This window comes from Saimiri boliviensis, chromosome 6 (assembly GCF_048565385.1).
Source record: "Saimiri boliviensis isolate mSaiBol1 chromosome 6, mSaiBol1.pri, whole genome shotgun sequence".
In the NCBI taxonomy this organism is placed as follows: domain Eukaryota; kingdom Metazoa; phylum Chordata; class Mammalia; order Primates; family Cebidae; genus Saimiri; species Saimiri boliviensis.
In genome coordinates, this window is record NC_133454.1 from 79,065,481 (window position 1) to 80,115,548 (window position 1,050,068).

Below are 1,050,068 nucleotides of genomic sequence, written 5' to 3' on the forward strand. Positions count from 1 at the left end.
GCCAGACATTACCAAGAAATTACAAAAATTGGAAAATTAAAAATATCCATCCAGGCTGGGCGGGCGGTGGCTCACGCCTACAATCTCAGCACTTTGGGAGGCAGAGGCGGGTGGATCACGAGGTCAAGAGATCGAGACCATCCTGGTCAACGAGGTGAAACTCTTTCTCTACTAAAAAATACAAAGATTAGATGGGCATGGTGGTGCGTGCCTGTAGTTCCAGCTACTCGATATGCTGAGGCAGGAGAATTGCTTGAACACAGGAGGTGGAGGTTGCAGTGAGCCGAGATTCCGCCATTGCACTCCAACCTGGGTATCAAGAGTGAAACTCTGTCTCAAAAAAAAAAAAAGAAATCCACCCATAGAAGAGCTTCTAAGAGAAGCTCAACAAGTCTACATAAGAAGAGATGAAGAGAAACAGAAACAAAAAGCAAAAATTATGCTGCCCACCTTTGGACACAATGCCCAAGGGGTCAAATTTAAGCCTCCACTGGCCAAACCTTATAAGGAATATGGAAAAGGAAAGTCAAGAAACCCAGAAAGAGGGAAAGAGAGAAAACAAAACAAATCCTTAGGAAACCCAAAGCAGGGGAAGGGAGGAGGACAAGATAAGTGCTACAAAAATGGAAAAACAGGTTGTTTGAAAAGAGAATGCCCAGAATGGGAAAAAGAAAGAGAAATAATTCCACTTATGGCCTTTAAAAAAGAACAGAGAAATCCAAGGCTCTACTCTTTTTATTTTATTTTATTTTATTTTGAGATGGACCGTCAATCTTGTTGCCCAGGCTGGAGTGCAATGGCTCTATCTTGGCTCACCGCAACCTCTGCCTCCAAGGTTCAAGCCATTCTCCTGCCTCATTCTCCTGAGTAGCGGGGATTACAGGTATGTGTCACCATGCCCAGCTAATTTTTGTATTTTTAGTAGAGATGGGGTTTCACTGTGTTGGTCAGGCTGGTCTTGAACTCCCAGCCTCAGATAATCTGCCTGCTTCAGCCTCCCAACGTGCTGGGATTACAGGTGTGAGCCACTGTGCCTGGCCCAGTATTACTTTTCAATTTCCTAGACATACACAATGAATGAGGAAAATAAGATCCATAGTCAAGGAGGGGAGAAAAGCAGTCTACACAAATTAAACTCATTAAACCCAAGATGGGCCAGATGTTAAACTTATCAGAAAAAATAGCTGAAAAGAGCCATCATAAGTAAATTCAAAATTATAGGAAAATATATTCAGGGAAAGAAAGAAAAGTTTAATCTTTTTTTTTTTTTTTTTTTTTTTTTTTTTTTAAGACGGGTTTCACCATGTTGGTCAGGCTAGTCTTGAACTACCCCCCTCATCCGCCTGCCTTGGCCTCCAAAGTGCTTGGATTACAGGCATGAGCCACCATGCCTGGCCAAAAAGTTTAATCTTAATGAGCTAACAGAAATAGAAACCATAAAAAAGAACCAAATGGAAGTTCTAGAACTGAAAAGTACAATAGCTGAAATAAAAAATTCACTAGATGGGATTTACAGCAGATTAAATATGGCCAGTAGGCTGATAGAAAGTTTTCACTCTGGGTCAGGCGTGGTGGCTCATGCCTGTAATCCTAGTACTTTGGGAAGCCAAGGCAGATGGATCACAAGGTCAAGAGATAGAGACCATCCTGACTACCATGGTGAAACATCATTTCTACAAAAATACAAAAAAAATTAGCCAAATGTGGTGGCACGCACCTGTAGTCCCAGCTACTGAGGAGGCTAAGGCAGGAGAATCGCTTCAACCCGGGAGGTGGAGGTTGCAGTGAGGCAAGATCGTGCCACTGTACTCCAGCCTGGGTGACAGAGCAAGACTCTGTCTTCAGAAAAAAGAAAATGGCCAAAATTTCTCCATATTTGAAAAAAATAGATGAAGTTACAAGGACACAGGAACCAGCTTGCAGAGCCTCTCACAGGCCAAATCTCAGGACATCAAGGCAACAAAATGGATTCTGATAAGAGAACTTATATAAGAATTTCAAGAAATTTCATAAATGGCAAAAAATATAAAAAGTCAAAAATAAAGAGAGCCATGCCTAGTCATATAATAGTGACTGTGTCCTTTTAAACTGCTGAAAACCAAAGATAAAGAAAATAAACCTTGAAATTTGTCCGGGTGTGGTGGCTCACATCTTGGGAGGCCAAGTCCAGCAGACCACCTGAGGTTGGGAGTTTGAGACCAGCTTGGCCAACATGGTAAAACTCTATCTGTACTAAAAACACAAAATATTAGTGAGGCATGGTGGCGGGCACCTATAGTTCCAGCTTCTTGGGAGGCTGAGGCAGGAGAATTGCTTGAACCTGGAGTCACAAGTTGCAGTGAGCCAAGATTATGCCACTGCACTCCAGCCTGGGTGACAGAGTGAAACTCTCTCTTCCCCAATAAATAAATACATAAAATAAACACTTTTTGCTTCGAATCTTTGTCTTTTTTTTTGTTTTTTGAAACAGAGTCTCACTTTATAGAAACAAGATCTCACTTTGTTGCCCAGGCTGGTCTTGAACTCCTGGTCTGAGGTGGGATCCTCCCACCTCAGACTCCCAAAGTGCTGAGATTAAAGGCATGAGCCACTGGCCTCCATGGTGTGAATATATATATTCCTTTTGTCTTTTCCATTGACCTAGAGATAGATACCTGGGTCGCTACCTACTGCCCTATGCAACACCACCACCAAAAAGTGATGAATAATATACTCCGAAATATAAACCTAGAACTGGGAACACAGCTGATATAGTTTGGATATCTGTCCCCTCCATATCTCATGTTGAAATGTAATCCCCAATGTTGGAGGTGGGACTTCTGTGGGAGGTGTTTTGCTTCATGTCTTTGTGCCATCCTCACTCTAATGAGTGAAGTCTTGCTGTGTTAGTTCACATGAGATCTGCTTGTTTAAAAAAGCCTAGAACTTCCTCTCCTCTCTCCTGTTCCGTATCTCACCATGTGATATGCCAGCTCCCCCTTCGCCTTCCACCATGATTGTGAGCTTCCTGAGACCTCACCAGGAGCAGATGCTGGCACTGTGCTTCTGGTTCAGCCTGTGGATCTATGAGCCAAGTTCTTGCTAAATTGCCCAGGCTGAGTTTGAATTCTTGGCCTCAAACAATCCTCCTTTCTTGACCTACCAAAACACTGAGATTACAGTTGTAAGCCACTGTGCCTGGCCACTTTAAATATTTCTTTACATCCTATTCAGGAATTCAAGCTTCCCCTTCTGTGAATTTACTATTAATAACATTTTCCCACTTGTTTCAGTCTTATTTGTATTGGCTTATAGGAATTCCATGTGTGTATCTAATAATGATGCTCTGTGGGTTTTAGATGTGGTAAATATCTTTACAGGTCGCCATTTGTCTATTAATCTACAGGCCGGGCGCGGTGGCTCAAGCCTGTAATCCCAGCACTTTGGGAGGCCGAGGCGGGTGGATCACAAGGTCAAGAGATCGAAACCATCTTGGTCAACATGGTGAAACCCTGTCTCTACTAAAAATACAAAAAAAATAGCTGGGCATGGTGGTGCGTGCCTGTAATCCCAGCTACTCAGGAGGCTGAGGCAGGAGAATTGCCTGAACCCAGGAGGCGGAGGTTGCGGTGAGCCGAGATCGCGCCATTGCACTCCAGCCTGGGTAACAAGAGCGAAACTCCGTCTCAAAAAAAAAAAAAAAAAAAAAAAACTTAATCTACAGTATCTTTTGTTAGACAATTATGTTAAATATAGCAAACTGTAGAGTCCAGATTCAACCCAAGTCTGTCTGTCTTTGAGACTAATGCTCCTTTTACTATAGGAAGATGGTAGTGAAGCTCTATGACTGACTAAAGTAATTTTTGCCATCTAAAAGCTGGTGTTTCTGGGTCATCTCTCAGATTGTTTTCCTAGAAAATGAAGACTACCAAATACCCAACCATAGACTTCTTTCCTGGGAGACAGGGTACTCTGACCTAAGGTCAGAGTTTTCTAGGTATTGGAGCCAAAGCTGCTTCACAAACATTCTGACTTTATTTATCCTTGAGTGGGCCTGTTGCGCTGACTCTGCATATTAAAGGACTATGCAAAGTAAGTGGCATATCTCTCCCACATTAGGAGTGAGCAGATGAAAGAAAACTTTTCAGGTGGGGCACACTGGCTCATGCCTATAATTCCAGCACTTTGGGAGGCCTAGACAGGCAGATCATGAGGTCAGGACAGATCATGAGTTCAGGAGTTCAAGACCAGTCTGACCAACATGGTGATACCCTGTCTCTACTAAAAATACAAAAATTAGCTGGGCATTGTGGCACACATTTGTAATCCCAGCTACTCAGGAGGCTGAGGCAGGAGAATTTCTTGATTCTGGGAGGCAGAGGTTGCAGTGAGCCAAGATTGCAGACTTGATCTTAAAAGCCTTTAAACAGGCCGGGCGCGGTGGCTCAAGCCTGTAATCCCAGCATTTTGGGAGGCCGAGGCGGGGGGATCATGAGATCAAGAGATCGAGACCAACCTGGTCAACATGGTGAAACCCCGTCTCTACTAAAAATACAAAAAATTAGCTGGACATGGTGGCATGTGCCTGTAATCCCAGCTACTCAGGAGGCTGAGGCAGGAGAATTGCCTGAACCCAGGAGGTGGAGGTTGCGGCGAGCCGAGATCACGCCATTGCACTCCAGCCTGGGTAACAAAAGCAAAATTCCGTCTCAAAAAAAAAAACCTTTAAACAAGATTTGGAAGTATCAAACTGAACTCTATAATTTAATTGCTTACTAGATCAAAGCCCAACATTTGTTACAGGAAAACAAGAAAACTCATTCACTCAGCCACTTAAAAATCGTATCAGTATACAGTAAAAAAGACACAAAAGTTATTAATATCAGGAACACTAACATCACTGCAGATAGTGTAGACATCAAAAGAAATCTAAAAATTTAGATGAAATGGACATATTCCTTGATAGACTGCCAAATTCGACTTTAAAAAAAGTAGAAAAACTGAATAGTCCTATATGTATTAAAAACTAAATTTGGGCCGGGTGCAGTGGCTCAGATCTATACTCTCAGCACTTGGGGAGGCCAAGATGGGTGGATCACCTGAGGTTAGGAGTTTGAGACCAGCCTGGCTAGTATGGTGAAACCCCATCTCTACTAAAAATTCAAAAATTAGCCAGGCATTGTGGTGCCTGCCTGTAATCCCAGCTATTTGGGAGGCTGAAGAAGGAGAATTGCTTGAAGCCAAGAGGTGGAGGATGCAGTGAGCCAAGATCACGCCACTGCACTCCAGCCTAGGCAACAAACAGAGCATGACTCTCTCAAAAATAAATTTTTTTTTTTTTTTTTTTTTTAAGACAGAGTTTCACTCTTGTTACCCAGGCTGGAGTGCAATGGCGCGATCTCGGCTCACTGCAACCTCTGCCTCCTGAGTTCAGGCAATTCTCCTGCCTCAGCCTCCTGAGTAGCTGGGATTACAGGCACGCGCCACCATGCCCAGCTAATTTTTTTGTATTTTCAGTAGAGACGGGGTTTCACCATATTGACCAGGATGGTCTCGATCTCTTGACCTCGTGATCCACCCGCCTTGGCCTCCCAAAGTGCTGGGATTACAGGCTTGAGCCACCGCGCCTGGCAAATTTTTTTTTTTTTTTTAATGAAAATGGGGGTGTGCTGGGGGCAGAGTGGGGAAAAAAAAAATGAAAATGCACATGGTGGTACGTCCTGTAATCCCAGCAACTCAGGAAGCATGAGGATCACTCAAGGCTAGGAATTTGAATCTAACCTAGGCGACATAATGAGACCTTGTGTCTTAAAAAATATTAAATTCATAATTCAAAAAAAAATTTTTTTTGAGTTGGAGTTTCACTCTTGTTGCCCAGGCTAGAGTGCAATGGTGCCATCTTGACTTACTGCAACCTCCACCTCCCGGATTCAAGTGATTCTCCTGCCTCAGCCTCTTGAGTAGCTGGGATTACAGGCATGTGCCATCATGCCTGGCTAATTTTGTATTTTTAGTAGAGATAGGGTTTCACCATGTTGGTCAGGCTGGTCTCAAACTCCTGACCTTAGGTGATCTGCCCACCTCTGTCTCACAAAGTGCTTACAGGGATTACAGGCATGCCCCACCACTCCCAGCCTCAAAATCTTTTTTTTTTTTTTTTTTTTTTGAGACGGAGTTTTGCTCTTTTTACCCAGGCTGGCGTGCAATGGCGCGATCTTGGCTCACCACAACCTCTGCCTCCTGGGTTCAGGCAATTCTCCTGCCTCAGCCTCCCGAGTAGCTGGGATTACAGGTACGTGCCACCATGCCCAGCTAATTTTTTGTATTTTTAATAGAGACAGGGTTTCACCATGTTGACCAGGTTGGTCTCGATTTCTTGATCTCATGATCCCCCCGCCTCGGCCTCCCAAAGTGCTGGGATTACAGGCTTGAGCCACCGTGCCGGGCCTCAAAATCTTTCCAACAGAAAAAGTCCTTTGGCTGGTGTGGTGGCTCACACCTGTAATTTCAGCATTTTGTGAGGTTGAGGCAGGTGGATCACCTGAGGTCAGGAGTTTTGAGATAACCGGACCAAAATGGGGAAATCCTGTTTCTACTAAAAATACAAAAGTTAGCCAGACGTAGTGGTGTGCACCTGTAGTCCCAGCTACTCAGGAGGCTGAGGCAGGAGAATCACTTGAATTCGGAAGGTGTTTGCAGTGAGCTGAAATTGTGCTACTGGACTCCATCCTGGGCAACAGAGTGAGAGTCTATCTCAAAACAAACAAACAAACAAACAAAACCCTCCAAGGCTGAGATGATTTCCCTGTTGAGTTATGTCAAATATTTAAGGAGGAAAAGTCAGTCCTACACAAATTCTTTCAAAAAACAAAGGCGTAAGGAACAAATTTTATGAGGCTAACATTACCCTGATAATAAAACCAGGTAAAGTCATTTAAGAAAAGTAAATACGAGAAATAGCATGGGGAGAAATGCCAGATATAGGTGATGGGGAGGAAGGCAGCAAGTCACACTGCCATGTGTGTACCTATGCAACAATCTTGCATGTTCTTCACATGTACCCTAAAACCTAAAATGCAATTAAAAAAAAGTAAATACTGATCAATATTCCCCATGGTGACAGATGAAAATATCTTTTTAAAAATTAGCAAATTTGCAGGCTGGCATGGTGGCTCACATCTGTAATCCCAGCACTTTGGGAGGTCAAGGCAGGTGGATCACCTGAGGGGGATAGTTCAATACCAGCCTGACCAACTTGGAAACACCTTGTCTCTACTAAAAATAGAAAAATTAGCTGGGTGTGGTGGAACATGCTTGTAATCCCAGGAGGGATTACTCGAGAGGCTGAAGCAGGAGAATCATTTGAACCCCAGAGGCAGAGGTATAACTTTTTTTTTTTTTTTGAGACGGAGTCTCACTGTGTCGCCCAGCCTGGAGTCCAGTGGCACAGTCTCGGCTCACTGCAGTCAATCTCTGCTTATCGGGTTCAAGAGATTCTCCCACCTCAGCCTCCAGAGTAGCTGGGGTTACAGGTGCACACTACTACCCCTGGCTAATTTTTGTATTTTTACTAGAAACGGGGTTTTACCATGTTGGCCAGGCTGGTTTTGAACTCTTGACCTCAAGTGATCCACCTGCCTTGGCCTCCCAAAGTTCTGGGATTACAGGCATAAGCCACTGCGCCCAACCAGTTTATAACTATTATGATCACTTCTCAAACTCCCCTTTTCACTTTCTTACCTGCAGCCAGATAAGTTTTTTTCTGTTTGAACAACAGCGCCGCTGTTTATAAGATCAGTCAACCAAGTGACAACCAAATGACTCCTGCAGTTTTTCGTCTTTTTTTTTTTTTTTTTTTTGAGGCAGAGTCTTGCTCTGTCGCCCAGGCTAGAGTGATCTCAGCTCAATCTCGGCTCACTGTAACCTCCGCCTCCCAGGTTCAAGTGATTCTCCTGCCTCAGCATCCCAAGTAACTGGGATTGTAGGCGCCCGCCACTGCATCCAGCTAATTTTTGTGTCTTTAGTAGAGACAGGGTTTCACCATCTAGGCCAGGCTGGTCTCAAACTCCTGACCTCCTGATCTACCCACCTCGGCCTCCCAAAGTGCTGGGATTAGAGGCGTGAACCACCTCTCCCGACCTCATCTCTCTCTCTCTCCCTTTTTTTTTTTTTTGAGACGGAGTCTCATTGTACCGCCCAAGATGGAGTGCAGTAGCGTGATCTCGGCTCACTACATCTTCCATCTCATGGGTTCAGGTGATTCTTCTGCCTCAGTTTACTGAGTATCTGGGATTACAGGCATGTGCCACCACACCCAGCTCACTTTGTATTTTTTGTACTTTTAGCAGAGATGGGGTTTCTCCATGCTAGTTTCGGATTTCTGACCTCAGGTGATCCTCCCGAAGTACTGTGATTACAGGTTTGAGCTACAAAACCCGGTCTGTTATCCTTTTTTTTTTTTTTTTTTTTTTTTTTTGAGATGGAGTTTCGCTCTTGTTACCCAGGCTGGAGTGCAATGGCGCGATCTCGGCTCACCGCAACCTCCGCCTCCTGGGTTCAGGCAATTCTCCTGCCTCACCCTCCTGAGTAGCTGGGATTACAGGCACGCGCCACCATGCCCAGCTAATTTTTTTTGTATTTTTAGTAGAGACAGGGTTTCACCATGTTGACCAGGATGGTCTCGATCTTTTGACCTCGTGATCCACCCGCCTCAGCCTCCCAAAGTGCTGGGATTACAGGCTTGAGCCACCGCGCCCGGCTTTATTATCCTTTTTAATGGCTGTGAAATATTTAATATACTGGATTCTTGCTATTTGTTTAACCAGACCTATATTGTTCAACATTTCTCTTCAGAGGCAGAATGATTTAGTGGAAACAATGAAAAGTTTGAAAACAAAGAACTTAGATTTGAAATCCTAGGTGAACCTCTTACTACGCAATCTTGAGTAAGTTATTTAACCTTTCTGAAACAGCTTTTTTTGGCTGTTATGAAAGAGAACATCTTTCTTTTCTTTTCTCTTCCTTCCTTCCCACTTCTCTCTCTCTCTTTTTTTTTTTTTTTTTTTTTTTTTTTTTTTTTTTTTGAAGAGGTGGGGTCTCGCCGTGTAGCCCAGGCTATAGTGTAGTGTCTATTCACAAGCATGATCTTCACAGGCTGCAACCTTGATCCCCTGGTCTCAAGCAATCTTCCTGCTTCTGCGGGTGGATTACACCCTGGTAGGAAGGTGAGTTTTGAAAGGGATTATGCTTTTACTCTGCATTAAGAGGTGATTATATAAAGTCCCAGCTTAAATTTGGATACTCAATCAAAAGCCATAATTTCAGTATTTGATAATTACCAATATGTAATGTGATTTAAAAAACCTCTCACACATAAAGCTCATTTAATATTCTGTATTATTGCCTTAGGATAAAGTCTTATAAATGGAATGACTGGGTCAGAGTTTAAACATTTTAATGGCAGAAACACATCTTGGGCTGGGTGCGGTGGTTCACGCCTGTAATCCCAGCACTAGGTGGGCAGATCACGAGGTCAGGAGTTCAAGACCAGCCTGGCCAACATAATGAAATCCCGTCTCTACTTAAAAAAAAAAAAAAAAAAAAAAAAAAAAAAAAAAAAATAGCCGAGAGTGGTGGCGGACGCCTGTAGTCCCAGACACTTGGGATGCTGAGGCAGGAGAATTGCTTCAACCCGGAAGGCAGAGGTTGCAGTGAGCCGAGATTGCGCCACTGCACTCCAGCCTGGGCAACACAGCGAGACTCTGTTTCAAAGAAAGAAAAAAAGAAAAAAGAGAAGAAAAAAAGAGAAAGAAACACATCTAAAATTACTTTTCAATTTCGTTCAATTACGCACCATTAGCAATGGATTGCAAGAACACTGTATCTGATTCCCTTTATGATAATTATTCATATTTCATATAATATGAATATATTATGTAAAACCTTTTGTATTTGATTGTTTTACTTTTCTTTCTGTGGAATTTGAACATTTTTCGTTTTTGAGTAGAAAGACCTGTCTGGCCGGGCGCGGTGGCTCAAGCCTGTAATCCTGGCACTTTGGGAGGCCGAGGCGGGTGGATCACGAGGTCGAGAGATCGAGACCATCCTGGTCAACATGGTGAAACCCCGTCTCTACTAAAAACACAAAAAACTAGCTGGGCGTGGTGGCGCGTGCCTGTAATCCCAGCTACTCAGGAGGCCGAGGCAGGAGAATTGCCTGAACCCAGGAGGCGGATGTTGCGGTGAGCCGAGATCGCGCCATTGCATTCCAGCCAGGGTAACAAGAGCGAAACTCCGTCTCAAAAAAAAAAAAAGAAAGAAAGAAAGAAAGAAAGAAAGAAAGAAAGACCTGTCTCTGTAGGAACGATAGCTCAGACAGCCACGTGGGCTGCTACTGTGTTTGTGGACTACATCTCCCAAAGTGCTCCGCGGGCGCGTCCACAGGAAGTCGCTGGAGCATCTCCCGCCTCCACGCCGAGGCGAAGAGGTTCTATCCGGGGCCTTGGCGCTTCTCTTTCCTTTCGCGCCGGTTGCCGCTGCGGAGCGCGGCTTGTCCATGTGCGCAGTGAGTGGCGCTATTACTGGCCCAGTAGCACCCGAGCCCCGGGTTTGACCGAGTCTGCGCTGCGATGGACCCCAACACCATTATCGAGGCCCTGCGGGGCACTATGGATCCAGCCCTGCGTGAGGCCGCGGAGCGCCAGCTCAATGAAGTAAGGACGCCCGGCTAGCGGTGGCGGCGGGCAGGCGGGCAGGCGGGCAGACAGAGGTGGCAGGCCGAGCCCTCGGGGCCTGGCCAGAGGCGCAGATGGAGTCGTTGATGGCCCCAACAGGAGGGTGGGGCGGACATCTGACGGCGAGTTCCACGCTGGGGCGCCTCGGTGTGGTGTGGTGGTGGCGGCTGTCGCCGAGGCTGCCTTTCCTTCGGATCCTGAGCTGGGCCTCTGACTGCGGTCTAGGCATGAGGAGCCGGCTGAGGCGAGGCGGGCGTGACGGGTTGGACACATGGCCGGCTCGGGTGGCCGGCCGTCCTCTGGCACATTCCCAGCTCGTTCCTTGGATTCAGGAGGGGGCGAAACTTACTGGGAGGTTTTTCAGACGTTTCCGAGACCAGTCTTCGCTGTCGCCGGGTTTGGAGGGGCTCCTGGGAATGCCGACTGGCTCATTGGGGGCTGCGCCTGTCATCCTTGTCACTTCGCTGGGCTGATCCGTGGCCTGCCCCTCGGGCACAACTTCCTTCTCTCTGGCCGAGTTGCTAGGGAAGGCTTTCAAAGGCAAACCCGCGCCTCCTTGGCAGGACGGGGTAGTGCGGGAGACTCACAGAATCTGATCCCTGCTCTTCTACTGTCATAATGCTTCAGTCGGGGAGCTGGCTTAATGTAGTTGAAAGGATCAGGTGAAGTGCGCCCTTCTAGGTATAGCTGCACCACTGATTTCTTGAGTGACCTTGGGCCAGTCACTTAACCTCTTGATCCTGAGTTTTTTCCCATTCATAAAATTACGCCGTAGAGTTGTTGTGACAGTCAGGTGAGATAATGTTAAGTGAGAGTGCCTTATCTGTTCAGATATTGCATTCTCTGAAGGTTTTTTTTTAACCCACATATTTTGGGGAGACCGCTGCTTGGAAAACAGCTTCATTGCATGGATATTTATTGTACTATCTCCAGCGTCATTCTTTGTTTCTAAGAAAACCTTTGCAGTTTTATGTATTAATGATCAGTATTTTAAAGCCTTCTTAAAAGGGCTGCTGTAACTTCTCTGCCAGTTAGTAACTGTCTTTTTGGCATACTGCTGAATTTGTCAGCTTTTCTGAACTTTAGTGTACTTTTTTTTTCTTTTAAGACAGAGTTCCGGCCGGGCGCGGTGGCTCAAACCTGTAATCCCAGCACTTTGGGAGGCCGAGGCGGGTGGATCACGAGGTCAAGAGATCGAGACCATCCTAGTCAATATGGTGAAACCCTGTCTCTACTAAAAATACAAAAAATTAGCTGGGCATGGTGGTGCATGCCTGTAATCCCAGCTACTCGGGAGGCTGAGGCAGGAGAATTGCCTGAACCCAGGAGGCGGAGGTTGCGGTGAGCCGAGATCGCGCCATTGCACTCCAGCCTGGGTAACAAGAGCGAAACTCCGTCTCAAAAAAAAAAAAAAAAAAGACAAGAGTTCCGCCCTTGTTGCCCAGGCTGGAGTGCAATGGTGCGATCTCGGCTCACTGCAGCCTCTGCCTCTCGGGTTCAAGCGATTCTCCTGCCTCAATCTCCCGAGTAGCTGGGATTACAAGCATGCGCCACCACACCCGGCTGATTTCTGTATTTTTAGTAGGGACGGGATTTTTACCATGTTGATCAGGCTGGATGGTCTTGAACTCCTGACCTCAGGTGATCCACCCACCTCGGCCTTCCAAAGTGCTGGGATTACAGGCATGAGTCACTGCTCCATTAACTGAAAAAGAAATCACACCTTAAATTTGAAATTCAACTATTTTAGGGTTCTCTTAGCTGGTAAGTAAATAATTTAAAAACATTGTTTATATTGACTGACCAGAAACAGGAATATTACTAATTGGACTTTTTCAATGTAAAGGGCTACAGTAGAGGTTCCTGCCCTCATGGAACTTACAGTTCAAGATTATCTACAGTTTAGACAAATTAAATGTAAATTATTTGAGAATGCTAAATCTATTGGCCGGGTGCAGTGACTCATGCCTGTAATCCCAGGACTTTGGGAGGCTGAGGTGGGGGGATCAAGAGGTCAGGAGTTCAAGATCAGCCTGGCCAACATAATGAAACCCCGTCTCTACTAAAAATACAGGCACCTGTAATCTCAGCTACTGGGGAGGCTGAGGCAGGAGAATGGCTTGAACCTGGAAGTCAGAGGTTGCAGTGAGCTGAGATCACGCCACTGCACACCAGCCTGGGTGACAGAGTATTATTTACATATACATATAAATATTTTATATGTAAATGAGATCACTATTATACCATACTAAGTGATGATTACATGTTCTGATTTTTAGACTCAGTCACCTTGGAAGGAGCTTAGATTTTTTTGGATATAAAACAGTGAGTTGAAACAAATTCCCATTTTGAACCATGACAAAACTGTGGAAGGAGTAATGGATCACTTTTTGTTTTGATTTGCTTTGTGGCCGGGCGCGGTGGCTCAAGCCTGTAATCCCAGCACTTTGGGAGGCGAGGCGGGTGGATCACGAGGTCAAGAGATCGAGACCATCCTGGTCAACATGGTGAAACCCCGTCTCTACTAAAAATACAAAAAATTAGCTGGGCATGGTGGCACGTGCCTGTAATCCCAGCTCCTCGGGAGGCTGAGGCAGGAGAATTGCCTGAACCCAGGAGGCGGAGGTTGTGGTGAGCCGAGATCGCACCATTGCACTCCAGCCTGGGTAACAAGAGCGAAACTCCATCTCAAAAAAAAAAAAAAGATTTGCTTTGTGGTAGACATAGGTTAAGGTGAACATTATTTTGCTTATGAAATAGTAATGCATTTACAAGCCTAGAAAAGCTAAAGGTTTAGTCATGGTCATTTCTATCATAACTTTGCTCTAATTAGGTATTATTTTGGCTAAATATACTTGTGTGTAATTATTAATTTTAAAAATTAGTACTTGAAAGAGTTGGTTCGCCTCTACAAAAATTGGAGAAATACTTCCTGAAAATCTAAAATTCAGTTATTCCTCAAATAGACATTGCATGTCTAGTTATATACACTGACATCTTGTAATAGAGACCTGGGGCGTTTCACAAGTTAGTTTTTGGAAGATAAGCAAATGATCCAAATAGTCTTCAAAGCCCCACCTTTTTTTTTTTTTGAGACAAGAGTCTAGCTCTGTTGCCCAGGCTGGAGTGCAGTGGCGTGATCTCGGCACACTGCAACCTCAGCCTCCCAGATACAAGTGATTCTTCTGCCTCAGCCTTCTGAGTAGGTGAGGACTACAGGTGTATACCACCACACCTGGCTATAAAACCTTTTTTTTGCCTAACCATTAAACTGCTGTTTTGGAGTACTGTCAAACAGTACTGCTAATCTGTCAAAGAAAATTTATTACATGGCCTTTATTTCTGTAATCCTTAGCTGTTTATATTTCATACATTTCTTTTAATTATAACACCTAGATTTTTCAATATTCTTCCTAAGGTAAATTTTCTATTAGTATATTTACTTTCATTCCATTTTAATACATTGCTTCTTCCTCTCTCTTCCGTTTAAATATTTTTTGCTTTGACTTTCTTGTGGCAGAATATTGATTTCGGAGACAGATCTCAGATAAGTCTTGAATATAGTAAGAATGAGGAGGTAACATTTCTGAAAGGCTCTTACTTTGGAGAAGATAGAAGAAGGAATTATTCTCTGATGTCTCTCATTCCACTGAACCTGTGTTTTGGTTCATTTAGAACCAAAGAAAAAGTTTATTGACATTTGGGTGAATCTTTTCACTAAGTGAAATAATCACTGACTCAATGTAAAATTTGTAAGTGTTATTAAAAGTATTTATAGTGTAGATGGTTTCAAAACAAAATAGCACTTCCGTCTCAGAGTCTTTGCACTTAACTGTTACACTGCTTGGAACTCCTTTCAATAGTTATCCCTCCCCACAACTTGTTCTCTCATTTCCTTCCGTCTCTGTTCAAATGTCTCCTTATCACTGAGGAGTTTCTTGAGCACCATACTCTCTATATCCCTTGACTTGCTTTTCTCTATAGCACTGATTTGTCATACATATTTTGCTCTTTTTTAAAATTAATTTTATTTGGCTGGGTCACACCTATAATCCCAACACTTTGGGAGGCTGAGGCAGGCAGATCACCTGAGGTTTGGAGTTCGAGATCAGCCTGATCAACATGGAGAAACCTCATCTCTACTAAAAATACAAAATCATGGTGCCGCATATCTGTAATCCCAGCTACTCAGGAGGCTGAGGCAGGAGGATTGCTTGAACTCAGGAGGTAGAGTATGCAGTGAGCCGAGATCGTGGCACTGCAGTCCAGCCTGGGCAACACAGCGAGATTCTGTCTTAAATAAATAAATAAATAATTTATTTATTTAATTATTCAAGCAGGTTCAAGTGATTCTTCTGCCTCAGCCTCCCAAGTAGCTGGGATTACAGGCGCCTGCCACCATGCCCGTCTAATTTTTTGTATTTTTAGTAGAGATGGAGTTTCACCATGTTGGCCAGGCTGGTCTCAAACTCTTGACCTTGTGATCTTCCCTCCTCAGGCATGAGTCATTGCTCCTGGCCTATTTATTTTTTGAGACAGGGTCTTGCTCTGTTACCCAGGCTGGAATGCAGTGGCGCCATCATGGCTCACTGCAGCCTCTCCCTCCTGGGCTCAAACAGTACTCTCACCTCAGCCTCCCAAGTACCTGGGACTATAGGGTTGTACGACCAGGCCCAGCTAATATTTGTATTTTTTGTAGAGACAAGATTTTATCTTATTGTCCAGGCTTATTTTTAATTTTTTTAGAGCCAAGGCCTTGCTATATTGCCCAGGCTGGAGTGAGTACAGTGGCAGGTCTTGAACTCCTGGGCTCAGGCAGCCCTCCTGCCTGACCTCCCACAGTGCTGGGGTTACTGGTGTTAACCAGTACACCCAACCTAGAAGTGGAATTTTTTTTTTTTGAGATGGAGTCTCACTCTGTTGCCCAGGCTAGAGTGCGACCATGCGATCTTGGCCCACTGCAACCTCCGTCTCAGGATTCAAGCAATTCTCCTGCCTCAGTCTCCTGAATAGTTGGGATTACAGGTGCCCACCATCATGCCTGACTAATTTTTGTATTTTTACTAGAGACAGGATTTCACCATGTTGGCCCCAGCTGGTCTGGAACACCTGACCGCAGGTGATCCACCTTCCTCTGCCTCCCAAAGTGCTGGGATTATAGACATGAGCCACTATGCTTGGCCAGAGTGGAATTTTAATTTTTTTTTTGAGACGGAGTTTCGCTCTTGTTACCCAGGCTGGAGTGCAATGGCGCGATCTCGGCTCACCGCAACCTCCGCCTCCTGGGTTCAAGCAATTCTCCTGCCTCAGCCTCCTGAGTAGCTGGGATTACAGGCACACGCCACCATGCCCAGCTAATTTTTTGTATTTTTAGTAGAGACGGGGTTTCACCATGTAGACCAGGATGGTCTCGATCTCTCGACCTCGTGATCCACCCGCCTCGGCCTCCCAAAGTGCTGGGATTACAGGCTTGAGCCACTGCGCCCGGCCTGGAATTTTAATTTTAATTTTTATTTGGCGGAGTCTCTCTTTGTCACCCAGCCTGGAGTGCAGTGACGCAATCTTACCTCACTGCAACATCCCCCTCCCAGGTTCAAGAGATTTTCCTGCCTCAGCCTCCTGTGTATCTGGGACAACAGGTGCGTGTCACCACACCCAGCTAATTGTTTGTATTTTTAGTTGAGATGGGGTTTCAGCATGTCAGGATGGTCTCCATCTCTTGACCTGGTGATCCACCAGCCTCAGCCTCCCAAAGTGCTGGGATTACAGGTGCAAGCCACCACACCCAGCTAAGAAGTGGAATTTTTAAAGCATTTTTGTTTAAAACAGGCATCCCCAAGCTTTTTACACAGGGGGCCAGTTCACTGTCCCTCAGACTGTTGGAGGGCTGCCACATACTGTGCTCCTCTCACTGACCACCAATGAAAGAGGTGCCCCTTCCTGAAGTGCGGCAGGGGGCCGGATAAATGGCCTCAGGGGACCGCATGCGGCCCATGGGCCATAGTTTGGGGACACCTGGTTTAAAATACGTAACATTTGGTATTCATTCACACAATAAACAAATGAGTGTTTATTATGTTCCAGAGACTATTTGGTTTTGGGGATACAAAGACTGCCCTTTCCTACACATGTGTAAACAAACACACACACACACACACACACACACACACACACACACACTTCTTTTCTAAAATAAAAATAAAACATTAAAATTTGGAATAGATTATCATAATTGACAACAATCTCTTGGATTTCTTCCTGCTTTAGCTGCCAATGTTCTGCTATGGAAACCTTTCTATATGCAAACCTTTACTCATGCTGCTTAAACTCTGTTAAGCTCCTATTACCTGTAACTAAAATTTTCCTATACTTAACTTTCATGAAGCTCATCTTAAATGCCATTTTAAATCAGGAAACGTTTCTTAATATTCCTGCTTTACATTGACCTTCCCCTACACTAACCTTCTGTGGTACTACTATGTTTTTTTGTTTTTTTGTTTTTTTTTTGAGACGTAGTTTCGCTCTTGTTACCCAGGCTGGAGTGCAATGGCGCGATCTCGGCTCACCGCAACCTCCGCCTCCTGGGCTCAGGCAATTCTCCTGCCTCAGCCTCCTGAGTAGCTGGGATTACAGGCACGTGCCACCATGCCCAGCTAATTTTTTTATCTTTAGTAGAGACGGGGTTTCACCATGTTGACCAGGATGGTCTCGATCTCTTGACCTCGTGATCCACCCGCCTCAGCCTCCCAAAGTGCTGGGATTACAGGCTTGAGCCACCGCGCTCGGTGGTACTACTATGTTAACTTAAAACTGATCTTCTTAGCACCTAATCTTATATTTTTCCTTATATTTTAATTGTTAAATTTCATTTGAACTAAGTGATTGCTAACTCTCCTTCCTACTCTAAAAGTTGACTAATCTTGAACTTGTTTAGCTTTAGTGGGACAGTGGAAATAAAATCTTTAAATCAGGAGATATATATATATATATATATATATATATATATATATTACCTTTTTTAGTCTGGCTCTGTCACCCAGAGTGCAGTGGTACAATCTCGGCTCACTGCAACCTCTGTCTGCCAGGCTCAAGTTATCCTCCCACCTCAGCGTCCCGAGTAGCTGGGACTACCAGGTACATGCCACCATACCTGGCTAAATTTTTTTTTTTTTTCTTTTTCTTTTTTTTTTTTTTTTTTTTTTGAGAAGGAGTTTCTCTTTTGTTACCCAGGCTGGAGTGCAATGGCACAATCTTATTGCAACCTCTGTCTCCTGGGTCCAAGTGATTCTTCTGCCTCAGCCTCTCAAGTAGCTGAGTTTACAGGTGCGCACCACCATGCTTGGCTAATTTTTGTTAGTCGGGCTGCTCTTGAACTTCTGACCTCAAGTGATCCACCTGCCTCGGCCTCCCAAAGTGCTGGGATTACAGGTGTGAGCCACCGCATCTGGTCAATTTTTGTATTTTTTGTGGAGATGGGGTCTTGCCATGTTTTCCAGGCTGTAATCGGAATTGAACTCCTGAGCTCAAGCAATATTCCTGCTTTGGCCTCTCAAACTGCTGAGCTTACAGGCATGAGCCACTGTGCCCGGCCAAGATCCATCTTTTTAAAAAACCCTTGGAGTACTAGCCGTAAGTAGCAACTCAACAAACAATCGTTTCTGTTACAAAAAATATTTGAAAATAATACTGTTTCTGTCAGGAGGCAGATACCATCCTTGATGCTAGAGATCCAGCACTGTACACGAGAGAAAGTCCTGGTTCTAGTGAAGGTTGCAATTGAATTGAAGTTTTTCTTTATTATTTTAAAAATTTACTTACTTTTTTTTTTTCTTGAGATGGAGTTTCACTCTTGTTGCCTGGGCTGGAGTTCAATGCATGATCTCGGCTCACCACAACCTCCACCTCCTAGGTTTAAGCGACTCTCCTGCCTCACCCTCTCAAGTAGCTGGGATTACAGGCATGTGCCACCAGACCTGCCTAATTTTGTGTATTTTTTTGAGATGGAGTCTTGCTCTGTCGCCCAGGCTGTATGTAGTGCAGTGGCATGATCCTGGCTCACTGCAACCTCCACCTCCCGGGTTCAAGCAGTTCTCCTACCTCAGCCTCCTGAGTAGCTGGGGTTTCACCATGCTGGTCAGGCTGGTCTCAAACTCCTGACATTGCGATCCTCTCGCTTTGGCCTCCCAAAGTGCTGGGATTACAAGTATGAGCCACTGTGCCCGGCCATTTACTTTTACTTTTTTTTAGACAGAGCCTCACTTTGTTGCCCAGGCTGGAGTGCAGTGGCATGATCTTGGCTCGCTGCAACCTCTGCCTCCCGGGTTCAAGCAAATCTCCTGCCTCAGCCTTCTAGGGAGCTGGGACTCTAGGCTTCCGCCACCATGCCTGGCTAATTTTTTGTATTTTTAGTAGAGTTGGGGTTTCACTGCGTTAGCCAGGCTGATCTCAAACTCCTGACCTCAAGTGATTTGCCTGCCTCAGCCTCCCAAAGTACTGGGATTACAAGACGTGAGCCACTGTGCCCAGCCTATTTATTTATTTCTGAGATAGGGTCTCTCTTCAGTTGCCCAGGCTGGAGTGCAGTGGTGCGATCACAGCTCAGTGCAGTATTGACTTCCCAGGCTCAGCTGATTCTCCCACATTAGCCTCCCAAGTAGCTGGCACTATCAGCACGCGCTACCAAATCTGGTGAGATTTTTGTATTTTTAGTAGAGATGGGGTTTCACCATGTTGCCCAGGCTGTTCTCGAACTCGTGGACGCAAGCAATCCCAAAGTACTGGGATTACAGGTGTGAGCTACCACACTGGCCGGGATTTTTAAATGTATTGCCAGGAAGATTTTTATGAAATACTCATTCTGAAGGATAATTCCCAGTCTGGTTCATTTAACAGCAAATGTCTGTGTGCTAGGCACTGAGCCTAAGTAGTTAGATGCAGAGAAATTCATGATCACGACTGTTCCTTACAATACATGTGATCAGTATTATAATAAAGCTACATGTAAGCTTTGGATGAGGAAACCATTAAGTCTGGCTAAGGTGGATATGATCTGGGCATCGATAGTCTCCTCCCTGTTATATTTGCAGTCAAGAAAAATGCGGTAAGTAGAATTAGGGGGTTTACTCAGGAGTCATTTAAACTCTTAGTTCCTAAGCTCAAAATGGTATATAATGGTCATATATATATATTTTTTTGAGTGGAGTTTCGCTCTTTTTGCCCAGGCTAGAGTGCAACGGTGTGATCTCGGCTCACTGCAACCTCTGCCTCCCAGCTTCAAGTATTCTCTTGCCTCAGCCTCCCGAGTAGCTGGAATTACAGGTGTGCACCACCATGCCTGGGTAATTTTGTATTTTTATAGATGGCGTTTCACCATGTTGGCCAGGCTGGTCTCAAACTCCTGACCTCAGGAATTTGGCCCACTTCGGCTTCCCAAAGTGCTGAGATTACAGGCCTAAGCCACTGTGCCTGGTCTAATGGTTTTATATATATATAGGCAGCAGTGCTACTTTCTCATTGCATTTGATAAGTTTCTTGATATTTTGTGGGGTTTTTATTTTTTTATTTTTTATTTTTGTGACAGAGTTTCACTCTTGTTACCCAGGCTGGAGTGCAATGGCTTGATCTCGGCTTACCGCAACCTCTGCCTCCTGGGTTCAGGCAATTCTTCTGCCTCAGCCTCCTGAGTAGCTGGGATTACAGGCGTGCGCCACCATGCCCAGCTAATTTTTTGTATTTTTAGTAGAGACAGGGTTTCACCATGCACCATGTTGACCAGGATGGTCTTGATCTCTTGACCTCATGAGCCACTGTGCCTGGCCTTTTTTTTTTTTTTTTTTTTTTTTTTTTAAAGCTCACTATCCTGGATCACTTTTGGGATTGTTACACATGGTTAACTATTACTGCTATATGTGCTATACCTTACTGATAAATGGTTCATTTGATTTCATTTTATTAAAAGTATTTCATTAATGAAAATATTAGGTCTGGAAAAGTGTAAAAGAATGGCATATTTGTAGGATAATTTGGAATGCCTACAAATTAAGCAAAATATTTTAGGAAGACCAGAGTATCCTGTAGTTTAGATAAAATTTCTTCACCAGGAGTATTTCGAAGTACTGTTCTGAATTTTGGAGGAAAGTCCCTTGGTACTTTAGTTCTCAGACAGGAAGTTATGCAATGACATAGCTTGTTAAAGATCTGAAAGAGGCTGGGTGCGGTGGCTCACACTTGAATTCCCAGCACTTTGGGAAGTCAAAGCAGGAGGAGGATCACTTGAACCCAGGAGTTCAAGAACAGCCTGGGCAACATAGGGAGACCCTGTCATTACAAAAAAAAAGTTCTTTTTTTTTTTTTTTTTTTTAAGCTGAAGTCTCACTCTGTTTCCAGGCTGGAGTGCAGTGGTGATCTTGGGTCACTGCAGCCTCCACTTCCCGGGTTCAAGCAGTTCTCCTGCCTCAGCCTCCTGGGTAGCTGGGATTACAGGCATGTGCCACTATGCCCAGCTAATTTTTGTATTTTTTAGTTTCACCATATTGGACAAGCTGGTCTTGATCTCCTGACCTTGTGATCCACCCGCCTCGGCCTCCCAGAGTGCTGGATTACAGGCGTGAGCCACCGTACCTGGCCTAGTGTACATTTTTCTTTTTCTTTTTTTTAAAGTTGAGCTTATTTAGGGGGACAAGAAAGCATCGGGGAAGCTGCCTGTGGTTTTTGAGGTCTATTGCTACAACCTATTGTACTAAAGTTTTTCATTTATGTTTTATAGTTAGTCATCAGTTCTTGAATTACATTTTTCATAGTGCTTCAAGTCCTCATCTTCTTTTTTTTTTAGACGGAGTTTCGCTCTTGTTACCCAGGCTGGAGTGCAATGGCGCGATCTCGGCTCACCGCAACCTCCGCCTCCTGGGCTCAGGCAATTCTCTGCCTCAGCCTCCTGAGTAGCTGGGATTACAGGCACGCGCCACCACGCCCAGCCAGTTTTTTGCACCTTCAGTAGAGACGGGGTTTCACCATGTTGACCAGGATGGTCTCGATCTCTCGACCTCGTGATCCACCCGCCTCGGCCTCCCAAAGTACTGGGATTACAGGCTTGAGCCACCGCGCCCGGCCTTAAGTCCTCATCTTCTTATAGCATAGATCTGATCATGTAAAAACCTTCACAGAAAGTTCACACTCGTTAAATGTGTTGGACACAACCTACCAGTTCATTTTTGTCTTTCACTGTTTTTCATTCTGTTAATAATCTTAGCATACCCCATACTACTTCTCCTATTTAAAGTCTTTTCTTCCATTTCCGGGTTTATGTCCCTTAGGTTCTAACTTGAAATTGTGTTAATTAGTCCAACTGGAATTAAACTCTCAAAATAATTTCATACTGATCTTTTTACTCTATAGTGTCTGGCACATTGTCAGTACTAGTACGAAGAATGGAGTTGGGTTTGATGAGATGAATTAAGGGTGACTATTGAAATTATCTGGGTTGATGACAGATAAAGAGAAGGACGAAAGATGTCTAGCAAGGTTGGTTTTTTTGTATTACGGTTATGAGCTTTTAAAACTAGAGTATTAGGAGTTTTAGCCTTAATTAATGATGTGTAATGACTCATTTGTTGATTCAGTTCTTTGCTAGAATCCAGGAGCTTGAGGAGGGAACTGGGCATATAATTAGGGCCAGCATCCAGAAGTTACATTTATATTTTGACTCATATGAAAGATCTATTGTAGCATATTCTGGGGCCTGTATTGATGTTTGCCAAACTGTTGACGGTAATACCATAATTGCCCAAATTATAAAGGGTTTTTGTGATAAAGTTTGATGCTAGTTATATTTTTACTTGTTTATTTTATTTATTTATTGTTTTTTGAGATGGAGTTTTGCTCTTTCTCCCAGGCTGCAGTGCAGTGGCACGATCTTGGCTCACTGCAACCTCTGCCTCCCGGGTTTTGGTGGTGATTCTCCTGCCTCAGCCTCCCAAATAGCTGGGATTATAGATGCCTGCCACCACGTCTGGCTGATTTTTGTATATATATGTATATTTTTTAGTAGAGGTGGGGTTTCAAAGTTGGTCAGGCCGGTGACAAAACTCCTGACCTCAGATGATCTGTCCACCTCAGCCTCCCAAAGTGCTGGGATTACAGGTCTGAGCCACCACTCCTGGCTGAAAGTTTTGCTTTTTTTTCATCAATCACACTTTTAAAATCTATACTTACATGTTTTTGAAGGTAATTAATAAGGTTAATGAAGTGGTAAGCGATGGCCGGGCATGGTGGCTGACCCCTGTAATCCCAGCACTTTAGGAGGTTGAGGTGGGCAGATCACTTGAGATCAAGAGTTCAAGACCAGCCTGGCCAACATGGTGAAATCCCATCTCTACTAAAAATACAAAAATTAGCTGGGTGTAGCAGCGCACGCCCTTGTAATTCCAGCTACTCAGGAAGCTGAGGTAGGATAATCACTTCAACCCGGGAGGCTGAGGTTACAGTGAGTCAGATTACGCCACTGCACTCCAGCTTAGGCGATAAAACGAGACTCCATCTCAAAAAAAAAAAAAAAAAAAAATGCCGGGCGTGGTGGCTCACGCCTATAATCCCAGCACTTTGGGAGGCCGAGGCGGGTGGATCACGAGGTCAAAAGATCGAGACCATCCTGGTCAACATGGGGAAACCCCATCTCTACTAAAAATACAAAAATTAGCTGGGCATGGTGGCACACACCGGTAGTCCCAGCTACTCGGGAGGCTGAGGCAGGAGAATTGCTTGAACCCAGGAGACAGAGGTTGCGGTGAGCCAAGATCGCGCCATTGCACTACAGCCTGGGTAACAAGAGGGAAACTCCGTCTCAAAAAACAAAACAAAACAAAACAAAACAAAAAGAGTGCGTATTTTCATAGTTCAGTGTTGTCGATTTAACTATTTACACATTTCAAGTATTGCAATACAGTGACTTTTAGTATGTTCACAGTTGAGCAACCATCACCCAGTCTTTAAAATATTTCCGCTGGGTGCGGTGGCTCAAGCCTGTAATCCCAGCACTTTGGGAGGCCGAGGTGGGTGGATCACGAGGTCGAGAGATCGAGACCATCCTGGTCAACATGGTGAAACCCCGTCTCTACTAAAAATACAAAAAAATTAGCTGGGCATGGTGGCACGTGCCTGTAATCCCAGCTACTCAGGAGGCTGAGGCAGGAGAATTGCCTGAACCCAGGAGGCGGAGGTTGCCGTGAGCTGAGATCGCGCCATTGCACTCCAGCCTGGGTAATGAGCGAAACTCCGTCTAAGAAAAAAAAAAAAAGAGCCGGGCATGGTGGCTCACGCCTTTAATCCCAGCACTTTGGGAGGCTGAGGCGGGTGGATCATGAGGTCAAGAGATCGAGACCATCCTTGTCAACATGGTGAAACCCCGTCTCTACTAAAAATACAAAAAAATTAGCTGGGCATGGTGGCGTGTGCCTGTAATCCCAGCTACTCAGAAGGCTGAGGCAGGAGAATTGCCTGAACCCAGGAGGCAGAGGTTGCGGTGAGCCGAGATCGCGCCATTGCACTCCGGCCTGGGTAACAAAAGCAAGACTCTGTCTCAAAAAAAAAAAAAAATTTCCATCACCCCAAGAAGAAAATTCGTATCTTAGCCATCACTCCCCATTCCACCTCAACCCCCATCCCAGACCTAGGCAGCCGTCCTGTCTTCATGTCTATATAGATGTGTCTATTCCAGATAATTCATGTAATTGGAATCATACAGTATGTATTCTTTTGTGACTGGCTTCTTTCATACAGCATAATGTTTTCATAGTTAGTATATGTTGTAACATGTATCAGTACTTTTTTTTTTTTGAGGCGGAGTTTCATTCTTGTTGCCCAGACTGGAGTGCAATGGCATGATCTTGACTCACTGCAATCTCCACCTCCCAGGTTCAAGCGATTCTCTTGCCTCAGCCTCCCAAGTAGCTGGAATTACAGGCATGTGCCACCATGCCCATGTAATTTTGTATTTTTAGTAGAGATGGGGTTTCTCCGTGTTGATCAGGCTGGTTTGGAACTCTCGACCTCAGGTGGTCCACCAGCTTCGGCCTCCCAAGGTGTTGGGATTACAGGTGTGAGCCACCACAACTGGCCTAGTACTTCAGTTTTTTGATTGCTGAATAGCGTTCTATTTTGTGTATTGATAAGACAAATTTTACTTTTCTTTTTTTTATTTTTAAAAATATTAATTTTTAAAAATTAAAGATGGGGTTTCACCATGATGGCCAGGCTGGTCTTGAACTCCTGACCTCAGGTGATCCACCCACCTCGGCCTCCCAAAGTGCTAGGATTACAGGCGTGAGCCACTGTGCCCGGCCAAATTTTACTTTCATTAGTTGATGGGCATACAGTTGTTTCCACTTTTAGACTATTATGAGTAATGCTGCTGTGAAAGTTGGGGTAAAAATGTCTTGATTTTGTTTTTTTTTTTTTGTTAAATCTGGGTAACCAACACCCAGACCAAGACACATATAAAGTTTACATTGGCCTAGAAAGTTTCCTTGATACTCTTACTATTCAGTACTATTCCTCCTCCAAGTTACTGTTTTGCTGACTTCTATTACTACAGATTAGATTTCCTGGCCCTAATTGGTATAATGTGGCTATACATCTGTGCAGGCAACAAAAACAGTGGTGGTTTTTGTTGTTTAAAGTTGAGATTTTGCTTTGTTGCCCAGGCAGGAGTAGAGTGGTGTGATCATAGCTCACTGCAGCCTCAAACTCCTGGGTCCAAGCAGTCCTCTTGCCTCAGCCTCCTGGGAAACTAAAACTACAAATGCATGCTTCCACTCCCAGCTATTATAATTTTTAAATTTTCCATAGAGGTGGTGTCTTGCTTGTTGTCCAGGCTGGTCTTGAACTTGTGACCTCAGGTGATCCTCCTGCATCAGCCTTCCAAAGCACTGGAATCACAGGTGTGAGCCACTTTGCTGCACAGTTTTTGTTGTTCTAACATAATCCCAAACCTAAACCAACAGCTTAATCTAGGGCTCTAATCACTTAAAGTACTCTGTTTCAAATTAAGGAAAAGCTTCAGTGTTGGGACCTCAAGAGAGGTTGTATACACAAAACCATACATACGTGCTTTATGGGCAATTTAAGAAACTCTAGGGTAACTTTGCTGTACATCTGTTTATACATTATTTATGTTAGAGCATACTCTGAGAAAGGGAGATTCTATTGAATATGGATATATAAAGGATGTAATATTTGTTATGTCTTGATATTTGCCAAGGTATTTTCTGTGTTGTTTTATATACTCCTTATAGCCATCCTTTGAAGTAGATTTTATTATTCTTTTGTAATTGAGACTTAGATTTACTGAATCAACTTGTTGAAGGCTTAGCATTCTAGGAAGTGGCATCACCTAGATTTACAACCAAGACTATCCGATTGGAGCAGTTCATTCCAGGAATTTGTGATTTGTTACAGGAGATCAGATATATACTGTAATGTAAATGGTCTGAAAAGTGCCCTAGTAGTATGGATAATAGTGTCTTTTGTGGGCTCCTCTTCTCACTCTACTCTACCCCAGGCAATCACATCGGCATTTATTTGTTGGCTCTTCCAATTCATTCAATGGATTTTTTGAATAGCTTAAATGCCAAGTGTCATATGAGGAACTGGGGATATAAACAGTATAGTCCTTACTCAGTAGGGGCTTAGAGTCTAATTAGTAGGAGAAACAGGCATAAGACCCGTCTGCAAATATAGTAAACAAATATATAATAAGTGTTATGAAGAAAAATAATGGTTATGAGAACAGTAGGGAGCCCTACTTTAGCTTGAGTGATCAGGCAGAAAAGGTTTCTCTAGGCTGGGCGTGGTGGCTCACGCCTGTAATCTTAGCACTTTGGGAGTCCGAGACAGGCGGATCACCTGAGGTCACGAGTTCAAGACCAGCCTGGCCAACATGGTGAAACCCTGTCTTAAAAAAAAAAAAAAATGCTTCTCTAAGGAAATAATGTTTAAGCTGAGACCCAAAGAACGTGAAGTTGTGAACAGTTAACTGGTGGAGCATGCAAGAGAAGGATGATTGTCCGTAGAAAGACACAGCATGTACAAAGATTCTGAAATGAAGTAATGTGTTTCTTTCTTTTTGCTTTTATTATTATTTTTGATTGACACATGATAATTGTATAATATATATCTGTGGGGTACAGTGGTATTTCAGTACATGTATACAACAATGTAATGATCAAATCAGGGTAATTAGCATATTCATCATTTCAAATGTGTATCATTTCTTTGGGCTAGGAACTTCAAAATCTGCTCTTCTAACTATTTGAAAATATACAATACATTGTTGTTCATTATAGTTACTCTACAGTGCTATAGAACACTAGAACTTACTCCTACTATCTAGCTGTAATTTTGTATCTGTTAAATATATTTCTTTCTTGTCAAAAGAACCTAAAGGCTTGTAGCCAGGGAAGTGGGATTGTGTTGAGAGAGGTTTTAAAAATGAGGCAAGGACAGCCAGGTGTGGTGCCCTTTGCCTGTAATCCCAGTACTTTGGGAGGCCAAGGCAGGCCGATCACCTGAAGTCAGGAGTTTGAGACCAGCCTGGCTGGTGAAAGCCTGACTCTACTAAAAATACCAAAAAAGTTAGCCGAGTGTGACGGTGGGTGCCTGTAATCCCAGCTACTTGGAAGGCTGAAGCAGGAGAATCTCTTGAACCCAGGAGGCGAAGTTTGCAATGAGCCTAGATTGCGCCATTGTACTTCAGCCTGGGGGACAAAAGTGAGACTCCTCCTCAAGAAAAAAAAAAAAAATGGCAGGTACAAGATATTTTCACCGTAGGGCCTTAGGAGGTGCAGTAGAAAGCTTGTTAAAAGGTTTGCTTAAACAAGATTGATTTATAATTTTAAAAGATCTTTGGCTGCTAAATGGAGAATGATTGGGGGCACAAATAGTTAAATTAAGAGGGATGATAGTCGATTGAACTAGGTTGGTGTTCATGGGAATGGAGAAAGTAGATGCATTTTAAAAAGGATTCTGGATTTAGAATTGACAGGACTTGATATATAAAATTGGGTTGATAAAGAAGAAAGTGGTGAGAATTACTGTGAAGATAGTGATGAGAGGTTGGGAGAAGTATACAGGGAAATAGTAGTAACTTTGAGGGAAAAATGATGCTTTGTAAAGGTAATGATTGGATGAGATCAGCTGGGGAGAAGAAAGATGGCCTGTGACCAAGTCCTGGTGAATTCTAGCATTTATAGATTAAACAGGATGAAAAATCAGTAATGGAGCCTGAGGAGACAGACTAGAAAGAAATGGTACACAGAATGGCATCGGTGGAAGGGTTTTTAAATAGTGATAGTGGTTTGCAGTGTTTACATCTAGAGTTGCGGAAAGAGTCTATACCTCCCTTTCATCCACCTAAATCCTTCTGATCAGGTCTTCTGTGTTAGGAGATCCTCCTTTTGATTTTTCCATACTGCTCTTTACTTCTTCCATTACGCACTTGTCCCTTGGAATCTTTGAGGGGTTGTTGGTTCCAGGACCCCCATGGATAGCAAAATTCATGGATGCTGAAGTTCCTTATATAATATGGTGTAGTATTTGCTTATAACCTGTGCACGTCTACCTGAACACTTTAAATCATTTCTAGATCTTTAATACTCAGTACAGTAAATGCTATGTAAATAGTTGCTGTACTTGTATTGTTTAAGTATTTATCTTGTATTTCTTGACAACACTGTAAGTTGCTGTGAGGTCATAGAGCCTGGTTGTCATATTCAACAGTGTAGTCTCAGTTCCTGCCATGATGTGTTGTACCACAAACACCTAAATAAGTAATTTCTGGAGCGATTGAAAGAATAAAGCTTCACTCTAGATTCTAATGTGAATTTTTTTTCTTTCTTTCTTTCTTTTTTTTTTTTTGAGGCAGAGTCTTGCTCTGTTGCCAGTCTGCAGTGTAGTGACGGGATCTCAGCTCACTACAACCTCCACCTCCTGGGTTCAAGTGATCCTGCCTCAGCCTCCCAAGTAGCTGGGACTACAGGCGCACACCTCCACGCCCAGCTAATTTTTGTATTTTTAGTAGACAGAGTTCCACCATGTTGGGCAGGATGATCTTGATCTCTTGATCTCTTGATCCACTCGCCTCAGCTTCCCAAAGTGCTGGGATTACAGGCGCAAGCCTCTGTGCCCAGACTAATTTTTGCATTTTTAGTAGAGATGAGGTTTCACCATGTTTACCAGGCTGGTCTCGAACTCCTGACCTCAAGTGATCCAGCCACCTCAGCCTCTCAAAGTGCTGTAATTGCAGACGTGAGCCACTGCACCCAGCCTTTGTGTTTTCTTTCTTTTCTTTTTTTTTTTTTTTTCTTGAAACATAGTATTATTGTAGCACACAGGCTAGATGGAGTACAGTGGCCTGGTCTCGGCTCAGTGCAACCTCTGGCTCCAGGGTTCAAGCCATTCTCATACCCCAGCCTCCCGTGTAGTTGGGATTACAGGCATGCACTGCCACACCTGGCTACTTTTTGTATTTTTAGTAGAGATGGGGTTTTACCATGTTGGCCAGGCTGGTCTCAAACTTCTAGACTCAAGTGATCTGCCTGCCTCAGGCTCCCAAAGTGCTGGAATTACAGGGGGTGAGCCACTGCACCTTGCCGGAAAATTCTCTTTAAGAATGTGTTTGCAGATTGGGGAAAAGTCTGTAAGAAGATACTAAAATAGCCAGGCAGGTGGTTTGCAAAAATTAGCTGGGAGTGGTGGTGCTGCGCGCCTGTAATCACAGCTACTCGGGAGTCTGAGACAGGAGAATCTTTTAAACCCTGGAGGTGAAGGTTGCTGAGCTGAGATTGCACCACTACACTCCAACTTGGGCGACAGAGCTAGACTCCATCTCAAAACAGAAGAAAAAATGCTGATTGGGCCGGGTGCGGTGGCTCAAGCCTGTAATCCCAGCACTTTGGGAGGCCGAGGCGGGCGGATCACAAAGTCAAGAGATCGAGACCATCCTGGTCAACATGGTGAAACCCCGTCTCTACTAAAAATACAAAAAATTAGCTGGGCATGGTGGCGCATGCCTGTAATCCCAGCTACTCAGGAGGCTGAGGCAGGAGAATTGCCTGAACCCAGGGGGCGGAGGTTGCGGTGAGCCGAGATCGCGCCATTGCACTCCAGCCTGGGTAACAAGATCGAAACTCCGTCTCACAAAAAAAAAAAAAAAAAAAAAAAATGCTGGTTGGGATAAATGGGTAGTGCAGTGGTATACAGGCAAATGCAAACATCCAAAAGTTTTAGAATTTAAGTCATCATATTTCTTAAACTTCAGCATAAGGGAGCAGTGAGAAAAACGGCTGGAACCAGTTATGAAGAGCCTTTTGTGTGAGCCAAGCAGTGGAAATGTATTGAAGCCACTTTGATCTGTTATCTTAAATTATATTTATTTGCAGAAATTTAAAATATACTTTTTTTGTTTGTAGGCACACAAGTCTCTGAATTTTGTCTCAACACTGCTCCAGATTACTATGTCAGAACAGCTGGATTTACCTGTGAGACAGGCAGGCAAGTTTCCTAAATTATTTTGAGTGTATGTAATCTATTGTTTAAAAGGTTCATGATGAAATAGCATAATTGTCTTAGGATGGCCCTTTGGCGATTCCCCACCCCTACCCCAGGTAATTTGTTTACCTTCAGTGTTTATAGCTTACATCAGGTACCTTGATATCTGGTGGCAGAATTTAAAAGAATAATTTGTTATTTAGTTGAATTAAAAGAGAAGCTCGTTCTATGTGTTTTTAGAGTCCTTCCCTGATGGGTGATTCTGAGACTCAAACATGTTTGTTTATATAGTCATCTCTTACACCTTTTTGCTTTTGTCATTGTGTTTTAACGGTTTAAAAAGTATTATACTGTTTTTAGTTCCTGTTCAGCATATTGAGCCACTTCCCTCAGTATCAAGTAGTCTGAAAATGTGGCATGCTACTTTTCTGAATATTATGTTAGTCTGCAAAAAATAATGGCGTTTACATTTTAAAATTTCTTTTTTACTTTTTTTTTTTCTTTTTCCTGAGACAGAGTCTCGCTTTGTTGTCCAGGCTGGAGTGCAGTGTTGTGATCTCAGCTCACTGCAACTTCTGCCTCCTGGGTTCAAGCGATTCTTCTGCTGTTGCCTCCCAAGTAGCTGGGATTACAGGTGTGAGCCACCTCACCCAGCCTCTTAATTTCTTCTTAATTTATTTGCAGATGTAATAATTTTGTTATGGGAAATATAAAGTACCAGTAATTCCATCATTCTAGAATAACAGATTACATTTTTGTGTTATTTCTTGCTTTTCTTTTCCCCGTACCTATTTTGTTAAAAATTTTGTTTTCCTCACTTCACTTAATGTTATATAGTAAGCATTTCACTTTTCTTTACATAGTTTTGGTCTTCAGATTCATGTTTTAATGGCTAAATAATTTGTCATAATATGCCATATGCAGTAAACTGTTTCAATTTTTAGAAACAGAATTTAGTTTCAGGTCTGTTTAGTTAACAGTGTATTTATTTTCAGTGCCTAAAATGTTGCCTAGTACACTGTAGGTACTCAGGAATAAATGAATTTAAATTGTTTATCACTTTAAATTAATTAAATAACCTGGACTCTACTAAGCAGATAGGGTTTTTTTTTGTTGTTGTGTTGTTTTATTTTGTTTTGTTTTTGAGACAAATTGGCTCTATTGCCCAGGCAATAATGCAGTAGCACCTTCTCATCTCACTGCAACCTCTGCCTCCCTGGCTCAAGCCATTCTCCCACTTCAGCCTCCTATGTAGCTGGGACTATGACACACACCACCATAACCCACTAATGATTGTATTTTTTGTTTTTTGTTTTTTGTTTTTTCAGATGGAGTCTCGTTCCATTGCCCAGGCTTGAGTGCAGTGGTGCGATCTCGGCTCACTGCAACTTCCACCTCCTGGGTTCAAGCGATTCTCCTGTCTCAGCCTCCCAAGTAGCTGGGATTACAGATGTCCACCACCACGCCCAGCTAATTTTTTATATTTTTAGTAGAGCTGAGGTTTCACCATGTTGGTCAGACTGGTTTTGAATTCCTGACCTCAAGTAATCCACCTGCCTCTGCCTCCCAAAGTGCTGGGATTACAGGAGTTAGCTACCACGCCTAGCCTAATTGCTGTATTTTTTGTAGAGATGGGGTCTCGCCATATTGTCCAGGTTGGTGTCAAACTTGTGAGCTCAAGCATTCTACCTCCCTGGGCCTTCCAGAGTGCTGGGATTACAGGTGTGAATCACCATGCTTGGCCATTAATTTTTTTTGAGAGCAAACAATTTTATATAAATGACTGAATTCCCTGGTCAGCAGTAAATCTTTTTTGAAAAAATTTCTAATTTAATGGAAAAGCGTAATTTTTATTGTCTCCTTTCCCTCCCTTTTCTGCCTTTCTTCCCTCCCTCTGTGCCTCCCTCCCTTCCCCTGTGTCTTCCTTCCCTTCTTTTTTTCCACAGGATCTTGATCCTTTCCCAGGCTGGGGTGCAGTGACACAGTTATAGCTTACTGAATCTTTGACTCTTGGGATCAAGTAATCTTTCCACTTTAGCCTCCCAAGTATCTGGGGCTGCAGGAATGTGTCACCACACCCACCTAATTATTTTATTTAGTAGAGATAGAGTCTCACTGTGTTGCTGAGACTGGTCTTTTTTTTTTTTTTTTTTCTGGTAGGGATGGGGTCTCACTGTGTTGCTCAGGCTGGTTTTGGCTTCCAAAGTATTGAGATTACAGGCTTAGCCACCACTCCTAGCCTCCAGGCTGGTCTTGAATTCCTGGCCTCAAGTGATCCTCTCACCTCAGCCTCTCAAAGTGCAGGGATCAAAGACATCAGCCACTGTGCCTGGTCTTGTTTCTTTTTTATATATATATTCAAGTCTCAGTTGTCTTTTACTAGTGAAGTCTACATTTTCCCATTTTTAGATAAGAATCTGCCTTTAAATCCAAGTTTTTACCTAAGAAATTAAGTGTTTGGCATTTAGGAGTGATATTAACAAATTCTAGAGACTTGGTTATGTGTATTAGAAAAATTAATTACACTAGGAAATTGTTTTAGTATGCATAGAATTGGAAGCAGTTAAACTATGGAATTGGTCAAAAAATTTTAAATATCATTAATTTGAAAATTATATCCTTGGGGCTGGGCGCAGTTAACTCACACCTGTAATCCCAGCACTTTGGGAGGCTGAGGCTTGTGGATCATTTGAAGTCAGGAGTTCAAGACCAGCCTGGCCAACATGGTGAAACCTTGTCTCTACTAAAAATAGAAAAAAGTTAGTCGGGTATGGTGGCAGACATGGTAATCCCAGCTACTCAGGAGGCTGAGGCAGGAGAATCCCTTGAGCCTGGGAGGTGGAAGTTGTTGTGAGCCAAGATTGTGCCATTGCACTGCAGTATGGGCAATAGAGTGAGACCTGGTCTCCAAACAAAAAAAAAGAAAAAGAAAAATTATGTCCATGAAATAATTGAATGAGATTCTGTAGTGCATGGCATATAGTGGTTTCATCTGCTAGATTTTGAATGATGAGTTCATTCTATCTTTGTAGTAGAGCTCAAGCCTTCTGGCTAGACTGAATCATGAGATCCTTACAGTGCAGTTCCAAGGACTGTTTTGTTGGGGCAAAAAAATGTTTAAAATTACAAATCACATAAGCATATATCTTATTCCTTTACTTAGAATGGAAATATTCAGAGCCTGCATCCAGAGACATTGGGACTGTTATGTGGTCTTAATATTGGTCTCTGTTCTGTTTTGGAGATAAAGAACCAAAATTCTGCAGAAGTATTAACCTGGATTTTGTTGGTCCTATATGCTGAGTCAACATTCTTTATTGTAGGTGTAGTTTGTCTTAAAACCTTGTTGAGGGGTATTTTAATAAAGCAACCTTAATCCATTTGAAATACTATAAGGTGGAATATTTAATTCCTAAATTAAAGCAAACTAGAGTTAGTTATTCTTGTTCAAGTAAGTGCAGGACTCGAGATAAGAATTGCTAATTAGAGAAGATCCAGTGTTTTATAGAATTTAGGAATTAATTTTGGATGGTTTCCCTTTATAGTACATCTTACATATTTGTGATTCTCTTCTCTCCCTCTCTGAAAATGCTGCCTAAAAAGCATTGCTAGCAACCTAGATTTTGCCACTTCATCAGTTTGTTAACTTTTGTCAAATAGCAATGTGCAAAGGTAGCAGTATGATAGCGGGCAGAAAAATAGTAATCTGTAATTTGTGAACATAGTAAATTCTTCCATAACATAATTTGAATTTGAAGTGATATGGTATTGAAATACTTAAATTTATAGATTTAAGAACCTTTATATGCTATGATTTTCCTGTGATAAGAATTGGTTTTTTATGACTTCTGTGTAATTAGTTGTAGAAGCTGTGTTGGGATATTTATGGTGGTTTTGTCTTTAGAGCCTTCATTTAGAAAACTGATTTGATTTAACTCTCCTGTGGAGAAAACAGGGTAAAAAGTATTGTGAGTAAACAGTTGAAAAAAAGAAACAGTTTTCTCTGGGGTTGTTTGCAGAGTTTTCTCAGGATATGGGATTAGTAATAACTTTATGTGTCGTTACTGTAACTGGGTGTTCAATCTGTGTGTTATCAACTTTAAAAATAATTAAATGTAACATTTTGTTTATAAAAGCATAGCTTTACAAACTGGTCTGAAAGAAGTGCTTGGGGTATGGACACTTATGGAATTTTCACAGTACTTTCACAGTAAACATTCTTCTGTCAAACTGATCTGTATTTTAGGTGTTATCTATTTGAAAAATATGATAACACAGTATTGGCCTGATCGAGAAGCAGCACCAGGGGATATATCCCCTTATACTATTCCAGAAGAAGATCGCCACTGTATTCGAGAAAATATTGTAGAAGCCATTATCCACTCTCCTGAGCTCATCAGGTATGTATTTTAAAAATTACCCATTCTGCAGTTATGTATCTGTCCTGTGTTTTGTTTTCTTGGGGAGGAGGGGTTTGGGGGTCTTTTTCCGAATATGTAGGCCTATAATTTTTGTAGCAGAAAACTTATAATCCAACAAATCCTATTATAGGAGAATGCCTTTGCAATCTTTTTTTTTTTTTTTTGAGATTCAGTCTTGCTCTGTCAGCCAGGCTGGAGTGCAGTGGCACTGTCTTGGTTCACTGCAACCTCCACCTCCCAAGTTCAAAAGATTCTCCTTGCCTCAGCCTCCTGAGTAGCTGGAATTACAGGCGTGCACTACCACGCCTAGCTAATTTTTGTATTTTTAGTGTTTTTTTTTCTGAGACAGAGTCTCACTCTGTTTCTCAGCCTCGAGTGTAATGGCAAGATCTCAGCTCACTGCAACCTCTGCCTCCCAGGATCAAGCAGTTCTCCTGCCTCAGCCTCCCGAGTAGCTGGGATTACAGGCATGTACTACCATACCCGCCTATTTATCTTCAGTAGAGACGAGGTATTACCATTGTTAGCCACACTGCTCTGGAACTCCTAACCTCAAGCGATCCACCTGACTTGGCCTCCCAAATTATATGGGATTACAGGCTTGAGCCCCAACACCTGGCCATTTTTTGTTTTTAGTAAAGACAGGGTTTTGCCATGTTGGCTAGGCTGGTTTTGAACTTTGGACCTCAAGTGATCTGCCCACCTGGCCTGGCCTGTTATTTATTTTCTTACTACAGTTGGATTTTACATTGATAAAACAAAATATATAAAACTTGTGGGCCGGGTGTGGTGGCTCACGAATGTAATCCCAGCACTTTGTGAGGCCCAGATGGGCGGATTACCTGAGGGCAGGAGTTCAAGACCAGCCTGGCCAACAGGGTGAAATGCTGTTTCTGTTACAAATGTAAAAATTTGCTGAGTGTGGTGATGATTACTTGTAATTCCAGCTAATAGGGAGGCTGAGGCATGAGAATCATTTGAATTCGTGAGACAGAGGATGCAGTGAGCTGAGATTGTGCCACTGCACTCCAGCCCAGGCAATAGAACAAGACTCCATCTCAAAAACAACAGACGAAACTTGTGAAAATAGGCCCAGTATGGTGGCCCATGCCTGTAATCCCAGCACCTTGGGAGGCAGAGGTGGGCAGATCACCGGAAGTCAGGAGTTCGAGACCAGCCTGGCCAACATGGTGAAACTTGGTCTCTATTAAAAAAACAAAAATTAACCAGGTGTGTTGGCGCACACCTGTAGTCCCAGCTACTTGGGAGGCTGAGGCATAAGAATTGCTTGAACCTGGGAGGCAGAGATTACAGTGAGCTGAGATTGCACCACTGCACTCCAGACTGTGCAACAGAGTAAAACTCTGTCTCAAACAAAACAAAACAAAACAAAACTTGTGAAAACAGTCCAGGCTCAGTGGCTCATGCCTATAATCCCAGCACTTTTAGAAAGTGGGAAGATTGCTTGAGCTCAGGAGTTCAAGACTAGCTTGGGCTACACAGCAAGATCTCAAACCCCTCTCCCCTGCCAAAAAAATTAGCAAAGTGTAGTGGCACATGCATGTATTCCCAGTGCTTGGGGGAGCTAAGGCAGGAGGATTGCTAGAGCCCAGGAGTTGGGAGCTGCAGTGAGCTATGATGGTGCCACTGCACTTCAGCTTGGGCAAAAGAGTGAGACCTGTCTTTAACAATAACAACAAAAAAAATTTGTGAAACATACTGTGATAAGATGAAAGGGTATGAAGACTATAGAATGCCGTCATATACTTTATAGTGTTGATATTTGAAAACTTATTTTTATAGGATTTTGCAGAATTTTTCTTTAATTTTGAGATGGAGGCTCACTCTGTCATCCAGGCTGGAGTGCAGTGGCACAATCTCAGCTCACTGCACCCTCCACCTCCCGGGTTCAGATGATTCTCCAGCCTCAGCTTCCTGAGTTGCTGGGATACAAGCATGTACCACCACACCCAGCTAATTTTTGTAGTTTTAGTAGAGATGGTGTTTCACCATATTGGCCAGGATGGTCTCGATCTCTTGACCTCGTGATCTGCCCACCTTGGCGTCCCAAAGTGCTGGGATTATAGGCATTAGCCACCGTGCCTGGCCTAATTGATATTCTTAAATGAAACTTGTTTATTGATGATAGTAATAAAAAATAAAAACACTTAACATTTGTAACATTTGTTGGATTTCTTTCAAATCAGTAGGAACACATTGTTTTTGCTCAGTGACTTATTCTGAATTACATCATGTTTTCCATGTACATCTAAATCACATGGATTATTTTCTTTTTTTTTTTTTTTTTTTTTTTTTTTTTTTTGAGACAGAGTTTCGCTCTTGTTACCCAGGCTGGAGTGCAATGGCGCGATCTCGGCTCACCGCAACCTCCGCCTCCTGGGTTCAGACAGTTCTCCTGCCTCAACTTCCTGAGTAGCTGGGATTACAGGCACGTGCCACCATGCCAAGCTAATTTTTTTGTATTTTTAGTAGAGACGGGGTTTCACCATGTTGACCAGGATGGTCTCGATCTCTCGACCTCGTGATCCACCCGCCTCGGCCTCCCAAAGTGCTGGGATTACAGGCTTGAGCCACCGCGCCCGGCCTACATGGATTATTTTAAATTAGATTTTGTCTAAACAGCTATTTCCTTTCTATGAGTCAGCAAAATCTTATCTAGGTAGGATTTTATCCTCAGTGTTTATTTTTGGCTTTCAGGGTACAGCTTACTACATGCATTCATCACATCATCAAACATGATTATCCAAGCCGCTGGACTGCCATTGTGGACAAAATTGGCTTTTATCTTCAGTCCGATAACAGTGCTTGTTGGCTAGGAATTCTTCTTTGCCTTTATCAGCTTGTGAAAAATTATGAGTAAGTGTTTCTTTCAATTCCTATAGATCTTTGGAATTAGGAAAAGTTGGGAAATTTTAAGCTAATTTGAACATGTAAAAGTATATTGGGCATAGATACCAAAATTAGTGAATTATATGGCAGTTTCAATTTATTCTTTTATTTTTGAAGTAGCATTCTAACTGCAGTTTCTTCATTCTACTAAAAAACTCCTTGTGTTCTGTTTTCTTAATCACTGCCTTTTTACCTATTTAAAAACTAAGTTATATCTGAAGCTGGCTCCTCAGTATGTGCTGACAAAAGTCCTTCAGATAAGTTTTTCTAAAATGTGAAAGTGGTCAGAATACATTGAGCATTAGAGCTCCTTATTACTTGTGGCTTTTCTTCTGTGAATTTTTATCTTAACTTGGGTTCTTGATTAACTTCCAGAACCTCACTCTGATTCTTCATGTGATCTTTTTTAATGAGTGTGTTTTTTGGAGATTTACACTCACTTATTTCATTGTTGGCATATTTAAGCAAATCATAGCTCATATAGGTGTTTAGTATTAGGAAAAAAGATTTTAGGCCAAGTGATTATTTTAGATCGCGCTTTAGGGATCAGGAAAAAAAGATCTAACCTGGAAAGCTGAGGTACAGCACTGAGAGTAGGAAGCTACATGTTGAAGGAGTTTTTTAAGTCTGTGGTAAAAGTAATAAAATTGATAGGCACATGAAAAGTTTGATATGGGGATATTATGAGGAAGGCATAAGGAAGACTTTTATACCTTGATGGTGACTTTATAGCCAGTCCTAACAGCTACACAGATGCCATTGTGAGCCCTCTAATTCTGGGACTTGTAGTTAGCCTCCGATACCGTCTTTGTGTCCCATCTCAAAGTGGCTGATGAACTGCTGCTTTTGTTCTCTAAGCCAGATAGAAACATACCATTTACCGCATTGGTACTGGTGTTTTCTTGTGTTCCCACCAGCTACCCATCTTCCTCCTAAGGAATGTTCCAGCTGTTGCTCCAACCTCTGTCAGAGTGCCAGTTTTTGTAGTTCTGGTAAGTGAGTGACTGAAATTAGAGAGAATATAAACAATAAGCTGTCAGTATCATTGAGGAGGTTCAAGTCCCTCCAGTCCCATAATCTTAGTAGGAGGGAATATGACAGGGATTTTTTTTTTTTTTTTTTTTTTTTTTTTTTTTTTTGAGACGGAGTTTCGCTCTTGTTAACCCAGGCTGGAGTGCAATGGCACGATCTCGGCTCACCGCAACCTCCGCCTCCTGGGTTCAGGCAATTCTCCTGCCTCAGCCTCCTGAGTAGCTGGGATTACAGGCACACGCCACCATGCCCAGCTGATTTTTTGTATTTTTAGTAGAGACGGGGTTTCACCATGTTGACCAGGCTGGTCTCGATCTCTTGACCTCGTGATCCACCCGCCTCGGCCTCCCAAAGTACTGGGATTACAGGCTTGAGCCACCGCGCCCGGCCATGACAGGGATTTTTAAATGGGAGATACAGGAGGCTGCTACATCATTGGAATTCAGTTCATTTTCAGCCAGTGTTTCGTTGTAAAGCACAAGGTGTTCACAAGGGATCTGTGTGGACTGAAGCAGTTCTAAGAAAATTCATGGATAAATTGGAATTTGTGGTGGTCTTCAGGAACATAAATCCTCAGGAAATGCTTATTAGTTGAAGGAACACAAAGAACATTTTAAGAGGAAGGCGTGTCACACCATATGGAGTGGTATGAACAAAGAAAGAGATGGAAATGTGAGACCCTTTTATTGGGTAATGAGATTGCTTTATATATTGATAATTTCCAGTGAGAGGTTGAGAATAATTTTGGACTGGTAAGTTGGGACAACGTTAGAGTTTTGAGTGCAGAATGGGAAATTTGGATGTGATCCTTTAGAAACTAAGAACCACTGAATTTTTTTTTAGCAGAATAGTGATAAGACTAGTATTTAAGGATTTTCTGTGAATATGGTTCTCCAGTTTGACACATCACAGCCTTGTGGTAGTAGAATTTTATTAGTGTCATATTTTTATACTTTCAGGAACTTTCAGGTTTTACAGGGATTAAGTTTGGTACCATAGTTACTTTTACCCTCATTATCTTAGCTTAACAACTATTACCAGTCAACTCCCAGTCCACTGTTCAGTGTACTGAGGGAGGTAGGAGAGAATACTTGACATAGAACAAGTATTTAAACTCTCTAGGGAGGGTGATGGACCTATAATGCATATAGAAAGCTGCATAATATTAGTTCTCACTTTCAGTGTTTAAAGGGAATTTTGTGTATAAATGTATAATCAGATTGGAGAGTACAAATGGCTTTCTTTTGTGAATTCTTATTTTATCAACTCAAAGTTATAGATAACTTTTTAAAATGTATGCTAAGTATGCTAAGTATAATTTCTTAGCACATTGAAGTAATATTTGAAATAATTTGTCAGTAGATTGTGTTAATAGCTTTAGCAGTCATTGTTAATATGAAATTCCTTTTTGTATTTTTCATTCTTGGTGATTTACTTTGTTACTCATTTCACCTGATAGGAAACAAACAAAAAAAATCTAACTTTTAAAAAGTCTCCCATTATCATTTTTAAATGTACTCAGATATTCAATTCTTGAATATTCTCTCTCTTAAGGAAGAGGGATACTAATAAATAAAACTGGGATGTGCTATGGAAAACCAATTTAAAGCTGTTTTTTTAATCATCTATTTCAAAAAGATAAGCTGTGGCTCTTAGAATAATGATTTCTATAGTCAGTAATCTGTGTTTTGCAAATTTAGTCTGCCTGTTGACTGTTTAATAATGGAAGTTGGGGCTCAGCCTGTGATCCCAACACTTAGGGAAGCCAAGACAGGCAAATCACTTGAGCCCAGGAGTTTGAGACCATCCTGGGCAACATAGTGGAACCTCGTCTCTTTCCCTCTCCCAGCAAAAAAAAAAAAAAGAAAAAAAAAGAAAAAAAAGAAAATAATTAGCTGGGCATTATGGCACATGCCTATAGTCACAGCTACTACTCAGGAGGCTGAGGTGGGAGGATAGTTTGAGCCCGGGAGGTTGAGGCTGAGGTGAGCCATGATCACCACTGCACTCCAGCCTCGGTGACAGAGTAAGGCACTTTCTCAAAAAAAAAAAAAGAAAAGAAAAGAAACTGAATTTGTTTTTGTGTAGTTATAACTTATAAATTTGATTGTTTGATTTTTTTTTTTTTTTTTTTTGTGATGGAGTCTCTGTCACCCAGGCTGGAGTGTAGTGGCATGATCTTGGCTCATAATTGATAGCTTGTTGGTCACATTTTGTTGCCCTATGGGTTAATAGAAGAACTTCTGGTTTATGATGCTTTTTTAAATAAAATATTTTCTGCTTTATACATGCCACTTCTGCCTTAATGCTCTTGGTATGTAAATTACTTAAGGATGGTAATATATAATTTATTTCTTTATCATCTGCTACTATTTATACAAATATAATCAAATACTTCCTAACCAGTTTAGAAAAAAAAAGTATTAGAACAAAACCTTAAAAAGAAAGCATCTTGGATAAAACCTTGAATAAAGATTATGCAGTTTTTTCTGAACATTTATTATGAGATCAGTAACCTTGGATTTCAGTTGCCCAGGTTCATGACTGACTATAATACTGAGAAAGATAGTTAATTTCTATGCCTCAGTTTCCTCAACTATAAAAGTGAGGATACTTTTATATGTTCAGAAAATACTGGATAATCTTACTCAAGGTTTTATTCAAGATGCTTGCTTTTTTTTTTTTTTTTTTTTTTTTTGAGATGGAGTTTTAGGCTGGAGTGCAATGGTGTGGTCTTGGCTCACTGCAACCTCCACCTCCTGGGTTCAAACAATTCTCCTGCCTCAGCCTCCCAAGTAGCTGGGATTACAGGCATGCACCACCATGCCTGGCTAATTTTTATATTTTTAGTAGAGACAGGGTTTCTCTTTGTTGGTCAGGCTGGTCTCGAACTCCTGACTTCAAGTGAACCACCAGCCTCAGCTTCCAAAGTGCTGGGATTACAGGCATGAGCCACTGCACCCGGCCAAGATGCTTTCTTTTTATGGTTTTGTTCTAGATATTTTTCTTTTTCTAAATTGGGTAGAAAGTATTTGATTATATTTGTATAAATAAATGCATAGTTTAATATATATATAAAGTCATGGAAATAAATTCTTACAGAATTAGTTTGTATTCCTACTCAAAGGTATAAAAAGCCAGAGGAGCGGAGTCCATTGGTAGCAGCAATGCAGCATTTTCTGCCAGTTCTAAAGGATCGTTTTATCCAGCTTCTTTCTGACCAGTCTGATCAATCTGTCCTCATCCAGAAACAAATATTCAAGATCTTCTATGCTCTTGTTCAGGTAATTTCTACAGAGCAGTTTTTATATATAAAAGTTAGTCTGCCGTTTACCATATTAAACATTAACAAGAATTTCAACATTTGAATAATAATTACATTTGAAAATCTACATTAAATGGATAATTTTCTAGCAAAATATAAATTGCCAAAATATTAAGTCTAAAAAAGCATACGTCCCCAAACATGTAGATAACCGTAATAAATCTTAAACTGCAAACGAGCAACGTCAAATTCTCTTAAGCTATTTACTACAACCAAATTAGTCATTTTAGGAAGCATCTTTCACCTTACAAGAATTAATGAATCTAGGCCAGGCACAGTGGCTCATGCCTGTAATCCCAGTACTTTGGGAGGCTGAGGCAGGCAGATCACCTGAAGTCAGGAGTTCAGGACCAGCCTGACCAACATGTAGAAAACCCCATCTCTACTAAAAATTCAGAAAAATTAGCCAGGCATGGTGGCACATGCCTATAACCCCGACTACTTGGGAGACAGAGGCAGGAGAATAGCTTGAACCCAGGACACGGAGGAGAAAAGAAAAAGAAAAAAGAATTTTTGAATTTGAAAACCCATTACTTGATTACAGTTGAAATCTAACACATACTCTGATATGCAAGATATACATAAATTGTCTCAATAAATAGAAAACCTATTCCTAAACTTGTCACAAAAACACTGTATCCATGGGCTTTACTGGCACACAGTAATGGGTTTTATTATTTCTGTATGTTGCTCTGAATTTTTCTAGGATAAAAGATAGCCACTACAGAAATGGTTGGGTCAGTATTCGCAGTGAAACGTAATTATAAAGCAGATTTTAAAAAATCAGATAAATTCTGGTTCTTTTTGCACCATGTACCATAGAAGTGTTTATCTCATCTACCAAGACCTTTGGTCCAAGTCATACCATTACATTAAAAAATCTCATTTAAATGGATCAGAGCCAGGCACAGTGGCTCACACCTGTAAGCCTGTAATCCCAGTTACTCTGGAGGCTGAGGTGGGAGGATTGCTTGAAGCCAGGAGTTCAAGGCTATAGTCCATCCTGACAGAGCGAGACCTGGTCCCTAAAAAAAAAAGAGAAAGGAAGAAAGATCTAGGATTTAACTTCCACTGAGATTATACTTGCCTAACTCTGTTGCTTGGTTGGATTTTTCATGTCTTTGCTAGATCTTTAAAGACATTCAAGTATCTCCCACTCTGAATCTAAGGGTACCTTAATGCCATTCTGTTGGACTCTTAAGTGATTCTTTCAAGTAATTTGAATCAACACTAGTCTTTTCTTTTTTTTTCTTTTTTTTTTTTTGAGACGGAGTTTCGCTCTTGTTACCCCAGGCTGGAGTGCAATGGCGCGATCTCGGCTCACCGCAACCTCCGCCTCCTGGGTTCAGGCAATTCTCCTGCCTCAGCCTCCTGAGTAGCTGGGATTACAGGCACACGCCACCATGCCCAGCTAATTTTTTGTATTTTTAGTAGAGACGGGGTTTCACCATGTTGACCGGGATGGTCTCGATCTCTTGACCTCGTGATCCACCCGCCTCGGCCTCCCAAAGTGCTGGGATTACAGGCTGAGCCACCGCGCTCGGCCTAGTCTTTTCAATATTTTTTCTAACTGGTAGGATCATAACTTTTGGATTAAATAATAGATCTTTTTGAAAACTATCGTAGGGCATACGGAATAAGACAAAATAGTTTATCAGCTCATTATTTGAGACTAGCATACCCTATTATAAAAATATAGCCCCGTCTCACTTGTGAAAATAGATGTCCTAAAATCCCAAATTGGATATCTATTTTATTGGCCTACTGAGAGGATTTATTCCAGGAATACAAGAATGGGTCAATAGTAAGAATTTAATTTTTGTAATTAACCCTTACATCACATTAAAATAGAGACCTGTAACCATCTTTATGGATGTCAGATAACGCATTTTATAAAAGTAAATAACCATGTCTGCTTTGAAGAAAATAAACAACTGTTAGAATCCTAAAATAGAATCTTTCTTAACTTGCTGAAATGTGTGCGTTAGAAGTCTGCAATAGATATCATACCTTACAGTGAAAATAAGATACCCCAGTAAAATGAGTATATGACAGGGATGCCCACTCACCGTTTACCATTATAGGTAACAAGCAAAGAAATGTATCTGTGTACTAAAAGCAGGAAATGTGGATTGAATGACATACTTTTGGTAGGTATTGTGAAGAGTAAAAAGAGGTGGGATTTTCTTTAGCAAAGATTTTGAAGTTTTAATTCTTGACTTTTATTTAGTATACACTACCACTGGAACTGATAAATCAACAGAACCTGACAGAATGGATAGAAATTTTAAAGACTGTTGTGAACAGGGATGTACCTAATGTAAGTTTCTGTATGTTCTCTTATTAAATTACTAAATATATTTAATGGTCTTTTGAAGACTTTAACTGGTGTTTCCTGTAACATTCTCTATGAACTTTTATAATTTGTGATGTATTTTTTTCAAGATTAAAGATAGCTTTTCATTTGTTTACATATGCATTACATATATACATTTACTTAGTGTAAAAAGTTGTAAATGGTGATTTTTAAAATATATTACAGTTTAAGCACTTCTGTTGTCTTTATTTCATCCTAAATCTTCTGTTTCTTCTCAGTTCTTTTTTTTTTTTTTTTTTTTTTTTTTGAGACGGAGTTTCGCTCTCGTTACCCAGGCTGGAGTGCAATGGCGCGATCTCGGCTCATCGCAACCTCCGCCTTCTGGGCTCAGGCAATTCTCCTGCCTCAGCCTCCTGAGTAGCTGGGATTACAGGCACGCGCCACCACGCCCAGCTAGTTTTTTTGTATTTTTAGTAGAGACGGGGTTTCACATGTTGACCAGGATGGTCTCGATCTCTTGACCTCATGATCCACCCGCCTCGGCCTCCCAAAGTGCTGGGATTACAGGCTTGAGCCACCGCGCCCGGCCTCTTCTCAGTTCTTAAATTAAGAGCTCATAGCTAGCTTTCAGCCTAGTTAATTTGTCAGATGCCCACATACAGAGGAAGAACTTGATTTACAAGTTGGCCAAACTTTATAGTTATGTTATCTTTTCTAAATAACTTTATTGAGAAATAACTCACATACCATAAAATTTACTCTTTTGAAATATAACTTGGTAGTTTTTAGTACATTTAGAGTTGTCCAGTTGTGTTATTTTCATAATCAAATTTTAAAAAATTATTATTCTTTATAATCTAGTTTTCTAGAGCTCGTTTTCTAGAGAGAGGGGGGAATTTGCAGATTACTGAATACCCAGTTTTTTGTTTTTTGTTTTTTTTTTTAAGACATAGTCTCTCCCTCTGTCACCCAGGCTATAATGCAGTGTTGCAATCTTGGCTCACTGCAACCTCTGCCTCCTGGGTTCAAGCAGTTCTCTGCCTCAGCCTCTGAGTAGCTGGGATTACAGGCGCCTGCCACAGTGCCCGGCTAATTTTTGTATTTTTAGTAGAGACAGAGTTTCACCGTCTTGGCCAGGCAAGTCTTGAACTCCTGACCTCATCAGCCACTGCATCTGGCTGACCCAGTATATTTCAAGCACTGTTATTAATATGTACTTATTTAACCCTCAAAATTCTTTCTGGGAGGGTTATATAATTTGTCCAATATAATATTGCTAATCACATAAGTGAGACCAAAGTCCTATTTTGTAGTTTAATTTTTCTTTTAAAGATTTGTTTCAAAAAGATTTACAAACAATGCAAAAGAAACAACATTTCTACACACTCCACAGGAAACTAGTTTGGTGTATATTTTTCTGTGTACATTTAATAAATATACAACTTTTTTGTTTTGTTTTTGTTTTTCCTTTGCCCATAGCATGAAATAAAATACAACTTTTAAAGGTCTCACATACAAATTCTGCACCTTTTTGTGTATAATTTATAATCTCTGCACCAATTATAAATAAGCAGTTCAGTGAGTTATCACAATTATATGTACCCATGTAACCATCACCTCAGAATGTTTGCCTCATGACTGGTTCTAGTCATCTCTGCCATCATCTCATTTCCCGCACAATAGATTTCGTCTATTTTAGAACTTAATAAGTAATCTTTTGTTTCTGGCTTCTTTTGCTTAGTATATTTATAAGATTCTTTCATGTTGTATAGTGATAGTTTATTCTTTCTTATTGCTAAGCCCATTGTATAGGTATATCACAATATCTGGATGCTGATGGACATCCAGATAGTTTTACTTTTTCAGTATTATAGATAAAGCTATGAACATTCTTACATGTCTTTTTATGGTTACATGTTTTTTACATTCTTGTATAACTATCAAAGAAAGGAATTGGGTCATAGGGAAGGTGTATGTTTAACTTTGCAAGTAACTTCCAAAGTGGCTGTAGCATTGCTCTCCCTAGCGATGTATGAGAGTATTCAATTGCTCTGTGTATTCACTCCCTTATCCTACTTAAAAAATATGTCATGGATATCTTAGGTCAATGTATAATTATCCAGTTCCTTCTTTCAGTGGTTGTCTAGTAGTCTTTTATGGATGTTACATAATTAAACATTCCCTTATTAATGAATGTTCAGGTTCTTGCCAGTTTTTTACCATTACAAATAGTATTGTAATTAATATTCTCATACACAAATTCTTGTGCGTTTATACTTACATATCTGAAACTAGATTTCTGAAATGATGTTTCTCATAGGGCCTTGACTATACTATTTAGATCTTGACTAAAATGTTTTGTTTTAAGCTTGTAGAAGAATTTTAAGAAGCATGTCTTTTATAACCAACTAGTGAAGCAGTGAGGATGTCTCTTGGATTTAACTAGGGTTAATACTTTTCCAAGTCTAACCTTCTGTTATGAAAGGCCAACATTAGAGAGGCATTCATATTTTTGTCAATCTGTTCTCATCTCATGTTGTTCCTCCTATGTTATATTATCTCTATCATTAAATAAGTATCTTTTTTTTTCTTTATTTGATATCCCTGAGACTGTGTGATTTACAATAAATATCTTTTCAAAGGAAACACTTCAAGTTGAAGAAGATGATCGGCCTGAGTTACCATGGTGGAAATGCAAGAAGTGGGCCTTACATATTTTAGCAAGGCTTTTTGAAAGGTAATCTTATCCATATATGGTGATTTAAATTAGTTTTTAAAGGTTTTGCTTTTATAAGTGCTGGCATAAAACATAAAGAAACAATGGGCATTTTGATGTTCTTTTAGATATGGAAGCCCTGGCAATGTTTCCAAGGAGTATAATGAATTTGCTGAAGTATTTCTGAAGGCATTTGCTGTTGGTGTACAGCAAGTAAGTCTGTTACTGGTTTTTCTAAGTGGAAATATGGCATCTTTAAGTTAATTTGTCTTATTTCTGGTTTCTTTGATATCTAAAGAGTTCACGTTTGGACCCTATAGCAGGTCTCAAACATTTTTGGTCTCAGGATCTCTTAATGTTTAAATTACTAAAGAGACCATTGGGTTCTTATGTGAGTTATACCCAGTGATATTTATCACATTAGAAATTAAAACAAAATTAAGCAGTTCATTAAAAAATAATAACAGTACATATTAACAGAAACTTTTATTTTTATTTTATTTTTTTTTGAGACAGAGTTTTGCTCTTGTTGCCCAGGCTGGAGTGCAGTGGTGCAATCTTGGCTGACTACAACCGCTGCTCCTGGGTTTAAGTGATTCTCCCGCCTCAGCCTCCTGAGCAGCTGGGATTACAGGCATGCACCACCATCCTTGGCTAATTTTGTATTACATTTTCAGTAGAGATGGGTTTTCTCTATGTTGGTCAGGCTGGTATAGCCCGCCTTGGCCTCCCAAAGTGCTGGGATTACAGACGTGATTCATTGTCTTAGTTACAGAATTCTAATTTTTTTTTTTTTGAGATGGAGTCTTGCTCTGTTCTCTGGGCTGGAGTGCAGTGGTGCTACCTTGGCTTACTGCAACCTCTGCCCACTGGGTTCAAGTGATTTTCATGTCTAAGCCGCCTGAGTAGCTGGGATTACAGGTGGCCGCCACCATACCCAGCTCATTTTTGTATTTTCAGTAGAGATGGGATTTTATCATGTTGGCCAGGCTGGTTTTAAACTCCTGACCTCAAGTGATCTGCACACTGGACTCCTAAAGTGCTGGAATTATAGCCATGAGCTGCCACGTCCAGCCCACAATTCAAATATTGGCTTGAAACCTCAAATTTAGGGACTGGGCGCAGTGGCTCAAGCCTGTAATCCCAGCACTTTGGGAGGCCGAGGCAGGTGGATCACGAGGTCAAGAGATCGAAACCATCCTGGTCAATATGGTGAAACCCCGTCTCTACTAAAAATACAAAACACTAGCTGGGCGTGGTGGCGCGTGCCTGTAATCCCAGCTACTCAGGAGGCTGAGGCAGGAGAATTGTCTGAGCCCAGGAGGTGGAGGTTGCGGTGAGCCGAGATCACGCCGTTGCACTCCAGCCTGGGTAACAAGAGCGAAACTCTGTCTCGAATAAAAAAAAAAGAAACCTCAAATTTAATGCTGGCAACATATTGTCAGCAATTTTCCTTAAAATGATGGATTCATTTTATTCAATTTTGAGAAAAAATCTGCCATATTCTTTTTATTCTTTTTTTTTTTTTTTTTTTGAGACGGAGTTTCACTCTTGTTACCCAGGCTGGAGTGCAATGGCGCGATCACGGCTCACCACAACCTCCGCCTCCTGGGTTCAGGCAATTCTCCTGCCTCAGCCTCCTGAGTAGCTGGGATTACAGGCACGCGCCACCATGCCCTGCTAATTTTTTTTTGCATTTTTACTAGAGATGGGGTTTCACCATGTTGACCAGGATGGTCTCGATCTCTTGACCTTGTGATCCACCCGCCTCAGCCTCCCAAAGTGCTGGGATTACAGGCTTGAGCCACCGCTCCTGGCCTAAAATCTGCCATATTCTAAATAACAATAGTTATTTAGGAAAACTATTGTCTATCAGTTATTCTAAATAACTATTGTCTATCAGTTGTTCTTTCAAGGATAAAATAGTGTTTCATGGAATATGTGACTATTTCAGCATGCAATTCAATCTCTTACCAAGTGTTGTAACCATTGTACTTTGATATGTAGAATGGCTATCTGTGTACTTCTTACTGAATAATCATACTTTTTCTTCTCATCAAAGTTATTAAGGAAAACTTGTTCTGTAAGAATGTGGGTGTAAAGAGGCAGGTAGATCACCTACAATCAGGAGTTCGAGACCAACCTGGCCAACATGGCAAAACCCTGTTTCTACTAAAAATACAAAAATTAACTGGGCGTGGTGGTGCTCACCTGTAGTCCCAGCTACTAGGGAGGCTGAGGCAGGAGAATCCCTTGAACCTAGGAGGCAGAGGTTGCAATGAGCTGAGATTGCGCCGCTGCACTCCAGCCTGGGCAGCAAGGCGAGGCACTGTCTCAAAAAAAAAAAAAAAAAAAACAGGGACTTTAATATCATACTGTCTTTATTCAAATAAGGCACCACAGCATTTAACACTGTGGTTTTGTACCATTGATACAAATACTTATTTACTCAAAACCCAGCATTTTAAAAGAAAGCAGACAACATCATTATGAAAGTAGCTTTAACCTAGTAGATCCTTTGAAATAGTCTTGGGGACCACTAGAGGTTTGTGGACTTCAAGTACCAGTGTTCTGAAACATGAATTAGAATTAGAACTATTGACAGATTCTAAATAGGCAGTTAACTGCTTTGGGTGAGGTTTTTCTAGAAGATGGCTTTAACAAGATAGGGCTTTCAATACTGTAGTTTTTCAGTAGGTAGCATATGGTCCAGGTGTGGTGGCTTACACCTGTAATCCCAGCACTTAGGGAGGCTGAGACAGGAGGATTGCTTGAGGCTAGGTGTTCAAGACCAGCCTGACAACATAGTGAGCCACTGTCTTTAGCAAAGAAAAAAAAATAAAAACAAAGATAGCATATACTTTTCTTTTTATTCTTAATCAGAAATGAGTTGAATTATTTTTAACAGAATGCGATCGTTTTTCTTGATGACCAGGGCATTAAGATACATGTTAACTGTTTTGACTGGCTTGTAAGTGGTTGAAATTTCTATTTGGACATTGATTTTTGATTGAAAAATTTTTTTCCAAGGTTTTATTGAAGGTGTTATATCAGTACAAGGAGAAGCAATATATGGCTCCTCGAGTTTTACAACAGACATTAAATTATATTAATCAAGGAGTTTCTCATGCTCTCACCTGGAAGAATCTGAAGCCCCATATACAAGTAATCATTTATCTGAAATGTTTTTATAGCAAATATAATAGAAATAACATCAATTGCCATAAAGGTTGAAAACTTGCATGTTTGTTGAGTTGTGTTACTTAGTTTACTTCTGGTGGTGGTTTTGAGAGTGTAGCAGGAAAAGGAGACAGAACACTCTGACATAAAGTTATGAGAGGTATTTTGTGACTATCCAACTTACTTTTTAATCCAAAACTTTTATCTTCAACCTTGATTTAAGTTCATACTCTTGGTCTATGATTACATTTTATCATGTAATTTGGAGTAACCAAGGGACTTTATTTCACCAGATTAGTTTCTAGCCTAAGTGGCTTATCTCCTATTTCTATGAATAATTTATTTGCTTTATTTAGAGCTGTAGAATTTTATAGACTTACATATGTGCATATTTTTAGGATACTTATTTGCAGCGTACGTACACTTATATCTTATAATTACTTGTTACAGAGAGGGGAAGTACATGCATGTAGTTAGATAGTTGATCTTAGAACACATTAAATGCATTACTAAAGTTTGATATTAAGCTTTAAAATTCACATCATAGTGTTTCTTTGGTTTTAATACTTAGAGGAAATTTGAAGGTTTAAATTTGAAAACTGATGGCTACTGTTTTCTTAACTTTTAAATTGCAGGGCATTATCCAAGACGTTATTTTTCCATTGATGTGCTATACAGATGCTGATGAAGAACTTTGGCAAGAAGACCCTTACGAATACATACGCATGAAGTTTGGTAAGAAATAGTCACCTTTTTAGAAACAAAAAAAAGTCAGTAATTAAGATTAGAGTGATTGTGTGTAGCCAACCTATGGGGTATTAGGTATCTTCTTTATTTTTTATTTTTCGAGACGAGTTTCACTCTTGTCACCCAGGCTTGAGTGCAGTGGCCCGATCTTAGCTCACTGCCTCCTCTGCCTCCCAGGTTCAAGCGATTCTCCTGCCTCAGTCTCCTAAGTAGCTGGGATTACAGGCACCTGCCATCATGCCCAGCTGATTTTTTGTGTTTTTGGTAGAGATGGGGTTTCATCATGTTGGCCAGGCTGGTCTCAAATTCCTATGCTCAGGTGATCCACCTGACTCGGCCTTCCAAAGTGCTGGGATTACAGGTGTGAGCCACCACACTGGGCCCGGCCCTTCTTTGTTGTTTTAATGTATCCCTTGTATAGTTTTTTGGGGGGGCTATTCATTTTGGGGACCATTCATTATTGATAATCATCTTACTTTTAGCAGACACAAATTCAATACTGTTAAGCTTTTATTACTGAATGCCAAAACTGTTAGATATTCAAGATTACACCTCAACACTAAATGTATCAAGTATGCTTTTGGATCTTATGTTGGTCATCATATGTGTGGGAAATGAGAAAACACATTGGAAGCTGGAGTCACATGAAGTCCCTGCACAGAACTAAAGAATTGTAATTTGGCTAATAATGTGGAATATTGGTCCTTCCTCTTAGCAGATCATCTGTGCTTTTTGCAGCTTGTACTTTTGTGATGCTATTGTGAAAATTCTCACATCAGTAGTGTTTCATACATATAATTTAAACTGCTAAGTTATGGGTTAAAAAAGAAAAATGAAAAACTATTAGGAAGAATTCATGGATTAGCATTTAATTTGTACAAGTCAGGTGTGGTGGCTAATGTCTGTAATCCCAACACATTGGGAGGCCGAAGTGGGCAGATCGTTTGAGTTCAGGAGTTCGAGTCCAGCCTGGCCAACATGGTGAAACCCCATCTCTACTAAAAGTACCAAAATTAGCTGGATGTGGTGGCAGGCATCTGTAATCCAGCTACACGAGAGGCTGAGGCAAGAGAATCACTTGAACCTAGTAGTTGGAGGTTACAGTGAGCCGAGATTGCCCCACTGCACTCCAGCCTAGGTGACACAGTGAGATTCCATCTCCAAACAAACAAAAACACTTAACTTGTATGGAAAAGACATGGAATTCTGCTTTTGCAAAATTACACGGGAATCTAGGATCATTTTCATACCTTAGGAAAAGATTAAGCATGTTTTTAAATGCTTTTGTGAAGAAAGTAATGTTTATTGTCTTAATTTTAAACTTGTTCTCTAGATGTGTTTGAAGATTTTATTTCTCCTACCACTGCTGCCCAGACACTTTTGTTTACAGCCTGTAGTAAGAGGAAAGAGGTAGGCTTATTTAATGTTTAGGTAACTTTTCCTATATTATTTAAAATTTATTGGCCGGGCGTGGTGGTTCACGTCTGTAATCCAGGCACTTTGGAGGCCAAGTGGGGCGGATCACCTGAGGTCGGGAGTTCAAGACCAGCCTGACCAACATGGTGAAATCCCATCTTAAAAAAAAAAGAAAAAGAAAAAGAAAAAACAGATTTATTCAACTATGCACTCAGTTTTAAATGTCATATGAGTCACTTTGTTAGTGTTTTTTAAGTACTGTTGGCCTATTCAATAATAGCGCTTTTCTCTTTTAATCTAGGTACTGCAAAAGACTATGGGATTTTGTTACCAGATTCTTACAGAACCAAATGCTGACCCTCGAAAAAAAGATGGAGCCCTGCATATGATTGGCTCTTTAGCTGAAATACTTCTGAAGGTATTCTTTAGTGTATTTGTATGTGCATGAGTCTGCAAGTAGTTTTTTGTTTTGTTTTTATTTATTTTTTTTTGTTTTTTAGTTTTTTTGTGTGTGCAAGTAGTTTTTAAAAATAAACAGCCAGGCGAGGCGCGGTGGCTCAAGCCTGTAATCCCAGCACTTTGGGAGGCCGAGGCGGGTGGATCACGAGGTCGAGAGATCGAGACCATCCTGGTCAACATGGTGAAACCCCGTCTCTACTAAAAATACAAAAAATTAGCTGGGCATGGTGGCGCATGCCTGTAATCCCAGTTACTCAGGAGGCTGAGGCAGGAGAATTGCCTGAACCCAGGAGGTGGTGGTTGCGGTGAGCCGAGATCGCGCCATTGCACTCCAGCCTGGGTAACGAGAGCGAAACTCCATCTCAAAATAAAATAAAATAAAATAAAATAAAATAAATAAACAGGCAGCCAGGCACAGTGGCTGACTTCTGTAATCCGAGCACTTTGGGATGCTAAGGTGGGCAGATTGCTTGGGCCTTTGAGACCAGCCTGAGCAACATACTGAGGCCTCCATCTTTTTTTTTTTTTTTTTTTTTTTTTTTAGACGGAGTTATTTTGTTTTGCTCTTGTCACCCAGGCTGGAGTGCAGTGGCGCGATTTCGGCTCACCGCAACGTCCGCCTCCTGGGTTCAGGCAATTCTCCTGCCTCAGCCTCCTGAGTAGCTGGGATTACAGGCACGCACCACTATGCCCAGCTAATTTTTTGTATTTTTAGTAGAGACGGGGTTTCACCATGTTGACCAGGTTGGTCTCGATCTCTTGACCTTGTGATCCACCCGCCTCGGCCTCCCAAAGTGCTGGGATTACAGGCTTGAGCCACCGCGCCCAGCCGAGACCCCCATCTTTATAAAAACAAAAAATGCATTGGGTGTGTTGGCTCATGCCTGTAATCACAGTACTTTAGGAGGCCGAAGAGGGCAGATTGCTTGAGGTCAGGAGTTTGAGACCAGCCCGGCCAACATGGCAAAACCCCATCTCTACTGAAAATACAAAAATTAGCTGGCCGTGTTGGCGCATGTCTGTAATCCCAGCTACTCGGGAGACTGAGGCAGGAGAAGGATTTGAAGCCGGGAGGTGGAGGCTGCAGTGAGCCAAGGTCATGCCACTGCACTCCACACTCCAGCCCAAGCTACAGAGACTTGGTCTCAATAAAAAAAATTAACATCCTTATGTGATGTACAACTCAGTAGTTTTTATTATTCACAGTTGTATAACTATCACCCTCAGAAGAAATTCTGTATACGCCGGGCGCGGTGGCTCAAGCCTGTAATCCCAGCACTTTGGGAGGCCGAGGCGGGTGGATCACGAGGTCGAGAGATCGAGACCATCCTGGTCAACATGGTGAAACCCCGTCTCTACTAAAAGTGCAAAAAATTAGCTGGGCATGGTGGCACGTGCCTGTAATCCCAGCTACTCAGGAGGCTGAGGCAGGAGAATTGCCTGAGCCCAGGAGGCGGAGGTTGCGGTGAGCCGAGGTCGCGCCATTGCACTCCAGCCTGGGTAACAAGGGCGAAACTCCGTCTCAAAAAAAAAAAAAAAGAAAAAGAAAGAAATTCTGTATACATTGGCAGTCACTCTACATTTCACCCCAAATCTCCCAGCCCTAGGCTACCTGTAGTCCACATTTGTTCTATGGATTTGTTTATTCTGGACATTTTATGTAAATGAAGTCATAATATGTAGTCCTTTGTGGATGACTTCTTTCATTTAGTGTAATGTTTCCAAGGATTACCCATGTTGTAGCATGTTTCAGTACCTTTTCTGTTTCGTTGCCAAATTATATTTCATTATATTAATATACCAGATTTTATTCATTCATTAGTCGCTTCTATTTTCTGGCTACTACAAATGTTGCTGTGAATATTCATGTTTAAGTTTTTTTGTTTGGTTTTCAGACAGTCTTGCTCTGTTGCCCAGGCTGGAGTGCAGTGGCACAATGTCGGCTCATGCAACTACGCCTCCTGGGTTCCCCGCCTTAGCCTCCGGAGTAGCTGGAATTAACAGGCACCTGCTACCATGCCTGGCTAATTTTTGTATTTTTGGTAGAAATGGGGTTTCACCACATTGGCCAGGCTGGTCTTGAACTCCTGACCTTGTGATCCACCTGCCTTGGTCTCCCAAAGTGCTGGGATTACAGGTGTGAGCCACTAGGCCTGGCTCATGTTGAAGTTTTTATGTGGACGTATGTTTTTATTTTTCATGGGTATATACCTGTGAGTATGAATTGCTGGTCATAATTCGAGAAACCACAGGACCATTTTCCAGAGTCACTGTACCATTTATATTTCTACCAGCAGTATATTTTGATTATAGCCATCCTGGTGAACGTGAATTAGTATCTCTTTGTGGCTTTGAAACTTTTCTTGTGTTTATTGTCCATTTGTATATTTTTAGAGAATATCGATTCAAACTGCTTACTCCCATCCCACCCCACCACTTTTTTTGTTTTGAAATGGAGTCTTGCTCTATTGCCCAGGCTGGAATGCAGTGGCAAGATCTCGGCTCACTGTGGCTTCTGGTCTCCTGGGTTCAAGTGATTCTCCTGCTTTGGCCTCCCAAGTAGCAGCATTTTTTTTTTTCACCCAGGCTGGAATGCAGTGGCATGATCTTGGCTCACTGCAACCTCTGCCTCCCAGGTTCAAGTGATTCTTGTGCTTTAGATGCCTGCCACCATGCCCAGCTAATTTTTTTTTTTTTTTCGAGATGGAGTCTCACTCTAGCCCAGGCTGGAGTTCCAGTGGCACAATCTCAGCTCACTGCAACCTCTGCCTTGAGGGTTCAAGTGATTCCCCTGCCTCAGCCTCCCAAGTAGCTGAGACTACAGGCATGCGCCACTACACCCAGCTAATTTTTTTGTATTTTTAGTAGAGATTGGGTTTTATCATGTTAGCCAGGATGATCTGGATCTCCTGGCCTCAGGTAATCCGCTTGCCTTGGCCTCCCAGAGTGCCAGGATTGCAGGCGTGAGCCACTGCACTCAGCCATCTTTCATCTTTTCTGTACCTGTTCACCCATCCATCTCTTAGTTTATAAAGTATATATTAAAGACATTCCTATCATTTGTTGTGTAGGAGGCTGGGAATTAAGTGAGTTCTCTTGGCACATTTGAGTATCTTGTTTGTCTGTTCTTACCTTTCACTCAGCTTCTCTTAGTGGTAATATCTTAAATAGGTAGGCACAGTTATCATGAACATGAAGTTCATTTTGGTATGTTACTATCAACTAGTCTGTGGATCTTTTTTAAATTTCACAAGATTTACCACTGTGTCCTTTTTTCTGTTCCATAACCCTGTCTAGGGTCTCACATTGCACTTAGTTGTCATATCTGATTATATAAGTGGTGATATATAAGTGGCTTAGGTTTTTAATGTTTATTTAATGTGCAGTTTAAGGAACTCTTCCAAAAAGCTTCTTAGCACTTAGAAAATACTCAGCTTGAATATTGAGAGTGCCTTTTTAAAGAAACACTTGAACCCAGGAGGCAGAGGTTGCAGTGAGCTGAGATTGTGCCACTTCATTCCAGCCTGGGTGAGAATGAGAGACTCCATCTCAAAAAAAAAAAAAGTAGCACCTTCTTAGAGAGCCAGTTTTAGTTTCAAAGCAGGATTTTTTTTCACATCATGTTAGCTAGAAACTTTACCAGAGAGGTTGTTTTCTTCTAAAAGTTTCATAAGAAATAAAATTCGTAAGGTGACAAAATTAAGCAAACTTAGTCAGACACTATTGCTTTTAAGATTTGGCATTATGGCTTTCTAATCAAGGAATGTGAAAACATGTCAAAATGTGTTCAGTGGTTTTTGGTGGTGAAGTTCTGGAATAAGAAAATTGGTTGTGGATCCTGGGATTCAAAAGATGAGAATATGTTTTGGCGTTAATAGTCATTTTTAACAGTATTAATCTATTTGGAAATTGAGATGATTGTATTTGGAACTGTATCAAAATAATTGTTGTTTGTATTTACAGAAAAAGATCTATAAAGATCAGATGGAATACATGTTGCAGAATCATGTATTCCCTCTCTTCAGCAGTGAACTAGGCTACATGAGAGCAAGGGTATGTTTTAAAGCTGCATTATTTATATACTTCTGTCTTGTAATGAATGACTCTGGACTATTATATTGAAACTTTTAAATGTTCACTTTGAAGACTATATTTTGTTTTATGTTTCTGTTTAATGTACATGATTACATGGCTGCTGTAATGTGTGCATAGCTTTCATCTGTGTCTGGTAGCAGTGTCTGTCTGTGTTTTGCATTCAGATCTTGCTATCCACACAAATGTCATGCAGCCAAAGAGTAACTTGGGATCATAGTACTGGTCTAGTGTTGTCTCTGGACACATCTACCACTGGCCAGCCTCCAAAGTCCCATACACAGAACTCAAAGATTAGAGATTAGCTTGGGGGAATTTAAGGCAAGGTATCTACACTAACTCACTGTATTTTTACAAAAGGCTTGCTGGGTGCTTCACTATTTTTGTGAAGTGAAGTTCAAAAGTGATCAGAACCTTCAAACAGCCTTAGAGCTAACAAGAAGATGTCTGATTGATGATAGAGAAATGCCTGTGAAAGTGGAAGCTGCCATTGCCCTTCAAGTATTGATCAGCAATCAAGAAAAAGGTAAAGGATTATTATGTTAAGAAAAGTGAATGTTGGCCAGGTGTGGTGGGTCACGCCTGTAATCTTAGCACTTTGGTAGGCTGAGGCAGGAAGAATGCTTGAAGCCAGGTAAGACCAGCCTGGGCAACATCGCTGCAAAAAATTTTTTCAAAATTAACTGGACATTGTGGCAGGTACCTGTAGTCCCGGCTACTTGGGAGTCTGAGGCAGCAGGATCACTTGAGCCCAGCAGTTCAAGGCTGCAGTGTTCTGTGATTGCGACTGCCTCCCAGCCTGGGCAACAGAGCAAACCCCTCCCTGCCTCTTATTAAAAAAAAAAAAAAAATATATATATATATATATATATATATATATAGTAATGAGTGTCTTTATGCCTGATTGTAAAAAGGCATAATCCTAGAAACTTGGCATACCTCTTTTTTTATGTGAAAGTACTTTTTAGAAAAGCTCATTGATACACTCTTTCTCTTACAGCTAAAGAATATATCACACCATTCATCAGACCTGTAATGCAGGCTCTTCTTCATATTATAAGAGAAACAGAAAATGATGACCTTACCAATGTAATTCAGAAAATGATCTGTGAATATAGTGAAGAAGTTACTCCTATTGCCGTGGAAATGACACAACATTTGGTATGTTGTTTGAACCTATCGTTTTTGCAAGCATTTTAATTTAGCTCTTAGTATGTTTCAGATTGTGTCACAAGTGGCTTGCCTTACCTTATAGCAGCAGTCCCCAACCTTTTTGGCACCTGGGACCGGTTTTGTGGAAGATAATTTTTCCACAGTTGGTCCAAGGGAGATGACTTTGGAATGAAACTGTGGTCCAAGGGAGATGGCTTTGGAATGAAACTGTTCCCCCTCTTACCAGGCAGTGGTTTCTCATGAGGAGTTTGCACATTTCACAGTAGAGTTCATGCTCCTATGAGAATCTCTGGCAGTAATACTCACCTGCCGTTTACCTACTGGTCCTAACAGGCCCAGATACCAGTTCACCGGTATCTGCCTTATAGCAGATACTTGATAGACATTACTGTGTAGCACATAAAGCCCTTGACAGATACTTAACTTAATTAATTGTGTGTGAGAATTATTCCTGTTCTACAGAGAAAATGTGAGATATAGAATGGTTAATTACCTAAGCTAGACAGGGTGGGGGTGGGATTCATACATGGGTCTTCATTGTAGTTTTTTGTTTTTGTTTGTTTGTTTGTTTTAAATAAATAGAGATGGGGTGTCATCATGTTGGCCAGGCTGGTCTCCAACTCCAGCCCTCAGGTGATCCACCCAAGGTCCTGGGATTACAGGCGTGAACCACTGCGCCCAGCCCATAGTAGTTGTTCTTAACCTCAGGCATGACTATCTGTGGAGAGGCCTGGAAAGCGCAAAATAATCGACTGAATATTACAAAAGATAAATCAGTAACTCCCTTGATGATTAAATATGCTTTTATTTGGGTGTTGTCAAGTGCTAATGAGAAATACTAATGAAAACTATTCACAATATTAAGTACTTTTTATACCTTGCCTCACTTAGTCCTCACACATTGTCTATGAAATCCCCAAAGTAGCATGCAGAAATAAGGTCACCCAATGAGTAGACCATTTGATTTTAAAGCTTAAGCTCTTTATTATCATTAATCAGTTTGGAGACATTGTTGTGGTATCCCAATGAGAACACTCTAAAAATTAAGAGTCTTAGACCAAAACATATTTATAATGCCTCAATGACAAACTTGAGTTACATTCTCTGTAATCTAGGCAATGACATTTAACCAAGTAATCCAGACGGGGCCAGATGAAGAAGGTAGTGATGACAAAGCAGTTACTGCTATGGGAATTCTGAATACAATTGACACACTTCTTAGTGTAGTTGAAGATCATAAAGAGGTAAGACGATGATCCAGTGTTGCAGTTTTTCAAGCCATTTTATGCTTTTTGGAGGGCCGTAATATCTCTCTGGCTGTCTCATGTACCTTGTTACCATTTTCCCTTTTATAAAGGTAAGATTGGTGCCTTATATTTTAAGTTCTAAAGCATTAGTAGAAGGAATAGGAAGCAAGTATTTGTTTTATTGTCTTAGGGCCCAGGATTTTGGCTCCCTATTATGTTTTCTCATATCCAGAAGGATAGTGGTTCCCAGGAAAAACATGTTTTTCTTTTTACTTGTTTGAAAAATTGTGGTGAAATACACGTAGCATAAAATTGACAATCCTAATCATTTCTAAGTATATAGTTCACTGATATTAAGTATATTCACATTATTACGCAGCCATCACTACCATCTTCATAGTTTTCTTCTCTTCCAGTTGTCTTTTGGAAAAGTAAGTTGTAATAATGAATTTTGTGTGTGTGTGAGTCTCGCTCTGTTGCCTAGGCTGGAGCACAGTGGTGCGATCTCAGCTCACCAACTTCCGCCTCCTGGGTTCAAGCAATTCTCCTGCCTCAGCCTCCTGAGCAGCTGGGATTACAGGCACCTGTCACCCCGCCTGGCTGATTTTTGTATTTTTAGTAGAGACGGGGTTTCATCATGTTGGCCAGGCTGGTCTTGAACTCCTGATCTCAGGTGATCCACCTGCCTTGGCCTCCCAAAGTGCTGGGATTACAGCTGTGAGCCACAATGCCCAGCCGCCCAATAATGGATTTTTAAAAATGAAATTATTTAAAACATACAGAAAAGAGTAAAGAACAAGAAAACTGTAACCAATACTTTACCTTTATTACATTTTTAACACTTAAAATGTTTCTTTTATGTTAAGAAAAACTATTTTGGGTCGGGCACAGTGGCTCATGGCTGTAATCCCAGCACTTTGGGAGGCCATGTTGGGTGGATCACTCCAAGCCAGGAGTTTGAGACCAACCTGGCCAACATGGTGAAACCTCATTTCCACTGAAAATACAAAAATTAGCCAGGTGTGCTGACAGGCGCCTGTAGTCCCAGCTACTGAGGAGGCTGAGGCAGAAGAATCACCTTTATCCAGGAGGTAGAGGTTGCAGTGAGCCGAGATTGCACCACTGCACTCCAGCCTGGGTGAAAGAGCGAGAGAAAGAGAGACCAAAACAATCTCAGATACATTCTTCCCATAGAAGTAACACTGTCATGAATTTGGTGTTTATAATTCCAATGCAGATGCTTGTAATGTAATGTATGTGTTATGTATAAATTATGTTTTCAGCAAGTTGCCTTTTTTTGCAGCATGAAGTTTTTTTACTTAACTTACTGGTTTGTTTTGTTTTGTTTTGTTTTTTTAAAGACAGGGTTTCACCATACTGGTCAGGCTGGTCTCAAACTCCTGAGCTCAGGTGATCCGCCTGCCTCAGCCTCCCAAAGTGCTGGGATTACAAGGCATGAGCCACCGCGCCCGGCTTAACTTAATGTTTTTTGAGACAGACTCTTCCTTTGTCGCCCAGACAGGAGGGCAGTGGCATCATTTCGGCTCACTGCAAATTTTGCCTCCCAGTCTCAAGCCTCAGGCTCCCAAATAGCTGGGAGTCCAGACACCCACCACCATCCCCAGCTATTTTTTTGTATTTTTAGTAGAGATGGGGTTTCACTATGTTGGCCAAGCTGGCTGCAAACTCCTGACCTCAGGTGATCCACCCGCCCTGGCGTCTCAAAACTGCTGGGATTACAGGCATGAGCCAGTGCGCGTGACTGACTCCTGCATTTTCATAGTTTTTGTTTTTTGAGAATGATGTTATTTCCTTTTTAGGTAAATTAAGCTGGCCATTCCTTGTGTTTTCTTGTGTTTTTCTCATTGTTATGGTATTTCATTACTTTTTTTTTTTCTTTTTTTGAGGTGGAATCTAGCCCAGGCCAGAGTACAATGACAAGATCTCAGCTTACTGCAACCTCCACCTCCCGGGTTCAAGCCATTCTCCTGCCTCAGCCTCCTAAGTAGCTGAGATTACAGGCACCCACCACTGTGCCTGGCTAATTTTTGTATTTTTAGTAGAGATGGGGTTTCATCATGTTGGTCAGGTTGGTGTCAAACTCCTGACCTCAGGTGATCTGCCCACCTCAGCCTCCCAAAGTGCTGGGATTACAGGAGTCAGCCACCACACCCAGCCTTCATTATATTTTTATCTGAGATCACAGTTTTATAATGTCTATGTCATTTTAAAACAAAGACTTAAGATCATTTCTTCACAATATGGACTTTATATTTAAGTATACTGAATTATAGTATGCATTATCTTACTAAGTCATTCAGTGGGCTGTAGTTGCATATGATTTTTTTTTCTTCTCTTTTTAGATAACCCAACAGCTTGAGGGAATCTGCTTACAAGTCATTGGTACTGTTTTACAACAACATGTCTTAGGTATTATACTTCTGATTGTGCTAAGAATCTAGTGCTATTTCACATAAGCATTTTACTAATGACTCAGTTTTCTGTTTTAGAATTCTATGAGGAGATCTTCTCTTTAGCACATAGTTTGACATGTCAACAAGTGTCTCCACAGATGTGGCAGCTACTACCCCTTGTATTTGAAGTCTTTCAGCAAGATGGCTTTGATTACTTTACAGGTGAGTCAAATCAGCATGGAAATACTGAGGGTTTTCCCTGCTTTATTTGTAGCTTATCATTTGAACGTAGGCTTTTGAATGTTCGGGACTGCTTCATTGTTCAGAAAAGTTATCAGTAGAAGTTAATGCTCACTGGTGATGCATGGAATTGATTTCTCTTATAAAATTTAGTTCCAATTTTAGGTTTATTCTTTGTAAACACACGTAGATACCCACACACCCCCTCGTAATCGTCATATAAATTGAAATAAATGTGTATAATTTTTATGTTTAACTAAATACAAAGAAAATCACTTTAATAATAGGTTCATTTCTGCATTTAATTATAAATGAATATATTTTAATTAAAAGTGAATGTTAAGGTCAGGCATAGTGTGTCATGCCTGTAATGCCAGCACTTCGGGAAGGCGAGAAGGCGAGAGAGCACTTCAGTCCAGTAATTCTCGACCAGCCTGGGCTATTGGTCAGACCCTGTCTCTCTTATTAAAATTAATTGGGTGTGGTGGGGTGTGCCCATAGTCCCAGCTACCTGGGAGGCTGAGGTTGGAGGATCATCTGAGTCCAGGATTTTGGGGTTATAGTGAGCTTTAATCTCACCACTGCACCCCATCCTGGGCAACAGAGTGAGAGTATCCTCCCCCCCCAAAAAAATAAAAATAAAAAGTGAATGTTAGAGACAAAAGCAAAGATAAAGCATTTGTATTAGTAAAGATGTGTAACTGATGTTTTTTATTAATATAGATATGATGCCCCTCCTTCATAATTATGTAACAGTTGATACAGACACACTTCTGTCTGATACCAAGTATCTTGAAATGATATACAGTATGTGCAAAAAGGTAGGTCATTTTTATATATCAGATTTCACGAGGCTTCTGCTATAAAATGTATGAAATTGTGAAGACTCACGTGGTACCACATTGTAGTAGACATGAATCTGACAGAATTAAGGGCTTTAAAAATTAAAAGTCATTGGTCCCTAGATGCCATAGTTTTGATAATTTTGTGTGCCCTCTGACACGGAATTTGTTTTTGAATTTTAGAGTGCCCGAAGTTTAACTAACATAGTCTTTTGGAATCAAAAGCAGGAAAGAATCAAGAGCTCGAGAGATTTTTGAGTGGTTTACGAATGGATAGAGATGTTTTATAAAGGAAAAGCTTAGCAACTGTGGGTTTATAAGAAATAGGGGATGAAAGTTCCCCTTCAGTTTTGGTTGGGGAAACAAATAGTTAAACTGGATTCCATCAATATCAAAGTCGGTGTCATTGGTCGCATTTGAATTTCTAGCAATATCTGTTTCAGGTCATTAGAAAATGATTTGCTCCATGAAGTTTTTAGATTTCTTTCACTCATCTCTTTCCCCTCTAAACAGGAAGTCACACATAATTATCTAGTTCTGTTAGTCATTGTTTACTGCCAATTATATTGTTTATATTAATATTCTGGGAATAGAGATACACCATTTACATTTCTATTCCTCAACACTTAATCATTTACACTCATCTAGTGTTCACTAGCCTTCACATTCATGTTTGTTTCTGTCAGGAGTTTGTAGGGCAACATTTGCCCTCAACAGGCTGCCTCTTCCTCCCTCCATTTCTCCCTCCCCCACTGTTTTTTTACATCTTAGGTTTTGTAGTTCTTTACATGGGAAAGGTTAGGTGTTTTAGCTACCACCTGTGTATGAGAAGTTAGTAGTTGTCAACTTGCTGTAATTCAGAATAGCACTACAGGATAGGTACTTTGATGACATAGACCAAGATGCCAGAGGGCTAGACTATAAAAGAGAGGAGGTAGACAACTCCAGATCCTCAGAGGTACTTGAGTCTATCATCTGTGCAGTGAACATTGCAGTTATTCATATTAGTTAGGATACTTGTGATATTTGGTGGGAAATTGTTTCTTTGATTCAGATATCTGATTTAAAGGTTTCATGAAGCCTCACCGCAATTTATATTCTATGTTGATCAGGTTCTTACAGGAGTTGCAGGAGAAGACGCAGAATGTCATGCAGCAAAATTGTTAGAGGTCATCATTCTGCAGTGCAAAGGGCGTGGCATTGACCAGGTCAGTGAGGCTAATAATTATTCATAGTTGAGGCTTCATAGGGGTAATCTTTTCCTTCCACTCTATTTCCTCCTTTTTTGGCATTTGTTGAGTATGCTGTATGTTTTTGTTTATTTTGCCATCTAGACAACTAATATTTTTAATTAATAATATTTTATGGCTTCTCGCCGGGCGTGGTGGCTCACGCCTATAATCCCAGCACTTTGGGAGGCCGAGGCGGGTGGATCACGAGGTCAAGAGATCGAGACCATCCTGGTCAACATCGTGAAACCCCGTCTCTACTAAAAATACAAAAAATTAGCTGGGCATGGTGGCGCATGCCTATAATCGCAGCTGCTCAGGAGGCTGAGACAGGAGAATTGCCTGAACCCAGGAGGCGGAGGTTGCGGTGAGCCGAGATCGCGCCATTGCACTCCAGCCTGGGTAGCAAGAGCGAAACTCCTCCATCTCAATAAAAAAAAAAAAAAAAAAAAATTGTGGCTTGTTTGTTATCATGAAAGGTAAACTTTGGCTTAAGATTTTTTAAATAGCTTTAGTAATTTCCATGGTCAATTTTTGTTTGTTTGTTTTTTGAGTCAGGGTCTTGCTCTGTTGCCCAGGCTGGAGTACAGTGGCACAGTCTTTGCTCACTGCAGCCAGGTTCCTGCCTCAGCCTCCCAAGTAGCTGGGATTACAGGCATGCACTACCACACCGGGCAAATTTTTTATATTTTTAGTAGAGATGGGGCTTCGCCATTTTGGCCAGTCTGGTCTCAAACTCCTGACTTCAAGTGATCCGCCCGCTTTAGACTCCCAAAATGTTGGGAGTACAGGTGTGAGCCATGACACCCGGCCCATGGTCAATTTTAATAGGAACATTGTGAAGCCATGATTGATACCATTGTGAACTTTTAGTAGCTGTGTGGAGACTACTAGACTTTCTCTAAAATTAGACTTCCCCGTGCAGTGCCTCAGTAGTAAATATTGGTCACCTGATGCTACAATAGGGTTAATTGAGGCAACAAAGAAGTTAATATTTTTCGAATAGTTTGTATACTATTAACTACAGTCTTAGAATATCTTGCTGTCTTTTTTTGTAGTGCATTCCCTTATTTGTGGAAGCAGCCTTAGAAAGACTGACAAGAGAGGTTAAGACAAGTGAACTTCGAACTATGTGTCTGCAAGTTGCAATTGCAGCTTTGTATTATAATCCACACCTACTACTCAATACCTTAGAAAATCTTCGCTTCCCTAATAATGTTGAACCAGTTACAAATCATTTTATTACACAGTGGCTTAATGATGTTGACTGTTTCTTAGGGTAAGTGACACACATTGCAATTTTATTAAATTTGCTTTGGGCCAAACTCTGCTTATTTAGGAAAAGAAAACAGAAAATCTCTTTTTTTTTTCCCTTTAGGCTTCATGACAGAAAGATGTGTGTTCTTGGACTTTGTGCTCTTATTGATATGGAACAGATACCCCAAGTTTTAAATCAGGTTTCTGGACAGATTTTGCCAGCTTTTATCCTTTTATTTAATGGATTAAAAAGAGCATATGCCTGCCATGCAGAACACGAGAATGACAGTGATGATGATGATGAAGCTGAAGATGATGATGAAACTGGTAAGTGATTTTCAGTGGAAGAAGACAAAACTTGTTCCCTAGCCCTTCTCCCAAATAAATGTGGGATCATACCCAAATGCTTTCACTCACAGAAAGATGTCCTGTCTTCTCACTACAGTGATGAAGGCAGGAACTTGAGCTGTATCACCAACATGTAGAGCAGTTCAAATCATTATCGTATGCAATCAACAATGGTTTGTTCATTGTAAGCATTGTTAGCACTGTAGATACAAAGATGAATGAGACGTGATGCATTTCTTCAAAAGTTTTTTATCTACTGTGGGAAAGGATTACAAAGCCAAACAATTCTGTATATAATAATATATTTGATACAGAGGCTGAGTCCATTTAAGATCGAGAGATTATAGGTCCTTTTAAGAGTTGAGGAAGTTTGTAAGGTGGCATGCATGTGCCTGTAGATCCCGCTACTTGGGAGTTGCTTGAGCCCAGGAGTTCAAGTCCAGCTTAGGCAACGTAGTGAACCCCCTCTCCTTTTTTTTTTTTTTCTTTTTTTAAACAGAGTTTTGCTCCCATTGCCAAGGCTAGAGTGCAACGGCACAATCTGAGCTCACTGCAACCTCTGCCTCCCCGGTTCAAGCAGTTTTCCTGCCTCAGCTTCCCGAGTAGTTGGGGCAGCAAGAACATGCCACAACACCTAGCTAATTTTTTTTTTTTTTTTTTTTTTTTTTTTTTTTGAGACGGAGTTTCGCTGTTGTTACCCAGGCTGGAGTGCAATGGCATGATCTCAGCTCACCACAACCTCCACCTCCTGGGTTCAGGCAATTCTCCTGCCTCAGCCTCCTGAGTAGCTGGGACTACAGGCACGCACCACCATGCCCAGTTAATTTTTTGTATTTTTAGTAGAGACAGGGTTTCACCATGTTGACCAGGATGGTCTCAATCTTTTGACCTCGTGATCCACCCGCCTCGGCCTCCCAAAGTGCTGGGATTACAGGCGTGAGCCACTGCGCCCAGCCAACACCTAGCTAATTTTTGCATTGTTAGTAGAGATGGGTTCACCATGTTGGCCAGGCTGGTGTTGAACTCCTGACCTTGTAATCTGCTCACCTCAGCTTCCCAAAGTGCTGGGATTACAGGCATGAGCCACAGCACTCAGCCTAAACCCCATTTCTTAAAAAAAAAAAAAAAAGAAAGAAAAAGTTGTGGGAATTACATGAGGGAATATTTAACACTTAACATAGTGCTTGGCAGATGGTACTCAGTAATACATAATGGAATTAACAGTGTTAACAAAGGTACACATATCATTATACTTACTGTTAAAAGATTTATGGGGTTTTTGTCTTTAAACTGCTAATGGCCGGGCGCGGTGGCTCAAGCCTGTAATCCCAGCACTTTGGGAGGCCGAGGCGGGTGGATCACGAGGTCAACAGATCGAGACCATCCTGGTCAACATGGTGAAACCCCGTCTCTATTAAAAATACAAAAAATTAGCTGGGCATGGTGGTGCATGCCTGTAATCCCAGCTACTCAGGAGGCTGAGGCAGGAGAATTGCCTGAACCCAGGAGACGGAGGTTTCGGTGAGCCGAGATCGTGCCATTGTGCACTCCAGCCTGGGTAACAAGAGTGAAACTCTGTCTCAAAAAAAAAAAAAAACTGCTAATGATTTATGGTATTAATGTTGACAATTTATTGCAGACATCCATCCCATCTATTAATTCTAAAACCTAAGCATACCTGCACTATAAAATTAAGTTAATTAGATGTGGAGAAGTACATTTTATCTATAAGACACTGTATACTATCAGTGTATAAATTAATAAAATATTAAGAGAGTACTATAAGAGTTTCAACATAGATAGATAGCTATTGCCATTTTTGTCTTTTATCATCCAGCCTTTAATAAAAATCTTACAAAAAGTTTGGCGGGTTTAACAGTAGTATGTTCATAATATGCAGTCCTTTTTCAGATGTCTAGTATTAAGAATACATTAAATCATGGTTGGTTTTCTTGGACTCCTACAGGAATTTTCATTTCTATTTATTGTTGAACATGTATTTAAACACTAATTCTTGGAGCTGTCTCTAGTCAGTTGTGAGTTGTAATTTACTGACAGTGATTGAGATGACTGTCACTTTGTTGAGTAAAATATCTCATTGTTATAAAAGTACTTATATTCGGCCGGGCGCAGTGGCTCACGCCTATAATCCCAGCACTTTGGGAGGCCGAGGCGGGCGGATCACGAAGTCAACAGATTGAGACCATCCTGGTCAACACGGTGAAACCCTGTCTCTACTAAAAATCCAAAAAAATTAGCTGGGCATGGTGGCGCGTGCCTGTAATCCCAGCTACTCAGGAGACTGAGGCAGAATTGCCTGAACCCAGGAGGCGGAGGTTGCGGTGAGCCAAGATCGCGCCATTGCACTCCAGCCTGGGTAACAAGAGCAAAACTCCGTCTCTAAAAAAAATTAAAAATAAGCCGGGCGCGGTGGCTCAAGCCTGTAATCCCAGCACTTTGGGAGGCCGAGGCGGGTGGATCACCAGGTCGAGAGATCGAGACCATCCTGGTCAACATGGTGAAACCCCGTCTCTACTAAAAATACAAAACATTAGCTGGGCATGGTGGCATGTGCCTGTAATCCCAGCTACTGAGGAGGCTGAGGCAGGAGAATTGCTTGAACCCAGGAGGCGGAGGTTGCGGTGAGCCGAGATCGTGCCATTGCACTCCAGCCTGGGTAACAAGAGCGAAACTCCGTCTCAAAAAAAAAAAAAAAAAAAAAATTAAAAATAAAAAAAATAAAAGTACTTATATTATGACTTGGCAGAGGAACTGGGAAGTGATGAAGATGATATTGATGAAGATGGGCAAGAATATTTGGAGATTCTGGCTAAGCAGGCAGGTGAAGATGGAGATGATGAAGATTGGGAAGAAGACGATGCTGAAGAGACTGCTCTGGAAGGCTATTCCACAATCATTGATGACGAAGATAACCCTGTTGATGAGTATCAGATATTTAAAGCTATCTTTCAAAGTAAGTCAACTTGTTACATGTGGATCCATTTCATTGAACAAATCTGTTCTAGTCTCTGTCTGCCCTTTAAAGGAGGAGTTTGGAGGATATCAAACCCAGACTAGAAAAGGCTTGTTAGGCAAAGTAACCAAAATTATTTCTAAGGTTGCCATAGTTTCTGAGTATTCTTTCTTCATCCTGTTATTTTACATTTAGATTGTAATTTTGAAAGATTATAGGAAAATAATGTAGTTCCAAAAGGTATACAGTGACAGTGCCTCTTTGCTACTTCTCGGTCTCCCAGCTTTCCTTAGAAGCAACCACTCTTACATAATCTTACAATTATTGTTTTCCTATGTTCTATGGTATGTTAACTAGTTTAATCTGTTGTTACTAAATTAGCACCTTTGGCATAATCGAATTTTCAGCTTTTTTTTTTTAAAAAAAGATGGGGTTTCACCATGATGGCCAGGCTGGTCTTGAACTCCTGACCTCAGGTGATCCACCCGCCTCGGCCTCCCAAAGTACTAGGATTAAAGGCGTGAGCCACCGTGCCTGGCCAATTTTTAGCTTTAAACAACTAATAATCCTGAGATTTTTTGATTATATATGCCTAGTATTCTGGAGCCACATAACAATCATTTACTTGATTTTTTCTTTCTTTCTTTCTTTTTTTTTTTTTTTGAGCAGAGTTTCACTCTTGTTACCCAGGCTGGAGTGCAATGGCACGATCTCGGCTCACCGCAACCTCCGCCTCCCGGGTTCAGGCAATTCTCCTGCCTCAACCTCCTGAGTAGCTGGGATTACAGGCACGCGCCACCATGCCCAGCTAATTTTTTTTTTGTATTTTTAGTAGAGACGGGGTTTCACCATGTTGACCAGGATGGTCTCGATCTCTTGACCTCGTGATCCACCCGCCTCGGCCTCCCAAAGTGCTGGGATTACAGGTTGAGCCACCGCGCCCGGCTTTTTTTTTTCTTTTTTTTTTAAAGACAGGGTTTCACCATGTTGGTCAGGCTGGTCTTGAACTCCCGACCTCAGGTGATCCTCCTGCCTTGGCCTCCAAAGTGCTTGGATTACAGGCGTGAGCCCCCACGCCCAGCCTTCATTTACTTGGATTTCAACAAGGTATAGCATCTGTCTGTGTTTTACCATCCACATTAAGAAATTAAATTGCTGGCCGGGCGCGGTGGCTCAAGCCTGTAATCCCAGCACTTTGGGAGGCCGAGGCGGGTGGATCACAAGGTCGAGAGATCGAGACCATCCTGGTCAACATGGTGAAACCCCGTCTCTACTAAAAATACAAAAAAATTAGCTGGGCATGGTGGCACGTGCCTGTAATCCCAGCTACTCAGGAGGCTGAGGCAGGAGAATTGCCTGAGCCCAGGAGGCGGAGGTTGCGGTGAGCCGAGATCGCGCCATTGCACTCCAGCCTGGGCAACAAGAGCGAAACTCCGTCTCAAAAAAAAAAAAAAAAAAAGAAATTAAATTGCCACTATATTTAAAAGATCCTTTCCTCTCAGGGTTAGTTATTGTTATATACATATAATTTCCTATGCATTGGGAACTGAAAAATATATTCTTTGTTAGAATACATTCTCTGATAACCAAGGGTTTGAATCTTTTTTTTTTTTTTTTTTGAGACAGTCTCACTCTGTTGACAGGCTAGAGTGCAGAGATGTGATCTCGGCTCACTGCAACCTCTGCGTCCTGGGTTCAAGTGATTCTTTCTGCCTCAGCCTCCCGAGTAGCTGGGACTATAGGCGTGTACCACCACACCCACCTAATTTTTGTATTTTTAGTAGAGATGGGGTTTCACCATGTTGGCCAGGATGGTCTTGATCTCTTGACCTCATGATCCACTTGCCTTAGTCTCCCAAAGTGCTGGGATTATAGGCATGAGCCACCGCACCCGACTGGGTTTGTCTTCTAAGCCCACGATGAGGCAGTTTTGATGCAAGGTTGCAGAAGCACAAAGTGATGGTTTCTGAGCTACATGGCAGCAAGAACTGACTGAGGTGCCTAACGTGCTTTGTCTGTCCCTTGTACTTTGTAGACAAACACCGCATGTCAGTTCCTAAAGGATGGTTTCTAACACAGGGCTCACGTATAGTTGTAATAAAGGAGAAATAGAAAATCATGTGACTGAAGGTCAGGTTTTCTCCCACCAAAATACACCTGGCACTACTACATGAGGAAATCAGTTTACCTTCTTGGCATACTCTGGAGAAATTTCTCATGGGGAAACCCTTTATTACAGAGAATAATCTGCCACTTGCACGCATACATATGTGTATAGGTACTTATGTATGTATGGTCATGGTCAGACTTAAGACCCTTTTACTTATATGTCACGTCAACTTACCTAGTGCATGTTTTTGTTAGATTGCGAGATTTTAACAAACTGATTTTGTGCCATTTGGGGAAAATTTGTTCCCTGTTGCCCACAGATTGGGTTTGACCTTTATTTAGGCTACAATATAAAAATGTGTGACCATTTTAATTTTACCCTGAGTATTGCAAAGCTGCCTTTCTATGGAAAGACAATAGATATGTTGAAGAAAAGTATTTGAATAAGCAAGACTAGAAAAACTCGGCATTTATTTTGTACCATTTTCCCTTTTCCTGCATCTACCTAATGCTTATTTATTTATTTAAGGCCGAGTCTTGCCAGGCACGGTGGCTTGTGCCTGTAATCCCAGCACTTTAGGAGGCCAAGGCAGGCAGATCACGTGAGGTTGGGAGTTTCAGCCCAGCCTGACCAATATGAAGAAACTCCTTCTCTACTAAAAAAAAAAAAAAATACGGGGCCGGGCGCGGTGGCTCAAGCCTGTAATCCCAGCGCTTTGGGAGGCCGATACGGGTGGATCACGAGGTCGAGAGATCGAGACCAGCCTGGTCAACATGGTGAAACCCCGTCTCTACTAAAAATACAAAAAACTAGCTGGGCGTGGTGGCGCGTGCCTGTAATCCCAGCTACTTAGGAGGCTGAGGCAGGAGAATTGCCTGAGCCCAGGAGGCGGAGGTTGCGGTAAGCCGAGATCGTGCCATTGCACTCCAGCCTGGGTAACAAGAGCGAAACTCCGTCTCAAAAAAAAAAAAAAAAAAAATACAAAATTAGGCAGGCATGGTGGCACATGCCTGTAATCCCAGCCACTCAGGAGGCTGAAGCAGGAGAATCGCTTGAACCTAGGAAGCGGAGGTTGCAGTGAGCCAAGATCATGCCATTGCACTCCAGCCTGGGCAACAAGAGGGAAACTGTGTCTTAAAAAAAAAAAATACTGAGTCTCACTCCATAGCCCAGACTGGAGTACAGTGGCACTATCTCGGCTCATTTCAACCTTTGTCTCCCAGGTTCAAGGGATTCTTGTACCTCAGCGTTCTGAGTAGCTGGGATTATGGGTGTTTGCCACCATGCCCGGCTAATTTTGGCATTTTTAGTAGAGATGAGGTTGCGCCATGTTGGCCAGGCTGGTCTCGAAGTCCTGGCCTCAAGTGATCTGCCTGCCTCAGCCTCTCAAAGTGCTGGGATTACAGGTATGAGCCACCTTGTCTGGCCTGCTTAATGCTTCCCATTTTTCTTTTTAAATTTAGTGATTTGAGAATTCTAACCAAAGTAGCCTTGATCATTTTCAAGTTGCTTTAGCTCTGAGTCTTTTTAAGATTGCTGGGTTAGCTTTATTCCTGAAGTCTCTCTAGTTTGTTACTTACTATGTAAGAACCAGTTAGGCTCTGAATCCTTATTTGCTAGAGAGATGGATCGTAAGAATGATTAGCATGTTTGGAGGTATAAAGATAAGCTGTAATTAATTTTTATTCCTGAATATGTTGTTTCATAAATAAACTAATTTTAACAGTTATTGGGAAACTATAAAATAGATGGGAATTTCAGTGTTGGGTTGGGATGGAGTAGTAGGAATGGAATAGAAAGGAGCTACCAAGCTTCTCTTATTCATATTGTTTTCCCCTTGTTTTTGTTTTTTGATAGCTATTCAAAATCGTAATCCTGTGTGGTATCAGGCTCTGACTCACGGTCTTAATGAAGAACAAAGAAAACAGTTACAAGACATAGCAACTCTGGCTGATCAAAGAAGAGCAGCCCATGGTATGTTAATTAAACATAACTTCTATTTAATTAATGACTTTTATACCTTTTAAAATTTTACAGGTTTTAAATTTTATATCATTTAAGATGATATAAAAGGTATAGTTGTTGCAGGTGATAGGAATTAACTAATCTGAGAGATTTAATAAAAGAGAACTTAATTTTGGCTTTGGCTACAGTTTGCTTATTTTTAGGTATAGTTGGGCCAGGCATGGTAGCTCATGCCTATAATCCCAGTACTTTGGGAGGCCAAGGTGGGCAGATTGCCTGAGCTCGGGAATTCAACACCAGCTTCGGCAACGTGGTGAAACCCCATCTCTACTAAAATGCAAAAAATTAGCTGGGCATGGTGCACATGCCTTTAGTCCCAGCTACTCAGGAGGCTGAGGCTGCAGTGAGTTGAGATCGCACCACTGTACTCCAGCCTCGGCGACAGAACAAGACTCCATCTCCAAGAAAACTAAAACGAAAAAACTAAATTAACCAGCCAGTCGTGGTAGTGGTGCTTATAATCCCAGCTACTTGAGAGGCCAGAACAAGCAAATCCTTGAACCTGGGAGGCAGAGATTGCAGTAAGCCGAGGTCGAGCCATTGTACTCCAGCCTGGGTGACAAGAGTAAAACTCTGTCTCAAAAAAGAAAAAGTATAGTTAAAGACTACTTTCAGCATGTAATAACTTTAGCTCATGGGGATGGTTAGATAGTAGAAATAGCTATTAAAAATGTGAAATCTTGTTTAAAGTACATTTTAGGTTATACACCACTGTTAATGCACAACAGTTATCTATAGACCTTATTTTTTAACAAATTTTTAAAGATCATTTTATTTATTTATTTTTTGAGACAAACTCTTGCTTTGTCACCCAGGCTGGAATGCAGTGGCATAGTCTCAGCTTACTGCCACTTCCATCTCCTGGTTTCAAGTGATTCTCCTGCCTCAGCTTCCTAAGTAGCTATGATTACACATGCGCACCACCACACCCAACTAGTTTTTATATTTTTAGTACAGACAGGGTTTCAATATGTTGGCCAGGCTGGTCTCGAACTCCTGAGCTCAGGAGATCTGCCCGCTTCAGCCTCCGAAAGTGCTGGGATTATAGGTATGAGCCACTGTGTGCCCGGCCAATTGTCTATACCATTAGCCAAACTAGCTTTATAGTCATAGTCAAAGAAGGGTCACCTTTATAAACAAGGCATAGCATTCTGAAGTATTTTATATTTTGGATTTGCCTGCATTTGATTTATTTGATTTTCTTCCTTATAGAGATAGCCCTTACTGGTGTTTTTGACTCAAAATGGGGTTTTAAAATATTTTCTTCTTAACATGGGGAAGGGAAAATTGGCTAAGAAGTCTACAGCATACAGTAAAAGAGATTATATTCTCTACATAATGAATGCTCCCTTGCCCCTATACATTGGAGAAAACATGGACTTTGGAACTTCCTGGCCACTAATGATGGTTAAGCTATTGGCTTATCAGTATCTCCCCAAGTCAGTAGATGATTGAATGTTTTATCAGTATCTCCCCAAGTCAGTAGATGATTGAATGCCCTACTAAAATTCGATTTGTTTTCTAGAATCCAAAATGATTGAGAAGCATGGAGGATACAAATTCAGTGCTCCAGTTGTGCCAAGTTCATTCAATTTTGGAGGCCCAGCACCAGGGATGAATTGAGTTATCTCTTTCTTTCTGGCTGTGTGATTGTAGTGAAGAGCTTGTGTTCCTCCTAGTAGTGGTTCCAGAACTGGTTCATGTTATCTATTCTAAACTAATGATCAATAGATGGACAGAAAAAGCCAACAACCCCAGGAGATGGGACCTGATCATGCAACCTGGCACTGGAAAAGAAACCAGCGGGATTTTGTGGGTGGGAGGGGATGGGAAGTACCTTAGGGGGCGTATTTTCTTTATTTTTTGAAGAAAGTAAGATCCTGACTCTGAAGCTTCAAAGTGACACTGTGGAAATCTGAAACAAGAGGGGAGGTCATGAAGGCAGCTTTTCTTTTTCTGAGGAAAAAATAGGCATGGGCTACAGGACTATTTAAAATGTCTCATTTACAGTATAAAGCTCAAAGGTTGATGTAATTTTTACACCTATGAGTATTTGTCCAATTTCTGTCTCTTCCTCACCATTGGGTATCTATTCTTTATATGTAAATAAGATAAGGTAATCTGATAGCCTTATTCAATTCTTCATTTTTCATTCATCATTGTTCCTATGTAGATTATTGGACATTTATTGTAGCACTACATAACTGATTATAAAAATCTGTAAATGAATTAGCACTTTCATATTGAAACAAGCCTGCTAGCCTATGTATAAAATAGCAAAATGTTTGCTGTTTATAAAAAGATGTAATAGGGTGGGGGGCAAGGGTAATTTCAAGTTATTAATTTAAAAATGAACTAGCAATTTTGTACCTGGTGACTTTGTGGTGCACTCACCTCTGATAGTGACTTGAATTCGGTATGTAAAAAGGGGTTAGTGGTATTTCATTGCTGCTAAAAATGACAACTCCCTCTGTGTCCTGTTTTTCTTAAAGCTGTCAGTGTACCAGTGGGTATTTGAATACCAGACCTTACTGTAAAAAATAAGAAAGGTGGTATCTAGAGCATGTAAATTGGATATAAAGTTCTACTCTTAAAGAGTTGATCTAAGAGTATGGCTAAACATCTATATATGCAATCTATTAAAAGAGCTTAATTCGGCTATTATGTCTTGATTTGATTGCAGTTTTTTCCTAATTATAACAATTTTTTCCTCACTGGCCTATTTTTAATACTGTACCTAGAAAGAGTACAAAATGCACACTTCAAAAAAATTGATATTTAACACTTACCCACTCCCGCTTCCCCATCTCTTCTACCCCTCTTGTTGATTGTGGTATCTGATCTTAACTAGGTAGGCAGAAGACACATGGTTCCCTCCAAAAACCACTATTGATACCACTGGAAAAACAAGCCAGTAAAAAGACAGTGTAGAGAGGTTGGCTTGCTTCCCTCTCTTCCTAACTGCATGTTGAAAAATAAGCCTTTATTGATCTTAAACATTTGTCAGATGAGTCATGCATTGGGTTATTTTTTTATATTCATGTATACACAAAATGTTTCAAATTGAAAAGCAACATCTAATGGATCCAAAACTATTACAAGCTGTTGTCTAAAACAGATGAGAAAATTTATAACTGTAAAAACAAATGCCATACTGATATTTAAAATGCATAATTAAGAAAACCCATTGGTGTTAAGTTTTTCTTGTATACCAATAATTAAGCCACTATTGTGGGCACTGTTTGGTTTTCTATTTTAACACTGAAGGAGTGAAAGTACTTCCTATATTTATGAATTTACTACTAAAATCTTGGCAAAAAAAGAAAAAAATTATCTAAAATGTGTGGGTGAAAACTGTTAATCAAGTGTGTTTCTACTCTCCCCCATCCCACCCCCTGAAAGTTGGATACCGGCTGTATACCCTAGGTTGCTTAAGGGGATCTCACTATTATATAAAGTCAATAAAAATGAAGTAGTTGTATATATGCAACATTGTGTACAGAGGGGAGATAATGAATATTAAAGAAACATTCTCGTCTTCCTTTACCTTTTGTCCCCTTATACCTAGTCTACTTTTTAAATTTTCAGACTTCACTGCTTTTTGAATTCATAATTCTAATTTTCACATTATTGTTAATGAAAAATCATATCTAATAAAGGTTTTAGTTATTCCCATGTACAGTATGAAAATTTTTGTTTGCTAAGGTTTTGTTTCAAGAAAATACATTGTCTTTGAGAACATTTTTATTGTCTCCTGTGTCATATAATCCAAACTAATCTCGATTTACATACCTTACTTAACTTTGAGTTAGACCTTAAACTATTTAAATAGTGTTCAAATGATAGTTTCTAATGCATCAAATATGTACCTTAGCTTGCATGATTTTTTTAACATTATATAACATTGCTATAGATCATGAATCTTAACATGTATCAGTTTCTAGATGAAACTGCAGGATTTTTGGAAAACGGGTTTTTTTTTTTTTTTTTTTTTTTTCTCGAGACGGAGTTTCGCTCTTGTTACCCAGGCTGGAGTGCAATGGCGCGATCTCGCCTCACCGCAACCTCCGCCTCCTGGGTTCAGGCAATTCTCCTGCCTCAGCCTCCTGAGTAGCTGGGATTACAGGCACGCGCCACCATGCCCAGCTAATTTTTTGTATTTTTAGTAGAGACGGGGTTTCACCATGTTGACCAGGATGGTCTCGATCTCTCGACCTCGTGATCCACCCGCCTCGGCCTCCCAAAGTGCTGGGATTACAGGCTTGAGCCACCGCGCCCGGCCTGGAAAACGTTTTGAATGTATTTACAGTATTCTCTTGTAATTAGCTGCATAGCGACTTTTTTTTTTTTTAAAGATGGAGTTTCACCGTTTTTGCCCAGGCTCACCGAAACCTCCAGTTCCCAGATTCAAGCAATTCTCCTGCCTCAGCCTCCTGAGTAGCTGGGATTACTAGTAGCAGGCATGTGCCACTACACCCGGTTAATTTTTTAGACTAGGTGGGGTTTCTCCATGTACATTAGGCTGGTCTCAAACCCGGACCTCAGGTTATCCGCCTGCCTTGACCTCCCAAAGTGCTGAGATTACAGGCATGAGCCACTGTATCCGGCCTATTTTCCCACAGCTTTTCCTGTAGTTTTATTACCCTATAATTTTTTAAAAATTTATGGTACATCTGATTTTGTGTAGATTTCAGTATTTTCTTTGTTAATGGCAGATATTAGCATAATCACTTTTTCATAAACATATCTTTTTTTTTTTTTGCTTTTTCAAAAAGCCTTTCTATTTATCAGTATTAAATAAAGGAAGTTAATCTGTTTCTCTGCAGGAAATAAAATGGTGACACACTGTATTAAGATAGTGACTGCTATACTCAACTCTGGAAGAGCCTAGAATATAGAGCATGAGTAGCAAAATCACAGCCTTTGGGCCATATGCTGCTGTTCAGTCCCAGATTTAGCCCCTGAAGCAAGCATAAAGAAAAGTGAATTAAGAATTACATTAATATGACCAAACCATGTCTTTGGCAAAGATCTAACACGATGTCTTAAGTGTAATAGGTAGTCTCTGTAAAATAAATGACAAATTCAAAACATCAGTTATAAAACTGTCAGTTTTGTTCTTTGTAATTTAAATTTTGGTATTTATCAGTGCCTACTGAATTCCAGCTTTTATCCTTGGTGAGTTGGCCATTCTTATAATAGCCACTTCATACTTTGGCTCATGGTAAACAAAAGTTACATGGAAAGTGCTCTTGGAGATAGTATGATCATGTCTCAAGTGGGGAAGTTACCTAAATCAGACCTCCAAGTTAGAGCAGGCTAGGAGAACAGATTCCTTAACATAAACAGTTACATTTTAAGTTGACCTGGCAATCCAAAAACTAGCATTAGCAGAAGCAATATGCTTCTCCAAAGTTATTCTAGACCCAGGCTCTAACTGAGCTAACTAAAGTGATCCAGTACTGCTGTAGCACCTCATCCTTTGTATGTAGTACTACCACTTAATGAATTTTTATGTAGTATTACCACTGAATAAAACAGAAGAGAGCCGGGTGCAGTGGCTCAAGCCTGTAATCCCAGCACTTTGGGAGGCCGAGGCGGGTGGATCACAAGGTCAAGGGATCGAGACCATCCCGGTCAACATAGTGAAACCCCGTCTCTACTAAAAATACAAAAAATTAGCAGGGCATGGTGGCGTGTGCCTGTAATCCCAGCTACTCAGGAGGCCGAGGCAGGAGAATTGCCTGAACCCAGGAGGTGGAGGTTGCGGTGAGCCGAGATCGCGCCATTGCACTCCAGCCTGGGTTACTAGAGCAAAACTCCGTCTCAAAAAAAAAAAAAAAAAAAAAAACAGAAGAAATAAATTTGTAGTATTACGACTGAATAAAACAAGCAATGAGGACAGATGCAAACCTTTCATTTAGAGACCAATACAGCAAGCTGTACTCATTGTTGCCTCTTAAATAAAGGGTCAAAATATATTTTTATGACCATGCCTATCAAAAGAAGCTGGACAATGTGGTTCTGAAAAGGGGGAGCTAGGCAAAATCTTTGATTTTAGCACCTAGGAGGAATAAACATCTTAAGTATTTGCATGTGTGTGTGAAAGAGAGGTAGCCATCCTCGCTCCAGGTTTTATTTTTTATCTCATAAGACTTACTATCATGAGATCGCTCCAGGTTTTTTTAAAGCACAGGTAAGAATTCACCTGTGTCCGTAATCCCAGCACTTTAGGAGGCTGAGGCGGGTGGATCACCTGAGGTCAGGAGTTTGAGACTAGCCTGATCAATATGGTGAAACCCCGTCTTTAAAAAAAAAAAAAAAAAAAGAATTCACCTTTATGTATTTAGAAATTCTGGGCCAGGCACCATGGCTCATGCCTGTAATCACAGCACTTTGGGAGGGGAGGCCAAGATGGGTGGATTGCCTGAGGCTAGCAGTTAAGAGAACAGTCTGGCCAACATGGTCAAACCCCACCTCTACTAAAAATACAAAAATTACCTGGCCTGGTGGCATGTGCCTGTAATTCTAGCTACTTGGAAGGCTGAGGCAGAAGTGTTTGAAACCTGGGAGACAGAGGTTGCAGTGAGCCCAGATCGTGCCACTGCACTCCAGCCTGGGTGACAGAGTGAGACTCCGTCTCAGGGGAAAAAAAAAAAAAAAATCTGCTTTCATATATTAATTGGGATTTGTCAATTACATACAATATTTCAGCTCTATAATTAAAAGCTAACTACCAGAGCCCAGAGCCTTTAAAGGTTTCTTTTTGAATCTTTTTTTTTTTTTTTTTTTTTTTTGGACGGAGTCTTGCTCTGTCTCCCAGGCTGGAGTACAGTGGCACAATCTCAGCTCAATGCAACCTTCCCCTCCTAGGTTCAAGCGATTCTCCTGCCTCAGCCTCCCTAGTAGCTGGGATTACAGGTGCCTGCCACTGTGCCCAGGTAATTTTTGTTTTTTTTTTTTTTTTTTGGTAGAAACAGCGTTTCGCCATGTTGGCCAGGCTGGTCTTGACCTCCTGACCTCAGGCAATCCACCAGCCTTGGCTTCCCAAAATGCTGGGACTATAGGCATGAGCCACCATGCCCAGCCTGAATCTTTTTTTTTTTTTTTTAACAAACCCAAGAAAGTAGAAAAAGGAACTTCCTCGACCTGTTAAAACGCTATAAACAAAACCATAAAGCTAATAGATTTGGTAGTAAAAGACAAAATGTTCCCCCAAAGATCAAACTAGGATGCTCCCTTCTTCCACTTCTAATCAACATTGTACAGGAAGTTCTAGCTAGGGAAATTAGGAAAGAAGAAATAAAAGGCATGCAGATTGGAAAGGAAAATAAAACTACATTCACCAATAACATGACCTTACATCTAGAAAGCCAAAAGGGATATACACACACAGGCCAGGTGAGGTGGCTCACACCCGTAATCCTAGCACTTTGGGAGGTTGAAGTTGGGGGATAACGAGGTCAGGAGATCAAGATCATCCTGGCTAACACGGTGAAACCTGTCTCTATTCAAAATACAAAAAATTAGTCGGGTGTGGTAGCACACACCTGTAGTCCTAGCGACTTGGGAGGCTGAGGCAGGAGAATTGATTGAACCTGGGAGGTGGAGGTTGCAGTGGGCTGAGATCACGCCATTGCATTCCAACTTGGGCAACAGAATGAGACTCTGTCAAAAAAAAAAAAAAAAAAAAAAAAAAAATTTAGCTGGGTGTGATGGTGGGCGCCTGTAACCCCAGGAACTGAGGCAGAGGCAGAGGTTGCAGTGACCTGAGATCACACCACTGCACTACAGCCTGAGCAGCAGAGCCAGACTCCGTCCCCCAAAAAAATACACATACCAGTAACTTGAAGGTTGCAGGACACAAGATCAATATATAAAAATTAGTGGTACTGGTCGGGCACGATGGCTCATGCATGTAATTCCAACACTTTTGGAGGCCAAGGCGGGTGGATTACCTGAGGTCAGGAGCTTGAGACAAGCCTGGGCAACATGGTAAAATTCCATCTCTACTAAAAATACAAAAATTAGCCAGGTGTGGTGGTGGGCACCTATAATCCCAGTTACTTGGGAGGTTGAGGCAAGAGAATCACTTGAACCTGGGGCCAGGAGTTGCAGTTAGCCAAGATTACACTTCACTCCAGCCTAGGTGAAAGAGCAAAACTCCATTTCAAAAAAAAAAAAAAAAAAAAAAAAAAAAAAATGGTGGTACTTCTATATAGTAGAAACAAATGAATTGAAAATGAAATTGCCAGGCGAAGTGGCTGACACCTATAAACCCAGCACTTTGGGAGGCCAAGGCGGGTGGATCATGAGGTCAGGAGTTTGAGACCAGCCTGACCAACATGGTGAAACCCCATCTCTACTAAAAATACAAAAATTAGCTGGGTTTAGTGGCACGCACCTGTAATCCCAGCTACTCAGGAAGCTGAGGCAGGAGAATCACTTGAAACTGGAAGGTGGAGGTTGCAGTGAGCCCAGACTGTGCCACTGCATTACAGCCTGGGTGACAGAGCAAGACTCTGTCTCAATAAATTAAAAAAAAAAAAAAAAAGCCGGGCGTGGTGGCTCAAGCCTGTAATCCCAGCACTTTGGGAGGCCGAGGCGGGTGGATCACGAGGTCAACAGATCGAGACCATCCTGGTCAACATGGTGAAACCCCGTTTCTACTAAAAATGCAAAAAAATTAGCTGGGCATGGTGGCGCGTGCCTGTAATCCCAGCTACTCAGGAGGCTGAGGCAGGAGAATTGCCTGAACCCAGGAGGCGGAGGTTGTGGTGAGCCGAGATCGCGCCATTGCACTCCAGCCTGGGTGACAAGAGTGAAACTCTGTCTCAAAAAAAAAAAAAAAGGCCGGGCGCGGTGGCTCAAGCCTGTAATCCCAGCACTTTGGGAGGCCGAGGCGGGTGGATCACGAGGTCGAAAGATCGAGACCATCCTGGTCAACATGGTGAAACCCCGTCTCTACTAAAAAAAAAAATACAAAAAAACTAGCTGGGCGTGGTGGTGCATGCCTGTAATCCCAGCTACTCAGGAGGCTGAGGCAGGAGAATTGCCTGAGCCCAGGAGGCGGAGGTTGCGGTGAGCCGAGATTGCGCCATTGCACTCCAGCCTGGGTAACAAGAGCGAAACTCCGTCTCAAAAAAAAAAAAAGAATAATCTCCAACGAATGGCTCCGAGACAGCTGGATATCTACATCCAAAAGCATGAAGGTGGTCTCTTACCTCACATCATACATAAAATCAACTAAAATAGATTAAAGGTCTAAATGTAAAACCTCAAACTATCAGATTAGGAAAAAACAGGAATAGGGCTGAGCATGGTGGCTCATGCCTATAATCCCAGCACTTAATTAAGTGGGCAGATCCCTTCAGCATGGAGTTTGTGGCCAGCCTGGGCACATGGAGAAACCCTGTCTCTACAAAAAAATACAAAAATTAGCCAGGCATGGTGGCCCACAACTGTAATCCCAGCTACTCAGGAGGCTGAGGTGGGAGGATTACCTGAGCCAAAGGAGGTTGAGGCTGCAGTGAACTGTAATCATACCACTGCACTCCAGCCTGGGTGAGAGTGAGATGCTTGTCTCAAAACAAACAGGCATATATCTTCATGACTTTGAATGAGAGACTGGGTTCTTTTTTTTTTTTTTTTTTTTTTTTTTGAGACGGATTTTCGCTCTTGTTACCCAGGCTGGAGTGCAATGGCGCGATCTCGGCTCACCGCAACCTCCGCCTCCTGGGCTCAGGCAATTCTCCTGCCTCAGCTTCCTAAGTAGCTGGGATTACGGGCACGTGCCACCACGCCCAGCTAGTTTTTTGTATTTTTAGTAGAGACGGGGTTTCACCATGTTGACCAGGATGGTCTCGATCTCTCGACCTTGTGATCCACCCGCCTCGGCCTCCCAAAGTGCTGGGATTACAGGCTTGAGCCACCGTGCCCGGCCGAGACTGGGTTCTTAATACAACATCAAAATACAAGCAATGAAAGAAAAAATCAAATTGGACTTCATGAAAGTTAAAAATTTTGTGCTTCAAAGGACACTTTTTTTTTGAGATGGACTTTCACTCTGCCTCTCAGGCTAAAATACAAAATATAGTGGCGCAATCTCAGTTCACTAGCTGCAGCCTCTGCTTCCTGGGTTCAAGCGATTCTCCTGCCTCAGCCTCCTGAGTAGCTGGAACTATAGGTGCCCACTGCCATGTCCGGCTAATTTTTCTTTTTTTGAGACAGAGTTTCACTCTGTCACCTAGGCTAGAGTGCAATGACGTGATCTCAGCTCACTGCAACCTCCGCCTCCCAAGTTCAAGTGATTCTCCTGCCTCAGCCTCATGAACAGCTGGGATTACAGGTGCCCACTACCATGCTTGGCTAATTTTTATATTTTAAGTAGAGATGGGGTTTTGCCATGTTGACCAGACTGGTCTCAAACTCCTGACTTAGGTGAATCCACCCATTTCAGCCTCCTGAAGTGTTGAGATTACAGGAGTGAACCACACCTGGCCAATTTTTTTTGTATTTTTCATAGACAGGGTTAAAACATGTTGACCTGGACAGTCAACTCTTGACTTCAGGTGATACATCCACCTTGACCTCCCAAAGTGCTGGGATTACAGTGTGAGCTACTGCACCCAAGACACTTTGAATAAAGTGAAGACTGGCCAGGTGTGGTGAATCACGCCTGTAATCCCAGCACTTTGGGAGGCCAAGGCGGGTAGATCACAAGGTCAGGAGATTGAGACCATCCTGGCCAACATGGTGAAAACCCATCTCTACTGAAAATAAAAAATCAGCAGGGCATGGTGGTGAATGCTTGTAGTTCCAGCTACTTGGGAGGCGGAGGCAGGAGAATCCCTTGAACCTGGGAGGCGGAGGTTGCAGTTAGCCAAAATCACGCCATTGCACTCCAGCCTGGCAACAGAGTGAAACTCTGTCTTAAAAAAAAAAAAAAAAAGAAAAAAGAAAAGATGGACAACTGGAAGTACTGGTAAGAATATAGAGAAATTGGCCCGGCGCGGTGGCTCAAGCCTGTAATCCCAGCACTTTGGGAGGCCGAGGCGGGTGGATCACGAGGTCAAGAGATCGAGACCATCCTGGTCAACATAGTGAAACCCCGTCTCTACTAAAAATACAAAAAATTAGCTGGGCATGGTGGCGCGTGCCTGTAATCCCAGCTACTCAGGAGGCCGAGACAGGAGAATTGCCTGAGCCCAGAAGGCGGAGGTTGCGGTGAGCCGAGATCGCGCCACTGCACTCCAGCCTGGGTAACAAGAGCGAAACTCCGTCTCAAAAAAAAAAAAAAAAAAGAATATAGAGAAATTGAAACCTTCATACATTGCTGATGGAATATAAGATGCTTATTGGTTGTGGAAGTTTGGCAGTTTCTCAAAAGGTTGAAAATACTGTTGTATGTAGACATAACCCAGCAATTCCACTCCTAGGTATATATACCAAAAGAAATGAAACACATGTCCACAGAAAAACTTGCACACAAATGTTCATAGTAGTATTATTGATAATAGCCAAAAGGTTGAAACAACCCAAATGTCTATCAATTGATAAGCAAATCGGGTATCTACACAATAAATATTTGACAATAAAAAGGAATGAAGTACTGTTCACAGTCTACAACCTGGATGAGGTTTGAAAACATTGTGCTAAATGAAGTCAGACAAAAAACGTTCCATTAAACCAGGTGCTGTGGCTCACAACTGTAATCCCAGCACTTTGGGAGGCCGAGGCGGGTGGATCATGAGGTCAAGGGATCGAGACCATTCTGGTCAACAAGGTGAAACCCTGTCTCCACTAAAAATACAAAAATTAGCTGGGCATGGTGGTGCGTGCCTGTAATCCCAGCTACTCAGGAGGCGAGGCAGGAGAATTGCCTGAACCCAGGAGGCGGAGGTTGTGGTGAGCCAAGATCGCACCACTGCACTCCAGCCTGGGTAACAAGAGTGAAACTCTGTCTCAAAAAGAAAAAGAAAAAAAAAAAAAGGTTCCATTAATATGTAATGCTCAGAATAGGCAAGGGCAGAAAGTTAGATTCATGGTTGCCAGGAGCTGGTGGGGGGTGGGGGGTGGGGTGGGAAGAAGGAAGTTTCTTACAGGGTTGATAAAATATTTTGGATTAGATAGTGGTAGTATATGCACAACTTTGTGGACATACTAGAAACTACTCAAGTGTATAAAATGGTGAATTTTATGATAAGTATCTCAAAAAAATTTTTTTCACAGGTTTCTTAAAAATCTCAAATTTGGCCGGGCGCGGTGGCTCAAGCCTGTAATCCCAGCACTTTGGGAGGCCGAGGCGGGTGGATCACGAGGTCGAGAGATCGAGACCATCCTGGTCAACATGGTGAAACCCCGTCTCTACTAAAAGTGCAAAAAATTAGCTGGGCATGGTGGCACGTGCCTGTAATCCCAGCTACTCAGGAGGCTGAGGCAGGAGAATTGCCTGAACCCAGGAGGCGGAGGTTGCGGTGAGCCGAGATCGCGCCATGGCACTCCAGCCTGGGTAAGAAGGGCGAAACTCCGTCTCAAAAAAAAAAAAAAAAAAAAAATCTCAAATTTGTTGGGTTCAAGTTCTCTAACAATTTAAATGGAATGTTATCCATTTAACACAACTTAAAGAACAGTTTTACTGGCCGGGTGCGGTGGCTCACGCCTGTAATCCAAGCACTTTGGAGGCCAAGGTGGGCGGATCAGCTGAGGTCGGGAGTTAAAGACCAGCCTGACCAACGAGGTGAAACCCCGTCTTTATAAAACAAACAATCAAACAAAAAAAGGGATTAGACGCGGGCACCCACCGTAGTAATCCCAGTACTTTGGGAAACCGAGGAGGGTGTATCACCTGAGGTTAGGAGACCACTCTGACCCACATGGAGAAACCTCATCTCTTCTAAAAACATAAAATTAACCAGGCCTGGTGACACATGCCTATAATTCCAGCTACCGGGGAGGCTGAAGCAAGAGAATCGCCTGAGCCCGGGAGGCGGAAGTTGCGATGAGCCAAAATTGCGCCATTGCAATCACCAGCCTGGGCAACAGAGTGAAACTTAGTCTCAAAAAAAAAAGCCCTTCTGATTACAAAATATAGATACATGTGGAAGGAACAGAAAGTATAAATTAAAACCGTTTTGTTTTTTCAGTTGAGCTCTCTACTTCTCTGTAACAGAAAACGTAACCGTTGGGTAGGAGGCTGATTTAACTGGGCAAAATCCTACAGTTAAAAGTAACCTCTGTTGGGCGTGGTGGCTGACGCCTGTAATCCCATCACTTTGGGAGGCTGAGGCGGGTGGACCAGCTTGACCAATATGATGAAACCCTCTCTCTACTAAAAATATAAAAATTAGCCGGGCGTGGTGGTGCATGGCTGTAATCCCAGCTACTTGGGAGGGTGAGACAGGAGAATCGCTTGAACCCGGGCGGCGGAAGTGGCAGTGGACTTAGATCAGGCTAGTGCACTCCAGTGTGGGCAACAAAGAGCAAAATCCCATCTCAAGAAAAAAAAAAAAAAAAAGGCCAGTCAGCGGTGGCTCACGCCGGTAATCCCAGCACTTTGGGAGGCCGAGGCGGGAGGATCACCTGAGATCAGGAGTTCGAGACCAGCCTGATCAACATGGAGAAACCCCGTCTCTACTAAAAATACAAAATTAGCCAGGTGTGATGGCGCATGCCTGTAATCCCAGCTACTCTGGAGACTGAGGCAGTAGAATCGCTTGAACCCGGGAGGCGGAGGTTGTGATGAGCCCAGATCAGCCACTGCATTCCAGACTGGGCAACAAAAGGGAAACTCCGTCTCAAAAAAACAAACAAACAACAATAATAATAAAAGTAATTAATCCATTTTTTTATGTGTGACATTTTTAAGAGCTTAAAAAGTAATCTGGACTGATTGAAACTTCATTTCTTCATTAACACGTGTTCAAAGCTTAAAGTCCTATTTTCTTTCGAATGGCGTCTAGGCACCTGTTATTCAACTATCCGTTGGTTAAGGTCCGTACCTCAAGGTAGATTTAATTGTGTATCAAAACATTTAGTATCCACGCTTAGAGGGCTACTATCTTTAACATCTTTTTTATTTATCCCCGTCCATTTGATAACTGTATGAAATGCAAGCCATTAAGTTGAACATCATTCAGCTCTCTCCTTGTTTTTCTAAGCAGGATCCAAATCTGTCATAATGGGGTAGCCCCTCATTCTCTTGGTAACTCATTTCTACCCCTGGCCTGGCCGACTTAAGATGTGAGTCTAATACACCCTACGTCATCTTTACTCGGCCTAGTGGCCAAAGCAAATTCATACTGAGTACCTTCGGAACTGAGTAGTGTATCCAAAGGGCTGGGTTGAGGGCTACAAGGATTACCACAACGGCCACAACTAATTTGTATCCATTCTTACTAACTTTAGGGAACCAGACCGAATGCTTTTCCCACCCTTTTGACCTTCCTTTAGTTCGCGACACAAGAACACACAAAACACCATAGCGACACCATTTCTGACGGCTTCGAATTGTGAACCGAAACTACGTCAAAGCAAAGCATCCGTGGTGTCTCCCAGCGGAATCCAAGACCCCCGGCCGGATGCCAAGCCGCTGGAGTTTCAGCAGGAGAGGAAGGCTCACCCTCCCACCGCATGGCGACGCCCCGGCGACTGGAGAAGCTCAGGCAGGCTTGGAAGCCAATCACCAACATACAGCAGCTCTCGGGAATGCAGAGCCCTAGCCCAAGACCAAGGGCCTCGGCCGGCACTCAGAGCCTCCAGGGAGAGGTCAAGTCTCTCATCCTGTCCTATTCCTCCCTTCGACTTCCCTCCCAAAGGGCTGCTATTCAGCATTCAACAATCGCTACGCAAAGGCCTTCTGGTCTGCAGAACGAACTCCAGCAAGCCCATCAGGAGAATCAAGGCCACCTCCTCGCCCCTGTGGGGAAGATGGCGCCCGTCACCCCTTCTCCCTCCCGGGTAATCTCAAGGACCAGCCTCCCTCCCTAGCTACAAAATGGCGCCTCCCGCTGGGGCCCCAGAATCGGTATAACTCATTTGTCAGTGAGGCGGTGTCTGTCTGGGATGAGCAGTTTTGTCAACCAGTCAAACACAGGAGCTTTGATTCTGCCCTTCGCGCGAGCCACTCAGGGGCGGGCTGTAAAGCCAGGCTTGGCTTACGTCAGATGAGGGGACGCCGCTAGGGCGGTTTTCTTTCACGTTGACGAAATTTGGGCCAATGGAAAGCCGGAAGCCTTCCTTGAGTGATGTAATTACAGCCCAATGGAAGCTGGGGGCGGGCCTCAGACAGACTATGCGGGTTGCGGGGCCTGGGGGCCGGACGGCTGTTTCCTGTCCTGGTGCATGGTGGTCGGACGAAGGAATTGTTGGAAAATTTTCTCGGAGGTTCGTATATAAATGTGTTTTTACCCAGTGTGCATTATTCTCCGCCAGGCCGCCGCCCTCAGCGCGGCGGCGCGGGCCCGCTTGGGCCCGGGCTCTGGCTCCCATTGCTTAGCGTTCGCTGCAGGCCTTGCCGATTTTACGGGCCGGCCGCGGTAGCGGCGCCTGGGCAGAAGCGGAGTTTATTAATAACCCACGGCCGCCACTCTGGGCGGCGGAGCGTTTCTCGCTGAGGACTCAACCCCCCCCACCAACCAACTTGTCTCTGGACGATGCGCCCCGCCTGTTTCCCTCTGGGGACCGCCAAGGGGAGGGAGTGAAGGAGGGGAGGGTGGAGCCCTCGGGAACCTGGCCGCGTTTTTCGGCCTGATCTCCGTGCGAAGCGAGTCCCCAGGCGCCGCCGAGGCAGAGTTCCGCCGCCTGGGACGCCGGGCCCACGGGCAGCACCAGGCCGCAGCGGGGGCGCCGGCGGCTGGGCTGGCCCAGGCCCTCGTAAGACCCCGTCTGCCGATCCCACCTAGGGCTACCCGCCCACCCGTATCGTGGGCAGATTTGTTCTTTCTTTAATTAAGAAAAGTTACTGAGGCCTAAATCGAATATTAGAAATTTACAATTTATCATCCTCCCTTTTCTCCAGTTTTGGCCAAAAGAGTAAACAAATCCTTTTAAGTCACTTTGAAACACTGTGGAACGTGAACCAGTTTTTATTCCTTCCCCTTTTGCTTTTTGACATTTTTTCCCCCCACATAATAACGAAGTTAAAAAGACGAAAGAATACCATTGCCCATTATTTGTTTAAAATCAGCTCCAGCCTTTGCTTTGAAAGTGTCTAAATCAGCTGGTGTAATCAAGTGGGAATGTGGGGAGAAATTGTAGGTTCGACGTTGTGGTCGGTCAGTTTTGTCCTGAATCTTACTAGAAAATACTTGTGTTTTGCTGTAGTTGACTAAAACAGTATTTAGTGTTTTTTCTTGCTGAGTTTGTAGAGCCAAGTTTACGTTTAATAAGAAAATGCCTGATAAGGAGATCATCCAAAAGCACCCGTAAGATGCATAGCTAATTTTGACTGTTTGGAAATCTTTTTTTTTTTTTTTTTTTCCTTAATTACTAGTGTCCACTATTTGGGAATTCTGTTATCAGTCAGCTGTCTACAGATATTTTGAGTGCCTTTTTTTTTCCTTTGCGGATACCCCCGTTTATTTTTTTAAAATGTAATTCACATATCTTACAGTTCACCCATTTAAAATGTCTAATTTGGTTTGAGCAACCTAGGGAGACGGCCCTCCCCAGTTTCTACAAAAAAAAAATTTTTTTAAAAGTGAAATCAGCATGTGCCTGTAGTTCCAGGTTCTTGGATGCAGAGGTGAGAGGATCACTTGAGCCCAGGAGTTCCAGGCTACAGTGAGCCATGATTGTGCTACAGCACTCCGGTCTGGGTGACAGAAAGAGACCTGTCTAAAAAAAAGTGTATAATTAGTTGAATTTTAGGCCAGACGAGGTGGCTCACTCCTGTAACCCCGGCACTTTGGGAGGCTGAAGTGGGTGGATCACACGAAGTCAGGAGTTTGAGACCAGCCTGGCCAACATGGTGAAGCCTGGTCTCTACTAAAAATACGAAAATTAGCCAGGTGTGGTGGTGTGGATCTGTAACTTCAGCTACTCAGGAAGCTGAGGCAGGAGAATCACTTGAACCAGGGAGGTGGAGGTTGCAGAGAGCCGAGATTGTGCCATTGCACTCCAGTCTGGGTAGCAAAAGTGAAACTTGGTCTCAAAAAAAAAAAAAAAAGAAAAGAAAAATTGAATTTTAATATCTTCAGAGTTGTGCAAACATCACTACAATTATTATTATTATTTTTTTTTGAGACGGAGTTTCGCTCTTGTTACCCAGACTGGAGTGCAATGGCGCGATCTCGGCTCACCACAACCTCCGCCTCCTGGGCTCAGGCAATTCTCCTGCCTCAGCCTCCTGAGTAGCTGGGATTACAGGCATGCACCACCATGCCCAGCTAGTTTTTTGTGTTTTTTTTTTTTTTTTTTTTTTGAGACGGAGTTTCGATCTTGTTACCCAGGCTGGAGTGCAATGGCGCGACCTCGGCTCACCGCAACCTCCGCCTCCTGGGCTCAGGCAATTCTCCTGCCTCAGCCTCCTGAGTAGCTGGGATTACAGGCACGCACCACCATGCCCAGCTAACTTTTTGTATTTTTAGTAGAGACGGGGTTTCACCTTGTTGACCAGGATGGTCTCGATCTCTCGACCTCGTGATCCACCCGCCTCGGCTTCCCAAAGTGCTGGGATTACAGGCTTGAGCCACCGCGCCCGGCGTTTTTTGTGTTTTTAGTAGAGACGGGGTTTCACCATGTTGAGCAGGATCGTTTCGATCTCTTGACCTCGTGATCCACCCGCCTCGGCCTCCGAAAGTGCTGGGATTACAGGCTTGAGCCACCGCGCCCGGCTAAAATGATACATCTCTTTACAAAGTAAACATTACAATATTACTAACTATAGAGACGCCATCGGGATGAGCTCCAGATCCGTCCGCTGACTTCCATGAAGCACCCGTGGACCATGGCTTAAGTCATCCATCTTAATCCTGTGGCTTTAAGAATCTTTGCTTTAATCAGTTGTACATCCCATTTTCATCTTCGTTATTGGCATTGTCTCTCTTTCTGGCAAACTTTTTCCCAGTTGTCCCCACCAAGGTCTCATATCCTCTAGCCTTCGCTTCATCTGACACATCGAGCTCCACTGTTTCATCTTCAACTTCTACTGCTTTGTGCTTAGCATTCATCTGACGCATTAATTTTCTTTCTCTGCTCTGGCAAATCCAAGTACCAGTGCTCTTCACTAATAATTTTCTTTTCTTCCTCTTCTTCTAGTTGTTTCTTGGTTTCTGAGTTGGTCCCTTTTGCATACACTTCATCCGAAGCGATTCTTGGACAACTTTGTCTTGTGCTCAGCCACCATGGTGGCCCCTGTCCCTGCTGTGAACATTTGTACAAAAGTTTTTGTGTGGACACAGGTTTTCATTTCTCTTGGGAGTAGAATACCTAGGAATAGAACTGCTGGGTCATGTGGTAACTATGTTCAACCTTTTGACGTACTCTAAAACTTCTTCAATGTGGCTGCACCATCTTTACGTTCCTACCAGCAGTGTGTAAAGGGTTCCAGTTTCTCTACATTCTTGCCAACACTTGTTATCATCAGACTTTTTGATTATAGTTTTCCTAGTGTTGATAAAATGGTGTCTCTTGTAGGTTTGATTTTCATTTCCGTGATGGTTAATAATGTTGAGTATTTTTTCTGTGCCTAATGATCATTTATAATCTTTGGAGAAATGTCTATTTGGATCCTTTACCCATTTTAAAGTTGGATTATTTGTCTTATTATGGTTGGGTTGTGAGAGTACTTTATATGCTCTAGATAGAAGTCCATTACCAGATACATGGTTTGCAAAATGTCCATAGTCCTTTGCTGTGCGTTGTGTTGTTGCTGTGAAGTAAGGGTTCATTGTATTCTTTTTTTTTTTTTTTTTTTTTTTGAGATGGAGTTTTGCTCTTGTTACCCAGGCTGGAGTGCAATGGCGCGATCTCGGCTCACCGCAACCTCTGCCTCCTGGGTTCAGGCAATTCTCCTGCCTCAGCCTCCTGAGTAGCTGGGATTACAGGCATGCGCCACCATGCCCAGCTAATTTTTTGTATTTTTAGTAGAGACGGGGTTTCACCATGTTGACCAGGTTGGTCTCGATCTCTCGACCTCGTGATCCACCCACCTCGGCCTCCCAAAGTGCTGGGATTACAGGCTTGAGCCACCGCGCCCGGCCATTGTATTCTTAATAGAAAGATGGCATGGCTGGATTGAACTGTCCCTCTACTACCTGGTTTCATTTTTAAAATAAATAAAGAACCACTCCACCCTCATAACATAGTTGCATTTCTGGAAGGTAAGCATTGAATTTTTAAATGTTCATACAAGCATATACAGATACCTATATAAATTTTTTAAAACATGAATGCAATCATATGGTATCTTCTGCAACTTGCTTTTTCCCACTTATATCTTGGATGTGTTTCCCACTGTTTCAAATAGATTGATCTCATTCTTTTAAATACCTACATGTTTCATTTAGGGATGTCCTATATGGATGTGTGTGTATTTGTATGTATAGACACATTTTTTAAATCCTTTGGCTTTTTAAAGAGACTGGGTTTCAATCTTGTCACCCAGGCTGGAGTGCAGTGGCACAATCTCAGCTCACTACAACCTCAACTTCCCACCTCAACTTCCCAGGTGCAAGCGATCTTCCCACTTCAGCCTCTTGAGTAGGTAGGGCTACAGGTGCACATCACCATGCCTAGCTAATTTTTAAAAAACAATCTTTGTAGGCCAGGCACAGTGGCTCGAGCCTGTAATCCCAGCACTTTGCGAGGCCAGGCCAGTGGATCACCTCAGGTCAGGAGTTTGAGAGCAGCTTGACCAACATGGCGAAACCCTGTCTCTACTGAAAGTGCAAAAATTAGCCGGGAGTGGTGGTGCATGCCTGTAATCCCAGCTACTCTGGTGGCTGAGGCAGGAGAATTCCTTGAACCTGGGAGGTGGAGGTTACAGTGAGCTGAGATTGTGCCATTGCACTACAGCCTGGGCAACAAGAGAGAAACTCTGTCTCAAAAAAAAAAAAAAGGCCAGGTGTGGTGGCTCATGCCTGTAATCCTAGCACTTTGGGAGGCCAAGGTGGGTAGATCACCTGAGGTCAGGAGTTCAAAACCAGCCTGGCCATGATGGTGAAAACCCATCTTTTAAAAAAAAATTTTTTTTTTTAAGTTTGTAGAGGTAGTAGTATCACTATGTTGCCCAGGATGTGGATGTCCAGTACTTAACTTGTCCTTATTGATGGACAACTAGGTTAATGATTATTTTGCCTGTTATAAATAATACCTTAGTGAACCTTGCACACTTTCATGAGTGATTGTTTAATAAATTCCAAGAATTACCTGATTGAAGATTTGCATTTAAAGTTTTCATTGGTAGTGCCAAATTGTCCTGTTCAGAGTGTGAATTTTTATTTTCACAACACTGTGTTTTTTTGTTTTTTTTTTTTTTGAGACGGAGTTTCGCTCTTGTTACCCAGGCTGGAGTGCAATGGCGCGATCTTGGCTCACTGCAACCTCCGCCTCCTGGGTTCAGGCAATTCTCCTGCCTCAGCCTCCTGAGTAGCTGGGATTATAGGCACGCACCACCATGCCCAGCTAATTTTTTGTATTTTTAGTAGAGACGGGGTTTCACCATGTTGACCAGGTTGGTCTCGATCTCTCGACCTCGTGATCCACCCGCCTCGGCCTCCCAAAGTGCTGGGATTACAGGCTTGAGCCACCGCGCCCGGCCACAACACTGTGTTTTAATGACCTGTTTTCAGTTTCTAATCATGGAATAAGTTTCTTAAAAGCAAAGACAACTTCTTTTTTTACCACTCAATATCCCTGATAAGGAAAAAAAAAAAAATGGAAATATCCCTGACAGCATGCACATTGATGTGTGTGTGTGGTCTGTGTGTGTGTATGTGTGTGTATTCAGGAGTTTGACCATGGTGAAGGTAAGGACCTAAGGAAAATAGAAGATGAAATTAGAGCCGGGCGCGGTGGCTCACGAGGCCGGTGGCGGGTGGATCACGAGGTCAAGAGATCGAGACCATCCTGGTCAACATGGTGAAACCCCGTCTCTACTAAAAATACAAAAATTAGCTGGGCGTGGTGGCGCCTGCCTGTAATCCCAGCTCAGGAGGCTGAGGCAGGAGAATTGCTTGAACCCAGGAGGCGGAGGTTGTGGTGAGCCGAGATCGCGCCATTGCACTCCAGCCTGGGTAACAAGAGCGAAACTCCGTCTCAAAAAAAAAAAAAGATGAAATTAGAAAGGTAGGTAGGAGCCAGATTGGTGAGTAGCCTTAATGTCAGATTAAAGAGTTGAACTTGGCCAGCACGGTGGCTCACGCCTGTAATCCCAGCAATTTGGGAGGCCGGAGCAGGTGCATAACTTGAGGTCACAAGTTCAAGACCAGCCTGACCAATGTGATGAAATCCTGTCTCTACTAAAAATACAAAAATTAGTCTGGCATGGTGGCGGGTGTCTGTAGTCCATGTTACTCAGGAGGCTGAGGCAGGTGAATTACTTAAGCCTGGGAGGCAGAAGTTGCAGTGAGCCGAGATCACAGCATTGCACTCTAGCCTGGGCAGTAGAGCAAGACTCTGTCTCAAAAACAAAAACAACCTCTCTGCCCCCTGAAAAAAATGAAGTTAGTGCTACAAGCAGTATGACTATAAAAGATTAAAGGGAAGGCCAGGCATGGTGTCTGATGACTGTAATCCCAGCACTTTGGGAGGCCAGGGTGGGCAGATCACTTGAGGTCAAGAGTTCAAGACTAGCCTGAGGAACATGGTGAAACCTTATATCTACTAAAAATATAAAAATTAACCAGGTGTAGTGGTGGGCACCTGTAATCCCAGCTACTCAGAAGGCTAAGGCAAGAGAATTGCTTAAACCCAGGAGGCAGAGGTTGCAGTGAGCCGAGATTGTGCCATTGCACTCCAGCCTGGGGGACAGAGCAAGACCCTGTCTCAAAAAAAAAAAAAAAAAAAAAAATAGCCGGGCACGGTGGCTCACGCCTGTAATCCCAGCACTTTGGGAGGCTGAGGTGGGTGGATCACAAGGTCAAGAGATCGAGACCATCCTGGTCAACAAGGTGAAACCCCGTCTCCACTAAAAATACAAAAATTAGCTGGGCATGGTGGCGCGTGCCTGTAGTCCTAGCTACTCGGGAGGCTGAGGTAGGAGAATTGCTTGAACTCAGGAGATGGAGGTTGCAGTGAGCCGAGATCGCGCCATTGCACTCCAGCCTGGGAAACAAGAGAAACTCCGTCTCAAAAAAAAAAAAAAAAAAAAAACGTGTTTATTACATAATAAGAATAATGCTAAATGGCCTGTAAGGAAAATTTGTTAAATGTGAATTAAAAGTGATCATTGTGAAGACTTTTTGACAACTTAGGAAAATTTATAAAAATGAAAAAAGCTGAATACAAAATGTTGTCTATGCAATCATTACAATGCTATAAAAATTATGTGTGTATATGAATAGCAAGGGCTAGAGAATAAAACCAAGAAAAATGAAAATATTTTATTTGTTAAGCTATTGAGACTTATTTTCTTTATTTATTTTTGAGACGGAGTCTTGCTCTGTTGCCCAGGCTAGGGTGCAGTGGCACAATCTTGGCTCACTGCAACCTCTGCCTTCCAGGTCCCAGTTTAATCAAGTCTCCTACCTCAGCCTCCCCAAGTAGCTGGGATTACAGGCACGAGCCACCATGCCCAGCTAATTTTTGTTTTTTTTGGTAGAGATGGGGTTTCGCCATGTTGGCCATTCTGGTCTTGAACGCCTGACTTCATGATCCACCTGCCTCTGCCTCCCAAAGTGCTGGGATTAGAGGTGTGAGCCACTGCATGCAGCCTTTTTTTTTTTTTTTTTTTTAAGATGCCTCGCTATGTCGCCAGGCTGGAGTGCAGTGGCGTGATCTCGCCTCACTGCGACCTCTGTCTCCCAGGTTCAAGCAATTCTCCTGCCTCAGCCTCCCGAGCAGCAGGAATTACGGACATGCGCCACCATACCCAGCTAATTTTTTTATATTTTTAGTAGAGACAGGATTTCACCATGTTGGCCAGGGATGGTTTTGATCTCCTGATGCTGTGATCCGCTCGCCTTGGCCTCCGGAAGTGCTGAAGACGTGAGCCACCACGTCCAGGCTTGGTATGATATTTTTGAGAATCATAGTTATTGTGTATATAGTAGTCCATTTCTCTTTTTTGCTGCGTAATATTCTGTTGAATGGATTTATTACAACTTGTTTATTGTTTCTTTATTTTTTTTTGAGATGGAATTTTGCTCTGTTGCCCGGGCTGGAGTGCAATGGAACGATCTCGGCTCACTGCAACCTTCACCTCCTGGGTTCAAGTGATTCTCCTGCCTCAGTCTCCTGAGTAGCTGGGATTATAGACACATGCCACTACACCCGGCTAACTTTTATGTTTTTTAGTAGAGATGGGGATTTCACCATGTTGGCCGGGCTGGTCTCAAACTCCTGTCCTCAGGTGATCCACCTCCCTTGACCTCCCAAAATGCTGGGATTACAGGCATGAGCCACCTCACCCTGACAACTTGTTTATTCTTTTACTGATGGATTCTTTCCAGTTGGACCTATTAACATCTGTGAACATTGTTGTACAAATCTTTTTATGGAAGTATATTTTTATTTCTTTTGGGTGGCTAGCAAGAGGAGTAACCATTAAATTTTATATAAAAGTGGCAGTTTCAATAGTTAAGGACAGAAACCAGATGGTAGTGGGAAATCATGAAGTATTCTTAGCAACAACTTTTAAAGAAATCTAGCTGTGATAAGGAGGAAAGAGAGACTAGTAGCTGAGTGAGAGGTGAGATTTTGCTTTTTTTTTTTTTTTTTTTTTTTTGGTTCCTTGTGTTGCTAGGCTTAGTGCAATAGCATTTCAGCTGACTGCAACCTCCGCCTCCCAGGTTCAAGCAATTCTCCTGCCTCAGCCTGCTGAGTAGCTGGGATTACAGGTGCCTACCACCATGCCTGGCTCATTTTTGTATTTTTAGTAGAGAAGGGTTTTCATCATGTTGGCCAGGCTTGTCTTGAACTGCTGACCTCAGATAATTCCCCCACATTGGCCTTCCAAAGTGCTAGGATTACAGGTGTGAGCCACTGTGCCCTGCTGAAATTTTGCTTTTTTTTTTTTTTTTAAAAGACAGGGTTTCACCATGTTGGTCAGGCTGGTCTTGAACTCCCGACCTCAGATGATCCGCCGGCCTTTGGCCACCAAAGTGCTTGGATTACAGGCGTGAGCCACTACGCCCAGCCTGAAATTTTGCTTTTTTAACTTTACTTTCGTGTTTTTGGTTTTTTTTTTTTTTTTTTTTTTTTTTGAGACGGAGTTTCACTCTTGTTACCCAGGCTGGAGTGCAATGGCGCAATCTTGGCTCACCACAATCTCCGCCTCCTGGGTTCAGGCAATTCTCCTGCCTCAGCCTCCTGAGTTGCTGGGATTATAGGCACGCGCCACCATGCCCAGCTAATTTTTTTGTAGTTTTAGTAGAGACGGGGTTTCACCATGTGGACCAGGATGGTCTCAATCTCTTGACCTCGTGATCCACCTGCTTCGGGCTCCCAAAGTGCTGGGATTACAGGCGTGAGCCACCACGCCCAGCCTTTGTGTTTTGTTTTTTATTTTTAGTTTGGCTCTTATTGCCCAGGCTGGAGTACGATGGCGTAATCTCAGCTCACTGCAACCTCTGCATCCCAGGTTCAAGTGATTCTCCTGCCTCAGCCTCCCAAGTAGCTGGGATTACAGGCATGTACCACCACACCCTGCTAATTTTGTTAGAGAAGGGATTTCTCCATGTTGGTCAGGCTGGTCTCGAACTCCCAACCTCAGGTGATCTGCCCATCTCGGCCTCCTAAAGTGCTGAGATTACAGATGTGAGCCACCACACCCGGCCACTTTGTGCGTGTGTGTTTTTGATTCGGTTCCAGTGCAACACTTTTTTTTTTTTTTTTTTTTTTTGAGACGGAGTTTCGCTCTTGTTAACCAGGCTGGAGTGCAATGGTGTGATCTCAGCTCACCGCAACCTCCGCCTCCTGGGTTCAGGCAATTCTCCTGTCTCAGCCTCCTGAATAGCTGGGATTACAGGCACGTGCCACCATGCCCAGCTAAATTTTTGTATTTTTAGTAGAGACAGGGTTTCACCATGTTGACCAGGATGGTCTCAATCGCTTGACCTCGTGATCCACCCGCCTCGGCCTCCCAAAGTGCTGGGATTACAGGCTTGAGCCACCGCGCCCGGCCTAACACTTTTGTTTTTTAAGTTATTGTTGAGAAGGAACTGGGAGAAACAGTGGAGAATTGTTTGTAGAAGATGTCTCTGGGAACCCTAAGGAGAAAAGACAAATGAAATGCAGAGAGCAGTTTGGTGGCATTAATCTTACCTTGTAGGAAGGTAATATGGTAGGAAAAAAGGAAGAAATAATGCAAACAGGTAATAGATTGTTTTCAGGGAATTCCTCTGATTTCTTCTATTTTTGCTGTGAAGTTGAGATACTAATTGGCTGAAAGTGAGTTGAGGGTTGAGGCTTAAGGAGGAGTAGGATATGTGACACAAGTATTTTTTTTTTTTTTTTTTTGAGACGGAGTTTCGCTCTTGTTACCCAGGCTGGAGTGCAATGGCGCGATCTCGGCTCACCGCAACCTCCGCCTCCTGGGTTCAGGCAATTCTCCTGCCTCAGCCTCCTGAGTAGCTGGGATTACAGGCACGCGCCACCATGCCCAGCTAATTTTTTGTATTTTTAGTAGAGACGGGGTTTCACCATGTTGACCAGGATGGTCTCGATCTCTTGACCTCGTGATCCACCCGCCTCGGCCTCCCAAAGTGCTGGGATTACAGGCTTGAGCCGCCGCGCCCGGCCCGAGACAAGTATTTTTAACACTATCAAATAAGTTGTTAAATCTAAAAAGTACTTCATACATATGAGACCTACACAAACAATTACTTCTGAGTAGTGGCATATGTTTTAACTATCCATGTTTAGTGCCCTATTTCAAGGTACTTTTAGGACAAGATCTGCTTTATTAGAGGTGTTAAAAGTTGTGTGTTGCGGCCGAGTGCAGAGGGGAGGCCGAGGCGGGCAGATCGCAAGGTCAGGAGTTCGAGACTATCCTGACCAGTGTGGTGAAACTCCCTCTCTACTAAAAATACAAAAAATAAGATGAGCATGGTGGTATATGCCTGTAATCCCAGCTGCTTGGGAGGCTGAGGCAGGAGATTTTCTTGAAACTTGGAGGTGGAAGTTGCACTGAGCTGAGATCACGCCAGTGCACTCTGGCCTGGGCGACAAGAGTAAACTCCATCTCAAAAAAAAAAAAAAAAAGACTTGTGGCCAGGCATGGTGGCTCACACCTGTAATTTCAGCACTTTGGGAGGCCAAAGTGGGCGGATTGCCTAAGGTTGGGAGTTTGAGACCAGCCTGACGGACATGGAAGAACCCCTTCTCTAATAAAAATACAAAATTAGCTGGGCATGGTGGTGCATGCCTGTACTCCCAGCTACTTGGGAGGCTGAAGCAGGAGAATAGCTTGAACCTGGGAGGCAGAGGTTGCGGTGAGCTGAGATTATGTCATTGCACTCCAACCTAGACAACAGGAGCAAAACTCCAACTCAGAAAGAAAAAAAGAGTTGTGTGTCAGGAATTCCTTCTATAATTTTCATAATTGTCTATGCTTTACTTTCCTTACCTATGACAAGATGAGCAATTTGTGTGATAAAAGAGTAGCATATACAGTGTTCATCTTAGGGGTAGTAAAGTGCAATCTAGCATCATAATTTTGAAACAACATGCTTTTTAACAGAGCAGCATCAGAAACGATGTTTGTAATATGTCAGAACTTCTTTCTTTTCAGTGCTACATCTAGTCCTCATATTCCCTAGTCTTGCTGAAAGCAAACCAGGACATGCTTACCAAACTGCTCTGTCCATGGGGTTCCCTTATTAAGCCATGTTCATTAGTGCTGCTTTATTGAAGTTTAAGAGGGATGTTTTTAGTTCTTATTCACATGAATAGTTCAGTTGAGATCAAACTGTCACCAAAATATACCTGATGGACCTAGATTTTCATTTCCAAAATCTTGTCTCTGCTCTCAGCTCTTTTTTGACAAGTATTTTTAGCCTTAAGCCTGGTAGGTCCTATCTCACTTGTCACTTCAAAGGCATCAGGCTGTACCTGCCTGCCAGTCAGTTTCATGTATTCAGTTTCTGAATAGTCCTGGAACTGCACAAAGCCTTCAAGTTTCAACATTTCACTCTTCCAATAGGATATTCTACTGGGTCAATTAAAATTTGCAGTATAAATTCTTTCCTCATAGTTTAACCCTTAGCATCTTATGGAGTCTGTGAGAACTCTACCTCATTTGCCAGCAAATTCTAATTGCTCTTTACTTCACTGTTTTTTTTAAGAGAGGGGGTTTCACCATGTTGGTCAGGCTGGTCTCGAACTCCTGATCTCATGATCTGGTCACCTTGGCCTCCCAAAGTGCTGGGATTACAGGCGTGAGCCACCGTGCCTGGCCACTGAATGATTTTTAATTAATGGAGCATGCTTAGATTCTGGTTATGTTTAAATATAACTCAAGGCTGGCGATGGCTTGTGCCTGTAATCCCACCTACTCAGGAGGTGGAGGCAGGAGGATCACATGAGCCAAAGAGTTTGAGGTTGCAGGGTCTGGCCACTGTAGTCCAGCCTGGGAGACAGAGTCAGACTTGACTCTCAAATATATATTTGCTGGGCATAGTGGCTCACTCTTGTAATCCCAGCAGTTTGGGAGGCCGAGGTGGGTGGATTACCTGAGGTCAGGAGTTCAAGACCATCCTGGTCCACATGGTGAAACCCTGTCTCTACTAAAAATACAAAAATTAGCCAGGTATGGTGGCAGGGCACCTGTAATCCCAGTTACTGGGGGAACTGAGGCAGGAGAATCGCTTGAATGCAGGAGGCAAGGGTTGTAGTGAGCCTAGATCGCGCCATTACACTCCAGCCTGGGCCACAAGAGCGAGACTCTTTCTCAAAAAAAAAAAAAGCGGCCGGGCGCGGTGGCTCAAGCCTGTAATCCCAGCACTTTGGGAGGCCGAGGCGGGTGGATCACGAGGTCAAGAGATCGAGACCATCCTGGTCAACATGGTGAAACCCCGTCTCTACCAAAAATACAAAAAATTAGCTGGGCATGGTAGCGCGTGCCTGTAATCCCAGCTACTCAGGAGGCTGAGGCAGGAGAATTGCCTGAACCCAGGAGGCAGAGGTTGCGGTGAGCCGAGATCGCGCCATTGCACTCCAGCCTGGGTAACAAGAGCGAAACTCCCTCTCATAAAAAAAAAAAAAAAAAAAAAAAAAAAAGCACATATACACACACACCCATATATATATATATATATATATATATATATATATATGCACACACACACACACACAAATATACACACACATATATACATATATACACATACGTTTATAATATAAAACGTTATAAATATAAAATGTATTTGTAAATATATTTTGTTGTGTATTTATAAATACATTTTTGCATCAATTGTTCAGTTAATAGTTTTATAATATATAATAAAATATGCCGGGCTTGGTGGCTCAAGCCTGTAATCCCAGCACTTTGGGAGGCTGAGGCAGGTGGATCACGAGGTCCAGAGATCGAGACCATCCTGGTCAACGTGGTGAAACCCCGTCTCTACTAAAAATACAAAAAATTAGCTGGGCATGGTGGCGCGTGCCTGTAATCCCAGCTACTTAGGAGGCTGAGACAGGAGAATTGCCTGAACCCAGGAGGCGGAGGTTGCGGTGAGCCGAGATTGTGCCATTGCACTCCAGCCTGGGTAACAAGAATGAAACTCCGTCTCAAAAAAAAAAATACAAAAAATACAAAAAAGTAGCTGGGCATGGTGGCGCGCGCCTGTAATCCCAGCTACTTAGGAGGCTGAGGCAGGAGAATTGCCTGAACCCAGGAGGCGGAGGTTGTGGTGAGCTGAGATCGTGCCATTGCACTCCAGCCTGGGTAATAAGAGCGAAACTCTGTCTCAAAAAAAAAAAAAAAAGTATAAATATATATAGATAACATATATTTTATAGTCAAGTCTCACTCTGTTTTATATACATATAAAACAGAAGTTTTGAAAGACGGTTTTGTGCCAAAACTAGTCAAAGCAATGTGAGTGACCCAGCTAAAATGAAGAACTATTTATAGTACGTAGTAAACGTGTAAGGAAAATTTAGAATAGAGAGAAGGTAATAGAAAGATACTGCTTCTCTGTTAAATATTTAGGTGAAACCAACCTGAGGTTAGAATCTGACCCTGGCAGTTTCTGAAGACCTGATTCACGTGTCTCCGTGCAAAAAGGCATGTAAATTTTTTTGTTTTTTTTTTGTTTTTTCTCTTTTAAGACGAAGTCTTGCTCTTGTTGCCCAGGCTGGAGTACAGTGGCGCAATCTCAGCTCACTGCAACCTTCACCTCCCGGATAGAAGCGATTCTCCTGCCTAGCTGGGACTACAGGTGCTGCCACCACACTCAGCTAATTTTTTGTATTTTTAGTAGAGTCAGTGTTTCTACCCACCTGAGCCTCCCAAAGTGCTGGGATTACAGGTGTGAGCCACTGCTCCTGGCCAGATTTTTTTTTTTTTTTTTTTAAGAGGTAGGATCTTGCTCTTATCATCCATGCTAGAATGCAGTGGCATGACACTGCAGCCTCCAATTTCTGGGCTCAAGTGATCCTCCTGCCTCAGTCTCCAAAGTAGCTGGGAGCACAGGTATATGCCACCATACACTGCTATATTAATTTCTTTCCTTCCTTCCTTCCTTCCTTCCTTCCTTCCTTCCTTCCTTCCCTCCTTCCCTCCCTTCCTTCCTTTTTTTCTTTTGGTAATCTGGGTCTTGTTATGTTGCCCAAGCTTGTCTTGAACTCCTGGCCTGAAGCAGTACTTCTGCCTTGGCCTCCCAGAGTGCTGGGATTACAGGTGTTGAGCCACCATGCCTGGCTGATAGCTAAGATTTTTTAATCTAGATTTCTTTTTTTTGTATCATTACTTATCACGTAAAGATTATTTGTAGTTGGATTTCTTGTTTTTTTTTTTTGTTTTTTTTTTTTGAGACAGAGTTTCGCTCTTGTTACCCAGGCTGGAGTGCAATGGCGCGATCTCGGCTCACCGCAACCTCCGCCTCCCAGGTTCAGGCAATTCTCCTGCCTCAGCCTCCTGAGTAGCTGGGATTACAGGCACGTGCCACCATGCCCAGCTAATTTTTTGTATTTTTAGTAGAGACGGGGTTTCACCATGTTGACCAGGGTGGTCTCGATCTATCGACCTCGTGATCCACCTGCCTCGGCCTCCCAAAGTGCTGGGATTACAGGCTTGAGCCACCGCGCCCGGCCGATTTCTTGCTTTTATACCTGGACCATGGGATTTATGTTGTCATAATACTTTTTTGTGGTAATTTATGCTAACAGATTGGACCAAACTTGAAATGTCTAAGGGCTTCACATTAAAAAAATCTGAATTTTACTTAGAAGCTATGGAGTATACCAGAAATGATTTCTTTAAACCATGAAGAAACATTTTGTTACTACTTTTAGCTGTCAATTTTGAGATGTTCTTTTTTTTTTTTTTTTTTGAGACGGAGTTTCGCTCTTGTTACCCAGGCTGGAGTGCAATGGCACGATCTTGGCTCACCGCAACCTCCACTTCCTGGGTTCAGGCAATTCTCCTGCCTCAGCCTCCTGAGTAGCTGGGATTACAGGCACATGCCACCATGCCCAGCTAATGTTTTGTATTTTTAGTAGAGACGGAGTTTCACCATGTTGACCAGGATGGTCTCGATCTCTTGACCTCGTGATCCACCCGCCTCGGCCTCCCAAAGTGCTGGGATTACAGGCTTGAGCCACCGCGCCTGGCTGAGATGTTCTTTTTTGCTTATTTTTCACTTTTTAAATTATGAAATCTGGGCCAGGCGCAGCGGCTCATGCCTATAGTCCCAGCACTTTGGGAGGCTGAGGCAGGCCAGTCACTTGAGGTCAGAAGTTTGAGACCAGTCTGGCCAACATGGTGAAACCGTCTCTACTAAAAAAAAAAAGAAAGAAAGAAAAAAAAATTAATCGGATGTGTTGGTGGATGCCTGTAATCCAAGCTACTCAGGAGGCTGAGGCAGAATAGTCGTTTGAACCTGGGAGGCAGAGGTTGCAGTGAGGCAAGATCACAACACTACACTCCAGCCTGGGTGACAGAGTAAGACTCTGTCTCAAATAGATAAATAATGAAATCTATCACACATACAGGGAAATATAAGTAATTGAATGAACACTCATGTAGCAACTCAGCTTTAACAAATCTGTTCAAGCAGTTCTTCTGCCTCAGCCTCCTGAGTAGCTGGGATTACAGGCACGTGTCACCACGCCCAGCTAATTTTTTGTATTTGTAGTAGAGACTGGGTTTCATCATGTGGTCAGGCTGGTCTCTAACTTCAGAACTTGTGATCCGCCCACCTTGGCCTCCCAAAGTTCTGGGATTACAGGCATGAGCTACTGCACCCCATTTGTTTTTTTAATTGTGACAAAAACATAAGATTTAACTGTCTTCACCATTTTAAAGTATACAGTAATGTTAACTGTATATACATTGTTGTGTAACAGGTCTCTTGAACTTTTTTGTTTTGCATGACTGAAACTCTGTACCTATTTAACAATTACCCATTTTCCCCTAACCTCTGGCAACCACCACTCTCCTTTGTTTCTAAGAGTTTGACTACTTCAGATACCTCATAAAAGTTGAATCATGACTAGGATAGTGGATCACGCCTGTAATCCCAACACTTTGGGAGGCTAAGATAGGTGGATCACTTGAGGTCAGGAGTTTGAGACCAGCCTGGCCAACATGGTGAAACCCTGCCTCTACTAAAAATAAAAATGAGGGCTGGGTGTGGTGGCTCATGCCTGTAATCCCAGCACTTTGGGAGGCTGAGGCGGGTGGATCACGAGGTCAAGAGATCAAGACCATCCTGGTCAACATGGTGAAACCCCGTCTCTACTAAAAATACAGAAAATTAGCTGGGCATGGTGGCGCGTGCCTGTAATCCCAGCTACTCAGGAGGCTGAGGCAGGAGAATTGCCTGAACCCAGGAGGCGGAGGTTGCGGTGAGCTGAGACCGCATCATTGTACTCCAGCCTGGGTAACAAGAGTGAAACTCCATCTCAAAAAAAAAAAAAAAAAAATACAAAATGAGCCAGGTGTGGTTGCACATACCTGTAATCCCAGTTACTGGGGAGGCTGAGGCATGAGAATCCCTTGAACCTGGGAGGTGGAGGTTGCAGTGAGCTGAGATCATGCCATTGCACTCTAGCCTGAGTGACAGTGAGACTCTGTCTCAGAAAAAAAAAAAAAAAAAAAAAAAAAAAGTGGAATCATGCAGTATTTGTCTTTTGGTGACTGAAAATTAGCCTGTGCTAATTTTTTACTCTCCAGGGCTCTTAACAGTAGCTACTAGTGTTACTCTGAGGTTTCTTTGTTAGCCCTTGAAGTTGATAAGGAAATGTTGAAGTTTCAGCTTGTTCTGTGACCAGTTATAGACAAAAGGTCATCCTCGACCTTTTTCTTTTTTTTAAAGGTGTGTGTCACCACATCTAGCTAATTTTTTTTTGTATTTTTAGTAGAGACAGGGTTTCACCGTGTTGGCCAGGCTGGTCTAGAACTCCTGACCTTAGGTAATCCACCTTCCTTGGCCTCTCAAAGTGCTAGAAATCCAGGTGTGAGTTACTGCGCCCAGCCTTGACTTCCTTTTATCATAGCACTGATACCTTTTTGTGAATCTGAATGATAGTTCCTACCTTTGGTCTAATGAGGGTATAGTTTGTAATATTTCAAAGACAAAATTCTTCAAGCAGTCCTAAAGATAAAAAGAATTTAAAATTATTACTACAATCTGCATATTGTTATTTTAAATATTGATGCTAAAGTCAGATCTTTGGACCTGGAAAGGTTCTCAAGACATCTTCTGGTTCAGTTCCCTGGTCCAAGGCAGCTAAATTATCCCAACTACTGTTTGAGATAAGCCAAGGTCCACAGAGGTAAGGACTGATGGAGGTAGAAGGGAAGAAGGAGGTTGTGTTGGTGATTGGTAAAAGAATTGACTGTTTATTCATTTATTCAATACCTGTTGTACTTCTACTATGGGTCAAGCACTTTTTAGGCACTAGAGTCAGTAGTGAGCAAACAGATAAAAATCTCTGTCCATTCTCATGGAAGGAGAAATAGATAAACTAAATAAGTAAATACATATTTGTCAAATAATAAGTACTCTGCAGAAATATAGATGGGAAAAGAAAGATAGAGTTTACCATGATTGAACAGTTGGGAAATGCAGTTTGAAATGGGGTAGACAGGGAAGCTCTCATTCCATTTGAGCAGACTTGAAGAGGTGAGGGAATGAACAATGAAGATTCTGGGGAAAATGTTTCAGACAGAAGGAACTTCAAATGAACAAGTCCTACGGCAGCAGAACACCCAGTATGTTTGAGGAAAAGCAGGGATGCCAGTGTGGCTGAAGTGGAGTGAATGAGATGGTGAGTAGTAGGAAATGAGGGGCAAAATCATTGGCCTCATTGGTCAGTGTAAGGACTTGGGGATTTTACTCTGTTGAGAAATCATCAGAAGGTTTGAGCAGAAGAGGTACATGAGCTAACTTTTCCCTTCAAAGGACACTGACTGTTGTGTCAAAAGGAGAGTATAGGGAGGCTAATGGAGAAGCTGGGAAGTAAGTTAGGATGCCGTTATATTAATGCAGATGAGATACTGGTTGTGGCTTGGAACAGAGAAGTGATGGTAAAGGTTGTGAGAGAGCCAGATTCAGGATAGATTTCTGAAGATTAAGTCAACAAAATATGCTGACACATTGTAAGTGGAAATCCTCAAGAATGCCAAACTCAAAGGACTCTAATTATGAGAATTTTAGAGATCATATGAAACTTCTAAGTTGCCAAGCACACTGATGAATTGTGCCCATCTGTTTGAATTGTTGAATTATGAGAAGCATGCCTTGGACTTTGGGCTAATATTCTTTTTTTTTTTTTTTTTTTTTTTTTTTTTTTTTTTTGAGATAGAGTTTTGCTCTTGTTGCCCAGGCTGGAGTGCAGTGGCACGATCTTGGCTCACTACAACCTCTGCCTCCCAGGTTCAAGCGATTCTCCTGCCTCAGTCTCCCAAGTAGCTGGGATTACAGTCATGTACCACACCATGCCTGGCTAATTTTGTATTTTAAGTAAACACAGGGTTTCGTCATGTTGGACAGGCTGGTTTCAAACTCCTGACCTCAAGTGATCCACCCACCTTGGCTTCCCGAAGTGCTGGGATTATAGGTGTGAGCCATCGTGCCCAGCCATGGGCAAATATTCTTTTTTTTTTTTTTTTTTTGAGACGGAGTTTCGCTCTTGTTACCCAGGCTGGAGTGCAATGGCGCGATCTCGGCTCACCGCAACCTCCGCCTCCTGGGTTCAGGCAATTCTCCTGCCTCAGCCTCCTGAGTAGCTGGGATTACAGGCATGCGCCACCATGCCCAGCTAATTTTTTGTATTTTTAGTAGAGATGGGGTTTCACCATGTTGATCAAGATGGTCTCGATCTCTTGACCTCGTGATCCAACCTCCTTAGCCTCCCAAAGTGCTGGGATTACAGGCTTGAGCCACCGCGCCTGGCGGGCAAATATTCTTAACCTACATATTGAGGGAAATTTCATCTTATTTCCAATACAATTATATCCTAAGCAGTTTTTTGTGGTTCATAAATACTCTTTGTAACTTTTATTTCATATGTATCATTCTCTATTCTCAAGTGTCTTTATTTTTCTTCAAGGTAGAAGATGTTGTTAGCCCAAATAAATCGAGATTCTCAGGGAATGACAGAGTTTCCTGGAGGAGGGATGGAGGCTCAACATGTTACCCTGTGCTTGACAGAGGCAGTTACTGTGGCAGGTAAGCAATTGTGTTTGAAGGGATGGGTTTTGAAATAATCATTTATCTTAAGGGAAAATGAAAATTTATAACTTCCTAGTTCCTGATACAGCAGAAAACAATATAAATTTGGGCCTTTTTGTGAGTATTGTTACCTTGGTGTGGGTACAGTAGGGCAGGGAATTTTTGTTTTTCTTTCTTTTTTTTTTTTTTTTTTTTTGAGGCAAGGTCTCTGTCACCCAGGCTGGAATGCAGTACTGTGATCACAGCTGTCATGGCTTACTGCAGCCTCACCCTCCTGGGCTTAAGAGATCCTCTCACTTCAGCCTTCTGAGTAGCTGAGACTGCAGGCATGCACCACTGTGCTCAGCTAATCATTTTATTTTTAGTAGAGATGGGGTTTCACCGTGTTGCCCAGGCTGGTCTTGAACTCCTGGGCTCAAGCCATACACCTACCTCAGCCTCCCAAAGTGCTGGGATTACAGGCATGACCCATTGTTCCCAGCCTCTTTTTTTGGTAAATGCTAAATCTCATAATGAGTCTAAGTTAAGCAGTCTACCTTTTGCCTGATCCTTATTTTTTAAAAAATTAATCATCATGTCCATATGCTAGCTGTCTAAAGAAAATAATGATTTTTTTGTAATAGATGGTGACAACTTAGAAAATATGGAAGGTGTAAGCTTGCAAGCAGTAACACTTGCAGATGGTTCTACTGCTTACATACAACACAATTCTAAAGGTATGTGCCCCCCATATGGCTGATTGGTTAATACCAGTGATTTATAACCTCTGAGTTGGAGCACCTAGAAGCTATACCACCTTTCCTATCTCTCCTAAAGATGCTGTATTGCATATGATAATTTTAAGTCATTTCAGTGTAACTCACTTTTTTTTTTTTTTTTTTTTAACAATTTGGGGTCGTCCTTTGAGATATTTGGGAGATACCCTCGGGTATAAAATTAGTGGGAGAGAGGAGAGCAGGGAGTGTCTCTGACCTATTTTCTAGTAAGATATTTCTTGCTTTTTTACTTCAGGTCATTATTTTATATTTTTACCAAATATGTATAAGAATAAAGACATTTGGGGCTAGGTGCGGTGGCTCACGCCTGTAATCCCAGAACTTTGGGAGGATAAGGTGGGCGGATCACCTGAGGTTGGCAGTTCGAGACCAGCTTGACTAGCATGGAGAAACCCCATCTCTACTGAAAATACAAAGTAGCCGGGCATGGTGGTGCATGCCTGTAATCCCAGCTACTTGGGAGGCTGAGGCAGGGGAGTTGCTTGAACCTGGGAGGCAGAGGTTGCGGTGAGCCCACATCGTGCAGTTGCACTCCAGCCTGGGCAACAAGAGTGAAACTCCATCTGGAAAAAAAACAAAAAGGACATTTGGTTTTGCTTATATCCCGTTGTCTCTGGTTAGTGTTTGCTTTGTTCCAGGGAACAGCCCAGTCCTCAGACTCTTTGTTTTTATGGAAACCTACTGAGTACATGTATACATAAACAAGGGTCTTATGGCCCTCAGGGATGAGAATGACAACTGACCTCACGTACACTGAGGTATCTGTCTGTCTTCCCAGCTTCAGCTCCCACCTTGTCAGGGTCACTGATCCTAAGTAACTCTGAAAGGTATATAGCAGTCCAACCCATGTAGCCTGCTGTGATGAGCCACTCTTCCTCTTGACCTCATCTAATTGAAAATTGCAGGGGAGGAAGGATGGCTGAGGGAGGATTTTCTGCTTTCTGTAGGATCACTGGATGTGTTATTGAATTGCCTCAGAACATTTGAGGGAAGAATCAAGATGAACACGAGCTTAAGTTGTGTATGTTTTTATAGTTGATACCATTTTGAAATTGTATAATGTTTAAAATTTTTGTTTGTGCTAATTTATTGTCTTGAATCTTTTTTTCTAGACGGAAAACTCATAGATGGTCAGGTCATTCAGTTGGAAGATGGTTCCGCTGCCTATGTTCAACATGTACCCATACCTAAAAGTAGTAAGTATTTAAGACAACAGCACAGGAAACCCTTCTGATTCTCAGTGTTTAGTATTTGCTGCCTGCAGCTCACTCTTACTACCTAAACTTGGTCTTGATCTCAAGTCCTCCTTCTGTAAAGGGAGATTATAGATGCCACAAAGTGGATCTTAACCAAGACTTTCTCTTAAAGTTAATGGAAAAGGGCCGAGGCGGGCGGATCACGAGGTCAAGAGATCGAGACCATCCTGGTCAACATGGCAAAACCCTGTCTCTACTAAAAATACAAAAAATTAGCTGGGCATAGTGGCGCGTGCCTGTAATCCCAGCTACTCAGGAGGCTGAGGCAGGAGAATTGCCTGAACCCAGGAGGCGGAGGTTGCGGTGAGCCGAGACCGCACCATTGCACTCCAGCCTGGGTAACAAGAGCGAAACTCTGTCAAAAAAAAAAAAAAAAAAAAAAAAAGCGCCGGGCGCGGTGGCTCAAGCCTGTAATCCCAGCACTTTGGGAGGCCGAGGCGGGTGGATCACGAGGTCGAGAGATCGAGACCATCCTGGTCAACATGGTGAAACCCCGTCTCTACTAAAAGTGCAAAAAATTAGCTGGGCATGGTGGCGCGTGCCTGTAATCCCAGCTACTCAGGAGGCTGAGGCAGGAGAATTGCCTGAGCCCAGGAGGCGGAGGTTGCGGTGAGCCGAGATCGCGCCATTGCACTCCAGCCTGGGTAACAAGGGCGAAACTCCGTCTCAAAAAAAAAAAAAAAAAAAAGTTAATGGAAAAGAAGTTATTGGATGGACTACATTGTGTAGATAAATGAGTAAGTCCTAAGTGAACGCTTCTATTATTTGAGCTGAATCTTAACATGTCTCTCATTTTCTTCATTTTTCCCCTTCTTTAAACTCTCTTTAACACTGGTATATATTCCTAAAACCGATATTTTAGTGTCTTTTTACCTTTCAACACTGACTCAAAGAAGCTTTGCTGAATTTACTTAAATGTTCAAAGACTCATGAAGCAAGTATAGATTGTTACAATGTGTTAATAGTTTATTGACTCTTGTTGCTAAGTGAGTTAATTGGAATGTGCTAGAAAACATGAGATCTAAATGTAAGCCTTGTTCTTGAGCAGGGGACAGTTTGCGTCTAGAGGATGGTCAAGCAGTGCAGTTAGAAGATGGTACCACAGCGTTTATTCACCATACCTCCAAAGGTAAAATAACTTTGAAAGTATGAATAAAATAAGGGAGAAGTGGAACTCCGGGGTTGGTGGGGGAAGGAAGACCTGAGTTTAGCTACTGAAGTGTTGTCATAGGAAAGAATTGTATTTGTTCATTGAAGTATATATTTAAGCATGGCAGATTTAAGCATTTAAAAAATTTTTTTTGAGACAGTCTTGCTCTGTTGCCCAGGCTGGAATTCAATGGTGCATCTTGGTTCTCTGCAACCTCTGCCTCCCAGATTTAAACAGTTCTTTGCCTCAGCCTCCCGAGTAGCTGGGATTACAGGCGTGTGCCACCACACCCGCCTAATTTTTTGTATTTTTAGAAGACATAACAGTTTCACCATCTTGGCCAGGCTGGTCTTGAACTCCTGACCTCATGATCCTTCTGCCTCGGCCTCCCAAAGTGCTGGGATTACAGCGTGAGCCATCATGCTTGGCCCTCAAGCACGATTTAAGGAAAAACTGTCCTACAGTTTGAGCTGTCCGGTGACAAGTTGTAACAGCAAACCAAATGACTGCTCCCTGGAAGACTTAAAGTAGAGGCCACTTTTTGTTTTTTTGGTTGGCTTTTGTTTTAAGAGACAGGATCTCACTCTGTTGCCAGGCTGGAGTGCTGTGGCACAATCACAGCTTAATACAGCCTCAAACTTTTGGGCTTAGGGATCTTTTTCACCTCAGCCTCCTAAATAGCTGGGACTACAGGTGCACACTGCCATTCCCAGCTAATTTTTTTATTTTTTGTAGAGACAGGGTCTCACTATGTTGCCAGTGTAATCTGTAACTCCTGGCCTCAAGCCAGCCTCCCAAAGTACTGGGATTATAGGCATTAGCTACCACACCCAGCCTTAATTTCATGTTTTAAAAACAGCCTTGCTACTTTTTAAAAAGACTTAAGAAATAAAATCACAATATAACATTGAAATAGTTAACTTCAGGGCCGGGCGCGGTGGCTCACGCCTATAATCCCAGCACTTTGGGAGGCCGAGACAGGCAGATCACAAGGTCAAGAGATCGAGACCATCCTGGTCAACATGGTGAAACCCCGTCTCTACTAAAAATACAAAAAATTAGCTTGGCATGGTGGCGCGTGCCTGTAATCCCAGCTACTCAGGAGGCTGAGGCAGGAGAATTGCCTGAACCCAGTAGGCGGAGATTGCAGTGAGCCAGGATCACGCCATTGCACTCCAGTCTGGGTAACAAGAGCAAAACGCCTCAAAAAAAAAAAAAAAGAAAAAAAGAAATAGTTAACTTCAGGGCCGGGCGCGGTGGCTCACGCCTGTAATCCCAGCACTTTGGGAGGCTGAGGCGGGCGGATCATGAAGGTTATTGTCTACTAAAAATACAAAAATTAGCTGGGCGTGGTGTTGCGCGCCTGTAATCCCAGCTACTTGGGAGCCTGAGGCAGGAGAATTGCTTGAACCCGGGAGACGGAGGTTGCAGTGAGCCGAGATTGTGCCACTGCACTCCAGCCTGGCACCTGGTGACAAAATGAAACTCTGTCTCAAAAAAAAAAAGAAATAGTTAACTTCATATTTTACTTATTACTTTATTTTAGAGATAGGATCTCAGTCAGGTTACAGTGCAGTGGCACAATCATAGCTCACTGCAGCCTTGAATTCCCAGGCTCAAGAGACCCTCCTGCCTCAGCCTCCTGAGCAGCTAGGACTACATGTGTGTGTCACCACAGCCAGCTTATTTTTTAATTTTTAAGTTTCTGATTAATTTTTTTTGTTAAATATAGGCTCTTGTTGTCCAGGCTTGTCTTGAACTCCTGTCTTCAAGCAGTCTCCTGCTCCGGCCTCCCAAAGCACTGGGGTCACAGGCATGAGCTACTGTTCCTAACCTGTTTCTTTCTCTTAAATACAATTTTAAGGCCAGGCACCGTGGCTCATGCAATGCAATTCTAGCACTTTGGGAGGCTGACGCAGGCAGATCACCTGAGGGTCAGGGGTTTGAGACCAGCCTGGCCATCATGGTGAAACCCCCTCTCTACATAAAAATACAAAAATTAGCTGGGTATGGTGGTGCATGCCTGTGATCCTGGCTAATCGGGAGGCTGAGGCAGGAGGATTGCTTGAACCCAGGAGGTGGAGGTTGCAGTGTAACTGAAATCATGGCACTGCACTCCAAGCCTGGGCAACAGAGTGAGACTCTGTCTTAAAAATAAAAAAGGCCAAACACCAACAACAACAACAACAACAACAAAATAAAATAAAAAAGGCCAGGCATGGTATAATCCCAGCAGTATGGGAGGCTGAGGCGGGCAGATCACCTGAGGTCAAGAGTTCAAGACCAGCCTGACCAAAATGGAGAAAACCTGTCTCTACTAAAAATACAAAATTAGCCGGGTGTGGTGGCACATGCCTGTAATCCCAGCTACTTGTAAGGCTGAGGCAGGAGAATCACTTGAACCTGGGAGGCAGAGGTTGCAGTGAGCTGAGATTACAACATTGCACTCTAGCCTGGGCAACAGGATTGAAGCGCTGTCTCAAAAAAAAAAAAAAAAAATATATATATATATATATATATATATATATATACACACACACACACACACATATATAAATTATATATACATATGTTATATAATTTATATATATAATTTTATTTTACATATACACGTTTTATAGTATAATTTATATATAATATATATTTATATATATAATTATAAATTTGTGAATAAATTGGTTTAATTACAGTTGAAAAAAATAAAGTCTGTACTTTTTTCTTTATCAGTAAGAGTTAGTCAAAGGTTCATTGTAACTGGCTAGATTTATTATTTCACTATATATATGGGATATAAAATCACAATTTATATTGATACCAATATAGACACAGATATATCTTGGTGTGGTTATTTAGAAGGAAAAAAAACACCGTAGAGGAACTGTGGGTAAACTGACATGAGTTCAAATAGTGATTTCCCTACATACTGATTTTGACTGTTAATTGTTAGTGTTTTTGTTTTGTTTTACATTATATTTCTTAAGTTTTTAAAGTAGGGATAGGGTCTTACCATGTTGTCCAGGCTGGTTTCAAACTCTTGTGCTCGAGTGATCTACCTGCCTCAGCCTCCCAAAGTGCTGGGATTATAGGTTTGAGTCACTGCACCAGCCTTTTAGTGTTTTTTAAATTTTCTGATGCCTAAGGAAAGTGATGTTTTAAAATTTCTGATGCCTAAGGAAACTTCTCCAGACCTGAGTTCCCAGCTTATACAATGAGGGTGGTAAATATACCTGCCTTGCAGAATTGTTGAGAAGATTTAGTAAAATAACACATATAAAGTACATGGTCCAGTGGTTACTCAAAGTAACCACTCAGTGAAAGCTCGTTTCTCTCTTCCTTTAATATGTAAATGTCAGATTTTACCTTTAATTTAATGCCATTCTCTTCCACTCTCTCAGATAGTTATGACCAGAGTGCATTACAGGCGGTTCAGCTGGAAGATGGCACCACAGCTTATATCCACCACGCAGTGCAAGTCCCACAGTCTGACACCATCTTGGCAATTCAGGCAGATGGGACAGTAGCAGGTCTGCACACTGGGGATGCTACAATTGACCCTGACACCATCAGTGCTTTGGAACAGTATGCAGCAAAGGTATAGCATTTCACAGTGTCAAGAATGTCCCAGATATAGCTTCTTTATTTTTGATGAAAAGAAAAGAAAACAAAAAAGTACACCTCATCAAAAAAAAACTGGTCAGTTTTAGCCAGGCATGGCACAGTGGCTCATGCCTATAATCCCAGCACTTTGGGAGGATTGTTTGAGCACAGATCCCTGTCTCAATTTCAAAAATTAAAGAAAGAAAAACTAGCAATTCAAAGTCAAAATCAGTATCCAAAGAGATAATAATTTATCTTAAAGCAAATGAAGTATAGAAAGAAATATTGGGAAAAAAAGTAAGCGAATGGGTTGAAGTAAAGGCTTATGGAAGAGAAATGAGTGGCAGGTAATTCACCAAAAGATACACAAGGATGAAGGGCTATAAAAGAAGTAATCAAGTATAAATGGAACTGCTTATGAGTTAAAAGTGAGAACTATAGGCCAGGCGTGGTGGCTCATGCCTGTAATCCTAGCACTTTGGGAGGCCGAGGTGGGTGGATCACCTGAATTCAGGAGTTCAAGACCAGCCTGGCCATCATGGTGAAACTCCATCTTTATATTAAAAAAAAATATTTAAAAAAGAGGAAAAGTGGGAACTATAGGGAAAGTAAAGTCTTAATTAAGTTTTATATCAAAAGGGTTAATTTTTTTCCCCTGCATTGAACATGTATCTCTCATATAACTTAAAAGGTTTTTTATTTCACTTTTATTATTTTCTTTTTTTCTTTTTCTTTTTCTTTTTGAGACGGAGTTTCGCTCTTGTTACCCAGGCTGGAGTGCAATGGCGCGGTCTCGGCTCACCGCAACCTCCGCCTCCTGGGTTCAGGCAATTTTCCTGCCTCAGCCTCCTGAGTAGCTGGGATTACAGGCACGCACCACCATGCCCAGCTAATGTTTTGTATTTTTAGTAGAGACGGGGTTTCACCATGTTGACCAGGATGGTCTCGATCTCTTGACCTCGTGATCCACCCGCCTCAGCCTCCCAAAGTGCTGGGATTACAGGCGTGAGCCACCGTGCCCGGCCCTCTTTTTTTCTTTACAAGCAAAATAAATAGAGACAGGTCTCGCTCTTTTGCCCAGGCTAGTCTTGAACTCCTGCGCTCAAATTATCCTCCTACCTGAGCCTCCCAAAGCTAGGATTACTTGTATGAGTCACCATGCCAAGCCTATTATGGAAATTTTCAAATACACACAAAAATCAATGATAATGAAACCGCACGTACTTTTTTCCTTTTATTCTTTTTGTAAGCTTCTCCCTGAACCATGTACTTTCCCAGCCTAAGCCATTATCAAAACTTAAAATTTTTTTTTTTTTTTTTTTGAGATGGAGCCTTGCTCTGTTGCCAGGCTGGAGTGCAGTGGCACAGTCTTGACTCACTGCAGCCTGTACCTCCTAGGTTCAAGCAGTTCTCCTCCCTCAGCCTCCTGAGTAGCTGGTACTACAGGCACACACCACCATGTCCAGCTAATTGTAGAGATGGGGTTTCACTCTGTTGGCCAGGATGGTCTCAATTTCCTGATCTCATGATCCTCCTGCCTCAGCCTCCCAAAGTGCTGGGATTACAGGCATGAGCCACCACGCCTGGCCAAAATATAAAACTTTTTAAAGCTTTATTTTATTCTTATAGGTGTCCATTGATGGAAGTGAAAGTGTAACAGGTACTGGAATGATTGGAGAAAATGAGCAAGAAAAAAAAATGCAGGTATGTAAAGCTACTTTTTAATATAAAAATCTGTCTTAGCATTTCTGTGCTCTTCTGTGGATGAAAGCAAGAATAGGTAACTCATTACCTCTCTAGGAAAATCTCACCAATTCAGAAAAGCAATGTATGTATTAGATAGCAGCTTTCCCAAACTGCCTGAGGTCCCATTGTTCATCGGTGGATGCAAAATGACACTAAAGAAATGGAAATAATCACAGAAATCCAGGTGGAGCTTGTGTCCTGGATTCAAAGGCAGTTTTCTGGACAAGGCAGTTGTGGAGACCAGGTGATTCCCTGACTGCCCCCATCCATGGCAGTTTGTGAATACTTTCTCTGGGACTTCATGACTGTTTCTAAATAACCTTCACTGCTTTGCTTTTTATATTTTTAGATTTCTTCTCCTTCCACTTGATTCCCTCCATATTTTCCTTTTCAACTTCTGAAGGGGAAGTCCAGACTAGCTAATTATCATTATTCTTCCTGGACAGATTTGTTTATACTTTTTCTACCAGATGGTTTCCTGGTCTGCAGGTGGCCTATGGGCTGGCTTCTCATGGTTCAGATGTTTACCCTGGGTCCAGTCATTGGCTGCCCCTTAACTAAGTAACAGCCTAGACCACCAGTGCTTCTAAAAGTTTTGTAGTAAGTACGTAGTAGTCACAGGTGCATTCTTGAGTATCTTCAAAACTTACATTATTCAAGAATTGTTGTTTTGTGTTTGGGGGGATGTTTATGTGGAGGGTATTCTTGGAGCTTATACAGTCATAGTAGTACATTCCTGCTCTACTGCTGCTTTTTATTTTCTCAGCAGTTAGCTCTATTTTTTTTTTTTTGAGACAGAGTTTCACTCTTATTGCCCAGGCTGGAATGCAGTGGCACCTGACCTTATCTAATATTTTGTTGTCTTCCTTTATGCTAATTTTTTCTTTCATTCTTCAGAATTTTTTTGTTTTGTTTTGTTTTTTTTTAAGAGATGGGATTCCAAGCCGGGCGCGGTGGCTCAAGCCTGTAATCCCAGCACTTTGGGAGGCCGAGGTGGGTGGATCACGAGGTCAAGAGATCGAGACCATCCTGGTCAACATGGTGAAACCCCGTCTCTACTAAAAATACAAAACATTAGCTGGGCATGGTGGTGTGTGCCTGTAATCCCAGCTACTGAGGAGGCTGAGGCAGGAGAATTGCCTGAACCCAGGAGGCGGAGGTTGCGGTGAGCCGAGATCGCGCCATTGCACTCCAGCCTGGGTAACAAGAGCGAAACTCCACCTCAAAAAAAAAAAAAAAAAAAAAAAGAGATGGGATTCCACCATGTTGGTCAGGCGAGTCTTGAACTCCAGACCTTGTGATCCGCCCATCTCAGCCTCCCAAAGTGCTGGGATTACAGGCGCATTCTTAAGAGTTTTATTGTATTTAACTCCTAAAGTCACTACTTGAGGGTCACATTTATTACCTCAAGCATTAACATGACCACTTAATGACATTGAATGATACTGTTAGGGGTTATCAAGAAGATTTTACATTTATCCTGATAGTAAGTGATAAAATAACAGGAATCACTGAAATCACTTGTAGAAATATGATCCTCCTGGGTGAGCACAGTGCCTCACACCTGTAATCCCAGCACTTTGGGAGGTCAAGGCAGATGGATCACCTGAGATCAGGAGTTCAATACCAGCCTGGCCAACATGGTAAAACCCTGCCACTACTAAAATACAAAAAAATTAGCCAGGCTTGGTGGCAAGTGCCTGTAATCCCAGCTACTCAGGAGGCTGAGGCAGGAGGATCACTTGAACCCAGGAGGTGGAGGTTGCAGGGAGCTGAGATTGTACCCTTGCACTACAGCCTGAGCAACAACAAAGAGACTTCCTCAAAAAATAAAAGAAAGAAAAAAGAAAAAGAAATAGAAATAATGCTTCTAAACATTGCTGAATAGCTAATATTTTTGTTTACCAGCTTAAGTGATGCCACAAAGTGGCAATAATATAAACACAGTTTGCAGTTTACTAAGCCCATCAGCTTTGATGGTATGTGATTCTTAGCCAGATTTTCAGGTCTCAATTTATATTCATATTTTATGAATGAAATCAGACTTTAAGGCAGGTGTGGTGGCTCTGCCTGTAATCTGAGTACTGGGCTGAGGTGGGAGTATTGCTTGAACCAGAAGTTTGAGACCAGCCAGAAGAACAAAGTGAGATCCTGTCTCTACAAAAAATTAAAAAATTAGCAAGGCTTGGTAGCACACATTTGTTGTCCCAGCTATTTGGAAGGCTGGGCCAGGAGGATCCCTTGAGCCCGGAAAGATTGAAGTTACAGTGAGCCGATTGCCTCACTTCACTCTAGCCTGGGCAATAGAGCAAGACTCTATTCCCCTTGACTTTAGTATTTTTTATACAGTTCTATGTCAAATCTAGCTAAGTCAAATTCTACTAAGATGCAAACACAGGGTAAATATATGCAGGAGATATAGATCAGTGACTTGGAGTATTGAAGTGGTCCAGTAAGTTCTCTGTCTTATTGGTAACTGTCAAACAACTACATTTTAAAATAATAGAATATTTTAAAGAAAAGCAGTTGTAGGCTGGGTGCAGTGGCTCACATCTGTAATCCTAGCACTTTGGGAGGCTGAGGCAGGCAGATTATCTGAGGTGGGGAGTTCAAGACCAGCCTGGCCAACATGGCAAAACCCTGTCTCTACTAAAAATACAAAAATTAGCTGGGCATGGTGGCAGACACCTGTAATCCCAGCTACTTGGGAGGCTGAGGCAGGAGGTTTGCTTGAACCTGGGAGGTGGGGGTTGCAGTGAGCCAAGATCATGCCACTGCACCCCCGCCTTGGCAAGAGAGCAAGACTCCATCTCAGAAAAATATATATCATAACTAGGAATTCAGAACTGCTGAGGCAAATGTCATAAAAAGCCCCATTACTCTTTTATCTGTAGACATATTACCATTTGGTATTGGTACCAATAGACAAATAGAGACAGTTGAATAGGACTTTTTTTTTTTTTTTTTTTGGACTATAGCTTTTTCTTCTTTGCCTTTTGTACCTGTTCTTTACAGACTAGATCTGCAATGTCCAATACAGTTGCCACTAGCCACATGTGGCTGTTGAGCACTCGAAATGTGGCTAGTCCAAATTGAGATGTGCTGTAAGTGGATTTTGAAGACATAATATGAAAAAAAGAATGTAAAATATCAATTTTTTATATTGATAATGTATTGAAATGATAATATTTTGGACATATGGTGTTAAATAAAATAATTACTAAAATTAATTTCACCTGTTTCTTTTTACATTGTCAATTGGTTACTAGAAAATATTTGTGTTTTATTTTATTTATTTACGTATTTTGAGATGGAATCTTGCACTGTTGCCCAGGCTGGAGTGCAGTGGCATGATACCAGCTCACTGCAACCTCCACCTCCTGGGATCAAATGATTCTCCTGCCTCAGCCTCCCAAGTAGCTGGGATTGCAGGCATGCACCACCACACCCAGCTACTTTTTTTTTTTTTTTTTTGGCGTGTATTTTCTCATACCCTCCTACTTTTTGTATTTTTAGTAGAGACAGGGTTTCGCCATGTAGGCCAGGCTGGTCTCAAACTCCTGACCTCCAGCAGTTCACCCGACTCAGCCTTCCAGAATGCTGGGATTACAGGTGTGAGCCACCACACCTGGCCTATTTTATTTATTTATTTATTTTTTGAGACAGGGTCTTGCTCTGTTGCTTAGGCTGGAGTGCAGTGATGTGGTGTTGGCTCATTGCATCCATGATCTCCTACATTTTTTTTTTTTTAAAGAGATCGAGTCTTGCTTTGTTGCCCAGGCTAGTCTCAAACTCATGGGCTCAAGAGATCCTTCCAGCTTGATCTCCCAAAGTCCTGGGGTTACAGATGTGAGCTACCTTGCCTGGCCAGAAAATTTTTTTTTTTTTTTTAGATGGAGTTTCACTCTTGTTGCCCAGGCTGGAGTGCAATGGCATGATCTCTGCTCACCACAACCTCCGCCTCCTGGGTTCGAGCCTCTCTCCTGTCTCAGTCTCCTGAGTAGCTGGGATTACAGGCATGCGCCACAACACCTGGCTAATTTTGTATTTTTAGTAGAGATGAGGTTTCTCCATGTTGGTCAGGCTGGTCTCAAACTCCTGACCTCAAGTGATCTGCCTGCCTCAGCCTCCCAAAGCACTGGAATTACAGGCATGAGCCTCTGTGCCCAGCCAGAAAATTTGTAATTACATATGTGGCTTGCATTTGTGACTCATTATATTTCTCTTTATTAGTGCTTGATCAGTTATGACTTCACCATTTTTTAAAACAATTAAGTACCATATTTTAGGTTGAGAACCCAATACTTGGTTTTTTGTTGTTTTTGTTTTAGGTGACAGGGTCTTGCTTTGTTGTCCAGGCTGGAGTGCGATAGTGTGATCTTGGCTCACTGAAACCTCTGCCTCCTGGGTTCAAGCGATTCTCCTGCCTCAGCCTCCTGAGTAGCTGGTAGTGCCACTAATTGTTTATATTTTTGGTAGAGACAGGCCTTCACCATGTTGGCCAGGCTGATCTTGAACTTCTGACCTCAAGGGATCTGCCTGCCTTAGCCTCCCAAAGTGCTGGGATTACAGGTGTGAGCCACTGTTCCCTTGCTTTTCTTAGTCTCTTTTTTCACCTCTAAAAGAAAGGTATTAATTAGATTCATGATTATTATCTCAGGGGCACAAGTTGTTTTTTTTTTCTTTTTTTTTGAGATGGAGTCTTACTTTGTCTCCCAGGCTGGAGTGCAGTAAACTGACCTCAGCTCACTGTAACCTCCACCTCCCGGGTTGAACTCCTGAATTCCAGTGATCCACCCAACTTGCCCCCGACGTGCTAGGATTACAGGTGTGAGCCACTGCACCCAGCCAAAAGATTTTTTTAAGTAAGATTTTTAGTAGGTTTTTTTATTTTGAGACGGGGTCTTGCTTTCTTGCCCAGGCTGGAGTGCAGTGGCACAATCTCGGCTCACCACAACCTCTGCCTCCTGGGTTCAAGCAATTCTCCTGCCTTAGCCTCCTGAGTAGCTGGGACTACAGACACAGCACATGCCACCATACCTGGCTGATTTTTGTATTTTTAGTTAGAGACCTTGTTTCACTATGTTAGCTAGGCTTGTCTTGAACTCTTGACCTCGTGATTCATCCACCTTGACCTGCCGAAGTGCTGGGATTACAGGCTTGAGCCATCGTGCCCGGCCTAGTAGTTTTTTTTAATTCAGAGAAAGTACAAAGACGAAAACCCAAAATGACCCATAATCTACATATGTCTATTTTAATATATTTTTAAAGATAAAAGTAATCATGTTTATGTTTAGAAAATTCAAATAATATAGATTAGTAAAAATTAAAAATGAGGGATCTACTGCTTGATAATAATTATTGTTAGAAATCTGCTTTGTTTTTGTTTCCCTCTCTCTGTCTTTTTTTTTTTTTTTTTTTTTGAGACGGAGTCTGGCTCTTTCGTCAGGCTGGAGTGCAGTGGCGCAATCTCGGCTCACTGCAACCTCTGCCTCCTGGGTTCAAGTGATTCTCATGCCTCAGCCTCCTGAGTAGCTGGGATTACAGGCACACCCTACCATGCCTAGTTAATTTTTGTATTTTTAGTAGAGATGGTGTTTCGCCATGTTGGCCAGGCTGGTCTGAATTCCTGATCTTAAGTGATCCGCCTGGCTCGGCCTCCTAAAGATCATAGGCAGGAGCCACTGTGCCTGGCCTTGTTATTGTTTTTTAATCTTCCTGGCAGTGTTGATGTGTCTTATGGTTCCTTAAAAGTTCCTCTGGTGCCACACTTCAAGGATTGTTTCCTTTCTTCAGAGAGAACACAGTTTTAAAAATTCAAGTTGTGGCCGGGCGCGGTGGCTCAAGCCTGTAATCCCAGCACTTTGGGAGGCCGAGGCGGGTGGATCACGAGGTCGAGAGATCAAGACCATCCTGGTCAACATGGTGAAACCCCATCTCTACTAAAAATACAAAAAATTAGCTGGGCATGGTGGCACGTGCCTGTAATCCCAGCTACTCAGGATGCTGAGGCAGGAGAATTGCCTGAACCCAGGAGGCGGAGGTTGCGGTGAGCCGAGATCGCGCCATTGCACTCCAGCCTGGGTAACGAGCGAAACTCCGTCTCAAAAAAAAAAAAAATTCAAGTTGTGGGCCGGGCGCGGTGGCTCAAGCCTGTAATCCCAGCACTTTGGGAGGCCAAGGCGGGTGGATCACGAGGTCAAGAGATCGAGACCATCCTGGTCAACATGGTGAAACCCCGTCTCTACTAAAAATACAAAAAATTAGCTGGGCATGGTGGTGTGTGCCTGTAATCCCAGCTACTCAGGAGGCTGAGGCAGGAGAATTGCCTGAACCCAGGAGGCAGAGGTTGCGGTGAGCCAAGATCGTGCCATTGCACTCCAGCCTGGGTAACAAGAGTGAAACTCCGTCTCAAAAAAAAAAAAAAAAAAAAATTCAAGTTGTTTTTATTTCATCCTCCCACAAGCGTATAGATTATGATTTTGTTTTTTTTTTTTTCCTAAGAGTATAGATTATTTACATCATGGGTGTTGACAGGCATCAAATTGTAAAAGTTATGTCTGCCATGTGCATTAGGCCATTATAGTAAGTGGGATTATAAGTACTAAACCAGACAATACAAAGCAATGTTTATCCTTAACCCTACTGAGTCTCTTGCTTTATAACTACAGAAGCTCTGCCAGTTAAGTCTCACTGAACTACAGCGTCCTGAAACCCAGTGGGCTAATAGCTTGAGCTCTAGACCCAGTCTCCTTCAAATCTCACTTCCCAGCTTTGACCATGGGCAAGTTATGTTACGTAATGCATTCTGAGTCTAATTTTTTAAATTTGTAAATCATAGATAATATTGAATTCATTGGGGGTAGCCATGGGAGCCAACTAGATAGCATAAGTAAAGCAGCCACCACAATACATCACATAAATGCAACTACTCTATTATTGAGGTACTTGGAATTTAATCTTAGATCCAGTCCTGTATCTACCTCTGGGATTTGTACCTTCTTTGAATATAATGGTCCTGTATTTACCAGTGGGGTTAGCCCCTCCTACAGTGTTTAAGTCTGAAAGGACTTAGGTTTTCTGTCTAGTATGGAATTTTCAAGCTGTTTTTTGAGGTATTAGGACTTTTGAGTTATCAGGAGTCCTGTCCGGAACTAGCAGGGCTCTGGTCCACCCGCATCTGCCAAGACCTGCAGCATTAGTTCCTTTGTCTGTTTTACACAGTAGAATGCTGTGTAAGATTTTATCTGCCAACTCAGAACATACATTAAGCTTAAATAGCTGTGAAGTCATTTTCTGTACATGGTTTTGGAAGCTGATTAGTATTTCTCGTGTTAGCTTCAAAATTGCCCTTGAGAGTTTTCCCTCGTGATGATACCAGGTTGCTGTTTCTTTGACAGAGATTGCACGTATCTGACGCTGCATAACCCTGAAGTACCTATTATAGTTTTGGCCTTTTTAATTTAGCGTTTGAGTTTTGGATTCTGTCCATTTTTGCCCCTAAAACATCTGTAGAATCACATTCCACATTCCCCTAAAACATCTGTAGAATCACTATTCCACAGTGATTACCCTATGCTTGTTTTCATCACTTCTTCCTGAATATTTATCATTATACATACTTGGGAATTCTACATTGTTTCATTGGCTTAACTAAATTAGATGCTAAATTCCTGGTATATGTTTCATACCAGAATCAAAACTCCTAATAAATTGGCCTAGGAGGAAGCAACAAGAACAGAAAAGATTCAGGTATGGGTCTCTTTGGAATTATTTGCTGCCACTGCCTAGTCTGAAGATGTTAGCAGCTGGGCTTAGTTTGGCAGATGTGGAAAGGTGGTAAGCACTTTGATTTCATAGTGCTTTTAGAGAGGAGGGGGAGAGGATAGCAAGAAGAGTTCTTTTCTCTTAATTTGGACTCTCTAGTCAACTGAAATCTACCTTTACAAATCATATAAAACCTGATGCCAATTCTACTAAAATAAAGCTCTACACTTTCATGTATATTTAAAAAACACTGGGCTGGCCCGGTGGCTCACACCTGTAATCCCAGCACTTTGGGAGGCCAAAGTAGGAGGACTGCTTGAGGCCAGAAGTTCAAGAACAACCTAGACAACGTGACAAGACTCCATCTCTACAAATTTTTTGTTAAAAACTAACTGCGTGTGGTGGTACACACCTGTTGTCCTAACTACTTGGGAGGCTGAGGCAAGGGGACCACTTGAGCCCCAGAGTTAGAGGGTGCAGTGAGCTATGATTATGCTACTGTACTCTAGCCTCAGTGACAAAGTAAGACCTTGTCTCTAAAATAAATAAAAATAAAAAATACTGAATGGAAGTACACCAAGAACTTAACAGTAATTTTTCCTGGATGGTGGAATTATAGCACACTTGAACTTTTTTTTTCTTTTTGAGACAGGTCTCATTTGTTACCCAGGCTGGAGCGCAGTGGCACAGTCTTGGCTCACTGCAGTCTCAACCTCCTGAGTTCAAGCAGTCCTCCCACCTCAGCCCCTCAAGTAGATGGGATGACAGGCACGTACCACCATGCCTAACGAATTTTTTTTTTTTTTTTTTTTTTTTTGAGACGGAGTTTCACTCTTGTTACCCAGGCTAGAGTGCAGTGGCGCCATCTCGGCTCACCGCAACCTCCGCCTCCTGGGTTCAAGCAATTCTCCTACCTCAGCCTCCTGAGTAGCTGGGATTACAGGCACACGCCACCATGCCCAGCTAGTTTTTTGTATTTTTTTTTTTTTTTTTTTTTTTGGAGACGGAGTTTCGCTCTTGTTGCCCAGGCTGGAGTGCAATGGCGCGATCCCGGCTCACCGCAACCTCCGCCTCCTGGGCTCAGGCAATTCTCCTGCCTCAGCCTCCTAAGTAGCTGGGATTACAGGCACGCACCACCATGCCCAGCTAGTTTTTTGTATTTTTAGTAGAGACGGGGTTTCACCATGTTGACCAGAATGGTCTCGATCTCTCGACCTCGTGATCCACCCGCCTCGGCCTCCCAAAGTGCTGGGATTACAGGCTTGAGCCACCGCGCCCGGCCGTTTTTTGTATTTTTAGTAGAGACGGGGTTTCACCATGTTGACCGGAATGGTCTCGATCTCTTGACCTCGTGATCCATCCGCCTTGGCCTCCCAGAGTGCTGGGATTACAGGCTTGAGCCACTGCACCCGGCCGCCTAACGAATTTTTGTAATTTTTTGTAGAGATGGGGTTTTGCCATGTTGTCCAGGCTGGTCTCCAACTCCTGGGCTCAAGTGATCCACCTGCCTCAGACTCTCAAAGTATTGGGATTACAGGTGTGAGCCACTGTGCCTGGCTGAACTTTTTATTCTTCACTATGGTATCCAGATCCCTCCAGTATACATTTGTTGCTGTTATAATACATGAAAAAAAAAAGTTATTAAAATAATAGATGAAGGCCGGGCGCGGTGGCTCAAGCCTGTAATCCCAGCACTTTGGGAGGCCGAGGCGGGTGGATCACGAGGTCAAGAGATCGAGACCATCCTGGTCAACATGGTGAAACCCCGTCTCTACTAAAAATACAAAAAAACATTAGCTGGGCATGGTGGCACGTGCCTGTAATCCCAGCTACTCAGGAGGCTGAGGCAGGAGAATTGCCTGAACCCAGGAGGCGGAGGTTGTGGTGAGCCGAGATCGTGCCATTGCACTCCAGCCTGGGTAACAAGAGTGAAACTCCGTCTCAAAAAAAAAAAAAAAAAAAATTAGCTGATTTTTAAAGGGTTCATAGAGGCTTTTCTGTTTTCATGAGAAATTATCAGAAACTGATTTTTTTGAGACAGGATCTCATTCTGACTCTCAAGCTGGAGTGCAGTGGGGTGATCATAGCTTACTGCAGCCTTGATCTCCCAGGCTCAGGTGATCCTTCCAACCTCAGCCTCCCAAGTAGCTGGGACCACAGGTACACACCACCACACCTAGCTAGGTTTTAAAAAATTTTTTATAGAAATAGGGGTCCCCCCGTATTTCCCATGCTGGTCTCAAACTCCTGAGGCTCAAGTGATCTTCCCATCTTGCCCTCCCAAAGTGTTGGAATTACAGGTATGAACCACTGCATTTGGCCTAAAGAAACTTTTTATTCCACTTACATTTTATTTCCATTTCTTAGAGTTTTATTAAGATATATTTCACATACTAGCTGGGCACAGTGGTGCATGCCTGTAGTCCCAGCTCTTCAAGAGGCTGAGGCAGGAGTATTCCTTGAGCCCAAGAACTGAAGTCTAGTGTGGACAACATAGCAAGATGCCAGTCTCTTAAAAAAAAGGCCGGCGCTGTGGCTCATGCCTGTAATCCCAGCACTTGGGAGGCGGAGGCAGGTGGATCATGAGGTCAGGAGATGGAGACCATCCTGGCCAACATGGTGAAATCCCGTCTCTACTAAAAATACAAAAATTAGCTGGGCATGGTGGCACCTGCCTGTAATCCCAGATGCTCAGGAGGCTGAGGCAGGAGAATCGTTTGAACCTGGGAGGCAGAGGTTGCAGTGAGCCGAGATCATGCCACTGCACTCCAGCCTGGGGGACAGAGCAAGACTCTCTCTCAAAAAAAAAAAAAAAGATGGTGGCACCTGCCTGTAATCCCAGATGCTCAGGAGGCTGAGGCAGGAGAATCGTTTGAACCTGGAAGGCAGAGGTTGCAGTGAGCCAGGATCATGCCACTGCACTCCAGCCTGGGGAACAGAGCAAGACTCTCTCTCAAAAAAAAAAAAAAGATGTATTTTACATACTTTTTTTTGAGATAGGGTCTCACTTTGTCACCACAATTTTGTCTATTTTATTTCTATAATATTTATTTATTTATTGAGACAGATATTTCAGTCTCACCCAGGCTGGAGTGCAGTGGCACAAACACAGCTTGCTGCAGCCTAACCTTCTAAACTCAAGCAGTCCTCTCACCTCAGTCCCCTGAATAGAGATAACTATAGGCAGGTGCCACCATACACAGCTAATTTTTTTGCTTTTTTTTTTTTTTTTTGTAGAGATGGGGTTTCACCATTTGCCCAGGTTAGTCTTGAACTCCTGAGCTCAAATGATCTGCCTTCCTTGGCCTCCAAAAGTGCTGGGATTATAAGCTTGAGCCACTGTGTCCAGCCTACATGCTATTTATTTATTTATTCATTTCGAGATGGAGTTTCAGTCTTGTTGCCCAGGCTGGAGTGCAATGGCGCGATCTTGGCTCACTGCAACCTCCACCTTCTGGGTTCAAGCCATTCTCCTGCCTCAGCCTCCCAAGTAGCTGGGATTACAGGCGTGAGCCACCATGACTGGCCAATTGTGTGTGGTTTTTTATTTGTTTTGAGACAGAGTCTTGCCATGTTGCCCAGGTTAGAGGTGCAGTGGCGTGATCTCAGCTCACTGCAACCTCCATCTCCCGGGTTCAAGTGATTCTCCTGCCTCAGCGCCCTTAGTAGCTGGGATTACAAGCACATGCCACAATGACTGGCTAATTTTTGTATTTTTAGTAGAGATGGAGTTTTTCTGTGTTGGCCAGGCTGGTCTCAAACTCCTGACCTCAGATGATCCACCCACCTTGGCCTCCCAAAGTGCTGGTTTTACAGGCATGAACTACTGCTCCCAGCCCTAATTTTGTATTTTTAGTAGAGACGGGGTTTCACAATGTTTGTCAGGCTGGTGTCAAACTCTTGACCTCAGGTGATCCACCTGTGTCAGCCTCCCAAAGTACTGGGATTACAGGCCTGAGTCACCATGCCTGGCACAACCTACATAGTTTAAATATACCCATTTAGAGTGTACAGCTAAGTGGTTTTTAGTAAATTCAAAAAGTTGAACAATGATCACCATCTTAATTTTAGAACTTTAAAATTACTCCTAAAAAGAAAAATTCCTTGTGATTCTGTTCATATATTTTAGTGGTATGAATTTTATAGATCTTGTGACATTTTCAGAGTGAACCTAGCACTGTGAGTTATGAAGGCATATAAGACACAGTCCTTGATTTCAAGTAGCTGATAGACTAATAGGGAAGAGAAGGAAATATAAATATTTTTATGACAGTTGTTTCAAGTTTCACACCAGTGATACAAGCTAAATATTACAGTTATGCTGAGGAATTGAAGAATCATCTGTGCTTTGAATGGTGAGAACAGGCCTTATGGAAGTAGGGAGATGGAATCTCCTAAGCAGAGAAGATGTGGAATTATATCATTCTTTGTATAGGCACTTTTCAGTTTATAATAAACAGTTTCCTTTTGCCCACTGAGAATTATGCATACTTTTATACACATATTTTATCAACAGAGATCTACCTTGATTAAGAAAATTATGGTCTGCAACATTTAATGGGCATACCACAGTATAAGCATGACAAAATAAATAGCTTGTAATTTAATGATTATATGGAGATCTCTACTGCTTGTTATTTAGTTGATTTATATTACAAGGGAAAGTCAAAGTTTTCTGTACTCTTGTCATCTAATGTAGGGTACTTTTTAATTCCCACACCGTTATTCTAGCCTCTGTAACTCCTCCTTTCTCTTTCCTTAGCATTCTGGCATGCGTGTAATTGTAGTAGGCCATTACCCAGAATTATGTGCCGTGTGTGACAATCTGCAGAGATAGGATATTACAACACTATCATTTCATGGCCCACAGAAAAGAAAGTCATTCTTCAATTTTTATGATATCTTGATTTCTATTTTAAAAAGCCTTTAAAAATCAGTGTTTGGATTTTTATGGTATTATATCCCAGAGAAATGATCTTCTATTGAATATAAGTACAGACTAGTATCATATGGATTCTAATGTTTCCTGTAGGTGACTGAAATGACCTAATCCCCTCTTTCTCATTGCTTTTGAAATTGAAAACGATTTTGACGATGTTTTTAGGACAGGGGTTCTAAAAAAAAGCAGGCAAATAGATTACTTGAGTATATCAAGGAAAACGTGCATACAATGGAGATGCTACTTGGGTTGATTTTCTAGAGTAGGAACAGATCTGTGAGCTCTAGCTGTGCATTTTTGTGACTCTCCTTTTGACTACTGTCAGAACCACTAACTTCAACCATGCAATGGAATCAACCTGACTGACTCAGGGTGAGAGAGTCCTAGTAAAGTAATGACCTAAGATTGGAAACCCACATAACAGTTTCAGTCTTTTTTATTCTGAAAATCATAATTTATCTATTTTATGTCTGTATTATTATTATTATTATTATTATTATTTATTTTTTTTTTTTTTGAGGTGGAGTTTTGCTCTTGTTACCCAGGCTGGAGTGCAATGGCGCGACCTCGGCTCACTGCAGCCTCCGCCTCCTGGGTTCAGGCAATTCTCCTGCCTCAGCCTTCTGAGTAGCTGGGATTACAGGCACGCGCCGCCATGCCCAGCTAATTTTTAGTATTTTTAGTAGAGACAGGGTTTCACCATGTTGACCAGGATGGTCTCGATCTCTTGACCTCGTGATCCACCCGCCTCAGCCTCCCAAAGTGCTGGGATTACAGGCTTGAGCCACCGCGCCCGGCCTTATGTCTGTATTATTATTATTTTTTTTCTTTTTTTGAGATGGAGTTTCGCTCTTGTTACCCAGGCTGGAGTGCAATGGCGTGATCTTGGCTCACTGCAACCTCCGCCTCCTGGGTTCAGGCAATTCTCCTGCCTCAGCCTCCTGAGTAGCTGGGATTATAGGCACGTGCCACCATGCCCAGCTAATTTTTTTTTTGTATTTTTAGTAGAGATGGGGTTTCACCGCGTTGACCAGGATTGTCTCAATCTCTTGACCTCATGATCCATCCGCCTCGGCCTCCCAAAGTGCTGGGATTACAGGCTTGAGCCACCGCACCTGGCCTGTATTATTATTTTTTATTCTGTTTTTTTTTTTGGAGACTGAGTCTTGCTTTGTTGTCCAGGCTGGAGTGCAGTGGCATGATCTTGGCTCACTGCAACCTCTGCCTCCCAGGTTCAAGCAATTCTCTTGTCTCTGCCTCCCGAGTAGCTGGAATTATAGGCACACGCCACCATGCGCAGCTAGTTTTTATATTTTTAGTAGAGTTGGGGTTTCACAATGTTGGCCAGGCTGGTCTCGAACTCTTAAACCTCAGGTGATCCACACTCTTCGGCCTCACAAAGTGCTGGGATTACTGGTGTGAGTAACAGTGCCTAGCTTGTTATTTTTTGGTTATCTATTGAGACAGGTCTTACTCTATCACCCAGGCTGGAATGCAGTGGTGCAATCACAGCTCACTGCAGCCTTGACCTCGACCTCCCTGGGGTCAGGTGATCCTCCTACCTCAGCTTCCCAAGTACCTGGGACCACAGATGCATCACCACACCCGGCTAAGTTTTTAATATTTTTTTGAATAGAGAAAGGGTTTTGCCATGTTGCCCAGGCTAGTCTTGAACTCCTGGGCTCAAACGATCTGCCTACCTCTGCCTCCCAAAGTGCTAGGATTACTGGCATGAGCCACTGTGCCTGGCTTAAGTAATTTAAATAATACTATTTATTTTATTTAGATTGTTTTACAAGGACATGCAACAAGAGTAACTGCTAAATCTCAACAGAGTGGAGAGAAGGCATTTCGATGTGAATATGATGGATGTGGAAAATTATATACAACAGCTCATCATCTTAAGGTATATATAAAAGAAATGTTCCACCTAGTTATGAGAATACCTAGGATATTAAATACTAAGATCATATTTTTGTGTAATTCAAATGCCACTGATTTCTCCCACTTATCAAGATACTGACACTTGGTCACACTCATACACAGATACGTAAAAACCTGTGTAGACTTTAGAGACTGCCAGTTTTTGGAGGGCCTGGACTATGTTTTTTTCATCTCTGTATCCCTGATGTCCAGCATACTACCTGGCACATAGTAGGTACTCTACGTATTTGAATATATGTTGTCAAGTGTGAAATTTATATAATTATATTTGAGATATGTGTGTAATCACACATTTCTGTTAATTCTCTGAAATCTAGCAAAAGTTGGTATTAATTTGTCTTTTATATAGTTGGGCTAAGGCTGGGCCTGGTGGCTCGGGCCTGTAATCCCAGCACTTTGGGAGGCCAAGGCGGGTGGATCACCTGAGGTCAAGAGTTCAAGACCAGCCTGGCCAACATGGTGAAACCCCATCTCTACTAAAAATACAAAAATTAGCTGGGCATAGTGGCAGGTGCCTGTAATCCCAGCTACTCTAGAGGCTGAGACAGGAGAGGCGGAAGTTGCAGTGAATTGAGATTGTGCCACTGTACTCTAGCCTGGGCAACAAAGAGGAAAACTCTATCTCAAAACAAAATAAATTTTAAAAATTAATATTTAGGCTAAGTATTTTTATTTTACTTGCTGTTATACATAACAGAACATATCATGACTCAATAATAGCTAAGATTTGTTTTTTTGGGGTTTTTTTTGAGAAGGAGTCCTGCTCTGTCACTCAGGCTGGAGATCAGTGCCACCATCTTGGCTCACTGCAACCTTTGCCCTCCAGGTTCAAGCGATTCTCCTGCCTCAGCCTCCTGAGTTAGCTGGGATTATAGACACGCACCATCAGGCCCAGCTCATTTTTGTATTTTTAGTAGAGACAAGGTTTCGCCATGTTGGCCAGGCTGGTCTTGAACTCCTGACCTTTGTGATCCACCCACTTCAGCCTCCCAAAGTGCTGGGATTACAGGCGTGAGCCACCGTGCTTGGCAAAGAGTTGTTAAATAACTTTCAATGTGTCAGGAAGTGTGTGCTTAGCATATTTGGATTAGTGGCCCTAGGGCCCATCTTCACTATTTATCAATAACCTTGGCATGTTAGTTGACCTTAGTACCTGATTTTCCTCATGTATGAAATTAGATTCTAAGAGTTAATCTCCCTCTCAGAAGTTTATATGGTATACATAAAGTACTAAAGAGAGTGGCCTGATATAGTAAATGTTTAGTAAATGTTAGCCATTGTCATTGTTACTCATTTGTCACGGCAACCCTCTATGGTTGATACTATTGTGTCCCCACTTTTTAGAGAGACCTTCAGGCTTAGAGAAGGCAAGCTCCATGACCACACCACTAGGCAGCTGGTGGATCCTTGCCTCAGATCCAGGCCCCTCTAGCAGCAGCCTCCACACTTTTTTTTTTTTTTTTTTTGAGACGGAGTTTTGCTCTTGTTACCCAGGCTGGAGTGCAATGGCGCCATCTCGGCTCACCACAACCTCCGCCCCGGGTTCAAGCAATCCTCCTGCCTCAGCCTCCCGAGTAGCTGGAACTACAGGCACGCACCACCATGCCCAGCTAATTTTTGTATTTTTAGTAGAGATGGGTTTCGCCTCGTTGACCAGGATGGTCTCGATCTCTTGACCTCATGATCCACCCGCCTTGGCCTCCCAAAGTGCTGGGATTATAGGCGTGAGCCACCGCGCCCGGCCCCAGCCTCCACACTTTTTTTTTTTTGAGACGGAGTTTTTGCTCTTGTTACCCAGGCTGGAGTGCAATGGTGCGATCTCGGCTCACCACAACCTCTGCCTCCTGGGTTCAAGCAGTTCTCCTGCCTCAGCCTCCTGAGTAGCTGGGATTACAGGCATGCGCTACCATGCCCAGCTAATGTTTTGTATGTTTAGTAGAGATGGGGTTTCACCATGTTGACCAGTATGGTCTCGATCTCTTGACCTTGTGATCCACCCGCCTCGGCCTCCCAAAGTGCTGGGATTGCAGGCTTGAGCCACCACGCCTGGCAAGCCTCCACACTTTTAACCTTACATTGTGTAGCCTCTCCCAGCCCCCTGCTTCTGGTTTCTCATCATGTGCATGTTTTATGCAAATACCTTTGATCACTTTAGAAAGCTCAGACCTCGAACATTGCTGTTCCCTACTTAAAATATTAGCAAGTAACTCTTAATATTTATATTTGGGTCTGTATTGAGAACCATTGGACTACCGTTTTTGTGAAGGTTTTTTTTTTTTTTTTGTAGGTTGTTTTTCTTTTTTTTTTTTTTGAGACGAAGTCTCAAACTTTCACCCAGGCTGGAGTACAATGGCATGATCTCAGCTCACTGCAACCTCCACCTCCCAGGTTCAAGCAATTCTCCTGCCTCAGCCTCCTGAGAAGCTGGGATTACAGGTGCCTGCCACCACACCTGGCTGATTTTTTGTATTTTTAGTAGAGACAGGGTTTCACTATGTTGGCCAGGCTGCTCTTGAACTCCTGACCCCATGATCCGCATGCCTCAGCTTCCCAAAGTGCTGGGATTACAGGCGTGAGCCACTGCATCATGCCTTTTTTTTTTTTTTTTTTTTTTTAAATAACGCATACAACAAAATCATTTAGCAGTGTGGGAAAAAATAGGTCTCTGTTGCAACCATCTTCCTGTGGAATACTTAAAGGAAATAGAATTATGCCTGCATTTTAATCACAGGTCCATGAGAGGTCACACACAGGAGATCGGCCTTATCAGTGTGAGCATGCAGGCTGTGGGAAGGCATTTGCAACAGGTAAAAATATGAATTTTGTTCTTTTCATGGTTCCAATTAGGGGTCAAGTAGAAACTGCCGAGTGGAAGGAACTAATCTTTTGGCTGTGTCTGAATCTGTAGAAGCACATGATCAGTTTTTCAGTCTCTCTCATAACTGCCTTTTGTCCTGTTTACTCTACATCCCTCTTTGTTCTTTTCTCCACTGACCTGTCTCTGCCTGCTGTGTTTTTTTCTCTCTCTCTCTTTTTTTTTTTTTTGGGAGACATTTTCACTCTTTCACTCACATTGGAGTGCAGTGGCAGGATCTTGGCTCACTGTACACACCACCTCCCAGGTTCAAGCAATTCTAGTGCCACAGTCTCCTGAGTAGCTGGGTTAATATTTTTTTATTTTTAGTAGAGGTGGTATTTTGCTATGTTAGCCAGGCTGGTCTCAAACTCCTGGTCTCAAGTGATCCATCCGCCTCAGCCTACCAAAGTGCTGGAATTACAGGTGTGAGCTACCACACACCCAACCAGCCTGCTATGTTTGTTACTTTTCACTTCACATTCTGTTTATATTTGGCGGGAAAATAAAAGCCAAACTTTTTTGTTCATTTGTTTTTTTGTATTTTAGATGGTATTTCACTCTTGTCGCCCAGTCTAGGGTGCAGTGATGCAATCTTGACTCACCACAATCTCTGCTTCCCAGACTCAGGCGATTCTCCTGCTTCAGCCTCCAGAGTAGCCGGGATTACAGGCATGCGCCACCATACCCAACTAATTTTTTTATTTTTGGTAGAGTTGGTTTTACTCCTTGGTCAGGCTGGTCTCAAACTCCCGACCTCAGGTGATCCATCTGCCACAGCCTCCCAAAGTGCTCGGATTACAGGCATGAGCCACTGCACCCAGCCAAAAGCTAAGCTTTAAAGGCTGCTGTAGACTCTAACATTAGGACAGACCTAAGTAGTGGGATGGGGCCTCTCCAGAGATGCATCCAGTGGGGCCAGGACTGGGGCCGGGACTGGCACCAGGCCTCCCGATTTCCATTCTTCATTCCATGTCTTGATTCCACTTTGAGCCTTTGGAGTATGAGAACATCTAATAAAATTGAGGCACTTTAAAAAAAGAAACACACAACCTCTTCTAGACAGAGATGAAACTGTTCAATTTTCAGCATGGCAGTCCTGAGCTATGATACATTTTTACTTTTTTTTTTTTTTGAGATGAAGTCTTACTTTGTTGCCCAGGCTGGAGTGCAATTGCGTCATCTCGGCTCACTCAAACCTCCACCTCCTGGGTTCAAGCGATTCTCCTCTCTCAGTCTCCCGAGTAGCCAGGACAACAGGCGCACGCCACCGTACCTGGATAATTTTTTGTATTTTTAGTAGAGATGGGTTTCACCATGTTGGCCAGGCTGGTCTCAAACACCTGACTTCAGGTGATCTGCCCGCCTCTGCCTCCCAAAGTGCCAGGGTTACAGGTGTGAGCCACCACACCCAGCCCTTTAGAACATTTTAAGTATTCTGTGTATATGCCTAATATTTTATACTTGGTATTGACTGTATTTTTCAGTAGCTTAATCTCAATGTGTATGTTTAGAGGAGTATTGTGTAATTAAATGTCTTTTAATTTTTTTTTAAAGGTTATGGATTAAAAAGTCATGTCAGAACTCATACAGGAGAAAAGCCATATCGGTGTTCAGAAGATAATTGTACTAAATCTTTCAAAACTTCAGGAGATCTACAGAAACATATCAGAACTCATACAGGTACTAGTAGAAACAGAGTGTCATATTTAGGCCAGAAATTCTTAATCTGCAGGGAGGGGACTTGAGGAAGGAGTCTCTGGAAGAGTTTCAGGGAATCACTATCAATGGCTTTTCTTAAACCTCTGAAATTCCATATGACTTGCTGTTTGTGCGTGTCTGCTGTTTTTCAGGATGAGGGCCCAATAGCTCTGTTAGATTCTCAAAGGGTCCATGTCCCAGAAAAGATTAACAATGTCTCTAGACCACCAGCTCTCTCAGATTTTAGGAGCTGTCTAGGCAACAAGCTTATTTACTTAGGATTACACATCTAATTAGTAGCCAAGCTGAGATAGAACCTAAGGCATTCAATTGTTTCTCCTTTATTAAGCAGCTACTAAAGAAAGTGTGTGAACCCCAATAGCGCCACAGATGAAAAGGCTCATTTCTTTTTGTGATCATTTCTTCTTCTCTTTAAATTTTATCTTCTTTTCCTAAATAATACTTAATTATTTTCTCCCTATCTCCTCTCCTCCTTATACTTGATTACTTGTGGAATTGGTATTAGTAAGGTAAATATTTGCTTTGGATTGGAGCTAGAAAAAGTTCAGAAGCTGTTGATAAGAGATGCTCTTATAAGCTGTTGACTAAATATTACAGTATAAGATAATTTAATTTGGGATTTTAGTATAGATGTTTTAAACATGGTATAATAACTGTATCCCCATGTGCAGAAATAGCTGAAAAAGTTTAGCTAATTTCCATGTAGGATTCTTGAAGCTGTTAATGTTTAAGCTGCAACTCAAGTATGACCCCAAATTGACTTTACAACATTCAGGAACAGAGCTGTAGGTCTCTGCTTCCATCTCATTCATGCACTTTTTATTTATTGTTTCATAGGCAAGTATTTCCAAGCCCCTGTAAATTCTGTTTGGATTTGCAAATAAAACCAACTTGTTATATAAAAGTTACATAAAACCAAATAGTCTAATATTATAAATACTGATTTTAAAATGTCAGGATTGTGATTTCTTTCTTAGTATTCATTTGTCAAACCACATGTTCATATAACAGCTTTAAAATCATGATATTTTCATTGGTATAGTGTTGGATTGAGTAAGGAGCATAGGGACTTCTGTAACAACACAGAAGATTTCAGTGCAAAAACAAAACATGATGTTACAGAATCAGAATAGTAACACAATGAAAATTATCCTAGAATAGTTGATTCCCTATCATAGCATGTCAGAGCTGGGAATACTTTAGAGGTCATCCAGATACAAAAGAAGAGACTTGCCCAAAATAAACTTTTTGTTCTTCTTAGGCTGACATAGTGAATAAAACTTACTAAAGATGGGATCAAAGATTCCTGCTCATTTTAAAATGATTTCGTACTTAATAGGAAGAAATCTTTTGGAATGGTTCCACCAATAGGGAAATCATAATTTCATTTGACAAAAAGAAAAATAAACTAGTCAGGTGTGGTGGCATATGCCTGTGGTCTGAGCTACCCACGAGGCTAGGATGGGAGGATTGCTTGAGGGCAGGAGTTCGAGGCTGCAGTGTGTAACCATCGTGCCTGTGAAGAGCCACTGCATTCCAGCCTGAGCAACATAGTGAGGCTCCGTGTCAAAAAATTTAACAAACTTACTATATATGGATAAATATCTGTATCTGTCTACATAGAGAGAGGTTTTTTTTCCTTCCTCAGAGCTTGTTTGCGTAATTTGAGCTCATCCTAGAAAAGGGTACATGGGAATTAAAAGCAAAGGCTACTTCTTGCTTGACAGTTTAAAGACCTTTCGTGTTCCAAGATTGTATAAAGCAAATATGAAGGAAAGGAACATAGTAGGTAAAGCAGGTTTTTTGTTTGTTTGTTTGTTTTGAGACAGTGTCTTACTTCGATGCCTAGACTGGTGTACAGTGGCGCAATCACAGCTCACTATTGCCTCAACTTCTTGGGCTCAGGTGATCCCTGCCCCCCATCTCACCCTGTGGAGTAGCTGGGACTACCAGTGTGCACCACACTCCTGGCTAATTTTTTGTAGAGCTGGGGTTTTGCCATGTTGCCCTGGCTGGTGTTGAACTCCTGGGCTCAGTGAGCCACATGCCTTACCTCTCAAAGTGCTGGGAATACAGGCATGCACTACTGTACCTGGCCAGACATTTTCATAAACTTAGATTATGAGAGGAGGAGGAGTATGTCCAGCAGGTATTTTTGACACATATTATATGCTAGGCCCTAGATTTTCTTTTTTTTTTTTTCTTTTGGTTCAATAAGAAGTATTTGTTGAATGTATTATTTCCTAATACAGTTAATGTTAGGCATTATCTTGCTGAATATTAGTTAAAACACCATTTTTTTTCCTTAAGATAAGAGTCTCATTCTGTCACGCAGGTTGGAGTGCAGTGGCACGATCTTGGCTCGCTGCAACCTCCGCCTCCCGGGTTCAAGCAGTTCTCCTGCCTCAGCCTCCCAAGTAATTGGGATTATAGGTGTGTGCTACCATGCCTGGCTAATTTTTTGTATTTTTAGTAGAGACAGGTTTTCACCATGTTGGCCAGGCTGGTCAAAACACCGTTTGTTGTTGTTGTTGTTGTTTTGGAGATGGAGTCTCACTCTGTTGCCCACGCTGGAGTGCTGTGGTGCAATGTCAGCTCACTGCAACCTCCTTCTCCGGGGTTCAAGCGATTCTTCTGCCTCAGCCTCCTGAGTAGCTGGGATTACAGATATGCACCACCATGCCCGGCTAATTTTTATATTATTAGTAGAGATAGTGTTTCACCATGTTGGTCAGGATGGTTTCGAACTCCTGACCTTGTGATTTGCCCGTCTTGGCCTCTCAAAGTGCTGGGATTATAGGCATGAGCCACTATGCCTGGCTGCAAAACACCATATTTTTTTTTTTTTTTTTTGAGACGGAGTTTCGCTCTTGTTACCCAGGCTGGAGTGCAATGGCGCGATTTCGGCTCACCGCAACCTCCGCCTCCTGGGTTCAGGCAATTCTCCTGCCTCAGCCTCCTGAGTAGCTGGGATTACAGGCACGCACCACCATGCCCAGCTAATTTTTTGTATTTTTAGTAGAGACGGGGTTTCACCATGTTGACCAGGTTGGTCTCGATCTCTCGACCTTGTGATCCACCCGCCTCAGCCTCCCAAAGTGCTAGGATTACAGGCTTGAGCCACCGTGCCCGGCCAAAACACCATATTTTTAAAGAGCAAAAATTATTTTCCTTCAAGATATTGTAGAATAAATCAAGTAGGAGATAAGCTTTTAGGGAACCATGTTCTTGACTGTATTTTTCTTGTGTATTTCCTATGTTTTCTTCTTGCTGTTTATAGCTCATTTTTTGCCTACCTGGTTGATTCTGTCTTGGAGAGTCATGTAATCAGTGATTAGTTTTGAATACCATTCCTGGTTTCTTATGTTAATTTAAGTTTGGAGTGAAAGATGCAGTTCCCCCCAAAAAAGAAATGCTCGAAAGGGAAGCTCAGCACAAGATGGCTAGAGTCTTGAGCATGATCTTAGGGGGGATTGGTGGATAAGAGGTTTCAGTCTTCTATATATTTTTGCACAATTTAATGTATTACCCTTTATGTTTTCAGGAGAAAGGCCCTTTAAGTGTCCCTTTGAAGGCTGCGGTCGGTCGTTTACAACATCAAATATCAGAAAAGTGCACGTTAGGACACACACAGGAGAAAGACCTTACTACTGCACAGAGCCAGGATGTGGGAGGGCATTTGCCAGTGCAACCAATTATAAAAACCATGTGAGGATACACACAGGTAACACTCTCTGATCTTTTTTTTTTTTTTTTTTTTTTTAATCTTCCAAGGCTCATTTTAACTCCTGCCTTTTCCAGAAACCATTTCCAACTAATCTCTTCCCTCCTTTCTATCACTTGGCATGGTGGAAAGATATTAAGCAACTTTTAAAAGTTTCACCTTAACATTCATGCATTCATTTGTTCAAGAGACAGTTGAGTATCTCCTGCCAGGCATCAAATAGAGAGAGATAAGACATTATCAAGGGCAGGCTACTTGGGAAGAGAGAATAGACATACAGTTGCTGCAGTGTCTCCCATTATATGGACAAGATTCTATGGGAGCAGAGCAGGGAGCAGTCACTTCTGTGGGAATGGGAGAAGCATTCTGGGAATGCTTTCGAGGGAAATTTGACATACAGACTCAATCCTGAAGTTTGCCATGTATGAGAGAAGTGTATTCCTGGCAGAGAAAATGTCATGGGAAAAGGCACAAAGGTATGAAAAAGCATGATATTCAGTGGTTCCATATGACAGGAGCATCAAGTACATTTAGAAGATTTCTACAAAGTGAGTCCTGAGAGGTAGCCAGAGGCCTTATGTGTTGTGCTGTCCTAGTTAAGGTGTTTCTTAGACTGGACTTTGAGAAGCTTGAGAGGTGGAAGGGTGGTCCATGGATATATTCTTTTTTTTTGGAAACTGCTTTATTGAAATACAGTTCATATACTATACAATTCATCCATTTAAAGTATATGATTCAGTGTTTTTTAGTAGATTCACAAGGTTGTGCAACCATTATCACAATTCAATTTTGGAATATTTTCATTTCCCCTAAAAGAAACTCCATATTTAGGAGGAATCCTTTCCCCACTCCATCTGCCAGCTGTAAGCAATCACGAATCTACTTTTCCTCCTATGGGTTTTCCCATTCTGGACATGGTCATATAAATGGAATCATGCAATATGTGGGGTTTTGTCTGACTTCGTTCTCTTAGCATGTTTTTGAAGTTTAGCCATATCATAGCATCTTTTAAATTATTTCGTTTTTCAGTAACTTAATAGTATTTCATTATATGGATATACCACATTTTGTTTATTCATTCATCAGCTGTTTTCACTTTCTGGCTATTATGAATAATAATAGATTACATTTATCTTATGTATTCTTTATAGGCTATGAGCATTCATGTACAAGTTTTTATGTGGACATGTTTTCATTTCTCTTGGGTGTGCTTAGGAATGGACTTGCTGGATCATATGCTAACTCAGTGCTTGACATTTTAGGAACTTCTAAACTGTTCTCTGAAGTGGCTGCACCATTTTACAATCTTACCTGCAATGTATATGGGTTCCAGTTTCCCCACATCCCAGCTAACAATTATTACTGTCTTTTTTGATTATAGCCATCTTAGTAGGTATGAATTGGCATCTCATTCTGACTTTTTTTTTTTTTTTTTTTGGCATTCCTGGGTGGGCACGAATCATTCTGACTTTTGATTTGCATTTTCCTGATGGCTAATGATGTAAAGCATCTTTTTTTTTTCCCCCCAAGACGGAGTCTTGCTCTGTCACCCAGGCTGGAGTGCAGTGGTGCCGATCTTGGCTTACTGCAACCTCTGCCTCCCGGGTTGAAGCAGTTCTCCTGCCTCAGCCTCCTAAGTAGCTGGGATTACAGGTGCCTGCCACTGCCTGGATGAATTTTGCATTTTTAATAGAGACGGGGTTTCACCATGTTGGCCAGGTTGGTCTCAAATTCATGACTTTGTGATCCTCCCACTTTGGCCTCCCAAAGTGCTGGGATTACAGGAGTGAGCCACCGCTCCTGGCTGAAACATTTTTTAAATGTATTTATTAGCCATGTGTGTATCTTCTTTGGATAAATGTCTGTTTAGATCCTTTGCCCTTTTTAAAAACTGGGTTGTCTCTATTACTGAGTTGTATGATTTTCTAATTCTAGATCCACGTCTCTTATCAGATGTATAATTTACAAATATTTCCTTCCATTCTGTGGCTAGTTTTTTAATTCTCTTGATGGTACTGTTTGCAGTATAGAGGCTTTTAATTTTGATGCTCCATTTTGTGGATGTATTTTTGGTGGATGAGAATGGAAAAGCAAATGTGAGAGTAGTACAGGATGTGCATTCGTTTTATTTTTAAAATTTTTTTTTTTTTTGAGACAGAGTCTCACTCTGCCACCCCGGCTGTAGGGCAGTGGCACAATCTCGGCTCATTGCAACCTCCACCTCCTGGGTGCAAGCAACTCTCCTGCCTCAGCCTCCTGAGTAGCTGGGACTACAGGCACCCACTACCATGCTTGGCTAATTTTTGCATTTTTAGTAGAGAAAGGGTTTCACCATATTGGCCAGGCTCATCTCAAACTCTTGACCTTGTGATCCACCCACCTCAACCTCCCAAAGTGCTGGGATTATAGGCGTGAGCCACCGCGCCTGGCCAGCAAATTTTTAATACAGTTTTATTACTGGTATTAAAGGTAATCTTATCTTGTATGAATTCAAAATTAAAAGACCTTTTTTTTTTTTTTTTTGAGGCAGAGTCTCCATCTTTTGTTCAGATTGGAGTGCAGTGTTGTTATCTTGGCTCACTGCAACCTCCGCCTCCCAGGTTCAACTGATTCTCCTGCCTCAGCCTCCTGAGTAGCTGGAATTACAGGTGTGTGCCATCACACCTGGCTGATTTTTGTATTTTTGATAGAGACAGGGTTTCACCATATTTGCCAGACTAATCTTGAACTCCTGACCTCAGGTGATCCACCCGCCTCTGCCTCCCAAAGTGCTGGGATTACAGACAGCCATCACATCCAGCCCTGATACTCAGTTGTTATGTACTACACATAAACATGTACCTACAAATGAGTTCATTTATTGTTAAATAATTATGACCAGGCATGCTGGCTCACACCTGTAATTCCAGCACTTTGGGAGGCCAAGTTGGGCAGATCACCTGAGGTCAGGGATTTATGACCAGCCTGGCCAATATGGTGAAACCTCATCTCTACTAAAAAATATAAAAATTAGGCATGGTGGTGGGCACCTGTAATCCCAGCTACTTGGAAGGCTGAGGCAGGAGAATTGCTTGAACCTGGGAGGTAGAGGTTGCAATGACCTGAGATCACAACACTGCACTCCAGCCTGGGAAACAAGAGCAAAACTCCATCTCAAAAAAATAAATAAGCCGGGCGTGGTGGCTCGCCTGTAATCCCAGCACTCTTGGGGAGGCTGAGGTGGGTGGATCACAAGCAAGAGATCGAGACCATCCTGGCCAACATGGTGAAACCCCGTCTTTACTAAAAAGACAAAAAAATTAGCTGGGTGTGGTGGCACGCACCCATAGTCCCAGCTACTCAGGAGGCTGAGGCAGGAGAATTGCTTTAACCCAGTAGGTGGAGGTTACAGTGAGCCAAGATTGCACCACTGCAGCCCAGCCTGGCAACAGTGAGACTCTGTCCTAAATAAATAAATAATTGATGTTTTCAGTGCTTCTTATTGTAAGTGCCTAAGAGCCTTATTGTGATAATTGGAGAAAATGGCAGGGGCTTTTTGGATGGGCTGGGAAAACATTTTTCCCATTTAAAGTTATGGAATATAGAGCTGGGCTCAGTAGCTCATGCCTGCAATCCCAGCACTTTGGGAGGGAGGCCGAGGAGGGTGAATTGCCTGAGCTCAGGAGTTCAAGACCAGCCTGGGCAACATGGTGAAACCCCGTCTCTAAAATACAAAAAAATTAGCTGGACGTGGTAGTGTGTGCCTGGTAATCCCAGCTCCTCAGAGGGCTGAGGCAGAAGAATTGTTTGAACCTGGGAAGCAGAGGTTGCAGTGAGCTGACATCCTGCCATTGCACTCCAGTCTTGGTGACAGAGCAAGATTCCCTCTCAAAAAAAAAAAAAAAGTAATGGAATACAGACTAATTATCTGAAAGCTAGCCATTCAGCACATTTTATAGGCAAAATAAGAGAGATGCCTACATTAAGTTTGGCCATATGATGTCTTTGGAACATTTAGATAGAGCAGTGCTCTCAAATGAGGCTGCATATTAGATATAGCTCTTTAAAATAGACTGATTCCCCAGATCCTGTCTGCAAAGATTCTGACGTAATTGTACTGGGGCGAGTCCCAGGCATCGGGATATATTAAAAGCTCCCCAGGTCTTTGGAAGAAATGATTGGCTTATGATCAAGTAACTGCTACAATAAATGCCCACACTATCCAGCAGAGTGTAAAGATTCAGCTCTGTGAAACGCACTCCTTCCTCCCCCCCTACCCCGCTGGAGGCTAGTCAGATGACTCACATGAGGCTCTGCAACTAGCCAGTAAGGGAGAGCACAAAAGCACAATCCAAATCAGTTTGCCTCTTGGCTGTGATTTGGTGCCACCTAATGGCAATTTCTTCTCTAGCCTACATAATCAACTGGGCTGATTTTTCCTCAGTTGATCTGCCTGCCTAGGCCTCCCCAAGGCATTAACCTGCCTGCTTTGAGAATGGGAACTGGGCAGAGGACAAGGAGCAGTCACCAATTACTGTATGTGTAAGACTTGTGTTATGGTACATTAGTGTGATATCTTGTTACTTTTAGATGGGTTTACTACGGCCTGCGGGCCGCATGCGGCCCCCTGAGGCCATTTATCCGGCCCCCTGCCGCACTTCAGGAAGGGGCACCTCTTTCATTGGTGGTCAGTGAGAGGAGCACAGTATGTGGCGGCCCTCCAATGGTCTGAGGGACAGTGAACTGGCCCCCTGTGTAAAAAGTTTGGAGACGCCTGGTTTACTGTGTTTAGAACCATTGGAAACAGTGCAGTTACTCAAGGAATGTGTTGAATGATAATAAACCAGGACATGTATACGTACACATACTTTGATAAGTTTGAGTTCATACCAATGCCTCCTATTCCATTTCACCACAGGGTTCTTTTTTTTACCTTCCCTTATTCCATATTTGTATTCCCCTTTTTCCACAGCAGTAACCCTGACTTCCAGCAGCATTTGAAATATTTACTCATCTGCTCAGTCTTTTATTCCATCTAAAATAGTTTCAGAATCACTTCACCCTTACACTATAGTGAACAAACCTACTAAAAAAGAGCTGAATATTTGTTTGCAATTCTTCCCCTTACCTTTGCCACTGAGCCCAAGACTGAGGGCATAAGTCAAATACTGTATAAATAAGTTACTTTAATTAATTTATTTGTTCCCCCACCTTCAGAGTAGTATTCACTTAAACAATTAGGTTAATTTGTTCCAGTTTACTTTCCCTTCTAGGTCCCCACACCACCATATGTTAGCACTGTGTGGAGAGTTTGTGATATTAAGTGATTATTATTAGTTTTGTTTACATATTTTTTTTTAAACTAGGACCCGTCTTTTAGATATACAGTCTGAAAAAAAAGGAATATTATCTGGAACTATTTCAGGATAGTCCTGGTGAGGAAGAAGGGGGGAAATGGGTAGTAAATATAAGAAACAATATTAGTCATGAATTGATAGTTTAAGCTGGATGATTGGTACATGGGGGGTTATTACACTATTTCTCTATACTTTTGTGTATATTTCAAATTTTCTATAATAAAAAGTTCTAAAAATATATCTACTGCCTATAATGTTCTCAAGCTTTTTCATAGAACAAAAATTACTTACTTCCCTGTGTATTGCCTACTTTCTGTTAGTGAATACTCAGTAGCTTTTGATTGGATGCAAGAAGTCAGGTTCAGTTAAATGAAACATGTTTGTCCTTTTAGGTGTATTGATATATCTAATGTTGTTTAATAGGCTTTTTTTTTTTGAGTTGGAGTTTTGCTCTTGTTGCCCAGGCTGGTGCAGTGGCTCAATCTCGGCCCACTGCAACCTCCTCCACCTCCTATGCCTGGCTAATTTTGTATTTTTGGTAGAGGCAGGGTTTCTCCATGTTAGTCAGGCTGGTCTAGAACTCACGACCTCAGGTTACCTGCCTATCTCAGCTTCCCAAAGTGCTGGGATTACAGGCCTGAGCCACCGCACCCGGCCTAAGAAAATCCTTTTTTATTATCCTTTTTTTTTTTTTTTTTTTTTTTTGAGATAGAGTTTTGCTCTTGTTACCCAGGCTGGAGTGCAATGGTGCGATCTCAGGTCACAGCAACCTCCGCCTCCTGGGTTCAGGCAATTCTCCTGCCTCAGCCTCCTGAGTAGCTGGGATTACAGGCACGCGCCACCATGCCCAGCTGATTTTTTTTAGTAGAAACGGGGTTTCACCATGTTGACCAGGATGGTCTCTATCTCTTGACCTCGTGATCCACCCGCCTCGGCCTCCCAAAGTGCTGGGATTACAGGCGTGAGCCACCGCGCCCAGCCGGTTTTTTATTATCTTTATAAAATTCTTAGGATAAGCTGCATAAGTTACAATAATGTTTGCATTTGTTATTGTCATTACTAGTAGAGTATCACTAACAGTATCTAGATTATCTAGTTACAGGAAACAAGAAATTACAATTTCATCAAGGTTAGAGTTAAACTGGGTAACATCTCCATCATTTTTCCATTCCTTGAGATAAAGGGGAACAGGATGTTGATGCATGGGGACAACACTAAGGATGCATGCTACCTTTTGAGTCAAGTCAAAACCATAGTTAGGGAATCTTTTCTTGTGTGCTGCCTCATGGTGGGATGAGGAGGGGTTTGGCAACTATTTATTTTTAGAGATATTTTACCCCCTGCGGGGAAAGTGTGGAATAATCATGCCTACATATGTAAAAGTTGACCTTTTTATTTATTTATTTATTTTTACTGAGACAGCGTCTCACTTTGTCACCCAGGCTGGAGTGCAATGGCTCGATCTCAGCTCACTGCAACCTCTGCCTCCTGAGTTCAAGTGATTCTCCTGCCTCAGCCTCCTGAGTAGCTGGGACTATAGGCACGTGCCACCACACCTGGCTAATTTTTGTTTTTTTTAAATAGAGATGGGGTTTCACTGTGTTAGCCAGGATGGTATCTATCTACTGACCTTGTGATCTGCCTGCCTTGGTCTCCCAAAGTGCTAGGATTATAGGCGTGAGCCACCACGCCTGGCAAGTTGACCTTTTTTTGGTTCTGTTCTTTAGGGGAAAAGCCATATGTTTGTACAGTTCCTGGTTGTGACAAAAGGTTTACAGAATATTCCAGTCTGTACAAACATCATGTTGTCCACACTCATTCTAAACCTTACAACTGTAACCACTGTGGGAAGACATACAAGCAGATCTCCACACTGGCCATGCACAAACGGACAGCCCACAACGACACTGAGCCCATCGAGGAAGAGCAGGAAGCCTTCTTTGAGCCGCCCCCAGGTGAGAGTTTTGTCTACTATATTTTGTTTCTGAGTTTGAGAATCAACAGTTATGAACATAAGTTATGATACATAGCATTTTCTCAAATCATAAATGTTTCATTCGTATAATCACACAAACATAATTTACAACTGCAGTAAGTGTTATTGAGAAAAATATGTGGTGTTCTGGGATGTATAGAAGGGAATGTTAGTCTGGGAGGTCAAGGAAGGGATTTTTGGAGCCATCTGCTGGTTGAATAGAGGTTAACTGGGTGAAGAAGCAAGAAGCTGGGGTTGCGGGAAAGAGGAGCAGGGAGCAAAGGCAGGTGAATGTTCCAAATAAAGAGAATGGCACATGCAGAAAGCCGGAAGTTTGGAGAGATCAAAGTAAATTGTAGATGCTGAATGAACCCTGGCCAGTAGGGCAGTTCTGCCTGGGAAGGTGGTGTGAAGCAAGGCAGGGGTAGCCAGATGTTTGGGTCCATTAAGAATGTTGATCTTAAGGCCGGGCGCGGTGGCTCAAGCCTGTAATCCCAGCACTTTGGGAGGCCGAGGCGGGTGGATCACGAGGTCAAGAGATCGAGACCATCCTGGTCAACATGGTGAAACCCCGTCTCTACTAAAAATACAAAAAATTAGCTGGGCATGGTGGCACATGCCTGTAATCCCAGCTACTCAGGAGGCTGAGGCAGGAGAATTGCCTGAACCCAGGAGGCAGAGGTTGCGGTGAGCCGAGATCGCGCCATTGCACTCCAGCCTGGGTAACAAGAGCGAAACTCCGTCTCAAAAAAAAAATAAAAATAAAAATAAAAGAATGTTGATCTTAATAGTAGAGAAGTACTCCCAAATACCTTCATTGATTCAGGTGCCAGTAAGTATGTTATTGTAAGACACAAAATTATTCATTTCAATAAACCCTTGGAAAAATATTTTGGAGAATTACATTGAATTATTTCAGACAAATTATTAAGCATAGGTAAGTAGGTAAAAGAGGTAAAAGGAAGAAGGTTTTCTGTCTTCCTTTCTTTCTTTCTTTTTTTTTTCCAGATGAAGTTTCGTTCTTGTTGCCCAGGCTGGAGTACAGTGGTACAGTCTCGGCTCACCGCAAGAGTCAAGATTCTCCGCAACCTCCGCCTCCCAGTTTTAAGTGATTCTCCTGCCTTAGCTTCCCAAGTAGCTGGGATTACAGGCATGCGTCACCATGCCTGGCTAATTTTGTATTTTTAATAGAGACAGAGTTTCTCCATGTTGGCCAGGCTGGTCTCAAACTCCTGACCTCAAATGATCTGCCTGCCTCAGCCTGCCAAAGTGCTGAGATTACAGGTGTGAGCCACCACGCCCAGCTGGAGGTAGATTTTTCTAAAACACAAAACATGAGTGGGTTCGGTGGCTAACTCCTGTAATCCCAGCACTTTGGGAGGCTGAGGCGGATGGATCACTTGAGGTCAGGAGTTCGAGACCAGCTTGGCCAACATGGCAAAACCCCATCTCTACTAAAAATAAAAAAATTAGCTGGGCATGGTGGCACACACCTGTAGTCTCAACTACGTGGGAGGCTGAGGCAGGAGAAGTGTTTGAACCTGGGACATAGGGGTTGCGGTGAGCATGAGCCAAGATTGCACCACTGCACTCCAGGCTGTATGACAGGAGTGAGACTCCATCTCAAAAAAAAAATAATAATAACAGAACAAAGCAGGTTTTCTTTTTTTCTTTTTTTTTTTTTTTTTTTTTTTGAGACCGAGTTTCGCTCTTGTTACCCAGGCTGGAGTGCAATGGCGCGATCTCGGCTCACCGCAACCTCCGCCTCCCGGGCTCAGGCAATTCTCCTGCCTCAGCCTCCTGAGTAGCTGGGATTACAGGCACGCGCCACCACGCCCAGCTAATTTTTTGTATTTTTAGTAGAGACGGGGTTTCACCATGTTGACCAGGATGGTCTCGATCTCTTGACCTCGTGATCCACCCGCCTCGGCCTCCCAAAGTGCTGGGATTACAGGCTTGAGCCACCGCGCCCGGCCCTTTTTTTCTTTTTCTTTTTCTTTTTTTTTTTGAGACGGAGTTTCGCTCTTGTTACCCAGGCTGGAGTGCAATGGCGCAATCTCGGCTCACCGCAACCTCCGCCTCCTGGGTTCAGGCAATTCTCCTGCCTCAGCCTCCTGAGTATCCGGGATTACAGGCACGTGCCACCATGCCCAGCTAATTTTTTTGTATTTTTAGTAGAGACGGGGTTTCACCATGTTGACCAGGATGGTCTCGATCTCTCGACCTCGTGATCCACCCGCCTCGGCCTCCCAAAGTGCTGGGATTACAGGCTTGAGCCACCGCGCCCGGCCCACAAAGCAGGTTTTCTTACTGTTTCATTGAGTACCTCCTAAATGAAGTAAATTTGAAAATTAAGACATCTTTTCTTCTTTTTAACAACTGATAATGAAGCATTGAAAAGCATTCAGGTGGAAACAGTTTGCTGGAGAATAAGGGAAAGAACAGGTCATCTGTTCAGATGATTCCTTGTAGTCCTGATTTGTCTTTTCAGGTATTTGTTAGGTGATGGTAGGAGAATAGCAGTTCCATCAGTCTTGATGATTCTTTTCTAGCCAAAACACTATTAAGTGTGCATGGTTAGATGTTACATCAGCTGAGGAGATACTGGTCAAAGAGTAGAGTTTCAGTTAGGAGGAATAAGTTCTGAAGATTTGTACAGTTTGTGACTACAGTTATAATTTACCATATATTTGACAATTGCTGAGAAAAAGGAAGTAAATAGGATACTACAACAACTGCTGAATCTTTTCAGTTAGAAAGCACATTTTAATGACATCAAACTTAAGTTTGCAAGACTCTTCTTTTTTTAAGCTTCCTCAAATCTCTTTCTTAAATGTTGATATTTCAGATTGTCAGAAGTTCTTATATTCTAGAAAATAGTCAATAATATAATAATACATATTTTATTAAAAAAAAAAAAAACCTAAGACTGTTTTTCCAAGAATAGGGATAGATTTTTGTTTTCTTTCATGATCCCCTGGGTTTTGTAACCTATTGAAATCATGGTATATAAGTAGCTGCGGAACAGAACAAAAAGAAATGAAGTAATGTCTGTCATGGAAATTACATCTTGATGACTGTAGCCATATGAGTGCATGCATTAACCACTAACTTGAGAAGTACTCTTAGATTAATATGTCAAGTCCTTTGAGGGGGAAACTTTTTTTTTCCCCCTCAAAAAGTCATGGGAAATGGAAAGTGATGAAAGAAAGGAGGACGAGGAATCTTCCTGGTTGACAATTATAGCAGTAATGGACTATTGAAATTGCTGTTTATTTGCTGGTTCTTTATGAAATAAAGATGGAGGTTCCTTTTATGTCACTAAATTATTAACCATAACTCAGATAACACACCATACATTGTCTTTACACAGTGAGGTCATTGTGTACTTATGCCTTTCAATCAATCACTTGTGCTAAAGACCAAGTTTAGTATCTGTAGGTGTGTTTACAAACCATTCTGGTTTTGTGGGGTTTTTTTTGTTTGGTTGGTTTTTTTTTTTGAGATGGAGTTTCGCTCTTGTTACCCAGGCTGGAGTGCAATGGCACGATCTCGGCTCACCGCAACCTCCGCCTCCTGGGTTCAGGCAATTCTCCTGCCTCAGCCTCCTGAGTAGCTTGGATTACAGGCACGCGCCACCATGCCCAGCTAGTTTTTTGTATTTTTAGTAGAGATGGGGTTTCACCATGTTGACCAGGATGGTCTCGATCTCTCGACCTCGTGATCCACCCGCCTCAGCCTCCCAAAGTGCTGGGATTACAAGCTTGAGCCACCGCGCCCGGCTGTGGTTTTGTGGTTAATGTTTATGAAAATAATCTTACCACTTTTTTTTTTTTTTTTTTTTTTTGAGACGGAGTTTCACTCTTGTTACCCAGGCTGGAGTGCAATGGCGCAATCTCGGCTCACCGCAACCTCCGCCTCCTGGGTTCAGGCAATTCTCCTGCCTCAGCCTCCTGAGTAGTGGGATTACAGGCACATGCCACCATGCCCAGCTGATTTTTTGTATTTTCTGTAGAGACAGGGTTTCACCATGTTGACCAGGATGGTCTCAATCTCTTGACCTCATGATCCACCCACCTCGGCCTCCCAAAGTGCTGGGATTACAGGCTTGAGCCACCGCGCCCGGCCTGTCTTACCACTTTTAACAGCTTCTTTTTTTTTTTTTTTTGTGATGGAGTTTTGCTCTTGTTGCCCGGGCTGGAGTGCAATGGTGCAATCTCAGCTCACCACAACCTCTGCATCCCAGGTTCAAGTGATTCTCGTGTCTCAGCCTCCCGGGTAGCTGGGATTACAGGCATACATCAGCACGCCTGATTAATTTTATATTTTTAATAGAGACAGGGTTTCTCCATGTTGGTCAGGCTGGTCTCCAACTCCCGACCTCAGGTGATCCGCCTGCCTCCACCTCCCAAAGTGCTGGAATTACAGAGGTGAGCCACCGCACCCTGCCTTTAACAGCTACTTAAGTGAATTCAAGAACTTAGTGCATACTTGCTGTATTTGAAGGGTTATTTGCTAGTTTTTCTGTGCAGTTCCTCACCTCCCTGCCACCAGTATCAAGTAATTACTCCCATCTAAGAGGATAAAATAGGTCCCTTAAAATCAGAACACTTAATTTCGATGCAGAAATTATTTGTCTGCTTTGATGTGTTTTTTTTTTTTGTTTGTTTGTTTGTTTGTTTGTTTGAGAGGGAGTTTCACTCTTGTTACCCAGGCTGGAGTGCAATGGTGCAACCTTGGCTCACTGCAACCTCTGTCTCCTGGGTTCAGGCAATTCTCCTGCCTCAGCCTCCTTAGTAGCTGGGATTACAGGCACGCGCCACCATGCCCTGCTAATTTTTTTTTTATTTTTAGTAGAGATGGGGTTTCACCATACTGACCAGGATGGTCTCTCGATTTCTTGACCTTGTGATCCACCCGCCTCGGCCTCCCAAAGTGTTGGGATTACAGGCGTGAGCCACCGCGCCCGGCCGTTTTTTTGTTTTTTGTTTTTTGTTTTTTTTTTTTTTTGGTCTGCTTTGATGTGGTTTGCCTTTGCAAAAGTGGAGATGGAGGAATTGGAAGGAGGTCCTAGGAGGAAGCCATGTTTGTGACTTAAAAATATAATGCGTGTACATTTTAATCTATATAATTTTCTTTTTAATGTTTAAAATGTCCTGTTTCCTAATAAATTAGTTAGTTGGCCAAATAAATGAATCATTTGTTTTAAACAGGTCAAGGTGAAGATGTTCTTAAAGGGTCCCAGATTACATATGTTACGGGTGTAGAAGGGGACGACGTTGTTTCTACACAAGTAGCCACAGTAACTCAATCTGGGCTAAGTCAACAAGTTACACTCATATCTCAAGATGGGACTCAGCATGTAAGTATCCACCAAAAGCCAAACAAATGAAATCTTTCCATGAACCTGGGCTTGAAAAGCAGGCTGGGTTGCCATTGAGGAAAGCTTTGAAATACCAGAGCGCAAAGTTTGAAAACCCTGAAGGTCTTTCAGTAGTCTGCTTAAAGAGACTCCATGTAGAGAGATTAGGAGAGAGAGAATGTTTGTGACTGTAGAATCCAAATGGTGTTACTGGTGTAGCTCAAAACTGAGATGATAAAAGTCAGCCACACAGAGGTTGAGTGCTTGAAAGGTACTGGATCCATGTGAAACACAGCTCAGAAAAGGGATAGGATTTGGTGGCTGATTAGATCCAGGAGGTGAGACTGAGAAAACATAGGTTTGGCTGAGGTGATCAGCATGTTATGGTACCATTAAGAGATGAGGAATCATGAGAGTTCACTCAGCTAGCTTCACAGAGTCCATAGAATAGGTATCTCCCAGGCAAAGCACAGTGTAATGGTTGTTCTCTGATAGCCAAACTTTTTATTATTTTCTAGATGCCATTAGCCTAAAATAATTACACCTTGATTCCATTTTTAAGCTCTAGCTAAGGCTGTTTTAATACCTGGTAGAAATACACACAATGTGTTTCTTTACCCTTCTGTGTCTGCCTCTTTCATAGAGAATGCTCTCCTTACCCATCTCTCTTAGAGCTTAATGATTCATCTGCCCTGTTTTGATACCCAGGATTAGAAAGTACAAAGCTCTTCTGCCATCTCATTTTTCTCCCTCCTTACTTTGATGTTACTAATTTCACACTATACTGTTTGTCCTCTGACTGGCATGCAAGATTATTAGCCAAGTTTTAATTCTGCATCACCATTAACACTTTTTCTTGAATTGGATCGTCATATACAGAGGTCCTCTGGAGGTTTTATATAACCTCCCGCTTCCCTATACAGGAAAAATTCCCACTACAGTTCAAAAATAGCTACTACTGGCCGGGCGCGGTGGCTCAAGCCTGTAATCCCAGCACTTTGGGAGGCCGAGGAGGGTGGATCACGAGGTCAGGAGATCGAGACCAACGTGGTCAACATGGTGAAACCCCGTCTCTACTAAAAATACAAAAAATTAGCTGGGCATGGTGGCACGCGTGCCTGTAATCCCAGCTACTCAGGAGGCTGAGGCAGGAGAATTGCCTGAACCCAGGAGGCGGAGGTTGCGGTGAGCCGGGATCGCGCCATTGCACTCCAGCCTGGGTAACAAGAGCGAAACTCCGTCTCAAAAAAAAAAAAAAAAAAATAGCTACTACTGAGAAACCCCCACTGATTAGGCAGTTTCTGTCTTAGGCATTCTGGGTCTGGGCACGGTGTCTCACACCTGTAATCCCAGCACTTTGGGAGGCCGAGGCAGACAGGTAACCTAAGGTTGGGAGTTCCAGACCAGCCTGACCAACATAGAGAAACCCTGTCTCTACGAAAAATATAAAATTACCTGGGTGTGGTAGCACATGCCTTTAATCCCAGCTACTTGGGAGCCTGAGGCAGGAAAATCACTTGAACCCAGGAGGTAGAGGTTGTGGTGAGCCAAGATTGCGCCATTGCATTACGGCCTGGGCAACAAGAGTGAAACTCCATCTCAAAAAAAAAAAAAAAAAAAAGGTTGTCTGAACTGTAGGTGATGGGGAGTCACAGGGGATTTCAGCAGAGAGCATAAGATTTTTTTTTGTTTTGTTTTAGAAAGATGTCAGTGTAGGCTGGGCGCGGTGGCTCAAGCCTGTAATCCCAGCACTTTGGGAGGCCGAGGCGGGTGGATCACGAGGTTGAGAGATCAAGACCATCCTGGTCAACATGGTGAAACCCCGTCTCTACTAAAACTACAAAAAATTAGCTGGGCATGGTGGCGCGTGCCTGTAATCCCAGCTACTCAGGAGGCTGAGGCAGGAGAATTGCCTGAACCCGGGAGGCGGAGGTTGCGGTGAGCCGAGATCGCGCCATTGCACTCCAGCCTGGGTAACAAGAGCGAAACTCCATCTCAAAGAAAAAAAAAAAAAAAGAAAGATGTCAGTGTAGAGAATGGTTAGGGAAGGGTTAGACTGGGTACCTGGAGAGAGTTGGATTATTGTAGAAATTCAGGTGGGAGAAAAATAAGCATCTCAGTTAGCAATAGGAGTGGAGAGGAGGAACTGCAATTAAGAAATACTAGGGCCGGGCACGGTGGCTCAAGCCTGTAATCCCAGCACTTTGGGAGGCCGAGGCGGGTGAATCACGAGGTCAAGGGATCGAGACCATTCTGGTCAACATGGTGAAACCCCGTCTCTACTAAAATACAAAAAAAATTAGCTGGGCATGGTGGCGCGTGCCTGTAATCCCAGCTACTCAGGAGGCTGAGGCAGGAGAATTGCCTGAACCCAGGAGGCAGAGGTTGCGGTGAGCCGAGATCGCGCCATTGCACTCCAGCCTGGGTAACAAGAGCAAAACTCCGTCTCAAAAAAAAAAAAAAAAAAAAAAAAAGAAAAAAAAAAAAAAAAAAGAAATACTGTGTTAGGCCGGGCGCGGTGGCTCGCGCCTGTAATCCCAGCACTTTGGGAGGCCGAGGCGGGTGGATCATGAGGTCAAGAGATCGAGACCATTCTGGTCAACATGGTAAAACCCCGTCTCTACTAAAAATACAAAAATTAGCTGGGCATGGTGGCGCGTGCCTGTAGTCCCAGCTACTCGGGAGGCTGAGGCAGGAGAATTGCTTGAACCCAGGAGGTGGAGGTTGTGGTGAGCTGAGATTGCGCCATTGCACTCCAGCCTGGGTAACAAGTGAAACTCCATCTCAAAAAAAAGAAATACTGTGTTGCTGGGGAAAGTGGCTCACACCTATAATTCCAGCACTTTGGGAGGCTGAGATGGGAGGATTACTTGAGGCCAGGAGTCTGACACCAGCCTGGGCAACATGGTGAGACCCTATCTCTACAAAAATAAAAATAAAAAATTCAGGCCGGGCACGGTGGCTCACGCCTGTAATCCCAGCACTTTGGGAGGCCGAGGCGGGTGGATCACGAGGTCAAGAGATCGAGACCGTCCTGGTCAACATAGTGAAACCCCATCTCTACTAAAAATACAAAAATTAGCTGGGCATGGTGGCAAGTGCCTGTAATCCCAGCTACTCAGGAGGCTGAGGCAGGAGAATTGCTTGTACCCAGGAGGTGGAGGTTGCGGTGAGCCGAGATCGCGCCATTGCACTCCAGCCTAGGAAACGAGTGAAACTGCATCTCAAAAATAAATAAATAAATAAATAAATAAAAATAAAAAATTTGCCTGGAGCAATGGCTTACGCCTATAGTCCCAGCTACTCAGGAGGATGAGGCTGGAGGATCACTTGAACCCAGGAGTTTTAGGCTCTGCACTCCATCCTGGGCAACAGAGCGAGTCCTAATGATGTTATTATTTTTATTATTATTTTTAGAAGAATAACATTATTTGTATATCCAAAAATAATGATAAAATAAGAATTCTTAAAAGAAACATTGTATTGCTTATTCTGATGACTGAATGTATTTATTTCATTCGAAAAGGCTTATTTACATTCACAGGGCAAACTTATACAAAGATTAGGTCCAGTCCTTATGTAAGATTGTCAGCTGTAAGAAGAAACATTGACAGCTTTGTAAAATTCACTGTATTGCAGGTCAACATATCTCAAGCTGACATGCAGGCCATTGGCAACACCATCACAATGGTAACGCAGGATGGCACGCCCATCACAGTCCCTGCCCATGATGCAGTCATTTCCTCAGCAGGAACACACTCTGTTGCTATGGTTACTGCTGAGGGTACAGAAGGGCAACAGGTAATTACTTTTTTCTGTTATATCAATCAGTACATATATCAGTACCAAAATTGTCACACAGATATACAGTGTGGTACAACAGTTAAACACAGACTTTGGAGTGAATAATATTTTGCAACTTCTTAGCTACTTAACCCTCAGAGCCTGTTTTTCCTCATTTGTAATATAGGGTGTTAGTTGCATCTACCCCATAAGGTTGATAGAAGGATTGAATGAGATAATGCATATAAGTTACTCAGCTTACATATATATTAAGTATTCATTAGTGGTAGCTATTCCTGTTACCATCATTATCAGATAGTTAGGAAATAATTGCAAAATTTACTATTTAATTTTTTAAATATGTCGTATATTCACATGGTTCAGAACTCAAAGAAATATATACTGTTATGTAATGAAACATATTCATCCCACCCCTGCCTTCGTCAGCTCAGTTCTTGCCTCCACAGATAATCAACTTTTATCAGTTTTTTGTGTATTCTGCCAGTCATTAAGCATATACAAACAAATAAAAATAAATAGTCATCTCCCCCTACCTCTTTTTAAACTAGCACACAGCTAACATAATGGCTCTCTTTTCGTTTTTGAGACAGGCTGGAGTGCAGTGGCACGATCACAGCTCACTGCAGCCTCAACCTCCCAGGCTCAAATATCCTCCCACCTCAGCCTCCCAAGTAGCTGGGACTACAGGTGTGCACCACCAAGCCTGGCTAATTATTTATTTTTTTAGAGATGAGGTCTCACTATGTTGCCCAGGCCTTGGCCTCCCAACATGCCCAGCCTCCTTTTTTTTAATAGTAGTAAACTAGTCTGTTCTATATCTTGTTGTTGTCTTTTAAACTTAACAATACATTTTCAAAATCTCTATGTCATTACATAGAGAGCTTTCTCCTTCCTCTTTTTTTAAGCTGCATTGTACTCCACTGTATGGCTATGCCGTAATTTATTTAAAGTCTTTTGCTATTTCAAACAGCACATTACCTGGTGCACATGTGGTTTTGCACATGTGTGAGTAGATATGCTAGATAAATTCTTAGAGCAGGATTGCTGGTGCAAAGATACATGCATTTGTTAATTATTATCAATGTTGCCAAACTTCCCTTCTAGGGTTGTGCCAGTCTCCATTCCCACCTGCAGGGTTTGAGAGTGCCTGTTCTCCTTCAGCATGGTCACCATGGTAGTATCAAACTTTTGGATTTTTTCCAATCTAATGTATTTTTTGTAGTTTTAATTTTCATTTCCACCAATCTGATTTTTTTTTTTTTTGGTGTCGTTTTAATTTTCATTTCAAATAAATAACGTAATATATTTAAAAACTTCTTGGCCGGGCACAGTAGCTCACGTCTATAATCCCAGAACTTTGGGAGGCCAAGGTGGGTGGATCTCCTGAGGTCAGGAGTTCGAGACCAGCCTGATCAACATGGAGAAACTCCGTCTCTACTAAAAATACAAAATTAGCCGGGCGTGGTGACACATGCCTGTAATCCCAGCTACTCGGGAGGATGAGGCAGGAGAATCGCTTGAACCCAGGAGGCGGAGGTTGGGGTGAGCCGAGATTGTGCCATTGCACTCCAGCCTGGGTAACAAGAGCGAATCTCTGTCTCAAAAAAAAAAAAAAGGGGCCGGGCGCGGTGGCTCAAGCCTGTAATCCCAGCACTTTGGGAGGCCGAGGCGGGTGGATCACGAGGTCGAGAGATCCAGACCAACCTGGTCAACATGGTGAAACCCCGTCTCTACTAAAAATACAAAAAATTAGCTGGGCATGGTGGTGCGTGCCTGTAATCCCAGCTACTCAGGAGGCTGAGGCAGGAGAATTGCCTGAACCCAGGAGGCGGAGGTTGCAGTGAGCTGAGATCGCGCCATTGCACTCCAGCCTGGGTAACAAGAGCGAAACTCCATCTCAAAAAAAAAAAAAAAAAAAAAAAAAAAAACTGTTCTTGTACTGTGCTAAAGGCAATGTTGAGTCTCACTCTTGAAAAATAAATGAAGTTGGTAGTCTTATAAACCCTGAAATGTAAAACTCAGAATCATAAAGCTTCTAGAAGAAAAGAGAGGCAAATAGTTTTGCAGCCTTAGGGTAAAGATTTCTTGGACTGTATTCAAAATGTACTAACAATGAAAGAAAAAAACTGATAAATTGGACGTCATCGAAATTAATTCTGCTGACTGAAAGGTACTGTTACGAAAAACATCAGACAACCCCCAGACTGAGGAAAAGATATTCATGCTATATACACACACTATATTTACACAATACAAGTCTAAAAATAGACTTGTATTATGAATATGTAACAGGCTGGGCACGGTGGCTCACACCTGTAGTCCCAGCACTTTGGGAGACCGAGATGGGTAGATCACAAGGTCAGGAGTTCAAGACCAGCCTGGCCAAGATGGTGAAACCCCATCTCTACTAAACATACAAAAGCTAGCTGGCATGGTGGTGTATGCCTGTAATCCCAGCTACTCAGGAGGTTGAGGCAGAAGAATCTCTTGAACCCAGGAGGCAGAAGTTTCAGTGAGCCGAGATCTTGCCACCGCACTCCTGCCTGGGTGACAGAGGGAGACTCCGTCTCAAAAAAAAAAAAAAAAAGAGAAAAGAATATGTAACAGATTTCTACAAATCAACAATAAAAAGATGAACAACTATTAAAAATGAGCCAAAAAGGTGTTTTAAAATGTACAAATTGTTTAGTTTCTCATTGAACAGACCTCCCGCAAAAGATACGTAACACAAAAAGTGCACGTCTTTTATCATCAAAGAGATGCAAATTAATATCACAACGAGAGAGCATTTCAGACCCAAGAAAATGGCTAAAATCAAAGACTAACAAAACCAAATGTTGATTTCTCCTGAGAAACTAGTGAGTAAGCAACCCCCACCACCACCTCCAAATGCTGGCAAAGATGTGGAGCAAATGCAACATTCATACACTGCTAGTGGGAGTGTAAAATGATGTAAATGGCCAATAGGCACATGAAAAGATGTTCAACATCATTAGTCATTAAGAAAATGCAAACCAAAACTGTAATGAGATACCACTTTACACCCATGAGGATGGCTATTATTAAAAATCAAGTGTTGGCCGGGCGCGGTGGCTCAAGCCTGTAATCCCAGCACTTTGGGAGGCCGAGGCGGGTGAATCACAAGGTCAAGAGATCGAGACCATCCTGGTCAACATGGTGAAACCCCGTCTCTACTAAAAATACAAAAAAATAGCTGGGCATGGTGGTGCGTGCCTGTAATCCCAGCTACTCAGGAGGCTGAGGCAGGAGAATTGCCTGAACCCAGGAGGCGGAGGTTGCGGTGAGCCGAGATCGCGCCATTGCACTCCAGCCTGGGTAACAAGAGCGAAACTCCGTCTCAAAAAAAAAAAAAAAAAAAAAAAAAAAAAAAAAAAAATCAAGTGTTGGCTGGGCGTGGTGGCTCAAGCCTGTAATCCCAGCACTTTGGGAGGCCGAGAGATCGAGACCATCCTGGTCAACATGGTGAAACCCTGTCTCTACTAAAAATACAAAACAAAACATTAGCTGGGCATGGTGGCGTGTGCCTGTAATCCCAGCTACTTGGGAGGCTGAGGCAGGAGAATTGCCTGAACCCAGGAGGCAAAGGTTGCGGTAAGCCGAGATGGTGCCATTGCACTCCAGCCTGGGTAACAAGAGCGAAACTCTGTCTCAAAAAAAAAAAAAAAAAAAAAGAATGTAAAATGGTACAGCCAGTGTGGAAAACAGTATGTTCCTCCAAAAATAAAACACAGAATTACATGTGATCCAGCAATTCTACTCCTAGGTATACACCCAAAAGAATTGATAATAGAGACTCAAACAAGTACTTGTACACCAATGTTTGTGGCAGCATTACTTAAAATAGCTTAAATGTGAAAATAACCCAGGTGTCCATTAACAGATGAGTGGCTAAACACAATGTGGTATATCTATACAATGGAATATTGTTCAGCCATAAAAAAAGAGTAAAGTATTGATAATATGCTACAACATGGATGAACCTTGAAAACATGCTAATTCAAAGCAGCCTGACACAAAAGGACTGTCCTACGTTGTAAAATTCTGCTTATATGAGGTATCTTGAGTAGGCAAATTCATAGAAACAGAAAATAGAATAGAGGTTACTAAAGGCAGTCGTGGCCGGGCATGGTGGCTCGCATCTGTAATCCCAGCACTTTGGGAGGCTGAGGTGGGCAGATCATGAGGTCAAGCAATTAAGACTATCTGGCCAACATGGTGAAACCTCATCTCTATGAAAAATACAAAAATGTAGCTTGTAGGGAGCTGCAAAAAGAAAAAATACAAAAATGAGCTGGGCGTGGTGGTGCACGCCTGTGGTCCCAGCTACTCGGGAGGCTGAGGCAGGAGCACTGCTTGAACCTTGGAGGCAGAGGTTGCCGAGATCCGAGATCTCGCCACTGCACTTCAGCCTGGCAACAGAGCAAAACTCTGTCTCAAAAAACAAAAAGGCTGTGGTAAAGGAATGATAGGGAGTTACTGTTTAATAGATAGTTTCTTAATGAGATGATACGAAAGTTCTAGAAAATAGCTAGTGATGATGGTTACACAGCATTGTGAAGGTACTTAATACTACTGAATTGTACACTTAAAAATGATTAAATGAGGCCAGGCATGGTGGCCCACGCCTGTAATCCCAGCACTTTGAGAGGCCAAGGTGAGCGGATCACTTGGGGCCAGGAGTTCCAGACTAGCCTGGCCAACATGGTGAAACCCCATCTCTACTAAAAACACAAAAAGTAGCTAGGTGTGGTGGCACAACTACCCAGCTACTTAGGCTGAAGTGGTACGATTACTTGAACCCGGGAGGTGGTGGTTGAAGTGAGCTGAGATGGTGCCACTGTACTTGAGCCTGGGCAACAGAGTGAGAATCTGTCTCAAAAAAAAAAAAAAAGCTTAAATGGTGTATGTTATATATATTTTACCACAATAAAAAAATAAATGGCTGGGCGCAGTAGCTCACGCCTGTAATCCTAGCACTTTGGGAGGCAGTGGTTGGTGGATCATGAGGTCAAGAGAGCGAGACCATCTTGGCCAACATGGTAAAATCCTGTCCCTACTAAAAAAAAAATACAAAAAAAAATTAGCCAGGTGTGGTGGTGCATGCCTGTAATTCCAGCTACTCCAGAGGCTGAGGCAGGAGGATCACTTGAACCTGGGAGGCGGAGGTTTCAGTGAGCTGAGATCGTGTCACTGCACTCCAGCCTGGTGACAGAGCAAGACTCTGTCTCAAAAATAAATAAATAACTAGCCAGGCATGGTGGCTTATGCCTGTGAGACCAGCCTGGCCAACGTGGTGAAACTCCATCTCTACTAAAAATACAAAAATTAGCTGGGCCTGGTGGCAGGCGCTTGTAATCCCAGCTACTAGAGAGGCTCAGGCAGGAGAATTGCATGAACCTAGCGGGCAGAGGTTACAGTCAATCGACCTTGTGCCTCTGCACTCCAACCTGGTTAACAGAGTGAGACTCTGTCTCAAATAAATAACTTTTTAAAATTTAGCTTTATATGTTTTTTTTCCATCCAGCCCAAAATATATATATGCTTCTTAATGGAAAATTTGGAAAATTTAAAAATTATAAATGAATGTATTAACATGCTATGACATAGATGACCCTTTTTTGTCACCCAGGCTGGAGTGCAGTGGTGAGATCTTGGCTCACTGCATCCTCTGCCTCCCAGGTTCAAGCGAATTTCCTGCTTCAGCCTCCTAAGTAGCTGGGATTACAGGTGCCTGCCATCACACCTGGCTAATATATATATATATATATATATTTTTTTTTTTTTTTTTTTTTTTTTTTTAATTGAGACGGAGTTTCGCTCTTGTTACCCAGGCTGGAGTGCAATGGCACGATCTCGGCTCACCGCAACCTCCATCTCCTGGGTTCAGGCAATTCTCCTGCCTCAGCCTCCTGAGTAGCTGGGATTACAGGCACGCGCCACCATGCCCAGCTAATTTTTTGTATTTTTAGTAGAGACGGGGTTTCACCACGTTGACCAGGATGGTCTCGATCTCTCGGCCTCGTGATCCACCCGCCTCGGCCTCCCAAAGTGCTGGGATTACAGGCTTGAGCCACCGAGCCCGGCCTAATTTTTATATTTTTAATAGAGATGGGGTTTCACCATGTTGGCCAGGCTGGTCTTGAACTCCGGACCTCAGGTGATCTGCACGTCTCAGCCTCCCAGAGTGCTTGGATTACTGGCATGAGCCACCATGCCCAGCCAAACTTATAAAACTTTATGCTAATTTATATGAAACGTCCAGGAAAGGCAATTTTATGGAGACAGAAAAACAAATTAGTGGTTTCCTGGGATCATGGGACCTGGGATTAATTTCAGATGGACACAACAGATCTTTTTGGGGTGATAAAAATGTTCTAAATCTGGATTGTGGTAATTATTGAACAACTGTAAGTTTATTAAAAACTGTATGCATAAAATAGGTTAATTTTATGGTACATAAATTATATACCTCAATCTTTTTTTGAAGTATTTTTTAAAAGTAAAAACTATAATCCCTTGAAATTAAAATAACTAGTATCAAAACTTAGCACTACCTAATTTCATCTTTTTTGTGTGTGAATGTATACAAAATTAGGATTATAATACAGTTTTTTAATGCTCATCTTCCACCCAACACATTTTCTCATATTTCTATAATATTTCTCAAAATATTCTTTTGAAACAATTTTTTTTCCCTTTCACTGCAAGGGTTTCGGGGAGGGAAGGGAAAAAGATCTAAAATGATTTTTAATATTTATAAAATGGTCCACCAAGTAGATATACCAAAACTTACTAATTCGTTCCACCTATACAAATTATTGGAAAAATTTCTGGTTATTTTCATAGGAAACAAATTCTTATATTAATGGTTTAAGCTTTTTTTAAGCTGCTTGTTTACATACTGCCACATTATTTTTCAGAAAGGTTTAATAATCATGTTATGGATCTAAGAGCTTTCTTTTTCACTGTACTCTTACTATCACTGAGGATTTTTATTTTGTATTTACAGAATTAACAGACAAAAGTTAAATTCTATTTATTTGCATTTGACCAGTAGTGAAGTTAAACCTGTTTTTCATATTTGCATGCAATCTTTTTTTTCTTAATTGAAGTCAAATTTACATGACAATGAAATGCACAGGCCTTAAATTTACAATTCAATGAGTTATGTTAAATATCTACCCATATCACTAACATCCTAAACAAATGTAGAACATTTTTATCACCCCAGAAAGTTCCCTTGTGATTCAGTCATTCCTCACCCCCCTTAGGCAAAAACTGTTCTGATTGAATTAGTTTTGGGTATTCCTTTTTTTTTAAGGCAGAGTCTCATCTCACTCTGTCACCCAGGCTGGCGTGCAGTGGCACGTTCTCAGCTCACTGCAACCTCCCGCGCCTGGCTAATTTTTTTGTATTTTTAGTAGAGACAGGGTTCCACTATGTTGGCCAGGCTGGTCTTGAACTCCTGACCTAAAGTGATCTGCCCAACTCTGGCCTCCCAAATTGCTGGGATTACAGGTGTGAGCCACTGCTCCCAGCTGAATTTTGCTCTTTTTTTTTGAGACAGGGTTTCCCTCTGTCGCCCAGGATGGAGGGCAATGGCGAAATCTTGGCTCACTGCAACCTCCCCCTCCTGGGTTCAAGCGATTCTCCTGCCTCAGCCTCCTGAGTAGCTGGGATTACAGGCACCCACTGCCACACCCAGCTAATTTTTGTATATTTAGTAGAAACAGGGTTTCACCATGTTGACCAAGCTGTTCTTGAACTCCTGACCTCAGGTGGTCCACCTGTCTCAGCCTGCCAAAGTGCTGGGATTACAGGTGTGAGCCACCGCACCCAGCGCTTATTCTTGAACGTTACATAAATGGAACCACAGTATAAACTTTTTGTGTCTGGGTTTTTCTTTTTTTGAGACGGAGTTTTGCTATTGTTGCCCAGGCTAGAGTGCAATGTCGATATCTCAGCTCACCACAACCTTTGCCTCCTGGGTTCAAGCAATTCTTCTGCCTCACCCTCCTGAGTAGCTGGAATTACAGGCATGTGCCAACCACCCGGCTAATTTTGTGTTTTTAGTAGAGACAGGTTTTCTCCATGTTGGTCAGGCTGGTCGAACTCCCCACCTCAGGTGATCCGCCTACCTCGGCTTCCCAAAGTGCTGGGATTACAGGTGTGAGTTACCTTGCCCAGCCTGTGTCTGGGTTTTTCTGCTTAACATTTTGGATATTTATTCATATTGTTGGCGTTTAATGACAGTTTATTCTTTTTTTATTGCTAAGCAGTATTCTATTGTAAGAATATACCACAGTTTGTTAATCTAGTCTCTCCTTGGTGAGCATTTGAAATGCTTCCAAATTTTGATTATTATTAATAAGATGGCAATAAAAATTATATTAAAAATATGCTTGTAGATATATACTGTCATTTGTCTTGGATAATTACCTATTTGTGGAATTGCTGGGTCATAGAATAGAGGCATATTTACCTTTCTGTGATAGTACCAAACATTTTTCAAAAGTGGTTAGGCTGTCATACACTCAACTAGCAATGTATAAGAGTTCCATTTGTTCAGTGCTGCTTCTTGTGGTGAAAAAAAATTTTTTAAATAGGCTGGACACAGTGGCTCACAATCATAATCTCAGCACTTTCGGAGGCCAAGGTATTGTTGAAGCTGAGGTGGGAGGATCACTTGAGCCCAGGAGGTTGAGGCTTCAGTGAGCCATGTTCATTATACTACAGCCTGGGTGACAGCAAAACCCTGTCTTCTAAAAAAATAAAGAAGTGTTCTATTTGTTTCATATTATCACCAACATTTGGAGTTCTTAGTTTTAAAGTTTTAGTCATTCTACTGGATGTGAAATGGTCTATCATTGTGGTTTTAATTTACATATTAAAAGCTAATGTATCACTTGGTTATGATGTATTTACCTTTTTGTATTTTGCTGGATTCAGTTGCTAATACTTTTTTTTTTTTTTTTTGAGACGGAGTGTCACTCTTGTTACCCAGGCTAGAGTGCAATGGCGTGATCTCGGCTCACTGCAACCTCCGCCTCCTGAGTTCAGGCAATTCTCCTGCCTCAGCCTCCTGAGTAGCTGGAATTACAGGCAAGCACCACCATGCCCAGCTGATTTTTTGTATTTTTAGTAGAGACGGGGTTTCACCATGTTGACCAGAATGGTCTCGATCTCTTGACCTCGTGATCCACCCACCTCGGCCTCCCAAAGTGCTGGGATTACAGGCGTGAGCCACCGTGCCCGGCACTAATACATTTTTTAAAAACAGTTTTTTTTAGAGCAGTTACAGATTCACCACAAAATTGAGAGGTAGGTATAGACTTCCCTTACACTCCCTGCCCCAACACATGCATAGCCTCCTGGATAATCAGCACCCCCACCAGAGGAGCACATTTGTTACAGATGATGAGCCTGCACTGACACATCACAGTGTCATCAGGATTCACTGTTACTATTGTACATTCTATAGGTTTGGACAAAAGTATAATGACATACGTTTATCAATAGAGGATCATACTCTATCAGTATTTTTACTGCCCTTAAAATACTCTGTGATGGTTTGCTAATAGCTTGTTAAAGATTTTGGTGTCAGTGTTTATGAACCATATTGATCTATAATTTATTTCTCATGAAATTATAAGAAAGGCCGGGCGCGGTGGCTCAAGCCTGTAATCCCAGCACTTTCGGAGGCCGAGACGGGTGGATCACGAGGTCAAGAGATCGAGACCATCCTGGTCAACATGGTGAAACCCCGTCTCTACTAAAAATACAAAAAATTAGCTGGGCATGGTGGCGTGTGCCTGTAATCCCAGCTACTCAGAAGGCTGAGGCAGGAGAATTGCCTGAACCCAGGAGGCGGAGGTTGCGGTGAGCCGAGATTGCGCCATTGCACTCCAGCCTGGGCAACAAGAGCGAAACTCCATCTCAAAAAACAAAAAAAACAAAAAAAAACAAAAAAAAAAAAGAAGAAATTATAAGAAAAAGTTTCATCTCCTGTTTCAATATCAGGGTTGGGCTTGCCTCATAAAACAAGTTGGGAAGTGTTCGTTCTTTCTTTTTTTTGGATTTGAACACAAGATGGGAAGTGTTCTCTTCTGTACTATTTTCTGATAGTTGTGTAAGATTGGTATTGTTTCTCCATAAAAGTTTGATAGAATTAATCAGGTTACCACCATCTAGACCCAGAGTTTTCTTTTTGGGGAGGTTTTTTTTTTTTTTTTTAAACTGTGGATTCAAGTTTTTAAGTAGATTATACTATTCAAGTTATCTATATTTTCTTGTATCCATTTTGCTAAGTTTTGTTTTTGGAAGTTTGTTTCATCTAAGTTTTCATATTTATTGATATAAAGTTGTTAATACAATTTTCCTGTTATCCCTTTAATAAACGTAGGACCACCTGAGGTCAGGAGTTCAAGACCAGGCTGGCCAACATGGTGAAATCCCATCTCTACTAAAAATACAAAGTTAGCCAGGTGTGGTGGTGCACGTCTGTAATCCCAGCTACTTGGGAGGCTGAGTCAGGAGAATCACTTGAACCCAGGAGGAAGAGGTTGCAATAAGCCAAGATCGCACCATTGCATTCCAGCATGGGCAACAAGAGCAAGACTCTGTCTTTAAAAAAAAAAAAAAAAAAAAAAATCCATAGGATCTGAAGTAATGTCCCTTTTCCATTCTCGATAATTTGCATTTTCTTTCTTTTGTTCTTGATCTCTTTCTAGGGCTTTATGAATTATGTTAATCTTTTACAGGACAAACTTTTACCCTTTTTTTTGGCTAGTTTTCCTGTTTTTTGGTAGAGATGGAGTTTTACTGGCCAGGCTGGTCTCCAGCTCCTGGCTTCAAGTAATCTGCTTGCCTTGGTCTCCCAAAGTATTCAGATTATAGGCGTGAGCCACTGTGCCTGGCCCTTATTTCCTTCCATTTACTTTTTGTTTAATTTTTCTTCTTAAGGTAGAAGCTAAGATCATTGAATTTAAACCTTTTTTTCCAAGATAAGCTTTTTTTTTTTTTTGAGACGGAGTTTCACTCTTGTTACCCAGGCTAGAGTGCAATGGCATGATCTCGGCTCACCGCAACCTCCGCCTCTTGGGTTCAGGCAATTCTCCTGCCTCAGCCTCCTGAGTAGCTGGGATTACAGGCAGCGCCGCCATGCCCAGCTAATTTTTTTTTTGTATTTTTAGTAGAGACGGGGTTTCACCATGTTAACCAGGATGGTCTCGATCTCTTGACCTTGTGATCCACCCGCCTCGGCCTCCAAAGTGCTGGGATTACAGGCTTGAGCCACCGCTCCCAGCCTGCTTTTTATTTTTTTTTTAAACGGAGTCTTGCTGTGTCACCAGGCTGGAGTGCAGCGGCATGATCTTGGCTCACTGCAACCTCCGCCTCCCAGGTGCAATGATTCTCCTGCCTCAGCCTCCTGAGCATACATATATATGAATAGGAACATCTCATCAGAAACAATGAGGGATGTAGACAATTTAAAGTGCTGAAAGGAAAAATAATTGCCAACCAAAAATTCTATATCTAGGCCAGGCATAGTGGCTTACGCCTGTAATCCCAGCACTTTGGGAGGCTAAGGCAGGTGGATCACCTGAGGTCAGGAGTTTGAGACCAGCCTGGGCAACATGGTGAAACCCTGTATCTACTGAAAATACAAAAAAAAAAAAAATATATATATATATATATATATAATATATATATATATATATATATATATATATATATATATAAATATATAAACACACACAAGATATATATATAAATATATATACACAGAAAAAATACAGGGATACGTTGTAAAACAATGTATATATATTTTGTTTGTTTTTTATTTTTCTTGTGTCCCTGTATACAGTGCATCAATTTTTTTTCTTCTTAAACAGGTTGAGCATTCCTAATCCAAAGTCTAAAATGGTCAAAATTGGAAACTTTTTTTTTTTTTGAGATGGAGTGTCACTCTTGTTGCTCAAGCTGGAGTGCAATGGTGCGATCTTGGCTCACTACAACCTCTGGCTTCTGGGTTCAAGTGATTCTCCTGCCTAAGCCTCTGGAGTAGCTGGGATTACAAGCATCCGCCACCATGCCCAGCTAATTTTTGAATTTTTAGTAGCGACGGTGTTTCAACATGTTGGTCAGGCTGGTCTCCAACTCCTGACTTCAGGTGATCCACCCACCCCAGCCTCCCAAAGTGTTAGGATTACAGGCGTGAGCCACTACTCCCAGCCTATTTGTGGTTTTTAACAATCTTTTTCTCAAGGTTTTTCAGATGGAGAATGTATATTAATTTGTCTTTGAGTTAATTTACTCATTCTCTTTTGTTTGTTTGTTTTTGTTTTTGAGACAGAGTCTTGCTCTGTTGCCAGGTGCCAGGCTGGAGTGTAGTGGCTTGATCTCGGCTCACTGCATCCTCTGCTTCCCGGGTTCAAGCAGTTCTCCTGCCTCAGCCTCCCGAGTAGCTGGGATTACAGGTGTGCACCACCACACCCAGCTAATTTTTGTATTTTTATTAGAGATAGGGTTTCACCATGTTGGCCAGGATGGTCTCGATCTCTTGACCTTGTGATCCGCCCACCTTGGCCTCCCAAAGTGCTGGGATTACAGGTGTGAGCCACCGGGCCTGGCCAATTTTCTCATTCTTTTGCCATCATTGCCTTCTGTTACGCCCATTCAGATAGTTGTTTGTTTTTTTAAGAGACGGGTCTCACTGTGTTGCCCAAGCCAATCTCAAGTTCCTGGGATCAAGCAATCCTCCCACTTCAACCCCCTAAGTAGCTGAAACTACAGGTGCAAGCCATTATGGCTGGGTCAGATAATTTTTATTTTTGATATTGTAATTTTCTATTGTAGAATATCTTTTTCTTATAGTTTTCATTTGTCTGCAGACATCTCCCTTGTATTCATTCATTATGACCATCTCTTCCTTTTAGCCCTTCAACATATTTATAATAGCTTCTGTAAAGTCATTGTCTGCTAATTCCAGCATATTGGTAATCTCAAGGTCTGTTTCAGCTGACTTCATTTTCTCTTATCTGTGAGTCACATTTTTCTCTTCTCACATTTTGTAATTTTTAATTAAAAAATTTTTTTCTGGCTGGGCACGGTGGCTCAAGCCTGTAATCCCAGCACTTTGGGAGGCCGAGGTGGGTGGATCACGAGGTCAAGAGATCGAGACCATCCTGGTCAACATGGTGAAACCCCATCTCTACTAAAAATACAAAAAATTAGCTGGGCATGGTGGCGTGTGCCTGTAATCCCAGCTACTCAGGAGGCTGAGGCAGGAGAATTGCCTGAACCCAGGAAGCAGAGGTTGCGGTGAGCCGAGATCGGGCCATTGCACTCCAGCCTGGGTAACAAGAGCGAAACTCCGTCTCAAAAAAAAAAAAAAAAAAAAAATTTTTTTTCTGCCGGGCGCGGTGGCTCAAGCCTGTAATCCCAGCACTTTGGGAGGCCGAGGTGGGTGGATCACGAGGTCGAGAGATTGAGACCATCCTGGTCAATGTGGTGAAACCCCGTCTCTACTAAAAATACAAAAAATTAGCTGGGCATGGTGGCGCGTGCCTGTAGTCCCAGCTACTCAGGAGGCTGAGGCAGGAGAATTGCTTGAACCCAGGAGGCGGAGGTTGCGGTGAGCCCAGATCGCGCCATTGCACTCCAGCCTGGGTAACAAGAGCAACACTCTGTCTCAAAAAACAAAAAAAAAAATTTTTTTTCTTCAAATCCCCTCCGTGAGAAGCAATTGTAATTTTTTTTTTCAGACAGAATCTTGTTCTATCGCCCAGATTGGAGTGCCATGATGCAATCTCAGCTCACTGCAACCTCTGCTTCCCAGGTTCAAGCAGTTTTCCTGTTTCAGCCTCCGGAGTAGCTGGGACTGCAGATGCCAGCCACTATGCCCAGATAATTTTCGTATTTGTTTTTAGTAAAGGCAGGTTTTCACCATGTTGGTCAGGCTGGTCTTGAACTCCTGACCTCAGGTGATCCGCCCAGCCCGCCTTGACCTCCCAAAGTGCTAGGATTACAGGCATGAGCCACCGTGCCTGGCTAAGCAATTGTAATTTTAAAATTATATTCTGGAGCTGTGGATAACACATTATAGAGATTCCAAATTATGTTACCTTTCTCTGGAGAATATTGATTTTTTTTTTTTTCTATTAGCTAGTTAAGTTACATGTTGAAGCTGGGTTTTGAACTTTGTTAAGGCAGGTCTTTTTCAGTGTTGCCATTAGGTCTTAGGGTAAATCTTTAGCCCTGGGAAATAATCTTACCTCCTAACTTGGTAAGATTGAAATTTCAAATTCCGTCTCTTTTTGGTGAGTTGCACTGAAGGTTCTTCTTAGCTTCTCAGCCTTCTAGATGGTGCTTGCTGCTAGTCTTATTGGAACATTATTGGAAACTGCAAATATTGTGTTTAGGGGGTCTTTAGGACTTGAGGACAGTTTATACCATTGGGGGGCTCCCCACTCATATTCTTTGCTTTCTGGGCTGTCCTTCTCAGTGTACTGCTATTCTGTCAACCCTGGACTCCATAACCGTAAGTTGCCCCATGCTGCTCAAACTGGTTAGTACCCTCAATGGGAAATCTATTTAAACACAGATGTAACACAGTGTGACTCTCTTCTTTTGAGAATCCCCTCTAGTTTCTTCCTGCTTTTCATTGCTCCTCAAAACCTTCACATAGTTGCTTTTTCATATTTTTGTCAAGGGTTTATAATTGTTTCCTGCAGGAAGGTTAGCACAATATGAGCTATTTAGACATTGCTGGACTGAAATCTATTTTTCTTATAGAATTAGGGAACATTACTGGGAATGATTCAAGCTAAATATCCATTAGCTTAAAATGTAGCTTTTTTTTGCCCAGGTGTGGTGGCTCACGCCTGTGATCCCAGCACTTTGGGAGGCCGAGGCGGGTGGATCACGAGGTCAAGAGATCTAGCCGGGTGTGGTGGCTCAAGCCTGTAATCCCAGCACTTTGGGAGGCCGAGGCGGGTGGATCACAAGGTCAAGAGATCGAGACCATCCTGGTCAACATGGTGAAACCCCATCTCTACTAAAAATACAAAACATTAGCTGAGCATGGTGGTGCATTTCTGTAATCCCAGCTACTCAGGAGGCTGAGGCAGGAGAATTGCCTGAACCCAGGAGGCGGAGGTTGCGGTGAGCCAAGATCGCGCCATTGCACTCCAGCCTGGGTAACAAGAGCGAAACTCCGTCTCAAAAAAAAAAAAAAAAAGAGATCGAAACCATCCTGGTCAACGTAGTGAAACCCTGTCTCTGCTAAAAATACAAAAGTGAGCTAGGCATGGTGGCGCATGCCTGTAGTCCCAGCTACTCAGGAGGCTGAGGCAGGAGAATTGCCTGAACCCAGGAGGCGAAGGTTGCAGTGAGCCAAGATCGCACCATTGCACTCCAGCCTAGGTAACAAGAGCGAAACTCTGCCTCAAAAGAAAAAAAAAATGTAGCATTTTTAGTGGATTAATAGTCAAGTAAAACAGCAGTTTTCATTTTTTTTTTCTCTGAATTTGGCTGAGTAAAATTTTAGAGTATCATCTAACAGAAGTAGTTAATTGCCATTTTTGATGTTATCTGCATTTTTTAAAAGTTGTATTTGTAATGTAAGAACCACAAAAGCACTTTTAATCCTCCTGGCTGGATGGTGTGGGAAGAATATGGGAGGATTCCATGGAGTCAAAATGGGAAATGAGAATGAGATGAGATGTTGCTGTTTGTCAGTAATACCACTGGTCCTTTCAAGTTTTCCTAGTTAAATGGAAATCTAATTTTAAATATGACAAGTAAACAGGAAAAAATTATTTTCTCCTATGAGCCAATCTCAGGAAAAAAATGGACATTTGAGGTGCAAATTAGTCCACATGCATAGCTTCCCAGGCAGCCACTTAAGGGTAACAGAACCTAGATACAGCCATATCTCCCTGGCTCATGGAGCCTGGCATAGCAGATCCATTTCTCCAGTGTCCTCTACCCTATTTTGCCATTGGCTCAGTTCATAACCTTAAATAATGAGCCTCAGCTTCCTCAAGTAAACTTCCTTTCTGTCTTAGGCTTTGAAAGTCTATGGTCAGAAGAGTTTTTCGTTTTCAATTTGAAGACAATCCATTGTATTAAGCAAACTTTAACATATTTAAAACGCAGATTTAATTCTTCATGTGCATGGTTTGTTTTGTTTTGCTTAAGGTTGCAATTGTAGCTCAAGATTTGGCAGCATTCCATACTGCCTCATCAGAAATGGGGCACCAGCAGCATAGCCATCACTTAGTAACCACAGAAACCAGACCTCTGACCTTAGTAGCAACATCCAATGGCACCCAGATTGCAGTTCAGGTGAGTACAAGGGCAGGCTGTCCTCAGTTGACAGCAATGCTGCTCACAGCTTTTAACTTTGTACCCTGTGCTTTGTGTATAACCTTCACAGGAGGCGAGGTGCAGAATAATCTCTATCACCTAGCCTACTTTAAGAAAATTGCTGTATTTAGTCTGGGCGCGGTGGCTCATGCCTGTAATCCCAGCACTTTGGGAGGCCGAGACGGGTGGATCACGAGGTCAAGAGATTGAGACCATCCTGGTCAACATGGTGAAACCCCGTCTCTACTAAAAATACAAAAATTAGCTGGGCATGGTGGCACGTGCCTGTAATCCCAGCTACTCAGGAGGCTGAGGCAGGAGAATTGCCTGAACCCAGGAGGCGGAGGTTGCGGTGAGCCGAGATCGCGCCATTGCACTCCAGCCTGGGTAACAAGAGCGAAACTCCGTCTCAAAAAAAAAAATAAATAAATAAATAAAGAGAAAGAAAATTGCTGTATTTGAGGTGGACTCAAAGAGACCAGCACTGGCCGGGCGCGGTGGCTCAAGCCTGTAATCCCAGCACTTTGGGAGGCCGAGGCGGGTGGATCACGAGGTCAAGAGATCGAGACCATCCTGGTCAACATGGTGAAACCCCGTCTCTACTAAAAATACAAAAAGTTAGCTGGGCATGGTGGCACGTGCCTGTAATCCCAGCTACTCAGGAGGCTGAGGCAGGAGAATTGCCTGAACCCAGGAGGCGGAGGTTGCGGTGAGCCGAGATCACGCCATTGTACTCCAGCCTGGGTAACAAGAGCGAAACTCCGTCTCAAAAAAAAAAAAAAAAAAGAGACCAGCACTTTGTTCTCTACCTGTCTTTGCATATTCTAGGGGAATTTATAGCAAGAAAAAAAACCTTCCAGGTATATATCCATGTGTGCCCTCAGCCAGGCATCTTTACTTTCAAAATAAAAGTTTAATGAGGCAGGAGACTATAAAGCACTTAAGAGATAGTCCTTAAAGAGAAACCCGGGGGCCGGGTGCAGTGGCTCAAGCCTGTAATCCCAGCACTTTGGGAGGCCGAGGCGGGTGGATCACAAGGTCAAGAGATCGAGACCATCCTGGTCAACATGGTGAAACCCCGTCTCTACTAAAAATACAAAACATTAGCTGGGCATGGTGGCGCGTGCCTGTAATCCCAGCTACTCAGGAGGCTGAGGTAGGAGAATTGCCTGAACCCTGGAGGCGGAGGTTGTGGTGAGCCGAGATCACGCCATTGCACTCCAGCCTGGGTAACAAGAGTGAAACTCCACCTCAAAAAAAAAAAAAACACAAAGAGAAACCTGGTGGAAACACAAACCCTAAATAAGTCCTCTGAGAATCCCTGCACAGCCCCCATTTTAAAGTGGGGAATGTCAGAAGACTTAGAAGGAATCATTCTCTGGGAAGCACAGAATTTAGAATCTTAGGTGCAGCCAGGCACAGTGGCTCATTCCTATAATCCTAGTATTTTGGGTGGTGGAGGCAGGGAGGTGGCTTAAGCTCAGGAGTTTGAGATTAGCCTGGGCAACGTGATGAAAACCCATCTCGGGCCGGGCGCGGTGGCTCACGCCTGTAATCTTAGCACTTTGGGAGGCCAAGGTGTGTGGATCACCTGAGGTCAGGAGTTCAGGACCAGCCTGGCCATCATGGTGAAACCCCATCTTAAAAAAAAAAAGGCCGGGCACGATGGCTCAAGCCTGTAATCCCAGCACTTTGGGAGGCCAAGGAAGGTGGATCATGAGGTCAAGAGATTGAGATCATCCTGGTCAACATGGTGAAACCCCATCTCTACTAGAAATACAAAAAATTAGCTGGGCATGGTGGCGCATGCCTGTAATCCCAGCTACTCAGGAGGCTGAGGCAGGAGAATTGCCTGAACCTAGGAGGCAGAGGTTGTGGTGAGCCAAGATCACGCCATTGCACTCCAGCCTGGGTAACAAGAGCGAAATTTCGTCTCAAAAAAAAAAAAAAGAAAAAGAAAACCCATCTCTACAAAAAGCACAAAAATTAGCCAGTTGTGGTGGTGGATGTCTGTAGTGCCCAGCTACTTGGGGAGGCTGAGGCAGGAGGATTGCTTGTACTCAGGAGGTTGAGGCTGCAGTGAGCCAAGATCATGCCACTGCACTCCAGCCTGGGTAATAAATGAGACCCCATCTCAAAAAAATAAGCGACCAGCCTGGGTAGCATGATGAAATGCCATCTCTGCATAAATACAAAAAATTAGCCAGCTGTGGTAGTGTGCACCTGTAGTCCCAGCTACCCAGGTGGCTGAGGTAGGAGGATTGCTTGAGCAAGGGAAGTTGAGACTGCAGTGAGCCTAGGATCACACCACTGTACCCCAGCCTCGGCAACAGAGTGAGACCCTGTCTCAAAAGTGTAAGAATTTAAAATAAAATAGAATCCTAGGGCCTAGGTGCAGATTACCTGTCTTTAGGGAGAGTTTTTTTTTCCCCCATGTGTTTACTTGATGAGTTAGAACACACTCCAGAAAATTTTGGCTGTTGGTTTTATATAATTTATGGATATAGAAGGAGCTAAAGGCTTAGGAAGCCCTCTATCCTTCTTGACTGAGGTAAGTGTCTTTTGTCTCTTGCATGTATGAAGATTTTTTTTTTTTTTGAGTTTTTATTTATTTAAAAAGAAATAGAGATAGGGTCTCACTGTGTTACTCAGACTGGTCTTGAACTCCTGGGCTCTAGTGATCCTCCTGCCTCCGCCACCCAAAGTGCTAAGATTACAGTCATGACCCACCGTGGCTGGACTGCATGAAGATTTTATCAAAATCCAAAATAAATTTTAGGCTGGGCATGGCAGCTGAGGGGCTGAGGTCATTCTCCCACCTGAGCCTCCCCAGCAGCTGGGACTACAGGTGCATGTAGCCATGCTAATTTTTGTATTTTTTTTAGTAGAGGTGGGGTCTCACCATGTTGCTCAGGCTAGTCTCAAACTTCTGGGCTGAAGCAATCTGCCTGCCTCCACCTCCCAAAATGTTGAGTTACAGGCATGGGCCACCATGCCCTGACGAGACCTCTTCATATCACCAGGCTCAGCTGCACCTAGGATTCTAAATTCAAAAAAGAAAAAAAATTGTATTATCATCCCCTTCAGGAAATTGTTTTGTGCTTTTAATGATTGGGTTAGCAGTAGTATCTTAACCCCAAGTGTCAGAATTACAAAGAGAAGTTTTACTGCTCTCATAACATTTCTTTGGCATCTTCTTGAATGTGGCTTTTGAATTGTTAGTGTTTGATGTTTGTGTTCCTGTTTCAGCTTGGAGAACAGCCATCTCTGGAAGAAGCCATCAGAATAGCGTCTAGAATCCAACAAGGAGAAACACCAGGGTTGGATGATTAATCCCCAGAACAATGGAGCAATAAAGCCAGGAGTCTTTTATTTTCTGGCAACAGAAATCCATGAAGCCCGGGCCCAGGAAAATTAGAAGTTTTCCATTCCTGATACACTGTACACATTTTTATGCAAGAGTGGAGAAGATTTTATTCTTGACACTTTTGTGTATATAACCCTTGGAATAGATTCTCAAAGTGATTCATGTGTACAAGGAAGTATGAAATTAGGGCAATACAGTAAATTTTCATGTTACTCTTTTATCAGATCACAAACTCTTAGAGTCCACATTCAAGAGTAGTAAAGTCTTATGGGAGTCTTATGATGGATTTTTAACTTCCCATGAAAAAAATAAAGGCTGTATCTAAAATATCAAAGGGTCTATATGTCACACAATCATAATTCCAAAAGCCATTATGGATAATAAAGGATGTAAAGCCTTCAGATATTTCCCCAGTTAGTAGAGTGTCTGCGGATTTTGTTCTATATATTTGTCCATTTTTATTTGTATCTTCTGGTTTGCAGACTTTGAATAATTTACAGTTTCCCCTCCTTGTTAAAAACCAGCTCTTCAAGCTGAAATGCTAATTATATTGGCATTACATTGGATTATGTATAAGATCATAAAATTTGGTTATTTAAAATTAAGAAGTTAAATCCAGTGGTTTTGTTCAAAGATTTTGCTTAGTATTCAGTTTTTATAACTGTTAAAAAAAAAAAAATTATCAAAGTTTAACCACATGCTGGTGCCCGGGATAACAGTGTTGTAATTGGAAATGGCTTTACTCTGAAAATTAGGTTCGTGGGTTGGTGTAAATTATTTATTTTTGCTTATGTACTTTTGTTTTAAATCTTACCCCAAAGTTTATTATTAATTTTCAATACAGCGATTTTTAAAACGTTACTTTTATATTTATTTATTTGTTAAATTGGTGGGGGTTGTGGGGGGAATGGTGCAGAAAATACCACAAATGTAATGGAGTGTAACCTAATACACATATTGAGAGTATGTTGTATGTCAAGTACAGATAAGTGCTTTTCCATAGACTTTTATATATTCACAATGATTTTGTAAGACACGGATTTACTACTCTGTTTTATACATGAGGGAACACAGTCCAGGGAGGCTGACTGTCATACTAGCCCTTGAGAGGTAGGACCTAAGCGAGAACCTAGACTTTCTGGCTCCAAATCCAATGTGTTTTTACTGCACCACAGTTACCTCCTCAGATGCTCATTTGTAGCAGAGATTATCAAGATCTTTGGTGAACTTTGGTGATTTCTGATTGCCTAATGAACTGAGCAGTAGAAAAAAACATTTTCTTTTTCTTTTTTTTTTTTTTGGAGACGGAGTTTCACTCTTGTTACCCAGGCTGGAGTGCAATGTCGCAGTCTCTGCTCACCGCAACCTCCGCCTCCTGGGTTCAGGCAATTCTCCTGCCTCAGCCTCCTGAGTAGCTGGGATTATAGGCACGTGCCACCATGCCCAGCTAATTTTTTTTTGTATTTTTAGTAGAGACGGGGTTTCACCACGTTGACCAGGATACTCTCGATCTCTTGACCTTGTGATCCACCCGCCTTGGCCTCCCAAAGTGCTGGGATTACAGGCCCAGCTGGAAAAAACTGTTTTCTAATGTTGGAAATTCACCATTCACCAAGGTAAAAAAAAAAAAAAAAAAAAAGGTCTGTTCTGCAGCAGCCCCTCCTGTACTGTTGTTCACCTCACTTTGTTTGCAGAGAGCTGAAATGTGGTGTTCTCAAGCTTTACAGTAGAAAGGGGGAAATATTGTGCTGTTTTATTTAACATAAATGTTGTCCTTGGTCAGGTTCTTTGAACTCTTGCTAAAAAGGATCATGATTTAGTCATCTGAAATAGGAAACCCTTCAGGGCTGTACAGAGCTTTTCCTTCAAAACACTTTTTTCTTTTTTTTTTTTTTTTTTTTTTTTTTGAGATGGAGTTTCGCTCTTGTTACCCAGGCTGGAGTGCAATGGCGCGATCTCGGCTCACCGCAACCTCCGCCTCCTGGGTTCAGGCAATTCTCCTGCCTCAGCCTCCTGAGTAGCTGGGATTACAGGCACACGCTACCATGCCCAGCTAATTTTTTGTATTTTTAGTAGAGACGGGGTTTCACCATGTTGACCAGGATGGTCTCGATCTCTCGACCTCGTGATCCACCCGCCTCGGCCTCCCAAAGTGCTGGGATTACAGGCTTGAGCCACCGTGCCTGGCCTCAAAACACTTTATAGAGCCGGGTGAGGTGGCTCAAGCCTGTAATCCCAGCACTTTGGGAGGCCAAGGCGGGTGGATCACGAGATCGAGACCATCCTGGTCAACATGGTGAAACCCCGTCTCTAATAAAAGCGCAAAAAATTAGCTGGGCATGGTGGCACGTGCCTGTAATCCCAGCTACTCAGGAGGCTGAGGCAGGAGAATTGCCTGAGCCCAGGAGGCGGAGGTTGCGGTGAGCCGAGATTGCGCCATTGCACTCCAGCCTGGGTAACAAGGGCGAAACTCCGTCTCAAAAAAAAAAAAAAAAAAAAAAAACTTTATAGATACATAACATTAGCAAAAGCCCTAGTCACCCACAGATCCAGTCTTCATTCTTGACAGAGACACTTAGACACACACAGAACTCCCCTGTGAGGCCCACTGAGACTCAGAAAGGGGCTGGCGGGCTGGGATAGAAGACCAGAATCTTCTAAATCGCAGGGTGGCGCCCAGCCTCCCAGTATTGGTCCTGGCTGCTGGCTAGGAGCTCCTACCCGCTGGGCACACCCAGGCTACTATGCTTCTCAGGACCAAAAAACATGCTGCCTGCGTCCCATGGGCCCTTAGATCTGACTTTGCTTAGATTCCAGGGTGTTTCTCTTTACTTCCAGCACTTTTGCCAGTTGGATTGGGCAGGGCTCAACCTGGACTGTGGTGAGCCTGATTATCCCTCAGAGAAACTGACTTCCTACTGGTACCCAGAGAAAAGGGCCCAGGGGCACTGGTGGTTTTCCCTGACCTGTCTTCTTGGGAATGGGACCTAAGGAGCCTAGCGAGGTGGCCTGCCTCCTCTGGAGGAAGGCTGCAGCTGGTGTGCTGACGGTTGCTAGGAAAGCTGCTGTGGGGTCTCTTCATAGTACAGGTCGCAGAAACATCCAAGGCTGAAAAATCCTGAAAAGGCACTTGAAATAAGAGTAAACACTGGCAAACAAAGCCAGGTGGGGCATAACTCTACAATTTGATCCAGACAGTGCTCAAGGAAAACCTCTCCAACCAAAAAAACCACTCTGGTTTGCCCCAGACACAGCTACTACAAAGGCCACTAAAAAGAAAATGTTCGTTGCCTGCAGTCTGAACTCCTTGTAAGAACTTAAGAATTAGGGTGGGCTGGGCGCGGTGGCTCAAGCCTGTAATCCTAGCACTTTGGGAGGCCGAGGTGGGTGGATCACGAGGTCAAGAGATCAAGACCATCCTGGTCAACAAGGTGAAACCCCGTCTCTACTAAAAATACAAAAAGTTAGCTGGGCATGGTGGCGTGTGCCTGTAATCCCAGCTACTCAGGAGGCTGAGACTGGAGAATTGCCTGAACCCAGGAGGCGGAGGTTGCGGTGAGCCAAGACCACGCCATTGCACTCCAGCCTGGGTAACGAGTGAAACTCCGTCTCAAAAAAAAAAAAAAAAAAAAAAAAAAAAAGAATTAGGGTAAGGGAGGAACGTGGCTTTCTTTTTTTTTTTTTTTTTTTTTTTTTTTTTGAGACGGAGTTTCACTCTTGTTACCCAGGCTGGAGTGCAATGGCGCGATCTTGGCTCACCGTAACCTCCGCCTCCTGGGTTCAGGCAATTCTCCTGCCTCAGCCTCCCGAGTAGCTGGGATTACAGGCACGTGCCACCATGCCCAGCTAATTTTTTGTATTTTTAGTAGAGACGGGGTTTCACTATGTTGACCGGGATAGTCTCGATCTCTCGACCTCGTGATCCACCCGCCTCGGCTTTCTTAATTCTCTGCAGGTGGCAGCTGCCCAGAGAGCCAGCTCTCTCCTTCCTCTCCTACCCACCCCCAGGCCTTCAAGGGCAAACTAACTTTGTACGGTGTCCCGTGCTTGCTGCCTGCCTTCCCACGTGACAGCCCTGAGACTAGTGAAGCAACTTGGGAAATGGTGGACTCTGCTCAAACTGTCGACTCCATTAATCAACCTGCAGAATTTACTATCCAGTATTTCCTGGCTCAGGTAAGATTATAGACAAGTCAATTATTGGGAGACCTCAGCAGTGATCGGAGAGTGGGATGTGAAAAGCAAGGGGGCAGAGCTGAAGTATTGGAAGAGGAAAAGGGAGCATGTGGGAAGTGGAGAAAAGCTGCCTCACCTCCTCCATGATAAGCACTTTCCATATCTAGGTTTCCTTTGGATGAGGACATGTTTAAGGAACACTCCAGCCATATACTCTCTCTTCTTTTGCCTGAGGAACGGGACTGGCTTCATGGGTGTGGGACTAGTACAGCTTGAATAAAACCTCCTTATAAGGGCTCTGCATTTGGGGTTTAATGCAACATGATTGCAGTCTTGAAATTCTTTTTATTACTTATTTTCGAGATAGGTCTTGCTCTGTCACCTAGGCTGGAGTGCCGTGGCGCAATCAGGGATCACTGCAACCTCCTGGGCTCCAGCAATCCTCCTACCTTAGCCTCCCAAGTAGCTGGGACCACAGGCACTCTCCACCACACCCAGCTAATTTTTGTATTTTTGGTAGAGCTGATGTTTCACCATGTTGACCAGGCTGGTCTCAAATTCCTGACCTCAGGAGATCTTACCGCCCTGGCTTCCCAAAGGGCTGGAATAACAGGCATGAGCCACTGTGCCCGGCTGCAGTCTTGATGTCTATCTTTGTGTGTGTTTTGTAAGTGAAGTCCCTTGTATCAACATGTGCTGGTGGCTTAGCACCTGAGCTTACACACAGCTCTACCCGCTCCTGCCTCCCTGCAAGGGCTCTCACCACCACTTCCCCACCTGGCCTCTCCCTCCTTGCCCTCACCCTGCAACTGCTGCCACCCTCTACCCTTTGAGGGAGTCTGATCCCAATGCAGGGAGGGTTGGGGCATGGTGGTGGCCATCCCCACTCCAGGCTGGCAGCACCACAGTGCTCTTGGTGGATAGCTAGCCTTAGTTGAGCCTTGAAAGGGGCAAGCCTCTCGCCGAGCCCTTTACAACAATGTCCCAGCTCTGAGTTTTAAAGACACTGGTAGCCCATTTGCTTTATGCTGCGGTGGCAGGCCTATGGGAAGGGGAGACACCTGGAGGAAAGGGAATGTGGAAGCTGTCAGACCCAAGAGAGCACCTGCCCACAGACATCTGTGAGGTCCCATGCCCTGGAGGGCTCTCTCTACCCACTCTGTGACTGGAGGAATCTTCTCTTCCTCCTTTCAACTATCCTGAGCCTGGCTTGTGTTTGTTGTGCCTTGGAGCCAGCAGGAGATAACCCTCCTGGGATGAGCCACAAAATTCGAATTGTGTTATTTTAGTGATTCCAAATATGAGATAAATATTCTGATGTTTGCATTTAAAATTGGGATTGTATAATATAAAAGTGGACGGTAAAATTCATGCCAAAAATTTTAGTGGTTTTTCTTTTTTTGAGACAGAGTCTCACTCTGTTGCCCAGGCTTGAGTGCAATGGCACGATGGTGCAATCTCGGCTCACTGCAACCTTTGCCTCCCAGGTTCAAGCGATTCTCCTACCTTAGCCTCCTGCCATCATGCTCAGTTAATTTTTTGAATTTTTGTAGAGACAGGGTTTCACCATGTTGGCCAGGCTGGTCTCGAACTCCTGACCTCAGGTGATCCACCCGCCTCAGCCTCCCAAAGTGCTGGGATTACAGGCATGAACCACTGTGCCTGGCCACCATTCTATTTTCTTTTTCTTTCTTTCTTTCTTTCTTTTTTTTTTTTTTTTTTTTTTTTTTTTTTTTTTTGAGACGGAGTTTTGTTCTTGTTACCCAGGCTGGAGTGCAATGGCGCGATCTTGGCTCACCGCAACCTCCGCCCCCTGGGTTCAGGCAATTCTCCTGCCTCAGCCTCCTGAGTAGCTGGGATTACAGGCACTTGCCACCATGCCCAGCTAATTTTTTGTATTTTTAGTAGAGACAGAGTTTCACCATGTTGACCAGGATGGTCTCGATCTCTTGACCTTGTGATCCACCCGCCTCGGCCTCCCAAAGTGCTGGGATTATAGGCTTGAGCCACCGTGCCCGGCCTCTATTTTCTGTCTCTACAAATTTGACTATTGTAGGCACCTCATATTATATTCGTCCTTTTGTGTCTGGCTTTATATGTACCCTTAAAACATGTTTTTCCTGTCTTTTGACCAAGAGGTCACACATTTTCATTTTGCACAGAGCCCCACAGATTACGTAGCCTGTCCTGCTGAGGAATGCACTTCTATTAGTCACATATCTGCAGATGTGTGACCTCTGTTTTGGGAATATATTATCTCTTGTTAGATGATGGGCTCCTTTAAGACATCTTGTTAGATGATGGGCTCCTTGAAGTGGTAACTCCTGGAGGTCTTGCAGAGTAGCAGGGCACCTCTAGCTGTTCCCTCCAGCTCCAAACTCATGTGGCTTGAGATATACAGAGAGATTCCTCAGTTCTCCATCCAGGCGTTTCATTTTGCTCCTAGAGCATGGCTAAAATGGAAGGACAGAAAGTCTTGCTGAGAATGAAGAATGCTCAAAATTCAGGATAAATTGCATGAATAGTTAAAATTGCCTGGCAAAAGCTTTTTCTGCTCAATTTTCTGCATTCAGATTGTGAAAGAGAAACTGAATCTTGGGACTTAAATTTACTATGCCAAAGGGAAAATTAAGCTTGGGAACTGAGTCCTGCAGGCAAACAAACACAAAACAAAACAAAAATAGTCTTTCTTTTCTTACCAAACAGCTGTAATTTCGCATGCTTACCATATCGTACAAAAAATGTAGACTGACCGAGCATGAGACTAATGCATAATTGACTTTTCCTCTACCCGCTTATTTTCATACGTGAAAGGTAGACTCACTGAACTCTAGGCAGAGCCTCAAAAGAATGTAACCTTTTGCCTCACTGTCTACCCACCCTCCTTTTTTTTCCTCCCCTCATACTTGCCCTTTCCTCTGTAAAAGGAAAATTAAAACTTGGGACCCTAATTTCACTTTGCCAAAAGAAAAATATTAAGCTGAAAGCTGAATTATCCAAGAAGGTGCTTTTCCTTTTGTTCCTAAGCAGGTGGCTACAGATAAAAAGTTAAGTATCTCCGCAGGTAGCTACTCTGTTCACCTTAGCTTCTGTAAAGATGAATATATGATTGACTCTTCCCCTACCTGCTCCTTTTCTCTTGCTGCATGTGGATTTGGTCATGTTACCATACCCTGTGTCTTTCCCCTCCAGCCTCCTTTCCCCTTTTAAATACTGAAGCTCTCAAAACCATCTTTGGAGAAAGGCACAGACCTGTCTTCCAAGTGCCCATCCTTAGTATTGGCAACGTAAGTTTCTAAATTAATTGTGACCTATCTCAGATACTTTTTGGTTTACAACTCTTGAAATATTGAAGTTCCCCAAATCCTCTTTGGAAAAAGCACAGGTCACAGATCCTATTGTGACTTGGGTTTCTTTTTCCTCAGCCTTGGCAAAATAAATCTCTAATCAATTGATCTGCCATGGTCACGTTTTGGTTTCCAAGATGAAAGAAAATGGGATTTCAGCTCTAATGTCAATTCCAAATTTCCTCCTACTTCGCCTCACTGCTGCAGGGGTTCCTTGGCACTGACAGGTCACAGCACACAAAAGCACCTTCGCTAATCTGCCCCAAAGCCGCCCAGCCTAGGATAGGGACGTGGGAAACAGCTGTAATCTGGACTGCAGACTTAATGCCAATGTCCTCCATACAAATTCTGCAAATTCTAAAGAAAACGCAAAGAGGTAAAATCTCTGCTGCCCCAAGGGGCTTGGCTTATCTTTTTAAATAGGAAACCTTTACTCCAAGTTAGTGACAGGGCTTTCGTGCTGATCAGGGCCATGGGAGGGCAGTAGGTCCCGCTTGAGGGCAGCTCCCACACTCTGATGTTTTATCAGATAAAACTGATTAGGCAAGTTTCCCTACTGCCTTAGGGCTTTTCTAATATCCTGAAATCGCTTCATGTTCTTTTAACCGAAAAAGCTGGAGCAACAGAAAAATGGGAGCACTTTTTTTTTTTTTTTTCTACAAAGGTGGGCTTCACTATTGAGAAGCTGGTGGAAACTTTTGGGTATTTCAAAGCCAAAAAGCAAAGCTGGTTAAGGCTGGGCGCAGTGGCTCAAGCCTGTAATCCCAGCACTTTGGGAGACCGAGGTGGGTGGATCACGAGGTCAATAGATCGAGACCATCCTGGTCAACAGATCGAGACCATCCTGGTCAACATGGTGAAACCCCGTCTCTACTAAAAATACAAATAATTAACTGGGCATGGTGGCGCGTGCCTGTAATCCCAGCTACTCAGGAGGCTGAGGCAGGAGAATTGCCTGAACCCAGGAGGCGGAGGTTGCGGTGAGCCAAGATCGTGCCATTGCACTTCAGCCTGGGTAACAAGAGCGAAACTCCATCTCAAAAAAAAAAAAAAAAAAAAAAAAAAAAAAAAAAAGTAAGAAGCTGGTTAATGAATGAAAGGCAGGATGATGGGCCCTGGAGTCGACCACCAGCAGGAGGCACTGTGGAGGTTCAGGGAGCAATCCATCTGCTTGCTTCACCATTTCCTTCTGGGACATACGAGCCAACCTTGAGAGGGGCTGTCAAAACAAGGCATGTGATGAGAAGAACCCTGACTGCCTCAGGTTACTGGAACGTCACTAAAGAGGAAATGCCCTCACTAGACCTGGAAGACTAGTTTTGTCTCCTTGCACAATCTGACAGCCACTTTTGGCTTTATAGCCAGTGCTGACCAAGATAATAATTCAGGAGTAGCTCAGAGTTGGCCTTCTGAGATGCCAGTTGCAATCCTGTGAAAAGAAGGTGCTGAGAACTAAATATCATTCTCACACAGGCACTTCCAGGGCAAATCTCTGCCACGCCCAAGGAGTCTCTGGCCCCAGCCACTCATTCCTAGCAACATTCCACACTCTTTTGTTTTTGAGACAGGGTCTCACTGTGTTGCCCAGGATAGAGTGCAGTGGCACGATCTTGGCTCACTGTAACCTCCACCTCCCAGGTTCCAGCAATCTTCCTGCTTCAGCATCCTGAGTAGCTGTGATTACAGGCACATGCCACTACGCCTGGCTAATTTTGTATTATTCGTAGAGATGGAGGTTCACTATGTTGGCCAGACTCGTCTTGAGCTCTCCTGACCTCAGGTAATCCATCCGCCTCAGCCAATAAAAATGCTGGGATTACAGGCATGAGCCACTGTGCCTGGGTTTTTGGGATTTTTAAGACGGAGTTTTGCTCTTGTTGCCCAGGCTGGAGTGCAGTGGCACAATCTCAATTCACTGCAACCTCCGCCTCCCAGGTTCAAGCCATCCTCCTGCCTCAGCCTTCTGAGTAGATGGGACTACAGGCGCACGCCATCACGCCCAGATTATTTTTATTTTTATTTTTATTTATTTATTTTTTTAAGTAGAGAGTTGGCCAGGCTGGTCCCAAACTCCTGACCCCAGGTGATTCACCCACCTCGGCCTCCCAAAATGCCTGGGATTACAGGCATGAGCCACTGTGCCTGGCCCATTCCACACTGTTAAACCCAGTGCTAAGGTGAGGCCAGGCCATGCTGGCTTTGCCATTCTGCATGGCTTTCTACCAGTCTCAAGAGAAGGTCTATTTGAATGCCCTTTCTGTGGAGAAAAAGAGAGAGAGAGAGAGAGAGAGAGAGAGAGAGAGAGAGAGAGAGAGAGAGAAGGTTTACAGGGTCCTAAGTTCTTGGACAAGAAGTTTTGGGATAAATGCCAAACTTTTGGGATAAATGCCAAATTCCTGTCCAAGAACTTGGGATGGAAGTCCCATTGCTGCCCTGCCTGTGGACCCAAGTCTAATAAGTGGGCTTTGACCCTGTTCTTTTTTTTTTTTTTTTTTTTCTATTTTCGTTTTTTGAGATGGAGTTTCACTCTCGTTACCCAGGCTGAAGTGCAATGGCGCGATCTCAGCTCACCGCAACCTCTGCCTCTTGGGTTCAAGCAATTCTCCTGCCTAGTCTCCTGAGTAGCTGGGACTACAGGCATGCGCCACCATGCCCAGCTAATTTTTGTATTTTTAGTAGAGACGAGGTTTCACCATGTTAACTCCGTCTCAAAAAAAAAAAAAAAAAAAAAAAAAATCAGATGACACTACTTTTCTGCTTAATTGCAACTGTTTATTTTTATTTGAAACAGGCTGGGGTGCAGTGGTACAATCTCTGCTCACTGCAACCTCTGCCTTCCAGGTTCAAGTGATTCTCATGCCTCAACCTCCCGAGTAGCTGGAACCATAGGCGTGTGCCACCATGCTCAGTTAGTTTTTGTATATTTAGCAGAGATGGGGTTTTGCCATGTTGGCCAGGCTGGTCTCAAATTCCTGGCCTCAAGTGATCTGCCTGCTTTGGCCTCTCAAAGTGTTGGGATTGCAAGCATGAGCCACCATGCCTGGTCTGCCACTGTTGACTATACTTTCAGATACACGGTTTTGCATGAGGGACTAATAAATAACAGGTAAGAAATAGAAATAGCAGTTTTTAAACATATGAAAAAATGCATAACCTCACTTATACTAAGAGAAATTAACATTAGAAATATACCAAAATTATTTCAATAAGTTTTTTAAAGTTTAAAAACCCTATACCGAAATCCCACTTTTCACTCATAAAATTGGTAAATATCAAAAAAGTTGATAATGTTCTTGGCAAAGATGCAGGAAAATAGGTTTTTGTTTTGTTTTGTTTGACACAGTCTACTGCTCAGGTTGGAGTGCAGTGGTGCAATCACGGCTCCCTGCAGCCTCAACCTCCCAAGTTTGAATGATTTTCCCACCTCATCCTCCGGAGTGGCTGGGACTATAGGCGCACTCAACCACGTCCAGCTAATTTTTAAATTTTCTTTTCTTGTCTTTTCTTTTTTTGAGACAGAATCTCACTCTGTTGCCCAGGCTGGAGTACAGTGGCATGATCCCTACTCACTGCAACCTCTACCTCCCAGGTTCAAGCAATTCTCGTGTCTCAGCCTCCCAGGTAGCTGGAATTACAGGCATTTGCCATCACGCCCAGGTAATTTTTGTATTTGTTTTTAGTAGAGACGGGGTTTCACCATGTTGACCCAGTTGGTCTTGAACTCTTGGGCTCAAGCCTTCCTCCTGCCTCAGCTTCCCAAAGTGCTGGGATCACAGGCTTGAGCCACCATGGCTGACCAGGAAAATGATTGTTTTGTTTTTTGTTTTTTTGAGGCAGAGTCAGGCTCTGTCGCCCAGGCTGCAGTGTAATGATGTGATCTGGGCTCACTGCAACCTCTGCCTCCTGGGCTCAAACCATCCAACCATCTCAGCCTCCTGAGTAGCTGGGACTATTGGCATATGCCACCATGCTCTGCTAATTGTTGTTGTTGTTGTTGTTGTTGTTGTTGTATATTTGGCAGACATGGGGATTCACCGTGTTGGTCAAGCAGGTCTCAAAAACTTCTGGGCTCAATCAATCCTCCCACCTTGTCCTCCCAAAGTGCTGGAATCATAGGTGTGAGCCATTGTGCCCAGCCAAAAATAGATTTAAAGTCCATATATCCTTTAATTTAGTAATTCTTCTTCTAATAATATATCCTAAGGATATATGAACATCATTGCTCATAATAGCAAAAGTTTGAAAACAGCCTAATGGAGAGCTGTTTAGATAAATCATGGGAAAGTCATGCTTCCCCAGGCTCTTCCAGGCCTCAGCACTGTGTGGGAAGCTGCTAGGTAGGTTGCTCTTGGGTGCAAGGTATAGTAGGCTAAATAATGCCTCCACCAAATATGTTCATATTCTAATCCCCAGAAGTTATGAATCTTATTTTATTTTTATTTTTTATTAGAGACAGTATCTTCTTGCTCTATAACCCGGGCTGGTATACAGTGGTGTGATCATAGCTCACTGCAGCCTTGACCTCCTGGGCTCAAGTAATCCTCCTGCCTCCGTCACCTAAGTAGCTGGAACTATAGGTGCACACCGACATGCCCAGCTAATTTTTTGTTTGTTTGTTTGTTTTTGAGACAGAGTCTCGCTCTGTTGCCCAGGCTGGAGTGAAGTGGCATGATCTTGGCTCACTGCACCTCTGCCTCCTGTGTTCAAGTGATTCTCCTGCCTCAGCCCCCTGAGTAGCTGGGACTACAGGCACATGCCACCATGCCTGGCTAGTTTTTGTATTTTTAATAGAGATGGGGTTTTGTCAGTTTGCCAGGCTGATCTCAAACTCCTGGCCTCAAGTGATCCACCTGCCTTGGCCTCCCAAAGTGCTGGGATTACAGGTGTGAGCTACCGTGTCCAGCCTCCAGCTAATTTTTTTAAAAAGCTTTTGTAAAGACAGAGTCTCACTATGTTGCCCAGGCTGGTCTCCAACTCCTGGTCTTCAAGGGATTCTCCTGTTTTGGCCTCCCAAAGGGCTGGGATTACAGGCATGAGTCACTGCAGCCAGCGGAATCTTATTTTATATGGCAAAAAGGACTTTGCAGATGTTGATTAAGGCTCTTGAGATGGGGAGACTATCCTGGATAATCAATGTAATCATGATGGGCTGTATAAGAAGGAGGCAGTAGGAGACAAGGAGACAACTGTTCAGCGACACAGCAGAGGCTGGAGTAATGTACCTTGAAGATTGAGGAAGGAGCCACAAGCTAAGGAATATAGGAGGCCACTAGGAGCTGAATAAGGCAAGGAAACAGATCCTCCTCTCAGAGCCTCCAGAAGGAACAAACACCTTGACTTTCTCCGTTTTTTTTTTTTTTTTTTTTTTTTTTTGAGATGGAGTTTCACTCTTGTTACCCAGGCTGGAGTGCAATGGTGCGATCTCGGCTCACCGCAACCTCTGCCTCCTGGGTTCAGGCAATTCTCCTGCCTCAGCTTCCTGAGTAGCTGGGATTACAGGCACATGCCACTATGCCCAGCTAATTTTTTGTATTTTTAATAGAGACGAGGTTTCACCTTGTTGACCAGGATGGTCTCGATCTCTTGACCTTGTGATCCACCCGCCTCGGCCTCCCAAAGTGCTGGGATTACAGGCGTGAGCCACCGTGCCCGGCTTTTTTTTTTTTTTTAAGAGAGGGGGTATGTCAGTATGTTGCCCAGGCTGGACTCCAACTCTTGGGCTCCAATGATCCTCCTGCCTCAGCCTCCCAAGTACCTAGGACTACAGGGGTATGTTCCTATGCCCAGCTAACACCTGACTTCAATCCAGAGCAACTAATTTCTGATTTCAGAGCTCCAGAACTGTAATAATTTTTTGTTTTAAACTACAGATTTGTGATAATTTTTTGTAACAGCAATAGGAAACTAAGGCACTGGCATCCTAGCCTTGAGAGCTCAGAGTCCCTGGCCCAGCCCAGGCTGGCACAGGGACAAGGAAGGCCTCTGAAGGGGAAATCCAGTATCTTCTCTGGCTCTCCATGCCCCCATACATTCACTGGTGTTAGAGTTTGATCTCCTTCAAGGCAAAGGGAATCTTCAGAAAAGTCACACCATAGACATGCAGGTCCCTGGGAAACAGTGGTGAGGCTCTTCTAGAGATAAGTTCATGGAAAGACACGCAGAGGCCTCCCTTCACGTGGCACCTCTAGCAAGGGCATCTGTATCTAATGGCCCATTGCCATTTCAGCCTTCTACAGAGATTTCCCCTGACTCCTCTTCTTTCTGTCCAAGTTTAAATTTCTGAGCAGGTAGATGTGCTGGCTAGAGAGTCATCTCCTGTCTGCAAGTTGAGTCACAGGAGTCCTTCCCGGCCAGAGGGGAGCACCCCCTCAGCGAGAATTTGGGATTACCAGGCAGTGACTTCCTTGTGCAGATACATTTTTCCCCTGAACAGCCTGGGTGTGTCTGATACAACTGCTAGGAGCCAGGACCAGGGAAAGCAAGTGAGCCCTTCCTCCATCCTGCCTGAGAGCGCTGTTTTGATCATGCAGTCTGCTCTCTCTTTCCTGTTGAGATAGAAGAGAACAGGATTCATCTACTTAATCTTTTTTTTTTTTTTTTGAGACGGAGTTTCACTCTTGTTACCCAGGCTGGAGTGCAATGGCGCGATCTCGGCTCACCGCAACCTCCACCTCCTGGGTTCAGGCAATTCTCCTGCCTCAGCCTCCTGAGTAGCTGGAATTACAGGCACGCGCCACCATGCCCAGCTAATTTTTTGTATTTTTAGTAGAGACGGGGTTTCACCATGTTGACCAGGATGGTCTCAATCTCTTGACCTCGTGATCCACCCGCCTCGGCCTCCCAAAGTGCTGGGATTACAGGCTTGAGCCACCGCGCCCGGCCTGTTTGTTTGTGTTTTGAAACATAGTCTCACTCTGTCACCCAGGCTGGAGTGCAGTGGTACAATCTCATCTCACTGCAACTTCCGCCTCCAGGGTTCAAGTGACTCTCTCACCTCAGCCTCCCAAGTAGCTGGGATTACAGGCACACACCACCACACCTGGCTAATTTTTGTATGTTTAGTACAGTCTGGGTTTCACCATGTTGATCGGGCTGGTCTTGAACTCCTGACCTAAAGTGATCCACCTGCCTTGGTCTCCCAAAGTGCTGGGATGACAGGCATGAGCCACTGCACCTGGCCCTTTTCTCCATTATCTTATAGACATCTTCTGATTTTGTACATATAGTTATAGCTCATTATTTTGTAAACTATAGTTACTTAGTATTTAATGGAAATTTGGGTGGCTTCCAATATGGGGTATTATAAACAATGCCAATTTTGGTATTGTAAACTTTCCCCCAGATCTCCATGTGGCTGATTTTCTCACTCCATTCAGGTTCCTGCTCAAATTCCACCTCCTCAGAAAAGCATTCCTCGATTTCACTATTTAAACTAGCACTTCCCTCCAACCCTCTACACTTTTTCATCCCTAACTCTACTTTTTTATATCAATCTTTTAATCATTCCTCTTGATTTTAGAGTTTAAAATACATTTGGGTTTTATGATGAAACAAAGAAAAGTAAAGGTACAAGTCTGACTCCCTCTGGATCCCAACGTCCACATTCATACCATCAAGTTAAGTGCTGGGCTACCTGGAAGGATGACTCTAGACATCACACTGCCCAACTAGCCTGGCCTACCAGCTGGGTCCAGTGTGACCCTGCCTTCATCAAAGCTCCCTGTTTCACCCTTCACCTTACCCGCTTCTTACTCAGATAGGAAGAACCAGGCTTTAAGTCAGTAGTAATAAAGTCTCAGAAGGCTGGGCATGGTGGCTCACACCTGTAATTCCCACACTTTGAGAGGCTGAGGTGGGAGGATCCCTTGGAGTTTGAGTCTGGTCTGGGCAACATAGTGAGACCACATTTCTACACATTTTTTTTTTTTTAATTAGCCAGGTATGGTGGCATGCACCTCTAGTCCCAGCTACTCAGAAGGCCAAGGTAGGAGGATTGCTTGGTCCCAGGAGTTTCAGGCTGCAGGGAGCCATGATTGTGCCACTGCATTCCAGCCTGGGTGATGGAGACCCTGTCTCAAAATAAATAAATAAATAAATAAAAGATAGATCATTGGATGGGTAAATTTAAAAAGTTTTTTAATTTTAAAATTAAAAACAAAGTCTCGGCCGGGCGCGGTGGCTCAAGCCTGTAATCCCAGCACTTTGGGAGGCCGAGGCGGGTGGATCACAAAGTCAAGAGATCAAGACCATCCTGGTCAACAGGGTGAAACCCCGTCTCTACTAAAAATACAAAAAGTTAGCTGGGCATGGTGGTGCGTGCCTGTAATCCCAGCTACTCAGGAGGCTGAGACAGGAGAATTGCCTGAACCCGGAGGTTGCAGTGAGCCGAGATTGTGCCATTGCACTCCAGCCTGGGTAACAAGAGCAAAACTCCGTCTCAAAAAAAAATAAAAAAAATAATAAAAATAATAAAAAAAATAATAAAGTCTCAGAAATATAGTCTCGGCCGGGTGCAGTAGCTCATGCCTGTAATCCCAGCACTTTGTGAAGCCAAAGCGGGTGGATCGCAATATTAGGAGTTTGATACCAGCCTGGCCGATATTGTGAAACCTCATTTCTACTAAAAATACAAAAAAATTAGGCCGGGTGCGGTGGCTCAAGTCTGTAATCCCAGCACTTTGGGAGGCCGAGGCGGGTGGATCATGAGGTCAAGAGATCGAGACCATCCCGGTCAACATGGTGAAACCCCGTCTCTACTAAAAATACAAAAAATTAGCTGGGCATGGTGGTGCGTGCCTGTAATCCCAGCTACTCAGGAGGCTGAGGCAGGAGAATTGCCTGAACCCAGGAGGCGGAGGCTGCGGTGAGCCATTGCACTCCAGCCTGGGTAACAAGAGCGAAACTCTGTCTCAAAAAAAAAAAAAAAAAATTACCTGGGCGTGGTGGTGAACAACTGTAATCCGAGCTACTTGAGAGGCTGAGGCAGGAGAATCGCCTGAACTTGGGAGGTGGAGGTTGCAGTGAGCCGAGCCGAGATCGCACCACTGCACTCCAGCCTGGGTGACAGAGTAAGACTCTGTCTCAAAAAAAAAAAAAGAAAAAAGAAAAAAAAATTTTTTTAAAGAAAAAATATAGTCTCAGTAATACTAGTTCTACGATTGCATGAGGAAGGCTTTTTTTTTTTTTTGAGATGGAGTCTCACTCTGTCGTCCAAGTTGGAGTGCAGTGGTATAATTTCATCTCACTGCAGCCTCCGCCTCCTGGGTTCAAGTAATTCTCCTGCCTCAGCCTCCTGAGTAGCTGGGATTACAGGCACCCACCATCATACCCGGCTAATTTTTATATTATTAGTAGAGATAGGGTTTCACCATGTTGGTCAGGCTGGTCTTGAACTCGTGACCTTGTGATCGTCCTGCCTTGGACTCCCAAAGTGCTGGGATTACAGGCGTGAGCCACCATGCCTGGACTGTTGAAGGCACTTTTTTTTTTTTTTTTTTTTTTTTTTTTTGAGACGGAGTTTCGCTCTTGTTACCCAGGCTGGAGTGCAATGGCGCAACCTCGGCTCACCGCAACCTCCGCCTCCTGGGTTCAGGCAATTCTCCTGCCTCAGCCTCCTGAGTAGCTGGGATTACAGGCACGCGCCACCATGCCCAGCTGATTTTTTGCATTTTTAGTAGAGACGGGGTTTCACCATGTTGACTGGGATGGTCTCGATCTCTCGACCTCGTGATCCACCCGCCTCGGCCTCCCAAAGTGCTGGGATTACAGGCTTGAGCCACCGCGCCCGGCCCCTGAAGGCACTTTTTAACCTGTATTTCATTTTCATCTGTAAAATGTGAATTTAAAAACTCTCTTATAGAGTTCCTGTAAAGATTAAATAAGTAAATACGTATGTAAAGCATCTGATTCAGTGCCAATCATATAGTTGGCACCAAAATGTTTTTCCCTCTCCCAGCTCCTGCAAAGGCACCCTAGCTTTTTGTAGCACTAGGACATTTCTCATATTGTGACCTGTATTAAGCAAATGTGCAGTTGGAAGGATAAGGTTGTTGAACATAGTAGACACGCTAATAGAGGACTGCCAAGCAGAGTTGATTTCTACAGTTAGAAACTAGTTCATCCTCACCAGTATTTTTTTTTTTCTTGTACATACTCCCAATCGGCTTATCATGTCACACACAACTGGTTACTCTCTACCGAACTAGATGCTGGATGAGGTCATCTCTCAATCCTGTCTGGGCTGAACAAGGCCTTTTATAGAACTTTAAAGTTGACTCACCACTGAGTCATCAAAACATAGCAATACCTAAACACACTTCTGTTGCTAACAAAAGACCAGCATGGGGTGTCTGTCTTACCTCCTTTCCCTCCCCTAATGAGACAGGGCCCCTTGACTCACTGGAGAAGAGTCATCACATCTTTTGTGCTGCAGTAATCTGAACAAAGCCAGTTTAAATAATCACAATGTGGCCAGCAAACAACTGACAGTCCTTGTGGTCATTCAGGTCATTTCCTGTGTATGTCACTAACCCAAAAGGATAGGCAATTAATCAATTACCTGAATATTTAATGAGTGCCTGCATTCTGTTGGGCACTCAAGATTCCCTCTGTTTATGACACTTCTGTGAAGTGACCTTTTCAGTTATTGAAACTCATTAAAAATATAGAGAACAGCAACCCTTTGTGCCTCTGTAAAGGAAATAAAAAAAGGAATATTCGAGAAAATGGGGCTATTCAGTTGCATTATAATAGAAAGGAATTATAAAATAGCAATAGGAAGGGGTTATTTGCTAATGTTTTGGCTAAATGCTTCAGAGAGCTCTGATTTTAAAATATCTTGGTTGAGAACTGTTCTGTTATCTAGAAATGAAGTGGTCAGTGGTATTTTCCCTTGGGAAAAGTCTTGCATTAGTACCACTGTCTGACCTATTGCAATGGACTATGAAGTGTTTCAAGATTAGGGGGCCTGTGTAAGGCTGAGAACTGTTGAGATAAGTCGGAGTAGGCCTAAGGGCTCTTTTCACTAATAAGGCTGGTTACAGCTGTTTCATACATGCATGGACACAACCTTTAAGTAGGTCTCTCCTAGCTGAAGATCCCAAGCAAAACTTGAATGAGAATCTTACATCTTCAGACATTTTGCATAGCATCTATACAACTGTTACACCCATATCCAAAGGATATAATGATCTGCCCTTGCTCTATCTTAAATAAATATCAGAATGACGCATGGAAATTGGATGTTAGTAGTCCTTAAAAATTAATTTGGCACGACAAGAAATGTTAGTTTATTCAAATACAAGCTCTTAACTGGTTGTTTTTCCTGGGTTATGCTTCTCAAGTTCTTATTACATAGGTACTCTGTTCTGATTTGATCTTCGTACCTATTGTACATAAACTCAAGCCCATCCATATTAAGTAAACTTATTTTGGGGACATCACGAGTCACATATTGCAATTACTGATTATAAAGCCATTAATAACTATGATTTTTTTTCTCAAACAACATTACTATAATTGAAAGCATACTTACAACCTCTTTCCCCCCCACCCTGCTCCCATAGGGTGTTGCTCTGATCGAATCACTGCACTGATCGAGTCACTGCTCACTGCAGCCTCTACCTCCTGGGCCCAAGCAATCCTCCCACCTCAGCCTCCAGAGTAGTTGAGACCACAAGCGCACACCACCATGCCTGGCTAAGTTTTAAAATTTTTTGTAGGTGGGGGCGTCTCCCAATGTTGCCCAGGCTGGTCTTGAACGCCTGTGCTCAAGGAGCCCTCCTATCTCGGCCTGCCAAAGTGTTGAGATTACAGGCGTGAGCCATTATACTGAGCCAGAAAGCATGCTTATGTTTATTGAACACTGCTTGCAAGAGACAATGCTAGTCTCATATCTAATAAACTGAACAACTAGGGAAGAATTTACTTTGTACTGTACTCTCAGGGTATGCTGATGAAATGGTCAAATAATCATATCCATCAGAGGCTATGAAGGCAGGTTACAAAGTAGAGAAATCTAATCTGTACCTGGGAAGTCAAACAGGAGCAGTCTAGGAGTTACCACATTCTAGCCTGAGATCTGTATTCTGAGGCCAATAGGCAGTTGGTAACAGAGCTGGGTTGGAACTTGCTCTGAGAACAAGCAGAAGGGGAAAGGTAAAGATAACAAGGAAGAAAGTTGAACTCTGTTAGCATATTATTTGTCTCTTAAGTGAAAAACTGACATTTGACTAATGTGTCTTTTTTTAAAGTTAGAAATCTATCAGAATAGGATCTTTAGAGAAACTGATTATTTCTCCAGAATAAAGAGCATATTAATAGAAAGGATTCAGCTTTCAGTAACGGCTGACTAGTCTTCCGAGACATTCCTAAAGGCTTTACATCACTGAGAAAAGTTAGTTCCTAGTTCTGAAGGATTTCATTCAAAGTGCTAGGCTCATGTTAATAGGAATATGCATGTATATTCATGTGCTATATGTATTAAAAATACTTGAGAAGGTGATTTAGAAATCTCAGTTTTAGGGCTGGGCGCGGTGGCTCAAGCCTGTAATCCCAGCACTTTGGGAGGCCGAGGCGGGTGGATCACAAGGTCGAGAGATCGAGACCAACCCGGTCAACATGGTGAAACCCCGTCTCTACTAAAAATACAAAAAATTAGCTGGGCATGGTGGCATGTACCTATAATCCCAGCTACTCAGGAGGCTGAGGCAGGAGAATTGCCTGAACCCAGGAGGCGGAGGTTGCGGTGAGCCGAGATCGCGCCATTGCACTCCAGCCTGGGTAACAAGAGCGAAACTCCGTCTCAAAAAAAAAAAAAGAAAGAAAAAAAAAAAGAAATCTCAGTTTTAAATCTTCAGGGCAAGAATCTTGCTTATTTTGTTGCTAAGGAAGATGAATGGGTTGAAAATAGTTTTAAAGTCCTTTACGGGGCTAAGTCATGAGTCTAAAGAGGGTAAACAGGTTAGGTTTGTTATCCCAGAAGCTAGAGGCAAGATTTTTACTCCATTCTTACAACATTGCCACAAACATGTGGATTCTGCAAAAGTTGCCTAGCAATATTAGAAACAAGGTTGGGTGGAGGAAGGAACTGGAAATTTGAATTAGATATGGCCTGGGGCCAGAGGGTGTAACCCATCTCTCCAGTACAGTATGTGCTGTACTCAGAGGAGTGTGAAATTTTAAAAATCAGAACAGTCACTAAAAATTTCAGTTAGGATGTTGCTGCAGTTAAACCATAATTTTTTTTTTTTTTTTTTTTTTTGAGACGGAGTTTCGTTCTTCTTACCCAGGCTGGAGTGCAATGGCGCAATCTCGGCTCACCGCAACCTCTGCCTCCTGGGTTCAAGCAATTCTCTTGCCTCAGCCTCCCGAGTAGCTGGGACTACAGGCACGCACCACCATGTCCAGCTAATTTTTGTATTTTTAGTAGAAATGGGGTTTCACCTTGTTGACCAGGATGGTCTCCATCTCTTGACCTCGTGATCCACCCACCTCGGCCTCCCAAAGTGCTGGGATTACAGGCGTGAGCCACCACCCCTGGCTAAACCATAATATTGTGCCATGTTCTCAGCTTGAAGAGGCAGGACCTGAGTTTCTCACACATTTTGGCACTTTCGTTGTAAAGATCACTGGGCTTTCATTTAATTATTACAGAAACATTTATTAGGCACTTTCTCAGGGGCCAAGGCACAGTGCTGGTTGCTGGAGCTCTGAAGACAAATACAATTTGGACCCAGTCCTGGCAGTAGGAAAACCAGACAAGTAAACAAAGTAAGAGTGTTACATAGTCCATGCTGGGTGCAGTGGAAAGTCTGGAGTAGGGAATAGAGAGTCAGGAAAGACTTCATAGAGGAAACAGCTGTAGCACTGAGTCTTGTTTTCAACTTAAAAAAAAAAATTCCTGGCCGGGCGCGGTGGCTCAAGCCTGTAATCCCAGCACTTTGGGAGGCCGAGGCGGGTGGATCACGAGGTCAAGAGATCGAGACCATCCTGGTCAACATGGTGAAACCTCGTCTCTACTAAAAATACAAAAAATTAGCTGGGCATGTTGGCGCGTGCCTGTAATCCCAGCTACTCAGGAGGCTGAGGCAGGAGAATTGCTTGAACCCGGGAGGCGGAGGTTGCGGTGAGCCGAGATCGCGCCATTGCACTCCAGCCTGGGTAACAAGAGTGAAACTCCGTCTCAAAAAAAAAAAAAAAAAAAAAAAAAAAAAAGAAAAAAAAAAAATTCCTAGCCGGGCGCGGTGGCTCAAGCCTGTAATCCCAGCACTTTGGGAGGCTGAGGCGGGTGGATCACAAGGTCGAGAGATCGAGACCATCCTGGTCAACATGGTGAAACCCCGTCTCTACTAAAAATACAAAAAATTAGCTGGGCATGGTGGCACATGCCTGTAATCCCAGCTACTCAGGAGGCTGAGGCAGGAGAATTGCCTGAACCCAGGAGGCGGAGGTTGCGGTGAGCCGAGATCGCGCCATTGCACTCCAGCCTGGGTAACAAGAGTGAAACTCCGTCTCAAAAAAAAAAAAAAAAAAAAAAACAAAAAAAAAAACTCCTTCAACCAGGTGCAGTGGCTCATGCCTATCATCCCAACATTTTGGGAGGCTGAGGTACGTGGATCGCTTGAGTCCAGGAGTTCAAGACCAGCCTGAGCAACATGGTGAGATGTGGTCTCTACAAAAAATACAAAAATTTGCCAGGCGTAATGGTACTCTCCTGTAGTCCTGGCTACTCAAGAGGCTGAGGTGGGAGAATCGCTTGAGCCCAGGAGGGGAGGTTGCAGTGAGTCATGATCACACCACTGCACTCCAGCCTACAATAGAGCAAGAGTAAGACCCTTGTCTTTTTTTTTTTGAGACGGAGTTTCACTCTTGTTACCCAGGCTGGAGCGCAATGGCGTGATCTCGGCTCACCGCAACCTCTGCCTCCTGGGTTCAGGCAATTCTCCTGCCTCAGCCTCCTGAGTAGCTGGGATTATAGGCACGCACCACCATGCCCAGCTAATTTTTTGTATTTTTACTAGAGACGGGGTTTCACCTTGTTGACCAGGATGGTCTCGATTTCTTGACCTTGTGATCCACCTGCCTCGGCCTCCCAAAGTGCTGGGATTACAGGCGTGAGCCACCGCGCCCGGCAAGACCCTTGTCTAAAAAAAAAATCTTTCTTTCCCCCAGTCATTCTACACATTTGCTGTGAACTTACCTCTTCGATTTTGTGTGAGGACTTCAAAGTCCTGGGTCTGTGGACTAAGAACTATTCCCTTTCCATTGAAAACCCAAGGCCGGCCGGGCGCGGTGGCTCATGCCTGTAATCCCAGCACTTTGGGAGGCTGAGGCGGGTGGATCACGAGGTCAAGAGATCGAGACCATCCTGGTCAACAAGGTGAAACCCTGTCTCTACGAAAAATACAAAAAATTAGCTGGGCATGGTGGCACGTGCCTGTAATCCCAGCTACTCAGGAGGCTGAGGCAGGAGAATTGCCTGAGCCCAGGAGGCGGAGGTTGCGGTGAGCCGAGATTGCGCCGTTGCACTCCAGCCTGGGTAACAAGAGCAAAACTCCGTCTCAAAAAAAAGAAAAAAAGAAAAGAAAACCCAAGCCCTTCTGCCTCAGCTTACTACTTCAAAGACCTCCCAGTTTAGGGAAGCAGACAGCTGGCAAAGTAGGAGTTGACAAAACAAAACATTGTTAAGAGTGTTTACCTTCAGGAAGGAGAATTGGGCTGGGAATTGAAAGCATAGGTGGGAGAATTTTGTACCATTTAAATTTTTGTTATTAAGCCGGGCGCGGTGGCTCGAGCCTGTAATCCCAGCACTTTGGGAGGCTGAGGCGGGTGGATCATGAGGTCGAGAGATCGAGACCATCCTGGTCAGCATGGTGAAACCCCGTCTCTACTAAAAATACAAAAAAAATTAGCTGGGCATGGTGGCACATGCCTGTAATCCCAGCTACTCAGGAGGCTGAGGCAGGAGAATTGCTTGAACCCAGGAGGCGGAGGTTGCGGTGAGCCAAGATCGCGCCATTGCACTCCAGCCTGGGTAACAAGAGCGAAACTCCGTCTCAAAAAAAAAAAAAAAATTTTGTTATTACCTCTACAATCTTGCATTGAATAGAGTAATAGAGTGGTAATCTCTGTTCAATTTTTTTTTTTTTTCTGAGATACTTCTTGCTTTGCTGCTCAGGCTGGAGTGCAGTGGCACAATCATGGCTCACTGCAGCCTCCATCTTCCAGGCCCAAATGATCCTTTCACTTCAGCTTCCTGAGTAGCTGGGACTACAAGCATGTGCCACCACAACCAGCTAATTTTTAAATTTTTAGTAGAGATGATGTCTCACTATGTTACTCAGGCTGGTCTTGAACTCCTGGCCTCAAGTGATCCTCCTGTCTTGACCTGTTGGGATTATACATGTGAACTACCATGTCCAGCTCAAAATCTTAAATAGGCAAACTTATCTGCAAATGTGCCAATTTAGGAAGCAAATAAACCAACGATTATTTAAATTAGGGCTCTTTTATTACTCACAAGGGAGTGAGCACCTAATCCAAATCAGAATACTGCAATGGACAAAGAACAGAAGGTCCCTACCCTCAGGTTCCTTCTTTTTCTAGAAGGAGATAGTAATAAATTAACAACATACTTTGAGATAGAAATAAGCCTGCTAAAGAAATAAAGCCAGGTGTCGTGAAAGAGCAAAGGGTGAGAGAGGGGACGTGAAACAGAGATATAGAATTCTTACATAGGAGGAGTTTAGGAGCATCAATCTAGTTGTGGAGAGGTGTCTAAGGGGCTTTAAAGTCCCATTTACTTGGAAAGCACACTATTTTCACATGCAGTTTATGTTACAGATAGATAAAAGTAGTGGTTTTCTAGTTTTTTAAATTTATGCATCATATTGAGAAAATGTCAATTATATCAAATAATTATATTTGTCATTAGGAGTGGCAGGAGGGGGCCCACAGCCTGGGCAGCATGGTGGCTCATGCCTGTAATCCCAGCATTTTGGGAGACTGAGGCAGGCGGATTGCTTGAGTTCTAGACCAGCCTGGGCTACACGGTGAAACACAATCTCTATTAAAAATACAAAAATTAGCTGGGCACTGTGGCACACCTGTAATTCTAGCTCTTAGGGAGGCAGAGGTGGGAGGCTAGCTTAAGCCCAGGAGTTCGAGATCTGCCTGGACAATATAGCGAGACCCTGTTCTCCACACAAAAAAAGGAAAAAATAAAAAATTAGCTGGGCATGGTAGCACATGTCATTAGTCCCAGCTATTCAGGAGGAATAGGAATAGCTATCCCTACTCCTGAGGTGGAAAGATCTCTTGAGCCTGGGGAGATCGAGGCTGCAGTGAGCCATGACTGCACCACTGTACTCCACTTTGAGACAGGGTGGACAGAGAGAGGCCCTGTCTCAAAACATAATTTTTTTTTCCTCTATGTTTACAGAAAGAATTTTTTTTTTGAGCAGTCTTGCCCTGTCGCCAGGCTGGAGTGCAGGAGTGCAGTGGTGCCATCTCGGCTCACTGCAACCTCCACCTCCCGGATTCAAGCGATTCCTCTGCCTCAGCAAGTAGTTGGGACTACAGGTCCGAGCCACCATACCCAGCTAATTTTTGTATTTTCAGTAGAGATGGGGTTTCACCATGTTGGCCAGGATGGTCTCGATCTCTTGACCTCATGATCTGCTCACCTTGACCTCCCAAAGTGCTGGGATTACAGGTGTGAGCCATTGTGCCTGGCCAAAAAATAATTTTTTAAAAAAGGAGTGGCAGGAGGGGAGGTGTTGGAGGGAGGGTTCTGAAAACCACTGGTTGTCTTTGGCTACTGTGGATCAGAGAATAACTTTCCTTATACAAGTCTAGAGTTCTTGTTCTCCAAGAGCTTAAAATTAAGTTTGCATAAACATATAAAAATATATTTATATGTGCTTATAGCCCAGAAAAAAAAATACATTTATATACCAGTTAGCAAATGTTAGGTGAAAAGACAGCTGTTGATCCTCCTTCACTGTGTCTTCAGTTGTGTGATCTCAGAAAATTCCTGATTTGACGTGTTAAATGCTACCGTGTTTTCATGAAAAAAATCAGCTTGAGTTTATTTAGCCTTTGAAAAGCATTAGAACAACAGGCATGACAAAGTGTTAACATCCATAAAGTGCTAACAATAAGAAAAATGGGCAGTAGAAATAAATGTAAATGTAGAAATAAATGTTAAACCCATGACAACTGTCCAACAATATGAATCAAAACAACAAAAACACATCAACAAACATTAAATAACAATTGATGTTCAGAATTCACAGCGTGTGCTCTAATCTACTGCTAGTGAGAATGTAAATTGTGTTTCTGGAGGGCAGTTTGCCAGTTTATATCCTTTGACTCAGCAATTCTTACTCCAGGGATGTAGCCAAAAGAACATTTTTAAAAGGCCAGGCACAGTGGCTCATGCCTAGCAGTTTGGGAGGCCGAGGCAGGCAGATCATCTGAGGTCGCGCCACTGCACTCCAGCCTGGGTGACAGAGAGAGGCTCCATCTCAAAAACGAACAAACAAACAAAAAACCCAATAACCCACGGAGAAGGAAGAATATATATCCCATGGGGTTACTTACAACAGAAAAACTGGAAGAGGCCAGGTGCGGTGGCTGTCTGTAATTCCAGCACGTTGGGAGGCCGAGGCAGGCGGATCGCTTGAGGTCAGGAGTTCAAGACCAGCCTGGCCAACATGGCAACCCCCCGACTCTACTAAAAATAAAAAAAATTAGGCAGGTGTGGTGGCAGATGCCTGCAATCGCTACACCCAGCTGAACCCCGAAGGCGGGGAGGTTGCAGGTTGCAGTGAGCCGAGATCGTGCCACTGCACTGCAGCCTCATTGACATAACGAGACCCCGTCTCAGAAAAAAGAAAAGAAAACTGCAAGAAACTTGTATGTGCATTAAGGAACGGATTAAATCGGTTTAACGGAGCACTAGGGAAATTTTTTTTTAATTGCATTTAAGTTTGCAGCAAGCCGGGCCAATCGGTTTTGCCAACGCATGCTCACGTGCTGGCAAACAAATGTAAACACTGAGGTCCTGTGCCGGTGTCGTGGTGGGCAAATGCGCTGCTGTTTATTTTGGCCGCGGACAAGGTCGGCTGCAAAGGTGGCCCCCGGCTAGGGAGCGCTCTTCTCGCTGTGGAGACACCCGCCCCTAACAGCCACCCACCCAGGGGCCACACTGGGGCTCAGAGGCCGCCTCCCAGCTCGCGTCCGGCCTAAGTACGTCGGCTCCCACAGTTCAGAAAGGTCCTGAGGCCTGAGTCACCGTTTCCGGCTCGGACCTCGACCCGGGAACGTGGGCTGCCCACTGCCACGCCCACTACGCCCCACTGGTCCGGCCCGAGGGACAAGGGGCAAGAAGTGGTTTCCCGAGAAAGCGGCCGAAGGCCATTCGGTTCCTGGGTCTTCCCAGCTCGCAGAGACCCGGAGACGCCGCCCGGCCACCTGGCCCTCTTCAGATCCCCCGGCACGGAGGAGCAGCGAGAGGGCCGCGTCCAGGCCGGCGTTCACGTTAGCTTCGGCGAGTTGAGCGCTTTTGCTCCTCCCAGAAGGCGGCCTCGGGTCCCGGGCCCAGCCTTGCCCTGGAGGCGTTCAGGCGGCGCCCGGCCGGGTTCCCAGCCGCCTGGGCTCGCCCATAGGCCCAGAGCGCCACGGCCCGCCTAGGCCAGACCGGCGCGGAACCGGGGGCGGAGCCAGCGGGTTCGCGCCAAAATAGCGTAGCTGGTCCTTCCCCCGCGGGCTACGTCGCGCCCTCTTTTTTTTTTCAAACCCGGAGCTGGACGGGGATTGGTGGACTGGGAAATCACGTGGTTAACGGTCGCGGGAAGCCGCGGAGCCCGAACCTGAGACTGGACCTGAGGAGACCTCAGCTTCGGTGCTCGGGCCGCCCCTCCTCAGCCGGACTGTCCGCGCCGCCGTCGCCGCCACCGCCACCGCCCGCAGCCCGAGTGCCCGGGAGCCGCGGCTACTCGCCGCGAAGAGACGCCGCGGCCGGGCGCGCCCAGCTGCACGTGGCGGACCCGCCCCCTGTCCCGCCGTGTCCCGGACCCCGCGGGCCTCCGCTCTCCAGTCCTCGGCCCCGGCCCCAGGGCCGCGATGAGCTTCCTGAGCCGCCAGCAGCCGCCGCCGCCCCGCCGCGCCGGGGCCGCCTGCGCCTTGCGGCAGAAGCTGATCTTCTCGCCCTGCAGCGACTTTGAGGAAGAAGAGGAAGAGGAGGAGGAGGAGGGCAGCGGCCACAGCACCGGGGAGGACTCGGCCTTCCAGGAGCCCGACTCGCCGCTGCCGCCTGCGCGGAGCCCCATGGAGCCTGGGCCCGAGCGCCGCCGCTCGCCCGGCCCGGCCCCAGGGAGCCCCGGCGAGCTGGAGGAGGACCTGCTGCTGCCCGGCGCCTGCCGGGGCGCGGACGAGGCGGGCGGCGGGGCGGAGGGCGACTCGTGGGAGGAGGAGGGCTTCGGCTCCTCGTCGCCGGTCAAGTCGCCGGCGGCCCCCTACTTCCTGGGCAGCTCGTTCTCGCCCGTGCTCTGCGGCGGCCCGGGGGATGCGTCGCCGCGGAGCTGCGGGGCGCGCCAGGGCCCCTGCTCGCCGCGGCCCGACCACCCGGGCACCCCGCCGCACAAGACCTTCCGCAAGCTGCGGCTCTTCGACACCCCGCACACGCCCAAGGTGAGCGCGGCGGGCGCAGGCTCCCAGCGGCCGGGGCCCCTCCTGGGCCCGCGCCGGTCCGGCCTTTTAAAAAGGCCGCGGTGCCGGAGCCCAGCGCGCCGCTGCCCGGGTTCGGTTACATAAGCGGCCGCCGCACCCCCGGTCGCTTTCCTGCGCCGCCCCCCAGAGTTGGCAGCCCTTGTTTTTGGCCCTGCCCCGCGGTTGTCGGTTGAGATTATGTAACTGAACAATGGGCCTCGTCTGGAACTTCTTCATCTTACAGAGGGGCCGATTGGCCCGTCCAGGTGGCCGAGGATTTGCCGCCTCTTGAGTCCCGGCCGCCCGGAGCATGTCAGCCCCGAAAGCGGCACCAAAAACGCGGTTTGCGAAGATGATGGAGGGTGCTGGCCCGGCCACCTGACACTCCCGAACCATATGGTGCCTTTTAAACGCGGTGATCGGGCCTGTAATTTAGGCGGCCCTTGCAGAAGGAGTTCGGTTAAAAAAAAAAAGTCCTGCACTGATATGTATGGCGTTGATGGGGCGGGGGAAGCCTGGGGTGTGCGGGCAGAACCTGCGCGTGTACTTGGGAGTAAAGGCTGGCTGGCCTTCCAAGCATTTACAGTCCCACAGACGCATCCATAAGTCAAGGTAGCACTAAAGCCTCTTTCTGGACACGGCCTTGGATTAGCGTTTGTTTATATCCGTTGAGTTTGCCATGCTCAAAGTTCGGTCGGCCTCAGTGTGATTAGGCACATCCTACTGTTGATAAGGTATCTTAAAGAAAGAGGTGTTTACCGTTTACCGCCTGTGTTTTGAATGGCCTTCCGGTACTGTGCAGATTACCACTCCTTTTTTTTTATTCTTTTTTTTTTAAAATACGGTTTCATCATGTTGGTCAGGTTGGTCTTGAACTCCTGACCTCATGTGATCCGCCCGCCTTGGCCTCCAAAGTGCTTGAATTATAGACGTGAGCCAGATACCACTTTTAAAACAGCAGATTTTAAAGCTGGTATTTCCAGAGTAAGACAAGCCTCACATTTGTAAGATTAATATGAAAAATGTACCTTTTAAGTGAGTTTGTTTTGTTTTCAATGTACTGTTTGTCAGCAGCCTCAAGAATATGTGTGCTTTTGAGCTTTACTGTTTCTTGGCCAACTTGTTCAAGGCAAACTCTCTGGAAGTGAGGGAAGGAGTCCAGCCAAGTTGGCTATCAAAACCCTATTTAGATGGGGGAGGGGAGCTTTTATGGGGCTCTCAGATGGGTTGAAAGAATTTGTTAACTTTTTTTTTTTTTTTTTTTTTTTTTTTTTTTTTTTTGAGACAGAGTTTCGCTCTTGTTACCCAGGCTGGAGTGCAATGGCGCGATCTCCGCTCACCGCAACCTCCGCCTCCTGGGTTCAGGCAATTCTTCTGCCTCAGCGTCCTGAGTAGCTGGGATTACAGGCACGCGCCACCATGCCCAGCTAATTTTTTTTTTGTATTTTTAGTAGAGACGGGGTTTCACCATGTTGACCAGGATGGTCTCGATTTCTTGACCTCGTGATCTACCCACCTCGGCCTCCCAAAGTGCTGGGATTACAGGCGTGAGCCACCGCACCCGGCCAGAATTTGTTAACTTTTAGCCACTAGAATGAAATTAGTTTCAGGTAGCATTCATGTTCTTTTTAGGGTTAGAGACAGATTTTACTTGCCTTTTCTTTTTTTTTTCCAGAAAAGGTAATTCATATCCAGCTTCAGGCTTCCTAAATTAGCCACAATTTATTTTGCTTGAATTCTAACAATAGCTTGTGTGTTGCTTTGACCTAGGCATTCAACCTTGTGAAAGGCTCATTGAAGGTTAGGTTGAGAAGGCTGACTATAGGACTTGGATCCTAAAAATTGTCTTTTTTCTTCCCTAGAGTTTGCTCTCCAAAGCTCGAGGAATTGATTCCAGCTCTGTTAAACTCCGGGGTAGTTCTCTCTTCATGGATACAGAAAAATCAGGAAAAAGGGAATTTGATGTGCGACAGACTCCTCAAGTGAATATTAATCCTTTTACTCCGGATTCTGTGTTGCTTCATTCCTCAGGACAGTGTCGTCGTAGAAAGAGAACATACTGGAATGAGTAAGTCATTTATTTTAACAGTGTGGTTCTCTAAATAACCTAAGATTGGCTTGGTATACTTACCAAAATTTAGTTTCTATTTAATGGCATGGATGTATCTGTCAGATATATTAATAGAAAAATACATATTTTTTTTAGTTCCTGTGGTGAAGATATGGAAGCCAGTGATTATGAGCTTGAAGATGAAACAAGACCTGCTAAGGTAAATAGTTAGTTTATTTCTTTCTTTTTTGTTTTTTAATTGAGTCGGAGTTTTTTGCTCTTGTTACCCAGGCTGGAGTGCAATGGCACGATCTCAGCTCACCGCAACCTCCGCCTCCTGGGTTCAGGCAATTCTCCTGCCTCAGCCTGCTGAGTAGCTGGGATTACAGGCGTGAGCCACCACGCCTGGCCTTTTTTTTATTTTTAGTAGAGACGGGGTGTCACCATGTTGACCAGGATGGTCTCGATCTCTTGACCTTGTGATCCACCCGCCTCGGCCTCCCAAAGTGCTGGGATTACAGGCATGAGCCACTGCGCCCAGCCTTTTTTTTTTTTTTTTTTTTTGAAATTTACTTTTCTACCACTTAAAGTATGCTACGAACATGTTAAACATTAAAACATAAGGTAGAATGGTTTCTAAATTTCACACATAGTCCTATCACCATAGCTAAAAATAATCGTTTTTGTATTTTATATATATATCTGTATATATGTATATATGTATATATACATATATATATGGAAATGCTTTTTATTACAGAGAATTACAATTACTGAAAGCAATATGAAGTCCCGGTATACAACAGAATTTCATGAGCTAGAGAAAATTGGCTCTGGAGAATTTGGTTCTGTATTTAAGTGTGTGAAGAGGCTGGATGGATGCATTTATGCCATTAAGCGATCAAAAAAGCCACTGGCTGGCTCTGTTGATGAGTATGTATTAAACATTTGTCTTTTGCTCTTTTGTCCGCTATGGTTTTACTAACATAAGGTTTTAGGTAATCAAACACTGAATTCTATCTCTCACTTTTGAGAAGTTGTAATGATTTAATCAGGTCCTTTTCACTTTGTACTATCAGTTCTTAATGGACTTGTTGAATAATACCAGTAGTCTGATTTTGGAACCTAACTTAAATTTCTTATTTCTAGTCAGCATCCATGAATTTGCAGTAAAATGGAGTTTATTCTTACCTGAGTCCTAGGGCAAATAACATTTCTTCTTGCTGATAAATCTTTAATGGAATCCTCCTTTGGAAAAATCTCATACCAGTCCAAACCCCTTCTCTCTTAAGCAAGTTGCTTTTTAGCATAACAGTAGATACAAAAGTCAAGTTTATTGTTTGAAGTTTCAGATAAATTAATTCAATTTAAGCTTGAATTAAAACTATTTACCATTCTATTTACCAAATCTCAATTTTCTCCTAGGCAGAACGCTTTGAGAGAAGTATATGCTCATGCAGTTCTTGGACAGCATTCTCATGTAGTTCGATATTTCTCTGCATGGGCAGAAGATGATCATATGCTTATACAGAATGAATACTGTAATGGTGAGTGATACAGTGGTTCTCTTGTGAGCTTGAGAACGTCGAGGAAGTATCATCTAAAATCTTGCTCCATTTCTGTCACTTTAATCTTTTATAAGTTTAAATATTAGAGGCCTAACATAAATTTCAGGTACAAGTTTAAGAACCTTGTCCCTTCTGAAGCACCTTGTACATACCTCAGTAGTAGAACTTTGCATACTATTATGTGCTTGTCACTCCAACTGAACTTTTTAAGAGACAATGCCTTGCCACATATATTTTGGTGACTTTAGTACCTAGTATCATAGTGTGTGGGGCTTATAGTAGTTATGAAATGTTAGGTTTAGCTGGGCGCGGTGGCTCAAGCCTGTAATCCCAGCACTTTGGGAGGCCGAGGCGGGTGGATCACGAGGTCAAGAGATCGAGACCATCCTGGTCAACATGGTGAAACCCTGTCTCTACTGAAAATACAAAAAAAACTAGCTGGGCATGGTGGCACGTGCCTGGGCTCACCAGGAGGCGGAGGTTGCGGTGAGCTGAGATCGCACCATTGCACTCCAGCCTGGGTAACAAGAGCGAAACTCCGTCTTAAAAAAAAAAAAAAAAGAAATGTTAGGTTTAACTTAACATTTCTCAAAAAAAAAAAAAAAAAAAAAAAGAAAGAAATGTTACGTTGAATGGATTCTTCCTGTGTCTACTCTTTTATTTCCATTTTATTTGGTGTGCTGCTAAAACTGATGTTTGTCAGTCAGTCTTCATTGATCTAATGTTGACTGACCTAATGTTGACTTCATTGATCTTCATTGATCAGCTCTTTGTTTAAGCATTCTATAGTCCTGCCCTGTTCCCATCTATCCAACCTAGTCTACCACTGGGATCCACTAACAGTTTATTATGTTACATTCTTTTAGTTCTCTAGTTTGTCTTCTCTTCCTCCTGTCCCTCAAGAACGAAACAAAACAGGCATGTATAGATTCAACTTTGGATGTCTCTGTATAGCTTTCAGTTTCTCTTAAGTCCTTCAAGGGCTGATTTACGTCTCTCTTTTTTCCTTAAAAACCTTTACCAAAGTCCTGGTCAGAATTCTGATTCTTATGGACGTCTTTCATTATTATACACCAAATCTTTATATATAATAGATTATTTCTCAACATTTTTGTAGTTTATAAGCATGATGATTGGGTTTTCATACTCAAGTGTGAAGTGTGCCTCCCTCAAACCTTGTTACGACATTAGCACATTACCAGTCTGAAATGAAAAATATCTATAGATTGTTTCTATTTTCGTACGTCTTCTGTGAGTAAAGAGAATTTAGAGTTTAGTAAACACTTGAAAGGATATAACAAAGGTTTATTTTTGTTGATTCTCATTATTCCTTAAATAAGACCAGTTATCTCATAATTTGTAAATAAATAAGTGGTGTGGGTATAGATTCAGATTCCCCAAATTTAAAAACTGAACAAAGCAGAAGTAAAAGATCCATTGTTCAAGCCTGATTATTTTATTAGTTCTCCACACTTCAAAGAACTTGAGTGTCTAGTATACAGCATTGCTGCTAGTTTTTTTCACACAGCTCTTGAAATGTTTCTATTCATACCATCAAAATATTTATGTATCTCCCATGACCTTATTTTTAGCCTTCATTTTTCAGATGTTGCATTTAACCTGAAATAACTTGACCGTAATGTCATCTCCATTCTTTATTTGCTAGACACCGTCTCTTTTCAGTTTCCTTCTTTCTCTCTCACTTTATTGATGTGAATAGTTCTCTTAACAGAATAGTTTAGTAGTAGTCCAGGAATGACAAATAATGTAGCAACCTACCAACATATGGTTGTGTAAATCAGATGATTTTGAGAAAACTCAGCTGGGTCTGAGAGGGAAGAGTGAGTAGTCTTGCTACTCTCTCAGATTAGAAAAACATTGTTCTGTAATAATGTTGGATAGTAAAATAATCTATTGAAAATAAGTTATTTTAAAACAATATAAAACACTTGAAGAAAATAGTCCTGCATGAAACAGGACTGCCTCTTTTTGTGGCTGTTTGTCCTAGTTAGATATAAGAAAATAAGACTGTCTGGATGCATTTGTGATCTCTTCCTTTTAATTCCTGTGTCCACCATTCCTCTTTCCGCATAAAACTTTGAGTATACTAATAAGGCTCATCTTCACATCTTTTCCAGTTTCACAGGAAAAGGATTGTGTTAAAATTTATTTGTACCTGAGTAACCTGTTGCCTTTATTGTGATTTAATTTCCTTATTATCTTACTCATTTGCATGATAAGCCTTTTATCTTGGTTTGGTTGGAATTAACCTGTATAAACAAGTGTAGAAAAATGCTGATGGATAGGGAAAGAGAACCGGAAATGTCAGAACTTGTTTTGTTCTTCTCACCTTTCTTGCCCTTCTAGCAATAAGAAATTGGCACATCTGTGGTTGCTGGACCTGCTAAAAAGAGAATTAGCCATATTTTTTGTTAGCAAATTTGATCTAGGACTTAGCCTGTCTTGTCTGACAGCGTTATTGGTCTGCTCCCTTCTAGAGCCCTCATTTCCCCGCCCAGTTCAAGATTTGTGCAAGTAAGGAGAATGTATATTCAAGAATAAGATACTGAGATATGTAATTTATTTTTATTTTAAAAACCCGTTTGACCTTGTGTTAGTCAGTCTTATTTAAATTGTAGGACCTCCTTTTCTGACTAATACACCATTGACCTGCCTAATTATATTACCCAGCTCTGATTTTTTTATTCCTAAGCTTTAAACAGAAGTTTTTTTCTTTTTTTTAGAGAGATGGAATCTTGCTCTGTCACCCAGGCTGGAGTGCAGTGGCGAGATCTTGGCTCACTGCGACCTCTGCCTTCAGAGACAGTTCAAGCAATTCTGCCTCCTGAGTAGATGGGACTATAGGTGCATGCTGCCATGCCTGGCTAATTTTTTTTGTATTTTAGTAGAGATGAGGTTTCACTGTGTTGCTGGTCTTAAACTCCTGAGCTCAGGCAATTTGCCTGCCGCAGCCTCCCAAAGTGGTAGGATTACAGGCATGAGCTACCACGCCCAGCCAACGGATTTTTAAAACAGTTCTTCATTGCCTTTGAGATAAAATATAAACTTTTAAAGGTTTTTTTTTTTTTTTGAGATGGGTTTCACTCTTGTTGCCCAGGCTGGAGTGTAATGGCATGATCTCGGCTCACCACAACCTCTGCCTCCCTGGTTCAAGCGATTCTCCTGTCTCAGCCTCCCGAGTAGCTGGGACCACAGGCATGTGCCACCATGCCCGACTAATTTTGTATTTTTAGTAGAGACAGAGTTTCTCCATGTTGCTCAGGCTGATCTCAAACTCCTGACCTCAGGTGATCCGCCCACCTTGGCCTCCCAAAGTGCTGGGATTACAGGTGTGAACCACCCTGCCCAAACTTTAAAAATTAAAAAAGAAGCCGGGCGCGGTGGCTCAAGCCTGTAATCCCAGCACTTTGGGAGGCCGAGGCAGGTGGATCACAAGGTCAAGAGATCGAGACCATCCTGGTCAACATGGTGAAACCCCGTCTCTACTAAAAATATAAAACATTAGCTGGGCATGGTGGCGCATGCCTGTAATCCCAGCTACTCAGGAGGTGAGGCAGGAGAATTGCCTGAACCCAGGAGACGGAGGTTGCGGTGAGCCGAGATCGAGCCATTGCACTCCAGCCTGGGTAACAAGAGTGAAACTCCATCTCAAAAAAGAAAAAAATTAAAAAAGATAGCCGGGCGTGGTAGTTCACGCCTGTAATCCCAGCACTTTGGGAGGCTGAGGTGGGCAGATGACTTGAGGTCAGGAGTTCAAGACCAAACTTTAATTTAAAAAAAAAAAAAAAAAGAAAATTTAAAAAGATATAAACAAATTAACTGGTTTAATTAATTCTATAAAAGCAGGTTATAATATCATTCATAGTAAGAGTAGTATAAAATAAAACTATAAGCCGGGCGTGGTGGCTCAAGCCTGTAATCCCAGCACTTTGGGATGCTGAGGCGGGTGGATCACGAGGTCAAGAGATCGAGACCATCCTGGTCAACATGGTGAAACCCTGTCTCTACTAAAAATACGAAAAAAACTAGCTGGGCATGGTGGCACGTGCCTGTAATCCCAGCTACTCAGGAGGCTGAGGCAGGAGAATTGCCTGAACCCAGGAGGGCGGAGGTTGCGGTGAGCCGAGATTGCGCCATTGCACTCCAGCCTGGGTAACAAGAGCGAAACTCCGTCTCAAAAAAAACAAACAAAAACAAACAAACAAAAAAAAAACTCTACTAAAATACTGACATTTACTTATTTTATTTTTTACTTTTTTAAGAGACAGGGTTTCAACATGTTGGCCAGGCTGGTCTTGAACTTCTGACCTTGTGATCCACCCGCCTCGCCCTCCCAAAGTGCTGGGATTACAGGTGTGCGCCACTGCACCCGGCAATACTGACTTTTTAGTATTGTCAAGGGTATGGAGAAACAGGTATTCTCATACGTTGATAATGGGCATGTAAATTGATACAGCCTTCTCTGTGGAGAAGAGTGTGTGTGTAAAACACAATCTCCATATATTACAAATTTGCATATCCTTTAACCCAGCAATTTGACTTCTAGGTGGTATACTAAATGTGTGTGAAATAACCAATGTACAAGGTTATTTATTAGGCCATGGTATATAATAGCAGAGGCTTGGAAATAATTTTAAAATGTCCAGCAATTGAGGGACTGATAAATGCATTACCATTCAATTATACAATGGAATTCTATAGAGAAAGAAGAAATGGGTTGTCTTTGTATATTGGTATAGAATGATCGTTAAGATAATAAACATGACCGGGCCCGGTAGCTCACGTGTATAATTCTAGCACTTTGGGAGGCCGGGTGAGGTCAGGAGTTCAAGACCAGCCTGGCCCACATGGTGAAACCCTGTCTCTATTAAAAAAAAAAAAAAAAAAAAGATAATGAACCATATGCTGTTACTTATGCAAAAGGTTGAAAAGAATACGTAGAACTGATCTGGGCATGGTGTCAATGCCTATAGTCCCAACTGCTTGGGAGACTGAAGCAGGAAGATCACTTAGGTTTGGGAATTCTAGGCTGTAGTGCACTATGCCGATCTAAGTTCAGCATCAGTATGGTGACCTCTCTGGAGTGGAGCACCACCTAAAAAGATGTAAAATGGCCTAGGTCAGAAACAGAACAGGTCAAAACTGTTCTGATAAGTAGTGGGATCTGATAAGTAGTGTGCTGATAAGTAGTGGGATCAAGCCTGTGAATGGCCATTGTATTCCAGCTGGGCAATGTAAAGAGACCCGGTCTCTTATAAATTGAAAAAGAAGAAAAAAAACTGATAATGTTTGTTTACTCTGGGAATGAAAGAGGTGGGTTGCTGACGTGTATGAATGAGAGAGACTACATTTTATTTTGTACCCATGCAAATGTATTACCTATTGAAAAAACAATATAATTCTGATTTCATAAGCAGGTTGAAGGGAGAATATCCTATAAAAAAACACTTTCTTGGCTGAGGTTGGTTGGTTGAGACTCATTCAGTAAAGATGGCAGAAAGAAGAAAGAAAGAAGAAAATGATAATATTTTCTATCTTTGTTAGGTGGAAGTTTAGCTGATGCTATAAGTGAAAACTACAGAATCATGAGTTACTTTAAAGAAGCAGAGTTGAAGGATCTCCTTTTGCAAGTTGGCCGGGGTTTAAGATATATTCATTCAATGTCTTTGGTTCACATGGATATAAAACCTAGTAAGTATTGCAGATCTTTTGACCTGTGTTCTTTGGGGTTGTAGAAAATAAATTACTTTATTATGACAGTATTGAAAACATATGTCTTATGTTTTCTCATTGTTAGTTTTAAAAGGCCTTGGATCCACTTACCAATATTGTTTTATGATTTCTGTTTACCTCTTCCCTTGTTAACCCCCAAAATTTGAGATGATAAACTTTTTTTTTTTGAGACTGCGTGTTGCCCAGGCTGGAATGCAGTGGCGCCATCTCTGCTCACTGCAGCCTACTCATTCCATACTCAGTCATCCAACCTCATTCTTCCCAGTAGCTGGGACTACAGGCATGTGCCACCATGCCTAGATAAATTCATTTTTATTAAAAGCCAAAAATTTTTACTGCATCTTATAGGAACTGCTGTGGCATACTAATGAGGGCACTAAAAATCTGTGTTTAAAGCCCCATTCTCCACTAGCCAGACCATATTAACATTTTCCCCAGTTGACTCAAGTCCTTAATAGTTGATTGGTTCAAATTAGTATGTACTTAAGGGTCATGCATTGCATATGGTTATATCAATTTTTCTTTTTCAGATCCCATCCCCTACTTTGTGTAAATTATACTTATCTTTCAAGCTATCCCTTTTTCTGTATTTCCTATAAATTGGAAGTTATAGCTAAGGGATATGGATTCAAGTTAAGCATTTTAGGCTCGATGAATTTAATGAGGTTTTTATTAATCTTCGGAAATGTGTTGATTTGTGAGAAGTCATTTTGTACAACTTTGTGAATTATATGCTAGAATTTCTTTTTTTTTTTTTTTTGAGACGGAGTTTCGCTCTTGTTACCCAGGCTGGAGTGCAATGGCACGATCTCGGCTCACCGCAACCTCCGCCTCCTGGGTTCAGGCAATTCTCCTGCCTCAGCCTCCTGAGGACTTAAGGCAGTAAATGTGAATTTGTAAGGAATGCCTGTACTCACTTATCTCTTATATAAAGTGTTAGACAAATATAATAGACCCTTATAAGGTATAAAATTTGAAAGTATTAAGGGATGTGAAGTTTAAAAATCTTCAAATTTACAAGTACCACCACAAAATAAGTTGTCCTATAAATAAAGTAAAACTGTATAGATTACTCCAGTAAATGCAACATATATTCTATGTTATATATTTTTGTGTGTGTGTGTGTGTGTGTGTGTGTGTGTGTGTGTGTGTGTGTGTATTTGAGACAGAGTCTTGCTCTGTTGCCTAGGCTGAAGTGCAGTGGTGCGATCTCAGCTCCCTACAACCTCTGCCCGCCTGGATTCAAGCCATTCTCCTGCCTCAGCCTCCTGAGTAGCTGGGATTACAGGTGCATGTAACCACACAGGCTAATTTTTGTATTTTTAGTAGAGATGGGGTTTCACCATGTTGGTCAGGCTGGTCTCAAACTCCTAACCTTGTGATCCTTCTGCCTCGGCCTCCCAAAGTGCTGGAATTAACAGGTGTGAGAGCCACTGCGCCTGGCCCAGGCCTTATTTTTTAAAGAGATAGTCTCTCAGTTGCCCAGGCTGGAATGCAGTGGTGCAATCATAGCTCACTGCAGCTTTGAATTCCTGGGCTCAAATAAACCTCCTGCCTCAGCCTCCCAAGTAGTTGGGACTTCAGGCATGCACCACCATTCCCAGCTATTTTTCTTTTTCTTTTTTCTTTTTTTTTTTGAGAGAGAGTCGCTCTGTCGCCAGGTGCCAGGCTGGAGTGCAGTGGCGTGATCTCAGCTCACTGCAACCTCCCCTTCCCAGATTCAAGCAATTCTCCTGCCTCAGCCTCCCGAGTAGCTGGGACTACAGGCACGTGCCACCACACCCAGCTAATTTTTGTATTTTTTAGTAGAGACGGGGTTTCACCATGTTGGCCAGGATGGTCTCGATCTCGTCACCTTGTGATCTACCCGCCTCAGCCTCCCAAAGTGCTGGGATTACAGGCGTGAGCCACCACGCCCAGCCCTATTTTTATTTTTTCTTTTTGTAGAGACAGGGTCTCACTGTCTTGCCCAGGCTTGCCTCGAATTCCAAATCTTAGGCAATCTTCCTACCTCAGCCTCTCAAAGCACTGGGATTACAGGCATGAGCCACCATACCTGGGCAATACTATACTGATAAAACAAAACTATTAAAATCTGCCACTCCGGGAATAGTGGCTCACACCTGTAATCCAAGCACTGTGGAGGTCAAGCCGGGCGGATCACCTGAGGTCGGGAGTTCAAGACCAGCCTCACCAACATGGTGAAACCCCGTCTTTTTTAAAAAAATAAAAATAAATAAATAAAATCTGCCACTAACAGCTCATGTTAATCATGATCTTACCTGAATGTGAAGAAAAAGATAATGTGTATACAGTAGGAAATAGTGAATCACAAAGGCATATTGCAAGCTAGATGCTGTATTGTCACCCAGATTCACTGGCTGAATGACTCATTCTGCTCACACCAGCCTTATAGCACCACGTTAAAATTTGTGCTTTCACAGAATTTCACAAATTACAGTTACTACCTTTTTTGCTGAAGAGTAATGTGCAGATGACAAGGGTGTCATGCAGTTTGAAGTGTTTAGGGATCAGTGCTAGGCTGGAAAATATATACTCAGAGGCCCAGGGTAGTGGCGCATCCCTGTAATCTCAGCACTTTGGGGGGCTGAGGCAGGAGATCACTTGAGGCCAGGTGCTTGATCAGCCTGGCCAATGTAGCGAGACCCCATCTCTACCAAATATAAAAGTTAGCTAGACATGGTGGCATGTGCCTCTTGTCCCAGCTACTCAGGAGGCTGAGTAAGAATTGCTTAAACCTGCCGGGCGCGGTGGCTCACGCCTGTAATCCCAGCACTTTGGGAGGCCGAGGTGGGTGGATTACAAGGTCAGGAGTTCGAGACCAGCCTGGCCAAAATGTTGAAACCCGGTCTCTACTAAAAATACAAAAATTGGCCGGGCGTGGTGGCTCAAGCCTGTAATCCCAGCACTTTGGGAGGCCGAGGCGGGTGGATCACGAGGTCGAGAGATCGAGACCATCCTGGTCAACATGGTGAAACCCCGTCTCTACTAAAGGTGCAAAAAATTAGCTGGGCATGGTGGCGTGTGCCTGTAATCCCAGCTACTGAGGAGGCTGAGGCAGGAGAATTGCCTGAGCCCAGGAGGCGGAGGTTGCGGTGAGCCGAGATCGCGCCATTGCACTCCAGCCTGGGTAACAAGAGCGAAACTCCGTCTCAAAAAAAAAAAAAATACAAAAATACAAAAATTAGCTGGGCGTGGTGGCACGTGCCTGTAATCCTAGCTACTCAGGAGGCTGAGGCAGGAGAATCGCTTGAACCTGGGAGGCGGAGGTTGCAGTGAGCTGAGATCTTGCCATTGCACTCCAGCCTGGGTGACAGAGTGAGACTCTGTCTCAAAAAAAAGAAAAGAATTGCTTAAACCTTGTTGCAGAGAGCCAAGATGATGCCACTGCACTCTAACTTAGGAGACAGAGCAAGACTGTCTCAAACAAAAAGCAAACGAACAAACAAAAATCCCAGAAAATATAACCCTAGTCCATATCTCCTGGGATTCTTATTCTTCATGGGTTTGGGATAGAACTTGAGAATTGGCATTTTAAAAAGCATGCTGGATGATTTTGGTATATGATTTTGTTTATAAAGTCTGGTTTTATTATTAGTTTGGCTTACATACTTAACTGTTTGACAGGTAATATTTTCATATCTCGAACCTCAATCCCAAATGCTGCCTCTGAAGAAGGAGATGAAGATGACTGGGCATCCAACAAAGTTATATTTAAAATAGGTAAAAAAGATAACAAGATTATTACCTTAAAATAAAGAGAAGGCTGTTTTGTTTTTGCTCTTGACTATTTTTTTTGAATACTTCTAGGTGATCTTGGGCATGTAACAAGGATCTCCAGTCCACAAGTTGAAGAGGGTGATAGTCGTTTTCTTGCAAATGAAGTTTTACAGGAGGTAATTTTTCTTCACCCTTAATTATAGTTTGCTTTGTAACACTTAGGAGTTGATAGAAGAATATAAATTCAGATATATTAAACTTTTAAGTTAACTAATAGAACAGAAATAAAATCTAAACCATGAGCTAAGGGTATTTAATTTGCAAAAAGTCATGAAGACAAAGATTTATAATGGAATTGTGGTAAAAAAAAGATGTCCTCGTACACCAGCGGTGGAACTTTAAAATGGCATGTCCTTTTTGGAGATCACAGTATTAGTATTGCATTAATATTTAAAAATCATGTACCCACTGACTCATAATTTTCACTTCTAGGAGTTTTTCCTATAGAAATACTAACATATAAACACAAGTTGAAAACAATGTAAATAGTGTTTACGAATAAGAGAATTATTAAGTAAATAATGGCACATAGTTATTAGTGTGGCATGTAGTTTCAAAAATGACAAAGTATTTCTTTTTTTTTTTTTTTTTTTTTTTGAGACGGAGTTTCGCTCTTGTTCCAGGCTGGAGTGCAATGGCGCGATCTCGGCTCACCGCAACCTCCACCTCCTGGGTTCAGGCAATTCTCCTGCCTCAGCCTCCTGAGTAGCTGGGATTACAGGCATGTGCCACCATGCCCAGCTAATTTTTTGTATTTTTAGTAAAGACGGGGTTTCACCATGTTGACCTGGATGGTCTCGATCTCTTGACCTCGTGATCCACCCGCCTCGGCCTCCCAAAGTGCTGGGATTACAGGGTTGAGCTAGCGTGCCCGGCGACAAAGTATTTCTTGAGAAAAATTTTGAATGAAAATAGAATAAGAAAAACACAAATTGTAATTATATGATCCCATTGCTTTTTGTAAATATGGGTATAGATATGTTTGCTTTATCACGTATGTGTGTATTTGTAACTTATCAAGTATGTTTCTTTTTTTCTCTTCTGATTAGAGAAGATGGAACTGAATTAGTGTGTTTCTATGTGTTTTGTGTTTGCATATGAATTCCTAATGTTTGGGGTTTGAGAGTTAAATTTGGCTGTTGATAAAGAAGAGGCATTTACTTTTATATATGTGTTTGCGTTTTTCCCCTTAGAGTGTGTATTACTTTGTAATTTAAAAAATAAACCTCCCCAAATTTAGCAGTTTATTCTCTAAATAAGTCCTAAACTTGAATGTGACATCAGACATTTTGATTTAGTCCTGTTTTTCACCTAAATCATATTTGAAGTGTAATCTTGTTTTATTTTGACCTGCTTTACATTACTTAAAAAAATATTTTTTAAATTTTGCAGAATTATACCCATCTACCAAAAGCAGATATTTTTGCGCTTGCCCTCACAGTGGTATGTGCTGCTGGTGCTGAACCTCTTCCCAGAAATGGAGATCAATGGCATGAAATCAGACAGGGTAGATTACCTCGGATACCACAAGTGCTTTCCCAAGAATTTACAGAGTTGCTGAAAGTGAGCATTTTATATATGAAGCTCTTTATTGACATGGTTCTATATTTTATTAAAAGCATGTCTTTACCTTAATTTTACTTTTCTTTTTAAGGTTATGATTCATCCAGATCCAGAGAGAAGACCTTCAGCAACGGCACTGGTAAAACATTCAGTGTTGCTATCCGCTTCTAGAAAGAGTGCAGAGCAGTTACGCATAGAACTGAATGCCGAAAAGTTCAAAAATTCACTTTTACAGAAGTAAGTTAGAGTTTTTTGTTTACTTTTTACTTTCTCATTCTCTTTAGTTCTCAAATTTTAATGAGAAATGATTTAAGCTTTGTGTCAACAAAGGATTTTAGGGGTGTGTGTGTGTGTGTGTTTGATCATTATGCAAAACAAGTTTTTTGTATTTTGAGACATGGTCTCATTGTGGCCAGGCTGAAGTGCACTGGTGCTATCATGGCTCATTGCAACCTCCATCTCCCAGGCTCAAGCTATCCTCCTACCTCAACCTTCTGAGTAGCTTAGCCACAAAGCTCAGCTAATTTTTATATTTTTTGTAGAGATGGGGTTTTGCCATTTTGCCCAGGCTGGTCTTGAACTCCTGGGCTCAAGCCATCTACCTACCTTGGCCTCCCAAAGTGCTGGGATTATAGACGTGAGCTACCTCACCCAGCTCCAGTAGTTTGATATGTTATTCAGTGAAAGCTTGGGGACTTCTGCCATAAATTAGTATTTGACATATTAAATTTGTGTTGTTTCTAAACTTCGATATTATGAACTTTAAAAATGTTGAGACTATGCTCTGTGTGGTGTCCAAAAAGTAAAAAAGAAAAAATCGTTTTAAAAAAAATGTCGAGACTAACATATATTTGCAAGTGGTGGTAGTCTCCAATCCATACATGATAGTAAACGCTAAGTGAGCCTATACCGATTTTTTTCTTCCCAGACTCACCAAAAATTAATATTTCCTTAAAACATTCTGTTCTTATTTTAGGAAATTAATGTCAATTTGGTTAGTAGATGATTCCCATATATATGTTTTTAATTTCTGTCTAAATCTTTATGTGCTGATTGAAAATTCTCATATTTGACTTAATGACTTGGTATTTTTGAAAAGCTGGTTGCAGTGGTAAAGGTTATTAAGAGAATATTTAGCCAGGTGTGGTGGCTCACACCTGTAATCCCAGCACTTTGGGAGGTCGAGGCAGGCAGATCACCTGAGGTCAGGAGTTCAAGACCAGCCTGACCAACATGGAGAAACCTTGTCTCTACTAAAAATACAAAATTAGCAGGTTGTGGTGGCACGCTCCTGTAATGCCAGCTACTTGGGAGGCTGAGGCACGAGAGTCGCTTGAATCTGAGAGGCGGAGGTTGCAATGAGCCTAGATCATGCCATTGTACTCTAGCCTGGGCAACAAGAGCAAAACTCTGTTTCAAAAATTTTAAAAAGAGGCCGGGCATGGTGGCTCAGGCTTGTAATCCCAGCACTTTGGGAGGAGGCCAAGGCAGGCGGATCATGAGGTCAAGAGATTGAGACCATCCTGGCCAACATAGTGAAACCCCATCTCTACTAAAAAAATACAAAAATTAGCTGGGCGTGGTGACGTGCACCTGTAGTCCCAGCTACTCGGGAGGCTGAGGCAGGAGAATTGCTTGAACCTGGGCGGGGCGGAGGTTGCCGTGAGTGGAGATCACACCACTGCACTCCAGCTTGGCAACAGAGCTCTGTCTCAAAAAAAAAAAAAATTAAAATAAAGACAATATTGGAGCATATTAAGTGACCACAGATCACATTTCTAATTCTTCTGATATATTGCAACCATTTTGATTTTCACCTAATAAAACTGACTTGAAAGGTTACATTAAGTATTAAGATTTGGCTGGACGCGGTGGCTCAAGCCTGTAATCCCAGCACTTTGGGAGGCCAAGGCGGGTGGATCACGAGGTCAAGAGATTGAGACCATCCTGGTCAACATGGTGAAACTCCGTCTCTACTAAAAATACAAAAAATTAGCTGGGCGTGGTGGCATGTGCCTGTAATCCCAGCTACTCAGGAGGCTGAGGCAGGAGAATTGCCTGAACCCAGGAGGTGGAGGTTGCGGTGAGCCGAGATTGCGCCATTGCACTCCAGCCTGGGTAACAAGAGCGAAACTCTGTCTCAAAAAAAAAAAAAAAAAAAAAAAGTATTAAGATTTAATAGTTAAATAATAAAAGTTGTATACTAAAGGCTGGGCGCGGTGGCTCACGCCTGTGATATGAGCACTTTGGAGGCCAAAGGACGGATCACCTGAGGTCGGGAGTTCAAGACCAGCCTGACCAACATGGTGAAACCCCATCTTTATTTTTTTTTTAATTGTATTTTTTTTTTTTTTTTTTTTTTTTGAGACGGAGTTTTGCTCTTGTTACCCAGGCTGGAGTGCAATGGTGCGATCTCGGCTCACCGCAACCTCCGCCTCCTGGGGTCAGGCAATTCTCCTGCCTCAGCCTCCTGAGTAGCTGGGATTACAGGCACGTGCCACCATGCCCAGCTAATTTTTTGCGCTTTTAGTAGAGACGGGGTTTCACCATGTTGACCAGGATGGTCTCGATCTCTTGACCTCGTGATCCACCCGCCTCGGCCTCCCAAAGTGCTGGGATTACAGGCTTGAGCCACCGCACCTGGCAATTGTATATTTTTAATTGTAAAAACTAGTTTGATATCCATCATAGTTCATACAACTAGGAAATAAACTTCTCTTTTTGTCTCTGTTATGTAAGGATAGATTCACAATATAAATTGGAATTTTATTTCAAATTATTTCTAATTTTTTTTTACTGGGGATAGGTTTGTCTGGAAATTATTTTTTATTATTTATTTAAAAAGATGGAGTCTTGCTCTGTCACCCAGGCTGGAGTACAGTGGCACTATCATAGCTCACTGTAGCATTGAACTCTGAGACTCAAGTGATCCCCCAACCTCAGCTTCCAGAGTAGCTGAGACTACAGTTGTGAGTCATCACATGCAGCTCACATTATTTCATAAGACCCAAAGTCATTACTAGTATCTTTATTACTTGTTTCCAAGTGTATGTGATATTTTAATTTATTTTTTATTTTATTTTATTTTTTATTGAGATGGAGTTTCACTCTTGTTACCCAGGCTGGAGTGCAGTGGCGTGATCTCGGCTCACCACAACCTCCGCCTCCTGGTTTCAGGCAATTCTCCTGCCTCAGCCTCCTGAGTAGCTGAGATTACAGGCACTCGCCACCATGCCCAGCTAATTTTTTGTATTTTTTTTTTTTTCTTTTTTTCTTTTTTTGTTTTTTGAGATGGAGTTTTCGCTCTTGTTACCCAGGCTGGAGTGCAATGGCGCGATCTTGGCTCACCGCAACCTCCGCCTCCTGGGTTCAGGCAATTCTGCCTCAGCCTCCTTAGTAGCTGGGATTACAGGCACGTGCCACCATGCCCAGCTAATTTTTTGTATTTTTAGTAGAGATGGGGTTTCACCAGGTTGACCAGGATGGTCTCGATCTCTCGACCTCGTGATCCACCCCCCTCGGCCTCCCAAAGTGCTGGGATTACAGGCTTGAGCCACCGAATTTTTTGTATTTTTAATAGAGACGGGGTTTCACCATGTTGACCAGGATGGTCTCGATCTCTTGACCTTGTGATCCACCCGCCTCGGCCTCCCAAAGTGCTGGGATTACAGGCGTGAGCCACCGCGCCCGGCGATATTTTAATTTAAAACGCACAAAATAAAATCATTTCATAAATTTGTTTTAATAGAAGCTTCAGTTACATGTTATATTCTTTTCTTCAGTTATATCTTGGAATAATGATGGCATGCAAATATACCCCAGTTGATAATACAGTTTGTGTTTAGCTTCTTAGGATCTCTTCGTAGGATTATTATCTTGTTTTCTATTTTTATGCCAGAGAACTCAAGAAAGCACAGATGGCAAAAGCTGCAGCTGAGGAAAGAGCGCTCTTCACTGACCGGATGGCCACTAGGTCCACCACCCAGAGTAATAGAACATCTCGGCTTATTGGAAAGAAAATGAACCGCTCTGTCAGCCTAACTATATACTGAGCTACTCATTTCCCACCTCCCCCTATAAATTGTGATGAGAGGAAGCTAGGTTGGAATCACTGATAGAATTCAGTTTGCAATTACTTTTCTCAATTGGTGTCAGTAGTTTTACTGATTAGGACTTTTATTGTGAATTACAGTTGAAAGCTGTATTTTGACCATTGCTGTGTTAGGCTTTCATCTAATCTTACCAGTCTGTCTTCTGTAGGATGTGTCACTGTTGGATGTTACACCAGCCTTTCCAGGGTTAACCACTGTGGTGGTGTGCTGCTTATAGTTTGCTGTTGCATTGTAATAAAAGGTGTCTTTCCCTGTAGTGACCTGTAAAAAGTACTCAAGGGCTTTATTACAGACATACTCTCCCTTTGAAAAGGGACTTGCTAAAAGACTCATTACTACTCAGCCTTCAATGTACCTGTGTGTCCCTCTTATATTTCTTTTTTTTTTTTAATTGTGAATTATACTTGTATATCCCACTGGGAGCACTTTGTAGGCATTGCATGAACCATGGGATGATAATTCTGTGGAAGTATTGCCTTGTGAATTTGCTGCTATTTTAGTTTTGTCTTTGCTGTAAACTTGTAGCATTAAACAATCATTGTTGTGAATAGGTTTTCTTTTCGAAACAATTATGTGAAATGTATAGCTGGTTTTGATGAAAAGCAGCTATTTGCCTTTTTTTTTTTCCATTGAACTTTGAAGCTAGTGCATTGGAAAAATGCACCCTTACCCCTCTTTGGAATGCTGTATTAATGTAGTATGATAATTACTGGTTTTGTAACTTTTTCTGGTAATGTCCTTCCCTGACTCTTTTAAAATGTCTTCCCCCAAGTTTTGTACTTGATTGTATTGTTAGTCTGTTTTTAAATGTTTCGCCTGGTTTCTCTTCAATTATTTGTGTATATAAACTGATCTTGATGATACTGTACATAGCTGTTTGAAATGCCAGAATGACTTCTGACATTCCAAGTTTTTCACAAAATATATTTTATCTGTGATTAGCCATTTGACTAATAATACTGGCTAACAGATGTTGAAAAAAATTGTCTATTGTTTGTCTCATTAATTTTGGTCTAAAACATGTTTGCACTTGTCTTTGACTTGTGTTTTATTAACATGGATTGGCATATTAAAAGTCACTCTGAGCTTACCTTAATTGTCTAAATCCTTGTGATGCCTATTTTCTAATATTTTATCTACATTATCACTATGTTATTAAATATATAGTGTGTATAATAATATGCTATTATAAAAGCAGAGGGCACTTTTGATTGAATGTGAAATTTACTGACTTTCATGATGGGCTTTAGAACAAAGCTACATTTTGCTATTTAAGAAAAATTTACGGCTGGGTGCGATGGCTCATGCCTGTAATTCTAGCACTTTGGGAGGCCAAGGTGGTGGGTGGATCACCTGGGATCAGGAGTTCAAGACCAGCCTGGCCATCATGGTGAGACCCCCATCTTAAAAAAAAAGAAAAATTTACCCATCAACTTTGAATTTTTTTTGTTTTGTTTTGTTTTTGTTTTTTGAGGTGGAGTTTTGCTCTTGTTACCCAGGCTGGAGTGCAATGGCGGGATCTCAGCTCACCGCAACCTCTGCCTCCTGGGTTCAGGCAATTCTCCTGCCTCAGCCTCCTGAGTAGCTGGGATTACAGGCACGTGCCACCATGCGCAGCTAATTTTTTGTATTTTTAGTAGAGACAGGGTTTCACCATGTTGACCAGGTTGGTCTCGATCTCTCGACCTTGTGATCCACCCACCTCGGCCTCCCAAAGTGCTGGGATTACAGGCTTGAGCCACCACGCCTGGCTGAATATGTTTTTCATAATGTTTAATATTTTAATATCTTTGCATGTTATGCATGTGACTTGCTAAAAATGTAGCATGATGTAATTTAAAATACCTTAAGATTATTAAGTAAATGTATAATATGATTCATAACTGATTTGGACTGAATCACAGAAGAAAACTTTAAAATGGGGAGGTTTTTTTGTTTGTTTTTAAAAAAGACGGGGTTTTGCCATGTTGGTCAGGCTGGTCTTGAACTCCCGACCTCAGGTGATCCGCCCACCTTGGCCTCCAAAGTGCTTGGATTACAAGCGTGAGCCACCACGCCTGGCCTTTTTGTTTGTTTTTTAAGATGGAGTCTCACTCGTTACTCAGGCTGGAGTGCAGTGGCACAGTCTCCGCTCATTGCAACCTCTGCCTTTTGGTGTCAAGCAATTCTCCTACCTCAGCCTCCCAAATAGCTGAGACTACAGGCATGCACCACCACACCCAGCTAATTTTTTGTATTTTTAGTAGAGATGGGATTTTATCATGTTGGCCAGGCTGGTCTCAAGCTCCTGACCTCAGGTGATCTGCCCTCAGCCTCTCAAAGTCCTGGGATTACAGGTGCCCAGCCCTTAAAAGTGGAGAGGGTTTTAATTACTAAACTAGGCTGGGTTTTAAGATTTGAGGCCAGGCGTCTGGGCTTATGCCTATAATCCCCACCACTTTGGGAGATCAAGGCAGGAGGATTGCTTGAGGCCAGGAATTCAAAACCAACCTTGGCAGCACAGTGAGACCCTATCCCTACAAAAAAGAGTTGAGTGCAAATCGAAGTGATAGTGTTATTTCTATGGCATCTTTTTCTGATGTTGATTAGAACTAGAGCTGGTCTCACTGTTGCTTAGGCTGATCTTAAATCCCTGAGCCCAAAGGATCCTCTTGCGTCTGGAGTAACTGGGACTTCGAGTGTGTGTAATCATGATCAACCTTTGATATAAATATATATATATTTTTTTTTTTGAGAAGTTTTGCTCTTACCCAGGCTGGAGTGCAAGTGCAATGGCGCAGTCTCGGCTCACCGCAACCTCCACCTCCTGGGTTCAGGCAATTCTCCTGCCTCAGCCTCCTGAGTAGCTGGGATTACAGACATGCGCCACCATGCCCAGCTAATTTTTTGTATTTTTATTAGAGACAAGGTTTCACCATGTTGACCAGGATGGTCTCAATCTCTTGACCTCATGATCCACCCACCTCGGCCTCCCAAAGTGCTGGGATAACAGGCACGCGCCACCATGCCCAGCTAAGTTTTTTTGTATTTTGAGTAGAGACGAGGTTTCACCGTGTTCACCAGGATGGTCTCGATCTCTTGACCTCGTGATCCACCGGCCTCAGCCTCCCAAAGTGCTGGGATTACAGGCTTGAGCCACTGTGCCCGGCCTGGTATAAATATTTCTAACAAGCTTGATTATATTAGCTTTCTAGTCTATGGTATCTTAAAATTTTGGAGTGTGAGATGAATTGGTGCAGGCAGAATTAGATGTAAAAGCTGGTGGGTATGGGTGATAAAACCTAAAAAGCTACAGGAACTGGAGCAGGCAGCTCACATCTTTTAGTAGTTACTAATGACAAAGCTATAAAAAGACTATGATAATTGGGCTGGGTGCTGTGGCTTGCACCTATAATCTCAGTGAGCTACAATATCACCATTGCATTCTAGCCTGGGTGCAGAGTGAGAGCCTGTCTCTTAACATACATGATCACTTTCAGTCACTGAAGTGCATTTTTCCAGTGCACTAGCTTCAAAGAAAAATTCAGGTGTTTTTCATCAATATTTGCAGTAAAATTTTCACATAAAAATAATGGATTAAGAAGGAAATCTGGTCTCTGGTGTTCAAAGAGGGAATTCTTAGGCCATCTAAAAGCTAATATGAGAGTTGGATTCATAATTAACTAAAGTGGTTTTGTAGAGTGCTATGTGCTGACTATGCAGTAGACCAAAGACCAGTAATAATTAGTTTTTGCCCACTAGGAAATCAAGATGAAATAGAGAGGAGATTTTTGTAAATATATAATGACAACAAAATGATAAATGCTAATGCTGGAGGGATTGTGCAAGGTTGAATGAAGTTTCAAAAGACCATACGTATCTTTTTTTTTCTTTTCGTTTTTCTTTTTTTTTTTAGAGACGGGGTTTCACCGTATTGGTTAGACCGATCTCGAAGTCCTAACCTCAGGTGATCCACCTGCCTCGGCCTCCCAAAGTGCTGGGATTATAAGTGTGAGCCACCGCGCCCGGCCAACCATACATAACTTAAAAAGATACTAGTGGTACATTGGAGAAAACATCCAGAGAATTATGTTAGACTGGTTTCAAGGTTATTATATAATAATGAGTGTAAAAGAAAGGAGGACCTGAACTAGGACCCTGCTGTGGATAGAAAATAAGAGGATAGGCATTTTCTTTGAACAGTTTGAAACTATGAACAGTTTATGTTTGTTGCTAATATTGAAGCATTGAAGATTTTTGCAGAAAACTTAACTAAAATGCAGGGTTCTGCTACTGTTTGAAACAGGTAGTTGCCATTGATAAAACTTTTTTTTTTTTAGAAAGCTGACTTTGGTAAGGAAGAAAAATTTTAAATATTGACTCTGTGATTGGGTAGGAGGTATTGCATATTGCAATTGACTCCAAATTGAAATCGTTGCCTTAACTTCATCCTGCCAGGCATACATGAGCAGTAGGCTTTAATTAATGAACTAAAGTATTTTGAAGGGTCCATTCTCAAGCTTTGATTTTCACTCCACTTTGTTCCAGAAGTCAAGAAACTATGGCATTTTTTTAAAAAGTTCATAGCAACTAGGTTTAATGCTAGCTGTCCTGGGTTGCTCCAGGCTGTCTCCCAATTCATAAGCAGCAGCATTCTGACACTAGAGTAGTTTTCCTTCCTCCCCAGTTGATCTTCACAAAGCATCTCACTGACTTTAACCAATAGAGCAAATAAGTTGTTGCATTTGTTTTTTCCTGAGTTGGCTTGCTACAGAATTTGCTGCATTCTTTTTTTTTTTCTTTTGAGACAGTCTTACTCTTTCGCCAGGTCGGAGTGCAGTGGCACGATCTCGGCTCACTGCAACCTCCGTCTCCCAGATTCAAGCAATTCCCCTGCCTCAGCCTCCTGAGTAGCTGGGACTACAGGTGCGCACCACCACACCCAGCTAATTTTTTGTATTTTAGTAGAGACGGGGTTTCACCATGTCCAGGATGGTCTCAATATCCTGACCTCATGATCCACCCGCCTCGGCCTCCCAAAGTGCTGGGATTACAGGCTTGAGCCACCGTGCCCGGCCCACTTTTTTTTTTCTTTTCTCTTTTTTCTTTTTACTCTGCTTTTGGCTTTGTTTTTACTGAAAGACCTTTTTTTTTTTTTTTTTTAATTTAATTTGAAAGACCAGTGTTAAGGTATCTTTATATGTGACATTTGCAAAGGCCAATTAAAGCAATCAACAAGGAGGATAGATCAAAAAAAATTTTGGAAGTGTTTTGGACGTTACATAAATCTTTTTTTTTTTTTTTTTTTTGAGACGGAGTTTCGCTCTTGTTACCCAGGCTGGAGTGCAATGGCGCAATCTCGGCTCACCGCAACCTCCGCCTCCTGGGTTCAGGCAATTCTCCTGCCTCAGCCTCCTGAGTAGCTGGGATTACAGGCACACGCCACCATGCCCAGCTAATTTTTTGTATTTTTAGTAGAGACGGGGTTTCACCATGTTAACCAGGATGGTCTCGATCTCTTGACCTCGTGATCCACCCGCCTTGGCCTCCCAAAGTGCTGGGATTACAGGCTTGAGCCACCGCGCCAGGCCCTACATAAATCTTAAGTGAAGCTTGGAACTCGGAATTTGGAGGAAACTGCCTCATTGAGTTTTTTTTTTTTTTTTTTTTTTTTTTTTGAGACGGAGTTTCGCTCTTGTTACCCAGGCTGGAGTGCAATGGCGCGATCTCGGCTCACCGCAACCTCCGCCTCCTGGGTTCAGGCAATTCTCCTGCCTCAGCCTCCTGAGTAGCTGGGATTACAGGCACGTGCCACCATGCCCAGCTAATTTTTTGTATTTTTAGTAGAGACGGGGTTTCACCATGTTGACCAGGATGGTCTCGATCTCTCGACCTCGTGATCCACCCGCCTCAGCCTCCCAAAGTGCTGGGATTACAGGCTTGAGCCACCGCGCCCGGCTCTCATTGAATACTTTTTAAGGTATTTGTATAACTGTAAAAAAAAAAACACTGAAACTGACAGACACTGCAGAATGAATCTAAAAATTTCTCCTGTGAACCGACAGTATTGCTAGATATTTCTCAGAAGCTCAGCAAAGTAGATTTTTATAAAAATGAAAGAATAAGACATCATTGAAACTGTCCCTCTCCCAACATTTAGCATTCAAAAACTTTTGGGAGGCATTCATCTGAACATCATTGAATTCTTTTTTTTCTTTGTGGCAGATGACCCTAATTTTCAATGCAATTCAATGGTCTCTGGAGTAAGGAAAAATATCTATGTATGCTCCAGGAAGATTCACCAGGAAAAGATGGTATGTTGTGTCCAAACTTCCTTAAACTAAGAGTCAAAAAAGCTTCAGCCAGTTGAGCCCATGAAGAAAAATACCTCAAAGGAACATTTACATCACAGTTCATATTGTTCAGTTTTATACAGCTAATAAACATTTTGAAGAGCTTATATTTGTTCTGATTTTTGACATTGTTATGGTATGAAATAAGTTTCCAGGCCTGGAATTCCAATTTATGCTTACTAATTCATTATGCCAATGGGAAATACAGGTGGTTTTTTTTTTGTTTTGTTTTGTTTTGTTTTTTGAGATGGAGTCTCTCTCTGTTGCCCAGGCTGGAGTGCAGTGGTGCGATCATGGCTCACCACAACCTCCGCCTCCCGGGTTCAAGCGGTTCTCCTGCCTCAGTCTCCCAAGAAGCTGAGGCTACAGGCATGCGCCACCATGCCCAGCTAACTTTTGTATTTTTAGTAGAGTTGGGGCTTTCACTATGTTGGCCAGGCTGGTCTTGAACTCCTGACCTTGTGATCCACCAGCCTTGGCCTCCCAAAGTGCTGGGATTACAGGCGTGAGCCACTGCGCCTGGCCTGGAAATACAGGTTTGGTATACAATTCAATTTAGGATGACTATCCAGGAGAGGAGGAACTTTTTTGCGAGTGAGAGTATGAAGTCTCAAGGGAGTAAAATAATTTAGGAAATCAATTTAGTAGGTAGCAGAGTCAGAATTCCAACTCAGATCTCATAGCAAAGAATCATGCTTTTTCTAGATATATGAAAGTTGAAAACAAATACTAATTAAAATAGTGATTTCCAAACTTTTGGGCACCAGGGACTGGTTTTGTGGAAGACAATTTTTCCAGAACCAGGTGGGGATGGGGAAGGTGGTTTTGGTATGATTCAAGCACATTACATTTATTATGCACTTTATTTCTATTATTATTACATTGTAATATATAATGAAATAATTATACAACCCACCACAATGTAAAGCAGTGGGATCCCTGATCTTGCTTTCCTGCAAATAGATGGTCCCATCTTGGGGTGATGGGATACAGTGACAGATCACCAGGGATTAGGTTCTTGTAAGAAGCATACAACCTAGATCCCTCACACATGCCATTCACAGTAGAGTTTGTGCTCCTATGAGAATTTAATGCCTCGGCTAATCTGATGGGAGGTGGAGCTCAGGTGGTAATGCAAGCAACCAGGAACGGCCGTAAATACAGACGAAGCTTCTCTGGCTTGCCCGCTGCTTACCTCCTGTTGCGCAGCCCTGTTCCTAACAAGCCACAAACTGGTACCACGGGGTTTCACTATTAATTCAGGGGTTGAGGACCCCTGACTTAAAATACAGAGTTCAGGCTGGGCCTGGTGGCTCATGCCTGTAATCCCAGCACTTTGGGAGGCCGAGGCAGGTAGATCACGAGGTCAAGAATTTGAGACCAGCCTGGCCAACATGGTGAAACCCCGTCTCTACTAAAAATACAAAAATTAGCTGGGCTTGGTGGTGCACGCCTGTAATCCCAGCTACTCGGGAGGCTGAGGCAGGAGAATTGCTTGAACCTGGGAGATGAAAGTTGCACTGAGCCGAGATGGTGCCACTGTACTCCGGCCTGGCAACAGAGCGAGACTCTGCCTCAAAAAAAAAAAAAAAAAAAAAAAAAAAAAAAAAAAATAGTTCAGGCAGCAAAGGAGAATAAGAAGGTGCAGGCTAAGAATTAGGAACGCTGGATGGAATCTGACAGAGAACAAGAGAACTTTGAAGGAGAAATTGATTAACTGTGACTAATACAGAAAAGATTGAGCAGTGACTCAAAGCTCTGTGAAGAGGCATCTAGAGTTCATTAAGAGATATTTGGTGAGTAGTGTCAGTACAGGGGAAACAGCCAGATTGTGGGGAGCGGCACAGGCCAAATCCTGGGGCCAAGAGAGCCCAGGTGCCACTTGTGGAAGGCTCAAGTCCTGATGATTCAGGTCCAGCCCGTGGACGGCACGAGGCGGCACGAGGCTGGTAGCGGCATGAGGCACACCAGGTCAGAATTTTCCAATTGCAAGCTTCCTTTGCCCCGCCTCCCTGCCTGGTCTATTTAAGCTGTGAGCTCAGCAACCATAAACGAGACTTGATCAGACTCCTGTCTTGTCTCCATTTCTCGCGTCTCCTGCCCATCCATCCCCACTCCCTCCCTTCGGGCCCTTGTTGTCCTGCAGGTCGGGACACCAGATTACAATGAGTTCAGATATAAATGGTAGATGAGGAAATAGAGACAGCAAACACAGATCATTTGCAAGAAGCATGACTGAAAGAAAGGGAGGAGAGGGCTATAATTAGAGGGGAATCTTGTTTGAGTTTTGCTGGGGTGTTTTGTTTTGTTGAGATAGGTTCTCACTTTGTAGTCCAGGCTGGAGTGCAGTGTCCCGATGTCAGCTCACCACAGGCTCGACCTCCCGGGCTCTAATGATCCTCCTACCTCAGTCTTTCAAGTAGCTGGGGACACAAGTGTAGACCATCACGCCTGGCTAATGTGTGTATTTTTAGTAGAGACGGTTTTGCCATGTTGCCCAGGCTGGTCTCAAACTCCTGGGCTCAAGTGATCCGCATGGCTAGGCCTTCCAAAGTTCTGGGATTACAGGTGTGAGCTACCACACCGGGCCTGGGTTTTGCTGGTTTTGCTGTTATTTTTCATCTACGTGCTAAGTGTTTTACATACATAATGACTTTTAATCCTCATGAGAACTCTGTGACAAAATCCCCATTTTACAAATGGTTTTTGGAGAGGTGAAATGTTTCCCCAATTACAAAGCTATAGCATCAGGATGCAAACCTAAAGAGTGTTTGTCTGAACCACTACCCAAATTTGTAGCAAGTTCTCTAAGCCTGTAGTAGGGGAAGAATGAGTGTAAATGAGACAAGTTTCGGGAATGCAGAAAATGGGGAGGCGGAATTCCAGTGTAATGCCCTCTCCTCTGAAGTTGGAACTGTGTCCCAGGAACTGAAAGTGCCTCAGGGGACTGAGGAGAGAGGCACATATACAGAAGGAATGCCTCCTCACTCTGCTGCCACCTTCTGCTTTCCTTCTGAATGAAGTGGTTAAAAGTCTTCAGTGCGCCAGTCATGATGGCTCACGCCTGTAATACCAGCACTTTGGGAGGCCGAGGTGGGGGGATCATTTCAAGCCAGGAGTTCAAGACCAGCCTGGTCAACATGGTGAAACCTTCCTCTACTAACAATACAAAAATTAGGTAGATGTGGTTACGGGAGCTGTAATCCCAGCTACTTGGGAGGGTGAGGCAGGAGAATCACCTGAATCTGGGAGCTGGAGGTTCCGGTGAGCTGAGAACGTGCCACTGCACTCCAGCCTGGGTGAGTCTTCAGAGTATATTATATAGCTATTTAAAGCAGCATTTCAAGAAGTTTTTATGATTAGAGAAATGTATGTGTTATAATAAAGTAAAAAAAAAATCAGCAAACCAAATTGTTTACATAGGATTATTGCCAAAGCATTAAAAAAATAAAGGCCAACAATGGCTGTCATTTATGTGAGTGGTGGGATTACCAAAGATTTCCCACTCCGTTTTCCTTTTTTTTTTATTTATTTTTTATTTTTTATTTATTTATTTATTTATTTTGAGACGGAGTGTTTCACTCTTGTTGCCCAGGCTGGAGTGCAATGGCGCGATCTCGGCTCACCGCAACCTCCGCCTCCTGGGTTCAAGCAATTCTCCTGCCTCAGCCTCCTGAGTAGCTGGAATTACAGGCACGCGCCACCATGCCCAGCTAATTTTTTGTATTTTTAGTAGAGACAGGGTTTCACCATGTTGACCAGGATGGTCTCGATCTCTTGACCTCGTGATCCACCCGCCTCGGCCTCCCAGAGTGCTGGGATTACAGGCTTGAGCCACCGCGCCCGGCTTTTTTTTTTTTTTTTTTTTTAAGACGGAGTTTCGCTCTTGTTACCCAGGCTGGAGTGCAATGGCGCGATCTCAGCTCACCGCAACCTCCGCCTCCTGGGTTCAGGCAATTCTCCAGTCTCAGCCTCCTGAGTAGCTTGGATTACAGGCATATGCCACCATGCCCAGCTACTTTTTTGTATTTTTAGTAGAGACGGGGTTTCACCATGTTGACCAGGATGGTCTCGATCTCTTGACCTTGTGATCCACCCGCCTCGGCCTCCCAAAGTGCTGGGATTACAGGCTTGAGCCACCGCGCCCGGCTCCGTTTTCCTTTTAAAACATATTTGAGGCCAGGCATGGTGGCTCACACCTGAAATCCTAGCATTTGGGGAAGCTGAGGCAGGCAGATTGCTTGAGCCCAAGAGTTCAGGACCAACTTAGGCAACATAGTGAAACCCTATCTCTACTAAAAACACAAAAATTAGCCAGGCGTGATCAAGTGCACCTGTAGTCCCAGCTACTTGGGAGGCTAACGTGGGAGGATCACCTGAGCCCAGGAGGCAGAGATTGCAGTGAGCCGACATCTGCATTCCAGCCTGGATGTCAGAGGGAGACTCTGTCTCAGAAAAAAAAAAAAAAAAAAAGCTATTAACATATGCAGTCAATAGAAATTGAGCAAGTCACCTGGTTTGTAAAGATTTGTCGAATAATCATTCTCTACTCCCCCCACAAATTTCTGATTTGCAGCACCACTCTCTTGAATACAGAGGCACCTATATGTGGGCTGGGCCAAATGGAATTTTTCCTGGAACCTTGCAGATGCTTGAGTTGCTGGCAAAGACAGGGAAGCCAAGCTGCTTAGCAAAAGCTGATTTGCAGGAGAAGTGAATGAACAAACACAGAAGCAGAATTGAGAAATGAGGAGGGCAAGATCTGAGAGCGTCTGAGTCCCTGATGCCAATCTTGGTTTGGTTCCATGAGACTATGCATATTCCTCTTTTGGCCTAAGCTATTTTAAGACGAGTCAGTTGCTTGAAATGAAAAGAGCTTGCCTAATGCAACATATTTCTCTAAACTTGTAGCCATGAGTTAAATCATTTAGATATTGTATTGTTGCCAGAAAAATAGGTCTTGATCCAGACCCCAAGAGGGTTCTTGGGTCTTGTGCAGGAAGGAATTCAAAGTGAGTCTCAGAGTACAGTGAGAAGAGATAGTTTATTGAAAGCTACTGTTTCAGAGTATAGTATAACATCCTCAGAAGGCAAGAGGAGGAACACCTCATCTTTGTTTTAAGTTTTTCTTATGTAGGGGTCTTGTCTACATAAAAGCTAAGCTAAGACGTGTCTACATGAGAGTAGGTTGACAGCATCACAAAATTTATTATTCTGTTAATTTAAAGAAAGCTAGCCAGGCGTGGTGGCTCATGCCTGTAATCCCAGCACTTTGGGAGGCTGATGCAGGTGGATCATGAGGTTAAGAGATCGAGACCATCCTGGCCAACATGGTGAAACCCTGTCTCTAAAAAAAATAATAAAATAAAATAAATAAATTTAAAGAAAGCTATCCTTTTTTAAAAGATAAAAAATCAGATGTCAAGTGGATATATTTTTAAAAATGAAATAAAAGAAAACTATCCTTGACATTATAGTGTGTAAGTACCTCAAAGTATAACTGTAATTATATATTTTTTGTTTCGTTTTGTTTTTGAGACAGGGTCTCACTCTCTTACTCAGGCTGGAATGCAGTGGTACAATCTCAGCTCACTGCAACCTTCACCTCCTGGGCACAAGTGATCCACACATTTCAGCCTCCTGGGTAGCTGGGACCACAGGTGCACACCACCATGCCTGGCTAATTTGTTTTTACTTTTGTAGAGATGGTGCCTCACTATGTTGCCCAGATTGGTCTCAAACTCCTGCATTCAAGGAATCCTCCTGGCTTGGCCTCCCAAAATGCTGGGATTATAGGCATGAGCCACTGCATCTGGCCATTGTAATTATCTTGAAAGCATATATTATTACAGGTGTTGGGACATCTGGACTATCAGTTGTTGTAGGACTATGTCCTTGCAGGTATCTTTAAGCTGTTTCCTCAACTTAACATCATATGACCATGGGTCATGAGTGGCAAGGAATGTGCCTTGGGTAGTTTTAAGATGGAGTTGAGGTCAGGCGCTGTGACTCATGCCTGTAATCCCAGCACTTTGAAAGGCCAAGGTAGGTGGATCACCTGAGGTCAGGAGTTCAAGACCAGCCTGGCCAACATGGCGAAACCCCATCACTACTAAAAATACAAAAATTAGCTGGGCGTGGTGGCACACACCTGTAATCTCAGTTACTTGGGAGGCTGAGACCGAAGAATTGCTTGAACCCGGGAGGTGGAGGTTGCAGTGAGCCGAGATTGTGCCACTGCACTCCAGCCTGGGTGACAGAGCGAGACTCTGTCTCAAAAAAATGGAGTTGATTTTAAAATGATGTCATTCTGACTCTCCCAGGCTGTGACTTCCTAACAGCCTGACTGAGAATTGCACGCCAAAGATCTGAGGGTCCTTGTTCATCCCTTGGTTGAGGTTCCTGCTGCGTCAAGAATGGCGTGTGATAGCAGACCCCGCAGCATCTCCTCCTGGCCTGCCTCACTTTCATGGTTACATGTAGTTATAGCATTAATTTTCTAGTGGCTACTTTGTGCAAAGCACCAGGCACAGCAGTTCCAGAAAGAATTTTACTGCTAGACCTTGACTTGAACAGGACTAGACATCCTATAGTTCCATTAACAGCTAAAGAGAACTATGCAGCCAGCTGATTTGGACAATAAAGTGTGCAGTTTGTTTTTCTGTCTGTCACACACTATTGCTACAAGTATCGAAGAAGCTATTCTTGGAGAATGAAAATGGAGATAAAAGCCCATGAGGAGTCTTAAATTTGTATTTGAAATTGGGAAAAGGTTGTACTTCACGCCTCCTCATTCTTTATTATTATTAATTTTTGGAGATAGGGTCTCACTCTGTCATTCAGGCTGGTGTGCAGTGGCACAATCATGGCTCACTGCAGCCTCAAACGCCTAGGCTCAAGTTATCCTCCTGCCTCAGCCTCCAGAGTAGCTAGGACTACAGGCATGCACCACCATGCCTAGCTAATTTTTAAATTTTTTGTAGAGATGGGGTCTTGCTGTGTTGCCCAGGCAGGTCTCAAACTCCTAGCCTCAAACAATCCTCCTGCCTCGGCCTCCCAAAGTGCTGGGATTACAGGCATGATCCCCCATGTCCTGCCTTAAGCCTCCTTGTTAAGAGATGGAGCAAAATACTGAAGCTGGGGAAGACAGAGGACCTGGCTCCACGACATGCTTCTCAATTAGATTCCTGGCTCTGACATTGAATGGACCAAAGCATACAGTGACATGGCACTTATGTTTATTTTCTTGATTGAATTTTTTGGTTCATTTATTTCTTTTTTTTTTTTTTTTTTTTTTTTTGAGACAGAGTTTCGCTCTTGTTACCCAGGCTGGAGTGCAATGGCGCGATCTCGGCTCACCGCAACCTCCGCCTCCTGGGCTCAGGCAATTCTCCTGCCTCAGCCTCCTGAGTAGCTGGGATTACAGGCACGTGCCACCATGCCCAGCTAATTTTTTGTATCTTTAGTAGAGACGGGGTTTCACCCTGTTGACCGGGATGGTCTCGATCTCTCGACCTCGTGATCCACCCGCCTCAGCCTCCCAAAGTGCTGGGATTACAGGCTTGAGCCACAGCGCCCGGCTCATTTATTTCAATCAACATTTTAAAAAAATTTTATTGGGCCGGGCGTGGTGGCTCAAGCCTGTAATCCCAGCACTTTGGGAGGCCAAGGCGGGTGGATCACAAGGTCAAGAGATCGAGACCATCCTGGTCAACATGGTGAAACCCCGTCTCTACTAAAGATACAAAAAATTAGCTGGGCATGGTGGCGCGTGCCTGTAATCCCAGCTACTCAGGAGGCTGAGGCAGGAGAATTGCCTGAACCCGGGAGGCGGAGGTTGCGGTGAGCCGAGATCGCGCCATTGCACTCCAGCCTGGGTAACAAGAGCGAAACTCCGTCTCAAAAAAAAAAAAATTTTATTTATATATTTTGAGACAGCCTTACTCTGTTGCCCCGGCTGGAATGCAGTGCCATGATCCTGGCTTACTGCTGTCTCAATCACTCAGGCTCAAGCCATCCTTGCACCTCAACCTCTTGAGTAGTTGGAACTACAGGCTCCTGCCAACATGCTTGGCTAATTTTTATTTGTTTGTAGAAATGAGATTTTGACATGTTACCCAGGTTGGTCTCAAACCCCTGGGCTCAAGCCATCTGCCCACCTTGGTCTCCCAAAGTGCTGGGATTGCAGGTGTGAGTGAGCCATCATGTGCAGCAGTATTTACTTTAAGGATTCGTACTGTGCTAGTCCTTGCACTTTCACGTCTCCTGCGCCATCCTCCTGCTCCCAGAGTTCCTGGTGCTGTCTCTTCTGTGCTCAGGCCTCTGTGCCTGAGACTTGAGCAATGTAAACCCCAGGTCTCTTTCTAACTCCTGGTACCTAAATGCGGAGCAGTTACTAGCAAGTGCTAGCTAGACACAGATACAAAAACAAACAAGATAATCTTTCCTCCTTCTCCATGTACACAGTTTAGTGGAGGTATTAAGCAGAAATAACTAACCATGTACAGTAAAATAATCTTTTGTGGCAAACACAGGTCACTATGAGGGCCAAATGGTAAGCAATTAATCCATGGGATAGAGAGGTGGGTGTTGCTGTTCCCAGGAGCAGCGATACCTGACTTAGGGCTTGAAAGATGGGTAAGAGTTTGCCAAGTGGATGAGGCAGAAGGGTTTCCTAGGCAGTGGGATCCATCATCATGAACAAGACCCAGAGGAACCCAACTGTGTCAGGTATTAGGGTAGCAAGAGCATAGCGTGTTTCATTGCCAGTGAAGCCAGTTTCACTGCCAGGTTCATGTTTTCCATTTCTAGGTTTCAATTCTGCAATAAGCAAACTGCTGAGAAATATGAATTTCTGTTTATTCTTGTTCAGACAAAAGCTGAAAATATTGATGAGTGAGCAAATGAAAGGAATGTATATAAGAGATCCTAGGCTTTGTCAATGAAGCAGTGAGTCACAACAACGCTGGGAAGAAAAGAAGGCAAGGACTTGTGACACCATTGCAATGTTGGCCTCTTTGGAGCTCTATCTTCTCCTGGCAAGGGCCCGGAGCAGCTGCTCTTGCTACAACATTAGCTCTGCTGTCTGCTCCTTTAGCAGGCCAGATCTAGGCACTGTCCCTCATGTCCCCTGCACCATCCTCCTGTCCCCAGTGTTCCTGATGCTGCCTCCTCTGTGTCCAGGCCATTGTGCCTGAGACTTGAGCATTACCACCTGCAGGTGCCCTTAGGTTCCTTCCTATCTCCTAATCCCTGAATGCTGAGTTGCTCCAGCAGAGACAGAGCTGGAGGCTGGTGGTGGAGGGCAGAGCTACTTGGGAGCTGAGCATCTCTTCCCCTTTGGCAGGGAAGCTGCTTCTTTATCTTTCTTACTCCTTGGTGCCCAGACAGGACCAGGAAGAATCTAGCTCCCTTCCCAACAGAAGTAGTATGCATATTTGCAGCTGAGCCCCAAGAGTGTTGCTGGTGTGAGGTTGATTGGACTTGCCAAGAAGGCTGGGTTTGGGGTTTAATGTAAAAGCTGAAACTAGAGGAGGAGATGCTAACCAAAGTGGCCAGAGGGTAAACAAAAGCTCAAACCTTAGGGATTAGCAAGGGCCAGTGCAGACATCAAATTCAATTGCAAGCCAGAGGCAGAAGGCTTGGATCCTGGCTTGGACCTGGAGTGAGTGGGAAGGGCCTGGGGTAATCACTGCCCACTCTCAGCTGCTCACTTGTCAGTCGTATGCAACTGGTCTGTCACACAGTGTTAGAAACAAATGCTCGTTCCTTGGTGCTGCAAAGAAGAACTAGCAGTTAGACAAAGAGTTTTGTTAGGAAGGCAATTTTACTTTCTGCAGAAAGGGTGCTTCTCACAAGTCACAAGAGCACTTAGAACAAAGGAGAGTAGAAGTTTTTATTTCTAATGTGACTCCTTCCCCTGTGTCCTTTCTTCATTGGCTGGAGTCAGACTGCACCAGACCCGATTGGTTTAACCTAGACCTGATTGGCTAAACATTTAAACTAGACCTGACTGGCTAAACATTGAAACTTTCTTAGATAAGGTAAACACCTAACAAAAGAGAGGGGAGAGGAGGAACGGGTCGTCTGCAGTGAACTAGAGAACCAGTCTTTTCTTTTCTTTCTTTCTTTTTTTTTTTTTTTTTTGAGACGGAGTTTCGCTCTTGTTACCCAGACTGGAGTGCAACGGCGCGATCTCGGCTCACCGCAACCTCCGCCTCCTGGGTTCAGGCAATTCTCCTGCCTCAGCCTCCTGAGTAGCTGGGATTACAGGCACGTGCCACCATGCCCAGCTAATTTTTTTTTGTATTTTTAGTAGAGACGGGGTTTCACCATGTTGACCAGGATGGTCTCGATCTCTCGACCTCGTGATCCACCCGCCTCGGCCTCCCAAAGTGCTGGGATTACAGGCTTGAGCCACCGTGCCCGGCCCCAGTCTTTTCTTAAATTAGGAAAGGAATGTGAGCTGGTGCTGATAACACCACTGGTGCTGTGGCATGCCCGGGCATGTAGTAAAGTCAGAAAGAAGAAAAAGAGAAGAAAGGGTGGGGGTGCTGAGAATTAAAGAATAAAAGGTTGAGCAGGCTCTTTGAGGAGAAACTGCCATATCTCACAACTTCTTCCTTCTACTTTTTAAAAAATTAACTCTTTCTTTCCAAACTTTTTTTTAGCATATTCTGACTGTGCTGTTTTTTTATTGTTTTTTGCTGGCTTGATTTTCTAGAAGAAAAAGTCTATTTGAGGCCGGGCGCGGTGGCTCAAGCCTGTAATCCCAGCACTTTGGGAGGCCGAGGCGGGTGGATCACGAGGTCAAGAGATTGAGACCATCCTGGTCAACATGGTGAAACCCCGTCTCTACTAAAAATACTAAAAATTAGCTGGGCATGGTGGCGTGTGCCTGTAATCCCAGCTACTCAGGAGGCTGAGGCAGGAGAATTGCCTGAACCCAGGAGGCGGAGGTTGCGGTGAGCCAAGATCGCGCCATTGCACTCCGGCCTGGGCAACAAGAGTGAAACTCCGTCTCAAAAAACAAACAAACAAACAAACAAACAAACAAAAAAAAAGAAAAAAAAAGAAAAAGTCTATTTGAATAGGGTGGGGGAGAGTTGAGGAAAGCTTTGGTGAGAGTTTTTTTTTTTTTTGAGACTGAGTTTTACTCTTGTTGCCCAGGCTGGAGTGCAACGGCGCAATCTCAGCTCACCGCAACCTCCACCTCCTGGGTTCAAGCGATTCACCTGCCTCAGCCTCCTGAGTAACTGGGATTACAGGCATACACCACCACGGCTGGCTAATTTTTTTTATTTTTAGTAGAGACGGGGTTTCTCCATGTTGGTCAGGCTGGTCTTGAACTCCTGATCTCAGGTGATCTGCCCGCCTTGGCCTCCTAAACTGTTGCAATTACAGGCGCGAGCCACCATGCCCGGCCAAGAGTTGTTTTAATAAGTTTTTACAATAACCCGCAAGCACGGGGTATGAGGCAGCATTTAACAAGGATTAGTGCAGTACACCTGTCAATTGTGAGGGGGTGAGTATTGAAGTTACTAACTTTTTCCATCCACTGAACTACTTGTCTGTGAGGCCTGTTAAGGGATCAGATATCTCTGAGTTGTCAGCTAATTCAGCTGATAGAGAGTTAAGGCCTTGTAAGGCCTTTGTAATCGTTCTGTAGGGGGCTGTGTTATTAGGAATAAAGATGCAACGTTGGGTTCTAATCATGACACAAACTCCACCTTTTTTTGCTGGCATCGTGTTTAATGCTATTCTGTTTTCCTAGGCCATTTGACTGGTGGGCCTTCATTGTTCAGCTATTCCTCTCATGGCATCTCTGGTATAGTTAACAAAACGTTCCTGGTTATAGAAAATGTAGTTTATCTAATCTACATTTTATTTTATTTTATTTTTTTTGAGATGGAGTTTCACTCTTGTACCCAGGCTGGAGTGCAATGGCACGACCTCGGCTCACCACAACCTCCGCCTCCTGGGTTCAGGCAATTCTCCTGCCTCAGCCTCCTGAGCAGCTGGGATTACAGGCATGCGCCACCATGCCCAGCTAATTTTTTGTATTTTTAGTAGAGACGGGGTTTCACCGTGTTGACCAGGATGGTCTCAATCTCCTGACCTCGTGATCCACCTGCCTCGGCCTCCCAAAGTGCTGGGATTACAGGCTTGAGCCACCGCGCCTGGCTAATCTACATTTTAATTGATAGTTACTTACTAGAACAATTCGGATTCAAACCTTGCCACTATTTGGTTTCCGGCTTTGAATTCATTTGGCAATCCTCGTGGAAATTTGATGGCATCTATATAAGCTTGAGGATCAAAGGACTCATAAAGAGCTTCTCTTGGTTTGTGGCTTTTTGCTTTTACTTTCTCAGGTTGGTGAAATGCCAAGGTGAAAGGGATGGCCAGTTGGGCTGGAGCACAAGTTCCGCTCCAGTTACTTGGCAGAGTGTCTAGTAAAAGTCTGCCACAATACTACTATACATCTGCTTGGGGATGGCTGAGGGCAGACTGATGGGTAATCTCTTGAAAGGGCTTAAGCTCTTTGCATTCTTTTAAGTTTCTGAGGAATGCTAAATTTTCCTCTTGTCATGAGAGACACTAGGTAAACTTGATATTGGGAGGCGGAGACTGTGGCCTTTGGGGGCTGACCTGCTGGGTGCTGACTTCTGGGAACAGCAGAAAGAGAGCTTGGTACTATTTATCATTTTAGGCTGTGGGATTTTTGAAAAGAGCCACCATACAGCTCAGGTCTGGTTGACAGCGAGACCGTCTAAAGTGGAAAGGGGACAGTCTGGGCCTCTGGCCTACTGTGCGTACAAGCGTAACGGTTACTTTTGTCTAGGGTGCAAACCTATTATTTAGTCTATTTCAACCAGGCATTGCCTCTTGATGTTCTGTCTTAATTGCTAAGGTTTGTTTTAGATCATTTACTTTTACAAAAGACACCTTGGGCCGGGTGCGGTGGCTCAAGCCTGTAATCCCAGCACTTTGGGAGCCTGCGGCGGGTGGATCACGAGGTCGAGAGATCGAGACCATCCTGGTCAACATGGTGAAACCCCGTCTCTACTAAAGATACAAAAAATTAGCTGGGCATGGTGGCACGTGCCTGTAATCCCAGCTACTCAGGAGGCTGAGGCAGGAGAATTGCCTGAGCCCAGGAGGCGGAGGTTGCGGTGAGCCGAGATCGCGCCGTTGCACTCCAGCCTGGGTAACAAGAGCGAAACTCCGTCTCAAAAAAATAAAATAAAATTTAAAAAAAAAAAAAAAAAAGACACCTTGGGCCTATCATTAGGTACAGGAATAACAGGTGTCTGATCTAAAACTTTTGGGGGTAGGGAAGGAGGAGGAGGAGGAGGAACAATGTGTATTTTAAAAATACTTATAGAATCTTTCTTATTGACTTTGGTCCCTACACTATAGAATTGACTGAGGGCAGGCTTAGGGTCAATGGAGGTAGAGGTTGTAATAGAAATAAGGCTGGGTGCGGTGGAATGCCTGGAATCCCAGCACGTAGGGAGGCCAAGGTGGGTGGATCACGAGGTCAGGAGTTTGAGACCACCCTGGCTAACATGGTGAAACCCTGTCTCTACTAAAATACATAAAAATCACCAGGAATGGTGGTTCATGCCTGTAGTCCCAACTACTCTGGAGGCTGAGGTAGGGGAATCCCTTGAACTTGAGAGAGGTGGAGGTTGCAGTGAGCCAAGATGGAGCCACTGCACTCCAGTCTGGCAACAAAGCAAGATTCTGTCTAAAAAAAAAAAAAAGAAAAAAAGAAAAAAAAAAAAAAAGGATAGGGTTGCATTGGTGAGATTGGCAATCAGGGACAGTAGTTCCTTTGGTAAAATGGAGGAGGGGCTTTAGATTGACGCAAACCCCCCTAGTAGAAGTCTGACCTTGGTATTGGGTGGTCTGAAGGATGTAGTTCTAATTAGTATAAGGTTGCTAGGCTGTGGGAGTAAAGGAATGGCATCTTGGTTGTAGATAATCACAACAATGAGAACTTGGGGTAACTGTAGAGATTAGAGGGCCAGGGCAGAGATACTTATCTGAAGAAGCTAGTTGTCTCAGTCCTTTAAATCCTTAGAAGGTATAACAAGACAAGCATTAAAAACAGTAGTTTGGCAGGAGTCAGACTTAGTTACATTAATAAGGAATTAGCTAGCAACAGAGTGAGGAAAGAGGGAGAGACAATATACAAGGTATAGAAGATTTCAACTTTTCTTAGCTTTAATTTGGTAGGGCTTGACCTTGGAACAATGGCCTGTGATTCTGATGGTGGGGGAGGTGCTCTTTTGACTGGGGTGCGGTAAGTCCACTTTCTTTCCACTCTTCGGACTGCAGTCTCAGTGGTTAGGAGCACCACATAAGGTCCTTCTTAAGCTGGCTTCAGTTTTCTTTTTTTCTACCCTTTGATGAGGATGCGATCTCTAGGTTGATGTTGATGTGCTGGAAACTTTAGGGGAGGTGCCTGTGCCAGGAGACCTTTTGTTTTAAGAGAAGAGAAAGTAGAAGATAGACCAAGTATATAGTTTCTGCGGAACTGATTTTTGGTTTCAGATGTAGGGACATCAGTAGTCGAATGTAAATAAGGCAGCTTATGTAGCATCTCATAAGGGGATAAACATCCTTTCAAGGGGCAGTTCTGATTCTTAACAAGACAATGGGGAGGCATTTAGTCCAGGGCAACTGGGTTTCTAGGACTAATTTGGTTAGGTGACTCCTTAGAGTTTGATTCATCCCCTCCCAAAGAGAATAGATGCTGAGGGATATGGTATTCTTTATGTCTAGCACCTGGGCTAATTCTGTAATAATATTTGCCTTGAAATGGGTTCTATTTTCTGAATTAATGTTTCCTACTAGTCTAAATCTGGGTATGATATTTTCAATGAATGCTTTAACTATATTACTAGCAATTGTTCTTGAGAAGGGGATAGCCTCTACTCAGTAAAGTGATCTACTGTTACTAACAAATACTTCAGGTGACCGATCGGAGGCATTTTAGCGTAATTAATTTGAACACTTTGGGGTGGTCTTAGCCTTGGATCACTTCCTTTGAGGATTGATTTTCTTTCTTTCTTTCTTTCTTTTTTTTTGAGACAGAGTATCTGTCCCCAGGCTGGAGTGCAGTGGTACAATCTCAGCTCACTGCAGCCTCCGCTGCCCGGGTTCAAGCAATTCTCCTGCCTCAGCTTCCCGAGTACCTGGGACTACAGACACCCACTGCTACGCCCCGCTAATTTTTGGTATTTTTAGTAGAGAGGGGGTTTCACCATGTTGGCCAGGTTGGTCTTGATCTTCTGACCTCGTGATCTGCCGGCCTTGGCCTCCCAAAGTGCTGGGATTACAGGGATAAGCCACTGCACCTGGCAGGGAGGTGATTTTCTTAGGGCTTAATTAGTTTTCCTGCATATTAGGCAACTATCCGTGACATGTTTGGCTAGGGTATAAATTCTAATACACTTTTTATAAATTTTTTTTTTTTTTTTTACAAGACGGGGTTTTAAGATGGGGTTTTACCATTATGGCCAGGCTGGACTTGAACTCTTGACCTCAGGTAATCCACCCACCTTGGCCTCCCAAAGTGCTAGGATTACAGGCGTGAGCCACCACGCCCAGCTCTAATACACTTATAAACTCTCAGAACTGCATTACACATAACTTGGGGTCATCAATGGGTTTTTTGGTGTAGTTGAGTCAAGACCTCCCTCATGAGAGGTTTGGGTAACATCTTTTCATCTGGTAATAATTCATTTTCCTTCTGTGTTCTCTTCAGCACCTATTTTTATTAACTTTTCCTTTGCAGTGGAAGAGAAGATGGGGACTGCAGTAGGGGAAGGAAGGCAAGGAGTTAAGTGAAAGACAGGCATTTCAGAAGGAACAGCAGCTTGTTTGGCTATCTGATCTGCAAGGTTATTTCCCTGACTTGTGAAAGAAAAGTCTTTTTGATGCTGTGGGACATGTGCAATAGCTATCTCTCTGGCACCTGGAGATTGTCTAGGACACGAACAATCAGTTGTTTGTGGACTAGACTTTGGCCTTTACTGTTAATAAGACCCCTCTCAGTCCAAATTTTTCCAAATGTATGAGCCCCTCCAAAGGCACACTTAGAATCAGTATAGATAGTTCCTTCTTTGCTCTGTAAATGTTTCAAAGCTTGGATGAGTGCAAACAGTTCACGAGTTTGGGCAGACTAATTATTGAGTAGTCTTCCTGACTTGACTTCTTCAAGAGTTTCTCTATTAATTACTGAATACTTATCATATCTTTTCCCTTCAATTACTTGGGAGGACCTGTCTATAAATAAGCGCCACCCTGTCTTGAAGGGAGTTTCTTTTAAGTCTGGCCAGACCCTCATATGGTAATTAATTAAATCTAAACGTGTGTGCCTCCTTTATAGGTTTGGATTCCTTGTTAAGAAACCTGCTGGGTTGAGTGAATTATCAGTAGTTAATGTTAAATTATCTTTTTCTAGCAGAATAGCCTCACTCTTTAAAATGTTTGAGTCAGTGATCCACCTCCTTGCTTTTTGATTTAAGATAGTTCTAACTTGGTGGGGCTTGCTTTGTGTCAATTTTCCTTCAAAGGTTAATTTTCTACTTTCTTTAACTAATACTGCTGCAGCCACGATGGGTTGAATGCATTGAGACCAGCCACAGGTGACTGGGTTTAAAATCTTCGACAGCAAGGCCACGAGCTGCCTCGGACTCTGTGCTCTTGGGTAAGCACTCTTAAAGCTACCCTGTTATTCACGTTAACAAAAAGGTGGAATGGCTTTTCTAGGAAGGATAGGGCTAGAATAGGGGCAGTTATGAGCATCTCTTTTAATTCTTCAACTTGATGGATTTCCTCAGAAGTCTACAAGAGACAGTCAGGTTTCCACTGGGTAAGTTTGTCATGTAAATCTTTACTTTTTAGTGCACAGCTCCCTGAAGGGCGTGTCCGGGAAACTGAATAGATGATGATCTAGAGGATGCCATGTGTTGGTGGGTGCAGGCTGTTTAGAAACAGGGACTTTTTCTCTTTCAGAGAAGTTGGTTTCTGACTTGTTCATTCTGGTTTTCAAGGGGTAAAGGAGGACGGGTCCTTGTCTCTAACAAAGAGCATATCTCCTCCTGGGAGACAGGGCTTTTATCGTTAACGTGTTCCATTAAGAGCTGACAAATCCACTCCTCATTAGGCCTAAATTTTGGCCAGAAGACTGAGGGTATAAGGATGGGCCCTCCAAATAAAACAACAATATTTTATTATTTGCTGCTTTCTTTTATGTTTGGTTCTTTCATTATCTTTCTAATATTTTAACGTAAGCCTTAGGGGACTATCAGGAGGAATTTCATTATCTTGAAGGTTTGGAGTGATGCCTAAGTAGAATAGGCCTTTTCCTTGGAACTTTCAACACCCCCTTGCTGGAGGTTTTTAGCACTCCTAGCTGTGGGGGGTTGGGGGGGTGCAGGGGCAGTGTGGGGGCACCTCAACCTGTGATGTTTCTTACTTTGGTCTGTGCCGTTACCTGGTTGCTATGGTGTTGTAAGCTTCTTCTCCCCGTGTTGCTGAGAGCCTGGATTTATTCATCACAACAGGTGAGTCTTGATCTCCTGTCCCTGAGACCACTGCAATGGGACAGTGGGACATGTCTCCCCCTGTCTGGGTGGGGTGACTGAAGACCCCCCTCCTGAAGGAGAATGGGAACCCCAGATGAGCCCCCAAAATTGTTGGAAACAAATGCTCGTTCCTCGGTGCTGCAAAGAAGAACTAGCACTTAGACAAAGTTTTCTTAGCAAGGCAATTTTACTTTCTGCAGAAAGGGTGCTTCTCACAGGGCTGGCCATCATGAGAGTACCCAGAACAAAGGAGAGTTGAAGTTTTTATTTCTAATATGACTCCTGCTCTGATGTCCTTCCCCCTTGGCTGCGGTCAGACTGCACAATTTAAACTAGACCTGACTGGCTAAACATTTAAACTTTCTTTTTTTTTTAAAGATAGGGTTTCACCATATTGGTCAGGCTGATCTCGAACTCCTGACCTCAGGTGATCCACCCACTTCAGCCTCCCAAAGTGCTAGGATTACAGGCGTGAGCCACCACACCTGGCTCATTTAAACTTTCTTAGATAAGGTGGACACTTAACGAAAGAGAGGGGAGAGGAGGAAGGGGTCCTCTGCAGTGAACTAGAGAGCCAGTCTTGTCTTAAATTAGGAAAGGAATGTGAGCTGGTGCTGTTAACACCACTGGTGCTGTGGCATGCCCGGGCATGTAAAGTCAGAAAGAAAAAAAGGAGAAGAAAGGGTGGGGGTACTGGAAATTAAAGAATAAAAGGTTGAGCAGGCTGTTTGAAGAGAAACTTTGCCACAACTCACACACTTGGTGGGGCTTGCTTACTATTAATTTTCCTTCAAAGGTTAACTTTCTACTTTTTTAAACTAATACTGCTGTAGCCAGGATGGATTGAATGCATTGAGGCCATCCACAGGTGACTGGGTTTAAAACCTTTGACAGGAAGGCTCATGCATGATCTCGATCTTTCTCTCTCTCTCTCTCTCTCTCTCTCTCTCTCTCTTTCTCTCTCTCTCTCTCTCACACACACACACACACACACACACACACACACACACATATACACACAGGCTCACACAGCTAGCAGGGCAAAAAATACCCTCACCTGGGGAGAGATCCAGACCCATTTGAGGAGTCTGCAACACTAATGCCCCTTCCCCTTACCTGTTCTTCTGCACCGGGTTTTTTTGTTTATTTGTTTGTTTTTGAGATGGAGTCTCGCTCTGTCACCAGGCTGGAGTGCAGTGGCATGATCTCAGCTCACTCCAACCTGTGCCTCCCAGGTTCAAGCGATTCTCCTGCCTCAGCCTCCTGAGTAGCTGGGACTACAGGCATATACCACCATGCCCAACTAATTTTTGTATTTTTAGTAGAGATGGGGTTTCACCATGTTGGCCAGGATGGTCTCCATCTCCTGACCTTGTGATCCACCCGCCTCAGTCTCCTAAAGTGCTGGTTTTACAGGTGTGAGCCACTGTGCCCGGCCTGTTTTTTTTTTGGGAGGGGGGACAGGGTTTTACTCCAGTGGCCCAGGCTGGAGTGTAGTGGTGCGGTCTTGACTCACCACCAATAGTTTGGGGGTCTGCCCCCGAGCCAAGCCAGGCCAGAGACCCTTCTCAGCAGAGTGAGAATAGACTAGTCCCTCTCTGCCAGTGGCAGGTAGGGTGTGAATGAGGCCAGGGAGCTAGGGGCGCTCAGTCACACTGAGGACTTGAGGCTGCATTGGGGAAAGTTGAAGGCAGCATACAGAGAAAACCAGAGAACTAGCCATTGAATCCTTGGTTCCAGCCGTATCTGACCAAGGCCCTAAATCAGAGTTTCCCTTTTATTCTTCTGGTTTAGTTGCTACTTGAAACACTCAATTTTCCTTCCAACAAGCTTCAACCCCCACTTTTCCTTGTTAAAGTAGTTGGTTAGGTTTTTTGTTCCTTGCACCACACACCAAGAAAACAGATGATGAGCTGAGTAGGTTAAATTAATGTTATCCAAAGCTTTGTTCATCCTGAGACCTCAGATTACTTCGCATCCCTCAATCACAATGGCACCCAGAAGGCACTGTATCAATAGGGACTATTTTTTCCCTAGCCAGTTTTGGAAGTTCCATTACCAGAGCTGGTGTCTCCCTTTCTAGAAAATTCTCAGTCCGTTTACATAAGACCTGGAACTGCCTGGGAAGAGCCCATATTTCAAAAGGTGATATGAGACCCTCTGGGAGTATCCTTAGAGGACATGCTGGGTCTCATACCTATTTTCAGCTTTACATGTGACTCAGCCGTTGCTGCTGCCACCGCCTCTTCTTTCTTTTTTCTTTTCTCTCCTTCCTTCCTTCTTCTTCTTCTTTTTTTTTTTTTTTTGAGATGGAATCTGGCTTTGTTGCCCAGGCTAGAGTGTAGTGGCGCGATCTCAGCTCACTGCAATGCAACCTCCACCTCCTAGGTTCAAGTGATTCTCCTGCCTCAGCCTCCCAAGTAGCTGGGATTATAGGCACCGGTCACCATGCCTGGCTAATTTTTTTTTTTTTTTTTTTTTGAGATGGAGTTTTGCTTTGTCACCCAGGCTGAAGTGCAATAGCGCGATCTCGGCTCACCACAACCTCCGCCTCTTGGGTTCAGGCAATTCTCCTGCCTCAGCCTCCTGAGTAGCTGGGATTACAGGCACGCGCCACCATGCCCAGCTAGTTTTTTGTATTTTTAGTAGAGACGGGGTTTCACCGTGTTGACCAGGATGGTCTCGATCTCTTGACCTCTTGATCCATCCACCTCGGCCTCCCAAAGTGCTGGGATTACAGGCTTGAGCCACCGCGCCCGGTCATGCCTGGCTAATTTTTATTTTTGTATTTATTTATTTTTTTTTGAGACAGAGTCTTGCTCTGTCGCCCAGGCTGGAATGCAGTGGCGTAATATCAACTCACTGCAACCTCCATCTGCTGGGTTCAAGTGATTCTCCTGTCTCAGCCTCCTGAGTAGCTGGGACTACAGGCACCCACCACTATGCCTGGCATGTTTTTGTATTTTTAGTAGAGATGGGGTTTCAGCATGTTGTCCAGGCTGGTCTGGAACTCCTGACTTCATGTGATCTGCTCGCCTTCACCTTCCAAAGTGCTGGGATTACAGGCATGAGCCACCGGGCCCGGCCAGCTGATTTTTATGTTTTTAGTAGAGATAGGGTTTCATTGTGTTGGCCAGGGCTGGTCTTGAACTCCTGACCTCAAGTGATCCACCTGCCTCGGCCTTCCAAAGTGCTGGGATTACAGGTGTGAGCCACCATGCCTGGCCAGTCTCTTCTTATAGTATGCGTAATATCTGCATCAAGGCAAAATACGTTTCTAAGTATGCAAACAAATCCACCGGACCCACTTACCAGACAGTTGCTCTCTACTCCATGATTCGTGTCTAAGGCCAATACAAGATGGGCGGATGGCCAAGGCACAGCCTGTCCTCCTGAAATCATCTATGGGAAGATAATTCACTGTTGAGCAACTCAGGACTTGAAGGAGAAAATAGGATTATAAATATTTTTACATTTATCAACTCGCTGAATAAAAGGGGTATTTGGGACATTTTAATACATCTTAAATTAGTAATAATGAGTACTATTCAAATTTCCTTTCTGCCTAGAGGGAGGTGACATGTCAGGATTTTTTTTTTTTTTTTTTTGAGATGGAGTTTCTCTGTCACCCAGGCCCAATCTCAGCTCACTGCAACCTCCGCCTACTGGTTTCAAGCAATTCTCCTGACTCAGCCTCCTGAGTAGGTGGGATTATGGGTGCATGTCACCACAACTGGCTAATTTTTGTATTTTTACTAGAGATGGGGTTTTACCTTGTTGGCCAGGCTGGTCTTGAACTCCTGACCTCAGTTGATCCACCCACCTCAGCCTCCCAAAGTGCTGGGATTACAGGCATGAGCCACTGTGGCCGGCCTGTTGGTCTTTATTAAATTCTGCCATGTCCCACAGAGTTTAAGGTAGAGAATAGAAAGTTCAGTTTGGGACATGCTAAAGTTAAGGACCCTGCAGGGCATGCTGGTGGCAATACCCAATGGGCATTTAAGACCCAGAATTTAGGTTTGGACATCACTGGCTTTTGGGTGGTTGTTGAAACCTTGGGTATGAGTGAGATAATCCAAGAAGAATTTGAAAGAAGAAGTAAACCAAGACAGAGCCCTGGGAACAGAAACATTTATGGGGCTGATGGGAAGAAAAGGAATTAGTCAAGAAGAGAGAAAACACATTCAAAGAGATGGAAGAAAATGAGGGGTGACAGGCAATTTAGGGGCTGCAGGAGAAAGGGATTTCAAGAATGAAGAATTGGTCAACATAGAGGCCTAAAAAGATAAGTACTGAGAAGATGAAGAAGATAAGGCGTCCTTCTAGTATAGCAACAAGGACGTTCCTGGTGACATTAGTGGCTTCGGTGGTACAGTAGAGAGAGAATCCAGATGTCAGGGGGTTGAGGACCCTGGCGCCAGTCCACAGGGGAATGGAGCTTTCCTTGTACTGCTCAGCTCTATGTGATGACAAGAAGGTGGAAGGTTAAGGGGACATAGATGTAATGAGATAAGGAAGGGGGACCTGCAAGAACAGGCACTTATGTTTGGATAATCGGATTTTGTCAGAGTATTGCTTTTAGGTGATGACAGGCCTCAGAGTGTGACCAAGGGGATGAGGGGCCTGAGCAGTAAGAAGGGCTAAGGTCATTGGAGACAAGGGGGCCAGAGACTTTAAGATTAAGATATAGAAGGTGTTATCCACAGGGATACTAAATCACCCAGGATGATGGCAATATTTCTCCTGGGAAGCCTGTGAGTCAAGGGCCAAAGTCCTCAGTGAATGTAGGAAACTGAGTAGATGGCCGTGCTGAGGAAGGGAGTCCAAACAACAGTGGTGATCTGAAAGAGGCAGTGAGGGTGGGGGATGCTGACCACCTTCCTTGTCACATGGTAGGTGGGCTGTGGCATTAGTAAGGCCTCATGCTATGTCCTCAGCCAGGTTTCAGTTAAGGCAGAAGGTGGAGGGAGCTCCCTTCTATAAATGAACCAAAGTTCCAGGTGATACAGGCTCAGGATGCTGTAGTAGTAGCAGGAAGCACAGAGGGCAGCAGCATCCCAAGAGCACAGGAGAGGCCCCCTATCTGGATTAATCTGCATTTTGGGAGTCAGTCTAGGATGACAGGAAGAGTTGGGGGCATCATGGGGCTGATTGAAGAGGCACTAAAAGAGATCAGGATTGACGTGGCTTCCACGCTGTGCAGACCAAGACCCTAGGCGATGCCTGCAGCCTGGTATGCACCAGATTCCCAACAGAAATTTGGTGAGCCTCTGTGGGGCCTGGCCCTGGTGAGGAGACGGATAACTAGATCCAAGTCAGAATACAAGTAGACAGTGGTCTCCTGCACCCTCTGGGTAGGTATGTCTTTGTCATGGATTCTGTAGTTGGTCTCCCATCCATTCACACACTGTTCTCTATGGAGGAGCTCTTTAAGATTGGTTTCACTTCCAGCCTCAGTGGTGTGTCCTAAATCAGAAAAATCCCATCCCCAGGCCCAGTCTTTGGATCAGGGAATGGCCCAAGCCAGCTCTACCCTCTGCTGTGTGTGGACTTTTCTCTGGTCACAGGAGTTGCTTTAGAGTGAGTCTCTAAGTCTAGAGCAAAGATGTAAAATCTTTAAAAACTGCAGCCGCTGTAAGTAGAAACAGCCTTTTTTTTTTTTTTTTTTTTTTTTTTTTTTTTTTTTTTGAGACGGAGTTTCACTCTTGTTACCCAGGCTGGAGTGCAATGGCACAATCTCGGCTCACCGCAACCTCCGCCTCCTGGGTTCAGGCAATTCTCCTGTCTCAGCCTCCTGAGTAGCTGGGATTACAGGCACGCACCACCATGCCCAGCTAATTTTTTTTTTGTATTTTTAGTAGAGACGGGGTTTCACCATGTTGACCAGGATGGTCTCGAACTCTTGACCTCGTGATCCACCTGCCTCGGCCTCCCAAAGTGCTGGGATTACAGGCTTGAGCCACCGCGCCCGGCCTGAAACAGGCTTGTCTGAATCCATTCTATGCTGCTGTCACAGAATACCACAGACTAAGTGTCTTAGTCTATTTGTGTTGCTATAAAGCAATACCTGAGGCTGGGCAATTTATAAAAGAGAAGACGTTTATTTGGCTCATGGTTCTGAAGGCTACACAAGAAGCATGACACTAGCATCTGCATCCAGTGAGGGTCTCAAGCTGCTTCCACTCATGCCAGAAGGTGAAGGGGAGCCACTGTGTGCAGATGTCACATGGCGAGAAAGAAGGCAAGAAAGAGAAGAGAGGTGTCAGGCTCTTTTTAACAGCCAGCTCTCAGGGGAGCTCTCATGGAATCTAATAGAGCAGGAACTCATTCATTACCATGAGGACAGGACAAGGACTGCACCAAGTCATTCATGAGGGACTTGCTCCCATGACCCAAACACCTCTTATTAGGTCCCACCTATAACATTGGGGATCAAATTTCAACATGAGGTTTAAAGGGTTAAATATTCAAACTATAGCACTGGCTAATTGACAATAAACAGAAACTTATTTGGCTTACAATTCTGGAGGCTGAGAAGTCCAATATCAAGGTCCAGCATCTGGCAAGGACCTTATTGCTGCATCATCCCATGATGGAAGGCACGACATGAGTGAGAAAGCATGTTTGTACATGGGAAAGTGAGAGTGACATGGGAGCAAACGCATCCTTTTATCTGGATCCCACTCCTGAGATAACCCCTGGCCATGGTAACAGCATTAATCCATGCATGAGGGTGGATACTTCATGACCTGATCACCTCTTAAAGTTCCCACTTCTCAACACTGTTGCACTAGACTGTTGCACTAGAGATTAAGTTTCCAACACGTGGATTTTGGAGAACACATTCAAATCATGAAAAGTCTATATTACTATTCTTCAGAGAAACAGAGCCAATAGGATATATATTTATGAGGGGATTTTTAAATGAGAATTGGCTCACTTTATTATGGAAGCCAAGAAGTCCCATGATATGCTGTCTGTAAGCTGAAGACCCAGGAATGTTGGTGGTACAATTCAGTGTAAGTCTTAAGGCCTGAGAACCAGGAGCTCTTCCTCTAAAGGCAGGAGAAAATGAATGTCTCAGCTCAGAGAGCAAATTTGCCCTTCCTCCATCTTTTTGTTCTATTCAGGTTCATAATGGACTGGATAATGCCTATCCAACATTGGTGAGGGCAATCTTCCTTACTCAGTCTACTGATTTAAATGATTTCTTCCAGAAACACCCTCACAGACACACCCAGAAATAGTGTTTTACCAACTCTCTGGGCATCCCTTAAACCAGTCAAGTTGACACAGAAAATTAACCATCACACAACCCAAGGATAAAGCCAACACACACAGAGAAGGGAAGAGCTGGGCCAGTGCAGAGAAACAAAGCCCCTCAAGATGTTGAGACCCTCTGGATCAAAGCATTCTTCAAGTCCTCATTGCTTCTGGACTTCTTTTCTGGAACAATAGATGTTCTTTATTTTTATTTATTTATTATTGAGACAGGGGCTTACTCTGTTGCCCAGGCTGGAGTGCAGTGGTCTGATCATAGCTCACTGCAGCCTCAAACTCCTGGGCTCAGGCAATCCTCCCACCTTAGCCTCCCAAGTAGCTGGGATTGTAAGTGCATGCCACTATGCCTGGCTAATATTTTATTTTTATTTTTTAGTTTTTGTAGATACAGGGTCTTGCTTGGTTTCTCAGGCTGATCTTGAACTCCTAAGCTCGAGTGATCCTTCCACCTCAGCCTCCCAAATGTTCTTTATTATTGACACCAATTTGAACTGGGTTTTCTGTTACCTTGCCTTACCTGAGAGCATCCCAGCTGAGAGTAACATACCTTAGACATACTTTGTCCTGTTAGCTCCTTACTCACCTTCCCCGGGCCAAGGTATGTATGGGGGCTGGGCATGTGTAGACTCTGGAGTTCTCAGCCTTCACGGGACTGTGATTCTGAAGATAGAGCTGGATGTAAACTGTGAATCAGGGAGGGAGTCAGTTTTCTCTGTCAGAGACTATTTGGCCCCCAGTTCCTATCTTGGTGATCCAGACATTTAGTTCTGTTTTGTAGAATCTTTTGCATGACCACACCTGACTTTCTTAGTAATCTCCCTAAATTAGTTTTCTGCTAGCAAGAGTATTCACTGTTGTGAACAGCTAATTTTTGTATTTTTGGTAGAGACAGAGTTTCACCGTGTTGGCCGGGCTGGTCTTGAACTCCTGACCTCAGGTGAACCACATGGTTATTATCTGCTTTTCCTTCCCACTCTTACTCATTCAGTGAATATTTATCAAGTGTCTACCAGGTGGCAGGCACCATTCTGGGCACTGGGGATAAATCAGTGAACAAAATAGACAATAATCCCTGCCCTTGGGGCTTATAGGATTATATTCTAATAGGGAGACACAGACAATAAACAAAATAAACAAGTAAATAATATATAACTAAACAGTTATATAAAATGGGCCTGACATGGTGGCTCACTCCTGTAACCCTAGTGCTTTAGGAGGCTGAGACGTAGCATTGCTCAGGGCTCAGAGTTTCAGACCAGCTTTGGGAATACAGTGAGAGCCCCATCTCTATAAATAATAAAAATAAAAAATTAGCCAGGCATGGTGGCACATGCCTGTGGCCCTGAGAGGATGGGGCAGGAGGAGTGCTTGAGCCCAGGAGTTCAAGGCCGTAGTGAGCTATGATCACGCCACGGTGCTCCAGCCTGGGTGACAGAGCGAGACCCTGTCTCGAAAAAGCAATAAAATGCTAAAGTGGAAAATTCAAATCAGGGAGTTTTTTTGTGTGTTTTACACAGGTTGTATAGGGAAGGCCTCACTGAGAAAGTTGCTTTGGCTTTTGTGTAAAGACCTCAACAAACGGAGACATGGACTATGGATGAGTACGGAGGGGAAGATCACTCTTAGTAGAGGGAACAAGTCCAAAGGCTTTGAGGTGGGCATGTGTCTGGTGTGTTTGAGGAAAGGCAAGGAGGCCAATTTGGCCCAGAGGGGTGATGGAAGGGGAGAATAGGAGGTCACAGAGGTGATGGAGCTGGTCACATGGAGCCTTTAGGGCATAGTGAGCACGTCAGTTTTTACATCTGATCAGTGGGGGAACATGGGATGGTTTTAAGCGAAGTACTGACAAGACCTGACTTACCTTTTAAAAGAAAGACAAGTCAAGGATGACCCCAAGTTTTTATCTGAACAGATGAAAGAATTGACTTGCTACTAGTTGGCTGAGTGTGGTGGCTCATACCTGTATTGGGAGGCTGAGGCAGGTGGATCAATTGAGGCCAGGAGTGCAAGATCAGCATGGGGAACATGGTGAAACCCCATCTCTACTAAAAATACAAAAATTAGTTGGGTGTGGTGGCACATGCCTGTAATCCCAGCTTAGGAGGCTGAGGCAGGAGACTTGCTTGAACCTGGGAGACGGAGGTTGCAGTGAGCCGAGATGGCACCACTACACTCCAGCCTGAGTGACAGAGTAAGACTGTCTCAAAAAAAAAAAAAAATTGACTTGCTATTAGTTGTTAGAAAAACTACATTTTGTGTGTGTGTTAGGGAGGGCGGATGGAGAATAAATGGTCAGTTTTGGGTATTTAATTATTTTTTTTGAGACAGGGTCTTGCTCTCTTGCCCAGGCTGGCATGCAGAGGTATAATCATGGCTCTCTGAAGCCTCGACCTCCCTGACAGAAGTGATCCTTCCACCTTATACTTCTGAGTAGCTGGGACTTACAGGTATGTCCCAACATGCTTGACTAATTTTTATTTTTATTTTTTATTTTTTATTTTATTTTAAAGATGGGGTTTCACCATCTTGGTCAGGCTGGTCTTGAACTCCCGACCTCAGGTGATCTGCCCGCCTTGGCCTCCAAAGTGCTTGGATTACAGGTGTGAGCCACCATGCCCAGCCCACTTGGCTAATTTAAAAAAATTTTTTTAGAGATAGGGTCTCACTATGTTGCCCAGACTGGTCTTGAAGTCCTAAACTCAAGTGATCTGCTTGCCTCTGCCTCCCACAGTGCTGAGATTACAGGTGTGAACCATGGCACCTGCCTGGACATTTAAATTTGCAGTGCCTATCAGACATCTAAGTGGAGAGGTCAAGTAGACAGATAGCTGTCTGAGTCTGGAGTTCAGGACTGAAGTTCAGGTTAGGGATTTATTTGAGGCTCACTAGAAAAGTGATGGTATTTAAAACTCCAAAACTGGCTGGGCGCAGTGGCTCACACTTGTAATCTCAGCACTTTGGGAGGCTGAGGTAGGCGGATCACTCGAGGTCAGGAGTTTGAGACTAGCCTTCCTACCATGACAAAATCCTGTCTTTACTAAAAATACAAAAATTAGCCAGGCGTGGTGGCAGACACCTGTAATCCCAGCTACTTGGGAGGCTGAATTTTTTGAACCTGGGATGTGGAGGGTTCAGTGAGCTGAGACCAAGCCACTGTATTCTAGTCTGGGTGACAGAGTGAGACTCTGTCTCAGAAAACAAAAACAAAAACAAAAACAAAACACTGCAAAACTGGATAAACCCACTCAAGACTTTTTGCCTTTACTTTGATGACCCTTTTTCTGAGCTGTGACAGTACTTTAATTCACATTTAGATACTTATTTAGAAAAGGACTAAGCATACTGCAAATGAAGACATAATGTTTCATGTCTGGCAGACTCTAGCTTTTTTTTTTTTTTTTTTTTTTTTTTTTTTTTTTTTTTTTGAGACAGAGTTTTGCTCTTGTTGCCCAGGCTGGAGTGCAGAGGCATAATCTTGGCTCTATGCAACCTCCGCCTCCCGGGTTCAAGTGATTTTTCTGCCTCAGCCTCCTGAGTAGCTGGGATTATAGGTACCTGCCACCATGCCCAGCTAATTTTTGTATTTTTGGTAGAGACAGGGTTTCACCATGTTGGCCAGGCTTGTCTTGAACTCCTAGGAGGTTGAGGCAGGAGAATTGCTTGAACCCAGGAGGCAGAGATTGCAGTGAGCTGAGATTGTGCCACTGCACTACAGCCTGGGCAACAAGAGCAAGACCTCGTGTCAAAACAAAATTATGTCCGGTTTTTTTTTTTTTTTTTTTTTTTTTTTTTTTGAGACAGAGTTTCGCTCTTGTTACCCAGGCTGGAGTGCAATGGCGCAATCTCGGCTCACCGCAACCTCCGCCTCCTGGGTTCAGGCAATTCTCCTGCCTCAGCCTCCTGAGTAGCTGGGATTACAGGCGTGCGCCACCATGCCCAGCTAGTTTTTTGTATTTTTAGTAGAGACGGGGTTTCACCATGTTGACCAGGATGGTCTCGATCTCTTGACCTCGTGATCCACCCGCCTCGGCCTCCCAAAGTGCTGGGATTACAGGCGTGAGCCACCGCACCCGGCATGTCCAGTTTTTATATTTTTGAATATAAATCTTCTTTTGTTTCTTCTGTTGTTTCAAAGCCTTGAGAATGCTGACATTTATCCATGAATATAACTGCCTCATCCTATTAAATATATAGTTCCTATGGCTGTTCTTTAAAATATTTAGCACTTTAATCCACTTGGTGTTTATTTTTATATACTATGTGAAACTTACATTTTTGTCCTCCGAAGTTTCATTCATTTATCTGCGCATTCTTTTCATAGTTCATCCTTTCTTACTGCCGTGTTTGGGAATGCTATTTTAGTATGTGTCCCGTCAGGATTAATATATATGTTTGTTCAGTCTCATTCCTTTCCGTTGATCTCAGCTTCTATTTTTGCTTCTGCTCTTAGTCACAGCCCAGCAGCACCAAAGGAACATCTCGCCCCCTGCAGGCAGCCGGTGTCCCCACAACCTGGGTCTGTCCTGCGGGAGGATTCAGGGCCCCTTTGACGGTCTCCTGTGCCGGTTTCCTGAGGCCTCGAGCTTCCTGGGTTCCACGTTTCTAGTAACCAGTAGAGATGGACCTTTACCCTTTCGTCAGGTGGGGACCGTCCCCTCCCGGACTCTTCCTTTCAGGCCTTTGCACCTCCCCAATCCCAGGGCACCTGTCCCACCAAGCTGCCCGCGTAGTGCTGCTTTAAAGCCCGCGGTTCGGGCCATCAGCGCTGAATGCCATGACACTGAGTAAATTGTGTCCTGATGAGTCCTGGGCGCCGATTTTCCAGCTCACTTGGAAGCTGCTCCCTGGGCCCGCCTGTTTCCCTTCACTTTCCCTCCTTGATCCCCTTCCCTCGCAGTATACCACTCAGTGTACCCTTTCTAACAAGGGCCAGAGCGTTGTTGAAGCAGACACGGTTCAAACACAGAAATTAAACTCCTCTTTATTTAGCAGATGTGCACGAATCTATTGTGTGTTAGATACTGATAAGTGTCTGATGAGTCGTACTGAGCCAGCCCGGGCTCCTAGAACTGGGTTGATGTGCCAAAGTGTCAATCAGGTTAGGAGCATCTGGGGAGAGGGCTCGGAGGAATACAAGGAGGCGTAGGGGCTGGGGGAGGGTAGTTCTGGAGGCTCGAGTAATGGGGAGTGGGCTGTGCTGAGCCCCCCTCTCCTCGCTGTCTCCCCATTCCTTCGGAGCCGCATGCGCAGTTCCTCGGGCCGGATGGCGCCGAGGCGCGCCCAGGCGAGGGAGCTCGCGGGTAGGGCATTCCGCGGGTACCCGCAGAGCAGGACGGCCACCCAGGGCGCTCCACCCAGGGCGCTCACCCGGAGCGACCCAAGGCTGCGTTTCGCGCCTCGGCGCACGCTGGTAACTGGGCACACGCTGACAACCCACGTCTGGAAAACCCGGTCCTAATTGGAGAATAAAACTTAAATACACGTGAACCAACCAGCAGCTGAACCTTTCCGTGAGAAAACCCCGAAAAGCCTGCGCCAGCTCCGGCGGGGCCTCAGATTTTCAGAGCTCGTGGTCTGGAGCCCGGCGCCTTCCAACGCCTGGGCCCTGCAGAGCAACTGTCCCAATAGGATCCCTTTCTGGCGCTTGGAACAAGGCTTTGTTGCAGGGATAGGAGATTCTTTTTACGTGTTCCTTGGCTTGCACAGGCATTTACTGGTCCTCTGGAGATCACATGTAACAAGAACTCTCTAAATTCAGTATTCTTTTAAATGAACTTGAATTTATTCATCACAGTTCTATGAACAGACTTGAAAAATAGTAGCATACACGTTGTATACATTATGTGTAGGACATTGTATTTATCAGGTCCATCAGAGGTACTTTATCTGGGATACAGGGACAACTAGGAGTGGATAGGATGCAGGGAGCCCATGCAGGGAGCCCATGAAACTCCTGAGATTGTTTCACATTTTAGGGCAAATGTGCAGTTTTTCTGAGAAGAAGTTTTATTGTTTTAATGATGACCAGGGTTCATAACCTTAGTTTGGTTAAGAATGCTGCTCTAAAGTCAATGCTCAGCCGGTTTACGGATTCAGAACTCTTTGCACTAGCACTGAGGCCCCGATGAGGGCCCGAAGCCCCCAATCTGGACCCCTGCAGGAGAGTTTGGTTCTGCAGTGAAGGTCACTAGAGCCTGGACTTGATTTTCTCTCCTCACAGGAGAGCCCCCCCAAAACTCCAAGGGGCACAGTTGTTTTCGTTTTAAAGCCATATTAGGTTCAAGTAGATTAACTTCTGCATTTCTCTTTTCTTAAATAGAAATAAGTCTCTGGTGGGTATTTTCCCCTGGGTTAGTCATGCAAACGTTCTATGCCTCACTTACCACTTGTTTCAGCCTCTGGGACAGCCCTTCTGCACAGATCTGGCCCAAGACCCTTCTGCCACCCACACACGGGAGTCTCTGGGGAACTTGAGTGTTGACTTCATCGGGCTGGGATTTTCCTCAACCTATATGCCTAGGGAGGTAAAACGTGTTCCTTTTATGGAAAAAATAGTAACATTTTCATGTGTGTGTGAAGAATAGAAAATTACAAAACCACCCATAACCCCCTCAATAGGTCTAACACAATAACTAATTTTGTTTTAAATATCAGCTTTCCTATTTTGCATTGCTGTGATGATAGCAGTACTGTATGTAATTATATGTTAAGAGCCAGTCTGTTTACAATTAACTGTTCCATAACATACTATAAGCATTTTACTGTCCTTGGTAATTAGTGTTTTTAATGACTGCATACTTTTCTTTTTCTTGAGATGGAGTCTTGCCTATTGCCCAGCCTGGAGTGCAGTGGTGCGATCTTGGCTCACTGCAACCTCTGCCTCCCAGGTTCAGGCCATTCTCCTGCCTCAGCCCCTGGAGTTGCTGAGACTACAGGCACCCACCACCACACCCAGCTAATTTTTGTATTTTTAGTAGGGATGGGGTTTCACTATGTAGGCCAGGCTGTTCTCGAACTCCTGACCTCAGGTGATCTGCCCACCTCGGCCTTCCAAACTGCTGGGATTATAGGCGTGAGCCACCGCACCCATCTGATAACTGTATACTTTTCTACCCCACAAGCACAATTTATCATTTTCCTTTGTTGTACATTTGCATTGGTTCCAGGTTATTTTGTGTGTGTGTGTGTGTGTGTGTGTGTGTGTGTGTGTATGTGTGTGGTAGTGGTGCTGTTGTGTCATATACGTTGTGCTCGTGCTGAGGTCTCTTCTTTTCCGTGGCCAGTTTCTAGTGTCATGAATTCTCAAGTTCCAGAGAAGCCATGCTTTCAACCTTCCAACATTAATTAATTTATTCATATGTGTATGTACATATATATATGTCAGGTACTGATAAGTGTAACAGAGAGAGATGAAGCAAGGTAAGGAGGATCAGATGTACATCTTTTGTAGAGTAGAACCAGAACTTGACTTTCTCTATTTACAGACTGTCCCTCCCCCTAGACCCCAGAAAAATTCCAAGGGCATAGTTGGTTTCATTGTATAGCCAAATTAAGTTGAAGGAGATTTACTTGATAAGTAGAACTTTTTGATAAGGTGACATTTGAGCAGAGACATAAAGGAAATGAAGAAGTAACTGTTTTGCAAATCTGGGAAAAGGGATCTCTCTCACTCTCACTCTCTCTCTCTCTCTCTCTCTCCCTCTCAGACAAGGTCTTGCTCTTGCTCTGTTTCCTAGGCTACAGTGCAGTGGTGCTATCATGGCTCATTGCAGCCTTGACCTCTCAGGCTCCAGCAATCCTCCTGCCCTTTTGGTGGAGCACACCTGCAGCTGGGACTACAGGTGTGCTCCACCAAACTTAGCTATTTTTTTTCTTTTTTTTGTAGAGGTGGTCGTCTCATTATGTTGCCCAGCCTGGTCTCCAACTCATGAGCTCAAGGGATCCTCCTGCCTCAGCCTCCCAAACTGTTGGGATTACAGGTGTGAGCCACTGTGCCTGGCTGGGGAAACGGCTGTCTAGGCAAAGGAAACATGACTGCAAAGACCCTGAGGTAGGAGTGTGCTTGGTGTGTTGAAGAGGCCACATGGCAGGAGTGGAGTGGGCCAGGAGGAGTGAAAGCTGTTGTGGGTGGAGAGGTGAGTTGGAGGTAGTGGGCGCACAGCCTGTGAGGCCTATAGGCTTTCACTCTGACATGAAGAGCTGTTAAAGGGTTTTGAGCAGAGGATTGAGAGGCTCTGATTTTAAAAGAATCAATTTGTCAGTTATGGAGAACAGACTGTCAGAGTTTGGAAATTGTTACAATAATTCAGGCAAGAGACGAAGCCCTTCTTTGGAGCAGGGCATGGTGGTGTGAGTGGTAGGGATGGCCTAGGGACAGTTTTAACAGGATTTGTGGATGGTTTGAATGTGAAGTCCAAAAGGGAAGAGTCAAAGATAACTTCAAAGTTTAGGAAGAATGGAAGTGCTGTTGTGTCTCCTGAGTTTTATTGTTGTTTGTTTATTTGTTTGTGTTTTGTGTAGGGAGACAGGCAACTAGGAATTTAGTTTTTGACATATTCAATTTGAGATGCCTGTTAGAAAGCTAAGTGAAGAAGTCAAGTAGGCAATCAAATATAAGAACTTGAAGTTTGTGGGAGAAGTCAGAGCTGATTTGGGGACATGAGTGAGGATATATTTAAAGCACGAAGTGGCATGAGATCCAGCCCAAAGGTCTCTCTCAATCATTTATTCAGCTGTCCACTTGACATCACCACTTGGACATCTAAAAGATAACTCAGGCGCAAAACGTCCAAAACAACATCTGATCTTAACTTCCCTAAACGATTCCACCCATAGCCTCCCCCATCTGTTAATGATAGCACTATTTTTTCATTACTCAGACAGAAACCCGGAGTGACTTTACTTTTTCTCTCATCTCCCACATTTAATTGGTTAGGAGGTTCTGTTGGCTCTGCCTTGAAAATATTTCCAGAATCCAAACACGTCTCACCACCTTCATTGCTACTGTCCAGATCAGAGCTGCCATTAGTTGTTTCTTGCCTGGCTGACTCCTAACAATTCCTCTGCTTCTGCCACTGGCCTTCCCCATCCCCGACCACTCTGTTCTCAACAGAGGGATTCTTTAAAACCTGCAAGATCACGTCCCTCCTCTGCTCAAAACCTTCCAAACAGCTTACCATTTCACTCAGAGTGAAAGACAAAGTCCTTGTATGACCTACCCTATCCGACCCAGAGCCTCCTCCTATGACCCTACATCCTGTTGTTCTCTCCATCACTCACTTGGCCCCAGCAACATAGCTTTCCTTGTTGTTCCTCAACCATGCCAGATACACTCCTGCCTCAGTTTCCTCTGCTTACAATGCTCTTCTCTCCGCTAGCCCCCTTGTCTCATTCATTACCTTCCTAAGATTTTGCTGAGACTCCTTCTAGACTGGGTGAAAGGCACAGGCAAAAAGTTACAAGGGCCTGGACCAAGGTAGGAAATGAAAGCATATTTTAAAACATACTACAATGACAGTCTTAAAAAAACAGGAAGTTAGAGAAACCATGTAGTCATTTGTTCATTCATTCATGCAATCATTTATCAAATACCTTCTCTGCACCTCCAGCCTGGAAGATACTGGGAGTATCAATGCTATGTGTAGACAGAGCCTTAACTCAAAAGGTGAAGCACCCGGCCAGGCGTGGTGGCTCATGCTGGTAATCTCAGTACTTTGGGAGGCCGACGTGGGCGAATCACCTGAGATCAGGAATTCGAGACCAGCCTGGCCAACATGCTGAAATCCCATCTCACTAAAAAACAAAAATTAGCCAGGCATGGTGGTGGACACCTGTAATTTCAGCTACTCGGGAGGCTGTGGCAGGAGAATTGTTTGAACTCAGGAGGTGGAGGTTGCAGTGACTTGAGATTGTGCCAATGCACTCCAGCCTGCGTAACAGCAAAACTCCATATCACAAAAAAAAAAAAAAAAAAAAAGTAAAGCACACAAGTGGATGAAAGAGGTGGTATAATCTTTGAGTAGGACATTTGTCTCACTCTCACGGGATACCAGTGTGTTGCAGGAGCAGCCAAATATCTCAGAAGTGAGACAAGTGAAGTGAATTGGCTGGTGCTCCTCCAGTGAATACTGCCCTTTTATTGCCCAGGGGCTCTGGACCTGCCTCGGGTCAAGAACAGCCCAAAAGCGGGATCAGAGTACCAAAACTTCCCAAGCAGCTGTGTAGGGCAGCTGTGCAGCTGAGACCGTGCTCAACCTTCACTTCCCTTCCCCATTCCCTGTGAACTCTTTGAGGCCAATCAGGTCCTGGGGTAGGACATGCCGGTGGGTGGAAGGAGTGTGGAGCAGAGCTACCAGTTAGACCAATTAGAGATTCATCCAGGTTAACCAGCAGGCTTTTCAAACATGCAAGTCCCTGAAAGGACTGAAATATATCGGTACCAGAGTCAGCAGAGCCCCAGAGGGGGAATCTGCCTGCAGTCCTATGCACAGAAGTTCACTGGGCCCTGGGTCTGAGGCATCTGGAAACACAAAGAGTGTGGCAGTGTCGTTCCTTACTATCCTCAGTGTGTGAGTGTACCCACAGCTGAGCACAATGAGTTAGGCCTTCAGGGCAGGCACAGATCCAGATCTAGACCAGGGTGACTCAGGAGTCAGGCCTCTTTACCTTTTGACTCCACTCCTCTCTAGCTAGTCTGTGTGTTTTCCCGTCTGAGGTCTGGTATTATAGAAATCATTTCATTTTGTAACTGCGATTGTTTTAAGAAAATGAGATCGGTGGAACAAAGGTTCTCATTTTTTACTTTTTTACATTTTGATGTTATATAAGTTCTTAAAATGAGCAGGAGTTATTTTTGTTATTTTATTTTATCATTTGACATGGGGTCTTACTCTGTCACCCAGGCTAGAGTGCAGGGGTGCAATCATGGCTCAATGCAGCCTCGACTTCCCCTGGCTCAGGTGATCCTCCCACCTCAGCCTCCTGAGAAGCTGGGACTATAGTTGCGTGCCACCATGGCTGGCTAATTTTGGTATTTTTTGTAAAGATGGGGTTTTGCCATGTTGTCCCTTGAACCCCTCAGCTCTAGCAATCCTCCTGCTTTGGCCTCCCAAAGTGCTGGGATTATAGGCATGAGCCACTGCTCCTGGCTCCAAGAAAATTCTTACCAAAACTTAACAAATTAATATTACTTGTATGCTTTATTCTTTCACCTTATGTAGCCCAATATACTCAGAAAGAATTGGAAACATAAAAATATTAATTTGGCCGGGCACGGTGGCTCAAGCTTGTAATCCCAGCACTTTGGGAGGCCGAGGCGGGTGGGTCACAAGGTCAAGAGATTGAGACCATCCTGGTCAACATGGTGAAACCCCATCTCTACTAAAAATACAAAAAATTAGCTGGGCATGGTGGTGCGTGCCTATAATCCCAGCTACTCAGGAGGCTGAGGCAGGAGAATTGCCTGAACCCAGGAGGCGGAGGTTGCAGTGAGCCGAGATCGTGCCATTGCACTCCAGCCTGGGTAACAAGAGCAAAACTCCGTCTCCAAAAAAAAAAAAAATATTAATTTTAGTAGGCCTTGCCAATATAATTTTTTGTTTATTTGTTTCAGAGACCAGGTTTTGCCATGTTGTCCAGGCTGGTCTTGAACTCCTGGACTCAAGCAATCCACTCATCTCGGCTACCCAAAGTACGAGGATTGTAGGTGTGAGCCACCATGCTCGGCCAAAATATAATTATTTAAAAATAAAATGCTTTATCTTACTATGGGCTTTAATTTGTCAGAAACTTGGAACTACAGAATCAACTCATCCAACTTAGGAAACTATCTGTCATATAACCAAATTGACAAAACCAGTCTTATTGTCAAAATTAATAACCAATTAGGCTTCAGTTTTCAATTTCGATAAAATGTGCGTTTCCTTTTCTCTCATCTGAATTCTAGTTCTAAATTGAATCACTATTCAAGTCAGAGAACAAGTCCCTGAGTTTGTGCTGGGATGACGTAAGATGCTGCCATGCTTGGTATTTTCTACTGAACTTCTATTTGTCTTGCCCTCATAGGATTCTGTTTTGGAAGCAAGGTATTCTTTCACAGCAGTCTAGAGATAGGTAAAGGAATAAAGCTTGTTATCATTGTTTGGTCAGTAGCTCTAACATCTCAACATGTACCAAGTCACACTGTTTCTACTGTGATGCTTCAAACTTAACAGAAATATATGTAAGACAGGGAAAGACATGAAGCTTCCTATAGGTGTCCTGGGTTTTTGTTGTTGTTATTGTTTGTTTGTTTGTTTTGAGACGAGTTTTGCTCTGTCGCCAAGCTAGAGTGCAGTGGCGTGATCTTGGCTCACAGCAACCTCCGCCTCCCAGGTGAGTGATTCTCCTGCCTCATCCTCCCAAGTAGCTGGGATTACAGGCATGTGCCGCCATGCCTGGCTAAGTTTTTGTATTTTAATAGAGATGGGGTTTCACCATGTTGGCCGGGATGGTCTTTATCTCTTAACCTCGTGATCCACTCGCCTTGGCCTTCCAAAGTGCTGGATTACAGGTGTGAGCCACCCCACTTGGCCTAGGTGTCCTGTTTAAAGAGATGAATTCGTAATATCCTGGGCCAATTTACAATGTAAGATTCAGGATGGGTACGAGATGTACATTTCTTTTGCAAAGAGCAAGGGAGATTGTGAAAAGGGAAGTAGAAAAGGACAACAGGCATGGTGGTGAACACTGAAGGAGCATCCTTAGGTCAATTTTATGCAGAAGTACCTATGGGCCAGTATAGTAGCTCATGCCTGTAATCCTAACGCTTTGGGAGGCCAAGGCAAGAGGATTCCTTGAGCCCAGGAGTCCAAGACCAGCCTGGGTAACATAGCAAGACCTGGTTTCTACTAAATATAATTTTTATTAAAAATTTAAAACAATTTTTTAAAATTAAGAAAGTTACCTATGGAAGTCAAAGATCTCCTCAAACTGTCCATTCCTGTGTAACCCTTGATATCCTGAGTAACCCTTGATATCCTGGAGACCAATATCTCAAAGCATAGCTATAATCACTAACTTCCCAACCAAAGGCTTCCGCAGCTTCTGCTTGCCTGCAGTTGTAGCTCCTAATCTGATTATCATCAGAAGCATGATGATTCAGACTATGATTATGATTCAGGATTGCTGGAGTGGGGCTCCAAAACATGCATGTTTATGAAGCTCCCAAGTAATTCTGATGGTCAGTGAGACTAAAGCTGTTTGATGAGAACTTGAGCTCCTGCTTCATATTACAGGTGCCTTTCCTCCACCCCTGCTGTGTAATTATTGCCAATGGCTCCAACATCCAAGTGGGTGAACTGCCTACACCCAGGCCTCTCAATTCTTTGCACTCCTAGCCATCAGTGACACTCCCTTTACTCCTCTCACTCCTATGGATCCACCCTGACGCTTACCACCAGAATCTTCCCCACCTCTAAATGCTGCACCTTCTGTTTCTCTAGCTCACTTGTTCTAGTCACTTCATGTTGTGGGAGGCAGAATAAAGGTCTCCCCCGATGTTTACTAATCCCAGGAACCTGTGAACATGTAGCCATGGATGGCAAAATGAACTTTGTACATATAATTAAGGTTATAGACCTTAAAATAGATTAGCCTAGCTTATTCAACTGTGCCCAATCTAATCACATGAGTTCTTAAAAGCAAAGAACTTTCTCTGGCTGGAGTCAGAGAGGTGAAACAAAAGAGAAAAGCAGAAGAGATGTGGCTGGAAGGGAAGTCAGAGAGACCTGAGATGAAACAAGCGCTCCAGGCTGGGTGCAATGGTTCATGCCTGGAATCCCAGCACTTTGGGAGGCCGAGGTGGGAGGATGGCTGGGGGCCAGGAGTTTGACCCCAGCCTGGACAATATAGCAAGGCCCCATCTCGCCAAAAAAAATTTTTTTTTTAAAAAAAGGGTTCCAATGCTGTTTCTGGTTGAAAGATGGAGGAGGCAATCTGACAGGGGATGCAGGCGGTTTTAAGAAGCTGATAGAAGCTCCTGGCTGACAGTCAGAAACAAAATGGGAAGCTCATTTCTACAACCACAAGAATCTGAATTCAGCCAGTAACCAAAATGAGCTTGGAAGCAGATTCATCCCTAGAATCTCCAGAAGAATGCAGTCCCACCAACACGTTGATTTAAGCCTTTATGAATCTCTAAACAGGAGTCAGCTGAGGCATGCTGTACCTGGACTTCTTACCTCTAGAACTATAGGATAATAAATGGGTATTGTTTTAAGCCACTAAGTCTGTGGTATTTTATTCTGGCAGCAATAGAAAATAAATACACCATGCTACAAGTGTTTGACCTTATTACATTCCAAAACGTTGACCCATGACTATCACTATTGAACAGCCCCCTCGTGTCTTTCCTGTCCTTCTTTTCCAATTTGGATTCTGTAGCCTGCCATTATAATCATACCGCATAAGCCTCCTGAGCTCTCCTGTTGTTCTGTTATAGTACTGCTCAGACTTGACTGGGCACAGCATGAGAATTGCCTGGAGGGCTTGTGGAAGCACATTCTGCTGGGCCCTGCCTCCAGAGTGTCTGATGCAGGAGTTTTGGGTGGGGTCTGGGAATGTGCATTTTTCTCCACTTTTCAATGATTCTGCTCCTCCTGGTCCAGGGACCACAAATTGAGAACCAGTGCTTTGCTACAATCAGCCTGATCACACTTGACTCTGCAACCTTCTTCACAACTGCAACCAAGGAGTCTTGTGTTGTTCAAGAAAAAAAAAAAAAAAAATCACCAAATTGGGCCTACTACTTTCTTTCTTTTTTTTTTTTTTTGAGACAGAGTTTCGCTCTTGTTACCCAGGCTGGAGTGCAATGGCACGATCTCGGCTCACCGCAACCTCCGCCTCCTGGGTTCAGGCAATTCTCCTGCCCCAGCCTCCTGAGTAGCTGGGATTACAGGCACGCGCCACCATGCCCAGCCAATTTTTTGTATTTTTTTTTTAGTAGAGACGGGGTTTCACCATGTTGACCAGGATGGTCTCGATCTCTCGACCTCGTGATCCACCCGCCTCGGCCTCCCAAAGTGCTGGGATTACAGGCTTGAGCCACCGCGCCCGGCGGGCCTACTACTTTCATTTAAATTCGTGGTACAGCCCTGGAATAACCCTCAATAACTGCCAAGTTGCCTGTGCTTTACCATTTCCCTAATAAAGCCCCTTTGTCTTTCTCATACACTGTCCTCTCTTCTCAAACCTCCCATGTGCTTCCACTCCTCAGTTTCAGCAGATAATCTCACCTCCCACGATTCATTGAGGAACCAGAGGCCAAAAGATGGGAACTCCCTCATCTTCCTTCCCACGAAGCTGCAACCCTGCCTGAGACTGCCCCTTCTTCCCTCTTGTTACAGTGCAAGGACAGATCTCTGCCACTGTCGGCCACTCTGTCCTCCTGTCCCTGCATCCCATTATTCCCACCTCTCCAAGAACTTTGCTTCTCAAATTGCCTCCTCTTTTCTATGATATTAGCATATGTGTCCATCGGAATTACTCACTGGATCCCCATCTTCAGCCCTCCCTTGGTCCCATATCCACTCCCAGCCACCATGCAATTTCTTTGCCCCCATTCATAGCAAAAATTATTGAAAAAGTTGTTGACTCACTGTGTGCCTATCTCCTCCCTTCCCATTCGCTCTCTTAAAAGATGTATGGAATATGTAGTCATTGCATAAATATAACATTGGATACTTGATATTTGTTGAGTGTCATCCTGTGGTCCCCCCTTTCATGAAGTTTGTGGACAAAATCCCTAAATATGGCATTTACAGCTAGTGGCAAGTACTGTGTAGAAAACAGATGTAATGGCTTTCATGACCCATAAGGGCATTCAAGAAATACATATTGAGCAGTCACTATGCACCAGGAACAGTTTATATTCTACTAGGAAAATATAGGGAAAAAAACAGCAATAAAAAGTAAAACATGTATGTTAGTGATTTGTGATATGAAACAAAACAGAGTGAGTGAGGAGAGTAGGCAGGGGGATAATGATCCTTAATAGCGTGGTCAGGTAAGCCTTCCCTGAGAAGGTGTTTTTAAGTGAGGACCCGAGGGAGAAGAAGTTAGCTGTGTGGCTATCTTGGGGGAGAAAATTCCCGGCAGAGAAAATGGCAGAAGTAAAGACCTCAGGGTGGAAACATACCTGGCCGGGTGGAATAACTGCAAGAAACTGGCAGCAATAGAAAATGAATATGTGGTGGCTCATGCCTGTAATCCCAGCACTTTGGGAGGCCAAGGCGGGTGGATCACCTGAGGTCAGGAGTTCAAGACTGGCCTGGCCAACGTGGCAAACCCCCGTCTCTACTAAAAAGTTCAAAAATTAGTTGGGTATGGTGGCACATGCCTGTAATCCCAGCTACTCAGGAGGCTGAAGCAAGAGAATCGCTTGAAACTGGGAGGCGGAGGTTGCAGTGAGCCGGGATCATGCCATTGCACTCCAGCCTGGACAACAGAGCGAAACTCTGAATCAAAAAAAAAAAAAAAAAAAAAAAAAAAAATACACCACGGTACAATTATTTGACCTTATTACATTCCAAGACATTGACCCACAACTTTATCACTATTGAACAGCCCCCTTATGTCTTTCCTGTTCTGTTCCTCATGCTTTTCCTGTCCTCCATGCTTTCCGGGAGGAAGTATGCCTGGCTGGTTGGAAAAACTGTAAGAAACTGCAAGGAATGACAAGAAGGCCAGTCTGCCTGGAGCTCTGTGAGCAGAAAGAATGAGTCAGGCCAGGGGATGAACCCTGCATCACAAAGGGGCCAAACTGTGTGGGGCAGAGGCCAGCAAACGTTTTCTGTAAAGTGCTAGATAGTAAATGTTTTTAGCTTTGCTAAGCCACATATGGTTTTGTTGCATTTTCTTTCTCTTTTTGAAAAAAGTGTGAAAGCCCTCTCTTTCCTCTGGCGGTACAAGGGTTTTGCTGACCAGCCCTTAGTTTGACACACTGTGGGACCTTGTAGGCTGTTGTAAAGATTTTAGCTTTTACCTTGAATCAGATGAGAAGCACTAGAGAATTCTGAGGAAAGGACTAATAGAACCTCTCCTACATTTTGAGAGGATCTTCCAGTTTTTTTTTTTTTTTTGAGACGGAGTTTTGCTCTTGTTACCCAGGCTGGAGTGCAATGGCGCGATCTCGGCTCACCGCAACCTCCGCCTCCTGGGTTCAGGCAATTCTCCTGCCTCAGCCTCCTGAGTAGCTGGGATTACAGGCACGCGCCACCATGCCCAGCTAATTTTTTGTATTTTTAGTAGAGACGGGGTTTCACCATGTTGACCAGGTTGGTCTCGATCTCTCGACCTTGTGATCCACCCGCCTCGGCCTCCCAAAGTGCTGGGATTACAGGCTTGAGCCACTGCTCCCGGCTGTTTTGTTTTGTTTTGTTTTTACCACCGGCATACACCACCATGACTGGCTAATTTTGGTGCTTTTCTGTAGAGATGGGGAGTTTCATTATGTTGCCCAGGCTGATCTTAAACTCTTGGGCTCAAATGATCCTCCTGACTTGGTCTCCAAAATTGCTGGGATTACAGACATGAGCCACCGTGCCCAACCTTTAAATATGTGTTGGGAAACCTGGCCAACATGGTGAAACCCATCTCTACTAAAAACACAAAAATTAGCCAGCGGCAGTGGCACCTGCCTATAACTCCAGCTACTTGGGTGGCTGAGGCACGAGAACCACTTGAGCCCAGGAGGCGGAGGCTGCAGCGAGCTGAGATCACACCATTGCACTACAACCTGAGAGACAGAGCGAGATCCTATCTCAAAAAAAAAAAAAAAGTATATGTGTATATATATATAATATATATATACGTGTGTGTGTATATGTGTGTGTGTGAAATATATATATGAAGCTTATTTCATAAGGTGCCTATAAGTGTTAAGAATCTTTTCGTTTTTATATGCTGAACCTTTTTTTTCTTCCCCTCAACACTCTTGGATGATAATTTGGCTAAGCATAAATTTATTTCATTTCTAGGGCATTTTCTTCAATTCTAGGGGGAAAACACTCAGTAGTTTTCTGATCAAATATTGCTTTTTTCCCATCCAATTATCTTTCTCTGGAACTGCTATTATTTTATCAGTAGTTGAACCTTGTAATCTGTTCTCCATGTTTTTAATTGCTGTTTTTTGTTTATCTTGTGCTATATCCTGAATGAGTCCTCAGTTTTGTCTTCCACTTCTCTAATTTACTGTTTGAGTGTGTTCGATCTTGACTTTCTTCCCCTTATGACTTTAAAATTTCAATTAGGGTATTTTTTTATTTCATGGATTTCCAGTTGGTTCTCTCTCATATTGTTTCATTTCTGCCTATTTTTGCTGAATAATTTCATTTTGAAATGAAAGTTATGTATTCATCTCTGAACATTTTTTAAATCCAAAGGAAATTTGAGAAAATTTCTGGTCTGATTGTTAACTTCAAAGGCTATCTTTCTGTTTTGTAATTATGATGGAAAGCTTTTTTAGTTTGAGGAAGTATTAGTTTTTATTTAGTTTCTTTCTCTTACTCTCCCCTCATTCCTTTCCAGGATGGCTCCCTCTGGCTCTCTGGCCCTCTGGACATCAAACTAGAGTCAAAGTTTAGGATTATGATTTCTATAGCCTTAGATGTTAGGGATGTGGTACGTCTAGCTGTGGGTCCAACAGACAGCTTGACAATTCCTGGTAACTAGGTGTTCTCTTTGCTCCTCCCCTCCCTCGGCTCTATAATAAAGTCTCAGTCCATAGATTAACAGCTATTATCTTCATCTTCTTTTCACAGGCGGTGGAGCCCACTTCAGCCTCTGGTATCTAGCTGTAAGCTTCGGGGTCCCACCTTGTGGGGAGTGCTTTAGCTTCCCCCTCCCCTGCTAAACCCTCATCCAGCTGCCAGTGTCCAAACTCCAGACTTAGAGCCCTACTAGCTTGAGACTTCAGCCCCACTTATCTTTATGTGTTTCCATTCTATTTCTGGTTCATGGAGATATATAAGAGTGCAACTGTGTCTTTTTCTAAAAAATAATTTTTATATTTTAAATGTCACCTCTGGGTATCTGAAGCAAAGGGAGTCTGGGAGTTGACTTCGACCTCCCATACCTGGCTTCGGTCCTCTTCCCCTCTACTGAAACCACCACAGTCAAGGTCACCGGTGATCTTTAGGATGCCAGATCCAATGGACGTTGCTTTGTCTTAATCTTACTTGATGTATTGTCAGCGTTTGACATAACTGACCACACCGTTCTTAAAACATCCCTCTCTGCTGGCCGCACACTCTCCTGAAACTCATTCTCACTGTCCTTTACAGCCCCTCTTCCTCTCCTTGAACTCCAAATATAGAAGTTCTGGCCAGCGCAGTGGTTCACACTTCTAATCCCAGCACCTCTAGAGGCCAAGGTGAGAGGATCACTTGAGGCCAGAAGTTCAAGACCAGACCAGAAAACATAGTGAGGCCCTGTCTCTACAAAAAGCATTTAAAACTAAAAAAACTAAAAATTAAGGCTGGGCGCGGTGGCTCAAGCCTGTAATCCCAGCACTTTGGGAGGCTGAGGCGGGTGGATCACGAGGTCAAGAGATCGAGACCATCCTGGTCAACACGGTGAAACCCCGTCTCTACTAAAAATACAAAAAATTAGCTGGGCATGGTGGCGCGTGCCTGTAATCCCAGCTACTTGGGAGGCTGAGGCAGGAGAATTGCCTGAACCCAGGAGGCGGAGGTTGCGGTGAGCCGAGATTGTGCCATTGCACTCCAGCCTGGGTAACAAGAGCGAAACTCCGTCTAAAAAAAAACTAAAAATTAATATGGGAAATCTTTTTTTTTTTTTTGAGACAGTCTTTTCTCTGTCACCCAGGCTGATGTGCAGTGGCAAGATCTCAGCTCACTACAGCCTCTACCTCCTGGGTTCAAGCAATTCTCTTGCCTCAACCTCCTGAGTAGCTGGAATTACAGGCACACACCACCATGCCTGGCTAGTTTTTGTATTTTTAGTAGAGACAGGGTTTCACCATGTTGGTCAGGCTGGTCTTGAACCCCTGACCTCAGATGATGCCTCCCCCAACTCCCTGGCCTCCCAAAGTGCTGGGATGACAGGTGTGAGCCACCCGTACCTAGCCTAATATGGAAATTCTACACATCTGGGCCCGAGGGCTCTTTTCTCTATCTACACCCTTCCCTTGAAAATATCCTCATTCCCATAATTTTAAATACTGTTTATAGTCTGATAACTCTCACATTTTTATCTCCAGACAAAATGTCCTGAGTTCCAGACTCAGTCTGCATACATACTTCACAATTCCAGCTGCATGTTTAATAAATATCTTTAACTTAACATGTTCAAAATAAAACTCTTTATTTTTTCCTCCAAACTTTCTCCACTTTCAGTCTTTCCCAACACATGGCAATATCATTTACAAAGTGAGAGCCATTTTTACTTTTTCGTGTTTAAGTTTTTTACTCTTCAAATGTAATACAATTGTTCAGCTAAAATAGAAATAATGAGACAAAATGGTTCTGGAAAGTACAGTAGGAAAATAGTGTTCACTGGTTTGTTTTTCCAAATGCGCAACAGGCTATTTACAAATAAGCAGATTTCCAATGATGTGTCTTAAAATGGCAAGTCTATCACTATTTGAAATCTAAATGAAAAATAAATTATTGTGGCTCATTTGATCTGAGACAATGACCTAACTTCCTGTTTTAACGACAGATTCATTTCACTTTTGTCCCCCAAAAATATGAGCACCAAAATTGTCAAGGAACACTTAATATTTAGTAAAACAGTAAGGAATGTGAAAATTATGGCGGGGGAAAAGTGTTTTCAAAAGGACATCTTTGGAGATCAGTTTACTGCAAATAAAACATACTAAACACACTCCTGATATACATAAATAATAATAACTAATAGGTACGAAAGAAATGGCAGAGTTCTGAACAATGGATAGTAAATAAATTAAAGATATTTCTAAAACAAAGGATAAGACAAAACAGTCATGAAAGAAAGAAAACCATCTCCACCCGAATGACACAGAGAGGATGAAGGGAACAAAACCAAATACATTTTCCCCATTACAATAGTTTATCTTTGGCGTTCTAAACATTAATATTTTACCCTTTATCCCGGGTTTCGGCACCAAAAAAAAAAAAATATATATATATATATATATATATTTTACCCTTTAAAGGGAAGAGTCAGGAAGAGAAAATGTCAAATCCTCCTTGAAATTTAATGCCAGGTCCATCTAGGCCGAATGAACTACCACAGTAACAGCCACGAATCTCGCTGTGCTTTCCTCACACCCCTCTCTTTAAAACCCTATGTGGCCTCCTGTGTTAGTTCCTGTGAAAATTTTAAAAAGAAAAATAAGAAAAAAAAAACCCCTACGTGGCCACAATGATCAGAGTACAGCTGAGGGGAAATGATCGACTTTGAAAAGCTCTCCTGAAGACAATGAAGAGAGAGTTATTATCACATTTCCTTGTCTTACAACTGAAATATGAAATGGCTTAAAAAAAAAAAAGGCTTTAAAAAAATTGTTTTTGGCCAGGTGTGGTGGCTCATGCCTGTAATCCCAGCACTTTGGGAGGCCAAGGTGGGTGGATCATGAGGTCAAGAGTTTGAGACCATCCTGGCCAACATGGCAAAACCCCATTTCTACTGAAAATACAAAAATTAGCTGGGCGTGGTGACGCATGCCTGTAATCCCAGCTACTCCAGAGGCTGAGGCAGGAGAATTGCTTGAATCCGGGAGGCAGAAGTTGCAGCGAGCCAAGACTGTGCCACTGCACTCTAGCCTGGGTGACAAGAGTGAGACTCTGTCTCTAAAACAAAAACAAATTTTTTCCCCCTGAGATGGAGTTTTGCTCTTGTCCCCCAGGCTGGAGTGCAGTGGCATGATCTTGGCTCACTGCAAACTCTGCCTCCCAGGTTCAAGTGATTCTCCTGCCTCAGCCTCCTGAGTAGCTGGGATTACAGGCACACGCCACCATGCCCAGCTACTTTTTTGTATTTTTAGTAGAGATGGGGTTTCACCATGTTGACCAGGATGGTCTCGATCTCTTGACCTCGTGATCCACCCGCCTCGGCCTCCCAAAGTGCTGGGATTACAGGCTTGAGCCACCGCGCCCGGCACCAAGTTAATTTTTGTATTTTTAGTAGAGATGAGGTTTCGCTATGTTGGCCAGGCTGGTCTTGAACTCCTGACCTTAAGTGATCTGCCTACCTTGGCCTCCCAAGGTGTCAGGATTACGGGTGTGAGCCACCGCACCAGGACAAAAAAATTGTAAAAAAAAAAGGTAGAATCTGTGCAATGTTAATAGTCACAATAGAACATTTACCAGAGTTACAGTGTTTTGTTGCAATAATACTTTGCAGGCATGTTCATGTTTTTTGTTATAGGACTGTAACAAAATGGTCTCAAAAGAAAACATTTTTTTAAAAAAAATTTTATTAGGCCGGGCGCGGTGGCTCAAGCTTGTAATCCCAGCACTTTGGGAGGCCGAGGCAGGTGGATCACAAGGTCGAGAGATCGAGACCATCCTGGTCAACATGGTGAAACCCCGACTCTACTAAAAAAATACAAAAAATTAGCTGGGCATGGTGGCACGTGCCTGTAATCCCAGCTACTCAGGAGGCTGAGGCAGGAGAATTGCCTGAACCCAGGAGGCGGAGGTTGCGGTGAGCCGAGATCGCGCCATTGCACTCCAGCCTGGGTAACAAGAGCGAAACTCCGTCTCAAAAAAAAAAAAAAAAAAAAAATTTTATTCATCAGGTTCATTTCAAGTCAAAATTATGCAGGTCTTCTACATAATGTTCAGCAAGAAGATGTGTTCAAAGGCAAATTTTGATCACACTCTTCTTCAGAAAGCTCACTCTATGTAAGAAAACCACTTGTAAAATATATCTTTGTATAGACTTCAAAAACTGATCATACAAAAATTTTTTGAAAAATAAATTAGATAATTAAAAACATCTTTTCCAGCAAAGCTGGACATTAGGCTGTCCTCACAGAGACATTTTAAAAAATTTATTTATTTTTTAGATGGAGTTTCACTCCTGTTGCCCAGGGTGGAGTGCAACGGTGTGATCTTGGCCCACCGCAACCTCTGCCTCCCGGATTCAAGTGATTCTCCTGCCTCGGCCCTCTGAGTGGCTGGGATTACAGGTGTACACCACCACACCCAGCTAATTTTTGTATTTTTAGTAGAGATGGGGTGTCGCCATGTTTGCCAGGCTGGTCTTGAACTCCTGACCTTGTGATCCACATGCGTTGGCCTCCCAAAGTGCTGGGATTACAGGTGTGAGTCACCACACATGGCCTGGATCATTTTTTTCTAGCCACATGTCATCTAGCTGCTGTGTGGACCCCTAGGTTGATGCTTTGGATCCCAAGTACATTCTGTATTGTTTAGGGTAAAGACTGGAATCACGAAAGACAGGATGGTGAACATGGACTACTCCTACTTCTTGGCTCCTAAATGTCTTCAAACCTGACTGGACAACCTTGTTGAAAAGATCCACATCATCCAGCCCCGAGACTTGGATGTAAATATCAAAGCCACCCACTTGGACAAGAGATCCCTTACAAATATGAGCAATGCCAAACCCATAGTTACTCCAGAGGCCAGTTCTCCGAGTAAAGGCAAATGGTTTTCACTGGGAACTTTCCCACTATAAACAATCTTTGGGTCACACTGGCTGAAGATAATTGGAAAATATATTTGTTGGCCCAGAACTGTATTTGCTTGACATTGCTGAGGGAATTCTGTAGTAAACACAAGGTCAACATCACAGAACAAGAGCCAAGATTCATTATTAAACTGGGAAGATCCTACTTCCAGGTTTGGAGCTCTTGAAAATTCTTCAGACACAGGCAAAATCTGCATGTCAGCTTTAGGATACTTAATGCAATAATCTCTCATCAGTTCAACTTGTTTGACCTCGTCAGGGCTGGAGTCAGAATTGAAAAGCAGAACCATGAGCTTGATGTTCTGACTGGGGATAAGACATGTCTTAGGGTAACTATATTTTTTGTTTTTAGGATCCAACGTGTTTCCTTTTTTTTTTTTTTTTTTTTTTTTTGCAATAGAGTCTTGCTCTGTCACCCAGGCTAGCGTGCAGTGGTGCAATCTCGGCTCACTGCAAACTTTGCCTCCCAGGTTCAAGTGATTCTCCTGCCTCAGCCTCCCGAATAGCTGGGATTACAGGCGCCTGCCACTGCGCCTGGCTAATTTTTCTATTTTTAGTAGAGATGAGGTTTCACCATTTTGGCCAGGCTAGTCTTGAACTCCTAACCTCAGATCCACTCGCCTCAGCCTCCCAAAGTGCTGGGATTACAGGCATGAGCCACTGCGTCCGGCCTCTTCTTATAAAAAGCAAAAAACCTGGCAACATTATGTGCACACCGTTTTTCTGTTCACTGATATGTTTATTAATGCACCAGTGCCTATTTGCTGCTTTACTTTAGGTATTAGGGGTTCAATTTTTTTTGCGCTGAGAAATATTTTTAATCATTATTTCAGAAAGAAACTGGATGGTCATCTCTCTTACTCTTTGTATGTTGGAAATCATCTGTATTTCCCTCTCCTTCTTTAATGCTAGTTTAGTTGGGTAGAATTCTAGTTTGACAATTATTTTCCATTAGTGATTTAAAAGCTATTCCTTTGTCTTTGGGCATCTACTGTTGTTGAAGAGTAGCTTTCAGTGGTTTGTTATTCTTTTGTAAGAAGTCTGTCTTTTTCTAATAGTTATTTTTAAGATTTTGAGTACTTATATTTGATGTTCTCCAAAGCTACCACTGACTAGACATGAATTTATTTGTATTTTGCTCAGTATCTGTGGCCTGCACCTGATAGATTATGTGAGTTCATGTCCCACTGGTATAGAAACAGACTTGACATTCTAATTTTTCATAGCTGATTCTTTTCCTCCCTGTGGTCCAGGCCAATGGCAAGCTTTCTTGTTCCTTCCCCAAACTGGCAAGTAGAATTTTTATTTTCTCCTGTGGGGAACAAATAAAACCTTTATTCCAACTTCAGATCTTGTCAGGGCTCATGGCCTCATTTTCTGTTGCCACATCAACATTGAAATCTTATCCTTAAACCCCAAGACCTATTTTGTCTTAGCTTCAGATTCTCTATACTGTCGTAGCTTTGGGTTCCCTTTTGATTTACAGTACCTGGGAATGTCTGTTTCTTGCTTTCAATCTCAGATATATCTTTTTTTTTTTTTTTTTTTTTTTTTAGATGGAGTTTTGCTCTTGTTACCCAGGCTGGAGTGCAATGGCGCGATCTCGGCTCACCGCAACCTCCGCCTCCTGGGTTCAAGCAATTCTCCTGCCTCAGCCTCCTGAGTAGCTGGGATTACAGGCACGTGCCACCATGCCCAGCTAATTTTTTGTGTTTTTAGTAGAGACGGGGTTTCACCATGTTGACCAGGATGGTCTCGATCTCTTGACCTCGTGATCCACCTGCCTCAGCCTCCCAAAGTGCTGGGATTACAGGCTTGAGCCACCGCGCCCGGCTCAGATATATCTGTAAAGACTTTATCATGAAGGGATGTTGGATTTTATCAAATGCTTTTTCAGTATTGGTTGAAATGACCATATGAGTTCATATGAATGAATAATCCTTCATTCTGTTGATATGATGTATCACATTGATTGATTTGCACATGTTGAACCATCTTTGCATCCCATGGATAAATCCTACTTAGTCATAATGAATAATCTTTCTAATCTATTGTTGAATTTGGTTTGCCAGTATTTTGTTGAGAATTTTTGCATCAATATGCATCAGAGATATTGGCCTGTAATTTTCTTTTCTTAAAAAAAATCTGGGCCAGGCACGGTGGCTCAAGCCTGTAATCCCAGCACTTTGGGAGGCCGAGGCGGGTGGATCACAAGGTAGGGAGATCGAGACCATCCTGGTCAACATGGTGAAACCCCATCTCTACTAAAAATACAAAAAATTAGCTGGGCATGGTGGCACGTGCCTGTAATCCCAGCTACTCAGGAGGCTGAGGCAGGAGAATTGCTTGAACCCAGGAGGCGGAGGTTGCGGTGAGCCATGATCGCGCCATTGCACTCCAGCCTGGGTAACAAGAGTGAAACTGTCTCAAAAAAAAGAAAAAAAAATCTAACCCGAGGCAGGCAGATTGCTTGAGCCCAGGAGTTCAAGACTAGCCTGGGTAACATGGCGAAACCCTGTCTCTACCAAAAAAATACGAAACTTAGTCAAATGTGGTGGCATGCACCTGTAGTCCCAGCTACTCAGGAGGCTGATACAGGAAAATCGCTGGAGCCCTGGAGGTAGAGGCTGTAGTAAGCTCTGATCATGCTACCATACTCTAGCCTGGGTGACAGAGATTTGTTTAAAAAAAAAAAGAAAGAAAGAAAACAAGGCTGGGCGCGGTGGCTCACGCCTATGATCCCAGCACTTTGGGAGGCCGAGGCAGGTGGATCACGAGGTCAAGAGATTGAGACCATCCTGATCAACATGGTGAAACCCCGTCTCTAATAAAAATACAAAAATTAGCCGGGCATGGTGGCGCACGCCTGTAGTCCCAGCTACTCAGGAGGCTGAGGCAGGAGAATTACTTGAACCCAGGAGGCGGAGGTTGCGGTGAGCCGAGATCGCGCCGTTGCACCCTAGCCTGGATAACGAGCGAAACTCTGTCTCAAAAAAAGAAAAAAAAAGAAAAGAAAAGAAAAGAAGACACTATTTTGGAACTCAAAGCCAAGAATTTGACTTTTTCTTTTGACTGGGTTCTTGTGAGTTCTCTTTCCTGGGTCAATAGCCTCATCCCCAAGATATAGGACAACTAAGCTAGCCAAAATTGAGTGACAGTCACTTGTAGCCAATCTTTAATATAGTAGGGTTTGAGAATTTCTGGCCTTCAGGATAAATTCAAGTCCTCCAAACTTTCTGCCCTAAGTATGTTTCTAATTCAGCTTCCTACTTTTCTCTCTCTTACCAACCCAGGGCTTTAGAGAAACCAAAGGTACTTGTTATTTCACGTGTACCTCTGAGCTTTCTCACATCCATGTCCTTGCATGTGATGTGCTCTTTACCCAGGCACTTTTTCTCCCCCTGGAGTTTGGGTCTTGTTCTGTCACCCAGGCAGGAGTGCAGTGGTGTGATCCTAACTCACTGGAGCCTCAAACTCCTGGTCTCACGCAATCCTCCTGCCTCAGCCTCCCGAGTAGCTAACCATATACTTTTGCCACTACTGCAGGCCAAATCTAACCCGTCTTTCAAAGTCCAGCTCAATGGGTGCTGCGATGAAGTCTGGCTAATCTTCTCAGCTTAAAGTTTTGTGTGCTTCCTCTGCATTTCTGTGATTGAAGAAGTCCACTGCAGTTTAAAGAACTGAACCTGGGAATTGATTCCAGGACTCAGGGGCTCAGGAACCAGCTCTGCTACTCCTTAGCTGCCTCTTTTTACCTATCTCAACTTCAATTATTATCTAAAACAGACATGGAAATATTTCCCTCACAAATTAAAGTCACTTTTATGACTTTTGGTTTTGAGTGAAGGAAAATCCAACCTGAAAAGGGCATAGATTAGTTTATATAGGTGAAAAGTCCACAGGTAGAGATGGCTTCAGGCAAGGGTGACTCAAAGTTCAAGTGCTGTCAGCAGGAGTCTGACTCTGTCTTCTCTCAGAGCTGCCTTTTGCTCCGTCACCTTTATGACCAGGTTCAAAGAGTAGCCTGATGGCTGGCAGCATCCCCCAAACCCAATCTTTCTGTTTCAAGTCCAACTGACTAGCTTGAGAACATCTTTCTCAAGTCACAGCAAAGTTCTCATGGACTCTCATTGATCTTGTGCCCATTCCTGAGGTGGTCACTATGGCCAGGAGAATTTGATGCTTGGATTGCCTAGGGGCCAGGGGATGTGTTCTACCTCAGACCCTGGGGTGCATTCCTGACAGCAACACACGGGATGTGTGTGGGTGGGTGGAGGTTCTGCAGTGAGAAGTTAGGGTACATTTCCAGCATGGTGAAAGGATGCTGGATGAGAATAACTGCAGAGGTCCACCACAGATGTGCTGGGGATCAAATGAGACAATATGAGGAAACTGACTTCAGAAAGTCCGGATTAGGTCAGGCGTGGCTATCCTAGCACTTTGGGAGGTCAAGGCAGGGAGATGGCTTGAGGCCAGAAATTTGAGACCAGCAACATATCAAGACCCTGAATCTACCGAAAAAAAAAAAAAACAAAAAAAAAACAGGTGTGGCGGCATGTGCCTATAGCCCTAGCTACTCAGGAGGCTGAGGTGGGAAAATTGCCTGAGCCCAGGAGTTTGAGGTTGCAGTGAGCTATGATTGTGTCATTGTACTCCAGCCTGGGTGACAGAGACCCTATTTCAAAAAAAAAAAAAAAAAAAAAAAAAAGAACTGTTCAAACATAAATGATGATTATTATTTGGTTGATTATTTGGATGATTATTTTTGGTTTATTTTGCAATAGAGACATTAACTCCTTTCAGCCACAAGGATTAAGTAGGAAAGGCAATGTGGCTTAATGTATAATATACTGACCAACTAGTTTTCAACCTGCCTCATCTTATGTTGCAGCAATGATGCTATTCCAGGAAACTGGGCCTTACCAGGGCAGAAACAACAGGGCCATGCTTCGGAGAAGGAAAGTTCCGTGATTGCAGGTATCTGAGGAAGTTCATAAGCACATAATTAAATCATATTCTTTGTTGGAAATAGGGTTTCAGCTCTCAAAAGACAAAAAACAATTGCTGATGGGTGGGGAGTGGGAATGAGAACAGTCCAAGGACATTGTTGGCAGACCAAGGGTCACCAAAGGAAACTCTGAGCTGGGAGAGTCAGCAGCACTTGGCTAGTGCTTGGCAGGCTCTGCAGCATGAGCTGGGTGTTGCTTAAAAGGAACTCCCTGTACCACATCTTCCCTTCCTGGACGGTCCAAGTCACTCCCAACTCACTTCTGGAAGGATGTCCCTTGACTTCCAGATTCTGACCTTGGTGCCTCTCTCTGCCCCAGCTTGGTGCTTCCCCTTGGTGCCTCTCTCTGCACCAGCTGGCATCTTAACTCTCTTCCTGACCCTGGCTTCCTAACTGGGCCTCAACAGTGCTCTGACAACGTCTTTGGGTAATGCTCCCCTTGCCTAACTGCCTTTTGGTCTCTCCCCACATGTAATCACAGGTGCTCTTCCCAGAGACCTGAGGCAGCATGGCCTGATGGAAGGAGCCTGGATTTTAAAGCCAGACAGCTGTGTGTGTGTGTGTGTGTGTGTGTGTGTGTGTGTGTGTGTGTGTATGTTTTGAGACAGGGTCTTGCTTTGTCACCCAGGCTGGAGTACAGTGGCACAATCTGAGCTCACTGCAACCTCTGCCTCCTGGGTTCAATCTCATGCCTTAGCTTTCAGAGTAGCTGGGATTACAGACATGTGTCACCATGCCATGCCAATTTTTGTATGTTTAGTAGATATGGGGTTTCGCCATGTTGGCCAGGCTGGTCTCGAACTCCTAGCCTCAAGTGATCCACCCACATTGGCCTTCCAAAGTGCTAGTATTATAGGCATGAATCACCACGCCTGGCCTGAAGCCAGACAGACGTGTGTTCTAATCCTGCCTCTTCCATTTGTTAACAGGGTGAACTTGAGCAAAGTATTCTATTTTTTCAACTGTAAAATGGGGATAATTTATCTTACTGGGTTTCTGTGGTGGCTCAATGAGATAAGGGACCTAGGACACTGAGCAGGTTGACCCTTTGAAAATGGTGGTTCTTACTAAGAGGGAAGACAGGCAGGAGCACACACATTGCATAAACACCACCTTCCCACCTCACCAGTGATAACATCTGACCAAGATATCAGGCATTTACTTTATGCGGAAAAGTCCTGCATAGATGGAGCTGCCACTTCCTCATTTGTAGCCTGCTCTCTAATATTTCACAATCTGTGTAGTTAGGAAATAGTTCTTCATATCTAACCTAAGTTCCTCCTGCCATAGTGTATTGTAGCACACTTGTTTTAAAAATAACACACAGGCCGGACACAGTGGCTCACACCTGTAATCCCAGCACTTTGGGAAGCTGAGGTGGATAGATTACTTGCAGTAAGGAGTTCAGGACCAGCCTGGCCAACACGGTGAAACCCCATCTCCACTAAAAATACCACAACAAAAAAAAGCTGGGCATGGTGGTGGGCACCTGTAATCCCAGCTACTTGGAGGCTGAGGCAGGAGTATCACTCTAACCTGGAAGGCAGAGGTTGCAGTGAGCCAAGATCTCGCCATTGCACTCCAGCCTGGGCCGACAGGGCGAGACTCTGTCTCAAAACAAACAAACAAACAAAAACAAACAAACAAACAAAACATACACACACAAACAGGCCCATGAAAATGAGCAGATTTTTCTATGAGTTAGGCATTCACTTTGTCTTGGGTTTACTATTTTTTTTTTTTTTTTTTGAGACGGAGTTTTGCTCTTGTTACCCAGGCTGGAGCGCAATGGCGCGATCTCGGCTCACCGCAACCTCCGTCTCCTGGGTTCAGGCAATTCTCCTGCCTCAGCCTCCTGAGTAGCTGGGATTACAGGCATGTGCCACCATGCCCAGCTAATTTTTTGTATTTTTAGTAGAGACGGGATTTCACCATGTCGACCAGGATGGTCTCGATCTCTTGACCTCGTGATCCACCCGCCTCGGCCTCCCAAAGTGCTGGGATTACAGGCTTGAGCCACCGCGCCCGGCTGGGTTTACTCTTATATTCAAGAAACCAGTGAATATTCGTTGTGTGGCCACTGCAGACAGGGACTATGCTAGGCTGTGCTGGGGAGCTCCAAAAAGGCATGAAAAGACTCCAGCTCCCTTGAGGTTCATGTCCTGCTGGAACCAGGAATCTCAGTCCTTGTCTCTTTAGTTTTCAATTGCAGGTGAATGACTGTCAGTTTACAAATTCTAGGAACACAGCAAAGGAGTTTAGTGGGACTGATCACTTTGGTAGCTAATCAATGACAGGATGTACAACTTGGCTCTGGCAAGACTGAAATGAAAATTGTGGGTCGATCTTTAACATTTAAGCAATGACACTAAGTGGTCCCAGACAATTATTTCATTCAGCTACTCAGGTGCATGTTGCAGGTAATCCTTCTTGCTGGGCTGTTAGAATGAACCACATCTTTTCAGCTATGTGGCACAGAATCCAAGTGTTTAAGAAGTGCCCGTTGAGGGAAATGTTTGCCCTGTGTGAAAGCAAGGGCAGACCTCTCAACTTCACACATGTCCACTCTGACCCTGTAAGCCTGTGGGCTGAGAGGATACACTGAGGACTACAGACAACCTATAGATGTGTTTTGTTTGGTCTGATGGTGTTTTACTTTTGTTTTTTAAGTTGAATTGTTTGCCAAAATCCAAAAACTGATAGACTCACATGATCCAGATTTCTGGCTTTTCTTGAAAAATGGGAGCTCTCGAGATACTGAAGTGGCATTTCCTAATAGTAACATTATCTAGATCTGAGTGAAGACGCTGTCTTTAGGTGGGGCCACCATTTCCTATGCCTCACTCTGGTCATTGCAATCATCTATGGAACTTGCCTGGGCTCTGAAGGCATTTGAATTTTGGACTCTTGGCCTGTGAAGACCCCTTTGGTCATTGATAGAGAGCACAGCTGCCAGTGATCTGTTTCTTTGGGTTCTCTGCTCTCTCCTCTTCTATAAGAAATGAAACCTGCAGATATGTCTTCCCTAAGTTTACATTTAATGCCCACCATTGAAGAGATTTCACTACAGTTGAAAACATTTCTCATGTTACCTCTTGGTCCTCTTATGAGGAGTGAGGGGATGAATCTCCCTGCTTTTTTTTTTCTTTCCTTTGAGCCAGAGTCTCTGTCGCCCAGATTAGAGTGCTATGGCGCAATCTAGGCTCACTGAAACCTCTGCCTCCTCGGTTCCAACGATTCTCCTACCTCAGCCTCATGAGTAACTGGGATTACAGGCGTGCACCACCATGCCTGGTTAATTTTTATATTTTTAGTAGAGATGGGGTTCCACCATGTTGGCCAGACTGGTCTCGAACTCCTGACCTCAGGTGATCTGCCCTCATTGGCCTCCCAAAGTGTTACAGGCATGAGTTACGGCACCCAGCCTGATAAATCCCTTTTGCAATTTGTCTCTTTGCACTCTTTCCAGGTTCTTTATAGTCCAAGGGGCTTCTGTGTGGGCAAAGGAACACCCTCTACAACTTCCAGTATAACTGATGCTCAATGTATCAAATTTACATGCCTAGTAAACAAAATTCGGAAATAAAAATTTCTTTCTTTTTTTCTTTTGAGACAGTCTTGCTCTGTCACCCAGGCTGGAGTGCAGAGGTGCTATCTTGGCTCACTGCAACCTCTGCCTCCTGGGTTCAAGTGATTCTCCTGCCTCAGCCTTCTGAGTAGCTGAGATTACAGGCACACGCTATCACGCCCGTCTAATTTTCATAATTTTAATAGAGACAGGGTTTCACCATGTTGGTCAGGCTGGTCTAAAACTCCTGACCTCAGGTGATCTGCCTGTCTTGGCCTCCCAAAGTGCTGGGATTACAGGCATGAGCCACCTGGCCTGACCAGAAGTAAACATTTCTAAGCTACAGTTTAAGTTCTGATTACAAACTCTATTTCTTTTGGGTGAAAATAATAGAAAAGCTTGACTCAAAATGGCTTAAGCAATAAGGATTTTTTTTTTTTTTTTTTTTTTTTTGAGATAGGGTCTTATTCTGTCACTTCAGGCTAGCGTGTGGTGGTACAATCACGGCCCACTCCAGCCTTAACCTCTTGGGCTTCAAGTGATCTCCTGCCTCAGCTTTCCATGTAGCTGAGACTACAGGCACACGCTACCTGTAGTATTTTTATGGACAGTATTTTTATTTTTTTTTGTTGAGATGGGGGTCTCGCTTTGTTGCCCAGGTTGGAAGGAAATTTATTATCTCCCATAACATGAAGCTAGGAGGTAGGGTGGACCTTGGGCGCAGTACGTCTGGGCTTAGGCTTCGTTTCCTGTGATTCTGTCAGCAATGCCCTTCTCAGTGTATTGGTATCATCCTCAGCTAGCAATGCGGCTGGTGCAGTGCCAGTGTCATATTCAGACACAGTTTAGAAGAGGAAGCGGGATTCTCACTATTTCCTTTTGAGGGGGAACTGTGGGAACCTCTGCTAGAAGCCTTCCAGTGGACTTTTCCTGAAATCTCTTTGGCCAGAACTGTGTAACACACCTGTTCCTAAATGAACCACTGGCAAGAATGGGATTGCCGGTTGGCTTTTACTAATCATCCCAGAGTGGAAGGAATGTTGGGAGTCTATCATAAGGATCACCACATAAACTTAATTAAATTCCCTTAAAGAATCTAAATTACAGTAACAAACTCAGTAACACTAATCTCACCCTCCTTTTCTTGGCGGGGACTGGGCTTGTGGTCTCACTCTCCCGAACGTACGGAGGAAGAGGGAAAGGGCTCTGGCCCCCTTGACGTCATGTCTTTGGTGCCGATGGCTTCCCATCCGCGGGTTCTATCCTCAAGTGCTGAGACACCAGGAAGAAAAAAAAAAAAGAAGAAGAAGAAGAAGAAAAGACTAATCTCAAGCATTGCAAACATCCTAAAACTTCAAATAGCAGACATAAACATGAAAATAAAATGATCCTTGTCTAGTGCCAGTTTTCAAAGGGAATGCTTCCAGTTTTTGCCCATTCAGTATGATATTAGCTGTGGGTTTGTTGTCAATAGCTTTTATTATTTTGAGATACATTCCATCAATACCTAGTTCATTGATACTTTTTAGCATAAAGGGCTGTTGAATTTTGCTGAAGGCCTTCTCTATCTATTGAGATAATCATGTGGTTTTTCAGACAAGAAAAAGAAATAAAGGGTATTCAATTAGGAAAAGAGGAAGTCAAATTGTCTATGTTTGCAGATGACATGACTGTGTATTTAGAAGACCCCATAGTATCAGCCCCAAATCTCCTTAAGATGATAGGCAACTTCAGCAAAGTCTCAGGATACAAAATCAATGTGCAAAAGTTACAAGCATTCCTATACACCAATAACAGACAAACAGCCAAATCATGAGCAAACTCCAATTCACAATTGTTAAAAAGAGAATAAAATACCTAGGAATACAACTAACAAAGGACATGAAAGACTGCTTCAAGGAGAACTACAAACCACTGTTCAAGGAAATAAGAGAGGACACAAAGAGAGGGAAAAACATTCCATGCTCATGGTTAGGAAGAATCAATATTGTGAAAATGACCATATTGCTCAAAGTAATTTATAGATTCAGCGCTATTCCCATCAAGCTACCATTGACCTTCTTCACAGAACTGAAAAACAAACAAACAAACAAAAAAAAACACCTTAAACTTCAACATGGAACCAAAGAAGGGCCCACATAGCCAAGACAGTCCTAAGCAAAAAGAACAAAGCCGGTGGCATCATGCTACCTGACTTAAAACTATACTGCAAGGCTACAGTAATCAAAACAGCATGGTATGGTACCAAACAGATATAGACAAATGGGACAGAACAGAGGCCTCGGAAGTAGTGCCATACATTTACAACCATCTGATCTTTGACAAACCTGACAAAAACAAGCAATGGGGAAAGGATTCCCTGTTTAATAAATGATGTTGGGAAACCTGGCTAGCTATGTGCAGAAAGCTGAAACTGGACCCCTTCCTTACACCTTATACAAAAATTAACTCCAGATGGATTAAAGATTTAAAAATAAGATGTAACACCATAAAAACCCTAGAGGAAAACCTAGGCAATATCATTCAGGACATAGGCATAGGCAAGGACTTCATTACTAAAACACCAAAAGCAATGGCAACAAAAGTCAAAATAGACAAATGGGATCTAATTAAACTTAAGAACTTCTGCACAGCAAAAGAAACAATCGTTAGAGTGAATTGGCAACCAACAGAATGGGAAAAATTTTTTGCAAGCTACCCATCTGTCAAAGGGCTAATATCTAGAATCTACAAAGAACGAAAACAAATTTACAAGAAAAAACCAAGCAACCCCATAAAAAAGTGGGCAAAGTATATGAACAGGCACTTTTCAAAAGAAGACATTTACGCAGCCAACAAACATATGAAAAAATGCTCATCATCATTGGTCATTAGAGAAATACAAATCAAAACCACACTGAGATACCATCTCATTCCAGTTAGAATGGCAATCATTAAAAAATCTGGAGACCACAGATGCTGGAGAGTATGTGGAGAAATAGGAACACTTTAACACTGTTGGTGGGAGTGTAAATTAGTACAACCACTGTGGAAGACAATGTGGCAATTCCTCAAGGATCTATAAGTAGAAATACCATTTGACCCAGCAATCCCGTTACTGGGTATATAACCAAAGGATTATAAATCGTTCTGTTATAAAGACACATACACACTTATGTTCATTGTCGCACTGTTTACAATAGCAAAGACTTGGAACCAACCCAAATGCCCATCAAGGATAGACTGGGTAAAGAAAATGTGGCACATATACACCATGAAATACTATGCAGTAATGAAAAAGGATGAGCTCATGTCCTTTGCAGGGACATGGATGAATCTGGAAACCATCATTCTCAGCAAGCTGATACAAGAACAGAAAACCAAACACCACATGTTCTCACTCATAAGTGGGTGTTGAACAATGAGAACACATGGACACAGGGAGGGGAACATCACACACTGGGGTCTGTCGGGGGATGGGGACTAGGGGATGGATAGCAGGGAATGTGGAGATTGGGGAGGGATAACATTAGGAGAAATACCTAATGTAGGTGACAGGGTGATGGAGGCAGCAAACCACCGTGGCATTTGTATACCTATGTAACAATCCTGCAAGATTTGCACATGTACCCCAGAACTTAAAGTATAATAATAAAAAAAAAAATGATCACGAAAGGCTAAAACTACACTTAAATCTAATTTTAAAACATTAAAATCATGAATTTATTTTTGTTGCCTCTATACTTATAAGTAATTTGATATTTTTGTAGTGTTACAGTAATATTACTAGACCACAAATTCAAATAAGATCGTTTCATACCGGCCAAGGTTGTTAGGTTGTTTGTATTATTTATTTGAGATGGATTCTTGGCTGGAGCGGGGGACTTGGTGGCACCTTCTAAACCTTAGTTGGCATGCATTAGCGTACTTCTCACATCCTTTTAATAACAGAATTGTATAAATTAATTTATGTACCATACAATTCACCTGTTTTAATGTTTAAAATTCAATGGTTTTTAACGTACTCAGAGTTATGCAACCATCACCACAATCAGTTTTACAACATTTCCATCACACCAGTAAGAAACCCCTTGGCCAGGTGCAGCGGCTCATGCTTGTAATCCATTCGAGCACTTGGTGGATCATGAGGTCAGGAGATCAAGACCATCCTGGCCAACATGGTGAAACCCTGTCTCTACTAAAATACAAAAAACCAGCCGGGCATGGTGGTGTGCACCTGTAGTCCCAGCTACTTGAAAGGCTGAGGCAGGGGAATCGCTTGAACCTGGGAGGCAGAGACTGCAGCGAACTGAGATCGTGCCACTGCACTCCAGCCTGGCAACAGAGCAAGACTCCGTCTCAAAAAAAAAAAAAAAAAAGAAAAAGAAAGAAAGAAAGAAAGAAAAAACAAACCCCTTAACAGTCATGCTCCAATTCTCCCATTCTCCTGGCCCTGGGCAACCACCAGTCTACTTTCTGTCCCTTTGAATGTGCCTTTTCTGGACAGTTCACGTGAATAGAATCATACGCTATGTGGAGGCTGGGTGCCTTTTAATCATTAAACTTAACTGGCTCTATCAATGGCACTTGCCATGTCTTTGGGGATTTCCTGAAATTACATATTTAAATTTTTTTTTTTTTAGAGACAAGATCTTGCTCTGTTGGCCAGGCTGGAGTGCAGTGGTGTGATCATAGCCCACCGTAGCCTGGAACTCCTGGGCTCAAGGAATCCTTCCACCTCAGCCTACCGAATAGCTGGGACTGTAAGCAAACACCACCACGCCTGGTTACTATTTTTATTTTAATTTTTGGTAGAGACAGGGGTTCTCTATGTTGTCCAAGCTGGTCGTGAACTCCTGGCCTCAAATGAGTGATCCTCCAGCCTAGGCCTCCCAAAGTGCTAGGTTTACAGGCGTGAGCCACAGCACCTACCCTCTGTATTTTTAAAGTTTTGCTTGGTTAGTATTATATAATCGATTGTAATGTCTTTGTGAGATATTGATCCAGATGTTTGCAATGATTGGAAATACTAACATGCCTTATATATTAGACATTCACTCCTTTCCTTTCTTCATTCATGTCTTCCTTCGTTTCCTCTTTCCTTTCTTCCTTCCACATGTATGTATTGAGCATCTTCTCTGTATCAGGCATTGTGCCAGGCACTGGAGATCCCACAGTGGACATGCACGTACGGCCCTTTCCCTCATGGACTTACGGTTTGGTGCAGTCCTGACCCTTCTGCTGATGACTTGAGGAGGTCATGCCATGTGAGTGCTGCTGAGTTACTGCTCCAGACGATACTGCAGTCCTCACAGCAGCTTCCTCCTCCTTCCCATGTTTCCAATCTTTCCACATCTCTTCTGCTCTCCAACCCTTGGCTTACTATCTTCAGGCATAATTACATAATGTATGCAAACCTTTCTGTACATAACAGCATAACAACTCATAAATATATATATTTGCTTTGTTATCCAATTTTATTTGATTAAAATACTAAACTGTTCATTTATCTCATACTTATACTTAGATTCTCCCATAAAAGGATGAAATTGAAGCATAACACAGGTTATTTATAAATAGCCAAAGTATAGATGCGCAGAGCTAACTGGGAAATCTTACAGTTGAGCACTAAATTTATTTTAGACTAAAAATGAATGCAAACAAATTTGCATCAGTGAAGAGAGTTCTGAATGGTAACATATTATTCAAATAAAGATTATAAAAAAGAAGAGATTACAATAATAAATTTGGTGACAGGTGAAAAATTAAGGAAGTATGTGGTAGAGAACATTACTGAAATTTCTATTCTAGAATAATATAGAGTTGGATAAAAATCAAACATTTTAATAAAAACTGATGCTCTTTTTTTTTTTTTTTTTGAAACAGAGTCTCACTCCGTCACCTGGGCTGGAGTGCAGTGGCATGATCTCAGCTCACTGCAACCTCTGCCTCCCAGGTTCAAGCAGTTCTCCTGCCTTAGCCTCCTAAGTATCTGGGACTATAGGCACCAGCCACTATGCCCAGCTAATTTTTTGTATTTTTAGTAGAGACGAGTTTCACCATGTTGGCCAGGCTGGTCTAGAACTCCTGGCCTCGTGATCCCCCCATCTCAACCTCCTAAAGTGCTAGAATTACAGGCGTGACCACTGTGCCTGACCGAGAACTATTGTGTCCAGGGCATAAAACTTTAAAATTCTTTTTAAAGAAAAATATTCTTCAGTTTTATCCCCTGGAAACAATGTCCTTCTACTCATTATCAAATTGATTTACACACCCAACATCCAGATTTTGGATTCTACTGTGTCTTAAAAATAAACAAGGTTTTTGAAACATAGACAGTGTCTGGAGTAGGGGAAGATCAGGAGGGGTTTGTAGCATCCATGAAAAGGATACAGCTAGTCTCAGTGGCTCACTCCTATAATCCCAGCACTTTGGGATGCCAAGGCTGGAGGATTGTATGAGGCCAGGAGTTCAAGACCAGCCTGGGCAACATGGTGAAACCTCGTCTTTACTAAAAATATAAAAATTAGCTGGGTGTGGCAGTGGGGGCCTCTAATCCCAGGTATTCAGGAGGCTGAGGCAGGAGAATCATTTGAATCCAGGAGGTGGAGGTTGCAGTGAGCTGATATTTCACCACTACACTTCAGCCTGGGTGACAGAGCGAGACTGTTTCTCAAAAAAAAAAAAAAAAAAAAAAAAAGTATTTGAAATAATGCTGATGGGGCTAAACAAAGAGGATTCCCACTGGCCACATGGTGATTCTTCTGAGCATCAAAAAGGAATAATAATTACAGTTAATTATATCAGTTATAGACATCAGTAAAAGTCTATGAGTCAAAGTGAAAAGGTTGCACGAAGTATATAAAAAGGTAATTATGATACAAAAGGAGGATAAATATAGGATTTATTTAAGTTCCTAATAATTTAAAAAGTAGGTATTATTAATAATTTTGGCTGTTTTATTTCTTGGTTTTGTTTGTTTGTTTTTTTTTTTTTTTTTTTGAGACAGAGTCTCACTCTGTTGCTCAAGCTGCAGTGCAGTGGCATGATCTCTGCTTATTGCCACCTCCACCTCTTAATTCTCTTGACACCTCAAGCGATTCTTATACTTCAGCCTCATGAATAGCTGGGATTACAGGTGCGTGCCACTACACCTGGCTGATTTTTTTTTTTCTTCAACAGAGATGGGGTTTCACCATGTTGGCCAGGCTGGTCTCAAACTCCTGGCCTCAAGTGATCTTTCTACTTCAGCCTCCCCAAATGCTAGGATTACAGGTGTGAATCACTGTGCTTAGCCTGTTTTATTTCTTCTGTTAAGTTTATTTTGTGTATAAAATATATTTATCTCTGGTAATGAGGGAAGAGTGTATTCAGGGCACTTGTGAGTAAGCCAAAGAGTTTTGTAAAAAAGCAGGAATTATACCAAGAACAGGAAAAACGGAATAACCTTCATGGTCACTTAATAACCAGGTAAAAAGAGGGTCTGATAATGTGCTACAAAATGGTGTGAAAATCAGATGCCATTAAAAAAATAATCTGACTTGGCAGATTCAATCCTTCCTTTCCTGGCTGTTAAAGCATCTGAATCATGCCATTAATAAAGATTAGATAATGGGGGACTGGAAACATGGGAAGGAAGAGGAAGCTGATCTGAGGCCTGCAGTATCGTCTGCAGCAGTAACTCAGCAGCACTCACATGGCATGGCCTCCTCAAGTCATCAGCAGAAGGGTCAGGACTGCACCAAACCATAAATCCCTGAGGGAAAGGGCTGTACATGCATGTCCACTGTGGGATCTCCAGTGCCTGGCACAATACCTGATACAGGTATTGCAAATATTTTTGCCCATTCTGTGGGTTGTCTTCTTACTCTGATGAGGTTGTCTTTTGATACACAACATTTTAAAACTTTCATGAAGTCCACTTTGTCTATTTTTTCTATTGTTGTCTGTGTCTTTGGTGTCAAAGTCAAGAACCAATTGCCAAATCTAATGTAGTGAAAATTTGTCCTGTGTTTTCTGCTAAGAGTTTTAGGTCTTACCTTTGGGTCTTTGGTCTATTTCAAGTTAATTTTGGTATATTATGTTAGGCAAGAATCCAACTTCATTATTTTGCCTGTGGCTATCCAATTTTTTTCAATATTATTTGTTGAACAGATTGTCTTTTCCCTATTGAAGGGGCTTGGCACCCTTGTCAAACATCACTTGACCATATATGCAAAGGTTTCTTTCTTGGCTTTTTTTTTTTTTTTTTGAGACGGAGTTTTGCTCTTGTTACCCAGACTGGAGTGCAATGGCGATCTCGGCTCACCGCAACCTCCGCCTCCTGGGTTCAGGCAATTCTCCTGCTTCAGCCTCCTGAGTAGCTGAGATTACAGGCACGTGCCGCCATGCCCAGCTAATTTTTTGTATTTTTAGTAGAGACGGGGTTTCACCATGTTGACTAGGATAGTCTCGATCTCTTGACCTTGTGATCCACCCACCTTGGCCTCCCAAAGTGCTGGGATTACAGGCTTGAGCCACGGTGCCCGGCCCCTCTTGGCTCTTTACTCTATTCCATTAGTGTATATGTCTGTCTTTATGCCAGTACCACACTGTTTTGATTACTGTAGTTTCATAATAGTTTTGAAATCAGGAAGTGTGAGGCCTCTGGCTTTATTCTTCTTTTTCAAGATTGTTTGGGCTATTTGGGATCCCTTGAGATTCCATATGAATTTTAGGATTTTTTTCTTTTTAATTTTTTTTTTTTTTTGAGACAGAATTTTGCTCTTGTCACCCGGGCTGGAGTGCAATGGTGTGGTATTGGCTCATTGCAACCTCCACCAAGTGATCCTCCCACCTTAGCCTCTATAGCTATGTGTGAACTTCAACTAATTCTCAAGCCTCAAATGCCATATGTAGTAAGCTTCTCCTGACTGTACTCCTGCCCCTGTCCTCAGTGGGTCAGGCTGATATGGATTTTTATGCATTTAATGTGGCAGTAGATCTAGCCTTGGTCCCAGTGGAATTATCACTAAATTGGGATTTTTGCATAGAATCCTGGGCTTAGCCAAAACTCCAGTTCGTAATGTCTGAGAAGTCTTTCAAAGTTAGTCCTGTCACACAGTTCTTAACATTAAAAGATCATGTTTTGCTGCTTTTGTACCTTGAGCAAACCACCCAACCCCAAGGCATCAGAGGCTTTTGTCCTCTTTGGCATCAGAACTCTGTTATTATTGTTCTTTCTCTTGCTTGTCACTCACCCCTCCTATTTGGTTAGGCTATTGTGATTATGCCATGCTTTCACAGCTGTTATTATTTTATTCATTTCTTTATAATAACCCTGTGAGGCAGAGAGGGTTGTTGTTTTTGCCAGTTAAGGAGCCTACAACCTCACCTGACTGTGAAGACATGAGACAGGCCTAACTTCCTAAGACTCTGCTTAAATCCCAGGGCTAGTTTACCAAAATTACCATAGAATCAGAAGTGACCTTCCTCTTCAGGAAATGGGAGTAATGAAGATGCTATCAGCCACTGCTAAACCCAGTGGCCAGGGGAACCCAGTGGGCAGGGGCTGGATACCACTATCACATCTGCCAACTTTAGTCGCAGACAGTCAACATTTCTGCTTCCTGTTGCCAGATTGCATCCACTGATTACAGGGTATTTCAGGGTATTTGGGGAAGATAAGAGCTCTACTGAACTAACTGATGGGACTGGTGCTCGGGGCTTAACAGACTCAGATGCCAACCAATTCCCTTTTCTCATCTCAGCATTCTTCCCAGTGTTCACCACACTCTAGCCATGCTGGCCTTCACTTGGATTTCTTGACTAAATCATTCTCCTTCAGGCTGATCTGTCTAAAAGCCTCCTCCCCATTTTTTGCCCAGTTAATTGCAACTCATCCTTCAGGATCCAGACTCATCATTAATATCTCGTTTGAAGCCTTCTCTGATCCCAACAGATCAGCATGTTCATCAGTGTATACTCTCATATCAACCCCTACTTTACCTTTGTAGTACTTAGCAGGATAACTCTTAGAAAGCAATGACTAAGTGTCTGCTATGACTAAGCTAACCCTAAATAAAAGAACACAGTCCATGCAGCCAGAACAAATTAAAAAATATTCCCCATACTTATTTACACATTTTGAACACTATAGAAACATTTCATCTCCCATGAGAATTCTTAGAATTCCCCCTTCATCCCTTTCCCATCCACCCCAAAAGTTAGTGGCATAAAACAACACTTTTTTTCTTTTTTTAAGATGGAGTCTCGGCCGAGCGCGGTGGCTCAAGCCTGTAATCCCAGCACTTTGGGAGGCCGAGGCGGGTGGATCACAAGGTCGAGAGATCGAGACCAACCTGGTCAACATGGTGAAACCCTGTCTCTACTAAACATACAAAAAAAAAATTAGCTGGGCATGGTGGCGCGTGCCTATAATCCCAGCTACTCAGGAGGCTGAGGCAGGAGAATTGCCTGAACCCAGGAGGCGGAGGTTGCGGTGAGCCGAGATCGCGCCATTGCACTCCAGCCTGGGTAACAAGAGCGAAACTCCGTCTCAGAAAAAAAAAAAAAAAAAAAAAAAAAAAAAAAAAAAAAGATGGAGTCTCACTCTGTCACCCAGGCTGGAGTGTAGTGGGGCGATCTTGGCTCACTGCAACCTCTGCCTCCTGGGTTCAAGCAATTCTCTGCCTTAGCCTCCCAAATAGCTGGGATAGCAGGTGCTTGCCACCATGCCCAGATAATCTTTGTATTTTTAGTAGAGATGGGGTTTCACCATCTTGGCTAGGCTGGTCTTGAACTCCTGACCTTGTGATTCACTTGTCTCAGCCTCCCAAAGTGCTGGGATTACAGGCGTAAGCCACTGTGCCTGGCCCTACTATTTTATTATACTTATGATCCAGTGTGTCAGAGTTTGGGCAGGGCAGAGCAGGAATGGCTTGTCTTTGTTTCCTGATGCTGGAGGTCTCAGCTGGGTTGGCTCAAATGGCTGGAGATGGCAAGAACAGCTTGACTGAAGTCATATGTCTGGGTTTCAGTTCTGCTCCATATAGTGTCTGCTGGGTACAGAATATCCCAGGTGGCTCTTGTCTTCCTTTCCTAACATATCTGATTTGCGGGCTTGTGTGGCTGAAACAGCTGGGGCTTGGCCAGCATTATTCTCTCTCTCCGTGCAGCCCTTCGACGTGGCTTTAGCTTCTTACAGCATGGCAGGAAGTTTCCAAGCGGGAGGAACCCAAGAATGAAAATTCCAAGAAATCCAGGTGTGAAAAGTTATATGGCTTTTTATAACCTAGCTTTAGAAGTCTCAGTTCTGCCATATTCTATTGCTGAAACAAGTCACGAAGTCTAGCCCATATTCCAGAGGAGGGGAATTAGACTTCCTTGACATGTGTCTATAGCAGGCGCCCCCAAACTACGACCCGCGGGCTGCATGCAGCCCCCTGAGGCCATTTATCCGGCCCCCCACCACACTTCAGGAAGGGGCACCTCTTTCACTGGTGGTCAGTGAGAGAAGCACAGTATGTGGCAACCCTCCAACGGTCTGAGGGACAGTGAACTGGCCCCCTGTGAAAAAGTTTGGGGATGCCTGGTCTATAGGAAGGAATAGAATTTTTTTTTTTTTTGAGACGGAGTTTCGCTCTTGTTACCCAGGCTGGAGTGCAATGGCGCGATCTCGGCTCACCGCAACCTCCGCCTCCCGGGTTCAGGCAATTCTCCTGCCTCAGCCTCCTGAGTAGCTGGGATTACAGGCACGTGCCACCATGCCCAGCTAATGTTTTGTATTTTTAGTAGAGACGGGGTTTCACCATGTTGACCAGGATGGTCTCGATCTCTCGACCTCGTGATCCACCCGCCTCGGCCTCCCAAAGTGCTGGGATTACAAGCTTGAGCCACCGCGCCTGGCCAGGAATAGAATTAATGGCACAGGCCACCACAATTCATGTCTCTTTCATGGTATTGGCATGAAGTCCAGGATCGCATATAAATTAGGTTCAGGTGTGAATGAGGCTCCTTGATTACAATCTCTTGATCAGAAGAGCTATGAACTAGAGACAAGTTATTTGTGTCTCTTGCCCGTGTTAGGCGTCCCCCACCTGACGTTCAATGATTTGCTACAAAGACTCACAGGACTCAGCATATAGCAGTCATATTCATGGGTAAGACTTACAAGAAGATACAGGGCCAAGTGGCCAGGCGTGGTGGTTCTTGCCTGTAATTCCAGCACTTTGGGAGGTTGGCATGGGTGGATCCCTTGAACTCAGGAGCTCAAGACCAGGTGGGCAATATGGCAAAATCCTGTCCTACAAAAAATGTAAAAATTAGCTGGGTGTGGTGGTACATGCCTGTAGTCCCAGCTACTTGGGAGGCTGAGGTGGGAGAATCACATGGACCTGGGAGCGGAGCTTGTACCACTGCATTCCAGTGTGGGGGACAGGGCACTCCAGCCTGGGCAACGGAGTGAGACTCCGTCTCACAAAACAAGACAAAACAAACAAAGGCTAACCTTGGAAGCAGAACTTTCTGTCTTTTTTCTTTTTTAGCGACTGGGTCTTGGTCTATTGCTCAGGCTGTAGTGCAGTAGTGCAATTATGGCTCATTGTAGCTTCAAACTTCTGAGCGCAAGTGATCCCCCTGCCTCAGCCTCTTAAGTAGCTAGGGCTACAGGCATGCATCACCATGCCTGGCTAGTTTTTTACTTTTTTTTTTTTTTTTGAGATAGAATCTCATTCTGTTACACAGGCTGGAGTGCAGTGGTGCAATCACAGCTTACTGCAGCCTCAACCTCCTGGGCTCAAGTGATCCTCCCATCTCAGTCTCTTGAGTACTGGGGACCACAGGCATGCACCACCATGCTCAGCTAATTTTTTTTATTTGTAGAGATGAGGTCTCATTATGCTGCCCAGGTGGTCTCAAACTCCTGGGCTCAAGTGATCTTCTGCCTTGGCCTCCCAAAGTGCTGCGATTACAGTTATGAAACACTATGCCTGGCTTAAGCTGACCTTTCCTGCTCTGGTTAAGTCTATTTTGCACACTGGCCAACATGTAACAATGACGTAAGGACAGCAAAATTTTAGCAAATACTCCCATTGAAAAAGGTGGAAAGAAGGGCCAGGCACAGTGGCTTATGCCTATAACCCCAGCACTTTGGGAGGCCAAGGTGGGTGAATTGCCTGAGCTCAGGAGTTTGAGACCAGGCAACACGGTGAAACCCCATCTCTACTAAAATACAAAAAATTAGCCAGTGTGGCAGCATGTGCCTGCGATCCCAGCTACTTGGGAGGCTGAGACAGGAAAATTGCTTGAACCTGGGAGGCAGAGGTTGCAGTGAGTCCAGATTGTGCCATTGCACTCTGGCCTGGGCGACAGAGTGAAAAAAGAAAAGGAAAGAAAAGAAAAAGGTGGAGGGGCCAGGCGAGATGGCACAGGCCTGGTAATTCTAGTACTTTGGGAGGCTGAGGAAGGGTGGGTTGACTGGAGTTAGAGACCAGCCTGGGTAACATGGTGAAACCCTGTCTCTACTAAAAATACAAAAAATTAGCCAGTCATGGTGGCATGTGCCTATAGTTCCAGCTACTTGGGAAACTGATGCAGAATTGTTTGAACCCAGGAGACAGAGGATGCAGTCAGCCAAGATCGTATCATTGCACTCCATGAGTGAGTCTTATCTCACACAAAGTGAGATAAGACTTGGTGTCAAAAAAAAAAAAAAAAAAAGAAAGAAAGAAAGAAAGAAAACCATGGAGGGAGGAAGAATCAGAGGCACATAGTAGTTTTTACTGGCCCATAGCAATTCTGAAATCCATGTAGGCATATATTTCTAGTTACTTGACTACGGCCTAGAACTGCTCCATGGGAGTTTTTCTCTGTGACTCTTGGCTCTTCCCTTTGGACTCTTGGCTTTGCATTTAGCTTTGCTTCCTTTTCCATAAGAAAAAACCCACGTTTGCAAATAAGTTGTCTTTTTGGCCTGCTTCCTTTCGATGTAAAGTTTGGTACCCTAAGGTCTCTTCATTTTGAACTATCTGTTCTTTTCAGTTCAAGTTTATGGTGCTTCTACCAATATAATTATCTTAAAAACATTGTGAGTTTTCTATTAACAGTATTGAGGTTCACTCTATTAGACAAAAGCCTGTCTTTTAAGAGACAGGGTCTTACTCTGTCACCCAGGCTGGAGTGCAGTGGCAAGATCTTGCTGACTGCAGTCTTGACCTCCCAGGCTCAAGCAATCTTCCCACCACAGCCTCCAGCATAGCTGGGACTACAGGTGCACACCACCATCTCCAGCTATTAAAAAATTTTTTTTGGCCAGGTGTGGTGGCTCACGCCTGTAATCCAAGCACTTTGGAGGCCATGGCAGGCGGATCACCTGAGGTTGGGAGTTCAAGACCAGCCTGACCAACATGGTGAAACCCCATCTTTAAAAAAAAAAAAAAAAAAAAAATTTTGTAGAAGTAAGGGGTCTCATTATGTTGGCCAAGCTGGTCTTGAACTCCTGGACTCAAGTGATCCACCCACCTCGGCCTCCAAAAGTGTTGAGATTGCAGACATGAGCCACCATGTCTGGCCCCCTAAAGTATTTAAAGACTATTTTCTCTCTTCCTTGGACTTAGAATCAAGGTACTCTGAGATAATGCTCTTAAAATTCCTGAAGCCTTTTTGTCTAATTGGTAATGTCTATGAAGCATGCTCTTCAATCTTACAGCTGTTTCTGAGCTGAAAAAAGTTCTTGAGATTATTATTTTTTATTTTTATAGAGATCAGTTCTTACTATGTTGCCCAGGCTGGTCTTTAACTCCTGACCTCAAGTGATTCTCCTGGTTTGACATCCCAAAGTACAGGATTACAGGTGTGACCCACCATGCCCGGCCCCCTGAGGTTATTTTTACCCAGAGGCCATACTTTACTTGAAGTGTATTGAATTTAATCTTTGTTGTTAGGCTACCTCCTGCTGTGAAAGTCTTTTTGTTGGGAGGTAACTAGAGATTAGAAATAGGTTTGTTTTTGAATCTAGCAAGTCTTGACTCTTAATATTCTCTCTAAGTGCTGCTTGAAAATTAAACAATTTCTTAGTTCAACTTTTTGTATTTTGTCTTAGACAAATAGAAGACATCACTTGGCAGTTTCAACATTCTGACTGGAAACTCCCTAGCCAAACCCATGAGATACAAGATCATTAACTGTGCTTTCTAGTTTTCATTAGATACCCTTTCTTTCTTTCTTTTTTTTTTGTTGAGATGTGTCTCACTATGTTGCACAGGCTGGCCTTGCATTCCTGACCTCAAGTGAGTCTTCTGGCTCAGCCTCCTGAGTAGCTGGGTATGTAGGTGCACACCACATACTGGGCTACTCTTTCTGTTTTTTACATTACCTCGGACAACAGTGGGGCCAAACTTTCTGCCACTATATGACAGGGGTCACCTTTTATCCAATTGTATTAGTTTGCTAAGGGTGCCATAACAAGGTACAGGGTGGCTTAAACAAAAGAACTGGTGGCTTCGACTACAGAAATTTATCATCTCATAGTTCTGGTTTTTTGTTTGTTTGCTTGTTTGAGACAGTGTCTTGCTCTGTCACCCAGCCTGGGGTGCAGTGGCTCAATCTCAGCTCACTGTAACCTCTGCCTATCAGGTTCAAATAATTGTCATTCTTCAGCCTCCCAAGTAGCTGAGATTACAGGTATGTGCCACCATGCCCAGCTAATTTTTTGTATTTTAGTAGAAACAGGGTTTTGCCCTGTTGGCCAGGCTGGTCTTAAACTCCTGGCTTTAAGTGACCCACCTTCCTCAGACTCTCAAAGTGCTGGGATTATAGGCATGAGCTGCTGCCCTGGCAGTCTCACAGTTCTAGAGGCGAGATGTCCAAGATCAAGGTGTTGGTAGAGTTGGTCCTTCCTAAGAGCTGTGAGCAAGGATCCGTCCCATGTTTTTCTCCCAGATTCTCGTGGTTTGCTTGCTGGCAGCAATGTTTGGCATTCTTTGGCTTCTAGATCCATCACTCTGATCTGTCTTCAGGCTGACATGGTGTTCTTTCTGTGTGCATATTTATGTCCAAAATTTGGACACCAGTCATACTGGATTAGGACCCATTCTAATGACATTATTTTAAGTGAATTACCTCTGTAAAGACCCTATCTTCAAATATAATTACATTCTGGCTGGGTGCGGTGGCTCATGTGAGTAATCCCAGTGCTTTGGGAGACTGAAGAGGGAGGATCCTCTGAGGCCAGAAGTTTGAGACCAGTGTGGACAACACAGCGAGACCCTATCTCTACAAAAAAAGTAAAAAAATTAGCTGGGCATGGTGGTATGCACCTATCTGCTTGGGAGGTGGAGGCAGGAGGATCACTTGAGCCCAGGAGTTCAAGGTTACATGAGCTATGGATTGCACCGCTGTACCCCAGCCTGGGTGATAGAGTGAGACCCTGTCACTAAAAAAACCCCAAAACAAGAGCAAATAAAATCACATTCTGAGGTTCTGGGAGTTAGAATTTCAATATGAATTTTAGTGGGAACACAAGTCAACTCAAAGCACCAACCTTCAATAACAATGCCCTCACTGTCCTTCAAGACTTCACCTGAGGCCCTTTTGGTTTCTGCCCACCCCTGTCCAAAGCTGATGACACATGTTTTTCATTGTGGTATCTAACTTCACCAACTTCATTATCAGTTATGGGCTGATCAGGGAAGTGGCCACCACTATGGAACCAGGCTTTATTCTAAGAATTGGATACAACACAATTGCAGGAGAAGCTAGGGAAGAAAAGGTCTGAAAGAAGATGGCTGGGCAATCAGAAAAGTCACCAATGGGAGATCACAAAGGAAAGCTGATGAATGACCATGGAAGGCTGTTCCCTTGGTGTCCAGCGATGGGCCTGAAGTTTATGATAGGTCATCAGGGCTAGCAATCAGGAAGAAAAGTTGGAATGCTCTGACGGTGAGTGAGGACAAACTAGAATCCACAGGACAAACTGGAACCTATGAGGACAAAATGGAACTCACAGCTATCTTTCACATTGATGAGCATGTGATATGTAGCATAAACTAATGCCCTTACCACAGAACTACACATGGTGCCTTGCCCCAGGTCTTGTAGAAGCTGAAACAGAAAATCTGGTGGGAGCTGAAGGTGCTGTGGGCCAGTTTATGCTCTGTGCCAACAAAGCATATTAGCAGATCAGTAACAACTCTGTGGTCTGCAGCAGCATGTGATATTAACATCAACCTTCAGAATACAAGGGCTGCTGCTTCCAAATCTTACACAAATCTTACTTGCTCCTTCCAAACTTACACAAACTTCTCTTGTGGACAATCCCATCCTGGAACCATATTGGGAAGAGACATTTGAAGAGCTAGATTTCAACTTCTCTAATTGACAAAGTACAAGCATCAATCACTGTCAGATACCAAGATGCTGATGCTGCGTCTCATACATACTAGCTTCTCATTTAAACTCCATATCAGTCTTGCAAAATAGACCTCTGTAAAGATCTCATCAAAAAATAAAAATTAAGAAAAGAAAAAAAAGGCTTGCAAAATAAATATTAGCATCCCCATTTTACATATGAGGAAATGTACCCTTATTTACTCATAGATGAGTAAACGGGAAAGCCTGAATTCTGCCCGACATCTGTATGACAGTCATCTTCTAAGATGACCCCCATAATTCTTGCCTATGGGTACTCATACACTTTGGTAGTTTCCCTCCCAAATAAAATAGATTTGACCTGAGCAATCAGTAGAGCATTGCAGAAATGATGGTGAATGACTTGTGATGGTGGATCATAAGAAACATTGCAGCTTCCATCTTTCTCTTTTTTGAATCAATTGAAAACCAGCTGACACTTAAGGATACTCAAGCAGCCTAAGGACAGGCCCAAATAGAGAGGAAGGGAGGGCTTCTGTAAATGACCCATCCATGTGAGTGAACCACCTTGGAAGTAGATTTTCCTTCACCAGCCTAGCCTTCAAATGACTACAGCCCCATATTTTACTGTAACCTCCTGAGAAACTTCAAGTCAGAACTATATAGCTAAGCGGCTTCTAAATTCCCGACTTACAGAAAATACATGATAATGTTTATTATGGTTTTAAAGCTGCTAAATTTTGGGTTAATTGGTTATATACAACATTAGATTAATATAATCTGTTAGATTCTGAAGCACAACTCTTTATTTTTTTTTCTTTCTTATTTTTAATTTTCTGTGGAGATGGGGTTTTGCTACATTGCCCAGGCTGTTCTTGAACTCCTGGCCTCAAGCAATCCTCCCACCCCAGCCTCCCAAAGTGTTGGGATTACAGGTATGAGCCACTACACCCAGGAAAAGCACAGTGCTTTCGATGACATCATGCTACTTTAAAATTTGTTTGGATAGGAAGGGTATGGAGGCTGACACCTGTAATCCCAGCTCTTTAGGAGGCTGAGGCAAGCAGATCACTTTAGGCCAGGAGTTTGAGACCAACCTGGCCAACATGGCAAAAACTCATCTCTACTAAAAATACAAACATTAGCTGGATGTGGCTGCGGGCACCTATGATCCCATCTACTTGGGAGGCTGAAGCAGGAGAATTACTTGAACTCAGGAGGCGGAGGTTGCAGTGAGCCAAGATTGTGCCACTACACTCCAGCCTGGGTGACAGAGTGAGACTCCATCTCAAAAAAAAAAAAAAAAAAAAAAAAAAAAAAATTGTTGGATTATGTGAATGAAGATTATGGGTGAAGTAGAAATTTGGAAGTCCACAATGTCCTGGTCTTGTCACAAAAAAAGGCTTTGAAATATGTTCGGTGCTTCCACATACTGAGAGAGGAGAGTCATATAGTGTTTAAACTGAACCTTGAGAATAAGGAGTTTTTTTCTTTTCTTTCTTTCTTTCTTTCTTTCTTTTTTTTTTTTTGCCACTATTCAGGGTAAGCTGAGTTGGCATGAATAAATTAGAGGTTAAACCATGTGTTTTTGCTGACCGGCAGACTTGGGCTGGAATTAGGGAAGATAAGTGATAGAAAATGGATTCTGATAGGGCAAGAAAAGTCCTGACAAATAGTGATGAAATGGGGTGGGACCTTCAGGACCGTCACAGTGAGGGGCTGGTAACCCTTTTGCTCCTGCTCCTTCTTTCTTCAGTGGGGCCATCCTCCCATCCTCTCCTCTTCCCCATCAGTTCCCTTTTGATCTCAAACTTACTGAAAAAGCTCCTTCTTGTTCTGCTCTTTCCAAATATCCCTTTCTTATGAAGATCTTTTCTTAATAAGGCAAATATGTGCGTTAAGGAACTTTTAGCAAAACAAAACCAAACTTTAAGAACCAGGTCCTGCCGGGCGCGGTGGCTCAAGCCTGTAATCCCAGCACTTTGGGAGGCCGAGGCGGGTGGATCACAAGGTCAAGAGATCGAGACCATCCTGGTCAACATGGTGAAACCCCGTCTCTACTAAAAAATACAAAAAAATTAGCTGGGCATGGTGGTGCGTGCCTATAATCCCAGCTACTCAGGAGGCTGAGGCAGGAGAATTGCCTGAACCCAGGAGGCGGAGGTTGCGGTGAGCCGAGATCGTGCCATTGCACTCCAGCCTGGGTAACAAGAGCGAAACTCCGTCTCAAAAAAAAAGAACCAAGTCCTTTAAAAAACTCATGGTGTTTATTGTTCTCTCCTAACTGTTCGGATTTGGTCTAGGATTGGAGAGAAGAGACACTGAGCTTGGTAACTTACTCAGACCGTAGTTAGTTAGCAACAGTTATTATCCTAGGATGCTATTGCTGGAAGAACCCTTCCAGAACATCTGGTGCAACTGTACTCTTTTTATACAGGATAATGTGAAGCCCAAAGAGATCAAATGACCATTGTGAACAGATACTAATTCAACAGCTCAATCAAGGGAACACATTTCTAGGCTTGACGTTCTTTTAAATGGTCCATCTATTCTGATTAGTAAAATGGGTGGAGTGATTTGCTGGAGTCCACCCAAACCTCCTATTTTGCAAGCACAGAAACCCACTACAAACAGAGAGGCATTACCCAGGTCAAACCCTTCCTAAGATGTGAACTGAACAACAGCTAGGGGTTAGGAAGAAAAATGCTGCCTGATCCTGATTTTCTTTTCTTTTCTTTTCTTTTTTTTTTTGAGACAGAGTTTCGCTCTTGTTACCCAGGCTTGAGTGCAATGGCGCGATCTCGGCTCACTGCAACCTCCTCCTCCTGGGTTCAGGCAATTCTCCTGCCTCAGCCTCCTGAGTAGCTGGGTTTACAGGCACGCGCCACCATGCCCAGCTAATTTTTTGTACTTTTAGTAGAGATGGGGTTTCACTACGTTGACAAGGATGGTCTCGATCTCTTGTCCTTGTGATCCACCCGCCTCGGCCTCCCAAAGTGCTAGGATTACAGGCGTGAGCCACCGTGCCCAGCCGATCCTGATTTCTAAATTCCCCTTAAACCTCATCTCTGTGTCCCTAGAGCGCAAGATAGAGTATGCATGAAAAAACTTTTGCGAAATGAACAGACTTCCCTCGACGTGGGACTGCGCTAGCATTTGAGCGCCTGTCTGGGGACTTTTCCGGGTCTTTTTCGGCCTCCTCAGTGACTCCGTTCCCAGGACAGGAACAGGGCTCCCTTTTTCACTGCGGGGCGCTGGGAGGGGCCGGGTAGGCTGCTCACCTAGTCTCTCGGGTTTTTCCCCAAGATAGGGGGTCATTTGCGTGGGGCGTTGCACTCGAGCACCCAAAATGGCCCAAGCTGGTCTGGGAAACATTGGGGGGATGTGTTTACCGTGCTGGCTGACACAGAAGGCCAGGCATTCCTGCCACCAGGGGTGACCTGACCCGCAGAATCCAAGCTCCGGCGGCGGTGTGCGCCCTCCCGATCAGCGCCGGCAGCAGGGCGGGGCCTGGCGGGGCGGGGCCTGGCGGGTCAGGTGACTGCGCGGCCGGCGGTGGCTGTGAAGGCTAAGGGGCGCCAGAGGCGCGGAGGGGCTGGCTGAGCAGGAGGGCTTGGCGGGGCAGCAGGGCAGCGAACATGGGGAACCTGAAGGACGAGCTGCTCAAAGCCATCTGGCACGCCTTCACTGCTCTCGACCACGACCACAGCGGCAAAGTCTCCAAGTCCCAGCTCAAGGTGGGCGCCTCCTGTCCCGGCCCCTCACCCGATCCTGCCCGGCGCGCTCTGCACTTTCCTGGTGGAAGCGGGACCTGGCGGGCCGCGGCGGCAGGGAGGGGCAGGGAAGGGCAGGCCGGAATGCGCCCCGGAGGCCCGCTGGCGGGGAGTGGGCTGACACTGGGATTTGCTGTTTAATGCCTCCTGCTTGCCTTCGGGCCATGCCCTCGGCTGGATGCGTTAATTCCTGCGTGTTTCCCAGGGACTGGGATGGGTGGAGGGCCTAAGGCTGGGATGAAGTCTGTGAGGGGAAAGTGTGGTTCCTTCTTGGCGCTGGAGAAGCGCGGGTAGGGAGGCAGAAAGTGGTTTCCGAGGCGGCGATGGGAAGCTCCCTTACGCAGCCTTCCCAGAATTTTCTTCTTACTCGCAGAGAGGAAGGGACTTGCTCAGGGTCGCTGGGCTGAACGTTCTGCAGCCCACAGCCCCACACCGGCACAGTCCTCAGAAAGTCAGCTGCCCCGGAAGCGCCAAGGCAGTCCGGAGACGGCAGAAATGCCCCAATGTCCGGCCTGCAGCGTCCTCCTCCTTTGGGAGGTTTTCTGACTTGGGAAGACCTCCCGCCCAGCATCTTTAGGTCTGGAACTAGTGAATAGGGTGTGCTGTGTCCCCCAGACACCTTAGTTTCGGATGAGGAGCGCTGAACTTTCTGGTACCCTGCAAAAGCAGTCGCTTTTGCAGAGTCGTTATTGTGACCGCCGAGAGAGACTCCAGAGTATAAGCTATAAATAAAAGGATGTTTGTAAATTGAGTAACCCCAAGCAGGGAAATTGGCACTCAGCCGGGAGAAATTGGCAGCTTCTTCAAAGTAGAAAATATAGAAACAGACAAGAGCCATTCATAGACATTTACAAATATACACGTTTTAGATCCAAATGTCCAGTTTTCTTAGCCCCTTCTGGGAATGAATTCTTAAGATTGGGTTTGTTTTGTATATTTTTGTAGAGTAATCAGATTCTTGTGAGTAGTGGCTTTTATGCCAATAGGACTTAGCATTCTCTTTGTGTTCCTTTTTCCTCTCCTCTCTTTTTCTTACTGATAGAATCATAGTCTGGAAGGGTCTATGGAGATCATCCACTTAATTTTTATTTTACTTTATGTTAAATTAACATACAGTAAAATTGACTTTTGGTGTACAATTCTATGAATTTCAACACATGAATAGATTGATATAACTATCACCACAACCATGGCTTTCTCAGTTCCATCATCCTAAAAACTCCCTCATGTTGCCCTACCTCCACCCCTAACAGTTGGCAACCATTGCTCTCTTCTAATTGCTATAGTTTTACCTTCTCCTTTTCTGTAAATGAGCCATATGGTTTGTAACTGCTTGAGACTGATTTCTTTTACACAGCATAATGCCTAAGAAATTAATCCATTTTGTTGTGCATACCAATAATTTTTAATTTGCTAAGTAATATTCTATTGTATGTATGTATGGTAGTTTTTAGCCATTCATCCTTGAGAATTTGTGTTATTTCCAGTTTGGGGGAATTATGTGTAGGGCTACATTTTACTTTTATTTTTATTTTTAACTCACCTATGCTATTTTATTTAAAGTAAGATTTTAATAAATAGCATGTAGCTGGGTCTTGTTTTTTTAATTGATTCTGACAATCTCTCTTAATTAGCATATTTTAGGCCATTTACATTTAATATAATTATTAATATAGTTTATTATAATTTGGTTTCTCTGGGGTTTTTCTGTCCTCTCCTTTTTTTCCATGTTTAGTTTAGTTTTTTTTTTTTTTTTTTGACACAGTCTTGCTCCATTGCCCAGGCTGGAGTGCAGTGGTGCGATTATTTGGGCTCACTGCAACCTCTGCCTCCTGGGTTCAAGCAATTCTCATGCTTCAGCCTCCTAAGTAGCTGCAATTACAGGTTTGCGTCACCATACCCGGCTTTTTTTTTTTTTTTTTTTAAGTAAAGGTGGAGTTTCACTATGTTAGTCTGGCTGGTCTTAAACTCCTGAGCTCAGATGATCTGCCTGCCTTGGCCTCACAAAGTGCTAGGATTACAAGTGTGACCCACTGTATCCAGCTATTATTCCATTTTAATGGTGAGTTTTTTACTATATTTCTGTGTGTAGGTTTTTTTTTTAGCACTTACTGTAGGAGTTAAAATATCCATCCTTAACTTTTCATAGTGTACTTAGAGTTAATATTTTGCCACTTTAAGAAGAATGTATAAAACTTATCGCCATATAGGTCCCTTTACCCTCACTGCTTTTTGTTGTAATTCTCATACTTATTAATCTATGTACACTGAAATCCCCATCAGACAATATTATATTTTTTGCTTTCAACCATCATATTTCTTTTAAAGATCTTAAGAGGAGAAGAAAAGTTTATTCCTTTTTTCCAGATATCCCAGATTACCTCTTTTTTTTTTTTGAGACGGAGTCTTGCACTGTCACCCAGGCTAGAGTGCAGTGGTGCGATCTTGGTTCACTGCAACCTCTGCCTTCCGTGTTCAAGAGATTCTTCTGCCTCAGCCTCCTGAGTAGCTGAGACTACAGGCATGTGCTACCACTCCCAGCTAATATTTTTGTATTTTTAGTAGAGATGAGGTTTCACCATATTGACCAGGCTAGTCTCAAACTGACCTTGTGATCCGCCTGCCTTGGCCTCCGAGAAGTGCTGGGATTACAGGCATGAGCCACCTCACCTGGCCTACTTCTTAATTTTATAGATGTGATACATGAGATATTTAGTGATTTGCCCAAAGTCATAGTTGTAAGTAGTAGCTAAATCTTTTTAGCTACTGCCAAGTGTGAACCAAGATTTTCACAGTTTTGTGTGTGTGTATGTGTGTGTGTGAGACAGGGTCTCGCTCTGTCACCCAGGCTGGAGTGCAGTGGTGCTATCTCAGCTCTCTGTAGCCTCTGCTTCCCAGCTTATGTGATCTTCCAGCCTCAGTCTCTCAAGTAGCTAGCTAGGCTCACAGGCATGAACCATCACACTCAGTTCATTTTTGTATTTTTTTTGTAGAGATAGGATTTTGTTGTGTTGCCCAGGTTGATGTTGAACTCCTGAGCTCAAAGCCAGCCGCCCACCTCGGTCTCCTAAAGTGGTAGGATTCAGATATGAGCCACGTCATCCAACCAACTCTTTATAATTCTTTTTTTTTTTAAGATAAGATCTTTTTTGTCACCCAGGCTGGAGTGCAGTGGTGTGTTCTTGGCTCAGTGCAACCATCTCACCTCCCAGGTTCAAGCAATTCTCCTGCCTCAGCCTCCCAAGTAGCTGGGATTATAGGGGCTCACTACCATGCCTGGCTAATATTTGTATTTTTAGTAGAGATGGGGTTTCACCATGTTGGCTAGGGTGGCCTTGAACTTCTGACATCAGGTGATCCACCTGCCTTGGCTTCTCAAAGTGCTGGGATTATAACCGTGAGCCACGCCTGGTCTGTTTTCATGCTTTAAAGCCAGTGGCTTCTTTATTTTCTTCTCTTTCAGTTGATGGCATAAAGGAGATTTTTTGGATTACTTTGATTATACTTTATTCACAGTTGTCTTTATGGCTGCTTGTAGGAAAAGCGTCAGAACATTCTTGACAGCAGGCTCGGCAGGAAGTTTTTTTTTTTTGAAGTGAAGGGTCTCACATATTTATTACTGAACCCAGGCAACCAAAACCTTTTTTTTTTTTTTTTTTTAAACATGAATAATGGAAGCACTGTGGGTTGTACTAACTAATGCCTTCGTAAGAGATAGACAGAGGAATCTGTTCAAACGTCTCCAGGTAGCTTGGTTTAGTAACACTCGATTGTGACCTTCGGACAGCATAAATATGTGTGCCATCGCATGTGTGATTTCTGACAGACCAAGCTTGGTTCTTCTCCAGTGTCTCCTTTTGGAGTTGTACCTGATTTTATTACCAGTTTTCATCCGAATCCACTGGGGAATGGGACGATTTTGCTTTTGTTTCTTGGCCAGGAATCGCTTAATCCTGAAAGTCCTGTGAGAAGACATGGTGAGAAATGAAGTAAAGCGCTCACCACGATGGCGGAGAAAGGAAGAGAGGAGGACGGCAGGAAGTTTGAAATCCCAGTTCATAAATTTCACCCATAATACGCTGATAATGCAACTGTGAAATTGTGTTTTGTGTCTCTTGTCTATAGGAGACTTTGGGGTTGGTTCAGTTCTGTTCATCTTGCCAGTGTTGGTAGAATTGAAAATATTTAAACATTTTTATTTAGGTCTCTTCTTGTGTTTGACCTCAGTTCTGTGTTCTATTGGCTAGGAGTAGAGTTTATGCCTTAATTTTTTATTTTTATTTTTTAAAGACGGGGTTTCACCATGTTGGTCAGGCTAGTCTTGAACTTGCGACCTCAGGTGATCCACCTGCCTTGGCCTCCAAAGTGCTTGGATTACAGGCGTGAACCACCATGACTGGCCCCATGCTTTAATTTTTTGATTGATTCATTCATTCATACAGTAACCTGTATGTCTACTATGTGTAAGGTACCATGCTGATTTAATAATAAGGTTAGTATTTTTAGGCGTTTAAGAGCTATTATCTCCTTGGAGCACCTATCAAATAATTGATTTGTTAAACAGCAGACTAATAATTATATATCCAAAAATGATTAAAATTTATTGCTTTGGAAAGCTATTTAGGTATTCTGAAATATTTTTGATACTTGCCTTTTTGAGTTACCTTCACAACTTTTGACACAGAGAATGGATATATTCACTAGATAAGGGATATGATAGTGAAAGGCAGGGGGAAAAGAAACAAATATGAATCTTTGCCTTCAAAGAGTTTAAATTTTGGTAGGCAAATTAAGAGACTAAACGACCATTAAGGAAGGGACTCTCTCTTCAGATAGATTATGTTACTCAGACAATTACTGTATCCTTACAAAACATAAGGTCTGGTGGTGAGGATAAGAAACACAGAAATATTGGGTAGAAGATACTGAGTGTGACAGAAGATATGGGGTCATGAGATTTTAGAAGAGGCAATTTCTTCTCACTGGTGTGATTGCTTCATGAAAAAAGCTTCTTTGAAATGAACTCTGAAGGAAGCTAGGATGTGATTATGTAGGAATGGGGGAAGATTAAGCCCATTCTATTAATTAATTACTTAATTTTTTGAGATGTCTTGCTCTGTTGCCCCAGGTGGTGTGCAGTGGCAATCTCTGCCTCCCTTGTTCAAGCAGTTTTTCTGTTTCAGCCTCCTGAGTAGCTGGGACGACAGGTGTGTGCCACCATGTCGAGCTAATTTTTGTATTTTCAGTGGAGACAGAGTTTTACCATGTTGGCCAGGCTGGTCTCGAACTCCTGACCTCAAGTGATCCACCTGCCTTGGCCTCCCAAAGTGCTGGGATTATAGGCATGAGCCATCATGCTTGGCCTAATTTATTTATTTGATGGATATTTATTGATTGCTGTTATCCCTAGGGAAGACTGTAAACTGCAAGAGACAGGAATGAATCAGGTATTTATGGGGACTTCTGTGTAACTTATTTTGATTGGACTGTAGAACATAGATGTGTGTGTTCCTGTGTGTGTATGAGAGAGAGTTATTGCTGGTGATAACGCTGTAGATATGGATTGAGGTTAATGCATAGAAAGCTTTGATTGCCAAACAAACGAACAAACAAACAAACAAACAAAAGATATGAAAGAGAAAGCTTTGATTGCCAGACAAATTAGGTGAATGCCAGGGGCTCTCCAAGTTTTCAGAGGATGAGGAGTTGTGATCAGAATTGCACTTGAGAAAGTTACTTGCCAGGCATGCTGGCTCACACCTGTAATCCCAGCACTTTGGAGAGGCCAAGGTGAGTGGATCGCCTGAGGTCAGGAGTTCGAGACCAGCCTGATCAAGGTGGCAAAACCCCATCTCTACTTAAAATATAAGAATTAAGGCCGGGCGCGGTGGCTCAAGCCTGTAATCCCAGCACTTTGGGAGGCTGAGGTAGGTGGATCACGAGGTCGAGAGATCGAGACCATCCTGGTCAACGTGGTGAAACCCCGTCTCTACTAAAAATACAAAAAATTAGCTGGGCATGGTGGCGCGTGCCTGTAGTCCCAGCTACTCAGGAGGCTGAGGCAGGAGAATTGCTTGAACCCAGGAGGCGGAGGTTGCGGTGAGCCAAGATCGCGCCATTGCACTCCAGCCTGGGTAACAAGAGCGACACTCTGTCTCAAAAAAAAAAAAAAAAAAAAATATATATATATATATATATATATATATATATATATATAAGAATTACCTGGGTGTGGTAGTGCATACCTGGAGTCCCAGCTACTTGGGAGTTGAGGCAGGAGAATCACTTGAACCTGGGAGGCGGAGGTTGCAGTGAGCTGATGTGTGCCATTGCACTCCAGCCTGGGTGACATAGCTGGCTGGCGTGAATTGGGCAGGTAAAAGTTAGCGGTAGCCCAGATAAGAGTTAATAGGGGCTAGAGACAGTGAAGATGGACAAGAGGGAAATGGTGGGTTAAGGTATGAGACTTGACTCATGTTGGGTGGGAGAACAATGAGAAAGGACAGATTCAGAAATGTCTTAAATGTCAACTACAGTTGACCAAATATATAGTAGTGGTTTTAATTTTTTTAATAATGGTTTTTAGTAGAAGTGGGTTTTAATAGAAATGGAAAAGCCAGGCTGGGCATGGTGGCTCAAGTCTGTAATCCCAGCACTTTGGGAGGCCGAGGTGGGTGGATCACGAGGTCAAGAGATCAAGACCATCCTGGTCAACATGGTGAAACCCTGTCTCTACTAAAAATACAAAAAAAAAAAAATTAGCTGGGCACGGTGGTACGTGCCTGTAATCCCAGCTACTCAGGAGGCTGAGGCAGAAGAATTGCCTGAACCCAGGAGGCAGAGGTTGCGGTGAGCCGAGATCACGCCATTGCACTCCAGCCTGGGTAACAAGAGCGAAACTCCGTCTCAAAAAAAAAAATAAATAAAAGAAATGGAAAAACCATGAGATGGAACTGCTTATGAAATGATACAGTTTTGAATATGAAAAGTTTTTTTTTTTTTTTGGGGGGGTTCTTGGTGGGTGTATGTTCAGCTGGAGATGATATTTCTGGGAAGTGTGGGGCTGTCAGTAAGGAATTTGATAGTTGAAGCTTGGAAAAAGGGGAGAAAAGAGCCATTGACAGTCTTGGGGAATGGCTATAGTAGATGATGAGAGGAACAAGAGAAGCAGAGGATCAGAAATGAGAGATAAGAACCCATTTGGGGCAGCCTGGGAGCTAAGGGAGAAGAGTTTTAAGGAAAACATAGTCCTTTATCTTTGAGAGTTAATTTATTATTATTTTTGTTTTTTGCATATATAGGAGATTGTAAAGTAATCAGGTTGGTTCTTTCAATATCTCATAAACGACATATTTCTTCTCTAAAGAGAAGTTATGAAAAGTTTGGAATATTGACATTATCTTTGGAATAAATATGTTTTCTGCTTATTTCTTAAAATTAATTAATTAATTAATTAGTTAATTTTGAGGCAGGGTCTCACTCTCTTGCTCAGTCTGGAGTGTAGTGGCACAATCATAGCTCACCACACCCATGGCCTCCTTGCTGAAGTGATTCTTTCACCTCAGCCTCTTGAGTAGCTGGGACTACAGGTGTACGCCATCACACCTGGCTAATGTTTTTTTTTTTTAGTTTTGTAGGGTCAGTCTCACTATGCTGCTTAGGCTGGTCTCAAACTCCTGGCTTAAGCAATCCTCCCACCTACAAGTGTTAGGATTACAGGCATGAGCCACCACGTCTGGTGCATATTTTTCATTTTTATTTTTATTTTTTTGAGATGGAGTTTCGTTCTTGTTACCCAGGCTGGAGTGCAGTGGCGCGATCTCGGCTCACCGCAACCTCCGCCTCCTGGGTTCAGGCAGTTCTCCTGCCTCAGCCTCCTGAGTAGCTGGGATTACAGGCATGCACTACCATGCCCAGCTAATTTTTTGTATTTTTAATAGAGACGGTGTTTCACCATGTTGACCAGGATGGTCTCGATCTCTTGACCTCGTGATCCACCTACCTCGGCCTCCCAAAGTGCTGGGATTACAGGCGTGAGCCACGGCGCCCGGCCCTTTTTTTTTTTTTTTTTTTTTGAGATGGAGTCTCACACTGTCGCCTGGGCTGGAGTGCAGTGGCACAATCTTGGCTCACTGCAACCTCTGCCTCCCAGGTTCAAGGGATTCTCCTGCCTTAACATCCCAAGTAGCTGGGATTATAGGCGCCCGCAACCATGCCCAGCTAACTTTTTGTGTTTTTGGTAGAGATGGAATTTCACTATGTTGGCCAGGTTGGTCTCAAAACTCCGGACCTTGTGATACACCGGCCTCAACCTCCCAAAGTGCTGGGATTACAGGCGTGCGCCACTGGGCCTGGCCTAGATATCATTTTAATATTATGTGAGTGGAAACAACAAGCAAACAGTTTTTCCTCTGCTCTTATACCACAATAACAATCAACACAGACGATTTCTGGTGACCAACTGTGTGGAAGTTTCTCCCCACACACCAAACTAAGCAATCAGTTCTGCAGTGGACACCAGCTGGGTATCTGCCAGTTCAATTGCAACATTCTCTACCTAGAGACAGTGTCAGATCCCACAAGTTGAGGACTCAGTCTGACAAGACTTTCCCCATCCTTCCTACCAGTTGCAGATCTGGGCCTCTAGAACTTCTGATGGACCTGCTTTAAGTTGGGGTCTCCATGACCCCGTCACTGGGTTCAATTACTTTGTTAGAGTGGCTCACAGAACTCAGGGCAACATGTTTACTGATTTATTATAGAAGTTTTTTTTTGTTTGTTTTTAGAGATGGGGTTTCACCATGTTGGTCAGGCTGGTCTCGAACTCCTGACCTTGTGATCCACCCGCCTCAGCCTCCCAAAGTGCTGGGATTGCAGGCATGAGCCACTGTGTCCAGCTGTGGAAGATATTTTAAAGGATACAAATAAATAGCCAGATGAAGAGAGGCACAGAGTGAGGAACTGCTATCCTTATAGAGTTGGGGTACACTGCCCTTCTGGTACGTTAATGAGTTCTCATTAACCTTCTTGTAAGCTTCCACATGTTCAGCTCTCTGGAAGGTCCTCAAACCCTGCCCTCTTGGGCCTTTTATGGAGACTTTATTGGACAGTCATGATTAATATACGAACAACTATGTAGAAATATGATTAGAGAAAAAGGGTATGATCTAATATTAATAGACTGAGTGGGAAAATCATCAAAAGGATTTTCTGTTCAGATTCTTCTTGGTCTCTCCATGCAGCCTTCATTCCACCAGGGTATGGGGCAGGACCTCTTCTGAAATGAAGGTCTTGTGGTCTGCAATTAGGTAAGGAAGTTCAGAGAATTTCTTTATGGCCAGCCCCAAGATAGAAAGGTTGGGGGAGATATTATATTTTTAGTTTTTAAGGCCTGCCTTGGGGAGAAAAAGGATCAGGTGAAAAAAGGGCAGAAGGTCAGAGAGACAGAGAGAGAGAGAGAGAGAGAGAGAGAGTGAGAGAGAGAGAGAGAGAGATCTGTTTCCTTTTTTCTTTTCTTTTTTTTTTTTTCTGAGAGAGAGTCTCACTCTGTTGCCAGGCGCTAGGCTGGAGTGCAGTGGCAAGATCTCGGCTCACTGCAAACTCCCCCCTCCTGGTGAAGTTCAAGCAATTCTCCTGCCTCAGCCTCCTGAGTAGCTGGCACTACAGGCGCATGCCACAACGCCCAGCTAATTTTTGTAATTTTTTAGTAGAGACGGTGTTTCACCATGTTGGCCAGGATGGTCTCAATCTCTAGACCTCAGGATCCTCCCACCTTGGCCTCCCAAAGTGCTGGGATTATAGGCATGAGCCACTGCACCTGGCCTCTTTTTTCTTTTCTTGTTTTTGAGATGGTATCTTACTCTGTCGCCTAGGCCAGTGTGCAGTAGCATGATCTTGGCTCCCTACAACTTCTGCCTCCGGAGGGTTCAAGTGATTCTCCTACCACAGCCTCCCAAGTAGCTGGGATTACAGTTGTGCACCACCACCCCTGGCTAATTTTTGTATTTTTTAGTGGAGACGGGGTTTCATCGTGTTGGCCAGGCTGGTCTCAAACTCCTGACCTCAGGTGATTCACTCACCTTGGCCTCCCAAAGTGCTGAGATTACAAGCGTGAGCCACCATGCCTGGCTGAGATTCTGTTTTCTGAGACCTGCTTCTGAGGCATAAAGCACCCCAGCATTATAACAAGGGCTATGGTGTCGTGAGCCAGGGACCATGGATGTAAACCTATATATCTCTCTGTCATAATATCACATGTTGCAAACGTAGATTTTTGTCCAACTTATCAACAAAGTAGAACTATAGAACACAGATTAAAAAAAAACAAACAAAAAACACTTGGAAGCTGGGTGCAATGGCTCATGACTATAATTCCAGAATTTGGGGAAGGTGAGACAGGAGGATTGCTTGAAGCCAGGAGTTTGAAACTAGCCTGGAAAATATAGTGAGACTTTGTCTCTACAAAAAATTAAAAAATTAGCTTGACATGGTGGTGGGCACATGTGGTCCTAGCTACTTGGGAGGAGGTTTTAGTAAGCTGAGACAGTGCCACTGTACTGTAGCCTGGGTGACAGAGCAAGACTTGGTTTCAAAAATAAATAAGTAAATTTAAAATAAAAATATAGAAGCCACTTCTAGGCCAGGTGCAGTGGCTCAAGCCTGTAATACTAGCCCTTTTGGAGGTTGAGGCAAGTGGATCACTTGAGTCCAGGAGTTTGAGACCAACCTGTGCAAAATAGTGAGACCTTGTCTCTACAAGAAATTTAAAAAGTTAGACAGGTATGGTGGCACATGCCTGTAGTCTAAGCTTCTCGTGTAGCTGAGGCAGGATATGGCTTGAGCCCAGAAGATAGAGGCTGCAGTGAACTATGATCATGCCACTGTACTCCAGCCTGGGCAACAGAGCAAGACCCTGTATCCAAATAAGTAAAAACCTCTTAGGAGTTACATAAGCTGTAATAGAAACAGATGTTTGGTGGTTGTCTAGTCACAGTAATATTTTCTTGTTAAAACAACTAGCCATAAATAAGGTCATTGCAGGTCAGTAGTCTTCTTGAATCTTAGTGCCCTCCTCTGCACACCAACCCCCTCCCCCAAAAGGGAACCACTTCTGTCTGCTTCCCTTTCCTTAACTTGATTTTTTTCTCCCTCCTTCTCCTACATTCCCCGTAATCTCCTTGGGCATTTTCCTGGCAATCTGTGCACCTTCTACAGGGGGGCTCTGTCTTTCTGGCTCCAGTTGTAACATTTCTGACTCCCCACCTGAGTTGAGGTTACACAGGCCTTCAACCCTACACCCAGCCTGTGCACCTTCATAGAGTCATCAGCTGTGCTAACTTAATTTGCAATGGATTGTTAGAAGGCAATTGATTGCTCTGTTGATTTGGTGTTAACTTTGTTTTTCAGACTTGTTTAGACTGAACTACCAAAGAACCTTGATTGTTTTAAGCTTTTTCTTTTTTCTTTTTTTGAGACTCAGTCTTGCTCTGTTACCCAGACTGGAGTGCAATGGCATGATCTCGGCTAACTGCAACCTCTGCCTCCCAGATACAAGCGATTCTCCTGCCTCCGCCTCTGGAGTAGCTGGGATTACAGGCACCTGCCACCATGCCTGGCTAATTTTTATATTTTTTAGTAGAGACAGGGTTTCGCCATGTTGGTCAGGCTGGTATCGAACTCCTGATCTCAGGTGATCCACCCGCCTTGGCCTCCCAAAGTGCTGGGATTACAGGTGTGAGCCACCATGCCCACCTGTTTTAAGCTTTTTCTAATTGTGTGGAGATTTACTTGCTTTTCAGCTGCTGAAGTAGATAGCAGTAAGCAAATGGTGGGGAAACAGACTTCCAGAAACACATTTTCTTTTTTTTTTTTTTTTGAGATGGAGTTTCACTCTTGTTACCCAGGCTGGAGTGCAATGGCGCGGTCTCGGCTCACTGCAACCTCTGCCTCCTGGGTTCAGGCAATTTTCCTGCCTTAGCCTCCTGAGTAGCTGGGATTACAGGCACATGCCACCATGCCCAGCTAATTTTTTGTATTTTTAGTAGAGACGGGGTTTCACCATGTTGACCAGGATGGTCTCGATCTCTTGACCTTGTGATCCACCCGCCTCGGCCTCCCAAAGTGCTGGGATTACAGGCTTGAGCCACCGCGCCCGGCCCAGAAACACATTTTCTACTTGCTTTTAAACTTGTATTCATGAACAGTCCTTCCTTAGAACAAACCATATAGTTTAAGACTATTTTTTGTTTTGATTGCAATTTTAGTATATTCTGTGATAACTGATGGGAGACTGAAAATTGTATTGAGAGAGATGGAAACTTTTCTTTATAGAAGGGTGCTAGGTACATATAGGTAGCTGAGTAAATGTAGTTGAATTGAATGTTAGACAGTTTTCCACCATTTTTTTTCCCTTGGTTTGGTTTTGGTGCTTTTCTTTTGTTTGTATAGTTTGTCCCTTGGTATCCTTCGGGGGGGTTGGTTCCAGGAATGCCTACAGATACCAAAATCCTAGGATGCTCAAGATTCTTATATAAAATGGCATAGTATTTGCATTTAACCTATGTATATCTTCCTGTATACTTTAAATTATCTCTGGATTACTTATAGTACCTAATGTAATATAAATGCTTTGTAAATAGTTGTTAAGCTATATTGTTTAGGGAATAATGACAGGAAGAAAAGTTTGCCCATGTTAAGTACAGATGCAGTTTTTAGGGGGAATGTTTTTAGTCCACAATTGCTTGCATACAGATGCAGAACCCAGAAATATGGAGGACTTTTTTTTTTTTTCTTTCCTTCCTTCCTTCCTTTCCTTCCTTCCTTCCTTTCTTCCTTCCTTCTTTCTCTCTCTTTCTTTTTTTAATGAGAGCCATTCATATGTGGATTCTATTATAATAATATACCTTACTAATATGCCACTTGAAATAGACATTGTTACTTTTAAGTTATGATATAAATTTGCAGAAGTCATAATGGAAATAGGAATAGGGCGTATTATTTGAAGTAGAGGCAATAATTGTTTCTCCTCTACTGGCTAAAAAAAATTATCTTTAAATTATTATTATTATTATTTTAAGATGGGGTTTCACCATGTTGGTCAAGCTGGTCTTGAACTCCCGACCTCAGGTGATTTGCCTGCCTTGGCCTCCAAAGTGCTTGGACTACAGGCATGAGCCACCACGCCTGGCAATCTTTAAATTATTTAGAATTTCAGTGGTCTTGCTGAAAGACACTAATTCCAGTGTTACTTAGAAATACAGTACATGCAATTCTAAGAAAATAAAAAAGGTTATTATTTAAACATTTATATTAAAAACAAACTTTCTGAATATCTCATATACACACATACACAATTTATAAAATTCAGAAGGGTATTTACAAAAGTGAAAAGTAAATCTCCCTCAACCCTTGTCCCACATTAGTTCCCTGCCCTGGAGGTAACCATTATTTCTAGTTTCTTCTATTCCTTTGAGAGATAAAAATGAAGCTTAAATACCCTTATTGTTGCAGCAAATGTTTTCCTCTTAAATATAGCAAAATCTAGTGATATTTTTGCAACCTCTGTTATAGTTTTACTTTGCAATTATGGTTACAGTTTGAATTACATGTCAGCGCTGGAAATGTCTTGAACACATTGGCTGTGCATTTTTACCCTGTTGTTTTTAGAAACACAGCCTTTTTTCTTTTCTATTTTTTAGACGGAGTCTTGCTCTGTTGCCTGACTGGAGTGTAGTAGCATGATCTTGGCTCACTGCAACCTCTGCTGCCCGGGTTCAAGCGATTCTCCTGCCTCAGCCTCCTGAGTAGCTGGGACTACAGGCGCACGCCACCACACCCAGCTAATTTTTTTGTATTTAGTAGAGACAGGGTTTCACTATGTTGGCCAGGATGTCTCAATCTCCTGACCTCATGATCCTCGCATCTAGGCCTCCCAAAGTGCTGGGATTACAGGCGTGAGCCACTGTGCCCAGCCTAGAAACACAGCTTTAAAAAAAAGTTTATTGTACCTTTTTGAACTAAAAGAACTTAAAATGCTGGTGTAGATCTAAATGAAAAAAATTTGACAAATAACATGGGTAGTTTAAATCTTTATTATTTTCTCGATAGATTTTAAAAAAATTCGTTTTCTTTCTTTTTTGTGTGTGTGTTTCAGTGATACATTTTCAACTAAAATCTTTGTTTAGTTTTTTATTTTTTGCCTCGCATTGGTTTGGATATCTTATGAATACTGTCAGGTTTTCTGTTCCCATATAGACATTTAACCTAACAAAATTTTTTTTTTCTTTTTTCTTTTTAAATAGCAAAATGCCACTACACACATAACCTAAAAGAATTTTAACCTATTGCTAGTTACAAAGGTAATTCAGCCAGGCCAGTGGTCAGTTAAAAATATAAAGGAAGCGGCCGGGCGCGGTGGCTCAAGCCTGTAATCCCAGCACTTTGGGAGGCCGAGGCGGGTGGATCACTAGGTCAAGAGATCGAGACCATCTTGGTCAACAAGGTGAAACCCCGTCTCTACTAAAAATACAAAAAATTAGCTGGGTATGGTGGTGCGTGCCTGTAATCCCAGCTACTTGGGAGGCTGAGGCAGGAGAATTGCCTGAACCCAGGAGGCGGAGGTTGCGGTGAGCCGAGATCGTGCCATTGCACTCCAGCCTGGGTAACAAGAGCGAAACTCCATCTCAAAAAAAAAAAAAAATAAAGGAAGCAAATTACCGGACAGTTTTTATTGTGTGGAATACAATATACAAATGTGGTTAATTCTTTTGTGAACTTGGCATGTGTAGTATTTCCTCCCTAATCTTTTGTGTTACGTTTCTGTGAACCTCTATGGTGAAAGGTTCTGTTGAGGAACAAAAACAATCTAATTTTTAAGATGGGGCTGGAGATCAGAATCTTGAGTGAGCCTGTTAAAGTGCTGAAATTATGGGCATGAGCCACTGCACCCATCCTAAAGTCTTTGTAAATATTTTTTATGTAGTATATCACCAAAATAGTAAAGACAGCTCTCTAAATAAAGAGAAAATTAGACATTTAGAAATCTTAAAATAGAATATTGAATGTTGGATTATTTCTAGTTTCTATTTCTTATTTGCTAGAAACTTTTCAGTGAGATAACTTGGACATTTTTGTGGTTTTTATTTTTGGAAATACATGTACTTTTTTTTTTTTTTTGAGACGGAGTTTCACTCTTGTTACCCAGGCTGGAGTGCAATGGCACGATCTCGGCTCACCGCAACCTCCGCCTCCTGGTTCAGGCAATTCTCCTGCCTCAGCCTCCTGAGTAGCTGGGATTACAGGCACACGCCACCATGCCCAGCTAATTTTTTGTATTTTTAGTAGAGACGGGGTTTCACCATGTTGACCAGGATGGTCTCGATCTCTTGACCTCGTGATCCACCCGCCTCGGCCTCCCAAAGTGCTGGGATTACAGGCTTGAGCCACCGCGCCCGGCCCGGAAATACATGTACTTTTATCGAAAATAACATGCAAACTGTGAAGTGCTTTTTTTTTTTTTTTTTTTTTTGTATTTGACTTTCCATCTTAATTGTCAGTACATTTCTGATTTTATGACTCAGAGTTCTTAACCTTTGTGATCTCCATTTTGTATTTCCTTTGGGGTCTCACCATAGTCTCAGAGGTACATAGTCACAAAGCCAGAGACAGAAGAGGCTTTGGGTGACCTTCTCCCACGTACTCAGCTTGCCATCACTCAATAGGGATTTTTCATTCCTTCCCACTGTGAGAGTTATTATAAAACCTTAGTCCCCTCAGTGGTGATTATTAGCACATTAGCCTCCTTTGTCCCTCTTAGGGATGTCCCTGTTCCCATCCCACAACACAAGCCTAAGATAGATCCTTGCTTCAGCTTCCTTTTTCTTCCCCATGGCTGCATTTCATAAAACTATTTTTCCTGTCTTACCTTCTGCTTTATTTCCTTCTTCTCATTCCACCTTTGTGTTCCTTTTTTTATTTTTAAACTCAAACTCTGTGTCTACTGGAAGCTGCAGTTCTCAGCAGTTGAAGGAGAGATATTTAAAAGGAAATCTGTATGTATATTTGAATTTCATATAAGGAGATCTTGTTAATAGGGAGAGATTTCTGCAATATTAGAAAACCTAATTTTTTCATCTTAAGACTCTTCTGTTTTCTATACTGTTTGCTTCTTTTGGAATAATTAGCTTTACAACGTTGGATTTGAAGGAGGAGAATGGTATTATGTGGGCATGGTTTAGCAGCCAGAAGTAACACTAGTTAGGATGAAAGTTGTTCTGGTCATATGGACAGTGTTGGAAGGTATTACACTCCACTGGATAGGCAGCTATGAGAGGATGGGGCACTGTCTGCCTTGACAGGCAGCACATCTCATCAATTCTTCCAGTTACTAGAGTGATGGATACTCAGTCAGGTGGCTGTAACCCTGAATTTCAGAACAGGAGCTGGTGGGCAGCTGACTCCAGTCTCAGTGATCATCTTTAGTGATGATTTGAGAAACACTGTTAGGTGATAGGATACCAGACGGTTAGTATATCATACTAGATTGGAATTATGAGGTCCTTTACCTGGGTGACTTTGGGAAGCTTCCTTTGCTTTTTATATTTTAAGATTATAATGGAGCTTACAACCTGTATCTGTGACACCAGAAATTCTGTCTTATTTTCTACCAAACACTGATGTTGAAGAAAATTAATTTACAAAACATGATATGAACTTGAAGGTTTCAGTCTAGTGAGCACTTTTTGTTAGGCACCCTGGGGAAGAAAAAAACATGCAACATTGTCCCTTACTGTGAGGACTGTGTGATGTAGTCAAGAAGATAATACATGACATGAAGACAACAACACAGTATGTAAGCAAGTTCTAGAGAGTGTGGAGGATGGGCACTCTAAGCCATGCCATTTAGTGTTGTTTAGCCAACAGCCACATTAGGTTGTTGATTGCTTGAAAAGTTGTAAGTCTGAGTTGAAATGTACTTGAAATATAAAATATGCTTGGATTTTAAAGACTTAGTACCAAAACAAGAGTAACATGTCTTGTTATTTATTTTGAGATGGAGTTTCTCTCTTGTCACCCAGGCTGGAGTGCAGTGGCATGATCTCGGCTTACTGTAATCTCCACCTCCTGGGTTCAAGTGATTCTTCTGCCTCAGTCTCCCAAGTAGTTGGGATTACAGGCACCCACCACCACACCCGGCTATTTTTGTATTTTTAGTAGAGACAGGGTTTCACCATGTTGGCCAGGCTGGTCTCGAACTCCTGACCTCCTGGTCTTGAACTCCTGGTCTCGAACTCCTCATCCACCCACCTCGGCCTCCCAAAGTGCTGGGATAACAAGTGTAATTTTTAAAAATACTGATCATCTGAATTGAACCTTAGAAAGACTGAAAAAAAAAAAAAAAGAAAAATACTGATTATATGTTTACATTATAATATTTTAGATATAGTATTAAAGTTAATATTACCTATTCCTTTGTACTTTTTGTAAATGTGGCTTTAAAAATTTTAAATTTCATAATATGGTTTGCAGTATATTTCCATTGGCCAGAAGTGCTGTAGAAGTTCAGGGTAAAAAGAGGAAAGGATATAGACAGTTGCAGACAAAGCTTCATGAAGGAGATAGAACTTCAGCTGTTTTTTGAAGGAATGGTGAATGTGAGGGTGATCTGGCTGTGACAACTGTTCACCATTGATCACCAGGGTTGATTTGGCTGATCTGGCTGGCTAGGTGGGTGTCCCTTCCTCCCTCACCGCTCCGTATTTGTCCCTCCCAATGTGACCATCCTCGATAGAGGACGACCAGTCTTCTGTCAAGGGCATATGAGTAGCTGTTATCCCCCTGCTAGATTTTCAAACAAGCTCTCAAGGTCATGAGAGAATGGGGCAGATCTTGTCCAGTATAGTTGCAGAAAGGTGACAAATATGGTGGTAGCACTGTAAATTAAGAGCAAGACCCTCAACTTGGAGTATTTGAGCAGAAAGGAAATACTGTGAGTGGAGTAGAAGGTTTGTTTTGATGCAAAGTGGAGAATTAGGATTTTAAGAGAGATGGGGCAACATTTTAGATGTCTTTGAATGTTTTTGCATAGAATAGATGGCTAATAAATGTTTATTGACTGACAGTCTGTGTTAGAATGATTAGTTCAGAATTGACCCTATAAAGAGGGTAAGTCATTTAAAGTCTTTAGGTAGATATATGGCAGAGATATGGTTTAAAAATTATTCTGATGATGTGGGTATGATGACTGAAGGTGAAAGGCTGGAGACTGGGGGACTGGTAAGAGGGATGCTATGAAGTCTGGGTAAGTTGGTGAGTATGAAGCAGGAGTGGTGGCCATGGAAATTAAAACAGTTATATACCCTCCCCTATAGAGCTTAAAAATCTTGTGAGTCGGCCGGGCGCGGTGGCTCAAGCCTGTAATCCCAGCACTTTGGGAGGCCGAGACGGGTGGATCACGAGGTCAGGAGATCGAGACCATCCCGGTCAACATTGTGAAATCCCGTCTCTACTAAAAATACAAAAAAAATTAGCTGGGCATGGTGGCGCGTGCCTGTAATCCCAGCTACTCAGGAGGCTGAGGCAGGAGAATTGCCTGAACCCAGGAGGCGGAGGTTGCGGTGAGCCGAGATCGCGCCATTGCACTCCAGCCTGGGTAACAAGAGTGAAACTCCATCTCAAAAAAAAAAAAAAAAAAAAAAAAAAAACTTGTGAGTGATACAGATGAGCAAACTGGCAATTCAGATACAGTGAGATACAGAAGGAAGAACGCAGAGGAAGGAAACCTGCTTAGCTTGGGGTGAGGTTTGGAGGAGTTAGGTCAGAGAATGCTTCCTAGAGGAGGAGACATTTGCCACTAATTTGAAAAGGACGTGTGAAATTCCTCTGTAAGAAAACTATGATGAAAGATTCAGAAAGTAAAACCTTTAGAGGAACATGAAAAGTGTTAGAGAGGAGTTGGGGAGTAAGGTGAGTTATCTGTACACAATTACTTGTGTGGTCATGGGACATTACTTTTTGCTGGGCTTCAGTTTCCTCATTTGTAAAATGTAGGGTAGCAGACACGCTCTTTGAGGTTTAACCTTCTAACTGAACCTTGTAGCTTGATGTGTTTATCATGGTTATATTCTGAGGAGTGGTTGCTGTGTGCAGCAACTCTTTGTCAGGGCCTGAGAGGGAAGAATGGGACCTGGTACTGGGGGGTGAGGGGAGGAGCCCTTGTTTCCCCAGCCTCACACTCTCTGCCTCATTAGCCTGAAGGTGACAGAGTGGCTCATGCAGTAGAGAGAGGAGTTGGCATTGGCTGGGGCTGAATTAGGTACAGAAAGTGGACAAACTATATGAAAAAGGGATACAAGAAGAGATCATAGTTTTGTTAAGGCTATGGTGCTACCAAACTCAGAATCAGGGTGGCAAACCTATTTTGGGGAGAAAGGTGACGAGATCTCATTTGGATCTTTTGGACGTGAGGCAGATTTAGAATAGAAATCTCTAGTATTGTTTAGTGATATAAACCAGAGCTTATTGGAGAGGTCAAGATCAGAAAGAGATCTATCTATGAATCATTTGAATAGAGATGACTTACGGTTGTCAGAATAAAAGCACTTTCCTTTTTTCTTTTTATAAAATTTTAAATTTATGAGATAAAATTAAAAAAAATAATTAAGTCTTGATTCATAAACACATTCTTTACATTTTTTTTTTTTTTTTGAGACAGGCTCTTGCTCTTTTGCCCAGGCTGGAGTGCAGTGACACAATCTCGGCTCACTATAACCTTCACCTCCCAGGTTCAAGTGATTCTCATACCTCAGCCTCTCAAGCAGCCGGGATTATAGGCATGCACCACCACACCCAGCTAATTTTCGTGTTTTTAATAGAGATGGGGTTTTGCCACGTTGGCCAAGCTGGTCTTGAACTCCTGGCCTACGAGATCTGCCTGCCTCAGCTTACCAAAGTGCTGGGATTATAGGTGTGAGCCACTGTGCCTGGCCAAAAGCACTTCCTTTTTTTTTTTTTTTTGAGACGGAGTTTCGCTCTTGGTACCCAGGCTGGAGTGCAATGGCGTGATCTCGGCTCACCGCAACCTCCGCCTCCTGGGTTCAGGCAATTCTCCTGCCTCAGCCTCTTGAGTAGCTGGGATTACAGGCACACGCCACCATGCCCAGCTAATTTTTTGTATTTTTAGTAGAGACGAGGTTTCACCATGTTGACCAGGATGGTCTCGATCTCTTGACCTCGTGATCCACTCGCCTCAGCCTCCCAAAGTGCTGGGATTACAGGCTTGAGCCACCGCACCCGGCAGCACTTCCTAATAAGAAATTAAAGAAGAACTCGGGGCTAAAATTGACCTTTGGGAAATGACCAGATTGGGAGAATGAGGGATGACAGATGTGACTGCGTAAAGGCATCTTTGAAGAACTTAGAAAATACTCTGTCTGGGCCAGGTGCGCTGGTACATGCCTATAATTCCAGCCCTTTGGGAGACTGAGACAGGCGGATGGCTTGAGCTCAGGAGTTCAAGGCCAGCCTGGACATGATGGTGAAACCTGTTTCTACAAAATATAGAAAAATTAGCTGGGTGTGGTGGCAGGTGCCCGTAGTCCTAGCTGAATGCTTGAGCCCAGGAGGTTGAGCTGTGGTGAGCCCAGATTATGGTAGTACACTCCAGCCTGAGCAACGGAGCAAGACCCTGTCTCAAAAAAAAAAAAAAAAAAAAAAGAAAGAAAAGAAAGAAAAGAAAAGAAAATGGTATATCAGGGACCAAAAAAAATCTAAGAGGAGTGGGTGATTCAGACTGCCAACTTCCAGACCTTTGGGAGAGTGACTTGGCCACAAGGTATCTGTCCCAGCATGGGTTCTCCAGGAAGCCAATGCCAAGACAGTGTTAGGAATACAAAAGTGTTACCTGTGGGGTGGGAGAGAGGAAGTGGAATTGGGAAAAGGAGCTGTCAAACCATAATACGGAGTTGGCAAAACCAGGAGCTCTGAAGCAAAGATTGCCCTTTATGGGACTCCCACATTGGGGAAAAGTGATCCTACCACCCTTCTCTGTCACTGGGACCCTGAAGGTAGCTGGAGGCTGTCAGCTTAACACAGCCCTTATAGCTGGGTAGCAGTTACCTTCTGGAGGGAGCATATGAGTGATGCATCTCTGTGTCTGTCTCAGAACTCATTTAGAAAAGTAATTTCAAGAGATTGATAGGGATAGAAGTTGTATTATAGGGACCATGTGGGGTCAGGTTGGTGAGGAGATGGGACAGCCAAGGGAAACCTCAGATTTGTGATTTTTTTTTTCATTCTTTTATTTTCTTTCTTTCTTTCTTTTTTATTTTTTATTTTTTATTTGAGACAGAGTCTTACTCCGTCACCAGGCGCCAGGCTGGAGTGCAGTGGCGCGACCTCGGCTCACTGCAACCTCTGCCTCCCGGGTTCAAGCAATTCTTGTGGGTCAGCCTCCCAAGTAGCTGGGACTACAGGCGTGTGCCACCACATGCAGCTGATTTTTTTGTATTTTTAGTAGAGATGGGGTTTCACCATGTTGGCCAGGATGGTCTCGATCTATTGACCTTGTGATCCGCCCGCCTCAGCCTCCCAAAGTGCTGGGATTACAGGCGTGAGCCAGTGTGCCAGGCCTTATTTTCTTTTTTTAATTTTTTTTCTTCCTCCCTCCCTCTCCTCTCATTCTTTTATTTTTAATTTTATTTTACATATTTTTGATTTCTATGTGTTTTAATGGCTTCAGATTTGTGATCTTTCTTTTCTTTTTTTTTTTTTGAGACGGAGTTTTGCTCTTGTTACCCAGGCTGGAGTGCAATGGCGCGATCTCGGCTCACCGCAACCTCCGCCTCCTGGGCTCGGGCAATTCTCCTGCCTCAGCCTCCTAAGTAGCTGGGATTACAGGCACGCGCCACCACGCCCAGCTAATTTTTTTGTATTTTTAGTAGAGACGGGGTTTCACTATGTTGACCAGGATGGTCTCGATCTCTCGACCTCGTGATCCCACCCGCCTTGGCCTCCCAAAGTGCTGGGATTACAGGCTTGAGACACCGCGCCCGGCCTGTGATCTTTCTTAAATTAAAAAAATTTTTCTTTTTGAGACAGGGGGCCGGAGTGCAGTGATGCAATTATGGTTCACTGCAACCTTGAACTCCTAGGCTCAAGTGGTCCTCCCACATCACCTGGCAAGTAGTTGGAATTACAGGTGTGTGCCACCATGCCTTGCTGATTTTTGTATTTTTCATAGAGACAGGTCTTGTTATGTTGCCTGGGTTGGTCCCAAACTCCTGACCTCAAGTGATCCTCCTGCCTCAGCCTCCCAGAGTTGAGATTATGGGCCTGAGCCACTGCGTCCAGCCAGATTTGTGATTTTGTCACTGCCTTGAGTGCACATCATCATCTTGAGTGCACACTGTGACTTCACATTTTCTCTTGGAGATGAATGTACTAAATTAAACTTCCAGGGAAGGTGATAGTCAAGGAGTCACAGCTCAGAGCCCCCTCTTCTATTATAGAGCCTTATCTCACACATGCTTGTTAATTCTTACTGTGTTCTTTTCTCAGAAGTCTATACTAGATTTTTAAGGAACTGGACTGCTCTACCAGATCTCAGGCCAGATGAGTTATGCTTGATTAGTTCTGGTGGTGTTAACAACTAATGGAGATGTTGTTTTTCACTCTGAAAGTAATCTGAACTGGAGATTCCAATTAAAAATTCTTCTAGAAACATGGTAGTATAGTAAAATAAATGCTAAGACCCAGATCTAGATGAAGACTGTGAAGTAGCAAAATGAAATTTAAAAAAAGAAAAAAAATTCTTGAAAATTCTTAGATGGGACTAATTTAGCAAATATTTGTTGAACAGCTTTCTCATTAGGTACTTCATTAGGTTTTGGTGCTGCACAGATGACTAAAACACAGACCCTCTCTTTAAGGAACTTAATAGAGTAGTGAGAAAGATAAAGAAGCTTGCTGGAGTTAAATCTCACAAATGATTTACCTTCTTAAAAGACATTTCTGCAATATTTCAGTGGGGCTGGACTCTCGGGAGTCTGTCCCAAATTGGGGGACTTTGTTGCCCATTAGGGTGGCTTTTTTTTTTTTTTTTTTGAGATGGAGTCTCGCTCTGTGCCCAGGCTGGAGTGCGGTGGCACCATCTCGGCTCACTGCAGCCTCCATAGGGTGGCTTTTTTAAAGAGGCATGGCAGAGCATGCTTTGTGGATAACTCACATGAGTTAATTTGTATCAGCTTTATAGTTCTACAATGATCTTTTAATTTTCTTTTTTTCTTTTTTTTTTTTTTTGTTTGAGACGGAGTCTAGCTCTGTCACCCAGGCTGGGGTGAAATGGCATGATCCTGGCTCACTGCAACCTCCGCCTCCCAGGTTCAAGCGACTCTCCTGCCTCAGTCCCCCAAGTAGCTGGGATTACAGGCATCCGCCACCATGCCCAGCTAATTTTTGTATTTTTAGTAGAGATGGGTTTCACTGTTTTGGCCAGGCTGAACTCCTGACCTCATGATCCATCTGCCTCGGCCTCCCAAAGTGCTGGGATTACAAGCGTGAGCCACTGCACCCAGCCTGATCTTTTCATTTTCTAATTTTACTGGTGCTTTCTAGCAGGAACCCTATTTTTGCCTATTCCTGATACTGCAGCAAAATACCACAGACTAGGTAATTTATAAATAATAGAAAATTATTTATCACAGTTCTGGATACTGGAAAGTCTAAGATCAAGATGCTGGCAGATTGAGTGTCTGGTGATGGCTTGTTGTCTGCTTCCAAGATGGTTCCCTGTTGTTGTATCCTCACGTGGCAGAAGGGCAAAAGAGAATAGGGAACTCCCTTTAGCGTCTTTTTTTTTTTTTTTTTTTTTTTGAGACAGAGTTTCGCTCTTGTTACCCAGGCTGGAGTGCAATGGCGCGATCTCGGCTCACCGCAACCTCTGCCTCCTGAGTTCAGGCAATTCTCCTGCCTCAGCCTCCTGAGTAGCTGGGATTACAGGCACGCACCACCATGCCCAGCTAATGTTTTGTATTTTTAGTAGAGACGGGGTTTCACCATGTTGTCCAGGATGGTCTCGATCTCTCGACCTTGTGATCCACCTGCCTCGGCCTCCCAAAGTGCTGGGATTACAGGCTTGAGCCACCGCGCCCGGCTTGGCTTCTTTTATAAGGTCGCTAATCACATTTACGAGAGTTCCGATCTCTTGACTTAATCACCATCTAAAGGCCTCACCTCTTAATACTGATATATTGGCAATTAAGTTTTAATATATGAATTTTGGAGGACACATTCAGACCATAGCAAGCCCTCAGCCCTACTTAATTTTAAAATTTTCTATTTAAAATATATAAAATATTAAAATACAAAATATTCATTTTTTTCTGATTAAAAGGTAATACGTAGAATACTCAAACAATGTATTAAAGTACAGAGTCCAAAGTAAAACACTAAAATTCTACCATCAAAGGCACAAGCAATTAACTTTTCAGTGATTATCTTTCTTAATATACCTCTCTTTATCCTCCCACTGTCATATACACCCATGCATATACCCATGTGCAAATACACAGACATATATGTCCTTTTGTATAAATAGGGTCATATTTCATATGCTTTTGTATCTTCTTTTCTTTTCTCTTTTCTTTCTTTCTTTCTTTTTTTTTTTTTTTTTGTGAGACAGGTCTCGCTCAGTTGCCTGGGCTGAAGTACAGTGGTGCCATCACGGCTCATTGCAGCCTCAACCTCCTGGGCTCATTTGATTCTCCTACCTCAGCCTTCCAAGTAGCTGGGACCACAGGCACATGCTACCCCGCTTCAGCTAACTTCTGTATTTTTTGTAGAGGTAGGCTCTTACTTTGTTGCCTAGGCTGGTCTTGAACTCCTGGGCTCAAGTGATCCTCCTGCCTTGGCCTCCCTAAATGCTGGGATTACAGGTATTAGCCACTGTGCCTTGCCTGTAGTCTCTTTTCTTAACCATTATGTTAGGGTCATCTTTTCTGTATCAATGAATATATATATAGACACCATCCTTTATGATGACTGTGAAGTATTTTATTGTGTTGATACATCATGCTTTATTTAACCATTTCCTATTCACAGATATTTGAGATGTTTTAAATGTTTTTAACCCAGGATACTAGTATACATTGTACAGTGCGTAGGTTACCTGCCCTGTCCCCCAAACAAATAATTATTCAGCCCAGAATGTCAGTACTACCGAGGTTGAGAAAACCTGCTCTGTACTTTCTGCAGTGCTGGACGTTGGCAGTCTTTTTTGTTTTGAAATGGAATTTTGCTCTTGTTGCCCAGGCTGGAATGCAATGGCGTGATCTCTGCTCACCGCAGTCTCTGCCTCCAGGGCTCAAGCAACTCTCCTGCCTCAGCCTTGCAAATAGCTGGGATTACAGGCATGTGCCACCATACCCAGCTAATTTTGTATTTTTAGTAAAGACAGGGTTTCTCCATGTTGGTCAGGCTCATCTCAAACTGCCTACCTCAGGTGATCTGCCCTCCTCAGCCTCCCAAAATGCTAGGATTACAGGCGTGAGCCACCACACCCGACCAAGGATATTGGCAGTCTTTACTCCCTTATATCTGCTGAAGCACCAGATACTAATGCTTAGTCAAAAAGTAATAGCTCTTTTAATGTGCATTCTGTTTTTTTTTTTTTAAGACGGAGTTTCGCTCTTGTTACCCAGGCTGAAGTGCAATGGCGCGATCTAGGCTCACCACAACCTCTGCCTCCTGGGTTCAGGCAATTCTCCTGCCTCAGCCTCCTGAGTAGCTGGGATTACAGGCATGCGCCACCATGCCCAGCTAATTTTTTGTATTTTTAGTAGAGACGGGGTTTCACCACGTTGACCAGGATGGTCTCGATCTCTTGACCTCGTGATCCACCCGCCTCGGCCTCCCAAAGTGCTGGGATTACAGGCTTGAGCCACCGCGCCCGGCCTAAAGTGCATTCTTTTAATTACTAACAAGAGTAAGCATCTTTTCCTATATTTTATTTTATTTATATATTTTTGAAGTAAAAGCTGGGGTTTAATTTTTAGTTACATGATACTGCAAGCTATGAAATTCCATGTAGAAATAAGGAACCCATTCAGAGGACCAGCTTTATATAGTATGTAAAATTTGGAACTGTTCCAGTATAGTTTCCTTGTAAAAAGTTTCAGAATAACAAACCACATTTAAAGAGAGTTCTTAGTAGAGAAACAGTAAGAAAAGTTATACCAAATATAATACACAACAAACAACATTATGCCTTAGTCGTATAATCTAAAAGTTAAAGGTACTAGGAGTCCCACCTGAACTTGGAAGGTATCCTCTATTTATTAGTGATTAGTGTCTTTTGTGAATTTTCTATTCATGCCTACAAGAATGATATGAATATTGGAGCCGTTTGCCTTTTTCATTTGTTTATGGTTTCTTTCTTTTTTTTTTTAAATAAGCATTTTTATATGGTCAAATTTACTGGTATTTTCTGTTTAGTTTCTGAAGAGGGCTAAGTTGTTAAGTTATCCAAAATAACCTTTAAAACGTGGTTCAGTTAGACTGTAATCCAGTGCCATCCATGCTATAGTTGAGTGGCATATATATTCTGTGGACAACATTCCAACAGATGACTTTGAGTTACTCTTCCTTAATCTGTCTGTAAGTGTTCTGCTCTTACTGAATCTTCCCTTAGCCCTATGCTAGTCACTGAAGGATGCAGAAGGAAAATATTTGTTTTCTCCCTTATTGGTCTACAGTTAGATATTTGAGATATCATTAGCATCTGAAACAGAACATAGTTGTATGCTGAATAGGAGTTCATGGTGCAGGGTGGTAATCAGTGAAGATTTCCTAGAATTTATCAATGACCCCCAGTCTTGAAGGATGTGACCAGGCAGAAGGGAAATGTTTGCAGCACAGGGCATCACTGTGGGACAGACAGCTAAGAGATTTGAGTTCTAGTCCCTACTTTGTTGCTAGTTATTGTATAATTTAGACCAGATCTCAGGCCCAGTCTTTTTACCTGTGAAGTAAAGAGATAGAAATAATATATTTTCTAAGATTGTTGTTAATATTAAAGTATCATGGCTTTAGTGTTAAGGGAATTTTCAGAAATAATTCACTCAGCAGTTATTAAAGGATTCTGGATTCTGGGCAGCATGCTAGGTGCTGTGGGCATTCAATGATGGGTAAGATATGGGCCTTTTAGAAATGTACAGTTTTACAGGAGAGAAAAATCATGTGTGGTAGTTGGCACAAGAGGTACTGCTTGGGAAACAGAGTGAGGAAAGATAATCTTGGTTTGGGTGATGAAGGCTTCGGAAAGAGATGACATTTATGTTAGGTAGGAAAGGAGTTGGGGGTAAACTGAGCAAGGGCCCAGGGGAGAAGGGGTGTGGTACAGGATTTGCCTGGGATACAGTTAGTAAGCTTATTTGTCTGGAGTTGTCTGGTTGGTGCAGAGGAGTAGGAAGAAATAAGGAAGCAGGCTGGCCTGTGGAGTGACTTAAATATGGAGCTCACATGTTTCCTTAGTTTTTACTTCTGTAATCGTCTGGTGATTTTTAGGCAGGAGGATAACATGATGTTAGCGGTACTTGAAGATCAATGTGGTGTAAATGACTAGGGTGGTAATTGATTGCATTTAGGGATTGTGAGCAGTGTCAACAGTGACTTTGAGATTTTTGAGGCTGGATAGATTAAAAATAACGTAGGAGAAAGCAAGCAAGACTTAAGCAGTGACAAGCAGGATGAAAAGACGTTTGGAAGGGGAAAATGAGTCCATTCGGTAATGGGCAGGACTTAGAGTAGACAATGCTCCTAAGGCAGGGCATAGCTGTGGGAGGAAGTTGGTCATGCTGGTTCATTGTTAGGAAGAATTTTCTGGTAATTTGCCATTAGCTTGAAATTTTATAAGTCAGACAGGAATTTTTATGTTTTAAAGAAAGATTGCCCATTATGAATTAGAGGTCTATAATTGTGTTGGTTCAGATAAGTCTTTTGGAATAGAAATTCCTATCCCACTTTTTTTTCCAATGCTGAATCTTGCCCATTACGCACATCCTGTAAAGGGAAACTGTGTTACTGGGGGGCGTATTTTAAAGAACTTTTAAGAATCTCTGCATCTTTGGAGAAAGGAAGGTGAACATTACTCATTACATACTTGTGTGTTAAAACACTGTTCACCATCCTTGATTTCATTTTCATGATGGCTGGAGCAAAATGCTTAAAAGTGGTAAATGGCAAGCAAACCACCGAAAACAGGAACAGACCACACGAGCAGGGCTCATGCACTTCATTAGTCATCTCATCAGCAGAGGCCCTGCAAAGGCGACTGCAGACAGCCATGAGGGAACTGGAGAGATGGGTTTCTGGCATGGATATGTTTCTGTTATTGTGGTAACAATAGTTTATTCTTCAAATCAAGGGAATGAGAGCAAAGTTGCTTAGCAATTATGTGGGTGCTGAAAGAATGGCCTTTGGAGGAGCAGGCATTTGAAGTGGGCTAAATTCAGCTTTTTCAAGAAACTTGCAAACACCCTGATTAGAGTGATTTGGGGCAGTCCTTTTACAAATAAAGAACTTGTAGTCCTCTTTCTGATTGCTTTTGTCTTAATCTGCTTTTCAGCTTCTTCATCTGGAGAAAGGGTTAGTGCCTCTTAGAGCAGATTCCCCCAGAGGGTAAGGGTGCTGGGAGATAAGGGCTCCCAGAGAGAGAATGGTCCCAGGCATCTAGGTACATGGACTTCCGTGCCACTGGCTCTAGCTTGGCTCTGCTGAATAGTGCCAGTCGTCTCTGTTGGGCTCTGTGGAGCTAATGGGGTGGGGCTGGTGGGGCAGTACCAGTACATCAGTGCAATTTAGAAACAACGTGCGGGCATGTCCATCTTTGTATAGGCAGGGCTATCTGTTTTTCCAGAAATGGAGGGAAGGTAGCAAAGCATGGAAAGGATACCAGAGTGGGAGACTTGGGTCTAATCCCAGTTTCACCACACATAAAATTCTGATTTGGGACACATCTCCTACTCTCTGACTCAGCCTCTTCATCTGTAGAATAGCAATAATATCTACTCTTCCTGTGGAGAGGCTAAAACAAATTAACAGATGGTATGAATCTACTTGAAAAAGGATAAATTACTGTGTAAATTTATGGAGGAGCTTTTACTTTTTTTTACTAGTTAATATTCCGACCATAAAAAATTTGATTTCTTGTATATTTTGTTTCTATAAAAAGAAAATCTTGACCAAGTGTGGTGGTTCATGCCTATAATCTCAGTACTTTGGCAGGCCAAGGTGGATGGCTCACTTGAGGTTATAAGTTTGAGACCAGTCTGGCCAACATGATGAAACTTCATCTCTACTAAAAATACAAAAGTTAGCTGGGTGTGGTGGCAGGTGCCTGTAATCTCAGCTACTTGGAAGGCTGAGGTGGGAAGATCACTTGAACCTGGGAGGCAGAGGTTGCTGAGATCATGCCATTGCATTCCAGCCTGGGTGACAGAGTGAGACTCTGCCTCAAAAAACAAAAACGAACAAACAAAACCCTTCAGGCTGGGCATAGGGGCTCATGTGTATAATCCTGGCACTTTGAGAGGCTGAGGTGGGAGGATCACTTGAGCCCGGGAGTTTGAGACTAGCCTGGGCACACATAGTGGGACTCCCATCTCTATTTTTTTTTTTTTTTTTTGAGACAGAGTTTCGCTCTTGTTACCCAGGCTGGAGTGCAATGGCTCGATCTCGGCTCACCGCAACCTCCGCCTCCTGGGTTCAGGCAATTCTCCTGCCTCAGCCTCCTGAGTAGCTCGGATTACAGGCATGTGCCACCATGCCCAGCTACATTTTTGTATTTTTAGTAGAGATGGGGTTTCACCATGTTGACCAGGATGGTCTCGATCTCTTGACCTTGTGATCCACCCGCCTCGGCCTCCCAAAGTGCTGGGATTACAGGCTTGAGCCACCGCGCCCGGCTCCCATCTCTATTTTTAAAAAATAAAAATAAATGTTAAAAAAGAAAAAAAATCCTTGAGATACGGTGTAAGCTTTAAAGAAAGGTTGCTGGTAAAAAGTTTTAAAGATAGTACACAGGTTTTTTCCTCTTTTAGAAACACTTTTTCGCCGGGCGCAGTGGCTCAAGCCTGTAATCCCAGCACTTTGGGAGGCTGAGGCGGGTGGATCACAAGGTTGAGAGATCGAGACCAACCTGGTCAACATGGTGAAACCCCGTCTCTACTAAAAATACAAAAAATTAGCTGGGCATGGTGGTGCGTGCCTGTAATCCCAGCTCCTCAGGAGGCTGAGGCAGGAGAATTGCCTGAACCCAGGAGGCGGAGGTTGCGGTGAGCCGAGATCGCGCCATTGCACTCCAGCCTGGGTAACAAGAGCGAAACTCCGTCTCAAAAAAAAAAAAAAAAAAGAAACACTTTTTCATTGTTGGTTTATTCAGTTTTGTTTTGTATATACATATATTATAATTAATCAATTATGATAATTAATCAATTTTTGAGATGGGATTCCCTCTGTTGCCATGTTTGGAGTCCAATGGTATGATCATGGCTCAATGCAGCCTCCACTTCCCCAGGCTCAGGTGAATCTCCCACCTCAGCCTCCCATCTCAGCCTCCCAGGTAGCTGGGACTACAGGCATGTGCCACCGCACCCAACTAGCTTTTGTATTTTTTATAGAGATGGGGTTTTGCCATGTCATCCAGGTTGGTATTGAGCTTCTGGGCTCTAGCTATCTGCTTGCCTCAGCCTCCTAAAGTGCTAGGATTATAGGCATGAGCCACCATACCCGGCCTGTTATATTTTCTGAAGAAGACTTCCCTTTTATAGACCTTACTAACAGTGAAAAAGGTGTCACAAAGATGGACTTCTTATCCAAATTATGAAATGATTTTGGGTTGACAGTTAAGGGTTTTACAAACAAGTCCAACTCCTCATTTGAGATGAGAATGCAGAGACATTGAGCGCAGTTCTCTTCCAGGTGCCTTGTATAATGTGCTGCCTTCCTCACAGTTTGCTTAACTAAGTAAGGATGGTTAAGAAAATTATCACTGAATTCAGTCATCCCTGTGTTTAACAAGAGTGCTGTTTAATTGTCCAAGGGTGAAGTCTCGAGTTCAAATCTAAATCTTCTTCAGTGGGATCACTGAATCAAACTAGCATCTATATGTACAAAGTGCGTTGTTGACTTTAGAGGACTGAAGACATAATGTTTATTACTAGAGAGTACTGGACCAGAGATTATAAAACCTGAGTTCTAGTCTCAGTTCTTCTCAGTAACTTTAGTCAAGAAAAACAAATTTGATATCTGTGAGTCTGTATTCACCATTTATAAGATGAGGATGACAATATGACATCCAAGGCCCCTGCCAGGACTTTGGTTGGAGGGTCTATGAAACAGAAAGGTAGAGAACATGGTGGGTATGGAAGAGATGGTTTTTGTTTTCTGAGGGCCTTGTGTTAATCAACTACTTTTATCATGTTATTTCCCTATCTGGAAATTTTCCTATTTGCCTCTATTCCTATCCTAAAGCTATCCTTTTTTATCCTGTAAGCCATAAGTTACATTTTACTTCCTCTGTGAAGTCACTGTAACACTATTTCTCCTTTTATGAACTCATTTATTGCCCTTACAGTGCACTCATCCATTAGTCATGCTACATTGCTGTGGAATATGTCTTCCTTTTACACCTCATCTTTGGTGAGCAGGTTAACGTAGAAGAAAAAGTACAGACTATGAAGATAAATAGATTGATCTATGTGATCTTAGGCTGGCCACTTAAAAAAAAATATATATATATATATTTAATTTTTAAAATATGTATTACATTTTTGAGTTGGTTATTATTTTTTTTAAAACTTAATACAAAGAAGAGGTGCAGCGAAGTCTTTTTCTAATCTTGGTCTCATGAAACTTGTCTTCCCTTCACGGTTATTAGTTCTTATATATCTCTCCAGAATTTCTTTTCTTCCCCCTTTTTCTTTTACACAAAAGAGGGCATACATATTCTTAGGTACCTTGTTTTTTTTTCACTTAACTTATGTTGGAGATCTTTTAATATCAGTACATAGCAAACTTTCTCATGGTTTTTATGTTTTATGGATATACCATAATTTAACCAGTAATTGGGAATTGTTACTTGGATAAAGTTCCAAATGATTTTAAAATCTGAATGATATTTGAACTTGATCTGAGAAATATGCATTTCATTTCTTTAATACTTGTATTTCTATAGCACTTTACAGTTTTTAAGCACTTTATATTCTTGAAATTGATCTTTAGTATATAGGTTTTACTAGGCTAATAGAAATAAAATATCTATTTAAAATTTTGCTGACTGTGGTACAAGATTCTTCAGTAAAAGCTCCACCGTACTCTTTTCATGTGCTTTACTGGCAAACACAGGGTTTGCTTGAGAAACACAGCCTGCTTTGTAGAGGCTCATAAAAGTCTTCATTACTGCATTTATAACCATTTGTGAATATACTTCCTTAACTTACTTCCTTAAAACCAGTAGAGTGTGTAGAAAAGGATCTTCACATAAATGAAGCTTTGAGAAACAAAACAATTTTAGAAAGAAGATATGCAAATTTTTAATAGATTAAATATTTTTAATCTTATAAAAACTCCTAACTGAAATATGTGTATGCAGAAAAGGGACTCGTTTAATGCAAATGAAAATATTTATTGAGATGAATGTGGCTCCTTAAGGTTCAATGTTTAGAACTGAGAAAAATAAGGAATATTTTTACTTGGGGTTCAACTAGGAAGATTCTCTGTTGCAGAAAGTACAGCCTTGGCCATGTAATTTGACCTGTTCAGAAAGCACAAATGAAATGGAAGGGGCTTAAGTTCTATATTTAAATTTTCATTCAATGTAAAATAAGATTGGTACTAAGGTAGCTCAGACTACTAATTCAACTACTGTACCTAGACACTGAAGTGTGCACTTAGGTTATTGCAAGATCAGTAGCCCTTTATATGTATTTATGCTATGGAAGGCAAGTTTTCTATAAAATATTTTTAACCATATTGGTGACTCCTATTGCTATTAAATTTTTTGCTTTTTTTTTTTTTTTAGACGGAGTTTTTGCTCTTGTTACCCAGGCTGGAGTGCAATGGCACGATCTCGGCTCACCGCAACCTCCGCCTCCTGGGTTCAGGCAATTCTGCCTCAGCCTCCTGAGGAGCTGGGATTACAGGCACGCACCACCATGCCCAGCTAATTTTTTGTATTTTTAGTAGAGACGGGGTTTCACCTTGTTGACCAGGATGGTCTCGATCTCTTGACCTTGTGATCCACCCGCCTCGGCCTCCCAAAGTGCTGGGATTACAGGCTTGAGCCACCGCGCCTGGCTAATTTTTTGCTATTTTTAATCCAGGCCCTTGATTTCTTTTTCTTTTTATATTTATATTCTTTTACACTCATGCTGAAATTTAGCCTAGTCATAGAATTTTAGAGATATTTAGATACTTAGAGATTCCTAATTAATATTTGGTATATTTGTATAATAATTGGCCCTTTCTATTGAATAAATGAGAAAACTAAAGCCTGAAGAGCTTATGACTTGCCCAGATCAGCCTTCTTGTTCAGAACCCCTGGCTGCAGCCACCCAGTACCAGGTTCTTTCTCTAAACAGCTTTAATTGGCTGACCCTGCTCTACTTGGCAAAAAGTTTAATTCTGAACACATTCTGTTACTTTTCCCCCTACTTTTGTTTCTGATGTGGGCAGATCCAAGACCACAGATCTTGCATGGAGCCTGGCTCATAGTAGGCATGTAATAGAGACTAGTTCTAAGTGAACCAAAACTGGGAAGGAATGAGAAAGGATAACAGGTGACAAGTAGCGGGTGGCAGCTGAGCAGCCCTCACCCTGTTTTTGCTAGTTTATTTTCCATCTTTCTCTACCCGGGTCAGGGAGCAGCATGTTGTATTCATGGTGAAGGTGTCATATGCTGGTTAGTGGGAGCCTTTAAACGATTTTCTTTTCCCCCGCAGGTCCTTTCCCATAACCTGTGCACGGTGCTGAAGGTTCCTCATGACCCGGTTGCCCTTGAAGAACACTTCAGGGATGATGATGAGGGGCCAGTGTCCAACCAGGGCTACATGCCTTATTTAAACAAGTTCATTTTGGAAAAGGTATGATTCTAACCTTTTTTAGGGTGCCCCATTGTTTGGTTTGCATGTTTCAAGTGGGCTCAAAAACCTGTTGGTGAGTTCACTAACAAGTTGAGATAGAAAGAATCATTAGATAAATCGGAAAGGAAGAAAGAATGAGAGACTAACAGTGCTTCCTATTCTTCTCTCCTCTACTGTCTTCTAAAATTTGGTTTAATATTTTTCCAACTTGGTTCATTCTTTGAAATTAAGAACTGTGTTTTGTGTTAATCTGTACCTGCGCTCTCTCAGGATGCTTTAAAAAATAAAACCAGGCACAGTGGCTCACGCCTGTAATCCCAGCACTTTGGGAGGCAGGCGGATCACGAGGTCAGGAGATCGAGACCATCCTGGCTAACATGCCAAAACCCTGTCTCTACTAAAAATACAAAAAAGAAGAAATTAGCCAGGCGTGGTGGTGCGGCCTGTAGTCCCAGCTACTTGGGAGGCTGAGGCAGGAGAATCGCTTGACCCGGGAGATGGAGGTTGCAGTGAGCCAAGATCATGCCAATGCACTTCAGCAGCCTGGATGACAGAGAGAGACTCCATCTCAAAAGAAAAAAAAAAACCTAAATTAGGCAGGCTTGGTGACGGGTGCCTGTAATCCAGCTATTCAGGTGCCTGTAATCCAGCTATTCAGGAGGCTGAGACAGAGAATTGCTTGATCCTGGAAGCCGGAGGTTGCGGTGAGCTGAAATGGTACCACTGCACTCCAGCCTGGGCAACAGAGTGGAAAAAAAAAATCTGGTCTAATATCCAGAATTTACAAGGAACTTAAAGAAATTTACAAGAAGGCCGGGCGCGGTGGCTCAAGCCTGTAATCCCAGCACTTTGGGAGGCCGAGGCGGGTGGATCACGAGGTCGAGAGATCGAGACCATCCTGGTCAACATAGTGAAACCCCGTCTCTACTAAAAATACAAAAAACTAGCTGGGCGTGGTAGCGCATGCCTGTAATCCCAGCTACTCAGGAGGCTGAGGCAGGAGAATTGCCTGAACCCAGGAGGCGGAGGTTGCGGTGAGCCGAGATCGCGCCATTGCACTCCAGCCTGGGTAACGAGAGCGAAACTCCGTCTCAAAAAAAAAAAAAAAAGAAATTTACAAGAAAAAAACAACCCCATCAAAAAGTAGGCAAAGGATGTGAACAGACACTTCTCAAAAGAAGACATTCACATGGCCAGCAAACATATGAAAAAAATCTCAACATCACTGATCTTCAGAGAAATACAAATCAAAACCACAATGAGATACCATCTCATGTCAGTCAGAATGGTGATTATTAGAAAGCCAGGAAGCAATAGATGCTGGCGAGACTGTGGAGAAATAGGAAAGTTTTTATACTGTTGGTGGGAATGTAGATTAGTTCAACCATTGTGGAAGACAGTATGGTGATTCCCCAAGGATCCAGAAATGCCATTTGACCCAGCAATCCCATCACTGGGCATATACCCAGAGGGATATAAATCATTCTGCTATAAAGATACATGCACTTGTATGTTTATTGCAGCACCATTTACAATAGTAAAGACATGGAAACAACCCAAATGCCCATCAGTGATAGACTTGATAAAGAAAATGTGGTACGTATACACCATGGAATACTAAGCTGCCATAAAAAAAAGAATGAGATCATGTCCTTTGCAGGGACATGGATGAAGCTGGAAGCCATCATCCTCAGCAAACTTACACAGGAACAGAAAACCAAACACCACATGTTGTCACTCATAAGTGGGGGTTGAACAATGAGAGCACATGGACACAGAGAGGGGAACAACACATATCAGGGCCTGTTGGAGGTGGGAGTGAGGGGAGGGAACTTAGAGGATGGATCAGTAGGTCCAGCAAACCATCATGGCACACATATACCTATGTAACAAACCTGTACATTTTTGCACATTTATCCCCTTTTTTTTTTAAAAAAAAAAAGAAGAAAAAAGAAGTCTGGTTCCACATATACTGACAGTGGTTTTTTTTCTTTTTTGAGGGGTCTCACCCTGTCACCCAGGCTGGAGTATAGTGATGTGATCTCAGTTCACTGTAGCCTCTGTCCTCGTTGGGCTCAGGTGATCCTCCTACCTCAGACTCCTGAGTTGTTGGGACTATAGACGTATGCCACCACACCTGGCTCACTTTTGTATTTTTTGTAGACACAGGGCTTTGCCATATTGCCCAGGCTGGGGCAATGGTTGTTAAAGCATGGGAGTGGTCGAGTAACATGTGAATGCTAAAAGTGATGATTATCTTTACTATATAGATATTATACAGCCAACTCTCATCCCAGACTTTTCAGGGTACCACTTAGATGCTTCCTCTGGGTTATATTCTGAGTAAAGATGCTTTAAGAAAAGCTATGAGGTGTTTGGAAGCCAAATACAACCTATTAGTGTTTGGGGCCATGTTCGGTTTTCCCCTTGGATTGGATAATTACAAATTGACACACTAAAGTGTTGAATTTCAGTTCACTAAAGTGTTGAATTTAATGCAAGAAAAGGTGATACATTTAGATAATTTTTAAAATTGGTGATGAAAAAGTTACGAAAGGTAGTACCTAGGCAATTAATACAGAAATATGTGAAATAAAAAGTAAACATTGCTTTAATTTTTTTGTAGTTTGATTCTCCTGGAGTAACCACCGTTAATAATTTAGAGACTAGCCGGGCATGTTGGCTCACACCTGTAATCCCAGCACTTTGGGAGGCTGAGGCGGGTGGATCACGAGGTCAAGAGATCGAGACCATCCTGGTCAACACGGTGAAACCCCGTCTCTGCTAAAAAAATACAAAAAATTAGCTGGGCATGGTGGTGTGTGCCTGTAATTCCAGCTACTCAGGAGGCTGAGGCAGGAGAATTGCCTGAACCCAGGAGGCGGAGGCTGTGGTGAGCCAAGATCGCACCATTGCACTTTAGCCTGGGTAATAAGAGCAAAACTCCATCTCAAAAAAAAAAAAAAAAAAAAAAAAGTTTAGAGACTTTGTAGATTCAAAAATTAGATGCAAATATACACATACATGTACATACACCCTCAAATCAATATATGGTATTTTATTTCAACATGTATAGGATCATATTATACATACAGTTCTGCCAACTTTTTTAAAAAGTTTTTTTAAAAAATGTGATCAATAGGGCATAAGCAACCTATTTTTTAAATTGAACAATATATTAGTGTCATTTTTCTGTATCATGTACATTTAGTTTAGATGAAAGTAATCATTTATTTATATCAAAAGTTTGTGAATTCCTCCTTATGTCTATTTATATGACCAAGCATGAGATTTCTTTGTATACTTCCAATTTTTAAATTTTTATTATTTTTGGCTCAGACCATTCTTCATAACAAATATATTTCAATAATGCCTTTCAAAAAATGATAATGACAGTACTTTCTTTTTTTTTTTTTGAGACAGAGTTTCGCTCGTTACCCAGGCTGGAGTGCAATGGCGCGATCGGCTCACCTCAGCCTCCGCCTCCTGGGTTCAGGCAATTCTCCTGCCTCAGCCTCCCGAATAGCTGGGATTACAGGCGCGCGCCACCATGCCCAGCTAATTTTTTGTATTTTTAGTAGAGACGGGGTTTCTCCATGTTGACCAGGATGGTCTTGATCTCTCGACCTCGTGATCCACCCGCCTCGGCCTCCCAAAGTGCTGGGATTACAGGCTTGAGCCACTGCGCCCGGCCTAATGATAGTACTTTCTAATTAAAAGTAAAATATTTGCAGCTGGGCGCAGTGGCTTATGTCTGTAATACCAGCATTTTCGAAGGCTGAGGTGGGGGATTGTTTGAAGTCAGGAGTTCAAGGCTAGCCTGAACAACATAGTGAGGCCTTGTCTCAAAAAGATATATAAACTAAAAATTTTAAAAGCTCAATTTTTCAATGAAACCTAAATACACAACTATATACATGGTTTTCTATGGCTTCAGATTTTTATTGCTATTTATATGTATAATTTTAAAAATAGTTTAGTGCCTTTTTACAATAGTAAAGTATAGTAATTAACATTTATAATAATAATTTAATAGTTTGGAAAAGGCCAAAATGTTGATCAGGATTCTTTTTTTTTTTTTAAGACGGAGTATTGCTCTTGTTCAGGCTGGAGGGCAATGGTGCAATCTTGGCTCATTGCAACCTTAACCTCCGGGGCTCAAGAAATTCTCCTACCTCAGCCTCCCAAGTAGCTGGGATTACATACAGGCATGCAACACCATGCCCAGCTATTTTTTGTATTTTTAGTAGAGATGGGATTTTACCCTGTTGATCAGACTGGTCTCGAACTCCTGACCTCAGGTGATCCTCCCGCCTCAGCCTTCCAAAGTGCTAGGATTATAGGCGTGAACCACCGGCCTGGCCAGGATTCCTTTTAGAAACCCCTAGAGACATTTTTCAAGAATTTTGCAGCAAAGATTCTAAAAATTACAATGTTCATTTGTGTGGTAATCTTTGTATCTGTATCTGTTATTCCATATCAGCCTCACAATACAATTTCCTGATCTTTCTTTGTGTGTTTGTATGCGTATGTATATGTGTGTGTGTAGTTCATGTGTCATACATGTTTTTTGAGACAGTGTCTTGCTCTGCCTCATAGGCTGGGGTGCAGTAATGACATCATAGCTCACTGCAAACTTGAACTTCTGTGCTAAAGTAGTCCTCTTGTCTCAGCCTCTTGAGTAGTAAAGACTACAGTTGTGTGCCACCACACCTGGATAAGTTTTAACATTTTTTTTATAGAGACGGGGTCTCACTACATTGCCCAAACTGGTCTTGCACTCCTACCCTCAAGCAATCCTCCCACCTGGGCTTACCACAGTACTGGGATTACAGATGTGAGCCACCATGCCTGGCCAATGCATGGTTTTTTGTTTTTTGTTGTTGTTTTTGAGACCGGGTCTCTCTCTGTTACCCAGGCTGGAGTACAGTGGCATGATCTTGGCTCACTACATTCTCTGCCTCCTGGGTTCAAGTGATTCTCTTGCCCCAGCCTCCTCAATAGCTGGGATCATAGTTGCGTGCCACCACTCCTGGCTAATTTTTGTATTTTTTTGTAGAGATGGGGTTTTACCATGTTGGCCAGGCTGGTTTTAAAACTCCTGACCTCAGGTGATCTGCCCGAGTTGGCCTCCCAAAGTTCTGGGATTACAGGCATGAGCCACTGCACCCTGTTTTTTTTTTGAAATGGAGTTTCTATGATCTTGGCTCACTGCAGCCTCTGCCTCCCAGGTGCAAGCCGTCCTCCTTCCTGAGTAGCTGGGACTACAGGCGTGTGCTGCCACACCTGGCTAATTTTTCTATTTTTAGTAGAGATGGAGTTTCACTGTATTGGGCAGGCTAGTCTGAAACTCCTGACCTCAGGTGATCTGCCTGCCCCAGCATCCCAAAGTGTTGGGATTATAGGCATGAGCCGTTGTGTCCAACCTCAGTGCATGTTTTTAAAGAATTTCCCTTGCAGAGATGATGACATTGTCCCTGATCATGCTTTTTTCTCTTCTTTGTATTTATTGTTTCAATTCACAAAAAATATATTTGTGGCATACAACATGATGCTTTGAAATACGTATACATTATGGAATGGTGAAGTGAAACTAGGTAACGTGCATTACTTCACATCCTTATCATTTATTTGTGGTGGGAATACTTAAAATCTCTCTTGGCAATTTTTAGGTATTTAATACATTGTTATTAGCTATAGTTACTGTATGGTATATGATCATGCTTTAATTAGGAAGAAAAGAAGGAAGAAAAGCCACATGATAATAAAATATAAGATTTAATTAAATTCACAAAAGCCATATAGGGTATGATTCTATTTATATGAAATGTCCAAAATAGGCAAATAAATAGAGATACAAAATAGATTAGCTGTTTCTTGGGGAGAGGGGTAGATAGGAATGGCGAGTGACTACTAATGGTCTTGGGCTTCTTTTTGGGATGATGAAAATGTTCTAGAATTAACTAGTGATAAAGCCTTATGAATATATTGAAAACCACTGAATTGTATACTTTAAAAGGGTGAATTTTATGGTATGTAAATTATATCTCAATGAAAAATAATTAAATTGTACAGAAATTGATGTGTAAAGTCTCAGCACGTTACAGTATGATGCTGATTTTTTGCTGCTGTTCTGTTTATTGGTTGGGTAGCTTATTTGTGTCCTATAGTTTTATTATATGTAAATATAAATATGTCAAATATTTGCTGAATGTATTTCATATATACTTATAATAAAACTATAGAACACAAATATTTGATGACCTGTTTGTATGTGTATAATGTTAAAAATTATAGACACTGGTTGGGCACAGTGGCTCATGCCTATAATTCTAGTGGTTTGGGAGGCTGAGGTAGGAGTGTCATTTGAGCCCAGGAGTTAAAGACCAGCCTCGGTGACATAGTAAGATCCTGTCTCTGTGAAACAATTTAAAAATTAGCCAGGTGTGGTGGCACATGCCTGTAGTCCCAACTACTCGAGAGACTGAAGTGGGAGGATCACTTGAGCCTAGGAGTTTGAGGTGATAGTGAGCTATGATTGTGCCACTGCACTGCAGCCTGGGTGACGCAGTGAGGCCATATATATATGGTCTCTCTATAGACAGTAAACAGAATTGTGTCTGTTATTAAAATGTTACAGAACATACTGGGAAGTTCTCAGAAATCCAGAATTTGTTTTTCTTATTTCAGTGATAGAATTTGTGTAGGGCTGGGCCGGTGGATAGAGAAACATGGTTTAATATCTTGAAGTTCTGTACCCTACTACTGCATTTTGTTGTCTTTGGTGTGACATTCTTTGAACTTACTGAAATTTATTTAGTTTTAAAATGTTCTTTGTTTTAGTATTTCAGTGTTTTAAAAGTTTATAACAGGGGAAGGAAATATAGTAGTATTTAAAAAGTCCAAAATGAGCCACTAAATGGTAACTTATTCACGGAGGGAATGAGGATGTGATGAAACAGTGAGCCCTTGTTTATTATTGCTTAGCCACCTGGAGTGGAATTTTGCCAGTCCTGAAATCCAAGTAAAGCAGCCAAGGTTTCCATGGTTTGAGTTTAAATTGAGCAAAGATTAGTGCCTTGTTTTGAAACTTGGTTGAAAAAAGAAATGCCAACAGTGACTGAAGAATATTAACATAAACCTTAGAGATTATAATCAGTTATGCAGAGAAAATATGAAACAGTTATTTAACAGTTGCAAGGTATGCTGTCATGTATACATACTGTCTCATTTGTTATGCGTGTTAATCCTGTGAAGTAGAACTGGAATTATCCCCCATTAACTAAAGAGGAAACAGCTTAAGGTAGCCTAGCTGATAAGGGGTAGGTAGATTTTTGGACCTAAGCTATTTAACTTCACCACCAACGTTTCTCTAACTGTACTATTGGGGGATTAATTACTGTCTTTAGGAATTAAGTTTTTTCCAGTGTCTAATATTTGGATACATAGGGGAAATATTGGTTGAAGGCAGAGAGGGGTGTAGTTGCTTAAAAGCAATTCTGATTACCTTAAACTAGCTCAGCTTTCACCCAGTTTTCTTCTGTTCTATCTCAAGTGTTTTAAGGTAATTCTCTTCTCTTAGTGTGTGGTGCTCCTTAGTATTCATTTTGGTCAGTTTTTTCAGTTTTTTTCCCAGGTTGATTTAGGGATTTTGCCTTTGCCTGGGAGAATTATTCTGAGGAGGTTGGGACCAAGAGTTAAATTATATTGAAACTTTCTGAAAAGTAATTTTTACAGTTGGTTTTTGTATTTACTTTGTTCTTTTACATCGATAGAATTAATTTTCAGCTTTCCTGAGACTTCAAATGATTAATCTATCTGTTGTTCCTTTACCAAGTATTTTTTCGTTCCAAGTGTTAACTTTTAAAATTCCTTCTTGGCTGGGTGTGGTAGGTTATGCCCCTAATCTCCGCACTTTGGGAGGCTGAGGTAGGAGGATCACCAGAGCCCAGGAGTTCTAGAGCAGCCTGGACAATAAAGACCTTGTCTGTAAGAAAAAAAACATTGCTTGTTTAGTAAAGGAATGGAATTATTTAAACATCTAGGAAACATTTTTATTATCTATTGCTGGATTATTTGACAGTGAGTAATTGAAGAAAGTGGCATATTACTACCTTCTACTATTTACTACCAATAAAGTATATAAAAAACTAGTTTTGCTTCAGCATATTTTTAAGGCAGTCTAATTCTTTCATGAGATTTAATGGCTGATTAGGCTTGCTAGTCCAAATCATTGTCATTTCTTTTCTCTGATTCTCATATTAAGGCTAGGTCTGGGCTATATGATTAAAATTATTAATCCACTGGCAGTATGCCAGGTTCCAATTGGGGAATCTGGTGCTTTCTAACAGAAACCTTTTTTTTCTGATTTTTTGGAAACATACACGGAAGAAAAACAGACTAACATTTCAGTTCGGTATATGTCTCTCCTCTAGCGTCTGGCAGCTTGTGCATTCCGTTTTTCTAGTCTAACATTTATGCTTTTCCCCCCTTGGTGTACTTTCTTGTTGTTCATATGTCACTTATAATTCTTGTGTAAAGTGTAATCTCAAGTTCCTTCTTTTAATTAAATGACTATCCCGTCAGTGCTCAAAGCACTTCAGATGTGTGCCAACATCATTTAATAGGAAGTAGTACTGCTCTTAAACACCCAAACCTGTACTCTTATGTGATCTTTTTTTATTGCCCTTTAGCCTGTGTTATTTTTTTCTTTCATTGTTGTTTGAAAGTTATATAGTGTGGGTTTTGTTTTGTTTTGTTTTTTTGTTTTCTGAGATAGGGTCTTGCTCTGTTGCCCAGGCTGGAGTGCAGTGACATGATCACGGTTCACTACAACCTTCCCCTGCTAGTCTCTAGAGATCCTCCCACCTTAGTTTCCCAAGTAGCTTGGGTAGTAGCTGGAATTACAGGTGTGTACCACCATGCCTAGCTAATTTTTAACTTTTTTTTATAGAGGTCTCACCATGTCATCCAGGCTGGTCCTGATCTCCTGGACTCAAGTGATCCTCTTGCCTTGTCCTCCCAAAGTGCTGGGATTATAGGTATAAGCCGCTATGCCTGAATGAAAATAATATAGTTTTAATTTGCTGCAATGACCAAGTTGGACTCTACATTTTCATTATATTTGTGAAGCTATAGAGGACTATAAACTTTTGAGTAAATAAAGGGATATCATGCTGAGAAACATGAATGACTTTATACTGCTGAATACTTTGGCCAACAATATGAGTCATGTACTGTATAGATATATTGTTTTTTTGAAATAGCAGTTTTATTGCGATATAAATCACATACCATACAATTAGTCTGTTTAACATGTACCATTTAATGGTTTATTCACAATAACCATTACAATTGATTTTAGAATATTTTCATCTCACTGCCTCCCCCAAAATCTCATACTAATTTAGCAATCACCCCCTCTCCCCTATAGTTCTAGGCAAGTGAAAATCTACTTTCTGTCTGTATATGTTTGTCTATTCTGGACATATAATATTAATGGAATCATATAATAGCCAGTCTTTTGTATCTGGCTTCTTTCACTTAGCATAATGTTTTCAAGGTTCATCGATGTTGTATAATATAATACTTCATTCCATTTATGGCTGAATAACATTCCATTATGGATGTACCATGTTTTGTTTACATATTCAGTTAATCAGTTGTTGGACATGTCAGTTGTTCACTTTAATGCAACCACATTGCCCTTCTCTCTGTTCCTCAGATTACCAAGACCCTTCCTGCCTCAGAGCCTTCAGACATGCTGCTTCCTGTGCTGTAAGGCCAACTCTGCCCATAAAATGCAGCAAATTTTTGTTCATCCTTTAGCTCTGAACTTGATTGGCACTTCCTCAGGGAGGTTTCACCAGTAGCACCCACCCTTCTCCGAGCTAACCAGCTCTCCTATAATGTGTTTTCCACAGCAGCCTTGCGTCTCCTTTATAGCACTTACTAGTGGTTGGGTTGTTGCTGAATTGTTTGGTATCTGATTCCCTCTCCAGAGTATAAGTTCTGTGACGACAAAGACTAGTTCACTGTTATTCAGCAATTGGCATAGTAACTGGTACCTGATAAACACTCAATGATTTGGATGGATGAATGAACAAACGAACACTGCAAACCGGGCAGAGGGGATGCAAAGCTGAATAAGATATAGCCTTTGATTTTGAAGAATTCATGATTTCATGTGACCTGTAATAAAATACAGAACTGGGACTCAGGAAAGAGTTTGCAGTTAGAAGTACATATGTGGTTATATGAGAAGAGCCTACCATTTTACTTTCTCCATTTTCTTGGCTCTTGGACTTTTGCTCTGGTTTAAATGGTTTTCTGAAACTATAAAACCATTGAGATATAATTAACACAACGTAAAACCTACCATTTTAAAGTGTACAGTAAAATGGTTGTGAGTGTATTTGCTATGTTGAGTGGCCATCATCCCCATCCAGTTTCATTATCCCCAAATGAAATCCTATACCTATTAGCAGTCAGTATCAGTTTTCCCTCCCCATAATCCCCTGGCAACCCCTAATCTACTTTCTGTCTTTACAGGTTTGCCTATTCCAAACATTTCATATTAATGGAGTCATACAATATGTGGCCTTTTATGTCTTGCTTCTTTCACTTAATGCAGTGTTTTCAAGGTTCATCTGTGTTGTAGCATGTGTCAGTACTTCATTCTTTTTTTTTTTTTTTTTGAGACGGAGTTTCGCTCTTGTTGCCCAGGCTGGAGTGCAATGGCACGATCTCGGCTCACCGCAACCTCCGCCTCCTGGGTTCAGGCAATTCTCCTGCCTCAGCCTCCTGAGTAGCTGGGATTACAGGCACGTGCCACCATGCCCAGCTAATTTTTTTTTGTATTTTTAGTAGAGACGGGGTTTCACCATGTTGACCAGGATGGTCTCGATCTCTCGACCTCGTGATCCACCCGCCTCGGCCTCCCAAAGTGCTGGGATTACAAGCTTGAGCCACCGCGCCCGGCCACTTCATTCTTTTTCTTATTGCTGCATAATTTTCCATTGTATTGATATATTACATTTTGTTTACCAATTCATTGGTTGATGGACATGTCTTCCTTTTTTTTTTTTTTTTTAAACTAATTCCAGTGGATGTGAAGCACTATTATTTTTAAGCCTTTTAAAAATTAGCAAAGAGTAAACGATAGATTGGTGTAAGAATCAGTCCCTTGCACTTTGTTTTCTGTCTTCCTAAAACAACCCCTAATTAACCAGCCCTTTGACATCTCTATTCTGCACCTGGGTATAGAGCACTGACAGAGCAAAATCCTAGATCCTGACTCTCTTCTATCTTTACCTGGATAATTTTTATTTTCTCTGTAGAATTAGGCATGATTTTTACCCAGCCTCCATCTGCACCATCTGAATTAGATTCTTTTTTTTTTGGCTATTAATCATGCCACATTATTTTTAATTACGTACAAAGATCTAACATGTCACCCAGGAACCATTTCACCCACTGCTCTGTTTGGCTACCGGTCTTTTTTCTCTCTCTTCAGCAATGGTGAGGCAGATACCCTTTCCTCAGGGAAGAGAAATCCATGGTTTGTTGCCCTTGCCAAAAACAAAAATGTTGGAAAGTCGAGTGGCAAGCTGCTGCCATTGGTATCTTTCACGTGAGCTGCATCAAAAGATTAGGGTGCCTCGCTCTGTTGGTGATCACACCAATTCTTCCCAGGTTAGCACCTCCAGTCACCATATACAGTTTACCAGGGTTACCAGTGTTGAACTTGATGAAATCAGTAATCTTGCCAGTCTCAAAATTAATCTGAATGGTATCATTCACCTTAATGAGGGGATCAGGGTTGTGGATTATGTGAGGATCATGAGTCACCAGATGAGAGATTCCTTTTGTGCCCACAAAGATTCTTCTCACTTTGCACAACTTGTACTTGGCCTCTTCAGGTGTAGTATAACATACAGCAAAGCGACCCTTGGTATCATAGATCAGATGGAAATTCTCTCCCATTTTGTCAATGCTGATGACATCCATGAATCCAGCAGGGTAGGTTATATCAGTTTGGACCTTGCCATCAATCTTAATTAATGGCTGCATGCAAATCTTCTTTACTTCATCTCCTGTCAGGCCATACTGAAGTCTGTTCCTTAGGAAAATGATGAAGAGGAGACGCTGTCTCAACTTGTGGGGACTAGTGGATGGACAAGGAGCAAACACACCGGGCAATTTATCCAGCATCCAATGCTTTAGAGCTGCTACCCACTTCAGATGCTTCTTGGGACTATGAGCCATGGCTGCATTAGGCAAGGAAAGAGGACCTCTGTCTTCTCTCTCTCTCTCTCTCTCTTTTTTTTTTTTTTTGAGATGGAGTTTTGCTCTTGTTACCCAGGCTGGAGTGCAATGGCGCGATCTCATCTCACCACAACCTCAGCCTCCTGGGTTCAAGCAATTCTCTTGCCTCAGCCTCCCGAGTAGCTGGGACTACAGGCGTGCACCACCATGCCCAGCTAATTTTTGTATTTTTAGTAGAGATGGGGTTTCACCGTGTTGACCAGGATGGTCTTGATCTCTTGACCTTGTGATCCATCCGTCTCGGCCTCCCAAAGTGCTGGATTACAGGCGTGAGCCAACATGCCCAGCCTTCTCTCTTTTTTTTTAACAAAATTTTTCTTCCTTCTTTTTTTTTTTGAGACAGTCTCTGTGTGTTACCCAGGCTAGAGTGCAATGGTGTGATCTCAGCTCACTGCAACCTCCACCTCCTGGGTTCAGGTGATTCTCTTGCCTCAGCCTCCTGAATAGCTGAGATTACAGGTGCAAGATTCCACACCTGGCTAATTTTTGTATTTTTAGTAGAGACAGGGTTTTATCATGTTGACCAGGCTGGTCTCGAAGTCCTGGCCTCAAGTCATCCACCTGCCTTAGCCTCCCAAAGCACTAAGATTACAGATGTGAACCACTGTGCCCTGCTGAATTAGATGGTAGAGTTCCCTGTACTTCCCTTTATTGGAGCATTTGCACATAACTGTTAGTCTGTCTTCCTCCTTGCACTAGAAACTCCTTAGAGACGATGTATGTCTCATTTTATGTGGGACACCACCCCCTCCCCTATCAGTTGCTGACTGACCTGGATAGTGAAAGACAGGATCTAGAATAAGAGTCTTGAGCAGCAGTTCAGCTCAAAGACACGTTAACGTGGACATTGCTACACTTTATACAAACAGCAAAGATGATCTGTTCCTTTGATTTTGTACACAAATGGTTGCATTCTGTATATACTGATCAGCATTTGTTTTTCCCCCCAGTTTGTCTTTTTGTTTATTTTATAATATGATATATACAAAAGAATATATGTATGACAATTACAAAACGTAATAAAATGAACTTCCATGAACCTACCACTCATCGTGGGAAACACATCACTAATATTGTTGCCTCAACCTCTTTGCTGTTCTCTTTTTTCATTTCCCTGCCTCCTCCCAAGTGGAAGCCACCATTCTGAATTTTATGTGCATTTTCCTCTCACACTAGAACAAAGTTTTAATTATATCTAATGTATGATTAATTTTTGCTCTGGAGACATAAAAGTAGGATCATGCTCTATTTAGTCTTTTGTGACTTGTGTTTTTTCACTGGATATTGTATAATTCTTCTATGTCGTGTACCTTCACGTCATATCTTGGTGATTGTTTTATATTAGCATGTAAAGAACTGATGCTGTTTTTATTTTTTTATTTTTACTCATGCTGTTTTTTTTCTCTTTTATTTTTACTCATGCTGTTTTTTTCTTGTTATAGCTGTGTATATGGTCAGTACATCATATAATTTAATGAATATTTTGCAGCATTTTTCTTTTTTTTTTAGCTATCTCCTACAGGAAGGAAGGATTTTTTTCTTTTTTTTTTTGTTTATTTTTAATTTTTCTATACACCAATTGATGCTAGAGCAAGGAAGTATTTTTTATTTAGCAAGATTCTTTCACATATATTTCTTTATTCTTGTTCTTAGAACTTTGAAAACCATTTGGTATAGTGTATGGTATATGAAATTCTAGAAACTCAATATTGAATTTTCCTTATTTTGTTTGACATTATACCTTGTGTGAAAGCACTTGAATACTAATGCTTTATGCACTATTTTCTATGAAAACTATGAATTTTGTACTTAAAAAAACTGGTAAAATATTTAATGTAAATTTATCCTCTTAACAGTTTTTAAGGGTATAGTACAGTATTTTTATTTTTATTTATTTTTTATTTTTATTATTTTATTTTATTTTCTAGAATTACCACAGTTATCCAAGTACTAGTACAGTATTTTTAATCATATGCACATTGTTGTACAACATATCTTTATAACTTTTTTATCTTGTGTAACTAAAATTCTATTCCCTTTGAACAATATCTTTTTCCTTCTCCCCTGGCCCTGGCAATCACCATTCTATTTTTTTAAAATGTGTTTGATTATGTTAGATACCTCATATTATAAATAGAATCATGCTGTATATGACTTTTTTTGACTGGCATATTTCACTTAGCATAGTGTCCTCAAGGTTCTTCCCTATTGTAATGTATGACAGGATTTCCTTCCTTTTTTTAAGGCTGAGTAATATTCCATTTTATGTATATATCACATTTTCTTTTTTTCCTTTTTTTTTTTTTTTTTTGAGACAGAGTCTCACTCTGTTGCCCAGGCTGGAGTACAGTGGCACGATCTTGGCTCACTGCAGCCTCCACCTTCTGGGTTCAAGTGACTCTCCTGCCTCAGCCTCCCGAGTAGCTGTGATTACAGGTGCCTGCCACCATGCCATGCTAGTTTTTGTATTTTTTGTAGAGACAAGGTTTCACTGTGTTGGCCAGGCTGGTCTTGAACTCCTGACCTCAAGTGATCCACCTGCCTTGACCTCCCAAAGTTCTGGGATTACAGGTGTGAACCACAGCGCCCAGCCCTCATTTTCTTTAAAAAAAAAAAAAAAAAAGGGCCAGGTGCGGTGGCTCAAGCCTGTAATCCCAGCACTTTGGGAGGCTGAGGCAGGTGGATCACGAGGTCAAGAGATCGAGACCATCCTGGTCAACATGGTGAAACCCCGTCTCTACTAAAAATACAAAAAAATTAGCTGGGCATGGTTGTGTGTGCCTGTAATCCCAGCTACTCAGGAGGCTGAGGCAGGAGAATTGCCTGAACCCAGGAGGTGGAGGTTGCGGTGAGCTGAGATTGCTCCATTGCACTCCAGCCTGGGTAACAAGAGTGAAACTCCGTCTCAAAAAAAAAAAAAAAAAAAAAAAAAATTAATTTAAAAAATTTCAATAGTTTTGGGCGAACAGGTGGTTTTTTGTTATATAGATAAGTTATTTAGTGGTAACTTCTGAGATTTTAGCGCACCTGTCACCCAAGAAGTGTACATTGCACCCAATGTATATCACATTTTCTTTGTCCATTTGTCCTTTGATGAAAATTTAGGTTGCTTCCACATCTTGGCTATTGTGAATAATGCTATAGTGGATGTAGGTGTGTGCAAATGTCTCATTAAGGTCCTGTTTTCAATTCTTTTGGATATATATCCAGAAGTAGGATTGTTAGATCATATGGTAGTTCTATTTTTACCTTTTTGAGGAACTGCCACACTGTTTTCCATAGCAACTGCACCATTTGACAATCCCACCAACAGTGTACAAGGTTCGGACTTCTCCACATCCTAACAATAACACTTGTTTTTTGGTAGTGACCATCATTCTAACAGGTGTGAGGTGATATCACATTGTGTTTTGATTTGTATTTCCCTGATCGTAAGTGACGTTGAGCATCTTTTCATATGCTTATTGGCCATTTGTGTATTTTTTTGGAGACCTGTCGAATAATTCCTTTGCCCATTTTAAAATTCACTTATTTGTTTTTTTTTTTGTTATTGAATCATAGGTGTTCTTTATGTATTCTGTTCTAAAATTCTTGAACTGTTTTCCTACAGGCTATTTTGTAAAATCATGAAGCCCTTTGTGATTTGGTCTTTGTTTGCTTTTCCAGCTGTATATCTAGCCACTTCCCCTCAGGAACCCTATGATTCACCACACAATCTACATAGAATCACTTCTTGTTCTCAGAACAAGGCTATCTGCTTTTGTGCACATGTCATTTCCCCTGTGTGGCATATCTTCCACTTAGTGTTTTGTGGGATGTGGATAAGATAGGGTTGGTGGTGGTGGCCTTGGAAATGTTCTGCATAGATGGCATTCATCCCATTGATGGTCTCCACTTACTGAGTTCTACAAGCAGTTTGGCATGGTGGGAAGAGCTGGCATTTGAGCTTTGTTTGTTTGTTAATTAATTTATTTATTTGAGACAGAGTTACGCTCTGTCATCCAGACTAGAGTGTGGAGTGTGGATTGTACAGTGGCATGATCACAGCTCACTACAGCCTTGAATTTCTGGACCCAAATGATCCTCCCACAGCTTCCTGACAAGCTAGGACTATAGGTGCAAACCACCATACCCCATTAATTATAAAAAGTTTTTCCTTAGAGACAGGGTCTCACTATGTTGCCCAGGCTAGTCTTTTTTTTTTTTCCAAGTCTCACTCTGTCCAGGCTGGAGTGTAGTGGCACGGTCTTGCCTTCATTGCAGCCTCCACCTCCCAGAATCAAGTGATCCTCTTGCCTCAGTCTTCTGAGTAGCTGGGGATACAGACACGTGCCAACATGCTCGGCTAATTAAAAACAATTTTTTTTTTTTTTGAGACGGAGTTTTGCTCTTGTTACCCAGGCTAGAGTGCAATGGCGTGATCTAGGCTCACTGCAACCTCTGCCTCCTGGGTTCAGGCAAGTCTCCTGCCTCAGCCTCCTGAGTAGCTGGGATTACAGGCACGCGCCGCCATGCCCAGCTAATTTTTTGTATTTTTAGTAGAGACAGGGTTTCACCATGTTGACCAGGATGGTCTCGATCTCTTGACCTCGTGATCCACCCGCCTCAGCCTCCCAAAGTGCTGGAATTACAGTCTTGAGCCACCGCGCCCGGCCCAACAATTTTTTTTTTTTTGTAGAAATAAGATGTCACTATATTGCCCAGATTGGTCTTGAGCTCCTGGACTCAAGCAGTCCTCCCACCTTAGCCTCCCAAAGCACTGGAGTTATAGGTGTGAGCCACCACACCCTGCTGAGCTTGAGTTACTTTGGTTTTGATATTTACTAGCCATGTGAACTTTGTAAATGTACAGTCTGCCCTTGAACCCACACAGTTGAAAATCCAAGTATAACTTGGGGTTTTCTTTTGAGACAGAGTCTCTCACTTTGTCACCTAGGCTGGAATATAGTGGTACGATCTCCTCCCACCTCAGCCTCCTGGGCAGCTAGGACCACAGATGCATGCCACCATGCATGGCTGATTTTTTGTATTTTTGGTAGAGACTGGATTTCGCCATGTTGCTCAGGCTGATCTTGAACTCCTGAGCCCAAGTGATCCACCTGCCTTAGCCTCCCAAAGTGTTGGGATTATAGGCGTGAGCCACTTTGCCTAGCCTCTAAGGATAGCTTTTGACTCCCCTAAAACTTAACTCCTAATAGCTCATTGTTGACTGGAAGGCTTACCAAAAACAAACAGCTGATTAACACATTTTTTAATGTAATATGTATTATATACAGTTATTCTTATGATAAGGTAAGCTAGAGAAAAAAAAATGTTAAGAAGATCATAAGAGAAAGTATAGTTACTATTTATTCAGTGGAAGTGCATCATCATAAAGGTCTTTATCCTCATTGTCTTCATGTTGAGCAGGCTGAGGAAGAGGCAGAAGTTGTTGGTCTTGCTGTCTCAGTGGTGGCAAAGGCAGAAGAAAATCCAATCCGTATTTAAATGTGCCCTCAAAGTTCAAACCTATGTTCAAGGGTGTTCAGTTTTTTGAAACTTCTATTTTCTAATCTGTAAAATAGGGACAATAATTAACCGTATAGAGCTAATACAAAATTTAAGTAAAAAATGACATATAAAATGCCTATCATAGAGTAAGTCTTCAAGGTGATAGTGATAAGGCAAAAAAGAAAAGCAGCAGCAGCTGCTGCTGCTGCTTCTGCTTTCCCTCCATGAGATCAATTTTGTTTGATGAGGGGATGGGAAATGGTGTTCGACTGAGGCAAGGTGCTGAAAGCAGAACACAAAGGAGCTCTTTCTACTCCTGGAAGATCGGTTTGCCAACCAGAAATTATAGTTAGAGATCAGGTGAAACTTCTCCCTGCAGACAGCTGGTGATTTCTTTCATATAGTAAACAAAATGCTTTATTTATATCTTTCTTTTTTTTTTTTTTTTTTTTTTGAGACAGAGTTTCACTGGTTACCCAGGCTGGAGTGCAATGGCGCGATCTTGGCTCACCACAACCTCCGCCTCCTGGGTTCAGGCAATTCTCCTGCCTCAGCCTCCTGAGTAGCTGGGATCACAGGCACGCGCCACCATGCCCAGCTAATTTTTTGTATTTTTAGTAGAGACGGGGTTTCACATGTTGACCAGGATGGTCTCGATCTCTTGACCTTGTGATCCACCCGCCTCGGCCTCCCAAAGTGCTGGGATTACAGGCTTGAGCCACCGAGCCCAGTTTGTTTATATCTTTCTAAAGAGAAATGCTTTGCTCATATTTATTCTGCTGCCCATGCCTGCCTCCTCCATCCAGTACATCTTCCATATTATTCCAGCATATGGCTTTCTTTTTTTTTTTTGAGACGGAGTTTCGCTCTTGTTACCCAGGCTAGTGCAATGGCGCAATCTCGGCTCACCACAACCTCTGCCTCCTGGGTTCAGGCAATTCTCCTGCCTCAGCCTCCTGAGTAGCTGGGATTACAGGCACGCACCACCATGCCCAGCTAATTTTTTGTATTTTTAGTAGAGACGGGGTTTCACCATGTTGACCAGGATGGTCTCGATCTCTTGACCTCATGATCCACCCGCCTCGGCCTCCCAGAGTGCTGGGATTACAGGCTTGAGCCACCGTGCCCGGCCCCTTTTTTTTTTTTTTTTTTTTTTTTTTCAAAAAAAAATTTTTTTCGGGGGGATGGAGGCTTGCTCTTGTTGCCCAGGCTGGAATACAATGGCATGATCTCAGCTCACTGCAGCCTCCACCTCCCAGAGTCAAGTGATTCTCCTGCCTCAGCCTCCCAAGTAGCTGAGATTATAGGCATGTGCCACCACGCCTGGCTAATTTTTGTATTTTTAGTAGAGATGAGGTTTTACCATGTTGGTCAGGCTGATCTCTAACTCCTGACCTCAAGTTATCCTCCTGTCTCGGTCTCCCAAAGTGCTGGGATTACAGGCGTGAGCTACCACACTTGGCCTTTTTTTTTTTTTTTTTTTTAAGAGAGCATTGTGCCCTGTCTCCAAGGTTGGAGTGCAGTGGCGTGATCATGGCTCACTGTAGCCTTGACCTCATGGGCACAAGCAATCCCCCTGCCTCGCCTCAGCTTCCTGAGTAGCTGGGATCACAGGCATGCACTACCATGCTCAGCTATTTTTTTAAATTGCATTTGTAGGGATGGGGTCTCTGTATGTTGCCCAGGCTGGTCTGAAACTCTTGGGCTCAAGCAGTCTTTATGCTTTGGCCTTCCAAAGTCCTGATATTAGATAGTCATGAGCTACTCTGGCCTTTTTTTATTTTTATTTTTAAAAATTTATATTAATTTTAAAAAATAAATAGAGATGGGATCTTGCTATATTGCACAGGCTGGTCTCAAACTCCTAGCCTTAAGCAATTGTCTTCCATCAGCCTCCCAAAGTGCTGGGAGTGAGGCACTGCACTGGTGCAGAATATGGCTTTTAAAATTAGGAGTGTATCTGTTACTCCCTTTAACTCTTTTGGTACAGATAAAGTCCTAACTCCTTAACATGAATGATAACTCTCTTAATGATCTGGTCTTTACCTACCTCACTTGCTTCTCTTTCACTGTGTCCCATGCAGTGGAAATTTGTTGTGTGTGTGTGTGTGTGTGTGTGTGTGTGTGTGTGTGTGTGTCTAGCATCTGAATTTTTTTCTTACATTTGGGAAAGTTCAGGTACTCATTTTTCCCTGCTCCTTCGTAGCTAGTGCGCAGGAATATGATCCAGGCTCAGCCAATAGAACATCAAGTCTGCAGTGAGTGATGCAGAAGATTATGGATAGGGGCAGTGGGAGCAGTGGTAATAATGAGGGAGCTCTCATGTTATACAGGCAATGGTGTCTCCAGCAGACTGTTCCCATGAGTGGTTTGGCTGCAGTTCTGGCTGCCTACCCTACCTTGTTACCAGCCTAATTTCAGAACCTAAGTTTCTCTAGCGCTTGCATTGGATCTGTGAGGTTACACATTGTTTTTCTAATAAATTCCTTTTCTGTTTTAAAGGAACCCAAGGTGGTTTCTGTTACTTGCACTTACAAAGAGCCTTGAGTATAACACCCTCCAGCACCAGGTGCTCCATTCACATTAAATACCTGCAGTTCTTCCAGACTGACTATGCTTGTCTCCACTTTGGGGCTTTCTCACATTCTCTTCTACCTGGAATACTCTTTATCCCATTCTTGTTCTGTTTGACTCTTGATGTTCCTTGAGAACTCAGCTCTGTTGTCCCATCACTCTTTCTGTGAATATTTCCCCAGATCTCAAGATTGGGTTAGCTCCTCAGTGCTCCCACAAAATCCTCTGCTTATCTCTATTACAGTACTTGTCATACTCTGCTGTAATTGTCTTTATATTCTTTGGAAACATAGGCCAGTATTATGTTGAATACCTTTGTACTGTCTCTGGCAAATAATAATTATAATCTAAATTTTATTTGTTAAATGAGTGAACAATTCCCTTGAGTTATTATACACTGTTACATTAAATTGTACACAGTTATATTGAAATTTATTTGCATGTCTGTTTTCCCTAATAAACTATGAATATTTTAAGAGCACAGACCAAGTTCTTCATCTTTATATTCTTAATTTATAGCATAGTACTTGGCTCAGAGTAGATGCTGAGGAAACATTGGATTCATGAACAAATGAATGAATGGCAGGACTTTTGTTTTAGAATTTCAGTTAAATAGTTTTACCCAAAAGAAGGCATCTTTTTTGACCATATATGTAAAGATAAGGTATTGGTACTTGGCTCATACTGAGTAACTGACATTCTCAATTTCTTCTATGTACTAGGATTGGTAGTCTGTTTATTAATAGGAAGATAGTATATACATGAAACAGTAACTGAGAGGTCAGTATTTTATGTGCCAAGGGGGTGATATGGACAGATGTTGGTTCAGTCTCATGATAAATATAACATCTTAATTGAACCATTGAAAGTGTAATACCTAAAGCATATATGGCTATTGTTAATTGGATTGATTAAAATGGGAGCCCAAAGGAGGCTTTGTCTTTCTATTTTACTTGCCTTATATATTGCTTATTTCGGACTGATTTGGAGTTTTTCCCTATTCCTTTTTAGGTCCAAGACAACTTTGACAAGATTGAATTCAATAGGATGTGTTGGACCCTCTGTGTCAAAAAAAATCTCACAAAGAATCCCCTGCTCATTACAGAAGAAGATGCATTTAAAGTATGGGTTATTTTCAACTTTTTATCTGAGGACAAGTATCCATTAATTATTGTGACAGAAGAGGTAAGGTGTGGCATGGGGAGTTTTTATTTGGTCATTTTAGCATTTAATAGACCTGGCTTGGTATTTTTTCTGTAAATTCAGCATAGATATAGAAGGAGATGCATATCTCCTAGTGTTTTTGGATCAGAGGCAAAGCAGCCTGAATTTAGAAAAGCTCCAAATATAGTAATTTGGGGCATGTAATACCCCTGGAGATTTGCAGGAAAAGTGGATCTCTTTCTCTCTAAATGACTATGATGATAAATGAATGTATCCTCATGTCCAAAGACTATTCTGTATAAGTCACAACATAATTTTCATACTACTTGCATATTGACAAAACATAGGAACTGGCTGAGTGCTGGTACATGGGAAACACATAGGACCCAGAATGTTGTTTTCAGGGCTGTTTTATGTGAGTAAATACTATCCTTGTTTCAAAGTCCAAGATGATGACTTTCCATACCTTTCAAAATAAAAGAAAAAGAATGCTTGTTTTGTTCTGGGTTATTTTCCCTAAACGTCCAAAGGAAAAAATAATAGGAGTAAGGTTTCTCAAATATCTTACTGCCCTAAAAAGTGACACATGTTAATACATGGTATTTTTTTCTGAACCGGGGTTTCGCTCTTGTTACCCAGGCTGGAGTGCAATGACGCGATCTCGGCTCACCGCAACCTCCGCCTCCTGGGTTCAGGCAATTCTCCTGCCTCAGCCTCCTGAGTAGCTGGGATTACAGGCACGCGCCACCATGCCCAGCTAATTTTTTTTTTTTTTTTTTTTGTATTTTTAGTAGAGACGGGGTTTCACCATGTTGACCAGGGTGGTCTCGATCTGTTGACCTTGTGATTCACCCGCCTCGGCCTCCCAAAGTGCTGGGATTACAGGCTTGAGCCACCGCACCCGGCTAATACATGGTTTTTACAGTAGAAAATTTAGAAAAGATTAATATGCAAAACTAAAATCAGCTGTAGTCCCCACACTTAAAAAAAAGCCATCTATAATCCCTAAACCTTGGACAAATGACTTAACCTGCAAGTTTTCATTTTCTTCTCTGTGAAATAAAGCTAATTGCATGTTTACTCTAAGGGTTGTGAAGTTCTGCATTTAAAGGATTTAATTTAATGCTTGGCACATAGTATGTACTCTGTAACTCTGAGTGTTAACTCTTATGACTACTCTTATTGCATGCATTTTTGCATACGAATCTGCTTATTTTCTTTGGATCATCTTCCAACAGTGAAATTCTGAGTCCCAAGAAATGCACACTTTCAGGGTATTAGAGGAGCAAGGCAAAGTTGCCCTTCAGAAAGGGTGTACCAAGGCATTAAAGGTTGGGAAGGGCCGGGCGCGGTGGCTCAAGCCTGTAATCCCAGCACTTTGGGAGGCCGAGGTGGGTGGATCACGAGGTCGAGAGATCGAGACCATCTTGGTCAACATGGTGAAACCCCGTCTCTACTAAAAATACAAAAAACTAGCTGGGCATGGTGGCACGTGCCTGTAATCCCAGCTACTCAGGAGGCTGAGGCAGGAGAATTGCCTGAACCCAGGAGGCAGAGGTTGCGGTGAGCCAAGATTGCGCCATTGCACTCCAGCCTGGGTAACAAGAGCGAAACTCTGCCTCAAAAAAAAAAAAAGGTTGGGAAGGACTTTGACCAATAGTAAAGGCAGAGGAGAATTCTGGATGGAAGCAACAGTGAGCAGTGTTATATGACTCAGGAAAGCAAAAGGCATGTTCTAAAAGGAGAGAGGCAGGTATCCAGCTTGACTGAGTTGCCAGTCAGGATGCTTACTTAGAAACAGCCACACTGGCTGATTCAAGCCAAAACAGAATTTTTTTTTTTGAGATGGAGTTTCGGTCTTACCCAGACTGGAGTGCAATGGTGCAATCTTGGCTCACTGCAACCTCTGCCTCCCAGGTTCAAAAGATTCTCCTGCCTTACCCTCTTGAGTAGGTGTGATTACAGGTGCCTGCCACCATGCCTGACATTTTTTTTTTTTTTTTTTACGAGACAGGGTTTTACTCTGTTGCCTTGGCTGGAGTGCAGTGGTTCAATCACGGCTCACAGCAGCCTCAACCTCCTGGGCTTAGCGTATCCTCCCGCCTCAGCCTACTGAGTAGATGGGACTACAGGCATGCACCACCACACTCAGCTAATTAAAATAATTTTTTTTTTTTTGTAGTGATAGGGTCTTGCCATGTTGCCCAGGCTGGTATCAGACTCCCTTTACCACAGCCTCCCAAACTGCTGGCCTCAAGTGATCCCTTTACCTCAGCCTCCCAAAGTATTGGGTTTACAGACATGAGCTATTGTGTAGGGCCTGAGAAGGGACTTTTTTAGAAGGATGCTGGATAGCTTACAGAATCATTATGACGGCTTAAAAAGCAGGTGTGGAGGCTATGCAGTTTTGTCTGTCCTGGCCACTTCAGTGAGGAACCACGAGGAAAATGCTGCTGCCATCAGATGATGGGTGTTGCACTTATGCCATGGAACACATCTGGTCCTGGACACTGATTACTGCCTGAATTAGTCCATTTTCATGCTGCTAATAAAGACATACCCACGACTGGGCAATTTATAAAAGAAAGAGGTTTAAAGGACTTACAGTTCCACATGACTGGGGAGGCCTCACAATCATAGCAGAAGGTGAAAAGCACGTCTCACATGGCAGCAGACAAGAGAAAAGAGCTTGTGCGGAAAACTCCTTTATAAAACCATCAGATCTCATGAGACTTATTAGTTATTACGAGAACAGCATGGGAAAGACCTGCCCCCATGTTTCAATTACTTCCCACTGGGTTCCTCTCACAACACGTGGGAATTCAAGATGAGATTTCGATGGGGACACAGCCAAACCATATCACTGCCTCAGAACTCAAATCTTCCTGTAACTGTTCTTCCTGTGAGAGAGAGTTCTCCATACTGCTCACTTCCCAATTCATCATCAGGGTGTGATTTATCTAACTGGCATGGCTTAGGTCAGGTACCATGCACTACTTGCAAGAGAGTCTTGGAAAGGATACATTTGCATTTTCAGCTTCTACATTGGCAGGTAGGGATTTCCCCAGACATAAGAGAAGGGTTAGATGCTGAGCAGTCAAAAAAGAATGATACATGTCCTTTCTTACTGGAACATGATCGTTGTGAAGAAGACAGGTGGTAGATGAAGCTGGAGAGTTTTGACTTTATCCTGTAGGCAGTGGGGAAAGATGAACCACTGATTTTTTTTTTTTTTTTGAGACGGAGTTTCACTCTTGTTACCCAGGCTGGAGTGCAATGGCGCAATTTCGGCTCACCGCAACCTCCGCCTCCTGGGTTCAGGCAATTCTCCTGCCTCAGCCTCCTGAGTAGCTCGGATTACAGGCATGTGCCACCACGCCCAGCTACTTTTTTGTATTTTTAGTAGAGACGGGGTTTCACCATATTGACCAGGATGGTCTCGATCTCTTGACCTCGTGATCCACCCGCTTCGGCCTCCCAAAGTGCTGGGATTACAGGCTTGAGCCACCGCGCCCGGCAACCACTGATGATTTTTGAGCAAGAGAATGATGGGTGAATAGATGAAATATGGAGACATGGGAAGTGAGAAGCTGAGAGAAGCCCAGTGGCATCGAGGACTAAAATACAGTGAGAATAGAAAAGAAGGCCAGATGTGAAGAACCTAGAGGTCACGGGACTAAGCATATAGTGCCTCACTGTGGGGAATACAGACAAGTTTCAAGCCTGGGCAACTGGGGAGTAATATATTTGTTTAAGGCATGATACCTGAAATCAGACTTCCTGGTTTGAAACCCAACTCTATCACTTATTAGCTATGTGACAAATTACTTGCTCTCTCTGTTTGGGGTTCCCCGTCTGTAAGATGGGGATAGCTACTTCCTTCACTGGTCTCTGTGAGGGCTGAAAAAGTTGATATATGTGAAACGTTTTATAAAGGGCCTGGACCCATGGTAATTGCTCACTAAAATGGGTGTGTGTGAATGAATGATAGGATGATGAACAAATTTGGGAGGTATTGCATGATGGTGGGTTTGATACATTTGAGATTTTAGGTGGAACATCCTTGTGGAACTGTGCACTGGAAGTGTTTATCTAGAGCTTGCCAGAGGCCAGGGCTGGAGACAGAGATGGGGAAACACTAGAACTAGGTTAGATCAGGGAGGAAGACGGTAGTTGGAGACATGAGTGTCAAGGATAGAACCTTGGGACTATTTCTGTAGCAGAAAGAGGAAGTAGATTTGGTAAAGGAAGCTGAATTGAACAGGCTATGAGGTAGGAGAACTGGGGGAGTGCTGAGTCATAGATGTCTAAGAAATGAAAAGTTTTAAGAAGAACAAAAGTAGTTACTGGCATTAGATGCCTTCGAAAAATTGGATGATGATAAGTGAGTAGTTGCCCTTGGATTTAATGCTTAGGTACTCATTGGTAATCAAGGAGAAGGAAGTTTTACTGTAGTGGTGGGAACAGTTTCTTAGTGCTTAATAACTATAATGATGTAATTGTGTATGTATGTTAAAAAGAAAACGAAAAATAAAACATGCTGTGAAATTTTCGTCCAAGGAAATTGTCTAGCTTAATACGGAGATGTGCAGAAGGGAATGTCTGCAGACAAAGATATACCAGCGGTAGTTTTAAAATCTAGCTGCTGCTTGAAAGAATTGTGCAAATAAAATTTACAGTATTTTAGGCTATGTATGGTGGCTCAGGCCTATAATCCCAGCACTTTAGGAGGCTGAGGGGGGCATATTGCTTGAGCTCATAATTTCACAACTAGCCTGGGCAACATGGTGAAACCCCGTGTCTACAAAAAATTAGCTGGGCTTGATGGCATGCACCTGTTGTCCCAACTACTCAGGAGGCTGAGGTGGGAGGATGGCTTGAGCCAGGGAGGATGGTTTGAGCCTGAGAGGCGGAGCTTGCAGTGAACCTACATTGTGCCACTGCACTCTAGCCTGGGCAATAGAGCCAGATCTTGTCTCAAAAAAAAAAAAAAAAATTACAGTATTTTAAAACATTTTGTAGTTATTGTATTACACATTTAATTGTGTTTTTGAAAAACTGGACGTGGGATGGGTCTCTTACCCTTGATGTTTTTTTTTTTTCCCATCACTACAGTATATTAGGACTTGAAAGTGACCTTGTCCTGATTCCAGAATTAGAAATTAGTGAGCGTTTTTATTGCCTAGGCAGTACTTGCTTAATATGGATGACGTGTCAATGGCTCTAAATCATCACTGAGCCACAGGCTGTGAAGGGAGCCAGTCAGCATCAGTTTTCTAACTACTTTGCCTAAGAAACTCAAAAGATTTTTGCTGCAGGCAGCCAGAAGAATTGGGACCCACATGGGCCTTGATGTACGTTTCTATAGGCCAGAATCCAGCCAAGGCTCCTAGGCATGTTTATCTTCAAGACCTTTGCAGACTAACTGGAATGTCTTGATTCTCTTTCAAAACAAGTTAATGTCATTTGAGAAGGGAGCAGCCTTTCTTTGGTTTGTTAGAATAGCCAGGCAGCATATATTGTCATGTTATTGTTTGGACTTACTCTGTGATTTGACAGCTTTTCTTCTGGTTTGAAGTAGAATTAGTTTTAGAGATTTTCCTCTAGGGCCAGGAGTGCTTGTGTGGGAAAGAAGGGATCACTGGAGCAGATTTATATGAGATTGCTTTGTCTAGCTGCTGAACCAGCCTCCTGAGGTTAAACATGTTGATTTGTGTTTATGGAGCTCTTAGCCTATCACTTGGCCTTTGACCAAGCACTGCAAACTGAAGGTCATGCTATATTATGAAAAATACGTTCTCTGTTAGCTTTTGCTTTCTTTCTGAATAATAACACTTAAAAAACTATATTTGGACTAATTTTAGATTCACAGATTTTAATAAAATTTAATGTAAAAACATATTTAAAAACAAATTTTGAGATATAATGTTGTTATCAGTACTTTTTAGGCTTTATAAATTTAAAGTAATACTTGTTTCTAATAATCCACTCACCATAATGATCATTTGCATTTTTTTTTTTTTTTTTTTTTTGAGACGGAGTTTCGCTCTTGTTACCCAGGCTGGAGTGCAATGGCGCGATCTTGGCTCACCGCAACCTCCGCCTCCTGGGTTCAGGCAATTCTCCTGCCTCAGCCTCCTGAGTAGCTGGGATTACAGGCACGCGCCACCATGCCCAGCTAGTTTTTTGTATTTTTAGTAGAGACGGGGTTTCACCATGTTGACCAGGATAGTATCGATCTCTCGACCTCGTGATCCACCCGCCTCAGTGATCATTTGCATTTTAAGTCCAGAGTGCTTTTTAAGAAAGATTTTTTTTAAGCCTTAATTAATACAATGTAAGATATAACCAGCCTGGCTCAGTGGCTCATGCCTGCAATCCCAACACTGAGGTGAGATGAGGAGGCTGAGGTGGGAGGGTTGTTTGAGCTTGGGAGTTTGAGACCAGCCTGGACAACATGGTGAAACCCTGTCTTTACAAAAAATACAAAAATTAGCTGGGCACAGTGGCACATGCCTGAAGTCTCAGTTACTCGGGAGGCTGAGGTGGGAGGATTGCCCAAGACACAGACACTGTAGTTAGCTGTTACTGTGGCACTGCACTCCAGCCTGGTGGACAGAGCAAAACACTGACTCAAAAAAAAAAGAGAAAAAGAAAAGATATAATTGTCAGCCGGGTGCAGTGGTGCACACCTGTAATCCCAGCAGTTTGGGAGACTGAGGCAGGCTGATCACTTGAGCTCAGGAATTTGAGACCAGCCTGGGTAACATGGTGAAACCCTGTCTCTGTAAAAAACAAAAAAAATTAGCCAGGCAGCGGTGCCGAAGTGGGAGGATTGCTTTAGCCTGGGAGGTCAAGGCTGCAGTGAGCTAAGATCGCACCACTGCCTCCAGCCTGGGTGACAGAATGAGACCCTGTCTCAAAAAGAAAAATCTGTATCTATATATATATATCTCATGGCAGTTATGAATAATGTAAGTGGTATAGATAATGTTTGCTTTTGGCTGGACGTGGTGACTCACACCTGTAAGCCTAGCACTTCAGGAGGCTGAGGCAGGTGCATCATCACCTGAGGTCAGGACCGTGGTGAAACCCTGTCTCTACTAAAAACACAAAAATTAGCCAGGCCTAGTGGCACACACCTGTAATCCCAGCTTCTTGGGAGGCTGAAGCAGGAGAATTGCTTGAACCCAGGAGGTGTGGAGGTTGCAGTGAGCCGAGATTGTGCCACTGGGCGACAGAACGAGACTCGGCCTCAAAAAAAAAAAAAAAAAAAAAAAGATTGCTTTTGATTTAATTTTCTGTTACCCAGAAAGTAGTTTCAAGAATGTTAAATCAACATTTAAGTGATTTACATAGTGAAGTTAAGATGTTTCTGTCACATAGATGTAAGAAATAATGTGTCCCCATTTGAGTTGGATTCCGTAATTTTTGTTAGAATATCTTCCTGGAAATATGTGCCTATAAAGTATAGTTTTTGTTTAGTATTCATTTCTCACAGAGACAGGAACATAACAGGATGTGTCTCTTATGTACTTATTTGGAAGAATTGCCTTGTAGTTAAAACTTGAACTGGACATAGTTTTAAGAGACTCTAAATAAAATAAAACCTGTTAAGCCAATAAAATGCCCCTTATTAATGATGATAAAGAATTTTTAATAAAATAAATTCTGAAACTGAAGGCCTTGAAAATCACATGCATCTTGAAAGTTTATTCTTTGTTATTTTTGGTGAAACTTGCTTGGAAGGAGGAAGTAAGCTGCTTCCTGAAACTGAATGAGCTCTTAGAATTGATGCAGACCACTCGAGACTAACACGGCAACACGTGATTTATTATTTAGTATAATTAAATAGTGGAGAATGGGAATGTTTGTTTCTCCTTGGCCCAATATAATGAATCAAAAGGCCCTTACGTTATTTGGTTATGGTAAGTATATGATTGTGTTGAAAGTCAGCAGGAAATGAATCTAGATTAGTTGTCTGGCACAGTCACTGGGAATGCTGAGCAGATCGAAGCTGAGTGCTAATGACAACATCACAAGGCTTGGGAGGACATCTTCAGAAAGGTTCATGATGAACCTGGCAAGCTACTTCTAGAGCTGAGTTTGCTACTAATAGGCGCTTTCTGAGTTACAAACATAAAAAGTCATCTGATTTTGAAGAGGAAACTGAAGCTTGGAGTGTGAATGGCTTGGGTTCAGTAAGAGGTAGGTGAGGAAGAGCTAAGGCTGATTCTTGACTTGTATAAGGACATGGTCAGTTAGCTCCACCATCTTGTCTCACCCACATGTAGTCATCCTCCACACACGTGCTCATACACAGGTGCTTCCTTTGCCTTGCTACTGAAACTTCTACTTGGGCCTGTACTCCCTTTACCCCAAGTTGTAAGCTGCCAGCCTGGGCCCTTCTTCTTGCTGCCTTAGAGACATTGTGATTATGTTACCTTGAGCAATTGTTTATCTTAATGTCCTTTTTGACTCTCTTTTTCTTGCTTTTATCTCTTTAATATCTCTCTCTCTCTCTCTCTCTCTCTCTCTCTCTCTCTCTCTCTCTCTCTTTCTCTCTAAGATGGAGTCTCGCTCTATCACACAGGCTAGAATGCAGTGGCATGATCTCGGCTCACTGCAACCTCTACCTCCCTGGTTCAAGTGATTCTCCTACCTCAGCCTCCCAAGTAGCTGGGATTACAGGTACGCGCCACCACACAACCAGATAATTTTTGTGTTTTTAGTAGAAATGGGGTTTCGCCATGTTGGCCACGCTGGTCTGAAACTTCCGGCCTCAGGTGATCTGTCTGCATCAGCCTCCCAAAGTTCTGGGATTACAGGTGTGAGCCACTGCACCCCGCCTTCAATCTCTTCTTTACTTTAATCTTTTTATACCTTTCTCTTTTCTGTCTCCTTTTCTCCTTCCCTCTTCCCTTTTCCCTCTTTTTCTTAACATTTTCTTTTTTTCTCTTTCTCTATCTCTGTTACTTCTCTTTAAAGAGCCAAGGAACTACCTGATAATACCTGGTAAGTTTAACAGTAGATGACATCTCTCTAGCAAGAGAAAGGAAAGAGCTAAGTGTGTTTTTCTCCAACAGGTAAATTTTGGTGAACACTTACCATGTGCTGTTGTTAGGGTATAAGACAAATCTTTGTCCTAGAAGAGCTTATAGCATCTCATCAAATTAAATCAATAGAACTTCTAATACATTGTTTCATTTTTCTCTCTTTTTTTAATAAATGAGATAGGGTCTTGCTCTGTTGCCCAAGCTCAAGTGCAGTGTTGTGATCATTGCTTACTCTAACCTTAAACTTCTTGGCTTAAGCGATCTTCCCTCTTTAGCTTCCTGAGTAGCTGGGACTACAGGCATGTCCCACGATACCTGGCTGACTTTTTAATTTTTCTGTAGAGGTAACATCTTGCCATGTTGCCCAGCTGATCTTGAATTCCTGGCCTCAAGTGGTCCTCCTGTCTCAGCCTTCCAAAAAAACAGGCGTGAGCCACCATACCTGGCTTCTCTTGATATTTTTTCAACTTGTGATATTTTGTGAATATACATGCCTTTGCAAACATGCATGTCTATTTTTCTGTTAAATATATTATTTTACAAAAAGTATTATAACCAAATTATTGGAAATGCAAAGAAGAAAAAGGAAAAAAATTAACTCATGATCCTGTTGTTTCAAATTAAACTTACTATTTCCGACAAATGTTTGTCAAAATAATTACATAATCTTTGTGCAGTAGCATTCATAGGAAAATTTAGTTTCATATTCTTCTTCACTTTCTCTTGTTTCATAAATGCCTTCTCAAATGTAATTTTGAATGGTTGAATAGTATTCACCTCAGTGCAGAAGGGAAGCAACATTAGTAGGGTATCTACTATGTGATGGTTATTGTGCAAATTTCTCCATATTTGTCTCATTTCACCCCACAGCATTTCTATAAGTATTGTTATGCCCATTTCATAGATGAGAAAATTGAGGCTTAGCTTAGTTAATTTCAGTTTAGCAAACATTTGTTGAGCTCTGAGGTACCATGATGAACTTTGGGGATTAAGGATGAGTGGGACATGGTTTCTCCTACAAGGAATGCAGAAAATGGTCAAAAAGAAAGTAAGTGAAAATACACCAAGTGCAGTGACATAGAAGAGGAACACGTGACCTGGGTTCGGGTTGGTCAGAGCAGGTTTGCTAAAGCAGCAACGCTTTTCAAAACTTTAGTGTGCACATGGAAGTATTAGGGGTTTTTGTTAAAATACAGACTCTGATTTTTGGGCTTTCGTTGGTCTGACAGTCTTCATTTCTAACAAGCTTGTAGGTGGTGCTAATGTTGCTGGTCTGCATATGTCATTTTGAGTAGGAATATTCTAGAGGATGTAGGACTTGAATAAATACCCGTTAGCTTGGTTGAGAGATGGGAAAAGATATTCTAGACAGAGAAGACAGAATAGGGAATGACATACAGCCTAAGGAAAGTATGGTAGGAGGGTAAACTACTTATAATCTATGGCAAGTGGTGGCAAACTACCGCTTGCTGGCTAAATCCAGCCCACAGCCTATATTTGCATGGCACATGTGCTAAGAATAGTTTTTATATTTCTAAAGGGTTGTAAAAAAAAAAAACAAAATCAAGGAAGAACACATCATAGAGGGCATGAAGCTTAAATATTTACTGTTCAACCCCTTACAGTAAAAGTTTACACCCCCGATCTATGATATTAATGGTATTGGTGGAGTGTAAAGTCTGAGGTGGGTCATATTTGAGAAAGTAGGCTGGGGGATGATCACCAAGGGATGCAGATGAGCTTGGCCTCTGTCTTTGAGGTGATAGGGAGCCAGGGCAGGGCTTAAAGAGAAGAGTGTCAGGCTCTGGCTTTTGTTTTAGAAAAATCCCTTTGTAGGAATATATATATATAAAAGAAGGGGGGACCCTGGAGGTAAGGATACCAACCAGAAGGCCTGACCAAAAGCAGATTGAGTAGAAGTGACAGAGTTCAGAGCTGTCTGGGACAAAGCTTTAAAATTTCTTTTCTAAACCCTTAGAAAGTGGAAAGAAAAAAATATAATAAAATAAAATTTCTTTTCACTGTAACTCATAGGAAATGTTTTTTGTCATGACCCAGCACACAGAGACACATGCACACACAGCGCAAAACATATCACAAAATACTATTTCTTTATTGTGGATGAATTCCCATGTTTTTTGTTCCATTCAAAATAATGCTGGTTGCTATCCACTAAGTTGACTTTACAGTGGGCCATAACCCACAGTTTGAAAACACTCATTTAGGGAAATAAAACACCAGGATTATGTCACTGGTTTGATGTGGGGAGTGGGGAACAAGAATCCTAAAATGGATGTGTGAATGGTGTTATTCCTAATGGAAATCAATAGTAGAGGGGGGAAGCCATTTGGAAGGAGAGAAGATTCATTCGTTTTTGGACATAATGTTGAATTTGAGAGCACTGTAGGATATTTGGGCTTTCCAGAAAATAAGAGGTATCAATTATTACTCAGTTTTATTGCCTTATTGTTTGTTTAATTGCTGTTCTTTCTTTCTTTTTGAGACAGAGTCTCGCTCAGTTGTCCAGGTTGGAGTGCAGTGGCACGATCTCCACTCACTGCCTTCAAGGTTCAAGCAATTCTCATGCTTCAAGCCCCCTGAGTAGCTGGGATTACAGGTGTGTAATCCCAGCATGAAGCATGAAAATTAGCCTGGCTAACTTTTTTGTATTTTTAGTAGAGACAGGGTTTTGCCATGTTGGCCAAGATGGTCTCGAACTCCTGGCCTCAAGTAGTCCTCCTGCTTTGGCCTCCCAAAGTGTTGGGATTATAGGCGTAAACCACCACTCCCAGCCTAACTGCTGTTATTTCAATAACAGTATTTTCTACACAAAGTATGATGTTTTAGAATTTAGTAAGCTTTTCCTACTCAGGCTAGGTATTCCACCATTATTTACAACATTGTAGTGTTCCAGTGGGAAGAAGCAGCATGAATTTTGAATAGTTGGCTTTTGAGGAAAATTTGTAAATTGGTCAATAACTTGTACATATTACTTTGAGATGTTTAATTTAGCGCTTGTATATTTGGTAAGATTAATGTTCTGATACATTAAAATATTTAACCGAGTGTAGAGTACATTAATTAGTTTATATATTGTTATACATGTGCAGTTTGTTTTAGTTCTGTATACAAATATACTACACTATTAGAGGGTTATCAGTTTTTTATTCCTTTACTTATTCTGCACTAATACAGACCAGTAGAATTTTATTTATATTCCTCTCCCTATGTAGTAGGAGACTCTTTAAAGATAGGCATTTTTGAAACTATAAAGAGTATTTCCTAAGTTCAACAAATCAGTGTTTATAACATAAATACAAAACTATGTTAAGTTTTTTTTAACTAGGAAATAATTGTTTCATATTCTTTATATAGATCGAATACCTGCTTAAGAAGCTTACAGAAGCTATGGGAGGAGGTTGGCAGCAAGAACAATTTGAACATTATAAAGTCAACTTTGATGACAGTAAAGATGGCCTTTCTGCATGGGAACTTATCGAGCTTATTGGAAATGGACAGTTTAGCAAAGGCATGGATCGGCAGACTGTGTCTATGGCAATTAATGAAGTCTTTAATGAACTTATATTAGATGTATTAAAACAGGTAAGAATTCTCTTACCGTATTTTTTTCTCATCTTTAGAATTTGACATTTTAAAATTAGTATTTTTATCACAAAGATGAGTATAAGTCACTTATTTTCTTACACTGATTTTGTTTTTTTTTTGTTTTTTGAGACAGTCTTGCTCTCTTGCCTAGGCTGGAATGTAGTGATATGATCTTGGCTCACTGCAACCTCCATCTCCTGGGTCCAAGGGATTCTCGTGTTTCAGCCACCCAAGTAGCTGGGATTACAGGCGTGCACCACCATGCACAGCTACATTTTGTATTTTTAGTAGATATGGGATTTTATCATGTTGGCCAGGCTGGTCTTGAATGCCTGACCTCAAGTGATCCACCCACCTCGGCCTCCCAAAGTGCTGGGATTACAGGTGTGAGCCACTATGCCTGGCCTGATTTTGAATAGGAATAAAATTTCTTATGTTTCCAGTCTTAGGGTTTCACTTAAAAAAAAATTACTGGTGCAATTTTGAAGTGTAGTTAAGCATTGGAAAGGTGCTATTTGAAATAACTGTTTAGATAATCACATTTCCTTTTTTTTTTTTTTTTTTTTTGAGATGGAGTCTCACTCTGTCACCAGGCTGGAGTGCAGTGTTGCAATCTCGGCTCACTGCAACCTTTGTCTCTCAGGTTCAAGAGATTCTCCTGCTTCAGCCTACCGAGTAGCTGGGACTACAAGCATGCGCCATCATGCCCAGCTAAGTTTTATATTTTTAGTAGAGATGGGGTTTCACCATGTTGGCCAGGATGGTCTCCATCTCTTGACCTCGTGATCTGCCCGCCTCAGCCTCCCAAAGTGATGGGATTACAGGTGTGAGCCACTGTCCCCAGCCCATTTCCAAAATATTTTTCAAGTATCTTCCTGTCATGTGCACATTCTTAACTATTGAGCCAGAAATATCTCCATGGCATAATGTTGAGTGAAAAAAAACATATTGCTGAACAGGAGATATCTTGTAATCCCCTTTAGGTAATGTGACGTGTGGGTGTAGAGCTGTCAGGAAGGTGCTTGTCAAAATGTTTACAGTGATCAACTCTGGATTGTGGGATTTTGGTGAATTTTTTTCTTCTTTATCCTTTCTGTATTATTGGACTTTCTACATGATTTTATATTATTTTTATAAAATCAGAAAAATACCCCTACTTGTGGGAAAAAAATGGTTTTATGTAGCAAAGATGCTTTTGTTTTAGACTGTCATCTTTTCCCCAGCACCCAGCATAGCATATGAAGCTCGATGCTTATTAAATAGAATTTATATTTTTTGGTGACTCTTTGAAATTTCTTACATTATTATACTGAATAATAACTCTGATTTGGGATTTCCTTACTTTGATTCTTTCTTTGTTTCATAGGTAATAATGTTGTCTTTGTTCTTTTTTCTCCTAATGGAGCACATCATAAACGTTGAGGCTGAATTTGTATAGGTTTTTGGTGCTACAAAAAGTTCCAAGACATGGTCTCTATCTGAAGCGGAATTCTCAGCCTCTTAGGATGGCAGGATATGACTATAGTAGAATTGCAGTATGAGATAGCTTTTGTTTGAATGTCCAAAGATTAGGAAACTAAATATGTAATATGATTAGAACTTAGTATGATAACCATATGAAACTTATAATCAAGTTAATATTATATATATTTAATGATATATATAATCTATCATGCACTATCAGCACCTGTAAATTTAATATTAAAAATATCAGGTATTCTCAAACAAGCCTGAAGGGCTTTGGCCTATAGTAATGTATAATTTTGCTTAAGTAAAAATTTGAGACACACCTTTGAGGCTGGTCTGTGGGAAGTAAGTACAGAGCTAGTGAGTGTGAGCTTAGAAGCCATACTTAGAAGCCAGTATTCCTTTAAAAAAAAAAAAAAGCAGAAGCCAGTATTCTAGTATTTTCCTGCTGGTGTAGAGCAGAGTTCCTTCTTCACAATAATGAGAGGTCAGGCAAAAAGGTAGGTTGGTACCAGAGGTGGAAGTCCTTGAATATTTGCTTGAGAAGATATTTGTGGCCAAGCTTTAGCATTTTCATTGATTAAGTGAGGTTTTACTTACCTCAGTCATTTATCATTTTCATTGATTGAGGTTTTACTTATTGTTTCAAATTTATTTTTGTAGAGATGAGGTCTCAACTCACTATGTTGCCCAGGCTGATCTTGAACTCCTGGCCTCAAGAGATCCTCCTGCCTTGGCCTCCCAAAGTGCTGGGATTACAGGCGTGAGCCACTACATCTGGCCTGATTGAGGTTTTAATTTACAGAGAATCATTGTTAGGGGTTTATTCTTTCTTTTTAAGTGGAATAGACCAGTATAATGAACTCCCACATACCCATCAACAGCTCCACTAACCACCAACATGTGGAAAAAAATCCTACCCCACCTACTTTTACCTCTCCTATGTTTTGAAGCAAATTTCAGGTATTTTATTTTGTTTATAAAAATTTCAGTAGGTGTCTCTAAAAGATAATGATTTTTTAAAAAGTCTCAAATGCTGCTTAACACGGGGGCGGTTCTTAGTCTATTATCTGCATATCACTTTGGGGTGGGGTTGTCTGAAATTATATGCAAATTTTTGTCTGGATATGCTTGCATGAGTGGATATAATGCCCCTGGCCTTCATAGATTCTCAGAGGGTTCACGAACAATTGGTGTTTACATATTCAGGATCATATTATCAAATAATGGAGTAGGCACTATCAAGGAAGAGATGTCAGCTCTTACACATAAAAGGACAAGAATTTATATCGCATTTAATCTTTCACAGGGTTACATGATGAAAAAGGGCCACAGACGGAAAAACTGGACTGAACGATGGTTTGTACTAAAACCCAACATAATTTCTTACTATGTGAGTGAGGATCTGAATGATAAGAAAGGAGACATTCTCTTGGATGAAAATTGCTGTGTAGAGGTGAGTCTACTGTTACTTCTTTGCATGATTACCCCATGCTGCCCCCTGCTGCTGAAGTAGCTTCTCACCTTCTTCCATCTAGACTCTAGAGCCTTAAAATAATCCCCAAATTTACATTTCCAAAATAATATAGGCATATAGTTGCCATGGTTTCTGAACCAAAAATTAGAGATAGCTGACAAAATTTTTTTCTTTTTCTTTTTTTTTTGAGACGGAGTTTCGCTCTTGTTACCCAGGCTGGAGTGCAATGGCGTGATCTCGGCCCACCGCAACCTCCACCTCCTGGGTTCAGGCAATTCTCCTGCCTCAGCCTCCTGAGTAGCTGGGATTACAGGCACGCACCACCATGCCCAGCTAATTTTTTGTATTTTTTTTTTAGTAGAGACGGGGTTTCACCATGTTGACCAGGATGGTCTCGATCTGTTGACCTTGTGATCCACCTGCCTCGGCCTCCCAACGTGCTGGGATTACAGGCTTGAGCCACCGCACTCAGCCCAAAATTTTTTTCTTATGTGAATTTATTTTCAATCTTATACTCATGAACAAAGTATAAGGATTAAATCATTTATTGCAACATTGAAGGAATCATCTATTGAATAAAAGGGAGTAATAAAAGAGATAATAAAGTAAAAAGAAAAGTTCAGTAAGACGATATTTGGAATCATGAATATGCCAGAAAATCTGGGACATTTTGAATGCAAGAAATAAAGGAAGATGTAAGCATTGTCTTTGAATACTTTGGGTGACTTTCAGGACACTTTATTCATAGGCACTAATTCTTTAAAGAAGTGAAATTCTCAAGAACATAAATTTTTGAGTTTTATTTCTGTATGAATTGTCCCCGTGTCTGTATGTGTTGAAGAATATTTGAATACCTGAAATCTCATGCATAAACTATAATGTATTTTAATGAATAATAATGTCTTGAGATGTCTAATGCCCATGAAGGGGTCTTCTTAGATTTAACTAAACATGGAGATCCACAAGGCCTCCAAAGGCCAGTTTACTCATAAAGATATAGGAGAGAAACCACAGGTTGCCAGCCATTACATTCCAAGAGCAAGGAGAGAAAGCCACATTAAGCAGATGTAGGAATCACCCTGGCTTAGCACTTCGTATTCCTTAGGAGTTAATACCTTTTGTAACATCATCACAGATATACTTTCCAGGATTCCTGCAAGGGAGGTGCTCAGGATAAGAGTTGCTATGCTCAGGAAATCCCAATGCATGGCATCCTATCAGTTGTTTATAGTTTTCACAGTCTAAATGTAGTATCTCAATCAGGGGTTGTTGTTACCATAAGTAATGTGCTTAGGGAACAGCATTAGTAAATCAGTAATATGCATTTAATAGTATTTTTCATTGACATGTAAGTTTCAGCTGATTTTTACAAATAATTAAGATTGAATTTCATTTAAATACTTAAAATTTTGAAGAACCAATTTTGCTCTCTGTTTTAGTCCTTGCCTGACAAAGATGGAAAGAAATGCCTTTTTCTCGTAAAATGTTTTGATAAGACTTTTGAAATCAGTGCTTCAGATAAGAAGAAGAAACAGGAGTGGATTCAAGGTAAGGTGATTTTGATTATTTGCCATGACATAATTTGAGAGCTCTGACTTTCTAGTTTTGAATCTCAGGAAGGATGCTAAGGCATTATTTCCTCATTGGTTATAGTTACTTCTGCATGTGATATAGTAGCTGAGAGAAAACTTATGATGAACTCTCAAAGTTTTCATTAGTTTTATTTGCATAATGAACTGTGGGTAAATTACAAATGGGAGATTTACTTTTTAAATAGATTTTAGGGTTGCAAGTATAGTTTTGCTACAGTGATATATTGTGTAGTGGTGAAATCTGGGCTTTTAGCATAACCATCACTCAAATAGTAGCTGTTAAGTCATTTCTCATCTCTTGCCAGCCTCCTGCCTTCCCACATTTCTGAGTCTCCAATGTCTATTAGTCCATACTCTATGTTCATATGTATACATATTTTAGTTCTCACTTTATAAGTAAGAACATGTGGTATTTGATGTTCGTTTATGGGTTATTTCAAGAAATACTTCAAGATAATAGCCTCCAATTCTATCCATATTACTGCAAAAGACATTATTTCGTTCTTTTTTATGGCTGAGTAGTATTCCAAGGTATATGTGTGTATGCACACACCACAGTTGTTGGTGGACACTTAGGTTGATTTCATCTTAGAGATTTTAGGTTTTACGTACTCTTATTATTTAAAGTGTATAGAATTTCTCCTTTTAAGGACTGTGAAAAATTTTACAGTGGCCATCTCGAGCTTGAGATAATATGTAAAGGAAAAGCGGAATTATGTAATAGTTTTTGAATACTTCAAGTGATTTTCAAGATCCATTACTTTTACAAGAAATCACTAGTTTTGGGTAACTCAAGAACACAAACTTTTGAATTAATAACTTTTTAAAAAATAATTTCAACTTTTATTTTAGATTCAGGGGTACATGTGCAGGTTTGTTACATGGGTGTATTGTGTAATGCGGAAGTTTGGGGTACGACTGAATCTATCACCCAGGAAGTGAGCATTGTACCTGATGGTTAAGAGTTTGTGAACCTCTTCCCCTCTACCTCCCATACCAGTCCCTAGTGCCTGTTGTTGCCACTTTTATGTCCATGAGTACCCAGTATTTAGCTCCCACTGACTAGTGAGAACATTCATTATTTGGTTTTCTGTTCTGCGTTAATTTCCTTAGGATAATGGCCTCTAGCTGCATCCATGTTGTTGCAAAAAAAAAACATTTTGTTCTTTTTTTATGGCTCTGTAGTGAATGAATAACTTTTTTTTTTTTTTTTTCTGAGATGGAGTTTTGCTTTTGTTACCCAGGCTGGAGTGCAATGGCGCGATCTCGGCTCACCGCAACCTCCGCCTCCTGGGTTCAGGCAATTCTCCTGCCTCAGCCTCCTGAGTAGCTGGGATTACAGGCACGCGCCACCATGCCCAGCTAATTTTTTTTTTTTTTTGTAGTTTTAGTAGAGACGGGGTTTCACCTTGTTGACCAGGATGGTCTCGATCTCTTGACCTTGTGATCCGCCCGCCTCGGCCTCCCAAAGTGCTGGGATTACAGGCTTGAGCCACCGCCGGCCTGTGAATGAATAACTTTTAAGTGTTCTATTGTTGGGTATCAGCCCAACCCTGTACGTAGGTGTTCTTATAGTCCTGGCGGTGACAAGGGACTGAGAAAAGGAAATAAAGACAGACGCACAAGAGTAGAATTTATAGCATGGGTTCAGGGGACCAGCGCAAGTGAAGGAAACCGTTGGCCCCGAGCTCTGGGCTCCAAACACTTTTATTATGTGCATAATCTCTTTGATCTTATGAGTGTGGAAGAGGAGGAAGAAGGGGTAGGTAAGATGTTGGGGGGAGGGCACTTGAGATCCTTCTAAGACATGCTAAACTAGTGCTCTGAGCATTAACGGCAGATGAGATCCTTCTAAGACATGCTAAACTAGTACTCTGAGTTTATCAGAAGTATAGCAGATGAGGAGCCCAATCCATCAAGGGGCTTTATCTCCTGAGCCTTGAGAACATAGAGCAATTAAAATCACTCCATATTCGGAGAACCTAGGCAGAGCCTGAGTCGTTCCATGATCTCTGCCCTGTAAGGCTTTTCTCCTCCTTGCCAGCTCCCATCTGCAAAGACCCTCCTGGATCTTGTGAACAGAGGTCGCCTTCCTTTCTCAGAGATCTTTGCATAAGCCCTGTTTGTGAGACCCTCATGTAGTCTCCATGTTGAGAAGGCATTTGGGGGGACCACAGCAGTATAGCCTGCTCTGCAGCCACCCCAAGGTGTTCCCTGGTGTTACTGCGCTCTCAGATGGTCTTTACCTTAGGCCTCCTCTTGCCACTTGATTTCTGATTAACTGCACCAATAATATATTTTAGTTTGGTATATAAACTTCAATGTATTCTGAGCCAAGCAAGCTTATAATTATTTAGCTAGAATTAACATAGGTCTCCCCCTGGCCATCTTGACTCACATTCCATTATTCCAAAATTAGTAAAGAATGAAACAATATAAGAAGGCTTTTTTTTTTTTTTTAATCCTGAAAGAAGATTCTGAATATTCTTAGACATAGATAAAATTTTTATGTTGGAGAATGTAGTCATTTTTGATGTGGTTTAAGAGTTGGAGGTAGCTGGGCACGGTGGCTCATGCCTGTAATCCCAGCACTTTGGGAGGCCGAGGCTGGCAGATCACGAGGTCAGGAGATTGAGACCATCCTGCCGAACATGGTGAAACCCTGTCTCTACTAAAAATACAAAAAATTAGCTGAGCATGGTGGCATATACCTGTAGTCTCAGCTACTCAAGAGGCTGAGGCAAGAGAATCGCTTGAACTCAGGAGGCGGAGGTTGTAGTGAGCCGAGATTATGCCAGTGCACTGCAGCCTGGTGACGGAACAAGACTCTGTCTCAAAGAAAAGGAGTTCGAGGCAAATGCACCTTATTTGAATGCTTTTTCATGTGTCTCTTTGATTGAGTTATAAATTCTGTAATTGCTTTTCTCTTATGTGGAGTGGGGATAATAATAGTACCTACTTCCCAGGGTTGTGGTGACTGTTAAAAAATAGATAATGACAGATATACTCACACTTTTTCAAAATGACATAGATTGCAAACAATCTAGCGGTCTCTTAATTGGGAAATGGTTGAAGAAATTATGGTTTAGCTGCACAATGGTGTACCATGCAGTACTTTATGTATAGTACTTTATGTATTGATACTGAGAACTCTGAGACAGATTAAATGAAAAAAACTGAGGTTCAGAAGAGTGTGTTGTGCCATCATTTGTGTTAAAAGAAGGTGGAAGACATATATGCATATTTATTTGCATAGGCTTATAATATCTCAGGAGAGATGCACAAGAAACTATTAGCATGAGTTGCTAGTGGGGAGGGGAATCCAGTACTTGAGGGACAGGATTAGGAGGGAGACTTTTCCTGTGTGTCTTTTGAATTTGAACAATGTGAGTGAAAGCATTAGCTATTCAAGAAATTACATTTAGTGATTAAAAATGTCAAAAGAAAAACCAGATTTTGTATAAAAGTTAGATAATGCATGTAAAGGATATATGTATTTTATTTTTAAAAGAAAAGACAGCTGCTGTTACCTGTTATCATCTCAGGAAGGGGTTGCATAAAGAATAGATGATAGACAACCAAACACAGTAGGTTGCAAATCAGATATCAGAAACTTGAATCTTTGCCCTTACTGTGTCTTATTCTTGTTTGGCTTTTTGAGAAGTATAGAGAAGGGAGTTGAAAGTATTGTCATTAGTTCTTAAAAATATGTGCAGTATTCCCAAATCAAGTGTTTCTGAGCACAGATCAGTTACATAATTCTGGTGCTGGAAAGGACTTTATAGATCATCTCTCTCATTTTAGAGATGGGGAAACTGATGCCGCACGAAGTTATTTTTTGAGGGGAGCTCAGAAAAAAAAAAAACAACAACAAAACCCAAAAAAAAAACCAAAAAAAAAAAAACCCAGGACGTTATATGACTGCTCAGGGTCATACCACTACATAGTGGCAAAATCAGAATCTACACTGGGCTTTCTGGCTCCCTGTCTCGTTTTCTTCCCGCTGTGCCACTTGCATAGTAGGCTTACAAAGAATAAATAATACTTCCCATTTTTTTCTCATATACCTTTTGCAGCCATTCATTCTACTATTCATCTGTTGAAGCTGGGCAGCCCTCCACCACACAAAGAAGCTCGACAGCGTCGGAAAGAACTCCGGAAGAAGCAACTGGCTGAACAAGTGGAACTGGAGCGACAAATGAAGGAGCTCCAGGCCGCCAACGAAAGCAAGCAGCTGGAGTTGGAGGCCGTGCGGAAGGTGGGAATGGGCGCTGGGTTGGGAAAGCGCTCTTCATTCCCTTGCTTAGGGGCTTTGGTTCTACCAAGACAAATGTAGTTCAGTTTTAGGGAGATATTTGTGGTGAACTGTTCTCAGAAGTGTTACCATACCATCAAGTGAGTTTTCCTAGCCCTGGAACTATGCAAAAACATTTCATTGGTTAGGAAGGTATGTTTATAGCAATAATGAGCACAGTTGAATTTTTTCAGAAGAAGGTGGGAAATTTCTTTCCCCTTTGGATGTCAAGACTGTTTTTAGTGACCTGGCAAGGGGTGTTGCTTTTTAGTTTTTCCTTAGCTCCTATCTTCACTCATAAGTACCTCGGAAGACCCTTGCTTTAGAATTGTTTAGTTTTACTTACTCTTTGGAGTTAAAGATACAGTCTGGGTCAGCTTTTCCTTCCATCTCAAGGCTAGGAAGTCAAGTACTATATGCTGTATGAGATAGTTGATGTTCATTGTTCCTTGGTTATGTCATGATCCCAGGGGTGGTAGTGAGTCCCTTGTATGTGGGTCTGGTCTTTATTTGAGACACTTTTGGGCTGAGTCTGTCTGCCTTGAATCACTGAGCACCTGCTAACCACTAGCCCAAGGACTCTTTCATGCACTTCTGTGCAAAAACTTCGTCCTGGGAAAGGGAGGTGGCTCATAATCTATGACCCCACATTCCTAGTGGGCCTCTCCTTTGGTTACCCATAGAAATGCCATATTGTGTGCTGAACTTCCTCTGAGTAGAGTAGACTAACGAAGATTTTTAAGAATACTTTTATAATCTTAGAAGCCATGTAAGCATATCTATAATCTTAGAAACGGTTATTACTATCACACACTTATTTTCTAAAAGCAGCTCCTCATTTCTTACTGCCCTCCCCCGACCCCCAAACACTCTTGCATCTTACCTCTTTCTGCTGCAATATATTTTCTGTAAAAATTCCCTTTAAAGGTTATGCTGAGCACCTGCCATATATGATTACTCCTGCTTCCTTCCACTGTGCACACATCAAAAGTGGGTGTTGTGAGGTCATGGTGGGGAGCCAGGGCTTGGTGTCCTTTTTTATAATTTTAAAATTATAAAATAGCTCATACCTGCAGAGAAGAATATGAAATATATATATATATATATATATATATATATATATATATATATATATATATAAACAATCATACAGTGAATACCCATGAAACTACTTCCTGGGTTAAGACAGATTATTGCCAATACAGGTTGAATGTCCCTTATCCAGAATGCTTAGGACCTGAAGTGTTTCAGATTTGGGATTTTTTTGGATTTTGGAATGTCTACATTATATACTGTAATTACCAACTGAGATCCTCTTGCCTCAGCCTCCCAAATCCAAAAATCTGAAATTTGAAATGCTTCAATGAGCATTCCCTTTAAGCATTATGTCGGAGCTCAAAAAGTTTCAGATTTTGGAGCATTTCGTATTCATTTTGTATTTTTTATTCAGTTCATTCCCTCATCCCTAACCTCTGGAAATCACTGATCAATTCTCTGTTTTTGTATTTTTGCTTTTTCCAAATTGTCATATAAATGAAATCATACAGAATGTACATTTTAAGAGTGGACTGGATTATTTGACTTAGCATTGTACATTTGAGATTCATCTATGAATGTCCTTTTGAACTTTTTTTTTTTTTGAGATGGAGTCTTGCTCTTGTTGCCCAGGCTGGAGTACAGTGGCACAATCTTGGCTCACCACAACTTCTACCTCCCGGGTTCAAGTGATTCTCCTGCATCAGTCTCTCAAGTAGCTGGCATTACAGGCATGTGCCACCATGCCTAGCTAATTTTGTGTTTTTAGTAGAGATGGGGTTTCTCCATGTTGGTCAGGCTGCTCTCAAACTCCCAACCTCAGGTGATCCACCTGCCTTGGCCTCCCAAAGTGCTGGGAAAACAGGTGTGAGCCACCGTTCCCAGCCGCCCTTTTAAACTTTTAAACTCTGCCTCCCAGGAGCATGTAGTATCTGCTATGAGTAATGTGAAGAAGCCATGCCTGGTGTTAGCAAGCTGTAGACCTATGTAGACAGCTTTCCCACTAACTAGGTTTATAGAATTATTTAAATGACTGATTTAGGATTCTTGGATAAGTGCTGGAAAATTCTTATACTTCTTAATAATCTTTGATTTTCTTGTCAGTAAACAAAATTCTCCGATTTTTTCATGGAGGCAGTCTTGGAAAACATAGCTTAGATGAATATTTAACTAAATTTATTTATTTTGAGACAGGGTCTTGCTCTGTTGTTCAGGCTGAAGTGTAGTGGCTCAATGACTGCTCATTCCCCGGCTCAAGAGATCTTGCCTTAGCCTCCCAAGTTGCTGGGACTATGGGTGCACATCACCATACCTGGCTAATTTTTTGTATTTTTTATAGAGATGGGGTTTTGCCATGTTGCCCAGGTTGGTCTCGAACTCCTGGGCTCAAGTGATCAACCCACCTCAGCTTCCCAAATTGCTGGGATTACAGGGATGAGGCACCATGCTCAGCTGAATCTTTTAATCATCTGGAATTAGGTTATATATCTGTGGGTTTCTTAAAATTTTATAGGCCTCATTTTAATTAGAAGAAGGAATAAGAAATCATGGTGGTTTTTATAAATTAATAGATTTATTTAAAGGGTTTCCTCAAATAATTTTTATTTCTACTTTTGTTTCTTTTAAAAAATATGATCATTTGGGTATGTTCAAAAATATACAAATATAAAAAGGCAGCTGTGAAAGATTTTCTCCGCGTCTTACACTTACGAATTTCTACCCCTTGCCAAGGTAAGGAAATATGAATATACATTCTTATTTTTTCTTATTTATTTATTTATTTATTTATTTGAGACTGAGTCTCACTGTGTCACCCAGGCTGGAGTGCAGTGGCTCAATCTCAGCTCACCGCAACCTTTGCCTCCCGGGTTGAAGTGATTCTCCTGCCTCAGCCTCCTGAGTAGCTGGGATTACAGGCGTGCACCACCACACCCAGCTATTTTGTTTTATTTTATTTTATTTTTAGTACAGATGGGGTTTCACCATGTTGGTCAGGCTGGTCTTGAGCTCCTGACTTCATGATCCGCCTACCTCGGCCTCCCAAAATGCTGGGATTACAGGCGTGAGCCACCACACCTGGCCATTCTTTTCCCATTTTTTAAACAAAAAAGTATATACCAGTGTTACTGTTCTGCTTCTAGTTTATTTCACTTAATATATTTTTTAGATCTTTCTATATTAGTATAAAGAGAGTTTCCTCATTCTTTTTTATGGCTGTAGGGTATTCTTTTATACAACTGTGTCATTATTTACTTAATCATACCAGGTTAGTGAACATTTGGGTTGTTTTAATCGGTAATGCTGTAGGGAATTATCTTGTACCTGTGTCATCGTATATGTGTTCATACATGTTCTGATGTCTCTGAGGAATGAATTCTTAGAAGTGGGAAAGCTGGGTCAAAGTGTGTACACCTGTAATTATGAAATCCAGGCTGATGGACCAGCTGCCATCTTGAGTGTTGCTGTTCACTGGCCAGAAGAAAAAGTGTTCCAGGGTTTAGCTATGTAGTGCTCCATCCCAGAAATGTCATACTATGCTTCTGTTTATAATATTTTGGTCAGAACTAGTCAGAACTTTCTGATGAGAAGTTAGCTGTCAAGCTTGCAGGAGTTCCTTTGTGTGTGGTAAATCATTTTTCTTCTTTTTTTTTTTTCTTTTAAAATTATTTTTTGGTCTTTTTCTTTCAACAGTTTTACTGTGGTGTATGTGGTTGTAGATCTCTTTTTGTTTATCCTGTTTAGAGTACATTGAACTTAAATATGTATAGTGTTTTACCTAAAGCTGAATAAGTTTTCAGCCATTATTTCTTTAAATATTTTTTCTACTTTTTTTTGGTATACATAATGGTGTCCCACATTTCTCTAAGGCTGTATTCGTTTTTCTTCTTCTTTTTCTCTGTTTTCCAATTGCATAATTTCTATAGATCCATCTTCAATATATTTTTCTTGCAGCTCAAATATACTGCTGAGTCCCTGTAGTGAATTGTTCATTTCAGTTATGGCACTTTTTACTTTCAGAATTTCCATTTGGTTCTTTCTGTAATTTATTATCTCTTTATTATTCTCTATTTGATGGGATGTTCTCATTCCTTTCAATACTTCTCTAAGTATGGTTCCTTTTAGTTATTTGAGCATACAGTATTTATAATAACTGCTTTGAAGTCTTCACATGCTAAATCCACCATCTGGATATCTTCAAAGACAGTTTCTATTGCCTGCTTTTTTACTGTATTTCAGCCGTACTTTCTTTTTTCTTTGTGTGTCTCATAGTTCTTTTATAGAAAACTAGACATTTTAGGGCCAGTACGGTGGCTCACGCCTGTAATTCCAGCACTTTGGGAGGCCGAGTTGGGTGGATCATGAGGTCAGGAGTTTGAGACCAGCCTGGCCAATATGGTGAAACCCTATCTCTACTAAAATTACAAAAAATTAGCCGGGCGTGGTGGTGTGCACCTGTAGTCCCAGCTACTCAGGAGGCTGAGGCGGGAGAATTGCTTGAACCTGGGAGGTGGAGGTTGCAGTGAGCCAAGATCATGCCACTGCATTCCACCCTGGGCGACAGAGTGAGACTCTGTCTCAAAAAAAAAAAAAAAAAAGAAAAGAAAACGAGACATTTTATATAATGCGCGGTAGCAACACTGGGTACTGATTCTACCCCTCTCCCCAGGGGCCTGTTATTGTTTGCCCTTTATTTGTTTAATGACCTAGCTGGACTATTTCAGTGAAGTTTCTTTTCCTCACAGTGTGAAGCTCCTGACTGTTTCTCCTCAGAGGCACAGGCTTGGACAGGAACACAGTCACCCTGCGAAGACCCTGATTTTTGCAGGGCTCTCTTTAAATGTCTTTCTCTGATTCCTCATTTAAGCTTTCCACCTCTGTTGGCATCACACCAACAGCTGTTAGAGTTGACTAATTTTGTTCTGTTGCTTTCTACAATGCCCTGGAATCTGAATTGCCTCACAGTCTGAGACCATTTAAATTCAGACCTGCATTTGGTCTTCAAGGTCAGTCTTTGAGACTTTTTCCTACTACATGAGACCTCTTCTTAGCTATGTCTTTCTCTGGTTCTCTCTGTCAGACATTTGACTGGTCTGGCAAGAGCAGTGGCTCACGCCTGTTAATCCCAGCCCTTTGGGAGGACAGAGTGCAAGGATCACTTGAGGCCAGGAATTTGAGACCAGCCTGGACAACATAGCAAGACCTTGTATCAGTCAACCAACTAACTAACCAACCAACCAACAGCACTTACAGCTGGTCTGTAGGTTAGTGTGTTCTTCTCCTGAAGCTACTGGCCTCCTTTTAATTCTTTGTCATCAAAATTTCCGTAGTTTTTTGAGAGTGCCCTTAGGCTTGTACTGCCTCCCACTTTCAAATAAAGTCGGTCCTTTTAAGGAGAACATCAGAGCTTGCTTTTATCCCTGGGCAAAACCTCTGTGCGGTGTTCTGGAGCTGGGGATGGAGGCAGTAGTTGGCTTCTCTTGGAGTGATAATCCTGTTTTATGAGAATATCACTAGATGGAGGTTGTAGCCTTTGCCACTTGCCTCTCCTTATGTGGAACTTCTGCCCCACAAGTGACTGGGACAAGAGTGCTCAGACCCTGTATTCTCAGCCTGTCATACCTGAGGTCAAACTTCCTCCTTGTGAGTGGGTGCTGGTGGAGAAAGGGAGCCCCAAACCTCTCAGCCACTCTTGGCTAGAATAGAGTTTCTGCAACATGCAGCTGGGGACAAAGAGAAATTCTGGCAGCGTGCCCCTGCCAGTGAGATATCATAGCCCTTGACTCTGAGCTGAGGGGAGGGGAACCCTTGTTTCGGGTTCCATCTGCCGGGAGTAGAGCTTCCTTCTCACTGATACTGTGGGGGAGGGGGAGGAGTACATCATATGCCGTAGACCTTCACTGTTCTTACTCAGAGTTGGTAGATTTTCTTAGATAAATGTTCTCCATTTTAGAATGTCCTTAGAATAATTTCTAGAGACTTTTAAAGGTTTTGTTTTTTAACAATAGTTTTCACCAGTTATGGTTGTTTTGTTGGGGAAAGGGTCTGCGGATCTCCTCATACCACCCTTCTAGAAATTGAGTTCTGATAAAAGTTACAAGGAATAATGTTTAAGATGACAAAGCTGTACAGAAAGAGCTCAAGAAATAACTCTCAAATCTCATGAATGCAATTGCAAGTGAATTTTAATTCAACGACTATGCTAAAACTTTCTTTGCAAATGTTGTTCAGGCTTATCAATAGTCTTTCATTTACCTAGCTTATTTTGTATGTTGACTCAGCAGATTCTTGGTCTGGAATTCTAATGGAGCTACAAGTTTTTATTCTATTATCTTTATTGATATTAAGAACATTTGGCTTTTCCCATGCTTAAGTGTGACTGTCTTTCTCTCTAATGTACTTCTACTGTAACATCTGCTGTTCTGTGGATGGGTTTTTGATTGGCTAGAAACTGGAGGAAGCAGCATCTCGTGCAGCGGAAGAGGAAAAGAAACGCCTTCAGACCCAAGTGGAACTTCAGGCCAGGTTCAGCACAGAGCTGGAGAGAGAGAAGCTTGTGAGTATCATGTGGCTGGACAAAGCAGCTAAGGTAGATCAGCCTGGGTCAGTGGGAAGGAGAAAGGGCTGGAGGTTAGAGTGAAGCCATGTCATCGGCTTGGCTCTACTACTGACTTGGATTGAGCTGTAGGGGAAGTTGTGTGCTTGTTCATTCATTCGTTATCTGTTTATTGAGCACCTTCTATGTGCCAGGCACTGTGCCAAAGATTTACTGGTAAAAAATATAAACCTTATTTTCAAGACTCCTAAGTGGATATTTATGGAGCCAGGCATTGTGACCCATTCCTGTAATCCCAGCACTTTGGGAGGCCAAGGCATGAGTATTGCTCGAGCCCAGGAGTTTAAGACTAGCCTGGGCCATATCTACCAAAAAAAGAAAAAAAAAAAAAAAAGGAATTAGCCAGGCCTGTTGGTGTATGCCTGTAGTTCCAGCTACTCAGGAGGCTGACGTAGGAGGATTGCTTGAGCCAGCCCAGGAGTTCGAGGCTACAGTGAGCTGTGATTGTGCTACTGCATTCCAGCCTGGGTGACAGAGCAAGGCCTTCTCTCAAAAAAAAAAAAAAAAAAAAAAGTAATGATGTGATAAATGCTTGGTTAGAGTGACTATATATTCTGGTTTGCCTGGGAGAGTCCCTGCCATTCTGATATAAGTATTAATAACATTCCTTTTCATTCTCCAAAGAGTTATGATTTAGAAAATAAATAGTTATGGAAAAAGCATAGGTTCCATGGCATTTCTCCTCTGTAATAAGCAAGGATGGCAGGGATGAGATCCTGAAATTGTGAGAACATCTAGATTCTGATTTGTTGCTCTTGGCAGCTCTGATTCATCTTAGAGGTTCCCATGCCCAAGAGACCCAAGATACAGGTTGCTGGTAGTTCTGGTAAGTTACAAGGAATAATGTGTAAGATGACAAAGCTGTACAGAAAAAGCTCAAGAAATAGCTCTCAAATGTCATGAATGCAATTGCAAGTGAATTTAATTCAATGACTATACTAAAACTTCCTTTGCAAAATGTTGTTCAGGCTTATCGATAGTCTTTCATTTACCTAATTTATTTTGTATGTATGTGTTTCTTGGCAGCTCTGATTACTCATGTCGCTTGAGTTCCCCTAGGGCTGGAGGTGTCCCAGGGAGTGGAGGCAGCCAGGGAAGTGTGGGAAGAATCCCTGGGAGTTAGCTGGTTAGCTGGAACACAGGTCTTCTCACAGTGAGTGATACTCCGTGGGAGAGTGCTGAGCCCAGTGCCTAAATAGATGTATGTGACATTTCTTTTTTTTTTGAGACGGAGTTTCACTCGTTACCCAGGCTGGAGTACAATGGCGTGATCTCGGCTCACCGCAACCTTCGCCTCCTGGGTTCAGGCAATTCTCCTGCCTCAGCCTCCTGAGTAGCTGGGATTACAGGCACGCGCCACCATGCCCAGCTAATTTTTGTATTTTTAGTAGAGATGGGGTTTCACCATGTTGACCAGGATGGTCTCGATCTCTTGACCTTGTGATCCACCCGCCTCGGCCTCCCAAAGTGCTGGGATTACGGGCTTGAGCCACTGCACCCGGCTGACATTTCTTGTAGTCACTTTTTGTTACTTAGAGTTGAAAGAGTTGTGTTTGTGGTTTGAGAAGAAAACAGGAAGGTTGATGTTATTTAGAGAAACAGCCAGAAGTTTTGGTCGTCTTTCCTTTCTGGTCCTTCTTACTGAACACTGGCTTTCTCTTCTTTAAGTGCAGGATTATCACATGATCTCTCATGACTCTTAGGAGGACAAAGCAAGCTAATGCAAGTGAAAATATTTTATCAACTGCAGAGACATAGGCTAATGTGTTTGTTATATTTAGGATGTCCTTGTTTTTAATTTTTAAGGTAGGGATTCAAAACTGTAATCCAGAAGGGAAAAGCCATTAACATATAAAGACTAACTCAAATGCTTGAATTCCCCTGGCTGGAGATGCCCCGGGGAGTGAAGGCAGCCAGGGCAGTGCGGGAGGAATCCCATGCTGGCTGACCTTTCCTTCCACTTTAGTGTAACACTCCACTGCTTTGACTGGGAAAAGGTTCATTCCTTTTAGAGAAGACTCTATAGGTAAAAAAAAATTGTGACTTTAAGACAGAAATGCATTTAGAGATAAATTATACAGGAAAACATTTTTTTCTTGACTTGAGTCTTAAAATGTGGAGTGGAAGGGATGGAAAATACAGCAGAGCAGAACATAATTTGGGTTATAATTTGTTCTTCCCAGACTTTTTCACTATTGGGATTGGGTGTGGTAACCTCTTTGCCTCCATCTTTAATCTCAAGGATTGAAGGACAGAGTCCTGCCACCCTGAAAGGCTGAGGCTGCAGCTGTGGGCAAATCCCTCAGGTGGAGGGGGAGGCTTTCCCTGAGAGAAGTCAACCTGCATTTAAACATGACCATTTTATACCATCAGATCAGACAGCAGATGGAAGAACAGGTTGCCCAAAAGTCCTCTGAACTGGAACAGTATTTACAGCGAGTCCGGGAGCTGGAAGACATGTACCTAAGGCTGCAAGAGGCTCTTGAGGATGAGAGACAGGCCCGGCAAGATGAAGAGACGGTGCGGAAGCTTCAAGCCAGGTGCCAGATTGGTTTGCAGACTTTGCCTTTATGTACTTTGCCTGGGCTAATACAGTTTCTTGAAATGACTAACACTCTGGTAGAGAGGGAGAAGTGTCTCAGCTGTGGCTGTGATTGAGCTCGAGTTGTCCCGATTAGAGAGACCATGGAGACTTTACCGGCTGGGGTGTTTCTTTTCATTCTGGGGCGCTGGGAAACTCTTGCTTCTGAGGCTAAATAAGGGCCTATTTTAGAGCAGTCTGATAGGTATGTTTGATGGGGTACCCTTAGTCATATTCAAGAATATCCACAAACCCAGAATTAGCTCTGATGAGAGCTTGGGTTCTTTAATATGTTCCAGACCAGAGAGGGCTGTTGGTATGCAGGCGGGGGCCTGTTCAGGCCTAATTTGCAGTCAGGTTTTGGGGAATAAGGAGGAAATATGTAGTGTCTATTTGGTCATTCAGGATTGGTAACATTCCTTCAGTAATTGCTACTTGAAATCCTAATTTTAAAAGTATTTGAAACCTAGATTTTTTTCCCTTAGAGCTTTTAATGTCAGGTTTACTATTTATGATAGTCATGTTCTCAGATGAAAACTCTCTATTTTGGGCCTTCATAGCAGCAGGAAGGACAAAATAAAATGAAGACTCCCAAAGAGAAAAATTGAGCCTATTCTCTGTCAGTTTCTACATCTTAAGATATCTAGGATGGGAGACAACACTAAAAAGTATTTACTACCCCTGTTTTGGGGAGCATTTATGAGATGAGCTGGGGTAGTTTTTCCATGGCTGCCATTTTACATGTGGAGAAGCAAAAGATTAAAAATATTTCTTTAATCTTTAGATAGTAAGAGAAAGAAGAAGTCTTCTTTAGTTGTATATTTTGCCAAAAGTGGCTTCTAAAACAAATTGTTTTGGAAACTTAGATTTTAAATTTAACTTTTTTTTAAAGACAGTTTCGCTCTTGTTACCCAGGCTGGAGTGCAATGGTGCGATCTCGGCTCACCACAACCTCCGCCTCCTGGGTTCAGGCAATTCTCCTGCCTCAGCCTCCTGAGTAGCTGGGATTACAGGAATGCGCCACCATGCCCAGCTAATTTTTTGTATTTTTAGTAGAGACGGGGTTTCACCATGTTGACCAGGATGGTCTTGATCTCTTGACCTCGTGATCCACCCGCCTTGGCCTCCCAAAGTGCTGGGATTACAGGCGTGAGCCACGGCGCTCGGCCTCAATTTAACTTTTTTAAAGGAAAAGTCATTTTCTAAACAGAAAATTAAGCATGTAGTATATTGCCTGGCATTTATAGGCCCCACAGGTACATATTCACTGCACTGTGGGGTTGACCAGGTTCTTAGAATTCCCTACCAGTGCCATTGGGTGGTGTTTTTAGCAGACGATTCACTCTGTGGGAATGTTTGAGTGTCGCGTGATGTCCAGAGTGACATTTTACATGACATTCAACATTTTTTGAGCCACCTCATTATTTGAGCTGTGTTGAGAGTTTATAGATCGTTCTTGTGCAGATAATTCACAGTGAGATAAGCTGTATGTATTACGGCAGTTTTGTGGGAGGTTGATTATGACATAGCGGAGATTAGATCACAGAGGGAACCAGATAATTCTAGAAATACTAGTCTTAGTTATTGAGTGTTTATAGAATGAGTGATATTTTGAATAATGGATAATTTTGGATACCTGAAGCCAGTGGTTTTTTTAACCAGTTACATATAAAAATCACCATACAAAGCTTCTGAAAAATACACATGTAAGGCCTCACTCTAGATTTACTGAATCAAAATATATATGGATAGGAGCCAGACATGAGTGTTGTTATTTAAAAAGCTCCGCCTAGGCTGGGTGTGTGGTGGCTAATGCCTATAATTCCAGCATTTCGGAAGGCCGAGGCAGGAGGATCACTTGAACCCAGCAGTTTATGTCCAGCCTGGGCAACATGATGAAACCTCATCTGGAAAAAAAAAAAAAAAAAAAAAAAAAAGCTACTTGGGAGGCTGAGGCAGGAAGATCGCTTGAGTACAGGAGGTTGAGGCTTCATTGAGCTGTGTTCTCACTACAGCCTGGGGGACACAGAGAGACCCTATCTCAAAACAAACAAACAAACAAACAAAAACACCCAACAAAAAACTCCAGCTAATTATTTTGCACACTGTGATTTAAGCAATAGCAAAATGGCTTCAACCTTTTGAATGCAGATATAACTTCTACATACAGCACTGATCTAATATGCTGAAAGCACTACACACAAATGTGACTTTTTCTCGATGTGCAAAGGCCACTTTAGGAATATCATTCTAAAATATTTTTGTACTTAGTTTTTGGAACTTGAAATGGACAAATTTGCTCCCTCTAGTGGTCTTTTTTTTTTTTTTTTTTTTTTTTTTTTGAGATGGAGTCTTGCTCTGTTCCCAGGCTAGAGTACAGTGGCCCTATCTTGGCTCACTGCAACCTCTACCTCCCAGGTTCAAGCGATTCCCCTGCCTCAGCCTCCTGCGTAGATGAGACTACAGGCGCGCGCCACCATGCCCAGCTAATTTTTTATATTTTGGTAGAGACGCAGTTTCACCATGTTGGCCAGGATGGTCTTGATCTCCTGACCTCATGATCCACCTGCCTTGGCTTCCTAAAGTGCTGGGATTATAGATGTGAGCCACTACACCCAGCCTAGTGGTCATTTTTAAGTGAAGTGCGTTTCTGTTTCCTGAAGTCACTGAACGCTGTGTCTGATTTAGAGGGAAATTCTGTCAGATTGGCAGAGAGGGTTTGTTCTTTGCTCCTCAGAATAGGCCTTTCTGGATAGAAAAAACAAGGGAAGTCATCATGAAGTTGAGTTAGAAACATTGGCACTAATAAAATGAACATAATCTTATACCAAGGGCCTGTGTAAAAGACTGCTTAGTTAACTCTTCTCACTCATTTCTTAAAGCAATAGCTAATCATTCATGGAATATCTGGAATCTCATTATTCTTCTAATGCATAGTTTTTTTCTCTGTCAGTGTCTTAAATTTACCCAGAGAAACTTTTTATAGTAAATTGTTTTTTTTTTTTGAGACAGAGTCTTGTTCTGTCGCCAGGCGCCAGGCTGGAGTACAGTGGCGCAATCTCGGCTCACTGCAACCTCTGCCTCCTGGGTTCAAGCAATTCTCCTGCCTCAGCCTCCCAAGTAGCTGGGACTACAGATGCATGCCACCACGCCCAGCAAATTTTTATATTTTAGTAGAGGCAGGGTTTCACTATGTTGACCAGGATGATCTCGATCTCTTGACCTCGTGATCCGCCCACCTCAGCCTCCCAAAGTACTGGGATTACAGGTGTGAGCCACCCGCATCCGGCCCTGTAGTAAATTGTTTAAATAAAAGACCAGAACTTTAGCTTGAAACATCTAGATCTTGTAATTGTTAAAATTATAACTGAAGTCTTTTTTTAACTTTTCATTTTTGTGGGTACCTAGTAGGTGTTCATATTTGTGGGGTACATGATATTTTGATACAGACATACAGTATGTAATAATCACATTAGGGTAAATGAGGTATCCATCACCTCAAGCATTTATCTTTAGTCTTACAGTCTACTATACTCTTAGTTATTTTTAAATGTATAATTAAATTATGATTGACTATAGTCACCCTTTGTGCTATGAAGTTTATTTTTTTAATCTGTAATCCTGAAGGTGATCTAGCCTCTTATGAATGATAACTCAGAAGAAAACTGTTCATTTAATATTTAGGAAATTCAAGTTATTGGCCAGACATGATGGCTTACGCCTGTAATCCCAGCACTTTGGGGAGGCTGAGGTGGGCCGATCCCTTGAGGCTTGGAGTTTGAGACGAGCCTGGCCAACATGGCAAAACCTTTCTCTACTAAAAATACAAAAATTAGCTGGGTGTGGTGGCATGCACCTATAATCCCAGCTACTTGGTAGGCTGAGGTGCAAGAATCACTTGAACCCAAGAGGCAGAGGTTGCAGTGAGCTGAGATTGCGCCAGTACACTCCATCCTGGGTGACAGAGCAAGACCCGTTTCAAAAAAGAAAAAGAAAAAGAAGAAAAATCAAGTTATTGGAAAGTTCTTGAGGCTGAGCCATAATCTGTCCTATTATACCTTTGGATCTGTAAGGCCCAGGAGTATACCTTAGTCATATCTGTATTTCCAGCAACTAGTACCTGGCACACAGGAATATTTTTTGAATGAATGAATGGATCCATGTTCTACCCAATGGGGCCACATGAAACAGCAGTCTCTCTTCCATGTGATATGATACGTTTCATATATTTGAAGGTTAGGGACTGGGTTCTGGAGTAAGGCCATGGTTTGATTCCCAGTTCTAGTACGTTTAGCCATGTAACTTTAGAGAATTGCCAGCTTTATAGGGTTGTTGTGAAGATGAAATGAGATGATGCATACACAGTGTTCTAGAGTAATGCCTAGCAGTTGGGAGTCACTCAGAGTCTGTTGCTTTCTGCTCCTTTATCTCATTTGCAGATGGGCAAGATATAGAATGTGTAGAATGTAAAAACAAGCATTCAAAAAAAGATGTTGATGGGCTAGAATGGTGATTTTAGCCCAAGAAGATAATTTAACGTATCAAAAGAACAACTACAGGATCCAGGATACTTTATAGAAATTCATTTGAAAAGTTCTGCAGTTTCATTTCTCTCAAATGTGTTTGCCAAAACCCTATACACTCTTACGCAGCCTTAATGAGATGATGCATGCACAGTGTTCTAGAGTAATGCCTAGCAGTTGGGAGTCACTCAGAGTCTGTTGCTTTCTGCTCCTTTATCTCATTTGCAGATGGGCAAGATATAGAATGTGTAGAATGTAAAAATAAGCATTCAAAAAAAGATATTGACGGGCTAGAATGGTGATTTTAGACCAAGAAGATAATGTAATGTATCAAAAGAACAACTACAGGATCCAGGAGACTTGGCTTTATAGAAATTCATTTGAAAAGTTCTGCAGTTTCATTTCCCTCAAATGTGTTTGCCAAAACCCTATACACTGTTAGGTAGCCTTAATGAATCTGAAGTGTCCAGAGCAAATGAGACAATTGTCCCTCTGTAATATGAGCTGCTATCCACTAATACTTGCTGGGTAATAGGATACCTGATGTGCATTATCACATTAAATAGACTAGTAAACCTTTGATGGTAGGTGTAGTTTCTGTTCCTTTTTTGATAAATGAGGAAGCTGATACACAGAAGAAGAGTGAGGCACTAAAGTCTTTAGTCAGGAGTCTTGTTTGCAAACCACAGAAACCAACCTGTATTCGCTAAAGCAATAAAATAATATGTTGGAAGTTTTTTAAATAGTTTGCCATTTCCACAGAAAGGCAAGTGACCAGAACTTGAACACAGGCAGGAAACACGGGGGTATAAGCAGCCCCAACTACAGCCCAGGCCAGGCCATGGGAAGAGTCCAGTGAGGATACTGCTGGTGCCCATGTTGGTACCAGGTGTCAGCAGTGCCATCACTTCTGCTGTCACTCAACATTGGCTGTTACTGCCACCAGCAAGATGAATTCTCTACTGGCTCTGCTGCTTTGTGCCAGTTGCTTCCAAGTTCCAGAAGGAACTTCTGCTTAGCCAAGCCCAGCTTGTGCCTCCACTATACCCTGGTTGCAAAGAGGTGGGAGGGCAGGTGTCTGGCCTGTGGATTCTATCGTGGGAGATGAGCCCTACCTTCTATCAAGACTCCTACTGTGACAGTTCCTCTAGACACATGAGTGAGTTCAGAGGCTGGGCAGCCTAAGCACCTGCAAATGTCCATTCTCTCTCCATACTTTTACCACTAGAGTGAAAAAACAGGCCCATTCAATCTCATTCACTCTTATGTCCCCAGTGCCTAGAAAAGCATGTTGAAAGCATATAATAAATATACATCAACTGAGTGAATAAACTCTGCACTGGTTAGACTACATCTGTAGTGTTGTGTTCTGTTGTGTACATCAAACTCAAAGAAACAGCTAAAGAGGCCAAGCATAGAGGCTCACACCTGTATTCCCAGCACTTTGGGAGGCTGAGGCAGGTGGATCACAAGGTCAGGAGTTCAAGACCAGCCTGGCCAAGATGGTGAAACCCCATCTCTACTAAAAATACAAAAAAATTAGCTGGGCCTGTTGGTGGCCACCTGTAATCCCAGCTACTCTGGAGGCTGAGGCAGAGAACTGCTTGGACCTGGGAGGCAGATGTTGCAGTGAGCTGATAACATGCCACTTGTACTCCAGCCTGGGCAACAGAGCAAGACTCTGTCTCAAAAAAAAAAAAAAGAAAAGAAAAGAAAAGAAAAAAAAGGCATTTAAGGAGACCCCAGTGTCTCCAAAGGAGGATATTGAGTCTGAAAACTAGGTCCCAATAGTTAAGGCTGGAGGTGGTCTTCTTAGAGAAGGATGTTCTCAGCAGGCAACAAAGCTGCCTTCCAATTGCTGAAGGGCTATTGCAGGGAAGAGGGAGCAGATACTTCCTTTGTGGAACTAGGGTAGTGGATGGGAGAGCTCATCTTAGTGTAAGGAAGAACTTTGTAAGGATTGAGGCTGCCCATAAATAAACTGGCCCAATTTGTGAGGCAGGGAGTAGCCCATCACCTAGAGTATTGGAGCTGAGTTGAACAACCACTCTGCTGGAAGTTGTAAAGGGAATCCAGAAATTGGTGTTGGTACAGTCGTTACTTTATTGCCTTTTAGTTTTATAAGAGCAGATGCTGACAGGTAGTAGTAACTGACCAGCCATGTAACTTTACTTTGTTACCATAATATTAGTGTTCAAGCCACTAGATATGTGTCCTGTCCTGGGTTGGCATCGAAGGGCACTATATACACTTTAATGCAGGTTTTGGCTATAGTTTTGGCTATAGTTTATTTAAACAACTACATAGCTGGGTATTCCCAGATACGTATCCTGTTATTGAAAGATAACATTTTGGAGTCACACAGACCTGGGTTAAAATTCGTTATAACCTGTGCAACAAACTTTTAAACCCTTTGGTTTTTCATTGCTTCATCTGTAATGCAAGGATAATACCTTTCAGGATTGTTAGGGGATTCAGAATAATGGAGGCAAAGGCCTGGCATGTAGTAATTGTTCAATAAATAGTATCTCTGTTATTCTGTGTTAACTCCTGCTTTCTTCATTTTCATTATCAGTTTTTTTCCATGGTAATAGGTTTTTACTAGGTGGAAATGTTTTCATGTTGTAGCAACCAGGCAGATTTCAAAACTTGGCCCTGCCACCTGGTAGGTAGATGATCCTAGTACAGGCCACTGAACCTTTGTGCCTCATTTGCATCATCTCTAAAATATGAGTAACAGCACCTAAGTTTACTATGAGGATTAATTGAGAAAATACACTTGACTATTAGGTCAGTTCCTGGCACACATTAAGCTCTGCATCAGTGTTATTCTTTATTTCACAAAAGGGTGAAACTAAGATTGCTTAGAGCAGGACACATAGGCTTCTTTACCAGTTTTGTGAATATGAGCTTTTCTGGCTTCTGCTTTCCTCCTGATAAAATGAGAGGGGGATTAGACGAACTGAAATATTCTCTTACCTAAAATGCCTCCCTCATCTGCTGGGTTGGGGTGGTGACCTGGGCAGGGTTTGATCTGGAGCTCTCCTCAACATTGTAGGTTGTTGGAGGAAGAGTCTTCCAAGAGGGCTGAACTAGAAAAGTGGCACTTGGAGCAGCAGCAGGCCATTCAGATGACTGAGGCAGAGAAGCAGGAGTTGGAGAATCAGCGTGTCCTGAAGGAGCAGGCTCTGCAGGAGGCCATGGAGCAGCTGGAGCAGCTGGAGTTGGAACGGAAGCAAGCACTTGAGCAGTACGAGGTAATGAGACTCAGCCCTGCAAACTTGTGTGTTTGAATTTTTGAAAAACATTTCTCAGTAATAGAATTATTTGCTTAGTTGCCAATATGAAGCTGTAGTAAGAATCTTGCTTAGCTGTAAGAAAGAAGAAAGAGGGAGTTTTTACAGGATATGTCCACCAGAGACAGAAACTGCACAGTAATTTGAACAGGGAAAGCTTAATATAAAACATTATTAACTGTAACAGGGGATTACCTACTGTGTTGTAAAGAAGACTTTGAGGATGCAGGAATGGCAGATGTAGGGAGCAGCCACTGTCTGGAAGACTGAGGCAGAGCACCAGGGAGAGAATAGATCTGGAAGAGGATGCCTTGCCCCTTGCCCCTTAACCCCAGTACTGTGATCCAGACCTCCATGGAGAGGGTGCACGGATGGCCAAAAAGTTTGCTGAGGTGCCATGCCAGCAAAGCCCACAGGGAGGTGCTACAAAAACTCACTAGTGGTGAGCACTGTGGGTGTTCTGAGTGCCACAGGAGCCGCTGAGTGGAATCTGGAAGAAAAATCCCTCCCTCCTCGTGTCCCTTCAGCACCCTCTACTGACAAAGCTTTGTGCTGCCAGCTAGTGAGGGAGAATTATTTTAGTATCACCAGCAGGACAGTTCAGGGTGGATTTGGAGTGAAAGGCAGTAAACTGTAACTGGCACACAGGGTCATACACCCATTGTAATTAGTGTGCATGTGGTAGAAGAATAGGTTTTGGAATCAGACAGCCTGGGTTCCATTTCTGGCTCTACTGTTTCCTCTTGGGTGACCCTAGGCAGGTTACTGACCTTCTCTGAACCCGTTTCACTCTGTACAATGGGGTAACAGTAGTTCCCATCTCTTGAGTGGGCCATGAGAGGATTTAATGATACAATTCACAATTATGTAGTAAGGGCCCAATAGCTGTGATTTGGTTCTTAAACTACCTGTGTGCCTGCATAGTCCAAAATCCACTTTTGTTTCAGGAAGTTAAAAAGAAGCTGGAGATGGCAACAAATAAGACCAAGAGCTGGAAGGACAAAGTGGCCCATCATGAAGGATTAATTCGACTGATAGAACCAGGTAACAAACTCTTTGAAGTAATCATATATTAATTTTTAAATTTATTTTTATGTTTGACTTGTGTATTTGAATTGTACTAGACACTTTTTTAGCCCAAATGTAAAAAAAAAAAACAAACAAAAAAACCTGCTTAGGGTAAATTTCTCTTGAAAACCTTACCCCCTGGCTGGGCATAGTGGCTCATGCCTGTAATCCAAGCACTTTGGAGGCCAAGGCGGGCAGATCACCAGAGGTCAGGAGTTCAAGACCGGCCTGATAACATGGTGAAACCCTGTCTTAAAAAATAAAAAAAAAAAAATTGGGGGGAAAAAAATTTTTTTTGAAAACCTTACCCTTAATAGGTAAGAGGGACTAGTTAATCCCCTTGGTATACATCTTCTAGTTGTTTTACCTGGTATGACATTTATGGATGTTCCTCAGAGAAGAAATAAAGTAGAAAAGTTACTATTTTATCTGTAGAAAAATGATGGGGTACCCTGAAGAATATAATACTTCCTGTATTTAAAGCATGTTTGTCTCTTAGGTTCAAAGAACCCTCACCTGATCACTAACTGGGGACCTGCAGCTTTCACTGAGGCAGAACTTGAAGAGAGAGAGAAGAACTGGAAAGAGAAGAAGACCACAGAATGACTGCACTTGCTGGCAATCACATCAGTTATGTAGATACTATGTGGCGGGAAAGCTTTATGCTAAAGACAAAAGAAACAGCTTTGGGGGCTGGGCGCGGTGGCTCACGCCTGTAATCCCAGCACTTTGGGAGGCCGAGGTGGGTGGATCACCTGAGGTCAGGAGTTCAAGACCAGCCTGGCCAACCTGGTGAAACCCTGTCTCTACTAAAAATAGAAAAAAAAATTAGCTGGGCGTGGTGGCAGGCGCCTGTAATTCCAACTACTTGGGAGGCTGAGGCAGGAGAATCACTTGAACCCAGGAGGTGGAGGTTGCAGTGAGCCCAGATCATGCCACTGCACTCCAGCCGGGGTGAGAGTGAGACTCCATCTCAAAAAAATAAAAAAATAAATAAGAAATGGCTTTGCTGCTTTTAACTCTTCTTCCTTCTGTGCCTCTCTAAGTGGGTCAATATCCTAAGGAAGCCTTCTTATTTATCTTTCTGCAAATAAGGGCTACTTGAAAAGGGGAAAAAAAGTCAGTATTGTCAAGCTGTTTATTTACTCTTTGTTTGAAAACTTCGCCTTCTGAAAATTACCTTTTAGCTCTCTCAGATTCTTCCCCAAATGAGGCAGGGTGCACACAGCACAGTCAGCTCTCCAGAGTTTGGAGGGGCTCACTGCCACAGGGTTGTCAGAACCTCTGTGGACTGGGTGTTAGCTCTTTCCTTTGGCAACGTGTTTCCTTCTCCGAGTATGTGCTGTTAAACTAGATTGGGCAGTTTGCTTTCCATTCCCCGATACTTGACATGGAATGCCTTTGACAGTTGGTGCTCTGAGAGAGAAGTCACAGAGTCACTGCCATTTCCTGGTTGCCCTTTTGGAATGTGATCCTGTTAGTAGGGGTTTTCTAACTTCTACTAAGATATTTACTTCCCTAACCATCATACACTTGACATGTTTCATTCCTGTCTCCTTTCCCCTCACCTTAAAGGAGACTATCCCTTTGCCCCATATTCTCAACCTAATTTTCTCTCGTACTCACTCTCTCTAGTAAATGATGTGCTACTAAGTATATGCCAGGCTGTGAGAGGATTATGCTGAGTAGTAGAAAGAAGCTAATTTGAAATAAAAATTATTTGGATAATTAAGAAAGCAAATTATGTGCACATGGCCAATAGGAAGTTGACTGTATGTCTGCTAATCAGATTCAAAACGTCATAAAGATGACAGCATGTCAATATATTAGCCTAGCCATGATGTTAGTCTTTGTTAGATGGGCAGCTTTTCTGCTTTTTCCCTTCCTCTGTGATGACAATGGAGGAAATATCCAATAGAAACAAGTTTAACAGGGAAATTAGGATCATAGTTTATATGTATCTGATTTCAAAGGAGTATTAAGGAAGGTTTTCATACATGACCTCTCTTTGGACTAAGAAGAACATTTATGAAATCAAGCCTTCCAACACTAGTTCTAATTAAGAAGCAGCAGTAACTCCATGGACAGCAATCAAGCTTAACATTGTAAATAAATATGGGGATAATTCAGTTGTTGCCGAAAAAGGCGGGGGTGGGGTGGGGTGCAGAATTCAGCAGAATAGTTAAAGCCCTTTTCTCTTTACAAGTATTAAATGAGGACAGAGAACGTCAGCTGTTCTTATGCTAGTACTTGCTAAGTGCATATTAAGAACGCAATTCCAAATAGATGTATACATCTAGAGAGAGTGTTATTAGAGGTTTCAGTGTATGTATTTGGAAACTGGAATATAATCCCATAAATTATCACCTTTTATGACTAGAAAATATTTTCCAATGAAGTGGTCTTTAGGTCTTAAGACTGTTAGCTGCTTAATAAAAATGTAACTTTATTCAATGATTTCTTGTAGTTACCTTTATAAAGTTTAGATTATTGTCTAAAATATTTTTGTATCATGTGCCTTTGAAATTTGACAGCTGATTTGGGTGTTGAATTTCTGCCCAGCCATTTATCAGTATTATCATTTTATTCAGTAGCTGGCAGGTATATTAGGCCAATGAGAACTAAGCAAGGCATGGAACCTTTCCTGTGGTTTGATTACACATTATACCAGAAAACTCCAGTATCCCTCATTCCAGAATGAGGAAAAAATATTTTACAAAGAAGCCAGTTACCTATGTGAAATCTATGGGGTGGAAACAGTGTGGCCCTGGGGAGTCTCTGCTTGGTGGGGAGGGTGATGATAGAATATGTAAATTTCTACTTCTAGAAGTTGTGAAATAGGGCCTGCACTTTTGCAGAATGTCCTTCCTTAAACCTGGCTTAATCCAAAGCTATAGCTGAAAACATGACCTGGGGCTTCACTGCTCTAGCCCTGGGTTCTTGAAGACCTCACTGTCTGGCTCCCGGACATCAGCCTAAGGACTGCCTGCTTTCTGGTCACAGGTGGACCTTGATATGACCAAGCAGTTTTACATGTGGTTGTGCAAAAGGTTTCTGTTTAATGTACAGTGTTACTGATTTGTATCTTGGTTTCAGTGGCAGGCACTATGTCTAGTGGAGGCAAAATCCTTGTAAACAGTGCTTTGGCTTAGATACTTGTGAATCAAAGATAGCACAGAAATGAACTAAGTAAATACCATTTGGAATTATATTTTGATACTAACTGAATTTTTCCTAGTATTTAAAATGGTTTTACCTGTCAAAGGGCCAACCGAACTCTTGGTTTTACTTTTGTAATTATTGTACAGAGAATTTCAGGAGTGTTTGAGTGCTTGTCATAATCAGGTGTTTTCCTTAATAAGTAGGGATATGATCATTTACAGGAATTAAGCATGAAAACAGTTTTTAAAATGTATTTTTGTGATGTGCTATGTTGAGAGGAAACCAAATATTTATGATTTAAAAACATTCATATCAAAACATTGTACATTGTAATATGCTCAACTTCCACAATTTTTTGCTAATTTTTATAAGATATATTAAAAATATTTTGTATTTTTTTTAAGTAAAATGGACCCAATAAGAAAATTAAAAATACCAGAACATGCATTTTAAACTGTCTGATTTAATAAAACAGTGGGGATAAAGTTGGGTATATCTATGTGTATTTTCATATAATGAGATGGACTTTGGTTTAGGGACACTTCCTGAAAACACTGGGTTTGGAGTTTAGACCCCAAGAAGTTAGCTATGGCCTCATGTTTGGTGTTTGAGTCACCAGTGTGGGCAAGCCATGGCTGATGTGTCAGCTCACAAACGGGAACTTACAAAGATGATTTCTTACTCATTGTTGCTGTTACCTCCACATTTTCTTACCTTTGTTTTCCTTAGTTTTCTTTTTATGCCTTTCAGTTTTTCTTTCACCAGAGTAAACCCTGTGGTTGTTGGTTTGTTTTGGTTTACATTGTTGCCAAGATAAAATGCCTATTGTGGACTGAGGCCACTCAGTCCAGCTTGATTGTGTATTGGAAAACTGATCTTTTCCTCTTGGAGGGAAGGAGAGGACACTGGTTGGTGTGTTTAAGAACTGTTCTTTCTCTGTTGCAGTGGTTCTCAACTGCTGGTGATTTTGCCCTTCAGGGGACATTTGACAATGTTTGGAGACATTTTTCGTTGTCACGACTGGAGGGAGTGTTGCTGGCATCAAGTGGGTAGAGGCTAGGGATGCTGCAAAACATCCTACAATGCCCAGGACAGCACCCAGTAACAGAATTATCTGGACTAAAATGTCAGTAGTGGCAAGGTTGAGAAAACCTGCTCTGCAGAAAGAGAAATTCTATTATCCAGAACACAGTACGACCCTTGGGGTTCAAGTTTCCCATTCAGATGTCCCAGGAGTTGACTGATCTCTTTGGTGTAAATGAGGAGCACCTGGAAGGGAGAATCCCTGTTTCTCTGTGAGCTGGCAGAGAGCAGAGGACAGGGACCGCTGACACACCCAGAGCCTCTGGAGGAAGTTGCTTTGGATATATTTTAAAGACTGGGGCCGGGCGCGGTGGCTCACGCCTATAATCCCAGCACTTTGGGAGGCCGAGGCGGGTGGATCATGAGGTCAAGAGATCGAGACCATCCTGGTGAACATGGTGAAACCCTGTCTCTACTAAACATACGAAAAATTAGCTGGGCATGATAGCGTGTGCCTGTAGTCCCAGCTACTAGGGAGGCTGAGGCAGGAGAATTGCTTGAGCCCAAGAGGCGGAGGTTGCCATGAGCCGAGATCGCGCCATTGCACTCCAGCCTGGGTAACAAAAGTGAAACTCCTTCTCAAAAAAAAAAAAAGACTGTGATGTTGTCGAGGCATGAAGTGTAAAAGCTGCCTTAACCCTGATTTCTTTGCAGGTGCTCAAACACAGGGTGGATCTGTCAGCACCATTTAGCAGCTTGTGAGGAATGTGTTTTTCAGATTTGCCGCTCAGGTGGTGATGTGTCCTGCACAGCACTTGTGCTTGTTTTAACTGGCCAAGCCTTAATTGCAACCTCCTGGGTAGTTCTAGCAAGGCACAGAGCATGGCCCTCATGGGGTGAGGCTCAGGTGAATAAAGTCAAGCCATATGAGGCACGCCACAGCTTTTACAGTGCAGAGGAGGTGCTCCAGATTTGTTCAGGAATCAGACTTGGGAGTAGTTTATGGAATCTTTCTTTCCTTTCTTTCCCCATCTACTCCTTTCTTTATATATTAGATACTGTAATAATCACCTCCCAACTTCCTAATTGGCAATATCCACTAAAGCTAAATAAAACATCTACCCTCTGGCCCAGCAGTTTCCACTCATTCCAGAGAAATGAGGCTGATGTCCACCAAAAGACTTGTATAAGAAGATTCACAACAGTTTTGTTTATAATACCCCAAACCTGAGACACCCAAATATCCACCAATAGAGAATAGACAAATGAATTGTATATTCAGACAAAGAATACTACACTTAACATATTACAGAGAGATGCAACAACACCGCTGAATCTCATGGACATCATGTTGAGCAAAAAAGCCAAACATGAAAGAGCACATACACCCATTCATATTAATTTCCAAGACACTGCTAGTCGGTGGATTTAGAAGTGAGGGTATCAGGCAGGTGGCTGTAGACTGGGAAGGGACACAAGTGAACTTTCTGGGATGCTGTCAATGGATGGTGGTTACGTAAGTAAAAGGCAATCAACTTTATATCCAGGATTTGTGCAGTTTACTGTCTATAAATGTAGTGCCTCTAGAATGCCTGAACTGGCTCACCTTGCAATTTTTTTTTTTTTTTTTTTTTTTTTTAGATGGAGTCTCACTCTGATGCCCAGGCTAGAGTGTAGTGGCATGATCTCAGCTCACTGCAGCCTCCACCTCCCAGGTTCAAGTGATTTTCCTGCCTCAGCCTTCCAAATAGCTGGGACTACAGGTGTGTACCACCACACCCAGCTAATTTTTATATTTTTAGTAGGCATGGAGTTTCACCAGGTTGGCCAGGCTGGTCTCGAACTCCTGACCTCAAGTGATCCGCCTACCTCAGCCTTCCAAAGTGCTGGGATTATAGGCATGAGCCACCTCCCCCGGCCTCACCTTTCAATTTGCAGAGAAGGAACTATAAGGGGACATACGAAATCTGAACTGGACTTCTAGGATGCTCATTACACCACCCACCTCCTCTCAGGTCCTCATTACATTTTTTATGTCAAACATTTAATTTTTTTGTGCCCCATTACCCAGCTAGTTGCCATGTGTCATCCCTACATGCAGAGGAGGGCCCTGACCCTTTCTAGTCCTGTGGTCAGCTTCCATGGAAACTTCTGAGGCTGCCGAGTCTTTGGCCCTGGGTAGTGAATATATCTGTGGTGGACACTAAATTCCAAGCAGGGCTACACTCAGCCTCCTTTTCCTGTTCCCACCACACAGACGCAGTCCATGGTCTCTTAGGGTTGTGCACCCACAGGAATGCAGGCCTTCCTGTGTTTATATCCTCCTTAACAGCAGTTCACAGGGGCCAGCTGAGGGCCAGCGGGACTTTAGGAGTGGGTAGAGGGAAGCTCTGTCTAGCAAACCCCATTCTGTTCAGTCCCGAAGACCCACAGCCCACTGCCCCCTCCTCCTCCTCATCGGAAGTCCTCATTTCCTGCCTCTCTCCCTCTGGCAACACTTTTGGCTTGGACCAGCAGCCCATTGCTGTTTCAGGGAGCAGCCTCCCTGAAAATGCCCCACTTTCTGCATTTTCCCTCTGCTCTTAGGTTCCCTTTTCTTCCTGATGCATTGGCCAGGACCATCCTGAGCAGGTTCCCTGGGAAGACTGTCCTCCCACAGTCTGGTTTCAGGGGATACCAGGACTGCTGCACGTCCACACTCGTCGGTCTTCCACTCCCCTCAAAGTTCAGGCTGATAAGAGAGCAGCATCACTGTCCAACTCTGCCAAACGTGGGTCTCTGTTCCCATTTGGAGGGTGGGTCTGCAATACTTGTTTACAAGGTGTAGAGGTGGAAGGCTTCATCCCAGAGCCCCAAGGCCTTGTACACCTCATTGCAGTTAGCTGGAAGATGGCTAAAGCTGTGAATGGCTTTTTTCTAGAGCTGTTGCCATCCCAGCCTGGGCTACAGTCAGCGCTTGAACCTTCCTCCCCACCCCCACCCCAATCAGGCCTCCTTCCAATTTAGGGCACTAAGGTGGAAAGGAGCCTGGACTCAGAGTCAAACAGACCTGGGCTCTACTGTGGTTTCACCTTACTGTGTCATCTTGGGCGGCTGATGTGTCCTCAGTGTGTTACACCTGAAGCATATGGTGGTCACCTGTTCCTCACTGGTGAGCATATCCTGTTTAGGTTTCTCCACATTGCAGGGACTCACTCCCCTGCCCTGGTGTTTTGTCTTCATGCATGTTCTTTAGAAAGTCACATGGAGAGGGGTTTTCCATCAGGGCTGGGCCAGGCCACTTAATGGGCACGTTGCTGGTGGGCTGGCCTGTTCTGAGAAGATCTGGCAGGTGACTGTGGTAGGTCAGCCATTCAAGGCTACTACTGGAGAGTTTGGGATATACCTTAGGTGCTCCTTGCATTTCCACAGGCAGGTCCGTAACTTCTGAGGTATCTGGCAAAGGTAGCTGGCAAATCTGTAAATGGATGAGTGAACAGATGTGGTCCCAGGTGAGGGCAGCAGCCCAGCAACATGCTTCCCCAGTCACACTTGTTCTTTGAAAGGCCCAGTAAGGCTGTGGAGAGGACCCAAGGGCCTGTGTCTGCCACCTCCCAGTAGACCCCAAGGACCTCCAGCCCCTGCTCTCCCCTTAAGTGTCCTGTGGCTCCCTTGGTGGCCATTAGCGGTGGTGGCCAGAGCTGTTCTCCAGTCTACCTCCCAGGGCCTTGACCAGCAGCTGATGCGTCCTGCACTTGGGATACTCCTGCTGATCCGCCTCACTCACTCACTGCCCATCACCTCAGATGAACTTTCCCAAAAGCCAGCCCAGAGCTCCTTAAGGGCAGGGGCAGCCTTGTGGTAGTTCCAGCACCCTGTACCAAGCAGGTTCTTAGTAAATGCTGGCTTTTGAGTGGTCCCTTTCTGAAATAAATTCCTTGTTCTAAAATATATCCTGCATCTGGTCCCCTTGGGCCCAATCAGAGCTTGAGCTAGACAGCAGACTGACCACCTCAACTGTCAAGAGTTTCTGGTCTGTTTGAAGCCTCTACCCTACTCCACCCTAAGGCTGGGAACCCTTTTTCCTTCCTTTTTTTTCTTAAAGGAAGTTAATCCCAGCGTATGTGAAAGATAGGGCAATCAACCTCAATGCCTCAAACCCTGGGCTTCATTTCTCTGTTTCTCCCAGGGAATCCTGGGAGTCCACATGCAAACAGATACTAGAAAGGCAAAAACTTCTGGAATCCCCTCGATAGGCCAATTCAGCCCCCTTTCTCTCTCTCTCCCCATGTGATTTTTTTTTTTCAAAAAATAGCTTTTGTAGTTTTTTTTTTCTTATCACCAATACATACCCAATGTGGAAGATTGAGAAAAAGCAGGTAAGTAAAGAGAATAAAATGCTTCGCCATAAGCTCACTCTGCAGACAACCTAGTGGAAAAACCGCAATTACTTTTGCACTAACTAGGATTTCAGTGCACAGCCTTGCAGGCCTACATTTAGGTTTGTTTGTAACAGGAACACGCGGTTCAGCCACCAGCCTGCCCGGGCGCTCCATTAAGTACCAATCCCATCACCCTGAGCCTCCTTTGCAGGTCCTGAAATAACCCCAGCTCCAGGGGTGACGAAATGCACGCGCTTTCTGGGAGAAGAAGAGGAGGAAAGGACCTCGTGGCGCAGGTCTGCGTGGCCGAGGGGGTTCCCTGGGCTGGGGGAGGGGCGTGGCGTGGCCGAGGGGGATCCCTGGGCGGGGAAGGCGGGGCGCGGCGCGGGGGCGGCTGGGTGGTGCAGGCCTGCGCATGCGCGCGGCCGCGGGCGGGAGGGACTGCTAGGTGGTTTGGCCGCCAGATGGCAGGCGTGCGCCGTGCCCGCAGGTCTCAGCCCCTACACGGGCGCGCGGGGCCGGGCCAGGGTATAGTCCGGTGAGCCGTGGCCGCTTCGCTCCCGCTGCCCCGGGGTCGACCCACCGGGGAGGAAAGCCACAGGCACTGAGCGCCTCCTGAGAGCCAGCCCTGACGTGAACTCATTTTATCTGCAACGACCCAAAAGGTGGGCGCAATTTTCCTATGTTCCAGATGTGGAAAGTGAGGCTCGGGAGCTTGGTAGTTGCCCAAGGGGACACAGCAGTGACGACTCTGGGACGAAGCCCAGGTGTCCCGACGCGAGGGCCTCTTCCCGCGTTCCCCCCGGGTGTGGCGTGCCGCTTGCCTGCGGCCTGCGGGGAGGTGGTCGGTGGCCGCCCCGGCTTCTCCTCCTCAGGCCCCTGAGGATTTACGCCCGGGACCCTGAGGAGGGCCCCGTGGCCTCGTGGCATCAGTGGTCACGATTCCAGCCCCACACGGCCTCCCGTCGGTTCCTGCGAGTGCCCAAGACAGGGCCGCTCCTCCCTTCTCCTCCCCCTCCTCTCCCCTCCCCGGCGTCTCCCGTGGAGGGCGCTGCGGGCGGCCTGATTGCGACGAGGGCGGGCGGGCAGCCCACTAGCAGGGGCCTGTTTCCTGACTCGTTTGACCCTGGCTGTCCCTGCGGAGGCCCCAGCAGACCCAGCAAGGTCATCTAGGGCGAAATTCCAGCCTGAGCCCTGAGCAGTGACTTCAGTTTTCCCGATAAGGCTCAAGAAGGGACACAGAGTGTCCTCCCCACACCCCCACTCTGTCAGCACCTCCACTCTGGTGAAGCCTCTGCTGCAGACAGCCCGGCTGGAGGAGAGACAAAGATAGACTCGGGACAGATAAGGGCAGAGACAGCCAGGGAGAGAGGGGCAAGGAGCTCAGAGGTGAAGATGGGGCCGCGCCGATGGGGAGGCCGCGGGTCTGCGGCCGCCGAGATGGGAAGTGGGCCCTGGAGCGGGCTTGCCGAGGCTACGGAGCGGACCGGACCGGGGCTGGGATGTTGGAGGAAGGCGCCGTTCTGAGGGCTGGAACAGAAGGGGATTGGTCTGGACGCTTGAAGGCCACAGCCCTGTACCTCTGGGCCTAGTCTCGTGTGTGCACCTGAGATCGGTGGGTGAGGGATGATGGTGGAGTCTATGAGGGACGCGCTCGCTGAGACTCCAGGAGGCAGGAGTGGAGAGGGCAAGGGAGGGAGGGTCGGACCCGAATACCTGCGGTGGAGGAGGCCGGTGGAGGGGGGGCGGGCACAGGAGGCAGATGCCTCCAGCCCAAGACTGCTGAGTCTCTCCGGCCTGCTGGAGGTCCCTGCCTGGCTTAGGACTTACTCCACACACACTCTTATAGAATATTTGCACCCAATACTGACTGTTTGGCTTGGCAAATAAGCAAAGCCATAAAGTCACAGCTGGCTTGTAGGCTCCCAGTCACCGTGTGCAGCCAGCTGAGTCACAACCACTTCCCCCACCCCCTGGGGAGCAAGTGCCTATGCTCATTCCTGAACTCAGACACATATCCATACAGGTAGCCACAGATGCCGCGTGCCACTGAGTCATAGCTATCTCCTCAGAGAGCACGTGCCTGCATGCACTTGCACACAGGTCCCCGCAGATGCCATATACACCTGAGCGTGAGTCATCATCATTGAACCCTGAGGGAGGGCACCCAGAGTATGTTCTGCCATCCCTGCTTAGAGATATCCATATATACACATATACAGATATGTGCCCACCACACATCCTGTTGTACCTGCTGTATCATAGTAGCAGATCAATAAATGTTTGTGGAATGAATAAGTTAACAAATGAATGAACTACCAAGTGAAAAGGGAGTAACCACCACACTGCATGGATACTCAGTAAGATTGGTTGGGGCAGCTCTGCAGGGTGGGTCCCAAGCTCTGTGTCTAGAGGGACTTGTCTTGCTCCAAATATAGCCTGCGTGGGCGGGCAGTGAGCCAGGGCTGCCTCCCAGACCCTGACTTCACTGGGCCCAAGGCCCAACCTCTGAAGAGTTGAAGAAAATTAACAGAGAAGAGGCCCTGGCTTTCTGTAGCCAGGGCTGAGCTGTGAGACCAGTTGGCGGGAGACTGTGTACTCTGGAAATATCACTTACTCAGAGACTTGAGCTGTAGGATAGAGTGCTCTACTGAAGAGCCCAGAGAGGACTGGGTCTGGATTGGTCTTTTGGGGAACTCTGCCCCAAATGCGCAGAATGTGCAGGAGGCCTGGTACCATTTAAGATCTGGGACAAATACAGTGCCTGGGCTGGCCTGGTGATTGCAAAACTGAGGGCCCCTGTTAGACAGTTTTTTGTCTAGGCCTGCCCTTCTGGCTTGAGTTTGTTCCCAGAGCTGTTTCCCTGTCTCTCCCTTGAATCTTCTTTTCTGAAGCCCCTGTGCTTCTGCCCTAATTTATTATCTGGAATATTTTAATATTACCCCAACTGGTCTTCCTGCCTTTAGACAGGAAGACCTGTCTATCTTGTTTATAGCTGTCAGAGTTATTTTTCTAAAATACAGATCCGACTATATAACTTTTCCGTTCAAAATCCTTCCTTAGCTCCCCACTTTACCGCATTAAAGTTGGATGGCCTTAGCCCTGCGATGAGATCCTTCATGACCTGGCTCCACTCTTCCTGGAGGTTATGAAAGGGTAACATGTGGATGGACAGTTGTCAGTTATATGGATCAAGGGATGGTGGGTGGATTCTAGGATAATGGATGCTTATAGGGATTAATAGACTATAATCCCTATATCTGACTACAGATGATTAGACAGATGATTAGAAATATAAATGATTAGACGGGCATGTGGGGATGGAGAGGTGGATAGATGGATGGTTGGAAGGATACTGCTCAAGTCAAGGTTGTTTTTGTGGCAAGGAACAGAAGAAAAAACCCAATGTTTTCAAGAATAAGGGGAACAGTTGTGAGAATACAATGGACAACCTTGCAGAGAGCACTGACATTCAGGCCTCTGCCTCGTGAAGATTGGAACTGGAAAGTCATGAATAGTGGCTTTTCTCTCCATCTCCCGAGGACATCAAGGTTCCTCTCTTTCCTGCATTTCTCTGTGCACTCATTCCCGTCTCAACAGGCTCCCTCTGCTCGATTTTCTTCCTCACGGTCTACTGTCAGCCACTCTTACTCATTCCTTCCACACGTTTTTACAAAGTGCTTATTTATGTGACTGCTTGTACCTCAACAAAGCTCTCATGTGTTGAAAAATAGCAAGCAAAACAAAGTTGCTGCATTTATGAAGCATACTTTCTAATGAGGAGAGAGAGACAGTAGGTAGTTATATGTGAGCTGACAATAAGTGCTATGAAAAAATAAAGCAGGGTAAGAAGTGGGAGCAGTTTGGGGAGGGGTTGGGTTTCTGCGGCACATGGGACATTCAGAGAGGGTGTCCCTGATATGGTCATATTTCAGCAGAGATCTGAAGAAAGTGAGAGGTGAGCTGTTAAGATATCTGGGGGAAGAATAGGAAGAGGGCATGGCAAGTACAGCGGTCCTGAGGTGGGAACTCTGTAGCACTGTGTGAGGAACATCAGTGAGGCCAGTGTGGCTGACGTTGTGTGAACACTGGGAGGATGGTGGAAGATGAGGTCAGAAGGGTAGCAGAGGACAGATCATGAAGTGTGTTACAAGCCATTGTGAGGACTTAGACTTTTACTCCAAAAAGGAGGGGAGGCACTGGAGAATATTCAACAGAGAAGTGACATGATCTTAGATTTTAAAAAGGGCCTCTCTGGCTACCGTGATGAGAATAGACTGAAAGGGACAAGGCAGGAACTGGAGGCAAACAGGAAGACCACTTACGAGGCTACCGTAGAAATCCAGGTAAGAGAGGTTGGTGGCTTGGACCAGGGTGGCAGTGGTGAGGGTAGTGATAAGTGGTCCAGTTTAGGTTGTATTTTGAAGGTAATCAGGATTTGCTGAGGGATGGGATATGGGTGCAATCTCCCTTCAGTGAGGTGGCACTGCTCAAATCAGCTGTGAATAAGGAGGATATGAGATATAGTGTGGCCATCTAGCTCCACTCTCCAGCAGAGGCAGCTTGACATTTGTCTTGGATAATGAGGACTAAATGCAGGGTTGCACAGTCACGCCCAGCAGTACAGTTGTCTCTGTCTGAGCTTTAGGTTCACTCCGAATCCCACTCTTTCAAGGCAGACATATTCAGCAGGCTTAATTGAAAACTGGAACATAGCTTACCATTGTTAGGACAGAACTAGAGCTTGAAGTGATGTGACTTCTCAATGATACTGAGCATACATACTCTCCAAGGAAGAGAATGAAGGAAGAGAATGTTTATGGTTGGCTAAGTCTGTCACTGTCCAGTACAGACAGCCTCATTTGGGCAGAGTTTTATGGCAAGGTATTGAAGCTATATATGTATGGATGTGTGTGATAGATCTATATAGAATATATTGTATCCATATGTAATACACACATAAGCTACTATATATAATCTTTATATATTTATATATATCACATACTCTACAGATACAAACACGGTTGCCTTTAGTTGAGGAATCCCAAGACCCTTTTCCAGTCAGGGTTGCTGCCCAGAGAAGTAAAACTGATTTCACTTAATATGCATGATACGAGCCTGAAACTTTAAACAGAAAGAAATGTTTGTGTCCATTTTCCATAGAAAGGTGAGGTGGGTGTGGTGGGTACCAGAGCTTAAATATTCTTTTGTATTATAAATGAATTGTGAGGATAGTGAATAGACGTATGTAACATAAATAAAGGACTATTTAGGATGATGACTATTTAGGCTGTTGATAGACTAGATTACTCAGATTAGATAGGCACAGGAGGCTGGACAGAATGTGAACATGGATTGTTGATAGCTAGTTTTCTGTGAGCCAGGAAGCAAGCCCTCCCCAGACACCGAATCTGCTAGTGCCTTGATCTTGGACTTTCCAACCTTCATAACTGCAAGAAATACATTTCTGTTGTTTATAAGCCACCCAGTCTGAGTATGTCCTGTTACAGCAGTCCAGATTACCTAAGACAGTTGGTGGAATTGCACTGAGAAATGAACAGCTGGATGATGGCTGTTTAGACTGGTGGATGTGTGAATTTTAGGTTACTGGATGGATAGCAAATGGAGGCATGAATGACTTGATACCTTGTAGAAGTGGTGCCTCAAAGTCACTTGGAAACTTTGTTAAACACAGACTACTGGACTCTACCTCCAGAGTTTTTGATTTGATAGATCTGTGGTGGGGCCTCAGAGTTTGCATTTCCAACAAGTTTCCAGGTAATGCTGATACTCCTAGTCTAGAGACCGTCCTCTGAGAACCACTGCACTGTGGTATGCCTGGGATTGTCCCATGCCAGTAGAGCCAACATGGCATTGCCAAGCTGGAATGGAGGAATCTGGGGACTCTGGACTTAAAGATGTCATCCAGGAGGGCTCCAGGCATCCTGTCACTGGCAATGGGCTTCATGTCCACAATAAGCCTAGAGGCCCATGGCTCTTCTCCCAGGGATGTGGGGATGTGGCACCTTTGTTTAGGACATCATGGCCCATTATGGTCTGTCCGGTCATCTCTAACCCCTGCCATCCTCAACTAGGGTTGAATAGGGTCCATAAGGTACATGTACTTGGCCATCCAAGGGTGCTGGCCTTGGCTGTGGGGCATATGGAGCACTCAGAGGCAGTGCCACAGCCAGCCTAGTGCCCAGGAGCCAGCTTCAAAGGATTGGAGGTGTTCACTCTGAACCCCACCCTGCTGAGGGGCCCTGGCAAGCCCTCTTGGCTTCTTAAAAACACTTTTCTGTTTGTTGTCCCTGTTTTCTCAGGCATTGTCAACATGTCATCTGAACAAGATTCTGCTCATCAACATGTAAACACACTTGAGTCTCCCTTACCTTAAAAAACAAACAGAAGCATCTTTCTTTGACTCCATGTCTTCCGGCAGCTACTGCCCCACTCTCCTCTCAATCCACGGTCAAGTGTCTCCAGAACACTGTCTCTGTTTCCTCACATCTCACATGCCTTGTGTCCATTACAGCCTGGCTTCTTCCTGCCTCACTTCACCAAAACAGCACTCCGTAAAATCACTGGTGAGGTGACCTTCAGGACACTAAATCCAAAGTGCATTTTTCTTTTTTTTTTTTTTGGTAGTATCCTGGAATTCAAGCATTTTTCATTCTCCTTTTCTTTTTTTTTAGATTTTCCAGCAGCATCCAACATTCTCTTGCTTCTTGAAACACTTCTCTATTCCTTGCAAGGCACAGCTTTCTTCTGGCTCTTCCTATATCTTTGGCTGCTCTTTCTCTGTTTACCCTCTATTCCAGGTTTATTCTCCTTTACCTGGCCATTGAACATTAGTATCCTTAAGGCACAGGCTGGGTTCTGTTTTTACTTAATACTCTTCCTTCTTGGCAGTTTTATCCATGTCCTCAGCTACCATCTACTTTTCTCTCTCCCAAATAAGTATTTCCAGCTTATTCCCCTCCGGATATCCAAGCGCTCAGCCTCTTCATTGGGACATCTCAAAGGCACCTCAGCCTCTAACTGTCTAAGGCCAAACATAGTATATTTTCACCTCCTCAACCCACCCCTGGTCATCCTTTGTGTTCCTCATCTCAGGGAAAGGTACCACCATCCATTCAGTTGAGCAACTCAGAAACCTAGCAGGCCCTTTGACACCTGTGTCCCTCAGCCTTCATGGGCAAACCATCACCAGTATCTCTCCGTCTTACTTCTAAATATCTCTTGACTCTGCAGTTTTTATCATCTTCACCATCCTATCCTAGTCCAAACCATCTCTTCCCTGAACCATTGCAGTTGTCTATGAAATGGTCTTTCTACTGCCCCTCTTGTTTCCCTCCAACCCATTCTCCACGTTGCAGACACTCTGTACATGGGTTCTGTCTCGTAGCTCAGAGATGGGGAGATGAATCGCCTGGAGGGGTAGGCCCTGCTCTGGGTCACAGCAGGGGCTGGGCGTCAGGCTTCCCTGCCCTACTCTCAGCCATGGCCCTTTCCAGGACAGGAAGGCAGGCCCACACATAGGCTGGAGGCCTCACTAGACATGCAGCTCAGCCAGGCCTCCCTGGGAATAGAGAAGAGGCTTTGAAATTTGCAGTATCAAGTTTCGGAAAACACAGGGTCAGGGTCAGCAGAGCAGCTGGTAGTGGGGAAGGCCAGGCCCAGCTAATTTCCTGTCAGAAGGGCCCAGAGGCTCCAGCCTCTCTCTGGGCTGGCCACAGGGGAGGAGATGCCGGGAATGGTTCACATTCTTCCGGCTGGGGCTGCCCTGAACCTCGGGGGACCTGTGGGGAGTGAGGAGGTGGATCTGCTGAGGCCAGAGTTAGGGGCCCTCCGTAGGGACCAGGCATCTGTTGTTCAACTCTTAGGCTTGGATGAGGCCAGGGACTGCAAAGGAGCTGCAAAAAGACCATTGCAGCTGTGGGAGCTGTAGGATAAATAAGCCTAACTTCACATTTTACAGATGAGGAAATAGGCTCAGACAGGGCCAGATCCTTAGCAGGATTCTGGAGAGTGTCTCATTCCAAGCCCAGAGCTTCTGATTGCCCAGGTCTGGATTTCCTGGAAGGCCCAGCAATGGCTGAGCTGTGTGATGGTAGGAGAGATAGGCTGAGCTGCGCTGGACCTGGGCTCCACCTGCTCACCTCCAGATAGGAGATGCACTTCTTAGGTGCTCTAGCTGTGAGGTGGGTGGCCACAGTGTGGAGTGTGTATGAGAGAGCTAAGTTAGCTGTGGGCCCATCCCTCTTCTCCTTGGAGGGCCCAACCTCATCCTACCCACAAGGAGAACTTCATGTCCTGGTACAGTCTTCTAAGTGGTGAGGCAATCCTGGCTTTGAATGGCCCCATAAGTGGCCCAGCAGGCTGAGTGTGACATAGGGGTCAGAGGTCCTCTGTATTCTTAATTCTTCGGTGGCCTGGTTGACCTGTCAGGATTGGGGAGAAGAGCACAGGATGCAGTCAAATAAACCTGGGTTCAAATCCCAGCTCTATCAGGCACTGCTGTGTGGCCTTGGACAAGGTCATTTAACCTCTTGAAATCATGGACTCCTCAGCTGTTAAAATGGGGAGGGACTATTTAACTTCTTTATCTAAGCCAAGATGTGTGATGGGAGTGGGTGTGTGACTTCAGGAACCCCTTGCAGATCCTGGAAGTGCTGCACATACCCTCTCTACCAGCTGCTCCCTCCCCAAGGAAGCATATGCCTGTTCCTGATGTCAGCACCAGGGCCTGGCTGCCTCCTGCCTGGCCATCCTTTCTCTACTCCTGGCACTTGACTCTGAGGCTTGGGCCATTCTTAGATGTCCCAGGCATCAACCTGATAGTCTTCAACTGCCCCTCTCTCCCTTTATCCCCTCTGTCCCATCAGTTAGGCCATAAATCCTACAGATACCACCTCAGGCATGTCTCTGGAGCTCCCATGTCTATCCAGCCCAATTCCCTTCTCAGGTTGGGATAATTACAGCAGTTCCTCACTGGCCTGCTTTCCTCCTAGTCCCCTTTTGCCATCCTCACCAGGGAGATCTTTTAAAATACATGTCACAAACATGACTTAACTTCTTTTCCTTGCTCCTCCTTGATTTCACCTTTGCCCAGTGATCTTAACCTTTAATACTCGGCCTATATGTCATTTACTCAGGAAGTCCTCTCTTACCCCAAGGTTGGGCTATGAGCTCCTCCCATCTTTCTGCCGGCTCCTACCTGCTCTCACCCTATCATAGCTCTGGTTACACCAGAAATCATATCTTGGATAGTAGCTTATTTTACTTGGGGTCCAAAGTATCCAGGAACAGGCATTAGCACAGAGGAAGGATCAATAACTGTATGTTGAATGAATGAAAATAGACAAACAAATGCATGTGAAGATGGACACATTGGTTTTGGGTGACCAGCTCATTCATTATAGGTTCCATCATATAGTTGTGGGAGGACATGTGTATGAGTTTTGGGGAGGACATGTGTATGGTCAGGGCTTACCCTGATACTGCATATACTAAAGTGCTGGGCAAGTAAATGATTTTCAGTTGCTTCCCAACTGGTAAGTCTCAGGCTCCCAGTGTACGTCCTGTTCAGGTAAAGACCAGTGATGGAGCCGTGGTAGACGAGTCCTATCCTTACCTGCTAAATTCAGCTGCCCTCAGTAAATATGGTGTTAAGAGATTATATGGTCTGGCTATGTCCCCACCCAAATCTCATCTTGATTGTAGTTTCCATAATCCCCACATGTTGTGGGAGGAACCCTGTTGGAGGTAATTGAATCATAGGGGCAGTTAACTTCATGCTGTTCTTGTGATAGTGAGTTCTCACAATATCTGATGGTTTTTGTTGTTGCTGTTTTTGATGGAGTTTCACTCTTGTGCCTAGGCTGGAGTACAGTGGTGCAATCTTAACACTGCAACCTTTGCCTCCCGGGTTCAAGGGATTCTCCTGCCTTAGCTTCCTAAGTAGCTGAGACTACAGGCACGTGCCACCATGCTCAGCTAATTTTTTGTATTTTTAGTAGAGATGGGGTTTCACCATGTTAGCCAGGATGGTCTCGATATGCTGACCTCGTGATCCTGCCTACCTTAGACTCCCAAAATGCTGGGATTACAGGCATGAGCCACTGCGCCCGGCTGATCTGATGGTTTTATAAGGGGCTTTCCCCTCTTTTGCTCAGCTGCCACCATGTGAAGAGGACATGTTTGCTTCCCTTTCTGCCGTAATTTTAAGTTCCCTGAGGCCTCCCTAGCCATGCTAAACTGTGAGTCAATTAAACATCTTTATAAATTACCCAGTCTTGGCTATGTCTTTATTAGCAGTGTGAGAATGGACTAATACAAGAGAGGTCACCAAAAACAGGTGGAATCCAGGCAGTCAGTGGGCCTATATCAGAAAGAGTCTGCATTCGTTAAGTGCCAATATCACTAGGGTGTGGTATATGTGTGAACATGTATGCCCTTCTTTGTGTTGCATGCGTGAGTGTTCCCCTCGGCCTTGCAGCAGCTTCCTCTGCATATCACATTGCACCTCTGCCCCTCTGCCTCACTCTTACCTCTCCCTAGGCCATTCCCCATCCAATTTCCTTATTCTGAGCTCCTGCCCCCTGTACACAGATATTGCATGAGTACAATGTGATTGCACGAATCACTGTGGTTCATTATATAGCCCTATTAGTTTCCTATTGCTGTTGTAACACATTACTACAAATTTAGCAGCTTAAAACAATACAGATTTATTCTTACTCTTCTGGAGACCAGAATTCCAGAATGGGTGTTACTTGGCTAAAATCAAGGTGTTGGCAGGGTTATGTTCATTTCTGAGGCTCTGAGGGAGAATCCATTTTCTTGCTTTTACTAGCTTCCAGAGGTTGCCACATTCCTTGGCTCACATCCTCCTTCCATCTTCAAGGCCAGAAACGGCTCATTAAGTCTTTCTCGTATTGAGGTTCCTATTGGATCTTTCTCTGACATTTGCTTCTGGCTCCCACTTCCACTTACTAAGGACACTTGTGATGACATTGGACCCATCCAGGATAGTGTCTTGAGGTCAGCTGATCAGCAACTTTAATTTCACCTGTGACCTTAATTCCCCTTTGCCATGTAAGATGACATTTTCGCAAGTTTCAGAGATTACAACATGGACATCTTCTGGAAGAGCGGGGATTATTCTGCTTACAACAAATAGTCTGTGTCTACTTTAGGTTGTGAGTTCTTTGGGACCTGAACTGTACCGTACTTATCCAGAGATTCCTTAGGAGCAGTTCAGTGCCCAGTATGCACTAGAGGTTTCAACCAACAATTTATTGAGAATCCAGTTTTTGGCTGGATACTTTCACATATATCATTTCTGTTTTTATCCTCATTTACAGATGAAGAAAATGAGATTCAGAGGAGTTAGGAACCACCCAAGGCCAGAAAGTTGGTGGCAGAACCAGAAATTTCAATGTATACCGACTTCAGTGTAGAAAATGCTGACACCTTGTTCCCATAGATGTAGAGCTCCAAAAGAGATAAATCCCTAGACCCTTGATATTAACCATGAAAATCTACCTATTTTAGACTGTGGGGATCATTATAATCCAGTGGTCCCAGCTGTTCTGATATCTATCGCTGTTTGTACTGAGGCTAATGACTACCAGCCAATGACTAAGGCAGGTCCATTCTTGGATATGCAAAACTCCCTTGGCATATATATTTTTTTTTGAGAGGAAGTCTTGCTCTGTCACCCAGGCTGGAGTGCAATGGTGTGATCTCTGCTCACCACAGTCTCCGCCTCCTGGGTTCAAGCGGTTCTACTGCCTCAGCCTCCTGAATAGTTGGGATTACAGGCATGTGCCTGGCTAACTTTTTCATATTTTTAGTAGAGATGGGTTTTCACCATGTTGGCCAGCCTGGGCTTGAACTCCTGACCTTGTGATCTGCCCACCTCGGCCTCCCAAAGTGCTGGGATTACAGGCATGAGCCACTGCATCCAGCCTTTTGTTTGTGTTTTTGAGGTGGAGTCTCACTCTGTCACCCAGGCTGGTGTGCAGTGGCACAATCTCAGCTCACTGCAACCGCTATCTCCTAGGTTCATGGGATTCTCCTACCTCAGCCTCCCGAGTAGCTAGGATTACAGGCGGGTGCCACCATACCCAGCTAATTTTTATATTTTAGTAAAGATGAGTTTTCATCACGTTGACCACACTGATCTCAAACTCCTGACCTCTGGTGATCCACCTGCCTCAGCCTCCCAAAGTGCTGGGATTACAAGTGAGAGCCACCACGCCTGGCCTGACAGCCAGTTTTAGCACCAGAACTCCCCAGGGACCTTGCCACTCTCTTAAATGTGTACTGCAGCCTAAGACTTTGCCATCTAACTTTCCTTCCCTCTCTTTCATAGTGGTCCACCCCCATCATGGTCTGATAGCCCTCCCAACCTCTCTGGCCTCCTTGCCTGTTGTTCCTGACAGGTGCTTCCCTTAGAAATGAATGGTTCCATATCTGAAAATTAGCTTAGGTTTGAGAACCACTGACTAAAGAGGTGGCCAGGTCTCTAAGAAGAAGGGCCTTGCAGAATTGCAGCAAGTATATATCGTGATGATTCCTTCATTCCCCCCACCAAAGGGACCTATGGCCATTTAGGTGATGATTCACTAGAGAAATGGGGATAACAAGATATTATGAGGCATAGTAGATGCAGAGTTTGAGTTGACGTTAACACTTGGAGCTCAAAGCATCATCATGGCCCCTCTTTAAGAGGCCTTTTGGAGATGACTGTGATGTGATATGGTAGAAGAGTCTAGGGGCCTTTGAATGTCCCCTGGACTCTTCTCAGAGACCAATGCTGCGCCCCTGAAATGGTACTATTCCTTGAGACCAACTCATCACTTGAGGCACGTCAACTGCATCAGGCCCTTTCCATTCTGGAAGGGACAATGGTTCATCTTTACAGGGATAGAAACTTATTCTGGGCATGGGATTGCCTTTCCTCACCACAGAGCCACTTAGCATCACTTTCCAGAGACTTACAGAATGCCTTATCCAAAGGCATGTAATTCCACATAGCATAGCCCTTAACTGGGGGACACTATAATAGGAAGGGTCCTATTGAACTATGGTTTGTGGTTGCCACAGACACTTGGGATTCTTTATGATCAGAAGCCAGCAGACAAGAAGAATATCATCATACTGGCAGGGATAACTGACCCTGATCAACAGGAAGGAGCAAGGCTGCTTCTGCATAATGGGGGCAGGAGGAATGTGTGCGAAGCCTGTATGATCCACTGGGCACCTCCAGGTACCCCACTGTAATTGTGAAAGGATGTGCAGCAACCCTGAGAAGGGTTTGATTATTTAGCATTTAGCCCCTCCCCTTTCCTCCCCTCCCCTCACCCCTAGAATAAAGGTTTGGGTCACACTACCAGGTAAGCAACCAACATCTGAGGAGGTTGTTGAGGGTAAGGGGAATTTAGAATAGATAGTTGAAGAGGGAGAGGATGAATGCCAGTTATAGCTCTAAGATTAACTTCATTGGTAGGGGCTGTAGTTAGCCCCACAGACCTCCTGCTTTATTCTGAGTTCTCCTTGGGAATAGAGGCCCAAGGGAAATAGGGAGGAACTCTCCCTGAACCTGGTGGAGAGTAAAGATCTGTGTGGCACAAGGGGGTAGACTGTGGTAACATTATCATGTTAACATACAACTATAGTATGTTAACACTATAGTTGTAGTGTATTTTAGAGAGTTCAAATTATGACTCTTTTTTATTTTTAATTTTTATTTTTTTGAGACAGAGTCTCAGTCTGTTACCCAGGCTGGGGTACAGTGGCATGAACTCAGCTCACTGCAAACTCTGCCTCCTAGGTTCAAGTGATTCTTATGCCTCGCCCTCCCAAGTAGCTGGGATTACAGGCATGCACGGCTACGCCCAGCTAATTTTTGTAATTTTGGCAGAGATGGGATTTGACCATGTTGGCCAGGCTGTTCTAGAACTCCTGGCCTCAAGCAATCCAACTGCCTCGGCCTCCCAAAGTGCTGGGATTACAGGCGTGAGCCACCACGCTCAGCTCTCTTTTTTAGAGTTCAAATAATGACCAGTTGAGCTCTGAATTTTCCTTGATACGATCTGTCCATTAGTATTTGTTGTTGTTGTTATTTTTGAGACAGGGTCTTGCTCTGTTGCCCAGGCCGGAGTAGAGTGGTGTGATCATGGCTCACTGCAACTTCAACTTCCTGGGCTCACTTGATCTTCCTGCCTCAGCCTCCCAAGTAGCTGGGATGACAGGTGCATGCCATCATGCCTACCTAATTTTTATATTTTTTGTAGAGATGGGGCTTTGCCATGTTGCCCAGGCTGGTCTCAAACCCCTGGGCTCAAGTGATCCATCTGCTTTTACCTCTCAAAGTGCTGGGATTACAGGCTTTAGCCACAGCACCTGCCCATTAGTTTAAATATATTCATGAGAAAAGGCCATAATATGTAGCTGGCTGGAGTCTCACAAAACCTTGGTATTCAATTGAGAGCAAAGAAAATCCTGTAAATCCTGTCAGAGAATGTCAAGAGTTTGGACCCATGTTTTGGATAGTGGTGACTGTCCTAGTGGCTTTTAAATAGGCTTCCTGAACCTGCCATTTAGAATATTTATTTTTGCCCTCAGGTTTTTAGAAGCAAGCAAGGGAAAGGAGCCAAATAATTTACAGATTCATGTAACCAAACCAAAATGAAACCAAGAAAAAGAGTTCACAAAAATTTTAACCCAGGAATGTATACACATGCATGTATTAGTCAGGGTTTTCTAGAGAGACAGAACTAATAGGATAGACAGATATATATAAAGGAGAGTTTATCAAGTACTAACTCACATGATCACAAGGTCCCACAATAGGCCATCTGCAAGCTGAGGAGCAAGGAAAGCCAGTCTGAGTCCCAAAACTGAAGAACTTGGAGTCTGATGTTCGAGGGCAGAATATCAGAAGACCATTTAGGTCACCCTAAATAATAGAAAGGCTCTCTAAAAGAAAATGATGTTTATTTAATAGGGCTGTATTCATCTGTTCTTGTATTGCTATAAAGAAACACCTGAGACCAGGTGCGCTGGCTCATGCCTGGAATCCTAGCACTGTGGAAGGCCAAGTTGGGAGGAGTATTTGAACCCATGAGTTTAAGGCCATCTTGGACAATATAGTGAGACCTTGTCTCTATAAAAGAATCAAAATAGGCCGGGCACAGTGGCTCACGCCTGTAATCCCAGCACTTTGGGAGGCCGAGGCAGGTGGATCACGAGGTCGGGAGTTCAAAACCAGCCTGACCGACATGGTGAAACCTCATGTCTCATAAAAAAAAAAAAAATACAAAAATACAAAAATTAGCTGGGCGTGGTGGCACATGCCTGTAATCCCAGCTACTCAGGAGGCCGAGGCAGGAGAATTGCCTGAACCCGGGAGGCAGAGGTTGCAGTGAGCCATAATCATACCACTGCACTCCAGCCTAGGCGACAGAGTGAGACTGTCTCAAAAAAAAAAAAAAAGAAAATCAAAATATTAGCTGGGCATGGTGGTGCACAGCTGTAGTCCCAGCTACTCAGGAGGCTGAGATGGGAGGATTGCTTGAGCCCAGGAGGTCAAGGCTGCAGTTAGCTGTCATTGTGCCACTGCCTGGGTGTCATAGCAGGACCTTGTCTCAAAACAACAACAACAACAAACACCTTTAAGAGGCTGAATTGGTTTGCAGGCTGTATGGGAAGCACAGTGGCATATACTTCTGAAGAGGCCTCTGGAAACTTACAATCATGGTAGAGGGCCAAGCAGGAGCTTGCATGTCACATGGCCAGAGCAGGAGCAAGAAAGTGAGGGGGAACATGCCACACACTTTTAAACCTCACAAGAACTGACTCACTGTCATGAGAATAGTACCAAGTTGATGGTACTAAACCATTCATGAGAAATCCAACCCCGTGATCCAATCAGCTCCCACCGGGCCCCACCTCCAATTGGGGATGATGTTTCAACATGAAATTTGGGTGAGGACACACATCCAAACTATATCAAGGGCATTCCAATGGGAATACATATATAACACGATAGTAAACTATGTGTGTATTTAGGGAGGTAAAGGAACACAAAGGTTTTTAAAGGAAAAATGAGGATCATTACATAATTGTTTTGAGATAATTATCCTGGCTACAAGGATCGGTAACAAGGGTGACACTAATCCAAGACTGGACAGATGCCTTCACAGGAGTATTTTTGTGTAAGGTTGCAATTTTTGCGGCTTTTTTTTGTGATAGTTTTTGTTATCAGGCATTTATGCATGAGAACTTTCGCTTCATAGCTTTCCCTGGCTCAATTTATCAGTTTTTTTTTTTTTTTAAGTGACTCTATTTTGATTCTGATAAATTTAACATTGATAAGTTATTCTATAGCTGGGCGCGGTGGCTCAAGCCTGTAATCCCAGCACTTTGGGAGGCCGAGGCGGGTGGATCACGAGGTCGAGAGATCGAGACCATCCTGGTCAACATGGTGAAACCCCGTCTCTACTAAAAATGCAAAAAATTAGCTGGGTATGGTGGCGCTTGCCTGTAATCCCAGCTACTCAGGAGGCTGAGGCAGGAGAATTGCTTGAACCCAGGAGGCGGAGGTTGCGTTGAGCCGAGATCGCGCCATTGCACTCCAGCCTGGGTAACAAGAGCGAAACTCCATCTCAAAAAAAAGAAAAAAAGAAAAGTTATTCTATGAAAAGAATTCTCAGATCTCTGACTGCAGGGACTGTCATTGACTATTGGCCTCAGCTGGTGTATTCTGAAATCTATTACGTGTTTGCAATACCATCCTTCCCATGGACTGCTCCTAGCCAATGACTGGGCATGGCAGGGATCCTAGGAAGGCCCATTCTTGGAAACTGTGGGATTCCATCACCCTGATGGCTCAAGGATGAACTTCCTTAGAATTGCACTGAAACCAAGACTCCTCCATTCAGCTTTCTTTTCTTCCCTTTCTTTTCACAAGGATCACAGCTGCATCATGGTCTCTTGGCTCTTCCAGCCTCCCCTGTTTCTGCCTATCTGACATCTGCTTCTCAGAGGACTGAGACACATTTCTGTTCCTCCAAGTGTGGTCCTTGGACCAACAGCACTGGCCTCATTAGAAATGCAGATTGTCAAGCCCCACCTCAAACCTACTGAATCAGAATCTCATTTTAACAAGATGATTCATATATGCATTATAATTTGAGAAGCACTGATTTAGATGATTCGGATTTTTCAGCAAATCCTTTAAATCTCAGTTTGGAAACTGAGTCCTTGCCAAGGTAACTATTTGGAATCACAAAGTAACAGATCATTTGGGTCCTGCATTTTATAAGTCAAAGCCCAGCAAAGTGAAGGGACTGGTTCAAGGTCATAGATTAGATTAGAAGAGAACAGCACTAGAACCCAGGTCTCTTGCCACCCAGCTCTTCCCACCCCAGGCTCTACTGTGAGCAGGCTATTTGCTGTAAATATGCATTGTTTAGTGTGGTAGCAGTGGAAATAAGGCTAGTTGTGGTATAGTACAAAATACATTTGTTCTTTGTTCTGTGTTTCAGGCACACAGTTTTCTAAAACCATAGAAATTTCCTAAGTGATATTTTATTATCCCTAACATAGCCCACCCTTTGGGAGTATCTTTTGTTATTCATCACTACCCTTCAACACCTGACTTTATGCTAACAAGGTGATCCAGTGTGGGGTCCCTAGATAGGTTAAGGATGTAGGCTGGTCATCTGAAAGGCTAAACAAGTGAACTTTCCTCAGGGGAGGGAGGGTCACTGGAGACTGGGTTGTAAAAACTCTTGAATGATGAGATAAGGAGTGCCTCCAGGTTGTGATCACATCAGGTACTGGGAAGGTGGTGTGCTGCCTCCCTCCATACTGAGCATCTCTTCCCTTTGGCTGATCTGAAGTGTACCCCTTAGAAGTAAGCTGTAAATCTAAGTAAAGTGTTTTTCTAAGTTCTGTGATTTGTTCTGGCAAATTACTGAATCTGAGGATGGGGGTGGAAACCTTCATATTTATAGCTGGTTGGTCAGAAGTTCTGGTGGCCCTTGGAACTTGCAGCTAGTGTTTGAAGTGGGGGCAGTCTTGAGGACAGACCTGAACTTGTGGAGTCTATGCTAAATCTGGGCAGTTAGTGTCAAACTTGAACTGAATTGTTGGATGTCCAGTTGATGTTGGAGAACTAGTATAAAACATGACATGCGTTTGTTTTATCACAAGTGGCCTCTGAAAAAAACATATTAGTCCAAGCTCAGATGTGCTGTTAAGTATAAAATACACACTGGATTTTGAGGACTTAGTAGGAACAGGGAATATATTTCATTGTTTTTGGTATTGTTTACTCATTAAAATGATATTTTTGACATAATTGGATTAAATATATGAAGAAAAACAAATATATTAAAATTAATGTCTTTTTGTTTTCTTAAAAGATACCTATGTGGCCTGCATTCTACATGTTTGATGGTGCTGCTGTAAACCCTCTCTCTTTGTTAATACTGCTTTATTCATTGCTTAATTAATAGCTTTGGCTGGTATTGCTGAGGACACTTCCCTGTTATCAGCTTGGGATCTTTCAGAAATTCTTCATGGGATGATAGTATTACTTAACTCTTATAAAAACCCGTGATTAAACACCCAAGAATGTCAATTTCCCTTGAGAAGCAGATCAGCCATGTTATTTGCAGTTTAAGCTCTAGCTCTGGGGTGGAGATAGTAGAGTGAAGGGGTTTGGGAGGTGAGAATAAATGGTTTGGGTCAAAGGAGTTGGGAAGTGACCCATACTAATGCGTTCCTTTGAGTTTCCATCTTTCTTTTTTTCAGAGACAGGGTTTCACCATGTTGGCCAGGATGGTCTTGATCTCTTGACCTCGTGATCTGCCTGCCTCGGCCTCCCAAAGTGCTGGGATTACAGGTGTGAGCCACTGCGCCCGGCCGAGTTTCCACCTTTCAAGAGCCCAGATTAGAAGGGTTTTGTCACGGGACCACAGAAGGAAGGGCCCTGTTAAGGCTCTTGCAGGTTGCCAGGCCTTGGTCATTCTCCCTTGGAACTGTAAACCAAAAAAGTATATAAGACAGGTCTCAATCAATTAAGAGATTTATTTTTCCAAAGTTAAGGATCATGACCCAGGACACAGTCTCAGGAGGTCCTGAGAATACAAGCCCAAGGTAGTTGGGTTTTTATGTTTTAGGGAGACGTAAGACATCAACCGACATATGTGAAATACACATTGGTTTGGCCTGGAAAGGACGAAGCTTATAGGTCATAGGCGGATTCAAAGATTTTCTGATTGGCAATTGGTTGAAAGAGTTATTATCTAAAAGCCTGAAATCAATTGAAAGGAGTGTCTGGGTTAAGATAAGGGGTTGATGAAATCTCAAGGTGGCTGCCCTTTAGAGGCAATAGATCGAAAATGTTTCCTATTCACACCTTTAAAAGGTACTAGACTCTTAGCTAATCTCTTCAGGATCAGAATAAGACTTGGGAAGGGAAAGGGATTCTCTATAGACTATAAACCACCCCCAGGATATAGCTCGGTGGGGCCATTTCAAAATATGTAAAATAAATGTATTTTGGGATAAAAAAACTTTGATTTCTTTTAGGGCTTGCTATCTGTTATGTGATGCTATATTAGAGTCAGGTTGGAATTTGGTATCTTATAGTGACAGTCTGTTTTGTTAGTCTTAAGATCTGTTTTAATATTAATGCTGGTCGGTTGTGTCTAAACCCCAAAAAGGAGTGGGTATAATGAGGCTTGTCTACCTCCTTGCCCCAGCATCATGGCCGGAACTGGTTTTTCAGGTTTCTTTGGAATCCTGTTGGCTGACGGGGTCCATTTAGTCATCTGGGGGGCTTAGAATTTTATTTTTGGCTTACAGAACCCAGTATCCTTCTCCCTTTTCACAGCTAAGACCTGAGAAATTAAGGGCAGGCATCCAGACACTGACACTGTGAACACAGCTTTTATTCAACCCCTAATCCCAGTTGTTTCCCTCCTCACTGAATCTCAGGGACATAAGCAAAGCATAATAGTAGCTGCTGAGAGGCCTAGGACCAAGGAAAGGCTTGAGGGCCCTTGGCTAGATCAGCATGCTCTGGAGACTGAGGAGAACCGAGAAAGCTCAAGAGGGATATGTCACTGTCTCACCTTGAGCCTCAGTGGTTCTTTGGCGCCCTCTTCGTTAGCTCAGAGGACTCCGGATGTCAAAGGACTTAAAGGCTCAGCCTTGAGATGAAAACTTGGATTCTCTGTTGGCTACATGAGGTAAACTCATGGGCTTAACAAAGGAAGTATTGTCTAGAACTGAAATCATTGATCATTTATGCTGGCTAGCAATTCCCTGAAGCAGAAAAATCTGCTGTTCAACCAGACTTCAATATCTCATGCCTAAAATTTTCACAGATTAGCATATACTGTAGGTGGTAGAATGTACCCAGAATAGGTAAGGGACTTAACCAACTTCAAACAGCTTATTAGAGGCAGTGGTAGTAGTGGCAGTACATGTGAGAATCTTGGCCTCAAGTCTCTTACTTAAACTCTGCAGAAGTATGTCTGGAACCCAGAAGCTCATGCTGGCATGTCTAGTATCCCTGGTTACTTCTTGAGCAAAGGGCAGTAATGACATTAGGAGAATTAAGGTACAAAGTGGGTCACGCTTTGTTTTATTCTTGAACTTTTAGTCTAATGTATGAATCCTGAGTACTCTCTTGAGTGCTGTGCACTGCAGAATGAACTTTATTTCACAGTAAATGAGGGATGCTTTTTCTTAAGAAATAAGTTTAATTCAAGGTGGTTAGTGAATGTAAGGCAATGTAATGCCTTCATGAAAGTTAAAATAATCCAGTTAAAAAAGAAGCACTGTGTATAGTCTCAAATAGCTTGAAGGTACAATGGGCTCCATATTTTACAAAGTACAAAAAATTATTTCATATACAAAGAAAATACAAATAATGTGCAAAAACCATTTTCACAGGTGGCAGTTTATAAAATGGAAATGATAGAAAAGTCCTTCATACTTCTCCAAATTTCTTATATATTAACACAGTTCTATTTCCTAGTGTGTAGACAATTTTAAATTTGAAAATCTGATTTATCACTTTTTTTATATATATATAAAGATGGGGTTTTACTATGTTAGTCAGGCAGGTCTTGAACTCCCGACCTCAGGTGATCTGCCCGCCTTGGCCTCCAAAGTGCTTGGATTACAGGCGTGAGCCACTACGCCTGGCCTCTGATTTTTTTTTTTAATCTACAAAGAAAGTATTTTTATTTTTTAAAAAGGGAACCATTTCATTATTGAAATCTTATGAATGAATCAGTTAATTTATATTAAATTATAAGCAGGCTATCTGAAAAACAAGGATATAGAAATCATATATACACATTTTTGAAATATTAGTTTAGTATTTAACATATTAACATTTCAAAACAAATGCAATGATGTAGCTACCTATGACGCCAGCTGGTGCCAGTGGTTGTAGCAAAGATGCTGTTTCTGTTTACCATGAGCAAACAGCATTTCTTGGGTCTTAAGCTAAACAAACACAAGATCTTAAAGTAAAGAAAATCTAAAAACAGTTCGTTCTTTTCATGTGTAGAAATGTAGTTTGGGTATCCAGTCATGCTACAGGTGACTGTGATCTACACAAGCCCTTGTCATAGATGTGTGTGGTCCTAAATAGCTGGTCTCTGTCTTTCCAACATCTTCACTTCATTAGGAGTTCAGTGCAAGTGTTTGTTTTGTGAGTTAGTGCATTCAGCTTTTTTGCATGTTATTTTGGAAAAAAAAAAAAAAAAAAAACTGTCAGGAAGAAGAAAATACATAAGAACACAAGGCCCTGGATCCTCAGAGCATCTCTGGTTTAGAGAATTCAGTGTTTTGGAAGTAGTGTTTTCCTCTATTGGGCTGGTCATTGTTGCACCATTCCCTGGATAATCTTTTTTCATCAGAATAATGATGTGTGCTCCCTCTTTGCCTGATACTGAACAATGATGTCTCTTGTTGTGAACCCCAATGGCAAAGCAGGGACCACAGAAGCACCTCTTGGGAGCACCAGAGAACTGAGCATCTCAAACGTCAGGCAGTACAAGTAGATTCCTCTGATAGGAAACCTAAGTCGATGTAGAATATGAGACAACCTTGGAGTGTTTAGATTTTTGCTTGTTAGACAGCTCTCCAAGGAAATTATGACCTTGGAGAACAAAAAAGGATCTATAGCTTTCATGAAGAAGGACCCAAGTAGGTGGAAGCCATTTTGTCTGGGTGAGGTTCACAGTTTTGGCTCAGGAGACATCTGATCACTAACCACTAGACCCTGTTAGAAAAATTTAGTGCAAGATACAGGGAGTGCATGGGGCTCTTGACCAGACCTGTGTGAAACAACTATCCAGGTTAAGTAGAGATCGCAACTCCTGCAAGAGGGGACTGGGCAGGAAAACCTCAGGCCCTGGAATAACTTGTCGTCAGCTCCTCAAGGATTCATGCTTGTTTTCTAACTGGCAGCATATGTTCCTCTATTTCTTCTGTGTGGGTTGACCATGGGCATCAGGCATCAGAGATACAGCTCTGGATCCTGTCCATCCATTGCTGGGCACTCTGTCCATCTTGGGCACAGAAGTTATACACACGTTTGCTGGTCTTGAGCTACAAAACCAAATGACAGAGAACCAGAGATGAAGGGCAGGGCTGTTTTATGGGTTTGGGTAAGTGGTAAATCAATCCCTGTGACCTTCCCTTTTCCATACTGTCCGAGAACCTCTATGAATTCTTCTTCCTCAGCGACCATACTGTCATTGCCTTTACTTTTCTGGTCTCTAGAGTCATAGGGGATGCTAACAGAAGGGTACTGGCAGAAAAAGAAGACACACTGGGAGTGCTTTACTTTGCATTTTCTTGGTGTCTTCTTTGACTAAGGAGGAAGAGTCAGCAATGAATGGTGCCTTTAACCTCTCCCATGCACTGCACCAATGCACTAAAGGTGATGGAGCTCCGTGTGCTCCAGGGGGATGCCTGAGATTCATCCACACCATACAGTTGGCCTTTTTGTCCTCTTTCTCCAGTTGGAGCCATATTAGAAGCCCACTGTCAGGAAAATGGTCTCATGGCCTGAGCAGGGCCCTAGAGGATGACCTGTCCTTTTCATGAAACCCTGCTTGACTCCCAGGACTACATACATCTTCTATTATGTGGCCTATAAATGCCCCATGGCCCACCTAAGGGCTGCTGAAGATGTTAGGGTAGATAGTTATCATTTGTGACTAAGGACAGTCTTTTATGGATGGTCAAGCATGAAAACCACTGAACACATCTGCTCTTGAAAGCAGGTGGTGACTAAAATAACTAACAACATTTAACAAGGAGTTCATCTGTTTCTATGTGCGGCTGGACTCCTTTTGCACAAAGCAGTATGCAGCTTTTCTGAGACACAAAGAGAGCAAGAGAGGATAGCCTTGGGGGTCTGTAGTGCTGAGTTCAAGCTCTGGAATAATTCCCACAGCAAGGGGGTCTGCCATCCATTTGCAGTCACCACCAATTCCTCTGAGGGTCCCATAATTCTTGGGGACAGAAAGATGTGCAGGCAGAGCCAGGAAAAGAGAAGTAAGATCAACTTACATCAAAGAAAGCCTTGTCACTTGTGTGCTTTGGGGCTCCCATGCTGGGGCCAGCAGGGATGACCATTTCTACTTCCGCCAGATCAATGTGGCCTTTACAGCTTGTGTCCTCACCTGAGTCATAGTATCTCAGCTGGAACCAAAAGGATACAAAAATGAGATATGAGAGATACAGAAACAGAAAATGACATGGCTTTTCAAACTGTATTTGAATACCTTCCTCTGTACCTTGGTTATATATGCTAAACTATGCCTGGAAGAATACACAAAAAATTAATAATACTTATTGCTTCTAGGAAGAACTAGGTGGCTTTGGGGAAAGACTTACGTACTGTTTGAAAATCAAACAAATAAATGTATTATATCTTAAAAAATAGAATTAAGACTGGGTGTGGTGGTTTACGCCTGTAATCCCAGCACTTTGGGAGGCCAAGGTGGGCAGATCACTTAAGCCCAGGAGTTCGAGACCAGCCTGGGTAACCTGTCTCTACAAAAAATACAAATAATAGCCAATCATGGTGGTGTACACCCATAGTTCCAGCTACTCAGGAGGCTGAGCTGGGAGGATTGTTTGAGCCTGGGAGGTCGAGCTGCAGTGAGCTGAGATCATGTACTCCAGCCTCAGTAAGACCCTGTCTCAAAAAATAGTCAACTAGCAACTGTAAAAAGTAAATGTAATATATAAAAATGGGACTAATGTTTAGTAATATACAGAATTCCAGAAATTGATAAGAAAAAGACAATCTAGTAGAAAAATGATCAAAATATCTCAACAGGCAAGTCACAGAGAAATACAAATGACCTATAAACATCTGAAAAGATGATCCACCACCGGGCATGGTGGCTCACGCCTGTAATCCAAGCACTTTGGAGGCCAAGGTGGGTGGATCACCTGAGGTCGGGAGTTCAAGACCAGCCTGACCAACATGGTGAAACCCTGTCTTTAAAAAAATAATAATAATAAAAAATGAAAAGATAACCTCATTAATCAAAGACAAGAAAAGGACAATAAATGAGATTTTACTTTTGGAATGAGAAATATTAAAAATGGCTGATATTATCCAGTAAGTTACTAGATAATCTCAAATACTACCAGTGTGAATATAACTGGTTAGAAATTTTTTGGGGAACACTTTGGCAATGTCAAGTAAAATTTAGAATGTTTATGCCTATTGAAATACCTTTCTCACCTTTATAAAGTAGGCTTACAGAAATTCTCTCCCACAAGCATGCAAAGAAACATGCATGGAGAGGTTTCCTCTAGCTTTATCAGCTAAACATTGGAAAAGACATATTTATCTTTCATGTTGCAGTGAATACATTAAATGACAATTCCTCAATAAAATAGAATACTATACAGCTTTTCAAAAAGAATACAGAGGATCTATATGAGTTTATATAGAACTCATATAGGAAAACTGTTCAAGACATTTTAAAAATCAAGTTCCAAACAGCATATAGATATAAAATGATTTTTGAAGAACACAATAAATAGCCTGACTACACAGGGGACTTGGAGACCTCTATGAAATGTTTGAATGTGGCATAATAAGCATGTATTGGCTTTTGGAATAAGAAAAAAGAAAAAAGTCAAACTGCTAAAGAATAAGCCTTATTGGGCTATAATCTGTGGATTTTACTCCCCAGCATACATGGTAGGAAAGCATCTGGTGCTTCTGACACTGTGGTTCTGGCCTGAGACTTTTCTCTCTCTCTCTTCTCAGGCATTGTATGAACAAGGCTAAGTGGAAAAACTGTATCTTTCACGTTAAAGAAGTCCAGAAGAAGGCCGGGCGCAGTGGCTCATGCCTGTAATCCCAGCACATTGGGAGGAAGAGGTGGGTAGATCACGAGGTCAAGGGATCAAGACCATCCTGGGCAACATGGTGAAACCCCATCTCTATTAAAAATATCAAAAATTAGCTAGGCATGGTGGTGGGCACCTGTAATCCCAGCTACTCAGGAGGCTGAGGCAAAATTGCTTGAACCTGGGAGGCAGAGGTTGCAGTGAGCTGAGATCGCACCACTGTACTCCAGCCTGGCAACAGAGTGAGACTCCGTGTCAAAAAAAAAAAGAAAGTCCAGAAGACTGGTAACAATGCAGGTATAATTTGATGTAATTGTAAATTATAGAAAAATTATGACATTCTCCCATGTTATATTTAGAAGTTCAATGGAACTTTTTTTTACATAGTATAGGCTCTATGATTTCAGAGTGTGGCTCCCTAAAAGGACTTCCATTTGCATATTTGAACATAAATTCTCTATATTGTCTCACAGACTCTGTAATTTTTTTTTTGAGACAGGGTTTTGCTCGTTGCCCAGGCTAGAGTGCAATGGCACTATTTTGGCTCACTGCAACCTCCGCCTCCCAGATTCAAGTGATTCTCCTGCCTCAGCCTCCCCAGTATCTGGGATTACAAGCATGTGCCACCACGCCTGGCTAATTTTTTTGTATTTTTAGTAGAGATGGGGTTTCACTATGTTGGCCAGGCTGGTCTCCAACTCCTGACCTCAGGTGATCTGCTCTCCTTGGCCTGCCAAAGTGCTAGAATTACAGGCATGAGCCACCATGCCCAGCCTTACTCTGTAATCTTTATGAAACTCCCTGAGCAGAGGAAAAGCTAGTCCCCAAATACAGTCTTCATTTGGAAGGAGTCTTCTAGATGCAGGTCCAACCAAAATACTGTATAGGAGTAACAGTTCCAGTCTTTCCTAACAGATTCCATTTTACAGATAAATGCATTGAGAATGAAAATGTGTAAGCCTCAGCCTCAAGGCTAACTGGTCAGTTCCAAGGTGGAGTAAGGCCTGTGGTGGGAAAACAGGAGACAATGCAGCTTTCAGTAATGCAGGGTAGAGAGTTGCTGGAGGTGTGGGTAGGAATCGCTCTCCCTTGAAATCACTGGAGTAAAGACTATGATGCTAAGGATTGCAGAGACTGCTACAGGAATATCTAAGAACCTAACAATAGGCAAAAAATTTCTTGACATAGTCAGCAAGGTCCAATCTAGTATTTGCCCACAGTGAATTCCAAGTTTGGGTGGGCACATTCCCTTCTGCCTCTTTTGGGGCCCTTTTACTTCCCTTTTGCTGCCATCTTTGAAGGGTAACAATGTGTTCTTTACTAACCAGTACAAAAATGGGCACAGAGGTGGTGTTCAATGTTTGTAGAATAAATTAATGCCCACTGTTTTGAATGGATGCTTTCTGCTTCAGGGATGAAAGTAACCTGTATTCTGGGGATTATTCTTAAGCACAGGCTTATATGTGCATATGGTATGTATGCAACAGGCTGAAAACCTCAGGAATCCCCTCCCCTGGGTTTTAAGAGCAGGCAGCAAGAGATATTTGGGCATCAAAAAAAAAAAAAAAAAAAAAAAGTTGCCGGGCGTGGTGGCTCACGCTTGTTAATCCCAGCACTTTGGAAGGCTGAGGCGGGTGGATTACCTGAGGTCAGCAGTTCAAGACCAACCTGGCCAACATGGTGAAACCCCGTCTCATTAAAAAAAAAAAAAAGTTATTGCTGTATGCTCTGGGCTCAACTGTTGCCGCCTCTGCCTGCATGTACCAGGCCAAGCTACTTGGGACACTTCCTCAGAAGGCTAGTAGTCTTACTCAGGGACATCTACTAAAAATACAAAAAATTAGTTGGGTGTGATGGTGCATGTCTGTAATCCCAGCTACCTGGGAGGCTGAGGCAGGAGAGTCACTTGAACCTGGGAGGCAGAGATTGCAGTGAGCCGAGATTGTGCCATTGCACTCCAGCCTGGGCAACAAAAGTGAAACTCTGTCTCTAGACAAAAAACACCTCCAGACTGCATATAAGAGGCACTAAGACAGCAGTGTGTACATGAGGAATGTATCTCTCTGCTAGAGCCACATAATAGCCAGGGACTGGGACTAGTCTAGTCAGAAGTAATTTCTTTCGGCTTTAAGAGTATTACCTGATGTTTTGTTACATCCAAAACAAACCAACGGGGCTTCCAACCTTTCAGCAAAGCCCCTCTTTTATAAAGCGTTCCCTCAAAGGACCTAGAAGAAATGATGACAGGAGAGTTAATTTTGATTTTCACTTAAAAAATGCTGTTAAGGGGAGGGGATGTCATTTTTTGTCAGTCTCTATTTCCCCTAGATGATCCAAAAAAGGCCAATAAGGGTTCTCCCCAGAATTTTTCTACTAGACCTCTGGAGAAAGACTGCTGCTTTCTGCAGGGATTACCACATTTGTGAGGCTTGGAATGGTTAGTAGCCATCTTTCGTGCCATGTTGGGACTGACGTCACAGAGAGGGAAAAGCAGAGCCAGGAAATGGACAGAAGATACTGTGTGAGAAGCTAGCATACTCTTGGCTGTCCTAGTTTATGTGAGTAAAGTCCTTTTTGCTTCGACTAGCATAAGCTGGATTTCTGATGTTTGCCACTGACAAAGTGCTGGCTAACACATATTCCCTCAAATACTCTGGCAGACATGAGATAAGAGCCATCAGGACTCAACTACAAATAACTACAACCTCTTGGCATTATTTTTAGTTGTAATTTTTTTTTCCTTTCAAAGAAACCTCTAAAACATTTAAAAAAACATTTAAAGCAAATCCATTTAAAGTTTATAAAAGGCTGTACTGCACAGGCGTAGCTTATTGAGGGATCTGTGGTTTAGCCTCAAGTGGTGTGGGGAAGTCTTCAGCACACCAAGCAGTGTTCAGCATGTCACCTGTTTTCGTCATTCTTGGATGTATACTGGCTATAGAGCGTGGCTGCTCTTCGCTCCACTCCATTGGATGGAGAGATGCTGGAATTCTGTTCCTCCCCCATGCTGCTGTCTGGGAGGTGTAGCAGAGACCTCTTCTGATAGGAAGGTAGGTTGGTAGACACAATTCCTGGGGACCTCGACAGGTGTCTTTGGGACTGAAAAAGAGGACAGGGACTAGGAAAGCTTTACAGACACTTAAGCCACCCACTAGAAAATTTCATTTACAAATATTTATCTCAAGGAAAAAAACTGGACCAACGAGCAAAGATAATGTACAAAGATACCAATCATGGAGTTAGTCATTTATCATTTATTATGGTAAAAAAACTGGAAACAATCTACACATCCATTATTAGGGACATTAAACAAATCATGGCATTTCCATACAATGGAATTCTAGACAGCCGTTAAAAATGATGCTGCTATGGCCGGTGGTGGCTCACAGCTGTAATATCAGCGCTTTGGGAGGCAGAGGTGAGTGGATCACTGGAGTCCAGGAGCTTGAGACCAGCCTGGGCAACATAGTAAAACCCCGTCTCTACAAAAACTGCAAAGAAGTGAGCAGGTATGGTATGTGCCTATAGTCCCAGCTACTCGGGAGGATCACCAGAACCTGGGAGGTTGAGGCTGTAGTGAGCTGTGATCATGCTACTGCACTCCACCCTGGGCAACAAAGTGAGACTCTATCTCAAAAAAAATAAAGATGATGCTGGTTTAGGCCAGGCGTGGTGGCTCACGCCTGTAATTGAAGCACTTGGAGGCCAAGGTGGGTAGATCGCCTGAGGTCGGGAGTTCATGACCAGCCTGACCAACGTGGTAAAAACCCCGTCTATTAAAAAAAAAAAAAAAAGATGCTGGTTTATACACAGTGACAGATGGAAGGATATGTATGCCAATGTGGAGTAAAAAAGAAAGCAGGTTTAAAATAGTATGTCTAGTACATCTCTTTTATATGTGGGTTTATAAGAATAAAACAAGTTTGACAGCATAGTGGTTTACTTCTAGGTTATAAATTGTGAGTAATTCTCATCTTCTATTTTATAACTTTCTGTGTGTTCTTTCAAAAAAAATGAACATACCTTTCATTATCAGAAAAAAATAAGCTATTACTTTTCTAACAAAAAAGCATTAAAATATCACCTACCTGTTGTCTGTCTGATAACAGCTCCTGAATTGCTATTTGAGGGTAAGAGACAGAGCCCCAGATGTTCTCTTTTTACCACAAAGGTTTTCATCCACCCTCCATTCTTCCTGACTTTTCTATAACAACATCTAGCCCACTGACCTTTTCTTCCTGAACTGTTCTTCAGAACACTCATCTGTCCTAATTTTCCTTTTGTTGCATTTGGAGGCTGTCTGATGTGGGTTTGATCATTGCAGCTGTATGATCTCTGTGCCTGTTCCTCATGTAGGAGAGGGAACGCCACTCCCTCACAGTGGATAAATAAAATGGGAATGTGTGTATGGTACTAAACACAGACGCTTCCACATATTACGTACTTGATAAGTTTCTTAAATCAGAAATAGGAAATGGGGTGTAAGAAGCAGAAAACAAGAATATTTGGTTTTAAAATATTTTTATGATAAAAGTTTTTTTGTTTGAGACAGAGTCTTGCTCTGTTGCCCACGCTGGAGTGCAGTGGTGAGATCTCTACTTACTGCAACCTCCACCTCCCGAGTTCAAGTGATTCTCTTGCCTTAGCCTCCTGAGTAGCTGGGATTACAGGCACGTGCCACCCCGCTCAACTAATTTTTGTGTTTTTAGTAGAGACAGGGTTTGACCATCTTGGCCAGGCTGATCTTGATCTCCTGACCTCATGATCCACTTGCCTCAGCCTCCCAAAGTGCTAGAATTACAGGTGTGAGCCACCACGCCTGGCAATAAATGTTTCTTAAGTGAGAAACAGAAAAGGGATTGTGAACAATAGAAGGTAGCATATTTTGTTTTAAAATACTTTCTCTGCAGCAAACATGGTCTTGGCATTCCCCTCCTCCCTCATGTGGAGGAAGATCAGCTGAAACCACAGAGGCACTGAGATAGAAAAGAATCCACTAATTTCCCTTGGATTCAGGGTGCTGAGACCTAAGTATTACATCACTGTGGTGAAGTGAGACACTCAGGAAGTATTCAGTCATTTGGAACTTTCTGCTCTGGACCCCCAGGGCATGACCCTTCCCCTTCTGGACATAAACCCAGCTGGGTCTTGTCACCTGTGGCAGTGGGCTCCACCTGATTTAACACCCTCAGAAAGCTCAGAAGTAGGTCTCAAGGGGCACTGCCAACTCACCTGATCTGTTCTTGGTTCTTCTTTAAGGTCCACGGTTACCCTTTCCCACAGCTGCTGCCACTTCTCAGGGGCTTGGTTCAATTTGTGTTCCAATTTTTCAATTTCCTGCCAAGAAATTAAAAGTTTTTTGATAGATTAGTATTTCATGGAAATCAGGATGTGCCCCAAAGCCACACTGCTTCTGTACTAGGCCCAGATGAGCAGCATGACCAGAGGACAGTTGAGGAAAGTGTTGGACCTGGGCCTCAGAGGTCTCCTGGCCAGGAATAGTGGTGACAGCTCTAGCTTGTATGCCACACTGTGGCAAAGATGGTTTATTAGGACCTACATCTAGGCCTTTTGGTACAGGATAGCTTACATACTAGGACGTGAAATATGTATCCCAGACATCTGCACTGTTGGGCAGCCCATGGGAAATCTGATAGCCAAAGCAAGAGGTCAAGCACTGGGACTGTGGCCCAGCCCTAACAGCTGAGGTAGATGAGAAGTCTGTCCTTGACAGGAGGAACCCCTCAACTCTGATGATTCAAACCAGATGTGGAAAGAATGAACCAAGAAATGCCCAAGGAGCCGGGTGCGGTGGCTCAAGCCTGTAATCCCAGCACTTTGGGAGGCCGAGGCGGGCGGATCACGAGGTCAAGAGATCGAGACCATCCTGGTCAACATAGTGAAACCCCGTCTCTAAAAAGACAAAAAATTAGCTGGGCATAGTGGCACGTGCCTGTAATCCCAGCTACTTAGGAGGCTGAGGCAGGAGAATTGCCTGAACCCAGGAGGTGGAGGTTGCGGTGAGCCGAGATTGCGCCATTGCACTCCAGCCTGGGTGACAAGAGCGAAACTCCGTCTCAAAAAAAAAAAAAAAGAAAAAAAAAGAAATGCCCAAGGAAAAAGATATCCCTTCTGACAGGGAAGCTGGAGATCAGAGCCTCTGTGACAGTGTGACACTGAAGCATACTCTTCCTGGTCAGGAAACCAGAGGGTAAAGACTCTTCAGGAACTGTCTGGCCCCTGTCAAGGCTCAAAGCTATTCCTCAGGCTGGCTACTGCCAAGATGGGTTCGTTCCCGAACATTCCTTGCAGAAGATGGTTGGTAGCACTCCCATCAGGCCACTGAAACTACCCACACTTCTGACCAGAGGAAGTAAAGCACCCACAAAAGCCACAGCCAAGGCCTGACTAAGGCTGCTCGGGCAACTAAAAACAGCTGGGAAGCTGCCGGAAGGAGTAAATTGCTCCATTTGCTTGATTGCTTCCTTGTAATGCTGGAAAATCACTTTTATTGAGACTCTCTTCCAGTAGTGAAGCCTGGTTCTCCTTCCACCCCCACCCGATGATGGGGAGCAGATCTGTTTTCTTCATACCGGGAGGGTGCTACCATAACCTTAGCCCAAAGTAAGGAAAGCCAGGTTCCGAAGTTTGTAAACCATTCTTAGCTTAGCCTGGTTTCTTTGGCCTTGTGCCTCTGGCGCCCATGGTGCCCCTAGGTGCGTATCTACAGTTGACTTACACTGAAAAGACTGGTGAAAGCATCGGGCTGAGTACAGCTCACATCATCGTAGCATGGCCACACTGTTCTCCTCTGGCTCCGGGGCCCAGCTTCTCCAGCCAGGTCAATGTCTTCGGAGGGGAAGTGCTTGGGGGTTAGCATCATCCAGTCATAGGAAGGGCCTGTGGACAGGGTCTCTTCTATATAGTAATCCCATTTCTTGAGGCTGGAGACATTTACACTAGGCTTCAGGGCCTGTTAAAGAAAAGAAATACAGTTTCATCTTGAACCCAAAGTACCCCAAGCGCACTGTCAGGCAAGCCCCTAACATCTGCAGAGTCCAGGGGAGGAAGAGTGTGAATGGAGGTTCAAATACCATATGTCTAAATATTTAAAAGTCATACATCAAAATAAATTATTAAAACAATTTTCAATCCTCCTACATTGAGAAGTATAACTTCCTAATGACCCAGAAGGTCAAGTTCAGTAGAGGATTCTTGGATTCCTTAGAACTTTATACTAGCAAGTGGTGGCACTAGGTGAGCTGGCCCCAGGTCCCAGTCCTTGGCCTAACTCTTCTCCCACCCGTAACTTACATTCTAAGAGTCTTACATGAATGTTTATGTATACCCCAGCCCACAAAGTCAAACTCTGTCCTCTGTCAAACCTGCCACTTTTTGCCATTCTTTGGGCCTTGAGGTCCATGCACTGACTTAGTAGACCGACTTGGAGAAGTATCCTGGTGGGCAGCCTGAATTTGGGCAAGGAATTCTGAAGTACCCAGAACATGGCTGAGATGAAGGAGGGGACATTTAGGCATGTGCCATTGGTTTCCTGCACTCCTCACTTCACGAGGATGCAGCTGGAGGAAGGCCAGACCAGGGTTCTATGACTGGGGCCCGGGGGAGGGGACTCTCTTGGCCCTAAGTAATGGTGGAACTGATCAGACCAGTCTGTTCCATTCCAGAGCACGTGTTATGTAGATGTGCATGGTGGGGCACAGTTGTTATGTAGATGTGCATGGTGGGGAGATACGTTATCCTTCTTGGGCTCGGCTCCAAACATCTCTGCTTCCTACAGGGGTCCTTCCATGGCTTTGGTATAGATGGACTTAAAGAAACCTTTTCTAAGGTATTTTAAGGTTTTTTAGCTTAGAACACCTGTTGATATTTCAAATTTTGTTAGTTCCTTTTTTTTTTTTTTTTTTTGGAGATGGAGTTTTTACTCTTGTCGCCCAGGCTGGAGTGCAATGGCATGATACTGGCTTACTGCAACCTCTGCCTCCTGAGTTCAAGAAATTCTCTGGCCTCAGCCTCCCGAGTAGCTGGTATTACACGCGTTCGCCACCACACCCAACTAATTTTTGTATTTTTAGTAGAGACGGGGTTTCACCACATTGGCCAGGCTAATCTCAAGCTCCTAACCTTGGGTGATCTACCTGCCTCGGCCTCCCAAAGTGCTGGGATTACAGGTCTGAGCCACCGTGCTCGGCCAAATTTTGTTAGTTCTTTCTTCCTGGGGCAAGTTGCCTTGCTTTGATTCTCTAGAAGTTTTCCCTTCTAGGTTTCGGGGGCCAGCTCCTCATTTTTGTGGCATGATCACAACCCAAATGTATAGTCTCTCAAACTTTGAAATAGCTTTTTGGTATTAAACAGCTTATATATACTAAGCTAAGGAAAACTTAATGCAAAATTTCAGAAACTGGAACATAAATGATTTCTTACTCTACCTCTATTTCCAATGGTGAATATAAATAATTAAAGAAAACGGGACTCCTCTTGTGCATCCTGTCAATGCACTCCCAAATACAGATTCCTTTTTTGGCATGCTTTTCTCCTTTATCATCAAATAAAGTTCCTGTAAATTAAAAAAATCCAACAAAACAAAATTAAATAAACACTTTGCCTAAAAAAGTATGATGCATGTAGCAGATAAAAAAGTGGAAATTTTTTTTCATGGCTCTAAAAACAGCAACATTTGTGTGAAAACCTTAGAAAATAATTGCAAAGCTAAAGACAGTAATGAATTTCATAGCTATATAGGGAAACAAATCCAGATGGAGGAAACATCTGATAAAGTTTGCCTCAGCAGCCAGCAGTCTGTCATGACTCTTCGAACCCTCATCCTGCATCTGTATCTAGATTCAAAGAAGTCCATGCAGGAGGCATTCTACAGCTGTCAAGAGAAAATGGAAGGACTTCAGAGTTGATTTGATGAAACTCAGTAAAAAACATAATTTTATGTTTCTGTTTTAAGTTGTTGGCCATTTATCAGGAAGCCATTTACAGTGTTCTCTTGTTTAGCAGTTTATATATACCGCAGAACATGGTCACTGTCACTCTAGATGACAGAAGGGTGTAGTCTGTGTCCTTGGTTGACTTAAAAATAAAAGCAGAACTTTTATACATTTTTCAAATAGTCAATCTATTACTGACATCAGCCCACTTTGTTTTTAATATGGAGGAAAACGTGTTGGGGTGAGGCAAAAAATATTTCTTTAAAAGGCCAGGAATGGTATCTCAGCAGTGCTGTCTTGTTTGGAATGAAGTGACTCAGTCAAAATCAACATGCATTTTACCAGTTTATCAGAAAAAAATGTCTCAAGCCCAAGGTGGCATAACATTTTATAATATATGGGGCCTCTAAGACTAATGAACAGTTTCTTCTCTACCTTTTAACTGCAGAGTCCAGTACAGTAGTTCTCAACCTTGGTCATACATTCAAAAAACCAAGGGCTTTAAAAAAATCCCAGTGCCCAGGTTTCATCTCAGACCAATTAAATCAGAATATCTGGGGATGGTCCCAGATACTAGTTATTTTAAAAGCTCAAGTGACTCCAGGCTCGGCACAGTGGCTCACGCCTGTAATTCCAGCACTTTGGGAGGCTGAGGTGGGTGGATCACAAGGTCAGGAGTTCAAGACCAGCCTGACCAACATGCTGAAATCCCATTTCTACTAAAAATACAAAAATTAGCCAGGTGTAGTGGCACATGTCTGTAGTCCCTGCTACTCAGGAGGCTGAGGCAGGAGAATCGCTTGAACACGGAGGCGGAGGTTGCAGTGAGCAAGCAAAGATCGTGCCACTGCACTGTAGCCTGGGTGACATAGCGAGAATCTGTCTCAAATAAATAAATAAATAAAAAGTTCAAGTGATTCCAATGTCCAAAGTTGCAACTACTCTAGGGGTTGCAGTAAGATTTTGAAAGCCACCTTGTGTATTGTTCCATTTGGAGCCTTGAAGGCATGGATGAGACTGAAGGGCTGTGTGGTAGTCAGCTCCAGTTGAAATAGGCTTTAGGCACCTTTGTAGACAGTAAGCTGAAACCAGAAGAGGAGATGATGCAATACCTGGCCCTCTGTTCCTTATGGCTATTGTAACACCTTGTAACTGGAAGAAAGTCCAATGGACTTTTTTTTTTTACAATATCCATATGGCTGGCTTAGGGCAACATGTACACATACAAGGAACGCCTTAAAAACAGTACAAATCATCAGACAGCTAGTGCCAAATCCTATCAAACCATAACCCTATAATCCAGTATGTAATAATCAACATATTAAGCTTTTAGGGCACAGGAGAGTTCATTGTGTTTAAGCTTTTCTGATAAAATCTTAAAAATTATGACTTGGCAGGGTGTGGTGGCTCATGCCTGCAATGCCAACACTTTAGGAGGCCGAGGCAGGAGGATCACTTGAAGTCAGGAGTTTGAGACCAACCTGGCTTACATGGTTAAAACCAGTCTCTACTAAAAATACAAAAATCCACCAGGTGTGGTGGTGGGTACCTGTAATCCCAGCTACTTGGGAGGCTGAGGCAGGAGAATCACTTGAACCCAGGAGGTGGAGATTACAGTGAGCTGCGATTGAGCCACTGCACTCCAGCCTGGGCGACAGTGTGAGACTCCATCTCAAAAAAAAAAAAAAATAAATTACTGATGAATTCTACCAGCAGTGGTTGAAATTACTTACTCTCCACTTCATCATCTTGGCAGATAAAGGGTAGTTACCACAGCTGTTCCTAAACAAGGTTTCACCGTAGGCTTGATAACTAGTGCATTCACCAGAACACAAAAAGGAACAGACTTCAAATAGGCAACATAGTCTGCACTAGGGACACAAAACTAGGCTTCTTTGATGTTAATTAGGTGGGTGGCCTAACATCCAGAAAGGGGGCAGGGTAGATGATTTCTACTAAGGCTTCAGCATTGACATTCCAGCACTTGAAATACATGTTTATGTGTTGTTGTTGTTTTTGAGACAGGGTCTCACCCTGTCACCCTGGCTGGAATGCAGTGGCGTGATCTCGGCTCACTGTAGCCATGACCTCCTGGACTCAAGTGATCCTCCCACTGCATCCTCCTGAATAGCTGGGACTACAGGAGTGTGCCACCACACCCAGTTAATTTTTGTTTTTTGTAGAGATGGGGTTTTGCCACGTTGCCCAGGCTAGTCTTGAACTCCTTGGGCTCAAGCAATCTGCCCACCTCAGCCTCTGAAAGTGCTAGGATTATACGTGTGAGCCACTGCACCAGACTGTGTTCATGAGATTTACGAGGAAACATGTTTCATAGGATGTAAATGCTTACATTTTCAAATAATCATGACAATCTTTCAATATATACCAAATCCCTTTATTCACATCATTTTATTTAATCCTTTCAACAGCCCTGTGTGATAGGCACGGCCACTACCTTTGTTTAGTTTTTCAGATGAGGAAACTGAGACTCAGAGATGAAGTAATTTACCCAAAGTTACTGACATTTTCTGACCCTTGATCTATGGCTCTATACGTGGGACCAGTGGTGGGTCTCAGACTTGGCAACATAATGGCCTTACCTGGGGAGTTTTTATTTTTTATTCTTTATTTTTGAGTCAGGGTCTCACTCTGTCACCCAGGCTGGAGTGCAGTGGTGCAATCTTAGCTCACTACAGCCTCTACCTCCCGGCATCAAGAAATTTTCATGCCTCACCCTCCCAGACAGCTAGGATTATAGGCATGCACCACCATGCCTGCCTAATTTTTGTATTTTTAGTTGATATGGGGTTTCGCCATATTGGCCAGACTGGTCTCGAATTCCTGGCCTCAAACAATTCACCCACCTTGGCCTTCCAAAGTGCTGGGATTACAGGTGTGAGCCATCATGCCTGGCCTCACCAGGGGAGTTTTAAAAGCTGGTGATGCCTGGGCCTTACTATCACAGATTCTGATTTAAGTGGCTGGGGATGTTGCCTGGATCTTGGAAGTTTTAAAAGCTCCCTGGTCTGAGAACCACTGCACTAGACCTTGTTGCTTCTCTAATGAAGAGAACCATCATCTGCCATGGGACAAGCCTTGATCTTTGGCCACATATGCACGCTGCTAAGGTAATCTGCTGATCAACTTAATTTAGCAAAACAAACTGCTTTATTAAAATAACCAAAAACCTAGCCTGGGCAACATGGCAGAACCCCATCTCTACAAAAAATATAAAAATTAGGTGGGCGTAGGGGCATATGCCTGTGGTTCCAGCTACTCAGGAGGCTGTGATGGGTCCCAGAGGTGGAGGTTGCAGTAAGCCAAGATCCTGCCACTGCACTCCAGGCTGGGAGGTGGAGTGAGATGCTGCCTCAAAAAAACAAAACCACAAACTACCCCCCACCCCCCAACAAAAAAACCACACAACTATTCCAAAAAGGCAAAAACCTAATTTTACTCCCCCCAGTATTTGCACATGTTGTTCCTTTCGGTGATAAAGCTGAGTGACATGGTGACCCTGCAGGTCAGGTCAGTCCACTTAAGACCCGGCCTGGCCAGGTACGGTGGCTCACACCTGTAATCCCAGCACTTTGGGAGGCTGAGGCAGGCTGACTGCTTGAGACCAGGAGTTCAAGACCAGCCTGGCCAACATGGTGAAACCCTCTCTACTAAAAATACAAAAATTACCCAGGGATGATGGCATGGGCCTGTAATCCCAGCTACTTGGGAGGCTGAGGCAAGAGAATCACTTGAACCTTGGAGACAGAGGCTGCAGTGAACCAAGATCACGCCACTGCACTCCAGCCTCAGAGACAGAGTGAGTGAGACTCTGTCAAAAAGAAAAGAAAAGAAAAAAAAAGACCAGGCCTGGGGCAGTTATAAGCAGTTATACTTGATACCTTCCCAATACATGGTATAAAAATGCTTAAGAAATTAAAGTTTCTGGCCGGGCGCGGTGGCTCAAGCCTGTAATCCCAGCACTTTGAGAGGCCGAGGCGGGTGGATCACGAGGTCAAGAGATCGAGACCATCCTGGTCAACATGGTGAAACCCCGTCTCTACTAAAAATACAAAAAATTAGCTGGGCATGGTGGCTCGTGCCTGTAGTCCCAGCTACTCAGGAGGCTGAGGCAGGAGAATTGCCTGAACCCAGGAGGCGGAGGTTGCGGTGAGCCGAGATCACGCCATTGCACTCCAGCCTGGGTAACAAGAGTGAAACTCCGTTTCAAAAAAAAAAAAAAAAAAAAAAGAAATTAAAGTTTCGGATTGTGATGTGAAGAATAAAAATTCCATGAGTCAACAACAAAAGTCTGGAAGTATAAACAGGATGGGAAATTGTCTCACCAGTACTGTTTCCCTTATCAAAAGTAGGAACTATCATACTAGACAATTTCAGTGGCATGCCCTGAAAAGCAGTATTTCCTGATTTCAGATTTTAAACTGACAACATCAGTAAATATTTTCTTGGAATTAAGAGTCCTCTTTATGATACCGAATACATATAATGTATTGAACAGAACTGGTTTTTGTTTGCTTAACAAAAACAGCCATGCATATCCTCTCTTCCTCTCCCCCTGTAACAGCAACAAAAGAAAGAATGTAAAATCCCCTTCGGAAATGTTTTTACAGGGGCTAACTTTCAGAATCTACTAATTATCATTATTATTGCTATTAAAAATAATAGTTCATCACTATCATTAGTAATGATAGTGATGTCTAAAATTTACTGAGAGGCTAAGTGACTGTGTGAAGAGTTTACAACTATTTCCTCATGTGATTATCCTGGCCCGGACAGGTGGGGTGCTATTACTGTCCTCATTTTAAAGATGAAACTGAGGTTTCTTAACCCTTCTCCAAAATAATTCAGTTGGTAACTGCCAATGCTGGGATTTTACGCTGGTCTATTTGCTCCTGAGCACAGGGCCTTAACTGCTATTCAAGCTGCCTCTGAGGGCCAGGCACCCTTCCTACTAGAGTGCATCAGGGTTGGAAAACCTATGAGTCAAATGTTTCTTCTCAAACAGTGTGATCACTTTGAGGTATCAAAATAGTAAACGTATTTAATTGTACAAAGATGCTATAGGAATGATCACCTGCCAAGAGCTAACATGGTACATAATTTCAGAATTTGGCCACTTATCCACTCCCCTACATTCATAGGTCAGAGTTAAGCCCTAACTCAGCTTGTCACTCTTTGGGGTAGTTACATTATTAGAATTTTCATTAAAAACATGCAGAACTAACAAAAAAGATAAAACAAGGGCATACAAACACATACCGTGCTCTAATCTTTCATAGTCTGAATCCAGGAGAAATGTTTTAAAGCGATTAGATACATAGTGGAAAGCCAAGAACTTTAAGTAATAGAGATTGAATTCAAACTCAGTTGGATACTGGCTGTGAACCTGAAACACACAAGGCGAAGAAAAGAGTAAGAATTAACTAGGACAAAAAGTGGAGGCTTAACTGAAACATGCAGGAAACCATTCAGTCATTCACTCCACAAATACCTGAATCCCTACCATGAGTAGAGATGGGAAGGGAACCAGCTTTTCTGAGCACCTGCTGTGTGCCAGACACCAGACGAGGGCTTTTTAAGAAACATAATCTCATATAATCTCTACGACATAGCAAGAGTGGCATTATTATCTCCACTTTACAATTGAGAAAGCATAGGATCAGCAAGATTAAGATATTTACCCAATGACATTAAACAGTAATTAGCCTCAATTTTAACCTTGAAAAACATTAAATTTATGTAAGCATAGTGAGCCCAAATTTAACCTTGGCTTATTAGGCTCCAAAGTCTCCACCCTACTCACTACATTATACTGTGTTTGACATGTGATATATATTAAAGTAAGTTTGGTTCTTGCTTTCCGGGCACCTGTGGTGTAACAGTGTGACATACAACAAGAAAAATTGTTCTTACAGAAGTCTGGCAATAAAAAGGACTGAGAAGAGAAGGTGGTGGCTTAAGGGAACAGCAAGAGATGTTTTCTGGTCAAAAGAAATGTGCGCATGTCTGAAGGCAATCCAGACAGTTGGTACCTGGCAATGCTGGGATTTTGCCCTGGTCTGTTTGCTCCAGAGCACAGGGTCTTAACTGTTATTCAAGCAATCCAGAAGGAGCCAATAGAAAGAACAAACTTTAGAAAAATTTGTTAGCTAATAACTAAGAGAGTAAGATCCTGGAAAAGCAAAATCAATGAGGCTTGGGGCTAGATTTAGGGAACAGCTTTGGAAACAAGGATGGATGAAAGGTAGGCAAGAGAACGGTAGTTCAAGTGCCAAGGGAAAGGGCAGGAGCTAATGTCTTTTAACCCCAATTTTTCATCAGTAAATTAGGCAGGTCACTGGGCACAGGAATAGGAATGAGGGAATGACATGGGAGGCAGAAGGCTGGGCAAAGGTTGGAGTGGTCGTTGAGCTATAGCATGCTTTAGGCAAACTGTATACAGACTGTGGAGCCATCTCACATTGGCAGAGGGTAGGCTGATGACCCTGTGACACTCCCCACTCCACCTTGCAATCTCACCTCTATATTTCTCAAACAATCTCTCATGACCAGCTAGAAAATTCTGTTTGGTTGAAATAAGTTCCAATCATAATCATACTTGCTTAAAAGCTGGTTCAAATTAACACTACAGGCAAGCTGTCTAAAAGTCAGCATTCCCCTCCATGTTTAATTTGGCAATATGGATCAGTACTTAGTCAGCTGGGTCGGCCAGAGTGAGCAGGCGTGTGTGTAATATCTTGACTGTCCAGTGGACAAATAGGAATTTAGGTCATGATCTGGATATCACTGATTTATCAAAATTTATCATCTGGTTAGGAACCTGGTTTTCTGTGATGATTAAAGGGCTTTTTTCTACATTTTCTTACTGGCTTTTTAATTGAACTAAAATTTTAGCTTGTAAGTAATGCAAAATAAAATGGATTTTAGGAAGATGCATTAAAAGAGAGTTTGACTCTTGTGCAGTGAGCCTGCAAACCATGGAACTGCTTCCCTGATGTGAGCCAATGCTTTCCTGTTGCATCGTATCTCCAAAGGACAGCAGAGCTTTCCATGGGACCTGGCTCTGAATAGCTAGTGTGCCATGCTCCAGGTTTTTAGAACTATAAGCATTTGTATTAAGTATGAGTTTTCTCATCAGTGAAAATGAAGGGATAAGATATCATGGGTTTCCTATGATCATGCAATATGAGCAACTAATTATAAAGGCTGGCTGGGTGTGGTAGCTCACGACTGTAATCCCAGTACCTTTGGGAGGCCAAAGTAGATGGACTGCTTGAGGCCAGGAGTTTGAGACCAACCTGGGCAACATAGTGAGACCTTTTCTCTACAAAAATTAAAACAATTAGCTAGGTGTGGTGGCATGAACCTGCAGCTCCAGCTACTCAGGAGGCTGAGGAGGATGATCACTTGAGTCCAGGAGTTCAAAGCTGCAGTGGAGCCGTAATTGTGCTACTGTACCCCAGCCTGGGTGACAGAGTGAGACCCTGTCTCTGAATGAATGAATGAATGATAAAGGCTAACCTTGAAGAGTTTATAGTTACAAGCAGATCTGACATAATTAAGGATCAACATTTAAAAATATCTTTTATTTCCTTGTTTTGTTAGCCCTCTATGTGTATCTCTTACTGTTAACCATGTCCCTTAATATGGCAATTCTCATTCAAATGCTTGCTCCTACTGATACTTATGCACAGCAAAGGTGGCCCTGGGTTTGACTCTCCAGTAGGCCTGGTTCTCTGGCCTTCCTGGCTCCTTTCTTAAGCCTAGCTCAGACCTTAAGTTTCCCCCTCAACCTGTCCTGTAATGCCATACAGAGCTCTCCAGTCCAAGCTGTTGCTTTGGAATCAATAGTCCCACCCCCAAGGAGCCAGTGATGGAGAGGGCGGTGACTCAGACTGTGGGTGCTGGGACAGAAGAAGGGGACAGGGCAACTGAGGATGGAACTTGGTTCCCTACCATCTTGAGTCTTGGGGAGAAATCTGCAGTGTGTTCAGGCAGGGTGAGCTCCAAGGACAACTGCCCCAACAGCCCTTGGAATGAACCTTCAGTAGTCACAGGCCTGTCCCTCACTCACTGTTTCCAGGGGAGGAAGAGTTCTACTGATCCGGTCCACAGTATGTTCTAAAATCGCTTTTTAAAATCTTTGTTAAAGAAAGCCTCAAAATAAAATTTCTCTCAATGACTATTCTCCATAGAAACCACAGGCCTCATACATACTTGTATCTTTTCTTGATTATTCTGATACTTAATCTACTCAGGAATACAATTTTGAAGACCTGTTTCTGAGGTAAAAGTAGAATGGAAATAATGAATATTATCTTAAGTTGAACTTACAGGCATTTCAGGGAGTTCATGTGCTCAGATTAAAAGTGAAACTTCTTTCCAAGTGAAAAAATGTTTTCATAGCCCAGGATATTGGCCTCACCACAAGCCCTCTACAATCATGCTAGAAAGGTTAGACAATTTTCCAAGGCCTCTTTCACCCACTCCACTGGGACTGGAATTGGTGTCTGGAGACAGCATCATGGTGTACATGCTTGGGGCACTATGCGTGTGTCCTCCTTGCGTGCCACAGTAACACCTGCACTTGCTGTTTGGGGTTGAAAAATAATCTGCCTCCAAACTGGGGTCAAGGATCAGGTCTACTGGAAGCAGAAGAGAAGATACAGAGCCATTTGTTTTTTACTGTTCATGTAAACATTTCTTTGGTGGAAAAAGAAAAGTCAGATGGACCTTAAGGCTGGGTTGATTAGTACCTAGATACCAAGTTTGGAATCTGACATTAAGAAACAAAAGGAATTTTCTGAGATGTCTTTCTTCCATAATGTATGAAGAAATTATGACATGGCTGAATTCTTACTTGTGCATAGATTTCCAGGAAGCAAGAAAAATTATACTTTCTCCATTGAGTCCTGCACCCCAGTGACTCAATTTGTTCAGTTCATTGGCTTCTTTTCCTCTTTGTCAATGGAGCTCACCTAGACTCTTGTGATTTTAGTTTGCATTTTTTTTTTTTTTTTTTTTTTTGAGACGGAGTTTCGCTCTTGTTGCCCAGGCTGGAGTGCAATGGCGCGATCTCGGCTCACTGCAACCTCTGCCTCCTGGGTTCAGGCAATTCTCCTGCCTCAGCCTCCTGAGTAGCTGGGATTACAGGCACACGCCACCATGCCCAGCTAATTTTTAGTATTTTTAGTAGAGATGGGGTTTCACCATGTTGACCAGGATGGTCTCGATCTCTTGACCTAGTGATCCACCCGCCTCGGCCTCCCAAAGTGCTGGGATTACAGGCTTGAGCCACCGCGCCCGGCCTAGTTTGCATTTTTTAATGAAGAATGACATCAAGTATCTTTTCATGTGCTTATTTGTATACCTTTGGTGAAGTCAGTACAAATGTTTTGCCCACTAAAAAAATAAGTTGTTGGCTGGGCACAGTGGCTCATGCCTTTAATTCCAGCACTTTGGGATTCTGAGGCAGATGGATCACTTGAGGTCAGGAGTTTGAGATCACCCTGGCCAATATGGTGAAACACCATCTCTAATAAAAATACAAAAATTAGCCGTGTGTGGTGGTGCGTACTTGTAATCAGAGCTATTTGGGAGGCTGAAGCGAAAGGATTGCTTGAACCTGGAAGGCGGGGTTGCAGTGAGCCGAGATTTTGCACTCCAGCCTGGGTGAAAGAGCAAGACTTCATCTCAAAAATAAAAAAATTAAAAAAAATTTTCTTGTTATTGAATTTTAAGGTTTCTTTGTGTATTCCAGATAAGTCCTTCAGCAAATACATGGTTTACAAATATTTTCTCCCACTGTGTGATTTGTCTTTTCATTTGCTTAACAGGGATTTAAAAAAATTATTTATTATGTTTTTTAAGAGGTGGATCTTGCTGTTTGCCCAGGCTGGTCTTGAACTCTGGGCTGAAGTGATCCCACCTTGGCCTTCCAAAATGTTGGGATTATAGGCGTGAGCCACCATGCCCAGTATCAGCCTTATAATATTTGTAGAAGCTGTAGTGATATCATCTTTCTCATTTCTAATAGTGGTAATTTGTGTCTTTTTTCCCCTCAAGCAGTCTTGCTAGAGGTTTATCAACTTTACTGATATTCTCAAAGAACAGCTTTTGGTTTCATTAGTTTTCTTTATTGTTGGCCACAAGATTTTGGGGGCCTAAAGGTAAGTGTGCTTCAAATAAATTTAGCCTTACTATATTATGTAGAATTAGGAATGATAGGTATTTCAGCTAATAAATTAATTCTATGTCAGCATTTCCCTAAGTATGCTGGCGAATAGAATTTTAGACTTCTCTTAGGCATCATCTGGATTTTGTTGTTCAATAATTTTGTATTTATTTAGCTGCAGGTTAAAAAGTATACAGACTTAAAAGACTAAACTCCATGCAACATTTTAGTTTTGTTTTTCCATTATGGAATGAAACCTGCCAACTTCACTTATTTATAAGAAGAGAATCTGAAATGGAATTTGGAGAAACATAAATTTATAGGGTTTTATTTTTTCCCATGTGCCATTAAGCACTTTGTAAAATTTAAAGGCTCATAAAAATAGGCTATGACTCAAATCCCTGGAAAGATCAACATTTTGGAAGTAAAGTTCAATACATTAAAACTGGATTCTGCTTTCAGAATTATAAATATTGAGCTACAAGAGACACTATATATCAACATGTGAAAAACTGTGGATATGGTTAAACAGATCCTAGAAGTGTATGTAGCTAATAGTAATTTTTGTTTCACAAATTAAGATTTAACAAACATTAATTGTACACTTTGTGTTACATCCTTCCATATTATATGGCCTCAAATATTAAAAGCTTTGATGCAAAACTGCCTTGTTATAAAACAGATTGGATTATGTTCAGTCTTGCAGTTTGCAATTGAATAGGAAGCAGATATCAGAAACTCTTGAATATACCAAGACTCTATCAACTACTGCTATTTTGCCAATATTAATGGATAAATTTTAGAATAACCAACCTATGTGGGGGCAGCTTAGCTGCTCTCATATGTGCTGACAAGGAAGGCTCATATCTTCAAAAGGCAAATAGCTTTTCTCTTTGGGGTAGGACCTAGCATAGTGCTGGCTTAAGGTAACCATGAGGAGAATCACATCATAAAGCCAGACCAGAATGAATCAATTTACAATTTGAATAAACTTTGAAATCAAAGTCAGTTGTTTTTCTCAAAGTAGAAAATACTGAAAAAGTTCTAAGATGCCTTCAAAGATTTACTCTAATGCTGAAATAAAGGGGATGCTTTCTTTATGTTTTCATTAATACTATTCATATGTTTTTCTCCTGGTATTATATTTTAAAAAGAATTTTTACATAAAAATTTAATCTTTGTATACTGGATTTTTTTTTTTAATTTGGCTCAACTATTTTAAGAAAAGGAAGTCCTGTAATGATATCATTTGAGCTAAGCCAATTTCTTTTAGAAGCAAAAAATCTGCCAGATGTCACTATTATGAAACAGTGAGCTAGCATTTATAATTCATTTGACACCTGGATATACTGGCGTAAACAATGGCTTTTTATATGATGAGGCAGTTCTAATTTAAGATCAGTGCTTCATCTGTTTTTTTGTAACTTTATTAGTACTAATGGACAAGTCTAGGCATACGTCCATGGACTGCCTTTTGGCATTAGCATGTTAGAAATGGTTAATAAGCAGGGAACACATTCCATCTGGGAAAGCTTCACTTGCTGCTGTGTAATTTTGAACTTATTTTTTTTTAATGTTCTTGGGCCTATCTCTATTGTGTGTCCTTGAGAGATTGAGGGCGGCACTAATTAGAGTTATCTGGTAAAAGCCAGCGTCATGTAAAGCACTAGTGTTCACTTGAAAGGCATTCAAAGCAAGCATTTTTCTAATGCCTAAAACCAGTATGTCAAGGATGATGAAACACTACCTTATAATTAAGTCAGCAAGAGTCGGAAAAACTATTTGTTAACTATAGTCTTCCTAGATCCTCTGTTTTTGAGTTAATAAACAATCCCCTTTCTCTACAAAATAATTTGCATCACCGAAGCTGATACCTATGGGAGCCAACATCCTTTATTTATTGCAATTAAGGTCATATGCTTGCTTTGCTATAACTTGTCTGCATTTAGTTATTATGTATGAGGTATTAAGTCAAAGGAGGATTCAGGCAAATTCTTATAAATTTATGTTTTAAGGGGCTGGGTGCAGTGGCTCAGGCCTGTAATACTAGCATTTTGGAAGGCCAGGGCAGGTGGATCACGGGATCAGGAGTTCGAGACCAGCCTGGCCAACATAGTGAAACCCTATCTCTACCAAAAAAAATATGAAAATTAGCCAGGCATGATGGCATAGTCCCAGCTACTCAGGAGGCTGAGGCAGGAGAATCACTTGAACTTGGGAGGTGGAGGTTGCAGTGAGCCAAGATCACACCACTGCACTCCAGCTTGGGCAACAGTGAGGCTTTGTTTAAAAAACAAAATGTTTTCATTAAAAAAAAATTTAATATGGCATAGCCAGATTGGAAATCATACTAATAGGGTCTTTAGATCCTGAACAATATTACTTTTTATGTTTGTGAAGCATTTACCTACAAATAATCAAACTTTAATTAAAAGTGAACTTTGGTTTTTGATTTCAGAACCAACCAGTTTATATAGAACATTTGAATTTTAACTCCATAGTCTAAAAAAAAACATGAATCTTAAATTTAGCTGATTAGTAAAGAAAACAGCATAAATTAAACATATACCCCAAATTCTTTTAATTAACTTAGCATTTTGGAGTTTTAGCATCTACTGTACTATATTCTAAATATAATAGGAATGTAATTTATGCTACATCTTAACATATGTTAAATTGCTTTAATCATACCACTTAAGGGGTACTAACAGAATACAGGTTTACCTTCCAACATCTAGAGTTCTCCTGCTCCCACCCACCCAGCCCCACCCCCAACAATATAATATAAGAATTTCATTCCAAGTAAGGATTATTATACTTGGGAGACAATGATGTTCCCATCTTTGAGGACAGTATGTCTTACATGAGAACCTCCTATCTCTTATTGATTGTGAGTGCATTATTTTGCTGACTCTAATGTTTAGGTGTGCAGAATTCTGCGAGTTGAACATAGAGATTTAACACATTAAGTAGTACATTTAACTTAAGCCAAATTCGACTGCACAAGCTCATTGCCCTGGAATCCTCCCCCATTAAAGGAATTCTTAAGAGGTAAAAACCCAAAAGGGAGTGGGAAGAATGGGAGGAAACATAGTGTCGGGCCAAAGCAATTCAGCAATTTTTGAAAGATGGAAAATAGAAGGAAAAATAGCAGTAAATGATAGAAGAGGAGAAGCTATATTGGGATTCCTGCCAGGAGGAAAATGATTTAAGAAGGTAACAATTCGCTGTGTAAACCCAGAAAGGCTCAGGGCACAGAGGCCCAAGCATGAGTAATGCAGAGGTGAAATGGAGGCTATCATGGGACTAGTTGGAAGTCTACGGAGGCAGCTGTTAGACCCCAGGTCCTTTCCTACCCATGCAGTCACATGATTACCCTTTTCAGAGCAACAGATGAGAGGTTTATTTTCTGAAAACAAACAAACAACAACAAAAAACAAGAAAGCAAAACAAATCTGATAAGCTCTAGACTTGGGAACACCAGGCACAACTGGGTTAGTGATGAGACTTGAGAGACACTGAAAACAGCATGGAGAAAAAGTCTGCGTACTGAACTGGGATTTCCCTGGGCCTACTTCCTGCCCTGCTTCCAGAAAGCAGACAGCCAGACCTACAAGCATCTTCTGGGCCCCAGACAGACAAATTCTTCTCCATAGAAACAAGATAGCTGCTGTTTTCTTTTTCTGGAACTCTAGTTTACTGAGATGTTGGACTTTAACTAATTAAAGACTGTTATTTTTTTCCTCCAGATTTATTGAAGTATAATTTAAATATAATAAAATTTCCCTACTTTAAGTGTACAGTTTTATAGTTTTATTCACTGCACACAGTTGTGTAACCATCACCACAATCATGATACAGAACAGTTTCCTGATGCTGAAAAGTTTGCTTATGCCCTTTGCATGATGATTGATCCCGTCCCTTGGTCACTGGTCCCAGGCAATCACTGATTTGCTTTCAGTCACTGTGGTTTTGCCCTTTTTAGAATGTCATATAAATAAACTTACGTAGTAGATAGTCTTTTCTGCCTGGCTTCTTTCACTGAACATAATGATCACAAGATTGGTCATGTTGTTATAATATTAATACTCATTCCCTTTGTGTGCTGGGTGGTATTCCACTGAATTAATATACCAGAATTTGTTAATCTCTTCATTGGTTGATGGACATCTGTTTTTCATGCTACCCCTTTACAGTTGCACTTATTTTCTTCTTCCTCCCCATCTTGAATCTGGCAACCAACAATTTATGATCTTGTCATTTTGAAAATATAAGCTGGGCACAGTGGCTCACGCCTGTAATCCCAGCACTTTGGGAGGCTGAGGCAGATGGATTGCCTGAGCTCAGGAGTTTGAGACTATCCTGGACAACATGGTGAAACCCTGTGTCTACCAAAAATACAAAAAATTAACCAGGTGTGGTAGTGTGCACCTGTGGTCCCAGCTACTTGGGAGGCCAAGGTGAGAGGATCCTTGAGCCTGGGAGGTGGAGGCTGTAGTGAGCTGAGATCATACCAATACACTCCAACTGAGGGGAGAGAGTGATACTCTGTCTCAAAAAAAAAAAAAATTATATACATGGAATCATACCCAGTTGGACCCTTTGAGATTGCTTTTTTTTTTCCTCATTCAATATAACATCCTTGAGATCCCTTTAAGTTGCGGCATGTGCCAGTGATTAATTCCTTTTTATTGTTGAGTAGTAGTCGACAGTATGGATGTATTCCAGTTTGTGTAGCCATTCACCTATTATAGGACATTTTGGTTTCCTCCACTTATATTCAAATTGGACATGTGGAAGGGTAATTCTTTATGAGATGTGGAGCCATTGAAGGTTTTTGTTTGTTTGCCTTGAAGACTTCTGTGAAGGGGAATAACAGCATCGCATCTGAGCTTTTGGAAGATTATGCCAGCAGTTCTACATAGGATATTCTAGATGGTCTTGATGAAGGATGAGCATGAACAAGACTTGTGGTCTTTCAAATTCTTATTCACTGATATTATCTATATATTGTCTATTATATTCCAGGGACTGAAACTGTAATTGTGTTAGATACTAGGGATATGAAGACTAGTATGACATAGTCCCTGTTTCCAGGAATTCTCAGACTAAGTAGAGGGCAATAGTTACAAATCAATATACCTTAGTGTTATAGATGCTATCAAAAAAGTCTATACATGACTCATTAGAAATATAAATGAAGTGGGAGGGTGAGGGTTAGCAAAAGATTCAAATAATTATGAACTAAAATAACATGTATAGCGCTCAGAACAGTGCCTAGCACATAGTAAGGAGTCAACATATATTAGTCATTATTGTTAATAATGGTGGTTGGTATATGGAGGCAGGAAATAGCCCCGTCCATTTGGTAAGCATAATAAAAAGATAAGCATGATAAGAAGTGCTTTCATGAGGAACTCATATGCTTTCACCTGCCTAGAAGTGAGAAGAGATGCTTGTTCCTCTCCTTTGGACTCAGGTAAGCTTTCTGTTTCAGAGACAAAGGTCTCCAAACTTCTCCCTCATATATTTGCCAAAAGGAGTATGAATAAAAGGGCCAATATTCAAACAGAAAACAAATATAGTATACTATTTGCTGCAAAGAGTTTAAAGGTACACACTTAATCTTGTGACCAGCAACTCCAGTTGCTGCTGGGATAGATCAATTAAAATTCTTCAGTAGGTCTTTTCATTACTAAGTAAATTAGAGCAGTAAAAAACATAGCCTCAGGCTGGGCGCGGTGGCTCATGGCTGTAATCCTAGCATTTGGGAGGCTGAGATGGGTGGATCACCTGAGGTCAGGAGTTCAAGACCAGCCTGGCCATCATGGTGAAACCCCATCTTTAAAAAAAAAATACAAAAAACAAAAAACATAGCCTCCTGTGTGTGGGGTGGAAGGTTGGGAAGTCACTGCTCATGAGTATGGAGTTTCTTTCTGGAGTGATAAGATGCTCTAAAATTGACTGTGGTAATTGTTACACAACTTTGTGAATAGATACAAAACTACTGAACACTTTAAATAGGAGAACAGTATGATACATAGTTCAACAAAGCTGTTATTTACAAAAATTATGTAGTGATTTAGAAAGTTGATGACATGATTACTAGAATAAAAACAAAACATAACCACATACTAACTCGGTGTCATCAGAAGACTTAGTTTCATCTCTGGTTCCTGAAAACATAGTTCTACCTTTCTTTCCAATTGGTATTAGAGGCCAGTGTGTTTCAGCGAGGCTCACCATTCCCACAAATATGTTTGACATGCCAGAACCCATTCATCCAACCCAGGGATTGTGGTCAAATGAAACAAAGCTGGAAATAGGCCTGCTTTTCCTAGGCCAATTCAGTCTTCAACTTGCAAGCTCAGTGCCATCCAGTTCTCAAACCCAATCCTCACCAAGGCCCCATCCAGAGGTCTGTATCTGATGTGCCTGGGATGAAGGCAGGAGGGAGCCTGGAACACTCCCATCTCCCTTACTGTCACTGCATTTGAATGGATGTACTTGAGCTCCCACTTATAAGTGAGAATATGAAGTATTTGATTTTCTGCTTCTTCATTAATTTGCTTAGGATAATTGCCTCCAGCTACATACATGTCATTGCAAAAGACATGATTTCATTCTTTTTTATGGCTGCATAGTATTCCATGGTGTATATGTAAACACATTTTCTCAATGTGGTAGAAATGACCAGTGTTCTCAAGCCTATACACCTGTCTGACTGGACCCTGATTATTTCTCCAGGGGTTAGACTTTACCTCTTATGTTCCCAGGCACAAGCTAGGGTCCTTCCAAACTGGGCAGACCATGTGCTGGATTTCAGGACCCTTATTACCTAGAGATTTTGTTCTTAGGTAATAAGCCCAAGTTTGCTCCTCTTCTTTGAAGGCAGTAATTTAGAGTGCTGGCTACTTCACTTGGGGCAAGCCCAATAGCCAGCTTAGCTGTTCCAGTTTCAGAAACCAACCAGTTTTTTTTCTTTTCCATTCCTAGGATTCTACTGCTAAGATTTCAACATGTCCTATGGCTGAGTTAATCAGAATTCTGACAGGAAGGTACCTGGCATACCATCGCAATGCTCCATCAATGCTAGTATATTGTATTCTTTCCTTCACATCAAGTCAACTCGTCTTTCTCTACTTACCTGGTGTACACAGTCTAAGAACTGTAAGAATACTGGAGCAAAACCACTCCCCTGACAGTTGAGGGTCAAGCTGCTCCGCTGATTGAATTTGTGACCAAAAGAGAGCCACTCTTTTTCAACCAACATCCGGAAGCCTTCAAGTGTCCTATAAAAGGGATCACTGAGTAACTGAACCAGGGATGTCACCTAGGGCACAAGCAGGATGGATTTGTCATTAATTTTAGTTCTGAAAAAAAAAAAAAAGTCCTATTACTAAGATAAAAGCACTTCCTGCTGATGCTAGCTAAATCACAAAGTTACCTGGACAGCAAATTTGTTCACTAACCATTCCAGGATGGCCAATAAAATGAATTCTGTAAACTTTCCAGTAAAAGCTAAAACTCAAATTCATTTTGGCTACAAGTTTACCTTCAGGGAATTAAGAATTTAATCCTTAAGTGGCCAGTTTGCTGATGGCAACCTTTTCCTAAGTTAATCAGAGGTCAGGGGATCAGTTCAAATTGATTCTACTTTTTGGCAGATGCAGATTAATGTCTTAATGTAGCCCGAACTCACAGAGTTTCTTTTCACTCCGGAGAGACTTAAGGCGGGGCTTATAGAGAGCCAGGTATGGACTGACAAAACCCTAGAAGGTTGGTCCACGCCTTACACTGCTGGTCAAGGGCTCCATCTGCAAGCCTGCTGGGTACATCTGTGGATGGAAGAGCTTGATGCCCAGAGCCAGAGCTCCAGGCTGTGTAGGGGCTGAGAGCTCATGGTACAGTTTTCTGATGGATACCAGGTGATGTTAAACAAAGGGCTTTCTCTGTCCATAAACATATTAGTCATTATATAAAAGATTCATCTGAAGAATTTAGAAACAACCAAATGGAAATATAAAATGAACTATCCAAAAATATGTCTAATAATTTACTTGTGCAGTGATGTCCCAGCCTTCCTCCAAACAGACCAAAACTGAGGAACCATTCTCAAGTACTTCTGATACAACCACAGCCAGCTGCATTATCCTGTGAAGCTAAGAGATAGTAAAGAACACAATTAGACCAAGCACTTTCTGAGTACACAAGTCAGAGTTGCTTTCAACCCTGGATAATCAAACAAGTTAGGGATAAAACGCTTGGACAAAAGAACCAGTTCCTTCCATGGGTACTGCAAAACCAAACACTTAAAAGTTTTTTTAAAAAAAAAAAAAAAAAAAAAACCAGAAAAGAAAAAAAATTAAAGGAAAAAACATAAATACTTAAAAGTTCTTCCATATCAAAATTAAACAATGACACTTTTGTCTGGGTGTAGTGACTCATGCCCATAATCCCAGCACTTTGGGAGGCCAAGGTGGGCAGGTCATTTGAGGTTAGGAGTTCAAATGACCTGGGCAACACAGTGAGACCCCATCTCAATAAAACAACAAAATGATACTTTAAAAAAGCAGACACACTTTAAAACAATACATTCTAGTAATACATAATGAAATAAAATGACCTTATATGATTCCCTCAAAAGTAGGTGAGCTATAATTCCATAGAGTACAAAACATAGAGCTTCTATGTGGATTTCCCAACAAAGGAAGAAAATTCAGATGAATTTTATTGGATTTAAAATTTGTTTTTCCATGATGCAATACGTTCTATTTCAGATACTCCTAATTTTGGGGGAATTAGATAGTGGTGATACTTACACAATGTTGTGGATACACCAGAAAGCATTGGGTTGTACGCTTTTATCATAAGGATAAATTTCATGGTAAGTGAATTACATGTTTAAAAAAAGATACTCCTCGTGGGCGTGGTGGCTCAACACCTGTAATCCCAGCACTTTGGGAGGCTGAGGTGGGAGGACTGCTTGAACTCAAGAGTTGGAGACCACCTGGGCAACACGTTAAAACTGCATCTCTACAAAACATAAAAAAATCAGCCAGGCATGGCAGCAGGTGCCTGTAGTCCCAGCTACTCAGGAGGCTGAGGTAGGAGGACTGAACCTGGGAGATCAAGGCTATGGTAAGCCATGATTGTGCCATTGCACTCTAGCCTGGGTAACAGGGCAAGACCCTGTCTCAAAAAATAAAAGTAAAAATAAAAATAAAAAGATAGTCTTATTTGTCTGTACTGCGTACTAAATGAGAAGAAAACTTTTATATTTGTGCTAAGTTTTTAAAGCTGCATCAGTTGGCTCAAAGTCCTTAATAAACAAGGTATGAGAATAGCATATAGATTTTATTTTTTATTTATTTATTTTTTACTTCCTCTAACATGGATCACAGGAAACAAAGCATATAGATTTTAAAACCAAATGTATAACATTCTAGTTTTTAAAAGGATTTTAATTATCATCAGACATAATTTGCAATTTGAATCCAACTCAGAACAAGAACAAAAATGAAAAAAAAAACCGTATCTTAAACAAAGCGAGGCTACTTTAAACGCAGGAATAAGGCAAATGTCCTACTCAGTAATGAGAAGCTCCTCACATAACTGTTTCTACAACATAGCTATCACCAGGCCTGAATTCTCCTGGGCTCAGAATTTGTTCTAAGAAATGTCTATTATTAAAAAGCCAAAAAATAATAGATGCCGGCGAGCCTGTGGAGAAAAGAGAACACTTATAACAAGGCTAATGAGAATGTCAATTAGTTCAGCCACTGTGGAAAGTAGTTGGCCCATCTGACCTAGCAATCCCATTGCTAAGTATATACCCAAAGGAATATAAATTGTTCTACCATAAAGACATATGCACACATATGTTCAGTGTAGCACTATTCACAATAGCAAAGACATGGAGTCACCTATATGCCCATCAGTGGTAGACTGGATAAAGAAAATATGGTACATATACACCATGGAATACTACATAGCCATAAAAAGAATAAGCTCACGTCCTCTGCAGTAACACAGCTGAAGCGAACTAATGCAGGAATGGAAAACCAAATACTGCATGTTCTCACTTCTAAGTGGGAGCTAAACATTGAGTACACATGGACACAAAGAAGGGAAGAGACGTGTGGGGTGTACTTAAGGTTGGAGGTGAGGGGAGGGTGAGGATAAAAAAACTACCTATCAGATACTATGCTTATTACCTCGGTGATGAACTAATCTGTACATCAAACTCCCAAGACATGAAATTTACCTATATAACAAACCTATATATGTACCCCTGAACCCAAAATAAAACTTGAAAAAAGAACTTGCTTTAAGACTTAACTTTTAAAATGTCAATATCCTAAGTGGGCAGTTATTTTCCACTGTCTTTAGTCCCTAACTTTTGGTACAGGTCCACTTTCTAGCAAAAAGCAGAGCACAGAATGTATCAGAAACATGGATGGGTAAGTTGGGTGGTGGGGTCCGTTTGGAGTTGGGGCTCATAGCCTAGGGACAGAAAGGAGTATTGATCAGTTCCTCCCATGGGTATGCAAAGCACCCTAAATTGCCTTAATAATAATGAACACGGCATGACACATTTATAGCCAATTATGTGTGTGGCAGCATTTCTCTTCGGTTTAAGTATCTTGAGAACAGTCACTGACCTGGGTACTGACATCATTTCCTTTTTTTTTTTTTTTTTTTTTTTTTGCCTTTTAGTCCAATGTGCTGTGGGAAACAACCCCTTTTCCTCCTTCAGAGAGGCAGGATGCTTAGAAGTAGATGGAGGCAGGGGACTGGGAATTTCTGCAAGGTGGTGAGAAATAATGGGGGCCAGGCATGGCAGCTCATGCCTGTAATTATAGCACTTTGGGAGGTTAAGGTGGGAGGATCACTTGAGGCGAGGAGTCCAAGACCAGCCTGGGTAACATAAGAAATAAAGGGGCCTAAAGACGAGGCCCTCTAATTTCTCAATACAAGTTCCAATTAAGAATATCCCAAGGTTGAATGAACTGAAAGACAGACCTTTTTCACAAGCCTTAGGTAGGTTTGGGGGCATCCAGTTGCCTTTGGTGACTGGTTTGGGGGTGAATCTAAAATCTAGAGACCTTGAACAAGCAGACAAATGAAAGGTGAGAGCTCTTTGAGTCATGCAGAAAATGCCATCTGCCCTGGATCCTTACTGTATTGACAACTAGGCAAGAGCCGTGTAAATACATGCTGACTAAATCTATTGAACATAAAAAATTCCCATGTAAAATAGTGTCCTACAGACACCAAACTTTCAATTACACAGAGAAAAAAACCCAGTGATCAAGATTACTACTCCCTCACCTCCTATACCAGATGACTTCCTGAAACTGAAAGGCCTTTACAGATGGCACACAATAAAGGAGGAGAATGTTGGGTAGTGGGGGAACAAAGTATTTTTTTCTCAAATACAGTTCTGTATATCTGCTTGGCCTCTGTTTCTCTGAGATAAAGAAGCAGTTGCTGGCATTACCTGTGGGAACCACTCAGAATCTCCCAGTGCTTTCAAGAAGGTCACTTCTGAGTCAGTCGGGATGGTGCTTGGGATACAAGCCCTCATCAGCTTCTTAAAACTGGCTTTTACTTGTCGGATTTCATGAAATTCAACAGGAACAAATTCACAATTTAAAGCAAATTCTACCTTGAAGTTCTGTGGATGAAGAGTCAGAGAATTAGGAGATGAAGTACTATAAGGTAAGACAGTGATGTTTTCTTTTCTTTTTTTTTTTTTTTGAGACAGAGTTTCGCTCTTGTTACCCAGGCTGGAGTGCAATGGCACGATCACGGCTCACTGCAACCTCCGCCTCCTGGGTTCAGGCAATTCTCCTGTCTCAGCCTCCTGAGTAGCTGGGATTACAGGCACACGCCACCATGCCCAGCTAATTTTTTTTTTTTTTGTATTTTTAGTAGAGACGGGGTTTCACCTTGTTGACCAAGATGGTCTCGATCTCTTGACCTTGTGATCCACCCGCCTCGGCCTCCCAAAATGCTGGGATTACAGGCTTGAGCCACCGCGCTCGGCCGACAGTGATGTTTTCAATGGGGCAGTGCATTGAAATAGGTAGGGCCAAACAGCTGCAGAGGACTGGCCAATGACTTTGTTAAAAAACAAAACAAAACAAAACAAAACAAAAAAAAAACAACCAAAAACCATGAAAGGTTTTGTTCATTTCTATCTTTGGGATAATATTTTTTCACTTAATATGACATGTGTATCAACCTGTATTTATTTGAGTACTTTCTCATTTATATCTTTAATCCATATTTAATTCATTTTGTGTGAGTATGAGTGTTGCATTATAATTAAAGAATGCTATATGATGGCCTACTGGTATATTTCATTTTAATAAGCTGGTTGCCTAGCTCTGAAGAAGATTTAAAAGTCCTCTAACTTTTCATGCCAAAGAATGAATTAATATTCTCAAAAATCTTTCCACTTTCTTTTCATTTTGCCCAAATTACTCTTGCTGAACCATCTGCTTTTCTAAGAGCAAAACTGCTTTCTGGAGATTGGTTGCACAGCAACGCGAATGTACTTAATACTGAGTCATACACTTACAAATGGTTAAGATGATAAATCTTGTTATGTGTATTTTACAATTTTTCCTTTGTCTTAATAATTCCATTTTAAGGGAGCTACTCTAAGGAAATAATGTAATAGGAAAAAAACCCTAAGGAATGGTATCTCAATAAAAAAAAATAACAAAACTTAGAATTATGACTGTAATTTTATATACAGAAGATAAAGAAACCTAAACAACCAACAATATGAGATGAATAGTAACTAATGTAGTTAGGAAGATTACTATCTGACATGACATGCGAACATGATGTTAAGGCTTAAGATAAAGAACCTAGCAATATACATGAGGTCCTCTCTATTGTTTTTAAAAACTTGTAATAGACAAAACACAGTTCACCTCTCTGGAAAATAGATTCCTATTTCCCAGCTATACATGAGCTAGGTATGCCTATCTTACAAACCAGGAGTTACCAGCCAAAGTACTGAGACCTTCCATTAGGCTGTAAGGAATTTGTTCCTACTTAATAAAGTATTCAAGTATGTGAATTTACCTAGGTAAAGAAGGCCAAATTCAAAAACATTTTCAGAATAAGTCACTGGAATTTATTGGCTTTCCTTTATGCTTCTTTGTTGGGAGAAAAAGGTGTGGAATTGTAAATGGACAGCACTGTGTTAGCTAGAATGTGGCACCTATCAGAGAGATGGAGAGCCATATTCTACACACAAAATTGAATGAAAGATAAAACCTGAATGGAATATATAAAATTGCTAACAACTATTGTGCCAGAATGGTGGAATTACATTTTTAAAAATAGTAATACTTGGCCAGGCGGTGTGGCTCACCCATGTAATCCCAGCTCTTTGGGAGGCCGAGGCAGGCAGATCATGAGGTCAACAGATTGAGACCATCCTGGCCAATGTGGTGAAACCCCTTCTTCATTAAAAATACAAAACAAACAAACAAACAAACAAAAATTAGCTGGGTGTGGTGGCACGCGCCTGCAGTCCCAACTACTTGGAAGGCCAAGGCAGGAGAATCGCTTGAACCTGGGAGGTGGAGGTTGTAGTGAGCTGAGATAGCGCCACTGCGGTCCAGCCTGGTGACAGAGCGAGACCCTGTCTCAACAACAACAACAAAATACACAGACACACACACACACACACACACACACACACACACACACACACACACAGAGAAAGAAAAAGAAAAGAGGGCTGGAGGAAGAGAGGGAAGGAAAAAGTCTGCATCTCATCATTCTTACTCCAATATGTATGGTCACACAAGCTAATCTGAGAAATGAGGTGCAAAGAGAATGGCAGAGGTGAGTATTCAGGAGCTAAACCTCGGAGAGTGATTTGTATCACGAGTAAGTGGTGTGTGGAATCATGGAAAGTCTGTGCTCTGGAAAAGGCACTGGTACCAGCAACTCTGGATTGCTGTTGAAAAGTGTTCTATTTTCTGGATATAAAATTATCTAATGTATCAGAAGATAAATATGCAGATTAAAAAATTAAGCATTACCCAGCAGTTTTATACCCTCTACCCTAAAGGTTGGTGACTAAGTGGTTGCAGCAGTCCAGGCAGTGGGAGACGAGCTAGCAAAGTCGGCCTGCTACAGAAGAGATGACTAAGTCACTGGCGTCTTAAGGGCCAGGCATGTGGTATCTTGCTGAGGGCACCCTGCTCACAGTTTCTGTTTCACGGTTCAGACAGAGGTCTGTCTAGGTTGTCCAATGCCAACTGGAGCACTGAACTAAACGTTGAGGAGATTTCTTTCATGTCCTTTCATGTCCTATATACCGATCGATAGTAATGAAATTTATTTTGTAATGTGTGACTTGCAAAACATTAAACTCAAGGAATTATCATTGTTTTTGGAGGAAAAGACCATCTTTACAATTTATGGGCCCTCAGCATACTGAAGCTCTTCAGCACAACAATTTAACAGTAAGAATAAAGTTCATTAGCATCTAGTATTTTGAATTTTCTAACATGTCTCAGGACATGTGTGTCTATCTGTATAGCCTTGCAAAGTTTTAACAAGTGTTACTTATAAAACCTACCCTTGCCTTGCCTCCATACATGGTACCACAGTCTTCCTCTCCCCATTCCTCTATCTTTCTGTAGCCTTTTTTATCAATAGGTTTACAACAACAAAACTATCTGTTTTGCTTTGGGCAGATTCCTGTGGAAACTGAATCAAAACTGTTGAAAACACAGCCTGATTAACCCTTATTTCTTTTTTTGGATGTGTACTTCCTAATATTCCTGATGTTTATGTTGATTTTTTTATGATTATGAATAAATATTTATTTTCATGGCTCATAAATATGCATATGTATTTATGTGTATGTATCTATATTAGTATTAGTATGTGTATAAATAAAAATAAAAGGAGAGCTCATTTTTTTGAGACTGATTATTAACTCCAGGTTAAGAATCATGCTGTAAAAAAAAAATTCTAGGAGAGCTGGTTTGTGATGCACATTTTATAAACAGATCGAGTGTATCCATAAAGTTTCTAAGTGAGAAAAAAGAAATCTTACCCTTAGTTGTGACTTTTCACCAAATATGTAAAGGGCTGCTTGCCGTTTCAAGAGCTGGTTTTGTAGGTAGGTGCTGTTACTGAAGGAGGCCGAGTGATCCTTGCCTGCCAGGCGGGCGCCAACATCAATGAAGGATGTTGGAGAGCTGATCAAGCGAGTGCTAGAGCGGAGACTTGCCCACACACCTTCACAAAAGTCAAAGTAATGGAGTGAGACAATCAAATGTGGGACTGCTACTGACTAAGGAAAAAGCTGCCTGCTCTGGAGCTACAGTTTTAGAGGCCATCGCAAGTTAATTAATCGAAAAATCATAAGTCACATGGTCATTTGCTACTTACTACTTACTTTTGTAACATAAACATTATTCAATATAGCATTTCAAAATCATTCAATCTTAGCCTCAGAAGGACCCACAAAATCACCCAAATCAATCCTATTTTATACTTGGATGTAAATTCAGGATTTAAAAGTAAATACTAAGATCATAAGTAGAAGCTGTGCATTGATACTGGAAACAAAAATTGCTGGCAGGAGATAACTAATAAAGTCTAGGAAGGCGAATGCTGAGTTACTCAATTTCTCAGGGCTTCATGAAAAAAGGAACATTCTTTTGCTTATTTGATCAATTTGACAAGACATTTAAAGATATAAAATAGAAACTTAATAAGTCTACTCAAATCTGAAGCTGGATTTGGAATTAATATTTGTATATCATGCCAAAACACTGTAACTTGAAACAAGACTATATTATATATTTTTTTCCAGTATCCATGAAGAATGAGAAATTATAGATTTAGTAATGGGCACGGTGGCTCACACCTGTAATACCAGCACTTTGGGAGGCCAAGGCGGGCAGATCACTTGAGCCCAGGAGTTTGAGGCTGGCCTGGGCAACATGGTGAAACCCCATCTCTACCAAAAAATAAAAAATAAAAATTAGCTGGGTAGTGCATGCCTGTAGTCCCACTTACTTTCAAGGCTGAGATGGGAGGATCACTTGACCCCAGGAGGTGGAGGGTGCAGTGAGTTGAGATAGCACCACTGCACTACAGACTGGACGACAGAACGAGACACTGTCTCAAAAATAAATAATAAATAAAATAAAGTGTACAGTAAGAAGGAGATATCTTTTTTTTTTTTTTTGAGATGGAGTTTCACTCCTGTTGCCCAGGCTGGAGTGCAATAGTGCGATCTGGGCTCCCTACAACCTCTGCCTCCCAGGTTTAAGCAATTCTCCTGCCTCAGCCTCCCGAGTAGCTGGGATTACAGGCATGCACCACCATGCCTGGCTAACTCTGTATTTTTAGTAGAGATAGGTTTCTCCATGATGGTCAGGCTGGTTTCAAACTGGACCTCAGGTGATCCTCTCACCACGGCATCCCAAAGGGCTGGGATTATAGGCATGAACCACTGTGCCCGGCCAGAAGCAGGTATCTTCTAAGAGAAAGGGCAAGCTAACATGCTAGAAGAGTCTCAATGAGATAAGCTGATCTCAGTTATATTAATTAGAAAAATCAAGATCTCTACATGCAAGTGAGACTATTATACATCAAACATCCAGACATAAAGGCATGTACTAATTCTCAAATTTGACTAGCACTGTATCACCTTAAAAGCAAGAAGCCCTCATAAATCCCTGTAGAACCATGGTGTTCATCTCAATGATGGCGTCACAGGGATACAGGACTTTCCTACTGCCTCTCTAAAGTGGGTTTCTTCTTCAGATCTAGAAAGGCTGATTGAGAAGCTTTAGTCTTCTTCCAGTATTAAATCAAAGTCATGTTTCTAAGTGACCAGAAGTCACCATGACAATGTCATATCTGCTTCTCTTTCTAAGAATTTATGGGGTCAGGAGACCAGTTCCCAAGAAAAGTTTTCTCTGGTGATTTCAGCTTCACATGCATGATTTTTTTTTTTTTTTTTTTTTACAGAGTCTCGCTTTTGTGCCCAGGCTGGAGCACAGTGGCGTGATCTTGGCTCACTGCAACCTCTGCCTCCCGGGTTCAAGCGATTCTCCTGCCTCAGCCTCCTGAGTAGCTGGGATTACAGACGCGCACCACCACGCCTGGCTAATTTTTGTATTTTTATTTTAGAGACAGGGTTTCACCACGTTGGTCAGGATGGTCTCAAACTTCCGACCTCAGGTGATCCACCTGCCTTGGCCTCCCAAAGTGCTGGGATTACAGGCGTGAGCCACCATGCCCAGCCACATGAATCTTTCTATGTAGTCTAAGAGTTTTTCTTAGACATTATGGCAAGTATCACTTTTTCTGTAAATGGAATCACAGGAAATTCAGAATGTAGATGAGAAGAAAGGATACAATTTTACAAATGCAAAAAAATTACTTGTAACATATGCAGTTGCACATGAAGATGGTTTAAAAGAGTGATATATCAGGACACACAATACAGTACCTTGATTATGAACTCTTCCCTTAGCTGAAGATTTGGAATTTGACTGAATAAAACATTTATCTCTGTACCCATGCACTGGTAGGTAAGATTAAAGACAGAAAGAGAAATAAAATGTATACAGCAGCAAATGTCAGAGCAGACTGAGTAAGAGAAGAATAGGCTGTTTAATTTTTAAAATTAACAGGAAAAAAATATAAATATAATAAAAGAAGATTTAATTAACAAACAAAAAGCTGCACAGTCACAGAAAAAGATGCACTGAGCACCTGTTAAGTGAAATTTCAGCACCTGTTTGTAAATACTATAAGCACAATGAAATGGACAGCACACAGCAGAAGGTGCCACTAAAAAATTATGCCAAATGGAATAAGCTTTTGAAGACTGTCATTCAGTCAGAAACAAATTTATATAATAAAATTAAGGAATTTGGGGTGTGTATGTGTAAATGGTAGAAATACACTGGTCCTGATATTGAAGGAGACTGATTGGCGAATGCTCCGTGTTGTACAACACATTTGTTCTTTGAGCAAGGTCATCACACCAGGAAAAAATGAAGCTCTAGCAACCATTTGGAATAACTAAGGGCATGTTTTTGCAGTAGAGCATTAAGCATTGCCACGCTATCTTCCTTCTTCTCTTTTCATTTGGAAATTACATTATTTTCCATACTTACAAGCAGCAAAAAGTCATAATCCTGTGACAATACCCAATACCACTAATAATATAGCTTGTGATGATTGAAGTAATGACTTCTCTTAAAATCCCTACTTGCACAAAAATGACAGGCAGTATTAGAGATAATAATTTTGTAATTTGAGTAATATTTCTTTCCCATCGGAAAGAAAGAGGTTTATGATAATGGCAAACTTTACCTGGTAATAACAAGAAATTGTGAGCAGTTTTAGCACTTTCCAAGCAAACAACTTGCTCAAGTCAATTAGAAGAAATGATTTTGTATTTACTCAGGATCACAATCTTGAATAGTAGTAGTATTGTTATACAATGCAAAATCATATAAAATATAACATAATAAAAATAACTAGGGCCGGGCACGGTGGCTCAATCCTATAATCCCAGTACTTTGGGAGGCCGAGGCGGGCGGATCATGAGGTCAAGAGATCGAGACCATCCTGGCCAATGGTGAAATCTCATCTCTACTAAAAATACAAAAATTAGCTGGGTGTCGTGGCATGCGCCTGTGGTCCCAGCTACTCGGGAGGCTGAGGCAGGAGAATTGCTTGAATCTGGGAGACGGAGGTTGCAGTGAGCTGATATTGTGCTACTGCATTTCAGCCTGGAGCCTGGCGACAGAGTGAGACTCTGTCTCAATCTGTCTCAAAAAAAAAAAAAAATCATTAGAAGTGATTTTTCTTTCCCACTTCACTCCTTTGCAAGCAGAAAATGAAGGGCACTGATGGCTTTGGAGGCCAAAGGAAGTCAGAAAGTAAGGGCTGCAGAGGTGCTGGCTGACGGCATACAGAGAATGTGACTGCAAGACAGAACAAAGACTTGGGACAACATGGCCCAGGCACACTGTGTGGCTGGCTCCTGTGTTGGCTGACTGCTCTCCTTCCTGACAAAATTTTGAACTTTCCTATTGAATATGGGACACTAAGATGATTATAGTGATGCTGGAGTAGTTCCTGATTCTGAGATACTGTTCCCCTAAATATCACACTTTCTTATGCTAGTCTCATTGCCTGGAATGATTTCTCCCATTTCCCTACCTGATACATTCCTACTTAACAAGTAAGATCTAGGTGCAATGTTAACTAACACCTCTGAAAGGCATTCCTACTGCTCCCAAGCTGAGGAGCTCTATTTGAACTTTGATCATTGCATCATTATTATTTGCATATTCTTTTACTCTACAAGGTTGTGTACGTGAAAGAAAAATAAAAACTCAGGATTCTAGTTCACTATGCCAAAAGGAAAAAATTAAGCTGAAAGCTGAGACATACAGGAAGCTGCCTTTCCTTTTGTTTTTAAGCAAACAGAGTTAAAAGGTTAAGTTTCTCCACAGGTAACTGCTCTATGTTCACTTTATCTTATAGACCAATACGTAACTGACTCTTCCCCTACCTGCTCCTTTTCTCTTGCAACATGTGGATTACCAAACCCTCCCTCTTTCCCGTTTAAATATTAAAGCCCTTAAAATCATTGTTGGAGAAAGGCACAGACCTGTCTCCAGGGTGTGTCCTTAACCTTGGCAAAATAAACTGAATTTACTGAGAGCTGCCTCAGATACTTTTTGGTTTACATACGCTTGCAAGGGCAGGAACCTAATCATGTTTGTTCTTGTATCTGTGCTGAGAGCCTGAAATATAGGCACTCAAGGAATTTGTTGATTATTTACTTTTTGCAAACCAATCCATTGTGAGCTGTTGTGACTCATTATTATATCTTCAACCCTATTATTTGCAAGAGCAAAAAGAGGGATATTAAATGAAAAACATTAAGGACTTCCCCCAGATAGAGGCTCACCAATGACAAACTGCTGAGTTTCGGCCAATTAGTAGAAAATCAGCAATGATAAAATGGCCAGTACTGATATGGGGCCAGAAGGGGGCTTTGAGAATTATAGTCCCATCTGGAAGTCATTTTAACCAAAGGAATTAGACTACTGCTTTGGTTGTTGGTGTTGAGGTCTACTTAGATTTCCTGAATGATTTCTCGATGTTCTGGGCACTTAACACCAGCAAAGCATCTCAAGCAGTGTTTTTCCAAACTGCAGGATCCTCCTTGTGGGTTGGGAAACTTGGGAAATCACTTTAGTAGGTCAAATCAGTATCTTTTTAAAAAGTGAAACATTACAGTTGAAAATACTAATGAGCACTGCATGTGGTACAGATGAATATTGTTTCACAAAACTTTCGTTTCAGTATACACATAATACATTTTGCATGTGCCTTAGTACTACCTGAATTGTGATATAAAATCAATGGGCATATATACAAATAGATGTAAAATGCATTTCTTACTGAGAGTCATGATAAAAAAATGTCTGAAAGTCACTGGCTAGACCTAGGGCATAACCTTCTATCTCCTGCCTTAGGTAAGGCTCAAAGCCATTCAAATGCAAATACCGACTTTCTTCCCATTTCAGCAGAGTATTAGGTAATGTAAATGACAAAAATAACTATAATAACGACAACTAACATTTATTAAAATGCTGCTATGGGCTAGTTACTAAGTTAAATGTTTTACATATATTATTGTTTATTCCTCGTAACTACTTGAAAGATCTATATTATTTATTCCTTAAAGATGAAGACACTGAGAATTAAGAGTTTCCCTAATTTGCACATTGTAAGTAGTGGGACTTTGGTTTGAATCAAAATGTAACTAAACTCTTAATGTACTGTTACCTGAGGAACCATGTGACCTTGGGCCCAATCAGTAGGAACTGGCTAAGGGGACTGCTTCAGGAAGATATGGCACAGTTCATTTTCCCCACAGGAATGCATCATTATTTAGAGAACCAGTGTTTCCTATGCACTGGTATAATTTCCTCCGCTATGTTCAGACCAAAGGGGAGAAGGAAAGAGATGCTTAGGTCACATGTGGGGCCTCATTCATCACTGTGATCTTATATCTGGCCCAGTGCAGGGAGACACAAGAGATATTCACTAAATATATCTGCACTGATAGGATGCAACACTGAACTAATTCTAGTCCCAGTTACATTAATATTTGCTGTGTGGCCTTGGCCAGGTCACTTAATCTCCCTGGACCTCTTTATATACCTATCTTGGAGGTTATTTGGATAACATAATACATGTAGAGAAACTTAAAATATAAGGGATGAAAAATTAAAAAGCTGCCTCCATATGGCTACTTCTCAAATATACCCGGCTATTATATTTTGGTATTTGAGAGGAAGTACTGATTTTTCTCAAGGCATTTCCCTACTAAACAAAGACATTTATCCAAGTTGTAAGTATATGTGCTTCACTCATTGGGCTTAAATGTTGTTTTAATTTCAAATGAAAAACAATGTGATCTATTCACTGCTTACTTTTAAAGTGGTTCTTGTGTGAAAGAGGATGCATCCCTTGCATTAGGAACTCACCAACATGCATGCTGAATGCAAAGTGATCATCCTGACTGAAGAAAGGGTGAAGGTCAATTTTAACCCTGGCTCATCAGACCAGGAGAGGCACACAGTGGAAATAACGTAAGAAAACTAGGAATTAAGACTGTATGACAATTAAAGGAATGAAAGGTATTGTGAAAACAGAGGAGAAAAAACAAAAAGGTTAGGGAGAAGAACTGGGGGTAGGGTAAAAATAAATAAAAAGAAGAAAAAGAATTAAATGATAGGAGGCTCCTACCACAGTGGTCCGGAACTCTGAAAGAATGAAGAGACTGTACTGTGAGTAGGTATGAGGAAATGCACTACTTGCAGGGCATGGGTGTGTCTATATCTCGTCTTGCCCTGGCCAATCTGAATGTGTGTCTGCCTGGCATGTTCATGTTAACAGAGACTCTTTTGAGACTTCCTTAACTTGCTTGTCCCAGTCCATTCCTCCTACTTTGAGAAGGAATGACACTATCAGAAGGAACACAGAAAGCAGGTCTACAGGTAACAGAGAACGTTGAAGGTGTCAGGAGATAGCAGTATCTCTTTGTCCAATTCATCACTGGGACTTCAGAAGGTTTTGGAGGCTTTGGGAGTGAAGAGTTAAGAGATGGAGTAAAGGAATGAGATTTGCATTTCTGGATTTTAGCTTAAGATGCCAAAATGACAGGTACCTAGTTAGGAGTAAAAAACTGTCAAAAGGAAACAAGCCAAATGCACAGTAATTTTCAGCAGAAAGTACTTGAGAAGGGTGTCAGAAATATTAATTATAGCCTCAGATATGCAAATAGTGGTCATAAGTTAAATAGAAGATTCTAATCTGAAAAGGTAAATACAGCCTTCTGGGTGCCTTTAGGCATCTTTAAGACTAGCAAAGAATGGAGTCATGATAAGAATATAACCACTACTGGGAATAACCTTGCATAAAAGAAGCCAAGAGTCGGAGGCCAACGTTAAAAAAAGAGAAGGTAATGTAATTGGAAAAGATTGTTGAGGCTGGGTGTGGTGGCTCACACCTGTAATCACAGCACTTTGGGAGACTGGGGTGGGCGGATCATGAGATCAGGAGATGGAGATGAACATGGCCAACATAGTGAAACCCGTCTCTGTTAAAAATACAAAAATTAGCTGGGTATGGTGGTGCATGCCTGTACTCCCAGCTACTCGGAAGGCTGAGGCAGGAGAATCACTTGAACCTGAGAATTGGAGGTTGCAGTGAGTTGGAGGTTGCAGCAAGCTGAGATCATGTCACTGCACTCCAGCCTGGTGACAGAGCAAGTGTCTGTCTAAAAAAAAAAAAAAAGAAAAAGATTGTTGAAAATCCATGAGCCTTAGGTACCAACATAAAAGGAGAGACAATTTTGCAGCTACAACTTATACTATAGGCCACCTGGCCACTATGTTGGAATAGATAACATGGTGACATATACAATGACAAAATACAAGATCAGGTTTCGGGGTAGGAGGGCTAGACATTTAACTAGACATCTGCTGGAAGTTGCATTCTCTAAAAGTTGAATGGAAAAATTACTGACTTGCCTTGCTGACAATATAAACTTTCACATGGTAAATAAAGCAGTAAGGGCAAAGGCAATCTCAAAACAAATTCTGACAAGAGTGTTTGGCAACTGAAATACCAGGAACCTTAGAAGAAAATCACTGTTCTATCTTTTAGTTCGAAACCACTGAGAAAGAAACGATGAGAAGAATAAAGTCTGTATCTTAAACCTTAAAATTACAGTCCTCTAAAAATTCAGAAAAATAATACATATGACTGTAATGGGTTGAACTGTGTCCCCCTCCCAAAATTTATAGTAGGTCCTAACCCCCAGTACCTCAGAATACACATAATTAGTTAAGATGAGGTCATACTGGAGTAGAATGAGCCCCTAATTCAATATGACTGGTGTGCTTATAAAAGGAGAAATTGGAGCTAGACACAGAGGGAGAATGCCATGTCAAGATAAAGAAGGAGATTTAGGTGTGACGCTTCCAGAAGCCAAGCAATGCCAAAGATGGCCAGCAAACCTCCAGAAGCTAGGAGGAAGGCATGGAACACATTCCTCCTCACAACCCTCAGAGGGAACCAACCCTCTGGACACCTTGATCTTGGACTTTCAGCTTCCAGAACTGGGAGACTATAGATGTTTAGGCCACCCAATTTGTGGCACTTTGTTATGGCAGCCCTAGGAAACAAAGACAACTTCAAGGACTGACACATTAATGGGAATGATGACTGAAGAAGGTTGAAAGCTCTTAGGAAATCCTGCAGTTACAGAAAGTTCTGATGAGGCAGGAAAAGAAAGTATCCAAGAAACCAGTATGATTACTAGGAGATATGTATGGTTTTCAAAAGGGAAAAAAGTCAATTTTGTAAAGTAGAACCTTTACGTTGATGCTGATCCAAATTCTAGGAATGGATTATCAATGGACTGTTTATAATTACTTAAGAAAAAGTGGCCAGGGGTGGTGGCTCACGTCTGTAATCCCAGCACTTTGTGAGGCCAAGGCAGGTGGATCACGAGATCAGGAGTGCAAGACCAGCCTAGCCAAGATGGTGAAACCCCATCTCTACTAAAAACACAAAAATTAGCTGGGTGTGGTGGCGGGTGTCTGTAATCCCAGCTACTTGGGAGGCTGAGGCAGGAGGAGAATCACTTGAACCCAGGAGGCAGAGGTTACAGTGAGCTGAGATCGCACCACAGCACTCTAGCCTGGGCGACAGACCAAGACTCCATCTCAAAAAGAAAAAGCACTGATTCCTACATTAAGTCATGGCAAAATAACTGTAAAACCCTTTGTGATGCAGTTAATTGTTTGAAAGATTGGCAAATATTGGATTAAAAGAATTGACAGAGATTTAGAAATATGGGCCTGGTGAGTTTTAGAGAGAAGACCCATAACCAGTATAGATGAACAGATTGATCTTTTTCTTCAGAGAGGTATATATTATTTTGTTGTAGCTCTTTGTCCTTAGCTCTGGCTTGTTCAACATTTTTTTAAACAAAGAATCATATGACAACAATGATCAAATCTATGGATGATAAAAAGCCTGCAAAAACAGCAAATGCACTGGTAGACAAAATCAGTATTGAAAGGTCTAAAATAACAGTCCACATCCAAAACCATGGCATGTTCTAGTTATAGCACTGCTGGTAGGTCCAAAAAGCAAACATCAAGACCAGTATATTTTTAAGAACAATAGCACATGTGAAGCAGACAGTGATTTAAAATGATATTAATCTGCACATGGGTTAACCTAGTGATGGGACTCTGCCCATAGCCAAGGCAGTTTCAGGCTGTGTGAGCACCTAGAGTTCTGGGTTCAATTCTGTGGAGTGTTCAGAGTGATAAGGTTGGTGAGCATACTACAACCATTTGAACTGGGGATATTTAGAGTTAACTAAAGGCCGGAAAAGAAAGCATCCAAAGGACCAATATGACTACTAGGAGACATGTATGGTTTTCAAAAGGGGAAAAAGTGAATTTTGTAAAGAGTGAATTTGGTAGAAAGCCTGACAAGAGTTTTTCCAGAAGATATTCGTGTGGGAGATTAGACTTACTTTCTAACCTCAGAGGACAGAACTAGGGCCAATATGTAAAAGTGGTAGTCAGTATGAGAAAGCAACACAGAGTTGCTCACAAATGTAAGAAATGAGTTTCCCATTACTGATGATGTTCAAGCAAAACAAGATTATCTACTTAGTGTGTGTGATTGATTGATTGATTGACTGAGAGACAGAGTTCTGCTCTGTTGCCCAGGGTGAAGTGCAATGGTGTGATCTTGGCTCACCACAACATCTACTTCCAGGGTTCAAGTGATTCTCCTGCCTTAGTCTCCTGAGTAGCTGGGACTACAGATGCACACCACCACACCTGGCTAATTTTAGTATTTTTAGTAGAGACGAGGTTTTACCATGTTGGCCAGGCTGGTCTCGAACTCCTGACCTCAGATGATCCACTTGCCTCAGCTTCCCAAAGTGCTGGGATTACAGGCATGTACCACCGCACCTAGTCTACTTACTACGTTTTTAAGGGAATTCAGCATTATATAGGGGTGAGAGGAAGAGTATAAGATTCTGTGACTCCATTGTGAGACAGTGGGACTTTACAGTTGAGATATCTGGGGCCAGGTGCTTTCTCACACCTGTAATCCCAGCACTTTGGGAAGCCCAGGTGAGAGGACTGCTTCAGGTAAGGAGTTCAAGACCAGCTTGGGCAACATAGTGAGCATCGTACTGTCTCAAAAAGTGTTTTAAAAATTTAGCTGGGTGTGGTGGCATACACCTGTAGTCATAGCTCCTTAGGAGCTTGAGGCAGGAGGACTGCTCAAGCCCAGGAATTTGAGGCTGCAGTTAGCTATGATACTTCCACTGCACTCCACCCTGGGCAACAAAGTGAGACCCTGTCTTAAAAAAAAAAAAAAAAAAAAAAATCTCACCAGGTGCGGTGGCTCACGCCTGTAATCCCAGCACTTTGGGAGGCTGAGGCAGGCAGCTCATGAGGTCAGAAATTTGACTCCAGCCTGACTAACATGGTGAAACCCTGTCTCCACTAAAAATACAAAAATTATCTGGGCGTGGTGGCATGTGCCTGTAATGCCAGCTACTCAGGAGCCTGAGGCAAGAGAATTGCTTGAACCCAGGACGCAGAGTTTGGGGTGAGCTCAGATCGTGCCACTGCACTCCAGCCTAGGTGACAGAGCAAGACTCCACCTCAAAAAAAAAAAAAAAAAAAAAAAAAAAATTGGGTCTGTAATTTCCTCTGCAAGGTGAAACAATCTCAAATAAACTTTCAGAGAACAAAGTGGACGACCTTTGGAGCTTAAAAGAACAAAAACTCAGCCTTTCTCTTTCTTCATGCCAGCAGCTACCTGGATATCATGATGTCTTATCCTCCAAACCAGTGTTTCAGAGGATAGTAGCAACAATAAAAGGCCCTGGAGTTCCTTGGGTCTGGAATCACTTCTGAACTATCTATACTTCTGTGATTGATCGATCTTTCTGACCTGCAAATCTGCAGTATCATGGAATACTACCAGGGCTGACTCATCATTTAGACATGCTCTGCTTACCTCCTAATGCTCCCAAACTTATCAATGTATATGACATCAGCAATTATTATACTTCTTGTCCCATGAGACTAAGCTCATCTGTCATCATGCTAGTAATAAGTTTCACCATTCATTCAGAAGAGGGTAATCGACAACAATTTGAACCGTAAGTAGTTGATTTAAAATATCAGCTATCTAGAAAAATGTTTTCTGCTTTTAAGCTTGCATCAGTGCTCAGTTATAAAATCAATCTTACTAACCTCCTCGAGCAAAGCTATTGGATGGGTTTACATCCAAATGTCCTGGCACTACCTGCTTAAGCACAGTGGACATTCTTGAAGTCCTCCTTTCAGTCCCTAAAGTCAGCCAAAAAGAAGAACAAAAACCATGTTGTTTGGGTTAACATTACTCAAATGACAAAAAGTTATCTTCATGTGTAGCATGTTTAATTGCTGCCAAACACTGTACTTTTAAGTACCAAAAGCTTTATTAGAGATAACACGGCAATGTTGTTATTAATCAGAGATAACATAACACACATTTGCAAGATTATAGAGTTAGGTTTGGCAAGTGCAATCAGAATTTAATGATAAATGGAGCAAGGCATGCATGGTGTTACTTTACAAGAAAAGCCACTTTCTGCTTATGTTGAGCTAATTCAAATAGCTGATTAAGCCAAAGAGACCAACTTCTCAAGTCACATGCTCCTGTGTCTAACACATTAGAGTTACCTCTACATGAACCCTTTGGGGTTCCATCACATGATAACTGAAACAGAATATTAGTACAAGTCTTAATGGCTTCATCCAAATCCAGTGAAAACAAACTGTACTGAAAATTTTAATAGGCTTCAGAAATTTTGCGAATTTCAAGCTTATACATGATGATTTTAATAAATACACATTTAAGAAACATGTTCAACTTACATATTTCACATCATAATATTTTAAAGTCTATGAAAGACAACCATGGGGAAAAAAGGGTGATTTTATTTAAATTCCCCACACTCTCTCTTATTACACTTTCAAAAAGGAAATAACTGATCTGGGTGTGGTGGCTCACACCTGTAATCCCAATACTTTGGGAGGCTGGGTGGGAAGACTGCTTGAGCCCAGGAGTTTGAGACTAGACTGGGCAACATAGTGAGATCCCATCTCTAAAAAACAAAAAAAAGAAATAACTGAATCTCTAAATTTAGTTACTATTTACCAGACATTAATAGTGGCATATTTCTAAGTAAAACGAGCTAAACTTATAACCCTTTAGGGTAAAACTTTTAAGTATCAAGTCTTGGTGAAGGTACAGTATAACAAATAACAAATAATGGGACAAATAACCCTAGGAACAGAACTGACCTTTCATTAGTAGCTGTCAAGAAGAGAAGCATTATCAAATCTTACCTGGAGACAGAGCAAGGGCTGGCCTGACAGTAAGAGTGTTGTTGCCTCTGAGTTTCTGATGGACAGAAACAGCATTCAGTAAGGCTTGCAAGTATTTCTCTTGTTCTATGCTACTGGAAGATTCTAAAGAGGAGGTAGGAGCTATAAAAGGAAAATATATTGAATAAAATAAATTGTCTCTGTGTTAAAAAAAAAAAAAGGATCTATTCTATCTATTTAGCTAGCTAGCTATATAGGCTTATTTTCCTCTATACAGTCTTTAAGTTACCACACCCAAATAGAGAAACCAGCCCCATTTAAATTGCCAGTCTATCAAATGGCTAATCCTCCACTGTAATGCTGGTTTTACCGTACTGACTTCTTGATTGCCATTATCCTTCCAGAAAGAGTCCAGGTCTGGAAAACAGATAGCACAGGGCTATCCTTCCAAGTATAGGTTAGGCTTGGAAGCACAGGGCATAGTTTCTCATTGTCCAAGCAACTCAAAATGAAGATTCACAAACAACATCATCTCCTCGATGACATCCCCCAGTCATCCTGACCAGGTTATTGTTTGAGAGTGGGTTCCCTTGACATCCCAGAATGGGTAGAGGTGAGAACTTTCCAATACCACTAACTTTATTTCAATTCTGCCACACAGACCCACAGGGGACATGAGCCTATAAGGATGTGTACAGGGAAGAGTGGAAGAAGACGGGGAGAAGACAGGAGCAACTATTGCCAGATTCCCTGGGCCTTCTAAAAAAGGAGAAAAAGTATACACAGATGGAAACAATTGTGAGAGCAATTCTGGGTTGATGGGCATATGAGCCTGGTTTGCCTCAAACAAAACAGGATTACTGAAATCAGCCCAGATGCTTTAAAGAGGCATAGGGATGGACTCACTACAAGGACAATAGATATTTATAAAATTTCTTACAAACTGAATAGAAAATAATTAGCATTATTGTATTTTATCACCTTTAATATGTCATCAATTCTAAGATGCGCTGTTATTTTATTGCCTAACAATAAAAATTGCCTATCAATAAAAAAGTTGCCATTTAAACTATGACACTATGCTTCCTGATCACATGAATTTTAAGATGCATTGCAATTTCATAGATATTAGTTGTGAGCAAATGTGTGAATTGAATATGAAATATAATAAAAATTTAGTTTAAAAAATCAGCAACCAGTGGAATAAGTATCAATTTTTTTGCAACTAAAAGCTCAGCGATATGCTTATTGGTGTCCCTAAAATGATTAACTAATTTTACATAACTTACATATTTTATTATTATTTCACTTATTTGAGACAGGGTCTCAATTCTTTCACTCAGGCTGGAGTGTAGTGGTGTGATCATGACTCAATATAGCCTTTACCTCGTGGGCTCAAGCGATCCTCCCACCTCAGCTTCCTGAACAGCTAGGACTACAGGAGTATGCCACCATGCCCAGTTAATTTTTGTATTTTTCTGTAGAGATGGGGTTTTGCCACGTTGCCGAGGCTGGTCTTGAACTCCTGGGCTTAAGCGATCCTCCCACCTTGGCCTTACAAGTAGTGGGGACTACAGGCATTAGCCATTGCGCCTGGCCTCTTTTTAAGTTCTAACATACCCACCAAGTGGCTTGGGAGCACACAGGGTTTCAGAGGAGAAACAGTTAAAAGCCAATTGCCTTCAATTACACCAATCGTGAGATACCAAGGCAGGTGGAATACTACAGCATTATATATATGTGCTGCCCTCAGTCAACCTAACAGTCAAAGACACTGGCTGACTTTCAAAAAGTACATGGTTCTACTTGCTAAACCACAGATTCTGAGTTTACATTTCCAAAGGTGAAAGAATGCAGCCATCCCTAAACTGGATCTGACATCTTAGTGGCCCACTGTTTAATTTTTTTTTTAAGCATCTATTATGAGGCAGAAATGATGAGAAAGGTCAGCAAAAATAGCTCCTGAGTTCAAGACCTCAGACATGGTATTCACAAGTATCCTCAGAAAATGTGACAGCTGTACTTACTATTTCACCAGCTTCCTAAAAACCTCTTTGCTTGAAAGTTCCTGAAGTGGCATTTGGGGTCATTAGTTTGCTGCCTTGTGTGTGCATATGACTTTGTAAAAATGAGGATGTATATTTTAGATTACATGGCACAGAATCTCTTCTTGCCTCTGAAGCTGTTAAATGTATTTGGATGCTTCCCAAGAGAAAGAAAAATGATTTGTATAATCTAGTCTCCAACTGTGGATACTCTGGTTTGCTGGAATGAAAATTGCCTAGAACCAAACTTTATTATATTAATTTCTATTAAAATCCAAGTACAGGCCAGACATATTAAGATGTCAAATTCAATGTGGAGCCTCACACTACCAAATATAGTTCTTGTTTAAGCTGTACATGTTGTATGTAGCAAAGTGGAAAAGTTTGCGTGTGAGACAAGACTTGATGAAAAGGCACCATTCCCAGATGTTACTTCCTTTATTTTTAGTAATATCCTTAAGTGAACGGTGGTAACTGCTGTAGAGAGATGCTTACCGGCCTGAGGGGAGTTCTGAGATTTGAAAAGACCAACAACTCCCTTCCCATGGAATCCTCCAGATCGGAGGAGCAGAGTACCACTTCTTGAGTTCTTCCAACATACAACAGGCAGGCGATTATGTCGATAGCAGCGGGCTACTCTCGGTAAACTACTGTCCTGTACAGCTTGAGGTACAACTAAAAGGCCAGGATAGCTTCAGAGACACAGAAGGGAGAAGGGAATGATCGGGGAAAGGAACAGAGGGGAAGAGAAGGGGAAAGAAATGAGAGAAGAGGGAGAGAGAATATGAAAATGTGAGTATTAATATCATAATAATTTTCTAAGATTCAGAAACATATTAGTTGAAGGATAAGATATTTATTTATTCATTTATTTAATTTATTTTTTTTGAGACGGAGTTTCGCTCTTGTTACCCAGGCTGGAGTGCAATGGCGCGATCTCGGCTCACCGCAACCTCCGCCTCCTGGGTTCAAGCCATTATCCTGCCTCAGCCTCCTGAGTAGCTGGGATTACAGGCACACACCACCATGCCCAGCTAATTTTTTGTATTTTTAGTAGAGACGGGGTTTCACTGTGTTGACCAGGATGGTCTCGATCTCTTGACCTCGTGATCCACCCGCCTCGGCCTCCCAAAGTGCTGGGATTACAGGCTTGAGCCACCGCGCCCGGCCTATTTTTAAATTTTATTTTTATTTTTGTAGTGACAGGGTCTCATTTTGTTGCCCAGGCTGGTCTCAAACTCCTGGGCTCAAGTGATCCTCCTGTCTCAGCCTCCCAAAGTGCTGGGATTCCAGGCATGAGCCATTGTGCCTGGCCAACATATTTCAAATACGGAACTTAGTTTCAACTCCTGAATTCTTCAGGGATTGAGACGAAAATCCCTAGATGGTGAAAACAGCTAACTCATCCACTGATCTGTAGTCTTTTTTGAAGAGTCCCTTTCAGTGATATTGCAGATTTCTGCTGAATAAGCTTCAAAAATAAAAATACTATGTAGAATTATTTAAAAGTCCTCTGTTGAACTATTTCCCTTGCCTTACAATAAGATCAGCAGATAAATACCCACTTTAGGAGAATGACAAGTCAAACTGTCAACAATTCACAGATCACTGAGATGACGGCAGAGAATAGAGCATGCCAATATTAGACTACCTGAGATGGTGAAAGGCCTAAAAACCAAAACCAAATTATTTTTGGCATAAGAACATATGTTCAAATATCAAATGAGTTTAATTAGCTAATAACACTACATGTTGATACTTATTTTAAAAGATCTTTATAAAGATACAGGATATGATGCTGGGAAAATAACATACAAAAGTATATATAGATTAATAAATGCAAGAAGACAGGTGGCTTTCAGAGTCATTTCTTTTTTTTAGTTTACTTAGAAATATTACAATAAACAGATTTTAAATTTATAACCTCCTAACCACTAATCCTGTATCTTTTTTTTTTTGGTGATTTTTAAATTTTGGTAAAATATACCTAATATAACATTTACCATGCTATCCTCTTGTAAGCGTACAAACCAGTGGCATTTAGTACTTTCACAATGATGTGCAACTACCACCACTATCCAATTCCAGAACTTCTTTTCCCTTTTCTTGATAAGAACCAGAGCTGAGAAGAGGGAGAGGAAATCCAGTTTATGGTCACATAAATCATAACCTTCAGCTGCCTTACTGAATGCCAAATTAACTTTCCATACTTAACTAATGATACTTTGGAAGCATTCTGAAAGTCTAAGTGCTAGGAAGTTGCAGCCTGAATTTTTCTAATATCACAAACTGATGAAAAGACCAAGCTACAGACATAATTAATCACTCATGAAGACTGACAAGGCAGTTCCATAATTAGGACCCTCTATCTGCACTTGAATAACGGTTTTTCCCAACTTGTTTCCAGATACAATGTGTGTTAGATAAGGGATTAATGTTTAATGTCTCCAGGAGCTGCTTCAATCACTCCTTCCCTCCTTGCCCCCTGTAGTGGCCCATCTCCTCCTTCCACTGTGAAGGAGCACCACACACAGACCATGCTCTGTTACATACAAGATCTATGGCTCTCTCCTGTTACCAGACACGGGCTTTCATGAAGCTGGATAGCCCCTAGTGCATGGGCAAATAGCGTTGAGCCTAAAGGCCAATAGAAGCGACTCTCAGTACCAGTCTCATTTTGTAATGAAAGATATCAATTGCCCTGCCACCCATTCTAACCTACTACTCAGAGCCTTCAGTTCTGGGATCCACAGTTAACTCTCAAGAGTTAGACTAGGCTTCGGAAGCTTCTGTGGAAACTTTATTTCAAGCAGAATTCACACACAAATGCTCAAAACCTAGGTGATGTGACTACCACCTAGGTCAAGAAATGGACCACTACAAGCATCCAAGAACTTGTATTTCCTCCCAGTCACTATTATCCCCTCTTCCTTAAGGTTACCACTATCCTGTCTGGCATAGTGGCTTACACCTGTAATCCCAGCATGCTGGGAGGCCAAGCTGGGAGGATTGCTAGAGTATAGGAGTTTGAGACCAGTCTGGGCAACATAGTGAGACCTCTTTTCTACATACATACATACATAAAAGAAGAAAACCACCCAGCTTTGGCGGCATGTGCCTAGTCCAAGCCACTCAGGAAGCTGAAGTGGAAGGATCACCTGAGCCAGGGAGGTTGAGGCTCCAGTAAGTTGAAATTGCATCACTGCACTCTGGCCTGGGAGACAGACCAAGACCTTGTCTCAAAAAAAAAAAAAAAAAAAAAAAAAAAAAAAATTAACTATCCTGACTGCTAACAATGTGGGTGAGTTTTGCTTCTTTTTGAATTCTAGATAAAGGGAATCAACAGAATTTATTCTTTCATGTTTGGCTTCTTTTGCTCAATATTATGTTTATGAGATCCATCGTGTTATTGTACTGACCTGTAGTTTGTTCATTTTCATTACTGTATAGTATTTCACTGTGTGAGTATAATGCCATTTATTTATCTATTCTTTTGTTGATTTTGAGTAGTTTCTAGTTTATTATTATTAATAATGTTGCCATGAACATTTTTGTAGATGTCTTTTGGAACACACATATATTTCTGCTAGAAATTCTACTCCACATAAGAGGAGAATTTCTAGATAATAGGTTATGAATATGTTTAGTAGATGTTTAAATGTTTAGACACCACTAGACAAATTTCCAAAGTCATTTAACCAATTTACAGTCCTACTAGGGACGAATAAGAATCCACTTGCTCAGCGTCCTTCCTAGCACTTTGTACTGCTGGTCTATTTAAAATAGTAATCATTTTGGAAGGTATATAGTAGTTTCATTGAAACTTAAAATTTTATTTATCTGAAGACTAATAAGTTGAGTACTTTTTCAGAATTTTTTTCTCCCAAGATATCCTCTTTTGTGAAATGCCTGCTGAAGTCTCCTGCCATTTTTTATTGCCTTTTTACTCTCTTGATGGTATCTCCTGATGTACAGAAGTTCTACATTTATCAATTAACAACCAACCTATTGTTTTATTGTTCTAACCTTTCACATATAGTTCTACAGGCCAATGGGAATTAACTTTTGTAAATGGTATAAGGTAGGTGTCAAGATTAATTTTTCCCAGTATCCTTTATTGAAAAAACATCTTCTACGCATTGCTCTTAAGTGTTACTTTTATCTTAAATCAAGTGTCCACATGTTGGGCTGTTTCTGTTTAATATATTTCCTAGTTTGCTCCTTTGGTCTGTTTGTCCATCCTTGTGTCAATCTTATACTGTCTTAATTACTGTAGCTTTACAAAAAGTCTTGACACCCTATAGTATTATTCTGTAAGACTATCTTGACTACTCCTTGCCTTCTGCATTTTTAGGTAACTTTTAGAATTATTCTTTCAATTTCCATTAATATTTTGCCGAGATTGGAACTTCGTTGATTCTATAGAACAAATACAGGAAAATTCAGTTTTAGAATATTCAATATTCTCATCTAAGAACTTGAAATATGTACTTATTTAGCTCTTTGATGATCTTCAATACTGTTTTAGTATTCCCTGTAGATATCTTGCACAGGTTATTAGATTCATTCCTGAGTAATGTTTTTTAGTGCTACTGTAAATAGTAGAAATAGTATCAAAATAGCATCAGTTTTTGAAAATTTCATTTTGTAACAATTTGTTTTTAGCATATATGACTAATTATTGTAAATGACCTTGTACCAGTGACCTTATAAAATCCACTTAATAATTTTAAAAGTTTAAATGTAGATTCCTTCAGATTTTCTACATGTGCATTTTGGTCTTCCGTGAGTAATGGCAGTTTTATTTCTTTCTTTTCAATCTTTATACCTTTGTTTACTTTTTTAGCCTCTTTGCACTGCCTAAGACCTATAGTACAACACTGAATAGAAATGGTGATAATGGGCATCCTTGTCTGGACTTCAGAGAAAAAGCTTTTAATATTTTATTTATTTTTAAAATAAGTAATTTCTTATGTAGAATTTTTAAGACAGAAGATTAAGGAGCTACTAACTGTTCCACTGTAGACTTCTCTGAGGCCTTTGGGGTGCTACTTGTTGGGAACTTATTCTTACTCTATTTTGCTGAGAGTTTTTTTCTAAAAATCATAAATGTGACAAAGAATACAGAATTTACAGAAATACAAATTTAAAAATAAAACTCAAAAGTGTATTTTGCATTTGCAAAAATACTTTTCTTTATATAATGAAGTTCTTTTAAATTCTGTTAATGTGGTAAATTACACTGACTGATTTTCAGATGTCAAGCCAGTACTCTATTTCTGTAATAAGCTCCACTTGGTCTTAATTCTGCTGTGTGAAAAATAAATCTTTTGTCATTATGAAACATCCTTCCTTATTGCTTTTACTTTAAAGTCTACTTTGATATTCATATAGTGACAACAACTTTTTTTAAAGGTAGTTTTGCATGGTATATTTTATTTTTTCTATCCTTTCACTTTCTACCTTTTTGTATACTTGTGTATTAGATATGTCCCTTAAAAGCAGCAGAAAGCTTTTCTCTCTTTTTTTCTCTTTTTTTGGGATGAAGTTTCACTCTGTTGCCAGGCTGGACTGCAGTGGCATGACCTCGGCTCACTGCAACCTCTGCCTTCTGGGTTCAAGCGATTCTCCTGCCTCATCCTCCCAAGTAGCTGGGACTACAGGTGCCTGCCACCATGCTCGGCAAAGCAAACCCTATCCTCTTTCTTTGGAGCATTTAGTCAAAAATTAATGCAATTATGGATATATTTGAATTTAAATCTACCATCTTACTACTTGTTATTTATTCCATTTGTTCTATGTCCCCTTTATTTCTTTCTTGCCTTCTTTTGGATTATTTTTTATTATTCCATTTCCTTCCTTCTAATAACTTAATAGATATGTATTACTTTTTACCACCATAAATGCTTTATAACAAGTGTTCTATTAAGTAATCCATTAAAATTTTATTTTACTTCTGACAGATTGGAATGATAAATGAGTCTGTTTTCTGAATGGCTGGCATAATTTTGATAGCAAACTTCCCAAACAGCATGACATCACACCCCAACAACATGACTTTCTTCAGAGAAAATCTAGTTAGAATGACAGAGAATTCCAGAAAAATTACTGCATACTCAGAGTCCCAGTTTTTCAGCATTTCATGCAAAATGTTTATTTGGTACAATCTCTAACTATATTCCCACCTTGTTGTCTCAAGTTTCACATTAGTGTTTGTAAACTTAAATTGTCATTTAAAATGTCGTATCTATCTTTAATAACAACAGGGTTGAAAACAACAGTAACATGAAGAGAACTTTCTAAAATATGTACAAAGCTTACATTTACAAACTGCTTTCAGAGCTGTTTAATTAAAATAGGAATTTTTAAATGCAAAGAAAACAACTTACCTGGAAATGAAAATGACTAAACTTATGGATGGTGAAAATGTAGTTTTAGAAAATATATATTTACATATAGTAAAGCATAGAATAGGGCTCAACATATTTAAAAAATAGTGAAAGATGACAAGAACAGAAAAAAAAATGTCTCTTCATTTACAGCCTTTAAGTAATATTTCCTTGGAAATATTATAATTAGACCATATAAGAAAGCATTGCCTATACCTGGGTCAGCAAATTATAGCCTGTGGGCCAAAACTGGCCATGCCCACTCATTTCCTTACTGTCTATGGCTGCTTTTGTGGCACAGCTGAATGGCAGCAACAAGAAACTATGGCTCACAAACTGAAAATATTTACCAACTGACCCTTTATAGAAAGAGTTTGTGGTACCCTAGCCTACAAAAGACTTTCACGTCTTCTATCGGCCTGGGTAAATCCTATTCTTACTTCAAATTATCTTTAGTCATGCTAGAAAAGAAACAAACTGGGAAGAGAAGGGAACAAGTATTTTACCTTTTACCTTTTTACCTACTAGAGGTACTTTTCAGTAAGGTAATTGTTCTGAGAATGCCAGTGAGATGTTTGCTCCTGTCCTAGAGACCCTGTTCTTATTTTCAAGCATTTTTAATTATCTCTGGGCTATGGATGCAAATGGCCTATTAAAGATTCAAATGAGAAGAAAGGAAAGAAGACCTCTCTTCGGAGCCCACAGACACACTTACCTCCGGCAGAGTGAATACATTCTGTTAGAAGCAGTAATTCGAAAATACTCTGGTCTTGAACGGGAAGAGCTGCCACTAATGGTTCCTAAACCTAAACGCTGATAGTCTCTGAAACAAGCTTTTTCTACCAACTGTTCCATTGTAGACTTCTCTGAGGCCTTCAGGGTGGTACTTGTGGGGAGCTCACTCTCATCTGAAACTGGGATGATAGAAACAGATATTGAAGAAACGATTAGCTCAAAGCAAAGGATTAAAAACTTCCTTTTGGACTGGGTGCAGTGGCTCATGCCTGTAATCCCAGAGCTACAGGAGGCCGAGGCGGTCGGAGTTCGAGATCAGCCTGGCCAACATGGTAAAATGCCATCTCTACTAAAAATACAAAAGATTAGCCGGGTGTGGTAGCACGCCCCTGTAATTCCAGCTACTTGGGAGGCTGAGGCAGGAGAATTGCTTGAACCCAGGAGGTGGAGGTTGCAGTAAGCCAAGACCGCACCACTGCACTCCAGCCTGGGCAACAGAGCGAGACTCTGTCTCAAAACAACAACAACAACAACAAACTTCCTTCTGAGGAAGACCCACCAAGACAGGTTTACATTAGGATGACAAATATTACGTATATCACAAATTAAATCATGTAACTTCTGTGAGGAATCACACTTAAATAAACATAAATGAAACTATAATGAATAGTCAAGAAATAAAAACACTAATTCAACTAAAAATGTCAGTAAAATAATACCATTTAAATAATTTCTAAAAACAATACAATTTTGAATTCATTATCTATACTTTTCTGTTTCATTCAGGCTTGCTCATTGTCAAATTGCAGTGATTTCTATTCAGGACTCTATAAAAAACACTCAAAGTTTGTCAGAGGCTAACTCATCAGTAAAATTTATCTCTTATATATAATCACTATACAAACTCATCATCCAGATTTCAGTCTACTTTTCAGACTATAAACTTTTATTAGAAATTTCTGGATTAACCAGAAGTTAACTAGAGGAAAAAAGAATCTGTTTCCTCGTAGAGGGATAAATAAGTCATACTTTTTTCCTGGAAATATTTTTGTTAGAGGATGTGGTATACATGGGAAACTCCCTTGCAGTTTTGCAATCACAGGTTACAAATGAGAAGAAAGGAAAGAAGACATCTCTTTGGAGCCCTTTATGATTTTAAGATGGGAAGAATTTACTCAATAATCAAGTATTTTAGGGAGGCTTTTTTTAAAAGGACATTCCTAATTGGTACTGCATGTTCTAACTGAAAAAAAAAATTTCATGTTAAAAACTGTCCTACTTTACTTCCCTATTTATTTTGAAAGTAAGAGACATCAAGTCATGATGTCAAAGTTTTTGAAAATTACTCATATACTCTTAAGGCCCTAAGTGCATGCAAAAATAAATAAAAAAATAAAAGGGGGAAAAAAAAGAAAATTACTCAAAGTACTAATGTGCAGGCAAAGATACGGCCTTCTTTCATTAAAATATATTTTTAAAAAGCAAAAAATCAACAGCTAAGTGTCTCAATTTGTGAACTTCAATTTGTGAATTTCACAATACAGTATAATCAGGTATCAATTTTATGCGTTGGCCTTTTATTTTCAGAGGAGCAAAGAACATTATATAATTTGGTCTTTTAGTAGAATAATTATCATAGAATAATAGGTTTTGTTCCATGAAACAATAAAAAAATTGAGTTAAAGGAGTCAATAGTGACGAGTAGCAATAATATTTTTATGGTTTGACATGACTGTGAAAAGACCAGGGTTTCAACAAATGCTTACTTCAGTAATGCAACGGTGGGTATTTTCTTTGCCCCAAGCTTTTGTATGTACATTCTCACCCAGGGCATGCATACACATATACAAAAATCACATAGGTTCTTTTCTTTCTTTTTTTGAGACAGAGTCTCGCTCTGTCACCCAGGCTGGAGTGCAGTGGTGTGATCTTGGCTCACTGCAACCTTCTTTTCCCAGATTCAAGCAATTCTCATGCCTCAGCCTCCTCAGCAGCTGAGACTACAGGTGCTCACCACCACACCTGGCTAATTTTTTGTATGTTTAGTAGAGAAAGGGTTTTCCCATATTGGCCAGGTTAGTCTCGAACTCCTGGCCTCAAGTGATCCGCCTGCCTCAGCCTCCCAAAGTGCTGGGCTTACAGGCATTCGCCACTGTACCCAGCCCACATAGGTTCTTTATCCCAGCAACTGAAATGGAGACCTGTTAGCTAGTGCTCTAAAGATGAGGTTTCTTTCTTTCTTTTTTTTTCTGGAGACGGAGTTTTGCTCTTGTTGCCCAGGCTGGAGTGCAATGGCATGATCTTGGCTCACCATAACCTCCGCCTCACATGTTCAAATGATTCCCCTGCCTCAGCCTCCCAAGTAGCTGGGATTACAGGCATGTGCCACCATGCCCGGCTAATTTTTTGTATTTTCAGTAGAGATGGGGTTTTTCCATGTTGGTCAGGCTGGTCTCAAACTCCCGACCTCAGGTGATCTGCCGGCCTCAGCCTCCCAAAGTGCTGAGATTACAGGCATGAGCTACCAGGCCCAGCGATGTTTCTTTCTTAACATGTTGTTGTTGTTAGCAGTAGTTCTTGAATAACTACTGGTGACTGATTCTAAGATCATGAGGAGGGGAAAAAAGAGTGTCATGGCATTTTGCCTCCCATTATATTAGCTTCTGTGTAGTGCTGATTTCATAGTGTATTTGATACTGAGTTAAGAATGGGAAACAGTTTGCACTAACTTTCTGCCTCTATTTTCCCCACTGAGAGGTATTGTAGCTGTTCTTTCAAATTTAGCAAGTATTTTTTCTTATGACCTAAGTATTCCTTCATCTTGGGTCCTCCATTTTGATTAAGAGAACCAACAATGTTCTTACCAAAAACTGAAATCTTCAGCTTGAAATGTTCAATGTCCTTATGTTAAATTCTTGTTCTAGAAGAATAAGATAGAGGGGACTACCCTACATGGAAATTTCCTAGGCAGTGAAGTTTCCTTCTTTCTTCTTTTAATGAGACACACACAAAACTGGCCAATTAGCTTTACGGATTTAGCAAAGAAGTACAATTTAACAAAATGTTACCGGAACAATGGAATACTGGGAAAGTAATTTTTCTCCAGTTCTAAGAAGCTGGTGAGTGCTTCTGTCTTCTCATGAGATCTAGGCTTTTGTGAATCAAGATCTAAGTGCAACTACATCTTACTGTCTTATTCATATAAGAAATAAAATTGAATAACGAATGAAGTTCGAGTTCTCACATACCAGATACATCATCATCTTCATTCCATCCAGGACGATTTACTCTTTCTTCCACAATTGTCCCTGTCTTCTTCTTCAGTAAATATTGTCGTCCAATTGTCATTTTCCCTGCCCTTTTGGCACCTTTCACAATCGTTTTTGAGAAGGTGCTACAAGTCATAAAACCAAAGAGAATGTCAACTTAATATAAAAGCACTACTTGTATTGTTGACACCTACTTAGCTCAAATTGTTTTTTCTCCTTTCCCACAGCCACTACTGGTCCAGACTTTTGTTAAGCCTCTCCTTAGGTTACTTTTAATATGGCAGTAGACGAATTTCCTGTAAGATACCATTGTCATCAGGATACTGTTTTAGGCAAAATGTGCAGGAAAATGTAAAGTGACACACAAACTATTTATCACCCCAAATCTAAACTCCTTGGTTTGGCTTTTTGGTCAAGCCTCCCCTGAACCCAGTCTGGTTATCCCTATGCCACTGTCCCCACCACAGTTCCCACAAAGCGTGCTTGCTGGAGTCCTCCTACATGGAAATCCAGCCTGCACCCTTCTCTACTCACTCAAACTCTCTTTCTACCAACTCACAGGCCTTTCTCTGAGATCATATGACCTTTATAGTTGGCAACACATGTGCTTATTTCTTAACTGTTGTAAGTGTGTATATGCAATGTCCTCCCTCTAATTAGCTGTAAACCTTCTGAAGCCTAGAAAAATAATATAATTCCCCCTTTTTAAGACGAGAAAAGTAAGAAATCAGAAATCTGTGTATCCTTTTGAGAATCAGCTTTAATGAAAGGGAAACTAGGTTGTAAATCACTTGTACCTACAAGTACGTTATTTATTCAATTTACCCCTTCTTGCTGATGGAAAATATAGGCAATCCAGAGAATTAAACAGAGAACCTATCTCCTGACTAATCAGATGGGGGTGAAGATTCTGAAGACTGTTCTTGATTATATTCTTCTCTATGACAAAGAACTCTGTTGGTGTTTTCTTGCCATTCAGTAAAAAGTGATAAGGCTTCTTTTATTGTCAAATAGTTTCACCAGACTCTGTCTTTAATTGTCTGCAATGTAAACCTGAAGGTTATAAAACAAGTTTGAGATAACTGCTGGGAATCATAAAATACTGATATTTCCTAAATTAAACCTACTGTAAATCACTTGTGTAGCTTTTATTTTTATTAGTGGGCTTTCTGGCAAAAACTGGAAAGCCTGCTAGACAAATTCTAAAAAAGTTGTAACACTAAACGTAACTTAAGCTCAATGGGATTTTTGAAATTTTTTTCCCAGCTAAAGCTATATCTTTTGTTTCATATGCACAGGCAACTCTCAAAATTTTTAAATTGCTGTATCTCTGTTGCAACTGATACAACAGGCTTGATACAGGTATATATTTCTAAAATGAATATAAATATAAGTGTTTCTGATAGTTTCTAAATGTAAAATACCACACAAAGCCTTTTCTTCCATTGAAGGCTGGGATAACAAACATCAGAGGCTCCTCTGTGACCCTATGGTGCTAAGACGAGATGCTTGGCCCACTGCTATAAATCCCTAAGAATCTGCCCATGCTTCGGCACCCCATATCTCAATATTCCCTGGTCTCCCTTGCTTACCAGGTAGTATAGGTGGCTAGCTGTGCAACATATCGTCTGGAACCTCAAATCTTTTATAATGCCCAATCTACTCTAGTTTCAGGCAAAGGAAAGGCCTCTTCTCCAAAGTCTGAAAAGTTCTCCCTAGTATTGTAATCTGTATTGGCAGATGCCCAAATTTTACACGGTTAACAGTGAATCAACTGAAATTTTACCCCTTATATTTTATCACTAATGGAAGATAATTTAAAACGATTGTTGTTTGTAATAACTGAAGTTTAAAACTTTCAACATAAATTTCTAAAAACTTTAATTAGGAAATAAGGGTTCATACTAAAGAAATATGACAACTAAATGCAATGCATGAACCTGGATTAGATCCTGGACCAGGAATAAAAAAGTACCTAAAAAGAATCATTAACACAAAGTGAATACAGACTCTAGTTAGGTAAGAGTTTTATATTAATTAACTTTTCTGGTTTTGATTACTGTACTGTGCTTATATAAGATAATGTTGGGCAAAGGGAGAGAGTGCCTTAGGACAAACAGCTAATGCATGCAGGGCTTAAACCTAGATGATGGGTTGATGGGTACAGCAAACTACCATGGCACATGTATACCTATGTAACAAACCTGTACATTCTGCACGTGTATCCAAGAACTTAAAGTATAATAAATAAATTTTTAAAATAAAATTTAAAAGTTAAAAAAAAAGATAATGTCTTTGTTCTTAGGAAATGTATCATGATGTACTGAAGGATAAAGGGACATCTTATATATAACTCAAATGGCTCGCCAGGCGCAGTGGCTCAAGCCTGTAATCCCAGCACTTTGGGAGGCCGAGGTGGGTGGATCACAAGGTCAAGAGTTCAAGACCATCCTGGTCAACATGGTGAAACCCCATCTCTACTAAAAATACAAAAAATTAGCTGGGCATGGTGGCACGTGTCTGTAATCCCAGGTATTCAGGAGGCTGAGGCAGGAGAATTGCCTGAACCCAGGAGGCGAAGGTTGCAGTGAGTGGAGATCACACCATTGGACTCCAGCCTGGGTAACAAGAGTGAAACTCCATCTCAAAATAAATAAATAAATAAAATAAAATAACTCAAGTGGCTCAAAAAAATATGTGTATATATGAGAGAGAGAATAATAAACAAATGGACCCAATTAGAAACTAATGGTGAATCTGGGAAAAGTATACATAGGAATTCTTTGTACTACTGCTATACATTTTCTGTAAGTTTGAAATGTTCTAAATAAACAGTTACTAAAAAAAGAAAAAGAAAATAAAGCCTCCTATCTCTAGGTCAAAGCAAATCTGTCCACTGGGCCTGGACATTAATAAAAGCTGAAGGGATTGGTCAAAAGCATTTAGAAACTGATCAATATGGAAAAAAGAGAAAACAGAATTTCACATTCTAATAATGCAATGTGAGCAATGGACATGACAGTCAAAGCCTCTGGTGGCTTTTCATTTTTGAAACTTGCTAAATTTATTAATGCTGCTGTTCCATAACCTTATGATCTTGGCCCAGTGGGCTTGACAGAAACAGAACAGTGAATGAAAAGAGCAAGTATTTACACCTGGACACAAAGGATAGGTCATTTCTTTTGCAATCAATTACGGGAGGACTGAAATTAAGAGACTTGTCTTTCTTCTTACCGAAAAGAAGTGTTCTTTTCCTTCTGTTTTGGTAAAATTATTTGTGGGGTGGTTTGTCCAGCAGCAAAAGCAAAGGTACTGAAAATGGACTGAGGATAACGAAACTTCATCAGCTGTTTCTTAAAGATCTCTACTACTTCTGGACTGACTTCTTCATCAAATGCTACCTTAATCAACTAGGAGCAAAAGAGATTAAACATAAGAAGCATTAAGGATTTCTAGGCAACTTTCCCCCAAATAACAGAATATAATAATACAAAATGGCAAGACTTTGGAGGCTGAAGGGACTTTGGATAACATACAATTTTTTTTTTTTTTTTTTGAGACGGAGTTTCGCTCTTGTTACCCAGGCTGGAGTGCAATGGCGCGATCTCGGCTCACCGCAACCTCCGCCTCCTGGGTTCAAGCAATTCTCCTGCCTCAGCCTCCTGAGTAGCTGGGATTACAGGCACACGCCACCATGCCCAGCTAATTTTTGTATTTTTAGTAGAGACGGGGTTTCACCATGTTGACCAGGATGGTCTCGATCTCTTGACCTCGTGATCCACCCGCCTCGGCCTCCCAAAGTGCTGGGATTACAGGCTTGAGCCACCGCGCCCGGCCAAACATACAATTTTTAAATTAAAATAACAATAATAATAAAAGCCTTAAAAAGGTTTACTTGCCATATGGCTAGTTAGTAAGGAAAATCATGCATCTTTAAGTCGGTTTCTTTAAGACTATTTCATCTATGATGGGATAGGGAACTGTCCTAGCAAACACGCTCTTCTCATTTTTCAACTGGTTGGTTCCAGATAGGGAATTTGGCCTAATAAAGTCTCTTCCTAACCAGATACAACAAACATAGGAAGAAAAAAACATCCATTTGACTAGAATCGCAATCAGTACAGCTAGGGAATATTCGAGTGTGGAGTTCTTCGGTAGTTGGAACAGTGAGGAAATCCCTAGGCAGCCTATGGTTTCAGGTAATGGGAGGTCTGGGTTCTAAAGGTCAGCAGCCTTACATTTTACACAATTAGTGCCGGAGCCATAGGGGAGATCCTTGACTAGAAGGAATGAGGCAGGAAGTGGCATTCTTAAAAATCTGAGAAGTCATGAAGAATAGGAAAAGCAAAATATTACAAACTGAGTTTAAAAAAAGGAAAAACTAAGAAAAGGCCACTTCTTCCAGGGTCTGGTTTACATCAGTAACTCTACTGGTTCTGATACGGTCACAAACTGCTGGAAAACCCTTTGCTTCATCAGGGGTATGCAACTAGTACCAACAGAACTTTAGCCCTAGCTGGCCAGGCACGGTGGCTCACGCCTGTAATCCTAGCACTTTGGGAGGCCGAGGCGGACAGATCACAAGGCCAAGAGATTAAGACCATCCTTGGCAACATGGTGAAACCCTGTCTCTAATAAAAAGTACAAAAATTAGCTGGGCGCGGTGGTGCGTGCCCATAGTCCCAATTACTCAGGAACCTGAGGCAGGAGAATCGCGAGCTCCCCACAAGGTGGAGGTTGCAGTGAGCCAGGATTGAGCCACTGCACTCCAGCCTGGCAACAGAGACTCTGTCTCAAAACAAAAACAAAAAAACAACCAAAAAAAGTTTAGCTCTAGTTATACTTTATACTTTCTACAGAACAGCCATAAGGAGTTCCCTTCTGAAATAGATGCTAAGACAAATGCTTTTTATCTGAAGGCTTCATCAAACAGGTATTGAGGCATAACTTGGCAGAGAATGAGAACCAACTGTATATGTCTACATTTCTAAGATCACTCATTATTATCTGTTGGTACTCTGAGTTGGCAAAGGGGCTCCAGGGATTAAATCCAAGACTATTTACGAGTTTACTTAGTTAATGATTGCCCTTTCAGACCCTCTGATCTTCCTCATCCTCATCCTCTTAACTTCTGAGCACATGATCACAGAAAATGGCCACAATATCATTCGATTTTTGAAAACGTCTGAATAGTAAAAGAATGGCTTCCTTTTTTAATACCTGAAAAGATGCTGATGTGATCTGCAGTCCTTCTTGCATGTTCTGCTGCAGCTGGTTCTGCATGGTAATCTTCTTCTCCTTGGTGATGGAGGCAATGGGAAAGCTCCGCACAACTGTCTGCTCACCCACTGGAAACAGGACACAGTTTCAGCAACAACACTTTATAGCTCACTTCTAGAGTGTCTACTGCTCACTTAATCATTCTTTGCTGGAGAAATGTATTTGAAGAGGACACTGCACAGGGATGCAGTGAAGGAAAGTACCCTTTACTCCAGGAAAGAATTGTGTCTCAGGAGTGGCAAGTGACTTACATTTCACACAATTAGTATAGGACGCAATAGAAGGGATCCTTGACTAGAAGGAATGAGGCAAGAACTGGAATTCTTGGAAATTTGAGAAGTTACAGACAAGTGACTTGGCACTCCTGAGACATAATCCTTTCCTGGAGTGAAGGAACTGTCACAGCCTGCCTTCATTCTTTTTATCTCCCCAACCTACTGTGTGCCACACAAGATTTAAGTGCCACACTAGTCTATGGGAATTTTATGGGAAGCGATGTCTTATACAAAAGAAAAAAGAAAAAAGAAGAAGTACTCCTCAAATACTGAAAACACATCCAAGATATTTAATGTAAGGATAAAGCAACAGAGAGCAAGTTTTTAAAGTTTGTTTCCACACATGGTAAAAGGTGTTATACTATGTATGCAAGCCTTACATATACAAGCCTGGACTTAGGTCCAAGATTTTTTAGGAGTTTAACTATTAAAGCAAACACGGGAAAATGTAAGTAATTATTTATCAAGTACCTGAGGTTATGAAGATGAAAGTCTAGAAAAAAAGTAGCACATTCAAAACCTCCCTTGAAGAGCTTCCAGTTTCCCGTGGGAGGAAAGTCACATGCAGAATATAATAATATGTGGTTAGCTCCTAGGTTTGAGGAAACAGACTACAGGGATTTGAATATTGCAGAGAAGGATTTCTGCATGCCAGATGGATAGAAAATGATTTCTGAAAGAAGTGAGGGGGAAGGTAGGCTTTAAAAGAAGTGTAGAATCTGGATTTGCAGAAGGGAAAGGAAGAGCATTTTAGGCAGTGGTAGAGGAACATAACAGGAGTGGCAAAGAACAAGGCCTCTCAGCTAGTAAGCCAGGGTGGGGAGAGGGTGGGGAGATGTGAACTAGGTTCATCTTATTTAACAGTCCAGACATTTCTTCATTTATTATAATCGGAATCCTAATTCCCTGGATCTATTCGTCTGTAATCTAGAATAATTCTGACTATTTTTTTACATCAAGCTCATATCCAGAGGCTAAGCAAAGTCAGGATGTACATAGGATTTAAGTTTTAGGATGCATTAAACACCTACGTTTCTATAACATATAAAATTTTAAGATTTCTGTCATTAAAGGAGAAATTTTAAATTTGAAAAGGAAATAAGCAAATAAAAAGATTTTCTTTGATAAAAGTAATTTTCCTAATAAGTGAAATTAATCCAAAATTTGAAAGGAAAAAGCGAGATATAATATATATATATATATATATTTTGAGATGGAATCTCACTCTCTCTCTCAGACTGGAGTGCACTGGTGTGATGTCAGCTCATTGCAACCTCTGCCTCCTGGATTCAAGTGACTCTCCTGCCTGAGCCTCCCAAGTAGCTAGGATTTCAAGTACGTGCCACCACGCCCAGCTAATTTTCTGTATTTTTAGTAGAAATGGGGTTTCACTGCGTTAGCCAGGATAGTCTTGATCTCCTGGCTTCATGATCTGCTGGCTTTGGCCTCCCAAAGTGCTGGGATTATAGGCGTGAGCCGTGGTGCCCGGCAGACATTTCTTTTTGTTTTGTTTTGTTTTGTTTTCTTTGAGACAGACTTTTGCTCTTGTTGCCCAGGCTGGAGTGCAATGGCACTATCTCGGCTCACCACAACCTCTGCCTCCCAGGTTCAAGAGATTCTCCTGCCTCGGCCTCCCAAGTAGCTGGGATTACAAGCTCGCGCCACCACGCCCAGCTAATTTTGTATTTTTGGTAGAGACGGGGTTTCTCCATGTTGGTCAAGCTTGTCTCGAACTCCTGTCCTCGGGTGATCCGCTTGCCTCAGCCTCGCAAAGGCATGAGCCACTGTGCCTAGCACAATATATTTCACACTAAGCATTACTTTGTTTTCTTTAAAATAAATAAATTACAGCAATTTAAACGACCACATAAGTATCACGTTTATGTGTCCAAAATGTATGTTTATGGCCATTAATCTCACAAAAGTCCTACTATAAAAATTATAAGTACTATATAGCTTCTTTTAAAAGTATATTTGCTTTCTTTTTTTTTTTTTAATTTTCTAATTTTTATTTTTTTGAGTCAGAGTCTCACTCTGTTACCCAGGCTGGAGTGCAATGGTGTGATCTTGGCTCACTGCAACCTCTGCCTCCCAGTGAGGAGGGAGACCCAGGAATTTAGGATTCCCTCCCCCTCTGTCACATTCACTGTGCATCTCAACAGAAGAGAGAGCAGGCCAGCTGTTGCCTTCTGAATCTTCTTCCTGAAAACAACAGGCTAGGCCTTGGGGAAACTTCAGAAGGCACTATTTTTACCTAAAACTGTAAACCGAAACCCTTTCATATGTAATTCCTGAAACTGTAAACAGAAACCTTTTCACATGTGAGTCCTAAAACTGTAAACCGGAACCCTTTCATATGTAATTCCTGAAACTGTGAACTGAAACCCTTTCATATGTAATTCCTGAAACTGTGAACTGAAACCCTTTCATATGTAAATACTGAAACTGTGAACTTAAACCCTTTCATATCTAATTCCTGAAACTAAGAACTTAAGATTCTTCCACGTGTAGCATCTAAAGTATAAGCCTATATAAAGGCTGAACCTCCCTTTGTTGGACGAGTTTTGCTATTAGACATGTATGCTGCAAAAGCTCCCAGCTGTAATACATTCCTTCCTCCTGCATTCAGTGTCCAAGAGATCCTTTCCCACGGCCGCTCCTGCTACACCAGGTCCAAGCGATTCTCCTGCCTCAGCCTCCCGAGTAGCTGGGGGTGAAGAGGGAGACCCAGGCTTCTCAGATCAACTTCCCCTTTGACTATCATACTGCATTTCAATAGAAGAAAAAGTTGACTGACTGGCGTCTCCGGTTTTACCTTCCTATAGGTGACAGGCTAGACCTTGGGGAAAACTCTCCAGAAGACACTATTTTTACTTAAAACAAGATCGAACCGGAATGCTTTCATATGTGATTCCTAAAACTCTAATCTAAAACCTTTTCACATGTCAGTCCTAAAACTGTAAATCGGAACCCTTTCATATGTAATTCCTGAAACTGTAAACTAAAACCTTTTCACATGTGAGTCCTAAAACTATGAATCTAAAGGCTAAACCTCCCTTTGTTAAACGGGCTTGGCTGTTAGGCACCTATGCCACCTTGCTCGCAGCTGAAATAAATTCCTTCCTCCTATATTCGGTGTCCAAGAGATCCTTTCCCGCGGCCGCTCCTGCTACAGGACTACAGGTGCCCGCCACCACACCCAGCTAATTTTTGTATTTTTAGTAGAGACAGGGTTTCACTATGTTGGCCAGGATGGTCTCGATCCGCCTCGGCCTCACAAAGTGCTGGAATTACAGGTGTGAGCCACTGTGCCTGGCCTACATTTGCTTTCAAATACAATTTATGTACAGTAATATGAAGGAGCTGGCTAAGACATTTTTTTTCTCCTTTCACTTTTTCAAAATAAGCAGAACTATTCTTACAAATTCATCTTTTCTTATTTAATTTTATAAACTTTTTGCATATTATATGGTAAGCAGTCCTTTATGACTGATATACTAAGTCATCTTGATTCTATTCAACCTAGGAATAACGCAACTGTTAAGATTTAAAAGAGAATACATTGTATACATATGAATTCTGTTGTCTAACATATGCATAGCACAGAGTGCATACTCATCAAATGCTTCTAAATAAATAACTTCAGAGAGGAAAGGAACTTTAGTGTCATTTAGCCCAGTGGATCGCAATCACAATCACTTGTGGGGCTAAAGAAATACACAGATGGCTGGGTCTCCCTATTTCTACTGCTTCAGATTCTAATTCAATTGTTTGAGGGTTGGGCCCAGAAACTGGTATTTTTTTTTAAAGATTCCCAGATAATTCAAATATGCAGCCAACGTTAAGAACCACTGAATTATCACCAATGAAAGCCCAATCTCCCAATTTTATAAAAGAGGAAAATAAAGTCCATAAAGGTTACGTGACTTACTTAAGTCACTGAACTTTGACCTGGAGTTCTGTTGTTTTGCTCAAAGTCTTAATTATGTGCTTTTCCCATCAACAAGAGCATTTTACATACAGACAACAGTGAATTTAAGAAGATAATGCAGATTACTTCCGGTAGGGCATACTATTGTTTTCTAATATAGAAGGTTATATTGAATAGTAGAAAATAGAAGTACAGGAGTTTAGCAAGTCAAGAGAAGTTGTCTGCTAAAAGGGAACTGGGGTTAATTGGAATGGAATAAGAGGGAATGGGATTAGTTGGTGCTGGACAACTTTGTGATGCTTAGCATATCCTTCTGCAAAAAGGTTCATGTGTCTGCAAGACCTTAGTGTTACAGTTAACTGTAGGACTCAGAAAGCCGGGACAAACCAGCAGGGGATATATTCAGCAGTTAGATAGAGTGCATATCCCTAGGTTACAATACTCTGTCTCAGTAAATTATAATTACTTCAGCAGATGAACCCTTGATTTATTATTTAGAATATAATGCTTTGTTCTTCTAACAAAAATCTATGACCCAAATTATCATTAGCTTTGACCGACTAAAGTGTTCCTCCAAAATACCTTTGTGGCAAAAAGCTTACTTTGAATTTAAAATGATCTGCAAATCACTGTGCACAGATGGAATCAAAACCTCATGTACCACACAGATATCCACGTTCTGATGGCATACCTAACTGATCATGGGGAGTTCCTCTGAAAAGAATTCTGTATGTGGTGAGGAACAAGGCTCCTTCTGCTGGCAGGAGCTGAGGGCCTCCAAGAAGACCTCCAGTAGCTTCTTCTCTTCCATCAGGATCCAGCAAGACTCGAAGACCCTCACAGATAATTTCTTCTCCTGGCAGCAGAGCAGGTCTAAGAATCTTGGGCTTACAACAGAAAAAGGTTGACTGATTAATTGACTGATTGATTTTTGGAGACAGAGTTTTGCTCTATTGCCCAGCCTAGAATACAGTAGTGCAATCATAGCTCACTGCAGCCTCAAACTTCTGGGCTCAAAAGATCCTCTGACCTCTCAGCCTCCTGAGCAGCTGGGACTACAGGTGTGCACCAATATGCCTGGCTGATTTTAAAATTTTTTTGTACAGATGGGATCCTGCTACACTGCCCAGCCTGGTCTCAAACTCCTGGCCTTAAGCAATCCTCCTGCCCCAGACTCCCAATGTGTTAGGATTACGGGCATGAGCCACCATACCTGACTAGAGAAAGTATTTTAAACACAACTTTTGTGGAGTTTCTAATACTTAGACCACAGTTATCTTTGCAGATACAGACCTAAAAAACTTAAGCCAGACTTCCCAGATAGTCACATGAGAAAGCTGATTTGGTAAGAGGCAGAAATGAAGTTTATACATTCAAATGTGGAAGGATTCTTTGCAGAACTGTGTAGAAGTAAAATCACTGGGAAACAGCTTAAATATCTGAAATATCCATTCAATGAAACCTTTTGTAACCTTTAAAAAAATGACATAAATCTGTATGTGTTAACATAGAAAAAAAGTATCTGGAATACATTGGTAAGTGAAAAAAGCAAGTTAGAAACCAGTATGTACATGATAATCCCATTTTTGGAAAAAGAAAAGGAATTTTAAGACTATGAACCAAACTGTTAAAGGCTATGGTATCATGGTAAAGGGTGGAGGTTGGAGTAGTATAGGGAGGACTGCAGAGGACTTTCACTTTGTACGTGTATTTCTTTTACGCTCAAACTTATACAAAGAACATTATTACTTTTGAAAGTATCTGGACATTATTACTTTTGTTTTTGAAAAAACAAAAAAATATGGATGAGCTTTTAACAAGACCTGTCCTTCTTGGCCACATAATGAACATTTACACAACTTAGGAAATCCTGACTCAGTAACCACATAATACATTCCTCTGAAGAGTTTAGGGCTAGGGAAAAACAAACAAACAGACAAACAAAACCTCTCCTGAAAGTTTAATATGTTTATTTTTTACTAAGCAATAAAAACTATATAAATCAGTACTATCCTTTTTGCTGGCTCTAGGGAGTTTAGAGCTAAATGTAAAGCCGAAGTATTATGATCACTGCATCTCAGGTTTCTGACAGAATTATATTTCCCACTTATCTAGCTTCTTCTCACTCCTTTTAACAAATTAACTAATTAATTAATGTATTTATGAGACTGGGTCTTGCTCTGTCACCCAGGCTGGAGTGCAATGACATGATCTTGGCTCACTGCAGCCTCAACCTCTGATCCTCTCACCTCAGCCTCGTGAGTATCTGGGACTATAGGCACACAACACCACAACTGGCTAACTTTTAAATTATTTTTTATAGAGATGGGGTTTCACCATGTTGCTCAGGCTGGTCTCAAACTCCTGGGCTCAAGTCATCTGCCTGCCTCCGACTCCCAAAATGGGATTACAGGCATGAGCCTTGGCTCTTGTCCTCAATTTGTTTTTAATAGTTCTGTTATATAGGCAAGAGGGTCCTGAACCATAGTCTACTGGTGCCAGACTAACTACAAAATAATCAGCTGAGAGCCTTGTTAAAATACAGATTCCCAGGCCATGTCCTGAGGTAATCCAATTCAGGAGGCCGGAGTTGCGTCCAGGACTCTGAATTTTTAATAGATTTTCCAGCTGCTTGGGATATATAGTCAGATTCAGGAACTTGGGGTTTTCATGACTGCCTTAAATCCTTTTTTGGGGGATTGGGGGTGGGGAAAGTAGGCATAGTGTAAAATCTTGGGTTGGGCTTAGAGGTTAGAAATCTTCTTAATTTATGCCCTGCCTATAAAAGTAGACTCAAGGAGAGGTTATCATTGCTCCTTTGTTGAATCCAAGGAAAGATTCTGTTCCTATTTCAGTATCCTTTTTATAAGGTTCCTTATGACAAACTCCTCTGAAACTTCAATGTATCATTAAAACTGGAGCTGGTGTCTGTAAAACTTTAGGTGAACATACTTTCCTGGAACACAACAGTCTTTTTTTTTAGACGGAGTCTCACTCTTGCTGCCCAGGCTGGAATGCAATGGTGCAATCTTGGCTCACCACAACCTCCACCTCTCAGGTTCCAAGTGATTCTCCTGCCTCAGCCTCCTGAGTAGCTGAGATTACAGGCATGCACTACCACACTCAGCTAATTTTGTATTTTTAGTGGAGATGGGATTTCTCCATGTTGGTCAGGCTGGTCTCCAACTCCCGATCTCAGGTGATCCACCCACTTGGGCCTCCCAACGTGCTGGGATTACAGGCATGAGCCACTGCGCCCCACCCTATTGTTTGTTTTTAAGAAGAGATGCTATACCCTGAAAGCATAGAGTTTGAAATTATTACCTTCTGTATAGGTGGAAGTCTTCTGCTTTCTCGATGTACTGCTTCTAGGGTCTCAATGTGCATAGCTACAATTCCTAGGATGAGTCAGAGTATTCAAAATGAAAGAACACAGACAAGCAGAATAAAAACAAATTCTAGGTATTTTAGAATTAAAAATTAATTAAAGTTTAGTGGTTCCTCAGAAAAGTTAAACAGAATTACCATTATGATCCATCAATTCCATTTCTATGTATATGCCCAAAAGAAATGAAAATAAGGACTCAAACAGATATTTATATGTGAATATTCATGTATTATTACTTATTATAGCCAAAAGGTAGGGAGAAACAACTCAAATGTCCATTAACAGATGAACTGGATAAAATGTGAGACAATTATACCATGGAAAATTATTCAGCCATAAAAAGGAATTTAATTCTGATACATGCCACAACATGTACGAACCTTGAAAACATTATGCTAAGTGAAATAAGCCAAATGCAAAAGTACAAATATTATCTAAATCAACTCATATGAAATATCTAGAAAAGGCAACTTTATAGAGACAGAAAATAGTAATTATATATATTAAAAATATATATATAATATGTGGATATTGTATGTATAAAATATCTAGATATTTAATATCTAGGACAGGCAACTTTACAGAGACAGAAAATTAGAAGTTAACCAGGGGCTGGGGATGGGGAAACAGGAGTTACTGCTTAATGGGTAGAGTGTTTGGGATGATAAAAAAGTTTTAGAAATAGATAATAGTGATGGCTGCACAACACTGTAAATGTAATTAATGCCACTGAATTGTACACTTAGATTATTTTATGTTATATGTAAATTTTACTACAGTTTAAAAACATTTAAAAAATAAATCAGAAAACAAGTAAATAGCATGGCTGAACTATATAGAAGACATGTATTGCCAGGTTTTAAGCTGAAACTCAATAATCTCTAACATTCTGATTCTCTAATGTCTGAAAATTGATTACCTGGTATCATGCAATGAAGGCTCTTGATGTGATCCTGAGTAACTCCACTCTCTGTGCAAACTTTATCAATAAATCGGGTAATGAACCGCACAACAGAATTGGCAATGTCATTGTTCTCTGAATCTTCAAACCCACTCTCTGTATCATAGCTCTCAGCTACACTTCCTGCAATACTAAGTCAAGGAAAGAAATCATGGTCAATACTCAAATGCAACAAATGACTACTATTTAGCAATCAATTTACATAGTGATAGAAACATGTTCAAAGGGATACATACTCAAGTAGAAGGCTCACTTAACTCCATGATTCCTTGGTAAGTGACACTGATAAAACACAATGTTCTACTTGTCTACATTTGGAAACTACTGTCAGGCATTATCCTTTGGACCCAGATTTCCTTCTGTAAGGAATAGCTTTTGTCGCTCTCCCAGAAGGAACTCAGGAACCACAGAAAATAAAGCAAAAGAAGACTCTCATTTATTATCGACTATCTGGGCCTTCTAAAGCAACCTGTCCTCCCAAGTTAATTACTACATGGAGACAAAGTAATATGGACATCTTTGGCACTTGGCAACTGAGGAATATGTTCCCTGGAAGGCAAAGTAAGAGAATTGTTCTCAGCAACAAGCATATTCTTTCATATGTAAGGACCAAATTGTCCTATGAACCCTTCTCTTGGCAGTATTTATCACTCCCTGAGTAAACTGCAACCCATTTGGCCACTTTGAAGCCAGCATTCTTCGGTAGGTGATAAAATCATGCAAGAGAAGGGAACAAATTTGAAATGGAACAGATGTAAAAAGTCATTCTCTCCCTTTGTTGCTTATTCAGCTCTTACTATTCAACACATCAGATTGCTAATCAGGGAAAAGATGCATTTGTCTGTTCCTACTCACTTCTCTTTTCTGCAAAGCCAACCACTTTAGCTGAATCAGTGTTAGAGACTGTTAAAGCAAAGCTAAGCAAAGAATATGGCCACCAATATGCAGACTTTGAGATAGCACTGTCATCTATATTGATTATTATTTGTTTTTATTTATTTATTTTAGAGACAGGGTTTCACTCTGTCACCCAGGCTAGGGTGCAGTGACACTAGCTGTAACCTCAAACTCCTGGGCTCAAGAAATCCTCCTGCAGCAGTGATTCTCCAGCCTCAGCCTCCTAAGTGGCTCAGATGTGTGACTACAGGTGTGTGCCACCACATCTGGCTAATTTTCATTTTTTGTAGAGATGGCGTCTCACTATGTTGCCCAGGCTGGTCTTGAATTCCTGGCCTCAAGCAATCCTCTCACTTTGGCCTCTTAGAGTGCTAGGATTATAAGACAATCAGCCCCATGCCTGGCCTGATGACAACTTTAAAAGAAATATAAAATACAGTTATTGCTTATTATAATGGAGATGAACTTCACTGGCAATGGAAATAAAGCTGGGACAGCTACAGAATATCTAACAAATCAAGCAGATAAGTCCTGTATTGATTAAGCAAAGTGTTGTGGAATTATGAGTAGTAAAAGAATGGGAAAGCATTACAGGAAGATTCTTTTGGCAGTAGAAAGAGGGATAAAAAAGGAAACAACTAACAGACTGTAAAGATTAGGGCTTGAAGTGATAAGGGCCAGACTATGTTGTTCCCATTAAGTATCCAGAGGATGAACTAGAAACTCTACATGGGCAGAGGTAAGAGATCTGTGCAGTTGACTGTATGGTGTGAAATGCTGATTCCAAGTTGTCTAGCCTGGAACACCAGAAACTCTGAGATGTTCCTGACAAAAATGAAGTGCCTAGGATAACAAGATTAATAAAAGGTTGAGGCCAGAAATTTAGGCTTGCAGATGAGTTTTCCATAGAGTAAGAAGAGCTTAGCAGAGGAATTGAGAATGAGAAGAGGGGCTGCCTGAAGGAGTATGAGAAGAAGAATTTATGAGAGCTAGAACTACCAAGATGTTGCAGCACCCATCACTGAAGTCCTAAAAAGGACAGAATTTTTAGAATTTACTGTTGATCAGTTCATTTATTCACTCATTTCATCATTTGTTCAATCAAATATTTATGGAGTATCTACTACATGCAAAGACACTAGTAATACAGCAATGGACAAAACTGACAAAGGAGACATAACAAGCAAGCACATGAAAATAAGTCAGGTTGTAAAAAATGACATGAAAGAAAAATAATGCAAAGTAAGAGAGGGAGACGTATTATTAAGATGCAGAAGTCAGGAGGGCTTCTTGAGGCAAGTTGCATTTGAACAAAAACCTAAATAAAGTGAGGAAGTGATTCTTGGACTGTCTGGGTAAGAATATTCCAGAATGAAAATACATGTACAACGTATCTGAGGCAGGAATATGCGTGGAGTGTCTGAGGATTAGCATGAGCAGGGAGACCAGTTTGGTTGATAGAAGAGTGATAGGAAATAGGGGTGTCAGAGCAGTAGCCACAGGACAGACCCTGTTAGGCCTTGTAGGCCATGGTAATCACTGGGTTTTAGTTTCAGCGGTATGAGAAGTCACTGGAGGGTAGAGAGGAAAGCATAGTTGAGGATATGACTATAAGATTGAGGAAAAGTAGGGCTGAGAAACAAATAGCCACTTTGGCAAGAAGGTGCTCACTAATTTTTTTGGAGTGATTTCTGCAAATTGTTTTGGCAGATAGTAACTGAAGGGCTGGATCAGTAATGGGTGAGACATTTGGAAAATTAGGTCATAAAAAAGAAGAGACTGTGGGAAGTGGTAAAGAATAGTACGATGAAGTAAATCTTTTATAGAGAAGAGCTGAGCAAGTCCAAAGGCGAGGAAAAATGGTTAACTTTTGAAATATGTACAGCAGTATTGCCCAAAATGCTTAATATTATCTGTCAAGCCAAGACTGGCTCCAAGAAGAGACAGAGGAGGGTCTGTGCGTTCACATTTTGATACCTGTTTGTGACAATGCTGTTGCTTCCACTTTCCCAGTCACCTGGCGCTGATGTTCTTAGGAGCTTGTTTTTACTTGTGTCGAGTGGAACTAGCAGGTTCACCATGAGGTTTGCAAAGTGAATGGCCTGACTGAAGACAGTGCTTTCCTCATGCTGCACTAGCTCTTGCTGAGTTGACTTGCTCAGGGTAGGCCAAAGGCGTAGTTGCTCAGCTGCCAGGTCCATCGCCGTCTTCTCCTGATATTGGTCATCAGGAAGCTTATCCTAAAAAATAAAGCAACACAATCCAAAAGAAAACCATCACTTCAGATGAGCTTAATATACACAGATGTTTTAAATAATTACTCTGTTAAATACTTGTATCAGCAAAAAGGAAAACATTTAAAAAAATAACAATCACAAAACAAAACCTAGTCTTTTTTTCCTGATCCAACAGGCCTTGAGTGGACCTATGTGATAAACCTCAGAAAGCAGCAGCAAAGCACCTTATAGCTTGTGAAGAGCTGGTACATCTATGGTCTCATTTGTATCTAACCTAGGGCTGGCTCAGGGATAGACCTCTTCAGAATGGCTGCTGAAGAAGCAGTGACATGTGTTCACAGAGCATGTGTTTGCTCTGTGAATGCTTCTGAGATGTATCAATATTAACATTACAGTTGCTTAAAAAACTATCAAAAGCACCCCAAAAACCCAATAATTTCTGAGTGCAATGATAATCAGCCTTTAAGGCTGCTTTAAGTTCAATTCATGAGGATGATAATTTCTAACACTTATTACTACATGCCAGGTACTCGTCAAAGTACTTTATATAGTATTAGACACTAAAATCTCATAATAATCATATCCATTTTACCAGTGAGGAAATAAGGCACAGTGAAGTAACATGACTTGCTTCAAACCAGAGAGCTGGTAAATGATGTTTTAAAATTTCAGAGTATTTAAAACTACTATTTTTTTTTCTTGCCAAAAATAGAAATCTGAATACTCTTTCAAATTAAAATACTTTTTCTTGATTTTTAAATTTTTTTGAAATTTTTCGTAAAAATATTTTATGCTGATAAAACATAGAAAAACATACAATATTCCTAGAAGACCTAGCTTTATTACTGGCATATTTTTGAACGGAACTACTAAGATTTACATTTATAATTTATTTTGGAGTCAATTAACTTTAATTTGACATTCCTCCAGGGAAGTTAGTTGCATAGAGAAGTATGCTTGGTATTTTAGGCTTGTTCTTTCTATTCAATTTCCTATAATCATTTCCAGGAAATTCTTATTTATTAAACTAGATTAAAACAATCCTAGTGCTCAAGAACTGTGTTAAGATTATTATTATGGAAAAACATAATGTCTGAAATCCACAGAAGAAAGATATCACAGGGCTCTCTAAATAAAACCCAAATACACTGGTAGGAAGTAGCCAGATTTTTTTTTTTTTTTCCCCCCTGGGAACATCTGCTTTCCTTAAAGTCAGAATCCTAACCCCACACAATTAGCGTTCTTTTCTTCTCTCTTACTTTTTGCTTCAGGTGCGGGGGATGATTGTCTTCCTTGGCTGAGAGATAAAGGGAGCGAACCTGTTCTTGCACTGCATTGTAAAATGTTGTCTCCCAAAACTGCTGATTTGTCCAAATGGGGTGGTCTTGTACACATGTGTAAGCAAACTGGCTGACTCCAGGGGCAAGTTTCTGTGAGAACACACAAAATACATCACCACAGGGCTGGCAAAATTGTAACAGTTCATAAGGTCACAGTGGCCACAGTTAATCATAGATGTGATCAAAGGATTTCTCTAAAGAGTATCTTTTGGTAGTACAAGCTTAGCAATCGGCAACTTACCCCTTTTTAACTGGCAACTGTGGGCTTGCTATTGAATCCTTGAGAGTCTCAGTCACTTAATCAAAATGGGTATTTTAGTAACAGCTAAAAAATCAAAGCTGTTATTGTATCAGAGAATACAGGAAAAGAAGGTACTGTAGATTTAGTGAATATTATTACAATTAGGGCATATAATAAAATCCATCACAACGTAAACATAAAACTCCATATAATTTAAAATTTCTTCTACTTGGGTTTAGGGTACTCTTTTTAAAGAGATAGCAATTGAAATATGAGTGAACCTACAGCTTGGCCTTACACACAGAATGAGGATGTATCAAGAATTAGGGACTCAGTAGAACTGCACTCTTCCTGCTGGCTCATTCTAGCTCATTACCTCCCCACCAAAGCTGCTGCCTGGCCCACATACTCTCTACAAGACTGCCTTGGGCTTCAAGGGCATTTTCTGGTAACCAAATTTGTGCAGGGGAAGATAAACACAAACCAAACCTCCTTCCTTCCTAGGATTTCCTGCTGGGCCTCAGAGTAAGAGTAAACTTAAGAGATGACTAACAACAGAAGGAAGGAAAATGAACTCTGCAGGCATTTAGAAGGCACTTCATACATATTTAAGTTTGTTTAGTTCCAAAGTACCTGCACTTTTTACAACACCAAGTTGTCTTCCAAAAGAACTGAAAGTAAATCAAAATAAATTAAATGCCACATTAACTGCCAAATAGCACTTCTGTTTTCCCCTCACTTTATGATTTTGTTTCCCAAGTAATATTCTGCCTTGAAACCTCTGAAAAAAGCCTATATAACATTGCATTTTAAATTTTAAAGATAATTTATGTTGCCAAATTTCAGCTGGTGATTTGAGTCATCTTTCCATAACCACTGCTCTCACCTCTAAGAGTTAAGAACGTTTCAAATTTTTAAAAATTCCTTATTTTCGAAGAAAGAGTAGGTATTGCTTTCAATAAACATTTTTTGGCCCATTTTATTCTTTGGAATTGAGTTCATCTATTTTCTGTGAGTAGAACTAAAGTTTCTGGTAAGTTTTCTTTTGAAGCAATTTAATAAGGTGAGTTTCTTCTCTTGAAATGTTGGACACTGAAGATGATTACTAAGGTTATATATGCAACAATTACACAACAAAAATTGGTTCATTTCTTAGTGACACATACCCGATATATAAGATACCTGGTAAAAACTATATGCTCAATACATGCTAATCTCCTTTTTGGTTTAGAGCCGGAATAGGTACCATGCATACCACGAAATGTATTACTTGTGTACTTAGAAGCCAAATGGTTGTGATTTTTGCCTTGAAGAGTCTCTGTGTACCACATGCCACGTTTAAGACCCTTTCAAGATAGGCTGTGTTACTGCTGCTGAGGTAACTGGCCATAACCTCAAGCCTCCCTATTAAGTGGCTGTAAGTTGTGGCTGACTGGGAAGCAAAAATCAAGAGTTCTCTGAGGGAAAGGTGCACAGGGATCATTGTTGGATTTCATGATGCCTATCTGGTTATTTAAGAAACAGTTACTGTCCACCTATGGGAAATCATGAACAAAATGTGTGTGGTTTTGAGAATGCGTAAGCAGAAGCCACACACTCTGAATCACAAGCTCCTTCTATGCTCTGCAGGAAGACACTTGGGACATGGATTGCGCACTTTTTCCTCCTGTAAGTACTAACAATTATTTTAGTAGCAGTGCACAAACCTATTTTGAGGTTTTTTTTTTTTTTTTTTGAGATAGGGTCTGGCTTTGTCACCCAGGCTGGAGTGCAGTGACATGATCATGGCTCACTGTAGCCTCAACCTCCCAGGCTCAAGAAATCCTCCCACCTCAGCCTTCCTGGTAGCTGGGACCACAGGTGTGTGCCACCATACCCAGCTAACTTTTGTACTTTTTTGTAGAGATGGGGTTTCATCATATTTCCCAGGCTGGCCTTAAACTCTTGGGCTCAAGTGATCTACCTGCCTCAGCCTCCCAAAGTACTAGGATTATAGGTGTGTGCCACCATGATCAGCCTGAAAGAGATTTTAAAGGCACTAAATTCAAGTGAGATAAAACTTCATTTCTTACAAATGCAGCATAACATAATTAATAGCAGCTCTAAAAATTTTGGAGTCTTGAAATTATATTAATATAGATAAGCTCCAAAAAACTGAGCTCTTAACAAATCCTTATCAGATTCTCACAAAGTACTTTTAGGATAATCAACACACCAAAAAGTTTATTAATTATAAATCTTTTATTAAAACTTAACAGAAAAAAAAAAACTTAACAGAGATGTACAGGAATCTGAGAGTGTAATGAAACCCCACCTTTCTCCTTCAGCATTTTTCTCACTGATGGTATGTATTTGCTTTCCTTGGCACATCTGAGTTGACATTACAGGTTGAGCATTCGTTCCGTTATCTGAAATACTTGGGACCAGAAGTGTTTCAGATTTTGGAATATCTGCATTGATTGTATTTACTGGTTGAGCATGCTAAATCCAAAAATCTGACATCTGAAACACTCCAATGAACATTTCTTCTGAGTATCATGCCAGCCTGCTAGAAGTTTAGAATTTTTGGAGCATTTTGAATTTTCTTTTTTCTTTTCTTTTTTTTTTTTTTTTGAGACAGAGTCTTGCTCTGTCACCAAGCTCCAGGCTGGAGTACAGTGGCGCGATCTTGGCTCACTGCAACCTTCGCCACCCAGGTTCAAATAATTCTCCTGCCTCAGTCTCCCGGGTAGCTGGGATTACAGGAGTGTGCCACCAGGCCCAGCTAATTTTTTTTGTATTTTTAGTAGAGACGGGGTTTCACCATGTTGACCAGGATGGTCTTGATCTCTTGACCTCGTGATCCGCCCACCTCAGCCTCCCAAAGTGCTGGGATTACAGGCTTCAGCCACCGCACCCGACCTTGAATTTTCTTTTTTCTTTTTGGAGACAGGGTCTCACTCTGTCACCCAGGCTAATGACAATCATAGATCACTGCAGCCTAGAACTCCTGGGCTCAAGTGATCCTCCCACCTTAACCTCCTGAGTAGCTGGTACTACAGGCATGTACTGCCACGCCTGGCTAATTTTTAAAAATGTTTTTTGAGGCCAGGCACGGTGGTACACGCCTATAATCTCAGCACTTTGGGAGGCTGAGATGGCCAGATCATGAAGGTAAGGAGTTCGAGATCAGCCTGGCCAACATAGTGAAACCCGTCTCTACTAAAAATACAAAAATTAGCTGGGTGTGGTGGCAGGTGCCTGTAATCCCAGCTACTTTGGAGGCTGAGGCAGGAGAGTCACTTGAACCAGGGAGGCAGAGGTTGTAGTGAGCTGAGATCATGCCACTGCAATCCAGCCTGGGTGACAGAGTGAGACTAAAAAAAAAAAAAGAAACAGCTTTTTGAGATAGAGGTTCACTACCTTGCCCAGGCTGGTCTTGAACTCCTGACCTCAAGCTATCTTCCCACCTTGGCCTTCCAAAATGCTGGGATATTATAGGAATAAGTCACCAAGTGTGGGCCAAATTTTTGAATTAGAGATACTCAGCCTGTATCTTCCTGTTTATTCACAAACTAAAAGTTGAATATGCAAAAACTAATCTAAATATTTTGAACAAAAGTGGGACTGTTTATGTTCCAAGTAAGAAAAATGGTACAAGACAGAGTGACAGTGGCCCAAAGGGTCAGCACAGCCTTTTTACTAGGTGAGAATTATGGCAGGGTGAAGCGAGTAAAGTGCAAACACTTGGTGGCAAGACAGACACAAATGGCTATGGCATCTGTGATAGTGGCAGTGGTTTTATTAAAACAGAAAAAATAAGTGCCTGTAGTTAAAACAATCTCCTAATATGTGTGTTGGAAATCATTAATCCCAAAATACTTAAAACATTATTATTTTTCTAGACATGCAATTTGCCTTTTTTCTTTGTGGTTTCTTGCTTTTTTGGTAAATCACAAGCAAGACGCACTATGTCCCTCAGTGAGGATAGGCAGTGCCACTCCACTGATGGGCGCTCTCAGGACCAGCAGAGGGCAGTATCACTTTTTTCTGCCTAGACTCCATCATGGCTCATTGTCTAAACTGCTGGAGATTTCCTCTCTAGTTCTGGTCCCTGGAGTATAAGCGTACCTAACTAACTGCACAATTCAGGGATGGTGCTAGCAAGTCCTTCTGTGATTCTGCTCCAGTCTGACCAAGTCCAAATATTAAATCACTTTCATAATTAATTTTAGAGCATTTTCTGATGAAATTTGGAGTCTTTGTTTTGTTTAGTCTTAGAGACAAATAAAAAGGAAGACAGTAACAGGAAAAATGTATATCCAAAACCTGGCTTTATCAAATCTTAAACATATGTGCTTTGTCCCTCCCGCTCTTTTTTTAAACAAAGGACATACAATACAGATTTGAAGTCCACTATATACCTCTCCTGATTCTATTTCTTTCCTATTCTAGAGGTGACTGCTATCTTGAATTAGGTATTATCATTCTTATTTTGTTTTTACCTGTATATGTCCATGAAGAATGCATAAGTTACATTGCAGGTTTTATTCTATGCTTTATTGATGTTTTTCATGTATATAACAATTTATGTGATATCTAACAAAACTATAGAACTAATCAGGACAAAACACAACTGGCATTTGTAAACATACAACTCTGTTAGCAAGAGCAGAAAGAGAATGGCCTATAAGCAATGAGTATTTTGGATATTATGTTCATTAGTCAGTGGGATTTACAGAATAGTGAGTAATCCATTTAGTTAAAAGGGGTGACTATGAGCATCTTCTACAGTTTTTCCTCTTTTACTACCTGATACTCAGAGATTGAACAGTGCAAGTATCCTTAAACTCAGAAAGGTCTATACGTCTTCTGGATTGCTCAGAAAACTGAGGCATACAATTTTTGCATAAGAGGTATATTTATCCACCATTACTGCCCAGTGTTCACTTGATGTGCCAGGTTCTATAAATGTCAGTAGTTGAGGTAACAGGACTGAAGTTATCTGAAGTTATCTTTATCTTGCCTCATTACCCAGGATGGAGTACAGTGGCACAAACAAGGCTCAGTGCAGTCTCAACCTCATTGGCTCAAGCAATCCTTTTGCTTCAGCCTCCCTTGTAACTGGGACCACAGGCACATGTGACCATGCCTGGCTAATTTCTGTATTTTTTGCAGAGATGGGGCCTCACTTTGTTGCCTAGGCTGGTATCAAACTCCTGGGCTCAAGTGATCCTCCAGCTTTAGCCACCCAAAGTTCTGGGATTAAAGCCATGAGCCACCAGGCCCGGCTGAATTCTGTTTTTTTTTTTTTTTTTTTTTTTTTTTTGAGATGCAGTCTGGCTCTGTCACCCAGGCTGGAGTGCAGTGGCGTGATCTCAGCTCACTGCAACCTCCGCCTCCCAGGTTCAAGCGATTCTCCTGCCTCAGCCTCCAGAGCAGCTGGGATTACAGGCATGTGCCACCATGCCCAGCTAATTTTTGTATTTTTAGTAGAGATGGGGTTTCACCATGTTGGTCAGGCTGGTCTTGAACTCCTGATCTTGTGATCTGCCTGCCTCGGCCTCCCAAAGTGCTGGAATTACAGGCTTAACTCTGTTTTTAAACCATTTAGCCTTCTAATGATTCTCTGTCTTAAGTAGGTCAGTAAATATTAAGAGTTCAGAGAATAAGTCAATTTTTTCCTTTGTGGTCCAGAAATTGGTAGGCATCAAATGTAAGACTGTTGTCAAGTCCTTTGCCTGGGTTTAGTAGTCTCAAAAACAGAAGATCTGATTTAAATTCTCCCATTTTTGGCAGGTTTTAATTTTTTTTTTCTTTTTCTTTTTTCTTTTTTTTTTTTTTTTTAGGCAGGGTCTCATTCTGTTGCCCAGGTTACAGTGCAGTTGGCATGATCATGGTTCACTGCAGTCTCGACCTCTGGGGCTCAAGTGATCCTCCTCAGCTGAGTCTCCTGAGTGGCTGAGACTACAGGCATGCACTACCATGCCTGGCTAATTATTAAACAAAATTTTTGTAGAGATGGGGGTCTCACTACGATGTCCAGGCTGGACAACTTTATACAAGTAGTAAATGTGGTCTTTCGTTCTGCAACTTGGTTTTTCATGCATTCTGTTGTTATATTTATTCAGGTAATGAGAATTATCTGACAACTAGAAATATCTCTGCAAAAAATCTTTAAAAAATGAAAAAATTATAATAACCAACCTGTACTGAGCATAATACAGTCTCAGTATAAATATTTATTTATGCTGAACGTGGTGGCTCACACCTGTAATCCCACCACTTTAGAAGGCCAAGGTGGGGGGATCAGGAGGTCAGGAGTTCAAGATCAGCCTGGTCAAGATGGTGAAACCCTATCTCTACCAAAAATACAAAAATTAGCCAGGCATGATGGCGAGCCTCTGTAATCCCAGCTACTTGGGAGTCTGAGGCAGAGAGTTGCTTAAACCCAAGAGGTAGAGGGTGCAGTGAGCTGAGATCGTGCCACTGCATTCCAGCCTGGGCGACAGAGCAAGACTCCGTCTCTAAATAAATAAATGAATACTGACTCAGTTAATCCTCACAACAATCTTACGACCCACTGAGATAAGTTCTATTATTTCCCCTGTTTAAAAATGAGGAAATTGAGGCAAAAAGAAGTTAAATAGCTTGCTCAAGGGAACACTGATAGGAAGCCAGAGATGGGATTTGAACCCAGCCAGTTTGGCTTATAGAGTTTAGTTTTTCAACTACTGCACAATTTTAACTATTGCATAAAATTCCACAGAATGAATATGAAGCATTTTATTCCTGCTGTTAATAGGTATTTGTATTATTTCCAACTATTTGCTACTATAAGCAATGGTGTGTAAACATTATCATATATATCAACTGCCAACTATTGGTGATTGGTTTCGGTACTATTTAGTATGGCCTGGAAGTACTTGACACAGGTCCCAATAAATGTGGTAATTCTCATTGTTATCTTTACCAAGAAGCATTTTGGGATTATTGCATATTGGTTATTTTTCTAATAAGAAATTATTTCATGTAGATATTTTGTATTCTACTATTTTAAAAAACAATAATTCTTTAATATCAGGAAGTCCTACCCTAAACAATCTTAAAATTTGTATAGAATCACATAAGACCCTGAGTAGCCAAAGCAATACTGAACAAACAGCCGGGCGCGGTGGCTCAAGCCTGTAATCCCAGCACTTTGGGAGGCCGAGGTGGGTGGATCACGAGGTCGAGAGATCGAGACCATCCTGGTCAACATGGTGAAACCCCATCTCTACTAAAAATACAAAAAACTAGCTGGGCTTGGTGGCACGTGCCTGTAATCCCAGCTACTCAGGAGGCTGAGGTAGGAGAATTGCCTGAGCCCAGGAGGCGGAGGTTGCAGTGAGCCGAGATCGTGCCATCGCACTCCAGCCTGGGTAACAAGAGCGAAACTCCGTCTCAAAAAAAAAAAAAAAAAAAAATACTGAACAAACAAACAAACAAAAACAAAGATGGAAGCATCACACTATCTGACTCCAAAATATGCTATAAGGCCAAAACAGCATGGCACTGGCATACAAACAGACTCATTAATTAAGAAAACAGAATTGAGAACCCAGAAATAAATCTATGTATGCACAGCCAACTGATTTTCCACAAAGGTGCCAAGAACAGATACTGGAGAAATAACAGTCTCTTAGTGCTGGGAAAACTGGATCTCCCTATGTAGGAAAATGAGACTAGACCTCCATCTTTCACCATATATAAAAATCAGACAAAAACGAAGTAAAGGCTTCCATGAAAGACCTGAAACTATGAAACTACCACAGTAGGTAGTTACAGTTAACAATAATTTATTGCATATTTCAGAATACCTAGATTTCAAATGTTCCCAACAGAAAAAGATGACAAATGTTTGAGGTGATGGATATTCTAATTACCCTGATTTGATCATTACACACTGTATACATGTATCAAAATATCACATGTACCCAATAAAATGTATAGATATGTATCAATAAAAATAATTCTTTAATATCAAATATCTAGTCATTGCTCAAATTTACAATTTTTTTTAAATGTAAAAAAGTTTTTGTTTTTCTGGTTATTTTTAGAATCAGTTTGCTCACCTCAAGTAGGAGTCAAATAAGGTCTATATGTTACCATTAGTTTGTATATTGCTAGCATCAATTTTATTCTAGTTTCTTTTTCCACTTGCAATTCGTTTGTTGAAGAAACTGGATCATTTGTCCTATAAAGTTTCCATCAGTCTGACTGCACTCCAGTGGTGTCATCTGACACATTCCTTTTGTCCTCTTGTGTTTTCCTATGTATTAATAGTTGAATCTAGACACTTGATCAGATTTAGGCTCCTTTGGCAAGAATACTGCAGACCAGGCGTCCCCAAAATACGGCCCGCCCGCAGGCGGCCGCATGCAGCCCCCTGAGGTCATTTATCCAGCCCCCCGCCGCACTTCAGGAAGGGGCACCTCTTTCATTGGTGGTTAGTGAAAGGAGCACAGTATGTGGCGGCCCTCCAACAGTCTGAGGGACAGTGAACTGGCCCCCTGTGTAAAAAGTTTGGGGATGCCTGTGTTAGAGGATGCTGATTGCCAAAGCCCAGATTTGCTAATAATTAGAAGTTGTAAAATTGTGATATTCTAATTCTAGCATTACTTCCTCACTTATCAGAGTATTTCTATAAAGAGAAACCTTATCAACTGTTGGTGAACCACATCCATAGTCTGTATTAGAAAAGCAGGATAAATACTTGATTCTATCCCTTCACTTAACTCTATTAAAAACAATGAGTTGTTTTTCTAGTGTCTACCACAGGTAACCAATTAGTTCGATTTTTAAAAATTAGTATCTTTGGCCGGGCGTGGTGGCTCACGCCTATAATCCCGGCACTTTGGGAGGCCGAGGCGGGTGGATCATGAGGTCAAGAGATTGAGACCATCCTGGTCAACATGGTGAAATCCCATCTCTACTAAAAATACAAAAATTAGCTGGGCGTGGTGGCGTATGCCTGTAATCCCAGCTACTTGGGAGGCTGAGGCAGGAGAAATGCTTGAACCCAGGAGGTGAAAGTTGCGGTGAGCCGAGATTGTGCCATTGTACTCCAACCTGGGTAACAAGAGTGAAACTCCGTCTCAAAAAAAAAAAAAAAAATTAGTATCTTTATGAACTCATAAATTTTAAAACATGTTTGATTCACTATTAAATTTATTCTTAAATCTAAGTTCAGAAACAAACAAACAAAAATTTATCCATAAGCGTTTACTGAAAATTTGTGGGATTTTTTTGGAGACAGAATCTTGCTCAGTTACCCAGGCTGGAGTGCAGTGGTGTGATCTCAGCTCACTACAGCCTCCGCCTCCTGGGTTCAAGTGGTTCTTGCTCACCCTCCCAAGTAGCTGGGATTACAAATGCATCCCACCATGCTTGGCTAATTTTTGTATTTTTAGTAGAGACAGGGTTTTGCCATGTTGGCCAAGCTAGTCTTGGTTCAACATATGCAGATCAATAAATACAATTTATCACATAAACGGAACTAAAGACAAAAACCACATGATTATCAATAGATGCAGAAAACGTCTTTGATAAAATTCAACATCACTTCATGTTAAAAATTGTAAAAAAAAAAAACCCTAGGTATTGAAGGAACATACCTCATAATAATGAGAGCCATATATGACAATCACACAGCCAATATTATACTGAATAGGCAAAAGCTGGAAGCATCCCCCTTGAATACAGGAACAAGACAAGGATGGCCTCTCTCACTGCTCCTACTCAACACAGTATTGGATGTTCTGGCCCAGGACAATCATGCAAGAGAAAGAAATAAAGGATATTCAAATAGAAAGAGAGGAAGTCAAATTATCTTTGCTGATGGCATGGTCCTATATCTAGAAAACCTCACTGTCTTGGCCTAAAAGCTTTTTAAGCTGATAAGCAACTTCAGCAAAGTCTCAGGGTACAAAATTAACATGCAAAAATCACTAGCATTCCTATATACCAACAACAGGCAAGCAGAGAGCCAAATCATAAATGGACTCCCATTCACAATTGCTACATACAAAAACAATAAAATACCTAAAAATAAAGCTAACAAGGCAAGTGAAGGACCTCTCCAAGAAGAACTACAAACCACTGTTCAAAGAAATCAGAGAGAACACAAATGGAAAAACATTCCATGCTCATGTATTGGAAGAATCAATACTGTGAAAATGGCCATACTGTCCAAAGTAGTTTAGAGATTAAATGCTATTCCCATTAAACTACAACTGACATTCTTCACAGAATTAGAAAAAAACTATTTTAAAATTCACATGGAACCAAAAAAGAGCCTGAATAGCCAAGACAATCCTAAGCAAAAAGAACAAAGCTGGACAGTCATCATGCTACCTGACTTCAAACTATACTACACGACTACAGAAACCAAAACAGCATGGGATTGGTACAGAAACAAATACATAGCCCAATGGAATAGAACATAAACTCAGAAATAAGACTGCACACCTACAACCATCTGATCATTGACAAACCTTGCAGAACAAGCAATGGCGAAAGAATTCCCTATTAATAAATGGTGCTAGGAGAACTGGCTAGCCATATGCAAAAAACTGAAACTGGACTTCTTCCCTACACCTTATACAAAAATTAACTTGAGATGAATTAAAAACTTAAAAGTAAATGCAAAACTATAAAAGACCATAGAAGAAAATCTATCTAGGCAATACTTACCGGGATACAGGCATGGGCAAAGATTTCATAATTAAAACGCCAAAAGCAACTGCAACAAAAGCAAAAACTGAGAAATGGGATCTAATTAAACTAATGAGCTTCTGCCCAGTAAAAGCAACTATCATCAGAGTGAACAGACAGCTCACAGAATGGGAGAAAATTTTTGCAATCTATCCATCTGATGAAGGTCTAATATCTGAGTCTACAAGGAACTTAAACATTAATTTACAAGAAGAAAAAAAAAACAATCCCACTAAAAACTAGGCAAAGGACATGAACAGACACTTCTTAAAAGAAGACATACAGGTGGCCAACAAGCATATGAAAAAAAAGCTCAATGTCACTGATCATTAGAGAAATATAAATCAAAACCACAATGAGGTACACCTCACACCAGTCAGGATGGCAATTATTAAAGTCAGCAAACAACAGATGCTGGTGAGGCTGTACAGTAAAGAAACACTTTTACACTGTTGGTGGGAGTATAAATGAATTCAACCCTTATTGAAAACAGTGTGGTGACTCCTCAAAGTTCTAGAGGCAGAAATACCATTTGACCCAGCAATCCCATTACTGGGTATATACCAAAAGGAATGTAAATCATTCTATTATAAAGATACATGCATGTATATGTTCATCGCAGCACTATTAACAACAGAAAAGACATGGAATCAACCCAAATACCCATCAATGATAGACTGGATAAAGAACGTGTGGTATATATACACCATGGAAACTATGTAGCCTTGAAAAGGAATGAGATCATGATCTTCACAGGGCATGGATGAAGCTGGAAGCTATTATCCTCAGCAAACACAGAAACAGTAAACCAAACACTGCATGTTCTTACTTATAGGTTGGAGCTGAATGACTGAGAACACATGGACACACAGGAGAGAACAACACACCTTGGGGCCTGTCAGAGGTGGGTGGGAGGAGGGAGAGCATCAGGAAGAATAGCTAATGGATGCTGGGCTTAATACCTAGGTGATGGCATAATCTGTGCAGTAAACTACCATGTCATACATTTACCTATGTAACAAACCTGTGTACATCCTGAACTTAAAATAAAGGTTAAAGAAAAAAATTAAAAAATAAATTAAAAAGGCTAAATATGTGAATAGGTATTTCATCAGAGATGATATACTGATAGCAAATAGGAACATGCAGAGATAATATTATTAGTCATTAGAGAAATGAAAATGAAAATCACAATAATGGACTACATCATATCTATTAGAATAGCTAAAATGAAAAACACTGACATGAGGATATGGAGGAACTGGAACTCTCATGCACTGCTGGAAAAAATATAAAATGACAGGTCAGGTGCGGTGACTCCTGCCTGTAATCCCAGCACTCTGGGAGGCCAGGGCGGGCAGATTACCTGAGTTCGGGAGTTCAAGACCAGCCTGACCAACATGAAGAAACCCCATCTCTATTAAAAATACAAAATTAGTTGGGTGTGGTGGTGCATGCCTGTAATCCCAGCTACTCAGGAAGCTGTGGCAGGAGAATCACTTGAACCTAAGAGGCAGAGGTTGCACTGAGTTGAGATTGTGCCATTGCATTCCAGCCTGGGCAACAAGAGTGAAACTCTATCTCAAAAAATAAAAAATAAAAAATAAAAATAAAAAATAAAATGGCAGCATTATGGAAAAAAGGCATTTTTGGCTGGGTGTGATGGCTCACGCCTATAATCCCAGCACTTTGGGAGGCTGAGGCGGGCAGATCACTTGAGGTTGGGAGTTCACCACCAGCCTGGCCACACAGTGACACCTTGTCTCTACTTAAAATACAAAAGTTGGCCAGCTGTGGTGGCACATGCCTGTAGTCTCAGATACTTGGAAGGCTGAGGCAGGACAATGGCTTGAATCCAGGAGGCGGAAGTTGCAGTGAGACAAGATCACACCATGGCACTCCAGCCTGGGTGACAAATCAAGACTCTGTCTCAAAAAAAAAAAAAGTGTTTTTAAAGCTTTCTTTACTTCTTAAAGAGTTAAACATATACTTACTATATGATCTAGCCATTTCATTCACAGGTATCTGCCCAAGAAAAAATGAAATATATATCCATATAAAACTTGCATACTACTATTCATACTAGCTTTATCTGTATAGTCAAAATTTGGAAACAACCAAAATTTTTGCGAACAGGTTAGTGGATTAACAAATTGTGGTATATTTATATCACAGAATGCCACTTAGCAATAAAAAGAAATTAACTTTTTTTTTTTTTTTTTTTTTTTTGAGGCAGTCTTGCTCTGTCACCCAGGCTGGAGTGCAGTGGTGTGATCTTGGCTCACTGCAACCTCTGCCTCCCAGGTTCAAGCAATTCTCCTGCCTCAGACTCCCAAGCAGCTGGGACTACAGGTGCATGCCACCACACCAAGCTAATTTTCATATTTTTAGTAGAGATGGGGTTTCACCATATTGGCCAGGCTGGTCTTGAACTCCTGACCTCATGATCCACCCACCTCAGTCTCCCAAAGTGCTGGAATTACAAGTGTGAGCCACCGCACCTGGCAAGAAATGAACTATTGATATGTTCAATATAAATGAATCATAAAATTATTATGCTGAGTGAAAAACAACAAAAAGATCACAATAATGTATAATTGCATCTATATATAACTCTAGTAAATGCTAACTAATCTGTAGTGACAGCAGATCAATGGGGCTGGGGTGAGGTGCAAACTGGAGATGGGTAGAATGGACAGAATACAACGGGACATGAGGGAATTTTGGGGGTGACAGATACATTTACTATATTGATTGTGGTGATGGCTCCCTGGTTGTACACGTACGTCAAAACTCATCAGACTGTAAAGTTAAACATGTACAGTTTACTGTATGTCAATTATACCTTAATAAAGCTACTAAAAAACTTAATAAAATGCACACATAAATTTTATACATTTCATTGCATGTAAATTTTATCTCAAAAGAAGAAAATGTAAACTCTAGCTACAATTCTAGTTACAAACTCTAGTAAATGATATGGACACTGGAATAATGAAATTACATAATGACTACAATTTACTTGAAATACATAAAAATTAAAATGGATTAATAAATAAATAGGTATATATAAAGAAAAGACAGAAAAAAATGTTAATGCTAGACTCCAGGTAGCAAGTTGATGGATGTTCACTGCGAAATTTTTTTCAATTTTTCTGTATGCTTGAAAACTTTTACAACAAAATGTTTGAAAAAGGGCCGGGCGCGGTGGCTCAAGCCTGTAATCCCAGCACTTTGGGAGGCTGAGGAGGGTGGATCACGAGGTCAAGAGATCGAGACCATCCTGGTCAACATGGTGAAACCCTGTCTCTACTAAAAATACAAAAAATTAGCTGGGCATGGTGGCGCGTGCCTGTAATCCCAGCTGCTCAGGAGGCTGAGTCAGGAGAATTGCCTGAACTCAGGAGGCGGAGGTTGTGGTGAGCCGAGATAGCGCCATTGCACTCCAGCCTGGGTAACAAGAGCGAAATTCTCCCTCAAAAAAAAAGTTTGAAAAAAATTGGAGTATTAGTCCTATTAGTATCCAGCTAGTAGAAGTTCAAGAAAGAGAAACAAACAAAAAAAAAATTGAGAAGAAAAAATAATCAAATAAGAATATTTTAATATTTTCCAGAACCAGAGTGCACAGATTTTCAAAATGAAAAGAGCCATCTAATGCCTAGCACAATTAATGAAAAAGACCTATATCAAGGCGTATCATTATAAATACTTAATCCATAAAGGGAAATCACATAAGGATGCACAGACATAAAAATGGCAACACACAAAGGATTATAAATCAGAATGGCATTGGACTTCTTAATAGGTGGGGCGTGTGTGTGCAAGGAAAGGAAGAAAGGAGAAATTTATAAGAGGATGGGTAGTGGTAAGAGACCTAAATCTTCATATTCCAAGTCAATTCATAATGTCTAACATTGTAAATTTAAGAAACAGCCGTAAAAGTATATTACTTAGAAATGCTAAGCCAAGCCGGGCGCGGTGGCTCAAGCCTGTAATCCCAGCACTTTGGGAGGCCGAGGCGGGTGGATCACGAGGTCGAGAGATCGAGACCATCCTGGTCAACATGGTGAAACCCCGTCTCTACTAAAAAGTGCAAAAAATTAGCTGGGCATGGTGGCATGTGCCTGTAATCCCAGCTACTCAGGAGGCTGAGGCAGGAGAATTGCCTGAGCCCAGGAGGCGGAGGTTGCAGTGAGCCGAGATCGTGCCATTGCACTCCAGCCTGGGTAACAAGGGCGAAACTCCGTCTCAAAAAAAAAAAAAAAAAAAAAAAAAAAAGAAATGCTAAGCCAAATACCAAAAGAAACCTCTAAAGAGTTCAACGTAATTGTCTGAAAAGTATATCATAAAAGAACAGAAACCTATTTTTGTAATAAACTGTAATCTTTACATTTCTGAAATGTATACCTATATTATCTAAAAAGCCTTAAATTAGACAACATTTTAAAATGTGGTTATTACATATCAAATAAAAATTAAATAGAAAATAACTTCTTTATTCACTTTTCAAAGAAGCATATTCTTTCAAAATTTGTTTTAAAAGTGAAGTGAGATGAAAAAAAGAAATATGTTTAGATTAAGTTGGTGGATAGGTTAATAACTATTACAATAACCTTGAAGCCGCTGTTAAAAGTTCTTTCACCATCTTAGAATTCTGTTTTTACACAGTTGTGAGCTCTTGAATGACTTAGAAACATCTCTGTTATGTCATGCAGAGCTCTTCACTGTCTAGCAGCCATAGTTATAGTATTTACTCCCAAGGTGAGCAGCAGGAGGCAGCCAAATGCTGAGGCAGACAGGGGCAGATCCCTGGTGAAACCTCACCTTCAAGCCAAAGTAGCCTGAAACCTGCAGCCCAAAGTGAAAACTTCTATTCCTGTTTGTCCGCTCTCTCCCGATTGGTTCTTCGAGTAATTTCTTTTTACCAGTCTAATGTTGCTTTTTCCAAAATGATCTACAGGGCACCCCACCCCCATGCTGTGCCTATAAAGACCCCAGACTCAGTTGGTAGAGAGGAGAGATGGCCAGACTCAGGGGAAGAGATAGCTTGACTTTGGGGAATAGATGGCTGGATTTCAGGGAGAAGACAATCTGACTTTGGAGAAGACTACCTGCCCTTCCTATCCCCTCTCCAGCTCCCCTCTCTGCTGACAGCCATTTCCACCACTCAGTAAAATTCTCTGCCTTCACCATCCTTCAAATGACTGTGTGACCTCTTTCTTCTTGCATGCTGGACAAGAACTCAGGACCCACCAAGTGCGGGTACCCAAAAAGGCTGTTGCACCCTTTGCCCTTGCCCGCAGAGGCCAACTGAGCTGTGAACACAAATCCGTCTTCGGACGGCAGAACTAAAGGAGCACTGTAACATCCCCTCTGGGGCTTCAAGGTCACAGGCACCCATCACCTGGGCGCTGCTGCATGTAGCTTGCTCCTGCTGATGCCTGGAGCAGCCAACTAGATCCTGCACTTGCTTGCTCACACCTACTCTGGCTGTGGGCCCTGCCTGGAACTTGCTCCTGCCCACACCTGGAGCAGCCAGCTGGAGCCTGCTACACTTGTTTGCTCACATGCTCCCACCTGCAAGGGGCTGAGCACAGAAGGCAGAATAAACGTTTGCCCCTGTCACAAGTCTGAAAAAGGGGCTGAGAAAACTCCTACATCACCAATACTTTAGAAATTTCAGAAAACTAACAAATTTAAACTCCAAATCTTCCAGAATATGTAGGCTGAAGTTAAGATGTAACACAGTCTATTGAATCTTTACTGCTTGAATCTTTGTTCCTATGTGAGAACTTATGAACCGAAAGTCCTACAAAACCCTCAAACAAAAGCTGATGGTGTTTATTTTTACTGTATTTACCATGGCAGGAAAATGACAAAAATAAGATTTGCAACTTGAAATGTCTAGGTTTTAACCCTAGATGAAATTGAAAATTAACAGTGATACTGTAAAGTTTTGCTGATATTGAAAGTCTTTGATTTGGTCTCAATCTCTTATGCTTTTACCTCTTCCATTAGGATAGTTTTCTGTAAATATAGCCATTACCTAAAATCTAACTCAAAAGAGGCTGTTCCCTGGGCTTTTACCACTCAAAGTAGATGATCTACACTATCTCTTTCTCCTTGTTCATTAGTACTGGCACAATTTCTCCTGAAGCAAAGGCATTATTCTAAGCAAATTGTTTTAAAATTAGATATAGAGTGAGGGAATTGCAAATTTATAACAAGGTATAACAAGTGAGGATGGAAGAGGAACTGACAATTACTGGTGCCAATGTCCAAGGCTTGGGAGATTTCAGAGATGGAGGAACAAATACAAAGAGGCTATATGTTTGCTCAAAACAGCATAAGTCCTCTGCTGATGGAACAGAATATTGTTCTGAATAAAAATAACAGATCAGGCACTCTAAAAATGTGTTTTTATGATGCTAAGGAGTCTTGGATTCCATTTTATCAGAGGTGAAAGGAAAACTGCCTTTCTAGGACTTGTTGAGTTTTCTCAGGGAGTTCAAAACAATTACTAAAAAATGCTCTATGTAGTTTGTTACAAAGGTTTAAAGTGAAATGGATTAGTACAGTATAAAAATATTGGTTCACAACCACAAATGGTGGTTATAGTCATTCACCACAGTCTGACAATTCAGAAGATATACTATGGAAACAAAGCTAAGAACGTTATGATGTATGATGCTAACTTCATTTCAGGGTAGCTCTACCATGTGAAGGTGAGAAGATCCACTTAATATGTATTTAGCAAACAGAAGCAGCAGCCAGGGGCTCAAGGGATAGTGGGGGCAGCAGCACAGCTGCACAAGGTCATGGTACAACAGCAGTCATAGATAACTCTGGAAAATAGAAGCACCTGCCTCAGTAGAGGAACAGTGAGCAGTTTTAGGGATCTGCATGGGCATTGAGGTGGCATATACCTAGAAAGCTGGCTATCATTTAGCTCCAAAGGTTTTTCATTTAGTAGGTCAGCACTGTTATTAGGATTTAAGGAAACGACAAAGGTAAGCCCCTTGAAAGAGCATATTTCTTTCCTTGTGTGACTGAACTTTAGAGTTTAAATCCTCTGATTAAATCCGGATAACATTATTATTACTATCTGAGAGACTACTCTATGACAAAGAGAATCTAGAGGAAAAACACAATTAGGAAGCTCTAATTCTAAGTGATTTTTAACTTAAATTTTTATTGCCAAGTACATAATAGTGACTCTAAGTAAAAACTTATTCCTTATGCTATTTTCTTTTCTTTTCTTTTTTTTTTTTACAAGTTACTACAATAGAACTGTTTTATTAAACATGTGAATGTATTTATTTTGTACAAAATGCAGTAACACTTCCTTTCCTGTGCCCCTGGAGGTACCACCACAGAACTTCATGTTCACAGAAACATATTGTCATGACAAGCAGCAGTCATGACAAGCAGGAAAGTGCAATTCAGAAAGTAATGCCACACAGCCAAACTGGGAAACGAAAACAGGCAGAGGTCAGCAGGTTACTTGGTTAGGGCTCTGCCTATAAGGCCCTGGTCCTGCTCATCTTCTTTCAGCAGAAAATATTTTAAAAAGAGAAACTCCCAAGCACTAAGTACTTTCCTGGTAGTGTCCTTCCAATTCCATCTATCTCGATGTTCTAACAAGCTTATTTGTAACTTCCTCAAGAAATCCCGCCCTGGATTGCATTCCTGTCAATTGTCCATCTCCCTTTGAACTTCAAACAAAACAAAACAGAAGGGCAGTATGTTTCAAAAGGACGTCAGTAGAGACCTTTTATACATGAAACCTATTTCCTAGAAGCCACCTGACCAAACACGCAGAGCTGCAGACAAGAGACCTGTGAAACTAGGTCCAGCTGTAAAGTATCTCAGGCATCGAGTTAGATCCAGTTATTCTGCATCTGTGGATTTAAAATGATCATCATCCACAGTAGAATAGGTAGGCCCCTCATTGCTCAGAAAAGCCACAGCTTGCTTGATTGAGGATACAGACATGTGTTTCAGCTGGTTCTTGAGATCTTGAAAGTTCAACCCTTCAGGTCCTGGACAAGTCTTAATCAAATTCAACACCTGTTTTTGGGCCACAGTGAGGCCATTTGCTAACATAAAGCTATTCCCACCAAAGTTCCCTGCTTCACTCATTCCTAGATTGCTGATAGGAGCTCTCCCTGCTGAGGGCTGGCTATTAGCTTTGCTTAGTATCATGTGTGCATTAATCACTTCTAGAATATGTGCGGTGAACTCATTCATATCCTCCAGGGGCATGATCTTAAAGGCTACCAGGCTCTTTTTATTCTGAAAAGATCTCAGGTGGCCTGCCACTTTCACATATGTTTCTGGAGGAACCACAGTGTTTTCACTGCTGTCGTGATCTGTGTCAACCCACTGGCAAACATCCATGGGTGGAGCTGTCATGTCATCTATTTTGCAAACAATGCTGGTTGGAGCCTTCTCTGCCTGTCTGATGATCCCCACAATAGTGACATGTGAAATCTCAACATTCCCAATTCTGAACACTTCATCAACCAAAGTGGCAGAAAGCAGCTGAGATACAGTACAGGGCACAATGTGCTGGGCTGAGGCTTTTGGTTTCTTTTTGGCCTAAGAAGGTCTGGACGATCCAAAGTCCCATGGGGACTGTGTGTAGCCACTGGCTCCTCCGTAGTTGGAGCTGCCACAGCTTTCAAGTCCACTGTTCCACGTCTTAGTCTTGATTCTCTGCAAAGAGGCTGAGAAGGTTCGGATCTCCTTATACTACTTTCCACTTCTTACTACATGAAGGCAGAAATCACAGTACTATTGAATTATAGTTTTACAGTACATCTCTTCCTTCCTTAGTTTCTATCTACTCAACTTTTCCAGAGACCCCTAAAAAATTATCATAGTTACAAACAGCAAAGTCTTAACAGCATTTCATATAAACAAGAAAGTCAATATCTTGGGGCCCAAATTTCTAAATTTCACTGAAGTTTTGACTAAAAAACTTAAGACTCTTGTCAATGACCAAATAAAGACTCAAATTGCAGGTTGCCTTCATGATACAGTCAATCGTAGGTGCCTTTAAACTGTAAAAGTTACTTCAGTGCCTATACTTTCTAAGGGTTTTATTTTCATGCTGTGGTCTTCTGAGAATGAGTGACAGCCAGCCAGTGTGATTCACTGAGGTGGTGCCTACACAAAGTGGAGGCCACAAAGAAGTAAATACGGGGTTGCGCCTTGAAGAGCCTCTGACTTACTGAATATTATCAGATGAGTCACCTAAGCTCCTAGTTTAAGTTTACTATTAAAATAACAACTCTTGACTGGCATATGCATTTGATAAAAGTAGACTAACCTATCAAGCTTGATGAGCCAATAGTACAAAAAGTAAAAAAAACTGTATGAAGAGAAAGAAGGAGACCAATCTATTATTGGAAGAAAAACTAAGCATATTAAGGTGATTATAAGAACATTTATTTATTAAGGAGAAATATGCCTCTGCTTCTGAGGAAAACAGCTCTTCAACTTTAATTCTAGAGCTTATTTATTTTGGAAAGATTCATTAAGACTGAACCTCTAGAATGAGAGACAAGCTGTTTATCTAGTGACCACTTCCAAGGAGGAAGAATTTTCTATCAAATTATATGGCCTGGGTCAAAGTTCTCCAAGTATTTGTATGGGTAAATCAATAATTATGCCTAGAATTCTAGAAAATGAGTAAACAGCAGTAATTGTCTGGCTAAAAATAACCAAGACAGGTCCAGTGCTAAGAATAAATAGATATAAAGTTACATTAAATGGTTCTGGGACTGAAGATGGTTTTCAAGCTCCACTTCTAAGGCTTTTAGGAACATCATAAAACCCCCCTTCCTTCTACCTACTAGCTTCTCTATTTATTAATGTCTAGAAGTTTGCTATTTATGATTCATTTGCATAGTTGAAGGCCTACTTCCTAATAAAAAGCAAACGTTACTGCAGGCTTGAGGAGACCTTCACCCAATTGTCTATAACTGAATATGAAAGAAGGCTTTGGGGTTAAGTTTCCATAACAGGGTAGAAAGACCAGGTATGAGGGAAATGAAGTCAAAAGCAGGAGAAAGTAACAGGGCCAGTGAAGTCAGAAAAATGGTACGGAACAAGGCAGGGGAAGCCATATATCTTCTGTATTTGCCTAATCTATCCTCCCTGCAAGGTCCAGGTTGGGTGCTTGAAATACGCTGAATTAAGGTTCCCAATTCATGGAGGGGTGGGAGAAATTGAAATTCAACTTAGAAAGCCAAAATAGATTTTTCTACCTATTATCAAACATTTGCAGAAACTGCACATCTGCTGGTGTAAGACACAAATGTGAAAGTACACACAAACACATAGTGTAGACAAACACAAGTGTAGACTCACTGAGTTAGAACAAACTTCAGAGATTTCTTTTCTACTAATACATGGGGACGCTGAGATAAACAGAAGTAAAGAAACACAAGGGTCATATGGCTAGATAGATGGGTGCTGAAGCCAGCAACGGATGTTTTACAAGGTATTCAACAATCTAGTTACATCTTCCCTTTCTCAACTTCCTGAATACTATTCACTCCTAGAGGTGTATCGCGCAGGTGAATTAGCTGAATGCGTACTGAACATACTCTTTCATTTCTCCCTGCTATGACATTGGTCAAGCTCTTTCATCTACTTGGAATCCCTCCTTTCAATATCTAATGGTTAAAATCCATTCTCCAAGAGCCTAGTCAGATACTACCTCTTTCAAATGCCCTCCCTGGTTGCTCCCTCTTTATTTACCATTTATTTACCATCTGTTATAAACTGAATGTTTGTGTCCCCCTCAAACTCATATGTTGAAACTCTAATCTCCAGTGTAGTCATATTTGTAGTAAAGAAGTAATTAAGATTGTATGAGATCAAAAGGGTGAGGCCCTGATCCAACAGGATTAGTATCCTGAGACAGAGAGCTTGTTCTTGCTCACTTGCTTGCTCTCTCGCTCTCTCTTCCCCTTTCCCCACATACTGAAGAAAGGCCACATGACATAGTGATAAGGCAGCCATCTGCAACAGAGAGAGAGCCTTCTCCAGAAAGTGAGTTGGCTGGAACCTTGATCTTGAGAAAATAAATTTCTGTTGTTAAATCACCCAGTCTGTGCAGCCTGGGCAGAATACAACACTATCTTTTTTTTTTTTTTTCAAGATGGAGTCTTGCTCTGTTACCCAGGCTGGAGTGCGGTGGTGTACTCTCAGCTCACTGCAACCTCTGCCTCCCAGGTTCCAGCGATTCTCATGTCTCGGACTCCCCAGTAGCTGGGATTACAGGCACGCATCACCACACCTGGCTAATTTTTGTATTCTTAGTAGAGATGGGGTTTCACCATGTTGGCCAGGCTAGTCTTGAACTCTTGATTTCGTGATCTTTCCATCTTGGCCTCCCAAAGTGTTGGGATTACAGGCGTGAGCCACGGTGCCCTGCCCTATGATGCTATCTTATGTAGAAATTTGTTGCTGTTGTTGTTGTTACTGTTGTTTTTTGAGACGGAGTCTTGCTCTGTCACCCAGGCTGGAGTGCAGTGAGGCAATGTGGGCTCCCTGCAACCTCTGCTTCCTTGGTTCAAGCAATTCTCCTGCCTCAGCCTCCTGAGTAGCTGAGATTACAGGTGCCCACCACCATGCCTGGCTAATTTTTGTATTTTTAATAGAGATAGGGTTTCACCATGTTGGCCAGGCTGGTTTCAAACTACTGACCTCAAGCAATCCACCCATCTAGGCCTTCCAAAGTGCTGCAATTACAGGTGTGAGCCACTGTCCTGGCCTAGAACATTGTTTATACTTCTTTAACATTTATTTCATTCTACTTTGTATTACACTTAGGACTATTTTTTTGCTCTAGAATGTGCTGAAATGCTATACTAGAACCTTTCTTAGGCTTATACAAGATAAAAAGCAGTCACAATAACAATATAAAGTGTTAGTATTTCTATGACAACAAAGATCATCAAAGTAGAGTATTTATTTATTTATTTATTTATTTATGAGACAGTCTTGCTCTGTCACCTAGGCTGGAGTGCAATAGTGCAATTTCAGCTCAATGCCCTCCTGGGTTCAAGTGATTCTCCTGCTATTACAGGCTCCTGCCACCACGCCTGGCTAATTTTTTGTATTTTTAGTAGAGAAGGGGTTTCGCTATGTTGGCCAGGCTGGTCTTAAACTCCTGACCTTGTGATCAGCCCACCTCAGCCTCCCAAAGTGTTGGGATTACAGGCGTGAGCCACCACGCCCAGCCTAAGGTAGATTAAAAAAAAAAAAACTCTGGCCGGGCGTGGTGGCTCAAACCTGTAATCCCAGCACTTTGAGAGGCCGAGGCGGGTGGATCACGAGGTCAAGAGATCGAGACCATCCTGGTCAACATGGTGAAACCCCGTCTCTACTAAAAATACAAAAAATTAGCTGGGCATGGTGGCGTGTGCCTGTAATCCCAGCTACTCAGGAGGCTGAGGCAGGAGAATTGCCTGAACCCAGGAGGCGGAGGTTGCGGTGAGCCGAGATCGCGCCATTGCACTCCAGCCTGGGTAACAAGAGCGAAACTCCGTCTCCAGAAAAAACAAAACAAAACAAAACAAAACAAAACAAAACAAAACAAAACAAAACTCTGTTTCATAAGGGAAAGTATGTTAAATAAGTTCCTATGTTGTTACTATTTTTGTATGTTCATTAAGAGATAAAAAATATTTTTAAAATGCCAAAAATTAGGTTTTAAAAAACAAACATTATACTATTAATTAAACCTAAATAATTTTTAAAAATCTGTGTACATATAATTTCTCTCTTAATCGCCTTTAAGGGCAGAGACCATGTCTTGGACATCTTGGCATCAATTCAAATGTGAGGTGAAAGCACCTTAAATATAGGTATTAGAGTTACATACAATACTTGTAAAATTCCAAAAGGCTAACTACATATTTCCTAGAGGCTCTCTTCTAAGATTATAATTTTATTTCTAATATTATTAGCTGGAAATGTCACTCAAGAGTATAATAAAACCAGCTAACTCCAAAGTCATTCCAGATTTTTTTCTGACTTCTTCCAGGTAATCTCCTGCTATCAACACTGAAACAGGCCTATCACTGAGGGTCATCCCCGTGCTTTCATCTCCCTAACACTTAAAACTACCTCTGAAAGTGACCTCTCTTTATGTCTCTCTTATCATGTAAAACTCTTATCAGCGGCAGAGTGGAACAACTGCAAAGCTGAAGAAATTAAAAACAGACCTTTTGAGTTAGGTACAAAATGTTTGCACTTGTGAACATAAAGGGAATTTGCTGAGTTACCGAATCAAGTATTTATAGCACCACATAATTGATTTTCTGCCATAATAATTTCTTCTGTAATTCAGCAGCTCCTCCACAAATCCTCATCAAATCTATGACTTCTCAAAAATGCTAACAATGCTGGCTAATACAAAGGAAACAGTGCCATCTAAGCAAAATGAAACTAGAATAATAATCTATTTATAAAGGTCTTTTAAGGGACACATAGTTAATAACGTCTTTGCTTTTGTTATTCACAATGAGTCATCAGTTTTGAATTTTCCATTCTTTTCTCAATTATGTTATTAGGCTGTATCTTACCAAACATATTCTAATATTCTAATTCCTATCTTCAGGCTAGAAAGCACTTGCTCTAAATGAAAATATTAGGGTCCACTACAAAACAACATAATCAAGTATGCCCTGTGACTTCCAACCCCAAAGGTGGAGGATGCTGACATGCATTACCATGGGTTTTGCCATTTACCAGCTGGAGGACCTGGACTAAGCTCGGTGAGCAAAGGGATTCTGTCTGTTTTATCTGTCAATGTATATCCACTGACTGATGAAGTAGACATTCAATTTATTGTTGAATTCATGTCCTGTCTTTCATTCAACAAATACTCACTGTGCACTTACTATATGCCAGGCACTATGTTAGGTGCTTTATATGAATAATTTCATCTTTAGTTATCACCAGTTTAGAGTAGAAAAATAAAAAAGTTCAGACAGTTAAACATTCATTTAAGATCTCAGGATGAGGCCAGGCATGGTGGTTAGCATCCGTAATCCCAGTACTTTGGGAGGCTGAGGAGGGCAGATCATTTGAGGTCAGGAGTTTGAGACTGACCTGGCCAACACGGCGAAACACTGTCTCTACTAAAACTACAAAAATTAGCCAGGTGTAGTGGTGCATGCCTGTATTCCCAGATACTGGGGAGGCTGAGGCAGAAGAATCTCTGGAACCTGGAAGGCAGAGGTTGCAGTGAGCTGAGATCATGTCATTGCTCTCCAGTCTGGGCAATAAGAGTGCAAAACTCCACCGCAAAAAAAAAAAAAAAAAAAAAAAGAAAATCTCAGGATGAGCCAAGATTCAAATCCAGATCTTTCAAGCCTCCGAGTTCAGGCATTTTTCTTACTATACCACAGAACAAGAATTCACAGCCAGAAGCTAAAAGCTAGAAGTTACAAAGCTGACATCTTGTTAACTACATCTGGCTGCATATGTGTTTTATTTTGGCTGTCTAGGATTTTTGAAAAACGAAGCCAACATTTTAAAATAAAGAGGTTTTACATATAATCTAAATTTCTTGCTTATTTTGAAAAGCCTAAAGGTGGGATAGCAATGTTCCTACATCCCTGTATGGCAACAACTGCTGAAGCTGAGCAGTGGCTGCCCCTGAGATGGGACATGTGCTCTTCGTGTGGCCTGCTAACTTATTTGCATTATTTGTTTGGCCCTGTAGATTTGGTTTGTAACTTTTTCTGCTTCTATATGGATCTCTTTCTAAGTACCCTCATCAGTACTTGTCTGTCATATAGCCTACTAAGTGGCCTCTATAGCTCTAACCTCTGATCTTCCTATCTTCTTCAGTGCTCTAGTTTGTTTCTGAAACAATCACGTCACTACCCTACTCAAGAGTACGGTATTATGTACTCCTTAGTGACCAGAGAATAATATTAGTCTAAACTCCTTAACATGACATTCTAGACATTCTGTGATTTGATTCCAAATTACTTTTCCTGTCATATTTTCCATGTCTAATGATTGCACGGGCTGCAGCAATTCTAGAAGGAGGTGTCAAGCAGCCTGCTATAAAATTCTGCCCCATCGGCATTTTAATCAATGGCTTGGATCACAAGAAGTATGCTTTTCAAATTTAAGAAGAAGGAAAAAGAAATCTATACTTTATTTACATTCAGCCTCAGAGATGCATGCCTCAATCTTTTTACTGCCTATAGAAGACTTTGGCAAGTGCTTAACAAAAAGATCTGGAGTCAATGGCGGTTTTAAGATTACATACAAGCCAATCACAGAGATACGAGTGCTCTTTTGCCTTTTTTTTTTTCCCTTTGCCTTTTTATAGCATAGTTTGCACTCCTAAGGCATTTTTGAATATAGAATCTCATTTTTTTCAAGTCCAACAAGAAAAACAGGGTGACAGATAAAATATTTAAATGACCTGAATGAATGATTAAATAAGGTAAGATTTGTGTTAGGACAGAAAGCTCTTGGCACGACGCTGGTACCTAGGGATAAATCATAACTATGAACATTTTTCAGAGTTCCAAAGATGTGTTTAGCACTCTGCTGGGGGATGGGATGGTGATTCTAAAATTAATATCACATACAAGGTTTAAAACACTAGGAAGCCAATGAAACTGATAATACAGTTGTTTTTAGGAAGAATGAGTAACTGTTAATTGTTACACAGCATCTCATTTCTCATAACTACAGAGCGTTATGCTGTAAAAACTTAAGTTTATTAACTCTAAATAAGGGGATACTGTCCAGATACTTTTCCCCTGCCTTAATCCTTCTAGAGGATTCAAATCGCACTCCTGTTGGACTGATTTCTCATGATAACACTTTGGCATGGAGCATGCCCAGAGGATCAACTGCAAGGCACTTCCCAGAAGTCATGTCAGCTTCAGTTAGCCTTCTCAGATGGAAAAGAGAACAGATTTTAGCTTTGGTCAAGTAGAGCCTCTACAAGTCTCCCCATCTGTCCCAGTTACACAAATAAATTTGATTTTGTAAACAATAAAAGCCTGGGCAACATAGCAAGACCTGTCTCTAAAAATAAACAAATAAATAAATAGGCTGGGCATGGTAGTGCGCACCTGTGATCCCAGCTACTCAAGAGACTGAGGTGGTAGGATCCCTTGAGCCCAGGAGTTTGAGGCTGCAGTGAGCTATGATGATGCCACTGCACTTCAGCCTGGGTGACAGAGTGAGACTGTGTGTTTAAAAACAGTAAAGCACAAATGTGCTGTTTTTCCGTGGCTCTCCTTGTTACACCACAGATCTTTACACAACATAATGAGTCAGGTTATCAAATATGCAATTCAAAAATCAGTTACTTAGTAATGAGACAAAAATTCCAGACAAATACAAATATCACCTTAACTTGAAAAACAGCAAAAATGCAAGCAGTAGCCAGACATTTCAGAAAAAGTATTCTAGGGCTTGCTTGAGTGAAAACAGACCTCTTCATAATTTTTTAACCTTGAGAACTTTGAATTTGTACTTTTGTTATTTTTAGAAAATTTCCTACAAAATTCACAAGATCAGGATGAAGCCAGTAAAATTTTGATTGTTACCACAAGGAAGATGAATTGTGAGGAAGATGAATTGTTAATGGTAACACAATATCCTAAATCACAGAAGTTTTACAATTATATAACTTCAGCAGATATCTATATGTAATTTAGTGTTGAACCCCTGGCTTGCACTTCTCCATACAGTTCTGTTTTTGTGAAACTTCTAATACAGTGCTTAAACATATCTTCTCTTGCACTAATCAATACTTCTTTTAAGCTTCATTACAAAGTTAATAAGAGATTGTTTAATTCACATTGCTTCCCTTGCCCAAGCACCTAAAATTAGCTCCCTATTAGCCTGGGCAACATGGTGAAACCCATCTGTACAAAAAATACAAAAATTAGCTGGGTGTGGTGGCACACTCCTATAGTTACAGCTACTAGGGAAGCTGAGGTAGGAGGATTGCTTGAACTTGGGAGGCAGAGGTTGCAGTGAGCCTCTGCACTCCAGCCTGGGCAACAGAGCATGACTCCATCTTAAAAAAAATGAACAAAACAAAGAAAAAACCACAAAACCCCCCAAAGCTCCCTATTGATCATATCTAGATTTTACAACCTGGCATCAAATATCTACATAGTAATGGCCATATTAGCTAAGATCCATAGTACTTACTATGTACCAGTATTTCTACCATCTATTGCTGTGTGGAAAAAAACTTACAGACCTGAAGAAAAAAAAAGGGCCCCAAGTTATTTTTTTGGAGGCTAGAACCTCCAAGTACTCCCCCATGCCAGCCTGGAGAGTACTATCTTTACAACCAGTGTCTACTGGTGAAGTATGTCATTAAGCTATACTAGACATCCTCAGCATTTACACAAAAGTGAATGACAGACACTTAGGGTTTCTGAGACCCTTGAATACTTTTGGAATTTTTAAGACCCTGATGGCTTCCGCCCCAGGGATTCTGTTTTCAACTGCTCTTTGATGGGGGCTTTGCATCTGTTGGCTTTAAAAGCACTCCAGGTGATTCTAATGTGCAGCAGAGTTAAGAGGCATGGGTCCAGGCCAAAGGATTAGAGCCCATATTGAGCAATAAATGATCTGAAATCAGGAGACCTAGGCTATCCTACTTAATAATTGTATCACCAATTCAACTGGACAAACTTTTTTGTGAAATGCTCTATGCTAGATATCATAACATGAAGAGTCAATAATTCGGACCTTAGTTTTTGAATCTGATCATTTAAAGATGGAAGTGGGTTTCATACTTTTAAAAAATGTGGTTTTAGCTTTTAAAAATAAAATTTTGGGCCAGGTGCGGTGGCTCACACCTGTAATCCCAGTACTTTGGGAGGCCGAGACGGGTGGATCAGGAGGTCAAGAGACCGAGACCATACTGGTCAACATGGTGAAACCCCGTCTCTACTAAAAATACAAAAAAAAAAAAAAAAAAAAAAAAAAAAAAAAAAAATTAGCTGGGCATGGTGGCGCATGCCTGTAATTCCAGCTACTCAGGAGGCTGAGGCAGGAGAATTGCCTGAACCCAGGAGGCGGAGGTTGCGGTGAGCCGAGATCACGCCATTGCACTCCAGCCTGGGTAACAAGAGCGAAACTCTGTCTCAAAAAATAAAATAAAATAAAATAAAATAAAAACAAACAAACTTTTATGTATGGTCAATATATGTAAAAGAAACAAAAGGAAAGTAGACTGGCATTTGGAATTCCTACTATTCCAATTAGCCTTCCCACTGCTTTTCTCAGTTGGAAGTTGACTCTTAACTGCATTTTCCTCCAATAGTTTTGGTGGCTTACTTGCTCCTTATCCTACAGTTGCAAATTTCACTGTTCTTGGAGCCCAATAGAAGAGAAGTCAAGCATTTGCCACAGAGCTGTGGATGCACAAAATACTCATACTAACTATATAATATAATACTCAGAAGAGTATTATAATACTCAGAAGAGTCCCTATCTGCTCAAGTCCTATGGGAGGCACTGTAGTTTGTGCCATTTCTAACTTTCTGCTTAGACTCTCATGTGTTTTCTGGGTTAAATAAAAAATTAGCTACTCGGCCGGGCGCGGTGGCTCAAGCCTGTAATCCCAGCACTTTGGGAGGCCGAGGCGGGTGGATCACGAGGTCAAGAGATCGAGACCATCCTGGTCAACATGGTGAAACCCCGTCTCTACTAAAAATACAAAAAATTAGCTGGGCGTGGTGGCGCGTGCCTGTAATCCCAGCTACTCAGGAGGCTGAGGCAGGAGAATTGCCTGAACCCAGGAGGCGGAGGTTGTGGTGAGCCGAGAACGCGTCATTACACTCCAGCCTGGGTAACAAGAGCGAAACTCCGTCTCAAAAAAAAAAAAAATTAGCTACTTTTCGCCAATTGCTCAAAGTAATATTCTGGGAAAGGAAAACCTAACAAAATAACTTAAATATTCAATCATGTAAACATATTCTCAACATTTCATGGAAACAATCAAAGGCAGTAAATCCATAAACCAAAGATTTTTGGGACCTAGACATTCAAATAGTATAATTATGGCCAGGTGGCTCATGCCTGTAATCCCAGCACTTTGGGAGGCTGAAGAAGGCAGATCACTTGAGGTTAGGAGTTCAAGACCAGCATGGCCAACATGGTGAAACCCCATCTCTACTAAAAATACAAAAATTAACTGGGCATGGTGGTAGGTGCCTGTAGTCCCAGCTACTCAGGAGGCTGAGGCAGGAGAATCGCTTGAACGCGGGAGGCAGAGGTGCAGGGAGCTGAGGTCACACCACCGTACTCCAGCCTGGGGGACAGAGCAAGATTTTGTCTCCAAAAAAAAGTGTAATTACTTCTCATCATTGAACATGATGCCAATACTCTTAAGTGGCTCACAAACTTTTAAATGTATTATTTGAAAAATTTAAAATATTAGTAAAATTTAAACCTATATTGTCTAATATTTTCTTCCAACTCTCATGTTGCCCATGAATAAAACCCTTTCAAGTCTAGATCTATATACTTCACTTTTTACTTCTAGTTTTACAATACATAAGACAGTAGGCAGAAACAGCAGATATCTTACTGGTTCTGAGAAAAATCACAGTAGACATTAAAGCTTGCAAGTTCCTTTTTCAATTTAGTGGGAATGAACATTTTATACTATATTCTATACATGGTGATAGCAAAGTAAGAAGAGGTATATTTTTGTAAGAAAGCCATTTATTCTGGAAGATGAAAAATTTCAATAAAATTTTCATGTTTTTATTAAGTTATTCTGTTGTGAAAATTTTATTTTTAAATGTGTATGTCAGGAATTAATTGATGGTCCTGAAATCCTCTTGTAATAGGATACAAGATGATTGGGGAACTAAGGTCGAGGCAGAATCAGAAAGGAAACAGACTCACACAGGACAACCTCTGTAGCCTTGCCCCCAGTCTTCCAGCATGACTGGGGAGATGGGATGCCTCCTCCTTCAGTACTACCTTTGCCTTCACCTCCTTCTGATTCAGAATTAGAGGAGAGGGCATTGTTCCTTATCCCTTTATCTGTCTGTTGGAGGTTCACAATCTTCTAAAAAAGAAAATTTACTTGGAGGGGCCAACAGAAATAGAGCAGGAGAAATTCCATGCTCCTTTAGAATAAATTAGAGCTTGGCTCAATCATAATTATGTTCCCTTTCTCAGTGTTTTCTTGAAAATAAATAATCAGTTGATTTATTTTTTGAGATGGAGTCTCACTCTGTCACCCAGGCTGGAGTGCACTGTTGAGATCTTGGCTCACTGCAACCTCCGCCTCCTGGGTTCAAGCGATTCTCCTGCCTCAGCCTCCCAAGCAGCTGGGATTACAGGCGCACGCCACCACACCCAGCTAATTTTTTTTATCTTTAGTAGAGACAGGGTTTCACCATGGTCAAGCTAGTCTTAAACTCCTGACCTCGTGATCCATCAGCCTTGGCCTCCTAAAGGACTGCGATTACAGGCATGAGCCACCACACCCGGCTGATCAGTTGATTTTTAATGGCACTACATAATGTACTAAAGATTGCTCAAATTAGCAACTTTAACTTCTATTCCAAAATAGGTTCTGCTACTTCACCTAATCTAATCTTCATGTGATTTTTCTTGGGCTGTCTCATTCTTTAGCTTTTCTTCCTTTTGTTGTTCCCTAGATTTTTTTCCCAAGTTTCTCTAAAACCTCTATTCTTTTTTCTTCTCTCTTCTTCCAACAGAGCTCTGTAATCGTCTCTCTGTAGAAGCCTCTTGAATTTATATTTTTAGCTGCACTTATCTTTCAAATTAAAATTATGCAATTCTCAATGTTTTCTGGACAGATAAACACGGAAGTCCAAGCTACTGGTAGCCTGTAGTCATTTTGCTTTTAGTTTTATTAATAATAATAGGGAAATTTTTAAAAAGAAGATTTCTGCCCTTTTTTTTTTTTTTTTTTTAGACAAGAGTCTCACTCTGGCGTGTAGTGACACAATCTCAGCTCACTGCAACCTCCGCCTCCCAGGTTCAAGCGATTCTCCTGCCTCAGCCTCCTGAGTAGCTGGTATTACAGATGCCTGCCACCACCACCATGCCCAGCTAATTTTTGTATTTTTATTAGAGACAGGGTTTCACCATGTTGGCCAGGCTGGTCTCAAACTCCTGACTTCAAGTGATCCACCCACCCCAGCCTCCCAAAATGCTGGGATTACAGGCATGAGCCACTGCACCTGGCCCCTTCTTATAAAAAGCAAAAAACCTGGCAACACTATGTGCACATTTTTTTTTTTTTGCCTGACAACAAATGACTGAAACTAAATAGCAGATGTGTTCTTTAAACACGGAACAGGCATTTTCTAGTTCTGTACAATTTCCACTTTAGCCATTTACATTACTTTTCTGGCTTCTTTAAGCATTTGAAGTTGCAATTCTGTTGATGAGAACAGGAAGGATAGATAGCAGGCATGACTACACCTTTCAGATTCCTTTTGCCCCAAAGTGTCAAATGTTTAGTGATGGCCCACTTCTAAATAGTATATTGGCCATGATACCTTTCGGGAGTTAGATATTTTGTTTTCAGTTTAAGTAATCAGCATATGGTCTTTCAGTGGAGAGACAGAGCCTGGAAAGTAGAGTGGTGTATGTGTGTCTATGAGTGTCTGTGTGGAGCGGGTGCACAGGGAGGATGGGGAAGGGTAGTAGGGTTGTTCTTATGGAGCCACTGGAGAGTTATCCCAAAGTTCTCTTGACCTAAGAGCAATATACAAATCATGTTCATTCTTACACAACTGAACCTCTCCCATTATTGATCTGTCATTACTATAAAAATTCATCATAGAGTGGATAAGAGTTAACTGGACAGTTGGTTTGAGTGCTGATTCTTGTGCCAGACAACAAGTATGTCCACTTACAGCGCTTCTGATTAGGTTTTACCATATTCATAGCACTTTGTGGGGAACTGTGGTCAGCTTCACAAGAGGAAGAGGAAGAGGACAAATTACCATAACAACAAAAAAGTCAGCAGGAGTCATGAGCATTTATTGAAGGCTGCTTAAGCACTTTACATGTGCTATCACATTTAATCCTCAAAACAATTCTATGGGTGGATACTATTATGGCACTTTTTTATGGTTAAAGACACTTTAACCATAAAGTGGCAGAGAGAAGTAAAACAATATACTCAAAGTCACAGAGCTATTAAGTCCCAGGCAGTCTGACTCTACTGTCCACTCAGGAGGACTTGTGAGGCAGAAGGAAGCTGTGCACTATCTGGTGGTAAAAGGGATGGGTTCTGGAATTAGAAAACACTGGAGAGTGAAGTCTAGTTATTACTGTTTTCAAAAAACAACTTTTGGCTTTATTAATCTTCTGTACTAGATTTTTGTTATATTATTTCATTAATTTCTTCCATTCATTATTAAGCACTGATTATGTACCAGGCACAGTCTAGGAGAATGGAATATACCAGTGAACAAATGAAAACTTCTTGCCTTCATGTTGCCACTTCTCGCAAGACACAGAAAATAAGTTGTCTCTCACACACACACACACACACACACACACACACACAAACGCGCGCGCACGCACGCACACAGGGAAGGGGAAGTAAGAATGCTAGAGAGTAGTGATAAATAAGATTTTAAATAGGGTTATCAGGATAGGCCTCACTGAGAAAGTGACATTTATGTAAAGACATGAGGGAATTGAGGTATACAATCATGGAGTTAATCTAGAAAAGTGCCTCTGAGTAAAACGAGAAGAAATTAGAGGGTTTGGAGCAGAGGCATGATGTGATTTAGATTGTTTCTAAAGGGTTACTCTGGCAACTGTGTTGATAATAGAATGCAAAGAAGCAAAGGTGAAAGCAGAGAGACCATTAAGAAGCTAATAATCCAGGCAAGAAAGTTACTGTGAATTAGAAATTGTTTCTTTTTTCTTTTTCTTTTTTTTTTTTTTTTTTGAGATGGAGTTTCACCTCTTGTTGCCCAGGCTGGTGTGCCATGGCGTGATCTCGGCTCACCACAACCTCTGCCTCCCGGGTTCAAGAGACTCTTCTGCCTCAGTCTCCCGAGTAGCTGGGATTACAGGCATGTATCACCATGCCTGGCTAATTTTGTATTGTTAGTACAGATGGGGTTTCTCCATGTTGGTCAGGCTGGTCTCGAACTCCTGACCTCAGGTGATCTGCCCACCTCGGTCTCTCAAAGTGCTAGGATTACAGGTGTGAGCCACTGTGCCCAGACAGAAATTGTTTCTTGAATTTATGAATATAGTATATTTACAAATTTCCATCTCCTTACCCAGTATCAAATAGCTTCTTGGTTCCAAGTATTGCTAGATGTTTTCAGGTTAGCTGCAACTTTACAGCACCAGATTACCACCTTAGGTTCCTGCCTCTTCTCATTTTTTTCACCCTTAAAATTTACCTTACTTTCTTGGGCTTAATTATGCATTTAATAAAATATTTATATTTTATCCTACCTTTTTAGTGTTTTAGTGATGGTGGGGGTGATTGGGGGAGTGGTGTTCCAGAATATCCAGTATGCTATATTGACAAAGGCGAAGTCCTTAGGTTTGAATGCTTCCTTTTCCTATTTACTATTGTATAATCTTGGCAGATTACTTAAATTTATCTATACTGTTTCCTCAAATGTGAAATGGAGGTAATGATAATCTAGATTACAGGGTTGTGAGGATTACAGTCTAATGCATACAAAGTGCTTAGACACAATGACTGGCACATAGGAAATGCTGAATATGTGTTAACTATCACTACCATCATGATCATTTCTATCCTTGCTGCATCATATATAGCAGGTACTCAACAGATGATTGAAGTGATCTGTTGAAAATGAGTTGCAAATAGCAGTATGTTCAGTGGGAAAGATATATAGCTAGTTCATCTCTAAGTGTATCTCATTACCAGAACCAACACAAAAATGTTACAAGGAGAAGTCTTGCCATTAAAAAAAACAAATCAATAGATTAGTCTCCTTAATCACTGGCATACTCCTACTGAGTACAACATTTCACTTTGTTTCCTCCTATTTTGCTTACTGTTAGTTATTTTCATGCCTGTCTATCCCACTAATCAACTAATGCATTTCGGAAACCATGTCTCAACACTCCTGTGACCCACACAATGGCTACCAAGTACAGAGTTTTACAGAAGGGAGACACTCAGAGACTGCTGAAATAAATTTTTCTACCAAGGTGGTTAAAGTAACTTTATAAATAAATTTATAAATAATCTATAAGTAACCATGTTCCTTCAAATCTTACTTGTGCTGATTTATTTAAACCTTTTTTAAAAAGTCATGGGAGCACAGAAGCAAGATATTTGTTTTACTTCTTTGTTTAATGTTTATGCAACATTAACATTCCTTAACATGGTGCTTCATAGTTTAGCCACAGACTACCTGTTCCTTCTGCCTCCATTTCCAGTCACTACTCCCAGTAAGTGATTCACGTGTTTTCTTTGCCTGTAGTATTTATATCTTGTCATACTTCACCCACTCTTTCTCATTCCCATCTACAAGAATAATAATTACCCCGGTTTCCTTCTATCACTAGCTTAAATAGTACATATAAACTCATCTTAATAAAGAACATTAGTTCTAAACTAATTATAATAATTCACAGTTTCTCAGAAGCAGAGGTTTTCCAGGAGCAGTAGGATAAAGGAGCAGTCTTTCAAAACTAGAAAGAAAAAGTGGGAGAAGCAATGAGAGATTGTGCTGAAAGAGAAGAGGAGGAGGAAGGAATGTTAAACTGTCTTAAAGAACAAGTAGAAAATGAAGGGAGGAAATAAAAGCAAGACACTAATTCTCTGACCATTTGAAAATTCTGCTGTGCTGGAAGGATGTGCTGTAATAAACACATTCATATCTTTTCCAGGCCAAATTTGGATTCAGCCAGCACTAATGCTTGTCTTCACTCTCAAATATTTTTCTGCTAATTTAAGATTAATATTTGGTTTACAGCAGAAAAAAAAAATGAAAAAAGACCCTTCATCACCCATTCCCTCCCTGCTTTTTTTTTTTTTTTGGCAAAAAATATAATACTTTGAGACCTATTATAGAAAATGCAATGTATTCAGATCATGAAATCGGAAAAAAAAATTCTTTTCCTATTTTGTAGATTTTAAGAGCCTCTTATCATTTACCATTAAAAGGGACGACATGAAATATCTATTTTTTATATTTCTATAAGATTTTTCTTGTAGCCACAATCTTAATACTATTAAAGTGGGTTTATTTGGATTCCATCAGAATTATCTACAAACTCTCATATCTATAGTAGAACAATCAGGATCCATATTAACTACTAAGGCAAAGTCAGTATTCAAGGAACTTCCGAACTATCAGTGAAATACAAATGCGTATTTAGTGTAATTCTGAGAACTGGGTTTTCTATTAGAAATATGTGGAAATGTCCAGGCACGGTGGCTCATTCCTATCATCTCAACACTTTGGGAGGGCAAGGGGGAGGATCACTTGAGCCCAGGAGTTTGAGACCAGCTTGGGCAATATAGTGAAGCATCATTTCTACAGAAGAAAAAAACTTTTTAAAATTAGTTGAGTGTGGTGGTGCATGCCTGCAGTCCTGCTACTTAGGAGGCTGTGGTGGGAGGATTGCTTGAGCCCAGGAGGCAGACGTTGCGTGGGTCGAGATGGCGCACTCCAGCTTGGGCAACAAACCTAAAAACCCACCTCAAAAAAAGAAAAAAAAAAAAAAAAAAGAAAAGAAAAAGAAATATATGAATATTTGAAACTTATAAATAATACTATGTAATAATTAATTAAACCATAACATCCTGACTTTGCCCTTCCAAGCCAAAACTTAGTAAAGTATATTTCCTGGATGTATGTGTAAAAATGGCTGAAGAAATTAGAGGTTAGGAGTAATGCCAATTCAATATCTCTAAGCAAAAAGATTTTAAAAAGTTCCTAGAGGTATGCTTCATAAATTGGGACTCCTTTGAAGAACTCTATTATAGTTAAAGAACTTGAGCTTTGAAATCAGACACAATTGAGTGAGTCTATCCTGACATTTACTAGCTAGGTAGTATAGATTCTTTCCAAGCCATATTTCCTTCACCTTAAAATGGAATAAAATTCCATTGGGTTAGATTAGGTACTGCAAGTCAAATGTAGCATCTTGTATTGTATATAGTAAAAGTCCAATAAATATTAGCTCTCTTTATTATTCCTGTCACCTTCCTCTGGACTCCGTTCTTTACTGTGTTTTGTTAGGCAAATGGACTTACACAAGAAATACCAGGCTTTGACATGAAAAACACAGATTTTACTTTATTCATGTTAGGGGGTATCCGCTGGGGAAAGAACTAGTGCTAGAGTCTGAGGGTGGCAGGAAGGTCACCACTTAGGAGCTAGCTCAGGAAATGCTGTGGCTCTCTATGCTTTAACGTCACTAACTGATTAGGTCAGTTAGATTTACACAAGTGACATGTGACTTTTCTAACTGCTTCTCTGATGAGGTAAGTTAGATTTACACAAATGATAGAGATTACTTTTTTCAGGTAGACTTTCCTGTTACCCTATCCTGAATTCACTTGCCAGGGGTTTTTATATTTTGAAATGGAAATAATAACTAGATCCAAGATTTTTATTCACAACCAGATAAACTAGTGGGCCTTTATGAAGAATGCTTTTTTTTTTTTTTTTTGAGACGGAGTTTCGCTCTTGTTACCCAGGCTGGAGTGCAATGGCGCGATCTCGGCTCACCTGCGCCTCCTGGGCTCAGGCAATTCTCCTGCCTCAGCCTCCTAAGTAGCTGGGATTACAGGCATGCGCCACCAGGCCCAGCTAGTTTTTTTTTTTTGTATTTTTAGTAGAGACGGGGTTTCACCATGTTGACCAGATGGTCTCGATCTTTCGACCTCGTGATCCACCCACCTCGGCCTCCCAAAGTGCTGGGATTACAGGCTTGAGCCACCGCGCCCGGCCTGGAAAATTCTTAATAATTAGCAGTCTTAAATCTTCTAACAACATGGGTGAACCTCAAAACCATTATGCTCAGTGAGAGAAGCAACACACGAAAGAACATATATTATATGATTCCCTTTAAATGAAATGTCTGGAAAAGACAAATTTATAGACTGAAACAGATTAGTGGTTACCTGGCGATGGGGAATGACTGTGAAAGGGCATAAGGTTTCCTTTTGGGATGACAAAAATGTTCTATCTATTTATTTATTTATATTTTTATTTTTGAGATAGAGTGTCACTCTGTTGCCCAGGCTGGAGTGCAATGGTGCCATCCTGGCTCAATGCAACCTCTACCTCCCAAGGTCAAGCGATTCTCCTACCTTGGCCTCCCAAGCAGCTGGGGCTCCAGGAGCATGACACCACGCCCAGCTAATTTTTGTATTTTTAGTAGAGATAGGGGTTTCGTCATGTTGGCCAGGCTGGACTCAAACTCCTGACCTCAGGTGATCCACCACCTTGGCCTCCCAAAGTGCCTGGATTATAGGCCTAAGCCATCACTCTGGCCTATTTATGTATTTACTTAGTTATTTTTGTTTTTGAGAAATGTTCTATAATTAGACCGTGGTGATCGTTCTACCACTCTGTAAAACACTAGAACTACTAAAATACACACTTAAAATGGGTCCATTTTATGATATATAAACAATACTTCAGTAAGTTTCTTCAAACAAATAAATATTTTGAATGGCTAGATACTAGAAAATAAACTTTTACATGTTGAATAGAGAATTGTGAAGAAAAAACACGTTTCTACTGAGAATGGGTGTCTAAATAATGCTCTTATTCTGAAGTGAGACCTAACTCAATCAATAAAACTTCCTGAAATGCCAGGTACATGTGGGAGATCTTTAGAATCTGGAAAGGCTTCACTTCAGGGTGATGGCATTTCAAGGTGAACAGAGTATTTATTTTTCCTCCCAGGGTAAACATAGGCTATAATGGGTACCAAAGGAGAAACTGTTAGCTCTCCTGAGAGTCATTTTGAGTATCAATAACCAACAGATATGCCTCAAAGTAGTAATGGGAGGGATATGCCATATTTTGACAGATTCCAGAAAACCCCTCAGAATACCTGGGTTATTAAGAACTACAACAGGGTGACCCTGAGGTGCATGGGTCACTGGAGAAAAGGCATTAAATTAAATGGTGGCAGCCAGGCATGGTGGCTCACGCCTGCAATCCCAGCATTTTGGGCGGTGAAGAGTGGTGGCCCACCTGAGTTCAGGAGTTCGAGACAAGCCTGGTCAACATGGTGAAACCTCATTTCTACTAAAAATATAAAAATTAGCCAGGCATGGTGGCGGGTGCCTGTAATCCCAGTTACTCAGGAGGCTGAGGCAGGACAACAGCTTGAACCTGGGAGGCAGAGGTTGCAGTGGGCCAATATTCTGCCACTGCACTCCAGCCTGGGCAAAAAGAGTGAAATGCTATCTCAAAAAAAAAATTAAACAGTGGCTTGTGGTGAAGGGGCCATGACTTTCATTGTTACTCACTGCTATTGCTGGGAAAAAATAATACAAAAGTATCCCATTGTGGTTCTATTTCTTCTCTATTGGGTTTTACTTTCTTGCTATTTTCCTTCTAAAAAAGTAACCTTTAGACAGGAAACCCTGCTTTACATATTCTCAGCATATACTCTGGCTCTTAATTTAACAATCATAATCTTTAAGTAAAAAGAGCATAAGTAAACCAATGAAGAACCCAATGTTATTATTCACTAACTTTGAAATGATTCCTCTACGGTCAACAGCTGATCAATGGATATGAAAGGCCATTAGGCAGTAAGTGTCTTGAGGGTAAGGATTATGTGTTACTAATCTGTGATTACTCTGCAACAGACATAAACACAGGGCTTGGCATATGTAATAAACTGAAAGAGAAAATGAAAGTACCCTATAAACAATAAACATAAGTATAAAAGATTACATTATTTTCTTTTTTTTTTTTTTCTTTTTTTTTTTTGAGACAGAGTTTCGCTCTTGTTACCCAGGCTGGAGTGCAATGGCGCGACCTCGGCTCACCGCAACCTCCGCCTCCTGGATTCAGGCAATTCTCCTGCCTCAGCCTCCTGAGTAGCTCGGATTACAGGCATGTGCCACCATGCCCAGCTACTTTTTTTTGTATTTTTAGTAGAGACGGGGTTTCACCATATTACCAGGACGGTCTCGATCTCTTGACCTCGTGATCCACCCGCCTCGGCCTCCCAAAGTGCTGGGATTACAGGCTTGAGCCACCGCGCCCGGCCTAAAAGATTACATTATTTTCACAGTAAAAGTAATCCTAAGAATTTAGACCCAGCTGTAAAGGTACCACCTTCAAAGAAGGCTTCCATAAGAGTTAATGAACTACATGTAATTTAGTAAAAGTAGAAAGAAGAAGGAACTGTAGGCTTACAATCTAGGGGAAAAAAATAATTTGTGGTGGCTGTTGGATGACAAATCCCGAAGGTTAGAAGACAGGCGATGTTGCAAGGGGGAAATCTTGATCACTTTGACACTAAGTAAAACTCTAAAAGATAAACATAACCTTTCATCTGGACGAACGAAACATCCTGCTTATATGAGAACAGAAGTTATATACACACTTTTCATTAGAATTATAAATGAAATAATTAAAAATATTAGGTATATATGCTATTATGAGAGGATAACCAAGATGTACTACTAAGGGAAAAAATCAAGGTGTGTAACAGTGTAAATGGTTTGATGCTTTTTGTTTAAAAAGGTAAGTTTTTAAAAAATTATTTTTATTTTTATTTTGAGACATAGTCTCATTTGGTCACCCAGGCTGGAGTGCAGTGGTATGATCTTGGCTCATTGCAAATTCTGCCTCCTGGGTTCAAGTGATTCTCCTGTCTCAGCCTCCTGAGTAGCTGGGACTACAGGCACACTCCACCATGCCTAGATGATTTTTGTATTTTTAGTAGAGATGAGGTTTCACCATGTTGGCCAGGCTGGTCTCAAACTCCTGATCTCAACTGATCTGCCCCCCTAAAAAGATAATTTTCATCTGAATATTCTGGCAATAATGCATGACTCCTCCTTGGCCCCTCACCCTCAATCCCACCCCTTTTCCCCAGGAAGGAAACCAATGGTTCAGAAGAAATTGGGTGAAGGTGGGAAAGGGAACTTTTCCTTTGCATTTTGTTCCTTTCTGTACCATCTGGATTTTATACATATATGCACATATCTCTTTTACTTAAGATAATGTCCATCTGGTTGGTGGCGTTGTGGACCAGTTTGATTTTTAAACACTACCTGCAGTATTAGAAAGACTATTAATATAAATTCCTAAGGACCATGTCAATGTTTTATTAATGTTGCTGCCCATGATGTTGCCTGTTATGGCAGCTTTTTATATTGAGATACTCAATAAACTTTTGTTCCACTGAAAAAAATTAATATATGTTATTTAAAATATTTTAAAAGTAAATTTAAACAAGACAAGCAGCTGAGTCCATTCTCTGAAGCAATGCTGGCAAGATCCAGGAGTTTATACTGGCTGAACAGCATGAAGATGGCTAATCTGCGATTTGTGCCAAGGATAATGCAATTTACATCTACTGCCTGAATTAACAAATCCAATATGCACTAGAAATAATTTTCTAAAAGATAAAGATTTAGAAATATCTAAGAATCAGTGTGCTCTACCTTACCTAATCATTCTGTTATCAATGCGGTACTTCTTCCAAATCTATCCTTCTTTATCTTGCTTTGTGATACTGGAACTGGCCCTTATAAACATTTCCCCTTTGCAGATTATTAAGGTTTGCCAGTAAAGGTGCTGAAGGAACACTGCAGTAGGAAGTGGATTCTCTTCCTGATTCTGGTGTACTTTCTCCTTCTTGCTTCCTGTGGTAGGTACCTGCTGATGGTGTCTGGGAACACAGTGGCAGTGCTCACTATCCATAAGTTTCAGTGGTACCCCAGCTGGTAGCATCCCATCAAGTTTCACTGGCACCCTAGAAGTTTCAAGGCCATTCTAGTGGGTGGCTTCCTAGCAAGTCTTGCTAGCACTCCAGCAGGCAGTTTACTGCTTGCTAGTCCTAGTCTGGTGAAATTCTGTGCTATCCAGTGGCCATAATAACACCTCTCCCACATGATCTGAATCAGCCTAGATCTGGGGGGGGGCTCTCTTCCAAGTTTACTACTTCATTAGGTATTATACCTGAGCCCTAGAGGTAGTAGCTGCTCCCTATATTGTATTCCTGTATTCTTTAGAATTCCCTCTAACTCTTAGTAGTTAATCCCCTGTTACTACTTAATAACTCCTTATATTAAAATTTCTGGTCAAGCGTGGTAGCACACTTCTGTAATCCCAGCACTTTGGGTGGCCGAGGTGGACAGACAGCATGAGTCTAGGAATTTAAGACCAGCCTGGGTGACATGGAAAACTCTGTCTCTACAAAAAAATACAAAAATTGTCTGGGCATGGTGGCTCATGCCTATAATCCCAGCACTTTGGAAGGCCAAGACAAGCAGATCACGAGGTCAGGAGATCGAGACCATCCTGGCTAACACAGTGAAACTCCATCTCTACTAAACATACACACACACACACACAAATTAGCTAGGTGTGGTGGCACACACATGTAGTCCTAGCTACTTGGGAGGCTAAGGCAGGAGAATTGCTTTGCAACAAGAGCAAAAACTCTGTCTCAAAACAAATAAATAATAAAATAAAATAAAATTTCTCTGCTCAAATTACTGGTGTGGTTTTGGGCTCTTGATTGGACCTTGACTAATTCACCCCTAAACCAAAACAATCTAAAACAAACTCATCCAACAACAAACCATGTCAACCACAAAACATCAAATCCAAGCCTACCACTAAAACATAAGCATGTACGGTTAATTTTTTAACACAGAGAAACAGCATGGTAGTTACCAAACTTACTAACTTATTGTCTCTTGAAGCTGACTGTGCATGTGGCTGAATAGTAAGCCGGCTGCTATCACAGATTTATTGTTTATTATTGCATATTTCAGAAGGATGTATTAAATGCATTATTCCAAGTATGGCTGGTTAGCTAATTCTTGTTTTTTTGTTTTTGTTTTTTTTTTTTTAAATTTTTTGGTTATCTAATTCTTTACAAGTCCTTCACGGGAAAAGAAATTTGCTGATTTTGTCTGCCATAAGAATGAATCTATTTATGAAAAAGCATAGATAGGAGCACTGTAATAAGTGACAGAATTTTAAAAAATAACTTTGAACATTCCAGAAAATTCTAATTTCTGGCTTCAATGATGTCATTCATTCATTCAATAAATATTTACTGAGTGGCACTGGGATATAGCAGAAAAGAGGACAGACAATATCCCAGCCTCACGGAATCTACTTTCTGTGATAGAGAAAAAACATGTAAACAAACCAATACATAACATAAATTCAGGTATTATAAAGTGCTATAAAGAAAATTAAGGCAGGCATGTAATGGGTGTGGGTGCTATTTTAGGAGATGATTTAGTGTTCTATATTAAATTTCCTACACATAGTATGAAATAAATGTTTTAACAAATATAACCACAGATATATCTTAGGCATACTACTAAGAGGATAGGATTCATGTAGTTCCATAATAAATCAAACTGAATACATTTATGTAAATCATAACAAGCTTATATTTGGACCAATGAAACTTACCCTATAGAATGCACTGGTCAAAGGGAGTAATGCTGCAGCAATGTTATATTCTTCTAAACTTGAACAATCCTTTAAGCAAAACAAAGACAAATGAGCATTAGGATACTTACCAGAAATCACAAATATATGGGAACCAACATCTGGGATACATTATTTACTGTCCTATGAGGTTTTACCTTTTTATTTTTATTTTGCAGAGGATTCAACGGGAGGAGTTTTTACTTTTATTCTAGATTGCCCAGCTAGGTAAGGCACAGCTAGGTAAGTTTTAGGGGAAAAAACTGCGCAAAGCCCTTTTATAAATAAGGTAAAAGGGCTAGGTGCGGTGGCTCACGCCTGTAATCCAGTACTTTGGGAGGCCGAGGTGGGCGGATCACAAGGTCAGGAGATTGAGACCATCCTGGTCAACATGGTGAAACCCCGTCTCTACTAAAAACACAAAAATTAGCTGGGCATGGTGGCGTGCGCCTGCAGTCCCAGCTACTCGGGAGGCTGAGGCAGGAGAATTGCTTGAATCTGGGAGGTGGAGGTTGCAGTGAGCAGAGATCGCACCATTGCACTCCAGCCTGGGCAACAAGAATGAACTCAATCTCAAAAATTAATAAATAAATAAAATAATAAATAAATTAGGTAAAAGTACAGTTGAGACAGGTATTTTCATACACTATTGCCGAGTAGCTACCTTTACTTTCCTGCTCTACAAAGACTGTGTTAAGTCGTATAACTTACACAAGATATTTTTTGGAGGGGGTTTAGTATATTTACCAACTGTATTCCACTGAGTCTAAGATACATTTTTTGCACATTTTAACGTTTCTGAGATTGGGATCATCTTATAATTGACTGGAGGTACTTTTTCTTTCTTATTGTTATATAAAAAGGGTATCTTGCAGGCCAGGCATGATGGCTCATGCCCGTAATCCCAGCACTTTGGGAGGCCAAGGCAGGCAGATTGTCTGAGGTCAGGAGTTCGAGACCAGCCTGGCCAACATGGTGAAACCCTGTTTCTACTAAAAATACAAAAATTAGCTGGGCATGGTGGTGGGCACCTGTAATCCCAGCTACTTGGGAGGCTCAAGCAGGAAAATTTTTTGAACCCGGGAGGTGGAGGTTGCAATGAGCCAAGATCACGCCACCACACTCCGGCGTGGGTGACAGAGCGAGGCTCTATCTCAAAAAAAAAAAGGACAAAAAAAATTAGATAAGATATATCACTGATTCTGATTCTAAAACCCACTGGGTGAAATGCTGATGAATAGGAAGGTCAAGAAATCTCAGTGGGAATGTAAAACGGCACAGTGACTGTGGAAAACAGTATAGCAATTCCCCACATGCAAAAAAAGAAAGAAACATAGAATTACCGTATATTACTATTCTTTTTCCAGGCATATATCCAAAAGAATGGAAAGCAAGAACTCAAACAGGTTTTTGTATATTCATGTTCACAGAAGCATTTTTCACAATAGGCAAAAGGTAAAAGCAACCCAAGTGTCTTGTTGACATATAAGTGAATAAACAAAACATGGAATACAAGCACACACACATAGATGCAAGGAATAGTCAGCCTTAAAAAGAAATTCTGACACATGCTACAGCATAGATCAACTGCGAGGACACTGTGCTAGATAGATAACTTTTTTTTTTAGATGGAGTCTTGCTCTGCCACCCTGGCTGGAGTGCAGTGGCATGATCTTGGCACACTGCAACCTCCGCCTCCTGGGTTCAAACAATTCTCATGCTCCAGCCTCCCAAGTAGCTGGTATGGCAGGCATCTGCCACCGTACTCGGCCAATTTCTGTATTTTTAGTAGAGACAGAGTTTCACAATGTTGGCCCGGTTGGTCTTGAACTCTTGACCTCAAGTGATCCGCCTGCCTCAGCCTCCCAAAGTGCTGGGATTACAGGTGTGAGCCACTGTACCAAGTGGATAGATACTTTCATATAGTTATATTAACCAGTCTTTTCTCTGTCTGGCAGTGGGGTCCAATGTGGCCAGAATCGAGAACAGTGTCCACAATGGCTGCAAAACCTGAAACTGATCTCCTTAGAGGGCCAAGAATAGTGATTAAAGCCCTAACCTTAGACAATGTCATAGAGCTGGGACCTTAGACATCGATTATTCCAGTGTAGGCAGTGCTCGACTTACGACCACGGTCGGGACCACGGAACGGTCGTTAACACGATTTGGTCATAAGTTGAGTAGGCTATATGCACAGTTGAAATGGTGCACACGGAGATGGTAGTGCTGCCAGAAGCTGGTCCGCACTGTCGTACGCCCAGCTGGGCAACGTTTGCGCTGCCAGACGCGGAGCAGTCGTGGCTAGCGATTGTGGTCGTAAAGTTGAATGGTCGTAAGTTGCATAGGTCGTAAGTCGATCAATACCTGTAATTCCTCCACTTTCCAGATTAAAGAGACATAGATGTCAGCCACAGAGCCACAACTGGAATCTAGATTTATCTACCTATCAGTGTGGTGTTTTTTCCTTTAGACACTGCCTTTTGTACTTGATTGCTTTCCTTTTATTCTTGAGGTAAAAAATATGGATTATTTGAACTTCCAGCACCAATTTGGAGTGTGAGAGTGGTGAGAACAGACCTGACCAGGAGAGCAGCAGAAGGCTTAGCGCTGCCTAAGTACACTAGTGCCAGAGACAAGCACTCTGGAAAACAGGAGGAAGAGTCAGAAGGGAAAGTGAGAATATACCACGGATAATCTTTGACTATTTCAAAATACTGCTGTGGATGGGGAGGGTGTAGTACCGACCTGAGGAAAAAGGAAAAAACTTTCTTGCACGAGTACTTTTGGTACTGGGATCAACTAAAAGAGTTTTCAATTGAATTTCATGTACTGTCAATTCTGAAAAACAGTTACTGCATGTTCTATTGCAATGACTACTGAAATAATAATGGATTATAAGGCTGGGCACAGTGGTTCATGTCTGTAATCCCAGCACTTTGGGAGGCCAAGGCAGGTGATCACCTGAGCTCAGGAGTTCGAGACTGGCCTGGGCAACCTGGTGAAGCCCTGTCTTTACAAAAAAAATACAAAAATTAGCTGGGCACATTGGCCTGTGCCTGTAGTCCCAGCTACTCAGGAGGCTGAGGCAGCAGGATCACTTGAACCTGGGAGACAGAGGTTGCAGTGAAACGAGATGGCGCCATTGCACTCCAGCCCGGGCAACGGAGCGAGACATGTCTTAAAAAAAAAAAAAAAAAAAAAAAAAAAGGATTATAAGGTAAATCCTTGCAGTAAAAAGTCATTCTCAAATGGATCATATTCTTTGACCCAATTAAAAATAAAAAAGTAAAAGATAGGTTCCAGCTTCCTACATTATGCTAAAAATAATACTTTTAACTAACTCATCATTTTGACTAAATGTTTACTGAAGAAATGAGTGAGGATGAGAAATGAGAAAAGGTGGGGATGGAGGTGCCCAACACCAGGAGGAGGCTGCTGCTCTGCCTGCCTGAGCCGGCAGCCTGGCTCACACCCTGCTTTCCTCACTTTATTTATTCACTTTATTCAAGTGAATAAATAAAGGAATAAATGTAAGGAGAATAATGAGAAAAAGGAGCTAAGGCAGAAACCTGGAAAAGATAAATATTTATGTAAAGGGAGTGAGAGAAAATCAAGATGTGGAGAAAGAACTGGTGAAAATGGTACCATAGATGTTAAGAGGTAATGACCAACAGTATTACATGCTTTAGAGGAAGTTTAGTAAAATGAAGACTGGAAAACAAAAACCCATGAGAAACTGGTGAATATAAGAGGTTACTGATGACTTCTGACTTTATTAGGGACAAGGTGAGTAGAGCAAAAGTCCCTAACTATAAATCTTCAAGGTTGGAAAAGAGAGCAATAAAATATCCACTTGGGCTGGGTGTGCAGGCTCATGCTTATAATCTCAGTACTTTGGGAGGCCAACAAAGGAGGACTGCTTGAGCCCAGTTTAAGATCAGCCTGGGCAACATAGAGAGACTCTGCTTCTACAAAAAATTTAAAAAATGAAAAGCAAGGCATGACAGTGCATGCCTGTAGTCCCAGCTACTTGGAAGGCTGAGATGGGAGGATCGCTTGAGCTTGGGAGTTTGAGGTTGCAGTGAACTATGATCACACCACAACACTCCAGCCTGGGTGACATAGAAAGAAGAGACACTGTCTCAAAAAAAAAAAAAAAAAAAAAAAAAAGCCACTTGAAGAGTTATTACATCTAAATTTATTGTTTAATGAATTTCAATAGGGCTCGACTAGATGAATGGTGAGATTTTATCCAATACTTTGATTCTTGAGAATTAGAAGGGTCCGGAATACACTGAAAGGGAAAATCCAGTGGAGGAGAGAGAGGAAAAAGAAGCATCACTAGTAGACTGAGGACTCAGATACATCTGGTAGTCAATATGGTCCCCATTTCTAAGGCAGGGTTAGACCCTGAAAATATAAAAAGCAAATATCTAAAATTTATATTAAACAGCAAGATCCATGATTATATCATCAGATAAAACATATGAGGAAAAAGAAGCTTGGTTCTGCAAGGAAGACTCAGGACTTCCTGAGTATTTTTATGATGGGGGGGAGGGTGAGTGGAGAGAGCTCTTTAAACTACTCTGCAAATACTAGCTCTGTAGAGTACTGATAGCTGTTACTTGGGGGGAATTGGGGAAATGCTGGGTAAACAAAATTAAACAAGGTTTTCCTTTTCTTTCTTTCTTCTTTTTTTTTTTTTTTGAGACGGAGTTTCGCTTTTTTTGTTACCCAGGCTGGAGTGCAATGGCATGATCTCGGCTCACCACAACCTCCGCCTCCTGGGTTCAGGCAATTCTCCTGTCTCAGCCTCCAGAGTAGCTGGGATTACAGGCACGCACCACCATGCCCAGCTAATTTTTGTATTTTTTTTTTTTTTTTTTTTTGAGACGGAGTTTCGCTCTTGTTACCCAGGCTGGAGTGCAATGGCGCTATCTCGGCTCACCGCAACCTCCGCCTCCTGGGCTCAGGCAATTCTCCTGCCTCAGTCTCCTGAGTAGCTGGGATTACAGGCACGTGCCACCATGCCCAGCTAATTTTTTTGTATTTTTAGTAGAGACGGGGTTTCACCATGTTGACCAGGATGGTCTCGATCTCTCGACCTTGTGATCCACCCGCCTCGGCCTCCCAAAGTGCTGGGATTACAGGCTTGAGCCACCGCGCCCAGCCTAATTTTTGTATTTTTAGTAGAGACGGGCTTTCACCATGTTGACCAGGATGGTCTTGATCTTCTGACCTCGTGATCCACCTGCCTCGGCCTCCCAAAGTGCTGGGATTACAGGCGTGAGCCACCACGCCCGGCCTCTTTCTTTTTTTTAAAACAAAAACAAAAATGCAGGATCTTGCAGGGTTTTAAACTGTGACTCTATGAAAATAATTCGGTATGCAGCATGTAATAGCAAACCCCAAGTTTCTCTTCAAAGAATCAGTATGTCAGTATGTTCAGATCTCTTATTTTTTAATTCTATACTTTAAAGTTTAACTTCCTTGTGATTCCAGTAAACAACCTTCTCCACCAGTTCTAATCAGGAGTTCCCACCTGTTGCCTCGTTCCCTGGCTCCACCCTAAATTATCCCAGTGATCTTCTCCAGTCACCTTCTTTGACCTAGGTCACCCCTGGCTATCTGCTCTGACCTGCCAGTAACCGTCCTTCCTGCCAAAATACCCACCCTGCCACTCCAGCTGGACCCCCACTGTCTTTAAAATAGCCAGTTGGGATTAGTCTAGCTTGTCCAGTCTAAACCTAGCCAATAGGGGAATGACACAGCAGTAGGGACAACCCCCGTCAGGCATAAGTACCCCTTTCCCCCTTGTGCAAGCTTGCAGCCACCATTGCTCCATCCATGAGCCGCACCTTTCTACAGAAGTAAACTGCTTTGTTGAGAGGAATTATCTTCAAGTGCTATTTCCTTTGTGGCATCGAACTTTTACTTATAACATGCCTTTGTAAATTCAATTTCACTGAGTATTTTTTTAAAAAGCAGTTGTAGAATATATTTTGGAAAATGATGATTTGAGATCGCCAAAAATGTCATGAAAGAATTCCAACCAAAAGATCATTAAACAAAATTAAAAAAAAAAAAATTACTTAGAGACAAGATCCTGCTCTGTCACCTAGGCTGGAGTGCAGCAGCACAATCATAGTTTACTGCAGCCCTGAACTCCTGGGCTCATGCGATCCTCCTGCCTCAGCCTTCTGAGTAGCTGGGACTACAAGCACACGCCACCACATCCAACTAATCTTTAATTTTTTTGTAGAGACAGTGTCTCATTATGTTGTCCAAGTTGGTCTTGAACTCCTGCTTCAAGGATCCTTCTGCCTCTGCCTCACCAAATGCTGGGATTACAGGCATAAGCCATGACACCCAGCCCAAAAGATCACTTTAAAATTTAGTTATGGATTTTTGCTTCTTGACTTATGGTTGTTTTCATATTCTAATAGGTAATTTTTCTAAAAATAATTTTAAATGATAGATAACATATTTTAAAATCCTTAATACAAAGCAATGAATTGGCAAGAAAGCAAAGAACATGCGGATCAAAATGTAAGTAGAAACTTGGAAAGATAAACAGAGCACTGAAGCTAAATTTTAACTTTGGAACTGCTGGTGGGCAAATTTTAGTATTAGTTTTGAACTCAAGAGACTCAAGGTATAGGACACAAAGACTAGCACTTGCTGAAGGCAGGAAGTCCATAAGGAGAATATAAACCAAAAATGAAATCCTGAGCCCCACAACCAGTTGAATAGACCGCTGGCCAAAGGGATCCCAGGGACACCTACAGAACTGAATTCCTGGACACGAGAGGAAGGGAGGTCAGACATGCCTCATTATGCCTCTTCCTTTTGGTGTTTAGGTAAAAATACAGATCTGACAAAACAGACTCTTTGTAGCAATAAGATAACAGATTATAAACACAAGGCCATGCAAATCAGGGGTTAAGTCACACTCCACAAACCATAAAATCTCATTTAATGGGGTTTTATTTTTTATTTTTATTTTTTGAGACCCGGTCTCACTCTGGAGGCTGGGGTGCTGTGGTGCAATGTTGGCTCACTGCAGCCATGACCTCCTGGGCTCAGGTGATCTCCCACCTCAGCCTCCTGAGTAGCTGGGAAGACAGGCATGAGCCATCACGCCAGGCTAATTTTTGTATTTTTGTAGAGATGGGGTTTCACCATGTTGGCCAGGCTGGTCTCAAACTCCTGAACTCAAGTGATTCTCCCACCCTTAGCTTCCCAAAGGGCTGGGATCATAGGCATAAAAACAGGTTTTTAAAATTATCCCAGCATAAAGTGGCTTCCTTTCCAACCTGACTCTGATACAGCATCACATGATAGATAGGAAACCCAAAAGGAAATCAGAATATTTTTCTTTGACATGTTTTGAAATGGCCCTGCAAAGTAATCTGTTGTGGGGGAAATTTGCATCTGTACAGAATCTCCATTAATGCAGCCAGGACTTCCCTTTCTAAGACTTTCTCTCTGGGTTGGAGAGATTAGCTGGGAGTCTGACACTTATATGGTCTCAAAAGAGACATTTACCACATATTATCTCTGAGGGATAAGACATCTAAGTCTTCATCTACATAATAAGCGCTTTGAGCTCCACAAACCCCTTATCTTGACTCAAGCATTCCTTTCTACTGACATCAAGTCTTTTTACAAAACTTAACTCTTTCAATCAGTAGCCAATCAGAAAATCTTTGAATCCATCTATGACCTATAAGCCACCACCCCCCAAGATACCCCACCTCTTTAGGATGAATCAAGGTACAGCTTCCATGTATTGATTTAAGATTTTACCTACAATTTCTGTCTTCCTAAAATATATAAAACTAAACTGCAACCCAACTGCTGGGCTGTGGTCACTCCTACTGGGTCAGAATAAGCCTCTTTAAAATACTTTATAGATTTGGTTTTCCATTAACAAGAATGACAGTAATTCTGGGATCTCTAAAGCCACCTATGATGCCAGATAGAAAGTCTGAGATGTAGGAAAATAACTGAGCCAAAAAGAGAGATAAATATGTAGGTAAACCTAAACACACACTGACTGTATAAAACCATAACAATTATTGTCTTTTGATAGTAAAGAATATTAACATAAATTAAACTATACAACCATGGTAGCATAGACTTTGCAAGAGAGTGGACTGGAGTTAGATTTCAAAAATTAAGTAAGCATTTAAAAATTTCTATATTATCACCAAAGAAATAGAAATAGAGTGAGTTGCAACTTCCAAAGTAGTGGAGGAAAAAATGGAATAGTAGAAAAAAAAAATCCAACAAACCTGAACCCAAGGGAAAACAAAGAAGAAGAGGAAAAAGAAACTCAGAAAAGAGAAACAATCAGAAAAGAAAAAAATAAGATGGGACCAAGTGCAGTGGCTTACGCCTGTAATCCCAGCACTTTGGGAGGCTGAGGCGGGTGGATCACGAGGTCAAGGGATCCAGACCATCCTGGCCAACATGGTGAAACCCTGTGTCTCTTCTAAAAATACAAAAATTAGCTGGGTGCGTTGGCACACTTGGGAGGCTAAGGCAGCTACTTGGGAGGCTAAGGCAGGAGAATCACTTGAACCCAGGAGGCGGAAGTTGTGGTAAACTGAGATGGCGCTACTGCACTCAAGCCTGGCGACAGAGCGAGACTCCGTCTCAAAAAAAAAAAAAAAGATGATAGGAATATAGGAATAAATATGTTAGTGGTGGCAAATATCTGAGTCTCGCAGCACCAAGTATGTTACCAGTCAAGGCATCCAAGTTCCTGATGGTGAATCCATATGGGTCTGCAGCAACCTCAGTTCTTGCCTCCTCAGAAGAAACAATTGGACTGAGGGGCATAAGGCAGAAAAAGAATCCAAGGCAAGTTTCAGAGCAGGAGTGGAAGTTTATTTTAAAAGGCTTTAGAGTAGGAAAGAAATGAAATATTGCTAGGAAGAGACCCAAGCAGGCACGTGAAGGTCAAGTGCCATGTTTAACCTTGATCCTGGGACTTTATACACTGGCCCCTTTCCCATGATTCTTCCCTTAGGCTGGGCTACTTATACGTGCAGTGCCCTCCTTATATCTGGGACGTAAGCATACACATTGTGTTCAGGAAGTCAAATGCATGCCCGTCTGTGGCGTTCTTCCCTTTTTGTGTGGTGTGCCCCTGGAAGGTCATACTCTGCCACTTTGTCTCTTAATGCGCACGTCCAGGAAGTTGCTTCTCCCTGATGGCTGCATTCAATTAACACTTTAGTGCATCAATTGTGGACAATCAGCAAATGGCCTCTCCCTAGTGCCAGCTGACAATTAATCACTTTTAGAGAGGCAATGTAATATCTGCCCAACAATCAACTAACATTCCCAGTGGGTGGGGGACAGCCTTCTCCTGCCCCACTCATGCCTGTCTAGCTACTTGTAACAAATACAAAAGCACAAATGGACCAAATGTTCTGGTTAAAAAACAAAGATTGACAGGGAATCTAAAAACCAGAATCTAAATATTTGTTGCTTATAAACATATATATATATATAAATTTAAGGATTCACAGCATTTAAAGGATGAAAAAATATGAACCAGGCAAATACCACAAGAAGTTGGGGTAGCTATATTAACAATCAGACTATAGGCCAGGTGTGGTGGCTCATGCCTGTAATCCCAGCACTTTGGGAGGCCCAGGTGGGTGGATCACCAGGTCAGGAGATCCAGACCATTCTGGCCAACACTGTTAAATCCTGTCTCTACTAAAAATACAAAAATAAGCTGGATGTTGTGGTATGTGCCTGTAAACCTAGCTACTCAGGAGGCTGAGGCAGGAGAATTTTTTGAACCACGGAGGCAGAGGTTGCAGTGAGCTGAGATTGCGCCACTGCACTCCAATCTGGTAACAGGCAAGACTCAAAAAAAAAAAAAAAAAAAAAGACTCAAGTCAAAATAAATAAATAAATGAATAAATAAAATCAAACTACAAAATACTCTCCAAGGCAAAATGCATTACTAGGGATAAAATGAAGCATTACTTAACAATAAATCGCTCAATCTACCAGAAAGCTATAATAATTTAAATGTGTATATAATAATTAAACCTAGTAACTTAGCCTTAAAACATACAGAGCAAAAACTGACAGATGTAAAATAAAAAATAGATAAATTTACAATCACGTTAAAATATTTTAATATACCTCTCTCAGTAACTGATAGGTCAGGCAGGTAGAAAAATCAGTCATCATACAGTAGATAGAAAGAAATACTTCAAAATTAGGGCTAATCGATATGTATAGAATACTATATACAAAAACTTGCTTGCTCTAATAGACACTGTACTCTAAAACTGCACCCAGAACTGTTCACATGGATTTTAAAAAAATGACCTCATACTGGGCTATGAAATAAGTATCACGGCTGGGTGCAATGGCTCACACCTGTAATCACAGAACTTTGGAAGGCTGAGGTGAGAGGATCGCTTGAGCTCAGGAGTTCAAGACCAGCCTGAGTGTTAATAAGACCTCATCTCTACAAATAATTAAAAATTAGTTGGGTGTGGTGGCATGTGCTTGTATTCTCAGATACTTGGGAAGCTAAGGTGGGAGAATCACTTGAGCCCAGCAGGTGGAGGCTATAGTGAGCCATGACTGCATCACTGCACTCTGGCCTGGGTGACAAAACAAGACTCCATCTCAAGAACGAAACAAAACAAAAACTATCAGTAAATTTCAAAATGTTTTGAATCATATAGATACCACTGTCAGATCACAATGCAATTAAGTTAAAAATCATTAATACATGTAAAATACTTAAAATTGTACCTAGTACATAGTAAGTACTCAATAAATGTTATTATCACTGAGGCCAAGAAATGCTTAGTGTATCACACTCTATTGTGATTACCTATTTACTTGTCTGTCTCTTTACTAGGCTATAGCAATTTAATGGCATTTTTATAGCAGTGACTAAGAAGTAGTTATCAATATTTATGGCAAGTTGTTGAATGAGTGATATGCCTTTTTGAATGTCATATAAAGCTGAAAGAAGAATAGTATAAATGATCTTACTAGGTCTTGCATTTCCAGAACAAGCATTGAGAGTAATTAGGCTTTTCCTTTGAATAACAATTTTCATTTATTCACTGAATATTTATTGAGTATCTACTATGTTCTAGGCATGCTGTAGCTAATGAACTCAAGAATCTCTTTATCCCAAGAGGGAATAGGGATGACAAATAAGAATGCATTTTAAAGGGATGAGATAAATTCATGGCTGACTAAGATACATCCTTAAATTAGAGGGACAATGATGTACTTTCATGATGTCTCTGTGGGGACCTTTGTTGGAGCCCAGTTACTGATTAGATAGATTTTAAGTTAGATCAAGTAATCTTTTGTTTTAAAGAGTATAGTTTTAGATATAAAAAGAGTGACTGTTAAAACTGAGTGAGAACTCTCCCTCAGTCAAATCTCTGGAAATGAATGTCTGTGAGAAAGGAGAGGGAGAAAAGAAACATGAATCAATGAGAACTTCCTTCAAAAAGAATATTAAAATCAACTGAAATATTACTTTGAAGGCAGTCATTACCTTGGAGTCATGTTTAGGTTTTTATTTTAAAATACAGTCAGATCTGTGTCCTAGTTGAGGTTCTTCAGGGTTCTTTGGGGCCCTGAGGATTCCTGAAATCATGAAGCATCCACATATGCTTTGAGACATAACTTTATTATTATTAGTTTTTTCTGGAGGCCATGCAACTTCCCTAAAAATTGAACGAATTATAGAACAGATCTACAGAGCCAATGGGTCATGTTTGGTTACAAGGTGATAATCTAAAGAATTCTATAGATTCTAGGTACTTATGGACCTATTCCATATGGACTAATAAGAGGATGAATCTTCAAGATTTGGTCTCTGGGTGATTTTGGATTTTTACGTGCCAACCCTAATGGCCACAGATTTTCTGATGATTAATAAGCATTTATTCTTTTGAATTAATTGTTGTCTCCTGTTCATGTGAATTTATTATTCATGTTGAAACCATGTGCTTATCAATATAAGCAAAATAAAGAAAATTCAAAAATAAAGAAAATAAAATAAAATACAGTCAGGCCATGTAGAAAAACACCACACCTTTTTCCTCTGTGGTATCACTGCAAGGTCTCCATCTTCTGTGTGGATTTAGATCTAATTCCAGAATGCAGCAAAAAGTGTGAATCATCCTTTTCTTCCTGACTTATTCCTCACCCCCTAAGGACACCGTTATGCACAAGAATGTCATCTGTGTCCTAGCACATCTGAATTTCTTTAACAGAAATGCCTTGCATGTTTCTGATGACTGTCATGAGGCCCAAGGCAATAAAGTTCAACAGACTTGAGCTGTAATCTTCTCCCAAGGAAATGGTTGGGATGCCAAGATGCCTTTTGACTTCAATTTCACAGCAGGGTTTCATTTGTAATGACACTGTCCAAACTTTAAATGACAACAGCTGTGATATGAAGCCCTACACACTCATTTATAATAATTTCCAACAAATTAAAAAAATTAAACAATGGGGAATTTCAATCCATTACCAATTAGCAGGGAATAGGCAATCATAAAACATTTAGACTAGTAGGCGCGATTTATTATCTTGCAAAATGTTTACACATTGTAGCACGTCTCAAACCTGTGCGCCAGTCAAATGCTGATTGCAAAATATAAATATAAAATTCTTTGGAAATCACATTAGAGACATTTTAAGTTAATTAGGTTGAAAGGAAAAATTTTTAGAACATAAGTCTACAATTATTGACACAGCAACAGCTTTCCAGAATTGTGCAGTTATCTGTTGGGGAATCAGTCCATAAATATACATCCTGAAGTCGCCTGTGCTTTGGCCAAATATTAGCATTGTAGCAATAAACATACCAGGCATTTTATAAACTTCCAAGGTCATGAATACTTATACATGTTGTATTCTGAACTTTGCTTTGTAATTTACCTTTAATTTTCCTGCTACGACTGTGAACCCGGCAATCTTAATTTCTCATTATCCTCAATTACTTCATACTTTTAACCTAGATAAATTTGAACTGTTGTGGTCAACATTCCAATTTGATAAAACTCTGGAATCTCTAAAAAATGTTATATTTAAACATTTAAGAAAAAATTAGATTGAAAGGAACAATGTGTTACAGAACTGATTTTCCTTTAGAGTTCAGATTAGACACAGCTCAGAAAAAAGATATTTTCAGTTGCCCAAAACATTGAAAACATTTGCATCTTCTACATAAGGACAAAAATTAAAAGCACAAATTCCTCTTTACATCATATTATTCTCCTGTTCAAAAATACAGCTATTTTCTGACCATTACAGAATAATGACCAAACTCTTCTGCCAGGCTTATTAGGCCTCCATGGTACAGACAGACACACGTCTATACACACCCAATAATATGGGCCCCTTCTGCAAGCTGCAGCTCTAGTTGACCTATTTAGTTTATCATCTTCTAATCTACACGATACTTCTTATTCTACATTATACTTCTATTCTACATCAACCATATCTAATATGGCTGAATAAGCCCTTCCATGCTTTGTTTTGTCATTTACATGCTTTCTCCTTGGTACCTTCATATGCCTGCCCTCATATTTCTCCATTCTTTCCAGGTACAATGTTAAGCAAAAAACAGGTAAAAGGATTTTATTAGAGCTTCAGCTTCAGGTTATATTTTACCACTAAATAAACCTATAAAACGATAAAGGAAGACAGGCACAGGGGCTCACACTTTGTAATCCTAGCACTCTGGGAGGTGGAGGTGGGCAGATCACCTAGGTTGGGAGTTTGAGACCAGCCTGACCTACATGGAGAAACCTTGTCTCTAGGAAAAAGAAATTACAAAATTCGCCAGGCTTGGTGGTGCATGCCTGTAATCCCAGCTACTCAGGTAGCTGGGACAGGAGAATCACTTGAACCCGGGAGGCAGAGGTTGTGGTAAGACAAGATTGTGCCATTACATTCCAGCCCAGGCAACAAGAGTGAAACTCCATCTCAAAAAGAAAAAAGACTAGGTAAGGGGGCTCACACCTGTAATCCCAGCACTTTGGGAAGCCAAGGTGGGCAGATCACCTGAAGTTGGGAGTTTGAGACCAGCCTGACAAACACGGAGAAACTCCATCTCTACTAAAAAAAAAAAAAAAAAAAAAATACAAAATTAGCGAGGTGTGGTAGTGGTGCATGCCTATAATCCCAGCTACTAGGAAGGCTGAGGCAGGAGAATTGCTTGAACTGGGAGGTGGAAGTTGTGGTGAGTCGAGATTGCGCCATTATACTCCAGCTTGGGACACAAAAGTGAAACTCTGTCTCAAAAAAAACCCCCAAAACCAAAACCAAACAAACAAACAAACAAAACACGCTGGGTGGTGGCTCATGCCTGTAATCTCAGCACTTTGGGAGGTCGAGGCAGGCAGATCATGAGGTCAGGAATTCTAGACCAGCCCGGCCAACATGGTGAAACCCTGTCTCTACTAAAAATACAAAAATTAGCTGAGTGTGGTGCTGCACACCTATAATCCCAGCTACTCAGGAGGCTGAGGCAGAAGAATTGCTTGAACCCAGGAGGGAGAGGTTGCAATGAGCCAAGATCATGCCACTGCATTCCAGCCTGGGAGACTCCATCTCAAAATACAAAACAAAACAAAAAAACCATAAAGGATGTATCACGGTTTTGAATACCACTGTTACTTACAGGTACAATGACTCCCATTGAGATAGAAGGTGAATGCTAGGCTTGAGAAACAATATCAAGCTTTCTTTCTTTCTTTCTTTCTTTCTTTATTTATTTATTTTGAGACGGAGTTTCGCTCTTGTTACCCAGGCTGGAGTGCAATGGCGCAATCTCGGCTCACCGCAACCTCTGCCCCCTGGGTTCAGGCAATTCTCCTGCCTCAGCCTCCCGAGTAGCTGGGATTACAGGCACGCGCCACCATGCCCAGCTAATTTTTTGTATTTTTAGTAGAGACGGGGTTTCACCAGGATGGTCTCGATCTATTGACCTCGTGATCCACCCGCCTCGGCCTTCCAAAGTGCTGGGATTACAGGCGTGAGCCACCGCACCCGGCTGAAGCTTTATTTTAAGTTCTTTGAATGAATGGACCAAGTCAGTTTCAACTTTATATGCTGGAAACTAGAATACTGCATCTGGCTTATGGTAATAATAGCTAACATTTATTAAGTGTTTACTAAGTATCACACATACTCTAAGTATGAATTTACAGATAATATTTCATTTAATCTTCACAATGTCTCAATTAGATAAGATTGTGAAATTATGTCCTTTTTGTTGATGAAGAAACTGAGCCTCTCAGAGGTTTAATTATTTGCCTGAGATTACATGATCACAAATGGCAAAGCCAGAATTGAATCTGGGTAGTATTACTCCAGTATTTGTGCTTGAAATCCCAATGTTCTCTCACCTCTTAAGTACAATAAGATATTGCACTGAATATAAAAATGATGTCTGTGGAAACATAATTCAGGAAAAAGAAACCCTCTAATAAGTTATAAATAATATTCTCAAGACAGTTTAAAACTATACAGCTATGAAAAACCAATTAAAAACATAATCGTTAACAGTTTTTCATACAGCTATGAAAAACCAATTAAAAACATAATTGTTACAATTAAAATGCAATGGAAGGGCTTGAAGAAAATTTTCTCATGTGTTCTTTTATTTTACTTCTATATTTAGGAATTTTTAAAAATTATGAAATATAGAGGATGAAGTTAAAGCTTCTAAAATACACCTAACAGGAGTACTGGACATAAGGCATACATAAGGCACATGGGGTAAAGTAAAAGAAATAATTTTAAGAATTTAGTCTTCAGAGGCAGACAGTCCACATAAAACAAATGAAAGAGAACTATACTGAGACATATTATGGTGCAATTTCATTACACCAGTGATAAAAGATTCTAAAAGCTGTCAGAGAGAGAGAGAGAGAGAAAAAAAGAGAGAGAGAGAGAGAGAAAGAAAGAAAGCAGTTCATTTACAAAGAAAAAAGAATTGGGGTGGGGGGTGGGGAAGCTCAACAACGTTAGATGATATAAAATCACACCGGGTACTACCGAGGTGGTAGGGAAGGAAGGGGGCAAGAGTTGAAAAACTGTTGGGTACTATGCTCACTACCTGGGTGATGGGATCAATTTGTATCTCAAACCCCAGCATCATGCAATATACTTGTGTAACAAACCTGCACATGTACCCCCGAATCCAAAAGTTGAAATTACTTAGAAAAAGAAAGAAAATCACAAACAGCCATGTTTTCACAGTACTGAGAAAAAATACTTAAAATTATCTTTTATTTTTTTAAAAAATAATATACACTAAATGGACTTATTTTCTGGCTATATAGTTCTATGGATTCTAGCATATAACTACATGAGATCATATAATCACAGCCAAGATTCAGAATATAGAACAGTCCTATCACTCCCCACATTTCTCATTGCTATCTGTTTATGGTCATGCCATCCTGCTACGCCTAGTCCCTGGTAACTATTAGTCTCTTCCCTGACACTATGGTTTTGTCTTTTTGAGAATGTTATGTAAATGAAATTGCACTATTTATAACATTTTGAGAGTGGTTTCTTTCACTCATGACAAGATCTTTGAGATTCATCCACATTGTAGCATACAATACTTAATTTTTATTGCTGAGTAGTACTCCATTGTATGGATGCGTTTGTTTATCCATGCATCTGCTGAAGGACATATGGGTTGTTTCCAGGTTTTGGGAATTACAAATAGAGCTGCTATTAATATTCACATACAGGTTTTTGTGTTAATATAAGTTTTCATTTTTTTTTCTTCCAGGGTAAATCCCTAGGAATGAGATGACTGGGTCACATGGTAAGAATATGTTTTAACTTTATGATAAACTGCCAAACTGTTTTCCAGGTAGGTTGTACTATTTTATCTGACAGTTCTAGCATCTCTGCTTCCTTCCCAGCACTTGATATTTTCAGTGTTTTTATTTTAGCCATTCTAGTATGTGTGTAGTAGCATTTCTTTCAGGTTTAATTTCCATTTCCCTAATGGCTAAGATATTGAACCAATATTTATGTGCTTATTTACCATATACATATCCTCTATGATAAACTGTCTGCTCAACTTTTATCTTTAATAAAAATCAAGTGGCTTGTTTTAATATTTTGTAAGAATTCTTTAGATATTTAAAAATAAAGACTTTTGACAGATACGTTTTGCCAATATTTCCTCCTAGTGTATGGTTTGCATTTTAACTTTCAAGAGTATCTTTTGTAAAAAAGATTTAAATTCTGATAAAATCCAATTTATCTTTTTTTTCTTTTATGGTTTGTGCTTTTTGTGTTTTAAGAAATCCCTGCTTTACCCCAAGGTCAAAAATAGTTCCCCTATGTTTTCTTCTGAAGTTGTACAGCATAAGCGCTTATATTTAGGTCTACAACCTAACTTTTATAAATGATATTAGCTAAGAGTTGAATTTCACTTCTCCCATGTGGATGTCCTGTTCTAGTACCATCTGTTGAAAAGACTACGCTTTCCCCTTGAATTATCATGCTTTTGTTAAAAATAAATTACCTATATATATGTAGGTCTACTTCTGGCCTCCCCATTTTGTTCTATGTATCTATTTGGCTATTCTTTAGCTTTATTTTGTTTTTGTTTGTTTTTGAGATGTTGCTTTACTCTGCCACCTGCGCTAGAATGCAGTGGCTTTATCTTGGCTCACTGCAACCTCCGTCTCCTGGGTTCAAGCAATTCTCCTGCTTCAGTTTCCTGAGTAGCTGAGATTACAGGTGTCTGCCACAATGTCCAGCGAATTTTTTTATTTTTAGTAGAAACAGGGTTTCATCATGTTGGCCAGGCTGGTCTTGAACTCATGACCTCAAGAAATCCGCCTGCCTCAGCCTCCCTAAGTGCTGGGGTTACAAGTGTGAGCCACTGTGCCCAGCCTCTTTAGTTATTCTAAGTTATGACTATAACTTATACATAGCTTTTACACATATATCTGCATTAAAAATGAGGTCTACTGATTTTCACTTTAAGTATTATGCTTTGCCTCAATAGAAGTTTACAAAATTAAACTAGTTTATCATTATTTATATGAATACAAATTTTTTTTCTTTCAAACGATTTAAAGAAATGTTATTATGGTTATAGGCCATTATAATTTAAAGACCATCTGTAGTATACTGAAAAAACTAAAGGATTTGCTTTGAAACATATCCGTGTAACTGAGCACCCCCATTTGTCTGAGAGAGACAGAATGAGCTATTTTTTTTTCTTTTCTCCATTTCTCCCTCTTTTCCTCTTCCTACTTAGCCCTTCAGAAATGCAATTATAACCTTTTACCTCCCCTTCACCAGACACTCCCTACAGAGCAAGTTCATTTAACTACATGCTTAGAAGCTCCAGAGTGGAGCTCTCACCAACCAAGAGGCTGCCTCGAGAGACAACAGTCAGTCTGAAACCCTAACTAGGCCCACTAGGAAACTTTCTCCTACCTGGGGAGTTTCAGCTACCTTTACAACCTAGTTCTGCCTACAAAGACACGAGTGGTCACCAGCTCAAATGCTGGGTAGATAGGGTACTGAAGCAAGTCATGTGGATCCCCTCCTGTTACTTCCTCCCCTGCATGCCGTTCATGCCAAATCCCCTTTTTAAAGCACCTACTTTCTGCTCCCAAAGTGAAGCAGTACCCTTAAGGCAGGCAGGCTGTTACTACTTCCCCTAAGCTAGCTTTGGAATAAAAAGTCATTTTCTTTATGCTGTATTTCTCTCATTAGTTGGACTCTGCACCTGGCAAGCAACTAAATCTACATTTTGGTTACATCCTATTTAAAAGCAACAACAAAACAGGCAAGGTATGCTGAGCTCTACAATGGAGAGACTAAGCAATTTAAATCCAGTGGCAGAATTTTAGTACAGTGAGACAGACTTTAGGGAGGGATGAGACTCTCAAAACATGTGGCTACAATGGTTTCAGTCTAAATGTAGTTCTTAGAAACATAATGGCCACTGTTTACTATCGTTGTGAAATTTTGAATCTGTCAAAAGTTGTTTGAGTAAGTAACCTTAAAGAATGAAAAGCTATTTACAAAGGGACATATTTTCTTGCCTCTAAAGCAATACGTGCTTCTAAGTCACCGTTTCCTAGCCAGGCTCCTCCTGGTACATGGAGATCATACTGTGAATTGCCGGAGGAAGGGTTTAGCAGTAAACTTTGGAATGTAACCCCTTACTGGCAAAGTATCTGTACCTAACTGATTTTCTTTACCCTTTAAAAAAAAGAATCTCTAGTTCCTGGCTCCAAACGGCCACCTAAATTTCAATCAAATATTGCAATAAAATCCAAAATAAGTGGATTTCACTGAAGTATAAAGTGTAAGGCACAGAATTAGAGACCAGATTTGTTAGCTTGGGTTGAATTTCATGCTAGTTCCATTAATTAAAAAGCAATTTTTGTTAAGTCTCTGTAATGGCTTTGATGCTCTCAATTGTTGTTACTTATATCCACCACCACTCCAGGAGCTTCTATCATCAGGATCAAAGGAAAATGAATGGTAGTAAAGTAAAGCAAGACTAGTGTCTTAAGCTAAAGTTTGAAAATGGGTTTCTACAACAATGATGTCTGACTGAAATACAGATGGTCCCAGATTTACGATGGTTCAACTCAACAATTTTTTGAGTTTAAGATGATGTGAAAGTGATATGCATTCAGTACAGAGTATACTTCGAGTACCCACACAATATTCTATTTTCTACTTTTAGTATAGTATTCAATAAATTACACAAGATATTTGACAATTTATTATAAAACAGGCTTTGTATTAGATGATTCTGCCCAACTGTAGGCTGATGTAAGTGTTCTGAGCATGTTTAAAGTAGGATAGGCTAAGCTATAATGTTCAGTAGGCTAGGTGTATTAAATGCATTTTCTTATTTTTATTTATTGATTGACTGGACAGGCTCTTGTTCTGTCACTCAGGCTGGAATGCAGTGGCATGATCACAGCTCACTGTAGCCTCTACCTTCCAGGCTCAGGCAATCCTCTCACCTCAGTCTCCTAAGTAGCTGGGACACAGGTATACACCATCATTTCCAGCTATTTTTTGTATGTTTCATAGAGATGAGGTCTCACTATGTTGCTCAGGTTGGTCTTAAACTCCTGGGTTCAAGCAGTCCTCCCTCCTCAGTCTCCCAAAGTGTTGGAATTACAGGTATAAGCTACAGCACCCGGCCTAAGTGCACTTTCAACTTATGATATTTTCAACTTACAAAGAGTTTATCAGGATGTAACCCCACTCTAAGTCAAGCAGGATCTGTATGATGTGAGCCATATGTGTAGTTTAATATTTTCTACTATCCTCATTCAAAATAGTAAAAGGAAACAGGTAATTAAATATATTTTATCTAACCCAACACATCTAAAATATGATAATTCAACTTAAAACTAATATAAAAATCACTAATCAGATATTTTACACTCCTTTTTTGGACTAAGTCCTCAACATCCAGTGTGTATTTCATACCAACAGCACATGTCAGTTTGGACTAGACATATTTTCCCTCGTCATATCTAGTTCCACATGTGTCACATTAGACTGTAATATCCTTAATACATAGATCTTGGAATCCTAAAGTTATAGAAAGTATGATCTTCTATCTCTTTTCTTCCCACAATTGTCCTTTCCTTAGGCTTTTGGCTGCTATTTTTAGAATACTGTTTAGAAAATTATGGCAGGGGACATCAAATCAGGGTTCTGAACTTGTTATAGGGCTACTAAAAAATGTCAGTGTCTGCAGGCTAAAAAATAAGGAGGTCTGGAATCACGTAATAACATGTTTTCCATGAAATCAGTTATAGATAAAAGAGAGAACAGTTTGAACTTCAAAGGGTATCAAAGTAAGATAGCCTCAAAGACTGATATGCGGATCTTTCCCCTTTGACCTTGTTATGAAATTGGGCTGTTTCCATTGCAGACTATCTATATAATCTGGCTTAAGCTGTACTTATAAAAATGTTTTAGTCTCCTTGTTTTATTTTTTTCTTTTCACACTGAGTTTTGGTCATTTCTGCACTGAATAAGTAGAAAAATATTTGGGGTAGACTGTATTTGATTTTCCTGTAGCTATTAGAAACTTGCAAACATTTTTGTCACTGGTGACAATTCAAAATTGAAGTTTGGCCTTAAGAATTAAAAAAAAAAAAAATTTTGAAAAAAAAAAAATTTGTCACCGGGTACGGTGGCTCAAGCCTGTAATCCCAGCACTGTGGGAGGCCGAGGAGGGTGGATCACGAGGTCAAGAGATCGAGACCATCCTGGTCAACATGGTGAAACCCCGTCTCTACTAAAAATAGAAAAAAAATTAGCTGGGCAGGGTGGCACATGCCTGTAATCCCAGCTACTCAGGAGGCTGAGGCAGGAGAATTGCCTGAACCCAGGAGGCGGAGGTTGCGGTGAGCCGAGATTGCGCCATTGCACTCCAGCCTGGGTAACAAGGGCGAAACTACGTCTAAAAAAAAAAAAAAATAAAAAAATAAATTTGTTTTTTTTTTTTCCTTTTAACAAACTATCATTGGAAAGACTGAAAATCTTAAGTAGGGAAAAAACCCAAAAGGATGGCCCTTACCTTAATTTTGTAACGCTGTATCTATCAAAATTCTTATATTAGGACACACATTCTTTTCAAGTGCACAAGAAATAGCTGTCAATATGGTCCATATACTAGACCATAAATTTATCTTACAATAAATTTAGAAGCATGTTATCTGAACAAGATAGAAGTTAGAAAGTATTAAGAGAAAAACCTCTGAAAGATCTACACAAAGATTATAATATAAACCGTATACCGTAATTCTAAATAACCCAAGGTTTCAAAGAAAATCAAAAGGGAAATGAGAAAGTATTTAAAAATGAATAATGAGCTGGGTGTGGTGGCTCATGTCTATAATCCCAGCACTTTGGGAGGCTGAGGCAGGCAGATCACCTGAGGGCGGGAGTTCAAGATCAGCCTGACCAACATGAAGAAACCCCATCTCTATTAAAAATACAAAATTAGCTGGATGTGGTGGCACATGACTGTAATCCCAACTAATTGGGAGGCTGAGGTAGGAGAATCACCGGAACCCAGGAGGCAGAGGTTGCAGTGAGCTGAGATTGTGCCATTGCATTCCAAACTGGGCAACAAGAGTGAAACTCCATCTCAAAAAAAAAAAAAACAACAATAAAAATAAAAACATATTATATCAAAATTTGTTGGCTGCTGGTAAGGCAGTACTTAGTGAGAAATTTATAACACTACATACCTGTGTTAGAAAAGAAGAAAGGTTTTGAATCAATCACTTTAGCATCTACCTTAAGAAAACGGACAAAAAACCCGTTAAATATAAAGTAAGTAGAAGAAAGGAAATAAAACTTCATGTAGAAATCAATTATAGAAAATATAAAAACAATAGAGAGAAAAATCAATGAAACCCAAAAGTGATTCTCCGAGAAGTTTAATATATAACTCTCTAGTTCAACTGAACACAATAAAAAAGGGAGACAACAAATTATAGCCATGAGAAATGACAGAGATAACATTACTCTAGATTCTACAGATATTAAAAAGATAATGAAGAACTAGGATTAACATGTTATGTCTATACATTGGACAACTTAAGACAAAATGAATAAATTCCTTTTAAGATATCAATTGGTAAAGATCTCTTACAAAATACATAACCCTAATATACCATGCCTATAAAATAATTAAACTTGAAGTTAAAAACCTTCTCATAAAGAAAAATCCAGGCCTGGATGGCTTTATTTGTGAATTCCATCAAATATTTAAGGAAGCAATACCAATTCTACACAAACTCTACTGGAAAATTGAGCTGGAGTATACACTTCCCAACTCATTTTATGAGGTCAGTAATAACCTGCTATCATAAGCAGACACAGAAATTAGTAAATCAAATCCAACAACATATTTAAAAAGTTAAACTGGATGCAGTAATATGTGCCTATAGTTCCAGCTATTTGAGAGGCTGAAGCAAGATGATCCCTGGAGCCAGTCTGGGCAAGATAGTTAAGTCCTCTGTCTCTAATAAAATAAAAAAGTTAAATAATAAAATAAAAAGTACATCATGATCTAGTGGAATGGAAAGCTGGTTTTACATTAGAAAATCAACCAATGTAATTCACCCTCTTAAAAAACTAAAGAGAAAAACCATCTGATCACCTTAAAAGATACAGAAAAAAAATCTGACGAAATACCACATCAATTTTTTGATTCCTCAATATTCTAGGAATCAAAGGACACTTCCATAAGCAAATAAGAGAGTATCTACAAAAAACCCTACAGCCAATGTCTGCACTTAAATCTGCACTTTTTTTTTTTTTTGAGATGAAGTTTTGTTTTTGCTGCCCAGGATGGCGTGCAATGGCACTATCTCGGCTCACTGCAACCTCTGCCTCCTGGGTTCAAGTAATTCTCCTGTCTCAGCCTCCCCAGTAGCTGGGATTACAGGGAAGGGCCAACACATGTGGCTAATTTTTGTATATGGGGTTTCTCCATGTTGGCCAGGCTGGTCTTGAACTCCTGACCTCAGGTGATCCATCCGTCTCAGCTTCTGAAATAAATCTATACTATTTTTCACAAAAGGGCAAAGCCAATTCTTTTAGGAAATGAATGATGCTACAACAACTGTATACCTGTTTGTAAAAGAAATCAACTTGGTCCCATACCTTGTATCAAATTAAAAAAAATAAACTCAAAACACCTGAGACCTAAATATGAAATCTAAACGTTTGGCATTTTTAGAAGAACACAGGTGACAATTTTTGCCACTTGGGTTTAGAAGACTTCTTAGATATGATACCAAGTGCATATCTATCCATAAAGAACAAATTGATAAACTGGACTTCATCAAAATAAAAAGCTTCTGATTTTTGAAAGACACTGCTCAAAGAATAAAAACATAAGACAATAATTGAAAATCATATATTTGAGAAAGGACTTGTATTCAGAATAAAGATTTTTCCAAACTCAGTAATAAGGAAATAACCCAATTTTAAAAAGGGCAAAATATTTGAACAGATACATCAACAAGATATACAGATGATAAATAAGTATAAATCAAGATGTCTAATATTAGTCATCAGGAAAGGACATATTAAAATCACATGAGATACCACTACACACCTAGTAAGATGGCTTCAAATGGAAAGACTGATGGCAAGAAGTGTGAAGAGGGTGAGGAAATACTGGAACTCTCATATACTCATGGTAAAATGATACAGCTGCTTGAAACACAGCTTAGACATTTCTTAAAAAGTTAAAACTACACTTACTATAGGCTCCAGCCTATCCACTCCTGTGATTTTAAACAAGATAAATGAATGCATATGTCCATCAACGACTTAGGCATGAATGTTCAGAGCAGGTTTACTCTTACCAGCCCCTAGCTGAAAATGAATCAAATATCCATTAACACATGAATGGATAAGTAAAAGTAACTGAGGTTTTTGCATTGCTGAAATTGCTGTTTGATACTAGAATGTATTCTTAAATAAACACGGTTATGTTATACATCATTTTAACGGGCATTTCTCGCTTTTTCTTTTGTTAATGGCTTATGTCTTGATGTTCTTTTTATGTTTATTTTAGACTATGAAGTGATGTTAGACAAAAAAGCAAATTTGAGCAATTTTCTTATTCAAGTTCAAAATGGGTTGTAAAGCAGAGATAACTTGGAATATCAACAACACATTTGGCCCAGGAACTGCTAACAAATGTTCAGTGCAGTGGCGGTTCAAGAAGTTCTGCAAACGAGGAAGATGAGTAGTGTAGTGGCCAGTCATTGGAAGTTGGCAAGGACCAACTGAGAGCAATCATCAAAGCTCATCCTTTTACAAATGCATGAGAAGTTGCCGAAGAACTCAATGACAACCATTCTATGGTCATTCAGCATTTGAAGCAAATTGGAACGGGGAAAAAGCTTAAGTGGGTGCCTCATGAGCTGAGCCAAAAAAAGGAGAAAAAAAAAAAACCCAGATCATTTTGAAGTGTCATCTTCTCTTATTCTATGCAACAAGAAAACATGTCTCGATTGGATTGTGATGTGCCACCAAAGTGTATTATAAATGATAACCAGTGATGACTCAGTGGCTGGACTGAGAAGCAGCTCCAAAAGTGCTTCCCAAAGCCAAATTCGCGCCAAAAATAGGTCATGGTCACTGTTTGGTGGTTTGCTGCCAGTTTGATCCACTGCAGCTTTCTGAATCCTGGCGAAATTATTACATCTGAGAACTATAGTCAGCAACTCAATGAGATGCACTGAAAATGGCAAGGCCTGCAGCTGGCACTGATGAACAGAAAGGGCCCAATTATTCTCCATGACAATGCTTGACCACATGTCACACAACCAACACTTCAAAAGTTAAACAAATTGGGCTACAAAGTGTTGCCTCATCCACCATACGCACCCAACCGTCTTGTCAACCGACTACCACTTATTTAAGCATCTCGACAACTTTTTGCAGGGAAAACATTTCCACAACCAGCAGGATACAGAAGATGCTTTCTAGGAGTTTGTTAAATCCTGAAGCAAAGATATTTATGCTACAGAAATAAAGAAACTTATTTCTTATTGGCAAAAATGTGTTGACTGTAATGGTTACTACTTTGGCTAATAAAGATGTTTTCATTGTTCAGCTCCCATGGACAGAGGGAGGGAAACAACACTTACTAGGGCCTGTTGGGAGATGGTGTGGGTGGGAGAACATTAGGGAAAAGAGCTGATGCATGCTGGGCTTAATACCTGGGTGATGGGTTAATAAGTGCAGCAAACCACCATAGCACAAGTTTACCGATGTAACAAACCTGAACATCCTGTACGTGTATCCCAGAACTTAATAAAAATTTTTTTTTTTTTTTTTTTTTTTTTGAGACGGAATTTCGCTCTTGTTGCCCAGGCTGGAGTGCAATGGCGCGATCTCGGCTCACCACAACCTCCACCTCCTGGGTTCAGGCAATTCTTCTGCCTCAGCCTCCTGAGTAGCTGGGATTACAGGCACGCGCCACCATGCCCAACTAATTTTTAGTATTTCTAGTAGAGACGGGGTTTCACCATGTTGACCAGGATGGTCTCGATCTCTCGACCTCGTGATCCACCCGCCTCGGCCTCCCAAAGTGCTGGGATTACAGGCTTGAGCCACCGCGCCTGGCCAAAAAAAATTTTTAAAAAGCAAAAGCAGGGAAAAAAAAAGATGTGTTTGAGCCTAGTTAAAATGATTTAAAATCCACTGTCCAAAACTGTAATTACTTTTGCACCAACCTACTATTTATTCAATGTATAACACTACTATTCACCATTAAAAAGAAATGAACTATTAATGCATGCTACATACATCAAAATGATGATGGTGAGTAAAAAAATCCAGACCAAAAAATTACATATTTGATTCCACTTACATAAAATTTAGAAAATGCAAACTACTCTACAGTGACAGAGAAAAGATCAGCAGTTGCCTGGGAATGGGTATAGAGGCAGGGTGTTGAGAAGAGGGGATAGTACCCTTTGTATTCCCTTTTCTTTCTTGCACAAAAGGGTAAAATAAACTTTTGGGGGTAATGAATTTGTTCATTATTTTGATTATGGTGATAGTTTCATAGATGTCTATACATGTTAAAAAGTTATTAACTTGTGCACTTAAAATATATTGTTTACATGTCAAGATTTCAGTTTATTATGTTAAAAATGTTGCAGATATCAGCGCTACGGCAAGAGTGCAGGAGAGATGACAATAGTGGCTATTTCAATCTGGTTATGACATGAAAGATGAAACCTGAGCTGAGGCTTAGATCATACATTCACCAGATTTGGAGGAATATGTAAAGGTAGAAAGGTAAAACACAGTTTGGTCACTATACTGTAAAAAAGGAGGATGCATGAAATTTAAAGTAGTAGGAAAAGATGCAGTGATAAACATAAGGCTAAAAAAGAAGGCATGGATTTGTATGGCATTTATGGATATTTTACCTTTACTTTCTAGGTTAGTAAAGATGGCAGATTAACAACAAACATTCCCATTGACTTTCTTCCCCAACCCCACTTAAATTACAATATATCATTTTCTTTAAAAAAGGCATACAGTATAAACACATACTTAAAAGGATGGGAAGAAATAGTTGAAATGTACATGAACAAATGGCAGAAATGAGAATATTAAATGCAAAACTGGCAATGAGGAAAATTAAGAACAATCCAATTTACACATGAGAATCTTAAAAGACTCAAGAACTGGCAGCATCATATACTTCTCAAATTGAGTCAAGGCAGTACTACAAAAGGAGAACTATTTCAAATCTGGTTTTTTAAAAAAATTGGACCACCCGACTATCTTATCCACTCCACATAATTGGAATACTGTCCCTTGCCTAACCTAGCTAATGACTAGGGACAGCACAATAGAGGATCGCTGGGTTTCACAACATCGGATACAGCCGGAGGTAGGTATATCATGTTGAAGATAAGAGAAATTCAGTAAAGTCTTACAGACTGAGTATTAAGATATCCAGCCCTCTTACTCTACTGGGCTTCTAGAACTCTGGAAGCCAATTCTTCACACTCAGGCAGAAGACCAGAAGATTATTTTCTGGGACCACATGAAGAACACCTAACTCCCACCCAAAAGAAAAGAACAAAGAACTAAAGATAATGTATTGAGGGCTCCCCTAGACACAAACAACCAAAGATCACTAGACATCTGAGTGAAAGTTCTATATAAAAACCAAAAACAAGAAGAGAAAAATTTAAAAAGAAACTTTGGGAAAACAGAAACCATGCAGATAGAAAACTTTCTCTATCTCAAACATACACAAAGAGAGAGACATACATATATCAACACACACACACAAACACACACACACACACACACACACACACACATACATCCTCAGAGATATATGTGCAATTATTACATTCATGAAACAAAATCAGAATACTAATAAAAAGGGGAATATATGGAAAATAAAGAGTCCCCACATATTAAAAAATATGATAACTGAAATGTAAAACTCAATGGAAGGTGTGGAAGAAAACAATGAGATAATCTTTCAGAAGGTAAAGCGAATAGCAGAGTAAAGAAAAGAAAATTAGAGGTCTGGTATGGGAGCGCTATCTTTGTTTTCTGTTGCTATAACAGAATGCCAAGGACAGGGTAATTTATAAAAAACAGAGGTTTATTTAGTTCCCAGCTCTGAAACTGGTAAGTCCAAGAGCATGGCAACAGCGTATGGTGAGAGCCTCACTGCATCATAACATGGCAGGCAGTGGAAGGGGAAGCAGGCAGTGCAAAAGGGGCAAAACATTAGGGACAGCTTCATTTTATTACAACCTGCTCTTGTGGTAACTAATGCAATCCCATGAGAGTGAGAATGCCTTCACTCCCTTGAGGATTAACTCAGTTATGAAAGAGTGGCATTAAATCCCTTTCAATGACCTAATCATCTCTTAAAGGTCTCATATCAAGGGCCAAATACCTAACACATTAATTCTGAGGAACACATCCAAACTATAGCAAGGGCCAACATATTAATAGTATAAATCCCAGAAGAGCAAAATATAAAAAAGAAAAAAGGAAGACCAAATAATTTCCCAAAATTTAAGGACAGAAGCTTCCAGATTAAAAGGGATTGTCACGTATTCGGCACAATATATGCAAATACCCCAATGGTATCAGGGGATATCACTATAACATTTCAGAAGGTGGCGTCAAAGAGAAGATCCTACAAGCTTCCACAAGAAAAGACAAAGTTCTGTGGGAAGCATAAAGGAATGTAATCATGGGTCAATGAAGAAAATTTATCAATTTCATCTATTAAATCAGGACATTAAGGAAGAGAAAAACATATTGTCATAATAAGTGCCAAAAAGCAACTCAAAAATATTTATCAGCCAATACAAATAATAAAATGGGAACAGAAGTAAGCTAGTTCAATATAATAAAAATTATTTACTAAAGGCAAATAAAAAATAATTATCCTAGGCCAGGCATTGTGGCTCACAGTTGTAATCCCAGCACTTTGGGAGACTGAGGTGGATCATCAGGTCAGGAGTTCAAGACCAGCTTGGCCAACATGGTGAAACCCTGTCTCTACTAAAAATACAAAAATTAGCTGGGCATGGTTTCCTGTGTCTGTAATCCCAGCTACTCAGGAGGCTGAGGCAGGAGAGTGGCTTGAACCTGAGGGACAGAGGTTTGGTGAGCTAAGATGGTGCCACTGCACTCCAGCCTGGGCAACAGAGCAAAACGCTGTCTCAAAAACAAAAAAAAAAATTATCCTAAATTACAAAACACTAACCATTTTGATTAGGATTAAGACAGTGATAACTTTTATCAGACTTTTATTTAACATTGTCTTGGAGGTTCTGGCAAATACAATACAACAAGTAAATAAACTGCATAAAAATGGACAAAAAAAGAGATAAAACTTCTTTTGATTTGGTATGATTGCATGCCTGGAAAGCCCATGACACTCTAATAGAAAACTGAAATTAATAAGAGAATTTGGTAAAATTGGTAGATATTACGTAAGTATGTAAAAGCAATAGTTTTGATTTATTACAGCAAAACAGAAACTGAAAATGGAAACTGGAAAAATGCTTCACTCACAATATCAGTATAAACTATAACAAGCTAAAGAATACATCTAACAGAGCAAAAACCTTGTAAGAAAACTTTAAAATCTTACTGAAAGGCACAAACAAAAATTGAAAAATGGATGTTATTAGATAGGAAGACAAGTATAAGAAAATATTCATTTTTCAAAATTAACATACAAATTGAATGCAGTTCCTAATTCTACTCTCAATTCCAATGGATTTTTTGGGGGGCAGAACTGAACAGTATTGTCTTAATGTTTATATAAAATAATCAATGTCTAGGAATGACTTAAAAAGTAAACACACACAAAATCAATGTAGAATGATTTGCTTTTGGAACATAATGTCCTTTTTTTTGAGACAGAGTTTCGCTTGTTACCCAGGCTGGAGTGCAATGGCGCAATCTCGGCTCATCGCAACCTCCGCCTCCTGGGTTCAGGCAATTCTCCTGCCTCAGCCTCCTGAGTAGCTGGCATTATAGGCACGCGCCACCATGCCCAGCTAATTTTTTGTATTTTTAGTAGAGACGGGGTTTCACCATGTTGACCAGGATGGTCTTGATCTCTCGACCTCGTGATCCACCCGCCTCGGCCTCCCAAAGTGCTGGGATTACAGGCTTGAGCCACTGCGCCCGGCCTCATAATGTCCTTTTATCAAATAAATATGGTATTAGTTTAGAAATAGATAAATATCCATGGATTAGAACAACAATCCAGAAATAAATCCCAATATGTATAAAATTCAATATATGACAAATATGATAGCTCAATTCAGTAGGAAAATGACAAATTATTTAATAAACTGTGTCAGAATAACTAGCCGTTCTTTCTGAAGAAAATAAAACTAGGTATTTCTAGTACACTATATGGTCATAGATTCCAGCTGCAATAAGAATTTTGCAAGAAAATTTAGACAACATATATATCTTGATGAAGAAAATGTTCTAAACAGACTGAAAATATAGAGGCTATTTTAAAAAAAGCTAGCCAAAATGAGCAAATATAATTAAAAGTTTTTCTATGGCAACAGGTAAAATACAAAGTCAACAGATAAATAATGTATTTGGGAAAAAACTGCAAAGGGTAATATCTAAACTAAAAAAAGTGCCCTTACAAAACGGCAAGAAAAAGTTAAACAACCCAAAAGAAAAAAAGGCAAAAGGTATTCATAAGCAAGGGAAAGAAAAACTATTAGAAATGGCCAAACAAGTATCTATCTAATCTATCTATCTATCTATCTATCTATCTATCTATCTATCTATCTATCTATCTATCTATCTTTAGAAGGAGTCTTACACCGTTGCCTGGGCTGGATCTATCTATCTATCTATCTATCTATCTATCTATCTATCTATCTATCTATCTATCTATCTATCTTGAGAAGGAGTCTTACACCGTTGCCTGGGCTGGATCTATCTATCTATCTATCTATCTATCTATCTATCTATCTATCTATCTATCTATCTATCTATCTATCTAGAGAAGGAGTCTCACACCGTTGCCTGGGCTGGAGTGCAGTGGTGCAATCTCACTGTAACCTCAGGTTCAAGCAATTCTCCTGCCTCAGCCTCTCAAGTAGCTGGGATTATGGGTACCCACCACCACGCCCCGCTAATTTTTTTTGTATTTTTAGTAGAGTCAGGATTTTACTATGTTGGCCAAGTCGGTCTTGAACTCCTGACCTTGTGATCTATCCGCCTTGGCCTCCCAAAATGCTGTGATTACAGGTGTGAGCCACTGCACCAGCGTAAACAAGCATTTAAAATGATGCTCAAATTCAATTAATATTCCAGGGTCTATAAATTGAAGTAACAGTAACATAAGTTAGTTGACTGATGACTGCATCCATTCACTGAACAAATATTTACTAAAACTTCATGGGTTATGCACTGTTTTAGGTGCTAGGGATCAGAAGCAAACCAAAGAAGTTCTTTTTTTTTTTTTTTTTTGAGACGGAGTTTCGCTCTTGTTACCCAGGCTGGAGTGCAATGGCGCGATCTCGGCTCACCGCAACCTCCGCCTCCTGGGTTCAGGCAATTCTTCTGTCTCAGCCTCCTGAGTAGCTGGGATTACAGGCATGCACCACCATGCCCAGCTAATTTTTTGTATTTTTAGTAGAGATGGGGTTTCACCTTGTTGACCAGGATGGTCTTGATCTCTTGACCTCGTGATCCACCCGCCTCGGCCTCCCAAAGTGCTGGGATTACAGGCTTGAGCCACCACGCCCGGCCCAGAAGTTCTTTACAAGTACTTTTACCATATCTTTTTTGCACATACAGCAAACAACATTTACAAGAGCAATTGAACCTACTGTTGGTAAAGATGTGGAAAAGACTATACTCTGAAAAACAGCTGGTGGAGACATGAAACAGCCTTTTGGACAGAAACCTGCCAATACTTATTAATTACAGGTATCAGTAAGTAAAAACATATGTATAAAGATGTTTGTTGAAATTTTGTTCAAAGAGGGAAAAATCTGGCCCACACCATGAAATATTATGCAATAATTAAAAAGAATGTCTGAGCCGGGCGGTGGCTCAAGCCTGTAATCCTAGCACTTTGGGAGGCCGAGGCGGGTGGATCACGAGTTCAAGAGATCGAGACCATCCTGGTCAACATGGTGAAACCCCGTCTCTACTAAAAATACCAAAAAATTAGCTGGGCATGGTGGCGCGTGCCTGTAATCCCAGCTACTCAGGAGGCTGAGGCAAGAGAATTGCCTGAACCCAGGAGATGGAGGTTGCGGTGAGCCGAGATCGCGCCATTGCACTCCTCCCTGGTTAACAAGAGCAAAACTCCATCTCAAAAACAAAAAACAAAAAACAAAAAAAACAAAAAGAATGTCTGAAAGCTTAGCTCCTAAACTGTGGAGTGAGTCATCCTAGGTGCTACATGGAAATGTCAAGAGTGACGTGACATAGTTTTAATTTTCAGGGGAAACACAGCATTTTTGAATGTGTATTGACACAGAATCTCTTGAAATTATATGCTTGAAGTAATTCAGTTTCAACATTAGATCATGCCGCCTTACTATTATCATTAATATCTATTATTATCACTAATAATTATATCATTACTACATCAATAATTATGTTAATTAATATAGTAATGATATAATTATGAATTATTAATATAGTAATAATGATATAATTCTAATCATACAATTTTATTATTAATAATTAATATGGCATTAATAATAGTAATGTAGCATGATCTAATATTTAAACTGAATTACTTCAAGCATATAATGTTATGAGATTCTGTGTCAATATACACTGTCAATATATAGTGTCACTATCACTGTCACTAATTGTGCCTTTGTAAAGCTGGGTATTGAGTGGTTGCTGTGATTAAAAAGTACATAGTATGCTAAAAGGTAGAAATTTTGGTGGTACAGCCAGTCTAATACCAAAGTCTGAGCAGCTGCACAGTACCCAACAGGAACACATACATCATTAGTAAGCAAATGTAGTTATTTTTTTTTTTTTTTTTTTTTTTTTTTGAGACGGAGTTTCGCTCTTGTTACCCAGGCTGGAGTGCAATGGCGCGATCTCGGCTCACCGCAACCTCCGCCTCCTGGGCTCAGGCAATTCTCCTGCCTCAGCTTCCTAAGTAGCTGGGATTACAGGCACGCGCCACCACGCCCAGCTAGTTTTTTGTATTTTTAGTAGAGACGGGGTTTCACCACGTTGACCAGGATGGTCTCGATCTCTCGACCTCGTGATCCACCCGCCTCGGCCTCCCAAAGTGCTGGGATTACAGGCTTGAGCCACCGCGCCCGGCGCAAATGTAGTTATTTTTAAATGAAATAAAAATATTACTTTTTCAAAAAATTTAAGTGTATTATTTTTCCCAAATGGCTTTTAAGTTGTAGGAATATAAAACACATTACTTGTCCTGAAAGATTTACTAAATGAAGCTGTTAGGTATTTGGTTTGGCCCAGGGGGTACCAAGAAAATATTGCTGAGATACTAAGGACACAATGTGAAATCAGAAAATTTGGGACCTTCTTAAACCTGCAGCCCAAGAAGTAAAAAATAACAGAACAAGTGAAAAACTTAGATGAATGGAAATAATATAAAAAAGAAATTAATCAGACAGAAAGCAAAGATAGAAAGGCAAAGTATTTATAGACTAATTAAATGGACAAAACTAATTTTAAAAAAGAAAAAAGCCACTAATCAATAGACATATTCTTAGAAAATAATTACCAAAATGAACTCAAGAAAAAATGAAAATCTGAATAGACTATAATTATAAATTTAATATATTCTCCCAAAGGTTAAATGTGGTGGCTCATACCTGGAATCTTAAAACTTTGGGAGGCTGAGGTGGGAGGGTTGCTTGATAGTTCAAAACCAGCCTGGGCAACAAAGTGAGACCCTGTCTCTTCAAAAAAAATTTAAAAATATATTAGCTGTGCATGGTGGCACATGCCTGTGGTCCCAGCTACTGAGGAGACTGAGGTGGTAGGATCACTTGAGCCCATAAGTTTGAGGCTGCAGTGAGCTATGATTCCCACCACTGCATTCCAGCCCCAGCCTGGGCAATGGAGCAAGACCCTGTCTCTTTAATAAAAACAGTTTAAAAAATTCTCCCAAAGAAAACATTAGGTTAAGGTGGCTTAACATTAGGTTACTGGTGAGTTTTAACAAATTTTCAAGGAATACACTATTTCACTCTAACATAAAAGTGTTTTAGAGAAGAGATACAGAGGATCACTCCCTATTTCATTTTTTGATGTTAATATAACTTAGCTCCAATACCAGTCAAGGAGTATGAGAAATTATAAACTGATTTTAAACATGAAAATAATTGTACACTAAGACTGAGATAGAGCTGTAGAAAAAGCATTTCATAAAATTGACATCTATTATGACAAAAACTCTTAAACCAGGAATAGAAATGGACTTAATAACCTGATAGTGAATATTTACCAAAACTTTTAGCACAGTTAAAGCCTAATGATTAAAGTTTAAAAGAAAGGCACGTATTATCACTTCTATTTAAGGTTACACTACAGGTACTTGCCAGATAATAGAAAAAATAAAATATATAATGTTTAGACAGTGAGGTAAAAACCATTCCTATTACTAGATATAATTGCCAACACGAAACAGAAAAGAATATGTGGCAAATTGCTAGAATTAAGGAACTTTGCATATTAATAGATAAGTTTACCTATATATCAAAAAAGCAATTAGAAAATGCAATTTTAAAAGACAGCATTTACAATAACAAAATAGGGCAGTTAGCAATTAATTTAACAAAATATGTATAAGACCTTCACCAAGAAAAATCATATATATGTATTTTTTGAGACAGGGTCTCGCACTGTCACCTGGGCTGGAGTGTGGTGGCACAATCACGGCTCACTGCAGCCTCCAGTGGGCTCCAGTGATTCTCCCACCTCAGCCTTTGATGTAGCTGGGACTACAGGTGTGCACTACCATGGCTGGCTAATTTTTGTATTTTTTGTAGAGACAAGGTTTCACCACGTTGTCCAAGCTGTTCTTAAACTCCTGGGCTCAAGCAATCCAACCGCCTAGGCCTCCCAAAGTGCTAGGACTATAGGCATGAGCCACTGTGCTCAGTTCATACAATGTTATGAAAGACAATAAAGATCTAGATGTACAATACCGTGTTTACAGATAGGAAGACTTGCAAAAATGTCAATTCTTCCTACATTAATCTATGTATTCAAAGTAATTTTAATCCAAGTTTCAACAGAAATTCTCATGGGAGTGAATAAGGTTATTCTAAAATGATATGGAAGAGTAAAGGGGAAAGAATATTCAAGACATTTCTTAGGAAGACACAGAATGGGGGCTTGCCCTGGCAGATTCAGTTATTAAAATTTATTATCAAACTTTAATTAAGACTATGTGATGAGCAACACAGTGAAATCCTGTCTCTACTAAAAATACAAAAAATTAGCCAGGGGTGATGGTGTGCACCTATAGAACCAGCTACCAGGGAGGTTGAGATAGGAGTATCACCAGGAGGCAGAGGCTGCAGTGAGCCATAATCACATCATTGTACTCCAGTCTGGGTGACAGAGTAAGACCCTGTCTCAAAAAAATCACATATTTATATAAATCTGATGTATAAAAAAAGGGTCACTGAAAATTCGTAGTAAAAAGACACAGTATGAAATAAATTGTTCTGGGGCAATTGGTTATTGATTTGCAAAATATTAACTGGATCTCTACCTTGCACAATGCACAAGAAATCAATTTCAGATAAAGGCCTTAAACAGGAAAGGCAAAGTAACTAAACATTTTAAGAGTATGAGAATATTTTTATGGCCTCATGATAGTGATGGGTTTCTTACACAAGACACAAAAAGTGTCAAAACATTGAGGAAATGATTAATGAAGTTCATGACATTAAAATTACAAACATACTCACCAAAAGACACCAGAAAGACAGAGAAAACACAACCACAAACTAGGAGGAGATATCAGCTACATGTATTAGTATCAAAGGACTGGTATTCAGAACATACTAAAAACTCCCATAAATCAATGAGAAAAAAAAAAAAGAATGCAAAAGAAAAAAGGGCAAAAGAAGCAAAAGGCATTTCCTCATGTAGAAAACATGTAAAGCCAATGAATATGAAAAACTGTTCCATTTATTAGTCATCAGGGAAATGCAAATGATAATTACAATGACATGTCCTTTTATTATCACTGTTATCACTGGACTGGTAGAATTTAATTTTTTTTTTTTTTTTTTTTTTTTTTTGAGACGGAGTTTCGCTCTTGTTACCCAGGCTGGAGTGCAATGGTGCAATCTCGGCTCACCGCAACCTCCGTCTCCCGGGTTCAGGCAATTCTCCTGCCTCAGCCTCCTGAGTAGCTGGGATTGCAGGCACGCACCACCATGCCCAGCTAATTTTTTGTATTTTTAGTACAGACGGGGTTTCACCATGTTGACCAGGATGGTCTCGATCTCTTGACCTCGTGATCCACCCGCCTCGGCCTCCCAAAGTGCTGGGATTACAGGCTTGAGCCACCGCACCCGGCCATGAATTTTTAATACTAAAAGTTGACAAAGATGTGAGGCAACAGAAACTCTCATATATTGCTATCAGAGTATAAATTTGTAATGCCATTTTGCAAAGTAATTTGTTATAATCTAATACAGCTGAAATTGCACATACTCTTGACTCTGATTTCATTCCTATGTATTTATCCAAGAGAAACTCTTGCACAAGTGCATCAGAAGATATCTATTAGGAATGGTCATTACAACACTGTGTTTAGTTACAACACTGTTTTCATTGCCAGGGCAATGAAATATCCTTCAATAGCAGAATGGACTTAAACGTTTATCAGTGGAAATAAATAAGCCATAACTACATGAATCAACTTGTATGAATATTATAACAGTTGCTCAATGAATATTTATTGTATCAGTGAATAAACAGGATGATTCCAATGATAAGAAGGTCAAAATCAGGCAAAACTAAACTAAATTATATTTTAAGAGTACATCCTTATTGGGTAAAACTGTGGGAAAAAGCAAAGAAATTATTAAACCAAATTCAGGACAGTGGTTCTAAAGGAGAGAAGGGGTCAAAGCAGTTGTAGTACAGCTCTGAAGGACTACAAAGTTAATGTTCTGTTTCTTAAACTGAGTGTTGGGTACACAGATATATTTTATTATTATCCTTTAAACAAAACATGTATCAATAAATACTACATATTTCATTTCATAGGTCACACAATGACTACCAGAAAACAGTGTCAACTTGAGATGCAGAACGGGTAGTGATTAGCAAGGTTTACATGCTAGTTTCACTAGCACATACTGGCATTACATGTATAACCCACATTTCTGCCTCAGCAAAAACACAGATCACTACATATTATGGATATTCTCAAATAGTAAAACACACAGAATATAAAATTTTCACAAACGAGTGAAATACCTAGGAATACAGATAACCAGGGAGGTGAAAGATCTCCACAATGAGAATTATACAATGCTGCTCAAAGAAATCAGAGATGGCACAAATAAATGGAAAAATGGAAATGTTCAAGGATTTGAAGGATATCATTAAAATAGCAATACTACCCAAAGCATTTACGGATTCAATGTTATTCCTATCAAACTACCAATGTTCTTTTTCTTTTTCTTTTTTTTTCTGAGACAGAGTCATACTCTGTTGCCCCAGCTGGAGTGCAGTGGTGTGATCTCAGCTCACTGCCACCTCTGCCTCCCGGGTTCAAGTGATTCTCCTACCTCAGCCCCCTGAATAGCTAGGATTACAGGCAAGTACCACCACGCCTGGCTAAATTTTGTATTTTTAGTAGAGATGGGGTTTCACCATGTTGGTCAGGCTGGTCTTGAATTCCTGACCTCGTGATTTGCCCACGTCGGCCTCCCCAAGTGCTGAGATTACAGGCATGAGCCAACACGCCCAGCCTCCAATGTCATTTTTCATAGAATTAGAAAAAAGATCCTGAAATTCATATGGGGCCAGGCACAGGAGCTCATGCCTATAATTCTACCACTTTGGGAGGCTGACGCAGGAAGAATGCTTGAGGCTGGGAGTTTGAGACCAAGCTGGACAACAAAGTGAGACTCCATCTCTACAAAAAATAAAAAATTAGCCAGGTGCAGTGGCACATGCTTATGGTTCCAGCTACACGGGAGGCTGAAGCAGGAGGATCACACTTGAACCCACAAGGCTGAGGATGCAGCAGGCCATGTTCACACCTCTGTACTCCAGCCTGAGTGACAGAGCCAAGATTCTATCTCAAAAAAATAAAACAAAATTTACATGGAACTGAAAAAAAGCCCAAAAAGCCAAAGCAAACAAAGCTCAAGGCACTGTACACTACCCAACTTCAAGCTATACTACACATGCTCCAATATTACGCTAAATCAGCCAGTCACAAAAGAACAAATGTATGATTTCATTTATATAAAGTACTTAGTGTACCTACATTCATAGATACAAAAAGTAGCATGGTGGCTGCCACGAGCTGGGGGCAGGGGAAATGGGAGTTATCGTTTAATAGACAGGAAGTTTCAGTTTGGGAAGATGGAAAAAGTTCTGGAGATGTATGGTGGTGACATTTGCACAACAATATAAAATACTTAATGCCACCAAGCTGTACACTTAAGGATGGTTAAAATAGTAAGTTTAATGTTATATATATTTAACGAAAGTTTTAAAAAATCCAACTAGAGTTCACTGATTCCTTAAGCACTTTCATACTTTTTGGAATAAAAACACGTTCAAGTCCTTATATTTTCCTTGTCCTATCCCATTGCTAGCCATTTCTTCAAGGAACCCTAATTCCTTTTAGCAGACTTATATTTAGAAACCAAGATCTGGACACTAGACGTACTCATTGCTATAGGGTGGCTCTACTGCCAGACTCTCTGTGAACTGAGCCAGGAAATTACATATGCATTCCTAACTCCTCCCCTCATATACACACAGATATATACCCACATTGCCACCTGTATTTATGTCAGTATTTATATGTAGATAAGCATCATTTAGCTTGAATTCATCTAAAACCATATGATTTATTCTAACTTTCTCCTTTATCATATTTGTACTCACATCTCTATCTGTGAAAAACTTGGCTACCGTTACCCTTAATAGATTTACTTATTTGCTCAGTCTTCTGACTATAAACCATATCCTGATTTCACTAGGCCACCTATACTACCTCATTTAAACTCAATGTTTCTAAGCATAAGGTCCAGATTCTATTTGGCTGTCATAACTTCTCTCCCTGAGCCTGTTTAATGGTGCTTGGACAAGAAAAGAAAGAAGGGGGGGAAGGAAGGAGAAAGGCAAGGAGGGGGAAAAGAAGATGGAATGGGAGGGGGAGAGGAAAGGTAGAAAGCATAATTTCTAAAAAATTTTACTTCTTAGTTGGTTTTTGCTGATGTAAAGAAATGCTATTGATTTTTACAGACCAATCTTACATTTGAAAACTTAACTGAATCATCTTATTAGTAAAAATAGTTTGTTCTATCTGATACATTTTCTAGGTAGAGGATCAAAAATCTGATTTTCTATCTAAAAATAATGACAGCTACTGACACACTAATAACATTGTGAATAGTGTGATAATAGTAAGCATCTTTGTCTTGCTCCGATTTTAAAGGAATGTATATAAAGTTTCTTCATTAACTACAAGGCTTGCTGTAGGTTTTACCAAACATGGAAGCTCTTTTCTATTAACAGCTTGTGGTAAGAACTTTAAACAAATAGGATTGAACTTTATTAAATGCCTTTTCTTAACTGACTGAGAAAATCATAATTCTTTTCCTTTAATCTGTTAATGGGGTGCATTACGCTGATAGAATCCTAGGTTTAAATCCACTATACTATGACTTTTTACTTTTTTAATGTACTGCTGGATTCAATTAGCCAGTATTTTACTTAAGAGTTCTGTATTTACATTCATAAGAAAAAAGGGGCTTTTTATTTGAGACGGAGTTTCGCTCTTGTTACCCAGGCTGGAGTGCAATGGCGCAATCTCGGCTCACCGCAACCTCCGCCTCCCGGGTTCAGGCAATTCTCCTGCCTCAGCCTCCTGAGTAGCTGGGATTACAGGCACGCGCCACCATGCCCAGCTAGTTTTTTGTATTTTTAGTAGAGACGGGGTTTCACCATGTTGACCAGGATGGTCTCGATCTCTTGACCTCGTGATCCACCCGCCTCGGCCTCCCAAAGTGCTGGGATTACAGGTGTGAGCCACCGTGCCCGGCAAGGGGCTTTTTTTTTTAACCGTTATTTTTACTGTATCTATCTGATTTTGGAATCAGATTTACTTGAGATTTACATTTTATTAAAAACATAATGCTGACCGACAAAAGACATAAACAGAATGAAATACATAACACACCATTTACATAAATTAAAATACACATGTACTAAACAATATACATTTTTCAAGGACACCTGCATAGAAAATAATATATTCGACACATTAAAATATCCACAATATATACATACTTTGAAACCTCATGTTGCATATGATAAATATACAACTTTATCTGTCAATTAAAATAACACATTTAAATGCTTGAGGGAGATTGGGAACATAATGCTGATAAAAATAAACAAATAAATAAAAGAAGGGAACTGGCAGGGACCAAAGATTATAATGTGTTTGAACTGGAGAGTGCCAAGACTACTTCTCACAAGCAGGGATTTAAAAAAAGTGTCCCGAGATCATAAATTCAGAGGAGGAGACACATTAGAGGGCAATTAGTCCAATCTCCCTGACAACGTAGAAATCCTTCTCAGTTTTCCTGACAAATGACTGTAAGAGTGTTTGATGGCACACTTTATGAGATGGGAAGGCATTTCTACAAAGCTGCCCATTTCACTGTTGAAAAGTTTCAAATGTTAGCTCTGATCTACCCCTTCCCAAACTTACCAATCAGAACATCTGATGATGGGGCCCAGGAATTGAACATGAAAAGTTTTAAAAATGACTACTCCAGATAATAGGATACTGATACTTCAACTCTAGGTATATATCAAATTTACTTGTGGAACATTAAAAAAATACAGATGTGTAGGCTTCTTCTATGGTGATTGTAAATTGGCAGGTATGAATATTTGTACTTTAAATTTATCAAAGACACTACTATCCACCAGCACAATATTGACCAGCTGTATGTAAACTTTAAGTTTTACTTTTAAGCTAAGCCACGAATTATCATGTCTATCACCATTCTCTAACCTAGAGATAGCTGTGCACAGAGATACAAAGGTGAACAGAGCCTGGCTCAGGTTGATGATTAGATTATAGCCAAGAAAGGGGCAAAAGCTACTGGCCTGTGAAGGGACAGAAATTCAATATAGGGACTAAAATTCTAACCAGCTGAGGTAAGCAGCTACTTAAAATGAATTCATTTATTCATTTACTAATTAATCAAATATTTAGTGAGAGACTAATTCATGACAGACAAAATGGGAAATACAGATGTCAACAGGCATTATCATTACATGTGGTAAGTGCCACTGCAGGATCATGGTGGATAGTGTGGGGAAGTACAAGATGAAATAGAAGCAGCCCCAATCCAGGCTTGATGGGCTGAGGAAGGCTTCTAGGAAGAAAGGACATCTAAGCTGAAATTAAATGATGAGCGGGAGTTGGCCAAGGGAAAGGAAAGACTGAGGGAGCAGGAAGGAGAAAGGAGAGGGGGGAAGAAACAATGTTCCAAATGAAGGCAACAAATGTGTAAGGCCTGGGGACGGACAGCAGTGAATGATTAGACTCTAGGTATAGGCAGGGACCAAGATCAGATCAGAAGTTAGTCTGAAGGCAGAGGATTTTAAATTGTGAAGTGACAAGATACAACTTGAAATATACAAATATCACTTTGGTGAAATGGAGAACAGTTACAGGAATGGGTCAGGGTGGAGGTAGAGTGACCAGTTAAGAAGTTGGTGTAGGCTGGGCAAGGTGGCTCACACCTGTAATCCCAGCACTTGGGGAGGCCGAGGCGGACAGATCATGAGGTCAGGAGTTAGAGACCAGCCTGATCAACATGGTGAAATCAGTCTCTACTAAAAATACAAAAATTAGTGAGGTGTGGTGGCACACGCCTATAATACCAGCTACTCGGAGGCTGAGACAAAAGAATCGCTTGAACCCAGGAGGTGGAGGTTCTAGTGAGCCAAGATTGTGCCACTGCACTCCAGCCTGGGTGACAGAGTGAGACTCCATCTAAAAAAAAAAAAAAAAAAGAAGTTGATGCAGTAACACAGTAATTTAGGAGATGAATTTAGGCTTGAGATTTGAAAGGCAGAAGCAAGAGATGGTAATACAAATGAGTAAGATTGCCTAGGGAGAATTTTAGACCGAGAGAAGTGTAAGGTCTGACCACGCCATGGACGGCATGGAAACCTCTGTGACCTGCACGTACACCTCTGGATGGCCTTCCGGAATTAGAAAATCTGAAGTAGCTGGAAAATCATGAAAAGCAGATCAATCAAATCCCTGTGGTGCCTAACTAACTTGAGACATTCTTCTACTCTTTCTTATTCCAGCCTCAACTGACAAGGCCACTGGACTTTGTAACTAACCTTAGCCAATCTAGTGACTCCATACCCTACAACCCCTTCCCAACTTGCTGCGACCCCCTCCCAGCTTGCAAAAAACTGCCTTAAACTGCAACTTCTGTAACTTTCCACTGTTTATCCCAAACCTATAAAACTAACTCCTAGGCCGGGCGTGGTGGCTCACGCCTGTAATCCCAGCACTTTGGGAGGCTGAGGCGGGTGGATCATGAGGTCAAGAGATCGAGACCATCCTGGTCAACATGGTGAAACTCCGTCTCTACTAAAAATACGAAAAATTAGCTGGACATGGTGGCGCGTGCCTGTAATCCTAGCTACTCAGGAGGCTGAGGCAGGAGAATTGCCTGAACCCGGGAGGCGGAGGTTGCGGTGAGCCGAGATTGCGCCATTGCACTCCAGCCTGGGTAACAAGAGCGAAACACTGTCTCAAAAACAAAAAAACAAAAAAACTAACTCGTATTCTCCACCTTCTGCTGACTCTTTTTTCAGACTCAGCCCACCCACACCCGGATAAATAACCAGCCATATTGCTCACACAAAGCCTGTTTGAGGAGTCTCTTCATTCAGAGTGCGTGTTTTAGGAAGAAGACCTAAAGATGGATCTACAGAGCCAAACAAAAGTACAAGACTTTCATTTAGAATTCATCGCTTTAATTTACTAGTTGCGAGATTTCGAAAAAGCACTTAATTCCTTTCAGTCTATTTCCAGAGGGCAACGTGACTGTGGCTTACCCAGTTTCATGGACAAATGAAAGCTGAGATTATCTGAGGGAGTACAGAGTGACATAGGCACCCAAGAAGGAAGAGGATAGGACAATTATAGATGCTGACTGGATGATTTTTTTACAAAGAAAAGTGGAAAATGAAAGCAGACTGGGGGAACAATAGTGGGGCGCAGGAACTGACTTTGTTTGATGGTCCATTCTGTTTAGGTCATTCCCTGCAAGAAGTAAACCAAAGGAAGACAAAAGAAAATAATGTCCACATGGATGAAGCTTGTTGAGTGACAGCTTCATTATAGTAAGGCCTGGGAGAGCTGTTCCATGAAAAACATCTATCTCTGCATCTTTAATAAAGTGTTTTTCTTTTTGGCTGATTACATTTCTCAGAGAACAGTTTTACAATCTCTTACCTTGAGGGTAGCCTGCCAGAATTCTGGAAGCTAAAGGGAGAAAACCCACTGGCATTCTCAATATTTGGCATTCACATAACCTCCTTGTTTGGAGGAAGACAGAACTTCCCTCAACCAGACCTAGTATTTCCCAGGCCAATGACAACCTCTCTCTCGTAAAAATAAACACATAAACAAACAAACATCTAATCTTCTGCCATGGTAAAGGAGAGGCAGCTGGCTGTTTACACCAAATTAGGAAAGGATCTGGGAGGGGAATCTAACAGAATCTTAAAGACCTTTCAACCAATCCTCTATTTTTATGTTTTAGCCTCACCTTGTCATACTGCTCGAAGAGATACATGATAATACTAATTTCTGAGCCTTTTGGGGTCTTGTAAACTGGGCTGCTTCAAGGCTTTTCCTGCCGCTACTTGGGAAAAGGTTTTCTTGGATCTGCTAAGTAAAGATGACTCCTCTGTCAGCTTTCTAGTTTCTAAGATACTGCTATTGTCTCCTCTCCTGTTTTGCCTGTGGATTTATGTATTTTTTTAAGTGGTTTACTTTTGCTTTACTGGGGGTTTTGGTGGTGGCAGAGGTTAATGTGCATACGCAATCTGTTTACTTTAACCAGAGGTTACTCCGTCTACTATTCTCTTTTCCAACCACATTTCTATACTATACTCACTAATATGGAAATATCCTTCAGTTTTTAAAAACACAGGCTGTTTCCTGCATATCAAAACCATAATGTGATATTACCTTATTCCTGCAAGAATGGCCATAATCAAAAAATAAAAAAATAATAGATGTTGGTGTGGATGCAGTGAATAGGGAACACGTCCACACTGCTGGTGGGAACGTATACTAGACAACCACTACGGAAAACAGTGTGGAGATTCCTTAAAGAACTAAGAGTAGAACTACCATTTGATCCAGCAATGTCACTACTGTGTATTACCCAGAGGAAAAGAAGTCATACAAAAAAGATTCTTGCACACTCATGTTTATAGCAGCATAATTTGCAATTGTAAAAATGTGGAGCCAACCCAAATGCCCACCAATCAATGAGTGGATAAAGAAACTGTGGCACATATATATGATGGAATACTACTCAGCCATAAAAAGGAATGAATTAACAGCATTCACAGCAACCTGGATGAGATTGGAGACTATTATTCTAAGTGAAGTAACTCAGGAATGAAAAACCAAACATTGTCTGTTCTCACTCATAACTAGGAGCTAAGCTATGAAGTTGCAAAGGCATAAGAATGACAAAATGGCCTTTGGGGACTCAGAGGGAAAGGGTGGGAAAAGGGAGAGGGATAAAAGACTACAAATTGGGTACAGTGTATACTGCTTGGGTGATGAATGTGCCAAAATCTCACAAATCACCACTAAATAAATTACTGATGTAACAAACACCACCTGTTCCCCAATAACTTACGGAAATAAAAACAAAACAAAACAAAACAAACAAAAAAAACACAGGCCCTTTCCTAATTCTTTTTTTTTCCCCTAGCAACTTCTCCTAGAAAATCCTCCAGATCTGTCTGATAAATGCCTTCTATAACCACCTCTTTCCCACTCCAAATCCAGTAACCCTGTAAGAGTTTTCATAGTACTTTTCCACACATCTCTTATCAGTGCTTTTCTTACTCAGCCTGTGAGTCTTTCCTTGTAAACTGTGCACTCTTTGAGAACCAGGATTATATCTTAATGATCTTAGTATGTCCAGTACCTAGTACACAGACTAATATATGGTAGAAATCAGTAAATGTTCGGAAGAAGAAGAAAAAAGGAGTAAATAACACCCAGATTAAGCAGGATGTATTCTACTGATTTATACATTCTTAATAATACCCTCAAATCTTCTACCTCATACACACAGACTAGTTATCAACACTGCTTGAGTAAGCAAAGCTCTCGTGGGGTTACTTAAAAACTTTGAAATTGTGAAGTCAATCTGATATGGAAAGTTTGGGCTTCCAGAAGCCTTTTTTCTCATACTTTTAAACCTCTATATTGTTTCCTATACTACTCAGAGCCCTCGTCCTAAGAAGCCCAATGTAAGAAATTATACAGCAACCAATTAAATTTTATAAAAATTTTGTAAGCAATTGGAATTTCCAGCCTTGACAATATCTGATACTTGACTTTGAAGCCTCTCCCCTTTAATAAGGTAGGATCCTAGGTTACTTTTAGAGATATTAGCCAGTGGCCACTATCAGCTGAAGTCACACTAAACCCAGTGTTTAGTGTAGCTTACCTTTTTAAAGAAAAGTCTGTAGTAATACTTTCTCCATGGAGAAACTAATACATCGACTTTCATTCTGGCAAATTCCCAGACTAGCACTTTGAATAGTACTGTGTTAAATCATTTCGATATTTCAGTCATTTCATTCATTATGTCCTTATACCTTAACTTCTGTTCCATATTTTCAATTATTTAATCTCTCTCTGCTCCACTAATTTTTGTGTTTGATGTAGTCAGAGGACTATGTTCATACAGATATCCAGTTATCTGAGCACTATTTTCAGAAAAAACTTTCCTTTCCCTATTGCATTGCTTTGGTGCCTCTCTCGAAAATACCAGAAATGTGGATCCATTTCTAATGCTCTTTTTCATTGCTCTCTTTGTTGATGCTATGTCAGTACCACAGTTTTATTGTAGATTGATATAAAGTCTTGAAATCAAGTAGTGTAAGTCCTCCCATTTTGTTCCTTTCAAAGAGTGCTCTGCTCATTCAAAGTTCTCTGCATTTCCATATAAATTTCAGAATCAACTTGTCAATTTCTAGAAAAAATATCTGCTGCAATTTTAATTTGGATTCCATTCCATCTATAGATCAATCTACAGAGAATTCTTAACAATATTGAATCGTCCACATCTTTTAAGTTTTTTTTTTAAGACAAAGTCTTGCTCTATCTCCCAGGATGGAGCGCAGTGGCGCAATATTGGCTCACTGAAACGTGTCCTAGGTTCAAATGATTCTCATGCCTCAGCCTCCTGAGTAGCTGGGATTACAGGTTGAGTTTTTTACTTTTAATGATTATGTAATTTAAACTTATCTGGCCATTTTTGTTAGTCTCTTGTTATCTGCTTATTTTGTATTCGATCTTTAACTTTTAAAACATTTAAATTATTACATATTTAAATTGGATAATTTCAATATATATAATCTTTTGGGGCTTGGTCTAAATCTGGGGGTTATTGGTTGTTTCTGTTGACAGGAATTCATATTGACTCATTTCTTTGAAATTTAGAGTCCATTTCAAATTGTGAGGTCATGTTTTATTGAATTTTCTCTGTAGGAATCCTGACTGGGAATACATTATTCCAACAAAGGATTTACAATAGTTTGTTACGGAGGCAAAGGTAGAGGGCATGCTACCTGAATAAGGATTACTGTATTTTTATTCCAGTGTTCCAATTTTCCAGCCTGACGCAAAACTTTCAGGTTCAACCGGATGGCCAACACTTAGGCCAAGGATGTACTTACAAATCTGACTGTCACAACTGCTAATTGCTCAGGGTTTGGCTTTCTCTATTTGTCCTTTTCTTCAGAGTAGAAGGAGGTATACATTAGAGATTTTCTTGTAGTCTTCGGAGAAGCAATGTATCAAAATCATGGTTTATATTTGTAATTTTCTGAGATCTATTTCTATGTTAGTGAGAGAGTTCCTCATAGCATGCAATTTAACATGATGCTGGAAATAGAAGACTTCACTGGGTTTTCAAATTATAATTTATTCTTAAAAGATCTTAGCTAGGATCTAGACACATAAAAAGCTTTAACTGTATATTTGATAAAATAGAAAGTTAAGGCCAGGATATTTTTGGAGGGATTTTTTAGTAATCTCGGTTTCAAAAAATACTAAAATATGATCAGTTATTTGAAATGAAATGATACACAGGAATAGTCTATAACCTCTATGAAACAGTGCTGTAAAAAATTACATTGGCATTGAAATAACCTCATAAACAGTCTTCTGGCAGTAATCATGTTCAACTTAATTCCCTTGTGGACAGGAAAGACAGAAGAGTAACTTCTAGGTCATGAAAAGCAAAAATTACCAAAGTTTTTGAATCACTACCTAAAAATTAGTTCATTTAGTTAATATTTCTTTCTTAAAACATCAACACAGATGTTTGGCCGCTCTGCCTTGAAACTCTATGCTTTTGTTAAAAAATGTTCAGAATGTCATGTTAAATCCCTGTTGATAAGTATGTTGTTGCATGAAGAATATAAATACTAACAAATCCCAAGTGGGTAACACATTAAAGCAATAACACATTAAACTAAGAACATCACACGTAAGCCCATTCATAACTGAGAAGGGCCTCTATATAACGTTCAGCAACAGCATGTGCTTGATGAAGCACAGGATTTATTTTTATGTATACATAAAATAGTGCATTATAAAAGATTAAGTGCTCCTCAATCCAATTTTTTCTTCAAACAACTCCTGACTGAATCAATTGTATTAGAAAGCTGCAAAAAACTTCATGTCTTTTTGTTTCTAGAATATAATTATTCAAATTAAAAATATTTGTAGCCTAAGGGTATCTGCTATTCTACAAGTGCCATAATTGCACATGCTAAAATTAAGTTCAGAGAAAGCCTTAAAAGTTAATTCTTCAGTTAATAAACAGTACAGAAAGTACTAATAGCAAAAAGTTCCAAAATGGTTTTTGTAATTTTAATACCAATTATTGGGGAATCAGAAAATTACTTGACTTTAGGACTTCTAGAGACCTTAATCTGTTAATTCTGTTCCTTTATTCTCTATAATAATGGTAACTAACTAACTAATAAAGTAGCAAAAGATGTGGCCTCTTAAGGGCAAGTTCTTTTCACAGGATAATAAAATTTCCTTTCTAAAAAACTGAGGACTTTTTCAAATTATAAAAGTAATATATGCTTGTTATGTATCTTACATAATGCAGTTATGTGTGTATATTTCAAGCAGAGAAGGTTTTAAAATGGAAATCAAAACTCTTCTAATTTATATCCCACAGATAAACACTGGTATATCTCTCATCAGGATAATCTTAACAGGGTTGTGTAAGTACTCTTCCAGATTTTTACTATCATAAACATACATACATAGATACATACATACATACAATTTTAGGTTAAAATAGATTCATATCTACTTTATGTAACTTCCTTTTCACCTATCTAGCAATATATAATAGAAGTTTTCCCATATCAGTACATACACAGATCTACTTGTTTGTATTTAGTAGCTGAACAGTATTCTAAAGAAGAGTTGTACCATATTTAATCAATATCCAAAAGGTAATAAGCATTTAGGTTGTTTTTGATTTTTGCTATTATAAAGTCTTACATCTACTGTCTCATACACTAAAGAATGTATAGCCAGTAAAAGTGAATAATCTAAGTTGTCAATTAATTTAAACAAACTAAAAGTGTTTGAAGTGAGTTTGAGAAGATAAATATTCCTTGCAAAAAGTCCAACTGCAGTACCCTTAAGACATAAAATATGCCTAAGCTATAGGCATATACAAGCTAAAGTTATGAAGAATGATAAAATGAACACCCATGTACCTAAGTAGAATATTGCCATTACATTGGAAGATCCCCATGTTCACTGCCCTTCCTCTCTGTCCCCAAGAGGTAATTTTCTTAAATATTTTGTTTCTTTTTTTTTTTTTTTTTTTTTTTTTGAGATGGAGTTTCGCTCTTGTTACCCAGGCTGGAGTGCAATGGCGCAATCTCGGCTCACCGCAACCTCCGCCTCCTGAGTTCAGGCAATTCTCCTGCCTCAGCCTCCTGAGTAGCTGGGATTATAGGCACGCACCACCATGCCCAGCTAATTTTTTGTATTTTTAGTAGAGACGGGGTTTCACCGTGTTGACCAGGATGGTCTCGATCTCTTGACCTCATGATCCACCCGCCTCGGCCTCCCAAAGTGCTGGGATTACAGGCTTGAGCCACCGCGCCCGGCCTATTTTGTTTCTTAATGACTTAGTTTTAAAACATATTTTTACAAATGTTTGTATCACTAGATTAAATGTCATTAAATAATACATAACATGTGTTTGAATTTTGTATAAGTAGAACCATATTATAGTTGAACTGTTCTTTTTTCATTTTTCTGTAACTCAGGACAGTGCTGATGAATTTTCTTTTTATTTTTGTACATAATTATCTCCTTTAAGATTCATCTACATCATCCATTGTGACTGCAGATTTATTTCTTTTCTTTTCCTTTTTTTTTTTTTTGAGACAGAGTCTTGTTCTGTCGCCCAGGTTGGAGTGCATTGGCGCAATCTCAGCTCACTGTAGTCTCTGCCTCCTGTGTTCAAGGGATTCTCTTGCTTCAGCCTCCTGAGTAGCTGGGACTACAGGTGCCACCCACCAGCTAATTTTTGTATTTTTTACTAGAGATGGGGTTTTACCATGTTGGCTAGGATGATCTCCTGGCCACATCATCTGCCTGCCTCAGCCTCCCAAAGTGCTGGGATTACAGGTGTGAGCCACTGCACCTGGCCCAGTTTATTTATTTTCTCTGATAAAAATATTCTAGTGTAAGAAGATACTATAAATTATCACTTCTAATGCTGGTTGGCATATGAGTCATTTCAAGTTTTCTGCTATTTTGAACAATGTTGCCATTAACTTTTTGTACATATCTCTTGATGTATGTGAGCAAGAGCTCCTCTACGAATGAAAATAGAATATGCTTCACATGCAGCTTTATAAGATAATGACAAATAATCTTATTTCTTCTATCTCATTAAATTTTCTAAAGTAGCTATACCAACTTACACGTTCACTGGCAGAGTTTATATGTTCTATTTGTTACATAAATTTGTTTTGATACTATCAGGTTTTAAAATTCTTGCCAAATAGTGAGTGTAAAAGGCTCCCCTTGTGGTTTCAATATGCATTTCTTCAATTATTGACACAGATCATCTTGTTACACACTCATTATCCAAGTGAGTTTCCTGATACCTTTTTTTTTTTTTTTTTTTTGAGATCTTATGTTAAGGCTGATTTATAAGTGCTGCTCTGGACAGTTACACAGTTTATTTACATTGAGGAGTTGTCTGACTTGAACATAATGTACATGGCAATTAGAAGTCATCATGGCAAGAGAAAAACCACAGCTGACCCCTGCTGCCAGTACAAAAACCAGAGAATGGTTGGGGAAATGTAGAGATAAAGGTGGGGTTTGTTTCTTATTACAAAAGAAAAAAAATAACTTCTCAGTAGTAACAAAGGAATGGAATATTTCACACTGGGAGAAAAGACATCTGGATACAAAAGTACAAGTGTTTTGACTCTAGTCCTGTCTCCGTATCCTTCAAGAGCAGAGGTAGGAGACAGTTAAAGCAAACAAGTAATTCTGTAAAAATTACTTAGAAATCCTACAGATTTGATTAAAATCTAAACTTCTATTTTGTTTTTTTAAAATTTAACATAACAAAAGCCCTGTTTTAGAGACACGTTATTCCCACCAGAAAATAACCCCAATATCCCCTCTGTCAAGTAACATGCTCAAGTTGACTAGCCAATTCTTAACCTCTCAGCTAACTGAGTAGCTGGGATTATAGGCACACACCACCATGCCTGGCTTATACTTCTTATAATCTGAGCACTAACCTCTCACTCTGAGGTTTATGTTTTCACTGTCTTTATGGTATCTTTTAATGAACAGAAGTTCTTAGTTTTGTCAAATTTATCAATATTTCCTTTTAAGATTGGCACTAGTGACTTGTTTAACAAATCTTTCCTTACCCCAATGTCATAAGGATATTTCCTGTATTACATTTGAAAAATTTTAGGCTTTATAGATGGGCTTTTTTTTTTTTTTTTTGAGACGGAGTTTCGCTCTTGTTACCCAGGCTGGAGTGCAATGGCGCGATCTCGGCTCACCGCAACCTCCGCCTCCTGGGTTCAGGCAATTCTCCTGCCTCAGCCTCCTGAGTAGCTGGGATTATAGGCACGCACCACCATGCCCAGCTAATTTTTTGTATTTTTAGTAGAGACGGGGTTTCACCATGTTGACCATGGTTGGTCTCGATCTCTCGACCTCGTGATCCACCCGCCTCGGCCTCCCAAAGTGCTGGGATTACAGGCTTGAGCCACCGCGCCCGGCATAGATGGGCTTTTTTTGGCTCTTCATATTTAAGTCTTTTTTTTTTTTTTTTTGAGACAGAGTTTCGCTCTTGTTACCCAGGCTGGAGTGCAATGGCACGATCTCGGCTCACTGCAACCTCCGCCTCCTGAGTTCAGGCAATTCTCCTGCCTCAGCCTCCTGAGTAGCTGGGATTACAGGCACGTGCCACCATGCCCAGCTAATTTTTTGTATTTTTAGTAGAGACGGGGTTTCACTATGTTGACCGGGATGGTCTCGATCTCTTGACCTCGTGATCCACCCGCCTCGGCCTCCCAAAGTGCTGGGATTACAGGCTTGAGCCACCGCGCCCGGCCCATATTTAAGTCTTTAATACATGTGGAATTGATTCTGTGTACCGTGGAAGGTACGTGTGGACTTCTTGTTTCAATGGTATATTATGTGTACATGTCCTAGCACTATTAATTTAACTGCACATCTTTTCACCACTGGTGCCAATTTTGTCATAAATCATGTTTCCATATATGTGTGCATCTGTTTCTGGGCTTTCTATTTTATTCTATTGGTCAATTTGTTTATGAATAGGCCAATTCTACACTGTCTTAAATAATATAATCTTTTTTTTTTGAGACAGAGTTTCGCTCTTTTGCCCAGGCTGGTGTGCAATGACGCGATCTCAGCTCACTGCAACCTCTGCTTTCTGATTTCAAGTGATTCCCCTGTCTCAGCCTCCCAAAAGTAGCTGAAATGACAGGCACCTGCCACCACACACGGCTAATTTTGTATTTTTATTTTTTTTTTTATTTTTATTTTTTTTTTTTTGAGACGGAGTTTCGCTTTTGTTACCCAGGCTGGAGTGCAATGGCGCGATCTCGGCTTACCGCAACCTCCGCCTCCCGGGTTCAAGCAGTTCTCCTGCCTCAGCCTCCTGAGTAGCTGGGATTACAGGCACGCGCCACCATGCCCAGCTAATTTTTTGTATTTTTAGTAGAGACGGGGTTTCACCATGTTGACCAGGATGGTCTCGATCTCTTGACCTCGTGATCCACCCGCCTCGGCCTCCCAAAGTGCTGTGATTACAGGCTTGAGCCACCGCGCCCGGCCAATTTTGTATTTTTAGTAGAGACCAGGTTTCACCATGTTGGCCAGGCTCAAACTCCTGACTTCATGATCCGCCCCACTCGGCCTCCCAAAGTGCTGGGATTACAGGCATGAGCCACCGTGCCAGGCCAAATAATATAATATTAAACTAAATTTTGATATCTGACAAGGTAAATTGTTGTGCTTTGTTATTTTTCTTTAGGAGTATATTGGTAATTTTAAGGCTTTTGTTATTCTGTTTAAGGTTCTTATAGGAACTGCACTGCCTCTGTAAATTGTTCCAGGGAGAATTGATATCTTTAACATACTGAATCTTCCAATCCATGTACATGGTGTATTTTCTCATTTATTTAGGTGTTGTTTCATTCATAAATTTGATTAATTATATCCTATAATTCTTGCTTTCCAATATACCACTATTTAACATGCATTTATTACTCTGGAGTCCCACAGAGGATCTTTGAAATCTTAATATTTAATTACATTTCCACCTATGCAAGATACTTGAGAAAGGAACTTTGTACTACCTTGGAATAGAATGCCAATGTCACAGACTATCTAACAAGGGACACAGAATGAGGAAACAAGATGATTAACTTCTCCTAAATTGTCTTCACTGTTTTGTGGGAAGTTTATTTCTGAAAGATCATACATGTATTTTGAAGCCAAGTGGAAATTTTGTTGTGGTGCTTTACAAACACTAAGTACTTAAATACTTTTTTTTTTTTTTTTTTTTTTTGAGACGGAGTTTCGCTCTTGTTACCCAGGCTGGAGTGCAATGGCGCGATCTCGGCTCACCGCAACCTCCGCCTCCTGGGTTCAGGCAATTCTCCTGCCTCAGCCTCCTGAGTAGCTGGGATTACAGGCACACGCCACCATGCCCAGCTAATTTTTTTGTATTTTTAGTAGAGACGGGGTTTCACCATGTTGACCAGGATGGTCTCGATTTCTTGACCTCGTGATCCACCCGCCTCGGCCTCCCAAAGTGCTGGGATTACAGGCTTGAGCCACCGCGCCCGGCCGGAAGTACTTAAATACTTAATTGAGTAATTCATTCATCATTTGGATTACCCACCATTCATTGTCCTCTGCCTGAAGAGTACAACTGAAAATTGACTGAAAAAGGCTGATATAATATAAACATTAAGTAATATATAACTGAATGCTTTAAAGATTACTTTTCATTTTGAAAGAACTTGCTTATATTAGAGAACTAGTAAAATAATCTAGCATTTTTGAAGAGAAAAGAACAAAAAACACTCAATATTTATGCCAGGTAATAAATATTTCTGACAGAAATGATACAGATACTGACTCTTCATCGTATTAGTTGTGGTAGGCTCAAGAACTGATACATCGGTAATTACTAAATACTCTGGAAAAATAAAAGTATTCTCAAGTAAGAGGAATCATCTGAAAAAACTACAAATTACCTGTAGAGTACAATTCATCATCCTTATTATGTAGTCAAACTGTTGATGGTCTAATATTGCCCGGTTTTGCTGGACATGCAAACCCAATTCATCAGTAAGACACTGTCTTGCTGCCTTTCCTTTAAGGGCTCTGAGTGCAGCAGGAAGGGTCTGCGGGCAAGAGAGGTACAAATGACCAAATGGTACTACTGGGGAAACAGTATCTTTCAAACAATCATCCTGAAAATTCAAACGCATCCTGTAATTTATTTCACACAGTTAGTAAAATTAAACTCCTAGGGAAGAGGTGATTACTAAGACCAATGATAAAATAGATTTGTAGTTATTTTATTTATAAACCAGCAAGAAATATAAGATAATTATGTGATAAATTGAAAAACATTTAATTTCACTTTTTTTCTTCCCCTTAACAAAACTGGTTACCACATTGTTGCTTCAGATCATGAGTAAAGGCATAGATACGTAAGACACCTTCTTTCTATAACTGTAAGTATTTTCATGGCAAGAACAGAAAGAAAAATTAAAACAATACAAAATATAGGTGATTTTATACTTTTAAACTGGTTGGCTGCTTAATCACTATTCAGCTTTAATTTCTGACTGGAAAGTTCTATAATATCTTCTTATTTAAATATCATAAAAAGGAAAGAAAAAGGACTCGGAGTTGCAAAAACAGGTATCTCTAGGTGTATGCATTAAAACTCCTTTCACTTTACTGTAACAATATCCATAAAGATGTCTCCTTCAGTCCACCATGTAGGACCTAATTTACTTCACACACAATAATAATAAGCTTAAAAACCTAAAAAATCAGAACAAAGTAGAAAATAAGAAGGAAGTCGGAGGGCATAGTATCACTACAGGCAGGTGTAAGAAATAGGATGTGAAAGTTGAAAGCAAGAGAAGTGAAGGACTCCAACTTAAGAAAAAAACAGAAATCAAAAAGCACAAAATATAAAGAGTACTGGGTCAGTTAGTGTAAAGGCGAACATTTTTACATATTTTACCAGTCCCAGAAGACAGATATTCAGAACTATGACAATGAGTCAGTAAGAAAGGGTTATACTATATCCAGCATGTTTTCATTGAAGAAGGCAAGAAAACATGCTCTAAGGAGGCACATTTAAGTTGAATACCATAATTCCTATAATCCATTACATATTCTAAAGAGTCTTTGCAATAAATAAAATTATATTTAAAATGTTAAGTTTTGATCAAGGGTGCTGGCTCATACCTATAATCTCAGCATTTTGGGAGGCTGAGGCAGCTGGATCACTTGAGGCCAAGAGTTTGAGACCAGTCTGGCCAACATGGTGAAACCCAGCTCTACTGAAAATACAAAAATGAGGTGAGCATGGTGGAGTTGACCTGTAGTCCCAGCTACTCGGGAGGCTGAGGCAGGAGAATCACTTGAACCTGGGAGGTGGAGTGAGCCAAAATCACACCACTACACTCCAGCCTGGGAGACACAGCGAGACTCTGCCTCCAAAAATAAAAAATAAAACAAAATGTTAAGTTTCTAAGTAATATGCCAAAATAGGGTTTTATGAACAATGTTTCAAAGCCAGAGAGAAAAAATTACTACAAATATTTTTCTGGTGGTCAAGCTTGGCCTAACAGCTTTAAATCTTACACACTATTCATTTAAAATGATCCAAACAATGAGAGGATACTTTATTAGGAAAAGGGATAGAATTAAAGAAAAGATCAGCTGGTAACCTTGGCATGAAAATCTGAAAGGGAAATGGTAAATGCTTACTTGGGAAAGATAGTATTTTATTACCTTTTCAGTCTCCAAAATTTTATTTTCAAATATGAATGAGATGCAGTTTCTGACAACTTCTAGTCTCTGTGCACTGTTGAAAACTGTCGTCACCTTGTCCATTATTGAAACTAGTAAAAGAATATAAAGAAAGCACAAATAAATTAAGCTCCTTTGGTAATTAAAAAAGCAAAGAGACTATCACCTTGTCCATTATCAAAACTAGTAAAAGAATATAAAGAAAGCACAAATAAATTAAACTCCTTTGGTAATTACGAAAGCAAAAAGACTATTACTTTAAGATTGTAGGGTGGGCGTGAAGGCTCACGCTGGTAATCCCAGCACTTTGGGAAGCTGAGGTGGGATGATCCCTTGAGCCCGGTGGTTTGAGACAAGCCTTGGCAACATAGCAAGACCCTTCTCTACAAAAAATACAAAATTAGCCAGTGTGGTGACTTGTACTGTAATCCCAGGGACTTGGGAGGCTGAGGTGGGAGGATCACTTGAGCCCAGGAGTCCAAGGTTGCAGTGAGGTAGTATAGTACTACCAAACTACAGCTCAGTGACAGAGTGAGACTGCATTTCTTTTTAGAAAACAAAAAAATAGCCAGGCGTGGTGGCGCATGCCTGTAGTCCCAGCTATTCGAGAGGCTGAGGCCGGAGGATCTCTTGAGTCCAGGAGTTCTGGGCTGTAATGTGCTATGCCAATTGGGTATTCACACTAAGTTCGGCATCAATATGGTGACCTCCTGGGAGTGGGGGAACCACCAGGTTGCCTAAGGAGGAGTGAACCAGCCCAGGTCAGAAATGGAGCAGGTCAAAACTCCAGTGCTGATCAGCAGTGGGATCGCGCCTGTGAATAGCCACTGCACTCCAGCCTGGGCAACATAGCGAGACCCTGTCTCTTAAAAAACAAACAAACAAACAAAAAACAAAAAGAAAACAAACAAATAAAAACTGTTTATATGACCTACACTTTATTTTTTCCCTTATTACAAAGCATTGAAGTTATTCCATATCATTATTTTGGTTACATGTTGAAGTGTCAGGCTAGTTAATTAATAATTTCACAGGATAGATTCTAATGAGACACTTAACTCTTCTGCAAATTAATTCACACTGCAAAACAAAATTATATTAAAAAGTAAACATCTATTTTAAACTTTGTCTATAACTAGTAATATTGTTAATATTTCTAAGATATTACCAAAGAAAAACTACATTCCACAAATTATTAGATATTACAAATTTGAATAGAGGGAACTTGAAAGAAAGTAGTAGTGTAAAAAAAGATAAATGATCATGATCAATTATCTGCTATACTGTCTTAGGAAAGTCACTTTTTAGTCATGCAAACTTATCACCTTTCACCTTTTACCATAGGGTTAGAAAATTCTAGCGTATTACTGAGACTACTAAGCTAGTTACCTAAATAAATTTAACTTATTAATATTAGAAGGATATAAATGAAAGTAGTATTTACACAAAATTTATATGTTCACAAAGAACTATACTATGCCATTTGTTTAAATGGTACTAACAATAATTCTTTTTTTTTATAAATTTAAGGGGTACAAGTACAGTCTTGTCACATGGACAAAATGCACAGTGTAAAGTTTGGGCTTTTAGTGTATCTATCACCCAGAATAGTGTATATTGTAGCCATTAAGTAATTTCTCATCCTTCACCCCTTTCCCACCCTCCTAGCCTTCTAAGTTTCCAGTATCTTATTATTCCACAGTTGATGTCCATGTGTACACATTATTTAGCTCCCATTTATAAGTGAGAACAGTATCAGTAATTCTCAAGCTAAAAAGACTACTTGTATTTTATCGCTACTCTTTGGAATCTAAAGGCACAATCCCTTCACCTTCTTCCATACCTAAGAAGAAAGACTATCATATTTTACTCACAGTATTCCTTTCACCTCATCAATACAAAACTTGTATTCTTCAAATAATGTTCTAAACTTTTTTTTTTTTTGAGACAGAGTTTCGTTCTTGTTGACCAGGCTGGAGTGCAATGGCACGACCTCAGCTCACTGCAACTTCTGACTCCCAGGTTCAAGTGATTCTCCTGCCTCAGCTTCCTGAGTAGCTGGGACTACAGGCATATGCCACCATGCCCGGCTAATTTTGTATTTTTAATAGAGATGGGATTTCCACATGTTAGTCAGGCTGGTCTTGAACTCTCGACCTCAGGTGATCACCTCCCGAAGTTCTGGGATTACAGGCGTGAGCCACCACACTCAGCCTTAAACTTTTTTTTTTTTTTTTAATCAAAATGACTATAGGTTCATAATAAGCTGCAATACAAAGAAGATCCTTGTACTCATCACCCAGCTTCCTCCTAACCATCTTTCATAACTATGTTTTATCAGAATAAGGAAAACACCTGGCACAATACAACGAACTAGACTATAGACATTACTTGAATTTTACCAGTTTTCTTCAAATCATTTTTAATCATGTAACATTAATTTTCTGGTTAAACTGATTATTTCACACAACTTTTCTCTTTGAAATGCTCATTCATAATTGTGGGCTCTGGTGCTTCCCACATAGGTTGGTGGCATAAACTGAATATCTATATTAGAGCAGAAAACTTACAATCTCCAATTAATATCACATACTTCATTGAAAGAGCAACATCTTTAATTATGTTTATAAACTTTTAATTCTAAAATATCTTTAGCAGTATTTTAAATTTTCTTTAGGCTGAGTTATTAGAAAACATATTTTCTTCTTTTTTTTTTTTTTGAGGTAGAGTATTGCTCCGTCACTGAGGCTGGAGTGCAGTGGTACAATCTTGTCTCACTGCAACCTCTGCCTCCCGGGTTCAAGTGATTCTCCTCGTGGAGAATCACTTAACCTCCCGAGTAGCTGGGACCACAGGTACATGTCACCATGCCTGGCTAATTTTTTGTATTTTTAGTTAGAGATGGAGTGTCACCATGTTGGCCAGGCTGGTTTTGAACTCCTGACCTCAAGTGAACCATCCACGTCGGCTTCTCAAAGTGTGAGGATTACAGGCGTGAGCTGCTGTGCCCAGCCAGAAAACATTTTCTTATAATAAATATGTTTACTATCTGGAAATTTTCCCTTTGGAGAATCCAACCTAATTCATATTTCATAATGCAAAGAGATAAGTCACCAGATGCTATACACTTGTAAATATACATGCATCTAATTAACCAACTTCAAAATATATCAAGAAAAACAGGAAAAACTGAGAAATGGGCAATTCTACTACTATAATGGGAGACTTTAATAAATCTTCTTCAATAGCTGGAAAAAAGAGATAAAAGTCAATAAAGAAAGACAACTCACAAAACGGGGAAAAATTTGCAAATCATATATCTAGAGGACTTATATATAGGATATATAGAGTATGCTTACAACTCAATTCTAAAAAGACAGCCCAATTTCAACATGGGCAAAGAGACACTGAAATGGCCAATAGCACATGAAAAGATGCTCAGTATCAGTGGCTGAAATTAGAACCTTTATACACTGTCAGCAGAAATGTAAAGTGGCACAACTGCTTTAGGAAATGGTTTGGCAGCTCCTCAAAACAATAAACATAGAATTACCATATGACCCAACAATTCCAATCCTAAGTACACACCCAAGAGAACTGAAAACATGTCTATACAAAATCTTGCACATAAATGTTCACAGTAGCATTATTCCTAACAGCCAAAATATAGAACCAACTCAAATATCCATGAAGTGATAAATAACCAATGTGATACATATCCAAACAATGGAGTATTATTCAGACATTTAAAAAGAAATGAAATACTGATACATGCAACAACACAGATATACCTTGGAAATATTATGCTAAATGAAAGAAGTCAGTCACAAAAGACTGCATATTGTATAACTGTATTTATATAAAATGTCTGGAATAGGCAAAAGCTATGAAGACAGAAAGTAGATTACTATATAAAGCTGGGGAGGAGGTGTTTGGGGAGAAAAAGGGGAGTGACTGCTAATAGGTATGAGGTTTCCATTCAGGTTACAAAAATATTCTCAAATTAAATAGTGATAACGGCTGAGTCTCTGAATATACTAAAAATTATGGAATTGCACATTTTACACTGGTGAATCTACAGTATGTAACTTATATCTCAATAAAGATGTTATTTAAAAAAAAGATTCTATAATGGCAGCGGTTGGGTTATGATTACCTTTGTGGGAGGTAGTAAATAAAACAGGGTTTCTGAGTTTTGATAATTCTCTGATTCTAGCTACAGGAGTTTGTTCACTTTGTGAAACTTCATCAAATTGCACACTTTTTCTTTTCGGTCTTAATTTACTTTTAAAACAGACAGACAAATACATACCAACAGGTGGACCTGCTGGCACAACACATTTCTTTTCTACTCGTGTAGCAGGAGGTGCATTCTGGTTCTTAGCAAGATTTTCCTGTATTAATTCCTGAACCCGGGCTTCATTAATCTTTGGGAAAGGAAGAATATGAACTCGCAAGTGGGATCCTTCTGTTGGGCGTGGAACTTTCTGGAATGCCATATGAGGGTTTGGATTTTCCTGTAATATCAGACATAGGTAAAATTATTCAAAAGTTAAAGTAACAATGGCAGGTCACCAGGAAGGGAGTGGGAGCTTACAGGGACACGAGCTGAGTGGTAATACATATATTCATATATATGCCATAAAATATGAAGTACCAAAATCTTACTTCTTACATGATCTGTCGGCAGTATCTGATACAGCTGGCATCTGTCTTCTCTTCAATGAACACTTTCTTTACTTGGTTTCTAGGTCTTCTTGCTATATCTTTGTCTATTTCTCATCTATTTCTCATCTCTCTAATCTCTTAACAATGTGAATACCTCAGGGCTCAGTCCTTGGGTCTTTTTTCTAGTAATACTTATTCCTTGGTGAACACTTCTAGTCTCCCATCCTTAAACCATAAAAACACCAATAAGTCACACATTTTTTTCTTCAAGCAAGCTTTCTCCTAAACTTGATACCCACATGTTTAACTTTCCATACAGTATTTTCACTTGGATTTAAAAAAAATTCCAAACTTATATCCAGAATGGAGCCCTTAATCTTCACCCACCTCTAACCCTGCTTTTTTCAGTCTTCCTCACATCAGTATATGGCACATTTATTTTTTCCAATCACTTAAGCAAAAAGCTTAGAGTTATCTTTTTTTTTTTTGGAGACGGAGTTTCGCTCTTGTTACCCAGGCTGGAGTGCAATAGCGCGATCTTGGCTCACCGCAACCTCCACCTCCTGGGTTCAGGCAATTCTCCTGCCTCAGCCTCCTGAGTAGCTGGAACTATAGGCACGCGCCACCATGCCCAGCTAATTTTTTGTATTTTTAGTAGAGAAGGGGTTTCACCATGTTGACCAGGATGGTCTCGATCTCTTGACCTCGTGATCCACCCGCCTCGGCCTCCCAAAGTGCTGGGATTACAGGCTTGAGCCACCGCGCCCGGCTAGAGTTATCTTTAATGCCATTCTCTAACACTCAATTGTCCATTTCTCTGCAGATCTTGTGGACTTTACCTTTAAAATGTTTACAACCTGGTCAGTTTCACAACACTGGTTCAAGCCCAACACCTCACGTTACAGCTACAGCTGTACAACAGTCTCCCAGTCCCCCTGCTTCTGCCTGTACTCCTTCACAGACCACGTTCTCTAGTTAAGAGTATGTCAATTCATCACATAACCATTCTGTGCATTCTAATAGCTCTTCATCTTACTCACAGTAAAACCCAAAGTTTTAACAACAACTTACAAGGCCCAACAAGATCTGGCCTTTCTATCTGATGTGTCCTACCATGGTTTCTTTCATTTCGTCTGATCTAGACACACACTTCATGTTCCTAACACAAAGCCGTTGCACTTTACTGTTCTCTCTGCCTGGAATGCCTGTGCTCCATGAATCCGTACAGCATCCTTTCTTTCTTTCTTGCATTCTTACCTCAAAAGCCACCTTTCCCGATCACCTTATCTAAAATTACACTCTCTCCCCCGACATGCTCCTTATCCCCATTATATTTTTCTCTATATCACTTATCACTCTCTCACACACTTTACATTTTATTTAACTTGTTTATTGTCTATCCTTCTCTCTATAAAACAAAGATCCATGATGGTAGATGCATACCTACTGCATCTAGAAACTGCCTGGCACACAGCAGTCACTCTAAATCTCTTCCTACTGCATCTTAATGAGGGGGACACAATGTTGAACACACATCAGGATTCCAAGAATTGAATTAAATGTGTCAGTTAATATTTTTATAGACTCTTGGGGTTGGCATGAACTTTTATCTAGTCATCTAGTTAAGCAGGATTAGATCTCAAAGACTGCAGGTAGAATGGAATCGATTCTTTTATAAGTCTCCAGGGGAGGCTGCTTTACAATTATTCTTGACTAATTCCAGCACTTATACTTTACAACCAGAAAATTCCTTATTCCCACTGAATTTATGTTATTGATACTGTAGATTAAATTCAATACTTTCCCATATATCTTCTTCACAGTTAAAAATGGCCAACTGCCATCATGTTTTAGGGTTGCTTCCTACAATTCTTTTTGGTTATATGGCCCAAAAGAAAAGGTTGGGCAAAGGCAAATGATATAGTTAGCATGTCTCAGCAATATAATAGAAATAATACAGCTTTAAGTGTCAAAATGCATGGGTTCCAGTTCTTGCTCTACTCCTTATTATCTGATGCAGGACAAACAACTTTGCCTTAAATTATATACTTAAGCTTATTTTATATAAGGCTCCTTAGAAGGTGAAATCAGGTTGAAATCAGGTTGAAATCAGGTTTAAATCTGTTCTTGTCAAAGCAGCCCTCATACATGCTCTGTATTTCCCATCTAGCAAAGACAGGCAAAAATAAGTAAGTAAATCCTTAGTCCAACTCTTAGCAATCACTCTTCTTAAACCAAATGTTGAAAAACTGTGTTATAATTCTGTCTGGAATCAACACCAATGACACTGGCCTGTAGTGTCTAAAACTGCCCTTTTCAAAAAGTAGTATTTCTGTTCTTCTTTGTTCTTTAGGATTGACTTTTACACATATCTTGTCTTCTCAAAAAGAATAAATATCAATTCTCTAAAACTTATTGGGTAGATATCTTTTTTCAGGCTGGTCAGGTAATTCACGTAGATCTTGAGATCTGAATTTTTTAAAGTATATTCATTACATTGGTTTCTATTTATACTTTCTTTATAATAAAAATTAAAACTTTAAATATATTTCCCATGAAGTAAATATTTATTATAAAATTTAAAACATGGAAATATAAAAGTAGAAATAATTTTAGTAATGCCAGTATTTTTTCTAGTATATAGTTTTTCTCTATCACTATATATCAGCCTTCTGTCTTGTTCCAAAAATGACTTGGGGTGGTTTAGATAGAGCAGGATGCATTGGACAGGTACAGTGTCTTATGCTTATGTAATCTTAGCACTTTGGAAGGTCAAAGTGGGCAAATCACTTTAGACCAGGAGTTCAAGACCAGCTTGGGCAACATAGTGAGACCTCATTTCTACAAAAAAAATTAAAAATTAGCCAGGCATGGTGGTGCCTGCCTGTAGTCCCAGCTACTCGGGGACTGAGGGAGGAAGAGAGTTTAAGCCTGGGAGATAAAGGCTGCGACGAGCTATGATTGTACCACCACACTCCAGCCTGGGTTGCAGAGTGAGACCTTGTCTCAAGAAAAGAAAAAGAAGAATGCACATATTACTTCTAGTCAGAATTTCTAAAAAGTTTGCCCTGTAATTTGCCAAGTTCATCCTAAACTTTATAGGGATATACAAAGACCAAAAACAGTCAAGGAAATTCTGAAAAACAGTTAAGTGAGAGAGTTAAGATTTCCAGATATCAAAACTTACATAAACCTTTAATAATATAGTACATCAACTGTTATTAGTGAAGGGTTAAAAGGACAAATGGAATAGAATAGAGAGTCCCGGCCGGGCGCGGTGGCTCAAGTCTGTAATCCCAGCACTTTGGGAGGCCGAGGCGGGTGGATCACGAGGTCAAGAGATCGAGACCACCCTGGTCAACATGGTGAAACCCCGTCTCTACTAAAAATACAGAAAATTAGCTGGGCATGGTGGCGCGTGCCTATAGTTCCAGCTACTCAGGAGGCTGAGGCAGGAGAATTGCCTGAACTCAGGAGGCGGAGGTTGCAGTGAGCCGAGATCGTGCCATTGCACTCCAGGCACTCCAGCCTGGGTAACAAGAGTGAAACTCCATCTCAAAAAAAAAAAAAAAAAAAAAAAAAAAAAAAAAAAAAAAGAATAGAGAGCCCCAAAACAGGATTATATGAGAAAATATGATAGAGACAGGTGGAATGACAATTCAGGGAGAAAGGTTAGACAATTCAATGAGAAAGGTGGTATAACAATGTATTTTTACTTTACGATCTCTGATTTTAGAATGCCTAGTTTCAAACCCTAGCTTGGCCACTTCGTAGTAGTGTGATCTGGTGCAGTGTCAGTTTACTTACCCCTGTGTTTTAGTTTTCACATCTGTAAGGAAGATAATAATATAGCACCTACTTCATAAGGTTCTTATGAGTATTGAATGAGCTATTACAGTAAAGCTTTTAGATCACACACACACACCCCAACCCAGAATGTATCTAAGGTCTGTTTTCTAAAAGTTTAGGCTACATTCATTTAAAAAATATTTATTCTCTCTCTCTCTCTCTTTTTTTTTTTTTTTGTTTTTTTAGACAGTGTTTCCCTCTTGTTGCCCAGGCTAGAGTGCAATGGCGCAATCTTGGCTCATTGCAACCTCTACCTCCTGGGTTCAAGAGATTCTCCTGCCTCAGCCCTCCAAGTAGCTGGGATGACAGGTATGCATCACCACACCCACTTAATTTCGTATTTTTAGTAGAGATGGGGTTTCACCATGTTGGCCAGGTTGGTCTCGAACTCCTGACCTCAGGTGATCTGTACACCTCAGCTTCCCAAAGTGCTGTGATTACAGGTGTGAGCCACCGTGCCTGGCCAAAAAATATTTATTATCTTATTCTCTGCATATTCTACGGCATGGTACCACGTTTCTATAACTAAAACCATCTCTTTATCCCAAGATTTCCATCACATTACCAACTACTTATATTTTAATAATCATAGTAGTAGTATCCTATAGGTTTTAAATAGATACCATTTATGTAAAAAAATATGTTGCTATTAGTTATTAACAGTCTTCCCAGAAGCAATTAGAAATATTGTAAACCAAATCCATACTCAATTTAGAATACAAGCATTTTAAAAATCATGTTAAAACAAAGTTCAAAGTTGAATATCTGTAGTTGTACAGAGATTCTACACCAAAAGGCAGATTAGGGGTTAATTTTGTTAAATTATGATATATTTAACTGTATTTAGAAGATTTGAAAAAGACTCCTGCCCCAGAATGTAGTGGTATTTGGTTTTCTGGCTCCTGAGTCTGTGTACTGCTGCCCTCTAACGGGCAGCATGATACATGTGAAGGATTGCATTTGCCACCTCGAACCTAACTTGGTAACATAATGACTTTTGAGAGGACAGCAGCAATGAGAGGAGGTTAAGGGTAGGGCTCCCTGTACTCTGCATATTCTTAAAAACATCTGCTCTTACTCAAAATATGTTTGGACTGGTCCCTTGAAGGTCACCAACCTCATTAAAAGCTACAGCCCTGTTTGTGTTGAATCTCCTTGTTGAAATAAGGAAATCCATTATTTTCTGACAGTACAAAGCAGCAGCCAAATTTTCATCTTTGATTCCAGAGAATGCAAATATAAAGTAGTAAGGGTTTAGACAACTAAACACTGCGAACCTGGCAACATTTTTCCCCAAAGTAATAATAATAAAAACAAAACTACTGAATAAAGTTTGGCAGAATGTACTGTCTTAAAATTTTGAACTTAGATAACAATTTTCAAGGAATAGTCTCTATAATCCTGCTTTAAGAGTATACTTCAGTAATTCAAGGTACAATGATTTTTTCTCAGGTGTGAAAAAATGACATATTCACACATCATCTGGTCTGGAACACCCTCCCAACCCCCCCAGTTTGGCAGGCAAAGTAAGAATACGCCTAGGGGTTACAAAATACAAGGCTTAGAACTAATTTCAAATAAAAGCAAAGCAAAGCAAACCAAAAGCCCCAAACCCCACTGGAAATTCAAAGTAGGCAACAGCCATCTTGGGAAAAAGAAAATTTTTCCTACACATTGGTCTCAGCACTGAGTGACAGATCAATATGATATCGTTAGAGCTTACCAAGTTTCCCAGATTAATTCAAGTATTTGAAATTATTAAATGTGCACCAGTTACACTTAGAGCTATATGGGACAGCAAACTACACAAATTTTGTTTTCAAATGCAGTTGATGAGAATATTGTCACTGGAGTAAATTGTTAAACATCGTCAAAATGTAACCGGACTCTTTAGAGTTGCCTGGCAGTGCACATGACATTGATGGAGGGACTCATTCTCAATTTTCCAACTTCATAGGATCACATCCTTGTGAGATGATTGAGACATTCAATTGAATGTCTTATCCTTAATACAAATAAATTTGGTGGACGACTTTAATATCTGATATGCTGGTTGTCATAATCCAGGGTTTCCCAATCTAGGCACTAATTGACATTTGGACTTGGTAATTATTTGGGGTGAAGAGTGGGTGTCTTGTGTACTGAAAGACGTTTAGAAGCATCCTTGGCCTTTATCCACTAGAAGACAGTAGCATAGTACCTCCAACTATGATAACCAAATATGTCTCCAGACCAATTTAATGAAGTAGGGTGGGAGGGCTGCTCCTGCTGAGAACCACTGCTCTAATTCATGACTCCAGATGGAGATTTCCTATTCTAAGACAAGTACTCTTGTTACAAGTATGAACGCAACATACAGTGACCAGTTAAGAGTTCTATACTCTCACTCACCTGCTGAAATACAAATTAGAATCACAATGAGATACTGTCACATACCTGTTGGAAAGGCTAAAACAAGACCAAAACAAAAACAAAAAACCAACTGACAATACCAAGTGCTAGTAAGGATGTGGCACAAATGGAACTCTAATATACTGCTGGTAAGAATGCAAAATAATATAGACACTTGGGAAAACAGCTTGGCAGTTTCCTATACAATTGAATACTGTATTTCCATACATTCTGGCATCCTAACTCCTAGGTATTCATACAAGAGAAATGAAAACTTATATTCACACAAAAACCTATTCAAATGTTTGGGGTGGTTTTATTCATCATTGCTAAAATCATCTTTCAGCTGGTCAACAGATAAATAAAATTTTAGTCCATCCATAAAATGGATTGCCACTCAGAAAAAGGAATACACAATTGTATGAAGCAACATGATTGAATCTGAAATGCATTGTGCTAAGTGAATGGAGCCAAACTCAAAGAACTACATGATGACATTATGAAAAAAGTAAAACTACAGAGACAAAAAAACAGATCAGTAGTTGCCAAGTATTTGAGGTGGTGGGATGATGTGACTACAAAGTAGCATTAGGGAACTCTGGGGGTGATAGAAATACTCTATGCACTTATTGTGGTGCTGGTGGTTGTACGACTTCATGCATTTGTCAAAACTCATAACTGGAGATTAAAAAGTATACATTTTGCTGTATATAACAATTACATCATGATAAACCTGTCTTATAAGTGAACTAACAAAGAAGTAGGACAGAATGGGAGAGGGGGTGCAATTGGAAACTTATGCTTTGGGGTAGTGCTTCACTTCATCATCATAATCTATGTAAGTTGTTTATGTCTATGTCTTGACTCTCTAAGACTAAAGATAATCACAAAATCTTAATTCCTTCCTATAATTAAAAAATTCCTTTATTCAGAGTTGGTAAACAGTATAAATATTATCAGTGTAGATTACAACTGCATGGTAGTGAAATTAATATTTTGCAGAAATGTAAAGGGTGTAGATTTTATTTGATTTGGACTAGTTATTTCTTGTATTTGAGTTTTGTTCTACCATTAGGCTTCTAACACCTATTTGGTTCAATGCTAGGCAATGAAATATCTATAACACACGATTAGAAATCTCATATTATTTTACAAGGAAATTTGGGTTTTCCAATACTTTTGAACTTTTACTAAAACTGTCAGACAAAGCCAGGTATGGTAATGTGTGTCTGTAGTCCCAGCTACTTGGGAGCATGAGGTGGGAGGATTGCTTGAGCCCAGAAGTTTGAGGCTGTAGTGCACTATGTTTATGCCTGTGGAACAGCCACTGTATTTCAGCCTGGGCAACAAAGTGAGATGCCATCTCTAAAATAAAAAACAAAAAAACAACAAAACAAAAATTGTCAGACAAATTACATAGTCAAGTAAATATTTTTAAACTATTGCAGATGCAAAACAAATTAGGAAAACTGTACTAGTAAACAGTAAAACATATTCAACTGATTTCTTAATGCCCTGAAGCGGAGGTTTTATAAAGTTCTTGTCTTGGCCTACTTAATATTCTCACTTTGTAAAAACATTTGTTAGTGGTCCTTTATTAATGCTTATCAAGAATCACAGAGGTTGGGGGCACTGGCTCACCCCTGTAATCCCAACACTTTAGGAGGCGGAGGTGGGAAGACTGTTTGAGGCTAGGAGTTCAAGATCATCCTGGGCAACATAATGAGACCCTATTTCTACAAAAAAATTACAAAATATTAGCTAGGCATGGTGGTGTGTGCCTATAGTCCCAGCTACTAGGGAGGCTGAAGCAGGAGGACTGCTTGAATCTGGGGGGTCAAGGTTGCAATATGCTATGATCAAGCTACCGCACCCCTGCCTGGGTGACAGGGCATGACTTTGTCTCTTTAAGGAAAAAAAAAAAGAATCATAGGGATAGGGCAGGGAAGAAGTTAAACGTGTTCTCAGGCAGACACTGACGATTCTGAAAGCCAAAAAACTAGGCCAACCCCTACATTATCAATCGGGAATAGAAAGAAAAGCTGCATAGATGTGTTGCCAATAGTCTTCACGGTATAAATCCTGACAATGCTTACAGTTTGTCTCTAATGTATTTAGTCGTTTCCTTCTCCTTCCTTCCACCTAACCCACCAAAGTCACCAAATGCTTTTCTTAATTATTCGGGAAGCTACATAAAGCTAAAAGAGCAGCTAAGCTCAGTTACATTCTACTCACATACATCCTTTCACATCCCTGACACCTCACTAAAAAGCAATATAAAGGAGTGGTGAGAAGAGACTGGAAAATTATGGTATATTTTTAAGGTGCTTCAAAGGGAAATGAAAAGAGGGCCTAGATACATATACCAGACTTCAGTGCAATAAAGTATTTACAAACATCTGAATGGAATAACCAGGTCTCAATTCCAACCCAATAATAAGGAAAGAGTCAAATTATATGGTTGGTTCTTGCTTACCAAAAGGGAATTTTAGAAATGTGATTAAAAAAAAAAAAAAAAACTGACTAGTTAAGAATAGAACCATGTGGATTACTTTCTTTGCATTGACACCATTCTGCCTCCCTTCCCGCAATTTCCTGTATAACCCAAGAAAGCAACTTTACTGTCATGTTCTGCTTTTTAACTTTGTAAAGTGTTTGCTTCATGAATGATTTTATCATCATAGACTTCAGAATCTTAGCAGTAGAAGGAATCTCAGTCAATCTAATGACAATCCACTGGGATAGTCACAAATTCTTACTTGTCATGTCTGTGTATCCTTTTCCGAAGGATATTAGGAGAATTATGTATCTAGAAAATGCTTGGCACTAAGTAAAGAATATAATTTATTAAATTAAATGAAATATAATTAGATTGTGAAAAAAATTAGACTGTGAAAAAAATTTCCAATAAGGCCCATGAAATGCAGAAGACATCTAAAGGACTCTTACCTAGTAATACAGTCTCTTAATAATATCTCATGATGATCACTTTTAAAGGACAGGGACTCTGTGTGTGTGTGTGTGTGTGTGTGTGTGTGTGTGTGTGACAGGGTCTCATTTTATTGCCCAGGCTGGAGTGTGGTAGCAGGACCTTGGCTCGCTGCAGCCTCAACCTCCTGGGCCAAGGTGGGTAGATCCCTTGAGCCCAGGAGTTCCAGATCAGTCTGGGCAACATGGTGAAACTCCATCTCTACCAAAAATACAAAACAAAAAAATTAGCTGGGTGTGTTGGCATATGCCTATAGTACCAGCTACTTCAGAGGCTGAGGCTGGAGGACTGCTTGAGCCCAGGAGGTCGAGGCGGCACTGAGCTGAGATTGTGCCACTGTACTCCAGCCTGGGAAACAGAGCAAGACTCTGTCTAAAAAAAAAAAACAACAACATGTAAAGTCAACGACTGGAAACATCACTGTTTTTTCCAATTGGAAATGACTCAGCCTTATAGTGAAAGAACATAGGCTTAGGAAATGAAGAGATGAAAATTCCCAATTTAAAAACTGGATTTTATCACTTAAGAGCCATATAATTCTAAGTCAATTATCCCCACTAAAATGGGGATAATGACACCTGCCTTACTCTGTTGTTATGAGGATTAGAGCTAATGTATGTAAAGTACTTAATCCCACGCCTGGCACATTGTAGCTAAATGTGCTCTCATGCAGACGCTGAAGATTCTGAAAGCCAAAGTGGGCCAATTCCTGCATTATCAACTGGGCATGAAACGAAAAGCTGTATATTTATACATGAACTCAATATTTATTATTATTATAATAGGTCAACAGAAATTTCTCATATGATCATGCTGTAACTACTTCTACACAGCCATAACAAGAGACAAAGACTAGCACACAACACAAGTTTTCCTTCTGACAGAATTCTAACAGATTTCTTTTTTAAGTTTCAGTATACTAATCAAGAAACACATTTATTATATTGGGCATAGTTATAAACAACTAAATTCAAGTAACAGATCCTGGCATGCCAGTTGCCAGGAAAATAATTTATTTATACTTTTACTAAACCAATGTTATGACATAAAGTGTAATGTTTAGAAATCTGAAAGTATTACCTCTTAGTAAAGAAGCTAATAATCTACAAGTAACAGTCAATTAAAGTACTTCTGTGTTAAGTAATTTAAAATAGAAATTAAATTCATTTTTTTTTTTGAGACAGGGTCTTGCTCTGTTGCCCAGGCTGGAGTACAGTGGCTCAATCATAGCTTACTGTAGCCACAAACTCCTCTGCTGAACTCCTGGGCTCAAGCGATCCTCCCACCTCCGTTTCCTGAACAGGTGGACTACAGGTGTCCATCATCACACCTAATTTCTTTTTTTTTTTTTTTGAGACGGAGTCTTGCTTTGTTTGCCCAGGCTGGATGCAGTGGTGCGATTTTGGTTCACTGCAACCTTGCCTCCCAGGATCAAGCAATTCTCCTGCCTCAACCTCCTAAGTAGCTGGGATTGCAAGCATGCGTCACCATGCTTGGCTAATTTTTGCATTTTTTAGTAGACATGGGGTTTTATCATGTTGACCACGCTGGTCTCAAACTCCTGAACTCCAGTGATGTGCCTGCCTCAGCCTCTCAAAGTGCTGGGATTACAGGTGTAAGCCACCACACCTGGTCTCTTGTAATTTTTCAAAAAAATCTTGTTGAGATGGAGTCTCACTAGGTTCCCCAGGCTGGTCTTGAACTCCTAGCCTCAAGGGATTCTCCTGCATTGGCCTCCCAAAGTGCTGAGATCATAGGCATGAGCCACCACACTCAGCCTAAATTCATCTTTTAACAGGCACAAGAATGTTATCTCTGCATGTGTTAGTAATATTACTGTTCCCTTAATACTACAGGCAGATCATACATATTTCCAGAATTTATAATGAACCACTAGCAATTGACAAAACCGAATTTAATAATTTTCTATTTACCAAAACTTAGATAAGCGTAATTCATAAAAGATGGATTTTTTGCTTTAATATGAAACCTCTGAACTTTACTTTGTTCTCTTTCAAAAAAGTATTTATTCCCTGAAAGAAAGGTCACATACTAAATGGAGAACTTAAAACTCAGAAATAATGAGTAACTTTACTTTGTTCTCTTTCAAAAAAAGTATTTATTCCCTGAAAGAACGGTCACATTCTAAATGGAGAACTTGAAACTCCGAAATAATGGAATAACATATTTTTTAGTATCCTTGCTTTTATCCAATTTGTCCTCACATTTCAAATGAATGTGATAAAGCAATGATTAATAATCCAATGTCCAAAAAGGTCCATCTAATCAAATCACTAAATTAAACAATACCTGTTGTGGGTCAGGATACTGACCCTGAATTCTTCTTAATGATTTCCTTAAAAATACATCTTCCCCAGAAGGTAAGTAAGTGGTACTCATTAAAGCTAGTAACAGTAGACACTGAGGACTACTAGACAGGGGAAGAAGGAGGGGGGAAAGAGGTGAAAAGTAGTGACTACTGGGTACTATGCTCAGTACCTGGGTTACGGCAACAATCACACCCTAAACCTCAGCATCACACACTAAACCCAGCTAACAAATCCACCCATGTGCTCCCTAAATCTAAAATAAAAGTTGAAATTATTTAAAAAACGTTTGAAATAGGCAAAAACAAAAGTTGACTTGATTTATAATTTAATTTCTCTTATTTTTTCAAGAGATATACAACCAATAACCACTACCTTATTGGTAAAATTTTAATGTTCATTTTTCCCTTATGAAAAGACTAATGAGAAAATGTGTAACCATTATATTTTAATCTTTGGATACCAATATTCTATTTAAATCAATGATATGGCTCTAATTTTAGCTCTATTGAGTTGTCTTTGCAGAAGTTATCTGCTATGCAGATAAAGTATATGTTAGAACCACAAATTAAAAGACAATGTTTAGATTAGAAACAGTATATAGAATGTTACATTTCTGTCTTCTAGAATTTTTTTTGTTTATTAAAGTCAGGATTTAATCACAATGAAAAAAAAATTACATCTTCCCTCAACTTCTCCCTGGAGGACTATAGTTCCCACTTACTTTAGTTTTTTTTAGTAAAAGGACTCAAAGCTTCACAGCAGGAGAAATAAATAACACTCATTAGCTCAAATCCATTTTTCCATATGCAAATAACCTCTGTCATTTTAGGCTCTTTTCTTTCCTGGTGTTCAAACAGTTATTTCACACTTTACCACATACGAATCGTTTTAACTTATTGTATGTCCTTCATCCATGGAATATTTTCATCCTTGTGTTTCTGTGGTCACTTGTCAATTTGCTTTTTTTCTTTCAAGTTTTCCCTCACTCTCTGTTCAAAACTCCTGATCCAGCTGACAGCCACTGTACCAAGCCAAAGCAGAGTGCATTGGTCAATTCTGTCTGAGGTGGTTCTGGTCTCCAATGAGACTAATCTTTATGTCTTACAAGAGACCAAATGAAAACCACAATGAGGGCAAATGAGAAACTGAAATGTCTGTGACTAAGATGTTTTCATAACACACTGATTGACAGGAAAATTACTTTGAAAAATGTGGTCTATTTTGATATACAGTACCAACTGTAGTATCTTGTAATTTACAATCCAGGGCAAAAAAACTATCACAGAACGAGGAAGCTTTCTAGTTCTGTGAACAAAATATTTAATAGCATATTTTTAAAATTAATGCATTCTCTAGTTGAACTTTGTAACAATTTGAACAGGGCAAGAAGGCTGCTGGCCAGAATTCAGGGGAGGGCTCAAATCCAGCTCGCAGACTTCACAGGCGCCTCAACCTGATGGTCCTACTCTATTCACCCTGGTAGCAGACAGAAGACAAAGGGCATATAATCTTAGGAGTTCTAGGTCCCTGCCCACTGCTGGTCCCTCTCCACACTACTACAGCTGATGCTTTCTGGAAAGCGCCACCTCCTGGCAGGAGGCCAACCAGCACAAAAATAGAGTATTAAGCCACCAAAGCCAAGGGCCCTCATGGAGTCCACTGCATACTCCACCACCTCTACCAGAACATGCGCTGGTATTCGTAGCTGAGAAACCCATAGATGGTTCACATCATAGAACTCTATGCAGACAATACCCAGTACCAGCCTGGAGCCGGGTAGACTTGCTCAGTGGCTAGACATAGAAGAAAGACAACAATCACTGCAATTTAGCTCACAGGAAGCCATATCCATATGAAAAGAGGGAGAGTACTACATTAGGAGAACACCCCATGGAACAAAAGAATGTGAACAGCCTTCAGCCCTAGACCTTCCCTCTAATGAAGGCTACCTAAATGAGAAGGAACCAGAAAATCAACCCTGATAATACGACAAAACAAGGCTCTTCAACAACCCCCCAAACCCTCCCAAAATCACACTAGTTCACTAGCAATGGCTCCAAACCAAGAATAACTTCTTGATTACCTGAAAAAAAAATTTTAGAATAGTTATTAAGCTAATCAGGGAGTGAGCAGAGAAAGGTGATGCCCAATGCAAGACAATCCAAAAAATGATACAAAAAGTGAAGGGAGAAATATTCGCAGAAATAGATAGCTTAAAGAACACACAATAAAAAATTCAGGAAACTTTGGACACACTTTTAGAAATGGGAAATGCTCTGGAAAGTCTCAGCAATAAAGAAATTAAGAATCAAGTAGAAGAAAGAAATTCAGAGCTGGAAGACAAGGTCTTTGAAGTAACCCAAACCAACAAAGACAAAGAAAAAATAATAAGAAAATATGAACAAAGCCTCTAAGAAATCTGGGATTATGTTAAATGGCCAGACCTAAGAATAATCGGTGTACTTGAGGAAGAGAAATCTAAAAGCTTGGAAAACATATTTGGGAGAATAATTGAGGAAAACTTCCCCTTCCTTGCAAGAGACCTAGACATCCAAATACAGGAAGCACAAAGAACACTTGGAAAATTCATCGCAAGAAGATCTTTGCCTAGGCACATTGTCATCAGGTTATTCAAAGTTAAGATGAGGAAGATTCTTAAAAGCTGTAAGACAGAAGCAACAGGAAACCTATAAAGAAAACTTATCAGATTAACAGCAGATTTCTCAGCAGAAACTACAAACTAGAAAGGATTGGGGCCCTATCTTCAGCCTCCTCAAACAAAACAATTATCAGCCAACAATTTCGTATCTAGTGAAACTAAGCATCATATACGAAGGAAAGATGCAGTCATTTTTTAGACAAACAAATGCTGAGAGAATTCACCATTACCAAACCACCACAAGAACTGCTAAAAGGAGCTCTAAATCTTGAAACAAATCCTGGAAACACATCAAAACAGAACTTCTTTAAAGCATAAATCACACAGGACCTATAAAACAAAAATACAAGTTAAAAAGCAAAAACAAAAAACAAAACCAAAGTACACAGTCAATGAAGAGTATGATGAAAGCAATGGTACCTCACATTTCAATACTAACATTGAATGTATATGGCCTGAACGCTCCAGTTAAAAGATACAGAACTGAAGAATGGATAAGAACTCACCAACCATCTGCTGCCTTCAGGAGACTCACCTAATACATAAGGATTCACATAAACTTAAGGTAAAGGGGTGGAAAAAGGCATTTCATGCAAATGGACACCAAAAGTGAGTAGGCGTAGCTATTCTTTTTTTTTTTTTTGATATAGAGCCTTGCTCTGTCACCCAGGCTGGAGTGTAGTGGTGTGATCTTGGCTCACTGCAACCTCTGCCTCTCAGGTTCAAGCCATTTTCCTGCCTCAGCCTCCTGAGTAGCTGGGATTACATGCACCTGCCACCACACGTGGTTAATTTTTACATTTTTAATAGAGACAGGGTTTCACCATGTTGGCAAGGCTGGTTTCAAACTCCTGAACTCAGGTGATCCTCCTGCCTTGGCCGCCCAAAGTGCTGAGATTACAGGCATGAACCATCATGTCCAGCTGGGTAGTTAGTCTTATATCAAACAAAACAAACTCTAAGGCAACAGTGGTTAAAAAAAAACAAAGAGGGACAGTATATAATGGTAAAAGGCCTTGTCTAACAGGAAAATATCACAGTCCTAAACATATATGCACCTAACACTGGACATCCTAAATTTATAAAACAATTATTAATAGATCTAAGAAATGAGATACACAGCAACACAGTAATAGTGGAGGACTTTAATACTCCACTGAAAGCATTAGACTGGTCATCAAGACAGAAAGTCAACAAAGAAACAATGGATTTAAACCATATCTTGGAACAAATGGACTTAAGGATACATACAGAACATTTCATCTAACCACCATAGAATACACATTCTATTCAACAGTGCATGGAACTTTCTCCAAGATGACCATGATAGGCCATAAAATGAGCCTCAATAAATTTAAGAAAATTGAAATTATATCAAGCAGTCTCTCAGACCACAGTGGAATAAAACTGGAAATCAACTCCAAAAGGAACATTCAAAACCGTGCAAATACATGGAATTTAAATAACCTGTTCCTGAATGAGCATTGAGTCAAAAACGAAATCAAGATGGAAATTAAAAAATTATTCGAACTGAATGACAATAATGACACAACCTATCAAAACCTCTGGGATGCAAAGGCAGTGCTAAGAAGAAAATTCCTAGTCCTAAATGTCTACATCAAAAAGTCTGAAAGAACACAAACAGAAAATCTAAAGTCATACCTCAAGGAAACAGAGAAACAAGAACAAACCAAATGTAAACCCAGCAGAAGAAAGAAAATAACTAAGATCAGAGAAGAACTAAATGAAACAAAAAAAATTACAAAAATAAATGAAACAAAAACTGTTTCTTTGAAAAGATAAATAAAATTGACAGACCATTAGCAAGATTAACCAAGAAAAGAAAAGAGAAAATCCAAATAACCTCACTAAGAAATGAAAGAGGAGATATTACAACTGACCACTGAAATACAAAAGATATGAACACCTTTATACACATAAACTAGAAAACCTAGAAGAGAATGGCAAATTCCTGGAAAAATACAACCCTCCTAGCTTAAATCAAGAAAAATTAGATACCCTGAACAGATCACTAACAAGCAATGAGAGTAAAATGGTAATTTTAAAATTACCAACAAAAAAAGGTCCAGGACCATATGGATTCACAGCAGAATTCTATAAGACATTCAGTGAAAAATTGGTACCAATCTTTTTGACACTATTCCACAAGACACAGAAAGAAGGAACCCTCTCTAATTTATTCTATGAAGCCAGCATCACCCTAATACCCAAACCAGGAAAGGACATAACCAAAAAAGAAAACTATGACTGATACCCTTGATCAACACAGATACTAAAATCCTTAACAAAATACTAGCTAACCAAATCCAACAACATATCAAAAAGACAATCCACCATGATCAAGTGGGTTTCATACCAGGGCTGCAGGGATGGTTTAATACACATAAGTCAATATACGTGATATATCATATAAACAGAATTAAAAACCACAAATCACACAATCATCTCAATAGATGCAGGCAAAGCACTGGACAAAATCCAGCATCCATTTATGATTAAAACTCTCAGCTAGGCTGGGCACAGTAGCTCACGCCTGGAATCCCAGCACTTTGGGAGGCTAATGCAAGCGGATCATGAGGTTGAGAGTTAGAGACTAGCCTGACCCATATGGTGAAACCCTGTCTCTATAAAAAATACAAAAATTAGCCAGGCATGGTGGCACGTGCCTGTAATCCCAGCTACTTGGGAGGCTGAGGCAGGAGAATCGCTTGAATCCAGGAGGTGAAGGCTGTGGTGAGCCAAGATCGTGCCACTGCACTCCAGCCTGGGCAACAAGGGCAAAACCGTCTCAAAACAATAACAACAACAAAAACTTTCAGCTAAATTAACATGCAAACATAATACTGAATGGGGAAAAGATGAAAGCATTCCCTCTGAGAACTGCAACAAGGATGCCCACTCTTACCACTCCTCTTCAACATAGTACTGGAAGTTCTAGCCAGAACAATCAGACAAGAGAAATAAATAAAGGGCATCCAAATAGTAAAGAAGAAGTCAAACTGTCACTGTTTGCTGATGACAGTCATTTACCTTGAAAACCCTAAGGACTCCTCTAGAAAGCTCCTAGAACTTATAAAAGAATTCAGCAGCAGAATAAAAACACGAAGTTTAAAAAAAAAAAAAAAGAATTCAGCAAAGTTTCCAGATATGAGATTAATGTACACAAATCAGGAGCTTTTCGATACATCAACAGCAACCAAGCAGAGAATCAAATCAAGAACTCAACCCCTTTACAATAGCTGCTAAAAATTAAAATACTTAGTAATATACCTAACAAAGGAGTTTAAAGATCTCTACAAGGAAAACCACAAAATACTGCTGAAAGAAATCACAGATGATGCAAACAAATGGAAACACATCCCATGCTCATGGATAGATAGAATCGATATTGTGAAAATAACCATACCACTAAAAGCAATGTACAAATTCAATGTAATTCCCACCAGAATACCATCATCATTCTTCTCAGAATTAGAAAAAACAATTCTAAAATTCATATGGCACCAAAAAAGAGCCTGCATAACCAAAGCAAGACTAAGCAAAAAGAACAAATCTGGAGGCATCACACTACCTGATTTCAAACTACACTATAAGGCCATAGTCACCAAAACAGCATGGTACTGGTATAAAAATAGGCACAGAGACCAATGGAACAGAACAGAGAATGCAGAAATAAACCCAAATACTTACAGTCAACTGATCTTTGATAAAGCAAACAAAAACATAAAGTGGGGAAAGGACATACTTTTCAACAAATGATGCTGGGATAATTGGCTAGCCACATAGAGGAGAATGAAACTGGATCCTCATCTCTCACCTTATACAAAAATTAACTCAAGATGGATTAAGGACTCAAACCCAAGACCTGAAACTATAAAAATTCTAGAACAATGGAAAATCCCTTCTAGATACAGGCTTAGGCAAGGATTTCATGACCAAGAACCCAAAAGCAAGTGCAATAAAAACAAAGATAAATAACTGGGACCTAATTTAAACTAAAGAGCTTTTGCACAGCAAAAGGAACAGTCAGCAGAGTAAACAGACAACCCACAGGGCAGGAGAAAATCTTCACAATCTACATCTGACAAAGGACTAATACGCAAAAGCTATAACAAACTCAAACAAATCAGTAAGGAAAAATCCTGTCTAAAAGCAGGCTAAGGACATGAATAGAAAATTCTCAAAAGAAGATATACAAATGGCCAACAAATATATGAAAAAATGCTCAACATCACTAATGATCAGGGAAATGCAAATCAAAACCACAATGCAATACCACCTTACTCCTGCAAGAATGGCCATAATCAAAAATTAAGAAACAGTAGACACTGGTGTGGATGCAGTGAACAGGGAACACTTATGGGAATGTAAACTAGTAAAGCTACTATGGAAAACAGTATGGAGATTCCTTAAAGAACTAAAAGTAGAACTACTATTTGATCCAGCAATCACACTACTGGATATTTATCCAGAGGAAAAGAAGTCATTATTTGAAATAGATACTTGCACATGCATGTTTACAGCAGTACAATTCACAATTGCAAAATCATGGAACTAACCCAAATGCCCATCAATCAATGAGTGGATAAAGAAACTGTTTCTTTATCCACTCATTGATTGATGGGCATTTGGGTTAGTTCCATGATGTGTTACATTACATACACACACACACACACACACACACACACACACACACACATATAAATATATGTGTGTATGTGTGTATATATATGTGTGTGTGTGTATATGTATATGTAATATATTTATATGTGTGTGTATGTGTATATATGTGTGTATATATACATATATTACATTACATATACATATATTTACATGTGTATGTGTATATATATGTGTGTGTATATATGTATATGTAATATATTTATATGTATTTAATGTAATATATTTATATATGTGTATATGTATATATACACACATATATATTTATATATATGTGTGTATATGTAATGTGTATATATATATATATATATGAGATGGAATATCATATATATATGATGGAATACTATGCAGTCAGGAAAAGGAATGAATTAATAGCATTTATAGTGACTTGGATGAGACTGGAGACTATTATTCTAAGTGACGTAACTCAGAAATGGAAAATCAAACATGTATGTTCTCACTGATATGTAGGAACTAAGCTATGAGGATGCAACGGCATAAGAATGATACAGTGGACTTTGGGGACTTGGGGGAAAGAGTGGGAGGGAGGCAAGGGATAAAAGATTACAAATATGGTGCAGTGCATACTCCTCGGGTAGTGGGTACACCAAAATCTCACAAAGCACCGCGAAAGAACTTACTCATGTAACCATGTACCACCTGTACCCCAATAACTTATGGCAAAATAAATAAATAAAATTAATGACTGTCTAAATAAATATACTTACTTACATTTTTGAATAGTTGCTCAGCAAGTTCTCTGACATGCTTTATCATCTTCACTGGGTTATTTTCTTCAACTTTAATTCTCTCTACTTCAAAGGCTACCAACTAGGAAAAAGATCAAATGGCAAAACATCAATTCCAATATATGCCAAATTCGAAAACTGTGATAATTTCATACAATTTGCAAACCAAAAAAATCCAATATATACATTATTTTAAAAACTAAGTATTTTAGGTTTTGGGGTTTCACCTCCATTCTGGGGTTGCAGAGTCAATCAAACCCTTGAATTGTCTACTGGTTCCTCCCTGGGGATTTGGGCCCTATTTCTTCTAGGGAAAAGTCATTTCTGAAACTCAGAAAGACTCTGCCATTCCACAGGCCTCAGTCAGAGAAATTCAGTCAGTCAGAAAGTGTCTGAACACTTCCTTAACTCACAAAACATGAACCAAATGTTCAAGTCAGGATGCTCAGACTGTAGTCCTAGCTGTGCCAACAATGTGATCTGGGACTAGTCACTTAAACTCCTGAGCTTCAGTTTTCTCATCTCTAAACTAAGATGGAAGAACAAGATGACCTTTAGATACCTTCTAGTTCTCAAATTATATATATTCTAGTACATCTCTCTATTAACTAATTTATTGGGAGAACTGTGTGAGTCTGTATACTTAGGTAAAAGAAAAGAAGGCTGACAGGAAAAAAATTGTGGGAGGATAAATAGATGGATGATAAAAATAAAAAGGTACAACATAGAATTATTTTAGGAACTAACAGATTCACTGCATAGGCATATAAAACTATGGCTTACCTATTCTAGGCTAGGATTCAGAAAGATTTTCAAAGGCAAACATTCTTTTTTTTTTTTTTTTTTGAGACGTAGTTTCGGTCTTGTTAACCCAGGCTGGAGTGCAATGGCGCGATCTCGGCTCACCACAACCTCCGCCTCCTGGGTTCAGGCAATTCTCCTGCCTCAGCCTCCTGAGTAGCTGGGATTACAGGCACACGCCACCATGCCCAGCTAATTTTTTGTATTTTTAGTAGAGACGGGGTTTCACCATGTTGACCAGGATGGTCTCGATCTCTTGACCTCGTGATCCACCCGCCTCGGCCTCCCAAAGTGCTGGGATTACAGGCTCGAGCCACCGCGCCCGGCCGCAAACATTCTTTTCATTCTAAGACGTCTAGTTGATGGGAGTGTGAGGACAAAGCCATGCACAATGCTAGTTGCCTCTCAAAGCCCCCAAAACACCCCATTGTGGTAGGCTGCCCTAGGCTAAGTAAAAACAAGAATTAATTTCCCTGGAGCAAATGTTATTTTCCTACCAAAGCATTCCCATGCAAATGACCAAAAATGGTAGGATGAGAAATTATTTAGTTCTGATGTCTCATTTTTCTTAGGCTCTTGACCAATATATACATATGATTAACTGGCTGTCAAGTAACATCAGTAAGGTCACCACTGTAGGCTCAACAGAGAACTGGATGAACACTAAGGGGTGACCCAATAGGAACTTTAGACAGAGTTCTTGCCTTATCATCATTTCCAATCTAGAGCATGTATGTATAAAAAATAAATAAGTTACCATACAGAGACATAAAATGAAGCCTAATGCAGTTGAGTGACTCTCAGAGTCAATGAGTTTGGAAGAGGTGGTAAGATAAGAGCAGAGTATGAAGAATAGAGGGGGCACCCCAAGCAAGGGAAAGGCCTACAAAAATAGAGGCTGTGGCAAGCAAGTTTTCTGCAAGTAATTAATCTCACTTTTTAGTTGTGATGAAGCTACCAGAGGGATTAAGAGAAATTTGAACAGAAAAGAAAGAGTATATAGACCCATGTTACTATTCATAAAGCTTCAAAGACTAATAAAATGTAGGAGCTAGAAAAGATCTTGGAGAGCATCTATTTTAATCCCATAAAATATTATGTTATAAATTAGTACAGAATCTAAAGACTGATATATGTTAGTAGAATCAATCATCAATCATATTATATGGTTGTATTAGAGAATCAATGACCAATAATTAATTAGAAAAAACTGTCCACCTCAGTTGGGCATGGTGGCTCATGCCTGTAATCCCAGCACTTTGGGAGGCAGAGAGAGGCAGATCATGAGGTCAGGAGATCGAGACAATTCTGATCAACATAGTGAAACCCATCTCTACTAAAACAATAAAAAAAAATTAGCTGGGCGTGCTGGTGCATGCCTGTAGTCCCAGCTACTCAGGAGGCTGGAGCAGGAAAATTGCTTGAACCCGGGAAGGGGAGGCTGCAGCGAGTCAAGATTGTCCCACTGTACTCCAGCCTGGCAACAGAGTGAGACACCATCTCAAAAAAAAAGAAAAAATTGTCCACCTCAGAATGTCTCCTAAATCCTCATATGCTTTGTGTTATCAATTAAAGCATCAGATGCAGTAAACATATTTTACACAGAACTAAAACACGTGCCTCTTCTTTAATTCTTACCTGTGAATACTTCACTATCTTTACAAAAAATAAAAGATCTTTCTCCTCTGAACCAAAGATATTTAAGATCCTGATTCCTACCTTTTCTATATAAAAGAAAATCACCAGAAGCAAAACATGACCACTATTACTGTTCTCCATTATCCTGGGTTCTAGGACTGTTTGTTCTTTTATAGACTTCAAGGAACATTTTAGATTTTTGGTTCCAATACAGTACTCTTTAAAAAATTGAAATAAGCATAATATTCTTGTTCTATCCATCAGAATGGGCAGCTGTGAATACTGAGTTAAATGATAAATGAAGAGATGCTTAAAAAAAAAAAGAACAGGGCCGGGCGCAGTGGCTCAAGCCTGTAATCCCAGTACTTTGGGAGGCCGAGGCGGGTGGATCACGAGGTCGAGAGATCGAGACCATCCTGGTCAACAAGGTGAAACCCCGTCTCTACTAAAAATACAAAAAGTTAGCTGGGCATGGTGGTGCGTGCCTGTAATCCCAGCTACTTAGGAGGCTGAGGCAGGAGAATTGCCTGAGCCCAGGAGGCGGAGGTTGCGGTGAGCCGAGGTCGCGCCATTGCACTCCAGCCTGGGTAACAAGATCGAAACTCCGTCTCAAAAAAAAAAAAAAAAAAAAAAAGAACAATAAATGCGAAACAGCATCCTTATTTTGAGTCGTATCTGTCCTATTTCTCCCTCTCTATGGCGAATTCCTTGAAGATAGAGACAAAAATATGTTTTCCATATATTTGATGTATCCTAAGAGAGGAAGAGAAATGCTGACAATTGGTTAGTAAGAATTCCAAGAGGCCGGGGGCAGTGGCTCATGCCTATAATCCCAGCACTTTGGGAGGCCAAGGCGGGTGGATCACAAGGTCAAGTGAATGAGACCATCCTGGCCAACATGGTGAAAACCCCATCGCTACTAAAAATACAAAAAAAAATTAGCTGGGTGTGGTAGCGCACACCTGTAGTCCCAGCTACTCGGGAGGCTGAAGTACAATTGCTTGAACCTGGGAGGCGGAGGTTGTAGTGAGCCAAGATCACACCACTGCACTCCAGCCTGGTGCCTGGTGACAGAGCAAGACTCTGTCTCAAAAAAAAAAAAAAAAAAGCCAAGAAGTTAAACTATGGCTCTATGCCTCTGACAGACTAAATGTAACTCTAATTTGAAGTAATTTCAGCTATCTTAGCTTCAAATTAGACCTTTCTCCCTCTAAGACTAACAAAAGAACTACTCCATTAGTGCCTTTAAAAACAAGAATTCTATTTACACAATTACTGTGAGATAAAAAAAATTTTAATCAATTTTTTAAAATTTAATATTTTTAAATATGAATACCATTTGGAGTATAAGTGGTTTTCAGTTACATGGATGAATTACATAGTGGTGAATTCTGAGATTTTGGTGTACCTGTCACCTGAGTGGTGTACATTGTTCAATTACTCAGTTGTTCAAAAATTATATGTACTTCCAAGTTATCTTATAATTTTTTTTCTAATTTTTATAATCCACATTAAAGTATTGAGATTTGATAAGTATAATAATATTGGGATTATTTAATGCTTAATTCATATTTGACTATGTAAATATGAAAAATATTACTTTTTTACTTTTAACTACTAGTCTAATTATGGGTATGAATAATGCCTTCATGTAATAAGAACTATACCTCATCAAAGAGATCACAAGATCTATAAGGAGGACCTCTTTCTGAAACAAAACCTGCAAATGCCATTCCATTGAGTACTTTAGTGAGGAAATCATTCTCGACCAAACCACGCTGCCCCAAGAATGCTGTCTGTAAAAAAAAAAAGAAAAAGAAAATGTGAAATAATAATTTATCACTTGGCAATGGACAAATGGTCAAAACAAAAATATAATAAAAACATCAAAGCCTATATAAATTCCTTCATGTATAAATATGTATTGTCATAAACATATTTCTCTCAGAGTTATTCTGAAATACTACATGTACTGAAAAGAATAAAAATGAATCTGACTACAAGGAGGAAAAATCAGAAATTGACTCTCAATTTTAAAAGAAAAACTGATTTAAAGTTAACATATTATAAAGGAAGACATTATGTGAGTTCCATATTATTATTAAGAACTGATATCTAACCACACAAAGCAGAAATTTTAAATAATCACATTTGATAAATCAAGGTCAAAATAAATGGCCAGGAAAAAAAATTAGAATTTTATTAAATTAGAATATATTTTTTGGACAGATACAATACAGCACTCTTACTTTGTGGAAATGTATTACTGGCTCTGCATGAATTCTTATAAGTTGCAGGCAGGATCTATATCCTTGGAAGAGTTGTGCAAATAATCTAAGGAAAACTGCTCGCACTTCTTTATCCTAAAAATGTAAGAAGAAATGTTAGGTAATTTAACTTTTTAAAAACAAATGAAATATCATTGAGTCAAAAAGGTGAAAGGGCATATACCTCAAGTCCTCTGATTTTTATATCCACCAAAACAATTGCAGTCACAACCAAATAAAAGACAAATATAAGAAGAAAAAACTCTCATGATTGTATTTTGAAAGCTTATGAAATTTTTCCAAAGTTTATCAAACTTACAAATATCTATTCTTATATGAATAAGGTATGACTTTGAAATCTGTTTTGATAATCCAGCTTTTACTGGAATCACAGTCTAGAATTATAAGGAAACTTGTTAGTCAATTCCTTACTTAATTGATCAGGAAATGAAGGTCAAGAATGCTTAAGTATTTGTGTTTAGCACCCTGAGGTTCCTTAAAAGCACACTGCTAAGAAATGTTCCAAGCAAAATAAAAAGGGGGCCTCTGTTACGGCTTCTAATTCGAACTATTTTCATTCACACACTCCTCAGACTTGATTTTCTCCTATTACCAGCATTCTTTGTATCCATTTTTGTAAGCATCTCTCTTGTTTTTAATCCTTGACTGATCTTCTCAATTTGATGCTTGGCAGAGTTTTCCAGGCTATAATCTAGGTTCTGATTTTCTGTCCCACACTTACTCATCCTCTCTCAGGGCAGCAGTTTAATCCCTAGTGGACGCTTGCCCAGTACCTTTCCCCGTGGCTCCTTCTTGAACAGGACATAAGGAGGGTCTCCTAATTTCTAATTTGGGGCACTTTTTACTCTGCTGTCCATCTAACTCTAACTTCACTTAGCTTCTTTAATAACCCTACAAATAAAAGTACAGCTTTCTTAAACAGCATTAAATTTAAATATTAAACTTCTTACCAGCATTTTTGAGTGGGATAAAGCTGTTCGTGGAGGAGGAAAAGCATGATCGGCTACTTCCAAATCTGGGTGTAAAATCTAAAGCAAAGAAGTTTTGTTATATAAAATGTCATAATATCAATGAAATCTATTATTGGGGCATTAAGATGAAAATGTCAGCATATGAATTATAATATATTATTTCCATGAATACAATTCAATTAGCTGGGGTAGCTCTGTATGTACTGTTGTAGAAACATATTTAGTTGGAAAGACAACATATTCAGTTGAAAACACGTTCTAGAAAAACATATGTAGTATGGCCTAATTTATTTGAAAATAAAATAAACCCTAAATCTATATATGTACATACATTGATGTATATATAAATGAGAATGAAAAGTTCTGAAAAAAAAAAAAAAACAAAAAAACTGAACTATAAAATAGTAGTCATCTCTGGGAAGGGAATAATCTAGGTCAGAGCTATTTGTTTATACAGTTGAATTTTTAAAAACAGCTATTTGTTTTTATGTTTCTAAGTATAATTTAAAATTACTGAGTGAAGGCAAGGTGTGGTGGCTCACACCTGTAATCCCAGCACTTTGGGAGGCTGAGGTGGGTGGATCACAAGGTCAGGAGTTCGAGACCAGCCTGGCCAATATGGTGAACTCCCATCTCGACTAAAACTACAAAAATTAGCTGGGCGTGGTGGTGGGCGCTTGTAGTCTCAGCTACTCAGGAGGCTGAGTCAGGAGATTCACTTGAACCTGGGAGGCAGAGGTTGCAGTAAGCCAATATCATGCCACTGCACTCCAGCCTGGGCAACAGAGCGAGACTCCACCTCAAAAAAAAAAAAAAGTTAGTGAGGAGAAAGAAAACACAAAATAAGATTTTGAACATTGCAGTCCAGACAGATAAAAGAATAAAACTGTATCACAAAACTGCTATAAATATATGAAGTATTACATATGAAATGTAAAGTATAATTAATTTAACTTAGGGAAAACTAAAAAAAAATAATAATAACATTTCAGTTTGGGTTTGAAGGACATTAGGTTGGGGAGCAGCTGGGAAAGAAGGGCCGGTATAGGACTTGCACAGAGAAGATTAAGTTGTATAATTATGTAGCAAATTTTTGTCTTTGCAGAATCATTTTCAAATAGGTTTTTCATGATAAGCTTACAATAGACCAAAAGACTCAAAACAACACTTAAAAACAACACTAAAATATTGGCAGTCCAAGTCACTGAATCACTACCACAGTATAAAATACCTTGGTGTCTAAAACGTAATCCATAGATACTACACAGTTTAAGCACTGTGTTGCCATTTGATATAATTATTTACTAGTGAAACAAAGCTTATATACTTGTGTGTCAATGCTCCCCATCATCCATAAAATCTAGTCTCTTTTTGGTCCTTGTTTGACAATACACTAAGCTATTTCTTATCCACAGAGCTATAAATAGTACCTAATCCACCGCTGTGCTTAATAAATATAACAATATGTATACTCAGGTTTACCAAAAAGGAATTTTACACACTGATCAAATTCGTTGGCACAGGTGTTGCAGGTTTAGGTATACAAGTATGCAGCAGTACCCTTACCAGGAACCACTGGCTTAAGAACTAAAATCTTAACCTTTGTTAATTTTCATACTTAACCCCTAAATAAGTATTCATATCAGTAGTAAGTAACCACACATAAGATTTAATCACTATATGAATTCTAGAAACATTAAACTTTCTTCAGTCATTCAAACACTACCTTCGCAGATTTTGCTATATCTATATACCATCTATTCAATTATACAGTTAATATTTTTCTTCAGATTGTCTTTAAATCAATTCACCTTTTTTTTTTTTTTTTGAGATGGAGTCTTGCTTTTTCGCCCAGGTTAGAGTGCAGTGGCATGATCTTGGCTCACTGCAACCTCCGCCTCCTGGTTTCAAGTGGTTCTTCTGCCTCAGCCTCCTGAGTAGCTGGGATTACAAGCATGTACCACAATACCCAGCTAATTTTTTTTTTTATTTTTAGTAGAGACGGAGTTTCCCCATGTTGGTCAGGCCAGTCTCAAACTCCTGACCTTGTGACCTGCCCACTGTGGGCTCCCAAAGCAATGGGATTACAGGTGTGAGCCACTACACCCAGCCCAATCAACTCACCTTCTTAAACCTAGTATTTTCTTAAATGACATCTGAGAAATCACAGGTTCTATATGCCATTTTAAGTACATTATATAAAAACATAATCATTAAAATAAAAAAGGTTGACCACATATTATCCCAAATCATGCTTCACTTTGGCAAACAATCACTTAGTCATCACTGTAAAAACATTCATCCTACAGGTAATGACCAGCAAACAGCCTAGAGATATAATGTGATTTCAATAATACCAGTGGCAGAACACAGACTGGAATTCAGGTATCCTGTGTCCTACACTACTGTCTTTTCCACTCCATCACATCTTGTATTTCAGATTACAAATTATATTAGGAAAAGTCTATCTTCTCTAACTGTTCCCATTTCGCAGATACCACTACAACAATAAAAGGACTAACAGAAATCTGAAAGTTTTCTGAGAGTAAAATCCCTCCTGGTAATCCTAGGCTTCTAAGTTTCTATTTAAGAGGGAAAAAATGTTTTAAACAGCCCAGAATAAAATATTCTTAAAGTAGAATATGAAGGCCTTAGTTCTAGTGAAGTCTTCAAAAGGAATGCAGAATTTCTATAGTTCAACTTTCTGATGATAAGCACCTAAAGGGCTTTCAGTAAAACAAAATACTGTGTTTTCAAAAATCAGCAAAGGTAAAATAACTATAAAAAAATTAAATTTGTTTCAGTGAGAAAAACCCAAGCCCCAAGATTTTAAAATACTTTATTTGGCTTGAATGTAGAGTATACTTTTCCTTCTTAGATATTTCTATTCACATAGCATTAAGAATGGAATGTTGGACATTTAATGCATCAATAAGACCCATCTTTCTGTAATAACCTGAAAGTATCGGCAAGACAATATAATAGTGTTTTGTAGGTACCAAAGAGGAATGAGATGCCAATAGGGAATAGAGAAAGAAGCCAACATCTAATAGGGGATCTTAGAGGAATCAGGGGTTTCAAGGCAGAGTCTTGTTTTCAAAGGTGAATTTCCCATACCTAGGACAGTACTAAACAAATAAGCTGAATGAAGAAATAAATGTGGAACAAATATTCAGTTAGGATCCAAAATATATTCTTTAGATGACTAAATAGTAAATGAAGAATTCTATTCTAAATACTACATGAGAGTATGTTAATGTTTTAAACATATAGCTCTTTTTAAATTAAAGTAACAAACTGCATTGATAAAGATTTTAAATTTCAGCTTCAGATTTAAATCATGAGAAAGTTACTATTACAAAAACATGTCATACCAAAGAAAGAGCTGATTGAGTCTGATGTAGAAGTGGTTCTGGGAGGGAAGAGAGGTGAATACATTCAGGAATTTTAATAGTGCCTCCATCCAAATCTGCTATGATTACATCTAACTGAAAGAGATTAAAAAAAAATTAACCTATAATTACCAAAATACATTTGTGGTTAAGCAAATTATTTTTCCCTTGACTAATTCAAAATGAGAAGAATCAGGTGTGGAAGAGACTCTTGGTTGTCCACAGTATCAGAATTCTGGGCTAACAAATTCCCAGCTGCCCATATTTCCCAGCTTCCTTTAAAATTACGTGTGGCATGTGGCTAAGATTCTGCCAATAAAACATGAGAAGTGACATGTGTCTTTCTGTCCTTCAAGATAGGGATATGTAAGTCATAGGGATATGTAAGTCTCCTATGCAGTCTTTTCTTTTTCCTTAGACTAAAATTATAAACTGGCATCAAACCAGCCTTCAGCATACACATGATGACAATGCCTGGGAGGATTCTGTTGAAGAAACAAGAAGGATGGAAGCTTGGATCTTGAATGACTTCATGGAGCCAACTGTTCCGGCATAACAGAGTATCTTTCTGGACTGCTGCATGAGTGTTCAGTAACACTTTATTTTGTTTGAGTCATTGCATTTTGTTCTGAATTTTACTATATGTGCTGCAGCAAGCACAGAGTCACTGCATTTTTGACACTTTATTCAAGTAGTTTAGTAGTACCCGAAATTAGTATTTACTACAAGAATTAACAAAAAAACAGTATACATCAAAAGGGTGTTTTTTTAGCGGCATAGAAAAATCTGATCTTCAGCATTTTACAAAAGTCTATTTAAAAATAACTCACATAAAAATATAAGAGAAAACAGCCAAGATGAGTGAAGTTGTTATACTGACAATTTCATAATTCATTCTAATTTATTCATTACAATTTTAAGAAATTTACATTTGGCAACACTTGGTTTGTCCTAACTCCAGTGACTGTTTATTTTTATTTATTTATTTATTTTTGAGAGGGAGTCTCATTCTTGCTCAGGCTGGAGTGTAGTAGTGCAGTCTTGGCTCACTGCAACCTCCACCTCCCAGGTTCAAGCGATTCTCCTGTTTCAGCCTCCCAAGTAGCTGGGATTACAGGCATGCACTACCATGCCCAGCTAATTTTTTGGATTTGTAGTAGAGACAGGGCTTCTCCATGTTAGCCAGGATGGTCTCAAACTCCTGACCTCAGGTGATCTGCTTGCCTTGGCCTCCCAAAGTGCTGGGATTACAGGTCTGAGCCACACCACTGTGACCAGCCTCCAGGGACTGTTTATATTTAGCAGAAAAAAAATTATCTACAAACCAGATGGGTATGCTTCTAATAAGTACTAATTAGGTTTTACCGCATGTTTATTAATTTACACAGTTTTATATGGTGATACCAAAATTAAATAGGAACTAAGTATCAGTATATAAAGTTAGAAAGAATGATGACTATCTGAATAAAAGTCCTGCTTATAATTATAATGTTGAATAACATTTTGTTAGTTTAAATGATACCTCTAATTTGGTTACAACTGTAATTACTTCTTTGCTGGCATTTAAAACTAAAACAGAAGTAGAACTACAACCTTGGGGATCTGAGGATCATAGGTGTTACGCAGCCTAACTTTACAGTAAAGAATTTTTCTCATACTACCTGAAAAGTGTCACACTAGCTGTTCCTTATACTCTACTTACAGCGCTTGAGGGTACACTCTTTATCTCACATAAGGAAATCCATTCTATAACTGGGTAGTTCTAATTATTGGAAACACTTTTACTGGGCAGAAATCTTTTACTATGGCCACTGTAACCACTGATTCTATTTCAGCCTTTTAGAGTTACAAAAAATGAATCTTAACCCTTCTTCTATGACAGTAACTTCAATATTTATCTTTACCTATCACATAGTATTAAATTATTACCTGAGAAAATTTCCTTAGGCCCTTACAGAATATAGTTTCTAATTCTTGATAATCCTGGATGTCCTTTTCTGATGTGCTTTATTTTGTTACATCCCTCATAAAGTGTGATACACAGAACTAAATGAATTACTCCAGAACTGGCTTGAATGTAGAGTATACTTTTCCTTATTTGGTATTTCTATTTACATGGCATTAAGAATACAAATATTTGGTGGACACTTATACCAAACTTGTGTTCCACTAAAACTCTTCACTCTTTTTCATATGCTTTCTGCTTTGTTAATTTTAAGCAATTTGGTATCAAGATAGGTCTCACTTCAAAATATAAATCAATTATGCAGTGATATCAAAAGTGTAAATAGAATATTAATAGGTTAATTTATCTTCTTTTGTCATATATAAGATGAATAATAGAGATAATGCACCAAAAGAGGGATATTTAAAAACATTAATGAATTCCTTTTTTAAACCGCCTATACTTACTATATGGCAAAAGTATTATACAGACTTTTCAATGATATTTTTCTCCTATCCAATCTTTTCTATTGGAAATGCTACAGATCTGAAAACAGTGATTAACTGAAATGTTATAGGACTGAAAGAAATATGATAAACTTCTAGACTCAATGACTGAAAACTTTAAAGATGAATACTTACAAGTTCATGGATATCAGTTTTAAAGATAGAATGTACTCCAATAATGAAAGGTGTTGGGGAACTCAGAACTTCCAGTAGCTGAGCCGGGAGAATAGGAATATAAGGATAACTGGAAATAATAAAAATATGTGTTAAATATATTTTTCTTTAAATTAAACATATTTTCTTCCATTTTTATGCTATATAAGTTTTATATTACCTATGTTTAGAAATTGCCAATAATGTTTTCATGATTTTTAATACTAAAATTTTGGAAAAAATGATTTAAAAATCTTCATGTGAAAGATACGATCAGATATAAGATATAAAGTAAATGGAATCCAAGGCTACTTCCTTATCCTTTGTTTCTTCTAGGCAAGCAGTCTCTTTAGGTGCTCTAATGCTGTTTGAAAGCATTTTTCCTGACATAGAAACCCAACATTAGACAGCAACATTGACTCTCTGACAGGGCCTCCTCTCTCACTATGAGGCAGCGATTTGTCTGTGTAAAACAAGCATTCGAATTCCACTTTCTATACTTCATTTTTGCTTTCAGTAAGAATGGCCCCCCCACCAAAAAAAAAAAAAAAAAAAAAAGGCCAATAATTCTCTATCTTATCTAAAAAGTTAAGAAAAGCACCTAGATTAAAAAAAATTTTTTTAAAGAAATTCTGGAGAGAGTCTAAAATTTTATCTAGTTTTATGAACTAATTTACTAGATGTTAGGATTATCAATTGATGAAACAGTATATTAGAGGTATAATATTCTACTTATGGCACTATTAGGCATCACTGTTTAGATTTGTTTTGTTTTTATATTTTTTATTAGGAAAAAATGTTTAACATATCCCCTAAAAAAAACAGGGAAAAATAATAATGAAACACCACTAATTGTCAACTTTGACAATTACCAATGCATGGCTAATATTCTGCCCACTTTTTTTCTCTTCTTTACTGTATCACTTTGAGGCAAATCCCAGATGTCATATTGTTTACCCATAAATACTTCAGTGGGTATTTAAGAAAGATAAGAGCTTTTTATTAATAGAATCTCTATCATCATAACTTTTAAAAATTAATAATCCTTTAATATCATATAGCATTGACAAAACATTTATGCCAATTGTATTAAAAGATAATTAAAAGTTGCTGAAAATGCTATTCAAATTAAATATTTTTATACTAATCAACATTCAGCAATGGAAAACTTGGAAAGTCTCTAATTCTAGGCTACTATGACTCATTTAACAGCAAGACTTTGTAAAATATCCCCACATGGTTCAAAACCATTGTACCGTAACATTTTGGTTCATCAACAATAAGTAATACGTACTTTAGGAATATATAAAATTAACAAATGAAAACTTTACCTATATTTAAGAGGAAACATTAAAGATTCCAGTGCTCTACAAGCATCGCTAAGTCTCTGGAAACTTGCTGAATGGAAGAGAACCTTATTTTCTGTGAGGACTGCACAAAAGAGGCTGAGGACATTTTGAATTCCTGAAAACAGCAAAGGGTTATCAAATGCATTTAATTTTATATGTGTTGTCAACAATTATAGATAGTACACACACACACACACACACACACACACACACACACACGAAAGCCAGTATTTTTGGACTCTCTGAAGGAAAATACTTGGTTAAACTGTAAATTCCATATAACCTATGAGTACTTGTTTTCCCAAACTTTCAGTTTTGTCTTTATTCTTCAAATCAGGTAATACGCATTGAACATATTAGTTGTTTAGAAACAGACTATTACCTTCTTTTCAATTTCATCTCTAAGGCCTGTATTTAGGTTCCTGTTTTAGAATGCTAGCATTGTTCTAAACACTAACCCTTGCAGAGTCTATTTGTCTGATGTTAATACTGCACCAGCTTTGTTGTTGTTGAAATTTGCCTATATCTTTTCTCATCTTTTAATTTCAACCATTCTCTACTTCTTGTAAACAGCATAACAAATGCTCCATAATTTAACGATGGGGATACGTCCTAATAAACCCATTGTAAAGTTGAAAAATCTTAAATTGAACATAAATCAGACTGTCTGTAACTGAAGTATTTTTAATCCAGTCTGACAACTTTTGCCTTTTAGCTAGTTCACTTAATCCACCTATACTTTATTGTTATTATTGAGCTATACACTATACATATATATATATATATATATATATATATATATATATATGTGGTATCTTATTTTATACTTTTAATTTTTTCTATCTCCTTTTTTTTTGTTTCTTTTTGATTTCTCCTGTCTCTTCTTTCATCCCCTCTGTTACTATGGTATTTATAAACTCTTTTTCAATTTTTTTAGTGACAACTCTAAAAAACGCAACATATTTATCAAATTGAAGTTAAATAAACATTTCATTTCTTATTTTCTCCTATTATTAAACCAAATCATCTTTCTTTATATCACTTCAACTTTAATCTTATGGACCCTGTAAAGCAAGAGTCCCAATTTGTTTTCTCAAGGTAAAATACTTACTGTATTTTCCCTTTACCATAGCTTATTTCTTAATATAACATGCAAATTTCCTTAGTCTATTAATTGCTATTCCCTCTTATCATTTCCAACTTTTCCCATGTGATACATCAGAACATTTAGTTCAGATTTTAATCTTCTCTCATTTTGACAAATGTAATAGTTTCATAAGTGAGTTTCCTAATCCAGTCCCTATTCCCTACAAATTTACCCTCCAGACAGTTGTTACAATAATGGACATAAAATAAAAATCTGATGATGTCACTGTTGTTCCTCAAATCATTTGATATTATCCTTCTGGGCATGATTTTCTTTCCCTTTTTTTTTTTTTTTGAGATGGAGTCTTGCTCTGTTGCCTAGGCTGGAGTGCAATGGTGCAGTCTCGGCTCACTGCAACCTCTGTCTCCCAGGTTCAAGAGATTCTCCTGCCTCAGCCTCTCGAGTAGCTAGGATTACAGGCTCCCACCACCATACCTGGTTAGTTTTTGTATTTTTAGTAGAGACAGGGTTTCACCATATTGGCCAGGCTGGTCTCAAACTCCTGACCTCGTGATCCACCCACCTCAGCCTCCCAAAGTGCTGGGATTACAGGCGTGAGCCACCACGCCCAGCCTCTGGGCATGATTTTCAAATATATTTTGTTCTACAAAAGCAATTTAGCTAGAGAAGCCTTTTTATATATTCATATTTGTTTTTATATTAATCTCTCTGAGTTTCAATGAAAAAAACAACACCTATTTAGGATTGTTAAAAAGAAATGAGATAATGAGTTCTCAGCACAGTACAATGGTAAATAATCAATACATATTAGTGGATAGATACTATGATTATTATTGTAATTGTTGTGGTTGTTACCATTAATTTTCCCTGAACTTAGGGTTCTGATGCTATAAAAGGTTTGAAAATATGTAACCTACAAAATTACGTCTGAACTCCAAATCAAAATGCCTCCATGATCTTAGGCTCATCTTTAAAATCCTGTTGCCACCTTCCACCATATGCGATCACAATCTATATTGAACTTATTTAGCTCTCAGTACACTTCTTTGACACTTAGTTTCTATTTGTTTTGCTCGTGTTCTCTCTGCCTGATGTCTAAATCATTAGAATGAGAATTCCTCAAAGATGACACTGAGTTTTATACACTACCATATCCTACCTCCTAGCACGGTACCTAGTTTATAGCTGGCACTCAAGAATGTTTCATATAACTGACATATAACTAACGAAGCTGTCTGAATGATGATACAAGTTACTGTGAGAAGACTTTAAAAATTTCAATGAGGCTAGGAGCGGTGGCTCATGCCTGTAATCCCAGCACTTTGGGAGGCCAAGATGGGCAGATCATATCAGATCAGGAGTTCAAGACCAGCCTGGCTAACACAGTGAAACTCACATCTCTACTAAAAATACAAAAATTAGCTGAGTGTGGTAGCATGTTCTTGTAGTCCCAGCTACTCAGGAGGCTGAGGCGGGAGAATCACTTGAACGTGGGAGGTGGAGGGTGCAGTGAGACAAGATTGCACCATTATACTCTAGCCTGGGTGACAGAGCAAGACTCCATCTCCAAAAGCAAACAAACAAACAAAAGGTTCAATGAAAGGTGTCAAATTCCACACATAAGTGAGGTTGTGTAATATTTGTCTTTTTGTGCCTGACTCTTTCATTTATCAAAATGTCCTTCAGGTTCAACTATATCATAGGAAATGGCATAATTTCCTTCTTTTTAATGGTTAGGATGGAAAGAGGGAATGGGGAATTGTTGATCAAAGGATGCAAAGTTTTAATTAAACAGGAGGAATACGTTTTTGAGGTCTATTGCATAGGAGGGTGAGTACAGTCAATAAAAATGCATTATATATTTCAAAATAGCTAACAGAATTTATTTCAAAGGTCTCGACACACAAAATGGTGAGGTGGTGAATATGTTAATTAGCTTGATTTAACCATGCCACATTGTATTTATAAATCAAAACATTACATTGTACTCCATAGATGTACACAATTATAACTTGTCAATTAAAAATATTAATGAAAGATGTCAATAATATCTATAACTTAAAATACAGAAAGTGTAAAATGTATGTCATTAACAAAAAGATCTATAAATTCAATTATTTTAAATTAAAAACTTATGTGTCAGAAAATAATATGAGGTTGGGCACAGTGGCTTACACCTGGAACCACAGCACCTTGGGAGGCCAACACAGGAGGATTGCCTGAGCTCAGGAGTTCAAAACCAGCCTGGGCAACATAGCAAGATACTGCTTCTCTAAACAAAGAGAAAGAAGGAGGGAAGAAGGGAGGGAGGGAGGGAGGAAGGAAGGAAGGTACATTAAAAATGTAAAGACAAGTCTCAGACTGAGAAATCACCTAGAAAGTATATAAATGAAAAAAAGATGGTCCAAAATGTTTTTTAAAAAACTCTACTAAAATCAACAAGAAAAAGCATCGTAATATGAACTCACAATTCACAAAAGAGAAATCCAAAATGGTTGATAATATATGAAAAGATGCTCCAATATCTGTAGTCATCAGAAAAATTCACCAGGCACGGTGGCTCATGCCTGTAATCCCAGCACTTTGCAAGGTAGAGGTGGGAGGATTCCTTGAGCCCAGGAGTTCAAGATCAGAATGGGCAACGTAGTGAGATCTTGTCTCTACAAATAATAAAAAAATTAGCTGGGGGTGGTGGCACATATCTGCAGTGCCAGTTATTTGGGAGACTGAAGTGGGGAATCACTTGAGCCCAGGGAGTGGGGGCTGAGCCATGATTGCACCACTGCACTCCAGCCTGGGAAAAAGAATAAGAATCTGTCTCAAAAAAACAAAAAACAAAACACCTATCACAATAGCCAAAATTTAAGCCTGATAATTCTAAATTTTTATGAGGATGAGGAGGAAAAGGAACTGCCAAAAGGAACTAGCATATATACTGCTGTGAGAAGTATACCTAAAGCAAAGTAAGATGCACATACCTTATGACCTATTTCAGCAATTTTAGTAATTCCATTCTTATTTACCATAGAAACTCTCTCACAAGCACCCAAGAAGACAAGCAGAAAGTGGTACACTGTAGCAGTATTTGAAATAATGAAAAATGTGGACACATGCTAAATGTGAGAATGGATGAACTGTGGTAAAATCCTACTATGAAATTGTTTACTCCGACTGAAAATGGCAGATGTTGACTGAAACAAAAAATTAAAACTGTAAATCACTTTGGAGGCCAAGGCAGGTGGATCACCTGAGGTCGGGAGTTCAAGACCAGCCTGACCAACATGGCGAAACCCCGTCTTTATTAAAAAATTAAAAAAAAAATTAAATTAAAAAAACAAAATTCACAAAACTAAATTAAGAAATTTAAATACAAAAAATTTTTTTTTTTTTTTTTTGGTAAAATTTGTGGATTTATACTCGTGGATTTAATGAATTTTAAAAACCCACTAAGGTTTCGGTGTACTTGAACAACAGCAGAAATGAATGAGATAGCATTATATGTATCATCATGAATAACTCTCCCAAATATAATACTGAGTGAGGGTAGTAGGTACACAATGATTATACGGTTGTGAAAAGAAAATAAATCTCAGAACCCCCAAAACCATCAAGCCAAAGGGAAGTCTGGCTGGGAACCGCATCAGGAAAACCTATCTCCCATTTTATTCCTAAGTAAGATGGCTACAAAGATTTAAAAAAAAAAAAAAAAGTTACATATCTCCCTCACAATTTGCTCACAGGGAAATTCCCTGTGGACAAAGGACAGAAAAACTCAAAGTCATCTCTGTACTAATGTGAGACAAATGTATATCTGATTACTTCCTCTGCCCTATTGTTTCATTAAGCCAGACTAAGTGGCTATTTCTCTTTCTCTCACATGTAAATTGTGTATTCAGTAAAAGGCTAATCAGAGACTCAGAAGAGTGCAATCTTTTGTCTCTATATACCTATGACCTGGAAGCCCCCTCTCCTACTTTGAGTAGTCCTGCCTTTCCAGACCAAACCAATGCACACCTTATGCATAATAACTGGCATCTCATTGTTACAGTAGGTAGCTAGTTAGACATGGGCAGGGAAGGAGAGGACTCCCCTCCCCACTCACCACCAGGAATGTCAGGCAACCATCAGGTGATGGTCAAGTGGTTATTAAAATGTCTCTCTAAAATAATTGGTTACAGCTGATGCCAGGGAAAGGCAGTCTTCCAATAGATAGAAACATGTGGAACTGGTGATTAACAGCTTCCTGATAAAATCTCAGGAGCTGGGTAAGTGGGCTCATGCCTGTGCACTAAGAGGTAAAATGGCAGAGTTTAACTGGCATATGACCCTCTAGGATTATTTGGATTGGTAAGGGAAGAACGCCTCAAGTGAGCATGCATACAACTCCTATAATCACACTGCACATGTGACCCCTACCAAGTGCTGACAGGTCTTTGTGCATGTGGAGTGCCCACCTCAAGGGAAGAATCAGGTGAGGAGAGATGCAAGACCCTGGACACACAACATATAAAACCCGAGTCAAAGGTCAAACAGTGTACTTGGGCTCTCAAATCACCTGGCTGGCCCTCTTCCAAGTGTACGTTACTGCCTTTTGTTCCTGCTCTAATGCTTTTAAATAAACTTGCTCCTGCTCTAAAACTTGCCTTGCCCTCTCTGCCTTATGCTCCTTGGTCGAATTTTTTCTTCTAAGGAAGCAGGAACTGAGGTTACTGCAGACACGTATGGATTTGCTGCCAGTAAAATGCTTTGATGCTGTGACGTGGATACATTCCCTAATGTTAACATACTTTGGTACCACCTGACTCAAATATGCTTCTTCAGTGGTAAGACATCTCTATGCCTCACCTCCTTTGGCTGGAGGTGTTTAACCCCTATACACAGTTTCATTTGTTCTTTTCATTCTCTGGATTACTAACCAAACCCCAGAACAATTCTTCTCAGCCACAGTGGTTCTGTTCCCCAAGTTGATCTCTCAGCTCCTGCTGAAGGGTAGCTCACAGGGATAGAAGTCCTTCCCAAGTCAGATCCTTGACCTGAGACACAATGGCTCTTCTAGACAAGAGGCCCAGACATTGCACGGGCCTCCTAGACCAGAGGCCCGTGCAATGTCTGGGGTTTCCTCTGCTTTTTCAACTAAAATTGGCTCTTTCCCCAAAACCCACACCATTTATTCTCCTTTTTTCTCTGTGTGAATTCTGAAATGGCCTTGTGCACCCTCAAGACTCCACCTTGAGGCAAGTTTGCCTCTTTTGCTTTCACACTCTGCATGCCACGTAACTGTTATTCATACACCCACAACTCTTACTCAATTTGTGCAGCAGCAAAGACACAGGCTTCCTTGTGGATACCTTGAGACTTCTACTAGTTTTCACCCTACCAACTCAGATGACCCCTGACCCTTCCTCTGTCTGTTGGCACACTGCCAGGACAGACACTAATTGGAAACCCAGTCAGCTCCTGATGACTTACCATATGCATTTTGTTCCTGTTACGCTCCAGGGCTGAATTTTTCCGGAGGCTTTTGAAGTAGTTTTTCCACTTGCATAGGGCCTCTTGGCCCTTTAAGGACCCTACCTACTTGCGGTTTTGTGTTAGCACCCCTTTGGGAGAAGGGGAAATTCTTCCTTTGCCATTCGTGAGTTTTCATCCCAAGCCCTAAGTCCTCCAGAGGTTACTACTTTATGTTAAGAAGGCAAATAAACATTGACCTCTCAAATCCAAGGGCTGCTGTTTTTGCAAGCACATGGAGGCTTTCCATGACTATTCTTCTGGCTTCTTCCCACTTTATCCTGTAGCGTCCATTTCTCTAATCAGTTCCATGCCCTTCTCAATATTCATCAAAACCTTCAAGGCCACAGTTGAAGGGAGGGAAGTTGGGTCCCCCTGCAGCAGTCAGCTGAAAAACAGGCTTCTTGACTACTTAAAGAACAAGGGAAATGGGAATCTAAGAAAAAGGCTAATCATTTTGGTCATGGAGGCAAGAATACAGGCTGGCCCAAAGCTGTCAGGGCAAGAGACCCATAGGACAGAGTCAAAGGCTGGTTCTGTGCTAACAAATTACCATTAGAACAGAGATGAAGGCAAGGTTAGGAGTACATGGCAAGATCAGTTCATTCCGGAACCCCACAGATGAATAGGAGAGGGCTCTCTATTCACTCTGGTATCTCCTCTGTGAAAAGAGGATACTGAAGTTAAGGGTACATGGTAAGATCGGTTCATTCAAGAACGCTTAGGACGAATGAGGGGTGTCCTATTCAAGATAATAGGAAGAGGAGACGCCTTCTTTTTTCTTCTCATCTGTTCTCTCTTCACAGATGGGTAACTGAATCTTCATACCACGACCCTCAGATGCATTCTCAAGAACTGGAAAAAGTTGGATGCCAAAACTCCAAAAAGGAAAAGGCTAATATTTTTCTGTAACACAACCTGAGTTGAATACAAGCTCCAGGATCAGGAATCTTAGCCGGAAAACCTAAATTTTAATACGATCTATCAGCTAGATTTACTCTGCCGCTAGCAGGGAATATGGATAGAAGTCCCCTATGTACAGGCCTTCACAGCCCTATGAAACAACCCTGACGTTTGCTGGGCTTGTAAAATGGATCTAGTGATGATAGCTGCCATAGTCAGGCAGCCCCCTCTGGTTGATTTGGGACATCCCTTATCAGGTTTACCCTGATCTCAAGCACCAGAGGAACCAAAGACGGAGCTTAGCTCAAACCCCACTGCCCCTTCTACCTCATTATATTCAAGTCTGCCAGGCCTAGAGCCCCACCTTATCCAGGGCTACACTCTGGACACCACCACCCCTGGGTTATACCCCCTTCAAGAGGTCAGTAGCCCCAGTGAACCCACTAGAGTCCAGACTCCATTCACTATGTAAGGCCTGAGCCAAATTAAAACAAAACTTGGGGAGTCTGTGGAGGACCCTGACAAATACATCAAAGGGTTCTGTAAACTTGGCTTAACATCTGAACTCATTTGGGGGAATTTCTCAGTCATCCTAGGGAAGATTCTAAGAGAGAAAGTAATTCCATTATGGAGGTGGCCCAACAATTTGCAAATGCAATGGATATGATTGACCCTGGTGGCTACCCTGTAGGAGCCATCACAGTTCCCCAGGCTGACTCCAATTGGGATTACAATACCCCAGAGTATAAATGGGGAAGAAACCTCATGTTTCTCCATCGGACATAAGGGATAAAAGCTAGCAGAACAAAGGCTGCTAACTATAATAAATTGGCCTTAATAGATCAGGGCCCTCTTGAAAACCCCATCACTTTCCCAGAGAGGCTACATGAGGTCCCAGTGAAACATACTAACCTAAACTCAGAGACACTAAAGGACTGTTTCCTAACTTAGGCAGCCTGAGATATTCAGAGGAAACTCCAAAAGCTGGCCCTGGGCCCCAATACTCCTGTATATGACATTCTCAAAACAGTTTCCTTGGTCTTTTACAACCGGGACAAGGAGGAAGAAGAAAGGGCTCAGGAAAAGGAGAGGCAAAAGGAAAACTGGTAGCTCCAACTACTGTCTGCCTTACAAATCCACCAGCTCCCTCCAATTTGCCCTAGGAGTATATTCCCAGATAATTGTCACTGGTGTGAGAAGTCTGGCCACTGGGAGGTCAACTGCATCAATGGGACAGACGGGAAAAATCCTTGCATGGATTGTCCCCTCTACCACAAGCCGGGCCACTGGAAATAGGACTGCCCTGAGGGGCAGAGGGCTCCTAGGAGAGAATCCCAATCCTTGATGGCCTTGAGCTGAAGGGGGCCTACACTCCAGCTGGCTCCTAGATCAAACAACACTATTTCAAGGACAGAGCCAGGTAATGCTTTGGATGTGGCAGGTAGAACTATAAGTTTTCTTTTGGACACTGGAGCAGACTACTCAATGCTTACCTCTTTTCTTGGGCAATTATCCCCCAAATCCTGCCAGATAATGGGGATAAACATGGTGCCCATAACCAGGAGGTTTACTCCTCCTTCGTGCTCCCTTATCTGGGATAACTGTCTTTTCTCACTTGTTTTTAGTGATGCTAGATTGTCCTATAACCTTTCGGGCAGAGATATTTTATTTAGACTAGGGGCTCAGCTAACCTTTCCTCTAGGGTAGACATCCCCCTTTCTAAATGCAATCTTATGCCTCAAGGAAACCACATACAAGGATAAACTGCCCATGGACTGTCCCATTAATTTAGAGCTCTGGATACGTTCCTATTGTCTTATATAACATTTAAATATGTTACAATTGCAGAAATTGTTATAAGTATTGCTTTCTATATTTTTATGCTTCTTTAAAAGCTAAAAGAATAAAAAAATACACAGTCTTTTATATTTACCCTCAGATTTGCCATTTCTAGTGTTACTTGTCTGTATGAAATTGAGTTATTAATTGATCTCTTTTTCCTTCAGTCTGAAGGATTTCCTTTTGTATTTATTTTTCATTTTTTATTTTTGTTGTTGTTGTTGTTGTTTTGAGACACAGTCTCACTCTATCACCAGGCTGGAGTGTAGTGGTGCAATCTTGGCTCACTGCAACCTCTGTCCCCAGGTTTAAATGATCCCTCCACCTTAACCTCTCAAGTAGCTGGGACCATAGGTTTATGCCACCATATCTGGATAATTTTTGTATTTTTTTATAAGGATGGAGTTTTACCATGTTTCTCAAATGTGCTGTTAAAAGATCAGCTAATTATTTTTTGTTTCAGTTATTTACTTATTTTGAGAAAGGGTTTAACTCTGTTGCTCAAGCTGGAGTGCAGTGGTATAATCACAGCTCACTGCAGCCCTGGCCTTCCGGGCTCAAGCGATCCTCCTATCTCAGCTTCCTGCATAGCTGAGACTACAGGGGTGCACCACCACACCCAGTTAATTTTTTATTTTGTAGAGATGGGGTCTTACTATGCTTCTCAGGATGGTCCTGAGCTCCTCGGCTTAAGATATCCTCCTGCCTCAGCCTCCCAAAGCGCTGGGATTACAGGTATGAGCTACAATGCCTGGCCTGTTTCAGTTATTGTACTTTTCAATCTATAATGTCTGTTTGGTTGTTTTTCGATTTTTACTTCCCTACTGAGATTGCCTAGGTGTTTAGTCACTCTCACTATAGTTTGTCTTAATTCTTTCAATATGGCTACTGTTAATTCTTTTAGCATATTTATAAGGTCCTTATCTGCTAAATCCAGTATCTGGGCTCACTTAAAGTCAGTCAATGCTATTATTTTTCCCCCTGACTATGGGTTAAACATTACTGTTTCTTTGAATGCCTCTCACTTTTGGTAAAAATTGGACATTATAAATAATATACTGCATTAAATTTGAATTTTTTTTTTTCCTGAAAGCTTTTTTTGGGGGGTGGGGGTGGGAGGGTGGTCACTGCTTTAAGCTGCAAAATCTGCTTAACTTGTGATGTTGGGCTGCTGATGTCTGGTTTGTTTAAAAATTTTTATTTTTATTGTTTAGCTTGGTTTTCTAGGTGTAGCCCAAGTGTTTGCTTGGTTCACTTGGTCAGCTGATATTTGGGGCAGAGGTTGTGCTCAAATACCTTGAGCCAGAAAAGATTCTATGCATTGCTGATCAGTTTTGCTGAGTTTTCTTGGGTCTTCCTGTATATGCACATAGGTTCCCAGGCAGCCAGGGATACACAGAGATATTTTCTAGTCCTTCTAAGACCTTCTCCTTTCCACAATTTCTCTGTTAAATTTCTGGCTAATGTTCCACTAGCCCCAACTATGACTGTAATTCAGACAAGGATTTAATGTTTTTCTCTTTTCATCTCCTACTGGGTTCAATACTTTTACTGATAATGATGCCATATTTAGCTCTCCACCCCAAATAAATTCCACTCCATCTGGCAGCAAAGCTGGCTTTCTACCCAGCCCTACTCTACCATTACCTCTTACGGACAAAGCTGGGATGTAGGGGCAAGGCAGGCAACCACCAGGTAAGAATGCTGCAGACTCCTGCTATTTTTAACACAAGGTTCTAGCATGAATATATGTTTCTAAATTTGTCATTTGCTTTTGGTCAATTTCCAGATCCCTGAAACAGTTCTATTCAACAATTATGTCTAATTTTATACTGGTTCTTTGGAGGAAAGGATTTGCTTAACTTTTCAGATTGTCTTTGGGGATGTTAATTTTCTTCTCCCAAATTTTGGCCAATGCTATCCAGTTTATCCAATGAATACTTACTATTTTTCCTGCAACTAAAAAGCAACCTGTAGCAAGACACATAAAGACCATGTAAATATCTCATCCCTCACCAAAATGCCTGCCTATATTTAGCATCTATTGATGATTTCTGCCTGAATACCATTCCAGTTAGAATGGCGATCAGTGGAAAAATCAGGAAACCACAGATGCTGGAGAGGATGTGGAGAAATAGGAACACATTTCCACTGTTGGTGAGGGCATAAATTAATTCAACCATTGTGGAAGACAGTGTGGTGATTCCTCAAGGATCTAGAAATAGAAATACCATTTGACCCAGCAATCCCATTACTGGGTATATACCCAAAGGATTGTAAATCAGTATATTATAAATCATATATTATAAAGACACATGCACATGTATGTTTATTATGGCACTGTTCACAATAGCAAAAACTTGGAACCAACCCAAATGGCCATCAATGATAGACTGGATAAAGAAAATGTGGCACATATACACCATGGAATACTATGCAGCCATAACAAAGGATGCATTTATGTCCTTTGCAGGGACATGGATGAAGCTGGAAACCATCATTCTCAGCAAACTAACACAAGAACAGAAAACCAAACACTGCATGTTCTCACTCATAGGCGGGTATTGAACAATGAGAACACATGGACACAGGGAGGGGAACATCACACACAGGGGTTGGGGTAGTCAACTAGGGGAGGGATAGCTGGGGGTAGGGGGATACGGGAGGGATAGCATTAGGAGAAATATCAAATGTAGATGATGGGGGTGATGGATGCAGCAAAATAGCACGTGTATACCTATGTAACAAACCTGCATGTTCTGCACATGTACCCCAGAACTTAAAGTATAATAAATAAATAAATAAATAAATAAATAAAAGAAGAGATCCTTAGGCCTCTGAAGGTAAGCACATGGTAAATGTGGTAAGCAGTTTCTTCAGAAAAGTGCTCCAGAATGCACTAGCAAGGAGATTTAATTTGCTTCAAAACTCCAAAGAACATAGCTCATATTCAACTGTCAAAATATAATTAATAATAGATATAGTAAAATAGGGCATAAGATGCCATTATTAGTAATAGTTTAAACTCTTGTGTACTCAAATTTGCACACTATCATTTTATGATAGTAGGAGAGAAAATATATTTTCTTTAAATATTTTTTTTAACCCTTGTAAGTTTGTTGTTGGGACAGACCCTTATGACAAAAAACAGATTAACATGAGAAAAATAAGCACGCTTCCTTCAAAGTCATATACCGAAAAAAAGGACTTCATTTTTTCCCCTTATAAGTGAGAATAAGACTAAAACAAGTAATAATGCTGAATGAATAAGCTGAGAAAACTAAGTGAAGACAGAAACATGAGCCAAGGCCCTAGGTATCGATCATTTAAGGAAAAAGGACAAAAATCATTCCATAATTGATGCATTAAATGGGTGGTTCACCAATTTATCAATCAGTATTTTCTTTTTAAAGAAAGTATTTCTACTTGTCCTAACCCTTCATTTTTACCTCTGGCATCTTTTCATCTTTATGTTTTAGGAATGTAAGTTATTTTTAAGGCTCCTACAAATGTACTTATTGTTATAGCAGGTATTCAGGCAGACATGAGGAGAGCAGGAGAACCCCTTCTCCTGCCTAACCCCAACCAGCAACGTCAGGTGACCATCAGGTGATGGTCAGGCAGTAGTTCAACTGTCTCTCTAAAATAATAATTAGTCATAGTGGTGCCAGGGAAGGGCAGTGTCCCAGTAGACAAAAACACCTAAAATTGGTGATCAGCAGCTTTCTGATAGGAGCTCAGGAATTTGGTGAGTGGGCTCACGCAAGTGCAGTAAGAGGCAAAATGGCAGCGTTTAACTGCTACGTGACTTTCCTCTAGGAACACTGGACTGGTAAAGGAAAAACGCCTCAAGTGAGCATGTGTACAACTCCAGTAAACACACTGCACGTGAAGCCCCTCCAAGATGCTAGCAGGCCACTGTGCATCTGCAGAGCCTACCTCAAGGGAAGAATCAGGGGAGGAGAAATGCATCTGCCTGGAAGCGTGCCGACCGAGAAAACCCCAAGTTAAAAGGTCAAACTCTGCACTTGCTCTCTCAGGTTGCCTGCTTGGCTCAATTTCAAGTGTACTTTTGCTTCCTTTTGTTCTAGCTCTAAAGCTTTTTAATAAACTTTCACTCCTGCTCTAAAACTTGCCTCTGTCTCTCACTCTGCCTTATGCCCCTTGGCTGAATTCTTTCTTCTGAGGAGGCAAGAATTGTTGCCGCAGACCTCTATGGGTTTGCTGCTAGTAACATTATCACTTCAAAAATAATCACATAGTATTACAGACAGAAGTTTTCCAGGGAAAGACAAAAATGAGACTACCAAAGGTTTTCCATTAAAACATTTTAAAACTAAAATAACTTTCTGAATAGCAAAGAATGGCAAGCGACAACATTTTAATAACTTTTATGTACAAAGTAAAAATAATATTTATTAAGATAAGCTGAATGAAAACTTTAAGAACTTTAAAAAAAAAATCCCCATTTAGTATCAGAGAGAATCAATGGAGACATACTGACCTACTAACAGCTAATAAAAACTGGCCAAAGTTAAATATGGACAAGCAAAAATAAAGCATGCATATAAAAAGGTACAAACATAAGTGATATGCAAGATTAATTTGGTTTAACTATGGAAACAGAGTGTTGATAACTGATGAACCAGGATCATTTTAGTCAGTTTTCAGAAATGTCCATTAAACTATGAAAACTGGAGGATACATATCCTAAAGGTAGTACATGTGCTAGTAAAATCCAAATTACAGATGAACAGACAAAACAAAAGATGTCAAGAGCATTTACAAGACTATTTGGGGCAGAGAGGGAAATCCAAATTTAAACAGCTATGGACTGGATTAAAATATCAGAGGGTCTATAAAAACCAGTTCCTATAAAATCCCAGCATTGCTAATGCACTTAAGACGCGAATCTTCAGATAAACAAAAACAGTTCACATAGACTGCAAAAAGAAAAAAACAAATAAAAAACACAGTAAGCAAGAGATGAAGGCAATTAACAGGAAATTGTAGAGAGTGCTTAGAATAGCAGAGTCCATATAATTATTTCAGAAAAACACAGAGACCTTCTAAACTGTGAAAAACAAATTCATTATCATAACAATTCTTAGAGAGAAGAACAAAGGAAATGCTATCATTACATTTAGACCTTTCACAGGAAAACTAGTCAAGGCTACAAAAGGATCTTATAGTCTTATCTGCTTCCTGTCTGTGCTTTGTAAAATCCGCTACCACCACTACCCCCAATCCAGCTTGTGAACTCTGATAATGGCCTAATATTGGTCTTTGACAAAGTCCAAACAAAATGGTGATAAGAGAATGCCTTTATACAGAATTACCACCATATGCTTTGGAAATGACAACTCTGCACACTGCACTGCATCCTTCTTTCTGCTTTTCTTCCTTATCTTTTCCCTATTCTTTTCCAGAAAAAAGTGAATTTACAACATGCAAGCAAAAGATAATGAAGCTGAAAATACTAGAGAGTAAAATAAAATAACAAAATTTGATCTTCAAATGACCATTTATTATGTATTCTGGCATACTTCATCAGTACACAGAAAAATCTTCTACAATATGATTACCACTTCTTCATAGCTAGTTCATTCTTTCATTTATTCGATAAACATTGATGCCCTTTGTACTTGAGGCACTATGCCAGATATAGAATACAGAAGAATAATAAGACATGTAAGTTTTAGAAAAAATTCTTATAAACAAACAGGGAAAAAAGCATAGGATAGAATTTCTGTAACATACCTGAAGATATTCTGGAACCAATACACATCAGCCCTGGACTGCCTACCTGTATGTGGACTTCTTAAGTGAGAAGGATAAAATCTGTCCTTTGCTTAAATATACATTTTTAAGGTTTTTAAAAAAAATATTAGGTATGCACATAAAGGACATAAATAATTTTATAAGTTAAAAAAATCTTTTTATCATAAAACACTGATATAGAAAACCATACAAATCAAATGTACGGCTTAATATAGTATCTTAAAAATACCACTCACATCAAGAAAGAGAACTTTACCAGCAACCTTAAAAGCCCCGGAAGCCCCTTTTCTGTGCCCCCCAATCATGATCTCCTCTCTACTGCCAAGAGTAAACATGATGACTTTTATTTAATGTTATCCACTTTCCTGATTTTTTTCAATGGGCAGTTTTTATCAGCCAAAAGTACATCCCTAGACACTATAGTTTAGTCTCACTCTATAAAAATGTTGGATGTCTTTTGTTTATTTATTTTTTATTATACTTTAAGTTCTGAGATACACATGCAGAACACGCAGATTTGTTACATAGGTATACACGTGCCATGCTGGTTTGCTGCACCCATCAACTGGTCATCTACATTAGGTATTTCTGCTAATGCTATCTATCCCTCCCATAGCTCCTCACCCCTCAACAGGCCCGAGTGTGTGATGTTCCCCTCCCTGTGTCCATGAATTCTCATTGTTCAACTCCCACTTATGAGTGAGAACATATAGTGTTTGGTTTCCTGTTCCTGTGTTTGTCTGCTGAGAAGGATAGTTTCTTGCTTCATCCATGTCCTTGCAACAACATAAATTCATCCTTTTTTATGGCTGCATAGTATTCCATGGTGTATACATGCCACATTTTCTTTAAAAACTTGGGTGTCTTTTAAATCTCTTTCAATCTAGAGGTTCCTCTTTCATTCTTCTCTTTTCCTTATAATTTATTTGTTAAAGAACATGGGACATTTGACTAAGAGAATTTCCAACAGACTGGATTTTGGTAATTACAATCTCCTGGTACAGTTTAATGTGTTCCTCTATTTTCTATATTTTTTAGGTTCAGACTCAGGTTTAATCCCTCTGGAAAAACAGTAAGTAGCGTTTCGTAAGGATAGGCACATAATACTTGCTTGTTTTTCTTTTTGTGGTAACAGCTGTTGATACTTAGATCTTGGCTCGTTGTGGATTGCAAAATGATATATTTCTACAGTTTCTTTTACATTTATAATTAGAAGACCTTTTTTTTAAAAAAAAGATAATCGCCCTCAACTACTATTGGTTATCACAATTTTTTTCTTTATTAATAAGTTTTCAAGATAAATTGTTCTTTATCATATTCTGATGTAGGGTACAATTCCTTTTTAATATTATGAATTCATGGATCTTAAAATATTTGCTGAGTTTCAACCAACTGCAATTATTGTAATTTTTGAAGCTCATATTCTATCATCTTACATCAGTTGTGCACCTCTTCAAGATGGCTCCTGAGTTCTTTTAACAAGGTTCTACCAGTAATGTTTTTTCTTTACTGAGAAATAATTCTCATACCATAAATTCACCATTGTAAAGTATACAGTTCAGTGGTTTTTCGTGTAGTCACAAGGTTGTGAAAGCATCATTACTATCCAATTGTAGAACAATTTCATTCCTCAACAGAAACCCCACACCCACTGGCAGTTACTTCTCATGGTCCCATCCCTCAAGCCCTCATAATCACTAATCTGCATTGTCTTTATGTGTTTGCCTATTCCGGACATTCCACATAAACAGAATCAGAGAATATATGGTTTTCATGTCTGGTTTCTTTCATTTTGCATGTTTTCAAGATTCACCCAGGTTGCAGCAGGTATTGATATGTCATTCCATTTTATGGACGAGTAATTTTCCATTGTGTAGATATATCACAATTTGTTTATCCATTCATCAGCTCTGACAGACATTTGGATTGCTCCCACTTTCTGACTTTCATAATGCTGCTATGAACATGTGTGTACAAGTTTTGGTGTGAGTATATTTTTCATTTCTTTAAGAATCTGATACATGTTGACATATGTACATGCTTATAAAACCATCACTACAATCAAGACTGTATATACAAGTATCACCCAGAAAGTTTCCTTATGTCCCTTTGTAATCTTGCTCTTCCTATCCACAAAGCAACCAGTCACCTGTTTCCATCACCATTGATTAGACTACATTTTTTAGAACTTTAGAGAAATCGAATCATACCATATATGATTTTTCTGACATTTTTCATTCAAAATAATTATTTTCAGGTTAATCTACGCTGTGTGTATCAGCCATTCATTTTTCATATAGCTCAGTAGCACTGCATTGTATGACTATACCACAGATGCTTTATCTACATCCATAATCAATTATCCCTTACCACTGGTGGACAGAGTTTGTCTCTAGTTTTTCACTACCATAAATAAAATGGCTATGATATTCACATACAAATATTTTTACGAACATTTTTAAGCTTTTTAAAGATAGCCAAACCATGTTCCAAGATAGTGGTACCATTTCATATTCCTATTAGCCATGAATAAGAGGTCTAATTCATTCACATTTTCACCAGTACTCAGGGAAGCACTCTGAGGTCTCAACACAAAATGCTCATCTCTCTTCTCGCCAAGGGATAAGTTTCAAGTTGTGTGACTTTTTTCAGCCACAACAAGCTGCACAGGTCACAGCAAGCATCTTCCCAAACTCCTTTGTTCTCAGCCACCCCAGACAGCCAAACTATGTAAGCTCTTGCTTGTGTTTCCAATGAGGCAACACAGAAACAAGTCCCTTAAGCGGCTTGGCTCAACAGCCAGAATTTGGGATCTAACCTCCACTATTCCCTCCTCCCTGCACCCTCAAGCCTGAGAGAGTTGAGGAAGGGGCTGATCCAGGTAATATAAAATTGCTCTATTTACTCATTTCAATGCTGCTGTTCTCTGCTTTGTGCAAGTCTGAGGTACTATAATTTCTTAACTAGATTTTGGAATTGTCATGTAAGGATTTTTGTCAGTATTTCTTTGTTAAATCAGTGTTTCTGTCAGGGAGGGAGGGCTGGAATTTCCAATTCCTCTATCTGGTTAATGTCACTTCCAAAATTCTGTCTTGAATATTTATTTCCTTCACTATTTTAAACAGTTATTTTAATAACTGCATCTGATAACGCTATTTGCTAGAGCCCCTGTGGGTCTTCTATATTGTCTATGGCTTCTTTCGCATTCCTTTCATATAGTTTTGCTCCTCACATTCCGGGTTACTTTTTATTGAGTACAGGGCAGGTATATAAAAATTTATAGACAACCTGGAGGTCTAGAATGTCGTTATCTTGTTTCAGAGAGGATATACTTTTACTTCTATGAGATGGATATACAGTAGCATCAAGGATTACCTTAATTCAACTCAAGAAACTGAAATGATTTCAAGCTGTATTGCAGTTCCCAAGGGAGGCAATCTACTTCTAATTTACCCACTCCTAGGCTGTGACCTTTTATGGTCTCAACCCAAATTATGACAGTTTCCTAAAGGAATCTACCTTGGTAAAACCTGAATTCCAATTTTCCCTCTTCCCTGTAAAATGTCGATAGTACTGATCAGCTTCTCAGTCATTTCCTCCAAAATCAACAAGTGTCCTTAGGAAAAAAAGGACCTAGATGTCTGGCTCACTTTATTTTCTCCTGGATCATAGTTTGACTATTATTTACTGCCTCTGATGCCTTCAAGCAGATGCCATTTTTATTTTATTTTACTTATTTTTAGACAGGGTTTCACTCTGTCACCCAAGCTGGAGTGCAGTGGCATGATCTCAGCTCACTACAACCTCTGCTCCCGGGTTAAAGCAATTCTCATGCTTCAGCCTCCTGAGTAGTTGGGACTACACACACCCACCACCATGCCTGGCTAATTTTTTCTATTTTTAGTAGAGACGGGGTTTTAGCACATTGGCCAGGCTGGTCTTGAACAGCGGGTTCGAGTGATCCCCCTGCCTTAACCTCCCGAAGTACAGGAATTGCAGGTGTGAGCCACTGTGCCTGGTCTAGCAGATGTTGTTTACATTTGTATATCTTTTCAAGTTGTCATTGTTAAGACAGTTAATCTGAATTACACAAGCCACCATTACTGGAAGAGAGGTTCAGGCTTTATAAATGTATACTTTATCTACAATGGTTTCCCTACCCCCCAGTGAGAATGCTAATGGCATTGAGGGTAAAAATTCTTTCTAAACATCGCACAAATTACAGGATTTTTTTTATTTTTATTTTTATTTTTTGAGATGGAGTTTCGCTCGTTACCCAGGCTGGAGTGCAATGGCGCAGTCTCGGCTCACTGCAACCTCTGCCTCCTGGGTGCAGGCAATTCTCCTGTCTCAGCCTTCTGAGTAGCTGGGATTACAGGCAGGCGCCACCATGCCCAGCTAATTTTTTGTATTTTTAGTAGAGACGGGGTTTCACCATGTTGACCAGGATGGTCTTGATCTCTTGACCTCGTGATCCACCCGCCTCAGCCTCCCAAAGTGCTGGGATTACAGGCTTGAGCCACCGCGCCCAGCCAGGATGTTTAATATCCCTGGTCCTTGACACTAAATGCCCGTTACAACCTCCTCCTCTCCTCCCCCCTCACAACTCATTGTAAAACTAAGACCATAAGAGTTTTATAAGATACTCATTAAGTTCAAGAAAAATGGTAGCATTTGGAAATGTGAAATAATTTCATTTGTCATATTCTGTCATTCCTCTTCACAGTAAACCTCTGCTTTGATTGAGGATTAGAGATATACAGCCCTTTTTAAAGTAAAAACATCAGGTGAATGGTGTTTGGCTAAAAATAATTAAGCCAATTAGTAGGGACCATGGACTAGCTGCAGGTAGTCATGAATCTACTAAATTTACTTCCAGGCTGGGCCCAGTGGCTCATGCCTATAATCCCAGAACTTTCGGAGGCCAAAGTAGGAGGACTGCTCGAGCCCAGGAGTTTGAGAACAGCCTGGACAACATGAAAAGACCCTGTCTCTATACAATTAAAAAAAGTTAGCTGGGCATGGTTGCACATGCCTATCATCCTGGCCAGAGAGGCTAAGGAGGGAAGACTGCTTGAGCCCAGGGGGTTGGGGGCTGTAGTGAGCTGCATTGAATGCCACCGCATTCCAGCCTGGGTGACAACTAAGACCCTGTCTCCAAAAAAAATTTTTTTTTGATTTCCAAAACTTTGTGGAGGAAGAATGTAATCAACAGACATTCTTTGGAGAAGTGCCACCAGAAGGGGATTATATAGTTCACAGTAAACAGATATAAGTTAAATATCTATTTAATATGCAATTGGTTAATTAAAAAAATAGCTTTAAATATATTAAGGCTTAACTATGATGACTCGATGAGTAAAAACTTGCACTAGTAGAGAAGGGAGATGTAATTTTTTTAATTGATAAAAACTATAGCCGGGCGCGGTGGCTCAAGCCTGTAACCCCAGCACTTTGGGAGGCGGAGACGGGTGGATCACGAGGTCAAAAGATCGAGACCATCCTGGTCAACATGGTGAAACCCTGTCTCTACTAAAAATACAAAAAATTAGCTGGGCATGGTGGTGTGTGCCTGTAATCCCAGCTACTCAGGAGGCTGAGGCAGGAGAATTGCCTGAACCCAGGAGGCGGAGGTTGCGGTGAGCTGAGATCGTGCCATTGCACTCCAGCCTGGGTAATGAGAGCGAAACTCCATCTCAAAAAAAAAAAAACAACTATATATTTACAGTGTACAACATGATGTTTTGAGATATGTATACATTCTAGATAGGCTAAATTGAGCTAATTAACATATGTATTACTTCACATACTTTTTTTGTGGTAAGAACACTTAAAATACACTCTGAATGATTTTCAAGTATACAATACATGGCTATTAATTGTAGTCACCACGTTGCATAGTAGATATATTGAACTTATTTCTAATTGAAATTTTGTATCCTTTGACCAAAGGGAGATATTATTTTAGAGTAGGACCTCCTGAGAGGAGGCAAATGTAACTGGAAAGAATTACTTTGAAACTGATATCACCATTCATTTTAATTCAGATACTAGAAGACTCTATTTATATTTATACTAATCTCCTCTAAAGCTTTCTAACTTTCACTGATTGAAGTTAAAGCAGAAGACTATGGATGGGGACAATGATGAAAAGAGTTGTAAGTTACAGAGCTGAGATAAGAGCAAAATTCAACAAGAGGCAGGAGGGATGCAAGAGGGCAGAATTTTTGTGCAAGGAATTAAGAATTCCATGAAGAGGCAGAGTATAGACCTTAGGGAAGGGAAGATTTCAGCAAAACTAGAAAAAGACAAACTCAGATGGAGAACAATGACAAAGACTGAATCAGAGTGGGACACTTGTAGGCAGGTATATATAAAGGACAAGTCAGAGGTAATGTAAATAGGGATCCTTGGGCAGCCCTGGTCTGAAACATTCTCAAGTTATATTTTTCTTAATGTAAAAGCTGTCCAATGTACAGTGGACACTTTCTAGAATCGTCTCAATCTTCATCCTAGCCACTGCTGAATAATTGGTGATAAAGTCCTCATACAGATGGTGGGATGAGAAGGATGAGACTCATAGTCTCATCTGACAAGGTTTCTATAAAAGAAGTTCATCTAAGGAAAAGCAAAATATACCATCTATTCATCTTTTCGCATAAAGAAAATATGTCCACTTTCCTTTTCTCTATGTTAGAGTACAATGGCACCATTATAGCTCACTGCAGCCTTTAATTCTTGGGCTCAAGTGATACTGTTGCCTCAGCCTCCCTGGTTGCTGAGACTACAGGTGTGCATCAACATGCCTAGCTAATGTTTAAAAATTTTTTTGTAGATATGAGGTCTCACTATGTTGTCCAGGTTGGTCTCAAACTTCTGGGCTCAAACAATCTTCCTGCCTCAGCCTCCCCAAGTACTGGGATTACAGGCGTGAGCTACCACACCCATCCCATCCACTTTTTAAAAGTCTAATTGACCTAAGAAAAAAAGGGGCCTGAGTTAACATTTTTAAAAAGAATGAACACTAGGTAAGATTAGGACACACAAAATTATGTATCCTTTATGTAAAATATTTAATGATTTGAAAAAGTATTTTCTTGATTCATGTGAGGTGATGTTGACTTAAAATAAATCCTTTAATCATAGGCTTCTACAAGATGACATTGAAAATGGGAAAAAAGACATACCCAATTGCTGGAACAGGAGAGCCACACTAGTGCCTGTGACAGGAAGACTATCATGTAAAGGAGTCTGGATCAGCTGTCTGTCTCCTGCACCCAAAGAAAACAGCTTCTGCAGAATGGGAGAAACACACACACACACAGGATTTCAGACATTTTTTTAAAAAATAAAAATACCTTTGATGTTCAATTTTAGAGCAAATGACCATATAAGATACAATTAACAGATACTAAGGGCAACAATGGATACCCCAAAACATTTAAGTTATTTGTATACTTAAGTGGCACAAGAAAATTCAGTGGTCAAAATCTGAAACTCTAATAGAGATAAGATACAAAAATCATTGATAATCGTAACTGGCTAAAAATAATAAAATATTAAAGTCAACAACTTTATTAAAGGCTCATAAAGTAATTCAAGTTTAGAACCATCTGTGACCAAACTCACATTTAATTTTTCTGCTCAAAAGAGGTAGAATGAAGGAGGAAAGAGAGAGAGAAGAAAAAAAGGATAAAAATTTAAGACAAAAGACACTGAGAAAGAAGTAAAAAGGCAAAGGGCAAGAAAAAGGAATGCCAATCTCACTATAAGCAGGATCTTTGTCAGACTGATGACAATGTGATTTTTGGAAGGCTGTCCTCTTGCCCAATATTAAATAAGAATAAGTGAAATAAATTGTCAACTATTCATTTTTGGGGCTTAAGGACAAAGTCTATTCTTTTTAAAATGGTTGACCATGAAACAACAAATAAATCATAGCGGTTGAAGTTCTTATTTTTCTACTTTAGAGACAAATATGAAAATCTCAAGACATACAGAGTAAATGAATCTATTAATAAGTAGTTACAATGTAACAAAGAACTGTGTTGAGAGTTTTCCTAATGCTATCTTCTAATTTTTATCACTCAAACGTTTTTCAATTTAGGTCAATAAAAATGAGGTGTAACTATATACAGGAGTAAGAAAGGTGTAAGAGCACATTTTAAAGTTCAACTTAATGTATTTCCAAGAAAATATAAACTATAGTTCAAGTTACACAAAATATGACTTCTAATTATGCTATGTGAAAGATGAACCCTGTGATAAAATTAACCTCATGACCCAAGAAAAGAATGGAATCTTGGGTGTCTAGAAGGCAGACCATGGGGACAATGCTTAACTAAACTAGAATCTTCCTTAAAAGAAAAATATTTTTAAAATGCTTTCTCTTTTTCCATAAATTAAATTAACTGAAGGAGAGGGGAAGGGGAACAATTTTTCTCCATCTCTCTTTCTATTCTATTTACCTGAGACCCTCCAGCCGCTGGGACAAGGCAGGCACAAAGGTTTGCAATTAGACTTTCCAAGGAGACATTCAGGCTGTCCACATACACAGTATAAATCAAACCCAGGCAAGCCTGCAAAGAAATAGATGCATATAATTATTTCATGGAAAAAGCATTAAAAATAAATTGTTACGACATCTGCTCTAGGACAATTTCTCTTTGAACCTAGTAAAGTATATTATACAGTGAACATGGAATATATTTTAAGCAGCAAAAATTAAGTTTATTAGATTTTCTTTAGAACCAGAACCTCCAAATGAGCTTCTGAGATGAGTTTATAGAAAGCAGAAATCCATAATTCGTAAAACAGGTGTTTGTGCTCTGATAACTACTCTAGCAAATCTGTAGGCTAAAATTGTTTTTGCCTCAACTTAGTTTGTTAAACTCTAACTCTCAAGATAAAAACTTAGAAATTTTATCTTGTTTTGTGGTTCTTACAAATCTGGAATGCTTATTCTACAGAAAAATATAACATGTGAATTATAAGAAAGGAATGCAAAACAGAGACAAGATCATAAGATTAACACTGAGTTCAGAAGAAGGTCGGTGGTAAAACAGACATAATGCAGGCCGGGCGCGGTGGCTCACACCTGTAATCCCAGCACTTTGGGAGGCCGAGGCGGGTGGACCACGAGGTCAAGACATCAAGACCATCCTGGTCAACATAGTGAAACCCCGTCTCTACTAAAAATACAAAAAATTAGCTGGGCATGGTGCCGCGTGCCTGTAATCCCAGCTACTCAGGAGACTGAGGCAGGAGAATTGCCTGAACCCAGGAGGCGGAGGTTGCAGTGAGCCGAGACTGCGCCATTGCACTCCAGCCTGGGTAACAAGAGTGAAACTCCATCTCAAAAAAAAAAAAACAAAAAAAACCAGACATAATGCAATCTTTATGAATCTTTCAGTACAGCAAAATTTTTGACTCTGAAAATTTAATATTTGCTTGGAGTTACCCATTGTGATTGAAATACTGACACTAAATTAATTCTTTTAGAATATAAATAATCTCAATTTCTGGAAAAGTTTTACAGAAATTATATGTTAGTACAAATATTTACAAATAAATAAAAATTTCCTCTTGTGTTTGAAAATGCTGTGTTTGTAAAACAAGGAAATATCTGGAAGCAGTATTTCAAGACTATTTTCACAGAAGTATCATCAGAATTATTTGAAATCTCAAACACCTATACTATTTCCTTGAACCTGATTCCTCATAAGGGGAATAAACATACACAAAGTTGTTAAATCACTCATGCATTTTACATTTACTACAGGTAATCAAATTATTTATTCAAGATTTATATGTTCTGGATTCAACAAATGTGGGACCTATTTTATTTTATTTTATTTATTTTATTTTTTATTTTTTATTGTATTTTAGGCTTTGGGGTACATGTGTAGAACATGCAAGATTGTTGCATAGGTACACACGTGGCAGTGTGATTTACTGCCTTCCTCCCCCTCACCTATATCTGGCATTTCTCCCCATGCTATCTCTCCCCCACTCCCCACCCCCCACTGTCCCTCCCCTATTTCCCCCCAACAGACCCCAGTGTGTAGTGCTCCTCTCCCTGTGTCCATGTGTTCTCATTGCTCAACGCCTGCCTATGAGTGAGAACATGTGGTGCTTGATTTTCTGCTCGTGTCAGTTTGCTGAGAATGATGGTTTCCAGGTTCATCCATGTCCCTACAAAGGACATGAATTCATCGTTTTTGATGGCTGCATAATATTCCATGGTGTATATGTACCACATTTTCCCTGTCCAGTCTATCATCGATGGACATTTGGGCTGGTTCCAGGTCTTTGCTATTGTAAACTGTGCTGCAATGAACATTCGTGTGCATGTGTCCTTATAGTAGAACGATTTATAAACCTTTGGATATATACCCAGTAATGGGATTGCTGGGTCAAATGGGATTTCTATGTCTATGTCCTTGAGGAATTGCCACACTGTCTTCCACAATGGTTGAACTAATTTACACTCCCACCAACAGTGTAAAAGTGTTCCTATTTTTCCACATCCTCTCCAGCATCTGTTATCTCTAGATTTTTTTAATGATTGCCATTCTAACTGGTGTGAGATGGTATCTCAATGTAGTTTTGATTTGCATTTCTCTAATGACCAGTGATGATGAGCATTTTTTCATGTTTGTTGGCCTCATGTATGTCTTCTTTTATAAAGTGTCTGTTCATATCCTTTGCCCACTTTTGAATGGGCTTGTTTTTTTCTTGTAAATCTGTTTTAGCTCTTTGTAAATTCTGGTTATCAGCCCTTTGTCAGATGGGTAGACTGCAAAAAGTTTTTCCCATTCTGTTGGTTGCCAATTCACTCTAATGACTGTTTCTTTTTTTTTTTTTTTTTTTTTTTTTTGAGACGGAGTTTCGCTCTTGTTACCTAGGCTGGAGTGCAATGGCGCGATCTCAGCTCACCGCAACCTCCGCCTCCTGGGTTCAGGCAATTCTCCTGCCTCAGCCTCCTGAGTAGCTGGGATTACAGGCACGCACCACTATGCCCAGCTAATTTTTTGTATTTTTAGTAGAGACGGGGTTTCACCATGTTGACCAGGATGGTCTCGATCTCTTGACCTCATGATCCACCCACCTCGGCCTCCCAAAATGCTGGGATTACAGGCTTGAGCCACCGCGCCCGGCCTCTAATGACTGTTTCTTTTGCTGTGCAGAAGCTGTGGAGTTTGATTAGATTTTGGGACCTATTTTAAAACAAACACTACATCCTTAGAAGTTTGAGTAGTCACATTAACTTATTCAAGTATTTATTTCATCCAACATGAAAATATTTCTTCCATTCATGCTAACTGTATTCCATAGATGAATTCCTAAATCAATCAAACAATATTTTCAAGCTAAACAACTTGCACCATTGTTCACTCCAGAGACTTATACAATATCACAAATTAATAACTATGTGTTCTTACCCTAAAAATTTCTGGATAATCTAATCTGGATACCAACACCAGGCTTTTGGGAGCAAACACTTCTGCAGGCTGAATTAAACCAGACACTTCTGCTTCACCTTCAATCTCTTCCTTCTTTGTTCCCTAGAAAAAGAGACACCAAAATCAACAAACACAGGGAATTTCCTAGGTTCGTAATTCACAAAAGATGAATATCACCTTAAATATAACTTATAAAAATTCAAAAAAAATTATATAATGAAAAAATTAAACTACAAATAATATACTTTAAGAGCCATCTAAAAGGAAAGTAAACAAAGAAATTATGAAGCAGGGAATACTTATTTCATTTTTGAAAAGCTACTTAAGCTCCAGACATATAGCACAACTATATTTTGTTATATGTTAAGCTCCAGATATATAGCACAACTATATATTTCATTTTGGTTTTTCTACTTGTCTCAATCTTTTGAACAAGGATTCTAAGGCTTACAGAAAGCTCAGGCTCAGTGCTCTTGGCAGTAAAGCACAATCAGCTCTAAATTGCTTTTGTTCATAGGCGACAATGCCGATGGTATTTTGAGAAAAGAGAACTTTGGTTGTGTTTTTGAAACAAGGTCTTCTCTGTCACCCAGGCTGGAGGGCAGTGGCACAATCACAGTTCAGTGCAGCCTCAACCTTCTGGGCTTAAGAGATCCTCCCACCTCAGCCTCCCAAGTGGCTGGAACCACAGGCGCACACTACCATGCTAGGTCTTTTTTTTTTTTTTTTTTTTTTTTGGTAGAGACAGGGTCTCCCTATGTTGCCCAGCTGGTTTCAAACTCCTGAACTCAAGTGATGCTCCTGCCTTCCCCTTCCAAAGTGCTGGATTACAGGGGTGAGCCATCATCCTTCACTGAGAGAACATTTTTACATACAAAACTAAATTTCAGAATGTACTTAATGTCACTAAACCGAATACATAAAAAGGGCTAAAATGGCACATCTTATGTATTTTTTACCACAATAAAAAAGGCTTAAAACAATATACTAGTTTCAATGACTAAACACTGGTTTATAAACTTGAAAAAATATGATTCTCCCACTTAACAAGCCACAAATCCTGATTCCCCTCTTTTTAAGAACCTATATCCCACTGTCAACAAATTCTGATTTCTCACCACCTCTATTGCTACCATAGCACTGTGAGCTACTATAATCTCTTGTGTGCATTCTTCTAACAGCCTCCCTTCATCTCCTTTATTCTTCTTTTCCCCACTTTGCTTCCTTGCTGGCTTGTTAAACACACTAGGCATGCCCCTATCTACTGCTCTATGCACTTCATGTTATTCCTTTGCCTAAATACTCTTTCCACAGATATCCTAATGACTCAGTTCCTCATCTCTTTTAGGTTTTCATTCAAGCATCTGCTGCTCTGATAAGCCTTTGCTGACAATGTTACTTAAAACTGCTACGCCCTAACATTCTCTACCTGCTTTCTCTGCTTTAGTTTTCTCCATGACACTTGTCATTCTATCCAATATGTTGGATATCCATTTTACATAACTTGTTTTTCAGTTTGTCTGTCAACCCCACTAGCACATGCTTCATAAGAAGCCAAGATTTCTATTTCGTTAATGGTAATTTCCCAGTTGCTAAAATAAGGGCTGGGCTCATAGTTGATACTATTTATTCATTGCATACATGCATAAATATATTTTCTTGGCATAGTTTTTTGAGCACTTTATCAAGGAAGTCTTTTCCCCACTATTCATAGAGGCCAAGAGTTATATTTTCTATTTCCTTTAGAGCTCATTTAGTTTCTAGGACAATGCAATATAATCAAGTATTAGATGTCTGTGGACTGCACCCATCCAAAGGGAACTATCTGTTTACTTTTTGTATGTATGATAAAGTCCATATGCTCTTGAAAGAGTTTCATTTATTACAAAGCAAAAACTAAAATTAGGTTGGTTGGTTTCTGGAATCCTTAGAAATAATAAAAATGTGATGAATATAAATTTACCAAAGATTTCCACACTTAATGAATCATATTCTTCATGGATTACTAACAGATTCAAAATGACAAAAGAATGACTACAAATCCTGGAAAAGATAAAGCTACCCACATTTTTATGAGATTGTGATAAATGCCCTAGAGTACCATTAGAAGTCAGCAAGAATAAATAGATAACATTTCAAATATATGACTATTAACTGACCAAAACACAAAATAGAATGCACTGGTAATTTCTTAAAGCTGCTCTTCAATTAAACACTCACCACAAGGAACAGTTGTTAAAAAGAAAAAGGTCCAATAGAGTGAAAATCAGTATTAAGTAAAAATAATTTCATTTTTATTTATATCACTTTTTATTATAGATGTTGACTTAACTCTATAAATGTGCTGCAAATCCTAAAATATTATTGTTCTTAATTCTAATATCTTTCCTGTAAGAATGCACTATTCCAACTTTAGAGAAAAATTCATAGGAATGTTTTCAAAGCAAAATGTACTGCTGTGATTTTAAAAACCACACACACAAGAAATAAATCCCAAATTTATTAGGTAAAATAAGGTTTGCTCTAGAATGGTAATGTGATTATTTTTGATAAAATTTTTCTAGAAATAATTTATCATGTAAGAGGAATACTCCCTCTTCTATACAATTGCTAGATATATTCTGTGTAATAATTATATAATGACACCAGTTTTATTTGGTACACGTTGTATAATGACAGATTTTTACCCATTGAAAAGATGTGACAAACTTAAAAATAAGCAGGAAATTCAAAACATAGTCTATGAGTGTGAGATATTCTAATAATGCTTCTAAATTTAATGTTTTACAGTATAAAAGTTACACATATTTTATCCAGCTGAACAATATTTTAAAGGCTTCACTAACTTAAGATTATTTATTCTCATTAAATTGGCCTTTTAAAGATTATTCCTTATTTTTAGTAAGTCTCATTAAAGATACAAATTTATCTTAAATCTAAATTATCTCACACTGACTTACAAGGTCAACACGTATCAAAACCACATGCCACAACTTGCCCATTTGTGGATATCTCTGCCTGCCAATTACAGCTATGAATTATACCTGCTAGTGAGATTCCCAGCTTCTGTGTAGCTCATATTATATGTAGTTCATAGTCTCTGTGCTACAATAATATGGAATAAGTTAGTACTCACCATATCAACCTGGCCCAAAAGTGCTACTGCTCTTAAAACATATCCTCAGACACAAAGTACTAGATAGCTGATTGCATGCAATAACTTCATGTAGCAGATCGTCAAAAGCTTTAGGAAATTTATCCTATCATTCAGGTCGAATACCTCAGCCTCATCTTTGTTGTATCTTGATGCTTGATTTTAATATCAAAATAACTGTCAAGTCCTGACCCTTCTATGCTTAAAGGAACTGTTGCATCCAACATCTTCTCTGTGCTGTGTTAATTTTTAACAACACCGTATCACACTAAAAATGTTCCCATGGCATTTCTTTAAATAATCAGTTTTAAAAGGAGGATACAAGGAATTCCACAAGTAAAACATTTTCAGTCCTAAATTTTCTTTCTGAAATGTAATATATAGCAAGTATACCATTATACAGAGTTGTCTCAGTCAAGCAATATAAGGGCTTTAAACATTTCCAGAATTGAAATAGTGGAGCCTAAGCAGTTGCAAAATTCTGTAAGTTCTAAAACTGCCCCCAAAACCCTTCATTCCTTGCCAAATAATCTTTTAATCATGTAATCATGTTGACAGGTCCACATAATCAAACCTGGTTTACCTTTTCATTGGTCTGGAAGGTAATGAATACATAAGAAATATATATTTTAGGATAACAAGCCTTCAAATAAACCAGGCCACTAGTCTTTAGTTCAGAATCAGGTTTACCTCTAGCAAAGAAAATAATCTGCAGATTTTCCCCTTCAACAGCAGAGCTCTGAAGCTCTATGGTACTCAGAGGGCAGAACAAATTCAAGTAATGGCCACAATATATTCACTAATAATGAATTCCGGTTTTAGTGGCACTAAAATAGGAAATGTTTCTCCTGGAACCTAACAGACATTATGTAGCCAAAGGGTCTTCTAATCAAAGAATGTTGGAAACAATACATTAAAAGGGTTTCTTCACTGCAGGATTTCTCAAACTTCGATATGCAAATATTGTTCGATTCCAAGCAAAGGAAATACAGTATACAGTATTTGTCAAAATTATTGGACCTCTTTATAGCACATCTAGAAGACCTAGTACCCTATGGAACACATATTGGGAAATGTTGTCAGAAAGTATTCTAGGATACAAAATGTTAAAACTTTGTTTAATGACTATTAACATGGCATATTCAAACACTGCATAAATAGGACCTAGTTATAAACAAATATCATGCAATAAATTCTACAACACACATTCATGTAAAAAGTACACTTTATTCAGAAGATGACCTGCAATAGTACTCTGCAAGTATATCTGCTATGAACAACATTAAAATATATCTTTAAAATCAGATATAGTTAACATGACAAAATAAGAAAAATAATACAGTAGTGGAAGATATTTTAAATCTACACTACCTACTTCATTTTATAAATCAGTAATTACATGCCAAGAGAGATGAAATGACTTGCCACGGTTATACAGATCATTAAAGGCATAATTGGGATCAACAAGCCAAGTCTTCTAACTCTTAAGCTACTTCTCTTTCCACTATCCTATACTCTTGTATGTAACCTTTACAAGAAATAACATATTAGTTCAAAAAAGCTGTTTAAGAAAGATAACATCTGAGAAGCCAAACTGTCAATCTGAAAAGATGTGCGGATTTGTTTTCCTTTAATTATATTTGAATGTAATAATCTTTGTTTTAAAATAAAATAGTAACAATACATAGTTCTCACTGCAGCCCTTCCTAGCCTGAAATTGTCAAAATTTAAGGAAAAAATATTTGATGTTGAAGGACTCTCGAGTTTCTCAAAAGTTTCTTCTGTTGTTTTAATGTCTTATATCATTTTAAGCATGTAGCATTAATTAATTGTAGTTAATTCCATGATAGTTTTTTCCTACAAAATACATCTGTGAGGGGCATAAAGGGGATTGTTAAAATTCAGCATTCTGTCCACCTGCCAATTCTCATTTCAAAAAGGAGGAGAAGACAAACACTTTGGTAAAAAGCATAATCTTACTATCCATCCTCTAAGGAGAATCCCATGTAGATACTTGCAAATGTTGTAAATTATCAAACTATAGAATAAACTCAGAATATACAAGTCTCCCAGTTTTTTCTCTATATGGATTATGTTACGCATGCTAGTTTTCAATAGACTCTAACAAAGTCTAGTCCTGTTAAATAAAATATAAGAATTAGTCTCTAGAATGCCATCAAGTATAAAGTTCATTAAAATATCAGCTAGCCCAATTCCCAAATGCTGCTATTTCTAATGTTTAGTTCAATGAGGTGGATTACCATGGACTAAACACTTCTTGAAGGAACCAAGATTTTTCCAAAGAAAACAACTTCATCGAAATTATTCATAGTATTGACAAAACAGGAAATACATGTCCATCAGGGGATTAATTAAACTCACCCATATGGTGAATTAGATTATTGGAAGAAAATATGTCAAAAAAATTTTTTTCCTGTATATTCTATGTTTTCTACAATGAGCATAGTTTACTATGATAAAGAGCCGGTGGGGGGAGTACCAAAAATTACTGGGTTGCAGTACTTCAGCTAAACCTATCCAAGGTTTTGTATGTGATTTTCTCCACTGTTTTGCCACCTAGAGATAAATTTATAAATCCCTTTTTATTACTCCATTTTTCAGGTAATTCCTTAGTTGCTTGGAATTAACTGTATGATATTATGTTTAAATTTATTTTGTTTTCTCAAATAGCTCATCAACTGTTTAAATAATATTTGTTGAAATACACACATTCTATTGATTTATAAAGCTTCTATTGTCAGACACTGATCTCCTATACCCAATAGGGTCTGCTTCTGGACTGTCATTTCTGTTCCCATAACTGTTTCTATCCTTGACACTTAATTCTTGAACCAATAACACACTGATAGAATTTTTGCAACTTTGTAGTATATGTTTTATTATTTGGTCCTTGGAGACAGAATCAAGCACTTCAACCTGGCATTGTATGTCCCTAGGTAAGCCTCATCTGTAAAATGGAAATGCTAAAACCTACCAAATGGTGTTGTGTGAAAGTAAACTGTATGTGAGTTAAATAAAATAGAATGAAATAAAGTGTAAAACTTTTAGCACAGTACCCAGAACATATGACAACTTCAATTTATCATAAGCACTAAATCTTTTTTCCTTTTTACAAGCCTTTTGTTTGAATTGTCCTTTTTTCTTTCCCTTATTCTAGGTGTTAGCTGTTATTAAGAAGTCCACCGAGTCTTTTAAACTCTGTATAATTTATTCCAGTTGCCCAGTCTGCAATTATTATCTATTTCACTGAGTGGTACTTAGCATATTGTACTTTGGAATGTTGTTGTACTTAACTCTTGGTTCTGCTTCCCAGGCTAGATTTGAAGCCCACTGAGATGTGAGAAACATATTTTATGCCTTCTATGTCTCTCCCTCTTTATTCCTTATCTTATTTCTTGATATTACAAAATTAAATCCCTCTCTTTCTTTGATGACAATTTGCTGACAAACCAAATATCCTCACTGAGAACTGCATAATTATCACTGATTCAGAGATAATTATATAAACATATGCAATATTTTAAAAAGATACAGAATTTTAAATTTTAAATAATTAAAATTTTATATTTTTAAAATCATATTTTAAAAGAATCAAAGTATGATTACTCTTTAGATAAGTCATAAAAGCCAATGTAAATCAGATTTTACTGATTGCTTTAAAAAACTGAGGATCACATTACCTAGTTGAATAATATTGGGAACATATTATAAAAAGTTTAATGCCAAAGTTTTGCTTATGATTACTGACAGTTTTACTGTATCTTGGAAAGATAACAGAGCCAACATTTTTTAAGTTGCACAACCATATTTTGGATGGTGTATGTCCCTAAGTTCCCCCTCTTTAGGCTTCCAAATAATGTGTCATAGTATATTTAGTATGAAGTAATTCATACCAAACAAGAATTAAAAGATCTATTTTGAAATGATGATATGATCCAAAAAGAGAATAAAAACACATTTTTAAAAGGACGTAAACAGTTCATGCCAAAAAAGAGAACAACCTTACTGATGACCGAAAAAGAAACATCTTCTGGGTTCTATTTTTTTTTAATTCTGCTTCATTGTTTGTCTCTCTTTTGAACCAAGCCCAAAAGACATTAACTTATGTTTCCAGAAAAGTGTTTTTACAATTCTGACTAAGTACTTAAGTACAAGTATATAGAATCTAGCATTCTTGCATCCTATCTACATTTTCAGAATCTTGGAAAAAAACTCATATGAAACAGACTGTATCTTTTATAAGGTGATCATAAAAAATAAATGATGACTTCTGGGTCCACTTAAAATGACAAGAGGGAAAATATCTTGAGTTAAAGAGAGAAATAACTTCTTGAAATACAAATTCAAACTAGACAAGAACCCAGATCTTAGTTTCTAATATTATTCACTACTCAAAGGAGCCAAGGCTCCTTGAAGAAATGGCTGATTTCAAGGCAGAGGTCAGGAAGGACTAAAATGATCCTGGATCAACGTGTTAGGATGAAAAGTTGAAAAATACTTTTTAAAAAAGAAGATCTGTGAAAAGAATACAGGAATCTGATCTGTCTGAGTGGTGCACCCTGGTCAAACATGGGATAATTTGTGCATTAAAATGATAAAAAACCATTAATGATTAATATATTATTGAAAAAAAATCCAGAATCTATGAGTCTGTAGTTAAAAAAGATAGGAAGGGAGAATTCTCGCTTATAGTAAAAGGTCGATTGCTGACTGCTAAAAATAGAGAGCAGAGTTGGAAAAACATTTTTTGTTATCAGAATCGAAATTAGTATAGGAAAAAATCATTAGTAAATGCTGAAATCTAGGGGAACAGGACTGATGAATAGTAGGATTTTGCATAGTCTTAGAGTGTCTTCCAGGAGACTGATTATTAGTTGCAAACACAAAAATAACCACTATAAAGTAGAGAAATCCGACAATCATCTGACCAAGTTACCAAAATTAACATAATCAATGAGGAACAGATAGACATTGTATACTTCCAGATGTGTACTCTTAGAAGGACACCCTTAGAAGGAACTCAGATTTGAACTGTTGATGCAGAGCCTGAAACTAACAATGAGAGACACTGGAAAACACAAAATAAGAAACATTCCATTAAAAATGGGGGTGAGAAGTTAAAATGTCAACGTTATAGACAAAGAAAGGCTGCACAACTATTGCAGATGAAAAGAGACAAAAGGGAAATGACAATTAAATGCAATGTATGGTAGTATGGACTGGATCCTATACTGGAAGAAAAAAGGGAGGGGGGTACTATAAAGCACATTATTAGGTCAAATGATAAAACTAGAATATAGATAGAAGGTTTTATTATATTGATGTTAAATTTCCTGAGGTTGACAAGTATATTGTTTACGTACTGTTCATATACCTCTGAAACATATACTAGAGAATTTAGGGTAAGGGGAAATTATACACGCAACTTTCTTTCATATGGTTCAGAAAAAATAAACCCTGTGTGTGTGTGTATAGGGGAGAGGAGGAGAAAAGATGGGGGAGGGGAGGGGGAAGAAAAAAGGGAGGAAGGAAGGGAAGGAAAGAAAGACCTCGAAATAAATCAATAGGGCAAAACATTAACAATAGGTGAATATTAGTAAAGGCTATATACACGTTTGCACTACTTCTGCAACTTTCTATAAGCTTTTAAGCTTTTTTTTTCCTATAAGCTTTTTTCTATAAGCTTATAATTTTAAATATTTCCAAATTAAAAGTTTGAAAAATACCCAAGAATTCCTAGAACCTCTTTATAAATACCTGCTATTAATATAACATCAATATATTGCCTTTCTGTCACTTTGTCTACAAGAAGAGGGGTGGGTAGTGAAGAAAAGAGGGAGAATCTAAATAATTATAGTTTCATTAGATAATTCAAGGGAGTTATGAAGCAATACCCTCAAGAATATGTAAATAACAGAAAATGCTGAACTCTCAACATTAACTTAAATGCTAAAGACCAATAGAAAAATGAAAGGTCAAATAAAAGAGATAGAGTGGTGCTTAGACTACAGAACACTCTCTAACTGATTCAGACTGAATTGATCAAAATGAGAATTTGATTAACTATTTGGTGGCAACATACATATAAACATTATCCAGGGGAGAGGAGACTAAGTCACAGACTTAAAGTTTTCTGTCTTCATTGATAACATACAGCAACCTCTAATTTCAAATACAAGCAGTAGGCTATGTTAGTCTGATACTCTTTTTTCATTTTTTTAAATCATAGACTTGATGTTTGGGAATAGATCAAGATAGTCTTTAAGCGTTTCACATCAAATATCCCTTAGCCTGATTCCATAATCAAAATTCCAGACTTTGATATGGCTTTCTACTAAGATCCAATGACAGGAAGACAATGTGCTGATAATGCATATTTTGTTCTACATGCATTATCAGCACTTTTAACATTTCCTGTAAATTAGTAACCTAGCATGTTGGTTTTAATACATCAGTCTAATGAACTTGAATAATGAGTCTTCATCGCGAAAGGTAATTTGTCTCCTCTTGTACTGAAAAAAAGATTTCTGCATCCAGAAAATTAAGATCTTAGAGTTTAATAGAAATAATCAAAACTAACAAATGCTCCTTTGTTAGGTCATTTCAGAAAACAGGCCAATCTTTTCCCCCCAGTAGAAACTGTATATGTAGCAGAAACTATAGCAGATTATGCAAAATGGCTTACTTAATATCCTGCAAATCCCTTTATAGTTTCCTTCTTGTATTATAGAGCCTGGAAAGAAAAATCACCAACACCAACACCACCACCACCAACAAAACTCTACACTTTTTGGGGCAAGATGGGCTCTGTATGTAATCTTATTTCCACCAAATAAACAACTCAAGTGAAACTTAAAAACAGAAGTCAGCAAGCAGTGTGAGACTAAAGCAGAAGTCAGCAGTGTGAATATCTGCAGGAGAATGGATATTCTAGCACAACTGTGGTGAAGGTTATAATGTCTGATATATATCCAGCATCATAAGTGCCATTTGTTAAAAGGTGGAAGGAATATGGTTTCTATGAGAATAGCGCCAACCTGGGCTGTTCCTAGAACCCAGAATTGGTTCCCTGATTGTCCCTCATCCCTAAAATTTCTTAAGTTACCCAATACTTACGAAAGTATTTGTTATGACGCCTTTTCTGCTTAGAGAAACAGATCCAGTAGTATGACACTAAGAACTTCAACCAATAGTCTGAAAGAGCATATTATTTTATATGTCTTCATAGTTCTACCTTATGAATTTCTGCCTCATCATGTTGATAATACTACCATTAAGAAGAAAGAGTTAACATTTGAGTGCTTAAACAATAATGTCAAGCATTGTAATAATGATTTGCAAACACTGTGAGTAAATGTTCCACATTCTATGAAAGACCTCCCAGGAGAAGGGCTGGCAAGGAAAATCACAGGTTCACCAAGAGAAGAAATTAATATTCTTAATAAACCAATTCAAAGATACACTTTTTTAGAAATACTCCGATTATGATCAATGTCTTGAAAAAGGACAATTAAACCTGGAAAGTAACTTAAACATGTTGCTCTCCTCTCCAACCTTCAACATAAAAATTTCCTCATGCTTCTTAAGCCAGCCCATAAAACTCAAACTTGCAGTTTTAACAAAAATATGGCATATAAAAACATTCCTAAATGTTGTACCTTTGACTGTACTTTAGCTAGAAAGGTTTTCGTACCTGAAGATTGATCTCTGCCTCATAGAAGGTTAGGCATGAGCAGTAATGTCGATCTGAGTCAATATCTGTCAGGACAACCACAAAGAACGTTGGCTGCTTCCTCTCTCTGGACAGCTGCCACCCACCAGGCTGACAAAACTAAATGAAATAGAAATAAAAAAAAACTGTAACATTTAAAAATATAAAAATTCATTATTAATCTCTGAGAAATGTTAAATGTTTGCCCATTTAAAAAAATTTCTACCTGATGTGTGCCTCTAAAGCCAACATTAAAAAAAAGTTCATGTACAGATTCATAATGTTGAAAACTTTCACCAATGTGCATATATATTTTATTAAGACAGCCTAGATTTCCCACAGATGCCACTGTGGGGTACCATTTCTGAGATCCAGTTTGGCATATGTAGGAACACCGCATCAAAATGAAGGACTTACCCTTAACTATGAGAACAAGTCATGGAATAAATTAGAAATCAGGTATAAAATATGTATCACTGAGGGAAAACAGAATTATTTTAAAATTTCCATATGAATCTAAGAGTCTTCAATTCATTACCAAAAAAAAAAAAAAGAGATATCTTGTTCAGCAAGACAGACCACATTCTTATCCATAAAACATAGTTTAACAAATTTAAAGAAGAGAAATCATACAACATCTGCTGTTAGAGCACAACAGAAAAACTAGAAATCAATAACAGAAAGACAGCTGCAAATCCAACAATACTTTTTTTTTTTTTTTTTTTTTTTTTTAAGATAAGGTCTTGTTCTGTCACTCAGGCTGGAGTGCAGTGGCATGATCACAGCTTACCTTAACCTCAACCTCCTGGGCTCAAGGGATTCTCTCATCTCAGCATTCTGAGTAGCTGGACTACAGGCACCTACTAGCTTATCTGCCAAATATTTTTTAATTTTGTTGTAGAGAAAGGTCTTTCCATGATGTTCAGGCTGGTCTCAAACTCCTGGGCTCAAGCAATTCTCTTGCCTCAGCTTCCCACAGTGCCAAGATTACGGGCATGAGCTACTGCACCCAGCCAAACCACTTTTTAAATAACACAAGTCAAAAGATGAAATCTCAATAGAAATTTAAAAGATATTTTGAGCTAACTGAAAATGAAAATCCAACATTAGAATTTGTGGGATGTGGTGAAAGCAGTGCTTATAGAAAGATTTGCATTACTTAATGCACATATTAGAAGAGAAGGAAGATCTAAAGTCCGTAATCTAGGCTTTGACCTTTGGAAACTAGAAAAGAGCAAATTACATCTAGAGTAAGCAGATAAAGAAAGTAAAACTTAGAATTGAAACCAGTGATACTGAAAACAGAAAACTGGAAGAGAAAATCAGTAAAATAAAAAGCTGCTTCTTTGAAAAGCTCAGTAAACCTCTAGCCAGTCTAATCAAGAAAAAGAAAGGCACAAATTACTAACATATAAAATGAGAGGGGACATCACTACAGATTGTTCTGAGGGGGAGACTCGCAAAGGGAGAAGAAAAGGCACACACACAACAGACATCTTTAAAGGTAAACAAGCTTTATCCCATGTAAATGGCAATGCAGATATAATAAGCAAAGATATAATGAGCAAGTTAATATAATAAGCAAATTGATATAACAAGCAAATGATATAATAAGCAAATTGCAATGGGAAGGGGAGAAGAGAAAATAGTTACATATATATTTACACTCACCAGATTAAGGAGGATTTACCACCAGGCTGGCAAGCAACAGCCTGGGCTCTAGAGTTGGACACTGCACTCACCAGACTACAGAAGATTCACCACCAGACTGTGAAGCAACAGCCTGGGCTCCAGAGTCAGCCACTCATCCGTGCACAGACAAGGAGAGGTCTCATGAAGCTTTGGTGTAGTCTGGGACCCTAGTTCTTTTTGTAATGACTTGTTTGGTATGAGGTCCAGTCACAAGGGCCCTTCGTGACTGGGCTCAAGAACCACAAAAAGATTAACTTGTTTTTGCAATTGTTCATTGTTTTTATTTTTTATTTTTTGAGACAAGTCTTGCTCTGTTGCCCAGGCTGGAGTACAGTAGCGTGATCTTGGCTCATTGCAAACTCTACCTCCTGAGTTCAAGCGATTCTCCTGCCTCAGCCTCCTGAGCAGCTGGGATTACTGGTGTCCATCACCACACCCAGCTAATTTTTGTATTTTTAGTAGAGATGGAGTTTAGCAATGTTGACCAAGCTGGTCTTGAACTCCTGACCTAAAGTGATCTGCCTGCCTTGGCCTCCTAAAGTGTTTGTATTACAGGCTCAAGCCACCAGGCCCGGCCTATTGTTTTTTAATAACTAAGGTATTGAAATAGATTGAAATAAATATTTCTCCGAAACCGTACTGAATGAGGCCTCAAGGGGCTCACACAACCTGTTCCAGGATTTGGTGACCATTGTTTGTGTCCATGTTCAATTGAGTTCAAATTTAATATTTAACTTTTCCTCCACACAGATCCCATGAACTTTTAAAAGATAATCAATGTATATTATGGACAACTTTATGCCTACAGCTTTGATAATGTAGATGAAATGCACCAATTTCTTGAAAGACATAATCTGCAAAAACTCACATAAATGGACAATCCGAAGAGTCCCATGTTGTTACAGAAACTGAACAAATAATTAATAACTTTCCAAAACAGAAAGCACCAAGCTCAGATGGGTTCACTGGTGAATTCTTTTAAACGTTTGAGGAAGAAGTTACAGTTAGCCCTCTGTATCTGTGGGTTTTACATCTGTGGATTCAACCAACCATGAATCAAAAACATGTATTTAAAAAAAGAAAAATAACAATACAACAATAAAAATAGTATATATAAAAATGCAGTATAGTAGCTATTTACATAACATTGTCTTAGGTATAAGTAATCTAGAGATGATTTAAAATATACAGGAGGATATGCATGAGTTATATGCACATACCATAATATTTAATATAAGACATTTCAGCATCCTCAGATTTCAGTATGTGTCGGGGGATCCTGGAATCAATCCCCTGCAGATACCAAAGGACAACTGTATACCAATTACCTGCAACCTCTTTCAAAAAACAGAAGCAAAGGGAATACTTTCTCATTCTATGATGCCAGCACTACACTAATACCAAAACCAGATAAAGATATTAACAGAAATAAAAAAACTGACCAATATTCACTCATAAGCATACAAGCAAAAATATTCCACAAAATGTCATTGAGTTGAATTCAACAATGTATAAAAAGAACATCATGACCAAGTGGAATTCATCCAAGGCAGGCAAGGCTGGTTAACCATTCAAAAATCAATTAAAGCAGTATAGCATATCAACAGGCTAAAGAATAATACTCATTTGGTCATACCAATAGATGTAGAGAATGCATCTGACACAATCCAACACCTATTGATGACAAGCAGTCTTGGTACACTAGAAGTAGAGGGAAACTTCCTCAACTTCAAAAAGATTATCTTTAAAAAAGAAAAAAATCTCCATGGCTAATATCATACTTAAAGATGCAAAACTCAGAGCTTTCCAAGTATGATCAGGGGAATAAAGTAAGGATGCCCTTCCTCTCACTACTGCTTCTCAATATTATCCTAGAAGTCCTGGTTAATGCAATAAAATGAAAAGGAAATAAAAGTATCCATATTGGGAAGAAAGAAACAAAATTGTTTTTGTTCACAGACAACATGATTGTGTACACAGAAAATCTGAAAGAAAGGACAAAAAAAGGCCAGATGTGGTGGCTTACACCTGTAATCCCAGTACTTTGGGAGGCCAAGGCAGGCAGATCATGAAGTCAAGAGATCGAGACCATCCTGGTCACCATGTTGAAACCCCATCTCTACTAAAAATACAAAAATGAGCTGGGTGTGGTGGCATGCGCCTGTAGTCCCAGCTACTCAGGAGGCTGAGGCAGGAGAATTGGTTGAATCCAGGAGGCGGAGGTTGCAGTGAGCCGAGATCCTGCCACTGCACTCCAGCCTGGCACCTGGCAACAGAGCAAGACTCTGTCTCAAAAAACAAAACAAAACAAAACAAAACAAAACAAAACAAAACAAAACCCAACACTCCTGGAACTAATAAGAAATTAAAGGAAAGCTCTAGGATACAAAGTTAATATACAAAAATCATCACTTTTCCTATATGCCAGCAACAAACAAGTGGAATCTGAGGCAAAAACATAATACCATTTACATTAGCATGCTACTAAATGAAATAATTAGGTATACATTGAATAAAATATGTAAAAGATCTTTATGAGGAAAACTATAAAACTGATGAAAGAAATCAAAGAACTAAATAAATGAAGAGAGATTCCATGTTCATGGATAGGAAGACTCAATACTGACAAATTGTCAGTTTGTCCCACTTTGACCAAAAGATTCAACATAATTCCAATAAAAATCCCAGTAAGTTATTTTATGGATATTTACCAAATGATCCTAAAGTTTATAAAGAGAGGCAAAAGAACCAGGATTACCAACACAAAATTGAAGGAGAAAAATAGTTGGAGGACTGACACTAACAAACTTTGAGACTTACCAGGAAGCTATAGTAAACAGGACAGTGTGGTACTGGTAAAAGAACAGGCAAAGAGATCAATGAAACAGAATAAAGAGCCCAGAACTAGACTCACATAAATACATTCAACTGACCTTACATACACATGCAAAGTGCTCAGAGTAGCCCTTGGCATATAATCCAAATGATGTAAATGTTAGTTCTTATGATGATTACCCCCTTTGATCCAACTCATATTAATATCAACATTTCTTTGACATTTTCGTCTTTTGTACATAAAAGATCTACATGATTTGCTACATTTGCAGAAGGATGTTAATCATGTTCACAGTTTCTCTAGAGAAAGGCTGAACCATACCTTAATTAGCAAATCAGTAAAAACATTTCTAATACATATTTAGTTTAAAATAGCACTTTATTCAAAATATTATTGATTGCTTAAGAATCATTTATTCTATGAGGTCTTTGAAACTTCCTAGCTTCTCTAGTCCTCTCCAAACCAAAGAATCAGGCCAGGTTTTTCCTCTACTATAATCTAAAACCATCTTTATTATGAATAACAACAGTAACAATAACTTATCCTTCTCTATATTCCCCTAGAACTTATCTATTAATACTAATCTGGTAGAGAAAAGTCTACATCATTGTCTTTAACTTTATATGTCCCTTGGTATCTGTGGGGGATTGATTTCAGGTCCCCTCACTAATATCAAAATGTACAGATGATAATCAAGTCCCACAGTCAGCCCTTAGGAACCTGTGGATCTGAAAAGTTGGCCCTTGATATCCATATATTTTTCTCTCAATAACCCATCTACACTAAACTCCTTCTTGCGATGATGTGAGATGATTAATGCCCTCATGAGGAGATGAAAGGTGAATGACATAAACACTGTGACGTAGCTATAGGCTACTATTGACCTTCTGATGGTAAATCAAGTAAGATGGCTACTAAGTGACTAATGGGTGCATAGTGTATACAGTGTAGATATGATGGACAAAGGGATGATGTACACCCCAGGTGGGATGGTGTGAGATTTCATAATACTACTCAGATAGTGCACAATTTAAAACCAATGAGTTGTTTGTTTCTGGAATTTTCCATTTAATATTTTTGGACCTCAGTTTACCATGCATAAATAACCACAGAAAGCAAAACTATGGATAAGCGGGGAACTACAGTAGATCTATTACTTAAATGAGCAGTCAGATATTTTGCTGCCTAAAGCTAGAAAAAAATAACTATTAATGTGCCCACTTTCCTCAAATGCTTTACACATACAGGCAATATAAGAAAAATATAACAGAATCACAAAAAATGTCCATAGCATTATTTGACTAAATTGAATGATCTATTGAAGGTGAAATATTATAGAAGGTTCTCAATATTTCCCAAGACCTTCATCTGCATCCATATTATAGCTTACTGAGCCATGTTTTATTGTATAACCTTAAATTTAAAAATGTGTCTCTTTTTAAAAAGCCTATAAGAAAATTCCTTCTTCTAACAGAAAATAATAAACACATAACATCCAGAAAAATAACACGAGAGTTCAGGTAGTAAGACCACTTTGGCTATTTAAATAGCCTCATAAATATGTTAGTTTACACTGTAAGGGGAATTCTGTGATTTAAAAAAGTATTAACCTTAAAACTTTTGGGAAATTCCAAGGACCAATTTTCAGACCCAATAGACTTCTTCAAAACTCAGCTTAATGTGACCACAACTCAAATAGTATAGTGATTAATGATTGACCTGGTCAGATTTTCTAAATTTTACTGTATTTTTGACAAAGACAGTTAACTAGACACTAGTTACATATCAGATCCTCTATTTCACACACAAATGACATTCAATACACTGTGCATTTAAAATACCATTAAAATCATACTTTATGGAAAGTTTTGAATTCCACATTCCCAAATAAAATACACTAACATAGAAATAGAAAACTAGCAATAATTCACACAATTGAGCTTACAAAAATGTTTTCTCAAAGGATGAAAAGAAATGACCCTAACCTGCAGTTAAATGTCTCTTTTTCAAATTCACTGTATCATAAGATTACACAATAATAGATTTTGGAGTATCAGAATACGAGCCCACATTTTAACGAGAAGTACTCCTCATAGAATTTGGATTTGAAATGTCATAATGCTAGCTGGTTTAGTCATTTCCATTCTTAACTAAAAATGTTTTGAAGAAATAAACAATGAGAATGTGGACATTACAATTCTAGAACCTGGGTTTAAGTCACACTTATGACAGGAATGTGAGAAAATGTTTAGACAGCTGGAAATAGAGTAGTCACTAAAAGATAGTAAGCAGAATGGTAAGTATTAAACAAACAGGATAAAAATCAGAATTTTTCACTCCCCAGTGTCTTTATAGGCAAACAGGAAAAATAAAAAAAAGCTATCACAGGTGCAAAACCCAAAATGTTTAGAATTGACTGTCATAACAGACTGACCTAACACTGTACCCTCTTTTCAAGTTACTGAGAAAACACATATATTTGTAGTAACAAAACATATCACTTAGGCTGGTAAATAATACTATTTTCACACACGCATGAGAGTATGAGGAATGATGTATGTTTTCAACAACTTCCTTCTACCTCGACCTCATCATTTCACGCATACCATGCCCATCAAAATTTTATAACATATCTGGGAACGGGCAATGGGGGAATCCTTTTCAGGATGTTATTCTGTCTTAGTTCATCTCTGGTTTTCTTTAAGAACTTGGTATACTTCAAGGTTGCAAAGTTGGAATTGTCAGATATTGCCAAGTTCCATAAGTGAATGCATTACTAACATCCACTTTGTTTCCTTGCTTGTTTGTTCAATTGCCCACATGTATGAAGTAGATAATTTGCAAATAGGCCACCCATCTGCAAATAGAAGGTATATGCTAATATTATAATCCCAAAGGTTTGCAAGACACTTTATATATAACCGTATCTCACAAGACTTATTTTACAAACAATAAAACCAAGACTATTGGACATTAAGGTCATAAAGAGTTTGTGACAGTGGCAGGACTTGAATTCAAGTCTCTCCATTTCTACAAACCATGTTCTTTTACTTCTAAATTATCTTAATAAATCATCTAATGCATTTATTTTATGCTAGTATAAATACATGGCAGAAAAACTTAAGAAATAAAATAAAAGTGAAACAAATTTTGTAACATGTAACATTTCCTAGCAACCAGAAGGGGTGTGGGTGTGTGTGTGTGTGTGTGTGTGTGTGTGTGTGTGTGTATGCAAAAGGGGACATATCGTATATACAGCTATGAATCCTGTTTTTCTCCACTTCCTATAACATGTATTTTTCCTATGTATTTATATATTTTTAACATATTTATTTTTAATAACTGAATATTATACTGTCATGTAGATATACATAAAATACCATAACTTAACCAATTCCCTATTGTTGGTTAAGATGTTTTTATTTTTTTATAATTAATGCTGAAATAAGCATAGTATTATATAAGTATTTCCAGACAGGTTTTTTTATTTTCTCAGAGAAATAGAACTGGTTTTGTACAGCATGTACAAGTCGAGCACAAAAATGTTTAATTACCCTTGAATTCCTTTTGAAGGGCTAAGCAACCCCAAAGTTGTTTTGTTTTTGCTGATAACATTTCTAAAGAGGATAGAAAAGAAGTGATAACAAAGAACTGTTATTATAAACTATATTCTGACCAAAGAAGGACTCATTTGTGAATAAATAGAAGCTTTAGGCGACTGAAGTCTGTGCCAAGCCAGGCCAGGGCTTTGTTTGCTCTGTATATTATATAGATATTACTCAAAAGTTTGAAAAAAGATCCAGTGTGGTGGCTCATGCCTGTAATCCTGGATCACTGGAGCCCAGGAATAAGAGGCTCCAATGAACGGAGATCGCACCACTACACTTTAGCCTTGGTGATGGAGTGAGACCTTGTCTTGAAAAAAAAAAAAAAATTAGCCAAACCTAGTGGCATGCACCTGTAGTCCCAACTACTCAGGACGCTGAGGTAGGAGGATTAAGTGAGCCCACGAGGTTGAGGCTGCAGAGAGCTGTGATCATGCCACTACACAAGCCTGAGTGACAGAGCAAGATTCTACCAAAAAAAAAAAAAAAAAGTTCAGAGAAAACAGAGTGGGCCTAAGATTTTGGTAGAGAAGTCAATATAAGAGTTTGTGAAATGCCAAACATAACGTTTTACAGAATAGTGCCCAAGTTTAATAAGCACCTTTTGATAGAGCATATACTTAAAAGGGACTATCCAACATTATTTGCTTAAAACAGAAGCTTAACTGAAATGGGTCACTTATATTGCTTTTGGTAAAAATACATCCAGATATTTGATCTGCACATGTACCCTAGAACCTAAAGTACAATTAAAAAAAAAAAAAAAAAAAAGAAAAAAATACATCCAGATAATTTATTACTACTATGCAACATTTGCATTGTCCTCATCACTCTAATTAATTTTTCATTGTGTGTAAGATAATACGATTGTCTGCCTAAAGAATACCTACAAACTGACTAAACACTGTTTGAATTAGTAAGAGTTTAATTAGGAAGGCAGAAATACAAACATATACAAATCAAAAGTTTTCTCTGAAATGAGCAATAAGCAATTAGATAAAAGATCCTATTCACAATTTTAATATGTTCTCAAAGACACAGGATAAGCTAACCTAACTTCTAAGTTTTGAATATTCTGGTATTATCAGTCTCTTGAACAGATTAAAGCTTTAAATATAAAAATTTCATAACTAAGACCCCAAAATAAATGCAACAAAAACAAAAATAAATGAAGGGGACCTAACTGAACTAAAAAAGCTTCTGCATTAGCAAAAGAGTGAGCAGACAACTTACAAAATGGGAGAAAAATACTTTTAAACTGTGGATCTGACAAAGACTAATATCCACAATCTATAAGAAACTTACACAAATCAACAAGAAGAAAACAAATAATCATATTAAAAAGTGGGCAAATGACATGAACAGATACTTCTTGAAAGAAGACATACAAATAGCCAGCTAACATAAAAAATGCTCAACATCACTAATCATCAGGGAAATGCAAATTAAAACCACAATGAGATATCACCTTACCCCAATCAGAATGTCCATTATTTTTGTTTGTTTGTTTGTTTTTGAGATAAGAGTCTTGCTCTGTCACCCAGGCTGGAGTGTAGTGGCAAGATCTCGGCTCACTGCAACCTCTACTTGACAGGTTCAAGAGATTCTCCTGCCTCAGCCTCCTGGGTAGCTGGGGCTACAGGCACGCACCACACGCCTAGCTAATTTTTGTATTTTTAGGAGAGACAAGGTTTTGTCATGTTGGCAAGGCTTGTCTCGAACTCCTGACCTCAGTTGATCCACCCACCTGGGCCTCCCCAAGTGCTGGGATTACAGGCATGAGCCACCACACCTGGCCAGAATGGCTATAATTAAAAAATCAAAAAACAAAAGATGTTCGCATGAATGTGGTGAAAAGGGAACACTTACATACTGCTGCTGGGAATGTAAATTAGAATAGCCTCTATAGAAAACAGTGAAGAGGTTTCTCTAAGAACTAAAAGTAGATCTACCATTTGATCCAGCAATCCCATGATGGGGTATCTTACCAAGAGGAAAATAGTTCATTATATGAAAAAGACACCTGCAGGAATTATGTTTATCACAGCCCAATTCACATTAGCAAAGACAAAGAATCAACCTAAGTGCCCACCAACAGATGAGTGAATAAAGAACATGTGATACGCACACACATACACATAAATACACACACCATGGAATACTACTAACTCATAAAAAAGAACAAAATAATGTCTTCTGCAGCAACTTGGATGAAACTGGAGATTATTACCATAAGAGAAACAACTCAGGAATGGAAAAGCAAATATTGCATTTTTTACTTTTAACTTAGAGCTAAACTATAAGTATGCAAGGGCATACAGTGGTATAAATGGACAATAGAGTCCCAGAAGTGGGGATCTGGGGGAAATAGGTGGGATAAGAAACGAAAAATTACCTATTGGGTAAATATTACACTATTTGGGTAATGGGTATACTAAAATCCCAGACTCTACCATGATACAATCTATCCATGTAACCAAAAACCACTTATACCCCACTAAGGCTATTGAAATAAAAAATAATATTAAAAAATTAAAAATCAAGTAAATATAAAAATTTCAAGAAGGAAATTAAAGAGAAAACTACCCAAGGTCCACAGAACATACATTTTTTTCAGTATCACATTACACCTATTTTGAAAGTGACCATATAGAAGTAAATCACTCTTCAGAATTTGCATATCATTTCACAGATTTAAATGAAATATTGGTTGGCTGTTTGTTTGTTATTTTCTTCCCTTATTCCTGCCTGTCTCCGCTGTTAAGTACAATTATTGGCACAAAAGAGGTTTTTAATACCTGTTTTTAGATTGCATTCCAGCCTGGGCAATAGAGCAAGACTCCTGTTTTCTCTCCCCCTTTCTCTTTCTTTCTTTAAATAAATAAATTAATTAAATTAAATAAAGAGAAAGATAAACATTTAAAATAGCTTTGAACATTTCGGTTCTGAAAAAACAAAACAGAAAAAAAAACCGTGCAAACTAATTATAAGTTTAAAATAATTCTAAGATGAACACAACAAAAGTTTTTGTACCAATACCACACTGTTTTGGTCGCTGTAGGCTTGTAGTATAGTTTGAAGTCAGGTAACGTGATTTCTCCAGCTTTGCTCTTTTTGCTGAAGTCTGCCTTGGCTCTTCAGGCTCTTTTTTCGTTCCATATACATTTTAAAATAATTTTTTCTAGCCTTGTGAAGAATGTTGTTGGTAGTTTGATAGGAACAGCATTGAATCTGTAAATTGCTTTGGGCAATGTAGCCATTTTAATGATATTGATTCTTCCTACACATGAGCATAGGATGTTTTTCCGATTGTTTGTGTCTTCTCTGATTTCTTTGAGCAGTGTTTTGTAATTCTTATTGTAGATACCTTTCACCTAACTGGTTACCTGTATTCCTAGGTATATTATTTTCGTGTGTGGCAGTTGTGAATCGGGTTGCCTTTCTGATTTGGCTTTCAGTTTGGTGAGTTTTGTTTAAGAATGCTAGTGACTTTCGTACATTGATTTTGTATCCTGCAACTTTGCTGAAGTTGTTTATTAGCTGACAATACGTGGCCACACTGCTGCTTTATGTGGGAGGCTGATCCTGTTTCTCATCACTGACCAGGGCTCTCAGCCCCCTGCCTGAGCTCTCCAGCCAACAGAGATCTGAATTTCCCCTGGGATGGTGCTCCAGACGGAGGGGTGGGCCACCATCTTTGCTGTTTGGGTGACCTAATTGTTCAAGCCTTTGGGCTTTGGAGTGTCTGAGGCAATCAGGGTTGAAGTGGACCCCAGCACAGCACAACTGCTCTACTAAAATGTGGCCAGAGTATTTTTTAAGCAGTCCTAATCCTGTTCTTCCTTACTGGGTGGGACCTCCTAAAAAGGGTCTCCAGCCAATTTCCTACAGGTGCTTTTGGGCAGACAACAGGTCTGTACCTTCCTGGGACAAAGCTCCCAGAGGGAGAAACAGGCTGTCATCTTCACTGTTTTGCAGCCTTTGCTGGTGACACTTCCAGGTTCTGGAAAATCTGAGGTGACTAGAGACTGGAGCGGGTCCCAAGCATACTGTAGCAGCCCTATAGAAAAGTTGCCAGACTGTTACATGGGTGGCTGTTCCTGTATCTCCTTACCAGGCAGGTCCTCTAGGCCTGGGCCTCCAGCAACACCCTGCCAGAACTATCGAGCCAGTACCAACTCAGCAACTTCCTGGACACAGCCTCTCTGGCACTGCCTCTGTAATGTAACTGCCCTTGCCACCCTTGGACTAATGAAGGAGCAAAGACCCTAAGTACCTTATCCACACCTCCAATAAGCAGCAGTTGACCCACAGAAAGGAGGCCAGTCTATCTCCCATGGGTCCCACAAACTCCTATATCTTGTCATCAGACAGAGAACTCCTGGCTTGGGTCCAGAGCACAAACTCTCCATCCTGGGATGATTGCAATGAACGATTGCTCATCTGCCTCTCTCTTTCCTCCTGGTGCCTCCAGGAGTAAAGCAAATGACCCTTGGCCTCAACCACTACTACTATCTCTTCCTCTGCTTCCTCTAAGCTGTAGAAGAAACATAAACACAGAGATCACCCCAGAGTTCCAGTAGGCAGCCCAGGAGTACCAAGCCATGGACTATAGCCAGCATTCAAGTGGGAGAGGAACTCATATTTTCAAAGCACGGAGAGGGAACATGGCTACAACTGTGAGGAAACATGGGAAGCCATACAACAGAGCAAGAATCATGACCAATAAGTGTAAGTGTCACTTGCTGGATCATACTCCAAAGCTTCAACACCAAAAATACCTGACTAACAGATCCCACTCTGAAACCAGAGACAAGAAGTCAGCTTGAAATAAAAAGCCTACACAAAGCCTTGGCCCAGTGAAAACATCCAGAAAAGAAGTCTACTGAGTATACTCAAACTACACTGCAATGAAAGGAACACACACACACACCAGTGAGAAAGAACCAATGTGAGAAATCTGGTAATTCCAATGGTCAGTCTCATATGTCCTCCAAATGACTGCACCAGTTCTCCAACAAGAGTTCTTAACCAGGCCATACTGGATCGAATGACAGGAACAGAATTCAGAATACAGATAGGAACAAAGATCATCAAGATTCAGAATGGAAAAACCCAATCCAAGGAAAATAAGAATCACAATAAAGTGATACAGGAGCTGAAGGACAAAATAGCTGGTATGAAAAAGAACCTAACAGGTCTGATAGAGCTGAATAACACAATACAAGAATTTGACAATGCAATCACAAGTATTAAGAGCAGAATGAATCAAACTGAGGAAAAAAAAATCTCAGAACTTGAAGACTGGTTCTCTGAAATAAGACAGTCAGACAAAAATAAAGAAAAAAGAATAAAAATGAACAAAAACTCCAAGAAGCATGAGATTACGTAAAGAGGCCAAATCTATGAATCAATGGCATATCTGAAAGGGAGTGGGAAGAAAGCAAACAACTTGGAAAACATATTTCAGGATATTGTCCATGAAAATGTTCCCAATCTTTTCAGAGAAGCCAACCAGTCAAATTAAGGAGATGCAGAGAACTGCTGCAAGATTCTACATAAGATCATCCCCAAGACACATAACCATCAGATTTTTGAAATGAAAGAGAGAATCTTAAGGCAGCTAGAGAGAAAGAGCAGGTCACCTACAAACGGAACTCCATCAGGCTGACAGTAGACCACTCAGCTGAAACCCTATGAGCCAGAAGAGATTAGGGGCCTAAATTCAACGTTAATAAAGCAAAACACCTTCAACTAAGAATTTCATATCCAGTCAAACTAAGCTTCCTATGTGATAGAGAAATAAGATCCTTTTCAGATAAGCAAATATTGGGGGACTCCATTACCATCAGATCTGACTTACAAGAGACCTTGAAAGGAACACTAAATATAGAAAGACTTCTACCAGTTAATGCAAAAACACACTTAAACACACAGACCAGTGTCACTGAAAAGCAACCAAGCAAACATGTCAACATAATAACCAGCTAACAGTACAATGACAAGAGCAAATCCACACATACCAATATTAACTTTGAATGTAAAATTACAGGCTAAATGACCTACTTAAAAGGCACAAGGTAGATAAAAAAACAAGACTCAATGATATGCTGTCTTCAAAAGAACCGTTTCACCTATAATGATACTCATAGGCTCAAAATAAAAGGATAAAGAAAGATCTCCCAAACAAATAAAAAAACAGAAAAAAGCAGGGGTTGCAATACTAATTGGGATAGAACAGATTTCAAACCAACAAAGATTTAAAAAACAAAAGAAATGGCAAGACATAATGATAAAGGGTTCAATTCAACAAGAAAACCTAACTATCCTAAATTAAACAAGAAAATTAACCAAAATATTCAGGACCTAAACTCAGCATTGGCTCAAATGGACCTCAGAGACCTTTACAGAAGTTTCCACCGCAAAACAACAGAAAATACATTCTTCTCATCACCACATGGCACATACTCTAAAATTGACCACACAATTGGACACAAAACAATTCTCAACAAATGTAAAAGAACCAACATCATAGCAAACACACTAATGGACCACAGTGCGATAAAAATAGAAGTCAACACAATGAAAATTGCTCAAAACAATACAATTATTTGGAACATAAACAACATGCCCCTGAATTATTTTGGGGTAAATAATGAAATAAAGGCAGAAATGAAGTTCTTTAAAAATAATGCCTACAATGATAAACCATATGAGAATCTCTGGGACACAGCTAAGGCAGTGTTAAAAGAAGAATACATGGTACTAAAGCCCACATCAAAAAGTTAGAAATATCTCAAATTAACAACCTAACTCACAAAATAAAAGAATCAGAGAAGCAAGAGCAAATCAACACCAAGGCCAGCAGACGACAAGAAATAACAGAAATCAGAGCTAAATGGAAGGAAATTGAGACATAAAAAGCCATTCAGATAAATCATCCAGAAATTGGTTTTTTGAAAAAACTAATAGATAGACCACCAGCTAGACTAATTAAGAAGAAAGAGAGAAAACCCAAATAAATACAATTAGAAATGGCAAAGAGAAGGTTACTACTGAAGCCACAGAAACAAAATAACCATCAGAAAGTAATATGAACACCTCGCACACAAACTAGAAAACCTTGAAGAGATAAATAAATAAATTCCTGGACACAGATGCCCTCCCAAGACTAAGCCAGGAAGAAACTGAATCTCTAAACAGACCACTAACGAGCTCCGAAATTGAATCAGTAATAAATAGCCTACCAACCAAAGAAAAGCCTAGGAAGTGATGGATTCACAGTTGAATTCTACCAGTGTACAAAGAAGAGCTGATAATACTCTATAGAAACTATTCCCAAAAACTGAGGAGGAAGGACTTCTTCCTAACTCATTCTATGAGGCCAGCATCATCCTGATACTTAAACTTGGCAGAGACACAACAGAAAAGGAAAACCTCAAGCCAATACCCTTGATGAACATCAGTGCAAAAATCCTCAACAAAATACTTGCAAACTGAACCCAGCAGTACATCAAAAAGCTAATCCACCATGACCAAGTAGGCTTCATCCTTGGGATGCAAGGTTGGTTCAACATATAAAAATCTCATGTGATTCATCACATAAACAGTGCTAAAGACAAAAACCACATAATTTTAACATTAGATGCAGAAAGGGCTTCTGACAAAATTAAATATCCTTTCATGTTAAGAAATCTTATAAAACTATGTATTGAAGGAACATACTTCAAAATGATAAGAGCCATCTAAGACAAACCCACAGCCAACATTATACTGAATGGGCAAAACCTGGAAGCATTCCCCTTGAGAACTGGCACAAGACAAGGAAGCCCTCTCTCACCACTTCTATTCAACACAGTATTGGAACTCCTACCAAGAGCAATCTGGCAAGAGAAAGAAAGAAATGGCATCCAAAGAGGATGAGAGGAAGTCAAACTATCTCTGTTTGCAGATGACATGATTCTGTATCTAGAAAACCACATAATCTCAGCCCCAAAACTACTTCAGTTGATAAACAGCTTCAGTAATGTTGCAGGCTACAAAATTAATGTATAAAAACCACTAGCAGTCCTATACACCAACAACAATCAAACTGAGAGCCAAATCAGAAAGGCAACCCATTCACAATTTCCACACACAGAATAATAAAATATGTAGGAATGCAACTAACCAGGAAGGTGAAAGATTTCTACAATGAGAATTACAAAATATTGCTCAAAGAAACCAGAGAAGACACAAATAAGTGAAAAAACATCCCATGCTCATGTATAGAAGACTCAGTATCATTAAAATGGCTACACTGCCCAAAGCAATTTATAGATTCAACGTTATTCCTATCAAACTACCAATAACATTCTTCACAGGACTAGGAAAAATTATTTTAAAATGTATATGGAGCCAAAAAAGAGCCTGAATAGCCAAAGCAAATCTCAGCAAAAAGAGCCAAGCTGGAGGAATCATGTTTCCCGATTTCAAACTATATTACAAGACTACGGTGATCAAAAATAGCACGGTACTGGTACAAACACAGGCATAGAGACCAAGAGAAGAGAACAGAGAGCCCGGAAATAAGGCTACACATCTAATTTGATCTTTGACAAAGCTGACAAAAACAAGCAATGAAGAAAATATTCCCTAAATGGTACTGGGATAACTGGCTAGCCATATGCAGAATACTGAAGCAGGACTCCTTCCTTACACCATATACAAAAATCAACTCAAGATAGATTAAATACTTAAATGCAAAACCCAAAACTAAAAATCCTGGAAGACAACATAGGTAATAGCCTCCTGGATCTAGGAACAGGCACAGATTTCATACGAAAGACATGAGAACCAAAAACTGACAAATGGTATCTAATTAAATATAAGAGACTCTGTACAGCAAAAGAAACTATCAACAGAGTAAACAGAAATCTACAGATTGGGAGAAAATTTTTTCAAACTATGCATCTAACAAAGGTCTAATATCTAGAATCTATAAGGAACTTAAACAATTTATAAGGGAAAAACAACCTCATTAAAAAGTGGGCAAAGGACATGAATAGACAATTTTTTTAAAAAAGAAAAAGATGTAGCCAATAAGCATATGGGGAAAAGCTCAATATCACTGGTCATTGGAGAAATGCAAATCAAAACCACAATGAGATACCATTACACACCAGTCAGAACAGCTATATGAAAAATTCAAAAAATAACGGTGGTGAGGTTGCATAGAAAAGAGAACCCTTATACACTGTTGGTGGGAGTGCAAATTAGTTCAATCATTGTGGAAAGCAGTATGGTGAGTCCTCAGGGAGCTAAAAGCAGAACTACCATTCGAATCAGCAATCCTATTACTGGGTATATACTCAAAGGAATATACAGGTATTGATCAACTTACGACCTATGCAACTTATGACCATTAGACTTTACGACCACAATCGCTAGCCATGACTGCTCCAAGTCTGCCAGCGCAAACGTTGCCCAGCTGGGCGTACGACAGTGTGGACCAGCTTCTGGCAGCACTACCATCTCCGCGTGCACCATTTCAACTGTACATATAGCCTACTCAACTTAAGACCAAATCGTGTTACGACCGTTCCGCGTTCCCGACCGTGGTCGTTAAGTCGAGCACTGCCTCTAAAGCATTCTACCATAAAGGTAGACACATGCATGTGAATGTTCACTGCAGCACTGTTCACAACAGCAAAAACATGGAATCAACCTAAATGCCCATCAATGACAGACTGGATAAACAACATGTGGTACATATACACATGGAATATTATGCAGTCATAAAAAAGAACAAGATCATGTCTTTTGCAGGAACATGGATGGAGCTGCAGGCTATCATCCTTAGCAAACTAATGCAGGAACAGAAAGGCAAATACTGCATGTTCTCACTTTAAAGAATCTATGAACAAAAAGAAGGAAACAACAGACACTGGGGTCTACTTGATGGGGGAGGGCAGAAGGAGGGAGAATAACAGAAAAGATAACTATTGAGTACTGGGCTTAATACCTGGGTGATGTAATAATATGTATGACAAACCCCATGATATGTTTATCAACATAACAAACGTTCACATTTGTACCCTCCAATCTAAAACAAAGTTTTTTTTAAAAGTTAGAAACAATATAAAAAGACTCAAATCAAACTTCTAAAGACAAAAACTATGTCTAAGATAAAACGCAAATCAAATGGTATTCATAACATATTATATGGTATGGAAGAAAACATTAATAAACTTGAGTTTACACCAATAAAAATAATCTGAAATGAAACACAGAGACAGGAACAAAAAAAAAAAAAAAAAAAAAAGAAAAGAAAAGAAAAGAAAAAAAAAGAAAAGAGCAACGGTGGGCTGTGAGAGAACTTCAAGGGGCCTAAAATATAAGTAATAGGAATTAAAGTGTCTTGATTTTTAATATTTGAAGAAATAATGGCAAAAACTAATACCAAATGAAAATATGACTCTACACAAAACAAGAATACCAGAAGGGGTAACTACATGGGTAAATGCATAAGATTTGTTTCTTATTATTAAGTCCCTTAAAGATGATTGACCATATGAATAAAAATAACATTGCAGTATGGGGTTTATAGCATATATAAAACTAAAATATGTCAACAATAGCACAAAATTTGGGAAGGGAGAAATGAAAGAGTACTCCTGCTGTATGGTTCTTACACTACAGGAAAAGTGATACAGTATCACGTGAAAATAGAATATAAAAGTTAAAGATGGTATAAGTTAAACATGTATTGTGTAAGCCCAAAAGTAACCACTAAAATGAAAAAAACAGTAAGTTGCAATAGGCCAAAAAAGAACTAATCTAAAAGAAGGCTGAAAAATAAAGGGTAGAAAGAACTAACAGAATGAACAGGGAACAGTAACATAATAGATTCAATACTTAACCTTAAAAATCATCACATTAAATAGTAGAGATTTTAAGACTGCACTAAAAAGTTAGATCCAACTACATGCTGTGTACAAGAAACTTTAAATAAAAAAATTAAAGAGGTTAAAAGAAAAAGGAGGGGAAACATATACTATGCTAGCATTAAATAAATGAAAGCTAGAGTGGCTATATTAATATCAATGTAGATGTCAGAAAAACATTTTTTAACAGGAATAAAGAAGACATTTTTATGATATATGGGCCAGTTAATCAAGGGAATATAAAATCCTAAACATTTTTGTACGTAATAAAGATCTTTTAACTATATGAAACAAATCTGATATAACAGCAAGAGGAAACAGACAAATATCCTCTATTTCAAAGATTTCAAAATCTTGCCTCAATAACAGATATATCAAACTAAAAATTAGTAAGGATATAGATGATTCTGAACAATACTATCAATCAACTTGACCTATTTGATGTTTATAGAGTACTCCACACAGAAGTAGCAAAATATGTGTTCTTCTCAAGTACATTGGGATTATCTACCAAACCAGACCATATATTGGGTCCCTAAATAAGCAACAATAAAATTAAAATGATTTAAGTAATATAAAATATGTTCTCATGACAAAGGGAATTAAATTAGAAATGAAAAACAGAAACAGCTCTTGAAAATTTATAAATTTAAAAACTAAATACATACCTAAATAAATCATTTGCCAGAGAAGAAGTCAAAAGAAAAACTGAAATTTATTCTGAACTAAATGAAAATGAAAACAACCTATAAAAATTCGTGGGATGCTAACAAAGTTGTACTTAAGGGGAAATTTATAAGACTAACTATCTAAAATATTACAGAAAGTTTCAGTTAATGAACTCAGTTTCCACCTTAAGAAATTAGATGAAGAGAAAATTAAATCAAAGTAAATAAACAAGAAAAGAAACAACAGGAATCAAAATAGAAATCAATAAAATAAAAAGTAGGCACAATAATAAAAAATCAACTAAAGCAAAAGTTTGTTCTTTGGGATGAAAAAAATAAAACAAAAACTCTAGCCAGACTGATCAAATAAAGAGAAAAAATATGCTAATATTACGAATAAGATGACATCACTAGAATTAAAATAAATATATATATATATTTTATTGCACTTTAGGTTCTGGGGTACATGTGCAGAACATGCAGGATTGCTGCATAGGTACACACATGGCAATGTGGTTTGCTGCCTCCATTCCCCTGTCACCTATACCTGGCATTTCTCTGGATGTTATCCCTAGGTAACCTCCCTAACCACTGCTGTCCCTCCACTATTCCCCAACAAAGGACCCCAGTGTGAGATGCTCCCCTTCCTCTGTCCATGCGTTCTCACTGTTCAACACTGACCTATAAGCGAGAACATGTGGTGTTTGATTTTCTGTTCTTGTGTCAGTTTGCTGAGAATGATGGTTTCCAGATTCATCCGTGTCCATACATAGGACATGAGCTCATCGTTTTTTATGGCTGCATAGTATTCCATGGTGTATGTGCCACATTTTCCTTGTCCAGTCTATCATTGATGGGCATTTGGGTTGGTTCCAGGTCTTTGCTATTGTACACAGTGCTGCAATAAACCCATATGTGTGCATGTGTCCTTATAATAGAATGATTTATAATCCTTTGAATATATACCCAGTAATGGGACTGCTGGGTCAAATGGAATTTCTATTTCTAGGTCCCTGAGGAATTGCCACACTGACTTCCACAATGGTTGAACTAATTTACATTCTCACCAACAGTGTAAAAGCTTTCCTATTTCTCCACATCCTTTCCAGAATCTGTTATCTCCAGATATTTTAATGATCACCATTCTAACTGGCATGAGATGGTATCTCAATGCAGTTTTGATGTGCATTTCTCTAATGTCCAGTGATGACGAGCATTTTTTCTTATGCTTATTGGCCTCATATATGTCTTCTTTTGAAAAGTGTCTGTTCATATCCTTTGCCCACTTTTGAATGGGTTTGTTTGTTTATTTTCCTGTAAATCTGCTGTAGTTCTTTCTCAGATGGGTAGATGGCAAAATTTTTTTCCCATTCTGTTGGTTGCTGGTTCATTTTAATGATTGTTTGTTTTCTTGTACAGAAGCTCTGGAGCTTAATTAGATCCCATCTGGCTGTTTTGGCTTTTACTGCCATTGCTTTTGGTGATTTAGTCATGAAGTCCTTGCCTATGCCTATGTCTTGAATGGTTTTGCCTAGGCTTTCTTCTAGGGTTTTTATGCTGTTAGGTCTTATGTTTAAGTCTCTAATCCATCTGGAGTTAATTTTAGTGTAAGGTGTTAGAAGGGGTCCAGTTTCTGCTTTCTGCACATGGCTAGCTAGTTTCCCCAACACCATCTATTAAACAGGGAATCCTTTTCCCATTGCTTGTTTTTGTTAAGTTTGTCAAAGATCAGATGGTTGTAGATGTGCTGCGTTGCTTCCGAGGCCTCTGTTCTGTTCCATTGGTCTACATCTCTGTTTTCATACCAGTACCATGCTGTTTTGATTACTGTAGACTTGTAGTACAGTTTGAAGTCAGGTAGCGTGATGCCTTCAGCTTTGTTCTTTTTGCTTAGGATTGTATTGGCTATGCTGGCTCTCTTTTGGTTCCATATGAAGTTTAAGGTGGTTTTTTTCCAGTTCTGTGAAGAGGGGCATAGGTAGCTTGATGGGGACTGTGCTGAATCTAAATTACTTTGGGCAGTATGGCCATTTTCACAATATTGATTCTTCCTAACCATGAGCATGGAATGTTTTTCTATCTGTTTGTGTCCTCTCTTATTCCCTTGAGCACTGATTTGTAGTTCTCCTTGAAGAGGTCCTTTACTTCCTTTCTTAGTAGTATTCCTAGGTATTTTATTCTCTTTGTAGCAATTGTGAAAAGCAGTTCACTCTTGATTTGGCTCTCTTTTAGTCTGTTATTAGTGTATAGGAATGCTTGTGATGTCCGCACATTGATTTTGTATCCAGAGACTTTGCTGAAGTTGCTTATTAGTTTCAGGAGATTTTGGGCTAAGACAATGGGGTCTTCTAGATATACAATCATGTCATCTGCAAATAGAGACAATCTGACTTCCTCCTTTCCTAACTGAATATCCTTTATTTCTTTTTCTTGCCTGATTGCTCTGGCTAGAACTTCCAATACTATATTGAATAGGAGTGGTGAGAGAGGGCATCCTTGTCTACTGTCAGATTTCAAAGGGAATTCTTCCAGCTTTTGCCCATTAAGTATGATGTTGGCTGTGGGTTTATCATAAATAGCTTTTATTATTTTGAGTTATGTTCCATCAATACCTAGTTTATTGAGAGTTTTTAGCATAAAGGGCTGTTGAATTTTGTCAAAGGTCTTCTCTGCATCTATTAAGATAATCATGTGGTTTTTGTCTTTGGTTCTGTTTATGTGGTGGATCACGTTTATAGACTTGCGAATGTTGAACCAGCCTTGCATGCCCGGGATGAAGCCTACTCAATTGTGATAGATAAGCTTTTTAATGTGCTGTTGCAATTGGTTTGCCAGTATTTTATTGAAGATTTTTGCTTCTATGTTTATCATGGATATTGGCCAGAAGTTTTCCTTTTTTGTTGAATTTCCACCAGGTTTTGGTATCAGGATGATACTGGTCTCATAAAATGATTTGGGAAGGATTCACTCTTTTTGGATTGTTTGGAATAGTTTTAGAAGGAGTGGTACCAGCTACTCTCTATATGTGTGGTAGAATTCAGCTGTGAACCCATCTGAACCTGACTTTTTTTGGTTGGTAGGCTATTAATTGCTGTCTCAACTTCAGTCCTTGTTATTGGTCTATTCAGGGTTTCACCTTCTTCCTGGTTTAGGCTTGGGAGGGTGCAAGTGTCCAGGAATTCATCCATTTCTTACAGGTTTAGTGGTTTATGGGCATAGAGTTGTTTGTAGTAATCTCTGAATGGTAGTTTGCATTTCTGTGGAATAGGTGGTGATGTCCCCTTTATCATTTTGTATTGCATCTATTTGATTCTTCTCTCTTTTCTTTTTTATTAATTTGGTTAGTGGTCCATTTTGTTGATCTTTCCAAAGAACCAGCTCCTGGATTTGTTGATTTTTTGAAGGTCTTTTTGTGTCTCTATCTCCTTTAGCTCTGCTCTGATCTTAGTTATTTCTTCTGCTAGGTTTTGCGTTTTTTTGATCTTGCTCCTCTCACTCTTTCAATTTTGATGACAGGGATCTGCTGTGAGTCTAATGGGCTTCCCTTTGTGGCTAACCTGACCTTTCTCAAGGAAAGATTTTAAATCTTTCCTTGCTTCTCATGTGGGCATTTATTGCTATAAATTTCCTTCTAGACATTGCTTTAAATGCATCCCAGAGATTCTGGTATGCTGTGTCTTCATTCTCATTGGTTTCAAAGAACATCTTTATTTCTGCCTTCATTTCATTGTTTATCCAGTCAACATTCAAGGGCCAGTTGTACAGTTTCCATGAAGTTGTGGAGTTCTGAGTTAGTTTCTTAATCCTGAGTTCTAATTTGATTGCACTGTGGTCTGAGAGACTGTTTGCTCTGATTTCTGTTCTTCTGCATTTGCTGAGGAGTGACTTACTTCCAATTATGTGGTCAATTTTAGAGTAGGTGTGATGTGGTGCTGACAAAAATGTATATTCTGTGGATTTGGGGTGGAGAGTTCTGTAGATGTCTATTAGGTCCACTTGATCCAGATCTGAGTTCAAGCCCTGGATATCCTTAATTTTCTGTCTTGTTGATCTGTCTAATATTGACAGTGGAGTGTTAAAGTCTCCCACTATTATTATGTGGGAGTCTAAGTCTCTTTGTAGGTTGTTAAGAATGTGCTTTATGTATCTGGGTGCTCCTGTATTGGGTGGGTATATATTTAGGATTGTTAGGTCTTCTTATTGCATTGATCCTTTTACCACTATGTAATGCCCTTCTTTGTCTCTTTTGATCTTTGTTGGTTTAAAGTCTATTTTATCAGAGACTAGGATTGCAACTGCTGCTTTTTTTTTTTTTTTTTTTTTTTTCTCCATTTGCTTGGTAAATCTTCCTCCATCCCTTTATTTTGAGCCTGTGCGTGTCCTTGCACATGACATGGGTTCCTGGATACAGCACACTGAAGGCTTTTGACTTTTTATCCAATTTGCCAGTCTGTGTCTTTTGACTGGAGCATTTAACCTATTTACATTTAAGGTTAATATTATGTGTGAATTCGATCCTGCCATTTTGATGCTAGCTGGTTGTTTTGTCTATTAGTTGACGCAGTTTCTTGTGTCGATGCTCTTTACCATTTGGTACGTTTTTGGAGTAGCTGGTACTGGTCCTTTCTAGGTTTAGTGCTTCTTTCAGGAGCTCTTGTAAGGCAGGCCTGGTGGTGACGAAATCTCTCAGGAATTGCTTGTTCATAAAGGATTTTATTTCTCGTTCGCTTATGAAGCTTAGTTTGGCTGGATATGAAATTCTAGGTTGAAAGTTTTTTTCTTTAAGGATGTTGGATATTGGCCCCCACTCTCTTCTGGCTTGTAGGGTTTCTGCCAAGAGATCTGCTGTGAGTCTAATGGGCTTCCCTTTGTGGCTAACCTGACCTTTCTCTCCGGCTGCCCTTAGCATTTTTTCCTTCATTTCAACCCTGGTGAATTTGACGATTATGTGCCTTGGGTTGCTCTTCTTGGGGAGTATCTTTGCAGTGTTCTCTGTATTTCCTTGCCTTGAATGTTGACTTGCCTTACTAGGTTGGGGAAGTTCTCCTGGATAATATTCTGAAGAGTGTTTTCCAGCTTGGATTCACTCTCTCTGTCACATTCAGGTACACCTATCAAAGGCAGATTAGGTCTTTTCACATAATTCCATATTTCTTGGAGGCTTTGTTCATTTCTTTTCACTCTTTTTTCTCTAATCTTGCCTTCTCATTTTATTTCATTGAGTTGCTCTTCAATCTCTGATATCCTTTCTTCTGCTTGGTTGATACAGCTATTTAAACTTGTGTATGCTTCGCGAAGTTCTTGTGTTGTGTTTTTCAGCTCCATCAAGTCATTTATATTCTTCTCTGAGCTATTTATTCTCATTAGCATTTCATCAAACCTTTTCTCAATGTTCTTAGTTTCTTTGAATTGGGTTAGAACATGTTCTTTTAGCTCAGAGAAGTTTGTTATTACCCACCTTCTGAAGTTTGTTTCTGTCAATTCATCAGATTCATTCTCCATCCAGCTTTGTTCCCTTGCTGGTAAGGAGTTGTGATCCCTTGGAGGAGAAGAGGCGTTCTGATTTTGGGTGTTTTCATCCTTTTTGCGCTGGTTTCTTCCCATCTCTGTGGATTTATCTACCTGTGGTCTTTGTAGCTGGTGACTTCAGGATGGGGTCTCTGAGTGGATGTCCTTTTTGTTGATGTTGAAGTTATTGTTATTTCTTTCTGTCTTTAGTTTTGCCTGGGGATCACCTGAGGTGGCTGCAGAACAGTAAGGATTGCTGCCAGTTTATTCTGTTATCTTTGTCCCAGAAGGATACCTGCCAGATATCAGGGTGAGTTCTCCTTTATGAGGTGTCTCTTTGGATATATGGGGGTCAGGGAGCTGCTTGAGAAGACAGTATTTCCCTTAGAGGAGCTCAAGTGCTGTGCTGGGAGCTCCATTGTTCCATTCAGAGCTGCTGGGCAGGTATGTTTAAGTCTGCTTCAGTGGAACTCATAACTGCCTTTTTTTTTTCCAGTTGCTTTGTCCTGGGAAGGTGGGGCTTTATTTATAAGTTTCTACATGCTCCTGCCTTTTTTCGAAGATACCCTGCCCAGCAAGGAGGTAGCCTAGTCACAGTCTGCCAGCAGAGGTGTTGCTGAGCTGCAGTGGGCTCCGCCCAGCTGCTGTGTGAACTTCCTTGTGATTTTGTTTACAGAGGTATAATTACATCTGCCTTGGTAATGGCACTCTGCTTTAGTAATGGGAGACTGCCTGAGCAGTGGTGGACTGCCTCACTAATGGCGGATACCCTTCCCAACACAGAGCTGGACCATTCCAGGTCCAGCAAAACTCTTAATCCAGAGCGTTTCACGTTGCTCATCTTTGTGGGGGTGGGAACCACCAAGCCAGATCACCTGGCTCCCTGTTTCAGCCCCCTTTTATTCAGTTGAATGGGCGGCTCTGTCTGCCAGGCGTTCCAGGTGCCAGTTGAAATGGCTGCCCAGATTTGTGTGAGTTTTTGTGTGGAGACTTGCTGGGCTGGCTCAAACAGCTGTACTGGAAACTCGTGGCACTTTTCAGCCCAGGAATCTTCTGGTGTGTGGGAAGTAAAAACTCGTTTGGAAATTCAGTGATCACTCACCCTATGTGTTGTTCTCTCTGGGAACTGCAATCCAGAGCTGTTCCTATTTGGCCATCTGGGATCCTGTTTCCACTTTTTTTTTTTGAGATGGAGTCTCACTCTGTCACCCAGGCTGGAGTGCACAGTGGTGTGATCTTGGCTCACTGCAACCTCTGCCTCCTGGGTTCAAGTGATTCTCCTGCCTCAGTCTCCTGAGTAGCTGGGACTACAGGCGCATGCCACCATGCCTAGCTAATTTTTTGTATTTTTAGTAGTAACGGGGTTTCACCATGTTAGCCAGGATGGTCTCAATCTCCTCACCTCGTGATCAGCCCGCCTCAGCCTCCCAAAGTGCTGGGATTACAAGCATGAGCCACTATGCCTGGCCAGAATTTCTGTAACTATTAAAAGGATGATAAGGGAATATCACAAAACACTTCCTATAAATAAACTTGACAACTTAGATGAAATAAAGAAATTCTCTAAAAGACACAAACTACTGGCTGGGTGTGGGGGCTCAAGCCTGTAATCTCAGCATTTTCAGAGGCCGAGGCAGGTAGATCCCTTGAGGTCTAGAGTTTGAGACCAGCCTGGCTAACATGGTGAAACCCTGTCTCTACTAAAAAAAAAAAACCCAACTCTACAAAAATGCTAAAAATACAAAAATTAGTCAGGCATGGTGGCACATGCCTGTAATCCCAGCTACTCAGGAGGCTGAAGCAGAAGAATCCTTGAACCCAGGAGGCAGAGGATGCAGTGACTGAGGTGGCGCCACTGCACTCCAACCTGGGCAACAAGAGCAAAATTCCATCTTAAAAAAAAAGACACAAGCTACCAAAGCTCACTCGTTAAGACGTAATCTAAATAACCTTATATCCACAGAAGAAACAAAAACTATAGTTAAAAAAGTTTCCACAAAAACAAACAAAAATCCCTACAGTTCCAGATGGCTTCACTGGTAAATTCTACCAAACATCTAAGGAAAAAATAATAGCAATTCTACACAAACTCTTCTAAAAAAATAGAAAGCTGTAGAATACTTTCCAACTCATTCTATAAGGCCAGCATTACCCTGATATCAAAACCTGATAAAGACATTATAAGAAAACTACAGTCCAATATCCCTCACAAACACAGTTATAAAAATACTTAAAAAAAAGCCATACTTTTTTCTTTTTTTTGCAAATTGAATCTAACAGTGTAATAAAAGTCTAAGATATAATACATCATATCCAAGTGGAGTTAACAGAGGAATATAGGGGTGATTTATATTTGAAAAGCAATCAATAGAATTCATTTTAACATGTTTACATAAAAAAGTAACAAACTAAGAAAAATGACATGATCATTTCAATACAAACAGAAAAAGCATTTGACAAAAGTGAGCATACACTTCTGTTAAAAACTGAGTACACTAAAAGAAAAACCAGATTTCCTTAACCTGATAAAGAGCACTAAAGTGAAATCTACAGCTAACATCATACTGAATCTTGAAAAACCGAATGCTTTTCTACTAAGATCAGAAATAAGACAGATAGGCACTCCCTCTATCGCCACTTGTATTCAACTTTGTGCTCCAGGTTCTAGCCTGTGCAATCAAGGAAAAAAAAAAAAAAAAAAAAGGAAGTAACCTGATTGCTGAAAATTTACAGAGAAAATCTACAAAGAGTGGAATCTACAAACAGTGTCTAGAACAAATAAGTTTAGCGAGGTAGTAGAATAGAGCATCAATATGCAAAAATCAATTACACTGCTTCCTAATAGCAATGTGCAAACCAGAAACTTAGATAAAAATGTCATTTATAATAGTTATCAGAAATATGAACTAGGCTGGGTATGGTGGCTCACACCTGTAATCCCAGCATTTTGGGAGTCTAAGATGGGAGGACTGCTTGAGGCCAGGAGTTTGACACCAGCCTAGGCAACAGAGTGGGACCATGTCTCTATTTTTTTAAAAAGAAATTACTTAGGAATACATATGTCAAAAGATGTGAAACACCTGGACAATAAAAATTACAAAACACTGCTGAGGAAAAGTAAATAAACTTCCTCCTAAACAAATACGGAGATGTATGTTACTCAAAGGTTAGCCAACTTGATATTGTCAAGATGTCAATTCTCCTAGTCGATGTAATCCCAATCCAAATGTCACCAGGTTTTTTGGTTGTATGTTTGTGTTTTTTGGTGGGGAGGGGAAAACTGAGGACAGTAGAAATTGTAAAACTGAGTTTAAAATTCCACTGAAAATGTAAAGAAGCTAAAATGCCAAATACAACTCTGAAAAAGACTAAATTGGAGAAGTAACACTGATTCCAATAATTGTGGTAAAGCAACAGTAACAAACAAACAAACAAAAATAACAACAACAACAAAAGAGCCTGGCACAGTACTGTAGTAAATTAATGCAAATAAGGTCCAGTGTAGTGGCTCACACCTGTAATCTCAGCAGTTTGGGACGCCACAGCAGAAGGACTGCGTGAGCCCAGTAGTTTGAAACCAGTCTGGGCAATGTAGGGAGACCCTATCTTTATTTAAACACACACACACGCGCGCGCGCGCGCGCGCGCACACACACACACACACACACACACCCCCCAAAAACAAACAAAAACAGCCATCTGTACATCCAGCTCGAAGGCTGAGGTGCGAGGATCAACCAAAAGGTTGAGGCTGCGGTAGGCTATTATCATGCAAGTGCATTCCAGCCTGGGCAACAGAATGATACCCCTCCCTACAGTAAAAAAAATAAATGCAAACAGACAAATAAAACAAAACACAGAAAGAAACCCACATATATAAGGACAACTGATCCCTTTTCATTAATGAGAAACTTTAACACTTGCTCAAGAAAAGTATAACTATTGTTAGACGTTTTAAAAGCAGAGGGTAATGAAATTATTAAATGAAGCAAGATATTAATGAAGAAGGTCCCTTAGCAGCAGAAATTCTCCTTGCAAATTGGATTACCTGATCTATTGCTGCTTGCAAACTACCAACTGCAACCCCAGCATAGCATCCACATGGTTAAATTTTACTTTACATGTATTTATACAGTATTAAGTGTTTCTTTAAGTTATTTTTTAGGATAAACCATAGGCAAGTGAGTTCTGATTACAACTCACCCTTTCCTGAATACTCATTCTGGTCAGTTTGAGAAACAAGGTCCTTTTCTGTTTGAATCTATGGTCCAGTCCTCTGGCTAATGGCCCTACATACCACTGACTCAATCAACCTGACCATTTTAACCCCTTTCAGAGCTATGACTTCAGAAAAACTGTTTTCCTATTTCTTCCCCATTCTCATTGCTCACATTCTAGCACTGTGGTTTAAGACTTGGGATTCTATAATAAAACAGACATATTCAAACTTAAGCATGTCTATTTATTTAGCTGTGTAGGCTCCCCACAATCCTTTAATAAATAAAATCTAAGATATTCCTCAAGAAGAGCAACGCTAAGGCACATAATCGTGAGATTCACCAGGGTCGAAATGAAGGAAAAAATGCTAAGAGCAGCCAGAGAGAAAGGTCAGGTCACCAACAGAGAGAAGCCAATCAGACTCACAGCAGATCTCTCAGCAGAAACCCTATAAGCCAGAAGAGTGCTGGGGCCAATATTCAACATCCTTAAAGAAAAGAACTTTCAACCTAGAATTTCATATCCAGCCAAACGAAGCTTCATAAGTGAAGGAAAAATAAAATCCTTTACGAACAAGCAATTATTGAGAGATTTTGTCACCACCAGACCTGCCCTACAAGAGCTCCTGAAAGAAACTAAGCATGGAAAGGAACAAGTACCAGTCACTGCAAAAGCAAACCAGTTGGTAAAGACCAAAAATGCAATGAAGAAAATGAGTCAACTAATAAGAAAACCAGCCAGTAACAAAATGGCAGGATCAAATTCACACATAACAATATTAACATCGAATGTAAATAGCCTAAAAACACCCCAATCAAAAGACACAGACTGGCAAACTGGATAAAAAGGCAGAACCCATCAGCGTGCTGTATTCAAGAAACCCATCTCACATACAAAGACACACACAGACTAAAAATAAAGGGATGGAAGATTTACCAAGCAAATAGAGATTAAAAAAAAAAAAAAAGCAGGGGTTGCAATCCTAGTCTCTGATAAAATGGACTTCAAACCAACAAAGATCAAAAGAGACAAAGAAGGACATTAAATAATGGCAAAAGGATCAATCCAACAGGAAGAGCTAACTATCCTACATATATACTCCCAACACAGGAGCACCCAGATAAATAAAGCAAGTTCTTAACGACCTAAAACAAGATTTAGACTCCCACATAATAGCAGTGGGAGACTTCAATACTCCACTGTCAATATTAGACAGATCAATGAGACAGAAAATTAATAAGGATATCCAGGACTTGAATGCAGAGCTGGACCAAGCGAATCTAATAGACATATACAGAACACTCCACCCCAAATCCACAGAATATACATTTTTCTCAGCACCACATTGCACTTACTCTAAAACTGACCACATCATTGGAAGCAAATCACTCTTCAGCAAATGCAAAAGAACAGAAATCATAACAAACAGTCTATCAGACCACAGCTCAATCAGACTACAACTCAGGATCAAGAAACACACTCAAACTCGCACAACCACTTGGAAACTGAACAACTTGCTTCTGAATGTTGATTGGATAAACAACGAAATGAAGGCAGAAATAAAGATGTTCTTTGAAACCAACCAGAATGAAGACACAACTTACCTGAATTTCTGGGACACCTATAAAGCAGTATTGAGAGGGAAATTTATAGCAATAAATGCCCACCAGAAAAGAGAGGAAAGATCTAAAATCGACACCCTATCATCAAAGTTGAAAGAACTAGAGGAGCAAGATCAAGAAAACTCAAAAGCTAGCAGAAGACAAGAGATAACTAAGATCAGAGCAGAACTGAAGGAGATGGAGACACAAAAAAACCCTTCAAAAAATCAATAAATCCAGAAGCTGGTTTCTTGAAAAGATCGAAACAGACCGCTAGCCAGATAAATAAAAAAGAAAAGGGCGAAGAATCAAATAGATGCAATAAAAAACGATAAAGGGGATATCACCACTGATCCCACAGAAATACAAGCTACCATCAGAGATTGCTACAAACAGCTCTACTCACATAAACCAGTAAACCAGGAAGAAATGGATAAATTCCTAGACCCTTGTACTCTACCAAAACTAAACCAGGAGGAAGCTGAAACCCTGAATAGGCCAATAACAAGGGCTGAAGTAGAGGCAGCAATCAATAGCCTAGCAACCAAAAAAAGTCCAGGTCCAGACGGGTTCACAGCAGAATTCTAACAGATGTACAAAGAGGAGCTAGTTCCATTCCTTATGAAAATGTATCAAACAATACAAAAGGAGGGAATCCTCCCTAACCCATTTTATGACACCAACATCATCCTGATACCAAAACCTGGCAGAAACTCAACAAGAAATGAAAACTTCAGGCCAATATCCATGATGGACATTGATGCAAAAATCTTCAATAAAATACTGGCAAACAGATTGCAACAGCACATCAAGAAGCTTATTCATCATGACCAAGTAGGCTTCATCCCGGGAATGCAAGGCTGGTCCAACATACACAAATCCATAAATGTAATCCATCACATAAACGAAACCAAAGACAAAAAAAAATACATGTGATTATCTCAATAGATGCAGAGAAGACCTTCAATAAAATTCAACAGCCCTTCATGCTAAAAACTCTCAATAAACTAGGTATTGATGGAACATATCATAAAATGATAAAAGCTATATAGGACAAACCTACAGCTAATATCATACTGAACAGGCAAAAGCTGGAAGAATTCCCTTTGAAATCAGGCACTAGAAAAGGATGCCCTCTCTCACCACTCCTATTCAACATAGTATTGGAAGTTCTAGCCAGAGCAATCAGGCAAGAAAAGGAAATAAAGGGTATTCGATTAGGAAAGGAGAAAGTCAAACTGTCTCTATTTGCAGATGACATGATAATATACCTAGAAGACCCCACTGTCTCAGCCCCAAATCTCCTGAAACTGGTAAGCAACTTCAGCAAAGTCTCTGGATACAAAATCCAGAGAAAAATCACAAGCATTCCTATATACCAATAACAGACAAACAGAGAGCCAAATCAAGAGCGAACACCCATTCACAATTGCTACAAAGATAATAAAATACTTAGGAATACAACTAACAAAGGATGTAAAGGACCTCTTCAAGGAGAACTACAAACCACTGCTCAACGAAATAAGAGAGGACACAAACAGATGGAGAAACATTCCACGCTCCTGGTTAGGAAGAATCAATATCGTGAAAATGGCCATACTGCCCAAAGTAATCTATAGATTCAATGCTATCCCCATCAAGCTACCAATGACCTTCTTCACAGAACTGGAAAAAAAACACTTTAAACTTCACATGGAATCACAAGAGACCCCGCAGAGCCAAGACAATCCTGAGCAAAAAGAACAAAGCCAGAGGCATCACACTGCTGGACTTCAAACTATACTACAAGGCTACAGTAATCAAAGCAGCATGGTACTGGTACCAAAACAGAGACATTGACCAATGGAACAGAACAGAGATACTAGAAAAAAACACCAGACATCTACAACCATCCAATCTTTGACAAACCCAGCAAAAACAAGCAATGGGGAAAGGACTCCATGTTTAATAAATGGTGTTGGGAAAACTGGCTAGCAATGTGCAGAAAGCAGAAACTGGACCCCTTCCTGTCACCTTACACTAAAATTAACTACAGATGGATCAAAGATTTAAACATAAAATCTAACACCATAAAAACACTAGAAGAAAACGTAGGCAAAACCATCAAGGACATAGGCATAGGCAAGGACTTCATGACTAAAACACCAAAAGCAATGGCAGTAAAAGCCAGGATAGACAAATGGGATCTAATTAAACTCCAGAGCTTCTGTACAGCAAAAGAAACCATCATAAGAGTGAATCGGCAACCAACAGAATGGGAAAAAATTTTTGCAATCTACCCATCTGACAAAGGGCTAATATCCAGAATCTACAAAGAACAAACAGATATATAAGAAAAAAAAACCCCATTCAAAAGTAGGCAAAGGATATGAACAGATACTTTACAAAAGAAGACATCCGTGAGGCCAACAAACACATGAAAAAATGCTGATCATCACTGGTCATTAGAGAAATGCAAATCAAAACCACACAGATATCATCTCACACCAGTTAGAATGGCGATCATTAAAAAATCAGAAGACAAAAGATGCTGGAGAGGATGTGGAGAAACAGGAACACTCTTACACAGTTGGTAGGAGTGTAAATTAGTTCAACCATTGTGGAAGACAGTGTGGTGATTTCTCAAGGATCTAGAAATAGAAATTCCATTTGACTCTGCAATCCCACTATTGGGTATATACCCAAAGAACTATAAATTGTTCTACTATAAAGACACATGCACATGTATGTTCATTGCAGCCCTGTGTACACTAGCAAAGACCTGGAACCGACCCAAATGCCCATCAATGATAGACTGGACAAAGAAAATGTGGTACATATACACCATGGAATACTACGCAGTCATAAAAACGATGAGTTCGTGTCCTTTGCAGGGACCTGGATGAATCTGGAAACCATCATTCTCAGCAAACTGACCCAAGAGCAGAAAGCCAAACACCATATGTTCTCACTCATAGGTGGGTGCTGAACAACGAGAACACGTGGACTCAGGGAGAGGAGCATCACACACAGGGGACAGTTGAGGGGCGGGCAGGGGAGAGACAATGGGGATTGGAGGGGGGTGGGGAAGGACAACATGGGGAGAAATGCCAGATACAGTATGCACCTAAAGTAAAATAAATAAATTTAAAAAATAAAATAAAATCTTTAGAATGAAAATACTGTGATACATCTTATGTGGTTTTTATAAAAACTATTTTATGTACCTAAAATGTTTAACATAATACCTAGCAAAGAGTAAATATTTAATAGTAGCTGTTGTATTATCATTATTACTAATATTATTACTGGGTCACCTCCAGTCACTCCCTTCAAAATAATTTCAACTAGATTCTTCTGTACCTCAAAACTCGAATCATTTCACAGCATTGTTGCCTTCAAGGAGCTGATGAATGTAAATACATACTGATTATTTTTAATCTTTTAAATAACTAAATATAAAAACCCAAACAGGGCAGGTGCGGTGGCTGACACCTGTAATCCCAGCACTTTGGGAGGCCGAGGCAGGCGGATCATGAGGTCAAGAGATCGAGATCATCCTGGCTAACATGGTGAAACCTCATCTCTACTAAAAATACAAAAATTAGCTGGGTGTGGGCGCACGCCTGTAGTCCTAGCTACTTGGGAGGTTAAGACAGGAGAATTGCTTGAACCCGGGAGGAGGAGGTTGCAGTGAGCTGAGATCACGCCACTGCACTCCAGCCTGGTACCTGGTGAGTCTGCCTAAAAAGAAAAACAAAAAATAAAAAAAACCCAAACAATACAGAAATTTATAGGGAAAACATTCAAGTTCTTCCTGCCCAATCCAATTACGTGGGATACTCTACCCTTCACTTCCAGCCATATTAGTCATTATTAATTGCTCTGTTTCATTCCAAATATTTTGTACATATTTACATTCACATGTATGTGTGCATGTAAATGTAAATGTTCAGGTATAATCTGAATAGTATAATGAAACCTATTTACCCTTACTGAGATTCACTAATTGTCAATAATTCACCATATAAAAATATCTGATTTTGATTTTTAACCAAAATATCTTTTATATCGTATATAGACTTTAATGTCTATATTAAGACCATAGTTCCTAAAGCCAAATCTTTTCTAAGAAAAGATATATCATCAAGGATTTGTATATTTTAAAGGAAATTTGAGATTCTAGTCAGTAAAAAGTGTTAACATTTCAAAATCTCTGAGGCCTAACAACCTACTCACTTTTTGAAGCTCACTGCCTTTTAAGAGTCAGAAATCTTACACATAATGACTCAGGAAACAGCTGAAGATTTAATTTCAAAAAATCAAAATTGATAGTAGTAAGAATTATTTGATTTTTAAGAATAAATTCAAATTCTAGTACTTAAATAGAGGAAATAAGGTGAGTTCCATTTAAATTCCTTTTCCTTTCTTGTAAATTATAAACGTTGGAATTTTACTAATTTCCTGGACAACAAATAGAAGAAATGCTATCATCTGGGGCTTTTCCACTAATAGCTACATTACTATGTTCTCAAAAAAACAAAACACCCCAGTGGAATATTTTTCTTTTTTTGGAGACAGGGTCTCATTCTGTTGCCCAGGCTGGAGTGCAGTGGCATGGTCTCAGCTCACCGCAGCCTCGTCCTCCCGGGGTCAAGCGATCCTGCCAAGTAGTTGGGACTACAGATACGTGCCACCGCATATGGCTTTTTTGGGGAGGTGGGGAGTGGGGTAGAGATGGGTTTCACCATTTTGCCCAGTCTGGTCTTGAATTCCTGGGCTTAATCGATCTGCTTGCCTTGGCCTCCCAAAGTGCTGAGATTACAGGTGTGAGTCACTGCACCCAGTGGGAATCTTGCTTTTGATGAACTCCTTCAACAGGCCAATACATAATGTGATCTGTGTAATGGGGTTTTTTGCAACATGGTGTCTATACAGAGTTGCTATGAATATGAAAGTACTTAGAATGGTGCCTAGCTGGTAAGTAATCAGTAAAGGTTATCTTAAGAGAAATAAAGTGAGCTTTTACTTACAATGAGGTATATTTATGTGTTTCCTATATCCTTCGTAAAGCTAAAATGAAAATTATTAAAATTGTTTTCATTTTAAAAATCATTAGAATTTTCAAATTCCTTATTCAATTGAAATTAAGGAAGAGCAATTTCCTTAAAAAATTACATGGAAGAAAATCCAAGAAAGAAGAAACTATAGATTAAGAAAAATTTAAGTGGTCAGATGCAGTGGCTTTCACCTGTGATCTCAGCACTTTGGAAGGCCCAGGCAGGGGGATCACTTGAGGTCAGGAGTTTGAGGCCAGCCTAGCCTACAAGGTGAAACCCCGCGTCTACTAAAAATACAAAAATTGGCTGATGTGGTGGCATGTGCCTGTAATCCCAGCTACTTGGGAGGCTGAGGCATGAGAACTGCTTGAAACTGGAAGGCAGAGGTTGCAGTGGGCCGAGATCACGCCATTGCACTCTATCCTGGTGACAGAGTGTGACTCCATCTCAAAAAAAAAAAAAAAAAAAAGAGATCAACCAAACGCAGACGTAGACCTTGTCTGGGTGTGAATTCAAATAAACTGCGAAAAGATAGTAAATGAGCAATATACACACACACATACTTCAAGTGGGGAAATGTAAAGACTGTAGATGGTTGGTGATATTATTAGTTATCATTTTTTAGGTATGATAAATGACATCGTGGTTGTGTTAAGAAAAAATCAGTTCTTATCTTTTAGAAGTACTCTAATATTTATGAACAAAATGATATGAAGTTGAATCTCATGTAATTATCATTTTGTTGATCAAATGAATGGATATATACAATTTCATGTGATTCAATTAATATATCTGTAGTTTGCTACAGAAAAATCCAATTAGAAGGGTTGGAGGCCAGTGTATAATAGAGGGTGAAAGAAAGAGTGATCCAGAGTTAATGACTGTTGTAGTTCTATGATGAGTACAAGAGAGTTCATTGTTCCCTATTTTGATGTTTTAATTTTTCTGTTTTTAACAAGAAAACCAAGAGAACCTTACCTTATACAATTGTGCCTTGCCTAATGCTTACTAGCTCTACATTTGATAAATAATAAATACCGAAAGCATAGATGTTGAACATGTTTAAATCAGTATTCTTAGAAAGGTCCATCTATAAGAAATGATGAATTCACAAAAACACAGACTGGCAAAGGAAGATCAAATGCAAAGACAAAAATTAGAAACAAAGTTTGAATTTTATGGAACTCTCACATGTGACTAACTTTTCATTCTGCAGATTTTATTATCTGAACAATTATCTCTCAAAATTTGTGATGGCTATATATTCCTCATGCTATAATCCCTTTTACTTAAGTATTTTATATTATTTTACTTAGGCTGATTAAAAAACATTTGCTCTGAACTCTGTTACCTATCTCTATTTATTGAGTTCAGATACAGGTACAGACTAGAGAGAATAGAGAAAATTGAAAATGTGAATATTAAGCAACTCAGAGTCATTTTGCTTTTGGTTTTTACATGAGACACATATAATTTTAAATACACATTTATCCAGCTGAAAAGTGACTTCTTGCTTATAGCCAGGCCAATTTTGTTTATATACACATTAAATGCAATTTGATAATATAGCCAATGTTAATGAGAATAGAGTCATCCTACCCTGTGTATATCCGAAAGGGTTTATTAAGATATAATAGTTTAAAAGTTACAGAAAAATATATTAATGCTTCCTTAATATTAGGGAGAATCTGTTAACATTTAAAGCTGTCAAACAAAGAAATAAACTATGTCCTAGAGAATAAGAACTCCTTACTTGACATATTAAACCAGAAGTCGGATGGCAATTTATCAGACATACTGAAGAAAGATTCACAGAGAAGGCTAAAACTTGATAATCTCATGGCCTGTGCCACCAGACAGATAAGAATCTCAATCTGACCCTTATCTTAGGTTACGATTTTGGTAAGTTATCTAATTTCTCTAAACTTTAGCTTTTATTCAACACAAAACATATAATTACTGTCAAGATTAAATGATATCATGCATGTAAATTGGTTAACATACTGCCTCAGACATTACAAGTAATTAATAAACACTGTTACAGAATTCTGATCAGTCACACAATCAGTATTCAAGTAATCAGTAACATCTTCACTACTACTGCTAGTGCTATATTAGAGAATAGTAGGTAGTTGATATGGTTTGGTTCTGTGTCCCCACCCAAATCATATGTTGAATTGTTATCCCAAGAGCTGGAGGTGGGGCTTGGTGAAAGGTGATTGGATCATGGGGGCAGATTTCCCCCTTGATGTTCTTATGATAGTGAATGAGTTATCACAAGATCTAGTAGTTTAAAAGCATGTAGCATTTTCCCCTTAATTTGCTGTCTCTCCTGCTGCCATGTGAAAACATACTTGCTTCCCCTTCACCCTTCTGCCATGATTGTAGTTTCCTGAGGTCTCTCCACCATGCCTCCTGTACAACCAGCCTGTGGAAATGTGAGTCAATCAAACCTCTTTTCTTTATAAATTATCAGTCTCAGGTAGTTCTTTATAGCAGTGTGAGAAAAGACTAATACAGTAATTGATGAATGGAACAGAGGACACCTCTAGCCTGAGACAGAAAGGATGGGATAGTAGAAGATACAGAAGACCATTTCTGGCAGGTTTTTCTTTTTTTTTTTTTTTTCTGTGAAATGGCAAATTAGAAGCTTTGTTACCATAACTTACCCACTTAGAAATGGCAAAATAGTGTGTACAGATTCACATGGTGAACTTTTATCCAAGAATGAACATGGAGCTCAACATAAAAGCAAAAGAATCTTTGAATAGTTTGAAAATACAGTGGGTAGTAACCCGCACTGTGGATCTGGTGAACAACTGAGTGAATCTCCCGTATATGACGGGGGAGAGAGTATCTTACAATATATATTTCCACTGAGGAACCAGGCAATCTAGGCCACCGGGGAGCTCTGTGACCCTACCGAGAGCTGGATCTGACTTGAAAAACAATAGGGAGACTGTGAGAAGGAACAGCAGTAGGAAGTCCTCCATAAGCACTTCCATCTCCTGGCAGTGATAGAAGGCCATTCTCGATCCTAAGAGGGCTGCATGAAAACCAGCCAGCCAGCACAGGTGGCAGACACTAGTTTGGAGAATCTCCAGACCAGGATTTGTGATCCAGTCTCCAGCGGGACAGGAGCCCCCATAGCCAGAACTGAGAGGTCAGCATATGTGGGCTCTAGTTATGGGTACAGGAGTTGGGCATCACCCCTCTGCAGGATGAGACCAGGAAGGGTATGGCCATGTTTTTTGTCTCAGGCAGGGAGCTTTGAGACCTGGGTGATTCCACAATCTGAAGAAAGACTGCTTGTAACTTGGCTGGCCATTTCAGCTTACTACTGGCAGCAGGTCATGGGAGGGAGCCCTACCAAGCTAAAAGTATGGATGTCAGGCAGGTCCCACTACTGCCTGCTAGGCTGTGGATCCCAAACTACCCTCTGTCCCTGTATTGACTTTCTGACACAGCACAAGTTATTCTGCTCCTCCCTTGAGCATTGCCCCAGGGGCCTGAGAATTGCTATTGCCCCAGGGGCCTGAGAATTGCTTTCTGATCCTTGTTGAGGATGGCACTTGTGCTTGGTGTTGGGGATGCCAGAGCATGGGACTGTCCAGCCTAGCCTCACTTGGCTTTGCCCTCATCAACCTGCATCTGAGGCAGAGCATGGGTACAGGGCCCCTGGGAGTTCCACAGTCTAGCTGATCACCTAAGACATCGGAGTACTTAAACAGTTAACAAAGGTCAAGCATACTGCCACCACTTCAGCTGGACCTCACATGCAGGCACCACCTACTGGCTGGTAGGTCAATCTGCAGAGTTTATTACATTATCTGCTGATAAAATTGCATAGGGTTTGAAAAACAAACGAGCTTTGCATGACCTCTACTACCAACATCAAACCCTGGCTACTCAGAAGGCCTTGAACCCACTTGCTCAACCTTACATTATAACTACAACTAGCATTTGAGATATCCACCAAACTGAGGCTATTTATAACCAAGGAAATCATACATAGTCTATGCCACTAAATGCACCCAGAAGCAAAGCCAAACAACCCTACTCAACATACATCACAGATGCATCCTGAAGAAGAAAAAAAATGTTACATTTCAGTAAAAGTAAATTCAAAATAAGAAGTAACTGTTACTCCATGTGCAAAGGTATCAGTGCAATAATATTGGAAATACTTAAAAAAAAAACAAGGTGCCATGACACCTCAAAGAAATGAGAGAATGTGTTCTCTTTCCAGGTCCACAAAGGGGCGTAGTTTTAAGGGCAAGAACTTAACCAGGGCCATGCCCCTCTCCCATCTCTCTCTATCTGGGAGATTTAACGGTTTCTGTTTTAATTTTCGTGGGCACAGGAAGAATCAAAAGTCAATCACTCCAGTGGAAGTTTCAAGAAACTCCTTTCATTGGCCAGGGATCTTGGAGAAGGTGGGGATTCTCTCAGGTTAAAAGTCCCCTTCTTCTTCACCCCTTTGGATTCTGTGTTTAAACCCCCTTCCACGAACTCTCTCATGGAAGCTGTCCTTCTCTCTGCTGGATTTCCCCTCTGGAGTCCCCTTCCACACACAGACTCTCTCTAGTGTGGAAGTTTTCTCTCTTCTTCTCCTTTTTTCTTTCTCTACCTAAATAAATTCACTTATTGCAGAAGCACTGTTTGGGGTTTGGTATTTACTTTGCTAGCGCACCTGGTCCCCTCTCTCATTCTTGAACAAGTAGGAGACCAAGAACCTTGGAGAAACATCCTCTCAGGGGAGCTGAGGGCTCCCCTGAACCCCAAAAGAAACACAGTCATTCTATAGCTACGGAGCCTAACAAAAAAATAAATCTCTCAACAATATACAAGAGAAATCTAAAACTAACACAAAGAAATTAGAAAATAAATTCAGTATATAATTGAGAAATCTGCAAAGATATATACAACTACGTCACTATCTACATCTACAGGATATGACTGAGAAATTCACCAAGGATATCTACATCCATCCATCTATAAAACTTCTATCTATATATCTATAAAACCAAACCAAATCAATCAATCGATCGATCAATCAAACCAAACTGAATGTTTGGAAATGAAAAATTTATTGAAGAAATTACAAAATACAGTTGAAAGTTCTGACAATAGACTAGACCAAATGGAAGAAAGAATCTCAGAAACTGAAGAGAGGTCTTTCAAATTAATCCAGTCAGACAAAAGTTTTTTAAAAAAAGGATTTAAAAAGTGAACAAAGTATTTGAGAAGTATGGAACTATGAAAACAAGACTGAACCTACAAATCAAAGGTATTCCTGAGGGGAAAAAAAATGAAAAAAGTTTGGAAAACTAATTCGAGGAAACAGTTAAGGAAAATGTCCTTACTCTAGCAAAAGATCTAGACATCCAAATACAAGAGGCCCAATGAACTCTAGAAAATACATTGCAAGAAGAACCTCACCATGACATAGTCATCAAAATGTCTATGGTTAACATTAAGGGGGGAAAAATCCTAAAATCAGCAAGAGAAAAGCATCTCGTCACCTATAAAGGAAACCTCAACACACTAACAGACTTCTCAGCAGAAACCTTACAAGCCAGGAGACTGAGATTTTACTTTCAAAGTGTTTAAAGAAAAAAAAAATGTCAACCCAAAATTTTATATCCTGCTAGAATAAGCCAAGGAGTAATAATGTCTTTCCCAGGTAAGGAAATGCTGATGGAATTCATCACCACTAGACCAGTCCTATAAGAAACACTCAAAGAAGTTTTTAACATGGAAACAAAAGGTTGACACTCTCTATCCTAGTAACACACAAAAGTATAAATCTCACAGGTCATGTAAAACAATTACACATATGAGAAAAACAAATAAAGCATATGGCATTGTGACAAAACCCTATTAAACCTAAAAAGAGAAAAAAAGAATCTCAAAGGCAAGTAGAGAATAATTAACATTATGACAGAAACAAAACCTTACATATCAGTATGACTCTTTAACATAAATTGATTAAATGCTCCACTTAAAAAATAAAGATTGGTGGAATGAATTTAAAAACAGATCCAACTATATTCCAATTATGATAAATTTGCCTTACTCATAAAGACACATATAGACTGAAAGTAAAGGAGTAAAAAACCATATACCATGCAAACAAAAATCAAAAGCAAGCAGAAATAACTATACTTATATCAGATAAAACAGACATCAATAACAGTTAAAAAAAAAGTCTTTTTTTTTGTTTGTTTTGAGACAGAGTTTCGCTCTTGTTACCCAGGCTGGACTGCAAAGGCGCGATCTCGGCTCACCGCAACCTGCGCCTCCTGGGTTCAGGCAATTCTCCTGCCTCAGCCTCCTGAGCAGCTGGGATTATAGGCACGCACCACCATGCCCAGCTAGTTTTTTGTATTTTTAGTAGAGACGGGGTTTCACCATGTTGACCAGGATGGTCTCAATCTCCTGACCTCGTGATCCACCCGCCTCGGCCTCCCAAAGTGCTAGGATTACAGGCGTGAGCCACCACGCCCAGCCTAAAAAAAAGTCTTTATATAATAAAACAATCAATTCACCAAGAAAATATAACAATCCTAAATATATATGTACCTAACACAGGAGCACCCAGATTCATAAAACAAATATTACTAAACTTAAGAAAAAAATATAGATAGCAATACAATACTAGTGGGGGACTTCAGTACCCCACTGACAGCACTAGACAGATCATGACAGAAAATTAAAGTGGATTTTAGACCAAATGGACCTAATAGACATTTACAGAACGTTCCATACAAGGAATATATCATTACATGGAACATTGTCCAAGACAGTACATGTGTTAGGTCACAAAAGAAGTCTCAGTAAATTAAAAAAAAAAAAAAAGCATCTCAAAATCATACCAAGTATCTTCTTGGAATAAGACTAGAAATCAATTCTGAGAGGAACTTTCAAAACTATACAAACATATGGAAATTAAGGAACATGCTCCTGAATAATCTATGGAGTCAACAATGAAATTAAAGCAGAAATTTAAAACAAAAATGGAAAAGAATGAAAACAGACACAACATATCAAAAACCTCTGGAATACAGCAAAAGCAGTGCTAGGAGAGAATTTTATAACATTAAATACCTCTATTAAAAGATAGAAATATTGCAAATTAACAACCTAACACTATATCTCAAGGAACCAGAAAACCAAGAACAAATCAAACTCAAAGCTAGAAGAAGAAAAGAAATAACAAAGATTCAAGAAAATATAAACAAATTGAGACCAAAAGATAAAAAACAAAGGATCAACCAAAAATAAAATAGTTGATACTTGGAAAATATAAACAAATGATAGAACACTAGACTAACCAAGAAAAGAGGAGAGGATTCAAATAAACACAATCAGAAAAGAAAAAGGAAACACTACAATGGATACCACAGAAACAAAAAAGAATATCAGATACTACTATGAGCAGTTCTACACTCACAAATAGAAAACCAAGAGGAAATGGCTAAGTTCCTGGAAACATACAACCTCCCAAGACTGAACCAGAAAGAAACAGAAATTATGAAAAGACTAATAATGAGTAGTGAGATTGAACTAGTAATAAAAAAAATCAACCATCAACAAAAAAGTTCAGGACCAGATGAATTCACAGCCAAATTCTACCAGTTGTACAAAGAATAGTTGGTACCAGTCCAACTGTTCCAAAAATTAATGTGGAGAGAAGCTTCCCTAATTCATTCCATGATGCCAGTATTACCTGTTATCAAAGCACAGCAAATATACAACAACAACAAAGAAGAAAACTACATATCAATATCTTTGTTGAACATAGACACAAAAATCCTTGATAGAATACCAGAAAACTGAATTCAACAGCACGTCAAAAAAAAAATAATGCATCATGATCAAAGTAGGTTTTTTCAGGGATGCAAGAATGGCTCAACATATGCAAATCTATAAAAGTGATTCAATAAACATAAAACAAAAACCATATGATCATCTCAATAGATGTAAAAAATCATTTGATAAAATGCAGCATTGCTTTATATTAAAAATCTTCAACAATATAGGTACGGAAGGAACATATTTCAACATAATAAAAGCCATATAAAACAAACCCATGGTTAACATAATACTGAAGGGGGAAAAAGATAAAAATATTACCTCTAAGAGGTGGGACAAGACAAGGATGCCCACTATCACTACTCCTAGTCAACACAGTACTAGAAGTCCTAGCCAGAGTAACCAGGCAAGAGAAATAAATAAAAGGCATCCAAATTGGAAAAGAATAATTCAAATGATCTCTGCTGACAATATGATCTTATACCTAGAAAATCCTAAAGACTCCTCCAAAAGACTCCTGTATTTGATAAACAAATTCATTAAAGTTTCAGCATACAAATCAATATACAAAAATCAGCACCATTTCTATACACCCATAACTACCAAGCTGAGAGCCAAATCAAGAAGTCAATCACATTTACAACAGCTATCAAAACTGAAACAACAAAATCCTAGGAATAAAGTTAACCAAAGAGGTGAAAGATCTCTACAAGCACAACTATAAATGCAGATGACACAAACAAATGTCAAAACATCGCACATCATGATTAGAAGAATCAACATCATTAAAACAATGATGTTGATGAAAGCAGTCTACAGATTCAATGCAATTCCTATCCAAATACCAACATCATTTTTTCAAAGAATTAGAAAAAAATACTCCTAAAATTCATATGGAGCCAAGGGAGAGCCTAAAGAGCCAAAGCAATCCTGACAAAAAGAACAAAGTTGGAGGCCCCATAGTAGGTGACTTCAAATTACAGAAGGCTATAATAATCAAAACAGCACAGTACTAATGTAAAATAACACACAGATCAATGGAACATAACAGAGAACAAAATAAAGCCACATGCCTAGAGACAACTGATTTCTGACAAAGTCAACAAATACATACAATGGGGAAAGGACACCTTAATCAATAAATGGTGCTAGGAAAATTTGAGTGCTGTATGCAGAAGAACAAAATTGAACCTGTATCTCTCACTATATACAAAAATTAACTCAAGATAGATTAAAGACTTAAATGTAAGACCTGAAACTAGAAAAAATATCAGAAGAAAACCTAGGAAAAACTCTTCTGGACATTTACCTAGGCAAAGAATTCGTGACTAAACCCTCAAAAGCAAATGCAACAAAGGCAAAAATGGCTGGCCATGGTGGCTCACATCTGGAATCCCAGAATCTCGAAGTCAGTGCAGTACGACTTCTTGAGGCCACGAGTTCAAGACTAGCCCAGGCAACATAGTGAAACCACATCTCTATAAAACACACACAGACAAATAAATGTGAATTAATTTAACTAAAAAGCTTATGTACAGCAAAAGAAGCAATCAACAAAGTGAACAATCTGCAAAATGGCAGAAAATATTTGCAAAGTATGCATCCAACAAGGGACTAATATACAGAATCTACAGGGAATTCAAACTAAGAACAAAACAAAAAATTAACCCTAATAAAAAAGTATGCAAAGATGTTTGTTTGCTTATGTAATAAACCTGCACATCCTGCACATGTACCCTGGAGCTTTTGGGAAAAAAAATGGTGCAAAGGACATGAATAGACATTATTCAGAAGAAGACATACAAATGACCAATAAGCACAGGAAAAATGCTCAAGATCAGTAAAAATCAGAGAAATACAAGCTAAAACCACAATGAGGTATCATCTTATACCAGTCTGGATGACTACTATTAAAAAGTCAAAAAATTACAGATGTTGGTGAGGATGCAAAGAAAAGAGAATGCTTATACACTATTGGTGGGAATGTAAATTAGCACAACCTCTATGGAAAACAGTATGAAGATATCTCAAAGAACTAAAAATGGAACTACCAGCCGGGCGTGGTGGCCCAAGCCTGTAATCCCAGCACTTTGGGAGGCTGAGGTGGGTGGATCACAAGGTCAAGAGATGGAGAACATCCTGGTCAACACGGTGAAACCCCGTCTCTACTAAAAATACAAAAAATTAGCTGGGCATGGTGGCGCGTGCCTGTAATCCCAGCTGCTGAGGAGGCTGAGGCAGGAGAATTGCCTGAACCCAGGAGGCAGAGGTTGCAGTGAGCCGAGACCGCTCCACTGCACTCCAGCCTGGATAACAAGAGCAAAACTCCATCTCAAAAAAAAAAAAAATGGAACTACCATTAGATCCAGCAGTCCTACTACTAGGTATCTACCAAAAGGAAAATAAGTTATGACATCAAAAAGATGCCTGCATTTGTGTATGTTTATTGTAGCACTATACACAATAGCAAAGATATGAAACCAAACTAAGTGCCCATTAACATATGACTGGATAAAGAAAATGTGGTAGGTATATACAACGGAATACCATTCAGCAATAAAAAAGAATGAAATCATGTATTTTGCAGTAACATGGATGGAACTGGAGGCTGTTATCCTAAATGAAATAACTCAGAAATAAAATCAAATGCCATATGTACTCACTTACAAGTGGGTGCTAAAAATGTGTTCATATTAATGAGAGAGTGGAATGATATATGCAATGGAGACTCAGGCAGGTGACATGGTATGGTGAGGGTAGCATGGTAAAAATTTGGTTAATGAGTACAACACATATTAGTTGGATGATGGTACCCTAAAAGCCCTGACATGACTTCATAATCTATGCATATAAAATAAAATCATACATGTATTGCATAAATCTGTAAAAAACAAAACAGAAAATACTAGTAGGATGTTGAGGTAGAGACAAATATCTATGGGAAATTCCCAGATTAAGAAACAATTTGAAAATGATGTCTCTTCATGCTGACTTCAAATGTCCAGTTTCTTGATTCATTTTTCTTTGTTCTCAAAAACTTTTAGCAATTATTGTTTCTTCACTGTTTCTTTTAGTCTCTTTCTCTCAAACTCATCTTACATGAATATTAGAGCCTTTCAATCTACCTTATATGTCTTTTCACTGTGGTAAATTACATTGTTTTTTTTTCTAACTCTGTACTGAGTTTCTGGTAAACGTATCACAACTACCTGGAATTCTCTCTTTAACTCTATCTAGAGAAGAGTTTATTTCAAGTACTGATTTATACTTACTTCAATGACTATATTTTTTATTTTTAAGTTTTCTAGTTGGGTTCTCTTCATACATACATTTATCTCCTGCTTTTGTTTTTATAGTTTTCTGTTCATTTTTATTTAACGTTTTGTCTGCATTTGTCTTTTTGAACATTTGGTATGAACATATTTTAAGGTTTTTGTTATTTCTATAAATTAATTTCATATTCAGTAAATTTACGTTCTGACTTTTCTTCTTCTGGCTGTAATATTTAGCAGTAGCTTCCTCTGTATAATTTTGAATATTGTTTTACTGGCTCATTTTGAGTGGAAGATGTTTTTCTGCTGTTGTTTTCTCTAACTTCCTTCTCCCTGCTCACACCTGTCTGTCCTTATCTTTCATCTTGACCCTTCCATCCCCAGTCAAAAAAAATTCTTCTAGAATTCAGTAATTCTATCACAAGTCATATCGTACATATGGAATACTGTTTCATAGACACATTTGATACTTTGGTTGCATTTCTAATAGATTAATAGGTATGTCAGCTGTCCTCCCCTCACACACCTCCTCCCTGCATCCTCAGGCAAGCCGTTAAGATGTAAGCAGAGGTTGGCACACATGTGCACATGTGCATGCATGTGTGTGTGCGTTCTAACCTGCCTTCTTAGACACAAGTGCTGGTGAGTTATTAAACACTGTCATTTCTGTTTAAGATCTATCATCAACAGGCCTGGGTATTTAACTAAGTTCCTTTTTTCTTCTTCAAACCATTTATGTTTAATTATTGGCAATTAAGCTGTTTATCTTGCTTTTGAACTTGGCTCTGCCTTTTTCTTTTTTTTTTTTTTTTAAATCTTTTCATATGATTTATATGTCCTGGCCATGTTTTTGGTGTACAGTCAGTGATTGATGGTTCACTATCATGCCATCCTGATTTGAAGACAGGTTCCTAAGTCAGTAGATTTTAGAATAAATATATCTGGTATAACTCTTACTGATTCTAAGTGGACAAGGAAAGGCAAGGAAAAGTCAGGATTATAAATCTAATGTAATTCACTTACTGGTCCCCCGCAGTAAATAATACATAGGTGATTGCTTTATTGATAGAATTCATTTGGCTTCATTCTGAATTTTGTACGTTCTCCATGAATTTCTGCCCCCAAGTTTTCTAAGCACTACAGTACAATCAGAGGAGCACTATTAGCCCAGAAATCTAAAGTCCTGGGGCCTAGATGGGTGAATCTGAGCACTTTTGTACTTCAATTTCCTCCTTCATAAAAGAGGTATAATGTCTACATTCACCTTATGGAGTTGTGGACACTGCAGAGATAACAGAGTGAAATTCAACAGTTTTACTTAGCTTCTGTTTGGAGAGAGATATATTGCTAGGTCTAGGGAAATAAAATTGAAGCACAGCCCTTTGGTTATTTATAATACTGTGGTCCAGATCACCTGTTTTGTTATCAGTTGTAACAATGCAATGTGGACTGTGATAAACACCAAACTCTAGGTATAAAGAATGAATTAAGACCACCCTCCAAAAAGAGCAATTTACACTGAGGAAATGAGAAAACCTCCCTTAAAAACCCTCCCTTAATAACAGGGCTTGATCTAAAGCCCTGTGAAAATGCCAAGTTGCTATGTAAATCTAAGATGTGCTATTATTTTATTTTATATATCAAAGTTTTCTCATGAGTGAATCTGACTGGAGACATTTGGTCATTGTGTCTTATCTTTTTTGTTCACTGTGTAGGTTGGACCTTGTAATTAAATCTTCCTTTTTCTGGGTCTTGATGCTTGGCACACTCTTGCAGTATGGCAGTCAATCATTCTTTCATCTGTGATGGCTAATTTTGATGTGGATTTTCAAAAGAAAAGTTTGTCATTGTATGTTTTACTTTTTACAATGTAATTATTGAAAATTTTCTCCTCCAGGCTGCTTTTCAATCTGACTTTCCAAGGAAACACCCATTTTGCTATTATCCAGATACATTTAGAGGGAGCCACTGCAGTAGAACATTGTGTTCTATTTGCTTTAATTTTTTTTCAAGAGACAAAGATAAACAGTTTAAACAGATAACCATCTCTGGTTGCTGATTCTAACAATAATATTTAGCAGCCAGTGAATATTCTGCAAGTGCCTTTCTCAGAAAAGCTGCATTAAGTAAACAAGCAGTAAATATTCCAAATGACTGATAGATAATAGAAGTTAAATTTAGTGAGCCAACTGCCCACATCAGGACAAAACATTGTTTTTCTGTTACGGTAAATAATACTCATCTTGTTTAGACAGGTTTTATCAAAAACTGTGTTAGTATTTCATACCAAACATATTTTTATGAGGCTCATGAGGGCTAAAACTAACAAATTTTGAGCTGCTTGAGTCATATTTCATTAGTTTTCTTTAGATGTATTTTTTGATTTATTTCCAAATTACAAGTTACACTGTGTCCTGTGTTTTAAGGAACAATAGTTAGTGTGGCATATTCCAATCAGTCCACATTTTCGGTAAAATCTGGGTTGTTTTTGCCATTGAAATCTCAGCCATGAATTGAATTGGTATTTTGAAACTTACTTTCATTTGATTCCAGGCTGCCAAAGAATGATTTTGTTACAGGTGTTTTTTGAGATTTATGTACTTAACATGTGGTAGGTTGTATATCAGATATGACTGTAATTTGAAGCATCAAAGTGTCACTTCCTTTGCAAACTTTAAAAAAAATTTTTTTGTTTTTTTCCAGTTTCACTCCGTTGCCCAGGCTGGAGTGCAGTGGTGTGATCTTGGCTCACTGCAGCCTTGACCTCCTGTGCTCAGGTGATCCTCCCACCTCTGCCTCCTGAGTAGCTGGGACCACAGGCACACACCATCATTCCCAGCTAACTTTTTTGTATTTTTAGTAACTATGAGATTTTGCCATGTTGCCGGGGCTGGTCTCGAACTCCTGGACTCAAGAATTCACCCACCTCAGCCTCCCAAAGTGTTTGGATTACAGGCATATGCCACTGTGCCCAGCCCTTTGCAAACTTTATAGCATGAGTAGTTTAAGAGATGTAGCCATTCCACGGAAAAGACAGTTACTATACACTATCCATAGCATCTTCAATGTTTATTACTGCTATAAAGAAACACCGGACGCTAGGAAATTTATAAAGAAAAGAGATTTATTTAGCTCATGGTTCTAAAGGCTGGAATGCTCAAGAGTAGCCATCTGGTGAGACCCTCAGGCTGTTTCCACTCAAGGTTGGGGAAGGGAAGCCAACATGTGCAGAGTCTACATTGTGAGAGAGAAAGCAGAAAAGTGAAGCGAAGGTGCCTGACTCTTTATAACAACCAGCTCTCGCTGGAACTTACAGAGTGAGAATTCACTCACCTCCTACCCCCAACAGAAAGTCATTAATCTATTTTTGAGGAGGTGTGCCCCATGATCCAAATATTTTCCATTAGGCCCTCACCTTCGACATTGAGATCAAATTTCAGCATGAGGCTTGGGTGGGCAAAACATCCAAACTATGGCAGTCAGAATAATAACAAACACCAAAAAGTAAACTTCCACAGTGCAAGGATTTTATCTTCCTCACTGTATTTTCAGATCCTTAAAGAGGCCTTAGCACATAGTGGTTGTTCAATAAACTAACTGAAATAATTATTATCAGCCCCTGGATCATAATCAGTATTCCCATTGCTTATATAAATACCAGCACATAGAAGCTGGGTCCTGCCCTCCTTCAAAAGATGATCTTAAAAAGATGTATAAATTTAGTGGGTCCAAGTATAGTCTTGATACAAGGATACACTGCATAGTGGTGAAATCTGTACTTTTAGTGTAACATACATCACCTGAGAAGTGGACATTGAACCCATTAAGTAATTTCTCATCCTTTAAACCCCTCCCACCTCTCAAGTCTCCAATGTCTATAAGTCCACGCTGTTTGTCCATATATACACCTTGAGGTACAGTAAAAATATGGTATTAGATTAATCTTATGAAACTGCCATCATGTATGCAGCCTGTCGCTGACTGGAATGTCGTTATGCAGAGCATGACTATGCTTCTTTGGCCTAAACAACTTACATGCCAATAAAAGTTTCACTGTTTCTTGATTTTGTGTCTTTCAAAATGTTTCTTCTAGAATGCCTCCCTCATTTTCCAACTATTAATCAAAATAGTATAAATCATTTAAGCATTGGCTCATTCCTACTTTCTATATTCCCTGATTTACCTTAATTAAAATAACTCTATTACATCCATGGATATCCAGAATATTTTATTTAATACCTCTTACAAACAAATATTACATGTATACAGGCAGTTCAGTACCAAAAAAAAAAACACCTTGGAAATGAAAAAAATAAAGCTGTTCTCTAAATTAAAATTTTAAACATTAATATGTATTTCAATAAACTGTCATCTTTTCAAAAATTTCTGGTCCACAAGCCAGATCAACACGTAACTAGTGGCATTTACTTAAAAATGTATTCTCAAGAGAATTATATTAAGTAGAAAGGAGGTGGGAAGAAATAAGAAATATTCAAATACTAAACAATAAAAACTCAGTGAGTACACCAATAGTCACAGCAGTATTGTTCATAATAGCCAAAAGTGGAAACGACCAAAATGTCCATCAATAGATAAATAGATAAACAAAATGTGGTATAAGCACAAAATAAAATTTATTTAGTCTTATGACGGCCGAAAATTCTGATACATGCCACAACCTGGATGAGCCTGGAAGACACTGTGCTAAGTGAAATAAGCCAGACACAAAACAATAAATATTGGATGATTCCATTTATACATGGTACTTACAAGAGTCAAATTCCTAGAGAGAATGGATGATTGGGGAAATGCAAAGTTATTATTTAATGGGTCTAGCTTGTGTATGGGCTGATTAAAAAGTTCTGGGGATGGAGAGCAGTGCTGGTTGCATAAAAATAAGAATATACTTACTTCCAATGAACTATACACTTTAAAATGGTATATTTTATGTTATATGTATTTCAGCACAATTATATCTATAAACTTAGTGAAGAAAGAGTTGACAGGTCACACCCAATGACCCAGGTACAGATGACCCATGTCCACTTAATAGATACAACTTTACTGTGAAAAATGAGTACATAAAACTGTTAGAACCTGGTACAACTAAACAATAAAAAAATAATACCCCTCTTCCTAAGTTCCAAGTGTTAGGCCAGTATGCTCAATAAAATGCAATTCCTTTTTTATTCTTCAATTTCCAGCTGCAAAGGCTATGAACAAGGAGTTTCTATCATAAAACCTAACTTGTAATATTGCAATTCTCACACATCAAAATCCAAGAAAATGGTATATGAGAAATAATTATTGAAAACTCATCAGCACACCTCCTAGGTATTGATATAGCTACGAAGTATCACAGAATACCTACTATACCTCAAGATACTATGCTAATAAATTAAGTACAATGAAATATAAGCTATCCTCACTGTCTGGGAATACAATGCAGTTTGGGACTAGATAGGTAACCATTAAAAGGTACATACAATACAAAGCAATAGTTATAAGGTTCAAAATGAGTGGCACAAACAACAGATCTTAAAAGACCTAAGACAAGAAAGAAACTTCCAGAACAGACATGATACAAACTTTCCTATAAACTTGCCTATAGATTTCAAGAAATATCAGTTCTCTACTTGGTTACTGTCCTTCTCCACAGGATGTCTTCCCTAATTATTCTAGCCTCTATACGTCATTTGTGGTACTCTATGCTGTCATCTGTATTCAATTTCTTGTAAGTCGGCTTGTCACCATAACAACTGAGCTAACAGAAAGTATCTACATTAGTAAGTATAATTCTGTACATAAAGAATGTGCTCCATAAAGACTCGATGAACTGAAATGAATGCTTCTGTTATAAGATCTCAGGAATGTTGCCCCACGTACATAATAAAGCAAACAATTACTAGTTAATGTTTGCAATACAGATAATTTTGGGGATGAAGAGGCTACACAGAGTAGAAACTGTATCTCATGATTTATCCCACTCCAAAAAGTATTAACATTATGGATATGGCAGGCATTCAACAATTACTAGCTGCCTTTATTTTGGGACAATTCTATACTTTCTATGCAACCCAGTACATACTTTTGTGGTTTTCTGCACAAGGAGAGATATTAAAGAAAGCATGAAATGATCTGAAACCAAGACAATTGTCAGTTACAATGAAATGTTAGTTCTGGTAGACTTCTAGGGAGTTTTTGGGTTTTGCTTCCCTGATTTCTCTTACTTGGAAGAGGTCCAGAAGATATCAGTACGATTTGGATTATCAAGTAAAAGTTTAGCTGAATTTATCTGTACCATAAAATGTAATAACTGTAATCTGATTTTTAAGAAATTTAAAATAATTAAACACTTCAAGACTACCAAAGATAATCAAACTCACCTACAAAGGAAAAATAATGCAAAATATGATCTGAAGACAATACTTAGAGAAAATAATGCCTCCAATTACTTATAAAGGCAGAGCAAAAGGAAAGTTAGTAATTTTGAGAAACAGAAATTAAAGTAAGTCCCAAAGGAAGAGTAAGGGTCTAAGGACCTAGAAAGATCCCTTATTTGACAATCAAAATGATTACTAATACCCTAATTTTTTTCTTTTTTTTTTTTTGCCCTAATTTTTTTCTTGGAGATAATGTACACAGGATTTTAATTTTTCCTAGAAAATGGGTAATTTTTATTGCTGTACTTTTAAGACATTTTACTCTAAAAAGAAGGACTGTAATCTAAGACCTAAGTTGTAATTTTTGCAGCTTATATATGGCTGTGTTATACATGGCAGCTGAAGCATGAAATGACAAGTGAAAAACTTCGACTGCCTAAGACAGAATCTGATTTTCCCATGCAATTATCAGAAAGGAGTATATCATTAATCATTTGTGCTACCATGTAATCATATAACTCCACTAAACCATTTATCACAGATCTGTTTTCTCTAATACTCTAGAACTGGAAATTAATTCTGGCAGATCTGAGTCAACTTGCTATCTGCACAGAAGCCATAATTCCTATTGGTGTTATGAATAAAGGAGTGTACAATTTAGAGGAAAAGAACATCCATTAATGCCTAAAATAAAGGGATGACACATACAAATGCATTTAAATTCAAGAGTTAACTAACAGAGCTTGACCAATACCAACGTGAGAGAGACAGAGAACATCATGAATGTAGTGCAAGCAATTTTACTTGATATTCCTCTAAGATTATATCCTATAACGAACGTAAGATTCAAAATAAAAGCATGCTATCCACAGTGTATCTCAATTTAAGAATGTTTTTTAGGAAAGAAAAAAGAATACATTTACACTGTGTATGATTCAAGTATTGAAGTCACAATTCCTAATTTTCTTTTTCTTTCTTTCTTTCTTTCTTTCTCTTTCTTTCTTGGTTTTTCTGAGACAGGGTCTTGCTCTGTTACTCAGGCTGGAATGCAGTGGTGTGATCCCTGCTTACTGCAACCTCCTCCTCCTGGGTTCAAGCAATTCTCCTGCCTCAGCCTCCTGAGCAGCTGAGACTACAAGTGAATGCCACTATGTCTGGCTAATTTTTGTATTTTCAGTAGAGACGCTTTTGCCATGTTGGCCAGGCTGGTCTCAAACTCCTGGCCTCAAGTGATCTGCCCAGCTAGGCCTCCCAAAGTGCTGAGATTATAGGTATGAGCCACAGTGCCTGGCATACAATTCATAATTTTTAATAAACATAAACTCCAAATATACTAATATCTTCATACAGTAGGCAGCTGGGAAAAAAAAAGCATTTCTTCCAGCGTTGAAACAATAAGCCGCTTTAGATATAAGATTTAATTTCATATTACCTCTGTAATTATGCAGATAATTTACCAATTTCTTAAGACAACCTTAGTACTTTAAGATTTTTTCCTTATGCATTAACTTTAGAACCCAGTTATCACACACAATGCACACATATGTACTAAAAAACTATACATGATACTTAACATATGCTAAATACTTATCTAGTTTTATTTTCAAAGTAATAAACAATAGATATGTAACTTTTACTCTTCCACTAAGTTGTGATTGTTTGTTTGAAAAACATTCACTTTTGGCCGGGCGCGGTGGCTCAAGCCTGTAATCCCAGCACTTTGGGAGGCCGAGGTGGGTGGATCACAAGGTCAAGAGATCGAGACCATCCTGGTCAACATGGTGAAACCCTGTCTCTACTAAAAATATAAAAAATTAGCTGGGCATGGTGGCGTGTGCCTGTAATCCCAGCTACTCAGGAGGCTGAGGCAGGAGAATTGCCTGAACCCAGGAGGCGGAGGTTGCGGTGAGCCGAGATCGCGCCATTGCACTCCAGCCTGGGTAACAAGAGCGAAACTCCGTCTCAAAAAAAAAGAAAAAGAAAAAGAAAAACATTCACTTTTAAATTATGTTCTCTTTTCCTAAATTGAGAAAGGTTACCCCCAAATACCTTTGTGTACAGTAAATATCAACTTGGGATATTTTGTAGTAGACTGAAATTTTGAAAAACTGTAGGAAGATAAGTAAATAATACCAGTATTCTTGTCACAAATAAATCACAAACTACATACAGCAGTTAAATAGACACAATAAAGTTTAGACGATGCTATTCAGTAACGATCAGATGGCATAAATATTAAAAAGCATTAAAAGGTACAAACAAGGACATTGGGTCAAGAATAAAATTTGGAAGGTACTTCTCAGAATTTCCTAAAAGTTCCTATATTACCTTTTTATTCAAAATAAGACCTAGAATTTCCCACTTTCATTTGTAATCATTTTCAACATATAGGCATTTATTTTTAACAATTCAACTCAACTGCCTAAAAAGGTTGTGCATGAGTCTATGAGTATGTGACTACATACACTAAAAATTTTTTTCAGGGCTGGGCGCGGTGGCTCACGCCTGTAATCCCAGCACTTTGGGAGGCCGAGGCAGGTGGATCACAAGGTCAAGAGATCGAGACCGTCCTGGTCAACATGGTGAAACCCTGTCTCTACTAAAAATACAAAAAATTAGCTGGGCACGGTGGCGCGTGCCTGTAATCCCAGCTACTCGGGAGGCTGAGGCAGGAGAATTGCCTGAACCCAGGAGGCGGAGGTTGTGGTGAGCCGAGATCGCGCCTTTGCAGTCCAGCCTGGGTAACAAGAGCGAAACTCCGTCTCAAAACAACAACAACAACAACAACAACAACAACAACAACAAAAACTGAAACCTATCTACATTAGACATGGAGACAACAGGGAACAACCTATCTATTTGGGGACACAGGGCAGACAAATGTCATAAATGATAATATGACAGGCCGGGTGTGGTGGCTCATGCCTGTAATCCAAACACTTTGGAGGCCAAGGTGGGCGAATCACCTGAGGCTGGGAGTTCAAGACCAGCCTGACCAACATGGTGAAACCCCGTCTTGATAAAAAAAATTAAAAAAAAATTTTTTTTACTATACTACAAATACATTATGGTTTTTTCTTTTTCTTTTTTTTTTCTTTTAGAGATGGAGTTTCACTCTTGTAGCCCAGGTTGGAGTGCAATGGTGTGATCTCAGCTTACTGCAATCTCCGCCTCCCTGGTTCAAGTTATCCTCCTGCCTCAGCCTCTCGAGTAGTTGGGTTTATAGGCACCTGCCATGACACCTGGCTAATTTTGTATTTTTTTTTAGTAGAGATGGGGTTTCACCATGTTGGCCACGCTGGTCTTGAATTCCCAACCTCAGGTGATCTGCCCTCATTGGCCTCCTCAAAGTGCTGGGATTACAGGCATTAGCCACCATGCCTGGCCCAAATACATACAGATCGTATCTGTATGAATACCATATGATTTTTGGGTTGTAGTCATGGGGAGTGGGTTTCATTGACAAGCCTTCTTAGACTCATGGACCATTTAAAAAAAAAAAAAAAGGAATCCTATACAATCACATTTTTAAACAACATAGCTTATGGCCAGCTGAGAAAAAAAGAGAAAAGGAACCATCAAAACCATTAAATATATATAAATACACACACACACACACACACACACACACACACACACACACACACACACATTTTAAGAGACAGGGACTTGCTGTATGTCTCCTGGGCTGGAGTGCAGTGATGTAATCAATCACAACTAACTATAACCTCAAACTCCTACCTTGGCTTTCTGAGTTACTGGGACTATAAGTATGCACCACCATGCCCAGCTAAATTTTTTTTTTTTTTGTACAGACGAGGTCTTGCTATGTTGCCCAGGCTGGTCTCTAGCTGCTGGCCTCAAACAATCCTCACACTTTGGTCTCCCAAAGTGCTGGGTCTTTTAGAGACATAAACCACAGTGTCCAGCCTATGTTTGGTTTTTAAGTACTACATTAATATCACCTTCAAGTTACTATAAGCATTTAAATGGTAAGAAAATATTATTAACAATGAAGTAATAGGATTTAGTCTGACTCAGCAATAAAATGACAATTCCTGACTTAAGACTGGAGGGCTAAACATGTGCAGAGAATGCAAGATATCACTTGTACATGAACTTAAGATACATAACATAGAAACAGTTTAATGAGAACAGATTTAAACACACAATTCAGCACTTTCAACAGCCAACTATGACAGTATTATACTTTTCTTCACCAAATAAAAAGAAATATTATTGAATTCCCCAAGCTTGTTGTTTTAAAAAATCAGCTTCTGCTAGATGTAATATGGCACAGAATAAGAAAATTAAAGCATGTGGTATGTTTGATGAGTCAAGTTCCAAAGAAAACAGTCAATTTTTTAAAGGTTTAAAAGAAAGTTGCATGAAGTTAAGAAGAGGATTCAAGTTCTTGTCTCAGAGAACAAACTAATGACCACACATATTGATTTTACTCACACATTATCTGATTCTAGACTTAAAGAACCTTGTATTACACAGTTAAGTGAAATGTCCCAAATAAAACAGCCATATAGTGTCTCAGAGCAGCGGAAAAAGGAAGTATGCTAACATCAGAAGCACATACCTAAACAAATAAATGTTATATTCAACCTGCCATTGCTGAGTTACTTTAACTAAGTGACTATTCAAAAGTAAACTGAACCAGGAGCCATAATGAGTGAACTATTTCAAAGGTAAACTGAACCAGGAGCCATAAAATGTCCTAACAACTAGTAAATACAAATAAACCATGCCACACTGACTCAACACAAAGGAGACCTTCATAAACAAATCTCTCCATATTTTAAAAATATTTGGCTAAATAGATGTTAGCGGTTTTCTAAAACAAGATAATTGTATTTTTCTGCATGTCAGCTAGTTTATCATCAAGTTTTAGGTATAGTTTACAAAGATTTAAAATAAAAACCACCTACATATTAATATACAATACAGGCAATTCAAGGTTTTGCTCTGATTGATATATATGATTCTGTATATTAGAAAAATAAAATATTTTCCCTAGAAATACATATTTTTAACTATCTGATTAGCCTTATAAGTCAACGTTCTGTAAAAAGAAAAAAAAAAAAGCAATGAATGAAACGAGCCAAAAGGTCTTACTTATCTCTATTACTTTATCAGGAATCAGTTATTTAAATCTAAATTCCTTGCTCTCTGTTACACAAGGCAGTAAACAATATTGTTATCATAACAATACTTTTAAAACGCCTTATGAAACTGAGAACAAAGTAATTATGCAAGTAAAGATAACAGAACTGCTCAAGATCTGGAACAAAGTATTCACAAAATCTCAAACAAGGGATAAATCTTTTAAACGTATTACTTTTTTGCTAATGTCAAAAAGCATGTCAATAGTACATTTGTGACAATAATAATGAACTTTTTTATCACCTTGCAATGAATCTTTACTTTTTCTTATAAAAAGGGAAAAAAAAATATTTTATAAAGTACAAAATAATTTGCTTTCCAAAATATATTGTTAATGATTCATTTTTTTTCTGACACCACTACGGGCAGCAACAACAGAAAATAAGAGAAAGCTGGACATGTATATAAAGGATGAATAAAGAAGAAATAAACCAACACAGTTACAGTATTCAGTCACTATGGCTCTCTCTAGAACCTACTATTTTAATTGCTATCCTCTAAATGTCCCCTAAAATTCATGTGTTAAAATTTTATCAACAATGTAATAGTATTAAGAGGTAAGTCCTTTAGTAGATGATTAAGTCATGAGAACAGAACCCTGATGAATGGAATTAGCAACCTTAAAAGGGGGCTTGAGGAAATGAGTTCACCCCATCTGTCGCTTTTGCCATTTGAGAACACAGCATTCTCTCCTCCAGAGGATGCAGCAACAAGGAACCACCTTGAAAACTGAGAATAAGCCATCACCAGACAACAAACTTTCTGGAACCTTTAAGTGTGGACTTCCCAGCTTTGAGAACTGTGAAGAAATAGATATCCATTCTTTATAAATTATTGTCTGTAGTATTTTGTTATAAAAGCACAAAAGGGCTGACACATTCCCCCAATTTGGTTCTAGATCAAACAGGTAAACATGAGGCAGTAAAACAGTATCACTTTCCAGGCAAGTGACTGCTTACTCAGGCAGAGACCTCAAAACAAAATAAACAAACAAAAAATTTAAAATATTCCAAAACACATTTTTTTAAAGAAAGAGTTATTAGAAAGGAAATCCTCAAAAATCTGGCATCAAGATATAGAAATAGGAAATTTCAGCCATCATCCTTCTACAGAAACAATTTTGTCAACCACCCACAGGTGGGCATAGCTTTATGGGAGCCCAAAGTCCAGCAGATATGGTCAGCACCCCATTAGGAAAAAAACTTAAATAAACAGATGCATTAAAAAGGGTAAGAACAATTTAACTGTACCTATTTCTTCATCCCTCCCCTAAAGCAGTACAGCCCAGTGCCAAGAGAGATCCAGTCAGCCCTGGATCTGTCCCACAAAGGAAACTTTGACGATTGTGACATTAGAACAAAGGGAAATAACTTTCAGCACTCTGATGGAGAGCTTAAATGATCATGAATGTCAAGCAGAATAGGAGCTAACTGAATGGACTGAACTAATAGAAAACGGAAGTAATCTTTTTTTGACTTTTTGCTTAAAACATTTATGATCCTTTTAGTTTTCCAGAGCCAAGAAAACTTTTCTCTTAAGCTATTTAAAACTTTTAACCATTGAGTAAAACATACTCTGGTGAACAAAATTTGGAGCATGTTTGTTTCTCTCTACCTGATTTACCCAGAATATGGAAACTATCTTGAGTAGTCTCAACTTATGGCAGTATAGTTATTTGCATTAAGTACAATAAGAATGTGTTTTCTTTTGTAACAGGATGCCACTAGAGAAACTAGTTATTTTACCAAGGCTTTGACTGGAATAGAGTGCTTTCCTTTAAGGAATCAAACTTGACTTACAAGTTTGATTCTTGGAAAAACTGGTCTCATACCTTGTCTACACAGTCCCTGTGCAGCGTTCCTGACCTGCGGTGAGTAAAGAATGTCACTTTCTGACAGGCCCAGGAGCCCCAAGTTACCTGAGGACCTCAATTTATCCAGCTCACAGGTATTTGAGGGTACAAATCCATGGTTGGGCATGGCTTTTAAAAAGTTTTATCTGAGATTCCCTAGGGAACAGGGTTCCATCAAAATCTATGTAGAAAGTGATTATTCTTGCTGCGTTTTATGCAAATAATAAGGCCAAGTATAATAAGACTAGTTTGTTTTGCAAACAAGTCAGTCCTATCATGATTTATGTTTAATAAAAATGGGTACTAGAAAGAGAACAATTATGCTTAAAAAAAATAGTATATCTATTTTTAGCTGTTCTTGAGTTTTCCTGCAGTTTGGACTAAATCCTAAATTCTTGGCAGGCTACCAGTGCAAGAGATCTGACTTAACCAACTAATTCTTTCAAATCTTTACTTCAAAAACTGAGAATTGCACCCCTTATCTTAGCACTTATTATTTACCTTACAGTACACTGTTCCCTTAAAAATGCAGTACTAAAACTATACTAACTCCTTTGTCATGCAAGCCTTGGAATCCCAGCCAGGCCTGTGTGAATACACTCGGACAGTGGCAAAGCAGCTCTACTCCTCTGGCCTTGGGTTAACACCTACTCCCATTACGCCCCTGGTCAGCAGTAAGAAGTTAGAGCAGTATTCACCCTTTTTCCACTTTCATTAACCAACACCTTAGTTTAAGGTGATACAAATCCCAAAGGTAGGAATTGAAACCACCACCTGCAAAATAATATAACAGACAGTGAAAGAGATCTGACTTAACCAACTCCATCTTGTTTCTAACCTCTAAGCTGTCCTTGTTTATTCCTGAGCATAGGCTGAACTAACTTTGGGAGGAACTTCGTTTATAGTTTAAAACAAAGGCGAGAAATAGCCCTTTCCTAAAACAAACCCCTTTTGCTGGGGAACTAGGCTGCTTTTGTAGAACTAATAAATTAGTCAAAATATTACAAATTATGGTTTAGGATTCATGCGGCTGGAGGCTATAAGATTCTGACCTTCCACAAATTTCTCTTGGGGATAAAACCACTATTGTAAAACCTAACAGTGCTTGAGATATTTTGCAGACCCTACACTCAATGGATCCACTGGCACCACCCAAATAGATAAACTGGGTCATCTGATCTTGTGGTCCCCACCCAGGAACTGACTCAGTGCAAGAAGACAGCTTCTATTCCCTGTAATTTCATCTCTGACCTGACCAATCAGCACTCCTGGCTTACTGGCTTCCCCCTAACCACCAAGCTGTCCTTTAAAACTCTGATCCCTGAATGTTTGGGAGACTCATTTGAGAAACAATAAAACTTCAGACTCCTGTGGTGGGGGGGAAAAAAGGAAACTGAAAGGGTAGACACTGCAATACTTACAAATGACAAAACAGACATTAAGTCAAAAACTTTAACAATAAAAAAAGAAATTCACTACCTAATAATAAGGGTCAATTCATCAAGAGAATATAACAATTTAAAAGATACATGCAGCCAGGTGCAGTGGCTCACCCCTCTAATCCCAGCACTTTGGGAGGGTAAGGTGGGCAAATCACTTGAGGTCGGCAGTTCAGAACCAGCTTGGCCAACGTGGGAAACTCTGTCTCTACTAAAACTACAAAAATCGGCCAGGTGTGGTAGCTGGCAGCAGTAATCCCAGCTACTCGGGAGGCTGAGGCAGGATAATCACCTGAACCCAGGAGGTGGAAGTTGTAGTGAGCTGAGATTGTGCCACTGTACTCCAGCCTGGGCAACAGAGTAAGACTCCATCTCAAAAAAAAAAAAAAAAAATTATATATATATATATGCACCTAACACCAAAGCACCTAAATATAAAGCAAATATTAACAAATTCGAAGAAAGAAATAGAAAGCAACACTATAGTATCAGGAGACTTCAATAGCCCTTTTTTTAACAATGAATATATCATTCAGACAAAATATCAACAGGCAAATAATGATCTTGAACTACACTTTAGACCAAACAGACCCAAAGATACATATAGAACATTCTATCCAATAGCACCAGAATACACATTCTTCTCAAGAACACATAGAACTTACTCTGGGATATATCATATGTTCATGTGATCATATGATATATCATATCATAAAAATAAGTCTTAACAAATTCCAAAGACTGAAATCATACCAAGTGTCTTTTATAACCACAATGGCTTGTTGAGTGTTTTTTTTTTTTTTTTTTGAGATGTAGTCTTGATCTGTCTCCCAGGCAAGAGTACAGTTACATGATCTCAGCACACTGCAACCTCTACCTCCTGGGTTCAAGCAATTCTCCTCCTCAGTCTCCCTAGTAGCTGGAATTACAGGTGCACACCACCATACCTGGCTAGTTTTTGTATTTTCAGTAGATATTGGGGCTTCACTATGTTGGCGAGATTGGTCTCAAACTCCTGACCTCAAGTGATCCACCTGCCTTGGCCTCCCAAAGTGCTGGGATTACAGGCGTGAACCATCGCGCCTGGCTTGTTGAGTGTTTTTATCATGAAAGGGTGTGGGGTTTTGTGAAAGGCTTTTTCTGTATTACATGGGATGAGCATGTATTTTTTTTCCTTTACTCATTCAATATGGTGTATTATATGATCAATTTTTTCTAATGTTGAACCATCCTTACAGGACTAAATACCACTTGGTTGTGGCATATAATCTTTTAACATACATTTAAATTTGATTTGCCAGCATTTTCTTGGATATTTTTACATCCATGTTCATAAAGAATATTGGTATATAGTTTTCTTATCCTATGGTGTCTTTGTCTGGCATTGGTATCACAGTAATGTTAGCATCATAGAAAGAGTTAGGAAATGTTCCTTATTCTTCAATATAGGTATGATTCACTTAAAAAAAGTGACACATTCTGAAAAATGCATTGTTAGGTGATTTCATCACTATGCAAACATCACAGGGTGTACTTACACAAACCTAGAGGATAAAGACCACTATACAATCCTAGGCTATCATATAGCCTATTGTTCCTAGACTATAAATCTCTACAGCATGTTATTGTACTGAATACTATATGCAATTAAATAAAATAAGTATTTGTGTATCTAAGCATACTTAAACATATTAAAGGTAATGTATTACGCTATAACATTATGACAGCCATGACATCACTAGGCAATAGGAATTCTTCAGCTCCAGTATTATCTTATGGGACTACTATCATATAAATGGCCCATCATTGACTGAAAAGCATTATGTAGTGCATGAATGCATTCTGAAAAAGTGTAACAAAGATTGTGATATGGTTTGGCTGTGTCCCCACCCAAATCTCATCTTGAATTGTAGCTCCCATAATTCCCAAGTATTGTGAGTGGGACCCGGTGGGAGATACTTGAATCATGGGGGCTGTTTTCCCCATACTGTTCTTGTGTTACTGAATAAGTCTCATGAGATCTGATGGTTTTATAAGAGAAAACTCCTTTCACTTGGCTCTCATTCCCTCTTTGCCTGCCACCACATAGGATGTGCCTTTCACCTTCCACTATGACTGTGAGGCCTTGCCAGCCATGTGGAAATGTGAGGCCACTGAAACTCTTTTTCTTTTTAAATTACCCAGTGTCACGTATGTCTTTTTCTTTTTTTTTTTTTTTTTTGAGACGGAGTTTCGCTCTTGTTACCCAGGCTGGACTGCAATGGCGTGATCTCGGCTCACCACAACCTCTGCCTCCTGGGTTCAGGCAATTCTCCTGCCTCAGCCTCCTGAGTAGCTGGGATTACAGGTACACGCTGCCATGCCCAGCTAATTTTTTTGTATTTTTAGTAGAGACGGGGTTTCACCACGTTGACCAGGATGGTCTCGATCTCTTGACCTCGTGATCCACCCGCCTCAGCCTCCCAAAGTGCTAGGATTACAGGCTTGAGCCACCGCATCCAGCTGTCACGTATGTCTTTATCAGCAGCATAAAAACAGTCTGGTGTACAGATTGGTATTAATTCTTCTTCAAATGTTAGGTAGATTTTACCAGTCAAGTCTTTAACTTCAGGGCTTTTTGTTGTCACAAGATTTTTGATTACAATCCCTTACTAGTTACAAATGTTTTCAAATTTTCTATTTCTTCATGATTTAGTCTTGGTATGTTGTGTTTCTAGGACTTTGTATATTTCATCTAGGTTACACAATTTGTTGGTGTGTAACTGTCCATAGTATTCTCTTATGATCTTTTTTATTTCTGCAGAATCAGTAGTAATGTTCCCACTTTCATTTCAGATTTGAGCAATTTGAGTCTTGTCTCTTTTTTTCTTAATCGGTCTAACTAAAACTTGGTTAATTTTGTTGAAAAAGCCTACTTTTGGTTTCTTGGATTTTGTTGATTTTTTTTTTTTTTTTTTTGGATGGAGTCTTGCTCTGTCTCTAGGCTGGAGTTCAGTGGCGTGATCTCAACTCACTGCAACCTCCGCCACCCAGTTCAAGTAATTCTCCTGCCTCAGCCTCCTGAGTAACTGGGATTACAGGCAGATGCCACTACACCCAGCTAATTTTTGTATTTTTGGTAGAGATGAGGTTTCACCATGTTGGCCAGGATGGTCTTGATCTCTTGATCTCATGATCCACCTGCCTTGGCCTCCCAAAATCCTGGGATTACAGACATGAGTCAGCATGCCTGGTCAAGAGCTTTCTTGTTTTTTTTTAAGATAAGTGTCTACAGCTATACATTTTCACCTTAGCACTGCTTTTACTGCATCCTGTAAATTTTGGTAAAACACAATCTATCCTGGGAAATGTTCCATGTGAATCTGAGAAGAATTTGAAAATAAAAAAAGAAAAAGGAAACAGTACCAGCCCTTTAAATCCTGTGGAAGTCACTTGTCAAAAGAAGAGCAGTTTGAAACAATGGTGGAAGGTATAACAACAACGGCTGCCCACTTCTTTGTCTGGAAATCTGTGATTAGAAGCCGCAATCAGCAATCAGTACATAGATCCCCAATATTTGAAGAACAGGTTCCTTTTTGATCATTCTATCTTCTGCAACCTGGGTGCAAACTGCTCCAGGAATACGTACATGGCTGCCTATCATGGTGTTCAATGTGAGAGATAGAGAGCTGCTACTGGGCTAAGAGCTGAAACTGACCAAATTAACTACAATTTATTGCCAAAGCCTTTTCCTGGAAATTGTAAGTATTAAACAGTCTCCAGAGTTCCAAAATAGTCATATTAGAGTCTGCCAGTGCAATTGTCGTCTAGGTGAGGAGACAGATTCTTATTGCTTCCTACTCAGATTCTTCCCACAATCCTCTATTCTAAGGATATTTGACACAGGATTTAGGACCCATCCTAATACCTCAATTACGTTTGCCAAGATGTTTTTTCCAAATAAGGTAACATTCACAGGTTATAGATAGACATATCTTTTTCTGTGGTGGGGCACCATTCAACCCACTATAAAGCTCTAGTGACAGAAAGCAAATCAGTGGTTAACTGGAGATGGGGAGGGATTCGAGGGAAGAACTACAAAGAGACTGAGAAAACTTCTAAGATGATGGATATATCCACTACCATAATTGTGGTAGTGACTTCATGAACATAAATGTGTATTAAAAGTTATCAAAGCATACACTTTGTGACAAGAACCTAATAATTTCATGTCTGAGTCTCTAAATACAACCATCAAACATAACCTAAGTAATCATAAATTCAAAACACAATAGAATAAATAGAGTTTTAAAAAGATGTGGAATTGAGAAAGCATAGTAGTACACTGAGCTGTAAATTAATAAACGACAGAAGCTAAGGAAGAATGAGTTCTGCTACCCCAAAAGGGAAGACAGGTAAATCAGACAGTTTAAAATTAGTTCCCTGACCATTGTCTTCTACACAGACCCTAAACAAACACTGGTAGAGTGAGTTAATGGATCAATGAAGCACTAATTCAGAGTTCCCTGTGTTAACTCTGAAGTGGTATTTATAGATCCAGGGCAGTTTGGTTGCTTGTTGGGACAAAGTAAGGCACACAGAACCTCAAAGAAGGCTGCAAAAACAAACAGTCCTAGGTAACTTCTTAAGGGGGCCGTATGTACCAGTACAGCAAACCAGACTTTCTGAAGTAACATTAATATAACATAAAGTCAAATAAATTAATGTTTCCACATAACTCTCATTTGCCAAGAACAAAATTTTACATGGTGCAGACTACAGGAGGAGGAAGTTAGAAGAAAGAATAAGAGAAAAAAAGTAGGAACCTCCGAAGGCTGGCCCCTTCCAAGCCTCTTATAACACCTACAATTTGGTGATGCATTGGAAAATATGCTGAACATAAAAATTCCTGCCATATTGTTTAGAAACCACCAAATTAGATACACATGCAAAACACATTTTTTTCTATTCCACAGAAAGTTCAAATTTATATATATACGCAAATGGCTGTAGATGTATCTACAAATAAACTTTATGATGTTATTATATAGAAAATACATTACATGTTAAAGAACCAAAAAATAATCCTTCAGAAACATCAAACAACCTCTTTAATGTGGGAGATTTACTAAGCAACAACCATTTGTACTAGTGTATCAAGTTTAATTCACATGACTAGCCACTTGATTTGGCAGTCTCAATGCATATAAGACAAATAATTCAAAAAGTTTGACAATATTATTTTTAGCTCACATGTTTCTTGGATTCAGCCCACAAATGCTTCTGCTTTATGCTACTCTAGGGACTCCATTCAGATACAAATACATTTGTTAGCGACTGGGAGGCTGAGGGAGGCACTGGATGCACACATGATATTCCGAGAATCCAAATTTATCATCTCACTGGACAGACACTAAGAATAATTGAAAACTGACTGTTGCTGCTTCTACATGGACTTAATGAAGATGATATAATTAAGGCCACACATTATATACTAGAAGTATGCTTCTAGTAAGAGTTATAGTTACCAATGATCATTACCTAATAAGTTTAACAATTTAATTGATCTCTTTCATAAGACAATGTTTGAGAATTATCACCTAAAACACTTTGTTAAATGTAAACACTGTTTTCCCATACCTTGATTATATTATGAAGCAAAAAACATTTTAATTTTTCATGAGGGAGAAATATATCTAAAATTAGAACTCAACACAAACATGTGAATCAATTGTTTCCCCAACTACTTCCAAACAAAATATTTCAAATTCCACACAAGATTCTGCAAACCCATGAGTACAAGCTCTAATCTTGACACTGAATTTGGATCATCTCCATGGAGGAAATCCATGAACCAGATGTGATTTTGTTCTTCCAGATGTATTTCACATGTATGAGGAAAAATAAAACATTTCTTCACTGCCTTTGAGGGCACTTAAAAATACACTTGATAAAAATAGCAAAAATGAAATTCTGGAAATCTTGAATATTCCACTATTCTAAAGAAATTATTTATTGAATTATTACTAAATTAACCAAACTACATATAAAGTAGTTGCCATATTATCAATGAACATTAAAGTTACTAGTAAATCAGAATCAACTTAACATTTATAATCTACCATTTTTCTCGGTATTCAGTAGTGATACTAATTAAAACAGAAATTTTTTAAAACAATTTTTGTTTTCACATTATATGCAAATTAAAGAGAAGTATTCCTTCAGTTTTAACTAAAATGTCATGACTTCAAGATCTAGGATAAACTTCCATACACAAAGAAAACATGGATCTACAATGGCAAATTAATGATAACAGCAAAATTTAATAAAATTAGTAACACACCTGGATCTAACTGCATGCTCTCAAATTTTCAAATTGCTCTATAATACCAATAGCATGAGTGTTAAAAGGTATAAATTTAATATCACAAAACCAACCTCCATCATGTTTAGAGTTCAACTAGTTAGAAACAAACAAAAATGGTTCTTGTGGCGCATGTATTTCCTTTGCCCTCTTCCAGAGATCCTTCAAATGCTTAACAACTCTATTTAAATGTTAAAGAAAGTCAAATCAGGAAAATGAGTGATTTTGTTGAGATGTTTAATTTTAACCAGGAAAAAAATGTAAACATATACTATGTAGTTTTAAAAGTTGTAAACAGGCATAATTATACTTGTTCTATATGAAAATTGCTTAATTTACCAAGAAACAGTAGCTAGTCATATCAATGCAAATTACAGTAGTACAAATATATACAAACAACCACATTAAACTGAATTAACTTTTGTACAGCTTGGGTTGTCAAGGATTCAATAAGAATGTTATCATTATATGCTGGCATAAAAATAAATATTTTAAATTTAGTAACCCATTTTAATTTTAATAAAAATATGATTTTAAATGACTTCACAGAAACACTTTATGCTTACTCCAAAAATCAAAATGCTAAACTAAAAGAAGAAACTTTTCCAGTTAAGATATATTTTATAAAAAATTACTTTTAAGTTTATGGAAGAGGGATGGCTTCCTATATGCATCAGAAATAAATGCGAAGTAGTCAGCAAGAATATATGTTTTAGGCTTCAGTAAATTATAGCAATCAAATCATAGCAGCAGTATTTCATTTCCAATACTATAAAGAACCAGAAGTAGATCATTTTCATAAACACATACTTATTTAATGCATAATTTTGGTGTGGGTCAGTAACTCCAGAGCTTTAAGAATTTCCCTCTAGAAATAAGTAACTGTATTTGGATTTTAAATACAAACAAATTAAGAACAAAAATTTTACTTGGCTGTGTGCAGTGCCTCATGCCTGTAATCCCAGCACTTTGGGAGGCCAAGGCAGGCAGATCACTTGAGGTCAGGAGTTCAAGACCAGCCCGGTCAACATGACAAAACTCCATCTCCACTAAAAATATGAAAAATTAGCTGGGCATGGTGGCACACGATTGTAATCCCAGTTTGTAATCCCAGTTTGAACCCAGGAGACGGAGGCTGCAGTGAGCCGAAATCACACCACTGCACTCCAGCCTGGGTGACAGCATGAGAGTCCATGTCAAAAAAAAAAAAATTACCTTAGAGTTCTGTTAGAGATGTTTTGTTTTACCATTTAAAAAATTCCATCAAGGGTAAAATCTTCTATTTCAAAGAAAACCAGTTATAAACCGTATTTAGACATCAAATTTGAATGACATAAATTAATCTGAATCACAGACAGATGTAGTCTCTAATTTGAAGAATCAAAGAATCATGTATAGCCATGAACTAAACATCACATTCTACACATGATAAAGTCTGAACACTTGATTTCTAAAACACACCTTGCCTTTCTTTTAGATTCCTTTTTTTTTTTAAGATGGGGTTTCACCATGATGGCCAGGCTGGTCTTGAACTCCTGACCTCAGGTGATCCACCCACTTTGGCCTCCCAGAGTGCCAGGATTACAGGTGTGAGCCACTGCACCTGGCCACCTTTTAGATTCTTGAAAGCAAAAGAAAAAAACCTGAGTTAAGAGGGCATTTACCACCTGATATGGTTTGGCTATGTCCCTACCAAAATCTCATCTTGAATTGTAACTTCCACAATTTCCATGTGTCATGGAAGGAACCTAGTTGGGGGTGATTGAGTTATGGGGGCAGGTCTTTCCTGCACTGTTCTCCTGATAGTGACTAAGTCTCATGAGATCTGATGGTTTTAAAAACAAGAGTTTCCCTGCACAAGCTCTTTGCCTGCCACCATCCATGTAAGATGTGACTTGCTTACCCTTGCCTTCCAGCATGATTGTGAAGCCTCCCCAGCCATGCAGAACTGTAAGTCCATTAAACTTCTTTGCTGTATAAATTATCCGGTCTTTATCAGCACCGTGAAAATGGACTAATACACCACCAAATAAGGATAATGCAAACTTTAATAAGTCAGTTAGCAAACACATTTTTGGGAAAAATAAAATTTGTAAGCCTCAAGAAACAGAACACATAAGCAAAATGAATAAACAGAATAGGTAAGATCAGGGAAAGCAAAATCATGTAAATCTGACTCTGACATAGCTCTTTAAATAGAAGGTGCATTAAAGAAAATAATATGAAAATGTTCCTTATTTAAAGAAAAACCTACTGAAGTATGTTGAAAACAATAATAGAGAACTGCACTACACACGTGTACTTATGATGAAGAACAAAATATAATTTTTCTATCTTCTCCTCTCCCGAATTTTCTAAAAAGTAACAAAACACAAAAGACTTGTATCTCATAGAGATTATTCTCTTTTTTTGTTTGCTTATTTGTTGTTGCTGTTTTTGAGACAGGTTCTCAGACTGCTGCCCAGGCTGTAGTGCAATGGCTCGATCTTGGCTCACTGCAACCTCTACCTACTAGGCGTAAGCAATCCTCCCACCTCAGCCTCCCGAGTAGCTGGGACCAGAGGTGCACACCACCACATCTGGCTGATTTTTAAAATTTTTTGCAGAGACAGGCTCTCCCTATGTTGCCCAGGCTCATCTCAATCCCCTGGGCTCAAGCAATCTTCCCAGTTCAGCCTCCTTAAGTGCTGGGATTACGGGTGTGAGCCACCACGACTGGCTGAGACCATTTTCTAATAGCAACCTACATGTTTTAAAATGGCACACATTAAAAATCATATTTAAACCTGAAATATCTGCAGAGAATAAATAAAATACAAAAATATAAACAAACTTATTTCATCTGATATTTTTCTAAAGGAATTATGTTAGTTCAAATAATGAGAGCAAATGTAATTATCAAAGACTTCTAAACACTTTTAAAACATTAAGATATTACTACATTTATTTTTCAGTCAAATATTTATTGAGAGCCTAATACATGCCAGGTATTTCACTGTAAAGACTAAAGATGCAGCTGGCAAAGAAATAAAACATGATCCTTGACATTACAAAGGTTACTTTTTAGTGTGGCAGTGAAACATAAATTAAGTAGAGATATGTGGTAAACGCTACTCAGAAAAATTATTCTATTTTTAATTTTCTGGAAATACCAATAGAAGTATCAGGAAAATTCACAAATAAAATGTATGAGACTGGTGTTTCTCTTATCTGCAATTGAAAAAAAAATATGAGTCAATTTCTTTAATGGTTAGAGTTCTTAAAGATTTTCTATTTCCTTTTACATTTTTCCAGAAAATTAAAAATTCTTAAACTTGTTCAAAATTTTCATAATTTTAGAATAAATTTGCTGAAAGCTGCTATTTTAAAATCTCGACATGTGCCCTTTACATTCCTAATACTGTTAGTGTGTACTTCTTTGCTGATCAATGACAGGAAGACTGCCCAGTTTCAAATACCGGCTCCACTATTTACCATTTGTGTGGCCTTACGTAGGTTACTTCTCTGGGCCTCAGTTTCCTCAATTTTAAAAAAGGACTAAAAGCAGTACTTTCTCCCAAAGCATTACTGAAGGAATTAAATGAGATAACGCATGTATTTAGAACATGCCTGGGATATAACATAATTAAGTGCTCAATAAATGTTAACTGTTATTTTTAAGTGTAGATTTATTTGTATATACTTTACGTGGAACTCAGTATCCATCTTCAATCTGACATCTCATGTTTTTCTTTAATTTTGGAAAATATATATGCTTTATTTTCCTTTCAGATGGCATCTCTTATTCTTTATATTCTCTGGTTCTAAAACTCCTATCAGGCATAAGTTGAACCTTCCCATTCTGTCTTCCGTGTTCTTAACATTTTTCTTTCTTTCCTCTTTCTTTATATCTACATGCTGTTTTCTAGGTGACATCCTCAAATCTTTCTTCAAATTATGTAAGTCTGTCTTTGCATAATTATAAAATACTATAGAAAGAACTACACAATGGCACATAGAAAGAACTCAAAAGTTTGTTGAATGCAAATCAATGACATTTTAATTTCAATTACTGTATACTTTCATTTCCAAGTACTGTTTAACCTCTTTCAAATCCTCCCATTCCTTTTATATTGCACAGGTTTTCCATTATGATCCTATTGCCCCCTCTTTTGTGTATAATAATTTCAAACAAACTGGTTTCACAGTCTCTCTGAGGTTTTTCTATTATCTCCAGTTCTTGTGTTTATTATCTTACTTATGTTTGCACATTCTTCTACATTATGGTTTGTTTTCTCCTGTGGATTACAATGTCTATAACCGTCAGCAAAGGTCACTTTATTTTGTGTGCCTGGAGCTATGGAAACCCATCTACAGGGCAGTTGCATTTGCACATTTGCTCTGCCAGAATCCAGGAGCTCTCACTAGTTTCAGACCAGGGATATAAGAAAGAGGTTCATATGCAACTCAAGTTTGTATGAATTGTTTACTTATGCGTATTTTTTTTTTTTTTTGCTTACTTTACAGTATCTTTGATTTTGATATGAATGACTTCATCATTGTTAATGAAATTCCTGGCCTCATTGAACAACTTAACATTCTTTTAGATGTTTTCCTCTGAACAATATATTCAAATCGTACCAGATACATATACTACTATCCCAAGTACTGATAATTCTAACCTTTTCTATAAATCATCTTTTTAACAAAGGACTACAATATATTGTTGTGCATTTTTAGAAGTAATAGTGATAAAAATGATATTAAATACATTCAAGCTGTATGTTAAGAGTTTAGATAATCCTTTAAGTAAATCAAAAAAATAATGTCTTCTATTTATTCCTTACAACCACCCTGGGAAGAAAGGTTACAGCAGTTTAGTGTTCCCATTTGAGACATGAAGAACTGAGATTCAAACCTATTGGCTCATGTGCATACATAGAAATACACTACATTCCCACTTACTGTTCATTTGGAGTACACACATCTGATATTCTCATACTAGTAACTATTCTTTCTTGTTTTCTGCTAAATTCTAGATATTACATCCTGCAACTTTTCCCACCTATTTTACTTCTTCAATTCCTAACATATAACACTAATTGGCACTCCTAATTTATAAGACTCATAATGCAATAGGCATTATGAAAACACTATATAACCTCAAACCTAAAACGTATCTTTCACACTTTAATTGTTTCCACAATCAGGATGTATCTTTCAATTAATGTCAAAAGAAACTTTCTGGTGATCATGTAGAAAAATAAGTTATACTACTACTACAAACACAATTGTGCATATAAAATATTTGTTCAGCTGAATATTACTTTGATTGCCGTATTTGCATTTGTACGTCACTGTGACTGAATTTTAATTCATTAATCCCTGGTTGTCCAATTTTCTAAAAAAGATTATACTGTGATACTGTTCTGAAACAGAAAGTAAGACTATCCATATAAAGTTGACTGTCACATACGAGGTAAGGCATTTCATGAAATACGGTGAAAAACATGAAATCTTTAGGAACTGGTTGCTCAATTACAATGCCAGGAGAGGGTTTATGCATCAGAAAAAACTCAAGATATTCTCTTCTAAATTTTTCAAAAATAACTGATATATTATTTTTCTAAAACACAGCTTTTGTCATATTATTTCCCTGTTCAAGAATCTATAATGGTTTCTCATTGCTTCCTAATTCAAATATAAACTTCTACACAACTTTCAAGGCCCTCTATTATCTGGCTTCATCAGTTTATGCAACTGTAATTGCCTTTTTTTCCCTCCACAATTCCCCATGGTTCTCTGCTTTAGTCAGATCAGTCTCTTTAAGTCAGTCCCCATGTTTCTTACAACTTTGTGGTGGTCCTCACTTCCTGTGTCATCCCCTTACTAGGAGGAAAAACCCTGCCCAGCCTTCAGGCCCAATTCAAGTCTTAATCTACTTCATTTTGAGCTATTTACAACTAGAAACTGTACTGTGTAAGTTACCAATGGCATTTGTCTATTCTTTGTTTCAAAACTATTGCTTTTTCCAAATTTATGTTGAATATCAACAACAATATTGATCATTTCTCTTTTTCATTAGAGGAAATTCTATTAAAAAGAGATTTTAAAGACAGAAAACTAAACCTCAGAGAAATTAAGTGAAGTGTCCAGATCAAAGAGTTAAATATTTCAAGTTAGAAAAAACCCAAGTTAGTGATTTTTTCCTTTCATAGTACTGATATATGAAGTAAGGAGCAAAACAAAAGATATGTATCAAACCTCGTATCCCCTTTTGCTTTTCAGTTAGCTTAACATAAAAATTAAAATCACAAACAGGGCCCATTATACATTTCTGTTTATTGCATGTTAATCCGCTGACATTCCTCTCTCCTGATCAAGCTGAAAGTTTATGAACTTTCAAGTTAAAGTTCTCATCAATACAAATTAGGTGTGATTATTGGGAGCAGGGGAGATGGGGAGGATTGGTTACAGATTTGCTCAGAGACACAAAGACATATTTGAACTTCGTAAGCAGCCTTAAGAGTCTCTCTTGGGTGCTATTTCTATGTTGTTGGGTTTTTTTGTTTTTTTTTTTTTTCTCTGATTATACCCATGCAATGTGACTCCATTTGGGATTTCAAGTAAAGCTGGAATGCTGTATTCCCTAAAGAATTAATACTGTTTAGTTTTGTGTTAAAACAAAGAATGTGATACTTCTGGTCAAAAGTTCCTTTTCTGGAATTCATGATAAATGAAAATAATTTTGGCAGTTTCTATGTCATTCTGCATCTCACAAGCAACGTGCAATTCTTCATGTCACTACAACTTGGTTATTCACTGTAACAACTGATCTTATTACAAAACAAGTTAAAGAAACAAACAAAGCCTCCTTCAGTTCCTGCCTTGATTCATTATTAGAATTCACCTTTCCTTTCACCTCACCCACAATCTCAGACATTGAAGGCCAAATGTTGTTCTCTCTGAATGACAGGACATTAGACAATTTAAACATCAGCAAATTGAGTTCAGCTATCCTTAGTCACTGACTGATGACTCTATTCCTATTTGTACATTTTTGAAGTAATACTATGTCCTTCCCGGAAGTTCCTTTTGCATTCCAGATTACGACAGGGACTAAAGAACAACAAAGAAAAAATGCAGAAAGTCAAGTGTCAGGCAGAGTAAGACCCATAAGCATATACATATGTAGGTAAGTCTGGGTCAAATTCAACAGGGTATTAATCTTTATTTTAAAATTATAAAGAAACATTATCAAATTAGCCCAAAGAAATTTAATTCTGGCTTAGTATCAAATCTTAAAATATGACCAGAAGGTATACATTTCTAACATATATAAACAGAAAATATTTTAAAATAATTTAAATTCTGTAATAAATAACATTTGGTTGTACCATATATCATCTTTCTAATGTCATGGGATAATCAGATACAAAAATTGCTACCATCAATTTTCCATCTCTAATTTTATAAGATGGATTAAATGTACCTGTTCCCCCACCAAATCAGGGATGACATAATTGAACAAGTTAAAATTTATTTCTAAAATTTCCCTAGAGGAATTTCAAAGAAAATAAGCAATTTAAAAAGAACACTAGAAAATCACAAACATTTTAAAATGGTATACACCTTCTATCTCTAAATTAACTAGGGTTCATTCAGCAAATGACTATTGTCTTTGCTTCTGCTGATTACCTGCTAAAGCACCAAAAAAAAAAAAAAAAAAAAAAAAAACCCCACCAAAACTAAACAAACAAACAAAAAAAACCACTCAGCATCTTCCTCTGTTAAAGTCACATCTGCAGGAAAAAGGCTACTAAAAAAAGAACTATCTGCTGTCCCAAGTTCATATCCTGCCAGTAGATATTTTGCAATGCTCAGGGTAGAACAATGTTTGAAAAAAATAGTTTCATAGGATCACATATTTACGACAGAAACTCCAGATTGAAAACACTTAAATGGTAGTTATATTATTAATGTATTTTTCTAAGTCTGCCACTTTATCTAAGTCTCCAATTTGTACCATGTATTTTAAAACTTTACCTTAAAAAAACTGTCTCAGTACTCCCTGTTCTGCTTGTTTTTTCCATTGACTATATTCACCATTTATGATTCTCACGTGTAAATAAATACTAACTAGTATAAAGAACAAAGTAGAGACAAATTTCATTTAGAAAAATCCAGAAAAAATTTAAAGACATATACAGTAAAAACAATAAAGGCATAAGCAACAAATACTATTCTAGTTGAACTATACTTAATCTCTCAAATAAAGCAACAGTTTATGTTAAATAAACGTTCATTTAACCGTACATAGGCCACTGCAAGGCCAAAATAGGTTCAAAAGTTCTTAACCAAGTGATATGGTGTTATCCTGTATACATTGGTCAAAATCATTGATAAGAGAACCTGACATATCTGTTTTCACATATTTCTTCATTTTTTTATTAAAAGGATTCTCTGATTTAAACTCTGATGGCTAAAATAAATAATTGCTCAGCAAATTGGAGTCTGACAGTATGTGAGCCAAACAATATTTAATCTCCTAGAATAAAATTATTTATTCTAGGGTCATATAAAAATCACCTATGTAGTACCTTGTGGTTACAATTACTTATGTTTTTTTCAGTGTTTCTCAACTCTGGGCTGTGGAATCACCAGGGAGAGTTATTAAATTTTACAATACCAAGACTCCATCTCAAGTTGTATAAATTTTGGCAGTTAGGTCTTAGAATTGGTATTTAAAATTTTTTAATTGTGGTAAAAACATAAAATTTACCATCTTATCTATTTGTAAATGGACAGTTCAGTAATGCTAACTATATGCACACTGTTGTGCAACAGATCTCTAGAGCTTTTTCATCCTGCAAAACTGCAACTCTATACACACTGAACACCTCTCCATTTTCCTTTCCCCGAGCCCCTGGCAATCCCATTCTACTTCCTGATTCTTCGAGTTTGACTATTTTAGATACCCGTTATAAATGAAATTAAGTATTTGTTTTTTTCATGACTAGCTTGTTTCACACAGCATGATGTTCTCAAGGTTTATCCCCGTTATAGCATGTAACAGAATTTTCTTTTTTTAAGGCTGGATAATATTCTATTGAATGTATACACCACATTTTCTTTATCATTCATCTACTGATAGACAACTGAGTTGCTTCTACTTCTTGGCTGCAGTGAAAAATGCTGCAATGAATATGGAAGTGCAAATATCTTTGCAATCCAAAAGTGAAATTTTTGGATCATATAGTAAATATAATTTTTTAAATTCTATTTTTAATTTTTTAAGGACTCTTCATACTGTTTCCCACATAGCTGTACCATTTTACATTCCCACTAAAATAGGACAAAAGGGTTCTAACTTAATCCACATCCTCACTAATACTTGCTATTTTCTGTTTTTTCTTTTTTTTTTTTTTTTTTTTCCTGTTTTTGTGAGACAGAGTCTCACTCTGTCACCCAGGCTAGAATGCACGATCTCAGCTCACTGCAACCTCCACCTCCCTGGTTCAAGCGATTCTCCTGTGTCAGCCTCTCAAGTAGCTGGGACTACAAGGCATGCACCACCACGCCCAGCTAATTTTTTATATTTTTGGTAGAGATGGAGTTTCACCATGTTGGCCAGGCTGGTCTTGAACTCCTGACCTCAAGTGATGCACCTGCCTCAGTCTCACAAAGTGCTGGGATTAGAGGCATGAGCCACCATGCCCAGCATTTTTTAAAAAAATAGTACCCAAACTAATGGGTCTGGGGTGGCATTTAATTGCGGTTTTAATTTGCATTTCTCTAATGATAGTGATGTTAAGCAACATCCACATAATAACATCCAGTCAGAAATATGGGATCAGCACTTAGAAGATAATGCATAGAGAAACAATGGTTGAAATACAATTAGAGGATAGCCAAAACTTTCAGGTAAGACTGGTTTGCTTCTTCCATCTAAGACTTGGCCTGCTTCCCTCTTTGAAATCTCTCCAATCTCTCCTTTTCCTATATTTTGTCAATCCAATTCTATTCTTAAGAAAGGATTTAATATGACTTGAGGAACATTTTTTATTTCTTCTAGGGACATTTATGTATGAAGGCTTAACACTGTTAAAGAAAAGACATATCCCCCTCTCACCACCACATGGGAAGGAGGGGATAAAGCCTTAAGACTTAGCAACAAGGCAGAGGTACACAGGCTTGGTATTCTCATAGCCAATTCTACATGTGACTAGCAGCTGATCCCTATTTCTCTTAAGACTGACAATTTGTAGAAACAGAAACAACCGACATTGATATAAAAATATGCTTTTGTACAAGCTAAGCATTTACTTGGGAACCTGTAGAATAAATTACAGTTATCCTCTTTTATCCAAAGTTTCACTTTTTGTGGATTCAGATCTGAAAATATTAAATGGAAAATTCTAGAAATAAATAATTCGTAAGTTTTAAATTTCACGTCATCCTGCGTAGTGTGATGAAATCTGTCACTGCTCTATCCAGCTTGGGGCATAAACCACCCCTTTGTCCAGTAAATCTACAATGTGTATGCTATCTGCCCACCTGTTCATTAGTATTGCCTTGGTTATAATGACTGCTAAAGTATCACACAGGGTTTGTGTTCAAGTAACCCTTATTTTACTTACTGATGGCCCCAAAGTACAAGAGTAGTGATGTTGGCAATTCAGAGATGCCAAAGAGAAGCCATAAAGTGCTTCCTTTAAGTGTAAAAGTGAAAATTCTCAAGTGAATAAGGAAAGAAAAAAATAGTTCGCTTAGGTTGCTATGACCTATGGTAAGAATAAATCTTCTACCCTGAAATTGTGAAGAAGGAAAAAGAAATTCATGCTAGTTTTGCTGTCACATCTCAGCCAAAGTATATGGTAAGTGTTTAGCTAAGACCAAAAAAATCATTAAATTTGTGGGTGGAAGACAGGAACAAAAATGTATTCCAACCAATAGTGATCGACTGGGTACTGTCCACAGTTTCAGGCTGGGAGTCTTGGAATATACATCCCTCAGATAAGGGAGGATTACTGTACATGTACGTATTTTAGAGTGTAGAGCTAGAACTCAGAACAGGCCCTAAAAACGTGGTTAATATTTGAATTATGAGACTTTTCCAACATCTCACTTGTTCAACACCCTCAATTATGTGGCATACAGCCAAGGTCCTAAAAGTTGGCCAAATAAGCAAACTGTAAAAAAGTAAAATTAGATATCACCAATCTTTACTAAAAGGTACTTGATTTTCCTCATGGAATCCTTTGATACTCACTGACTTATTAGATACTATTAGCTTACATATAATTCTAGCAAATTAAACTAAGTGGTTTTCCAATTTATAACAAATGCATTTATATTGGAGGTGAAAATGGAGACATGGGAATCTCAGCATGCACAGTAGGCTAGGTCAGCCCTTCATACCTACACTCTTACGTATTACTTGTATGCATCATTTATTACAGTAGATTACAAGAATTGAAACTCTATAGAATAGCCTTAGTCATCAAAGGTTAAATTATATTAGTATCTGCTCTCAGAAATATGCATAACTTGTACAGCATCCAGTTATACACACACACACACACACACACACACACACACACCCCCCCATACCTTGGCTTAATTTTCTTCTGCTTTCTGCCAAAAGCTATTCCAACCTCAGCCATTTCATGAGTCACCACATAGGCAGCTCTTACTTTGGCTTTACCTCTCCCTGCTTGGTTTCACCACTCCAATCACCTGACTCAACTATAGAAAACCCTTCTGATTTTTCCCTACTGAAGGAAACATTGTGGTTAGAGTGTCGCAAAACACCACAAAACCAAATGAATACATGTATGCTTACCTCTGAAAGAGAAAGTCAGGGAGGAAGAGTTTGACAAACAGAAACCAGAATAAGAAGGGAAACATAATGCTCAGCTCACAAATACTTGCAATTTATTTGAGTACAAAATATTCAATCCTCTTCTCTAAGTAGTTTATTTATGACAGACACTTTGTACTGTATACTCTAATTACTTGTTCTATTTTATCTGTCTTTAACATTATTAAGAAAAACTGAAGGATTTCCCTGTTATCTGGGTAGTTTTATAAATCCCCACAACAAGAAATCTACCAAGAGAATGTGATATTTAAGTTTTTGTATTCATATTTTTAAAATTATTTTTCAAAATAAAAAAAATTAAAATCACTTATCCCTATTTGAAAAAAGAGAGAGAAATCTACTTCCTAACAGTGCCTAATGGTTATAGATCTCCACTAGTTCCCATTGTATTTAGAGTCAAGTTTAATCTTTCTACCCTAGTCTTGACTATAAAGTCTTCCTTACAAAAAAAAAAAGGAAAGAAAAATATTTTCCTTACCTCCACTAACACAAATAAGCTTATATATTATCTATACTACTCAGACCTAGGTATAAAGATACACATGTAATAGCTTTTTAAAATAAAAATGTTTATTTGTCCACATTTTGTTTTACTCACTTAACAATCTCATTCTTTTCTACACTAAAACAGTGTGTATTTACCTAACACCAAGACTACTGAGAAGGTTTTTCAGTATTTTGCTACTGCAAGAAATACCACTGAATATACTTATAACAAGTAAGTATAACACTACTGAAGTGTGCATATGAACAGCATAACACTGCTACTAATAGTTATATTAACATTCTTTAGTTTGGCCAATCTGATAGACAAAATCTTCATTCACTTTTATTATAGATTGTCTTTTAAAAATTATGACTGAAGTTGGAGGCAGCTTCTCATGGTTTCTGACAATATGTATTTCTTCAGAGAACTGACAGTTTGCAATTTTTTTTTTTTTGTTTTTATTTTACTTCTAAGTTGTAGGGTGCTTTTTGATCAAGGTAATCAACCTTTTTATCTTTTAACTTGGTTGACGATATCTACCACAGTACACTCATATTAAGAAAATTTATCTTTTCAGTGGCATACTATGAAACTGTTTTAAGAAGCCCACCAAAGGATTACTTACTCCTAAAGAAAATATACCTGTATTTAACCTTCCTACTTACTATCTGATTAGAGTCTAAACACTATGAAGTTCCACATAACTTGTACGTTTCTGTCCTAGAGAAAGCTTAAACCCAAAGGTTACAGTTTCATAACTTTTTAGAAAATCAACCAAATTTGTATCTAATCACTATTATTCTCAAGCATCATTTTTCAATTTTACTGGAAAGGTGGACTATATAAGAGAGACTATGTAAGAGAGATTAATAATGCAGACTGTATAAGTCTCTATTATTCAAATTACCTAACATCAAGTTTTATTATCTTACTGGTCCTAGTTCAGTTACAATGTTGAATGAGTTTTTGACACGTGTTCATTCTATATTTTTAGGAGAGTCATTTTTCTACCATGTGAAAATTACCTGACAGTTAATTTATTTGTAGATAGATCCATCAATGTTATTCCTTTAAAGCACCTGGGCTTTCTCATTAACTGAGGAAGGTCACCTCCATCTCTGCATTGTAAAAACAAAAAAGTATATACTCATCTATTTTCCATAGATTAAAAAAAATTCTACTTAGAATTTTACCATGAATAGTATGATTATGCAGTTTTACTCTTTCAATATGCAATGAGTTATATTGATTCATTTCATTATAATGAAACATATCTCGAATAAAAACTACATAGTATATTACTCTCAACAGACTATGAGATTCAATTTTCTAATACTTTGCTTAGAATTTTTGCATCCATATTTTCTCTTTTTTGGTATCTTCATTAAGGTTTTTTGTACTAAAGTAATGCCACCTTCATATAACACAGTGAGATGCTTTCTATATTTTTAATATTTTGAAATAGTTTTCATAGTAATTTAAGAATTTTCAGTTACTTGATAATAAACTGCACAAGAAGGGCAGTTAAGTCTATAAAACGACATGGCATGCTGCCTTTTGTGTGTGTGGCAGATCTTTAACAACTCTAGATTTAAAGAAAAGTGGTAAATATAGTATAGAGTTCCCATATATCCTTCATCCAGCCTCCTCTTAAGTTAACATCTTAGAGACACGGTACAGCTGTCTGAACTAAGAAGTTAGCATTAGGCCGGGCGCGGTGGCTCAAGCCTGTAATCCCAGCACTTTGGGAGGCCGAGGCGGGTGGATCACGAGTTCAAGAGATCAAGACCATCCTGGTCAACATAGTGAAACCCCGTCTCTACTAAAAATACAAAAAATTAGCTGGGCATGGTGGCACGTGCCTGTAATCCCAGCTACTCAGGAGGCTGAGGCAGGAGAATTGCCTGAACCCAGGGGGCGGAGGTTGCGGTGAGCCGAGATCGCGCCATTGCACTCCAGCCTGGGTAACAGGAGCGAAACTCCGTCTCAAAAAAAAAAAAAAAAAAAAAAAAAAAGAAGTTAGCATTAGTGTAATACTATTAACTAAGTTATGGACTCTATCCAGATTTCCCCAGTCCACTAATGTCCTTTTCTGTTCCAGGACACCATACTGCATTTAGTGCTATGACTCTTGAGTTGTACTCCTCTGGTCTGTGAAAATTTCTCAATCTTTTTTTTTTCTTTTTTTCCCATAACCTTGACAATTTTGAAAAATATGAGTCAGAAATTTTGTAGAATGTTCCAAAATTTGGGTTTATTTTCTGTGTTCTCATGCCTGGACTGTGTTAAGGATTTAGGGGAAGTATACCACAGAAGTAAAGTGATCTTTGCATTGTATCATATTAGAAGGTACATTCTATCCACATGACTTATTACTGGTGATGTTAATCTTGGTTACTTGGTTATTAATAGTCTTTTTCACTTCATCCATTGTTATCAGTTTGTTTAGTTTTCTCTCACTTCTTAAGTTTCATTCTGATACTTTATATTTTATTTTAAAATGTATTTGTCTCATCTAGATTCAATAACTGTGTATGTTTAAAACTGCACAAAATGTTTTCTTTATTATTTTTGGTATTATCTAAATCTGTGGTTATATTGCTTTGCTCAACCCTAATGCTGTATATTACTGTTTTCTCTTTTTTCGTAGGCTTCTTTAGGGTATACCTAATTTGTTAATCTTTTGTTTTGAGTTTCATGTTCAATTTCTGTCACTGTTTAACTCCATTATGTACCAAAGGAACAGTATTTAGATCTTGATAAGTGGTCCATGTGTTGACAGATCAAGGAGCAAAGAGGAAGGCAAAGGGAACAAGCCAGATGACTACAGCAACAGAAGGTTGGAAAACATGGGGCATATAATCTGTAATCTGGTCTACCTGCAATATATAATGAATGCAGGAATGAAAAAGAATAGATAGAAGCAACATTAAACAGGTGGGAATAAAATATTATATTTAGTAAATAGATACTGAAAAATTAAACACAAAATTTCATACACTCTAACAATTTTACTTCTGGGTATATACCCAAAAGAACTGATGTCAGAAATTCAGATAGATATTTGTACATACATGCTTATGGCAGTACTATTGACAACAGCCAAAGAGTGAAAGTAATCTGCTGTCTATCAACAGATGAACAGATTAAACAAAATGTACTACAATCATACACTGGGATATTATTCACCTTTAAAAAGGAAAGAAATTCTGTTACTTGCTACACCATGGATGACCCTTGAAGTTAACACACTTAAGGAAATAAGACACAAGAGGTCAAATCATGATTTCACTTATAAGGGGTACCTAAAATAGGTAAATTCATAGAGACACACAAAGGAACAGAGATTACCAGGAATTGGGGACAAACGAAATGGGGAATTTTTTTTGTTTTGTTTTGTTTTTTAAATAAATACAGTGGTTCAGTTTCAGATGATGAAAAAGTTCTGGAGATGAATAGCAACAATGGTTGCACAACAATGTGAATGTACTTAATGCCTCTGAATGATACACTTAAAACCGTTAAAATGGTAACTTTTATGTGAATGTATATTTTATTTTACCATAATTTAAAAATCAGAGTCCTTACTAGCTGGAATTGAAGATTCTACATAATTAGTTTGAAGTGTTTTTCACATATTATGCTTTACTATTTACTGACAAAGTATCTGGCTCTCAAAAGAAAGTTGAAATAATGAATGGGCAAAACTGTTTCCTCTGTTAGGCTGGTCTTATCTTCACAATCTTCTAAAGGAGTCATGCTAATTCCTGCAATGCATCCTTTTCTACTGCTTTTATCTCATCAATGTCCCTCCATTGCCTCCAAAGTCCACCTCCCCATCTATATCTTAACCATCTTCTTAAGGGTCAGTTCTCCTCCATGAAGTCTTTCCCAATAGTTCTACCTGACAGTTTCTCTATTTTCTATCTAAAAAATCCTTTTGTGCCAAAGTATGTCATTTGACTACACTTTTAGAATTTTATCTATTAACATCATCTAGCAGCTAAATATATAGTCTTTATCTACTGGAATAAGACTGAAAGCACCTTAGGAGATAGGGATTTTTGGTCATGTTTCTTTTATATCCCTACATGACCCAACACAGTGCTAAATAATACAGAACAGAATACAAAAGTGGTTAAGGGCTCACGATCTGCTATTACTAACTCAATACAAAAACCAGTTCTACCACTAGATAGGTCATGCAAAATATGAGGCTAAGCAAGTTACAAGGTTAGGCAAGTTACTTAACCTCTGAGCCTCTTTTTTCTCACTTGCAAAATGACAAGAATAAAAGTATACTTTATAACATTATATTTGCATTAAATAAAATAATGTTAAAAAAATATAAGCACTCAATAAAGGTTAGCATTCAGTATTACTACTAGAAGTGCCTGATACTATTTGGTACAAATGGTGTTTAGCGAATTTCTAAGAAGTTGAATTATAAATGAAACTCGATTTTGGTGACTCTACAGCACACTGGTGACAAATTTTAGAAAATAATCTGATTAAACACACATTTGTTTGTTTGCCAGTTCTTTAGCTCTCTTCCTAACTAGACTACCTTCATGAAAGTCAGGCATTATATCAATTTTACCTACTACCATATAGAGAGTACCCAATACAGAAGTTAGGAGAAATATACTGCACACAAATTTGGCATTCAAATAACTGCTGGATAAATTAATCAAAAAGCTAACATTTTGTAAAATTCAAATACATATGCTTACATCACTAACAACAACCCCTCTTCCTCTCTTCCCTGCAACAGAAGATGGTTCCGCCTTCTTGAACAGCAAAAGCAGACATCACATTTTTCACAAAAGTCACCATAGACTATCAATCTGTTTCAGTCCCTGCCTGTTTTACAACACGTTCTAATCCCAAGAACACATGCTAAAGAAAAATAGTCTGTAGTGGCACATCACATACTGGTTAAAAACTCTTGATGACTCTGGCATTAGATGAAACTACAGTACTAACCTTCAAAGTCCTAAAGAAAATACTGTTGTTTATACTGAAAATGAGAAAGAGTACATTTTGGCAGTTTTATTAATTTATAAACTTGATTTGTAGAAAAAGGAATGCTCAACAAAATAAAAGATAGTAAATTTAGAGAGTTACAAACATTTCATCTTTTTAAAACATGCAGGGGAAATAACTTCGTTTCAAACTATATTTGCTAATAATTTTATATGAATACATGTTTATTTTCCTGCTTGTTTTCTCACCTAGTTTAATTCAGCTATCAAAACAGGAATTCCTTTCCACCTGCACCAATGCAGATAGTATCCAAACAAGTTGACCACGGGCTAAAAGAGTTATGTTTCCCACGGAATACTATTTCTTGCTCCTTTGTTGTTACTACTTTCTTGGTGATAAGAAGCATTCAGAAAAATGGTTTTGTTGTTAACTGCATGCAATTTTCTCTCTTTTCTTGAAAGGAATCAACAGCTATATTTCAAACACATAACCATGTGCCGTGCTTAAGAAGTGAGAAAACAAAAAAATAAATTGAGTAAGGCAGGGGCTCTCTTATATCAGCTCATACCTAATTAGATCCTCCTTTAATTTTGTTGAAAGCAATTAACTGGGAATCATCTAACTTCTAATAGGAATTGTACACAGACATAAGAATTATTTAGTTTCTAATCTTCTGGGAAGGAAACCAAAATGGTCTGTCCAAAAATTATCTTATGAATATTAATTATACCTCTAACACTGATTACTACTATATCTATATTAAAATAGTAAACGGAGACAAATTCTGGGTTCATAGATCGGTAGATCAGTATCATTAAGATGTCATATCTCCCTAAATTGATCGACAGATTCAGTGCAATCTTAATTAAATTTGTGGCAGACATTTTTGCAGATATTAACAAATGAATTTTGACAAATGCATAGAGATATGTATCCTCACTAAATAAAATTTCCTGATATTGATTTCACCTTCAAGCCTTTTCTACTGCATTTATTCTCTGCACATTCAATACAATTAATATATGCACACAGCCAAAATAATTTTTAGTACCCTATTTAGAAATAAAAATAACATAATAGGTCAGATATGGTGGCTCATACCTGTAATTCCAGCACTTTGGGAGGCACAAGGGGGCATATAGCTTGAGCCTAGGAGTTTGAGACCAGCCTGGGCAACATGGTAAAACCTTGTCTCTACAAAAAAACACAAAAATGCAAAAACTAGCCAAGCTGGTGGTATGCACCTGTGGTCCCTGGTACCTGCAAGGCTAAGGTGGGAGGATGGCTTGAGCCCGAAAAGCGGAGATTACAGTGAACCAAGGCTGTACAACTGTACTCCAGCCTGGGTGACAAAGTAAGACACTATCTCAAAATAAAATAAAATAGAGAAGAAAGAAAGAAAATTAATATGATGGCTGGTTTTCTTATTAGAAATAATTTTATGAAGAAAATAAATATTTTCACTTTACAAGAACTATGCTTCTGGCAGAATGTATGTGTCTGACAAATGTTTGCTGAGTGAACATATATAAGTATAAATAAACTTTAAACACACTCCAGGAGGTTGAGATGATGTAAAAGAAAGCAAGAACATTCCATAGTCATTTTCTACATGTTATTCTGTGCTCAAAAAGTCTTTATGGCCCATGGCACAAAGGAAGATGCTTAGACCTATTATTGAAATATTAGAAGCCATAAACAATTGGCCCCTAATGCCTTTCCAGAATTCATTTCTGTTACAACCTAACATCCTTCCAAATCCAAAATAAATACTAAGTGTCAAGCAATGTAGCATACTACTTCAGGACTTTTGCTGAAGCAGTGCAAATGCCTTTTCTCTTTAGCACGTGTTCAAGTTCCACTTTTGTTCCAGTTACTGTTGCTACATAATAAATTAACCCCAAACACAGCTTAAATTAAGGACTATCTTACCATGGTCATGGAGCCTGGGGATTAGGAATTCAGACAGCACAAAGAGGGGATGGCTTGTCTTTGCTCTACAATGTCTGGGGCCTCAGTTAGGGCAACCTGGAGACTGAAGATGATGCAACAGTTGGAGGCTGGAATCATCTGAAGTCTTGTCCACTCATACGCCTGGCACCTGGGCTAGGAGACTCAAAAGGATATGTCTGCCAAACAGTACCAACCCTTGACCTTTTCAAATTGCTTGATTTCTTCAAAGAAGGAAGACCTCAGAGTAGTCAGACTTCTTACATTGCAGACTCAGGGATCTAAGTGCAACTATTCCAAGAAAAAGGAATACACCTGGATCACCATTTACGACCCGGCCTCAGAAGTATGTATTCTTTTGTTCCAAACAGTTACGAGACCACCCAGATTTAAGGAAAGAAGAAAAGGGTATACATCTTGATAGGAGGGGTATAAAATAACTTTAGGGTTGTGTTTAAAAACTAGCACAGCTGTTATAATCATGCAAAATTTTTACCTCCAAGAAAATCTTTACAAACTCTTCCTAGGCAAACTTAAATTCTCCCAATATACTCTTAGTATTTTATAGTTATTATAATCACAGGACTTAATATAACCTCCCATTTAATTGGGAGTTCCTCAAGAGATGAGCTTTATAATTTGCATATCCTATTACAGCACCTGGTATAATACTCTATACTAATGTCACAAACACATTTATTCAGTATTTATTCTATAGTCAAACTATCCCTGTTTGCAGATGACATGACTCGACATCTAGAAAATGCCATGGTTTTGGCCCAAAAGTTTCTTCAGCTGATAAACAACTTCCTCTAAGTTTCAGGATACAATATAAACATACAGAACCACTAGCACTCCTATACACCAACAACAGCCAAGCTGAGCACCAAATCAGGAATGCAATTCCATTCACAATTCCCCACCAAAAAGAATAAAATATCCAGGAATACAGCTAATCAGGGAGGTTAAAGAGCTCTACAATGAGAACACTGCGCAAAGAAATCAGAGATGACACAAACAAATGGAAACACATTCCATCCTCATCAGAGGAAGAATCAATATTGTTAAAATGGTCATACTGCCCAAAGCAATTTATAGATTCTATGCTATTCCTATCAGACTATCAATGATATTCTTCAAAAACCAGAAAAAGATTTTGTAATTGTATAATTCATACAGAATAAAAAAAGAGCCAAAATAACCAAGGCAAATCTAAGCAAAAAGAACAAAGCTAGAAGCATCGTGTTACCCAATTTCAAACTATATTATAGGGCTACAGTAACCAAAATGGCACGGGGCTGCCACAAAATCAGATACACAGACCAATGGAACAGAATAAATAACCCAGAAGTAAGCCTGCATAACTACAATCATCTGATCTTGCACAAAGCTGACAAAAAGAAGCACTGGAGAAAGGACTCCCTATTTAACAAATAGGGCTGCAATAACTGGCTAGCCATATGCAAAAAACTGAAACTGGACCCATTTCTTACACCATATACAAAAATTAACTCAAGATAGAATAAAAACTTAAATATAAAACCCAAAACAATAAAAACCTGAAGACAACCTAGGCAATGCCATTCTAAATATAGGAACTGGCAAAGAATCCATGACCAAGATGCCAAAAGCACTTGCAACAAAAGAAAAATTGACAAATGGGATCTAATTAAACTAAAGAGCTTCTGCACAGCAAAAGAAACTATCAATAGAGTAAATGACAACCTACAGAATGGGAGAAAATTTTTGCAAACTATGCATCAACGGTCTAACATCCAGCATCTATAAGGAACTTAAACAAATTTGCAAGAACAAAACAACTTTATTAAAAACTGAGCAAAGGACATGAACAGATATTTTTCAAAAGAAGACATACATGTGGCCAACAAGCATATAAAAAAAGCTCAGTTTCACTGATCATTAGAGAAATGCAAACCAAAACTACAATAAGATACCATTTCACACCAGTCAGAATAGCTATTATTGAAAAGTCAAAAAATAACAGATGCTGCCAAGGTTGTGGAGAAAAGGGAACACTTACATACTCTTGGTTGAAGTGTAAATTAGTTCAGCCATTGTGGAAAGCAGTGTGGCAATCCCTCAAAGAGCTAAAAACAGAACTACCATTTAACTCAGAGACCCCATTACTGGGTATATACCCAAAGAAATATAACTCGTTCCATCATAAAGACACAACATCCATATGTTTACTGCAGCACTATCCACAATAGCAAAGAGATGGAGTTAACCTAAATGACCATCGGTGATAGACTGGATAAAGAAAATGTGGTACGGATATACCATGGAATACCATGCAGCCATAAAAAAGAATGTTCCTTTGCAGGAACATGGATGGAGCTGGAGGCCATTATCCATAGGCAAACTAACAAAGAAACTGAAAACCAGATACTGGATGTTCTTACTTTAAGAGGGAGCTAAATGACGAGAACCTGTGGACACAAATAAGGCAATAACAGACACTGGGGCCTACTTGAGTGAGGGTGGAGGATGGAAGAACAGAGAGAATCAGAAGAAATAACTACTAGGTACTAGACTTAGTACCTGCATGATAAAATAATCTGTACAACAAACCCCCTATTAATTTACCTATTAAAAAACCTGTACATGTTCCCCTGAACTATAACAAAAGTTTAAAACATATATATTTCACAACTACTACAAATTCTATAACCTGCCAGTGATAAATAGCAGTGACTGATGCAGACTTTGTGTCTGGTTCTTAAAACACTATCAGAATGAAATTAAATAAGTAATTACAGTAAAATACAAATCCAATAAATAGCAGCTACTAGAACAAGTTACCTATAAATGTTCTCAACTTCAGATTCCTAAATCTCTAAAATAGGAATAACATCTACTACCAATAAGTAACTGTAAAGAGCAAATAAGATGACAATATGCTAAATGCTTACTATGGTGCCTAAAACATTGTAAATAATTAAGAAATGTTATTTTCTAAAAGTAACCAAAACATTATAAATGTAAAATATTGATTTTTATATTTGTGCTTTACTGTTTAAAACAGAGTACGTTTACTACTATAACAATAACCCAAATCTCAATGCGTTAACACAATGAAAGCCTAATATTCATTAAATAATAATTTAGGGGTGGGGTTGAGTAGAAATATCACAGTAGAGAAGGAACACTTGGTACATGGTCATTTAGGAAACTACATTCCAAAAATCTTGCGAGATCTACTTTTGAGGACATAATTGAAAGGGAAAAGAAAGTAAACCCTACCTTTACCTCAAAATGACTTCTGCTCATATTCCATTGACAAGGAATAGTCACATAGCCTCCATACACGGGGGCTACCTGAGTCTATCTGTATGTCCCAGAAGGGCAAAGAGAGAATCTAATTCGTTTCTGGCACAATCCCTTATTTGACACTAAATACTTATTTTTTAAATTCTTCCTCACAGATACAGAATGCACTCAAGCTCTCCACTAGGAAGATTACCAAAGGTCCCAGGCAGAACAAAATCCAGGATCTCCAGTTCATACATAATCTCTTCATCAGATGCAGATGTGGCTCTCCATGTTCCCACAACATGTGCCTTAAAGATAAGATATCTGGCCGGGGGCGGTGGCTCAAGCCTGTAATCCCAGTACTTTGGGAGGCCGAGGCGGGTGGATCACGAGGTCGAAAGATCGAGACCATCCTGGTCAACATGGTGAAACCCCGTCTCTACTAAAAATACAAAAAAACTAGCTGGGTGTGGTGGTGCATGCCTGTAATCCCAGCTACTTAGGAGGCTGAGGCAGGAGAATTGCCTGAGCCCAGGAGGCGGAGGTTGCGGTGAGCCGAGATCGCGCCATTGCACTCCAGCCTGGGTAACAAGAGCGAAACTCCGTCTCAAAAAAAAAAAAAAAAAAAAAAGATAAGATATCTGTCCCCTCTCCCCCTGTATAAAACACTTAACATGAGAAAACAGAGAAAGGATAACCACATTTAGAAAGGGAAAAAATGAAAAATATTTAGTGGTTGCTAATCTGTAGCATTCTGAAATCCCACTTGGATGTATGGACATTGCGAAGGAAGAAATTCCTTGTTAAGGCCCTAATTTTGCTCTCTGGGAGTAACTACCTAGTCCTTTATTGTTCTCCATGACTCCTGGCTTCACCCTCTATAGGTCTTCGTTGCCTGTTATCTCCCTTGGCCACATATGAAGTTGGCATTGAGAAGTATGCCACTTGAGGATAGCTTTTAGGGCTCAATAGTCACATGCCTTCTAAGGCCAAGTTCACAGTTTCTCTAGCAACAAAATTCCATCAGAATCATAGCAGCTTCCAGTCAGATCCATATGCCAATAATCAAACCCAAAATTCTCTTTTCTCATTCTCAAATCTGCTTTATTTGCTTCTTTTCCCAATGCCTTGTCTCTCCCTTAATTTACTGGTGGTTACTTTGACTTTTCAGGCTCAAGAAGAAAGCCACATATCTTAATCTGACCATCACATCAATGTGTAGCCACTTGGATCAACTAGAAGTCTTATGGGGTCTTTTTTGCTCAAAGCATTCTTAAAATTCATATTTTATTTTGGGGAGTTCAAAAACAGTCATTTTTTTTTTCCAATTCAGAATTTCTGGTTCTTATTTGCTTTCACTCCTGGAAACCAAACAATACTTTTCTAAACTCATCTCTTCTTTGACTGCATTTGGCAAGGTAATGCAATTATAATGACCCCACACTACAACTTTTCTTTTCTTTTTTTGAGATGGAGTCTTGCTCTGTTGCCAGGCTGGAGTGCAGCAGTGTGATCTCAGCTCGCTGCAACCTCTGACTTCCTGGTTCAAGAAATTCTCCTGTCAGCCTCCCGAGTAACTGGGATTACAGGCACACACCACGCCCAGCTAATTTTTGTATTTTTTGTAGAGATGGGGTTTCACCATGTTGGCCAAGATGGTCTCAATCTCCTGACCTTATAATCCACCCGCCTTGGCCTCCCAAAGTGCTGGGATTACAGGCATGAGCCACTGCAGCCGGCCTAACAACTTATTTTCTTAAACTTTAAATCTTGGTAGAAACATGGAATGGCCTCCAAGTTGCCAAAGGTAAGAGTCTTACAAATGTTCATCACATGACATGGATTTCTAGCCATCTCAATATGAGACATGTGTTCCCCACTGCCTAACCTTTAGGCCAAAGTCTTATACCTTGGGATCTTGTTACAGTAGCAACCCAATTCAAAACGTCAGTTTCTGTGTTTATCAAGGTAATTCACTCTGCTATAACAACCAACTCCAAAGATTCAGTGGCTTACACAAAAAAGTTCTCTCTCTTACATCAAAATTGATTTGGGACAGGGAAAGATGGTCTTCCACTATATGATTCAATGACATTTTGTCTACTAGCATCTATGGTAGGGCCTTGGAAACTCCCACTAAATATTCCTCAATGGAGAATATAGAAATTTTTGCAGGAAATTTTAGGGTTAGGTCTAAACGTCATGTTCCTTGTTTTCATTCACATTCCACTTTCAAGAGCTAGTACCATAGCCCCACCTAATACAAGAGAAAGTACAGTCTAATAGTATGCCACAGAAAAGAGAAAATGGTTATAACAGAATAACTATCCAGTATCTGCCATATCTCTATTCTTGAACAAAACTGCATACTCTTATCTATGCCAAAATCTAAAACTATCATTTCAAGCAGACCCTTAGCCCACAGATGGGGAATACTAAATAAAAGTATTCAATAGTATACTTTATATACTGAATACTATAAAGTATAGTATTCATTTAGTTACTCTAGTATATATTTAAAGTATAGTTCTGACATAACCATATGAACTTAATCATACTCTAAATCAAATATTTTATCATCATTCTTTTTAAGATAGATTATCTCAATCATGATTGGATAAAATTTATGACAGAAAACTCATTACTTTTTCAGGGGTGAAACACCATTTTCATTCCTGACCAAATATCAACATAAAAGATTAAGATGAACAAATCAAGATCAATTATTTCTGGAGAATGGGATTACAGATGGAAGAGGGGGGTACTTAAATGGAAATATATATAAATATAATTATATATATAATTGAAAACATTCTGTAAGTTGAATGGAATGTTTTTAAGTCTGCTTCAAAGAAAAAATTTAAGTTTTGTTACCCTAATCTGTCTTGTTTAAATAATTACAAATATTTTATTGAATGGAAATCAACCCCAAAAGCTAGTTTCTAAGCTGTTCAGTTGAAAACTCTTTATCCAGAAATAACTGATCATCTGTTGTAGTTCTACCTTAACACAAATGTCCCACATGTTGCACCTGGATAAAACACTTAAACACTTGAAGACTTAAATACTTCAAAGGAAAACATTCTTTAAGCATGAATGGAGGCATTTAGTTATTGTTTTTTTCCCCTCATGTCTATATAAAAAGATCAATTGCTAAGTAAAAACAAGAATAGGCATGAAATGGGAGGATAAATGACCAAATAAGGACAAAGGTAGAACTGGAGCAATTACCTAACATGTTAAATTGTTAATCACATATGATTTAAACCTTCTGGAATTAGAGTGAAACCATTATAGAAACACCAGTCAGCATTTCTTGTAAGACTCCTAGATCAGTAAAGGGTTCTTCCCAACTTTCTATGCTAAAGGTCGACATATATTTCCCTTGGAGAACATGTCTATATGTTATAAAATCTTATATTCCAAAATACAAGGTCTCTAGCCTTCAGGGACTCAATGACATTTGAAAACATCTATGCGTACATACATAATACTTTATATCTCTAAAAACATCCAGTCATCCAGTTCTAAAGAAGTTCTATACTGCTGATCAGAAAATCCCTTACTTTCTCTTTGCTCACTTAGCCATCTGGATCCCTCTTCTTTTGCTGATTAGGGAGGAAGAGAACAATATTCCATACATCCATTGATATCTTTAAGTAGGATTCCTTTTCTCCCAAAGTTGTTGAAAGTCAAAGAAACAGCACACCTAAAATATCTTTGAAAAACGGTAATGCAGTATTCAAATTTACTACACAGACCTTATTTTCTTGGATATAAGAATAACTCCCATTCACACAATTCTTTTTTTTTTCTTTGGAGGCAGAGTTTCACTCTGTTCCCCAGGCTGGAGTGCACTGGCGCAATCTCAGCTCACTGCAACCTCCGCCTCCTGGATTCAAGTGATTCTTCTGCCTCAGCCTCCTGAGTAGTTGGGATTATAGGCGCCTGCCAACATGCCTGGTTGTATTTTTAGTAGAGACAGGATTTCACCATGTTGGCCATGCTGGTCTCAAACTCCTGACCTCAAGTGATCCATACACCTCAGCCTCCCAAACGCTGGGATTACAGGCATGAGCCACCATGCACAGCCCACACAATTCTCTATAGATCACAAAGTATACAGCAGGTTAATCTGATTATTCAACCTAATTGACAAAAGCAGGAAATCATAAAAAATAATAAACATCTCTGTTCATTTTAACTTAAAACATAAATGTACAACTTTTACTACAATAAGACACTTTAAGGTTTCGAAGAAATGTGGTGATTTATTAAATAACCTTCCTACAGTTTCATCATAACTTAAACTAAATTATTGAGTATAACATAAAATTATGGACTGGGCAACTTTGGCTACCACAGAAGAAATTTCTAGCTTTGCAGGTAATTTCTGCCCCTCTTTCCACTTTGTATTTAAATAGGTCTACTGCTGTCACTATGCATATGATTCCTACATCACCCATAATTTCATTTTCCAGTGAATAATCAAAATTAATCAACTATTACTGTCATCTTCAGTAAACTTACAGGAACACATAGTTTTATAGCTATCAGTCTATAAACTACATTTTTGGTTCTTTTTGTAATTCATTATTTTCTGTAGCATTGTCAATCAAAGTTAGTTCTTGTTTTTCTCTAAGATTTACTAAAAATTAGGCTGGGAACTCTGCTGTACCTGTGGAACTAAAATGGGAATTCTGTTCTATTTGTAAAAACTACCCATAATGCTGCTAATTGGTAAAAGATGTATAGAATCTATGGTTTTGAATCCAATTTATCTTAAAATGTAACTTAAAAATTTTCATCATGCCAGAACCCCTTGATCCATGTGCTGAATTAAGGAAGGCACATTTATTAATAGAAAATACCCCATATATTGTCCTAATTTCCTCACAACTGAGACAACGTGAATGCCTACTATATTTCAGGTATTAAAATACTAGCAGAAAAATGACATCTACTCAAAGGTGAGAACAATGACACAAAAAGTGTCACCCAAAGTCAAAATATACCATAAGAAACATATAAATGATAACCAAAGATAAAGCAGATTCTAACTAAGGGAATCAAAAATGTTCCACATGTGCTGCACAATCAGCCATGGGTATTAAATGAAAAACAGGAAGGCAAGAGAAGGAGAATTCCAGGAGAAATGAATAGCTTGATCAAACAAAGGCATAGAAGTCTGAAAATCCATAATACATTGTTTTCTGGGGGAAAAAAAGCAGTTAAAGATGACTAAAATACAGAATGTTTGGGAAGAAGCAGAAAAGGGTGATAGTACTAGACAAGGCTTTCATAGAAAAATAACTTTTAAGGTAAATAATGAAAGACATTGCTACAATGATAAACAGGACGCATTTTATTCCATAGACAGTGGGATGTCCCTGGCACTTTTGGAGAAAGGTAAAAGTGACAAAATCAAATTGGAGGTTAGAAATAATAGCTCTGGCAACAGTGAAATGTAAACTAGAGGAAGACTGGATAAGAAATTTTTATAATTACCAAGAAGAAAGATAATGAGAGCCTTAAACATAAGTAGTAGAGGCCAAGATGAACCATATTTGGGGCCACAAAAATAGCATTCATAAAATGTAAAATAATTTGAATCATACAAATCTGTATCTTTTGACCACCATGAAATTAAAGTCAAAACCAATTTATTTTACCTACAAAATACCACAATATTAGGAAATACAATTCTAACACAATGCTAAATAACCCATGGGTCAAGAATAACTCCAAAGAAAAATTTTAAAACATTTTAACTGAATAAAATAAAACACAATTTAATAAAGTTTGTGAGATGCAGTTAAAGCAGTAAAGATTAATTTGTAGCACTGAACATCTTTACTAGAAAGGAACAAAGGTCTCAAATCAATGACTTCAGCTTCCACCCTAAAAACCTGAAAATGTAATGCAAATTAACCCAAAAGTAAGCAGGAGGAGGAGAATAATAAAATGAGAATGAAAATCAATGAAAATGGTAAGAAAAGTAACAAAAAAATAAATGAAAGCTGGTTTTGAAAAGATCAATAAAAGTTATAGATTGATTAGAGAAAAAAGAAAGTTTTATAATGTTAGAGTTTATATTTAGGTCTATTACTTACTTGGATAATTTTTATAATACTGTGAGATATGGATTGAAGATCATTTGTTAATACGGTTATTCAGTTATTCCAACACATTTGTTGAAAACACTATCCTTTCTCCATTGAATAATCTTTATACATTTTTCAAAAAAATCAGTTGTCCATATACATGTGGGTCTATGTTTGTATTCTCTATTAAGTTCTACTGCTTACATTGGTATTGTTCATTGTCTAATTTGTCTACAGTATTAAACTATTTTAATCATTATAAAGTGCCTTCAATTTAATTAATCTAAGCCCTCAAACTGTTCTTACTTTTCAAAGTTGTTCTGCCTTGTCTAGGTCTTTTGCATTTACATATTAATTTGAATTCCAGTAGATCATTGCTATCCTATACAAAAATAATTTTTATAAATTGATCTTGTATCTTCCAACTTCTCAGAACTCATTAATTAGTTTTAGTGGTGTCTGGAGATTCTGCAAAGTATTTTAAATACTTTGGATCATTTTATCAACTCTTTTCTGTATTTTCTATATTTTTAAGAAAATCTCCATGAAACACTTTTGGTATTTTCTTCTGTCCTATATTTCGGTTCATTAATTTTCTTCAACAATGCTCCATGTGCTGCTAAATCAATCCTCTGAGACACTAATTTCAGTTATTATACTTTTTCAATTCTCTTATTTGATGTAATTCTTTTATGAGTTTCTAGTTCTCTGCCAAAACACTTTTTTCCCTCTTAAACATATTAAGCACAGCCATGTCTGATAGTGCCATTAGCTAAATTCCCTGTGAACCTGTTTCTACTAATATTTCCCTTAGTTTCTTAATCACATTGTCTTACCTCCTTGAATGTCTGATTACTTTTGATTGAATGCTAAATGCTGTACTTTTTTTTTTTAATGTGGCTATAACTTGGGACTCTCGATGGTGCTACCTTCATCCAAATTAAACTTATGTGTTCTTTTAGCAGGCAGCTAGCCGAAAGGCCCTAGAAACAACAAATCACCTTAATCCAATTAGAGGTTAAAATTATTCAAGGCTAGGATTCAGTCCCAGTAACAGCTGATCTATTTCTAGTTCACCAACACACATACAATATAGTTTATTTTGACAAACTAAATTCAGAAACTAATTTAAGTTAAAAGAATGAAAGTTACCCAGTTTCTGACTCCATTAAAGTCAGAAAATTCTTTCTGACTACCTATTTTAGTACTGAAAGCTCTTCCAAAAATTAAATGTTCTCTATCATCTGTTTTTGTGTTAAACTGTATCCAGACTTATTTCTTAATTGTAATAGACAAATAAACTATTTGCAGTGAGCTATAATGTTAGTCACATGGAAAACATGTTAGGCAACAATACTTTCTGCACATAGTTGTAATTCAGTAACTGCTTCACTATTACTCAGAAGAGAATTGTTTTATGCACTGGTTGCATTTAATACAAAATTTAAATCATTTCCCCTTATTAGAGAACATTCAAATGTAAGAGAAATATAAAAGTCATTTCCCAAAACATTAAATTTTGTAGCACTGTTGCCATGTTCTGTTGACAGATGTATTAGAAGAAGGTGAAACAAACTCATACAGTATGAAGCCTCCTTGGTTCAAGGAAAGCAAAACCAGAACACTCAAATATATATGATTTCCATTTATTTATTTTTTAAAGGAGGATTCTGGGGTAATGCCAAAAGATAATATTTCTACTTATAGTCTAGAACTTTATGTGTTCTTTGGTTAAAATTTCCCACCAATTTTATTCACATTTCAGAGGGGAAGGTCATACATATTTTAAAACTTCACATATATAAAGGATTAAATAGCTAAATAATGTTTGTATTTCTTTTCTGACAGTTTTCAAGTCCACCTTAATCTAAAATAGAGTAACATTTTAAATGTCTTCATAACTTTATTTTTCCATGCCTACTGGTGTTTTCACATTATTGAAACAGTTACAAAAGGGGGAAATTATCATGCACTTTAAACTGTTTGTGTCTTTTAAAGGACACAACTTATCAAGCTATCAGATCATTTACTTTACTGAAAGAATGAATACACATTGATGGTGGCAGTGACCAGTCTGGAGCAGCCACTTTGGGGACGCCAGTGGCAGTGGGGGGCAGGGGGGCGGGAGGGGGTGTGGCTTGGGTTGTGCACCCCATGGAGCCCATAGGGATGGGGACAGGCAGGAGCCCCATCCCCTACCAAGTCCCATGCTCCCAGGCACAGCTGCAGTCACCCAGCTGCAGCTCTGGAACTGGGCATCCCTGTGCTCTCAGAAGCCAAGAAATCCTCCCTCCCACTGGTCACCAATGGCTTGGAAGTGCCTGCTCCTGTTCCCTGGCCTCTCCTCGCTCCCAGTGCCCACTCCAATTTCAGTGCAAAGTTGTGGCCGAGCCCAGGTGCTACAGCGACCTGGCCAGGTGTGTACATGTGGGCTGGTGCTGAGACATTGGCCCCCTGCTGCCTCACCCACTTCCAGACTTTGGGAACCAGTAAGCATGGGAGGGAGGCTGGGGGCGGTGCTGATGACAGCTGGGTGAAGGCCCGCAGCTATCCCTTGGCATGAACAGCCTGGGCACCATGGACAGCATGTTGATGGCAGTTGGAGGCGGGCAGGTCCCTGGTGAAACCCCACCTTCAGGCCAGAGATGGCCTGAAGTCTGAGGTCTGGGCTGCCAGTTCTGGATCAAGTCTGGGCTCCAGTTCTGGATGAAGTAGCACACCAATTCTGGGTGAAGTCCCAGGCTGAGTGTGAGAACATCACTGATGACTGCTCAGCCAATCCTCGGATGGTGCTTTTTCCAGGCCCGCCCATGGCCACACGTGGACCAATCACCATGCACTTCCTCCATTCAGAGCACATAAAAACTTCAGATTGAACCGAATTTAGATACATTTTGGGAGGACCTGCCTTTGGAAAGACCAAATATGGGTCTCCTCTCTGTGGAGAGCTGGGTACTCATTGTTTGACCTGCCTGCAGAAAAGAGCTACCTAGTATAGGTTTCCTCTTTGCTGAGAGCTGGACACTCATTGGGATGACCTGGTTATGGAATTAAGCTACCAACTTTGGGTCTCCTGAGAGGTGTTCTGTCATTCAAGGAAGCTCCTCTCCTCCTTGCTCAGCCTCCCGTTGTCTGCCTTCTCATTCTTCCTGGATGTGGGACAAAGATTCAGGACCCACCGAATGGCAGGATGGAAAGAGGTATAACACCAACAGGGCTGAAACATACCCTCTGCTCACGACGTTGCAGGCAACAAGAAGGAAAGAAGAGCTGCAGCCCTTCTGGGAGACTAGACCTCAGAACTCCCTGAGCCAGGGCTGTGACATGCTATTACACCCTCTTTGGGGCTTTGCAGTTTTGCAACAGAAGCCACTTGCAGTATATCTGGTCCAGCCACAGTCTCGCATGAAGCCAGTCCCTATGCTGGTGTCTGGAGCTACCCATTCCACTGCAGCCGGCACACATGGCTGTGCGCAGTGGCCAGATCCTGCAATTGCTCACTCACATACCCCTGCCACTCCACACCAGGCTCACTCTTGGTAGGTGTGGGATCCATGCAAACTAAGCCCAAGCCAGCAGAAGAAAAGAAACTAATAAAGATTAGAGTAGAAATAAATGAAATATAAACAGGGAAAGCGAAAGCAAAAAAACAAAACAAAACAAAACAAAAAAAAAACTAAGAGGGTTTTTTTGTTTGTTTTGTTTTGTTTTGTTTTTGCCAGACTAGGAAAAGAGAAGACTCAAATAAATAAAATAAAAAATAAAACAGTAGACACTACAACTGTTATCACAGAAATAGAATCTTAAAGAGACTACTATGAACAATCATATGCAAACAAATTAAATAACCTAGAAAACATGTATAAATGTCTAGAAACATACCTGCTAACACTGATCATGAATAAATAGGAAATCTGAGCAGATGAATAAAAAGTGAGGAGAATGAATGATGCAAATCACAAAAAGCCATATAAAGACAACAGAAAAAGAAAATTACAAGCTAACGTCCCTGATGAATACAAACTCAAAAATATTCAACGCACGAAATTCAGCAGCACACCACAAGCATCCTATACCATGATCCAGCAGGATTTATTCCTGGAATGTAAGAATGGTTCAATATATGCAAATTCAAAAATTTAGCCTACCATATTAACAGAATTATAAATATCACATGATCATCTCATTAGATCACAAAGAGCTTTTGATAAAATCCAATATATTTTAATGATTAAAAACTCTCAACAAATTAGGTAAGAAGAATGTACTCCCAAAATAATAAAGTCTATATATGTCAAGTCCACGACTAACATCATATTCAATGACAGCTTTTCCTCTGAAAGGTTTTCCTCTAACATCAGAGACAAACAATAATGAAACCACCTTTGCAAAATTATGACTGAGACAGTGAAAGAGATCTAACTTAACCAACTCCATCATGCTTCTAACTTCCAAACTGTCTTTGTTTGTTCCTGGGCATAGGCTGAATTAACTTTGGGAGAAATGTAGTTTACAGTTTAAACAAAGATGCTAACAGCCCTTTCCCAAAGCAGACCTCCTGGCCTGGGGACTAGATTGCCTTTGTAAGACTAACATTAGCCACAAGATTACAAGTTAAGGTTTAGAAGTCATACAGCTGGAAGCTACAAGATTCTGATACTCCCTAAATTGTTCCTAAGATCAGTGCTTGAGATGTTTTGCAGACCCTGCACTTGATGGACCAATTGGCACTACCCAGATCAATAAACTGGCTCATCTGATCTTGTGCCCCCTACCCAGGAACTGATTCAACAAAAGAAGACAGCTTTGACTCCCTATGATTTCATCCCTGACCAATCCGCACTCCTGGCTTACTGGCTTCCCCCCATCCACCAAGTTATCCTTAAAAACTCTGCCTCCCAAATGCTGGAGGGCAGGGGGGAGACTGATTTGAGTAATAATAAAACTCTGGTCTCCCACACAGCCGGCTCTGTGTGAATTGCTCTTTCTCTATTACAATTCTCCTGTTTTGAATTGCCTCTGGGTAGCAGCGGGCAAGGTGAATCCCTTGGGCAGTTACAACAAAAGATACCCAAAATGTAAAAGAAGAATTAAAAGTGTTCTTGCACATGGCATGATGTTATGTATACACAGAGAGAAAACCCTGAATACTCCACCAAATATCTGTTAGAACTAATAAACAAGTTCAGTAAAGTTGGTGGATACAAAATTCTCATAAAATTCAGTTGTGGGCCACATGTAGTGGCTCATGCCTGTAATCCCAGTACGTTGGGAGGCTGAGGCGGGTGGATCACCTGATGTCAGGAGTTCAAGACCAGCCTGACCAACATGTTGAAACCCCACCTCTACTAAAAATACAAAAACTAATCAGGTGTGGTGGCATAAGCCTGTAATCTCAGCTACTCGGGCGGCTGAGGCAGGAGAATTGCTTGAACCTAGGAGGCGAAGTTTGCCGTGAGCCGAGTTCATGCCACTGCACTCCAGCCTAGGTACCAAGAGTGAAACTCCATCTCAAAAAAAAAAAAAAAAATCAGCTATATTTCTACATATTAATGAGGAACTATTCAAAAAGTAAATTAAGAAAACAATCCCATGTATGATAGCATCAAAAAGAATAAAATACTTAGAAACTGAATTTACCCAAGGAGGTGAAAGATCTATACCTAGAAATCTATAAAACATTGATGAAAGAAACTGAAGTAGACACAAATATATGGAAGATTTCTCATGCTCATAGACTAGATACATTAATATCATTGAAATGTCCATACCACCCAAAACGATTTACAGATATACTGCAATCCCTATGAAAGTTTCAATGGCAGTTTTCACAAAAGTAGAAAAAACAATTCTAACATTCATATGAAACCTTAAAAGCACTGAATAGCCAAACCAATCTTGAGAAAGAAGAACAAGGCTGGAGGCATCACACTTCCTGATTTCAAATTGTATTACAAAACTACAGTAATCAAAACAGCACAGTACTGGAATAAAAACAAAGACATATGCAAAAAGAACAGAATAGGGAGCCCAGAAACAAACTTGCAAGTAAAGTTAACTAATTTTTGACAAAGGTACCAAGAATATACAATGGGCAAAGGATAGTCTCTTCCATTAATGGTGGTGGGAAAACTGAATATCCACATGCAAAAGAATAAAATTTGACCCTTATATCATACACAAAAAACAAATCAAATTATCTTAAATATAAGACCTGAAACTGCAAAACTCCTAGATAAAAACAGAGGGCAAAAGCTCCTTGACGTTGGTCTTGGCAACAATTTTTTAGATATGATGCCAAAAGCGTAAGCAATAATAAACAAGTAGGATTAAAAAATTAGACAAATTTAATTTTTTTCTGCACAGCAAAGAAAACAATCAACAAAATGAAATAGCAATCTCCAGAAGGGAGAAAATACTTGCAAACCATACATGTGATAAGGGGGTAAGATCCAAAATGTATAATACAAGTAACTCAAACAACTCAATAGCAAAAAAAAGAAAAAGAAAGAAAAAGAAAGAAACAAAGAAAGAAAACAAAAACCTGAATAGAAATCTTTCTAAAGAAGAAATACAAATTGCTTCCAAATCTATATCCCTAGACCTAACCTGTCCCTGGATTTCAAATGGCTAATTGCATGCCTGTTGAATAACTTTCCTTGACTATTTCACATATATTTTGGCCTCATTCTAAGAGGTAGCATAGTATAGTTATAAAGAGTATGATCTCTGGAGCCAGAATTGCCCTGGTTTAAACCTAGAGCCTGGTTTTCAGTCTCTGTGGTTACTAGCCTTGTTAACTTTAAACAAATTACTAGACCTATTTGTATCTCGATTTCCTCACCTATAAAATGGGAATAATAATACAGTTTAAACATCCCTAATATGAAAATCCAAAATCCCAAATCTGTAATGCTCCAAGATCTGAAACTTTTTGAGCACTGAGATAACACTCATTGCAGCATTGCAGACTTTGGATATTTGGATTAAGGATGTTCAACTGGTTAGTATCTGCAAATATTCCAAAATCTGGGGGAAAAAAAAAACAAAAAACACCAAATTCCAAAACACTTCTGCTCCCAAGCATTTCAGATAAGGGCTAGTCAACCTGTTCTTATCTTGCACAGTCAAGGTTTAAATATGTAATTTTTAAAACTCTTAAAACAGAAGTGGACACATATTACATGTTATATAAGTGTTGGTGAAATAAAAACATGTCTAATGACCAAATTCTAACTCTCCATTCCCAAAACTATACCTTTTTCTATAATATTTATTTCAGAAAATGACTCTAAAGCAAAAACCTTGCCTCTTTCCATCTCTAATCTCTATTTTCAGTGAGTGCTTCAAATTTTTGCCATAAGGTTCAAAAAGATCTGGCCAGAGAAGAGGGAATGAGAGGAGAAAAGGAAGAAGGAAAAAAGAAAAGGCAGAAGGAAAAAGAGAGGAAAAAAAGTAAAGAATTTATGGCAGTACATACACCAAAATGTTAACAGTGGTTATCTCTGGTTGAAGAGATTACAAGTCAGCTTCATATTTTTCTTTACATACCTTTCTGTATTTCTGAGATTGTCCTTAAAAACTGTGCTTCCTTTTTCATCAGGAAGAGGGAAAAAAGGCTGTTTTGAAAATGTCTTTAATGATATTCTGAAAGGACTCTAAGCCCCTCATTATCTGGTTCATATACCTTCTGCCACTCCTCATATCCTTGCATCTTTCCATATCTGTACCTCTGCATAAGCAGCTACCTCTTCCTAGAACATTATCCCTATTTACCTGCACCTGGCTAATTCCTATTCATCCTTCAAAACTACACATATGCACAACTTTCTCCATAAAATCTTGTACTACAACCCTGCTATTTCCATACTCACTGTTCCAAAGCCTTATTTAAATAGCCCTTTTAGGGCATCTTTAGGACCCACTGTACACAGGTAGCATTTATCACAGTAATTTCACTAAAGTCCTCTTCTTTCCTTGATAAAAGGAAACACATTTTGTTTTTCTATCTCCAGCACCTAACACAGTACCTGATGCATAGTATGGGATCAAAAAACGTTTGTTGAGCAAATGACTCCAAAGTAATATTACTTGAACTATACTGTTTTGCCTTTCTGGAGTTGCATAAGAGTTAAAAGACAATTTCCTAAAATAACAGATTCCCAATTAGTAAGGAGTGCTCAAAGTGAAACAGAACACTACCATTTTTTTAAGAGATGACATCACACTCTGTCACCAGGCTGGAGTGCAGTGGTGTAATCATAACTCACTGTAGCCTTAAACTCCTAGGCTCATGCAATTCTCAGCCTTCTGAGTAGCTAGGAATACTGGGCGTTGGGGGCTGGGAGAGGGTGCTACAATGTCCAGCTAACTTTTTTAACTTTTTAGAGACAAGATCTCACTAGGTTGCTCAAGTTTGTCTCCAACTTCCGGCCTCAAGCGATCCTTCCATCTCAGCCTCCTTGAGTAGCTAGGATGACATGTGCATGCCACTGCAGCTGGCAAAATGCTACCATTCTTACTCCTTTGGTCAATTATTTACTCATCAAACATGTATTTACTACACATCATAGATGCCTGGCATTAGGATACAAGGATGAGTAACAAAATACAGGATTCTTCTCTCATTATACTTTGAGTTAGGCAGAGGAGAGGAGAGATATTGATTAAATTCTCAAAGCTAAAAAACAAACACTAGTGAATTGCTTTTAAAGTTAAAAAGTACATTTCTATTAAAATATAGAACAAAATACATCATCATGCTTGGAAAGATCAGAGATTCTAAATTAGAAATAAGATTTGGCCACATGAGGCCAGACTCAGTGGCTCATGCCTATAATCCCGGCACTTTGGGAGGCCATGGCAGGCAGATCACTTGAGGTCAGGAGTTCGAGACCAGCCTGGCCAACATGGCAAAATGCCATCTCTACTAAAAATACAAAAATTAGCTGGGCATGGTGGTATACACCTGTAATCCAAGCTACTAAGGAGGCTAAGGCAGGAGAATTTCTTGAGCCTGGAAGATTTTGATCACATGAAAATAGCAGTTTTCAATCATTTTTTTTCTGGATGCACATCCCAAGTTATATATTCTTCCCACAAGAAGCTAAATGACTATACTTCTAATGAATAGGGTATGACACCTCATAGTTTTTGTCAGTTATTCCGACTCTTCTTTAAAAACAGTTTGTTACAATTTATGAAGCCAAAGCCATTTGTAAATTATACCAAATTAAAACTGCCAAAGCAGTTTATTATAATTTACAAAGCCAAGATTGACAAGATAAACCAATCTTAATTTCCTGACAGCAAATGATTACCATAGGAATGACTAGCTGAAATATGAAGCCTGCACTGTAAGAACTCTCCATATTGGATAATGTGGGAGAGACTGCTGGCTGTCCACCAACATCCATTTTTCCATACTGTAGATGGCAATATGCCTAACTCAAATACACACTAAATTTATCTGCCTCCTTTGCAGACATATACGGTTACAAATCAGTTCTGGCTAAAGAGATACCAGTAGAAGTCACCTGGTACACTTTCGGGAAAATTCTTTTTAAAAGGAGGAAGAGGGTGAATGTGGTGGCTCATGCCTGTAATCCCAACACTCTGGGACACCCATGCAGGAGGACTGCTTGAGGGTAGGAGTTGAAGTCCAGCCTGGGCAACATAGCAAGACCCCATTCTCTACAAAACAATAAAAAAATAAGGATTAGCCAGGCATGGTGGCACACATCTCTCTAGTCCTAGCTACTCTGGAGACTGAAGCAGGAAGATTGCTTCAGCCCAGAAGTTCAAGCCTGTGGTGCTTGCGGTGACCTGTGACTTTGACTTTACATTTCTGGCTGGGCAATAGAGTGAGACCCTGCCTCAAATATAAATAAATAAATAAGTACTTTATGGGTATTAAGTCATTTGACCACATATCTTTCCTTTCTATATATGTACCAAACAGAAATTGGATAAGCAACACTTCAAATTAAACTAAAAAAAAAAAATCATATTTCTGATTCAAATGAAACACATAGCCTTTAAGATTTTAGCACTGGAAATATTTAGTAGATATATAAGGACCAAATGACTTAATATACACAGACTGCTTAAAACGGTTCCTGGTACATAGTGTATGAAGTTTATCCCTATTAGACTGATAAAAAGAGGCACACTGCCTTTAAATAATTTGCCCAAGGTTACAGTGTTACCAAGTAGAGAACAGAAACTCAGGAATACTGGTCTAGAATCCATGATATTGACCACTTTACCAAATTACTTTTTAAGTGTTATATCTTAAGTTCATTTAGAGGGTCAGTTCATTTAGAGGGTCAAGCTGGACAAAGCTGAAATTACTTCTACCTTCTCACTACTCTATCAAGGTACTGCTTCTCTTTCAGTTATCCAAATTTAAATCAGTGAGATAACTTATGGTCCCTCAGTGCATTCCATATTTGATTAGTCATCCAACCAAACCCTGTCAATTAAATACTCCATTCCCATGCCTATTGTCACTATCTCAGATATTCTACAGCCAAAACTGCATCAGCTTTTCTAGAAGCTAATTGCTAATGTCAACCTTATTAATAAAACATCTAGGTCTTTTTCACATGAACTTCAGGTCTTACGTCATAGTTTTACAGGATATAATTGTAACAAAATACTTTACATTTCCTCATATTCATTTTTATTAATTTCAGTCCATTATTCCAGCCTATATACTAACTCTCCCTTCCAAATATATACCAAACACAAATTGGATAAGCAAAACTTTAAAGTAAACTAAAAGAAATCAATCACATTTCCTATTCAAACGAAGCACACAGCCTTTAAGACTTTAGCACTGGAAATATTTAATAGAATCTATAGAAAAGGAGAATAGCTGAATCAAGTGACCTTTTAACATGTAAGTTACACTTTGGAGTGGGGTGCTGTTAGTTCAATTACCAAAATCCTAATTTATATAACCTTCACAAGAGCACAGTGCTTACTTTAATCTATCTTGGTTCCACTGAGTATAACTGAGACAGTTTGAAGAGTAAAAAGACTACCAAATGGAAACAACCCATCAGGTAAAAACAGTCTACAGCATACAGTAACTCACAGTGCTCTCCCACCTTTTTTCACTTCATGCAACATAGAGGATGTTATCTACACAGAATACCACATCTAATCACAAGACTGCTCACAGTCGGAGATCTTAGTATCTTAACACACTTGGGACTGAGCCAAGTGCCTCAGGGCATCTCTTAGCAAGTCTCACACTAAATTACCAAAGTTATTTCCTCACAACATTAATAAATCCTCATCTATTCCAAACAAGATAGCCATCCAAAACCTTGGGACAATTTTGAATGTCCTTCATATGGATTCCTTGCTTCCCAGCTCCCTTTACACCAGGATGTGGAAAGTGCTATCTTCTGCACTTTCTCTTGAGAGGCAGAAAGAAATATACAATGGCTAATTCTGACCTATACCTTGGGCCCTCCATTTTCTTTTTTTAATCTGAAGAAAATACCTCTTCTTGTAGCTTGAGTTACTTACTATATAAATGATTTTGGTCTTTAAGTGAGCTCTTGCCTCCACAGACATGGGGCAGCTACATATCCAAAGGCTAAGGTGATGTGAGATTATAAGATATAACACATTGCTATTGGTATTTGAAGCTTGCCACAGATATTAATCCAGTGTGATATGTATTAAATCAACTTTATATTATCCAGTGCCTTGCCATGTTTTCATGCCCTTACAGCTCTACAGTTGACATCCCTAAAAATGACTGCCAGAATAATAGCAAGAGCTCATGGCTCCATTAGCAATAGTTGGCACTAGTTTCCAGGTTCCAATATGATCTGTTGCAAAATTAGCCAAAAATGATGTCCAAAGATTTGCCAGAGTTGAATTTCTTTTTGAAATGCACAAGACAACTTCATTAAGATTAGACCAGTACACTCTTGTAGTATAACATCGTGCACTAAACAGAACCAAATCTCTATCTCAGTCACTTCAACTAGATAAATCTGTAAATGAGATGGAAAGACTCTACTTTCTGCCCTAAATTCTAGAAATTTTTATTATGTTAAGAGTTCAATGTTTATAACTTAATGATATATCCAAACATATTGGGACCTTCAACTCCTGAAAAAGGAATTTGGATATGTATGTATTTTATACAAATTTGGCAAATTGGCTTTAGAGAAGAAAAAGATCCAGACAACAGAGAAAGACTCTGTCTCAAAAAAATAAAACTATACCTTAACTTTGTTCCCCCACTTTTTAACCTTTTGTTGTTTCTGTTTGTATCGTATTGTTCTGTACATGTCTTGAAAAGTCCTTGTTATTATTTTTTATTGGTTCATATTTTAGTCTTTCTATTTAAGAGGAGTTTACACATGGCAGCTGCAGTATTATAATATTATTTGTTTTCAAGGGTACTTAGTATTTTGGTGTACTTAGTGAGTTTTGTTGCTTATTAATTTTTGTTTTTTCTGATGAAGCTATTCCCTTTAAAATTTCTTGTAAGATGGGTCTGGTGTTGATGAAATCCCTCAACTTTTATTTGTCTGGGAAAGTAGTCCTCCCTCATGTCTGAAGAATATTTTTCCTAGATATACTGTTCTAGGATAAAAGCTTCTTTCCTTCAGCACTTGAAGTATATCAGGCCACTCTCTACCGGCCTGTAAAGTTTCCATGGAATAATCAGCTGTCAGACATACTGAAGCTCCATTGTACGTTATTTGTTTCTTTTCTCTTGTTGCTTTCAAGATCCTTTCTTTATCCTTGACCTCTGGGAGTCCGATATTACATACCTTATGTATTCTTCTTTGGATTAAATCTGCTAACTGTTCTATAATCTTGTATGTCAATATGAGTATCTTTCTCTAGCTTTGGGAAATTTTCTGTTATTATCACTTTGAGTAAACTTTCTACCCCTATCTTCTCTACCTCCTCTTTAAGGCCAATAACTCTTAGATTTGCCCCACCGAGGCTATTTTCTAGAACTTGTAGGTGTGTGTCATTCTTTTTTCTTTTACTTTGGTGTTTTCTGACTTTGTATTTTTAAATAGCATCTCTTCAAGCTCACAAATTCTTTCTTCTGCTTGATCAATTCTGCTGCTAAGAGACTCATGTGTTCCTCAGCTTTAATAAATCTTTCACTTGGTTTTGAATCCAATAGTAAAATCTAAGATTTTCATTAGAACACTGTGGCCGTCATAATCAAAGCTACTCCTTATTCCTAAGTTCACAGATACTAGAGTTATTTCTTGTAAATATGGTCTATCTATCTTTGGAAAAAATAAGAGCTGACAACTCTTTAAGCATCAAGGATTCATGTCATTACACTCTTCTGATTTTAATGTTAAAATGCTTTTTCTCTAAGTGTCTTTCGAATGCCACTAAAACCATCCTAATTAGAATCTAAGACTTAGTCTATTAATTTTTTAAGTATCAGAAATAAACTTTTAAAAAATCAGCTTACCCATATGATACAACCAGTAGAGTAGTTTTAGAAATGCTTTAACAGAGAATCAAAGACCAGGGTTTTATTATCATCTCAGCAATTAGTAAGTTGCTATATAATACTGAACAAGCTGCAAAATCTCCTGAGATTTCAATTTCTACTTTTTTTTTTTAATGAATGAATTTTAGCACTTAAATAAATTCAACTTACCTAAAACTGTCACTTTTCTCTTTGGTTTTCTAAATCTTCACTTTATACAAATTTTCCCAATTTTTGAAATGATCTTTCTAAATTTTCACATGCAGTTGAAATTCTGGATAATTTTTGACCTGACTTCAAGTATCTTTAAGAGTTAGCCAGTCCCAGCACTTTGGGAGGCCGAGACGGGTGGATCACGAGGTCAAGAGATTGAGACCATCCTGGTCAACATGGTGAAATCCCGTCTCTACTAGAAATACTAAAAATTAGCTGGGCATGGTGGTGCGTGCATGTAATCCCAGCTACTCAGGAGGATGAGGCAGGAGAATTGCCTGAACCCAGGAGGCGGAGGTTGCAATGAGCCGAGATTGCGCCATTGCACTCCAGCCTGGGTAACAAGAGCAAAACTCCATCTCAAAAACAAGTACATTTTACTAAGGACTTTTATCTTTATAATTAATCTTTGAAATTGTCACTCCTTTTTTAGTTTCCATTATATTTCAAAAGAGGTCTGAAATAGTCCCACCATCCTCCTTCATGGACACATCTCAATGCAATGCAACAGTAAACTATTTCTGAATGTCAAGTACAAGTTACATAGACATTCTTCTAAGTAAGATATATGTGTATAATTCCAAGGCATTTCTTGAAAGTAAGTCTAGTGGTAATAATTTGATATAAGAGGAGATACAGCCATATCATTGTTAAATTTATATTTCATTAATGAGTTTCTAGTTCTCAAAAACTAAAAAACTTTTCTCCAATAAATATATATATTTGCTTATTTTGTCATCTTAGTAACTCTCTCACACTAAAATTTTGTACATTGGTGACTTTTTATAGACCCGTACGTACCACTAGAGGCCACCAAATACTTCTTTTTATTAAACTGACATATTTGCAAGTTATTCTGGCTAGCTTAAAGGTACTTTAAGTTAAGCTAAGTTACAAGGAGATGACCAGGCATGATAATATCTGTAACGGGGAAAGTTCCACCTGACCTCTCAAAGAATTACACAAACTTAAGTAAAAAGATGTAAACATATTTCATACAGTAAATAGGATGTATAATTTGACAAAAAGTTTTATGAGATCAAAATGGGGGGGTAGGTAATATAAAAATTCATTCCCTACATACCTTTGAAAGTAGATTATATGACTTAGTGATATGGTGTTCTCTCAAACTGCTGTTGTCCTTCATAAGCAAATTATTTACATAAAAACATACACCTCTCTCTATATAAATATAAACATACAGATACATAACATCCTAGAGTTCAGTATTCTTTCCCACATATCACAAAGTCTTTCACACATAATGTTTTTAATATCTAAAGTTGGCTACCATTTACAGCAATCAAAACTTTAAGAAAAGTCTTATTGTCAAAGTCACCTGACCTTTTTTTTTTTTTTTTTTTAAAAGACAGAGTCCTCTTCTGTCACCCAGGCTGAAGTGTAGTGGTGTGATCTCGGCTCACTGCAATCTGCCTCCTGGGCTCAAGTGACCCTCCCACCTCAGCTTCCCAAGCAGCTGAAACTACAAGCATGCATGCACCACCATGTCCGGCTCATTTTCCTTTTTTTCTGAGACAGAGTCTTACTCTGTCGCCAGGCTGGAGTGCAATGCACTCGGCTCACTGTAACCTCTGTGTCCCAGGTTTAAGTGATTCTCCTGCCTCAGCCTCCCAAGTAGCTGAGACTACAGGTACGTGCCAATTTTTGTATTTTTAGTAGAGACAGGGTTTCACTATGTTGGCCAGGATGGTCTCAATCTCTTGACCTCATGATCTGCCTGCCCCAGCCTCCCAAAGTGCTGGGATTATAGGCATGAGCCACCGTGCCTGGCCAATTTTTCTATGTTTTGTAGAAAAGGGTTTCTCCATGTTGCCCAGGCTGGTCATCACCCCACATTTTTTAATATACCCAAAATTCTGGCTTGAAGAAGCAAACCTGGCATCTGGCAAAATAAACTGGCACCTGAGTAAACTCTGCTCTGCTTTCTAGATGAAAGTGCTGCTTAGGGTATCCCACATCCCCTCACTTCTTCCAGCATCTTCCTCCTTTCCAATGGTAAATAGCAAAAACTAGAAGGCCCAAGTAGCATCCAAAGATTCTGCAGATCCAAGGGAAACTTCTAAAACAAAATGGGGCTTATTGCTATCGTACTATCCACCTTCTCTGCATATATACTATTTTTCAAGGGTTTCAAGGGTTTTCAGAAAATCCAGAAAAACTAATCAATCATGGTTTTGATGTTCTGTCTAAAAAATCTTGGCTTAACTAAAGGTCTCAAAGTCCTAAGTTTTCTTTAAAAAATCTTTATAGTGTTAGCTTTTACATTTAGTCTATGATTCATTTCAAGTGACTTTTTGTGTATGGTTTAAGGTCAAGGCTCATTTTTTTTCCAAATGGGTATCTTCTTGTTCTGGCACCATTTGGGTTATCTTTCCCACAACTGAATTACATTAGCAACTCTTCAAAAAATCAATTTATGAAGTCAGGCACAGAAAGGTAACTACTGTTTTTTCTCACTCATATGTAGAAGCTAAACACAAAAAAACAAAAATTTGAGCTCATAGAAGCAGAGAGTAGAAATGTGGTTATTAGAGGCTGGGAAGGATATGGGGAGGGGAGGAAAGGAAGACGCTGGTTAACAGATACAGAGTAACAGCTAGATGGGAAAAATAAGTTCTAGGGTTCTGTAGCACCGTAAGGTGAATACAGCTAACAATATTTTAGTGTATATTTTCAAAAAGTTAGAAGATTTTGAATGTTCAGAACAATAAGAAATGAGAAGTATTTGAGGTGATGGTTATACTCTGGTGTATACTGAGGTGACGGTTAATTACTCTGATTTGACCATTACACATTGTATACATGTATCGAAATACCACTCTGTTTCCCATAAATATGTAGTATTACATATCAACCAAAAATAAAAGGAAAAAACAAAAAAGATAACACGATTTTCTTTCAGTGCAGTGAAACATTTCAGAAAAAATAAATTTATGATATATATGTTAGTTTGCTTCTAGACTGTACCATGGATCTACATGTCTATTCCTTAAACCAGTACCATACTGTCTTGATTACTGAGCCTTGTGGTATGTCTTTAAACCAGGTAGTGTAAGTCTTCCAACTTTGTACTTTTCTTTCCCAAATAGTTTTTGGCTACTTGATATAAAATATGCCTTAGAGATTTATTCATTTCAGTTCCTAAAGCTTTCTTTCATACTGTTTTAAAAGTTAACTATACTAAAATACATGTAACATAAAATTTGTCATCTTAACAATTTTAAGTGGACAGTTCAGATAGTGTTAAATACACTCACATTGTTGTGCAACTAAACTCTTTACACCTTGCAAAATTCACAATCTATGCCCATTAAACAACTTGACATTCCTCCTTTTCCCCAGCCCCTGGCAACCACAATTCTCCTTCCTGTCTACATGAATTTGACAACTCTAGGTAACTCATATTAGTGAAATCACATAGTATTTGTTTTTTTGTGTGTGTGACTGGCTTATTTCCCTTAACATAATGTCCTCAAGGTTCATCCTTCAGGTTGAACCTTTCACAACACAGTAAATGTTGGCACATGTTGTGACATGTGTCAGAATTTTCTTCCTTTTTAAGGCTTAATAATATTCTGGGGTGGGTGGGTGCGTGCGTGCATGCGTGTGTATCACATCTCACTTGTCTATTCATCTATGGACACTTAGGTTGCTTCCACCATTTGACTGTTGTGAACAATGCTACTATAAATGTGTATGAATATTTGTTTGAATCCCAGCTTTCAGTTCTTTTAGGTATATACTCAGAAGTGAAATTGCTAGATCATACAGTAATTTTATTTTCAATTTTTTTTTTTTTTTGAAGACTCTCAGTATCATTTTCCACAGTGGCTGCACCATTTTACTTTCCCACCAACTGTGCAGAAGGGTTCCAGTCTCTCCCTAATCTTGCTAACATTTGTTATTTTCTGGGATTTTTGTTTTGGGCTTTTTTTTTTTTTTAAGAGTTAGAATCTCACTCTATCACCCAAGCTGTAGTTGCAGTGGTGCAATCATAGTTCACTGCTGCCTCCAACTTCCGGGCTCAGGTAATCCTTCCACCTCAGCTTTCCTAGTTGCTGGGATTGCAAATGTGCTTGGCTTTTTTTTTCCCCCCATAGCAATAATAATAATGGGCATGCAACAGTATCTTATGGTGGTTTTAATATGCACTTCCTTAATAATTGGTGATGTTAGCATCTTTTCATGTGTTTGTATATCTTTTTATCTCATATTTTTAACGGCTGTACTATGTTCTAATGAGTGGGTGTGGTACCATTAATCCAACCAGTTCCCTACTAATGGTCACTTAGTTTCCAATCTTTTGCATACAGGTAATTCATACAAACATATGTATATAAATAACCATACAAATCAGTTGGTTATAGACAGCCCCAGTTTATGCATGTTTTTCATTTACTCCTTTTCACTCTCAAAAGCATTTTGGTTTGAATAAGATACAGTTACCCTAGTTTCAGATTAAGGATAAGATAAATTGCTAGAAGTGAAATTGGGCAAGAACTAGCTTTGATTTAACCTTCCAGGCTATTTGTTACCCAAAACTCACCCCATATTAGAAATCTAGTAATAGAAAAAGATATTTATATTTATCACTTTATTATAAAGGATAAGACTAAGACAGACAAGTGGAAGAGACATACAGGGAAAGGTATGGCAGGGAGGAAGTGACAGAGCCTCCGCACCCTCTCTCAGGTGTACCACTTTCATAGGACTTTAGTGTGTTCACTGGCCAGGCACAATGGCTCATGCCTGTAATCCCAGTGCTTTGGGAAGTCAGGGTAAGAGGACTACTTGAGGCCAGGAGTTTGAGACCAGCCTCCGGAAGACAGACTCTGTCTCTATGAAAAATTTAAAAAAAATAGCTAGGCATGGTGGCACACATCTGTAGTCCTAGCTATTCTGTAGACTAAGGCAGGAGATGGCTTGAGTCCAGGAGTCTGTGGTTACAATGAACTATGATCACACCACTACACTCCAGCCTGGGTGAGAGAGTAAGATCTCATCTCTTTAAAAAATAAAATCTGTTCATCAACCCAGAAGCTATCAGAATCCTATCATCTACAGGGTTTAATGGAGATTTTATTAAGTAGGTATGACTGGTTAAATGACTGAACTCTATCTCCAGTCCTTCCTTCTCCCTACTGGGGCTGAAAATTCTAACCCACTAAATGCATAGTTGCTTCCCCTGGTGACCAGCCCCCATCCTGCAACTATTTATGGCCCCTCAACCCAAGAGCCATCTCACTGGCATACAAAACACAGTAAATCACAAAGGTTTCAGGAGCTCTGTGCCAGAAACTGGGGAGGAAGACCAAATATTTATTTTTTCATTATACCGCAAAGACCGAATTAATGATGTCAAAAAATAAAATGGTCAAGGAATATTAAGATAAGGGAAACATTCTTTGGATTAAGCATGAACAGTGTGGCAGAGGAGAGCTGTTTGTTCACTAAATCTGTTTCCTTCTTGTCTTAAGCACACATCTAGACTGTATTTGCCAACCTCCTATTACAGCTAGCTGGCTTTGTGACTGACTTCTGATCAACAGAATATGGATAAGATATATTGCCTCCAGACAAATCCCATAAAACTAGCATTTACTATCATTCATGTTTTCTCTTACTACTCTGCCCAGACTATTGATGCCCAAAAAGACCCTAAGTACTGTAACCAAGCACCCCCATTTTTCTGGAGGTGATTTATTCTTTTTTTTTCCTCTCTCTTCTCTCTCTCCCCAGCGTCTCCCCTCTCCACCTCCCTCAGAACTTACACCTACTAGGAGGGCTTGCTGAAAGCATGCCCACTTGGCCACTTTTACAACTTACTTTTGCCAGGAAAGAGCCAACCCAAATGCCTAGCAGGTAACTGCCTGGTAGCAGGGGGACCCCTGCCTTTGCTCATCTCCTCCCCTGCCTTATAAAAACGCCTGCTTTCTGCTCCAAAGGTGGAGTGGCACATTTAAAGGAAGAACACTTTGTGCCTCTTTCCCCAAGGTAGCTTTCAAATAAATTCACCTTTTTTGTATCAGACATCACTCTTGTTAATTGAACTCTACATGCAGTGGGCATCTAACTTGCTTTTTGGTTACAGGACCACATTTTGAAAATGGCAAACCCCACTCCCATCTACCCTACTGCCACTAATGAGCCTTTATGTAAGTAGGGGAAAAAAAACAAAAACTTCTATGATGTTAAGCCACTAAGATTTCCACGTTTATCTATTATAAAAGTTAGCATTACCTTAACCAATTCAGAAAAAGTTAACTTCAACTTTGTGATTTCAGGACAGAAAGGACATAAACTATATTTTAGAATAAATCCCCAAAATGTGAGTGAGACAGATGTATGAAATGAGAGTAAATAAGAAATTATAACATTACAATTATTAAAATATTAATAGATGATCACCTAATAACAGCCTTGTAGGAAAAGTATTATTATCAGAGAGAGTAAATTAACTTTGCTCAAGGCTTTAAAATTTCAGATCCCATATTCTTTCTACCGAACCACATTAGTCTCTTAGAGAAATTGGGACAGCAAATAAAGAAGAACCATTAAAAGCATTTTATAATGAAGAAGAAATAGGATAGTAGCTAAAAGATGAAGTCAAGAAAAGTTATTTTGCTAAAATTATAGATACTATGGGAATGGATGAATGGAAATATAAGAGTAGCAAAAAGGAACTGGAACTTAAGAAGTACACAATAAGCCATAAGGTGATATGACCAACAAGCACTTGAGAGATGAGTGGCAGTATGGTACCATGGAATGAAGGCCGGGCTGCCTGCAACAACACAAAGATGTAGTGGGTCAGGCCTACGTAGTTCTACATCTTCCCCAGGAAGTTCTCTTTGGCCTTATAACATTAGGTAGAGCAGAACCCCAGCATGACAAGAAAACTTTGTCTAAAGTGGTTCTGAGAGAAGCAGTGAAGTACGTGACTGTAGGGGAAAGATTTTCTAGCATAACTGAGGGTATTAATGCACTAGAAAAATAAACAAAATCGAGACGCTGAGAATTCTAGCATAGGATAAACAAACCATTGTAGTGAGTATGGAGGAGTGTATTAGAACCCTAACACCAAGATTAACTAATCTCTTCCTCAGAGATGATAAAAGGACCTACTACCTCAAAATGCACCTTCCAGACTTCATCAGGTTGCCTACCATGTGGTTCCAAACAGTCTGGAAGTGGATACCAAAAATATGAGCTCAAACCACCATTTTCCAGCTTAACCCCATTTATATCCACTTGCTTTGTTGTGAATATAACTTTTAAAATTCTTTTTTTAGTTCTTAGTATGTTTTAAAAGCCATGTCTTCATACTTCATAGCAGTATTCTTAAGTTTTCAGCTTCAACTCTATGCTAAATCAAGAGTCCTTCCACACACCCTTTATACCAAGCTCTGGACCATCTTTAAAACTGAATATTTTACCTTGCATCCTACCTCAGCACTGAGGCTTTAGATGTTATCTATAGTATCTACCACACATAGCTTTTACAAACTTTTTAAAAGCTGCCTTCTTGTACTTCTGAAACCTCTCTAGCTGGATAGTATCTGCCTATCTTTATTCTAAATAATTACTTGTACATCTAACTTTATATACTGACATGAAAGAACTTAAATTTTTTACTTATTATATTTCATTTTCTTAAACATCCCATAACTCCTTCCTTTTAAAATGTTTGTGAATGCTAATTCTGTCATCTCATTCTCTTTTCAAGCATATTCTTCTACAAAAGGAGAAAAAAGTTTCTTCCATCCTTTCTACACTCAGTTTCCTAACCAAACAGTATTTACATCTATGTTAGATGGCATGTATATCTATGCCATTTATTGTGTTTACTGCATTCTAAACAGCTTAAAGAATTAAAGCATTACACGGTACTTATACTTACCACTCTGCCCTCAAATAACATCCAATATTAAAGCTACTTTTCCCATGTTACACCTGCACAATGTGGAATACAAGCTTTTTTCTCTCTTTTCCTCAATCTACATTTACAGAAGACTGAATTCATATGGCAAGTAGTCAAATCGCTAGTGTATAATTTAAATAACAGGACTAATTTCTTAAGAACATTAAAGTTAGAAATTCTAACTAAATGCTTCTCTTTTTCAAGCCACAAAATTTACTTATCACAGTACTTTAGTCTTCTAAGAAAATCGGGTACTTCTAACAAAAGCCTTAGTAAAGGCATGCCCTACTAAGATTGTGGCATATTTTCTGAATCACGATATTAAAAGATTCACTCCTGAGACAGGGGATCTTAAAAATGAGCAAGGTCGCTCGGGCGCAGTGGCTCACACCCATAGTCCCAGCACTCTTGGTGGCCAAGGCAGGCAGATCACCTGAGGTCAGGAGTTTGAGACCAGTCTGAGCAACATGGTGAAACCCTGTCTCTACTAAAAATACAAAACTAGCCAGGTGTGGTGGTATGACCTGTAGTCCCAGCTACTTGGAGGCTGAGGCAGGAGAAACTGCTTGAACCCGGAAGACTGAGGCTACAGTGAGCCAAGATGTCACCACTGTACTCCAGCCTGGGCAACAAGAGTGAACTCTGTCACAAAAAAAAAAAAAAAAAAAAAAAAAAAAAAAAAAAAAAAAAAAAAAAAAAAAAAAAAAAAAAAAGAAAGAAAAGAAAAGAAAAGAAAGAAAGAAAGAAAGAAGGAAAGAAGGAAAGAAGGAAAGAAGGAAAGAAGGAAAGAAAGAAAGAAAGAAAGAAAGAAAGCAAGAAAGAAAGAAAACCTAGACAAACAAACAAAAAAACAAGCTAAGGTCAAAAATACTATTTTGCTTTAATTCTTTAAGCTGTTTAGATGTCCACAACATAGCCAATAAAAAATATTGTTCCTATAATCAGGAATAGATTGTTAACCACAGAATGCTTCTGAAAAACAATTTAATTTTCTTTGAAATGCTGTCACTAAAATTAACTGCAACTTTATTTATATGACTGTCTGTGGTTTTCATGTATGCCTAAAAAGCACAAGAGAAAGATAAAAATATCCCAGAATTAGAAAAGTAGTCATTATGTTTGGTTTAGCTTACTTTCATATTTTTATTTTTAAAATCCATCTGAATTAAAGTTCACCATTTTTCAAAAGAAAAAAAGGCAATTTCTTTATGTAAAAATGAAAAAATAAATCCAGCATCCTCTAAATTAAATTTGGAATTTAATTAATTAGTGAATGAATGACTAAAATCCTTTTCCACCAGTTGTAAGGCTGAACATGTCTATTTTTCATTTAGAACTGCAATACATCAAGTATGTGTTCCCTGGGAAGGATAAGTGGCAACAGAAAATAATTTGAATATAACATTATGTTCTGAACCCATGTGTGTTCTCAGATAAAGTTGGTCCCTATTCAATAACACTTCTCAACCTTCTCTTAACATTTCTCAACCTTAGTTCTTTCAAATCATAGAATTCTGTTTTCAGATTCTGCATTTACACTAAAATATTAACTAGAGCTAATACCAATCTGCATTTACACTAAAATACTAACCATTTACACTCAATCATACTAAAAGGGACATTAAAACAGGGTTTAAACACTTTTATAAACAAATGCCTGGTTCTTCACACTGTAAGGCCAATTACTGGTATTTGCAGGCATACAGGGAAAAAGAGAAAGGAATACAAAGGGTTCTCCAAAAAGCCATTTTCCTTTGATCCTCACATTCCTTCACCATTTTTAATGCTAAAATTCAGGATTTACCCTCTCTGTGGGGCTACAGAACTCTCAGCTTTCTTTACATGGCTGAGTTTTAACAATCAAAACTAAGCACTTAGCAATGTGTCTTTAATTTTCAGTGAAGCAAAACTGGACAGTCATCAGCTAGAATGAGAAAATTTACAATTTTCAATACAAAATATCTAATAGATATTTCTGATCCGTGTTAACAAGAGAATGAACAATTGTTCCTGTGGGTGAGGTGCTGAGCGATGTTGAACAAACAGTAACAATACTAATGAAACAACCGGACAACTCATTTATGGGAGACATTGTTCTAAGCATTTTATGTGTATTTTTTCCACTTTATCTTTACAACAACCTATGAGCTTAATATAACCATTATCCTCATTTTATAGATAAGTATTCTGCTGCTCAAAGTAGTTTGGTGACTTGTTAAAAGTCCTACAATGCAGCTGAGATTTCAACCTAGGCACTCTGTTACACAGCCTGCACTCTTAACTATCGTATTATATCAAATGTCTTCTCAACAGGACTGCTTTGAAGAACACTGCGTCTACATGTGTAAGTGTGTGTGGATCCATAAACACAATGTAAATAAGAACACGCACACCCCCAAGTAAATTTGAAGACCCAAACTTAATAGACATATTACAAAGTACTTTAGTAATCACCTTTCTAGTCCCTCATTTTACCAGTATGGATCCACCATGAGATAGAATATCTTGGGCAGCATAAATTATGTTCAACCAATAAATTCCTCTAAAATGACTAACAACAACATCAAAAGGAGTTGACCTGCACTATTATAAGATAACTTTCAGACCCTGTAGCTAAAAAAAAAAAAAATCTAGTTTATGATTTTAAGACCAAGTTCAAACCATGACAGGTCACCATTAAACAAACTTTTGGTTTTTTATTTATCTGTGTTTTTTTGTTTGTTTGTTTTTACTAAGACAATACCCTGGTCATTTTCAGGAAAAAAAAAAAGTATAATATATATCCCTGAAGCTACTAGGCTAAGAATTTTACTTAAGAATCATAGGAATTTTTCTGCTTCTGAATATATGGAAATCATCAATTTCATCTTTAATATTAGAAATTTAAATAAGAAAAAGAAGAACAAAATACAAATTCTAGAATCAATATATTCAAAGATAACCATACTTGGGGGACTAGGGAAGGAAGATAATTATTTCTGGTACTGCAATATTTTACAATTATCAAATTATTTAATACCAAATGTAACATAAATGTAAAAATCAATGTGACAAAAAAGAAAAATAACATTATAAACATGCAATAATACAACAACCACTTACCAACTCAATTCCCTGTGGAAAAGGTGTATCATCCCAGTCCTTCTGTGGAAATCTCTGGATGATTTTCCCCAGACCTTCTCCTGACCCTGTTAATAAAATCAAAGTAAATCAGTTATAGGATACTAAAAAATACAAATATTCATTCTACCCTTATTTCTAAATGAGTATTTGGTAAATACGTTAATAAACTGATTAAACATTTTCAAGCTTTAAAAAACATATAAGTATTCACCATCTAAACATTATACATGGGTTTTGCATCTGCAGGAGTCACCCAACCATGAATTGAAAATATTTGGAAGGAAAAAAGCAATCAAATTAATAACACAACAATTCAAAAATACAAATCTTAAAAATACAGTATAACAGGCCGGGCGCGGTGGCTCAAGCCTGTAATCCCAGCACTTTGGGAGGCCGAGGCGGGTGGATCACGAGGTCAAGAGATCGAGACCATCCTGGTCAATATGGTGAAACCCCGTCTCTACTAAAAATACAAAAAATTAGCTGGGCATGGTGGCACATGCCTGTAATCCGAGCTACTCAGGAGGCTGAGGCAGGAGAATTGCCTGAACCCAGGAGGCGGAGGTTGCGGTGAGCCGAGATCGCGCCATTGCACTCCAGCCTGGGTAACAAGAGCGAAACTCCGTCTCAGAAAAAAAAAAAAAAAAAAAAAAAAAAAAAATACAGTATAACAAATATTTCCATACCATTTTCACTGTATTAGGCATTATAAGTAATTAAGAAATTACTTAGAGTATATAAGAAAATATGCACAGATTACATGCAAATACTATACCATTTTATATAAGGAATTTGAGCATCCATGGATTTTAGTATCTGTGACAGTTCTGGAACAAATCCTCTGCAAACACCCAGGGATGACTGTACTGAAATAAAGGGCAATCTCTACCCTATAAACTCTTTTTTGAGAGAGAGTCTTACTCTGGTACCCAGGCTGGAGTGCAGTTGTATGATCTTGGCTCACTACAACCTCTGCCTCCTGGGTTCAAGCAACTCTCCTGCCTAAACCTCCCAAATAGCTGGGATTACAGGCACCCACCACCATGTCTGGCTAATTTTTGTATTTTTAGTAGAGACAGGGTTTCTCCATGTTAGCCAGGCTGGTCTTGAACTCCTGACCTCAGGTGACCCACTACCTTGGCTTCCCAAAGTGCTGAGATTACAGGTTCCAGCTCCCAGCCCAGCCACTATTCTTATAAACTCTTAAAAGACTGACTGATATATTTGAAAATCTAAATAACACTTGCCAGAGGCATGGAAATCTAGTCTCTACCACATTATGGGAGTAACTGCCCTTTGTGCCCCAATAAGGAATTCGTCACAGGTTGAAATTTAAGAACTTTTCTATGGAGATGAAGTAATTTTAAGTGACAAAGGAAATGGCACCATTAGCACTACATTTCAGTTACGGGCAGTAAGTACTGTTACTGGTTAAAGTTTTTTAGGCTGCCCTGGGAACCTGACCATTGTTTAGGCAGGATTTCCCAACATCAGCACTACTGACATTTGGGGATGGATGCTTCTTTGGGATAAAGGGGGTTGTCCTGTGGACTGGAGAATGTTTAGCAGTATCCCTAGCCTCAACTGGAAGATTCCAGTAGCATTCCCTACCACTAGCAAGTTGTTACAACCAAAAATGTCTCCAGACATTGCCAAATGTCCCCTGGGTTGAAAACCACAGATCTCTATCGCTGTTGTTATAAAATTATCCTGTGACACCAAAGAATGAATCAACTTATAATTGAACTTTGGGCATGTAATCTGTGAGTAAATTGGGGATGGAAGGTACATGTTAAATCTAAACTACCTGTTGCTATACTTTTTAAAGATCTTCATGTTGCTTGCATATTCTGCATGTTGTCCTACTTCGTATGAAATGATGGCAACAGTATTCTGATTATTTGTTTTGTATACTTAACTTGAGGAAGTCTTCACGACAGATTCATTTTGTTAATATACTTTTTAAAAATCATCCACCATGATTTCTCAACCTCATCCCTATGAATTCAAGTTCTCCCTTGCCCCTCACCTAAAATGCAAACAATTTATGGCCAAATTTTTATGTTTAAAATATAAATGGAAAGTTACATTCACTTTACTGACCAACCCAAAAATGTATTCTGAAACTAGGGCAACCAAAATCCATTTGAAAAAGACAAAAATATTCTCAATTACAATTAACAATTGCTGCAGTACAGTAAGTTATCTATCTCATGTTGTAGAGGAATGAAGAATTTCATTCAAAGTAAATTAACTTTTCATCATAGGCACTCTTTCTTCAAAATCCACCTCAAGCATCACCACTTATGACATCCCAAGCAGGGCTAATGAAACAAATTGCTAGCTGCACAATGGATCGGAGGTACACAAATGAAAAAGATACAGTCCCCATCCTAAAGGAACTCATAACCCATTTGGGGAAACAAACAAACAACCTGATAATTTCAGTTATGTTATGGTAAACTCAATGATAGAAGGGAAGACCATACAAAACTTCCTGGAAGAAACGACAGCAAGCTTGCTTTCTTTCAGTGACCAACTTGTAACCCCAAGCACCTGTCACACTGAATTCCTGGCATACAGTCTATACCAAGTAAAATGTTTACTTTAATAAATTCTTTGGTGCTGGCTGAAATTGTTTCAAGTTTATTCCTCCCTTCTTTTTAAAGAGATAATGTACTTATTGTGTCAAGTTTAACCAGGTGTCCCTACATTGTTTATATATTTATATAATATTTATATAATATATTTATATAATATTTATATATTTATATAATATTTATATATTTATATTATATATTTATATATTTATATTTATATAATATTGATATTATATATTTATATATTGATATTATATATTTATATAATATTTATATTATAATATATAATATAAATATATATTTATATAATATTTATATTATAATATATAATATAAATATATATTTATATAATATTTATATTATAATATATAATATAAATATATATTTATATATTATATATAAATAATATTTATTTATTTATATATAATATATTTATATATTATATAATATTTATATGATTATATGTATAATATAATATTTATATATTATATATAAAATATATATTTATATTATATATTTATATAGTTCTGAAAGCCATACCTAATATATTTTAGGTTCAAGAAATATTTATCATATTAATTTTCTTTCGGACAGGGTCTCACTCTGTTGCCCAGGCTGGAGTACAGTGGCACAATCATGGCTCACTGCAGCCTTGACCTCCTAGACTCAGTGATCCTCCTACCTCAGTCTCCAAGTAGCTGGGATTACAGATGCAGACCACTTCGGCTAATTTTCATATTTTTTTTAGAGATGGGGTTTCACCACATTGTCCACATTGGTTTTGAACTTCTAGACTCAAGCAATCCACCCACCTTGGCCTCCCAAAGTGCTAGGATTATAGTGTAAGCCACCACACTGCACCCAGCCCAATCATATTAATTTTTACTAATTATAAAAGTAATGTTAACTGCAGAAGAATTTTAAATACATAAAAACATAAAGAAATCACCCATAATCCCACACCTGGAGATAATTATTATTAACATTTTGGACCATCCATTTATTCCTAGGTTTTATTTCATAAATATATCTTTTTTTCTATAGAATGAATATCACACTGAACCTAACTTTATACATTGGTTTATTACTTAATAAATTAAAAAGAGGCTTTGATGTTGTGGAACATAATTTTTCTAGTTTCTCACTATTATAAATAATACAACAAACATCTTTATTTACTTGTAAATAAAGATTTATAAATCTTTATCCTCATCTCACTTTATCCTCCTCTCATTTTTCCTCAAAAAATACTCTTTCCCAGATTCTACCTCTAGTAAGCTGTGGCGGCACTGTAGCATCTGTTAGCAAATGTCTGATGCATTCTGACAATATTTCTTCCTTTTACTGAAGCTAGAATTGGTGTGTATATCCTTCTAAGAACCTAAATGAGACCACACTACTATAAGAGGCACTTTGATAGATCAAGTTCTTTCAAACTAGAAGAGGATCTAGAAACAATTACAGTCATACTTGGGAGATATTGCAGGTTTGGTTCCAGTCCACAGCAATAAAGTGAATATTGCAATAATGTGAGTCACACAATTTTTTTGGTTTCTCAGTGCATTTAAAAGTTATGTTTACACTATACTGTAGTCTGCTAACAGCATTATGTCTAAAACATGTACATGCTTTAATTTAAAAATGCTTTATTGCTAAAAAAAATGCTAACAGTCATCTGAGGCTTTAGCAAGTCGTAATCTTTTTGCTGGTAGAATGTCTTGCTTTGATGTTAATGGCTGCTAACTAATCTGAGTGGTAGCTGTGACAATTACTGAAAGTAAGACAAAAGTGAAGTCTGCCATATTGACTCTTCCTTTCATAAAAAAATTTATCCATAGCAGGCAATGCTGTTTGATGGCATTTTACCCATGGCACAACTTCTCCCAAAATTTAAATTATTCTTCTCAAACTCTGCTGCTGCTTTATCAGCTAAACTGATGTAATATCCTAAATCCTTTGCTGTCATTTCAAAAAATTCACAGCATCTTCTCCAAAAGTAGATTACATTTCAAGAAACCACTTTCTTTACTCATCCATAAAAAGCAAATCCTCATCTGTTACAAGTTTTATCATAAGATTTCAGTAATTCAGTCACATCTTCAGCCTCCACTTCTAATACTAGTTCTCTTGCTATTTTCACCATATCTACCTTTCCCTACTGAAGTGGAGGCTTCAAGTTCACTGAAGTGAACTCCTTCAGGTCATCCATAAAGATTGGAATCAACTTTTTCTAAGTTAAAAGGTACGTATTTTTACCTCCTCCTATGAATTATAAATGTTATAATGGCATCTAGAATGGCAAATCATTTCCACAAGGCTTTCAATTTACTTTGCCCATATTCAATCAGAGGATTCACTACCTATGGCAGCTATAAATTTATGAAATATATTTTTTAAATAGCAAAACTTGGAAGTCAAAATGACCCTTGATCCATGGGCTGCAGAATGAAAACAACATTAATTTCCTTGTACATGTCCATCAGAGCTCTTATGTTATCAGGTGCACTGTCAATGAGCAGTAATATTTTGAGAGGAATCCTTTTATGAGCAGTAGGTCTCAACAGTGGGCTCAAAATATTTAGTAAACCATGCTATAAACAGATGTGTTGTCATCAAAGCATTGTTGTTCCATTTACAGAGCAGAGTAGATTTAGCATAATTCTTAAAGGCACTAGAATTTTCAGAACAGTAAATGAGAAATAATTTCTTTTTTTTTTTTTTTTTGAGACGGAGTTTCGCTCTTGTTACCCAGGCTGGAGTGCAATGGCGCGATCTCGGCTCACCGCAACCTCCGCCTCCTGGGTTCAGGCAATTCTCCTGCCTCAGCCTCCTGAGTAGCTGGGATTACAGGCACACGCCACCATGCCCAGCTAATGTTTTGTATTTTTTTTAGTAGAGACGGGGTTTCACCACGTTGACCAGGATGGTCTCGATCTCTTGACCTCGTGATCCACCCGCCTCGGCCTCCCAAAGTGCTGGGATTACAGGCTTGAGCCACCGTGCCCAGCCGAGAAATAATTTCGATTTGAAGTCACCAGCAGCATTAGCTGCTAAAAAGACATGTAAGCCTGTTTTTTGAAGCTTTGAAGCCAAGCATTTACTTCTGCTCTCTACCTATGAAACTCCTAGATGGCATCTTGTTCCAGTAGAGCCTGTTTCACCTACAATGAAAATCGGTTGTTTAATGTGGCTGCCCTCACCATAATCTTAGCTAGTTCTTGCATAACTTGCAGCAGCTTCTACTAAGCACCTGCTGCTTTACTTTGCACTTTCATATTACAGAGACAGCTTCTTTCCTTAAACCTCATGAACCAATCTCCAGCTTCAACTTTTCTTCTGCAGCTTCCTAAATTTTCTCAATCCACACAGAATTGAAGAGTTAGGGCATTGTGCTCAGGATTAGGCTTTGTCTTAAGAAAATGTTGTGGCTAATTCCATCTATTCAAACCACTCAGACTTCATATCAGTAATAAGGCTGTCTCATTTTCTTATCATTTGGATTCACAACTTGGCTGTTTGGTACAAGAGGCTGTTTGGCTTATCTTGGCTTTTGACACATCTTCCTCACTAAACTTAATCATTTCTAGCTTTTGATTTGAAGTGAGAGCCAGGCAACTCTTCCTTTCACTTGAACTCTTACAGGCCACTGTAGTGTCATCAACTAACCTACTTTCAATATTGGCATGCCTCAGGGAATAGATAGGATTTAGGAGAGGGATAAAGATGATGGAATGGCTGGTCAATGGTGCAGTCAGAACACATAAAACATGTATTGACTGAGTTTGCCACCTTTCATGAGTGTAGTTTGTGTTATGCCAAAACAAAATGGTAATATCAAAGATCACTGATTGCATATCACCAAAACACATATAATGTAAAATCTTGAGACACTGCGAGAATTACCAAAATGCAACAAAGAGACACAAAATAAGCCCAAGCTGTTGGCAAAATGGAGCTGACAGACTTGTTCAATATAGGGTTGCCACAAATTTTTAATTTGTTAAAAAAAAAAAAAAAAAAAAAAACCAACGGCCTGGTGTGGTGGCTCACGCCTATAATCCCAGCACTTTGGGAGGCCGAGATGGGTGGATCACGAGGTCAAGAGTTCGAGACCATCCTGGTCAACACGGTGAAACCCCGTCTCTACTAAAAATACAAAAATTAGCTGGGCATGGTGGCGCAAGCCTGTAGTCCCAGCTACTTGGGAGGCTGAGGCAGGAGAATTGCTTGAACCCAGGAGACAGAGGTTGCGGTGAGCTGAGATCGCGCCATTGCACTCCAGCCTGGGTAACAAGAGGGAAACTCCGTCTCAAAAAAAAAAAAAAAAAAAAAAAAAAAAATCCACAAGATCTGTCAAGCACAATAAGCAAATCATAATAAATAAAAAGCAAAGAACAATAAAACAAAGTATGTTTATATCTAAAAAGAAGATTTAGTCCGAAAATTTTAGGAAAATAGTAAGGCCAGGCATACTGGCTCCCACATGTAATCCCAGGAATTTAGGAGGCCCAGGAGGGAGGAGACCAGAAGCTTGAGACCAGCCTGGGCAACATATTAAGACCCCATCTCTACAAAAGTTAGCCAGTAATGGTGATGCAAACCTGCATTCCCAGCTACTCGTGACTCAATTGGAACCCTTTTGCATTGCTGGTGGGAATGTCAAATGGTGTGCCTATGGAGAATATAAAATATGGAGGTATGGAATATGAAGGCTTCTCAAAAACTTAAAAATAGAACTACCATATGTTCAACAATCCCACTTCTGGGTATATTTCCAAAGGAATTAAAAGCAGGATGTTAGTCAGGCATAGAGGCATGCTATTGTAATCCCAGTAATTTGGATAGCTTAGGCAGGAGGACTGCTTGAGGGCAGGAGTTGTCAAAATTGAGAAATTAACACTTATCAGCATTTTGATTGTGACCTGTCACTTAAGGTTATATATATATATATAAATATATATATATATATATATATGAAACAGGATTAAGAACATGGACTCAGGATTGAGGTTACCTATACTCTATTCCAGTTCTACCATTTCTTGATCCTGAGAAAATTACTTCTCTGTGCTTAATTTTCCTCCATACAAAAAAGGAAGACACTATTACTTCTTAGAGTTCTTGTGAAGAAGAATTTAAGTTAATGCACATGTAAAATATATAACAGTATGAGTATGTGCATGTTTGTCAGAACAGTACTCCAACCTAAACATAATAGTTGAGATTACTGAGCCGTTCAAAATAATATAGTGTAGAGAAGAAAACTATTATTGTTCTAGACAACTGTGCTATTAACAATGAAGACTGGTGTTACATGAGGTCTTCTGGTAGCCAAAGGACTCCTAATTTACTGGAGTTATTTTGACTGAAATATGTAAATCTCTCTCTTTTTTTTTTTTTGAGACGGAGTTTTGCTCTTGTTACCCAGGCTGGAGTGCAATGGCGCGATCTCGGCTCACCGCAACCTCAGCCTCCTGGGTTCAGGCAATTCTCCTGCCTCAGCCTCCTGAGTAGCTGGGATTACAGGCATGCGCCACCATGCCCAGCTAATTTTTTGTGTTTTTAGTAGAGACGGGATTTCACCATGTTGGCCAGGATGGTCTCGATCTCTTGACCTTGTGATCCACCCGCCTTGGCCTCCCAAAGTGCTGGGATTACAAGCGTGAGCCACCGCGCCCGGCTGTAAATCTCTTTTTAAAACATGTTTAAGGCTGTTCTGTACCTCTACAAAAGATGTTTCAGACCAAGTTTTATCTTTGTTAAATTTTTTTTAGTCAGCTTAGTACATGCTTTTTTAGATCCTATGTCTGTTATCTAGTGTATTTATATCATTTTTTAATTTAACTTACTTTAGTTACAGACATATACTATCAAATGCAACCATTTTAAATTAATAATCTGATATATACTGACAAACTCTCAACAAAAACAATTGCAGGCCAGACGCTGTGGCTCACGCCTCTAATCTCAGCACTTTGGGAGGCCGAGGTGGGCAGATCATGAGGTCAAGAGATCAAGACCATACTGGCCAACATGATGAAACCTCGTCTCTACTAAAAAATACAAAAATTAGCTGGGCACAGTGACACACGGTTGTAGTCCCAGCTATTAGGGAGGCTGAGGCAGCAGAACTGCTTGAACCCGGGAGGTGAAGGTTGCAGTGAGCCGAGATCATGTCACCTCACTCTAGTCTGGCGCCTGGCGACAGGGCAAGACTCTCTCTCAAAAAAAAAAAAAAAAAAAAAAAAATTACAGTACAATAAAAACAAAAAATGAGGATATTACATTAAAACACTGCTCAAGGAATTCCTCCAGAAAATATTTTCCCCAAAAAATTCATCAATATTGGCCAAGTCTGATTATAATTTCCCAACTATAATCAAAATTTCCTCAGGATAAAAGTCTTGGTCAAAACATGCTACATACACATTACTGACATTGGCACCAGTCCTTCTATTCCATTCTATCTCAAAACAATCTGCTTGGAACTTCAATACTGTACCAGCTCCTGTTCTTCTCTCCTTCATTGAGAATATCATCTCAGAAGAAATGGCTTAAGCAAAGCACAACACAAGAAAATCAGACATTTGGGTACATGTATTGATTTACTCATTTTAATAGACTAGAAGCTGATTTAAAGAAATTGGTTCAAAGATGGAACTAAGATGAAGGCCATATTCAACTCGCAAGCCCCAAGTTTCCCATTTGTGACTTGGAAAATCTGCTTGTGAGCATATGATACATTATTTTTAAATGTTATTTTCTTGTTCACTAAAAGACCTGTGTTACAATACCAAGATAGCCAGAAAATCAAAGTTCACCAAAATAAGTAGATCTAATTGTGCCAGTATAGACCAACTTTTAAAAGATAAGGAATATAAAAACTGTTTGTTCACTGAAAAGAAAGCATGCAGGAAATCATTCTACCAAAAGGCTTTCATATTTAATCCATTTAGCATTTAATGAGAGAAGTCTGTTTATTTCAACTGAAATAAGCCTTTCTGTGGTTTATTTAAAAATTTAGGTAGGAATGTAATATGATTTTCTGATTTCCCAGTACAATCTTCTATTATTCAAAAGGTTTATTTGGAACACACAAGCTATTTTTCCAGACTTACACTTAGTAAAGATCCCATAGGCTTTTACAAAAGTGAAAAAAAAAAATGCATTTTTACTGGCTCACGCCTTTAATCCCAGCACTCTGGAAGGCCAAGGTGGGGATATTACTTGAGGTCAGGAGTTTAGAGCAGCCTGGACAACGTGGTGAAACCCTGCCTCTATTAAAAATACAATCACTGAGCAACAGAATGAGACTTCTTCTCAAAAAAAAAAAATGCATTTTTAAAGTTCATGCGAATACATCAAGAACAAGGTATATCATTAAAAATAATAAACAGCAGCTACACTTTAATCCTTATAAATTTAAAATTCATTGAGAATGTATAAATCCAGCAATTTAGAGAATGTCAAGATTAAGAAAAAGAAATGAATACAAACTGAAATTAAAACTAAACATGATCTAGCATTTTGATGAAATTCTTCAGACTGCATCATTTTACTGAATTAAAATGTCTTCTTTAACAGCAATGAAGAAAGAATGGTTGGCAGTCTGGAATGCTGTGAAAACTATATGGTTGGATATCAACATTTAAGAAAAAAAGTCTCATCAAGTCCCTTCTCCAAATATGCACTGAATGTATTCCCACCCCCGGCATCATTTACAATCACTCTAGTAGTTCAAATTCTCATCATCTTCACCTGGACAACAGCAGCAGCCTCATCATCTCCCTACTTCCTGTTTCACTTCACATACAAGTCTCAAGTTTCTGGCAGTCTAGAAATAAGCCCTGCAAAATTGAAGTTCTTTACACGAACTTTTATGCTCAAAATAATTCAGTAATTCTCCCACTAGCTACATAATACAATAGTCCAAAATCACTACCGTGGGGACTTCTACCTCACCCAAGATCGAGTAACAAGGTCTGAATTTACCCTCCAACCTGCAACAAATAAAAAAACACAAAATCTACAAAACAATGATTTTCAGACACCTGACATCAGGCATTAGAGTGAACCCTGAGAGAAAGAAAACAAATTATGTGAGCCCTATAATTGCCCCAGCTTACTTCTTGGTAAGAGTTTCTACACAAGATCTAGATTCTTGGGGTGGTGGGGAGGGGGGAGTAGTGAGGGATGGTTTCCAGACTGCAGTCCAATCAAGGAAAATCCAGGTGGAATCCTGGTGAAACTGAAGCAATTGAGTTGGGAGCCCAGGGAATCCAAAGAAGTCAGAGTTCACAGAGTACAAAAGAAAAGAGAGATTAACAGAAAGAAATTCCCAAAGACCTGCAGAAGGCTGAATGAACCACATGAAGGGAACAGAAAGAAAAATCTCTAGAAGTTACACAAGGCCAGGGACTGTTTTTGTTCCCAAAAACCAAGAAGAAAAAACGGAAAAACTTGCATAATTCACTAGGCATCAGAGAACCCAGAAAGTGTATTGCCTCAGTGTGAAAAATTAACCCTAGATAAAATCCTCTGCAGACCTAACAAAGGTGGAAAATGAGCCTCAAGTTTCAAATTATTTCCAAATGACTTAATTATATCTCAGAACAAAGTTCAAAAATATTTACAGGAACACAGAACTATCCAGCAATCAAGAGAGTACAATTCACAACATCTAACATACAAACAAAAATCACTAGGCATGAAAAGCAGAAAAGTATGGGCCATAAGGAAGACAAAAATCAATCAACTGAAATAGAATCCAAATTGATACAGGTGTTAATTAGTAGACAAATGTATACTAAATTATTATCATTATGTTGCATATTTTCAAGAATATGAAAGTAGAAAATATATTGGATATAGCTTATGAATTAGATACTACCAGGAAAAAAAGGCTAATGAAGTTATACAAACTTCCAAAATGAAACAGACAAACAGACTGGGAAAAAGACAAAAACAGAGCTGTGGAACAACTTCTAGTGGCCTAATACGCATGTAATAGGAGTCAGGAGCCCCAGGATGGAGGGGAGGGGATGGAGATATCTGAAGCAATAATGGCCAAATTTGATGAAATCTGACTTCCAAATTTGATGAAAACTATAAATACACTGATCAAAGAAGCTCATCAAATTCCAAAGAACAAACAGAACTCAAAAAGGCATATCATAATAAATTACTTAGATATGAACATGAATATCTAAAAACAGCTGGAGAAAAAAGATACATTGTACAGAGGAACAAAGATAAGAAGGACAGCAGACTTCTCATTATAAACAGTGTAAGTTAGAAGACAGTGGAGCCACATCTTTAAATACTGAAAGGAAAAAAGTCAAACCAATATTTTATAGCCAGATAAAATATCTTTCAAGAAAAAAGCTGAGTATATCTATACAATCAAATATTACTTGAACATAAAAAGGAATGAATGCCAGGTGTGGTGGCTAACGTCTATAATCCCAGCACTTTGGGAGGCTATATCAGGTGGATCATGAGGTCAATAGATAGAGACCATCCTGGCCAACATGGTGAAACCCTGTCTTTACTAAAAATACAAAAATTAGCTGGGCATGGTGGCATGCGCCTCTAGTCCCAGCTACTCAGGAGGCTGAGGCATGAGAACCACCTGAACCCAGGACATGGAGGTTGTAGTGAGCTGAGATCACACCACGGCACTCCAGCCTAGGCAACAGAGCAAAATTCCATCTCAAAAAAAGAGGAATGAAGTACTGATACATGCTACATATCATGGATAATCCTTGAAAACCGTATGCTAAGTAAAAGAAACCAAACACAAAAGGCCACGTATTGTATGAGTCCATTTATAGGAAATGTCCAGAAAAGTCAAATTCAAAGAGACAGAAAGTACATTCACGATTGACAAGGGCCTAAGGGGGTAAGGGAAGTGACTGCTAATGGATATAGGGTTTCCTTGGGGCAATGAAATCTTTCAAGTAAATAGTGGTGATGCTACATGTACTCACTTGCATGTGGAAGCCTAACAATGAGAACACATGGACATAGGGAAGGGAATAACACACACTGGGGCCTGCTGTGGGGAGGGGGTCAGGGGAAGGGAGAACATTAGGATAAATAGCTAATGCATGTGGGGTTTAATATGTAGGTGATGGGATGACAGGTGCAGCAAACCACCATGGCACACATTTACCTATGTAATAAACCTACACGTCCTGCATATGTATCCCAGAACTTAAAGTTTAAAATAAATAGTAGTAATGGTTACACAACTCTTTGAATATACTAAAACCATTGCGTTTTACATTTTAAAAGGATGAACTTTATGGTATATAAATTATATCTCAATAAAGGATTTTTTTAAATGAATCTCTGATCAGACACAGGGGTATAGACTCATTTCTTCTTGCTCTTCCCCACTAAGTGTAAGCCTATAAATCACGCATGAGGCAACCAAAGGAGAACTACGAAAGGTGGTAAGAGGAAAGCAAACTGGTTTATAACCCTAAGGATGAAGGAACACCACAATGGCAGGATATCTCTACCAAACAGAAGAAGGCAACCCAGGCCTAGTATGTCCCAATCCCCAAGCTAACAACAGAAGGCAGCCAAGGTAGGCTCACTCATCTCTCAGATCAAACAGAAGTTCCACTAACAACACAGGGAAAGCCCAGAACCACGAGCAAGGAATAGACGGTCGCAATGATAATAAGCAGCCAGGGAAATCACTTTCCTTCACTCCTGGCCCTGACCTTCTACCCCCAAAGAGAGACACCAGTGTGAGTAGGCATCACCAGCAAGAGATCCCATCACAATAAGCAGGCTGGCCTGGGAAACCTTTGTCCCCACAAGCCTGAGGCTCTCCTACACAACAAAGAGATACTGAGGTGTCCAGCTAGCACCAACAAGAGGTATCTCACTGGATCAAGTTACCTCCGCAGACATTTTGTTTCTATGAGCTTGAGAATTCTGTTCCCAATCCAGAAACACTAGGGTAGTCAGAGGACACCAGTAAGAGGGACTCCACTGTAACAAGCAGTCTGGCCCAGGGAGCCTCTTTGTCCTCATGGGTCAGAATCTCTCATGTACTCCCCAGTGACATCAGGGCAGTGAAATGGCACCAATAATGAACACCATGCCACAAAAAGTAGCCTGGCCCAGCAAAACCTCTTTGTCCCTGTAACCTGGAAGTCTGCTCCCCCACCAAGAGACATTAAACAGCTCAGTCTGGGGAATGCTTTCTGCTACTTCAGGCAGCACCAGTGGGAGTTCTAGTGCTGCCTGAGGTGACAGAAAGGGCCATATTCAATGGCCCTGGCAATAAAGAAAACCAAACGACCAAGAAAATCAAAATAACACTGCAAAGGCTCTGAAAATTAAACTGTCATTGGAACAACAGCCTACAAAATTAGACTATGGTCTACATGCTAACTCTAAACACAAAAACTAACATAAAAAGCCAAAATGTCCAGAATACAGTAAAAAAGCACCCATCATACTAAGAACCAGAAAAGATCACAACTTGAATGACAAAAAGACAATTAACTGATGCCAACAAAGACATAAATCAGATGTCAGAATTATCTGCAAAGATTCTAAAGCAGCCACCTTAAAAGTACATCAAATCATAAATTCTCTTAAAACAAATGAAAAATAGAAATATCAGCTAAGAAATGTATTATAAATCAAATAGAAATTATGAAACTAAAAAACAAAATATTCAAAATTAAAATCTCACTGGATGGTTTCAATAGTAGAGTGAAAATGGCATAGCACAGTGAACTTGAGGTCAAATCGGTAGAATTTACACAATCAACAACAGAGAGAAAGTAAATTAAAATATAAAGAACAGAACACTGGAGCCCCATGGGAGATCCATAGACCATAAAAAAAGATCTATTCATATCACTGGAGTCCCAGAAAAGAGAAGAGAAAGAGGGAACTGAAAGAATATTCAAAGAAATAATGGGTAAAGCACTCCTAAATTTGGTGAAACACCAAACTACATATTCAAAAAGTTGAATGAATCTCAAAGAAATCTACACTAAGACACATCATTATTAAACTTGTGAAATTAAAAACAAAGAAGTCTTAAAAGAAACCAGAAACATTTTACCTACAGGATGACATCAATTCAAATGACAGCAAATTTATCATTAGAGACGATGAAGGACAGAAGAAAGTGGCACATTTTTCAAGTGCTGAAAGAAAGAACTAACAACTATGAATTCTATTTCCAGCAAAACTACCCTTAAGGAATGAAAGGAAAATCCAGACATTCCTGGACAACAAACAAACAAACAATCCTAAATTAACATTGAAGATTGGCTGAAGGGAGTTGTTTATACAGAATTGAAATAACAAAAGAAGCAATACTGGAGCATCAGTGGCAAACCAGAAACACAAAACCAAGTCATCCTAAATCTAGTTCTCAAACACTTCTCCAGTCCAATAGCTGGTGTCAACTGACTCTAAACTTCTTCCCAGGGCAATATTCTTCATCCTTATTCCAAAAACCTTTAAGATTGCTTAAAACTTCTCTGTCCTTGAAGTTTACTGCTTGCCTGATTTGCAACTTTTAGCTTAAACTATGGCAGTGGTGGGGAAAGGAGGGACCAGAGGGCACTGCCAGAATTAAATCTTTTTTCAACACAAAACTTCATCGGAGTATGACCTTAACAGATAAGTTTAGTCCTAGGGCCCTCTCTCCTAATATTTCCTTTTCTATGGAAAACAAAAAACAAAAAACTAGACCACACAAAGACAAGCCCAAAGACATAATAATTCATATTTGTTCTCACTGTAGCAAATGGAAAACAAGCTCAATCCTCTCTCACACGCAGTTATTTACTTAAAGACAACTACTGTGTCTTATCAAAGGTAAATATAATATCAATTTCCCTTATATTCTGAGCACAAGGGCCTATTAAAACAGCACTACATTAAAGCTATTCAATGGTAAGTATGAATAAACAGAAATAACCTAAAATATAAATATCTTCCCATGGTTGATATCCTCAAACTAACCTAAGGAAGTCCTCAAGAAAAACAGTACAATGTTTTGAAAAGAATACTACATTGGTAATCAGGGGATTTGAGGCTTATCTTAGCTCTGTCACTAACTGATTACCTTAAGCAAATCCTCTAACTTCTGGGAGCCTTGGTCTCCCACTTGTAAAGTGATCTTAGGTCCCTCCTGGCTCTAAACTTCTAGGCATGATAAACCAACAGAAAATGTGAAATACACACGTCTACCACTAGATGGCATAAAACTATGATTGCTGATTCAAAGCAGACCAAAATCTCCTCCAGATAGATTACCTTGTTAGGAAAACCACCAGTTTAAATTATGCCAATTTAAACTAAGCCTCAATAACTTCTCTGCTGGCAAAGAACTCCTAGCTACTTCATAAACACTTTCATTTTGTATGATGTAGAATAAGAAACCTCTTTCTGAACTGGTTACAGTTATCATGAACCAAACAAAATTTACAAACACATGCTTATTACGTAATTCTGAGAAAATAACTTTACAACAAAGGAGGGGTAAAGGAGGTGGCGAAGACGTGGGGCAAGAAAGAATATAGGTAGAGGGGCAAAGGGAGAATAAAAAAGGGTGTTTTTTTTGGCAATTTCTACAGTATTATCATAGATCTATGCCTATCAAGGTACAAAAATGTATTACCATTGTACCACAGAATATTTAGCCTCCCTTGATAATTCAGCAGAGAAAACATTCCCACATTAAAATTTCAGACAAATTTCTTAGAAACAGCTTTAAAAACATTAATATATTGGTAGTATCTATAAAACATTGATCCTTTCAGAACAAGACAACTGAAAATTTAAAACACAATTCTCTGCTGTGACTTAACTGTATCACTTTCACTATGCTTAAGTTAAATTTAAGTTTTCCTCCAGCTGAAGATAAGACTAGTACATAGCAAGTGCTTAGTTTCAGCACAGATTTTTAAAATACAACATTTTTTAACTAGGGAGAAAAGTTATTGATTGAAAAACAGCAAAGGCCGTCATGTTAATCTTCCTTAAACAAGAAATTCGTATCTGTTGCATAATGCAGCTGAACACAATACACATAAATTTCTCACTGAAATTCATTCTACGTGTCCTTATCAAAGTATTCCCGAAACCTAAGTCAATAAAGGAGAAGATACAAAAATCCTTAGTGCTCCAGCAACCTGTGCCTTCCAAATCAATTAGGCCTTTCCAATTACAGAATTACAGGTGACAAATTTCTTCTTTTCAAATACAGTTTAAAAATGTCCCCTGCCTACAATGCTCTCCTCTCCACAAATTTCTGGGTTTTTTTTTTTTTTTTCCATCTCTAACTTCCTATCTGCAACTCAAGGTTCACCCTGGAGCATCTACAGCACATATAATCCAAGCCTTATGTTTTCTGCTCAGCTCTTCTCAAACTCAAACTTCCTATCCTGCAAAAAGAATTACAGATCGTTTATGTGTTCAAACAAGTTATGAGGCTGGTTATAATATACTTTACTACCGGATGTTTTCCTTAATGTTTTACTCTTTGGAAGATAATCATTTCCTTCTCCTAACACATAAAACAGATTATTTCTCAAGCTCCCAATGGTATTTGTACCCCCATTAAGCATTTCCATAAACACAACAAATTAATCATGACCAAAGTGAGATTTTCAATCATTTCTACAAAACCTGAATCTTCTCCCCCTCCATTCTCTCTCTCAGAGAATGGCACCTTATTCATCTAAGCATTCAGTGTACCCATTAGGATTATGTTTAGCTGCATATGACAGAAAACCTAATATATTAATAGCTTAAGCAAGATAAAAGTTTATTTCCTCTCATAAAAAAGGTGTCTCAAAGACAACATTCAGGATCAATGTCAGATCTACGGTCTCAAAGATCCAGCTTCTTCAGGTTCATCACTCCACTATCTACAGGTTTAGACCCTCATTCTCATGGTTTCATATGCATGCTAGAACTCCAAACATCACATCCATGTTTCACGTAGAAATCAAGAAGGAAGGAAGGAAGCTGGGCATAGTGGCTCATGCCTGTAATCCCAACCACTTTGGGAGGCAGAGGCGGGAGAATCACTTAAGCCCAGGAGTTCTAGTCCAGCCCAGGCAACATGGTGAAACCCAATCTCTACAAAAAGAACACAAAAATTAGCCAGATGTGGTGGCGTACAACTGTGGTCCCAGCTACTCCGGAGGCTGAGGTGGGAGAATTGCTTGAGTCTATGAAGTCAAGGCTGCAATGAGCCAAGATTGCTCCACTGCACTCCAGCCTGGGCAACAGAACAATACCTTATCCTGCCTCACATATACACACAAAGAAGAAGAAAAGAAAGAAGAAAAGAGGAAGAAAGGAGGATGAGGGAGACAAGAAGGAGGAGAAAGGGGGAAGGTATAGAATATTTTAAAGAGAATTTCTGGAAGAACAATTTCACTTACATATCACTTGCTGAAGCCTTGTCACATGACTACACCCAATAGCAAGGGAGTCTCTTAGTTAAGTGATAATTGCCCTGCTAAAAAACAAGAGTTTTATTTCTAAAGAAGGAGGAAAAAAATAGGTATTAGGAGGCAATGGCCATTTCTACAAGAATCTGCTCTTAGTCTGATGGGTGCCAAAACATCGTGTAGAACCATCCGTTAACCAGGAACAGAGCAAACTCCCCAGGAATAAAGCCATGGGGTTCTGAGAGGGATCTTAATATAGAAAAAAACCTCTTGTGGCCAGGTAGGGTGGCTCACACCTGTAATCCCAGTCCCTCAGGAGCCTGAGGCAGGTGGATAACCGGAAGTCAGGAGTTCGAGGCCAGTATGGCCAACATGGTGAAACCCCATCTCTGTGAAAAGTATAAAAATTAGCTGGATGTAGTGGCATGTGCCTGTAATCCCAGCTACCTGGGAGGTCGAAACAGGAGAATCCTTTGAACCCAGAAGGCAGAGTTGGCAGTGAGCCAAGATCACACCACTGCACTCCAGCCTAGGCAGTAAGAGTGAGACTCTGTCTCAGAAAAAAAAAAAAAAAGAGCCTCCTTCTTGCTTAATGTACGTGTACTTTCAGTACTTGCATTTTGCCCAATCCCAGGTATACCACTTCTATTTGATGATGTCACACTGCTATGCATCCTCATGTCACTGGTATCCAGTATTCAGGAATTCATTCTCTGTGACATATTACAAGTCAGAAGCTTTTTTAGAAAAGGTACAGTTAGCTCTAAAATGAAGGCGCCCTCACTGTGATTCTCCTGTTACAGCCTGCCACAAATTCCACATAGCAACCAAATTGCAGTTTCATGGATTGTTGAGTAAAGAGGTTGGAGCAGTACACTTAAAATTTAGTATCTCCTGACTTCAAACCCAGAGAGACCCACCAGTTACTATGCTTCTTTTTGGTGGCAGTGAATACAAGATGCAGTCGCTTATCTTCTACTTCAGAAAGGACATCCCAATATATCCCAAAACACCTCAGAAATTCCACTAAGGTGTCAGGTCCTCAAATTTTTTATGGACTTCATGTCCTATCATCAGCTGTGTCTTTACAAAGGATCTAAGGTACTTGCTAGTTCTCTATCACAATGTCCTGTCAATCAGCATGATGTCATCACTGTAGGGGACCAGGATGGTGTACTGGGGAACAGTGAGATGAACAAAATCCCTACAGACTAAATGATGGCACAGAGCTAAAATGCTGACCTAACCATGGAGGCAGTATGATGACAGTGTACTACATTGCTGGGTATTCCTGATGTTCTCTGTTAATTAGATTCAGTAAGGCATTTGATATATCAATAGCTAACTACCAAGTGCCAGGTTCTGTTTCTAGCAAAAAGACCACATGTGGAACAGAAGATACAATTGGAGTAGTATAAGAAGCTTATGATAATACATCATCACTCTCCAAAATCTTCTGCATAGGTAAAACAACAGTTAATGAAGGCTGAATCCTTCAAGGTTTTAATATGGCACTAATCTCTGAGATTCAGGATATGAGACTGCTTTGGTAAAAAGAACTTCAGGGGGTTACACTGGCTCTTCCTACCATAAAGCCCATTAACTCATGAATATGGGAACTAATTTGGGGATTCTTCCACCTGTTTAACATATTTATTCCAAACCTGCAGTAAGAAACAAGATATAACCACAGTACAAATTCACGGACCCATCAGGTCCACTATTAAATAATTTCAAGTCAAAGCTCCATTCCATACTTGATTTCCATAAACTCCCAATCTGCCTCATGGAACACAATGGTGTCCTGAGTCACTGGGAGTTATCATTTGCACAGGTTCCAATAACCCCTGAAAGTTTTGAGAATTTGCCTTCTGATGAACAGTTATGCTCATAAATAACCAAAGATCCCTTTCTTTAGGGAAGGCTATGAAGAAAATTAATTGTGCCTACCTGTGATATTATCACAAAGTCCTTCCTCAAAGGAAGGTACCCTGCCTCTTTTTTTTTTCTTCAAAGAGTTCTAGATCTGTGAAGTGATAAAGCTATAGGTAGTAGACATTATGGAGACCTAAAATCAATTCTATATCCATTAGACCTAAAGTGTTCTGTTTTTTTCTGTTTGTTTAGTTTCGGTAGCTGGATCAAGACTTTAGTGAGCTGCCCTTCCATGTCAGTCCTAGGAACTCTTTGATTAATTTGCATACTATATTAACCATGCCTACCTTGAGTCTGATGGTTAAGTTCTGTTACTTGCCTCGGCCATTCCAGGAGTCCACTGAATTCAGAAAGCTCATTTTGTAGCAGCATCTCTTACATTCTTACCGAGATCAGAGAAGACAGCCACTACAGTACTTTTTAAGCATGCCAGCATTTCTCTCACTGTTGTATTTTCTTAAAGGTAGTAAAGAACATCTGTCTTGGGGTATGTACTTAGTTAGAGAGTAAGGAAACCAGCTACACAAAATAAATCCACGCAGCATTCCTAATTCCTCAAGTTTGGCATCTCAACTTTACTCAATGTAGGTCACTACTGAATCCACATTTCAGTCAAGCAAACAAGCAGACAATTAGAACCAGTCCCAGCTGCTTGAGCAAGAACCAAATCTAAAATCTCTCATAGATGAATCTACATTAGTAGATTCAGCCCAAACTAAAAGTAGATTCCTCCTTTCCTGGTCCAGCACCTCTTTGCATTTGATTTCATATCTATTGCATAAGTTTTTGCTAACATAAACTAGTAAAATTCTTGCAATTCTTTTGATGCATAAAACTTGTCTTTCATCATGAGGTTGGCCCCTTAAACTTCCTGGGATCTGACTCTAGCTATCGTTCTAGAGGCCAAAAGGTGGTGGGAATGGGAATTAAAAAAGCTATCACTCAACAAGCTGAAGTCATTACAGCATCTTTAAGCATCACTCAAAGGAGAAGCTGCTACTTCTGCTGTCAAGGGAGACTCAGTATCAGTACAAACCACAGGTTAAGAATACCTGTAGTCATTCAAATGGTTCCATGTTATGATTCCAATCCCTAGAACCTCACTCTCTCCCAGTCAATAACCCAACTCACACTGATGAAATCCAGTGAAGCTCTGAGTTCAGTCTACACTGAACACAGTTAAATAACTTGTTGGATCAGCGTCTGTACCTGATTTAGGCTATGACAGCCCTGGAGTTAGTTATAAGACATAAAAAACTTTTTTAAGCCAATCACCAAATTCCTTAGTACTCTAACCATAACTTCAGCTGAGATTTAAAAATTTAGCCCAGAATTTCTCAAACTAAACACTATTGACATTTTGGGCCAGGTAATTCCTTGTTGTTGCAGTGAGATGACAATCCTGTGAAGCAGGATTCTTGGTCTCTACTCACTAGATACCAGTAGCACTCCCCTCCCACAGTTCTGATAACTAAAAATGTCACCAGACATTTCCAAATATTCCTTGGAGAGCAAAATCACCCCATGTTGAGAACCACTGCTTTAAACTCTACAGTGGAGTTAAAAACAGCCAATCCTCTCCTATCTTTACATTCCTTTGCCTCCTAAAATGCATAATCGGTTTAGCAAAGCTTTGCCTTCACAGGTACTTCATCCCAGGCAACCATAGATGAAAAACCATTAGGTGCCACAAACTGGTTACCAGTGACCCTTGTATATTCCTTGAGGATTTGTTGCCCCAAACAGTTTTATACCAATTTAAGGGTCCAGGATCAGAATCCACTCCAGGTAGTTTAAGCAAATAGGGGGTTTAAGATAAGAATCAGATGCTCACAAAAATCACTGGAAATATTAGAGAGGCAGAGTCTAGAGTGACTGAGCTCCTAGAAGTATCTCCGAGCCCACAGAACCACTTTGCCTCAGCCACAATCACAGAGGCTGGTACCATCACTGTAGGAAGCTGGCAAGCAAGGAAGCTCCTGTAGAAGTTGCAAAATTAGAAAGCTACTGCTAAATGAGAAGGCTGCCATACAAGCTACTAGCTCAGAACCATTCTATTTTTCTCATAAGCTAAGCCCACATCTTCTCTCTCTTTCCCCATGTGGCTCGCTTCCAAATCAAAGTGTATATGAAGGGTGGAACCTAAATCATGTCCAGAAAACAAAGCAGCCTATAGGGGAAGAAAATTTACTAGCCAAGAAGACTATTAGGCACTCTCATTCTGGAAGCTGTGTTTCTCATTGTCATCTTAAAAAGACATTCTCCAAGAGATATAACCTATCAATTATTGCATTCCTGCATTTTTAACCTATCAATAATGCAGTTTCCTGAACCTGAATTACTGAAATACAGTTTCTAGACTAAGGTAAATGTCACCTTGTAAGAACCTCTTTGTGTAATCATCTCAAGTTCAAAAAAGGAAAATCCTCTGCATTAATAACAACCAAGGTGGGAGGATCACTTGAGCCCAGGAAGTCAAGGCTGCAGTGAGCCATGACCATACCACTGCACTTCAGCCTGGGGGACAGAGCAAGAACTTCACTCAAACAAACAAACAAACAAACAAAAACCATATACCTCTTACGATTTTAAACTGCAACTTTTCCCCACCCTTACTACAATGAATCATTATCATTTCTTGCACAGACTACTACAATACCTTCATAACTGCTCTCCCTGACTTCATTTGTTGTTTACTTCAAATCATTTTCCCCAATGTACCAGAATTTATATAGCATGTTACTCCACTTAATTTGACTTCTCATCACATTCAGGATAACGGCTGAATTTCCATCTGACTTACCAAATGCTCATCTATGTCCTTAACAGTACTCTAGTTTCAACAACCTATTTATAGCTCCTCAAGTAAGTCAGGTCCATTCAAACTCATTTATCTGCTTTTGCGTATACTGTCCCTTCTGTAGACATTCTCCTCTTTAATCTCACCTCCATCTCTCCTATTACCAGGTTAATATTTACACACATTAAAGTGTCATCTCCTTTTAGGAATGTTTCCTGACACCTTGTGCCCCTAGACTGAGTGGTCCTCCCCTACGCTTCCACAATATCTTACTCAAAATCTTTAAGTGGGTAAAGGCAAACAGTTACGTAATCTTCTCCAATAGGACTTTACTCTAAGACATAAAAGAAAAAAATTAAAATGATGCTAAGAGAAGGTTGAGGGATTATCGATCTATATCAGGCATCCCCAAACTACGGTCCGCGGGCCGCATGCGGCCCCCTGAGGCCATTTATCCGGCCCCCCACCACACTTCAGGAAGGGGCACCTCTTTCATTGGTGGTCAGTGAGAGGAGCACAGTATGTGGCGGCCCTCCAACGGTCTGAGGGACAGTTAACTGGCCCCCTGTGTAAAAAGCTTGAGGACGCCTGATCTAAATCATTTTAAAACTTTCTTTTTCCTTACACTGAGTAAGGAAAATCTTCTTGAAGTACTCTTACCAACTGATGTCACCTAAATAAGAAAAAATATATCTATTCCTTCTTTAACATGATAGCTTCTCAGCTGTTTGAAGGCCATAATCATAATTTTCCAATCCTCTCTAATGGAACTAGTATTCCCATCATAGACTACTTTAATCCCTAATAGTGTTCAACTAAAGTGAAACAATTTAAGGAATGTAGAATTGTTTCAGAGTAAGAACTTCTAAAAGGGTTAAAAAGTAGAAAAAGATAAAAAATCAAACTCATCTTAGAAAAATGCAAAGATTTAAATCATACAAATAAATGCCTAAATGAGAAATTTTTAAAATCACCACGCCGGGCGCGGTGGCTCAAGCCTGTAATCCCAGCACTTTGGGAGGCCGAGGCGGGTGGATCACGAGGTCGAGAGATCGAGACCATACATGGTGAAACCCCGTCTCTACTAAAAATACAAAAAATTAGCTGGGCATGGTGGCACATGCCTGTAATCCCAGCTACTCAGGAGGCTGAGGCAGGAGAATTGCTTGAACCCAGGAGGCGGAGGTTGCGGTGAGCCGAGATCGCGCCATTGCACTCCAGCCTGGGTAACAAGAGCGAAACTCCGTCTCAAAAAAAAAAAAAAAAAAAAAAAAATCACCACAAATAATACAGGAGCTAAAAATAGAAAGTATAAGTATATCACTTTCCTTGTCTTTCAAAGAAGGTAATCAATGGACACTACACATTTGCTAATTCGAAAAATAGAGGTTTAATGATATTATTTAATGTAATAAAGTATCCTCTAGACTGACAATATTAACACAGCAAACAGATATAGGGAGGTAGAAGAAGACTGTTATTAAATATACAAAATTCTCCATCCTTCATATTGGAGAACTAACAGATGCTGTTTAAAGTTGTCCAGTATATTTATTACTTGGTAAAGCAGCCACCAACAGAACAAAAACTGACTGAAAAGAGGTCTTATTTTGAGAAAGTAGGACTGAGTGTGCAAAAAGATTATTCCTTTTTTTCTTGGAAAGGACACTTTTTACTTTACATTCTTCTGTTTAATGACTGTGTTGTTTACAAAAAACAAAACAAAACACACACAAGTAGCTTAATAAAACGGTTACTAATGCTATAACATGGTAGAAAATAAGTAGCAAATCTGTGATTACAAAAGACAATAAAAAGCAAATAACCCCTGACAACTTTAGTTTCTTCTATTTATTAGTTCTAAAGTATCACTGCTATAAAATAAAAAAAATTGCTATAAGTCAGAGATGATGAGATGACTCTACCAGAGGCCAAAATGTTCTGCTACTTCCTGATAATTTTTATGAGAGAAAAAACTCTAAGCTCTAGAGAGGTATTACTCTATTTTATATTAATCTGTGAAGGGAAGGATAACCTCTGTATTAGTCTGTTCTCACGCTGCTAATAAAGACATAACCAAGACTAGTTAATTTATAAAGGACAGAAGTTTAATGGACTCACAGTTCCACATAGCTGGGAAGGCCTCACAATTACGGTGGAAGGCAAATGAGGAGCAAAGTCACATCTTACACAGCAAAAGGCAAGCAAGTGCATGCAGGGGAACCCCCCTCTTTATAAAATCAGCAGCTCTCATGGGACTTAATCACTACCACAAGAACAACATGAGAAAGATGCTCCACCCCACCCCCCATGATTCAATTACCACCAGATTCCCTCCCATGACATGGGAATTATGGGAGCTAAAATTCAAAGCTAAGATTTGGGTGGGGACATAGCCAAACCATATCATTCCACCCCTGGCCCTCTCAAATCTCATGTCCTTACATTGCTAAACCAATCATGTAACAGTTCCCCAAAGAATTAACTCATCTCAGCATTAACTCAAAAATCCACAGTCCGAAGTCTCATCTAAGTCCCTTCTGCCTATGAGCCTGTAAAATCAAAAGTTAAGTTAGTTACTTCCTAGATACAATAGAGATACAGATATTGGGTTAATACACCCATTCTAAATGTGAGAAATTGGCCAAAACAAAGGGGTTACAGGCCCCATGCAAGTCTGACATATGATATGGCAGTCATTAAACCTTAAAGTTCCAAAATGATCCTCTCTGACTTCATGTTTCACATCCAGGTCACAGTGATGCAAGAGGTGAGTTCCCACAGCCCTGGGCAGCTCCATCCCTGTGGCTTTGCAGGGTACAGCCCCGCTTCTGGCTGCTTTCATGGGCTGTTATTATCTGTGGCTTTTCCAGGTCCATGATGCAAGCTGTCAGTGGATCTACCATTCTGGAGTCTGGAGGACAGTGGCCCTCTTCTCACAGCTCCACTAGGCAGTGCCCCAGTGGGGACTCTGTGTGGGGGCTCTGACCTCACATTTCCCTTCTGCACTGCACTAGCAGAGGTTATCCATGAGGACTCTACCCCCACAGCAAACTTCTACCTGGACATCCAGGAGTTTCCATACATCCTCTGAAATCTAGGTAGAGGTTCCCAAATCTTAATTTTTGACTTCTATGTACCCATAGGCTCAACACTACATGGAAGCTGCCGAGGGTGGAGGCTTGCACCCCTGAAGTCATGGCCTGAGCTGTACCTTGGCCCATTTTCACCATGGCTAGAGTGGCTGGGATGCAGGACACCAACTCCCTAGGCTGCACACTGCAGGGGCCCTGGGCCTGGCCCAGGAAACCATTTTTTCCTCCTAGGCCTCTGAATCTGTGATGGGAGGGCCTGCCTGGAAGGTCTCTGACATGCTCTGGAGACATATTCCCCATTGTCTTGGTGATTAACATTTGGCCCCTTGTTACTTATGCAAATTTCTACAGCCAGCTTGAATTTCTCCCCAGAAAATGGGGTTTTCTTTTCTATTGCATTGTCAGTCTGCAAATTTCCCAAATTTCTATGTTCTGCTTTTTCTTGAATGCTCTGCTGCTTAGAAATTTCTTCCACCAGGTAGCCTAAATCATCTCTCTCAATTTCAAAGTTCCACAGACCTCTCGGGCATGGGCAAAATGCCGCCAGTCTCTTTGCATAGCAAGAGTGACCTTTACTCCAGTTCCCAACAAGTTCCTCATTGCCATCTGAGACCACCCTCAGCCTGGATTTTATTGTCCATATCACCTTCAGCATTTTGGTCAAAGCTATTCAACAAGTCTACAAGAAGTTCCAAACTTTCCCACATTTTCCTGTCTTCTTCTGAGCCCTCTAAACTGTTCCAACCTCTGCCTGTTACCCAGACCCAAAGATGCTTCCACATTCTTAGGTACCTTTACAGCAGAACCCCACTACCTCAGTACCAATTTACTGTTTGACACTGCTAATAAAAACATGCCTGGCACTGGGTAATTTATAAAGGAAAGAAGTTTAACAGACTCACAGTTCCACATGGCTCAGGAGGCCTCACAATTATGGCGGAAGGCAAAGAAAATGCAAAAAAACATCTTATGTGGTGGCAGGCAAGAGAGCTTGTGCAGGGGTACTCCCCTTTATAAAACCATCACATCTCATAAGACTTACTATCATGAGAATAGCATGAGAAAGAAATACCCCACCCCCGTAATTCAATTACCTCCCACTGGGTCCCTCTGTTGACACACGGGAATTATGGGAGCTACAATTCAAGATGAGATTTACGTGGGGTCACAGCCAAACCATACTTCCAATAATTCTAGACTTCTTGTTCATTAACATTTATAGCACATACAACAAATCTATTACCAAGACCTACAGCTTCTAATTGCTAAATTCTCATACGAGTTCATCCCTCTTTTTTACCACCATTCCCTTAGGCTTTCATAATTTCTTGCCTGACTTGGCATCCCTACCTCCCATTTCTTACCCTGTACATTGCTACCAAAGTAATCATTCTAACATGCAAATTTGAAATTATACTCACATTTAAAATGCATCAATAGGTTCCCACTATCTATGATTTAAAGTTCAAAGTCCTTGACATGACATTTAAGGCCTTTAATCATCGGGCTCCAGTTTAACTTCTCTGGCCTCATATTTTGACAGTTCCCCCTGTCCCCATATATATCCTATATTGTGGCACACCAAAACTACTTGCAATTGCTCCAACAGGTCATTCGCTCTTAGTCCCCCATGTACATATTTGTGTTCTTCTCTCTTCTTCCTAGAAAGCCCTTTATTCATTCCTCACCTGGCATATCCTATTTCTCATACACAGATAAAACACAGAAATCACCTCTTCTAGAAAGACTTCTTTCATCTCCTCTCTTTCCTGTCAGACTGGGTTAAGCTTCCATTCCTGTGTTCTTCATAGTTTATATCTTTTATCAAGGTTTTTTTCACCTTCACTACTATCTTCTATTTGCCTAACTGTCTTCCTTACTAGACTGTTACTTCCTTTTTTTTTTTTTTAATTGAAATGTCTCACTCTGCTGCCCAAGCTGGAGTACAATGGCATGATATTGGCTCACTGCAGCCTCTGCTTCCCGACTTTGAGTGATTTTCCTGTCTCAGCCTCCCAAGTAGCTGGGATTACAGGTGTGAGCCACCATGCCCAGCTAATTTTTCTATTTTTAGCAGAGACAGTATTTTGTCATGTTGGCTAGGCTAGTCTTGAACTCCTGACCTTAAGTGTCTGCCTGCCTTAGCCTCCCAAACTGCTGGGATTACAGGCGTGAGCCACTATGCCCAGCCAAGACTGTTATTTCTTAAGAGCTGTAGCTTTTCTCACAAGTCAAGCACTTTATAATAGTGATATTCAAAATGACAATTTCTCAACTAATTTATGTGTAATACAGATACAAAGCTAGTATCTACATTAGGGGGCACAATCATGAAGGGAATTTCCCTATACAAAAAGGAACAAGAGAGAATTCTGCTTCTGCTATGGCTGAGTAAACACCTACCAGGTTAACCTTTCCACAGGTAACAACTATAAATTCTGAAGAAAAAATAAAAATCAGCTACCTGTCGGCACTGAAGACTGACCAAAAGCAGGTAAATATTAGAGGACAGTCAATACTTGGAAGAGTGTGGTATTAGGTAAATTTCCCATCTACAACTTTTGGCCTGAGAGCAGTTCCAGCAGTTTAGTCACTACACCAAGTGCCTAAAACTCTAAGATAAACCCCATTGTTTTACTATCTTGAAGAATCAAAGGACAGAGTTCAGAGAGACCGTGGTTGCTAGAAAGTGAGAGACATACCCTAGAAAGAAGAGACCCAGAAAGGAAGAGACACAAAATCTAGTTACAAACTCTGTAGAAATTTCTGGCTGACCCCTGAATTAAAAAGGCAAAGAATAGACGGCAAGTAGTCCAGGTAGAGATAAAAGAACTGAACTAAGAACTACTGCTCAAGAGACAGAGCTTGCAATTTGTGTCCAATCATGTTAATGACCTGCTAAACAAAAGCATTAACACTCTTTGGAATAATATAATGGAATTCAGAGGCTCCACAACTTCATAGTCCCAATATCCAAAACAAAATCTAAAATTCCTGACATATAAAAAAAATCAGGAAAAAGTGGCCAATTTTCAAAAGCAAAGAAAACCAATAGACTACTAACTCCAGGATAATCCAGATGTTGGAATCAGCACAGATTTTCAAGCAACTATTATGATTCTGCTTAACTTTAACAAAGCAATAAAAACGTAAAATATAACAAAGTAGAAATTCTAGAACTGAAAAATACAATATCTAAAATAAAAACATTCACTGATGGCTTAACTGCAGAATGAAAATGACAGAGAAAAAAATACACTTGAAAACAGATCAGTAAAATTACTGAATTTGAAGAACTCAGAAAAAACGAATTAGGGGGAAAAAGGAACAGAGCCACATGGTTAGTCTGCACATAAAATATAAAAGATTTCTGAAGGCTGATATGGAAACTCAAGTCTTCAGAAAGAAAGAGAGCAACAGATATGTCTTAAAATACACTCATTAATTCAACAAACATTTATTAATCCATTTATGTTGGAAGGTTGTAAATTTCTTTTGTGAAAAATCAGACTTTGGCGATGACCTTCAGCAGTAGGATATAAATAACTCCCACAAACTTAGCCTTCCAGTAATGGGACACTAGGCATAAATGGGTTAATTACCTAGGACAGATAATGTCCTTTAGGCAATAAAGGTGTTTCAATAACCTTATGCATAAATTGTTTTTATTAATTTATGCTACATCTTCAGAGATGTTTTATGAGTAGATCTTTATATTTACGCTATCAGTCTGTCTACCTCTCAAACTGTATTTACAAGTTGTATTCATTTTATAAAACCAAGAATACAAATAAAAGTAACTCAGTAGACACATCATTTGTTAATACTTTTATGTACTCACTGACTATATAAAATCTAACAAACTAGAAATACCGAAGTCAATTATGCTTCCCTCCTGTCCCGTATTTAAATCCTGAATGTGTCCTGTCATTTTAATCTCCTAAATATACAGTTGACCCTTGAACAACTAGGGTGTTAGGAACCCTGACCCCCAGAGCAGTCAAAATCTGTGCATAACTGTTAACTCTTCAACAACTTAACTACTAATAGCCTAATACTGAACAGAAGCCTTCCTGATAAACAATTAACACATATTTTGCATGTTATATGTGTATATACTGTATTCTTATAATAAAGTAAGCTAGAGAAAGAAATATTTTAAAACCATAGGGGAGAGAAAACACATTTGTAGTGTTGTACTGTATTTATCAATACTGAAAGTTTATGTCATCTGTTTATAAATGAATCTCTGTCTGAAAGAGTGAGCAACTAAAGTGTCAGACCTCAATCTACGCCACATATCAAGCAATTAAACTTTTTCTTGTAATGGCATGACTTTTGCCTGTTTCTCAGGAACACTTCCAGAGTTGCTAGTGGCACTTTGTATGAGTTCCATAGTGTTATTCAACTAAACATGATGAAAAATAATCAAGAGAGATCATTTTTAACTACCATACCCAATTTACTGGAAAGATGAACTGTTCAGTTGGAGATGATTAGCATCACATGGTGTTTTAAGCAAGTATTCGCAAGACTTGAGCTCACTGCAGTAGCAACAGGAGGTAGCTACAAAAGTATTACAGTACTACAGCATACACTACAGTACCTTGTATGCAGTTTTAATACTGCATCTTTACATTTGTTTACACTTCTTAAGGGTGTCATGTATAGTCTACAGTGTTTGTAGCATAAGTTTTGATAAATTTTAACTTTTTTATAAGAAATTTGTGTATATTTGATGGTAAGATAGACAGGTATCTACTAATATTTTATGTATTCAAGCCACACCTTTTTAAATTTTTTTCCAATATTTCTAGACTATGCAGTTCACCTGCAAGTTTTTTCAAATTGTCACACATCACCAAATAATTTTCCAATATATTTATTGAAAAAAATCATGTATAAGTAGACCCATGTTGTCTCAGCTCATGTTGTTAAATAGTCAACCATATTTTGAACGCACACATTTCCCTCAATCTCTATTGCTTTTACACTAGATCCGGCCCACCATCACTTCTTATTAGTCTCCCCACTCCCCATCTGTAATTCTTAGAACAGCCAAAATAAATTATATCAAGTCACTTTCCTTCATTGGCTTCCCATTGTACTTTTAATAAAATCTAAGCTCCTTACTAAGCTTACAAAATCTGCATAATCTACCACCACAACCTCATTCATCCAATTCTAGTCTCAATGTCACCCACTATATTCCAGCCATGGAAGCCTCCTTTCAATTCCTTCGACATACCAAGTTCTTTCATACCTAAAGTTTTTCTAATAGGCTGTCCCCTCAAGCTGGTTTACTCTGCCCTCTGCAGACATAGCTCGTTCCTTCAAATCCTTCACATGTTAGTTTGTATGTCACCTCTTCAGAATACCTATCCTGACCACCTGGTTGAAAATAGGTTTTCCCATTATTAGCTAACACTACAGTTTCCCTTCATACTACTTTTTTGTAATTATGGTGTTTTTGTTTTGTTTTGTTGTGCTTTTATTTTCTAAGACCCCTACAGGCCTACAGTTCCATGAGAACAGGAACCATACCTGCATGATTTACCAGGATGCTCAATGGCTAATAAAATAAGAGTAAGCAATGGTGTCTATAAATTTTATTAACTGAAAGCTCAAGATAAACTCAAAGTTTCACACATTTCAAATAGTGTTTCATTTTAAATAGGTTTGTCATCTTGAAGATAAAAGGTATGAGGAGAATGACTTAACAAATAAATGCTCACAGTGTATTTTTATTAAAAATAAAGTGAGCATAAAAACATTCCCTTCATTGTCCCTGAGAATCTATGTTACTCAGAACTAGGATGAAAAACAACTTAACTTACATAAATTAAAAAGCTTAACAAATCACTGGCAATCTCCCAAATGAACTCATATGTTAAAATATACCAATTTGAAAATACTATTGATAATATTAACAGTTTCAACAAACAAAAATAAAAATGCTTCTACTTCCATAAAAAAATACATACATATATACACAAATGGAACACAAAATTGTGCAAATGAAAAAGATATTTTTAATAGAGGCAGCATTTTGAAAACCCAATTCCCTATCAAGAAAAAAAAAAACAAAACAGTTGTCTAAGTGGTATAAGAATGTTCTTAAGAAAATAGTAAACATCTAAATCCTAGACAAGAAGTACTCTCTGTCCCTAAAGGTTAGTCAGATTGGTTGCATTTGTGCTATTATAAGTAGAAACTTATTTCTTAATAAATGTTCTATTTTTGTGTCTTTTATTATCTTTACATAAGTTCTAGATGACATATCATTTTAAACAGAAAAAAAGTGCCGGGTTTTTGGCCTTCATTTATTTAATTCTATCAAAAGCATTAATCTATTCTGCCATAAACATTCTTAAAATAAGATTTGTGCAGTTTACTTCTAACTATCTCAAGGGAAATTATTTCAACTTCTTCCCAAGAACATTTCATCATTTTAGACTCAAATATTTGTAATAAGGTTGGCAAAAGTTAAATTAACTGATAATGCCCACAGCTGATGAGATCTTTTTAAAAAGGAAAAAAGCATTCATAAACTCCACTGCTTGAAATAAAATGTACAGGAGTCGATTACTAGTATGTTTTGAAAGTCTTAAAAAAAATTCATGCCTTTTAAACCAGGATTTTCATTACTAAAATTTTATCCAACAGAAATAAGCAGCCAGAACAGACTTATAAGCCTGTTTACTATAAAACTGAAAACATTGAAAAAATTTAAATGACATATATATCATGTGCATATTTAACACTGGCAATTTTTAAAAAATAAATTATGGTATATTTATGATCATAATCCAGTCACAATAAAGACTATCATTTTTTAAGACAGAATGTAGCTATTAAAAATAGCATATATCTTTATTAGCTTAGAAAGATGTCCCAAAAACCACAAGAAATGAAAAAATGGGGTTGCAAAACAGTATTATACTATGAAGTAACATTTAAGATTCAAAACATGTTTTTTGCATGTGGTACAGATGTAGTTTTAAAAAATCAGTAAAGACATATACCAAAATGACAGCAGAATTACATGAAAGTAGTAAGGTTGCTTTTTTATATTTTTATTTTGTCTGAAGTTTTGAGGTTTTTTGTTTTTTGTTTTGTAAGGAACAAGGGCTTGCTCTGCCATCAAGGGTGGAGTATACTGGTGAGATCATAGTTCACTGGAGTCTTGAACTCCTGAGCTCAACCAATCTGCCTGCCTCAGTCTCCTGAGCAGCTGAGACTATAGGTACCCACAATTGTGCCCAGTTTAGAACTTTTAAAATGAGCATCTTCTACTTTTATGACAAGGGAAAAGATGCTTTCATTTGGGAAAAGTTTATTTCCTAAATATCAAGCCTATCTTTAAGCTTCCCCAAACTAAATTCTGTTAGTTCTATAACAATAGGAGTCCTTCAGACAAGTCATCTACTTTGTATTTAGAATTAGACATTATTGAGAGAGGTCCAAGATGGCTGATCACTAGCAGCTCGGGATTGTGACTCCCAGTGAAAGCACAGAGAACGAAAGGACAAAACACTTTCAGACAAATTTTTGTTGCTCACGCACCAGGAGATTCCCAGCAGAGGAGCCCCACAGGTCGCCAGCAGGACTCTTGTGGCCAGTGAGGCAGTTTTGCCGCTGCCATGGTGCGGTGGTTCTTGGTGCAGAGTCAGAAAAGCACCATCAATCTTAACGCCGCTGTTTTGCCCGGCGCAGTGGGTTGCTCAGATTCCCGCACTGCAAATCAACAAGTTGGACGTCCACTCAGAAACCCAACTAACTACAAAGACGGTAATTTGTTTGTTTGTTTGTTTGTTTGTTTGTTTGTTTTTGAGACGGAGTTTCGCTCTTGTTGCCCAGGCTGGAGTGCAATGGCGCGATCTCGGCTCACCGCAACCTCCGCCTCCTGGGCTCAGGCAATTCTCCTGCCTCAGCCTCCTAAGTAGCTGGGATTACAGGCACGCGCCACCACGCCCAGCTAGTTTTTTGTATTTTTAGTAGAGACGGGGTTTCACCATGTTGACCAGAATGGTCTTGATCTCTCAACCTCGTGATCCACCCGCCTCGGCCTCCCAAAGTGCTGGGATTACAGGCTTGAGCCACCGCGCCCGGCCCAAAGACGGTAATTATAAAGACCACAGATGGATAAATTTATAAGGAAAGGAAGAAACCAGCCTAAAAAGGCTCAGAATAACCAGAATCAGAACGCCTCTCCCTCTACAGGGGATCACAGTTCCACATCAGCAACGGAACAAGGCCTGATGGAGAACGAGTGTGTTCCATTATCAGAAGCAGGCTTTAAAAGGTGGATGATAAGAAACTTCTGTGAATTAAAAGAACTTGTTCTAACCCAATGCAAAGAAACTAAGAACTTTGAAAAAAGGTTTGATGAAATGTTAACAAGAATACACAATTTAGAGAGGAATATAAGTGAATTAATGGAGCTGAAAAACACAATACGAGAACTTCGTGAAGTATGTACAAGTTTTAACAGCCAAATTGACCAAGCAGAAGAAAGGATATCAGAGGTTGAAGACCAACTTAATGAAATAAAACGAGAAGACAAGATTAGAGAAAAAAGGATAAAAAGGAATGAGCAAAGTCTCCAAGAAATATGGGACTATGTGAAAAGACCTAATCTACGTTTGATAGGTGTACCTGAATGTGACGAAGAGAATCAATCCAAGCTGGAAAATACACTTCAGGATATTATTCAGGAAAACTTTCCCAACCTAGCAAGGCAGGACAATATTCAACTCCAGGTAATACAGAGAACACCACAAAGATATTCCTTAAGAAGACCAACCTCAAGGCACATAATTGCCAGATTCACCAGGGTTGAAATGAAAGAGAAAATACTGAAGGCAGCCTGAGAGAAAGGTCAGGTTACCCGCAAAGGGAAGCCTATCAGACTCACAGCAGATCTCTCAGCAGAAACCCTACAAGCCAGAAGAGAGTGGGGGCCAATATTCAACATCCTTAAAGAAAAGACCTTTCAACCCAGAATTTTACATCCAGCCAAACTAAGCTTCATAAGTGAAGCAAAAATAAAATCTTTTGTGAACAAGCAAGTACTCAGAGATTTCATCACCACCAGGCCTGCTTTACAAGAGCTTCTGAAAGAACCACTACACTTAGAAACGAACAACCAGGATCAGCCTTTCTAAAAAATACCGAAAAATAAAGAGCATCAACATAATCAATAATTTACATCAACTAATGGGCAAAACAGCCAGCTAACATTAAATTCCAGTATTAAACTCACATATATTATTATTAATTCTAAATTTAAATCTACTAAATTTCCCAATCCAAATACACAGACAGGCAAAAAAAAAAAAAAAAGCCAAGACCCATCGGTATGCTGCATCCAGACCCATCTCACATACAAGGATACACAAAGACTCAAAACAAAGGGATGGAGAAAGATTTACCAACCAAATGGAGAGCAAAAATAAATAAATAAATAGAAAGCAGAAGTTGCCATTTTTGCTGATAAAATAGACTTTAAAGCAGCAAAGAAGGATATTATATAATGATAAAAGGATCAATGTAACATGAAGAGCTAAAGATCCTAAAAATATATGCACCCAATACAGGAACACCCAGATATATAAGACTTATAAATAGACTTAGACTCCCACACAATAATAATGGGAGACTTCAACATCAGTATTAGACAGATCAATGAGACAGAAAGTTAACAATGATATCTAGGACTTGAACTCAGATCTGGAACAAGTAGACTTAATTAACATTTATAGAACTCTCTACTTTAAATACACAATATATACACTCTTATCACATCACACCTATTTACAGGTTTAAATGAAATATTGGTTGGCTGCTTGTTAGTTATTTTCTTCACTCATTTTTTTATGTCTCTATTATTAAGCAAAATTATAGGTATACCCATTTTTAGACTAGATTCTAGCCCAGGCAATAAAGCAACACCCCTGTTCTCTCTCCCTCTTCCTCTTCCTTGCCTTCATTCTTTTTTTTAATTCTTTTTCTCTTTTTTTAAAAATAATTAATTAATTAATTAATTAAATATGTTACAAAAAAAGAATTAGACGTTATTATCTCTGATAGGGAGTGATGAATTCATGATGTTTTATTCACACTCTCTTCTCTAGTTCTAGGGAAACTAAGAGTACAAATTTGCCATCTGGGTAACTCCAGTTACCTGGGGTTACAAATGCAGTCTATAAAACCCTGAAAACATAAATGGTCTACACCACCCTTTTAGGCCAATATTTTCAGCCAGAGAAGCTAATCAGCCATATATGAAGATCTATTTTTAGTACTAATTTTCATTTTCATGTCTTTTCATTTACTCCATCATATCTTCCCTTTGAAAGTTTCATATTGATATACAAATTGGGCTCTTTAATTTTTCCTTACAAAGTAGTTACCGTGTCATTTCTATCAATTCTCTCCCTTTTTATAATATTTTGACAAGATTTCTTCACATGTATCATAAATATTATGTTCTAATCATCATCACAACTGTATAGGAAGAATTCTATTCCTGTCTTAAAGTGTAAGAAGTATGTAGTCCTCTCCTCCACTCCACTGCTGGGTGTTCCTATTATGAATAACCCATATTTTATAATCTTCATTTTATATCACTGATTTTTAAGATCTCTAAGCTAAAAAGTATCCATTTATTTTTTTCTTAACCTCTTGGTGTATACCCTAATAAAAAAATGTGTGTGTGTGCACAAAACAAAAACTCTTTATTATTTTAGACAACCTGTAATAATTCTACCAAAAAAAAAAAAAAAAAGATTTGATTAGAAAGTCAGCCAAAGATAGAAACACTCAGATCTCCTTTCAAGAAAGAATTTATGATTCAGCTGCAAGGAGGCTAATTAGCTGTTACAGCCTTCAGGTTCTGCATCAGCTTTCCAGTCAAAACCATTATCTTCCCAATATCTCCCAACCAATGACTAAGCACCGCTGTAGTACTAGGGCCTGGTCATTTATGCCTAACATGGGACTCCTTCAGTATACAATCTTTACTCTGGGCCTCCCTATTGGGCTGGCTAAGACTGTCAACTCTGCATCACGGTGAGGATACTCCCCTGGCCCTATGTTGTTTTCATTAATCCTTCATAGACATTGTTCTTCAATCAACTTCTTGCACTCCTAACTCCACCACAGCATCTTCTTCCCAAAGCACCCAACAGGCATATGATTTTCTATTGACACATCAATATTATTCAAAGATCCAGATTTAAAATTATAATTCTAGTACAAACATCTATTTCTGTCATTTATATGCCCCCTTAGATTCTGCCATACCTATAAATAAAATTTATAAAATATGAGTATATTAAGCTATTAAAAACAGGTATGCAGAGGATTTGAGATGTTGGTTGAGCTAATTGTTTTCACCCCTCATTTTGGTCTTGTAAATGTTTTTACCCTGACATCAGGGTAAAAACATCAAATATGCCTCTCTTTTTTTCCTGAGCCTATCTGACTGAGCCAATATCCTAACTTGATTTTGTACGGCATAGTTAGACCATTTCTTTTATTTAAAAATATTCATTTCACTGAATTGCTAGAGTAATCCCTCAACATGTACATTTTATAATAACAATTTAAATGTGTTTTATAACCATATTGTTTTTTTTTTAAATGTTAGCTTATATCACAGTGAAATTTGGGTGGGTGGCTCAATTTCTGCCTTTCCCTAACCAAGTCTATTTTTCCAAGGTCAAATTTTATAGATCAAAATTTTGTCAAGATGATAGTGTTCCTATCAGATTTTAGTCAACAGCAAAATTTTCCATGTGCAGCTATAACAGCGAGCTTTTATTTGTGTTACTTCTACCCTATCAAATAAATGGTAAGATCAAAGATTCTCTGGACTTAAACTCTCTACTTCAAAATTATCTTCAAATTCAGGTCACAACTTAATGTCATCTTTTCAAAGGAATAATCCTCCTTCTCTATGATGAAAAGAGAAAGATGAAAGAACAAGGGGAACAAGCTTACTGTGTTGGCTGGACAAAAGAAAATCAGGGTGGCTACAGCTTGATAAAAAAGGCACATGGGTGGCCAGGTGGTACAGTATCTCTTATATGCCTCAGCCCAGACCTGGCACATCCACTTCTTAAAATTTAATTGTCTAAAATTAGTTACATGACGTTTCCTATGTGCAAAGAGAACTACATAGGATTCTTTGTGCCAAGGAAGGAGAAACAAGTATGAGTAAGCACTGGTAGCCTCAAATACAAACACCTTCCTTCTGGTACTTATAAAGATTGAAATGAGATAATAACAAGTTCATAGCTCACTGCTGACATTTTTGAGTATTTAATAAATAAAAACAAATTTACATTTTATTGTTTTTCAATAATACATCTAATTATACTTACTTTTTTAAGTGAACTTGAAGTATTTTTTAAAAGTCAATTGAGGTCGGGTACAGTGACTCACACCTCTAATCCCAGCCCTATGGAAGGCCGAGGCAGGCAGATCACCTGAGGTCAGGAGTTCGAAACCAGACTGGTCAACATGGAGTAACCCCCATCTCTACTAAAAATACAAAATTAGCCAGATATCGTGGCACATGCCTATAATCCTAGCTACTTGGGAGGCTGAGGGAGGAGAATCACTTGAACCCGGGAGGCTGATGTGGTGAGCGAAGACTGCGCCACTGTACTCCATCCTGGGCAATAAGAGCGAGACTATGTCTCCAAAAAAAATAAAAAAAGGACAAGAAAAAGGCAGTTGAGAACCTTAACCCTTAACAACACTAACAGCAAGCCTATTTACATAAACTTCTCTTTTTTGAAAAATTAGAAGATACTTTCACATCAACAATCCTTCTAACATTTCTACAGTTCATACTGTAATTTCTCGATGACTATAACTGACCAGATCCTAAGACTATCACTAAAATTGTACTAGAACTTTGTTAATCTATAACACGAAAACTGAATCACTGATGCATCTAGATATTCATCATCCAAAATAGGTGGCAAATTTGCTTTCTAAAAATGTAGTCCAGGCTGAGGCAGGAGAATCACCTAAGCCTAAGAGTTCAATATCAGCCTAAGCAACATAGAGAGACCCCCATCTCCACAAATAATAGAAAAAATTAGCTAGGTGTGGTGATTTGTGCCTGTGGTCCCAGCTACTCAGGAGGCTGAGATGGGACGATCATTTGAGCCCAGAAAGTCAAGTCAAGGCTGCAATGAGCTGTGATCATACACCACACTCTAGCCTGGGCAACAGGGCAAGACCTTGTCTCAAAAAAAAAAAAGAAAGAAAGAAAGGAGTCCTCATATAACCAGAAAGTGTACAAATAAACAAACAAAAATTAACAAAGAACACTTGAAATAATATTCAATTTAGGTCCAACATGGTGGCTTATGCTTGTAATCCCAACAAATCGGGATGCCCAAGCAGGAGGACTGCTTGAGGACAAGATTTTGAAACTAGCCTGGGTAACACAGGAAGATTCCATCTCTATTAAACAATTTTTTATAATTAAAAAAAATTAGTTGGGCATAGTAGTATGCATCTGTAGTCCCAGCTACTCAAGAGGTTGAGGTGGGAGAACCACCTGGCCCTAGAGGAGTTCAAGCCTTCGGTGAGCTATTGCACCACTGTACTCCACCCTAGATAACAGAGTGAGTACCTGTCTCCAGGAAAAAAAAAAAAAAAAGAGTTTAAAGCAGGCGTCCCCAAACTTTTTACACAGGGGGCCAGTTCACTGTCCCTCAGACCGTTGGAGGGCCGCCACATACTGTGCTCCTCTCACTGACCACCAATGAAAGAGGTGCCCCTTCCTGAAGTGTGGCGAGGGGCCGGATAAATGGCCTCAGGGGACCGCAGTTTGGGCACGCCTGGTTTAAAGAGTGCTGAATGTAAACAAATTACTTTCATTTCCAGTAATGTATATTCAGTAATTTAGACTAATTTCTGAGGGAAACAATTAGAAAAGCTGGATAAATCTGATTAAAGGCATTAATGAGTCAAGAAAACAGAAAATAAATTACAGGACACAGATCTGGAAAGAAAAAAGAAAACCCAGGGGTAAAATCAGCATTTGGGGGTACTTTTCCCCTAGGGTATCTGCCAATCTTAAATCCAGATGAAGGTTTAGAAGATAAGCCGGGCTTTGGACAGGCACAAAGGAATGTGGAACAGAAACTGAAGCCACACTTTGGGAGGCTGAGGCGGGCAGATCACGTGACACCAGGAGTTTGAGACCAGCCTGGACAACGTGAAAAAACCCCATCTCTACTAAAAATATAAAAATTAGTTGGGTGTGGTGTCATACACCTGTTACTCCAGCTATTTGGGAGGCTGAGGCATAAGAATCACTTGAGCCTGGGAGACAGAGGTTGCAGTGAACCAAGATCGCGCCACTGCACTCCAGCTTGAGCAACAGAGGGAGACTCTGTCTCAAAAAAAAAAAAAAAAAAAAAAAAAAAAAATTGGAGCCAAGTAAGGGAATGTTGTTAAATACCCGATGCTTGGAGACCATACACTGAACACTACCCTAGGAAACCTAAAATAAACTGACTATCCCTGGGAATATTGCCCAGTCTCAAATCATCTCAATACTTAAAACTGGATTAAGGTGATACAGAATTACTAATGTCCCTATCTTGTCTTTTATTTCTTTGAACATATTGAGCAGGGTTATTTTCTTCAGGTTTACTGTGGCATAATTAATGTTAAATAAACTGCACATATTTAAATGCACAATTAAATGAGGTTTGATGTGTATACACACTGGTGAAACCAGCATCACAGTCAACATAATTAACACAACCATAATCCCCAAAAGATTCTTTACGTATCTTTGTAATCCCTGCCTTCTACCTGTTCCTACCCTAGTACTCCACATTCCTAAACCACCAATGATCTGCTTTCTGTCACTGTTGACTAGTTTGTATAATTTGTTTCGAATTAGATGTAAATACATGGTATGTACTTTGGGAGGGGGTCACTTCTACTGTATAAGGAGACCTGAAGTTGTTGATCCGTTAATCCACTGAAAGACATTTGGGCTGTTTCTGGGTTTGGGCTATTACAAATAAAGCTACTAAGAATATCCTTATATAAGTCTATGTATGGGCATAAGGTATGAGTATTTTGAAGCCTGTTTCTGATAACATTCCCATCAGATTCTACAGTACAAGAATACAGAAAAGATAAAAGGATCAAAAACTATAACATGGAGGCTGATGTGTGGTGGCTCATACTTGTAATCCCAGCACTTTGAGGGCTGAAGCAGGAAGACTGCTTGACTCCAGGAGCTCAAGATCAGCCTGGGCAACATGGTAAAACCCTATCTCTACAAAGAATAGAAAAACCAGCTGGGTGTGGTGGTGCACAACTGCAATCCCAGCTACCTGGGAGGCTGAGGTGAGAGGACTGCCTGAGCCTGGGGTGCTCAAGGCTGCAGTGAGCCATGATCATGCCACTGCACTCCAGTCTGGGCAACAGAGTAAGGCCCTGTCTCAAAAATGAAAAAAAAAAATAACATGAAAACACTAACCAAAAGAAGGCTAGTATAGTTCTATTAACTTCAAAGTAGGCTTTTAAGAATATTTCATATTGAAAAAAGCTTCAATTCCACAAGAAGATTAACATTTTCTTATGTACCTAATAGTATAACCTTAAAAGATATAAAGCAAAATTGAGAGACACAAAGAGAAAAAGACAAATCCAAAATAACATGGCTGGGTGTGGTGCCTCCCACCTGTCATCCCAGCACTTTGAGAGGCCAAGGCGGGTGGATCACCTGAGATCAGGAGTTTGAGACCAGCCTGGCCAACATGGTGAAACCCCGTCTCTATTAAAAATACAAAAATTAGCCAGGCTTGGTGGCACACATCTGTAATCCCAGCTACTCAGGAGGCTGAGGCAGGAGAATCACTTGAACCTGGGAAGCAGAGGTTGCAGTAAGCTGAGATTGCCCCAGTGCACTCTAGTCTGGGTGACAGAATGAGACTCCATCTCAAAAAACAAACTATAAATAAATAAGTAACAGTGGAAGATTTTTACATAACTCTTGCAGCAACTGATGAGAATATGCAAACAAAGCAGGAATACAAAAGAAACAAAACTGACTTGAATTATACATATATACACACATACATGTTTATGTGTGTACACATGTATATGTATGTTCACATAAACATGTATATATGTATGTGTATATGTGCACATATGTGTGTGCATGTGTGTGTGTGTGTGTATATATATATGTGTGTATATATATGTATATATATAAACACTGCACCAACTGCAGAATAAAATTCTTTTCAAGGTCATACAACATTTTTATCAAAATTAAAGTTGTTTGCAACATAAAGCAAGTTTCAGCATATTTAAAAGGACTGAAATCATACAGTTTCTTCTCTAGCGAACTGCAATTAACCTAACATCAATAACATTAAGATAAATAGAAAACTACCATATAACCATAATTTTAAAATATGCTCCTAAATAATCAATGGGTTAAAAAGTAAATTTCAATAAAAACTGGAAAATATGTTAAACAAAATAATTAAAAAACAATATCAAAACTTGTGAGAGCTCTTTCCCATCTTGCAAGATGGCGGGTGAAAAAGTTGAGAAGCCGGATACTAAAGAGAAGAAACCTGAAGCCAAGAAGGCTGATGCTGGTAGCAAAGTGAAAAAGGGTCACCTCAAGGCTAAAAAGCCCAAGAAGGGGAAGCCCCATTGCAGCCGCAATCCTGTCCTTGTCAGAGGAATCGGCAGGTATTCCCAATCTGCCATGTACTCCAGAAAGGCCATGTACAAGAGGAAGTACTCAGCCGCTAAATCCAAGGTTGAAAAAAAAAAGAAGGAGAAGGTTCTTGCAACTGTTACAAAACCAGTTGGTGGTGACAAAAACGGCGGTACCCGGGTGGTTAAACTTCGCAAAATGCCTAGGTATTATCCTACTGAAGATGTGCCTCGAAAGCTGTTGAGCCACGGCAAAAAACCCTTTAGTCAGCACGTGAGAAAACTGCGAGCCAGCATTACCCCCGGGACCATTCTGATCATCCTCACTGGACGCCACAGGGGCAAGAGGGTGGTTTTCCTGAAGCAGCTGGCTAGTGGCTTATTACTTGTGACTGGACCTCTGGTCCTCAATCGAGTTCCTCTGCGAAGAACACACCAGAAATTTGTCATTGCCACCTCAACCAAAATTGATATCAGCAATGTAAAAATTCCAAAACATCTTACTGATGCTTACTTCAAGAAGAAGAAGCTGCGAAAGCCCAGACACCAGGAAGGTGAGATCTTCGACACAGAAAAAGAGAAATACGAGATTACAGAGCAGCGCAAGATTGATCAGAAAGCTGTGGACTCACAAATTTTACCAAAAATCAAAGCTATTCCTCAGCTCCAGGGCTACCTGCGATCTGTGTTTGCCCTAACAAATGGAATTTATCCTCACAAATTGGTATTTTAAATGTCCTAATAATCTAATTAAATAACCAATTACCTTTAAAAAAAAAAAAAAAAAAACTTGTGAGATGCTTTCTTAGCATTCATATTTTGGTGCCTAATACTCTACCAGTAAACGAACCACAATATAATGGAGCAGGAGAAAAATCAGAATGTGTCTGTAGCATCCTGTTGTAAATGAAAAACAATTTGACTTTCAAGACCATCATAGCCATCATTTTAAAAAGGAGGAAAAGGGAAGTAGGGGATTATACTAGCTACATTTTGAAAAACTGCACATAAAATAAAAATACCAACTAATGATCATTAAAGTTTTTTATTTTATAAAAGACCATGAGGTCACAACAATGCTCAAGAGAAAACATAAAATACACTAAATAAACCTAAAGGTAAATACAGTAGCCTGTTTTTATAACATATAGAAAAGTATTGATATATATGTATATTTTGGGTTTTAAAATTTTGAGTACGTGTTCATTTATAAAACACATAAATGTGTTTTTATCTATGTAAGAAGAGAGTGAATAAAATTGGTAGTGAGCCAAACAGCACTAGCCAAAAGAAGAAATTATATTACAAAGAAGATCCAATCGAGCACTGAAGGTGCCCTAAGTAAGTATAAAGGGAGTCCCACAGCTGATTAGGGTAGTCATACCCAAAAACCAATTAAAAGAAAGATTCTACAATGTGTCCCAAGAAAATATATTAGACACAAGTCCCCAAAAGTAAGCTAACCATATAGACCTAAAACCTTATCTCAGGACATGAAACCGTAGTAAACATATTAATTTTAATGAGGTGCAGGCATAAGTTGCTGATCATATTAGGAGATAAGCATACAATTAAAAGAACAAAAAAAAAAAAACGGAATAACCTGTTAAGTTTGTCTGGCCAAACAAAATTTAAAGACTTCCTTATTTCTGAGAAAGAGAATAAATTTTCAAAATAAATTTATAGAAAAGATGGGAATTTAAAAGTACCATGATATAACACATAAAACTCAGATTAAAAGGAGACTTGGCCTAGAAAACAAATAGCTGAAATCTGAATCAACGTGGACTAAGAAATCAGTTTTCATGTTCAACACAAAAATCAACTGGTCAGTGACACAGAATCAGTATCTTTGCTGATCTGAGAATGCACGCTCTTTACCTTTGAGTTTGGTGATATCAGTAAAACCCAGAGAAGATAAACGCAAAATATAATTGCACCTGGTTGAATTACCTATACCTATAAAAACAGAAAAATTAGAACAGGAGGAACAAATTACGATCAGGGTAAGAAACAGTTAAATTCATGGTATTTACTGATCTAACTGGTTTGGGGTAATAATTTAGATATGTGGTATGTTTTTTCTGCTTCTTAATGTGTTTAGATCATTTCAAAAAACACTTATGGAATTTTATGACTCCAATCAATAAAAGTATTTAAGTTTGCAATAAGTGTTTAAATATCTGGGATTTGTATTATCAAAAAGTTTGATTATCTGCATAAGGAATACAAGAATACTTAGAGAAATATTAGTGTTTAATATCTAAAGATATCCCAATTGCTTGATAAATTAATATTAACAGATTAAACACATTTGTGTCACAGATTAGAGTGCTTAAAAAAAATTATAGCTTTAAATGCATATATGAGAAAGAAAGTGGTCAGGCGTGGTGGCTCATGTCTGTAATCCCATCACTTTGGGATGCAGAGGAGAGGGGATCACTTGAGGTCAGAAGTTTGAGACCACCCTGGCCAATATGGTGAAACCCCATCTCTACTAAAAATACAAAAAAAAATTAGCCAGGTGTGGTGGCATGTGCCTGTACTCCCAGCTACTTGATGGGGTGAGGCAGGAAAATCACTTAAACCCAGGAGGCAGAGGTTGCAGTAAGCTGAGATCATGCCATACTGCACTCCAGCCTGGATGACAGAATGAGACTCTGTCTCAAAAAAAAAAAAAAGATAGAGTAATGTTAAAAATCAACGATTTAAAAATTCATCCAAGGAACTTTGAAAATGGACAGCAGATTAAATCCAATGAAGTAAATAAAGATGAGAACAGAATTTCTAAAAGAAAAAAATTATACAGTAGAGAAGAATGACAAAGCTAATGGCTGTTAATTTGATAAGCTCCCAGCAACACAAAACAAAAAAAGAAGGCAATAGTAATCAAAACCAGGCATCACTACAGATCCTACTGACTTCAAAAAGATAATAAGAGTATCTTATGAACAATGCTATAGTAACAAATATAAAAATTTAGATGAAATGAACAAATTCCTAGAAAACAACTTCTTAAAACTGGTTCAAGAAATTGAAAATCTGAGAAGCAGATATCTATAAAATGACACAATAGAAGGTTCCAAAATTCATCTCTCCAGAGAAACACAAAATTAACAACCGTCTAAATACAAAAATATCTTCAAGAGAACTCCAGAATCCAGCCTCCAGCACACAGACAGATTCCTTTGGCCCACAAGTTCTCCTGTGGGAAAAGGAAAAAGATGAGTGTCTATCTGTACCATAAATCCTAGCACCTGGCCTGTCCACCTGTAGACCACACCGCCAGGCAGACCCTACTCCCTGCAGACCCACTTGCCCATAGACTCTAGGACCTAACACGCCTGCCCACAGACACTGGGGCAGGTGTGTTAGGTATTAGGGTCTATGGGCAAGTTAGATCCACTGGTGTCTATGGACAGTGATAGGTCCTAGGACTGGTCTTAGCATCAAAGTATTAAAAAAATAAAAACTACACACAAAAATTTGCTGATAGATACAAAACATAAAGAGTCATTCTGACATAAATAACAAAGTATGTGGCAAGGGCAATATAAGTGTTGACTTTTTACATGCAGTTAAAGTTAAGACTATAACAGCTTCAAATAGACTGTCGTAAGTAGTAAGAAGTTTTACGCAAGCCTCATAACCATGAGGAAAACACCATAGTAGGTATAAAATAAAAAACTAAAAAAAGCATATTACTGCCAAAAAATCACCAAAGAGAAGACAACAATATAGAACAAAAAGAACAAAAGAAATATAAAACAGAAAAAAAAACAATGGCAATAGTTAGTTCTTATCTATCAATCATGTTAAATGTAAATGGATTAAATTCACCAGTCAAAAGAGGTAAAGTAGTGAAATGATTTAAAAAACAAGATCCAACTATATGCTGTCTGCAACAGATGCTCCTTAAATTTAAGGACACACACAAGCTGAAACAAAAGGGATGAAAAAGGGCATTTCATACAAATGGTAACCAAAAGAGAGCAAAGATGACTGTAGTTGTATCGGACAAAATAGACTTTAAGTCAGAAACTGTAACAATAGGCAAGGAAGGTCATTATGTAATAATAAAAGGGAAAATTGGACACAGGAAAATAAAGTTATAAATATATATGCATACAACATAAAAGCTGCTAACTATATAAAGATTGACAGATCTGCAGAAATATATGGCAACAGCAAATACTAGGATATTTCAATCACCACTTAAAATAATGAACAAATTGTCCAGACAAAAAAATCAAAAGAATATATCAAACTTCAACAACACTATAGATCAAAGAGACCTAACAGACATATATAAAATCACCCAAAAGTAGCAGAATACACAATCTTCTCAAGTGCAAACGTAACACTCTCCAGGGTTGATCACGTGCTAGGTCACAAAACAAGTCTTAACAAATATAAGAAGTTTGAGGCTGGGTGCGGTGGCTCACGTCTGTAATCCCAGCACTTTGGGAGGCTGAGGAGGGCGGATCACAAGGTCAAGAGATAGAGACCATCCTGGCCAACATGGTGAAACCTTGTCTCTACTAAAGATGGAAAAATTAGCCAGGTGTGATGGTGAGCACCTGTAGGCCCAGCTACTTGGGAGGCTGAGGCAGGAGAATAGCATGAACCAGGGAGGCAGAAGGTGCAGTGAGCTGAGACTGCACCACTGCATTCCAGTCTGGTGACAGAGCAAGACTCCATTGCAAAAAAAAAAAAAAAAAAGAAGTTTGAAATAATTCCAAGCATCTTTTCCAGCCACAATGGAATGAAACTAAATGAAAATCAAAAAGAAAAAAATTCAAAAATATGTGAAAATTAAACAATATATTTTGGAATAACTAATGGGTCAAAGAAGAAACCAAAATGGGAAATTAGAAAATAGCTTAAGACAAATTAAAAGAAAAACATATCTCAAAACTTACAGGATGCAGCAAAAGCAGTACTAAGATTGAAGTTTATAATGATAAATGCCTACCTTAAAAAAAGAAGAAAGATCTCAAATAAAAACCTAACATTATACCTTAAGGGTCTACGAAAAAAAAGAAGATATGAAGCCTAAAATTAACAAAAGGAATTAAATAATAAATATTAGAGTTAAAATACATGAAAAAGAGATGCAAAAAAATAATTAAAAAATGACAAACTTGAGTTTCTTTTTTGAAAAAATAAAATTGAAAAACCCTTAGCTAGACTAAGAGAAAAAAATGAAAGAAGACTCAAAATCAGAAATGGAAGAAGAGACAGTACAACTGACACCACAGAAATAAAAAACATCATAAAAAAACCATTGTGAACAATTACATGCCAACAAATTGGGCAACCTAGAATAAACAGATAAATTCCTAGAAATGTATAATCTACCAAGACTGAATGAAGAAATGAAAAGTTCAAAAAGACCAGTAACAAATAGGAAGATTGAATCAATAATCAAAAACCAACCAACAAAGAAAAGCTCAAGACCAGATAACTTCAGGGATAAGTTCTATCAAACATTTAAAAAAGAATTCTTACAAATTCTTTTTTTTTTTTTTTTTGATGGAGTTTTACTCGTTACCCAGGCCGGAGTGCAATGGCGCGATCTTGGCTCACTGCAACCTCTGCCTCCTAGGTTCAGGCAATTCTCCTGCCTCATCCTCCTGAGTGGCTGAGATTACAGGCACGCGCCACCATGCCCAGCTAAATTTGTATTTTTAGTAGAGACAGGGTTTCACCATGTTGACCAGGATGGTCTCAATCTCTTGACCTCGTGATCCACCCACCTCAGCCTCCCAAAGTGCTAGTGCTGGGATTACAGGTGTGAGGCACCGTGCCTACAAATTCTTAAATTATTTCAAAAAAATGAAAACAAATAAATTTTTAATCTCCTTTTATAAGGACAGCATCAACCTGATATCAAAGACACAAGAAAACTACAAGCCAAAATCCCTGAAAATAGATGCAAAAATCCTCAACAAAATATTAGCAAACCAAATTCCAACAGCATGTTAAGAAGATCATAAACCATGACCAAGTGGGACTTCCCTCCTGGGATGTAAGCATGGATCAATATACATAACTCAAGATAGGTGACTTTTTTTGTCTTTCTTGCCTGTGATTTTAGTGTCATATCCAAGAAATTGCCAAGGCTGATGTCAAGAAGCTTCTTCCTTATATTATCTTCTAGGAGTTTTACGGTTTCAGGTCTTACGTTTAAGTCTTTGAGTTGATTTTTGTTTATGGTGTAAGGTAAGGGTCCAATTTCATTGTTTTGCATATGAATATCCAGTTTTCAGAACACCATCTGTGAACAGACTGTTCTTTCCTTATTGTGTATTCCTGGCACCCTTGTAAAAGATCAGTTGACCATATTCATGGGTTTGTTTCTAGGTACTTTATTCTGTTCCATTGGTCTATAAATCTGTTTGATGCAGTGCTGTACTGTTTTTATTGCTGCAGCTTTGTAATATATTTTGAAACCAGAAAGTGTGATGCCTCTAGCTTTGCTGTTCTTGCTCAAAACTGCTTTGGGTATTTTGTGGTACCATAAAAATTTTAGGCATATTTTTCTTGTTTCTGTAAAAAAATGCCAATGGGATTTTGACAGGAACTACACCAAAACTAAGAAGCTTCTGAACATCCAAGGAAACAATAAACAAAATGGAAAGGCAACATATGGAAGAGAGAAAATAACTGCAACATATATAACTGATAAAAGATTAATATTTAAAATATATAAGGAATCCCTACAACTCAATAGCAAACAATAGTAATAACATAATTAAAAATGGACAGGCTAGCAGTGGTGGTGCATGCCTGTAATCCCACAACTTTGCACCTCGGTGCAGTCCAAGGTGGGTACACTGCTTGAGCTCAGAAGTTGAAGACAAGCCTGGACAACATGGTAAAACCTTGTCTTTACAAGCACAAAAAAATTAGCTGGGTGTGGTGGCACACGCCTGTACTCCTGGCCACTCAGGAGACTGAGGTGGAAGGACTGTTTGCAACCAGGAGGTCAAGGCCACAGTGAGCCAAGATTATGCCACTGTACTCCAGCATGGGTGACAGAGTAAGACCCACTCTCAAAATAATTTTTTTTAATGGGCAAACTAATTAGATTTATTTATCCAAAGAAGAAATACAAATAGCCAACAGGTATACAAAAAAGTAGAAAACATTACTCATCAAAATCAAAACCATATGGAGGCCTGGTGTGAGAGTGCATGCCTGTAATCCCATCTACTGAGAAGCCTGAGTCAGGACAATACTGCTTGATTCCTGGAGTTCCAGACTATAGTGCACAAGGATTTTGTCAGTGAATAGCCAATGCACACCAGCTGGGGTAACAAAGCAAGACCCTATCTATAAAAATTTAAAAACAGACATAATGAGATATCACCTATATTAGAATGGCTATTACTTAAAAAAAGAAAAAGATAAGTAATGTTGACAAGAATGTGAAGAAAAGAGACCCTTAGTATACTGTTGGTGGGAATATAAATTGGTGCAGCCACTAGAAAAGAAATTATGGAGGTATCTCAAAAAATTAAAAACAGAACAACAATATGAGCTAGCAATCTCACTTCCAGATACATACCCAAAAGAACTGAAATCAAGATCTCAAAAGGTATCTGCAGTCCCATGCTCATTGCAGCATTAATCACAATACTGAAGACACAGAAACCACCTAAATGTCCATTGAGAGATAAATGGATTTTTTTAAATGTGGAAAATACACACAATAAAGTGTTATTTAGCCGTCAAAAAGAAAGGTTTCTTGCCATTTGTGACAACATGGGTGAATCTAGAAAACACTACGCTAAGTGAAATAAGTCTTACCTAGAAGGACAAATACGATTTTTAGGGGGAATCTATAATAGTCAAACTCACAAAAGAACAGTAGAACGGTGGTTTCCATGAGTTGGGGGATAGAGAACTGGGGAAGTATTAGTCAAAGGGTACAAAGTTGCGGTTATATACATGAATAAATCCTACAGATCTATTGTCCCACATACTGCCTATAGTTAATATTATTGTATACTTAAAAATATACAAAGAGACTAGATCTTATCTTGTGTTCTTATCACACACACATACACAAAAGAGACTTGGGAGAAGCTTTTGAAGGTCCTGGATATGTTTATGGCATATATTGTAGTGTGCATTAAAGGATGTATGCTTATTACCAAACTCATCAAGTTGTATATGTTAAATATGCACAAGTTTCCTTTTATTTATTCTTTTTTTTTTTTTTTTTTTTTTTTGAGACTGAGTTTCGTTCTTGTCACCCAGGCTAGAGTGCAATAGTGCAATCTCGAATCACTGCAACCTCCACCTCCCAGGTTTAAGCGATTCTCCTGCCTCAGCCTCCCAATTAGCTGGGGTTACAAGAGTATGCCACCATGCCCAGCTAATTTTTATGTTTTTAGTAGAGACAGGGTTTCATCATGTTGACCAGGCTGCTCTCGAACTCCTGACATCAGGTGATCCACCTGCCTTGGCCTCTCAAAGTGCTGGGATTACAGGTGTGAGCCACTATGCCTGGCTGATATGCACAGGTTTCTGTCAATAAAAAGACAATCATAAGTCAACTGATAAATGATAAAAAGACAATCATATGTCAATAAAGAAAAATCTGAAAAATACTATAACTATTTAAAACACTGAATCTAAGCTCTTTCCACAAATAGAACTCCAAATTCAGATGGATTCACCAATGAATTATAACAAACATTTAAGAAAGAAATAACATTGGCCTTGCATGGTGGTTCATGCCTGTAATCCCACCACTTTGGTAGGCTGAAGGTGGAAAATTACTTGAGTTCAGGTGTTCAAGACCAGCCTGGGCAACATAGTGAGACCCTGTCTCTATAAAAAATTTACAAAATCAGCCCAGCATGGTGGTGGGCATGGGGCATATACCTATAGTCTCAGCTACTTGGGAGGCTGACGCAGGAGGATCACTTGAGTCCAGATGTTCAAGGTAAAAGTGTGCTACAATTACACTACTGCACTATGTGACATAGCAAGACCCTGTCTAAAAAAAAGGGGGGGGGGGGGCGGGATGAAGAAAAAATCACGGCTGGCCACAGTGGCTCATGCCTGATGCCTGTAATCCCAGCATTTTGGGAGGCCAAGGCAGGCAGATTATGAGGTCAGGAGATCAAGACCAGCCTGGCCAATATGGCCAAACCCCATCTCCACTAAAAATACAAAAAAATCAGCTGGGCATGATGGTGCGCACATGTAATCCCAGCTACCCGGGAGGCTGAGGCAGAAGAACTGCTTGAACCTGAGAAGCGTAGACTGTAGTAAACCAAGATCACGCCACTGCACTCCAGCCTGGGTGACAGAGCAAGACTCCATCTCAAAAAAAAAAAAAAAAAAAAAAAAGGCAGTAATTGGATTAATTTTACATTAACTTTCAGTGAAAGAAAAGGGGGTGGAATATAACACTTTCCTAGCCAGCACAACATTATTACCAAAAAATTACATGGAAAACACAAGAAAAGTTACAAGCCAATGTGACTCATAAACACACATGCAAAACTCCTAAACAAAACATTAGCAAACAAAATCAAGCAAACTACACAAAGGATAACACAGCCAAGTAAGTTGCATTTACTTCGAAAATGTAAAACAGGCTTAACATTTGAAAATCAGTTTCTGTCATTCACTACAATTTACAAATTTAAAACAATAATCAGGCTGGGCATGGTGGTTCACGCCTGTAATCCCCGCACTTTGGGAGGTTGAGGTGGGAAGACTGCCTGAGGTCAAGAGTTCGAGAATGGCCTGGCCAACACGTTGAAACCCCCTCTCCACCAAAAATACAAAAAATTAGCCAACCCTGGTGGCAGACACCTGTAATCCCAGCTACTCAGGGAGGCTGAGGCAGGAGGAATACTTGAACCTGGGAGGCAGAGATTGCAGTGAGCCAAGCTCATGCCACTGTACTCCAGTCTGGGTGACAGAGCAAGACTCTGTCTCAAAAAAATAATATAACACAACAATCAAAATAGAATGCAGAGTAAGATGGCTACATAGAAGCCTACAACAATCATCCTCCTCACAGGAACACCAAATTGAACAACTATCCACGTAAGAAAACACCTTCATAAAAAACAAAAATCAGGTGAGCCCTCACAGTAACTGGTTTTAACTTCATATTGTTTAAAGAGGCACTAAAGAGGGTAGGATGAACAGTCTTGAATTGTGGACATCACCTTTTCCCACTTTTAAAGATTATTGGTAAAATTAAAATGCCTTGAAAGGTGTAAACATTTGATTTAAATTACGCAGGTCAGATACAAAGTTTGTTAAATGGTTTAAGGTCATAAACTGCTTCTCTGACTTTCAAAAATTGTCCAATTTATTTTGGAACATTAGATTCTAGATAAGGCCTGGGGACATGTGAAATTACCCATGCCCTCCTAGCTAGGCAAAGAAGATATTAAAGGAAACAGATTTTATGTAAGAAAGAATCTTGTATATAAATGCTTTTTCTAAAGCTAAAATAAAATGACTTGTTTTAAAAGAAGGATGTTTAGGCCAAGTCAAAAAGTCTAAGCATGTTGTAGGTGGTCTGTGTAAGTCATGAAACAATTCATGAAAGGGAATTTATGCAAGAAATGCTGTACATTTTAAAGGTAGGTAAGCCTCCTAAATGCTTTATAAAATACACCATGACTCTTAACTGTACAACTTGCCTGCTTTACCGTTAGGTAAGGCTTGGGATTTGTGGAGTGAGATGCTGGAATGAGTCAGACCTTATCTGCATTTCTGTCTGGTTCCTAGGCTCCATACCTAGTACATAATAAAAATGCTGAACTTACCAAGTTTTTCACCAAAAGTAAACATCGCTAAGTGTTAACAACATGTTTTTGAAACTACTGAAAAACACAGTTTTACATGCAAGGTGTGTAAAGAAAGTTAAATGTGTTTTTGGTAAAAGATTATTAAAAGTCATGGGAACGTGAATTTTTTGCCTAACTTTAGAAAGTTAAAGGATTGTTTTAAGAGAAGTAGGAAAACTCTAAACATTTAAACAAGTTGTGGAAGGTTTGCAAAATTAACCTTGTAAAAGAAATGATACATGTGAAAATACTGACTAAATTTAAAGGAGTATTATCCAGTTTTTCTGTAAACTGAACATCAAAATAAAAGCACAACAGAGTTTTCTTAAAGTGCTAATCTGCTCCTTAACAAAATATTGTAAAGGGTTATAAAAGGTTTATAAAAATCTCTACTTACAGTCAAACTGATTAAAATTAGATAGATTTCTCTATGAGGTTTTATTAAAAATTGGGGTTGACATTAATAGCCTACTAATGCAAGAGTGAAATTTGGCTTTCTCTCTTGAACAAGATTTTCATGTACTGTTAAAAGATCATGAAAAATTTTTGTTTGCATTTAAATAGACTATCAAAAGAAAAAAGAAAAAGAAAAAGAAGGGAAAGACAAAAGAGATTGTTTGCAAAGCTAAGTCTTCTATCAATGAGTAAACATTTTTGCCTTTTTAAAAAATTTTGACTTACCGTTTTGGCTAAATTAATGACTTATAATAACCTGAAATTCTAGTTCATAATATCAGTGTTTTAAACCTTTAACATATTTAATAGGTTTCCCAAAATCAAGTTTCAGCTTCCAAATAGTCTCTTCTGACTTCCAACTTTAGAATGCTACAGAGGGCCCCTCGTTGAAGCATACAAAAGAGAGGTAAATAGAATTATTTAACATGTTAAGTTACATGGGAAGCATTATCAAAGTAAAAATAATGTTTAATCTTCAGTTTATATCTTGGTGAATATTAATATATGCTCCAAAAATGTACATAATTAAAAAATTCTAATATGTCTGAATATATGCTATCAATCATAATTATGGTTATGATGCTATTGTGCACCACAGAAATAACCAAATTTCCTTGTGTAAGACTGCTAACCCAAGTAGAACAAAAAAATTAAATACCAAGAAAATACTTTGCCAGATTTTCATGTTAAACTAGCTGATACTGGGCTGAGCACGGTGGCTCACACCAGTAATACCAGCACTTTGGGAGGCCAAGGCAGGTGGATTACAAGGTCAGAAGTTCAAGACCAGCCTGGTCAAGATGGTGAAATCCCATCTTTACTAAAAATACAAAAAATTAGCTGGGCATGGTGGCACACGCCTGTAACCCCAGATAATCAGAAGGCTGAGGCAAAGAATTGCTTAAACCTGGGAGGAAGAGGTTGCAGTGAGCTGAGATCCTGCCACTGCACTCCAGCCCAGGTGACAAAGTGATACTCCATCTCCCAAAAAAAAAAAAAAAAAAAAAAAATGAACTAGATGATACTAAAATTGTTTAGATATACAATTTGAACTCCATGGTCTAAGTCAAACTACCTATGATAACCAATTAGTTATCTGTGCTATGCACCTAAATTGTAGAAACAACTGATATTCAAGAGAACGTAAGTCCAATACTAAGCATGGACTAATGGAGAACCAGGATGGCTGCCTTGTCCTGAGTCCTTAAGGATCTTGCTATTAAAGGGTCTGCATTCCATGACTCATCATGGAAAAGATAAAATGATCCAAATGGAATACATAGATATGGTGACTTATAAATTATGAAAATAGTTTAAAACCAATGTTTGGTTTCATATTCCTGGGAAGACAATCAAACCTTCAGGTACATTTAGCTACCTCATGGGTCATTTCAATATTTATAAAGGGATTTCACTCAACTGTCATTTTCAAGGCATGTTTTATGTTATAACAGTTAATTATTATGCCACAGTATATTTTCACCAGGTAAAGAAAGTTTTTATGGTTCACTAAGGACAATCCCCTTCATAATCTAGAAGCTAAAGACTGGATTTTATGAGAACATCAGAGAAAGACTGCCCTTGCCATTCACACTGCAACAAAACTTGGGAAGCTTGAACCTTGGGTTAATAATCTCATAACTGAAAAGGGTCCCTCTACAGTCTTGGAAACTGAACACCCATTAGAATCCTTAAGGTAAAACTAACCAGGCAAGTTTCTCCCCAGAAGAAAATGATATCTTTAATGTGAACAGCTTTTCCCAAGATCATGGATCAAGACTTCTCCTATCATGAGACTCTTATATTTGAATACTTTTTTCCTTGTTTATGCCTCCATGAGCAATAGAAATGTAAAAGGGATCTATTATGTGCACTTATAGGGTATACTTTCATTTGGAGAGAATTTTGCACCCAGCCCTATATATGAATAACCTTATACTATGGAAGATAAAAGATGAAGGCCCAATGTAGATGAGAAACATTACACTGCCTTAGCGTATGAGGTATGTATGTTGCCTCATAATCAGTTAAAATTCCTCTTAACCCACATCACAAATAAAGAGAATACTGTCAGGAAGCCTTCACTCTTCTAGAAGGACATCATTTGTTATATCCTTTTTCCATGGTTTAGAATAAAAAAGGCAATAATTTAAAATGTATCCTTCATAATAGGCTCTATAGCAGATTCTACTGTAAAGGCTGTCGTTACACAACAGACTAAATTTTCTTGTGAAAGACATGCTAAATAATAGAACTGGCTAAACAGAAAAGTACATGTGCAATTACTGACATTTGTGGCCTATGGAGAAATACATCAAATGCAGATTATAAAACTTCAGTTGTAGGGAATTAATGAAAAGACTACTTAGTCAAGCAAGTAGACTCTTCATCTAGCTCCTTCTTTGATCTATTTAATTTTAGGTGGTTTGGTTTATAAAAATCCTGAGTAAGAAGCATACTCCAAACTCTTGGTATTTTCTTCCCAATAGTATAATAGTCTCCCTGGTACACTGTATTCTCTGAAAGGTTTTAAATGTTTGCATGCAGCCATCTCTAGAATGTAAAATGGTCTCCCTTCAACCGGCATAACAAAAGTTGAAAGAAACATGTGACTGTGAAGACACCATAACCTATGAATGATGTGCTGAGACTGGAAATTCAAAATGATGGAAACGGAGAGTGGCCCTAAGGCCCTAAGTTTTGGTCATTCTCTCACCTAATTGAGAACCTGACCAAAATGGGGAAATTTTTTAAAACAAAATTATGAGGCTATTGTTTTGGACTAAGCTCACGCACTAGGCCCCAACAGGCCAAACCAAACTAAAATGAAGTCACTCATGCTAAATGTGACATAACAAAACTTAAGACTTTAAGGAAACACAAAGATCCTAGAACAGACCAGGCTTTGTTTTTCTCCTGTTCCATTTCTGGAACAGGATGTTCCAGAGTAAGCAGGTACCCTCTACTCAGTCCTTGTTCCTACCTTTGCAAAGCTCACTGTTCTACTGTTTCCCAGTGGATTTCAAGACCAAATAAGTACATTTGGCGATAGTGACATCAATAATTAAAGTTTTGGTCGATCTCTCAAAACTGAGAACATGGTCAAAAGTGGGGAATTGTTAAAGCAAAGTAAATATGGCCTGAGAAGGACTCTGTACTTCTAGATTTGAGTCTTTGTGGATAAACTGCCACCTAGCTTAATAGGTAGATAAGATTGAAAACCTAACTTAGGAGTATGCATCTGTAACAATAGCTAAGTCTTGGCCAATCCCAGCAGCCATACTTCAACCATTCATACACTGCTGAGTGTTAAAACCGTGTTCAAGTAAGGCAAACACCAAGCTGTAACCAATCCAGCAGTTCTGTATCTCAGTTTCGATTTCTCTGTGTCATTTCCCTTTTTTGTCTATAAATCTTCTTCCGCCACATGGCTGCACTGGAGTCTCTGTGAATCTGCTGTGATTCCGGGGACTGCCCAATTCGCGAGCTGTTCATTGCGCAATTAAAATCCTTTAGATTTAATTCTGTTAGTTTTTCTTTTAACAGAGGAAAAATATACTGGCAGACGACTAGCAACCTCCACACAGGAGGTAAATTTTTTTTAAAAAATCAGCTTTAGAAGTTTCCAGAATTTGCCTCTAGATAAAAGAAAAATGATAGCAGAAATTAGAGTGTAGTGGTAAGGAATACCAGTTTCTATAATATCCTTTTATAGAACTATCTGACTTTTTAAAACTAAGTGCTTATTTAATATAATGAAAATAAAAATAATGATGCAAGAAAGGAAAGCAGAAATGAGTGGCAACTTGTTTCTGAAAGCCTGTCTTTTTCTTTTTGGGAAGGAGATGCAAGAGACAGCGGTAAGAACTGTATAAAATCAGAAGTAAACCCTGTCTGCACGTTATTACATGATCTTTAAGACAGTGATTTTAACTGCTTAGAAACTCTTTCCTTAATTTCTTTTTGTTCCTGGATATATCCTTGATTCTGTGGAGAAACCGCATATTATGGCAAAGAATCTCTAAATCATAGACTCTACAAATACAAAACAACAAAGATTACTTTTGGGAAGTCTGCACTAGTTTTTGCTAAAAGGGGCACTTTTTCTCAAAAAGGACAAATGATTATTGCCCTGATATATTCCTATACTGAATCACAGTATAGTTTGTCAGTTATTTATCATAATTCACACATTATGAATCTCCAAATCTCAAAAAGGAAGAAAAAAAGTCTTCTTTTTTTTTCCTTCTTGACCCCTTCTTCTAAGGGGTTCTTCTGCCCCCTTATCAGGTTGATCCCAGATAAAAAGCCCAGGTAAGCACTGAATAAAAAACAAATCTGGCCAAAAGATACATGAAAAAATATTCAACGTCACTAATAGTATGGGAAATGCCAATTAAAAACACAGTGAAATATCACCTTACAACTGTTAAACAGTTATTATCAAAAAGATAAAAAATAAAAAGTGTTGGTGAGGATATAGAGAAAAGGGAACCCTTACATGCTGTTGGTAGGAATGTAAATTAGTACAGTTATTATGGAATACAGTTCGGAGGTTGCTCAAAAAATTAAAAATACTCAGGTATGGTGGCTCGTGCCTGTAATCTCCACACTTTGGGAGGCCCAGGAAGGAGGATCACTTGAGCCCAGGAGTTTGACACCAGCCTGGGCAACATAGTAACACTCCTATCTCTACATAAAATAATAACATTTTAAAAATTACTTGGACATGGTGGTATGTGCCTGTGGTCCCAGATACTCAAGATGCTGAGGTAGTAGGACTGCTTGAACCCAGGAAGTTGAGGCTGCAGTACAGTGCACTGTAGCCCGGACAACAGAAAGAGATCCCCGTCTCAAAAGAAAAAAAAAAAAAAAAAGAACTACTTATGATCCAACAATCCTATTACTAGGTATATATCCAAAGAAAACTAAATCAGTATCTCAAAGCAATATATGTGCTCACATGTTCACTGCAACATTATTCACAGTAGCCAAAGATATGGAATCAACTTAAGTGTCTATCAATAGATGAATAAAGAAAATATGGTATACATACACACCTGAATACTATTCAGCCTTTTTGAAAAAAAAAAAAGAGGCCAGGCACAGTGGCTCATACCTATTATCCCAGCACTTTGGGAGGCTGAGGCAGGTGGATCACTTGAGGTCAGGAGTTCAAGACCAGCATGACCAATATGATAAAATCCCATCTCTACTAAAAGCACACAAAAAAATTAGCCGGGTATGGTGGCGCATGCCTGTATTCCCAGATCCTCAGGAGGCTGAGGCGGCAGGCAAATTACTTGAACCTGGGAGGCAGAGGTTGCAGTAAGCCAAGATCACACCATTGCACTCCAGCCCAGGCAACAGAGACAAAAAAGAAAGAAATGAAAGAAAGAAAAGAAAGAAAGAAATCCTATTTTCAAAAATATCAATGAACCTAGAGGACATGCTATTAAAATAAATAAGCCAGGAACAGAATGATCTCACTTATATGTGGAATCTTAAAAAGTTGAACTCACAGAAGCAGAGGATAAAATGGTGGTTATCAGGGACTAGGGGGTGAGAAGGATTGAGGAGATAGTCAAAGGACATAAAACTTAAATTAGCCAAGAAAAAAAGTTCAAGAGCTCTACTGTACATCATGGTGACTATAGTTAAAAATAATATACTGTGTTCTTGAAAAGCAGTAAAAGAGTAGATTTTAAGAGTTCTCGGTATAAAAAAGTGAGTTAATATATATGTTAATCAGCTAGATTTAGCTATTTCTTAATGTATACGTATCTCGAAACATTATGTTGTACATGATAAATATACATAACTTTTATTTGTCAAAAATAAAAATTTCTAAACAAAAGAAAAACAAATTTATTGGTTGTCAAGTTATTTGGGGAAAATGGTTATAAATATTTGAAATATAAGTAAGGGAGAAAAAAACACACATGGTAGCAAAAGTAAGTAAGTCACTGTCACTTCTGTGAAGATAGATTATCCTGCAGACATTCCTTTTATATAAACAACAGTGAGAGAGTAACACTGAATTTTATTAGGCTTTCCTAGTGCAGCTGCATCAATATTTCAATGTTTACTTAAATTGACCGTAATATTTCCTCTTTTTATTTTTTTAGATTTGTTATCTCTGACCATTTCTAAATACCTATGAGCAATGACATAAAAAAAGCATTTTTTTTCCTGAACCGAAAAGTCAGTTTGACTAATTCAAACTATAGAAAGAAAATGGTGGTCCACAAAATTAAGAGTTACCTATGATCATACATAACAAATGCATGGCAGAGACCTCAAACCAGGTCTCTTTACTCCATTACTAAGGAAACATGTCCAAACAGGAAAGAAGCACAACTTTAGTCATGTTTCCCTGCACAACAGTGCCACAAGCAAAGTCCTTGTTGCTCCCACCTGTCAAATCAGTCAACACCATTCATGTAAATTAAGTAAATTATTTTGTTTTACTTACAAGGTGTATTATGCAAGATGGGCTCTTTCCAACTGCCAAACTATATGCAGACTCATCTGAGTTACTTCATAAAAAAAAATTAGTACAAGAAAATGGGGAATATGAAAATATGAGAAAAATCTCCACCATCAGGCTACACTGACAACAGAAACACTGGCCAGGATAAAATAAAATTGGTATCCCAGTAGAAAGGAATTCTGGTTGATTACTGTCAAAATTTAGCTTCCCAGCTCTGCCCCTATTATGATTATAGTCACGTTTTACTCTCCACAATGACTTACTCTCTTTCTACATCATTTCTACTGTCCTGTAGCTTCTGATTACTGCATTCTCTGACATCTCACATCGAAATTCCCTAAGAAAGATAAGATTGAGTTAATTCATAATTTACAGAGCTATTGGAGAGAGTTTTTGGGTTAGACCAAGCTATAAGCCACTGGCATACCTATATATCACTGATGCTAATTCCTGGTCCACGTAATTGTGGCGAAGAATGGCCTCATAACAAAGCATAACTGATAAAAGCCTTCGAAGCTGCATTAGTCAGAAATGAGCTACGGTTGTAGCTTCCACTAACAGCACTGTTTGCCCATATACATCTGGATTATAAACCAAAACCTCATTAGATAAATTCAGACTTAAAAATCTGGTCCACCCTCTCCAGGGTGCAGCCTCATATTGTCAACCCCTATACATAGTATTCATTTCACAGCAGATCCAAAACAGCAATCTCATCTCACAACAGCCCCCATAATTTCTACTCCTGATCTGGAAAACACTGTAGCCTCTCTCCCATCAAAATCTTTTCTCTAAGTTGAAATTTTCCTTTGACCCAGTATTTATCTCATATTTATCCTATAATGAAGTCTGGCTCAAGAATTATGCTAGACAAAACTATTCAGATAAAAGATAATTTTTTTTTGAGATGGAGTCTTGCTCTGTTGCCCAGGCTGGAGTGCAGTGGCATGGTCTCAGCTCACTGCAACCTCCGCCTCCCAAGTTCAAGCAATTATCCTGTCTCAGTCTCCTGAGTAGCTGGGACTACAGGTGTGCACCAACACATTGAGCTTATTTTTGTAGTTTTTTAGTAGAGACGGGGTTTCACCATGTTGGTCAGATGGTCTCAATCTCCTAACCTTGTAATCCGCCTGCCTCAGCCTCCCAAAGTGGGATTACAGGCATGAGCTACCATGCTCAGCCAAAAGATAATTATTTCTTATTATAGAAGAATGATTGCACTAGTTGGTACACCCAAGCATTTCCTGGTAAAAACACAGGTAAATTTTACAGATCACCATTTATTAATTATTTTACCAGATAAGGCACTGAGCTAAGCACTTGACAGGAAACATCCCGAATTAGCGAACTGAGGCCGAGAAAGGTTAAGTTCTTATTCAAGATCATATCTAATAAACAGCACAAGTAAAATTCAAACTGTATCTCTGTGACGCCAAAGTTCATGATTTTAGCAATTATCCCATACTGTCAATGACTGCAAAGTAGAATCATCAATAGGATTTTATAACATTGACTAATCCTACCTCTTTCCCCACAAAAAAATCCTCCATTATGCTCTAATACGATGATTCGCAAAACACTATACAGTGACATATCATACAATAAAAAAAGCTATATGACCAAACAGGCGTAAGAACTATTACAGGCCAGGCTCAGTGGCTTATGCCTGCAATCCCAACACTTCGAGAGGCCTAGGCAGGAGGATCACTTGAGCTCAGGAGTTCAGGATCAGCCTATAATCAGTAGAAATCTTGTCTCTACTAAAAATTAAAATTAAAAAAATAGGCATGGTTGTGTATGCCTCCAGTCTCAGCTACTCAGGAGGCTAAGGTGGGAAGATCACTCGAGCCCAAGAAGTGGAGACTGCAGTGAAATATAATAGTGCCACTGCACTCCAGCCTGGGTGACAGAGTCCTCTTTCAAGGCCTTATTTCAAAAAAAAAAAAAAGAAGAAGAAGAAGAAGAAGAAATGCTGTACTAAAAAGAGCTTGGCCAGGCACAGTGGCTCACCCCTATAATCCTAGCACTTTGGGAGGTCGAGGTAAGTGGATCACTTGAGCCCAGGAATGAGACCAACCTGGGCACACGGTGAAATTCTGTCTCTATAAAAACCAGAAAAATTAGTCACGAATGGTGGGGCACACCTGTACCTCCAGCTACTTCCAAGGCTGAAGCAGGAGGACCACTTGAACCCAGAAGCCAGAGATTGCAGTGAGCCAAGATAACGCCACTACACTCCCAGCCTGGAAGAAAGAGCAAGACTGTCTCAAACAAATAAAAATGAGCAAAAATAAATTTTAAAAAGAGCTTATCGAACTTCTATACTGTAGGAAATTATCAGAATTTTTAATATGCCAATCTAAACTGTGAATCTCTAAGAGGTAAATACATACACACACACACACACACACACACACACACACACGTATTTACCTTTTTTTTTTTTTTTTTGGAGACAGGACCTCCCTCTGTCACCTGGGCTAGAGGAGTGAGTGGCACAATCAAAGCTCCTTGCATCCTCAAACTCCTGGGCTTAAGCAATCCTCTTGCCTCAGCCTCCGGAGCAGCTAGAACTACAGGTATGCACCAACACAACTAGCTAATCTTTTAATTTCTATTTTTTAAAGATAGGGTCTCTCTACGTTGCCCAGGGTCTGAAACTCCTGGCCTCAAACGATTTTCCCACTGTGGCTTTCCAAAGTGCTGGGATCTACAGACAGAAGCCACTGTGCCCAGCCAAGTAAATAAGTAAAGAAATTAAACAGAGTTTCTCATAATTATTTAGCCAAAGTTACCACTCTTCACAGGCCATTGCCTGGAACTCATGTTTTGTGGAATGCACTTTAGAAAATGCTTATCTAGTAAAAAAAAAAAAAAAAAAAAAATCCACATGACCATCTTTTTCTTTGATAATTTCAACTAAACTAGGTCAGTTACTAATCAGTAAATCTTATTACTACTGCTGATCCATATACCACTTCTAAGTGAAAATGTCATGGCCACGCTGAGGGCCACTGACCATGTTTTGGATCATGTAACTTTTCTCCTCTTCTGAGATAACTGGACAGAATAGGCACCAAAGGGATATAGCCCATTCACTTACTTAGTCTGCCTCAAAAGACTAGTTGGGCAAGTAAGATTGATCTTTAAAAATGGGAAACAAACAGTACAGCAGAAGGTCCAGAAAAGCCATAGAGTGACAACACGGCATCAAGTGCAAATCACAAAGGAACAAGAAACTACTAATAAGCAAAGGAACAGAGCAAAGGCCAACAGAAAAAAGGAGGGGCAGGGAACAGAGAAGGCATAGAGAAAAGTAAGAGATGGACTCTGTTCACATTTGGAGCTAGTTCTAGCTCCTGAAAACCTAGTCCTTGGACTTCTATGAGATCTTTGTTGTGCCCTTATAATATTGTAACCCTTTGGATTTAACTACCTTGAGAAGTTGTCTTTCCTTGCAACCAACACTATTTAAATTCAAACAAGGAGAGTTTAATTTCACTGAAATAAAGCAGTACAAGTCAGGTGTTAAGAGCACAGGCTGTACTCTTAATTAAGCACATATCTTTTACTGTTAAGATAGAAAACTGGGGGCAAGTTAACTAAAGCCTCCAATTCACGAGTGTAAAATGGAAATGATGAAAGTATCGCTACCTCAGTAAGCCTGCACGGATTAAATGAGATGTCTGTAAAGTGTTTTACACACAGAAAGCACTGAATAAATGTTAGGTATTATTACTATTAATTTGCATGCATTTCTTTTCTGCCATTCAACAGGAATACCTCGTCCTTAGAATATAACTAAGAAAAAAGAAAAATACTATTTTTAAATGTAAACATCTGATAAATAATGCTTTTCAAAAAATGTATTAGTACACTGTAGCCACAAGGCCTTAGCCCTAGGGAATCTTTCACCCTTTGTAGGTTTTATACAACTAATACTCCGAAAATATGTTTAAATACTCCAAAAATATGTTTGATCTTAACAAAATAATTCTTCCACAACAGGATAAAAACATTATATCAATACCAGATATACCTTATCTAAAGTATCAACATTTTTGAAGACTCCAAAACATAACAAATTTGAAGGACAACAAAATAAGCCTACTTTATAAAATAAAAAACACTTTTTTATTCTATGATTATATTTGGAATAAATATGCAGACCTACGATAAAAAAAAAAAAAAGAAAAAAAAAGTAGCTTCTCTTGAAGCCTTTTAATAACAAACAATTTCAAATCCAAAAACAAGTGATTTCATTACCATTTATTAGCTGATTTTAACCCAACTAATGCCTGAATCATATTAAATTCACTCCATATATTCAAATAGTTATTTGCTTGCTAGGAACAATTTACAGTTATCTTAAGAAATTTATCTACATCATTTTCCTCTGATTTGGATAGTCTGGGTTCTCCTGCCTCACAGCAAAATAGTTATTTACCATCAACTTCAGAAATAATACAAAAATTTTTAAAGGCCACAATAGTTTTTTTTTTAATTAATTTGCTCCACCATTCACAATGTGTTAATAAAACTAGAAGTCTGCATTATTTTTATTTCAGTAAGACTGTTACTCATCTTTCACAAGTAATTATGTCCACTAAGGACAAATTTTGGCATATGGAAAAAAAGAGCCAATATTTGCAAAGCATAATGCCACACATCTGTAAGCCCAGCATTTTCGGAGGCCAGGGCAGGAGGATCACTTGAGGACAAAGGTTCGAGACAAGCCTGGGCAACATAGCAAGACCCGATCTCTAAAAAAAAATGTTTAATTAGATGGGCAGGGTGGTGTGCACCTGTAGTCCTAGCTACTCAGGAGATTCAGACAGGAGGATTGCTTGAGCCCAGGAGTCTGACATTGCAGTGAGCTGTGACTGTGCCACTGCACTCCAGCCAAGACAACAGAGAGACCCTGTCTCAAAAAAGAAAGAAGGGGAGGAGAGAGATAAAAGAAAAAAAAATTTAAAGAAAAAAATAGCCAATATTTAAACACTACTACATATACAGTAACAACTCAGTATAAAATGACAATCCAATTATAAAATAGGCAAATGACCTGAACAGACCCTTTATCAAAAAGCACAAGAAAAGAATTGATCATCATTAATCAGCAGAGAAATGTAGAAATTAAAATCACAATGAGATACCAGTACATACATCTCAGAATGGCTAAAATGAAAAAAAAAAAAAACTGACAATGCCAAACACTGATGAGATTATAGAGCAGCTGCAATTCTCTTTTTGTTGTGTTTGTTTTTGTTTTGAAACAGGATCTCACTTTGTCACCCAAGCTGGAGTGCAGTGGTACCACCTCTGCTCACTGCAACCTCTACCTCCCGAGCTCAAGCAATCCTCCCACCTCAACTTCCCAGGTAGAGGGAACTAAGGCACATGCCACCATGCCTAACTTCTTTTTGTATTTTTTGTGGCGAGTGGGTTTTGCCATGTTGCCTAGGCTGGTCTCAAACCCATGGGCTCAGGCAATTGCCCACTTTGGCCTCCCAAAGTGTTGGCATTACAGGCGTGAGTCACTGTGCCCAGCCAACTAAAATTCTCATACATCATCGATGGGGACATAAGATGGTATGCCACTTTGGGAAAATATGTGGTCATTTCTTACAAAACGTAAACATACACCCAGCTATAACCCAACAATTGAATGCTAAGTATTTACCCAAAAGAAATGAAAAACTACACTCACAAAAAGACTTAAGAATATTCATAGCAGTTTTATTCATTACTGCCGAACACTGGAAACAGTCCAGGTATTCATCAATAGAGTGGATATGCAAACTTGTTGATTCACATAATGGAATATCATTCAGCAAAAGAAAGGGAACGAACTTCTGACAGACATAATAATACGGATATACTTCAAAAACATGCTGAGTAAAAGAAGCCTTACATATAGAAATATATGCTGTACGATTCCATTTATATGATGTTCTAGAATAGGAAAAATTAACCTGTGGCAGAAAAAAAAAATCAATGACTGCCTCTGGGAGGACAGGGGCAGGAAGTGACTCAGAAGGGGCATAATGTACTATATCTTAATAAACGTTTAAATTACAAAGAGGTGTAAAATTCCAGGAATGTAAATTTAGGATCTTATTATATGTGAACACTGCATCAAAAGAAAAAAAAAGGGCCCCAAAATTGCATTATGGTTAATTATATGCATGCCAAACTAGTTTGGGGGAAGATACTGGTATCAACAATTTACTGTGAAATACATCCAAAAAGAGATAGATTAGTGGATAACATAGGAATCAACAGATGGATCAATACATGATAAAACAAATAAAATGTTAATTGTACAAAGCCTAGGTAGTATACATACAGGTGTTCAGTATAAATTCTTTCAACTTTGTTGTATTTGAAATTTTTCATAATCAAATGTTGTAGAGGAAAAAAACCGTCATCCAATCCTTCAAAGTGCAACTCGAAATCAACTTCTGTAAACCCTTTCCTGTCACCCTCAGTCTTACTGCCTAAAGCACTCATCTGGCAATATGATAATTATCTTTCCACATACATCTCATCCTTATAAAATAGGCTATAAGCCCCTCAGGGGCTATTCTCTGATGGGAAGGTAGAAAAGAGTTTAGTGATCTGTTTATTATGTTTTCTATGAATGTATAAATTATTTTATAAACCATAACTTCCAAATGACAGCTGTCAGTCAAATAAAATGTAAATACATGGATGTGTATGCATATGCTACACACATGCATTGAAAGTTAAAAACTTTTAACCAAGAATCCTTGATTTTTTGAGTCCTTGATTAATGAAATATCCTGTACTTACTGAATTCAACTTAATAGTTCACCTATGCAAAAAGAATTGGTTGATGCTTTCTTTAAATATTCTGCAAAGAGCTATACCACCAGAGGTCTCACATTCTTTATCTGAAGATAAAAGGATTTTCAGGGAGTCTGTAATTTTATTATCACATAAGATGGAAAAAAACTCTTACATAACAAGTAATGACATTCTTTAAAATTAATATATTTTCTCAGTGTTCAGTATAACATTTAACTAATCCTAAAGAAATTGTACTACTTCCCTGTTTCAAAAATTATATACAATATACATTTAGAATCTTAAAATCTCCTCTTCATAGATACCTTCTTTCTATACCTATTGAAGGCCAATTAATAAATCATTAAGAATCTTCTGTTATCTTCTTTTAAATAAAAAATAAGCATAATAAATCAACACTTAAGGACAAAAGAAAATAAGCACGTTATTTATATTTTATATTATTTTAATAATAATTGCACATTTTTATTTCCCAAAGAAAAATTATGAAGCTGAAAGTATCAGATACAGTAAAAATTCAAGTTTTTTTTTTAATATATGTGAATTATAATGACATAATGCTGGAAGAAACTACACTTTACTTTCTGTTTAGAAGGGTTGCTCTGACTTCCATGTATGAATGAACAAGAGAATGAATTACAGTCTTCTTAAAACATTAATAATAACTATGATTCATTCAAGCTACAATAGATTAATTACTAGTATCAGGAGACATGCAGTAACCTCTATTAGAATAAACTCTGACCTTTAAATAAGTAATTACTACTAATTTAAACTGGAATAAGTACCTAATTAAACATTAGGTTCCTTATTTATAAAGTGAATGGTTTGTATAAAATCTCTGTGGTACTTCAGAATATAAACCCTTGACTATATTAGAGAATACTCAACTCCATTCACCTGGAAAAATGACATAGAAGAATATGCCATATCAAATGAAAACTTTATCCTGGCTGAAATTAAACTCTCTGGAACATATTAAACATATTTGAATATCCTTAATGGAAAAAGTGAGGAAACACTTGAACAGTATAAACTATCCTCTTAAAAAGCAATAAAGGACTTAATATCCAAAAATCGTATCATTCAAGCATTATCTGAGGAAAATTATCCAAACAGGTCTTAAAACAACAATAATCTGATAACTACAAAAAGACTCATGATTTATAAAGTTAATATTAAAAAATAAGAACAAGATAATCCAAAGTGCTTATGTGAATGTGCTTCCATCTTAGGTAAGGCTTACTAAGGGATATTTGTCAACAGCAGGCAGCTTGGAGATTTTTAAGCTTTAAGTTGTCAAATTCCAAGATGGTTTTACTGCCAAACTGCCCTTTTTAGCTCTTGAGTATTCCTTACAATGGGAAAGGAATGCTCAGTAACCATAATCTTGATCCCACTCCTATCAATAACTTGTACAGTGATACTTGATCACTTTCTTCTCTAATCCTAATAATCGTAATACTTCAGAGAAATTAAGCTCAGCTTCTCATTAGAAAAAAATGTTGAGAATAACTGACTTAGAATCATAATAATGATCTTATCTATTAATACTAAAAATTCTTTTTTTAGGGAAGATGATATAGGGAGATGCATGCTTGAAAAGAAAATGGGAGAAGGATAGCATCTAGGCTGCCATCCCACCTTAGTAAATTGTTCATTCAATATTCATTCAATGTGTGTTTACCAAGGGTCTTCTATGTGCCAGGTATTTAGCTAGGAACCAGGAAAATAAAAATAAGCAGAAAATACTTCTTATCTTTAAAAACTGACAGTCAAGTGCAGAAATGGGGGGGAGGTGATCAACAGAGGGTATCATTTTTAAAATATGTCAATGAATATACAAACAGTCAATATAAAAACACCTAGAGAACTCAATGAAAACCACACACAGCTGAAATTTTGTGAAACATGCCTAAATATTATGGACTTATATGAAGAACATATATACACATATGTAAAAATAATAGCCGCCCTCTTTTTGAAACAGGGTCTTGCTCTGTCACCCAGGTTGGAGGGCAAGTGGTGCAATCATGGCTAACTGCAGCCTTAACCTCGCAGACTCAAGCACTCCTTCCTCCTGCCTCACCCTCCCAAGTAGCTGGGATCACAGGTGTGTACCACCATGCCAGGCTGTGTGTGTGTGTGTGTGTGTGTGTGTGTGTGCATGCGCATGCATGTACACATACACGTGTGTTTCTTTTAGAGATGGGGGTCTCACTTCGTTGCCCAGGTTGGTCTTGAACTTCTAGCCTCCAGTGATCCTCTCATCTCAGGGTCTCCCAAAGTGCCGGGATTACAGGCATGAGCCGCTGTGCCTGGCAGCCCAAGTTACCATTATTTTAGTACTTTTTCTGCTAGGCAGAAGACCTTGCTTATCAGTTCATTTAATCCTCATAACAATCTTATGAGGCAGCTACTACTGGTACTTTTATCCCAGATTTGCAGAGGAGTAGTTAAGTGATTTGTCCACAGCCACACTCCAATGAGTGGGTAAGCACAAACTCAGGTTGTTTGACGCTAGAACTTAGGCTACTTGTGACCAACCAAACAGCTATGCTACCTCATACAGCCCCTCACTGCAGAATTACAGAGGAGAAGATACTATTTGTGCAATTATCTCTCAGTCAAGGACAGAACACTGGGACTATAAGGGACTAGGAGACACCGATCACTATGGGAAGGAGGAGATATCCCTGCTATGCAGGACAACAGCACCCAGGCTAGATACAGGTAGACGAAGATTTCCTACGGCACTGTTTAGATATTGTGAGACATTCTGAGTATGAATTTGAAGCTAGTAGCAAACTACTGAAAGATTAAATACAAAGTGACATAAACATTCTTTTTAAAAAAAAAATTACTCTGGTGGCAATATGGAACAAGCTAAAGAAGAATTTAACTGTAAGCAAGGGAAGAAAGAGATGTCTACACCTGATTAGATTATCTCCTAATAGCTATGATGATGATGACAATGATGATAATGGTGATAACAGAAGCCCCAATTTTAACATGAGGGATATGGACCACAATTCCCAGGATAAGTTTTGGCCTAAGGAAAGGTAGTTGATCTGGGTCTTTAAAGGGAAGGGCGTCCAGGCGTGGTGACTGACACCTGTGATCCCATTACTTTGGGAAGCCAAGGCTGGCAGATGATTTGCAGTCAGGAATTTGAAACCAGCCTGGCCAACATAGTGAAACCTCGTCTCTACTGAAAATATAATACAAAAATTAGCAGAGTATAGTGGCATATGCCTTTAATCCCAGCTACTCAGAAGGCTGAGACAAGAGAACTGCTTGAACCTGGGAGACTGAGGCTGCAGTAAGCCGAGATCGCACCACTGCACTCCAGCCTGGGTGGCAATGAGACTCCATCTCAAAATAAATAAATAAATAAATAAAATAAAGGGAAGGGGGCTATCTCTTCCTCCCTGCTTCCTCCATCCTCCTACTTGGAATATAGATGAGATGGAGCTGCAATGCTAAATACAAAGCTAGAAGCAGCTTGGTCCAGATGGCTATACAAACCCCAAACTATCTACATCCAGACTTTAAGTTTTAAAGAAGTTTCTATATTAAGACACTTAAGTCCCTATTTACTGGTAGCCAAACCTGTAACTTAATAGATTGCACTTTATTGTAATCTGAGTAAGAACTGATAAGGGGCTCAACTATGGCAGTGAATGTGAAAACAGAGAGAAAAAAATGAGAAAAATTTGAGAAAAAACACTTTGACATGAAAGTGAGAGAAGAAGGAAAGAGTGTGGCAAGTTTCTAACTTGAGAGAATGGGAAAGGGGAAGAGGTCTGAAAGAGCCAAATATGAATGAACATGCAGAATTCTCTTCCTTTCTTTTTTTGAGACAGGGTCTCACTCTGTCACACAGGCTGAAATGCAGCGGTGTGATCACAGCTCACTGCAGCCTCGAACTCCTGGGCTCAAGCAATCCTGCCTCAGTCACCCAAATAGCTGGGACTAGAGGTGCTCACCACCACACGGGGCTAATTTATTTTTTTTTTCTAGTGATGGGGTCTCCATATGTCGTCCAGGCCGGGGTTGAACTCTGAGCCTCAAGCAATCCTCCCACTTCAGCCTCCCAAAGTGCTGCAATTACAGGTGTGAGCCACTGTGCCCAGCCTGAATTTTCTTATGCAATGTCTAGGTTAATTTTTTTTTCTGTAGGTAGTTCCACCTCCTACTCTCTACCTACATATCCTTGCTAGTTCCTCCTGATGCCTCACAGCTGTCCACCTGATTGTTACAAATTTTTAGCAGATTTAATACTAGTAATATGAATGTGAGCTTTGGGGATTTTTGGTTGTTTTTTTGTTTGTTTTCTGAGACAGAGTCTTGTTGTCCAGGATGCAATGTAGTGGCATAATCTCACAACCTCTGCCTCCTTGGCTCGAACCATCCTCCTACCCAAGCCTCCTGAATAGCTGAGACCAGTGGTGCACAACACCACACCTGACTAATTTTTGTGTATTTTTGTAGAGATGGAGTTTTGCCATGTTGCCTGGGCTGGTCTCGAACTCCTGAGCTAAAGTGATCTGCCCATCTTGGCCTCCTAAAGTGTTGGGATTACAGGTGTCACCACATCAAGCCGATGTGAGCCTTTTAAAAGAAGAATTTTTCATTTTTCTGCTAATGAAGTTGATTAAACCCAGCAAAACTGGGTAAATTCCTTAAGAACAAAGCCAATATCCCCATCACTCAATAGATGATTGACTGAATGGCTAAGAGGAAGTCATTTGGCACTCCACTTATCGAAGGCTGCTCTTTCTTAAAGGAGAAAAGCCTAGCTTTTTCATAAATGCTCTACTTCTATTTAATCTAATCTGCAGGAGGGCACATTCAGTATCTGAACTGCTTTGTTTTCGTGGCATCATGCCGTGCATATTATGGTCAAACAACATTTCCCAAATAAACAAATAACTAAATAATATTTGGGGATTCCCCCAATGTCAACAGAGGCTTTGTGCATAGCATTAAGAGCATGAGTCCTGAACCGAGAAAAAGAAAAAGAAAAAAAGACAACTTAGTTACCAATACCACCAGTACCAGCTGTATAATCTTCAACAAATTACTTAATGTCTCCAAATCACAGTAACTTCACCTATCTCATTAGCTTGTTGTGAGAAATTAACACAATTGGATAAATTCTGGAATATAGTAGGAATTATGTGTTCCATCATTCACATGATTTAAAAAAGGCCAAAGACTGTCACCATATAATCCTCTCCTAATTCATACTGTGATAACTTTATCAGGTGCTATACTCTTAGAATTTTCTTTATTCTTCTACAACCAAATTCTTGAACCACACAATCTGAACAGTAGCAATAAAAGGGAGTTTAAGGTGTGGGGAGAGAGAAGGGAGTAATACAGGGTAATATAGTTAATTTATGTTTTCAAAAATCTTCAGTGTTTCACTATCCTAAATGAATATTTATTCTGTTGTTGCCTTTCATTTCTTTCCTCCTGTTAAAAAGTGAGTTTAATTAACTCCAATCTTATGAATTTGGATTTACTCAGGCTAACACTATTTGGTAAAACATCTGTCTCAAAAGAAAAACAAGTAAACATTCTTTTCAAATTCCCCAGAAGACCGCGTAGGACAATTATATGAAGCATTTATAAAATTCACTCTAGTCCCAACTGCTACTTTCCATTGCAAGTTAATTTTCATACTGTTATTGTCCAAGTTTGTTCTGACACTTGATTTCTCTCTGTGAATGTTACTAGAATTAACTTAAGCTAGGAAAACAAAGAACATATTTATACCTACAAGCAGATGTCATTAACTATACACGATTTTTTTTTCCACTTAAAAGCTTGCCCCAAAATTAGTTTTCTGTAAACAAGAATCTTCCACTTCAAGTTCTTAAATATATATATTTTAAATTACTTTAAGGATAGAATGTTTGCTTCTAGAAAAAACAGAGAGAGATATCAAGTTCCCAAACAATTTGTTTTCTTCAAATCATGGTGGCAGTGAACCTTTTAAGTTATTAATACAGTATACAAAAAGCTACAATGGATCAAGAAAAAAGATGACATTTATAGAATGTTTTCATCAGTGGAAAATAGGCCTTTTCAGAAATAATACGAATTCTTTCTCCTAACTTAGTCCTTTAGAAAATTGCTGAAAGCCCTTCAACTGTCTCCTCAATAAACAATCAGTAAATAATTGTTTACCTCCCAGTATATAAAGCCTTCTGCTAAAACACTAGTATCTCTTTGAAAGGACTTTTTTTTTTCCAGTTTCAAAAGTTTCTCTACTGATAGCATACTGGCATATATTTGAACCATGCTCTCAAAGAACTACTCTTTTTCAGTCTAGAAAAATTAGACAAATATAAAAGCAAAGACCTTGGAATTTTCAGAACTCCAATTCCTTGTTTCAGACATTCTTAGGACACAATAAAGACCAAAGACAAGGAGCAAAGTGTTTCAGAGATATAATCTGAAGGTCTGATCTCTCTGAACCAGCCCCTTAGCATCTTCATCTTCACCAAGCTATGCAGTTTCCTCTGTTGTTTCTTAAGCAATACCTCATTAAGTGATTTTTTTTTTCCTAATTAAAATCTCCCTGAAGGAAGTTGGTATACTCCTATACTGCTAATGAGAGTATAAACTGACTCATCTTTCTGAAAGACATTTTAGCAATATACTTCAAAACAATTCAAAATGTTCTTGTGGCTTTCAGAAACAGCTGGAACCAGAAGTTTAGATAACGTTTCCAAAGCTATGTCTCTCTTTTCATTTTTTGACTATCCTTGCCTCAGCTTGTGTTCAATACTCAGAGATTCTCTAAACACAGTAAGAAAAACACAAACTGGCAGCCTCGACGTAATCACAGTATCTTATCTTAGTCATCCCAGTGGGAAAGACTGGCTTGCCAGTTTGTTCCAAAAGAAAACACCCAAGCTCTAACTGGCCCAGCTTAAAGTAGAAGGTAGGGTAACTAGGACTGAAACTTTCCCTGGACCACAGGAAATAGAAAGCATGGTTCCCAAAGGAAGGGATGCTGGAAAGAAAACTCACATACTTCCATATAAACATACGTATCCTTTGACCCAGCAGTTTCATTTCTATGATGAAAACATAGCACTATTATTGTGTACCAGACACTGTTTTTACATGAAATAACCCATTTAATCTTTATAACATCTCTGTGAGATAGATACTACTATTTACTATTATCCAATTTTATGAATGCAGAAACTGAGACAGAAAATTAAGTAACTTGTCTAAGGCCAGAACTACTAAGAGGCAAAACCAAGAATAAAGCCCAGACTATGTGGTGCCAACCCGCACTTTATCTATTTTTGTAGAAATGGGGTCCCACTCTGTCACCCAGGCTAGAGTACAGTAGCTCACTGGAACCTCAAATTCCTGGTTTGAAATGATCCTCCCACCTCAGCCTCCCAACTTTCTGGGATTCCAGGAGTGAGCCACCACACCTAGCTCATCCCACGCTTTTAACTTTTCTACTACTAAACTTTACTGCCCGTCTACTGATCCTGAGAAATCAAAAATTCATGCAAAAATCTGGCTAGAACAATTCATCACAGCACTATTTATAACAGTAAAAATTTGGAAACAACAGAATTGTCTAATCATAAGAGATTCATTGATAAGTTTATTATGTACTTTATATATTAAAATGATAAAACACTTTGTAGTTAATAAAAATTTATGTTATGTTTTATATATACAAAGTTGGCCCTGGAACAACTAAAGGGTTATGTGCACCAACCCCTGTGCAGTCGAAAATCACATACAACTTTTGACTTCCTAAAAAACTTTATTACTAATATTCTTGACCAGAAGCCTTACAGATAACATAAACAGTAGATTAATGCATACTGCTAATGTTATATGTATTATATATTGTATTCTACAATAAAGTAGATTAAAGAAAATGTTATTAATAAAATCCTAAGAAGAAAACACATTTACTATTCATTAAGTGGAAGCAGATCATCATAAAGGTCTTCATCCTTATTGTCTTCATGTTGAGTAGGCTGAGAAGAAGGAATAGGGAGGGTTGTTCTTGCTGTCTCAGAAAAAACTGTGTATAAGTGGACCCATGCAGTTCAAATCCATGTTGTTGAAGGGTCATCTGTATATAGAATATGGAAAGCTTCTAATAACGTGCAGTTAAGTTTTAAAAACACAGTTTATATAAATGAACAGATGCTATAAACATGTTTTTTACTATGTAAAATTAGTGGTACATATCTATGTCTATGAATGCACACAGAAATTTCTGGAAATACGGATGTTAAAATGTAAGCAGTATACCACTTCTTACCCACTGGGGTAGTTATGATTTAAAAGACAGAACTGGCTAGGCATGGTGTCTCACGCTTGTAATCTCAGAACTTTGGGAGGCCAAGGCAGGGGGATCACGAGGTCAGGAGTTCAAGACCAGTCTGGCTAGTATGGTGAAACCCGTCTCTTTAATAAAAAAAAAAAAAAAAAAGAATAACAAGGGAGCAGCAATTGCAAAATCAAGGACAGCAATCTTGATTCTTTAGGAGAATGGCGAGTAGTTCACTATAGCGAAGGCTTACTTATTTGCCATTTACCAGCTACTCACACAATTTCCTTAAGTCTTGCAACAATTTCTTCAATCACTTCAAACTTCATGAGCCACAAGTACAATTTCTTTAAAATTCTTCATTAAAAATAAAAAAATACCAGTCTCAATGGCTCACGCCGGTAATCCCAGCACTACCAAAGTGTGAATTCATGAATTTCAAGACTAGCCTGGGCAACATAGCAAAACCCCATCTCTACTAAAAATATAAAAATCACCCAGGCATGGGGGCATGTGCCTGTAGTCCCAGCTACTTGGAAAGCCAAGGTTGGCTTGAGCCTGGGAAGTGGAGGCTGCAGTGGGCTGTGATAGTACCACTGCACTCCAGTGTGGACAACAGAGCCGGACTTGGTCTTTAAAAAAATAATAATAAATAAATCCCCGGAGTGAGCTTTTGTGTAATACGTAAATAGAAGAAAAGGCCGTTTTTAGTTTTTGAATGAGATTATTTGATAACTAAGTATTCTGTCTAATTATTAAAAGAAATAGACCCATTATACAAAAGGGAGTTAAATAAAAGGGATAGGACAGTTTTCAGAAACCATTAATTCAACTTAATTGTACAAGTTACATCAGTCCAGGATCTAGATGTTTTTGAACTTTATTGTTTTTTAAAAAACTGCTTCAACTAACATTCATGCTAAGTAATAAAAATTGTATCATTATTTGTTCAGATTAAAATCAAACAGGAAGACTGCAATGAATCAAATATGAGCACATCCTTCTAGAGAACTTATTTTTCTTTTAAAATAAACAGAAAATATAAAGCTTATTTAGCTGTGCTTTGATTTGTACATGAATGTCAAGACCATGTTTCTAGGTAACATTAAAAGTTTTGTCAGTGCTAAGGCCATGGGTGGCAAACAGATACAAAAACAAGCATGTCCCTTCCCACACTGCTGTATGTGTGTATCTCTTTTTCTTGTGCTAAATTATAACGCAGCAGACCAGTTAGTGCTGTAGTTTAAAGCCTTGGATAAAAACTTGAGTATCTCCTGAAGCATAGTCCTGGTATCAATCATAAAGAAAAGAAACAGGCTGGGCACGGTGGCTCAAGCCTGTAATCCCAGCACTTTGGGAGGCCGAGGCGGGTGGATCACGAGGTCGAGAGATTGAGACCAACCTGGTCAACATGGTGAAATCCCGTCTCTACTAAAAATACAAAAAATTAGCTGGGCATGGTGGCACGTGCCTGTAATCCCAGCTACTCAGGAGGCTGAGGCAGGAGAATTGCCTGAACCCAGGAGGCGGAGGTTGCAGTGAGCCGAGATCGCGCCATTGCACTCCAGCCTGGGTAACAAGAGTGAAACTCCGTCTCAGAAAAAAAAAAAAAAAAAAAAAAGAAACAGACCTTTGGGTAGAAAACTAGAACCAGGAAAATGGACCTCATCAGAGAGACCTGACAGGAATGGATTGTCTATCTGGCCACCATCTAGGGCCTAGACTTAAGGAGACCTGTTGAAAGGCAAGATGACCTTCATCAAATGATGGCAGAACATAAACTAGGCAGGACGGAACCCCTTTACGAGACTACAGACTGAAAAGGAGGAAACTATACCTTGCAAACCAGACAACTGACTTAAAAGATATTCTCTGGTTTCATTACCTTTTTGGTTTTAACCTTTAGAAAAGTTTTATTTCACTGTTGCAGCTGTGCCTCAGCAAATAAAGGGATGAATGATTTAGTAGTGGGAGTTAGGCCAGAAGGTTAAGAAAAAGTGGCACTCCGTGAGATCACTGGAGAAATAGAACTGGAGCTTTGAGTTCAAGCCATGTGGAGACAAGTGCTCCTTTCGCTGCCAACCTTGGAGGACTAGGGTTTCATTTTATTAAGAGAATTTAAGTTTCTGTTCAGGTACCTACAACCAAATTCATTGTGACAAGATCTAAAGAAATATGTACTACATTCAAGAGTCAGCAGGTTTCTGTAGTGTTAAAAGTCACAGGGTTTCATTTTATTAAGAGAATTAGAAAGTTTTGGCTGGGTGCAGTGACTCAAGCCTGTAATCCCAGCACTTTGAGAGGCAGAGGCAGGTGGATCACCTGAGGTCAGGAGTTTGAGACCAGCCTGGCCAACATGGTGAAACCTGTCTCTATCAATAAACACAAAAATGATTACACTTGTAATCCCAGCTACTTGGGAGGCTGAGGCAGGAGAATCATTTGAACCCAGGAGGTAGAGGTTGCAGTGAGCCAAGATCACGCCACTGCACTCTAGCCAGGGTGACAGAGCGAGATTCCTTCTCAAAAAAGAAAAAAGAAAAAAAAAATTAGAAAGTTTCTGTTCAGATACCTAGAACCAAATTCATTGTGACAAGATCTGAAGAGATATGTACTACATTCAAGAGTCAGCATGCTTCTGTAATGTTTAAAATTTTTAACAAGTATGTATTACTACAGTAAGCAAAACAGTTTAGCACAGTCAGGTCAGTGGAAGCAATATGCAAATGCATATGCAGGAGTGTGCAGCAGAATCACCACCATCCTTGTTATGAGTGACAAGTTACGAGTCATGATTTATGAGTCAAAACTGGGTAGAAAAGTAGATGAGCAGAGTTTCTAAATCACATGGACACATAACTCAATAGCCAGAGAGAAAGGATCAGTCAGAAACTAAATCTACAAGGAGGTAAAGTCAAAATGTGAGTAAAACAAAACACACAGTTAGTAGAGAAAGGAGACCAAGAAAAGAGAGAGAAGGAAAAAAAAGAGAAAAGAGCAGACAATCAATCTGAAATCAAAGGCAATTAACTTGGTTCCTTTGAAAACCAGGACTTTTCCCAATGTGTTGCCCCCATTTGTGCTTGTAGCTATTAAAGCACAACATGGCTTTAAAAATGTTTAATGGCAAAACTCTAAATTCTAAGATCAAAAAAATATGTGATTCTCTGTTGGAGCATCTTGATGGGTATCACTCCCATCTCTCCATGATTTCCTACTTACATAAGATAAAACGAAAATATTTTAAGTTATTTGTAGGATGTACTGAATATTGTTTTACTTTTTGTATTCTTTTTTGTAAAATACATGTATACCTTATAAAACTAAAATTTACTTACATGACTTTTTATTAACTTATATTTTCTGGTATAACATTCTTTCATTAATTTAAAAAAAAAAAAAAGTATTCCAATTCTTCTCATTTCCAAGGCTGCAACAGAATCGTAGAACAAAACAAACAAACAAAAAAAACCAATACACTAGAAGGTGTAAAACAAAAATAGCTTCTTGGGGAACATACAGTACTTTAACAATTCATTGTTTCAAAATAAATATTTTAACATAAAATTCTATAGGTTCTATCCATTTTTAATCACATGTACCAGTGAGAGAGTCTACTAGGTGACTTCTTTCTTTTTTTTTTTTTTTTTTAGGAGACAGAGTCTCACTCTGTTGACCAGTCTGGAATGCAGTGGTGTGATCTTGGCCCACTGCAACCCTCGCCTCCCAGGTTCACGCAATTCTCCTGTCTCAGCCTCCTGAGAAGCTGGGATTACTGGAGTGCATTACCACCTCCAGCTAATTTCTGTATTTTTAGTAGAGATGGGGTTTCACCATATTGGCCAGGCTGGTCTTGAACTCCTGACCTCAGGTGACCCACCCTCCTCGGCCTCCCAAAGTGCTAGGATTACAGGCGTGAGCCACCATGCCCGGCCAACTTAAGTCAACATTTAAGACTGAGGAAAAAAATGTAATGTTTCATTGCCATCTTTAAATTTATGTGATATTCATAATACTACAGATTACAACATGCTATACGGGTTTCAACATTTGAAAATTTTCTCTGGAGTTGTAATCGTAGTTAAAAGCAAAGCATTAAATTCAAGAAGCTTGAAAAGAAATAATTTTTTCTGAGAATGATCTTTTAACAGTGGTTAATGTATAGTTTTTTACTTTCTACAAAAAGACTTTACTGATCAGGAGACAAATTATATTTTACCATAATTAGGAATCTGGACTCACCTGTTATGCCAAAAACAGCAACCATATTTTGCGCCAAAAAAAATACATTTTTGAAAGCATTTTCATCTTTCTGACTACCAAAGTTTCCACTAGCAAAGGTAAAAACACTTTTAAACCTTCCTGTGTAGCAAGTTTTAAATTTTCTTTTATTTGTATCAGTTTTCTCATGCATGGCTACCAAATATCAAGAATTTCAACTCTAGAGATGAAGGACAGAAAACCACAATGTAAAGTAGCTGGCCTAGTAAAACAGCTGGGAAAAAAACCCTGTTTTGGCTGCTCTAATATAATCTTCATTTATTACTTATTAGTTTTCCCCTTCTGGTCCCAATATTCCAGCCAAATTGAGAATCTACTCAGTGTTTATCATTTCAGTGCCGTTGCCATTACTCATCTCCACCTCCCAGTCCCCACAATGTATTTATAAACAGTTTTTATTTAAAGCCAGTAAACTGGGTTCAAGTTCCATTTAATCCCTTTTAATTCCATTCACGATCAATGTGAACATAGGCAAATTATTTAACCTTTACGCATCTTTAAGGATAACTCAGTGTAACTATGAGGAGTCAATGGGATGTGAACACACTCGATTTTTTTCTCTTCCTTTTTTAAAAAAATTTTTTAATGAAGATTCAATCTGATAGTCTCTGCTTACAAAGCAAGTATATAAAGAAATAAATGTAGACTGTGACACTAAATCCAAAGAAAGTATCTACTGGATGTATCAATACAATAATACGGAGAAAACAGGCGGCACTAGTGATTTAAAATTAGAACAAATAACACAATACAAATTTAAGTCTTTATTAAACTGTGTAAAGCAGCCTCAGCACAATGGCTCATGCCTGTGATACCAGCACTTTGGGAGGCCAATGCAGAAGGAACCCTTGAGGCCAGGGGTTCAAGACCAGCCTGGGCAACACAGGGAGACCCCATCTCTACAAAAAAATTTAAAAAGATAGTACCATTGCACTCCTGCCTGGACAACACAGTGAGACCCTGTCCAAAAAAAAAGGCCTGTAATCCAAGCACTTTGGGAGGCCAAAACAGGCAGATCGCTTGAGGTCGGGAGTTTGAGACCAGGCTTGATATCACAAAGAGACTCTGTCTCTAAAAAAAAAAAACAAACAAGGCAAAGAAAACCCAAAAAAATTTATGCAAAGCTATGTATCTGCCTTCCAAGGAATTCTGAATTCTCTACAGTATGTTTTTCAATGAAGTATTTAGAGTGGATGTTGATGTAACTTGCAATGTTTTGAGAATGATTTCTATATCATGTATTTGCTTTTTGAATAATTTACTAACAAAATGTTACAAAATTGTTTTTTAAAAATTAAGCATGATAAGCACTGTTCTATCCAGATAAATTTCCTGATATTTACAAACAACTACGATTATAAAAACTGCAAGAACCATTGTATTTGTAGTGAGTTGAATAGCGTTCTCCAAAAATTCACGTCCAGCAGAATCTCATAATGTGACTTTATTTAGAAACAGGGTCTTTGCAGATATAATTAGTTAAGGATCTTCAGATGAAAATTATCATGTATTTAGGGTGAACCCTAAGTCAAATGACTAGTGTCTTTATAAAAAGAAAGGTGAGGGAGATTTGGACACAGTAACAGAGAATATGTCATGTGATAAGAGAAAGAGATCAGAGTTATGCTGACCACAAGTCAAGAGACACCTGGGGCCACTAGATGCTGGAAGAAGGAAAGGAGGGATCCTTCCCTAAATCCATCAGAGGAACTGTGGCCCTCCTGTCACTTTAATTTCAGACTTCTAGTCTCCAGAACTAGGAGAGAATGTTTGTTATTTTAAACCAAAGTTTGTAACAATTTGTTAAGGCAGACCCAAGAAACTAGCACAGTGTTGGAGCATTAACTAAGTACTATTGTTAAAACATTTTAAAGTGAGAATTATTTCTCTGGTACTTCCCTGCAATAGTGTTAATTTTCCCTGAAGACACGAACTTTTTTTGAAATCTTCTCATTTAACAATCTTTTTGTTTCTATACTCTAGAGCAATCAATCTAGACTATTTGAAATTCATTTAAACTTAAGCAGTTATGTGAAATATTTCCTTAGGCAAAATTAGTTTTTCCATTTTTTTTTTCAAGTAAACAGTGAAACCCACAGATATAACTAAAAAAAAAAAGGACAAATTTTATAGTGAAGACATTAAGTATACGGAAAAATAAAATTATGAACTTATAAAGCTATCTTTTCCTTCACAACGTAAATTATGGTAACAATTTTATATAAATAATTAACTCAATAAGAAATTGCATAACCAACCCCCAAAATCTCAAGAGTTCAGCAATAATAGGATATTGAATCTTATAATATTTAATAATCTCAGTTCTGACCATAATAATGTTTTAAAATTAAGGAATACTGGCAGGGTGCAGTGGCTCACGTCTGTAATCCCAGCATTTTGGTAGGCCAAGGCAGGTGGATCATCTGAGGTCAAGAGTTTGAGACCAGCCTGGCAAACATAGTGAAACCCTGTTTCTACTAAAAATACAAAAAAAATTAGCCAGGTGTGGTGGCAAGCGCCTATAATCCCAGCTACTTGGGAGGTTGAGGCAGAATTGCTTGAACCCAGAAGGTGGAGGTTGCAGTGAGCCAAGATCTCACCATAGCACTCCAGCCTGGGCAACAAGAACGAAACTCCATCTCAAGGGAAAAAAAAAAAAAAAAAGAAAGAAAGAAAGAAACAAAGAAAGAAATACTATTCCAGCAACACGATGATTTAAAATCAATGGTTTTATTTTCCTAACAGTTTTTAATAAAAGTGATCTTTATCATATTGGGCATAACAACCTATAATATACAAATTAACCTACAACTGGGAAATAAAACTACCCAAAAAGTTAATTCAAGGCTGGACATGGTGGCTCTGGCACACTCTTGTAATCTCAGCACTTTGGGTGGCCCAGGTGAAAGCACTGCTGAAGCCATGAGTTTGAGGCTGCAGTGAGCTATGATCACACCTCTGCAGGTATTCCAGCCTGGGCAAACAGAACAAGACCCAATCTCTTAAAGAAAAAAAAAAAAGTTATTTCAAGAGGTTAGGTATCTTGGAATTTGTTATTTACATACTAGTGCCTAGAATTTAAAAGCTTACCCTGAAACTTCTTGGCACACATCACCACTATCTTTTCCTAATACCTCCCTATGTGACTTGTCACCTCCCACAATGTCCTTACAGCTGACCAGTGATATGTTTTAATGTAAATCATCATAGAATACAGTTTTCAGTATCCCTTAACTGAAATGTCTGGGACCAGAAGTGTTTTAGGATTCTTTTGGATTTTTAAATATTTGCATTGTACTTACTGGTTGAGTATCCCTAATCAAAAAATCCGAAATCCAAAATGCTCCAATGAGCATTTCCTTTGAGTGTCATGTCAGTGCTCAAAAAGTTTCAGATTTTGGAGTATTTCAGATTTTCAGATTAGGGATACTCAACCTGAATCTCCAAGATTAATGAAATGACAATTTTATTTTCCAAAGTACATACTCTTTAGAGAGGATGACTAAAAGCTGGACTGATACATTTGTATTCCAAATACACGTGCTTGAGACCCCCACGTCCTAAGGAACTTTATTCCTATACATACTTATCCCCATTTTCTCCAGCATCAACTCTTCTCATTCCATTGATTTCTACTCTTCTGCCTTTAAAATGGTCACATCTATTCTACACATTTTAAAACTCTCATTGGATCTTATTAAGGCTATAATTTAATTCAAAAAACATGTTACTGAGCAATAATAAGCCAGGTAACTCTGGGATACAAAAAATAGTCTTTTTACCCTGAAGAAAAAGCAAAGTTTTCCAACCAGATACTCTTACCTCTCAAAATCAGATTACTGAAACGAATCATCTTAATATGCTGCCTCTACTTCTTAGTCTTTATGCTGTTAAAATTCTACATATCCATTTACAACAAAACATTCCAGTTGAAACAATTTAGGGGTAAAACTACCCTTGATACAGCATCATGTACTGGAGTATGAGCATGAGAAAACTTCTAGTACATGATTTGCCACTCAATAGCTGTGTAATTAGTCATAAGTAACAACTGGGGATTGGGGGTAGGTGAGGCAGGCAGCCTTCACTGTTTTCTCCTTACCCAAAAACTGGACAAAAAATGGATTATATGTACAGTTAACTTTTGACTCTAAAGTGTTATGAAATGCAAAGCTTTTCATTAATTCCTCATCTCACTGATCTCTATCTTCTACATTTGACACTAAGAAATATTCCTTCATTTTCTATGATTCTTTTGATCTCACCTTCCTCTGTGTATCTGGATTTAGATTAGCCACATGAAACAATAAACTCAGATTTACAGTGGTTTAAACATACAAGATTATAGCCTTTCATGTTAAAATAAATTATCTTAAAATTCATATTAAAATAATAAATCCAGAGGGTAGCTATCCAGATTTGCTATGACAATACCACTATAAGTCATTAGGGACTCAGGTTCTTTCTAGCTTTTTGTTTTGATATACCTAGGGTTTGGGCCTTACCTACTTGGCCCAAGATGGCTGCTTGGGCTGCAGCCTTTATATGAGAATCTCAGTCTCAGGAAAAAGAAAAGCTAGGAAGACATACCCTCATCCTTTAAGAACACTTATGGGATACTGCACTCCTTATTTCCATTTCCATCCAACTGCCCACGTTTATAGCTGCCAGAAACTTGAAAACAGTCTCTCTTCTGCATGTCCATGATTAGTCAAAACCATCAAAGAGAAAAATCACCATTGAGGAGAACCAAATGCCTCTTCCAAACTCTCCAAGCCCTTCTGTGGTTCCTTTTCTTTTACATCCATCAGTAGTGTTTCCCAAAGCTTGGTTCTTGGTACTCTATTCTTCTGTCTCTATGCCAACTTCTTGGGAGCACCTAAACAATTTTATAAATCAATATACTCTCAAAACTCTCAAGTCTTTCTACCCAGTCCCTACCTGTCCCATCTTTTGAAGTCTCCACTTCGATAGCTTTAAAATAAACCCCATTCTATGTCAAGCCCACAAAGACAAGTAAGTAATTTTAAAAGAAAAACATTCTCAATCTTCCAATTTAAGTCATAACATCACAAGAACCCTCAAGACCTGTAGGTTTGAAATTTTAAAGTTGTCTCTGACTCCTCTTTCCATTTTCAACAAGCCATGAGTTGCAGGTCATACTGAACTTCTAAAAAGAAGTGAAACAAACTGGACTACATGAGGTTTATACAGCATATGACTTGGGACATACATTCATCAAAATAACTATGGCCCCTACAATTCTATTATAATGTTCCAGGGTTATCGTAATTATTAAATCCATAAGCCTATTTTTAGTCCTTATTATACATGACATTTTCAGCACATTTAGCATTTACTTATTTCCTTCTCCTCAATATTCTCTATATCTAGAGTTTCCATGATACCATATCATGCCATCTTGGTTCTTTCACAATACCTCTGACTACTCCTATTTAGTTTCCTGGCTGCCACTCCTTTACCACCTGAATATTGATTTTTCTCTGAGTACAATTCTGAAGCTACTCTTGTTTCACTCTATTCACATTTCCTATGCAATCTCATTTTTTTCTTCATATTTAACAATCAGCTGGCTACTAACAATTGCCAAGTTAAATCTCTAACTTCGCTTTTCTACTTACCTCCTGACTCATATATCTAAACACCTAAATGGCATCTTTACCTTGATTATAGACCATCACTATTCACTCAGCATTCCCTCCCTCATCCAAGTTCATTTCTTCCCCTGAATTCCCTATTTGTATTCACAGCATCATCACTCACCTTATTACCCAAGCTACAAACTTCGTTAGCCTCATCCATTCTTTCTACTTTACCCCTCACATTCATTTCTAAGTTTTACTAAATCTGAACTTTCAAATTTCTCAAACTTCCTTGCCATTTCCACTATAAAAATGCTTGAGTTTTCTCATACTGATCTTTCTCCCTCCAGTTCATTGCCATGAGTCACATTTCTCTGTTCTTTCTTGCTTTCTAAAAGCTACCATTTTTCAACAGACCCTACCATCTGTAGAGTCACAGCTAAACTCTATAGCCTGATACACAGAGCTTTTCACATCTGACCTCAAGCATCAAAGCCTACCTCAGTTTCTACCTACATTCACTTCTCTCCAGTCCTGTAACAAGACATTCACATACATACATTTTTCGTCTCTGTCTATAATCTCCTCTATCCTCTTTTCCATATGGCAAATGTTTCTGCATCTTATACAACTTGGTTTAAATATCATCTCATAAGAAATCGCCTCTTTCTCCCTCAGTAAAGTGAGTCCATCCTCTTGAAATAAGCAATGATAAATAAGTAATGATAAATTACTTGAAATAAGTAATGATAAACAAGTAATGAAAATTAAGTAATTTTCATTACTTATTTCAAGTAATTTATCATTACTTATTTCAAAACTTTGTCCATAATGACTAGGTTAGGGATAGAGTTTTACTCTTTACTCATTTGTATCTAACCTAGCACTTAGTACAATGCTGGGAAAGCAATAAATAATCATCAAATCAGTGAATCCCAAATAGTTCTTGACAGGTGGCAACAAACAGCAACTAGAAAATCACAACTACTTCAGGGGAGAAAACTCAGGCTATGTGTAAAATGGTTTAATAATAATCAATTATCAATTTTTATAATGTCTCAAAATGTGATAGTTCAGGTATTATACATACATTTACATTTTACCTTATCTCACTTATATTGCTTAAATACAATTAAATGCCTAAAAAACATGTCAAATATTCTCTAACATACTTAAGCAGATTGAGATGAAAAAAATACAAGAACTTCAAATGATTAACATAACTGACGCCAGATTAAATACCACCGATAAATGGATTAATTATAAATGTATTAATGGACAGCAGAAAAACGAAAACAAAAAAAGGTAAAGGCATATAAAATAATTAACCCAGGTAGTCATTACCAATTTTTCTTGGACAAATCCCAGTGAAAGTAAAAACAGTAAGAAAAACATAGTCGGCTAAATAACTTCACCTATTAGAAACTAATGATACTTCTTAATTATTCTGCCATAGTACATAGGCAAAGTCAGAAGAATTAAGTCTTAATATCAAATTATCAAAATCAAACTGTCATAAAAATCAGTGGTTTTCAAGCTATGTTTTCCTCAGAATAACAGCATTATAAGAACACGAAACTGGGCTGGGCACAGTGGCTCATGCCTGTAATCCCAGCACTTTGAGAGGCTGAGGTGGACGGATCACAAGGTCAGGCGTTCAAGACCAGCCTGGCCAACAGAGTGAAACCCTGTCTCTACGAAAAATACAAAAATTAGCCGGGTGTGGTGGCACATTGCCTATAGTCCCAGCTACTTGGGAGGTTGAGGCAGGAGAATTGCTTGAACCCAGGAAGCAGAGGTTTCAGTGAGCTGAGACTACGCCACTGCACTCCAACCTGAGCGACAGAACAGGACTCCGGCTCAAAAAAACAAAACAAACTCACGCATGTGCATGCGCGCACGTGCACGCACGCACACACACACACACACACACACACAACTGGAAACAAGGTACAATAGTAAAGTGACTAAGTTAAAATGACACATGGACACAGGGAGGGAAACATCACACACTGGGGTCTGTTGGGGGGAAATAGGGGAGGGATAGCGGTTGGGTAGGGAGTTGGGGAGAAAGAGCATGGGGAGAAATGCCAGATATAGGTGACAGGGAGGAAGGCAGCAAGTCACACTGCCATGTGTGTACCTATGCAACAATCTTGCATGTTCTTCACATGTACTCCAAAACCTAAAATGCAGTTTTAAAAAATGACATATAAAAATGATATAATAATCCAGCCACTGGAGTTTGTATTTTTCTACAATTTTATAAAATAACCTTTCCTTATATCATTAACAGTTAGACAGTAAAGGTATCTTTCTATCTTCCTTATAGCTTTTTAACTTAACCTTTTAATTTTGAGACAGTTGCAGATTTATACACAGTTATAAGAATTCATACAGAAATCATATACCCTTTACCCAGTTCCTTTCAATGGTGACATCTTGCAAAATTCTATTACAAAATCACCACCAGGATATCATACAATCCACCAATCTCATTCACATTTCCTCCTTTTTTACCTACACTCATTTGTGGTTGTATGTGTGTATTTAGTTCTACACAATTTTATCACACATGTAGATATGTATCCACCACCCAGTCAAAATATAAAAGTTTTATCACCACAAATATTCCTCTCAATTACCCTTTTATAACGACATCCGCCTCCTACCCTCCTTTTTTTTTTTTTTTTTTTTTTTGAGACGGAGTTTCGCTCTTGTTACCCAGGCTGGAGTGCAATGGCGCGATCTCGGCTCACCGCAACCTCCGCCTCCTGGGCTCAGGCAATTCTCCTGCCTCAGCTTCCTGACCCTCCTTTTTTATAGCTTTTTCTCCATATTTCAATAACTGTGTGTTCACTCTTCTGTGTCATTGCTTCTGTGTATCTTCGTTAACTACCTATGATGTATCAGGCACTCTTTTTTCTATATAATTCAAATAGCATGCATTAACTCTTGTTTCCAGTTTGTAAAAGGCATTTTTCAAAAGGCAAGGGGTTTTGCTTTTGCTTTTTAGACAGGATCTTGTTCTGTTACCCAGGCTAGAGTGCAGTGGCACAAACACAGCTCACTGCAGCCTCGACCTGGGTTCAAGTAATGCTCCCACCTCAATCTCTCAAGTAGCTGGGACTACAGGTGGGCATCACCACACCTGGCTAATTCATTTTTATGTCTTTTAATTTTTAGTAGAGACAAGTTCTCGTTACATTGCTCAGGCTGGTCTTGAATTCCTGGGCACAAGTGATTATCCTGCCTCAGCCTCCCAAAGTGTTGGGATTGCAGGTGTGAGCCAACTGCACCCAGCTGACAAGAGTTGTTGTTGTTGTTTTTTTAATCCAATTATAAAATAGAAATATTTAATTCTAAGCAAAAAGAACAAAGTGGGAGGCAACACACTACCGGACTTCAAACTATACTACAAGGCTACAGTAATCAAAACAGCATGGTACTGGTACCAAAACAGAGATATAGACCAATGGAACAGAACAGAGGCCTCAGAGGAAATACAACATACCCACAACCATCTGATCTTTGACAAACCTGACAAAAACAAGCAATGGGGAAAGGACCCCCTGTTTAATAAATGGTGTTGGGAAAACTGGCTAGCCATGTGCAGAAGGCAGAAACAGGACCCCTTCCTGACACCTTACACCAAAATTAACTCCAGATGGATTAAAGACTTAAACATCAGACCTAACACTATAAAAACCCTAGAAGAAAATCTAGGCAAAACCATTCAGGACATAGGTGTAGGCAAGGACTTCATGACCAAAACGCCAAAAGCAACGGCAACAAAAACCAAAATAGACAAATGGGACCTAATCAAACTCCACAGCTTCTGCACGGCAAAAGAAACAGTCAGTAGAGTGAATCGGCAACCAACAGAATGGGAAAAAATTTTTGCAGTCTACCCATCTGACAAGGGGCTGATATCCAGAATTTACAAAGAACTAAAGCAAATCTACAAGAAAAAAACAAGCCCATTCAAAAATGGGCGAAGGATATGAACAGATACTTTACAAAAGAAGACATACAGGAGGCCAACAAACATATGAAAAAATGCTCATCATCACTGGTCATTAGAGAAATGCAAATCAAAACCACATTGAGATACCATCTCACACCAGTTAGAATGGCGATCATTAAAAAATCGGGAAACAACATGGTGGAGAGGATGTGGAGAAATAGGAACACTTTTACACTGTTGGTGGGAATGTAAATTAATTCAACCATTGTGGAAGACAGTGTGGCGATTCCTCAAGGACTTAAAAATAGAAATCCCATTTGACCCAGCAATCCCATTACTGGGTATATATCCAAAGGATTATAAATCATTCTACTACAAGGACACGTGCACACGAATGTTCATTGCAGCACTGTTTACAATAGCAAAGACCTGGAACCAACCCAAATGCCCAACGATGATAGACTGGATAGGGAAAACGTGGTACATATACACCATGGAATATTACGCAGCCATCAAAAACGATGAGTTCACGCCCTTTGTAGGGACATGGATGAACCTGGAAACCATCATTCTCAGCAAACTGACACAAGAGCAGAAAATCAAACACCGTATATTCTCACTCATAGGCGGGTGTTGAACAATGAGAACACATGGACACAGGGAGGGGAGCACTACACACTGGGGTCCGTTGGGGGGAAATGGGGGAGGGATGGGGGGGTGGGGAGGTGGGAAGAGATAGCATGGGGAGAAATGACAGATACAGGTGAGGGGACGGAAGACAGCAAACCACACTGCCATATGTGTACCTATGCAACAGTCTTGCATGTTCTTCACATGTACCCCAAAACCTAAAATGCAATAAAAAAAAAGAAATATTTAAAAATTCAACTGTAAGTGTTGTTAATTGCAAAGACACTTTAGGAACAAAAATAAAGAGTATATCATTTAGCCAGTGAGGTGGCTCATGGCTATGATCTCAGTGCTTTGGGAAATTGAGGTAAAAGGACTGCTTGAGGCCAGGAGTTCAAGACCAGCCTGGGTAACATGGTGAAATCCCATCTTTACTAAAGATAGAGAAATTAGCCAGGTATCGTGGCATGCACCTGTAGTCCCAGCTACTCAGGAAGCTGAGGTGGGAATACGAATTCAGCCTTGGGAGGTCCAGGCTTCAGTAGACGGTGATTGTGCCATTGCCCTCCTGCCTGCCCAACAGAGTGAGACAAAAGGAAAGGAAAAAGAAAAAGGCAAGGAACACAAGGAAGAAGAGGAGAGGGGAGGGGACAGAAAGTAGGGGAGGGAAAGAGGGGGAAAAAAGGAGGGAGGGACGGACAGACTTGTACCTACAATTAGAAAAAAAAATCTCAATAATACCGAGACAGGAGAATAGAGTTTGCAGGCAGGGAACCTAAGAACATCCTAGAACTAAATCAAACATAAAAACCCCAACTTTCTAAATACAAGTAAATAACTGTGTAACTTCAGTTATGTCAGGAAACATCCTCTTTATTTGTATAGAGTGTACACCAACCAACTAACTTTGTAACTTCACTTCATCCTCTTCATATACATATGGTGTACACCACATAACCAATGGGAAACCTCTACAGGGTATTTAAACCCCAGAAAATTCTGTAACCAGCACTTTCAAGCCACTTGCTCAAGCCAACTCCCACTCTGTGGAGTGTACTTCCATTTCAATAAATCTGTGCTTTTCTGTCATTGCTTTGTTTGTGCATTTTGTCCAATTCTTTATTCAAAACACCAAGAACCTGGACAGCCTCCACCAGTAACAATAAGAAGTCAAACAACCCAGTAAAAAAGAGAACACAAATTTGATTACACACTTCACAAAAAATATACAAATGGCAACAAGCACCTGAAAAGGTGTTCAACATCATTAGTCACCAGAAAAATGCAAACTAAAACCATAAATGAGTTATGTTAAGAGAGTAGATTTTTCTTTCTTTTTTTTTTTTTTTTTTTTTTTTTTTGGAGAGACAGGGTTATACCATGTTGCCCAGGCTGGTCTCAAACTCCTGGACTCAAGCAATCCACCCACCTCAGCCTCCCAAAGTGCTGAGATTACAGGCATGAACCACCAGCCCAGCCAAGAGAGATTTTAAATTTCTTCATCATAAAAGCACGCAAATACACATACACACAAACACACACATACACAGTAACTATGTGAAGTGATGGATATGTTAATTACCTTGATTGTGATAATCATTTTGCCATGTATACATATATCAAAACATCACACTGTACACCATAAATATATATGATTTTTATTTGTAAATTACATCTCAGTAAAGCTAGGGGAGGTTTTTCTTTGTTTTTTAGTGAAAGCAAGTTTACTAGAGAGAAGAAACAAAAAAATGGCTACTCCACAGGCAGAGCAACCAAAAATGTTTTTAAGTAATAAATTTAAAATAACTGGAACTCTCATACAGTGCTAGTGAAAATATAAAATGGCACAGTCAATTAGGAAAGTTTGTCAGTTTCATACAGACACTTAGGACCTAGCAATTCTTCTCCTATGTATTTACCCAAGAGAAATGAAAACAGGAACATAAAAACATTAAAAGATCTGTATGCAAATGTTCAGAACAACTATGTTCACCATAGCCAAAAACTAGAAACTCAAGTGTCCCTCAACTAGTGAATGGATGAATCATATCATACTCAGCAATAAAACGGAACAACTGCCAATAAATACAACATGGATAAACCTTAACTATGATCCTAAGTGAAAAAAAGACACACAAAACTGTATACTATTTGTATGACATTCTAGAAAAGACAAAAACTACAGACAGAAAACAGATCAGTGACTGCCAGATGCTAGAAAGGGAACTGACTACAAAGTGGCATGAGAGAACTTTCGGAAGCAGGAACATGTTCTATATCTTTATCTATCTATATATTTTTAGCAACAGTGTCACTATGTCACCCAGGCTGGAATACAGTGGAGTGATCATGGGTCACTGTAGCCTCTAAATCCTGGGTTCAAGCAATCCTCCCATCTTAGCATCCTGAGTAGCTGGAACTACAGGCATGTGCCACCACACCATGCTACTTTTTTTTTTTTTTTTTTCTTCTGCAGAGACAGGATCTCACTGTGTTGTGCAGGCTGGTTTCAAACTCCTGGCCTAAGGCAATCCTCCAGCCTCAGCCTCCCAAAGCACTGCCATTACAGGTGTGAGCTACAGCTGCCAGCCCTATGTATCTTGACTGCAGTAGTGGCTACATTAATATATACATTTGTCAAAACTCATCGAAATGTTCACCTAAAATAGTAAATTTTATTGCATGTAATTGCTATTTTATTAGACATTCTTACAGGATCTTTAGGATGTCACTTTTTTGGCCAGAAACCTCTGGCCGATGGCACCTCTGCCCAATTTTTGCTCAGGCCCGCTAGGCTCCTTCTACCCACTCAGCCTGGTACGCTATGCTCAGCTCATGCTACCAGCCTGGATCCCACACATCAAAGGGAGACTGGAGTCAGGCACGGAGTGGTAAGGGATGTGTGAGCAAGCGTATAGTCTGGCCATACACAGTTAGACATGCCGGCTGCTGCCACAGGGTGGGCAGCTCCAGGTGCTGGCATAAGCGCCAGCTCCCTGCAAGGCTGTGGCTGGACCAGGTACACCAGAAGCAGCTACCCCAGGGTATGCAGTGGCACCCAGAAACTTGGAGATGCCAGGAACCACAGGGCCCCAAAGATGGGAGTCATAGCCCTTGCTTGGGGAGCTCTATGGTCTGGGCTCCCTGAAGGGCCATAGGTCTTCTCTCCCTTCCTTCACGTGCAACATGGTGAGCAATGGAAACGTTTCAGCCCCGTCTGTGTTACAGCTTTTACCCTCACCATTCACAGGCCCCAAGTTCTCATCCTGTGAACAGGAAGAATAAGGTACCCAGACAAGAAGTGGAGGGTGAGCAAGATGAAGAGGAGCTTTACTGAGCAACAGAACAGCTCAAAGACCCACAGTGGGCAACTCCTCTCTGTAGCAAAGGTATCCTGATGAGTGCTCAGCCCCTAGCAGAGAGGGTAGCTCCTTTATGCAGGCAGGTCATCCCAGCAAGTATTCAGTTTTCCGCAGAGAGAGTGGTTCCTCTCTGCAGCTGGTTATCCCAATAGATATTCAGCTATCAGCAGAGAGGGCAGCTCCTCTCTGCAGCTGGTTGTCCTGCTGTCTGCAGCTCTCAGCAGAGAGGAGGTCCTGGCCTAGAGTGACTGGCTCCTCCCTGCAGGCAGGCTATCCTATCTCTGCAGCTCTCAGCGGAGAGGGCAGCTCCTCTCTGTAGCTGGTCAACTCATCATCTCTCCATCTTCTGCTCTGCTCTCAAAGAGCCTTGGACTTTGACAAGCCCAGAGGGGAGAAAGTACAAACTGATTGTCCATACATGAGCCCAGAAAAGGCACCACAAGTCCCCGCTCCAGTCCATAACACTGGCAGCCAGGCCCCTATCCTTCAGGCCCTTCCTGGCCTGAAGCTGGGGCCTCACCAGGGCCTATCCCCTACTGCCCAGAAGCCTGTCTGCTTCCTGCCACCATCCATGATGCCTAGGATGCTCACATCAAGGGGCACATGAAGGCCAGTGCCAAGCCACCCTCAACCCCCTCCCATGGTGCTTGTCAGGACCCAAAGTCCAGAGGGAGTCAAGGAGGGAGAGGCCTGGTGTGTCAGAGCTGACCTAAGTGTGTACACACCAGGCTGGGCTTGACAGCACCCTGGCTTGGCTCCAACCCCCGCTCTGAGACTGGTGCAGGTACTAGAAGCAGGGAGATACCAGGCAGCAGGAGCAGGCACTAGAAGCAGGGAGATACCAGGCAGCAGAAGCAGGCACCTTCGAGCCTGCAAGGGCACGGGAGATGCTTTCCCTGGCCTCAAGAGTGCAGAGAGGCCTGGGTCCACAGCCCTGACTGTGGCAGCTGCAGCTGTGTTGGGGGCGGGGTGGGGGGATCCTACTCATGGCCCCCAAGAACACAGGGAGGCCCTTGGTCCACAGCCCTGACCTGGGTGGCTGCAGCATGCCCAGGAGGGTGGGGTTGCTACCTGTTCCAGCTTCTGCCAGCTCCGTTGAGTGTGCAGCCCCAGTTATGCCCCTTCGTGGCCTGGAGCAGGGGCTCCAGGTCTTCACTGGGCCCAGGCCAGCATCCAGGGCAGGGGTAATGTCTGCTCGAGCTCCCCTTCACCCGGCTCGTGGACCTGCCAGAAACAGATTGTGGGTCCTGGACCCAGCCCTTGGGAGTGTCAGGCCTGGCAATTACCCGATGCATGGTAGACCCCAGGGATACAGCCCTGGGTGGCCCTGCTCTGAGCTTCCCCCGAGGTACAGGAACCTAGAGCCCTTGGCAGGGTGGGTACACTGACCTGCTGCCTAGGTCCCAAAGTAGGCACTGCTCCCATTTCCCACCCCAGACCCCAAAACCACAGCTCCAGCTCTGCCTCCTACTCATATCCTGCCCACAGCCCTGGTGGGCAAGAGTGGTGACAGAGGGCCAGGGTCAGGAGCCCACGAGGCTCTGGACCTAAGGGCAGGTCCTGCTCAGCAGCAGAAGGGTGGCAGGGGTGCAGTCGGCTGCCTCGGGGACCGACCAGTGTCATTGCTGCTCCCACTGCCACTGCCTGCACCTCCCCACTGCCATCAACATGACTAAAGAATTTTCCCAAGTTAAAAAGTTATGCATTTCACTAACAACATTCTACAATTTATAGAAGCTTCTGGACTGTGTTACTTAAAAAAATTAATCCTCCTTTTCCTTCCCTTTTCCTGCTGTGAGAAGGGAAGTTCATGGTACCCTTGGGTGGAGGTGGATTCCTGGGGTGGAGCTTCATATTGTCATAGATCAAGAGAGCTAAGGAGGGAGTCTATGTGGTAAGGGAACAACCAAACATTTTGCATCAGAGCCCAAGCATTAAGGCAGGAGGGGGAAACTGGCAAAGGGCACTGGGGTATAGACAGAGCGAGAAGGATGTCTTCCAATGGAAGCAGCCCAGTGCGGGATATCAGAGTCTAAGTGGGGTAAGAAGTGCATCCACGGACAGTGGGAAGACCAACATGGGGAGTCAGAGCCAGAGCACCGGGGAGAGTGTCCCTGTATTGAAGCATACTGATAGGGACTCTTAGATCCAGACTGAGGTAGGGGGATGGAGAAGATGGAATGAAGAATGCAAGTCCCAGCAGGGAGAGGAGTGGATGGTAATGAAGATGGGAGACTGAACAATAAGTAAATACAATAAGGATGATGGAAGCCAGACTTCTTACTGTGAGAAAAGAACATTACAATATAAAAAAGGAGAAAACTAGAAGAGAATCTGGAATATTTGACTGAAACTGGAGGTATCAGTATGAATTCACAGTTTTCAATATACAGAAATAAGAAATAAATACAGATGCAAATGCACATGTATGTTTATGCATACACAGCTATACTTCCCGTCCTGACCGTTAAGAGGACCTGGAAGAAGTAATACACATACATACCTATACTTCCCATCTCTGACCATTAAGAGGACCTGGAAGAAGCAATACACATACATATCTACACATCCCATACATACACACACATCCCTTAATGGTCAGGGATGGGACATCATCCTTTTAGCGGAGAATGTTATTCTCCGCTAAAAGGAACCAGGGATCCCTAAATGGCTGATTCCAGAACCAAGGCAGGGAAAGTGCATGATTAGCCAGGAACAGGTTCTGTGCCAAAAAGTAAAAAGATGTTCTCAAAGAGTGATGGGGATGTACCATAAGAAAACAAAAGCCAGCTTGAACAGCTCTCATTGCCCAAATGAAGAACAATTTGACCATCAAAATAAATAATGCTATAATCCGCACGTTTACGTTGCCTCCCAAAATTCATATGTTAAAATCCTGACACCCAAGGTAATGGTACTATGAGGTGAGGCCTTTGGGAGGTGATCAGGTCATGAGGGTGGAGTCCTTGTGAATGGGATTAGTTCCCTATTTAAAGATACCCCAGAGAGCTCATTTGACCCTTAGGTCATGTGAGGTTAAAGTGAGAACATGGTAGGCCGGGCGCGGTGGCTCAAGCCTGTAATCCCAGCACTTTGGGAGGCCAAGGAGGGTGGATCACGAGGTCAAAAGATCAAGACCATCCTGGTCAACATGGTGATGTTGACTACTAAAAATACAAAAAAATTAGCTGGGCATGGTAGCGCGTGCCTGTAATCCCAGCTACTCGGGAGGCTGAGGCAGAAGAATTGCCTGAACCCAGGAGGCGGAGGTTGCGGTGAGCCGAGATCGCGCCATTGCACTCCAGCCTGGGTAACAAGAGCGAAACTCCGTCTCAAAAAAAAAAAAAAAAAAAAAAAAAAAAGGTGAGAACATGGTTATGAGGAATCAGGTCCTAACCAGACACTAATCTGTCAGATTCTTAATCTTGGATTTCTCTGCCTACAGACTGTGAAAAACAAATTTCTTTTTTTTATAAGTCACCCAGTTTGAGGTATTTTTGTTGTAACAGCCCAAATGGACTAAGGCAAATCGTAACAGAATAAAATCCACTAAACGCTTGGGCACACGCACAAGCATGCACACACATGCACAAACACACACACACACACGCACACAGAAAAACCATGACTCCATATAGATGTCAATGAACGAACCATTAAGAGTTTAGTGAGGAACAAGATATTTACATAGTTTCAAAGTACCTCACAAAAACAATTAACTATTAACTTTATAGTGGAGAAGCTTGGCAGATATTACTTGTATCAAGCAATCAAAGTAAAAATAACCAACAAGGAAACAAAGTGAAATTGTGCACCACCTGCCAGGATGCAGTGGGAATCATTTCTGCTATCCTTCCCAAGCGCATATCTGCATGTATCTAATCATGAAGGAACAGACAATCTAAAATTGAGGGGCAGCCTACAAAATAACTGACCTGTAATTGTTAAATATGTCAAGGTCATCAAAGTCAAGAGAAGATAAAGGCAATGTTCCAGATGGAAGGAGATAAAAGAGATATAACATGAATGCAACACATATTGCTAAACTGGATCCTTTTGTCAATAAAGAGATTAACAGCATAATCAACAAAACTTGAACCAGTCTGAGAACTAGATGGAGTACTGTATCACTATTCATTTCCTGTTTTAGTTATCGCACTGTGATCATGTAGGAGAATATTCTTGTTTGTAGAAACCGCACATTAAAGTATTCTGGATGACAGGGCATCAGATCAACAGCTTCCTCTCAAATTGCTCAGGGGAAATTTTTTTGTACCATTCTTGCAACTTTTTTGCAAGTCTGTTGTTTCAAAAATGTTCAAAAGGCGGGGGTGGGGGCGGGGGCGGGGGGGGGGCAGCCTGGCAGGGTGGCTTACTACTGTAACCACAGCACTTTGGGAGGCCCAGGCGGTGGATTACCTGAGGTCAGGAGTTCAGGACCAGCCTGGCCAACATAGTGAAACCCCATCTCTACTAAAAAATACAAAAATTAGCCAGGCGTAGTGGCAGGCGCTTGTAATCTCAGCTATTCAGGAGGCTGAGACAGGAGAACTGCTTGAATCCAGGAGGCGGAGGTTGCAGTGAGCCAAGATTGCGCCATTGCACTCCAATCAGGGCGACAAGAGTGAAATTCCATCTCAAAAAAAAAGGTGGGGGGGGGAAGGTTGGAACAATGTCACTAAAAACTAAACAAGATTAAAAAACTGATTTTCCACACTTAATCTGGGTAGAAAAGAAACATCAGACTACGCAAAATTACTAGGAAATAAAATTTTGAAGCCAGATGATTAAAAATATAATCTTTCTTTTTAACAATTGATCTCAATCAGATCATGACTGGTGAGAGAAAAGAACATGAAAGGTTCCCACTAAAGGAGAGGAAGCTCTTAAAGGAGAAACAATGAAAGAGACAGTGGACCAAAAGTGGGTGGAACAATGGTATTCTGGGCTACCAATGGAAAACACAATCTCAGCATCTCTGAAAAATGAAAGGGCTGTAGAGCTGATATCTAAAATTCCTTGCAAATGTGGGACTAGAATTGCCCTGAAATCCAAGTAGTTCCCCATCTCAATCTGTTATTACATTATGCTTAGCTACAAAGTAACACAAAAGAATGCAAATACAGAAATAAACATGCATGAACCCTGAATTCTCTTAAGTTGTGGAAGTCCATCAATTAAAGTGTAAAATACAATGCATTTGCCTAATTGTTCCTTACGAAGAAAATTCTGTGACAAAAAGAACAATGAAAACACATTAAAGCGAAACAAGATCACCTTCAGCTGGGTCAGCTTGCTGTCCTTAATTAAAAGACAAGTCATGTCATTGTCTCATTTCTCCTGAAAGAATGGGGAGCATTTCCTAGAAAGGTGTAAAAGTGCAAAGAATCCTTTCCCCTTCCCTGGTACCACGTGTTCCCTGGGACGGTCACTAGGCCCCCAACAGCACAGGGGTGAGGTAGCACTGGACTCTCGGCACTTCCTTTCGGAGAGGACAACCCCCTGCGTCACGGGTTACTCATTCAGGATGCAGGGCAGAAGTTTATCCCCGAGGAACTCAGCACAGTTGGCTCCCGCCCTCCCAGCCTTGCTGTCCTGGGCCCACTCCCAGGGCTCTGCCCCGGGTACCCAGCTGCCTCCAGGCGGAGGGTCGCGCGACCCCGCCTCGCCTCCGGCAGGCCCAGCTAGTACGCCCAAGGGCTAGGCAGACGCGGCATCTTCCCTCCCCCTCGCGTCGTGCCGGCCCCCCACGCCCACCGCCAGGCTCAGCCCCGCGGAGAAGGCCGGACGCCGACCGCCCGCTCCTCCGAGACCCGGCCCGGCCCTCCCCGACGCCCGGCCCTGATGCCCGGCCCCGCGGAGCCCACTGGACAGCGGCCGGGGGCGGGGGCGGGGAGGCCCGGGGGCGGCACCGCCCCACACCCTTACCTGGCTTCTCATGGTCGTAGCCTACCACGATGAAGTAGTCCGCCAGCCGGGCCATGGCCGCCGCCGCCGCGCTCGGGAAGTGGGTCCCCGTCGCCGCCCTCGCCGCCGCCGCCCAGCCGGCCCGGGAGGGCTCAGCATTTTCCCTGCAGCGGCAGTAGCGGCAGCGGCAGCGTTTCAGCCATGTTTGACAACCGAGGGGCGCTCTGCGCTTGCGCGGCGCCTCGTGCCCGCTCCTCCCCCGCCCCCACCCTTACTGGCTCCGCGGCCCCAAGCCCGGGCGGCGAGCCCACCCCCACCCTCGGCTGGCCTCGCGGACCGCAGCGCTGTGGGGGCGGGCGGCCGGGCGCGTTCCCGCCACGCGTCGCCACCGCGGCCCCTGGAGGTGGTTCACGGCCCTCTCCCCCTCCCTATTTTTCCTAAAGCCGGGGGTCCTTTCTTCCGCCTTCTCTATTCTGTTTGGATTCGGAGGAAGGTACACGGAGAGTTGAGGGGTCACTTGGAAAGTTGGCTGCTTCCGCTGCTCCCCACCACCACCAAAGATGAAATTCTCCCGCCCTCGGTTGGAAGCAAAGAATTTGCACCGACAGGACTTTTGCTGCACGTTTCCTGTTTATGTTGTGTAGATGGGAATTTTAGAAACATGCCACCGAGCAGACTGGGGAGTGAGAGGCTTTTGCGCAATCCTCGTAGGCGCCTCGGGTTTCAAAGCCGGGTGGGCCGGGGGCGGTCGGCCTGGGCTTCCCCCGGAGCGCCCGAGGGAGCCAGATTTCACCGAAGAACCCGGCATCCTCCCGAACTGTGCTGGCATTTCCCTGGGGAGCCCCTCCCGCCTCCGCTAGCTTCCCTTGCAGCGGTCCCAGGGCTTTTGCAGCCCGAACAGGTGGTGCCTTCCAACGCCCCTGCTCAAACACACACAAAAATGAATAAATGGTCCCTTCCTTCCATCTCAGGATTATCCAAGTCTCTTGCTTTTTTGTTGAACCTATTGACCATTTCGAATTTCGCTGGTGCGACGGTCAGGTGAACTCACTTTGTCATTTGTTAGTATCTCATAAAGTTTTAGTAGAATTTGTACAAGTGGTAGAACAAAGTTTTGGAAATCTCCGTGATTTAGAAGTTGTCTTTGTGATTGCTTATCACTGCTCACTGTTAATTGAGGGTTTGATCTTTCATATTTACATATAAGACAAGACCTCTTAGCAAAGTGTGTAGTATGTAGTAGGTGCCTACCAAGTATTTTCAATGAGTAAATGTGCGATTTTCCTCAACTAGCAGCAGGAAGCTGCCACGGCTCCAACTCGACTAGGAGACTAGAGAGCTGACATCTCAGCTCCTGAAAAGTTACTCTGCTCTAATTGACTATTTCCCGTTTCTCTGCCACACTTGCTTCATCTACAAATTGGAAGGGTTGGGCTGCACTAGAACTGAAACTGAAGGAATACTTTAACTCCAGGACCTCTGTGTAAATTGCTATTGATAAAACTGAATCAGCTGAATTTCCAAACGTGGAAGAAAGATAGCTTGATCCTGAAAATAATTAAACCAAAAACAACCCTCAGTCATACCTCATGTAGTAATCCTCTCTGTAACTTATCTGAGAACTCGTCATCCAACTTGATCACTTTCAGTAAAGAGTTATCTTACTTCCTTGGGAGGCAGTCCATTCCACTGTTTAACAGCCCTATTGTTAGAAAGTTCTTCCTTATTATTTCAGAGTTGCTCTCCGGAACTAACTAGAAAAAAAAAAGTCTATTGTCAGCTATCATATTCCTTCTCGACTTTATTTTTTTTAAATGAGGGTAAAATTCACATACCGTAAAAATAGCCATTTTAAAATGTAGAATTCAGTGGCATTAAGTAGATTCCCAATGTTGTACAACAACCATGTCTATCAGTTACAAAACATTTTCATCACCCAAAAGAAAACTTAACCGTTAAGCAGTCATTCCCATTCCCCCTCCCACAGCCCCTGGCAATCACCAATTTGCTTTTTGTCTCTATGGTTTTACCTATTACGAACATTTCATTTAAATGGAAATCATACAATATATGACTTTTTGTATCTGGGTTTTTCCTCATTTAGTATATAGTTCTCAGCTTTTATATAGGCAGATTCAGTACAAGGTTGTAGTGTCACATTGAAGTATCAATACGTCATTATTTTTTATGACTCAATATTCCATTGTATGTTGTATTAGTCTGTTCTCACACTGCTAATAATGACATACCCAAGACTGGGTAATTTATAAAGAAAGTTTAATTGACTCACAGTTCCACATGGCAGAAGCTAAGGAGGAGCAAGGCAGCAGATGAGAGATTATGCAGGAGAACTTCCCTTTATAAACCCATCAGATCTCATCAGACTTATTCACTATCACCAGAACAGCACGGGAAAGACCCCCCCCCCCCCCCGCCTCATGATTCAATTACCTTCCATTGGGTCTCTCCCATGACAGGTGGAAATTATGGAATACAATTCAAGATGAAATTTGGGTGGGGACACAGCCAAACCACATCATACGTATATACCACATTTTCTTTATCTATTGATGGGTCATTTCCACATTTTTGACATTGTGAATAGTGCTGCTGCAAACATGCATGTACATGTATTTGTGTACCTGATTTCAATTTTCAGGGATATATTCTTGGGATTGGAATTACTGGATTAAGTAGTAATTATGTTACTACAGTTTTCTACAGTGGCTGCATCATTTTACATTTTCACCAGCATTGTACTAGGGTTCTAATTTCTTTGCATTTTGTCAACTTTTGTTTTCCTGTTGTTTTTGTTTTGTTATACCCATCTTAGTATGAAGTAGTATCCCTTTGTGGTCCTGGTTTACCTTTCGCTGAAGACTAATGATGTCAAGCATCTTTTCATGTGTTTATTGGCCATCGCTAAATTTTCTTTGGAGAAGTATCTATTAAAGTCCTTTGCCCATTTTTTAATTGATTCTTTGTCTTTTTGTTGTTGAGTAGCAAGAGTTCTTTATACATTCTGGATACTAGTCCTTGTCAGATATGTAATTTGCAGATATTTTCCTATTTTGTATGTTGTCTATTCTCTTTTTAAATTTTCTATGCCTTATTCCCCCCAAATATTTCCTATTTTTATTGTTTTTCATTTTATTTTCATGTAGCGATGACATATCATGGTGTTGCCCAGGCTGGTCTTAAACTCCTGTTCTCAGGAAATCCTCTCGCCTATCCCTCCCAAAGTACAAGGATTGAGCTACCACACCAGGACTTCATTTTCTTGATAACGTCCTTTGGCTCAAAATTTTTTAATTTTGATGAAGTCCAGTTTTTTAGTTTGTTTCTATGGTTTTAGTGTTATATCTAAAAATATATTGCAATTTTAAAGGTGAGATGAAGATTTACTCCTATTTCCTTCACAGTTTTAGCTCTTCTGTTTAGTACTTTGACCCATTTTGAGTTAATTTTATAGTGGTAAGGGGTCTCATTTTACCTTTTAAATGTCTTGGCTTTTATTTCATTTGCAGGTATTCATTTAAATTATTTTATTTTTTAAATCAAAGTTTAGTTGTTTTTAAGCCTAGAATCAAATGCTATATGCTTTTAGGCATATTTCATCTGTTACTGATATACGTAGACTTCCAGTCCACTTGCAAATGCTCATTTTGTCACGTAGAGATTTTAACATATCCTAGGTATAATGTTGAAAGGCACTGTGTTTGTATATATATATGAATATATTTTGTATACACTAAAGCTGTGCTTTGCTTCTCAGCCAACAGCTGCCAGCCTGCTAAAACTGATAAGCCCTGACAAGGCAGCCTGATTACTGAGGTTGGCTGAAAGCCAGACCATCCCCTATGATAACCACCATCACCTTTCACCAAAGAGAGAGAGAATAAAGCAAGCCCAGATTTGTTTTCCTGAAGGCTGGTGGGAGCAGGAAGGGAGGAAGGGTATGTGACACTATCATGATATGTACCTGGCAGATGCCTTTCTTTTTTGCTTTAGAAGACAAAATAGACAGTGATGGCTCATGCCTGTAATCCCATCACTTTGGGAGGCCGAGGCAGGTGGATCACCTGAGGTCAGGAGTTCGAGACCAGCCTGACCAACATGGTGAAACCCTGTCTCTACTAAAAATGCAAAAATTAGCTGGACGTGATAGCAGGTACCTGTAATCCCAGCTACTCAGGAGGCTGAGGCAAGAGAGTCATTTGACCCGGGAGGCCAAGGTTGCAGTGAGCCAAGATTGCGCCCTTGCACTCCAGCCTGAGTAACAAGAGTGAAACTCCAGCTCAAAAAAAAAAGAAAAGAAAGAGTAAATAGAGCTGATTATCAGTGAGCAAGGCATATCAGCCCATTGCCCCTAGTGGTCTATTGCGGAGTAAGTGGTTTGATCTGTACAGTCATTTTGAGTTCTTGCTGTGGTTAGCCACAGTAGTTCAAGGAGGCATTATGAGAGTTAGACTTGACCAAACGTCAGCAGGCAGAGCTGGGGCCTCTTCAGATTGTCTTTACTAAAGCACAACAAAGGAGACTATGCAGCTGTGGTGGAAAATTCCCTGACCCATTGCTACATCTTCAACTATTCAGTTCCCTAAGCTAGAAATATAATGAATGTTACCCTTGACAACTGCCTCTCAGCTCCACATTCATCACTCAGTCCTATTGTTCCTACTTCCCAAATATGTCCACTTCTCTCCACCCTCACTGCCACCCTACTAGTTTGAGCTCTTATCACCTTCTACCTTTATTATTGCAATAGATTCTTAACTGTTTTCCCAGCTTCACTGATGGCTCCACACTTTATAGATAAAAGCTAAGGACAGTAAGCAGATTATTGAACCTGTCTCAAAATTAAATTTTCATAGCAAACACATCATTTCTACCTTGAGTGTGTGTTTGGGGTGCAAAGAAGAAGCTTCAAAGATGATTTATAGAAGGTGTCCTGCAGCTGCTTTCACATGTGTAACGAGATGAATGGTTGAAAGTTAACATTCATTTGAAGTACCCCTGACATTCACAGCTACAGTATAAATAGGCACTGTAAAAGTGCGCAGGCCGCTTTTACTTAGATCGCATATTTGATGAGCAGGACTGGCAACCTAATATGTGGAGTCCATGCAAAATGAAAATGAAGGACTGCCTGTTCAGAAATGTTGGAGAATTTCAAAACAGCTTCAACAGGGCATCCCAGCAAATGTGGGCTCTTCTGAGAGCAGGCCATGTGCTACTGAACAGAGTGTATGTTAGTGATGCTGGTTCTGTTGGTGAACTTTAGGGTGGAATGGCTATGTGTATGTGGGGAGGTGTAATAATAAATGTTATCAGGGACTAGACCCTTTCCAGTCTCTCTAGAGTGCCACCACTGTGCTGCTTCCTTTCTTGCTTCTTTCTAATCCATCTACCGCATCCCATAGCCAAAACGATCGTTTAAATAAATGTGTATTAGATCATGTCTCTCTCTCTTCAAACCTGTCAATAGTTTTCCATGTCACCATGAATAAAATACAAAAGCTTCATGTCCCAAAGGGTCCTATTTACTCTGACCCTGATGACCTCTGTAATCTCATTTCAGGCCACTCTTCTCCATCATTCAATACTTTTCAATCAAACAGGACTCCTTTCATTTTTTCTAATGTACCAAGTTCTTTCCCATCTCTGAGCATTTGCACATGCTGTTTCCTCCATTTGGAACATTAGCTCCCCCTAGTTTTTCTTTGTCCTTCCGAATACTTACCCCAGTTTATAATCATGTAAATACATAATTCTGATAAGGATTTGTTGATATCTGGCTACCTCACTGGGCTATAAGCTCACTGAGGGTAAGTTTATTGATGACTGCTTTGGCGATAACTGTATGTTGAGAACTTAACACAGCGCTGGGTACATAGTACATAATCAGCAAATACTGTTTGAGGGAATGAATAAACTATCAATTCATTCAGGCTTATACATCTGAATTGCTTCTTGGCTGAGCATGGTCGCTTGCGTCTGTAATCCCGGCACTTCGGGAGGCCAAGGTGAGTGGATCTCTTGAGCTGAAGACCAGCCTGGGCAACATGATAAAACCACATCTCTATAAAAAAATTATATATATATATATGCACACACATATATAAAAGAATTGCTTCTTTCCAGGTGCTTCTATCTGATACCATAGAGTCCTCACCTGGAAACAGGTAGCATGATGGTTGCTCTCATTAACACCATTCTCTTTGGCTATGGATGATCCAAATGGTCTAATCATCTCTTTTATTATCCATTCATTAATGCCATTTATTGTGCACGCTGTAGTAAATTTCTCTTGAAGTAATTTCATTTTGTCCTGTTATAGGTGTTATTGTAACAAGCTTCTTTAGGTTTACCACTTTGTCTTCTCTCTTCTTTTTTCTTTTTTGTAGGGATGGGTTTTTGCCATGTTGCCAGGCTGGTCTTGAACTCCTGGGCTCAAGAGATCCACTCACCTCTGCCTCCCAAAGTGTTGGGATAACAGGCACGAGCCACTGTACCAGGCCATCTCTTCCCTTTCATTTGTTTTGCAGCAATTTACCTTCTTTAGGCATCAGGGAAGTTTGGCTTCTGGCTTTATCATGTGTAAGAGCTGACTGTTTCTCTCTTGCCTGTTTCATGCAGGAGCACAAAAATGAGGCAGCAAAAGCATTACTTTTCTTCATGCTGACACTCTGGAAAATATTATGCCCTAAAGAGAGAGGTTAACTGTCCTCCTTGCTGTTACCGTTGCAAACCAGACAGAAATTTTAAATATGGAAATAGCGCTTTTTATTCTGTGTCAGGGTTTTAAACTTAGTTAACCTCCTGACACTGTATGCCTATTTTATACTTTAATTGGTTTATGTACATGTTCATTTTTTTTCTGGAAAGGATCTATATTTTTATTAGGTCCTTAGAGAAGTCTGAGGTTCCAGGAAAAGGGCCCTGGGCTTTGTATCCTGCTTTACTTCTCCGTATAAGTGATCAAATCCACAAAGCTGATTGCATCCTTTCTCTAAATTACTTTGTGTTATGACTTCAGGATGCATCTTGAACTTTGTTTTCAAGTGAACTTTGTAAACAAGTCCTCAGCTTAACATTTTGAACTATATTAATAATAAATGTATCATAAAATTTCCTGTTTGATAAAAGAGGCATCTGAGATAATTATGCAATGCACTTAGCTACTCACATTTTAGTTATTCATATCATTGATATTTATTATTTTTTATTGCTTCTCTGAAAGGCCTCAGTATGGCCACTCTGGCTTTAGAAACTGTATCCACAGTGCTAACCGAGAAACTATTACCACACGTTTTTTAAAGCTCCAAACATTACTAAGAATCGGTATTGGATGTAGGGCCTAGAAATCATTCAAATGGAATGTGAAGATGTTGAAACACCATTATGCAAAAACCCTTTAGCATATGTGTACATGTGTCTCTCTAATGTCAGGATGTACACATTTATTACAGTGCTTTGGAGGTTTAGTTACGATCTGATCTTTTAAAATTCTGGAGCACAAAAAAAATTAGATCTTCATTAACCAGGATTTTTTTTCCTTCTCTTTTCTTGCCAGAAATTTTAAAGATGTTTCTTCCTTCACTTCCTTCCTTCCTTGTACTGTCCTTGCTCAACATGAATCTACATCGCTGCCACTTGAATGGTTGAAATTCATGTTAACAAATCACCAGGATCAGAACTCCCACTGCAGCATTTCCTTCTCCATAGAACCACTGAGCCAGAAATGCATTCTAGTGATCTTTTTGTCGATGATACAATGATTAAGTAAGAAAACTCGAAATTTCGTGAGAAAAAGCATAGATGCTCAGGGTTAGCAAATCCCTTAACCTTTTTTGACTTAAACCCAGGATGATTTGAGGAGCACTCTGGCCCCTGCTACTGACCCATGCAAGTGTGGTTTGCGGTGCGCGCGCGCGCGCGCGCACACACACACACACACACACAATCCTGCTCTCTCTCTCTCGCTCTCGCTCTCGCTCTCGCTCGCTCTCTCTCTAGATAGGGGCTTTCTAGCAAACCCTTTGAGCTGCCAATCTAAGATTTTAAGGAATTGACTTGGTTCTCAAGTGACAGATCTCTAAGTGCCAGAGCGACAAAGTGCCAGGCTGATAAAGTGCGTGCCAAGGCTCTCAGGTGGGAATTCTTGGAATGGCCACGACACAACATTGCTGGCGTAGTCACCTGAGGCTGGCAGAGCCCAGCCTCTGAGTCTCCCTCCACTCCTGGGCTTGCTTTCCTTTTTGAAGCCGCCAGCAACTCAAAGAGGAGTTTGAACCAAGAGCACTCTCTTCGCGATCCTGCTGGCAGAGCGACAGCTCAGTTTCCCCACGGAATCACTGGCTTTTCTGAAGGGTAGCGGGGAGGCAGCGAGGTACAGTCGCAGAGGTCTCTGCAGTCCGAACACTCTCGCCCCGCCCCAACCCCCAGGACTGGTGGAGACTAGAAGGAACGAGTCCAGATCACGGGACCTTCCCTGGCTGTGGGCTGACGCCTAGCTGTCCTTGACCTCCCCAGCAGTCGGAGGCGCGCGCCGCAGAAATGAAAGTAAAACTTGTCCTGGCGTGGACCCAAGTGGAAGCTCGCGACAAGTTGGTCGCATCCTCAGGGAGACTGATAGGCAGTCCTGGGATCCCTGCAAAGAGCTTAACTCTCAGAGGATAAAGTGAAAGGAAAAGGAAATGGGAGATGAGGGAGAAGAACAATAGTTACACTGGGGAGGCTCCTGGCCACCAAGCAGACGTGCAGTAATAGCTGCTGTCTGCGGTGCAGATGGACTAGCCGCCCGACAGGCCGCTGCGGTGACTGCCCTGCGCCCAGCCAGATGGCCGGATCCTGGCGAGTGCGCCGCGCTGCACTCATCGGACCCTCTCGCGTCCCAAGCCCTCCAGGGCCAGGGCCCGGAATCTGTCCCCTCCGCCCCCCTCCCCGTACAGGGTTTTAAACGTAGTTAACCTCCTGACACTGTATGCCTATTTTATACTTTAATTGGTTTATGTACATGTTCATTTGTTTTCTGGAAAGGACCTATATTTTTATTAGGTCCTTAGAGAAGTCCGATAGAATTCAGGTCTGCGCAGGTGACTCCTTCCAGGAAGCGTCCTCAAAATAAGTAACCTCGGCGCGGCCATTTCTTCCTCAGGTGCAATGTCCACTGTTGAGTCCCGAGAGTGAAAAGGCGGCTGAGCCAGCAGTGCGCGGCCCAGACAGATCACTCTGGGCAAGGTTCGCGCGACCCAGTGCCCAGGCGCCTTTGCACCGGAGCTCAGAGCCATATGGCAGAGCAGGAAGGAAGCTTAGAGGTCTGCTGGGGACCGGTTCTAAGATGGGGACACGAGAGATGGGACTCCATTGGTCCACCTTCATACAGCGAATTGCTGGGAAGTGAGGACCAGAAGCCTCTCTGGCTGGTGGTCTCGCATCTTTGGCCTCTCCGTCGAGTCGCTGGGCTTCCGGACGTTCGAGTTAGAGGACTGGTTAGTAGGACCCCAGAAACCCACATGCAAGAAGCAGAGAGCCCTGTGGTTTATCCTTTCCTTCCCAGTTTGGTCCCCAGGAGAGAAGTAAGAAAGAGAAGAAGCTGTGAGGGAAGAGCACAAACGGGTGACAAACGTGTTTGGCGTGATTCATCATGAACAGGCACAAATTCTTCGGGCGAGGGCTGGGACTCTCCTTTCCCCCTTGAGGAGATGGTGACCCCAGCCTAGAGGAATCCACGCCGCGCCCCAGTCGGCCGTGCTGGCTTGCCGGGCCGAGTAGGGACTCTGCTGCTTCCCACCTGCAGGGTGACTTCCCCTCTGTAGATACCTCCCCTCTCTGAACTTGAATTTTCTACCTGCCGTAATGGGAAAAGTAATGTTACCATCCTTGCCTGACTCAAAGGTGCGTGTGAAGCTCAAAGTAGACTGGGATGTGGTCGTGCTTGGTAAACTGTAAAATGATTAGCATTCGTGAAGCGTTAGTGTGCTCCCTGGCAGTCAGTCCTTACGTTTACGATGGATGAAGGCAGCCAGGCAAACTCTCAGGTTATGACCTTATAAGGCATATTTGGATTACAAGAAGGCAAAAATGAAACAGTGCCTTTCTTCCTACTTTGGTTATTCCTGTATTTCCAAATAGAAATGTAATTCTGAAATTTCAGGTAATTCCCCCCTCCAAATCCCAGTTCTCAATTCAGCCTTTCTGAGCTCGTCCCTATTTCGAAATCTTACTAGCCCATCCCGAAACTCCGGAGTCTCAGTCGCTCTGGGGGACTGACGAGTCCAGCTCCTCTCGGCTCTGCTACGTCCCTGCCCCAACCCCTCCGCGGGAGTCTGGGGTCGCGGCCGGGTCAGGCGCCAAGCCGGCAGGGGGCGCGGTTCACTTGAGGCCACAGCTCCCCAGGTCCCGGGCTCGGGCCATCCACGCGGTCCCTCCTGCGGGCTCTTGCTGTTCTTCGCCAAGAGGCTCTGCACTCCAGGCTGCATAGGTCCTGGATATGGACCTCGAGAGGTTGTAGTGGAGCCCCTTCGTCCTGGCCTACCTTCTGGAAACCCTGTGCCCAGAGAGTTAGAGCTGTGGCAGTTCCGCACCAAGCGCCTGGAGCCCATACCTAAGCCACGAGGGACCCCCCACCCCCACCCCTCTCACCCCACTCCAACCCCAGTCTCAAAGCAATGCGCGCGTCCGAAAGCCTGAGTGCGCGTGCCCGAAGAAAGAAAGGGCGGGCAGCCAGGCCGCCCAGGCCCCGCCCCGCCCCGCCGCTCTCCCATCACCAGCGAGCTTATAAAGCGCAGGAACAGAGCTGGCCACTCAGTGGTTTCTTGGTGACAGTAGATACAACTGCTCGAGCTTTGCCACTTCGGGCTTCTCACTGCAGTTGGGCTTGGACTTCGGGGTTTTGTCACTGCCAGTGGGACGTCTGAGACTTTCTCCTCCAAGTACTTGGCAGATCACTCTCTTAGCAGGTAGGTGCCGCAGTCCCTGCGGGCTAAGAGATGGGGTGGCGGCAGTGCTTGCCAAGGTCTTCGACTGCGAGCTCTGGGTGAGGGGAACAACCCACTCTGGGGGGGTTGCCTGAGGGGTACATCCCAAATCCTTGGCCGAGCTCGTGCACACAGCTGGAGATCCAGAGACCCAGTCTCCTCTGCTCCGTCTGCCAAGTTCCAAGAAGTTGAGTAGGGACCCTCTGGGAGCCTGGCGGGGTGCAGCGGCCTCCCTTGCAGGACCTGTCACCCGCCTGGCGAGTGCAAACGCCTCTGGCGCCTCTCTACGCCGGGGGAGATAAGCGTCTGAGCCCGGGAGAGCGCTGGCTATACTCGCCCGCGCCGGGGCCCCCGCCCGCCCTCCGTGCCCCGCCCGGGCGGTGCAGCTGGCCCGGTTGCTCAGGCTCGGCTCTTTATTCTTTTCCAGGGTCTGCGCTTAGCAGCTGGGATGAAGCTGATTTCCGTCGCCCTGATGTACCTGGGCTCGCTCGCCTTCCTAGGCGCTGACACCGCTCGGTTGGACGTCGCGTCAGAGTTTCGAAAGAAGTGAGTCCCGGGCAGCGGCTTAGCCCGTCCTGGTATCTGGCAGGCAAGGGGAGCTGACGGTTGGTCCCGAAGGTGTAGAAGTGAATGGGAGCAGGGACAGGTCGGGGGACGTCGCTGGAACCCACGCGAATCGGACTGCTTGTGTTTTCCAGGTGGAATAAGTGGGCTCTGAGTCGTGGGAAGAGGGAGCTGCGGATGTCCAGCAGCCACCCCACCGGGCTCGCTGACGTGAAGGCCGGACCTGCCCAGACTCTTATTCGGCCCCAGGACATGAAGGGCGCCTCTCAAAGCCCCGAGGACAGGTAACTATGCCCGGTGCTGCCCAGGGACGGGAGGGAAGGAAGGTGTGCAGGAGGAGCTCCCACTCTCCACTACCCTGGCTCTGGGGATCGTCGGGGCTAGACGGCAGCTCAGACAGCGCGATCAGTTTCCAGCTCCCTCTGGCCCTAGAATGGCTCCCGTTCCCTGCGGCTGGGGCCAGAGCCCTGCTTGATGGGGTCTCAAGTTGCCTTTCTTCCCCCTCGCAGCAGTCCGGATGCCGCCCGCATCCGAGTCAAGCGCTACCGCCAGAGCATGAACAACTTCCAGGGCCTCCGGAGCTTTGGCTGCCGCTTCGGGACGTGCACAGTGCAGAAGCTGGCACACCAGATCTACCAGTTCACAGACAAGGACAAGGACAACGTCGCCCCCAGGAGCAAGATCAGCCCCCAGGGCTACGGCCGCCGGCGCCGGCGCTCCCTGCCGGAGGCCGGCCGGGGTCGGACTCTGGTGTCTTCTAAGCCACAAGCCCACGGGGCTCCAGCCCCACAAGTGGAAGTGCTCGCCACTCTCTTTAGGATGTAGGCGCCCAGGGCACAGCGAACAGTCGCGCAAGCATTCCGCTAGTGCCTCCCGGGACGGAGGACTTCCCGAGCGATGTGGGCACTGGGCTGTGACAGCCTTGCAGAGACCCCGGGTCCGGGAGGCACGGTCTGGCGGCGAGCTCTAGCTTTGCAAGGGTCCTTCCTTCTGGGGGCCTCGCTTCCTTAGCCTTGCTCAGGCACGGGTGCCCGGGGGGGGGGGCAGAAGAACTCAAGGGAGTGTTTGCCAGGCTTAAGGGGAGGAGAAACTGAGAAATGAATGCTGAGACCCCCGGAGCAGGGGTCTGAGCCACTGCCGTGCTCGCCCACAAACTGATTTCTCGCGGCGTGTCACCCCACCAGGGCGCAAGCCTCACTATTACTTGAACTTTCCAAAACCTAGAGAGGAAAAGTGCAATGCGTGTTGTACATACAGAGGTAACTATCAATATTTAAGTTTGTGCTGTCATGATTTTTTTGTAACTTCAAATATAGAGATATTTTTGTACGTTATATATTGTATTAAGGGCATTTAAAAATCAATTATATTGTCTCCCTCCCCCTATTTTAAGACGTGAATGTCTCAGCGAGGTGTAAAGTTGTTCGTTGCGTGGAACGTGAGTGTGTTTGTGTTTGTGTGCATGAAAGATCAAGACTGATTACCTCCTGTGTGGAAGAAGGGAACACCGAGTCTCTGTATAATCTATTTACATAAAATGGGTGATATGCAAACAGCAAACCAATAAACTGTCTCAATGCTGATTCATTCTCTCGGCTCCGCTCTCGCGTCTAGGGAGGGAGAGAGCCCTGGTCCCGGCCCGCCCAGGAGCCTTGGGGTCTCGCCGCCGCGCTTGGGGAAGTGGGACGGCGGCGCGTGCAGGTGCTGGCCCTACTCTGAGCGGGCTGAGCTGTCACGAGATCTGTTCTCTGTGTGCGGCGCGCAGAGCACGTGTCCTGGGTGCGAATCAGGGCTTCGCGGAGACGCCCGAGGTCACCGCCTGGCGGGGCGGGGGTAGGGGAGCCCTAGTAGGTTGGCGAGCCTGGACTCTCGGGTTGCGCAACAGAGTCCTAGATTTATTATAGGGTTACTCACAGGACCCTGCACGAAAGCGCGCTTCGAAGAGTTGGGGTGGTCTCCGAGGCCTTCTAAGAGAGGCGTTCTTCCTGCCTGCCGCGGGTGTTAAAAGTTCCAAGCCGCCCCAGCAATACGTGGAGACACCTCCAGAAGACCCAGTAACCCCCAGTAACCCCAGCTGTGCCCAAGCCTGAGCGCCCGCGAGCCGCGGGCTCATGGGCGAGGCTGCGGCGCCCCCTGCCGGCAGCAGGAACGGGCCCAGCGCCGCCAAGCAGTACGTGCGGTTTAATAAGTTCTCCTACGTGGGAGTCAGCACACAGCCTTAATGAAAGAGGAAAGAAAGAAAGAAAAAAAAAAGAAACAGTTTGCAGATGCCAACCAGGGCCGTCCTCCTACACCCCCCAGACCTGCACCGCGGCTCCCTGTTCTGGGACAGTGACTCAGCGCCCACACGCTGCGCAGCGTGCAGCTGCCGGCTGGAGGCGGGCGGGACGGACGTGCCGCCGGAACCGTGAGCCTCCGACGGCCTGAGACCTTCATTGTTCCGCGCCCCCTCGCCGCTCACCTCTTCCTTCCTCCTTCCCAAGCGTTTTTTCATTTTTTCTCCGCTTCTCTCCAGCCTTCCTCTCGCTCCCTCCTTCCTTCCTCCTTGCTTTCTTTATATGCTTTATCTTCTGAGAAGGTTGACCTCAGTTCCGGCTATAGACGGACACTAAGCCCCCCATTAAGTGGCCAGAAAGACGGGGGACATGGGAATAGTTGGGACATAAGGGGAGAATAAAGAGAGGCACCCCTGATTTTGATTTCGGGGTGCCCCGTTTGTCTCATCCAATGTCCTGAAGGCCCAAGATGGAGACAAAAGCTTTTTGTCTTTCCAAAAAGCTTCCCTGATCTCAGTGTCAGTGCATGTAGGTGGTCTCAGAAACCTGCTGAAGAAAACCTGAAGATAAGTTTGGAGAATGAAATGTTTCCAGGTGGCCTCCAGCCTTCTGGGGTTTTGCACATGACAGGGCCCCCTCCGAGGGGCTAGGATGTTGTTTCTTGCAGCAGAAGCCTGCATAAGGCCTCTCTCCTAGTCTGGAGTCCAGAGATACCTCATTCCAAAGCAGTTTCGGTTTAGAAGAAAGTAACCTGGAGCACACAGAATTTCCTGAAGACCACACAAAGCCTCAATTTGGGCACCTGGCTGTTGACAGTGCCAGTCTCATACAGTTCATTGTCCTATTTGATCGTAATAATTGTGTGAGGTTTACCAGAATTGAGGGGGTTAGAAATGCAGCCACAGACCATTCTTGTCCTCAAGGGCCTTTCAGAAAAAGATTCACTTTGTGGGAACTCTGTGCCAGGCACTGAAATGGCACCAGGCATGTATGAATGAAAGAATGACTAAAGATTCCCATCACGGAATTTCTGTGCCAGTGAGCGGGTTCTGGGTGGTTTGAAGGGGCTACAGAAACTGCAGAGAGCAGCGAACACTTCAGCCTCGCAGACAGTGGCTCGAGATTAGACACTCACTCCTTTCCTTCAGCCAAGGTTTGTCCTGTAGCCACAAAGCGTTCCAGCCAAACCTCACCCTGGCACAGCGTCAGCAAACAAGCACAGCTGCCAAAGGCAGGTTGGGCACTAGCTTAGGGCGGTTGCGAGCAGGGAACAGGCGTCTAGCCTTGTGCTGAGGAAGTCTTATGACTTCAGGGAATCCAAGGCAAGTGAAGGAGATGGTTCAGCTTTGAGAGGAAAGAGGCAGCTGCTCAGCTGGAGTCCTTCCCGCAGAAAATCCTGTGACTGGAGACGTGTGAGGAGACAGAGACCCTCCTAAGACCAGTTTGGTATGAGTTCAGGATTAACTGAAGGTCACCATCAAACCCCAGGCCCTTCTCTGTGAGGTGCTGAAGCTTATCGGGATAGGGACTCTTGATGCCAAGAACACACCGTTTATCAACATGATGAGTCATTTGTGAACTGATTCGACCTGTCTGCAGCTGAGGAGCAGTCACGGCTTTTATCTTCAGCTACTGTTGCTGGCTGTGGGAATGGCACCATCCATTTGTAATCAGACACAGGGTATCAGGCAATTTCTTGAAAAGCCAACACTTTGGCTGAACAGCTAAGGCTGAAGGAGAGTGATGGGGAGGAATGGAAACAGATTCTTTTTTTAGCACTTGCTTGGTGTCAGATATTCTCTTTGCCACTTTATACACCTTATCTCATTTAATTCTTACAACAGCCTTGTGAAGTAGGTGTTATCTGTTTGTAGATAAGAAAACAACCTCAGAGACATAAAGTAACTCAGGCAAGGCTACGCAGTGAGTAATAAGCAATGGAGCCTGGATTTGCACTCAAGTGCTACGGGCTATTTTGATGCTCTACAGACATAAGGAGTAAAGTGGTATAATTTTAACATTTAGGTTCTCCAGCCAAATGTCCCCAAATGTTCTCTAAAACAGGGATAGCTTGTATAGGTGATTTACACCTGTGGTTCTGAAAGATTTACATGAGGGCTGGTAGAATTGGGAAGGAGAGCTACTTCAGCAGCAAGCTCAATGAGTGCAAAATAAATAAATGAAGTGAGTTTTAAATTCTTGGTCTTGGTTTGAAGAAGGGATTGTAAATCAACCTTTTTCCTCCCCTGAGCTAAGCCACTGACCTCTTTGGTTTGAATGGCCAAATATAGTTAAAACATACACTGAAGCCTCAAGAGCTGGTTTCGGTGGGGAAGGCCTTCTGAGCTATTCCTGGCCAAATACAGTCCCACACTGTAGGTCTTAAGTCGCTTGGAAGAACACCTGTGTCTACAGAGTTTCCGCCCTTGAGGTGGGACGTTTTGTTTTGGCAACTGCTGCTCAAGGCAGCTTTTCAGAGGATGTTCTGAGCTGATTCTGAGAGAAAGCGAGCAAGCTTTGACATAAGGCCCCTCCTTTCCCCAGCTGAGAAGGAGAAGGCCGCGTTATCCTGAGTCTCACGGAGGTTTCTGCCAAAGCCAGGCTGGAGGCTTGGTCTTCATTTGCATGGGAAGAAGGGTGAGGCTAGCTAGCTATCTGGTGGTCCCACTGGGCTTGTTCCAGAGTTATTTTGGAACATTCTGGAAAAACAATAAAATGACTGTGGCCACACAGGCAGCCAAATTTAGTAGGTTTTTATACATTTATCCAACATTAGGAACATAGTTTTGCATATTAAGGTACAATTTTAAAGCGTTTTACTTTATTTACAATATTTATTCAGTGTAGAAGAAAAAAATTCACCTTTAATACTACTTCCAGAGATAACCACTATTAATGTTTTAGACATTTTTATCTTTTATTTATTTATTTTTTTAAGAGACAGGGTTTTACTCAGTTGCCCAGGCTGGAGTGCTGTCGTTTGATCACAGCTCACTGCCTCAAACTCCCAGGCCCAAGCGATCCTCCTGTCTCAGCCTCCTGAGTAGGGAGGACTATAGGCACAATGCCTGGCGAATTCCCTTTTAGACATTTTCATATGTTATATAAATACACACTTTAAAAAACTAAATTCAGTGGAGAGACCTGAATTAAACCTACTCAGTTTAAGGCAAATTATCATTGCCAGTCTATGCAAGGCTTCTCTCTTTTTTAAAAATTATTTTATTTTTTTCTTCTTTAATTTCCATATCCCTTCACGTCTCCTTTATAGGAACCCTCTTTAATGTGTTTGATATCTGTGTTTATTATAGTATATAATCTTGTAAAATATGCCGTGTTATTTCACAACTACATGTTTTTAACATACTGCATTAAAATGTTTATTGTTTCCTAATTTCACTCAACACTTTAAAAAAATTATCCAGGTAGATTGTTTCTTCTTACTGCTGAATATTACTCGATTTTATGGATCTACCACATTTTACTTTTCTTGTCTTTTAATGAGGGACACTTGGGCTGCCCCCAGTAACCCTCTGCCACAAACCATATGTAAATGAACTTTCCATTTCTTGTCCTTTTGTGGGTCTAAATGAAAATTTCTTGAGGTATATACCCAGAAATGGCATCATTTAGTCAAAAGGCTTCTACATACAGATGATGTTAAATTGTGTAAGATTGCTTTCCAAAATGCCTGTACCTGTATGCATCTCCACCAGCAGTGCCTGCGAGTTTTCACCTCCCTATGTCTTTGCAATGTTTGTAGGTATGATGGTTAATTTCATGTGTCAACTTGGCTGGGGTAAGGGATGCCCAGATAGCTGGCAAAAAATTATTTCTAGATATGTCTGTGAGGATATTTCCAGAGGAGATTAGCGCTGAAACCAGTAGACTGAGTGAAGAAGCTCTCTCACCAATGTGGGCAGGCACTATCTAATCTGTTGAGACCTGGAATAGAAAAAAGGTAGAGGAAAGGCAAATTCTCCCTCTGTTTTCTTGTGCTGGGACATCCATCTTCTCTTGCCCTTGGACATCAGACCTCTGGTTCTTGAGGTTTCAAACTTATACCAGTGGCCTCATTCCACACTGAGATGGCGAGTTATACCATCAGTTCCCCTGGTTTTCAGGCCTTCGGACTTGGACTGAATTACACCTCCAGCTTTCCTGGTTCTTCAGCTCACAGCAGCATATCTTGAGACTTATCGGCATCCATAATTGCATGAACTGGTTCCCACAATAAACAAACCAACAAACCTATACATCTCCTACTGATAGTATTTCTCTAGAGAACACTGACAAATATAGAAGGATCCTATTCAGATGTTTGCCATGTGGATGAATATAAAAGTAGTATTATTTTACCTTCCATTACTGGTTGCTGGTGAATTTTGGCATGTCTTCATTTATTTATTGGTCGTTTGAACTTTTCCTAATGGTCTACACAATTAAAAAGAAGTGAGATCTTATTTGTCTATGATCTGCTGATCTGCTTTTTTTCCCTTACTTCTCAGTATATTTGAGCATCTTTTAATGCCAATAAATATATCTATTCAACATCATTTTAATTTCCTGCACAGTATTTCATTTTATTAAAATATCGTAATTTGTTTAACTGTTCTCTTTTGTTGGATGTTAAGGTTATTTTGGTTTTGTTGCGTGTGTACGTGTCTTTTTCTCACTCGGTCCCAGGCTGAGTGAAGCTATGATTGTGCAGTGCCAATTTTGAACCCGGCGGCAGAGGTTGAGAAGAGCTGAGATGGCACCACTGTATTCCAGCCTGGGCAACAAGAGTAAAACTCCATCTCAAAATAATAGTAATAATAATAATAATTTAAAACATTTACTTTATAGTTTCATTCTAATAACTCTGTTACCTTTATCAGCTGACTCCTGTTCATCGTGATGTGTTTCCTCCTATTTCCTATAATTTGGGGTTCTGAGCTGATCTTATTAAAGCTTAATTGATGGTAATTCTGTGTGGACTGGGTTCAGTCCCTTCAGAGAGATTTGTTTGCTTCTGCCAATTGTCCCAAGGTTATTACCCATCTGAGATCATTCTTTATATTAATTTCTTAATGTTGTGTTCATGAATAATGCAAAAGTGCATCTGTGCTAGTGATGTGGGGTGTAGCATTTTGAGAGTCCTAGTATTTACTTGAGTATCTCAGTTTCTTTCTTTCTGTCCCTAAACAAGTCTCTGTTACCAGAGAGGAAACCCCTTCCCCAAAGCCTAGGCAACTGCTTTTCAGCTCAAGTTTTCTACTCTGGTTTTTAGTTGCTTTGGTTTTGTCTTCTCTGTATTTTCATAGGGTTCAGCTATGCATTTAAAAGGATATTAAATGTATTTTATTTAGCATTTCTAGATGTTTTACAGTAGCAGGATTTTCAACTTAACTAATCTGCTGTATCTCCAGAAAGAGGAATCAGCGTTATTTAAAAAACAAAACTTTAGACAAATTAAATATTTAACATAGTTTAACTGAGTAAAGAATGATTCACGAATCCGGCAGCCCCTGAGAGCCAGAGTAAGTTCAGAGCAACTCTGGTGCTGCCATGTGGTTGGAGAGGATTTATGGACAGAAAAAGAAAAGTGACATAAAGAAAATGGAAGCGAGGTACAGAAACAGCCAGACTGGTTACAGCTCTGTGTCTGCCTTTTGAAAACAAGATTTGAACTTAGCCACCTGTGAGTAGTTGAAATATGGCTTCTGTGATTGGCTGAGACTCAGCTACTTGTTATAAGCGTAGGTTACAGTGTGTTTTCACATCGTTAGATTAACGTTCACTATGTATGCAAAAACTTTTAGGCCAAACTTAAAATATGTAAGGAAGCAGATTTAAGGCTAAATTTAACAGCATCAACTCTTCTCACTACTTTAACTTATTTCCTTGATCATTAGTGTAGCTTACTTTTTGTGTCTTCATGATCATTTATGTTTCCCCTTACATATATTGTTACTGTTTACTTATTTACTTATTCGTTTTATTATTAACAGACAGGATCTTGCTTTGTCACCTAGGCTGGAGTGCAGTGGCATGATCATAGCTCATTGCAGCCTCCAGCTCCTGGGTTCAAGCGATCCTCCCATCTCAGCCTCCTGAGTAGCTAGGACTACAGGTGTGCACCACCCTGGCTAATGTTTAAATTTTTTGTAGAGAGGAGGTCTCAACTATGTTGCCCAGGCTGGTCTTGAACTCCTGGGCTCAAGTGATTCTCCTGCCTCGACCTCCCAAAGTGCTAGAATTATAGGATTATAGTTATGGGATTATAAATGAGCCATCATGCTCTGCCATTTTTTTTGAGTTTTTGATTCATTCATTCTGTTGGAATTTTTTTTTCTTGTTTGATCTGAAATACTTTAATATTCTTATTAAGAATACTAAACTTTTGTCACATAGAGACACACCTTTTTACTTTTTGTAGAGTGTGGCTTATTTTTTGCCACATAAAATTTATAAATATGTAATCAAAGATATCAATCTTTTTCTTTATAATTTCTGTCTTTATTGGCTTATTTACAAAGTCCTTCTCTGCCTCAATATTTTAGAATAGCCGTATCTTTTTTCTAATATTTTTATGATTTTGTTTTGTACCTTAAACATTTTATTTTATTTATTTTTTTGAGGCAAGGTCTCGTTCTGTTGCCCAGGCTAGAATGCAGTGGCGTGATCATGGCTCACTGTAGCTTTGACCTCCTGGGCTCAGGTGATCCTCTTACCTCAGCCTCCCTAGTAGCTGGGACTACAGGTGCACACCACCATGCCTGGTTAATTTTTAAATTTCTTGTAGAGATGGGATTTCACCATATTACCCAGGCTAAACATTTTAAAGCAAATGGAATTTATTTGAGCATATGACAGGTAGGGATTTAACTTTTATTTTCCCCTAAACTGTTAGCCCATTTTCCAGTATTTATACTGAGTAATGCATATTTTCTGTATGATCTGAGGGTCTTCCTTCATCACATTCATCAGAGGTTTTTAAACTGTGTTCCACAGAGACACAGAGTTCCCCTTACTTACTTCTGAAGTTTCTTGGGGAAAAAAGGGGAAAGAAAAAAGGCTAGTCTCTTTCTCCAGCTATTAGTGGAACATCTCTATTCCTTTTTTTGCTTTATATGTTGGAACTCCTTGTCAGATTTTATTTGAAGAAATAATTCATCTTCCTTCAAATTAGTAATCTAATTCTTTAAAGTAAATATTTAAATCTGTTTCTGGGCCTTTTAATTTCTATTGCTCAGTCTTTCTTTTTCTGCACCAGTTTTACAACTTAAAAAAGTATGAAAGTTTTCAAACACACAAAAATAGAGAAATAATAATATAATGAACCCCCATATGACCATCATTAAAATTCAATAATTATCATGATCTTGCCACATTTGATTCATCTGTCCTTTTTTTCGCTTTAAAAAAATTTTTTGCCAAAGTATTTTTTTCTTTTCTTTCCTACCTATCCTTTTTTTCTTCCTTCCTCTTTCTTTTCTTCTTTCTTAACAATTTGTTTTCTTTTCTTCAATTTTCTTTTGTCCAGTCATCCTATCATTTCACCCACATATACGTCAGTATGCATCTGTTTTTTAAAAAATGAAAACAGGCCGGGCGCGGTGGCTCAAGCCTGTAATCCCAGCACTTTGGGAGGCCGAGGTGGGTGGACCACGAGGTCAAGAGATCGAGACCATCCTGGTCAACATGGTGAAACCCCGTCTCTACCAAAAATACAAAAAATCAGCTGGGCATGGTGGCATGTGCCTATAATCCCAGCTACTCAGGAGGCTGAGGCAGGAGAATTGCCTGAACCCAGGAGGCGGAGGTTGCGGTGAGCCGAGATCGCGCCATTGCACTCCAGCCTGGGTAACAAGAGCGAAACTCCGTTTCAAAAAAAAAAAAAAAAAAGAAAACAATGTTTTCTTACATAACCAAAATGCTGTTGTCACACTTAACCTTCAAAATAATTCCGCAGTATCATCTCATACCCAGGCCATAATCAGCTTTACCCGATTGCCTCAAAAAATGTCTTTTGACAATGGTTTATTCAAAATAGAATCCAGAGAAAATCGTTCTATCTCTAATGTTTCTTTAATTTAGAGCAAACTCTTCCCACCTTTTGTTTTTAGCCATTGGCTTGTTAAAGAAAACAATGAGTTAATCATTGTTATTTAGATCTTTTATGATCAAGAAAAAATCTTGATTCTCCTCTTCATCCCACCTCCTCTTCATTCATTAGGACACTAATAAGTCACTCCCAACTTTTCAGACCAAAGGGCAGAGCAGTTAACACCAAAGGGGTGCTAGCGCTAAGGAAGAGTCACCCACCGCTGTGTTTGGTTGGGACTGGACTCAGCCAGAACATGCTGGCCTGCTCACTCGTCAGGGCTTGCCTGATGGCAGGTATGGAGTGGCCAATGTTGCAGTATTTCTTACATAGAGAAAGGGTATCTTGAAATGTTATTGTTCATGCTTTTCTTTGCTACGCTTTTTCCACTTGACCTTTTCCCTAGTAAGTCAGTGGCATTGCCTCGAGGAGAATTAGGATTGGTACAACTGGAATGCTAAGAGCAAGAAACAGTCAGAATAAAACAGTCAATGTTCAGTTTTCTGACTTTAAAATAGCCTCTTGAAGCCTACATCAAAAACAATAGTTTTGAAAGCCAAGGCCTTTTATTTACAGAGAACTGGGTTTTGTTGAGAAAAGAAAAGGCTCTTGAGAATCAAAAGGGAAGGCCCGGAAACATCAGGGATTGGGCTTTACCCACGTTGGAAAGAGGCTAGAGGGAGAGCTGCACTGAGCCTCCTTCACCCTACTTCTCTGGGCTGGGGGAGAGCAGGGACCTATGAGGTTGCAGGGCGGCCTTGGGAAAGAGCCCCACACAGAGGAGAACATCAGCATGGAGAGACTGCACATCAGTCCCAGCAAACTTGTGGAGGCCAATTAAATGCCTGGAGCTCATCCCCTGCCATCTAAGTGGGTCCCACTGTTGCCTGAGCCAAAGAGCCATTCTTTTTTACTACTGCTGGAGAGCTTTCATCAGGACCAGCCTGCAGGTTGGGCTCAGATGGCCCAGCAGACGTGATTCTTGGCTGTGCCTAGAGGTGTTATTGAACCTTACCCACATTGCCCTACACGGCAGAGGACATTAATAAGCCACCCCCAACTTCTTAGACCAAAGGGCAGAGCACTTAACACCAAAGGGGTGTTAGAGCTGAAGGAAGAGTCACCATCCCTGTGTTTGGGAGGGGCTGGACTCTGGGGAGGAGTACTCGACGACATTCACAAGTCACAGGTGGGAGGGGATCCCCCAGCCTTGTTTTGCTCCTGTGTTCTAGCCTAGTTGGTAACCTTTTGTCTCAATATAATAGGTTTATTCCACCAGATAGAGCAGTGATCCTTAACCTCTTCTGCCTATTAAAGTCATGTGGGAGAAGCTTAAAAAAAAAATATTGATACCAAGCCTTATCCCAAATCAATTGAACTGGATTGCCTGTGCGTGGGGCCTAATGTCATTGTGTGACTGCAATATTTTATCTTTGTGAAGCCACTTAACTTTGTTCAGCCCACACATTGTCCCCATACAGCTATTTCAAAAATGCACCCCGGTGGTGCTAACAGACTGATAACAAGAGGTTATTTATTTGTTTGTTTGCTGTAGATTGATGGTTATATTCAGTCAGCCAACCAGAAACAGAAGGGTTAAATGCAGCTGGGAGCTGGGGGCGGGGGTCGGGGGGGAGGTGTTCGGAGAGAAGACAAGCTGCAGGTGATGGAAGGAAGGCGAGCCCCAGCTGAGGGTGGGGTAACAGACAACAGGTGGTTGTGCTGTAGGGTGCTGGCATCAAGGAGGAACAGCAGGAAATGGCAGGGCATCAGGCATGGCAGGGAGCACAGCAGCGTGCATTCTAGGAGCAAACTATAGGCAGGCCCCAGAGAGGTTCCAGCCAGAGGAAGCAGATAGGACTGGAATTATTCCTTATTATGGGCCTAATTGTGTCCCTCACCCCATACACCAAATTCATATGCTAAACCCCCAAACCCCAGTACCTCAGAATTTGACTGTAGTTGGAGATAGGGCCTTTAAAGAGAAAGGAAAATTTTCTTTAAATAGGAAAAGAACATTTCTTTAAAATTTTCTTTAAAAATTTAAACTTTAAAGAGAAAGCAAAATAAAAGAGAAAGGAAAGGAAATTAAGGGAAAAGAAGGTGTGGTCCTCGATCTAATATGACTTGTGTCTTTTTATAAGACACTGTGGGAGGACACAGAGAGAAGACAGCCATGTGCCAGCCCACTAGAGAGATTCCCAAAGAAACCAAACCTGCCGACACCGTGACCTTGGATTTCCAGCTTCCAGAACTGAGGGAAACTAAATTTCAGCTGTTGAAGCCACCTAGTTGGTGGCATTTTGTGATGATGGTCCTCACAAATGGATGTATTTTTGTGGAAGGGATTAGTGAGAACAGGACAGGGTGACAGGCCTAGAGACGTGGTATTGTGGCTGGATTTCAGCACTAGACATGCAACAAGAGTTAGGGAATCAGGACAGGGTAACGGAGTCAGGGGAAACAGGATTTCATTTATTTGTTCAATCAGTGTTGTTTTAGATCAACAATCTGCTCCATGCAGGGCGCTGTTCCAGACACTGGGTAGCCTGCCATTGCAATGGTCCAGATAAAAGATGATGTTCATTTAGATTACGAGGATATCAGTGGCTGGGGTGTTTTGACACTCAAACAACCCAATGTGGAGGTGATGTCATTTAAATCTTCCTGATCAGGCAGGTACCTATTTGCAGAGGGTTCCAGTAACCTCATTTTCAAAGAGGGAACTGTGCGAGCAGAGACCAGGCAGGTTATTTATAACTAAACCAAGTATGTGAATTTTCTCTTTGAGAGAGAAATTTTTAGTTTACAGTTTTTACTGGCACCTAGGTTAGCAAATTTAGATGTTGGCCCAGATGTCTTCATCTCATGCTCTTAAATTTAACACATAACATTCCAACTTGATCTTAACTTTATTAGTTTTTCTAAAATATCAGAGCTTCTTTCCCAAACCATGTTTCCATGGAAAATACAAGCATTTCCAGGCAATAACCCCATCATCTGTGCCACTGTAGACAACCATCAGATAAACTTCCTTAATTCACACCACATCTGCTCTCCCAGCCTTATATGACCTTGAGCACGCACGTGCACGCACACACACACACACGAGAGAGAGAGAGAGAGAGAGAGAGAGAGAGAGAGAGAGAGAGAAACAAAACTACAAATTATTTTTTTCCGCAAATAAGCATGTAACCCAAATTGCCCTACCAATTTTCTGTTAAATGAAAGACAAATTGTCAAGACCAAAGCAGCCAATGTTTATTATAAACTAGGAAGTCTTTCAAAAGCTTATAGGGTGAACTGTCATGTTAAACATGACAAGTAGGTAACAGGGGAGAGTTGCATCTATGTGGTCCTGTTTATCCCTTTCGCATTCTGGTAAATGGAGACTACTTGGGCACAGGCATCTCTCTCCACTTCATCACTATAGAGGACCCTTTCTTCACCTCATTACTTGAAAAATTAAGGCAATGTGAGAGCGCAAGATATGCCAACTGATTTCCAGTATGGCCTTGTTTCATTTGGCAGGCGGGATGGGGGCAGGAAAGTGGTATAGTAAAGGACGTAGGCTTTGAAGTTAGACAACTTTGAGTTTACACACAGACTCTCCCTCCTTCTAGTCCTGTAATTATGGGCAAATCTCTTAACCCAAGTCTCAGTTTCATTAGCTATAAAATGGGGAGAGTAATATTTACCTTATTGGCTTGCTGTAAGGATGGATGACATAACATGGATGAAAGCATCAACCCCTGCCTGGCAGTGTAGTATAAGCTCATTAAATAGCAACTCTGTTTAAGAGTAACGACTAAGGATGCTGTGGTTTAAAATAAAAAAAAAAAGCACCTGTTGTTTCTCAATGCCAGAACACAAAGGCGAAGCAGTGGATACGCCAATTCTCCTTAGATTAATCATCTTTAAAATGAGGACGTGGCATCAAGGACCTCAGAGATTCCTCCCCTCTGACTCCAGCCTTCTAAGGTCTTATATTCAGGGAGAAATGAACATCGAAAAGCAGGAAAAATTAAACCATCTTTCTGACTAGTTCCTTGGGAGACTCAAGCTGTGCTTCATCAGTGCTTTCAGTTCCAAAGCGTATAGGATCAAGTCCGTTCAAGAGAGCAGGCCTTGGATGAGGTGGTCTGGGTGGAGAGGACCAGTTAACGCTGCAAAAACAATTGTTTCTTCACAGTAATACAACAAGAGCAAAGGGGACATTTGACCTTTTTAAGATTTTTAAAATGCAAAATACAAGGTATGCACATAATCTTGTTTACTGAGCGACCCTTTAAAAAATCTGGCATATTAATAATTCCACTTAAGATACTGAAGATGGGAGCCAGAAGGAAACTTGTTCTTTCTGGACAATGACTGAGAAGGGAATTCTAATGAATATTTTGGCGCGCGTATCTCATTTTCTGGCTGCGTTAGGACCCAAGAGCCAGTAGGTCATAATTAAAGCCAATAATGGCAACTCCAGACAGACCACATATTTTCCTGGTGCTGTCAATTCTCTGCATTAAATGCTTTAACATCATATTTGTGGAGTGTAGAACGTACACACAGAGGGAGAATTAAATGTTGATGTGAAATGTGGAATATTTGGTGCAAGTTGCCCCAAAAGATATTGTTTATTACATTCAAAGGAATTATACAATGTTTTCCTTATTAGATAATCTTAAATGACCCTTTCTGGGCTAAGAGCTGTGAAGTTTGTCCTTAAGTTGTCAGAACAAAATCATATTTTCTGCAGACAAAGAAAACAAAAAAGGTGTTTGGGACAGAGGCTGCATGTCATGTAAATAAATGAACTTCTTCTACCTCCACTGTACCTTTTAGGAATGTTCTCTTTGGTCATTAGGAGTTATGCTGCTATAGAGTTAAAGCTACTCACTTTTCTGTCAACTCTACCTCCAAAAAGAAAACTCACAAATACATGTTTGCAAAATCTGTTTGGGATCCTGGAAACAAAGTTCTCAGCTTTATCTTTTTCCTGAACAATCTTTATTTTAACAAAAATAATAACAATTCAAAATTCTCTAGCCCTACCCCTACCTTCCTCCAGCCCTCCATTTCTACTTTAAATGATAAGAGAGTTTCCTCTTATAAGGAAATTAAACATCTCAGCCTGGGCAAGGTAGCTCAGGCCTGTAATCCCAGCATTTTGGGAGGCTGAGGCAGAAGCCTTGCTTGAGGTCAGGAGTTTAAGAACAGCCTGGGCAAGATAAAGAAATCCCCCTTCTCTAATCTAAGAGGGGAAAAGCAGTATCTCAGTCTAAAGTGTGTCTGAGAGAGATCTGAATCACCATTTTGGGAGGGAACAAACTGACCAGTCACTTCTTAAAGGCAAAACTGGATTTGCTCTGCAAAACAATACAGCAAAAGCTTGGGTTCTAAACTCCAGTGCTGCACTGTGACAATGGAAACTTTCCAGCTACAACTTGGAAGTTGGGAGCCAAGCACAACACTAAGTCAAGAAAGATATTTGAGGCCAAAACAGACAGTGGTCTTGGCACTGCCTGCTCCTGAGCCCAAGCTGCAGCAGCTGTGGGGTGGTGATGCAGCTTTCAGAGACCTCTAAATCTCTAAGTACACCAGAAACCAGATTTTATTAACTCCCCTTTTCTCCTCCACTTTTTTTTTGCCCCCACATTTCTGCCATGGATTATATCATAATAGACAGTGAAAATGCCGTGAGGTGTATACTCAGTTCTTAGGCATATTTCCACTTAATCATACTCAGGTTTCTTTGAGGGCCTCCACATTGCGAATGAGAAACACCTTGAGAAACTGGGAAAATGAATATGAAACTCAGGGCCACAGCCTCTGTGATCTGGTCATTCAGTGGCAGTCACTTTCCAGCTTGGCCTACAGAACCAGGCAGGCCTCTGGCCTGGGGGTGGGGGGTGATGTCGTGTTCTTTTATCAAAATGAATAGATCCCACTCGAGAAGATGCAATGCCCTTCATGTTACAAGATGGCAATGTGCCCGTTTCTGGGCCAGCTGGCTGACTCAGAGAGGAGGAGATCATTCTGTGACACTTTGTTTTCATTCCAGTCCAAAGGGTAAAAAAATGTAAAACTTTGCTGCCACCTGCTGTTTCTTTAGGAATAAAAAAAAAATTTTTTTTTAAAGGAAAAAGAAAAGAAAAAAAAAAGAGAGAGAAAGAAAGAAAAAAAGAATTAAAAAAAAAATGAAGGAGAGGAAGAAAGAAGAAGAGGAAGAGTGTTGCTTTATTGTCCAGGCTAGAATGCAGTCTAAAAATGGGTATTGAAAATCTCTTTTCTTAATAATGGAGACAGAAAAAAATGAGGGAAGAGAATAACAAACAAGCAGCTAAATAATATTTCATTTAAACCTATGAGTAGGTGTGATGTGGTACTGATAAGAGTGTATATTTTGTGTATTTGAAGTGGAGAGTTCTATAAATGTTTATTAAGTTTACTTGTTCCAGATCTGAGTTCAAATCCTGGGTATCTTTTGCTAATTTTCTGTCTCGTCGATTTGTCTAATATTGATGTTAAAGTCTCCCGCTATTATTGTGTGGGAGTCTAAGTCTCTTTATAAGTCTTACGTATCTGGGTGTTCCCGTATTGGGTGCGTATATATTTAGGATTGTTAGCACTTCTTGTTGTGTTGATAATGTCCTTCTTTGCCTCTTTTGATCTTTGTTGCTTTAAAGTCTATTTTATCAGAGGCGAGAATTGCAACTCTTGCTTATTTATTTATTTATTTATTTTTGCTCTCCATTTGGTTGGTAAATCTTCCTCCATCCCTTTGTTTTGAGTCTTTGTGTATCCTTGCATGTGAGATGGGTCTGGATGCAGCATACCAATGGGTTTTGGCTTTTTATCCTATTTGCCTGTCTGTGTCTTTTGATTGGGGGATTTAGTCAATTTAAATTTAGGATTAATAATAATATATGTGAGTTTAATACTGCCATTTGATGTTAGCTGGCTGTTTTACCCATTAGTTGATGTAAATTTTTCATTATGTTGATGCTCTTTACTTTTTGGTATATTTTTGGAAAGGCTGATGCTGGTTGCTCCTTTCTATGTGCAGTGGTTCTTTCAGAAGCTCTTGTAAAGCAGGCCTGGTGGTGATGAAATCTCTGAGTACTTGCTTGTTCACAAAAGATTTTATTTTTGCTTTGCTTGTGAAGTTTAGTTTGGCTGGATATGAAATTCTGTGTTGAAAGTTCTTTTCTTTGAGGATGTTGAATATTGGCCCCCACTCTCTTCTGGCTTGTAGGGTTTCTGCTGAGAGATCCTGCTGTGAGTCTGATAGGCTTCCCTTTGTGGGTAACCTGACCTTTCTCTCTGGCTGCCCTTAGTATTTTCTCCTTCATTTCAACCTTCGTTAATCTGATGATTATGTGCCTTGGGGTTGGTCTTCTTGAGGAATATCTTTGTGGTGTTCTCTGTACTACCTGGAGTTGAATATTGTCCTGCCTTTCTAGGTTGGGAGTTTTCCTGAACAATATCCCGAAGAGTATTTTCCAGCTTGGATTCATTCTCTTCGTCACATTCAGGTACACCTATCAAACGTAAATTAGGTCTTTTCACATAGTCCCATATTTCTTGGAGACTTTGCTCATTCCTTTTTATCCTTTCTTCTCTAATTTTGTCTTCTCGTTTTCTTTCATTAAGTTGGTCTTCGACCTCTGATATCCTTTCTTCTGCTTGGTCAATTTGGCTGTTAAAACTTGTGCATACTTCACGAAGTTCTCGTGTTGTGTTTTTCAGCTCCATTAATTCACTCATATTCCTTTCTAAACTGTCTATTCTCATTAGCATTTCCTCAAACCTTTTTTTCAAAGTTCTTAATTTCTTTGCATTGGGTTAGAACAAGTTCTTTTAACTCACAGAAGTTTCTTATCATCCACCTTTTGAAGCCTACTTCTGTTAATGAAACACACTTGCTCTCCCTCAGGCCTTGTTCCGTTGCTGATGAGGAACTCTGATCCCCTGTAGAGGGAGAGGTGTTCTGATTTTGGATATTCTCAGCCTTTTTAGGCTGGTTTCTTCTTTTCGTTATAAATTTATCCATCTGTCGTCTTTGTAATTACCGACTTTCTAATTAGGTTTCTGAGTGGATGTCCAACTTGTTGATTCCCAGTGCCGGAATCTGAGCAACCCACTGCGCTGGCTAAAACAGCAGCATTAAGACTGATCGTGGTTTTCTACCTGGGAATCGCCGGTCTGGCTTCCTTCTTGAGTCTGTCCTTCAATCAGCTCAATAGGCGACTCTGCCTTCCCGAAGCTCCAAACGTTGGCCAAAAGGGGACCCAGTCCCGTTTACTCTGCACCAAGAACCGCTGTGCCGGCCACAAGAGTCATGCTGGTGACCCGTGGGTCTCCTCCGCTGGGAATCTCCTGGTCCGTGAGCAACAAAAATTTGTCTGAAAGTGTGGTGTCCTCTTGTTCTCTGCGCTTTCACTGGGAGCTACAATCCCGAGCTGCTAGTGATCAGCCATCTTAGATCTCTCTCCTAGTAATAAATTCTTGAAGTGGTTCTAGGTTGATCATATATTGGTTTATCTTAGCCAAGTGCCTTGAAGAATTTGGGGGATTTTGGAATCTGTTTATTTAGTTGTGTACCAGCTGGACGGTCATTTCCTAGGATGAACTGTTGGGCCATATGGGTGGCTTCTCTCCTTCAGGCCATTAAGTCCTGCCTGCCCCATCCCTTGCTGAGACTCAGGAGGAAAGGACAGACCCCCTGATCCCAGACAACCTTCCACGGGAGTGCACATGTGCCTCTTATCAGTGAGGCTCCACAGCAAAGCCTGGAGGTTTGAGTGTCTTTTCCTTATGGACCAATGACGTTTGAGGAGTATAATGGCAGATAAATTCCATTCCCCAAGCACAGACTGTTCTCCGCTGGGTGTGTCAGTGGTTGGTATTCCTTGGAAGTGCCTCTCAGAAGTGCTCTTCTCAGCTCTGAAGGTGGCTGTAAACCTTGGGATGAGGTTCATTTGTGGTGTCTCCAAATGTTTCATCTTTGTCTTCCTTGATGAAACTGAGGCAGATTAGGGAAGAGGGGTCCCCAGGAAAGTAAAGGGTCACTCAATTTGAGTCACACCCAGGTGAGAATACTTGAGCTCAGGTTAGATGAGAGGGATGAGGAAAACAGTGGCTCCTTGGAGCTCAAATAAAGAGCACTAGAGAGTTAATATAGTCGTAAACTTAGATGGGCTTGATAAAGCCCTTAGTCATCTTAATAGAGGCATCCAGAGGACAGAGGCTGCCTTGCCTTGACTACATTAGTAGCTTGTTGCTGCTCCAAGTCAGAAAGTGGGATTTTCCTTTTTGCCTGCTTCGGGAAGATCCATTTGTATGTAAATGAGTTCCTTTTGATTGCAGTCATTGTTGTAGTTGAGAATTCTTTCAACCGAGATCTTTTTCTTGGCAAAGATTACTGAGTCTAGTAAGTGTGCTTTCATATAATGCTAAGTGACTTCTAAAGTCACCTAGATTTGGGACTTCGTAGATGGACACAGAATGAAGTATTAAGGAAATGACCCTTGGTCTTTTCTCCTATCAAAGAGAAAAGGCATTTGAGTGGTAACTGATAAGTATTGAAGGTAAGTGATGGCTTATCATTGTATCTGGCATTATAGCTGGCACATTTATTGACTCCATGATCAAACTTATCACCGTTGTTCTTCTCAGAAGGTTTGTGAGAACTGTTGGGGAGGGACAGCGATAGAAAGGAACAGAAGGAAGAATCTTGGAGTTAGTCAGGGGGAGAGTCTGTCTAAGTGGAGTGAACTATGGGAGCTGGAATGCTATGGTACGACCAAAATTAATACTGTATATGGCAAAATATATACATGTATTACATATAAAGTATACACAGTTCCTAAAAATGGTCAAACAAGGTTTGATTCTCCCTTCTGTGTCTCATTCCCTAAATATTATGATTGTTAACGTATTGCACAAGCTTGACCATGTTTAGGCTTCTTGTATTTTCTTGTTTATGTCCCTGTTGTTCTCCCTTAGAATTTTGTACAGGCTCTGGAAAAGCTCCAGCCTGTTTCAGCTATGTGAAGAAGAGCTCAGGGAAGGCGTGTGTAGAACACTAAAGAAACGTCAGTATCTCCTCACAGGTAGGGCACCAGCATGATGCCGTGGCAATGGGAAATGAAGTGGGAGACTTGAAGCAGAAAGGAAAACTCAGGACAGCTCGGTTGGGATAGTGGCTTCAGCTTCTTCTAGCCTCCTAAGGACTCTCTTGACAGTTATTAGGCCTTGAAGGTTCTGCCTGCTCCTGACCTCCCTGCCCCAGGAAAAGAAGCAACTTCTCAGGAGAATAATGAGGTTGGTGCTTACCTGTGTGCCTCATTTGAGTAGCATGTGAGCACCCCATTCTTTGCATGTGTTCATTCTTCTCCCCTTAGAAATCTTGTCTCAGCCAAAAGGTCAGAGCTAGAAGTCCCAGTCTGCGCCTGCACTCTGGGATAGAGAAGAAAGTATAGTAATTGCCAGGAGAACTGAAGATGACCTTAAAGCAGGCCAGGTGACTGGTGAGCTCTACCCTTCACAAGGCTACCAGAGCTCTAGCCTGGCCAATATTATTTTGCAGGGGAATGTATTAGAATCCCAGGTGACTGAATGAACATGGCCATCACTATTTCTACAAAGCTGTCTTCTGATGAACATATATTCCTGCTGGATGGTGTCATGACATGATTGTTTCTTGAGTGTTTTAGATACCAATTATTGCCCCTCCTGCTATGGCTGGTAACTAGGATGCTGTCAAGAAAAGACAGCAGGACTTCATTGAGCTTAAAAAGAGCATTTCAAAAATATTGCATTAGCCTTTTGTCCTTTCAGTCTGTTTTTCCTAGAACAAATGTAATCTCAGTTGCTACAAATTCTGTTTAAAATAGCTCTTCTAGTGAGTCACCTAAAGTTAGCAGCAGATTTGGTATTGTTTTAGCCATGTCAAGCTGGAAGTGTTAGCCAAGTCCTAGTAACTACTCATGGGAGAAGCTGATGATATATGTGCTATCACATGTGTTTTGAGGGTGATCCTATGATGTCCAGAGAGAATGAAATGACCAGCATGAGTTGGTCAGCATTACACATCTCAGAACAGGCTGCAAGAGCTTCAGAAGCAAAAGGAGTGTTCTCCTTAGGCTCAGATGCTCACATGACCCAAGACACGTGAATATTCTGCCCATCATTCACCTCTCACTCCCCACAAGTGGTCAGAGACTCAGGAAAATCTCCAAGAGGCCATACAGAAGGGTCAAAGGAACTTGCAGATGTTCTGAGCAAAAAACGAAAGCTTTAAACAGAATATTATGCCATGGCTTGAAAGGTCATTATCTAGTTCACACTTACATCAGACTATAAATATTGTCAGAAAAATGAATATGTTTGCCAGGACCACAAATGGTAAAATTGCACAAAATAGGCCACAGAAACCCTCTAGGCCAGTGTGGCCATGGCAGGCCATGACACTCAAATCTGACGCTGCCTTGTGAGGGACCTCAGCAGGAACACAATCCAACAGCTGCTTATTGTAAAATTTATACTCAGTGGATCTCAAAAAAAGCTTTCAAGTCATGTGAGTTAATTTTGTCTGCCTCTTGCACCAGATAGAAGTGGGACAGGGAGACTCATGTTCCTTAAATGAGGTCCCTTGTCAGAGACCAGCTGTCTTATGGCCTCTGAATACTCTGCCCTCCCCACTACCTATAGTATAGCTTGGTGTCCAGTTAGCACTGAGCAGAAGCTGCTCTCCTGCTGTCTCCACCCACTGTTGGCTAAAGCCAGGTCACCTCCTGCCAGGCAGTGGCTGGGTGAAAGTCCAGAGCAGCTCTCCTGAATAAACAAGTGAAACAAAGGCAGTTCCCAGCAGTGGATGGGGCTGTACTCCAGAAGTCTATTCGCAAATCTGTCCTTTGGAACTCAGAAGATGTTCCCCAGGAGGAGCAATGTTACGCACTGTGGCAAGGTTCCCAGGCTAGCCCACATCTCTGATTTAATCCAGAATAGACTTGGAAAGCAGTGCTCTAGGATCCATCAGTACGGGTAATACATTTGTAGTCTCTGCTCTTCCGTTGATGAGTAGTTGCTGAGCTAGGCATGGTCCCAGGTGATGTGAAGGTTCAAAGCCTTCTCAGCTTTGTCGCGTAGGTAATTTCAGTGGCTCCTGGGTACCAGCACAGTGGCTGAGTTTTTCCCAGTCTCATGAAATCCTTGTGCCTCTTTCCTATCTACATGGTTTAGTTTTGGCTGAAGGTGAAGGGATGACCATTCCGGCTTTTCTTTGGTTTGTTTCTTCAAGATAGCCTCATGTAGGGAACGTTGAGAATCTTGGCTCCACCATTACACAGCAACATCTCCAAGCTTCAGTTTCTTCTCTGAAAAATGGGATAATATGTAGCTAAGAGAGCCTTGGAGTTGCTTCTCTGGGTAACTACCATGACTTTTGTTAGGGTATCCACATCTCTCCTAATAGTCCATTCCACTCCTGAAGACTCAGGCCTAGTGCAATTCCATTTTAAGGCCGTTATTATAGACCCTGTGATGGATGCTGACCTAACTCAGACCAATAAGCTTGTATAAGTTTACTGGCTTATTTCCAGAAAAACAAGTTTCCTTTCTCCTGCTAGATAAGAATGGGAGATATATGTGGTCTCAGTGGCAATAGAAAGCCACTCTGAGACTAAAACAGGGACCAGCCCTAGAGGGAAGCTCTCACTGTGGATGGCGGAGTGGAGAGATGGAAAATAGAACTCCCTGATAAAGTTGTAGAACTCCTAAATTGACCCATCCTCAATCCTGTTATACTTCCACTGTTTCAAATGTGTAAACCGATCATTTCCTTCACTTAGTATACCATAGTGAGATGAGCTTTCTGCTCCTTGCAGTGGAAGACATCTTAATCAACACATTATAGCACAGGATTTACTGTATTAAATGAGATATAGCATTCACAGTATCTGTCTCACGCTGAAAAAAAAAAATCCTTAGTATTTAGTGCAGAATTTATATAAGACCCCTGCCCTTCCAATCCAAGAGCATTAATGGAAGAGACCACAGCTTCTCAGGCCTTTGTTGGATAGGGAATAAGAGGGCATGTACAGGTTCCAATAAGACCTTAACCTGGTTTGAAGCATAAGTATCTTTCCTAGGCTGGAAAGGTGGCCCATATGTACTGGCTTTAATTTTAGGATAAGCCCCTTTATAGGGAGTGGATCTTGTAACCTGGGGTTTCCCTAGTCCTTGGCAAGTGTATGTGTTGAAGAGGGTTGGGGGACAAAGAGAGAAGAGAGAAGAAAGGAGAGAAGCATGATTTGCTGGTGCAATAATGAAAGGTCTTACCTATCTTTGGAATTGAGACTAATCTCTTCTCTCTTCCTCCTTTTTCCTCCTGTATTCCTTACATTTTTTTTTCTCACTTCCAGTTCTCACTGGAGCTGAAGAAGAAAGGGAAGTCATAGCTGGGATGGATCCCTGGCAAAGGAGTGGAAGTACATACCAGAGGGAGAAAAGGGAACTTGTATAAGCTAATTCTGATGAGTTTAGATTCAAGTGTAGCACAGATCGCAGTTTTCTGACTAAATGGTGGCTTTAGACTCCTGTAGGAGGTTGGCAAGGCTAGTTTCTTGGAGCTTTTGCATGAAGATCAGGAAACTAGGCAGAGCAGCCTGGTTCAAGGATGAAGGGTTCTGTTATGACTAATAGGAAGGAGGAATCATTTGGAGTACACATAGCCGCTGTAAGTCACATTTCAGGCATTTCACTACCCCCAATTTAGCCCAAGTCACCAGGGAGAAGATACTGCAATAAAAGAAAACGTTAACAAAAAGCTGACATGATTGAAATCTGAAGGAACTTGAGTCATAAGACACTATTGCTTTGTAATTGTGCTATATTAGAAGGGTAGAGCTCATTTGTCCTAGTTTAGCATACTGCTTTTGAGAGTTCACTAGAACACAGGATGGAAAACGAGTGTGAGAAAACATTATTTCACAAAAGTAGGTCAAGGGTACCATGTTCCAACTGTGAAATGGATGCCTAGAAATGAAAATAGAACTCCAGTGTGGTCTGACCAGAGCAGGATTGAGCTGCCACCCTTTTATCAGAACACTAGATTTATGGCTGTGGTCAAGAATTGCCCTAGTCTTGTTTTTTATCAGTCACATTCCAATAATGCCTCATAATGAATCCATGGTCAATTAAAAATCCAGTTGTTTTTCACATGAACTGCTGCCAAGTCAGGAATCCCTATGCATTTGTGCTGCTGATTTTCTTTGAACTAAATACAGAAATTTACAATGATTCTTCTTGAAAGTCAGGCTGTTCAGATTATTTTGTATCTTGCTTATTTTATATATTAGCTATTACTGTAAACTTTGTCCTTACCTTCTTTGTCATTTAAGACATGTATAAAAATATTGACTAGGGCCAAGTGCAGTGGTTCATGCCTGTAATCTCAGCACTTTTGAAGACCGAGGTGGGAGGATTGCTTGAAGCCAGGAGTTTAAGACCAGCCTAAGAAACAAAGCGAGAACCCCATCTTTACAAAAAATTACAAATAAAATTAGTTGGGTGTGGTGGTGTGTGCTTGTAGTTCCAACTACTTGGGAGGCTGAGGTAGGAGGATTGCTTGAGCCCAAGAACTTGAGGCTACAGTGAACTGTGATTGCTGCACTGCTCTTGTTCCAGCCTGGGTGACAGAGTGAGTGTGTGTATGGCTATTCAATCAGTGGCCAAAACATCTCACAGTTTTTTTTTTTTAGACAGGGTCTCACTCTGTTGCCCAGGTTGGATTGCAGTGGCGTGATCTCGGATTACTGTAGCCTTGACCTCCAGGGCTCAGGTGATCCTTCCACCTCAGGTTCTTAAGTAGCTGGGACTACAGGCACAATCCACCACACCTAGATAATTTTTGTATTTTTAGTAGAGATGGGGTTTCGACATATTGTCCAGGCTGGTCTTGAACTCCTGGGCTCAAGTGATCCGCCCACCTTGACCTCCCAAAGTGCTGGGATTACAGATGTGAGCCATTGTGACTGGCCTCGTGGCATTTTTATATCACTTCCCCCCCCCCCCACCTTATCCATCTTTGGATCATGAGGCACATTGTGTATTTTCTTTACGAAATCAAGTTACACTGACTCTGGCATTTCTACCCTGATGGCCTGGCACTGGCCTCGTATCTTGCATGTAATAGGCTCTCAATAAATGTTTGTTGAATTCAAATGAATTCTGTGACTCATCAGCATAATAAACACATATTTAAAAGAAGGAAATGAGGCATGATTCACTGATGAACCACTTGGTTTCTCAGTCTCTTTATATTCTTTTTTTGTTGTTGTTTTAAGTAAAAATGTCATGTTACAGGAAAATAAAATGTCAACTCTGATTGACAATTTACATTATGCCAACTATCATCATTATCAATACCCATAATTATCATTTTTTTCTTTTCTTTTCTTTTTTTTTTCTTTTTGAGACGGAGTTTCGCTCTTGTTACCCAGGCTGGAGTGCAATGGCACGATCTCGGCTCACCACAACCTCCGCCTCCTGGGTTCAGGCAATTCTCCTGTCTCAGCCTCCTGAGTAGCTGGGATTACAGGCACTCACCACCATGCCCAGCTAACTTTTTGTATTTTTAGTAGAGACGGGATTTCACCTTGTTGACCAGGGTGGTCTCGATCTCTTGACCTCGTGATCCACCCACCTCGGTCTCCCAAAGTGCTGGGATTACAGGCTTGAGCCACCGCGCCCGACCATTTTTTTTCTTTTGCAAAAAACATAATCAAACATAAAGTTCTTCTGCCACTTTTGGACTTAAGATAGAAAAATTGATGGGCTAAATCTGGGGATAATGAAATGACCAAAACATGACTTACAGCCACTATGTGTACTCCAAATGATTCCTCCTTCCTATTAATCATAACAGAACCCTTCATTCTTGAACCAGTTATATGCAGCTTCATTTTAAAATTTAATCTATTTTGGCTACCTTTCTATTAATAGAATTTCATTGCTTGAATTTTAGTCTCTTCTAAGTGTTTAACACACTGTTTAAATTCATTAGGTTCTGATATAATAATCATTTGTTTTCAAATTATGTAGTTAATCTATTCTTTTTTTTGAGACAGGGTCTTGTTCTGTTGCCAGGCTGGAGTAAAGTGGTGCTAACATGCCTCACTCCAGTCTTGACCTCCTGGACTCAAGTGATCCTCCCACCTCAGCCTCCTGAGTAGCTGGGAGTACAGGTGGGTGCCATTATAACAGCTAATTTTTATACGTTTTGTAGAAATAGTGTCTTACTATGTCACCCGGGCTGATCTCAAACTCCTGAGCTCAAGCAATCCTCCCATCTCGGCCTCCCAAAGTGCTGGGTTACAGGCATGAGCCACCGTGCCCAGCCTAATCCATTCTTCCTAATGTATATTAAACACCTACCATATGTTAGACCTTGCGTCAGAACACTGAGGAATTAAAAAGAAAAACTGGGCAAGGACTTGGTCCTCCAGAAACTTGGAATCTGATAGAGGTCACAAAATAAGCACATTTATAGTGTTGGAACAAGGCTCTCTGTGTTAGGGTCTACTACAGGAGTGTGCCATGTGCTCTGGGGCCTTGATTAAAACAAAGCACTTTAATTTTCTCTCTCATGGGGCCTCCCTGGAGCTTGAAGCAGCAGCCGAGAGATGTTTAGACAGCTGATGCTTTCATCACAACCAAAGTTCTTCTTTCAGTCTTGGACCTAGGATAGAAAATTGATGGGCTCTCTGCCTTCGGACAGCTCCTGCTTGGGCAGCGTGTGATAGAAGAGGCACTTACTTTGGTTGACGGTCCTGTGCCCCTTCCTTTTTTCCATGGCCGTCAGGTAGGCCATGTGGTCCTGATCACAGAGACCCTGACAGAGGGAGAAAGAGGAAAAGGCCAAAAAACAGAAACCATGAAGAAGCAGAAACACTCTTAAGGTGACCTTCACGAAACCTTACCTCTGGAATTCATACTTTGGTATAATCCCCTCTCCTTGAGTGTGGATGTGGCCTGTAGCTTTTCTACCTAGCAGAATGTAGTAAAGGTGATAAAATGTATGTGATTATTATGTTGATATGATATTAATATTAGTGCAATCTTGCTAAACTGCTCTCTTGGCTTGGAGGAAGCAGATGGCTATGTTGGGAGCCCCATGTGCCAAAGAACTGTGGGCAACCTCTAAGAGTTGAGGAAGCCCACTGGTTCACAGGCACCATGAAACTGAAGCCCTGAGTCTTATTAATGCAACCACAGGAAATGGAATTCTGCCAACTGAACTCTGAGTGAGTTTGGAGAAGATCTTTCCCTCAGATGAGATCACAGCCTTGGCTGACACCCTGATTATAACCTTGTGAGATCCTAAGGAGAAAATCCAGCTAAATCAAGCCTGGGCTCCTGAACCACAGAAACTGAGATAATAAATTTGGGCTCTTGTAATCAGTTAAATTTGTGATAATATGGGTAAACAGCAATAGTTAATTAATATCCTAATCTCTTTTGCCTTCCATAACAACTGCAGGAGAAAAAAATGATCATGGGGAAGGGAGATTGGAAGCAACCTCTCTCTATGAAGAGAGGAAAATGACCAGAGAAAGAACTTTTGCTGTGAAACTCTACCACATTCATTCATTCGTTCATTCATTCATTTGTTAAAGTAGAGATATATATATCAATCAGCCTTAAGGGAAGGCTATTGGCAGGAACTGAATTGTGTCTCCCTGTGTTAGTCTGTTTTCACACTGCTATGAAGAACCACCAAAGACTAGGTAATTTATAAGGAAAAGGTTTAATTGACTCACAGTTCCGTATGGCTGGTGAGGCCTCAGGAAACTTAACAATCATGGTGGAAAGGAAAGCAGGCACATCTCACATGGTAGCAGGAGAGGGAAGGTGGGGGAAATTGCCTAACACTTTTAAGCCACCAGATCTTGTGAGAACTTGCTCTTACAAGAAGAGCATTGGTAAAACTGCCCCTATGATCCAATCACTCCTACCAGATCCCTCCCCCAACATGTGGGGGTTACAATTCGAGATGAGATTTGGGTGGGAACACAGAGGCAAACCGTACCACTCCCCAAATTCCTATGTTGAAGCCTTAACTCCCAATACCACAGAATGTGATAGGGCCCTTAGCTGGCTGTGGTGGCAGATGCCTAAAGCCCTAGCTACTTGGGAGGCTGATATGGTTAGGCTTTGTGTTTCCACCCAAATCTCATCTTGAATTGTAATCCTCAGGTGTTTAGGGAGAGACCTGGTGGGAAGTGATTGGATTATGGGGGCAGTTTCCCCCATGCTGGTCTCATGGTAGTGAGTGAATTCTTTTGAGATCTGATAGTTTTATAAATGGTAGCTTTTCCTGTGCTGACACACACTGTTTCTCGCCAGCTGCCATGTAAGATGTGCTTGGTTCCCTTCCACCATGATTGTAAGTTTCCTGAAGCCTCCCCAGCTATGCGGAACTCTGAGGCAGTTAAATCTCCTTAATTCATTAAACTTCTCTCCTAAATCAAAGGTTTAAAATGCATTAAAAAGGAGAGGATTTATAAAGAGGATTTCTTTGGGAAAGTTGTGCAGTGAGTTTTATTTCCATCAACCCTGAGGAATAAGGCTGGTGCTTCTCCTATCACCTCAGGTCAAGGGAGAGGGGATTAAACAGGACCACCCTGAGAACTTGTTATGTATCCCCTGCCATTGTGGAGTAGGCGGATCTATACTGGACTTTCATCTGGCTTCTGCCTGGAAAATTTAAAAGATGGAGATGGTTTGACTAGAGGCTCGAAACTTGGGAGAAAAAGGGAGATGCTTGGCCTGGGCAGCTTGCTCTTCTAGAGATTGCTGTGAGCAGACAGTGTGTGAATGTTTAAGAGCTATGGTATGACATAGGAGAAGTCAACTGGTAGAGGTGGGGAAGCACCTGAGTTGAGTAATTGAAATGTTAGCTAAGCTGAGAAGGGCAGAGTATGGAATTCAAGGCAAAGGGACCAGCATATGCAAAGGCTCAGTACAGAGGCACAAAAAGGTGGAGAACGTCCGGGGAAAAGTAAAATGTTCAGCGTGACTGGGTTGTCATTTGGAAATATGAGGAGAATAAGAAATTGACTTGGGAAAATGTCCTAAGCAAATGCTGTTTGTTCTTTGTTCTTTGGGAACTAAGGAATTACTGTAGAGTTGTTTTTTTTTTTTTACATTGATATACTTTATTTTTTAGAGTAGTTTTGGAAATATAGAAAAACTGAGCAAATAATATAGAGAGTTACCACATAGCCTCCTAGTTTCCCCTATTATTATTACCTTATATTAGCGTGGTCCATTTGTTACAACTAATGAATCTATATTGATGCACTTTTTGTTGTTGTTGTGACAGAGTCTTGCTCTGCCATGCAGGCTGGAGCACAGTGGCGCAATCATTCACTGCAGCCTTGATGTCTCTGACCCAAGCGATCCTCCCACCTCCTGAGTGGTTTGGATCACAGGTATGCACCACCAAACCCAGCTAATTTAAAAATTTTTTTGTAGGGATGGGGTATCACTATGTTGCCCAGGCTGGTCTTGAACTCCTGGGTTCAAGTCATTCTCCTGCCTCAGCCTCCCAAAATGCTGGGATTATAGGCATGAGCCACTGTGCCCAGCCTTATATTGGTATACTATTATTAACTGAAGTCCATCATTCATTCATATTTCCTCAATTTTTGCCTGATGTTCTTTTTCTGTCCCAGAATCCTGTCTAGACTCTATATTTTTCATGTCTCTTTTTGCTTCTCTTGGCTGTGACAGTTTCTCAGACTTTGTTTTCATTTTTTGATAAATTTGAAAGTTTTGAGAAGTACTGGCCAGGCATTTTGTAGCATGCCCCTTTATTGGAATTTTTTTTGATGTTTTTCACATGACAAGACTGGGGTTGTGGGTACTCTGGGTTTTAAAGACCATTTGATTTGTGGTTTACAAAAGTGATATGGGGCCAATGTGGAAGGTGAACTAGTTCAAATTTATTAAGTCAGTACCCTTTCATTTTCAAGCCCTGCAATGGCTTACCTTCACCATTATTTAAAAAAAAAAAACAAAACAAAATAACTTACTCCTTAATATGGCTCACACAGCTTTCCAGGATCTGGACCCAGTTTGCCTCTCTGACCTCATTTGCTGACACTCTTCTCCTACGAGCTTCGCTTCCCTCCCCTCCCCTCCCCTCCCCTCCCGTCTCCTCCCCTTCCCCCTCTCTTCCCCTCTCCCTTCCTCCTCTCCCTCCCCCTTCCCCCTCCCCTCCTTCCCCTCCCTTTCCCCTTCCCTTCCCCTTCCATTTCCCCTTCCCTTCCCCTTCCCTTTCCTCTTCCCCTCCCCTCCCCTCCCCTTCCTTTCCATCTTTCCTTTCCTTTTTCCTTTTTTATTTTTTTTGAGATGGAGTCTTATCCCTGTTGCTCAGGCTGGAGGGCAGTGGCATGATTGTAGCTCACTGCAACCTCAAACTCCTGGGTTCAAGCAATCCTCCTGCCTCAGCTTCCTGAGTAGCTGGGCAGCTGTAACCACTGGTGTGTGCCACTATGTCCAGCTAATTTAAAAAAACTTTAAAATTTTTTTTTTTTTTAGAGAGGGAGTCTTGCTATACTTCCCAGGCTGGTCTTGAACTTCTGGCCTCAAGTGATTCTCCTGGCCAGGCATGGTGGCTCACACCTGTAATCTCAACACTGAGAGACTGAGGCAGGAGGATTACTTGAGCTCAGGATTCGAGACCAGCCTGGGCAACATGGTAAAACCTTGTCTATATAAAAAGTTTTAAAAGTTAGCCACGTGCAGTGGCCCACATTTCCAGCTACTTGGGAGGCTGAGGTGGAAGAATCACCTGAGCCCAAGAGACTGAGGGTCACTGCAGCCTGGCCTCATGGGTTCAGGTGATTCTTCTGTGATCTGGCCACTGCACTTGACCCTGGATGATGGAGTGAGACACTGTCTTAAAACCAAAAACAAAACAAAAGATCCTGCTGCCTTCATCTCCCAAAGTGCTGGGATTGCAGTGAGCCATGGCATCCAGCCCTCTGTTTCTGTTTCTTGAGGGTGCTAATAGTCCAGGTAGAATATGAGTTGGGTTAGAGGGGGACGGACAGACTAGAAAAATACATATGTGGTAGAATTGACAGGATTTTGCTGATTGGATCCATGATATTAAAAAGAGAATTTGAGCATAGTTCTGAGATTTGTAGTTCAAATGACTTGATAAACAGCTGTGCCATGCACTGAGGTGGAGAATACAGAAGTTTGGAGGGGGAATATCATGAGATCACCATGACATGCTGAGTTTGATCCGCCTGTGGGATATTGAGGTGTTCCTGTCCAGCAGGAATTTGGAAATCATGAGGAGGGAGGTTGGAATAAGTGTAATTGGCAAACAAGAGATTGTGGCAGGGACTGTGATTATTAATTCAACTGGGATAAACCCAAGGGATATATTTGCAGTAATTCAAACCCTTGGCAGTAAATAGTTGAATGGGAACTTCAGGTCAACAGAGAAATTAAATTTATTTTGGAGACTATCAGGCAAGAGGAGGCCAGGACTTTGGGGAGGATTTTGTGGTCTTTCTACTCTTCAGGCTTAAACTAAATGCTGCTTCTTTTCTACTAGAATGAAACTCTGAGACTAAAAAGGCTGCTGTATTAACCAATTCACATAGCCTCACAAAAAGTAACAGAGAGGTTTGAGGCTTGGGCAGAACGACATAAGCAGAAAACAGAGTGCTAGATAGGCCAGGTTATGATGAAATTACTGCCAGGTATGTTGTTTCCCTAGAGCCTTTTTTTGTTTGTTCGTTTTGTTTTTAAAGACATGGTCTTGCTCTGTGGCCCAGGCTGGAGTGCCACGGTGCAATCACAGCTCACTGCAGCCTCAAACTCCTGGGCTCAAGCAATCCTGCCTCAGCCTCCCAAAGTGATGGGATTACAGGTATGAGCCACCATGCTTGGGCAGTTTCCCTATAGTCCTTATGTCACTATAGTTACTTTTTTTTTTTTTGAGACAGGGTCTCCCTCTGTCGCCCAGGCTGGAGTGCAATGGTGCTGGTATTGTTTTGGTTCACTGCAACATCCGCCTCCTAAGCTTAAGTGATCCTCCCACCTCAGCTTCCTGTGTAGCTGAAACTACAGGTGTGCACCACCACACCCAGCAAGTTATTTTATTTTTTTGTAGAAATGGGGTCTTACTATGTTGCCCAGGCTGGTTTCAAACTCCTGGGCTCAAGCAGTCTACCTGCCTTGGCCTCCCAAAGTGCTGAGATTATAGGAGTGAGTCACTGCATCCAGCCTATATTTACATTTTTAGAAATTACAAAAGTAATTCATGGTTGGCAGATGCTGTGGACTGGCTCACTCAATAATCATCCCAACTGCCTTCTCTGTTGACTTTTTCTATTATAGAGGCTGCAAACAGCATACGTAAATTCTCATACTTTTTCACAATCTAAGACAGCTGTGTAATATAATTTGGTAAGTAAGCAGATATCCCTGAGGTGGCCTTCCATTTCTGAATAAAAAGGCAAAGACTTGCTAGGAGAAGCATTTTTGCCCTTCTGCCCTCTCCCTGCCTGGAGCTTTAGATCCAATGTGGTAGCAGCAGCCATTTTGTTACCAAGAGAACAAAAGCTGAGAGTTAAGTGTGGCGGAGCACAAGGGTGGAAAGATCCTGATTCCTTGAGGACAACCTTTAGCAACTATGCTGGTTTTGGCCCAGCCACTTCTGGATTTTGTGTTATGTTTAAAAAACACCTTCACTTTTTTTGTTTTGTTTTTTTTCCAGTCAGGGTCTTGTTCTGTTACCCAGGTGAGAGTGCAGTGGTGCAATCATGGCTCACTGCCGCCTCAACTTCCTGGGCTCAAGCGATCTTCTCCCCTTAGCCTCCTGAGTAGCTGGGACCACAGGTGCATGTCACAGCACCTGGCTAAACCTTTCCTGTATTTTTTGAACTAGTTAGTAAAGTGGCTCTCAAACTTAGCTACCCATTAAAATCACCTGTGGAGTATTAAATTTCCCCAGTGTTATGCTCTCCCTATATACTGTCAACTGAATAGTAATTTTTGGTGGTAGGACTTAAGCCTCAATAATTAGAGACAGGATTTCATGCTGTCTCCCAGGCCAGAGGGCAGTGGTGCAACCGTAGCTCATTACAGCCTTGAATTCCTAGCCTCAAACGATTCTGCCACTTTAGCAGCCCAAGGTCCTCGGATTACAGGTGTGAGGCCCGAGCCTCAATAATTTAAAAAACTCTCCAGCAGATTCCAATGTGTAGCCTAGATTAAGAACCAGCGATTTAAACCACCTTTTTTGGTTGCCATTGCTTTTTGTTATTCCCAGCTGGATACATTTGTAATTAATACATATTTTGGCTGGGCCTGGTGGCTCACGCCTGTAATCCCAGCAGTTTGGGAGGCCGAGGTGGGTGGATCACGAGATCAGGAGTTCAAGACCAGCCTGACCGAGATGGTGAGACCCCATTTCTATGAAAAATACAAAGTTAGCCCGGCATTGGGCAGGTGTCTGTAGTTCCAGCTACTTGGGAGGCTGAGGCAGGAGAATTGCTTGAACCCAGGCGGCAGAGGTTGCAGTAAGCCAAGATCATGCCACTGCACTCCAGTCTGGGCGACAGAGTGAGACTCTGTTTCAAAAAAAAAAAAAAAAAAAAAAAAATTAACTGGGTATGGTGGTGTGTGCCTGGAGTCCCAGCTACTCAGGAAGCTGAGGCAGGAGAATCGCTTTAACCCGGGAGGCGGAGGTTGCAGTAAGCTGAGATTGCATCACTGCTCTCCAGTCAAGGTGACAGAGCAAGGCTCTGTCTCAGAAAAAACACAAAAACAAAAACCAAATACAAGGGTTGAAGCTATATTAAAAAAATTGAAGCATATAAGTTCTCCGCTTTCCAACCAGCTCCATCTCTACTCCCATCCCTAGCAGAATCACAATCCTCAGAATGCTGTGCCTCTTCAAAATTTCCTCTCTGCAGCTACAAATGCATATTAGTCTTCTATTACAAAAATCCTTCCAGAGGCCAGAGAAGCAACCAGGACAGTGTGCTGACTTCAAGTTTTCTATCTCCATAAGCCACCAGAACACCTGAAAAATGTCAATATTTTAGCATCCAAACTATAACTTCCAGCCTGCCTTTTGTAGTCTGAAATATCAAAAAAAAATTTCATTGATACAATTTAATTTTCCACTTTAGATGTTTTAAACCTTGTATACAGCTTTTTGTCTATGATTATTTAACTGCGAGACACAGAGGATGTTGAAAATGATGTTTCTGGGCTTCAACATATGGAAACTCTCCATTTTTTGTAGTAAAGTCCTCTTCTTTTTCTTTTTTTTTTTTTTTTGAGACGGAGTTTCGCTCTTGTTACCCAGGCTGGAGTGCAATGGCGCGATCTCGGCTCACCGCAACCTCCGCCTCCTGGGTTCAGGCAATTCTCCTGCCTCAGCCTCCTGAGTAGCTGGGATCACAGGCACGCGCCACCATGCCCAGCTAATTTTTTGTATTTTTAGTGGAGACGGGGTTTCACTATGTTGACCAGGATGGTCTCGATCTCTCGACCTCGTGATCCACCCGCCTCGGCCTCCCAAAGAAAGTCCTCTTCTTTGAACTCCTTAAGTTTCAGTTGTTTGAAGGTAGGTTCTGTTGAAGAGACATTATCTTTGAATAAGAAGCATCATATTTTTTGTCCTATATTGTCTCATATTAAGTTGAAAATCATATTGAGATCTAAGATAAGTTGACGTTGGCACGTAATAACATTTTCAGCAGCCCTCTTGCACCTGTTATATCTAAAAATGTATATTAAAATAACCCCCTGTGGAAAAGACACAGTTCCAGGTTAGGATTCCTATAGCAACTGGAGTATTAATTTTGGGAGTTTACAATGTAACTTGCAAAAACATATGTGAATTTGTTTTATCATGGAAGGTAGAATTGCATGACGGTTCCAGAAGGAGAAGGTATGGTTTCTATTCACAACTTTGCCACCTAATGGCTATGTGATTTGGAGCAGGTTATTATATCTCTGTGCCTCACTTTTCTCTTCTATAAAATGGGAATATTATTGTGAGAATTAAGGAGATAAGACATGTAAGGCATCTAGAACTGTGTCTGGTACACATTGCATTTTTAGTAAATATTATCTATTATGATTATCTGTATTAATTTGAAATCTGTGTTAATTAATTTCTCTTCCCTCTCAACCTGCGTCTGTCACTTTTCAGGGAGTTCCCTATAACGTTGGCTGAAGAGGAAAAATTCCAGTTCTTGTTTAAGGATGGTTCTGTACAATATGCTGGCACTGCCCAAGAATAGATGGTTGTGCCACTGCAGTTCCACCACGGCATGGTTTTGAAAGATAGGAGTGAAGTGGACAATATGAATCCATACTGACCCAGGGTAATGGCTAATGGTTTGGCTGGATGGCCAAACCTTAGAAGGATCATGATTGAAAAACTGGTGAGAGGGAGATGAGAAAGAGGTTTGTAGCTGAAGACTTCATGAATTTGGACAGAATGGGAAGATATTATATACCATGTGAATGCTCACCAAACAGTAATCTCATCAGAACAAGATCTTAATAAGTAGGTAGATGAGATTACTGGTTTTGTCATTTATTACCCTCTTTCCCCAGGTCCCCAACCTGCCCCCGCCACTTTTTTTTTTTTTTTTTTTTTTGGTACGGAGTCTTGCTCTGTTGCCAGACTGGAGTACAGTGGCATGATTTTGGCTTACTGCAATCTCTGCTTCCAGGGTTCAAGCGATTCTCCTGCCCCAGTCTCCTGAGCAGCTGGAATTACAGGCATGCACCACCACACCCAGCTAATTTTTGTATTTTTAGTGAAGATGGGGTTTCACCATGTTGACCAGGATGGTCTTGATCTCCTGACCTCATGACCCACCTGCCTCAGCCTCCCAAAGTTTTAGGATTACAGACATGAGCCACCATGCTCAGCCCCTTTTTTGTTCTATGGAAGCCACATAAAATGGTCCACAGGGCTATTCAGGGGCTTGGCAACATGGACTTTGAATCACAACTGCTGAGTGTCCAACCTGCCAACAGCAGAGATCAACACAGCATTTCTTATGGCACCATTCCATGGGAATACCAGTTAGCCACCTGGTGAAAAGTCGATTATAAAGGATCACTTTCATCATGGAGGGGACAAAACTTTGTTCTCACTGGAATGAATAGACACTTATTATGGATAAAGATTTGTCTTGCCTGCTCATAATGCTTCTAACAAAACCACCATCCAGGGATTTGCAGAATGTGTTATTCACATGGTATTTCACAGAGCATTGGTTTTGACCAGGGAACTCACAGCAAATGAAGTGTGGCAATGGGCTCATGCTCATGGAATTCACTAGTCTTGCAAAATTCCCCATAACCTTGGAGCAGCTGGCCTGACAAAGTAATAGAATGACCTTTTGAAGACATAGTTACAGTGCCAGCTGTGTGCAAACACCTTTTAGAGCTGGGCAGTGTCCTCCAGGATGTAGCATATGTCCTAAATTAGTGACCAACGTATGTTGCTGTTTCTCCCTTAGCCATTTTTTTTTTCTGGGTTCAGGAATCAAGGAGTGGAAATGAGAGAATTCTTCTTATTATTACATTTAGTCATCCACTATGAAATTTTATCTTCCTATTTCTAGAACTTTAGGCTTTGCTGGTTTAGAAGTCTTGTTTTTCAGGGGAAGAATATTTTCTCCAGAGAGCACAGCAATTGTAGTGAAGATGACCACTTGGTCACACTGGGCTCATGATGCCAGTGAATCAACAGGAAAAGGAGAGGGCTACTAAACTGGCTTGGGATAACTGATCCTGACTATTAAGGAGAAATTGAATTTCTCTTCAGAGAAGTTCTCCGAGAGGCGGGTATGACCCATATAACAAGGCCAAGTCTGCTGGATTAGACCTGTAGTTAATTAAGACTCATTAATGGCAAGGCATAACATCCCGAATCAAACCGGCTTGAGAAAAATGAGGTATTTACTTACAGAACTGTGTCCTGGAACTCAATGAAGTGGAACCAGCCCTCAAATGCTGGTACAGCTCCCCATATCCTGTCTCCACTTCTATCTTTACACCAATTTCATTCTTTGTTCTTACTGCAGACTGATTTCTGCTCCTGTTTATGTGGCTGAAAACATGGCTGCTAGTATTAACAGATTTTGTTACCTAGAGACTGACTTCTTTCCTATTCCAGTGGCAAGCTTCCTGAGAAAGGACTCTGATACATCAAGCTCGGTTCAAGTGCTTCGGGGAGAGGTCATATTGTACCAAAATGTGACTTCCATGGAAACCTCCTGGATAGAGTTGGTTAATCAGGAGGTTCTGGATGGGTGGGGAGGTGACTGGGAGAAAGTCTGTTCCCAGAAAAAGAAGGGAGCTGGGCTGACAAATTATGGGGTTCTTTACTAAGTAGACCAATTTTTATACCTAATAATAATTTAAAATGTAAATAAATAATTAGCAACTAATATTTACAGCATTTACTCTGTGTTCGACTACTTACGCATATGTGATGTTTAGCACAACTTAAAGTTCTGAGAATTTAATGATTGTGTCTGTGTATATATACACAGTGTGTATGAATATAATCACAGCCTTTTTTTTTTTTTTTTTTTGAGACAGAGTTTCGCTCTATCGTCAGGCTGGGGTGCAGTGGCGCGATCCCGGCTCACTGCAACTTCCGTTTTCCGGTTTCAAGCGATTCTCCTGCCTCAGCCTCGCGAGTAGCTGGGACTACAGGCGCGCACCACCAGGCCGGGCTAATTTTTTGTACTTTTAGTAGAGACGGGGTTTCACCATGTTGGCCAGGATGGGCTCCATCTCTTGACCTCACGATCCACCCGCCTTGGCCTCCCAAAGTGCTGAGATTGCAGGCTTGAGCCACCACACCCGGCTATAATCACAGTCTAAGGTAAGTTTAATTTTTGTCCCATTTATAGATAAGAAAACTAAAACTTAGAGAGAATTAAGTAACTTAACTAGTCCAAGTAAGTAGTTGAGCTTGAACCTGAACCTGATGTATTCGTTTCCAAGGGCTATCCTTGTAATATGACACTTGAGTCCCTTCCCCTCGTTCTCCAGGCTCTAGGCACCAGTCTCACCACCAGACCCCAGAGTGCTGACTGGGCCCCTCAAGCCCTCATCGGGTCCTGCCAGATGCTTTTTCTGGGCTGGAATTTGCCCCTGCGCCCCGTGTCTGACTCTGTGGAATAGAGTCTGAACCTCTGTTTTCTTATATGTAAACATGAATTGCGATAAGGATTATGGAAGCTACATGAGGGCAGATATTTTTGTCTATCATGTTTGCTGATAATCTCCTGCACCCAAAACAGTGCTGGGCGCTTGACAACTATTTGTTAAATGAATGACTGAGACAAACTGAGGCTCACAAGGATCTTGCTTAAGGGGTAATTGGATATTCTTTTCTTTTGGCTCTTATTAGGCTTTTGTGTGTGGGGTTAGGCAAGTGACAGGGGAAGATGTGGAAGGAATTTCAAAGAAGCTGTGTGAATGGGGGAGCAGAGAGAAGCGGGGAGGTCGAGAGAGAGAGAAGAAACTGGCACAGGCAAGTTAGAGAAAATGGAAGGGGAAAGAAGGAAGACAACGGAGGCATTAAACTGAGAGTATTTTTTTTTTGTGCCAAGTTACTTATGTATTTAATTGACAAAATTGTATGTATTTATTGTGTACGACATGATTATTGAAATAGGTATACATTGTGGAGTGGCTAAATTGAGCTAACTGACATATACTTTACCTCATGTACTTACTTTTTTGTGGTAAGAGCACTTGAAATCTACTCTCTTAGCAATATTCCAGAATGCAAGACATTGTTATTAACTATAGTCACCGTGTTGTACAATAGATCTCTTGAAGATTAAGATTTACCTGTGGTCTGCAATATAAATATCCCTTCTATGTCCCCATGGAGTTAGTGGTAGAATCTGCTTTATTCACTATTGCTTTAAAGGTATCTTTGTGAAGTGCTGGCCTTAAGGCAGGTCCAGAGTAATGCCATGGGGCTGAACATACGTGGGGTATAATTAAATGAGATAAGGTAAGTGAAATCTCCACCTAGCACCTGGCCCACGGAAGCCAATCAGTAAATGTCTGTTTCCTTGGGAGTCCGTGACCTTGGCTGACCTCCTGTGTGTCCTTTCCCACAGAACAGGGTTCTTTGCATGCTGAGAAGTCTCAGAATATCGCTTCCCTGCTAAGCCGATTTTGCAAGAAGTCATCATCAAGCTCTGAGATATGGAGACTTTGTGCCACTACACCCTATGCAGAGTTCCTTCATGCTGCGTGAGGTAGGAGCACACATTCACAAAAGAAAACACTCTTTAGCCTGGTTGGGAGACTCCTGGGTTAAGCGCTGATGTAATTTGTTTTCACAGAAACTGTAACAGCCTTCTGAGTTAAGCATTTGCTCAGCTGGTCTTTGCCAGAAGACAGATGCTTTGTGTCATTGCCTGTTGACAGTGGCTTTAGTCACACATTGTACCTCAAAGGCTGAAACATCCCAGGATAAAATGATTATGAGGAAGGTGAGCTGCTCCAGAGATCTGAAGGGATGGCTGGTCCCAGGAATTCTACCCCAGGTGTAAGAGGGTTGATTAAACAAAGGAAATGACAATCAGTCCCAGCCCATACTGTGATTGGGCACAAATATTCTCAGAGCTTCCACAGATATTTTAATCAGGATGTCCTTTTCACTTGAATCAGAGGAATGCAAGTTCTATGTTTACTTGTTTGTCCCTTCTACCAGACTGTGAGGCCCAAGGGGGCAGGCGCCTCTCACTGATTCATCAGCATGTGCCTGCTTCGCAGCAAAAAGCCAAGCACAAAACAGGGCACAAAGGACACACTTGGTGAAAGTTTGTGGGATGGAAGAATGAACGTGGTGTCCTCCTTGGAGTCCCCTCTTTTCAGGCTCCACTTTATACGCTTTCCCTGGCACGGGTCCCTGCTCGCTGCAGGTGTCTCCTAAGAGCTTATGTCCCCATGTTTCCTTCTCATCCTGGAAACGGAAGTTTATTTTGAAGCCTGCTCTATTGTTTGTCCTGCTCGTAATCCCAAACTGAATGGGACTGATTTGTTGTATGCTTGGCTGGTCTTCACAAAGCATGTTTTTGTGATACGTAACATTTCCTTTTAGATCAAGTGTGGTCTGGTATAGTTGCAAGGGCCAGAGCGTCTAGGGCAGCTGGTGTTCTGAATTTCAGCCTTCCCATTTTCTATTGTTTAATTTAAAAAAATTATTATTATGATATTTTATAGAGATGAGGTCTCCCCGTGGTACTCAAACTGATCTCGAACTCCTGGGTACAAGTGATTCTCCCTCTTTGGCCTCCCAAAGTGCTGGGATTATAGGCGTGAGCCACCATCCCCAGCCCCATTTTTTAATTGTGTAATTCAGGCAAATGGATTTCATACAACCTCAGCTTCCTCTGTCCATAAGTGGATATAATAAGGTGAACTTGGCTGAGATTAGACCCAAATATTTTTGAATCACTTGAGAAATAGAGGCTGAAAAAGAGCTGTCATTTATAATCTGTACACATTTTTGTGTCTCTAAAAAGAGGAAATGTCTCAGAAAATGCTGCTTAGAGGCCTTATGCAAATATAGAGAAAACAATCTTACCTCACAGTCTGCTACTATGACTGTAAGAACTAAAATGTTTGGCAAAATTGTGTAAAATGTCAGCATATTAGGCCGAATTAATCTCCTCCCCTCCCCTGCCCTGCCCTGCCCTGCCCTGCCCTGCCCTGCCCTGCCCTCCCCTCCCCTCCCCTCCCCTCCCCTCCCCCAATCCTCCCACCTTAGTCTCCTGAGTAGCTAGGAGTATAGTTATGTGCCACCATGCCTGGCTAATTTCTTTATTTTATTTTTTGTAGAGATGGAGTCTCACTATGTTGCCCAGGGTGGTCTCGAACTCCTGGGCTCAATTGATCCTCCTACCTCAGCCTTCCAAAGTGCTGGGATTATAGGTGAGAGCCACCGTGCCCAGCCTAAAATTTCCTATGTACTTACACTACCATTTGTCACTTTATTATTGCTTGCTCTGGAAAATTTTGTAATAGATAAGCCATTTTTCTTTTTCTTTTCTTTTCTTTTTTTTTGAGACAGAGTCTTGTCCTGTTGCCCTGGCTGGAGTGCAGTGGCATGATCTCTGCTCACTGCAGCCTCAGCCTCCTGGGCTCAAGTGATCCTCTCACCTCAGCTTCCCAAGTAGCTGGGACTACAGGGCACTGTGCCCAGCTAATTTTTGTATTTTTTGTAGAGATGAGGTTTTGCCATGTTGCCCCGGCTGTTCTTGAACTCCTGAGCTCAAGCAATTGCCTCCCCGTTAGCCTCCCAAAGTGCTGGGATTATAGGTGTGAGCCACCATGCTAGGCTGAATAAGCCATTTTTCAATTAAACAGTCATAGAAACTCAAGAGCTGAGGCAATAAAGATGCTACATGACTGTAAAACCATGATCACGACTCATGCTAGAGGAGAGAACGAGGAAAAGAACTTAGCTGGGCTTTATAAGACTCAGCATTGACCAGGCTGTTATTATCACACACGGTGTTCTATGGTTAGAATACTTGTTCTGTTATTGTTTAGAAGATGGAGATTTCCATGAAATAGACACATTAATTTTCAGGCCTCCTGGAACACAATCAATCCTAAGGCAGGAAATAAAGACTAAAGACATGGGGCTTAGGTTAAAGTGTGGGGGAAATAACTACCTCCTTTATCTGAACCTCACGGATTTGTAGAATGGAGTATATTCCCACTGTGGGGAGGCAGGCTGGCTCTTCTTCCATGGCAGCAGCAGAGAGCAATCTAGAAGTCAAACCCAGAGACTGAGGAATCTGAGCAAAGGTACTGAGTTTCAAGTTTCTCTCTCTGTTGTAATTGTGTTTTCTCTCCAAGCCTTTGGTAATGCCTTGTTAGAAGTTTCAGCCTAGTCTGCGTTATCACAATAGCGAAATGGTTGAGGGGTCTCTGCAGCCCATGCTGGGGCACAACAGTGGGCTTAGGAAAGTTGTACCCTGAAGGAAGCAGGTGTTCAGACACAGTAGTCACCCATGTGGGGCCAGGCAGCTGGCAGAGGTGGAAACTATAGAGGAAATGAGTGGATCATGTAAGAGCTCCATAGTAGAACTGAATAAAATCCTGGATTTCATGAAATCAAGTAGGATGAGGCTCAAGCTGCAATGATGGTGCATCAAATAGAAGCATGGGTTTACAAACTGGCAAAGTCTGACATACTTGAGTTGCATTAGACCCTAATGTCTACATCATTCAGCTATAAAAGGCATACTGCTGCAGTCAGGTCTCACTAAATGTAGCTACTATCATTTCCAGTATAAACTGAATCGATCGATCTTTGAGATTCCTTTGTGTTCAGAAGTTCTGTGAGTTTATGGCGTACTGGAAGTACCACTGGAGTCTGCCCAGCCTGAATGTTCATTAGGTTCCCCAACCACATTCTCCGCGTTCACTGTCTTCTTTCTCCTCAACGGGTATGGAGTGTGGGGCAATACGGGAATGTTTCAGAACATGTAGCCAGAGCAGTGTTGTAACTTATTAGGAGTCACTCTTAAGTTGAGAGGATCTTGTTCTTCAGATAGTCATTCATATTCTTGGAAATTATGGTTCTGAGGGCTCCCTGGTTGCAGGAGGGGAAACTCCCATTAATCTTGTGACATGCTGATAAATTGCTTGAGAATTTCTTAAAAGCACGAGGAGACATGTCAGGAGGAAGACAAACAAAACCTCAATTTCAAAATAGCAAAACAACATAAATGTTTCTTAAAATTTTCACATGAGCAGATCAGGCCATGCTATGGGTCAAGGCCAAAGAGCCACAGGGCAGATTGTGTTCTCCGAAGATGGCCACAGCAGCATCTCTCCTCCCACACGTTCTTCTTATGATAACATGTTGACACTTGTACACTCCTCCTTGTGAGAGATGGGGTCTATATTCCATATGCTTGAGTCTGTGCAGGCCTGTGAATCTGGGAGAAGTGATACTATGTAATTTCTGAGCCCAGGTCATAAAAGCTATGGTTTCTGCCTGGTTCTTGTGAGATACTTGCTCTTTGAACCTGTAGTAGATATCTATTGCTATGTAACAAATCATCCCTAAACTTAGCAGTTTAAGACAATACACATTTATTATCCATCCCACAGTGTTTCTGAGTTAGTAATTTAACCATGGTTTAACTGTGTCTTCTGCTTCAGGATCTTTCACAAGCCTATAATAATCAGGGTTTTGGTCAGGGCTGGGGTCTCATCTGAAGGTTTGAATGGGGAAGAATCTACTTCAAAAGTCACTTATGTGTTTTTTTGTGTGTGTTTTTTGGCGGGATTCACTTCTTTGGGGGTTGTTGGACTGAAGACCATTAGTTTTGTATAGCTATTGGCCAGGGTAACACTCAATTCCTTACCATGTGAGTTTCTTCAATGTGGCAGTTTCCTTCATCAAAGTGAGAGAGAGGGAGGAAGGGAGAGAGAGGGTCAGCAGAGGGGAGGGGGCGAGACAGAGAGAGAGAGAGAGAGAGAGAGAGAGAGAGATTATTTTGTGACCTAGTCATAGCAGAAATATTTCTTCAATGTTGCCATATTCTATGGGTTAGAAGCAATTTAATCAAGGAGGTGAGATTACACAAGGCTGTGAATATCAGCAGGTGGAAATCATTGGAGACCATTTTAGAGGCTTCTCACCACAGAACTTAACCAGCACATTCTGAGAAAGCCCAGATGAGGAGGTCATAAATAGACTTACTGACATCAAACACCAAGACACATGAGTGAAAGAGTCAGATAATTCCAGCTCCCAGCTATTCAGTAACCCTCAGCCTTGAGACTTTCCAGCTAAGACTCTAGATGTTGTGGAGCAAATACAAGCTGTCCTTGTCATGTCCTTCCCAAATTCCTGACCCATATAATCCTGAGAATAATAAACTGGTTGTTGTTTTACACCATTAGGTAGCAACTGGAACAAGCCACATACTTTGAAGTTTCATTGTTTAGCTGGTCACCTGATTTGACCACATGAAATGACCATTGCATTTTTGCCCATGCCAATTTTTGCAACTGGATTGATATCACAGTTCAGCTCAAAGTCTGCAAGCTGAAAATACCTTAAGAGTCCACATAGGTCTGAAAAATCTTGAAACCTTTTGATCACCATAGGTACCACTTACTTTTTGTCTTATCTAATAAAAGCAGCATCCCATCTCGTGCCCTTTGAAAGTATTTTACAAACTGCTGCTACAGGAGCAGTTTGTGAAAATACTTTCAAAGGGCACAGACAAATAAAGTTTTCCCAGGTTCAGTTCTGGGATTCAGCTGAGCTTTTATGATCAAGGGCATACTCCTAAATGAGACAGGATGTTCTAAGCATTCTTATTAGTCCACTTGAATAGGACTATCACAGTGCTTGGTCTGGCATGAACTACCCAACAGAATAACTCTGCATAATTTTTGTTTACACATGTGTATTAAGTAATTTTTTTGGATTACCTTAATTAACATCTGGCACTAGAATTCTTGATGGGAAGAAAAGTGTTTTTGCTTGAAAAAAAGAGTTTAATAATAAAGCAACAGAAGTATAATTCCTTCTCTCCCCCTAGAGACTCTGCATGAGATAAGGAAAGGAATTTATGTCTGTCTTTGGAGAGATTGGGTGTAGAAGAAAGAACAAAGGAGAGAGAAGAGAGAAGGAAAACAGAAGAACCAGAGGAGTGTGTGAGGGTGGGTGTAGTGTTGAAGTCCATAGAGAAAACCGTCTTAAGTGGGTGACTGACAAGGACTGCTGAGCACAAGAATGTACAATGAGGAATGAGGACTTTTAGGTTGTCCGGGGTACAGTGAATGAGGAGACTCCCTTTCTGTGACACCCCCCCAACATTTTAGGCAGAGTCTATTAAATTCATATATGTTATATTCAGATTTTTTTCTTTGAAAGAGCTAAATTTGTGCTTTGATTGATGCAGTATAGAGCAAAGACTACTCAAAGAACATTATCCCTGAGAGACTAGGACAGGATAATATACGTGTCCTAGGTATTTACAGAAATTTTCGAGAAAGCTGTAGACTTCACAGGCCATGAGGTTGTGTATTTTAAGCCAATTGTTATCCAAGACTCATGAAGCAGGGAGGTTTCAACTAACATGTGGGCTACATGAGCATCTCTGTGTCAGGTCCAGTCTGGTTCCTCACCCCATATCCTTCCTCAATTTTCTATCTTGTCTCTTCTCACCTATCAGCCCAGCCCTGATCCAGGTTCCTGGTACATTCTTAAGAGGTAAGACGCATCTTAAGATGACTACATCCAGCCTGATGGTCCAGGGCTCCCCATAAAAGCAGTTCTGCTGCTCAAGACTTTCCTGATTCATGTCCCTGTTTTAAAAAGTAGAACTTATTTTATTCTCAAATCCTAGGGTCTTCTCTCCTCCCCTATCCTGTGAGTCTCAGGCCTTGTAATTGGGCTTCTGCTTTAGTATATTTTCCTAAATTTCTAGGCGTACACTAGGAGGAAAGCAGTTTACCTTAGAATGGGGCTAAGTCTGCCTATGGAGGGGACTAGATTGCAAAAATTTTGAGCTCTAGGCCTAATATGATACAAACTTGCTATTTGTGTACGTTTACTCTGTAGCCCTTGGGGTCCTCACCTTTAGAACACTGTGATTATTACTAATAACTTAGCAGGCTTGGATACAAGTTATATATGCTTCTCAGTACCATGGACTAGTCAGTCCAACAAGTCAACTGGTCATGGACTAGTCCCATGAGTCAACTGGTCTGCTGCTTGAGAGCAGCAGCTAAAACTGGAAGGAGTTTGTCCACTTCAAACACACAGACTCAACCAGTGGAGCAGGGTCAGTCCCGACGTAAAGGGATTCTAGCCAGGGATGGCAGGAACTCAGAACGACAATGAGAACCCAAGAGGACCTAAGAGGACCTGGGTTTGGGACAAATCTCAGTTTTCGGTGGGAAAGGGGAGTGGGAGGGGGCACTGAAAAGACAGACTGAGGGAAACTGAGGCTGAAAGTCAGGTATATGGACTGAATCAATATAGCTGTCAGGTTGTGGTTAGGAGACCCTGGGGGTTACTTCTAGCTTACCAGTTTTGCGGACAGGAGTATCAAGATGATATCGGGGCAACTGGATCAGCTGGTGCAGTTGAGGTTGCTTAGGCTCTCCCTTTCCTGCTCAGGCCTGCCCTACTATGGGACCAAGCCTGCCTATGGAATGGGATAGATTGCTGATACCAGATCTGTCTAGGCGAGAGATTCTAGGGTTCCATGAACAATCTCAGACATGTTGGAAGGTTGCAGGAACCCTGGCAAGGACAAGGTTCAGTACCTTCATAGTCCTCAGAGAGGATAGTCTAGGGCACATCTGGATTGGGTCTCTTTACATTCTGTGTATTAGATTCACTTCTGGAATTCACTGCAGTGTGGCTGAGAGAAATCATAGTACCTGATACATAGTAAGCTCCTAATAAAGATTGGATAAATGAATGATGAAAATGGAATAAAATAAATAGGAAAGACTGATGGCCGGAGAAAGGGTAGACTAGCAGTGATCCGGGGCTAACAAGTCAGGAAAACAGGCCTGTTTCCCTCATGTGATCCTTACCACCAACAACTGAGCCTCAACCTTTCCCCTATAAAAAGAAAAAGAATTCTGAAAACACATTTTCATATTATAGATTGCCAGATCCAGAGAGATGATCCTACTCTTGACCCAGTAATCCTACTCTTGGGATTTTATCATAGGAAAATAATTCAGCAGCAACAAAAAGCCAAGTGTATAAAGGTATTTATGACAGCATCATCTCAGGCAGCAGAAAAATGGAAACAGCTTACGTGTCTACCCTGCTCTAATCTAAAAAATGATAGATAGTATTGGGATTCTGGGAAGATGGCAGAGCAGAGGAGCATGGTTTATGAATCTTCTAGAATCTAAAAAACAGAGCAATTAGCTAACAAAACTAAAGACATGGGGACAACTTTTATAATAAAGCTAGGTGACAAAATGCAGTTGCCAACAACCACAAATGTAGTATTGGCATCTGAGAGGGAGAAAGCAGTGGGAAGCAACAGGACATCCAATGGACCTGAGAATTATAAGAAAACATCAGACCTGGTGAAAAGCACGGAGGGTCAATTTGAGAGCAGCAGCTAAAATCAGAAGGAGTTTGTCCACTTCAATAATGAATGAGAACAAAGGGCTAAGGTAAGGCCTGAAGAGACTGAGGCACTGTTTGAACATGAGCTCTTGAATCTGAGTCACCAATGGTATGCCATTTAAAGACAGGCCCCCAACTGAGGAAACTTCTAGGAGGGGAATCAAAATTAAATAAGATAAGTACAGAAGAAATTCTTAAAGAAAGAAGGTTTAGATAAAAGTGGAGAAGAAGAAAAAAACTAGGAAATCTCAAAAGAAAACTTCTTAAAATAAACTTTTAATTTTAGAATGCAGACTGCTATTTTTTGACATTACATGAAACAACAGAAGAGGGAGCTCTGTGAAATTTTGAAAGCTAGCTGAACAAAATTTTAAAAATGTAACTCAAGTCTGGGTGTAGTGACTCACACCTGTAGTCCCAGCACTTTGGGAGGCCACTGTGGGCAGATTGCCTGAGCCCAGGAGTTTGAGATCAGCCTGGGTAACCCTGTCTCTACAGGAAAAAAAAGAGACACACACACACACACAGACAGCCGAGGGGTGTGCCTATAGTTTTGAGGAGTAAGCATTTGGTATATAATATTCATAGTAATCATTTTCATGGTTACAGAATATTCCATACCAAAATTTACTCAGCCTGTCCCTTATTGGTGGACATGTGAGCTGTTTCCATTTTTCTGTTGCCTCAGATGATGCTGTCATAAATACCTTTATGTACTTGACTTTTTGTTGTTGCTGTATTGTTTTCTTATGATAAAATCCCAGGAGTGTGCCTATAGTTCCAGCTACTTGGGAGTCTGAGGTTGGAGGATCACTTGAGTCCACGAGGAAGAGATTGCAGTGAGCTTAAATCAACATACTCTACTCCAGCCTGGCTACAGTGAGAACCTGTCTCGAAAAACAAAAGAGAAAAATGAAACTCATAGCAACATAACCCAGAGAAAAGTATCAAGGTCAAAAATTCTATGAGGAGGCCAGGCACGATGGCTCATGCCTGTAATCCCAGCACTTTGGTAGACGAAGGTGGGTGGATCACCTGAGACCAGCTTGGCCAACATAGTGAAACCCCATCTCTTCCAAAAACACAAAAATTAGCCAGGTGAAGTGGCACACACCTAGAATCCCAGCTACTTGGGAGGCTGAGGCAAAATCACTTGAACCCGGGAGGCAGAGGTTACAATGAGCCAAGATTGCACCACTGCACTCCAACGTGGGTGACAGAGTGAGACTCTATCTTAATTAAAAAAAAGAAAGAAAAAAAAATCTGTGAGGAAAAGGAGTAAGCAGTATTATACCTGCAGACAACAAAAACATGTATGTCAGAGAGACAGTAAGAAACAAAATCAAAATATAACTTTCTATTTCAAACAAGAGATTTAAGAGCGATGTAAATTAGAATCAGAAAACTTGGAAATGAGGTGATAGAACAAAAGAATTTGAAACCACAGAAAACAATTGTTTTAGAAATGAAGACTAAATTAGAAGACAATGCAAAGGGAAGATAAGACAAATAATGCCTTAAGGTAAATAGAAGGAAAAAATGAGAAATTGAACAAAATAACCTTTTGATTTAGGAATAATTTTAGATTTACAGAAAAGTTGCAAAAAATTTTGAGAATTCCTGTACGAACTGCAGCTAGCTTACTTTATTGTAAACACGACTGTGGTATATTTGTCAAACTAAGAAATTAACACTGTACAATATTATTAACTAAGCTACAGACTCTAGATTTCACCAGTTTTTTTTCTAATGTCTGTTTTCTGTTTGAGGGCATAAAGTTATTTATATTAGAAGACAACAATTTACAGCTGTGCAACAATGTTTACAATGCCCAGCATCCAAAAAATTACTAGTTATGAGAAGAAGCAAGAAAGTGTGACCCATAAGCAGAAGAATCAATAAACAGAAACAGATGTAGATGTTAAAGAAATAATGGAAGTAGCAGAAAATAACTTTAAAACATTATTATAAATATGCCCAAGTATTTAAATAGTAACATAACATAATAAGGAAGGAAATGATACATATCAAAAAGAATGAAATGGAAATTCCAGAGCTGACAAACAGAATACATAAAATGAAAAATTCACTGATGGGCCTAATAATGCATTGGTCACTGCAGAAAGATCAGTGAACTTGAAAGCAGAGCAATAGACTCTATTCCAACTAAAATGCAGAGTGGGGAGAAAAGACTGAAAACCATGTTCAGAACCTCTGTAACTTATTGAACAATAACAAAAGGTATAACAGATGTGTAATTGGAGTCCTAAAGGGAAGAGGCAGATGGCATAATGGCAGAAAAAAATTCTCATATTTGATAAAAACTGTAAATCCACAGACCTAAGAAGTTCAACAAACCCCAAGCAAGATAAGTACAAAGTAAATCATACCAAGGTAAACCATAACCAAATTGCTAAAAGCCAATGACAAAGAAGAAAAATCTGAAACTCTGTAGGAGATTGGTCAGAATGGTGGGAGAAATTATAAATAGATGCAAACCTTCTTGGAAGGCCAGGAGGTTTTGCAAAAGTTTGAGAAGAGGTTATGGCTGAAGGCAGCCTAATCCTTTTACCTTGAGCTAATAGCAAAAACCGAATAACAAGGTAATGTAGAGGAGTTTATCTAAATAGTTTGTTTACTAAGACCAACCTTTGAACATGGGGCGGCAAAACTGCTCTCTACTCAGGGGATCAACGATGTTAATGGTGTTTACTCAAGACCTTTGTTATTTAACCTGTACTAAATAAATGCAAGCACCACCAGCTTATTGTGGCTGCTGCTGACTCTGGCAAGCCTGTGTCAGTGTACGTCTTTCATCTGTCACTTGATCGAGTCTGCTGGTCGAACTTGACAGTTGGTGCCCCTGTGTAAGGATGCTGTAATGGGTTGTGGATTCTGACAGAACCCTCAAAAACAAAGGTGAAGAGACTGAGCAGTTGGTAAGTCAGTAAGTCAATAAGTCAGTGAGTCAGTAAGTCATTGGTGCCTGCTTGGGATTTCCAAGTTTGAGGGAATTGTTTAGGCTAGGATTTCTTGATGGGACAACAGTTATCAGCACAACAGAAACAGTCTATAAAAGTATTGAAACAGCTGCTTAAAGCTAGTGGAGCCTCAGTTTCATAGGCTCAATTAAGGAACCTAATGCAAGCTATTGTTTCCCAAAGCCCATGGTTACCGGCAGAAGGCATGCTAGACTTAGAGCTCTGGGAACAAGTGAGGAGAAATCTTAAGCAACATCATGCACAAGGGCAACGGGTCCCAGTAACATCTCTAACATTATGGGCCTTGGTTAGGGCTGCTATGGTCCCGCTATACACAGAAGACCCTAAAAAGGAGAGGGAAGAGGAACTGTCACCTACCTTACCGCCTTCTCCATCTCCCTCAGCCCAGCAATTACCGAGTAAAAGTGACACTGAGACAGAAATTCTCCCTGAGTCTCCTCCCCCAGTAAATGGGAAAAAAGACAAGGGATATGTTACAGCTATGGGACCCTGTCTTAGGCAAGTAGCATTAGAAGGGGAGCTCTTTGCCTGCCTGGTAATGCAAGATCAACAAGGCAATCAGGTGTATGCTTATAAAGAGAAAAGAAAAAGCATTAGAGAAAATGGAGCTGCTAGCCCATTTACAAAAGTATTAACTGAAACCATAGCATATAACTTGGGACTGGTCAGTGCTAGCTAAAACAACTTTAGACATCAGTTAATACCTCCTCTGGAGGGTAGAATTTAATGAGTTATATGAACAGCAAACCTTTTTGTAATTATGGCCACTGTTATTCCTCTCCTACCCCTGACCTGGCTCTCTCAAAATCCTATTTGGATAGAACAGTGACCTTTACAGAGAGAGAAATTTCAGCAAGCCCATGAATTGAGGAGCAATTAAAAGCTGGCCATATAGAACCAACAAACAGCCCTTGGAATTCACCATTTTGGTCATTCACAAAAAGTCTGGCAAATGGAGAATTTTGCATGACTTATAGGCTATTAATGCTAATTTGCAGACTATGAGGCTCCCTCAAAGCTCTGGAATTGCAGGCATGAGCCATCATACCTGGCCATGAAATTCTTAAGTCTAAAGATATATAACACTACATTGGAACTTGGAACTACATAAAGGAAAACAGAGTGGAGGAAATGATAAGTGTTATTTATGAAAGTTTTTTTTTTTCTTGAGATGGAGTCTCATTCTGTCACCAGGCTAGAGTGCAGTGGAGTGATCTAGGCTCAATTTCTGCCTCATGGGTTCAAGGGATTCTCCTGCCTCAGTCTTCCAAGTAGCTGGGACTACAGGCATGTGCCACCATGCCCAGCTACTTTTTTGTATTTTTAGTAGAGACAGAGTTTCACTATATTAGCCAGAATGGTCTTGATCTCTTGACCTTATGATCCACCCGTCTCAGCCTCCCAAAGTGCTGAGATTACAGGCATAAGCCACTGTGCTTGGCCAGTTTTTTAAATTTAAAAATTTTATTGAAAGATATTTATTATTTAAAGATAACAACTTTTCATGGTGCTTATAACATATGTGTGACCACAATAGCCTAAAAGATGGGAAGGGAAAATAGAAGCATATGGTTGTAAGGTCTTATACATGATGGGTGTAATTATTGTTTGAAGGTAGACTGCAGTAGGGTAAATATGTGTACACAAAACAAGAAGCAACAGAACAAAATAAGTGCATCTCCAAATAAGTGCAGCTAAAAAATCTCAAATAAGAGGAGATAAAATGGAATGCTGAAAAAGCCATCAAATAATTCAAAAGAAGTCAGGAAAAAGAAAAAAAATGGAACAACAAAGAACTGCCAAAAACAAAAAAAAAAAAAGAAAAAGAAAAAAGAAAAATGGAGGCCGGGCATGGTGTCTCATGCCCATAATTCCAGCATTTTGGGAGGCCAAGGTGGGTGGAGTCAGGAGTTCAAGATCAGCCTGGCCAACATGTGAAACCCATCTTAAAGAAAAAAAAAAAAAAAAAGGATGGAACACGTAGAAAACAAACAGCAAGACAAGACGATAAACTTACTCTAACCATGTAGATAATTATATTGAGCATAAATGGTCTAGTCAGTCCAGTAAAAACAGATTAACTGTGCTGTCTATAGAAACCCACTTTAAATATTTTAAATAGAGACACAATTTAAAATTAAAACGATAGTAGCTGGGCATGGTGGCTCACACCTGTAATCCTAGCACTTTGGGAGGCTGAAGTGAGATCACTTGAGCCCAGGAATTTGAGACCAGTCTGGGCAACATGGCAAAACCCCATATCTACAAAAAATACAAAAAATTAGCCAGGCATGATGCATACCCTTGTAGTCCCAGCAAATGAGTAGGAGGCTGAGGTGGGAGGATCACCTGAACCCAAGAGGTTGAGGCTGCAGTGAGCAATGATCACATCACTGCACTCCAGCCTGGGTGACAGAGTGAGACCCCATCTCATTTATTTATAATAAAAAATAAAAGGATAGAAAAAGATAGACATCACAAACACTTATCAAAAAAGTACAGGGGCTATATTAATATTAAACAAAGTAGACTTCAGGATAAGTAATATTACCAAGGATAATGAGGGACATTTTCTGATGATGAGAAGATCAATTAATCAGAAGATTTTAAGTGTTTATATACCCAATAACAGAGCTTCAAAATATATAAATTGCAATCAGACAAAAATAAAGGAAAAAAAAGCAATGAATAAAACTAACAAAAATGAAAGGAGAAATGGAAATATTAACAATTATAGTTGGAGATATGAGCACTGCATTCTTAGTAATGGGTAAAACAGACAGATAATCAGTAAGAATAAAGAAGGCTAGACCAATATCTACCCACTGATCTAATTGATAGAATGTTAACACCCAAAGACAACAGAACACTCATTCTTTTTAAGTGCATGTGGAACATTCAACAAGATAAAACTAATTCTGGGCCATAAAACAAGTCTCCATAAATTGAAAAGAACTGAAATTACACAGAGTAGGTTCTCTGTTTAAAAACAAAATTAAATTAGAAATCAACAACAAAAACATAACTTGAAAATTCACAAATATTTGGAAATTAAATGACATTCTTCTAAATAACTCATGGGTCAAAGAAGGAAAATTATATTTTGAATTGAATGAAAATGAAAACACAACAAATTAGAATTGGTGGCATGGGCCCAGCATGGTGGCTCATGCCTGTAATCCCAGTACTTTGAGAGGCTGAGGCAGGCAGATCATTTGAGGCTAGGAGTTGAAGACCAAACTAGCCAACATAGCAAAACTCCAACTCTACTGAAAATACAAAAATTACCTGGGCATGATGGCTCACACCTGTAATCTCAGCTACTAGGGAGGCTGAGGCATGAGAATTGCTTGAACCCAGGAGGTGGCGGTTACAATGAGCCAAAATCATGCCACTGCATTCCAGTCTGAGTGACAGAGCAAGTCTCTAAGACAAAGCAAAACAACAACCCCCCACCCCTAGAATTGGTGGTATGAAGCTAAAGCAGTACTTTCAAATAAATTTTAACATTAAATGTTTGTATTAGAGAAAAAAAGGTCTAAAAAAATCAATGATCTAAGCTTCCACCTTAAAACAAAGACTAGAAAAAGAACAATGAACACAAAATAAGTAGATGTAGAAATAATTAAGAATGTGATAAGAGTGGAAAATGAATGAAAAGAACACAGAAAAATAATAAAGTAAATAAAGCCAAAAGCTGTTCTTCAAAAAAAAATCAATAATAAATCTCTTATCAGGCTAAGAGAGAGAGAGAGAGAGAGAGAGAGAGAGAGAGAGAGAGAGAGAGGAAGAAGAAGAAAGAGGAGGAGGAGGGGGAGGAGAAGAAAGAAATTGCCAGCATTAAGAATGAAGGAATGAAAGATGGGACATTATTATAGATCCTATAGATATTTAAAAAACAAAGGAATGTTATAAACAACTTTATGTTTAATGGGTGAATTCTAATATGCATTAGAATGGAATAACACCAATTCTATACAATCTCACTTAAAAAGTAGAGGAGAAACACCATCCAGATTCTTTTAGGTGATTAGCATTATCCTGATACCACAAACAAAACTGAAGACCAACATGTCTCATGAATAGAGGTGGCAAATTAAAACCAATGATAATACTTTGGCATATTAAAACCAATAGCATTTGAAAAAGAAAATTTATTATGACCAAGTGGGGTTTATCCCAGGAATGCAAGGTAGACTTAACATTTGAAACAAAATCATCAGTAGCTAAAGATCAGTTAACTACTCACATATATTTCACCTAGTTTATATATAGTTCTATTTTGTACATTTAAAATTTTAAATAATCTGAAATTGATTTGAGTATATGGGGTTAGAGTAAGAATATAATTTTTTGCCAAAGCGTTATTTTTTACGATATCATTTGGTGAGTGAATAACTTGACATTTCTCCATTAATTTCTCACATTTCCTTTGTCTTTTAATTTACTAATTTACATGTTTTGTCAGTACTTCTGCCAGTGTTATAGTTGCATAATATTTAATAATAGTAGTTTTAAAATATATTTTCTGTCTGGCAAAGCAAAAGATGTCCCATACTTTTGTGAATATTTTCCCCAATTCTTTCTTAAAATTAAATGTATTCAATAACAGGTAATATATGTACTTAAATTTAAACTCAAATCATAGAATACAGTACTGTATACATATTTAATGAATGTTACTAGTTTCTTGTAAATGCATCTATAGATATTTTATACATAAATTAGCACATATGATTTTTCCTGTTTTAAAAATGTATATATACAAATGGTAGCAAACTATGCACAGTCATTGTATATGTTGCTTTTTCACTTAACGTTATATCTTGGAGCTCATTTCATTTTAATATAAACAACTTCCTCATTCTTTTTTACAACTGCATAGTATAGCAATGAATGAATACCACAATTTATTGAACAATTTCCTGTTGATGGTTATTTAGGCCATTGCCATTTTCTCATGTAATAACAATACATAAAAAATAATTTTGTACATATACTTTCTAACATAGATACAGGAATATCTGTCAGATTAATTCCTAAAGAGGAACTGCTAGTCTAAAAGGCATGTACATTTTATAATTTTTAAATGTTGCCAAATTGCTCTCCATAGAGGCTGTATCAATATATAATATTGCAAAACAATAAGAAATACGTATATGTATATAGTGGTCTCTGATCCTGGTTTCTGACACAGAGCTCCTAAAACGCTTGTAATTTCTGAAGTGAAGGGTACTTGGAGCATCTTTGGTTTAGTAAAATGACTCTTGGTGAGCTCTTAGATGGTGGCTGGTCTTGAGGAAGACCAAGCCATGATTAGAAGCTTGGAACTTTCAGCCCCACCCCACCCTATCCTCAGGGAAGGGGAGAGGAGCTGGAGATTGTTAATAATAAATCATGTCTACGTGGTGAAGCCTCCATAAAAGTCTGTGAAGTACAGGGTTTGGAGAACTTCTGGGTGGGTGAATACGTCTGTGTGATGGGAAGGTGGTGCACCCCAACTCCACGGGGACAGAAGCTCCTGTGCCTGTCCTGCTTTCGGACCTTGCCCTATGTATCTCTTCCTCTGGCTGTCCATCTGTATCCTTATCAGATCCTTTATTATATAATAAACTGGTAAACATAAGTGTTTCCATGAGTTCTATGAGTCACTGTAGCAAATTATCAAACCTGGGGAGGGGGTTGTGACAACCCCTAATTTGTAGCCATGTTAGATAAAAGTGTGGGTAACATTGGGACCTACTCCTTGCAATTGGTGTCTGAAGTTGGGGGCAATCCTGTGGCATTGAGCCCTTAACCTGTGGGGTCTGCATTAACTCTTAGAAAGTCAGTGTCAGAAGTGGGTTAAATTGTAGGATACACAGTTGGTGCGTACAGAGAATTGGAGAATTGTTTGGTGTGGGAAAAGCTCACACACGTTTAATGGCCAGAAGTATTATGAAAGTGTAGAGAAGAAATGGTATTTTCCCCATTAAAAAATATGATCAGCAAAATTTGGGGGTGCCTGTTTACCCTCACCCTTATCAACATCATTTTCAAACTTTTTGACCATTAGCATTCTAGGTGGTAAACAACTTATATTACCTATTGTTTTAATTCACATTACATTTATTAGTGATTTTTAAGTTCTTCTTTACTCTTATTTTATTTCCGGAAGTTGTCTTGGGATTTTATAGCTGTTATAACTAAGGTATAGCACTGATAAGTAATAATAATTTTGTCTTCTTGCCACATCTGATTTTTGTTTTATTCCTTCCTTTACTGCATTGATCCTAACTTCTGGAACAATATTAAATAATAATAAGATTGATCATTATTTTTTGGTTACTGCTTTTAATGCAACAATCTGTAGTATTTCAATTTAAAGTAAGATATTACCACCATTCATTATGTTAAGAGATTGTTCTGCTTGTCCTAAACATTTAAAAGTTATAAAAGTCCACCAGAAATGATGTGGAACTTTATCAAGTACTTTTTGGAATATAGGTTTGGGTGATTTATTTTCTTGAGGAGGAACTGTATAATTTTAATACATTTCCTGATGTCAAACCACCCTTACATTGTTAATTAAACCCTCCTTGACTATCGTGATGATTTTTTTGATGTGCTTTAATTAAATTTGCTAATTTTTTTCCAGACAATTTTCTGACCCCATTCAAAAGTGAGACTGGTCTGTTGTTTTCTTTTTGTGTGTGTGCGTGTATGTGCTGTTCTTGACGGGTTTGTTATCAGGGTTATGATAACCTTATAAAATGAACTGGGCAGCTTTTCTTCTTTGCTTTTTTGTCCAAATTCTTCTCCGCTCCTCCGGCCTGGTGAGAACAAGGCTGGCCTGTGCTCAGACCTGCTCCAGGACCTCTGGTGACCTCCAGCGTGTTCCCCGCTCTCTTCTTGACTCCTGGTGGTGTTGTCTCTGGCATCTCTCTGCTTCTCCTCTGGCCTGACTTCCCAATGTGTTCCCCTAGCATCTATGGCTCAACCTGAACTGGCCTCTGTGTGAACTCAAGGGAGGGGATTTCCTTGGCAGATGGAGCTTCTCCATGTGCCCCCCGCCCTGCCACTTCCTCCAAGAGCTCTCCCAGCTGTGATCCTTAGCTCCTCCTTGGGCTTCTGCCTCTAGCTCTCTGCTGCCCTCTAGCCACAACGTCTGTCCTTGTCATGGCTTCCCGCAGGCAGAGGCATTGAGAATGGGACTGTGTTCAGCAGGCCCAGTGCTCATACATGTCTTGAAGCCCTTGGAAGTTCTCCAGAGTGATTGGTTTGAAGGGGTTATTTTGGCTGCCTCTGAAGAAAAGGATGCCAGAATAGACCCAAAGCCTGGACTCTGCCCTCAGTGGGGAACATGAATTACATTTCTGCCAAAGGACAACTCTGAGAAGGCCTGATGCAGCCAGGCAGGGCAGCTCTGTAAAGTCCAGAGTGGGGAAGGGATCACATTCAGTCTGAATCTTTGAACAACATGCTGCTTTCCTGTCCTTCCCTGCTAGCTGAGACAATGTGTATGTCCAGCCTTTCTGTTCAGCTGTCAACTGTGAATGACACCTGATGGTGAGGCTTGAGCTATGCATGGAATTGTCGGTCTTTAGGCTGATACCTTCCTTGCTATCCCCTGATGCCATCTAAGACCAAGGCCATGGAGGGGCACTGTTGTAAGTATGCTGTTCATCATTTAATATCATCTAGTGGTTCTGGAGTCAGGCAGATTTGGGTTTGAATTCTGGGCATGCCACTTACTAGCTCCGTGATTTCAGGCAAATAACTCAGCATCTCTGAGCCAAGTTTCCTCATCTTTAAAACAGAAAAATAATAGATATACTTGTTAAGCTGTTGTGAGATAGCAATGCACATAAAGCACTTGGCCTAATGCTCAACCTAGTAAATATTCTGTAGACGTTAGTTGATATGGTTTGGCTGTATCCCCACCCAAATCTCATCTTGAATTGTAGCTCCCATAATTCCCACATGTTGTGGGAGGGACCTGGTTGGAAGTACTTGAATCATGGGGGCAGGCTTTTCCTTTGCTGTTCTCATGATAGTGAATAAGTCTCATGAGATCTGATGGCTTTATAAAGAGCAGTTCCCTTGCACATGCTCTCTTGCCTGCTGCCATGTAAGATGAGGCTTTGCTCCTCCTTAACCTTCTGCTGTGATTGTGAGGCCTTCCTAGCCATGTGGGACTGTGAGTTCATTAAATCTCTTTTTCTTAATAAATTACGCAGTCTTGGGTATTTCTTCGTAGCAGTATGAAAGTGGACTAAGACATTAGTTAAGATTATTCTTTATCCTGATTGTTCTGTATCTCTCTTGAGAATCAGGGTAACTTCACTGATATTCAAGGCTCTCTTGAGGTTGGGGTCAGTTTATGAGCTGTCTTTCCAGCCTTATCTCTACTACTCTGTTACACATACTCCATTGGTCAGCTGAATTTTCACCTCTTTGCCTTTGTATACGCTGTTCTCTCTACACTCAGAGCAACCTCCTCAGCATCTTTGATTGAGAATCTTTCCAACTGTCGAGGCCCAAGTTAAATATGACCTACAGCATGAAGAGTTCCTGGCTGCCCCTTCAGAGGTTCTCTGCCTCCTGCAGCAGCATGGCCATTGTAACTATTTCCAGTCAAGAACTAGGTGAGATTAGCCCCTGAGAATGAATTTAATGTCAAAGTTTGTGTGATGAATGTGCTAAGTTTTTGTGGACATTCCCCCAACCCCACCCCAAGAGTTGATCTCTGAGTGCCTGAGCCTGAGACGTGCTATTGGCTCCAACATTTCTTTTATTTTTCTTTTCTTTTCTTTTTTTTTGAGACCAAGTCTTACTCTGTTGCCCAGGCTGGAGAGTAGTGGCATGATCTCTGCACATTGCAACCTCTGCCTCCTGGATTCAAGTGTTTCTCCTGTTTCAGCCTCCCAAGTGGCTGGAATTACAGAAACACACTACCATGCCAGCTGATTTTTGCATTTTTAGTAGAGACGGGGTTTCACCATGTTGGCCAGACTGGTCTTGAACTCCTGACCTCAGGTGATCCACCTGCCTCAGCCTCCCAAAATGTTGGGATTGCAGGTGTGAGCCTCTATACTCTGCCAGCTCTGGCATTTCTGTGTTGGAGGGGTTAGGAGGCATTGTGGTAGAAAGGGAAGCTAGAAGTCTTGTTTTGCATGGAAAACACGATGATTTCATTCACACTGTATACTTTTTAGGGTTGGCTTAGGGGATGGGGGTAAGAGGTTGGGATCAGGTAGTGCTGGTCCTTCTGATGAACCTGGGGAGAACAAGGCTGGCCTGTGTTCAGACCTGCTCCAGGACCTCTGTGACCCCAGAATGTTTCCAGCTCTCTTCTTGACTCTTGGTGGTGGTGTCTCTGGCATGGATATTCCTAATCTGTGAGTAAGCAAATGGAGTCCTTAAGAATGACCAGTAACTAAAACAGCTCTAACCTAAGCAGTTGTTGGATGTGAGACTGTGAACAAAAGTGTGAGGTCACATGGAGTCTGTGGAGAGACAAGCCAGACTGCTACCATGCATTGTCTTATGGCCACCTCCAGATCTTTCTGTGAAAAGCCTGCTAGGGAGATGAGATATTTGGTCTGGGTTGGGTAGGCTGGGCCAGCTAGTATGGGTGCAAACTTGAGATTCTTAGGAGTTGAGCTTCTGGTCAAAAGAGAGAGAATGGGTTTAGGCAAGAATATGGCCCAGCTCTATCTACCAAGAACCATGGTCAGGTGATCAGATTAGGGCTAGAGGTATACCCATCTCTGGGAATTTGGGTGAGGGCTGTCTGCACAAATTCCACAGCTTGGGCCTTGCTTTGGAACATGGGACCTGGTGTCTGGGCATTCTCCCCCTGGATCAATGACCCAGGCCTGGGACAGAGGCCCCAAGAGATGCTTGCTCCTTTGGCCTGCTGTGTGAGGCAGCAGAGGATGAGCTGAGCCCAAGGTGGAGTGAGGTCACAGACAGGGGACCATCTAGAGCATAGCTCTGGAAAAGCCTCATTTGCGAGACTCCATCTAGCCCCAGGTACCCAGCCCTAGTCCCTTCCCTGTCCTTCTCTTGGAAAAATTTGTTTTTCTCTTATACCTGGAGGAATCATGAGTGCTGTTGACAAACATTTCCAGTTTTCCCCTCTTCCAGGAACATGATAGGACTGCAATTTTAGGTTCCATGGTGACCCTTTATGGCCAATGGGTTGTGAATGGAAGGGGCATGCATCATTTCTGGGCCAGAGCACTTCACTGCAATAGGAGACCCTCCAGAGTGCTCTTTCCACCCACCAATGGGTGATGTTCAAATGATAGCTACTTTATCTGCCTGGGCTCCCAAGTGAGATGTGGAGTAAACTCCCAACCGTGGACAGGTGGTACAAGAGGAAAACGCACCTCTGCTGTTAATAAAGCACTAACCTCTGTCAGTCTACCTCCCTGAGGATCCAGGGCTTCTGTCTATTCTCAGCTTTTACTGTCCTACAATATTGCTTTTATTTTCCTTCAAGACTCTGTACCCTCTGATTTACTTCTGTCCTCTTCGGTCCTGCTCTTTCTTTCCCTGGTTCTTATCTTTTATACACATATCCTTGAGTCCCAGTGCTACTTTGCCATTACTTAATTCTATCCTCAGGGCCTCTAAACTCCCCTCTTTGACTATGATGAAAGGTGGGCTCCTTTCAGGCAAGATTGTAGAGGCTGGAGCTGGAGAGCCCAGAGGGTGTGTGGTGGCAGCTACCAAGGCAACTCCCAGTGACCTCCACCTCCAGGTAGTCACACTTTTGGGTAGTCCCTTCCCACCTGGTACCAGTGTAAGTCTGTGTGATCAGTAGACTATGGCAAAGTGATGATATGTGACCTCCAAGAATAGGTTATAAATGATTGTCGTTTCTGTCTCAGTCATCCTCTCTTGGATAATTTGCTCTAGGGAAGCCACGTCATAAGCTATGGAGAGTCCCATGTGGCAAAGACCTGAGGCCACCTGCCAATCAAGTCTCAGATGCCTGCAGCCCTGGCTGACTCCTTGATGGCAACCCCGAGAGAGGCTCTGAACTAGAACCACCCTGCTAAGCCACTCCCAGATTCCTGACCTCATAACAAAAGCTACTAAGTTTGGAATCACTCATTATGCAGCAACAAATAACTAATACAGGGCAAGTGTTTGGGAGATTGTGTTTGGAATGTCAAAGCCCTGTAGAATAACAGTCTAGATCTTTGCTTAGTATAGGTTGTATTGCTTGATCTGGGACAGATTTGGCCACCATGGCTGGTGACCTGAAGGGTTAGGCTTCCCAGATGTCTTTGTACATGGTTGCTGAGAGCACTCCATCCGGGGGAGGAGGGGGTATGAAATACTAATACAGATTTTTGTCTATCCCTTAGAAATCTCTCTTGACCCAATCTCAAAAGACTCACTCAAACCTGTCTTGTGCTAAACAGGGAATTCTAAGTAAAAACTGAAGCCATTTTACAAATAATGCAAAACATTGGTGCACCATCCACAGTTCTTTAGGATGCTTTTGCTGGGTGTGACACACAGGGAGAGAAGCTACATGACATAGAGAAGGTTACACACATCCGTGGTGGTGCTGAGTGCAAAGAGCAGTATCAGAAACTAGGGCCCAACAGGGCAGCAGATGCCCTAGAGAGAGATTTGCTTATGGGCAAAGGTAACTCCTGTGAGACACATTCCACAGGAGTGAAGGCCTAAGTTATTAAAGGGGAACATTAGCTGGTGAAATTAGATCTATTACTGTTAAATCATCTTCACTCATGCTGGCAGGCCTGCAGGGATTGGGAAAATTTGGGGTCCAATAACAGCAACAAATATTATATTTCTACTTTTTAAGCACTTACGATGAGAGTAGGGATATTGGGAGATGTTGTCCAAAGGATACAAGAATTCAGTTAGACGGGGGAACAAATTCAGCAGATCTATTGAACAACTATGTGACTGTAGTTAATGACAATATATTATATACTTGAAAATTGCTAAGGGAGTAGATTTAAATGTTCTCACCAGAAAAAAATTATAGGTATGTGACTTCAAAAAGTTCATGGAAAAATGGAATTTAAAAATTACAGTACAAAATATAAACTTGATTTTTCAGTATAAGCTCCATGAAGTTCAAGACCCTGTTGTAATTGATGTTAGCAGCCATTTAGTTCATTCCTAAAGAACTGAGGGTCCTGGGAACTTAGCCATATCAAGTCAGTCTTCTTCACATTATTAACTGAAGAAATTGGGTGTCTTTTAAAGACTTTTTAAGATTAGGAAACAAAAAAGGAGTCAGAAGAGCCATATTAGGACTTAAGGTGGATGCGTAATTATTTTCCACCAAAACACTGTCAAAATTGCCTTTGTTTGATGAGAGGAATGATTAGCAGCATTGTCGTGGTGGAGAAGGACTCTCTGGTGAAGCTTTCCCGGACATTCTTCTACTAAAGTTTTGACTAACTTTTTCAAAACACTTTCATACTTAGCAGATGTTATCATTCTTTGGCCCTCCAGAATGTCAACAAGCAAAATGCCTTGAGCAGCCCAAAACACTGTTGCCATGACCTTTGCTTTTGACCTGTCCACTTTTGCTGTGAGTGGACCACTGCCACCCCTCGGTAGCCATTGCTTTGATTGTGCTTTGTCTTTAGGATAATACTGGTAAAGACACCTCTCATCTCTTGTTATGATGCTTCAAAGAAATGCTTCAGGACCTTGATCCCACTTATTTAAACTTTCCATGGAAAGCTCTGCTCTTGTCTGCAGCTGATCTGGGCGCAATGGTTTTGGCATCTATTGAGTGGAAAGTTTGCTCAACTTTAATTTTCAGCCAGAATTGTGTAAGCAGAACCAATTGAGATGTCTATGGTGTTGGTTATTTTGCGTGTGTGTGTGTGTGTGTGTGTGTGTGTGTGTGTGTGTGCTGTAATTGTCAGTCCTCTTTAATTAGGGCACAAATGAGATGATTTTTTTTCCTCACAAATTGATGTGGATGAGTGGCCACTGCAGGCTTCATCTTCAACATTGTCTCATCCCTTCTTAAAATGAGGTATCCATTTGCAAACTGCCAATTTCTTTGTGGCATTGTCCCTATAAACTTTTTTTTAAAGCATCAGTGATTTTATCATTCTTCCACCTAAGCCTCACCATAAATTTGAAGTTTCTTTTTCAATTTTAGCAGAATTCATGTTGCTCTGATAGAGACTCTTTTCAAACTCATGTCTTAGCCTCCTTAGTGCCTGAAACTAGATCCTGTTCATACATGTTATAACACGTCAGTATGAGTTTATATTGGTGTAGAAAAAATTTTAAATCCATGCATAGTTTTTTTAATAAGACATATTTTTCACAAACTTTTTGAAGTCTCTTTATATGTGAGATAATGGTTATGTTAATTTTCAGTCATTCCACAATGCATTCATGATCAAACATCATGTTGTACAAATGTATACATTTTTATTTGTCAATTACATAAAAAATAGAAGTTCAAAGAGTGGACATATAAGGTAGAAATGAACTTGAAAAATTAAACTTGGGATAAAAAGCACTTACCATATGACTATTTGAAACTGTTTACTACTTGAGAATAAACAGTTCATGGACATCATCTTTTTCAAGCTTTGAAATAATCTATAAGGTAGATATTATTCCCATTTTTCAGATGAGGAACCTGACATTACATAACTTGCTTCTTCCAAGTGCCTCCTCCAAAGGTCAAAGCTGGGGTCATACAGGTGGGTGCCTACCACTCTTAAAGGCAGAGTCCTCTGCTGTCCCCATCTGATGTGAAGAGTCCAACTCTTGTGTTGTGAACACAAGTAGATCCGCTATTCTTTGAGACTGGTTTCCTGGAAGCGAGCCCATGCCATTGCCTGGCCCAAGACTCTTGGCTGCAAGGAGCTGACCTGCTTTTATCCACAGAGTCAGCAAAATGTGCAGATAATTTATAATAGTCATTAGTAGAGTGCCTTTGAGGTCAAGTATGAGCCTCCTGCACTTCAGCTCTATACAGATCTGTGCAGGAGCAAAGAGGAGTCAAATTTCTGGAAGCAATCTAGCCATAACAAATGAAGACTGTGTTGCTTCAAGACTTTTAGGTAAGTGCTAAAGGGAAGAACAACAATATGAGCATACTTCACACTATTAAACTGTACACTCAAGAATGGTTAAGATAGTAAATTTTCCATTGTGTGTGTGGCTTTTTTGCCACAATTAAAAATAAAAAGGAGATGATCTCCTTTTATATTTTTACTTTTAATTGTGGAAAAATGATGATCTATATCCTGCACAGCTATAGATCAGATCAATTACTGATAATTCTCCATATTTATCAGTTGGTAAATGGGACCTGTAAAGGAAGTGTGGGTCTGTGTGGGATATAGATCATCAGGATGGAGAAGCAGGGGAGCAGATGTGCAGTCAGAGCAGGCAGAGGTAGATCATAAAAGACCATCACAGAAACTCTACCTGTAACCAGTTTCGTTCTGATGAGGGCGATTGGCAGTTAACTTCAGGCCCCTAGGCCATGATTGTACTTTATTCGAAGTCACTGTATATGTGTATACATGTATATATACATGCATGTATGTGTATATATGTATAGCCTATATATACACACATAACCATATATATTTGTATGTACATGTATATACCCACATATAAATGTATATGTATTTATATGCATATATGCATGCATGTGTATATATATGTATGTTTGTAGATGCATGCATGTATATCTATATGTATGTGTAATTAAGAACAGTATTACATGGTTAATATCATAGGTGGATTTTAGGCCTTTCAAATAATTCTTTTGTCAGCTTTACAAAGTCCTGGATCACAGAGTCTTTCAGGTTTGTTCAGGAGGGAGGTCTACATGAATGGACCTGCCGACACTGTAGTCATAAGTCCTGGCCCAAGTGGAAATCCTGGATCAGCTGTCTCTTTTGGGCTGATCTGTTTGGGCTACACATTAGACCAGAAGCAGCACACAGAAAGCCAGCAAGGCAGAAACATGATCACGATTCTGATTATCTAATAGGAAGATCCAGCCTCTGCTCTCTTGACCAGACTTAGCTACACGCTCCCTGGGATATGGAACCCTGATCCATCTCTCAGAAGGAAACCCTGCCAGTGACAAGACTGGGAACAAGTTTAGAAATCTTGGCTTCTTGTGAAAGGAATGAGGCTTCGGATGCTGGGGGTAGAGCAGTGGGGAGAGACACTGTGGCTCTTGTTTTTTGCTTATGGAGAAATGGAAGACCTTTAGAGAAACAGGTCTTGACTTAGAGGTGTGAAACTGGAGTGGCAACTGATTCCCAGACCTATAGAGCTCTCTCCTCTTTTTGAAGATTCTGGAGTAGTATTTAAGAGTATCCCTTCTGCCTAGTCGGCTTTCCTCCCTCTAGACCAGGGAGGACCCTCTCTTTGACCTTTCACCATGCCATGCCTAGCACAGGACTTAGAGGGGCTCCTGCCACATCCCATGGTGAGTGCAGACAGCCATATCCTATACCCTTTTCATTCCTCTTAGCTTAGTATACAAGAGTCTTTTCCCATAGTTTATAATCTCCCTTAAGGGCTGACACCATGTCTTATTCACCTTGGGAGCTTCTATAGCTTCTCTTTCCCTCCCCCTTTCCATGTGCCTTGAATACAATAGAGGATGTCAGCAACATTTGTTAAAAAACACATCCCCAGATGGTTCTCCAGCCAGTATTATCTTCTTCTTTTTGCCCTACAAACCAACTGCTGTGGGTTTAAAACTTTGCATTGTTGGCCAAGGGTTCTGAAACTACAGTTTGTCTTAATCTGTGGTCTCCAGATTCTTGCTTGATTGCTCTTTCTGGAAACCTCCCAGATAAATCACAGCCAGTCATATCCGTACTGCACCTCTCTCCAGAATAGTCAGCATGAGGGCAGAGATAGAAGGGCCTTGAGAGAGCATCCAGGAAGCCCTTGTATTACAGATGGGAAAGCAAAACCCCTGAGAAGAGAAGGGACTTGCCCGAGGTCATGGTTTTGAGTCAGGGCCAGAAATCAGCTTTTCTGTCTCCCATAGCCCCCAGGGCTCCTAATGCTGGCCTGGTGTTCTTCTTTACACTGGCTGAGTTTTTAAAAGGCTTTTTTATGGCCCTCACTGTTCAGGTATCACATCCAGAGAGGCAGGTTGGTAGCTCAGCCAGCCAAAGGGTGTCTGCTCCAGGGCAGAACAAGTGTTGAGAACTTGAGAAAAGAGATCTGGCCCAAAGGAGTGGAGACAGCAGCGAATGGCCCTCGTGGTATTCTGTCCATGTAATGAAGTCTACTGTGAAGTTGTCATTTGACGACAAACCTTATAAACGAATAGTGTCTTGCTGTAACTCACCCTGAACATGAACTTGGTTAAGTGTTCATGGCCTCTGGAATTCCCTGCCCACCCCATCTAACTGTCTTCTGGCAGAAGGACTATTTTGTTTTTGTGGCCTCGTGGTAGTGTTTTTCTCATCAGCAGAGGCTGATTCCTGCCAGAGCTCTGACCAAGGCCACTGGCTGCATGCCATAGTGAGGGCTGGAGGAGACGATAATAATGCTGCTTTTCAAAGCCCTTTCCCAAGCACTGCTTACTTGATCCTCAGTGAAGCCCTGGGTGACAGGCAGGGAAGTTCCTTATTAGTCCCTAGCTTATGGAAGACATGATGTCTCAGAGAGAATGAGTGATTAACCCAAGGGCACGTGGCCTGATGAGTTATTGAGGTCAAGGAAACAGTGTTCAAATTCCATCTCTGCTACTTACTGTGACTATTTGAGGTCTATAACTCACTAGTGTGGGAACTTGAATGTGACTCAATAGCTCTGCCTCAGTTTCCTCACTATTAAATTAGAATATAGTACATCCTTCATTGAGATGTTGGGAGATTAAATAAGCCAATATATGTAAAGTAGTTAAGCCTATGCCTGGCAGGCAGTGAGTGGTAATGTTAGAAATGGTTGCTATTATTATTTTTTGTTGATGAAGTCTTGCTCTGTCACCCAGGCTGGAGTGCAGCGGTGTGATCTCAGCTCACTGCCACCTCTGCCTCCCCGGTTCAAGTGATTCTCTTGCTTCAGCCTCCCAGGTAGATGAGACTACAGGCACACGCTGCCACACCCGGCTAATTTTTCTATTTTTAGTAGAGTCGAGGTTTCACTATGGTGTCCAGACTTTTCTCGAACTCCTGACCTTGTGATTAGCCTGCCTTAGCCTCCCAAAGTGCTGGGATTACAGGCCTGAGCCACTGCGCTCTGACAATTGCTGCTATTATTATCAAGTCTGTCTCTGCTGTGAGACAGGACACGCTTCCCTGGAGCTCATATAAAGATCCCTCCTGGGGATCTCTAAGAAGATAGATTTCAAAAGTCATAGCATTGCAGAAGTCTCAATGATAATCCAGTTTGTCTGCTCATTTGATTTTATGATTATTTTTCTGATCTGACCTTTGACGATAATCACACACAAGTATTAGATGCATGGTAATTAGGTGCATTGACATTATTATTATAATCATGTAGCTGAATAAAATTTTTACTTTTTCTCTTTTTTTGATATTATTTGGTGTCTATAAATATAGACATTCATGTTATCACATTTCTCCATTACATGCACCATTTCATCTTGATCACATGCACTGACAATGACTCACATTAAGAGGTAAAAATAGAAAAAAGAACAGTATTACTCATAATATTCGGGAAGTAGGGGAAGGGAGGAAACGGAAATGTAAGAATGGTAATTTCCTTATCTTTTATAGCAGCCAGTCAGTTGATATTACCTAAAATTGAAGCATGTAAAAAAGTCTATTCCAGTCTCTGAATATTTTTTATAATATATTTTCTTAACTGTAGCAGTACAACATCTTTGAGAAATACTGTCTCCTTTGGGCCAGGTGCAGTGGCTCATGCCTGCAATACCAGAACTTGGGATGCCAAGGAGGGCAGATTGCTTGAGCTCACTAGTTTGAGAGCAGCCTGGACAACATGACAAAACCTGGTCTCTACCAAAAATACTGAAATTAGCCAGGTGTGGTGGCACGTGTCTGTGGTCCCTGCTACTTGGGAGGCTGAGGTGGAAGGATTGTTGGAGCTGGGGAAGTCAAGGCTGCAGTGAGCTGTAAGTGCACCACTGCACACCAGCCTGGGTGACAGAGTAAGATCCTGTCTCAAAAAAATAAAAATAAAAACATCTCTTGTGGAGAATAAACCAACTTAAGCAATTCCATTAGATTTATTAACATCCTTGTCTTCTCTTAAATTCCAGAAAAATTAAATTTTATACGTTTTATTAAATAGCATGTAAGATATGATCTCTTTCTAAACCACTTCTTATATTCATCTCTCCATACATCCATTCATTCTTGTTTCTTAGTTACCTATCCATCCTTCTCTCTGTACAAATAAGGAGAGTGATATCTGCAACAATGTTCATTTTGTCAGCCATGGTTATCTGGTGGTGGTGGGATACTGAAGATTTTTAAACATTTTCTTTGTGCTCTAGAATATTGTTTGAATTTTTATAATAAGCATGTATCATGTTTATAAAAATAAAATATTACCTTAAAAAACAGGGAGACAATGCTTCCAGATTTTCCCCCAGGAAATCCAGGGGGGTTTCCTTGCTTTTTCTGCCCTTCCTAACCCTATATATTCCAGGACCAAGGCTTTCAGGTTCATCTGATACCCCAAAACCCATGATTGTCCCAGAGGCCTTTGCTTCCAGAACTTGGGGGTCCTTAGTGCTGGGGAACTTGATTGCTACTAATTCTTTGCAAGTAGACTGTGGATACCCTGGCAGGGAAACATCCAACTGAGGAGAGGAGGAAAGATGGCCAGAGGACAGTGAGACAGCAAAAGAGCTGTGAGTCCTGGGATTTCTCATCTTACATATGAGGAGAGACAGCCTAGAGGCGAACAGTGACTTGTTCAGAGTAAGCCAGCCTGCCACGTGCATCAGAGGCAATCAGTTGTCCCTTCAAAGCATTCAGTACTTTTCTCCAAGCCCCATGAGTAAGGAGAGGTGGTAGGGCTTCAGGTCCTTATTCTTGGTACAGAAAGGGAGAAGGAAGGCAATGTTAGAGTTTGGGAGGGGAATTGGGACTGCAACCTCTCCCTCTTCAGAAGCCAGTCTTGTTTTCCTATTAGATCTGCTAGAATTAGCATCTATAGGAACCTCAAGACCCCCTGTAGGCATCTATAGCATCCATCACACAGAATGTTTAGAATCAGAGAAAAGGAATCCTGGCAGATATTGTATCTGGATTTGAGCAAAGTGGAGAACATTCAGAATGCTCTGGGGGCCAATTCTTGTCTTTCCTACTCCAACTGGGGGGCATAGCCTATGTTTCTCTAAACTCTCACAATGTTTTATATATATACTTTTTTTCTGGGAATGTGGTGGTGGTAGGAGTGTGGAGTGGATTTTTTCACAACTGCTTAGGATGATCCCCATCTAAACTCCAGGAAATTGTCAGCACCTCCCTGGTGGACAGCTCCCCAGCAGCCACCAGAATCTCCCCATCTGAATGGGGCCCCTGGGCCACTGGTGTTCTGGGAACAATGATTTGTCTTTCTCTTGTTCATCTTTCTATCTTAAAACAATTCAGTTTGTTCTTCTTTCTATCTTAAAAAAATTCTTAAAAAAAAGAATGAAAGCGGTTTCATTCTTTAAGATACACAATGTACATAAAGAAATATTGAGTTGGTCAAAATAAAGGACCTTTAGCTAAATATAAGAGCCTGAGTAATTGAATTAGAAACAGCTCAAGGATGGGTGTGTGTCACAGATCAGGAATCTTTTATAACAGGATTTTCAGAACCAAATCAACATCAAGAACACATCGTCTTGCAAAAATTGTTTTGGGCTATTTCCCAGTATTAATGCAATATGGGAGAGGTTAGTTGGACACAGAAATCTTAGAATTCCATGGATATTTTAATGGTTTAAGGCTAAAGTTCAGCATATTTGGAATCTGGGCTGTTCCCAGAAAATCCAGAGTTACGCTTTTCGTGCTCATAACCAACAGTCTAGATGACTCAGGTAGAAGAGAGAAGTCTAACAGGAAATGGAGGTCCTGGCATTGTGAATGCTTTGGGAACTAAAATACTAGAGGATGCACAAGTTTTCCTCCAGCAAAAGGAGGAAGCATAAAAGAGGGAGCACAAATGTTTGAAAAATGGTGAAGCCATCTGTTACGGCTTCCCTTTACAGAAGTGGAACACTGCCACCGGAGCCTGTAAGAAGGTATGGTGCAGGTCAGGTGCTGGCAAGAGAGGCTGGTTGACTTCCATTAGGCTCTTCATGAATCAGCTTTTACTTTGGAATGTCTCCTTGGCCCAGAGCCTGGTTCTCATCTTGGCAGGCTTGGAAACACACGTTTTTTCAACACTGAGAGTGTCTCTATCTCACTCCGAATAGGGTTTCATTGTCTGAGCTTGAAAGTGCATATTGTGTAAGCTACTTGCTAAGTATTTGTTGATGATGAGAAGCAAAACTGCTTGGGGACTAGGCATTTGCTGACTCTACTCAGAATCCCCTCTTTTTTTAATGGAAAACCATCTGGGAAACCAGATCATTACCAGAAGATTGCTTGGTGAGCTTGGAATCAGATTTAGGGGTGATAGATTTATGATGGTGGGATTTGATGGAGACAGGTTCTAATCAGGTGTTCCCCCCATGCCTGGGGTGGGGGAAGGCCTGCCATTGAGGCTAGGTAGGTTAAGGCCTTGGGTCAAGGGACTCCCATTCTTTGGGTTCCTCCAGAAGCAGACCCTGAAACAAGGATTTGAGCGCAAACAGTTTAATTGGGAAGTGGTTCCAGAAAACAGTGGTAGCAGAGTGAAATGAAACAGGGAAAGGAAGGAAGCCAATACAGGTGTGTTAACAAACAAGTTAACACTGTGGGCAACTGAAGCTTAGTCTCACTGGAGAGTGGGAGACAGTGTACAACATGTATCTCCATGTTAATCCAATGGAGGGTCAGAGATCTGTGGGGTTTTTTTTTTTTCTGAGACAGAAGTCTCACTCTGTTACCCAAGCCAGAGTGCAGTGGCATGATCTCAGCTCACTGCAACCTCTGGCTCCCAGGTTCAAGTGATTCTCCTGCCTCAGCCTCCCGAGTAGCTGGGATTACAGGCATGCGTCACCACACCTGGCTAATTTTTGTATTTTTAGTAGAGATGGGGTTTCACCATGTTGGCCAGGCTGGTCATGAACTCCTGACCTCAAGTGATCCACTCACCTCAGCCTCCCAATGTGCTGGGATTACAGGTGTGAGTCACTGCGCTCAGCTGGAGATCTGGGTCTTTATGCACCAACTCTCGTAAGTCATTGGCTGAGTGCTACTCCTGACCAGGGAGTGGGATGGGTGGCCAGTTGGCTGACACATCCATCCTACTGCATACATGGGAAGAATGACCTCTGGTGCCAGAGTCCTTAGGTCAAGAGACACATATATGGTGGTTAGAAGTTGGGCTGGTGGGCCTGAAATGGATACTGCTGAGGGAATATAAGGGGGACACAGGTAGCATATTTGCCCATCCCTGTATTGCGGGCAGTCACGAATTGACTTTCCTTTCTTTCATGCTCATCCTTTTTCTTTCTATACTTGTATCATTGACCAGTTATGATTGGTCAATTGTCTTAATTCTCTTCTTGAGATGAGGTCTTGCTCTGTCACCCAGGCTGGAGTGCAGTGGCGTGATCGTGGCTCACTGCAGTCTTGACCTCTTGGGCTCAAGCAATCCTCCCACCTCAGTCTCCCATGTAGCTGGGACAATAGTTGTGTGCCACCATGCCTGGCTAATTTTTTTATTTTTATTTTTTGTAGAGATGGATCTCACTATGTTCCGCAGGCTGATCTTTAACTACTGGATTCAAGTGATCCTCCCACTTTAGCTTCCCAAAGTGCTGGGGTTACAGGTGTGAGTCACTGTGCTCAGCCTCTATTCTTTAAAATCCGTTTGTTAAACTGAATCAATTAGGTTTTGTGCTTCCTACTCCTGACCCCAGAATAGTCTATTATTATTGCTTTCTACATGTTCTAGTTTTATTTACAATGTGGGGTCTAAAATGTTTAGTTCTGAGAATTTGGGGTATGCCTTGCTGATGACCATATGCACTGCTTAAAGGAGGTGGGATGGGGAGAAAGAGAAATAAAACAGTAACTAGAAAAGGAGAAACATTTAGAAACAAACTATTTGATGGGTTCTGAACTTTTTATGCAACTTGACCGCAAATTCTTAAGTTCATCTGGAAGAAAAAAATGCAGAAATCTAGCCAAGAACATTTTGAAGAAGAACAATGGTGAAGAATTTTCCCTATTAGATAGCAAAATATACTATAAAGCTATAGTGGTTAAAACATTGTGGGATTGGCACAAGTTTAGACACATAATTCAGTGGAACAGAATACAGACTCCAGAAACAGATTCATCTATATGTAGAAGTTTAATATATGATGAATATGGTATTTCACACTTTGATCTTAGCCAAAAGGCTGAGAAGCAATGAACATGGTGTTTGAAATGACAGGACACCAAGGGGGGAATAAGGGTGAATTTTATAATAGATGATGTTCTTAGATACCTATCTGGAAGAGAATTAGATTAGAATTCCTATTTCATACATACACAAATGAAAATAAATTTTCAAATGGATTATGGAAGTATTACTAAATAACAAAACTAAATGAACAAAACAAACATATGAGAGCAGTTTTTCAGTCTTGGAGTGGGAAAGACCATTCCAAGATTTTAAAATTGGCAAGTCTTAATGAGAAGGGGCTGGAAGATTTAACTACATAAAGTTGAAAATTGTTTTGCAAGTTAAGACACCATACAAACATGAAGAACACAAAAGAAACTTTCTCTGCATCTGGGTCTCTTCTCTCTGGTTTCTTTCTAAGTCTGGCCTTTCCCCAGCCCCAGTCAGCCTGTCTGAGTCTCCACCGCTCCCTTCCACTCTGAATCTTGGCTCCTCCCACTCTGAGTTTTGGCTCCTTCCACTCTGAGTCTCAGCTCCTCCCTCTCAGAGTCTGTCCCTCCTTCCCTGTCTTGGCTCCTCCCTTCCTGAGTTTCAGCTCCTTGTTCTCTTGAGTCTCTGATCCTCTCTCTTTAGTTTTCTCCTCAGTCTTATCTCCTACCTCTTTACTCAGGTTGTCTCAAAGTCTGTTTCCTCAAGAAAAGTAGGCAAGTCCTGGACAGACAAATGATGAGTTTCATTCATAGACTGAAGAAGCAGTAAGATTAAAAAAAAAAAAAAAAAAAAAAAAGACGGTGTGGGAAAAGATTTGCAGTGTATATAGAACAAAATATCAAGATTCATAAAAAACACATAGTAAGTGTAAATCTGTCAAACAGGCACAGCTGGCTGGGTGGAGTGGCTCACGTCTGTAATCCCAGCACTTTGCTGTGTGAGGTGGGTGGATCATTTGAGGTCAAGAGTTTGAGACCAGGCTGGCCAACATGGTGAAACCCCATGTCTCCTAAAAATACAAAAATTAGCCAGGGGTGGTGGCACACGCCTGTCATCCCAGCTACTTAGGAGGTTGAGACAGAAGAATCACTTGAACCTGGGAGGTGGAGGTTGTAGTGAGCCAAGATTGCACCATTGCACTACAGCCTGGTGACAGAGCGAGACTCCATCTAAAAAATAAAGGAATAAAGGCACAACTGCTATGAGAAATTGGTTAAAGGATATACACGGGCAATTCAAAGACACTGAAATGTAAGTAGCTTAGTGAGTGCTGTAGTATACCGGGGTCCCAGGTACTCATTATCCAATGCTGGGAGTCTCAGTAGCCTGTGGTGCTCCCTGAGGCCCTCTCTAGGAGTCGTCATTTATTCAGAACAAAAATATATCCTGGCTGGTTGTGGTGGCTCCTGCCTATAATCCCAGCACTTTGGGAGTCTGAGGTGGCCGATCGCTTGAGGTCAAGAGATGGAGACCATCCTGGCTAAAACGATGAAACCCTGTCTTTACTAAAAATACAAAAATTAGCTGAGCGTGGTGGCACATGCCTGTAGTCCCAGCTACTTGGGAGACTGAGTTAGGAGAATCACATGAACCCAGGAGGTAGAGATTGAAGTGAGCTGAGATCGTGCCACTACACTCCAGCCTGGTGATAGAGTGAGACCCTGTCTCAAAAAAAAAAAAAAAAAAAAAAAAAAGTCTTCACAGCTTCCACTATAATAATTGTGTCAATTTCCTAAGTTTTAAAATTTTAATTTAAATTAAAACTTTGAATTTCCTTTAGTTTTTAAAATTTAAGGACTTAATTCTCTTGCACATAAAAAAGTGACTGGCCTAATTTGCATTCATGTGGATTACATGTTATTGTCTAAACCAAGCCTTTTTTGGTATTTGTTTGCTTTTATGTCAGGCTTTGAAGTTGTTGAGAAATCTTCTCTTCTCTCCCCACTCTCCTCAAGGAGACATGACCTTTTCCCTGGATTACCCTAAGGATACACCACCCTTCAGTACCAGAGGGGGCCAAGGGCCAGGAGAGGGGGCAGCAACTGAATTCCTCTCTGGGATCTGACTGTCTTCAGAACAGAGAAACACCACGTGGACTAGAGCAGAACCATAGTTCTGTGAGCTGTGAATTGGTCAGAGAGAAATGTCCCTGACAACAACAGTTAGGTTTGTGATTGTGATTCCCCTGGCAGCTCTGTGAACCCATGTGCTTATTTTTCCCAACATGACCCTCTCCCCCATGCACGATGTGATGGGAGTTTTACTATCCACCTGGAGCAGTTGAGGTCCAGAGAGGCCACGGATATAAGCGAGAAGGACAACGGCAGGATTCGAAGCCAAATGCCACATAGCATGCATGCCTGGACGAGGGCATGGGTTCCTCCCTTCCTTTATGCTCCACAAGCTCTTGTGCCATTCCCAATTATACCCCATTGAAAGTATCTTGTAATTCTTTAACTATTCTTGTATACTGTTCTAACACCTCTGATTGTCAGGGATTTGTGTACACCTGTGGAGTATAAAGGTGCAGCAAAACATTTAATTTTCTCAGCAAATCATCCATTGGTCCACATAGCAGCAGCCTTAGATAGGCAAGTGGGGGTTCCCTTTGCTCTCTTTGCCTCCCTTATGATCCTGTTTCTTTTTTGCACTCCCTGGCTTCCCCAAGGGTCCCAACTTTATTGTAGAGTGATAGCATGATACCCTGAGGTCTTCAGGTCTTCATGTTTTTCAAAATAGTCAGAGAAGCATCATAAAACAAGTCTTTCTCAATCCCAGCACTTTGGGAGGCTAAGGAGTGGGAATCGCTTAAGCCCAGGAGTTCGGGCAACATAGGGAGAACTCATCTCTAAAAAAAAAAAAAAGTGAAAAATTATCTGGGTGTGGTGGTATGTGTCTGTGGACCTAGCTATTCAGGAGGCTGAGGTAGGAGGATGACTTGAGCCTGAGAGGTCGAGGCTGCAGTGAGTTGTGACAGCATCACTGCGTTCCAGCATGGGTGATAGAGTGAGACTTTGTCTCAAATTCCCATGCCCCAAAACCCAAGTCATTCTCTTTCTAATATTGATTGCCTTTTATAGCTTGGGGTTTTTATGCTAACAGAATTTTTGCCCTTCTATGGTGACTATCTAGAGACAAGGCTTCTCTACAAGGATGGTGGTGTCGTGTGTCGGAAAGTGGGTGAGGGGAACAGGAAACCTCATCCTGTTCCTACTGCTGCTCTTCCAGGTGGCAGGCCCCTTGAGGGCAGGGATGTCTTGGAATCCCTCCTGTCCCCACACTAAGCATAGGGTCTATTGCAAGAGGAAAGCTTGGTGACCAGTGGATGAGTAAGTGAAAATACTCGGGCTGCAGAAAATCAGCCCTCAACGACATCCTTGAAGCCCACGCCTCCTCCACATGTGCAATCCACTTTGCCCCCAACCCACCACCATTGGTGGGACTCACTTTCATTCATTTAGTAACATTAAGAACTATGTTCACCGACTGTGCTGGAGCCCTCTGGAGGGACCAGACTGTCTTCCGCTGCTAGGATGGGATCAACATGAGGCACGGTGGGAATCCAGCGGAAAAGGGCTGGATCCAGACAGGGGAATTGGGAAAAGCTTGAAGTTCTTTCTGGAAGCTGTAAAGTTCCCAGCCAGAGGTAGGGACAGGGCGAGGGGAGCCAGCAGAGAGAGAGAGAGAGAGAGAGAGAGAGAGAGAGAGAGAGAGAGCGCGAGCGAGCTGGCCTGCAGTGGGGCCAACAAAAAATGTGGTTATTTTCCCAGCCGCTGGCCAGGAAGGGGAGTGAGAAGCCTCAAATGAAGCTTTGACATTGTTTTTCTTTCTTCTGGAGTGCTGCCACATGCCGCCACACAGAGCATCTCACGGGTAGATGCATATTATTGCAATGTGTTTATCTAGGAAACCAGAGCCCAGCTCCAGCATCTGGTTTTCAGCACAATCCTGAGTGAGGTCCAATTTTCCAGTTGGGTTAATGAAAATAAAACTTGGGAAGTTGTGGGCTGGCTGCATCAGGGGTTGAATTCTGGGCTCATGCAGGGTCATGGATTGCAGAGCCGGAAGGGCTTGGGCAGGTCATGGATTTATTGTGGACAACCTTGCACAGGGAGGGAATTGCTGCCTGGCCTGGCTCTGAGGAACACGCCTCACAGAGGAATGATGTCTTTGGATTTTCTCTGCGTTAACCTGACACCAGTTGATGGAGCACCTACTTTGGCCGAAGCACTGGGCTGCGTCATGGGGCAGGGGTGAAACACAGGTGTGCACCGGCTCCTGAGCCTAGCTTGCCCAAGCACAGTGCAGGCGAGGAGGGAGGCCAAACAGACGAGCATGACACAGGTGGACTGATGAGCGGGACCCTGATGGCTTGTCAGGGCTCACCACCTTGAAGCTTTCTTGAGACTTGGGATCTGAGAGAGACTCGTTTTTAAAAGCCAGCTTAAAGAAAGGTGCAGTCAGGTTTCAGGAAACCCGGAAACTAGAAGTAAAAGTCTACAGCCTCTCTTTGCACCTCTGTCTGCAAGTCTTGCATATTTGTTTCATGTTTCTCTCTCCTTGCAGAACAGATTTCTCTGATCTCTGGACAGCATGGCAGAAAACATCATTTCCCTGCAGGGCCTGAGTCCACAGGAGCCTCTTTCTCTCTCTCTCTTTCTTCACCCACGCCAAGTTCCTTGGGGGAAAGATGCTAATTGACCCTGGTGGGTGCCAGGCTCACTCTTGGTAAAATCAGCTGTAGCTAGGGGTTCAGAGTCACATGTATAAATGTGGCTAAGAGGGGCCCACCTTGAGGTCCCATACCTGGGAGTTCTTGTTTATACAAAGTGCTTAGTAGTGAACCATGAGTCACAGACAGCTTCTCCTTTGTTCCGACCCTACACTTGTGAGGGAGACAGGACAGGGAAATGGGGGCCAGCCCATTAGTGTGAGAGTAAGGCTGGACCCAGGGCTCCTGACCACCAGCCCCATGCTCTTTCCACTACACTCTGTTCCGCTTGTCCTGATGTGGAGCCAACAGTTGTGAAATCGACTGTGCCTATGTGCTTTCCCCTTGGGAGCAGCTGAAGAACGAGCAGTGTTGATTAAATAGAATTTTGTTGGCGGGCCTTGGAACGAGCTGGGAGCCAAACGCCAGTGGTGTGGCTAGCTACGACCCTTGGGGAGGTTATCAGAAGGCGCGTGTCATAGATCCCGGACAGGGTTACCTCTCACAGGGTGTCAGGACCCTGGGGGAAGAATGGCCCCTTACTTTTGTCTTTCTCACCCTGAGGCTACTTCCTAGATAGAATGCAGGGAAGGCCCAGGCAGGGCAGGGAGGAAGCACCTCTTTCTCCTGAGTCCCACCTCATACTAGGGAATCACACTGAGCCCTAAAATGGTGTTGGGGGAAGAGACCTTTCCCTGAAGCTGGAGAGGAGAGTCCCTAAGGAAGGCCAGAGATCCAGCTCCTAAAGGACCACAAGGGATAGGACATTTGGTATCTCCTTGGTCACCCTTAATCCTGCTGAGCAATGACACTTCCCCTCATTGTACCATGTGGGTGTGGGAAGGGATACTCATGTTTTTCAAGATGCTGTCAGTTTTGTGTGCATCTTGCTGCTCCCGCATCTGTCTCTCCAGCATCTCATGCCTGGAGTCACTGATGTTCCCACTTCCAGGCCTGAGCCCATCCAGGAGCCTGGGCCAATCCTGACAACAGCCCCAATCCCATTCCATGGGGCTTGGAGTCATCTTCCTGCTGGTAGCACCAGGCTGGGCTTCCTGCTTTGCTGTGTTGGTATATCTACAGGCCTGGGGTCCTGCCTTGGTCCTTTCTTTCTAGTTCACTTGGTTACACTTCCCTGAACACTTCCTGTGGGTCTATACCCAGGTTCTAAGCCCTCCTGGGGCTCTATAGCCACTTACGTGCTTTGGCCCATTCCTCTAGCCACTGATGAAGGAACCCTGGGCACGGTGATGAACCTTCACCTGGCTCTATGTTACCTCCCATCTCTATCACCTCTGCCAACTGGCCTGGCTATCTTTAATACTGATGCCAACTAGGGCTGACCTGTGAACAGTTTATCAGCCCATTTTTTAGCTGGGCTGGAACCCGTGGCTCAGGGTTAGTGAGGAGACTTTCTCTATTTTCTTTGTTCCTCTCCTGGGCCCTATGTACTTTCTCTGTGAGCTCATTCTAATGACACTTGGTGTGGGCTATGCTTCCTGTCCCACTGAGCCATGCCCAGGAGTCTTCTCTCCTTTCCATTTGTTTCCCTTCTGTTGGTTGCAAAGGCCATTAGGAGTCTGTGGACAGCAGCCCTTACCCCAGTGAGTAGATCCCCTCTTGTACCAGTACGAGTTTCATGTACCGGTAAGGGTTTCTGACTACAAAATCAAATTCTTCATGTAGATGTGTCCCAGAGTATCCTGGGTCATCCTGCATCAGCTCATCAACCCATGTGATAACCTGAGTCCAGGCAACTCTGGCCAAAGTGAAGGAGAAAGTTGGACTATGTATATTCTTTATTCTTTTGCTTTTACTTCTCCCTCTCATGATTCAGGCAGGTATTACCCAAGCAGGTGCAAGCCTGACTTATCCTAATCTCTTTCTCATCCAGGTGTTAAAATGACATTGTCTCTGAACTTGGGTCCATACAATTCCTGCAAGTGCAGGGTCTGTTCTGACCAATCACCTCCCATTCCTCAGACATGGTTTTCTTTCTTTCCTTCCTTCCTTCCTTCCTTTCTTTCTTTTCTTCTTTCTCTGTCTTTCTTTCCGTCTTTTTTTTTTTTTTTTTTTGAGATGGAGTCTGAAGTCTCGTCCTGTTGCCCAGGCTGGAGTGCAGTGGCGCAATGTCGTCTCACTGCAACCTCTGCCTCCCGGGTTCAAGCAATTCTTCTGCCTCAGCCTCCCGAGTAGCTGAGACTACAGGCTTGCACCACCACGCCCAGCTAATTTTTGTATTTTTAGTAGATATGGGGTTTCACCATTTTGGCTGGGCTGGTCTCGATCTCTTGACCTTGTGATCTGCCCGCCTCAGCCTCCCTAAGTGCTGAGATTACAGGTGTGAGCCACCGCGCCTGGCCTCAGACATGGTTTCTGTTGCCTTTTGCTCACGGCTGAAATCCATCCATCCATCCAGTCATTCAATAACTGTATCTGCCAAGTCCTATGCAAACAGCTCAGGCGTGGTTTCTTACTGCAAGAAGCCTTATGTCTGCCTCAAGCCTTGCCTCTGTCTGCCAGGATCTGGACTATCTCCAGCTAGACTCACTGACGTACCTGCAGTCTAGGCTCATTTTTATGGGGATAGCAGACAGTGAAAGGGAGACTGGCAATAAACATGTAAACATATACTTAATTGTCAATTGCTACTTGGCTAAATGTTATATAAGGAATAAATGAGACTGCAAAAGAAAATAACAAATTATGGGGACACCTGCTTAGGAAGGGTGTTAGGAGTAGGCTTTCTGAGGAAGTGACCTTTAAGCTAAGATCTGAAGGCTGTCATAGGGGAAAAAAGTGTGCAGAGAACAGCAAACAAAAAACGCTAAGGCCCTGAGATAGAGAAGAAAAGATGTTCCAGAACTGGAAAGAAGCTTGGTGTGGCTGAAGTACAGCAAATGAGAAGGTGGCATACAGTGAGACCACGGAAGAAGGCAGGAGACATATTCATATGCAGCCTTTTGGACTTTGTGAGGACGTTATAAAAGGAAAGGGAGTAAGCAGGGATTGATATGATCTCATTTAAAAGATTGCTCTAGCTGCTATGTGGAAAATAGATTGGAGAGGGAGTCACATGGAAGCAGGGAACTGCTGATCTTCAGCCGAGAGATGTCGGTGACTTAATGTGATGGGATGGCACTCAAGACACATTTGGGATCTAGAGTAGGATGTAGTGGGCAAGGGAGACTTCACTTACTTTTGCCACATTTCTGGCTTGAGAAACTGAGTGAAAAGTGGTCCCTTTAACTGAGATATGAAGATCACAAGCAGAATTCTGAGTTCAAGGAGGAAATCCAGAGTTCAGATTTGGGCTGTAAAGTTTGAGATCTCCGTTAGACATCCATGAAGGTCAAGTAGGCACTTGAATAAATGAGGCTGGAACTCAGAAGAGGCTTGGGCTGGAGCGAAAGCTGAATTGCCAGCATATGGAGAATAGATAAGGTAGGAGGGACACCCTCTTATCTGTTTCCCTGGGAGCCTTATATTAAAGCTAAGGTCTTTCAAACAGTCTTGAGTAAAGATGTCAGGGGCGGCAGACCTGGAGTACCCTTTCAATATGAGGGCCTTTGGGTTCCTGCAGGGACAGGACTGAATAATAATGATTCAACTGGAGCGGGAGAACTTTCTTGGCTCCACTGTGACTGGCCTTTCCTAGGATTGTTTTAAATTCCATTGATTATTCTTTGCTTTGCCCTGGAAACAACTACTCTTTGTGTAAGCCCTCTCTGAAAGTGACAAATCATGGAAAAATCCATTTGTATTTGAATGCGGTGAAGGCAGAGAGGGCACATCTTGCTCTGTGTGGAGGCCATGCTGAGGATGTGCTGCAGGCCAGAGAGCTGGAAAGTGGGTTCGGGCGGCCAGGCTGAGTCAACCCTTCACCCCTGAGAAACCCACGCAGAGCATCACGCGATGTGGAGGGAGGCACTCGGTCATGTCTGATATTCAAGGCAGGAGGGTAGAATTGGAAAGGGAGGAGAAAACATCATTTTGGTGTGGCAGGAGAACAGGGCGTGCTTCTCTGGCTTCCAGGAAGAATGTTTCCAGCCTAGGGCTCTGGATTCTCTATGGCTGAGCTCTCTGGGATAGAGAGGGAGGGAGGTGTTTATTTCCGTTTGGAGATCTGGGAGGTTTTCTTGGGGCATCTAAGCTGGTACTTGTGATACGAAGGATAGGACTTCGATAGGTGCAGTTTTCCCTTTACCTGCTGTACCCTTCTGCGTGTCCAAAAAAAAGACCCCGACTTGACCTCAGGGACTTCCTTCCCCCAACCATGGAGATTTCTGCTGCCACTCTTCCTGGCTTTAGAGGACACACTTGAGGAAGCAGAGTCTTTTTTGATGAGCTCCTTGTCCCTGCTCACCAAGTGTAGCGATTCTTGAGCTCCTTCAGGGACCAAGTGTCTTAGCAGTTCTCTCCTGGTCATGTCCCTCTCTCCTCCAACCTTCTCTCTCAGCTCTTTCTTTGTCATATTTTTATTTTCTCACTTTCCCTCCCACAATGGAATGAAGCACCATAGTGAGTAGAGGCTGATGGTGTTGGCCAGAGCTGTAGAATGCTGATGGAGGAAGAGGAAGTAAGTGAGGAAGTGGCAGAGGCACTTCTAAGTGCACTGACCCGGAAGGTCCTTCTTGGCGCCACAGAGCTGTGGTCCTGAGTGTGAAAGAGGAGAGCCGAGGTGAGGATCAACATTCCAGGGAGCCAGGAAAGGGGGAGCCGCTGTCTCCATGGGACATTTCTGGAAGATAGTTTTCAAGGTGGTATAGTGGCATGACAGTTGTTAAGATGATGATGAAAAAAGATGAGAGGAAGCAGGATTGAAAGCAGCAGCAGGCCGGATGTGGTGGCTCACGCCTGTAATCCCAGCAATTTGGGAGGCCGAAGCAGGCAGATCACAAAGTCAGGAGTTTGAGAGCAGCCTGGCCCAAATGGTGAAATCCCATCTCTACTAAAAAATACAAAAATTAGCCGGGTGTGGTGGTGCACACCTGTAATCCCAGCTACTTAGGAGGCTGAGAGAGGAAAGTCACTTGAACCTGGGAGGTGGAGATTGTGGTGAGCTGAGATCCCCCCACTGCACTCCCGTCTGGGCGACAGAGTGAGACTCTAGCAGCAGCAGCAGACACTTGTGGAGATGAGGGTCAGTGTGGTCCCTGACGATCCTCCTCCCTCCACTGCCCCTCTCCCACCCCCAGGCTTGTCGCCCTGAAGTTAAAACTGGTCCTGTTCAGATGAGGCAACAGAAATGGGAGGCAAGGCAGCAGCTGTTGAAAATCAGTCGTGGAGGGCTCTCTGAGCATATGTGGTCCAGGAGTGGCCGGCACAGAATTGTGGGGAGTAACACTACCCCTACCACTTTCTTTTCTCTCTAGCTCTTATGAGTTTTATGGAGTTAGTACTCTTCCCCTGGACAAAAACTCCAAAGTTCTTCTCATGGACTTAAGACCTTCTGTGACTTGGCCTCCTGCCCCTCCTCCTGCCCTCTCTTTTGCATACTCTATCCTGGCTGTGCTGGCCTCCTTGTTCCAGGAAGATGCCTGCATGTCATGCTTCGGGGCTTCACATTCGCTGGGCCCTCTGTTGGGATGCTCTTCTTGCACAGAGCTGCTTGGCTCACTCCCTCACTCCTTTTAGGCCTCTGTGCAGAGGCTCACTTAACAAAGAGGCTTTCTCTGCACACCCCAAGTCAATTAGACACCTTCACTCGCACCCCCACTCCCCTTACCATGCTTCATTTCTCTTCGTAGCTCTTTATCATCACCACATAACGTATTCTGTATCAATCTCTTTACTGTCCATCTCTCTGCCTGAATGTCACTGTTTTGGTCGCTGCCGCATTCCTGATGCCTAGAAGAATGTCTGGCACATGCAGGCTTTCAATAAATATTTGTTGAGTGAGTGAATGGCTGACTACATCTGATGAGACGAGAGGCTTTGATGACTCTTTAGCGTTGATATGTAATCTGTTGAGTACATATTTGCCACATTTATCAACATTTTTTAAAAACTAGATTGATTTTCTGATAGTATTATCTCATCAGTGCAGGGGACCGCCTCAGTGTTGGGCCACAAGCCAGGCTATTCCTGGAAGGATTGCAGGACAGGCTCGCAGGGTGGTGCACAGGCTGGTGCCCCAGGGCCCTTCATGTCTGAGAAGAGGGCCGTGACACTTCTGGGATGTCCATAGTGACTTCACTCTTATTTGATTTCCCCTGGAAGGCAGCTCACGTTACTTCCCTCTCTGCACACAAAGTAGAGGAAAGGAATGTATTAGTCAGGGCTCTCTAGAGAAACAACCAGTAAGATATCTATCCATCCTACTGGATATATATCCTACCAAATATATAGATACACAAATACACATATTGGGGGAAGAGAGAGTGGGAGGGAGGAAGGGAGGGAGAGAGAGGGAAGGAGAGAGAGAGAAATTTATTTTAGGGAACTGGCTCACGTGCTTGTGGGGCTGGCTAGTCTGAAATTTGTAGGCCAAGCTGGCAGTCTGGAAACTCAGGAAATTCCTATATTGCAGTCTTGATGCTGAATTCCTTCCGTTTCAAGAACTCTCAGTCTTTGCCAATAAGACCCTAAATTGATGAGCTAAGGCCTGCCACAGGATGGAGTGTAATCTGCTTTACTCAAAGTCTACTGATTTAAATATTAATTACATGCCAAAAACACCTTCACAGCAACATCTAGATAGGTGTTTGATCAGACAACTGGCCACCATAGCCTAGTGCATAGAATTAACTATCCCAGGGACTCACTCTGGCAGCAATATACATGCTGGTGGAGAGTGTAGTAGCTGCAGTCTCAGAACTGGGAGGAGCTACCAAGGTGCCTTATCTCATTCACGCCTTGGATTGAGTCCTGCAGCAAGTCACACCAGTGAACAGTGGGGCTCAGGAGAGACTGGGGAGGGGTGCCCAAGCTCCTTATTCTACCGTGTTCTGGCCCTCCCCCGGCCTGATACCCCAGACCCATATCCCTGGGGCCCTGAGTCATCGCCTAACTTTTCCTTTTTGTTACTTCATTTATTCTGAGCTCTAGGACCCAAAAGAGAAATCAATCCCTATTCACATGGAGCTTACATTCTAGTTGAAAATCAGTCAATAACACAAACAAATAAAAATATTTTAGCCCATGGTAAATACTATGAAGAAAATAAGGCAATGAGATTGGTGGTGATGGGGTCTCACCTTTCTGAGGAGGTGCCGTTTGAACTGAGAGTGAGAGATGGGCAGGAGTCAGTCATGCATGGATCTGGGGAGCAGGGGGGTCGGCAGGTGCAAAGGCTCTGAACATGTGGCTTCTCGAGGGCCAGAAAGAAGGCCATTTGCTAGGTGCACAGTGAAAGAGGGAGAGATGCATGAGGTGAGGTCAGAGAGAAAGAGGGGGCCACATCATGGGGGTCTTGCAGGTCGTGGTTAGGTTCCTGGGACTTTATTCTAATTTCAGGGAAGCTTTTGGAAAGTCTATAGTGGTCAAATGCTATAATCTCACATTTTATGAAAGGTCACTCTGGCTGCTGTGTAGAGAATGGACCACACAGGGCAAGAGTGGAAGCAGGGTGCCTTGCTGGAGACTTCACCCAAGCCAGAGGTGATGGTGGCTCGGACTGGTGTGACAGCAGTGCAGATGAAGAAAAGGTAAATGTGGTGTATTTTTGGAGGTTAAAATGACAGGCCTTTTTGATGAATTGGATGTGGCAGATGAGGGGAAAAAGGAATAAAGGGAGATTCCTTGTTTTTTGTCTAAGCAATTTGTTGAATGGTGCTTTTGTCAACTGAGATGGGAGAAGCAAAAGCTGGTGGAGGTTGAAGGTGGGCTATCAATTTGTAATTCCTCTTATGCACACAGGGGTGTGGTCAGGCCTGGTCACCTATCTGGTGCCAGCTTCAAAGGGGCAGACCTGAGCTGGAACCTGGACAGGGCGACTTTTTCCCAGTGGCTATCTGGAATCCACCTGCTTTCCTTGGCTAGCAAGCCCACTCCCATGAGTTATACCTGCAGGAAGTTCTACCTGTGCCTCTCAGCTCTCCTTGGATCTTGAGCCCCTGGCTCCTCTCTCTCTGAGGCAGTTCTTGCCTTCTGTTAAATTCAGCTCAGTTCCACAAATTCTTATGGACACCAACTTTGTTTCCGATCCGTACTAGATATTGGTGGCACAAAGACCTGCAAGGCATGGCTAAGCCAGCTTCCACAATTCCTGCCTGCTCTCTGGAGCAGGACTTTTAAAACATTCATTCGTGGAGGGACTGTGTATAGTCTGGTCTCATGCTGCTATAAGGATATACCTGAGACTGGGTAATTTATAGAGGAAAGAGGTTTAATTGACTCACAGTTCTGAAGGGCTGGGGGGGCCTGAGGAAACTTACAATTATGGCAGAAAAGGAAGCAAATATATTCTTCACATGGCAGTAGCAAGGAGAAGTGCCGAGCAAAAGGGGGAAGAGCCCCCTATAAAACCATCAGATCTTGTGTGAATTTACTCACTATCACAAGTATGGGGGAAACCGCCCCTGTGATTCAATTATCTCCAGCTGGCCCCTCTCACGACACTTGAGGATTATGGGAACTACAATTCAAGATGAGATTTGGGTGGGGACTGAGCCAAACCATATCAGACTGCAAGGGAGAGGTCTGTAACTCCTGTCATGTGGTATAAAATTTGTGTTTAGGTACATTATATTCACTTTTCTAGGAAGGGGACCTATGGCTTCTAATAGACACTATAAAAGATAGGTGACCCCAAAATGCCAGGAGTGCTATTCTGTGGCTACAGAACCCACTGCTTAATTCTTCTCCCTCTAGTCTTGAGTCACCACCAGCATCCAGCCTTTCTCAAACTTGCAGCTGCATCAGGATGTGACAGATATGATAAAATGCAGGGCAGGTGGGAATAGGCCAAGAATCGGGAAGGGGCTGGATCCCTTTAGGGTGCATGAGGGACAGGTATAGAATGCACCTGGAGAGAGAGTGGGGGCTTTAAATGCCATCTATGGAGTCTGGATTTACCCCTGAGAATGATAGGGAGTTAGAAGGCATTTTAAGCATGGGTGACTTAGACAACTTTGTGTGTCAGAGAGTCCTCTCGTAGCTGGGTGGAGCATGGACAGGAGATGGGTAAGGTTAGAGAGGGGTGTCAGGAGGAAAGAATGGGAGATGAGAGAGTATGGATTTGAAGTGGAAGGAAGAGAAAGGGAAGGAGTGGCAGCTAAATGACCACTGCCTGTTGCTCCAGGGAGAGGCTATTCTGAAAATGCTGAGCTTGGCAAAAGAGGCTCTGGGGGCTCAGGGCACAAGAGAAGGGTAGCTTGTAGGCCAGAGAAGTGGAGAGATATCTGGGTTGAATGATGGTCTACAGAAAGGCTCCCTGGAAGATGAACAGCGTGACTCTTCCAGACTTCTCTTGGAAGAGACTCTCCTGAGGTGCTCATGGGCAAATGGTTTGGGATCAGGGAAGAGGGGACTGAAAGTCAGGGAGGCCAGAGGGTGCATGGCTGGCCGTAGGCCCCTGCATGAGGAGAACTTGGAGAGGTCAGAGGTTGAGGGCATCCAGAGTCTCAAGGGTAGGCTAAGCAGAAGCAGGCAAATCAGGGGAAGGATGGAGGCTGTGCTCACTAAGGGGGATTCCACAGGAGCAGTTGCTTCCTCAGGGAGACTATGCCCAGGGCCTCTGTATATGCTCTTCCCCGGGTTTAGAACATTCTGTCCTCCTTCATACACATGCTTGGCATCATGCCCCAGGCTCTCGTCCTTCTGTGACCTCGAGAGCAGAGTCAATCACTTCCTCCTCCCTGCTTTCACAGCCCCTGGGCTTGCCTCCTGAAAGCATTTTGCAGGCTGGATTCCTGGTAACTGTGTGTGCTTGCTACCCCCACCCCCAACCAGACTCTGGACTTCCTGAGGGACGGGCTTGTCTCTCATCTGTGGGTCCCCGGAGCCTAGTACAGCTGGTTACAGCCCTGCTGTGGGTGTTGAATGGTTAGGTCCTGAGTGAGACAACCTTGCCAGTGGGTTTACAAAGGAGCCAGTGTACAACACAAATTTAAAAAATGTTTACCAATTTATTATAAAGGAGATTACAAAGAATACAGATGAACAACAGCCAGGTGGGTGGAATAGATGCATAGGGCAAGGGATGTGGGAAGAGGCAGGGAGCTCCACGCTCTCTCTGGATGCACCACCCTCCAGGAACCTCCAGGTGTTCAGCTACCAGGAAGCTCCCCCAACCCAATCAGTCTGTGTTTTTAAAAAGGATGGCTAGTTGCCTTGAAGTAGGTGGCAATGCCTTAACTGTTTGCATGTTGTTAGGCCCCAGGACCTGTTCCGTCATTGTCAAGGGGAGTGCTAACTTGCCTTACTTTCTTAAAACATACAACATGATGTTTTAATGTACACGTGTATAGTGAAGTAGTTACTACGGCTGAGCAAATTGACATATCCATTATCTCACATAGTTAACTTTCTTTCTTTTTGGTGAGAGTACCTAAAATCTACTCTCTTAGCAAATTTCCAGTATGCAGTACAATATTATTAACTATAATGCTCCTGTTGTTCGTTGGATCGCTAGTCTTATTCATCCTGTACAGCAACATCTTTCAACCCTCAGACCTACACCTCCCCAGTCCCTCCCATCAATCATCGTTCTTCTTTTATGTATTCAACTTTTTAATTTTTTAAGATTCATGTATAAGTGAAATCATGCAGTATTTTTCTCTCTTTCTCTGGTTTATTTTACTTAGCATAATGTCTTTTAGGTTCATTTATATTGTTACAAATGTCAGGATCTCTTTCTTTTCAAGGCTGAATAATATTTCTGTGTGTGTATTCACATTTATATATAAATATATACATATAGCACACATATGTGTTTATAAATACACAAAGAAATATATGTATTTCTCATATATATATTTTTAAAAATATATGTATACATATATATGTGTGTATATATGTATACATATATGCATGTGATTTATATACATATATGTATGTGATTTTTATACATATATATGTATATACAATTTATATACATATATTTATATACATATATACATATAATTGTATATACATATATATGTATATAAATTATGAGATATTTATATATGTATATATAAATTGTGATATATATTTATATGTATATACATATATATATCTCACAATTTACATATACATATATATCTCTCTCACAATTTACATATATATATCTCACAATTTCTTTATCCATTTATCTCTTGATGGATCATTTTATATCTTTTGGTTATTTTCCTCTCTTGGCTGTTGTGAATAATGCTGCAATGAATGTGGGATGCAGCTATCTTTACAAGGGGGTGATTTCATTTCCCTAGGTATATATTCAACAGTAGGATTGCCAGGTCATACAGTACTTCTATTTGTAACTTTTTGAGGAACCTCCATACTGTTTTCCATAATGGTTGTACCAATTTACATTCTCACCAAGGGTTCCCTTTTATTTACATCCTTGCTAACCCTTGTCATCTCTTGTCTTTTTGATAATAGCCAGCCTAACAGGTGTGATGTGATGGCTCATTGTGGTTTTGATTTGCATTTCCCTGATGATTAGTGATGCTGAGCACTTATCTTTTCTTGTACCTGTTGGTCACTAGTGTATCTTCCTCTACCTTTGTTTTCCCGCTTCTTTCTTTCCTGCCTTTCTAACTTTACCTCTCGCTGTCCTTAAAAAGTCCTTTCCAGTCTTCTCCTCGTTCTAGGAAAGGTGATAGAAAGATCCAAATGATATCTCAATGTGGTTTTGATTTGCATTTCTCTGATGACCAGTGATGATGAGCATTTTTTCATATGTTTGTTGGCCTCCTGTATGTCTTCTTTTGTAAAGTATCTGTTCATATCCTTTGCCCATTTTTGAATGGGCTTGTTTGTTTTTTTCTTGTAGATCTGCTTTAGTTCTTTGTAAATTCTGGATATCAGCCCCTTGTCAGATGGGTAGACTGCAAAAATTTTTTCCCATTCTGTTGGTTGCCGATTCACTCTACTGACTGTTTCTTTTGCCGTGCAGAAGCTGTGGAGTTTGATTAGGTCCCATTTGTCTATTTTGGCTTTTGTTGCCATTGCTTTTGGCGTTTTGGTCATGAAGTCCTTGCCTACACCTATGTCCTGAATGGTTTTGCCTAGATTTTCTTCTAAGGTTTTTATGGTATTAGGTCTGATGTTTAAGTCTTTAATCCATCTGGAGTTAATTTTGGTGTAAGGTGTCAGGAAGGGGTCCTGTTTCTGCTTTTTGCACATGGCTAGCCAGTTTTCCCAACACCATTTATTAAACAGGGAGTCCTTTCCCCATTGCTTGTTTTTGTCAGGTTTGTCGAAGATCAGATGGTTGTGGGTATGTTGTATTTCCTGTGAGGCCTCTGTTCTGTTCCATTGGTCTATATCTCTGTTTTGGTACCATCTCACACCAGTTAGAATGGCGATCATTAAAAAATCGGGAAACAACAGATGCTGGAGAGGATGTGGAGAAATAGGAACACTTTTACACTGTTGGTGGGAATTTAAATTAATTCAACCATTGTGGAAGACAGTGTGGCGATTCCTCAAGGACTTAAAAATAGAAATCCCATTTGACCCAGCAATCCCATTACTGGGTATATATCCAAAGGATTATAAATCATTCTACTACAAGGACACGTGCACACGAATGTTCATTGCAGCACTGTTTACAATAGCAAAGACCTGGAACCAACCCAAATGCCCAACGATGATAGACTGGATAGGGAAAATGTGGTACATATACACCATGGAATATTATGCAGCCATCAAAAACGATGAGTTCACGTCCTTTATAGGGACATGGATGAACCTGGAAACCATCATTCTCAGCAAACTGACACAAGAGCAGAAAATCAAACACCGTATATTCTCGCTCATAGGCGGGTGTTGAACAATGAGAACACATGGACACAGGGAGGGGAGCACTACACACTGGGGTCTGTTGGGGGGAAATGGGGGAGGGGCGGGGGTGGGGAGGTGGGAAGAGATAGCATAGGGAGAAATGACAGATACAGGTGAGGGGACGGAAGGCAGCAAAGCACACTGCCATGTGTGTACCTATGCAACAATCTTGCATGTTCATCACATGTACCCCAAAATCTAAAATGCAATAAAAAAAAAAAGAAAAGAAAAAAAAAAAAAAAAAAAAAAAAAAAAAAGAAAGATCCAAATGAATGATGGTTTCAGACGTGCTGGGCCCAAGCAGCCCCAGACACCCACTGTGGTCCGATCTTGCTCTGTGGACCCCTCCCTACAGTACATTTAAGCTGGACCAGCCTTCAGCGGCAGTGTTGGGGCTCTCAGACAGTTGCCTCCTGCCTCCACCATAGGAGATCCCGGATTGTCTTTTGAAACCTCAGGTGAGAAAACAGGCACAGAGAGGGGAAAGAAGTTACTGATAGTTGCACAGCAAGTTCCTGAGATGTCAAGCTTGCACTGCCACCCCGAGGCTGTGTGATTTAGCGCTAGCCACAACTTTGTTTTCACATCTACAAAATGGGCATAACAAGAGGAGAGTTAACTTTGAAGATGTTCTAAAAGTTTTTTCACATCTGTCACTGATAAACAGTGGGCTGTACCTAGGACCTAAATTTCCTGATTTCCAGCCTCATACATTTTGTATCTGAGGAAGGAGACCCAGGCATCTGGGATTCCCTCCCCCTCTGTCATCCACTGTGTAGCTCAATAGAAGAGAGAGCAGGCCAGCTGGCGCCTCCTAAATCTCCTTCCTGAAAATAACACCTTGGTCTTGGGGAAACTCTCTGGAAGACACTATTTTTACTTAAAACAAGATGAAACCAGAGACCTTTTCACATGTGAGTCCTAAAACTAAATCAGAACTCTTTCATATGTGATTCCTGAAACTATAAACAGAGACCTTTTCACATGTGAGACCTAAAACTGTAAACCAGAACCCTTTCATATGTGATGCCTAAAGCTATAAACCTAAGATTCTTCCACGTGTAACATCTAAAGTATAAGCCTATATAAAGGCAGAACCTTGCTTTGTTAGATGAGCTGGGTTTTCAACAAATTACTGCCTGGTATCCTGGTTGAATAAATTCCTCCCTCCTTTGTTCGGTGTTCAAGAGATCCGTTTCCCGTGGTGGTTCCTGCTACATATCCATCAAATATGTTTGACTTAGCTAGTTTGAATGTGCAGCCACTCTGGGCACAGAAACTCCTTAGCCAACCACTGTAAGTGCACTGACTTCATGCAGACTTTTTATTATATGCTGGAGATCCAGTAGAGGAAACTAGGCAGCAAAAGGGAGTGAAAAATTGCTCCTCCATTATTAATTCAACAAATATTTATTGAAGACCTATTATGTGTCAGAGTTTTTTCCAGCCACTGGAGGTACAATGGTGAGCCAGACAGCAAAGTTCTTGGTCTCATGAAAATTCTGGATCTTTCTTCACTTCTGATACCCTGAGTTATCCGGCCCTAAATTAGTTTCAGTTCCCCTAAATCAAGGGCCAGAAGGCTTCTTCCCCTCCACCCTGGATCCCAGTCCCCACCCTCTCTAAATTATAGCTCTGTGCCCTGGGGCAAAGTGCCAGGCACAGCAGGAACACTGGCAAAGCCTTTGGAAGCCAGAGATAATGTCCCTTATCTCCCCCAAACTCTTCCCCAGGAGTCGTGGTCCCCTGCTGCTGAGCTCTGGGCTTTGTCAGGGATGGGCTGCCCTCTGGGGGTCTGGCCGGATTCTCCCAGAACAAAGCGTAGCTGAGCTTCAGGCAGCTCCCTCTGCCCCTCCTCTACCTCACTCTGAGATAATTCAGTCTTACTTGAATTCCCCAGCCTCAACTTTAGGCGCCAGCTTGAGCCTTGTTGAAATTTTCCAGTGTCCACATTTATAATGTCCAGGCCTCTGCTTTTGCTCCAAGCTCAGAAGCCCAGGTCTGGCACCTCTGAGAGTAGCTGACAATCTCCAGGGTTTCCAGACTGCTCTGCTGAGATGGAGGCAGCCTGGGCTGATGCTGGAGCCCTAGGATGGCCACAGGTAGGCCTGGAGTTTGGTCCCGTTTCTGCCACTTGCTTCCTATGTGATATAGGGCAAGTCACTTTCATCTCTAAGCTAAGGTTACTTGTTTGTGTGTTCATCCATCCATTCACCCATCCAATAAGCCTTTTGACTACTCTTCACTGCCTGTTGGATCAAGTCTCATCTCCTTGACATAGCACTTAAGGCCCCTCCATCTAGAAGGAAGCTGGATGAGAGGTTTTGTTTCCTGAGTGCTCTTGTTCTGCCCTTTGTCTTACCAGTCCTTCTTATGTCTCATTTGGAACCCCAGCTGGCCTCCTGTGCCAGGCAGCCTGGCAGGGGCACACACCAGGCATCTGAGCAAGAGAAGCTCTGTCTTCTCTGGGAATTCTGGCTGTCTGGTGCTAACAGACTCAGAGTTTTGGAAGACGCTTTTCCAGTTCCTGAGTTCAGGCCTAAGCTTAGAGGTGGAAGAGAGGGCACTGAGGAGTAGATTATATCAAGAACCAGCAAGGGCCAGCTGGCGAATAGGCTCAGTTAGGTAGCCTCTGGGTGGACAGCCCGGGGCGGGGGGGAAAGATGGGAGGACAACGAGTTCTGTAGAAGCTGAGACCTGGAAGTGGCCATGGGCAGGTTGGTTTGACTCAGAAATTGCGGATTGAGGTTGCTGCTGCCTTGGTGCCCAGACTTTAGAGGACAGCACAGCTTGGATATGTTGGGAATGTGTTCTGTTCCATCACTATGACTATGGTGATTAGTTCAGGGATAGTTGCATGGCCCAAGAGTGGTCTTTCTGAGTGAATTCAAGGAATTGAGCCTGAGCATTGGGGAAGAGACTTGTTCTTTTCCCACTGGACTTATATCTGGGAAGATGAAGCTTGGAATTGCTGGTAGCCACTTTCCCATAGATGGGAAATCTGAGATTGAAGCCAACAGAGACAGAGCAGAGCAGAGCAGAGCAGAGGCACAACTAGACTGGGTGATGCCATTGTTTGAGCCTAGTATGAAGCTTTGCCTGAAGCTGTCTGTCCCTGGTACTTTTTAATTTCATGAGCTCTTTTTTGCTTAAGCCAATTAGAATTTTTAAAAAGTTGCTTGTAACCAGAAGAGTCCTACCTGACACACAACTGATGATAAAATTCTTCTTCAGAACATGGGGGAAGGTTCCTCAAGAGATCATCAAACCTCAGTCTTACAAGGACTCAGTGGAGCTCAATTGTTGATGACTGCTATCTTGTGTGGGATCTAATGGGGCCCCACTGATCTAGAGACCAACAGCCTGGGGGCCCAAGACAGCTGCTCTTTGACTCCATATGAGATATGATCAGAGCCTGTCCACCTGGACACCAAGGCACCTGCCTTGCTGCGTCACATGTATCTGTGACTACGAAGAGATTGGACTGGTTACTGCCTAGCTCTTTAGCCCAGTTGGCTCACATAGTCTAGGGAAAAGGGATTAGTTAGACACCAGGACCAGGACTTGGCAAACCCACCTGAGGTGGGGAGTGCTTCTGAAAGGGGTCTACTTAAAATAAAGGCTGAGTGAGAAATCCTGTGTCTCTCTGATGTCCAATATAGCCATACGAGCTGGCCTCCTGGCTATGACTCAGCCTGACAGCTCTTCCCCAAATGGACTTCTGGGTTTCTACCTGGACAAAAGGAGCCTAGGCAGAGAATGCAGGGCTTTTGGCCTGCAGAGGTTGAAAATGTAGCAGAGTAGAATGAAGATTAAATGGAACATACTGCAATTGTCCCTTGATCTCCGTGGGGGATTAGTTCCAGGATCTCCCACAGATACCAAAATCTGAAGATGCTCAAGTCCCTGGTATAAAATGGCACAATATTTGCATATAACCTTTGTGCCTCCTCTGTATACTTTAATCGTCTCTAGATTACAGTCATGTGCCACATAACAATGATTAAGTCAACTATGGGCCACATATGCAGTGGGGTCCCATAAGATTATAACAGAGCTGAAAAATTGCCTAGTGACATCATCACCCTCATAAGGACATAGTGCAATGCATCATTCATGTGTTGTGATGATAAGCAACCATTCACATTGTTTCTTGTGTAAACAAACCTACCGCACTGTCAGTTGTGTAAAAGTATAGCACATACAATTATGTGCAGTGCGTAATACTTGGTCAGATACTAGATGATTATGTTACTGGTTTATGTGTTTATTATATTATACTATACTTTTTATCATTAGAGTGTACTCCTTCTATTTATAAGAAATTGTTAACTGTAAAGTAGCCTCAGGAGGTCTTCCAGGAGGTATTCCTGAAGAAGACACTGTTAACATAGGCGATGACAGCTCCATGCATGTTATTCTCTCCGAAGACCTTTCAGTGGGACAAGAGCCACGGAGGTGGAAGACAGTGAAAGTGATGACCCTGACCCTTTGCAGGCCTAGGCTAATGTGTGTGTTTGTGTCTTCATTTTTTACAAAAATGCTTCAAGTTTTAAATAGTAAAAAAAAAGTCTTTAAAAATAGATAAAAGCTCATAGAATAAGGATATAAAGAATTTTTGTACAGCTATACTATGTGTTTCATGCTAAATGTTATTACAAAAGAGTCAAAATGTATAAAAATTAGAAAGTTTACAATGGAAAAATGTTATAGTAAGTTCATGTTAATCTGTTACTGAAGAAAGAAAAAATTTGGTGTAGCCTGTGTCCAGTGTTATGACATCTACGATGGTGTGCAGCGATGTCCCAGGCCTTTACATTCGCTCACCACTTTCTGACTCACCCAGAGCAACTTCCAGTCCTGCAAGCTCCATTTATTCATTTTTAATCTTTTCTACTGTATTTTTACTGTGCCTTTTCTTTGTTTACTTATGTCTAACTATACAAATCCTTACTGTTGTGTTACAGTTACCTACGGTATTCAGTACAGAACAGGCTGTACAGGTTTGTAGCATAGGAACAACAGGCTATCCCATATAGTCTAGGTATGTGGTAGACTAAACCATCTAGATTTGTATAAGTACACCCTGTGATGTTTGCACAACAAAACCACCTAATGACACATCTCTCAGACCATGTCCCTATTGTTAATGGAGGCATAACTGTACTTATAATACCTAATAAAATGTAAATACTTTGTAAATAGCCATTATATTGCATTGTTTTGGAAATAATGAAGAGAATAAAAGTCTGTATGTGTTTAGGATAGATGCCACTTTTTTTTCAAATATTTTCCATCCACACTTGGTTGCATCCATGGCTATGAAACTCTTGTATATGGAGGGCCAACTGTATATAGAATTGTAGTTTGTGGCCGCATGTGGTGGCTCACACCTATAGTCCCAGCACTTTGGGAGGCCGAGGTGGGTGGATCACCTGAGGTCAGGAGTTCGAGACCAGCCTGATCAACATGATGAAACCATCTCTACAAAAAATACAACAATTAACTGGGCATTGTGCTGGGCACCTGTAATCCCAGCTACTTGGGAGGCTGAGGCAGGAGAATGGTTTGAACCCGGGAAGCGGAGGTGGCGGTGAGCTGAGATAGCTGAGATCTCACCACTGCACTCTAGCCTGGGCAACAAGAGCGAAACTCCATCTCAAAAAAAAAAAAAAAAAAAAAAAAGGAGAGAGAGAGAGAGAGAGAATTGTTGTTTGCTGGATTTGTACTCAACAGAACAGAAATTACCTCAATAGTAAATATTCTACAGTTCTCATTTTAGCTGTTCTCTACAACTTTTTGGGGTTTGCATAGGTGATGCTCAACTTTGATATGTTCCAGTTTTCATATAACTTTCATTTACATCTCTCTCACTTCTGTAACTATACACTGATAACTCAGATACTTCATCCTTTAGCTGATGGATGGTGATTTTGCCTTCCCTCTTGCATGGCCAGTTGCTAAGTTCTGCTGCTTGGGGATAAAAGGCTGAGTCTCTACAGAGACAAAGTGGTATGGGAAGTGTTTATGGTAGAGATGCCCACCTTTCCCTCTGTGTGCCAAGGGATCCCAAATTCTCTGGATACCTGGGACGTGGAGTTTGTTGGCTGATAACAAATGGTTGTTCAATGAACAATTGGGTGTTTGCTTCCCAGGCCCATGTTCCCCTCTCCACCGCTATGATCCTTGTATCTGGTAAGGGTGGAAAGGGGTTCAGTGGCCACTGGTCCTAGGTGATGGCAAGGGTAGTCTCACTGGCTGGGGATGGTGGAGACTTTGCCATGCCGTAGGGGTGGAGAAGGTGAGGGCAGAGAGAAGTGGTGGAATCAAAGAGAAGTCGCAGGCTCGACCTCCCAGGCTCCATGGAGCAGCAGAGGGATGCTTGAGAAGGCGTTTATCTGCCAGGAGCCAAGATAAATATAATACCTGAAACAGGGATGGCAATTTTGTAAATATGAAACAGGTATATTTTATTACTCATTATATCACTGTTTTCCCTTGGAGAGCCAGCTACAAAAATTATCGCTAGAGGGCAGGAGAGGTCTCTAGCAAGACAATGTGCATCCTAGCCCAGGTACTGGTGTCTCCCATAGTGTGGGGGCAGTGCTGACTATGTTTCCCTGTTTACAGCACACTTAGAAAGTGAGACTATGCATAAGGCACACTAGGGTCAACTAAAGGGGATTTGGGAACTATGTGGGAGCCAGTGAAAAAAATTCACATTTTCTTCACGTTATATTATTACAATAATATACAAAACAAAATATTAAATATTGAATTTATATAAAATTCTAAACAAAATCATTTAAATATTTTATTGTTAAACATGAACTTGCTTCAAATTAGCAGATCTTTTCATATCTAGTTTTAGGCTTGAAATGGCCACATGGAATTTCTGATTAAGATATTTCACAGTTTCTTCAAATTCTTTTTTCAAATTATATTCATTTCTAATTTTTAAATCTTTACAGATCTAGTGAGTACGAGTGCCATTTTGTTTATGGATGTATTGCTAAGTGGTGAAGTCTGGGCTTTTCCTGTAACTATCACTTGAATAGTGGGAATTTTGTTTGTACAGAGTGGTGATAAAAAGTTAAAAACAATTTTGCAACTACTAAAAAATATATACTAGTTGAAATCATATAAAGACTATAATGGCATTCTCTTTTTTTCAACAACAAATGCAGTATTGAAATTTCTTGTGATGGGCATTGGATTTAGCACCCTTCAAACCTTTTGGGTTCAAGTGCACTTAGATAATGATGAAGCCCTAATCTGCAGAATACACACGCCCTTTTACATCAGATATCCTGCAGCTAGTGTGGATGTGACTAAAGATGCTCAGCTGCTGAGAGAGACAGAAACAGCCCATATACATTGAGTGACTGCTGTCCTGATTTGTCCTGAAGGGCTCTGATTCATTCTTCTGACATGACGTGACTACTCCTTCTGCTCAAAAACAAAAAGGAAGCAGATCAGTTTGGTGTTGATACACAGTGTGGATGAATCTTGAAACATTGCCCTGAATGAAAGAAGCCAGACACAAAAAAGTACATGTTGTGTGATTCCATTTATTTGAAACTCTAGAACAGGCAAAACTAATTTGTAGTGATGGAAGACAGATGAGTAGTTGTCTCAGGCAGTGGTGGGGGGTGAGTGACTGCAGTGGGGCACATGGAGCGTTTGGGGGTTAATGACAACATTGTCTATCTTGATCGTGGTAGTGGAGACACTGGTGGATCACTCATGTATACATTTGCAGAATCTCGTAGTACTATATAGTGAAAATGGATGCATTTTGTTGTATGTAAATTATACCTCGTTAAAGTTGGTTTTAAAAAAGAAAGTATGCTATTTTAGACAATGAATGATGTGGTTTCTGTACATATGTGTGAAGACAGAGATTCAGGGCTGCTGTTGCTACTGTGGCCGCAGCTTCCTCCTGCTCTCCTTTGCCGTTGGCCCCATCCCTTTTGGCCTGTGCTCTGTGCTCACTGGACATGAGGGACACACACTCCTCCAGTGGGCTCCTGGCCCCCTTGTCCATGTGGGAGTGGCATATTATGCAGCAGGCTGCCAGAGAACATGTGTCGGGGGCGGCCTCCCTCACTGCTTGGGATGAGATCACTCTCCTCGCTGTGTGATGGGGCTCACTCTTGGCTACCCTTCAAGGAGCTGTAGGCAAGGTTCTCCCCAGAGGTGCCCGCCTGTGCACCTGGCTGCCCTCTCACCTGAAGACTGAGGGTATCATCATTGTGCCGCACACCTGTGGCCCATCTGAAGCACTTCCGCTGGGAAGCTCTGACCTAGGGAAGGTACCCATGCCCCTAAGGCTTACTCGTGAGGTCAGAGTAGAAATGAGGAGGATCTGACATAAAGCAAACAAATAAGCACCCATTTCTTGGTCCCAGGGAATTGTGGGAGGAAGAAGGAGGGAGGACAGGAGATGGTGGAGAGTGGAGGGTGGTGGTGGGAGCAGTTCGAGGAGAAAAGGAGGGGGAGGGGAAGAGAAGTAAGAGTGGTCAGTTTCTGGGCTTTGGTCGAGAGTAAGTTTTGGCAAACTTTCCTGTAAAGGGCTAGATACTAAATATCTTAGGCTTGTGGGATCATATGGTATCTGTCACAACTACAAACTGCCATTGCAGTGAAAAAGCAGCCAAGGACAATGGGTAACTGAGTAAATATGGTTATGTTCCAAGATAACCTTATTTATGGACGGTGAAATTGGAATTCATGTAATTTTCATGTGTCACAAAATGTCCTTTAGATTTTTTCTCAACCATAAAAAATGTAAAGACTTTTTTTTTGAGACAGAATCTTGCTCTGTTGCCCAGGTTGGAGTGCAGTGGCATGATCTCAGCTCACTGCAAACTCTGCCTCCCGGGTTCAAGTGATTCTCCTGCCTCAGCCTCCCAAGTAGCTGGAATTACAGGCGCGCATTGCCAGCTAATTTTTGTATTTTTAGTAGAGATGGGGTATTTAGGCCAGGAGCCACTGCGCCTGGCCTAAAAAATGTAAAGACAATTCTTAGTTCCTCATCCTCATAAAGTGGGTGGTGGGTGGGCTTGATTTGGCTGTTGGGGCATAGCTTGCCAACTCCTGATTTAGAGTTGAGTTCTTAGTGTGGAGGGTCCTGAGGGTGGAGGACTTATGGAAAGGTGTGGCTCTTGGAATTCTGAGTGTCAGCATAGCTAAAGAAGCGATCACATTTAGCTTTTCTAGGATATTTTCAGTTCCTGTGTGTTTTGGATGGAACCCAGAAGTTTTCTTAGCCCCTGGAGGCACTAATATATTTCATTTGTAAAACTCCCATCCATAATACAAATGTACTGTTTGATCTTCAGTCATTTGAATTTGACTTTCAAAGAAGTTTTTAGAAATCATTAGGCATGACATAAGTAAAATAATAAAAGAGGATCATACAATGACATCAATATGTGCTTGGAATGCTTGGAACCAATAGGTATGAATAATCAAATTCTGTGTTTTTGAGAGCTTAAAAACAAGGTGTGTGTGGGGTGACTACCTGGATAAAGTGTAGGATGGGAACCCCTCGAGGTGCCACCATCAGTAGCTAATTTGACAGTGGAACAAGGGTGCATTGCAGTCCCTTCCCCTGGTACTGGGGCAGGCATGCCCTGTGGGAAGGGCTGGGATGGGGCCTCTCTCTGGCCATGCGTGATACTGAACACCTGCACACCTTCAGCAGGTGTGTCCTTTAGCTCTGACCGCACTGGCGGGTATCCATGACCAACTCTGCTTTTTGCTCGCTGTCTTCTCCCTTCTGAGCCTCATGTCTTACTCTCATTCTGTATCCCTGGATCCTTCCTTCCATGATTCCCTTTTCCTCCTCCTTGTTACAACACATTCTTCTTTATCTTGATCTTGGAGGTTTGTGCTGAAATCAGGAGTTGTTACTGCAGAGCGGTGCTATTGGACAGCTTCCAGCCCTCCTACTGGTCACTTGGTGGGGCTCTCCTGGACCCACTGTTTCTGAATTGAGTGTTGGAAAACGGCAGTTTGGCTCACGAATTATAAGCTGGCTGGGTGTGGTGGCTCACACCTGTAATCCCAGCACTTTGAGAGGCCAAGGCAAGTAGATCACTTGAGGTCAGGAGTTCTAGACCAGCCTGGCCAACATGGTGAAACCCCGCCTCTACTAAAAATACAAAAATTAGCCAGGTGTGACGGCATGCATCTGTAACCCCAGCAACTTGGAAGGCTGAGGCATGAGAATCACTTGAACCTGGGAGGCAGAGGTTGCAGTGAGCTGAGATTGCCCACACGGCACTCCAGCCTGGGCAACAGAGCAAGCCTCTCAAAAAAAAAAAAAAAAAAAAAAAAAAAAAAAAAAGAAAGAAAGAAAAGAAAATGTAATAGTTAAGCTGGATAACAGCCCTGGTTCCTTTCACGTGCTCCCCTGCCCCGGCCCAGGCAGCCCTGACTGCTGGTCTGTGTGTTACAGTGGCCTCTTGGAAGCTGGCTGTCAGAGTCCTGCTCCTGATGTGCTGTGGCTATGGGAAGGCTGGCCTCCCTGATTTCTTCTCTTCTCCCTTCCCTTGCCCCCTCTGCCCTTCTCCATTCACTAGACATCTTCTCTGTGGAGGCCGAAGATTGTAATTATGGGTTCTCAGGCCTGTTCTCCAACCCAGGGGCTGTGCCACGCTGTGTGTGCTTCATAGCTGCCCCTCCTGCACCAGTGCAGGGCTGGGCCCAGAGTGGACCTTGATAACATTTGTTGTCTGGAATTGAATCAGCAGCTCTCTAGTGGAATCTGCCCAGGCCTGGCTGGGAACTGGGAGCTGCAGCCAGTCCCTCCTGCCCTGTCCTCAGGGGCCCTCATTCACTAAGGATGCCTGCCTGTGGCTGCACTGCAGAACATTCTGTCATGTTTACTAACAAGGAATCCAGGGGTGGAGCGGGATGGGGACCAAGGAGAGAGTCCTGTAACACCACAGGGCAGAGAGGAATGGAGATGCACTCAGGGACAAGGTCAGCAGTACAGAAAGGGACTTTGGCAGGAGCGTTGACACAGGGCAGGGGCAGAGACAGCAGGAAGCAGAGGGCAGGGGGAGTGAGGTGCAGGTTTCCTATGGGGCCCTCCCTTCCTGGTCAGGAAGGAGAGAAGCTAGATGCCTCCCAGGGAGAGCCATGCCTAACAGACATGTGAGAGCTCCCTTGGCATCCCTGGGCACTGATCACGGAGCACTGGAGACTCAGACTCTTGCCTCTCCTGGTTTCTTATAAGAGAGGATTTCAACTCTTAGATTTTGTCCACTGTGGGCGCCAGAGGATAATTGCTGTGAGAAAGGGCAATTTTGGGTGGAAGGAAGGAGATATCTCTGGGCCCCAGTGTTTTGTGGATTGTGTGAGGCACCTGTGAGGCCTTGGAAAAATGCTGGGTTGAACCACAACAGCGTGGGGCTGGCCTGAGCTGACACTGCCGCTTGAGTCTTTAACACATTTATTCTTTTCTTCACAGAGCACATTAAAAGGAGGCCTTTCAGCATCAGGTTATATGAAGGACAAGTAAAATTAGGATAAATATGGGTCATCTCCCTGGAGCATTAATTTGATGTGAACATTGGTGGGGAGTAGCACCCCCAGCCATGATTATATTAAAACAAATATACACGTAAGAGTAAAATGCTGAATTGGCAGATATATATTTAAGGAAATAGGGAGCCCAGAGAGAAATTTTGAGTTTTAGAGGCATATTTAGGCAATGCTCTCAGACCCTTGGAGGTCGTGTTCTTTCCTCCGCCCTTAGCACTGTCACTTTGTCTACATTTTATGAATGAGAAAAACAGGGTCTGGAAGGTTGTGTCAGCAACTTGCCTACGTGATGACACAGAGCAGGGAGGTAAGGGTGGGACTGGAACCCGCATTGCTGGGCTCTGCATTCACTATGTTATCTGCTACAGCATAGTGAATTGAGAGTTTCATGCTTTAGTGTTTTGATTTCAGTAGTGCCATGGAAATAACCAAATCTTACCTGTCTGAATAGTCTTTGGGCACAGCCCCATGTTTCAAATCAATCATGTCTAGTGGGAAGTAATGTGGGGCAGTGGAAAGAGTTAGGGGCTGAAAGTCAAGAGACTGGAATTTATCTTTGACTAGTTCTTTCGATAATAAAGCTCTTTATTATTGAAAATAATATAAATAGCTTTCGATAATAAAGCTCTTTAATAAAGTCACTGTAAAGTGACTTTAGGCAGATGTCTTCATGCCTCTGGGTTTACCTTCCCTATCTGTAACATGTGGTAGCTACACAAGATACTGCCTAACAGCCTGATCTTCTATGATGTGGGACCACTGCTTGCCTTTGAGAACCTTCAGACCTATAGATGTGCTCTTCTTGGACATTCTGGAGTCTCTGGGGGAAAGGGAAGTCTGCAGCTCAGTTGGCCACCTCTGTGTAACAAATACTGAGAACACTGCAAGTGGAGCCTAGACAGGGTCTGGAAGATCAGCCTTCTTCAGGATACCTCCAGCCTTTGCTACGGATCATCTGCCTAGGAGGTTGGAACCTACTCAAGCGGCTCAAGGAAAAGATGTTGTGAACATGTACCAGGTCATGAGATTAGAAGAGCTGTCTGCTTCTGGCCTGAGGCCAGTACCCAAAGCTATCCACATCTCCCAGGGATGGCAGTGGATTTCTTCCTTACTGCTTTCTCTCTCCTCTCATCTTGATTGGATTCCTCTGCCTGTACACAACCAACTTGGCTACCAGCTAGAGTGGGAGGAGCTCACAGCCCCTGAGTCACCTCCAGAGAGGGCTGTCACCAGGGCTGGCTGCTGAGCTGGGGAAGGTGGGATAGTCTCACCATCCCATATGTAGATTTCACTTAATCTCCCTGCTTTCAGGACAGTGCTTCACCTTCACCTTCCTCTGTGCCAGGTATCGTTTATCCTGGGTCTCTCTGGATCAAGTTCTCCAGAGATGAAATAATCTATAGCCTACCAGGATAGGCAGTGCAAGGATGGCAGCAGTACTGGGGTAGGAACACTTTCTTATAGACTTCTGCCCTATCCTCCTGTTTTCAGCCCCTTTTCTCACCCTGGCTCCAATGCATGAGGCTTTGTGGGGTCGGTGGTTGGAGCCGGCTTGCTTCTTGCTAACATTTCTCTTTGCATTCACTTTGGTTTCACTCACTCCACCTTGGTAAGTTGGTTATCATTATCCAGCTTCTTACCTCTTCCAATGAATACTGACTACTCTTGTCCTCTGTCATATTCATGCCATTTGCTTTGCTCTTGTGCGCTCACTCTTTTTCTTTTTAACAAAATTTCATTACTTTTACTTTAGTGGGTGTCAGGATGGAATGGACATATTGCACGTGTTTACACCCCCATGCTTCATTAGAAGTCCTAGCCACTGTTCAACACATTCTCTCGGCTCCATAAGTCCTTTGAAGCTGTTCTTGCCAAGGACACCACCATCTCCATGTTGCCAAATCTTCTGGTCACTTTGCTGTCTGTCTTCATAATACTCAATCTCTCAGCAGCATTCCACACACTTGACCACTCCCTTCTTGACAAACTTGCTTCTTTTGACCTTCATAACACATGCTTTTGATTTGTCTGCTGCATCCACTGGGCATGCTTCACCCTCTTTTGCTATATCTTCCTCTTCTGGGAATTCCCATGGACTCTTTCCTTGATCCTCTTCTCTTCTCTATCTATACACTTTCTCTAGTTGATCTCATCTAGTCCTAGGGCTTTAAATACCTTCTATATATCAATGATTCCCACATATTTATCTTCAGCCTCGATAGCTTTCCTGAATCTCAACTACCTACTCCTCCTGGACATCTCCATTTGGATGCCTAGCATCTTAAATTTAACTGGGTAAACCTGAGTGCTTGATTTTCACCTCCAAACCAGTTCCTTTTTAGTATTTCCCATCAAAGTCATGCTCATACACTGAGTGGCTGAAGGCCCAAACTCAGGGTCATGCTTTCCTTCTCCTTTCCCATTTACTGTATCAGCAAAGCCCTGTCCATGCCTCCATGATATATAATTTGTGAATTTCCATTGCCACTGCTGACTGCTCCTGTCAAAGCCGCCATCATGTCTTGCTATTCCAACTGCCTCCTGAGTGGTTTCTCTGCTTCCACCATGGCCCTCCAAGTACCCACCTTCTGCACAGTAGCCAAACAATTTAATTAAACATGTCTATCAGGTTATGCCACTCCTTTGTTTAAAATTTCCCAGTGATTTCCTGTTGCCCTTAAAATAAATTTTACACTTTTTACCAAGGCCTCTGTTCTTCTGCAAACTCTCTCTCTTTTTTTTTTAGAGATGAAGTCTCACTCTTGTGCAGGCTGGGGTACAGCAGCTTCTTCATGTTTTACTGCAACCTCAAACTCCCAGGTCCAAGTGATCCTTCTGTCTCAGCCTCTCAAGTAACTAAGACAACAGGCATGAACCACCTCACCTGGCTAATTTTAATTTTTTAATAAAGGTATTGGGTCTTACTATATTGCCCAGGATGGTCTTGAACTCCTGGCCTCCCTAAGTGTCGGGATTATGAGTGTGAGCCACTGTGCCCAACCTAAACTCCTTTTTTTTTTTTTTTTTTTTTTTTTTAAAAAAAATACAGGCTTCAGTCACTCTGGCCTTTCTGTTCCTCTTGAATTCCTGCCCCAGGACCTTTACACTTGCTCTACCTTCTGCCCAAGAAGGAAGACTGCAGCCACAATCTTGATGCTCACTGCAGCCACAACTCCTCATCACACAGGCACAAGCTCCTACATTCTCAGAGAGGCTCTCTTAGTCTATTTTACTAAAGTAGGCACCCCATCTCCCAAATCATTTGCTAGACCAGTAGTCCCCCACCTTTTCGGCACCAGGGACTGGTTTTGTGGAAGACACTTTCTCTAAGGATGGTTTTGGGATGAAAGTGTTCCACCTCAGATCATTAGGCACTAGATTCTCACAAGGAATGTACAACCTAGATCCCTCACATGCGCAGTTCACAGTAGGGTTTGCACTCCTATGAGAATCTAATGCCACCACTGATCTAACAGGAGGTGGAGCTCTGGTGCTGATGTGAGTGATGGGGAGATGGGGAGAGGCTGTAAATGCAGATGAAGCTTCAATTGCTCACTGGCTCATGGCTCACCTCCTGCTGGGCAGCCTAGTTCCTAATAGGCCATGGGCAGGTACTGGTTCTTGGCCCTGGGGACCCTGCTCTAGAACATCACTTTGTTTTTCTTCTCTTAAAAAATTCATAGTAGGTATCATTATCCAAAATTATTTTGTTTATTCGTTTGTTTACTTGCATACTAGCTAACTCTCCCCATTAAAAAATGGACTCTATGAAAAGGGTCCTTGTCTGTATTGCTCATTTTTAATATTTTTATCTACCACAGTGCTTGGAATACAATAGGTGCTCAATACATACCTGTACAATAAATGAATGAATGATCAGTTAAGCTAAAGGGACGAGGAGCAGAGGCAGTTCCTGGAGAGGGGGGTGTGGGTAGAACAGGCATTCCCCAGAGTGTCTCTTGAACTTTTGCTTCATTCTAGGCCAGAGTATGACACAAAGTCTTCCAATTTTATAAAGGGTCAGTGAGCAGAAATTGAAGGGAAAGGTGAGGGCAGAGGCAGTGGATGTGGGTAGCATGGCATGGCTCAGTGAAAGTGCAGTAGGTGTTGCTCTGCAAAGATTTTGCTCCGTTCTTTTGTCCAAAGCAGCACAGCTTTTCCGCTGTGACATTCTGTGACTTCCCGTGCAGTATTGTTTTTACGGCCTTTGGGTAATTTTCCACATGGTCAGCCAGCTCCATCAAGTGCAATAGTGAGGGGTGGGACTCAGAATGGCTGGGAAGGCCTTGAGACTATTAGACAGGGAAGTTGCGTGTCATTTGCATCCAGCACTGTCTCCCAGCTGCCCTTTGTGAAGGAGGCTGCTGGACTGTGACAACCACGATGTTCCTGTGTAGTTCTTTTTAAAGAAGCATATTTTTCCTCCATGTTAAAACTAAAATCTGTGGCCTATAGCTCAGAGCAGATGTTAAGAGCACATTCTCTCTAAGAGTTTGGGCTGGAGTGTGGGCAATGGTTACTTATCACAATTTCCTTTCCTTTGTGTTTCTCTGTGGTTATTGAAGTTTTTGCCTTGGGGGGAGACAACAAAAACAAAAATTGCAACATATTTATGAACAAAGAAGAGAGATAAAACTTTAACTTCTGGAAGAGAGGAAAGAGGGGAGCAAGGTGCCTGAAAATATTTCCTTTTGGAGTGACTGGAGGCTCCAGGGAAATCACAGCACTCCTATGGAATTTTCACAGAACTAAGGAAGGCTGGAGTCCGCCAAACTTTTGAAACCTCAGCATCCTAAACCCCAGCTGTGCTGCCCTGAGAAGAGTACCAGCCAGCGGAGACCTGGAGGCGGCTTCCCCAGGACCTCCCACCTCCCTCCTGATGTGCCTGCATTCCTGGAGCTGTCATCACCCCTTCTTTAGCTCCTTAGAAAAGAGGCAGCAGGAGAAAACCAGTCATCTTGCAGAGACTTGGCATCTCTCAGCCACACATTCTTATTAACTTAGTGGCACAGTCGGCTGGCAGGTTCCCAGGTCATGTTCTCAGTGACTGGAGTTCTTGCTGTTTCTTGGACTCCTTCATGTCTCACCCAGTCCTAAGTCCGATCCTCACTTCTTAATTAATTCATGTCCTTGTGTAATATGTGGCACACCCACGTAGCCATGAGGCATGTTCAGGCTATGTTTTGTAATACTCTGGCTTGTTCTACCCTTGCTAAGCGGGCAAGGACAGCAGTTACCTGGTTGGCTTAATTTGGGCAGCAGGACCTACACAGTGACTACCTGCTGGAATCCACCTGGCCTAGGCATCTCTCTCGCTCCCTCTTTTTAAATAAAAACAAGTGTTTCATATTACCATATTCAGAGAGGGGTTTTGTTTCCTCCTGAACTCACAGAGGTCATTCCAGAATGACTGTACTGACACTAGGAGATGAGAACTATACAAGTGGAATTAAGCAAATGTATAAACACAAAATCATCACCAAAAGGGGGAAGTGCTATTCAGTTACCGATGCCAGTCCCTCTTCTCTAGGGGACTCTGGCAGTTGTAGCCAGATGTGGCCAGGAGATCATCTCTGTCCTAATTCTGTTAGCATCCTCTTCATTTATAGTCTGGTTTTGCTTGTAAGTCTGCTTCTGGCTCTCAAGCTGTCTGCACACCATACTGTCTGCATTAAAATGATTTGCTTTCTTAAAATGAGTCTTGGCCCAGGCACAGTGACTCATGTCTGTAATCACAGCACTTTGGGAGGCCAAAGTGGGTAGATCACCCAAGGTCAGGAGTTTGAAAGTAGCCTGGCCAACATGGTGAAACCCCGTCTCTACTAAAAATACAAAATTAGCCAGGTGTGGTGTCACATGCCTATAATCCCAGCTGAGACAGGAGAATCACTTGAACCCAGGAGGTGGAGGCTGCAGTGAGCTGAGATTGCACCACTGCATTCCAGCCTGGGCAAGACAGAGTGAGACTCCGTATCAAAAAAAAAAAAATGGGTCTCAATATCAATAGTGGGGAATTCTCAGTCTCTCTGTCAGCAGGTGCTGAAAGCTTACAGTAAAGGAGAAAATTTTCAATAGCTATTTTTTTTTTAAAGAGATGGGGTCTTGTTCTGTCACCCAGGCCAGAGTGCAGTAGTGTGGTGATCATGGCTCACTGCAGCTTTGACCTCCCTGGGTCAAGTGATCTTCCTGCCTCAGCCTCCCAAGCAGCTAGGACTACAGGTGTGTGCCACCACACCCAGGTCATTTTAAATATTTTATAGACATCTCACTATGTTGGCCAGGCTGGTCTCAAACTCCTGGTCTCAAGCAATCCCTCATCTTAGCCTCCTGAGTTGCTGGGATTATAGGCATGAGCCCTGCTCCTGGCCCAGTAGCCATGTTTTTGAGGAGGTTTATTTTTATTCAGTATGTTTGGCTCTGCATGTGTTCCTTAAGATACCAGGGACTGCCTTTGGGTCACAAAGCCAGCATGGCAGTAAAATGGTCTCAGTATCCTTTGGTTGATAGCTCTGGATGTGAAACTCACCTGACAGCTCCACACACTGTGTTCCAGCTTGTTCCTAATCCTGCCAGTTCCTGACCTGCCATCGTTCCATGTTTGGCTTTACCTTGTCTTTTGCACCTGACATTTGGTCCATGCTGCTGGCTCTATTCCACCTATGACAACCAGAATAAAAACTCTTTCCAGCCTTGTTTCTAAAGCTCTTCCTTGGTCCAGATCCCTCTAGGTGGCTTCTACCAACCTTGTCCAGTTGAGAAACATGGCCTAGACACCTGTGAGGGTCTCTGCCTGCCTCCAGCTGTGCCAGGATTGGCTTCTCCTCAGCTGTGCCTCATGCTGGGCCACGTCATGGGAGCAGGCTGGTCAGCAGGGGTGGATGCTGACCTACAAAGGGCTCCTTACTGCCAAAAGTCATTGACTCCCCATCCTCTGGTCTCCTACCATTAAACATCTGTAGCCACCTGGGGTTTTGACTTTTAACTATTTCTTGACCACATACCTTCATTATTACATTCTGGAGAGCATTTATTATTAATAATAAATGTAATAATTATTACATTTCTTCAGTGATTTACAGTCAACAGTGCACTTTAGTCTATTCACATATATTATCTCATTTCCATACTTTCTTCTTTTTTCAACAAATGTAAAATAATTTTAACAGATACAACAAAAATTAAAACATAGCGAAAATATCACACACAATGTTATATTACCATTTAATATATAACATGGAAACATACTACAAAATAAGAAATACAAAACCAAAAAATAGATATGATTTTATTTGTTATGAGGGGTGCACTTGCCTGTTCACAAGTTCATTCCAGCCTGGAACACAGGAAGATTGTGCTATCCACATAGCTGCTGCCCCACTCAACCCACTTCTTTCCTTTGCTTTTAACTGAGTTAAGACAGAAAACCCTATTCACACAAACTAGTTGTGGATGGTAGTAATAGCAGGACACTCTTTCTACTTGATGAAGAAAAGTCTTCCTTTACCTTAATCCAAAATGCTGATAAACTTAAGGTCTCATAATTGTTCTTCAACGTATATGAAGAAGCAAGCTGAGATAATTCATTCTCTTCTTCAGGCACCAAGTTAAGCCCAGTTATTGATTCAGTTTTGAAAAGCAAATGGATCTTTTACCCAATGTTTCTCCCTTAATATTTCAAATTTTTCTTCTGGAAAGAAATGGTTAAAAGTTTGAGATGAAGTGAGAATAAAAAATATCTCTAATTTAATTTCTTTCAAAATTTTTTTATTAATAATATTCTCTTCAATATGTTGCAAAAATGTTGGAAACATGTAGTAACGAGGACAGTTTTTTAAGTTTGGCTTGCCATAGCAATAATGTCTTTTGAAATCCCTGGATATGTTTGACATGCTGGAATACATCACTGTTTTTCCCCTGTAGTTTTAAACTCAGTTCATTAAGAATTCCAAAAATATCAGTTAAATATGCCAATTTTGTTATCCAATGTCCTCTTCAAAAATATTTGCCAAATGAGATTTTTTTAATGACAAAAAAAGTAAATCCGGTTCCCGAGCTCATAAACCCTGCTTATTATTTTCCCTTGAGACAACCAACAAGCTTTGCTATGATATAGAACGTGGGTACGATTAGTTCCAATCTCTGAACAAAATGTTTCAAGAAGCTGGCTATTCAGTGAGCTTCCTTTAATAAAACTGACAACTTTCACTGCATTTTTCAGTACTTGAGATTCTGTGGAATTTCTCTGGATGCTAAACCTTCATGATGTATAAAACACTGATTCCACACAGTACAACTATTAGTCACTTCTAGTAATTTTTTAATTACCCTGCTATGTTTTCTAGTTACGTTTGCTGTGCCGTCACCTGCAATTCCTTTGCGATTTTTCCAGTTTAATTTATATTGACTTATGTGCCTTTCTAATTCTGTAAAAATATCTAATCCACTTGGGTGTGAGGTTAAATTTAAAAATATGAAAACCCTCCATAAAATCATCTTTCCACGCATAGCTGACAGAAACTAAATGTGTTGTGCAGCTTCCAGTATCAGTGCTTTCATCACGCTGGATTGCAAAATCTGTACCAGACTGTTATCGAGTAATAAGCATTATTTCTAAATATTCTGCAATAGCACAAATGTGAAGAGATACTGTGTTATCATTAGATATCGTTTTTAATGTATCAGCTGATTCCTCATCAAAAATCATATCCATGTTGTATCCAAACATGCTGAAAGAATTTTTTTCAGCAGCTGTGTTCTCTTTTGCCATGATACACAACGAAATATGATAGTAAGGCTTTCTCAATAACAGTAGTAGAACAACTAATATATTGTGTTGATAATTTTATGTCTTTTTTCTTTCTTTGAAAGTATTCAAGAGGCTTATCAATAAGTTCAGCATGCTGAGTTTCTGAGTGTCTTTTTAACTTAGGTTGTAAGCTTTCATTTGGAAGAATATTATTACAAATAACTCATTGAAGCCTGTCATTTTCAACAGGTTTTTCACATTTGGTAAAGCCATTAAGTAATCTTCATAAGAATGTTTTGCACTTAATTTTTTCTTTTTGAAATGTGGCTCAAATGAAGTTGAAGTTTGCAGATTAAAGTCTGTATTTTTCTCAGTCTTGTCACTATTTACGCTTCCAAATTCAACAGGTGACCTTGAACATGCTTCTGTATATTTCATTTCACTATTCCTCTTCCGTTTAGTAAATAAATGATGCATTTTAATAGCAATTTGTTCCAGTTTGATTAAAATGATATAAAGGCCACTAATTCAAAAAAGAAGGAAAAAATACATATATATATATAGTCTAAATTAACATCTTTTCAAAAACTACACTCCAAGTTTGCAATTGAATCTTAGTTGAATATCTCTAGTTGCAAGTCATTGTAATATAAAACTTGACTGCACATTAACTTTGCTATTATGAAAACGAAGCAAGACAACCAAAAGCAAATGACTGAAAACCATTTCTTAGCTAATATACATTCTACTCATCACATCCCCTCCATCAAATACCTTTCTCACATATTGAAATTGACCTCAGTATTCCTTACAATGTGCACAATTCAGGCAAAGGATCCATGTAAAGCACTTCAGTATTTTACATTTTTTTAAAAGTTCATCATGACTCACAGAATTGATATCATGGGTCACATACAGTGTGAAAAATACTGATAGAGAGACATGTTGTGCCCTTTGCTATGTTGGTGCCTTGAGTATGTCAGCTTGATGATGAAAGAGACTAGCCAATCTGCTAGACTGTTGACTTGTATAAGAATATCTTGAAGTGGTAGGAATGTATTTTAAATTATCATTCCTGAGGCCAGGCACGGTGGCTCAAGCCTGTAATCCCAGCACTTTGGGAGGCCGAGGCGGGTGGATCACGAGGTCAAGAGATCGAGATCATCCTGGTCAACATGGTGAAATCCCGTGTCTACTAAAAATACAAAAAAATCAATTGGGCATGGTGGTGCATTCCTGTAATCCCAGCTTCTCAGGAGGCTGAGGCAGGAGAATTGCCTGAACCCAGGAGGTGGAGGTTGCGGTGAGCCGAGATCGCGCCATTGCACTCCAGCCTGGGTAACAAGAGCGAAACTCCGTCTCAAAAAAAAAAAAAAAAAAAAAAAAAATTATCATTCCTGATACTTTTTCATGGGAAGAGTTTTTAAGAGTGGCAGCTATGTTCTGATATAGCGAGGAGCCAATGAGGTTTTCCATGGCTAGGTCAAGTATCAGGTTGGAGCTGATGATATATTTTTATGGAGCTTTCTTGGAATGCATCATTGACTTTCGGCCCAGCCGCTGTGACCTAGCCAGGCCCAGGACCCAAGCCTCACATCTCTCCAGTGAAGCTGCAGTTCAGCTTGCCCCTCATTCCCTCAAAACACCACTTCCCCATATTGTCTTCTAATGTCTTTGGCAAAGAAGACTCAAAGCCAGCTTATCCATTAGGCACATTAGGGACCAGGGCCTATAAAAAAGTATTAATTTTAATTTCTTTTAAAAACAGTATATATATATATATATATATATATATATATATATATATATATATAAAACACAATGAAACAAAACTGGATTATATTTGTCTTTATACTCAAAAATTAATAAAATATAATTTTTTTGAGACAAAGTCTCGCTCTGTCACCAGGCTGGAGTACAGTGGTGTGATCTCAGTTCATCACAACCTTCACCTCTTGGGTTCCAATGATTCTCCTACCTCAGCCTCCCAAGTAGCTGGGACTACAGGCATGCACCACCATGCCCAGCTAATTTTTGTACTTTTAGTAGAGACAGGGTTTTATCATGTTGGTCAGGCTGGTCTCCATCTCCTGACCTCGTGATCTGCCCGCCTTGGCTTCCCAAAGTGCTGGGATTACAGGTGTGAGCCACTGCGCCCAGCCAATAAAATATAATATTAAGTATTATTTTATGGAGGAAGGAGCTCAGGAAGACAAAAGCAGTGGAGGCTCATGAAAGCCATAAATAATGTGGTCCTGATAGGACCCATTGGCCATTTTGGTGCATTGACTTGTAAATTTGGATATGTTTCTTAACATCCGAGTTCTTTTTTCTGCCAGAAAAATGGGAAGAAAAATCTCCATACCTGCTGTTCCCAGGGCTTTTGTTAAAACAAGGGAAATGACTCTGACAGTGTCTAAACTTTTCATAAGACAGGCCTATATATATAATAGATAGGACTATTTCAGTTGTACATAGCAGGTATCCATCTCAAATCAACATAGAAAGAAAGGGAATATATTGGCACTCATAACTGAAAACTCTAGGTTTCAGCTTTAAGTGTAGCTGGCTCAGGAAACCCAAAAATTTTGCCAGAAATCTGTTTCTTTCTTTCCCTCTCTCGTGGGCCTGCTTATCTCTGTGACAAATTTCTTTCCTAGCACACTTTTCCCGCATGTTGAAAGAATCTCACAGACTCCAGGTTTTCAGAATTTTCAGGCTTGCGACCTAGAAGACAAGACTCCTCCTAGAGACCCACCCTGTTCCTCAGAGGACTCCAACTGCTCCTTGCTTGGGCATCCTGGGCATCCCTGTGTCCAGGGGACAGAGTCTTCTGTCCAGCCAGCTTATCATATTTGTCCCTCTTCCTTCCTATTACTTGAGTGGCAGTCCCCAAGTATCCCTTGGAAGCAGGTGCAGAACAGTTTCTAAGTGAAGAAACACAAGCAGACCCAATAACATGTCCATTCCGGGGCTGTGTTGGTCTGAGGCATTGTTAATATTATCCCTTTTGCAGAATGTTAGAACCAACTGAGGTTCATTCAGAACCTCTACTTAATTTTCCAGACCTCAGTTCTATGGGTGCCCATCAGGGTTTAGTAGAGACTGCACAGACTCATTTAATTTTCACAAGACCTGTGAGGCAATTATTAGCTCTACTTCTACAGATAATAAATGCAAAAAATTATTGAGAGCTTGCCATAAACTAAGCACTTTGCTAAAACCCCTACATATATCTCATAAAAATTCCATGAGGTGCTGAGTCTGTTGAGGTTCTTAAGATTGTAAGTAACAGAAACCAAATCTAGCTAGTTAGGAAAAGAAGAAATGAATTGAAAGGATGATAGTGCATCTGATGGATACCCTGTCAGAGGAAGGATTAAACAATCAAAACTTGGAAGGACAAGACCCCATTCTTGTCTCCTTAGAAGGTGGATTTAGGGATAGACCTAGTGCAGCACTACTAGCTCCTAGTCCCTATTATGGCTCTGTTCCAAATACCACGTTTCAGGGTGGGAGAATCTGACTGGCCCATCTTGGGTGAGGTATATATCCCTGGACCAATCAGGTTGAAGGCCCCTGTGTATAGGCATGGCCACTAGGGGCTATCACCTTTACATAGGAGCTGTGCTCAGAGAAATGGAATCCCTGTCAGCCAGTTGGTCACTCAAAGCATGAAAACTGCAAGCACGTAGTTGTTATCAGTTGGGGTTTTGGCACACTCAAAAGTGGGTAATTGAAGAGTGTTTAATGAGGGTATTAAGTGAGAAGAGTTTAGGGAAAGCAACAATGGGTGTGGGAGCTGTTACCATCCCAGGCCTGAAAGGGAAAGAGGAGGTAGTGGCTTTTGGAAGCCATGGCGAGAGCTGTCAAAAGGCTACCTGAAAGTCTCTCCAGTCTTTGGAGAGGGTCATAACCAACCCTCAGCAACCCAGCAGTGTGGATACAAGAAAAATAAGCACCAAGATTTCACTCTGCTCCCACCATCCCATTTTCTGTGGAACTGAAAACCATAGGTCAAAGGAGTCCCTGGGTATAGTTCACATAGACCAGCCTCCTGGGACACAGGTCAGGGTAGAGAGAGGAATGAGAGCACATATGGAAGGGCAAATAGAAGACAGCCAACACAGTAATGCAAATCCCAGTTTATAGATGAATAATCTAAGGCTTGAAGGACTTAGTGACTTCTTTAGATTCACACAGTCAACTCAAGGGAAGAGCCAGGGCTTGAACTCATTAAGTATGACTCTGGAACCTGTGCTCTTAACCACTAGGCTCTATCACCTCTCAGATGAAGACCCTGAATTCAGACAGAAGATTGTGCACAGCTCAGATGAATTACGTTATCTCACTGGTCCCTTATAGTATTACCTCTTAGCTGCAGCAGCAACAAGAGCTCCTAGTCCTGCTCCCCAGAGTGGTGCCGAAAGACTTACCCTTGCCATTTTCTCTCTAGGCTCTCCCACTGGGATTTGCAGATTTTCAGAGTGTTTTGAAATATCAGAGGCAGCCCAAATAGAATCCAAGCTTCTTGCCACCAGGCAGGTGGCTCTAGTCTCCTGTGAGTAGGGATGTGATTGAGATTTAAACTGAAATTCAATTAAGTCTCTCCGCTCTTAGTCCTTAGGGAGGCATTCTCAGACCTGGACTAATGCACTTCTGAGAGCCAATACGATTATCAGATGCCTGTTCATCGCATATAAATAGGCCTACTGGGGCCTCATCCATGTTGCCTCCTCTTTCCTGCCACTGCTCAGAGCCCCCAGACAAGAGTACTTCCAATCAGGCATGCAGAGGGAAAGATCATTAACAATTATATATTATCTTATGGTTTTATTTCATGTTCCATTATTTTCTAGCTTTTTATCTAATAGTAGGTTATATCTGTTGTACATTTAATGTATGCTAGATACTGCACTGGGATGTCTCATTTTATGTTGACAGCAAACCTAGGAGGTAGGTAATATTTAATCCCCACTTTACAGATGAAGAAACTGAAGCTTATAGGGCTTAAGTATGGTGCCTAAGGTGACATAATTAATAGTCAGCAGATCCAAGATTTGAACCCAGACTGGCTCCAGGCTAATACCACTTAATTATGATGCCTCTTAGAATCCTGAATGACCTGTATTCATAAAATAATTGACTCTAGAACTCGTCTCCCCTTTCAAAGGTGAAATTTTGATTTGTTTATGGAATAGGGATATGGTGGAGACTACTCGTGATCACCAAATACCAATGTATTCCTCTAAAGTCCCTATTTCTGTTGCAGTTGAGTTGGAGTCATGTGACTATGTCTAGCCCATCAGAAGCGAGCAGAAAAATAAGAGTCATTTTCGATCCTGGAAATAACACCTGCCCCGCTTCATTATCAGCCACTCTTCTTCACTCCTTTATATGGCTCCAGAAGTGAAGAGCTCTGAAATGCCTAAATTGCCAGAGGTGAACATCCTCTGCCATACAAGAGTTACTTGACCTGCCTTGGATGGTGACATGAGTGAGAAATAAATCTTTGTTGGGTTAGACTACTAAGATTTAAATTTCAAAATTTTTTTTTAATGTTTCATTTTTGTGGCCACATAGTAGGTGTATATGTTTATGGGGTATATAGGATCTTTTGATATATGCATACCACATATAATAGTCACATCAGGGTAAATGGAGTATCATCACCTTAAGCATTTATTCTCCCTTTGTGTCACAAACAATCAATTATACAGTTTTATTCATTTAACATATACCATTAAATTATTATTAATGATAGTTACCCTGTTCTTCTGTCAAATGCTAGATCTTATTTGATTCTTTCTATTTTTTGTACCCACTGTTGAATCCCTCTTCCCCCTCACCCCACCAACTACCCTTCCCAGCCTCTGGTAACCACCATTCTGCTCTCTATCGCTATGAATTCAATTGTTTTAGTTTTTAGCTCTAAAACAAATAATTGAGAACATGTGAAATTTATCTTACGGTGTCTGGCTTATTTCACTTAATGGCCTTAAGTTCTATCCATGTTTTTGCAAATGATGGGATCTCATTCTTTTTTGTGACTGAATAGTATAGCATTGTGTATATGTATTACAATTTCTTTATCCCTTTGTCTATTGACGGACACTTAGGTTGTGTCCAAATCTTGGTGATTGTGAATAGATAATGAGATTTTTGGGTTAATTTATTACTAGGGTATAGTTTATCATACTGTGACTAATATAAATATCATACTAAGACAAATATAGGTGCACTGAAATAGGGCACTGCTTTAATAGCTGAAGGCGTGCTGAGAGGAAGACTGATGTTGGAGACCAGAAATACATCAATGCATATTATGTTGTGTGAAAATATTATCAACCAATCTAACTTGGGAGGCAAACTTCATGTTTACTTTCATGGCATCTCTAGAAAAAGAAACTGGAAAACAGAAGATTAGTAGATGTGTTGGCTACTATTTCTGCATTTGACAAGTATTAAAAGAAAAATTTGAGCTCAGAATAGAACTGTCCAGAGACTTACAGAATGGATAAAACATGATCCAACTATATACTGTATATAAGAGACACATGTCTGATTCAAAGACAGAAATAGGTTCAAAATAAAAGAATGGAAAAAGATATATCAGGCAAACAGTAATCAAAAGAAAGCTGGAGTGGCTATGCTAATATCAGACAAAATAGACTTTAAGTCAAAACTTGTTATCAGAGACAAAGAAGAGTTTTATAATTAAAAATAAATCAATTCATCAAGAAGACTTAAAAATTGCAAACATATACACACCTAACAAGAGACCCAAAATACATGAAGAAAAACTGACAAAATTGATACAATAATAGTTGAAGACTTCAATACCTTACTTTCAATAATGGATAGAACAACTAGTCAGAAAATCAACATGGAAATAGAGACCTGAATAACAATATAAACATACTAGACCTAATAGCAGTAGAACTCTCTACTCAATAACAGCAGGGTATACATTCTTCTAAAGTGCACATGGAGCATTTTTCAGTTTAGACCATATGTCAGGTCATTAAACAAGTTTCAATAAATTTAAAAGTTTTGAAATAATGTAAAGTATGTTTCCTAACCACACAGAATGAAATTAGAAATCAATAATGGGGAATTTCACAAATATATGGAAATTAAACAACATTTCTGAATAACCAATGAGTCAAAGAAGAAATCACAAAATTAGAAAATACTTTGATATGAATGAAAATGAAAACATAACATACAAAAACTTATGGGATGCCACCAAAGCAGTGCTTAGAGAATATTATAGCTGTAAACACTTGTATTGAAAAAAGGAGAAAAACCTCAAATTAGTAACCTAAACTTCCACCTTAAGGAACTAGGTGGAAAAGCAAGAGCAAACTAAACCCAGAACAAGCAGAAGGAGAAAACCAATAAAGAATAGAGCAGAAAGAAATAAAATGTAAATAGAAAAAAATAGAGAAAATCAACAAAACCAAAAGTTAGTTCTTTGAAAGGATCAACAAAATTAACAGACCTTTACCTTGATTGACAGAGACAGACAGAGAGGGGGAGAGAGGAGAGATTTTGAGAGAGAGAGAGAGAGAGAGAGAGAGAAAGAGAGAGAGAGAGAATCAAATTACTAAAATCAAGAATGAAAGAGAGGATGTCGCTACTGACCTTGCAAAAATAAAAAGGAATATAAGGCAATATTATGAACACTTGTGTGTTGAGTTAGATAATCTAGATAAAATGAACAGATTCCTAGAAAGACACAAATTACTGAAATTGACTCAAGAAGAAAAAGAAAATTGGAACAGACCTATAACAAGTAAAGAGATTGAATTAGTGATTAAAAAAGTACTTGCCACAAAGTAGATGACAAATGGCCTCACTGGTGAATTCTATAATATCTAGTATTTAAAGAAGAGTTAAGCCCAATACTTTGCAAATACTTCCAAAAATGGTAAGAGGAGAGAACATTGTCCAAGTCATTCTGTGAGGCAGTATTACTTTGATACCAAAGGCAGAATAAAATATCACAAGCAGAAACCAATATTCCTTATAAATATGGATGCAAAATCCTCATCAAAATACCAGTAAACTGAATCAGCAACATATAAAAAGTATTTTATACCATGACCAAGTAGGACTTATGGCAGGAATGCAAGATTGATTCAACATACAAAAATCAACAAACGTAATATACCATATTTAGTATAAGGGACAAAAACCATGTTATCATCCTAATAGATGAAGAAAAAACATTTGACAAAAACCAGCACCTTTTCATGGTCAAAACACACAACAAAGTAGGAATTAGAAGGAAACTTGCTCAATCTTCTAAAAGGTATATATGAAAACCCCACAGCTAACATCATACCTAAAGTTGAAAGAATAAAACCTTTCCCCCTAAGACAGGAGCAATACAAAGATGTCCACTCTTGTTACTTGTATTCGACATTGTACTGGAGGTTCTAGTTAGGGGACTTAATCAATTAAAAAAATGGCATCCATATATGAAAGGAAGAAGTAGAATGATCTTCACTTGCAGATAACATATTATTGAATATCAAGGGAATCCACAAAAACTCTTAGAGCTAACAAGGAGTTCAACAAGGCTGCAGGATATAAGGTTAATATACAGAAATTGGTTGAATTTCTATATACTAATAATGAATAATCAAAAAATGAAACTAAAAAATAATTCCATTTACAGTAGCATCAACAAGAATAATATATGTAGAGACAAACTTAACAAAAGTGCAATATTTGTACACTAAAAAAGATGCAATTGGCTCATGCCTGTAATCCCAGCACTTTGGGAGGTCAAGGTGGGCTGACTGCTTGAGCTCAGGAGTTCTTGATCAGCCTGGGCAACATGGTGGATCCCAGTCTCTACTAAATAATACAAAAAATTAGCCCGGCATGGTGGGGTGTTCCTGTAATCCCAGCCACTCAGGAGGCTGAGGCAGGAGAATTGCTTGAACCTGGGAGGCGGAGGTTGCAGAATTGTTTGAATCCAGGAGGCGGAGGTTGCAGTGAGCCAAGATCAGGCCACTGCACTGCAGCCTGGGAAATAAAGCAAGAGAGACTCTGTCTAAAAAAAAAAAAAAAAAAAAAAAAAAGATGCAACACTGGTAATGGAAATTGAAGAAGACCTAAATAAATGAAAAGACATTTCATATTCATAAATCTGAAGACTCAATATTGTAAGATGGCAGTACTACCCAAAGTGATACATAGTTTTGAAATAATATAAAGTATGTTCCCTAATCACAATGGAATGAAATTAGAAAATCCCAGCCAGGTTTTTGCAGAAACTGATAAGCTGATAATAAAATTCATGTGGAAATGCAAGGGATGCAGAATAGCCAAAATAATCTTGAGAAAGAAGAACAAAGTTGGGGCATTCATACTTTTAGGTTTAAAAATTTACTACAAAGTGTAATAATAAAGATGGTGTGAAGCTAGCATAATAAAAAGAAATAACCTAATTTTTAAATGCATGAAGGATTTGATAGACTTTTTTTTCCCACCTAAGATATACAAATGGCCAAGCACATGAAAAGGTGCTCCAAATCATTAGTCATTAGTGAAATGCAAATTAAACCTACAATGAGATACCACTTTCTACTCACTAACATGACCATATTAAATAGAGACAATGATAAGTGCTGGTGAGGATGTGGAGGAATGGGAAACCTTATACACTGCTGGTGGGAAGTCATATGGTGTTATCGTTTTCGAAAACAGTTTGAAAGTTCCTCAAAATGTTAAACATAGAATTCCTGTGTGACCCATTAACTTCACTCTTGGTTACCTAAGAGCAATAAAACACACATCCACATAAAAATCTGTATATAAATTTTCATGGCACAATTATTTATAATCGCTCAAAAGTGGAAATAACCCACATATCCACCCACAGATAAACAGATTAAAAAAAAGTGTATCTATACAATGGAATATGATTCATCCATATAAAGAAATCAAGTACTGATTCTCATTACAACATGGTTGAGCCTCGAAAACATTAAGTGAAAGAAATTAGACACAAAAGGCTGTGTATTATGTTATTTCATTTATCTGAGATGTCTAGAATATGCAAATCTGTATCCAAATCTACAGACAGGAGAAGTGGTAAATGGAGAGTGACTGTTAATGGTTCCAAGGTTTCTTTTGGGGCTGGTGATAATATTCTGAGATTAGATAGTGGTGATGGTTGCACCAGTTTGTGAATATGGTAAATATTACTGAGTTGTACACTTTAAAAACCGAATATCATGGTATGTGAATTATGTCTGAATTTTTAAAAATTAAAAAAAGAATAGAGTTGTCTGTTTTGCCAGTGGAAATTAACCAAAATAGAGAAAGTCCAGAATATTGAGGCCTGTGGAATTGAGAAAGTTGACTGTTTCTAGTTTCCAAATAGTAAAAGAGATGGAAGTTTAAAAGGCTTTGCTTAATAAGGCCCAAGAAAATGTCTCAGTTGATTAAAATCCAAGCTCATGCCTATATTCCCAGAACTTTGGGAGGGTGAAGTGGGAGGATTGAGTCCAGGAGTTCAAGACCAGCCTGAGCAATATAGTGAAACCCCATCTCTACAAAAAAAGTTAAATATTAGCTGGGCAAGGTGGTGTGCACCTCCCAAGTCCCAGCTACTTGGGAGGCTTAGGTGGGAGAATTGCTTGAGTCTGGGAAGTTGAGATTGCAGTGAGCCATGATCGTGCGTGCCACTGCACTCCACTTTGGGTGACAAGAGCGAGATCCTGTCTCAAAAAAGAAAAAAAAAAAAAAGAAAATATCTGGTTAAAGGTGCACTCCTTTGTTCTAGCTAGCTTCAAGATAGACACTATCACAGTGAAAGAGAGAGAGAGGGGGACAAGAAGGTAAAAGATAAAACAAATTGGAAAACTGTATCTTGCAAAAGGAAACTTGAGTGTGGATATTGGTAAATAGATCAGATGCTTATCAAATTTTTGAGGAAACAGTGTTGTCAAAGAAACCACAAGGCTATATAAAAAGCATAAGTCCGTTAGCTAAACCTTAAAGCAACCTCTGGCAGGAAGTTGCACATCCCCTAAAGAGAGTATTCTCCCCAACTCCCTCTTTACATATGGTCAAGCAGAATCAGGGTCCAGGAGGAAGCCCCTCAGAATGTGGTGACAAGGATCACAAAGAACAGTAAAGGAGGGAGTTCCTGCTCTAGGCTAGGCAGCCTTTAAAATATCTGCCCATTGAGAATTCAGCACTGTCACAGGCAGTGGCTACTGTGGGTCTCTCAGTCTGCCCCTTTCTGAATGGGAGTTATCCTGTTCCTGTTATTGTAGTTATCCTATTATTGTTCTATTATTGCATATTTGTATGTTGGCATGGTGTATTAATCTGTTCTTATGCTGCTAATAAAGACACACCCTTGACTGGGTAATTTATGAGGCAAGAGGTTTAATGGACTCACAGTTCTACATGGCTGGGGAGGCCTCACAAGCACGGCGGAAGTTGGAGAAAGAGCAAAGGGACATCTCATATGGCAGCAGGCAAGAGAGCTTATGCAAGGGAATTTCTCTTTGTAAAACCATCAGATCTCATGAGACTCATACACTATCATGAGAACAGCATGAGGAAAGCCCCAACCCCATGATTCAATTACCTTCCACCGAGTCCCTCCCATGACATGTGGGAATTATGGGAGCTACAATTCAAGGTGAGATTTGGGTGGGGACATAGCCAAACTATAGCACATGGATATGAGGCAGACATCTTGCCTTTTCAGTTCACAGGTGTAAGAGAAGCCATGTCTTTTCCTGATAGAGAGGACTAAGAAATGCAGTGCTATAACAGTTTGGACTTTGGACTGTCTTCTGTGAGGAGTAGTGGAAGATTCTCCACAGGAAGAAGGGAACAAATGGATATTTAACGGCTAGAAGAGTGAACTGTGGTGGAAATTGTTATTGCTCACCAAGTTGGCTCACCATGTGCTCCTCTAAGATGTTGTCCAGTAATTTTCCTTTCTTGTAATGTCTTTCTGATCTTTTGGTATTAATGTTTTGTGGGCCTTATAAAATGAGTTTGAATGTTTTCTTTCTTCTATTTTCTGGAGGCCAGTAACACTTCTGCAGGCCAGTATTATTTATCCCTTAAATTTTTGTGAAGCCATCTGGGTTTTCTTTGTGGAAACAGTTTTAAATTCAGATTTTATTTCTTTGGTAGATACAAGGCTATTGGTATTTTAAAATTTCTTCTTCTGGCAATTTTGACAAATTGCATTTTAAGAAACTTATATGTTTCACTTATATTTTCTAATTTATTGTCATAAATATTGGCATATAGACTGCTGATTTATTGGCATAAAGTTGTTTCTAACATCCTCTCATTATCTTTTTAAAGTCTGTAAGGCCATTAGTGATATTTTCAAACCTGGTTTTTGTATTTATGTTTTTTTTTCTCTCTCTCTCTTTTGCTTTCCCTTTTCTTAAATTGTCTTGCTAGGAGTTTATTAAGCATATTAATTTATTCAAAGAATAAGCTTTTGAGTTTGTTGATTTTCTCTATTAAATATCTGTTTTCTATTTCATTGATCATGCTCTATATTCCTCTCTTCTACATTTTGAGGGAGTTAGTATACTTTTAAGAAAAATATTTCTTTTTTTTTTTTTTTTTTTGAGACGGAGTTTCGCTCTTGTTACCCAGGCTGGAGTGCAATGACACGATCTTGGCTCACTGCAACCTCTGCCTCCTGGGTTCAGGCAATTCTCCTGCCTCAGCCTCCTGAGTAGCTGGGATTACAGGCACGAGCCACCATGCCCAGCTAATTTTTTGTATTTTTAGTAGAGACGGGGTTTCACCATGTTGACCAGGATGGTCTCGATCTCTTGACCTCGTGATCCACCCGCCTCGGCCTCCCAAAGTGCTGGGATTACAAGGAAAATTTTTTCTTACATAGAGACAGGGTCTCACTATGTTTCCCAGGCTTGTCTCAAACTCCTGGGCTTAAGCAATTCTCCAGCTTTGGCCTCCCAAAGTGATGGGATTGCAAGTGTGAGCCACTATGCCTGGCCATTTTTCTAGTTTTTTGAGTTGAGAACTTAGATCATTGGTTGTTTTTGTTTTTGTTTTTTGAGATGGAGTTTTGCTCTGTTGCCCAGGCTGGAGTGCAGTGGTATGATCTCAGCTCACTGCAACCTCCACCTCCCGGGTTCAAACAATTCTCCTGCCTCAGCCTCCTGAGTAGCTGGGATTACCGGTGCCTGCTACCACATCTGGCTAATTTTTGTATTTTCAGTAGAGATGGGGTTTCACATGTTGGCCAAGCTGGTCTTGAACTCCTTACCTCAGATGATCCGCCTGCCTCAGCTTCCCAAAGTGCTGGGATTACAGGCATCAGCCACCATGCCCAGCCAGATCATTGGTTTTTAACCTTTCTTATTTTTTAATATATGGACTTAAAAGTATATGTTTCCTTCTAGACACTGCTTTAATGGTGTTATTGACTACATTACCTCTCTTCTCCCCACATATCCAATAGTGAAAGACTTCTCATGACAGAAATGCAGAATGAATCTGCATGAATCTCTGAGTCAGTGTCTGGAGGAGAGCCATGCAGGAGCACTGCCTCATGTGCACTGGCTTGTGATATATGCAAGAAACATACCTTTGATGTGTTGGACTACTTTCTTTTTTAAGAGGCTTGCTATGGCCTGTCCTATTCTAGCTGTTACAAGAGGGCTTGTTTTACACCAGCTCTTATATCTGTGCATATTGCAGTTTGCCAAGACTTCTCATTGATTCTTCCAAACATCAATATTAGGGGATTGTTGTTGTAAGGGTTTTTCATGAAGATGAGGGATATTATAGCATAGCACACAATACAAAACAACTTGACATTTAATATACATTCCTCTCCTTCCCACAGAGGATTCTTCATTGTCTGTCTTTCAGGTTTGGCCCTCACCTATTGTCAAGTTTTAAGGTCTCCTTCTCTATTTAAACCCTTTCCTCACATCCCATATTCTTGCTTCTTCCCACATGTCCTATTCTAAAGCTACCTGAAGTTCTCCAGCTTTGCTATTGTAGCTTTTCTTTACCTTGGATAAAATCAGATTCTTACTCAAGGTCTCTTTTCTACTGACCAAAGCATACTCAGATGTCTGGGGGGGCAGAAATGGAGCAGTGGGAAGCAGTGAGAAACAGGGCCAGCCCTCCTCAGCTGAGAGGTTGCTTCCCCAGAATCTAGAGTGGTATTTGTCTTTATTGCACGGCTACTTCTATGCCCAGGTTTTTATTGATTTTATTTTATTTGCTTTATTTTTTACATGGTTGAAATCATGTTCTTGTGCTCTGCTTTTCTAACTTAATGTTCTATCACAAGCATTTACCATATTACTGTGTAATATCAAGAAACATCTGTTTTATATTCACATTTTTTTCCGATTTAAAAACATAATTTTCAATCTTAAAGGATATGAAAAGAACATGCAACTTCTCGAAATTCTACCCCCTGGGCAAAGAACATTTAACCAATTGAGCTGCATGATTTCAGCTGCTGACAGCTAGACAGAAAGAAGAATATTTCTAAATATGTCTGTGGAGAGACTGCTTGGACAAAGCTGTCCCTTGCAAGACTATTACTGGAACAATGCTCTTAGTGGGACAGCCTAGTGTCCTGAGCACCAGGACTGTCAAATTCGTGTGCATTTGGATGGTCCAGAGCAATTGTGGTGGCAGAAGTCTGTTTGCAGAAGGATCTAGAAACTTCTTGGGAAAGGGTCTAGCCTGTGAATGTTGTTCACTCCGGCCCAGCCTCAGAGGGAGGGGCTGTAGTAGCAAGTGAATAAAAACAGGGCAGTTTACTGAAATTGCTGTGAGAGAACAGGGCCACCATGCTTTGCATTCTCAGTAATAGTGACGCACAGGGGACATGGAGGGGATGGTGGGAGGGATCTCTCTCCTTCATGGTAAAAAACTCTGGGACACAACTGCTGAGCCATAAGCTGGATGAAACTATGGTGGTCTAGAGGAGGGTCAGAAAAGCTCTACACTGGGCTGCTGTAAGAACTGGCTAGGAATTCAGTGTTCAGCTTGATGGAGTACAAGTCACCAGCTACAGAAAAGGCAAGGGAGGTCAGGGGGCAAAGGTGGTGACCCTTAGCACTGTTTACAGATCCTCACTGAGGAGGAAAGAAAAGCTAGAGGGACAGGTGGGCTTGGTCAGGTACTTGTAGCCATCAGGTTCATAGGAGGCCTTGAGGTCAGGTCAGAGGCAGGAAGATCCTGAGCTGAAGGGTAAAGCTTGAAGAGGGGACTTATGAGATCTCACAAGGGATCTGGAGATACAGGACAGGGCAATGTTTAAAAAGGCCTATCAGCACCACAGGAGTTAGCCAGGGAACATGAGAAAAAGAAGTAAGGTAACTTGGAATCTGGCTTCATTGGAAGCTTGTTGCATAGTCAGTGTAGCTGCTCTCTCACCTTGCCCCTTCAGGCCCAGAAAGTAACAGCTCTGATATTAGTAGCCCTTGAGTCTTGCACAGACCCTCGTCGTTTCCCTACACACTTGCCACACCTTTGAAAATAGTCCTTTTATTAAATTGCCTATTAAATCAATTAGCCTAATATGAATGTATCATCTGCCTGCTGCTGGGACTTTACTGATGCAGAAACCATTCTGTTGATGGCTCCATGGGGACCCTCTGGAACTCTGGCTCTTAGTAACTGGCTCTGGAGATAAAATATAGGGACTGGGGTTTAAATGGTGGACCACTTGCACCACATAAAACTAAGTATATAAATTGTGACTTCATTGATGTACTTCAGAGATCCCTGGTAGAAATTTAATAATACATTCCAGCCTAACTCATCAGGATGAGTAGAGATTAGATAGATCTTATCTGAGGCAGGAATGGAGTGTTGGTATTAGAGGACGGGAAGGCTGCAGTCAGACCTCAGTCCAGGGCCATGATCGTCACCCAGACCTATTCCTCTTGCTCTGTGGAGAGGAGGTGAACAGAAGGTCAGACCCTAGAAGAGGAGAAGGATTAAAGTTGGAGTCCACTGAAGAAGGAGTAGGGTGGAATGGGTGGTACCTGGCATTAGAGTGCCTGCACAGCGAGTGGCAACAGTGGGCACCTCTATGATTTTGATGGAAGGAAGGAAGGTGCTTTCAGAGTAGCTGTGGGGAGAAGGACTTTCTTTCCCACTGATGTTCAGAATATGCTCACGTGGAAGGAATGCGTGAGATAAACAGCTGGAAATGTTGAGAAAACACAAGAGCCTGGGCCTGAGGAATCTTAAAACAGGTTTGTTATGTATTTCATAAATGCTGGAGAAGTGACAGGATTTGGAAAAGTTAATGTAAAAACAGTACCACCCTGGAGCACTAAATCTGGTTTTACTTACCCAGGCCATCTGGTACTTCCCAGATGGCCAGCATTTATACACATTTAAAACCAAGCTTTAATGTGTAAACTTAACAGAATGGCCAATCAAAAGTATGTGATAGAAGTAAAGTAGGGGAAGAAATGACTCAGGTATTATTCCCCTAAATTCTCCCAGGGCCTTTGCACATGCCATTCCCTTCCCAATGTCTTCTCCTTCCTCATATCCTGAAGAAGGTTGAGTTTTCTTTTTATGCACTGGTATGGTTCTTGTATTTTTTTCTTCACAGCCCTATCACAGTTTGAAGTCATTAAATTAATGTCCTGTGTCATCCACTAGCTAATGACCTCCACGAAGACAAAAACAGTGCTCTGCTCACCATTGTTGCTCCAGGACCCAGTGGCTGACACCTGCTAGATGCTCAATAGATATTTCATGGATGACTGCATGAAGAATTTTTAAACCTTGTCAGGTTGAGACTAGCTTCCCAAATTAGAGAAGGTAACACACAATATATTAATATGATCCTGGTATGATCCTCAGGCCTGTGTTGTCTGCATTTCTCTGGGTAAAGACCTTTATCTGGCACAACATTATCGGGAGGGAATCCCGCTGATGTCAGGACTTTATGAGGAAGGGTGGTAAAAACTTTAATCAGATCAAATCTTACCTTTAGAGCAGGAAAGACATACTTCTCTTTGCTCTCCCTGAAACTGACAAAAGGTTTTTGCCTAACTCATAAGTCTTTGGACCTTGCAGTGGCTGCTACAGCTATGCAAATATCATGGTGCATGCAGACCAACTTGGAGAAATTCTGAGGTTATGAGGATACCTAACTGTGCTGTGTGGATATCTTTATCTGCTTTATTTGATGCAAGCTTCTAGGTCTGGTATACTCAAGTTAACCATGAAAATCAATGGTGGTTATATT

At 40.6% G+C, this 1,050,068-nt stretch overlaps 7 protein-coding genes, 1 long non-coding RNA gene, 5 other non-coding genes and 4 pseudogenes across 26 annotated transcripts; 10 read left to right on the forward strand and 7 right to left on the reverse strand.

The window, feature by feature from the left end:
- The first annotated feature begins 10,456 nt into the window (after positions 1 to 10,456).
- On the forward strand, positions 10,457 to 77,830 carry IPO7 (importin 7). The gene is made up of 25 exons (XM_039470903.2): positions 10,457 to 10,691; positions 30,173 to 30,254; positions 34,498 to 34,651; positions 37,391 to 37,549; positions 41,742 to 41,898; positions 44,170 to 44,259; positions 46,899 to 46,993; positions 47,101 to 47,185; positions 50,003 to 50,137; positions 50,788 to 50,887; positions 52,233 to 52,309; positions 52,617 to 52,733; positions 56,738 to 56,827; positions 57,227 to 57,392; positions 57,867 to 58,027; positions 59,155 to 59,283; positions 61,650 to 61,716; positions 61,797 to 61,922; positions 62,664 to 62,761; positions 63,895 to 63,990; positions 65,070 to 65,290; positions 65,390 to 65,595; positions 68,384 to 68,590; positions 72,558 to 72,674; positions 74,251 to 77,830. Exons 1-25 carry the CDS (start codon positions 10,608 to 10,610, stop codon positions 74,346 to 74,348), a joined length of 3,117 nt encoding a protein of 1,038 aa, XP_039326837.1. The 5' UTR covers positions 10,457 to 10,607; the 3' UTR covers positions 74,349 to 77,830.
- LOC120364816 (small nucleolar RNA SNORA23) lies at positions 56,969 to 57,150 on the forward strand. The gene has a single exon (XR_005579955.1). It is a non-coding gene; the product is annotated as a small nucleolar RNA SNORA23 (small nucleolar RNA).
- A 10,172-nt stretch (positions 77,831 to 88,002) lies between the features above and the next one.
- Positions 88,003 to 176,300, forward strand: ZNF143 (zinc finger protein 143). 8 transcript variants are annotated; one of them, XM_074401074.1, is made up of 17 exons: positions 88,015 to 88,109; positions 106,220 to 106,322; positions 107,607 to 107,725; positions 108,352 to 108,444; positions 109,617 to 109,700; positions 110,806 to 110,889; positions 114,306 to 114,502; positions 116,137 to 116,211; positions 130,746 to 130,865; positions 133,635 to 133,710; positions 135,315 to 135,440; positions 139,024 to 139,203; positions 146,267 to 146,494; positions 151,728 to 151,876; positions 155,516 to 155,677; positions 171,905 to 172,051; positions 175,322 to 176,300. In XM_074401074.1, exons 3-17 carry the CDS (start codon positions 107,614 to 107,616, stop codon positions 175,403 to 175,405), a joined length of 1,917 nt encoding a protein of 638 aa, XP_074257175.1. In that variant the 5' UTR covers positions 88,015 to 88,109; positions 106,220 to 106,322; positions 107,607 to 107,613; the 3' UTR covers positions 175,406 to 176,300. The 8 variants fall into 8 exon arrangements, with proteins under 8 accessions (XP_039327054.1, XP_039327055.1, XP_074257178.1 ...); XM_074401073.1 differs by lacking the exon at positions 106,220 to 106,322 and adding an exon at positions 95,783 to 95,896 and having other exon boundaries at positions 88,028 to 88,109; XM_039471120.2 differs by lacking the exon at positions 106,220 to 106,322 and having other exon boundaries at positions 88,003 to 88,109.
- LOC120364643 (M-phase phosphoprotein 6 pseudogene) lies at positions 90,692 to 91,071 on the reverse strand (annotated as a pseudogene).
- Positions 176,301 to 179,324: 3,024 nt separating the features above from the next.
- WEE1 (WEE1 G2 checkpoint kinase) lies at positions 179,325 to 223,613 on the forward strand. 2 transcript variants are annotated; one of them, XM_074401078.1, is made up of 12 exons: positions 179,325 to 179,615; positions 186,482 to 186,619; positions 205,537 to 205,742; positions 205,881 to 205,944; positions 206,485 to 206,657; positions 207,150 to 207,271; positions 212,858 to 213,004; positions 216,695 to 216,790; positions 216,878 to 216,963; positions 218,240 to 218,410; positions 218,502 to 218,647; positions 222,309 to 223,613. In XM_074401078.1, exons 1-12 carry the CDS (start codon positions 179,541 to 179,543, stop codon positions 222,460 to 222,462), a joined length of 1,578 nt encoding a protein of 525 aa, XP_074257179.1. In that variant the 5' UTR covers positions 179,325 to 179,540; the 3' UTR covers positions 222,463 to 223,613. The 2 variants fall into 2 exon arrangements, with proteins under 2 accessions (XP_074257179.1, XP_003920435.3); XM_003920386.3 differs by lacking the exons at positions 179,325 to 179,615; positions 186,482 to 186,619 and adding an exon at positions 202,553 to 203,656.
- On the forward strand, positions 208,398 to 208,501 carry LOC120364839 (small nucleolar RNA U13). The gene has a single exon (XR_005579977.1). It is a non-coding gene; the product is annotated as a small nucleolar RNA U13 (small nucleolar RNA).
- A 35,219-nt stretch (positions 223,614 to 258,832) lies between the features above and the next one.
- Positions 258,833 to 282,381, reverse strand: LOC101041893 (chondroitin sulfate synthase 1-like; annotated as a pseudogene).
- A 4,764-nt stretch (positions 282,382 to 287,145) lies between these two features.
- On the forward strand, positions 287,146 to 287,294 carry LOC120364813 (small nucleolar RNA SNORA57). Its single transcript, XR_005579952.1, has one exon. It is a non-coding gene; the product is annotated as a small nucleolar RNA SNORA57 (small nucleolar RNA).
- Positions 287,295 to 306,871: 19,577 nt separating this feature from the next.
- Positions 306,872 to 406,022, forward strand: SWAP70 (switching B cell complex subunit SWAP70). Its single transcript, XM_003919823.4, has 12 exons — positions 306,872 to 307,073; positions 341,102 to 341,242; positions 362,645 to 362,818; positions 375,229 to 375,456; positions 378,236 to 378,382; positions 379,843 to 379,951; positions 384,072 to 384,253; positions 390,771 to 390,878; positions 393,312 to 393,478; positions 401,101 to 401,299; positions 402,286 to 402,382; positions 402,906 to 406,022. Exons 1-12 carry the CDS (start codon positions 306,975 to 306,977, stop codon positions 403,010 to 403,012), a joined length of 1,758 nt encoding a protein of 585 aa, XP_003919872.1. The 5' UTR covers positions 306,872 to 306,974; the 3' UTR covers positions 403,013 to 406,022.
- On the reverse strand, positions 352,649 to 353,509 carry LOC101049093 (small ribosomal subunit protein eS4, X isoform-like; annotated as a pseudogene).
- Positions 406,023 to 411,419: 5,397 nt separating the features above from the next.
- LOC120364609 (uncharacterized) lies at positions 411,420 to 442,491 on the forward strand. The gene is made up of 2 exons (XR_012518090.1): positions 411,420 to 411,617; positions 436,301 to 442,491. It is a non-coding gene; the product is annotated as an uncharacterized LOC120364609 (long non-coding RNA).
- SBF2 (SET binding factor 2) lies at positions 431,598 to 910,452 on the reverse strand. Of its 5 annotated transcripts, none has more exons than XM_039470842.2 (41): positions 910,252 to 910,452; positions 810,915 to 811,000; positions 689,108 to 689,245; positions 678,219 to 678,341; positions 675,243 to 675,353; positions 673,962 to 674,067; positions 651,618 to 651,750; positions 650,269 to 650,377; positions 647,665 to 647,778; positions 644,270 to 644,347; positions 643,281 to 643,394; positions 642,699 to 642,827; positions 638,576 to 638,674; positions 618,569 to 618,773; positions 614,239 to 614,348; positions 612,456 to 612,605; positions 557,955 to 558,023; positions 514,224 to 514,394; positions 512,705 to 512,967; positions 509,789 to 509,961; positions 508,806 to 508,879; positions 506,173 to 506,368; positions 501,216 to 501,343; positions 499,230 to 499,405; positions 495,975 to 496,120; positions 492,707 to 492,905; positions 486,098 to 486,294; positions 483,579 to 483,719; positions 482,439 to 482,534; positions 470,630 to 470,814; positions 467,033 to 467,209; positions 463,590 to 463,691; positions 462,677 to 462,862; positions 450,615 to 450,741; positions 444,831 to 444,958; positions 443,123 to 443,356; positions 441,616 to 441,720; positions 439,289 to 439,482; positions 438,524 to 438,611; positions 434,578 to 434,709; positions 431,598 to 433,608 (listed from the first exon to the last, which is right to left on the reverse strand). In XM_039470842.2, exons 1-41 carry the CDS (start codon positions 910,304 to 910,306, stop codon positions 433,510 to 433,512), a joined length of 5,646 nt encoding a protein of 1,881 aa, XP_039326776.1. In that variant the 5' UTR covers positions 910,307 to 910,452; the 3' UTR covers positions 431,598 to 433,509. The 5 variants fall into 5 exon arrangements, with proteins under 5 accessions (XP_039326776.1, XP_074257180.1, XP_039326777.1 ...); XM_074401079.1 differs by lacking the exon at positions 910,252 to 910,452 and adding an exon at positions 844,381 to 844,541; XM_039470843.2 differs by lacking the exon at positions 482,439 to 482,534 and having other exon boundaries at positions 910,252 to 910,451.
- LOC120364791 (U7 small nuclear RNA) lies at positions 497,156 to 497,217 on the reverse strand. Its single transcript, XR_005579931.1, has one exon. It is a non-coding gene; the product is annotated as a U7 small nuclear RNA (small nuclear RNA).
- Positions 532,524 to 537,531, reverse strand: LOC104652022 (replication protein A 32 kDa subunit). The gene has a single exon (XM_074401082.1). It carries the CDS (start codon positions 533,692 to 533,694, stop codon positions 533,170 to 533,172), a length of 525 nt encoding a protein of 174 aa, XP_074257183.1. The 5' UTR covers positions 533,695 to 537,531; the 3' UTR covers positions 532,524 to 533,169.
- Positions 853,393 to 854,284, forward strand: LOC120364608 (large ribosomal subunit protein eL6 pseudogene; annotated as a pseudogene). Its single transcript, XR_012518089.1, has one exon. The product of XR_012518089.1 is annotated as a large ribosomal subunit protein eL6 pseudogene (transcript).
- A 10,585-nt stretch (positions 910,453 to 921,037) lies between the features above and the next one.
- On the forward strand, positions 921,038 to 923,359 carry ADM (adrenomedullin). Its single transcript, XM_003919825.4, has 4 exons — positions 921,038 to 921,194; positions 921,640 to 921,758; positions 921,911 to 922,060; positions 922,286 to 923,359. The coding sequence occupies exons 2-4, from the start codon at positions 921,661 to 921,663 to the stop codon at positions 922,599 to 922,601; spliced, it is 564 nt and encodes a 187-aa protein (XP_003919874.1). The 5' UTR covers positions 921,038 to 921,194; positions 921,640 to 921,660; the 3' UTR covers positions 922,602 to 923,359.
- Positions 923,360 to 1,009,812: 86,453 nt separating this feature from the next.
- LOC120364834 (U6atac minor spliceosomal RNA) lies at positions 1,009,813 to 1,009,938 on the reverse strand. Its single transcript, XR_005579973.1, has one exon. It is a non-coding gene; the product is annotated as a U6atac minor spliceosomal RNA (small nuclear RNA).
- Between the last annotated feature and the right edge of the window lie 40,130 nt (positions 1,009,939 to 1,050,068).

Bases quoted from the DNA above. Each gene is read 5' to 3' on its own strand.
- IPO7 (XM_039470903.2), top strand. From the start codon at position 10,608: ATGGACCCCAACACCATTATCGAGGCCCTGCGGGGCACTATGGATCCA. The intron at 41,899-44,169 runs GTAATTTCTACA...ACTTTTATTTAG, and splicing joins TCTTCTATGCTCTTGTTCAG to TATACACTACCACTGGAACT. The intron at 50,888-52,232 runs GTAAGAAATAGT...CTTGTTCTCTAG, and splicing joins ATACATACGCATGAAGTTTG to ATGTGTTTGAAGATTTTATT.
- ZNF143 (XM_039471120.2), top strand. From the start codon at position 107,614: ATGTTGTTAGCCCAAATAAATCGAGATTCTCAGGGAATGACAGAGTTT. The intron at 107,726-108,351 runs GTAAGCAATTGT...TTTTTGTAATAG, and splicing joins AGAGGCAGTTACTGTGGCAG to ATGGTGACAACTTAGAAAAT. The intron at 139,204-146,266 runs GTAACACTCTCT...TCTGTTCTTTAG, and splicing joins CCATGTGAGGATACACACAG to GGGAAAAGCCATATGTTTGT.
- WEE1 (XM_003920386.3), top strand. From the start codon at position 203,090: ATGAGCTTCCTGAGCCGCCAGCAGCCGCCGCCGCCCCGCCGCGCCGGG. The intron at 206,658-207,149 runs GTATGTATTAAA...ATTTTCTCCTAG, and splicing joins CTGGCTGGCTCTGTTGATGA to GCAGAACGCTTTGAGAGAAG. The intron at 218,411-218,501 runs GTGAGCATTTTA...TTTCTTTTTAAG, and splicing joins AATTTACAGAGTTGCTGAAA to GTTATGATTCATCCAGATCC.
- SWAP70 (XM_003919823.4), top strand. From the start codon at position 306,975: ATGGGGAACCTGAAGGACGAGCTGCTCAAAGCCATCTGGCACGCCTTC. The intron at 378,383-379,842 runs GTGAGTCTACTG...TCTCTGTTTTAG, and splicing joins ATGAAAATTGCTGTGTAGAG to TCCTTGCCTGACAAAGATGG. The intron at 390,879-393,311 runs GTGAGTATCATG...TTATACCATCAG, and splicing joins AGCTGGAGAGAGAGAAGCTT to ATCAGACAGCAGATGGAAGA.
- LOC104652022 (XM_074401082.1), bottom strand. From the start codon at position 533,694: ATGACAGCTCCACCCATGGATGTTTGCCAGTGGGTTGACACAGATCAC.
- SBF2 (XM_074401079.1), bottom strand. From the start codon at position 844,459: ATGGCAGCGGCAAAACTGCCTCACTGGCCACAAGAGTCCTGCTGGCGA. The intron at 678,342-689,107 runs GTACGAAAACCT...CTCTTTTTCTAG, and splicing joins AGGCAGAGATCAATCTTCAG to GGAACAAAGAAGGAAGAGAT. The intron at 450,742-462,676 runs GTAAGTAGAGAA...TGTGTGTTTCAG, and splicing joins TCTTAGACTGTGTACACCAG to GTTCACAGCCAGTATCCAAC.
- ADM (XM_003919825.4), top strand. From the start codon at position 921,661: ATGAAGCTGATTTCCGTCGCCCTGATGTACCTGGGCTCGCTCGCCTTC. The intron at 921,759-921,910 runs GTGAGTCCCGGG...TGTGTTTTCCAG, and splicing joins GCGTCAGAGTTTCGAAAGAA to GTGGAATAAGTGGGCTCTGA. The intron at 922,061-922,285 runs GTAACTATGCCC...TCCCCCTCGCAG, and splicing joins TCTCAAAGCCCCGAGGACAG to CAGTCCGGATGCCGCCCGCA.